We start from the raw sequence: 1,153,433 nt of genomic DNA on the forward strand, positions 1-1,153,433 counted from the left end.
GTGGCCTGCTCCCCAACCGCAACACGTGCTCTCTGCTAGTGAGAACACGCTTTGCGTGTTGAGTTCCGCAGTGCCACCCCCCAAAAAATTCACACAGCACACGTTAATTTTTGTTTAAGGTTTTTGGCATAATTTTGGCCACAACTTTATTTAAATACAGAAAATGTGAGTGGTTGCTTAGGCATTGGTTATGACTATCTGTCCTTGCCCCCCCAAGGACAGTGCTGGCACTTCCAGACACCACCGGAAGCCAGCGTGGGAAACAAGTATTGGGGAGAAATGAGGCTGGGTAAATGCAGTCCAACACCTCTCACCCTCATGTTCCGGTGGGGTCTTGCCCGGCCCAAGTCCGGCTCCACGGACAAGGACGAAAGGATGGCAAGCCCCTGGATTCCTTTAACGGAATTCCCATTCGCATCATTTGGAGGGATAGGCACCTTACCCCTCCAAGCACCAATTTAACCAATGCCTAACCGCCATGGAGCCCACAGCTCACCGCCAAACCACTCACAGCCCCAGCCAAGACCTCAGCTTGGCCACCACTGCACCTAACCAAGCCTCATTACCCGAAGCAGAAAGGTGCACGCCATCATCTCGAAAGAATGATGGCCTCTGAGAGGAAATCTCAGGATGAAAAATCACATCTCCGCCCAGCTCCAAGATCTTTTTTTGACATTGCGGAGTTGATGCGTTTTCTGGCTCTCTCAGTGGCGGCTGGGCAACGACTGCCCCTCCAAGCACGCCTTTGTAGCAGCCTTGACCAAAATATTTTCGCTGTTGGCACCATTGCCCGCAGCGCCTCCAAGTCCGACAAAATTGCAGCACGCAGGGAAAAAACAGTCCGTAGAAACCAGGTCGTTCTCACCCAGCTGCACCACAATGGCCGATGGGGGTCCTTCCCTTAGCAACTGCCTCCGGATCCGAGGCAGGAGCTCCGGCCAGCGCATTCCCCGTCTGGACAGCCAAGACAACTGAATATGTGGAGGAAGGCCAAGACCTGGACCCTTTTCCGACTGTGACTGTCGTGCTGCTACACCAGCCCAGTGGATGATGCTGTCCCCCACCATCCAGATGCGGACAGCTGCTAAACCTAAGATAAAACAAGCAAAATTTGTAAGACACCAATAATGTTAACGAACATAACCTTTGAATGCATTCGATTTCCAACGACCTGCATTTTATTTCCACTGCCTTATTAACACGCTTTCCGGCCTTCTCGGTGGTAGTTTGTCTAGGCATAGGTTCCAGACTAGCTGCACCTGACCTCAGCAGGGCAGCACTGACGACTGGGCCCCACCATATCGTCAGTACCAGCAAACATTGTGGGGGAGGAATGAATCCCAAAACAATCACATCCCGCCAGGTGTCGCTCCCCATAGGGGAAAGATGCACCCCATCTGCCCTAAAGAGGGCAACAGCCTTGAAGAAAATTAGCAGGGTGCAATATTACAGAACCACCTAAAGCAAGGACCTATTTTATTTTATTTGTTATTTTATTTACTTTATTTATTTTATTCTATTATCCACCGCCTTATTAACATGATTCCTGGCCTGCTCGGTGGTAGTTTGTCTAGGCATTGGTTCCAGACTAGCTGCACCTGACCTCAGCAGGGCAGCACTGACGACTGGGCCCCACCATATCGTCAGTTCCAGTAAATAGCATGGGGGAGCAATGAACCAGGATCAGACTCAAGCTCACCCCAAATGCTCCCAAGGACTCTGGCATGGCCCTACCCCTCGAAAGGGGTCGACAAAAGCATGGTGAATCCTTGAATTCCCTTAATGGAACATCTTTGCGCATTGGAGGGGACAGGTGCTCCAACCCCCCCTCCATACCACCTTGAACCAATGCCTTAAATTATTTTGAGTCCAGGGAGAGCTGCCACCAACTCAATCCAAGCCCTCTTGCATGCAGGAATGCAAACTTATGCTGGAGGAAGACAGCAAACATTCTCGCCCAGCTGTACCACCAGCACTGCGGGAGGACCTGCACAGGTCACACTCGACCGCACCAAAGGAAGGATCTCCTCCCAAAGTATTCCCCATCTGGAGATCCAGTATATGTTCACATGGGCAGGAAGACTGAAATGGCGCCCCAGTCCAAACTTGTCAACATGCTTGCCAGCCTAGTGTACAATGCTGTGGCCCAAATGTGCACAGCTGCTCCTATGAAAAAAGAAAAGAGAGGAGGGGGAAAAAAAAAAAAGAAGGGGGGGAGGAAAAGGAAATAACAGACAAGCATCAGCACAGACATCATTGTGACACTTCCTGATATAACCCTTGTCAGCGTCAGACTTCCAATGACCCGTATTCACAATCCTGTCTACTGACAGGCCCCCAGTGTGCAGCCTTTGCAGCAGCACCTAATCGTAAGGAATGAGGCGTGTTCAGCGGTAAGCAAGCCGCAGGCCGTAATAACTGGTGCATGACGTAAGCACATTGATGTCTGGCTAACGGGAACCCATTTTCATGCACTAGGAGCGGGCCAGCCCCCAGGGAATAAAAAGCCAAATATTCTCTTCTATAACCGGGCAAGGGCCCTCCTCACCTGTGGCGGGAAGCCTGATTGTGGCACTCCTGCCCACTAAGTCTGTTTTAGCGTTCCCAACTCCGATGACAAGCTCCAAAGGGTAAGGAAAAGTCCTGAAGCAATAAGCCTCTGGACTCTCAGCCCCGTGCTGGCTCCAACAACCATTTCCCCAACCCTCAGTGCGAAAATGCAATGGACTACTGACAGGAGTCTTGCCTTGATCTTAAACAGCAAACAAGTTTTAACTTGTTGCAGATACTGCATAGGTAAAAATTGACCGACTTCCTGCCCACTGTCCTATGAGGTTGGAGCCTATTCCAACCTTCCAAGGGCCTGCTCACTACAAACCTTATACAAGGGTCTCTGAAAAATAAAGCTTCAGTGTAACAGACATTGCAGTGGACTGAATTCTGATAGTTATAACCGCATGCCCAATCTGCAGCAGGTGGACCAAATACTGCCGGATCTGCTCAGGGGATGGGGGCCAATTCTTCTGAATGGCGGAGAACTGCCAGCTTAAGGCTAAGAAATCCATCCAGGCCTTCCCCTAATAGGTAAAAGCAGAAGGGGAAATGGAAGCTGCCACTCTCTGTAATTACTAATTGTTGTCAAAATACCACAGGTGGTCTGCAAAAAATCTGGCAATAGCTGAGTCTGGAGCCCAGGATCTGAAGCGCTTCATCTGAAAATCGGATAGAGTGTCAGCGACATCATTAGAGGATCCCGTAATTTGGAGAGTAGAAAACACAATATTAAACCTTAAGTGGCGCAGCTCGAAAGCATGAGCGGAGGGGCGGAGACTGTGCTAGAGCGTGAGGACTGTTTTGCCAAGACGCTCACCACTACCTGGTTATCAGACCAAAAGCAGATCCGATGGTCACTGAACTCCTCGGGCCACGTGAACTGCTACTACAATGGGGAAAACTCAAGAAAAGTTATGTCACATGATTGCCTCACCACACCGGGCTTGAGGCCATAGCTTTGCTCACCAGCCGCCCTTGAAATAAAAACCAAAGGGCAAAGATCCAGCAGCACCAGCCTGAACCTGAAAATCCCTGTGCAGGTTCAAGGTATCCTGCCATGGCGAACTACTATTGCATACATTCAGGTCAGGAATTGCTACCATCACCTGATATCTGCCTTCACCACGCTTGGTAGGCGTACACAAAGGTAAGGGGACCTCAGGCCGCAGGCAGCCTGGCCTAGTGGGAAGATTAATTAAGTGACCCAGCAAGATCGGATCTGATGAAGCATCACTTGCTACAGAGGAAGTATTACAAAATAACTTCCTTCAAGGCAGACAGCTTCTCCATATGCAAGTGGCATGTTTTAGCAACGATATCCAACTGGATCCCTAAATAAAATGGGAATATGGGCAAAAGATATTGAGCTATTGCTTGCCAACTTCCCGCCCCCGCTTGGGCAGGGGGCATCTTGTGCTGTCATCATGATATGTGAATTTACAGGGCCGATGCTGGCCAGAACCCCTGAAGGAGTCCCAACCAATCTGCCGCCGAGCCAGCTTCCTTTTCAGACACACACTCTGTGCAATGCAAAAACACACTCCGTGCAGTGCACACACTCTCCATGCAATGCAACTACATACTCCGTGCAATGCAAAAAACACGCTCTGTGCAGTGCAACTACACTCTGTGCAATGCACACACAAACCCTCCGTGCAATGCAACTACACACTCTGTGCAATGCACACACAAACCCTCTGTGCAATGCAACTACACACTCCGTTCAATGCAAAACACACTCCCTGCAATGCACGCACCCTTCATGCAATGCAACTACACTCCATGCAATGCAACTACACACTCCATGCCCTGCACACACCCTCAGTTCAATGCAACTACATACTCCATGCAATGCACACACACTCTGTGCAATGCAAAAAACACACTCTGTGCAATGCAACTACACCCTCCATGCAATGTACACACACTCTGTGCAATGCAACTACACACTCCGTGCAATGCAACTACACACTCCGTGCAATGCAACAACACACTCCGTGCAATGCAACAACACCCTCCGTGCAATGCAACAACACCCTCCGTGCAATGCAACTACACACCCTCCGTGCAATGCAACTGCAGATCTCCTTGCAATGCAATGCAATTGCAGCCCGTGCAGCGCCGTGCTCTGCAACGCACAGAGCAAACTGCAATGCGGGCACGCAAAGGTGCTTTCTCCCAGTTGCATATTGCAAATGTGGCACCCGTTACATCCCTTGCAGTGAGGTAACCACCAAAAGGACCTAAGTGTCCAGGTAGAGCAATGGGGGAGCATGCAGCTGTCCCATACAGGGACCAATCCTGCAACCTAGGCATTACCGGCACTATGCGCTGACCCAGTGAAACCAATGCTTCATGGACCACATGGGGACACTATTGAGGCCGGAAACGCTTCCAGGCCATCGAATTCTAGGGCAAAGCCCTAGGATCACCTTCTAGGCCAGGCATAAATGTTTCCAGTGAAATAGCAAAGTTGAGGTAGCCCACAGCTTGTCCGGGTACCCCTGCTTGCCCTTTTAGAGGGAAGCACCCCTTCAAGAAACCCAAAGTTATTTTATCACAAATGGGCCGAACTACCCAGCAACAGAATAGCTCAAAAAGAGCAGTTTGTTTTGTTTTGTTATAACAATGGCTAAGAGGGGTATATGAACCCTGTCTCCCAGGTCCTAGTCCTGCACTTAGCCACTAAGCCACAATGGCAGTCGCCACTATCAGAGCAAAACAAACTTAAAGAAAATAAACTTGTTCAGAAACAGCATAGTTCAAGAGCATATACAGAGTGCTCATAGTCCGTGGAGGGACAGGGAGCCTCTGGGGCCCTCTGTCTGCCTCAGATATACATTAGCAGCAACTGGGCCTGGAAGCAGATACATAGAGATCATGAATCACGTGTCAGAGACTTAACAATTAACTGCTACCTGTAGCAGACTCAGGCTTGGAAGTTATGTGCAGGCCGAATAGGCCTCCCTGCTTCAGCTCTTGAGAATCTTAGTCTCATAGCAATGTTAAAAGAACTCAAATTAGTGCTCCCACCCAAGGCTAGCTTAAAATTTGGCCAACAGCGCTGCACACACTCAAAATAAAGCCAACCTTCGGGGTACTATAAACGAAAGTGATTCCAGCTAAGCTGGGAACAGCCCTGAGTAGCCCTAATTTCAACAAGAGAAATGGGGGAAACCTTTTTGTGAAAGAAAGCCCCTAATGGGGGCTCTCTCCCTATTGGGAAAGGCAAGCCACAGATACAGGGAGAATCTTCCCACAGGGCAGGGTAAGGGGTGGGGTGGGAAATCGAACAGGAAAAGGGGGGAATTAAAATATTTAAGGGACTGGAGAGGATTAAAAGGAAAGGGGAAATAAAGAAATAAAGAAATGTAACCAGACAATGAGAAGATTGTCCAAGTGCTCCATGTGATCCGATGCAAAACGGCCAAGAGGAAGTCCCCTAGTCTAGCTCCTCAATTTATAGACTCTAAACCCCTCCTCCAATTTTGCAACACCCAAAATTCCCCAGCGACCCAATTAACCCTTTTTCATCTTGGGTTCCCAAATTTGCCTAGTCATGATGGTGGCCTGCTCCCCAACCGCAACACGTGCTCTCTGCTAGTGAGAACACGCTTAATAAACAGCAAATCTTATTTGTTTTATTTAGCATATTTTCTTTCTCACCTTTTCTCATAGGGCCTCAGGGTTGTTTTGACTGCCCTACAACAATCCTGTGAGGTGGGTTGCACTGAGAGATACTGAATGGCACACAGTCACTCAATACATTCCATAACTGAGTGGGGATTTGAACCCAGGTTTTCCTGTCCCTGTTGACTCCGACACTCTTTGCCATCAGTGGCCTGGCCCTCAATCAGCACAGATCAAGTCCTTAACAGCATTTAGAAATTAGCTGCTCACATTTGGGGGGGGGGCATATGAAAGTTGTCCCTACGGTTCATTTTGAGAAGTGAAAAGCGGTTACCATGAAAGCCAAATATGCTGCAGATATCCATGAAATATTAGACCAGCTATCGCAAGTGTTGTGTGGATTGCTGAAGTCTTTGGACAAGGAAAATATTGCAACTTAGGGTAAATGTGTTTCAGTAAAAAATGTAACTTCTAAAATTTGCCCATTTTATGGCATGGGGAGGGGGGAATAAGAAAAGGGGAAAAAAACATTGCTAAACCTCGGGATCTATAGATGTGTCAATTTTAACTGTCTTAAAACTGCCAAAAGAAACATATTGGGACTTCATAAAAATAGCTCAAGGTCAAGAGGGGTGCAAGGGAACAACAGGTGCTAGTCTATGGTTAACAAGAAGATCCCTTCCAGCCAAATGTCTGCCTTAATGAGTGCTATTTCCATATACAGTAGCAGAATCAGCAACGAGAGAGAGAACTATTTGACACTAAAGAATAAAAAGTGCACTTCATATTTGGGATCTGGATGTGAGTTTAAGATAGCCTGGGCCAGCATAATTATGAAGTTACAATGCTGGAAGGAATTTGAGGGTCATCTGGTCATAGTCCTCTGTGCCCCCCAACCGCCCACTGCAAGCATCTTCATTCATTACTACAAGCTCATATCTTACATACCCTTGTTTCAAACAGTTCGTGGAGCTTCTAGACTAGAGCCTTGCTTTGGCGGGGATAAATATTCATTTCGGTTCACCCTGAAGGTCCTACTCACACCGAACAAGAACCTCTGCAAAATGTACTCTTACTGGGAAACTTGTGTATGCGCAGCAGCCAGACCGAAGCGAGTATGCACAGAGATTTTGTCGTGGTTTGATTGTTTGGCTTCTTCTTGCCTTGCTTTGCAGTATGCAACTTGCTTCACTTGTTTAGGTCATCTTGGGGGCATTTGCTCTGCAAATGCCATTCTGGGGTTCATCCACTCTCTGTGCACAGCACTCTGGGAAGGGGGTCCTTCCTTATAGCAGGGGAATGCAGCAGTTGTCTATATTAGGATCTGATCAATAGTCCATTTAGCTCTGCACACTTTCTCCAGCAGAAACTGTTGGAAAACTCACTGGCAGAGCTAGAGGGAGATAAGCACCCCTCATTTGTTTCCCAGCCCTGTTATTCTGCAAAATTATCCAAATGCATAATGGAATATGGGAAACGAACCCTATACTTGGCCATCTAGTGCAGTGCTGTGAAGTCTGACTGCTCTTGAGGGTCTCTTACAGATTGTTTTACTGAGCCTTCCCTGGACATGCCAGGGATCAGCAAAGATCCAGAGATGCCAAGGATTGATCCTTTGACTTCATGCATGCACACTATGTATTCCGCCATGAAACAAATATCCTCACCATCTCTCAGTGAGCTCTGGCACCCCCTATGATCAACCTTACTTAGCAAGGTGATTATTTTGTATGCAATGCAATTAGAAAGAGAGCCAGATACTGTACAGCTACGTCTACATCTAAATCTGCACAATGCAGCTATACAATGGTTTATAGCATAAATATGCAACAATTTCCTTTCCAGCCTAGAAAAGAATAACAGCAGAGTAAAGAATAACAGCAAATAAACAGTGGTTCAAAGTACAGCTGTGCGGCAGCAATTGCTGGAATGGGGCATAGAAGGTGTCATCCAACGTCTTTGGGACTCCACTCTCAATTTCTGCAGGGTTTACTCCTTAGCCTTTTTTCTCCCAAACATATTCCACAAGGCAGCGGAGGTTTAGGATCAAAGTTTTCCTTCTCCTGGGCAGGCTACCTTCCCAGGTTGACAAGCCCCATCTGCCCCTCACTTCCCTCTACAGCACTTGCAGAAACCGCCTTCTTGGCCATTGGGCCTACTATTGGTCTTGTCTGCTCAATCTGCCAGAATTTGTCTTTCCAAGCAGAGGCAGTCCCTTACTCATCAAGGGTTTGAAACCCATCAACTGCCATCACCTGGTTTAGCTGGCCAGTCAAAGCCATTTCCTGGGGTGTGGCTGCTGTCTCATGCTGACAGCTTCTAGAAGTTACAGGTGACAGCTGAGTGCAGGGTGGGGACCAAAGGTGAACAAACTACCCAGAAGGAGCATGCCGTGTCCTCACCCGAGGTGCTACACCTCCCTGAACACCCCTCCCTAGGGGTGGGGAAAGCCAGTAAGTAAAAAAGAAAAGAAAAGCATATTTTGGAAGCTGAGTATACAGATGCACAGAGTCAAGAGATGAATAAATTATTCATTATTCCTCTCTCCCTGTGAAGGAAAATCAAAGAAACGGAGTTGAATTATTAGACAGTGCATAGCAGCAGACATTTGTATCTAATACCCAGCGTAATAATTTATCTAATTTATCTCTGGCATGACACTCATGAGTATGGACTCCCAATCATTTCCAAGCATTATTCTCTCTCTCTCTCTCTCTCTCTCTCTCTGTGTGTGTGTGTCTTTTCACACCCCCAGCGCTTAGAAAATCTCTTCTATAAATACAGCAGTGACTTTTCGAGTCACTGGAAGGAAACATTTTAAAAATGACAATGTGTTCTGCACTTTAATAACTGTTTGGAAAACATTTTAATAAAACTTCTAAGAGACAATATGATATTAAATCAGGGGCTATTGCTTACTATTATGCCAGCCAAATATTTTTTGGGTTAGTTTTGTTTTACTCTAAATTAAAGACATTAACCATGATTTGGTCACTTTGAGGCAGTTCGTTCCTTTAAACCAAATAAAGCTGCCAAGACTTATTGATTCATAGGCTCTACAAGCTGTGCTGGTACATAGCCTGGCATTTAATAACATTAAGTATCCCGGACCAAATTCATGCTGTCTGTTTTAAATCAAATCTTGAACATGGTGCGTAATGTTTAAAAAGGTTTCCTTTATTATTCACAGTGAACAAGATGCTCCTTTCAGCATCTCACCCTGAGAAGGATCTTGATGCTGACATCTGACAGAACGGTATGTGTTCCTTTTATAAATTAAAGCCATATGACACATCTATTCCAATATACAAAGGTCTTCAGATAGTTGCTGTAACAAAAAGTGCTCTTTACTACTAGCTAGTGAAACCTTGTTATCCTATCAGTACTTTTACATAAGAAAACAAGGAGAGCTTTGCTGGATCAGGCCAGTGGCCAATCTAGTGCAGCAATCTCAAAGTGGCCAACCACATACCTGTGGGAAACCGCAAGCAGGATTTGAGTAGAAGGGCTGTCTCCCCTCCTGCAGTTCCCAGCAACTGATGTTGCTGAACTGCATTCTGCTAACAGTACCCAGGGATCATTCTATTTATTTACTAGATGTTTTATATGCCACCCTTCATAGTACAGTGGTACCTCGGTTCTTGAAGGCCTTTGAAGTAGAACGTTTCAGAACTTGAACGCCAAAAACCTCGAAGTATATGCGTTGGTTTTTGAAAGCACCTCGGAACTTGAACAGGAAACATGGCTTCTGTTTTGAGTTTTCCATATTGAGGCTTGCATTTTGAGGCTTCCGCTTTCGACTTTCGAAAGTTTCAGAACTCGAACAGACTTCTGGAGCGGAGTATGTTCAAAAACCGAGGCACCACTATACTTAGTTCCAAGGCAGCTTGCACAATTAAACTTTGATATCATCATTATCATCATTATCATCATTACCCCACTCATCTGACTGGGTTTTCCCAGCCACTCTGGGCCACTCTATCATCTATCCACCTATTATCTATCTATCTATCTATCTATCTATCTATCATCTATCTATCTATCATCTATCTATCTATCTATCATCTATCTATCATCTATCTATCACTAATCTGAGAGAGGGAGTAATAATAGACTTGACCACTGTAGCAAACATTATTTAGGACTGACACTGAAGACTATCTGAAGACTGGTCAGTATGCAACAGAGACAGTGCTGCACTCCTGATGTCCTCTGAGTTTCCTGTTGCCTGAGACACAGGCAATTCACAATGAGCTTTGATTAAAACAACAACAACAACCCCAAACAACTTGAATTCTATAGACTGGGTTTGGTACTCAATTTTAGTCACAGTAGATCCACTGATATTAAGAAACCTACAGCTGTCATACTTATTAAAGTCAATGGGTCTACTCTGAGTAAAAAATAGTTGTATTAGTTCTTATATATGTTGGAAGCTGTCCAGAGTGGCTGGGGCAGCCCAGTCATATGGGCAGGATACAAATAGTAAAATTATTGTGATGATTATAAGTTGCCTAGCACCCTTAATTTATGATGAGCTACTAAGGCCACCCCGATTGTAAAATATGGACAAAGCCATGTAGAAATGGAAAACAATGTTTGGAGCCAATGTAATCTTATAAGGACTATGTCATGACTGAGCCAGCCCAGCCAGCTTTCAGTGGAGAAAGTAGGCAGGAAGAGATAGTCAACTACCAGAAGAGAGGAGCCTAGAGCAGTGTTTCCCAACCAGTGTTCCGCGGCACACTAGTGTGCCGCGAGATGTTGCCTGGTGTGCCGCGAGATGTTGCCTGGAGGGAGGCGGGCGAGTCCAAAAAAGGTTGGGAAACACACACCAGCCGGGGTCTGCCTCCGCGTTGCATCAGCTTCCTCGCTCTCGGCGCTCTGCTTGCCAGCCTGGTGGCATCTGCCCCGCCCCGAGACTGGAAGGGAGGGACGGGGCTTCCACTGCGGCTGCATCTCTGGCTCTTTCGACTCATTCCTCCTCCGAGTGGGCTTGAAAGAGCGGCCGATGGATGAATCGGCCGGCGACCCTGAAGCCTTGTGCAAAGTAGAGGAGGCAGAGAAGCGACGGCAGGGAGCTTAGGCGCCGCATCCGGCTCATTGCGGGAAGTCAAGATGGCGGCGGGTAAGTGTGGGAAGCAGCTTTTCCCCTCCGCCGCCCCCCTCTCACCGGGAATAAAGGGGGCCCCGCTGGGGGGTGAAGTTGTAGAACGCAGAGTTCTTATTTTGGGAAGGTTTGAGGGGTCGGACTAAGCGGGTTGGGGGCTGGTCTGGGCTTCCTCTCCCTCCCCTCCCCACGGAGTGTACCTGTGGTGCAAGGAGGCGCTCTGAGCCACTGCTCTGGGAAAGGAAGGAGGGCGAGGCGGCCTGGCCAAGTGCAGGGGAGACCCGTAGTGGGGAGCAGGGGGAGGAGGAGGCACCGAGGAATGGAGGCGGGGGAGACTCCCTCGCTTTGCAGAAACTGCAAAAAAGAGGCAGGAATTGGGTTTGTTTTTGTAGCTCAGGACGTGCTTCGCTTCTGGTGTGCCTAAGGCGGCCGCCCCAATTATCCCCTAGCCCGTCTTTCCAGGTGCTGCCCCCCCTCCACAAAGGGCCATAGAACTGTAGAGTTGGCAGGGGTCCCAAGGGTCATCTAGTCTTAAGTTTCTCTTTCAAAAAGGAAACGTGGGTTAAAGCGGCGACGCCGCCCCCCACTCACTTTTCTGCTCTGGCTTCCCTAACAGTTTTCCGAGTTGCGTCACTGGATCCAGCCCCCTTTTCCACAGGTGACACGGGGCTGGAGGGAGGGAAAGAGGGCTTTACGTCGCGCACAAAGGCAGCCTCCTAGAAGCGCTCTGGGCCGGCGCCGTTTCGCCGAAGGCGCCGGAGGACCCCCACCCTCAGCTCCTTCAGAAAGGACTGGAGCGGAATAGCCCTTTCTCTTCTTCCCCAACCCTTGTCGTTGGAGGAGTCCCTCAGTCCCTCGCTTTGCTGCCTCCTCCCCCCCACCCCCAAAGCTTGGAGGTTCCCCGGCAAGGGGGAGGGAAAAAAATTGAAACTTACACTTTCGTGCATCCCTCCCGCGTGACGCTGCACGCTGACGTCACGGGGCTGTAATGGTGGTGTGCCTCGAGATTTTTTTCATCAAACAAGTGTGCCTTTGCCCAAAAAAGGTTGGGAAACACTGGCCTAGAGGAGCGCCAACTTCCCCACCCTTAGGAATGCAGGTTGCCAAGGAAACTATCTTGAACAGCAGGATCTCCGCCAGGCCTCTCAGGAGAAGAGAAAAGGTGAGGAAGAGAAGATTGACAGACTGCCTTCTCAGGAAGAAGTTGGAGGGGATCCAATGAGCCCATGGAGTCTCCGCTGGGGGAGAGTGTGTGATAGGAGGCGGAAGCAGAAACATAAGGGGCAGAAATCCCATTTAAGTTGGAGGAAGGGGAGGTACTCAGCAGAAGAGTCATCGTAATTTGTGAGGGCTGCAGCTGGGTTAATGTCGTCAGGTGTTATCTGTGTACTTGGTCAATAAATCATTCTCTCTACCTAACTACACTCCCTGTGTTGTCGAGCTGGGGGCGGGATTCCTGACAGACTATTTCAGAATCCAGGTCAGGCCACCACCATCATCTACGAACAGGTGTCTAGAGTCATTTCAGACCCAATCATTTCCAATTCCCATTTCTTGAATTCATATCCCTGGTTTCCTTTGAAGGTAACTCCAGCTATGTGTCCAGAAGCATGACATTTCTGGATATGAGATGCTGGAGACAAAGAGCAGGAGGGTGTTCTTGCCTTCCCATCAAGCTTGCCGAGAAGCATTAAGCTGCTCACAGCAGGAAACAGAATGATGGACTGAATGGCCCTTTGGTCTGATCCAGTAGGGCTCTTCTTTACTCTTGCGACATACTCCCATCCCCACTCAATCACTAAGAGCCATGTGGTGACCACTTGAAACACCCTCTTCATAATGGACCGCCACATGGCAGCACTCATGCAGAGGGAAGCTTGCCATGTGGATCACTACATCATATAAAGACCTACCATTTCACTGTCAGATATTTCTGGAACTAACAGAAATTGAAGTGTGTTTGAAGTACAGAAGACAACTATTACACACTGTGAAGAAATTGGGCTTTTACCTATTTTGTGTAGATTTGCCACAAGCTAAAATGCTTTCGCCACCCATCATTTTGTTTCACAGAGAGTTTCAAATACAGAAGTACCTCGGGTTACATACGCTTCAGGTTACATACTCTTCAGGTTACACACTACGCTAACCCAGAAATAGAGCTTCAGGTTAAGAACTTTGCTTCAGGATAAGAACAGAAATCGGGCTCCGGCGGCACAGCAGCAGCAGGATGCCCCATTAGCTAAAGTGGTGCTTCAGGTTAAGAACAGTTTCAGGTTAAGAACGGACCTCCGGAACGAATTAAGTACTTAACCTGAAGTACCACTGTGTGTGTGTGTGTGTGTGTGTGTGTGTGTGTGTGTGTATGAGGGGGCTGGGGACACGTCTGTTTTGCTCCTTGTGATAAGTTCCTCTCTCTGTGTGTCTCTGACACACACACACACCCCGCCTAAAATCAGATTATAGATTAGTGTTATCATTTAAGAACTGGAGCTTGGGCTAAACTCCAAATATAAATGTCATTAAAAATCGACAGGTATTATTTTCACATCAAAGGTATGGGGGGAAATGGTCCAATCAGTCTTCATTGTATTCTTGAGTTTTCAAAACTTAGTAACACCAGGGGTTATGCTGAAGTGAGTTTAATTTTGCAAAGCAGTTTTGTAGCTTTTTCACTGCTTGGCCATATCAAAGTTTACATATTTTCAGTTCATTCATGAAAAATGACATTGAACATTGCTTTCCTTCAGTAGGAAATAGTTCAGCCTTAGTTAATCTTATAAATAAAAGCACAATCAATAAAAAGATTAACTATTCTGAGGAGCCAAATCCAGTTATTTATTTGACAAGTTTTATATACTGCTTAATCAACACCAACACCAACAAAAACCTCTAGGCAGCGTCTGTAAAACAAAGTAAATATTTATTTAAAATATCAATAAAATCAAACATTTGATTTAATTGCTCCTATACAGTTTCTAAACCCCTTACTCTCCTCTTTGCCTCTCCTTCTGAACCCATCTTTTTCTGTTTGTTTCAGCCCACTATGCATTACTTAACTATTCAGGAATATAGAGTTGCCATATTTCAAACAGTGAACATCTGGACAGGAAAGTTGTTGACCATTTTTGAGCTATTTTTTATTGAAAATCAGCAAAAACAGCAGTGCTGGCATGGGATGCCATATGTCTGGAATTTCCCACACGTTTGACCGAATTCTGCCCGGACGCTGCTGCCAACCACAGTATGTGTCTGGGAAATTCCATATGTGTCTGGGAAATTTCGGATGTATGGCAACCCTATGAATAGTTTTCATATTGTCTCTCTAACAACATACAGCCTGCTCCCGTGTAAGATTTTCCTGCAGCACCTCTCACATAACATTTGCTTAGAATGGGATAAATGATATCTGTGTTTGCATCTGTATAAATGTAACTCCTTTGTCATATGGGCCTCTTATCTGTACTCCTAGTTCATAGAATCATAGAATCATAGAATCATAGAGTTGGAAGAGACCACAAGGGCCATCGAGTCCAACCCCCTGCCAAGCAGGAAACACCATCAGAGCACTCCTGACATATGGTTGTCAAGCCTCTGCTTAAAGACCTCCAAAGTAGGAGACTCCACCACACTCCTTGGCAGCAAATTCCACTGTCGAACAGCTCTTAGTTGTCAGTTCCTCCCACTAGAACTGCAAAATGAAATGTGCACTTAATTTTCTGATAGCTCTGATATCCTGCCAGATAGCCTTAAACATGTCTTTCTCTCTCTGGAAGAATCGTGATCAATCCTTCCTTACACCCCATATAGGATTGGGGGTGCATAACCCCTCAGAGTTTGTTCACAAATAGGAATCTGAAAGTCTGATCGGGATAGGCTACAACATCTTATCATTGGATAGGATTTGTAAATCGCTTTTATTGCAACCAAGTGATATAGACATTTTGTTTAATAATAATAATAATAATAATAATAATAATAATGATGATGATGATGATGATGATGATGTGATAAACACTTGGGACAGACTTCTACATATTTTTCTTTTTAAAAAGAAATCTAGGTTCCATCATTTCACCTGTGCACATCCCTTCATTCACCTGGGCTTTCTTCCAAATAATCTGTTTCTACAAAGTAGTGCCTGCCCTCAGGTTGCCTTCAGTTTGTCACACTCCTGATATGAGCTGAACCTCTGTTAGAGAGGTAGAAAGGGGAATTCATTTCTTACATCAGGAACAAACTACCATATGTCTGTATATGAGGTCATGGATCCTTTGTAACAGACATAAGATTCTCAATTGTTTTAAATGTCATAATAATAATAATAATAATAATAATAATAATAATAATAATAATAATTTATTTATTTATTTATACCCCGCCCATCTGGCTGAGTTTCCCCGGCCACTCTGGGCAGCTTCCAATCAAATGTTAAAAACAATACAGTATTAAATATTAAAAACTTCCCTAAACATTTTAGGCAAGTCACTGGCTTAAGGTTGATGTTTTATTTTTAGTTTCTTAGCTAATCGATGTATTTTTTACTGTATTTTTAATGAAGTTTATTAAATTGCTGTAAGTTACCCAGAGAGCTCTGTGTTTAACATAAATTGATATTACACCAAGTACGACAAATAGGATTGCACCTCAAAGACAAACAGAATGGTACCCCATCATGACATTTCTTAGAAAGAAATAAGAAGCAAAAACTAGAGTTCAAATTATCCAGCTGGGAGTTTTCCTCAGTTAGAACACACAGAGACGCACAAACACAGAGGCATCTGATCAAGTGTACTATAGGCCATGAAAGTTTATTCCACTATAAATGTGTCTTTAAGGTGCCACAAAGCACTTTGGTTATTGTTATAAAAAAGAGAGAGAGAGAATTATTAGAAAGCTAATGAGAAGATAAGACTAAAACATCAAGTCCTGGCCAACTCCTTAAAATCATGCAAGGAGATGCAGCAAAAAGTCAACATTAAGGAGCTGCTAAACTGGGGGAAAGGGGTGGCGCTGTGGTCTAAACCACTGAGCCTCCTGGGCTTGCTGATCAGAAGGTCAATGGCTCAAATCCTTGCGACGGGGTGAGCTTGGTCCTAGCTCCTGCCAACCTAGCAGTTCGAAAGCACACCAAAAATGTAAGTAGGTTCTGCTGCAGTGGGAAGATAAAAATGGCGTTTCCGTGCGTTGCTCTGGTTTTGCCAGAAGCAGCTCAGTTATGCTGGCCACATGACCCGGAAAAACTGTCTGCGGACAAACGCCAGCTCCCTCAGCCTCTAAAGTGAGATGAGCACCGCAACCCCAGAGTCATCTGCAACTGGACTTAACCATCAGGCGTCCTTTACCTTTACCTTTTTAAACTGGGGAAAATGTTGGAGGGGGTTAATTTTAAAAGTTTAGGGACTTAACGTTTGTGACACTAAATTTCATTTATAGCAGTGAGTGTGGTGGGATACAACAGTGGATGTAACTGAACAGATCACTGCCCCTTTATTCAAGCCATGAAAATGGCTGAAAAGAACTGTATGCCGAAAAACTGCCCAACGTTTCACCACATGGTGTGATCCATGAAAACGGTTGAAAAATTACAGCCTAAAACCCCCACAATTTTCCACTGGGTTGCAAATGATTGCCATGGGATGTACTGGCTGAGCTACCACTAGATGAATAATCAGTGGTTGCCAGTAGTTAAAGAAAATGTTTTAACCATGGGTTATTTTCCCACTGAATATTCCTGATGCAGTAAGTCCTGCCTATCCAATCCTGGTGTCTTCAGTCATCAAAGGAATTGTATTGCAAATGAATCAAAGTTGTCCAAAGGAATGTTCCAGTAGTAGATAGGTAGCCGTGTTGGTCTGCCATAGTCAAAATAAAAAATTCCTTCCAGTAGCACCTTAAAGACCAACTAAGTTAGTTCTTGGTATGAGCTTTCGTGTGCATGCACATTCGTGTGCATGTTGGAACATTGTTCTACAAAGATGGACTCCTGTGAAGATGGGCAGGGAAGAACATGCATTCCTTTACTACAGTATTCCTTTCATATGGTGAATAACATATGATGGTTATTAATGTTATGAGCATGTTCTATTATAAACAATTTTTAATGTGCTATAATAGCACCGTTAATTCACATTTTCATCTAAAGCAGAAAGGAACAGATTGCGTTAGAAAATAAATGTCTCTATTACATTCCAAAAGCACCTTACTGAGAGAAACAGACAAGAGAGGTAAAAATGTGTTTGCTGCGTGCATATTGTGAAAATATCAAAGACTCTTAAGTAATGTTTTCAATTTTTCATTGGCTAAAAGGCATTTTCTCTTAACTCACTTTTATCTGTTTAGCAGCTATGTTTTTAAAGTTTCCCTCGTAGCACAAGTACATAACTGAGAAATTAGATAAGAAAGCCGCCACCGCTGAAGAGAAAAGTTGTTTACAGCGGTAATTTGTAAAATACATTGTCCTCAGAACGGCATACAAATGAGAGCTGCGGTAATGCACACTATGCGGTGGCAAGATTAAGAAAACGTAGCGACAGCACACTCCCATTGCACCTTCCCAGACTAATCAAAACACACCAAATGAAACCTCCAAGTCTGGCATCTTACATAGTTGTAAGCAAAAGTACTGGGTGAATCTGAGAATTTCTCATCTGTGTCACTAGCTCAGGTATTTGTTCATTCCATCCCAGCGCTGAATCTGTGACTTTTTAAAAAAATAAAAAATCAGTACCAAAGAAGTTAATTAAAAAAACATATTTAGCTACTTATTCCCATTGGAGCCTGGTCCATTAAGGCAAATGAGCCAATGCCCCACCAACCTCAGCCAGCTCTCACCTGCCTGCCTTCCTACTTGCATCTAGCGCAGCAGGAGGCCGTGATTCTCAGCTTCCTCTTCTTGTAGTACTTGGGAAGATGAGGGCAACACTAGAATAGGGCAACACTGTCATTGGCTCTAGCGCCACCTACTGTTGAACTCCATGTCTTCTGCCCAATCCGTCTCAAAGGCCATCACTGAATTTCTGTATGTATGTTCACACGCAGTATATTTATTATTTACTTATTTTATTTAACAAGATATCTATATCACTTAATTTTAAAAAATTCTAAACAGTTTACGTAACATACTATAAAATATTTATTTACAGGATTTGGGGGTTGTTGCTTTCTTTAAACATACTTTATAAATATATTTTGATTATTTTATGAGGCAGCATATGCTGAAAATGTGAGGGCCCATGGACAAATGGAGTTATAATCTTCACATTAGTCTGGGGCTTGTAAATCAGGTCAGGTCAGTCCATACTGGCATTCCCCAAAATCTAATTTATAAAGCGTCTGTAGTAAGAAATCATTTTATTATTAGTATTTTCTGGAAATCTGAAGGGAGTTCGGGTATATTGTTAAGCACTTTGCCAATTATCACCTCCTTGAAGGCTGAATAGTAAGCAGTTACCCAGATTGTGAACTCAGAGAATTTAAACTTGGACATCAGTCCAGCGAAGTCTCTGCTGCTTCAAACAGATTTGTGAGGCTATTCAACTAAAAGAACTTTCAGACACACCAGCCATGACTATCTATTTATAAAATCATTTGTGTGCTGCCTTTCTGGGCATAGCTCACTTGCAGAGTCATAAAACAGCACAAATTTCAAAAACAACATAGAAGTGCAGATACAGTGTTAAAAATATTCCAAAAACCCTATGACACTAAAAATAATTTTCAAACATCCATCTAACTCAATGAAATCTGTCACCCAAGCAACAACATTTGTAGTAAAATAATAGGTTAAGAGAGAAACATCAGAAATTGGTCCCAATGCATTGATGGCTGCATTAATGTGGCAAGGAAGTTCCGCAGTCTTTGGGCCACCGCTGAAAAAAACCTGAATTGACTTTGCAGGCAGGATATAAGCAGAATCTCCAAAGTAGATCAAATGCTTTGATGCCGGTTCTTCGGGTATCATGGTCCCTGTTTAAAATATCTGCTGTTCCTGAACCAGGGCGGAAGTACATCTACTTATCTAGTAATAGTATTAATAAAAGTAGTTATTATTCTTATTTAGATAGTTAAGCCACAGGAAGGACCCCCTAGAGAAGTTAGACTAGCTCCCTGGACCTTTCTGTTCTTCTGCCAGCCAGTGAAGACTTTCTTATTCCAACTGGCTTTTGGGAAATGACTGTTTTTAAGGAAAGGGCTGCTGCTGTGGCGTTTTAATTGTAATTACCTATATGTTTCAATACAATTTTCTAAGAATTCAACATATAAAACATATATATATATATATATATATATATATATATAGTATATATTTTAGTATTTACGGTAATTGCTTTTTAATGATGTTTTCCCTGGTTTTTTTATCTGTTTCTATTTTATCTATAGGCCTCCTTGAATCCCTGTCTGAGGAGGAAAGATGGAATATAAATAAATATAATAGTAAGGATGTTTTAGAATTTCACCCCAACACTAATAACGACTTAAAATGACTACAAATGAGCCCCTTCCTTCCCCTTCCAGTTTTCAGGAGTGCTACAGGAAACAGGGGTTTAATTTTCCACAGTATGTTGTTAAGTTCAGATCAAGAGGGGGAAAATTAAACTAAGTGTTTCAGAAAATAGGTGACATACCCTGCTGTGGCAGATATGTATGATTTCATGCAGGAAAGAATTTCAGTTTCCCACCTACAGTTTAGTCCCTGCTGTAGGAGCACTCCATATAATTGTCCTAAAGACTTTCCTTTTCAATTCACAGCCATGAGGTACTTGCCATATATTACTTAGGAAAGGACACTAAATCACTTCTATTGTTTCTTCAGAGTATAAATCAGACCTATTGTTTCTTTAAAGTATTAAATGTGTTTCTGTACTGTATATTAAAAGGCATCTCAGCAATTGTAATTCTGTTACTGTTGATGCGCAATGGGAGCAAGCAATGAGGAAAAGCAAGGCAGAGGTAAGTGAAGAATGAAAAGTTCCTCTTACTATGGATCAGGTAGGCACTTACTACCTCTTTTCCTACCTGTTATATTTAAAGGCTTAACTATGATTTAAAAACAACAACAACCCAGAAAAGAAGTTCCCATTACAAAATCTACAGCCTGCTTCTGAAGTTACACTAGTAACAAGGAAACTACTGCTCTTGCTCTCCTTTCTTCACTGCTGGAGAAAAACCTTGGTCATATTGGAGGTGGGGGTTACACTCTTGGCATGGGGAATTCTTCCAGTTTCTTATTTTCATTTCTTTCAATTGTTTTTCCCCTGCTCTTCAGTTCAATTCTCCACATTTTCACAACACTTTGTGATTATTATTATTATTATTGTAAAAATACTCATTGACATTTTAGTGTGGATTTCTCACAACAGACACATTTTTGTATGCCACTTTGCCTAATGGACACATTTTGCCGAGCCATTTCCCCATATATAATGCATTTACGTGTTATTTTCAGTAATCTATCTGTTTTATGCACCCTTCACCCTAGTATACTCTAAAAAAAAATTTACTTGACTGGAGACTTCCACTGCAAAATTCAGAGAATTTAGTGAATTCTGGAGGATAGCTGTGAGAGTAATGTTATGGAAAGAACAATTAGGAAAGTTCACTTTTAAATGCAAAGTGAATCTAATTTACAGTACAGTGGTACCTCAGGTTACGTACTTAATTCGTTCCGGAGGTCCGTTCTTAACCTGAAACTGTTCTTAACCTGAAACACCACTTTAGCTAATGGCGCCTCTAGCTGCTGCCACGCCGCCGGAGCCCAATTTCTGTTCTCATCCTGAAGCAAAGTTCTTAACCTGAAGCACTATTTCTGGGTTAGCAGAGTATGTAACCTGAAGCATATGTAACCTGAGGTACCACTGTATGTGCTGTTCCTAGTGGTTGAGCTACAGTGTGTCCCCATCTGAAGTTTCCTGGAGCTTTTCATATTACCTGTTGGTGTGGAAAGGAACGGAACTATAGCAGTCACCGCAGCTCCAGCAAAATTTGGAAAGGTGTCCTTAGACAGCCATAAGCCCCTCTTTTGTACTTCTTCTCTGTGCCTTTCCTCTCTTTTGTATTCAGTATGACAGGTTCTTATTCAGCGGGTGCCCCAAGTGTCAGCATTCCTAAATTAAAGTTTTTTCTAACTGACATATGCTTTTTAAGGATTAATTCATCTCCCCAATACACCTTTCGGGTGATAGCACACCCAATTATCTCCAGATACCTTGTCTTTTGGGAATACCTATTAATTCATTAGCTTTCTGAATACTTTCCCTTTCTTTCTTTCTTTGATTGAATGCAGTTGCATTTGTGTGTGTGTGTGTGTTCGTGTCTTGAACTTACAATTTGTAATACGTAAAAGAAGATGTGAGATACCTGTTTATTTTGCTCTATAGAAAGGTTTTGATCTAAAATCTATACTTCAGCAGCAGTGTTCAACATTAATAAGAGTGGGTGTTTTTAGCAGTACTAGGTCTATTCATTTGGTATTGAATCAAATATCCTTTTCAGCCACGCTTTCCTTCCAAATATTGAGAGTCTATCAGCCAATGCTAAAGCACAGCCTAGTTCTCGATTCATGAATCATACTCTGTATGAAGAGAGTAACAATAAGAGAGCATCAAATACGAATAATGGCAGGGGTAGAGATGAATTTTCTTCCAATTTGGAAAATATCATGAATTACACCTAAATAATTTTTCAGGCATCTGTTTATGTTGTTAAGCGATATTGTGTGAATTCTGGAGGCTTCACAGAGCCATCATGTAAAGTGGACGGTGCTGAATTTGATGGAGAATTGGGTTCAAAGGACCAGATAGAAAGGCCATATTTCCTGGTCTGACATTTTCCACCCCTGAGCTATACTGGCTCAAAATGTCTCCGTAGGGTTATCCTCCGTCCCTCCTGGAGATACTGGGGATTGAACCTGAAACCTTCTGCATAAGCATGTGTTCTATCATCCCTCCCCCATTGGGGGAACCATTTTCCTGGCAAGCTGGTAAAAAGGAATAAGCCTTTGACTTCAGTCTCAGCTACTGTTAAAACCTCTCTTTCTCCCCACCCCCATTCACAACATTGTGTGAAAGCATGGGAAATGATAGGGGGACTACAGAAAACTGATGTTGTGCCAAACATTACAACCAAGTGAAAAAATTGGGGGGGGGGCACTGGACTTGGACCATAGTGCCTGGGGATTGTAGAACTGGAGGAATTTGTTTCAACCCCTTATTCCCTTTTGGAAAATTATTCTTCAAATTTAATATGAGTCTCTACATTACAGAGATCGTGTTAGACTGTTGTATTTGGGGGTCCTCCTATCTCTCTCCAGTTTAAAGAAACACAAGAAAAAGATAAATCCTCTTTAAAAAGTTTCCAGAGTAAGTTCTTTTCCCTTGCCTAGCAGGCAGAGAAGGCTAATGTCTCCCTGCTGAAAGCATTAACTGATTGCATTGTCGCCAGAGCACAGCAGCTGTCCTTACACATTTAGACTCCCAGTGACAACAAAATTAAGGCAGCCTTCCCTCCTGTTAGGCAATAAAATTATTTTCTTAACTTCTCAGAGAACTAAGGACTCTTTAGAGTTTCGGGGAAGCACAGGTGTAGAAGAGGACAGTCTCTCAGTGAGCACATCTTTGCCACCGCAAGGAATTAGCTGCCTGGAAGGCAGGAAGGAACAGAAGAAAAGAAAGTCATTCAACTTTCCTATGGACAGAAGGCCCCAGGAATTGTCCCTGTAGTTTTGTTTTGTTTGTTTTTAGCTTTTTTATCAATTTGTTTGTTTTATGATTTTCTCTCTTGCACTCCCCCCCCCCCGACCCAAAGGAGCTCAGGGTGGGAAACAACAAGGTAGTTAAAATAGTACAATTAAAATAAAATAAAAATGTATTTTAAAATTTATAAAATTAAAAACATCTATTAAAATAAAAATTTAAAAACCAGTCATGTGCCCTCACAGTTTACAGTTTATGCTAGGGTTGCAATACATCCGGAATTTCCTGCACATAGCTGGAATATGACAGTCAGGTCCTGGAAAATCTGGACTTAGGGCAACCCATGTCGGAAGTCTAGTTTTTGGTGAATTTCCATAGAAATAGCTGAAATATTGGGAGGTTTTCAATGTTTGATGTTTTTGTTTTGTTTTTAGATATACTGTAAGCAACCCAGAGTGGCTGGGGAATAAATATAATAATAAAAATTATTGTTGTTGTTGTTATTTTCGACAACCCTAGGTTATGGGAAAAAAGACATTAAGACACTAACTCAGGCATAGGCAAACTCGGCTCTCCACATGTTTTGGGACTACAATTCCCATCATTCCCTAACTAACAGGACCAGTAGTCAGGGATGATGGGAGTTGTAGTCCCAAAACATCTGGAGGGCCGAGTTTGCCTATGCCTGCACTAAATCTATTATAAAGGCTTGTTTTCCCTCTGCTAGGCTTTGGCCTGTCGGGCCAGCAGTAGCCCCACTCCTGAATGGATTTTGGAACCAGCGTGATTTACACCTACATTCTATAGGATCACTATACAGACAACGGCCAATTTATGCGCATCCAACTGACGCACAACCATGCTTGTGTGCATTGTGGCCACTCAGAAGTTGCTGGCAAAGGGGGCATAACCAGGTGGAGTGGGCTTATGCCCGCTCCACTGTCACACATGATGACCCAGAACTCAACGCCCACACAAACTGGGGGTTGCTTGTACTTGCAAATGTCCTGCCTGTGTATCCCATACAGATTTTGATTGCATACAGTATCTGATTTCGGAATGATCAGGTTTATATAGCTATGAAGATATGTTGTAAGCCAATTGGGGACCACATGGCTTATATCATACTATAACAACAAAAACAATAATAATATTGATTGCCAAATGTCTCTTGGCCTGGGCAGGGAAGCCTGAATGACAGGCATTGACAGAGCTGCCTTCAGTAACGTGGAACACCCTTTCCTGATAAGAAAGGCACTAGGACTGTAATTGTTTTAACTTATTTTAATATTGTATTTTTACATTTTGCATTGCTGTAACCCACTGTTATAATAATGATAACAATGGCAATAATATATAATGATTTCTGCAAGTCCACAATCTCCCTCTAGGTCTGTGTTCAGTACACGGCAAATGATCTACAGAAAATTGTGTCAAATCTGGTTTGGGGGTGAGAAACTAGCCCTATCAGCACTCTCTTTGATATGCAGGTCAAGAAAAGCACACAGGAGATGGTTTAATTTAACATCGGGGGTTGTGATAAATGTTTAATTAGCTGGAATTTACTACCTCCAGAGTATAATAGGCATGCATAGTCATCCGTGATAGAACAGAGAAGTGGGCCAGAACAGAAGCAGCAGCCTTTCAACATTTATTTGAGAAACAGAAAATTAGGACACAAACCCTATACTTTCCACTACACATAGAGCACAACCTTGCATATTGTAACAGAGAGCAGGGAATATAATGGTAAATACAGATATTACACAGAAGACACACAAGGAGTCTAATATTTTGACTTTAAAAACAAAAACCTGAAAGACAGCCTTGGGCTGTGATTCATAATAAAGAGTACTGATGGGAGAGACTGCTCGATCCTTTCCATTTTTGCTGCTTAACCCTTGCCTTCTCCTACTTCTTTATTACTTATCATGTAAAACATAGTGTGATCTCATAAATTCTAGCTTCTGGGGGTTGGGGGGAATAGGTTGGTGAAGACAACTTGTGCTAAACAACTTTAACAGGAAATGAAGGGTTAAGGAGTCGCACTAACTTGCATCATTTCTCTGCTCATGGTAGCAGCTTCATGCAATTGCTTTTCAGATTTTTTTAAAAGTTGGCAGATTGTCAGGTGTCTTCTTTGTAACATGTATTTTGTCCCCAAAGTGTTTATACAATGTATAAGCTACAGTGCTAAGCACAACCATTTAAAAGAAAACTCCATTGAAAAATAATGCTACCTACTCAATAGAAAGAAGGTGGCATTCAACCAAGTTTTTCCCAGTAGACCTGTTGAAATTAATATCATGTTCATTAATTTCAATTTATGAATAAACATAGCTGAATGCTGCCCAGAGTACTTGGGATCATGACATTTAATAGCATAAAATATTGTCATCTACATGTACTTTCCTGAATAACTGAAGTCTGATATTCCTCTGAAATGGAGGCATAAAGTAATAATGGCACTGTGAGGAAAATTATGAAGTGTCACTATATTAAAAATGTATGTAAAAGATATGAGGTTCTGCAAGAATGTATGAAATGTTGCATTGTATAATTCAGCTCTAAATCTGAAAAAGCTAAATCACATTTTGGGATATATAATAACACTTTTACCCATCCCCTTTCTTGGAAGGTTAACATTCATTTTTGGATATTTCCATGGAAGGCAGTAATCCTCAGGAAAACTTGTATTGGTTTTAGTTTGGCTACTCAAGAGTATATATATTTTGGACCATGATCATTTTCCTGTAAATGTAGTCCTTCCTGAGCACCTGGGGGCTAAATTTAATAATGAATGCACCATAAATTATGAAATACAAGTACCAGCTAGGAAACAGAACCCAAGTGAGATTCAAAATTTCATAAAAGTTCAAATTAAACAATCCCCCTAAAATTAAACTGAGGCAGTTTATGGTCAGAGTCTGGTGTTCAAACTTAAATCTACACCAGGAATAAAAATACCAAGCTCTTCTTATTCACTGGGGCATTTCTGTCCTCCTTCTCTCTCTTTCTAAGATAACTCTAACTGGCCCTCAGGTCTCTTCCCAGGCCCTGCTCTGGATCCTCTAGGAGTGCTCTTGCTTGGCTGAAATCTTTCCTTGAACTGCAATAATGCTTGCCTAGATGTGACAACTGGAGAGACAGGGATGTGGAGTGTGTCTGCAGAAACACCATAACTTTTGCATGGTGGAAATGTAGCCACTGTCCAAAGGCATCAATCATCAGTTGTTCTGCCCAGTTTTGCCTCTTGCCACCGCTTGCACGTACCCCATGGGAGGTTACCAATAAGGGAATACATCCCAACTCCTGTCTTATATGCCTAGCTTGAACATTGCAGTCACATTTGAATGGGAGGGCTTATAGTTCTAAAGCACATGGTTTCCATACTACTACTACAAACAAACAAACAAACAAACAAACCACCCTTCATCTGAAGATTTCAGGGCAGTTCACAAGATAAAATACAAGATAAAAGCACAAAATAGATATTTAAAACAAAAACAAAACAATATCCCCCTCTCTCACAGAAAGACTTAAGGCTCAGTCCCTAGAATTTCTGGTTAAAAAAATAATTTGAGATAGCAAGGATGGCCAAGATGTGTTCTTGAGATTTTGGAGAACTTCCACAAGCCAGAATAGACAATGTTGGTTAGATTGGTTAGATTGACACCATGAAGTGATGTGTGTCAAGTGGCCCCGTGAGAGGAACATAAAGGTAGGTGTGATGTCCGAACAGTACACGAGGCCTTCTGAAAGTGCTGGCGCTAGTGGAAGACTGAAGCAGAAAGGCTTTGGCTGGTGCCAAGGATTTCTATTCTTGGGCACCTGCTGGTGTGTGGCACATATCAGTGGAGTGCCCATTGCCAAGTCCAAGTTCCTTCTGCTCCAACCCCTTGTTTCTGTTTTCCTTTGCGTTATGTTATAAGCTAACAACAATTGTTTTACTGAGCTTTAAAGTAAGAGACCTTCATTGTGATTTAACCTTCCAGCCTGTACTATTCCATTGCCTCTCTGAAGCTGGTCGTACCTCTTCATTTCTTGTTTCTTCTAGTCCAACTCTAAAAGGCGCCTCACTCTCATAGCTTTCACTGTTCATTTACCCCAAAGAAGGAAGCCTCAACAGGAGCCAAGAAGAGGAGCAGCAGTGTGACTACTGTAATACAGTTATAGCATTATATATTGTTCAGTCACAAGGTATCCCAGGACTCGATAGTATCTGAGAGGAGACCAGTTTCCTGTTGTTGTTGTTGTTGTTGTTGTTGTTGTTGTTGTTGTTGTTGTTGTTGTTGTTGTTGTTGTTGTTGTGTTTCTGATTAGGAGAGACCATACACTTCTTGTCTAGCTTCCTGGCTACTGTATCCTCTAAGCCTTCATCTGTTCATAGGCTCAGTTCCTCTTTCACAGCAGCAGCACATTGCCCGATGTTTAGGTTGTTATTTCTCCAAACTCTTGTTTATTTTGGTTCTTATCCCTCTTTGTAGTTCTTCAGTGCTAGTCTAGGGAACATTTTAATTTGTGTATTCGCCTGTTCTTCTGCCAACAGAATATTTTTGGAGGGACAAAGATGCCTGCCTTACTTATCAAAATAATCGGATCATCCCCACAGATCCATGGTTTCACAAGTCAGAACAAAAGTGGGTTTAAGCAGGGACAAAAGCAGTCCCTAAGCAATTGACAAATTTCAAGTATTTCCTCTTACCAAATTATAAACCTTGATGCTCATACTGTATGTTTTGGCAATGGAAAAACTCAGCCTTCTTTCTCCAACAGCCATTAGAGGGTGGGGGGTGGGGGTTAGCAGTTGCTTGTCCATTGTCCCTTCCTGCTCAGGACTTCAGTATTTAGAATTTCACAACAGGATAGTTTACTACAGACTTACCAGCATTTCAATACCAGGCTATGCGTATATATAGGAAAGTAGAAGATCAAAGGATTTAAAAGTCTGGCACCCTCTCTCCCACACCACAGGCCAACAACTTTTGGGCAAGTTTTTGGACTGGTCCAATTTTAAATGTCAGTTCACACATGGGACTCACTGCAGGTGGGAGGCCTTGGCTCAAAGCTGTCAGCGCTGGCTTAATCACAAATAGCATTGAAACCAAATTGTCTGGTAGATTTGTTGTGAGGATGAATGAGATGACAGGAAAGTCTCTTTTCATCAAAAGTATGTTATAAGTGACAAATAGGAGGAACATATTCTAAAAACCCAGTGATTAAAAATGATGGCTTAAATACCCTTTAGAACTATTAGCCCATCAGTGGCTACAATGGAAACACATTTCCTTGCACACTTTATGCTCCAGTATTAATCTTCTTCATCATTATTAAATGTTGGAAGTTTAAATTTTTAATGCAGATGAGATGAGATGAAAAGATTTAAAAGACAACGGAAGCCTTTGCAAGTGCAGCTCGGTAATCTTCAAACGCTGAGGGAATCAGCAAAAAAGACCAAACCAACAAGGAGGAGGGAGGAGGAAAACCCTGAAGACTAAAATAAATTGTTAGTTTAATCCCTTATTTGTAACATTTGTCTTAATTCCAAAGATCTGTTGAAAAGAAGATTTAAAGAAGATGAATCAGCACTAGAACTTCTTAGAAAATGACAAAATAAGACTTTATATGAGCCCTCTGTGGAAAGACAGGTTATATGAAAGTACCTGGAAAATAACAATCAAAAAGCATTAATATTGATATATAGTCATTTTGGACAGATTCAATAGTGTAAGTTATATGCACATTCATTTTTTCGAGGGGAAAAATATTTCCAAATAAGGTTTGCTTGGCCTTGGAAAGTGATAGAGCAGTCAAAGCCTCAGTGGACTGCTCTATCTTCATCTTCTCCAACTTGTTTCCCTCCACATCATTTGGACTACAAGTCCCATCAGTCTGAGCTAGTATGACCAACAGTTAGGGATGATGGGACTTGTAGTCCAAAGCATCTGAAGGGGACCAGGTTGGTGAAAGCTGCATGTCAGCAGAGCATGTTGCTATCCTGTGTTACTAAAGCTTTGATGCCCTCTCCTTTCCTATCTCAGGTGTGTTGACAAGGAGACGCAAAGGAGGAAGAAAGAGAAAGGAGAAGGAAATGGAAAGTGTACAGCCATACATGGTAGGTGCTTTAATACTTTTCTGAGCTGCCAAGCTCAACCATTACATCATCATCATCATCATCCTGCTTAATTGCCAAGGTGACTTCTAAGTGGCTGACAAGTGCAAAACCAATTACAACAACACACATAAAGAAAGGACTGGAGGCTTGTGGAGAAAGGAAAAGTGCCAGCATTAACACTCAACAGGCAGCAGTAGCTACCCTTCAGGTAGCTTCTATTCAGAATTAGGTGCTCCAAGTGAACAGCAGCTTGTGAGAAAGCCCAGTTTCCACAATATTCACTTATTTTCTGGAATTGGGAGAAAGTGGTCCCACACCCTCTTGGAGAGTAAGTTTCAAAGGATGGTCCAGGAGTCGGTGGGCTTTCCTTGAAGCCATGCTCATTGTGTTGCAATATCTGGCAAGTTTCAGTCTTGCCCTCTTTAATACATGAAAAACGTATCATTCAGAGATGTGGCATTCAGTAACATCAGCACGTGGTCTATTCCTTCAATATTGGTTCTGTTCCGCCTTCCCATCTGATGACAGGGTGGTTATGCGATTTCTAAAGCAGTGCCTGGAAACAGTGAAGGACTGGATGTGGGATAATAATAATAATAATAATAATAATAATAATAATAATAATAAAGTTGAATCCACATGAGGCAAGCATGGCCCTGGTAGACATGTGGGAAACTAGATGACAGCGTGTTTAGAATGGGGTGCACTGTCCCTGAAGAATCAGGCATGCTGTTTTGGCATGCTCCTTGGCCCAGCTTTGGTGCAGGATGCATACAGATGGCATCAGTGTCCAGTAGAGCTTTTGCCCAACTGCATCTGTTCCTTGAGAAGCTCATCCTTTAGTTACCTCAAAAGTGGATACTGCAGCACAATTTACATGGGGCTTCTGTCAACCTAGCAGTTCGAAATCACACCAAAGATGCAAGTAGATAAATAGGTACCACTCTGGCAGGAAGGTAAACAGCATTTCTGTGCGCTGCTCTGGTTTCGCCAGAAGCAGCTTAGACATGCTGGCCACATGACCCAGAAAAAATGTCTGCGGACAAATGCCGGCTCCCTCGGCCAGAAAAGCAAGATGAACGCTGCAAGCCCAGAGTCATCTGTGAAACCAGAGCAGCGCACAGGTGTTCTCGAAGCTACCAGCATGAGTTTGACCAAACTGCGGGAGGCAGTGGAAGACAGAAGTGCCTGGCGTGCCCTGGTCCATGGGGTCACGAAGAGTCGGACGCGACTAAACGACTAAACAACAACAACCCTAACCCATTCGAAATTTGCCTGCATGGGGAAACTTCACTGAAGCTTTTCCTACATATGGTCCTGCAGACACAGATACAGTTTGGTTTGTTTGTTTTAAATCCATCTTTTATCCTTAGCTGTATTCTCAGAGGTGGCATATAAAATATGGTCTCAGTAACTCTCACTTAACAAGTAACTCTCAAATAACAAGGCCAGTGGAAGTGATGGTATTCCAGCTGAACTGTTTAAAATTTTAAAAGATGATGCTGTTAAGGTGCTACACTCAATATGCCAGCAAGTTTGGAAAACTCAGCAGTGGCCAGAGGATTGGAGAAGATCAGTCTACATCCCAATCCCAAAGAAAGGCAGTGCCAAAGAATGCTCCAACTACCGCACAATTGCACTCATTTCACACGCTAGCAAGGTTATGCTTAAAATTCTACAAGGAAGGCTCAAGCAGTATGTGGACCGAGAACTCCCAGAAGTGCAAGCTGGATTTAGAAGAGGCAGAGGAACCAGAGACCAAATTGCAAACATGCGCTGGATTATGGAGAAAGCTAGAGAGTTCCAGAAAGACATCTACTTCTGCTTCATTGACTATGCAAAAGCCTTTGACTGTGTTGACCACAGCAAACTATGGCAAGTTCTTAAAGAAATGGGAGTGCCTGATCACCTCATCTGTCTCCTGAGAAATCTCTATATGGGACAAGAAGCTACAGTTAGAACTGGATATGGAACAACTGATTGGTTCAAAATTGGGAAAGGAGTACGGCAAGGCTGTATATTGTCTCCCTGCTTATTTAACTTATATGCAGAACTCATCATGCGAAAGGCTGGGCTGGATGAATCCCAAGCCGGAATTAAGATTGCCGGAAGAAATATCAACAACCTCAGATATGCAGATGACACAACCTTGATGGCAGAAAGTGAAGAGGAATTAAAGAACCTTTTAATGAGGGTGAAAGAGGAGAGCGCAAAATATGGTCTGAAGCTCAACATCAAAAAAACGAAGATCATGGCCACTGGGCCCATCACCTCCTGGCAAATAGAAGGGGAAGAAATGGAGGCAGTGAGAGATTTTACCTTCTTGGGCTCCATGATCAGTGCAGATGGTGACAGCAGTCACGAAATTAAAAGACGCCTGCTCCTTGGGAGAAAGGCGATGGCAAACCTAGACAACATCTTAAAAAGCAGAGACATCACCTTGCCAACAAAGGTCCGTATAGTAAAAGCCATGGTTTTCCCAGTAGTGATGTATGGAAGTGAGAGCTGGACCATAAAGAAGGCTGATCGCCGAAGAATTGATGCTTTTGAATTATGGTGCTGGAGGAGACTCTTGAGAGTCCCATGGACTGCAAGAAGATCAAACCTATCCATTCTGAAGGAAATCAGCCCTGAGCGCTCACTGGAAGGACAGATCGTGAAGCTGAGGCTCCAATACTTTGGCCACCTCATGAGAAGAGAAGACTCCCTGGAAAAGACCCTGATGTTGGGAAAGATGGAGGGCACAAGGAGAAGGGGACGACAGAGAATGAGATGGTTGGATGGTGTTCTTGAAGCTACCAGCATGAGTTTGATCAAACTGCGGGAGGCAGTGGAGGACAGAAGTGCCTGGCGTGCTCTGGTCCATGGGGTCACGAAGAGTCGGACACGACTAAACGACTAAACAACAACAACTCTCACTTTAAGATCTTAACATCATCCCTGAGGGAGTCCCTGTTAGATGATCTATATGGGACTCCCTCTTCCATGAGAGAAATTCCTTGTCAACCTATATAAGAATAAGGGGGTGCAAGTTATAGGTTACCCAAAGTTGTCTATGGAGCCCCAACACCCCCCTCTCTTTAAAAATAAAATATCTATTCAAGTCGAAGGAGCATATCTTTTTTCAAGAATGGGAAACTAAGGAGGTTTCACATGGTGTTTTGATAAAAAGACACCTCATCACTTTCCTGAATGTATTAGCTCCATAATGTACAGAATCTCAGGAGGGATTTGTATGTGCCAGTATAAAAGTGTCCCATACTTTTCTAGAAATTAGAATGCTTCGGATAATGTGTATAAAATTAGAGCTATCAAGTACCTAAACCGTTTTGGTACTCCTTGAGTGAGTGAGTGAGTGAGTGAGAGAGTGAGTAACTAAAGGAAGAATAGTCCTAGGCTGGTATTCAAGAACACCAAAGGAGCAATCCTACATCCATCCATTCTGTCCCATATGGGACACCTCCAAATCAGATATTTTTGGATCCAAATGTGAATCCTCTTCACTGCTCCCCACCTTCCCAAACTTGGCTCACAACCTGATCCTAGTTGCTGCTTCTTGGGATGTGAGTCATTTTTGAATGTTAACTGTGTCAATGTAGATATTGTCTTACATATAATAAGAATGTAAGACTATCACCACTGTTCTCGTTGACTGTTTCCCAAGTGTATAAGGGCAGGGGTGGGGCAAGGTTTCTCTGAGAACAATGTTAGGGGAGCAGGGAGGAAAGCGAGCAAGGGCAAGTTAATATGACAAGTTAAATCAAGTGGTGACTCACAGGAGAAAAAGCACATGGAATGGATTGGGAGTAAAGAGGACATCTGAAGGATTAATAGGGAATGTGGGAAGGAGGGAGAGGTGGTTGGGTGTGACAGCTGGAAAGGATGAGGAACTAAGGAGAAGAAAGCTGGCAGTGGGTGGGATGGAGCTGGCCGCATGGCAGTGGGTGGGAAGGCTGCCAAGGAGCAAGACAGAACATTTAAAATAATGAAGGGGACTATGGGTCAGAGCAAGGGAGGAACTTTTACATCCTTGCATTTTGTCCGTGTGACCTGGCTTTCTCTGTGCTGGCTATTACTATAAATGGTGTGTCTGGCAAGAGGAGTGAGAATGTCCCTTAGAATCATATTACAGTGGTACCTCGAGTTACAGACGCTTCAGGTTACAAACGCTTCAGGTTACAGACTCCGCTAACCCAGAAATATTACCTCGGGTTAAGAACTTTGCTTCAGGATGAGAACAGAAATCATGCTCCGGCAGCGCAGCAGCAGCAGGAGGCCCCAGTAGCTAAAGTGGTGCTTCAGGTTAAGAACAGTTTCAGGTGAAGAACGGATCTCTGGAACGAATTAAGTTCTTAACCCGAGGTACCACTATATCAGGGTCAGGTCAGCCATCTGTGTGTATGACAAGTGGAAAGTAAGAGGAACTGAATTCAGTCCTCTCTTCCCTTCTTTCAAACATATGATTCATTCTATTGATAATTGCTTCTGCACCTGTATATCCATAGATTGGTGAAGTAGCATATATACGAATTATAGAAAGAGTATATCATACATATATTATTTCTCCCACACCCATTATTCTTGCCTTTGATTGCCTTGAAAAGAAACTTTTCACAGCCTCCGCTAAAGTTCTAAGAGCTGTTTAAAGTCACCTTTTTTTTCCAAGAGAAAAATTAAATGAGGAACTATTTCAAAGCATCGTATTTCAAAGGACTACTGCTAACGACAACTTCCAATGTCTACAAAAATTTACATTTGAATATGTCGTTGCAAAGATGGCTAAACCCACAAGCAAATAAACAACAACCATGATTTGGTCCAAGCAGAGTATCTGAAAGAATTTGCTTCCATTTTCCAGTATAGTGATGTTAAGTCCTCATCAAAGTAGCTTTGATATACATGCAGGCGTTAAATTTCTTTGAGGGGCGCTGGATCAAACTCTTCAATAGTTGTTTTCGGTATTGCTTAGAATCAGTGGTGAACCTGTTTTATAGTTATTTAATAGCAATGAATTACCTCCAACATGTGGCTTTTTATTCTCTTTGGGGCAATTTGTTCCCCACTATAGAGATATCATCTGCAATACTTTGGGATAGGTGACCCACACTGTAATCCCCTATTCCAGCTGTACCTGTCTCAGTTTGCTAAAATTGCCACATGACCAGCTCATTTCTTCTGATACTCCCAGCTGCAGACATTAAAACTGCAAAATGGAAACCATACTACAAAGAAGCAACCACACCACAGCACACGTAGAAATCTTGTTGGAGTTTGGTATATATATTGCAGCAGGCTGCAGACATAAATAGCCTGGTAAGACTGCTGGTTGCAAAAAAGAAAAGAAAAGAAACTTAAGATTTATCACTCCTGGAAAACAGAGCTGTTTTGAGTACAACCTTCCATGCGGCCAACATGGAATCATGAGTTTAATACAAGCAAGGTCTAACCCTAACGTACTTGGAGAAGAAGCAAGAAGGGAGAAAAAGCCCGAAAAACAAATTATCTACAAGTAATTTACTCAAGAAGGAATCAGCAAAGGAAGAATAATTTTCCCTTTTGTCTATTGCTCCCCTCCCCATCAGTTCAGGTTATTGCAAGTGTTGTTTGTCTCCCAACAAATCTGGCCTCGGAGTGCATTTATACAGTGATTTATGTCATTGAATGGTGCTTATGATCTTCCTTCAATCAGCTTCCTATTTGTTTACTTACTGATTTATTTCCTTACTGAAGGGTTTTAGAACCAACCTGGAGAGATTTAAAAGGGAAGTAGAACAATTCATGGAGGATAATGCTGAGAATGGCTACTAGTCGTGATGGCTGCATGCTATCTTTAGGAAATGAAGCCATATGCCTCTACCACTTGCTGGGTATTTGACTTATCAAAGAATCATAGAAATGTAGATTTGGAAGAGACCCAGAGGGTTATGTAGTGTAGTCCAACCCCCTGCAATGCAGTAATCACAGCAAATGAATCCCTGACAGATGGCCATCCGAGCTGTTTAAAAACCTCCAATGAAGGAGAGTCCATCACCACTGAAGGGAGCCTCTTCCAGTGTTGATCAGCTCTTATGGTCAGAAAGTATTTCTTAATGTTTAGTTGGAATCTTCCTTCTTGTAATTTGTGTTCTGCTTGTGGGCTTCCAAATAACACCTGGCTGGATGCTGTGGGAACAGAATGCTAGACAATGTAGACCAGGGCCAGATTAAGACCTTAAGAGGCCCTAAGCACTTAAAAGATTTGGGTGTCCTGTATATATCAAATTCAAAATATAAACAATAATAAACCATAAAATAAAATTCTAATTTTCAAAATGAAACAAAACCTATTGGAGCCTCAGCTTCAGGATCTGTCCTTCCAGTGAGCACTCAGGGCTGATTTCCTTAAGAATGGAGAGGTTTGATCTTCTCGCAGTCCACGGGACTCTCAAGAGTCTTCTCCAGCACCATAATTCAAAAGCATCAATTCTTCAGTGATCAGCCTTCTTTATGGTCCAGCTTTCACATCCATACATCACTACTGGGAAAACCATAGCTTTTACTATACGGACCTTTGTTGACAAGGTGATGTCTCTACTTTTTAAGATGCTGTCTAAATAGGGTGCCTAAATAGTTTCATTTAATAACACTCATGATTTTTAATAGATTTTTAAATTGCTTAGTGTCTCCACCAATCTGGATCTTCTGAATACTTGCCCCCTTTAGCAGAAGAGCTGCCACAATTATTTAAAAGTTTGAATGTGCATTTTCAAATCCCAGTCCCTTTAGAGTTATGCTATAAAAAAATCCATGTGCAAAAATACAGCCTACTTAGAATGGGCAGGATGAAAAACAATGCTATCAAACTATGCTTTCTGAGTCTAGCACAGAATGTGTATCTGAATTTGTTTACTCCTGCATCTATTACCATATTAAGTCGGTTAACTCTCAGCTGTAGTAACACAACACAGTCAAGTATAAAGTTCCTACAGTTTAGGTACATTGATTTGCATTTTGTTTCGCAAAGTAAATTAAATTTATGGTAATACATTGCACATATTCTTCCTTAAAATATACCACTTAAAAATGTGAGTACACAGCACAATATCTTGCATAATTGCAGTTGTCTCTCCAAATTAGCTAAACTTTTCCAGAATTCTGAAAACTAGCTTTGAAATATCTGCATTCAAATGGTATTGCATAATTCACATTTACATTGGTCTATCTAACAGATAGCAGTTTAAGAATCAACAGGTGTGTTGTGTGGCATAAAGCTCATAGACTAGAGACCTTAAGTTAAGGTTACTAGATTTTTTCAATGAATCCAGGGACACTTTTCAACTTCCTACTAAATAGATGGATTTTGTCAGGGGACTGATATATAAATCTGGGGACTGTCCCAGGAAAACAGGGACGTCTAGTAACCTTTCCTCAAGTCTTTAAGGTGACACAGGACTCCTTTATGTGTTGGCTGTAACAGTCTATTATGGTTAGATTTAAAGCTATGGTCAGAGAGCACCTGATTTGGAAACTTTGCTAAAACTAAGCAGGTCTGGTGAGGTTAGTGCCTAGATGGGAGACCAACAAGGAGGACAGAGCCATAGACCTGGCCTCCTGACAGCAGCATCCCTGGGGTGACAAGGGGTCTGTAGGGGCAGGGCGTGTCAGAAGTTCAGGCTCATGATTCATTGGCCTAGAGTTGGAAATTTAGGCATGCAATAGCCAACACCCTAAGACTATGTTTGCTCTGTTTAGCACTTGCACACAAACAAATTATCCACCATGGCTAAGAGAAACCCATAGAACCATAGAATTATAGCATTAGAAGATACAGCGAGGGTCATCTAGCCCAATCCTCTGCAATGCAGGAATCTCAACCAGATTATGCATGTCTAAACTCTGCTTGAAAACTTCCATTGAAGGAGTGTCCACCCTCAGCCATGCCTCCTAAGGCTTTGTTTCCAGAGCCTTGATCATCTTGGTTGCCCTCCTCCATTTTGTCAATATCCTTCTTAAATTGTGGCGCCCAGAACTGGACACAGTGCTCCAAGTATATCCCAACACTTTATCTTCTCTTATAATTACGCGGGTGGCACTGTGGTGTAAACCACTGAGCCTTGGGCTTGCTGATTGGAAGGTCAGAGATTTGAATCCCCGCGACAGGGTGAGCTCCCATTGTTCAGTCCCAGCTCCTGCCAACCTAGCAGTTCAAAAGCACATCAAAGGGCAAGTAGATAAATAGGTATTGCTCTGGCGGGAAGGTAAACGGCGTATCTGTGCGCTGCTCTTGTTTCGCCAGAAGCAGCTTAGTCATGCTGGCTACATGACCCGGAAAAACTGTCTGCGGACAAACGTCGGCTCCCTCGGCCAATAAAGCGAGATGAGTGCCGCAACCCCAGAGTCATTTGCAACTGGGCTTAACTGTCAGGGGTCCTTTACCTTTATCTTTATTATTATGTATATTTGTAGCTTCAAATATGCAGATACAATTATCATGTTACGAATAGGCTTATAATAAAAGTAAACAGCTGTCTTCTCTATTTTCTAAACACAATGTAATATATTTTCAACATATTTGTATCAGTGGACCAAAAAAACCAAAAAATCTAAATAATGGCATGAAGACGTTGATCAAACCACAACGGGGGGGGGGGGGAATTCTCAATTTGCAGGTCAAGGATTTGCATTGGTTTTAAAATACTATATAGTGAACCAGACAGATCAAGGATCAGTGTTCTAATTATGGCTTGTATCTGTATTGGCCATCTGTCAGGTGGCAGTTCAGGTGTTGCTGAAAAGGGCTAAGTCAACTTCAAGGACAAAAAAGAGGTGTAGTGAAAGATAATAGTTGAATTTGCTATTGGGTCACAGCCAAGATGTGAATGGTTTGAACAGAGGATTAAGCAAATTGAAAGGTCTGGTTTGCTTGGACCAGGCACTCTTTGGAAGCATAATACCATTGACTCTGTGCTGCCAATCTTTTCTTCAGTCTTCATAAATAGACGAAATGCTGATTTTTTTAAAGTCTTCAATTAACAACACTATATATTAGTGCATGGCCTAGTTGTGCATTCAGTGTTGGGGGTGATTTTTGCAGGGTAGCAATGTTAGCCTCAAGTGTGACATGATTTAAAGCATGTCCTGTAAGCATTGCCGTCTAAACATTTTTGCATGTCACTTCACCAAATTGCATCTAAATCTTTTGTTCTGTGACATTTAGCATCATTCCATTCTAGTAAAGGTTGTTGCTTTTCTTCTCTATGACTTTTTGACCTGTCTTTAAAGTCAACACTCCAATCAGCCTTCATACTGACATACAGAAAATAGTGACATATTGACTTTTACAAGAAGACACACAACATGAATAGATGATAACCCAGTGCTGGAGTTTCCATATGAGTGGAGCTTTTGGCAAAATAAAGTAAAGGTTGCTCCTTATAAGCAATGTTTATCTTTGTTTCTAAATATATATGATTCCTGTGTATTACTATCTTCTAAGTCCAGGTTAAGGATCTTTAGTCTGCAAATACAAATAGATTGGATGAACAAAACATAGCAGTGCATTTATTTTTCCACTGATACATCTTTCCTCCTTAAAAAAACCAGGTATTTGCTTCCACGGAAGAGTGAAGTGGTTTCTACTCCATTTTCTACGCACGTTTTTTTGAGAATTCAGAAAGTTGGTTTAACAAATGAATACTAAAATTATGTTTGCTAAAATGGAGCTGCATTTCAATCACAGCTCTCAGAACAAGCCCATTCATATTTATAAATGAATATTTTGACAGCTGAAGAAATATACGAGTGCAATCTGGATTCTTCAGGTACTTTTATAAGTTGAGGTGGCAAACGGTTGTTAGCAGAAATGCCAGCAGAAGTATTTTTTCTCCCCATGCATTTTCAGCAATTTAATCAATGAAGCATTTAAGAGGCATAATTTTAAATCATTTAATAAATGTAAATCAAAGCATATCCATTTTTAAAATATTTTTAAAGTCTAAATGAAAATGACACATTTTCCTCCCTTATGAAAATAAAATTACTCTTGTACTCACACAGTGCATACGGAATGAACAAGGCATGAACATACTGCATAAATTGCACAGGTACCACAACAAACAAATATCTGTCAATAAGTAGCCTTGAGTCCTACCATGCTCATGTCTGGGCAATCCCTGTTCCCCCATGCCAGGATAGTCAGCATGACCTTGCACTGCACCTCACACTAATAATCTCTCTGTGCCTTACTTCTTTTAGGAAAGAAGTACATTATTTTGCAATTTCTGCTTCTTATGTAGACACTGCACATAGCATATTAAGTACGGCACTGAGATAATGTAAATAGAGATACGAATTTTCTTTGGGCTAGGATTCTACAGAGGTGGCCCTTTTTCGTGAAAAGGTTATAACTGCATAGACATTGGGAAATAGATGGCATCTCGCAGAACTAAGGGTTAGGACTGAGTCTTGCATTCTAATTTACCAAGCTAATAGCCTAGGAATGAAGCCATTCCAAATAGTACTCTTTTTTTTGTTAACCTTGCTGCTGACTTCTTGTGTGTCACTGTCAGAGAACAAGGCGATGGTTCTAACACTCCTCAGCTCTTGCCCAATTAAAAGATCAAACTGGTTGTTTTTCTTCTAACTGGGTCATGGCAACAGATCAACAGACCAAACTATTGTAGGGGAGCAAAATTAGTCTCCTTAGTCTTGTCTTGGGCAGTAAACTGAGCTCACCTTGAAGAATACCCTCTCAGTCACTTCTCTGCAAATCTTAGGATCTAGCTACCCATAAGATTAAATGTGTAGCATGCAATGACATCAACAGTTCATTTTATTTAACTGCAAGCATGGAAGGCATTTGGGATTGGGACCCCAGGGTATGGGGAGAGGAAGTGTAATGCTCCTTTCCCAGCTGTGATCCCAGTGAAAATCCCCCCAGCTAGGATTGCCATATTTCAAGGAGTTGTTGATCTTTACTTTTGGGGTGATTGCCATGAGTTGTTGGGCTTGGGGGGGACAATCACCTGCTCACCCCCCACCTACCCAAGGCAGAGGGGCAGCTCTGGGCACACGATGGGTTCTGGCAGCTCCAGTCCCATTGTGGCTCCCGAAAGCCACTGCCGCCACCCAGGTCTCTTGTCAGGAGTCCCCCGCCACTGCCTTCTCTAGTGCTCTCAGCCCTGCTGCTACTCACAGACTTCAGAATCTGGGCAGCCGGAACGATGCAGGAAGGGGAAGCAGCAATGGTGGCTTCCTTAGTGGCTGCTGCCAACCCGAACCAGGAAAGAGGCACACGGGCCTGGTGGCAAATTGGTAGCGTGAGGGCCTTGTAAACTCTCACCTCCGGCAGTTTATCCCTATTTTCATTTGAGAAATGTTGGAGGGTATGATATGGTTTGCAAATAAAGAATATAGGTTGAAGGGAGGAGAGTCTATTTATTTTCGGGAAATTCCCTGCACCGCCTCTAATAGTTATCCAAAAGTAATGCTAAAATTATGAAGGGTATTAAATGAAACTCAAAAGCTCTATCCCACACATCTTTCAATTGCAGCATATTATGCCCCTCTCAGCCATAATAATATAATATAATATAATATAATATAATATAATATAATATAATATAATATAATATAATATAATATAATATAATATAATATAATACAATACAATACAATACAATACAATAATATAATATAATACAATATAATAATAATATAATATATAGGATTGCCTTGCTTTCTCTTGCTTTTGACTCTTGCTTTCCCTTTCCAATACATTTTTCTCTTGCTTTTGACTCCCCCTGTCTGCAGCTTGCCATTTCCTATAGACTTATTTCCTAATTACTAAATCTAGTCTACACCTAGATTTACACCTGGCCATAAAATCACTTCACTTCAGAAATGAGCCTAGTCAAGTTGTCAACAACACCCTGAGAGGCTACTGACTTCTTGACATGAAGTGGGGCATGAAGAATAGTCCTCTCTGTCTGCCCCACATTCTACTGCTTCAAAATGCTTTTTGCAAAGCTGATCTGATTAACTTATAGCTCTGACTGGGGGTGGGGGGTGGTCAGAATTGCATTTCGCCTCAAGAAAGCATCATTAAAAACATATTTTGCCATTTATCTACTTTTCAGTTTTCTAATGAATCACATTTGTTAAAAGTGGGAGGGAATAATAATAAAAACAACTATCTGTCCATTTTTCTTTTGATCAATCTGCCCCGTTAGGCTCATTGGCATAGATTTCCCCCTCCTAACAGATCAATATGAAAGTCGCAGAGTCTGAAAGCGAGCTCTATTTGCTAGTCCCAACACTCATTTTCAGCAAATCTTTATGATGAGAATTGCTTTCTGCTTATATATATCAGTGTAAGGCTATGCAGGTCCACTCAAAAGTAAGTCCCTTTCCCACTGAGGGGGAGCCATTGTTTTGAAAAGGGAGCAAGGTGAGAGGAATATTACCATCACTTGCACTCCTGCCCCAGCTCCCAATAGTCCTCATCTATCTGTGAAGCTCTTCATCTGTAGCAAATCCACCTAGAGGCATTACAGAAGTTGAGCCCTACCTGGAGAGGCCAGGATTGAACTTGGGACCCTCTGCAAGCAAAGCAGATGCTCTAGCACTGAGCTATGGCCTTTTCCCTAATACGGAATAACAAATTGAATCACAATGATACAGGACAGACAAAGAAAGAAAGAGATCAGGCTGCTGCCAAATGCTACAGGTGCAGAATGCCAGAACCCATAAAACAGAACAAGCAGGAATGCTTGGAAATTGTTGTCTATTTTTGTCTGTTGTGCTTATGAGCACATGAATTTTTTTCTTACGATACTTAAAGAAGTCAATAAAAAGGATTTTTTTTAAAAAAGTAGTAATTAAAATAGCATCATTCCCTGTGTTTTAGACAACAGAATCCATCTTAAATGTATTAAATCCATATCCTTATTAAACAGAATCCTTCTAGATTTGGAGTGAGTGCATATATATTAACATATTTAAGTTTGCAATGTGGAGGATTTTATTTGGATTAACTGAAAACTTCTACAACTTTTTAGAAATCTCTCTTTCCCTGGCAGGGTGATCAGGTGGCCACAAACCAACTGCAGGCTCTCTTGGACAAGTCTGATTTTCTAGATTGAGTTCCAGACTCTATAGGGCGTTCATCAAAGGACCTTCTCTGTGTACTTCATTCAAGATCCAGTGTTGGATCCCCCTCTGTGGAACGCTCTCCCTGGGAAAATACACTTGGCACTATTGTTGTGTAGGCTAGCAGGGCTTCATCAAAAATACTGGTCAGAAACTTTTTTAATGAAATTTTTGAGGGATTTTTTTGGCACAGTTTTCAGATACCTACAAAAATGTAGTTAAGGTGTGAAGAGCAGTTTTCACATTTTCACTTGAGAAGAAAATGTGCTGTCAACTGAATTATGGAGACTTTCCTTTCCCCCTTTTTTCTGGATGAGGCTTCCTGCTGTGAAACATGGAGCACTAATTGGTTTACGGGTGGCAGATTGGGTAGATTAATCACCATTTGTGGGGTGTCGGTTACCTTTTGTTGCCTCCATATGGTTCCGATTAGTTATTATATCAGCAGCCGAGCAAGGTACTCAAACAATTTGATTAAACTTTATGATCACTCATTGGAAAAGGATGACAGCATGCATCACTGCAGAATTTCAGTGCATAAGAAAACAAGGACCAATGCATTGGCGAAAGGTATGTCACCCCCATGGCTTCCCTCTCAACCCACAGCGCATGCATAAGATGAGGCTTCCTCAACCTTGGCCCTCCAGATGTTTTGAGACCCTGACCACTGGTCCTGCTAGCTAGGGATCATGGGCGCTGTAGACCAAAAACATCTGGAGGGCCGAGGTTGAGGAAGCCTGCACAAGATCAACCACTTTTTTTGTCTCTGTGGAAGCTGGGTTTCAGAGGCTCTCTAGACACACAAGACAACAGAAGACACAAGTATAGGCATTCTCTTTCAACTAGACTTGTTGGCTTTGGAATCATTCCTTCTGCTGCTGAAGTTTCAGCTGTGATTGCCATCACAGTGGTGGCACCACCAATTAGAGATGCAGGGGAAATAGGATTGTTTGCACTGAAAGGCAAACCTCCTTAATTTGCACTTAATTTGCAAAATAATATCTGGAACAAATAAAATCAAAAGGACAAAAAGGTAAGGTAAGAAAAAAGAACAAGAAAATTTGCACTTTCTGAAACAATGTGCAACCTGAAACTGAGTAATCCTTTGAAATCCACACCTCTTCAAATTTTGAAATGCAGTTCTCCAACCAATATGTACAAAAATGCACAGATACTCACACAAGCACAGATGCACAGGTACACACACACACACCTACATATATTGGTGGAGATTCACTCCTGGTAAGTCTGGATACAACCAAGCATTATATAATGAGTGGAAATTTGCTAACTGGATGCTTTCACTGGACAAAGTCAGGGAGCAATTTTCACCATTTTCTCCTTCCTACAGACACTTATACTACTGAAATATACACTTGAGGTTTGGGAGGCCATGCAGAACAGAGCAGTAAGTTGTGTGGGAGGCTGCAGGAGGAAAGGGACTTGTTAAAATTCCCCCCTCCCTTCCCCATTGAAAGCCTCAACTGCTTAAAGTCCCTTCTGTGCGTGGAATGAACTCTTCCATTTGTCTTGATCCAACCCAAAATCTTCTCTATTCTTAGTATACTGTTACTGTTCTCATGTGGATTTTTTTTTCTAATAGGAAAAGACAGCTTATTATAAGTACAGTTTTGTGGGGTGAAGGGTTGTTGGTTTGCATTAGAAATTTCACCTTGAGGATATCCATTGGCAGGCTTGGGGGCTTCCTTGAATTCTACATCCCACCAGCTCTCTTTGGCCTTCTGAAATGTTGCCTCTGGCAGAAATTTACACCTCATTAAAGAGGAGTAATTCCTCCTGTTGTTAATCTGGGCAGAGGTCTTGCACATGTTCGCTTTACAAACAAGCCCACCTTTATTGTAATTTTGACTGCAGCATTTGGAAAATCTTCACTAGGTTTCAGGCAACAGATTATGCTTCAAAATATATTGTTATGAGTTGTGGGTGCCAAGGTTTGTGGGTGGATTCCCCTAAATTTCTGGGTCTGATTCGTGATAGAATGTAATGGATGCTTGTAGTTTTAAAATTGGCTGCCAGACACTGGATTTAGTAACATGTTAAAATACAAGCCCACCAAGCTTCCTGTGTTCAGGAAATTGCCTGGAAGCTCAGCCATGAACCAAAGACAAAGGGGAGGTAACGGGCCATTAGAAAAGCCAAAGAGAGGGGACTCTGTGCCAGATGGAAAATGGGAGGGGTCTTTCCCTGAGCTTTGAGATAGTTAGCAGAGATGAAGCACAGTAGAGTTTAGGATTGCAGTTGGCCGTGATGTGAGCTGAAGGAAAAAGTTGCAGTTTGTAAAAGTCAGCCAGATGCAGAGAGAGAGTCATGGCCAATTTCTGTTTGAATCCAGAACTATGCCTATGGAGAACGTAAGATTCTCTTGGAGTGTAATGCTGGAAATTCCTCCATCATAGGCTCAGGTTGTACATATGTGTAAATAAACCATATTTCATAAAGATACCACAGCCTCCACTGTGCCTCATTTACCAAAGGAAACCCTGGGTAAGGACCTGGAATCCCTGGAATCTCAGACTGCTCAGAAAACAGAATGGGATGCAGCAACATGTACAAAGAACAAGAGATAAAAAACAGAATGCACATGCTTCTGAGATAGATTAAGAGAAACGAAACACAGAAAAGATTCATTTCATTTCTGGCTTTGTCTCAACATTTTTGCCATTTCTCTCTACAGGTACTTCATATTGCTGCCACAGGAAGCTACACAATTGGGAAGAATTCACTTGGGATATGTACAGGGGAGAGATTCAGCTTGGTTCACAATTTAATGAGAAGCTCCCTAATTCCTATTTCCCAAAGCAATACATGACCTGAACTGTTGTGGAATTTTGTGCTGTCATCCTCCAACCAAAAGTTGTGGACAAAAATAGATATATTAGGGCAGGACTTTTCAACCAGTGTGCTGTGGCACCCTGGTATGCCTTGAATGATGGTCAGGGGTGCCACAGGCAACACTGATCTCTGTCCCTTCTTCCTTCCCTCTGTCATCGGATGTCCTCTGCATCTCTGCCTCCCAAAAGTTTGTGTGGCTGTTCATTGCAGCAACCCTGACTACAAGCTCCCCAGGCAAATGCTGCCTCTGGGGCTAGCCAGAGGTTGCTCATTGCGAGGAGCTGAGGTGGCCTCAGAGTGGACAAGCAAATGGGTAAGGGAGCCAAGCCAGTCCACCAGCTCTTGCTGTTGGGAAATAACCAACAGGTGGGAGGCCAGGCAGGCGGGCAGGCACTGTGCTGGGCTTTCTTGTGCTTGCTGTGTGAAATGCCTGCCTGGGAGCTGAGTGCCTGGCTCCAAAGGGGAATCTTTCCACCCAGCAGGCCCAGTGGCAATTGCTGCTTGCCACTGCTGCCTCCCAAGGTGAGATGCTGGTCTCACATTCACCTTTGGCCAGTCTCATTGGGCCGCTAAGACTGGGGGCTTCTTCTTCCCAGGCCCCTGGGGGGCGGCATGAGGAGGCACCTCTCTTTGGGGAGGGGTGTGTGGCTCAGAGACTGGGGCAGTGGTGGCTGCTGTCCAGAGGACTCCCATGGAGAGGGGAGAGGAGTCTGAGAGAACACTCCACAAGGGAAGGTATTCGAAAAGAGCTGAGGGGCTGCCGGCTCTGCAGGCAAGGGACTGGGCTTTTGAGACCCGGAGTGCGTTTCTCCACAGGGGCGACGTGGAAAGAATGTAGCTAGTCAAGGGAGCCGTAGACTCAAAAAGATTGAAAACCTCTGAATTAGGGGCATAGATGGTTATAAATGAAAATATGCATAGTATTAGGGGAAAACAGCATAAAACTATGTACATTAGGCCTATATAGTTTTGGTAGACATGCTGGTGAATGCATCGTGCTGTATTTAAAGAATTTAAATTCATTTAGATTCATATTGATCCAAGAATGCAGTGGATTGAAATTAAGATTGTGAAAGTGAGTTACAGAGAAAGATTGAAATGGACAGGTGCATCTATCCCTTGTTGTGCTAAGCATCCCCCAACACCAAAGGGAACTTGAGAAACCTGTCCTCACCACAGTTGATCCAAAGTTGATGGAATGGTGCTGCACTCCTACTGCTGACTTGATGGCTTGGAGAGAAATAAAGAAAAAAATCAAGAAAAGGTGTTTTGGCAGATGGGAACCATAGGTAAAAAATATCAACACATTGAAATGCTCTGGTTCAGCCGCCTCTGCAACATGAACAAGGTTCTGTGCACTTGACATCTAGAGCACAGATGAAGCAAACAAGGCAGAAACTACAATACACCTTGGGACCAACCTTCAATTAAGCTTCATAGCGAAACAAAAAACAAAACAAAATCATTTGCCCATCTCCCTAGCAGCACAATTGCTAATCGCATCAAGCAATTAATTGTGTAATTGTTCAACAATCATAAAATGTTCTGCTCGGGTTGGGACCACCAAGGCAAGAAAATAATCCCTCCTAAAAGCTGCTTACAATGCTAAATATAATTAAAGAGAGATATTAAAAAGCACAACATGACCTAAATGGTACATGGAGTAAACTATTGGGATATGACATTTACTTCACTCTGGAGTGCCAAGATCTTTCCCATTGGCCTTTCAGTCAGATATACAACTGTATTGTTATTCCACTTACTCTCTCTTGTCAAAGAAATTCCTGACCTTATCTAATAAAGTTTTAACCTGAGCAATGGCAGCAAAATTGTATCTCTTGTGTCAAAATATTTATTCAGTGTGGGAGGGGGAAGTGAGCTTCTATGGAAGCCAAAATTAAGCAGTCATACAATTGCCATGCTATCACGCACCCCATGAGGAAAAATATCCCTGTGCCCTCTGCTCCATTTGCTCCCCTTGACAAGCCAACATCAAACACATTCCTATTTTTCTCAAGTTATTGGAGCAAGCACTTTCAAAAGAGAGAGTTAGACAACAATTTTAGCATGCACACGCCCCAGAACAAACAGGATCACCACCTCATTTGCAGGACTGATTCCTTCACCAGCCTAAGGCTGATGCAGCAATCCAGCCTGGAACTGGGCCAAATGCTGTTACAACAACAGGGCCAGCTGAGGATCGAAAGAAATTCCACACTGGCTAGAAGAAGAAGAAGAAGAAGAAGAAGAAGAAGAAGAAGAAGAAGAAGAAGAAGAAGAAGAAGAAGAGTAGTAGTAGTAGTAGTAGTTTGGATTTGATATCCCGCTTTATCTCTACCCGAAGGAGTCTCAAAGCGGCTAACATTCTCCTTTCCCTTCCTCCTCCACAACAAACACTCTGTGAGGTGAGTGGGGCTTAGAGAATTCAGAGAAGTGTGACTAGCCCAAGGTCACCCAGCAGCTTCAGGTGGAGGAGCGGAGATGCGAACCCGGTTCCCCAGATTACGAGTCCACCGCTCTTAACCACTACACCACACCTAGCTGGTGTGGTATTTATACCCTCCCACAGATTTCTGGGCTGGTAGGAGGCCAAAGGAGGTTGGCAGGGCTGGGTGGACCCAATCCACCACCACTTCCAGCCCAACACAATAGGAGTTTGGATTGCTCTGCCCCTTCTTAGCAGAAATGCAATTCAGCAATTGCTGGTGGAAAGGGCTACACAGTGATCTGTGGAATTTCCATAGAGAACACTTTCTGTGTAGAAACTCCACACAGCCAGGGACGAATCACAAAATGGCAGCTCCCCTCCCCGCTAGAGAAGAAGGGGTGCATAAAGAGCTACATCAGCAACAAGGATGGGTTTAAGATCTTTGACTGATTAATATTCTACAGCCTTTTAGATGTATTTGGGGAGGTATTGTTTTGTTGTTTCCGCTTTAACTACTTATTTGTGCTTTTCTCTTGTGTGCTTATCTTGCGAACCGCCGTGAGATCTTTTGACGAAGGGCAGTATAGAAATCAAATCAAATAAATAAATAAATAGTCTACATCAGGATATGCTGCACCTGTGGCTCCTGCTGCCTGAGGCAGTCGCCTCACCTTGCCTCACGGGTGAGCTGGCCATGCACAAAGCTGACAAGGATATTTTGGGCTTTCTACATCCCGCGAAAACCCAGCTATCTGTGCAAGACTTGAACAGGCTCTAGGCTTTCTTCCAATAATTACCATGGTTTATCGCTATATACAAATACAGCCAATCTATGTTTGCACCTTTGTAGAACACATGAAACAAGCAAAAGATTACAAGGGCTGCCTGATTCTGAAAATATGGAAAAGCCAAGTAACCTGGCAGTACCAATTATCAGTTGAAAGATGAAAAACCATATGTGTTGAAACATTAATCCACATGGTTCATGTGTGTTGAAACATTAATCTACCTTGCCAAAAGTGCTCTAGTTTTGTCTGACATATACAACTGAAATGAACACATTGTGACAAAATCATCTCTGGTCCAAATTGTTTCTTCTATAATGAAACATACCCCATTCTGTGCAGCATTCATTCCAGACTTGAATTATTGATCTTATAACAATAACAATGAACATCTTTAGCAGTATTATGTCACTGTGGACAAAAATCAGTTCAAAAACAGTTCAAAAACTGTAGTTCCCCCCCCCCCATTTTTTTTTTAATTTGACTTTTTTCCCCAGACACAAAGTCAGAAATATAGCCTAAAGTCCCTTGAAAGGGTTGAATTTTATTCCTGGTGTTTCTAGACCCTAGGCGTAATTCAGAGCAGTTATCACCCATTAAAGATCTGTTTTCAGCATGCAGAAAATGGCAAAGGACCCCTGACAGTTAAGTCCAGTCACAAACGACTCTGGGATTGCGGTGCTCATCTTGCTAAACTGGCTGAGGGAGCCGACGTTTGTCCGCGGACAGTTTTTCCGGGTCATGTGACCAGCATGACTAAGCCGCTTCTGGTGAACCAGTGAAGCACGGAAACGCCGTTTACCTTCCCACTGGAGCAGTACCTATTTATTTACTTGCACTTTGATGTGCTTTTGAACTGCTAGGTTGGCAGGAGCTGGGACCGAGCAACGGGAGCTCACCCCATCGCGGGGATTCGAACCACTGACCTTCCGATCGGCAAGCGCTAGGCTCAGCGGTTTAGACTACAGTGCCGCCCGCGTCCCTAAAAGTTAGTTGAGGGGGCACATAGATGACAGGGGGAAATGCACTACTGAAGCACGTTGCATGTATGTGCACAGCAAGAATCCACACTAAGAAATAAATCACTAAGAAATAAATATTGGGGGGGGGGGGTTATTGAAGAAAAGGAGAGCCATTATGGACTAAACTTCATTTCAGTTCCTATTGGGAAGGCTTGAGCGCTTTTCATCTTATGGAAGCTCACCATGACACAGCTTGGGGAACTCTGCTTTAAATTAATACCTCTCCGTGATGAAGCTAAACCCCTGGGAAAGCCACAGTGCTGTTTATACAATAAATGGGATTCTCAGTTTGGATGCCGTTGAAGACCAGTCATTAAATTTAATTTTCTTCATCCCTCCCCCCCGTCCAAAGTATTATTCCCAGCACACTCTGTTTGAAAGCGTATTAACATTATGAGAAAGAATGAAAGCCAGGAAACGCATAGTGAGTCTCAACAGGGTATCGCCTTAACTAGGTCTTGAAGAAATCACATTCTGTCATCATGTGCTTGGAAGCATACATTCTTTGTTTTCATTACTTTCTATCACAATGGTAGTTCTTTTTTATTGTTTGACTCCTACCTTCCCTTATGTGGGAATTCTCTTTTTGGAGTTGTTTTTGTTTCCCTGCTTAGCAACTCCATCTCAAGTTTGATTAAAACTGTGAAGTTATTTTCATATTTTATTTTAATGCTGAAACAGAAAATATACAAAGTGAGTAGGGAGGATGTAAACTGCCCCAAAGGTGGGTAAGCACCAGTTTAGACGCTAGCTGTTCTGCGATCTATCAAATAAACTGAAGCCTCCGTGTGTCTGTAGACATGACCAGCTAAGACACAGATTCATCGGCTATAACAGCAGAGTCAAGACCCCAGTGGATGCAAGCAGTTTTGTCCTCAAAAAGCTTTCCAAACAAGTCACAGCAAGCTCCTGTCAGTTCTTTGCGTTTGCTTCTGAGGAAAGAATTCTTGTTGAGATCTGCTACTGTCCACTCATTATCACGGTGCTACACTTGCTTTCACCCACGTTTAGAAGGTTCATCTTTTGTTTGTTGGAACTACTGAGAAATGGTAAGGCTGCTAAGAGAACACATTTATTTATTTCATATATTTATGTATTTCTTAATACCATAGAAGCCAACTCCCAGGGGCTGAGGTCCCCTTGTCCCCCCCCCCCAATGAAACATTTTAGACCCCCAAGTTGATAGGTGTCTGTGTGACATGTCTTGTGATGGATTATGTGGGGCCAAACGTACCTGTGTCCCCTCCCATGTTTTATTCAAGATGGCTTAATACTAAGACAGTCTATAAGTGGTTTACAAAAGAGCAATGTGCATGTATGTGTTGTGTAAAACAGAATGAAACTGAAAAAGTGAACCATACAATACAATGCAGTACACCACCCACCACCCAAAAAAGCAATAAACTTCCCTCTACAGCCTCCCTCTTGCAAAAATACATTTATTTATTTATTTTGGCTCTCCAGTCCAAATTTGAAAGGTGGGCAGGGCTGCCGAGGTGCCCTGACATGACAATGATGTCAGGTGACTGGGTGCACCCAATCAGCTGGTGAGCGGTAGAGTCAAAGACTGCACCCCCTTGCCAAGGTGTAATCAGGAGTTTTTAATCACAGTTACTTGTTTTCTGAGGGCCCTTCGATCATAGGGATTGGAGGGAGGGATGGTGAAGGAAACCTGTGGCTCATTCTCGGTGTTTTGACAGTAAGAGCACTGCACCAAGCGGTGGAGTCAGACTTGTTGGAGTGGCTTTCTTCTTTCCCAAACATTCCTTCCGTTAATTAAACAATTCAAAAACGTAGTTCTCTCTCTCTCTTCTTAATGGAGGGTGATTCCAGAAAGTAGTGGCAATGGTAGTGAGAAAAAGTAACTTAAAAAAAAAAAAGAGACAACATTACATAGCACAATAGCCTCTGGAACCATTTATCCAGGTACAGGCAAACTCAGCCCTACAGATGTTTTGGGACTACAACTCCCATCATTCCTGACCACTGGTCCTGTTAGCTAGGGACGATGGGAGTTGTAGTCCCAAAACATCTGAAGGGTCGAGTAAACCTATGCCTGCATTTATCTAACATTTGTCAGGTTTTTGACCCGGGGAACCTCTGCCATAACCCAATTTTTAACCTGATCACCCCAAAAAATCAAATCAGGGGAGGGAACATATTTTCTGCCATCTCATCCTCAAACAGAAAGGCCTTCCTTGTAGAAGAACTGCTGTACCCATCTTTCTGAAATGTGCCCACTGGAAGGGGCACCCATGCCTGGATTTGCAATTGATTCTGGTAAAAAATAAAAATTGCTAGAGACTTTCCTTAGAAAAAAACAAAAAAACTTTCCAAGATTCTCTGCTTGGATACTCCTGAACGGATCAGATTTTGACAGGCTTAATCCCTTCTAGAGGTATATATTGAAACAATTGCATGTTGCAGTTGTTAAAATCAGGGACGTTGATTTTCTGCATGGAACTAGATCTTCAGTATGGCTAGCAAGCCCTCTGAGAAGCATCAGGTTGTGATACGCCTAATTTATGCATTTGGCATTGCCTTTGTATTCTGTACAGCATCTAGCACATCATTGTGCTATATAAATATTAAATGTGCGATATAAATATTAAATCAGATGTCGTGTCACAAACAGCAGCAGTATCTCCCACTGAATTTCAACAGCTGGGCGGGCAATGGAAATTTCATGGGTTGCTGCTGCTTCTGTTAATGCAATTCTTGCGTGCTCTAGAGAGATCTATGTCTGAAGCTTTTAGATTGCACCACAATTACTTCCAGGATGATACAATTAATATACTAACCTTCTAAAAAGATGTGATCACCACAATGTCCAGTAGATGTCCAATGTCAATTTTAACTACACTTTAAATAAATTTAATGAAATTGCTCCACCCAAACCTGTTCCAGGACCACTTTTAACACAAACATGCATTTGATGACCCATTTCTTTTTTTCTTTTCTTTTTTACCACATATTTGCATGGTGGTGGTGCTCCAGTTGCATCTTGCTTTGGATCAGGCCCCCAACCCACCAATTGAAGACAGTTGGCTTAAAGTGACTGACCATTAAGAATTATTTTAATTTGCATCTATGGCATTTTATGTTTTACTGTACGCTTCATATTTATTGTATTCCGCCTTGATATTTTATATTATGGGATGGTCCTCATTTTTAATAAAGAAACAAACTTAAAATGGCATCCCCACTCCATGATGCAAAAATAAACATTAACTTTTACTGAAATAGCCCATAATATTCCGCGACTGCATTCCCATTCCGATTGATCGGCGCAAGTGCCCCCTTGCAGCACGTCTGTGAGTTACAAGAATGTGGGTCGGAAGTCCAGCACAACACCATAAAAGGCAGATACATTTTTCCTAGCATCCAAAGAAAGAGATAAGTTGTTCCCCTATACTGACTCTGTGCCAGATCATGTCCCCCCCCCCCCGAAATGGGACACCACAGCGTAGGGTTTGACATGGCAGAATGTCCTTTTGGTTTAGGACCTATAACAGAAGGACAGCCATTCCATAAAATGAAATCTAACCTAATGCTTATTGGTAGTATTGATGTGTTGCATGACTTTTAAAATGGGCTTGTTTCATACAAGGACAACCCATTTGAAATTACCAAAAAGATCGAGAAACGTGCTATAGCATACTTTGCTGCTCCCATTGAACGTGTAATTGCTTTTATTGATGACCTCTCCTCCAACTTCCCCAGAGCTGTGATGTTATTAAGGAAATCTGTCTTTTTGTGTGTGCAAAGTGATAATTTACCTGATTAGAACAGTTTCACTGTCAATATGCTTTTCTATAAGGCTCTCAAGCACCGTGCCAATTTGGGATGGCATTTCTTTATGTACGGTGACCTTAGATTGTACAGCAACATACTGTGGGGTTTCTTTGAGCTCGCAGTGTTTCTAATGATAGCGAAGTTGCCTTGACTAATGAGCAGTATCTATGCTTGTCCTTTGGGAAGCACTGGTGCCCTCTCAGTTGTTCTTCCTGCATCGCAGTAGCTTGTGAAGATTTCAGTGCACCGAATCGGGGGAAATTTTCATCAGTGGCAAAGAGCTCCCAAATGTATTTCAGTCCTGCTGAAAGGTCCCCCCCCACACACACACACACCTTGTTTTTATGATTTTGTGGCTCTCTAGAAATAATTAATTAATTTTGTATTTACATTTAAATTGTTTTACTCCATTTGTATACAGCCCTGGGAATATATCGAAGAGTTGTATATAAAAGTAAAAATAATGTAACTATATGGAATAAACACAGAGTAAAGGCATCTGTGGCGTTATTGGAGAAATTATGAACATTATAGCTTGAAAACTGAAATGTGTGAGAGAAGGGCTGTGCAATGGAAGGGTGGGTGCTATTGCTTATTATTATTACTATTATTATTATTAATTTTTAGAGTATCAGAGTTTGTGGATGCTTGGATTTAGTCAGTGCTAGAATTTAATCAATGCTTGGCTGAATTTAGCAGTGTCAAAATCGCAAGGCCAGCCTGAGAATGGTCAAGTTGTTAAGCAAACAAAGACAGGGTGAAGACCCATCAATAAAACCATCAACAAGGCAAAGAGTTGGGAGGGGGGAGTTCCAGAACTGCTGTTGCCCAAGAGGTAAGAAGAAGGGAAGATAGGTGCAGTTTGCAAGCCGTATGCAAGCTGGGGAAAGCGGGGCAGAGCAGAATAGAGACTGGAAGTTTGGATCCAAGGAGCCAGTCGTGGGAGAAACAGGACACGCTTGGAGTGCAATGCTAGAACATGCCCCCATCATAGTATACATGTGTAAATAAACCATATAAAGACACCACACTTTCCACGGCACCTCATTCCCAAAGGAAACATGAACCCTGGGTAGGTGCTTGGAACCACTGGAATTTTGAACTGTTTTAGAGATAGGGGTGGCATGTAACATTATCATTATTTATTAAATTTCTATACTGCCCTTCATCAGAGGATCACAGTGCAGTTTACTATAAAAATACATAACACAGTAACAAACAAAACAAGGGAGTAGATTGTTTAATTGGCCAAGGGGCTAGGAGAAGTGGAAAGTTTTTGCCTAGCGCCTAAAGATATGTAATGAAGGCACCCGTTGAGCCTCCCTGGGGAGAACATTCCAGAAGCGGGGAGCCACCCTGGAAAAGGCCCGTTCTCCCATTGTGTTTGCAAGAGAACAATGAGAGATGGACACAAGCACACATGCTCAGGAGCTATAACCATTGAGGACAAAGGAGGGAGGGAAAGCTAGGAAGTTGTTGTGCCTTGTGATCAAGCTAGTAGAAGGAAGTACTGCCGTATATGGACATAACTGCCCCTTTGCTTGTAAGTCTATAAATCAGGCATAGGCCAACTTGTCCCTCCAGATGTTTTGGGACTACAGCTCCCATCACCCCTAGCTAACAGGACCAGTGGTCAGGGATGATGGGTGTTGTAGTCTCAAAACATCAGGAGGGCCGAGTTTGCCTATGCCTGGTATAAATGCTTGTGCTGCTTTCATATTCGGTGGGCCAGCCCTCGACTACTTGCTGGCTAAGGTTGTGTTGCAATGGCCTAAATAAATGTCCTGTTTGACTGACAATTGGTCTGTGGATTCCTACCATCTGTTCCAGGCAGCCCAGATTTGAACCCCAATATTTCCCCCACAGTGTTTTAAAGGCAAACCAGATCAAAAGACGGATAAATGCATGTTCAGATGAGAAATCCACCCACAGGGAGTTCCCAGATAATGTGGGATTAGATTAGGAACAGGGGTCCCTCTACCTATCTTCTCCAGGTGAGCTGGCTTTCTGCTGCCACCAAATGTCTAGGTGGATGGAAAGGTCATGGGAGAGCTGTCCGCTAGCCCAGGTTAATTGGATTCCTAGCCAGTCTCAGCACTGGGCTTAATCTTCTCCTGGTTTCAGTGCCTGGAACTAGTGCAGCAATCAGGTTTAAAATAAAACCAGATTGTTCCTACTTTCCACCATGGCCAATGTAAGTGGACTACAATACTTTTTTTGTTTTTTAGCCTAAAATCCTATGCATGCTAATCTTTATTGTTTAATGCTTTCAATAGAGAGGCATTTACTTCTGAGTAAACATTCACAATTTTGCTAGGCAGGGCACTGGGAGATCCATGACTGGATCTTGCTACTATTTTGTTTTATTTTTTAAGTTTAATAGGAGCTGCAGAGAGCCCCAAAGGAAATGAACTCTTCCCATGCTCAACTGAATCTTCCCCCTTAGGAAGCTACAGTTTGTCCCACAGGAACAGACATACTGGTTCCATATGGGTACTCGTCTGTTTTACCATTTAGTGAAAATAGCAGCTTTGGCAGGCTCTGTGTACAATTTTAATAAAAAAAAAAACAGCTCAGTGGAAAAGTGTGAACTTGTTCCCCTTTCAAATGTTCTGGTGCTAATTAGATCCATCCCAACACCTGCAGTTGCTATGAGACTTTTAGTGTGGGTCTTAATGAATATGATCTCTTTCCCCCACTCTTCATACCTAGCTCAATATACAGTTTTTCAAGATTGGGGCAATGGAAACCTTCCTCCACTGGTTACCTACTGCCAGGCCCCAAGAAGATCTACAGGGCTGAAGATGATATTTTGTATTTCTATCTAGAAAAAAGACAAATAAAATCTAGAAGGGCAGGGATGTGACACACTCTAGTAACAATGTCTCAACTTTTAAAAGTTACTTAGGAAACAGATGTGTGTGGGGAAATCGATGAGAATGTTTGTCAAACTTCTGTACCACCTTGGGCTATTGCAAGCTATAAAAAGTGGCTAATGTAATTGGCCTGAGACTTCTCTCCCCCCCCCCCACCTGACATGTTTTAGCTATCTCCCAGATACCAGAAGCAACAATAATGTATTAGGAAAGTAATTGGATCTTTATATACAGTAATTTCAAATCTTGTTAAATAAAATTTTGAAAATAATTATGTAGACTTTGTCATACAATAATTAAAATGGAGAATAGGATGGGTCTGGTGTTCATTGAATATGGAGATGGTACGAGGAACTAATAATTGGTTTCCATGGTGATTCACAGCTTTTTACACAGAACAGCAGGGCAATTTGACAAAAAACCCTCCAGACAAATTTAAATATGTATGTTCAGCGTTGGACGTTTTCCCCCCTCATGCTTTTGTGTACTTCAAATCAGAAACACTAACCTTCCTACATTTTTAGTCATATTTTATTAATATTATAAAATTAGGATAGTCAACAGTTCATCATATTCAATCTCATTGGGGTTCTTTTAGTTCAGAACAAACTATCTAATTGAGCATTCATCAGTCGATTTAAATTATACAAAGACAATTAGAAAATATTTACATTTGTTTGCATGGATTTATAGAATGTGTTACTCATTGTATTAAGGTATTTTGGAGCAAGCAAGTAACACTGATTGGTGGAATTAACACAGTGGACTCTCTTTCAGGGGTCAGTGTGCCATATATCTCTAAGCCCAAATACACAGGCAACTCAATAAGGAGGTAAATAACTGGGCACAGAGGAGAACTGAACTGTACCCCAACAAACCCCCACCACTGTCTACTATACCCACAAAGTAAGACAAGAGGAACATAATCAGTGCTGCAAATCCTATCCACCCACCGGCTAGTTGCCAAAGTAACAAAAGGAATTGTGATAGGAATTTTATGGTCTTAAATATCTAGTAATGTTCATAACTGCACATACATAGATCAACACAGGAAAGCCATCCTGGAACCATTTTGATTCCTAAACTGACCAAATCCTTTCTCTGCAAGGTTAAAAATGGAAAAGCCTCCCCATTGTCTCTTCCTTTAATCTGTGTTTGAATAAGGTGTGAGCCTGTGACCTGGCCCAGGAAATAAGTATTTTAGCATTACAAAAGAATGGCCAGGCTCCCCAGAAAATCCAATCAAGTAACCTGCTAGACAGGAGATAAACAAGGACAAGAGAAAAACAACATTTAAATTTCTGTGATGTAGGTGGGATGTATCTGAGGGGTGGTCTTAGGTTACACCCCTTCTGTGATGTATGCATAATGTTTCTGGGGGTGGTCCTGATCTAGAGAAGGGGAATTTCAAAAGTCTTTATAAGGCCTTGCAGGCCATTGTTCTGGGTCCTCTTCCTCTCCTGCGTGTGAGGGGGGTACCCTGTTGCAACAGATCAATAAAGATCAAGCTTACTAGCTGCTTTGCTTCTCAATATTCTCTGGTTGGCCTCTGTTATTTTCTCCTACCAATAGGGAACCTATGTAAGGACTCTATATGGGCTCTTGGATACCCCATAAGGGAAAAGGGCATATTTTTATTTACAACAGATGGCGACCACGCACGAAGGGACTTTTGGTTACCCGGATTCTGGAAACGAGGAAGGACTGGTTATCCAGCGCGCACCAGGCAGTTTGCCAGGAGGAATAACCAGTCTTCCATCGGTCCCAGGGTCTGGCAATAACTTGGAGTTCAGCGAGGCTAACCAGGGGAAGCAAAGCTTGATCAGGCCGGCCTTAAACAACCAGTCAAGAGATCCCGGGATCACCAGGACAGCGCTTGCGAAGTGAGTATGAGTAGGAAAAATGGGTAGTGGGGTGGGATTCTGCAAACCACAGCAAACCTATACTTCTCAAATCCTTACTTCTTTCCTCACTTTAACTCTTGAAAAAATTGCCTTCTCCTTCTTTCTGTCCCCTCGATCTCAACACCAGCCTTAGCCCTTCGGAGTATGCCCAGGCAAAGGTTGTGTGTGATTTCTTCCACTTAACTCTGTATGCCAACCTATTCCTTCGGAGTTTTGCCCAGAAAGGTTGTGCAATTTCTTCTGCACTGAAAACTATAATTCCCAAAACTATAACTCCCAGGTGTAGCCGCACCTCTGCCATGGCGATCTTTGTTAGAGATTACCTGTGAGCGGAGAAAGCAAGGGCACCTGATTCCTTTCCTTCTTTGTCATTTCTGAGTCTCAATCTGGCATTGCAAGTGTGCAAGCGTTCAGTAGGGACTCTGAGTTAGATTGTAAAAGGCAGGGAGGTTGCTGTGAGTTGTAGAATAGAGATTATCCCCAGGTTTTTCCCCTCGGAGATTTGTCCAGGTATCCCCAGGTTTTTTTCCCTTGGATCCCCAAGTTTTCCCCTCGGAGATTTGTCCAGGTTTCCCCAAGTTTTCCCTTGGATCCCCAAGTTTTCCCCTCGGAGATTTGTCCAGGTATCCCCAGGTTTTTTCCCTTGGATCCCCAAGTTTTCCCCTCGGAGATTTGTCCAGGTATCCCCAAGTTTTTCCCTTGGATCCCCAAGTTTTCCCCTCGGAGATTTGTCCAGGTATCCCCAGGTTTTTCCCATCGGAGATTTGTCCAGGTATCCCCAAGTTTTTTTGTCCAGGTTTCCCCTTTTCCGGACCCTTCGGAGTTTTGCCCAGGTCCAAAACCCTTTTAATTGAAAATGGGTGCACCTCAGTCAAAAGAAAAATAGTCCCCAGACCCCTGGCGTGAAAGAAGCCCGGTTGGTGCTTACTTCCCGCCTGGACTCTGACAGTCCCCTTCAATTTGTGTTTAAGAAACGTTTTTCCTGTGTTTAAATTGTACATAGGTAACATCCAGCAGCTGCTTATCTTAAATGTGCCATCTAAAATAAAAATGCAAGCTTGCTCCAAATTCTAAATCTAAGGAAGCCATGTTGAGCCTTATCAATCTTAAAGCAAGACAAAATGGAGAATGGAGTGTGCAAATGTTTGTTATTTGAGAGAGGCTCTAAAAGAGTTTTCCTCCCAAGTGGTAAAATCCTGTATACGTGCTACTTGTGTTCTGAAAGGGGAATTACTCCACCTCCTTCCTCTAGTTTAAGTGAGGAGGGCGATTTAAGTCTAATGGTAAATGTTTTGTTGTAACTTTTGAGTTTGCAAGTACACCTGTGTTCCAGTCTAAGTTAACCTAATGTTTCTGCTGCAAAAGCCTAGTTGAGCCAACTGCTCTCTCAAGCTAAAATGCAGTGTATGTATTTCATTAAGCATATGCCTATGAAAGTATGGTGTTCCTTCTAAGAAAAATATCTGAGTCCAGTTTTAACTTTGATCTGGTTGGACAGAAGAGTTATTGTAAGGCTCCTGGTATCAGTCTCTATAAGACGTCCTGGCCTCTTTTCTTAGAAAATGCCCCCCCTTGTTTCATTCTGTCTCTTTCAGGGTTTTTTCCCCTTCTCCTTCTTATTCTGTGCCAGGTAAATTTACTCCCGAGTAAGCTTCCTTTAAAGGAAACTGCAAAGGGGGGGGGCATAAATTAGGCTTACTATTCCTCTGCAAGTTCAGGAAAAATTGTTCACTCTTGTATTCCTTTTAAATCAAATCTATGGCTGTTTAAACTTTGCTTTATAAAAGATCCTCTCCCTATCTTAGGAAAAATGTTAACTTCAATCTTCTTTTAAAGATAATTTCTATAGGAATTTTCACTCTTTAGTCTAAGGAAGTAAACACTCACTCAAACTAGCTTCAAGATCTGTATAGAATTGGGTACTTTTATTTTCCTTTTCCTTAGTACACGATAGGCGCATGGTTCGTGATAGGCGCATGGCTTGTGATCTCTTCCCCAGTTGTGTCTGTGTACATAAGTATGTGTGTGTTTCTGGTAGTACAAATCTTGCTATGAACCCTGTATTTTAGGGTTGGACTAGATGACCCCAGGGTCCCTTTCAACTCTCCCAATTTGTGGCTGTGTGGAAGACCATGTGTCTGCAAGCATTGGAGGGTAATTCTTAAATTCTGGTGTGGTAATGGAGTTGAAATTCAGCCTAGCTTTGCTTTTTAGTTTTAAAGGTGAGAGGTAAAAGCCATGATGTTTTGAAGCACAACTGGTAATATCAAGCATTTGAGTGATTACAGTATTTATCATTTTGTCTACTATTTTTTTTAATCAAACTTAAAAGTCAATTCAAAGTTTAAGCACATACAAATGAATAATCAAGTACAATTAGCTTTGGCCATTCCTGTAAATTAAGGCGCAGAAAATAATATTAATAATAATAATAATAATTGTTTGTCTGCAAATGGTAAGGCTGAAATGACTGAGAATGTTAAAAAAATCCTATGAATTCTAACGCTCTGGCCATTTTTACTCATAAATAAGAGAGCGGTTGATTGTTCCGTGAATGGCCAGAGGGATATTAGCCCTTTCCTGTACATAAAGGAAGCTTGGGCTGAATGGTGAATACTTGAATTGCTGAGTTTCTCTTTTTTGTTTTAAAATCTAACCCTATTTTTAAAAAAACCACTCCTTACCTGGCCATTTTTACTCATAAATAAGAGAGCGGTTGATTGTTCCGCGAATGGCCAGAGGGATATTAGCCCTTTCCTGTACATAAAGGAAGCTTGGGCTGAATGGTGAATACTTGAATTGCTGAGTTTCTCTTTTTTGTTTTAAAATCTAACCCTATTTTTAAAATCTACTCCTTACCTTTCCCTTCCTTATTCTAATTGAGCCAAAAGATGCAACATTTTCAATGGTATAAAAGGTTTGCTGAGACATGAACTCTGCACATGCACAGAGGCTAGATCAGCTTACAAAAGAGAGAGAGAGAGAGAGAAAGGAGGGGGGGAGAGAAGGTTTGGAGAGCCTGAAACCTATACAAATTTCTTTATGTAAAACTTTGAACCATTGAGGGAAATCACCCTTAATGTCTTGCCCCAGGGGCTAACAAAAGGTTCGCCTCCCAATGGAATTTAAATTTTATAAGTTTTTGTTTTTGTTTTTGTTTTTTTTTTGGTGTGTGTGTGTGTATATGCCTATGCATTTTAGGAACAGCATTTCCTGACAGACCTCTCACATGAAATAATTTTCCCTTTTAACAGAGTGTCCTTTCTTTTCTCCCACAGCACAAATGATAATGAAGGGATGCAAACAGTGATTTAAATACTCTATAAAAAGTAATTGCATTTGTTTTTCTTTTTGTCTTTCTTCCCTTAAAGGCAAACAGTCACTTTCTTTCTGTTCAGCAAAACAAGTCTGAATCCCTGCTATATTAGTTGATTTCCATCTATCTCTTTGTGGCTTTGACATTTTTTTTTAGGTTACAAATAATTTGTTTCGTTTATTAAGTTCGTTTTATCAGTTCTTCCATTATATATATGAAATTAATCGAAGCACAACCAAACATTGTTTGTGGAATGGTATTTGTTTACCTTTTTGCCTGAGCATTTCTTATTAATTCTGTCATTTTGGCTAGTGCAAGTTATTTGCACAACTTTAAAATTGCCATTCATTTTTTCTTGGTATTAACTCATTTCCCAGTATTAACATTACAGCTGATGATGTCACATCAAGAAACACTTTTATTTTCATTTGGGATGTTAGAATGCCAAAACAGATTACTTCAGGTTACTTATTAATTGTGTGTCTTAGCATTTATTTATTTTTGGTTCCTCATAGCTCATTTTGTGTGTTTGTGTTTTACTTTGGGGACATGTTCATCACATGTTGAAAGTCAGTCTCATGAAGTTCTTTTATTGGATAGCACATGGTGAATTTTAAGTTTCCCCCATTGTTTTCCCATTTTTTTTTTCAGTCTAGTAGTAATCTGTGTGGTTTTGATAATATATTTAATAATAGTTCTTTTCTGAATCTGATGTTTTTGTGTCAAGTTTGTTTTCATCTAACTGGTAATCTAATTTTTTGCTTTTCTTTTATTTTTTAACCTTTGTATTTTTTTACAGTTCTCTTTCTATACATGTGGAGTAATTTTTTATTTTATAATATGAAAAGAACAACAACAACAAAAATTAAGTGAAGGAAAGCAAACAAACTTAGCAGATAATAACAGTAATTACATGGAAATGTGATAATGAATAAAATGTTTAATCCACTAAGATTGTTATTATTTGCAGCTTCCCATGGAAACTGGAAGACATCCTTTTTGCCTTTTGCCCCTTTCTTGTCTAACTGTGTTTAAGTCTCCCCAAAACCCTGCCCCCTTACAGGATATCACTTCTACAGATGTGCAATGATGAAAAGCAGCAACAACCCCTCAACTCACAAGACCTGCAACACCAGAGTTTTCAAAGTGCCCACAGTTATTTCTTTCAAAGGCTATAGACTGACGGGGGGGGGGGGAACCTGACAAAGGGGGGAGGAGTTGAATTGCAAGGACATTTTCCCACTTTTGAACCTCAAGCCTCTGCTCCAGGATTCAAAAGATACATGCGTAAAAGATCACAATTGTGTCAAGATATGCAACAGATATTTAATTATTTTGTTTTGTATTATGTGTTATTATGTAAGAATGTTGAAATGTGTCTGACAGTGTGATTTCCACAAAGGGGGGCAATTGTGTGTAACTGTTTTTATGTTTAATGTCTTATTGCTTACACACCAATGGAGAATTCTCATGCATTTTATACTTTCTAATAGCTCACACTATTGTGTAGTCCAATGTTTAGCTCAATTTATAACCACATTTCATTGTTCCACCTGGCACTCTGCCAACTTTCCCTATCCATTTTAAAATGTGCTAAAACTTGCTTTACCAAGGAGAAGCTTCTAAGAAACATGAAGGTGGATATGCTTTGGTTTAGCAGGAATGATCCCTTATAGACTTAAATTGACTTATTTGGACAACTGCCCTTGTTAAGAATGGTTTTCTTTTAACAGATTGGTTTGAAGACTTGAGAACCATGGGGCAAGATAAATTCAAATTGGACTCAGTTTGAATTGGGCAAGTGTATCCAGGCTGCAATTAGCTTTTTGGTCCTTTAAGTGCAAGTGAGCAACTTCTCATGAGCCCAAGACCACAGCCTATAATAAAATCCCATAGCTAAAGGCCAAGGCGAAGACCTCTCCCTCACGAGATGCCCAAACCAGTGCCAGCTATGGTGAATGCTAGGCAACATGGTTAAATGAAAGCCCTGAGGGGATTCAACAGACAGGATGTGTTGCTGTAGCACTATGTCAGTGTGAGACCACAGAAGAGCTACCTTGACACCTGAGAACACAAAAATGGCGGGGGGGAAGCAAACTGCAATTTTCAGTCATTAGTGGACCTTACCTTCCTGCTAGGTGTAAAGCATAGAACACTATTGAGTAAATGGTCTCTCCCAAAGTGTTAGAATGCCACAAGTAATTTAGTAGCAAAACGCAACATGTGTTATTTTTATATGATATATTCATACAAAGACATCCATTTACAACATACGATGTTATTATTTGTGGGGCAAAAATTTTTAAGAAAAATTCTAGCCCCAGAGGGGGGAATAATGTGATAGGAATTTTATGGTCTTAAATATCTAGTAATGTTCATAACTGCACATACATAGATCAACACAGGAAAGCCATCCTGGAACCATTTTGATTCCTAAACTGACCAAATCCTTTCTCTGCAAGGTTAAAAATGGAAAAGCCTCCCCATTGTCTCTTCCTTTAATCTGTGTTTGAATAAGGTGTGAGCCTGTGACCTGGCCCAGGAAATAAGTATTTTAGCATTACAAAAGAATGGCCAGGCTCCCCAGAAAATCCAATCAAGTAACCTGCTAGACAGGAGATAAACAAGGACAAGAGAAAAACAACATTTAAATTTCTGTGATGTAGGTGGGATGTATCTGAGGGGTGGTCTTAGGTTACACCCCTTCTGTGATGTATGCATAATGTTTCTGGGGGTGGTCCTGATCTAGAGAAGGGGAATTTCAAAAGTCTTTATAAGGCCTTGCAGGCCATTGTTCTGGGTCCTCTTCCTCTCCTGCGTGTGAGGGGGGTACCCTGTTGCAACAGATCAATAAAGATCAAGCTTACTAGCTGCTTTGCTTCTCAATATTCTCTGGTTGGCCTCTGTTATTTTCTCCTACCAATAGGGAACCTATGTAAGGACTCTATATGGGCTCTTGGATACCCCATAAGGGAAAAGGGCATATTTTTATTTACAACAGAATGTACAAGCCTACCCCCTATGTATCTCTCAGCAACAGATGTACTGTATGAAGAAGAAGTATGGGAGGCAGATGTACAAACAAAGCTGCTAGCTTCACCCATTCACCCATCCTTTCTCTCATCCAGGATCTTTTCCCCACAGTTATCCATGGCACAAGCAGCCAACCTCAACAACACTGGGGTAGACGGATAACAGACTAGACAGCATTTCGAATAGCATGACAGGAGATGGTGGCCAAATCATCCATGCCTCAAGCCAGAGGTTACTTCTATGGCCTTTCTATCCAGACTGTGTTTCCATGGAAATGAATGGCTCAGCATAGAGAAGGCCAGTGGCAGATACTGTTGCCAGGCAGATTTAGATATAGGAAATATGAGGGATTAAATGGGCCTAAATGACAATCATTTAAAAATCAACCCAAATTTGGTGGTTCTATTCAGAAAAAGAATACCTGAGGTTTTTGCTTGCTTGGTTGGTTTTAGTTTGGGAGTGAGGAGTTTCATACAAAATTGGATTTCATCTGAAGCAAAACTCAAGGCAGGTATGAAGTTCATTTTCTGGTTAAAAAAAATGTTTAGTGAATCCAATAGAATTTCTGCACAACCCTAACGGTGGGTTCAAAAATATGTTAAATGGCTGCTCTGAATAATTTCCACAAAAGTGGCTGCCTTTAGCTTAATCATACTCTTACGTCCTGTTTTTAAAGGCATTTTTTTCTTTTTTGTCAGTTCCCCTTTTGCACTTGTGTTCCATTTGTAATAGTCTATCATATTCATTAAATAGTGGATGCCATCTGTCAAGGCTGTGTCTGAGCTTGGAAAAAAATTATGTGTAAATGAAATTTTTAAAAGGTAGAACAGACACTCTCCCCTCAAACTAATAGCTGTAATTTTTGAGGAAGAATAAAGTTAATCATACAGTTTGTAGATACAGTCTTTTGATGCTGCACCTTGTTTCAAGAAAGAAGAAATGTAGATTAATTAAAAGAAAGCATTTCTTCTGTCTCTAAAGAATATTTATGAATCTCATCTCAAATCAGGATTAATTTCCATCTGAATGTTATGTGAAAGTCAACTCTATCACCATCTGGCCATGATACTTTAGTAAGTAATATCCTATGTAGGGCACTTTTACTTTCTTATCTCTACTAAACATTATCTCACTCTTGTCTGGATAATGCTGATAGTCCTGATTCATCATATCTCTTTCTGAACTCTGATACTCAGGGCTAAGTTACAGATTACTTTTTCCACGTTTTGCAGATGCAGGAATGAATATGAAAAAGCAGGAGGTGCAAAAAAATGTATTTCTATATCTCTACCATATTTTTGTAAGAAAAAAACAAATGTTATCATACTGCAGTTTGTGTGGCTGCAAGTAGGTGGCCATGGGAACTGCAGAATGACAGAAGAACAGGCAGGTGAATGAGCAAGCAGAACTGGGGGCAGGTACTACGTAGTGGGTGGCAGGCCCAGACGAGCTGCAGGTGAACATCTAGGATGGGCCAGGGCAGCTCCCCAGCAACTACTCTGCATCTGCCCACCTTTTGGACCTCAGCAACATCAGAGGCCAAGGAGAAAGTAAGTGGCAACAAAGCAGGACCATTGCTGGAGAACTGCCCTGGTAAGTAAGCATTCTCAGGGATAGGGAGGAGGTAACTGAGAGCAGAGAGGCAGGTGGATCAGTGCAGAGTAGTATTTGCAAGTTGCTCCACTCTCTGCCAGTGGTTGGTGGGGTTTTTTTTTGGGGGGGGGGGTAGAGACTAGGCCATTGGATACACACACTCCATCTCTACCATGTTCCTAACTTCATCGCCTTTCATGTGTGGGAAAGGAAGCAACTACAGCAAGATTCCTGCTATACTTGTGGCTTTTAGTAGTGTATTGAAGCATGATCTTCCAAGGACCTGAACTGCATGAGGAGTCTGCATCAGCTGAGAAGTTTCCTCGCTATAGACGTTCCCTTCCCAACACACAGAAGGTGATGGCTCTGGTAACCTAGGCGCAGAGGAAGCTGCCTTATACTGAGACCATTCGTCTGCCTAGCTTAGTATTGTCAACACTGACTGGCCGGGGCTCTCTGGGGTTTTAGACTGGGGGTTTTGCTGGGCCTACCTGGAGATGCTTGGGATTGAACCTGAGTTTTCACCCAAAGCAGATGCTCTGTCTCTGAGCTGTGGCTCTTCCTCAAACTGGAAAGGGAATATTAAGTATCTGTTCAGGAATGTGATGGAGGAAGGCAGGGCCATTCTCACATTCATTTCATGAGATCAGAAAGTATAATATCCTCCAGATGTTGCTGAATGACCATTGGCCTTGAAGGCTGAAGCTGGTGAGAACTGGAGCTTTAGAACATCTGGAGGGCCACAGGTTCCCTATTCCTGAGTTAAACGCTTTACCTGTTTCTCATGTCCATAGTCCCTACCAGTGAGGAGGAGATGCAGAGGGATTGTTTTGGTGATACAGAAAAAGGTGAAGACAGCTGCTGTTCCGCTATCTCCCTCACCAACATCACTTTCAAAACTAGTCTCTTATCAGTCTAGTACAGTCTAGGTAGCTGATGTCACAGCACTGGATTCAAGATGCAGAGAACTGAAAACACATTTCAGTGTAACAGGGTGAAAAGCCTTACGGTTGGTGGGTGTTGTTCCCACAGAGAGGGACGATAGGCAACAATTATGATTCCAGGGAACACATTTATGCCATTATAATGGCAGGCATCTACTTTAAAGGTTACTTTTCTACAAAGACAGAAAGACAGCTAAACTCAAGTCTGAACAGTTGTGTTTATTCGCACAAACCATTAATTATGCACAAAGTCGAAGGAGCATCTTTCATAAACATCTTTGAATAGTATTTTATTTTATCTTTTAAAAAGAAGTTTCATTAACACATTAGTCCTAGGAGAAATAGCTCAGAGCAATGATCGGACCTGCAGTTTTACAACACCCCACATAGCATGTTATGCACAACTGTCCTGATCTACTAGGGCCAGCCATGGTTTTTGGAGCCATGTCCCAGGAAAACCACCCCCTTCATTCTTCCTTTTAAAGAAACAGCCACATCTTTCCCCCTCTCTATCACTATACAAGCATTCAAAATAATGTGTGAGGGCTTAAAAGTAGGGTGAAGAAGCAAGCTTGCTTCATCCCTGACCTCCCTGAACTGCGTGGGAAAGCCTGAAGGAGTCTTGTAAATGTGTTTGGTGAACACACTTTTAAACTGCCCTGCTGTTGAGAATCCTGCATTACTGGGGTTGCTGACTGCAAGCAGGCTTGTAAGCAAGTTTAGTCAAATGTGCTTAAAAGCCCTCGTCTGACCTTTCCACTCAATGCAAGAAGGCTGGGGAAAAGCAGGAACCCAGTTTAGAGGAGGGCATTGCCTCTTCCCAGGCATGACCACTGCCTATACCTCAGGGCTGGGGAACCTCATACCACTGGGACTCTCTGCACACCACATCCCCTTCCAAATCATGCATCCCTTGTCCCCAAGCCATTCCCCTCTGTTGCTCTTCTTGGTAATTTCCTTGAATGAAATGGGCTCTTGAATTCTGATAATGTATTTTGTTCCCAGGATGAGAATAGAGAGGGGTGTGCAAGTGTCTGCGGAAAGAGCCCTAACCCACAAGGGTCATTTTTACATTCATTGCTCTGTCCGCTTTTGCCTCTGGTCACTGGCCTCAGGCTGAAAAAGGTTTCCCACCCCAAGTTTAAGCCCTCACACATTATTTTGAATTCATTATTAGGACTCAAGCTGTCTAATGACTCCTTTTGTGTCAGTACTTTGACAAATAACTATGGAAAAAGAGGGCTGCGTATTCCCCATCAGATCACCAAGAGACTTTTACTGGTTTTCCCCATATCCTCAAACTTCTGTTGTTTTAACCACTGTCATAAATTGAAACATTTGCATTACAGTGCTTAATTTCTGTTTTTCCACTGATACACACATTTTGCACTGTATAGTGCAGCCTTTTTCAAGCTTACTGGTTGGTGGAGAAGGTATCATTCTGCTTAATAATATACTACAGATTTTCATCACTTGTCCATATGCAATCTTCTTTTTTTGCCAGCACTCTATTGTCCAATTTGAACACTGAATGTGGAGGACTCGAGTTATACCCAAGTAGAAGTTTGAGACAGACATTTAAGTTAGATAGCACGTATTTGAGATTTCGCCTGGAGCCTTCTGTACTTTTTTTTTTTTTTTTTTTGGTAAGCAAATAAATTGTTCCTTGCTAACCACAGGAGCCTTGGTTTGCTGCTAACAGAAAACCTACAATCACACACAGTGCTTTATTCCGAAAAGTTAGGGGACACAGCCTCATGGGCCGAATTAAGAGTCCATTGTAGAACATACACAGCTGCCTTATGTCACGGTAAGCTATTTGTGCATATAGTTTAGGATTGTCTACTCAGACTGTCTCCAGAGTCTAAGGCAGAGATCTTTTTCATCACTTACTACCTTATGCTTTTTAAAATGGTTGCAGTAGGGATTGAACCGAAGACCCTATGCAAGAAAGACATGGGTTCTCCTACTCGTAGGAATGTAGGAAACTACTTTACACTGAGACAGACCATTTGTACTTCTAGCTCAGTATTACCTACACCAGGGGTTGTCAACCTGGTCCCTACCACCCACTAGTGGGCGTTTCAAGATTCTAGGTGGGCAGTAGGGGGTTCTATGGTACAAGCTGGATCCTCCTTCCATTGAGCGCTGGTGGGCAATAAGGGAATTTTACCATCCAGAAAGATGGATTAGTGGGCGATAGGTATAAAAGGGTTGACTACCCCTGACCTACACACTCTAGGGTCTCTGACATTTCAGTATGCCCCAACATGTCCTACTGGGTAATATTAGGGGTTGATCTTGGAACCTTCCACATTCAAAGCCCAATATATGCCTCCCTCATAGTTCCTTAGCTGAGATTCCTGTATTGCAGGGGGTTGGACTTGAGGACCTGTGGGGGACCCTTCCAACTCTACAATTCTACGATTCAATGATTTCTTCCCAACCACAGAAGTTGCTTCTCTCATCACTTCCTGCCATGGAAGAAGATCAGCCAGACACCCATCTGATCACAAATAGCTAGCCTTAGTATAGGGTCCTCTTCTCACCACCAACCAAAGGACCACACCTATAGACAGCCCCTTAATTTCACTTTTCAGTCAATGCCATTAATTCCTTGCCATAGCTTACACAATGAATCATTGCAAATAAATTATCCAGCTCACTGAACCCTTTCCACTCTGCATCAGTTATTGTGACCTGATCCTCATTCTTGCAAATATATCCATTATTCATAACTATTCAATGAATAATTTTGATAAGGATTCTTTTGGTGATTTGCTTTGCAACCCCTTCAGTTGATCATAAACTCGCTGAAGTCAAAGGTTATATTCTCTTATTGGCTGCAATCTAACTTTTTATTTTTTATTTTGTTTGTTCTTTCAAAAAGACCAAGTTCATACAAATTCACATTTTCTTTTCTGTGAGTGGTTGTTTGTTTGCATTTCATATACAGAAATGACAATTAAAAATATAATTTTCATGTTAGAAAATTTGAACTCTCTCTCTCCTTTGAACCCTGATATTCATGCAAATACAAGACCATTTGGAAAAAGCAAACAAAACTGAACAGGCATATGGCATTCAAATAGATGTACTCAAATTCTGTTTACATCACTCAAGGCAGTCCACTTAGACACTATTTAAATACGTTCAAGGCCCATATCTGGATGGGTTATTCCCTAGTTAAATTAGTGATTGCATTTGGGTACTGATGCACATCTAAGGAAAATACAGAGCTGTAGGTATACAGCTTTCACCCTCTCTGTTTTATCACGCTCAGATTTTTATGAAAGAGTGCTGTGGAAACTGTCATATTGAAATGAAATTTCTCTGAGGACAGCAGCTCCCACCAGAAATCCAATTGACTATGAAATCATTTAAGATTTCTTTGAATGCTCATTGGTAGCTAGTGTAGATCAATACAGCCCATGGAAAATTTGGCAAAAAGAGGCTTATGTCTGAACTTGTATCTGCTTCCCAAGTCAAGAAGATCATTTTTCAAGAATACTTAATATGAATTAGTTATTCCTAAACACAAAACAACCACATTGGGTGCTTTTGTGCAATATTTCCCATGATTTTCTCCCTATAAATGGTGGGGGAGCACTATTGCACCTTACCTACAATGGGACTTTTCTCCTGTTTTTTTCTTCTTTCCATCTTTAAAAGGACTGTGGCAATCATAAGCTTTTCAAGGTGGATCTTTTGCTCCCTTTGCTCTTTTGCAAGCTAAAACAGTGGGACTAAAGCAATCATTTAACCAGTTGTTTTATATTCAAGAGTGCAACGCTTCTTTATATTTTTAATCTATCATTTTCTGCGTTAATTATATATGTTTTTCCCTTCCTTTTCTTTGTTGCACTTGGATACAATGCCTATGATGGGTTATGAAGCTCCTTTGGGCAAGCTGCCCTCAGTAGCTCCCGTCTCAATATCGGTCCCCTCTTTCAGTGAGGCCACCTTCTCCTCCCCGCTGTTGCAGTCACTGCCTGCCTGCCTTCTTCTGCTTACATTGCTGTTGCTTCCACCCACTCATTTGCCAGGAAGAAATGCTGTGGACAAGTACCAGGTGATACTTGATGCTGCTCCTGCTCTTCTTGCTTGTTGCCTGCTTGGTGGTTCACCCCCTGTGCTCCAGAACAGTGTTGGCTCCAAGTTTTGAAGGTTCCTTAAGTAACACACACTCCATACCCCCTCCCCATTTCTCAGTTACTGCCTCCTCATGGCAGTGAGTCCAGGAGGCTCTTCTCAGTGGGCCCCTTCCTTGGCCAATGCCTGAAGCCAACCATGCTAGCAGTCAACACTGGCCCTGCTTTAGAAGGAAAAGAAAGGCGAGCAAATAAACAGTGACAGTGGGCATGAGGAGCAGCAGCAGCAAGATCAGAAAACCTTCTGCTAGGCCATGAGCCTCACCAGTTGCCCACCCATTCCAGCCTTTCCTGTGTGTCCTAACGGAAGCCCCATCTTCCTACACTGAGCCTGTTTACTCGTGGTTCATCTCAATTTCAACACTGGGAGCCCTAGAAACCAGGTTGGTGCAGATGGAGGCATCACTGACCTAGAGACCCCATGGCATGACAAGTATCAAGGGGGAGGAGAGAGAGGTGGGAAAATATTGTTTAAAAAGGTGCAGTTGTAGGTATATCAGTATATTCAAATCTGAATTGTCAAATTGTGTTATTATTGTTATTATGGTTTTTGTTGCATGTGTCTTTTGCGGTTGATGTTTGTATTGAAAAAATGATTAAACAAATTTAAAAATAAATAAATATCAAGACTTAATAGTAGTGCCATCCCAAATATATTTCACCCTTGCTCCTATACCCAGGACTGCACCAAGTTAGTTCTTCAAAGGTTTGAAAGGCAGAGTTTTTATTACAACAATGCTAATGTTTCGTGTCAATATGGGCAGGCTATTTTTTTAAAAAAATGGCATGCTTTCCATCAAGGCACAACTGATATAACTAATATTAGGGAAGTATTTCTGTAGTTCATTCACATTACTTTCGCATCCAATTTACAGAACCTCACTCAGCCTCCCAGGATGTTTTCCCAACTATTGAACCAGGGTCAGAGAGCACAGCAAATGGTACCTTGGAGTAAACCAGGTTTTAAAAGCATGAACTAAAGCTCTTATTGATTGGTTGGGTCAAAATACAAACCGAGCTGGCTTCTGTTCTTCCAGAGACACATGACAATTGTGTGGATGCATCTACTGCAATTTGATAAGTGTCATGGAGAGACCTGCAGCGATGTCTTTCTGCTGCCTTTTGCAACAACCAAATAAGGAAATGTGATTACCAGTCAGAAGAGGAAAGGGCGTAACCTGAGCTTAGCTTTCCAAAACACTTATCCAGGCTAGAAAGGATACTGCCAGTCAGCATCCAACTCTCCCAAGAGGACATATCAAAAAGGGTACAGCAAACTGACCCTAGAGCGCCAAGCCTCCAAGAACAGTTCGTAGTGTTCGTCTTTTCCAACGACTTTGCTCATTAACAATGGGACAAGAAGAGAAGGAGTCTGCATCAAAAGCATAGTAACGTCTTAGAAATCCACAGATGGATGGCAAAGCCAGAAAAAGTGAAGCTGAGCTTCATGAATACGCTTCTTTTGTATAGTGCCTGGGGTCAGAAATTCTCTAAATCCATACTTAAGAACTCTATTCAGGAGTTTATTTCAAGAACGTGTGAAGAAAGGAATGTGGTTATCTGCTCTAGGGTCTGTTGTCACTGACACACCTGCCCTCCATCCAAAACTAGGAACATAGGAAGCTATGAGGATATGAAACAGGACTGGTAAGGGGTATGGGCCCCCTGGGAGAGTTTCTTTCTTTCTTTTTGTTTTGTTGTACACAAAGAAAAAAATATAATTATTTTTTAAATGCAGTATTTCATAAGTTTCAAGAGACAGATATAGAGGTCTGGAGGGCTGTTGTCAGTCTCCAAGTCTGAGATTCCCCACCCATGCCTTAACTCTCACCTGTGACTCCTAGAAGCTGTTGGCATGCGACAGCAGCCACATCCCAGGAAACAGTTTTGACTGGGCAGCTCAGTGAGATAAGGACTTCCCCTACATGCAAAGACAAACTCTGGCGGATTGAGTGGACTAGACCAATAGTGGATCCAATGGTCAGGAAAGTGGATTCTGCATGTGCTGTAGAGGGAAGTGAGGGGCAGATGGGGCTCATCCACCTAGGAAGGTAGCCTACGTAGGAGAAGGAAAACTCTGATCCTAAACCTCCAGTTACAGGAAATATTTGGGAGAAGAAAAAACTAAGGAGTAAAACTGTACACAAATCCGGAGTGGAATCCTTAAGACGGTTGGATGCTGCCTTATAAGCCTCTTTCCAGCAACTCTTGCAGCTAAGCTGGTGCCCAACGTATTGCTCTGCTTTCCTTTGGACCACATCAGTGAGGCCGAGAGAGGGGTCTGGTCATCTGGGCAGCAGAGAACTCCCATAAACATTCCCCAGCCTTGCACCCCGGGAACGTCACTTCGGTGCTGCTAATATAGCAGTTTGATTTCACCACCGGAGGCTCACTTCATGGTTTCTCGAGACAGGTGGATGCCAACAACACATATGCTGCTCATTTAATTTGTTTTCTGCTAACTGAATGTTGCATTCTCTATTTCATTTTTCTTTACAATGATTTCAGTCTTCCCCTACATAATACTTTCAGAAAGTCAGGTCCAGTTGACTTTCACTGCCATGCCCAACATGCAGTGGGGTGAAACATGATAGAGTAATATTATCAGTATAATATCCTTTTGCATGTTGTTCTTTAATTGCTCCAAAAATAAATAAAAGCAATAGTCTAGCATATTAATAGATACAATGGTTCCCCAAAATAAATTAGTGACCACTAATTATGCGTCACTGAAAATAAGAGGTGACTTGACATTTGTTTTAATTGTTTATTTTATTCCACCTATATTGTATTTTCTTAGGAAACAGCTTGCTTTTCATATGCAAATGTATTTGCCAGTGCTTCATTCTCTAGGAGACTGATCATATGAATACCACATGAAATGTGATTTATTTAGTGCAAAGCCTGGATATTTAGAAAGATACTCATAACACACAGAAAAAACAAGCTGTATGGTTTCAAGGCCAGCTGCCAACCAAAGGGTTGGAGGACCCATTTAAAAGGGAATCCATGCAACATTGATTAAAAAAAAAATTAGAACAGATTTCCCACTGTCTATACATGAATATGTGGGATTATGATGACAAAAGTTCCTGCAAGATCAACACTATCACCAAGGATACCCATACAGACTTACCTACAGATAGTGAATGTTGTTTTCGTTTGAAAGCGTATAGGAGAGCAATGCTTGCCCAGTCACAAAACCTATCAGGCAAGCCTGGAGGCAATTCGAAAGCTGCCAATGCACTTGTCAGAAATGTCTGCCAGGGAATCAGATGCTGCTGTTGCAGAAATATTTTCTGAAGCTTGGCATCTGGGTCTAGCAATCTCGATCCAAAGAAGAGCACATAGTTCAGTGAACAAAATCATGTCATAGCAAGAGAATGTTCAGAGTCCTTTTGCATTTCCCATCATTGCTGTTATTGTTGAGCTGGGGAAGTGAGGGAGACATGTTTTGAAATTAACATTGGAGCTTAGAAAGGAGGCACTCTGGTAGAGATTTATGTGCTGCTGCTTCCTTTCAATGAGCACACTTGTATAGTCTCCTAAACAATAACACAGTCCATTTTACCTGTCAGTCAATGCTAAAATGATAAGAAAAAACTAAAAGAAAAAAGAGAGAGAAAATAAGTATTTTGGCAAGTATTTACTAATGAAACCCTGCAAGTATATCTCAGAAATTACTTTTTAAAAAGTTAAATTAAACATGTTTGTCTCTTTGCTTTTGACCCCTTGGTGTTTATATTTATGGTTTTATGGGTTTGAGGATGGGATATTAAATACCAGTCCAGCTGGCCATATATACCTACTATAGTCAATTTAGTGGTTGGTGGAATGTCAACAGCAACAAAGAAGATAACCACCATTTTCAGTTTTCAGGCATTTTCCTGACTTGTTTGGGGTAAGTTCCCACTCACTGTATGTCACAAGGTTAATTTTCAAGTCTTTTCTAAGGCTGCATTGAAAAATAATTTATAAACTCTTCATTGTTACAGCCTTCCAACAGAGACTGCAAAAACCAACAGAAATGGAAGAAGTCTCACCTCAACAGGAAGGACGCGTGGATCCAGAATTGGCCTCCACGGTCACCTATGGACTCACTTTTAAAACCGTGTTCATGAAAGATAATCTTACATGGCTACCAATGATCGCCAAAGAAGAAGGTGGCAAAACCAACAGAAATGGAAGACATCTCACCTCAATTGGAGTTTAATCAAATTAGTCACTGGGTGGGTGGTTGGGTGGGTGGGAGAGTGGGTGGGTGTCTTGACTGGTAAGAAATTATTGTTTGAACATCATTCCTCCAAAAAGCATAAACACTCATGTGAATGGGATGTATGGCATAATACTTGCCTCCAGATTCATTATCCGGGGTATTGACCCCCACCACGGATGCCCCACACATCCATGCAGATAGGAATATCCATGTGTATTAACTCCATTGCACATAGACCAACATCCTGCAGATAATTCCAGGGGGGTGGGTATGGAGATCACTAAACTGCTGGCTCATACTGATTGGATTTTACATACATGGGCAATATCCCTCCCCTTATGTGGGCATACATAGATGTCAGGGGTGTTGGGGAGGGCAATTGTGCAGTCATTCCCTGCTGTGCATTGGACAGGATGGAGGAAGGAGTTTCATCTGATCCAGACCAATATTTAGTCCATTTCCAGCATTCCCCACCCCCAATACAAATCTTAATGTCATCATTATTGTATCTGCTCATTCAATTCAGCTCAGGGCACTTTGTGTCTAATGAAAGGTTTTCACTCAGGGCCAGCCTACATCATTACGTATGCAGACAAGATCACTGAGCTTTTGATGTCGATCACTGCCCTCCAACAAGTCATTATTATCAGCACAGAGGAGCTCTTGAGTTAAAAAAAAATATGGAGTGATGGGAGAGAGGTTATAAAAAATACAAAGGCAAAATATTATTGCTGAAAAGCAAAATGAACCTATTTCCCTTTTATCTTGTTCTTTAAATAATATCTTGGCAAGTTAAAAATAAGCAGGTAAAGGTGAGAAAAATGTCATCACCTTCTGTCCTCTTGCATTGCTACTTTTACGATGCATAGTATGTTAGTGGTGCGAAATCTCTTATGCTCCAGGAATGATAGAATGAATCACACCTTTCAGAGGCAGCAAAGAGAAAAGGACGAAACTCCAGAAGAGCTGCAAAGTAGTGACTAAGGGAACATCATCAATATTTGCTTATTATGTCAGTGCAAGAAATAAATCTGTTAGCTAATTTGTATTCTCCTCACTTCATCCCACTATATCAACAGGAGTTGTTGGGTTTCACTTTTGAGTGCTATACAGATGCTTAATGGTGTTATCAAACATTTCCAAGTCATGGTCCCTTGGAGATAGTGAGACACTAGAAAGCATAATATTTTGGTTGCAGGTGATGAAATATTTGTCGAGATTTGGATGGAAGAATCTATGTTTACTATGTGACGAATCACCTGAATGAAGAATGGCAGGGGAGCAAGATCTGGAGGGAATTTCTTGACTATGTGGCAGGATTAGCTCAAGAGAAGAGGTAGGAGAATAATCGGCTGGGAAGGCATGAAGTGGGGGGGGGGAAAGCAGCCAAAGTTGTTCTCAATAAGCCTCAGATGATTAATGTGATCAGTTTCTTTACAAAGAATGCCATACCAAAACAAGATAACTTTTCAGTGATTTTGCCACAGGGAAGCAGATTTGTGAATGCTCTGACCAGGGATGGGTGACAAAATAATGTTGGGTTGCAGCTTAATTCACATTTCCTGAACCCATACATGAACTAGGGGTGGGAAGGGGACAGTTAGCTTTCAAAATTCAGACTTTTCTGAATTTTGTAATGCAGTCCACCCACTGGTGTTAGCATATTATGTATTAGGAAAAATATGGATGAAAATGCTTACAAGCTTCCATACAGTTTTTTTTTTAATCATGAACTGCTACAGAAATGATGCAAACTGAATTTAAGATTGGATAAATGAGAAATGGGGGAGATATTGACAGTTGGTTTTTTTAAAGGGAAGAGGGTAACATTTATTAACAAATGGGGGGGTATTGACAGTATATTTCACTACAATTCTTAGAAAAGCAAAGTCTCACTCACATGGTCCCCACAGCAAAAGCTGTTGCTGAACAAGTTTTAGAAAGGCTATGATTGTATTTTTATTCTTATTATACACCCATGCTAGGACTTTTTGTGAAGGGTGAGTACATAATAAGGGTGAAAAGAGAGAGAAAATGCTGAACAGCTGAAAGTGGTGCTGTCTCTCAAAATCCCTCCTCCAGCTTCTCCAAGTTGTTTTCCTTTTCATTCTGCCTCATTCTCAAGGCACTTGACAAATATATATATATATATATATATATATATATATATATATATATATATATATATATATGCTTTCGTAGATTTTCACGGGTACAGGAATGTAGGTTTTGGTGTCTTCGGGTGTCTTCCCGTGTAAGAGTTGGGGTGTCTAGGCGACGTTTCGACGAGGTCTCACTCGTCATCTTCAAAGATGAAGATGACGAGTGAGACCTCGTCGAAACGTCGCCTAGACACCCCAACTCTTACACGGGAAGACACCCGAAGACACCCGAAGACACCAAAACCTATATATATATATATATATATATATATAATCTGCCAGGTGGTTGCAAACTAGTGTTCGTTGTATGTTGTTGTTTAAAAAAGCCACCATGTTTCTCTCGGTACGTATATTGAACTGAAACTTATTCCAGTAGCCAAGTATAATGTATGTGCTTTTTTAGATCCTGTGAACATTTCTCTAGCACTCTCCAGCCTCCCCATCAGCATGGACTTTCTGATCAGAAAAAGTCCCATGGACGGAGTTATCTCACTGTTATCACCCTCAGGCTTTGGTTGAAGTGTGGGCACCAAGGAAGACTGCAGAGTGCAGGAAACTGCTGAGATAATTGTAGAATGAAAGTAAGGACACTCGTGACTCCATAGCCACCACAATTATAAAGTAAGCACATTTTAAAAAGAAAACAAAAACCACACAACACTCATGAGAACATCAGCAAAGTGTTCTCTCCCCCTCTGATAATTTTCAAATGCAATTTCTTTCCCCATTGATTGAGGGAGCATAGTTGGGGGGAGGTGCAGAAGAAATTTTCAGCACAGTGCTAGTTGAAAGCATGCTATTGGGATGGGAAAATGTGGCATGATTCATACACAGCATGAGGTACTTAAGCTTTAATCCAGCATTTACTGGGCTTGAGAGTGGACATCACTTAAACAGCTTTTATCCCTAGTCAAAGAGCTATAAAACTCAGTCTTTGCCAAGAAGGGACAAATAAGTAATTAGTACAAGTTTTAGTGACAACAATAATTTTTTATTTTTTTTTTTGTATTAGTCTCTGAGAAGAAAGATAATTGTGCTGTGAGCGTTTTAAAGCCAGCATAGATCTGTAAGTACAGCTGGATCCAGGGTAAAAACAGCTCATGTAGTTTCTAGGCTTTCTATTTTTTTAAAAAAATGCTGCCCATAGATACCTTCAGAAATGCTTGTTCACTAAAGATTTGCACACAGCTTTTTCTCTCTTTAAAAAAAACACATTTCAAAACTCTGCAGTAAAGAACCGCAAAGGTCATGGAGGTTTTTTGCTTTGACACATGCTGCCCTTCTTTCATTGATCCACTAATACTTTTTTCCATTTAATAAATGTCTATATCATTGCAAGACTAAAAGTTTGGCAAACTCACAGAGGTCAGTTTGTACTTACAAGTGGCACAACATCTGACTTCTTCAGCATATGTCTTGGTGCTTCTGAGCATTGACCTGATAATAATAATCTGTGGGTTTTCCCCTCCACTGTTCCCAAGAGAGCTTCACAAAACATGCTAATTGCTATTTAACAAGCAGCAGGGATTTTGTGTTAACCGGAGAGCTTTCTAATTTTCTTTTTTCTTACAGACCTTAACGGTAAGCATCCGGGTGAACATTTTGTTGTGATGAACATTTGCAGTGGAGCAGGGGGAGGGGAATTACTAAGGGTGCAATCCTGGCCCTGATATCTGCTGGCCGAGTGGAACTTGGAAATGGCAGGGCTGCCATGCCAACAGCAGAACAAGATATCTGCTACTAAGATACACAAGCCGCAATACTATCATAAGCTTATTCTGCCTTGAAGGCTCCACCATGTCCCAGTGGTGAAGTATATGAAACTGGGGCATGGATGGAGTGGGGGGTTGATTCCTGCACCAACACACCTATAGAAATGCTTAACTCCCCTCCTTGCAGGGACACACCCATATATAGAGCAGGAATCTACACCAGGGCAGAACTTGGCAGAAGTTATTCTAATCCCATTGACTCCAATGGTGGGGAACAAGGTAAAAGTAAGATTGCTTTCCCCACCTCAAGGCACACACACACACACCCCTTATATTTGTGCCACCATCCAAAGGTGGAGATGGTTTGGATGCAGCACACCTGTTGTCAGCAGGCTGGGGATACAGATCTTGGACCCAGAGAATTCCTAGCCAGAGGTAGGAATAGCCTGTGCTGGGCCCGGGGGTAACCCATGAAACGTGGTCCAGGACTGGTCCAGAATCCGAAGGCTCTGCTAGGAGTCAGTCCGACAGGGCCAAGGCAAGACACGAGGCAGAAAACCAGGCAAGGACAGGTGTATGATCTAGCATACAGCAATGTTGCTCCCGCAACCTGAGGCAGGGTCCGATAGCCTTTTATCTTTGTCAGGGTAGCGGCCGGTCCTGATCCCCTGGCGACTCACCTCCCTATTTTGCCCAAAGGCGAGCATTCCTCCTGTGGGTACTCAGGTCTCTCCTTCTCTCCGACCTTAGTCTCTGCAGCTCAGGAGACGTTGGTGGGTTACTAGACCCAGGGGCCGCCTCAGCCTCAGCCTCCCCTGACCCAACCGGTAGTGGAGCAGCTGTAAGTGATGGCCCAGCTGAAGGCAATGAGGTAATCCCCGCATCTGGAGCCAGGGCAGGCTCAGGCCCCTGACTCGGCCCAGCTGGTGTTTGTTGCAGGGGAACCTGTGCAGACTGGGACTCTTCAGGATCCGGCCCCAGACTTGGTTCAGGTGGTGCCTGAGGCAAAGGATCTGGTGCAGACTGAGTCTCCTCTGGTTCCGAGTCTGAGTCCGAGTCCCAGGCCATCACATAGCCGTAGCCTATCCATGGTATTACCTTGGCTATAAATTCCAACTCGTAGTCTGAGATTGGGCTGTTCCTCTTGGAGGCTGTGAAAATTCCCTCACACACCTTAGAAAAATATATTTTGAGGACAGTCCATTTGAAGCAAGGGTAGAGAGAGTCTTTTCAGCCTGACGGCCACGTTCCCTGGTGAATATGCGTCTGGTGGCTGCGTGCTAATAGTAGGTGGGGCCAGGAACAAAAAATGGGTGGGGCAATGGGTGCAACATCAAATTATGAGCTACATTCCAGTCAGAAAACTCCAGAGCTCCAGGCAGGCATGCACGTGTATTATCACAGTTCAGTATACTTGAGGACATGGAGCAGGGGGAGGAAGGGAGGTGGCTGGAAAGAGAGTCTGGGGAGAAAGTGTAGCCTGGGTGAAAATCTAGCTAGTGAGGCCTATAGGGCCGAATTTAATGCCTGAAACTGAGTTTCCCCACCTCTGATTTGAAGTCATGAGTCAAGAAACATTGCACAACATTGCCCTTCCCTGCAAACACCTTAGAGGATTTATTTACATTTAAGTGGCATATAAGTTTTGTTTAGTTGATTAAATAAATAAAGATTATCCTGCCGATATTCTTTCCATTGAAATCTTGATTGCACAAGGTTTTCAGTTGCATCATTTTAACCCAGTTTGAGGTTTCATTTCTGCAGTTCCCTCTCTATGGGCTTCTTTCTCACTTACAGATAGTTCCATAAAGAAATCGTAGGCAATAAGACCTAATCAGTTTGTGAGTAGGCTCACATGGAGAGAGACAGTCTTTAAGGTGGCAGCAGCAGCCAACAAGATGTTTCAAAAGCATTGCCAATGGTGGATAATGTTGGGAGTTGCAGGTATGAGGGTCTCAGGTTGTGCCCGGACCCAGGCTATTGAATTGGAGCCAGAAACAGATTACAGCCAGTTCAGCTAGTGCAGAACTGAATACACCATGTGCTCACATTGTATTATAACATTCCCATGCTTACACATTTATTCTCTTTCCTTAAAAAAACCAACCTGAAAATGGTTTATCACACATATTAAGAATAACCTGATGTTTCACTCTTTGCAAGAATGTGGGTTTTCACTTGTCAAATTCTGCAGTGTTACCCTATCAGTTTGCTTTACTCTTGAGAGCCAGCCATATTATGTATCTTTTTATGAACGTTGTTAGCTAGCACAACTGGGATGTAATCCTCGTTTTTCACCCAAAAACTGTAGCAGCAGCAGCAGCGATTGTTGTAATACCTTTCTCATAAAGCACTTTTTTCAACGCTCCCCTTCAGTCACCAGTTCTGACCTTTACTTGGGTGTTTTCCATTTCTGCTCAGCACCTTGGCTCCTATGGAACTGTTTTAATAATGTTTGCTGAAGTGTTCAGTCTTTATTTAGACTCCAGTCAGCACTGCTGCATTGCAGTCTGATGGACAGCAGGGGAATCTTGTGTCTGATGTAGATATTTTTAATAAAAAGTGAAAGTTAAAAGCATTGTAGCCACTAGGGAAATACTATCAAAGCCTAGTTTTGATTCCGCCAGCCAAGGAAAGGAGTAATAGAATGTTGTTGGGAATATCTGTGTTAGAAGAAAAAATCCAAGCACCTTTCAAGTTATGAGTTGGCATCTTGGCTTTAGGATTGCTTGGCTTTGATAGAAAGGCCTATTAGAGCATGAGGCTGAAGAATTGTAATTTTATTAGCTAATCTAATTGAGATGCCTAGACTACAATATCTTCTTGCTCATGAAACTAAGGCAGTAGGCTGCTTGCCTACAGAAAATTCATTCTGGGGTGGGGCGAAGGGCTCAAATAATCTCCAACGTTTCATTCTACACTTTATCTTTATGGATTGGGTGTTGTCTGCTCTTGATGGAGTTACACTCCCTCTGAAGGAGTTGGTACATAGCTTAGGGATACCTCTGGATCCATTGCTGTCACTCGAGATTCAGGTGGCCTCAGTGGCGTGGAGTGCCTTCTACCGGCTTCAGCTGGTGACCCAGCTGTGCCCCTATCTGGACAGGGATAGCCTATATTCTGTTGTGTATGCTCTGGTAGCCTCTAGGTTAGATTTCTGCAACATGTTAGATGTAGCGCTGCCTCTGAAGAAAGTTCAGAAACTTCAGCTGACGCAGAATTGATTGGCCAAGTTGCTCACCACGGCAAGGCGGTTTCAGCATATTACTCCAATCTTGGCCCAGCTGCCAAATAGTTTCCAGGCCTAATTCAAAGTGCTGGTTTTGACCTATAAAGCCTTAAATGGTTCAGGGTCACAATACTTCGAGGACTGCCTTTCCCCATAAGAGTTGATCTGGACACTGCAATCATCATCTGATGCCCTTAGTTTGTCCCCTCTATGAGAGGTCCTGATGGTGGCAACACAAGAACAAGTCTTCTCTGTGGTGGCTCCCTGTTTGGGGAATGTTCTCTCAGGCAGGTTTCCCTGGCTCCATCATTATATATCTTTAGGTGCCAGGCAAAAACTTTCCTCTATAACCAGGCATTTAGCCTTTAAGCATCTGTGGTCTTTTATAAGTTGGTGAGATGTTTTTAATCTATTTCTCTTTCCTCCTGGTGTTAATGTATCTACGTGGGGGTTTATTGTTTGCTTGTTTTTTGGTTGTAAGTCACTTTGGGTATCCCTGGGCAAGATAAAGTGACTGATGAATTTAACAAACAAACAAATAAACAAACAAACAAAATATTTTGGCTGCCACAGACTCATAGACTACAGTGGTGCATTGGGTTACAGACGCTTCAGGTTACAGACTGGGGAACATGGAATGGATTGGGAGTAAAGAGGACATCTGAAGGACTAAGAGGGAATGTGGAATGGAGGGAGAGGTGGTTAGGTGTGACAGCTGGAAAGGATGAGGAACTAAGGAAAAAAAGCTGGCAGTGGGTGGGATGGAACGGGGTGTCTGCAATGCTGCCAAGGAGCAAGACAGGACATTGGGAAGAATGAAGGGGATTCTGGGTCAGAGCGAGGGAGGAACTTTTACTTCCCTGCATTTTGTCCCTGTGTGACCCGGTTTTCTCTGTGCTGGCTATTACTATAAATGGTGTGTCTGGCAAGAGGAGTGAGACTGTCCCTTAGAATCATATTACAGTGGTACCTCGGGTTACAGACGCTTCAGGTTACAGACCCTGCTAACCCAGAAATAGTACCTCGGGTTAGGAACTTTGCTTCAGGATGAGAACAGAAATTGTGCAGCAGCAGCGCGGCGGCAACGGGAGGCCCCATTAGCTAAAGTGGTACCTCAGATTAAGAACAGTTTCAGGTTAAGAATGGACCTCCGGAATGAATTAAGTTCTTAACCCGAGGTACCACTGTACTCTTCTGGTATCAGGTAACTATGGATCTATGGAACTGTCATCCATCAGAACGGAGTAAGTTTGGCTGAATGCTTATTCAAACTACTCAAGGTTTGACACTTTATACTTAAGCACGTACTTAAATTTAATCATAGGTTATGATCATGTTAAGCATAATAATCATGTAGTTTATGAACTAATGCATATGCAAAACATTTGCTTAACTGCTACTCTACATGTTAGATTGAAGGTCAGGACTTATTATTTATGAATTTCTTAAAATATTTTACCCTGCCTTTCTGAAAGCAACAATTCAGATCAGTTTGCAGTACATCCACCATATTTCTCACATCAGTGTGTACACATAGCAAATGAAAAGCAAGCAATATATTATTTTATTTGGCTTAGTCTCTACTTTCACGTACATATAAGAAATCCAAAACTTTCACACTGAGTTGAAGGGTAAAACTGAATAAGCAATGCTAACCTTACGTTTCAGATGAGAAGGTCCATTCATAGGAACTAAAACATTAGCCACATTCTAATTGCCTAGCTTTGTAGTTAAAGGGAAACTCCAGATGAAAGCCTACCCTTTTTTGTGAGTCCATTAACGACTGCAGATACATTTGTAAGGTGTGTGTAGCAACTATAAGAATCAGCTTATATCTGTAGCGTTTGGAATCAGTTCAATATCTTTTGGATCTGATCTGTGTTTTCCTGGTTTGATTGATTATTCAGATCCAAGTTTCAATGGTTAAGTCTAAACCAGGCTTCCTCAATCTTGGCCCTCCAGATGTTTTGAGACTACAATCCCCAGCATCCCTGACCACTGGTCCTGCTAGCTAGGGATCATGGGAGTTCTAGGCCAAAAACATCTGGAGGGCCGAGGTTGAGGGAATGTGGTCTAAACCTCTGTTTTCCCCACTGATTATAAGAAGAGATTTATAGCTCCCCCCTTTCATATAAATACATTAAATTTACAGGCAAGGGAGTCCCCCCCCTCCCCTGAGTGGATTAAGCCTACCAGGTTTGAGACAGGCCCATCTTGTATTATTTTAAGGGGGGCAGACACCTGGGCTGTCTGAGGGCAGACTGCAGTTGGTAGGGCAGTGCCTCATTTGTCATCATGTACAAGTCTCCATTGCTGCTAAGCAAAGAAAGAAATAGATTTTATGTTTGCATGCACCTGTATGCAAGGGAACTTTTGGGTCTTCTCATTATCACTGGCCATTTACCATGCTTGCTGATGGGAGCTGTAGTTGAAAAACATCTGCATACTCTCCAACATTTCTCCGATGAAAATAGGGACATCAAATTCAATAATAACAATAATTTTATTATTTATACCCCGCTCAACTGACTGGGTTACCCCAGTCACTCTGGGCGGCTTCCAACATACAGTGGTACCTTGGGTTACATACGCTTCAGGTTACAGACTCCACTAACCCAGAAATAGTACCTCGGATTAAGAACTTTGCTTCAGAATGAGAACAAAAATTGTGCTCCGGCAGCGCAGCGGCAGCGGGAGGCTCCATTAGCTAAAGTGGTGCTTCAGATTAAGAACAGTTTCAGGTTAAGAACGGACCTCCAGAACGAATTAAGTACTTAACCCAAGGTACCACTGTATATAAAAACATAATAAAACATTAAACATTCTTAAAAAAACTTAGCTATGCAGGACTGCCTTCAGATTTCTTCTAAAGGTTGCATAGTTACCTATCTCCTTGGTTTAAAGGTAAAGGTACCCCTGCCCGTACGGGCCAGTCGTATCCGACTCTAGGGTTGTGCGCCCATCTCACTTAAGAGGCCAGGGGCCAGCGCTGTCCGGAGACACTTCCGGGTCACGTGGCCAGCGTGATGAAGCTGCACTGGTGAGCCAGCACCAGTGCCGCACACGGAAACACCGTTTACCTTCCCGCTATAAAGCAGTACCTATTTATCTACTTGCACTTAGGGGTGCTTTCGAACTGCTAGGTGGGCAGGAGCTGGGACCGAACGACGGGAGCTCACCCCGCCGCGGGGATTCGAACCGCCGACGATGCGATCGGCAAGCCCTAGGCGCTGAGGTTTTACCCACAGCGCCACCCACGTCTCCTTGGTTTAGGGAGTCACATAACTCCATACCCTCCAACATTTCCTCACTGAAAATAGGGACATCCTAACGAAAAGCGGGACATTCCAGGATCAAATAAAAAACCAGGACAGCTTCTGTAAATCCGTGACTGTCCTTGGAAAATAGGAACACTTGGAGGGTCTATCTGTAGTGCTAATGGTTCCCTACTTCTGCCATCCACGTAGATAAATATACTGATGGAGTTTCTTCATAACAAGCAAGAGGTGGAAGACAGAAAACCAAAAGACTGCACACTAAGAAAGAAAGAGACCCAAGTCTAAAATAAAGGCCAGTGCTACTTGCTCTTCAGACACCAAGCACAGCCAATGTCATCTTTGCTTAAGTCATGTTACAAAACAAAAATCTTCCCTTCCCGTCATGGAGTTGAGAGTGGCTTCGGCTCTTTTATATTTTATGAAACTAAAGTTCAAAAGTTCATTTTTATTTTATTTTAAGATTTCAGTCATGGTGATGAGGAGAGGAAGGTCTTCAGGAGATAAATTGCAGAGCACTGGGAATCCAAAAGCAAACCTTGACTGGGTTGCTACCTTTCAGTTATGGTATACTGAAATCTTTGCTTCCGACTCCCTGTGGTGTGGACATGAAAATGCATCCTTTTCATGATTCATTTTAAGAATCAAGACACAGGGGACTAAATATACTCTCTGCTTAAAGCACCAGTTAGCTAGTTTGTGCATTGTAATGTAGAGAAATACAGGCTAGCAGAGACACCGAAAGGGCAGTGGTGTATTTCTGAGGCCAGACATTCAGTTATGATCCCAGTTACTTCTCCTGCTCTCTCATCAGAGCTGTTCAGACACTGGAGAAATACCAAGAAAAGGGAGAAAGAGGATTGATTGATTCCTGCCTACCAGATCCTGCCAGCCGAGGGTTAGACTACACAACACACTATTTGTGAACTTAGCAATTGTGTTGATGTTTTTCTAAAGTAAAGTGCAGCTGGGCATCCACAATCCATATCAGGTCCCTGGCATTGATTTCAGGGACATTAATTCTTTGTTCTGCTGCAGTCCTAATCTGAATCATGCCCCACCCCTGCTATTGGTATCAGAACAAAAGCTCCCATTGAACAAATGGGAACTTCCACTTCAACCCCAAATGCAAACCAAGGTGCATAGTGTCTGATACAGATCAAGATTGCAGCCTGAGACAAAGAGTCCCATGTCCTGATCTATTACAGATATTAATATTGTGCAACCTGAAGCAACTGGGTGCATAAAAAACCAACTCCTTTTGGAATAAAATATTGTCCAGATCCATGTTTGATACAAAACTTCATGTTCAGAACTTTCTTCAGAACAGAACAGAAACAATAGTAGTACATCCAAAATAGTTTCACACAATACCTTCTGCATGTCCAGCACAGGCCCAGCATATTCCAAGATATAACTTTACTTCTTCCAGAAATCAAAACTGTCTCTCTCTCCCATTCCAGCCTGCATTAGCTTGCACCTGCCTAAGGCTATGCAGCTCCTAGAGAGCCATTATCACACCCTTTGCTGTCTCTGTGGTGCCCAGAGAAAGACTAATAGGCAACTCCCTTCAAAATGGCAATTTGCAATCAAATACTTTAATCATGTGGTCTAAGGTTAAACACTTGGTGTTAGAGGAGAGAACATTCTCAGTTAATCAATAACTCAGTTAGAGTTCAGAAAGCTCTTTGTATGCTGCCATGCCCCAAAATTAGCAATACACACCCAGGCATTCGCCATTCCAGTGTCAATTAAACAATTATACTTTACGTGATCCTCCATTCCAGGGCCCGGTATGGGTTGGAAGTCTGCACCTGCAATTTCCTTTAGAAATTAGCAGTTGCTAATTACAACCGTTTTGACTACAGTGTTCTAGAGCTGAATGCCATGACCAGAAAGTCTGAGTCTTGAGCTCACCTGCCACGCCTCAAGCAGTAGGTGAAACGCAGAACAGGATCTTGAGCTAAACACCCAGGCAGTGCTTAGTCATTCTAATTATTCAAATCAGTGCACTGTGATTCTGGTATGTCCCCTGTTTTCTTAAATTATCACAAAAGCACTTATGCAGTTTAGTGACAACAGAAGCAGTAAGTAAGTGTAAAAAATGGCACACCTTGACAGGTGACTGGGAGGTTCATCTTTATTTACACCTGTATATGGTGTTCTGCAAAATAAATCTATTGCATTTGTATCAGGCTAATTCCCCCCATATCTCTCCATATTCAGACATATGTATATATGTTTCTGATTTATTGTTTGATCTTCTTCAGCTTCACTCACCTAGGCAGTCTCACTGATGTTCCAGTGAATATGATTTATTTTATTTGGACTCTTATTTCCCCAGCAATTTTCTTCCGACACTCTTCATCTTATTTTAGCTGGTGTTCACTGAATAGCAGTTGCCTGACATAGTTTTGTTCTCTCCATTTCTGCTTGGCAATTGCTGCCTGAAATCATTCTTCTTCATTTATTTATCATCTAGCCAGATGTCTCTTAGCATCACTTGTGTACATTAGAAATGATAATCTGAGTTCAAGTTCCTTCTTTTCAAAGCTATCAGTGTATCTAGCAATCATCATCTGACATCATGTTCTTTAAACCTCTTCATATGTATTTCTTTCAGGATTATTAATCTTCACTATCATCCAGTCAGCACTTACATAAAGTCAACTACGAGATGCTTTGCTATGGTATGGTGTGCCACTTGTGTTCCAAGAACATGACATTTATCACTGGAAGTTCTTCCTGTTTCACTACTCTACTTTAATTCACCTGGGGCCCCTTGAAAATGATCCAGTAGCAAGCAAGACAGGGTCTACCAATCCTTAATCATCCTTTATCATCAAATGATTTGTCTGGGGAAAACTGTTGACATTCCTACAAAAGAGTGCTATGTTCTAGAACAGCTGGTGATAAAGTATAATTCCGAAACTAGCTATAGAATTTGGTCTGATCACAACCTTGAGCGCTTGGTGTTAAACTGGTTCCCTACCACCCTCCAATGGGCAAAAAGGAATGCTATAAAAGGTGTCATAACTGAAGCAAATTAAATAGTTTATTGTGGTAGGAGACTTGACATACTGTACAATGATGGGAATGAATGCAAAAATCAAGAGGATAAGTGGTCACGAGACCAGTGTTACAGCAAATGGAGAAAGAGTACACGTACACACAAACACAACCCTGGTGTTATGAAGATTTGTCAACTCTTGTTGCAAAAAGCAACTTATAGTACGGTGGTACCTTGGTTCTCAAACGCCGAAAACCCGGAAGTAAGTGTTCCAATTTTTGAATGTTTTTCAGAAGCTGAACGTCCGATGCAGCTGTCAGCTGTTGTTTCTGGGGCACCTGCATCAATCAGAAGCTGCGCCTTGGTTTTTGAACATTTCGGAAGTAAAATGGACTTCCAGAACATATTAAGTTTGGCACTTTTGTTTTTGCTATTTATTTTGCGTTTTTGTTTTTGAGGCTTTTTCAGTTAATTTGTTTTTGTGACTGTGTGGACCCAGTTCAGCTACTGATTGATTGATTGATTGATTGATTGATTGATTGATCGATTGAGTGACTGTGGAAATGGATAAAAGCCCCCCATCCAAACAATGACTATCATCAGTACAGGTAAATAAAAAATCATTTTTTAATTTTATCATCTACAATACTGTCATATTTATTTTATAGTACAGTACATTGATTATTGCTTTCATTAGATAGTAAAATTCATGTTGTTCTTAAAAGTCTGGAATGGATTAATCCATTTTACATTACTTTCTGTGGGAAAGCACGCCTTGCTTTTGGAATGGTTTGGTTTTGGAACGGACTTCCGGAACAGATTAAGTTTGAGAACCAAGGTATATGGCAACAAATGGGTATGCATGCAAGCCTTTGGGATTCATTTATGTTCTGATCAATAGCCTGGCTGGTGCAGGGTGCACTACTTGTAGATTTAAAATCTGGAGCTTACCAAAGCATGGATCACTGTTAAGAGTCATATCTGGCACACCCGCTGAAACTGGGTGTAGGTGCTCCTAGTTACCAAATCCATATGTGCCTCAAGTGACAAATTAGATCCAGGAGCTTTCTCAGGCTATGAACCCGCTCTTTCCAGGGGAGTACAACCCCATCCAGAACAGGCTGTCTCACCATGTCCCAGATTTGTACACCCAGCCTGCATACATACCTCCATCTTGCCTTGATTTAATTTCAGCTTCGGGGCCCTCATCTCCTCCATTGCTGCTTCCAGGCACCTGTTCAGAACTTCAATGGTGTCTCCTGATTTAGATGGGATGGAGCGAGACAGCAGTGTTTCAGCAGCACCCTGGGCACCTCAGCTGATTGAAGCAGGAGGCATATTGTCCCACTTAGTCATTGTTTCTTCTTTTGTGAGGCCAAAGGCTTCTAAGAATTTGATTTGCTCTATGTAGCTTGCAAACTGAAACGGTGAAATTGATACTCCAATACCCTTAGATGCATAGTTCGCAATAAGAGCAATATTTTGCCTTAATTCTTCAAAGCGTATTTTTCTGCATTTCTAACAACCCCTTAGAGGCTTTAGATTGAAATCTATTTTTTACAGCAATTCTCCCTCCTCCATCATATGAGCGGACAGGTTTGTTATTGCATGGTTGCTCATGAATTCTGGACTGCTGGCATTGATTTTTTTTTTCCTGGCAGCACTGAGAATTTGTTTTGAAAAATAACCCTGGTGACCACTAAATGGACTTCACAAAGAGAACTGAATAAAAAAAATTAAAAAGAAAGGTAGGTCATGTTTGTGTTCTAGGAACTTTGGCAGTGTTTTCATTTTGTTTTTATTTAAAGGGTGCAGGAAAAAAGGCTTATAATTATTTGATATTTTTAGGGAAAAACAAAATTGACTTGGAGCAACACGCATCATTTTTCAAAAGCTGGAAGTAGGATTTTAGGCATGCATCTCTAATGAGTTTATTTAGAGTAGCTTGGCTCAAGTACCAGGCATATCTTGGAAAATATAAAAGTTTCTGTCATGTCTTTGCTCAGAGCACAATTTCACACCTTCACATGTTGAAGCCTGTAAGTCACAAATTGTTAATGTGATATATTCTTTCAAAGAAACAGAACGCAATTTGTTTCAGAATAATACAAAGGTGCAGAAAAAGTGTGTTTATCAATGTGAACAAAAGGCTATTGTCAGCAACGGAATGCTAATAAATATTCCAACCGTTTGTCACAACATTCTGTCTTTCTTTCTTTCGTCTTTTTGGCTCCAACTAGATGCACATTCTGAGGCACCATGCACGTCAGTAAAACTACATATAATTAGAACCCATTGAATAAGCCTGCAAACACCCTGTTCTGCCCTTTTAGTGATGTTTAAGTTATGTCTTTATGAAGTTTCGAGGTCACTTCCAGGTTTGGCGCGATGTGCGTATACACAGACGCACACATACTGAATGTGTGTGAACTACAACTGCCTGTACTACAAACATTTCTTATCACAACCCTGACAAAATAACTTCCTACACCCAAAGAGAAAATAAAATAAAAGAAGGCAGAAAGAGGCCCACTTTAAACATAATGCTAAATCAACATTAGTGTTGCCAACATAATTTTCTGGGCATAATATCATACACAGTGTGTGGCTTGGGCCTGCTCTGCCTCTGTACCTGTATGGGACATTCTTTTATGATGTCATTTTTGATGCCTCTAGTTTTGGGATAATTAGAAACATAATAAATAAATAGCTACGAGTGCTTTCTAATGTGATGCCACTGTTGTATGGCTCTCATTATGCGGATGTGTTCTGTGGTGATACTAAGCATGAGGAAAATGAATACTCTTGAGGTGAGGTGGCAGAAAGATATTTCTTTCTCAGTTTTTTAGGAACAATTTATTTCAGATCAGTAGACAGAGGAAGCATAATCCATACATCTATGCTGCCTGCCTCGTCTTCTCACGGGATAGAGACACTTGCTTATTTTAAGTATATTAAAAAGGAAACTAAGGTGGCAGTGCTAACCTCACGTATCTGTCAGTAAGCCACACTTAACCTAACAGGACTTGCTTCTGAGTAGATGTGGTTAGGATTACACCCTAAGAACGCAATCCTTTACATGTGTACACATGAGTAAGCCGTATTCAGTTCACCATGTAAGCATGTCTAGACTTTCAGCCTAATTAAACCAATGTTATTTGTCTAATTTTTGCCTAAGAGAGCTGACCCCCATGTAATCCTACATTTCCCCCCTCCTTCCATTGTTCCAACAACACATTCCATTCCTCTCTTCCATCCTTATTCTCTCTCCACATCCATTGCCATTCATCTATCCCGCTGAATTAGCACCAGGACAGGCAAATGGTGCAATATTTTTTAGTGTTTTACTTGGTTAGTGTGTATTTTCCACTTCCCATGGGCATCTGCTGGACTAGATGGACCTATAGTCTGATCTAGTAGGCCTCTTACAACCTTAAATTGTTACTGTAGGAAATGTTTAAACTTCATGTTTAAAAATCTAATAACTGGATATATAGAGACAATGTATGTCTAGACTGAGTTTTTTAGTCTAGTAGTGGTGGTAAATTATTCACAACTAGTATCTTTATTTTATTTTTATATTAAATGCCTCAAGCATGTGCTCCTGGTTTTTAAAATAAAATAAAATACTGTATCTGCATTTATTCTTCAAATACAAAATAAAGTATTTCCGGAAGCTACTAACTTAAAGGTTTTTGTTTTGTTTTTTCTCTTTACTATGCCACATGCATTTTGCATTTAGGATATTTTATTAAACCTAAGGAAAAAACACCTATAAGATTTTAAGCATAAAATAAATAAGAAAAGCTGGGAAGTTCTCAGTGTATGTTGCTTGTTGTTTACTGTAATATAAAATCTTGCAAAAGGACTGTGGAACTTTAATGTTTGGCTGCTGTGATACATGCTGTGTTGGGTTACAAAGAACGTGCATGCATAGCACCGTCAATATCAACGCATAGTGCTAAATGTAGACAAAGGTAATCATTTAGGCTATCTTTTCAGGGGAGTGGGATAGAGAGAAAAACTCAACCAAACCCATTTTGCTGCTGTTCAGGTCCATCTCCAGGATCAACAGAGCAAATACTCTGCTTTTGGTGATCATTTGTTCCCTGCATATTGGTAACCCTGCTGTCTAAAGCTGCATGTGTCTACTCTCTGTCTTTCTTTTCTGTGCAATAAACAATTTCCCCCTACTTCCTGGTGGGGCAAGTTCTCTGTTAGGCATATGAGTTAAAGGTATACACACATTTTAAACAGACGCACCTCCAGACTCCATGCAAAACTCTCAGTTTCTCACAGTGGTGTCTGTACATGTGGTGGACACATGTGTTTTTTCAGATGTCCCTCTCACAACACTGAAGATAAACAAACAGAATATAAAAGACCTTCGCATAAAACTGAGGATTGTTAAATATAATTATTTGTGTTTGTTTCCATAACTTTAACTGAGCAATGAATTGGTCCCATTATTGCAACAAAAATAGATGGATCAAAATCAATGTTCCTCCCCACCCTTGCCATCCAGCAGTGCTCAAAATTGGTGATCCACTTTCCAATTAAGCTGAGGGGGTTCTTTATCTTTTCTGTCTCTCCATTTCTTGATTTTTATTTCTTCCTGTTTTGTTTTGTTTTTGTTATTCTTTGTCTTTAGATTGGTTTGACTTTTATTGTATTTTATGTTGAAAACTTTTGATAAAAATTAACAGTACAGTTGGGAGGGGTAGCTAATGCTGCTGAAGACAGAATCTGGATTCAATATGACCCTAACAGATTGGAAAATGTGCCCAAACTAGCAAAATTAATTTCAGCAGGGACAAATATAAGGTTCTAAACTTAGGCAGGAAGAAACAGCTGCACAAATACAAAATGGGAGACACCTGGCTTGCCAGTAGTACATCTACTGAAAAATATCTAGGGATCTTAGTAGACTACGAGCTTCACAGTGAGTCAACAGTGTGATACAGCAGCAAAAGAAGCTTATGGATCAACAGACGTATAGTGTCCCTACCAAGGGAATTAATAGTACCACTCTATTCTATCTTGGTCAGACCACACCAGGAATACTGTGTCCAGTTCTGGATGCCACAATTTAAGAAAGATATTGGCAAGCTGGAATGTGTGCAGAGGAGATCAACCAACCTGATCAAGTGTTTGGAAACCAAGCTATCTGAGGAATGGCTGAGGGAATTGGGTATGTTTAGCCTTGAAAAGTGGAGACTGGGTGAAGAAACTATAGCTATACTGAAATATCTAAAGGGTTGTCACATGGAAGATGGAGGGTAGAATCCAAACTAATGGCTTCAAGTTACAATAAAGGAGAATCTGAATAAATATCAGAAAGAACTTTTTGATGGTAAGAGCTGTTCAACAGTGAAGCAGACTCCCTTGGAAAGTGATGAACTCTCCTTCATCGGATATTTTTAAGCAGAGGTTGGATGGCCATCTGTCATGGATGATCCACTTGACATTCCTTCATTGCAGGGGGGTTGGACTAGAAGACCCTTGGGTCCCTTCCAATTCTACAATTCAATGATTCTATTACTGCGGTCCCTAACCGATTGTGTCAAACTGTTATTATTGCAGAATGGTACCACTGGAAGCCGGGAAACAGGATCTAGAGGGAACACTTACTACTTACTGAAATGTTGGTTTCATGTGCAACATTTGAAGGGTGTTTTAGGAGCTATAAGAAAAGTGAGAACAATGCCATATAGTTACATGTCCCACTTGAGAAAGGATGTTATGAAGAAGAAGCAAAGAAGAAGAGGAAACCAATGTGGTCAAATAATAATATGCCTTTTGTCTTAAAACTAATAGACTGATTCAGGAAGCTACAGAAACTAAGAAAATTGCAGAGAGTGCAAGATCTATTGCCGGGGAGACACAGGAAAAACTTGCACCGATAGAGAAAAAGGTGAATGAGCATGAAGCGGCCCTCTCCTTACTGGAGCTACAACGGAAAGAACGGAATCTGAAACTAAGACAGGTTCCAGAGAATGAAAAGGACAACCTGACGGAATTTCTCACAGAGGCAATTTTGGAAAATTGGCAAGGAGATCTGGAGGAGGATGAAGTAGAGATAACAACTGCTTTCAGACTTGGTAGAAAGCAAAGTGTGAAGCCAAGGGATTGTCTGATCACCTTCAGAACCAAAGAGGAAAGAGACAAGATACTGAACCTTCATTATCAAAAAGCTTTGGTAATTGGAAACATTCAAGTCCAAATCTTTAAGGACATCCCTAAATACATCTTGGAAGTGAGGACTTTTTATAGAGACTTGGCCAATTTGCTAAGGAAGAACTTTATACCTTTCAGGTGGGAATTTCCACAGGGGTTGTCCTTCAACTACAAAGGGAAGAAAAGAAGAATAAGATCAGTACAGGAAAAAGAAAACTTCTTGGAGAGGAACCTAGAGGACCTACAGAAAGGTACGGTGGGCCTGGCAAGAGGAGGACAAGAATCAACACCAGAAGGAGGAGGGCTAACAGACATTGCAAATCTATCATTTGGATTACCACAACCGCCAACTGAAGAGGAAGAAAAGCTTGGAGCAGTCGGAGGGTCAAACATCTAATAAACAAAATGTCTCTGCAACTTCTTAGTTGGAACTGCAACGGTTTGAACCATCCCAGAAAAAAACGACAAGTTTTTCATATTTTGAAAAGGGAACAACTGGATCTGATATGTCTACAGGAAACCCATATAACTAGAGCACACAGGAAACTGTTGGTGAACAAAAGATTAGGACAAGAATTTATATCTTCTGACAAAGTAAAAAAGAGAGGAGTAGTGATTTATGCAAAAGAAAAATTGGACCCAAAAATGAAATTTAAGGATGAAGAAGGAAGATATTTGGCAATCGAAGTACAGATTCAGGGAGAAAAATATTTGATAATTGGAATATATGCACCTAATGATGGGAAGGCTGAATTTTTCAAGAAGTTGCATGAAACCCTATTGGACTACCTCGACTGCAAAATAATACTGATGGGGGACATGAACGGAGTGGTCTCCACAAATATGGATAAGGCACAAAGACAGACAATTTCTAAAGAAGGAAGACTACCAAAGACTTTCTTTGAGATGACGGAAAACATGGATTTGATTGACATCTGGAGAACAAAGAACCCTCTCGAGAGAGAGGGAACCTTTTTCTCGGAATCTAAAATGACATGGACAAGAATCGACCAAATCTGGGTATCCAGTGTGATGGCCACAAAGATAAAGAAAGTAGAAATCTGCCCAAAAACCTGCTCCGACCATAATGCAGTAAAGATGGAAATGAAAATGACAACAACTGGATCCTTTAGATGGAGAATGAATGACTCCCTATTTAGAGACGAACAATTCTGTAAAAAGGCCCTAAAGACATTGAAAGATTACTTTGAGATAAACCTGAGAACAGAAGTCGAAAAAAGAACAATCTGGGACGCGAGCAAAGCCGTGATGCGAGGCTTCCTGATACAACAGAACTCAATTAAGAGGAAAAAGCAAAATGAAAGGAAAGAAAGAATTTTAGAAAAAATGAAGGAAGGAGAAAAGAAATTGAGGTCTAAACCAAAGTCTCAAGAAATTTTGAGAGAAATAAAGTATTACCAGACGCAATATATGGAACTGACAAATCAAGAGATAGAATGGAAAATTAAACAAATGAGACAAAGGACTTTCGAGTCAGCAGACAAATGTGGGAAGCTTCTTGCATGGCAATTGAAAAAGAGGCAAAAATTGAATACAGTCACCTGTTTGGAGATAGAGGGAAAGAATATTCACAAGCCAAATGAGATAAGTAATTGTTTCCAAAGCTTTTTTAGGAAATTATACACACAAGGGCCAGTGAACGAACAAGAAATAGATGAATTCCTTAAAAATCATGGACTACCTAAAATTTCAGAACAGAGCAAGCTGACTTTGAATGAGAAAATAACAGAGCAAGAAATAGAGGAGGCCATTCAAAAAGCGCAATTGGGAAAGTCTCCAGGACCAGATGGTTTGACGGCTAGATACTATAAAGCATTGAAAGAATGTTTAGTGCAACCATTGAAAGAAGTTTGCAATGAAATACTGGAGGGGAAAAAGGCACCTGAAACGTGGAAAGAGGCTTTTATTTCGCTTATACCAAAAACTGAGACTGAAAAGAATCAGGTCAAGAACTACCGCCCGATATCATTACTAAATGTGGATTACAAAATATTTGCAGACATTTTAGCAAAAAGACTGAAGAAAGTACTGATAGGTGAGATTCATAAGGACCAAGCTGGCTTCCTCCCGGGAAGACATATGTCTGATAATGTGAGGAACATAATAGACATTGTGGAACTGCTGGAAATGAAAATTAATAGAAAAGCGGTTTTGATCTTTGTGGACGCGGAGAAAGCCTTTGACAATATTTGCTGGAGCTTTATGAAAAAGAATCTCCAAGGGATGGGGGTAGGCCAAGGTTTTGAAAATGGTATAGGTGCAATATATTCTGAGCAGAAGGCAAAGCTAATTGTGAATAATGTGGTAACGGAAGAGATAGCTATAGAGAAAGGAACACGACAGGGATGTCCTATCTCCCCTCTACTTTTCATACTGGTCCTGGAGGTTTTGTTAAATATGATTAGAAAGGACCAGTTGGTTAAAGGAATTCAGCTCGGAGTGAAAGAGTATAAACTGAGGGCATTTGTAGATGACCTAGTTTTGACTTTACAGCAGCCAAACACCAGTACAAAAAGTGTTTTAGAACTGATTGAGATATTTGGTCAAGTTGCAGGATTTAAATTGAATAAACAAAAAACTAAAGTGTTGGAGAAAAACCTAACAAATGAGGAAAAAGAGATATTTCAGAATGAAACAGGTTTCAGAATGAAACTCTCCTTGTTAGGCAGAATTGCTGTTATCAAAATGAATGTATTGCCTAGAATGTTATTCCTGTTTCAGACATTACAAATAATAGACAAGATGGACTGTTTCAAGAGGTGGCAGAAAGACATATCGAAATTTGTTTGGCAGGGCAAAAAGCCAAGAATAAAATTTAAGACATTAACAGACGCAAAAGATAGAGGAGGTTTTGCCCTGCCGGACTTAAGACTTTACTATGAATCAGCAGCGTTTTGCTGGTTGAAAGACTGGCTGCTCCTCGAGAATACAGACATTTTGGATCTTGAAGGGTTTGATAACAGATTTGGTTGGCATGCATATATATGGTATGACAAGGTAAAAGTGCACAAAGGCTTTAAGAACCATATGGTAAGGAAAGCTCTGTATAATGTCTGGATAAGGTATAAAGATTTGCTTGAAAGCAGAACCCCTAGGTGGCTGTCACCAATGGAGGCAAAAGAGGTGAAAAAATTGAATATGGAGTCTAATTGGCCTAAATATTTTGAAATGATAGAACAAGATGGTGAAAAAGTAAAATTGCAGAGTTTCGAGAAATTGAAGTTTAAGGTGAGAGATTGGCTACACTATCGACAGATAAATGAAGTATTCAAACAGGACAGAAAGAAAGGCTTCCAAGTGGAGAAGTCAAAACTAGAAACAGAACTGTTAGAACCTAATACTAAAAACTTGTCAAGAATGTACAACTTGCTGTTGAAATGGAATACTCAAGATGAAATGGTGAAATCTAGTATGATTAAATGGGCACAGGATATAGGGCATGACATTGAGCTTGCTGACTGGGAGCAGTTATGGACCACGGGTGTTAAATTTACGGCATGTAATGCCTTAAGAGAAAACATTATGAAAATGATCTACAGGTGGTACATGACTCCGGCTAAGTTAGCAAAGATTTATCATTTGCCCAATAACAAGTGTTGGAAGTGTAATGAAACGGAGGGAACCTTCTATCACCTTTGGTGGACCTGCCCGAGGATTAAGGCTTTTTGGGAAATGATCTATAATGAAATTAAAAAAGTTCTGAAGAGAACTTTTAATAAAAAGCCAGAAGCCTTTCTCCTGGGTATGGTGGGCCAAATGGTGCCAAAGAAGGATAGGACATTTTTTATGTATGCCACAACAGCAGCAAGAATTCTTCTAGCAAAGTATTGGAAGACACAAGATCTACCCACGTTGGAAGAATGGCAGACGAAGGTGATTGACTATATGGGACTGGCGGAGATGACTGGCAGAATCCGAGACCGGGGGAAAGAGGCGGTGGATGAAGACTGGAACAAATTTAAAGTTTACCTTAAAAACTGTTGTAATTTGGAAAATTAGAGGATCAGGGTTATAAGAGATAAAGAACTACAGTTGTTTTAATATCTTATGGAAGTTAAATTTACGAAACAGAAATAAGTTTAATACGAAAGGGTTGCTGAAAAATCTTGAAACAAAAATGCAGAAAAGGGGTGGTACGGGGAAGTCGTTTTTGTGTTTAATTATGTTTTTGTTTTGTTTTCTTTTTTACTTATGGAAAATTAATAAAAAATTTATCTAAAAAAATAAAAATAAAACTAATACAACAGTTCAGAAACAGCTGTGGAAGAAAGTTACAGCAGCTTATGAAATCATGAGGCGTGCATCGTGAGGGAATAGGTGACTATGATTCAATTTGACAACATGAAAAATTGGGTCCAGCCACTGAAATAGATAGTCGAATCATTTTTTGAGAAAACCAATCCAATAGTGCATTTGCTGTTATCATAAACAGCTACAGAAGTATTAAGCACCTAATAGTCAACTTTCTCTGCATTAAAGGTGAACTAACTTAATTCACACTTCCTGAAACAGTATGTGAACCAAAACACAGCAATCCTTTGAAATCTGTGCCTCTCTGGTTTTATTAATTATTTAATTTATATACCGACCTTCATCCAAAAATCTCAGGACGGTTCACAAGATAAAAATACAGGATAGCAGCACAAAACAAAACAACAACCTCCCTCCCACAAACACATTTAAAAGGCCATGGAATATTAATCAACCAAAAGCCTCGTTGAAGAGGAATGTTTTTGCCTGGAGCCTAAAGATGAAGGTGGCAGACAAACGTCTCTGGTTATCCCCCCCCCCCTTTTTTAAAGCAAAGTAATGTATACAAAAATGTGTTTCCTAGGGTAAAATTAGCATTAAAGTGCATATATAATAGCTACCAAAATGTGTATATTAAGAGAAATTCACACTAAAATGTTGTCAATTCTTCATGAGGACTTAAAAAAAATACACATCACGAATCATAAACTGAGTGTGGGGGAGAAACAGAATTTAAGAGAAACGAAAATTGACAGATTTTCCCACCCTTAATTGCAAGGCAGGATACATATCTATTCGGGAAATCTTTTAAGTAGGAATATCATGGACCTCACTGAGACATCTAACCACTATCAGTAGACAAAATGCTCAAGGTGCAAGGTCCAGAGGTCTAAATTTAGAATGCACTCTTGCTTTCAAAATGAAGGGAGGATGAATCAATTGAGCCCCATTGTAAATAAATGAATGGAAGGTTTGTAAAACACAAGTTCTGGACGAAAAACCTATGTATACCTCATCCCTCCCTCCCCCATTAATTTTACATTTGATTTTGTTGTGATGTAAAACTGAAAGTCTGGAACAGCTTATACACAGGTCACAGAAAAGTTACAGAGAGGTGAAAAGAGAGAGCGTAAGAGCGAGCGGTTAGGATAACCACCACACAAATTCTATCTGTTCAAGTTTTGGAAGGTCTCCTGCCTTGAAGGAATAGTAGGATGTTTGAAACATTCATGCTATTTGCATAGAAAACAGAAGTTACACGTAGCAGAAGATTGTTTTGGTCTCCCATAAACAAGTCACACACACACACACACACACACACACACACACAGAGTGGTGTCTTATAGTTCATTTCTCTTGCTTTAACCCCCATATTGGTAGCCTTTTCCCCCGCTTGACCTGCTTATAAGAGAGGTCAGAAGGATCCATCAAGCTCATTCTCCTGACAACTGCGCTAGGGCTGGTATTCTTATCTTCTCTCCCATTGGGACTAATGGGTGGGGAGATCTTTTTAAAAGAGAAAGGAAGAAATTCCAACTGAAGAGGAAAAAAGAACACACACCACATGGTAGGGACAGGCAAATCCTTTGATTTCAGTTTATCTTCATCTCTCATGTTCAAATCTTAAATTCAGTTCTCCAGTTTGTGAATTTTGTGAACATATTCTCATGAAAATTCCTTAGCATTTTAGGGTGAATTTTTTCTATTGTTGGTATGCAATTTCCCCCAATGTGCATATTTTTGCAAAGCAATCCTTTCCCCTAGAATATACATTTTGGTACACATTACTTGGCTTGAAGAAGTTCATTGCAAAATCAGAAAAGTATGAAGGATGGCAGGGTTTCCCTCTGCAGGATGTGCAAATTAGGGAGCTTTGCCTTTCAGTGCAAATGAAATCCAATTGCTTTCCCATTCCTGCCGCACAGTCACATTCATCTGTTTATCTGTCATTTGTTTGGTGATGCATCCACATTCAAGTTAGTTCTTCTTTACCTGCCATGACAGGATTCCTCTGGTAATCCTGAAAACAACAGTAACAAACCAATCCTGACTCTAGCACGAACCTAGTCTAAATCATAATAGTTTTTTTAAAAAGATTTTCAAAGGCACAACAAAGCCTAAATCAACTGATTTAGGGTTTATTGTTTGTTTGTTTTTAAATCTTTATTTCGTCTGTAATGTTGGAATAACACTTTCTGTTCTGTCTCTTCAGTGGTTTGTTCCCTTTCTCCATGGCACACTCTCAGGGAAATGTGTTCAGCTGGTGCAATTACAAGACGAAGAACATCCCTAAACAAGGGCAAGGATAATGTGGAGAGCCAGGCCAACAAGCAACATGAAGGCAGGACTCCTGCCAGAAGTCATTTTCAGTCACACAGTAGCCAGCCCTTGTTCTAACGATGCAGATGCCAGACACGCCATCACCACTGCAGAAGAGATACTGCAGCCTTTATATGGAAGGGAAATTAACATCTATGGGGAACCGGTCAGAGAGATAAAATCCTCATGGTAAAGAAGCAGAGAACATAAACCCCCTATATTGACTGGGTTATGTTCATGGCAGCATGAGGCAAATTAATGAAACACATCTCTCGAACACAGCTATTAAAGCCGTTGTTCCTCCAGTTCTTACATGAAAGCAATTTTTTTAACTACTGTGTGAGGAAACAGAAACCACAGAGAAAGGTGATACAGCATGGCAGAGGCACTGCTTACAAAGCAGAACAACATGTGCATATCAGAAAGGCGAGAACATGTGCGTTCCCTGTGGGAGCTCATAGAACCAAAGAATTTGAGAGTTGGAAGGGACCCCAAGGGTCACCAAGTCCAATGCCCTGCAGCTAAAGAATCCTTTGGCAGATGGCCATTCAACCTCTTTGAAAAACCTTCCATGAAGGAGAGCCCATCACCTTTTGAAGGTAGTCCATCCCACTGTTGAACAGCTCCTACCACTGAAAAGTTCTCCCTAATGTTTATTCAGAATCTCTTTCATTGTAATTTGAATCCATTGGTTCGGGTCCTGCCCTGTGGAACACCCAAGGACCAGCTGAAGTTCTCTATAAAAACTGGGAAAGTGGTGCATATTTTATCTTCTTTATATAACATTCTTTATATAACATTTAGGAAACATCAGATGGCAGCCATGTACAGTGGACGCTCGGGTTGCGAACATGATCTGTGCGGGAAGCATGTTTGCAACCCACAGCATTTGCAACCCACAGCGCTGTGTCTGCACATGTGCAGGTCATGATTCGGCGCTTCTGCACATGCGCAAAGCACGATTTAGCGCTTCTGCACATGCGCAAGCGCCGAAACCCGGAAGTAACCTGTTTTAGTACTTCCGGGTTTGGCGCAGTGCGCAACCCGAAATCGCACAACTCAAAGCGTCTGTAACCCGAGGTATGACTGTATAGGGAAGCTTTTTCAGGTTAATGTTTTACTACGGTTTTCTATATGCTGGAAGCCACCCAGAGTGCTGGGGCAATCTAGTCAGATAGGCGGGGTTCAAATAATAAATTGTTGTTGTTGTTTGATGGGTCAATAATTCATTATAGAATGAACTGAATGTATTATTAGCACCCACATACAGTGTCTTAGACCCTTGTGCAGCCTTTTGTCATGACAACTCTATAATTGTTTCAGATCTGATGCAGGGACACAAAGAGCAATCGTTTTCCACACCTCTCTCTTACATCTGTGCTTCCTCCTGAGGGAGGTGTGTACAAGCTGTTCCCGCTTAAGGAGTCCTTGAACTTCCCTGGGCATAGAAAGGCACAAAAATTTCCCTTTGGCAACGAAAGAGCAGTGTGCTTCCTGTTCCCCATAGTTATCATCATGCCTGAGACAGCTTTTGTATTCATTGCCTATTCTAGCTTGCCTATTTCTACCCCATCCAGATCACTATAAAATGGCAGCTGTTTAATTTTTGCCTTGTGCTCTGATTTTACAGTTTAGACAGGAACTCCCAAGGTATGTCTTTGGTTATGTCTTTATGGGAAGAATTTTTTTAAACAATATCACAGAACATTTGGTCCCTCTATCCCCCAGGGCTCCTCTGAAATTCACGCTTTTGAAGAATTTACAAAAGTTTGGGAGTCGTGACCTTCTCTTTCCAAAACCATATTGACTGTATTTAATTCTGTGCTTCTTTTTTATGCTTCCTGTTTGATGTCTTAAGAAAATTCATTAGATTTTTACCTCTAAATGCTGTTCAGCTTTCTGATCTCTTTTGCTAAAGGGGTAATTGGAAAGAGATACAGCTTTATGAATGCATACACATATTCTCTTTCTTGTCTATTCTTAAGGCTATTTTTAAAAGGTTATTGGTATTGTGAGAGGGCTCCCTCTTCATGGATTGCATGTTCTGTGTGTTGTGGATTGCCTACAATTAGGCGTATTATCAAATCCAACCCATTCTGACCTTTATAACAATAAACTGTATATTATCACTAGACAGTCTTATTTATATTCTCAAGGACTGCAAATCTAATGCACACGAATCTGACTGTTTTTCATTCATGGTTAACAGATGTGATGGCAACTGAAGATCAACCCCGCTGTTCTTTTATCATCCTTTTCTAATGCCTTTGAGTTTCTTGTTTTCCATTTAACTTTCCCCCGCCCTGCCCCAGAAGTGATCTGATGCAGTGAGGGGATAATACCTTCATGTTCTGAGACTCAGGTCTAACCCCAACTAAAGTCAGTTGCCACTAAGACTTATCAGCCAGGTCCACACAGCTAGTTCTGCTCCACATGCCAGGAACGGAAAGAGCTGTTCTCTTCATTTGCTGTGTCACATGTAGGAATGGACCAATCAGTCAATTTTGGTTTCTCTCTGTTCCTCATTTCCCCCCCATCATAAGGTCCATTCTCCACATTTCTGTCTGAGTTTGCAATCTAAAAAATGAAGTCGTCATGAACATTTATCAGCATTTCAGTGCCACTTTCTTCCAATATACAGATTTTGGAAGCAATTTTGCCTAATATGTACATTTTTGCAAAGCAATTTTTGCTAGTGTAATACATTTTTGTATGTTTCCCCAATACAGTGCATTTCGCCAGAAGCGGCTTAGTCATGCTGGCCACATGACCCGGAAGCTGTCTGCGGACAAACGCCGGCTCTCTTGGCCTATAGAGCAGTGTTTCCCAACCTTTTTTGGGCAAAGGCACACTTGTTTCATGAAAAAAATCTCGAGGCACACCACCATGCCAGATGGGGAAAGGTCACTTTTTACTTATGTAAAAAAAAATAAAAAAAATAGTAACAGCATAGAAGGTAATGGTTAGGCTAGCATCCCTCTTCCAAATATGCTAGGTTTTTATTTGCAGGGACTGTTCTACATGGGAAAGCATTCAGCACTGTCATTCTCCCATCTGCCATCTGAATTGGTACTATTCTGGGTCAACTTACTCTGCTGCATGTGTAGATGAAAATGGCACCAAGTGTGGGGGAGGGGGCAGAACAGGTTTCAGATACAGGATATTAAGCATACACGTACTTCAGATTGAACTGGTTGCTTGCTTTGCAAGTTTTCATTTCCCAAATGACTGCCTTGGCAAGCGCAATACCTACCAGGCTCAACGCCGGTCTCGCGCTGCCGCTTCCTGCGCTCTCAAGGACCCGGGAGGAGGAAGGCGTGAAGGGAATCCCGAAGGCGCGAAAACCTCATGCATGCGCGGGCCTTCCGCCTGCGACAGCCCAGTAGGCCGGCCGAAGCGAGCGGCGATGGGATGTGGGAGGGAGCTCGCTCGCCGCCCTGCGTGTGCCTGTGTGGGGCACGTTACAGCCCCGTGACGTCAGCGCCATGCAGGCAGGCAGACAGCGAGAGCCCCGCGCTGGGCGGCCTCTCCTCGCCGCCGCCGCCCCGCCTCTCGCCGCCCGCCTCGCCCGCCTCCCTCCCACGGCACACCAGGCAACGTCTCGCGGCACACTAGTGTGCCGCGGAACACCGGTTGGGAAACACTGCTATAGAGCGAGATGAGTGCGCAGCCTCAGAGTTGTCCACTACTGGACCTAACGGTCAGGGGTACCATTACCTTTTTATGCATATCCCACCCTGATATAGGTGTTTAATATACACTATTTGGTGGGAGAACTGCTTCACAAACTGGACTGATTTTAACCAAATTGAGCAGGAAAGCAATAGGGTTTTTTTTTTAAAAAAAAGATTTTTATTGGTTTTACAAATTTTAAAAAACAGACAAACACTTAAGAAAACAAACATACACGTATAAATTCATAACATATTTTCATAAACCTCTTTTCTGGGACTTCCCCATACCCCCCCTTTCTGCATCCCAATGTCTATAATTTTATAGCAACTCCCAGTTGTTACTTTCCAACCTCAGTCATCTTAGTCATCTCTATATTCTAAGCTTATGTCACTGTATCCCTTTGTTCCTAAGAACCAAAACACTCTAACATTCATTGAGTTTATAATAGTCCTTAAGGTAACTTTTGAATTTTCTCCATTCTTCTTCCGCTGTCTCTTTTCCTTGGTCACGGATTCTGCATGTCATCTCAGCCAATGTCATATAGTCCATCACTTTCATCTGCCATTCTTCCAGAGTGGGTAGATCTTGTGTCTTCCAATGCTTTGCAATGAGTATTCTAGCTGCTGTTGTAGCGTACATGAAAAAAGCTCTATCCTTCTTTGACACCAATTGGCCGACAATGCCCAAGAGAAAGGCCTCTGGTTTTTTAGGAAAGGTACATTTAAGTACCTTTTTCATTTCATTATAGATCATTTCCCAGAAAGCCTTAATCTTCGGGCATGTCCACCAAAGGTGGTAGAAGGTACCTTCAGTCTCTTTGCATTTCCAACATTTGTTATCGGGCAAATGATAAATTTTTGCCAGCTTGACTGGGGTCATGTACCACCTGTATACCATTTTCATAATGTTTTCCTTTAAGGCATTACATGCCGTAAATTTGATACCTGATGTTATGACCAACATCCTGTGCCCACTTAATCATAGCTGATTTGACTGTTTCCTCCTGTGTATTCCACTTCAGCAACAAGTTATACATTCTAGATAAATTCTTAGTGGTAGGTTCTAACAATTCAGTTTCTAGTTTTGATTTTTCCATCTGGAAGCCAATTTTCCTGTCCTGTTTGAAAAATTCCACTATTTGATGGTATTGAAACCAATTTTGTACCTTATGCTTCAGTTTCTCATAACTTTGCAATTTCAACTTATCTCCATCCTGTTCCAAAATTTCCCAATACTTCGGCCATCCGACCTCCATATTGAGTTTCTTCACTGCCTTGGCCTCCACTGGTGAGACCCATCTAGGGGTTTTGTTTTCCAACAGATCTTTATATCTTCTCCAAACATTAAACAGTGCTTTTCTAACAATGTGATTCTTAAAGACACTATTAACTTTGTCATACCATAGATATGCATGCCAACCAAAAGCATTGTTAAAACCTTCCAGATCTAAGATGTCTGTATTTTCGAGGAGCATCCATTCTTTCAGCCAGCAAAATGCTGCTGCCTCATAGTACAATTTCAAGTCCGGCAGGGCAAAACCCCCTCTTTCTTTAGCGTCTGTCAATATTTTAAATTTAATCCTGGGCTTTTTGCCCTGCCAGACAAATTTCGAAATATCTTTCTGCCACCTCTTAAAACATTCCATCTTATCAAGAATCTGCAAGGTCTGAAACAAGAATAACATTCTAGGCAATACATTCATTTTGATCACAGCAATTCGGCCTAACATTGACAATTTCAGATTTGACCATATTTCTAGATCTTTTTTAATTTCCGACCAGCATTTTTCATAGTTGTCTTTATACAAATTCACATTTTTAGATGTCAAATAAACCCCTAGATATTTCACCTTCTTAACCAGTGTCAACCCTGTCTCCTCTTGAAACTTCTCCTTTTCTGCCTCTGTTAAGTTTTTTCCTAAGACTTTGGTTTTTTGTTTATTCAGCTTAAATCCAGCTACCTGGCCAAACTGTTGTATTATTTCTAAAACCTTTTTCGTACTAGTGTTTGGCTCTTGCAAAGTCAATACTAGGTCATCTGCAAACGCTCTTAACTTGTAATGTTTGGCTCCGACCTGCACTCCCTTAACCTGCTGGTCTTCCCTTATCATATTCAGCAACACCTCCAGAACCGTGATAAAAAGTAATGGGGAAATTGGACACCCCTGTCGTGTTCCTTTTTCTATCTTAAGTTCCTCCGTCACTACATTATTTACAATCAATTTGGCTTTTTGTTCAGAATATATTGCGGCCATACCATTCTCAAAACCTTGACCTACCCCCATCCCATGGAGATTCTTTATCATGAAGCTCCAAGAAATATTGTCAAAGGCTTTCTCCGCGTCCACAAAGATCAATACTGCTTTAGTGTTTATATTCACCTCTAGCTTTTCCAAAATATCTATCACATTCCTTACATTGTCTGCTAGGTGTCTTTTAGGGAGAAAGCCTGCTTGGTCCCCATGAATCTTCTCCATCAACACTCTTTTAAATCTTTTTGCCAAAATGTCTGCAAAGATTTTGTAATCCACATTAAGTAGTGATATTGGGCGGTAGTTCTTCAGTTGAGTCTTTTCAGTCTCTGTCTTTGGTATGAGTGAAATATATGCTTCTTTCCACGATTCAGGTGTCTTTTTTCCTTCAAGGATCTCATTGCAGACTTCTTTCAGTGGTTGAATCAGCCATTCCTTCAGCGATTTGTAGTATCTTGAAGTCAATCCATCTGGTCCTGGGGACTTGCCCAGTTGCATATTCTGAATGGCAGCCTCTATCTCTTGTTCTGTTATTCTCTGGTTCAAATCCATCTTGTTTTGATGAGAGATTTTTTGTAATCCATATTTATCAAGGAATTTATCTATATCTTCTTCATTTTGCGGGCCTTGAGTATAAAGCTTTTTAAAATAACTCAGGAAGCAATTTCTAATTTCATTAGGTTTAGATATATTCTTTCCATCCACTTCTAAGCTTGTGACTGTATTTAGTTTCTGCCTTTTCTTCAGTTGCCAAGCCAGAAGTTTACCACATTTATTTGCTGATTCAAATGTCTTTTGCTTCATCTGCTTTATCTTCCATTCAATCTCCAAGTTCATCAGTTCCATATATTGTGATTGATATAACTTGATCTCTCTTAAAATCTCCTGGGACTTTGGTTTTACTCTTAGTTTTTTCTCTGCTTCTTTTATCTTTTCCAAAATCTTTTCTTTTTTCTCATTTTGTTTTTTTCTCATTATTGAGTTTTGTTGAATCAAGAAACCTCGCATCACCGCTTTACTTGCGTCCCAGATCACTCTTTTCTCAACGTCAGCCCTCAAATTTATTTCAAAATAGTCTTTTAAGGTTTTTTGGGCCTTCATCAGGATTTCCTTGTCTCGAAAGAGGGCGTCATTCATTCTCCATCTAAATTGACCAGTTGTTGTTAGTTTCATTTCCATCTTCACGGCGTTATGGTCGGAGCAAGTTTTTGGGCAGATTTCTACCTTCTTAATCTTTGGGGCCATGCCACTAGTAATCCAAATTTGATCAATTCTGGTCCAGGTCAACATTGCTTGGGAGAAAAAGGTTCCCTCTCTCTCCAGAGGGTTCCTTGTTCTCCATATATCTATCAAGTCCATGTTTTCAGTCATTTCAAAAAAAGTCTTAGGAAGTCTCCCTTCCTTACTGATTGTTAGTCTTTGTGCCTTATCCATATTAGTGGAGACCACGCCATTCATATCTCCCATAATTATCATATTGTAATCCAGGTAGTCCGTCAGGGTTTCATGAAGTCTCTTAAAGAAGTCAGATTTGCCTTCATTTGGTGCATAAATTCCAACAACTAAAAGTTTTTCTCCTTGTACTTGTATCTCCACTGCCAAGTATCTCCCTTGTTCATCTTTAAATATCATTTTTGGAGCCCATTTTTCTTTCACATATATTACAACTCCTCTTTTCTTAACTTTGTCTGATGAAACAAATTCTTGTCCTAGCCTTTTATTTGTAAGTAGTCTCCTGTGGGCTCTAGTTATGTGCGTTTCTTGTAAGCATATCAAGTCCAATTGTTCTCTGTTCAAAATATGAAATACTTGTCTTCTCTTCAATGGCCCATTCAGTCCATTACAATTCCAACTAAGGAATTGCAAAGCCATCTTGTTATTTTCTTAAGACTCCTCCAACAGCTCCAAGTTGTTGCTCTTCTTCTGATGGTGGTGGTTTTTGTCCAATCGAGAGATTCAGGATATCTAGTGCTCTCCTCTGTTCTGCCAGTACATCCACAGTCCCCTTCTGTAAGTCCTCCTGATTTCTTGCCAAAAATTTGTCTTTATCTTGAATTGTCTTTATTTTCACCTTTTTTGCCTTGTAATCAAATGACAGTCCTTGTGGAAATTCCCACCTAAAGCGGATGGAATTTTTCTTTAACAGAAGAGCCAGGTCCTTGTAGAAGTTTCTTAAGTCCAAGATATATTTTGGGATATCTTTGAAAATCTGTACAGTTGAGTTGCCAATTTGCAGGGCCTTTTCAAAATGTAGTCCTAATATTTTGTCTCTTTCCTCCTTGGATCTGAATATAATCAGGCAGTCTCTCGGGGTCTTTCTGTCCTGTTTTTTACCCAGTCTAAAAGCTGTTGTAATTTTAAATTCGTCTTCCTCCAGATCCCAGCAGTCCGCAAACTCCCGTGTCAGGTATTCCGCTAGGTTGTCTCTCTCGTTCTCCGGGATTGATCTTAATTTCAAATTTCTCTCTTTTCTCTGTAACTCCCACAAGGCCAGAGTTGCATCATGCTCATAGACCTTCTTGGCAATCGGCTCTAATTTCTCTTGCGTCTCTCCGGCAACAGCTTTGGCATCTTCGGCAATTTGGCGTGTAGTAGCGTTTTCCTCGACTAATTTATTAATGGATTCTGTGTTCTGGTTTAATCTTACTGATATTTCTGTTAATTTTTGTGTATTTTCTGAAGTCTGTTTTGTCAAAGACTCCAGAGTTTGATTTATCTTAAGCAGAGCGTCTGTCACAGCTTCCATAGAGGCAGCTGCTCCTTTTTCCTGTTCTGTTGATCCTGCTGGTCCTGGAGTTGCAGCTGAAATTGAGCCTCTTTTCTTTGTCTGTTGCTGTTGCAGCTGTTGTTGTTGTTGCCTAATTTTGGCTCTTGTGACAATCTCTTCTTGTGCGCCACTCATGTCAAGGTCACTTCCCACGGGAGCTGTTTCCTGTTGGAAAATTCCACTGTCCTAGGCCGTGTCGAACTTTACTTACCCTCTAGGGGGAGCAAATCAAAATGGCCATAAAATAAAGTGTCCAAATACAAGAACAAAGGAGAATATCCAAAGGTATAGAAGAAAGAGATTAACCCAGTCAAAGTCAATATTGCTATAAGCTTGTAGCTATAAATTGCCACAGTTTCCCAGTCTATGCTGTTTCTCCTTGTAATACACTGTAGCCAGTCACTATGTGGACTTTGTATCACAGTATCACTTTACAGGCAAAAGTCAGTTCAGTGACCTATTGTTCTGAGAAGGCAGACCGTTTCGTGCTTTCAATAGATGAGACAGCAGAGGATTTTACTTCAGGTAAATCATGCAGTTTTTAAAGTCTTATTCACCTCCCCTCTGCCCTGCTAGCTAGAGGGGAGATCCAAAGTCTCAGTGCCCGGTTAAGTTAATTAAAAAGCAGGTTTCATCGGATGCAAGTTTAAAGTTCCGTTGCTTTCACTTTCATGCAGTCGGGGGGAGGCAGACTTCCTTGATTTAATCCCCCGCTTTCGGCTCAATTTTCAAGATTTAAAAGGGTCCCACTTGTTTTTCAAATCTTACTCACGGGAATTCCGTCCAGAATTTCTTTTCAGGAAGAAATCGGCGCTCTCCGCTTATGGCGACGCGGCTTCACTTCGCAGGCTGGGTAACGACTCTCAGCACCGCGCTCACCCCGATGTCAATCCGTAGCCTTTAAAAAGGCTCTTTCACGGTACCGGGGGGCGCAAAGGTGCCCACCGAGTCTCCTTGTTCTCAGGCTTCAGCGCCTGAGATTTTAGGGGTCCCCCGCTCGCCGTAGCGGGTAAGACCCGAACTTGCGAAGCAGTCCTTCTCCGGAGCTCGGAGGCAGGACCGCCATTAAGCGCTGGCACCGACCGGAAGTCTGCCCAAAGTGTTCCGGAAAGCAATAGGGTTTTGCACTGTTCCAAACTACTGTCATCCAATTTGGCGTGATGGTTCCAAACTACACTGATTTGGATGCCTCTGAAGATACTATTGTCCACTTTGGTATCATAAAGAAGCGGGTTATGGCCTTTGCCTGTATGCCTTTGTACACCATTTTGAATCAAGATGGCAGACTGAGCTGTTCCAAACTGCACTGGTTTCAACCAACCAAAATAATATGTCTATGTATGGAATTCAACCAAAGCCAAAATCCTGTACCAAATCAGGCAGATCTAGGCTGATCCATACTTCAACTGAAATGGTTGAAACAACTGCAGCTCACCTTGAGTGATCTGGTCCTGTCATGGACTCAGGTTTTGGGTGGGAAGGAGAGGCAGGCAGCTTCTGCAAAAAGTAGTGTGGGGCCTGATATTGTGCTTTGACTGTGTGTGCCTGCTCCCGGCAGGGGAACCCACAAACATGATCAGTGTGAGCAGGATTTAACTCTCCACTGCAATCCTGGTTGCAGAGGTCTGCTTTGCCAGTGTGTTACCCGCAGGGAATACACTGGGGAAGCAGACCTCAGAAGGATTGAGAGCAGAAAAGAACCAGCTACTGCCCCTATGTTGGGTCAGGCCCACCAGAACTCAGTTCTGGCACCTCTAAGGTGGGCTCCATTGCCATTATAAGAAAACAAGGGAGGTGTTCATGGTGAATTCCAGCACCTCTTTCTCTAGAAAAATAGCACTGGTTATGGTCACATTGGAGTTGGTTGGGGGAGGCAATGTTTGATGTGGATCTGGCTCAGGTGGCCACTTCTCAAAATGTAGCAGCAATCGGGTAAATGGTGGCCATGGAATGAGAGAAGGTGTCTGTGTCAGTGGAGACGGCTGGGGCAAAAATGGGACACATTGAGGAAAACAATGTGAGAGTGTGGACAGCCCCGAGGTGTGGGCAACTGGGCCTGGCACAGCAGACAAGAATGTGCGGCAGCAGTACCACCCACCAAGAGTGCAAAGAGGGATCTGCATTACTATCATGTTCCCTGCTGCGAACCAAATGAATTAAGCATCATCCAGGACTGAGCCTTCCTCTACTCTGCAGTGTGATTAGAAGGTGAGGAAGGGATACAGCATTTCCCCCTGACCCCAGCATCCAACTGGATATGATTTTAAAAGCCCTAATTGAACATTAGCCCCAGCTCAAAATTGTTTCGGACCAGGATTCTGCTTGTGCTTTATCCAGGTTGTGTGTGTGTGTGTGTGTGTGTGTGTGTGTACACAGCACTAGAAACTAACAAATAACATTATTCAATTATAAATTTGTAAGGGAGGAAGATGTTTCTTAGAATTCCTGAGCAATACTGGGTGCTTCCCACTAGTACTGTATGCTTTGAATAATTTAAAAAATAAAATAGTGACATAACCCTTGCCAAACTCCAGTGCTGTGGAAGAGCTTATATGAACTAGGCCCAAGCTATACTTTTTCATATTCAAAAGGAGACCAGATTTATGATCTCATTTAACTCCTGCTGGTTTGAAGACATAGAACTTGCAGGGTGCTGGTCACAGACTATGCTTCCAACGTGACCAGGAATATGCACTGTTTTAATAGTAGGTATGGAAATGTATTGGCAATTCATTAGTATTCTAGCAACAGTCTGCTAACCGGCTAAGTGAAACTCCCAGAAAAAGAAAGAAAAGTTTGCAGATTCTACCTAGTGCAGAAGAGACAGATGGTGAGTAATATAGTTTATGAGGGATTCTAACAGTACATGCAGTATTGTTCCCTACAGAAGGCAATGGAGGGGTGTGTGTGTGTGTGTGTGTGTGTGTGTGTGTGTGTGCGTGTATCCACACACACACACTCTCACATGCAGTAGTAGGGAGAGTACTGATTTTTACAGAATCTTAATACCAATTAGTGCCATATGTCACCCTTATCATTAATCATCATCTGTTATGTCATGCTACTTTTCCATCTGGTTTTGTGTCAGGTGTGATCCTGAATAGCTGCAGTACATTAATTTCCAACTGGTGCCTACTAGTGGCTGGCAAATTAGGTTACTTTGTGACTAATTTATTAGCTGTGTTAATTGTTTGATGGATCATTATTGACGACCACTCAGCAGATGGCAGATGGCCAATAAAGCATTCAATGCAGTTCGCTGCCCTTTCGCACACCTTGATACATCTTAGCGTGGGTTTTGTTTTTTACATTTTTTAATGCTTCAAAGTACAAATTTTTCCGTGCTCAAAATATATTTAAAGTGGGTCGACTGAAGAAATCCACATGCCAAGTCCTTGAATATGATGTAGATAAAATAAAACAAGCGGTTCAAATTCACATCTGGTTCTCTGTGGGTCTTGGGCCTTCTAGTGGTTTTTCATATTGACAAAAAAATAAATGACTCCTATCTCGTGACAATAACATGTTTTATACTGAAAATATGTAGCCTGGCACAGGTTATGAAAACTAAACTTTGGAGCCGTGGAAAAATTACCTCAGTGCTAATGCTGAGAACATTGTTTAGATGCCTGAAAATATCTGGTATGGAGCCAGACTAAACACAAGTGTCATGATTAGGGATAATTTGGCAGGTGGTACTACTGTCTTTTGGCATTCTTGTTCAACTGGAGAATTTGTATACATCAGAGGAGAGTTACAGTGGGAACAGGCAAGGAGGAAGCAAGTAATTACTTTTATTTCTAAGACAAATGCCTGCTAAAGTCAGATAAGATGGTGCCATTAATGCCTGCTTGAAGTTTGTCTAAAGTCTGATTGTGGAATGGAAATCGTTTGCACCAAAAGCCTTTACAACTCTCAAATAATTAGTTCCCCGAAATGCAACATTGCTAACAATTCCCCACTTCACTAGTTCTGCCTTAGATGGTGACAGCTTCAGTCATAGGGTAGCTCAGGGTGACCTATTATTAACTCATTTGTTTGGCGATCAAATAATTAATTAGTATGAGCTTGCTTCATATTTGATCTGCTTTGGTAAAGTATGCACTGTTCCAGTCATGTCAGGTATTAGCATCTTGTATATTAGGATATTGGGACTAAGTTTGTTTATTGAAATATTTCTGTCCTGCCTCTCCTTCAAAGACTTGTACTTCTTCAAGCGCTTCAAGACCGGGCCATTTAGGGAAGGAAAAATCACAGCCAGCACTTTGAATCAGAAACATTGTTAGCCTGCACACTAAGTACTGACAAGATATGGGTGCAGATTCAGCTAACCTGCCCTGCTACCAGAAGGACTTCCACTAGCACAATGGGCCTCCCCACTCCCTCCGTGCCCTCCAAGTTGGCTCTACAGAGGTCAGGAGAACCCCTAGGAACAGCACAAATGGAGGCGGTGACTGAAGTTCATTCCATTCAGCAAGCAGTAATTCCACCCATGGTCTCTGTTAGTCATACTGGTTTGTAATCTCCTTTGTCTTGCTGATATTAAGGTGCAAGTTGTTCCCTAGGCACCATGTAGATATTTTTTGGACCTCCCCTCTATACGCTGATTCATCTCCACCTGTTATTAAACCCATTATGGTGGTGTCATCTGCAAACTTAATAATTGCAGTAGACAGGTCAGATGATACACAATTGTATGTATACAATGAATACAGGTAGGGACTTAGCACACATCCCTGTGGTGTGCCAGTGCTGATTTTTAAGGAATTAGATGTTACATGTTAAACATCTCAAGATATAAGCACAACCCCATCCAAGACCAGTCAACGTCCTGGTTTAGCTGAAACAATTTAGCTATCCTTTTAATTTGCCACAACTTAACACTGCTGGTATATAATTTTGGCCAGAATGAGCTACACACCTCATCTAAAGATAGTTCGTATGAGAGGAAATAATAGCTGTTCCATTCAAACATACTGAGTTAATAGCGTTCATTCTGTTCAGCGGAGTCTCAATTTAAGAGAAGTTCAAAAGAGGGTGGGGGAATACATGAGTGCTCAGTTCAGTGCTTAAGTCACATGCTGGAAATTAGGAAAGTGCTATTTTAATTAGAAAGGGACTAACACATTTGCTAAAGGGCTTTTTGAGAAACAGGGTTCTGGTGCAGTGTTGCAGCTGAAGTAGGAAAGCTTTCCCCCAAACTCCTGTGGCAATTAGATTCTCTGTTTTACTGATTGTTCTTAACTACTATTTATTTGAATGGGATCTTGAGAGCATTAATTGCATTAAAGGAAGGACCTACCAGCCTCTCGTTTCAATGTTTTCTTAAAAGCAGATATTAAGCAGCTTTTAAAAGCCTGGAAGATTCCATTGTTGGAGCAGAGATTTCCCTACTATTGCCCTTATCTTATGGGGTAAAGGGCTCCAGGTCAGTATCAAGGATCTGCATTTCATGTAGGAGACCCCAGGTTGAATTCCCAGCATCTCCAAATAGGACTGGGAGAGTCTGCACTGTTGCCAGTCAGGACCAATGGCCTGACAGTTTTTTAGGTTCTGTTCCCAAAGCCTCCTGTTATTCAGTTCCTTCCCAACATCTCCGCCCTCCCACTTTGTACACCAACTTTCATCCTTCTTCCATCATGCCAAATCCTAGCCCCATTTCCAGCACATCATCTTCATCACTTGTTGCATCCATGGCAAAGCCCCAAGTCTGCAATCTTTTGCATATTTACCTAGGAATAAGTTCAAGTGAAATTGGTGGGGCTTACTTCTGAGTAGACGTGGTTAGCATTGCATGGTCTCCCTCCCTTTCATTCGCTTTATCATTCCTTCTGCACCTCTGTTCTGCTTTAGACTTTTAGACACCACCTTTATCCTCTTTCTTCTAAGGTTCCACTCAAAGTGAGGCTGCAATCATACCCTAACCCCACCCTGCTTGAGAATAAACCCCACTGAACTGAGGCGGTTTATTTCTGAGTAGGAATGTTTATGATTGTACTATGTAGGATTGTGTGGGACGCAGGTGGTGCTGTGGATTAAACCACAGAGCCTAGGACTTGCCGATCAGAAGGTCGGCGGTTCAGATCCCCATGACGGGATGAGCTCCCGTTGCTCGGTCCCTGCTCCTGCCAACCTAGCAGTTCGAAAGCACGTCAAAATGCAAGTAGATAAATAGGTACCGCTCCGGCGGGAAGGTAAACGGCGTTTCCATGCGCTGCTCTGGCTCGCCAGAAGCGGCTTAGTCATGCTGGCCACATGACCCGGAAGCTGTACGCCGGCTCCCTCGGCCAATAAAGCGAGATGAGCGCCGCAACCCCAGAGTCGGCCACGACTGGACCTAATGGTCAGGGGTCCCTTTATGTAAGATTGCACAGTGAGCCAACAGATGTACACTTTCCCTGCTGCTTCTCTCCCTCCAGTTGCCATCCCTCCCCATCAAACTGGCAGAGCTGAATCCTAACCCCACTTATTTGGAAGCAAGGCCCATTGAACTGAGTGGGGCTTACTGCAGAGCCGACATGGTCGGGATTGCACTCAAGAGTCCTCAAATGCTGTACTTCATAGTCCTGCTGTCTGCATTTCCCCACTCCCCACTTTCTGCATTGCCTCAAGATGACACTTCTCATTTGTCTGAGCCCACAGGAGCTGGCTTCACTCTTATTCCTCCCCTCTTTCTCTTTCCCTCCTTCTCTATCTCTCTTCACTACCCCTCTGAGATCAACACAGGAGCAGAATACTCCTTTCTTCATGGTGACTTTTGAAATCACAATGTGTAGGATCTTTCTCAAGAGTAGCTGGATGCAGGTAAATGTTACTTGTGCCCCAGTCCAGCATAATGTAAGAATACCCCTTAGCTTCCTTTCATGTGAGTGAGCACGAATAGTAACAATTCCACTTTTTTATGTAGTACTTTTTTATGGAATATATTATTCATGCTACAGTATGATTGGAACACTTGAAAAGGAAAAAAAGTTGATTACATTAATTTCAAAAGAAAATACCGTACTTTATATATTATCATCATAATATAATGGATTGCATTAAGTCCACTTTGGGCTTGGCTACAAAATTACACCTTAATACTCCTAAATTCATAAAGTACATAGTTCTGCTGCAGTGCACTACCACTCGTTCATTATGAAACAAGTCATATTTAACATATGTTTATAAATGGCCCTTTTAGAGAAAGTATGAGTATTTGTGCTTTTTTATTCCATCTGAAACTGACAGATTGAAAACACAGGAACCTTTGGAGTGAGCAATTCATCAGTGCCAGGGTCATTTGCCCAATCCGTTTTAGCTATTGATATTCTACAAACAGTCAGGACTGACAGAAAGATGATGTGACGTGCAGGTGTTCACAATAACTCACTGTGGTCCTTTATCAGCTCCCTTTGCGCTGATGAGAGAAAATCTGTCCCAGGGGATTAATTGAAAATCATTGAAGATACAAAGATATGAATGATTATGAACGTAAGTACAGCATTCCAAGACACTCACAGCCTTGGAAGACAAAGGTTAACTGGCTCAGCTTTGGTGCAATCCAGCATATACAAGTCAACCGTACAAGTCAAGCCTATATATAGAGGAATAGTTCAGGCGACAGTCACATCCTATATGTAACAAAATAAGCAAAATATAGGGTGTCCCCCCAAAAAATATTCTTGTGTGAAGGAGTCAGACTTGGCACATGTTTTTATGTGACAACTGCTGCAGTATCTGTAAATTTAGGATGCAAAGTGCTCATTTCAAATCACTGTTCAGCCAAAAAATTACAATAGGCAAGTCATTATCTCTCAACCTTCTCTCAGCCATACAAAAGTAGTAATATTTGCCTGGTAGGATTGTTGTAAGGCAGTTTTGGGGAAGCAGTGACCCTCCAGATGTTTTTAAACTCCACCTTCCATCATCCCCAGGCAGCATGGCTAATGGACAAGCATCATAGGAGTTGTAGTCCAACAACATCTGGAAGGCATCTGGTTTCCCACCTCTGTCATGAGGTTTAGGGAGAACAAAATCAGATGTGATCTGTGTGATCTCCTGGCCATTAAAAAACTGGTGTTTTCTTTTCTTTACTATTTCTTGTGTTTTCCTTCCTATTTTGATGAAAGCAGCAGCATAGGGAGATAGAGTGTTTATGGCCTCTTCTTCCTCATGCCCTCTTCCTAATCTAACTTCCCCAAGTTGAAGTTGTTCTTGGTTCTCTCAAGGGGATAGTGCATGCAGGCAACTGATCACAAGATTTGATTCGGGTCCCGACGCCGTGCTCCATAAAGCAGACCGATTTGCTCAGACTAATTTGGAAGCTGTTCAATACGGCTTCCACAAAATGTCTGCATATTTTTCTGTTTCCAAAATTATCGCAACTTCATAATTTTTCGGACAGAACTGACTGAAATTTGCAGACTAGTTCACCCCTTTTGGGGGTATAAGCCAAACCAAACTTCAGCATGATTACTGCAGTGGTTTTCCTCCAGTTGCAGCTGTTACAGTTTTGAGATCTTTTCTATTTTCATTAACATATCTCCATAATATACTTTAAAATTGTTCAGTTGAATCTGAACTAAGTCTGAATCTGGTAACTAGGCAGTGCTACCCTTAGGTTCATATGAGTGAATACAGCAAGATGTTCTCATGCGCTACCTATAAAAAGGAATACCAAGGGTGCATTTTGTTATCACACGCTAAGACAGGCTGTAAGCTTATATCCTTTGATCTAACTTTAATAGCTGAAAGTGACTTTGCCATCAGAAAAAGCTTTGCTCCCAACTCAAAAAGCTTCCCCAGGAGTAAAACTAAGCTGGGCATATTTTAGCCAAGGATATTGATGTAGATTGGATGTAAGAAATTGTCCCTTCATCCATAGGAAATGGGAGGATTTAATATCCGAGGATCCAGCAAAGACCCACATTTTATTAACATTTGTTGTTTTTTTCAAGGAAATAGCTTAATAATATGGAAGAATTGGATGTTAATAATAGCCAGATAAAAATATTGTTTACACACCCACACCCCACCAAGATTTTCGTCACCAAAGCCTGGACCCAAACATGTGTTTGACTAAATTTTAAAAATAAACCAAAGAATTAAAATTGAAAATCACAGTTGTAGGTTAATTAAAGAACCCCAGTCCATTCCACTCTGCTGAGCAGTGAGATATAGAGAGGCAGCCCTGAAGTTAAGCATTAGGAAACAAGCAGCCAGAGTGCAGCTTTGTACCTTTGGTAATAGGAATTGGGGTTCCTATTGCATTTTGGAACCTTTTCAGCATAATCCTATATCCCCATTGATTTAACAGCTAGGCAGCCATGAGGAATTCATTCTGTATATTATATTCAAATTCCTGTATAAATAGACTTGATCTGCACCTTTCAGGTTAATGTGCGGATCAGAACTTTGGATGCAGTTCTAACCTTCCATACCCCTAGCTGGAAGGGCTTTTCAAAGTGGGAGGGTCACAGCCCTGCTGCCTGTGGCAGCCACAGTGGAAGAGATTGGTCCCATTCTGTCTCCAAACTAGCTCAGTGGGCCCAGTACCGTTGCATGATGGCAGTGAAACCAGCTCTGGACCCAGTGGATTCCTGGTCAGTTTAGCCCTGCCTCCTCCCCACCCTTGGAACATCTTGTTTGTGGGTGTTAGTGCTGGCTCCTGCTGGCAGTGATTCTGCCAACGGGACTCCCACCTGCCCAACATGCTCAGTGGGCAGGAAAGGGAGGTCACTACTAACAGATTGACACTTGTGGTGACCAATGGTAGAGCTCATCAGATGGACCCCTTCCCAGTCTAATGTAAGGGGGAGGTTGGAAGGCTCTGCCTCCTAAATAACCAGATTTCATACAGTTTTCAGCAGTATAACTATATCAAAGTGTGTATTTTGAGAGGCATTCCACATTTAAATTGTAAAGACATATTTTGAAAGATGGTACATATTTACATATGTGTTAAAATAATATTTAAATACATTTCTTGAGAGGAATTAAAAATATTCACAGTTCATTGCAAATCCTGAATGGAATTATAGATAAAACACATGAAACTTCCCTGGGCAGCCATGATCAGATTCATCCACAGCTAAATCCAGCCCTATTCTTCATTACTGTAGTAGTAGTAGTTGTTGTTGTTGTTTTAGTCTCAAAGATTTCCCTGTAAGATTGGGCTATACAAAAGTTACCTTAACCATATGAGAGTCACGTTTCCATAAATCAATTGGCAGGGTATCTGTGGCATCCAGAACAGTTATGTGTGCTACAGTAAGCCCATAACTTACGTGGGGGTTATGTTCTGGGGATAGCACCTAAAGTCAAAATCACATATAACCAAAGCACTTTGGGTTTAATGGTGGGTGGCATTGCCAAAGTATTTTCCTGGATGCTGGCCCCCTTTAGTTTATTTTTATTTTATTTTGCCAAGCGTGTAAAGCTCATAAATTGTGAGTGCATTGTACTAAGGCTGCGCAAGGGACTCCTTATTCAGTCTGGGCCCAATTTGGTATCCTGATTGGACCTAATCTGGACTGATCTTGAGCCTGACCCATCCCCCAAACCCAATTGGGAGCCTTGCACAACTCTAATGTGAGGTCTTGTCCTACTAGCTGATAAACTATAGTTTGTTAAGAGTGCTGAGAGTTGTTAAGGGACCCTCATTCACTCCAGAGTGGTTCAGCAATCAAACCTTCCCATGGAGCTCTGGAAGGGAAACAAGAGTCGCCTAATGATTCTCTGCACTCCTAGCAAATACTCTTCAGTTATCAGGATTCTTTGAGGGAATCCGTGACTGAAGAGGCATAATATTGCTTTAAATATATGGTGTGGATGTGGGTCTAAGCAATAAACTCATTATATACAAATGAGTTGAAGATAGTTGGTTTAAGGAAATATTATTGGTCCTTAGTAGTTTGTGTCCAGTTTTTATCGTTGATAAGAAAGGAAGTTGTGTAGATATTAAAAGAAACTGGCCTAATAGAAATAAATGTACAAAACTGGCTTCCAAAGAAAAACCAAATTGCACTTTTATAATTTGTAAATCAAATGTGAACCTTATTTTCCATTGATGGGGACTTTAAATATTTCTTAATCAATTTTGAATATGCATGTGAATTTATGCTTCATTAAAGTTCAATTTTGAATGGCAGTGAAGTTTAAGGTTGATGAGTTTGACTAATTCAGGTCTGAAATCTGAATTTATTAAAACCATATTCATCTATGCCCAGAGGGAAACGACCAACTAATTCCAAATTATAGAATTATAGTTTTGTGTTGTTGTTTTTTAAAAAAGAAGTTTTTAGAGAAGACCTGAATATATTTTAAAAACTTGTGTGCACAATTCTGAAAGGGGGAGAGAGAAGTCCCTTACTAACATGTAAATATATGAGAGAATATTTAAACCCTGGTGTATAATTAACTTATCTAGCTTAAGACATGTTTAAAGAAGTGCAACGTAGTCCTCTGAGTGGCTTCAGGCATTGCCAACACTCTCTAAACATCAGTTCCAAAACTTAAAGTGGAAATCATATTGGCCTACTTCACACAGTTGCTTAAGACTCAGCTAAATAAAATAATTACAGTGCATACTTATTTATGCTATACCTATCTGAGTTCATTTCACTTTTAAATATTATTATTGTTATTTGATTAATGTGTTTGTTGAATAACAGCAATCAGTCTCCAGGTGATATGCAACAAATTTAGAAGATTGTTGTTGTTGTTTTTTAAAAAATTAAAACAGCAGACAGAAATAATTAACAATCATAACACAACAAAACACCACCCAGCCTCTAAAACGTAACCATGTTAATAATAGCAGCAACTGAGAAAACAACTTGCACTTCATGAAACTAGGAGAATGGAACCACTTTGACCTATTTTTATAGTATCCACTAACTTTTTAATAATAATAATAATGCAATCTAGGAAAGATAAAGTCACCAGCTCAACAGTCTGGTAAGATTTACTCCCCGCCAAATCACACACCAATAATGAAAATGCAAAAGAGATGAGATAGATTTGCCTCATTTTATTTCTTAACAACATTTGGGCCAAATCTGTGACCTTCCCAATGTTCACTATGTCTGTTTGCGGACCACTTCGGCAGCGTTGGACATCATAAAACAAAGCTTTACGGCTTGTTTTCTCCAGATAAGAATATGACCCACTGCTTCTTTCAGAGACTTGCATAGCCCATTAAGACTTTCAGAGACCTATAAGATTTATGTTTATTTGGTTCTATGTTTTCAAGAGAATCCATCAAGAGTGCATATTCTGTGACTTTCAGAGATTTAAAAGATTTCTGTTTATTTGGTTTTGCAGAGAGTGCATAATTCATATTTTTCACATTGTTCTATGTTCTGTATAGATTATATAAAGTGTTTATATTAACATCACATTGTTGTACTTGGTCATCATGTTGCCTTTGGATATTGTTGTTGTTGTTTAGTCGTTTAATCATGTCCGACTCTTCGTGACCCCATGGACCAGAGCATGCCAGGCACTCCTGTCTTCCACTGCCTCCCGCAGTTTGGTCAAACTCATGCTGGTAGCTTCGAGAACACTGTCCAACCATCTCGTTCTCTGTCTTCCCCTTCTTCTTGTGCCCTCCATCTTTCCCAACATCAGGGTCTTTTCCAGGGAGTCTTCTTTTCTCATGAGGTGGCCAAAGTATTGGAGCCTCAGCTTCACGATCTGTCCTTCCAGGGAGCATTCAGGGCTGATTTTCTTAAGAATGGAAAGGTTTGATCTTCTTGCAGTCCATGGGACTCTCAAGAGTCTCCTCCAGCACCATAATTCAAAAGCATCCATTCTTTGGCGATCAGCCTTCTTTATGGTCCAGCTCTCACTTCCATACATCACTACTGGGAAAACCATAGATTTAACTATACAGACCTTTGCCTTTGGATATTTGTATATTACTTACTTCTAACAGTGTTGGATATATATTATTAAAACCTTCCACCTTTCAGCTCCACCCACAATGACAATCTCTATCTGTTTGCCTCTGGCCCAGATGTCGGGATTCAAGCCATTATCAGGAGAAACTGGCCACTCTCCAGGCACCCGGCTTGAAACTCCGGTTGACCTCCCTGTCTGCATTCCCCGGCAGGATCCAGGCAAGGTCGCGATCGGCGATCCTCCTCAACGTGAGAAGAACACACCACTCTTTCCTGCCCCCCCCCAGGCAGGGCAAAGAGACAGACAGAAACGTATTTACATGTCTTTATTTCTGTCTTTTGCAGCGTTACAGAAAACACGTCTGCTCTCTTCAAACTCCAACAGCAGAGAGACAAACTCCACCTCCTGTACTTCCTGTACAGCTCATATTACACTCTGAGCTAATTCCGGTGCTTCGCACTGTGAATATACTGTCCCTTTGTTTCCCACGAAACAGTCCCAACATTCCCATTTATGTTTTGCTTTCAAGCCAGCAGCTCGCTGCCGCATTGCTTCTATATCGTAACACCAGATAAATACTCTCTTTTCCCTAGCATCCTCTGATTTCAAGGGATCATGGGCAGGTCCAAAAGCACCGCCACTTGGGGCAGTAAAGATTCCTGGAGTCCAGGTTTAATCAGGTCAGAGCCTTCCATGCATGGTCCTGATTATTTAGCAGAAGTTTCCGGGTCTGTGGGTAAGAGAGGAGGAAAAGCAGATAGCGAAGAGAGACAAACATTTTTATAATCATTATTTTCCTTCCTTGAAGGCAACCTTTGGACAACATTGATTTTTCTCTTTAGTTAATACCCAAGCAGCATCTGAGTTTCCCGCGCAGCAGTGTCTGCCATTAATTCTACCAACCACTCCCCAGAAAACACACCACAACCGAAGAATGTGATAAATGATATAGGAACCTAATCATGAGTCACAACGGTGAGCAAATTAATCCTGATATTTCACAACTTTTTAGTGGCTTTCAAGAAAAGCACAGAGAGATTACTGGATTAATAACACTCCGTTTTTGGCCTCAGCCTCAGATGAAACAGCCCCACGGAATAAAATCAAAACCTACTTTGAGTAAACCAGCAATAAAGCAAAGGGGGGGGTGAGTGGGAAGAGAAATGGTTGATTCAAAGTAAGTTTTCTTTTTTTATTATATAATCTCACGCCTGCTGTTCTTTTCTCTGCATGGCAGACAGCAAAGTTATTTCATATGTTTTCAAAGGTCTGAAGGAGAGTAGCATTAACTCAAAGGAATGCTTGGTCTTCTATGAAAATCTTTGAGCTGAGGAAGCCACTTAATATCATAGAGCCAACTATGAGGTCAGAAAAGGACAATCTGAAAGCAAAATGCACAGGATTCTTCTTCCCAGGGTTTAAAAGTCTTCTTTTATATACACTTTTTTGCCCCATTTTAATGGGATGCCGCAATGCATCATTCAACTGGTGCCAACATTGTATGTGTTTTGTTTTTTTGCATAGCAGCTTTTTCTGCTCTGTTTTCAGCACTTTAATTTGATGTTTTACACTCAATACTAGACACAGGTTAGATAGAGATCAAGAACCTGCATTTTCAAAGAGGATTGGATTCATAATTGTTCTTTCAACACTGCATGTGGTGTATCCACTATTTGTGCTTTGTCTGGTTTCACACTTGGAAATCTTAAGTACAAATTTGTCCACAGACCCTGTGAGGAAGATAGGAAGCCACATGGACAAACTAGAACAACATAAAATATAAAAAGAGGACACAGAGTTTTAAATTTACCAATTTTGTGATATCTGGATTCAAGATATATATGTATATATTGGATAGTAATCTCACATAAGCATGGGAAAACATATACCTTATACAGTACCTGCTATTAATTGAAAAGTTCATGTTTTCTGATTGTTAGTAGATTGTTTTAAATGCTTGCATACATAAATAGAAGTCTGAGTTGTGAATTGATCTAGCTGAATTAGAAGAGAGGGAGAATGGGAAGTTTTCTGAAAGACCATAGACTGATTGCTGAGATGAGTAGCATTGAACCCATAACCAGGTGATAGGGCATGGCCCTCAGCAGTGGAAGAATGCTGGGATTCTTAAGAGCTGGGATGCTGGGATTCTTATAGCATTATTTTACTACTACAGATGGTCAGGAAAAATTGAGGAGCTGTCTAGTACAAAAAACACTGAGAGCACGCCAAGAATGGAAGAAAACTTTGTGCACATAAGGATTTGACTCAAAATTGTGGGTTTTTGACACAATATGGAAAAATTATTTTAAGAGGCCAAACCAAAAAGGCTCCCCATCCCTGCTCTAGGAGGCAGTTAACCTGTAATGTGACTTTTTCTTCTTCTTCCAATGAATATTGTTTCATAAAACAAATGCCTGTTTATTTGCGCTAACTGTTGACCAATGGAACCTGTTTTCCTACTTTGGTAACATTGCAGACCTTCAGTTTTACAATTATTCACTCATCCTCTCATTCACAGAGGCTACAGCTGATCATATTAAGAATAGTTATATTATAAGGGTAACCATCTATTCACAAAATCTTTAAAGAGTTTGCAAAAATCATAAGTGTGTGACATTGCTACTGCCAGTTTCCCCAATTATGCAAGTCTGTCACCCTGAGACTAGGTGAAATCTCAGTAGGAATAGAACATCCATATATCTAAAAACTTTGGCAGTAAGTCAACATTGTTTTGATATAATAATCCTTTTAAAAACTCAGTTGAAGCTGTTTTTCTTTTTTTAAAAAAAAAAACCCATGCAGATGACTTTATGTGCAAATGTTGTTTATGTAAAATAAAGGCATAAAGCTACCTGCAAAAATGTTGTCAGCTGATTTTTTTTTTCACCTCTCACTGATCAAGCCAACTTTCTGAAATCTTTAAGAGCTCTCCCCATATGCTTGAAGCTGCAGCTCACCCTGCTGCTTTGTAACCGCACGGGAGGGACAAAATTATTCTGATTGTTATTGAACAATGATTTCCAGCAATTCGGAAGAGACACCTGCCCAGTTGGGCACTCTAGATAGATTTCCACCAGGGCGCCGCAGAGTGATCAGCACAAAGCTATTTAGCACAGGTGTTTCTGTAATTTTGATTAATAGCAACAGCTCACAGTGCTCAGCAACCATCAGGTTAGCTCTTCCTCTCAATCTGAGCTAGCAGTGGGGATGCCAATGGGGTAATATAGAACATGGAGAAACCTCGCCTGTCTTCTGACAGGGTAATCATCCCCTTTTAGAAGTTGCTTCCTCTTAAGCAGGGATATGTGCCTTCCCGTTCTTCTCGACCCCTTTCCAAAAATGCTATAAATACAAAAGAAATGTCAGGTTTGTGCTCTACACCTGTTAGGTTCCCTCCTGCCCGACACACCTGGTGACTACCCACAGACTGGCAATATGTCACTGGCACGGAGCACAAGGGAAGCTGACAAGCATATGAGTTGGATGATGAATCTGTTTTCTTTACAGACTCATCCCAGATACCCTTTTGTTTATCCGTTAGACCCTAGGTATTTTGGCAAGGCACTATAACATCCTTTTCCTCCACATACAGTAGAATTTGATTTTTGTAATGGGCAAGATTGCCAAGAGCAAACAAAAGTGCCAATGGAATGCTCCCCCCCCCCCCGGCACACCTTTAAAAGCAATGAAATGTTGCATCTTTATCTGTGTTGAGATTTCCAAGTCTTTTATGGCATGCTGCACTCGTGCTTCAAAACTAAGCTGTCACATTGTGGTTGGTTCTTCCAGCTTGTTTTTGGATGAAGGGCTGAGATCTCATAGGGTTGTTTTTATTTATTTTTTGTAGTGGGAAATGGCTTTTCGGATAGGAATCCTGCCATTTGAAGTTTAAAGGAGCCTCTCAACTGTTTGACTCGCAACAGGCTTTTCATTGTTGCTCACCCTGAAAGAGCAATATATGTTCCCACAACGTTTTCAAGTAAGTTCAGAAGCAGCTGTTTTCTTTTTAAAATGACAGGGCCTGTTAGAGAAAATAAGCAGGGTTCACATCGTCCTTAGTTGGCATGGTGCCTGTTGACCCCTGACATCCTTCCTCCTAATCCCAGAAATATGAGGAAAGAATCCTCAGATTCACATCAAATCTCTATTATCATTTGTCATGCTGTTCATCACTTTGCTGGTAACATCACATCGCCATTTGTCCATTGTGACTTTCTGCCTTCCCGCTTAGGAGTGAGTTTCACACTAAACGTTGTATCTAACAAAGTTGTCCCATTAGTACAGTGAAGCTTCTTCTCCCTCTCCTCTCCCTGTGTGCTCCCTGCACCATCCTATGGTCCTTTGGGATAAAGTACAGTGTAGAAATGCAGTCAATTACTCAATAAAGTAGAAATTGGAAGCGTTTGTTTGTTCAGGGCAAAGACCCATCTAGTCCAGCATTCTGTTCTAACAGTGACCAACCAGATACTTATGGAAGCTTGCTGACAGGACCCAAATACAAACAATGCTCTCCCCAATTGCAATTCCCAGCTACTGGTATGCCGAAGCATACTGTCTCTATCAGTGGAGGTAAAACATAGCCTTCATGGCTTGCACAGCATACATAGTTTCTTCGTGAAGTCTCTCAGCCTCACTCACCTCACAGAGTGTTTGTTGTGGGGGAGGAAGGGAAAGGAGATTGTTAGCCGCTTTGAGACTCCTTCGGGTAGTGATAAAGCGGGATATCAAATCCAAACTCTTCTTCTTCGTGTATTTTAGAAAAGGGGTTGTGCAGGGGTTGGGACCAACACAAGCACATTTCTGCTCTGTCCCTCACTCTAGACATGTGGATATAATGCCTGAATAGGGTTAATATCCATCTTATGCTACTTTAGAAATCTTGGTTTGTATAATATTTCAATGCAGTAGCTAGCATGCCCTTTTGTTTTACTGGTCTGTGTGAACAAGCATTTCAGCTAAAACAGCTTTTCTAGAATCCCTGGGAAGAGAGTGAAACCAACAGAAAGATAGGCCGCCATGTCCCACCGCTGGGAGCCGGAAAATAATGTTTTACAGAATGTACCGACATGGTTCTGAGAAGCAGAATAGTGGTTAGAAAGAAAAGCATTCACCTAGGAGTCTGATTAGTCTCCTACCCTTGAAGAAAATTGTTATTCTTAGGTACTCATACTTTAGTGGAAAGCCTTTGTTCAAATGTTAAAGCCACAGATTAATCTCTCTGATTTGGGCAGTAAACAAGCCATTAGCCTGACTCCAGCTCTGAGAAATGCCTGTATTTCAGAGGCTTTAAAACATGCTCTAATTTTCTTACTGTTTCTTTTTCCAGGCATATTTGGGGTTTGTTTGTTTTTTCTCTAAACAGAGCAGCATTAAGAACTGTTCAGAACATGAAGTATACAGAAGACTATCTCCGTCCCCTTACGTCCTACAATTAACCAGATAAAAGGAAAGCTCTCTGTGCCAGAAGCTAGAAAGCTGGGCTGGGGAAGCAGAACATGGCCAACACAGTGGCGTGCTGTGAGATATTATGCCTGCATAGTGGTCTGTGAGCTGTCTTATCCAGGGACTTCAATGATGGGTGTGGTGGTCATGGGCACTAGTGTGCTTGCCAGTACTTCCTGTGGTGCCCGCAAAAAGTCTCCGTAAATATTCCCACAAAAGTCCTCAACACACAAGACTGACTGCTCTTCCTCTTTGCTCTGGATCAGCCTCTCCTACACTGAAAACACCCTTTAACACTGTGGCGTTTGCCCATTCTTTGGGGATATGTTTTTATTGGGGGAGAGAAAGGGTTAATAGGTTTACCAATAAGAAAGCCCGGAGGCAGAGCCTACCTGATTTTGAGGCTCAGTCCAGATGTATTGACAGTTAGTTCGGCTGGTTCTTTTGCGGGGGGGGGGGGGGAGATAGAGAAGTCAAAGTGAGTTAGAGACAGGGACAAGACTGAGAGTGAATAGAGTGACAGCATTTTGAATATATTTTAAAACTTGTTTGTCTTTGAAATAAACTTTAATCTTCATTGTTAACTCTACCTGACTGAGACTCAATACTTCACCAGGGAACCCTGGTTTTTCCCCCACAAAATTGGTGGCAGCGGAAGAATAAAGTAGTGGTGTACAGGTCAATAGTCCGTGAAACGACAAGGGGCTCTGTACGAATGCCACAAACACATTTCATTGGATACCAGGATTTCTGAACTGAGGAGAGGGACAAAGAACTTCAATGCTGTGAAGACAGTGACTTTTGTAGTCAAAAGTGGTAGTAGGGACTTTTGTAGTCAAAAAAATGAAGAAGAACAATCCTGTGGAAAATGGATAAAGACAATGCGAAAAGTCAAAGAGGACACAAAAAAGCCAGAAGAAGGAAGGAGGGAAGTCAGCTCGGGAGAGCAAGAACAAATGTGAAATATAATGTATGTGTATGTACAGTATGTAACTAAAAATTCAATAAATATCATCTGGAAGAAGAAAAAACAAAAGTGGTCTCCCATTGACTGAGTGACTGATGGGGTTCTGTCTCTGTTTTGTGGTTCTGTCTCTTTCTGCTTTTTTAGATGTGGCAGCCATTTTGTGACTGGCGCCTGAGGCACTTTCTCAAGATTCCAAATGTTCCTAGTGGCCATAGATTGGCATAGATTCCCCCAGGTCCCCTTAGCCAAAATGGTATCCTGCTCACCCCTAGGGTCAACACTTTAAGGAGCATTGCTGTACTATTTAGCTTATCAGTTCCTGCCTTCATCTATCTATGCCCTCCACCTGAAGAAGGTCACTTCTGTTAGCAGAGTGAGTGGCATAAAGCAGATGGAGTCCAGACAGAGAAGAAAATGTTGGTAAATATTTTACTGTGGGTAAAGAGAACAAAAAGAATTGCATAATATGAGGAGAAATAAAACAGAGAGGTTTGTATTATTTACAGGTCTACATAGGTGAGGAAAAATAATTTAGAATAACTTTTTCATTCAACTCCGCAAATAGTCGATTCTTAACCAGCTTCCTCACTGACAGCTAACCCTACAACAGACTAGACTTTCCAGCCAAAGAGTCTGCTGCCATCCAGACCAATAACAGAATTAACCCCTAATGAGGATCTGTGCTGTTGTGCTTCCAAAAGCTTCACCCTGATGCATGGCATGGTTGCCCAGCTCTCAATTCCTGCTCAGCAGCAGACCAAATATTGCTTTCCACTCTGCCTCACCAGGTGGATCTATGCATTAATTAAAGTGCCTATCAATAAGAGAGCATAAGTGAAAATTGAAAGCTGATGAACACAGTGAGTTTTAAAGCTACAGTGCTGTTTCCAGACTAGGCATCAATTTCCCCCTAATGCACAACTGCCCCAGACAATTGATACAGTATTGTATTTCTGAGCAGGGCAAAAAAAAAAAAAAAAGGCAGAATGACACTACCACAGGTGAGCTGGTAGAAGCACTGCAGGGTCAGTGCACAACAATCAGATGCTACATGGCTTTTCTTCTTTCTTTTTGAAGACAAAATTTTATGTTGAAATAAACCATGCAGCCAAGGAAGAAAACCATATATCAAGATTGCTAAGAGGCAAAATGAAACCAAGGAGAAGCTCACTATCAAGATAGGATAAATGTGCAACTTATGAAGGCAAATCACTCAGATGCCCACCAGTGCACCCAACACACACACCTATAAATCTTTGACTGGAATGGGAACCAGAAGAATTAAGGGCTTTCTAGGAGATACATACCCCATGGTGTCAGGGCGTTAAAAAAAAAAAGAATTCTTCTTGTCCTTGCTAAGTACCTGCTCTATCTACAGTTGCTTAGAAGGTTCCTACTTCCTAGGGCCTAAGGTTCCCTCTTCCCAGTTCTGCATTTATAGTAAGGTGCTTTTCATGCTTTTAATTGATATCAATTTTGAGCTTGTTTCAGAAACAGTGAGCTCTAGAAACATTACATAAAACCAAATCTATGGTTCATGAAGTATAAATTTGTGGGATCAATGGCAGTGCTTTGGAAGGTGCCAATATCTATCAGGCCACAGACATTTGGCAAGGCCGTAAATTCCAGGCCTGTAAGAAAGGCACCATGGATTCACCCTTATGTTCCTCTTTAGAGTCTTCCATGGCGCTGTGGTCCAAACCACTGAGCCTCTTGGGCTTGCCAATCGTCAGGTCATTTCAAATCTGTGCGGTGGGGTGAGCTGACATTGCTGTGCCAACCTAGCAGTTTGAAAGCACACCAGCACAAGTAGATAAATAGATACTGTGGTAGGAAGGTAAACAGCATTTCCATGTGCTCTGGCTCCCATCATGGTGTTCCGTTGCGCCAGAAGCAGTTTAGACATGCTTGCCACATGACCTGGAAAGCTGTCTGCAGACAAATGTTGGCTCCCTCATCCTGAAAGCAGAGATGAGCACCACATTCCATAGTCAAATTTGACTGGACCTTTACCCTTTTACCTTCAAAATTCACACCAGATCCATGGAGCAGAGGTGTTATTTCCTACTCATTCATTTATTTGCATGCTGCTTTTCCACACACAAAAATCGTGCTCAAAGCAGCTTACAACAAAGAATACATTTCAAACAGACACCACAAAACTATAGTCATAATACTATAACAAAACAATAGGAAATACAGTAACACACAAAGAACATTTCTATACATCTAACAAGATTACTTAAGCAACATGCAGCATCCAAAAGCCAAAAAAAAATAACAAGGGAGGTTCAGAGTTTCACCTTAGTCCTAGAAACACCACTCTTGTGATGTCCCTCTTCTGCAGCAACATCCCATAAAACTTCCAAGGGCAAAGGGTAGTATGATTCTGTGATTCTATGATGATGCTCACCTGCTCATTAAGGACCAAAGCTGATTAAAGTATGATAATGCTGTGTTGTGAGTGAACATGAATTGAAATTTGTAACCCCCACTCCTTTGAATTAACATGATAATATAATACACAGGTGTATTTAATATGTCAGCCAAGTTGAAGTCACATGGTGTAGCTAACCATCTGAACATTCCTTCTGTTTCTCTATGTTTTGTTCCCAGCTTTGTCTGATCTGTGTGGGCTGCTGAGGCATTATAGCTTTTCAATATCTCACTAAATATATTTGTAATGCTTAATTGAAGGTTAACCTTTATTTTGTTCAATAAATTCATTCTCAATTTAATAGTTCTGAAAAGGAAAATCACTTGGTCAAGGTCTTTTATTTAGCTGGTCTTGTTTGCCTTCAAAGGCAAGGGGAGGGGAGAATGGAAGAAAGGAAGGGGGGAGGCCTCTGCTGTGAATTGATGTAGCAGAGCCTTAACAGGGTAAAAAATAATTTTGATGATTTCTCCATGGCACTACAATTATATCCAGTACACTTGACAATGAAATAAACAAATAGTACAAATGAAGCCATTAATTTCCTCCCTATCTACACAATTCTAATTGGAAGCACTTAATTAGACTTGGCTACTGTTTCTTGAGAAGATTGCACAGCACACATTGAAACTAACATCCTGCCAGAAGATGTATTTATCATAGTTTTATTAAGTACAACAAATAGATACAATGCTGCTAGGTAGCTAATGATAAACACTGCCATCAGGTATAATTTTTTTATCTCCTAACTTATTGGAAAACAAAGTTCATTTGTTACCGGCCTGCTGCTGTTTTAATTGTTATAATAAATATACCAACTTCTTTAATATATTCACTCACTTTTTAATATGTCTTTTTTTATAGCTAGCAATAAACGTCCCTAAAGCTCCCAGTAGTTTTTGCATTTGTTCGTATCACTATTCCCCACTATATTAACAACCTTAAATTTTGGAAATAGGGAGGATGAATAGTATTGTGTGGGACTGAACAAAATGTTGAATCGTTTTCCAGAATTTCTCTCCATGCAATCTCAATTGCTTGGAGGAGAGATGCACACTCACCCCTCACATGGCATCACACTCCACACTGTCCCCTCATCAGCACTGTTGACCATGTTGGGAGAAGTTCTGATGCTTCAGTAGGGAGGCCTGCCTAGCATGAGCATATGGAGTTCTGAGTCATGGAAACTGCCTATGTGGGGGTGGGGGGGAGCGCAGGGCACAGTGACATCTGCAGTTTGTGCATACAAAGCCCTGTCTCTCTGCATTTAACTTAGGCCACATGGAGAAAAATGCCCGAATAAGGCTTAAGAAAATCATTGCTGGATTCCACATTCCATTCACACCATACTTTTCAAGCATTGTGATACACCTAAGGAGCCCCTGTTCCTCTCCCAGAACAGTGAGGTAGCATGTGCTGCTGCCCCCCCCCCCCGGGCAGGGCAAATGTTGTGAGGAATGCTAAGTACAATTGGTTTAATTCACACTGAAATGGGAATGCCTGTGTGTATTGGTGAAAAGATTAAACATGGGATATTCCGCTGCAGTAGCCTGAGGATCTCTGAGCTTTAACTGAGTTGCTGTTTAACTATTGTTGTTTTCTGCTAGCTAATGCATGGGTGTTTAACTTTAAATCACATGCCAAGTATTGAATTGCAAATTCACCATCTTCAAAGGATGGTGGCTCTAGTCTTCAGACTGTGAGAATAAGGATGTAAATGAAGTTCTCCTGATAACAGCTCCATGTTAATGGAGGCTGGAATGTAGGCTGTGGGGAGAGACAGACCTCTGCTTCTAGGTCTGTTGGAATTATTTCATATTTTCTAATCTGCTGAGCCAGATAATAATATGGGCCTTGATAATATTTTTCTTCGAAAAGGAGTAAGTTTTTATGCATTCATTTGCTTCAAACTGTGCAATATTAAAATCTGCAATAAGGAACCCAAGCATATTGGGGTATTTAAATTTCTCCTTCCCATCTGCTACAATCCAGATAATTTTCAAGCAGCTGCTATTAGAGTATGTTCAATGCAAATGTGCATCTAATGCCACATCTAGTTTGGTCCTTATATTATACAAGAACTGTAAGTTGTAAAACAAATCTTCACAATCTCTTTTGTTGCCTGTTTAAAAGTCAGTGGCTAGTAATATTGATGTACTGCGCTTGGGGAAAGCACTTTGAAACTTAAAAAAAATAATGGAGTTATAGAAGTTTGCAGTTCATGCACATAAACAAAAATTCCTCCCAACACAGCAGAGATGCAAAGATAGAAAGTGTGCTGAAATACTATACAGGCACATCAGGATTTTTCTCATACCTAACAATTTCTTCTCCTTCTTCTTTTACAAGCACAGTGGTTCATCCTCTGCTGCTGACTATCTGAGAATCGCAGAAGGTAATAAACTCAGTGTAGCCTTGACTGGAAAATCACCCCCATTGTAGCATTCTAACTTGTTCTACAGATTTCTAAACTGCTTGTCACTGCTGGTTCAAATCTTCCAGCATGAAGTTTTCAAATAATTTGCTGACTGCTATCACCATGGGGTTAATACACGAACAAGAGCAACACACTGTGGATAAAAGAAAATGCTTCACTAACCTGATCAGCAGTACAGCCAAGATGCCTCTTACTAAGCTTAACCTCTTTCTGTGAAGTCTGACTCCCAGTTTGGGCTGCCATCCTCAAAGGACTCTTTCCACTGATGGAAACACTAATACCAGGGATTTGAATATTGCTTGTACTTTGGGGATCACAGCCTATTAATCTCTCTCTCTTTCTCTCTTTCTCTCTCTCTTTCTCAGAGGAAAAAAATGAATTTAGAATTAACATTTAATAGAATTTTAGGTTCCAAACTAAGATGAGCTGCTGAGACCTTCTGGGCTAAATATTCAATCACTGTGTAGCATTAATAGGAATCTTGTAGCATAAAAGTGACTCCTTTAGGCAGTGACTATGCTGCATCAGAAAGCGTGTTCTCCCTAGCAGAGAGCACGTGTTGCGGTTGGGAACAGGCCACCCTCCAGTGACTAGGCAAATTTAGTTGAATCCCGACCATTTAAATGGTTAAACTGGGTTGCTGGGGTGTTTTGATTGTTGCCAATTCGGAGGAGGGGTCAGAGTCTATATATACAGGGGCCAGACGTTGGCACGGCCTCTTGGCCGTTTTGCATCGGATCACATGGAGCACTGGGACAATCTTCTCATTGTCTGGTTACATTTCTTTATTTCTTTATTTCCCCTTTCTTTTAATCCTCTCTAGTCCCTTAAATAATTTAATTCCCCCCTTTTCCTGTTCAATTTCCCACCCCACCCCTTACCCTGCCCTGTAGGAAGATTCTCCCTGTATCTGTGGCTTGCCTTTCCCAATAGTGAGAGAGCCCCCGTTAGGGGCTTTCTTTCGCAAAAAGGTTTCCCCCATTTCTCTTGTTGAAATTGTGGGGCTAGTCAGGGCTGTTCCCAGCTTACCTGGTATCACTTTCGTTTATAGTATCCCCGAAGGTTGGCTTTATGGCTCCCTGTGCCTCCAAGGACTATGAGCACTCTGTATATGCTCTTGAACTATGCTGTTTCTGAACAAGTTTATTTTCTTTAAGTTTGTTTTGCCCTGATAGAGGCGACTGCCATTTTGAGATGAGCCATTGTGGCTTAGTGGCTAAAGTGCAGGACTAGGACCTGGGAGTTCATATCCCCCTCTTAGCCATTGTTATAACAAAACAAAACAAACTGCTCCTTATGGGCTATTCTGTTGCTGGGCAGTTCGGCCCATTTGTGATAAAAGAACTTTGGGTTTCTTGAAGGGGTGCTTCCCTCTAAAAGGGCAAGCAGGGGTACCTGGACAAGCTGTGGGCTACCTCAACTCTGCTATTTCACTGGAAACATTTATGCCTGGCCTAGCAGGTGACCCTAGGGCTTTGCCCTAGAATTCGATGGCCTGGAAGCGTTTCCGGCCTGAATAGTGTCCCCATGTGGTCCATGAAGCATTGGTTTCACTGGGTCAGCGCATAGTGCCGGTAATGCCTAGGTTGCAGGGTTGGTCCCTGTATGGGACAGCTGCATGCTCCCCCATTGCTCTACCTGGACACTTAAGTCCTTTTGGTGGTTACCTCACTGCGAGGGATGTAATGGGCGCCATGTTTGCAATATGCAACTGGGAGAAAGCACCTTTGCGTGCCCCCATTGCAGTTTGCTCTGTGCGTTGCAGAGCACGGCGCTGCACGGGCTGCAATTGCATTGCATTGCTAGGAGATTTGCAGTTGCATTGCACGGAGGGTGTGTAGTTGCATTGCACGGAGTGTGTTGTTGCATTGCACGGAGTGTGTAGTTGCATTGCACGGAGGGTGTAGTTGCATTGCACGGAGTTTGTTGTTGCATTGAACAGAGGGTGTGCAGTGCATGGAGTGTGTAGTTGCATTGCATGGAGTGTAGTTGCATTGCATGAAGGGTGTGTGCATTGCAGGGAGTGTGTAGTTGCATTGCATGGAGTGCGTGTGCATTGCAGGGAGTGTGTAGTTGCATTGCATGGAGTGCGTGTGCATTGCATGGAGGGTGTAGTTGTATTGCACAGAGTGTTTTTTGTTTTGCTTTGGTTTTTTGCATTGCACGGAGTGTGTGTGCATTGCACGGAGTATGTAGTTGCATTGAACAGAGGGTGCAGTGCACGGAGCGTGTAGTTGCATTGCATGGAGTGTAGTTGCATTGCATGAAAGGTGTGTGCATTGCAGAGAGTGTGTTTTGCATTGCACGGAGTGTGTAGTTGCATTGCACAGAGGTTTTGTGTGTGCATTGCACAGAGTGTGTAGTTGCATTGCACAGAGCGTGCTTTTTGCATTGCACGGAGTGTGTAGTTGCATTGCATGGAGAGTGTGTGCACTGCACGGAGTGTGTGTTGTTGTTGTTGTTGTTGTTTTTGTTTTGTTTTGTTTTGTGTTTTTTTTTTTGCATTGCACAGAGTGTGTGTCTGAAAAGGAAGCTGGCTTGGCGGCAGCTTGGTTGGGACTTCTTTAGGGGTTCTGGCCAGCGTCAGCCCTGTAAATTTACATATCATGATGGCTGCACAAGATGCCCCCTGCCCAAGCGGGGGCTGGAAGCTGGCAAGCAATAGCTCAATACCTTTTGCCCATATTCCCATTTTATTTAGGGATCCAGTTGGATATCGTTGCTAAAACATACCACTTGGCTATGGAGAAGCTGTCTGCCTTGAAGGAAGTTATTTTGTAATACTTCCTCTGTAGCAAGTGATGCTTCACCAGATCCGATCTTGCTGGGTCACTTAACTAATCTTCCCACTAGGCCAGGCTGCCTAGATTTCACCCCTCCCATATCCAAGAATCTCCTGAGGAGTCTGCTGATTCTCCAGAGAGGAGGAGGCGTGTTCTGGTCTCTACTTATTCTGCTCCAGCACCAAGTCAGTCAGTCAGTCAGTGTCGGAGAGGGAGAGAGACTGAGTGTTAGAGATCATGTGTAGAGATAAGGTTGCTGCTAAGGGCAGCTGCAGATACTCAGTGCAGTGCAGCATTTATTTATGCTTAGACCTATTAAGCTCTGTATATAGTTTGTATAGTTGTAGATAGAATAAAGAAGATATTCTACAGAGCTGCTCTCTGAGTTGTTTATATACTCAGACTCTGCTGTACTCTGCTGTGCGACGACTGTCTTTTTGTTGGAGTGAATCCGGTGCTCACAACTCTAAGCTGTGAGTCCACAGCACTTTGACCTGTTCATGTGCAGAAGGTGGTCTCTGGAAGTGCTACCCAGCTCGCCTAGCCCAGTTGGGGCTGAAGTGGATGAGTCCAGTTGGTGGCACTGGCTCAAGGGCGATGCTGACAGAGGTCCCCTTACCTTTGTGTATGCCTACCAAATGTGGTGAAGGCAGATATCAGGCGATGGTAGCAATTCCTGAATGTATGCAATAGTAGTTCGCCATGGCAGGATACCTTGAACCCGCTCAGGGATTTTCAGGTTCATGCTGGTGCTGCTGGATCTTTGCCCTTTGGTTTTATTTCAAGGGCTGCTGGTGTGCAAAGCTATGGCCTCAAGCCTGGTGTGGTGAGGCAATCATGTGACATAACTTTTCTTGAGTTTTCCCCATTGTAGTAGCAGTTCACATGTGGCCTGAGGAGTTCAGTGACCATCGGATCTGCTTTTGGTCTGATAACCAGGTGGTGGTGAGCATCTTGGCAAAACAGTCCTCATGCTGTAGCACAGTCTCTGCCCCTCCGCTCATGCTTTCGAGCTGCGCCACTTAAGGTTTAATATTGTGCTTTCTACTCTCCAAATTACGCTGACACTATCCGATTTTCAGATGAAGCGCTGCAGATCCTGGGCTCCAGACTCAGCTATTGCCAGACTTTTCCAGTCTTGTGGCATTTTGACAACAATTAGTAATTTCAGAGAGCGGCAGCTTCCATTTCCCCTTCTGCTTTTACCTCTTATGGGAAGGCCTGGATGGATTTCTTAGCCTTAAGCTGGCAGTTCTTGGCCATTCGGAAGAATTTGCCCCCATCCTCTGAGCAGATCCTGCAGTATTTGGTCCACCTGCTGCAGATTGGGCATGCGGTTATAACTATCCGAATTCAGTCCGCTGCAATGTCTGTTTCATTGAAGCTTTATTTTTTCAGAGACCCTTGTATAAAGTTTGCAGTGCGCAGGGCCTTGGAAGGTTGGAATAGGCTCCAACCTCATAGGACAGTGGGCAGGAAGTCGGTCAATTTTTACCTATGCAGTATCTGCAACAAGTTAAAACTTGTCTGCGGGTTAAAGATCAAGGTGAGACTCCTTTCAGTAGTCCATTGCATTTTCGCACTGAGGGTTGGGGAAATGGTTGTTGGAGCCAGCACGGGGCCGAGATTCTGGAGGCTTATTGCTTCAGGACTTTTCCTTATCTTTTGGAGCTTGTCATTAGAGCTGGTAACTCTAAAACAGACTTAGTGGGCAGGAGTGCCACAATCAGGCTTCCCGCCACAGGTGAGGAGGGCCCTTGCCCGGTTATGGATAACAGAATATTTGGCTTTTTATTCCCTGGGGGCTGGCCCGCTCCTAGTGCATGAAAATGGGTTCCCGTTAGCCCGGCATCAATGTGCTTACGTCGTGCACCAGTTATTAGAGCCTGCGGCTTGCTTACCGCTGAACACTCCTCATTCCTTACGATTAGGTGCTGCTGCAAAGGCTGCACACTGGGGGCCTGTCAGTAGACAGGATTGTGAATACGGGTCATTGGAAGTCTGACGCTGACAAGGATTATATCAGGAAGTGTCACAGTGATGTCTGTGCTGATGCTTGTCTGTTGTTTCCTTTTTTCATTGGAGCAGCTGTGCACATTTGGGCCACAGCATTGTACACTAGGCTGGCAAGCATGTTGACGGGTTTGGACTGGGGCGCCATCTCAGTCTTCCTGCCCATGTGAACATATACTGGATGTCCAGATGGGGAATGCTTTGGGAGGAGATCCTTCCTTTGGTGCGGTCGAGTGTGACCTGTGCAGGTCCTCCCGCAGTGCTGGTGGTACAGCTGGGCGAGAATGTTTGCTGTCTTCCTCCAGCATAAGTTTGCATTCCTGCATGCAAGAGGGCTTGGATTGAGTTGATGGCAGCTCTCCCTGGACTCAAAATAATTTAAGGCATTGGTTCAAGGTGGTCTGGAGGGGGGGTTGGAGCACCTGTCCCCTCCAATGCGCAAAGATGTTCCATTAAGGGAATCCAAGGATTTGCCATGCTTTTGTCGACCCCTTTTGAGGGGTAGGGCCATGCAAGAGTCCCTGGGAGCATTTGGGGTGAGCTTGAGTCTGATCCTGGTTCATTCCTCCCCCATGCTGTTTATTGGAACTGACGATATGGTGGGGCCCAGTCGTCAGTGCTGCCCTGCTGAGGTCAGGTGCAGCTAGTTGGGAACCAATGCCTAGACAAACTACCACCGAGCAGGCCAGAAAGCATGTTAATAAGGCGGTGGATAATAGAATAAAATAAATAAAGTAAATAAAATAACAAATAAAATAAAATAGGTCCTTGCTTTAGGTGGTTCTGTAATATTGCACCCTCCTAATTTTCTTCAAGGCTGTTGCCCTCTTTAGGGCAGATGGGGGGTGCATCTTTCCCCTATGGGGAACAACACCTGGCGGGATGCGATTGCCTTGGGATTCATTGCTCCCCCACAATGTTTGCTGGTACTGACGATATGGTGGGGCCCAGTCGTCAGTGCTGCCCTGCTGAGGTCAGGTGCAGCTAGTCGGGAACCAATGCCTAGACAAATGTACCACCAAGAAGGCCGGAAAGCATGTTAATAAGGCAGTGGAAATAAAATACAGGTCGTTGGAAATCGAATGCATTCAAAGATTATGTTCGTTAACATTATTGGTGTCTTACAATTTTTGCTTGTTTCATCTTATTTATCAGGTTTAGCGGTGACCCGTGTTTGGATTGTGGGGCACAGTATCGTCCATTGGGCTGGCGTCGCAGCACGGCAATCTGGATTGGGTCCAGATTTCGGCTTTCCTCCACATATTCGCTTGTCTTGGCTGTCCAGACGTGGGATGTGCTGGTCGGAGTTCCTGCCAAGTATCCGGAGGCAGTTGCTCTTGGAGGGGCCGCCAGCTGCTATTGTGGTGCAGCTTGGTGAGAACGACCTGGTGCCCATGGACTGTTTGTCACTACGTGCTGCAATTTTGGGTGACCTGGAGACGCTGCGTGCAATGGTGCCGACAGCGAAAAAATTTTGGTCAAAGCTTTTGCAACGCTGCGTTTGGAAGGGCAGTCGTTGCCCGGCTGCCACTGAAAGGGCCCGAAAACGCATCAATTCTGCTGTGGTCAAAAAAGTTTTGGAGCTGGTGGCGATGCAATTTCCCACCCCGAGATTCTTTTTGAGAGGCCATCCTTTTTCCAAGCTGATGGCATGCACCTTTCCGCTTCAGGGAATGAGGCTTGGATTGGTGCGGTGGTGACCAAGCTGAGGTCTTGGTTGGGGCTGTGAGTGGTTTGGCGGTGAGCTGAGGGCTCCATGGCGGTTAGGCACTGGTTAAATTGGTGCTTGGAGGGGTAAGTGCCTACCCCTCCAAATGATGCGAATGGGAATTCCGTTAAAGGAAATCCAGGGGCTTGCCATTCTTTCGTCCTTGTCCCCGGAGTCGGACTTGGGCCGTGCAAGCCCCACAGGAACATGAGGGTGAGAAGTAATGGTCTGGTGCCCAGCTTTATTTCTCACCCAATACTTGTTTCCCACGCTGGCTTCCGCTGGTATCCGGAAGGCCAGCTCTGTCCCTGAGGGCAAGGACAGATAGTCGGAACCAGTGCCTAAGCAACCACTCACATTTTTGTATTTGAATAAAGTTGTGGCCAAAATTATGCCAAAAACCTTAAACAAAAATTGATGTGTGAAGTGTGAATTATTGGGGGGCTACTGTGACTCAACACGCAAAGCGTGTTCTCCCTAGCAGAGAGCACGTGTTGCGGTTGGGAACAGGCCACCCTCCAGTGACTAGGCAAATTTAGTTGAATCCCGACCATTTAAATGGTTAAACTGGGTTGCTGGGGTGTTTTGATTGTTGCCAATTCGGAGGAGGGGTCAGAGTCTATATATACAGGGGCCAGACGTTGGCACGGCCTCTTGGCCGTTTTGCATCGGATCACCCGCCCTCCCTCCCTTTAATAGGGGGGTTTTTTATTTAAGCTGATCGCTTGACCTTGCTATGCCTGTCATGGTGTCGTTCGCCTTGGTGCGGGGGCACGGTAGGAATTTTGCCATCTGGCTGATTGGCTGGTGCCATTTGGTTTTTGCCTACTGCGTAGCAAATCGTCACAACTTGTAAGGTTGGCGGTTAGGCACTGGTTAAATTGGTGCTTGGAGGGGTAAGTGCCTACCCCTCCAAATGATGCGAATGGGAATTCCGTTAAAGGAAATCCAGGGGCTTGCCATTCTTTCGTCCTTGTCCCCGGAGTCGGACTTGGGCCGTGCAAGCCCCACAGGAACATGAGGGTGAGAAGTAATGGTCTGGTGCCCAGCTTTATTTCTCACCCAATACTTGTTTCCCACGCTGGCTTCCGCTGGTATCCGGAAGGCCAGCTCTGTCCCTGAGGGCAAGGACAGATAGTCGGAACCAGTGCCTAAGCAACCACTCACATTTTTGTATTTGAATAAAGTTGTGGCCAAAATTATGCCAAAAACCTTAAACAAAAATTGATGTGTGAAGTGTGAATTATTGGGGGGCTACTGTGACTCAACACGCAAATGCAAATACTGTCACTGAGTTGCTCAGGGTCAGCTTTGAGTTTCTTAGATTAGTACTTCCTGGAGTGGGATGTGTGGAACAAAGGATGAGTGTGTGGGAAAGATCTTGATAATAGCTGTAAACAACTGAGGCTCCCAAACTGCAGTCCACAGACCAACTTTGACTGCTGAAGAAAGGTCTGAAATCATAAGCCGCTGGTTGTTGTAGACTAGAGTGGACCAAGAAGAAAGTAAGTGCTTACAGGGAGAAGTCAAGGGTAAGAGCTTGACAAGGAGGAAAACAGAGCTGGAAAACTAGAAGAAAGCATACATTTTCCTACCAAAAAAGGATAGAGTGATATATAATGAATATATATATAAACATCATCTATTATCTTATATTTTAAAGACAAACAAAATTCCATGCCCAGCCACAGAGTTCCCGCCTCCAGGAGCCTAGCTGACCAGAGGGGATAATGAATGGAAGCAACAACCATAATGGGATTTAAAAGGCTACAGCTTTAGTGATTTTTCAGATGTAGGTAAACCTTGGCATAGGCATTGGGCGTGTATCCCTCCCAGCCCCCTGGTGGGGGACTGAGGCATGACAGGGTCTGGTTGAGAGGAAATGCAAAATGTATGTTTACACAGATGGGCCAACCCAAACGCTGGGGGAAGCACGATGCTCCGCAGCAGCCTGGGAGGGACATTAATGGTTGGGAAAAGATGGCGAGGCTCCTTGGGCTAAGGAGGTATTATGGCATACCACAACCGCCGCTCACTGTGGGAGAGTGGTGAGCAGCCATTAACACAGCTCTGAAAAATCTAACTGGAGGCTAGAAAGGGATTCACAGCTGCCATCTGTGGGAAATCCTCAGTTTCTGTTCTGATGAAACAATTTGTTTGGAGAAATTCTTGTCACACAAAAGTGGCTATCAAAAGGTGTGTGTGTGTGTGTGTGTGTGTGTGTAGGGGTGCAGCTGAGTCACCAGCCAAAGCTGACGGAAGGCACTTCATGCCACTGAGGCCAATTGAGCCTTGAGACGTAGCAATGGATCCAGAAGTATCCCCAAACGTCATACCCACTCCTTCAGAACTGGTGTAACCCCATCAAGAGCAAGCAACCTCCCATCCATCTCATCTAGGGGAGTAACAATGCCTCCATCTTATCTGGATTGAGCTTCAGTTTGCTTGCTGTTACCCAGTCTATTACTGAGGCAAGACAACGGTCTAGCATATCCACTGCCACATCTGCATATGTAAAGTAGAGCAGTGCATGTTGCTGGCAATGTACTCCAAAACTCCACTCAGCATTTTCATGTATATGCTAAGCAGCATGGGGGATAAAATAGATCCCTGAGAAACCCCACAGTGAAGTCTCCATGCAGCTGAAGAGCACTCAGATGGGTGCAATGCAGAAGCTAACACCAAAAGGCTAATATAGCCTTTCCCAACTTCCTTTTCACTATATACAATCTTGTTTTAAATTACCACTCCCCCTCTGTGTCACCCCTGCTCACTCTACTAAAACCTCTGTCCTTTCCCCCTATAATTTTCTCTCCATTCCTGCTTTACTCAAACTTTTGCTGCTATTTTAAACTACCACCCTTTTCCTCTCAGTGTTACCCCCTTCTTACTCAAATTCAATATTGTGATGTGGCCCTATAAATTCCCTTATTAGGGCTGTGCAATAATAGCCTTACATTTTTATGTGTTTAGGAAGACATAGATATATCACATCCATTTTACATGTTGTTTTGCTTTGTACATTCATAAATGGCTTTTATACCTTTTACATTGCTTTGGGGGTAACTGTGACCTTAAATCAGTCGTGAATGTTGCAATTCCCTCAATATGAGTTGAGCAGCGTAAGCAAAATCATTTATGATATAGATCTGGGATCTGTGGCCCTCGAGATGCTGTATTCCATCTCCCATCAATCCCAGTCAGCATGGTCAATGTTCATTTGAAAGGGCACAAGTTCCCAATCTCTGAAATAGATCAACAAATGGGGAAAGAAATCAAGTGTTCAAGCAGAGTTATGATATTCTCATTGTTTAAAAGTTCAGCTCAGATACCTCCAGTGAAGCCCTATTTATGTGTCCACATTTTATCCTACATTTCCTTCAAGGAACACAGGACAACAGAAATTACTCCGTCTTATTCTTGAACCAATGATATGTTAACCTGACAGATGGTGTTTTGCTCACTGCTTATAGTACTATTGATTAGCTGGTTCTCCAACTAATTATGTAAGTTTGCAATGTAAAGGGCTCTCTTCCAAGCTAGACTAATTATATCATACCAACCTCTCCTTGCAAGGGCAATAGGTTGTACACAATCAAATAGTTCAGAGCTGAGCTACAGTCCTAAATCCACTTTCCTCAGAATAAACCCCATTCAATTCAATAGAACTTACCTCTGTGAAGATATGGTAAGGACTGCTCTGTTAGTATATATTTAAAATGAGTTAGAATGGTGCTTTTTGTGATGATACTAACTGGTGTGGAGTACTATGGCCTCTTTTTTGCCGCTCATGGCAGCCATTTTGCACTGGTAACCATGGCACTTTTATTAAGATATGTGTACCAGTGCCTCAATATATATAGTTTTTCATCCCAAAAAGTAGTGGCTTAGAACAACCACTACTCCAAACTTTGCTTAGCTGCATACCATTTCTCTTCAATCAAATTATGGAACACGTAATCCCATTTATTGGCATCTACACTAAGGATAATGAGATGGGGTGGTTGGCCTTCCATTATGTTGTTGTGCAGCTTTTATTATTTGTAGTCTATGACCTCTGAGTATAATTCTACATTGCATTTATCAAGACAAAAGCCTTTGTATGGACATAAATTCAAATTATGGCTGAAATCAAAGCCAGAATCCAAATGTAGTCATTGGGCATGCAAGCTTATGGTTTTAAATCAAATAGCCCCCTTAACTGAGAAATATTCTTGACTGCAATTTTTCCATCAGCTCTTCTCAACCCTGACTATCCAAAATGTTTCGATTATCACGAAGATTCACTTGTTTTATATTCCCTTCTTAGGTGCTGTATCATCGAATAAATTCTGCTATATGTCTTGATTTACCACAAAAGTTAAGTGTCATATTTTAAGCAAATAAAAATGATTAAAAGATGACAGCTGGCAAATTATGCTAACATCTGGTAACAAATCATTCCTGACAGTTCAATACTAAAATTCTTATAGCTCAGCTATTAATGTTATAAACAGTGAGTGAGTTGTGGGGGGGAAAGTAGCACTTGACTAATATATTCCCTGAAGTGATAGGGAAAATGCACTGTTTATCTTAATGGGAAAGAAATGCCATCCATTCGTTTTCTGTGTTCAAAACAGATTGTAGATGAATAACTCTAAACACAGACTTTTAACTAGCCTTAACATTATATATGAAGTGATTGTGAGGAGAGGGAATTCAAAAAATGGAGGGTCACTCAGGTCTCTCAAAATGATAATGTGTTTTGTTGCTGTTGTTTGAGGATAGAGATTTGTTCTTATTTTTTTTAGTAGTTTAGGGTCAATTCTCACAAATGCTTCTGGACATTGTTTTTCATCTGTAGTAATAAAGAGATTGATTGAGGAGTCTGCCAGTGATCCATAGTTTGATTCAGAAGGCTAGTCAAAATTATCTTGTTTGATTTTGGCTTCTGGCCAAGTGCCTAGACAAGCAATACAACAAACTAAAGGCTGGCTCTCTAGTTGTTTTTGGACTACAACTCCCATCAGCCCCAGCTGGCATGGCCAATGGTCAGGCATGATGGGAGTTGTAGCAACATCTGGAGGGTACCATACTGACTACCCTTGTTATATGGCATTTACAACGTTGATAAAATATTTGCAATGTCTGGGAGCCAGGTTCCATATGAATGCCATAATGTATTACACTTGCCTTCTGGTGTGGAAATGCCTACTTGTGAGGGAAAATATCAGGCTGTGGTGATTGTGGGTATACTTTTTAAGAATTCCATCCTCAGATAAGGCTGTACTTCTTCCTCTCCGATACAAACTATTATCTGTCATCCATAGCTAAAAATCCCAGTGTTCATAGGGGCCTGAAAGTGTATCTGGTCCATATACAAAGGGCATACAACCAAGTACACCTCTCTTTGTCTCTTTTCATCCTACCTCCCTGGGGCAATACACTTTCGAGATGAATACGGCTGTGTATTCCTCTGGCCTATGAGGCACAGAAGCTACCTGTTTCCAGACCCTTGACCGCTCACTCTATGAGATCAGTGGCAACTTCCACTGCCTTTTCTACAAATGCCTCTTTGCTAGAAATATGCGGCATGGCATGCCAGGTGTCCTCAGGTGCTTTCACCAGGCATTATGAAATGGATGCCTTTACTTCTGCTGAAGCAGAATTTGTCTAGAGAGTCCTTCAGTCAGCTCTACAACAGTAATTCCTGTTGTAGCTGGGACCCACCCTAGTTGGGTGAGCTGTTGGAACTGCCTTGGCAACTGTTCTGAGCCACCTGAAAGCCCAGTTTGGCATAATGGGTCCCATGATACTGTCTTCCATTAAACTGTATCTGTTTTTAAAAATGTGATATGCAGATACCTCACAAAATCACTTGAGTAGGCAGTGATCAAGTGGAATGGGTTGAGGAACTAACTGATGGTTGTGCTGTGGAATATTTATAACCTGGTGCTGTTTTAATCTGGCTGGTTTTTGTGGTTCCTAGAATCCCTTTAGGTGTTAATGTTTTATGAATGCTTGGATTATGGTGTTATTTGTTGTTTCGATTGTACTCAGCTCCAAGTGCCATTTGAGAGAGAAGGCTGCTTCTAAGTGCCTGAAATAAATAATTAATACGTAATTATCACCTTCCACTAACTTGGCTTAGTTGATGGTTACTGTTATTTTATTTTATTTTAAGAACGCTTTGTCCAAGACAACTGAGCTATGATAGCTATTTTTCAAAAATCCATTATGATTCTGCCAAGGACAGCCATATGAATCGGCTTTGATCATAACTGAGGCAAATTAGATTTCTTGAGTTCTTAGTAAGAGACAAATAGAATTCCATTGATAGATGTTGCTGAAAAATTAGTAAGGTTACATAAAGAGTTGGGGCATACATGTGATTCAATTTACATTTTAAGGTGAACCTACCTAATTCGCCTTTTCCAAAACAATATGAGAACCGAAAAATAGCCATCCTTCAGAATGTCCACTACTCCAAATTTAGCATTGCAGTTATCTAGCCAGGCAATGTGTACAACAATCCACATGTTCAGTGCCGGATTTATGTATAAGCTAAACAAGCTATAGCTTAGGGCCCCACTCTCTTGAGGGCCCCCAAAAAAATTTAAAGGAAAAAACAACCTGGATGTACATTTCCAAAATATAAGATAAAAAATAAAAATAAAACCTACATACAGCAGCACTATTTTGTGTAGTGTAGGCTCCTATGATGTAAGTAATGGGCCCCGCCTGCTAGCCTGCTCCCTAAAATATCACTGGTTTGCTCATTTCTATATCAATTACTTTGATAAAATACATATTTTGTTACGTGCAAATGGCTTTAGATACCTATTAGGACTATAAATTACCATATAGCATATATTCAACACAAAAAAACAGCAACAATTTGTTGTTGACAAAGGACAGTTGGACATATAAAGGGCCCATTACCTTCAGTAGCTTAGGGCCTCCTCAGACCTAAATCCGGCCCTGCAAATGTTTCTGTTTTACAGAGGGATGAGGCTTGGGACTTTGACTCAGTGTGAAATTCAAGGTTGAAGAGTGAAGGAAGCGAAAATAATAATGGACTCACATATAATGGTTTTTGTATTGTTGTACTAATAATTAATAATAGTTCCACAGTTGGTAACCTGACTATTCAAGTTGGGTCCCTTTCGACAGGCAATGAAGTCAAGCCATCTGAGAAGATGCTGTCTGGGATTTTTTGTCGTCGTCCCCCCCCCCCCTCATTTTGCTTTTATAGCAATTTGGCCAGTATAATTGTATTGCACTGGAGGACATTGGCACTAGGAGGCAGCAGGTGTAATCTATGTGACAAGATCAGCCCAAATTCGCTTCCAGACAATTATATGCTTTATTAAAATGCAACCGTAGATAAAAAATGTCAATAAGTGGGAACTGCATCTTTTAAACAACAAAAAGTTTGGTTAATTGTTTGGTTTGGTTGTTTAATTCAATTGTTGTTTTTTCAAAGGCAAAGATTTAAAAATTCAATCTTTCAATGAATGCAAAAATAGACTATAAAATGGAAGAAGAAATACAAACCATATCTTCTTTCTATATTGTGTGTCGCTTTATGGGACTAGTGCTCCCATATACTACACATGCACTTACACACATGCACACATGCACACATGCTTTGCTCTATGGTTCCAGCCAGAATATATTGTAAAGCCAGTGTGGTGTAGTGGTTAAGAGCAGTAGACTCGTAATCTGGGGAACCAGGTTCGCGTCTCCGCTCCTCCACATGCAGCTGCTGGGTGACCTTAGGCTAGACACACTTCTCTGAAGTCTCTCAGCCCCACTCACCTCACAGAGTGTTTGTTGTGGGGGAGGAAGGGAAAGGAGAATGTTAGCCGCTTTGAGACTCCTTAAAGGGAGTGAAAGGCGGGATATCAAATCCAAACTCTTCTTCTTCTTCTAAAGAGTGTTGGGCTTGAATGAGGAAGACCTGATCTCAAAGCTAAGTATTCAGGCCAAATCTGCAAGCATGAGCTTAGAAAAGAAAAGTAGGGGCTTGTAAAAGTCCACTTCAGATGAAGAGGCGATCCTTTTACAAACTCCAATTCTCTTCTAGTATGGATTAAAATCTGAGCAGCAGAACCATCCTCAGCCATACTCCACCAATCAATGCCACTCTTCCTCTTCCCCCCCAAGCTATCCATCCCAACCCCCAGTCCCTTAAAATTCACTTTCCTCTTCCCAGTCATTAAATGAAGTTATGGCAGTGGTGACAGAAGCTGCAGTAGAAATCTAAGGGAGAAGAGAAGAAGCTTCCCCTCTATCATCCCAACATGCTGGGCAAGGTGGTGAACCCCCCCCCTCCATCTGAATGCATGGAGCAGGGGTAGCTAATATGTTTTGGGTTACATCATTCCTTTTCATTGGTCATGCAGCTGGTAGAGATTGTAGTCCATAAAACCAGGAGGGCACCCCATTGGCTATCCAAGCACAGATCTCTCATGGACCCTATAAGGACCATTCTACTCTGCTACTTATCACTTGGAAAGGAAAGCCCCATTCTGCCTTCGACTGCAGCACCTGTTGAAAGGCGGTGCTTTCTCTTGGATCTTAGGCAAGTCAACAAAAAAAGCTCAACAACTTTGGGGTTTGTCTAAGAAAAACACAACAATTTTCGAGGTGTCCTGGTTTTCACTTTTTGAAATATAGCAACCCTAAGCACTGGTATAGTCTGTATGGTTTTCCCAGTAGTGATCACTACTGGTAAAGCCATGGTTTTCCCAGTAGTGATGTATGGAAGTGAGAGCTGGACCATAAAGAAGGCTGATCGCCGAAGAATTGATGCTTTTGAATTATGGTGCTGGAGGAGACTCTTGAGAGTCCCATGGAGTGCAAGAAGATCAAACGTATCCATTCTTCAGGAAATCAGCCCTGAGTGCTCACTGGAAGGACAAATCGTGAAGCTGAGGCTCCAATACTTTGGCCACCTCATGAGAAGAGAAGACTCCCTGGAAAAGACTCTGATGTTGGGAAAGATGGAGGGCACAAGGAGAAGGGGACGACAGAGGACGAGATGGTTGGACGGTGTTCTCGAAGCTACAAACATGAGTCTGACCAAACTGCGGGAGGCAGTGGAAGACAGAACTGCCTGGCTTGCTCTGGTTCATGGGGTCACAAAGAGTCAGACACGACTAAACGACTAAACAGGATCAACAACAACAACAAGCACTGGTATAATTCTGTTTTCATCTTCCTTGGGAGGATGCCACCACATTATGACATGCAGAGAAATCCAAGCACTGCCAAGCTAAGGTAGCAATATTCCTCTTTTGAGACCTCCCATCTAATAAGACCATAGCTACAGTCCCAATTAAACTCAGGTTCCTATATTGTAGCATGCTTAGCATAATCATTAATCTAGCCCTGTTTATACCTGCTTTCCCCACCCCTGGGGATGCCAGTTTCCAGCAAGATTTAAGCTAGCTTTAATTTGTTGTTTTATTTTGCATTATTGCCAGCATTCTGATGCTCAAGAACCATTTCTCTGTTGTGCATTTGAGGATCTAAAAATAAGTGAGAGCAGAGGAGTCATACATTTTACCACTTTCATAGATAATTTATGGAATAATTTTACACTTCTCTAACACCCAGCTCACAAATCACGTTCAAATACATGAGGTGTCACTTGGAGTTTGCAATGGATTCTTAATGAAACTCTCTAGGTCTTCCCTTTTAAATGTTTCACAGATTCACATTTTTATGCTTGGCCAGAACACTGAAACTGCATTCACAGATGCTCCTACTGTGCTAGTGGAAACAGAGTTACTACATATGTATTGCTGCCACATTGCCTACGTGCCATTGTAGTGTACGAGTTAAAGTGGGCTGAGCTTTGATAAATGCACTGTGAAAGAAAACTGTCATTACGTTTGAATTAAATGCACATATAACTCCCAGCATATAGATATCACCTCCAGCTGGACTCTAAAGTGAAAAACAATAGTCCATAAAATGAGGGGTGGTAAACTGAGAATAACTCCAAACCCATAGCAATATATGATGGCCTGCTGAAAGCAATGAAGGAAACTAGGATGACTTTAATGAATGTAACCTAATGCCAGATATTCATCACAGACATCTGATTTGATAACACGACTCAACATACCAGATAATAGTCATGATTTCCCAGAGCAGGCACAGAAAAACAGAGATTAATTTCAGGAAGTAGAAATTTGTAGTGGTTTCTTTTGTTTAGTATTTGTTTAGATTTTAAAAACTAATAATAATTTATACTAAATTTAAAAATTACCCAGTGTAATGATTTCTATCTTTCTGTGTGCAAATCTATATGTGTGTATACACACATATACTGTATACTGTACTATGAAATACAAGAATAGCACACACACACACAAGCATGAGAGGCAGATAAAAACTCAAGCAGATGGAGCAACATAAAATAAAACCTGCCACCTGACAAGTTGAAAATCTGCTGCAAGGTTCTTCTTGTTTTTGAAGTTTTTAGCTCCCTATCATCATTGGTAACAGTGGGTGGAGATGGGGGCATTTTCCAGATCAGAGGGCTCTGATTTATGGTTGTATTTATGTGACATAATATTCTGAAACTTTTAAAAGTCTTCCTCTATGCATTATATACTCCTAGCGGTAAAAGTCATAAACTGTAAAATGATAGAAGCATACCAGTAAGAATCTGGGGACGTTTTGACAGTTTCAGACTGGATGTTGTGACCTTGAAGATCACACAGCATTTTCAGAATTCACAGGGGGGATCCATACCAACATTCCAAAGAACAACCCAGTCACATTCATTTGCATGTATCTGGAAGCAGGGCCTTTAATCTGCTGAGTATTTATCCAAAATCAAATATTTTGTCAGAGTTCTGTTATCACTAGCTTCATTGAATATCATTCTCTGGCCAATGAATTGTTTACAGGACTCTTCCATTGGTGCAGGGGTCAGCAAACTTTTTCAGCAGGGGGCGGGTCCACTGTCCCTTCGACCTTGTGGGGGGCTGGACTATCTTTTTTGGGGGGGAATGAGTGCTTGAGCGCTGCTGCTGCTGCTGCTGCTGGCACCAACAAAGCCCATCCCCCTTCCTCCTCTAGTCACGGTGAGGAGAAACCAGGAGGAGGGAGGGAGGAGGCGTGCTGCCACCGTGTGAGGGAGAGGGAAAGAACACGTGTGCTGGCAATCCACACGGCAATTCCCAGACTGCCTGCGGGCCGGATCCAGAAGGCAATTGGGCCTGATCTGGCCCGCGGCCCTTAGTTTGCCTACCCATGCATTGGTGGAACCAGGCAGGTGATTTTTCTAATTCTCCCTTTCCTCTGCAATCCCCAGAATGCTACTCCCACACCAATAAGATGATCCAGGTGGCTGGGGGTCCCCCTAGAGCAGCATGGAAGGTGGCAGAGGGAAAGAGCCCTTATGTTTGTGGAAATGCAAATCTGGATCAAACCTAGTGTCATGGGGAAGAAGAAGAGTCTGGATTTGATATCCCACTTTATCACTACCCAAAGAAGTCTCAAAGCGGCTAACATTCTCCTTTCCCTTCCTCCCCCACAACAAATACTCTGTGAGATGAGTGAGGCTGAGAGACTTCAGAGAAGTGTGACTAGCCCAAGGTCACCCAGCAGCTGCATGTGGAGGAGCGGGGAAGCGAACCCGGTTCACCAGATTATGAATCTCTTAACCACTACACCACACTGGCTCTCGGGGGGGGGGGGGGGAATCAACACTGAAACTAAATAGACCAACAACCAATCAAAATGATTTTGAAGGTATATTAAGGGCACAGTTGAAGTCAGCACTCCAAATCACATAAAACGATGGATAGCCTGTCTGTGTCACCACTGATTCTTAAAGAAGGCATGGTAGAAAATTGTGCAACCTCTTCCTATTTACACTTCTCTCCATTTCTGTACCAGAATAAACTGCAGGAGCAATTCTGGCTTCCACTATCTGCTCTGGCGTTTTGGAGTAATGCAATCACACCATTCTGCTCTCTACCAAAACCAGCAAATCCACCAATCTTTAATTATGATCAGTGTGTTGTTATGATATATGAAGATACATGGATGTAGGAAGTTTTGGTGTACAGTCGTACCTTGGAAGTCAAATGGAATCCGTTCCGGAAGTCCATTCAATTTCCAAAACGTTCGGAAACCAAAGCGCAGCTTCTGATTGGCTACAGGAAGCTCTTGCAGCCAAATGAAAGCCATGGAAACCCCGTCAGATGTTCGCGTTCCAAAGAACATTCGCAAACCCAAACACTCACTTCCGGGTTTGCAGCGTTTGGGAGCCAAGGTACGATTGTATTTGTTTAGATTTTTATCCATTAATTGTCCGTGACCAGGTTTAAAATCCAGATATGACAATATATTATGTTGATGAGGAAATAATTTGAGCAAGTGTTACTTTTACTGAGTTTTTTACTGGTGTCAATTTGCATTCTATTCTTTTTTTTAAAAAAAAGTCCTTATTATGACTGTGTAAGCAGTATGCAACTCTTTATTTTGTAAATTAAAAGGGAAAAAAACTTACAGTAAATTCTCCGAAAATACCATAAAAGCGAACCATATGTGGCGGATCAATGTTCTATTTTCCAGTGTTACGATAATGAGTTAATTTTAGAGATATATTGAGTGATTCAGCCTCTAGTTCTGGCATTAAAATTTGACTTATATCACAATTTGCCATGGTGGAAGGTAAGTCCAGGGAGCCTGGGCACTGGGGTTTTGTGCTGAGAATCTGGAAGTGACACATGCTTTGTTCAGCAGCAGGAGGCAGCAGCTTGTATTAGTGAACAACTCAGTCATACAAATCCAGTATCTCATAGCTGACACAAGGTTCCTGACAATGGTCAAGGGGTTCTTTTTGGGATTCAGTTAGGCAACAAGGGAAACACTAATTCATAGCTGTCAACTTTTCCCTTTTTTAAAGTAAATCCTGTTCAGAATAAGGGAATTTCCCTTGAAAAAAAGGGAAACATTGACAGCTATGCTAATTTGCATTTTAACAGGGTTCATTTGCTAGACAAGACTACAAAGAAAACAAACAAACAAAGATCTTGTTGGACTTTGAGTTGCTGGGAAAGCTGCTCCAGAACAGCAGCATGATAGGGCATGATGGAACCGTCGGCCAATGGCTGTAGTATATACCCAGAGTTATTGCTGCTAAATTACAGAGACGTGTAGATTAATAGGGAATGCAAAGGTAAGAACGTAATATGAGGATCAGCCCAAAGGCCCATTTAGTACAGCATCCTGTTCTCACAGTAGTCAACCAGATGCCTGTAGGAAGCCTGCAAGCTGGACATTAGCACAACAGTATTCTGCCCGCCAATTTACACAAACTGGAAAGCTATGCATATCTGCAGTCCTGTGGTCCTCTTCCCTATATTATTCTAGCTTAGCCCTTCCTTATCTGACACATGATGCCTTTTGGCTGAATATGGGAATGGCTTCACTGAACAGTATGGTGTTTGGGGTGGAACGAAACTGATACGATGCAAGATGAAAATTCTTTTTCTCACTCGTTTGGGCGGGGGATGTAACAAGTAAATTGGCCCTCAATTGGTAAAGGAATGGAGAAAATATAATTATGTCCTATGTTATTGGTTGCCTAGATACCAATCAAAAGGTTTGCCTTCTTCCAGGAAGAAAAAATAATGAGATGTATGCATAGGGACTTGTGTAAATGGGGAGATTTAATTCCAATCTGGGGTGTAGAGTGATGACATAGAGGAAGGCAGAATCATATTGCAGAAGTGATTGAGGGCATAGTTCAACTCTCCATGATGGCAGGGGATGGAATAACCTCAAAAACACCCAAATCACATAGCTTAAGGCTACTTATATATAATAATATTTATTGTCAATGTACAACCTGTGTACAATGAAATTGTATATATGGGGAAGTTGGGTACTTTCAGTGGGCAATAGCTCTTTTTTATTGTCTTCCTTTGTACTAGATGAAGATTCTGAGCCAATGTAGTGTTGTGAATATAGGTGGATGCACTTGAACCAGAGACATCATTCTTTGAGTTCCTGCTTAGCCATGAAACTGACTCACTTTGTGCAAACCTCTATTGTCTGCTGCCTGGTAGCCAAGCAACTAACAAAGAGTTGGGCAGAATTCTGTTTTTCCCCTTTCTTTATCAACTGAAGGCCAAGCCACTTGTTACTTTTTCCAGTTTGCAAATCATGCCTGTGAAAAGCAACAAATCAATCAAACATACATTTTTGTTCTCTAATTCTGGCATTCTATGGTATGATACAGTTATTAGTTATTTGTATTGGTATGGTTCTCTGTTTTATTTTGTTTCATATTGTTTTATATATATTTGGATGAAGTTCCTTTCTGAATACTGGTCATTCATTCATTGATGGATTGATTGCAAAACATGATCCCCAAGCATAGCTGCTCATGGAACAGCAGTCTGCAGATAGAATCTGCCTATGAATGACCTCTTGACCAGCACAATATATGCATTTAATTAAGCAGCACTATACAACTCAATAATGCATTTTAATACCAATGTCTTAAAACAATTAAGAGATTTTTGGGAAGAAATTTCATTAACCCCACCATTGTGGTTATTAATATTGCACATTTGGAAACAATAGGATGAATAAAAGCTGACTTCTTGAAATAAAAATTGTCCAATCCAAAAATATGGTTCAAAAGCTTTACTAACAGAACTTGTCCCAAAACACACACTCAAAACAATACTGTTACATCCAAATATGCTTGCCCAAGCATGGGTTAAACATTTTATAAATATGAGCTGAAAACAAAGCTCTGCTTCTCTCACAGCCTCCATTACAGCCTGAGGCTGTGTTGCTGGAGAGAATTATTTGCAAACCTTTCTATTTGGATGCATTAGAGAGAGAACAAAGACCAATTCTCACAAAATGGAGATGTGCAACTGAATACCTTTCTCATATGATCCAAGTTAAACACTACATGAGATGTAGCAGAGATACAGTTAATTATCAGTTGTTAGGCACCTGCTGCTCTTGCTTAGCTTCAATGGAATTTTCAAATGTTACATGCCACGAAATCATGTGAGATTACAACAACCAAAATGGCTGCCGTTCTCTCATGATAAAAAAATGGGATGTCCCAGGTTTTCTGGGACACTTGCAGGATATGCAAACACTCAAGTAATCATCCCCCTCTACAAACTGGATCATTCATGTTCCTGAAGCACTTATTACCTGAACACAGAGCGGTAGGTTTCTGACGTGTATAGAGATCTATCACCCAGTATGTGCTTCATACTAAAAGGGGGAGCACGCTTGACTGATGCATGAGATTAGTGCACATGGAAGACGAGCACAACTGGAAGAAGCATAGCCTAACCTCCTGGATATGTTTCTCTATCAAACCATCTTTTTTTTCCCCTATGGCAGCTTCAGTAATGTGAATCTCCATCAGCAGTCTGAAGTAGTATTGACCAGACAGGGGTTTAGCTATTCCCTGAGAACTGGACCAAACTGTATCTGATGATTCGGGAGTGAATATCTTAGCACTTTAGACCACTGTATTGCAGGCCTGCTAAACTGCTCTGAATTCAAGTAGAGTTAGATCTAATGTTCTCTGCCTGAAGCTTTGGCTTGACTGACTGGATCTGATTGTGTGAATGGTATCAGGAAATGATACTTGCAATCCTCATTTGCAACAATTACATTGTGGTCTACAAATCTGTCATTTTGTCTATTAGCTATTGGGAATGTCCATTCATTTCCTGTAAAGGTTGCAATGAATAATATAACAGCGGCATCCATTTTGATGCTTTATGTTAAGAGGCACAATAGCAACGTTCTTTTCCACTGAACCTCCTGAGAAAAATAAAACTGTTGATGCCTATGTTTTGAACTCTTTTTAAAATCTGGATTTATGAGACAACTGGGTGGATTCCCTCCCCCCCCCCTCAGGTTTCTTGTGTGTGTATCACTAGAGGTAACAGACAAAAGAGACAGAAATACTATTCTTTCATACTAATTTAGTAATTTAATTAACACGAAAGAATGGTCAACTGTAATACAATAAATAACCAACCCCAGCCTTAATTGTGTGAGCTCCATCAAACCTCTCAGAAAATAGTACCTAGAAAAAGTTGGTGTGTTTGAAACAAAATACTAGTCACTCTGGGCAGTGGAAAAAACAATAATTTCTTTTTCAGGCTTTCAAGGATTTCAGCATCCAAAATAATAAACAAGAAGAACAGAGATTTCTTGTACTATGGGTCATGAGGCCAAACACACAATCAGCTATCAGTACACTAAAGAATCAATATGGAGGTATGAAGCTCCCATAGATAGAATTTGTCTAAGAAAATGTTACCTACAAGGTCTTTTTCTTCAAATTCTCTGTGATGTACACATTCCCCATCTGGAGTTGATAAACTTTTATTCGATTGGCTTTCCTAAAAGACAAAAGCAAGCAAGCCAACAAACAAACCTTAATGGGAAAATCAACTACTTGTTAACTGCTTCATTTCCCCCAGCAAGGACATTCTTCCTGCTGGAAGTGCAACAGCAGAGTATACATAGATCCCTCAAAACTTGTGGGATACGTACCCAATTAAAGTTCTGGCTGCTGTATTCAGAACTAATTCCAAACTGACTTCAAGGGCAGCCCCACATACAATGAATTGTGGTAGTTTAAACTGGGTGTTACCAGAGCAGAGATTACCATTGCTAAGACTATCCCTGCATAGGTGAGGACGTACTTGGTATATTGGGCTAAACTGGTAGAAAGGACTCCATGCCACTGAGGATAACTACACCTCAATTGACAAAACTAGATCCCAAAATGCAAACCTAATCTTTCAGGAGCAGCACAACCCCATCCAGTGCTGTACAAAAGTTTCACCTCACTATCACCTTAATTGGGCTGGCAACATTGGGTAGCTCTCTTTTTTTTCCTTCCATAGAGTGCCATTATACCCTATATGCCATCATGTCACATGGTATCATTCCCAGGACCATCTGTAGCTCCATTTTGAAAGGTGTCACACTTCCTAGCTGCTTGAAGTGTCCATTAAAAGAAGAAGAACCATCTTTGTATTCAAGCTACCTAATCATTTTCTCCAAAGTACGGCTCCCCTACTGGAATGACTGCCTTCTTCCCTGTCCCTTGAGCCCCACCTGGACAGAATTTGGCTGAGCTTTACAGATAAATGTTTTCCTCAGTGGTACTGTAGATTGGAAGATGCTTTATGATGCATCATCTAACTCAGTTTCTCCATTCTTGCTTATGTAGCAAATCTACTCTGCCTGGCAGTTGTTCTCCTGAGTCCTCCAACAGAGGTCTTTGACTTCATCTTCTACCTGATCCTTTTAACTGGAGATGCCAGAAGTTGAAGCTGGGACCTTCTGCGAATAAATAATGTGCTTTGCCACTGAACTTAGTTTCATAATTTATGTTTTAGATGTTCAGCTCTGTTCTCCCCATTCACAAGTTCTTGTTTTGGGATGTTTCATTGGAAAACACAAGTCTTAGACCACCAGTGCACAAACCTTTCTTGTCCTGATATAGTCAGTTCTTCTGTGTTTAGAAATGCAATAGTTTTGCCTAGTTCTGAATACTGCTTGTGCACCTTATGATTTTTGAATTCTGATATTTCTGTTTGAAGTTTAGTGAATGAGGAGCACCTAATTTTCTCTGCAGGAATTATGTTACTTGAGGGAAAATGTGCTATTTTCTGTGTCAGTGTAGAAATGTAATGGATAATTGCTTGCCTAAGGCATTCTTAATCCTGCTATGCATCAATGTAAGTAATCAATATTTTTTTTACCAAAAAAAATTAATCTCAGACTACAGGCTCTAGCACTTCAACACACATCTGGAAAAATCTGTAACCGATCAAGACCAGACTTTATTTTCCCTTCCTACTATTGTGTGTTAGAAAAATGGCATTTCATCGTGTAAGAACATCTACTCACCACTCAAATTACAGTGGCATCTTGGTTTGAAACAAGCAAAGTTTTTTTTTATCATTTCAGTTACTTTAGCAACTGCCTTAGTGGTGCCTGGAGAATTCTTTTCTATTCTCTAATGCTCTGGTCCTTTCTCTGCAATCCTGATGCAACTACTATGCATGTATGAGAGGGTCAGGTATCTTTGTGTGAGAGGGAGGGTGCACCTTTAAAACGGGAAGGGGCTATTGCTCACTGATAATCACACACTTTGCATTCAGAAAGTCCAAGGTTAAACCATCTGCCCCTGAAGTAAAAGCTTGTGCTATGAGTGTTTATGTGGGTCTGTTCTGAATTGGACATAGGTGGATATCAACCAATAATTTTATCTGATACAAGTGTCAAAATATCCTATCCCAAAGATGGGATGTAGCAGCGCCAGCACATCCCATTTCACCACTTGAGGCAAAACAGGAAGTGCTACCCTGTCCTGCTACTGCTGCTGCTGCCATTTGCACTGCCTGGCCTGCCACCTCCACTGCACTGATTTCCGGCAAGGTTTCATGCTGCACAAGATATCGCAAGATCTTGCCGGAAATTGGCACTGATGCTAGTGTGGCTTCTCTGCCAATGGCGAGGTGGTAGGGCAGGCAGGATGCCCATGGGGATGCTGCCTTGGGGGCTTCTGCCACCTGAGGCAGCAGCTTCACCCTGCCTAATGTCTGAGCTGGCCCTGTTATGCAGGGGGGAAATTACAGAAGGAAGGAATCTGCTTTATACAGATTCTAAAGCACAGTCACCTGATCTTATCCATGTTAATCATGACCCAGATTAGATCAGTAATTCAATTCAAAATCCATAGTCCAGTGGATTACTTAATGAGGTGATCGGAGGTTGTCAGATAGATAGATAGATAGATAGATAGATAGATAGATAGATGATAGATAGATAGATAGATAGATAGATAGATAGATAGATAGATAGATAGATATAGATAGATGATATAGATAGATAGATAGATGATAGATAGATAGATAGATAGATAGATAGATAGATAGATGATAGATGATAGATAGATAGATAGATAGATAGATAGATAGATAGATAGATAGATAGATGATAGATAGATAGATGATAGATAGATAGATATAGATAGACGATAGATAGATAGATAGATAGATAGATAGATAGATAGATAGATAGATGATAGATAGATAGATAGATAGATGATAGATAGATAGATGATAGATAGATTGATAGATGATAGATAGATAGATAGATAGATAGATAGATAGATAGATAGATGATAGATAGATAGATGATAGATGATAGATGATGATGATTGATAGATAGATGATAGATATAGATGATAGATAGATACGATAATCTTTATTGTCATTGTCCCATACAGAACAACAAAACAACAACAGCAGACATTCAAAAATCAACAAGCCTACTATCCCAGCTATCTCAGCCTGGTTAACCCCCTAAAAACTCTGATACCCCATAATTAAATACAATATACTCCCATAGAGACTACCTTACACTGCGTTTAAAACCAAAATTGCATTTGGATAGAAACTGTTTCTCAAACCCTGTACCTTCTTCCAGAAGGCAGAAGCTGAAAGAGATCATTTCCGGGGTGCGCACTATCCAGCACCATCTCTGCAGCTTTCTTATGACACCTGGAAGCATAGATTTGATCCAAGGTGGGAAGAGTGCACCCAATTATTCTCTCCGCAGTCTTTACAACCCTGGACAGCATTGTTTTGTCCCTGACCGTGCAGCTCCCAAACCACACACACAGACCATTAGTTAATACGCTCTCAACAGTACAATGGTAAAATGCCATCAACAGGTCCTTTGAGAGATTATTTTTCCGGAGGATTCTCAGAAAATATAACCTCTGCGGTGCTCTCTTCATCAGGTCTTTACTGTTTTCTCCCCAGGTTAGGTCATCTCTTAACTCCATTCCCAGAAATCGAAACACAGAAACCTGTTCCATACACTTCCCGTCAATAATGAGTGGCTGAATATTCAATTTACATTTCCTAGAGTCCACAATAATATCTTTTCTCTCTCTTTAAGTTAAGTTGTTTTTCCTGCACCATTCCCCCAACTGCTCAACTTCCTTCCTATAGGCCACCTTCCCCTTTTCAGCCATGATTAAACCAACCACCGCTGTATCATCTGCAAACCTAATGATCTTATTACTGGGGTATTTGGAGGCGCAGTCAGCTGTATAGAGCATATATAAAAGTGGGCTCAACACACACCCCTGCGGCGTCCCCGTATTCATGATGGGAGCGGTTTGATAGAAAATCTAATATCCACCTGCACAAACACAGTGGAAGTCCCAGATCTAATAGATAGATAGATATCCTTTTAAACTTTACACACAAAGTGCATCTAACTACCTAGAGTGGCTAGCATGTGGGACTCGGTGCCTCCATGGACTTTAAATGCATATACAACAAGTCTCCAGGAAAGCAGCAAAGCTAGGTGATTTCTATCACTCTCAGAGGGGATTTTGCAGGAAAAAATACAACTGTCTCCAGTGGTGTGGTGGCAGTGTTTTGTTTTTGTTTTCAATTAATGTATCTGTGCAGTTCTCAAATAACTTCCTATTAAAAATCCACCAGGAAATGTGATTTAGTCTGGAATGGGGAACTAGGGCAAACAGGGGTCTGTCTACCCCTGCAAAAGCTTTATTTTTTTATCATAGCTGGATTTTGCATTTGCCAACCAAAAATTAAAATTAAAATTACAAAAACTGCTCTTTTTTGTACCCCAAGAGCATCTTAGGTAGGATACCCAGACCGTCTTCCAGTGTAGCAATATTATCTGGTCCCAGATCATGTATTTAGATCCTAGATATGTGTTACACTAGAAAACCCATTAAAGGGGACACGATGGGCTGTGTCATTCTTTAAGAAATGTGACTGGATGCCATATTTCATATGTGTTATCAGCAATGTCACACTGATTCCTGGGAAACCTTGCAATCCCAGATCAAAGATTTCATGGATGTATAAGTTAAACTACTCATGACCTGAACTGAATTTGGAGATGACAAGTGTACAGTGTGAAAAAATATTTGTTGTTATGGATACATTACTGGTACCCTAATCCAATTCTAGCTTCACACATACAGTAGGAATATTGCATGTACAACATAGCATTGTGTCAACAACATTATTTTAATTGAGTTTGTTGCTTTTAAATGCTTTTAAATGGATTCTGTTTGAGCTGTATTGAGCCTTCAAGTTTATTTCAAATGAACAATTCTTCTAATCTACACAGCGAGAGGCACATTTCATGATGCCCAACTGGACTGACAATACCACTCCATATAGAAAAACATAGCAATGGGGGGGAGTCAGATCAACAAACACAAATCAACAAATGTCTGTAATCTGCCCAATGAAACCACAGGGTATTCCTATCCTTTTGTCAATGTAGATGTGAATGCATCTCTGTATATACATCTCTGCTGAATATGCATCTCATCATGATTGGCCTGGATGTGTCAGCTGATGAGCACGTCATTTACAATGTCACCACCCAGTCAGATTAAAGAGCAGTATGGACAAGTAATGCTGAGCCCTATGAGGGGCTAAACATGACTGAGAGAAGCAGCTGCCAGAAGTCAGGAGAGCAAGGTGTGTCAAACATAACTGTTCTTCTGAATGTTTAGTTGGAATCTCATTTCTTGTAATTTGAATCCATTGGTGCAGGTCCTACCCTCTGGAGCAGCAGAAAACAAGCTTGCTCCATTTCTGAAGTGACAGCCCTTCTTATATTAGGAAATGTCTATCATATCTGCTCTCAGTCTCCTCTTTTCCAGGCTAAACATACCCAATTCCCTCAACTGTCCATCATAAATCTTGGTTTCCAGACCCTTTATCATCTTGGTTGCCCTCCTCTGCACACGTTCCAGCTTGTCAATATCCTTCTTAACAATAATTCCTTATGTGAAGCAATCCTGCACTCCAGACTGGAGGAAAGGCAGGGTATAAAAACAATAAATACATAACAAAACAAATATGAAATCAAAGCTACTGATTTCAAAGTTCTGGATACACCTACCCTTCCTTTTTTTCCCCTGTCATGCTGCTCCTCCATGTAATATACCTATAATTTCTAGTCTACTTTGCCTAAGCTCCATTTGTTTTGTAAAACAAGAATGCTGTTTCAGTTGTGACAACTGTTAAAAACTACACATTTATCCTAACCCATTTTACACTGTCCATTTGCCATATTATGTGATAATAAGTTGGTGGCATTCTTTTCTGAAGATTTTGGGAAATGGAATGGTAGGAGAGAGATAATAATTGTATATCTCATTATCAGGCAATGCATTTTCATTTGAAATCCATACAACTGGAATGTTGTATTTTTACCCAATAGTCAGAGCTGGGCTTTAAAAGCATATGTTTAATACACTACATTGAGTCAAATACACATAAAAAAATGACAAGCTTTCAACATCTGCATTAACTTTAATGGATGTTTCTCTACCAAAGGTATGAGATGGAACTAGGGAAAAGTGTGAGTTAATATGGCGAATAACATGCCCTTTCCAGATACCTAAGCTTTCAAAAACCTTCTGCTACAAAAAGAGCAAGACATTGCATTCAGATTATATAACTGTTAAAGCTTGCAACCATGGCTTACTATTGGTTGTGCAAGAAACAAGAATTGTGGCTTCTCTCAAAATATTCTAAGCAAGCAAGATAAAGATCTGCTTTTCACAGGATGCATTAACACGGCAGATGATTCTGTTTTTATGACATTTCTCTATCTGTTTATTTCCACATTATATTTGAGTTTGTACACTGTAAAATCCACTTCTGGAACTATGGTGCAATACAGTGGAACTGTATTGGAATATGCATAGTACAAGTTTAGCACTCATTTCTATATTATTTGCAAACAGTTTTTTAAAAATACCATTACCAATGGCAGAAAGAGTACACACACACTTTGCTTTTTCAAGCGATTGGAGACACAGATTTGGAGATTTTCAACACCACAAAAAAATGACAATCCAGTGCAAGGCCTGGCCTGGATGCTCGTGGATATTTTAGTAAGATGACAACAAAGCCACAAACATATCACTGAATACATCTCAGTACCCAGAGTGACCTATAACTTCATGGTCGTTTTGATGGAATCCCATACAAAAATGATGAGGATACATAAGGACCTGTACCTTAGCTCCATGTTGTTATACAAGGACATAGCTAGAAAGTACTGGATCCATGGTTCAGTCAGTGAGACACATGAGCTCTGTGATTTGATGGTGGCAGAGGAGGAGAACCCCATGTTCCGCTTGTTAGTCTGCACATGTGACCTCCCCCCCCCCCAGCATGTGCATTCTATTCTCTTTCCATGACTTCTGTGGTAACACAATACACGCCCCGCACCAAGCCATTTTGTTTACCAAGGAAAATCTTATTTCAAGTTTTGTAGCTCAGAAGAAATATATAAGTGCATTAAAAGGGCAGGCTAGCAAGTTTTGCTTTACCCTTTGTCTCTTCTTATTGCTGTCCCAAGAGAAACAATGTACAAACTAAATTTGATAAATTTATCATTTAGAGGGGGGAGTCTGCATGATGCAAAATGATGCTCTAAATTAGAACATTTAATGATATTTGCATCTTCAACTATTATTCAATACCATCATGAGTCCATTATTAGCTTTAGCCTATTGGTTTATTTCTGACAGAACTCTTGTTTGGCATAATATTGAACAATTCAGTTAGATATTTGAATTGCAATAAGGGCAAATGAAAAACCTCCTGTTTTGCAGTACTTACCATTACAGGCCTATATTCTACATGACTCAAGGGATATTTAGGGATTATAAGCTTCTGAACAGATCAGTTAAAGGCCAATAAAGGCCAAAAGATTATTATCAAAAATACATCAGATCTTTATGAAATTGGATTCAGTGGACGGTAACACTAAGATCAGATGAAAAAGAAATTTAATTAAAACTGTCTCTATGAAAGATGTACTTATTTGTGCAAAATAGAATTTTATTCTCCTGTATGTTTATGATTCCTGCCGCAATATGTTTAGTAAAGCCTATCTTCTATTACTTGTTAGAGATGTAACTCAAAATAATGCTACTTGTTTGTATCTATAGATATTTTGCAAAAATACCTCAGCTTTACTGAGGAAAGATACGCACAGGAAAAGAGTGGAACGAACTTCATATGCTTGACGAAAGATCTATTTCAGGCTCAACACATTTCAGTGTCATCTTCTAATGTAAAAGGAGGGGAGGGCATTTTTGTAGCCAATCAGATTGCCCCTTCTAAGAAAATGTATTAGCTTTCTGTATGTATAAAACCACACAGAACAAACCTGCCCAGTGTTTGTTAGAAGTTTAAAGCAGGGGTGGGAAAACCTGGGTCTTTTCATTGGTTGTTTGACTCCCTACTTCCAATGGATGCAGCCAGTGATCAGTGGCCCACTAAACTTTTCCTGTTTATACTGTCAATGCTGAGACCACATAACACCGGTTTTGAAAGACCTACATTGACTCCCAGTACATTTCCGAGCACAATTCAAAGTGTTGGTTCTGACCTTTAAAACCCTAAACCGCCTCAGCCCAGTTTACCTGAAGGAGCGTCTCCACCCCCATGGTTCTGCCCAGACACTGAGGTCCAGCGCCAAGGGCCTTCTGGCGGTTCCCTTACTGCAGTGCGAGAAGCCAATTACAGGGAACCAGGCAGAGGGCCTTCTCGGTAGTGGCACCTGCCCTGAGGAACACCCTCCCACCAGATGTTAAAGAGAAAAACAACTACCAGACTTTTAGAAGACATCTGAAGGCAGCCCTCTTTAGGGAAGCTTTTAATGTTTGATGGACTATTGTATTTTAATATTTTGTTGGAAGCCACCCAGAGTGGCTAGGGAAACCCAGCCAGATGGGTGGGGTACAAATAAATAAATTATTATTATTATTATTATTATTATTATTATTATTATTATTATTATTAAAGATGATCTAGAAGTTGCAGTTAGTGCAAATCGAGCCTGCAGTTACTGGACAGCAGAGCTCAGTGTGGCCATGTCACACCATTCCTGGCTGCCAGTTTGAGACAGCCCAATTTAAGATGCTCATTTAGATGCATAAAATGGTATCTGAAGGACCCACACTGGTTGGATTTGCTAGGCTCTGCTAATAGTTCCGTCTACAGCTGTGGCCCACTTTGCAGAGGCCCATAAAGTGCAACCTTCTTTGTTGCACTTTAAAAGCTATGTGGTCCACTTCTATTGTCATGCAAAAATTGTTAGGATATTTCCGTTCCACCTTAAAAGGGAGCAGGCTTTCTGTAAGAGTCTGCGCATGTCCTGATCACAGGATGTTTATTGTTCTGATATTCCTTTCGGTTTTGTTCAGTCGGCTCAGAGACGCTGACAGAATGGACGTGTTTTCTTTTGTTCTGTTCATGTTCTAATAAAGTCTGTAAATTATGCTCTTCTGCTCTTCTGCGGTGCAAGCTTTTGACTGTGCTTTCTGCTGAAAGAGGGTGCACCAAGCCTAGGAATGTGGCTAGGAATTTCCAAAGGCTTTGTGCCCCTAACTGTTGGATCTGCGTGACTACGGGAGGCCGATGGACGTCCAGAACTCCGGCTTGGGGGCTCAGATGGACGTTATCTCCCTGGCAGTTTCCCAACAACAAGGTTTCGGGCCCAGATTCACGGCACCTACAGGAGAGTAAAGCTGCAACAGACTGCGTTTGAGAGGTATGAGGGGGGGGAAAGCGAAAGGGACGGACGCTTTTTCTGTTCTACCTCGCAAAGAGCCTTTGATCTCCGGCAAGGCTAAATTGGCCTGGGAGCTGAGCCAAAAAGGCTTCGTGATTAATAGCTGCCAAGATAAGGAGTCTTTCAAGTTAAAATAGACTCACGGCTCAAGTAAAAAGCTGAGATGGATCTCTTACAGACCTCAGAAACTGCTCCGTGCCCTAAGTTGGATGGGCAGAATTATGAAACTTGGGCAAAATGGTGTGAGAGTTTGCTACGTCAGTTTGGGGTGTGGCATGTTGTTTCTGAAGCCCCCCCAGTTCCTCTGACAGAGAGATGGAAATCGCAAAATTTGAAAGCGATAGACGTAATAGTCCTATCCGTATCTCTTGAGGAAATTAAGACGCTGGCTGGCAACACCACTGCACGTGCAATGTGGACTGCTTTGCTGAAAGCTCACAAGCCAAAAATCCCAGCCCAGAGTTTGACTGCATTGGAGGTCCTAGCTGTTTCCCAGAATGCGGGTGATTGCAGGGATGCTGAGGGCACCGGTTGCAAGCTGCAGGGGGAGCTGACCGTCACGTCATCCCAGGCAGCATTCCAGCCTCCAGGGGGAGCCAAGGAGTCGGCAGCTGAGAGCTCTGTTTCTCGTGAGAACCAAGGCCATCGCCTTTGCAGAGGCCGGAAAGGCAAAGGTAAACAGAGCCAGACGCAGAAATCTGCAGATGGCCAGGAGCAGAGGGAGGGTGAAGAGCCCGCGCCAAACAAAGTGATGTTTGCTGGCACTGCTTCACCAAAGGCTACAGGCACGTCTGCTGACCAGAAGCAGGGGGGGCAAGCTGCAAAAGCCCACGCCAGTGGAAAGCAAGGTTTTGCTTGCTGGCACAGCTTCACCAAAGGCTAAAGGCACGTCAGCTGGCCAGGAGCAGCAGGGGGGCAAGCTGCAAAAGCCCACACCGGTGCAAAACAAGGGTTTGCTTGCTGTAAAGACTGCTCCAACAGCCAAAGGCAGCTTTGTTGTTGATTCAGGCTGTACGCGCCACATTTCGAAGGACAGGCATCTCTTTATCTCCTTCAAGCCCCAAGAAGGTGAGATCCACCTGGCTGATGGAAGGACGTTGCAAATTACAGGAGAAGGGACTGTGAAACTTGCAAGTCTGCACACTACCATCAGTAAGGTACTTTATGTTCCAGGAGCGGCGAGCAACTTGCTGAGCGTCCCACAGCTTACTGGGCGTGGTTTTCAGATTTCCTTCAAGAGGAGCGTCTGTGTCATCAGTAAAGGCAAAGAGGACTATTTGCATGCAAAGTTTATGGTTGGTTTGTTCCATATAACTTATGAGGATACTGCTGTTGTATCTAATGCTGATTCTTGTTGTGTTGCACAAACTAACAAAGTTCTTCATGCAGGTTGCATTCATGATGCGCATCGAAGGTTTTGTCACCTCTCTTGGAAGGCATTGGCCAAGATGCCAGAGGTGGTTGAGGGTTTGAACATCAAACCCTGTAAATTTCACATGAAATGTGTATCTTGTGCAGAGAACAAGGTGAAGGTTGCTCCAAAAGGCAAGGAGTCTAGCAGGCAGGCTTCCAAACCCTACCAGCTAGTGCATGCGGACCTGGTTGGTCCACTTGCGCCCTCTATAGGTGGAGCAAGGTACTTCATGATTCTGATTGATTCTTTTTCCAGGTACATTCATGTGTATTTGCTCGAACAGAAATCGCAAGCGTTTCCAAAGTTTAAGGCATTCTGTGCTTGGTTGGAGAATGTGCACGGTAAACGTATTTCTTGTTTTTTTACTGATCGGGGCGGGGAGTTCACTTCTCAGCAGTTTGAAGCTTTCCTGACTGAGAAGGGAATCCAGCATGACATGTCAACGCCCAGATCGCCATGGATGAATGGGCTTGCGGAAAGAGCAAATCAAACATTGCTGCAAGGAATCAAAACCTTGTTGCATGATGCCAATCTCCCTGATAAGTTTTGGGGGGAGGCTCTGGGGAATTTGGTTTATACCGTTAATCGCAGATTGTCATCACCCATTGGTTGTACCCCCTATGAGAAGATGTTTGGCAAGAAACCCAACACCAAACACATGAGAATTTTTGGTTCGGACATGTGGGTACGCACACAACAAACCAACAAGCTTGGGAAGCGTGGAGCACATGGTTTGTTCATGGGGTACGAAAAAGGTGCATACAGGGTATGGATGACTGACTCTAAGTCCATTAAATTCACAAGGAGTGTTGAGTACAATCCTAAGTGGGGGGAAAATGTGGGAATTTTCCAGAGTTACCCAGAGGAGGATGAAGGTGATGTCAAGCAAGCAGCTAAAGATGAGAAAGCTGCTGATGATGATGATGAGGATGAGGATGATGATGATGAGGATGATGATGATGATGATGATCAGAGTTCGGATTCCAGTTCAGTGGGCGGCGCTGCTGCTGCTGGTGTCAGTGACAGTGATGACACAGCAGACTACAAGAGCGCACAGGCCTCAGTCAGACCATCTGATGCGTCTGACAATGAACTGGAGGAACCACTGTTCACCATTGGTCATTTTTCTCCTAAGAAAGAGGAGATGAGTCCAGAAGACTTGCGTCTAGTACGCAGATCTGAAAGGGCGACCAAGGGCAGACCTCCAAAGAGGTATGCTGATGAGTTTGCTAAGACAGCAACTGCTGTTCTTAGTAGCTCAGAGAAGGTGTGGGAACCTTCAAGCTTCAAAGAGGTTCAGGAGTTAACCTCTAAAGATGCTGAGCCTTGGCTAAATGCCATGAAGGCTGAAGTTGATTCCTTGAACAGGAACCAAACTTGGGAACTGGTACCGGTAGTCCCAGGAATGAGACTGGTTGGAAGCAAATGGGTCTTCAAGGCCAAGACAGACCAGAATGGCAAGGTAGTCAGACACAAAGCCAGATTGGTTGCCAGAGGTTTTTCACAGGTACCAGGACAGGATTACCACGAGACCTACTCTCCCACAGTCAAATATGAGAGCATTCGGCTGATGCTCAAGATTGCTGCGGAGGAGAAACTGCATGTTTCCCACCATGACATTAATACAGCTTTTTTGTACGGGGTTTTGGGGGAGGAGCTGTACATGCTTCCACCTGATGGGATGCAGATACAAAAGGGAATGGTCTGTAAACTGCGGAAATCCTTATATGGTCTCAAGCAGAGTGCCAGGTGTTGGAACACAAAACTCACTGAGACATTGCTTTCTCTAGGTTTTCACCAGGGCAAAGCTGATCCATGTGTGTTTGTCAAGGAGGAGGGGCAAAACAAACTGTATTGTTTATGTTTTGTTGATGATCTTCTGATGTTTTGGAAGAATCAGGCTTTTTACCAAAGCACCCTAGCTCAGCTGAAGGAGCACTTTGACATGAAGGATCTTGGTGAGGTATCCAACTATCTTTCTCTGCAGGTGGAGAAGGACCAAGCAGGTAATTTTCTGGTACACCAAACACAGAAAATTGCTGATGTGTTAACCAGGTTGAATTTGGTTGACGCAAACTCAGCAGACACACCGATGGTGACAGGTTACCAGGTAGACAGTACTGCTGAAGCGTTTTCTGACACAACGCTGTACAGATGCATTCTAGGCAAGATGAACTTCATTGCCAGATGTTCAAGACCTGACATAGCTGTAAGCTGTAATCTGCTTAGCAGACATGCCAACAATCCTACGGTTCAGGATTGGAAAGCTCTGAAGCGCATAGCCCGCTATTTGAAAGGGACTATGCACTACAGGCTGAGGTTCACCAGTCAGAAGACTGGAGGTCTTGAAATCTTTGCAGATGCAAGTTTTGGAAGTGACACCACGGATGGTACAAGCACTTCTGGAGTATGCTACATGTACAACCACTGCCTGTTTGACTGGTTGTGCAGGAAGCAAACAACAGTGAGCCTAAGTTCCTGTGAAGCAGAACTCAATGCTCTGTCATTTTCACTCATGGATTGTGAATGGTTGATGCAACTGTTTAAGGACATCGGGGTTTCTGTGAAATGTCCTATACAAGTGTATCAAGACAATAGATCGTGTTTGGCTTTGCTGAACTCGGAGAGTTGCAGGCAGAGAACCAAGTACTTGCAGATTAAGCTACATCGTGCAAGAGATTGTATTCAGAGAGGACTGATTCAGGTGTCCTACATGGCAGGAAATGAAATTCCTGCTGATCTGTTGTCTAAGGTTGTTAACAGAGAACAACTTAAGGTTTATGTACAAAAGTTGCAATTGGGTGAACCACAGGTACAACAGGTTACACGGAAAGGGGGAGGATGTTAGGATATTTCCGTTCCACCTTAAAAGGGAGCAGGCTTTCTGTAAGAGTCTGCACATGTCCTGATCACAGGATGTTTATTGTTCTGATATTCCTTTCGGTTTTGTTCAGTCGGCTCAGAGACGCTGACAGAATGGACGTGTTTTCTTTTGTTCTGTTCATGTTCTAATAAAGTCTGTAAATTATGCTCTTCTGCTCTTCTGTGGTGCAAGCTTTTGACTGTGCTTTCTGCTGAAAGAGGGTGCACCAAGCCTAGGAATGTGGCTAGGAATTTCCAAAGGCTTTGTGCCCCTAACTGTTGGATCTGCGTGACTACGGGAGGCCGATGGACGTCCAGAACTCCGGCTTGGGGGCTCAGATGGACGTTATCTCCCTGGCAGTTTCCCAACAAAAATTTCCCTATGCGCATAACCACTTCAGCTTTTGAAAAGGTATGGAAACTCACATTTGACTTATAAGTGTCTGTACTCCCTATATGTCACGTGTTATGATCTAATGTGGATATTGTGCTTTTGTCTATGTGATTAAGTTGTTAGTGCACAACAAACTAACCCTTTGTTTTCGGTTTTACCTGCAATACTTCTCCCTTCACTTTAAAGCATGCTGCATGTCTTGGTAACTGATACTTTCCGTTTCCTTTCATCTATCAGTCCTAATGAGAAAAGCCATTTTTTCTGGGTTTTCTGGTTAACAGTTTTTGTTACACATAAGGAAATATAATAACTTGTTTTCATATGCTGTGGTCTAGGGTGTTGCCATTACCAGCAGTCTGAACTCTGTGGTTGCAACTATTGACATAAGGTTTAACTTCCATACATAACACACAATACATTTTACGAACAAAACATACGAACCTTCAGAATTGATCTTGGAAAGGATTTCTTTGCTCCACTAGTCTAATTGCCTTCCTTAACATAGGTGGACCACAGATAGGGTAGCACTGTACTGTAATGATTTTTTTTAAAAGCTGTAAATGTAAGTTTGAACCACAACTCAGTTAAGTTGAAATACAAAATTCAAGCAACATTATTCTTGTTGGATTCCAAGGCTTAATGAGAAATCACTTCTAAATTCAGCTTACAGTAACTGGTTAATGGCAGTAATGGGAGCCCCCCCCCCTTTTAATTTCCTGGGTTTTTATTTGGGTTCACTAGGAATATAATTCAACAGGGAAAAGAGTAATGAGTAATTAGTTACAGGAAAGCAATGCCAAGATGGGATGTTAATTATCACAAGCCTTTTGAAGCCAGGTGGCCCTCATAGCCTATAAATTTCTCCTACCACTTTCTAGTAAGATTATCATTTGCTTCCCAGGGACAAGTAAGTGATTCTGGAATCTGGATGAAAAAAAGGAAGCCAAGAAATGAAGCTTCGGATGAATATGACATAGGACTGAATCCAAAACATGAACGGCTTAAATGAAACGTGGGACAGAGGCACAAACTATAAAGATCCCAAGTTTCCCCACCCTACCAATTAAGATTTTTTTCTAGTTGCCTACCATCTACGCTTTGGTCCAATAAAGAGCAAAACATGTCAAGCTTCCAAATCTTTCATTGGAAAACAGCTGGAGTCCAAAGTTAAGAGCTCACCATGAAGCTGTAATTCCTGATGCTCACCCGGAAATTGTCTTTATTCATTTTCACCTCATTAATCCTAGTTATACACTGCTGGGTAACTCTTGATAAGCTTCCCTATCCTTTATTTTTTTCTTACCCTGTTAACATTTTTCATGCCCTCTAGATGGTTTAATATCTCTCCACATACATTATTGGCCCAAATTATATCTATTTAGCTCTTTTGATCCTCTGAGATACTAGATCTCCAGCTTCTGACTGAACATTATTATCCCCCCCCCCCGAAGTCTAATTTTTAAGAGATGAATTTCGCATATTGGTGTTTAAAAGTACCAGGAATTCACCGATATATTTTAATAGTGACCCATTTCCCACCCCATCTCTCGTTACTAGCCAGCTCTCATTAGAGAGATGGCTCAATTCTGAGTTCTGCCTTATTTTGACAATAAAATTAAGAATCAATCTACTATAGGTGAGAGGAAGAAAGCAGGCATGGGGGATATGTGCTGTTTAACATTTTAAGGGTGTTTTCTCCCCAATTTACTCCATGTGGTTGTTTTCGACTGATAAAACCACAACAGAACCCTTTTATCACAGTTGGGAATTCGCCTCTCACTTCAGATTTTGAATAATAACAATTCAGTGGGGTAATAATTATTCCAGATGCACTGTACCGTGCAAATTCGTAGTACTTCTCCAAAAGCAACACTGATGGCAAATGCTCAGAATGAGCAAATTAATTAGCCAAACTGTGAAATCAAATAAATCTCACAGCGGTGACCTCAGTGTAAGCTGGATAAAAGAAGACATTAAGTTCACATGAGTAGCTTTAGCTAGAGGAAAACCAGAAGTCAAAAAGGGGGTTGTTATGAATATTCTCCATTAAAACAAGTGTTTCGGCCCTCCAAAAATAAAAGGGTGGCATAGAGAGTTCAAGTGCTGATGCCTGCTTAGCACTTGATTTGAAGACACTGGGGAGAGGAAACAGATCGCTATAAACTATATGAAACACAAACATCAAAATGTTCATATGAATCTTTTAGAATTATTGGGCTGTATCCAGTGTTCTCCATCTATTAGTGTGTGATATACGGACAATACAATATGATGGCCTGCATGAAATTGAGCCTATATACAATCAATCCTTTATGCCCCTCCATCAACATGGGGCAAAACCTTGCCTAGTATTTTACTGCAATCTATGGGCTACAGCACCGCTGGGCAAAGGCATCCTGCACTTGTTGGGCATGGAGCAAGGCTTTATAAGAGCAGCTATTTAGCTTTAAGAAATGGTGCTTGAGTTTGTCAGTTTTTCCTCTTCCCTCCTTATCCTGTTTTCCTCTTGTGTCGTTCATTTTAGATTGTAAACCTGTGGGAAAGGACTGTGTTGACTGTATGCACACTGCTCTGGCAGTTTTTGTGGCCGAAGAGTGGGGTGGGTATGAATGCACTGAATAAATAAATGTCACAGCATTAAAATGATGGCTCTAAGGTATTCTGAGAAAGCATTCTGGCTCGAAAGCCCTGGCATTAAAAAGCAGATAGACATCCCTAAATTTGTGTGGAGTATTGTATGAGTGCTGTGGCTACACTAGGAAGCCTAAAAAGCCTGTTATCTTGAGCTGCACATTTATATATAACACAAGCAAAAGAGACAAATCTAAAACCAAGGACTTAAGTCCCACTGAGGTACCAAGGTTCACAGGGAAAATGATACGCATTTGGATTGGTGCCTGTGTGAATGGAGTAACCCCATTTGAAAGGAAGAAGGATGGGGGCCACATAGTCATGGAGACAGCAGCAACCTTTAGCTTAGGTGAGGAAAAAGCAATGTAGCGGGATACAGGCTATGGGGATTTTAGTGTACTTCCTCAGAAATGCAAATGTGCCTTTCATAAGGAAAAGCCTGGCTGCTGAATATCTCAGCTGTGATTTAGATGGCAAGAGAAAGGCAGGCAGCAATGGAATCAATGCATCCATCTCCAGAGAGCAAGATCATAGCCACAGAGCCACAGGAACAGGCTCATAAAGGGGCATTTGTACTGTCCTGGGAGCCTGGTCCCCTATATAGAAGGGGTTAGGTGCTTACATGTCACTGGACTCAATGCACCCAAACATATTTCTAAAGGAAACATAGATTGGGTAAGTGCTGCATCCTTGGACCTCCTTGCAGAAGTGGGGGAGTGTAACAATATATGTGTAATTCATGAATGGTACAAATTTAGTAGGACAGCCATAATTTAGACTAGTCTGAGTAGGACAAAATGTTGTTTGTTAGCTCACTCACACACATGCAAGATCTTGCTCATTCCCTCTCTCTCTCTCTCTCTCTCTCTCTCTCTCTCTCTCTCTCTCTCTCTCTCTCAGGATGAGCAGCTATTGCCTCATTCAGGGCCCACGACAGTGAATGGAAGCAGTTCTCTTGGCTTTAATTGGCTCTGGGTGGTAAAGCAAAACAAAACAAAAAAGTTTTCTAGGGACAGCTGTGTGGGAAGCAGCTGTCAGGAAAACAAATGTCTTTCTTGTTGTGTGCAAGGCAAACTTTCAGCAGCTGGGCCTGAGCTGGCAAATCAACACCCCCAGTGATTTCCCAAGGTCTCCAGACTTTGCCTGCACCAGGCCTCTAAGGTGCTGCTTTCCAAGAGGGTTTTTCAAAGAAGAAGAAGCACCAATCATCATGGCGATGCCTTGTTTTACATTTTTACAACATTGTTTCCTACCAATTTTTCATGTCCTGCTACTGTCTGCAAACAGCCTTGTCCTCAAAATGTACAGGGAAGGGACGTGGGAGCAATAGGATATACATGCCCCATCCTGTATACACTCATTGCCCCCCCCCAAAGTGGAGCTGAGACTAGGAATGGGAGTGGGGAGTTCAGTACAGTTCCCAATTCAAGGCAATCCTACCTTACTCATACTTCCCGAAACAATACATGAAATGGGGCACAGCCGTTGGTCTAAATCTACATTTCTCCAAACATTGCAGTGCAGTCCCCCACCCAAGTAATGTGTACACAAATTGCATTTTTGTATAGCTGTGATGAGATGGTAGCCCGTCCACCTGTAAACTAAAGGGAGCAGGGAAGCTCATACTCTTTAATACACCGCTCTTCTTTCATGTGAAAAATGTTGTTAACACATTGTCCCTGCCAATGCAAATATCAATAAAGTCCATTGTTATTATTGCCTTTTTGCAGGGGTTTGGGTGCTGAGAGATTGCAGCTTACACAAGCCCTACAAAATAGTCCAGCTTGTTATGCCACTAGCAGTTATATCATTGATTTATAAATCACCAGCATATAATAAAATATTACAGTAGTCCAGGAGCACTGGGAGTTGGCATACTAGCAAATGCTGGTAGCAACTGCTCCTGGCCACCGAGGATACCTGCACCTCTTTGTGACAATGAGGGTTCTAGCACTCTCAAGCTATGTGCCTGCTCCTTCAGGGAGAGTGAAACTTCATAAAGAAGAGGCTAGTGGCCAATTGCCTGAACTTGAAAACTGCTCAACCACAGGGTTTCTGTCTTGCCAGGATCCAGTTCATTCATCCTCATCCTCATCCTCATCCTCATCCACATCCACATCAACTTCAAATGCTGATGCAAGACAGCCTCACCTGATTCAGACACGACAGAGAAACAGAGGTGAGTGTCACCAGCGTACGGTGGACGCCTTGCTCCAAATCTCCTAATAGCCACAACTTGCAGCTTCAAGTATTGAAAGAAGAAGAAGAAGAAGAAGAAGAGTTTGGATTTGATATCCCGCCTTTCACTCCCCTTCAGGAATCTCAAAGCGGCTAACAATCTCCTTTCCCTTCCTCCCCCACAACAAACACTCTGTGAGGTGAGTGGGGCTGAGAGACTTCAAAGAAGTGTGACTGGCCCAAGGTCACCCAGCAGCTGCATGTGGAGGAGCGGAGACGCGAACCCGGTTACCCAGATTACGTGACTACCGCTCTTAACCACTACACCACACTGGCTCTCAGCCTGTGGGCCTTTCAACACAACTGCGAGAGGCCAACCGACCATTACTTAGAGCCACCCTCTGTAAGCAGGAATAGAACCACTAAAACACAGTGCCACCAGTTACCATGCGGAAAATTCCAGCAAGGGCATGTGTGTGCACACACAGACAGTGATAAAGGTCATTTGCCAACATAGAAATCACTCTAGGAAAAGAAAGCTGCATATCCTCAGAATAACTAACCTGCTTTTCATTCAAAAACTTCTGCAAAAAAAGTTTCTAAAACGGAATTTGCTAACTTAGAGCTTGTATACTGAACTGTTAAGAGTGTTTTAATGCATGACTGCAAAGACTTGGATGAATATACAGCCCTGCTTTGCACTCTTTGTATAATTCCAGCGTTGAGTCATAAACACTAGTGTGATTGATATATGTAAGTGGTGCTTCAAAATGACACCACAGAGGAATAAAAAATATTGAAAAATAGTCTTGTTTTTGTCTAGGGATATATCAGACCTTCAACGGTAGCCTTCAATCCAAAATAAATAATGACTCTTCTCAATAAATGGTACAAACTAATGTGGGTTTTGAAGGGTATGTAAATGTCATTCTGGTGCGTGTGTATGTGTGTTTTTAAAAAGATGGCATATAAAAATCTCAGTGTTATCTCTTCTGGGTTTTCAGAGGTAGCAACGTTCATCTTCATGATAAAAAGTGTGTTTTTAAAAACACTGAAAATGAAAACTGAAATATTTCTGTGAGAAATAGAATTAGGTTGTGACTTCATTTGTGCATCACTAAGATAATTCTTATTCTTGAACCTTGAAGAGTGAAATAGTTACAGGTAGCTATGAACTGCTGCCACATTGTTTTGTGGAAGTCTTTGAAAGGCACACTTTGTCCATCCAACCATTCTGGCTCATGGGCAGGATTTTTGATAGAAATAATTGTTTTGATAGTTATTTATTAAAATATTTTATCCTCCCCTTCAGACCTTCCTTGGGCTCTCAAAGCAGCACAGAAACATCTGTTAAAGCAAATTTATTTGCTTGAATCATTTTTACCCACACTTCGGCTGAAAGAATAAGATAAAAGGTAAAGGGACCCCTGACCATTAAGTCCAGTCATGGCCGACTCTGGGGTTGTGTCGCTCATCTCGCTTTACTGGCCGAGGGAGCCGGCGTACAGCTTCCGGGTCATGTGGCCAGCATGACTAAGCCCCTTCTGGTGAACCAGAGCAGCGCACGGAAACACCGTTTACCTTCCCACTGGAGCAGTACCTATTTATCTACTTGCACTTTGACATGCTTTCAAACTGCTAGGTTGGCAGGAGCAGGGACCGAGCAACGGGAGCTCACCCCTTTGCGGGGATTCGAACCGCCGACCTTCTGATCGGCAAGTCCTAGGCTCTGTGGTTTAACCCACAGCTCCACCCGTGTCCCTAAGAATGAGATAGAAAGTTCAATAATGAGACAGCCCCTACCCTTAAGCTTGCAATCTAAATGACACAACACAGAAGTAAAATGGATTGGGACTGAGAAGGCAGAAACCAAACTACAGCACTAGTTCTTAGGTCCAAAGTTTGTATAGCAGCAGCAGGAATGGAAACAGTTCTAAGAGAAGAGGACTTGCTGATCTTGGTGGTGGTACAATAGCTTAGGAGCTCCCTTCCCTTTGAGTTGTCACCAGCACTGAAGCTGTTAAGTTCCTGGCACCATGAATGACTTGGCTTTTTGCTCACGCCTTCGTTGGTGTTTAACGCCAGACTTTAACATCATGACCTTTTTTGGTTGTCTTCTACCTGCTTCTCTTTTTAGGCTATTGTTTTTATGCCGATGTTTTGCACTTTTAATTTGCAACCAACCCGCTGGCAATGAACTGCAGGGATAGGAACCCAATAAATGCATGTTAAGTTCTTTCTGCATCCTTTATCAAACCTAATCTGCATGAGAGGCACCAGTGTGTGTGTGTGTGTGTGTGTGTGTGTGTGTGTGTGTGATCACTTATGAAGACTGAAATATGAGCATTGAAAGTGATGGCAGCACCCATGGGTCAACAAGGAATGCCGCTACTAATTAACTCTGAAGGAAACCAGGGAAAGCTTGAGCACTGACAAGAGTACTAAATTGAAATTGCATATGTTTTCAAGGACAAAACAACATTCTCCTAAATCATAGATATGCAACTGCCCCATCCTATTGAAGTAGGGATTTAAAATACTTGAGTGAGGAGGCTGATGGAGCATTAGACAAAATAAAATCAGAAGAAAAGTAACACTGATGAAGGCAGAAACTGGCCTGGCAGACAGTGCTCCTAAAAGACTAACCTTCAGGGAAATAACATTTGCTGTAGCTTTCGTACCTACAGTCTTGTGATATTAAATGAAAACCATTTTGGTTTTTTTCCTCCTGTGTGCCACCCGTCTTAAAAAAATCAAGAATTTTATTTTTCTACACTGTTCTGCTCTGTTACTTTGCTATAACCCAGAAACCACATGTAAACCACAAAGGTGTTAGTTGAATCAGCATGATCGTGGGATGGTTTGGCAGGAAAAATAATCTGTTGTATTTATGCAGCATGCAATCACTTCAGAAGAATGTGGATAACAGACTACAAATGAGGACAAGACTGGAGTTTCAAAAGAAGCTCCAGAAGAATCTTCTGTTGACTTCTGGCAATTAGCTGGCAAAGAGAAGATTGGGAAAGAGACCTGTTCCTAATCCTAAGCACTTGCAACTTTCTTATTCTTCATATAATGTCTGTGAAACTCCTTAACTTTGCTCTTATTTTCTCCCAAATTAATTAGAACAGAAAATAACACCCTCTATCTACCCATGAAATCAAAATACTAATAAAGCAAGCAACTGATTAACTGCTTTCAGTTTTAGCCAGACTGTTTCTTTATTATTTTCTCCCCTTCTAAGGGCTAGAAGATCAATCTAATTTTACTAATTCATTTATTCTTTACATTTATATCTTGCTCATTCTTGAAAGAACTCACAGCAGTAAGCATGTTACCCTTATATTGTCTTGTTCTCTATTAACAATTATCACTATATTATGTTTTTACAGTCTGTAACTATCAAATACTAAAGCTATAATGTTTGGTTGGGTGGGGGTGGTCTTTTTTCCAAAAGGGGTCCTTGGATGGACAAATCAAATAAAGTGTTGTTGTTGTTGTTGTTGTTGTTGTTGTTGTTGTTGTTGTTTTAATCAGGTGTCAAGGCGATTTGCTAAAGCTATATGAGGCCATTCACCTCAACATACATTTCTGGAGAGATTTATAAGCACTTTATCAGTCAGCCCAGACACTGAGGTTCAGCTCCAAGGGCCTTCTGGCGGTTCCCTCCCTGTGAGAAGTGAGGTTGCAGGGAACCAGACAGAGGGCCTTCTCAGTAGTGGCGCCCGTCCTGTGGAATGGTCTCTCATCAGATGTCAAGGAAAAAACAGCTATCTAACTTTTAGAAGACATCTGAAGACAGCCCTGTTTAGGGAAGTTTTTAATGTCTGTTGTTTTATTGTGTTTTTAATTCTGTTGGGAGCCACCCAGAGTGGCTGGGGAAACCCAGCCAGATGGGTGGGGTATAAATTTTATTATTATTATTATTATTATTATTATTATTATTATTATTATTATTATTATTATTTCAACTGAACATGCTTACAAATCCTCTTCAGTCTGAAGACGAGCCCAACTGCTGCCCAGAGAGCAGGACATGGGGAGCGGGACTGGTGGGCATGATCCTGCCCCCACTCCAGGAAATTCTTGCTTAATCTGAACTGCCATTATTATTCATTAAATTTCTATACTGCCCTTTATCTAAGGATCACATGGCAATTTGCAATTAAAAAACACAAAAATACATAACATAGTAACAAAACAACCCCAATCCCCAAAGAAGTAGAGCATTTGGAATTAAATGGGATGGTGATCATGCTTTGTCTGCTAGGTGTGAATTAGTAATTTAACTGTACATATTGGATGTCTGTGTTTCAGACATTTTTTTTAATGCAATGGCTTATGGCTACAAGCAATAAACATTTTATCTCTTTCTTAGAAATTGAAGACATTGGATTGGTATCCTGTTTCCTCGAACAACTGAAGAGACCCTGTGGGTTATACTTAATTCAGTATATCTCTACGTTTGAGGAAACGCTTCACTGTTTGAGAAGCAATGGTGGGGAAGTCATTGTTCCTACAGTAATAAGATAGAAGCCAAAATTTGTGTATAGTTTCTTATGTGCAAGAAGGAAAATGCTTGAAATGTTGTGGAGAGGCCAGTAATGGAGTAGATAGAATAATCCAGAACTGACTGGATTTTGAAATTCTCCTCAGGCATATGCAGTAAGGTATAGACCTGAGAACACCCAAAGACTGTGACAGCAATATAATTTTACTGTGATGGCATTATTGTGGTGTAATGTTTGGAGATGTTGCATAACCGTAGCTGTTGGTCTATGCCAACTTACGCACTCACGCATTAGAGTAGAGATGGGGAACATGTGGTCCTCCATATATTGCTGGACTCCAACTCCCATCATCCTCAGCCAACATGGCTGATGGTCAGCGATGTTGTAGTCCAGTAACATCTGGAAGGGCAGAGATCCCCCCATCCCCGCACGACACTAATTATTTTTATTCTATATTTACTCTTTATTAAGGAACTCAAGTCTCAAGTTTCTTTTTAAAAACATGAATAATACCAGTCAACCTTTTATGAGGGACATTGCCAACCAGTACCACTCTTTCCTCAATCTGCAGCTGCAGAGAGGGCTGTCGTTGGGGGCATACTTTCAGTTCCTATGGGGCAAGCAGGCACAACAGTACGAACTCTGTGCCCTACAACATATCCAAGAATCCTCTGCAATAAACAGTGATTTCACGACAGACATTAATGGTTTTCTTGGTAGAAAAGTTGAAATGGAATGTACTTAAGAACATAAGAAGCTGCTGGATCAGGCCACGGGCCCATTTAGTCCAGCATCCTGTTCTCACAGTGGCCAAACCGATACCTATGGGAAGCCCCAAAACAGGACCTGAGTGCAGCAGCACTATCCCCTTCTGCTTTTACCAGCATTTGAATTCAGAAACATAATGCCCCTAACAATGGAGGTAGAACATAGCTATCAGGGTAAGTAGCCCTTGAAAACCTCATCCTCCATGAACTTCTCTAAACCTCTATTAAAACCCTCCAAGTTTGTGGCCATCACTGGGTGTCATGGGAGTTGATTCCATAGCTTAACTGTGTGCTGTGTGAAGTACTTTCTCTTGTGTGTCCTGAACCTTCCAACTTTCACCTTCTTTGGAGAGTTATGGGAGAGGGAGAAAACATTTCCTCCGTCCACTTTCTCCATACCATTTCTTGAAAATACATGTTTGAAAACCACTGTGCTTGATCAGAAAGCCTTAGGCCTTTGGTTGCCTAAACAACATGTGAGTTAGAAATCCAGCAACAGTGAATTACCTTCACCACAAAACCACTTTTATTAGCTTCTTGGTTAGTACTTCTAAAAGCAGGTGAGTAATTGTGCTATATCTGGTATCTTTGTACTGCAAGAGAGAATTGTGTCCTACATACATTAAATTAATCACTATATGACATTTAAGATACTTATAAAACAAGACACAAAGGTTTAATTAATCATTGCCGTCAACATTACCACATCGTGTATTGTCTGTAATTTTCAGCAACCTTCTCTGTTCGAAAGAAGTTAAATATGTGTCATGACACGTAGTTTCTTCCCATTGTGTTCTCATAAACACTTTTTTTAGAAACAGCGGCAAATCTGCTGTGAAAGCGAAGTTTAAAATATATCTACTGAGAAAACCAAAAGTGATATGACTTCCTCCTCCTATGGTAATATCTTGGGGTATAAAAATGAATAAGCGTCCATGAAAAAGAAGAAAAAGACAAGCTGGCTCCAGAACCCATAGAAAAACAAAGATACACAAACCCAATTTACTTCTGCAACGTTTGACAAAGAATGGGCTTTGCATCCACAGATGAGATTCAACGCAGCAACATGAAAACCAATCATAGAAACCAGACACATGACATATGAAGTCCCCCCTCTTCTCAGGGAAGAAACATATGGAACATGATTCCTTTAGGACTCTCTATTTGATCTTTCTTCACCAAAGCTCTTTTTAACTATCTGTGTGTGGCATTTAAAACATTCATAAAACATTGACTCTGAGATACATATTTTTTTCCTCCTAAACCCATCTGTCACTCTTTTGGGAGACTATCTGGAATGTTTTGAGGTCAAAGTCACTATCTATTTTCTGAAAGTTGAAAATCTCACTGCAGATTTCCATTTAAGTAACTTAAAAACAGGAGGCACAAATGTTGGGTACACATTTGTTTAAAAAGGGATGCTGATCAAGTTTTCTGAACTCAAGTTCTAAAACAGGTTTGGGGTGATTCACATTACTGGCATATCCCTCACACTGCTATAGCATTTGTTGTTGGGGGGGGATACATTTCACAATAGCTAGTGGGGCTTTTCCTTCTTTCAGTGAATATGCTAGAGATCAGAGGGAGTAGAAAAATACCATTCCTCCTATGTTCCTATTGACTTCAGAGGACCACTCCTAATGTCCCATATGGCTAAGTTGTATTGAAAGGGGAGTGAAGTTAGGGAATTGGGAACTGGATGGGTGAGAAGGAGAGAGTTTGGCTGCTCAATGGGAAGCAATTTACAAACATCAGAGTGGCTCAGAAATTGATTATGGTTTTGGGGACAACATGAATCATTTCCAAGTTAATCCAAGATTAGCCGGATGACTTCAACCATTTCTTGTTTAAACGCAATATATATATACTCTCACTGAAACTGTGCCTTAGTTTCTTTATTTTTTAAAAAAATCATTCAAATGTGCAGGATGATGCTAATGAAGCAAGAAGAAGAAGAGGAGGAGGAGGAGTTTGGGTTTGATATACCGCTTTATCACTACCCAAAGGAGTCTCAAAGCGGCTAACATTCTCCTTTCCCTTCCTCCCCCACAACAAACACTCTGTGAGGTGAGTGAGGCTGAGAGACTTCAGAGAAGTGTAACTAGCCCAAGGTCACCCAGCAGCTGCATGTGGAGGAGCGGGGAAGCGAACCCTGTTCACCAGATTACGAGTCTACCGCTCTTAACCACTACACCACACTGGCTCTCCTGATTACAACTCCGCTCCCACTACTTGTGAATCCCAGTAGCTGGTATCCAGGGCTATACAGCCCTGCACACTCGAAATAGTTCATAGCCATCATGAGTAGCCTGAACTGAAAGCCGGAACCTCCACAAGGTTCCAGAGTGGATTATATTATTATTTTTAAAGTCACAAAGATAAAATAAATTAAAACAAATGTATTTTCTAATTTCTTTCAATATATTTCTTTCACAGACTAATTTTACTTACTAGAACTGAGTCCTGAATGTGAGTCCCAGCATCCTAGACATAACCTGACCACCGTTGTCACAGGATCTCATTTGTTTATTACAAGGTATTGTTTCTTAACTTCCACGTTCTGCTTAAACTGTCTCCAGTCTCCTGCCTAAAGACCTACTGAACCAATGGTATGGATTTCTTGCCTAAATAAGAGAGAAGTCATAGTTCATTGGTAAAACACATCCTTGATATGTCCTTTCCATTTAAAAGGACCTCAGATAGCAGGGCTGAGAAACACTCCCTTTTAAGACTCCTGAGAGTTGCCAGTCAAAAAATACGATATTGAACTTTTTCAGTATGTGGAGAATACATAAGATTCATGAGCTCTCCTCAGCCTACCTCATCAAGGTAATCCTAGCAACTCTTATCAAAATAGAGCAACTAATCCCAGGCAATGGCCTTAGGTCTGTGCCTAGATATATTCTCACCTTATGGCCAGACTTCTCACAAAGAAGGAAAAACTATACAGCCTATAAATGTAATATATAGGTGGACAGAAGGTATATTACGGTTGGACTGGAGAAGTCAGAGTAGGTTTGGTGTCATTGATTTGAATGCTTCACATTCTCAAACAATGTTCCAAAACAATACTTTATGATCAGATATCTTGCATTGTGATTTTATTGAAACTGAGTATGATTTATATTTTCTAATAGAAACCACATTACAGACTGCTATTATATTGACTTGCATTCCACAAAGAATTTAATTTTAAACCTGTCCCTAGATTTGCTTTAGGACGGAAGCTATCTGCCTAGATGAGCTTGAAATTTATTCTTTCAATTTATTTTTTTTATACTTTTTGTGGGGAAGTATTGCAAGGGGAACAGAAAAATTTATAACCCACTCCTTTCCGATGAATCTAGCAAGATCAAAGTGTTATTGGGTATACTGCAATGCTGGCAAAGCTTCACTGGCAAAGGAGGCTTTGATGCAATGAAGCCTGTTGTTCATGTCAGTGGGTCTTTATGTGATTTTACCCAACCTACAAAAAAGGACATGTTATGCCCTGAAATTGTAGATCAGCTTAATCTGTAATGCTTGTTGTAACTACATCCACCACATCAAGAATGTGTCTTGCCTGAAAGGCAGAGCAGAGGCAGTTGGTTCTTTGAAACAGTGGTAGGTATTATTCCTTGTGGTAAGGACTATATTGACTTCGTGGTGATTTTGTGGTCTTTCAATTGTATTTCTTCTGCTTGATTCATGCCTGCCGAAGGTGTTTTGAAAAATATTTATGGGTTCCATAAAGTGCATATTATGAAAATATAGCAGGAAAATGTTTTTGCAAAATGCTATTCAGTCAAACATTTCTTTTGATGAATGAAATAGCATACTGTGGTAGTAGAAGCTGAACTAAATATTTGCCTCAAATTTAATATGTGCATCATTTTGACTATTCAGATTTACAGATTCCTAATAGGATGCCTGTGCCAGGAACAGAAGGGAAGATGAACAACCCAACTAACCCAACCACTACTTTGGTCCTTACCATTGCCATCAGTGGATATCTTTGTTTCCCACACACTTCCACCAAACAGCCGGTTCACTTCTGGAACTTACTTGTTGACCTAGCCAAATCATAGTCTTGGGTAGTGTGGTAAGGTGACCAGGGCAGCAATGAAACTGCTAACACATTTGCAAAAACTAAGCAGAGTCTGGTATGGTTTGAAATTGGATGGAGGAGATGTTCAGATTCCATCATTGCAGAGAGTTGGACTAGATGAACCTTGGGGAATAGAATGCTGAACTAAATGAGCCTTTGGTCTCATCCAACAAACCTATTCTTATATCTTAAATGAATAAAGAAAATCCCAAATATTTTCTGAAAACATAACATTGTCCCAACTGAGGTATTTTCATCTGGCAACATAATCGATGAGGAAGTTCCTCAGTTCTCAAAGCCAAACTTTTCCGGTATTATAGTAATTGTGAATATGACTGAGAATTTAAATTTAAGCACTCCATATATTTCAAGTCTGTTTAAAGTACTTACTGTATAATTATAAATTCTTGCATCTTTCACAGTACAGTATTCAAGACTATCAGAGCACCAAATCTTAGAGATAAACAAAATTTAGATTGATTTAGGGTAGTTTCTGTCTGGAGTTAGGTGTATGAGAGAAAGCAAATTGTGAGTCATCCTTGGAATTTCTTAACATTAGCAAAGTCCCCTTGAAACTTTTCAGGAGCTTGAATCATTCCTAAGGAGATTAAATGCTTAAGCATTATACTGTCCTTTAAATTAAGGAAGTTGTATAAGCTCAATTTCCGGAAGACTCTAAATGTCATTACGTTGCATATGCCATGATTAAATATTTTGCTGCTCCTTATTTCTAGGAGGATTAATTCCATCAAAATGAGTTTTCTTTTCTCCAGTGTTTATTCCCAATAACTCTCTAGAATACTTTTTGGGCAATGTATTAATTAATATTTCATCCAATTATTTGAGAGAGAAAATGCATGGGCAAAACAGATACATAAAATCAAAAATATAAATATTCCGTTGGCCCCAAAGTGGCTAGGTCGCCATTTGCTAATTCCACTAAACATGTATATCTGTAATCCCAACTTTAACATGATTAAGGATTAGCATGCTGTGAAGCAATCTCATGGATATCTTAAACTGACTTGTTATTGCAAGGGGTAATTTAATGCCAATTTGTTATTCATTTCTATAGTGTTTATACAACCAGCTGGTAATCAAAATAGAAACAAGATGAGTTTTCTCCAGAGATGATCCACTGTATACAGATACCAAAACACTCACACACACAAAACCCCTACAGCTATTATTATTGTTCTCATGGTCTCCTAAGGAAGGAATGGAGATCTTTTAAAAGATTCCTTCAACCGGAGCTTAATGTGGGACTTCCTCACCCCTCCCAGCAAATCCCTTATGAAGTGGTTTGTCATTCTACACAAGCAGTCAGAAGTATAGATCTCTTACACATATTGACACAGAGATATATATCTATGTTTAGAAAAACAGCCCTCCCGCATTGTTAAGCATTATACTAGACAGTTACCAACAGGTAGCTTCTCATCATTAGGTGGTCTGTAGGAGTTAAGCCCTCCAAAGGAGAAGGATCTAAAGCTCTGGAGAAATAAACTTTGCTTACAGAGATTCCATGGCCAATGTCTCCAACTGAAGTGATCTCTCTTGCCACATCCAGACAAGACTACTGTAACATGCTCTACATGGGCCTGCCATTGAGGATCAGAAAATTCAGCTGCTTCAGAACATAGCTGCTAGAATCCCATTTGGGGCAAGGTAGCATATGTCACACCTTTCTCATATCAGCTGCACTGGTTATTCTTTCCAGGCCCAGTTTGAAGTACTGTTGTTATTATTCACAGGGATAGAAAATGCTGGCTGCATGCTTGCATTAAGCAAAACAATACTCTCACCTATTAGCCAGCAAATAAACTCAACACAGACACACACCTTTCATAGCCCAGAAATAATTCACATCAACTTGCATTTTTTCCTCATCTCTCCAACCCATACAGAAGTCCCACATCAAGGTCAGCTACTGCATATCATTATGGGGTGGCTACTGCAGGTGCCTCTCTCCTCCAGGGGAGAGCAGCAGCAAAAGCAGAGCAGGGAGATGATGAAAGTTTTCACTAGTATGACCTTACCTGTTTTCCCTCCTCTATCAGTATTGTGAGTCCTTCAGATATTTAAAAATATAGTGTCTTTTATTTTGCATTGCTCAAGGAATAGAATTGTTCCTTTTCAAAACATTGTGATCATTGGCTTTAAGCAGAATTTTCAGAAATTCCAGAGAGACAGAGAGAGAGAGGAGAGAGAGAGGAAAGCCAATTTCTTTCAGCGTCCAATTCCTGAAACTATAAGATACAGATCATCTCATGGTCATTAAGCAATAACAGCTTCCTATTGATCTGGGTCATAATATTTATATTTTATGAACATCCATTCAGTCAAAGACTTTTCACTGCAGCACCTTAAAATGACTGCCAAAGGATTTTTTTGTAGGTTAGCTAAAATATAGTGAATAATCCATGGCCATAGTAGGAAACAATAGTGAAATATTTGGGCAAAGGAACAGAGAGAAAGGCTCGTCACATTAATAAATTCATCAATGGGAAAATGCCCAATTAGGCATTATTGTTGGCAATTATACATCATTGCACTTGTTTTCCAACACACTCTTTAATACTGGGCACAGTGAATTATCTAGAGAAGGTTCTGAAGCCTTGCTTTGCCCCCCTTCATATACCAGAATTTGGTAGAAAGCATCCTTACAAATGATAGATGGATAGATGATAGATGGATAGATGACAGATAGATAGATAGATGATAGATAGATAGATGATAGATAGATAGATAGATAGATGATAGAGATAGATAGATAGATAGATAGATAGATAGATAGATAGATAGATAGATAGATAGATAGATGATAGATAGATAGATGATAGATATAGATGATAGATATTGAAACTGTTGTGTATAATTTGAATCTGTGAATACTTTTGTATTTGTAATTTGAATTCTAGCACCCCTAATGAATGCAAAATCTAAAACACATTGAGCTTTATTAAAATTTCTAAATCAAAACTATTCATGTAACTCAAAATGATTTTGAAGCTCCACCTCACCTTTTTTCTTCTCAGAATTAGATCACAACTAAGGGAGTAGCAAGGTGGGGTAGTATTAAAGCTACTAAAGCTGGTATTAATGCTTTGCACACCTTAAGGCTAACATAGCTTGTGTGATGGTGACTATTAATTTCATATCTGCCTGTGACAAAATTGGCTCCAGCCACTGAAACGTATGCCACAATAAACTCGCTAGCCTGCAGTGGGGTTTTTGCTGTTTTCCCAGTAACAGAAACCAAACTCTCTAAAGTTCATTTCTGGGGTTTAAATGTCATTTTTGCAGTAATAAGAAGTAGATGTACTTCTGAAGTGGTTTCAGGAGGATCTTTAAGGTGCCAGAAGGTTAGATAAAGCAAAGGTTGCCCCACTGATAACCTAACTTTGGTAATCCGTGAAAAATGAGGAAACTCACAGTGTTTAGTTTTGTTCGGAAAAAAGTGGATAGAAGTCAGGTTGTGTCACTCTGCTTCCCTGGCCAATAGTGATTCACTCTAAAATGGAAGGTGGTTTGGTTTGGGGTTTATCGTCCCTATACAGTGGTACCTTGGGTTACATATGCTTCAGGTTACATATGCTTCAGGTTACAGACTCTGCTAACCCAGAAATATTACCTCAGGTTAAGAACTTTGCTTCAGGATGAGAACAGAAATCGTTCAGCGACGGTGCAGCAGCAGCAGGAGGCCCCATTAGCTAAAGTGGTGCTTCAGGTTAAGAACAGTTTCAGGTTAAGAATGGACCTCCGGAACGAATTAAGTACTTAACCCGAGGTACCACTGTAGTCCTAAAGGCTAACCTGTTTTGGATGCTAGTAAATATAGAAGCCAGGGCGGAAAAAATGTGTGATGTATCCTAGCAACTCAGCTGCAAGAAGCTTATTCAAAACAAGCTCATTTTTTTCTCTCCAAATTTTCAATTGGAACATTTATTACTTCTTTTAATAATGCAAACTTGTCATCATCTATGCATCCTGGTAAAGGTTATTTGCACTCTCTGTCCACAATAGATTGAGCCATTTCCCAATCACTCCATTTCCTATACACAGAGCCATCTGGGAACCATTTAATACATTGATTTTTTATAAACTTCAGATGCTAATGTATGCTCTTTTTGATATACTCATTATCTTCTTATTACCATGTGAAGCACTCTTAGTTCATTCGTGTAAACCTGCTTAACTGTCATTGGATATGGTGATGCTGCTTTAATGGTTTTTGTTGATTTTACACATTCTTCTCCTTCTGTTATTATTATCATTATCAGCTCTTGTAAAAATATTATGCTTAATGTCTCTTCCAGTAATCGCTGCCTATACTAAATCTCTCTTACACACATGCACATACTTCATGCTTTCATCTTTCCCATCTGATGAATAAATCAGAGCCGTGGATGACAATTATTTCAAAGCAACTCTCGTTTCCCATATCCACCTAACAAACTGAATCCAAAAATTAGCTCATGCGTACGCATTTCATGTACAAATATGTGCGTGGAAATAGGGAGAGAATATGCTATTATGTGGCATTTTATGCATTGGATCATAGTTGGGCCTCTACAGAGCAACCCTAAGTATGTTTACTTTGCGGTAGATCCCACTGATTTCAATGGGGCTTATAGCTTTCTACTAAATTGGAAAATTCAGGACAGTGCATTCAGGACAACTATTACAAATGTTCTATCTGCACAAGTATATTGGCTGGATAGTGAGCTGGGATTGGAATCCTAGTTTATCTTGGGAGTTGGAATTGGCCATTTGGTGTCCTGCAGGGATCAGTGTTGTCTTCTCCCCCACACACACTTTTATTATATTTTCATGAAATCTCTAGTTTAAATTGTCTTTGCCATAGCTTTGTTTTCCATTTACCCAGCAACAGCAGCCATGGTTTTGAATCTGCACCTGGAGGCAGTGGTCAATTTTAGCAGAACATGGACAATCTGAACTTATGTTGGCTGAGAATTCAGATCAGGTCCTCAGCTTTGGGATCATCGCAGACACAATTTTCAGTCTCAGTGACTAGATAAATATATTATCTGCTGATCCATCCTTTTTTAAAAAGCAAGAATCTGGTTTCCATGATTCCAAGATCATCATCAGTATTCTTATTCCTATTATTATTATTATTATTATTATTATTATTATTATTATTATTATTATTTTCCTCTGTTACTGTAGCAGATTCCACATTAGGCTGCCTTTGGAAATTGTTTGGAAGCTTCAGCTGGTGGAGACATGGCCACTGACTACAACTTGACTGACTAAGGGAAATGGGACCATATTCTACATTATTTGTGTTGGGTACCCACTCAGTTCTTGTTTGGAGGTTGTATCCAACTAAGTTCTATTCAAAACCATTGTTGTTTCGTCGTTTAGTCGTGTCTGACTCTTTGTGACCCCATGGACCAGAGCAAACCAGGCACTCCTGTCTTCCACTGCCTCCTGCACCTTGGTCAACTCAAGTTCGTAACTTCAAGAACACCATCCAACCATCTCGTCCTCTGTCGTCCCTTCTCCTTGTGCCCTCAATCTTTCCCAGCATCAGGGTCTTTTCCAGGGAGTCTTCTCTTCTCATGAGGTAGCCAAAGTATTGGAGCCTCAGCTTCAGGATCTGTCCTTCCAGTGAGCACTCAGGGCTGATTTCCTTCAGAATGGATAGGTTTGATTCAAAAACATAAAATGACTAATTTAGGTCCATTGATTTCAATAGGTTTACTCTGAGCAGAATTTTATTGGATGCAACCCATAGTTCTGCAATTTAGGATGTCTCAGGACATAATACTTGGGGAGGGGGAATGCCTCTCAATATTATTTCTGTCAGAGAAATAAGTAAAATCAATGGGACAATGCTTTCACAGCAATGGCATAAGAGTTTATGAATGCAGAGACACAGTGCTATTTACCTTGTCTCTGCCTTCAGAAGATCCCACAAAGCTCTGAAGAATGTTGTTGCTTTTAGGGGATTTCTTCTAGGTCTAATGTTCACATTGGTTGTTGGGTTTGTTGTTTTTGTGTTTTCTGGGTTTTGTTGTTTGTCACAAAGACAAATTACCAAATTGTTTAATTCCACACACACACCAATAATTTTACTAATTTGTTATATGTCAACAAGAATCTATGAACCTCATGAACTACTTTAAAACAGATTATTCTGTTCTTTTTAAAAAGCTAGTCTTCCACTATCTGACTATACATCTACCTACTCTTTCTTTAATTCACAAATTCCACACTGGTGTAAGTTGTCCCAAAGAGCAAATAAATGAACTAGGAGTCACACAAAAATAACTGCACAAACAAAATGATAGACTGTACTCTGGAGTGAGGTATAATGGAGCACTCAGTCTCCTCCTGGAGTTTTCTTTTCCTCTATAGGCAGCAGCAAAAGAACTTACCCACTTATCACTTGCTCACAAGAACAGTTCCTTGCATACTAAGAACATATAATCATATGCGATTTGGAAAACAAAGGAGAAAACCCCATATCTCATTCATGTCTCCAGAAATATCCTGCTAGTTGCTATCATCCCAGAGAGTGAATCATGCATTTCTGTAGGAGGAGAGCCATATGGACTCCAATAGTTATGCTTAAAGAAATGTTCATGTAGAAGTGTTCAAAAGGAGGATCACAACTATTAGCATCATGATAATCCTGTTACGATCAGAAGAAAATCAGCTTATGCCATTTTTTCTGCCTTTATTATAATGGAGAGCAAACTGATGGGTGCCTGGCAAGGTTTACTCCCCAATATATGCATAATTCAAGTTTCATGTGGCATAGGAATCCTTTGGCAATATAGTAACTGCTGAGTTAGCAACAATATCCTTCTCTCTCTCTCTTGGCAATTTTACTTTACACCTGCCAAACCATCCATTTATATTCTTATATCCTGCTGTTATATAAAACCAGGATGACAAATTGTATGTCTGAAACCCTCATTGTTCCCCTTCTACACCCCAGTGAACATTTTTTATATACATCAGTTTTTACGTGAGTGTAAGATGATTGGGGTTTATGAAAAATGTTGCTCCATGTGATTCATTTTACTGCAGCTAATGCCAAGAAAACTCTATTGAAAATAATAGTGCCATTCTTGGGCTTGCGTATACATTTCTTTCATTTGGCATTTCCTTTGTTTAAACCACTAGCCAAATGGAATTATCAGGCCTCTACCAGGAGAAAGCTGTCAACAGGGGCATGCTATATTGCAGACAAACCACTGAAAGGAAAGCCCAACAATCATTCATTTGGGCTTTGTCCTTTTGTTGATCTGCTCTGGCCCATATAGGAATGGTCTCGCTCACAAAGTTATTGGCCCCAACAGAGCCCTGATAGAGGGGATCAGCTCATTTGATTTCAGCAGAAAGTCACTCATCTCAACACAGTAAGAAAACGCACAATGTAGAAGAACAAAGAGTATGCTAAATGAGTTGTCACAGAAATTTCAAATACACTGCTTTACATTATTTTGGTTTTTGTTTCACCTGAAGGTCGTGTTTCACAAGCTATGGTTGTTAGTCAGAAAAGAGGTAGAAATTTCTATAGTCATCCTATCGCAGCTGCTACCAAATCATCACAGTAACTTGCATTTAAGTTTTTGAATGATCAATGACCTCATTTTTAATAGGAAAAACCCCTTTCCCCCATAAGAAATTATTATATTTATGTTTAAGAAACTTGACTGTGTATCACTGGAAACAATGGCAGGTTGAAACCTCAGAACTGTCCTCAAAGCATTCCATAGGGCTAAGTCCACTATTTCATCTTACTATGACATTCTGTAAAATGCCTGCTTAACATTTCTGATCATGTGTTCATTGTTATATTTCCTTTCTGTTTCAAAGGTCTCAGTCAACTGCATTGCATTGCAGAATGGTAGTTGGTACTGGGCCAGCTACAGTAGTTTGCCTTGGAACCCTTCTGAAAGTCATCTGGAAATCGAGCTGTGACTTCAAACTTTGATGTCTGATTTTACTTTTATATAGGGAAGTTTTAAAAAGATTGGTATAGACATGCCCACAATACATCCCTCAGAAACCTGGTGCCCTCCAGATGTTTTGGACTACAACTCCCACCAGCCCTCGCCAGCATAAGATTTGTGACGTCTGCCATAGTGCTTGTGAGAGAAGCTGTACATCCAGTCCCTGGGGTTATGATGTGCCTTCATTCTGTCCTGATATCCTACTTTGTGGTGGTTCAGTACAGTGGTACCTTGGGTTACAGACGCTTCAGGTTACAGACTCCGCTAACCCAGAAATGGTGCTTCAGGTTAAGAACTTTGCTTCAGGATGAGAACAGAAATCGTGCTCCGGTGGCACAGCAGCAGCAGGAGGGCCCATTAGCTAAAGTGGTGCTTCAGGTTAAGAACAGTTTCAGGTTAAGTACGGACCTCCAGAACGAATTAAGTACTTAATCCGAGGTACCACTGTACTTGGACAGCAGCAATTTCATCTCCAGAGTGAGCCAAGCATCCTATATCCTACTTTTTTTAGGGAGTACTAATTTTGACCCATTGTCATAGACATTTTATGATCTTTGCCCCCCTCCCCCCCAGCTGTTTACATTTCCCCCCTCCATAGCAATAGCAATAGCAATAGATACATATAGATACATATAGATACATATAGATACATATAGATACATATAGATACATATAGATACATATAGATACATATATCTAATACAATTGTTCTCCTCTCATGGAAGCTTATTTACTGCAGCTTCCTGAAGGGGGGAGGGGTGATTTCCACATATTCTGCTATAGCCCTTCCACTTGAACCCACCCACTTCTGGAGAATTTCCACATTCCCTCCAGAATGTGTTTTAGAGAGCTACAGAGGACTGCAGAAGTGTTTTAGAGAGCCAGTGTGGTGTAGTGGTTAAGAGCAGTAGACTCGCATCCCTGCTCCTCCACATTCAGCTGCTGGGTGACCTTGGGCCAGTCACACTTCTCTGAAGTCTCTCAGCCCCACTCACCTCACAGAGTGTTTGTTGTGGGGGAGGAAGGGAAAGGAGATTGTTAGCCGCTTTGAGACTCCTTTGGGTAGTGATAAAGCAGGATATCAAATCCAAATTTCAGAAGGTGAAACAGCAAAAAACTGTTTGCTCCCCTCCATTATTCCCAGAAGTCTCAATGGAATCCATGAACCTTCTGTAAATGGAGGGATGCATCTGGTTACAACCACTAGATCTCTTTCAGTATATTTAAATTGCTAACTGAAGATAATCTTCCATGCATCTGATGAAGTGGTTTTAATGTATGCCACAATAAATCAAACAATAAAATAAGTTTAAAGGTGAAATGAGTCTACCTTTTCTTGTGGCTGCCTATCAGTGCAGTCCCATGTATGTCTACTCAGAGGTAAATGCCAATCAGTAAAATGGGACTTTCTTCCAGCTAAGTGCATATAGAATTGCAATGTAATATGTCTATCACTCTGGAGTTTACCACATTGATACCAAGAACAGAGGAAGAAGCTGCTCCCTGGAGGTGGTCTCAGTTTGCTAATTGGAATACAATTCACAACTACAGCAGTCATAAGAGACAGAGATCATATTATTTCCTGTTGAGAGACTCATGCTGACCAATAACATCTTCTTCAAATCGCATTGTAAATTCCATCACTGAAATGGATTATCCTTTGAATCACATTGGCTACTGAGCTACCATGACACCCTGTGGGATTTGTTTTGGCTCAAGGGCCAGACACTGTGCAACTTCTAAAACCAGGCTGCTGTGAACAAGCCTGAAAACGGCAAATGACTGCTCCTCTCTGCTGTGATTATGGCACAATGAAGTGATTTCAAAAGCTAATCAGTGTGCGCAATTCATAGCAATAATTTAGTGCACTTTTCCTGTATAACTGTTGAGCTATATCCTTGTTATGGGACCAATTTCAGATTGATCATATAATTTCAGTGTGATCACAGAATCATACAATCGTAGAGTTGGAAAGGACCACGAGATGCAGGAATCTTTTACCCAACATGGGGCTTGAACCCACGACATGATATAAAGAGATTAAGAGATCATGAAAGGTAATATAGAAATATTTTAAATAAATAAAGAGTACCCAATACAGTCAATTATGAGGGAAGGTATGTTGATGAGACTTTTGCCTGGGGTTATACATCTCAGGATAGTTGTGGGCCATGCATACATTGCCCAAGCAGGGAGAGATTTTAGTTTAGGGGCAGTGAATGGAGAGGCACAGTTCCATGAGAGAAATGAACCATGCTCCTCTCTGAACATCAACCCAGTGCATACAAAGCAATGCGTGTCAGACATTAAGCCCAGAGACATTCTCTAGCCTCAGCAAAATTCAGCTGAGCTGCTTGAAGAATAAACCTAAGGAACTGGGAATCAGAATACTCTTTTTACTCAAGCCTTTATATCCTCCAAGAAGTTGCCATGTCATATAACCAACTGCGTAGTTATCAGCACAATACCATGCAGTATTTTGTGGAGGTGCAGTATATATCTTTTGTCACTGCTCTATGTGCATTTTGCACAAAATATAACCCTATTAAAATTACAATGCATTTATCATCCAGCTCTGTTTAAGAACTCACAAGCTGCAAAGAATTTAATTAAAATATGATGATTTAATGGGCAAGCTCCATCTATTGTTTACTCTGGAGGTTGAGATTCTGTTTGAAATTGGATCCCAAATTTAATTCAGGTTTCTGCCAACCTTATCATACCTCTAAGGCTGCTTTCGGATGGAGATGCATGGCTAAAGCTTCCTGGGTGCCCGTTCTTTTTTTATATATATCTTCCTTCAGAAATAGTTTAGAAAGTTAAATACAGTAATTTCTAAACTTGCTTGCCTTGAAGACCACTGTTCTGATGGCACAACCCTGTGCATGACTACTCAGAAGTAAGGCTGGTTTCAACTGAACCTACTCCCAGGTATGTGTGTACAGAATCACACCTAAACCACGTGGTGAAACAATGTTGATCTCTTGTTAATAATAATAATAATAATAATAATAATAATAATAATAATAATACTATTTTATTATTTGTATCCCGCCCAACTGGCTGGGTTTCCCCAGCCACTCTGGGCAGCTTCCATAGAAACCAAAAAACACTAAAATATCATACATTAAAAACTTCCCTGAACAGGGCTGCCTTAATGTGTCTCCTGAATGTCAGGTAGTTGTTTATCGCTTTGACATCTGCTGGAAGGGCGTTCCACAGGGCGGGCGCCACTACCGAGAAGGCCCTCTGCCTGGTTCCCTGTAGCTTTGCTTCTCGCAATGAGGGAACCGCCAGAAGGCCCTCGGCGCTGGACCTCAGCGTCCGGGCAGAATGATGGGGGTGGAGACGTTCCTTCAGGTATACTGGACCGAGGCCGTTTAGGGCTTTAAAGGTCAGCACCAACACTTTGAATTGTGCTCGGAAATGTACTGGGAGCCAATGCAGGTCTTTCAAGACCGGTGTTATATGGTCTTGGCGGCCGCTCCCAGTCACCAGTCTAGCTGCCGCATTCTGGATTAGTTGTAGTTTCCGAGTCACCTTCAAAGGTAGCCCCACGTAGAGTGCATTGCAGTAGTCCAAGCAGGAGATAACCAGAGCATGCACCACTCTGGCGAGACAGTTCGCAGGCAGATAGGGTCTCAGCCTACGTACCAGATGGAGCTGGTAAACAGCTGCCCTGGACACAGATTTGACCTGTGCCTCCATGGACAGCTGTGAGTCCAAAATGACTCCCAGGCTGCGTACCTGGTCCTTCAGGGGCACAGTTACCCCATTCAGGACCAGGGAATCCTCCACACCTGCCCGCCTCCTGTCCCCCAAAAACAGTACTTCTGTCTTGTCAGGATTCAACCTCAATCTGTTAGCCGCCATCCATCCTCCAACCGCCTCCAGACACTCACACAGGACCTTCACCGCCTTCACTGGTTCTGATTTAAAAGAGAGGTAGAGCTGGGTATCATCCGCATACTGATGAACACCCAGCCCAAACCTCCTGATGATCTCTCCCAGCGGCCGCATGTAGATGTTGAAAAGCATGGGGGAGAGGACAGAACCCTGAGGCACCCCACAAGTGAGAGCCCAGGGGTCTGAACACTCATCCCCCCCCCACCACTTTCTGAACACGGCCCAGGAGGAAGGAGCGGAACCACTGTATAACAGTGCCCCCAGCTCCCAGCCCCTCAAGACGGTCCAGAAGGATGCTATGGTCGATGGTATCGAACGCCGCTGAGAGATCCAGCAGAACTAGGAAACAGCTCTCACCTTTGTCCCTAGCCCGCTGGAGATCATCAACCAGTGCGACCAAGGCAGTTTCAGTCCCATGATGAGGCCTGAATCCCGACTGGAAGGGATCCAAATGGTCCGCTTCTTCCAGGCGTGCCTGGAGTTGTTCGGCAACCGCTCGCTCAATCACCTTGCCCAGGAATGGAAGATTTGAGACTGGGCGATAGTTGGCCATCGTGGCCGCATCTAAAGATGGTTTTTTAAGAAGCGGTTTAATAACCGCCTCTTTCAGCGGGTCTGGGAAGGCTCCCTCACGAAGGGAAGCATTCACCACCCCACGAAGCTCATCACCCAGTCCTTCCCGGCTAGCTTTTATAAGCCAGGATGGGCAAGGATCAAGGAGACAGGTGGTTGGTTTCAAGCGTCCAAGCAGCCTGTCCACATCCTCGGGGGTAACGGATTGAAATTGATTCCATGCAACTTGACCAGACAGGGCTCTAGCACTCTCCCGCCCCAGCCCTGCTCCCACGGTGGTGTCTAGCTCCTTCCGAATATGAGTGATTTTATCTGCAAAAAACTTTGCAAAATCGTTGCAGGAGATCTTGGTGTCTTTACAAGGCCCCAGTGGTAAAGGTGGTTCCGTTAAATTGCGGACCACCTGAAAGAGTCTCCTGCTACTATTTTCTGCAGATGCAATAGAGGCGGTGAAGAAAGTCTTCTTCGCTGTCGCTATCGCCACTTGGTAGGCTCGACGTTGAGCTCTAACCTGTGTCCGGTCAGATTCGGAGTGAGTTTTCTGCCACCGACGCTCTAGCCGTCTCAGCGATTGTTTCATCGCCCTCAGCTCCGAAGAAAACCACGAGGCTGTCCGGGCTCCATGCAATTGGAGAGGGCGCTTCGGAGCCAGACAGTCGATAGCACTGGTTAACTCCGCATTCCAGTGAGCCACCAGGGAATCAGCTGAAAGGCCATCAACATGGGATAAAGCATGCCCTACCACTCTCTGGAAACCATTTGGATCCATTAAGTGGGGGGGGGGCGGACCATCCGAATTTGGATCCATTAAGTGGCGGGGGCGGACCCCACTCCCAGGCAGCCCTGATCCCGCCCCTTACAAACAAAACACAAACTATACAGAACCAATAAAACAACAAAAAACAAAAACAGAACAATTATACTAAAATTAACCCCCAACCAAATATCCATAACACCCACCCACCCCCAACAAAGGGAAGAAAAAAAAAGAAATACAAATTTAAATTGCCACCGACTGCTTGAGGACATTTTAAAACACATTAACCACTTGGAACATGGAAGCAATTGCAGAACACTTCCCAACTTCCCCAAAAGTTTGTTCCAAATAAGGGCCTGGGCCACACCCCCTGGGCCAGTTGGAAACGGCCCTGGAAGGGAGCAGGCCCTGCAGTCCTCCCCACAGCCAATGGTCCGAGGCCTCACCGCAGCAGGAGTCCCTTTATAGCTGGGAGAGAGGGCCTGGGCCACGCCCCCTGGGCCAGTTGGAAAAGGCCCTGGTAGGGAGCAGGCCCTACAGTCCTCCCCACAGCCAATGGTCCGAGGCTTCCCTGTAGCAGGAGTCCCTTTATAGCTGGGAGAAAGGGCCTGGGCCACGCCCCCTGGGCCAGTGGAAGGCCTTAGAAGGGAGCAGGCCCTGCAGTCCTCCCCACAGCCGATGGTCTGAGGCCTCACCGCAGCAGGAGTCCCTTTATTGCTGGGAGAGAGGGCCTGGGCCAGTTGGAAAAGGCCCTGGAAGGGAGCAGGCCCTGCAGTCCTCCCCACAGCCGATGTTTATGTCACTTGTGAATCAATGAATGGTTGCTTAGATCTATTAAGGCATCTGAACAGCTCTGAGGTTTCCTGAACTCCTAATAACAAATGATGTGGAGATGGTGTAGTATTGTGCCATTGACTGGCACCAATTATATCGCCACATTCTATACCAGTGATAGGTAAGCTGTGGCCCTCCAGATGTTGTTGGTCTACAGCTCCCATCTATATCCTTCCCCACTGGTCATGCTGGCTGGGCTGAAGGCTTCTGGACTCCAACAACATCTGGAGGACCACAGGTTCCCCAACCCCTGGTATAGAAAGGAACACAGCAGGCTGCATATACTGATTCACAGCATTGCTCTATTTAGCTTAGCATTGTCTACAATGACTGCCAGCGGCTGTCTTGGTTTTCAGATGGGGACATTCCCAGCTCTGTCTAGAGATGCTGAGCATTAACCTTGGACAATCTGCATGCAAAGCAGATACTCTGTCACTGAACAGTGGTCCTTCCCATTCCCCATCCACGCAGCAGCATCAAATCCCCCACAGTAATATCTAGCATTCATATATTTCTCTTCCATGTGGCAGAACCGCAGGTTTTGCTTTGGTGCACTTTCAAAGTATTCTGTATTTCTACACTATTCTATTTTGTGGAAGGGTGTTTTTTTGCATTCATGATTACATACAGTTGTTCAAGCAAACTAAATTCACTGCAAATGAAACACAGGGTAATTACTCAGTGTAAGTAAAAGGTTGCAAGCATAGGAGTTGAAATTCATTATTAGCCTGAATTACCCATTTTAAAACTTACTTTTTCTCGGTTTGAAACTGCACAAAGTCTTGGATGTATGGGTGAATATTTACTTCTTTTAAAATAAAAAAAAACTTAGGAACTCTCTCTATAAACAGAAAATATTTAAAACCTGCAGTTGAGTGCATGTGTTAATATATAGATAAGGAGAGGCAAAATGCCAGTTCCTCAGTTTCTATTACAACTTTGATGAAAATTTGTTTTCAACATCTGAGAAATGTAAAAAGCCGTTCTATCCAAATGCCATGTTTCTATATATTTTCCAAGCTATAAATATGAGTTATAGAGTGATGAGCCTTAGGCTCGCCAGTGGATGCAGCTGGGAAACTGTTTTTCTTTAAGAAATGGTATCTTTCAGTAGCAGGATAGCTATCAACACACTGCTGAGCTCAGACAGTTGGATAAAGTTCAGGGGCTACAATCCTTGTTCCCTGGGGGTGGCAAAGCAGATTTGGCTAGTGCAGACGATTCTCAGATTATGTCTCCCAAAGTACTGCCTTCCTCATATTTCCTTGACTTGAATGGTGGTATCTGGTATGAGAATCATCCAAGAATTTACCTCCTATATTTGGCCGATAAAATCCTGGCTGATAAAATCTCTGCTCTCATCTAAGCCCATAAATCCACAGTTGTGTAAGGCAGCATAAAGAGGTACTCCAGTAATCATCAGTCCCTTCTCTTTCCTGCTCATGTGCTTCCCTTGTTTATATGCTTGTGTGTGTGTTTGTTTGTTTGTGTGTGTGTGTGTGTGTGTGTGTGTGTGTGTGTGTGTATGCATGTGCTATTCAAAGTCAGGGTTTTTTGTGGTTTACAGAACAATGTTATACATGCTTACTCAGAAGTAAGACTGATTGAGTTCAGTGGGGACTTTCTCCCAGGTAAATGTCTATAGGATTGCAGCCTTAAAATATTGGGTGAGGCTATCTTTGCTTTTTCCTAAGCAATTATTCTTTGTTATATAAAATTTGTTTGAAAATGTGGTGTACTTTAGTATCTGTAAAATACAGCAGCATTGTACATTTAGTGGTGGTGTGGGAAATCATCTTCTTTCAACACAAGAAACCAAGTTTCAAACCTTTGAAGCCAGTATTCATATCTAGGTCCTGTGATACAATGAGATTAATGTGCAGAAAATTCAGGAATGTGTTAAAGATAAGAAATGGGTAACTGGAAAACATGAGTAAAATATATTTCATATTTGGTTTTTAAAAATCGTCTTTGTAAAGTTTTCAGGGGGTGTTGTAAGGATATACCAATTTTCTGGCTAAATGTCTTAGGTTTCTAGGCTCAAAATGATTCTGGCCAGACTTTTAATGGTGTTCTGGTTCAGTATGTAAAATGGTGGCTGTACGTGGACAGACTAAAGAGACAAATGGCCAAGCTTTGTGAGCAGGAATGGAAAGATTTCAGCAGAGGAGACCAGTTATTTGTTGTGGGCTAGCAGACTGAGACCACATTCCCTTTTGTAATCAGTTTGTGGTGTAAGCTTGGTTTCCAGTAGGGGTGGGAGAGATAGGAAAGTGTGCTTTTGTTGTTGTTCTCTCAGAAGTGTGACCTCTTTGCGAAAGCTGCTGAATTCAGTAATGTGAAAAAAGTACTGGGCTTTGTGAATCATTTTCTCTGAGTTTCTGCTTTTCCTTCTCATCTGTTTTGTTTTCTTTCTCTGTGCTGGAAGTCCTTTATGCTGCTTGTCACCAGTGCTATCTCTCCGTTTACTAGAATGCTTGGAAATAAGATGCTTGACTTTTATGAGACCAAACAAACTGTGGAATATCAAAACTCAGGTGCTGTATATTAACACAACAAAAACAATCCCCAGTTTTTCTCTGCAGAATACTGTGCTGCATGTTCTGTTGATCTGCTACAAAGCTGTGATGAACTAGCTTGCCATTAACTTAGGGCATTCTGCCACGCTGAGTAGGATAATGGACTAGATCCATCATATAAACTTAATATTAGATTCCCAGTTGTAGGGAGTTTGGAGCTGTTGGGCAGCCAGTTGCCAGAACTTGCCACTACATTTTGCTTAGCAGTAAATTAACAATTCTTTATTCACTGCATCCCTAGGTTTATAAAACAATTCCAGTTCTTGGCTTAGAAATTCTAATCATCCTAGAACAAGTTACCTTAAGTCTCGTCTCCTTGTGCAGGTACCCTCCCATATACTCAAGTCAACATCAGAGATCCTGTTTCATGCCTCCTTGCTGTCTGAAATTTGGGAAGTGGGAATAAAAGACTGCAAATTTTCAGTCAGAGGGCCTCTAGAAAAATGAGAATCTGCCTTGTACTGAGTCAGGTCACTTATCCATCTAGTTCAGCATTGCCTTTAGGAACTGATAGAGGCTCTCTAGGACTGCAGGTCGAGGTGTCTTCCAGCCTCACCTGGAGATCTCTAGGATCAGACCTTCTACATGGAAAGCAGAGCTATGGACCACTGAGCTATGGCCCTTCTTTCCTTATTTGTACAATGCCCTCACAAGGGAAGTCTGCTGTCTCCATCGTTGCTTTCTTTTCCTTGCCTGTTCAAAGCATGACTTTTCCCAAAGTGTTTTTGGGGTTGTGGTTATAAATCGTGTCTGCCACTTTGTAATGTTGTCGGAGCTTTGTTACTTTGATTTTCTTTTGGCTTTTTTGTTTTTGCTTTTGATTTATTAGTAGTACTTCGGGGGAGGAGTTGTAAAAAATACGGAGTGTAACTATGTTAATTAATAAATATGCATGGCCATGCGGGATCTGACCACAAATTCTAATTTTATCTGATATGATCCATGTTGTTCAACTCTGGGCTTATCCACACTTATATTCTGCCCCACTCTTGTCCATGCTTTGACACTTCATGTCTGAGCATGGCTTTTGGGGTTTTGGGGGGGTTGCCCCAAACTTTCCCCATGAAAACCCACTCTTTAAAGCTGAATCAGAGCAAACATCAATTCAGTTTTTCCGCAAATTTACATTTGCTCCAATTGAGCTTTAAAGAACAGGTTTTCACAGGGGAAACTCCGGGACAAAAAAAGGGGGGCATTTAGACACAGAGCTTTAAATCACAGACTTGCCTGGAAAGAGCAGAAGAAAGGTAAGTGTGGATAAGCCCTCTGTTTCCCTCTTCTATCCATCTTCTGTCTGATTTTTTTTGCCATCTGACCACTATAGTATACTGTGAGCGCTCCAGTTGGAGAACAGCCTTTACCAAAGGTGTCATGGACTTTGAAGACACTCAAACTCAGGACGCAAGGGAGGAAGGCATGCTTGGCAAATCCACACCGTGATCAACTCCCACCCAGAAACCAATGTCCCCACTGTGGAAGGATGTGTGGATCCAGAATTGGCCTCCACAGTCACTTATTTGTTAAAACCGTGTTTATGGAAGACAATCTTACTCGGCTACGAGTGATCACCTAAGAGAAGAGAAAGAGACTGCTTCAAAAAAGAGCACTTGTTGTTTTGCTTGTGACCAATCCTGAATGGCTTATCCTACATGCACTCACTGGAGCCGTGCTACCAAAAGAAAAAGGGAGAGGGTTGAATTACCAGCAAATATATTCCACAGATTTATTCTATTAAATAAGGTGTCTTCCTTTTTGCTATTAAAAGCTTGGTTATGCTAATCTAAGAATACCTGTACTTAAACACATAAACACACACAATCGGCTGCCCTTTGATCTAAATATAAGCACAGCTTGTTTCCTTACCCACTTTGAAAGTGTAAGTCTCTATCCAACTTTATTATTAATAATTTTATTATTAAGGCCCATCAAAAATCTAAAGCTCATCCAGAAAAGAAAATCACAAAATAGCTTTCCCTAAGATATGTAAGACCTAAGGCATAAATAAATGTCTAAGTAATAGATTTTCCCCTTGAAAGCCAGAGCAGTTAACTTGAAAACAGTGCAAACCAGCATTACTTGTCTAATTTCACCCATTTTGCCGTGTTTATTTCAGGAATGAATTTGGCTCTAAAGGTTGATGACCCAAATAGAATCTTGCCAAGTTGCATCATTCGCTACCTTCCTATAATAAAGAGGGGTGGGGGGGCAGCACTCATTTATTTTGCAGCCTCTCTAATCACCACTTCCCACCTGCCAACTGTTATTCTGTTTGAAAAACAACTTTCTGGAGTTCAGGGTTTCTTTGGTGGAGGGGGACCCCTCCCCCATTTTTTATTTAGCTCAGCTAGATCCAGAAATTAAATGCAACCCTGTTGTTTCTGAATATCCAGATCTCCCATTTGGGTTGACATTTATCAGGGATTTGGTGTGCTCAATAGTAGAATTAAAATTGACTTCATCCAACGAGATGACTGTGCCCCAGATAGCATTTCTTTTTTTCTAGTTATGTCAAGGAGAAAACAACAAAAATACAGGGTTGCATCTAATGGTAATCACACTCAGAGTAGACCAACTGAAATTAATGAATCTGGCTAACTGAAGGGCACTGATTTCAAAGGGTTTGCTCTGAGTGCAACTTAGCTGGATACAACCCTCAGTAGCAGTTAATAAATAAACAAATAACACAGTGAAAATGTCCTTCAGTTTTAGTCTACAGAATGCCTGTGACCTAGGTATTCAAAGCAACTTTGGAATGAATATCTAGGGCATCTTAATTATTAGGGTTGAGCAGAGCCATCAGTTAAAGGTCAAAGTAACAAGAACGCCTGTATTTGTAGTGTTGTTGTTGTTTAGTCATTTAGTCATGACCGACTTCGTGACCCCATGGACCAGAGCATGCCAGGCACTCCTGTCTTCCACTGCCTCCCACAGTTTGGTCAAACTCATGCTGGTAGCTTCAAGAACACTAGCCAACCATCTCATCCTCTGTTGTCCCCTTCTCCTTGTGCCCTCCATCTTTCCCAACATCAGGGTCTTTTCCAGAGAGTCTTCTCTTCTCATGAGGTAGCCAAAGTATTGGAGCCTCAGCTTCAGGATCTGTCCTTCCAGTGAGCACTCAGGGCTGATTTCCTTAAGAATGGATAGGTTTGATCTTCTTGCAGTCCATGGGACTCTCAAGAGTCTCCTCCAGCACCATAATTCAAAATCATCAATTCTTCGGCGATCAGCCTTCTTTATGGTCCAGCTCTCACTTCCATACATCACTACTGGGAAAGCCATAGCTTTAACTATACGGACCTTTGTTGGCAAGGTGATGTCTCTGCTTTTCATGATGCTGTCTAGGTTTGTCATTGCTTTTCTCCCAAGAAGCAGGCGTCTTTTAATTTCGTGACTGCTGTCACCATCTGCAGTGATCATGGAACCCAAGAAAGTAAAATCTCTCACTGCCTCCATTTCTTCCCCTTCTATTTGCCAGGAGGTGATGGGACTAGTGGCCATGATCTTAGTTTTTTGATGTTGAGCTTCAGACCATATTTTGCGCTCTCCTCTTGGACCCTCATTAAAAGGTTCTTTAATTCCTCCTCACTTTCTGCCATCAAGGTTGTGTCATCTGCATATCTAAGGTTGTTGATATTTCTTCCGGCAATCTTAATTCCGGCTTGGGCCACAGCTGCAGGTCTTTCTACAGCACAGAGCAGGAGAGTCCCTGCTACTCACAGATATTCAGAATCATGGACTGGCTGCACACAGAGGAATGGTGGGAGGCACCAGCTGAGGAACCTCCAAGGGATGAAGGCTCAGACACCAGGGATTGGTGGTGGGATGACCATGAGTGGTCAGAGGGAGAATAGAGAGAGGAGTGAGAGGAGAAGGTATAGGAAATTGAAGAAGTAACAGGGTTTAGTGAGCAGGGAGTGTCTGTGGCAGAGAGAAGGCAGATGCTGAAGCAGGGGAAGAGGGAGGCCAAGAGGCAAACATGGGTCAGACTAGTGAAGAGTCATGGGTGTCTTGCCCTCCTGCTGTGACAAACTCCCCCAACCCAGTCTCCCTTGGGAAGGACCTGGACAAGGAGAAGATTTAGGTAGCTGTGGGATAGCAGGGACCTTCAGACTCCACATCTGCCTCATAGGGGCAAGACCTACTGAGAAGAGTTGCTGTGCTCATGAAGCCCAACGCTCCTGAGCCAACTTGCTTTCTTCTAATAAAGAGTGAACTTACTCTGTGTAATTTATTCCTGATACCTGGTCCTGAACGTTAGTCAGTGGGCAAACTGAGTAGGAGAGCCCCGGTGGATCCAACCAAGGGCCAACAGCCTATTTCCTACCGGAGGCTTCTGGGAAGCCCACAAGCAATAGTTCTTTCCCACTGTTGTTCCCAAGCAATTCATATTACCTCTTGACTGGAGGCAGAATATATATATATATATATATATATATATATATATATATATATATATATATATATATCTTTTAATCTGCTCCTATTATTTGTTGAAGAATGCTGTTGTTAGATTTTACAATTATTTATTTTATATTACTCCACCTTGGTATTCATACAGATGAAATGCAAATTATAAGTATGCTTTTGCAGTCAATTGTACCTCCAACATATGCAATTTTTTTTTATTTTCTTATACTTTCCTATGAGAATCTCAAGGAGGTCTACATAAAGAGGATCTCTTTTTAAAAATAAAACTAATAACAATGCATCAAGTTTTGTCCCCTCCAATATCAAACCAATTTCTTTGGGTTATTCCTTATAAAGACTGGTGTTAATCATTGCTTTTTTATTTTCTAACATGCTATTAGGTTTACTATTTTTCTGGTCTTGGGTTAACAAAATCTTTAAAGCCCAGAACAGTGTTTCCTAAAGGTTTGACATGTCTATCCTCTTTTGTGCACAGCTTTATTCGGGTTAATACTCTGGGTCTCTGGTTTAGCCTGGAGAAGAGAAGGCTGAGAGGGGATATGATAGCCATCTTCAAATATCTGAAGAGACGTCACCTTGAAGTTGGAGCAACCTTGTTTTCTGCAGCTCCAGAGGGACCCAAATCAATGGATTCAAAGGGAGATTCTGACTATCATTAGGAAGAACTTTCTGATGATGTTTGACCATGAAATGGACTGCCTCGAGAGTGCTGGACTCTACTTTCTTAGAGCTTTTTTAACAGAGGTTGCATGACTATATCTATCCTAAATTCTTTAGTTGTGACTCCTGCATGGCAGGGGATTGGACAAGTTGACCCTTGGGATCCATTCAAATTCTACAGTTCTTTCTCGCCTCTGTTATTTGCCCCAAAATAGATAAAAGCAGAAGTCCCAGCAAAGGAAGATTGGATACAAAACTCTTATGCAGAAATGGCGAAACGTTCCGGAAGAATAAGAAATCAAGTTAACTTTTATATATTAAAAAAAATATGGAAATGGTTTATTGAATATTTACAGATAAATTGTAAACAGATAAAAACATTGGCAGGATTATTGCAGTAACCTGCAGTTTCATAAGAGCATACATTTAAATCAGATGAATAAATGAGCAAATTAAGTTAATTTAGATATGCAGAAGATATTAAAAATAAATTTAAGGAACCGCAGAAAGAGGGGGAAGGAAGTCAAGTTTTGAAATGTCAAAATGATTGTAAAATTAGTGGAAATGTATGACCTTGGAAAGTAGTAGTAGTAATAATAATAATAATAATAATAATAATAATAATAATAATAATAATCCTACAGTTCTATGATTCTGTAGCACATAGCTGGAGGTCTAAAACTCTAAAAAAATCTCAGAGATAGGCTGTGTTCCAGATACAGGATACAAAGGTTATATTGTTAAACAGAAGAGCTCAGAAATATCTCAAGGAGCAATGATGATTTATTACTCCTAAACTCTAAGCTATCTCTCCAGCAACTAAAAACAACATGGTGGTTCCAATTCCAAGTGTTCTGGTGAATGATAAGATTGCATTGATACACAAAGTTATACCACATTAGCATGTGGTCTTCTTATATGTTACATGCTATTGGAGAACAGAGTTGCTTTGAATACTGACTACAGGTTCTGTTCTTTTAACAGCTGTGTCTGCTTAAAAAAAATAAAGAAATAAGCTTGCTATCTTTCCCGCAGCTACCAGGAAACGCTACAACCATAGAATTTTTGTTGCTAAGCGCACAGAACTTTTGTTATGAACAAAGTTACTCCTTAATCCATTCCTTTTGTGACAAGGATGTTAATTTCCTCCAAACCTGATATATATTTATGCCTTACTATAGTCTTAATGCCAAGGAGTAAAACTGGAGGGGGGGGGAGTCACACGTTAGACAATGTGTTGAGCAATTGGCATTAGACACCAAGCACTGCACAGGATCTGGCTCCTGTTTAGGAGGAAATAAGGAAATAAATTCATGGAATTTGTGCCCTTACATGGAAAAACTTGGCCAGCTGCCTAGCAGACTTCAGTGGTGGGTTTTCTGGAATGCAGAAAGCTGCATACCTATCTACTTAATAAAACCATAAAATATTTACATGGACCTGATATAGTGCCTTATTGACTACTCCGTTGTAAAGCACCCTATTAATGCTTTAAGCATTTTACTTTATTTTAATACAAGTAAATTATTTAAGAAATGTGCAGATACTTTATGCTTTTGAATAATGAGTGGGGAAGGTAATGACTGCATCCGGCTTTAATTGGCTGTTTACCTTATCCTGTGGAAATTGGGAATTTATTATTTCAAGCTTAATTAACTATGCATATGATCCCTGATGGATATCCAGTCAGGTCTTTTTTGACTTGATCTAGTCATTAAATGACATAAATGTGTGTATTCTTACTGAAGATAAAATGTAATTTCATTTTGAAAGCACTGGATAACTAGAAACGGCATTGTTCAATGATTAGCCTAATCTATTCAATTTGCTATGTAAATTAGGTATAATAACAGTGTGAATTTTGGACAATGCAAGCAGTTTCAAGATGCACGCATGCTTTAATCATAAAAGTAGTAAATTTGCTTTCATTTTTTCTACAAAATTCAGTAGAATTTATACCACCAGCCATGTACAGATTTGTAGCAATTTAGTGTGATTTTAATGTTTCTTGAGAAGCAAGGCAGCAATCCCAACCCTTAATTTACACGGCTGAGGTGGGATTTGGCAAAAGTGTCCTTCCACTGCTGGTGGCTAGTTGGGGGTGCGGAGGCTCTGTTGACATGAAAGCTCCAGCTACAGTCGTCAAAGATGCAACCTGTTTTGGAACTACCACCAGTGGTGAAGACAGAGCAGAGAGCATATACAGTTTGATCATTTGTGTGCTTCAGCAAATGCTTGAACATGCCTTGAATGCTTGTGGTACCCAAGTCTGGGCATCTTTGGGTGATATGTGCATGAGCAGACTTTGCAACCAATGCATGGAAGCCAACATCAGTTGCCAAATGATAATCTGATTTTTCCTCTCCCTTCGTACTTCTCCAAACCAGGGGCTGCATGGCCAGTGGTGGGTAGGGCCAGGTGCAAATGTGGGTGCAATGCTACATACATACATACATACATACATACATACATACATACATACTTCTCTCAATCCATCCTGGGGCAAGAGCACCTCTCATCAATCTTCTTGACACACAGAGAAGATAGGCTGTGTTCCGTTCTGCCGTTCGTCATCTGGATTCCGTTCTTCTGGGCCCATAACCAAAAATGTTGGCAGCTCCATTTGTCCAAGCTGATAAGGCTCATCTTCCTCCGAGCCCTCCCAGCAGAGCATCAAAACAACACAGCAGATGGATGAGATAGGTATGAGCTACACACCATGCTTTATTACTAAGCTATGCAGAGAGCAAAGAAATATACATCTTCTCTCTATGAGAACAGAGAGCAACTGGACAAAGGAACAAAGGAAACAGGAAACCAGTAACATCACATCCTGTCTCCCTTTCCTGTGAGACTCCAATAGCCTGGGATCCCTGGAATGTAAACACAGTCCTGTGACTGCAAGCAGCTGCACAGTGAGAGACAGAAACTAACAATCAACACAGTTCAACAACTCATTCCAATGAAGCAAAAGCAGTTGATGGGGATGCAGAGCTGGTGAGAGATGCGGCCTGTGAAGATTGAACAAGGCTTGGAAGTGCCTGGTCCTATGCAGGCACACCTAAGCTGTTCATTTTTTCTGCAAAGGATCAGCTTGTACCTCTTGAAAAACAAGAGATTGCTGCATCGCAGGTTAAGCAGAGTCAGTGTCTGCAGTCCAACAAGGAGGAAAAGTGGATTTATTACTGCTGCTTGCTTAACATTCTGCTTGTCAAGCTGAAAGTTAACCCTGCTGGCCTTCTGCTTGTTTTTAATTTGTAGTGGAGGATGACAATGAATGATCTGCGTGGGACCACATAATTTTTTAATTAAAAGAAAAAAAGGGCCCTTCCACTTTTTTATTTCCTTTGACAAGTCTTTTTTTTAAAATAAAAAAGGTTATTTTATGAAAATGAGTAATTAAAAAGTAATTAAAATCTTATCAACTATTGCATTGAACCTTTTTTATTGAATACGTTTCTTTTATAGTGGTCTGTCCTTGAGTAGTGGCTGCAGAGATTTTATCTGGACCGTGGGATGCAGAGTTCTTTTTTCTTTTTCTTTTTTAGGGTACTGGATTAAAAGTGTGGCTCAGAAATTAACTAGATGAATGCAAAATTACTAGACAAGTTAGAGGGTCTAAACCTCTTGCCTCTTGGGTGTGCCAATCAGAAGGTTGGCGGTTCGAATCCACACAATGGGCTGAGCTCCTGTTGCTCTGTCCCAGCACCTGCCTACCTAGCAGTCTGAAAGCATGCCAGTGCAAGTAGATAAATAGGTACCACTTTGGCAGGAAGGTAAACGCTGTTTCCATGCGCTCTGGTTTCTGAGTGGCTTCCAACATATATATATATATAAGCATAATAAAGCATTAAACATGTAAAAAACTTACCTTCCAACATCCTATGGAAAAGCAGGACATTCGTGGATCAAATCAGAAACCAGGACAGTTTCTGTAAATCCAGGACTGTGCCTGGAAAATAGGCACACTTGGAGGGTCTGGATGCCACATGAGATGGCAGATACTGGTGGGTTAAAAAGAGAAAATGAAGCCATTGCAACCTCTGCTCTGACAAGATCCCCTGAACTAGGCAAACTGGTTCAACTTTTCAATCTCCTCCAAAATAATTCCCACTATTGGGGTGGGGTGGGAGAGTTGAACTAGCACCTACTTTCAGGGAGCAGGCAAACCGCACAAACTTTCTCCACCCCTAATCCCCTACCAGCACTCTTTACTGGTGTAGTCTAATCTACTACTACTTAGTTTACCACCTCATTTCTACTACATGAGTACGCTAGTCCCAGATTTCAGGAACAGAAACATGATACTGGACTGCAGTGGGAAAGCAAACATAGATTTCTGCTCCTAGTGCCCCTACATGCTTATTGATCATTCCTTTCTATTTGCTCTCTGTTGTGTATTAAGATTAAGTTGCAGTTCTCACTCAGGGCCACCAGTATGTAAATGAAGGATTGAAAACTGTCGCTCCTGATTGGTTAGCTAGTTGTGAGTTGCTACTGTTTCAAGTTACTTAGTATTATAGAAAGCAGCCAGCTAGGCTGCAGTCAGTCTGATTCCGGGAGCAGTTCTAACTGCTGCAATAAAGAGCTGTGAATCCAACAGAGCTGTGTCCTTTGTCCATCTCTTCCACTATTCAACACTCTCAAAGCTACTAACATGAGTTTGACCAAACTGTGGGAGGCAGTGGAAGACAGGTGTGCCTGGCATGCTCTGGTCCATGGGGTCACGAAGAGTTGGACACGACTTAACGACTAAACAGATTATTTTCCTACTTTTTAATTTACAACATAGAACCATGAGCTTTACTATCTTTTGTTTTTAATGCCTCTCCTGCAGGCAAATTTAGCAGCTGCTAGGTTCTGGAAGGTGAAGAAGCATCTACTACCACCACTTGGTTCCTTTTGATTAAATGCATTTTCTTCATCAAGGTGTATATGGAACCACAAGTTTGAACAGTTCAAGAGTTCCATCTAGTTCCCATTGAAGCCTTGTAGTTTGATGTGACAAAGGCCCAAAATTTCCATTTACAAAACCCTTTTAAGTTGAATAGTCTGAGTATCATGAGAGAGAAAAAGACAATTACAGCATCTTTGTGAAAGTTACAAAGCTCCGAAATTGAACCACTCCTATATGGTATGAGCTCCTGGATTTTCAAGCTTCTCAATCTCAAATCCGAATTGGTAGCTGAAAGGGGGGAAAATATGAGGTCACCTGATTCTTCAGTTTTAACTAAATCTCACATTTATGAGGGGCATATTGCTAAAAGTTCGGGTATTCAACAGCTGCATTTTGCTTTATTATCTGTACTTTTTGAACAACATTGCAAAATTTGAAAAAAGTAGTATTGTTTTTCTTCATTTCTTTTGAGTTCTCCCACCAAAAGAAAATCACATTTTATAAAAAGAAGAGCACAAGAATAGTGAAGAATTTGACAGAGTACACAACACAGCATACTAAGTAAAAGCAACTACCACCAAATTATAAAGATTCAACAGAAAGTGTTGGTTCCTACATTTTAAAAGATGAATTATCTAAGTATCTTGTCCTCATCTGCTAGCGTTAAGATGTGGCAGGAAATAAAAATATTTGTCTTCACTCTTATATCAAAGAAGCACACTTAATCCTTCCTAATGGTAATATTATGCCTAGGAATATTTTTCCAAGTCATCTATATGAGCACTGGACAAAACTGTGCCGATAAGGCCACTTAGAGAGAGAGAGAGAGAGAGAGAGAGAGAGAGAGAGAGAGAGTTTAAAACTATGGATATATGCAAAATCTAAAGATATACATGGTGTATATTCAAATTATACTCCTATTCCCTTCCCCCTTTTTGAAATTAAAATACAAAAATAATAACATATAATAATAGCCTGAAGGCAAACCCATTCTCAAATGTATTACATTCTTGACAAATATAAATAGCCAATTCTACAAATAAATTAATAAATAATAATTTAATTTATTTAAATTCTATTATTTAAATCTACTACCCACAGGTACAGTGGTCAGGTATCAACCCACAGATTTGTTGTATACTTTTAAATAACCTGATGCTTTTGGGTGGAGGGAGTAACTGGGGTTCATTCCTGTTTTTATGCAGATAGCTCAGCTATGAATGTGCACGGTGACTTTCCCTTGTGAACCTACGCCTGAAACATCTCACACAGGGATGGCGACCCTGTGACCCTCCAGATGTTCTTGGACTCCAACTCCCATAAGTCCCAGACAGCACAGCCTATGGTTGGGGACGATGGGAGTTGTAGTCCAGCAAACCCACGGAGGAGCCCACATAGTGAGTTTGAATTGATACTGGAGGAACTCACCCCTGGTCTGACCTGGTGGAATTTTCCAAATGCCTCACCATGTTGACAACAATTGTACACTTAATAAATACTTGTGCGGAAAGGGCATGCTGGATTCTGATTTAACAACCACCATAGTACAGTGAGTGGCAGATGGCAAGTTGAGCCTGCTAAATAATTCTCCCTGTGGTTCAACTCATAAAGGTGCAGGGCTCTATCCCTCCATGTCCACTGCATGAAGAGGCTAAACACAGTCGCAAGAGTCTTACATTTCTCTCCACCTCAATTTGAGCAGCTTCTTCCATCCACCACATTTGTCATAACTTCTGCGAGAGCCAGTGTGGTGTAGTGGTTAAGAGCTGTAGACTCGTAATCTGGGGAACCGGGTTGGCTTCCCCGCTCCTCCACATGCAGCTGCTGGGTGACCTTGGGCTAGTCATACTTCTCTGAAGTCTCTCAGCCCCACTCACCTCACAGAGTGTTTGTTGTGGGGGAGGAAGGGAAGGGAGAATGTTAGCCGCTTTGAGACTCCTCAAAGGGAGTGAAAGGCGGGATATCAAATCCAAACTCTTCTTCTTCTGCCCAAATCTGCATTGCTGTCGCTCTCAGAATAGTGTGCAATTGCACCAGGTCTGCCTACCCTAAGCTGATCCATAGAATGGAGCTGATAGCACATAGCCCACAATGGCGAACCCAATACTCAGAACACAATTCTGTGTCAAAACCCAGTCTAACCACTAACACCACATGCATCCCGCATGAGTGATTCGCGCAGGGACATGAACATCACTAAGATTGTCAGCTGTGGCCTTTGAAATGGATTTTAAGGCTGCTAGGCTGCCGAAGTCCCTGCTTTGGCGTTAAGCTTCTTTTTCATTCCTCTCCGTTATCTACTTAGTATTCATTCAAAATTTGAGAAAGTTCTGATGGTATTTCAACAACAAAGTGCAGCAGGTGGGGAAACCTTTGGGAGCAAAACAAAGGTTTGGTTAGGAGCACAGAAAAAGCAGCATTCAGCACTGACAGCATTATAGACCGCTAAAGGCCTTGGGAACTTAAAAAAAGAGGAGAGGTTAGAACAAAACTAAAAAAGGCCCAGAGAAATTGCTATGAAGAGCTTGCCTAGGGAGTATTAACACTCAGCGTTGCATTAACATACATTTTTGATGGTGTGTTGCTTTTTTAGCAGTTTAACCAACTGCAATGGAAAGCTTTGAGGAAGCTGGCTGTTATGCGAACTGCTAAAGTAAGGGGGGAAAGGAGCAAATTGGTTTTATTTTTATTTAGAAATCGCTTTCTCAACTGTGCGGCTGTCACAGGAAATCGTGTGAGCAGGTGCTGCAGTGGGGAGATTTAATGAACACAGTGGGATGTGAAGCCCAAGCCTTTCCTTCCTTGCTCGAGAAGGAAGTCTCACTTGCCTTCACTGGGACTTACTCGCAAGTAAAAGTGCTCCAGGTTGAGGCTGCCATGAGCATAGCTTCATGAAGGCATCAAAGATTTCAGGAGGGGTGAAAAGGAAATTGGGGGGGGCATTCAATAAAAGTCCAAAGGCAGGTATATTGAATTGCAAGAGACAGAGAAGTATTTTTTAATGAATATTTGGTATGCATATATTTCTATACCTTATATTAACAGGTGTTATGGAATAATCAATTGTGGAAAGAGCTGCCCTTTCTTCCTAAGCATTGATTGGTGCTCCATTCAGGCACCAATAGAGAAGCATTCCTTTTTTTGTGAAGCTGCCCTCTTTTTCTTCTTTCCCAACCCCCTTATATCATCAACAATTCAGGTGCACAAAGATGTCGTTAAGCATCTCAAGCAGCTTCGGAAGCCTATGAGGTTTCATTAACTGCAATTGAATCATTAGGAAACACACACGCACACACACACACACACACATATATTGCTGGGTTGACATAAATTATATTTAGGCTAGGGAGGGGGTGTCAGTGTTGAGCTTTGCTTTTTATCTGCTAGTTAGTGGGTGGGAATGCAGCCCATTCTTTATTGCTAGCAGGCTGCCAAGGTTTTCTATCACTGTTATGGATGGGGGGTTGCTTTGGAGGGGGGAGTCAACATTTTGTATGGAATATATTAATGTATCATATGATTTCTGCCATTTTCTGTGGTATAATGTATTTATGTATCCCCCCCATGCAAGTCACTTGTAGACTCTCTGAGTGACAAGCGGCTAATATATTTAAATAATAAAGAAGAAGAGTTTGGATTTGATATCCCGCTTTATCACTACCCGAAGGAGTCTCAAAGCAGCTAACATTTTCCTTTCCCTTCCTCCCCCACAACAAACACTCTGTGAGGTGAGTGAGGCTGAGAGACTTCAGAGAAGCGTGACTGGACCATGGTCACCCAGCAGCTGCATGTGGAGGAGCGGGGAAGCAAACTCTGTTCACCAGATTACAAGACTACCGCTCTTAACCACTATACCACACAGGCTCATTCTAGTGTTGGAAGGGCCCACAAGGATCATCTAGTCGAACCCCCTGCAATGCAAGAATCTTTTGCCCAAGTTGGGGCTCAAACCTAAGAACCTGAGATCAAGAGTTTTATGTTTTACTGACTGAGCTATCTTACTGGATATCATTGTCATATATTAGCCTCCAGCCTAACCACTGTCCCAGGAGTCAATGGCAGACATCTAAAAGAGGGTACAGAAATTTATTTGTACTGTCTCCAAAACCTGAAGATAGCATGGAACCCAAACAGTGCCTCGCAGGTTCCAGGTGCAAAGAGAACTTTTCAGCCTATCCTACCTCACTGTCTTCTTGTGAGGATGGAGGGTGAAATTCAGCAGCATGTTGGACTTCCGGGTTGGCGCGATCGGGAAATGGCGGATTCCCTCTGAGCTGCGGAGGGAATCGGCTCAACTGAGGACGGGTCTTGCCGCGCCGGCGACGCGGGGACCCTTAGAAACCGCAGGCGCTGAAGCCTGCGGACTGGAAGACTCGGTGGGCGCCTTAAGCGCCCCCGACCCTCGAAGAGCCTTTTTAAAGGCTGCGGAGAGGGTACGGAGGGTGGCGTGGCGCTGAGAGTCGATCGCTACCTCGGTTGAGCGGAGCCGCGAGCCATGACCGGAGAGCGCTGACTTCCTTCCTTGAAATTTGGACTGAAAAAGAATAACCCGTGAGTAAGATGGATTTGGACTTTAAGAATATTTTCCTGTAAATTCGAGACGACCGGGGGGGGTGCTAAAAGGAAGTCCGCACCCCCCTTACTTACAGACAACTCTAAGCAAGGAACGGAGAACTAAGGTGGAGAGGTTATTGTGTTTAATATAAAAGAAACTAACCTCCTCGATTTGTTAAAAGAAGTGCTGTGCTGGAGAGTGAGAGTGGACTTTGGAAATTTTTGATGAAATCCCCCCCCCCGGACCAGGGGGAGTCCCGCGTTTGAGCCTGTTGAAGGGGATTAAGGAGTTTGACAGCTGTCAAAAGAGCTGTCAAACGGACAGTTTCAGTTAAAAGTCTGTTAACTAATATCTCTCTGGACTAAAAGTGCTATAAATTGAAACAAAGTTGTTGGAAATTTGAAAGAAAGAAACAAAAAAGATTTGGACTGTTGGAAAAAGCCTACAAAATAACTAGAATCCCTCTAAGGGAATTTCCAAGGTATTACAATGGCTGAAGATGGAAATTTACAGGCACAGATAGACAGGATGTTTTTTATCGTGGGAATATTGCAAGAGCAGAGTCTGACTATGAATAAACAATTAACGGCCTTGACCTCTGGAACAAGCAACTCTGCTGAATGCAATAAGGACTTCACAGGAAAGGAATCTGCAGCTGAAATAGAAACGACATCTCAAGAATCGGAGGAGAAAGCACAGATGGGAAATATCAACAAAAAGTCTACAATGGTGGAGTGCAAGGAAAAAGACTCTCGGAGTACATGGATTACAAACCTGCAAAAGATGTTAAAGATGAAAGAGGGGGCCCCTAAAATATTTGGGATACAGGAACTTAAAGGAAATAAGAAATATGATTGGGGCTCCCCGGTTGAATATGAAAGACTGGTCGATTCTTGGCAGCTGTTGTTATCAAGCATCCTGGTGGGAAGAAAAACTGGAGTGACGGAGACTGAACTGCTTCGAGATCTGATGACCAATATAAAGGATTTCCAACAAAACCGGCGGAGAGGAACTGAAAGAGACTTGAAAGCCTCGGACGTGAGGAATCCAGGCTAGAAACTACTGTTGACCTGTATTTGAGAAGGGACTAGTACCTGGGGGGGGGAGGGGAAAGCAGAATTGTATAAATGTTTATGAATTTTGGGTCGGGTGAATAGGGCCTATATTTAATACAAAAATGAAATCGGCGGAAGGGAACTTGGGTCGACCTTAGGGAAAAATCTAAATGTTTATAAGAGATGGGGATAAGAAGAATGGGGTTAATCAGGAAGAGTTATATCAAAAATATTAATCTATAGGTTAAGAAGGAGAAGCTAGAACTTGCTGGGTCAATTATGGGAATTGGGATGTAAGAAGGGGGGTGGGGGGAGTCCAGGGAATAAGGTTAGGAAAGTAAGGTTTTGAGAATATGCTTGTTTTGTTTTGTTTTTGTTGTATTTTTGTGTGTTTGTTTTTAAAAAATTTGAAAACCCAATAAAAATTTTTATTAAAAAAAAGAAATTCAGCATCATGTTATGTTGAACATTTCCCCTGCCCAAGCATATGTGCTTCCCAGAAGAAACTATTCCTCCCCACTGCATTCTCTTCTGCCAGTTCTCCCAACGAGCCCCTCAAAGCCAATTCTGAGGAGCACGCAGGGGAAGGAGAGGGTAGAAAGCCCGATTGCACAAAGAGAAACCCTTGCCCAGGGCTTCCGCTTGACTGGGTGTGTGAGGTGAATCCTGCTTATTACCATGTGTAGTGGAAGCTACACCACTTTGAGATCTTTAGGAAAGGTGAGATAAAAATATGGATGTCTCCTCCAGTTGGCCTTGACCACCCAAGGTGAGAATGTGATAGTCTTCAGAGTTCCCAGCACTCTCCACAATGAAGGACATGACTGATTGCAAATACTAAGGAGACGGTTAGGTTGATGGATTCATGCTGAAGCGCCCATGCAAATAGCAGGTGAGTTGCTTCTTTAGTATTCTTCCTCAGACTCATCCTTCATCCATTCAGTGGTCAGGCATAATCTGCCCCACAGCAAGACAGACAGGCGGATAAACAGATTTGTAAAGATCCGAAATTCAAACACAATATACATGTCTGGCTCTACATATCAAGACAGATATTGATTTCTGTGTTTATTTGATGTAATGAAGACTTTTTAGTCTATTTCTGTTTAATGCTTCTCTTGATCTTTGCACAAATAAGGTGCAGATTACTATAATCATATTATTGCATATGGTTTTTTCCTCCACTGTAATAATTAAGTGCAGCACTTTTCAGAAGGAATGAGAAGTTTGATACGTAAAGTTAGTAATTATTTAAACCTCTTATCTGTCTTGGTGTTGTGATTTGGCCGTGAAACGTTGCAATTATGGCAAGTGAAAATTAACTCTTCACAAGCAGTTCTGCTAGGCTGCTTTCTGAATCAAGGGAAAGGGTTGCAGTCCATGTGCTCCCTTATTTGTGCTGCCTGCTTTAGGCTTGCAGTGGGGTCCTGAAGGGGATCGTGGGTGAATGAGAGATGGGAGACACAAGATGATACGGGGACCAACAGGCCACAATGCTACCAGCTACACTTACCAGCTACTACATTATTTTTGGTCTGAAGTGGGCAGGGACCCTGAGACCATCGTATGCTGGCTCACTATCATCTAACAGGAACCTGACCCAGCCAGATTGAGCCCCTCCCTGTTCTAGATCATCCTGCTCAGAGCTTGACACCAGCCAAGTGATGCTGGCATCATTCTGGAGGCACAGACTGGTGGATGGTAGAACTGGACAGAGGGGCATCATTCAGTTTGCGACTTATTAGTGCTAAAGTCAACTAGGCTGGTAGGGTGGGTGGGTGGAGCTGTTGCTCAAGCAGCCAGGAAGAGTAACATGATGTTTGCTGAAGTAGCAGGTGCCCTAATTGGTTGTACTTTTCCGAGGGAGCTTTTCCTCTGTATGTTTGGTCGACTGTCTCCCAGCTATGTACAAGGCTTGAAGTAAGAATGAGGAGATTTCCCTGTTCCTTTCTCCTCAGATTGCACACTGTTTTTGTTAGGTTTTCTACAGTAAAGTGTTATCAGAATGTATTGTCTCTCTGGTCTCTGCCTGCATTATTTAAGTGACCTTCCTAAAAAAAGTTGGTTTGGATCACAGCTTAACTCTCTTTAAGTCTCCTCAATATACATTATTTCAACTGCCCCTCCCAGCCACATGGCCAGTGATAAGGGGAGTAGTGTCCTGGATAAGTTTCCATTTCCCCTGATTTTGTTAGGTTTATTCCTTCCCCTCTTTTGTCTTTGCCTCTCATTTTCAAGTACCAAATTGAACTTTAGATCCTCCTGTGAACATTTCATATCTCTGGTCAGTGCAGTGTATTTAAAACAAAAACAAAACCCCCAGAAAACTACAATTTTGTAGCAAAGAACAGAACATAAAATGATATGACAGTTTGATTTATTCACACAAAGGTTAGAGGGGGAAATTAATCCAGTTCACATTTAAAAACATATTTAACTGATTTGCAATTTCTGAAACAATATGCACACTTAAAGCAGCAACTCTGCAAAATTCTCTTTTCTAAATTTTGCAGTGCAGTTCCCCAGCCAAGTAAGATGTACCAAAAAAAATAATGACATATTAAGGCAAAATGCGAATAAAAATCCAGATAGTAACAGAAATAACATATGAAATGCATTAAATTAGCGAAATTATGTTTTGCAAAAATGTGTATATTACGTAAAATTGCATACAACAATGTGTGTATTGGGATAAATATGCACTGAGATTCTGATGAAGTTTCATGAGACTTTTTTTATTGCAAGCTGATTTGGAAACATGTGGAACTGCATTTCAGATTAGAAAGATAGCAAAAGTGGGAGACATCAGAATTGATAGATTTTCCCATCCCTACTTCACTTGGAGGAAGAACCAAAATAACAGAACAGAACAGATTGGGCAGGATAATATCAGTAACTTACGTGTCAATCTATTTATTTGATCCAATTGAGAAGACCGATTCCAGAGAGTGAATTTGTCATTCATCACTGTGGAAAGACATAAAAACTGGAAAGTCCTAGGGATTGATTTATTTAACCCATGCTTACCCCCACACTTCATCTTACATTGTATTAGTGTGGCTAACAAATGCAAAGACTTTGGATTAGTACAGAAACTGTATTATGCTTCATAACCGTTATTGACCCGATGATTTTACCTTCACTGATCTAAGTTGGCTTTGGATTGCTAACAATTCAAGAATCTCTATACTTCTGTATTTACGCATTTTATGCCTGCATTTATAGATTTATGTGCAACAAAGGCTTGAAATAAATATTTACCACTGTCACTTGTTAAGATTTACACAGCCTGCTCTTGTGGGTGATAACACTGTATATAGTTGTCCTACTGCATCAGTAGCAGTAACCTATCGACAGTGCATAAGACAATTTGTTACCTCAACAGCTGAAGCTGAGAGATGATTTCATTGTGTTAGGTGTTCTGGAGCATAAGAATTTCACAATTTACTGTACAATACATCTAGTAATTTCTGCAGTGCTTTGTCATTTTCTAATGTGTACACCCAAATAACCAGGTGTCCTGATGGGCTACCAAGGGAATACAATAGTATGACTCTCCAGTCTGCCACTGGCAGCTGAGTGGGGATTTTGTCATCCTGCAGGCATTTCATATACATAGAAATTGGTTCCTTGGGGTAGCAGCTCCTGTGTTGAAGAGAAGCTGAATTGAACTACTCAGAGGAACCACTTTAAGAAAAGGTTCCCTGTCTTTTCTGGTAGTTCATCTGATTGCATTGGGGAGGAGGGGAGGATCTTCTCAACCAGCTTGAATCATTTTTATATATTAAAAGTTGCCATTTGATTGATTAAAATTAGCTTCTATTGAAACTCTTGAACCCTGTGCTCCAATAACAATAGATTGAATGAATGAATGAATTTATTACGGTCATAGACCAGAAAGAGAAGAAAAAAACATAAAAGGCAGCAATAATTTACGAGGGAATGATGGTGTCAATTAAAAGTTGTAAAATTATACATAAAAACAATACACATATACACACACACACACACACACCCATATACATACTCATATGTGCACTACAGTATATGTATGGGCTTAAAAAAAGGGGGGGCTTGTCCAGGGGTCAGATCTTTTACTTTTTTACAGCTAATGCCCTCCGCTTGATCGCGGCCGCAGAAAACTTGGCCACTTTCAGTGTTACTTCTGGGTTTTTATCTCCTAGTAGGATTTTCAGCCGCTGAGATTCAGATCGACCTGGAAATTTCTGAACGATAGGGGAGATAAACAGTAACCTGATATCCCCGTAAAGGTCGCAGTGTAACAACACATGTGAAGCCGTTTCCACCTCCTTCAGACCACATGGGCAAACTCGTTCAGCATAGGGTGTGCCCTCGTATCTGCCCTTTAGTAAGGCAGATGGCAATACATCAAATCTGGTAAGGGTAAACGCCCGCCTATATTTTGCGATTTGTAGGTCCAGCAAATATGGGGTTAGATTAAACCCTTTTCCATAATCTTGGATAGCTGGGTATTTATCTATCTTGCTCATATGGTCCTGAAGCTCTACATCTCCTATTCGCTGGCTCACCATCATTTTAGCCTTTTCAAAACCTGAGGCTATGAGTTCTTGTGGGGAAAGCCCCAGGCCCCTCAGTTTTTCATAAAGCGACAATCTCCATTTAGACTGGAACGGGTCTAGTAGAGTCAATGGAGCCACTCCCACTGGGAAAAATATGAGTTTTAGCCAGAAGTGAATCTTCAGGATCCATATCCTGGCATTAATAGGGAGTTGACCTACCTCCAGCCTAATGGCAGTGTTAGAGACACAGGTAGGTAACCCTAGTAGGGAACGATAGAATTTAGTTTGTACAGATTCCAGGGACTTGAGTTTTTGACAATTAAATATCTGGGTGCCATACATCAATTGTGGAAGTATTTTTGCAACAAAGACCTGGGAGGCAGCAGGAACATATTGACCTCCTTTTCCGTAAAAGAATCTTATGATAGCTCTGGAAGATCTTTGCGCATTTACAATGGAATTCTTAATCTGATGGCACCAAGATCCCTTCTCATCAAAAATTATTCCAAGATATCTAAAAGATGTTACTTGCTCAATAGGTTGGTTATTAATTTTCCATTTATGTCGGAGTTTTCTCTTGGAGAACACCATAATTTTTGATTTAGTGTAATTTATTATTAGGTGTTCAGCTTCACAATACTCTGTAAGAGCTCGTAAAAGTTTTCTTAGACCCACACAAGAGAAGGAAATAAGTGCCGCATCATCTGCGTACAAAAGGACCGGGATTGGTGTATTATTTAGGTTTGGGGAATGAGTACTTGCTTCCTCCATCTTTCCGACTAGGGAGTTTATATAGAAGTTAAAAAGAATAGGGGCAAGAACACAGCCTTGCTTAACACCATGGAAACTTTGGATTTCCTTTGATAGGTTCCCATAACGGTCGCATCTAACACGGATCCGAGTATTTTCATGTAGTCTACGGATAAGAAGCAAAAGACGTCTATCGATGTTTGTAACCTTTAGTTTTTCCCAAAGTCTGTGCCGGGGTATCGAGTCGAAGGCTGATTTGAAATCTATAAAGGCTACATAGAGAGAGCCTCCTTTCTTTGAGGTGTATTTCTCCACTAGATGTTGCAATACCAATCCTTGGTCTATAGTTGATCTATGTGCCCTGAAACCAGCCTGGGCTTCCTTTAGGATGTGTTCCTGTTCCAGCCAGTCCGCGAACTTTTCACGTAAGTGAGTTGCATAAAGTTTGCTGATGATGCTTAAGAGACTGATTGGTCTGTAATTGGCTGGATCAAGTTTACAGCCTTTCTTGAATATGGGAACGATGATTGCCAATCCCCAGTCCTCTGGTATTTTTGCTGTTTGATCTATGCTGGTGAAAAGGGTGGCAAGGACTGGGGCCCACCAGTCAATATTGGCTTTGAGAAGTTCAGGAGAGATGTTATCTGCTCCCGGGGCTTTTCTGTGTTTGAGTGCCTGAATAAGCCTCCTAATCTCCGCGACCGACACCGGAGGCCACTCATCACCTGCCGCACATTGTATTAGTGGCTGTGTCAAAGGCAGAGCTGAATATGAAGATTGGAAAAATGCCTCCCAAGTCCCTGCAGGTATAGTATACTCCACTTCTAAGGAAGTAGATCGCACTCCATTTGCTACCAGTCTCCAGAAGGTGGCCGAATCTCTCTCTCTGGATGCATCTATTAGGCATTTCCATTCTCTTTTCTGTGCCAGGAGTTTTTTATTTTTGATCAAAATTTTATAATTTCGTTTATCTTCAAACCAGCCCATGGGGAGTTGGGGTAAATTGGCAGATCTATAATTCTTGTATTTTTTCAGTAAATTTAGCTTCATATCCTGACATTCTTGATCAAACCAGGGTTTGGAGTTTTTATATACTGGGGATTGCCTACTTGGCCTGTTCCTTTTTTCCTTCAGGGAATCTTGAAGGAGTAAAATTAACTCCTGAAATAAATTTATCTTTAATTCATGGCTTGAGGAAGAATAACAATAGATTTTCCCATTTCAAAACAAAATCTAAGTATTATTTCATGCACATAAATCATAATTTCTGTCTATTTTGCTTGAAACAAACATGTCATGTTCCCTTTGAGGTTTTGCAAGAACCAGCATTTGGCTTTTGCATCTCCATAGGCAGGTTTCCAAGACAGGAACAATACTGACTCCCTGAATGGGACAGGAGGCACCATGTGGATGCTCAGGTTTGTGCAAAACAAAAGGCATGAACTTCATCACGCACTCGCCCAGCACTGTAACATAGACCTGCTTTGGACATAATGTTAAGCCAGGGGTCGCCAACTTAGTGCTCTCCAGATGTTGCCAGACTGTGATTCCCATTGCCCATGGTTGATGAAGCTAATAGGAGTTGTAATCCAACAACATCTGGAAATCTGCTATTTCTCTGCTAAACCATAGGTTAGTGTTACATGCAGAGCATGCTTCCCCTTCCCTCTCCTCCTCTGATGCACAACAGAAACATCAGCTTCTGTTTTCAACTAACCACTATTTGTCATTTAATCTAAAGCAGTTGTGGTTACTTTTACGGTAATTACAGGAAACAGACCAGGATCAGAAACCATGGATTGATCTAGGCTTGTTCAGACAAATCCTATTTTAGAGTTTAACTAGCCACAGTTTGGACAAAAAAAAAAATACAGTGGCTAGTTTAAAACACTAGGAGATATTTCTAGTCTCCTTACTATGGCTACTGCTTGAGAAGGAGAGGGAGGGCTCATTCACATAGTACTAAACTGTGGTCTAGTTGGTGTTATGTTTGAACATAGCCCAAAGTCATTTTTAATTAGAAGCAGACTGTTGTGATCCACCATGGCTGTTCTGAAATCTAGGTATCAAACCACGTGCTAGGCTTGAATGTGGCCTTCCATTATGTCTCTTATATTTTTAAATTAATTACAGCCACAAGGGTGGTGGATTATTATTGGGACCACAGTGCACTTGGATGGGACTTTTTCCATTATTTCCCCACCCTCCAAAAATTTGCTCCCTCCCCCCCCCCCCCCGTAATGAGGCTTATTTTAAAAACCAGTTTCCAGTGGGACTGATTGGATTATTTTTTACTAAATCCCATAACTATATGGGAAGGGGTGATTGACTGGTGGGGGAGGTAGTCATATCTGGAGAGGGGAGAGCTCTGCCTGGTGCTCTTGATAGCAATTAGATTCCCCCCTCCTGCATCTGCAGTTGGTTTGAGAGAGAGCTTCACATTATGCATTTGCTACAAGGGTTGTTTGCCCTAAGACCCACTAGTCTTAGGAGTCTGTTTCAAGCAATTGCCAGCAAGTTGCCTTTGGAAATAGATGTTCCACACAAAGCACCAGTCCCTCCCTTTCCCTGTTCTCCTTCTACTCAGTAAAGCCCAATAAAAATGACTCTGTAGTAACTTCTGGCTAGAGGAGTTGTGGATTTTCTGGTGCAAAGTGAATTGCCTTGCTTTTTCTCTTTTCAGGACATATGTACAGCACTCTATGCTATAGATAAATCGATTTATTTTCATTTTTTCTTTGCTTTTACCCCAAGCAGCTTTAATGTTTCGAACATCTGTTTCTGTGTTTTATAATTTAAAATTTAAAATAAAACTGGTCTGAGAAAGGAAGGAGTTGGCTTTATGACTGAGAAAATACCGGTCAGTCAACACCATGGATAGTTCTGCCACAATTCAGTCTGCAGTATTTAAATACCTGTTTGCAGTGCTTTTTTTCTGGGCGGGGACGCATGGATACGCATACCCCTAAACATTTTGTGAATCTAAGTTTGGCCTCATCGAGGGCCAGTATTTCAATATGAGTAGGAAAATGAGACTACCCCTAAACATTTTTTAAGAAAGCGCTGCCTGTTTGCAGCTGTCTTTTATTGATAATGCTAATGCTTTATTCTTTTTTTTGTAAACCAATTGGAGGTTTTGTAACATATTTGCAACAATATAGTTTCATGACTGACATGAGAGTTGGCTAACCAGTGCTGTGTGAATATAGCTTCTACTAAAAACCAGGAAAATAGGTTTCATCTGAACTTAAACCTGGAACAGAAAGTAGTAGCATCTTAATTCTTTTAGGTTTCTGCACCACGGTGACAACATATTTGTTAAATTTCTATCCCACCCTTCTAAAAGAGTTCAAGGTGGTAAAAAAACAAAGCAATAAAGCAATACAATTAAAAACCTGCTCCCACAGAATTCTGTGCTTTTATTGGGAACATAAGAAACTTGTTGGATCAGCTCAATGGCCCATCTAGCCCAGCCTCCTGTTCTCAGAGTGGCCAACCAGATGCCGGTGGGAAACCTGGGAGCAGAACATGAGCACTAGAGTCCTCTCCCCTCCTGTGGTTTCCAGAAACTGGTACCTGGAAGCATTGCTGTTTCATGGCTAGTAACCACTGATAGCCTGATCCCCTTTTAAAGCCATCCATGTTGGTGGCCATCACAGCCTCCTGGGGGATGAGTTCCATAGTTTAACTACGTGTTGGCATCCTTCTGCCTCAGGAGACGATGGAGGAGTGAGCCTTTGGGGGTGAGGTTGGACAGTCGCAGAGCCTGCTGTGGCTTTAGAGAACGATGTAGGAGAGACATGTTTTGTTGCAGCTGGAGCAGATGAAGGCATCCAGTTGTGCTGCTGCAGATGCACCATGGCGTTTCTTCTCTTTGCACTCCTCCCAGCGGTCATTTCTCCTCTGGTCACTGCTATGGATACACAACTTGACTGCCTGCCTCCAAGCACTGCAGTCGTCTGCAAGGGATTCCCACATGGCAGCGTTGCCATGCTTCACGTTATGTTTGCACACATATTTGTAATGCAGAGTTGGTCTGCCAATGGGCCTGAAGTCAGCACCCCATAGAGCACTTCCTTGGGCAACCTGCCATCTTCCATTCTGTGGACATGACCAAGCCAGTGTAGACGTTGCTGAGACAGGAGTGCGAATGGGAATGTGGGTTTGGAAGAGCACATCTTTGTTTGGAATACTGTTATGCCATGTGATACTCAAAATCCTCCTGATGCAGTGCATGTGAAGGTGTTGAAGCATCATTCCTGGTGGTCGTAAGCAAGCAGCTTCTGAAACAGATGCCCCAATAGATGATATTTTTAAAAAAAATCTTTTCCTTTATTGCACTTCTATCTCACTTTTCTTCTGCCATGGAACCCAAGGTAGTGTGCATGTGGTGCATGAGGCATTACTGGGTATGCAAACCTCTGGAATCTCTAGCTATCCCAACAAGCACTTAAGATGGAAAACCACAGGTATTAATTTGCCGGCTGCTATTAATAGACAATTTTGGACCGTGGCAGAAATATTGTCCATTAAAATCATTCCTGTCAAGTACCTTGTCAGTTTCACAGTAAGACCCCATTAGATTGTTTTAAATGGATCCTTTTTAATTGACACTAATGAGAATTCAAGTTATTTCCAGACCTTTTATATACTTCACGGCTATTGATATTACAGGGTTTATAATGTTCTTTTTCCAGAACAAGATTTGGGGGGGCAGGGGGTGGAGAGAGGAGAGGAAGGGAATCAGGCTTTTAATATGTAAATACTAGGCAAGTCCTGGAGTGGGTGAAACACTTATCGCCATTGTGAAACACTTATCACCATTGTGTACATAACAAGTCTGTGACTGTGTATAAAGAGTAGGTCTTGAGGATGGTTCTCCAGATCACTAACCTGTAAACACATGCAAGGATGTATTCTAGGACTTTTGCTGTTCAAGAAATATACCCTTTCATGCTCTACATTGCAATAGCATAAAGCAGTATCAGTCATCAAAGTGGGCTCCCAATATCCGCAAATAGGGTTATGTCCACATTGCTGCTCCACATCACATGTGCTCCCACTACTAATTTTTGAATCTGCATTCAGAGGACGTTAGCCACATTGCTCCTGTAGCTTCTTGACAAATACTGCTGTTTGATGCATTCTTTTTCTCATACCAGCTTCAATCCACTTAGAAAACTGGAGACAGAGTAAGCAGTAGTGTGCACATACCCTAGCAGCCTTCACGCAGGTGCAGATGAGCACATACAAGCTCAGATGACAGTTTAATGAACAGGAGTTCCAGGGGAGTTCCAGGAAAACCAAAAGGTTTGTGCTTGTTGGATGAAGATATCCCCACCTCTTCTCTGATGCAAGCAACTCAGTGAAAATGTGATTGGACATGCAGTGGGGCAGGGTGTGTGTGACCTCACTGCATTTCAAGCCACTAATCTAAGCATACCATTAGAGTGGCTGCCTCTGGCTTTAAAGTAAAAAATAAGGACATAAAATCCATGTGAATTGCCCTGAAGTGGGAAGGAGCCGTGGTCTAGTTGCAAAGGAAAAGAACATGAGGATACCCTAGGAGATTCTCAGAAATATATGAAGGAAGAGCCATAATGTGATAGGGTAGGGGTACCCCTTGGGATGTTGTGCATAGAAAAAAAACTAAAAGCAGCAGAAATTGTGGGTTATTAGGGAAAGAAGGAGAAGCACAGTGTGTATGAAAGCTTCATAATGGGTTTCATTCATATTCAAATGTTGCTATCTGCTCCTTAAACTTCAGAACTTTAGCCATAAAGTATCAGGCTGCTTGGAGTTTATTATTTATTGCTTCAGAACTTGAAATATTTATATTGCTGTTGCATCTGATGCAAAAAAAAAGAAAAACGGTTTTTCTCTTTCTTAGTTTAATAATAGAAATCACAAAACATTATGAGAAAACATGCTTTCATTTTATTTGATGGACAGCTTCAATTTTGACTATATATTCTAACTAATGCACGGAAAATTGCAACACACAGAAATCAATTATATTCGTTCATTGGTATACTTTGTAAAGTAAAAGGAGCTTAAACTATCTGCAGTCCCGATGTATATTTATAGTGGCACCCTCACTAGCATTACCATCAATTTGTTTGTTAATGAGGATATTTTTACAAGTGAATCTACATTATTGGCTGATTTCCAGCATCACATTATTTACAGAAGCAAAAGATGTTGGTCCCAAGTGCTTGGTGAAGAAACATATGGCAAAGGTGAACGTATATGAGTTAAAAGATACCTTGGCTTCAAGAGCAAGCTAGTAGTCCAAGTGAGAGTAAAGGTTTCTGGACTTTGGACTATCCAAATAGTTGAATCTGATTCACTTCTGTCATTTGATCAACATTCAACTAATTGTTCCTAGTTCATTCCCCTTCAGATGACCTGCTTATTGAGCATTCAACCTGATTTGTTTGCAAACTCTTGACCTTCCCACTTTGGCCCTACCTACTTTATGTGGCCCTTGGAAGGTCAGTCAGGAAAGTACGCTGCTCTCAGACTACAAAGGTTCCCCCAGCTGCTTTAAGGGTCCCTTGATTGACCTGTGGCATTATCAGGGGGACTATCACTGATTAATATATAGATGTCTGCATAGCATGGGGTGAAATCCAAAAAGTTAGTTAGTTAGTTAGTTAGTTAGTTAGTTAGTTAGTTAGTTAGTTAGTTAGTTAAGTGGCTGTTAAATGTTCAGGGTTACAATGTTTTTTAAAAAATAATTAACACAGACTTTCATAACATATTCTTGCCACATACAAAAATATGGATGTGCTCGGAAAGTAACAAAAGATCACCATTAAATCTATTTTTCATTAACTGGCCAGCAGGAAAGTTCTATGCAGTCAGAAGTCCCACAAGACTTAGTAGCATTGTTACTTTTATCTCTACAGGGCACGGATTTTCCTCCTTGTATGTTATCTAGGTCAGATAAAAGTCTTTTGCTTAAGTCCACATTCTAGCACTGCTAGAATTATCGCTATGATTTCATCATCACTGAAGTATAATTTGTTTGAACAGTCATGTGACTTTGTAAGAACGCTTTTATAGGATTTGCATGCAGAGGTTTTGTGAAATGGGATAAAGGTTCATGGGTGACAAAGGCCTGGAGAAGGTCTGCAATATGCTGGATTCAAGTCTCTTCAAGAAAGTCCTAACCTGGTTTAAGTGTTTGAAGCTAGGTGGTTGCTACCAAGTTACTACTTAGTTACTACTTTATGCTGTAGTAACTTCCTTGTCCCTACTCTTTACTGAGGGATGTGTGACAACTCGGACTCAATGCAAAGAAAAACCTCAAATACAAAAGAAAGGCAACCAATTTCAGGCCCCATCACCTCTGCTGTCATGGCACTTTTTATTATCGTAGAAACAATTTTTTTCACTTCTAGTCTGAGCTGCTGACTTTTCCATTGGAATGTCACTGAGGTAGCTTTAACGTGGCACCTGGTTCTCCCATGTGTACTGCTGGTACAACTTCATTCAACATCAGGAAAAGCAATGGGACAACCTGCCAGTGTTTTACGATCTTTGTCAGAGTCATTCTTGTAGTGACAACCTTGTGGTGAGCATTTTCATAGCATCATTTTGCCAATGGAAAGTTGCTTAAGTTTTGTCTTGAAAAGTTCTAGTAATTGTAACAGCTGTACAAATACAAATACAAATATTATTTATTTGTATAGCTGAAGCCATTATAAAAGATAAAATACATAAAAGAGAATAAAATACATTATATAGTTAAAATAATGATTAAAACCATAAATTGTATCAGAAAAGAGCTTGTTCCCCTGAAGAATTAAGTTTATCATCCCCACAAACCCTTCTCCTTAAAATTGCCACTCTAAAGGCAAAGCTGGTCACTTTTATTAGGGGACAGGTCTCCCTACACTTCTGAAAAAGTTAATTAAATACCCACTTGATCTACCAACTGAGAGATTTAAATCTTTGAATAAGGTTGCTCTTCAGTCCTCATTTTTGGGCAAATCAGGAAGGAGTGGGGTAAATCTTCAGGCACATTCTCTCCACATGGGCAAACTTTCTCCTTAAGAAATACACGGATAACCTCATCTGACTGTGGCAGAGTGCACAGATGGAACCGCAGAGCTTTCAAAGCTGTGTGGCAGCTTCAGATGCAGCTAGTTCCACTGTGGAGATGCAGTGATGAGACCATATAGCCTATTTAACTTCTTCTGACATGCATCATTTTACAGGCACAGAGTTCCTGCCAGAAAAATAGGTGGCAGCCCTGAAGGCTGTGGCCTCAGTAAATCTGCAACTCAACTGAGATGTGAGACCAGGACTTTCAGATTCCAGACAATCTATCATCAAAACACAGAGGACTCAGACTGAGAAAGGTCTAATACGTCTACTCCTACAGCACACATCTTGAAATACAAAATGGAGCTGGACTAGAAAAGGAAATGAGCTTGTCCATAACAAGGCTAAGCCCCATTTGACAATGTTACAAAAGCCAGAATAGTATATAAGTGAGTGTTCAAAGGATGGTTGGCCTTTCCAGTAAATCTTAATCAAGATTTATGGCAGCCAGATGATAGAATCCACCTATTCGTGTTAAGTGCTAGGGCTTGCCCGATAGCATATAATTTTAGAAAAATCAAATACTGTAAGCATAAACATGTAGAAGAAAGTCATTTTTTTTTCACATGGTGAATCAATAGAGCTTGAGCTGTGTAGAGCAGGATTCAGCCCCTTGAGTGCTGGTGTAGTTGCGATGGCAATGTGACAGACTATCGTGTCTCCAAAGAATCTGTTTGTTTCTTCTGGAACAATGCTCTAGAAGCTGCATGGAGATAACCTGGTAAACCATAACAGATGGCAATGATTTTTGGGTGTCCTCTGGGTAAATAACACACTTCTACAAAATCGGTAGGCATATCCAAATAGGTATATTTGTGGGCGGGGAGCATTGTTTTTGAAAACCTCAGAAAAGTCCCTCATATGGCTCAGAGCATGATGCATATTTTTGTCCTATATTTTCAACATCTTCCCCAACAAAGAAAGAGATTTTATTTTATTTCCCGCAATATAAGGTTTTTGTTATGTAAGCTGCATATTTACTAGATTTCCAGACCATCTGCAATATTTCATTCTTGGGCAAGGTGTGTGTGTGTGTGTATTTGCGCATGCATGCACACACACACACACACACACACACACACACACGGCCCATAACATCTCAGGTCCAGGTGTCTTCTAGATAGATAGATAGATAGATAGATAGATAGATAGATAGATAGATAGTCTGAATCCATATATATATATATATATATATATATATATATATATATATATATATATATATATGCTTTCGTAGATTTTCACGGGTACAGGAATGTAGGTTTTGGTGTCTTCGGGTGTCTTCCCGTGTAAGAGTTGGGGTGTCTAGGCGACGTTTCGACGAGGTCTCACTCGTCATCTTCAGGCTGGTGCTTTCGGCTTCTTGTTACTAGAACAGAGCAGGATCTCAGTGTTTGAGTTCCTATAAATACTGTTGAGGGGGTGTGGTGTATAGCCTCCAACGTTCTGGGCAGAGAGGAAGTTCCTAGGTTAATGTGCCTTTTCTTCTTTTGTTCATTAGTTACTTGAGGGATATCTTGAGTGATTACTTGAGTGATATTCTGAGTACCACTTAGGAGGGTCATTAGGTGTGGATTAGTTGCTAAAGCTTTCGTGTCTTGACCTCTTGACCTTGTAAAGAGTTTTTCTGAGAAGATGGCTGTACTGCACTTAGTTGTGCTCTGGCTTGGCTTCGTGTATAGGGGCGAGCTGTGGTTTTGTGCCCTGTGCCAGCCAGATCTGTGTAGGGATTGCAGGGGGGTGCAGCATCCGGAGGTGCCACTATGGTTTGGCTACTGGATGGTGTCTGTAATTTATCTGTGGAGAGGGTCTGGGTTTGGGTCTGGTGTGGTTGATTGGAGATGGCGTTCTGTGTGCCTCTGGTTCTGGTGTCGGTTTTTGTGGGGAGGGCTAATTTCCAGATGTCTGGCAGGCGGGACGTGTCGTCACGCTTGTTCATGTTGTGAGGGTGTTTCTCTATCTCGATGGCTTCCATGATTATTCTCTTGTGGTGATGTTCCATGTTAAAGAGCAATTTGGAATCTGCAAAATTAATTTCGTGTCCTGTTTCTTTCATGTGTTGGTAAAGAGAGGAAGTTTTTTCTTCTTTTTTGACGGCATTCTTGTGTTCTGCGATACGTGCATTTATTCGTCTGTTTGTTTGTCCAATGTACGTGGCTGGGCAGACTTTGCAGGGTATTTCATAGACCCCTTGGTTTTCTAACTGGATTTTATCTTTTGGGTTTCTGAGGATATTGGCTATTTTTTGGTTGGTGCAAAAGGCTGTTTTGATATTGTGTTTATGGAGGATTTTGCTAATTTTATCTGTAGTGCCCTTGATATAAGGAAGGAGGGCCATGCCATTGTTTTCTTCTGTGTCTTGGTTTTTGGGGGGTGTTTCTTTTTGGATTAGCTTCGTAACCCTGTTTTGCTGGTATCCGTTGGCGATTAACACGTTTGAGAGATTCTGTAACTCAGTTGTCAAGTGGTCTTTGTCAGCCAGGCGTTTGGTTCTGGAGATGAGAGTCTTGGCTACGGAGTTTATTTGTGCAGGGTGGTGGTGTGATTGTGCATGTAAGTAGCGGTTGGTGTGTGTTTTTTTCCGGTAGATAGTGTGTCCTAGGGAGCCATCAGGTTTTTTGTAGATTAGGACGTCAAGGAAGGGAAGTTGGTTGTTGGCTTCTATTTCCATAGTGAATTGTATTTTGGGGTGTAGGCTGTTGAGATGTGTGAGGAAGCTATCTAGTTTTTCCTTCCCGTGTGGCCAAATTACAAAGGTGTCGTCAACATATCTGAGCCAAAGTTTGGGTTTGTGTTCTGACTTGTCTAAAGCATTGGTTTCAAAGTGTTCCATGTACAGATTTGCGATGACCGGTGAGAGGGGTGATCCCATAGGTGCTCCTTCTATCTGTTTGTATCTTTGTCCATTGTGGATGAAGTACGTGTTGGTTAGGCAGTGGTTGGTCAGGTCCAGGATGTATTCGGGGGGATTGTATTTGTTTTGAATGGCTGTCAAGGCTTCATTAATGGGCACTTGTGTGAAGAGAGATACAACATCGAAGCTCACAAGTAGGTCATCGGGATGTAGGTTTTGCTTCTTTATTGTTTCTATGAACTGGAAGGAGTTTGTAACGTGTGAAGCGATAGATTCTGCATAGGGCTGAAGTTGCTTAGCGAGAAATTTAGCGAGATTTTGTAGAGGTGAGCCTATGGAGCTGACTATTGGTCTGAGTGGTGTTCCTTCTTTGTGTATCTTGGGGAGACCGTAGAGTTTGGGGCATCTGGATGATTTTTCTCTGGGGATGATTCTTAGCTGGATTTCTTCACTGATAGGAGAGGCTTTTATTTTGGATTTGGTGGTTTTTTCCAGATAGGTGGTGGGATCTGTTTTTATAGGTTGGTAGGTAGGGTCTTGGAGTAGATTTGATAGTTTTGCTTGGTAGTCCGATGTGTTCATCACAACAGTGGCATTACCTTTGTCTGCTGGGAGAATGATTATGTTGTTGTCTTTCCTCAGGTTGGTGAGTGCTTTCTGTTCTTCTTTGTGTAAATTGCTTCTGGGTGGTTTGCTGGAGCAGAGGATGTTGGTGACTTCAAGTCTGATTTTATTGGCTTCATCTGGGTTGATTTTGGTTAGGCTAGCTTCGACTCCGCATATGATGTTTTCCGTGGGGATGCGTCTCGGGGCGACTGCAAAGTTGAAACCTTTGGAGAGTACTTTGGTTTCAGTTGAGGTGAGGATCCTGTCTGATATGTTATGTACTGTTTGTTTCATGGGTTGTTGTGGAGGGTGGCTGGGCTTCTGGCGTTTCTCTAGTTTGTGGAGTTTGTTGGTGTGTATGTCTGTCTTATGTGAGGACTCTGTTTCAGCTCTCCAAACGGCTAGTTGTTTGCATTTGTCCCAGAGTGCAGGGTGGATTTTGTTACAGAGTTTGAGGTGAAGAGTGAGCAGATCTTTGTTGGTTTGGTTTAGTAGGTATCTTTTCTTATGTAGTTCGTTTCTGATTAGGGATAGTTCAGTTCGTTTCAGGATCCTTTCGGTAGCTGGGGTTTTAGAGTGGAATTTAAGTTGGAAGCATGTGGGAATTAAGTTGTTGTCTCGGCAGTTGCGTAGGAACAAGAGATCACATAAGATGGTGGCTCTTCGGATTTCTAGTTTCTCGTAGGTTCTTGTCAGCTGGAAGGTTTCCTCCCCGTAGAGGTGAGATATTTGCTTTCGTAGATTTTCACGGGTACAGGAATGTAGGTTTGGCTGGGCAGACTTTGCAGGGTATTTCATAGACCCCTTGGTTTTCTAACTGGATTTTATCTTTTGGGTTTCTGAGGATATTGGCTATTTTTTGGTTGGTGCAAAAGGCTGTTTTGATATTGTGTTTATGGAGGATTTTGCTAATTTTATCTGTAGTGCCCTTGATATAAGGAAGGAGGGCCATGCCATTGTTTTCTTCTGTGTCTTGGTTTTTGGGGGGTGTTTCTTTTTGGATTAGCTTCGTAACCCTGTTTTGCTGGTATCCGTTGGCGATTAACACGTTTGAGAGATTCTGAATACTAGTAACAAGAAGCCGAAAGCACCAGCCTGAAGATGACGAGTGAGACCTCGTCGAAACGTCGCCTAGACACCCCAACTCTTACACGGGAAGACACCCGAAGACACCAAAACCTACATTCCTGTACCCGTGAAAATCTACGAAATTCTGCATATATATATATGCAGGTTTTGGTGTCTTCGGGTGTCTTCCCGTGTAAGAGTTGGGGTGTCTAGGCGACGTTTCGACGAGGTCTCACTCGTCATCTTCAGGCTGGTGCTTTCGGCTTCTTGTTACTGGAACAGAGCAGGATCTCAGTGTTTGAGTTCCTCTCTGCCCAGAACGTTGGAGGCTATACACCACACCCCCTCAACAGTATTTATAGGAACTCAAACACTGAGATCCTGCTCTGTTCCAGTAACAAGAAGCCGAAAGCACCAGCCTGAAGATGACGAGTGAGACCTCGTCGAAACGTCGCCTAGACACCCCAACTCTTACATGGGAAGACACCCGAAGACACCAAAACCTGCATTCCTGTACCCGTGAAAATCTACGAAAGCATATATATATATATATATATATATATATATATATATATATATATACACACACCGTATTTTTCGCACTATAGGACGCACTTTTTCCCCTCCAAAAATGAAGGGGAAATGTGTGTGCGTCCTATGGTGCGAATGCAGGCTTTTGCTGAAGCCTGGAGAGCGAGAGGGGTCCGTGCGCACCGACCCCTCTCGCTCTCCAGGCTTCAGGAAGCTATCCCAAGTCTTGCAAGCCCGGCGGGATGTCCCGCGGGCTCGCAAGGCTTGCGGGCAGCAGCCTGCACCCAAAAGCTGGGGACAGCGGGGAGGTGCAGAGCCGCCACCCCGCTATTCCCCGACCTGATCTGGAGGCTGGCGGGGGGAGAAGCAAGCCTGCTTCTCCCCCCCCCAGCCCCACAAGCTCGGGGGATAGGGGGATGGCGAAGCGCCGCCATCCCGCTATTCCCCGACCGAGGCTGGGGGTGGGAGAAGCAAGCCTGCTTCTCCCCCCCACCATCCCCACAACCTCCAGATCAGGTCGGGGAATCGCGGGATGGCAGCGCTCCGCCATCCTGCTATTCCACGACCTGATCTGGAGGCTGGGAGTGGGAGAAGCAAGCCTGCTTCTCCCCCCCCCCCCACCATCCCCACAACCTCCAGATCAGGTCGGGGAATAGCGGGATGGCGAAGCGCCGCCATCCCGCTATTCCGCGACCTGATCTGGAGGCTGGGGGTGGGAGAAGCAAGCCTGCTTCTCCCCCCCACCATCCCCACAACCTCCAGATCAGGTCGGGGAATCGCGGGATGGCAGCGCTCCGCCATCCCGCTATTCCACGACCTGATCTGGAGGCTGGGGGTGGGAGAAGCAAGCCTGCTTCTCCCCCCCACCAGCCCCACAACCTCCAGGCTTCAGGAGAGCCCCACCGCCAGCCCCACAAGCTCGGGGGACAGAGGGAGAGGCGCAGCGCGCCCTTCCCGCTGTCCCCCAACTTGGTTAGAAGGCTGGCGGGGGGAGAAGCCTGCTCCTCCCCGTCGCCAGCCCCGCAAACTCGGGGGACAGCGGGAGAGGCGCAGCGCGCCATTCCCGCTGTCCCCCGACTTGGTTTGGAGGCTGGCGGAAGGCTTCCTCCTCCCCCAGCCCCGCAAGCTCCCAGAGCGATGCCAAAGCTGCGCGCAGCTTCGGCATGGCTCTGAGTCCCGTTCTGGGGGAGGGGGAAGCTCGGGCGGGGGGGGGGATAAATTTTTTTCCCTTTATTTCCCCCCCCCCCAAATCTAGGTGCGTCCTATGGACCGGTGCGTCCAATAGTCCGAAAAATACGGTATACACACACACACACACACACACACACACACACACACATGCATGCTTAGCTTTGCCTGGATCATGTTCATGGTCTTCTTTGACTCTCAAACATACTTGGAATTTTCTTTTCCGAACCTGGTCCAGATATCTATGGACTCTTTTTTTTAAAAAAGCAACTACTACTTAATGTGCCCTGATGATTGCATTTTAACATGTCCAGCTAATTCTGAACTTACTCTAGTGACTGCGATTTTGGTTCAGGTTTCCTTAGCAAAGGGGTAGGGAGTGACTATGTGCACCTTGCATAGAACCCATTCAAGAGGAGGTCAGCAGCTATAGGGGGGTGAGATGCCAGGCAAATGTTCTAACACATGGGCATGAGGAAGAGAATAAAGTTGGAACTTAAATCCCCTTTTCTTTCATCCAAGCCTATAGGGAAGAGGAGGCAGTGGAGGTGGGAAACAGGACACTGTCCCAGTGTCCCACCAATCTCAGCCTGCCTCCAATCAGCTGCTACCTGTTGCCATCTTACTTGCAACTGCTCAAGGAGGTGGCACTGCTTTTTGGCTTCCTCCTCCTCCTTAGTCTCTGTCTAGCCTTTGTAGACCTCAGCAGGGAGAAGGATGCCGGGTGGGTGGATAGAATTAATTGGCTCTGCCAGTCAGTAGCTCTGGCTCCACTTCGTGTTGGTCTCCATGCTTTCCTCTGTGCCAGCCTCAATGGGCATTAGCCACCACTGAGTCAAGGGTAAGATCCATTTTGCATCCCTAGCCCCATGTACATGCTGGAGCAGGTCAGAATACTGGCAGGGTGTAAGCGATAAATATTTCAAGTAGAAACTTGAACAGCAAGGCTTTCTACTACACTATTGGTTTCATTCTGGTATAAGAATAGCACTTAGAAGATCAACCTGCTTTGCATTTTATTTTTCATAAATCCCATCGGTAAATCATCCCAAGTGCTATTGGAAACTTGTTTCTTCAATGCCATTATTTCTGAAATGGCACTGGGGAGAAAAGAGCTGCAGTATTCTGGGTGTGCGCATGGGAGAGGGACCACCAGCATATATCACTGATCACTATTCAAAGCCGAGTTAGAAATGCATGCCAATGTTACACTCGTAGAGTAGGCCATAGAAAACCATGTAAAAATATACCAACTGTGAATTGTGCTGATAAAAATATTAGCCTATTTCCCCCACACACAGGTTCTTCAGAGTCCTAATGGAATCAGAGACTGATGATTTTTGACGCGTGCTAATGGTGCTTGTCACATTCCCTCTATTTCTGGGGTGACATGCATAATTTTTGATGACATGCGTCACATTGTGTATATTTCATAACTATGGGCCATGTGTTGAAAACACATAAGAGATATGTGTGGAATGTGTGTGTTTGTCTACACACACACACACACACACACACACACACACACACACACACATTGCTGGGTGCATAAATCTTTTTCGTAGAAAAATTATTGCGACCATTAACAAAAGTCAGGATTTTATTTATGAATAGGCTACAAGGCAGGGGGGAAATTCTTTGCATTGCAGATTTGAAGGTTCTTGGTTCAGGGTTATCTTTTCGGCGGTATTGGAAGACAAAGGAATGCAGAAGGCCATGGATTCCTTTTCCTGCTGCAGGGAAGGCTGAAAAGTGCTGATGGACTAATGTGGTAATTGTTGATTTATGTGGTTTGGCAAAAGGTAGGCATAGAATCTCTGGGGTGGGAACAGCAACAGCAGAGACACATTTCATCCTGGCATTGAAAAATGGTTGCTCAGCTTTAGGGATGTGACCTTCCACCACTTGAAGTATATGGTTGATATTAGTCTTACTCTAGGAGGAACACAGGGGATCACCAGGTATTCTTACATCCCACCATGCACCTAAGCATTTGTGACCTAAGAACTGGGGCACTTCGATAGATTGCAAAGTGTATTTCCTCTATGAATCAAAATAGATGAGTTTGACTGCTATACTCATATAATTACCTCTCAACAAATCACTCTGCTATATAGCTCTTGAATTGTCATACTGTCAAAAATCAGAATTGTGGCTCGTCTGAGAATAGAAGTTTCTCATGACCCAAACCTTTCATCTGTTTCACCCAACACTGGTGCCCAGAAATATTCATTGCTAGATCACTTCTACACACCATCTGTTTATATCTATCTATCTATCTATCTATCTAGCCATCCATCCATCTAAGAGATTTCTCATCTACCCTTCACCATAAGGTCCAGGGGCAGGTGACAACCATATAATCATATAATACTAAAATCCACCACCCCAAAAAAAAAAATCCCCCAAAGAATGTACATCAGATAATAGAAGTGGCCCCACAAACATAGGAAGCTGCCTTATGTACCAAGTCAGACCATTTCTCCATCTAGCTCAGAATTGTCTACCCTGACTGGTAGTGCTTCATCAGGGTTTCAGGCCGGGAATTGAACCTGAAATTCAACCAACATATATTTCATGTCCATATATATGCTCTACCTCCCCTTCCTCTATTGTCTCCTTGTGCTCCTGTAGACAGAGACCTATCTTCTTGTACACTGTAAAGTGCCATACACATGCATAGCATTAATTAAGCAAATAATAAAGTGATAAGAGCAGGTTATTTGGGCAGGGGGAAGTGACCACTTAAGCATTGGAAACGAGAGGACAAAAAAGGGCACATATCTGTATAAAATGTGCATATGCTAATGTAGATGTACAGCTGCAAATTAAGGCACTAATTACTATATAATGTATCTCATCACAGCAAGTAAGTATATGGCCATGTGACCTATGTGCTTGCTCTGTCTGCTTTCTAGGTGCTAGGAACTTCTCCCTTCTTAGTGTTCTTTGCATTTAAACTGGACATCCTTCAAGTAAAAGATATCTCCAAGCAGAGCTACCATCTCCAAGTAGGGCACTTGGCTACCTTGGAGAGAGAAGGATTTATTTGCCCAATTCATATCTCTCTAATTCAGTGTTTTCACCTAATGTAAACAGCTCTAACAGTTGGAATCTAACAATTGCTTTTCCATTTAATATTGCCTTTAATATGATGTATGACCAATTTATTAAACAATTACATACGCATTGATTTCCCTTAGTTTGGTTTCCAAGGTGGCAACTTTCCATATTGAAGAAAATACAAAGGCACTAGGCAAAACACATTTTCCTGCACTGAACACAAGCACATAAATTATAAATTACTTTTAAAAAAAAGGATAGCAAAAATGGAATATTAGAGGATGCAGTATAAGAAAATATAGCTAATGAATACTCAACTACTGATCTTGGGAAGTAACACAAAATATGAGTGCCAACTGATTTTTGGGACCCAAATCAAGAAGTCCACAATTAAATAATCTAGGGCTAATTCACAAATATGGTAATATAGTTTCTGATATCATTCTGCTGTCCTCTGGTAAACATGGTCTTATGATATGGCATGGTAGGACACATCAATTACCACAACAAAAGCTGACTTCAACAATCTGGCTATTTGAGTAGCAGGCAGAGCAATTAAAGTATGTTGGATCCTTTTATGAGAATGGTTCCACAAGATCTATATAGCTCCAAGACTACAAGTTGTTTGTGGCAATATAAGGCACTGTTTCGCTAAGCTTTGTAGGAACACCCACATCCAATGTGAGGATGGGCAAATTTATCATTTTTTATTTCTCTTAGTCACTCTGTTTTCGAACCTTATGCTCACTTCTCCACATCAATTTGTGATTTATTTAAAAAATGCTCCTGAAAATTTATCAACATTGTAGTGCAAATTCATCCTAACACACTCATGTATATTTTTTTCAATTTCCATGCATTTTTTTGGAGAAATACCTTGCAAAAATAAAATAAGTGAAGATTTCAGAAGATGACCATGCATTGTTTTTCATATTGTTTTGTAAAGTGCAAATCAGGGTTTAAATGTGAACTGAGTTGAATTTTTCTCCCATCCCTAATCCCAGGATATGCTTGAATCCCTTTTGTGATGGCAAAGGCTGTAGCACCATACAAACAATGGTGCTACAGCCTGTTAGCATTGCTGGCAATGTACTCCAAAACCCTGGATAACCTACTTAGCAGTTTCAAATAGATGTTAAACAACACAGGAAATAAAACTGAACCCAGAGGAACCCCATATTGAAGCCTCCATGAGGCCAAATACCCAAGTCTCCTTAAGCAAGGAGGCCAGTCCTACACCCTCATGACTAAGAAATCTGTCTGATGCCAGCTGTAAAATAAACATATGCTTGTGATGAAGAGGTCAATAGTAGTAGCTCTGCGGCAACAACAGAGCAAACCAATTGGTGATATTTTAGAGAAAAGCCAGATGTTCTTGTTACCCAGCAGCAAATATCCTTTGAAATTGGGGTTGGACTAGATTATCCTCAGGGGTCCCTTCCAGCTCTAAAATTCTATTATTTCACACACCACCTTCAAGTATTACTAAATTTACTTTACCTCAATTATCCTAACACACACACACACCACAGAAATTTTCCCATAGCCTTCTCATATGAAAATTGTAACTATGCCTCATGCTTTACTACAAAACAAAGCACACCACACTTCAAGAGCACAGAAATGAAAGGGACTCAAATACATGCCCACCAACAGAAAAGTCAAACCAACTGTTTTGCCTTCAATCAAATTGTTTTTCCATAGCTTGCAGCAGTGGAAGTGATTGCATTGCCTCTCCAACCTCTGGCATTCTCAACTTTCATGAACCAAATTAAAAAATCAATCCAAGTGCATGAACAACTAAAAGGCTAAGAATAAATGCATACTTTCATAATAGCTGAACACTGTTTTGAGGGAATGAGCAATAACACTTATAAAAACAATAGTATAGAAAGGCACTAGGGAAATTGTAAAGAGTTCTGAGTGACTGCATATTCAATGAACAGAACATTCTGCCTTATTGCCATGTATAAAACTCTTCCAGAGAGAGACAGACAGACAGACAGACAGAGACCTGCAAACACACACACACACACACACACACACACACACACACACACACACACACACACTGCCCCATGCACTAAGCCACTTCTGATCACCACACACCCAAGATATTTGTGTGTTTATCAGATTGCATTTTGAGCTATTGGTAAAGGCCTACGGTGACATTGTAAGTTCCATCCTTGACAGTGCTCACTTGTTTCCAACATTCTTCACTCACTGTGATGTAAAACCTTGCTAAATCAGTCATAGTAGTAGAGGGAGGATTTTTGCCAACCATAGCCTGCGTCATACTATTTCTTTGAGCTGAAAGAACTTCCACAAAACAACAACAAAAGCAAGCCACATGGGCTGGTTTGTTTGTTAAATACACTGGACCACTTCAGGTAAGAATTCAGAAGTGTTGCTTTATCAGCGCAGATGGCAATTTCATTATTAAATAGAGCCATTACCCATAGTAGTGGAGACGGCAACAAAATACTTTCCCCTAGTGAATGCCTGTGAAAAATAAATGCTTTCCCTGTTAGTTAAACATTCTCCATACATCTTTATTGTGGTGTTGGATGTGTGGGCACACTTTTAAAAACATACTTGACTTCTACCTTAAGTATTGCTGTATCCAAACGAACAAAGCCAGTCTCTTATCAGCACCTTCCGGCTGGACTTCCAAATGCATTTGATTTCCAGCTATTAACCCAGGAGACCTGTGTTCACAATCACTTTGCAGTTCTTAAGGCCCTTTGGGTTTATATTGGTGTATAGACATTCTTATAAAGATTATTACCTTATTTTGCACTGAACAGTGTGTGCCAATATCCTCTTGGCTTATGGCTAAAAGATGACGAGAAGATCACCCAGATAAACCACCAGGGAGCTAAACTTTTTCCTCCAGCTGTGTTATTTGCTTTCAGCAAAGACCCTGGAAATATGAACTTTTAACAGCATCTCACACTATATTAATGGGAAGAAATAGCCTAGTGTCATCAGTTCCTGGCTAAAAATAGTTCCAGGAGCTTGTCTTATAAAGGTCTGTGCCAGCTTCCCAAATGCCACAAAGCTGTTGGGAGATAGAAAATAAGATGTAAGGGCATACTATTCATTATTTATTGCATGTTTTATTTATTTACAATTTTTCTAAATTGCCTTTTCCCCACATAAGTGACTAGGACAGTGTTCAAACATCTCTTCACTTAGTTAATAGTAACACTACAATAAATAAAAGGCACCCAAAAAATTACAGCTAAAAAAGCAATCTTGTCAATAAAATCAGTAAACCATTAAAAGCATCAAGAGGGTCATTTCTTTAAATAAAAATCCACCCCAAAAATCTTGGTTGAACAGATATTTTTAAAATCAATCTTCCAAGGCCTTTTTCAGATGTTAGAAAGTCCCAGTGCAGTGGTTTGCTGGAATTTGTTGGGCCACTATCTTATGGTTTGGTCAGGATTACATGGAAGCAGTTGTTTTCTGCACTGTCAGAATCACACAGTGCATGCATGTGGAATACCACTACAGAGTGATGATACTCTGGGCAGCTCCATACACTTCTGTGGATGATCATGTAGGGGCAAGCTCAGTGCTCTCCAAAAATTATTGGACTGCAATTCTCATCATCCTTGACTACTGGCCAAGCAGCATCAGGAGACTATCCCTAATATAGGGCATATGAACTACCCCTGCATCTGAACTGTGCTTGAAACTTAAGTATGCTCTTGTCTAGAACATTTCCCTGGGAAAGCCTTTCCAAAACTATGGTACCACCATTGAAAAAGCCCTGCTATGGTTTCCTAGAATGAAAAGTTGCCTGAAAGGAGCACTTGAAGCCACGCTTTCTCTGATCTGGGCAATATCAACTAGGAGTTTCTTATGCATATTAAATAGTATTATTGACAGAATAGGACTTTTAGAAATCCCATAATATTATGTCCAAGAGAAAGAAACCAGTTATGGTACAGTAGTTAGAGGACTGAAGTCAAATATGGGACACCAGACTTCAAATCCCAATAGACCATAAATCTCACTGGGTGACTTTGGGCTAGTCAGTCTCTCAGCCAGCCTTCCTCACATGGTTGCTGGAATGATAAAAAGGAAAGAATCATAGAATCATAGAATCATAGAGTTGGAAGAGACCACAAGGGCCATCGAGTCCAACCCCCTGCCAAGCAGGAAACACCATCAGAGCACTCCTGACATATGGTTGTGAAGCCTCTGCTTAAAGACCTCCAAAGAAGGAGACTCCACCACACTCCTTGGCAGCAAATTCCACTGTCGAACAGCTCTTACTGTCAGGAAGTTCTTCCTAATGTTTAGGTGGAATCTTCTTTCTTGAGGTTTGGATCCATTGCTCCGTGTCCGCTTCTCTGGAGCAGCAGAAAACAACCTTTCTCCCTCCTCTATGTGACATCCTTTTATATATTTGAACATGGCTATCATATCACCCCTTAACCTCCTCTTCTCCAGGCTAAACATGCCCAGCTCCCTTAGCCGTTCCTCATAAGGCATCGTTTCCAGGCCTTTGACCATTTTGGTTGCCCTCCTCTGGACACGTTCCAGTTTGTCAGTGTCCTTCTTGAATTGTGGTGCCCAGAACTGGACACAGTACTCCAGGTGTGGTCTGACCGGAGCAGAATACAGTGGCACTATTACTTCCCTTGATCTAGATGCTATACTCCTATTGATGCAGCCCAGAATTGCATTGGCTTTTTTAGCTGCCGCGTCACTCTGTTGGCTCATGTCAAGTTTGTGGTCAACCAAGACTCCTAGATCCTTTTCACATGTACTGCTCTCAAGCCAGGTGTCCCCCATCTTGTATTTGTGCCTCTCATTTTTTTTGCCCAAGTGCAATACTTTACATTTCTCCCTGTTAAAATTCATCTTGTTTGTTTTTGCCCAGTTCTCTAATCTGTCAAGGTCATTTTGAAGTGTGATCCTGTCCTCTGGGGTGTTAGCCACCCCTCCCAGTTTGGTGTCATCTGCAAATTTGATCAGGATGCCCTTGAGTCCATCATCCAAGTCATTGATAAAGATGTTGAATAAGACCGGGCCCAAGACAGAACCCTGTGGCACCCCACTAGTCACTCTTCTCCAGGATGAAGAGGAACCATTGATGAGAACCCTTTGGGTTCGGTCAGTCAGCCAGTTACAAATCCACTGAGTGGTAGCATAGTCAAGACCGCATTTTACCAGCTTCTTTACAAGAATATCATGGGGCACCTTGTCAAATGCCTTGCTGAAATCAAGGTAGGCTACATCCACTGCGTTCCCTGAATCTACCAGGCTTGTAATTCTGTCAAAAAACGAGATCAGGTTAGTCTGACATGACTTATTTTTCAGAAATCCATGCTGACTATTGGTGATCACAGCATTCCTTTCTAGGTGCTCACAGACTGTTTGCTTAATGATCTGCTCCAGAATCTTCCCTGCTATTGATGTCAGACTGACTGGGCGATAATTATTTGGGTCCTCTCTTTTCCCCTTTTTGAAAATAGGGACAACATTTGCCCTCCTCCAGTCTGCCAGGACTTCGCCTGTTCTCCACGAATTCTCAAAGATGACTGCCAGTGGTTCTGAGATAGAATCATAGAATCATAGAATCATAGAGTTGGAAGAGACCACAAGGGCCATCGAGTCCAACCCCCTGCCAAGCAGGAAACACCATCAGAGCACTCCTGACATATGGTTGTCAAGCCTCTGCTTAAAGACCTCCAAAGTAGGAGACTCCACCACACTCCTTGGCAGCAAATTCCACTGTCAAACAGCTCTTACTGTCAGGAAGTTCTTCCTAATGTTTAGGTGGAATCTTCTTTCTTGTAGTTTGGATCCATTGCTCCGTGTCCGCTTCTCTGGAGCAGCAGAAAACAACCTTTCTCCCTCCTCTATGTGACATCCTTTTATATATTTGAACATGGCTATCATATCACCCCTTAACCTCCTCTTCTCCAGGCTAAACATGCCCAGCTCCCTTAGCCGTTCCTCATAAGGCATCGTTTTCAGGCCTTTGACCATTTTGGTTGCCCTCCTCTGGACACGTTCCAGTTTGTCAGTGTCCTTCTTGAATTGTGGTGCCCAGAACTGGACACAGTACTCCAGGTGTGGTCTGACCAGAGCAGAATACAGTGGCACTATTACTTCCCTTGATCTAGATGCTATACTCCTATTGATGCAGCCCAGAATTGCATTGGCTTTTTTAGCTGCCGCGTCACACTGTTGGCTCATGTCAAGTTTGTGGTCAACCAAGACTCCTAGATCCTTTTCACATGTACTGCTCTCAAGCCAGGTGTCCCCCATCTTGTATTTGTGCCTCTCATTTTTTTTGCCCAAGTGTAATACTTTACATTTCTCCCTGTTAAAATTCATCTTGTTTGTTTTTGCCCAGTTCTCTAATCTGTCAAGGTCGTTTTGAAGTGTGATCCTGTCCTCTGGGGTGTTAGCCACCCCTCCCAGTTTGGTGTCATCTGCAAATTTGATCAGGATTCCCTTGAGTCCATCATCCAAGTCGTTGATAAAGATGTTGAATAAGACCGGGCCCAAGACAGAACCCTGTGGCACCCCACTAGTCACTCTTCTCCAGGATGAAGAGGAACCATTGATGAGCACCCTTTGGGTTCGGTCAGTCAGCCAGTTACAAATCCACTGAGTGGTAGCATAGTCAAGACCGCATTTTACCAGCTTCTTTACAAGAATATCATGGGGCACCTTGTCAAATGCCTTGCTGAAATCAAGGTAGGCTACATCCACTGCGTTCCCTGAATCTACCAGGCTTGTAATTCTGTCAAAAAACGAGATCAGGTTAGTCTGACATGACTTATTTTTCAGAAATCCATGCTGACTATTGGTGATCACAGCATTCCTTTCTAGGTGCTCACAGACTGTTTGCTTAATGATCTGCTCCAGAATCTTCCCTGCTATTGATGTCAGACTGACTGCCAGTTCTTTTAATACTCTTGGATGCAGTTCATCTGGCCCTGGAGACTTGAATACATCTAAACTAGCCAAGTATTCTTGTACTATCTCCTTAGTTATTCTGGGCTGTGTTTCCTTTGCGGAATCATTTGCTCCAAATTCTTCAGGTCGGGCATTGTTTTCTTTATCGGAGAAGACTGAGGCAAAGAAGGCATTGAGGAGTTCAGCCCTTTCTGTGTCCCCTGTTTGCATTTCACCATCTTCTCCTCTGAGTGACCCCACTGTTTCTTTGTTCTTCCTTTTGCTACGAACATACCCATAAAAGCCTTTTTTGTTGCTTTTAACCTCTCTAGCCAGCCTGAGTTCATTCTGTGCTTTAGCTTTTCTGACTTTGTGTCTACACGTGCTGGCTATTTGTTTGAAAGGTAGACCCATGTATGCCACCTTGAGTTTACTAGAGGGGAGGTAGGATACAATTGTAAAAATAAATATAATCCAACCCGCTGTGATGCAGGAATCACAGCTAAGGCCTCCATGACAGATGATCATCCAATCTCTGTTTAAAAACCTCCAAGGAAGAAGAGTCTATCACCTTCCGAGGGAGTCCATTCGGCCATCAAACAGCTCTTACAGTCTGATGGTTCTTCCTAATGTTCAGTTAGGATCTCTTTTCTTGTAATTTGGATCCATTGGTTTGGGTCCTACCCCCTGGAACAGCAGAAAACAAGCTTGCTCCATTGTTAGGTGAATCCCACCCTAACATCATTTTAGAATTATACACACACACACACACACACACACACACACACACATGGATAGATGGATGGATGCTTTAGTTGAGATTCCTGCATCCTGACCCTTGGAGTCCCTTCCAACTCTATGATTCTATATACATTTAATGTTTGTTAAATGTTTACCCAACAGCCCAATGTGTTTTGGTTAGGACTGCCATATGTCTGGCTTTTCTTGGACATTACCTGGACATCAAAGGTGGAATTGACATCCGGGAGGATTTCCGAAAGGCGGCGCTTTGTCCTGGATCTTAGGCATCGTGTTGTTCTAGCGGTTTTTTTGATGAGGGGAGCTCAACAACTTTGGGATTTGCCTAAAGAAAGCTCAACAATTTCAGGGTGTCCTGCTTTTTACTTTTAGAAATATGGCAACTCTAGTTTTGGTAAGTATGATGAGCATATTCATGACGTAAGGCGCAATCGATTCTTTGACATGGTAGGATATGCCTTTCTTTTTCTCTCCCTTTTAGGCAGACAAGACTTGCTATAGAAAACTAGAGCTCAGTTGTCTTATGGAGAGTCAACCAGCCTACACTTAGCCAAGGCCCACATATGGAGGGGTCTCCTGCTCAGGAGAGGAGTCCCGTAGCTGGATTGTGCCTCTTTTTTCTTTTTCTTTTTTCCTACTGAATAGCAGGAAAACGCTGGACTATCAAAGGCCTGTTCAAAACCCCTTTTTAGAGAAGCATTTAGCTCATCTCCCATATCCCAGTAGGCCATAGCTTAGCAATTGTCTTGAGAAAATCCTGTTAGCTCTTCATCATTATAAGCGTATTGGCAGTAATATCACAGGCCGCTCCCGATTTCCTTCTCTGTAATTAAAATATCCTATTATGATCAGTGTCTTGTTGCTTGCTCTGTTTCCTCATATAGTGTTCTTTGGTCATGTTCATTTCACCCTAGAGGTCTTTAGCAGATTCCTATAATTACTTCTCTGCATCTCTTAGTCATTCATTGCAGTCGAAAATTATCTCTGAACATTATTTCCGTTTGCAAAATCTTCCTTGCTTTATTAACTTTAATCAAACTAATATAGATTGCTAGAATGAAAGGTGGTCTAGGGTTTCCATACCTGGCCTACCCATCTTCCCAAGGGTAAGCACCCCACTTAAAACAGTGATACGGATTAATTTTATTCTTATCAGATTGTAATTTGGTGGCTGCAACAGCAATTACTGGAGACTTCACATTGATCATGTTTCAGTGCTCCATCATGACTGTGGAAACATTACCTAAAGACTAGAGAATCCAGGAGAACTCATTCGCAAATTAAAAGAAAATAAGCGGAGTCTGCAACAAAATGTCATTGCACATCCCCACCCTTGGTGTGTGTTTTACCTTATTTGTTGGATGCAGAATGCTGGTGGGGTAGATCACTGAGGGTGTGATTTTTCTCCTTATTGCTGGATTCATCTGTATTAGAGTAATGAAGTTTAGGGTGGTAGTGTTGTGGAGAGGTGTCAGCGAAGGGATGTTTGGTAGTTTTAAAAGGAAGGGGAAACAAAATGTGTGCAGAATAACAAATCCTCAAGTATGCCGAATATGTCTGTAATTCAAAATTCAAATTTCCACAAGTGATGTGAGTCTCAACATCAATTTGGATTTGAAAACTGAATGAAGTGGAAAAATAATTACCTTATTTTTTGCTCTATTAAGACTCACTTTTTCCCTCCTAAAAAGTAAGGGGAAATGTGTGTGCGCCTTATGGAGGGAATGCAGGCTGCACAGCTATCCCAGAAGCCAGAACAGCAAGAGGGATTGCTGCTTTCACTGTGCAGCGATCCCTCTTGCTGTTCTGGCTTCTGAGATTCAGTTGTTTTTTTTCTTGTTTTCCTCCTCCAAAAATTAGGTGTGTCTTGTGGTCTAGTGCGTCTTATAGAGCGAAAAATATGATACTACTAATACCTCTGGCTTTTAGAACTTTAAAATGTTTGTCTAATGTTCTGGACCACCAATGCACTTGTGGCATTCTCTGATTCTTGTCCTTAGTATGTTTAACAGTTCACAATTATTGGGAGAGCCAGCATACCATCTTTCACATTCATCCTAAAGCAACGTAGTCCAGGACTTTATGGATGACCTCCAAACCATCCTAAATATCTTTGCAGAAGCTTACGAAAAGCTTGGCCTATCATTCAACATCCAAAAAACCAAAGTGCTGCACCAACACGTACAAAATAACCGCTCTGCAGCACCATAAATCCAACTCAATGGTGTAACATTGGGAAATGTCAATCGCTTCTCCTGCCTAGGCAGTTATCTTTCCACAAGGGCCAAGACTGATGCCAAAATCCAGCATCACCTGAGCTCTGCGAGTGCGGCTTTCTCCCAATTGAAGTGCAGAGTGTTTGAGGACCGGGACATTCGCAGGGAAACCAAAATGCTTGTTTTCAAAGCTATTCTACTACCAACCTTACTATATGCTTATGAAATATGGACCACTTATAAACACCATCTCCAACTCCTCAAAAGATTCCATTAACGGTGTCTCCAAAAAGTTTTACACATCACTTGGGAAGACAGTCAAACAAAGATCACCAATGTTGAAGCAATGATTCATCAACATCAACTTTGTTGGACTGGTCATGTTGTGCAGATGCCTGATGATTGTCTTCCAAAACAACTACCCTATTCCGAACTTAAAAATGGAAAGCGTAATGCTGGTGGTCAACGAAAGAGATTTAAAGACTATCTCAAGGCAAATCTTAAAAATGTAGTATAAACACTGACAACTGGGAAACACTAGCCTGCGAGTGCTCCAGGTGGAAAAACAGCCTTTACCAAAGGTGTCATGGGCTTTGAAGACACTTCAACTCAGGACGCAAGGGAGAAATGTGCTAAGAGGAAGGCATGCTTGGCAAATCCATACCGTGATCAACTCCCGCCTGGAAACCAATGTCCCCACTGTGGAAGGACGTGTGGATCCAGAACTGGCCTCCACAGTCACTTACGGACTCATTGTTAAAATCGTGTTTATGGAAGACAGTCTCATTCAGCTACGAGTGATCACCAAAGAAGAAGAAGCAGCATGCTTTTTTCTGAACATTTGAACTTGCCCTCTGTGGAGAAGTTGCATTACTTCCAGAGCACTATCTTAAACTTGCCTTTAAGTGTAAAGAGATCATTTTCTGTGCCTTTTTGACAATTAAAGGTAAAGGGACCCCTGACCATTAGGTCCAGTCATGACTGACTCTGGGGTTGCGGCGCTCATCTCACTTTATTGGCCGAGGGAGCCGGCGTACAGCTTCTGGGTCAGGTGGCCAGCATGACTAAGCCACTTCTGGCGAACCAGTGCAGCGCAAAGAAATGCCGTTTACCTTCCCGCTGGGGCGGTACCTATTTATCTACTTGCACTTTGACGTGCTTTCGAACTGCTAGGTTGGCAGGAGCAGGGACTGAGCCACGGGAGCTCACCCCGTTGCGGGGATCCGAACTGCCGACCTTCTGATCGGCAAGTCCTAGGCTCTGTGGTTTAACCCACAGCACCACCAGCATCCCTTTTTGGCAATTAGATTTTACTAAAAAAAAATATTTTTTTTCAAAACTAACTCAGCACATGCACCATTCTCACAACCATCTGCATCCATGCATTTACCCTGAGCATCAAAGGGTCTGAATAGTGTTCCCCATTTCCCTGAGCTTCTTCTCTCTGTGTGTTCATGTAAGGGAAAAATCATTCAGAGGGTGTGGATTTGGTGACCTAAGTCTGTTTGTCCAAGTAAAGACAATAGTTTGAATTTTTTTTTAATGGGTTATAGATATGATCTTTGTGAAACTAATTTAGAAGGTAACTTTTCCTTTGAGAGAATTGAATAGGACATGAATGGAAAATAAATAAACACTGAAGCAAGGACTATTACTTAAACACTGTAGGTTATCTGTAAGTCAGGTTGCAAAGGCAAAAGAAACATGCACGTTTTGAAAGATCTGTTTGAAGGTTCAATTGATTACACTTTAAAGTCTATAAAAGAAGTATGCCAGTGACTTAAAAGATCATTTCCTGAGATTGTTGCAAAATACGTCCAATAAAATGTCCTTACATTTAGCAAAACTGAAAAGTAGAACTGACAAAATAGATGCATTTTTCTCTCAGATACTGCTGTGTTTTATGAATTGATTCTGTTCTGGAATTCCTATTCAAAATTTTATACATTTGGAAATTCCTTTGAGGTTTTGTTTTTTTTAAAAAAAATCTATTTTAATAAGCTAAACAAAGTGTGAAACATTTCAAGACTTGTATCCTGGAATATTAGGCTCCAAGGCTCAACCTAGTGGGCTAAATATGCACAATCAGAGTACTATTGATTCATAAATAGGTCTAGAAGAATGCAACATCAGCTCTTCTTATTGGCAGACAGTGTAAAGCTTCTGGATAGGCCAGTCCTGCAATAAATATTAGGTGATATTATGATTTCACCTGGCCAACAGAACAATTAATTCTGCATACTGTATTTAATCTCTTCATTGCATCAACTGACCTCAGATTTCCTGACTGGTGAGTTCCCTCTCCAAGACTGAAGTTGGTTTCAGTCACACATAGGTATGGCCCAGAGATACTCTGTTAGGAAGTGTAATGTTACCACAGAAAGGACAGTCCTGAAAGCACATGGGATAATGCTATGAAAATCCAGTCATGAGATGGATTTCACTTCGTGAATTACCATTAAAATAACTCTATCTCCTGGCAGGCAGCCTTCTCTTCTGCAGGTGGACAGAGGGGTGGGGGGAGGGGAGAGTAAGGACTCAGCTAGATTGGTAAAGAAAAAGTATTTTATGTGCATTGTATATGCAATATCTCCTGCCAACCTAGCAGTTTGAAAGTACGTCAAAGTGCAAAGTCCCACTCCGGCGGGAAGGTAAATGGCATTTCTGTGCACTGCTCTGGTTCACCAGAAGCGGCTTAGTCATGCTGGCCACATGACCCAGAAACTGTACACCAGCTCCCTCGGCCAATAAAGCGAGATGAGTGCCGCAACCCCAGAGTCGGCCACGACTGGACCTAAGGGTCAGGGATCCCTTTGCCTATATGCAATCTAACACTGTGACACCAGATGGCGCTGTGGAGTCCTGTCTTTCCCAACCAGATTTCCCTGTATGAATTTGCAACACATTTAACTGAATCACTTCTTTGACATGTCTAGATCCAGCCAAAGAGAAAAACATATGGTAACTTGATGCTGGCCATGTATGTGTTTAGGAATCTGGTTTGAGACAATAGTCCACTTAGAGAAGTAGATGAGAGCTTATTCTTAACACATTGTATGTTTCCCAGACCTCTTTACTGAAGGGAGAATTAACCATTTGCTCCAGCACTGAGGTCCCAACAAATAGCACACACGTACACACACAGTTGTTTTCATTTTAGAAATCAGTTGTGCAACTTAAAGTGACGCATTTCGAGTTTCCTTAGTCTGGCCCTTTCAAAATGACTCCTGCTTCATACCTTATATCTGTAACTCCCCTTAACCTAGAAGATTACTTTATATTATATTATATTATATTATATTATATTATATTATATTATATTATATTATATTATATTATAGATAATAATATCAATTTCAACATATGTTCTAACAATTAGCTCCCACTAAGAGCAAGCTGCGGTCCATTCTGGGCTATTTAGCCAGCCAGCCGCTTGAAAAAGGAGTGACTAGTCAATAGCCATAGGACCTTTTCCATATGCCCACATATAGTCTTTCTTCTTATGCAGTATCTTTCAGATCCACTCTTCAACATTAATAATAAGTAGTGAGAAGGAGGTGTAGGATGATTCATTTGTGAGTATTAACAAGCACAAGGTCATCTTTAAAGTTATTAAATTATCCGTTTGAATTACTTCCTCCTTATAAATCTTTAAAAAAAACTGCAGCTCTATATTCACAACAAACTTACATTCAAGTTCTATAGTTGGCAACAGCAACTATAAGTGAAATGTGCGATCTAGAATTATGTGTCCTATTGATGTGTTTGAAAAAAGTAATTACAGTTTTAAAAAGAGCTCTGTAATTACAGGCTACCTACAGTGCTATTATAGACAAGACAATATATATTTTGAAGTTGATCAAATTTTATAATTGCACAGTTTTTACATGGATAGCTCAAGATAATCTTCCCCATGGTTCCACAAATAACAGGCTCTTCATGTATTGTGAAAGCTCCCAGATGTTTTCCAAATTATTCAGCATCTGAATCTTCACAGGACTATAAATGTGGGGGGTATTGTGGGATGTATAAGCGGTATGTATATAAGAATCAGCGACCTAGGGAGTCGGGTCTGGTACTGGGAAACGTAACATTATAAATCTGACTTGAAAAGTTAAGTGGCAATTTGATTGATGGTGTCAGCTGAGCTGGGCTGCCCACATTCTAAGCTGATTGCCATTACTTTAGTGGTAGGAGAATTGGTAATTCATAGAAGCACATTTAATAATTAATTATAATAGAAGAGGTGAGGCATTCACTTTGACATACATATATTTAGTACAAAACTGCTGCTGCTCCCCACCCCGCCAAAAAATTAGGCTCTGATCACTTGGAAAAGTAGTATTATTTGGCCAAATGTATTTGGAGGGGAGGGAAGAAGCTTTGCCCCTAAGCTCCACAGCAACAGCTTTGACAAGTCGGAAAAGGTTCTCCAATGTACCTCTTAAAATAGGAAATCTGTGATATACTGCAGCCTGTCACCATACCCATATATTTGTTCATGAGTGATTTTAACTGGCATATATGTGACATGAAGATAAGTGGCCCAGGAAATGTTGGGGACCAGGCGTACAGCATATGGCTGAGCTATTCTCAGGACTGAAGAGGTGTTAAGATACAAAAAAGGGGAGTACATTTCACATGATGTTTGATATCCATACACCTATATTTGCATCAAATTCAGGTCTATGAAAAAAGGAAGGTAAAAATATGAACAGGTCACTGCAGACGCAAAGGCATCTTTTCAATTATACAGGAGTCAAGAGCACAGAGCAGAGAAATGAAAGACATAGGTATACTATTATAGTCAAAGTTAGTATCGCATGATTAGTCCAAATCATCAATAACACAATCATAAAAATATGATTTCTCCTAGCAGCAACCCATCTATTTTTGGGTGGAGTGAAGCGTAATTGCACCTTGATCGACGCACATTAATTTCACTGTTGTTAATACGAAAGCACAGCATAAAAAGTGGAAGAAAAGATGACAAAGAAGAGACAAAGTTCCCTCCCTTTTCCTACTCCTTAATCCATTCCCACTTCACCCCTCTGCAGAGCTACGGATAGCCACGTGAGGTAAGCATTAATAGATTAATAGGGTAGCCATATTTTGAAGAGCAAAAAAGAGGACACATTTGCCAACTTCTGCTTTTAACTATGGATCGCTATGACGACTCTCATTTTACATAGTCATGAAAAAGAGGACGTATCCTGGAAAAAGAGATATTGCTTCGACAGCCCTTACCTAGAGCCACTGGCGGAGGAAGAGGGGCAGGGGGAGCCCCCCGCCTGCTCTCTGCCCCCCGGTGCCAAAGCATGGAGCTCCGCCACTGCATAGAGCCTCCCATTCCAATCTCAGGTGAGCTGCTGCCAGACCACCAAACTCACTTCTCTCTTACCCCATTTACCCAGCTGGTGCCTGGTGGAAAGTGGAGAAAGTAGGGCTGGGACTTTCTGAAAACCTCTACGTCAAGTAGTCCCTTTCCCCACCACCACCACCAATTTCCACCTCACTCCTTGGTCTATTAGAAACAAGTTTCTTCCCGCCCCTGATTTTGTTAAAATATGAACAATTACAATTGTGTGCTCACATATATACATGTAAACATACAGACGATGCATAATGTGTGCATACAATGTATGTGTAGTGCAATGAACACAGAAAACATAGGGGTCTAGTTGGGTCTACATTGGTCTATTTGGTTTCCTTTGTGAAGTAAATTTCCCTTGCATGATCCGTTAAGTATCTCTTTTTGCTTAGCTATGACGCCATTTGCCACCCCGCCTTCCCATGGGCCACTGTCATTGGTGTCAGGAATGAAGAGGCATATGAAGTTCAATGCTACAAGTGCCAAGAGATCAAATGGTCTCTATCAAATGCAAGATAACCTTACAATCCATTTTAAAAAATCAAATACTTATTAAGGAAATAATAGTTTCCGAAATAACCCCCAAAGCAATTCCTGAGGTGTACCAACCTAGTTACAGACAGCACAAGCCCACGCTATCAGAAAAGAGTTTGCTCATTATTTACATTCATGGTCACTGACTTTTCTGTAAAGGACAAAATAGTAGCCTCCAAAACACAATGGAATATGGAGCTAATTTAATGTCCAGTTCTCAAACCAGTGCCTTTCCCCTTAGAAGCTAAATCTCTTGGATATACAGAATTCAAAGCCCAAATGAGAAATGACTTTCTTTGAAGGTCCAGACATGGTTACTAAAAACAGACTTTTTCCATTCATTGTGGATCTTTCAGGTCCTATTTACTACATAAACAAACTTATTGAAAAGTGTATCTACCTGTACTAATTAAAGGAAATTAAACAGCACCTCTAGATAATGTTCACGGAAGCCTAGAAGAGTTATCAGAAGCCTATTCCACACTGTGTTGCAGTGATTCCTAAACTAAGTGCTCTGAGAGGTGCTAACATACTGTATACCTTTGGAAAAAAATTAAGCCGCCATCTTGGTTGCAGTTGCTAATCTGTGGCCACAGGAGCAGCAGTGTTGCTCATGCAGCATGCCGCAGCTATCACAGCTACATGGTGATGCATCATATCTAGGAAAGGGGCAAGGATGCCAGGATTAACTAACAGGGCCCAGACCACAGATATTGGCAGAAGGAAATATTAACATCGTGGTTTATTGCTGAGTTCTGATTGGGAGGCAATATTCACTCAGGTATCTCAATAGTTTTCAGTTTAGCAATAAGTTGTAATTCAGCAACTGTTTCGGTGTATATGAAGAAGTGTGCATGCACACGAAAGCTTATACCCTGAACAAACTTAGTTGGTCTCTAAAGTGCTACTGGACAATTTTTATATTTTTTATTTACTTCGACTGTGTCAGACCAACATGGCTACCTACCTGAATCTAGAAGGCTGTGTGTGTGTGTGTGTGTGTGTGTGTGATATCTAAATCATCTATCTATCTTGTTATTTCATGATGTGTTTAATAATTGCTCTATGACTGAAACAGTAAATTACTATAAAATAATATTTAAGGGAAAATAAGTAGTTTGTGATTTTTCTGCAGTGGACTAAAACATTTTTTAATATGCTTATCATTCCAAAAGACAGCTATGTGGTTTGTGCCGCAGTGTTTGAATTTTAAATGGAACTCCCCATATAGGTCAAATCTCAGAAGCATGAAACAGTAATCAAAATATAAAACAGATGAGTGTGAAAGCAATCAATACCCCTCCCATTGTTTTTCTCTCCTAACAATGGAGTCAACCTCATACAAGTAAGGTGACTTTTGTTATTCCACTGCAAAGTCATTATTTGCTCCAACCTTTGCTCCAACCAAAACAAACTTCCAGCTTTGTCTCTGAACACTCCTTGTTTTGCTCCGCTGTGATCATACAGTTCCCCCCCCCCCGCAAAAAAATGTTTCTCAGATTTCCATGACAACAGATGTAATGAAAACCAATAACTATAATGAGAGGGGTTTTGCAAAAACTACACATATGAGCAAGAGGAGGGAGTCAGTGTAGGGGAAAATGGAAAATTATAAGGCAAAACAGATATGACAGACTTATGTTTTGGTTTCATCAATGTGTGACAGATTCTCATACAGTGTCTTAAAAGGAAAAGGGGAGTGTGCTATATGTAAAAAGCTCAATTGTGCAGCATTACTAATGCTCATTCATATAGCACATTTAAAGCCACTATGTATTTTCACTACTCTTATTTTAGCTTACCGGTATTTTCACAATGATACTGTCACAGTGGCTGCCTAGTTGGCACTGACCCATGGCAGAGCCATTTCAGGGGCACTTCCCCATTTGTGGGATGCCCTCCTTAGTGAGGTGCATCTGTCTCCCTTATTATTGACTTAAATGTTTTTATTATTGATGTGTTTGCCACTCTAGGCTCCTTTGGGAGAAAGGCAGAATATAAACTGAATGACTGACTGACTGACTGACTGACTGAATGAATGAATGAATGACTACCTCTGAGGACAGTTTTGTATTATACCCAATAAGGATATATGAAACCTCTCTAGGGTGGCCACTTGCAATCACCAAAATAAAAAGGGAAAATAAATTCACCACTTTAAAATATGGCAAAAGTGTACATAAAAGGTGCATGTGTTCATTTTAATATTTGCATATATATATATATATATATATATAATTTAATACTAATTACTATATTTTAAATAGAAAAAAATCCCATAGGTAGTTGATGTACCTGTTTTGCTTGCTGTCCAGGTACCAAGTTGACAGGCCCTTTTCTCCCACCTTGTGGTTCTTTAGTTCTTTAAATTGGACTTGGACCAAACAGCAACATATAGATGAGCAACATATATCAGGGAGGCTTAGGTTGGCTACATGGCCTAATTTACAGAGGACAGTCCTCTGTAAAGTAGGGTATGTGCCTAACCTAAGGCTCCGCAAGATATACTGCTTACCTTATTGAAACTTGTGGCTTCCCTTGTAAATAAGAGGAATATGAACATTCAGATAATACAGCCAGCTCTCAGTTATAAAGACTAAATTAAAGCTACACCCTGTCATATTGACTTATTATCCCAGATGACTGAAACTACCAACTGTAGATGAAGTCAAACTGTTTGAGAGTTACAGCGCCTGCTGTGGCTGTAGAGAACGATATGGCTTTCTTTTAACAAGCATGCTTCTGATCACCAATGTGGCAAAGCAAATGATTAAAAGAAAAATGGATTTAAAAAATGCACTCTGTGTCCCACACTTCCATGCCATAAAAGCAACCACTGAACCTGCAGATAGTCCCAGATGATGTTCTTGACTCTGAGTGCAGGGAGACTCTACAAGCTGTAGATAATCTACAGTAAGAGAATACATGAACAAGGTTAAAAACTGCTTGACACTTGAGGGAACACCTTTTCTCCCATAAGAAAACAAAAAGATCCCTGCTAGTCCTATCTAGTCCAATCCTCTTTTTTGCTGTTCTTCAGTAAGTGGCACTCACAGGCATGGTGCATCAGATTCTGGAGACAGTATACTTATCATACATCATGAATAGTGACCTCTTAAGTAGTGATGAGGGGGTTTCTTCTGACTCTTCTACTTGATCATTCACTGTAAATTTCTTTAGTGTGTATTTGGTGAAAGCTCAGAGTTTTCCAAGAAGATGTGTTGTGTTCAGCTTGTTAATAATAATAATAATAATAATAATAATAATAATAATAATAATAATAATTTATTATTTATACTCCGCCCATCTGGCTGAGTTTCCCCAGCCACTCTGGGCAGCTCCCAATCAGTGTTAAAAACAGTACAGCGTTACATAGTAAAACTTCCCTGAAGTTTGTCTTAAAATGTCTTCTGAATGTCAGGTAATTATTTATCTCTTTGACATCTGCTGGAAGGGCGTTCCACAGGGCGGGCGCCACTACCGAGAAGGCCCTCTGTCTGGTTCCCTGTAGCCTCACTTCTCGCAATGAGGGAACCACCAGAAGGCCCTCGGCGCTGGATCTCAGTGTCCGGGCTGAACGATGGGGGTTGAGACGCTACTTCAGGTATACAGGACCGAGGCCGTTTACAGCTTTAAAGGTCAGCACCAACACTTTGAATCGTGCTCGGAAACGTACTGGGAGCCAATGCAGATCTCTCAGAACCGGTGTTATGTGGTCCCGGCGGCCACTCCCAGTCACCAGTCTAGCTGCCACATTCTGGATTAATTGCAGTTTCCAGGTCACCTTCAAAGGTAGCCCCACGTAGAGCGCGTTGCAGTAGTCCAAGCGTGAGGTAACTAGAGCATGCACCACTCTGGCGAGACAGTTCGCAGGCAGGTAGGGTCTCAGCCTGCGTACCAGATGGAGCTGGTAGACAGCTGCCTTGGATACAGAATTGACCTGCGCCTCCATGGACAGCTGTGAGTCCAGAATGACCCCCAGGCTGCGCACCTGGTCCTTCAGGGGCACAGTTACCCCATTCAAGACCAGGGAATCCCCCACACCAACCCGCTCCCTGTCCCCCAAAAACAGTACTTCTGTCTTGTCAGGATTCAACCTCAATCTGTTAGCCGCCATCCATCCTCCAACCACCTCCAGGCACTCACATGTTTTGTACGTTTTGCATTCGTACATTATTTGTATGAATTGTACCTTGAGAATGGTGCTCCAGTTGTTTGTGGCAGCTCCAACATAGCATCTGATCATCACAGCAGCATCTTCATTTCCTAATTGGCAACACTTTGGGGCTTTTGTGTAGTTCATACATCACCCAAAAGTGCATCTCTCCTCAAAAAAAGTATCTTTGTTATCCAGTACACTGAAGAACATGCGAAGAGCCGGCTGGATGAGGCCAGTAGCCCATCTAGTCATCATCCTGGTCTCCCAGCGGACAACCACAGTGGCCAACCTGCAGGAAACGAAGTACCACTTCCAAATCCCCTTTTAAATATGCTAATGCAGCTGTCAAATGAAAACAGAGAACCACCAATTAGAAAAGCATGTTCCCTGTACTCACTGCTATTTGCTACAAGGTAATGTGATTATTTGTTCCTATTTATAAACTATGGTGCTCTTTCCGGGATCAAGAGTTAATTCACACGAGAAGAGGCAGGAACGAAGATATAGGAGATATTCTTCAGAGGTCCAGACAATGGGGAGCCCGGAAAAATTAATAATTAACAATTTGGACTGTAACTTGGTCTTTTTTATTTTAGCTGATTGTTTTTAATTGGATTATGATGTGGATATGTTGATTGGCTCTTTTTATTGGAAAATCAATAAAAATGATTTTTAAAAAAGAGTTAATTCACAATGTAGGCAAAGGAGTGCAAGGCAATGTGGAAATAGTAAGGATTATTATTATTTTATCTCGTTATTTCACATGCATAGCACTAAATGTTTCCCACAAGATGGATTACATATGTAAATACATACATACATATATACATAGAATACATTACATTCTGTCTAAGCGTCCTAGCAAATGTACCTAATTACAAGAGTACCGCAATCATTTCCTGGAAAGGCCACAATCGGGGATAATAGTTGAGTAACCATTCATAGTCCTGAAGAGGAGAACAGTAATTTTTAATGCAATGATGCATGTCGTAAATAAAACTTAGAACTGTTGCAGAAAGTGCATAATTTAAATGCTTCACATAAATGCAGTCATTTGTAGTTCCTATTAAGAGGTGGTGCAGGAGAAACTTTCCATTTCATAACCTGAAGCAGTTAATTAATGTCTATATGTACATACAATTTGATTTCAAACATGTTTTTCTTACCCTTTGTAGAGAAATTTAGTAATGTACTGCAATCATGTTAGATAAGACATATATATCATATCTACAGTTCTGCATGTCATTTTCAAAATATGATCATTTAATTCACATGACATGGGATTGTTTTTATGAACAAATGTGACCACTCCATTGGCATATTAGAGCATTGTTTTGTAAATTATATGCCAGTTTCAAACAGGGGAATAGGGATCTCCTAACCACTCTCAGCACCCTTATAGAACTCAAGTTCCCAGAATTCTTTGGGGGAAGCCCTGGCTGTTTAAAGTTGCATCCAAGTGCTTTAAATGCATAGTGAATGTGGCCCATGTCTCCATCTGGGTTATGCTCTGACTGTTCCAGAAGCAGGAAGGAGAAGACATGAGATTTCTCCATTGGAATCATGTCCAAGAGGTAACGGCTATACTCTATAATATGGGGCTAGTGAGAAATGTTCCTCTTAATTGAAAGACTGTGGTATATTCACATAAAACTAAACATCAGCTTTATTGCAGGAAGAATTTCTAGGGAATGCTAAGCAAGCACCACTTTTCATTGTACTTCAGAGTGTCATTACAGATATTTATCTCTGTTTGTGTTATCTTCAGCCTGTGCTATTAAACCTCACGCACAGCTATCAGAGACAAAGCACAATTCTCACAATTACAAAGCAGAGTTATAAAGCACACATACGCTTTTGCAGAGCCCAAGTCCCAGCCATAATAATGAAGCACAAGTGCCCTTTGAATTCTGTTGTCCTTAGCTTGTAAGCATAGCAGACCTTGCTTTTCGTGTAATGAATCAAAGCATATTACTTTGTAGACTTTCTATGGAAGTTTTTCAATTACAGGCATCAGCTACCACATAGTATGTGAGACCAGGATCTACAAGGAGAAATAATGGAGATGCATTTGTTTGGATGTTTCATTCACTGTCTTTATCTCAGCCATTGAAAGGCATTGAGAGTCAACGGGGTTCCTAATAATTATTTACTGAACTCACCAATGTAAATCCTGAAACATGCTAATAATCCCCCCAAAACAACAACAACTCCTCTTTGGAAGCTTTTGGAACCATTGCTCCATACTTTTGCAAAGTAAATGGAAGGCCATGTGCTTCATTTTAGGGAAAGAGATTTGTGCTTGAATGATATGAACATCCATAATGTGTGCTGCCAAGCTAATAGAAGGCTGATGAGAGATCCAAGGCTATACAGTAGAAGCTCACAACAGCTTGGGTAAGGTGTTGGCCATTGTCAGGAACCTGAAGATCATTCAGAACAACTGAGCACACTAGTACTATAAGAGGCATGTCCATTAAATGTTGGCCAATGAAGCATCCAAATATTGGGAATATGAAGAGTGGAATCCAATGACGCATTATGTGCAAGGTTTTTTTTTTAAATGATATTTATTAGAAGTTTAAGAATTACGGGGTGGGGGGAGAAAAGAAAACAACAAAAAAATTGACAAGACATACATTACAATACATAAAAGAAAAAGCATAAAAAACAATACAACAATACAGCAAAAAATAACAATAACATTAAAACACACATCCAATGTTCCATATCTTTATCTTTCATTTACTTGTTTCATCGACCTCCTCACACCTCCCTTTTTGTATTCTAATTTAATTAATTGTTTCAGCAAATTCTTTCCATCTTTCTCAATTTTTGTTATATAATTTATCTTAACGGTCTAACCTATTAATTAACTCAGCAAATCCTTTCCATCTTTCACTATATTCTGTCATTCAATTTACCTTAATTTATTTTAACCTTATCTTACCATAAAAAACCTTAAAACTTAAAACTTAATACTTATTTGTACATAACTCCTTATATCATTTCTACTAAAGCCAAATAGTTTCATTCCAACATTTTTCCTAATACTAATTTTTCCTAATAATAGTATTAAGTTTCAAGCTCTAAAGTATTTTACGGTAAGATAAGGTTAAATAAATCAAGGCAATTTGAATAACAGGATATGGGGAAAGATGGAAAATTTGCAAATTTCCTGATCAAATTTGCAGATGACACCAAACTGGGAGGGGTGGCTAACACCCCAGAGGACAGGATCACACTTCAAAACGACCTTGACAGATTAGAGAACTGGGCAAAAACAAACAAAATGAATTTTAACAGGGAGAAATGTAAAGTATTGCACTTGGGCAAAAAAAATGAGAGGCACAAATACAAGATGGGTGACACCTGGCTTGAGAGCAGTACATGTGAAAAGGATCTAGGAGTCTTGGTTGACCACAAACTTGACATGAGCCAACAGTGTGACGCGGCAGCTAAAAAAGCCAATGCAATTCTGGGCTGCATCAATAGGAGTATAGCATCTAGATCAAGGGAAGTAATAGTGCCACTGTATTCTGCTCTGGTCAGACCACACCTGGAGTACTGTGTCCAGTTCTGGGCACCACAATTCAAGAAGGACACTGACAAACTGGAACGTGTCCAGAGGAGGGCAACCAAAATGGTCAAAGGCCTGGAAACGATGCCTTATGAGGAACGGCTAAGGGAGCTGGGCATGTTTAGCCTGGAGAAGAGGAGGTTAAGGGGTGATATGATAGCCATGTTCAAATATATAAAAGGATGTCACATAGAGGAGGGAGAAAGGTTGTTTTCTGCTGCTCCAGAGAAGCGAACACGGAGCAATGGATCCAAACTACAAGAAAGAAGATTCCACCTAAACGTTAGGAAGAACTTCCTGACAGTAAGAGCTGTTCGACAGTGGAATTTGCTGCCAAGGAGTGTGGTGGAGTCTCCTACTTTGGAGGTCTTTAAGCAAAGGCTTGACAACCATATGTCAGGAGTGCTCTGATGGTGTTTCCTGCTTGGCAGGGGGTTGGACTCGATGGCCCTTGTGGTCTCTTCCAACTCTATGATTCTATGATTCTATGATTCTATGATTCTATGATTCTATGGAAAGGATTTGTTGAGTTAATTAATAGGTTAAATTGTTAAGATAAATTATTCAATAAAAATTGAGAAAGATGGAAAGAATTTGCTGAAATAATTAAACTAGAATACAAAAAGGGAGGTGTGAGGTCAATGAAACAAGCAAATGGAAGTTAAAGATATGTAATATGGGATTTGTGTCTTTTTTATCTTTTTGCTGTATTGTTATATTGGTTTTTATGCTTTGTTTTTTTATGTATTGTAGTGTTGTTTCCTATTTTTTCTTTTTTTTTGTAATTCTGAAACTTTTAATAAATATTATTTTTATAAAAAAAAAGAAAAAGGGTTTCCCTGCGAGTAGGGGAGGCGCTCCTGGTGTCAGCCGAATCCCACATTCCCAGGCTTCCTCCGCCTGGGATTTTTAAAGGGTCTCCGCCTTCGCCGCGGTGGCAAGACCCGATTTTCACGGAGCGGGTTCCTCTCAGTCAGATGAACTCCGCCGTTGCCAATGGCCCTAACCCGGAAGTCCTTGTGCAAGGTTTTTTTGCTTATGCAACAGAATGTTCTCCACCTCTCTTCCCCCCGCTACACCCCCCCCAAATCTTTTCACAGGGTGTGGGGGGGGAGAAGAGATGAGGGGGGGGGATCCATTGTGCGAGTGGAAATCCTGGTGCTGAGAGAGCAGGTTAATTGAATACTACCTTAGGGAGGGAAGCTATGGTGCGCGCCAAGGGTATGCTTTCATCCTATCCCAAAGCCACAGTTAGTCTACTTCATTATTCGAAGTCAATAAAATTCTATTTACATCTGGCTGAACTTGAAACAACCGAGCAAGCAGCAGATATAGCAGATAACAGAAAAGCACCCTTGAAGCACAACTGTAGAAACCATGCACCCCTCACATTCATAGCAGCCCTGATCAACTTGAAACAGGGAGTCGCTATTCTTTTAAGGGACATGAAAAACTACCTGTAGATTTTGAATGAAATTGTTTCAAAGAAATGCAACAAGTCCACATTTCTTTTGTCCTTTTGTATTGGCACACAATATGAGGTAGATTTTTAAAAGCGTGTGTGTGTGTGATTCTGATTACTTGTTTAACTTTGCACAAAGAAATCCTTATAGATCTTATTCTCCCCCCGTCCCTATACCTAGAATTTGTTTCCTTGTATATAACTTCCAGCTACTCTTAATTCTAAGCATGTAGTAAATCCTATCAAGCTTAGTAGAACTTGCTTCTTTGAAAGTGCGTCTAGGATGCAATCTTAGATGCCAACATAACAATATTTGGACTCAGTGTGGTTATTGTGAATGGTAGCTGTTTGTACATACAGGTATTCCAAAAGGTCATAGAATACCAACTTGTGCCAGCAAATCCTGACTCCAGTAGAGCCTAGTGGATCAGGTCAGTGGCCAACCAGATGCTTGTGGGAAGCCCACAAGCAGGACATAAATGCAACAGCACTCTGTCCACCTCTTATTCTCAGAAGCTGGTATTAATAGATATATTGTCCCTGACAGTGGAGGTAGAATATAGCCATCGTAGCTGGTAGCCATTGATCACCTTGTCCAAGTTGGTGGCGGCGACCACTGCCTCCTGGGGGCGTGAGTTCCATAGTTTAACAAGACACTGAAAATACTAAGCTTGGTCTAACATTATGCCATTGTAACCCCATTGCCAATTCAGGGGCTGATGTAAGCAGCCGGGGGCGGGAGCTAGGGAAGGAGAACAATTTATTTGGGATTTTAAACTACTACAGACCCTAAATTTGTCCCCAGTGATGGAGTAATAGTATACTTACAAATACATAGCATAAGTTAAAACACAGTCAAAATGGGCATAGGATTCTAACTAACTCTGCAATCACAGCACAATTACTTCATGATAGGCAGTATGGCTTGAGGCGATATCATTCCGGCTTCATATTAAGCAAACTTAGAGCTGACAAGAGGAACTTTAGTGATATGATGGTATATGGGAATGTGGCACTCTTTCATAAACAACCTGGGAGAGCAATTTGCTAACATTTGTATTCTCAAAACTTGTCTTATTAAAATCCTTGACAGAAACACTGAATAGGAACTGTATTGTCACACCTTCAACTAGGGATACAAGAAAGGGCTCTCACACAAGTGAGTAAAATTATTCCAGTCCTCAAAATAAGGCTCCTCCTGCCCCTGTCATTGCAATATGGGGGTGTTATTATATTGGCTTAACTATCCTCCCTCTCCCTAATGGTATTACAGTGTTACCTTGGGTTACAAATGCTTCAGGTTACAAACACTTCGGGTTACAAACTCTGCTAACCCGGAAGTAGTACCTCGGGTTGAGAACTTTGCCCCCAGATGAGAACAGAAATCGCGAGGCCACGCGGCAGCAGCAGGAGGCCCCATTAGCGAAAGCACGCCTCAGGTTAAGAACGGTTTCAGGTTAAGAACGGACCTCTAGAACAAATTAAGTTCGTAACCCGGGGTACCACTGTAGTAGTCTTTCCCACACTGGGGAAACAGAGGAAGTGTGAAGCGGAAGTATGCCCTCTTAGCCAGGACACCCCATAGGCTGACAAGTTCCCACTGTTGTAAGTGATGGCAGCTGTGAGTCTTGGTAACCACTCAGAATTCCACACCATCCATTACTACTGCTGCTCAAACACTCATACTGCTTTTGCCTCACGGCATCATAATCTAGCTATGCAAGACAAACAACCACTGCAAAGTTATTCAAGTTCCTACAGGGCAAACTTGGCCCTCCAGCTGTTTTGGGACTACAATTCCCATCATCCCAGACCACTGGTCCTGTTAGCTAGGAATGATGGGAGTTGTAGTCCCAAAACAGCTGGAGGGCCAAGTTTGGCCATCATTGCTATAGGGGATGTGTTCAAATGTCAACAGTGTCTTCTGCAAAAAGTGAATTTACAAATGTAGACCGTAGAGATGCCAGCAATAGTGGAGGGAATTGGAGGCAAAGGACTTGTAAGGTCACCTAGGTGGTACCTGCATATCTCAGTCACTTGCTTGTGGCCTCTGCTGAGCATCTAACTAGAGGCCCAGTGTCTTGCAAACTATAGTACTTTGCACTGTGCAACCTACAAGGCATGTGCTGGGTGTGCTATTTGTCAGTATTTGGAAACATCACCACTGCAGACACACAGATTGTTGACATCACATGATGCGCCTATCTGTGGGAAAGAAGAATTTCCCAGGACCTTCACAGGCTGGATAAGTCTCTGTGAAGAGTGTAATCTGAAACCTTCCATTTGCGCATGTTCAGGAAGTTTGTCAGACTTGCTAGAAGAACTGAACTGAAAGGACGTGTTTTTCTCTAGTGTTGTAATGTCAGAAATAAACATCATGTAAATAGATTTCTGACTTATTTTCTTTCCCCTGCGGAAGCAGGAGAGAGGGGTTGTGCATTTTACCCACTCTTGGGAGAATGTCGCCTATCAAAATCTCCCTGGTCTGTCTGGATATCAGCCAGAGGAGGTTACCGGTAAGCAAGCTCCGAGGACAGTGAGAGGGGCCAGCCTCTATGGAGGGGGCTTGCAAACCAACACTATTGTGGTTCACACTGTGAAGGGTGTTGTGGTATTCTTATTGTGATGGCATGTGGTGACAACATGAGTGTGTTCTGTCCATCACATTGCATGAATTGGCTTTTTCCATGCATAGCTGATATGAGGACACCAGCACACTCTTGTCAGCACACTGCCTCAGGATTCGGCATACCACTGGTGTTAACATAGATCCTGAGGATGTATCTGTCACAGTGTTCTGTGTAGCTTACAGTGATATCACCTTGATGTCGACTTCTCTGCTGGGAGTATATAAAATCCCAACTATGCTATGCAAACTTTGCACTAATACTGGTGGGGTAGTGGGACCAGAGGATTGATCTGCAAATTTCCCTATCAATATGAGCTGAGGAAGTGAAACAATGAGTGTAGCAATTTGACGACATTTTATGGCTGTTATCATCAAAGGGCAGTGTATTAATGATGTTATAAAGTACCCTCCCTAGTATTTCCTCTGAAATTCTTGTTGGGTCTCCTCATAAATGTCTCATAAAAGCTATAAATATTCAACAGAGGAAACCAGTTAGCATATAAAGATCTCTAATAGGCACTATGAATGAATGCTAAAATGTATAATAGCCAGGCACCTGTGGGAAATGGCAAAAGAATGGACGTATCTATCGTTTGTACATGAGGCTGTTTTTTTCCTGTCTGCAAAGAATCCTAGCACTGCCGGGCAGTTAGTGAATAAGGAAGAGAGCCCATGTAACAAAGATGTAATTTGAATTAAGAAACGCACAATGCCTCTTCTTCTCACTCAACAATCAATGCAGTAATTAGCTGGGCTCATAATAGAATTGTATGAGGTTTGCAAAACTCTACTTGTAAGCAAACTGTGCTGCTTCCTTTTTTTTTAAGGACTATCAATGGTATAAAGATCAAAGCCAATGAATAATTTAAAGCCCAAACTAATGCACCAAACAAACTCTGTGATTGCATTGCTCTGATGAGCAAAACTGATATATGTACAAAAGAGTCAGAAAAGGATGATATGTTTCAATATTTGTGCCCCATGCTCCAGGCAAAGGGAAGTGTGAATTGGCTTCCTTGAGACCCTTGAAGCTTGTAGCGTAATTCAATGCGATCACTTGGAATAGGCAAAAAATTACAATATACCATTATGGATAAAGATTTTTTTCACTTTGTATGCATCGTATCTGGTAATGATAGGCCCGGTTCAGATGTCGTGACAGCAGCCTGTGCTCTCTTTTCATGTGTACCCTTCTGTTATGTACTGAGTTGAATAGGATCTAAAAGACAGCAGTCTCATTGGTTATTTCACCTTCCTTTGTTCCTTTGAATGCTCCATTTCAGCAAAGCGTGTTTGGCTTATGAAACTATAGTTTCTGTGTCATTTGAGCTAGGACATTGTCATCAAGGAGTCCTTCCAAATCAGGGTGTTAAACTATAGTTTCACAGTTCTATTTACCACTTCCTGGTTCTGACTTTATGGAAAACTGCTGTTTAAGAAACCAAGAGGGTTTGGGGCAAGTTGGATATACAAAGAGAGGAAGGAAAGGAAGAGGAGGGGTAAAGAGGAACCATGTGGCCACACAACTTCTCACTGGTCTGATGGACAGTGGTTTACAGATTGAGATCATGATGTCTGAAAGAGGCACTATCTTGTCTGGACCAAATTTTAAGAATACAGTTTGAGATTACCAAGGGGCACCTGATCCCTTTAATTTCATACTTCTTAATTATCTGTCACTGCTGTGTATTGAAGGCTAGGGAAATGAATTACAAACCAAGAGGTATTTGCAAGCTGCTGAAGGAATAATTTTTTTTAAAAAAAAAGACCATTATCTCTTCCATGTCTTCTTCTTTCTTTTCATTGTTGGTCTCTCTGCCATGGGCAAAAGTACGAACTAAAAATGGAATGAGAAAAAGACGGGTCCGTTGCCTTGTGAATTCCTTTCTTCTTTTAGCAGAATGCATTTTCTTTTCTTTATGGAGGAACTATAGGTGTCTGGGATTTTTTGCCTCCAAATCATGAAGCAGGCTTCACAAGTCACCTGGTGCAACATGCAGTAACAGAAGGATTCCCTAGACTTGTGCTATCCAATAATGCTAATGCTGCTGCCTAGTTAAAACCATCTACCGAATGTGATTTCAGAGCTTACATGGGCAATTGGTTCCACTGTTGAAGGATTCTTAGAGTTCGGAAGCATTTTCTGAAATCCGGAGCTTATTGTCCATTCCCAATGGCCCTGGGAAAGTTTTTCAATATCTGAGTTCAATTTCTAAAGGTAAAACCAAATTATGCATATTTCTTTCCTATTGAGAAGCAGAGCAAGCCAGTGTTAGAATGAAAATATTTCTCATACTTAGCATTACCCTATTAATAGGACATCTACCATTATTTCTTTTTTAAGTACTTATGTCTTAAATAAGTATTTTTAAATAGGAGCAATCAGAGCTGATGTGTACATTTCTTTAAAAAAAAAACTGGTACAAAAGATACCAGAGTTAAATTAAATGGTAAAACTCATGTGTAGTGCTGTCAGCTGTAAATGGCTCATGCCTTAAAAGTCCTGCTCCAATTGCCCTGTGAGTGGAGCACCTTTGCCCATTGGTGCAGTAGCTCGGTAACCAGTGGGAGGTGGGAGGTGGATTTCAGCCCCCTTGATGCTCTCACAGGAATTTGCAAGAAGTCAAATCTTCCCCATGGGATTTTGTAAGAAGGATGTGGAGATGAGACTGTAAAAGCCTCCGCCTCACCGGAATTGCTGCCATTTTGCCTATCAAAACTTTCCCACCCATCCTTCCTCCTTGCTAGAGCCTTATTGGGCTCCCTGGGTCACTGATTAACAAAGCAAGAAAGGATTTTCCCCCTCCCAAACTTAATTGGCTCCAGGTTTAAGGGTGGAGTTTGCTTTCCTCTCAGTGAGTGCTTTTTCATGTTAGGCATTAGCAATGCTTATGTCACAATTTTATGTGGTAATGGCGTTGGGCAGCATCAGGGTGTTAGTAGGGGGCTAGTTGCAGGATTGACCCAAAGGCACACCGTTAGCTCAGGAAGGGTGGAAACTCCCCCTGTGGTTGCCCAGTAGGATCTTGGATGCTTGGCCTGCAACACACTAGGGTCTATACACTGGCTGACCCCCAGGTGGGGGTTGGGTGCTTCCCAATCCCAAATGCCATTTCATCAGTACAGACTTCCAGAACAGAAATTGATCCTTGTCCCACAGCCATGCCAATCACACTTGCCTGATGTTCCACAATTAAGCTGTGGCCTCCTTTCACCCAGCACTAGTATCCTATGTGTTACTTCCACTGCACCAATGAGCCACAAACTACATCTGCCAGGGCAAGCCAAACTTCCCCATTAAACATGGTCCCAAGTGCCCAATCCTTCCCTGATTATCACATCTGTTATTACAAAGAAGCATGACCTTGGAACAGATGCAAATCATTCGCTTCTGATGGTCCTAGATGACCCAGATGACGTTATTCACATTAATGTCTATTGAAATCCATAGAATTTGAGCTGGTTGAGACTAATTTCTTACGTTCTTCTTGGAGGGTCATTGGGATGTAAGCATTCCCCCACCCCCGCCCCTGGAATTGGCTTGTGTAATTTTGGTAGTAGCATTTCAAAAGAATATATGAATCAATCCTCAACTTCAATAGGCGTAGGGTTCATTCCAGATTTGAATGCTCTACTCTTTCGTAGCCCACAGTCCTCAAAACACATGCCCACTGTTTCCTACTACTCTGCAATATCAGAAACATAAACACCAGAGATAGCCAATGTGCTACCCAGTAGATGTTTTTAGACTTCAGTTCCCATCAGACCATCCAGCATGGTCAATAGTCAGGGATGATTAGAGTTCTGGTCAAACAACATCTGAAGGGCACCATGTTCACAACTCCTGATATAGGCATCTGCAATTCTGATGCCATTGTCAGTCGGTGTTTGAAATTTCTGCAGAGCTCATGGTATGTCCTAAGGAAAACGAACTATGGTGAACACAATCACCAGCACTTGTAAATAGCTTGGGAGATGATATATCAGTGGTGTGTGTGTGTGTGTGTGTGTGTGTGTGTGTGTATCAGTGCCTTCAATGGAAAATGCCATGCAACACTGGATGTCAATATAATACAGTATGGACATGGGGGGGTGGCATATGAGCAGGACAGCAGACACACACACACACATTTTCCTCATGAAAGTTTTTTGGGGGGAGGGTTGTGAAAACAAATAACTGTCTGTTGCTTGAGGTGGGAGAAATCATTCATAGTTTACAGACTACATGCCACAATGTCATCATATAAGCTGACCACAGTTCCATTTATTTCAGTGGAGAGTGATGATTATTTGCCCATGTTGAGAATGTGACTGCGGAGATTAAAAGCCAGGCATGGAAAGACAGATCAAGGCTGCAGACAGACACTTGCCATGATTTGTGTCAAAGTAATGAGCATTCTAGGAGGAATATAAAGAGAATTGAGTTTCTTTTAAAATTTATGAGAGATCTTTTTCATTCAAACTCTTGCAGAAATGAACTCCTTGAAGGTTATAATACTTACACTACAGTCACATGCATTGTAGAGCCATGTCACCACTCATATTCTCCCCAAAGATGTATTTTAAATATATTGGACACAACCTAGGGCAGTAAGATTACCCTGCTGGATAAAAGTAAGGTCTTTCTCATCTAAGCCACCTAGATACGTTTGGGTGCTTCCAAGAAGGACAAAGAGGGAAGAATATTCCTAAATTGTTTATAGGGCCAGCCCAAATGCATGGTGCCCATGCCTTTTTGGCATCTGAGACAAAAAACTTGACAAGCATTTCTCAATCTACCTGCAAGTAAAAATACAATTAATAACAACATCAACAAGACATCCCCAATCAGCTTCCTGAAGTGGCCACTTCACTCTGCCTAATGGTAGGGCTATTCGGGGATATATTTGGGTTGGATTCACACTAGAACCTTAACATTTCAGTCTATTAAAATGGATTCAAACCTAAAATCTCAGGTATCAATCTGAGCAAGTCCTTCCCAAGTCAAAGACTGAAGTGTGTTTAATCAAGATTTGGTATGAAGAGTCTAAGCACAGAGTACATTTGCTTTTCCACTAAGGAAAAATGGAGTGGCCCCTAGAGATCTGGGATTAGGTAAATGTCTGAAGCTTTCATAAAAGCATGAGCCCAGCAACTATGGCTTTTGCAAGTGAACTCTTTGGGGTTTAGGACACTGCTCTTGTAACTGTTCAACACAGGTCATATGTCAAGCAGTAATCTACTTGAATTCAGAAGACTATGGGAGCCATGGCAGAAAAAAGTTATATTCTGGGCCATAGGGTGAGATCAGGTCAACCATATTTACTCCATTATAACCCAGATCCGAACTTTGTCATCCATCACAGTTATGATATAGCTTATCAGTGGTGTCCAAATTTGGCCCACCAGCTGTTTTTGGACTACAACTCCTATGATCCCTAGCTAACAAGACCAGTGGCCAGGGATGGTGGGAATTGTAGTCCCAGAACAGCCAGAGGGCCAAGTTTGGCCACCACTTAGCTTAAGCCCAAGTTGATGGTATATACATCATAGGGTGCTTGATGACAAAGGACAGATACTCTTCTTGCTACTTGTAGCATGGTACGTTCTGGAAAGTGGATATGGGAGATAGCTGAATACTGGATATTGCAACAATACCACAAGGCAGGAAACTATAACATTACAGCATTAGGGTATTATGGATGGGAGAGACTGACTCCTTGGAGCAATCTGTAAGCTCCCTGGGAGTGAGAGATGTAAGGGCTTAGAGTTCCTGTTCTCTGGCAAAAGGCAGAACAGCACTTTGAATGTGGATTGGGAGGTGTTTTTTTTTTTTTTTAAAGTCATGCTACTGCTGAAAATAAAAAAAAATATTCCTGCTCATATTGCCATACTGGAGATTCTGAATAGGTCCGTATCAAAACCAAAGGGCCACAGCTAACTGGTAGAACATCTGCTTTGCATCTACAAGCCTCTGAGTTCAAACCCTAGCACCTCCAAGTCTAAAAGCCTGAAGAGCTGCTGCCAATCAGTGTGCACAATACTCAGCTAGATGGACCAATGGTCTGACTCAGTATAAAGGGTGTTCTTTGGAACCCTATGTTCTTTGGAACCCATTTGGGACAGGAAGGAATAAAAATATGATATATTCATCATGTTAATGGTATCCATCACATAAGATCATGAGAATCCATACACATAGGGATAGACTGGTTATAGAATATTTTGTTAACCAACGCATCTAGGTTAGGAAGCCTGAATTGAGTTGGTATTTTCCCCCCCACTTCTGGAAATGAATGTTGACTCCATAAGCTTACCATCTGTGCAGGATTGCTATCTTGATTCTCTTTCTTTCTTTCTTTCTTTCTTTCTTTCTCTCTCTCTCTCTGAACACGAGCATCACATTTCACAAGTGATTCTTTGTTTCCTGTGCATTTTCACATTTTAATAAGAGAGGGTTTCCTCCACCCTCTTCCCTCATGATGGAACATGCACTCATTTCAATTACTGCACTATTAACCTTGTAACAAAACAATTCTCTCAGTATCTCTCTGAGAATTATAAATCACTCAGGTGGAGAGCACACTGTCAGTAGTTTCTTGTAGTGGAGCGTAATACCATTTAAAACTTGTTTTATTAACCTGTGCAAAGCTATACTTGGAGCCCTATCTGTGCAAAAATCCATTATAATGTCCTGAATTCCTTCACTCGGTGAATTATCTTTACATGTGTCCTGGCTGAGTGCAATCATTTATGCCCTCTCTTTCTCCTCGGGACAATTTTGATTCCTGCTTGAAAAGTTGTGCATGCCTTATGTTCAGGGAAAGCAGTAAAAAACTGCAGTTTTTAGTTGCTATTCTCTTCTTCTTATGCGTCATTAACATCAATTACTAACCACTGGGTTGTCAATTAAGGCTATCACTTGCTGCTATTCAATGACGAATGTGCTAATTGTCATCAATTTACTGTTCCAATTATGTGGTCATATACTTGCCTCAAGGTATATCCTTCACACATAGTCAGATTGAGGGAAGAATGGTCCATGCAATGCTTTTAATGTGGAAAGATTTAAAAGTAGTTTCAAAGGTAGCTTGGGGTGGGGGATGTTTTACAGAAACTATTGTTGCAGTAAAATGATTCAAGAAATTCATGTTGTAATACTAAAGTAATAGTGTCAAAGCCAAAATCAATACTTCATGGGCAAAATAACCCTTGCATTTGGATGTTAATATCTAAGATGTGATGCTAATGTCCAATACCAAGATGAAGGCCTACCAGGCTTACATGTTCCTGCTCCTTTATGGAAGTGAGTCATGGGCAACTTACAACTGCCAGGAGCAATGCCTCAACACCTTTCACATGTGCTGCCTCAGAAAGACTTTGGGCATCACATTGCAGGACAGCATCTCAAGCAGAGAGATGCTCTTCCAAGCCCACATTCCCAGTGTGTTTGCACTTCTGTCTCAGTGACATCTGCACTAGCTTGGCAATGTACACAGAATGGAAGGTGGCAGAATCTCCAAGGACGTGCTCTATGGGGAGCTGGCTTCTGGCACAACTCTGTACTACAAAGATGGCTGCAAACATGACATGAAGTCTGGCAACATCAACCCTGCCATGCGGGAATCCCTTGTAGACAACTGCAGTGCCTGGAGACAGTCAGATTTTGCATTCATAGCAGAAACCAGAGGAGAAGTGCACTGGGAAAGCAGAGGCATTGGGAAAGCAGAGGCATTGGAAGGAACACAGAGAGAAGTAATGCCATGGTTCACCATAGCAGCAAATCCAGACACCCTCATCTGTCTCACCTGCAATAAAATATGTCTCTCCTGTATCAGTCTCTACAGCTACATCAGGCATTGTAACCTTCCAACGGTTTGACTTCACTCCCAAAGGAGCATCCCTCCATTGTCTCCAGAGATGGTCAGATGCCAACCAGTGACCATTCCCAAACTGTTTCCACTAATTCTTTGGCTCAGAATACAACCACGGCAAGTCACACTGCAAGGTGACTATCATAGCTCCTAGTTCTTCTTTGACTCAGATGTTAATCCAAGAAGCCAGAAAACTCCATCCCATTCATTCATTCAGCTGCTGGTGATATGGTTGTAGTGATGGGAGCAAAGGTGTGAAAGGAGATCACTTTCCCCTTGACGACTTCTTCCTTCCTATCCCAAGAAGTATTTCTCTTTCTTTCTCTGTTTCCTTTTCTCTCCCCCCCCGCCCCACCCCAGTTCATGGTATTTCTCTCTCTCATCCATCTACTGGAAATCTGTGACATGATCATCCATGAGATAGAAACACAATATCTCAGCCTGACCCTTATCACTCCAATGCCACTTACAAACATGATCCAAAATACTCTGTGATATTGTATTTTGGGCTTCCACTTGTTCCATCTCATAGTGAATTCAGGTGACTCGTTGTAAACAGGGATGGAGCCAAACGGGGCTACCAAGAAACAAGAGAGAACAGGGAGCAGGCTTAAGTGAATAGTGAGATAAACCAAAAAGAGGATCACTCCCCTCTCCCAAATGCTGACTGGACATTCTTGGTGGCCTTCATAGAACACTGAATGTCAAATGGAAAAGAAAAAGAGGAGAACCAGGGAGAAAGGAAGAGTGAGCTCTCTGCAGCTTATATTGTCCTGAATGAGAAATGCCTGCTGGGTGGTTGAATCCTGGTAGGGATGAGAATGCACTGCAGCATTTTGTTGCAGGTGCCACTTACAGATTATAATTTGTATATGGATTCCACATGAATTCCAAATCACAGCCTTTGCACAAATACCACAGGGAGAGGGGGGAGAATCAGAGCTCTCGCATGGATTCATTTCAGTGCAAAGAGCTCTCGTACAGGCATTTCTTTTTCCACCGCAAGCTCATGTGCACCCTAGGTAGCTCCCCTGCCAGTTTTCATGCATATGAAATCGGGCATTTAACCCAAATGATCATCTTAAAATGCACTTGAGTACAATGGTTGTAAAAATCTTTTATGGGCTGCTACACACAAAGGTGGGTGGGATGCTGGATCAAAGCATAAATAAAACACATAGTCACTTACCAAAGAGGATTCCTGGAGTATTTTTTTTTAAAGGTGTCATTTTTAGTAAATTTCTCTACTGAATTTACCCTTGAAATATTTTAAATAAATATTTAAAATAACACTTCCCACCCCCTTATTGAGAAGGGTTTTGTGACAATTATTAGCATTGTAGCTTGCTACCGGCAATTTCTGTTAATTGTAAGCAGCTACTTTTAGGGTTTTAATGGAAAGTGGAATACAGCTTAAGCTGTGTCTTGGGCAATCTCAGGCTGAAGAACAAACCACGGAGGGCTCAGTGATAGAGAACAGGATTTGCAAGCGGAACGTCACAGATTCAATCCCCGGCATCTCTACTTAAAACTGATCAGGTGATATGAAAGACCTTGGTCAGAGACCCTGGAAAGCTGCGCCACAGTGGGCTAGATGGATAGCAGCCGAGTCTGGCCAGACACCCTGAGCATGTTCCATCATGTCTTTAACTTTGTTCTGCAGGTGGCTGTGCAAAGAGCATGGGCACTTGCAAGCAAAACAGAGGAATCCGAACTCGGAGTGCACTAACACACCAGCCAGCTTTTTTAACACGAACAGAAAATACAAACAGAATCACCATAGTACAATGCCTTTCATACCTATCCACGGAGTCAGCTCAGGAGGATACCATGACCAGTACCAAAAGAGGCTGAGAGATTGAGCAGAAGTAGTAGAGTTGCACTCCCCCTTTTCCCTCTCATGGTAAAGATCATCCATCAGGGCACTCAAATTGATTCCGTTCCGAAGCCAGGTCTGAACTGGCATTGTGAACCATCAATCTCATCCAGGAATACCTGTGGTTATTCTGCAACCATTCCTCTTTTTGGCTGAAATGACCAGGATGGGCACAACAACAAATAAACTTGAAGTCACAACCATTCCCACAATATTGCTACTCACCACACTGGGTGGAATGATGTGAAAAACAAGACACCAGACCCAGAACAAATTTAGTTTCTATTAAAGGTTTGTTGTTGTTTTTAAGCAAACAGTTATTGTGATGATAGCTCAAGGAGAGGACAGATGTCAAGACCATTTTAGCAGTTAACCAAAGGAGCAATTAAAAAATGAAAATAACATGGAAAAACACACCAGTCTAAACCTCGTCTAGACTATTTTGCTACTTTAGCTAAGGCTTGGAATAACACAATTTCTTTCCACTCATTCCAGTCCATAGGCAATACCACTTCCAGCCTTCCTGATTTTATGCTCCAGAATCCCTGCCCTCCAAACCCAATGGATGCAGAAGTCAAGAAACCAGAACTCCCATTGTGCAAGTGGATTTCCACTGTGCAAAAAGGCTGCAACAACCAGGGATCACCTATGATCATATTTTATATAACATGATATTGCTAAGAAGGCATCTATTTTACAAGTGTCATGGTGGAAATAAGTGGTTGTCAGGGAACTGCCATCAGAGCATCAGGTGGTGGAGGGACTCAGGCAGGATGAAAGAGACTCAACTGCTGAAGCAGGGACCAGCAGGGGGAGGAGTGATTCTCTGAGGGAATGTGAGCAGGAGGGAGGGCTCAGGGACGCTTCCAGCGAAAATAGTGGGGAGGTATCTGAGTCTCACATAGGGAGACCCATACCTCGCAGGAAACTGTCACGCCGTGAGTCCAGGAGACGCGTTTCCGTTAAGGAACTTCTTTGCTGGAAACGCTTCCGCAGGCAGCCACTGTCGGACTCTACTAGTGACTAGAGCAGACATGTCTGAGGAGCTCCGTCACACACGGAGGTTTGTGGGGGCACACAAACTCTGAGGGAGCACGTTTTCACGCACAAGCAGCTAATCAAACCCTCACAGCAGTCCGACAGTCTTTGTACGCTGCCTGTGCAAGAGAAGGCATCATGAGCGAACCAACCGGAACCGGAGGAGCAGGGGCTGGAGCTGGTCCAAGCTTGGAAGATAGATACCGAGCGTTGGAGGTTCAACTGGCCCTGCAGACGGCGAGGCTGGAGGAGAGAAGGGCTCAGGATGCAGACAAGAAGGGGAGAGCCACTCAATTCCCCAGAAAGGTACCAGGATTGGTGCAGAAATTTGGGGGGGACCCCAAGGACTACCATGCTTTTAGGACAGAGATGCAATATGCCCTTAATGTGCAGTTCGATGAGTTCCCTGATGAGGAATCGCGAGTTGCTTTTGTAATTGGGCATCTTGAGAAAGGGGCTAGAGACTGGGTTCGACCCCTAATGGCAACGCACAATGACATACTAAAGGACACAATGAAGTTCTTTCGTGCAATGGATATCATGTTTTCCAGCGATATTGAGGAAGGGGTGGTGCGCAGACAGCTAATGGCTTGTAAGCAGGGGAGTCGATCTGTCCGTGAATATTGGACTGAGTTTACCATGCTGATTCACAGACTGAGTTGGGATTTATCGGCGGCACCCGTTCAAATGCTATTTGAAGAAGGTCTTTCTTCGGGGGTGAAAGACGAGCTGGCACGGAGCCCCAGGGCGGAGTCTATGGATCAGCTGACCAAATCTGCGCTGACCATAGGAGCGCGGCAGGAGGCAAGAGCCTTGGAGAGGCGGGAAGGGAGAGGGGAACGTTGGAAGGAGTTCCGCATTCCAGACATTCCTGAGCCAGCTTTCCCGCCGGCAGAGCCGATGGAAATCGGAACAGCGCGCGCGCGCGCATTTTCAAAAACCAGCGAGGGAGCTAAGAAGGAGGGAAAGGGCCCCCGGAAATGCTATCTCTGCCAACAGCCAGGCCACTTTGCCAGAGTCTGCCCCCAGAGGAAGGAATGGCAAGGGATGGTGGGAGCTGTTGAGGGGGGAGAAGAAGGGGGAGAGGAGCAGGTAAAAGCCAACGCCTGGTTGCCACAATTGGGGCACTGCAGCCAGGCCAAAGAGCAGTGAAAGTGCCCGTGCCAGAAGCTCCTCGACCTGCTCTAGTGATTGAAGTGTCGCTAGAGCTGCAGAATGGGCACCCCCTAAAAATAAAGGCGCTATTGGACTCAGGCAGCTCCTGCAATTTTATGAGCAAGGAGTTTGCTGCTGAACACCAGATACAGACCATCCCTTTAAGCAACCCCCTGCAGGTGACCACGATTGATGGCAGGGAGTTGTTGGGAGGAGGAGTCCGCTTGCAGACTGTCCCAATGATAATGAGGGTGGCAAGGCACACAGAACTGATAGCGTTTAATGTGGCCACCCTGGGAGGCGCTCCCATTATTTTGGGAATGAGCTGGCTAGCTCTACATGATCCGCTGGTTGGCTGGCATCAAAGAGTGGTGTCCTTTGGTTCAGCACATTGCCTAGAACACTGCAAAGGGGAGAAGGGTTCAGTAGGGGCCCAAGCCACCCTAGCAGGGACTGAAGTAATGGGGAAGGTGAAGGTACCACCACAGTATGCAGATCTCAGCGACGTGTTCAGTGAGAAGGAAGCTGACCAACTACCACCTCATAGACCCTTTGATTGTCAGATCAATTTACTCCCTGGAGCACAGCTTCCCGTGGGCAAGGTGTATGCCATGTCAGACAGGGAAATGCAGGAGTTGCGAGGGTTCATTGACAAGAACCTGAAGAGAGGCTTCATCAGAGAGTCCAAAGCAGCAGGGGGGAGCCCAGTGTTCTTTGTGGACAAAAAAAATGCGGACAAGCCGAGACTTGTATGTGATTTTAGGCGGCTGAATGCAGTGACTGAACCGGTGGCGTTCCCTATGCCCAGAATTGATGATATTTTGAACATGGTGAGGAAGGGAAAGATTTTCACAAAGCTGGATCTAAGGGGGGCGTACAACCTGATACGCATAAGGAAAGGGGATGAATGGAAAACCACCATGTTTACCCCTTTGGGGGCGTTTGAATACCTCGTTATGCCATTTGGATTACAAGCAGGCTCCGCGTGTTTTCAATCTTTTATGAACCACGTGCTGGGCCCTTTGCTCTACAAGAATTGCGTTGCCTTTCTAGATGATGTGTTGGTGTATTCTGAGAATGAGGAGCAACATGTGAGAGACGTCAGAGAAGTGTTGAGCAGACTGCAAGCCAACAGGCTGTGGGTCAAACTGGAGAAGTGTCGGTTCCATACCAAGGAGGTGGAATTCCTGGGGTACCGCCTGTCAGACAAGGGATTGGCCATGGATCCCGGCAAGGTACAGGCAGTGCTGGAATGGAAAACACCCAAAACCAAGAAGGATGTGCAGAGGTTCCTAGGGTTTGGAAACTTTTATCGTAAGTTCATCCGCAACTTCGCCCATCTGACGGCGCCCATCACTGACTGTCTCAGCAGTAAGAAGAAGTTTGTATGGACGGCGGAGGCGGAGCGAGCGTTTGAGGAACTGAAAAGGGCCTTCGCCTCTGAAGAACAACTTCTGCATGTGGATTTACGAAAGAAGCTAAGGGTGGAAACAGACGCATCTGACAGAGCCATAGGGGCGGTGCTTCTTCTGCAGCCGGGGAAGGAGGAGTCGGAGTGGCGTCCGTGTGCCTTCTTCTCGCGGAAGCTGAACAAATCCGAGAGGAACTACACGGTGTACGACCGAGAACTGCTTGCTATTCATGAGGCGTTCCGGAGATGGAGGCATCTGCTAGTTGGTGCACAACATAAAGTGCAAGTGTGCACGGACCATAAAAATCTAGAGTACTGGAGAACGGCGCGAGTGCTCAACCAAAGGCAGTTGAGATGGGCCCAAGAGTTCTCCAAATTTAACTTTGAGATTTGTTATGTGCCAGGCCCAGAGAATGTTAGGGCGGACGCTCTCTCACGCAAACCTGAATATTTGGAGGGGGAGGGAGCACCCGAAGAAACCCATATCATTCCAGAGGACCGCTGGGTGTGTGGGGCGACTTTGGTGGGGCAAAGGGAATTGGTAGAGGGTACGGTGCAGGATGCATACGCCCAGGGGAAACTCAGGGATCTCAGAGGGGAGGAAGACAAACCCGGTGGTTTTGAGGAGAGAAATGGGGCATTGTATTATAAGGGAGCGTTATATATACCTGAAGGGGAATTGAGGGAGAAAGTACTCAAGCAGCTGCACGATAGCCCCACAGCAGGGCACTTTGGGCAACACAAAACCATGTGGCTGGTTACCAGGGAATTTTGGTGGCCCAAGGTCAGGGAAGATGTGCGGGAGTATGTGAGAGGGTGTGAACAATGCCAAAGAGCCAAGGGGGAGAGGCAGGCGCCGGCTGGTTTATTAGAACCACTGCCCACACCTGAGAGACCGTGGGAAGCAGTGGCAATAGATTTCATGACTGATCTGCCAAGGTCTAGAGGGAAAACAGCCATCATGGTTGTAGTAGACCTGTTAACTAAAATGGCCCACTTCATAGCCTGCTCACATGCGGTTACAGCAGAAGAAACCGCCAAATTGTTTGTAGAGAATGTGTTTAGGTTGCATGGCGCCCCCTTGAGGGTGGTTTCAGACCGAGGGAAACAATTTACTTCCAGGTTCTGGAGGAAGCTCATGAGCTTACTGCATGTAGAGGTTAATTTCTCGACGGCCCGTCATCCTGAAACCAACGGGCAGGCGGAAAGAGCAAATGGGGTTCTCCAACAATATTTGAGGTGTTATGTTAATGACAGGGAGAATGATTGGGTGGAGAAGCTGGCGTTGGCAGAATTTGCCTACAACAATGCAGAGAACGTGTCCACGGGGATGAGCCCCTTTTTGGCCAATCACGGGTGCCATCCCAGAGCCTTCCCAGGGGGGGAGGGGGAGAACTGGAGCGTTCCAGCTGCAGAACAGTTCGTGGAAGAAATGGAAGCGATCCATCGCCAGCTCCAACTCAACTTAAACAGGGCTAAGGAGGAATATAAGAGGCAAGCAGACAAAAACAGAAGGGAAGGTGAAAGCATCAGGGTGGGGGACCAGGTGTGGCTGTCTACCCAAGGGTTGCCATTCAAAGGAGGTTGTAAGAAATTAAGACCCAAAAGGCTGGGTCCGTTTGAAGTCATACAGCAGGTCAATCCAGTGGCTTTCAGGCTCCGGTTACCGAACCACATGAAGCTGCATCCAGTTTTTCACAGGTCGTTGCTGTCACCGTATAGAGGAGACAGTGAGGGGAGGGTCACTAGGGGACCAGCAATGGAGGAGAAGGAACACAGCTACCATGTAGCGGAGATCCTCGATTCCAGGTGGAAGGGAGATCAAGTAGAGTATTTGGTAATGTGGGAAGGGGAACCGGAGTCGGAAAACACCTGGGTTAGGGCAGAGGATGTCAATGACGAGGTTTTAATAGAGACTTTTCATCAGAGGTTCCCACGTAAACCTCAGCCTGTAGCGAGGTTCCGAAGGGAATACTTTGCCACCACCGACGAGGAAGAGGAGTTGGAGGGGTTCCCAGATTCTGAAGAGGAGGAGGATTCAGCTGGCCAGGACGACGATCGATGGAGAGAATTGTTCGAGACGTCAGAAGATGAGGAAGATTCGTTTCGGGGTTTTAGCCCTTCACCTCCCAGGGGGGAGGAATTGGGAGGGGGTGAGGGGGGCCCTGGAGGGGAAGTGGATGTCAGGGAACTGCCATCAGAGCATCAGGTGGTGGAGGGACTCAGGCAGGATGAAAGAGACTCAACTGCTGAAGCAGGGACCAGCAGGGGGAGGAGTGATTCTCTGAGGGAATGTGAGCAGGAGGGAGGGCTCAGGGACGCTTCCAGCGAAAATAGTGGGGAGGTATCTGAGTCTCACATAGGGAGACCCATACCTCGCAGGAAACTGTCACGCCGTGAGTCCAGGAGACGCGTTTCCGTTAAGGAACTTCTTTGCTGGAAACGCTTCCGCAGGCAGCCACTGTCGGACTCTACTAGTGACTAGAGCAGACATGTCTGAGGAGCTCCGTCACACACGGAGGTTTGTGGGGGCACACAAACTCTGAGGGAGCACGTTTTCACGCACAAGCAGCTAATCAAACCCTCACAGTGGTCAACTCTGAAATATCTGTTCTATCATCAGCCACACTTTTGAAAAAAAAGGCCCATTGTGATATTATATAAGCACAATGCACAGTTAAAAAAGAATTTATAGAAGTCTACACACCTTGGCCTTAATCAATTTTAAAACAGTTGTCCTCTCAGAGTCCCTCTGAAATCAGTGTGGTTTGTATTAGATGTGCCTAGTTATATTTCAACTGGATGTAAGTATAGCTATCTTTAATGGAACTGAGGTCATTTCCTATGAAATCCTTGCATACTTGACAAGAAAAAAACTTGCAAAAATTTATATATATATATTAGGTGATGGTAAGCAGTTCAAGATCATGAAAATTACTGCATCTTTTCAAATATTCAATCCCTCACTTTGGTGCACACACCTTTGGACACTGACATGAGAAGGGCATATTTAAATATGACAAATCTAAAGAGCAGTATTCTCCAGGTTAGCTTTTCCCCCACCCTTTATTCCATCTCTTGCCACACATATGAAAAGCATCCATTTTAAATTAAAAATAATGATCTCTCTTTGCTCTCTAGCCTGCCAAATGCAAGCTCCCATCTGAATTGTAATTAACACCATCGATTTAGTTAAACTACAACTGGAAGAGTGATCCCTGTGATCCAGGAGTGATGGTGGGAGAAAAGCAAAAGGCAGGTTAAACAGTTTATTAAATTAAATAAGCATCCTGTATATATCCAAAGTGGTTGTTATTAGGAATGCCAGGGGCCTCAGCCAGCTTTATCACCAAGTGACCCTTAGATGATCATTGGAGCACAGTACGGAACCAAAGCAAAGGGAGTTCACTTCCCTTTACTATCTTGCAGCCAAAACATTCACAAACATTTTGTAACGATGAAGGAACACCAGAGGCCAATGAAGAGGCAATGAGAGGAGCAAGGAATTTAACCGGCTCAGCAATGCTGATCAAGCCTCCTTGGCCAAGTGGCAGAGGTCCATCAAAACTAGGAATGCAGACAAAATTTCTCTCCATCCCAATTTAGCCCTGCTATTTTGGACATCTAGGCAACCTGAAATTTATTCAGTTGAACAATAATGAACTAGAATATGGGAGATCCACTTGTCCCATTCTGACACCATCATCGTTTTCTATGACTCACTCAAAGTTCTTAAGAGGATGTGAAACAGAAACCAAGTGGCTCAGGAGCTGGAATCTGGCAAAGGGAGATGGCTTTAAAAGCCCAGTTGGAACTGGATGAATCACAAAGCCAGATCAGATGCAAGGCTTCTACAAAATAGTCTGTTTAGGCAATGAGATCTGGAACTACCATAGCTTCAGATATGATAAATATGTGGGTCTGTGGGTCTCTCTCTCTCTCTCTCTCTCTCTCTCTCTCTGTGTGTGTGTGTGTGTGTGTGTGTGAGAGAGAGAGAGAGAGAGAGAGAGAGAGAGACAGACAGACAGACAGACAGACAGACAGACAGACAGACAGACAGACCACCACCACCAGGGATGTATCAGTAATCTTCATCACTACCTGGCACATTCTTCAGGCTGTTTTTCACCAGTCTAGCTGGCCACTGGAAAACAATGTGATTTTTAAAATAATAAAAAACTGGAAGAAGATGAGTATGGAACTTGTGGTTTTCATTAAGGGCCTATCATTTCCCACATTCCTCCAGACTGAAGAGTGCACTAGGCAAAATGTTCTCTGGTGAGCCCCTTGTGTTGATGATCCCCCTCAAGCTTACTTGACTGTGACATTAGCAGCAGCACTCCATGGAGCTGCCATTTTAATTTCCCACAATACACCTGATGGAGTCTCATCCTGAAATATTGTAGGAAATTAAAACAGAGGCTCACAAAGGTCCAGTATGGAGGATGCTGGTGGGCCCTCCTGGTGCACCGAGGCCCTAGTAGCTGCCTCGAGATACCAGGTGCTGAGACAAAGCCTACCCCCATAATCTGAGAAGTGAATGACAGTCACGTAGACATGCTGAAAACTGAATAAATTTTTCCTGGCATGTCGTAAAGAAAATGTCTCTCTCTCTTCTTGGCCTTTGGAATAATCTAGTTTGCCACACCTAGGATGCCACATTTCATAGCATAGCACTGTAGAGTTGGAAGGGACCCTGAGGGTCATCTAGTCCAACCCCCTGCAATGCAGGAATATGCAGCTGGTCCATACAGGGACCGAACCTGCAACCTTGGTGTTATCAGCACCACGGTCTAACCAACACATTTGAATGGAACTGAGTTCATGTTCACAAAACCAGGCTTTCCTCAGCAGCCTCTCAAAATCTGCTCAATCCTGGCAGTTGGGCAACCCTTGGGTGACATGGTACAGGGCTGCAAATGGAAGGGGATTTGGTGGAAATTGTCCTCTCCCTTATATGAATGAGGTTACGAATTAAGATGCAAGCCCCAGCTCATATTACAAACAGAATTTTTCATAAGTCATTATAATGTTGTGCTCATTACATCAGCAATGTGTTTTATAGCTGTATTTTATGACTACACCTGGAAAGCCCAAACTGCAGACCATTGCAATTTCTATTGTAAAAACACTCTATTAAAAAAAGCATTTTCTCATTCTTTGTTTGCTCTTCTTTTGCTATATTAGTGAGGCTTTTATTTAACAATTCTCCTGATTAATATGGAGGGGTGGGGAAACACTGGTAATTATCTTGCATCTCCTTCAGGAGTTCTGGGCACGTTCCAAGGCTCTTACTTTCCAACCCACTCACTCCTCGCCTTCCCCCAGGATATGGCTGCCCATTTAATAATTGTATCACAAATCAATAAAATACAACTTATGCTAAGTCAACACTGCAGAAATACATTCTGTTTTATGTTTTGTAATGGGTGATCCACACTTACGTTATTCATTACCCTGGATGGGTAGAAATTCCATAGCAACACAGCGATACAGTTAAGGGTGATGTAGTACTATACTGATTACAAGAGAACACATACTAATTAAAGACACCTCTTAACAACTTCATCACTTCTTGAATTATGGATGGGAGGAAAGCACGTAACTGATGTGGTAAGTATATCATTTGAGGAAATGTGTAGAAGCCAGCCCATTGAGCTACTGATATTGATAATGAACAAATAAACTAAAATGTGTTTGTCTATTACAATCAAGACAGCTGAAAGTATGTGGCACAAATTCCATCTGAGGGACCAAAACTAACTCATGAATCTCTGACAAGTCCCTTTACAGCTTTATCATTTCAGCAGTACATCAAGCAAGATTACCTAGCAATAAAAAAGGTCTCTGCTTACAAGCTTGTTGCCAAACTAACCCAGAGCTTGAGCCAAGACTGGCATAAACAGTTGGAAAATTAGGCCTGGCCTTACAGCTCATATTTTCTTGAAGTTAGAATACTATACCTGGAGAAATTGTATATGAATGACAGTTTTGTAATAGCAAGCTAGTGAATGCTGATGTTATATTATTACAAAATGGAAGATCAGTTGGAGCCACATTGCTCCAAGTATGTGCTGTCTGACTTTCTTCTGCTGCTTTTTACAAAGTGGTTGCCTTATTTAGATAGGGAGCAATGCACCCTGAGATGTAAACATTCTGCAGATATGCTAGACAGACTACTAAACAGTGCACTCAGTGATTACATAGGAGAAGGTCCACAGTATTATCTAGCAGCTGAAGCTTATGAACAGCCTTCAAGGGGAGCTTGTTACACAGCACATTTCAGGAGTCTAGCAGGGAGGCGGCAAAGCTGTAAATGATGGTTGCAAGGACAAAATCTGAAAGACACAACTATTGTTGGCATCTGTCTGTCTTGAGAGACAATGGAGTGTGCCTCTGGGGGTGAGAACTGCTGGAGAATCACAGCGCCTGCTGTGGATTCAGAGATTGGTAACTCAACACTGCTGTCTCCCGTATTGTTATTTTCCTGTTAGAAGCACCTAAGTGACCTCTCCAGGGCACAAGCCAATGTGGTGTAGTGGTTAAGAGCGGTAGACTCGTAATCTGGTGAACGGGTTCGCATCTCCGCTCCTCCACATGCTGGGTGACCTTGGGCTAGTCACACTTCTCTGAAGTCTCTCAGCCCCACTCACCTCACAGAGTGTTTGTTGTGGGGGAGGAAGGGAAAGGAGAATGTTAGCCGCTTTGAGACTCCTTCAGGTAGAGATAAAGCGGGATATCAAATCCAAACCCTTCTTCTTCTTCAGTGTGTATTGAGGTCCTGGGCCGCCCAGACAACAAGATCCACATCTCAGCCTCACTGATGTGGCCCAAAGGAAAGCAAAGCAATAAGACACCATCCAACTGTCTTAGGGACTCCAGATTTATGTAGGGTTTACTCCTGAGCCTTTCCTTAGCCTGAAGATATCCCGCAAGGCAACAGGTACAGATTTTTCCTCAGGGTTTACCCCTGAAGTCTTTCTCATGAATGAGTGTAGCTGCAAGGCAGCAGAGGTTTGGGATCAGAGTTTTCCTTCTTCTAGATGGGCTACCTTTCCAGTTGACAAGCCCCATCTGCCCCTCATTTCCCTCTACAGCACGTGCAGCAACTGCCTTCTTGACCATTGGACCCACTATTGGTCTCATTCCCTCCATCTGCTGGCACCTGTCATCACATGCAGGGGAAGTCCTTAACTGAGTTTGAGACCCATTGGCTATCCATGCCTGGTTTAGCCGGCTGTTTTAGTTGAAGCTGTTTCTAAGGATGTGACCACCATCGCATGCTGAAACCTCCTAGGAACCACGGATGAGATCTGAGTGCAGGTTGGGGACCGAAAATGGACAAACTACCCCAAAAGGAGCTATTTTTGTCCCCGATCAGAGGTACTACCCCTCCCCCAACACCCCATTTACCCCATATATCAAGGAAAATTGGTAGAAAATAGGCAGAGTTCACCATCAGCAAAGAAAGAAAAATGGAAGCAGAATCATTTCTGTTCTGGTTTTGCTCCTGAAGAACTGATCATGATTTATGAGATTTGGGAAGGAAGTTTGCCTAGGTCTAACTGTATAAAAGAAGAAAATACCAAACAAGTACAAAGTTGTGAAATATGAATAGCAATAATTCACATTTCAAAAGCATTTTCCATAAAAAGGAGGGGTGAAACTTGTAGATAATAGAGACACAAGAGCAAGCTCTTTGCTGTGGATTGGTTAATCTGCCTCCAGAACAATATGAAAAACTGGTTTCACTTTAGGGCGTGGTGGCTGCATTTCAGGTGCTAATAGCACCCTTTTGGGCATGGCCCAGTATGTCACTCATTTCAGCATCAAACCTACTCTTCTATCAGTACCAAATAACACTTTATTTCCTTATAGCCTCGGGGGCTTATAAATTCAGTTTGTTTCCTCACTTTCCTTATTGATTCATAATAATAATAATAATAATAATTTATTATTTATACCCCGCCCATCTGGCTGGGCCTCCCCAGCCACTCTGGGCGGCTTCCATAAAAACCAAAAATAAAGTAAAATGTCACACGTTAAAAACTTCCCTGAACAGGGCTGCCTTAAGATGTCTCCTGAATGTCAGATAGTTGTTTATCGCTTTGACATCTGCTGGAAGGGCGTTCCACAGGGCGGGCGCCACTACCGAGAAGGCCCTCTGCCTGGTTCCCTGGTTCACAGTTATATTTGGCTTCTCCGTTGTACCAGGTTGTCAGTCAGCTTGCTGACAGCTATTATAAACTCCTGGAATAGGCTATGATTTACCTGACTTATCATCGTTCTCCAAGGCCATTGTTGAGCATTGCTTAGATTTGAAACAGGTAGCCGTTAGCTTGAAGCAGAGATAGGCACAAAATTATACAGAGACAAAACCTCTAGTTCCCATTTTTTTAATGCTACTTAACTAGAGCAGCTGAAGAGTGAAATGTGATGCATGTTTACAGAGATTATAGACCGTATCTGATTAAATTCTACTCAGTGTAGACCTACTGAGATGAATGGACCTACGTTAGCAATATCCATTAACTTCAGTGGATCCATTCTGATTAGGACTAGCATTGGGTATAACCCTAAATCTCACTCAATAGCATTCAGTTAATTATGTTGGGTGTGGGGCAGATAAACTGGCTGGGCCACAACAGGATTTGTAGACAATCACCTGACCATCTGGGCTTGCAAAGTGTTGTGCGCTGGGCTTTGCAAGTGCTGAAGCTTGTAAACAAGAATCAGGGATGTGCTAAGCTAGTGAGTCACTTTGAGGCATCAGCTGTACCAAAAAGTCAAATGTACACATGACCTTCTCCCCCACTTTGTTGCTTTCTGACTAGGAAAACCAAACTAATTGGAGAAATGTCCAGAGCTCAAGAGAGAGAGGAGATGAGAGGGAAGAAATGAGAGGATCTTCCATTTTGACAGATAGGTCTAGCTTTTTATTTTGGTGAATTGTTTTCCAAGGCCACAGTACTCTGGGGAATGGGGGATGTTGAAGTAAATAAATAGAGTTGCTCTTCATGTGGGTTGTCCTTCTCCCTCGAGTTTTGGCTGTGAGAGCTGGGCATAAGCTGGGTACGGATGCTGGCCTGCTTCTTTCCATAATATTAGTGTTAGTATTTGTCAGTGCTTTTTTTTCTTTAAAAATGTTTAGGGGTACTCTCATTTTGACTCATGAAAATCACCATTTTATAGTTCAAATAAGGAAAAATAAATACAGTAAATGGACAAAAGTACAAAGATTCACAAAATGTTTAGAGGTATGCGTCTCCCCCCCCCCCAAAAAAAAAAGCACTGGTATTGGTATTGGTATTAGTATTATTAGTATTAGTATTATTGGTGTTCGCTTCTCCCTGCTACTATCCTATGCCTTCAGCTCGACTGAAGATGGTTTGTACATCCATACAAGGAGCGACGGGGGTCTGTTCAGCCTGACATGTCTCCAAGGCAACACAAAAGTGTGGCAGATTCTTATCAAAGAGGTGCTGTTTGCAGATGATGCAGCCTTGACACAGCACTCCAAGGAAGCTCTACAGAGACTCATTGACTGTTCTGCCCAAACCTACATAGAGTTCAGCCTCACCATCAGCCTGATGAAGACCAATATCTTGGGTCAGGACATCATCAGCACTCCACACATCAGCATTGGTGACTACACGCTTGAGGTGGTAGATGGTTTTGTCTATCCCTGAAGGTGCACTCTTCCTAAGACAGGTGGATGACAACAATTACAAATATAAGTATAATAATACAGTGGTACCTTGTGTTACATACGCTTCAGGTTACATACGCTTCAGGTTACAGACTCCGCTAACCCAGAAATAGTGCTTCAGGTTAAGAACTTTGCTTCAGGATGAGAACAGAAATCGTGCTTCGGCGGCGCGGCAGCAGCAGGTGGCCCCATTAGCTAAAGTGGTGCTTCAGGTTAAGAACAGTTTCAGGTTAAGTACGGACCTCCGGAATGAATTAAGTACTTAACCCGAGGAACCACTGTAATAATAATAATGATGATGTAATAATGATGATGATGATGATGATGATATGAATATGAATAATATGAATAACATCCAAATCCATTTGTTTTCATTTTGCTATCTGGGGTTGCTTGAATTAAAGCAGAGGTGCTCACATTATCAAAACCTCTGCTTTGAAATATTCTCCCACCTGTATTTCTGACATGCACTCACTCATGCTACAGCTCTTTGGAGCAGAGAACAGAAAAGCAAGGTTTAAAGCTGGTTCATAACAAGACACTCCTAATCTGAATCCCCATTGGAAATCCCCATACTTTTTTCCCAGCCATTGATAGCTGGATGGGGAAAGCATCAGAATGATGTCCCTGTCAGGAAGACCATATCTTTCATGACCCAGATTTATAACAAGTATGCGATAGCCCCCAAAATAATGCCTGCTACCAGGTTCTCACTGGATCTATAATATAAATAAATCATGCTCCTGCAGCATACTCAGAGCAGAAAGCAAACATTATTGAATCTGCAAAACAAGAGATGTGAGGAATGCAACTAGCTTTAATGAGAGAACATCATAATTGGCTTCAAGAGATTATCAGAAATTAAGTCCCTACAGCATCATCCCATGATGAGTGTCATTTATTAATTAGTGCTGGGTGTTCTGCTTTGCAGACTTAAGAATTACTTACATCCCGATCGTAAACAGGTCCCTACCAGCCATTTTTCTCATGGATTGCTCTAACAGAAGCTGCTAGTAATTGGCACTTGCCAGTCAGTGTTCTCCGGTTACATTCTAGTCCACTATTAGTACTCACATAGTTGCTACAAACCTTACTGCTAGCTGTTTGAGTAAACAATTTGCAAGTTAGTCAGCATGTTCTTTTCTTTTACTATGATCCCAGCCAGATGAGCGGTGTATAAAATTATTATTACTATTATTATTATTATTATTATTATTATTATTATTATCCAGGACTTTATTTTCTAATAATCTATTGAAACTAGTTTTTCCACATATCCACCCATTTATCAATATTTCATAACAGGCTTTTTAAAAACTCTCTTTTCTTCTTCTCATTTTGCACATGTGCGCCTAGTTCATGATATCTTATAGAGATGCATTTCCTCCCTGGTGTTTTCTGTGAAAATCCATGCACAGAAGTGAAATTACTATGGCATGTCTACTTGAATGCAAAATTTTCAGAAATTAAAAAGTCACTCATGTCACCCTAAAACTGAATATTACCTTCATCAATAAATTTGGGTGGTGTTCTAGACACAAAGAGTCCATTAAAGCCAAACTGTACATTATCTAGTGGCTGGAGGGGCTGTAACCCTCAAAATGCAAAGTAGTAATAGTTGTTGTTGTTGGCATCAGTCTGTCTTGGGAGGCAATAGAAATGTGTGTTTTGGGGGGTAAAGTCAAACCACTGACGAGCTACAGCGCCTGCTGTGGCTGTAGAGACTGATATGGGAGAGACATGTTTTATCGCAGGTGAGGCAGACGAAGGTGTCCGGTTTTGCTGCTATAGGTGTACCATAGTGTTTATTCTATCTACGCTTCTCCCAACGCTCATCACTGCTGTGGATCAACCTGACTGACTGTCTCCAGGCACTGCAGTCATCTGCAAGGGATTCCCATACAGTGAGGTTAATGTTGCCAACCTTCTTGTCATGTTTGAAGACATCTTTGTAGCACAGTGTTGGTCTGCCAACAGTCCTAGTGCCAGAAGCCAGATGCCTATAGAGCACATCCTTGGAGATCCTGCCACCTTCGATTTTGTGGACATTACCAAGCTAGCATAGATGTCACTGAGACCGAAGTGTGAATATGCTGGGAATGTGGGCTTGTGAGAGCACATCTTTGTGTGAGACTCTGTCCTGCCATTTGATGCCTAAAAACTTCCTGATGCTGTGTATGTGGAAGACGTTGAGGGGTTGCTCATGGCGGGTGTAAGTTGCCCACAATTCACTTCATGCTCAACACACAGGCTTGGTAGACCTCAATCTTGGTGCTGGCTGTTAGCATGACATTCTCCCATACCCTTTTGGAGAGGTGAGCCATTGCCATAGCTGCCTTGACAATATGCTTGTCTTGCTCAGCATCAATGGAGAAGTTGCTGGTTATAGCAGAGCCCAAGTACTCAAAATCATCTACCACTTTAAGTGGAGTGCTGGTGATACCCTGACCCAGGATATTGGTCTATGTCAGACTGATGGTCACTCAGGCCATTCAGTAAATAAGTAAAACAGGGAGCAGAAAGGTCCTGCAATGATACTGAAGCTCAACATCTCATTCCTGTACAGGTAATTCACTGAGCAGCTGTTTGAAGTCAAACCTCAGATCTTCTAAAAGGGTTCTGAAAAGCAATTGGACACATTAGTCTCATTGCTTGTGTATTTATATTCAGTGTTAGCTGCCCTGAGACCAGTCTTGGCCAGGGAGGGCGGGATATAAATAAATTATTATTATTATTATTATTATTATTATTATTATTATTATTATCATCATCATCATCATCATCATCATCATCATTATTATTTATTGTTATCCTAACTTCCTTATGTGAATCATCATAGTCACCAGTCACTGCAATGGTAGGTCAGGGCTACACATTTTCTGACTCATCAAGCAGCCATGTATTGTAATCAACCAGGGATAGCTAGTTAGCTTCATTCAGGTCGATAGGTTGTGAAGGTTGTGTAGGCCTCCCCTACACAAACTGCACTCGATCACCCAAATGGGTGACTAACCAAAGGTTTAGGTGTCACTCTCATCACAAGGATCAATCATGTTGTTCTGTGTATAGTTGGCTATCTTAGCATCTGCCTCCAATAGCACCATATGTCTTTTCACAGCATCTATTCTGTATATTGAATGTGTGCTTCCTGATAGCATATGAATATTCTATAAGCTGCAGAGTCATCATGGCAAGATCATGAGGGACATATCTCTTAAACCTATCCAGCTATGAGAAAAGTAGAGATGTTTGAGGAATTGGACATTTGCATATGTCAACAAGCATATAGATAGAGATGATTAAGTTGACATAGTGTACTTGGACTTTCAATAAGCTTTTGACAAAGTACCTCACCAAAGACTCCAGAGTAAGCTTAGCAGTCATGGAATAAGAGGAGAGGTCCTTCTGTGGATCAGGAATGGGTTACGTAACAGCAAGCAGAGACCAGGAATAAATAAATAGTGTTCTCAATGTGGGATGTAAAAGTGGAGTTTTAAAGGATCTATATTGGAACTTGTCCATTTTAACCTATTCATAAAGGATCTAGTCAGGAGTGACTAGTGAGGAACCTGAGTTTCCTGAAGAAAGGTTGGAATGCCAGCACTGGATGGAGTCAAAACCAAAGAGAGGCAGAGCTGGATACATCATGGACTAACTGCTCTGGAACAAAGACTGTCTTGCTTCAATTTTCACCATAGCAACTTCAGTTTAGAATTCCCAGCTCCGTTCAGATCATGTCTGCTCAGAAGTAAGCCCTACTTGTTTCATGAAATTACTCTCAAATAAGTATAGGGGGGTTGTGTGTGTGTGTGTGTGTGTGTGTGTGTGTGTTTTAGGGCAACTGACCAATGCAGCAAGAGAGAGAGAGAGAGAGAGAGAGAGAGAGAGAGAGAGAGAGAGAGAGAGAGAGACGGTAGAAGCCTACCAATTCCTTCTTTATTATTTTTTTTAAAATGATATTTATTGAAAAAAATTTAAAATTACAGGAAAAAAACAGCAGAAAAAGAGAAAAAAGAGAACAAAGGAAAACAAACCACACCACACAATGTAGGTTCAAAAAACAAAAACAAAAATACACCACAAACAGATAAAAACAAATCCATCATTCTTGAATCTTCAACTTTCATTACCTTCATTCTTTGACCTCCTCCTCCTCCCTTTTTTTGTATCCTAGTTATTAATTATCGCAGCAAATCCTTTCCATATTTCATAATATTCTATCATTACATTACCTTAATCTTTTTTCATCTTATATTATAGAAAACCTTAAAACTTAAAACTTAAATCTTATTTTTACCAACTTCTCATAACCATAATATTCTTGCCTAATTCATTAAACATTTAATATTCTATCATTACATTACCTTAATCTGTTTTCATCTTATCTTATAGAAAACCTTAAAACTTAAAACTTAAATCTTATTTTTACCAACTTCTCATAACCATAATATTCTTGCCTAATTCATTAGACATTTTTGCTAGAGCCAAGTAGTTACGTTCCAACATTTTTCTAACATTCATCAATTTTATAAACCAATCCTAGTAAAAAAAAGAGATAAAAACAATCCAATCTTCATCCAGCATCCCTTCCTCCTGGTCCCAGGTTTTGTCAGTCCTTTTTATCCATTGATCTAGCGCATTAACCTGGTAACCTTATATCTGAGGCCCTTAAGTCTATTCCATGTCCCTTCCGCGGCTCTTCTTCATATTCTCCTTTCACTTGTGGGAACTCCAGCTTAGTAATGTTTTTGACCCTTTTCAACAAATCAGCTCCTTTTCCAAAGTCCAGACTAAACTCCATGTAGTATTTAAAAACATGTTTCAGAATCCCTCCAAGATTAAGAGCCTCCACAGCCCCGAACATCTCACGGCCCATTGCCAGACTTGGAAAGTCCAAACATCCCTGCATAGGGGGGGTCTATCCAACCCCCCATTTCAAAACCAGTCCAAACTTTATCTTTTCAAATCTGGCTTTTTCCAAGTTCATTTATCAAATCCAAAAGTTCATGTTCCTGCAGGGCCACAGCTCCCTCCATCTCTGGCACCCAAGATTCAGCAACATCTTCTTCTCTCATCTGTTCTGTCAGGGCACACTCCTGATCCAATTCCTGGGTGGCTCCACATAGTTTCCCACTGCCTGTTCAAAAATTCTGACCGCATTAGTCATCAAATCCGTATTCTCATTTAACTGTTCCAGTAGGGCATTTATTTTACAGAGAGCACACAACAGAGCCTCTGAATACATTGTCCTACAAGGTCACAAGTCTATCCCACGATTGTAATCTGTAACAGCTGCAAGCTCCCTGAAATTAGTTACAGTTTCACAGTCTCCCTCTAGGGGAAAAACTTCTATTTGTTCTTTCTTTTAAGGACAAATCTAGCAACAAAGTTTCCTCTTTGAGATATTATGTCAATATTTGTTCCTTTAAAATGCGAAAGGGAACAGTGGAATCACTATGTTTCTCTTCTTAACTATCTGTCAAAAGCGTTTGTCTCTGGTCAATGAGCTTCAAACGTCAGTCCTGACACCCCACTCTAGGATCAGGACGGTGGAAAGTTACTTTACTTTAAACTCACTTCTGCAGGTTTAAACAGTCCAAAAAAAAAAGGATCCCCCTTCTTCTCCTGTTTCCGAAGGGGGGGGGGTTCAACAATTTTAAATGATGAAAGTTAATCTTTTAGAAGCGATTTTCTGAGCTCTAGTTTACGTTGTCTTTGCTTTATTCTGTCTACAAAGAAACGGAAGGCTGACTTCCTGTTTAGACCTTCCCGTTTCAGTGCCAAATTGAAGTACATTTTTAAGTCCAATTCCTTTCTACTCGCAAATCCTTATTTAAAGTCCAATTGTCCGAGATTTAAGTACTCACGGGTGATTATTTTAGAAGCCAAATTGTCCCAGGAAAAAGGCAGCGCTCTCCGGCAACGGCTATGCGGCTTCGCTCCACAGAAAAAGCGGTTGACTCTCAGCACCGCGCCACTTCCCCCTCTTCGCTTTGGAGCCCGTTAGTGGGTTCTTTTGCGGGTTGGGGGGGCGCTAAGGGTGCCCGCCGAGTCCCATGGTCACAGGCTTCATCCGCCTGTGATTTTTCAAAGGGTCCCCCCTTCGCCGTAGCGGCAAAGACCCGTTTCGTGCGGAGCTAGTCCCTCCGGATCAGAGGGAGTCCGCCATTGCCGATGGCGCCACCCCGGAAGTCCTACCAATTCCTTCTTTAAACGGCCCTTCCTTTTCAGGAGCCATGGATTTTAAAAATCATTTTATCTTTGTCAAATAAAATACTACCTCTTGGAATTGTTTTGAAACTACACAGGGAGGGGGGAAACTAACAAGGAAACTATCTTGGAGGAAGAGGTGATTATTGGAATGCAGTTGCATTGAAAGCCTACAAAATTTTAACAGTATTCAGGAAATCTATTGCAGGAACAGTGGTCTTCCACAATGGGGGTGGGGAACTTTGCAGTCATCCAGATATTGTCAGACTCCAAATCACATCATCTCTGGCCAGAATAACCAATGGTTTGGGGATAACAGTCCAACAATATTTGAAGTGCTATAGGTTCCCCACTTGTTTTAGAGTTCCATGCTGCCATTCTACACAAACACCTGGGAATAAGCTCCACTGAATTCAGTGAGATTTACCTTGAGTAGACTTGTATAGGATTGCACTATTAATAAACTTACAACAGAACATGCTGATTGGTTACTTGCTAATCCAAAATTGCTAATGCCCCCCCCCCAATGAAACAGTACACTGTTAACATAGATCAGCATTCTGCTTGTAGATATTTTGTTCCTTTTGCATTTTTTAAACAGGCAGTTGTTATGCTAGAGAAAGCTTTTTATTCTTCTGTTATGAAGAAGTAAATCAAAGGAATAGAAGTTTTTATTCCCGTTCTATTGTTCACAAAACTAGTAGTGCTGGTTGCTATTTCCGTTGCAATTTAGTTTATAGTGCCCTGGGACACACATGTGTTATATTCTGTCTCCTCAATTAGAGCCAAGGGCAGAAGAAAAAAATATTTTGTAAGTTTGGTAGAATTCTCCACTTTCCAGCCAACAGCTGGAGAGCTTACTCATGCATTTTCCTCCTGTTCATTTTTATTACAGTGATGTGTTTGCTACAGATAAGCTTGAGGAAGAATCTGCAAATTGGCTGCATTCCAAATTCTATATTTTGCCCCCATTTTCAATCATTATAAACCATTGCATCATTACGCAAGGTCAGAACAAAAATTGTCAAATCATGCTTATCTAGGCTTTGAAGGTTCCAAAGTTCAGATAAGACCGGTTGAGATAACAGGCAGCACTATTGGTGACAATTATAAAGAGCCAGGAGCAATAACACACCATGCAGAAGGTGATACCTCTTTAGGCAATGCTCCTGAGCACACCTGAGTAGGAAAATTCCACAGAAACAAATGGTGCATAAATTACTTTGTGTTTTCCTGAGATTACAGTGCAGAAGGGAAGCAGCTTCTGGCCCAGTCACTTCAGTCATAGGACCAATGGTCTTTGGGCAACTGCATTCTCTGCTTCCAAAAGAGAACCTCACATGGAGGAGATACCCAACCTGGTCCAATCCATCTTCTGCAGAAAGAGCAATAGCTCCCTCATCCCACTTGCTGGAAATAACCATTGTTCTGGAATTCCATGAGATTGAGTCTGACTGTAAGTAGGGATAGATGACTCTCTCAGTTTCCCATTTATACATTCTTATATCTAGCAGTTCAAAAGCACACACAAAAAGTGCAAGTAGAGAAATAGGTACCACTCTGGCGGGAAGGTAATAATAATAATAATAATAATAATAATAATAATAATAATAATAATAATTTATTATTTATTATTTATACCCCGCCCATCTGGCTGGGCCTCCCCAGCCACTCTGGGCGGCTTCCAAAAGAATATTAAAATACTATGATACATCAAACATTAAAAGCTTCCCTAAACAGGGCTGCCTTCAGATGTCTTCTAAAAGTCTGGTAGTTGTTGTTCTCTTTGACATCTGGTGGGAGGGCATTCCACAGGGAGGGCGCCACTACCGAGAAGGCCCTCTGCCTGGTTCCCTGTAACTTGGCTTCTCACAGTGAGGGAACCGCCAGAAGGCCCTCGGTGCTGGACCTCAGTGTCCGGGTAGAACGATGGAGGTGGAGACGCTCCTTCAGGTATACTGGACCAAGGCCGTTTAGGGCTTTAAAGGTCAGCACCAGCACTTTGAATTGTGCTCGGAAACGTACTGGGAGCCAATGTAGGTCTTTCAAGACCGGTGTTATATGGTCTCGGCGGCCGTTCCCAGTCACCAGTCTGGCTGCTGCATTCTGGATTAGTTGTAGTTTCCGGGTCACCTTCAAAGGTAGCCCCACGTAGAGCGCATTGCAGTAGTCCAAGCGGGAGATAACCAGAGCATGCACCACTCTGGCGAGGCAGTCCGCAGGCAGATAGGGTCTCAGCCTGCGTACCAGATGGAGTTGGTACACAGCTGCCCTGGACACGGATTTAACCTGTGCCTCCATGGACAGCTGTGAGTCCAAAATGACTCCCAGGCTGCGCACCTGGTCCTTCAGGGGCACGGTTACCCCATTCAGGACCAGGGAATCCCCCACACCTGCTCGCCTCCTGTCCCCCACAAACAGTACTTCTGTCTTGACAGGATTCAATCTCAATCTGTTTGCCGCCATCCATCCTCCAACCGCCTCCAGACACTCACACAGGACTGTCACCGCCTTCACTGGTTCTGATTTGAAAGAAAGGTAGAGCTGGGTATCATCTGCATATTGATGAACACCCAGCCCAAACCCCCTGATGATCTCTTCCAGCGGCTGCATGTAGATGTTGAAAAGCATGGGGGAGAGGACAGAACCCTGAGGCACCCCACAAGTGAGAGCCCAGGGGTCTGAACACTCATCCCCCACCACCACTTTCTGAACACGGCCCAGGAGGAAGGAGCGGAACCACTGTATGACAGTGCCCCCAGCTCCCAGCCCCTCAAGACGGTCCAGAAGGATGTTATGGTCAATGGTATCAAACGCCGCTGAGAGATCCAGCAGAACTAGGAAACAGCTCTCACCTTTGTCCCTAGCCCGCCGGAGATCATCAACCAGTGCGACCAAGGCAGTTTCAGTCCCATGATGAGGCCTGAATCCCGATTGGAAGGGATCCAAATGGTCCGCTTCTTCCAGGCGTGCCTGGAGTTGTTCGGCAACCACTCGCTCAATCACCTTGCCCAAGAATGGAAGATTTGAGACTGGGCGATAGTTGGCCATCGTGGCCGCATCTAAAGATGGTTTTTTAAGAAGCGGTTTAATAACCGCCTCTTTCAGCGGGTCTGGGAAGGCTCCCTCATGGAGGGAAGCATTCACCACCCCACGAAGCCCATCGCCCAGCCCTTCCCGGCTAGCTTTTATAAGCCAGGATGGGTAAGGATCAATGAGACAGGTGGTTGGTTTCACTCGTCCAAGCAGCCTGTCCACATCCTCGGAGGTAACAGATTGGAATTGATCCCATGCAGTTTGACTAGACAGGACTCTAGCACTCTCCCGCCCCGGCCCTGCTCCCACGGTGGCGTCTACCTCTTCCCAAATCTGAACGACTTTATCTGCAAAAAATTATTATTATTATTATTATTATTATTATTATTATTATTATTATTAAAGTAATACGTAAGTAAAACGAAGACTGAGTAAATATGTTTTCTGTAAATTGTGTGCATCTGTTTATCTGAACCTGTGACTGCAGAGTTTTTCTTTTTTATTTCATAAAATTTATACACCGCAAGTATGTGTAAAAAAAAATACTTCAAAGCAGTTTAGAAAAAGTTAAAACCATAAAATCGAGACAAATTCACAATCATACTTCAGTTAACATACAATAGTTAAAATACTAAAACAGTTTAAAATTACCTCAACTTTCTAAGCATATTGGTAGGCTTGTCTAAACAGGAATGTTTTTAGCTGGCACCGAAAGGGTATTTTACCTTTACACCCATCATTTTCTACCTAGCTGAAGGGGGCAAAGAATCCTATACACATTTTATTGTATTAACTGGACCACCCATAATTCTGTAAGGATCAGTATAGTTTGAAATGATTGACACTAGAGGCTTAAAAAGAATCTCCTGCCTTAATATCTTATTTCTAAATTTAGATCTTAACATTACTGAATGCTAGCCAACCTAATTAACCATTCATCAGGGCTAACATTGATTTTCTTTTTATTAAGTGACCCTGTTATCGTGAAAATATAAGGACATTATGCCAAAGACTGTATGAGGGGAAAACAATGTGTATTAAATTACAAATGCTTGAGATAGCTTATTAATATAAGCTATATGCAACACATAGTAGTTCTAGCATGAGACTAGTATATAAAATAAACTGTCACATGGCCTTTCCATCCACTTTAATAAGTCAGAAAAGGAAAAGGGTATCTGATATTCTACAGACATGTTTGAAGAAAAGAACAATAATATATTCAAAACTATTTATCAGAGGCAAAATGAACATTTCTAGATAATTCCAGAGGAACACAAATCATACAGAATCATTACCTGCTAACTGAGAAGAGCTTTAGCACCGTATTTACAAAAAAGATCAAGGGGGGGAAATCTCCAAGTAGCGTAAAATGTAGCACATCCTTAAATAAGTTGTCTCAATAATTACAGAGTTTTCAAAGATACCCTTACACAGCCATTGTCTCATTTCCCATCTCTGATTTCTTTTGTTTGCTGTGGTTAACAGTTCACATGCTTAAAATACTCCATACTGTGAATTTTAAAAATTGCTGCACGGCTCAGAGTGTTTTGTGGGTGCTAAAATATACCTGAACTTGGATCCAGAGGTGAGCAAGTGGATGGAACTCTGGGCGGCAGGGGTGCTGTTCTGTGAACATTTGTGCCAGATCAAGTGAATGTCCTCAGGCTGATGTTGCTAAGACCTTGTGAAAAAGAGTGTGCAGCTCCTTGTGCCAGCTAACACACATCTGAATCCATGGGCAAGAGATTGCACTACACCCCAGGGACACCTCAGGATTTCCACTCTCTTCTGTCATGCAAAGATCTTATGCTGTCAGCAAAGAAGACATTCTGACTGAGGTAAAAGTCTTCCACTCACAAATCACTCACAAATAAAACAGCCCTCAGGTATCAAAGACTGCAGACAGCAATGAGGCAGATATTGTCTTGAACTAGTGGGATATCATACACAGAAGAGGTGTTACTTCGGTTACTAAATAGATTTTTACTGTGTGTGATTATTAAAAAATATATATAGTCCTTGTGAAAAGGGATAAATTATAACTTATATCCAGCCAAGTCTTAATCAGAGTAGACTCACTGAAACCAATGCACATGTTGAAGATGATGTTCACTTCCTGACAGCACGTAAGTTACCTAGAAAGAAGTTTAACCTAAATATTTCCTTCTCTCATATACTATACAGCTAAGTCATGGAGAGGTTTGACTTAGCCCAGGAAAAGGTGTTATAGATGGTTCCTTCTGACTTGACTTTAAAAAGGGAGTCGAAACAGGTCAGCCTTTATTTTATTTTTAAATTGCATCTTTCAGACACAATAGTTTTTCTCTCACACACATTCATTTTGCTATAATCTGATACCAGACAAAAAGAAATAAGAAAGCCATTGAAAGATTCAAACATGTGCATGGAAATGTTAAAAGCACAAGCCTGTGCATTTTAAAAGGGGGGGGGGAGGAAAGGAAATGTTTTTACTGTTGATGGAAGAATGTGCTACTCACCTGAATTCACCATCATGAGGGTGAAATGGGTTTTTCCAAATAATTCCCATTTATTTTCTCACTTCTGCTGTATTAGAAGTGTCTTTGCTTCACTCTCCAAGCATAGATACTTGAAAATTGTTCCATTTTCTTGAAAATAAGAGTTCCTTATGCTATAAAACTTTCTCCAATTGACTCTATATAACAGGAGCAGAAGGGATATGAATAAATAACAATAAGTTTCTTACAGATTTGGAGGTTGGCATACCAACAGAGAACAAGTACATAAATATTAGACAATGTTTCATTTATTATGTCTCCTGTAGATTTTCCAAAATATAATATTTCTCCCAAATGTGTGGGGAGGAAACGTGAGAATCCTTTAGATAGTGACATACCCGCTGTCAAGAAGTAAATCTCATCGTTTGTTTGTATCATTGCTGCAGTTCTATCCCTAGTTTATCTCATTCTATGAGTCCCAGAACATCTTGCCATATTTTTCTTTATACCCTGAAGGAATCACATTAGCAACACGTCTTCTTCTAGTTCTGCAAATGATGATGGAAGTGTAAATTTCTGTCACTTGTATACAAACCCAGAGAGAGACACAAACACCATTATAGGATTTCTCTAAAGTATTGACATGTAGCTTGTAGTGCCCTCAGTGCCAAAACACAAAGATGCTATAATGGCAGCAAATAAATTACCAGTGTCACGGGGACACAAAGAAACAATTTACCATTTTAAAATGCTCTTTAGCCCCAGATTCATAATTTTTATTTATTTCCTGCTTTTCCCAAGGACTTCAGGCCAGTATACATGATACTCTCTCTTCCCCATTTTTATCATCCAAACTATGAAATAGGTCAGGCTGTGATACAATGATTGACCAAGGTCAGTGTGTGAGCTTCATGGCTGAGTGGAGATTTGAACCTGGATTTCCTCACTCCTAGTCTTATCGCAAGTCCACGAGGCTAAGTTCAAAAACATGAAAGCTAAATTCCTCCTCTATGAAGTGTCCCCAGCATCTATTACAGCTGAGTGCACCGTCAATGCCCAATGTCTGCAGTTGTGGGGAATTGTGAGTGAACCTAAAAAAACCCATCTCGATGATAGTCCAGAAGAAATCAGGGAGGGATGCAACATTGTGCTAAGGCTATTGTTCAATCACTACAAGCTTGCCAGATGCATGCTGTTCTGGGAATTCTCCCAATCCCCCTGTGCCAAAGTCCAGGGGTGGCAGGGGCTCCATTTCACAAGTGAAAGCTGCTATGCAGAGCTTCCATGAACAGGACTTATTAGTTGAATCCCACCCAATATATTTGTTTCCAGTGTCTCTTGAAGCTGCTTTCTTAGATTTCCCCAGAATGAGTTTTGACATGTAAGACTGATGAGATGGCACATCCTCTATGTAGCAACCAACAGAAGTAATGCTTTCAGCACTACACTATACTATGTAAAAACTTGCTAATCCATCCAGTAACTAGTTCTCTTGGGCCATCTTAGAACTCATGTTTGTTTGGGACTCTTGGCATCTTGAAAGACAATGGAGTGTACCTCTGGGGGTGAAGTCAAACTGCCGGAGAATCACAGCACCTGCTGTGGCTGCAGAAACCTGTAATTCATAACTGCTGCCTCCCATGTTGTTTTTGCTGCGTTAGTAGCCCTGAAGTGATCTCTCCAGGGTGCAAGCCTGGGCAGTGTGTGTGGATGTCCTGGGCTGCCCAGACAGCAATACCCCTCTCTCAGCCTCACTGATGTCGTCCAAAGGAAAGCAGAACACTTATTTATTTTCTTTATTTCTTAAATTCAACCCTCCATTCTTCTAAGGACCTCAAGGTGGTATACACTGTTCTTCCTTCCCTTATTTTATCATCACAATCACCATTTGAAGTAAACTGGACTGAGGACTTCCGGGTTGGCGCCATCGCCGAATGGCGGACTCCCTCCGAGCTCCGGAGGGAGTCTGCTCGGCAGGGGCTGGGTCCTACCGCGCCGGCGACGCGGGGACCCTTAAAAACCACGGGCACGGAGCCCGTGGACATGGTGACTCGGCTGGCACCGCTAGCGCCCTCCCGACTCGTGAAGGAGCCTTTTTAAAGGCTTCGGATCGGGTGCCGGGGAGCGGTGTGGTGCTGTGAGTCCTCTGCTTCCCCTGCCGAGCGCAGCCGCATGCCATTCGACGGAGAGCGCTGGCTTCTTCCATTGGAAATTCGGACTTTTAACAACAACCCGTGAGTAATTGGGTAACCGGGTATAAAAGGAGGAAAAAAGAATTTTTTTCGGATTCGGCACGAGCGGGGGCGATCTAAAAAGGAAGTCAGTCCCCCCCTGATTGTAAACATGCTAAAACAAGGACTGGGTAACCAAGATCGATCCAGAAGTTTATTGCTGATAAAAATTATTAATTCCACGATGCGAAATTACAAGAATTGTGCTGGAGGAGAATAGTGGAGGGTGAGAGGGAAAAGGCAACCCCCCCTGGGAACCGGGGCGATTCGTAGAACCTGGCGAAGAGAGACGGAGAATTTGACAGCTGTCAAAGTAGCTGTCAAATCTTGAGAATATAAAGAGGACTTTGTTACAAGTATTTTGCTGGTTAATTCTGTTACAATTTGATATAATATGGATACAAACTGTCGGGGGGGGAAAGAAACAACAATTTGACTTTTGGATTAGAGGATACAAAGTTACTGCAATCCCCCTAGAGGGGTTTCGGGACATTACAAGCGGTCGTATGTGGAAAACTACTCTGGGATGTGCACAGGTCTTATCTTCTGGGAAAGCTGCAAAACTGAAATACTATTTTGTCTACAGAGGTGTTTATATTAAAAGGAGATAATAGAATTTTCTATTGAAGAAAGGAAGGGACTGGACGTAAGTTTTTGTTCCTGAATAACAAACCTCTGTAGAGATACTAGACTTCAGAATAAGAACGTTTTAGCAGCTGAACAAGACAAGAAACCTGAGAAAGTAAGGAATAAAAAGAACAAAGGACCAACTACGACACGGAAAGAACAATGGGAGGAGCAACAAAGACCAAGGAAACTAAAGGCCTCTATTAGACTGGATTTTTGAAGTTAAACATCAATAAAACAAATAAATTTAAAGAAAACCGGCAAGGTGGAATGAGAAAAATTTGGCTGTGGACTTGAGATCTCCAGGCCGATAACATACAGACTGATGGACATGGGGAATTAAAACCGGGGAAGGGAGGGGGAATCTTGGAATCCTAAGGCTATGTAACCAACTTTTTGAATCTTCTTATATCTTTTATTTTCTATTTCTTTATATAACTTTGGTATCTTGATCTATCATGGTTTTTTTTAAAAAAAGGGGGAATTCGTGGAAGGAAATTGGGGCAGATCTTGGGGGGAAAATCTTTTTTCTATTTCTGTTAAAGATGAGGAGTGATGGTAAGATTGTATAAATTTAAATTGGCTAATGGGTTAAACATATTAGGTTTTAATTGGGAATGAGAGCTTGTGGAACCAACTTAGGGAAAGGGGAATACAGTCGGGAGGGGAAGGAGGGAGTCCTAGAAAGAAGGTTATGAAAGTAAGAATTTAAATTTGTCTTTCTTTTTCTTTCTTTTCTTTATCTTCTCTATTTTTCTTATTCTGTTATTATTGGAAATATGCATCTCTGGGTTATTTGTAGGGCATAGGAATTCGTTCATTCCCCGCCCCCCCAAAAAATAGTCCAGCTTCCCACAAGGTCCGAGGGATAGTGGACTGGCCCCCTGCTGAAAAAGTTTGCTGACCCCTGAACTAGAGAATTGAACCTGGGTATCCCCAGTAGTTGTTCAACATTCTAACAACTACATGATGCTGGCTTTCCACAGCAACCACACCCTATATTAACACACTAGTCAACTTTATCATATTCCCATTGATAATGGATTCCTGTAGAGTGTTGGACTAAGATCAGGGAGACCAGAGTTCAAATACTCACTTGGCCATAAAGTTCACTTCAACTTCCTCTCCAATCCCACAGCACCTTGTATCCTCCCAATCTGCCTCAGAGGGTCTCCCAATACTCCAGGGCAGGTTTTCACATGGAAGACTGCAGGGGAAAATACATTGCTCCAGTGGCATCTGTTCCACTGGCAGATGGGCACAATTGTATTTTGCTCAGTGTTAGTAGCATTTGTTTACCCAAACAGTGAAAAATACAAGGAAGTCTTTTTACTGGGTTCAAAGCTGAGAAGATCTACAATGAACATAGCATTTCACCAGTACAATTCTTAAAAGTACAGTGTTCACATTGTCTATATAAATGCTTTCCTTAATTATTTTTTTAAATCTGTCAGCTTCGCTTGGAATTTATTTGTTGAAAACAGGAGACACATAGTGACATTTGAAAAAGAAAACACCCAGAAGATGAGATATAAGTTGCTGCCGCCACAATGACAGATTTCAGAACTGATGAGTGATTGATAAAATAGCAGCACAAAATGACAGGCCTCAAAAATCACAAAAAATGCTGAATGTTATTCCCTGGGTACCTTAGCAGACCCGTGTCCTTTTTTCTGACTACTGAAACTTTAGAATGGAAACAAAATTATACATGGAAGGTATAGGATTTATGTTTACCAAAACAACAGCTTCCTCTTTCAAATGTGCTCCAGTTGACTTCTCCCTGAGCTGACCATATCTAGTCCTGCATTCATCCTTAGCTTGGCTTAATTTTATTTTGCATACAGATTCATTTGTATTTTACATAGAACTTAGGAAAGTAGAGCAGCCTGTCTTGATGTAAATCTATCGGACGGGCTGCCAAGCTTTTGGAATCAGTGGGCACATTTGGAATTTTGAGAAAGTGTCATGGATGCCAGCCACAAAATGTCTGCCATGGGGGTATGTGGCATGTCACAAAATGGCTACTGTGGGGGCATGGCAAAATGTTTGCCACATCCTTAAAAAACAGGAAAAGAGACAAGAGCACAACATGGTGAGCGTATGCCCACCATCAGCTGCCTCGTCAATGAGAGGAAAGGCACCTACATCAGCCACTGCCATATTCATTCACACAGAGAAGCTCTTCACACCTCTCCTCTGTTCAAAATTGATGGGAGGATGAGCTTGCAGTTCTGGCATCTGATATAATGTGTTTATGATTAAAGCAGTTTCTCATGTACAGAATACATTAGTACCATAGGAGTTACTGGTGAACACATTGACGCCCAGAGGCATCAGTGTTGGTGACCCCTGACTAAACAATTAGGACTGAACATGCTCAGTGGTCACAAACGTTGAGTGGTAACTGCTTTGGGGGCTGACTGGGAATACTGAATAGGAACAAGAATGGGGTATTCATGAATGAAGGCATGGCTGACTGGCTGGCTGGCTGGCTGAAGCACTGAACAGGAACAGTCTGAGCTGCAACATTTTGTTGCAGATCCCACTTCTCTTTTTGCTCAGGCTATTTCAGGACATGAGATATATACCGTCCAAACAGAATGCCCAGTATTTGTGCTTTCAAGTAATAATAATAATTTTTTAAAATCATGTTATTTGAAAGACTAATTGCCCTGAAAGCAAATGTTCAGTCAATTATGTATTTCCTTAAAAACAAGGGTCAATGCAAAAACAGATGGCAAACTATCAGAGTCATATTAATTAAGATTTTCTCTCATTATTTCTAAACTCATACCATAATTTTAAGGACTTGGCTATAATTCTGAGTGTTTATAGGCAGCAATATGAAAAGCCTTTATCACGTAATACTGTTTGCTTAATTTTGCATTTAAAGGAAACCCCCTATTTTCATTGTGAAATTCTTCTTGCTATTTATGTCCTTTATTGATTTACATAGGTCCTTCACTACAGATGTCTTCAAACAACCTTGAACTTGTGTGAATGAGGAATAATACAGTTGTTCTTCTCTACAAAGGAGCCAAATTTATCATCATACAAAAGACCACTCAAAATGTACCGGTATTTGCTATTTACATTCCTTATTTAGGTCTCAGTGGAGAGTCAAATACTTTCTACATCTTGCCCTAGCCTTCCAAAATAAAGTAGGTAGGGCTGAATTTTGTTCAGCAGGAATTTCACTAAGTTTTGCAAATTAAAATCACAGCAAAAAAAAAAAAACAACACAAAGGAGAAAGCGGGGTTGATCGCTTGATGTTTTAATGTTAATTAAAAAGCAGTAATTGATTGTTATCAGACCACCCTGGGAACATTAGATTCTTTAAACTTGATGTTAATTTTATGCAGATTAACTAAAATACAGAATCTAGCTTGATGCCATTCCTTTTCTCCCTCCCTCTGGGTTTTTTTCCTCCCTTACCTCAATCAGTCTCCTTTCTTCCTTTGCTTTCCTTTTTTAAACAAGTGGCTGTCGCCTAGTGTAAACCACCTATCTCCTGAGTGGAATAATCTCTTGAGAAACAAGAATTGCGAGTCTTTAGAAATTGGAAAATGTTTCATGTCTTACTTTCATCTCCTGAAAGGCAACTTTGAAAACTCCTGAGGGGAAGCAGATGCATTCTAAAATCAAGTATTCATAGTATTGTCTGGAAAAACCTATTGCACCTGCAGCTCACATTGGCTGTTAAGTGGGCAGCAGGTTGCAGGAGGGGGGAGTAAAGAGAAACTGAAAGTAACGTAGAGCTTCACAATTCCAGTATTCTGGGGCAGACACCTATATCTATTCCCTTGGAAATATGGAGACGCAAAATGATTCTGACACATTTATTCACCAAATACAGACCTGCATTTTCAGTTCTGGGAAACGGAGGCGGGGTGTTCATGCAGGGGTGGGGGGCAGATTTTGAGTTACTTGTCCCTAGTTCCAGTTCCCTCCCTCCCCTCAAAAAAAAAGGAAGGCTCTGGTCAGTATTCCCATGAGATGTACAGAAGGTGTATGTGTCTTCATGACTCTTCTGTAGCTTAGCTCCCCTAGAAATGGAGATAATGAAGGAATGAAGTTTCTCTCCTCCTCCTCCTCCTCCTCCTCTGCCTGCATTCCCCTTTCTGCTCCCACTCATGACCTAGCTTGCCAACCTCCTCAGCCAGCAACCTCAAGGTCTCTGTCTTTCTGCTGCCTCTCAGGGTCTCTCCTCAGTGCCTCTTGTATGAAGAGGAGTCCAGGTAACTGAAGGAGTGGAAAGGGGGGAAGGGAGCCACTCCCACCTCCCAGCAGATGCTGCTTGACATAGTTGCCTCATGGTAGGACCAGCCCTGTTGTGGACATCACAGTCTCTGCTGACCTTCATTCCTAGACTCCTTTGTTGTCCAGTGGTCCACCCAGTTCTTTTTGCTTCCAATGTACTGTTTAAAATTTACAACATACTGATACAATGAAACTGATGCAGATAATAAGGATTACATCAAGCATCACCACTGGTATGGTGTGAAACCCATAGTTAAACTCTGACCTTTTTACTCTGTTGCCAGTGGACTTTGTTCCATCAATGCAAATTCATCCAGGGACAGATAGGCTTAGGAGCGTTAGGGGCATAGCTGTCAACGTTTCCCCTTTTTTAAGGGAAATTCCCTTATTCCGAATAGGATTCCTCGCAAGAAAAGGGAAAAGTTGACAGATATGGTTAGGGATTCCAGGAAAAGAGGGAAGCTGCCATGCAATGGGAGAGCTGTACCTGTGTTCTCCACACACCTGCCATTAGTGTCCAGAGTGCAGGGACAATTCCCTAATGCAACCGCAAGGCCAGATCGACAGCAGCAAAGAGATTCTGCAACGACAAAACTCTGCAGATATGCCTGCAAGTTTCTTCCCTTTTCTATGACTCCTTTGTTCCCACATAATTACTTTCATTATTTTCCTTGAACAATTACCATAACAATATGATATCTCAAGAAAACTGGGCAAAGCATCAAGATTGTTTTGCAGCAAATTTTGTAGTGATGCATAATTCCGGCCAGTGTTTGGGGAAGGCACAGGGGGTGGGGGTGGGGAGGAATGGAGAAGCAGCCCATCTGTATGCTTAAATATGATTTGTGATGCTGCCATCATCTTTGTTAGTAGCATTTATAAAATTGTGTATGATGACATTTACAAATTTAGGGCACAAACCCCTGGAAATTTTCCTTGGCAGGAGAACTTCATGCTGGATTGATCTCTTGTCGGAGTGTCAGCTGCATTTCACAGATGAACCAGGAAATCAGGAAATTACCATAAGCTTTGAGAAGTATGAAATGTAGATAAAGTGGTATACACACATGCAAATAAATTATGCATATCCAAACTAAATCATTATCTAAATACATTTCCCCATTGTTAAACTCCTTCATTGTTTCCTCTTTGCCCTGCCACATTTATCTTTTCTTTGCACATCTAAAAATGTGTAAGGTTCTTCGTCCGTTTCCTGTAAAAAGCATCTAGCCTAACAGTTCCCTTTCTAATAACTTGGCTTGTAACATCTTAACATATTAGTTGCTTATTATTCTCCTTAAAGTGACAGCTCCAACAGCATGAAGTGTTTTCTATTTGGTATCCCCCCAGGGGAAATCTGTGTAAAATAACAAGTTGTTAAGATGAAACAGAACTAGGGACAGGCAGAACCACTTGGTTCTGCTCCATAGAGTCTTGATGGAGAGCAGAATGAACACCAGAATGAAAAACAACAACAACAGCACAGTGCATTAAAGAAGCAGAATGGCTTTAACAGTTCACTTTATAGTGAAGACCACATTCTCCACATTCTCACTGCATCACAGAGTTTCAGTCCCAGAATGTGGAGAGATGTCACATTCCGGGATGGAAAGCGAAAGGCTTCCAATTGTCCAGTAAGAAATACAGCTGTACCTCGGAAGTCGAACGGAATCTGTTCCAGAAGTCTGTGCGGCTTCCAAAATGTTCAGAAACCAAGGCACAGCTTCTGATTGGCTGCCGGAAGCTCCTGAAGCCAATCGGAACCTGCAGTTGGACGTTCAGGTTTGCAAACTGGAACACTCACTTCTGGGTTTGCGGCATTCAGGAGCCAAAACGTTTGACTCACAAGGCATTTGACTTTCGAGGTACAACTGCAGGTGAAAACAAAATATTCCTTTTGCTGGGTGAGAGGCATAACACCTTAGGATGAGTGAGAGGCATAACACCTTAGGATGAGAGGGGCATTTGGCACAATCTCCCCAACACACTGCATCCTAAAGCTTTCTAATCCAAAGATTTGCCTGTATTTCATTGTACAGAGACTGTTTTTCTCTGAAGAAGCATTCAGTTCAGTGAGCCTTCACTTGTAGTCTAGAGTGCCACGGACCAGGTTCATTTGCCACCACTGTGAGAACTAGGCCTTACAATACGTGTACATCTCCAAAACACTGTTAATTTGAAGTTGATGTATGCCAAAAAGTGAACTACTGTATCTCTGTTCAAAATAGGTAACCAGTGATAGATTCAAGACTGAAAAAGAAATACTTCAATTTTCCTGAATAAGAGGTGAGGCTAACATTTCTCCTCAACCCATGGGTCAAACTGGCTAATCTTACAAATGTATAGCCCTCTAAAACCATGGTTGACTTTTGGGGCCCAGGGGCACATTTGGAGTTTTGAGAGAGTGCCATGGGCACTAGTCACAAAATGGCTGCTACATGGGTATGAGTTAACAAAGAATGGGTCCCATGGATGTCCTCACTTACCCGGCTTTGAGAGCTCACTTATCCTACCCAGAGGCAAAAGGCCACTCTCCACTCTCCACCTCACAAGAGGACAATTCTGGGGGTTCCTGACTTTCCATGCAGACCCTCATAACTGAATCCTCACATAAATGGCAAGCCTGCATCCAAAACAGCATTCTAGTTTTCTGGATAGGATTAGTTTCTCCACATTTTGTTTTGAGAGCCACTGGCAGAGGAAGGGGGTGTGGCGTCTGCCCCGGGTGTCATCCCTGGGGGGGTGACATCACCGCACCACCGGCTGAGACGCTCACCGTGCCACCCCTCTGGGACGCTCGCCACAGGCAGCACTGGCCTGTGAGACTCTCAACCTGCCCCCAGGTGCACAGCATGTGCGCCACTCCAGGTGCTGGAGCAGGTAGCTCTGCCTCTGCTGAGAGCTGGCATGATTATAATTACTAATTTTACACATGTATACAGCTGGGGAAGCAGCAGTGATGTGCCATAGTTAACAAAATGGCATCCCTTTGATTGGATAATGCAATGCAAAGGCAGCATCTGAAATCATTTACAACTATGAAAAACTAAGTTTACTTAGCAAGAAGAAAATTACTCAAGAACTAATACATAATAGCAAGAGCTAGACATATGCAACTTGGAGCGATGCAGTAAAAATGAGCCAACTAAATGAAATAAAGATGAGATGAGGAGCTTATGGACTTCGGTAAAATGATCTTCTCTAGTGAGCTATAAACTCTTCCCGCCCTCGCAATGAATGTTAGATGAAATTTTACCAATTAATAGAGTTTTGGTGGTTGCCAGAGAGCAATAGATTAGAATGTGATGTTCTTTTTTCAGACTCCCCCTGCAGACAGATAAGAATTACTAGATGTGCAATATTTCATTTGCTTAACCTGAAGCAGAGATGTTTTTGCTCTGTGGTTTAGTTAGTCATATACTTGAGTAGGACAGTTTCAAAAGAAGAGGAAGAAAGCAGCAGAATTTATATAATTTGAATAATTGCTTTCCTATTAACACAGTGGCAGACTGCTAGATTTATGTTTTACATTTAACCATCAAATTCCCTCTTGGATATAAATGGTGTCCACTCCAGATACATCTGATTAGGCCATAAATGAAAACAGTCTCTTCTGTTTCAGCACTTGTATAGAAATGCACACAGCCAACTACAGCAGTGCTTTTATGGTGCTGTGTTTTTACAATTGTTTTATCTGGTCCTGCTATCTTAATGTACTTTGATATGATTTTCATAACATGGGGGGCATTCAGCTAGCTTTAACCAGCACAAACCCACTGAAATAAACAGACCTAGCTTCATTAATTTAAATGTGTCTACTCTGCATAAAACTTAACTGGACACCACCCTTGGTTTTTAGCATACTGTTTGTTTGTTTTTCAACTGTGCAGTGGCGTAGCGTGGGTTGTCAGCACCCGGGGCAAGGCAAGTAATTTGCGCCCGTGGATTTGCGCCCCCTAACCCTAACCCCCAGATGTTGCGCCCGGTGCGGCCGGCCCCCCCTGCACCCCCCACGCTACGCCACTGCAACTGTGTTCTACTCAGAGTTGATCCACTAAAATTAACTGAGCTAAGTAAGTCATGTTCACTGATGTAAATGAGTCTACTCTGTCATTTACTCTGTACAACCTCTTGCAACCTCTTGTTGTAAATGGCACTGATCGGGTGCACATCCTAGAGCAACTAGCAAAATGCTTTTTTAAAGAATTTTATTTAACAAAGACTGCATTTCTATTTTTTATTTATCTATATCTATTTTTATATATCTATTTTATATATCTATTTTAAATATATATTTTATTTAACAAGATGTGCACCCGATCAGTGCCATTTACAACAAAGAGGTTGCAAGAGGTTGTACCAGAGTAAATGACAGAGTAGACTCATTTACTCAGTGAACATGACTATCGGCTCAGGGGCGAGAGGGGAAAAGCCGGATGGATTACAGAGAGCCCCCAAAGATTGTGGGAAGCAGCACCTCTGCAGCAGAGAGGAGCTGCAGGGCTCGGGGGAGGGGAGGCAGGGCCAGGACACCTTGCCTGGGCAAAGTCGGGAGGAGAGGGTCCTCCATTACCCTCGCCCTCCCTGTGCAGTAGGCTTCCGTGCAGAGAGGGGAAGCGCAGACTGGGCATCAAGAAACTACTCTGCTGGGGAAGGTTTAAGGACCGCCCACTCTCAGATTCTGCCAGTGAATGAGAGAGCCACGGAATAGTGGTGCTCTGCATGGTGAAGGTTTTTTTTGGCACCAATAACAAGGCTTTACAGCCGACCAGGGAGGAATTTGCCTGATTGCTCTCGAGCAACCCCCTGATACCCTTACAACAACTAAATGACTAAACAACAACATATCTATTTCCAACTTTATAATAACTTATTTAGCACCTTGGAAAGTCCTAACTAGGTTCAGGTTTTATTCCATAATCAAAAACCTTTGCTACAGTGTCCTAGAGCAGTGTTTCCCAAACGTTTTTGGGCAACGGCACACCTGTTAGCCGGAAAAAAATCTCGCGGCACACCACCATTAAAGCCCCGCCCCGTGACGTCAGCGCGCAGCGTCACGCCGGGAGGGACGCACAAAAGCGAAAGTTTTTTCCCTCCCCCTTGCCGGGGTGGGAGGAGGCAGCAGAGCGAGGGCAGCTGAGGCGGCGGTGGCTGTTGTGGTGGTGGCGGCGATAGCGGGCGGAGGAGGGGGCGGCGGCGGGAGTTGCTGCTGCTGCCCGGACATGCCGGCCTCCTCCTCCTCCGCTGTCTCGCGATCCTCCCTTTTGCGCGCGCTGCCCCGCCGCTCGGCACCACCACCGCGGAGCCGCCCCCGGCTCGACGCGGATCCTCGCCGCCGCCGCCGCCTCTCACCGCCCGACTCGCCCGCCTTCCTCCCACGGCACACCAGCCGATGTCTCACGGCACACTAGTGTGCCGCGGAACACCGGTTGGGAAACACTGTCCTAGAGTTCCCTTTTTCCCTTTTACTGGAAGAGTTCCTTTGCTATCAACAGCTAAAGACTGTCAGAAATTCAGCGGGCAAACAGAAAATAGAGTCCCTGTGACCCACATGTGTGGGATGGATAACAAAAGAATTGGGCGGGTGCCTGAATTCAAAATGCAAGGCTTTGCACACTCTCCAGCAGAAGAGAGCCCTCAAGAGCAGAGTTTAAACACACAAAAGTCACACAGCAATATAGTGTTAGGAATACAGGATATGAATTTGCTGAACCAATTTTTTAAAGGGATACAAAAAAGGGAGGCGTGAGGAAGTCAGGAAAATAAGTTAACTAAAGATGAGAAATTAAAAAAGAAGAAGTTCTGTTTTCTTTTATATGTGTTTTAATTTCTTCTTCTTTTTCGTGTTTAATGTTTGTATTTTTGTATTTTGTAATTTTGTATTTTTTTCTGAACTTTTTCTATTGATAAAACTTAATAAAATATTAATTTTAAAAAGGAATATAGGTTGATTTAAAGCAAAGCTGATTTAAAACAAAAATCTAGGTTGTGAAGGAAAAGGCAGGTAGGAAGTTACCACAGTTTCACAACTGCTGGTAATGGAGATGCCAGGAGATGAGGACAGCAAGGTTTAATTTTAAAGTTTAATTTTAATGGGAGCAAGCGGCTGGGTCATTTGGAGTGGGGGAGAAAACACATAACTGAAAGAAAACAGCTGCAAGCTATGCTAGCGATGAAAAGCACAAGCCAGAAGGAGAGACAAATGCACAATTAAGCAGTGCCAAATAATGTGGAGAGGAAAAATAATAATAACATCGTAATCGGAATGAATACTTTTTTTGTCTTCGAACCAAAGAGACAGCTGCAGTATAATCTGCTGTTTGTGTAGAGTAGTGCTAGTAGGGAGATGGAGAGTGTCCCCTCAGGAATATCAGCTCTAAGAATATGCCAAAATAATATTGTTCATGTGATGGCATCATAAGCAACATACAAAGCTTCCTTGTCGTGTGAGAGAACATTGGCCCACCTTACTTCTGCTTCTGCTTCAACTGGAAGTGGCTTTCCTGAGTTTCAAGCAGAAATCTCTTACTGGAGACGACAACGACTGAACCTGAGACCTTACAGGTGCAAAACATGTGCAAGTGCCCCCTTGCCCCACAGAATATGGACATGTCTGAAGATTAAACCATGGCTACTCATCTAAAAGGGACGCGGGTGGCGCTGTGGGTTAAACCACAGAGCCTAGGACTTGCCGATCAGAAGGTCGGCGGTTCGAATCCCCACGACGGGGTGAGCTCCCATTGCTCGGTCCCTGCTCCTGCCAACCTAGCAGTTCAAAAGCACGTCAAAGTGCAAGTAGATAAATAGGTACCACTTCGGCGGGAAGGGAAACGGCGTTTCTGTGCACTGCTCTGGTTCACCAGAAGCGGCTTAGTCATGCTGGCCACATGACCCGGAAGCTGTACGCCGGCTCCCTCAGCCAGTAAAGCGAGATGAGCACCGCAACCCCAGAGTGGGCCACAACTGGACCTAATGGTCAGGGGTCCCTTTACCTTTACTCATCTAAAGAAGACTTATGCAACTGCACCAGCAAGCCTGGCCTCAAAAGATACAACAGTCAGGCCCTGTCTATACTATACATCAAAAGCAGCACCATATTGCTTCAAACAGCCATGGCTTCCTTCAAAGAATCATGGGAAGTGTAGTTTGTTAAGGGCTCTGAGAGTTGTCAGGAGACCCTTATTTCCCTCACAAGCTACCGTTCCCAGAGTTCTCGGGGTAGAAGGATTGACTGTTAAACCACTCTGGAAATGGTACTTATGTGAGGGTACTAAGGGTTACCCAATAACTCTCAGCAAACAACACCCTTAATATTTGAAGATATCTGAACCTCAGAAGCAATGATAAGAAGTACATGAGCTTGGAAGTGTATAAAGCTTCATCCCAGGACAAGCAGATTTAATCCTACTGAAACAAATGAGATTAATTCAATTGAAATGCAAGTACTTTGGCTTAATTGGGTTGCACATTCACTGTCCAATTTCATCACTTTAGCTACATGAGCGGCCATTTGCCCGTATCTAATTCAGACTAGCAGACATGCCTTTCATGTGTTGCCCAGCACACAAATCCATTAGGCTGTATATAGACAAGAGGCAGGACAGAGTAATTAGGTTTTTAGGTTACTCTTTTAAGAACAGGAAACTGATTCTGTTGTTGTCTTGTGTTTCCCGTCTTTTCCCAAATGATCACTTTGTTTAAATGGGGGGAAATGTGGTATGTATACAAAGTGGAGGCATAAGTATTTGGGAAGTAGAATTCCATTCCATTTCTGGGCCTCCAGTGGTACACTTCATAGAGAAATATTCAGATTAGTCTACAGGGATCAGTACATCCTGTTTATCTATTCTGCGTCTCCCATACAGATGTGCTACTTCAGATATCTCTAATTTCACTTTGCATTTAACAGGATTAAGAATATATGCACTTTTAACCCTGCTCAGATTTCTCCTGATGTCATTTGTATATTCTCTGTTGACAGCATTTCGACAGCATTTGCTCACTACAAAAGGGGAGCAGGAGATGAGTGCAGCCACCACACAATGTGATCCAGTCAACTAGATCTACATATATAAGGATGAAGTGACAAGACATAGTGTGAACTGACATTTCCCATGCACATTCCTGCAGCAATTTCCATGATGACAGTAGTGCTTTTGAGGGAATCCATGCATCTACAAATGATCTGCATTGCTCAGCCTTCCCAGATGCCCTTACTCCCTAAAAAAAACCCCATTATTTCCTCAGCTGGGTTTTCCTGTGAGAACAGAAAGGTGGAGAGCCTGCCTACTGTGTGCATGAAAAAAAAATATTTTGCTTTTTGTCTCTTTACGTTTAAAGATATCAATGATGCTGTTTTTTAAAAGGCTTAAAGGAAGCATTTCTCTGAAAAACAAAATCAGGAAGTGCTCATAGTCAGCCTCCCTAGCATGGGCGTAGTCAGGATTTATTGGGGGGGCAGGCGTTATGTGAGGGGGCATAACCATGATATATGTGATGCAATTGGTCAGTTAATTAATTATTTCTATTTATTTATTTGATTTAGGGGGAAGCACTGCACCCCCCTGCACTGCTCTGGCTACGTCCATGCTCCCTAGCTTTCTGTGCTTCAGTTAGAGATCGGAGGGAGGCCATGGCATGTTTTCAGATCAGGAAATGCAGGAAGCAGAGGAGGCTGCAGAGTGCTGGCCATGCCACAGTGATATGGTAATCAGAAGTTTATTCAATAAACGGAACCTGAAAATTGGTAGGATGGAGCTTCTGTTGGTGGGTGGTTCTTGTGACTGGGAACAAGCTGAATGACATGCTTTGGGAGGAGTTTCATTCCCCCTGATAGAACAGGTCTATAGCCTGAGAATACTCATTTAATTCCAAGTGGCCTCTGTGGCTAGGAGTGCTTAAGCCCAGCTTAGGCTAATTGGACAGCAATTGCCTTTCCTGGCCTGAGCCTTTTCTGGCTTCAGTACTCCATGCTTTAGTGACTTCCTGTCTTGACTCCAATAGTGTACCCTACATGGGACTTCCCTTTAAGACAGTCTGGAAGTTGCTGCTAGTGCAGAATGGGCTGCCAGGTTGGTGAGTGAGGCAGCCTGCTGGTAAAGGTAAAGGTAAAGGGACCCCTGACCATTAGGTCCAGACGTGACCAACTCTGGGGTTGCGGCATTCATCTCACTTTATTGGCCGAGGGAGCCGGCGTACAGCTTCCAGGTCATGTGGCCAGCATGACTACGCCACTTCTGGCGAACCAGAGCAGTGCACAGAAACGCTGTTTACCTTCCTGCTGGAGTGGTACCTATTTATCTACTTGCACTTTGACATGCTTTTGAACTGCTAGGTTGGCAGGAGCAGGGACTGAGCAACGGGAACTCACCCTGTTGTGGGGAACTGAACCACCAGCCTTCTGATTGGCAAGTCCTAGGCTCTGTGTTTTAACCCACAGCGCCACTCGCAAGTGCCATTGGCTTGAAAGCACTCTGTTGGCTGCCAGTGAGCTCTGATGCCCAATTTAAGCCCTAAATTCAAGTACCAAAAAGATCACACCCCCAAACATCAACCATATCAGATATCAAGGAAGGCCTTGATTCTGCTGCTGCTGCTGCTGCTGCCGCAGCTGGGAAATGCCCAGGTGGCACTGACCCATGAGAGGGTCTTTTCATTAGTGGCCCCTCCCTTATAGAATGCCCTGTCAGGTGAGGTGCATCTGTCCTTATTAATGTTTAAGCAGAATTTAAAAACATTATTGTTAACCCAGGCATTTGGGGACTGAAAATTGCTGTACATATTATTTCTGGAAACTTGAAATATTCATATTATCTGTGATGGTATTTGCTTTGTTTTTAATTTTAAAAATGTATTTTTTTATTGTTTTGCTGACTTTGGATCCTTTGGGATGAAAGTCTGATAAATAAGGGGGGAAGTAAAACCCACAACCACTGAAATTCTAATTGAATGCTAAAGTACCTGTGCAATGAGGCAGAAAAACGGAAGCCTGTTTCACAGGAAATAAAGTTTTTCAAGAAATTAAAGCACAGATTTTGACATAGCATTGTGCTGTGTATTTCTGTATTTGATTCCTGGACTCCATCAAGAGAGATCAGGTGTTGGCTGTTCTAAGTCGATGCAGCTTAAAAGCTCTACCCATGCACCAAATTTATGTCAGGTATATTCAGTTACTAACCGCTACTGTAAAAAAAAAAAGAAAATCAAAGAACTATCAAGGTTTCCCCACATTCTGACCCATTTTTCTTCACCCAGCACTCATTCAATCACAATCTTGCTGTGTATCTGGTATTTGCTGTACAGTTATTGAATGCAGAAAGTGAAAAGCGATTAACCTCTATTACAAATGGAAATTTACTGCCCAGAACAAGCTGGCACTTGGCTAACCACAGTGTATTTCCTACTTCTGACTATGAAGAATAAATACAGTAAGAACCACAAATACAGTAATGTTGACATCACATTGCAGTGATTTTTTTTAAAGAGTTTCTGTTGAAACTGTGGTACAAATTAAGGCAAGGAAAATATAATTCAGAGAGACGTGGTCAAGGTCTTTCTGAATCTATCTTTTTAGGCATGTTGATAGCTAGATAGATTTACTTAGGAAACTTTGCCAAAGCCAAGATCTAAGATATTCATCATAAACTACCAGAGATCTTGGTTGAATGGCATCAAGTAAATGCCAAACATAAATAAATGAATCCAGTCTAAGATCAATAATCTTCTATGTATGCCTTTACTTAAAGTTTTATTTCCTTTTCCTATATCATGTATTGTAGGAACCATACAAATCTACCAACACATCCTGAGTCCTTTTCGTCACACAAGCAAGTAGGAGACAGGCTTCCTTTTTCACAATGTCAGCTCTAGGCTGGTATATCTGAAGGGCTCAATGATCAGGGCCCCAAAGATCAGAGTCCTTAGGGGAGCTGTGGGGCTTTGAACCAAGCAGATCCCAAACTGCCACAACACTCATTGTCACTGGCAGGAGAATCACCAGCAGTAACCTCTTACATGCTTGGGTACAGCTGATATTCTCTATTGTGGCAGAATACTCCCTCCACAACCAAAGGTAGTCCTTTATGCTAACCATCAGCATTGGAGAGAAGAATTCCCCTCTAAATCATGAAGCAGCTTGCTCCTTATTGTTTTGCCCCTAGGTAGTGTTTCATATTTGAGAGGTGGGGGGTGATCTCTAGCTCTTTGTATCTAAGTTTGATTTGCTTTATCTTTAATCTCTAAGAAAGTTAATTTTTTTATGGGATTTCAGAGGAATAAGATCACATTTGATCAAATTTTCCAACCCATTTCATTTGAAGTATTTTAAATATCATTATCACCTAACCAAGGGGATGGGAGGGAAAGCTCTCAGATATCAAAGAAGCATATTATTTGTAAACAAGCTTTGAGTTTTAAGCAAAAAGTTGATTAAAAAGCTGTTGTTGCATCAGCGATTATTTTGGTGGAAGCATTAGATGGCACATATCAGAATAGGCCAAGGTTCAAGACAGATCTGGAAGAATTGCCAAGCAGGTCAGAGTTGGTTTGAGAATCAAACGAGAATCAGAGTTGGAGATGAACAGAGCTGAACAAATGCTCCCCCAAATTGCTTCCAAGAGAAACACTATGAACTTCCTACATTTTAGAACCTTGCCATCCCCAAGCACTGTGATTGGAGAGTGTTGAGTGACATTGTAGCCCTGACTTAGAAGCGAGAACTCTCAGTGATCAAAGTCTGGCTTTGGTTGCCATTATTTGTCAGAAATAATAGGCTCCATGTAAGTTTTCTAGAGCTGGACCATAAAGAAGGCTGATTGCCGAAGAATTTATGCTTTTGAATTATGGTGCTGGAGGAGACTCTTGAGAGTCCCATGGAATGCAAGAAGATCAAACCTCTCCATTCTTAAGGAAATCAGCCCTGAGTGCTCACTGGAAGGACAGATCCTGAAACTGAGGCTCCAATACTTTGGCCACCTCATGAGAAGAGAAGACTCCCTGGAAAAGACCCTGATGTTGGGAAAGATGGAGGGCACAAGGAGAAGGGGACCGCAGAGGATGAGATGGTTGGACAGTGTTCTCGAAGCTACCAACATAAGTTTGACCAAACTGCGGGAGACAGTGGAAGACAGGAGTGCCTGGCGTGCTCTGGTCCATGGGGTCACGAAGAGTCAGACACGACTAAACAACTAAGCAACAACAAGAAAGTATTCTAAAGAGAATATCTGCATATTTCAACCAAACATTTGTTTCATAAGTCCAAAAATGAATAAACTTGCCTGCTTTTAAAGATCTCCTTTGGTATGTTTTCTCCAGATGCTCGACATCTGAGGTTCAGTGGGCAGCTACCAATGGTGGTGGTGCCCAGGCTATGGTTTGCCTGGTACCTTTTAGGCAACTGGCAAAATTTGTTCAATGCTCCCTGCCTTGCAATACTTTCTCCACTGGGTATGTGAGAGCAGGGTCCTGACTGACTCCAGCTACAAAAGCTGAGGCTGCTGAAGAGGCTAGAGACCATATTGTCTGTTTCTTAGTGCAGACCCAGGCCACCAAGCCTGAGCTTCCAAAGCCACTGGCCACCATGAACCACCATTGGCAGGACTGGCAGCAGCAGCAGATATAGAATCATAGAATCTTAGAGATGGAAGGGAGCCAGGGGTCATCTAGTCCAACCCCCAGAAGTGCAGGAATCTCAGCTAAAGCATCCATGATAGATGGCCATCCATCCTCTAATTAGAAACCTTCAAGGAAGGAGAACCCACCATCTGTCATATGTTCTATTCTTATGATATTTTTTTTCTCCTGTTAATTAATGCTGTTTTAAATGTGCATTTTACATCTGACTTCACTTAGCAATGTTTTCTTTTTAAATGTTTATTATTTATTTTGTTAACTTTGTTGGTGTTAAATATGTATTCTGTAGTTGACCTCATTTGTAATGTTTTATTTTGAAATCTTTAAGATAATATTTTAGTTTCCTGTTAATTACGTTGCTTTGACTGTTTACTTTATATTTGATTTCCTTCAGTAATGTTTTATTCTGGATTGTTTTATTGATGTTTTAATGTGCTGTAAACCACTTTGAGATTTTTCTTAAAAATATAAAGAGGTATAGAAATGAAATGAACAATAACAATAATTATCCTGGTAGAAGCTGACAACAAATACCCAACTTCTGCAATTAGTAGATTGTGCAGCAGGGATGGGAAACCTGGCCGGAGGGTATCAGATGCAGCCTTCACCCCGGCCACACAGCCTCCTAAGCCACGCCTCTTCCCAGCCCTTCTTGGGATCCTCTTTTACTGTTTTTGACTGGCTAGAATGTGCTCTTGATAATGCTTCTTCCTTGCTTGGATGGAGGATGCAAAAGGATTTGTGACTGTGAAGAAACTGGCCTACTGTACAAAGGAAAATCTCACATTTATTGTTCTGCCAACTTTCGCCTGGAAAACATCCCCCACCCCTGTTGTAATGTCTACTCTTTTGCATAGCTGCTAGTTGTCTTACAAACAGTGCTGTGGTCCTTCTTGGAAGTAAAGCACCTATGCTTGGAACAAATAATCTGAACCAGTGGCCAACTCAAGTAGCCAATTCAATTTGCCAGTGGTCTCAGTTGCTTGGTCTTATACCTTGCTGGAACCTCAAAGCTGAATAACTTACATGCAGACGCCTGGCAGGATGATGGAAGAACTTTTGGTTTAGTCACTTACTGGGTTCTAGCAACATCCTGGTTACAAATGGAGGCTGCCAAAGCAACAGCCACATACTCCTAAAATACTTTGACTCTGGTTTTGTTTTCTTGCTTGCTTCATATTTTGTTATACAGAAGCAAATTCCCTCCAATAGCTTGCTTTGCTTTTATACTTACATGGGCCACCAACAAATTCCATCTTACGAGTTTGATCCAAAGGGCCTTTTCTGTGAACTGAAGGAACTTTGATCCAGAGAAGGCTTCTGCCAGTGGCAGATTTTGAGCTGTGCAACACTAAATTTTGGCACCCCTCACCTTCTTGCACTCCATTCTACAGCATTGTTGTGGCACTTTCTACAACACAGTACCCTGTGCAGCCAAACTGGTCGTGCTGCCCTAAAACTGCCTCTACTTCTGCAATAGGGAGGGATACAATTTTTACTACCGTAATTCTTCCATCCTCTTGCACCACCTCCAATGTCCTTTTCAGAGACCTGTTGGAACAGATTTGGGCAGGGACACCCAGGGAGGAGTATCCAGATCTGATAGTGTTTATGGAAGTCTGAATCCAACACTTTCATTAAAAAAAAGGGGGGGGAGATCAGCATTCCAAAATCTCTATATGAAGGCACAAACTGTAACGACCTTCACCCACATATCAAGTAAGCATCATTTTTTAACTTTTATTTTTATTTAGTAACATTTTGCTTTAGGTTGCCATGTTTTAATCAGGAGTTGTTGTAACCTTTACAGCTTTTATAAAAGTCTGAAGAAACAACAATACAGTACCTGTTTGGACTCCAATTAATAACAAAATATTAGGTGGGATCTCTTAGCCTTTGGGTAAAATTTCAGCTCTACCATGGTATCCTCCTGCCTGCAACAACAAATACACCACATGGTATTGCAGTTTGTTGTGTGTGTCAGTCACAATGTGCCACACAATGAAGGTATCGGCCCAACTTACTCCACACAAGAGTGACCATCTACATTAATCAACCATCCATTTTACCCATGATTTTTCAGCTTTCAGAACCTAGATGGGTTTAAACTAGTTATATCCTGTCCACGTGCACTATCCATCTTTCCTGTAATTACAGTTTGAAGCATAGTTCTTTAATATTTCAGCAAGTTACCAGTACATTAAACAACATAGGGTCTGCTGTGAATCTTCAGAGCGCCAGTCAAGAGCCCAATAAATACATTATCTGACTGGAAGTGCAATATTGTATTAAGAGCTTGCAGGATGACATTGTGCTATTGGCCTGAATACAGTTCCAAAGCCACAAATCTATAACCTCAACTGTGACATGATCTAGTTCCTCTTGACTTGATAGATCTGGTGTTTTGAGTTCTGTTCTTTTAAAAGTATTTGTACTTCTTGATGGGGACATCCTGCTTTCTTTCTCCTTTTCCAGTTCATTTTCTGTTCTTCATCATTCATGACTTTGTGTATTTATCTCCCAGTGTCTTCTGTTCTTATGCACTTAGTAGCTTTTCCTCTTTGCAGCCAATCTTCTCCTGTCTAAATATCCACAGCTGTTGCAAGTCTACAGTAAGCTTTCTTCACAGGGAGTGATTAAAGTCGCCTGCTTGCTTGCTTGCCTCCTTCAGCTTGTCTGTTTTGGTTTGGTCTCTGAGCAGGAGTTGTGCAGTGTGTATTTCCTGTTTCTTAAAATCTCCAGATTGTGTGTGATCTCTATATTAGTTTCCCATCCTATTACTTCTGCTTCACTATCCATGAACAATGTGTACTCTGCATCTGTTTCTGTCACTGGCTCGGCAAGCAAAAGTGATTTTCTCCTACCAGCCTTCCACTTTTCCACAAGGTGGGGGGGAGAGAAAGATGCCTTTCTAAGGACCGCTTGCATTTAAAACAATAGGAATTGATGAGGTGCACAATGTGAAAATCAGTCCTCGTTTTGGACTTTGATCCCAGGCTGGGTCCAGAATCCAGATCACAGATCAGCATGAGCAAGTTCATTCCCCCTCATTCTGAGTTTGTAGTCATTAAAGTGGAAATAATGACAACCTTGGCAGGGTTGTTGTGAGGAATAAGGAAATTAATATCCTTACACACGACTTAACCAACAACTTAGAAGTAGACACTTGTCCATTAATAGAATAAAAACATCAAATGAAACAGAAGAGTCAAAGCAGCCTGATAACAGTGTTTTCACCTCCTGCAAACAGTTTCATCAGCAGACAATATTAATGAGGATGAAGTAATACATGTGTGTTCATTGCTATATGGGAGTAACATCAGATGATCTATTCTTGCATAAGTGAAAAAGCATCACCAATCAAACAACACAGAATTCTTCACGAGATCAATCACTTCAAGCACAATATTGTCTGAAACTCGTTACATAGACTTATTTAATAAAACAGCATGGTGCCTCAGAAAGCTGAAATGGCACCCTTGATACTGAGGAGCTGTAGAGAAACTTTGGAAGGAAGGCTAGTCATCAGGGAATGGGAAAAGGAAGAATCAAAGAGAAGAGGCCTTATGTACTGAGCAATACATAGGCAGGGACAATAGGCAGGGAGGATCCTGGAAGGCAGCAACTTGATCGGTCTGCAGGAGCCGCCCAATCCGGCTCCAGGAACCTGATTGGCTTGCAGGAGCAACCTGATTGGCTTGCAGAGGCAGCCCAATCAGGCTCCAGGAGGGGAGTTGAATCAGCCAATCACGTGGGTCCCACTGTGTAAATAATGTATATATAGCCAGAGGTTTGGGGGGAAACACACTCACTCACTGAAATAAAGAGCATGAAATCAACACTCAACTCTGAGTATATTTCAAGAAGTGAAGCAGCAAGATTGAAGTAAAATGCATCAAAGAAGGCAGGAAGAGAGAAGGAAGACAGAAAAGATGTGGGAAGGGCACTTTGCAGTAATTTGCCAATTCTTTTTTTAAAAAATCATGAAAATTCATAAGATTTTAATGTGAATTGCTCCCAATAAAAAAAATTAACGGACAATTTTTACTAATGTGCATATTTTTGCAAAAAAATTTTGCTAATACAATGCATTTTGGAAATTTTCACTAATAGATTCTTCTTTTTTGCACATTTCCCTGTAATATATGCATTTTTGTAAACATTGGTTGGTTGCAGAACTGCATCACAAAATGTGGATAAGTGCACATTTTAAAGGATGGCTATGTTTAGGTTTGCATACTGTTTTTGAAAGTGTGGATTTCATAGATGTGGCTTTAAATGCAAACTGAATCAAATTTCTCTTCCATCCCTAACTGGTTCTCATTCCCTACAGAAAACTCACTTCTGTTTGAATCTTTTATTATTTTTATTATTATTATTTTTAAATGATATTTATTAATGTTTCACAGACAATAAAAACCAATTCCAACATTTAAACTACAAAAGCAGGACAAATTAAAAATACACAGTAGAAAAATAGTTGATAGAAGAAAGAAAAAAAAGAATAAAGAATAAAGACAGAGAAAAACACCAAAGTTCAGAGCTAAAAACAAAAAGTAGATTAATATTTTCAAATCTTAATATTTTCTTCACTAGTTTCTTGACCTCCTCACACCTCCCCTTTTGTATTCCAATTCAAATATTAGATTCAGCAAATCCTTACCCTCTAACATTTATCCTTACTCCATATATTAACCTATTATTATAAATATCCATTTCCAATTATCAGTCCCTATTTACATTTTCTTAGGCAACTCTTTACCAGTACCACTTATTTTCAACCAAACGTCATTTCAACATTCCTTAATTTTACAGTGCTTCTGCAGGTAATCTTTAAATTTCTTCCAGTCTTCCTCCACCGACTCTTCTCCCTGGTCACGGATTCTGCCAGTCATCTCTGCCAATTCCATGTAGTCCATGACCTTCTGTTTGAATCTTTTAGATCCATTGAAAGGTTAGCTCAGTAGAATCAAACTGAAAACTTTCTGATGACGTTTGTCTTTCCACTTTGGCAAATGTGTATAGGATTGCAGCCTGAATCTAACAATTGTAATTTCATTGTTGGGAGCGGGTTTCAGCCCCTTGACTTTGGTTAAGTACAGTGGTACCTTGGTTCTCAAACTTAATCCATTCCAGAAGTCCGTTCCAAAACCAAAGCATTCCAAAACCAAGGCATGCTTTCCCATAGAAAGTAATGCAAAACGGATTAATCCGTTCCAGACTTTAAAAAAACAACCCCTAAAACAGCAGTTTAACATGAATTTTACAATCTAACAAGATCATTGATCCATAAAATGAAAGCAATAATCAATGTACTGTACTATAAAATAAAAAAGACAGTATTGTAGATGATAAAAAATAAAATTATATTTTCTTACTTTCACTGATGATAGTCATTATTTGGATGGGGGGCTTTTATCCATTTCCTCAGTCACACAATCAATCAATCAGTAGCTGAACTGGGTTCCACACAGTCACAAAAACAAATTAGCCAAAAAAGCCTCAGAAACAAAAACGCAAATTAAATGGCAAAAACAAAAGCGCCAAACTTAATCTATTCTGGAAGTCTGTTTGACTTCCAAAATGTTTGAAAATCAAGGTGCAGCTTCTGATTGGCACAGGCGCCCTGGAAACAATAGCCAACAGCTGCATCAGACATTCAGCTACCAAAAAACATTCAAAAACCGGAACACTCACTTCCAGGTTTTCGGTGTTTGAGAACCAAGGCATTTGAGAACCAAGGTACCACTGTATTGTATAAAAGAAAAGAGGTCTGATTAATATAGCTTGTTGAAAAAGGTGCTAAATGGCTTTGTCAGTTGCCTCAGCATCAGACTTCAGTTGCCAAGAAGCTCTAATTCATTAACAAAGATAAATTCCCATTTCTTTTGGTGTAAACATGCCTCTTGGTTTTAACAGGGTCAGGTACTCCTTAAAGGACGCTTCTTCATTACCAAGTCTGGCATTCATAAGATAGATTTCTTCCAGTTAGGAAGTTTTATTATTTGTTTATTCATTCAAAAGAGTTAGATACCAACCTTCAGCAGAGTACCCTGGGTGGTTTACAAAAATATACACGTAACAAAACACCAACTTCGGGAAATGATTTCTGCTTCAGTTACAGTACAGTGGTGCCCCGCAAGACGAACGCCTCGCAAGACGGAAAACCCGCTAGACGAAAGCCCATAGGGAAATCTCCGGGACAGCGGGGAAGCGCAGCGCTTCTTCCCCACTGTCCTCGGACCTCCTCCGAAGGCTGGCGGTGGGACGGAAAGCCCTTCTCCCCGCGCCAGCCTTCGGAAGGCTCCTCCGAAGGCTGGCAGTGGGGCGGAAAGCCCTTCTCCCCGCGCCAGCCTTCGGAAGGCTCCTCCGAAGGCTGGCGGTGGGGCAGAAAGCGCTTCTCCCCGCGCCAGCCTTCGGAAGGCTCCTCCGAAGGCTGGCGGTGGGGAGAAAAGCCCTTCTCCCTGCGCCAGCCTTCGGAAGGCTGCTCCGAAGGCTGGCGGTGGGGCGGAAAGCCCTTCTCCCCACGCCAGCCTTCGGATGGCTGTCCTGAAGACTTGCGGTGGGAGGAGGGTTTTCCTTCCCACCGCCAACATTCAGAATGCTGTTCTGAATGTTGGCGGTGGGGAGGAAAAACCCTCCTCCCACCGCAAGCCCCGGGAACAGAGGAGAAGTGCTGCGCCCCTTCCCCTCTGTTCCCGTACCTGTCCTGAAGGCTTGCGGTGGGGGAGAAAAGCCCTTCTCCGCACCGCCAGCCTGGCAAGCGGTTTCCATAGGAACGCATTAATTGATTTTCAATGCATTCCTATGGGAAACCGTGCTTCGCAAGACGAAAAACTCGCAAGAAGAAAAAACTTGCGGAACGAATTAATTTCGTCTTGCGAGGCACCACTGTACCTTGTTTTTCTTACTTTTGTTATTATTAACAAGGTTTTCATTTTCTTTCTAATTAATTAAGCAACATTTCGGAAACTTGCATCTGCAACAGACAGACTGACAGCCCTATTAAGGCAATAGGGATTTTGAATCAAAGAAAGGCAGTGGACATGCTAAATACTTGAGTTATTAAGACATTTAACGTCAAAAGCTTATTCTAAGGACAGATTCTTATGTTAAACTTATGTTAAACTTGGTCAGAATTCTGTGATCTCAAATACAAATGGGCACAGACCTACTTGGACAGATTGGGAGAAGGATGGTAATGATGAGGAAGCTTTGGTCAAAGAAATGGAGACAGTTAAATAATTCAAAACTCAAATGGACACAGATATTTTATGGATTTGGCATTCCATGTAAATAAGTCTACAGTTTTTTGACATAACTGATTTGGCCACTTGCATTTTATTTTATTTTTTGTAACTGTATATTTACCTCAATGGATGTCTGCATGTTCAGCTACAATTATAACTTGTGCTGCGTTGCTGGAGACATGACTTTGAAAGAAACGTCCTAGCTGCTGTACTGTTTTCCACAATTATCAGGATGAATGCACACACACACGCTCTTTCTCTCTCTATATATATATATATATACATATATATAATTTGAACGCTACACTTATCTAGATCTCAGGGAGTTTCACAAAAAAACACCAAGATAAAACACAAAATACATAATAAAAACAAAAAAAACAAAGAAACACAAACCACAAACCAATAAGCACCCCCACTCCCTCCCACAAATACATTGAGATATGTATGTAGGATGCTAATCAGCCAAAGGCCTGGTTAAAGAGGAATGTCTTGCCTAATGTCTAAAGGTGTATAATGAAGGCACCAACCCTGGGGAGAGCATTCCACAAATAGGGAGTCACTGCAGAAAAGGCCCATTCTTGTGTTGCCACTCTCTGGACCTCTCATGGAGGAGACACACGAAGAAGGGCCTCAGATGAGGATCACTGAGTCTGGGTGGGTTCATATGGAGAGAGATTGTTCTACAGTAGCTAAGGTTTTTCATATATTCTGTTTATGACACTTTTATCTGACCTTCATCCAGAGAGCTCAAACCACATGCATAGTCCCTTTATCCTCTTGAGAACTCTAAGAGTTAGGTTGAGTTCTTGGATAGTGACTACACAAGGTAAGTTAGTCCACTTTATGGCTGTTGGAATGAATCCAAATCTTTCTTATCTATTAGCATATTTCTATACATGCCTAAGAAAACTAAAGTCCCACTAAATGTAATGGGGCTTGTGCCCAGGTAACTGTGTAAATAATCACAGATTAAGTCTAATAACCAATACTGGTGAGATCAATATGTTTCATCTAGAATGCTTTGAGCACTCATAGCTGTGCAATACCTTTTTAAGAACCATTTGTGTGGACAGATCCCTTCCTTACGCACTTTCTTTACTGACTTTTTTCATTTGAAGCAGAGAGCGAGAGAGACCCTGTACTTGACCCATTTAAATGAATGGAAACCGCACAACAGCAATTCCAGGTAGATGGTGCTGAAAGTCTTTTGTTGCCTAAAATAGGTGTCCAATTATGTATATGTTCACACCCTTTGGTTCCAATAAAGTCTTAAACTTTTATACTTTAAAGCTATCACCTTTAAATTAATACAAAAGAAAAAGTTATAGTGCTGATATATTCAGTGTTAACTGATGTTCATATTTTCACACACTTCTGCTCCTACTGTTTTTTACTCTAATTACATTGTCTTCACTGCTATTTCCTCTCATTCGTTATTTGCCTATATTTCATTCTCTTCTGCTTTATCCCAGATATTGCTACTTATGCTTTAGCTAGCAGCATGAAGGTTTTAAAGAGAACCCCCCCAAAAAAAAATAACAAACCAAATGCATTCATTTAGTTGAAGTTTAATTATTGTTTTCATTTCATTTCTGCAGGATGCATTTCTGCAGGTGATACATTTATAGAATGAATGTCTGGCAATTTGTTGCACCGTGTTTTCACAGACAACAACCTTCTATGATGAAGCAGGTTTCTGGTATACAATGGACACAATAAACCAGCTGGTCTCTAAATGCAGCACTATTTTTAAAGGTTAAAAAGACCCAGCCTGGTATCCTTTAGAAATTTGGTGAACATTTGCTATTTCCCCCTGGGCAAAAATTCAGATGTATTCCTGGAAGCACAAAAACCACAGTGTTTTCACATGGCCAAACTGTCCATCTAAAACCAAACCATCAGTGAAACCTGCTAGTACATTTTCACTGAAATTGAAGACATTTGGTTCAATCTTTTATGCTAGGCTCATGATTTCTGAAAACAAAAATGTTGCCTGTACAGGCATGATATCTATTGATGGTGTGCTAACAGGACAAATACCATGACTCATAGTCATGCTGATTTAAAACAGGGTTTCTTTCTGGTCATACCCCAACATTCTCCTATACGACGCCTCGGTTGTTCGTCTATTTTTTAACTATTTGCTCCGTTAGGGTGTTTTAAAATTCTTTTTACAGATAAGTCTAAGGTCTCAATTGCTTTGGGAATTAAGGAGCAGGGATTCCAAGGCAAGGGGCCCCTGACCATTAAGTCCAGTCGTGACCGACTCTTGCTCATCTTGCTCTATAGGCCGAGGGAGCCGGCATACAGCTTCCGGGTCATGTGGCCAGCATGACAAAGCCGCTTCTGGCAAACCAGAGCAGTGCACGGAAATGCCGTTTACCTTCCCGCCAGAGCGGTACCTATTTATCTACTTGCACTTTGACGTGCTTTCGAACTGCTAGGTTGGCAGGAGCAGGGACTGAGCAATGGGAGCTCACCCCGTCGCGGGGATTCGAAGCTGGCTGGGTAGCTAAATCTAAATCCAAGCCTGTTTTATACATCTTCGGGGGCCCAGCTAAAATGCCCTAAGAAATAATGTTCTCTTTCTCTACCTTCTGCACGTGATGGCTGAGTCAGTAGTGATAGGCAACTGTGGTCAGTTACGGTTTCGCTCCATTTCCCCCCAATCTTAAATTCAGTTCTCCACATTTCCACATCAGTTTGTGATGTGTTTTTAAATTCCTTCTGAAAATTCAAACGATGGCTGTGTTTCGGTTCTCCTGTTGTGTTGGAAAGCAAGAATTAGGTAGGTTCACCTTGATGTGTGAACTGAATCAAATGTCTACCCCACCCCTATGAGCAAGTAAAATGACCTTCAATTCACCTACAGAGCCTTCTCCTGCTCCTCTGTTCCCATCTCCTCTGCTTCACATCCCAGAGTGTCTTCCTCTGCAACATGGGTGGCAATCAGGTCATCAGATTACAAACTCGCCATGTCCTATCCTTTCATTCATATATAGTTATCCCAAAATAATTCCAGAAGAGTGCTCAGGAGTACCTGGGAAGCTAAACTGTGATCTCACAACTCTATCAGCTAGTGAAGGGTATCTTCAGTCTACAGATTTTGAAGTACATTTTATTGAAATGTTTAATGTATTCTCTGAATCACAGCCTGCTTTATGAGACCTTAGGATTTGAAATGTCCTTATGTATTTTCTTCTAGGATCTATGGACTATATGCTTTTATATGCTTTCTCTTGTCCAAGTAGGTTTTATAAATGTTAGACATTGCTTTTACATTTTAAACAAATTAGGCGAAAAAGGCATTAAATGGTCACCCTTTGAATATATCAGTGTATCAGAGCCAATATCTAGTTTATTTTATCTTCGCTACAAAAATGTGAAATTATGAATAAAATATCATCCTTTATCAAAATTACAACAATCTCGAAGCACCTTTAAAACAAAGCTGTAGTCTTGTTCAGATCATAAAGCTCTGATGCTGTGTGTCTTTGGATGTTTTATGAAAATCTTTTTTTCTATCATGCATGTAGAAACCAATTACTTGACATTTGAGTTGTAAAGCAACAGTGATTGGGTAACAATTAAGACAAGGAAGCCTTGAACAAAAGGTGATTTTCTTGTGTATATCATCGGTATTATTTATTATTTGTGAATAACAAGAAACTGTAGCAAAGAGAACAAAATCTCTAAGAAATTAAGCAATGGTTCAAAGAAAGTATAATCATTTGATAAAATTACTGGATTGTCTGTGGAATTCTCATGTAAACCTTTATGTGCTATAAAATGATATTAGGAATTGCAAATATTGAGGTTATTGAAGTGTAAATACATATTTAGAGTTGTGCTAATGGATTCCTGGTCTTCGTAAAGGTTGTATTAGCAGATCCTAATTTATTACACACAGATTATACAACCAATGCAAATGTTTAAAGAACGTTAAGAAAGTGAAATTAATATAATGAAAAGGAGAAATAGGTTTGAATAGAAATATTGGCCCCAAACCCTGTCTAAAGTCACCGGGCACTTGATGAAGCATTTATTTTAATGTAGGACTTTTCTACATTAGAAATGTAGAAAAGGGGAAGAAATAGAGGCAGTGAGAGATTTTACTTTCTTGGGTTCCATGATCACTGCAGATGGTGACAGCAGTCATGAAATTAAAAGACGCCTGCTCCTTGGGAGAAAGGCGATGGCAAACCTAGACAGCGTCTTAAAAAGCAGAGACATCACCTTACCAACAAAGGTCCGTATAGTTAAAGCCATGTTTTCCCCAGTAGTGATGTATGGCAGTGAAAGCTGGACCATCAAGAAGGCTGGTCACCGAAGAATTGATGCTTTTGAATTATGGTGCTGGAGGAGACTCTTGAGAGTCCCATGGATTGCAAGAAGAACAAACCTATCCATTCTTAAGGAAATCAGCCCTGAGTGGTCACTGGAAGGACAGATCGTGAAGCTGAGGCTCCAGTACTTTGGCCACCTCATGAGAAGAGAAGACTCCCTGGAAAAGACCCTGATGCTGGGAAAGATGGAGGGCACAAGGAGAAGGGGACGACAGCGGACGAGATGGTTGGACAGTGTTCTCGAAGCTACAAACATGAGTCTGACCAAACTGCGGGAGGCAGTGGAAGACAGGAGTGCCAGGCGTGCTCTGGTCCATGGGGTCACGAAGAGTAGGACACGACTAAACGACTAAACAACAACAGGACTTTTCTGTGTACCTATTTTTTAAAAATACCTTGGCATGAGCAATAAACAAGGAAGACATAGTTAAAGAAAGCCAGTGAAGATTCATCTGCATTATAGTAATGACTGCCCAAAATGCTTCCATGTGGCCTATATCATTTAAATTTCCTTCTTGTACAAATCTGCATGATAGTGTCGTTAGTCTTTATGAAAGATTGGCATGTTATATTATTTCTTAAGGGATCCCACAATACAAAAATATACTAAATATACTAAACTTTCAACCATGCCACAACCATAACATGTACAATTATGATCATTTGTAGACTGCCCTTCATTTGACAGTTGCAAGGTAGTATACAAGAGCAAACCAAATTTTACATAAAATTAAAATAAATGAAAGACAGACTTGAAGCATCATAAAAAATATATTGTGCAGTAGACATCTCAATAAATTCTGGATGTCATATATGGCATACTCTATCAATTTCTTCTTAAAGCCTGAATGAATGAATGAGTGAATGAATTAAGGCACTTTCAAATGCTAATAAAATATAACACTGAGTGAACCAGCTGTATCTCTGGTGGGAGAAGGTTCCAGAGTTGGTCTCCTACTACACATCACCAGGCACTGCAAGCAAGGCCTACCCTGCCAATCATAAATGCTGTGTTGAGGCATACTGGAAAAACTGCTCTGTCAAGTATTTTGGTCCTAGACTTGTGGTCCATGAAGGATGTTTGTGCTTCTCCTGATGACCACAGTGACTGGTAACATGCATGGTAAGGTGGTCTCTGTGATAACCTGATCCTAAGTTATTCTATGGTTCTTTAAAGTAACAAAAGAACCTTTCTCTTCCAGGCCCCAAACCTTGGTGGCTGTGGCGTCAATGTACCCTCTTTTCCACCCCACCCTCAGACCCTGCTGGTTCAGGCCAAGAGCCCATCTTGTCCAGCATCCTGTTCTCACAGTGCCCAACCAGATGGTTAACCAAATACTGGCCACCCTAACAACTTTATTGACAGTCCTTTGAAACCATGGGGCAACTTCCGCTTGTGGAGTATGCAGTGGAGTGTGGAGTTGGTGGCATTGATTTTCACAGCTGTATTTGGAAAAACCTTATTAAATAACGTTTACAGGTTAGGAGCAATGGTGATGGCTTTAAGTCTCCAAGGACTCATATGTGGGATGTGTTGTTAGATATTGATGGGATCTCAAAGTTAAAAGCTAACTTTTCTTCCATAGTGAATCTTGGATCTTCCTTACGTTTCTAACATGAAGCCCTAGTTTTTCGGTAACCTTGTCTTGATGGACCTTGTTGAGGAAAAGTAATGTTACAAAGTGGACGAGATTCCTTGAAAGCAGCATGACTGTGGCTACGAAAGCAGAGACAGAAGGTCCTATGAATGACTCCAGAGTTACAGGCTTTGCTTTTATTAATTAATCAGTTTCAGGACATTTTATTTCCTACCCTTCTAACTGTAGTTGAGTGCTCAGGGTGGTTTTGTCACTTTGAACAGAGTTCATCAGATCTGTGATGAAAAGGCTGTTTCTGATTGCTTTCTCAAGTAGCAATGGGATCTTAAGATGCTTATATGTTGGTTTGATTGAGGGTGAAGAAATAAGGATCCTCCATGATGTTTTTTCCTGTGTGCAACTGAGATACTTTGTTGAAACTTTCTTACTGAGGTGAATAAAACTTGTCTGCATGTGATGCATGCAGTTGTTTTGGTATGAGTAAGAAAACTGGCATGCAAATGAGTACTCAATATTATATTACATTCACAAATGCTTCTATTTATATGAGCGTAGACAGGCGCATGCTGAATCAGGCCTTGCTCAGTGAACATGTGCTATTTATCATTTTCTCCGTGATATGCTAATAGTAACTGATTTGCATTATTTATTATGAAATCGTGTTTTAGCCAGACTCTGACTTAATGATTTTTTTTAATTGCTCAGATATTTTAAAAAAATAATTAGCTTTCAATGACAGAACAGATGGAGGTGCAAAGCTGTTAGTTCTCTGTCTCCCTACTAATATATTTTGGTTCTGGCTGACGGTGTAGCTTTGTTTTTTTAATTATCACATTAAACAATAGTCAAGCTTAAGACAAAATTGGGATCTTTGTATATCTCAATAAACCGTAGCTTGGTCTTGTCAGGGGAAAGGGGATCTGAATGTCTGGGTGTAGACTCTAGAATCTGAAAAAAGTGCCCTATCTGAAAAAATCATAGTGATTGTTTTTGCCAAATTGGGATTGACTCTTTTTCCATTTTTCGGTGCACATTTTTTAAACCACTAACACACCCTCTCACTGGCCTTTTACAGCCCTGGGACCTGGTCCAAAGTGCCTCCAATCAATTCCCTCTTCCTCTCTCTCTCCCCCATCCTTCACTGTTCATAAACATTATCCAACACTTCAGACAGGAATTCTAAGAGGCTCAGGAGAGCCAAGAGAGGCACGGCAGCGGTTGGTGGGCAGAGGCTCAGCAGCGCACACGTGACGCGATGGCGTGATTGACATCATGATGCCACGACATGTGCGCCCTGCTGGGCACCCACAATCTGGGGCTCAAGTCAGTGCCTTTGTCTTGTCCTTTGCCTCAGGCAGCAAAATGTATTGAGTTGGCCCTGTCTTGTTTAGCAAGACACTGCTTAAAAATAAGGTCTTTTTTTCAGAACAGAAGAATCACCCAAAGTTCTGTATGAACTCAGACAGGTCAGATGTCAAAGCTATATGAGCAATAGTAGCAGCAGCTGAGATGCATGTGCAGTACTGTCCCCACTGGAAAAAAGGAAAGGCTTTGTAGAGCTGTTGAGCTGGTTCTGCATATCAGTGTTCCCTGACTACAGCAAAACACTGGACTAGGATCAAGCTTGAATGATTGTCATTTATTGATTATCTTGAGCTCTAGAGAGATGCTTGCCTTTTACCTTTCCATTTGGCTTTCATAGAAATATATTAAAAGGATGCAATAATACTCTAGAATTTGTTTAATCCCATGCTGCTGGTACAATTCAAAAATGGGAGACAAACTTTGAGAAGGCAGATTGGCAGTACCAGTGGATTTCAGAAAGTTGACAGCATTGATTATCTAGCAAATTGATTCATTATTATTATTATTATTATTAGAAAATAAGGGGAAAGCTGCAGATAAATTTGTTTTGTTTCTCCCAGTGGAGACTTTTGACTATTTAATTAAAGGCCTCATTGCTTCATCATTAAATTCAAAGAAGCATATCTAATGCGAGCACTTAAATGTAATGTCACTCATTAGTCTTTAATGAAGAGAAACTTATTCTTTCACTGAAGAACAGCTGTAAAAATAGTGTCTGTGTCACCCACAAAATTATATATTCTAAAGGTTATTAATGTGCCTTTAATGACTTTTTAAAAATAGCACTATGCAACATGCATTTTATATATGGGACTCTTTCTTAAAGGAAACAAAATCTTGGTTGCTTGGTAGTTCACAAAAGGTTAATTGAAGCTGTAACTTCTGTGGTTTTGTGATTTTTTGTACTGGTTTAATAGTAAGAAGCAGAAAAACAATGATTATTGGCAACATAAAGAATGAGATCTAGGGGACATGTCATTTAGAGAGGGCAAGACGTACTCAGAGCTTTGCTCCCCTGTTTTAGAGCTAGTGTGATTATTATGATTGCTTGTGGCCAGCTCACTACTTCTGCAACTATTGTTACATCCCATAAATGTGGTGACGGATATGCATAAAAAACTGACCATAGACATTCGTACCACTGGGGGGGGGGCACTTGCTGAGGAGCCTTCTAACTCAATTGCAGCTTGCAATTCTTGCCTTGTCACATGACCTCCCTGATAATATATTAGCAGCAACTGGAACAAGGCAGCCATATGCATTGGACCCAGAGGGTGAGGGCAATTGAAAGGGCAGTGGCATCTTGCCCAAGGGCTGCCAAAATATTGTATGCATACCATTTGCAAAGGGGTGATGATATGATATGATCTGTTCTGTGCTGACAGCATCACTGATGGGGCAATGGTTAAAATGTCAAACTAGACCAACCAAGGTTCAGATTCCCCCCTCAACTGTGAACAACCACCATACCTCACAGCCTAATCTAATTCATAGTGATTGGGAGGATTAAATGGGAGGAGGGAGACCCACTGTGAGAGCTTCCACTCTCTCCCACTAGGGTCTTCAGAAGTCCAGGGGTTCTCTTGCCTTCAGAAAATGCCTGGGAAACTCCTAAGATTTGGAACCCTTCCCATCCTTGGATCTCTTCTGAGAACTGTTTATTTGAGCAGTCTTGCTTCTCCATTAATCCCTCTATAATCAGGTGTACAAGTCGGCAAACAGACACAACAGTCCTGAAATGTGACATTTCCCCCCATGGATTGTTATTTTGCCATTTCACACTCTGATATCTTAAATCCTGGTGTGTGTGTTTTATGATAGCTATCAGTAACTATTCCTCTTTGGTAGTCTTTGTGAAAGAACTCACATCCATTCCAAATAGCCAGTCGTCCTTCTGTATCATTCAGTTCATAATTGATTGCATTAAAGTAGTAATAGTGCTTCCCTGAGATACATGGATATATTCAGAAAATCCTTAGAGACTCATTTTGCAAAACCGTAGGTGTATGGCCAGGGGTCACATATGTACTTCTTTGTGTCTCAGTTAATGTTCTGTATCTGTGCTATGGTCAGATATGTGGAACCACTGTTGCCTTTTTATAGCTTTCCCCCTGATATTTCTTGAGACTAGCCTTTTCTATTCTTACTCAGTGGTCGTAAAATCTGTTATTAATCATGGCATTGTTCCAGCCTGTTTTTGTGCTGGGTTAGGGAAGGACGGTGGGGTGACTTATCTATAGCAAGTCATGATGAAGCGCAATTTAACAGTATGGGGGGGGGGGGGTTAAGAAAGAAAGAAAAACCTCATTAAACCAGAACAGAAAAAAGTGGATCTTTGTTACACTGATAAATTTTCAGAAAAGTTTGAATGCACACTGCCCAGTGCCCAAGCTGGAAAAGCGTGTTCTCCCTAACAGAGAGCACGTGTTGCGGTTGGGGAACAGGCCGCCCAGCCATGACTAGGCAAATTAATCTGCAACCCTGGCCTTTAGGGTTAATCGGGTTGCTGGGGAAATATGTTTGTTACCAATTTGGAGGAGGAGTCAGAAGTTATAAATAGAAGGGCCAGACGTAGGAACGTCCTCTTGGCCGTTTTGCATCGGATCACATGGAGCACTTGGACAATCTTCTCATTGTCTGGTTACATTTCTTTATTTTTTATTTCCCCTTTCTTTTAATCCTCTCTAGTCCCTTAAATAATTTAATTCCCCCCTTTATTTCCCCTTTCTTTTTAATCCTCTCTAGTCCCTTAAATAATTTAATTCCCCCCTTTTCCTGTTCGATTTCCCACCCCACCCCTTACCCTGCCCTGTGGGAAGATTCTCCCTGTATCTGTGGCTTGCCTTTCCCAATAGTGAGAGAGCCCCCCGTTAGGGGCTTTCTTTCGCAAAAAGGTTTCCCCCATTTCTCTTGTTGAAATTGTGGGGCTAGTCAGGGCTGTTCCCAGCTTAGCTGGTATCACTTTCGTTTATAGTATCCCCGAAGGTTGGCTTTATGGCTCTCTGTGCCTCCAAGGACTATGAGCACTCTGTATATGCTCTTGAACTATGCTGTTTCTGAACAAGTTTATTTTCCTTAAGCGGCCCATTTGTGATAAAAGAACTTTGGGTTTCTTAAGGGGTGCTTCCCTCAAAAAGGGCAAGCAGGGGTACCTGGACAAGCTGGGGGCTACCTCAACTCTGCTATTTCACTGGAAACATTTATGCCTGGCCTAGCAGGTGATCCTAGGGATTTGTCCTAGAATTCGATGGCCTGGAAGTGTTTCCGGCCTGAATAGTGTCCCCATGTGGTCCATGAAGCATTGGTTTCACTGGGTCAGCGGATAGTGCCGGTAATGCCTAGGTTGCAGGATTGGTCCCTGTATGGGACAGCTGCATGCTCCCCCATTGCTCTACCTGGACACTTAGGTCCTTTTGGTGGTTACCTCACTGCAAGGGATGTAACGGGCGCCACGTTTGCAATATGCAACTGGGAGAAAGCACCTTGCGTGCCCGCATTGCAGTTTGCGTTGCGGAGCACGGATTGCATTGCATTGCTAGGAGATTTGCAGTTGCATTGCACCGAGCGTGTGCATTGCATGGAGGGTGTGTGTGCATAGCACGGAGTGTGTAGTTGCATTGCATGGAGTGTGTTGTTGCATTGCACAGAGTGTGTTTTTTGCATTGCACGGAGTGTGTGTGCATTGCACGGAGTATGTAGTTGCATTGAACGGAGGGTGTGTGCAGTGCACGGAGTGTGTAGTTACATTGCATGGAGTGTAGTTGCATTGCATGAAGGGTGTGTGCATTGCAGGGAGTGTGTTTTGCATTGCACAGAGTGTGTAGTTGCATTGAACGGAGTGTGTAGTTGCATTGCACGGAGGGTTTGTGTGTGCATTGCACGGAGTGTGTAGTTGCACTGCACAGAGCGTGTTTTTTGCATTGCACGGAGTGTGTAGTTGCATTGCATGGAGAGTGTGTGCACTGCACGGAGTGTGTTTTTTTTGCATTGCACAGAGTGTGTGTCTGAAAAGGATCCTAAGCGGGGGCTGGAAGCTGGCAAGCAATAGCTCAATACCTTTTGCCCATATTCCCATTTTATTTAGGGATCCAGTTGGATATCGTTGCTAAAACATACCACTTGCCTATGGAGAAGCTGTCTGCCTTGAAGGAAGTTATTTTGTAATACTTCCTCTGTAGCAAGTGATGCTTCACCAGATCCGATCTTGCTGGGTCACTTAACTAATCTTCCCACTAGGCCAGGCTGCCTAGATTTCACCCCTCCCATATCCAAGAATCTCCTGAGGAGTCTGCTGATTTTCCAGAGAGGAGGAGGCGTGTTCTGGTCTCTACTTATTCTGCTCCAGCACCAAAATCAGTCAGTCAGTCAGTCAGTGTCAGAGAGAGAGAGAGACTGAGTGTTAGAGATCATGTGTAGAGATAAGGTTGCTGCTAAGGGCAGCTGCAGACACTCAGTGCAGTGCAGCATTTATTTATGCTTAGACCTATTAAGCTCTGTATATAGTTTGTATAGTTGTAGATAGAATAAAGAAGTTATTCTACAGAGCTGCTCTCCGAGTTGTTTATATGTTCTGCTGTGCGACGACTGTCTTGTTGGAGTGAATCCGGTGCTCACAACTCTAAGCTGTGAGTCCATAGCACTTTGACCTGTTTCTGTGCAGAAGGTGGTCTCTGGAAGTGCTACCCAGCTCGCCTAGCCCAGTTGGGGATGAAGTGGATGAGTCCAGTTGGTGGCACTGGCTCAAGGGCGATGCTGACAGAGGTCCTCTTACCTTTGTGTATGCCTACCAAGCATGGTGAAGGCAGATATCAGGCGATGGTAGCAATTCCTGAATGTATGCAATAGTAGTTCGCCATGGCAGGATACCTTGAACCCGCACAGGGATTTTCAGGTTCATGCTGGTGCTGCTGGATCTTTGCCCTTTGGTTTTTATTTCAAGGGCTGCTGGTGTGCAAAGCTATGGCCTCAAGCCAGGTGTGGTGAGGCAATCATGTGACATAACTTTTCTTGAGTTTTCCCCATTGTAGTAGCAGTTCACATGTGGCCCGAGGAGTTCAGTGACCATCGGATCTGCTTTTGGTCTGATAACCAGGTAGTGGTGAGGTCTTGGCTAAACAGTCCTCACACTCTAGCACAGTCTCCGCCCCTCCGCTCATGCTTTCAAGCTGCGCCACTTAAGGTTTAATATTGTGCTTTCTACGCTCCAAATTACACTGAAACACTATCCGATTTTCAGATGAAGCGCTTCAGATCCTGGGCTCCAGACTCAGCTATTGCCAGACTTTTCCAGACCACCTGTGGCATTTTGACAACAATTAGTAATTACAGAGAGCGGCAGTTTCCATTTCCCCTTTTGCTTTTACCTCTTATGGGAAGGCCTGGATGGATTTCTTAGCCTTAAGCTGGCAGTTCTCGGCCATTCAGAAGAATTGGCCCCCATCCTCTGAGCAGATCCTGCAGTATTTGGTCCACCTGCTGCAGATTGGGCATGCGGTTATAACTATCCGAATTCAGTCCGCTGCAATGTCTGTTACATTGAAGCTTTATTTTTCAGAGACCCTTGTATAAAGTTTGCAGTGCGCAGGGCCTTGGAAGGTTGGAACCTCCAACCTCATAGGACAGTGGGCGGGAAGTCGGTCAATTTTTACCTATGCAGTATCTGCAACAAGTTAAAACTTGTCTGCTGGTTAAAGATCAAGGTGAGACTCCTTTCAGCAGTCCATTGCATTTTCGCACTGAGGGTTGGGAAAATGGTTGTTGGAGCCAGCACGGGGCTGAGAGTCTGGAGGCTTATTGCTTCTGGACTTTTCCTTATCCTTTGGAGCTTGTCATTAGAGTTGGTAACTCTAAAACAGACTTAGTGGACAGGAGTGCCACAATCAGGCTTCCCGCCACAGGTGAGGAGGGCCCTTGCCCGGATAACAGAATATTTGGCTTTTTATTCCCTGGGGGCTTGCCCGCTCCTAGTGCATTAAAATGGGTTCCCGTTAGCCAGGCATCAATGTGCTTACGTCGTGCACCAGTTATTACAGCCTGCGGCTTGCTTACCGCTGAACACTCCTCATTCCTTACGATTAGGTGCTGCTGCAAAGGCTGCACACTGGGGGCCTGCCAGTAGACAGGATTGTGAATACGGGTCATTGGAAGTCTGACGCTGACAAGGGTTATATCAGGAAGTGTCACAATGATGTCTGTGCTGATGCTTGTCTGTTATTTCCTTTTTTCATAGGAGCAGCTGTGCACATTTGGGCCACAGCATTGTACACTAGGCTGGCAAGCATGTTGACGAGTTTGGACTGGGGCGCCATCTCAGTCTTCCTGCCCATGTGAACATATACAGGATGTCTAGATGGGGAATGCTTTGGGAGGAGATCCTTCCTTTGGTGCGGTCGAGTGTGACCTGTGCAGGTCCTCCCGCAGTGCTGGTGGTACAGCTGGGCGAGAATGTTTGCGGTCTTCCTCCAGCATAAGTTTGCATTCCTGCATGCAAGAGGGCTTGGATTGAGTTGATGGCAGCTCTCCCTGGACTCAAAATAATTTAAGGCATTGGTTCAAGGTGGTCTGGAGGGGGGGTTGGAGCACCTGTCCCCTCCAATGCGCAAAGATGTTCCATTAAGGGAATCCAAGGATTCGCCATGCTTTTGTCGACCCCTTTTGAGGGGTAGGGCCATGCAAGAGTCCCTGGGAGCATTTGGGGTCAGCTTGAGTCTGATCCTGGTTCATTGCTCCCCCATGCTGTTTACTGGAACTGACGATATGGTGGGGCCCAGTCGTCAGTGCTGCCCTGCTGAGGTCAGGTGCAGCTAGTTGGGACCCAATGCCTAGACAAACTACCACCGAGCAGGCCAGAAAACATGTTAATAAGGCGGTGGATAATAGAATAAAATAAAGAAAATAAATAAAGTTAATAAAATAACAAATAAAATAAAATAGGTCCTTGCTTTAGGTGGTTCTGTAATATTGCACCCTCCTAATTTTCTTCAAGGCTGTTGCCCTCTTTAGGGCAGATGGGGTGCATCTGTCCCCTATGGGGAACGACACCTGGCGGGATGCAATTGCCTTGGGATTCATTCCTCCCCCACAATGTTTGCTGGTACTGACGATATGGTGGGGCCCAGTCATCAGTGCTGCCCTGCTGAGGTCAGGTGCAGCTAGTCGGGAACCAATGCCTAGACAAACTACCACCAAGAAGGCCGGAAAGCATGTTAATAAGGCAGTGGAAATAAAATACAGGTCGTTGGAAATTGAATGCATTCAAAGGTTATGTTCGTTAACATTATTGGTGTCTTACAATTTTTGCTTGTTTTATCTTAGGTTTAGCAGCTGTCCGCATCTGGATGGTGGGGCACAGCATCATGCATTGGGCTGGCATCAGTGCACGGCAGTCCGGATTGGGACCGGGTCTCGGCCTTCCTCCATGTGCAGTTGCCTTGGCTGTCCAGACGGGGAATGCGCCGGCCAGAATTCCTGCCGCTGATTCGGAGCAAGGTGCTGCTGGAAGGGCCGCCCACTGCTGTTGGGGTGCAGCTGGGTGAGAATGACCTGTGTGGCCATGGACTGTTTTTTCGCTACGTGCTGCGATTTTGGGTGACCTGGAGACGCTGCGGGCAATGGTGCCAACAGCAAAAAATTTTCTGGTCAAAGCTTTTGCAACGACGCATTTGGAGGGGCAGTCGTTGCCCAGCTGCCACTGAAAGGGCCAGAAAACTCATCAATTCTGCTGTTTCAAAAAAGATTTTTGAGCTGGGTGGAGATGTGATTTCCCACCCCGAGATTCTTTTTGAGAGGCCATCCTTTTTCCGAGCTGATGGCGTGCACCTTTCTGCTTCAGGGAATGAGGCTTGGATTGGTGCGGTGGTGGCCAAGCTGAGGTCTTGGTTTAATACAGCTGGGAGAGAGCGACCTGGTGGCTATGGGCCGTTCTTCACTGCGTGCTGCAATTTGGACGGACTTGGGGACATTGCGGGCAATGGTGCCTACAGCAATGATATTTTGGTCTCAGCTTTTGCAACGATGCGTCTGGAGGGGCAGTCGTTGCCCAGTCGCCACAGAAAGGGCCAGAAAGCGCATCAATTCTGCTGTGACACACCGGATTGCTGAGCTGGGTGGAGATGTGATTTCTCACCCTGCGATTCTTTTTAAGATGCCATCCTTTTTCCGAGATGATGGCGTGCACCTTTCTGCTTCAGGGAATGAGGCTTGGTTAGGTGCGGTGGCTGCCAAGCTGAGGTCTTGGTTGGGGCTGTGAGTGGTTTGGCGGTGAGCTGGAGGCTCCATGGCGGTTAGGCATTGGTTAATTGGTGCTTGGAGGGGTAAGTGCCTACCCCTCCAAATGATGCGGAAAGGGAATTCCGTTAAAGGAATCCAGGGGCTTGCCATTCTTTCGTCCTGTCCGTGGAGCCGGGCTTGGGCCGTGCAAGCCCCACCGGAACATGAGGGTGAGAAGTGTTGGATTGATTCCCAGCCTCATTTCTCACCCAATACTTGTTTCCCACGCTGGCTTCCGGTGGAGTCCGGAAGTGCCAGCTCTGTCCTGTGGGGGCAAGGACAGATAGTCACCAATGCCTAAGCAACCACTCACATTTTTTGTATTTGAATAAAGTTGTGGCCAAAATTATGCCAAAAACCTTAAACAAAATTGATGTGTGAAGTGTGTAATTATTTGGGGGGTGGCACTGTGGAACTCAACACGCAACTACTCTGCCCAAAGACTTGTGGCATATAGGGAAGGACAACAACAACAACAGGTTCTAAAAAATATTATTTATACCCCACCCATCTGGCCAGGTTTCCCCTGAAGTTGCATTCTAGTTCTGGACTATGAGAATAAGAACACTGACAATAGCATATCCCACATAGTTATTCCAATCACTGCTGTTGTTATAATGGATTTCCATTTCTGATGAAAGTTTTTTGGTTATATCCAATAGTGTCCTTCCTATGATAGAAGGTTGATGTCAAAGACATGACCCACGGAGAGAAATCGGCAGAGGGGGAGGAAGAGGCAGAAGAAAACAGAGGGTTGCCTCTCACTTCTCAAAGCAACACTGAGATACAGGAGCAGGTGGTAGTAGGGGGTTGGATTCAACCCCAGAGGAGGAGGAATTGGCTGCACCTGAGTCTCCCAGAAGCAGTGGCGTAGCGTGGGTTGTCAGCACCCGGGGCAAGGCAAGTAATTTGCGCCCCCTAACCCGTGGATTTGCGCCCCCTAACCCCCAGATGTTGCGCCTGGTGCGGCCGGCCCCCCCTGCACCCCCTACGCTACGCCACTGGGCATCTCATTCATTGCTTTCGCTTTTTACCCCTTCCCTCGCTCACAAACCAAACTTCCCTTCGTGCTTGCCAGCCAATCGGAGCACGGCGTCCTTTGGGGGCGTTCCATTCAGAAAGTTCCTTTCAGAACCATTCCTGCTGCGAGGCGGGAAACAGGAATGCAGTGGCGTAGCGTGAGTTGTCAGCACCCGGGCCAAGGCAAGTAATTTGCGCCCCCTAACCCGTGGATTTGCGCCCCCTAAACCTAACCCCCAGATGTTGCGCCCGGTGCGGCCGGCCCCCCCTGCACCCCCCACGCTATGCCACTGCCCAGAAGTAGGAGGTGGAGCAAGAGATTACAGCAAAAGAAGACCAGCTGGAAGCGGGGGTAGGCTTGGCGTATATCTGGCCTTGGAAGGGGCCGGAGGCCAGTCGAGTCAACTGACTCTAATAGTGAAGAATGAGCTGTAGGAGGCTCTGCTTGCTGTAAGCCTGTAGTTGCCAAATAAAGCTAAAGGAGTTAAACTGCCAGCTTGCTGTGTCGTGTGTTAGAGATATGCTAAACCTCACAGTTCACATACCAGTGAAATGAGGAAGGAATGCAATTTCTGATTATTCTCCTTCCCTCCTACCCCCTCCATCACCCTCCCCAAATTCCCACGTTGGGGGAGAGATGCTTTGAAATATAGGGGGGCTAATGTGGGAGGCTACAGGGGGAATGAATTGACAAAGTATCACTTCACTGGTCAGCTCCAGAAAGAGTGTGGGTAGAAGCTCATTTGTGAAATAGATCTTGTTTACTTACATTTATATTACTTTAATGAATAGGTTTGACAATGACTTGCTTTTATAAGCCTAGGAGGAATCCATAACTTGCACAATCATATTCCCCACCTAAAACCAAAAAAATCTGGGGGTCATCTAGTACAATCTCCTGCAATTCAAGAATCTCAACTAAAGCATCCATAAACAGTCTTACTAGAAAAATTAACCAATAAACTGAAACTGACACGGAGGCAAATAGAAGAAGACTCCTTCTCCCCGGTATGGCTCCTCTTTATCACATACACAGCTCAACAAGACAATGACAAAAATCCACCAACAACATACAAATCAATATGGCTAACCTTATCTAAAACACCCACCCATCCCACTCACACACGAAAACAAAGATCACCTCAGCCAATCACAAACAAATATCCACACCCTAGGCCAACCCCAACCTCTCTCACCACCAAAGAAACACAAGTGAACAGCAGAGAACCTGCACAAGCGACACTGACACAAAACCCCACATATATTAAGTAAAATAGAAATATCGCCACCCAACCCAACCCCACTCACCTTTCTCCCCTCTTTCCCCTTTTCTTCCTAATGTCTCAACAAATGAAACTGATTGTAAAAATGTTACTTGAAAGAGAGAGAGAGATTGCACATACTTTTGCAAACCAAGAAAATCTTTAATAAAAATACATTAAACAAAAACTAAAGCATCCATGACAGATGCCCATCCAACCTCTGCTTATGAACCTCCAAGGAAGGAGAGTCCACCACCTCTAGTCAAACAGCTCTTACTGTCAGAAAGTTCTTTCTGATGTTTAGTAAGAATCTTCTTTCTTAAAACTTGAATCCATTGGTCTGGGTGTTATTCTCCGGAGCAGGGTTGGACCCTGCTTGCTCTATCTTTCATGTGACAGTGCTTTAGATATTTAAAGATGGCTATTGTATCTCCTCTCAGTCTCCTCTTTACCAGGCTAAACATACTCAATTCCCTCAACCGTTCCTTACAAGGCTTGGTTTCCAGACTTGTGATCATCTTGGTTGCCCCCCTCTGCACATGTTCCAGCTTGTCCATGTCCTTCTTAAACTGTGGTGCCCATAACTGTATACATACTCCAAGGCAGAATAAATGTCAAGGGACCCCTGACCATTAGGTCCAGTTGTGACCGACTCTGAGGCTGCAGCACTCATCTCGCTTTATTGGCCAAGGGAGCCGGCGTACAGCTTCCGGGTCATGTGGCGAGCATGACTAAGCTGCTTCTGGCGAACCAGAGCAGCGCACGGAAACGCCGTTTACCTTTCCGCCGGAGCGGTACCTATTTATCTACTTGCACTTGGCGTGCTTTCAAACTGCTAGGTAGGCAGGAGCAGGGACCGAGCAACGGGAGCACACCCCGTCGCGGGGATTCAAACCGCTAACCTTCTGATCGGCAAGTCCTAGGCTCTGTAGTTTAACCCACAGCACCACCCACGTCCTCCAAGGCAGAATAGAGTGGTACTATTACTTCCCTTGATCTGGACACTAGACATCTGTTGATGCAACCTAAAGTAGCCTTAGCTTCTTTTGCTGCTACATCACACTGTTGACTCATATCAAGCTTGTGGTCCAGTTGTTTATAAAGACATTGAACAACAACGGGTCCATTACCGAATACTGTGGTACCCCACTTGTCTTATTTTCCAGGATGATGAGGAATCGTTAGTGAACATTCTTTGAATTCAGTTAGTCAACCTGCTACAAATCCACCTAACAGTTACCTCATCCAGCCCACATTTTACCTGCTTTTCTGCAAAACTATCATGGGGGATTTTGTCAAAAGCCTTAATTAAATCAAGATACACTATGTCCACAACTTCCCTCTGATCCACTCTATCAAAGACAGAGAGACTGAGACAGAGATGAGATTCCTCTGGCATGACTTGTTTTTGAGAAACCCATGCTGGGTCTTAGTAATAAACAGCATCCTTTTCTAAGTGCTTTCCAAACACCCCCGGTTATATTTGTGGGACCACCTCTCCTGTCTTGCTGGCTATTTAAACATCACTGTCTGGCAGAAAGCAACCTGTATTTGAATTGCCCACTTTTGTTTTGTTTTCTATATGTTTAAATTATCTTAATTTGGCTTCCAGTTGACTTCTGGAGCTGTGCGAGCAAAGCTGAGCAGGAGGGAAGAAATCAGCTTGTTATGCAGCCATTAAGCTTTTTAAGCAACTTCTGAAAGCACAGACACACTTTTGTATACTGAGTGCCCAGTTAGGTTTCCCCACTGGTACAAACAAGAAGCAAATCAATGGAGACACACTATTACAAAACACTAAATGAGAGGTTTCAAATGAGTCCCTACTTTATAATAAACTAGAAAGGTAACCAGGAAATAGCAGGAATATATATGAAACAACATTCATAAGTATGAGCTGTCACTGAGTGGATAGGTAAGAATAAACCCTAATTTCTCTTCTATGTTCCTTGCTAGCATTGCTACCACCTCTCTTGGTCTCCTTACTACATCGTCTTCCTCTCTCCTGTCTCTTTGCTTATTTAATTTCTTCTCACTTAAGGGCCTTGGCCCTCTCTTCTGCCACAGCTTCCCCCTTCTATCATGTCCCTGTTTCTCTCAAGTGATCTCACTATGGTCCTGAGAGCTTCACTGTTATTTAGGTCTGCTTCTACCATATTTTTCTCTTTTTTAGGCCAACTGACTTATGAACTGTGGCTTTCTATGCATATAGGCCTTAAGTATCAGCAGATGTGATAGTTGAACTCAATGCATTCAGTTGCTTGGCACTCTATTTGTTTAACTAGCTTATCCTTTACTTGTGGGAACTGGAATCAGAAAAATTGGTTCCATATCTGTTCTTTTGTTTTTATTTATAAAACATATTTACTTACTACTAACTCATACAACACAACATGACAGTGTATTATTAGGATGTATACAATAAAATAAAACACGGCATAAAAACAGCAAGAAAAACTCATTAAAATCACTGACTAATATAAACAGACACATTGGCCTGCATACATAAAAAGGTCTTCATGAGACACCTGAAAATCAAATGCAAGGGTACCTGCTGAATCTCTGCTGGAAGAGAGTCCACAGAATGGGACCAGTGACCCTAAGCACCCAACTTCTAGTGGAGGCAAGTGAGACCTCTGTAATATGGAGGGGGGTGGAATCATCCTCTGTATGATCTTAGTGATCAAGTGGTTCTTAAGGCTTCTTTGACCCAGGTTGTCCTGGGCTTTGGATATTAATGCAGAAACCTTGAACCTGGCCCAGTTGCATATGGGCTGCCAGTGTAGATGTTTTAGCAAAGGTGTTACATGCTATCAAGTATATGCCCCCATCGGCAGCCTAACTGAAGCTTCCAGACTAGGTCCAAGGGCCACCCATATACAGCACTTGCTCCCTTTACAGGAAATGCAATCCCATCTAGAACCAGCACCTGCCTTCTCTTCTGAACAAAGGAACCACCTATACTTTTACATTTTGACTATTATAATGTGGTATTCATGGGACTACCTCTGAAGGGAATTTTGAGCAATTTATTATACTTAAAATTGCATAGCAAGGTAATGGTACCCCTGACTCTCCTTCATAAGGGAGTCTGAGTTTCCAGGCTTGTGGAGAAGTTGCAAATGTTGCTTTTGATGATATTTAAGATTTTTATTGGCCACCTGAGCTTGCTTTTTGATTGATTGATTGATTGATTGATTGCTTCTCTTTTACTCCATAATATAATTATAGTTGTTGTTTAGTTGCCTTTATTGTATTTAAGACACAATTTCCCATTATTTTCCTATGAACCGCCTGGTGTTCTGCTGGTGTTCATTGTCTAGAAATGCACTCCTAGATTGAAATGGCCTACAAATTCTATTCACTGGCCTTCAATTTAACAAGTTCTTAAGATATTCTGATGATAGAGCTTGAAGAAGTTAGGTCAAAGAGATTTTGCCACATTGTTCACACTAACATAATTGGTGTGAGTAAGTGATAATTCACAAGGCAATGAACAAGTTCAGCAGCATAAGTGATTTGATAGTTACCATATCAACATATTAAATAACAAGAGTTAAAGTGGACACTCTGGGAATAAACTAGTGTTGGACTGAACCTTCATTTGCCTTTTTTCCCAAGGGTGTGTATGTATGTAAAGCAAAGATTTATTCCGAAAGGGTAGGATGGGAGCAAAGTTTAGAGAAATGCGGCCCTATTTTTGAGGCAGGGGGTGACCTGCATTTACCATCTTTTATTATACAAGGTGCCTAGTCGAGTCCTTGTGTTCTTACCATCACACACATGACAGCAGTGTACTGACCTTTGCAAGTCAGCTTCTTGCATATGACTACAGTGGTATCTTAGTTCTCAAACCTAATCTGTTCCGGAAGTCCATTCCAAAACGAACACTTTCCAAAACCAAGGCGTGCTTTCCCATAGAAAGTAATGCAAAATAGATTAATTCATTCCAGACTTTTAAAAACCACCCCTAAAACAGCAATTTAACATGAATTTTACTATCTAACGAGACCATTGATCCATAAAATGAAAGCAATAAACAATGTACTGCAGTCACACAATCAATCGGTAGCTGAACTGGGTTCTGCACAGTCACACACAAAAAACAAAAAGAGCCACAAAAACACAAAATAAATAGCAAAAACAGACAAACCTCAGCAAAACGCTCAAAACGGAAGTCTGGCACTCAAAACAGAAGTGTGACACTCAAATCGGAAGAGTAACACTCAAAACAGAGCACGTTCAGCTTCCAAAAAAAAGTTTGCAAACTGGAATACTTACTTCCGGGTTTGCAGTGTTTGGGTTCCAAGTTGTTTGAGTACTAAGGCGTTTGAAAACTAAGGTACCATTGTACTGGCATTGCATGGTCATGCTGGAATTCCAAGAAATGTTATTGGGCTAGAAGTCATCTTGCAGAAATCTTTGCAATGTTATAAGCACAGGCAAAGGTTTTGTTTAAAAAAATGCTTTCAGAGCGAAGTGGGTGGTGGGACAGTATAAAATTTTTGACTCTATTTTTTACTCTCTTGACTTTTTTTGTAGCTGTTGCTGCCATAGCTCTAAAACAGTTTTGGACTGAGCTGTATGAATAGGCCGGATAATTTCCTAGTGAACCCCACCTATCCCCAAGGACTTGGGTAAAAAAAAAAGAGGTGTACCTGCACACAAAACAAAATGGAGGTCATGGTGAAATGCATCCCAGAGGGGAGCTCATGCCATAGGCATGGACCATGTGGCCATGTATTTGTTGTTGTTTAGTCGTTTAGTCGTGTCTGACTCTTCATGACCCCATCGATCAGAGCACGCCTGGCACTCCTGTCTTCCACTGCCTCCTGCAGTTTGGTCAAACTCATGCTGGTAGCTTCGAGAACACTGTCCAACCATCTCGTCCTCTGTCGTCCCCTTCTCCTTGTGCCCTCCATCTTTCCCATATCAGGGTCTTTTCCAGGGAGTCTTCTCTTCTCATGAGGTGGCCATGTATACAGCACCTTGAATCCAAAGTTGCTTTTTGAATTGACTGTTGAATTGACTAAAGCTGTCTTTTCCTTTCTGTCCTAGTCTTCTCCCTTGACAGATAACTCCTCATTACCTGATATGTTGTTGCTATTACTTAAAAAAAAAAAAAGGTGAGGAGGTAAACAGTGCCATCTGTAATATGTCATATTTGTAAAAAGCCTTCTAAACTCCCCTATTACACTTTGCCTTATTTTAAATAATACACCATCCTTTATTCAACACAAGTTTCCTTTTTCTCTCCCCGCCCCATATTTTATGGATGTTCTCGTCTACTATTCTCTGGATTTCAATCTGCTAACAGTTTCCCATACTGACACATAAACAAAAGGAGAGGGAATAAAGCAGAAAGGTTTTCTTTTGTTGCTGAAACTTGAAAATACTGCACAATTCTCTTTATTAGTAGTAGTATTTTAAGGCAATGCATTGGAAACAACTGCTGTTTGCATTTAAAATATATTTATCTAACATATGTTTACTTCCCCTCATTGGTGAAGGACAGGTAACCATAGCAATTTATTATACCTCTCTATAGGGCTCAACATTTATTTTTAAGTTTCTTGGCATCACTATTCTCCTTTAAGGATCTACGGTTACGATTTTAAGCACCTGAGCAAGCAGACATCTGGGATTTTTCAAATACTGCACACAAACACACTTGATAAAAAGTGTTACTATGTCAGTTGCATAGCCTGGAAGATATCAGTTTTAGTTATTCACTAAGCAGTTGCACTGCTGTATGTGAACTGCATCTTAAATGGAAAACGGAATACTGCATAGTAGCATTTCTACACAATTCCGCTGCTGTCCTGCCCATAGCAGCTGGAATGGTTGGAAGCTCTATATGGCCACCTGGGGAAGGGAGGCAGTGTGGGATAGCCAGCCACATAAACCAACAGAATGCATGAAGAAGTTAATACCATAGAGTAAGCTGCCCTGCCAGGCTTAGCTATGTCACTTCCTTTCATCTTGTCATGTCACTTTCATCTTGGGATGAAATATCAGGGGTCAGCAAACTTTTTCAGCAGGGGGCTGGTCCACTGTCCCTCAGACCTTGTTGGGGGGCCGGACTATATTTTAAAGAAAAAAATAATGAACAAATTCCTATGCTCCACAAATAACCCAGAGATGCGTTTTAAATAAAAGGACACATTCTACTCACCAAAGAGTACTTGCCCCAAACTTGGGCCAACAGACAACATAAGAACTTAAGAAGAGTGCTGCTGGATCAGACTAAGTTTGCACAGTGGCTAACAAGATGCATATGTGAAATAGCTCCTCATGGTGGTACCTGCCAGTCTGCTAGCCAGGTGCTAACCGTTGATGAGTAAATTCAAGGCCCTGTTCCTCTTTCTTGTGGTTCTTTGCATTTTTTAATCAGACCTGTGTCAGACAGCTCTTCGGATAGTGGCCTCTTTCAAATAGAGAATAGTCTCCTGTACAGTAGGACACATGGCCACCCTAGAATATTACGAAGGCTTGGGATTGAATTTGTGCTTATCTATTAATCTGTTTATTGGTCTACGGCAAGGTACTGCCTCAATTAATCCTCAAACCAGGGTCTACACTGCAGGATCAGAAATAAACCATCAACCTTTGTATGACTTTCCCTTTAATTTTCAGCATGAAGATTAGCACATAGTTTTCCATGAAGTGCACTGCTGTATCTAAGCTTCTGTATCTCCACCTAGAATGAGCATGAAGAAGATACTGATTTTAAAGCATTTTGCACATTGAGAGAGTGTTGTGTAAATGGTTCTGCTACTAGAGTTGCCATATTCCCAAAAGTGAAAATCGGAGGGGGGTGTCTTTGGACTTTTCTTATTTTTAAAGGGTTTTCCAGGACATTTTGTCGATTTGACAAAAATCCACCTGGACACCATTTTGACAGTCCAATTCCCAGACATTTCTGGGAAAACTTGAATGTATGGCAGCCCTAGGTGCTACTCTAAATCATACTCAGAGTTGTCACATTGAAATCAATGAACAAGTTAGTCATGAGTCTATTCTGCATATGATTTAGTCAGATAATGTTCTGTTTTACAATGGTTAGTTTACAAATAGCCGGGAGATTTGTTCATTTAGAGGTATCTGAGACCAAAGCCTATTTCCCTCCTTCTATTTTTACTCTCCGAGCATGTTGTGCTAGTGTTGTTGCTTTGAATTTAGGACTGTATCGAAGGAGATGGAAACTACGTGAAAGAACTGTTTGCCTCTAAGACTCTTGTTGTCACACATTGCACTAGATGTTCCCCACCAGATGTTGCATGGTCTAGGTGAGAAGAAAATATAGAACTAGAAGCCGTAGAGCAAAGGCTATAAACTACTCTTTAAGTACAGTGTTACCTCGATTAAGGACTTACCGTAATTCATCCTGGAGGTCTGTTCTTAACCTGAAACTGTTCTTAACCTGAAGCACCACTTTAGCTAGTGAGGCCTCCCGCTGCCACCGTGCCGCCGTAGCACGATTTCTGTTCTCATCCTGGAGCAAAGTTCTTAACCCAAGGTAATATTTCTGGGTTAGCGGAATCTTTAACCTGAAGCGTATGTAACCTGAAGCATATGTAACCCGAGGTACCACTGTATACTTTTTATTCTCATAAGTGTGTAAGTATGCTGATGAGAGATACAATGGGAAGGTATTTTCTACCTTCTAAAAAAGAGTAAAGTTCACAAGGCTACAAATTCCTTGGTGATGTGGGTACCTGTGATGCCAACCTGTTTACAATTATGTAGATACTGTTTGTCAAGAACTTGGAGAAAACTCTATTGTTCTGCTAATTAATTTAATTAGCACAAAAGTGTTATCTGTATTTGACTGAAGAGATTCTCCTTTCAGAGCCAGACAGAACTTTTAGTTATCTTTTGTGTGCCAAATGGTTTGCCATTTTGTTTCCTCATTGCAATTTCCCATAAGATTGTCAATATGCTAGTCAACTGGTAAGCAGGAGAGGAGAGGGTCAGAAAATAAATTGGTAGAGAGGGTGATTATGCTGTATGCCCTGCTGGTATCTAATTATAAGACCTACGTGAAAACTGACCACAGACATTGTGGTGGATTTTACCACTTTGTCTGTCCTGTTTGCTTCAAATTAGGGTTATGTCAGATCACAGAATATCATGCCATCAGATTGTTCTTGATCATACACTTTACCCTGAAATTATAGCAAATTATAAAGTTTGAGCTTACAATACCTTCTTATTTGCAACTTTGGGAGAGGGGAATTAGAGTTTGCTATGATGCATATCTGAGTCTCCTCTGTTCTTCTACATTTCTCTTATATCTTGCTTTCTGTTTATGTGTAATGTATTATTAGTACTGGGAATTCTGAATAGGTTGGGGATGAGGAGACAGAAGATTTAACAAACAGAACAACTGGAGTATCATAAGAAATGTTTTAGTTCTAAAACAATCACACACCAGCACATTCCCCTAAGATCTTCTGTTCAATATTACAGCCCCAGGAGAGATGGGGAATATATAGCAAGAATATCACAGAAATGCTTTATGCTAAACTAAGACAAGCCTGGACCAAGGCCTTCAGAATCATGACAAACGGGGTGTTTATTATAACCTCTTTTATCTACTTGGCCTTGGAGATACTGAAAACATTCAAATAATGTGACATTCTGATGAATGGAAAGGCTGTTCACATTTATTTCAAAAGGTAATGGGCGGAATAAAGAGATTCAAACGACCCTTTGGGGGACATGTTTTTCAAAATGGTTGATAGAAAAGGGTTGCATTTATATATGGCCAACCTGTCACCTAAGCAATGCTGCTCAAGTCCAGCTCATTAGCAAACTTGTGACAAGCTTTCTGGGTTTTGGAATGGGAAGCAAGGACATTGTCCTCTAGCATAACCCCATTCATTTCCCTGGGGTTTCAGCAAAAATAAATTATGTCCCTTGTTTGCTACCGGTATTTGATCCAACCCAAGAACTGTGGTGCATTGGACTGCCCGCGTTCTTGCACACTAGCTAACAGTCTCTCGTCTGCATATATCTACGTTAGAACCAGTTGACAGAGAACTTTCTCCTAGACACATGGAGCCACTTCTTAACTATGTTTGTGCCACTTATTATATGAAGAAAGATTACCATAGGATATTAGCATGGGTACAGCTATAACTAATCCCATTTCCAGGGGGTGGGACTGTCATCGCTCAGTAACCAAGCATGTGCTTTGCATGCAGAAAATTCTGAGTTCAGTCTCCAGATTTCCAGGCACAGCTAAGAAAGTCTCTTTTCTGAAACCATAAAGAGAACATCTTCCTTTGACCCAAAGCTGTCAACCTTCCCTTTTTTGGCGGGAAATTCCCTTATTCCAGCGCCGTTTCCCGCTGCTTCCCCTCTGCTATCCCAGATTGTTAGATATCCCGTAGACTGGCCCTGGGACAGGTGAGGCTGCTGATCCCTTATTTTCTAGGCTGCTGATCTCTTATTTTCAAATCTGAAAGTTGACAGCTATGCTTCGACCCTAAAGAATTGTACCAATGCTGAAGTTGCTGCTGGCTGGATTGGTATACAGCACAGTTCATACTAATGTTTCCCACAATGGATTTCAACCCATGGCTGATGTCAGGGGAATCTGACTAAACTAGCCCTCATTGTGAATGCTTCATATCCCCAGTAGGATTACATCCCTCAAGTATTCTCTGGCACAGAATTGACTTGCAAGCACTGAGTGGTGATTGCCTATACTGTGTCCAGTGCGCTGGTGCAGTGTTACAGCGGAGTGGGGAATTGCCCCTAAACACACTCAATAGTCATAGGCAACCCTTCATATCTAGAATGTGGGGATCATAGTGAGGAATTTGGGGGACCATAGATTATTGGTTATATCCAATAGGTGTCTTTCCACTGATGGCATTTTTTAAAAAATGCAACAGAGACTTTTGCCAGCAGAACAGAGTTCTCTGGGAGATCTTTTATAATTTCTCAGCCCCATGACCCCCCAAAATTTGCTCCAGATGGCTGGGGAGGCCTTTTGGAACAGCTTGGTGGGGGGTCTGCAAGGTGGAAGGGAAATTGCCAAAGATCTCTTAGATTCCTGTTCCATTGGCAGAAGTCTCTGCTGAATCAAAGATACACCAGTTGGATACAATTCAACATTGTAGTTGTTCTAAGGATTAATGAGAGGTGTGAAACAAGAAACACACACACACCCAGATGTTGTTGGACACCAACTCCCATCAGCCTTAGCTAGCCTGAGCGATGGCCAAAGATGGTGAGAGCTGCAGTCAGCAACATCTGGAGGGCTAGAGGTTCCCCATCCCTGATTTGGATGACTTGCTTTGAATTCTCCAAAAGTACTGCCATTCTAAGTATTATTATAACTAATGTCATTAGTGAAGAAGTGCCTTTTGCGTTATTAAAGGTATCTAGATGAATGTGAACTTCTGCTTTTGCAACTTCTCTAAAACTTTCTTCCAGCCCTATCACCTTTGCAGATGCTTCGATTTTGTTTGCTCTTTAAATTCACAATAGCCTGCCAGCCAGTCTGTTCCCAGCACTTTTGTTCTTTGTTCATTCCCTAGCAATTTTTTCTCATTTTTGGGTGTCACTTTTCCTTAGTTGTTCTACCAGCTGTTTATTTGTCATTTGGTGTTTGTATCTAATTGCTGCCTTTGCTTTCCCATTCTGGAGTTAACCTCTCGCAACACCATTCTGCTCATGATGAGCCTGCATTAGCCAAGGCACTTGGAAGAAAATTTGCATTGGACATTCAGAAGAGATGAAATGCAAACCTAGCTAATGGGAAATTACGTGTCCTGTGTTATGTAGCTATTAATACAAGTGGTGTTACAGAATATTCAAATTCATGGCTGTCTTTAAAGAACATACTTGCCAATTAGTGCCTTTACTGAAATCCTTAGTTTTATCATTTAGAAATACAGCTGCTAATTGGGATCAGCTATTCCTTGGGGAGACACATGTTTAATAAATAAGTGAATAAATTAAAAGTCACCACCAGCCATGAGAGCCTCAAAGAGAAAATGGGCACCTTTATAGATCATGCCTCTCTTAAACTCATCCAATTACTGAGAAACAAAATTTCTGTGAACATGATAGTGTATTGTGAGGTGAGATATAGGCAGGATATCGGAATTTGTTGGTTTCTTAAAACCAGAAGCTCATTAGGCATAATTAAGATAAAAGAAGCTGGGTATTAAATTTTCATAGCACACAGTCAGTTAGTGAGCTCTTACCACAAGGCAGAAAAGAAAAGAAAAAGGAGAGCACTGCCACTCAATTAGTGCATTGATCCGCTGGCGTATAACATAATTAAGGTTTTTATTTTTATGAGGACCTTGGTGCAAACCATTGTTTGTGTGTGTATTTCTAGAAACATTTACTAAAATGCTAATGAAGATGCAATGAAAAAAGAAAGTTATCCGGGAATATATCAAGCAAGTTTATCCAGATAAACTGTCGCTTTAATAATGTTAATAATGTTATAAGACTACCAATTGCTCTGTTGATGGATGTAATTTCATTGGGAGTAATATTGGTAGACATGAATTTTATTTATTTCATAAAAGTTATTATTATAGGGGGGAAACACTCAAAGGTGTTTATAAAAACATATGTGTCCTTGTCAGAACCAATTTCTTAGCTAAACTCACTCTGCTTCTCACTTTTTCATCAACATATTTTCCTACCTGCTCCTAGAAAGTCCTATCAGAACACCAATGAAAACACAGAAGAAATAAATTGTTTGCATCTGAAATATGAGGTGGGGTGAATGCTATCATAGGACTTTTGATGGTTTAATAAATAACACTACGGGCACTAACATGAGAGTAAGTCCCATGGAATTCTGTGGAAATAATTTCAAAGTCAATATGTATTGTCTGAGCTGTATGAGGTTCAGTAAATAAATACTTAGGAGATGTACACCCTTTCAGGCCTATCCTGAAATTTCGGAAATGTACAACAGTGACTACTTAAAAACAAATTGTCCAGCATGATCACTCGGTGCTCTCATTACTAGAAAGTGGGAGATGAAACAGTTGGGGAATGTTTTGCTCCCTTTGAGTCCTTAAGCTTAGTTGGGAGGTAAGAATAAAGGTATGCCAATACATTTACATCCCAGGTCTTGATGTTTGTAGATCAGAAGGGCAGTAGCTTCCCCACCCCTACAGTAAATAATAAATCTCTCAGGCTTGCAGTGTAAGACAGAGCTCCTTGGTATGATGTGGAATGTGAACCCCCTTTGCTGAGAGGAAGGAAAAGCATTTGACTAGATATGAACTTCCCGGGATGGCCCACACACAATAGTGTCACAATGGGGGCGGGGGGGCGATGCACCCTGAGTGCCATGTCTGGGGGGGGGTGACAAGAAGGCACCCCGCAGGGGCATGAGCAGCCATTGCGCCACCGCAGCCACATGTAGAGGATTCACGGCTGTCGCTGCGACGGAGGGATCCCGGCACCGTCCATACGATACTGGAGCGGTGGAGCCGGCAAACCACTATGTACAGTGCATGTGCGATGTGGCTACATACAGCGCATGGGTCGTACGTAGCAACACCGCACATGTGCCCTATGTAGTGACGCTCCTCCCCAGGTGTCACGACGCCTTCGTTTGCCCCTGCCCACACGAGGCAAGGAGAGGCAACTGCCTCAGACGGCAGGATCCACAGAGGCAAAAGATCCCAATGCAGATCTTTATTTTCCCCCTTGTTCCTGATATAGCTCTTCACTCAACACTTCTTCCCTGGCAGGGGAAGGAATGCCATTTTGTGGTTCACTTTAGGTTGTAAAATGTCTTGGGCTGGCCCTGCTAACTCCTATCAGTCCCAGCCACTATGTCCAATGGTCTGAGGTGATTGGATCATCTGGAGGGCTACAGATCCCCTGATCCAAATCTTCTATATTATAAAATGCTGAAAAATCTTTTTAAGTTGTTGTTGGGTTTTTTGAAGAACCATGGTATTATTTGTGTTTACAGTTTGGTACACATGTAGAGAAGTAGCAGTGATTTAAGGTAGGTTATTGTTATTCTGGGACGCGGGTGGCACTGTGGTCTAAACCACTGATCCTAGGGCTTGCCGATCGGAAGGTCGGCAGTTCAAATCCCCGCGACGGGGTGAGCTCCCGTTGCTCGGTCCCTGCTCCTGCCAACCTAGCAGTTCGAAAGCACATCAAAGTGCAAGTAGATAAATAGGTACCGCTCTGGCAGGAAGGTAAAAGGCGTTTCTGTGCACTGCTCTGGTTTCGCCAGAAGTGGCTTAGACATGCTGGCCACATGACCCGGAAAAACTGTCTACAGACAAATATCGGCTCCCTCAGCCAATAAAGTGAGATGAGCACCACAACCCCAGAGTTGTTCATGACTGGACTTAATTGTCAGGGGTCCTTTACCTTTACCTTTTTATTGTTATTCTAACAAAAAATAATGTAATTATTTTGAAGATGATTAGCATTTACAAGCTGTTTAAACTTTAAAGGAAGAAAATACTGGAAAGGCAGAAAAATAGAAGAGATTCCATAAACAAGCAAGTCCCAGGTGTTATACCAGCAGGATCCCCCAAAACTTCATTGTTTTAAGACATTTCAAAATGAAGGTGGCCACGTGCTGTCCCAAAAGAGTGAACAAAATGTTTGATCCATGCCAAGCTAGCTCCAACTAAAAATTCATGAATTTCGTGAATCCCACTCATTAATAGATTAAAATAAACAGAAAGGACAGCCCCTTCTATCACTGGTGCAGTTCATAGTCCTCATAACTATCAAATCTAGGCTCATAACAGCCAATCTGAAAAACTGATAATATTCTAGTTTGAAGTCTAGATAGCTGACAAACAGGCCACGTTGAACTTAATGGAACTTACTTTCAAGAAAAATGTGGCCAGTGGTTGGACTGGACACACTGGCTTATTTTGCATGACACCCTAAGCAAAGCCTTGGCTTAGTGAGACTGCATGAGTGTGCCAACCCCGAGGGAGGAGCTCACAGCCACTTTGCTACTCCCCAGTCTGCTTGTCCTTAGGTACAGCTTGCAGCTAGTGAGGAGTGAGCTTAACCAGGGCTCTGTATCACGCAACATGCTAACCCAACCATGATTTAGCTTAGTGTGGTGCAGCAGTGAAATAGCCCAGGAAGAGCAAAGTGCCTGCAAGCACCAAGCCCTCGTAGTCTCATTGAGCCGAGGTTTAGCTCAGCAACTCATGCAAACCAGATGACCAAATGAGTATGCAGGACCCAAATAAACTCCTGCAGGAACCACTTACCAAATAAACAGACACTTCTGCACTTCTGCAATCGCCAGGCAGTAGAATTCCTCTAATATTATAAGAGGGAATTTACAGGGTATCTGCATCTGAATGAATTAAATAAATAAATGCATATGCTTCTCTCCCATGCAAGGTTCAGAGAGTTGTCAGCGGAGAACCAGACCTGCTGAAAAACAATCAGAAGAAAGGCAATGGTGCAGAAGACATATGGTAATTGCTCTGATTAGCCAAGGACACTTGAAGGTAACAGGCCAAAATTAGTTTCTCTTGTGGAGCTATACAAAAGGTATAAGCAAAAACCATAACAACAACATCCCACTGGCACAGTTATAGATTATTTGCAGCATATATTTTAGCTTGCAGGCTAGTAGAAATCCTAGTAAGCCACCTGGGTTTTTTATTTTCTTTTAATCCACAATGAAGTTGTGGTAAAGCACTGGTACAGTGGTACCTCGCAAGACGAATGCCTCGCAAGACAAAAAACTCGCTAGACGAAAGGTTTTTCCGTTTTCGATTTGCCTCGCAAGACGAATTTCCCTATGGGTTTGCTTCGCAAGACGAGAACGTCTCGCGACTTTGTTAAACCGTTAAAACCGTGCTTCGCAAGACGAAAAATTCGCTAGACGGCAAAACTTGCGGAACAAATTAATTTCGTCTTGCGAGGCACCACTGTACACCTGTTCATGAAGGAGTGTGTCACGGACACCACTATCAATCTGGAAACATTGAAGACATTTTTGTTGTGACAGGTTTTCCCTGCTGGATAAATGGGTCTTTACCACCAATAGGTGGTTTTATGTATGGTTTTAGCTTTGTTTTAAATATATTTGCTCTTTCCATGTTTTTAACTGTTTTTCATTTTATTTGGTGTACATTACATTGAGCTGGTTGTTTAGAAGAGGGAGGGAATCCATAAATATGTGCAGTTCATTAGTTTATAGTGAAATCCTATGTTTGTGTGTATGTGTGCGCGCGCATGCAGAAACAATTCCTATTTACTTTAATTGGAGTTTGTCCTCCAAGTAATTATGAATATAGAACAGTAGCCTTAAAGGTTCAGTTTCCACTTAAAGAAGATTCAAACAACCACTTTTACACAGCCTCTAACATGTGGCTTGAAAAATAATGTGGTGCATACAGAGGGGATAGTGTCTCATGAAAGCAACACCAGATACGCATTGAAACTATCTTCTTTTCCATTCCCTGTTGCGTAAATGTCATACCCTTAATATCCACAGATATTCAGATATTCTAAAACTGGTTAAAAACAACAACAACTGAAATGCAGTGTGCATTCGAGTGATGCAAGTGTTTATTTTACCTGTGCTTTTCTGTTCCCCATAATAGAATTGGAAGCAAATAAAAATAATTAAAATAAAATAAAATAAAAACAAGGATTCAAATTCCTGCTGAGGTGAGAGCCTAGGCAATGGGCCATTAAGGGAACAAAGTAAGGGGATCTGTGCCAGGCTGCAGATGGATGGTCCTCTCTCCCCAACTGGCTGATAGTTAGAAAGGCAAGGGTCAGAGTTAAGAGTTGATTGATATGAGCTAGAAGCTGGAAGCTGGAAGAACAGCAGGCTGTGAAGCCGGAGAGGGGGTGTAGTAAAGCCCTTCCCCACAGGGGGGGTGTTTGGTTTCTTTTGGGATGCAAGGCTCTGAATGCTTCAAACCCCTCCATCATAGATTCAGGTTGTATATATGTGTGTGTGAATAAACCATATATCATAAAGACACCACAGTCTCTGCTGTGCCTCATTCGAAAGGAAACATGAATCCTGGGGTAAGCTCTTGAAATCTTTCATCACTCAGAGATTAGAATGGCATACAACAATACTCAACTTCCAAAGTCATACTGAAACAGCTAATCTTAGCCCAGCTCAAAGGAAATCAACAATAAGGAAGAATGAGAGAGGGGTGGTGGAATAGGATATCACAGATTATAGGTATGTCATACAAATTGCACATGAAGATTCTGCCGGACAGCTCATTGTCTCATACTGATCTAGCCATCAACAGTTTCCTCACAGTATAACATTAAAATGCTATTTTTAATATTAAAAAAAATCTGTTGAAGCAACTTAGATTTTCATTTGACTACAGGCCCAATTGTGAGAATCCTTTGCAGGTTCTCAACACCAGACGAACACTCATTTCTCAACAGAACAAGTTAGTTTGCTACTTTTGATAATCAAAGACCTTCTAATGAATTCATGAACTTGGAAGGGGTACACCAGGCACATTGGAAGTTGAGTGGTTTCTTGGCTTTTATTCAGGATGTGTGGGTGGTAGACATTGCTTCCAATAAAGTGGAATGTTTTCAGGAACGAGCACGTACAATGTGTTGTCAAAAAACAGGTTAGCTGTTTTGATTTTCAAAAATTGGCTTGGGTTTAGTTGATGGCAGTGGTATGATTATTTCCAATAAGCATTTGTTGTTTACATTTTGAATAACATACATGAGCACAGTTATAATAACTATTGGGCTACCTTTAAAATATCCATTAACAATAGGCATATTCAGAACAAAGGATGAGGGGCTGTTCTAGTTATTATTTGGTTTTATTTTTAAATCCCACTTTTCTTAAAAGATTTAAATCAATGCATCTTATACAACAACAACAACAAACCAGATAGCATTGTATTCAGTTAAGGAATCAAGTAGTGTGACTGATTCTGCCTCAGCAATGAGATTTCCTCTCTCCCCTCCCCTCTTCCCCAATCTGTTTTGGGGTTTTCCTCAATCCTCCAGAGGATATTGTGGAGAATGGGGGCACATGGGGATAGGGAGAGGAGAGGAGAGGGACAGGAAGTCCTGTCTCAGATGGAAGCCCTATGCTAACATGATGGTTTTATCTTGTCCATTCCTATTCCATTGGGAACAGGACCTTCCAGAAATGACAGCAATTACATACTGGATATCATTTTCTCCAAGCTTTAGGCCACTGACAATATCAGCACTTGCTTTCAAGCTGGAGCAGAGTTATTGCAAGTGAGGGGAAGCTAAGAAGACCTGTAGGAGCTATCTGTGCACATTATCCTATTTGGGTCAGAGTAGACCCACTGAAATGAAAGAACCTTAGTTAATACATGGACATTAATTTCAATGAGAAGACTCTGAGTAGGACTAACAATGAATATAGCCCTGTTTTAAGGATAATATGCACTTAAACATAAGCCAACCATGCTTACAGACTATAAATAATATAATTAAAAACTACAGCTTTTGGCAGAAAACCATCCCCCAAACAGTAACTGTTGTATGCCAAATCTACAAAAAGAAATACTACTTCATTTGGACACTATATATTAAACTCACAGACTATAACATTTCAACAAATTGAGGGTATGGGGTGGGGGCGGGAAATGGTTAACTGCTGATAATAATTTTCTCTGACATTTGGTCTGCCTAGGCTCCCTTCAGATGTATTTGACCACTAATGTGCATTTTCCCTGACATGGAAAGTATATCTATTAAAACAAATGCACACATACATAAATAAAGCCAGGCAAATTAGGTTTCCATCAAGCTATCAAATCAGAGATGCTATATTTTCCGAACATAATAACATTGTGCCTTGCAGATTATCTCCCTGTTCCACCTGTTCTCGGATCTTTATAGCCTGGCTATCTGCTTTACTATGATTGCTAAATAGAAAATAAACAGATGGGGTTGAAAAAATTCCAAAAAGGGGGGAAGGGGGAGAGCAAGGAACAAAATCTGCTTTGGGGCTTTTGAGCAGTATCTGCTTGCTTTTTTAAAAAAAGGTATCCTCCGCCCCCAGTTTGTTGAAAGAGAAAACACCTGCCTGACAAAAACAATATTTTTTGGTTAACATTTCACCATAGCTTGGGGTTGTTGTTTTCAAGTCTTAGATTTCTGTTAAAACCTCTAGGGCCTATGTTCTTTGGTTGTTTTATCTTGTTTGTTTTAGTAATCTGATAAATGAAGGATCAATATTGGTATTTTTGAACCTATATTAAATGTGCAAAAAAAGCGCCCTTCAATGCAGGGAACTCTATAGATTCCTTTTGACTGTACTGAAGAACTTCAGCACCAGTAATATCATTAATGGGATTGCTTTTCAAATAAAGGCCAGCTCCATTGATACATGACATAGATAAATTATGCCTCCGATAGGCTTATGCTTTGCTGTATGTGCTTGGCCTTTATGTGTTGACTACCACTTAAAGCAAGCCTAGCTAAACATGTAGGCTTCCCCCCCTCCTCTAGACCCCCCCCAAGACACTTCCTTATTATCTTAAGGAAGAAAACTTATCACCTATTTTTGTCATTGTTTACAGACTCAGCTGCAGCAAGGGCGACCTTCCATATGCCCTCTAAAGGTGATGATTGTGTTGTCTGTCTTCCCCATCTATAAATGAAGATCGAAAAAGGGAGCAAAAACAACTCATTGAAAATGTAGAACCACCATTTTCAGAATGCAATATGAGGTCTGAGCATAGCTGTCAACGTTTCCCTTTTTTAAAGGGAAATTCCCTTATTCCGAATAGGATTCCTCGCAAGAAAAGGGAAAAGTTGACAGCTATGGGTCTGAGCACTTGCCTGATTTCCTTTATATGCCTTTGAGCCTCTTATGCATTGCTGTGCTCACCTCATTTCTCTGAAAGATGAGAAGCTCCACATCCTAGACTGAATCTGGGGTGGGGCAATAGATGATGATGTGATTGGGTAGTGCTGCTCACCTGACCTCCGGTTGGTTACATTGCTTCTGCTTACTGAGACAGGCAAGGTCAGCATGCTACATACACTGGTAGAGCAAATCTAGTGCTCCTGCTAGTGTATTTGCACCATACCAACCTCCCTGCTGCCTCACCCCTCCCTCTCTACCTCCTGGTAAGCAGCAGAAAGGTGACTGACTGTCTGCTCCTTGGGGGTGGGGCTTTGATGCTCATGTTTTTTATCCTAGTTGTGAAGAACTTAATTAACATTTCTCTTCTCTACCCTCCTTACATGCCGTCCTTTTTTTAAAAAAATAAATCTTTATTAAACATTCAACACATATTTACACAACAATTTGCCATGTTACAGTTTATGCACGAACACTATATACGAAAAAGAAAAATACAACAAAAAATGAATGAAAAGAGAAATGAAAAGAAAGAAAGAATGAAAGTAAGAAGGATAAAATAAACTTCTGATTGTTCTCAAAAAATTAAGTCTCATTTGTTAGTTTTTACACAGTATCATATTATTATACTTTGTTTCCTTAATTTCTTTCAGAGAAATGTTCTTTAGTTTATTGTCTATACAGTACAATAATCATTTAAGGTCTGCCAGGAGGTTTTTGCTATCATAATAGGTACATGCCGTACTTTATAGGTGCATCTACATTTCTGAAATGAGAGAGGGAGAGGAAGACACACAGGACCATGCCAAAAAAAAGAGACCCCACCCTGATAGACAGATAGAAAGGAAATAAAAAAGGTCAAATGGTTCTCACATTTTAGAGACATCTCCAGCTATGTGGGCCATTGACCTATATAATAACCACTCCAACACCCTCAGTGCAAATTTGGCTGGTGGGTTAGGGCTACCTTTCAGTTACTTTAAATCAAAATAATGTCAGACAACCTGTTTTGCCTGTGAATCTGATTGTTGATGCTTTGATAGCTCAATGTACCCTACAGAATTTAGAAGCCCACATCTGCTGATCATGTGCAAAGCAGGTATAGTTGTGATGTAATTGGCAGGTGGGTGGCACTGCCCCCCCTGCTAAATTTGGCCTGTGGAGAGGGAGATAAGGATCTGACCCGCTGACCCCACCAGCTCCCCAGTAAAACAATACCAATTTAGATGGGCTGATAATCTGACTCAGCATGTCAGTTTGCTATGTTTTCCTATTCTCCTATGATGCATTAGTGCATTCTATAGCCTCAATACTTTCTCCTTTATAACCACTTCATGGTCTGCATATGCAGACAAGACCAGAATAGGTATCATTTGACAATATATTCTAATGGGTCACAGCCAAGGAAGAGATTTTACTATCACAACAATCCTATACATACTTATTTGGAAGTCAGTCCCACTGGATTCAGTGAACAATATTTCTGAATAAACATGCATAAGATCAGATAAATTATTCTTGTAGCAATAAGAATTCTTCTTGTTTTCTTAATACAGTGGTACCTTGGGTTAAGAACTTAATTTGTTCTGGAGGTCCATTCTTAACCTGAAACTGTTCTTAACCTGAAGCACCACTTTAGCAAATGGGGCCTCCCGCTGCTGCCGCACCGCTGGAGCACGATTTCTGTTCTCATCCTAAAGCAAAGTTCTTAACCCAAGGTACTATTTCTGGGTTAGTCAAGTCTGTAACCTGAAGGGTATGTAACCTGAAGCGTATGTAACCCGAGGTACCACTGTGTATGTTATTATTTTTTTAGTCCCCTGCAAGATAGTCCTCAAAAACTCTTCAACCGTTGCTACAAACATAACTGATTATCAGGAATATAGGTATTTTACAAATTGTTGTAAAAAAAAAAATATTACAACAGTAATCTATGACAGGTATATATTAAAAGTAGGCCTGAAAGTATTGGTCCGGTAACTTGGCTAGATGATTAATACCTAAACCTCAATTTTTAAATGAAGCTGCCTCTTGCCTCCCAGCTGTCTCCATGAAAGTTCTTCAAAATATCTCCCCTGTCCATATTAACTCTAATATTTACCCTTCCCCATTAATTATGGTGCCAATCCCGCTTAAAGTTATTTGCTGCCACTGAAGCAGTGTGCGGGATTCCAGCAAAACTACCCAATTAGCTACAAGAAATCAATAGGAAACATGCATTGAAGAACTCTGCCAAGGAAGTGTGTGCACTAAGCATCAAGAGCAGTTTGATTCTCAGTGCAAATCAAAGGATTCCTAGCCACAGGTTGTTGTTTTTCAGTGTGTCATGGTTCACTGATGCTTGGAGACCCGGGGCATGTCTTTACGGGGAGATTGGGTTACAGATCATGGATGTGCTTATTCAGTTTATTTGACCCTGACAAGTTTCACAGTGGGGAGCGGGGAATGGGAAGGCTTCCCTGCCCACATTATAAACAGGAAAGTGCAGACTGAGCCATGGGTGTACTGGGTCATTGAGGCAATGGCATGCTGCTGTTGTGCGAAAGCCCCCATAGCACTTTCATGGCATTTCGCAGGAACTATTCCTGCAAAACCTCTTTCTTTTCTATCCTGTTTATGTGCAGGAAGCGTGTATGCAGGCATGCCTCTAGTTGGAATCTTTTTTCTCTAGTTGCCTCAACATCTCATACTAAAGATTGAATTTAAAAAAAAACAACCAGTAGGAAGCTGCCTGCAGCATGAAAAGAGACAGACATTCTAAGGAAATTTGAAATGGAAGCTAACCTATTTCTGAATGATCAAAGAAATGCATGTAACAAAAGTAATGAGGGACTGGTGATAAATTTGATCATGGCAGGAAGGGTGTTATGTACTGAGTTGAATAGGATCCAGAATGCAGCAGTCTGATTGGTCCTAGAACAATAGGATTCAGAATGCAGCAGACTGATTGGGCCTAGAACAATAGGATTCAGAATGCAGCAGTCTGATTGGTCCTAGAACAATGCAGCAGCATGATTGGTCTGCAGGAGCCACCCAATCCAGCTCCAGATGGAAGTGAATCCACAACCTGATTGGCCTACAGGAGAATTCCGGAATTAGCCAATCATGTGCAGCCCATTTTGTAAATAATGTATATAAAGCAGATACTTTGGGGGAACTTTCATTCCTCCTCCCACTATGAGCTGAATAAAGAGCATGAAATCCACTCTCGACTCAGAGTATATTTCAAAGGGTTAGGCTGGTTGCTAATTTTTGGATGTTTTCTGAGGTTTCTTTTCTTTTTTTGGCAGGAATAGTTACATAAAGTATGGTATGTCACGATTATGAGTAAAATGGTAACAGTGTTTCATCTGGGCTGGCTGAATGCGGCTCCATCCTGTCTCGATGGTTGGATTTTATTAGGAAACATTTGTTCAACATATTGTTGAGATGCAAGTGTTAGCTATGCTAAAAAAAAAGTTTGTTAAATATGAAAAGCTACATTCCTCCTGATGTTTCTATGTTACTTGGTGGGAAAGAGGGGTTTTGTGTTTGTTTGTTTCTTTGTCATCCCCCCACTCCCAGCCATGAGATTACCCATGGACACTGTTACTGTATTTAAACATGTTGCTATTTAAGACCAACCAGTGAGAATCAGCTTCCCAGAAGCTGAGCATATATGTCATGTCCAAAGTCCATCCATGCAGCCTCTTATGCTTTGGTCACTCTGGAAGGAGTGGGGCGAGAAGCTGAATAGATCTGCATTGGCCACAGTGATCAGACAATGTGCTCAATAAACTATTGATTTCAGCTGAGCCTGCTTTTCAGACACACTGAGCAATTTGCCATGATTTTGCTCTGTTAACACTCCATATGTCTTAAACTCGTTTTCGTCTTCTTCTTAAAGGAACTGCTTGAAATAGGGATGGAGTTTTATTGGGGGGGGTAATCAAATAGGAGCAAATCTGTAAATCTGTGACAATGCCATTAAAAAAAATCCTAATCCAAACTATTTGTAGCTCTGTTTGAACTATGAATTGTTTGATTTATTCATTAGCTGCTGGAAAATACTACAGTGGAACCTTGGGTTGCGAACATGATCCGTGTGGGAGGCATGTTCGCAACCCTCAGTGTTCGCAACCCACAGCACCGCGTCTGTGCATGCACGGGTCATGATTTGGTGCTTCTGCACATGTGCAAAGCACGATTTAGTGCTCCTGTGCATGTGTGAGCGATGAAACCCGGAGGTAACCCGTTCCGGTACTTCCAGGTTCGGTGTGGTACGCAACCCAAAAACGCGTAACCTGAAGCGTCTGTAACCTGAGGTACAACTGTACTTTGTTGGTAGCTTCCATTTGAACTTGAACTTCATGTGTGGGTGCCCCTAAGAGAGAGAGAGAGAGTGTGTGTAAATCTTGCTATTCCCCCCCCCATGCCCCAGCTTTGACAGGGCATTTAAGGTCTGTAACGGACACCTGTTGTAGCCTATTGAGTGAGGAACCTGTTATGGTTAAGTGGCCATTGCTGTAGTAAACTCAACCAACTGGTTAGCAGCCTGATAATAATGTGAACATTTGGGTTTCTTTTTCCCACAGATGTGTTAGAAGACAAGAGGAGCCTTGTGTGTGAGACTGGTTCCCATCTAGTCCAGCATCCTGTTGCCCACTTGTGCCCCTAGCAAGAAATGAGAGCATTGGTCCTGTGGGTTGTCAGAGGGAAGATTACTGAGCCCAGGAGCTGCAGTCACTGGGTGCAATGTGTGGTATTTGTGGTACTGGATTCCTTCCTGATGGGCTGCCTGGGGTCGCTTGAGAGCTGTGTGCTTTCATCCTGTGTTATGGTACCTCATGGGTTTGGCGTGCTGTGCTGTAGTTATGTTCTGTGCATATTGAGGCAGCATGGTGCTGTGGCCACAACCCAAAATCCAACAGATAGGGTGGGATCCCACCATTTCTGAGCAGTATAAAGGTGTCATAGAGGGTTGTACATTCTGATTAAGCTTACCAGTTGTGGAATGAAAAAAGAGGTCATCCTACGAACCACTAGCTTGTTAAGAAACGGGAAGCAGAATAAAAGGGCAGTTGATTTATTGACTAGAGTTTCCCTAAGAGATCCGCTAAGAGACAAAATCAGACCAGCAGTATGATAGTGAAGTGTGCAATAACTCCTAGCAATACATGGACTATGTCTTGTAGGGAACATCCCTCAAGGCTTATTTGAGAAACTGCCTTACACTGAGTCAAAGCATTTGTCCATCTAGGTCAGCATTAGCCGCATCAGGTGTGTGGAATCTATGGCCCTCCAGAAGTTGCTGAACTACTACTCCCACCATCTCTGGCCAATTGCCATTCTTGCTAGGGCTGATAGTCACTGTGGTTCAGCAACATCTGGAGGGCCAAACGTTCCCCACTCCTGGTCTACCTTGATGAACAGAGAGCCAGTGTGGCGTAGTGGTTAAGAGCAGTAGAGTCGTGATCTGGTGAACCGGGTTCGATTCCCTGCTCCTCCACATGCAGCTGCTGGGTGACCTTGGGCTAGTCACACTCACCTCACAGAGTGTTTGTTGTGAGGAAGGAAGGGAAAGGAGCATGTTAGCTGCTTTGAAACTCCTTTGGGTAGTGATAAAGCGAGATATCAAATCCAAACTCCTCCTCTTCTTCTTCTCTCCAGTGTTTCAGGCAGGGGTCTTTAACAGCCTTATTGGTGATGTTGGGGTTGAATGTAGGAGATCTGCATGCAAAGCACACACACACACATACACTGTACTAAAGGCACTACTACTAGCATAAAGTATCGTGATTAATTGCTGCTTGCCAGGCTTCTGGGGCTTCCGGTCTATAGCATGAAACACTGAAGTTGTCTGTGCCTGATTCAAAAGGGATATTTATTGTTTCTCAGATCAGGGTATTTGTGTTTCCTTCTGCTGATTAACACTTGCACCCCACGCTCCAGTTTTGCAAGCCCATTCACTGGTGCTAATCAGAAATGTTGCATACTTTCTGTTCTGTTTGATAGGTCTCCCATGGGTTACTGTTTAATATAGTTAAATATAAATCACACCGAGAAGCATGAAGTCTTGTCTCCTAAACACAGCATATGCCCAAGGAGTAAATCAAGCAGATACGGTATCTGCGCTACTGTCATACATCTCCTCTGTGAAAAGCTGCAATAGTGATAAATAATATTTACATATTACTGCACCTGTGTGATGCTGTGCCATCATGACTCACTCAGAAATGACAGCCCAGAGGAAGGAAACTACAAAATGCTTATGGAAGAGTAAAGTAATAGAGGCACCAGGTTTTCTTTTTTAAAAAAGGGGGGGAAAGTGTTCTTTTGGCAAAAGCACTTGTTCACATGCTTTTGTCAAAGAACACTCAGCAATTGTATTTTATTATTAAGCTCCTGCAGCTTCATTTGACATTTGACCTATAAAGGGCATTTCTTTAGTTTGTGCCAAACAAGTGCTAGCTAACACTGTGCCAGAATCTGTCCTTCGAAAGCTCAAGGTGTTTCTTCCCTTGCAAAGGGGACATCCATTTCCCCACCTCATTCTGAGGGCACTTTAGAATTTCTGCAGTTGCAGTGTTTTGAGCATTTCTTATCATTGCAAGATGGCCACAGGAGATGTGTCTGGGCTTTTCCCCCTGCCTGGAAAACATATCTTCAGCACTCTGCAGCCCCTCTAGCTGCCCACACTACCTGATCTGAAAAAAAGCTTCATGGGAGGAGTGTTCCTTCATGATGCCTTCACTTGGGTTTTCACTGAAGCACACGCACCCAGGAAGGCTTCAGAGTGCAGACTGGTAAGTTCATTTGTAGAATGAAATGGAGGACACTCAGAAACACCCTTCACCCACCATAAAAGTATGGTAAGTATCCTGCATCCCCCACATGACGATTTCACCAAAATATTACCTTCCCACTGATCATTTTCAAATGGAACTTATTTACCCATTGCATGAGAACATAAAGAGCTTCCTTATACCAGGTTAAACCACTGGTCCATCTAACTCAGTACTGTCAACACTGATTGGGAGCAGCTCTCTGGGAGTCTTAGGCAGGGGGCTCTCCCAGCCATAACTGGGGGTGCTATGGATGGAAGCTGCATCAAAGTAGATTTTCTACCATTGAACTATGGCCCTTTCCCAATCAATCAATCATTTGCTTATGAATCACATCTCACGAGGCATCCTGAAGCTATTTACAATATAATACCATATATAAAACAGTTACATATATAAAAACACTTGCATAGATAAAAACGATTAAACAGTTAAAATAAAATTTAAAAAACCCTTAAAACAACAACAGCACATATGTAAAATTGATACAATTCAAGATAAATACTAGCCAGGTTAAGGATTTCAGAAGGCTTGCTGAAAGGACATATTTGAATGGCTTTGATGGAGAGCTGACAGAGTGTGATGGCCTGGGATTCCGAGTCTGAGAGTGAACCGGAGGAATCCCAGCCGGCACAGGAGTCCCCGCCTCCAGGGCCAGCTGAACTGGGGCAAGGCCTAGATGCTGAGGAGCCTGCACCTGTGCCAGATCCTCAGGGGCAGGCACCATGCTGGCCCCAGAGGTGCTGGAGGACTCAGTGGCTACAGGTGAGCCTCCCCCGGGGCCCAGTAACCCTTCGGCCTCTCCTGAACTGCAGAGGCTTAGGGCAGAGAGGCGAAGGGAACTGGTCTCTCCCAGGAGGAGTGCTCGCCTTAAGGCCAGGAGAGGCGGGGCTCCTGGGGGCCGGGACCGCCCCCGGCCTTAGAAGAAGATAAAGGTCAGGCAACCCGGTCCCAGGTTGCGGGAGCAACGTCGTTGTGGAGTACCTGCTTTACCCAGACCTAGATCTGCACTCCCGGTGTGCCTGTTCCTCGCCCGGCTTCCTGCTCCTGACTCTCCGGTGTTCCTGTTCCTCGCCTGGCTTCCTGCTGCTGCCCTACCAGCGTTCCTGCTCCCCCGCCCGGCTCCCTGTTTCGGACCTCGCGTCTCATCTAGTGTTCGTCTACCCTGCTAGTGACTCTGGACTGAACTTCGGCTACGGTACTAGTACCTTCCCCCCCCCCCCGGGGCCAGCACACAGAGTATGGTTGAAAGAAAGTGGAGAAATTATTGGTCCAGCACTAGTGTAAGTTGTATCCTATAACTTGGAAGCTCTGTCCCTTAAATGTGATGACTGCCGAGAGGCTGGGACTAGACAAAGAACGTTGATCTTCCTTGATGGTTCAGTTGATAGGCAATCTTGAGGAGTGCTGATTTTTTAGGCAATAGCTAGCAAATCCCTAGCCGGAATTAAGATTGCTGGAAGAAATATCAACAACCTCAGATATGCAGATGACACAACATTGATGGCAGAAAGTGAGGAGGAATTAAAGAACCTTTTAATGAGGTTGAAAGAGGAGAGTGCAAAATATGGTTTGAAGCTCAACATCAAAAAAATGAAGATCATGGCCACTGGTCCCATCACCTGGCAAATAGAAGGGGAAGAAATGGAGGCAGTGAGAGATTTTACTTTCTTGGGCTCCATGATCACTGCAGATGGTGACAGCAGCTGCGAAATTAAAAGGCGCCTGCTTCTTGGGAGAAAAGCAATGACAAACCTAGACAGCATCTTAAAAAGTAGAGACATCACCTTGCCAACAAAGGTCTGTATAGTAAAAGGCATGGTTTTCCCAGTAGCAATGTATGGAAGTGAGACCTGGACCATAAAGAAGGCTGATCACCGAAGAATGGATGCTTTTGAATTATGGTGCTGGAGGAGACTCTTGAGAGTCCCATGGACTGCAAGAAGATCAGACCTATCCATTCTTAAGGAAATTAGCCCTGAGTGCTCACTGGAAGGACAGATCGTAAAGCTGAGACTCCAATACTTTGGCCATCTCATGAGAAGAGAAGACTCCCTGGAAAAGACCCTGATGTTGGGAAGGATTGAGGGCACAAGGAGAAGGGGACGACAGAGGACGAGATGGTTGGACAGTGTTCTTGAAGTTACCAGCATGAGTTTGACCAAGCTGCGGGAGGCAGTGGAAGACAGGAGTGCCTGGCGTGCTCTGGTCCATGGGGTCATGAAGAGTCAGACACGACTAAACGACTAAACAACAACAACAGCAAATTGTTTGAGTGTTTTGAATGGGAAGGGTATAAGAGCTTGGAAGATAACACCCACTGCACCCACCTACCCAAACATGTGTATATGTGGTGAAGAGCAACAATGACTCAGTTTTGGAACACAGACAACAACAGAAATAGTTGATAATCAAAAGCACCTTCTGGCTGCAGGCATTGCTCTCTGGGGAGCTGATGTGGGCTAGCAAACTTGCTGCCTGTTAGAATAGAATGCTATTTGCCTTCCCTTTTGTTCTATGTATAATACTGTAAATAAAGCAAATATTACAAAAATGCCAGGAAGCCACCAGTGCTCTCTTCTAAAGCAAGCCAAATTGGTGTAGAACTGCCCCAGGAATTTCTGCTGCTTGGGGAAGTTGGGAGTCCAGAAATTGACTTTAGTGAGCATGGCTGAAATTAGCCTGTGCATAGTAAGTCCCTTACCAGTCTCCCAAATCAATTACTGAGCCCCAAATAGCTTTAAAAAATAATAATACAAGCAGTACTCTACATTGCTCATAGGAACTCTTTTCAAGCAGCCTGCAGAAGTATCCACATAGTTCATTTTAATTTTTTTATTACATTTATATCCCTCCTGCCTTTCACCATTAAACTTAAGGTAGCGTACAGGTGGTGCTCAGGTGGTCTCCCATTCGGGCACAGACCAGATCCAGACCTGCTTAGCTTCAGCAAAATAATAAGAATAGAATAATAATTTTTAAAATTTATATCCCGCCTGTCAGGGAACTGACATCGGAGCAGAGGGGAGAGGCGGTGCTTCCCGATTCTGCAGAAGAAGGAACGAGTAAGGGTAGAGAGAGAATGTCATCTGGGGAAGAATGTCCAGGTGACACCAGGAAGAAGGAAGAGGGGGAAAGCATCTCGGAGGAAAGGCTCCGAGACTCTGGCACTGAAGGCAGTGAAGAGAGTGGAGGGGCACCACTGGGCACGCCCACTCTGCGCAGAAGGGTTACACGCAGAGAGGCGAGGCGGAGGTTGTCCGTCAAGGAGCTTTTATGCTGGAGGAAGTTTAGGCGACGCCCACTCACGGATTCGTCGAGCGACTGAGCAGTAGCAGCACCCAGGCTGCTCAGTCAGGGAAAGACACTACCAACCCCTAAGCAGGTTGGAACAGCTAGAGGTTTACACACAAGCAACCCCAATTCCCGTGACACCGCCCATCTGACTGGGTTTCCCCAGCCACTCTGGGAGGCTTACAACATATGTAAAAACACAACAAAAGCATCAAACATTAAAAAACAAGCAACAAACAAACAACAAAAACAAACAGTTTATAGTTATACCCAAATTAAAATAACCACCAACCCCAACTAAAAATTTGACCAACACTAACACGACAAAAACAAAACAGAGGAACCAAAATTAGAACCATTTAAAACATTTTAAAACATTTTAACCAGTTGCCCCAACCAAAGAGTTGTTCCAGCAATGTCCCTCCAGCCTTCCAGGAGCCCCTTTTAGCTGTTCAAGGTAAGTCTGGGCCCCGCCCCCTAGGCCAGGTAGAAATGGGCCTTGCAGCAGGGAATGGTCTTCCTTCCCACACTCATGGTAACAGCAATCTGCCATGTTGACTTCAGATCAAATAGTCTCAGGTAATACATATAATGCAACACTTGGCTTCCATGACCATGGTTGTCAAGAATAAGTCCATGTATGACACATGTTTGATGCTAGATTACTATAATTACACATTCTGCAAGGCTTTGTCTTTGCTGACTATACTGCTTCATTTATGTAAAATGCAGAGTCCCCCTCCTAAAGAGATGCATTCTTCCTGCTTAGTGGCAGTGGCAGCTGTGTAATACTTATGGCTGAGTAGTACTTATGGCGCTGTTGCCTGCATTGTTATGACAGCTAATAGTTCTACTTTATAGGTGCAGAACTGAAGCAGAACCATGCTGTGCCCAAAGCCACATAGTGAGCCCAGAAGTGGTAGCAATCTGGACTCCAGGTCCATATCCAGGAATTTCATCACTGAATCCCAGCATACACACTTTCTGGAGTTGAAAATGTCACTCTGGGCTTGCAGATGTCCATGGCATTTAATTTTCAGGAAAACTTGTTCCAATGGCTTAGCTGGAGCTGGGTGAGATAGCCTTTTCCGCACTAGATTCCCAATTATTCTCATAAAACTGCTCTGTTTTATGAGAATTAACATTCATCTGTTTATCGGTAGCCATTTTCCATTTATAGCACTTATAAAAAGAACCAGTGCTGTATGGCAAATGTCTTAATACTTGAAAATATGCATAAAATATAGAGTGGGAGTTTGTGAGAATTTCAGCATGCTGGCCATATTATAAATGGCCCATTGGAATGTCTGCTTGTGTTTATAGCTGGGATGCTTTTCAGATCCAGTCTTTCAAAGATCACAGTTCACACTAAATAAAGATAAGTTGTCATCCCAACTAACACCAGCAATAAAGAGATTAGCTACTACTAGTAGTAACAGCAACAGTATATATAATCACTGTTCCTCCACCAGACCAAAGGGCAATGCCCTTTTTTAAGGCAAAAGAGTCATATTCCCACTCACCCAATGTGAAAATTGCCAAACATGTCTGCTCATGCATTTCTTACCCATGCTGTGCTAGGGCTCATAGCATTCTGGAAAGGCAAGCAGAAGGATAGGTCAGTTGGCAAATGATCAGGACCATGGACAGCTCAATGAAACCAGGCTGGATACCAGACTCATTGACCAAACAGAAAGCTTGGAGTGTCCTCCAGCACTAGTTTTGAGCTAATGAAAGCTTTGTCAGGAGCTGCTGGGCCTAGAGCAGTGTTTCCCAACCTTTTTTGGGCAAAGGCACACTTGTTTGATGAAAAAAATCTCGAGGCACACCACCATTACAGCCCCGTGACGTCAGCGCGCAGCGTCACGCCGGGAGGGACGCACGAAAGTGTAAGTTTCAATTTTTTTCCCTCCCCCTTGCCGGAGAACCTCCAAGCTTTGGGGGTGGGGGGGGAGGAGGCAGCAAAGCGAGGCAGGAAGGAGAGCGCGGCTTGGCTGGGTGAGCTTTGGCAGGGGCAGGGAATGAGAGCCGCGAGGTGGGCGCTGCGGACGGAGGCGCTGCCCGCCGAGCTCGCAGGCAGCCAGGCAGGCAGACGGCGAGAGCCCCGCGCTGGGTGGCCTCTCCTCGCCGCCGCCGTCCCGCCTCTCGCCGCCCGACTCGCCCGCCTCCCTCCAGGCAACATCTCGCGGCACACCAGGCAACATCTCGCGGCACACTAGTGTGCCGCGGAACAGTGGTTGGGAAACACTGGCCTAGAGGACTTTTCTGCAATGACATTCAAACACGTTTTCAGTGATCACATTCAAACATATGCTACCTTTGTTAGCGATGTCAATTAACAGAAAAGCCAATGTATGCTCTGGCAGAACCACCCATCCATTACAGGCCAATTCACATGTGACTTCATGAGCACCCACCAGCCTCTTATTCCTTGCCCCCCTAAAAAAATAAAAAATCAAACATATTTGAATGAATAAGGAAAAGGTAAAATGTGACATGGAAGTGGAAGTTTGTAATTCCAGTGAGAGAAGGAAAAAGTACACTTATTATACTTGGAAATAAGTTCCACAGAGATTTTGTTCCAAGAAAAAACCCAAAATCTCAATGGAACTTTCCACTTATAATAAGTATATTTGGGCGTTAGGTATTTGTGTCTCTTACAAAAGTGCCTTAAAACTAGGGCTGCTTAGAATGTTCACTACTTCCCCACCCCCCAAAGGCTTCAATTAGGTAAATGTCACATTTTAATTGGTATTTTATTATACAACTTTTCCCCTTCAGCACAACTGTAATTGTCCTCTACCCCAGGGCTACTCTGGTGGCATGTTTACCCCTCATTTGATTCCTTCTCTCTTCCTTCCTGAATTAGTCACAGGGGTAACCCCCCCTCCCTATCAGGGATTACATAGTAAATAGGATGATAGAACAATGCTATATATGACATAATGTCACTAGACACCAGTAATTAAAATCCCTACTTCTCTGACTTGGTGATATACTGTAAAGGATGAAAAGTGATTTAAAAAATGAAAGCACACTTTCAAATAAGGAGAGTTGTTTCAGCTCAGCTCTACCTGAAAGAATGCAATCACTGCCAGAGAGTGGCGGTTCTCTTTACTAGTTGCAATCTTTCAGTCCAAGCGCAAGCCTGACAAGGAAGGAGCCTCTTTGTCCCTCATGCATAGGAGAAAATGCTTTGGATAATTTATCCATGTGAAGTTGCAAGCTGCCAAGGTCACTAAGAGCATCAGAGATTTGCTGAGTAAGTGCTAGGCAAGCAATACAAAGGTGCCTAGTTCAGCTTTACCATATGGACCCAATTTGTCTTATTCTTCTTCTGTGTTTTCTCTTTGCAATCTTCTTGCTCTTTTGCATCCAGACATTCCCCCCCACCCCAGCAATACACATAGTATTTCCATCGTCATATCCTGTGCTTTTAAGATAACAGTTTTGCAATGGCTTCTTACACTGTATATTTCAGAATAAATAATTATTAAATAAATAAATAAATTAGGTAAAGGTCAATGACCCCTGGATGGTTAAGTCAGTGTTTCCCAACCGGTGTTCCGCGGCACACTAGTGTGCCGTGAGACATCGGCTGGTGTGCCGTGGGAGGGAGGCGGGCGGTGAGAGGCGGCGGCGGCGAGGATCCGCGTCGAGCCGGGGGCGGCTCCGCGGTGGTGGTGCCGAGCGGCGGGGCAGCGCGTGCAAAAGGGAGGAGCGCGAGACAGCGGAGGAAGAGGAGGCCGGCATGTCCGGGCAGCAGCAGCAACAACAGCAGCAGCAACTCCCGCCGCCGTCCCCTCCTCCGCCCGCTATCGCCGCCACCACCACAACAGCCGCCGCCGCCTCAGCTGCCGCCGTCCCTCAGTCCCTCGCTCTGCTGCCTCCTCCCCCCCCCACCCCCAAAGCTTGGAGGTTCCCCGGCAAGGGGGAGGGGAAAAAATTAAAAACTTTCACTTTCGTGCATCCCTCCCGGCGTGACGCTGCGCGCTGACGTCACGGGGCTGTAATGGTGGTGTGCCGCGAGATTTTTTTCATTAAACAGGTGTGCCGTTGCCCAAAAAAGGTTGGGAAACACTGGGTTAAGTCATTACCTTTACCTATAAGGAATTGTACTTAGGAGCTGAGAATGCTGGAGGCTGGAGGGGTTCCACAAACACTTTCAGAGAGTTTTTGTCCTTCTGATAAAATCACTGAGGCCTAGGACACAATGCCTCCCAACTCAACATATATTCTGCTTTAAATGCTAGGAATTTCTGACATAGCATTTGCCAAGCACACACTTTGCCTGTCTCAACTCTTTTCAAAACTGGGTAGCTTAAAAAGCACATTGCAGTTCAGTACCAGGTGATTCATGCATTGGTAGCCTCAAGGCTTGATTTTTGCAGTGTGCTTTATTTGGGCTATCCTTATATCTAGTCCTGAATCTCCAGCTAGTGCAAAATGTTGCAACTAGACTGTTGGTGGGAGCAGACGTCCACCAGCACATGACTCCTGTGCTTAAAAAGCTTGCACTGGCTGCTGTTTCTGGGCCAGGTTTGGTGTTCTTGTATTACATTACAAGGATTTTAACAACATGGCTCCAGGATACCTTAAGGTGCACTAATAACCCAGCCCAGACACTGAGAACAGAATATATGAACACATGAAACTGCCTTTTACAGGGGTCAGATTGTTGGTCCATCAAGCTCAGTACTGTCTACAAGGGCAGTGGCTTGACTGGCAGTGGACTTTTGAAAACATAAAATAACCATGATGCCCATGGGTGTGCAGAGGCCATACCTGGTACCCACAGGGTACCCTCTCCCACCACTCTCCACCCCACTGAAATTAGACCTGAAAGAAGCATTATACTGTGGCCAACATACTATTTTCTCTGATTTGCAAATGGGCCGAATAAGGCTGGCAACAACCCCTGTCAAGATGAACAACCAGCTTTTGTGATTAAGGTTTAGCAGACTATAGTGTCAGATTTCATCACTGTACCCCACCTGTGACATCACTAAGTCCCACCCAATGAGTCCCAGGATCCAGACTGCAGGCAAACTATCAACTTTAAAAAGCAATGAATTATGGCTAGAGCAAGAGGTAACTTGAAGGTGACTACACTTCCTTGCATTCCAAGCAGGCAGAAGCAAATCAAACTGTAGCTATTTGGAGAGACAGAATGAATGAATAAAGAAGAAAGAAGAATCCAAAATGCATTCTGGCAGATCCCTGTCATAATATTCTTGTGAGCTAAATTCAGAGAGTTAAGAGAGATGAACTTTTGGAGACATTATTTAAAAAGGAAGTGTGGGATGTGAACTATTTTCTCTTCACATCAAAGTATAAATATTGTGATGGTGCTACTACTAAAACCCAGTTACAAAGTTTGATTCAATATGCTTTTTAGCTTAGGAAAACTAAAGTATGGGGAAGCATGACAGAAGCGTATAAAATTATGCCTGGTGGAGAGAAAATGGACAGGGAGAAAAAAATTCTTGTTTAATTGCAATACTAGAACCTGCAGTTATCCAACGAAGATGAATGTTGGGAGATTTGGGACAAAGAAATGAATTTAGTTCTTCACACAATGCAGAGGTAAAGTACGGAATTCACTCCCACAACATGTATTCTTTAAAATGAAGTAAACAAATTCATGGAGGATAGGCTATCATGGACTATTTACCATGGTGATTGTGTCAGGTGGGCCGCTGAATACCAGCTGCACAAGTGAGAGAGTGCTATTGCACTCCTTTCCTACTTGTGGGCTTCCCATAGGCATCTGGTTGGCCTCTATGGAAAGAAAAAGCTGGACTGGATGGGCCTTTGGCCTTATCCAGCCAGCCTTTCCTTCCGTTCTTAATTATCAACAACGACATAATGAATAAGAACAGAAACAGGCTGCTAATGCTGTCTGCAGACAGTTTTGCACCTGAAGAATTACAGAGACCAAGAATCAATGTTTTAATGATACAGAAAACACAGTTGGAAACTTGTAAGTGATGCTGCCTTCTGCTTTCTACCACACGAATTGATTTCTTCACTTTCTTTCATGGTAAGCCAAATTTCAAGACAAAATGTTTTACCAGATAACTTATGAAACTTGATTGATTAGGTATATTATTTAATGTCACATGTCTGTCCCCCACTCCAAAGACTTCTTGAAACAAAGTTTTTGGCTAATATTCACCCTGTACATTTGCCCTCTAGAAATTGGCGTAGCAATGAGTGACTACATTTTTGGCATTATCTGGGATTGAGAGGTTTTGATTTTACAACAGACCAGATCAGAAAGAGGGTAATGATCTATAACATTTAAATCAAGGTTGAGAAATTCCTACCTGGCTTGGAACAATGCCAGCTGTTTTCCATTGCTCTTGCCAAGTCATACACTCAATGGAAAATTAATTCTACCCTTCTTTTATTAACAATTTATAATGTGCATCAAATGCAGCAGCACTGCTTCCTGCATCATTTCAAATGGAATGTACTGGCCATGAATTTTGGGGGAACTTTGGGATATATATGGGTCTGTTCACAAGTTGAATTCATGGTATCACTGACTGCATACAAATTTTCATCTGGAGTGAAAGCCAGCACAATTTTTGCAAAGAAATAAGGAAAGGGGAGGGGGCATTCATATCCTGCTGTTTCCTTCCCTGCTTCTACAGTTATTTTAAATCCAGAGTAGCCTTTCAGATCTGTATGTGAACCACTTCAGCAAGATCACTTGTACTTCTGTCACTGCTTCTCCTGATACAAATTCTTGGCCATCTCCTCTCCTCTCTTGGTGGTTTTGTCTTAAGAATCGATCTGTGTTCATAGACCTTTCTGAAATGGCCAGTAGGATAAAGGAAAGTGCTTGTTTTTATTGCATGAGATGTTACACAAACAGATAAATGAATAACAATGTGATACTTCAGATCAGCAGCCCAGCAAGATGGCTGGGGTATAAATAATAAAATTATTATTATCTAAGACAATTACTGCTGTTCATAAAAACATAAGAAGAGCCTGCTGGATCAAGCCCTGTCTTCATTTTCATGTTTTAATTTTGATGTCATGCACCATGTATGTATGTGCTACACAATTTAAAAACCTAGGGTGTCATGAGAAATAACCACACTTTAATATTGTACGTGACCTTCTGTTGCCTTTCTCCCTGATGTGATGATAGTTAGATCTGTCAAATGTTTACCTCTACTTCTCCCCTGATGAACCCCACCACCAGTTTATCAGTCCAGGTTCCCAACATTGACATGCTAATTTCTTGTGAATTAAAATGGGCTGGAGAGTTATGTCAACATTCATTCAACTGGGATTATAATCCAGATACATGCATGACTTCATGAAAAGATGATTTAAGGTTCTGAGTAGTCTTAGCTGTTAATATGAAAAAAATCCTTGAAACCTCGGATTGACTGTAAAAAAACAAAACAAACAAAAACAAACAAAACAAGCTATTCCTATACGGTGCAATGTATCATGTAGCTTCTTTGATGTGATGTTTGCCAGAAAACACAGTTTGTACTCTTTGCACACTATCACAGAGCAACCGTAAAACACCCGGCTGCCTGGAGAGACAAGAAATGTTCATATACATTTTTGATGAGAACTTTGCCGACACGAACAAATCTGTGCAAACATTTTCTGGTTCACAAGAAAGGTCCAAGGCGGATCCAAGGTGAAGCTAAAGTTTAATCTTCTTATTAATTACTTGTCATGGTTTCAGCTCCTGGGCAATAATCATTCCCCCCCCAACCTATTGTAGTTTTGACATGCCCAGTTTATTAAATGATACATCAAGAAAAAGTTCCACATGCCAAGAATATATCCAAGCCTCACACACACACTGCTTAAGAGCTACTTCCTTTGACACTATCCCATCCAGTTGTTGTATATTTGTGCAGGTCCAAAGCTGTTGAGAGGCCTCTGAGGGCTGGATCATTGGGCTGAAGGCATGCCAACAAAGCGAGGCTGAAAACAATGTGGGTCAGTTGGCTGTGAAATGCAGGAAGCCTAATACCATCCCAGGGGATACTTAAACCAAGCCAGCAACAGTCCAGGGGAAGGACGACCTGGACAGCACTGGGAGAGGATGTGGGGAAGAGGCGTGCTTCAAGGCATATTGCCTTGGAAGAGGGAGGACAAGAAGCTGGTATGGACACTGAGCCCAGCTACGTGGTTTGTGGACCCGCCAGATCAGTCCTGCAGGCTACTGGCTCACCACTCTTGATTTAATAGACGCAACCACACAAAAATATTATTCCTATGGCACTTTCTAAGTTCATATCCAGTCTTGAAATGTCTCATCCCATACTCATCTTTCTAAATCCTCTGACAGGGCACTTCTGGTGGCTTCTCACACCCTTCAGATTTGATTGGCCTTCAGTGGGGGGCTGAGGCTTTAATGTGGTAGTCCTGCTCTGTACAACTCCCTACTGGCAGACGTTCAGCAGGAACAACCACTGCCTTCTTCCAATGGTAATTATGAATCAGAGAAGCAATTCCTCTTGCTCCTTTAACTCCTTAATGCTGTAAGCATGGCAAGGTACAAGTAGATCATTCCCAGAAGGGCTTGCAATATGTTGTAGTACATTTCTGGTGTGTCTTCAGGAATGTTTCTAACAGTGTGATCATAAAAGCATAAATATTACCATGATCAGAGAATCTCCACAGGCTCAGAACCTGTGGGTGGAAGTGAAAATGTACAACATTTTGCTAGCAAGCTGTGTCATTTATCAGCCTCCACTCAGCCCAAACTTATTTTTACTTGAACTGATTTAAAACCCAAGTAGAAGTGCTTGTGGAAGGAGATGTGTCTCCTTAATTAGAAAGTCAGTAATGGCTGATGTAGAATATTGATGCAAGATGTACAAAAACAACTTCAAAATGGAACACAATTAGGAAAACTCTGTGACCCTACTCCCTGGCTTCAGGTTTAAAATATTCTCTCTAATATTTACAGCTTTGACAACACCAACTGTGTGACTTGGCACCTTATAAATAAACAGATCTCTGGCTACAAGTGTTGAATACAGCCTAGCTCCAGAACAGACATGAAAAGATCAAAACACTGTAATATCCTCAAGTTCTTGTTTTCACTTAAATTTCTGTTGAAATGCTGTACTTTGGACACATTGTAAGAAGTGTCAGTCTGCTGCCAAAAATGACAGCATTATTTTGAATGTTCCCCTTACCTTCTGTAACATGTTCACGTGTTGCATTCAGTGAGAGCATGCAATCTGTGTACACAAATAGCTGAGCGGAACAGTCATACCTCTTTGCATGGAACAGTGAACAAGTGTACACTGTGTGTACATAATAGTGCAATCTAAATCAACAAGTGTGGGCACTTCCATATAAGCATTTGTACATGGGTAAAGAGAGCTTGTACCTCCAGAATTTAATTCCACTGAATAGCTGCAGACTGGGATAGAATACTCCAAGTAGACTTCTCAGAATTTACAATTGCCTGTCCTTGGGGCAAGTTGTATGGGTTAGTATGGGTGAGACACAGTGTTGTGTGTATTTATAAAAGAATGTAAAAGCAATACATATTTGCTAATATTTTCCAAACCTACAAGCAACACAAGGTAGCCATAGTCACTTCTTTCAAAATGGTGCCAAGTGGGATGGAGCATGGACGCAATGGGTTGGAGGGGAGGTATTTGTACCAATACTCTCTAGGAATACAGTAGGAAATGCTGGAAGCTTCTGCTGTTAGTTTAACATACAGACCCCCAATAAAGTCTGTTCTAGACAAGTATTGCAAATGATGGCAGCAACTTCAGTATAGCAGAAGTCTTATTATGTGAGAAGAAAATTACTGGCCCCACACATAGACCTAAAAGTTGTCGTCTTCTTCTTTGGCTATCACTCATAGCCGAGTAAGGTTGTCTTCCATGAACAAGGTCTTACCGGTGTGTTCATAAGTGGCTGTGGAGACCAATTCTGGATCCACACGTCCTTCCACAGTGGGGACATAGGTTTCCAGGTGGGAGTTGATCATAATAATAATAATAATAATAATAATAATAATTTATTATTTATACCCCGCCCATCTGGCTGGGCCTCCCCAGCCACTCTGGGCGGCTTCCATAAAAACCAAAAATACAATAAAATATCACACGTTAAAAACTTCCCTGAACAGGGCTGCCTTAAGATGTCTCCTGAATGTCAGGTAGTTGTTTATCGCTTTGACATCTGCTGGAAGGGCGTTCCACAGGGCGGGCACCACTACCGAGAAGGCCCTCTGCATGGTTCCCTGTAGCTTTACTTCTCGCAATGAGGGAACCGCCAGAAGGCCCTCGGCGCTGGACCTCAGCGTCCGGGCAGAATGATGGGGGTGGAGACGCTCCTACAGGTATACTGGACCGAGGCCGTTTAGGGCTTTAAAGGTCAGCACCAACACTTTGAATTGTGCTCGGAAACGTACTGGGAGCCAATGCAGGTCTTTCAAGACCGGTGTTATATGGTCCCGGCGGCCGCCCCCAGTCACCAGTCTAGCTGCCGCATTCTGGATTAGTTGTAGTTTCCGAGTCACCTTCAAAGGTAGCCCCACGTAGAGCGCATTGCAGTAGTCCAAGCGGGAGATAACCAGAGCATGCACCACTCTGGCGAGACAGTCCGCAGGCAGATAGGGTCTCAGCCTACGTACCAGATGGAGCTGGTAAACAGCTGCCCTGGACACAGATTTGACCTGTGCCTCCATGGACAGCTGTGAGTCCAAAATGACTCCCAGGCTGCGCACCTGGTCCTTCAGGGGCACAGTTACCCCATTCAGGACCAGGGAATCCTCCACACCTGCCCGCCTCCTGTCCCCCAAAAACAGTACTTCTGTCTTGTCAGGATTCAACCTCAATCTGTTAGCCGCCATCCATCCTCCAACCGCGTCCAGACACTCACACAGGACCTTCACCGCCTTCACTGGTTCTGATTTAAAAGAGAGGTAGAGCCTCTCTTTTCATGGTGAGGGTATGCCAGGCGTGTCTTCCACTTAGCTCATTTCTCCCTTTCTTACTGAGTTTGTGCTTCTTCAAAGTCCCTGACATCTTTGGTATAGGCTGTTCTCCAACTGGAATACTCGCAGGCCAGTGTTTCCCAATTACCAGTGCTTATACTGGATTTTTTAAGGTTTGCCTTGAGAGTGTCTTTAAACCTCTTTTGTTGTCCACCAGTATTTTGCTTTCCATTCTTAAGTTGGGAATAGAGTAGTTGCTTTTTAGGTCTCACATAAACCTAAAAGAAATGAATACGTGATTGATTTCATACTTTTCAACTTGTTGAAGATGCAGGTTAATGTCTAAAGATAATGAGTGGTAGTCAACTAACAAGCCTAACTAACTAACAACAGAAGCCTGAGCAAGGACTTAGGCTAGCACAACTCGGCTTTCCCCCATCTCCTCTCCCCATGTGCCCCATCCCAAATTGGCTCTGTAGGGGGTCAGGAGAATCCCCAAAACAGCACATGGAAGAAGTAGAGGGCAGATAGTTCCATCAGGCAAGTAGAGAAGTGTGCACTGATGGAGCAAACTGCTTAGCACTGCATTGAATTTCTCCCACAGTCCCACTGCTGATGATGTTGAATGGAACTGCATGGAGCAAGGTATTTTTCTCTGGTCTTTTTACTCTGTGCTGAAGAGAGTGCTTTCAAAAGCTTGCTGTAAGCAATGGGAACATTTGAGCTTCTTTTGAAAAGGTGGAAGAATATTATTTTATCATGGCAAGCGATAGACAGTATAAATATAGGCATTACTGCTATGCCTCCCTGTATAATGTATCTCTGTGATAATTTATCACCATGAATTCCTGCTGGGGGAATCTGGATCTGGAGCTTTAAAGAGCCTGGCAATGATTTTTTTTGTTTTTTTTTTTTTTTTGGCCTGTGATGGATGTGATGCATAAATATAGGGTTTGTGCATCCTTTCCTTGCATATTATGTTCCCTGCAGAGTGAAAACTTACACCAGTCGCCCATCTGTTCTGTTGCACAAGCCTTGGAAAGAAACATGCTTAACATAAGAAAAATATTTATTTCCAGAGAAGAAATTAAGGCAGGCTGCATCTGTAATCAATTCTGAAAGAATTTTATAAATAACTATAAAATTGGAAATTACATTATTTGGGGTTGTGAGTGAATGAAGCTGTCTGGCATAGATCCTGCTTAGTTTGTGGTCCAATCTCTATGTAGTTCTTATATTGGTCGAAGTTTTATGTGAGCAATGGAAGTTGAATATATATTTACAATGGTATTTCCAACAAAGGATGTTTCCCGCCCTGCTATTTCCTACCTATAGTTTCCTACCCTGTTATTCCAAGAATATACTTAACTATTGGCAGATCCCTACTTAATGATAAACCACCTGTCTTTTAGATTCAGCTAGTGTATGCAGAATATCTATAATTAGCAATCTTGCACCTGGCGTTGCTTAAGAATTCTAAGAATTTTTTTTTAATATAAAAAACAACAATGATGATGTTCTGAAAGATTCAGTTCACCATCTTGATTCCACATGGCATTCAACAGTATCCAAACATTGATGAAAATCCACTTCTTGACGTCAGGAACCAGAACTCGAAAACTGGTTACAGTATGTGCCAAATGCATAGCAAGCATACAAACCTCTTTGCAAAATACGTAATAGACCACAAGTACCTTGTGTCGCCCATGAATTCTTAAAATTTATTTATATAGAAATTGACTTATTTATTTATTTAGGAACTGAATTGTGCCTTTCCCGGGACTGTGCAGGTCTGCCTCCCCTGGTAATTTGATTCGGACACAACCCCACCTGGATACAGCCCTAAATTGATTCGGAGGCCATCCCTAACATTAAATTAGGGTTTTTGACCCTAAGAAAACATGCAGTTAGGAGGGGGCGGGGATGCTGAGTCGACCAATCACCACAATTTTAATAGAGAGGAAAGGGTGAGAGGCAGGCTGTCTTCCCTCCTTCCAATACAAGCTGGGAGATGTATTACTTTTTGGTTAGCAATGGATGCTATGTGCCTAGCAACTTCTTTTGTAAAAAGTGTACACTTACTGCTCTGGGCTTTGATGAAGTCGAAAATATAAAACAGTAAGTGGATTCTCTTAACGTTACAGTGTGTCCTGCCTATTGGTGCTAGAACCACTTGCTTCTGGATTGTTGCTGCTGTCTGTAATTTTACTCCACATATCATGTGGCTGACTGACAATGATTGGTTGTTTCCAATACTCGCCCTACTCAGAATAGGCCTATTGGAATTGATGGGCCTAAGTTAGCCTTGTTCATTAGTTGCAATGGCTGTACTCTGAGTAGGACTAGCACTCTTTTAAAGGTGCAGGTAGTATTCTAGTTGACTGGATAGAATACTACCTGCACCTTTAAAAGAGTAAAAAAATTACTTAGATTCTACAATATTTCAAGAACATTAAACATCTATGAATATTTTATGAAAATCTTTGAATTTTCATTTAAAGTTAATTTTTGGATGAAGAAAAGTGTTTTATTTTTAACTCCCTATATACATATATCATTAATTAGAAACAAAAAGTTATGTTTAATAATATAATAGATAGTAACATGGATTACCTTTTTTCTGACTGTTTCTAATGCATTTAGTGTCATCATATTGTGGACATAGCCATGCTTATATAGGTGAATAGGTGCTTCCAAAACGACTGTGCACAGAGTCCCACAAACCATCAATCTGCCACTGCTGGTAGGATCTAACATAGTATTACCACTTAACATTTACTGTAATGGATCAATATGGCATCTACACTGTATTTATTTGCAAGGCACACCTGTCCCTTTCAAAACAATGCTCACACATTCACCAAGCACAAGAGCAAGGTGTTACTAAAATTCTTGGTTTAGCTGGAACTCTGTACATGCCTTTGTTTACGAGCTTTTGCACAGAGCACTGAGTGTGATGCTATTGTAAAGGAGTCAGCGAAAGCAACAGTGCCTTGAACCAAATGCCCTCCCTTAAGAGGAGCCATAAGGGTTACTGCCAAATTTCCTTCCATTGCTTCGGACTTTGTTATCCTCAACAGAAGTGCAAGCCTAATTAGCCACCAGAACCTTTCTTCTGTCTAATGCAAACATACTCAGCTTTTAATTAACTCTGGGAAAGAAACAAAGAGGTTTCCTCCAGCAAGCATCTTCCACTAGTAATTGGATTAAGTCAACACTTACATTTCTTGGGAAAGGTTTCCACTTTTCCCCACAAGGGACACTTCAGTCAACCGTTGGCTGAGTTCTGGTTGGCTAGAGACACTGTGTGACCTCCCAACCACTATGCAGTGGGAAATGTGTGTTGATATGTCTTGTAATAACTAAGACCTTGAGTTAACTGATTTCAATGTCCTGTCTATCCACTGCATTCCTTTGTGCTGTGAACTAACCCCATCAGGATGCTCCTGTCCTATAACAGGATATTTCTTAGATCCTCAAATTTTTCAGCTATTGGGGATTCTCTACTTTATTCAGTTCTGAGGGTCCTAAGGTCATTGGACTGCTCTGTGTCACTCTTCTTCCACCCTGCTCTAACCAAACCTTACATGTGAGTATATAGATCAGGCCAAGAGTAAGCAGCTGACCCAAGTTGGTGAGGGGGGAAACTATGAGAAGTGAATTTAAAATATGAAACTGCACATGCTCAGAGTATTTTCTTTTTGTTTATTAAAGGTTTTCTATGAGTTGTGATGCATAGAGAATTTTTATAGTCCACAGAAGCTTAAGTAATAATTAATTTGTGAGTCTTTAAGATACTTGAAAACGCATTTTCTTGTATCGTGTTTCATGCATGCCTTTTGGGGGGAAGGGAAATACTATTTGGGAAATTGCACTAGAGCCCCAATCACCTCGATCTGTCCTTAGAACCATCTCATCGGTGATCTTTGACTGGCTGAGATCCAGTAAACTTGAGCTCAATCCAGATAAGACTGAGACACTTATTAGTGGGTAGTTCCCTAGGCTGGCAGGTTGCCTACTCTTGTTGTGGTTACACTCTCCCTGAAGGAGCTTGGGGGTACTTCCGAATCCATTGTTGTCACTTGAGTCTCAGGAGGACATGGTAGCACGGAGGACCTTCCATCAGTTTGGCTGGCAGCCCAGCTGTCTGTACATGTTTACTGTGCATTTTATATCATTCTGACCTCTCACGATCAAATGATGCATAAGCATACATTGTGCATGTATGGATTATATGTTACATTTGCACTATACCTAAGAGATATATTACAGCTAAAATATTTGTTAACCATAACCACCCAAGCAACACCGTTTTTCCCCAGCAAGGTGTTTTCTAAAGACTACCTGAGTAGTCAACAGACATTTTAGTGAACATTTTAAATCAACTTTACTTCTTTTCAGAAAGGATTTCTTGAATGTGTAACTGTAGAAATACAAAGTGTGACTCAAATGTATAAATAAGCAATTCAAATGCTGTGAGCTCCGTAGCTGTCTAGGACTGTGCCAACAAGTATTATTTGTGACTGCTATCATCCATTCACCTTAAAAAGACAAAGATTAGTGTGTGAATGAATCTCTGAGGAATTGTGTATAACGCATTGGAAGATTTTGTAAAAAATACTTCACACTGAAAGGCTGTAACAGGCTCTCTCTTCTTCCAAAGCAAATGTCCATATGCAGAGTTCCACTGAGTAGTTTGCCGGACAAGGAGATTAGATGTGGAATGTAGGAAACTGCTTTCCACCAAGTTAGACCATTGGATCTTCTGGCTCAGTATTGCCTAAAATGACTGGCAGGAGCTCTCCAGGGTTTTACCCAGGAGTCTTCTCCAGCCCTATCTGATGCTGGGGATTGGTCCTGGGAGCTTCTGCATGTAAAGCAGATGCAAAGAATTAGCTATAAATGCTTTGCATCCATAGAGGCCTACATATGTGTGCAATACGGTGCAACACACAAACCAGTTAGGAGATAACTGTTCCATATGGCTCATAGGGTTATATGCCAGAGGTTATCTTGAGCTCAGAAAGACTTTCAGGATACATGAGCAGTTAACTGAGCCTCTTCCTATATCTCATTACCAGCTGCCCCTCAGTAGCTCTACCAGGCACGAAGAATTGCACAAACATGAGGACTGCACACGCTGAAACTCATGCAAATAAGACCAGCTGGACCAGTCTAACATTCATGAAGATGTCCAACTGAATCCAACTAATGGCCATTGCCATCAGCAGCACTGCTACTATTACTGGTAATGCTATTCAGGAAATCAAGGTGATGTGAGAATTTGAGCAGGCAAAAATAAAAAGGCAGATTTTTCAGGATTGTAAGAAGCTCTTGCAGGCTGCATGAAATTGCCCTGGGTACTCCACATAGCCCATGGGCCTTGTATTGCTTAACCCTTCTGTAAAATTACAAGGCAACTTCAAAGGTTTTTTTTTTAATGAGACATGAAATGGCTTATACAGGGAAAAGAACCACCTCCACATGTGTGCAAGGAAACAACTACAGTAAGCGAGTTAATTGCTCTACATTCTGCAGGACTAAAAATACCGCACAGGAGGCGAGACAATGACAAAACATTCTGCATGGCTATGCATAGCACACCATGTTGCCACTTACAGCAGCTGCTGAACGCTCAAACAAGCAGTCCTGATACAGGTAAATAACTGTAGAGCCCAAAGCGCACTATCATGCTCATAAGCTGTTCTTCAGTTCTTTCTTCTCCTTTTGACTTTGTGTGTGCATGCACGATAGCTCAAATGCAGAATCTAGACTTCTTTTTACTGCAAAAATTGTTGTTGTTGTTTAGTTGTTTAGTTGTTTAGTCGTGTCCAACTCTTCGTGACCCCATGGACCAGAGCATGCCAGGCACCCCTGTCCTCCACCGCCTCCCGCAGCTTGGTCAAACTCATGCTGGTAGCTTCGAGAACACTGTCCAACCATCTCGTCCTCTGTCGTCCCCTTCTCCTTGTGCCCTCCATCTTTCCCAACGTCAGGGTCTTTTCCAGGGAGTCTTCTCTTCTCATGAGGTGGCCAAAGTATTGGAGCCTCAGCTTCACGATCTGTCCTTCCAGTGAGCACTCAGGGCTGATTTCCTTAAGAATGGATAAAAATAGCACCCTTCATACTTGAGTCACATGAACATGGCATCACATAATTATTGAATGTGGACATCTGCACAGATGAAGACATTCTCTAGTAATGCATGAATGACCTTCACAAGTTTCGCACACAAAGAAGGCTAAATCATAAAAAAACACCAAATAAGAACTTTTCCAGAATATGGGTACTGTATAGTTCTCAAATCACCTGCAGTCCACAAAAAATAGAGTTCTAGAAATCTTTTCCAAAGAGCTTCTAAAAGCTATGCACATGTGATAGGCAAAAGAACAGGAATTGGACAACCAATCAGAATAAATAATTAGTTATGCCTCACAAATTCTAGATCAGTACATCCTTTCCCTCCAAGAACTGACTCACAGTTCAAGCTAGCAATCTGAGAACAAGAATGTTTCTCTATACTCAATTCATATTAGACCATCATCACACTGGCAATGGGCAGCACATAGTCCAGGGCAAGAGAAGCACCAGTAGCATGGTGGCCAAGTGAGTATGCCAGCAGGCAAGTAAGCTGGGCTTGTGGTGGCAGGATAAGTAAGAGGGGTGGCATGAGCAGAGTGGGTGAGCAAGTGGGGCAGTGAGCAAGTGAGCTGAACTTTTGCCAGGGGTCTGAAGTAGAAGAGTGAGTTGGTCTTCCAGCCTTGGGTGGGCTGAGTGAGAGGGGCGGTGCAGTGACATGGGCAAGCAAGCAGTGGGCAGAGCAGGCAAGCACCTTGAGCTTATGGTGGTAAGGCAGGTCAAGTGAGGTGGGTGACGTGGGCTTGCAGTAGTGAGGCAGGTTCAAGCAAGAGGAGCTGTGAGGTGGCATGGGTGAGCTGCAGAGGCATGGGGAGGAATAAGGGGAGGTGCTTTGGGAAGGAGTACTTAGGGGGATGTTAGGAAGGGGGGCAGATTGGGTGGGGGGGCTGGTGAGCAAAGTGAGCAGGGGCCTCATCCCCTAGAAAAAGAATATGTGGAATATGTCCACTAGATGCAGTTTTGATACAATATGCAAAATTGCATTAGTCATATGTAAATTTGCTATGTAGTAGCAAAACCTTGAAATCTGGGGTTGGCTTGGAAGGTACATCCTGGAGTCTCCCAGGGCTCTAATTCTATCCTACGACAAGGGGAGAGGGAAGACAAGGATTGGCAAAGGACCATTGGAGCAGACAAGATGAGACAGGACCTCAAGCAGTGATAGGGACTTGGGTGGAGATCAGATATCATAAAACATCAATTGCAGGGGAAGGAAACAGTCTTCATTCCATGTACTCAAATGTTGGGCACTGCATGCACCACTGCCTGGAGCAATGTGTATTTCAGGTTTACGATGCTGCAACAAACATACTAGGTGTATCCAAGAGTAGCGCTGCACCAATTTATGTTCGATTTTAGATGAGAATGCTGCTGTTTTGAAGTGCAAAGAAATATCCGCAAACCTGCTTCCTTCCTACTAGTTCAGAAATCTTTCATCTCTTAGGAAGTCATTGTTGTCCTGATCTGCTGCTTACACAGTGCCGTTTCCCTACTATAAAGGAAGTTGCCAACACGTTTTTTCCAGCTGTGAGCTGATCTTCGGAAACAGCTGGACTTTAGAAACACACACATAGAAATGCCTATTGGAATTTGGGAGACCTGAAAATATCTCTTGAAATGGGAAGCACAAAACTCACCTGGCTCAGTTCATCATGGCAATTGAGGAGTTTAGAGGTGGTCTCTATGCTTCTGAATTTTCAAGACTAGCACTCTCTCTAAGGCAGATTAGATAGTTTCAGGCTGACAATCCCCAATCGGTAAGTGTCTTGGCAGCAGGAAATTTCCCCAAGATAGACAGGTCTACTTCTGAGTTTCAGGTATATCTCCTACAAAAAAATTACCAGTTCAACTAATACGTTGTTGTTGCATATTATTATACTACAGTTGCTCTACAATTACATTCACCCCAGGGATGTTGCCATACAAAGCCATAATTCTTAGAATTGCAGGTTCTGATTATCACACTACAATTCTCTACACCCCAACCAAGTAGGTGTTCCTAGCGCCTGCTGGTCAGGTGTAATGTGATGTCAGTAATCCACATGCTAAGGTGCCTCTGTCAAGTGTAGCATTTAAGCTCGTCCTTAAGCAAATAAAGATCACAGGAGGTGTCATAGAGATGACTTTGATCTCATGATTACCAGATTTGAACAAAGAGGAAGGAGCTGCTCTTTAACATCACTATACCACAGTGACTCTGGCTAAGTATTCAGATAATGTTTGACCTCATTCAGAACAGGGGACAACTTTAATCAAAACCTGATGAACGCCCATTTCGACAATCTCTGCCTTCCAATCCCAAAGAATGGCAAGGCACTTTAACATAATTCTGGCATGTACTCCATTGCTTCAGTGATACTACAGGGATAGAAATATTAAGATTAGTGCTGGAGCAATGTCTGTTGAATCTTGCCGATGCAGCATGTGGTTATTCTTACCAGGTCTCTGGCTGAAAGTCTTCCTTACACACTGGTCTTATCCCAGGCCCTAATCTTCAGTTGTGCTTGTCTGATGCAGCCCATCAGCTTTTTGGTGCAAGGAAGGTGCTCTTTTACAATGTAATGCATCACTAAGATCTGCAAAGATATACCAACCAAGACTTGTACATGAAGAAGAAGAAGAAGTTGTTATCAAATTTCTATACCACCTTCAACCAAGGATCACAGGGTGGTATACAATATAAAATATAAAAACACAAAAACGCATACCACAATAACAAACAGAAACAGTAACCCCCTTCTCCCCTCTCCATTTTAAAGGCCATAGATTGTTTAATTAGCCAAACACCTGGGAAAAGAGGAATCTTTTTTGCCTGGTGCCTAAAGATATGTAAAGAAGGCGCCAGGCAAGCCTCCCTGAAAGAGCATTCCACAAGCATGGGAAATAAACAAGATGAGCTTGAGCTCTTGGTACAGCAAACTAAATATGACATAATAGGCATCACTGAAACCTGGTGGGATAAGTCCCACGATTGGAATGTAATAATGGGGGGATACAATCTATTTCAGAGAAACAGACCAGACAAGAAAGGAGGAGGAGTGGCGTTATATGTCAGGGATGTGTATACCTGTGAAGAGATCCAAGATTTAGAACCTCAAAGCCAAAGTGAGAGCATTTGGGTCAAAATTAAGGGAGAGAAGAATAACAGAGACCTCATTGTGGGAGTTTACTATAGATCCCCAAGCCAAACGGAGGACATAGATGATGCCTTCCTGGAACAGATGGCCAAGCATGCAAAAGGAAGGGAGATAGTAGTAATGGGGGACTTCAATTACCCGGATATTTGTTGGACGTCAAACTCAGCCAAGAGCATAAGGTCAAACAGATTCCTCACTGGCCTTGCAGACAACTTCATTGTCCAGAAAGTGGGAGAAGCAACAAGAGGAACAGCCATTTTAGATCTGGTGCTAACCAATGTTGATGACCTAGTTAGTGGGGTAGAAGTGGAAGGATCATTAGGCGCGAGTGATCATGCTCTTCTGAAGTTTACTATACAGAGGAAAGGAGCAGCCAAGCATACTAGGACTCAATTTCTTGACTTTAAGAAAGCCGACTTCATAAAACTTAGGGAAGTGCTGGGTGAGATCCCATGGACAGTAATACTAAAAGAAAAGGGAGTTCATGATGGCTGGGAGTTTGTTAAGAGGGAGATAGTAAAAGCACAACGTCAGGCAATACCAATGAGACGGAAACATGGAAGGTGCCTAAAGAAGCCAGGGTGGCTATCAAAAGAACTTTTAACTGAATTAAGATTAAAAAAGGATGTGTACAAAAAATGGAAAAGGGGGGAAACCACCAAAGAGGAATTCAAACAAATAGCCAGCACGTGTAGACACAAAGTCAGAAAAGCTAAAGCACAGAATGAACTTAGGCTTGCTAGAGAGGTTAAAAGCAACAAAAAAGGCTTTTATGGGTATGTTCGTAGCAAAAGGAAGAACAAAGAAACAGTTGGGTCACTCAGAGGAGAAGATGGTGAAATGCAAACAGGGGACACAGAAAGGGCTGAACTCCTCAATTCCTTCTTTGCCTCAGTCTTCTCCGATAAAGAAAACAATGCCCGACCTGAAGAATTTGCAGCAAATGATTCAGCAAAGGAAACACAGCCCAGAATAACTAAGGAGATAGTACAAGAATACTTGGCTAGTTTAGATGTATTCAAGTCTCCAGGGCCAGATGAACTGCATCCAAGAGTATTAAAAGAACTGGCAGATGTGATCTCAGAACCACTGGCAGTCATCTTTGAGAATTCCTGGAGAACAGGCGAAGTCCCGGCAGACTGGAGGAGGGCAAATGTTGTCCCTATTTTCAAAAAGGGGGAAAGAGAGGACCCAAATAATTACCGCCCAGTCAGTCTGACATCAATAGCAGGGAAGATTCTGGAGCAGATCATTAAGCAAACAGTCTGTGAGCACCTAGAAAGGAATGCTGTGATCACCAATAGTCAGCATGGATTTCTGAAAAATAAGTCATGTCAGACTAACCTGATCTCGTTTTTTGACAGAATTACAAGCCTGGTAGATGAAGGGAACGCAGTGGATGTAGCCTACCTTGATTTCAGCAAGGCATTTGACAAGGTGCCCCATGATATTCTTGTAAAGAAGCTGGTAAAATGCGGTCTTGACTATGCTACCACTCACTGGATTTGTAACTGGCTGACTGACCGAACCCAAAGGGTGCTCATCAATGGTTCCTCTTCATCCTGGAGAAGAGTGACTAGTGGGGTGCCACAGGGTTCTGTCTTGGGCCCGGTCTTATTCAACATCTTTATCAACGACTTGGATGATGGACTCAAGGGCATCCTGATCAAATTTGCAGATGACACCAAACTGGGAGGGGTGGCTAACACCCCAGAGGACAGGATCACACTTCAAAACGACCTTGACAGATTAGAGAATTGGGCAAAAACAAACAAGATGAATTTTAACAGGGAGAAATGTAAAGTATTGCACTTGGGCAAAAAAAATGAGAGGCACAAATACAAGATGGGTGACACTTGGCTTGAGAGCAGTACATGTGAAAAGGATCTAGGAGTCTTGGTTGACCACAAACTTGACATGAGCCAACAGTGTGACGCGGCAGCTAAAAAAGCCAATGCAATTCTGGGCTGCATCAATAGGAGTATAGCATCTAGATCAAGGGAAGTAATAGTGCCACTGTATTCTGCTCTGGTCAGACCACACCTGGAGTACTGTGTCCAGTTCTGGGCACCACAATTCAAGAAGGACACTGACAAACTGGAACGTGTCCAGAGGAGGGCAACCAAAATGGTCAAAGGCCTGGAAACAATGCCTTATGAGGAACGGCTAAGGGAGCTGGGCATGTTTAGCCTGGAGAAGAGGAGGTTAAGGGGTGATATGATAGCCATGTTCAAATATATAAAAGGATGTCACATAGAGGAGGGAGAAAGGTTGTTTTCTGTTGCTCCAGAGAAGCGGACACGGAGCAATGGATCCAAACTACAAGAAAGAAGATTCCACCTAAACATTAGGAAGAACTTCCTGACAGTAAGAGCTGTTCGACAGTGGAATTTGCTGCCAAGGAGTGTGGTGGAGTCTCCTACTTTGGAGGTCTTTAAGCAGAGGCTTGACAACCATATGTCAGGAGTGCTCTGATGGTGTTTCCTGCTTGGCAGGGGGTTGGACTCGATGGCCCTTGTGGTCTCTTCCAACTCTATGATTCTATGATTCTATGATTCTAAGTCACTGCAGAAAAAGCCCACAACTGCAGAAAAGGCCCACGTTTCTAATTGATGGTCATGGTGATTTTTGCATTTAAGCTTAATTGAATCAACTTCTTTAATGTCATAAAATATAAACTATGTCAAAAATAATAATGATTAGTGTATTTGCACAGAAAAAAGGCTAGAAAAGCATATATAAATATACACACACATGCTCAACCATGTCTGGGTTTTCATGGAAGGAAGCAGAATGACTGGGGCTCTGTTGAAGAGCTTGCACATTTGCTCATTCTCACTAACTCAAAGTTTGGGTTAATACTACATGCAAACTGGGCCATGTCTGAGCCTAAAAGTGAAAATATAAAACGAGGGGAAGGGGTTGACCAAATGGCATCTCTTAGATGAACTCTTACATAACATAATAATAATAGCCTATTACATAATGATGATGATGATGATGATGATGATGATGATGATGATGATGATGATGATGATGGCTAATGAAGTGTCCATACAAGAGCAAGCTTTGAGTACAACTGGAATTCATCTGTAGAATATTCATGTTTCTTTGGTATTTACTAAAGTATTTGAGGTCTCTCTTGTGTCATTCCTTCTCCATTTGGGTATTTTACTCATCATTTTGGATGCAATCTGCTGCTTATGTGGAAGTTGTCTTCTCGTGGAAAAGCTTAAAGGTAAAGGTACCCCCCTGACTGTTAGGTCCAGTCACGGACAATTCTGGGGTTACTGCGCTCATCTTGCTCTATAAGCCGAGGGAGCTGACGTTCATCCGCAGACAGCTTCTGGGTCATGTAGCATGTAGCATGTAGCATGACTAAGCCACTTCTGGCAAAACCAGAGCAGCACACGGAAATGCTGTTTACCTTCCCACCAGAGCGGTACCTGTTTATCTACTTGCATTTTGACATGTTTTCGAACTGCTAGGTTGGTAGGAGCAGGGAACGAACAACAGGAGCTCACCCCGTCGTGGGGATTCGAACCGCCGACCTTCTGATCGGCAAGCCCTAGGCTCTGTGGTTTAGACCACAGCGCCACCCGTGTCCCTATGGAAAAGCTTAGGGACATTAAAAGAGGGAAAACTTCCTTACAACTTACTGTGTTAACTCAGCTTTCGTTTGCTTGAGCTAAATCTGTCCTCTCTTGAGCTAAATCTGTCCTCTCTTTCTTCCATCCGTACAAGTGCTTTTTTAAGGGGCGGGGAACACACACACAACCTGACTGCATTTTCTTCTGCTCCCTTTTATAATAATGAATATCAGCTGGCTCACACACTGATTCAATGAGCACCAGAGAGCTTGTGGATTATACAGGGCTAAAGTTCAGGGCCTCTCACCTTCCTTGCACATACATCAATGGCATTAATAGCATTGCTTCCTAGGAATGCTGCAAGGAGACTGCTCTTTTGTTGCTTGCTTGCTTTTGGATATAAAAGAACCTCTAAAGCTTTTACTTTCTTAGTGAAAATCTCTCCGCTAAAGAATCCTTTTCTTGCTTAAATAAAATGTATGTAAAGTCACTTCAGTTTGAGAAAGGACGGAGTAGACAATTATAAGCCAGCTACACTTGTCACGTGACCTGGTATGTGTCAGTTTCTATGATGAAGGAGTCCCTTCTGGCTCATGTTGGGGTGACTTGGAAAGAAACAGAGCCAAATCCCATCTACCCACCCCCAAAATCACACCGTATATTTCCACGGAAAGCCAAATATACCTTGCTTGATTCTCCAATCCTCCTTCCCCCACTTATGAGGCTGGAATGATGGTAGTATTCTGGTGATGGTCAGAAGTACAAAGAGGAAGGAGTGTCTCTTCTTCATCCTGTTTCTAGAATTGAATAGTAACATATCAGACCAGGGCAAAATATATTATGGAGAATCTGTTCCCGTCCCCCCTAATAGTGATACAGTGGTACCTCGGGTTAAGTACTTAATTCGTTCCGGAGGTCCATTCTTAACCTGAAACTGTTCTTAACCTGAAGCACCACTTTAGCTAATGGGGCCTCCTGATGCTGCTGCGCCACTGGAGCACAATTTCTGTTCTCATCCTGAAGCAAAGTTCTTAACCTGAAGCACTATTTCTGGGTTAGTGGAGTCTGTAACCTGAAGCGTTGTAACCCGAGGTACCACTGTATTTGAGAGAGGTCAAAGGGATGAATCTGAGTTGGCTCAGAAATAGGCTGAGATACTTTCCAGTTGGGGGTGTGGGTGTGGGTGTGTGTGGGTGTGGGTGTGTGTTTATCTTCTATTTTTATGTTGTGAACCACCCTGAAATCTACAGGTGAAGGGCGGTATAGAAATGTAATGAATGAATAAATAATAAAATAAATATTTCTCAGTTCATGTTTAATGATGTACAGCGGTCCACCTTTTTAATCTAATTAATTTCTATTGGACACAAGTTGGCTCAGTACTAGGCTCACCTAACACCAGTGCAATACATAATTTATCTAGAAGCACATTCGAAGGACAATCATGTGGTGAAATGATGTGGCACTATCCCTATGTAAGCATCATTTACCACCTGCCCACTACTCAGTTCCCAACTTACTCTGCAAGTATAGAATGGATTTGGCATACAACCAGTTAGGGCTGATTCCAACTGTGAGAAGGTACTCATTATTTGTGCTGTGCTTCTGTTTGTCTTTGGCGATGAATGTTTTGCTTGATGCTACATGTCATAGGTGCTATCCCTTATAGATTTCTAAAGGAGCCAGCAAATTGGGTATATCGAGGTCTAACAATCACACAGACGATAAATCATAGCCTGTCCTTTTCTTTTAATCATTCTGCAGATATGATAGCTTCAGCACATACACAAAGCTTCAAAGCTTGTGTTAATTTAACCTCTCTTTATTTGCCAAAGACACCATTTCTTTTATGGGGAACAAGCGAGAAAGATACACGAAGTAGAACATGTATTTGTTAATATGTCAGAAAATCAAGCCAACAATAGCATTTTAGATTTGTACTTAGAATGACACTTCAATGAAGTGATTCTATTATTGACATATAATTATTGTCAATAATCTGGTTTATGAACCTGGGAAAAAATATACTTTTGGGGTTTGGGATGGGATTTTTTGCAGCAGAAAATATGTGCATTTTCCTTTAGTACGGAGAGGCTAGTAGCCTTCAGTGCCTAACTGCAACCTATGATTACCTGAACAAGGTTTATTTCTTATTCATAAACTGCAGGGGAATATTTTCACTACTCCTTTAAAGTTGTAATTTCCTCATTATTTGCAATTCCCTTTTAGAAGCAGAATGCTGGTGCTTAGGAGATATTTGGTATAGTTTTGACTTGGGGTGGGGGAGGGATGCATGTATTTATTTTACATTTGGAATGCATCTTGATATGTCTTTGAGATGTGTATTGCTTCATGACATGCAAAAGCCAAACAGATAACCAAATTCCAATCCACACATTCATTCGGGAAGTGTGGATCTGGTGAGTTCATATTGGAAGTTGCTGGATTCTGTATCCATAACTTACGAAGAGCAACAACAGCCTTAATTTCTTTATTACGAATATTTATACCCTGATTTTCAAACAAGATGGCATACAAGCAACAGCAAATAACACAGAAACAAAACCCATCACTCAAAGATACACACAATTTAGTAGCGACCTTGCTTGTGGGTGAGGTGAGAGCATGCTTCCTTTTGGTTTTGCACTCTCAGAGCACTGGTTGGCTAGAGCTGAATGTTCTTTCTGGAAGGGTAGGAGAAGCAAGCTCACTGCAGTTGTTCCCTCTCTGTGATCACTGGGTGGTACCAGTTCTTTCAGGAAAGCAAAGGGTGCAACCTCCCTCTGGCCTTTGATGCCCTAGCTGTTGGCGGAGACCATGTTTCCTTTGTGCTCCCCAGTCCCAGGTAACTGTCAGTTGAAGCCAGGATTGCCTCTCCCCATATGAACCAACCTGGGCCCTGCAGTCATCATCTGAGGCACCTTCTTTGTGTGCCCCTGCCACGAGAGGTGGCAACATGTTGTTGTTGTTGTTGTTTAGTTGTTTAGTCGTGTCCGACTCTTCGTGACCCCATGGACCAGAGCACACCAGGCACTCCTGTCTTCCACTGCCTCCCGCAGCTTGGTCAAACTCCTGACAGTAAGAGCTGTTCGACAGTGGAATTTGCTGCCAAGGAGTGTGGTGAAGTCTCCTTCTTTGGAGGTCTTTAAGCAGAGGCTTGACATCCATATGTCAGGAGTGCTCTGATGGTGTTTCCTGCTTGGCAGGGGGTTGGACTCGATGGCCCTTGTGGTCTCTTCCAACTCTATGATTCTATGATTCTATTCTATGTCTGTAGCTTTGAGAACACTGTCCAGCCATCTTGTCCTCTGTCGTCCCCTTCTCCTTGTGCCCTCCATCTTTCCCAACATCAGGGTCTTTTCCAGGAAGTCTTCTCTTCTCATGAGGTGGCCAAAGTATTGGAGCCTCAGCTTCAGGATCTGTCCTTCCAGTGAGCACCTTTCTGTGGTGGCTCCCTGTTCATTGAATGCTTTCCCCAAGGAGGTTTGCCTGGCACCTTTAGCTTTACATATCTGGTGCTTTAAACTGTGTGTGGGGGGGTGTTATGTTCTATGTGTTACTATGTTATATATTGTTATATATCTTTATGTTTTTATAATCCTTGGATGAAGGGTGGTATAGAAATATTTAATGAATAAAATAAGAAATAAATAAGTCCGTTGATCCTGAAAAAATTGTTTCCCCATGCACTCCAAATAGGATTGTAACATATCCTTAAACATTTGTCACATACATTTAAGAACATATGAAATAAAGAAAGGCACAGCCTCCACAGCCTGACCAATTTCAACCAAACAGCAAGGAAACAGAAGGGGAAAGTTTGCCTAACTGATTTAAAATGGTAAATACAGTGGTACCTTGGGTTACATACACTTCAGGTTACAGACTCCGCTAACCCAGAAATAGTACCTTGGGTTAAGAACTTTGCTTCAGGATGAGCGCAGCAGCAGCAAGAGGCCCCATTAGCTAAAGTGGTGCTTCAGGTTAAGAACAGTTTCAGGTTAAGAACAGACCTCTGGAACGAATTAAGTATGTAACCAGAGGTACCACTGTAGTAACTACTTAATTATTAATTTTAATTTAGTTTTCCAGTTTTGATATACAATACAGTAGTTTAGTGGCGTTTATTGGTATTCTGTGGGACTCTATGTGGGACTATTCTGTGGGATTATATGTGGGATGCGGGTGGCGCTGTGGGTTAAACAACAGAGCCTAGGACTTGCCGATCAGAAGGTCGGCGGTTCGAATCACCGTGACGGGGTGAGCTCCCGTTTCTCAGTCCCTGCTCCTGCCAACCTAGCAGTTTGAAAGCACGTCAAAGTGCAAGTATATAAATAGGTACCGCTTCGGCGGGAAGGTAAACGGCGTTTCTGTGTGCTGCTCTGGTTCGCCAGAAGCGGCTTAGTCATGCTGGCCACATGACCCAAAAGCTGTACACCGGCTCCATTGACCTATAAAATGAGATGAGCGCCGCAACCCCACAGTCGGTCACGACAGGACCTAATGGTCAGGGTCCCTTTACCTTTATTGGTATTCTATGTATAGTTTTTGATGGTTTTTGCTAATTTTGTGCAATTTGCCCTTTGGAATTTCTGTAGTGTATTCTATGATCTGTGATAAATAAAATAAGTCAAGTGCCATCTCACCATGCTATAACCAAAAATAATAATGATATATTGTTGAATTGGTCATTGCTTGAAGTGTACTGATTAATTTAGTCAAAGCAACCAATCACAGTGTTCACAATGTGCATTTGGAAAGCAAAAACATCTTAAAATGTAACAGCCATTCTTTTGTTTGCCTTTTTTTTGAAAAAAAGGTCTTCATTGCTATTATGCTGTACATTTATTAGTTAATACTTAATAGCCTTTATTATAAAATGACTGTCTTTTTCTCATGCTAATCACATGACATTTATAAATGTCAACACCTTATCAGGCCCATACAGCCTGGGTTTGGTGTCTCCTGTATGAACTATATTTGTTTATAATTTCCCCCGTATGTGTCTAGCGGGGAAAGAATTCTTTATTGTTGTTTTTAAAGGAAAGCCTTTTTGTGTTGAACTCTAAATGTCATTGAACTTCTTGTTAATAAGCTAAATCATGAATACAATGTAAAAAAAAATTTAATCTCTAACATCCACAATAGATAATAAAAATTATGTTTAAACATGGTACTTTAAAGACTAGAACATTGAGGTATATGTCTCTTTGCAATCTTAGTTGTCTTAGAAAAAATTCACATCCCTTGAACTACAGAACTTCAGGCCTTTCCTGGGCTGTTTTTAACATTAATTTTTTGTCCTTAGCTTTCTAACCCAAGGTGTTAATTTACAATTATAATTATAAGAGCACCATTTGTGAATTACCTCATCATTTCTATTCAAAAACTCCTAATTTCAGAGTTTGGTAACTCAGTCATAGATTTTTTTTCTTTTGCTGTAGGCTCAAAAGCTGCATAGAGGGCTTAACCCTGAAGCATTTTTCCTCTGAGGAGGGGAAAGTTCAGTTGCCTTTAGCAAAAGAGCAAAAAACAAATTACTAGCTATTTCACACTTCTCAGAATGTGCAAAAGGAAATTTAGTTCTTAACCTTTAGTTCATGGTCAAATCTCACAGTCCTTAATTCAGACAAAACTCCTGCTGATTTCAACAGTGGTTTTGCCAAGATAATGAATGCAGGATCGGGAGAATGTTCACATGAAAAAGAAGTATCATTTGGCCACATTCCTAGCCAGAGTAAATGAATGCAGTTCTTCCATTTCAAATATATTAGAAATATATGCATCAACAATTTGCCAAGTACAATCAAGAATAGCTACCCACACCTGACTTATCAGACATTTGGATATTGAAGCTGGGATAGCTCAGTCGACAGAGCATAAGACTCTTAATCTCAAGGTTGTGGGTTTGAGTCCCACATTGTGCAAAAAGATTGCACAAAACTAGATGACTGTCATGGTACCTGCAATGACAGCAGCCATGACAGATGGTCATCCAACCTCTGCTTAAAAACCTCCAAGGAAGAAGAGTCTACCAGTTTCTTCAACTTTTTCAAAAAGGGGGGAAAGAAAGACCCAGGTAACTACCGACTGGTGAGCTTGACATTGATACCAGGGAAGGTCCTAGAACTGATACAGTGCTACCTCGGGTTACAGACGCTTCAGGTTACAGACTCCGCTAACCCAGAAATAGGACCTTGGGTTAAGAACTTTGCTTCAGGATGAGAACAGAAATCGTGTGGTGGTGGCGCGGCAGCAGCAGGAGGCCCCACTAGCTAAAGTGGTACCTCAGGTTAAGAACAGTTTCAGGTTAAGAACAGACCTCCAGAACAAATTAAGTTCGTAACCTGAGGTACCACTGTAATTCAGCCGTCAGTCTGTGAGCACTAAGACCCAGCATGGGTTTCTCAAAATTAAGTCATACCAGACCAATCTGATTTCTTTTTTTTCTTTTTTCTTTTTTTGATGGAATGACAAACTTGATGGATCAGAGAAATGCTGTGGACATAGTGTATTTTGATGTCAGTAAGGCTTTTGACAAAGTCCCCCATGATATTAGCACGAGGAAGCTGGTAAAATGTGGGTTGAATGAGGTAACTGTTAGGTGGATTTGTAGCAGGTTGACTGACCAAACCCAAACAGTACTCATTAAAAAAAGTAAGGTAAAAGACCCCTGGACGCTTAAGTCCAGTCAAAGACGACTATGGGGTTGCGGTGCTCATCTTGCTTCAGGACAAGGCAGCCGGCATTTGTCCATAGACAGCTCTCTGGGTCATGTAGTCAGCATGACTAAACCACTTCTGGCACAACGGACCGCCATGACAGAAGCCAGAGCACATGGAAACGCTGTTTACCTTCCTGTCACAGCAATACCTATTTATCTACTTGCACTGGTGTGATTTCAAACTGCTAGGTTGGCATCCTGGAAAAAATGACAAGTGCGGTGCTGCAGGGTTCTGTCCTGGGCCCATTGTTGTTTAAAGTCTTTATAAATGACTTGGATGAAGGATTTGAGAGGATCCTCATCAAATTTGCAGATGACACCAAACTGGGAGGGGTAGCTAATGCCGCAGAAGACAGAATTCAAAATGACCTTAACAGATTGGATAACTGGGCACAAGCTAACAAAATGAATTTCATGACGGACAAATGTAAGGTTCTGCACTTAGGCACGAAGAACCAGATGCAAAAATATAGGATGGGTGACACCTGGCTTACTAGCAGTACATGTGAAAAGGATCTTTCATGTGGCAACCCTTTAGATATTTGAAGATGGCTATCAAAATCTCCTCTCAGACTCCTCTTTACCAAGCTAAACATACCCAATTCCCTCAACCGTTCCTCATAAGGCTTGTTTTCCAGGCCCTTGGGCACCCTCCTCTGCACATGTTCCAGCTTGTCAACATCCTTCTTAAACTTTGGTGCCCAGAACTGGACACAGTATTCCAGGTGGGGAGTGACCAAGGCAGAATTGAGTGGCTTACCAGAAAAGATGCTATGTGCAGGAAGTGATCAGGGTAGAACTGACGCCTGCCAGGAAGGCAGCAGAGGATTACTGATGTACAAACAGGGCCAAGGGAACATTGTGGGCATCGTCAGCTGGGACCATGGCTGTGGAAGCCCCAGCACCCCCAGCATCTACACCAAATTGCAGGCCTACCTCAACTGGACCCACAGCATCCTCAGGATAGAGTCCTCAGAACAAGAAGCAAAACAAACAAGCAGGATATATTGAATAGCCTGTAGAACCCCAAGGTTTGCAATAGTAAATTTTTAAAAAGCATTAGAATACTACCATAAATGGGGTGAATGAGAAACTCCCAAAAGCCCAGTAAGGACTTAAAGAGCAATCCTATAGCAAGATCCACCAGTAGGATGCAGCAGTTCTCTGGCTCAGCCAGTGGATTTATAGCTCATCCAGTGTTAAGTCCCTAATCCTGGTTCGGCTGAAGATATGCTGGCGCAACTGACTTATCCTGGCTCAACCACAGCCTGGTGTAAGTCCCCCCAAACCGAGGCCAGTGTAAGTCCCCAAAAGGTGGTGTTCTGGCGATAAGACAGGGATGGGAATAGAGCACTATTCTGAAGACTTGGTTTTCCTCTGCTAGTGTAGGTAAAGCAGCAATGTTGAACTGAGAGGTGAGGAGAGGGAATTGAATGAAGTGACTGCAGTCTGAATAGGGAGCAGTCCACACTTTGAATTTTTTTTATTGCAGGTTCCACTTGCACAAGCATAAAGGTGTGTCCAGGATTGTTCCTTCAATTAACACGGTCCTATCTTTAATTTCCAAAGTAGACGTTTTAAGACGTCAGAAAACGAGAGATGTGCAGATTCCATTGTACAAGAGACGCAACAATTCCATTGTTTTCTTGCAAGGCTTCATTCTCCAGGCTGTCAATCCAACATCCTTCACCAGCACTAAATTCACTTTAAAAATATGTCTGGATGATTTATTGTCTCAGGACTTAATGCATCAGCTTGGCTGTCTTTCTGGTAAAGACATTTTATCTACGGTGACACCAACTTCTCAACTCCGGAACAAAGTTTCCCAGAGCAAAAGAGAAAAGGCACAATGGGATGCACAAATCCACCAGGGAAAGCTGAAACCCCAAAGGTCAAAGAAGCCCCATGCTTTTCCAAAGAGTTAATCAGAAAAAAGAGCTTACTTTCTCACATAGAAATAACATAGTCCAACTGCTAATGAACAACTTGCTGTGATGTAGGAAGAGCTGTTTTAAGGGCTCAGTCTGCTTTGCAGACAGAAGGTCCAAAGTTCAACTGCTGGGCAGCATCTTCAGGTAGGACTGAAGCCCTGGAGGTTTGCCTAACTATGTTCCTACTGCCCACAGTGACACAAACTTAAAATCATTTCAGAACTCCAGATAAACCATAATTATTGAGCCCCATCCAGCCCAAAGAAGATTAGGTATCGGTATAGGTACAGGTACAGGTACAGGTATAGGTAGATATAAGAGTGCAAGAGTCCTGAAGTTCTATCTATTCTAGCATTCTATTACCCACAGTAGCCAATTAAGCATTTCTGGAAAGCTCACCAGAGAGACATGATGGCAGCAGGGTTCCCATCAACATGATATTCTGAGAGTTCGTGGCATTCAAGTTCCATTTAGCCATTAAGACTAAGAGCATCTGAGAGACCAAGCCTCCATGTCTTTGCCTAATCCCCTTTAAGTCCCCTTTACCAGCCCACACCACATCTTGCAGCTATTAATTCCATAAATTAATCATGCGTTGCATCAAGAAATGCTCCCTTTTCTGTGTTCAGAATCCATTACCAATCACATTCATTGGATGTCCCTGAGTTCCGGCTTTAAGATCTACAACATGCATGATTTCATAAACCTCTGTTATGCTTCCCCTTTAGCTGTCTATTTTCTCAACCTTTTCCAGCTCTATATCTTTTATTTTTTTTAAGATGGGGTTACCAGAACCACACACTATTCTAAGTGTGACTGCACCATTGATTGGTATAAAAGTATTATGACACTGGCAGTTTCTCTTTCAGTCCCTTTCCTTGTATTTTTCACTCCTGTAGCACACTATATTTTTCTGCACCACAGCTCCCATACCTTTTTCCTGGTCAGTCACTGCCAGCCGAGATAGCATCAGTTATACATAAAGCCTGATTTTCATTTTCCAATGAACATATGTTTGCATTTATTCCCACTGAACCACATTTGCCATTCTGTTGTCTGTTCACCCTACTTCATGAGAAGTTTGCAGCACTCCTGCAAATCTAACTGACAATGGTAGAATGAAATAATGGAGTGAAAATGTAGCTTTTAATGTTTGATGTATTACAGTATTTTAATATTTTTTGGAAGCCGCCCAGAGTGGCTGGGGAAGCCCAGCCAGATGGGCGGGGTATAAATAAAATAATAATAATAATAATAATAATAATAATAATAATAATAATAATAAAGTTGTACCTTGGTTCTCAAACAAAATCCATTCTGAAAGTCCATTCAACTTCTGAAAACGTTCAAAAACCAAGACACGGCTTCTGATTTGCTGCAGGAGCTTCCTGCACTCAATCAGAAGCCACAGAAGCCCCATCAGATGTTCGACTTCCAAAAAACGTTCGCAAACCGGAACACTCACTTTCGGGTTTGCGGCATTTGGGAGCCAAAACGTTCAAGTCGCAAGACGTTCAAGAACCAAGGTACGACTGTAATAGATTAGAGAAATCTGGATTGAATTTTGGAGATGAGTTATGGCATGGCAGCATATATCTGAACTAATATAAAGATGTATGTTAATCGTAGAATAAAATCCTGTTTAAAAATAAGGAAAAGGAAATACGAGAGTTGGGTCCTATACAACCCATAGACATAAATGTACACAAAAGTTGATTTGAATATGGTTGTTGTTGTTTGTATACCGCCGTATACCCACAGGTCTCAGGGTGGTTCACAGGATAAAATCACACCATAAAAACATGAAATACACAATCAAAATGAAAACAAATTAACCCCAACACATTTTAAAAGGGCACTGGATGGTTAGAGTCTGGTTTTTTGTTGCAAAAAAAATTAGTGCATAACTGGAACAAAGTTTGAAACACCACTGCAAAATAGCATCAGTGCAGTGACAATGCTGAATATCATCTAGACTACCCCACTGTCCTAAGGCAAGATTTCACCCCATATATCAACCCCTCTACAGGCTGTCTACATTAATCTTTATCCTGGGATGCCAAAGACAGACAACAGGAGCAAGGAAAATCGACCATGACAGAGGTACCTAAACAACACAATCATAAAGCAATCTTGTTAGATAGGATCCACTGTTGAAAAGAGAGCTTAAAAAACAACTTAGAAACAGCTGTTGTGGCTTATTTATGCATTGTAAATATTATTTGTCTGAAGGCACTTATTTCGTAATGCGGCAATGATCTCTCTTTATTTAAACATTTGCAAACACTGAATAAACTCAAGGCTAACGGTGTCCTCTTTTTTAATATAAATGATTTTGATTGGTGTCCTTCAATTAATGTGCACATTTTGTTCTTTAAGCAATGGTAAAGAAAATACTGTACTTGTGTGTAAACAGACTTAATGGATCTATTTGTGTATTTATTTGAAACAATTGTATGCTGCCCTTCTCACGGAAAAGTTCCCCAAAGCAGATTGCACAAAAATCAATGTATTAAAAACAGCATAAATACATCAAAGCAACAAGACACAACAGACCAACAGACACACACACACAAAATTGCAGCAGAAATGAAAAACAAAGCAAAACAAAAAACCCCCACATCTAGCAAAAACCATGGTCTTGACTGTTTCAGGAACCGTAAGCCAAAACTGAATGAATTTGAAGTGCCAGAATGATCTGTGTGCCAGTAATGAAGAGGTCATATTGCTTGTAGTCACCATCTTACTTCCGAAGGTGACAATGCATGGAACAGGACAATCACATGGAAGTAAGCATTCCTATCCCTTGCCATTTGGCACAGGGATGGGGAACCTGCAGCCCTCCAGTTCCTTTTGCACTCCCAGTCCCATCAACCCTAGTCAGCATGGCCAGTAGTCAGGGATGATGGCAGTTGTAGTCCAATTATATCTGGATCTGGAAGACCACAACTTCCCCCAACCTGATTTAGAGCTTTGTATTTAGCCAAGAAACCAGTTGAGACCCAATTAAAGTTTTGCAATCACCAAATTACAGCCCCCATTGAAAACATGCCAGACCAGTTTTCAGTAACTTCTCAAAGGCAACCAACTGTATGGCATTTGGAAGTTATCATCAGGAATGCACAGGAGCTTCTCCTGCCCAGAAAGAGAATCCAGCTGGTGTACCAACCAAATTTCAAAGGTGGAATTGACATCTGGGGGGGGGGGTTGATTTCTGAAAGGCGGTGCTTTGTCCTACATCTTAGGCAAGTCAATTGAAAAATCACGATTTTGGGGGTTTCCTGGTTTTTACTTCTTGAAATATGGCAACCCTAGCTGGATCTGGCTGGCAGGTCATATCCTTATCTCCACCTGCAAGATAAGTGTGACTAGTGGGCAAACTTTCCCACCTGTGAATTACCTGGCATCATGATTTTTGCCTGCATGGTTTGAAATTAAACCATGTGAATGCAAGCATACTATGTGCAGAGCACATTCCCTTTTCATACTTCCTGTGTAGTTTGCATCCCAGGGTGCAATTCACTTGCGTCCCCCATGGAATGAGAGACATAAGCTCCACAGCTGGAATTCACATATCTTCCAGCAGGTGAAATAACAACTGTTCCCTTGAACATTGGCCAGGAATAATAAAGGATGCAGAAATTATTCAAAGATCTTCTGTAGATATTTCGGCATAATATCTTGATGGAATATTTACACTTTTTTTAAAATGTAGAACTCTCAAACAGCACCCCCATGTCCAGTTCTCCTGCAATTTGTCTCATATTCAGATAACATCGTGGGAAGAATCTTGTTCCCCTCTTCCACTTGTAGCTGGCTTTTTTTAATGTAGAATAGAGACAGGAAAATGCAAAGTGTAATGAATGTCAATATGTCAGATACGTTATACTGCTGTTATGAAGAAACCTGACATCTGACTGCCACTTTTGGAAGCAGCTCTGTGTTTCAAATAACATGCAAAGTGTAGTTTTTGTCTTATGTCAGGTTTACTTCAAGTCTAGAAATTCTTTTTGTACATCTCCATTTCACAAGTAATAATAATAATAATAATGATAATGATAATATTTATACCCTTCCCATCTGGCTGGGTTTCCCCAGCCACCCTGGGCAGCTTCCAGCAAAATACAATAATTCATCAAATATGAAAAGCTTCCCTAAAGAGGGCTGCCTTCAGATGTCTTCTAAAAGTGAGGCGACGGGCCTCCCACGAAAAGAAAAATGAGGTAAATGCCCCATGTTGTTTATGTGAAATGCTCTGAAATCACTATTTGACTGGGCTTCTGATTTTTGCCTTTGGGGATTATTTCCATGTGGAACTTAAAGTGAAACTCATGCAGTGTTATTAACCAATACGGAACAGAACAGCGGGGGGAGGAAATGCACCCAAAACCTTCTGCACAGAAAGCAAAAAGAAATACATGGAACCCTGGTTTTAAACAATCCCCCAAGGGACCAGCAAATGACCTTCTCCTAGTAAAGACGGTCTTGGTATTTAATTAAAGGTCAAACAAAATTGTGCTGCAAACCCTGGGGATACGTTAGTGTAGTAACTTAAGACAGGGTTGTCTAATGAAGATTTCAATGTATTAGTAGGGGGGAAGTGGGGAAGTTCATTTTCAAGATACAAGGGACACAGGGGAAAGAAAAAAAGAAAGAAAGAAAGAAAGAAAGAAAGAAAGAAAGAAAGAAAGAAAGAAAGAAAGAAAGTTAGTTGATGGCATTTGGTGGATGGCTGGACTCAGACTGCAAACAGAACTAGTGCAGGAGAAACTTGTTACACTAGAAGGGAGTAGTAGTGCCAGTTGTGATGCATAGTGCCATTCAAGGATTATTGCATTGGGGACAGGAAACAGACAGAGCCCTGGAGGTTCCTGCTACGCAGCACTAAATTAGCTTCAAAAAAATTTCTAGCTATAAAAAAGACCAGTGCAACCTTGCACACACAGCTTTATCTGTCATTATGGCGTGGATAGGATATTTGCTGGACCTCATTTTTCAGGCTGGAAAAAGCCAACTTAAGTTATGGCAAGCAAGCTGCTGTATGCACTACCACTGTTAATTGTGGCTTGTAGGGCTGGGCTCTAAAAGCACTTTCTAAATGATAGATACACTGGATCTGAGGACTGAGAATCTCTGCAAAATGAGATAATGAATGTGTGGACAGTCCCATCCATACTCCCATGAAGAACTCAAGAAGAACTAGGGTCTGTTGCAAGTACTTTGAGGCCTTCTCGTCATATTCTGTATAACCAACAGTATTTGCCTGTTCCCTTTGCAGGTGTTAAAATCTATAGGGCAGTTTTATCAATTCAGGTGCATTTAATTAATGTTCCTTCTCAAGGTAAAGCCTATATTTTCTTAAAGCAGATCTCTCAGTTGTCGGCTATGTAGTATGATTACACAGAAAACATGCTTTTGAAGGTCAATACGTAGGAAAACCTTGTCCAAAGTGTCAGCTTTATTATTACAACTGATCTTTAAAACAGTCTGCAATTCAGTTTTAGAGCTGGATTTATCACTCTGGCTGGGAATTATTTGAGACTTTCCTCCCAAAATGGGCCAGATCCAAAAAAATGTATCTGGAGACCTTGATTTGTGATCCCCCCCCCTCCTTGCTTTCCCTTTTGATGTTACTGATGAGTTCATTTAGAACTAAAAGGGTGGGCTTGCGGAGTTTAAAGAACAAGAAACAAACACAGCCTGGTGCAGCATATGCTACACGTTATCTTATTTGTTTATTCATTCAGTGATGGACTATGAAATGAGATACACTGTCAAAAGCAATGCAGCTCATGCCACAGCCTGCAGAATTATTTATTTATTTATCTATCTCGCATGGAAAGGCACCCCTGACTTTTTGCCTGTGCAATCTATTCAGAGATGCTCTCAGTTGGTTTTGGAGTGCTGGCCCATTTCCATGGTTGTGTCTTAGACTTCTGCAACATTGCCCCACTAGAATTGAGTCTTAGTGCAACCACGCATTAGCCAACGTCACAGGGATATTTTTCCAAAACCTTCCGGTTGATTCGGCCCTGCTTTTTTCCCATGTCCAAAATCTGATTATATTTGATACCAGCCTTTTCCCACTTCTGTTTTATCCGGATCAGAACAGAAACCTTAGGCTAGTCCTCTGCCTCCCCCCGCCCCCTGCTCCAGACTCCTAGCTGACCAGACTTAATCAAGTGGACAGCCTTCGTTGCTGTTTCTGTTCTGTTCTCTGCTGCCTTTAGCTATCTCTTCTCTACTGAGTTTCTGTAGCGGCTCCTCCAATCTTAGCTGGCATTCTTCGCTTAATTGCCACCAGCTGGAATAGAGCTTGCCTCAAGTAATACAGCTAGGCCAGCACTTTGCAAAATTCCTGAAAACATTCTTGTGGAGGATGCCTTCCTTAGATTCATTTCCCCTGGGTTATCCTCCAAGCTCTGCCTTCCAATGCACTTGGTTACAAGCAAAGGCTGGGGCAATTTCCAGCTTGAGTTAAAATGTCCAATTAGTCTCGTAATGTCACTTCAAGAAGAACCAGAACAGAGTCCTGTCCACGCTACATTTTATCCAGGCATGGCTCCCATATGGTGAGGATTCTTAGAATGTTGTCAGGTCTCGTCATTCAATGGCTTTTCCTCAGAGTTTCCTGGGGAAATGGAATGATAGTTAAAACAGTTTAAGTTCATTGGCTAGATATATCTAATAAATCTATGCTGAGTTGAGATGGGATCGGGTTTAGGAGTTGGTTTGTCTTTGGATACTGAATCAGCAGTGGGGAACATTTTTTTAGACCATGGACAACATTCCCTTTGGGGCAATCTTCCAGTAGGTTACATGCCAGCAGTGAGTAGGACCAGGGGCAGAAATTGGCAGAGTCTCATGCTGAGCGACAACAAGCAGAGCTCAGTGGAATGGGAGGCCAACCAAACAGCAGAGTCCCTGAAGTGTACTGGCTTGGAGGCAGAATCAGTATCCAAAGGATGAAGCAAAGCAGGATAGGTGAGGGGTCTTGCTTGGAAGGGGGTGTGGTCTGAGGAGGCTTCTGAGGGCTGGGTAGATAGTCCTGGAGACCTAAAATTGCCCCAGGTCTGAGGTACCCATTGATATTTGAACCACTGCTCTAGCTGCTTTCTAATTCCTTCTTCTTTATACTCTTAAATTAAAATTAAGCTTCTTTGTATGTTTAGGTATTCTGAGTCTTGCCCATTCACCCAAACTACTGCTCTGCTATTGCTTTATAATTTTTAAAATACATATATATACCATGTCACTTCCAAAGTTTTTTTAAAATAATAATTGGAATAAATATTTCCCATGAACTTTGTCAAAAGCCTTGTGGGCATCTACAAGGTACTCCTGAGGCTTTTCCATATTACCCAGCATTCAGCATTTTGCGGATGTGGATTATGTTTGGGAATGTATTTGTCATTCTTTCCGCCAATATGCCCATCAACATTTTTGCATATTGCCCAGTTAATGAGATAGGCCTATATGATCCTGGATTTTCTGGGTCTTTACCTCTTTTTAATATCACAACAATTCTATAATCTTTCCATGGCTTAGGCACTGTTAAACAGTCTTTGCATGTGGGGCAATAGTGTCTCAGATTATTTTTTAAAATATAACTATTCTGGTAGTCCATCCATGCCTTTATGTGGTTTAAGTTTCTTAATTACTCTAGAAATATCCTCCAGGAATATCAGAAATACCTGATTACTTTCTTGCCCCAAAGCTACCAAAGGAAATGAAACTTTCAAGTCTTGTGTCTAAATAACGAAACACGTACTTTATAAAAGTAAATGTGATTATCTGGAAGTATTTACATGAACGGAGCATTTCCCACACTTGTCTGAACACAGACGTGCAATTATTATTATTTTTAAAGTGTTTCTGTGTTGTAAGATGCTGTTTATTACATGATTCTTGCCTTAGACAATAGAAAAACTGCATCCTTAAGTGACTCTCCTTCTGAAGTGCTTGCTACGAGTTCTGCAAGAGTCCATTCTTTTACGAGTTCAGCATGAGTCCATTCTGCCACTAACAGGGAATTAAACTGCACCTTCCCAGTTCTCCTTGGAAAGCTACACAGTGGAGGTTGGTGGGGAAAGAGAGGTTTCCATCTGAAGGGACGGCACTGTTGTCAGGATGCACGAGATCTTCGCTGTTGTGGAGGGGAGCATTGATTTCTTCCTAACACCAGGAGCTGTTCTAATAAGGAGGTGCTGATATGTGAAATGAAACCACAGAGTGCAGGCACGTGGAGTGCAAACCTGTGAGCCGCATTAAATACAAACTCAACCTGCACTAATGTTAATTGTCATTCAGTTTATATCAATGTGAAGCTTATTAAACCATAAAGTGAGGCATCTAGCACCAAGTGCGGCACTGGAGACAATTAAGTGTAATAAGTGTTTCTCTTAATCCCTCCAAACCCTGGAGATGCACAAGTTACAGATGAACATCCTGTTTGCATTAAAGGCACCGCTTGCATGGCAGCTGAGCACACACACTGTGTCGAGAGATCCCAACTCAGATATAAAGCCAATTCTTCCCTGAAGCCTGAAATCCAAATTCCCTTCCTTTTGTGTGTGTGTGTGTTGGTGGCTTACTTCATAGTCACCCCCCCTTCCTTACTCACAAGTTTAATTTCCGAGACAGCTGTTCTTCTACAGCTACTACTATTAATTATCTGGATTAGTGCTGAATTTATCAGATTGAGATGCCTGACTCCCTGGGTATGTAAAAATTAGGGCCTGTGGGAGAATAAAGCATAAATAACTGATAGCTTGTGGAATGTTGAAGCTTACCTAGCCTTTCCATAGTACTATGAACAGGCATTGTAAATAAAAGCACAACAGAAGACTAAGATCCAACCGGGTCAATATATACAGCAAAGAGCAATGACCAGTGTCTCTTTCCAGATTAGTGGTACTTCTTTGTGGTTCATGTGTGAGCGAGCCACTCCCACAAGGAATTAGTTACAGAAACCGCAGGAGCATTTTTGAAATGTCATCTTCAAACTGTATATTCCATCATGAGTTAGAAGTCCGTGCTTTACATTCAGAGGTGTCCTGAGACATTTTGTTGCCCGACATGACAGTCAAAATTGTACTCACCCCCTGTACAGAAGCTGACTGGATTGACAGTTATATTTTATATTGATGCTGCTGATGAAGCAACATCCTCTACCACACTAGCTTACGTAAATGGTGCAGGGCAGGCCACAACACACACAAGTGTGTCCTCCAGAACCTTGATGACACCATGTGCAGCATCATTCGCTTCACTGTGCATAATGGTATAGCTGGCACTGCTTTCAAGCCCAAATTTGTTTCAACAGCTGCCAACCCAAAGATCATGCAGCTTTCTCTCTGCCCCCCCCCCCAGAAATCATATCACCCACCATCTTTGTCCCACCACCATCACTTGCATATAGCAAGCAGGAAGTTAATTTTGTTCTACAACAGGAAGAAGAGTATGATGTGTGATAGAGTATATATAGTGGAATAGGGAAGGATGCACGACACCTGCGTATTTTCTTGCTGCTTCAGAGTGTCCACAGGGACTGGTGGGTTCTCTTGGCAGCCCCAACCGCAATATACCCCGTTCTCCAAACACTAAAATGTTCAGAGTGTCAACATTCAGTATAGATTAGCAAAGCTGCGAGATCGGGTTACTAAGGAAGTTAGACAGTATTGTGCCAATCAAAATAAGTGCATTTGGCAGCTTATTTACCAAGTAGGTACAAAAACAGTTCACATTCACAAAAGGGTTTTTTTAATAAAAAAAGAATTAAAAATTAAAAAATTAAAAGTACCATGCCTATTAAATCAATGTAGGGTATAAAGCAATATAAACAAGTAGTTTACTTTATGGAATATTTCTAAATGAACAAATTAGGGGAGGGAGAGCTACATCCCAGTGGTACAACACACCCTTTGCATGTTTAATGCCACACTAGTAGCTTACTTCTGTTAAAAGGCTTTCTGGTAGAAGAGGCTTGTGAAATACTTCTGCCTCTGAAAAGCTTCTCTCAGGTTAGGACTTGTAGACCTTAGCAGCAGGCAACTCTCTTACACTATAGTTAGTAAACTATGAGGAGTGAGTAAAATTATCATTATGGAATGTGACGTCCCTATTTTCATTGGAGAAATGTTGGAAGGTATGGGCTCGAGCCTCATGTTGGGCAAAAGATTCCTGCATTGCAGCGGCTTAGACTAGATGACCCTCATGGCGCCTTCCAATTCTACAATTCTATGAAAAGCACACAGCCTGATACTGGAGGCAGCTTGCTGAGAATCTCTTGTGGTACAGCCTTGGAGGTGGGTTCTTGCATTGAGAACAGGTAACAATTCAGCCAAATGATATGGAATGGAAGAAGAACAGGCAACACTTTTCAAAGTGATGATGGTTTCAGGTGGTGTTTTTTTAAATTAAAAACAGTCTCATAAATTGTTTAATTCTGAAGCTGAAATTTAGAAATACTAGTTATTCATATAATTATATTCTGATATAACATTTGTGCTTTAAGGGATGCACTGACAGCTAGTTTGTCTACTGGTTTTAAAGGAGATCAGTGATAGAGTGATAACAGAGCTCATGCTTCACTCACATAGAGAGGGCCCAGGTTCAATCCCTATAAATATCTCCAGTTAAAAGGCTCAGGTAGCAGGTCATGTGAACATCCTCTACCTGAGAGCCTTGCTAGTCAGAGCAGATAATACATGGCTAAACAGGCAAGTCATTCCTATATTGTAGCCACTTTTGTCACTACTGAGCAGTAATTGCCCATCAAGGGCTTAGTGATGAGTGTTCCAAGTGTTACTAAAAAGACTTAAAAGTAGGATCCACAGGATTCTGCTAGTGGTGGTATATAAGAACCTTTGTTAGGATCTGCTCCAGGAAGCCCCACATTCTCAAATGAGTAGGGTTGTTTATTACCAGGATCAATGTGTTCTCTCTGGTAGCCACTACTGGAACCTAGAGTATGGACAGCTTTCCCCAGCCAAACTCCTTGCTAATATTTAGACTTCAGTTTTATACTTTTGTATATGTCCAAGTACGGATGGAATCTAATTCCTATCTTCTGTTGGATTATTTGTTTGGTTTGCTTCTGGCTGTTGCCTATTTTATACGATACTTGTCTTTTCCTTCTTCTTCGGTGATCACTCGTAGCCGAGTAAGATTATCTTCCATAAACAAGGTTTTAACAGTGAGTCCGTAAGTGACTGTGGAGGCCAATTGTGGATCCACACATCCTTCCACAGTGGGGACATAGGTTTCTGGGTGGGAGTTGATTGCAGTGAGAGGGTTTGCCAAGCATGCCTTCCTCTTAGCACGTTTCTCCCTTTTGTCCTGAGTTTCAGCGTCTTCAAAGCCCATGACATCTTTGGTAAAGGCTGTTCTCCAATTGGAGCTCTCGCAGGCCACTGTTTCCCAGTTGTCAGTGTTTATACTACATTTTTTTAAAAAAAGATTTGCCCTGAGAGGGTCTTTAAACCTCTTTTCTTGACCACCTGCATTACACTTTCCATTTTTAATTTCAGAATAGAGTAGTTGCTTTGGAAGACGATAATCAGGCATCCGCACATGACCAGCCCAACAAAGTTGATGTTGAGGAATCATTGCTTTGAAACTGGTGATCTTTGCTTCTTCCAGTTCTATACTTGTATTGGATTGTTAACTACCGTATTTTTCGCTCTATAACACGCACCGGACCATAACACGCGCGTAGTTTTTAGAGGCGGAAAACAAGAAAAAATATATTCTAAACGAAATAGTGGATATATGATTTTTGTGGTTCATGCTGTGGCCACAGACATGTGATCTGACAGTGAGTTTGGAGTAGCCCAATGCAAAAACCCTGAGGATCCATGTGGATCCATGCTTTGTAACCACGGAGGAGGGAAGGAAGGGGAACCATGGATCCTCTGCTCACGACTGCAGCAGATCCCCCCTGCCACCCGCAGGCATTCGCTCCATAACACGCACAGACATTTCCCCTTACTTTCTAGGAGGAAAAAAGTGAGTGTTGTGGTGCAAAAAATACGGTATATTGTTGATTTTGTTATGCCCCCCCCCTTATTTACCAAAAGCAGCATGGAATTGGGGGGATGGGACTAACTAAACAAATAGCTATATAGAAAACACTTCTGGTAACAATGAGGATCAGGAACCCACATATCAATACTATGTGTTGTTTACTTGGAAATGAGTCTCAATTCTCTTTAATGAGGGCTTATCATAGGACTGCAAACTCAGAATAGCCACCATTTTATATTATCAGGGGGGAAAGGGCATAGCTCAACTAAAAGCATGGTGTAGTACTTATAGACTTGGACCCAGGATCAACCCCCAACGAAATTCAATGGATGATCTTGGGCTAGTCACTCACTCTCTCAGCCTCACCTACCTCACAGATTTGTTGTGGGGAGAATATGGGTGGGGAACAACACCATTTGCTCCACCTTGAGCTCCTTGGATAAAAGATGTGTTAAAAATATATTAAATTTATTTATTTATTATATGCATTTATTACCTGCCCTTCACCAAAGGTCCAAGGGCGGGTTATATAACAATAAAACAGTAACATACATTACATAATGAATTACTAAAGCAACAGTACAACCAATAAAATCATTAACAGGTGATGAGCAGTAATCAAATGTTCCCAAAAGCCTGAGTAAAATGGTGTGCCTTTGCATCTCTTCTAAATAACCCCTCAAATTGGGGCTAAATAAAATAAGAAAAGTACTTCTTCTGTTGCACACTCCATTGTCCTATCACATCATTTATAGAGTTTCTGGCAGCCAATATTACCAGGTGTGATTTTCAGGCAAGTAGGAGCCTGCCATTTTCTATCTATCTAGAGTTAAACATTTGCCACTGGCAACCATGAATTTTCTTATTGAAACAGTCTTCACTAGGTTCTGTTTTGAACACAAGGGCCATGTATCAGAGTCCTGGAACATGTGAGGCCCTCTGAGGTCGTGTAGGATGCCTTTTCCTCACCACTGAGTAACAACAGATCACCTTCCCACATTCAGGAGCAAGGATGTTTTGGGACCGGATGCATTCCTCCCCATCAAGGGTGCAAAGGCAGGAGCAGTTGCCATCAATTCACAATTATTTCTCTCCCTCTTGGTAGAGCAGGGATTGGTAGAGCTACTAGAACAGGGGTTATCCAACAGTGGTCCAAGGTCCAAACTGTGGTCTGCAAGCTTCATTCAGAAAGGCAGGTGCAGTGTGTTAGTCATATTGATTTTTTATTCTAATTCATTTCCATTATTATTATTATTATTATTATTATTATTATTATTATTATTATTATTATTATTAATATATACATTACCCAAACTGTATATGTATGTTGCACTTTATTGTGAAATACTACTGTTTGAGGCAGTTTCCCAAACCAGTTTCACACCAACTACAGCTTCATTCTTCCTCCAGATGTCACTGGGTTGCAATTGCCATTGTCCCTCACCAGTGGCCATGTCTTCTGAGGCTGATAGGAATCATAGAGTTGGAAGGGGCCCTGGGGATCATCAAGTCCTATTCCCTGCAACGCAGGAATATGCAGATGTCCCTTATGGGGACTGAACCTGCAACCTTGGTGTTATCAGCACCACACTCTAGCCAACTGAGCTATCCATCAGAGTCCAACATCATTTTGCTGGGATGGGAAAAGGTTGACCCTCCATAAGTTGGACTACAACCCGTATTTCCTGATCCTAGGGTCACATAGGCTGGGGCATACGTTGGGTGTCTAGCAACATATACAGAGGACCATAGGTTCCCTGACCCTGGCCTATTAAAGATATATGTTTAATATGCATAAAATGTAGTGTCTGGATGAATTGATGTAAAGGAAGACATGAAAGGGTTTGCATCTGCAAAGAGAAGTTTGCATTAGACAGGAGGTTAAACTCTAGGTATATGCCACAAGGAGAGTGTTTAAGGCTGATTGGTGACTCATCCTGGAAACAAGCTGAGAGCTCTCTCAACAGGACATAAAACCTGAGAACTCAGCATCTTCCTCAGTCTTTGGAGCCAGCAGCAGTAGAAATGAAGCTGGGCTATCCTGAAGAAGCAAGATGCTTGCACAGGATGTCTCTCTTGGATCAGAGAGAGTAAATCTACTGACATTTATTAAGGACCAAAAAGAAGGCGGCACTGCATTGTTTTAGAGCAATGTGCTATTTTGTATTTTGCAACTTTTATTTGCAACTATTTTAAGACTGTTCTGCAGTCTAAAGCTTCGAAGTCCGTTCTCCGGGTGGAGAGCTAATTCATTTCCGCTCTGCACAAGGTCCGGATCAGGGATTCCGTTTGCAACAACAACTCTGAACATGGCCTAGATAGAGTGGGTCCCAAACCTCCCAAGTCAGCAAGCAGCGGTGGTGTTGACTGCTGGTGCTCCTCAGCAGGAGCCCATCCGGAGGACTGGCGCTTGCGGGTTGATGCATCCAGGCTCGCCAGCTCGCCCGCGTGCATGTGTATGCAATCCATTCCCGCTCCATGAAAATCAATGATACTCTTGCTGCGCGGCGGCGGCGGCAGCGACAGAGGCTTCTCTTCCCCTCCAAAGGTCTAGTGAGATCTATGGGTTGCTTTTGCAGCCGGGATGCGCACGTGCCCGCACACATTTTCCCCTCCTTTAGCCACGCCCCTCAGAATCCCTCCTAGCTAAAAAGAACCTGTGCGGCTCTTTCTCCCTTCGCCCAATCTCTACTGCAGGGCAAGAGAAGGAGGGAAAGAAGAACGGAACCGGGTGAAGAAAAGGGGAGAGGAGAAAAAGAAGGAGAAGGTGGGGGAGGCGGAGCTAACACTGAAGCGGCTCGGATAGTTGGCAGACGCCGTGTTCTTCCTCGCCGTTCTTTTAATCTGCCTCTCCCTCACCCTCGCCGCCCCACCGGCAGCCGAGGAGTAGATTTGGGGAGGAGGAGGGTGGGGTTGGCTCTCGGCGACCGCCAACACCAGCAGCGCCGCCGCCGCCGCCGCCGCCACAGCGCTCCCAAATTCGCCTCCGTCCGGCATTCCGGCTCCTCAGCAGCCCTCGAGGCTTCGCACCCCGCAGCGGGAAAGCAGGACTCTCCGGGCGCGAGCGTAAAAATATAATAATAAAGCGCGGAAGGGAGAGAGAGAGAAGAGCCGCCTCAGCGCGCCGCTACCACCAGCGGCGGCAGCGGCTTGTCTTGCTTGCTTCCTTCGCCAGCCTGGGAGCTCTGCCCGCAGCCGCTCGGAGGAGCGTCTTGGCAGCTTCCCGCGTCAAGGTAAGGCTCGGGTTGGGCTGCGCGTCCCGGAGTGCAGCGCCGTGTTTGTTGTGAGGGGAAGGAGGAGGGGGCGCGCGGGCGGGTGTGGGGGAAAGAGCGGGAAAAGGCGCCTTTCTCTCTCTCTCTCTCTCTCGCTTCACAGTGGTGGGTCGCTGCTGCCTTTGAAGGGAAAGAGCAGGTGCTTCCACCAAAAAAAGGAGGGGGTTCGTTTGGGTATGTGGAGAAAGAGAAACAGTTCAAGGCAGCGTCTGCACCACCATCAATCCCACCCAGGCTGTCCTTTCCCCTCTCGTGCACAGCCTCTGCCTCCAGCTCTTTTTCTCTTAGCTCGGGCATGGATTCAGTCTTATTCTCGCGGGAGGTGGGTGGGTGGGCTCCGGGCTTCTCTTGGCATGCACAATTTTGGCCCTCGGATTTGAGCGACACTCTCCCCCACACTCCCCGAGTCAACAAGTTTTATTGGTGGCGCGAGGACCCGGGCGCTTCTAGTTCTCCTTCGAGCTGTGGAGGCTGGTGTTTTGCCAAACTGTCTGCTGGGTTTTGCAGTTTCGCCTGCAGCACTTCGGCTGCGTGGTCGGTTTGCTTTGAAGCCCCGTCGTGCAGAGCGTAGCGGCCCGTGATTTGCCTCCGTTCAAAAACAAAACAAAAAAAAACTTCCCGCGCGCTTACTTCAGAGTAATTTCCTTGCACGTCTGTCCGCGCCCTGCTCTGGGGTAAGACAGCGGATGCTGCAAGACCTGGGCTTTGTGAACCTGGCTGTAAAATTAGCTCCGCTGAACTCGGTGGGACTTGCTCAGAGTGGTAGAGCTTTGCATGCAGAAGGTCCCAGGTTCAAACCCTGGCATCTCCAGGTAGAGCAGGGAGGGAGGGAAAGAGACCTCTGCCTGAAACCTTGGGCGAGCAGCTGCCAGCCCGTGTTTTCATTACTGAGGTAGATGGACCGGTGTATGCTCTGATTCTGAGCAAATATGCAGGACTGGAGTGTGGAAGAAGGTGGAGTGGCTGAGATTGCCACCCAAACAGAGTTTGCATAAGGAGCGAGAGTGCTCTGGTAGGGAAGGGCTGCTGCCAAATAGATTTTCCTACTGAAATGGAGTGGGAAGGGGAAAACTATGGTATGCAAAATTACGACTCCCCCCCCCTCCTCCCATGAAAAGAAGTAGTGATGGTGCGACAGGGTACTGATGGGCATCAGACTCGATCCTTCTTCCTATGTGAGTCTATCTTCCGCACAATTCCCACTCAGGGTTTACCCAGAGGAGTACAGATACGGAGATTAACTTTGCTAGATAGCAGTTATCTTTTCCAGTCACCTTTGCAGAGAGACAGCAAACAGGCGATATGTATCAGCCCCTCGTTCTTGTCTTTTAACAAATGGAATGAGCAAAAAGGAGAGAGTCTGGGCAGTGGTGTGGTGGATCCTGGGATAAACAGACGTTTGGATGATAAAACCCTGGTCAGGTTTTGCCTGAGCTCCTATTAGTACTCCAGTGTTGGTCCAGAGATGTTCAATTATATCTTTGGAAGCAGAAACAAGCAAACACAAAAGCAACTGATGTCTTGCAGGAATGGGAAGCTGGGTGTTACAAGCAGCAAGTTAACAGCTCTTCCACTGCACACCCTCCTCCAGTGTCGAATACAAGGAACTAGTTTCCTTTTATTTACTATGCAAATTAAAAGATTGGGTCTTACTGTATGTAGGTTGAAATATGCCCAGGAAAAGGATAAGAAAAGTGATACAGGTGTGTGTGTGTGTGTGTGTGTGTGTGTGTGTGTGTGTGTGGTTGTTTGTGCATGTACACACATGTAGAGTACAACTATTGGGTTAATCTTGTGTAAATTCTTGGGACAACTTTTACGGATGCAAACAAGTGTTCCTTTTTCCAGTTTTCAAATTCTGTCTTCCCAAGGGTGGTTGTTAGCTTTCTGTGTTGCGAGCAACATAATGCAGCATGTTGTGTCACTTACCCAGACAGAAATGACTTGCTCAGTAAACTACAAATGAAATGATGCTGCTTGCATAACAAGTGAGGCTAGTTAGTTACATACTGATTTTCATTTAAGGTAAATGAAAGCAGGATAGCTGTCACTGTGTTTGTGGTTATTTGTGCTCTGTAGGGAAGGAGATACTAAAATCCGAGAGATCTATCATTCAAAAATAATGAAAATATATTTTATTTATATTTATTCTCCCCTCCCCCCACCCACCCGACTAAGCTACTTTTTGAAATGTGTTTAAAATGATCTATATAAATCCATACATCATTTTTGGTTTTTGTGTTTTTTAAGGTTGTTATAGATTTTGTGTTAAAACTTCTGTACTGCCTTAATGAAATTATTACTTTTAGAATAATAAATGATGCTGTTGAAAGTGCTAGGTTGAGTGTGAATCAAAAACTACAAACATTTCACTGCTTGGGACCCTGAACACACTAAATTAGAAATAATTACCGCTTCTTCTCCAGGGACCAACTTTTGAGCAGGGGTGAAGGTGGACATACATTTTTAAGTGGGTTGGGATGGAAGTAGTTTGGAAACAGCTCTGCTGCATTTTGAGGCATTTGTTTCCATCTCACTCTTTATAGGCTGAACTGCGCAGTTTAGAATCTCTGCCTGTGCCTGTGTTAATTTATGGGCAATCATTGCTTGAAGTTGTGTATTTCCATAGTATCTCTCTTGCCTTGTGGATGCAAGTTACAAAACCATTTCTGTTTGACAGTAGTTGAATGCCACCATCTGGATTCATTCCTAATATTAGGGGATCATATGAGCAACACTACTGCATGTTTTTCTTTAAAAAAACAACAACCCAGCAGCTGCTGTGGTTTATCTGAGGGTACTTCTATAACTGAAATAGGCTGTAAGCCACAGCTGGTAAGGAAAGAATAAGTTGACACACACCCAGTCAACAAGGTTTGACATGAGTGTTATAACGCCGAGGTGATAATTATGGCTGCTGTAGACAAACAGTTCGTTGTAAGCAAGTTCCATTGAAATTAGTGGCCACACATGTGTAGTGTCTAAAATTGGAATGCAATGGTGGTTACTGCCACTTGTGGAAATAAGTAAGACTGTTTCTGTGCCTCCTCAAACCACAAGTGCTGTTTCCCTTACCAGTGGTTAGAATTGTGTCGTGCAAACTGAAAATGTGAAATCGCAAGGCATATTTATAAGCTGTTAAAACAATTTAGATGATAAAATAGTTGTCAGTTGCATGGTACACACAGGCCAAGTACAGTGTGCTGTCAATTGTGTGCTGTCAGAATTCTGCATGATGCATCTTTCACTTCTGGTATGAATAGCTTTACTGGGTCATTGATCTGGTTTCTGACTATAACCATATTCAGATGCTTTTCTGTAGGTGTTAACATCATAGATTAGAAAACTTGGTTCCATTTTGCAGTTAAAGTTGTCAGGAATATCTAAACCTGCTATTCATTGGCATAGATACCCTTAGTATCCTAATAGCTGTTCATTCCCCACCACCACCACGTTTTCCCATAATCTCATATATATTGCACTGCAGGAAATGTATGTCTCCTTATGTATAACCCTTTGCCTTCTCATTGTAATCTTTCAAGCTTGGCCATACAGCTTGTCACGATATTCCTAAATATAACCTCTTATATCTTCTACAGAACTACTTGGGAACATAAAAAGAGTTCTAGTACATCAGACCAAAGATCCATCTAGTTCAACATCCCTCTTCCATAGAGCCCTACCAGAAGCCTCCGGGAATCCCTTTCTCTTTAATAGACAATGATTTTGTTCTCTTGCAGCATGTGGCGTCTGTCTGAGTGTATGCTAATATTCTACCTGTACTCTAAGCATTTTATAGTATAATGGAAGACCTGATGCTTAGCCAATTAAAAGACTCTCATTGACTTTGCCATGGCCTAAGCACTGAATTCATAGGAAGCTATCCAGTATAACATTTGCAATGTGGACAAAATTACTTTCTAGCTTGACTGATGTTGGGAAATAATGCATTGCTGGTAGCTTAAAATAGTCGGAAGAAGTGCTTGCTAGTGCTCTTTAACCTTTTTCAGGCCTGTGGACAAATTGAGCAAGGCTCTTTGGGCCTTGGGCAGGAATACTGAGCAGTGTTCCCCTCCCCCAACTGGTAGAAGCACTATGTCTGCTTCTTGATAAGATATCAGTCTTTTAAATTTTATTTCTGGAAGACAGAAAGAATGAGGTCGTCTAAGTTAAAGATAAGCACAGAAGTGTAGCAAAATCAGTTCATTCTAAAGGATGGATCAATCTATGATTTCAAGTTCAATTTTAAAAATTCAGATTTCAATTCAGAATTATTACTTTTTAGTAATGTGAGCTTATCAGCATTTTAGTGTTATCCCTGGGTTTCATCCTAAAATAATATGACTGCAGTACACAAGCTTTTTCTGCAGGAAATTGTTAGCCAGCATCCTTAATATCAATTGGATATAAATGAATTTGAGGACTTTACAATAGCCCCTCTAATTTCCTCACTTCTCATGTGCTGCATTAGCCTCAATTTCACTGTGTTTATTATCCTGTGGGCTTAAACTGTTCTATGATGGTTAAGGATGATGCCACTACTAAATGCAGCTAGAGCTTGATTCTTATATGGGCCCTATAATTTATATCTGTTTCCAGTGAGTATAAACACATTATATTGTACAGGATTGGAGAAATGGAAGGATAAAGGTACATTAGTGCTAGAGGTGCACACCCTTCTACATAATACAACAATTACTTCTGCTGTTTAGTAGTCATATCACACTTCTAATATGCAACATGCTTTACAGTTTTTCATTCTCTTTGCCCTAACATAATCCTTGGAAGTATGTACAATATTCCCATTTTATGACTGTGGAACTGTGACCGAGAAAATAATTTGCTCAGGGCCATGGCAGGGTAATGATTCAGACCCACATTTCACAGAACCAAATACAGTGGTATAAATCTGGCATACTGCACTGACTCTCATTTATTGCTGGTGTACACATTTTGTTTATGCACTTAACTTTATTTACATGTATCACCCTCCTTACTTACTTGTGTGTGTATGTGGGTCTATTCAGATATGTTTCATGGGACCAGTGTTGCTACACATGCCATTTCTGTAGCCAATAATTGCCACAAGGCAGTAAAAGATACCATATTAATCAGATGAGGGGTGGCTATCCTGAGTGCATTTTTACATGGGGTTTCATTCATTCTCCATTAATCCCATAAACCAGAGTTAAAATTGCATGTATCCCAAAACTGTTGCTTGAGTTCCACAGTTGCTCAGGTGAATTAACTAGTGGTGTGTAGCAAGAAGTCTTGCCATGCAACCACCCCTTGTGTTTTCCTCTTCCCACTTCTTGCTAAGAACATTTTCCAAAAGTGTTAAGAATATCCCTTACTACATCCCCTTGGGTTGTTGTTGTTTAGTCGTTTAGTCGCGTCCGACTCTTCGTGACCACATGGACAAGAGCACGCCAGGCACTCCTGTCTTCCACTGCCTCCCGCAGTTTGGTCAGACTCATGTTTGTAGCTTCGAGAACACTGTCCAACCATCTCGTCCTCTGTCGTGCCATTCTTCTTGTGCCCTCAATCTTTCCCAACATCAGGGTCTTTTCCAGGGAGTCTTCTCTTCTCATGAGAACCCCCTTGGGTTATGCTTATGTAATCACTCCTTTTGTCATAACTGTTCTGGTTGAGTCTAGCCTTCTGGCTGAAAGCAGGAATTGTAATGCATACCTTTTGTACCTATGAAGCAGAAGAGGAGAGCATGGCTGAAGTACATGCCTTGTCCTTTTTGGAGAAAATAACTGCAATTGGTAACTCGCCAGCCACATGTTCACAAGCAGCTTGGCCACATGCCTCTTTGCTGTTCTACATTTGGAGCCTGCTTCCAACAAATGTCCATTGGGTGATGTCAGTCCATGTGTATCTCTGTGCACCTACCCTCATAGCTGAATAGAGAAGAGTGTAGATTTTGTGTCTTGTGTGCTCCGCTTTGGAGGCTATCTGTTGAAGCTAATAAATATGTAAGATCACATGCCTAAAATACAAGGCTTTTGCTTTGATTCATTTATCTTTTTTAGCCCAAGTCTCATTAGCTCTCTTAGTCAATAATGCCACGTTTACAATTAAGATATAGATCTGGATCCAGAATTTTTGCATTTATAAAACTGTGCCTCCCTACATTCTCCTCATTGCATCTCTCTGTGTTCCCCAAAAAGCCTCTTCTGAGAGTCAGGGGCCTGGTGCTTGGAAGGAGAAAGTGGGAGTAAGTATAGGCAGCTTCTCTAGCATGACTGTCTCCACAACACTCATGTTAAGTTTTCGTTTCTGACACCACTTAACTGGGATGGGGTTGTTGGTCATACTGAAGTTAAGCTGACCTACTCTAGCTCATGGGTCACCAGTATGGCAGGTGCACACCCACTCACAGAGGCTTTCTTTGGCAACTGCAGTGTGCCTTCTATGGCACTCTTCCTTCTGCAAAAATTAGCCTTGAAATAGAGTATTCTATTGCACCCAGTGGGGACGACAGAGAATGAGATGGTTGGATGGTGTTCTTGAAGCTACCAGCATGAGTTTGATCAAACTGCGGGAGGCAGTGGAGGACAGAAGTGCCTGGCGTGCTCTGGTCCATGGGGTCACGAAGAGTCGGACACGACTAAACGACTAAACAACAACAACAACATTGCACCCAGTAGAATAGTTTACAGCGTGTGTGTGTGTATGCCCGCAACAGCTTTTTCTTTTTACAAATGTGCCCATGGGCCCCAAATGATTGTAAACCATTGCTCTAGTCCAGGGGTTGGCAACCTGTGGTCCATGGGCTACCAGCGGCCCGCAGGGGTTGTTTAAAGGACCCACAAGCCGCCCCCGAATCGAGCCACCCACTTGGCGAGTCCCCACACTCTGCACTAAACCGGTGCAATACGGAGCGGGGACACGTTCCCGCGGCGCTGGAAATCACGTCTGCGCAGACACGATCCGGCCCAGGCGAGGTAAATCTTGCTGACCCTTCTCTGGTCTGCTGAACGTGAAGATGCATATGAATCATTAATACTTTGAGTTGTAACTGGCTGTGTTCTACTCAGAGTAGACTCACTGAAATTAATGGCCCTAAGTTAGTCTGATAGTCTATTAACTTCAGTAGAACTGATGAAAATATACAAATATTTATACAAAAATAAAAATGCAGTGATACAAGACAGTATAAACAATATCCTTAAAAGCACACCATGCTGGCAGACAAAAATTCAGGGATAATCAACTAAAGAAAGGTGTGAAACTGACCATTCCATTTCTTCAAATGCCTGGGAGTAGTGTACATTTTATTTTTAGCTCTAAAATGGTAAGAGTCCAGGACAGACTATACCCATATATTCTTTTCCCCAAACATGTAATTCTGCTTTATAGCTTCCCACGTGCCTTTTTACTGTGTAGCAAAGCCTTCAAACTGTTGTCAGTTCTCAGTCCTGATTTCCAGTAATGCCTCCTCACCTAGGCCCTATCTAGGAAATGAAGGATTAAACTTCACATACAACTGAGATTTATAAGATATGAAGACAAGCTTTTTGTTTACTTGCATATTTTGTGATGGGCTCATGAAGTTAGAGGAGAAACCAGGAATTCCTTTATCAGAAAAGTTCCTGAGGAAAGTGTGGTAGGGAATGTGTTGGCCTTGTACACACGTAGCAGCAAACCATAGTTAAGGATTTAGTGTGAATGTATGGATACTGCCTGCTTTGCTCTTTCCTACTAATGTGCAGAAGAAGCAGATAGCAATCTTTAGCTTAGTGTTGTACCTAAACTGCAGATTGCGGAGGGCATTTTGCTGCAAAGAAACAACAGCTTGCTGTAGCAAGATTTATTCTTGGCTTATTAACCATAGTTTGTTTCAGCAAAACCAATCACAATATCTGCTGCAGAGATACCTGTTATCTCTGTGTACGTATACAGTTCTCACACATGTTTAATGGCCTTAATGTTAACTTATGGGGGTTGCATGTGGGAGATAGCAGGGTTTGCCCCCTCCGTGTGTGTGTGTGTGTGTGTTTACAAAAAAGTGGCCCTTTACAGTTTGTGTGCATGTCTGTGAGGGAGATTTTATTGGTCTGCTGTTTACCATGTTGCTTCTACAGCACAGATACTTGCAGTTCCATTCATATTTGATACTTTACAGAGTATATCCTTCTCCATTAGTTTTGCACTACATAAGAAAAGTCACATTCGGAGCTCTCTCAGGGGTTAACCTGGCAATCATACTTGAGATTACATTTTTGCTGAGAAAATGTCATAGCATCCCGAGATATGTTTTAGTGAATAAATAATCTGTGTGCTGTTTTTCAGAAGGTACTTTTTTCCCTGCAACACTGTGAGTAGCTGCAATTTGCACATTAAGAGTCTATTTGGTTTTATTTATAGGAATCCTTGTTTGTGGTATCTTGCATGCTATTTTTATGCAGTGAATTGCCTTGGCAGTATCTGTCTTAGGTACCACTGGTAAATATAAAACATGATAAACATCATATTTACTCTAGAGGAGTCTTATGAAAAATAATACAGTTGTAGTAGAGTAAGCAGAATATGCAGAACAGCCATATGGCACAATCTATGCATGCGTACTTGGAAATTAGTCCTGCTGTGTTCAGTGGGGCTTAGTTTTTGTTAAGTGTGTAAGGATTGCAGCCCTAGTCTCGCTGGTGTATGGATGGATAGGCACATCTCTGTATGCTTAAGTGTGTTTTGTTATAAGACTAACAATAATCCTAGAGGTATTAGAAACACTTCCCTCCAAATGTTGGTATTATATGCCATCTTCAGAAATCATTCATGTAGTGGACATCTCGGTACTCATAAACATCAGCAAGCAACAGGAAGTATATGAAATACACCAATGTCAAATTTTGACTGTAATTTAAGCTAATTGCCAGGAGTTTTACTTTGGGCATTCTTGATGGTATTTGTAGTGATAAATACAAATATGGACATAAATACTTTACCACTGGTAATTCATTGATTTGATTATCAACTCTGTTATTCTTAACTATTAAGTCTAATTCACCAATATATTAATTGCTTGTTGTCTGCATACTTTTGCTGTAAATGAAACAAGCACAGCCAATTTGCATGGCTCTTCTCTTTGACTCTTCTATAGTTCTGTTCTACTTTTCCTGAAATGGTAAGAACTAAATGCATTATTTCAGGGTGCAGTATTTCACCTGCACAAAATTGAGTGATTATTATCTTCTCCTGAGTCACTTGTTTTTCTTTACTTTGATTTTATGTTCTATGGTTTTGAAACTAGTTTTGCACCTGGTATTCCAATCTAAGTAAGAAACTTTTAATTTTAGTTCTCCCCACTATAGTGTTTGTAATTTCAGATTTTTTTTTATCATTAGCAGGTTTGACATTACTTGCTGCTTCCTCTAAGGCATTAAAGAAAAGAGATTTTTACTTGTTAAAGTTAATGAACAAATTAGGGTTACTCTGACTAAAACATAGTTGAATCAAGGTAATATTTGAATGCCAAGATAGGAAAAAATGGAAGACAACATTCATATGAGTTTGACTCATGTCAAATTTTGAATTTTGAGGCATTTATACTTCAGTATTATTTGTTTTTCAACCCATGCTAATTGCTGAAAGGCCCCACAATATACAGTGCTGCATATGAACTGTGAAAATGACAAATGCTTAGAATTGCCTAGAATGACAATTCACTTTCACATAGTCATGTGTAAGGTTGATCAGGTAGCTTGCAGTTGGTCAAAGCTAGGCACGTGTATTTATTTTTCAGTCAGTGTTATAGAAAACTCATTAGGTTTGTAGATAAGCACAAACCATTTTTTAAAACAGCAAAACAAAATTGTATACTATCATCTGCATTGTTCTGTTGACATCAGAATCTATAATAATCTAATACCTGTACTCCTAAAACTGCTGCCATTTATAAAAACCCTTTAAAGTCTTTGTGGTTTATTCTTAATATCCAGTCTATCAGGTTTTGACACCATACATTTGTACACAACCTGAAAAGTGTGTCGTTTTAGAATTGATGGTATGGTAAAGCCACAACAACCATCTCTCAAGGTTTACTAAATCATTCTTGAGGGATTCCAAAATGAATAAACATAACAGGATTGATGGTAGTTTCTAAAATTAGTTCTAGGCCTTCTCTTCCTCTGCTGCTTCCACTGGTACTTGTCCTTATCCTTTGAGAGCCCCCTGCTTCAGTCTGAAAATTATACAGCTTAGTTGTAGCTTTTTCTTTTCTTTTTTTGGGGAGGACGCGGCTAGGACTTGCAGATCGCATGGTCGGCGGTTCGAATCCCAGCGGCGGGGTGCACTCCCGTTGCTCGGTCCCAGCGCCTGCCAACCTAGCAGTTCGAAAGCACCCCCGGGTGCAAGTAGATAAATAGGGACCGCTTACTAGCGGGAAGGTAAACGGTGTTTCCGTGTGTGGCTCTGGCTCGCCAGAGTAGCTTCGTCACTCTGGAAGTGTCTGCGGACAGCGCTGGCTCCCGGCCTCTAGAGTGAGATGAGCGCACAACCCTAGAGTCTGTCAAGACTGGCCCGTACGGGCAGGGGTACCTTTACTTTACTTTAGTTGTAGCTTTACTACCACAGTCATAATTAGATTATTGAGTCAGCTGCTTAAAACATTGTATCATAGTGATGTGGCATGGATACCGCTGTTTCATAATATCTTTTCCTGGGGGTCCACAAGTTATGTCCAGGCTTGATAGGAAAGTAATAATAAACATTCTACTAGCCTGCAAGGAGCATCTGACCGTACAGAGTGCTGCCCTCTTTCTTCCAAGCAAGTGCTTCCTGCTACTATCACAGAATTAAGGAGAAAGACTAACAACACAGAGGGCATGGCCCTCAGTCCGTTCTGAAAATTAAGCAGCACATATAATCTCTGCAAGTTTGGTACAACTAGAGAACACCCACCCACTCCCTGAAAATTACCAAACTCGTAAACCCATAGCTCTGCAGGATTAAAATTCTCCCCTTCCCTTAACTCTCTGGTTCCATTGCCTTAGACCACCTTGCTGTTCTCTGTAGCCATCCTGACCAAAGTCTTTACTTGTACCAGAGCAGGCTAATAACTTCTATGAGTTTATTTATTTAGAAGGCTGAAATAGTACAAGGCAGCTGTGTTCAAAGTGCTTGGATGTGGATAGTTTGCAAACACAAATCAGGCAGATGTTATTGAATGAACAACTTGGCAGGTGTGAGCAGGATCCCAAGTAGAAATATTTAACAGCCACATGAGCTTCTTTGTGGAAACATAACCTGACCCATCTTAAGCTTGACTAAATCTGCATTTTAAGGCTTTTCTCCTTTGACCTCCACCTTCAGTTTATTCTATACTACTTCGCTAAATATGCACTTAAGCTTTCATACCTTAAAATGATATGCCAGCTTTCTTCCTTTTACGTTTAGCTGTAGTCTAGGTTTAACTGCAGTTGATGCTTAATGGCTCCAGCAGAGTTGAGAAGCTCTAAGTTGTTACATCTTTATTTCCTCAGGACTCTGCTTTCCATTTTTGGTGACTGTTGAGCAGATTTCAGCAGATAGTGCCACCAACTTCTGTTGCTGACTGATGCTTTATTGGTAAAAGCTTGTTTTTTTTAAAAAAATGAAAATGGCAGAGTTCAGTTGCTGTTTTACTCTCTCAGCTTCTCAAGTACATTTTTGAACATGAGTCAGCTGCTAGCTCATGGGGAAAAAAGTACTTGTTTAGTAGTTAACAGAAGAACACGCATTTTTTAAAAAAGAAGGGTTAAATGCATCAGATTTTAATAGGAGTGATCTTGTGTGGGTATCATTTAACTGCACAGCTACAGAATGCCCTCTGCTGAACATGTGTGCAAGTAAAGGAGTAAGAATCACTCTTAGCAGATTGTAGGAAGGCATTTTAAGCAGGATTTCAAACCAGGCCTTGAGGTATGCATACAAATTAGTTTTTTAAATAGATGCAGCAGATTGGTAATTTGAAAATGCAGGTCACTTTGAATTGCAACATTTTCCATTATTTTTAGCATTTTTGATTGGTTATTTTCATTATATAGCTATCCTTTACCATCCGGGAAAACTTTATTCTGTTTTATATTCAGCTGGATGTAGTTATTCAAGTTCTGTCTAAAAACAATGTTTCAGCTTTGGTTTTCATTTGAAATTAATGCAGCCAGTATTTGTGATTACATATATAATGCAGGTTGTCACTTGTTAACATATTAACAGACATACTGTAAATCTTACCACATTCCTTGCTGTTCTCCTCAGCTCTTCCTGTCTTCATAGAATTGTAGAGTTGGAAGGTTCCCTGAGGGTCATCTAGTCCAACCCCCTGTAATGCAGGAATCCTGCCCACAGTCATCCCTGTGTGGGCTCGAACCATCAACCTTCTGGTTAGCAGCTAGGTGCACTGACCCGTTGCGCCACCTGAGGGATAAAGACAAATCTTAACTGCCAACATGCACTTGAGCTGTGACCTCCAGAGATGAAAATGATTTCAGATGTTGTATAGAGTGGAGTAGAGCCATGATTTCCTAGATCCGATATGATTTTGATGTTTTAATTGGTTGCTACTAGGGTCTGTGGCTGTGTAAACTAAAGCTTGCACAGTCTCGTTTGGATTTAGAAGCAGGATTACCCAGCAGTGAAGTATTAGCAATGTATGTTGTTCTTTATGTGACTCTTGGGAATAAGGACACTTGACCAAATTAGCAATGAATGAGTGAGCCAATGAGTAGGTGTTATGATTTCCCTTTTCTCTCCTAAAATTTGGTAACCTTTAAAATGTTATCTAAAGGTATGGGGCAGACATGTTTTGTTGCAGCTGGGCCAGATGAAGGTGTGTTGTGCTGCTGCAGATGCACCACGGCGTTTCTGAGGAAGGATAAAGGATTTCACTGTCAATAGGGTCTATGTCAGGCTTCCATCTCAAAACACAATGACTCTTGCAAATAAGGAAGAGGTCTTTCTTCAGGCAAATAGCCGTCCAGGCTGAGCAGCAAACACAAGGTCCAGAATGCAAGACTTCAAGGTATATGAGCAAGGCAGGAGGTTCAGAAGTGATGAAGCTTTTGCCAAGCTTTTAAAGATGACAACTTATAGGTTCAGTTATAGGACTCTCTTGCTCTTTGAGCCTGCTGCGCACATATGCTCTGTTGGGGTGGATGCCTCTGATCCCACCTATGAAGGTGGCAATGGGATCTTGGTGACAAGGTTGTCTTCTGCCCCTTTGCCTCCAGCTCTGGCACTGTCACTTCCTGTCCAGGCCCTCACTGGCTGGTCAAGGTCTCTCTCCCTCACCCCTAAGACTGTTCACTCTGCAGGAAGGGCGGGGGGGGGGGGAGAGCTGGCAGTGCTGCTTCCTTCCTCTGTCATCTAGAGTTCCCTAGGTGCCCGCTTTCTGTTCTCCCATCTTCTGCTACTTCTGCTTTCTCCTCTTCTGTTTGGAACAGCCAAATCATGCCAGTTCTTAATGAAGCCAAGGTTCCCGTGATACCTATTGCTCTGGTGCTTTCAAAATGTGGCCATGATGAAGACATTGCTTGCAGAAATGGGTTTTTTTAAAGCAAGTCTTTGTTTACTCACATAATTGCCAGTATTTCAGTTTTTGGCTTTGCTCCGTATTCGCATGTTGGGTGTTGTCAGATGCTGCTAATTTTTCAATCCAGTCTTGTGGTGAGAACATTAAGTCAGAGTACATTTTGGTTATGGAGTAAGGAAAGGCAACTGTAAGCATTTATCGGAAACTTGGGTATTTCCTAAAATATAATCTCAGCCAGATGTCTTTTCTTAATGTGTCTGCTCAGCTTGATAAAGACTGATGTTTTAAAGCTTATGAGATAATACTCAAATCAAGAAGATAAGTATGAAAAAAAGAGATCTTCCAGAGATGACTGGGAATTTTTGTTGTTGCTTCTGCTTTCGGTGTTCCTCAACACCAGCTGCAGGGTTACCTGATACAAGCTCTGTCCAGCAAGCCACTAAGCTCCTGAATTGCAAACAGATGCCCATTCTATTGCCTGTGCCTAGGACAGTTTGTTTGCACATTACCTGTTTGATTCCTCCATACCTTAGTTTTTTTCCTTCTGATTGACTGATGATTCTTTGTTCCTGCTCCCATCTCTTAAATATCTCCCCTGCCTTTAAGTGGATCAGATAACCTCTAACTCTGCTTTCTCAGCTAACCATGGATTTGGTTTTCCTGTACTTCAAAAAGCTGCACTAATACCAGGTAAAATGTGTGGCACTGCCCAGAGCTCATTCATCTGAGAACGGTTTGACTGCTGAGACCCTCTGCTTCCATTGTGCAGCATTCTAATAAGTGAATGTTCCCTGTTCATATTTTATTCACATGTATCTGAAAATTAATGCACCCTCTTCATTTTTAAACTCAGAGGAATAACAAAGTTGGTGTCATGGTTAACACAGCGTGCCAAAGATTTATTTATAGAAGAAGAATATAGTATCTTGCAGTTTGAACACACAGGTACCAGGAAGGAAAAATACAGCCAAGCACATTTCATATAAAATTCCGGAAACATACTACTTTTGATAAAAGAATTGGTGAGGTGAGCTTAATATTTGATATGTCACTAGTAATTGCAGATGTAAGGTGAAAAACGAGTAGCCAGATACATCTGAGAATGAGGAGCAGTGTGCTTAAACTGACTTCATTGTATTCTCAAGTCAAGTGGAAAAACAAAACACAGGCCTGGAATCCTGCAAAGGTCAAACTAATTTTCAGTTGTATGACAATGGGTAATCTTGCTAGCAATGGAAAGATGATTGTAAAGTCTCCCTGGTTTCCTTCCTTTACTGCCATGATTTATTTTTCTGGTAATTTAGACTCCTTCAGACAACATTTTGCCATGTAATTTAGTTTGGCAGGATTCTTCTGCATAGTTGTCTGTAGTATGCTGATTGTTTTCTTTAACTATCAGATGACTTAGGCACTGAAAATGCTGTTAATGGAGATATTGATTCCTAATTGTTGCTCTAATGCAAAGCTTGGTTTTCACATCCATGTTAGGTAGTGAACAAAAGTATTTTACTCCACGATTTTAAGACATGAAAAACACATATTTTTGCAGTTAAATGGTACTGGTATTCTTTTCTGCTGCTTTCATCTGTTTAATACCTTTAGACATAGGTTTGGGGTGTTCCTGGTTCTGTCTTCGTCACTTGAGGCGCATGTGGCCTCAGTAGCTAGGAGTACCTTTTACCAGCTTTGGTTGGTAATACAGGTGTGGCTATTCCTGAACCAAGATAGCTTGGCCACTGTGATCTTGGCACAGGTCACCTCAAGACTGTCTTACTGCAGTGTATCCTAAGTGAGCCTTCCTTTAGGTCTAACCCAGTGAGTAGGATAGAATAATAGATTAATAAAGTAACACAACTGGAGAGAAAGAGAAAGAGAGTCCCAGCCCTACAGAGGCAATTTGATGAACATGAGTTGACGCTTGCTATGATTGAACTTAAAGAAAAACAGACGAATCTGAGGATTAGAGTTCACCTTTGGTGGACATGCCCAAGGATTAAGACACTCTGGGAGATGATTTATAACGAAATGAAAAAGGTATTTAAATATACCCTTTTGAAGAAACCAGAGGCCTTTCTCCTGGGCATGGTCGGCCAATTGGTGTTAAAGAAGGATAGAACTTTTTTTACGTATGCAACAATAGCAGCAAGAATACTCATCGTGAAGTATTGGAAGACACAAGATTTACCCACCCGGGAAGAATGGCAGATGAAGTTGATGGACTATATGGAACTGGCGGAAATGACTGGCAGAAATCCGAGACCAGGGAGAAGAGTCGGTGGAAGAAGACTGGAAAAAGTTTAAAGACTATTTATAGAAATACTGTAAAATTAATGAATGCTAGAAGAATGTTGGAATGAAGTTATATGGCTTTAGTAGAAATGTTATAAGGAATTAAGTATAAATAGATTAATAGAATATTAAAGGAAAAAATATGGTTAGAATGTGTTAAGATAATTATAGGATAGAAAACAGAGGAAGATGGAAAGGAATTGCTGAAACAATTAATAGAAGTGGAATACAAAAAGGGAGGTGTGAGGAGGTCGTTGAAATAAGTGAATGAAAGATAAGATATTGAAATTGTTTGATGTGTTTAAAATTGTTTTTGTTTTGTTTTGTCAGTTTAATGTGTGAGTGTTGTGTAGTGTTTGTGTATTGTATTGTGCAGTGGTGCCTCGCAAGACGAAAATAATCCGTTCCGCGAGTCTCTTCGTCTAGCGGTTTTTTCGTCTTGCGAAGCAACCCTATTAGCGGATTAGCGCTATTAGCGGTTTAGCGGATTAGCGGCTATTAAAGGCTTAGCGGCTTAGCGGCTAAAAGGCTATTAGCGGCTTAGAAAAAGGGGGGGGAAGCGGGGAAAAAAATCGGAACACTTGCAAGACCATAGGGAAATTCGTCTTGCGAAGCAGCTCAAAAACGGAAAACCCTTTCGTCTAGTGGGTTTTCCGTCTTGCGAGGCATTCGTCTTGCGGGGCACCACTGTTGTTCTTTTTGTATTGTTCTTTTCTTTTTGTGTAGTGTTTAAATTGTTGAAAAAGTAATAAATATTATTAAAAAACAAAACAAAGAAAAGTCATTCGTGTACTTCACTGCCCTTAGTAGAGTGTTAGCAAAAGTTTTTTTCTGCATCACAGAGAGTACAGTTTGTAGGCTGCATTGGAAATCATTTGCTAAGCAATAGCTTACCTACATATTATTAAGAATGCTTTACTGTACTGTGTAATATTCTAGACGTTTGTGCAAAATGTATCTGCATCCATCACTGTTGTAGAACCCTGGCAATTGGAAAAGTGCTGCAAGGAAAGGTAGCTCATGCAAGAAATTAAGGGATCCTAAGCTTCATTCACTTGACACTCTCATGTACATAGAATTAAAAGGAAGTGACACTATACTTTATAAGGATGTATCTCACATAGCCTGCAATACTAAAATGCTGTACTTGAAAATGGTTTAGTGGCGCATGTGCAAACCCCATTCATGAGAGTGCCTAGTCCCCATGCCTTCATTTAGACCAGGGGTAGTCAATCTTTTTATACCTACCGCCCACTAATGCATCTTTCTTGATGGTGAAATTTCCTTACCGCCCACCGGTGCTCAATGGAAGGAGGATTCAACTTGTGCTGTAGAACCCCCTACCGCCCACCTAGAATCCTGAAACGCCCACTAGTGGGCGGTAGGGACCAGGTTGACAACCCCTGATTTAGAGGAGAATTTAAGAAGCAAGCGTATAGCATGAGGCTTGGCAGTCATACATGTAAAAATGATCTTGGAATTGCAGCTGATCATAAACTGAACATGTTTTGACAGTGGTGTTTCTACCAAAAAAGATGGAGAGAGAAATGGTAGCATGATTTTAATAGAACTGCAGTTCCCAAGTCATAGGATGTAATGTGCTAGTCAGATCTTATCTGGAGTGTTGTATCAAGTTCTTGGCATCACGCTTCAAGAAGACTCTAAACAAATTGCAGCAGGTACAGATGAGGGCAGTGGTGAGATGTCACTTGATGTGGTTGAAATAAGTGGGTGAAATTAATGGTATTTGGTCAATGGAACCAATTGCCTTAGGGAGTGGGCGGATGGGCTCTCCCTCACTGCAGGTTTGCAAGCAGAGGCTGGACAATCATTTGTTTCAGATGCTGTAGCTCTGGGTGTCCTGCATCAGGAAGGGGTTAGAAGTCCCCAACCAAGTTTATGATCCTCAGAAATCAGCTTCAAGTGATTTATCTCCAATGCAAGGACCTCCAGGTCCAAGAAGAGATACCTGACTGTTAAGAACCAGGTTTTAGTTACAGATTTGGAGCTTGTTTAATCCATTTGGATTGAGAAGTAAGGGACTACTCTTCTCCCTTCAAGCTGACTGTTCTGTGATCTTTTGCTAATTTGTAATTAGTGTGATGTAAAAAACAGTCCTAAAGTTCAGAAGAGTAGGTGTTGCCCACTATTTTTATTTTCACCCCAGACAAGCTTCTATGTTTTCTTCTGCTTAGCTTAAAAGGTCTGCCTTGGTTCTCAAACACAATGTGGAGTACCCCCCCCCCTGGACTGCGCAAATAGCTCTTGTCTCTTGCTGAGTCTCCTGCTTCCTGTGGTTTGCTACTGCAGTTCTTGCAGGCAACAGGCAGGTACCACATGCCCTACAGGTTCATTCTAGTAAAAGAAAACAGTTCTGGCTCTTTGTTCAGAGGCACCTTGATAAACACACATGTATCTGTGAACCTAATGCATCCAGTTCTATATAAGAGAGGGTTGTGCAGTGATAACGGTATTAACAAGGAACATGCCTTGCAGGAATGAGAATTGGAATTGTTTTAATAGATTAGGATTATATGAAGGCACAGCATGTGGCTGTTGGCCCTAAATGGGCAAAAGGACAATATTTGGTTTTTGGGTGTGTGTGTGTGTGTGTGTGTGTGTGTGTGTGTGTTGCTTTGTTTAATCACTTTTTAATATACTGATATAAAGCCACATCTGTCTAGCTCTATTTTCTGTTAAATTGTCTGTAAACAGAATAAGGAGCCTTGAGGCTATGCAAAAGTGAAAGATATGTATGGAGAAATTGCAGATAGCTCTTCAGAGGAAGGTGAAAAGGCTAAGGTGAGGAAAAAAGGAGATTGTTCTAACAATATGAATGGAAGATTACAGCATGAGATACATGATTATTTAGATTTGGCAGCAGTCCCAAATTGATGCAAAGAACATCTAAGGACATGTCTAGTGATGAATAAGTTCCATTGGGTCTCAGCTAAACAAGGTTAGGATTGCAGCCTAATACAATGGTAATCCTGAACATTGTATAATAAATTTGGTGAAAAAGCTTGATGTTTTCTTCCTTTCCAATATTGTTTGCCTATTTAAATTTGCCCATTAACAACTCTCAGGTGTGTGTGTGAGCACTTGCAGAATAATGCTGCTGCCAGCCTGACCTCCCCTGACCTCACTATCATGTCACCCCTTCCTGTTGAGCAGCAATGTTGCCAGGAGAGCACCAAAGCCACTCTGTCCCCTCAATGCATTGATTCCGTTGGTAAAAATCAAGGCCTTCGCATGACAATTTTTCTTGTTTCAAAGAAACAATATATTCTGCAATATATGCCCTTGTGGATGTGCCGTGTCACTAGCCTCTTTCAAAAGAATTAATAAAGATCTCAGTTTGGAGAGACAAGTTTGTCCCTGTGTGCAAATTGTGGGATATGTTTAGCAAATTATAACATCTTGGAGATCCTGGGCCTCAGGGAGATTAGGCTTGCCTCAGCCTTGGCTCCGGCCTGGTGGAACGCTCTGCCACAAGAGATCAGGGCCCTGCGGGATTTGACATCTTTCCGCAGGGCCCACAAGACGGAGTTGTTCCGCCAGGCCTTTGGTCAGGGCTCAGCCTGACTCCCCTTCTCTTTTTGTATAACAACAAGTATGAAAGTGGCCTCCCAGCATTCTCACAGGCCCATATAAGAACAGTGTAAACACCTGGGCCTGATGAGCATTTACTGTTACGAACCCTAATCCTGCAGAAAGCCATCTAATTAGATTTTAATTTGATCCTGACTTGTTTTTAGGAGGTAACTTAATTATTGTTTGATTTTATACCAATGTTATATATCTGATGTTAGCCACCCTGAGCCCGGTTTTGGCCGGGGATGGTGGGATACAAATAAAAATTGATGATGATGATGATTATGATGATGATACAGAGGAAGCTGAAGCAGCAGTATATGCCACCCTAAATCTGCAAGACATGGCATGCAATTCTAAACGTATAGTAATTACAAGCATATTCTGTTTATGGTGAAGATGTGTGTGAGGAGAAGGTAGGCTGTGTCCCTGCAGCTTGGAGCATAGGCCAGACAGTGGTTGAAAAACTACCAACCCATTTACAGGATTCTTGGTGGCATATAAGAACTGACAACTTCACCATCAATGTGCCATTGGACAGGGGACTTCTGTCTGGGATACTGAAAAACATTTGAAATTTCCCTGAAATTCTTTCCCTGCAAAAGGATCTTCCTACTTGACCTTGGTCTAGAGTTTATTAAACCCCAGTTTGAGTCTAGACACAGCTACTTTGTTTAGCATATCAAGAGAAGCAGCCACAGAACTGATTGGACTTGCTACAGGGGGAGGTGTCATCTTTGTGGCCAATGTAATAATAGACAATTGGAGCAGTGAACTGTTCCATGTAACCATTTTGTCTGCCCCACTCGTGCAGTTAAGAAATGTGATCGTGCATATGTTGCTCAAGTAATGTGGCTCTAATGGCTGGTCCACCGTTCCGTTGTGGGGGTCAGTGCATTTGCAGAAGAAGGTACCAGACCAGGAGGCAGCACTCCGAGTGAGGTGGGACTTCTAGTCAAAGATTATCTAGCCCTGTTATAAAACTCAGACAGTTGCTCCACGATCATGTTAAGACAATCTCAGTGTTCAGCGTCATATGCAGGTCCTCATACCCATGGTCCTGAATTCACACCTTAATCTTACCCTGCCTCACCATCTACTTGCTTGACGAACCAGAAACTATGGACAGTCATTGCTTGCACCATCACCTCTTTTGAGTTGGGGGCATCCTGGCAGATCACACTTGACCATATTGTTTTACTGGGAAAGGAACTATCTCAAGGATAGCATGATTTATTCATTTTTAGTCTGTGAAGGCACAATGTGATGCAGCATTTTGTAACGCAAAGCAAAAGTTCTTTATTTTGTTGTTGTTCTTTAGAAGTGACTAAAAATCAAGGCATACACTGCTAAACTGGCTCTTATAACCAGCTGGAAATCATTGTTTTGCTTATACTTTAATTAAAAGAAACCCACACACCCTAATTGGGTAGCCTGGCCTGGTAATCTTCTGTGTAATCTTCTGAGGCAAACTTACTTTTTCCAAAGTACACATACTTACTAATTTTGTTTGGAAGTCTAACACTTACATAGAGGTTGCACACTAATTGTTTGCTTCTTACTGGAGTTTCTCAGCTCCTCTTACAGTAGGCTATGCCTTAAAAACAGGTATGGAAAACCTGTATTCCTCCAGAAGTAGTTGGACTCCTGTCAGCCCCAGCCAGCTATGCCAGTGGTGAGGATGATGAGAACCATAGTTTAACATCTGGATGGTGCTAATTTTGCATTACAGTAAAAGTTATTTTCCTTCTCTCTACTTTCATAGTGATAAATACCTTACTCTGCATTTTATTACAAAATCATCTTCTTACTTTGGAGAAACCAGAGGGATTGACATGCGTAGAAAGAGCTTCAACTAATATCGAGCCATGGATTCACCGTGGTGCAAACCCATTATTCATTTTGGTACTGGCTAATGAACGCAAAGACAGTATCGACTACATGTCCTGGTTTTGATGAATTTTCCTTTGTGTTGTGTCACCCATGGCTGTTGTCACTCATTCCCTCCCCTTTTCAGACAATATCCTTGTGTATTCCAGGTATCAGATTTGATCCATCCTTCAGCTGTCACTACCTTGGCAGAGATTCCAAATGTATTTTCTGTGCATGTCTTTTAAGAAAAAAAGTGTTGACCAAAGTGTGCAAAAGAGGTTCTCTCCACCCCTGTGCAAAATAAATTTCTTCAGAATTGGTTGCACAATGAGTTTTCTCATTTAATTTTTAAAATTCAGTATATAATCTGTTCTTGTAAATATCTCGGGTTAAGAACTTAATTCATTCTGGAGGTCTGTTCTTAACCTAAAACTGTTCTTAACCTGAAGCACCACTTTAGCTAATGGGGCCTCCTGCTGCCGCTGCACAATTTCTGTTCTCATCCTGAAGCAAAGTTCTTAACCCGAGGTAATATTTCTGGGTTAGCGGAGTCTGTAACCTGAAGCGTATGTAACCTGAGGTACCACTGTAAACTGTTAAAAGAAGTTCTTTAGACTTTTTGAGGATGCAGTCTTTAAAATATTTATTCACCTAGGCATTAGATTCCTTCACCATGATTTTACTGTTGCTTCCCATTTGGAGTGTGGGATGGGGAATCTGCACTGGTATGTATGAGTAAGACAAATGTTTACCAGCCAAGTATATTTATTATCCGATTATGTTTATCAAAAAGTCAAGACTGACCGCAGTGATTTCACATTTGGAAATTAAATTCTGGGTTTTCTGGCAGGTAATCTAGATGCCACAATCCTAATCCTTTATGGTTTCAAAATTAGGAACATGCTGCATTCTCTTCTGATCACTCTGTTATAGAGCAGATTTTCTCTTGCTTTAAATGGGATGTGGTTACCGTAGGTTTCTATGACACCTGAATCAAACAAACTATTGTTAGCTTTAAACCAGGAATTTATTCTAAACCATGATTTGAAAACTGTACACAGTTCAGAATATTCCTTTTCAATTACTAGTTAAGAGCAGCTTTGTCCTGGTTTGCACATCTTGTAAAGCTGAGCTTTAGCTTGCCAGGAGCATACAGAATTCAACATAGTGCCAACTCCCCAAGGATTGGGGTGCTGTGGCGCCCACATTTTAAACGAGGGGGCTGGGCACCCACAAAGTATAGTGTGGCCACACATACATGTCGCGGGGCATGTGCACAGTATATCATCATGCCCCCTGGTGTGTGCTCGCTATGTCGCCATGCCCCATTATGTGTGGAAGTGATGTCAGCATGCTATGGGGTGTAATGATGTAGTGTGTGCAACCCATGGTGTGCGTGCATGCGTGCTCCGCTGACGGTGCGTGACCCTGGGCACCCACGGTCATGGGGCAAGCTGATGCCGTTGGCCTCAGAGAGGAGCTTACAGCTGCTTTAATCTTCCTTGTTCTTTTTTACACCTATACCACAAACCAAAGTTTGGCTTAGCTTGTCCGAACCTGGGTTTGTGATTCAATTATTTCCATGCTAACTACAAGCTGTAGCCAAAGTCTGTTCTGGGATATTTGTGGAACATGACCTTTGTAGCCCATTCTTGTTAAGAAGTGGCATGTCAAATTGTGCATCAGCTTTAATTCCCAAAGAGTCCACCACCACTCATTTCATACTGCTAGTTTTGATAGTACCTTTTTCTATCTCATGAACAAGAGATGCTAAACGAGTCAGTAACCAGGTACCGTTGATACAGTGTCCATTGCATGACATTTCCATAGTACTGTGGATATTAATTTATACGTAAGCAAAATTATGAGATCACCAAAATCAAGAAAAATAACAATATTCCTTCAAAACATAGCTAGGCTATTAACAATATTTCAAACGTTCAGCCACTGGGTCGATGTTTGCTCCCTGTATAAGAGACCTCTGTTGAACAAATGACCTGGAAAAGTGTTTCATAACATGTTTTCCCAATGTAATTTTTAAAATGTAGTCTTTAAACCCCATTTTTTTTTAATAGTAAGTGGTAAGAGGTAATATGAACACTAAGCAAGGAGGAAATACATTTCTCAACATGGCAGCATAGACTTAACCGTAGTCATATTCCGCAGTGCAAAACCACATGGGCAGGGCTGAAGAACAGTTTTGCCTTGCTAGCAAGCTCCTTTGCAAGATGGATTATTCTATATCATTTATTAAATTTGTATACCACCCTTCATCCGAAGATCACAGGGCAGTTCACAACATAACATGCTGGATGTTGGCACTGAATATAAAAACATTTTCTGAAGGTTAATAAGTGCTTAATAAGAGGATTAAAACTCAGTTAAATTAAATGAGATGCAAAGTCTATTTAAAAAAAACTTATAAAGGTTTATCTGCCCACACAATTTAGCTTTCCATTCATTCAGGGCCAAATTTAAAGTTCTGGATTATGACCTTTAACCCCCTGATGTGGTTTGGAACTGGGGTGTTTGAAGTGTAATGAAATGTGCAGTTCACACATGCAACCTTTCAGGAACTTTTGACACTGAGACCAGAGCATGTCTCGAAAGTAGCACTTCATGGAGTCTAAGAATACCACAGAGTATCATTCAAGCAATTTAGTATAATAAAAGAGAATTAGCATATTCATTAAAAAGATGTTAAACAGAATCAATTGACACTGACTTTTATAAGTAATGCACTAACGTTAGACTTAACTCTTTGAAACTAGCCTCACCATTCCAGATAACACAAGCAACACGATGACCAGTATACTAGATAGCACTGCAATTCCTATTGCATAATATACACAATTTAGTACAACAAAACCAAAAACAAAATGTGTACACTTGTAAATTCTCTAATATATTTGAAATCAAATGAACACACGTCTGTCAATCTTTGAAAGTCCGTAGAAGTATAATAAGTCTATATATTAGAGAATTTACAAGTGTACACATTTTGTTTTTGTTCTATTATATTATGTATATTATGCAATGAGAATTGCAGTGCTATCTCTAGTATACTGGTCATTGTGTTGCTTGTGTTGTTTGTTGTGTTAAGTTTGCAACACAGGGGTTTGTTGTTCTGTATCACCATTCCAGATGAAAGTTCCAAAAAGCATGCACTCTTGGATGCAGTAAATTGGTCAGGGAAAGTGTGTGTGCTGACTGAAGCTGGGGGGGGGGGGGACAGATTTGATTGAAGAGAGAGAAGAGATATAGTACCTGTCTTTAATTTTGGAAGGAAGCAGCTTGGCATTGAGGGTATCTCTCCAGCAGAAGAAGTGATTGAGAATGCATGAGAAGGGGAAAGGGGGAACATAAGACGGGGTTCCTGTGCAGAAAGTTTCTTTAACAGCACCAAAGATTCTTAGTTGCTAAGGCAAAAAGTTGTGTTTTTATGCCCGAAGTCTGCTTCCCTTGTCTTGTTTGTCTTCCCATCACAAGGGATTGTAATAGCTCTGTCTCCATTTCAACTTTTCACATTGCATCACCCAGGACTGACTGACTGGAACTTGCTTGTAAACACAGATGGAGACAATGTAGATAAGTAGATAAATATTACATGCAACCCTTCATCCTTGCCAGTACCAGGGTGGCTTATAACATATGCACAGATAAAACCAGTTATGCCAAACGTAAAACAATATTTATTATATTAAGTATTATATCCTGCTTAAGCTTGTAACAATTTAAAACTACAATACAATAAATATGTTAAAAACACACTCCCTAATCTAAACACGTAAAAGTTCTTGATAAGTGCCGTTCTGAGTTCTAAGTCACAATCCTATGAGGAGATCTAGTACTTAGAAGCGTACTGAAATTGCTGCTAAGATCTCATGGATATTTTGATCGCCCCAAGAGACTGGAGAATTTCTGTCCGGAATGCAAGGTTTGTGAATCTAATTAGATAGCTTTGCTTAAGACTGCATATCTGTTAAATATACAAGGCATATTATATATTTTTTTAATTTTAAAAAAAGAAAGAAAGCATAAGCATGCCATGCTAGTGTCCATATTGTATTTCCAGCATATAGTTTATTTTGCTTGAGGAAAGCATATTGTCTGGACCATGTGCAGATTTAAGAAACAAAAATATATGGGCATTTTCTATTATAAATTGGAAGGTGAGATTTTGGTGCTTCACCTATTTGTTTTTGGCCTTTCTAAAATAGCAGGGCAACTCAGTAAGCATCCAAAAGTTACTCTGCTATTAGGCTGCTCAAGGAAAGATTGAAATTAAGACTTTTTATGTCTCTTGGGGCTTCTTTTTATCCGTTGTCTAGAAGCATCTTGCTTCCTAACAAGATGATGTTCATATATGAAATATTCATATTCTGTCATAACTTGTGCAGCTCTAAATATCTGAATTGGCTAGGGTGAAATTTTATTAGCATTATATTTTCCTACTGACTACCCTTTGTCAATGGTGGAAGCCTGCTAAATACATTGGCTTGAAATTTCAATAGCGTTTTCTGGGCTTCTGTTCTTAAAAAGTACCATATAAACAAGCTTTCACTGATGGGTTTAGAGCCTATAAAAATTTATTTCTGTTTGAATTATTTTGTTATAACTTAAACTTTTATATGTAAAAAAACCCCTGTCTTAAAGTTCTGAGAAACCTAACAGCAACTTGATTGGAATGGGGCTTGCAGTGTGATACTTTAGCCTTTGAGTTATATGCTTTCTTTGGAGCTTCTGCAGATGTAAATTGAGGTTTACTATTTTGCATGGTTGCAAACCAGAATGTAAAATTTCAAGGTAAACAAATGCAGCATTATGAACAAAAACAAAAAACAGTTAAAGTTGCCTTACCTTCCTTTCGCTCTCTGCTACTTGCATTAGAATCATAGAATTGTAGAGTTGGAAGGAGTATCAAGTCCAACCCCCTGCAATGCAGGCATCTGCCCACAGCCGTCCTGGGTTGGGCTTAAACCAACAACTTTCTGGTTAACGTACAGACACACTAATTCATTGTGCCACAGCGTGGAGCAGCTTTCCCTAATCTGGTGCCCTCCAGGGGTTTTGGACTTCTCCAATAAACCCTCGCCAACATGGCCAATGGTAAGAGATTATGGAAGTTGTAGTCCTAAGTATCTGGAGAGACCAGGTTGGAGAAGGCTGGTATATAGCCATTATGTGATGGAAAAGTGGATATTACGCACCCTCCTCCAGGTTTCTCTCTCCTCTTCCCAAGTACTTTGGGCCTGCCTCATGTCCACATGTTGAACATAGCAATAGAAAGTCCATGTTGTTAGCTGTAATTCTATGAAAACTATCTGTAACAATTGGGGGTTGCAGAGTTTGCAGATTGAGCTCTTTACATGTTGCGGCGAACACATGGGCCTAGAGGCTGTAAATGTAGACTCTACAGCAGCGGTAGCAAACATGGTTGCTACCAGATTAGATATGTAAGAAATCAGCAATTTCCATTCAGACCTGTATTCATCATAATCAGCACTCTTTCCGTTCCCTTGCAGTTTGATTTCTACCAAATACTACCTTATTCATCTGACTGACTGTTATAGTAGCATTCATCATAATTTCTATCTTATTTCTGTTGTAGTTCTGTCATAATTATTGTTGCTGTTGCAGCACAGCCCTAAAGAAAACAGGATTGAACTCCCGGCCGATCACTTGATGAGCGGAAGGTTAAATCCTGTTTGGTTGGCTTCATTACAGTGGTACCTCGGGTTACATACGCTTCAGGTTACAGACGCTTCAGGTTACAGACTCCACTAACCCAGAAATAGTACCTTGGGTTAAGAACTTTGCTTCAGGATGAGAACAGAAATTGTGCTCTGGCGGCACGGCGGCAGCAGGAGGCCCCATTAGCTAAAGTGATGCTTCAGGTTAAGAACAGTTTCAGGTTAAGAATGGACCTCCAGAACGAATTAAGTACTTAACCCGAGGTACCACTATAATTGCAATGTAATGAAATGTCAAAACAATTTACCAGTGTCATTAATTACCATAATTTGTGTTTTTGCTGTGTTTTTTTTAAAAACAACAACATTGTGAGCAGATGCCAATCCATATTCACTTGATTGAGTTCCATTCCTGACCACAGACAAACGTGAACTGAAGCAGTTGCTGCCTGTGGAGAGAAGGGACCAGAATTAATCACCTAAAGCCCCTGGCAAACAGGATTTATAGTATTATAAGACAATAGGCAATTGACAAGCACTACTCGATTTCTTCAAGAAAACAATTGTCTTCTGCAATGTGATACTATGGAACAGGCACCCCCAACCTTCGGCCCTCCAGATGTTTTGGACTACAATTCCCATCATTGACCACTGGTTCTGTTAGCTAGGGATCATGGGAGTTGTAGGCCAAAAGATCTGGAGGGCCGCAGGTTGGGGATGCCTGCTCTAGAACCTTGCTAAGGAATTATTACTCACATAACTTGCAATTTATAAAATTCACTGTGACAAGTTGTCAGAGGTGGTTTTGGGGCAGCACAACCGGTTCTGCTGCACTGGATGCCGAGCCTAGAGGGTGCTGCAACGCATCACAACTATGACGTAGTGAATTGAGCAGAATGGAGAGCAAGAGGTGAGGGGGGCAACAAATTTTGGCCTCACACATTGTGCCACTGAAATTTGAAAGAGCAAAGTGCTCCCCTGGAGTTGTGGAAGTAGCCATTGTTTAAGTTTGGACACTTCATGGAAGCTAAGTCTGTTAACGGTTAAGTCACGATATGTAATCGCTAACCAGAACTAGTCTTCTGAATATCTGTTGTTCAGAAGAACAGTGTGAGAGGGGTAGTGCCTTCATGCTCTGCTTATGGACTTTCTAGCAATATCAGGCTAATCACCTGGCAATGATGCTGAACTAAGTGGACCTTTTGAGTTGATCAACTTTGCTGCCCTTAAGAACATGTAAGAAATAAGCTGCTGTTTTTGCCACAACCATCTGTAGACATCCTGTGGTTGTGCTTGTATGGAATATTTTTATTTTGTTTAGAAGAATTGTACCTGGCTTTTGCATTGCTCTTGGTGCCTTACATAAGTTAACAACAAAACTGTCCCATAAGAAGCTAAAACAGCATAAAATGGAAACAAGCTCAGCACTTTAAAAATACATACGCCGTATTTTTTGTTCCATAAGATGCACCTGACCATAGCACACCTTTTTAGAGGAGGAAAGGGGAAAAGCCCCGGTTTTTTTGGGATCAACTCAAAGTTGTGCAGCTTCTTTTGCAAAGGGGAAAAGCCCCTTTTTTGAGGATCAGCTCAAAGTTGTTGAGCTTACTTTGCAAAGGGAAAAAAATCCTGTTTTTATGGGGTTCAACTCACAGTTCTGCAGCTTCTTTAGGAAAGGAAAGGGAGCCCTTTCTACAGTTTCCAGATAGATAATCTAATCAGCCAGTCATATGTTGCTGGGGAAACAAACAGCCACTGTCATCAGAACATTCAACGATGGAGGCCTGGGCAAGGGGGTGGGGCCGGAAAGGGAGCCAGCGATCAACTACACACTCTCTCGATAAGACGCACGAACATTTCCCCTTACTTTTTAGGAGGAAAAAAGTCCATTTTATGAAGTGAAAAATACAGTATATCTAAAATAAAGGTCTGCCATATCAATCATCTTCATCAACCTGGAAATCCTTGCCAGAACCTTGCCCCCCCCCCCCTCTCAGCTGTCATCTAGGGGCAAACATTCCATCAGACTTTTAACAGGACAGAGAGGAAGGAAAGCTCACCCCATTGGCTTTGCTGGAGGCCCAGCTCCATCAGCCCCCTCCTGCCTCCAGCTGTGCAAGCTGGTCAATTTAGAAGCAACTGTCTAGAAATTGGTGCCTGAGTTTTGATTTTGATGTTCATCTTCTCTCCTTACCTTTCCCTTGCTTGTTGTGGTTTTTCTTCTTTATATTGTAAGCCTGTAGGTAGGGGGTTTCTTGGTTGATTTTATGTAAGCTGCTCCGGGAACCTTTTTGGCTGAAGAGCAGAGAACAGATGATATAAACAAATAAGAAATAAAATAAAAATCGCAAGAGAGGAGAACAAATGGATCTCACTGGATTAAGGTATTCCACTCAGGTGCAGCCATGAGGAGGCTTTGTTTCACTTTTCCTCTCAATTGTGCCTCAGCCATAGACAAGACTCTCCCCATATAAACTGTCCCAGACTCTGTGCTCATCATCTGAGGTCCTTCTTTGTGTGCCTCCTCCACATGCGGTCTGGAGGGTCACAACGAGCCTTCTCTGTAGTGGATTCCTGTTTGTGGAATGCTCTCCCGGTGCCTTGTCTGGTGCCTTCATTATTTATTTTTAGCTGCTAGGTGAAAACATTCCTTTTCAACCAGGCCTTTGGCTGATTAATACAGTGGTACCTCGGGTTAAGTACTTAATTCGTTCCGGAGGTCCGTTCTTAACCTGAAACTGTTCTTAACCTGAAGCACCACTTTAGCTAATGGGGCCTCCTGCTGCCACTGTGCCGCCAGAACACGATTTCTGTTCTCATCCTGAAGCAAAGTTCTAAACCCAAGGTACTATTTCTGGGTTAGCGGTGTCTGTAACCTGAAGCGTTTGTAACTCAGGGTACCACTGTATTCTACAGCCTTTTAAATATGTCTGTGGGAAGGGGGGTTATTGTTTTGCTGCTTTGTTTTACTTATTTGACTGTTTTTATCCTGTATTTTATTCTGTGAAACACCCTGAGATCTTAAGATGGAGGGCGGTATATAAATCTAATAAATGACAATACAATACAATAATAAGGGCCTCCCTCACAGGTCTTGGGCAGGCTGGCATATGGCGTAACTTATTTTTCAAAGCTCTTTTACACCTGTGCATTTTGTTCCAGCATACCTTTTTTCTTTTCTGATTCAGTCTAGATTCCCTGCCTTGCTTGCTTTAGAGTAAGCCCCATTGAAATTTAGTGGGCAAAATGTTGGGTTGCTGTTTTCCCTTTGTATTCTATACTCTGTCAAGAAATCTCAGTATGGGTTTCTGTTACATAACTTCGTGGTGCATTTGTAACTATGCAATTATTATTCTGCAGCCATTTCTTCTACATAGTAATTTTATCGTAAGGGCAACGTGATAGCAGAGGTAGACATTCAAAATCCTAAAGGAGTTCCAGCTTTTCGGTAATACTCATGTCGCTTAAAGGCAGCTGGCTTATTTGAAGAGTATGTCTGTGCCGATATCCTCTGTAAAGGAAGGTTCTCTCTGTTTTAATGGTATGGGGGGAAGCTTTAGAGTCCTCCATTCTCCTGATTATTAGCATAATAGGGAAAACAAAACAGTGTAGAATAAGATAATTTTCTTACATACAGCTGTGTCATGTGGATAAGGATCTGACAAGGCTGTGACCCTTTCATTTAAAGAAATAGGCAAGGTTTGACCTTTCCAATCATATTAATTCATTGTTTTAAAACTCATCCTTTGTTTGACAATCTTAAGTAATGCTACACATAAATGAAATGCTACTGTTTGGCCTTTTCTGAATTCTGAGGCTTGCCTTAGGCCATGGCTTAATAAAATAGCTCAATGATTTGAAAACAATGCATATTTATTTTTGATTGCTTCCTGCAAACAGCTAGCCCAAGAAAACTGAGGAGGGACCTTGTGGCATGGTACGCACAGAGTGTTCTACAACAACCTTATCTCCTAAAAGTGACAGTATCTGACCTAAAAAGAAATCTAAATCTTTAGATTCAAATTTCTAATAATTTGAATAATTTCTAATGTACAGTAGAAATTTACAGGTGCAAGTTTGTTTGAATAGAACAGTTGCATTCATTTAAAAAGCTATCCTATCTTGACATACCAGTCATCAGCAGGAGAGGGGAGGCTGGTGCCTTTGGGGATTGGTAAGACAGAAGGCAGGGATGCCAGCACTGGTGGGAGCCAAAGGAAATGACTGGCAGAGCTAAAGGCAATGGAGCCAACTAATTCTGGTTTTGACCCCATCCTCTTTCTTGCTGACTTCAACAAAGGCAACACTGAGACTAAGGAGGAAGAGGCTGACAGCAGTATCATCCCCTATATTGGTTTTAAGTTAGGAGGTAGGTAAAGGGAGGCTAGCTGAGGGCAGACTGAGCTTCATTGGACAGTGCTACTGTAATGATCTCAGGCAGGCAAGCAAGCGCCGAGAATAATTAATGAGTCTCTGGCAGTTTTATGTACTTTTATTTACAGTTTAAATCCAGAGAGCGGCTCCGGTCCTGCCGCCCTTAGTTGGTCACTCTGAGACTCTGCCCTGTCACAGCACGAAGGGCGCCAAAGTCCAGTCCTTTCTCTCTTACACTTCTGTTGCATTTCAACCCTTTCAGCTCTTCTGGTTTGGGGAGGTGGGTGAACTCCCTCCCCCGCCACTATCAAATGAAGATCCCTCTAAATGCTGCCTCCCTCCTGGTTGCATAGCAATTCCCTCAATGTCATCTATCTCCTCCCCTCCCTCTGCCTTTGAGCTTTCCAAGTCTGGGAAGTCTTGGCGAAGGAGGGCCGAACTAGTCCAGCTCTGGCTGTGGCTGCAATTCCTCATCTCTAGAGTCAGACTCTGCCTCCCTATATAGAGGCATTCCTTCATCTCCAGAGTCTGACTCCTCCCAGGCATTTGATTCAGCCACATCCCTGACAGCTACTCATCCTAATGGAGCGGTCGCCACTGTTTCTCAGATTTATGGCCTGAAGGAACTCCCTACATGTTCTCCTGAACTGATGAAGATACTGATCAGCTTTCACAAACTTTCACAAAACTAATGGACTAGATCTTGGTTTATGCTTTTTCACATGTGGCTTTTGGATAATATGTAGTTTAGAGCTGAGGTAGCCAAAGTCGTGCCTTCCAGATGGAAGTCCAGCATCCCTTACCATTGACCATGCTGGCTGGAGCTGATGGGAGTTGAAGTCAAATAACACCTGGAGGGCAGCACATTGGTTACTCCTGGCTTATAGAGAAAGAATGCAATCATTTATCTCTTCAGGTGACAACTCAGAAGTCTGTATTAGTTCTTTTCCATGCCAGAGATAAGCATGAGCTGCAGTGGCTGCTAAAGTACTATCAAGGCCTCTTGTCTTATGTCTCTGCCTTTTCCCTCCTTTCATGATACAGAGAGTTGAAGGGGACCTTTCTGACATGTACTCAGTTTCTTTACAAGCATCTGCTTTTAAGATAAAGATCTGGTTTGTAAGGCTGTAACCTTTCAGTGAAGGAACAAATTCTTTTAAAAGGAAAGTGAGCTTCTTTCTCTCTGTTATTACTATGGCATTTTCAGAGATTTTAAAGAACGATTTAACCACTGATTGGAGAAATCCAGAATAGACTTTGTAACAGAAGCGCTACTGAAGATCTCTTGGGCATCAATAGCTATTGCCAACAACTGTTGCCTGAGGTATCTATAAAAATATTAGAGGCATTAAGATACCTTGGCTATCTGTTTTTTCTGTAGTTGGTTCCTGGTTTTCACTTTTCCTGTTCAATATTATTATAGCGAGAAAACAGAATAAATTCCTATGGTCCTGGCGCTATTCTGCTAGAGGACATGCTACTGTCAGGCTGACAGAGATGTACACTGAAATACAGCATGTGTAACTTAGGCACAACACCCTCTGTGGTATCAGAGTGCCTGTGTAGTGCAGCAATAAGAACAGAACCTTTCCAGAAAGGAGCTTTTATTGAGAGAACAAAATGTATGGGTTAACAATTGAAGAATATTCCAGAAATAGAAGATGTAAAGGGGAATGAGATAGCAATGTGTCAAAGGAGGCTGCTTGGTGATGCATATGGAGAAGGGGCTGCAGTGGTGGAAGCCAGAAAGCTGGCAGGGGTAGAGAAACAGGGCAAATTAAACCTTGCCTTACTTCTACTGTCTTCAAACACATGGTGAACTGAAGATCCTTAGCATCAGGGTAAATTGTTATGAAGAGGGGCACAGAAATGGGCACCCGAAGTCAGGAGTAGGGCTGGTACTGCAATGTTTGCAAACAGGAAGTATTTCATTATTTCCAGGTGAACAAAATATAGTTGTCTTTTCTTTTTTTACTCTAAGCAGGTGTGGTACTCTGCTGCTTGAGAGTGTTTGTTTGTTTGTTTATGTCCCGCCTTTTCCCCTGACAGGAGTCAAGGCATCTTACAGATACAAACAATAACCACTAAAAACACAGAAAAATGAATCATAAAAATATAATTAAACATTGATGGAATTAAAACTATATACATATGCATATATAAAGTATGTCTAAAATATACCTACAATTGCAATAAAAACATCACAGCACCAGTAGTCAATTCTGAAAAGCCTGTTGGAACAAGAAAGTCTACACCTGCTGGCAGAAGGACAGCAAGGAGGGAGCCAGTGTAGCTTCTCTAGGGAGAGAGTTTCAGAGTCTGGGAGAAGCCACCAAGAAGGCCATTAAATGTGCCTGTGAGGGCGACAGGACCTAGAGAATGGCCTCCCTTGAAGATCTCAAAACCTGGGCAGGCTCGTTTGAGGGAATATGGTCTTTCAGATAGCCAGTTGATAGGTGATGCATTGTTGCCCGTGACTCTGTTTTATCCACTTCTCCCACAGGAAAGCACGTTAGATTTTCTCAGATTTTTTTTTTATCCAAGAAGAAACCCTCAGATCTGATTCAAAGAAATTTCTCTGTAGTGAACTTTCAGTGGCAACTCTACTCTGACTCTCGTTCTGTTTTGTTTAGGTTTGTAATGGTGACTGTTGATTCCCTTCTTCCATATCTGTTTTCAGCCAAGCATAATGGCAAAATTCTACTCAACTAATGTATATTCTGCTGCATTTATATTCTAGCCTGCCAGTGGTAGAATTACAGCTAAGGACCTTTCCCTTTTTAAAATTGTGTGTTCAGTTTCATTGTAGTAAATGTATTCCCACTTGACTAAGAATATTGCAGTACAGAAAAAAAAATCCTATTCCCATGCGTAGTTGATCTGTTAGCAGGTGGAGAACATGTCGTGTATCTTAATAAACTTGTTTCTACTACGTGTTTCATCAAATTACTGAGTAGCTTTCCCATGATGCGTAGCAAGTAGCCTTTTGTCAACTTCTGTGAGCTGCTTTTGAGTGACACAGGTGTTAAATATCCCTTTTATCTGTTAAAAGCACATCAGAATTTAAAAACAAATGTTGAATGCTGTGGCTGTTAACAGAACTTGGTGTTTGTGGTTCAGTTTATGTTCTAACCTGTCCAAAACAAACATTTTTTATGATATGGAAAATGATTGCTGCATTGTAGAACTGCTGTGATAACACAAAAGGGTTAACTTCAAGGTGCTAAACTTTTAATTGTTCGTTTGCGTCAGTTTTCAGGCCTTTCTGAAAAATCAAAATGTTTTTCCCTCTGAAGTTGAGATACTCATTTTGCAGCCATAGGAATATCAATAGCTGTCTGCCATGTCTCTGTTGTCTGTTTTTTATTTGTTGCCATTTTTGTATATATGTTCACATCCCCAAATAAAATTATATCCTTTGTTTAGTATTGATAAACAAGGATAATACAGTGATACCTTGGGTTAAGTACTTAATTCGTTCTGGAGGTCTGTTCTTAACCTGAAACTGTTCTTAACCTGAAGGACCACTTTAGCTAATGGCGCCTGCTGCTGCTGCGCCGCCGGAGCACGATTTCTGTTCTCATCCTGAAGCAAAGTTATTAACCCAAGGTACTATTTCTGGGTTAGCGGAGTCTGTAACCTGAAGCGTATGTAACCTGAAGCGTATGTAACCCGAGGTACCACTGTAATAAAAAAATGAAATAGATTGCGTTGTCATATATACCACCTGTCCTAGAAGAGTTCAGTGTTATATTTGAATTCTATGTAGGGGATATAAGAGTCTTGATTTTTGTCCTACTGAGGTTGAAAGTCCAGAAGAGGGACATAATTCATTCCCTTGAATTTTTATTTTATTTTATCATTTCCCACCCTTTCCTCTTGCTGGAGGCCGGTGATTAATGTTAACTATAATCAAGGCTGTTCTTACCAAAGGATTTGGGGGAAAGACTATAGTTAAATATAGCTATTTTCACGCTTCGTTCCACATATTTATTCAATGCACAGAGCAGAGTAGAAAAACACCAGCTGGTTCTGCCCTCTCTTCCACACTTTAGGTGGAACAACAGGCTTTACACATCCACAGCTGTATATGTAGGCCCTGCACCCTTTCAAAAGTCTAGGATGACACATACAGTTGTACACGTGTAGGGCCAGCACATGGAGTCAGGGGCAGTCATCATAATTTCACATTTCCTTCCTCTGCATCCACATTTTGTTATTCTTGGGGCACAGGTATGATATGTTACGTAAATATCTTGTCTAAATCTTATATATTTTGCCTGAAGCATCTACTATTTTTAGAACAGAGAATTTTTATTATTTGAAAAAGCAAACAAATAATCTAGGTTTCCTGAGTATGAGAAAACTGACTTGGGGTAAAACAGTTGTTTTCAGAAGTCTCTACCAGACTAGAGGAAGATCTAAGGATAAAAACCACGGAGGACTATCTTTTTGTCTTTGTTTGTGTGGCTGTGTTTCGGCAGAAAAGATGCATCACTAAACATTCACTAGTCAGAAAAAAATAATGTTACAAAAATATAGCAGTGTCAAGCAGTAAATTTTTTAGCCGTTTCCCCTTCAACTTTACTGCACTTCCGGATTGATTTTCATTAGCATCTTCCTGCATTTGCTGACTTTGTACTCTCCTTCTAGAATAGATCTATGTAGACCCACTTGTTGGGTAAGTTCTCCTTATATGTCTCCAAATATTTTCATGGCTTGAATCAGGATTTCCAAGCAATGTAGTATACAGCAAGCACATCTTACGTGGGGGTTACATTCTGACGCTATTGCGTAGAACCAAAATAGTGTATAGACAAAACACATTGGGTGCATTGATGGGTGGGATTGCCAAAGTCTTTGCCCCCAGATGCCCAATTCCTTTCCTCCACCATTTTATTTGTTTTTTAATTGCCAAGCACGTAAAGCTGAATACATAGAAATTAAATGTGTGTGAGTGTACTGTAGTTGCAAAAATCAGCTAGGCATTGAGGAAAACGGAGACAAATATGTCTTCAGTCTTTGTCCTTTGGTGTCCCTCCTATTAAGTTCTTTGTGGACAATATTTCTAAATTGTATTTCATGTGTAGCGCTCCCCTGAGTAGAGCAGCCATTGATGAATCAGGGGTAATTTGGAGGTTCCTGCTTGGGTGAAATTGGCATTTTTGTGGGAAACAAATCTTTTATCACATATATATCATATTGTATTTCTTATTGAGGATCAAGTTCAGGGCCCCATAAAAAACTTTTAGTTGATGTACCTTGTTGCTATCTGCTTCTCATTAGGATGGCCTGTTAAGGGTTTGACTGAAACGTTTAGTGGGCCAGATTGATAATAAATTGGACTTGAGTTTTGCTTAAGATAAAATTTCAAAGCAAAAAGCATTAGAGGTTCCTCTTTGAGCAAAGTATCCATGGAATTGTGGATGAAGTGTAAAAAACAACAACAACCATAATAAAGTTTTGCTAAGACTGGAACATTTCCTAGGGTGGTATCGCTATTCATGGGTTGTGTTCATTTGCACTGTAGCATCTGACATTTAAAGAGCAGAAAGTTTAGTTAAGGAGAAGTATCTAGAGTTTTATTACATGCAGTTTCAAGGTTTTTTTCTGCTATCAGGATGCCTGTTGTTTATTAAACATTAGAATATTGGCTTTTAAATAAATGAAATGTTGTCCTCTTTTATAATTAAATCTGTCAGGATGCCTGTTTGAGGATAAAATAAGAGCCTTGGATGTAGTTCCAACAAACTAATTTTAATGGATGTATTGAAATTAATAGCCCAAAGTTAGTCATGTCCATTAATTTCAGTGGATGTACACTGAGTAAAAGTATTGTTGGACACAACCCAATGTGGCTTGTGAGAGCATATGAGAGATTTTGAAAAACCTGTGTCTGGGGTTTGGGGACCATGCTGTAGGCCATACCAGCTGGGGCTGTTAGGATTTGGATTTCCAACAATGACTGAAAGGGGAAAGTTCCCCTCTCTTGTCTTATAGGGTACTCCTTCCACTCATGTCACAGATGGGAACTGAGCCAAATATACATTGAGTTAGATTAGCTATTGTGGCATAGTTTGAACCTTCCTTTCCTCTCCTGAATATAGAATTCAATTCTGTTGATATTTTGTCCAATATATTAGGCATCAAAACTTGACTTTTACATATTTACATATGGTTTGGAATTTGTTTTAATTTTGCCTGCTTTTAACGAGGTAGCCTTTATCCCCAAATTCTGTCTCTGGTCTAATGTAAAGCCTATACTCGTCCCTCCTTATTATCGGGGGGTGGGGGGACCCCTGCAAGATTAAAAAATGAGGAAGTGTAGAAGTCTGTTAGGTGATATAAACCTTTGGTTTGCCAGGTTTTTATCTGGGGGTTTTGTGCTGTGTGATGTGGGTGATGTGCCAGGGGAATTAGTGGGGATGGGGTTGGGGACAGTTTACCTATTTCTGCTTTCCATGCTTTAAGCATAGTCTGTATGTACCTGTTTAGTGTTGTGGGAATTTTTCTTAGTTTGTTTGGGAGGAACAAATGAAACTGATCTGTAGAAAATGTAACTTGGGGGAAAAAAAGACATTGCACATACTTTTGTAAACCAAGACATCTTTAATAAAAATATGTTAAAAATGGGGGGGAAATGAGGCTATGGCTATGCACAGAAGCCATTTCATGTAATCTAAAAGGCTGAGGGAAAAAGACATGGATAGAGTAATAAAAAGGTATGCTCAACATGGGCACTAATAAAAGAAGAACTAAGCATCATTACAAGGTCAATGTAACTAAATTGGTATCTTCACTGTATTATAAGAAAGTAATGAGAAACACCTTCAGTCTCAAACAGAAGTCAATAGAAAATCAACAAACAGCTACTGCAGACATCCTTTATCTAGCAAGAATCAGAGTCAACATGCTAGCATTCTGGAATAGCACACAAAAAGTCTTTTAAAAGAGGACAAACAACTTCCAGCAAACAGCAAAAGCAGCCATCCCCATTATTTTATCTCTCCGCAGCATGTTGGTGAAATAATGAAAGAAATACAGGTCAAACCAGCATTTTTTCAGGCATAAAATTGCACACAATTTAGGTTTATAGCACCAGATGGCCACAGAAGTGAAGCTAAATTGAGTGCTGCGTGAGGCAGGGAGAGAACAGGGAATCTGAAATTCAAGTTAAAGATAAGGTGGCAGACATTTCTCTCCCCAGACGTAATCACAGCAAAGCACCCTATTATCAACAGCATTAGGAACATTTTGAGATAACGGATAATGATTGAAATTATGCTAGAGATAATTGTTTTAGAAATGAAGATCCAAACGTGTGATCAACCTACTTCAGAAAGGTGAGTTCCAGACACTGATATAAGACCTAAACTGCTATTTCAACACATCATACAACAATATAGTGAAATAATAGATAAGTGATTAACTATGCATTACACTTAACATCTAACATAGCACTCAGAGTGTAATCGCCCTAATTTGCAATTGTAAATCTCTTGTTATCAATTAATTTACACTGCACAAGTAACCATCTGATTATCTTCTTACATACCAGTATTTACACAGTAATTAAATTGTAACTAATTAGCATGTAATTGCACATACTTATTTGTACCTTGTAAAGTGAATGATGTATTTAAACATAGTTGAAATACTTGCAATTAAGAAAACATGAATACTTTTCATGTCACATAATTATGCATATGACTGAACAGTCTCCCAAGTGATTTGTCTGGGAGTGGGGTGCACTGATTGTCTCAGTTGGCCTTATGACTATAATTTTGAAGGAGTGTGCCCTTTCTTTACTTTTGCAGCTTAATACTTTTTAAACTACCCAGAGTTAGGAGTACCAATAAGTAATCAAAGTATGCTTATTTTCAAGTTATACCTTCATGCCACTTTAAAATGTTCCTCCAAATTTTACTCAGAATTAGAACTTACAGATGAGAGTCCTATTGGAGTCATCTGAAGCCATCTGAAGCAGTAAGATAATAACCTTAACACCTGGCATGGACAGATGCACACTGCAAAGTAACCATAACCAAAAGACTACCCTATTAAGATGCTTTTGGAGGATATGCTGTATGAATGTCATCAAGGGCAATGACGTGTGATTTGTCCAGTCATTTATAACTCAAGCTTTATTTTTATGTTTCTTACCTTTCCAACAGTGTGAATTGCTCTGTAGAAAGGTTTTGACTTTAGAACAAAACTCTTATTCTCCTACATTTGAGCAAAAATGAAACACTTGAATCTATTGGTTCCGGGTCCTACCCTCCGAATCAGAAGAAAATAAGTTTGCTCCACCTTCCATGTATGACAACCCTTTATATACTTGAAGATGGCTATCATATCTCCTCTCAGCCTTCCATTTTCCAGGCTAAACATACCCAACTCCATCAACTGTTCCTCATAAGACTTGGTTTCCAACAACAGGTTTGGTTCAAACAACAACGGGCCCAGAAAAGAACCCTGCAGTACCCCACTTGTCACTTTTCCCCAGGATGATGAGAAACTATTTGTGAGCACTCTTTGATTCTCCAGAAGTTTTGTTTTATTGAGGACAACATTTGCCCACCACCAGTCCGCATGGACATGTTTCTCTGTGTTGCATTACTCCAGAGGTTTGACTTCTGCAATGGCCGATTTTCCTCCTCCCTCGGGGCACCCCACCTGCATTGCTGTTTCAGGACAGCCCACTCTGCTCTGTCAATAAATTCTTCATCTTGCCCAATAGCTGGAAGAGTGAATAGGTGGGCCTCATGTTGCTGTATCTTCTCTTCCAGCAAGGCAAACAGCTTGCACTTGCTAAAGGTGTAGTTTTGTGCATTCTCAGACAGGAAGGCAAATATGGCACAGCAGCTCCTTCACTGTCCTTGTCTCTTGGTTCTATGTCCACTGTAAGACAGCACTCCTGACCTCCCTCTCAAACTGCCTCAGTAAAACTCTGTTTACAAGTCCTAGTCACAAGCTTCCAGAGCCTGCAAATAGCCAAACAGAACTGCTACTGGCTGCTAACTTGATGATGGTGGCCGGGAAGATTGGGCTCCAAAGCCCAGAAGCCCAAGGTTGTAACCTGTTCTGGAATCCGTATGGTAAAGGGCCAGTAAAAGTCAAACAAACAAAGCAGACACATAAAAAAGTAAAACAAGCAGGACATGAGTGCAAGAGCACTCTTTCCCTTGCTGGAAAAGATTTAGAGGTGTAACATAAATGTACTTGACACCGAGAAAGCAAACTTGCATTGCCTCCCCACTTAAAAAAGCAAAACAAAAACTACCTAAGATTGGCATGCCATGTTAATTATACATTGTTATAAGTGGTGTAGTTGATTTATTCTATGCAAATAAGGAAAGAATCACTTAATCAGCAGTTCAAACACAGTATGTGTATCAACTGAAAGCAAAGCAAATTGCAATGTGTTTTATTTCAAGCTGAAAGGTAATGAATATGCCGGAGTGTCATAGTATGAACTATATTTTTAAGTAATCATTTATTTTCACTGACAGGTGCACTCCTCTTGCATTTACTTAGGAAAGCTGCTTCCCAGCATATTTTTTCATATATATCCTGTATCTTTATTTTTAATACATTGGAGTGCACAGATGATTCTCTCTAGAGCATATGAAAAGCATACATTAAATAGGAAGGAAAAAATAAGGTCGAACAACTAATATCCTTGGCTTTTAAATAAGCCTGTAAATCATGCTTTTTTCTTTACTTCTGACAATTGTTGCAAATAGGTCGGATATCTAAGGATGATATTGTCAATACAAAGCCAGGAAGGTCAGTGTTCATTTCATTTGTAAAGCTAATTACATCAAACAAATTTCATTTTCAAACCCCCAAATCAATTGATGTGTAAAAATCTGTTCCCTAATGATGGATACATTCAGTTTGTTATCATCTTGTAACGTTTTGAGATTCAATTTTCACTTTTATGGAAGTGGTGAGCAAATTGCTTTTGCTTGTTTTACTATACAGTATTCAACTAATCCCAACACTAGGTATTTCCCCAACAGAAAAAAATGATACTTTCAAACTGTTTATTCCAGAATTAGAAGCACTCATGTAAACTCTCATTCAGTTACATAGAATTGTGTACTAACTACAACAGCTTTAAGGTACAGTAGGCTCACAATGTGTGGGGGCTACCTTCCGGGAGTGGGTGTGTGGGTAAAGGTGAAATTGTCTATACAGTAGTCAGAACCAGCCTGGAACTCCCCCACCCAACCCTGCCCATGCAACCATCCTGACCTTTCTGAAGCTGGTGTGCTGAGCAGGTCTCCCTCCCACTCCTGCAAGATAGAGAGCTTTTAAGCTTTGCACCTTGCTTAATAGGCTCTACGAGACTTTCAAGAATCTGGGCTGTCCAAAATCTTGTGAAAGCCCCTCAGAGCCTATGCAATACCTTCCCACAGCCTGGTAAGCATATGTGTTTAACTTATGCGATCGCACCTGGCTGGCTACCAAGCACTTAGAGCTGCAATAGTGAACACAGAATGCACAAGTTGTGAGTTGACTGTGCCCTGATCAGATATCTTACTTTTTTTTCTTGGTGGGCAGTGAACTGCTATAACTGTGAATTGACTTCATTTTACCAGCACAAAAAATAACTTACAGCACCACAGTTAGTACATAGTGCTTGCAATTTCCCCATCCTCAGACCTTGCTAATTTGTACACATGTGCCACTCTGTAGCTTTGATTACAGCATCATATTCTGCACCAAAGTATTGGAAGAAGCCCTGCCTTGTATGTCCTGGATTTCATCCAGTACTAGTCCTACTTAGGGCAGAACCATTGAAGTTAATTGAGATGACTAATTTAAATCCACTAGTTTCAATGGGTGTACTCTTGAGTAGGACTTAGTTGGATACAACCCACTTTGTTGTATGAGTGCACGATAGCAGTTGTTCATATTCTTAGCTAAGGTACTAAAATCAACCAGTCTTGCTTCCAATAAATTTATTTAGGAAAAGCATCTGGACACTGCAAGTTCATACTGATTTCTATTACAGAACAAATCACCCCAAACTATTCCCCTTTAAGCCTTGAAAGTTGGCTTGTGGAACACCTTCCTTCATCAGAGAGATTACACTTACCAGACATGTTTCGACTGATGTCAGACATTGTTTGTATGGAAAGGAAGTGAATATGCCTAAAATGTGTATAGAATAGATTTTAAGTTTCAGGTTTTCAAAAGCGTCTCACTCTCCAGTTTAGCTGTCATCACCAATCTATTGTGTTAATGACAATGAATGAATTCATGAATAGGAGTGGAGCCTGTGATCCAAATATTGTATGACAAAAAGCTGTGATGTACTTTATAATTTATCAAGTACAGCTGGAAGATGAGTTTTGGGCAAAATCACTGTTTCCCTGCACAAGAGAGTCAGCTTTCCTCTTACTGGCCCATGTGGACTTAGGATGGGAGGGATCGGCCCTGTCAAGATCACAGTTTCATCTTCTGGTAGTGGAAAGGGGTGGAATGGAATGAAACTATAGTACCACACACTTTTTATATAGTTCACTTTAGTAGGATTCACCATTAGTAGCCCTGAAATTGTAACATCACTAACATAATCATATTATTAAACATACTTTATATTAAATATTACTACTTGATGCTTATTTTCCAGTATGCCCAGTTAGTTCACTGGATTCAAATACATTCTAAGTTTTCTATATCAGGGGTTCCCAAACTGTGGTCTTTACATTGGTAATCTTCACATTCTAGTTTTTGTATAAAGAAATCTACATCCTCCACTTTCAAGCAAACCATGGTTTCTGATAGAGACTCCAGCCCAGGATCACTATCTTAATGTGGGTTTTCTTCACCATCATCCATTTGTTCCCTTCATATAATCTCATATCAGAAACTCTGATTTTGAATGGTTTGCAAATACATTCAATTACCTTGAAGTATTGCTCAGGACCGCCTCTCTCCACATGAACCTACCTGGGACCCTGAGAGCATCTTCTGAGGCCCTTCTTTATGTTCCTCCTACATAGCAGGTCTGGAGAGTGGCAACATGAGAACGGGCCTTCTCTGTAGTGGCTCTCCATTTGTGGAATGCTCTCCCCAGAGAGGTTCCGCTGGCGCCTTCATTATGCACCTTTAGGCGCCAGGAGAAAATGTTCCTCTTTAACTACACCTTTGGCTGATTGACATCCTATACCCTTTTGAAATGTGTTGTAGAAGGGGGAATTGTTGGGTTGTTTTTGTTTTTGTAATGTATATTATGTTTTTTATACCTGTTATTTTATGTTGTGAACTGCCCTGAGATCTATGGCTATAGGGTAGTATACAAGTTTAATAAATACTAATAATAAAAATAATAATTAAGAATAAACTGGTGACTCTTCATGTTTGAGCCCTTTATGGTGCTAGAGTTCTCATCCTGATCAACTGGATGCCTGTCGGAAGCTCACAAGCAGGATCTGAGTGCACTTACTGGTATAGAAGAGGTTTTTCTTTGTAGACAGGATTCTTGAAAACCTCCTACACATTTTATTATGCCTTTAGCGAAAATTGCTTTATGCAAAAACATTTTCTGTTTGATAGACAGTTCTAGTACCAAGTCAAAATGGATAGCGATGGAATCCCCCATGGCTTTTGAGATTGCTAACATATACACAGAACAATTGGAAGATACATTTATGGAGTGGAGTCCACATTTCCCCCCTCCCTCCATGAAGTCTTTCCTAATTGATGTTCACGCTATTTCATATGAAATGGGGACCTTTCTTTGGGTACAGCTGAGAGAACAAACCTCAGTTCTGATGGGCAGAGTCATATTAAAAGAATGTCACTCGTATCTTTGAATCCAATGTCATACTACTGTTCTTGACATTTACAGAAGGCTACGGAAATTTCTGAGAAGCTTATAGCTTCACACAGTCTTACTGTAATGCATTATATACTGTTGTATAGGAGAGCATTATGTTTGTTTCACGGTAATTTCATAGTTATGACTCCCAGCGTGATCTCTGCTTGTGAAAGATGCAAGCACTTCAGTTGACGGAAGCTGACATACACTTGTTTTAAAGTGAAATTGCTTTGGACTTGCTGAGTACTGGGTGTTAACATAGTTTAAATGCATTAGATTTTAAGTGTAGAAATATGGTTTCTGTGTGGCCTGTAAGGATATAAGAACAATAAACACCTCAAATGTGTATCTACAACAGTGGCACATACTGTACTTCAAAGAAAGATGGGTGAATTAATTTTTCGGTGCAGTGGAATTAAAAAACCCTCATCTTTCCTTATAGCTGATCCTTCTAAAGAGAGAAAAAAACCTATAAGCTTCAATCCAGGCTTTTTTTTTTTTTGGTTTTGAAAAGTCTAACGGTTTGTATATTCTTGTTCAAACACACATCTGCAGGCACAGACAAATATTACTAAAGTAACAAAATCAAAGCGGACAAAATTCACTAATAAAATCACAACAAACTTACATTTTTAGTAGTGCTATTAGCATTGAACACCATATGTCATGGAACTTCTCAAATTAATGTGATGAAAGGGTAAAAAACTAGAAATAGTGAATAAGTGAGCAATGGGAATAGAGTTTTCAAAGCTATGAATGCTTGAAAACTTTTTTTTGTGATTTTAGCTTTATTTTGTACACATAGCATCTTTTAGTGATTCCCACACAGATCTGGGATGATGGAAGGGCCTAATAGGTTTTGGAAACTATGGATATTCAGTGAACTGCACAACTATATTATGTGCCCAATAATGTTTTCAGGTTTTGGTGTTAGAATAGCAGTGGACCCTTCTTCCTGGATGCCTGCTTTGCAAAATACTTTTGAACCTGCAGGCGTGTTCAAAAATAGTTTGTAGCATGTCTGGAGGTTCCAGTATTTGGGTTCTTGAGCAGAAGGTCTGTTGCTGGAGGTCCTCCCTGAATTTGACATGGTGCCTTCCAGTAGTGCTCCACCAGTAATGGGGCCAAAATTGGAGCATTCCGGGGAGATGTCTGGGTGGCCAGGGACCCATGTAATCCTCAGCTCCCTTGTGGGAAACTACTGCAGCTTGAGAGCTGGCACAATTAATTCCCTCCCATTGGAAGCAGGGGGAAGGGGGAAGGGGGGGAAATGGTTGTCTCCCGCACCTTCTGCCTTAGCCAGTGCTGGCAGGGTTTAGGAAACGAAGGTTGCTGTTCTGCAGATTACCCTCCACTGCTAAGATTTCTTTGTGGTTGTCTGTGCAAAGGGGGAAAGGGAGAAATCCCACTGGGCATTCGCAAAGCCTTGGACCCCAGTTCCAGATTGCAGCCTGCATGTGATACTTTGGGTAGATCATCAAGACAACATTGTCTTGGGCTGCCATACGTCCGGATTTCAAAGGTGGAATTGACGTCTGGGGGGATTTCCAAAAGGCGTCTCTTTGTCCTGGATCTTAGGCAAGTCAATTGAAAAATCGACAACTTTGAAAGCTCAAAGCTCACCAACTTTCAGGTTTTCCTTAAAAATCCTCAACAATTTTGGTGGTGTCTTGGTTTTTACTTTTTGAAATATGGGAACCCTAGCTTTGTCTTTAGCTTGCTTTATAAACTGCTTGACAACAATCAGTCCTCATAACATTGGTTCATATGAACATATGTGTTCAAATGAATTGCCTCCAGTAGTATGAACCTTTAGAGTTTATATCAAAATCTACATAGCTATTACACAAAATCTCAAATATTTGCCTTCTTGAGCCCTCGTTATGTACAGATTTGGGTAAAGCTCAGTCTGTATCTCTCGAAGCCTCGGTGTTATTCCCATTCTGAGAGGCCTCAATTCCACACACTTCACATCAAGCCATAATGCTTGAGCTGGAAGAAAACTCTTCCCTCCAGCTAATCTGAATGAAAGCTACAACAGCGCAGAGAATAAAAGATGTGGCACTAATACTGCAGAAACAGGGCTGCTGCTCTCTCTTGGAGTTTATGAACATGACTCACAAGTGCTGGCTAAGATATGTCAAAATTGGTCTCCAGGTTAGTCTAATTATATGTGCGTAGTACATACTTGTTATGATGGAGCTGTAACCCTTCCATTCTGAAACAGTAACACATAATTCTACCTCCAAAATTATAGCTAGCAAAATTGTTAAATAAGCTAGGAAGTAAGTGAGTAGACTAATGAATCCAGTAGGAGCTTTACTTCAAGGTTCAATTAAAGGCAAGGAATAGGATATTCTTTTCTTTCTATTTTTTGCAGGGGAAGAGAATAGCTTCTAAACATACTTTGGTAGTTCTATATAGCTACTTATTTTTTGCTATGCACGTTGGGTTGCATTCTCATGGCAGTTTATTCATTTCCTCAATGTTTCTCTGTTAATTTCTTTCTTATATTTGAGCTTTCACACGAGCTAAATGCACTTCCAGAGATATAACAAAATATAGCTCATGCCATTTGTTCCCAGAAAAAAATAATCTGCTTGTAAATAACATGTTCCTTTGCTACTACATCTTTACTTGCTCCACATCACATATTGCATTAGGTATGGGGTAGGTGTGTCAGCTGGGCCAAATGTGCACAGGTGATGTGCTGTCAGGCTGCCAGAAAAGCCCTTCTGTCTGTTGTCCCATGCTGTAAGCAGAAACAGACACACTGCTTCTCAGTAATTAACTTTATTGCTCAGTAGCCAAGGAGTCAGCACATGACACATCCATCGGATAAGCAAGTCAGTTGCAGAAGCTAAAGTCCCTCTTCATCCCTTATTTATACCACCCTCCTTGCATATATTTTTTTGCTGTGACTTGGCTTTTATTAATTGTTCTGGCCTTTTCTCAACCCTTTGTTCCTGCGCTGAGAGCGAGGGAGGGGAAGGAACCAAATCAGGACTGTATTGTAGAGCAGGAGGCACAGCCCTTGCGCCTTCTCTATCAGCGTCTGTGGATACTACAAGCCTCTCCCCTTCACCCAGTGGCGTAGCTAGCCAATCGGGTGCCTGGTGCGGGTGTGTGTCCTGTAGCCGGGAGCAGGGCGAGCCGCCCATGGGGGCGGGGTAATCTGCGCCCGTGGGGGTGGGGAGATCAGCCTGTGGGAGCGGGGCGAGCTGCCCATGGGGGCGGGGCGAGCCTCTCCGACGCCTCCCCTTCAGCTTTAGGACGGCTGAGGGAGAGGCAGTAGGCAGTCCCCCACTGACATTTCAGGCAGTGCGAAACCTGCAGGCACCTAAGCCACCACGTCACTCCTCAAAAGTTCCGTGAAACCATTTTTTATTTAAAAAACTCATTTTGTCACACACACCCCTCAGTGATGACACCCTGCTTTTAGAAATGGAAACCTGCTTTTAGAAATGGAAAGGGCCCACCTCCCTTTTAAGTATGTGACTAGAGAACATGTTCTCCTTAATACGAAGAAATTATCCAGTCTTGTTTTTTTGCAACTCCTCCCTAGCAGCTCTTCATAAAAATATTGTCCCTGCTCCACCCACCCACCAACCAACCAGCCAGCCAGCCAACCAAAACCACATTACCCTTTGCTTTTAGGCAAGCTCTCTCCTCTGTATCCACTCATACCTAGACTGTGAAGAGCTGTATTTAAGTGGGAAAGCATCTGTTTCGCGTGATGAAGATTCCAAGGTTCAAACCCTGGCATCTCCAAATGGGGCTGAGAGTGGCCCCTGCCTGAAATCGTGGAAAAGCCACTGTCAGTCATTGTAGACAGTACCAAGTCAGATGGTCCAATACTCTGACTTGGTATAAGCTAGCATTCTGGTTCCTGTGTGTTCATTCTGGTACGCCCAACAATCCACTCTCAATAGCTAGGAAGAAAGCACAGTGAACACAATAATTTCCTCTGCCAGAGTACAATCCCGGTTTTGTCATACCTGCTTCTTGGCAACATCTGCATTCTTCACAAAATAGCCCAGTGGGGAGCTTAGGAGCAGTTGGTATAAAACCTATATTTATATCTTTTATCTTAAGCAGGGGATCGGGGAAAGAGGCCAGTGATCTCTAGACAGTGCTTTATTTCTGACAGAATGCCATCACTCCCCGCTCCACAATTGGCAGCCATTGTGTGCCGTGACACTTTTATCTAGATGTAAGTACTGACACCTTGTTTCTTACCAAAAAAGCACTGGATCAAGCTAATTGTTCACCTGCAGGTGCTGGTGCAAGTCCATGGAAATGTGGGGCGAGGGATGAAGAAGAACTCTAGAATATGAGAGGCAAGTGCGAAGGAGCAGAACAGGATATGCATTCAAGTGGGAACTGAAGGAATTTGAAAATGGTGTTGCAGTTTCCTGCTCTGTATGGTTTAGGCGTTCTTCTCTTTGCATATGGAGAGAGGCAGATTGGCTGTTCTCTGTGGCTTTGTCTTGGGATGTCAGAGAATTCCACCAGAAACAGGAATGGAAATTGCTAATATTTGCTTAAGTCCAGAGAAGTAATCAATCCAGTGAATGTGATTGTTGTTTTCTTTCCACAAATGGTACCTAATTGATTAATTCCCGCCTCCCTTGTCATTATGTTTCCCTTGCATTAAAATAATGGAGTTGAATAACATAATTAATTCTATAAAAACACTTACGAAATAGGTTAGTTTGAGAAATAGTGACTGGCTGACATGACTGACATGAGATGTGAACCTTGGTGTCATCAGTCCTAGTCTCACTAACCACTATGCTCTACTGGTTTTCCAGTGATTTAATTGCACAGAAATGGTTAACTAGAAGTGTTTGTGAATATAAAAAAATCTCCTTTTTGGAATTTTAGATTTTGTCTCCAGATTTTATGTCCCCCCCCCCCAAAAAAAAAATATACCGTATTTTTTGCTCTATAAGACTCACTTTTTCCCTCCTAAAAAGTAAGGGGAAATGTGTGTGCGTCTTATGGAGTGAATGCAGGCTGCACAGCTATAACAGAAGCCAGAACAGCAAGAGGGATTGCTGCTTTCACTGTGCAGTGGATCTCTTGCTGTTCTGGCTTCTGAGATTCAGAATATTTTTTTTCTTGTTTTCCTCCTCCAAAAACTAGGTGCGTCTTGTGGTCTGGTGCGTCTTATAGAGCGAAAAATACGGTAGTTCCCTCAAGCTGTTTGTTGTACTGATGGATCTACTACTGTAACTTCATAATATTAGGAAATTGACAAAAAGGATCACAATACATTTACTGTATTGAAATGGAATAATACAATGTAGGAACACTTCATGGAACAGTCTTTCTGTTTCATGCAGCTACATGATCTGTCAAGGGAGTCATTCTAAATCTTCTTTCTGGCCACTTGATGGAGGCAACAGCTTAAATACTTTGATCTGTTTTTTAAGTTGATGCTCGAGGTAGTTGATTAGATGCTGATTTGTACTGTAGTTTTGTGAGTTGTGTTTGTAGTCTCCATGTTGTGTGTCTGATGAACTTTATGTGTTATAAACATACAGCGAAAACCATTTGCTGGAATAACAATTACAACCCATCATTACTGCTAAACACTGAACTAGGATCTATTCGGCTATATCCTAGAATGAGAAGTTTAGTAGAATGCAAATATTCTTAAGTGCTTCATATTTTAACATTTACCGAGGTAGCAGCATGATTTTAAAGTAAAAAAGAAAATGGAAATGGGTAAAAGCAGTGTATATCTTCTTTAAAAAGTAAAATAAAATCTTAGTTCTCAATTCAGGTAGGTAGCCGTGTTGGTCTGACACAGTCAAAATAAATGGAAAAATATAAAAAATTGTCCAGTAGCACCTTAGAGATCAACTAAGTTTGTTCTGGGTATAAGCTTTTGTGTGTATCTGAAGACGTGTGCATGCAGAACAAACTTAATTGGTTTCTAATGTGCTACTAGACAATTTTTTGATTTTTTAATTTATTTCGACTTAGTTCTCCAGTTTTGATTAAAATCACACTTATTCCTGTGGTACCAACTTCATGACCACCCACTTTTCATATTCACTGCATCCTAAGCAGCAACTTCTTTTTTGTAGTAATTCCATCCCAGTTTCCATGAAAGGCAACAAAATCCAGCATAAAGGCTCTCCTGACAATCACTTTTGGCTTTTAAATCCAGAATTTGGACCCAGTCATTTTGACCCCGGCCATTTTAAGGGAAACACATGCTGAGATTCTTTGTGCAGCTGGAGACTGTTAGTTCCAGCTTTGAGACTGCTGACTTTGGCACGCTGAGAGCATCTGGGCAAACAAGAGAAGCGGAAGGTTCCAGAGGGGCTTGGCAGGCCGAAAAGAGCTTGTTCTGCCCAAAGTCAGTTTTGGACAGCTGGGTGTTGAGTCCAGGCTGCCGAATGATGAGGTTCAAATAGCTACAGGTGGAATAGCTGAACTCAGAGCATTGAGAGCTGTGCACACAGGAGGCCTGAGAGTAGCGCATAGCTGTCAAGAGCTGCTCAAGAGAGAATAAAGAGGTAACTCAAGTAGAAGGAAGGAAGCAGTGATTCATAGAGTGGAATAATCCAGGGGAGTGCTCGGTTTGGCATTTTTTGTTTTTAATTCATGATTTTGCTATGCTAAATTAGCCTTGTGCATGTAGATAAATATTCAGATCCCTTTTGTGTACAGGAGGAATATTCGGAGGAAAGCTAATTCTTGTAAGAATAGCGTAATGTTTCTAAGCAACAGAAACATTACTCTTGCTCAATTTTATAATTTGTATTGATTCATAATAGCACCTCCAAACAATTTTAAGGGAAATGGATCGGTCTGCTTATATTCACTGTTATTAAAATTGAAGACTGAATCTAATTAGTAAAATAACTTTTTTTAATCAATACACATGGTAACATTACATATATGTTCTTACAGGTGATGGTGAACTGAAACAGGACTCTGTATCATGCCTTGAAGTAAGTAGAGTTTGTATCTTAGTGTTGTTGCTTATTCTGTCGCATCATAATGATTTATCTCTTAATATTTTGTCCCAAGCTTCTGAAAAATGGCAACTTGTGATGACAGATGGGTCTGTACAAATGCTTGTTTATTTTCATCTGAGGCAAGATCAGGGAATAGGGGCTTCACACGATAAGTTCTGAAAAAAACAACACTTTAACCTATCATTTGTTCAGACTTACAATGTGAGATTCAGAATTTGAACTGAGTTGAATTAGAGGTTGGCAGTCACTGAGTGAATCAGAGGTTCTGGACAGATTCACATAGACCCTACTTGGTACCTTAAGTTGAAAGCATTGGGAGTGTGGAGCAATCTGAGAGAATAATTCCTTAGATACACTTTCGAGTTAAATTCATTTTTATTATTATTTTTTTGTTAAAGTTTATGAAATCTGTACGTTTTGGGGGAAAGCACAGTTTTGAAATACTGTGACTTCAGAATAGGCATGATCCAATCCAGAAAGTTGTTTTGAAGTAGTTCAGTATGTAGAGCACATTCTTTTTTTCCACTCAGCAATACATTTACAAACAGTAAAATGCCTAAAAATAAGAGGAAATATGTTGGGCCTGTTGTTTGAAGGCCAATTCTTTGCTAAAAGACGAGTTTCCTTATAACAGTCATAGTCTATTGAAGGAGGTTATGCCATTGCAGTATTGGTACAGCTCGCATTACATTCTTGGTCCTAATTGGTATAAGTGTGGGTCCTCTACTAAGTGATAGAGCACTTGCTTTACATGCAGAATGTCCAAAGTTCAGTCTCTGGGATCTCCAGGTAGGTCTAGAAGAGCCCCTGCAAGTCAGTGTAGATGATAATGAGGAAGACGGGTCAACAGTCTGAATCAGTATAAGGCAGCTTCCTGTGTTCCTCGCTTGTATAAACTGTTATTGTATCAAATCAGTTCCATGATTTCTCAATGAAATTGAGTAAACTTTGATTTCACGTGAAGATAATTTTACCTTTGAGTTACACTAAGATGGTTGAATCCTAACTACCTTGCTCATTCCCTAATGTAGTCCCTATGTCCCCTGAGAGACAGGTGACACTTGAGAAATGTGTGGGATTGCTGCTGAAGAGTAAAGTTGGGTGGAAGATGCAGAACCCACCCTTGTGCAACTATATATGCCATCTTCATGCACTAATATCTGTTCGAATCCTGCGATTTGCAGATTATTTAGATGTGAGGGAGAGATGCATGAGTGAATTGTATTTCCTGTTGTTGTGCAGCTGATGTCATGATCACAAAGGATGTTGAATAAGGGAAGTTATAGACTCCGCATAAAAATCTAATGAGCAGTTTATGTGCTACAGTAGTTTATAAAGACATACAGAATTGCTGAGCTTGAAGTTCTATATGGGACGAACTAAAGTGTTGAAACCACGGCTGCTACAACTTTATTGTTGTTACTAGAAAAAAAAATTTAAGAATAAGTATGATAAATCCTTGAAAGTAGTTTTTATTGCACCAACTCTTTTTGAAGGAACTCTTGTCTGCAGCAACGTGCCAGGCTACTTCTGTATTCTGCGCAGTCTACAAAGTCTTCACAATCATCTTTTGAAAGCTAATATGTAGGGGATTTTGAAATTTTGAAATCAATTAATAATCTACTGAATCATTTCCCCAGCGCTGTTCTTTTACTCTCAGATTTTATTACTCTGTCTCTACTGAGTGGTTGCAGACGAGCAGATCATTAAAATATTTATTTTGTCAATTGTTCTCCTTTTTCCAGATCTGAATTATTCATATGTTTCTCTTGGGTTGCTAGCATGTTGTTGAGAATGCTAATTGACCTTATTTTATTGTTTGAAATAATAAGAGAATTGAAGACATTTTTTTCTGAACCGGACGATTCAGTTTCAACTCAACATGTCTTTTCCAAAACATTTCCCCACTTCTTTCTATTTCCCTCTTCTGTTGTGCATTGTTTAGACAGTTTTCAATTTCCAAATATGCAAAAAGGATTTTTATATTTAATGCAGGATTTTTAGATTCTCTTCTAAGAAGTGCAGTGCTGGGAATTCTACAGTTAATGCTGGATGCAGTGTTTTGGCACACTGAGAACTCTTCATATGCATTATCTCAGTAATCCTTTCAGTTGACCTACAAGTTAGATCAGTATTATCCCCATATTGCTGTGGGTGGCTGAATGTCATCTAGCACGTTCATAGCACAAATGTAAAATTTGAACTGGGAATTTTTCACAGCTCATATTGTAACACTTATCTGTCTGTCTGTCTGTCTATCTTATCTAATGTTCACCCTGCTTTTCAAATGAAAGAGGGCCCCAGATTGGCTTATAAATATCAGTAATAAGATAGTCCCTGCTCATAGGCTTATAATCTACATGACACAAAAGGAAAAGCAATTTGGAGGGAGAAAAGGCAGATTTCAGAACTAGTTATTAGTTAATGTTTTAAAAGAGATCCAGGTTGGTTGTTCTGGGAGAGTTTGTACAAATCATCATTAAATATAGAATCACCAAGCGTACAGAAGAACAAGTCTTGCTGAAGAAGAAAACAGCATGGCGTCTGCAAGAATAAGCACAATAGAGTTCTTTGAATGTCAATCAGCATATAGATAAAGGGGATCCAGTCAACACTGTGTGCTTAGACTTTTAAAAAACAATTTGATGAAGGCTTGCAACTTTTAAGAAAAGTTACTTCCTGAAATGATTACCTGTTTCAGTAATGACCGCTCCCCGCTTAAAACGGGGGGCGCCCTTTGCGTGGACGCACGCAGCCCTAGATCTGGAGCGGCCCCATCAGCATAGGCTTGGCTTTGCCTTCCCTCACGTGGGATACCTGGAGGTCTCTGCCTACCTCAGTCAGATGTCCAATCCCACCTGGGAGAAGCGTTGCCAAGGAGACCAGGCCAGGTAGGGGAGGGATTACCTGCCCACACAATAGAAGGAGGATCTTACCTGGGAATCCTCACTTGGCTCCAGGCGGCGATACCAGGGTTCCCCGTTAAAGGGGTTTCTGAAGGGAGGCTTTGACCGTACGCCGAAAGGTCGTCATTGCTCTCCCCTTTGGCGGCGGCGTAACGGGGGCGGCTATCTCTGCTTGAACATATGTTCTCCAGAGCTGGCCCACCCCCACCCCACACTGGATAACCCTGATGCTCCCTAGGTCCCCGGCTGGGGACTGGGGAGGGAGAACGCCCAATGCCTGAGCCAAGGTCTACCCACATTTGAAATTTAATAAAGTTGTGGCCAATTTAATCCCATAGCACGTTGTCTTGAGTCATTATTCCACATGATGGGGGGGAACCGCGCGGGATCTGGGGACTCCGCCTGTCCACGCAATATCTGTATTTCTCCATGTAAATCTTTTCTACTTCCAAGTGAATACCAGTAAAAGGTAAGAGGCGAGGGTCTTATACCCACAGATATCTGAACAAGTGCCCTGTATGTGAACCTGCTGTTTACTGATTCTCTTAGATAGTTTAGTGTTGTCTTCTTCAATTTCATTTGCAAATCAAATATGGTCCAAACTCAATTTGTTTTACATGGCATTTTTTTTGGCCTACGGTATTTTTCCATATTTCATGATATACGAGTAGCACTGTGGTTTACAAGTGAGCATTTAGTCTTCTCTGCAATCATTTTGCAGCTGCTGAATATTTATATTCTTACATCAAGCATACATGAATCCTACTATAATTCCTTAATGCAAATGTGACATTTTATGCTGACTTTGTAATATGTAAAGAACGTTCTGCTGAAGTATGATAAATTCTTAAAAAAACCCACAACCCATTCCTGACCCCCTTACTTAGTACAAGTCTTTACTATCATTGGCCTTCCCTGTTTCACTTTATATTGTGCGTGACCCTTGGTAAGTAAAAGTGTAATTTGTGTCCTTGTGCAAGTAATTTCCTTTATGTTTGGTGGGTCAGCTAGATGCTTTCCTAAAATAAATTTTGATCCACTAACTACTCTGAGCTGATCCCTAATGAATGATTAGTGTTATTGGTTCTCCTGGAGAACTTCGGAGTTTCTTCTTCAGCATAGCTTTATTTGCTTCCATTCTTTGGTCCATGGTTTACATGGTGTCTGTTGGACCTTTTAATCCCTTGTATTAACAATATCTCCATTTTTGTTGCTCAGTTCTCCTTCTTTACTTTCCAGTTTCTTTGCCACATAATTCCTTTTAAACCACCTTGACCTTTCTATGGTCAGCTGTGCTTGATTTGTAAGGACATTTCCACATTCAAAATTCACCAGAATAAAACTTCTCCAGTGCTTCTTTACTTGCCCTTCTTATGGCTGGGTCATTAGTTGATACTTTTGGTAATTGTGGTGAGCTTGGCACTATGTATTCTGCATTCTGTATAGCACTAGGCCTTAAGAACTTAAAAGACACATTGGATCAGACTACAATATCTGGTTTATCATACTGCTTGCCACAGGAAGGCTGCAAGCAGGGCATGGTGACAGCACTTTCCTAGCAACTGATTAATATAAACTCAGAATTTGACTAATTGCAAAATTTGGCTTGCACAAAATGTGGCAGTGTGAAGGGCTCCTGTTCACAAAGCCAGCATGAATTACATCACCATTCTACCCCGCCCCCTTCAGCTGATAACCAACATTCTGTGGTTACTGAATATGCTGTCTTCATTAATATTTTGGTGTTGTTTGGGGGAAATGATGCAGGCAATATGCAAACCAGTGGCACTGACTTGCTGCCCAGCATTTCCTATAATGGCCTTATTCAGATGCTACAGTAAACCATAGTTTGAAACAAAATTTAACACAATGCTGCTCCCCTACTTCCACTGCCATACTTCAGACAAAACAAGCCAGAGTTTGGTTCACTGTATTGTCTGATCCAAGATACTTGATTTGTTTCCTCCAAACAAATCGTGGGTGATAGATAACCAAGGTTGTTTTTTTCTTTGCTTAATTCTCATAGCTCATTTGTAAGAAAACAAGCCATGAGCCTAGGTTAGGCGAGACAACAATTCAGGCTATGCTTCTTGATCTGAGGCATGGCAGCAACAGGAGTGAGGGAAGAAACAATGGTTTAATGTGATGTGTGAGCCAAGCCAGTATCTAAAGTAGAAAATTTGTATTTTCCCCTGCAGACCAATGGGCAAACTGCAACCACATTAGGACATCTGGCAATTCACAGTAGGAAGACATGTAGAAGTTAAGCTTCAGGTGTTGTTTATACCAGTTTTCAAGTTAAAACTGCACAATAATAATCATAAATTAAATCACAAAAAATGAGAGAATAAAATCATGTAGGTTTTTTAAAAGAACAAGAGCAAATGAACTACTGAGAGAGAGAACTAGAGGTAACCTTCCAGCCTAAAGGTAAATGTTCTTATCCATTATTTAGAATTGCATTATGTGGTGACCCAAGGAGGACCCCTGGTTAGATTGGAACCACAGCTGACACAAAGTTTTGCTCCATGCGATAGATGTTCCACAAAAAAGTTTCTCCATATAAGGCCTCATTTGCAGATTTTAATGTTTGAGGATGTTTGTACGCAGGATATTACAAAGAAGCATGGACAACACAGAACAGAAGTTACCCGTGGTTCCTGACACCCTGCCTCTCCACCATCAAATAATGGCTTTCATTAATACCATAGAATTTACTGCTTCCAGTGATAGACTTGTCTTTTGCTTCATTCTTTGAGGTATCATTGCAGTGATTTGGTTTAATAAAATAACATAGTTACTGTATAGGCATTCCCTGTGTCTTAACAATTTAAATTCTACTCAAGCACTCTCTATTTCGGACGCGGGTGGCGCTGTGGGCTAAAGCCTCAGCGCCTAGGGCTTGCCGATCGAAAGGTCGGCGGTTCGAATCCCCGCGGTGGGGTGCGCTCCCGCTGCTCGGTCCCAGCGCCTGCCAACCTAGCAGTTCGAAAGCACCCCCGGGTGCAAGTAGATAAATAGGTACCGCTTACCAGCGGGAAGGTAAACGGCGTTCCGTGTGCTGCGCTGGCTCGCCAGATGCAGCTTTGTCACGCTGGCCACGTGACCCGGAAGTGTCTCCGGACAGCGCTGGCCCCCGGCCAATAGATGTGAGATGGGCGCACAAACCCCAGAGTCTGTCAAGACTGGCCCGTTCGGGCAGGGGTACCTTTACCTTTACCTTACTCTCTATTTTAATGCAATACTTACTTGGATTAGTATTCTGAAGTAGTGTCAAACATCAAATACAGCTAATTTTCTCCCATATAACTGGATTTCTGTATTTAAAAAGTGTAAGCTCTCTGGGAGAAAGAGAAAATGCTTGAGTTTTTAGAAATTGTGTAGACATACCCTCAGGTTAAACAGAAAGCACAAGCACCCAACAGAAGTCATCTTAATGTTTCTGCTATAGACTGCTTTGTCACATGTATGTCTCAATGAATCACACAACCAAGTATTGTGTTTCCCATGGATTCAGTGTGATGTTTGGCCATGATAAAATCTCTGCTTATCCAGGGATCACATTAGATGCCCTAATCTGTTTCATAGGGCTGCAATTTGGGGATGAGAGAATAAAAGAGATGTAAAGCACATTGTACACTGAACTATGGTGTTGAAATGATTGATAAGTAGTAACTTATTAGGCTTGGCTAAGCTGGATGCTGCTGTGCTTTGTTGCTAGATATATAATGTAAGGTGGGAGTTCTGTCACAAAATTCAAGTTTTGTATGTGTTAGTTCTCATCAGGGCAGCAGTACTGAAGTCACCATCTGATCTCAGAGAGCTAACCAGCATTATTATATTTTCAGCAAATAGTAAATTGCTTCTTTATAGTTTGTTGTATGCTGCATCCTGGAACCTTCAGGATTTAAGCTTGTATGCTACATCCAGAGATGATGTAACTGGAGAAGGATGTCCAGACGATTTTGCCATCTATGACTTGCTCTTGAATTCTGTTTATTGATTCTTGTTGCTCAAGCACATAATGCTCCAAAAACCAAACCAAGTGCCTATTAAGTCAGCAAGTGCCGTTTCATGTTTAGAAAGGAGAAAAATAAATCTGCATTAAGCAAATCCACTTTTCTGCACTTAGCTCAGGATGCTGAATAGAGATCATTATGGCTTTCTAGGAAAGCTAAGAACTAATTCAGTTAAATATGGACTGCAAATAAACATTGCCACAAACTGCTGTCACCAGCAATTGATAATGGTGATGAGTTTTTAAACTGTATTTCACAAATGGCTATTATTATTATTTTTTTAAAAAAGGCTTCCAATCTGTCTACTTCAATTTTGGGTTTAGGGATTTTGTATTATCAATGTAATTTCTGCTGAAATGAAAATAACACATGATGATAGACATAGCGTGAAATATCCAGCTATTGTAGTGTGTTCTTTGTATATCATATTTGAATGGGACACGTGTTAAATATGTCTTTACTGAAACATTTACTAAGTGTGATGGTGGTGGTATAAAATTGTCTCCATGTAGAGCACTGTGAGTTGGCCAGTTTTCTGGCACATCCATTGAGAAGTGGCCAAAATACACCAGTTTAGTAATGTTTCTTCTTGGAACAGTTTATTTTGTTCTGTCAATTGCTTCCCTTTCACCTACAGTTTGTGTTCCATATGTTGTCTTGCCCATTTCAGTGCATCACAAAATGGAGGAAATTGCAGGGGATTGTTTTTCTGAAAACCCAATGAGTATTCACAGTCTTTTCAGCATTTAAATTGGGAAGGTTATTATTCTACCCAATCTCAGGATCTGATTTTCTTTTCCTGGTTAACCATTTTCCTACAGTGAAGATGGCTCCTTCCAGACTGAGGAGTCTTGTAGCTGCTGTAGCTACAAGTAAGTAGATTGTAATGATTGAAGGGCAGCATTCTGGGGTGTCTAATGGAGAAATAGCTTCATAAAAATAAGAGAAAAGTAGGGATGAGGGGGAAATTCAATTCAGTTTGCATCCTAGATTCATACTTTCTGAAACAATTCATGAATTGAAACACAGTCGTCATGTGAAAGCCACACTTCTCTGAATTTTGCAGTGTAGTTCTACAGCAAGGAATGTGCACAAAAATGCATATACTAAACTGTAGATTAAAAATTTGTATACAAATAGAAATAAAATAGGAAAATGCATTATATAAGAGGAAATTGCTTTGCATATACAGTGGTGCCTTGCAAGACGAAATTAATCCGTTCCGCGAGTCTCTTCGTCTTGCGGTTTTTTCGTCTTGCGAAGCAAGCCCATTAGCGGCTTAGCGGCTATTAACGGCTTAGCGGCTTTAAGTAAAAGGAAACAAACTCACAAGAACTTGCAAGACGTTTCGTGTTGCAAAGCAAGCCCATAGGGGAATTCGTCTTGCGGAACGACTCAAAAAACGGAAAACTCTTTCGTCTTGCGCGTTTTTTGTCTTGCCAGGTATTCGTCTTGCGAGGTACCACTGTATCAGACAAAAATTGTATATTAAGTAAAGTTCACAGTAAAAGGATGATGAAGAAGATGAAGAAGGAGAATATTTGAAGATTCAGGACAGATAAAAGAAAGTGCTTCTTTATGGAGTACATAGTTATCTGGAACTGACTCCCACAGAAGGCATGATGGCCACCTACCTAGATGGCGTTAAAAGAGCATTAGACACACCGGAAGGCAGCAATACTTCTGAATACCAGTTGCTGGAAACAATGGGGAAAGATTGTGCTCTTGTCCTCAAAATCTACTTGCAGGTTTCCCAAAGGCATCTGATTGGCCGCTGTAAGGACAGGATGCTGGACTAGATCAATGGCCTGATTCTGCAGGTCCTTTTAATGTTGTTTTTTTTAATGTTCTTCATACTTCTTGATTCTATAATGTTGTGTACATGTAAGCAAAGGGAAATGCTTGATCTAAGTGTTCCAACATTGCAAGGAGTGGAAAATGAGTGAAGTTTCTTTAACAAATATGTTTATGTTGTAACTATTAGTCTGAATTGCATTGTTGAGAAAGTGAACATTGTTGAGAATTGTGAACAAGTTGACATTTTCAGTTGTGGAGAAAATCTGCTAAGTGGAAAAACAAGTATGCATTGTCCTGACACCAAAGAGATTCAGTCACAAATTGCTTGCATGTAAGGGCAGCCAAGCACTTCCACTGCACTCGTGAGTGATGTTTTTAAGGCTGTTCCTTGTTGTTATTATTACAATCAAATGTAAAGCAAGTCAAACAGAAGTAGCCTTTTTAAACTGCTCAAAAGTAAGGAGCTAGAGTTCTAATGTGTTCAAAAGTGGCTGGAGTTTAAACATAAAGAGCTCTGGGCTAAACTGATTTTTATTAAATAAAAAAGGTAAGGAGTTTTTAGTTAAGAGCTGCTGCTGCTGCTGTCATGAAAAGTGCTTTTGATGACCTGGTTTTTAAAGAAGTTCACTATTGTGAAAAATGAAATGTTGGGGTGCTAGAAGGAAAAGGATGGAGAGAGACTGGGTCTGAAAAGCATTTCAGGGAAAGGGGTATTTTACTAAGATGGATTTCTTCCCTCAGTAATACTTATCTAGTGTACCTATTACATTATTTTTCATGACAGAAAGTGGTGCAGGTTTGGTGCTTGGCTGATTAGTTACAGATCCTCAGATATTTCCAGTACTGGCAGGCTTCTGGTTTGTTCTGTTTCCCCATGTGATGTAAGTACAGTGGTAGCTCGGGTTACATACGCTTCAGGCCACAGACTCCGCTAACCCAGAAATATTACCTCAGGTTAAGAACTTTGCTTCAGGATGAGAACAGAAATCGTGTTCCGGCGGCGCGGCAGCAGCAGGAGGCCCCATTAGCTAAAGTAGTGCTTCAGGTTAAGAACAGTTTCAGGTTTAGTACAGACCTCCGGAACGAATTAAGTACTTAACCTGAGGTACCACTGTAGTGGAGAATTTGTCTTTCCTGAGGGTAGAGCAGTGGTTCACAACCTCCTCCCACAGACCACTTGGTGGTTCTGGTGGAACACTGAATTGTCTTTCTGCCAGTTGAAACAATGCTAATACACTGTGCTAGTTTCTAATTATATTTTTATTGTTTCTTCTATTTCTCATGTCATATTTTTTATAAATTCTAATACAATAAAATACAAAATGAGAAATAAAGCAAGCAATAAAAATAGATTACAATTAAAAACACATGCAAATATTTTTATGCAGACTTGCCACGGACCACCTGAATGAAACTTGTGGGCCATTGGTGTTCTGGGAGCCATAGTTTGGAAACCCCTGAGTTAGAGTATTTTGCAAAAGCAAATTTTTAGATGTAGATTCTAAGATGTGAAATTTTCAACTGCAGAATCACTTGATTGAGCAGGCATAGCCCAGTTTTTGACTCTGGGTTCAAGCTGGGAGACTTCTGTCATAGACTTGTTCAAGGACTGAGAGGAGACCTGCTTTTCCTCTAACATTAGTGAAACAGACAGGCAGAAACCCAGTGAGATGGATCTGTTGCTACAATGTACTGTTTGACACTCCAAGGCCAGACGCCTTCACATAAAATAAGTCTACTCATGAAAAACTGACATTTTGGGACGAAAACTCTTATGTTAGACCTCCTTTAGCATATTAGTATGGGCAGGAACATTGGAACATCTATAGCTGTATTTCATTATTCTATTCAGTACTCTCCATTTTTGGTCCAAAGGACTCCCAGAATGGCATACAGTGGTACCTTGGCTTACAGATGCTTCATGTTACAGATGCTTCAGGTTACAGATTCCGCTAACCCAGAAATAGTACCTCGGGTTAAGAACTTTGCTTCAGGATGAAAACAGAAATCGTGCAGCAGCAGCGTGGCACCAGGGGGAGGCCCCATTTGCTAAAGTTAGCTAACTGTTAAGAACAGTTTCAGGTTAAGAATGGACCTCTAGAATGAATTAAGATCTTAACCTGCGGTACCACTGTAAATTAATAAAAGAACAAAGCGAAACAATAGAGATACTATGCAATAAAGCAATACATAGTGCTAAAAATATCACAGCAAAATAATGCATTTCTGAGTAAAATAAAAATTAATAGCATCATTCCATCAGCCTTGCAGTGAAAAAAGACAGTATCCACAAAGAAGATTTGTATTGATTAAAATGTCCAAGGTGGATTTGTAGATGTGAAAGACATTGACAATTTCAACCCATATTTGCTGCATTAAAAACAAATGCCTCAGAAGGTAGACAACTGTCACCATGTATGTGTCATCATAAAGTATGGAGGGCAAGAGATCTTGCTGTTCATGCTTAAAATGTGAAAGGCAACATCAGGAATATCATAAAAGGGTTGCATATTACTTACACTTTCTCATTCATGCTACATGCCTTGGAAATTGTTGTGGTACTTTTGAATTATAGAAGGTGCTTCTGTAGAAATTAGCAGGATATGGTTGCTGGTGCCTTTTTGTTAGTCTTCTTTGGCAAAGTAAGGGGTTGATAAATATAGTAGGCCATACAGGTTTTACAGGGTAGAATGCTGTGTAAATTTCAGATAAGCTACCAGTCACTTTGTAAATTTCAGATAAGCTACCAGTCACTTTGAATGATCTCAACAGTGCTCAAGTAATCCATATGTAGGCAAAGCTTGGCTCAGTTGTGCAGCACGCAAAAACTGGATCACTCCTTAGAGTAGACTCACAGCAAGTTGGGTTTATCATGATGAATGTTGTTTTTCTTCAGTACTGGATTGTATCCAACTGAGTTCTATTCAGAGTAGACCCATTAGAATTAATGAACCCAAGTTAGTTACACCAATTCATTTCAGTGGGTCTACTCTGAGTAAACATTGGCTCAAACTAGATCACTGGTAATAGTGAGCTTTTGTAAAACCATTCAGAAATGTTCTAACTACAGAGTATAGAATGAGTAATAACTTCATAAAACATGTTCCAGTGCTTTGTGTAACATGGCCTAGTTGGTGCTGTATCATAAGTCCCAAACTTCCTACATGTTCAGTACGAACTGACCTAACACATCTTTGCAAAAACCAACTTACAAATATTATATTTGCACCACCGTTTAGCTGGTTTCTAAACAACCTCAGAAAACTGAAATCCTTCTATCAGCCACTAAAGAACAATTACAGCATGTAACAAACATACCTCTGTATGTGGCCTTTCCGCCCAGTTTCTTACAAGAGCATTATTGTTCAGTCCACTTTCCTCCTAATTGCTTTTTGTACTTCATAATTTATCATTACTATTATCTAGCTAAAGGATTCTTAATAACACGATTTTGCATTGGATTAAGTAGAATAGTCTCAATTCTGATTCCACAGTAAAAACACCTAAGAATTATCTTCATGGAACTTAAACCCTTGGAAAACTGAACTGTGCTACACGAAAAACCTAACAATACTTTTGGAATGAAACTCACTATAAATGAAACAAAAGTAATCCACTCACCCCATCTGTCTCTCTTTGAAATGTTTGTTTACATTTTCGCTAAACATTTTCCTTTGCTTCCCAAGGGATATGTAGTGGCTGGTAATGAATGAAAGTGCTTTATTGCATGCCTCGTGTTCAGCTGAAGTTTCCTTTCTATTGCTTGCTGCAGTGTCTGCAGTAAAATATTTATTGGCTTGCTTCCGTTGTGTTGAATACTATACTCTGCACAATGCTCCCTTCTTCCATGCTATAAATTTTTATAAGAGTGTAAGAATATCACCTCTGGACATATCCACCAATCCACCTACACTTTAGAACTGGGTAGTGGTACCTTTTTTTCAATCCAAGGGCCGTGTTGTGGACAACCTGGTGAACAGTCCACATCCCATACACTCCAGCATTTCTCCGCTGAAAATAGGGATGTTGTTATTATTCAACAACAACACCCTGCCCATTTTGATTGGGTTGCTCTGGGCTCTCAGGGTAGCTTCCCACATATATGAAACATTAAACATTTAAAAACTTGCTTATGCAGGGCTGCCTTCAGATATCTTCTAAAGGTTGTATAGTTACTTGTCTCCTTGGCTGGGGGGGGGGGTTCACATAACTCCATACCTTCCAACATTTCTCTGGTGAAAATAGGGACATTCCAGGATCAAACTGGGGTGGCTTCTGTAAATACGGAACTGTCCCTGGAAGATAAGGACCCTTGGAGGGTCTGATATTCCAGTGGTGGGCAAGGCTAGAGGGAAAATGGGTGGAGTGCTGAATCAGACTATTACGTTTTTATAGAAGCCTACATTTCAACCACATAAAAGGCAGAAGTTTATATGCACATGCCCTTTTCTCTATCTGCATTCTAGGCAAGCAAGAAGCGTTATTACACTTCAAAGACTCATTTCAGTCACAATATAGCACTTGAGGCGGTGGAGTTTCTCACCCCACTTTGGGAGAAGACCTCAGTTTCGTATTTGGAATTTGGACTTTTCAGAGTGTAATTTGGATAATTTTATGTAAAATGAAATTTGTGATTAGGCTATTCTCGGGGCCCTAGGATAAAAGGCCCAAAGAAACTGTTTCTGCAGATTGAATATGGTATACACTCTTTATATTTACACAACATTTAGAAAGGAATACAGGGTGCAATGTTCAGATCAGAAGAATCTTTATTTGCATCAGCCACTAGCCATAGCAATAAAATAAGGGTGCAATGGTTTATAAATGGAACAAATCGTCTTTGCTTTCAGTACAAAAAAAATAAATATCAAATCTATGTGTTGCATTTCCAATGAATGCTTGGAACACTTTATTGTTATTGGTTGATACACTACAGCAGCCAGAGCCAGCTCAGGCAATCAATCAGTGGGTCTCTTGACCCCTCACTTTCCTCCTCAAACCATACCGTCCCTCTTAGCCCCATCCCTTCAAATGAAAACGAAGTTTGACCAATAGGGCAACCCCCTGTTGTCAAAGAAAAATACGAATTTTAGAGCTAGCATAATGGGATTTCTCCCCACCTCTTCCTCTGTGCATGCCCACACCCTCCACAACTCAACTCAGGAAAGTTAGAAGAACCACCGGAACAGTACATGGGAGGAAAAGAGAGGAGATTATTCCACCTGGCAAGCAAAAATGCTTGCACTGTTGGAATTATCTCCTTAGACATTTAATTCTGCCCATTGCATTTTGTTACTTGCCTTTTTATTTTCAGTCAACAGTATAATTTAGAGGTAACTTCATTTTCTGTAGTAGATAGGTAGCCGTGTTGGTCTGCCATAGTCAAAATAAAAAAATTCCTTCCAGTAGCACCTTAAAGACCAACTAAGTTAGTTCTTGGTATGAGCTTTCGTGTGCATGCACACGAAAGAAGAAGAAGAAGTGTGCATGCACACGAAAGCTCATACCAAGAACTAACTTAGTTGGTCTTTAAGGTGCTACTGGAAGGAATTTTTTTATTTTCATTTTCTGTTTGATACACAGTTACCTGGGTAAGTCCCAATGAGTTCATTGGGCTTTCCAGTCTTCTCCTTTGAGCCATGCGGGAGGATGAAAGAGGAGGAAATCAAGAGCCCATGGGTTTCTTTGCATTATTTAGCATTACATAGTTTAGCGTTGCATCCTAACAAGGTCAATTTCTTTTTCTTTGAGTGGATGCAGTGAAGTTCCCATGAGAGAAGTATGACTCCCAGTGATGTCTTGTCAGCAATAGACTACAAAAGCTAATTCCACAATAATTTTGTTAGTCTTCAAGGTGCCACAAGATTCTCTTCGTTAATTTAATTTTTTCAAATAATAACACATCTACCTCTCTGAAATTTGCATAATGAGGGATCAAACTCCTTGGCCCATTCAAACACTATCCTATCTTGCAACACTTCTGAAATCACAATTATCTCCTTTTTGTTTGTTAATACATAGTCCAAAATTGCCTGAACTCTATCTCCTTGCTCTTTGATACACAAGGTTATCTTCAAGCACAGTTCAGTGGTTTCTGTGATGACTTTTTTTGTCAAACAAAAGCTGCAAGTTAAAATTACCTTCCAGTTGGGAAGTGTGCGAGTATGTGTATAATTTTTTGTTCAGAATTACATCTCCTTCCTTTTGGCTTTGTTATTGGTAACTGTTATCTGCAGATAATTCTCTTTGCCCACTCCCCACCTTATCCCTTGAAATGATTATATTTTTTCTGTGCCAGATAGGTTTAGTTCCTTCAGGGTCTTTGACATGAATTGTTGTCTGAGATAAATTGGTCAACAAGACTGTCTTATTTTTTTGACCTTATGATCCTGAACACAATATGCAGTGGTTATAAATGTGCTTTTCTGCTCCCCAAAGGTTCTGCTTTATTGCAAGACTTCAAGCTTTTGAAGAAGCATAATATTTTCCTAAACCTTTTGTGCCAAATGCATACTGATTGCTGCTAGCTTTTGAATACGATTAATATTATTTTCCTAAACTTTTTTTGCCAGATATGTACAGCTTGTTGCTAATCTGTATACTCAGTTCAGTGGAAGCCTTTTTTGTTTGCTTGCTTGTGAAAATATGTCTACTAAATCATGTATTATTTATTAAATTTCTCTACTGCCCCCAGCACAGTATGAGGCAGGGTTTATTAATAGCAGCTTGTATACTTTAAGGATCTAGTTTGTTTCAGCAAACCTTAGTTAAGATTATATCCAAACCCTAAACCAGACATCGGCAAACTCGGCCCTCCAGATGTTTTGAGACTATAGTTCCCATCATCCCTGACCACTGGTCCTGTTAGCTAGGGATGAAGGGAGTTGTAGTCCCAAACATCTGGAGGGCCGAGTTTGCCTATGCCCGCCCTATAGTTCAACAAGGATTACCAGTAATCTAAAACTGACATAGAAATTTTCAATCTCTGTACAACCATGCCAAAAGATGAGAAGGGAAGGGGGAATGTATGACCTCAAATATTGCTACAACTCATCCTTACAGTACTAAACTTTGGTTTTACTTTACGTTTGAAAACTTCAAGTGTGTTTCTCAGTATTTGTTTTGTTCTTTCCACAGTGAAGCAGCCCTTCTGGTTTGGTGGACATGTGATAGACACCATTCAGATTTGTTTCTGTATGCTTGGAGTTTATACATTCTTATGAATATACACGCTAGCACAGAGTTAGTAATACAATGGAATAATCTAATTCACGGGTGTCAGACTCAAGGCCCGCGGGCCAAATCCGGCCCGGCAGACCTCCTCATGGGGCCCGTGTAGACGCCGCCGGCCGCCAGCGCTTTTTTTTATTCTCGCTTTTTTTTTTTTAAGGAGAAAGCTTGTGTGTATTCATTGAGGGAAAGACCGGGGCGGGGCGGGGTGGGGTGGCAGCACCGCACATTCAGAGAAAAGGAGGCCGGCCCTGGGGGCGGGCTGATGCTTTTATGTGACTGACTGGCTCGAGGTTGTGCAAACAAGGCTGGGCTTTCCCTCCGCACAAAATCTGGCTGCCGCAGTGCCGCCTCTTCGCTTTATCGCGCAGAAGGCGAAGCGCACGGGAGTCCGGCTCCGAGCAGCAAAGCGGGAAAGGAGGAACTCGCCGTCCCACCCCTTTCTCCCCCCCCCCCAGGAGAGAAAAATGCCAGACAAGCCATAGTACCTTCCTAAAGGAGGGCTCTCCCCTCCACGCTGCCCAATAGCAAGCCACGACCATTCCTGCTAGCCAATGGCGAGGCGACAGAGGACTTTTCCTTTTCGGGCGGTGGCGTTTTGGCGCGCCAGCCGAGCTCGGGGGACCAGAGCGCCGGATTCACGCCTGCTTAGCGGCTCGCTCTGCAGAGCTTTCTCCGAAAAGCAGTTGTTGCGGAGAAAGAGATATCAAGTTATAGGTTCCTCTCTCCGCGCCTCCCCGGTTGGCACCAGCGGCAACCACGCGAAAAAGCGCGCTGGTTTCTAAAGAAGTCTCGTTCCTCCCAAGGCACGTGTTCACTTTTTGCAGAGAGGCAGTTGCAAGGCGAGGAAAGCTCCTGGTAATCATAAAAATCCCATAAGGATAATTAAATTGGGATGGGGAAACTAGCTGGGAATTGCATTAGGGCCACGATCCGCAAACCGCTTCCTCCGGAGCAAACAAATAAATCCCAGTGGAACTTCGACCTTGCTTGTCGACATAATAGAGTGGTTACGCCTGTCGCAGGGTCTATTGTTCAAAAAGTGGCAGTTTAAACTATTTGCAGGCTACCGATCCACATCAGCCGCTAACGCAACGTAAGGAGTTTGTGGATTGGTCTGAACTTGACCATTTGTGCTCTGCGAGCAACCCCTCGCTGGGGAGAGGCTGTTTAGCGCGGGAAAGACTCTTGCCTTAACCCTTGCAGAGCCGCTGCTAGTCAGCCGTGCTCAACCCTCACTGTCGCCAGATATGGCTGGGAAAGACTCTTGCCTTAACCCTTGCAGAGCCGCTGCTAGTCAGTGCCTGGCAGTGCCGGGCTAGATGGACCAATGGTCCGAATCGAATTGTTACAATACTGATGAGACAAATACACCGGTCGATGGCAAGCCTTTATTCTGAATGTGGCGGTGATTTGGAATCACTACCCTGCTCCAGTTTCACCTTGTCAGTCACTAATGTGGATTAAAATGCCACCCACACACGCGAAAGCACGTATTGGAAATCAGGCTTTGGTAGTTACAGCACGTTAACGAGTCTTGAGTAAGGTACCAGTACTTACTGCCTGGAATAAAATTGGCGTGATGCATGTGGGTACTGGGAAGACAAAAGCAAAATACTGCTAGATACAGGACTCGCGGGATAAATAATAATAATAATAATAATAATAATAATAATAATAATAATAATAATAATAATAATTTATTTATACGCCGCCCATCTGGCTGGGCTTCCCCAGCCACTCTGGGTGGCTTCCAAAAGAATATTAAAATACATCAAACATTAAAAGCTTCCCTAAACAGGGCTGCCTTCAGATGTCTTCTAAAAGCCTTGTAGTTGTTCTTCTCTTTGACATCTGGTGAGAGGGTGTTCCACAGGGAAGGCGCCACTACCGAGAAGGCCCTCTGCCTGGTTCCCTGTAGCTTTGCTTCTCGCAGTGAGGGAACTGCCAGAAGGCCCTCAGTGCTGGACCTCATTGTCCAGGTAGAACGATGGGGGTGGAGACGCACCTTTCGGTATACTGGGCCGAGGCCGTTTAGGGCTTTAAAGGTCAGCACCAACACTTTGAATTGTGCTCGGAAACGTACTGGGAGCCAATGTAGGTCTTTCAAGACCGGTGTTATATGGTCTCTGCGGCCGCTCCCAGTCACCAGTCACCAGTCTAGCTGCCACATTCTGGATTAGTTGTAGTTTCAGGGTCACCTTCAAAGGTAGCCCCACGTAGAGCACATTGCAGTAATCCAAGCGGGAATTACTTACATTATTACATTATTACAAAAAACAGTAATAATTGAATGCAGTGGCAATAATTTATGATAATAAAGAGTGGACACATAGTCCTACAGATACAACCGGCCCTTTGAGGGTGACCAAACTGCTGATGCGGCCCCCGATGAATTTGAGTTTGACACCCCTGATCTAATTCAAACATGCCATGTCTATGTGCTGGATAATGGCATTTTGTTTAGATAATTTCTTCGTACACTTATCAGCCCAACGTGTGGGGAGTTGTTGGTTTTATGATGATTTAACCATTACTTCTCCACACTTGCCTTTCCCCAGATATGTTTTGGTTTCATGTTTCAATATGACTCTGCATGCATGTGTGCTTAGAAATCCAAGCAAATGTGTTTTCAAATGCTCAGATGGGAGTAGTGGGACAGATTAGGTTACCCCAATCCCTTTTCCGTGTAACTGGACTGAACATATGCGTTGGGAAACATTCATAACAAAAGAAAGTAATGACATATGTAAGAGCTATAGAAAACTATAGTGCCATACATTCATATTTTTAGCAGTTTGAAACACACACAGGGAAAACTAAAACCCAGAAAATAAAGTACAGTGATTTGGAAAAGTGTATTTGGATGTAATTAGAAAATTAGCTTACACATAAGCTGCATGCTGGTGAGCACAGTCTAAGCTTTCTTGGTTCACTCCCCTCTTAGGTGAGGTGGCTAGGTTAGCATGATACTCAACCTGAAATCAATGTTCATTGTTACATTCTGGTAGTAGCTTGTTTGCAAGAAACAAACCATGAGTGCTGGTTCAGACATGACGCTGATCCAGCTACTCTTTGGTTTGCTTTCCCCGGTAGAAGTGAATCATGAAGTGAAGTGAAAACATTCTAGGTGCTTGCACAGGTAAACAACACATCTGCAGGCTAACCTGCTTAACTTTGGTTAATGGCTTTGTGTTTTATCTGAATGTTGCCATTATCTCTGTCTTATGCCAGACACACCTAGCTTTCAAAAACAGTGTTTGCATGTGTGTGTGTTTTTAAAGAACACAATGACTTTTGTTTACTGTATCCCCACTTATAGGGGTATTTCAGGCATTGCTGTAACTCACGTATATAGCACACACAGACCAGTTTTGAAGAAAATGTCACTTGCAAAAGATAAATACAGAGATGGTGCTAAAGGGCTGCATTTTTCCTTTTATTTTCTCCTATGCTGGGAACCAATTTTTAGATGACTTTCACTTTCATTTCTGTTCCACCTTCCCTGTGCGGTTGTGAATTCTAAATCCATTTGTGCATTCAACCAGCCTAGTCTGTGGAGTATTTTGACTAATGAGGTGTTGCTACCAGCAGTTCGACATTTCTTGTAGCTGCACTGCAAAACAGCTAAAGTTCATTTTAAAGAGAGAATGCAGCCTGCAAAGAGTGCCAAACCAGTAAGAGGCACATTTATTTTCATGCATTCTTCTGAAGAAAGAATCAGAACTGGCCTAGGATCAAATTAAATGTTCCATTTAGTGAAAGATGTCAGCTAGGAATTGATAATGCATTCCCACTGAATGGCTTCAGCATTATCATCCTTCCTGCGTTGTGCAAATGGGCTCTGAATGTTACAGAAATGTCAAGGTATTGGGGAAAGTTTTAGGTTTAGGTTTAGGTGTGGGTTTTGAATGTTATTTCCCAGCAGGCTTTTCAAGCTTTCTGGTTAAGAAACAGAGAGTATCAGTAAAGTGTCAGCCTTCCTACTTTTAAATATAGAAGCTGGAAAGACAAACACCCAAGAGTCATTAAGCTGAATGGAAGCTTGTGATCTATTCTTGCTGCTGACTTTGAATGAAGAGACATACAGACATATCACAGCAAGGGACTAATTACATGTTTCAGGCAAATATGCATGTAACAGATCTGGGAGCCTCTTTTGGCTGAAGTACAAATGCAATAGATAGATCTATAGAACCCTTGGCCTCATCTAGAAGGCTCTTCTTATCATCTTATCTTCTTAGAAAACTAAAAACCAGGGTATATGTGTGCTGTATGTCTGGGTATGGGGCACATTTAAAGAGGCATGTTACATGCCTTCCATGGGGCACACCTGGCAAAGTGGTCAAAAAAAGACTGACTCACATCTGCCCAGCTCTCTATCAAGGTTTATTCAAGAAATGTTGCTTCACGTTACCTGCTTTCACCCCGGTCCAGATTTTTTCCAATCTCCCTTTTACAGTCAAGTATCCTCGAGAATAAGTCCCAAACCCCAGGGACAGTCAGTTTGTCCGAGAGCTGCTTCAGAGTTCCAGGGGAAGCACTCTCTCAATAAGGAGAGGGATATTCTGCATCCATGCCTTGGACAGACTTAAATCCAGGATTTCTATACCTTCCCAAGCAGTGTGTGTGTGGCAGTGAAATAAGTATAGACTGTTGGTATTCCCTCTCTAGCCATACCTAATGGGGATTCAGAAGGACACCTGCAGCAAAGAGGCTAGGGGCAGATCTCTGCAATCTGTAGCCATACCAGACCAAGGCAACCAGTTTGCCTAGTCTGTTTCCAGTGTTGTCTTTATTGCATTAGAATATAGGGGATTTTTGGTATTTGCATATCCAAGAATTTCAGAGCCCAGAACATTTAGAGTTAAGATACTGGTTTTCCCCTCTGATAATAAAAAGTGACAACTGGTCCTGCATCAGGCCTAGAACTTGCCAGCTAGGAAGTTATAGACGAAATGGAAGGGTGAGGACAAAATGGAGCTCATCTGGGAATACCCTTCAAGCTTACCTCCTCCCTTGGGGTTCCAAATGCTTCATATTTTCATTGGCAAGCACAGGTTTGTAAAACAGTTGGGGTTGGAGGAGCCTGGAGGCAATTTGGAGCACTTTGTCCCCTCTACTCTAAAGTCTCCTTCTTTAGCCATCTGGCTTCTACAAAATCTGGGTAATTTTGTGCAGTGCTTTTTTCTGGGGTGATGCAGCGGGATGCGTACCCCTAAATATTTTGTGAATCTTTGTACTTTTGTCCATTTACTGTATTTATTTTCCCTGATTTGAACTATAAAATGGTGATTTTCTTGAGTCAAAATGAGAAATTAGAAAAAAAGCACTGATTGTGTGTAACACATAATTGAAAAGGCATTCAAGAAGGCTATAGAATCATAGAGTTGGAAGGGATCCCAAGGGTCATCTAGTCCAACCCCCTGCAATGCAGGAATCTCAGCTAATGCATCTGTGACAGATGGCCATCCAACCTCTACTTAAAAAACTCCAGTGAAGGAGAGTTCTCAACCTCCCGAGGAAGTCTGTTCCACTGTTGAACAGCTCTGTCAGAATCCCCCCCCCCGTGTTTAGTCAGAATCTCCTTTCTTGCATCTTGAATCCATTGGTATGGGTCCTACCCTCCAGAGCAGGAGAAAGCAAGCTTACTCTATCTTCCATGTGACAGCGCTTTCAATAGTTGAAGATGGCTGTCATATCTCCTCTCAGTCGCTCCTTTCCAATTCCCTCAACCATTCCTTACAAGGCTTGCTTTCCAGTCCCTTGATTATCTCGTTTGCCCTCCTCTACACATGTCAATATAGCAGTTTTATATGAAACTCTTGAACACTTAAACACTCAGCATGCATGTGTGATGAATCTGCTGCTGGGCTGTACACCTTTAAGCAGTGTGGTGCTTAAAGATAGCCAGTGTGGTGTAGCGGTTAAGAGCGGTGGACTCCTAATCTGGTGAACCGAGTTTGCTTCCCTGCTCCTCCACATGCAGCTGCTGGGTGGCCTTGGGCTAGTTACACTTCTCTGAAGTCTCTCAGCCTCACTCACCTCACAGAGTGTTTGTTGTGGGGGAGGAAGGGAAAGGAGAATGTTAGCCGCTTTGAGACTCCTTTGGGTAGTGATAAAGCGGGATTTCAAATCCAAACTCCTCCTCCTCCTCCTCTTCTTCTTCTTCCTCCTCTTCTTCTTCTTCTTCTTCAGTAAGCAGGGGATGGTTTCCTATACATAATATATCACTCATGTAGAAGACTAGGACAGCTGTGGTTTTGTTTTTGTTTTTTGGTGGGATGACATTCCTTTTCTGAAATGTAAAGTGGTAGAGTACAGTTGCTGATTCATGGCATCACCCTGCTGACAAACAGCTTCAACAGGGAAATTCCGGTACAAAAAGTAGCTGGCTTATAAGCTGTTTCCATTTGACCCTGGGCAAACACTGTGAGAAGCAATTGCAATTCTGTTTTTCCCCATGAAGCTGAAGTAACATCAGAAAACCAGAATGAAGGTGATAAAAATTGTATGTGAACACATGTAAAATATGCCCTCATCTCTGTTTTCTGGCCATGAGGCTTGATTAAGTGGTATTTTCCCTCATAGTTTTTAATGATAAAGAATTTCACTCTTACGGTGCTGTTGTTATCTTCAGTAGTAGCCATGAAAAGTTGTTATGTGTGTCCGGATAATATCCAAGTTCATGCAAAGTTTAAAAATATGTTTTAAGTCAATATTCAAGCTTTGTATGCTGCAAAGGTGAAATTTCACAGTGCTATAGATAGCTTAACTTGTTTTCTGTAGTAATACTGCCCTCTGCTTAAGAAATTCCAAACTTTATTGAATAGTTGTAAGTGTATGTATTCAAAGGAAGGGCATTTTTATAGATCGGGGGGAAAGTAGACAGTTATACATATGACATCTTCTGAAATGTTTATGCTGGACTCAGGCATCATAAATTTGTGACTCAGAGAAAAGATCAAAAGAAGGGTTCTTAATGAAATTGACCTGAGCTCGTTTCTATTGCTAACACGAGCATTGTTTTTGACAGAGATGTACAGAAGTAGGAAATAATTGTGTTATACACAGGCTTTGTGCCAGGATAAATAAAATAATCATTATTCCATTAGGGACATCTTGATTGCAAAAGGTCACCATGCATAAGAAATCAGCTAATTTACATCTGTATGAATAGCAAAATGGGTTCATCATCATTAATGCTATTGAAATGAATGCCAAAGGGTGAAATTATTATTTGCTGTTCATCTGGGACAATTTGAAGAGCAAGATGGTCAAGTCAATTCTTGTATATAAATATTTTCATTTCCATCTCTGAGCTTTTCTAAGCGTATCCTGTTTGCTGTGTCTAGTGGGATGGCCCTAAATCATTACAGGCAGAGCTTTTTTTCATTCAGAACTCACCGAACTCAGTTCCAACAAGTCTCAGATGGACACCATTGCTATTATAAGAGAATAAGAGAGGTGTCATGGTGAGTTCCAGCACCTCTTTTTCTACAAAACCAGCACTGATTATACCTGTATATTCCAAAAGGTATGTGCAAGACAGTTATCACAATATCCCATGTTATAAACCTTTTATTAATACTATGTTACTGATATCTTTCCATATACCACTCATGGAAAACATTGTCTCTCCAGATGTTTTTGGATTACAGCTGCCATCATTGCCACCCAGCATAATGGGAGTGGTAGTGCAGTATCATCTGGAGGCCCACAGGTTTTTCATCCTTGCTGTAGACTTTAATTCTGATGAACTCATAGGCTTTCTTCATGAAAGAGAAAGTTAAGAGTTTTACTTTGGTCACAGGATTTTTATTTATTTCATTTAACAAAAAATAGATACTGCTTGACTCTAAGAAAATCTCTAAGTGGTTTGTGTAAATATAATTTTAAGATATCCAGGTATTAATGGCATTAAAAACTACTACAGCATGTAAACTTCTGTATGGAATTTCCTGGTGATATTCCCCGTCCGCCCGCCCCCCACCGCAAACTAAGCCTTTTTTAAAAGCAGGTGTTGTGGACCCACTCACAGTGACCCTGCCCCAAGGAAAAAGGCCTAACCTGTGAAGGCAAAAAACAAAATAAAACTGGATAAGACAATGTTCTGGGATTGAAAATTAGGCCACAACTTTATTTATTCCAGATGTAGGTTGGACTTGACTTAGGCACTGGGTACATCTCCTCCCCCTGATGGATGGCTGATGCATTACAGCAGGCATCCCCAGACTCGGTCCTCCAGCTGTTTTGGGACTACCATCATCCCTAGCCAACAAGACCAGTGGTCAGGGATGATGGGAATTGTAGTCCCAAAACAGCTGGAGGGCCGAGTTTGGGGATGCCTGCATTACAGGGTCAAGCCTAGGATTAAGGGCCCTATGCAAGACACAGGAAACTCTGTGGCCCATCTGCTCCATGTCTTGGTTTTAGGACAGAAGCTTCTTACTAGCCCTCTCAACGGGATACCCTGTTATTGCACAATTCTGTGCTTGGGGTGATGCACCACTTTATCCACACGCCTGATGTTAGCCTAAAAGGATTCCACCTTATCAGCCACAGTTGTGTTTATTGCTATGGGGAAGGCAATCCTGTGCATGCTTACTCAGAAGTAAGTCCCATTGATGTAAAAGGGCCTTACATAGGGCTGCACTGTTTACTAAATTGTCATTCCATTCCATGGGGCTCAATGTCGCACTTGGATAAAAATAATTCCTTTGTTTAATTTCCCCTGATCATGGAAAATTTCTTCCCAAATTTCTGAGGGATAGTTCAACTTTAAACCCATCAAATTCCTGTTTATTCCTATGAATAAAGTATTGACACAAGTGCACATATAGCCAGAGGTTGTTTGAATATTTTTATTTCAGTTTGCCACCTGCAATAATTGGCAGATTTTTGAATCTGTGTTTTTACATTTTTATTACTTATTACAGGTTGAATAAGGCAAACTCAATTTCCTTCACCTATTCCTTAAACCATAGTTCTGTTTTATCTTCGCTATTTTAAGAAACCTTGATGTTTCTCCCCCCCTCCCCCCACTCCCCAATATGTATCTTTCTACAAAGAGGATACAGTGGGACTCTGATCACTTTTCTTGGGCTTCTGTAAAATCTTGTACACTGAAAAGTTAAAATAGGAAATCATGGGAAAGTGGGACGAGACAGCAGATAAAGAAAGCATCATGAAAGAAACACAGAAGGCTTGACACTTCTTTTCTTTGTGTCACAATGAAGTAATAACTCTGATGGATACCGTATCATTGGCAGCTCACTTCAGGAAGTTTAAACCAATTTATAATAACGTATTAGATGTCTGCTTGACAGAATGCAGGGAATAGGCAAGATCACTGAGGTCCCAGAAATAGCACATAATCTGGAAATAGCTAGCTGGGGAATTACCACTACCTAAACTATCAAAAGGACAAAGTTCTCTCAGGGCATGTCCATTCAACCACCTTTCTGTACTCCTGGATTGGTGCCGTCGAAGTCTATAGGGTAGAATAAATGCCTATCAACAGTCAGGAAACTTCACCTATTAGAAACAGGAAGAAAACTGTGTGGAATCACACACTTCAGGTGTGTTTAAACTGAATGGTACCGCCAGTGATTGAAGCATTGTAAGTTCTACAGAAATTGAATTTGCTGAAACAATCCGACAGTAAAGCTATGCTGATGTGCAGGATACAGTACAACCTTGAAGTAGCTGGGTGTGCTTCATTCCATGAAAACGAAAAGTAAACTAGACGCCTCCTCTTGGCACATATGACAGAAGGGTCAAAGCTTTTTGCAGGCCCTTTAAAAACTCTTATCAGTTTGTACCGTTCGTACGCATGTGTTCAGAGGCCATAAAGCAGACCCCAGGGTTCAGAGTTCAGGAACTCTGTGAATTAATCACATCTTTTAAATTTCAGAAATCCCTTTAAATGACACTGATGGAGCAGAATCTCAATATATATCAAAAGGGGAAATATTTAACCCGTTTTCTTAGGAATAACATTAAAAATGAAAATGAAGCTTAACTAGTGTGGCTAGGGTTGATGGGCCAAAGTTCAATCCTCTTATCAGCCACAAAAATTCAGTAGTTAGCATTTCCTAGATCATTATCCATCAGCCTGACTTAGTTATAAAGATGTTATTATTCTGAATGCTGAAGAGAAGTATTAAAAGTTATCAAATTAGTAGTTCCTCAAAATTCCTAAAAAGCTTTGGAAAGTTATATCTTTGTCAGTATCTTGTTTATCATTATATTTAGCCACCGTACTCTCACCTTTGTTTTGGCATTAGCCCTTTTCGTCAGTCTGTTCTAGCACTGATCATGGTTGCTGTATTAGGGTCTTAAGCAAGAGACCACTTACATTTTTTATGGCAGAGTTTTATGGCTCGCAGTGACACTGAACTGTTTGAATTTCCTCTGCTGGGAGCTTTCCTCACTCCAGGAGAAGAAATTAATTAATCAGTGTATTATCCACCAACGTGCCAAGAAAACATATCTGATTAAATTCATGTAGTAAAGTTTTGCAATCACTGCCTACATTAACTATTGATTAAATGAAAGCTTGGTAAGCACTCACTTGTGTTACAGGTTTATTATTTATTTCTCTACTTGCCAGTTTTGATGCTGGTGCTGTTGCTTTAATTAACAAACACACTTCTGAAAGTGTTCCTATATATGATATGGAAGATGAACATTCTCCCTCGGACTCTATTCAAAGCTGCCCTTCCGGTGTTTTCTCGTCACCGAAAGGCAGCTTTGCACTTCATACTAGAATGGTGGACAAGAAAGGGAGGTGCAAAAAGTCCCATCACTTGCAGAAGCATGAAAATGACTTCAGAACCACAGCGCTTCAGGAACTATTGTGTGGATGTATATAGTAAAGCACATCCCCCCCCCCTTGCTCAAACCCAATGTATAAAACTAGATTTTAGGACTATGGACTTTGAGTTGACGGATTAACTCATTGGTTCCAGCTTTTATTGGTAAGAGCACATTTTAATCAGTGCTTGAGATGTACTTTAAAAAAAATAAAGGAAACAAAAACGTAATATTCTGTATTCTACCAATGGCCTTGGGAAACAAGGAAACACAATCAATTATAACAGAATCTTCACTTCCTAGGAAAAACACTCTTCATCTTCAGACTTTTTTTTTTTTTTTTTTTACAGAATATACATCCAACAAGGTTTTTTTTTCCAGCCAGTTTCCAATGGATTTAGACATTCAGAAGCAGGTTTTAACCTCACCTCCCACAGATTGATGTGTGTGCAGGGCCAGGACTGTTTTGCATGCAAGGTGCATGCCTTCTGTTTGACCATCCCAATGTGAGATCTCTGAAATTTGAAAGCCAATGCTTTAGAGAAGCTGGTGGTATCAGAGAGGGAGTTCTAACATCAGATCTCAGTTTCCAGTGTCAGGGATCGAGCAGATCTCTTACATCCTCTGAAATACTGTTCTGGAGACCATAAGATTTCACCCTAAAGCTGGAATTTTCATTCTATGTTTAGGGAAGTTAAACTGTTGTAAGATCCACTTCCTAACCACCAGGAAAGTTCATGTGACAAATTATTACCGGCCTTGGTATTTGCAACTTTCTAAGACAAATATCAGATACAAGCAGAAAATCGTAATGATGCTAAATTAATCTTGATGTATTGCAAGTTGAGATTTATTGTGCTCAGCTTTGATAATTGGCAAGAAGAAATGAGAGTCTAGTTTCCTATTAATTACCTGCTACACATTTCAACCACTTAATAAATGCAAGAACTAGTCATATTCATGCATCTGTTGGTAGGGCGAGTAGCCGTGCAGCCATCAAGAAAAAGTAGAAAATGAGTAAGACAAAGTATTAACTTGCCAAAATTGCACATCTTTCCATCTACGGAAGTCTGGAATTTTCAGAAAGCTGATATGCATAAATTAGCAGCACCACATAAGGAAGCTCTAATTTACAAAGTCACTACGGACCCAATTATTTTTTTTATAGCGAAAAAAGAGAGAAAGAAAAGTGTTTTGCCCCCACAAAGCAATAATGCATATTAGTGCATCCCTGATCTAACTCTTCATTCGAATAGGCTCAATAAAAAAAGCTTGTGAAGCCTTACTAAAAGCTACCTTTAAATAGGAAAGCTATTTATACGTGCTATATCATTTCTAAGTGTTATTGATAACAGAAGTGTTTTTTGTGTGTTTTATTTTCTACTAATACTGACTTCTTACAAAAATTAGTGAAATTGAACACTGTGATCTTGTAAGGCTGTGTCCTAACTCCAGCAATCTTAGATACATTTATTGAACTGGATTCTTCTCTGAGAACCAATATATCTTTGTTACATATATTTAGGCACAAGACAAAAGCATTCCACCTTTCCCAGGCCTTTGGCTAATTAAACAATATATGGCCCTTTAAACTGTGTGTTTGTGTGTGTGGTTATTGTTTTTGTTTGTTATTATGTTATGCATTTTTATATTGTAAACTGCCCTGTGATCTTTGGATGAAGGGCATTATAGAAATTAGATTGATTGATTGATTGATTGATTGATTGATTGAATATAGGTCTGATCACTTTTGAATGGCTTAGATTTTTTGGGTTAACCCCCATCCCACCCCCACCTAACCAACTACTGCTATTTCTTGCAAATTAGAACAAAGCAAAAGCACCCAACCTTGTTGGGCCTGGGGGTATATTTGGAAATCTAAGCAACTTCAATGGACACCATGAAATATCCATTTCACAAAAGAAAAACTAGCGATTCTCAAAGACTACCAAGTAATAAAATAGCTCTGATGAATCAGAAGAAAAATAAAATACAGACAAAGCAGTCCACCCTGCAGAAAAGAGGCAGAATTCCCACCACCACCACCAAACAATCTCCTGAAAGGCCCCAAACTCAGTTTTAAAAATCAATAAATTGAAGAAGCAAAGGAGTTGGAAGGTACCTTGGGGTATGTCTCTACTGGTGAAGTTTTGGGGACCCCACAGCATGTATCTCAAAATAAGGGAAGCAAAACAATCCTCTCAGGGTTGTTCATGAGCCAAAATTTCAAGGCCTAAAGACCGGTGGTTCTTTGCATGATCTCAGTTTGATTAAAGAATTGCCAACCTTTCTGTTTCTCATGTTCCTGCCAAACAGAGATATTTCTGCCCTTAAAGCACATATTCAGGCCTGCTTAAATGATGAGCAACAGTTGCATCCATTCCATTCCACAGATTCTAGGGCAGGCATCCCCAAATTTGGCCTTCCAGCTGTTTTGGGACTACAACTCCCATCATTCCTTTCTAACAGGACCAGTGGTCAGGGATGGTGGGAATTGTAGTCCCAAAACTGCTGGAGGGCCGAGTTTGGGGATGCCTGTTCTAAGGAGATCATGGTGACTCCGAAAAATTTTACACATCACTTGGGAAGACAGGCGAACTAATATCAGTGTACTGGTAGAAGCAAAGATCATCAGTGTTGAAGCAATGATTCTTCAGCATCAACTTTATTGGACTGGTCATGTTGTGCGGATGCCTGATGATCGTCTTCCAAAGCAACTACTCTATTCCGAACTTAAAAATGGAAAGTGTAATGCTGGTGGTCAGCAAAATACTGTCTCAAGGCAAATCTTTAAAAAGTAGTATAAACACTGACAACTGGGAAACACTGGCCTGCTAGTGCTCCAGTTGGAGAACAGCCTTTACCAAAGGTGTCATGGGCTTTGAAGACACTCGAACTCAGGACGCAAGGGAGAAACATGCTAAGAGGAAGGCACGCTTGGCAAATCCACACCGTGATCAACTCCCGCTCGGAAACCAATTTCCCCACTTTGGAAGGACATGTGGATCCAGAATTGGCCTCCACAGTCACTTACAGACTCATCGTTAAAACCGTGTTTATAGAAGACAATCTTACTCAGCTATGAGTGATCGCCAAAGAAGAAGATGATCACCTTCATCATTCACACAGATTGACCCAAATATTACTGAATACCTGGATGTTGGCTACTATAAACTCCTTTACAAAATAAGCACTTCAGTGGTGTATTTAAGTTCCTGTTTCAGCTGAGGGTAACATAGACTGCTTTTTATCAGCCGTCCAGGGAAGGAACACTGCAGTCATATCAACTACTGCCTTGTTCTTAGAATGGCCGTGGCGTCTCTTAGAGGATATACCTGATTGCCCTTTTAGGAAGAATTTAAGTCGTCATGAATCTCTTGATAGGTTTCTCAGGGGGGGGGGGAAATAAAGCAGAAAGGGTACGGTGTTGGAAAATAACACAAAATCTTGGAGTCTTACAAACCAAGCTCAGTTAATGGGAGGGATTGCTCAGGTGGTGTTAAATGCTTTAATAGACACCTTATCTTGAGAAGGGAAGAGCAAACAGACAAGACACAGAGGGAAGGGAAGCCTTTCAGAAGCCTGTCTTTCAAAAATTGGTAGAATGAATCAGCTCAAGGCTCAAGGCTCCTGATTCTCTAAATCCTTTAGTTAATGGAAATTTTGTTTTTCTCAGACAAAAGATCCAAGAAGATGGATCTGGACTTCAGTAATACTGTTTGTCCTCATAATAAGAAACACAATCCTTTTCAAATCCTGCCTCTGATATTGTCAAGCAAAATATGCAAACTAAAAGCAACAATATAAAACAAACAATGAGTTAATAAGAATATAATAATATTGGTAATGTTAGTAATATGGCAGCTGAGGATCTAACATGGAAATTACCACAGGAATGAGACTAAGAGTTAGAAGAGGTCACTGTAAAGTTACCTTTCCCTAAACAAATACAGCTAATAGAGCCTTCAGATCTTCCCACATTAATTGCAGATTAAAGAATGTATAGCTTTCTGATTCACTAATTTGGAGATGTAAGCATTAAATTATTAAAGATGAGTAAAACTCAAGCAATCTCAAATATTGTGTGTGTTTGTGAAAATGTACATTTCCATGATATCTGCTCTATCCTATTTAATGCAGTAAGTTGTTCTCTTGGGGAAAACAGATATGATTTCAATTATAGTGAACATTTTGAGGTAAAGTACTTGGGAGTAAATTCCTGAAAAGAAAAATGATCTCCCTTGCTGCCCTTTTCTTGATGAAATGTTATAACTTCATCTATTATTAGTGACCTCAGTCACACATGAGAAGAGAACTTTTGGCTTAGCCTAACTGTAGGATGCTTGAGGAATCTGATCTTTGTGAATTCCATTACAGAATGTATCTTGGACTAAGGTACAGTTCAGAACTTAGCTGTATAAGCACAGTTCTTGGTGGTTTTAACGCATCAAAATATGTATTTCAATGTATATTTTGAACTGAATTCTTTAGAAGTTCATAGGTGAATGAGAGAATGGAATAAGAGTCATGGTATAAACATACAAAAGATGTGCATACCAACAATAGAGGAATTCAGCTGAGGGGAGCGCGATTGACATTCCCTGCAGCGAGCAGTTAAAGGAGCCCCGATGTTCTGTCCACTCATCCCTGAGCTGAATCTTCCCCCTTCTGCGCAAAGCAGCCCTGGCAATCCTGCCCCTTGTGCGCGAGCGGCAGGAGTGCTGGGGCTGACTCAGCTAGGGAGCAGGAACCTTCCCGATCCCGAGCTGAGCTGAACCCACAAGCTGCATTGTCCCAGCCCATGAGCGACTGGGTGAAACCGCCTCAGTTTCCCGAGGTCAGAGCTGGGGCAGTTTCACCAGATGCCTCATGGGCAGAGGACAGTGCAGCTTGTTTTTTCAACATCGCAGTGTATCCGCAAACCGTGATGTTTGGCTGCCGATATACGTTGAAAAAGCTGATATTGCCCAGCCCTAGAACTAACTAGATGTTAATTAAGGTTAATTAATTAATTATTGTATTTGGCTTGTCAGAATAACAATTTTTGTAATGTGGAAAGCATACAAACTATACCCTATGTCTGCTGAATTCAAGGAATTCCAATACCTTGAAATGAGTTCCTGTTCAGTCAAAAATATAATTTTAAATAAATTTTATATAAAGACTGATCTCTGGGTATGCATGTTTGTGTATCTGTATGGGTGAAAGAGAGCGGGGTGAATCTGTACACACTGAGAGAGCTATAATTACTTTTGTCATTTTTTATGCTTCAAAGCTTCCTTGCTTTGGGTATTTTTACATGTTGGAAAATGGAATTTTTACATGTTGGAAAATGGCTGTGCCATGTAAACTTTGTAATGGGAGGCATTGATTCTGCACAAACTTTAAGGGTGTTTTCACTCATATGCTGTGGTTATGTAATAAATCTTTTTCAAAAAGTGGTAAGAGAAACAGTAATCACTGAAATGATGAAAGTTCGTTTACCTTTAAAGTCTGTTGTTGAATAATGTAAAATGAATCCTTGATATGTCTATATGATCTAGTACTGGTTGTATCAAGAATGTTTACTAATGTCTTACACAAACAATATTTGCAGTAAAAAAAGAATTATAGAAGGTATGGGATTCATTTATTTTGTTTAGACTTGCAGCAAATTAAAATTCACCAACATTATAGCTGAATATAATTTACATGCAACTCAGAATTGTATACATATTTATTAAACTTTCTCTGCCATTATTTCACTTAATATGTGAATACTTTAATTAGGATAAACATAGTTAATTCACAGAGAACTTACAGTTCCTGTATCATATTGCCTTCAGTATGAATTAACTGTGTTTTCCTTTGGTAGTGTTGTTACACAGTCAGCTGACTACTGTGCTGTTCTGAGGAAGAAGGAAACCAAACTGAACTAAAGGAAAAACTGGCCATGAAGCAGCAGCCCACCGGGACTGCAAATGACGCTCACTCTGGAATGCCACCACCCAGATATGCTGGTTCCTGGTTCAGCATTTGAGGGCAGCAGAAGTATGGTCCCACTTTGCCAGTGCTTTCCTGCTTCATGAGGAATTCCACACATGTTACGCTTTTGGTGAAAGGAGGCAATACAGTGGTGCCTCGCAAGATGAAATTAATTCGTTCCGTGAATTTTTTCGTCTAGCGAATTTTTCGTCTTGCGAAGCACGGTTTCCCATAGGAATGCATTGAAAATCAATTAATGCGTTCCTATGGTCAAAAAAAGGCCAAACAAAGCCAAATTTGGTACAACAAGAGTTTATTAAGTGCTCTTTAAAGTCACACATACTGTAAAGAGCATTTCAAAATTCAAACCCAGAATTTTTTTAAAAAAACAGCAGAGTGGCCCAATGGTCACAGAAAATCATAAAAATGCAGAAAAAAACCACAAGCTTCCAGATTCTTGCAAACCCCTCCCCAACTGTTCCCCCAGCCACCCAGCACACAGAAATTCAAATCCAGAATTTTTTTAAAAAAACAGCAGAGTGGCCCAATGGTCACAGAAAATCATAAAAATGCAGAAAAAACACAAGCTTCCAGATTCTTGCAAACCCCTCCCCAACTGTTCCCCCAGCCACCCAGCACACAGAAATTCAAATCCAGATTTTTTTTTTAAAAAAACAGCAGAGTGGCCCAATGGTCACAGAAAATCATAAAAATGCAGAAAAAACACACACAAGCTTCCAGATTCTTGCAAACCCCTTCCCAACACCAAGTCCTTGAATTCCAAACACCCCAACCCAAAATCCAAAACCCCCCAAAAAAGTTTTAAAAGCTTAACTTACCAAATGGCTGCAAAAGAAGTTTTGGAAAAGCTTCAAAAATCACCAAAGTCTTTAAAAACCTCAATAATAAATGATGATGATGATGAAAAAAGGCTACTATGTACACTGCGTTCTATGAGTTGCTCCTTGAAGTCAAGTCGCAACTGTATTAATGGTGTTAAGAAAAAGGAAACAAACTTGCAAGACGTTTTCGTCTTGCGAAGCAAGCCCATAGGGAAATTCGTCTTGCGAAGCAGCTCAAAAACGGAAAACCCTTTCGTCTAGCGAGTTTTCTGTCTTGCGAGGCATTCGTCTTGCGGGGCACCACTGTATGTACGAAAAGTGCTCTCCCATTCCAGCTACACTTTAATGTCACATACCGTAATTGCTAATTTAAGTAGAGCGTTTATATAACATTTACGGGTAGTTCCCACAGTTTCAAGTTTAGTATTTTTCACCTTAGCAGTTCCTGTTGAAATTAATAGGAATACTTTTAGAGTAAATCACAGTTGAACAGTGGTAGACTCAGGTTTCTGCATAATTAGAGTACTGCTCATCTTGATTTGCCGAGGCTCTGATGTCATACCAAGGAGAACCAATTTAGAGAGAATGCACTTATGGGAATAATACAGCAGTGAAGCCATGGACGCTTGGTATTTAAGGGATAATCATTTTCATGCTGGCAAGGTAATTTTCATGAGAAAATGAATGGCTCTCATGTGTGATTGATAACCTTAAAGCCTGTTTATTGCTAGCATTTTCCACTACTACATATATTACAGCTAGGTTAAAGAAGACAGAATCACCATAATGAACATATTCAGAAATTAAAGGCAAATGTTTCTTACTGTCCAAAGGCTTAAAAATGCTGTGCTGTTTCTTTCTTTCCATAGCGTAGTTGCTCCATGGATCTGTTTTGATTAATTATTATCCAAGACAATGGCTTACATTTTTAAAAATGCTATGAGCATTAATATTACTGTGGCTGCTCTATCAAACAGTTCAGCATTTTCCAGGGGCCCATTGCCCTCCTACCACTTATCTTCATATTAATGATTAATTCATCTTGATGGCTAGGAACTTCCCTTCATTTTTCTGAGTTTGGCAGTACCCTTGGTTTGGCTACAGTGCTGGCTCACAAATAGTTCGTATCAAATGCTCTGCTAGTAGCAAATAGAGCTATCAGATACTTTCAATGTAGAGGTTGCTAAGTTATGTGATATTCTTTCCTTGTAGACATGATAAAAAAATTGGCACAAGGCGGTGAAAGCACAAGGCTTACTCCAAAGAGCCCTGGGAACCATAGTTTGCAAAGGGTGCTGGGGACTGTATCTCTTGGGGGCAAAGCTACAGTTCCCAACACGTATGTCAGAGCTAGTTCAGATGCAGGTCGGCACTCAAGGCACAGAGATAAGCAAAAAAATTGGTTCTCTCTTCAAGAAAGCATACAAGGCCCAATGCCAACAGGCAGGACTGGCCCCTATGAAACAGTTGCCAAGACTGAAGGTCTTCACCTTCTACTTCCCTCTAAGTCTCTTCCCCTGCCAGATGATATCCAAGCAGCCTCAAACTATGCCAGATGTGCTCGTTCTGCTGCATGCATAGCCCTCCATGTCATTGGAGACTAGGGGGGAGTGGAGGTTTGTACAGTAGGACCAGCAAGCTCATGAGATACTTCTGCATCATCTGTCCCTTCCTCTGTTTCTGCTTCATCAGCTGAGTCTAAATTGCTTTCTGCACATGACTCTTCTTGCTCACTAAAGCCTGTTGCCTCTTCAGCATCCAGCTAATACTCGTCTCCTTCCCCCTCTGACTTGTACTCACAGTTTCGCACCACCGCTCTCTGGGCTCTGAGCCTTCCTCCTTTAAGGCTTCCCTAGGGGGTTCACCTGGGTGGCGCTGTGGTCTAAACCACAGAGCCTAGGGCTTGCTGATTGGAAGGTCAGCAGCTCGAATCCCTGCGATGGGGTGGGCTCCTGTTGTTCGGTCCCAGCTCCTGCCCACATAGCAGTTCGAAAGCACGTCAAATGCAAATAGATAAATAGGTACTGCTCTGGCGGGAAGGTAAACGGCATTTCCGTGCGCTGCTCTGGCTCGCCAGAAGTGGCTTAGTCATGCTGGCCACTTGACCCAGAAGCTGCCTGCAGACAAATGCCGGCTCCCTCGGCCTATAGAGTGAGATGAGCGCACAACCCCAGAGTCCTCTGTGACTGGACCTGGACCTAACAGTCAGGGGTACCTTTACCTTTAGGGGGTTCCCCAGCTTGTGCCTCTTACTGAGAGCCAGTGTGGTGTAGTGGTTAAGAGCGGTAGACTCATAATCTGGGGAACCAGGTCCGTGTCTCCGCTCCTCCACATGCAGCTGCTGGGTGACCTTGGGCCAGTCACACTTCTCTGAAGTCTCTCAGCCCCACTCACCACACAGAGTGTTTGTTGTGGGGGAGGAAGGAAAGGAGAATGTTAGCCACTTTGAGACTCCTTCGGGTAATGATAAAGTGGGATATCAAATCCAAACTCTTCTCCTCCTCCTCCTCCTCACCACTCCTCTTCATCCAGCCAGTCCCTGACACAAGACTTTTGGAGGGGAAGCACGTGCTTTAAATTCATGGTCTGTAACACACCTGTGGGTGTGGATATTCTCTCTAAAGAAATGCCCACACCTGTGGCAAGGGGCTGGTCAGGAAGGACAGTGGACTGAGGCCACTTCCAAAGACTGCAGTGTGTCCATGTTGGATTTCAATTGCTGAAGAAGAGACGGAGGGGAGGGGCAGTTACTCCAGAGTACAGTCCTGCTGGCATTTTTGATTACTCATAATCATAAATGTCCTACAAACTCTTTTGGGTTCAGCAGAAGTGATACTTATAAAACTGAGCAAATAAAGGGGTAATGCACGTAAATCCCTAGAGGATACCAGCTTTTTTATATTCTCACTCTACTTCTGTGAAGAAAAATTCCTCACTTTGGGGCCACAGTCGTTTGGAGTTACAACCCCTTTGGCTGTACTCATGTGCACATGAGCATGTACCTGACTCTTAGCAGGATTTACAGGGACAATATTTTCCTGAAAGGAAGAAAAATCAAGCAAGAATAATTGAGGCAATAAGGTGTTAATGAGTGCAGTCCATGCATTTTGTTCAATTGGTGTTTGAAGAAGTATGAAACTAGGTACAGTCTTGGAGTTCTTACCCCTGTCTGCATGGCCTTGGTTTGTGTTATTTGTAATTCATTGTATCATTTGTAGTTTATTCTATTCATCTGCTCTTCTGCACAAGATTACATCGTTACTTTTCTTTTTGTTAAATTGGGTTTCTGTGACTCAGTTTGTCTCTTACCTAGAAGATAGGATGACCAACCCTTTATCACAAACTTGCTATAGCCACATGAGTAAATTAATATTTCCCCATGTTAGTATAAAAGAACAAAACAACCATTGGTGTCAGTAGCTACCAGAGAATAGCCACTGGGGTGGCTCTTGATATTTTCAGTTAGATTTTGTTTTTGTTTTTTAAGTGGTATAGTTTCAATCACGTTAGTAAGACTCATTTGCAGTTCAATATTCTCACGGTGACTCACTTCTCACAGTGCAGTTAATGGTCTACTAACCTATAAGCTTGAGCAAGGCCAAGAGATATTTGCCATAGATTTTTTTTAAAAAAATAAATAAATAATAAAGGGGTTTTTTTGAGCAATGACAGACCCTAATTGGTTTGACGCAAATTCATTTAAAAGCTAAATGTGCTAATCCATAAAATGTTAATGAAAGGGCCCTATAAATATTGAGGTTGAACAACAATGGATGCACTAATAATCATGTGTTAATAAGTTTTATGCAAAGGATTGAAAATTAGCATTTTGATTTGGACAGACTGTATTCAACAAACATCACAATTTTTGACACAACACTTCAAGCGTGGAATGTTCAGGCTCCCAAAAGGAGTTCATGTGCCATTTCTGGTGATTGCCAAGGATATTAAATAGTAAAGCTTGCTCACGATTTATGCATTTTAAATGCTCAAACCTAAACCTTATCAATGAATGAGTTAAAGCCTATTTCCCCTCGCCCACCAGGACCCCTGGGACTTGTAGCCAAGACCAGATGGGAGGAAGTAGCACTCCATACATCTGTCAGAGTGCTTGCTGCTACCTCTTCCACCTCTCTCCCTTCCTCAATTAAATTTTGATGTGTTTGGGAAGACATCACTTCTGAAGTTTGGATTTCTGGTAGCTGTCCTCCTCTGAAAGGATGAGGGATTAAGATGGTCCACTTTTCTTCACACTATTGACCATAGTATCCTTCTGGACTGACTCTGTGGGAGTCAGTTGCACTGTGTTGTGGTGTCTCCAGTCGTATCTGCAGGGTTATGTCCAAAGAGCATGGGTAGGTAAACTAAGGCCCAGGGGCCAGATCCGGCTCAATCGCCTTCACAATCCAGCCTGCGAACGGTCTGGGAATCAACATATTTTTACATGAGTAGAATGTGTCCTTTTATTTAAAATGCATCTCTGGGTTATTTGTGGGGCCTGCCTGGTGTTTTTACATGAGTAGAATGTGTGCTTTTATTTAAAATGCATTTCTGGGTTATTTGTGGGGCATAGGAATTCAGTCATATTTTTTCTTCAAAATATAGTCTAGCCCCCCCCCCCCAATGTCTGAGGGACAATGGACCGGCCCCCTGCTGAAAAAGTTTGCTAATCCCTGCCAAAGAGTAATCCTGGGAGAGATGGTTATGCTCTTTCATGTATTGAATAAGCCCACTGTATTGCAAGTTATATTGTTCTAAACTAAAAGAAATACTTTGCAGTTCTTCAGGAGGAGGGGGGGAGGGAAAACCATTCTCTATTAAAAGCCAGTGGGGACAGTCAGCTGCTTTAACTTTTGTTGATACTACTTTCAGTGATGCAGTTTAGACAGTTTTAAAATGAAATATTCATTAATAGTTTTGAAACATGTAGTCCTGGAGTCTAGGATATCTTAATGTTCACTAAATGTATTTCAGATAGAAATGATATTGTACCCAAATTCAGTTTGTAGAGCTAATTACTTTTAAAAGCTTTGGTTACGCTTGTTAAGAATAGATTATTCCCCATCATTGTCCTTACTATGGAGCTCACTAAAGAACATTAAAATTTATTAGAAGTGCTGACATAAGATGCAGTGATATAGATATTACAGTTCTCTGAAGACAGAAGTCCAAATGCTGAAGTGAAGAAAATTGAAAAATATTAAGTGTAAGAGAAGTTGTTCTTTTTCATAAGTGGAAATTAATGTGATACTTAGCAAGGGTGTGTAATCACAGAAACCTGTGAATTAGACAAAAGATCGGATACTGTAACCACATACAATCAGTTTCTAATTAGCACACAATACACCTGAATTAAATATAACTTAAATTCATCTCAAACCCTAAATCGTGAAGGAGAAAAATGGTCTTTCTCATTGGCCGGGAGAACATTAGCTGCGTTAGGGTTTTCATACTTTGTTTTCCTGCACACAATCCCTTGCATTCTGTCAGAGACCACTCTCAATATCCTCCAACGTCAGGTAATAGATTTATAGATGGCACAGCAAAGGGGAGAGTGCCTTGAAGCACCACACTTACAGAACAAAATGAATCTGAGACTAAATGCCTTTCCTTTGAACTTTGTCTTCATCCAGCCCTGTCTACTATCCTTGTCCTAAGTAGTGCCTGTTTCTTAGTGCCTGAAATAACATTCTCTACTGCAGAACATTCTCCATTGCAGCAGGAAAAAGTATGCAGCAATTTTGGGAGGAAAGCGTTAGTTCTTTCGACTTATTTAACCTCTTTAGATTTATTTGGTCCTGGTTTATAACTAATAGAATTCCTCTTTCCTTATTTTTAACTTTTCATCTTTTAATCTGTTGCCTCCTATCTATATGTCGATTTGCTCTTTTATTTTAGAAGGCTGCACTTGCGCATACATGTTTGTACAAAAACAACATGGCTGTTCTTAGTTTTATTTATGATATTTATGTGCTTCCCTGGGTGCAAAAACAAACAAACTTACAGCACAATGTGTGGAGAGATGCTAAAATAACAAATAAAAACTTCAAAAATAAAACGAAACTTAAAATGTGGTAGAATCTAGACACATATAAAAACGCTGTGAAAATGCTTTTTTTAAAAAAGCATTTTGAAAAATATATTGAATTTGCCATCGCCCTCTAGTATCACATTTGTATAATGCACTTAAAACGCACTTAAAACATTATATTTGAAACTGTATAACTGAGTCCTGTGACTAAGGCATGAAAATTCAGCAGAATGGCTGAACTAGGTCCTGAACTGCCAAGGCTAATGCAATGTTGCTTATTACATGCTACAATGTTGTCAAGATTGGTGGCAGGTGAACCTCCCTCAGGAGCACATCTTCAGACAGAATGCCACAACCTGTTCCCAGTCACCATTCACCTAATTCCAGGTAGTGCGGGGTAGGGGCAGGGGAGAGGAGAGGAGAGGAGGGAATATGATTACCAGGTCTCCCAGGGCAGCAAAATAGAATGAAATCATGAGGGATGAATGATGTGTCTTTTGACCTTGAACATTTTGGAGGGAGAAATCTTAATGGCCATGTTTGGATGCTATGCTAAACTAAGGTTTAGTTTAGCAAGATATAAACAATCCTAGCCTCTTCCTAGGCTCTCTCACTCTCCTCCTCATCACTCAGATTATTTCATTTTCACCCTCAGTTAAATGTGCTGCAAAACATTGTCCGTACATGACAAACTGTGGGTAACAATAACTGTGCTTAGCTTTAAGCAACCCAACTGCTGAAGTGGATGCTTCTGAACGCCTTCTCCTGGCTGAGTGGGTAGTGAAGAAGGGAGGGGTATTGTGTGGCCAGACTTACTAATGTCTTACAAAAGCTAAGCTGCAGCTCTCCAAATATTGTTGGACTGTCTCACAGTAGCTTCATTCAGTGTTACCAATGGTTAGGGATTATGAAAATTATATCCACCAATATTAGCATAGCCACAGGTTAGCTACCTGCAGGCACATGCAGAGCAGCAGATAGCTGGGTACACTTGCTCTTGGCCTTGAAGAGCTAAGCTGGTTGGAGGAGCCCGTCAGGGTCTGGCTGCTTTTTATTTTTATTTTTTTATTTTTTAACTTTATAACAAGACTCCCAACCCACGTCTCAGACAAGCTCTGCATAGGCTGGCCACCCCTGCACTGAAACCATGGTTGACTAGCATACAAACTCATCTATTGTCTGTCTCCTTTCCCACTGGCTGTGTGGCTTGAATCCAGCCATGGTTTTGTTGAAGTCCATGTGCATAGTTCCAAAGCTTCCTTTCAGCAAGCAGCAACAGAATTTTCTTTTCCATTAAGTCCAGATATGGCTTGGATTCTGGCATGCTTCCATGAGTGAAGTTGTGTTGTTTACTTTAGATCCTTCTTTTTATTGCCAAAAACAAAACAAAAAAACTCCTTAATCACTGAAGCTTAGTGCACAAATGAAAATCTATATCTTAGACTGTGGTATTCACCCTCCCAGGTAGGCACATTAGGCCACTCAACTTGAGCTCTGACTTACTGGGTGATTGTTTAGGAGGTTATGTCAATAGTAGAATTCTCAGTTATATTTCTGAGGCAATGAATAGGTACAAAGATGTCCTTGTCAGCCTGTCTTCTCCCAATAAAGGTTGAGTGTGATGAAAAGAAGACAGAGGGAAGCTGAAGAATGAATACATGGGAAGGAATGGCAATGCAAACAAAATACTGTTTTCCTCTTTAAGTATCAGTTACCGTAAAAACCATTGCAAGCAAAGGAAAATTACTTTTAGGATGGGAGAAGAAAACAAACAAAATCTATATCAATTTTAGGCTCTTGGACTCCATATAAACTGTTCTTGAATAATCCAGTTTACACTTTTTATTAAGCTATAAATACATTTTTAGAAATCCAGTTGACATTTGGGTATTTTATTAAACACGATAAATGCCAGGGAAAATTGAATTAAGAAAGCTTGTAACATTCTTTAGTACCAGTTTTAAAATTTTGCCTTGCAATAAATGGTGCTTCTTTACCTGAGGAATAAATCTGTTTGAAAACTGGGGAGTAATTCCACCCCCACTTTCATTGCCATAGGCCCTGACCTTTTTGTTGATGGCTGGTATTAACAGCTTCACCTTATGTTTTATTCTTTTGGATTTGTGTTAAATTTGATTATATGCCCTGAGCACTAGTCACAGCAAGAATAAGGTTTGAAAGCCAATTCAGTATAAAATGCAGCTCACATTCTAATTGATGGAGGACCAAGACAAAAGCAAACCAAGTCTGATATATATGTTTATATAAAGCACCAATGTGCTATTGTATTTCTTGCACTTTCCTCCACAAGTTGATTCCTTCCACCCATACCCTGCTACCTTTAGGCTATTGACCGAGGGCACTGTATGTAGCCCATTAAAAAAGAATGAATGAGCTTCAGTTGTTCTTGTTGTGAGAAGATCCTTCAAGCAGTTCTGCAGTTATTTTTTGGGGGACTAAGTTCTATTTTCCATATGATGTAACTTATGTTTTCAACAGCTGCATTTGCTAGGTAAATGCCGGACTTGCTGAATGCTGGCCAGTTTTTGGCAAGATTTTCAGGAGGAATTGTATTCACCAATTACAGAAATTGGATCTTTGGACCACATTCCTATATTGACAATATACTTTCTTCTACTTTCTTCCTGACTTCCTTTCAGTGGATCTGTATCTCTGTCTGTCTGTCTATCTATCTATCTATCTATCTATCTATCTATCTATCTATCTATCATCTATCTATCTATCTATCATCTATCTATCTATCTATATCTATCTATGTATCATCTGTCATCTATCTATCTCTAGATATCCATTCTCTACTGAAGAAGGTGTACAGGAGAGGGGCATTGTCTTTATTGACAAGCAAACACACTAATCATCTCCCTTCAGTTGCAAGCATAATTTAGATCTCACGTAACTGGCTTTGGTAATTAGAAAAATAATGAAGTGTAAAAGGCAGCCTCTTTCTGACATTGTGTGCTATGACCCATAAAATGCAACACCAGGGGACAGTGTACCTAGATGTACAATTAGCATCTCTTAAACTGTGATAAGATGAAAGTATTATTATTCTGAATACTGGACAATATCGACATCTTCATACAGTTGTAAATGCCTTTGACAACTGTATTCTTTTATTTATTCATCCATTTATTATTATTATTACTACTACTACTAGCAACAGCAATGATGTGCAGAATTAAATGAATCAAAGAAAAAGTATCTGCTTCCAATAAAATGTTACACATAGTTTTTTTTATATTGTGCACACTTACAGACAAACCAAGGGCCTAGGCTTCCACCGCATATATTAGCAGAACTGTATACATTAGCAGAATACTGTATACAAGAGCAGAACTGATAGGCAATATGTTTTGTTTTCCAGATCATCCTGAAACTCTTAAGAAATACTGCAGTGGTGCAAAAGATTATCTGAGCTCTACTCAGGATATATTTGACAGGGTTTTTTTTTCTTTAACAAGAAGCTACATTATAAGGATTGTAACAAAGCATTATTAACAAGTAACCTATAGCACGATAAGCAATGGTATACTGATTCAGTTGTGTATGTGAGTTGCAAGCTATAGAAGTGACAAAATATAACAAAGAAGATAATTCTATAACCATCTGATCCAATGCAAATAAGTCAGTAAAAATATGACTTATAAAAAATAAACTTAAATCAATTAAAGGAATATTTCTATAATGTCTCTGCCTTAGAATTTAGTGAACATGTGTTCAAGCCACTTCCATGATACTTTGGCATCTATATCTAGGCTGCACCCATATTTGCCTCCAATGTAGAGCCAGGTTTATTGAAAACCACGGCTACTTCATTTTCTGTACTTGTACAACTCTTTACTAAGCAGCTAGACAGCATAATGTTTGGCAGTTTCTGTCATATCATGGAGGAAGAGCTGCCAGGGAAAGATGCTGCTATTGCTCCTATCAGTAGTACAGGGAGCTTATGCTTTCTTCAGTTGTTAATGTTGGATCCCCCACAGGATAATTTAGCAGCAGTAGCTTACCCTTCAAAGTGTACTGCTTGCAGATGACTGATGGCTATATTGGAGCTTTAGAGTTTGTGCAGTGGCTTATTAGAATGACCCTCAACCTTTGGAGCTACAGATTGGTTGTTCATCTAAGCATATCAAATGGGTCAGCTGAATATAAAAACTGTTTCATGGCAGGTATCTATTATAACTCTCTGCAAGTGCCCTAAATAGCCCTGCAGGTTTTTTCTCCCTTGCTTGCTAAAAGTGCTCAGAAAAGAAAAATAATAATAACGTGAAATCATCTAAATGATGATGATTGAGCCCATTAAAGAATTTTCCCTTTAAAGTGTGCATATATATACATTATATAAGCCAGGAACAAGCTGTGTCAAGTTTCAGTTCAATGCTGCTTTGAATGGATGGATTATCAAGAGTTCAAAAATGATTTTTTAAAAATGGAATCTGACAGATTCCTGACTAAAACATCAGTGCCTAGCAGGACGATAATACACTGTACAGTATAATGTGATGGCAGTTCATGCAACAAACACTTGAATAAAGCTCTTTTCATGTCTTGTCTGTCCAATAAGGCTAACCTCATAACTGGCCCTTAAAGTTGAAAAGCCTTGTGTTGGCTCAACCAGTATGGCTTTTGAAAGACAGCATGAATTTAAAATGATAAAATTTTAGCCACATGTACTGAGACAAATTGCACATGTGTAGATTAAGGCTTCAAATTGGTTAAACTGATAGATCAGTAAACTTAAATTATTAGTTTATTAATGGGTAGAAGCCAGTTTTTATTGGGAAGAGCAAAATAAATCTGTGAATTATGGGTAGATTTGTTTTCTGGGTTTTGGTTTAAAGACTATTTGGGTTGTGTTTTATTTATCTAATACTGCAATGAAAAAAGTTTTAAAGGATGAATAATAAGTTAAATTATTTTCCCTTCAATATTTCTTCAAAACATTTTTGTTATCCATTTTGCAGATTTTTTATATGTAAATTTTTAAAATTGTAATTAGATAATTAAAGGGCTAAAATGTTTTTAAGATTGAATGTTAAATGATGAATGCTATTAATGAATGTTATTAAATGTTGATTATTGTTATTGAAATAGTTAACATCATCCCACTTTTTCTAAAGTACTTAATCAAAATTAACACTTTCAATGAAGCACTCAGATATTCAGTTGGCTTAGTGCCATTCATTTCTGTAAAGATGACAGAAATTTAGCTTTTGTTTTTATCTTGAAATGGAGAAGAGTGTTAGCTCATCGGAATAAACTGCATGCCTAGCAGAAAATAAACAGTGCATTTAATGTGACTCTATAATAGTGGTTTTCATCTGCAAATACTGGCATATCAGATGCAAGACTTTATATTTGTTCTTGTTGGGTGTATGTAATTTTGCCCTGAATTGCATTGCCATAAACTCACATTCCTTGTGATTGCCAGAAAAATCCTTATACTACCCTCAGCAATGTCATTCGGTACTAGTAGGTGGCCACACTTTACATTTGCTCTGGATACTTCATTCTATTTAATCCCTAACAAATTTTCTCACCCAGCATAGCTGCTGTGAAAGAAATTGGAGTGGTTACCCTCTGTGTTTTGATACAGTTTGAAAAATGAAAGGTGGTAGACAGTAAACCAAACACAGCATGCCAGTAATTTCTCTAAAACTGTTGATGTTCCAGTGCTGTGAACCTATATCCTAGTGAGATGTCAATGCTTTTCACTACAAAGGAGATAGTAGTGCTAAAATGTTTCAGCTTTCGTACTTCTGCTGAAACATTTGTATATTTATGCCAGATGTTTATAGGCTTCATTCTTTCCCCCTATCCTTCATGCCCAACTCTGACTCAATCCAAACTATAGTTGAATTAGTGGGAAAAGCCAGTGCGGTGTAGTGGTTAAGAGCGTTGGGCTCATAATCTGGTGAACCGGGTTCGCATCCCCGCTCCTCTACATGCAGCTGCTGGGTGACCTTGGGCTATTCACACTTCTCTGAAGTCCCTCAGCCTCACTCACCTCACAGAATGTTTGTTGTGAGTGAGGAAGGGAAAGTAGATTGTGAGCCGCTTTGAGACTCCTTAAAAAAGGTAAAGGGACCCCTGACCGTTAGGTCCAGCCGTGGACGACTCTGGGGTTGCGGCGCTCATCTCGCTTTATTGGCCGAGGGAGCCGGCATACAGCTTCCGGGTCATGTGGCCAGCATGACTAAGTTGCTTCTGGTGAACCAGAGCAGTGCATGGAAACGCTGTTTACCTTCCCGCCAGAGCGGTACCTATTTATCTACTTGCACTTCGTGCTTTCAAACTGCTAGGTTGGCAGGAGCAGGGACCAAGCAACGGGAGCTTACCTCGTCGCGGGGATTCGAACTGCTGACCTTCTGATCGGCAAGCCCTAGGCTCTGTGGTTTAACCCACAGCTTAGGGTAGTGATAAAGCGGGATTTCAAATCCAAACTCCTCTTCTTCTTTCATGTGGAATTTAGTTTGTTACTTGTGAGTAAGCATTCCAATCTATTGAGTAAACTGACAAACTAATTATGCTTTCTCAGAAGTAAATCTAGGGTAAGCTGTCCATCTTGCTGCTTGCAGTGATAGGATAGCACACATTTCAATTTTTAGTTGTTTTCGTGTTTTTGATACCATCAGCCATGGTATCCTTCTGGTATGATGTCTGAGTTAAGGGTGGGTAGCACCACTTTGCAGTGGCTCTGGTCCTACCTAGCTTAGCATTTCCAGAGGATGATGCTTGGGGAGTATTCTTGGGTCCCGTGGAGCCTTCAACACGGGGATCCACACAGTTTGATTTTGTCTCCCATGTTTAACATCTACATGAAATGACTGAGTGGGTTTATTTGAAGTTATGGAATACGTTGACAGCAATATGCTGATGACACACAGCTTTACTTCTCCTCTATGTCTGCAAGTGTGGCAGTAAATGGGCTGGTACTTTGTCTTGCCTTGTTAATGGACTGGATGAAAGCAAATCAGCTGAAGCTCCATCCAGATAAGACTCAGCCACTGTTAGTGGGTGGTTCTCTAGACTGGATGGATGGCAAGTTGCCTGGTCTTCATGGAGTTACACTCCCTCTGAAGGAGCTGGTGTGCAGCTGGGGAGTACTTCTGGGTCTATTGCTGTCACTTGAGGCTCAGGTGGCTTTGGTAGTATGGAGTGCCTTACATCAGCTTTGGCTAGTGGCCCAGCTGCACCCCTGTCTTTACAGGAATAGCCTAATTCCTGTCATCTATGCTGAAATGCATTATACATGGGGCTACCTGTGAATAGAGTTCAGAACTTAAACTGGTGCAGAATTTAGTGACCAGGTTGCTCACTGGAGCAAGACATTTTGAGCATATAGTGCCAATCCTGGTCTGACTGCACTGGCTGCCAATTAGTTTCCAGGTCCATTACAAAGTGCTGGTTTTGACCTATGAAGCTTTTAATGACTCAGGATTGCAATAGTGTGAACCAACCTGGACTGTGTGATCATCATCAGAGGCCCTTCTTCATATATACATCCTCCATGAGAGGTCAGAGGGTGGCAACATGAGAAGCCTCTTTTGTGATGGCTCCCTGTTTGTAGAATCCTCTCCTCAGGGAAGCTCTCCTGGCGCCTTCTCTGCATAACTACAGACAAAAACATTCCTCCTCCCAGGCCTTTGGCTAATTAAGCAATCTATGGCCTCTTAAACTGTGTATGTGTTTGTGGAGGGGATTTGTTTTTGTGCATTATTATTGCATACATTTTTGTGTTGTAAACCACACTGTGATCATCAGATGAAGGGTGGTGCAGAAATTTAATAAACTAATAAACTAAAATAATGCATAGATAGATGTCCCAGCTACAGATTACAAACAGTAAGCTCCTTGTTGAGCAGATAAACTTGCTAGGAAAAAGAATGTGGAACAATATAGGAAGTGTCCAAGCCTGCTATAACACACTGCAGATTTGGCATGCTTACTAGCAAGTAACTTCTGAATTTGCTTTTGCATATGTAGACTGCATGCATGCTGAGAACAGTGTAGAAATGTTTTTTGACAAGGAGAGTTTGTCCCTTTTGGTCCTGGAAATAAAAGAAGTAATCTTTGCTGATGGAATAAAGCCCAGTATCCCGTGTGGAAGATTGGCACTTGATTTGGTGCATACAGTTATACATTTGTATGAATACTGGTTTCTATTTAACCCTTTACCGTAATCACAACAACCAGTTTCACAAGAGAGTGACGAAAAGTTACATATTTATCCAAAATCTGTCAGTTTCTGTTTAAATTTCAATATCAAAGGTTGCCGGACTAAACTGAGAATGACCTTGAACATGTTACAATATTTTGTCTGTGGTTTACACTGGTAGCTATGTGGCATGAAATATTTATTTCAAATTAAGAATTCAAATTCTTCTTTGCTGTAAGAAAGTCTAAAAAATAATTTTGAAATTTTTTTTGGTGGGGAGCAAATGTGTTGTTTGTGGATTGGGGACTTCTTGATTATTATTCCTACATGATATTTCAGTCTATAACAGACCGTATTGCAAAGCAGCAATAATTTCAGTTTAAGCAATTGTCTGTAGGAACAAAGAGCAGCTCGGCTGCTTGGTATGTCATCAGGGAGAAAGAGTATGTTCTCTGTCGTTATCCAGAATGGCATGTGTCTGCTCCCCAAAAACTTGTTTTTATTTTAGGGTGGGGGCGAGGGGGATTTTAATTTTATCAGTCTTCAGTATTTTTGATGACTCCATGAGAGGTGTCTCAAGAGAAATGTAATTGGCACTTCCTGTCTAGTAATGATCTCTTTGAGAGTCTTGATGTTATGTGACAGATCTAAATAAGATCCTTAAAGATCATATTTAAGTAGCTTTAGCTGGAAAACATCAAAAAAATCGTCAGTATTTATATAAAAGGGCACCTGTCTCTAAGAGAGATTGCTTCAGCTAAGACCCAATTACCTTAAATATATATACAGATGAATGAAAAACTGAGATATATCAGACAACGTAAAAATAATCCAGTTTCTTTATGCAATGATGATTACAGTAGATGGTTCCGTCCTACAGCAATAATTGCCCCTAACTGTGTCAAATCCAATGACTTTTCCACAATGCAAGTGTCAGCTAGGATGTATTAGCTTGACAGAAAAAAAAATCTGCCAATTATTTGGTAAGTGTGTAAAGTTTGATGCCAAGCTCAGTGAAAGCCAGCTAGCAAAGGAAAAAGTCTTCCCCTGGTGGTTATAGGGAAGCCTGCTCATTAGGATTGTCTCTGGGGATCAAAGACAAGGTCCTTTTCAGTTAATTCTTCCTCTTGGATGAGAGGCTCCACACATATTCAGGCTTGCCCTGTCTTAGCAACCAGTAGAAAGCTTATTGTGCTGTTTCAAGTAAAGAGACCATTAAAAAGATAGAGAGAGAATAATTTTGATAGTTTTTTGTATCTAGGATCAATTGCAGTGGTACCTCGGGTTAAGTACTTAATTCGTTCCGGAGGTCTGTTCTTAACCTGAAACTGTTCTTAACCTGAAGCACCACTTTAGCTAATGAGGCCTCCTGCTGCTGCCGCACCACCGCCGCACGATTTATGTTCTAATTCTGAAGCAAAGTTCTTAACCTGAGGTACTATTTCTGGGTTAGCAGAGTCTGTAACCTGAAGCGTATGTAACCTGAAGCGTATGTAACCCAAGGTACCACTGTATACAAGGGATTAGAATGCTTTGGCTTTTGTAATAACTTCTTTTCCCACAGCAGCACAAGACAGACCTGACCAGTCACCCCATGGTATTTTCATGCCAAAATATTGAGGGATCTTAAAACCCCTACTTCAGAGTAGCTGAGGCTCACACAGAATTTGCCATGTTCAGGCCTACTTCCTTCTCTTGTATTAGAATGGACAGGCCATTCTCTTCTTCTGAGACAACAGTGGAGTAGAAACTTGGAAAATAAATGGATGGAACAGTAGTTGTTGGAGCCTTTTTGCACAATGTCACCATCAGAGGCAGTTTAGGACTGTATCCAAGGAAGTCATTGCACTTGTGGAATGAATTCCACTTAGGCAGCAGAACTTCTCCTCCCTTGTGCTTCCCTGCCATCCTCCCCCTTCAAACAAATATGTACCAAGGGTTCCCCCATTCCTCCAGGGCATATTTGGGGGTGCAGGAGAGGAGGGGGAAGTTTCATTGTGCCAGCGGAAGTCGTTCTGGGAGTACAATGGGAGTATTAGCCTACCCCCCCCAATATCACTTTTTCAAGTATCTTGACAAAGCATGGGAGGATCCATTCTGATCTCCACTTGATCTAGTCTTCCTTGAGTTGGTGAGAAAGGTTACTGCAAGGGAGATTCATGTAGCCCAAACTTGTTCAAGCGTTTCAAATGTAATAAGAAGCACAAAGCTAGATTCACACACCAAAGCAGGAGCCATACCCAATTCTGTGAAAACAGCCCTTCCTTAGAAGGTATATAGCCCATTTCTGTCTCTTTCCAGTCTTACCTAGATCAGCATCCAAAATCCCAGCTGCTGGCTCTGACCTGGTTCTAGATCCAATAACAAAAGAGTAATATCTTCCTCAGTCACAGGTTTAGGAAGTGATCTTGGCACCTTCTCTACAGAATCTGTTTTGGGTCCCCTCATTGGCTTCTTTGCTAAAAATATCTACAACAAATGATGAGTCAGTAAACTTAAGAGGCATTTAATGCCTGGGTACACATGAATACTTGTAGCATGAATGACATACATTTGACACCTGAAGTGAACCACAGAATGCTCCCCACCCCTGCTCTGGGGCATGAACGGAGGGGTGTGTGAAGATCTACATTGGGAACAAGGCAGGAAATTAAATCAACCTTACCTGATTGCTGAACCTTACCCATGGTTGAAAACCATTTTGGTAGTGATGGAGGCCTGTGAATCACACTGGGTAGGTACAGAGCCCAGGAGACCACTATGTTCTCCTTGGAGGTGGGAGGAAGCCAGCAGTGCCTCCTGTTTCCTGAGAGGCCACCATAGAGGTGCCATTGGGGGGCTGCTGAGAAGGTGACAGACGTGGCCTCCAAAGAGCACACTACAGCTGTTACTGACACTGTGGTAGTGACAGCAGCAGTGGTAAATGCATTCCTTGAAGGCCACATCTGCTGCCTCTGTGGATCCTGCCACCTGAGGTAGGTGCCTCACCTTGCATCATGGGTGAGCCTGCCCTGGGTTCTAGTCAAGTAGATGTGCTGAGACATTCCACAGATGACACAGAATCGCCAAGAATGTTCTATTCCTGATAGCCATTCACTTAAGAAAGTAGGGGTGTCCAGATATGGGGATCCAGTGAAGACCTTAATAGGTAGGCAACTACATTTGGGAGCTGGTGTTCCTTCAGATACAGTAGTCCCAGAATGTTCAGTGAGTGGTTTATAAGTCAGACCCAGCACTTCTAATTGTACCCAGAAGCAAGTTAGCAACCATTTAATTGTTTAAGTGTCATAGATATATGATCATGTCAACCAGCTAACAGTTTAGTGACTGTATGAGTGACTGAATGAGTTGAAGTTTCCAAAAGGCTGGCATTAGCAGACCCAAGTTCAGCTATCACAGGAGTCTAGCCTGGATGTTATGAATGTATGGATGACTGTAGTTAGATCAAATTTAGTGACTCTCTGGTTTCCGTGCTAAGATGCAAGGAACCAACCTCGAAGTATTGCTTTGGATTTCTTCAATAGGCTTATCGAGGAAGAGCATGATGATCAGGGTCAGGCAAGCCTTCCATCAGTTGTTAAAGGATTTGTAATAGGAAATATTTCGACATATGGTCTGTCCATAACTGTACCGGTTCAATGAAAATTATCTGTAATACACCACCATAATGCTGTTTTCTGAGCATTTGGATCATGAAATCCTTAAACAGAATTGCTGTTATGCATACCATGCATTCTTGTTCATGTTTAAAGAAGAAACAATAGAAATTTTGATGCAAGAAATAATAATTAAAAAAAAGATCATAGCTTCAGAAAATATAATGAGAGCTATTTGCAATTAATTTTTCTTCTCATTCCATCTAGTTTGGTTACAAAATTGTTCATTTGCTCAGTGATAGACCTGGTTAAATGCCACATGTCCCATGGTACCCTGAAGGGGGGAAAGTAGTATGGTTAGAGATTAATATATTTGCATTAATTGAGCTGAAATTAATGTTTTACAGAAGGAGCAGTTATCCTTCTGGGAACTGGAGCGCTCTTACACAACAGTGTTGTGACTTCCCAGCTGCCAGCTTCATGTCCTTACAATACTGGCACTTCATGTTGTTTTCTTTTAACTCCTCTGTTTGACTCGTTTTCTAGTCATCCAGTGACCTAAAGTTAATATAAGCATATATCAGATTGTCCATATAATGGAGTTGTGCCTCCTTAAACGTCATTTTTTTTTAGAGCAGCTCCTTTAAATGTCTCCCCAAAGAGTTCTTCATGTGTCTTGGTCTCATCCAAACTCCCAAAGGACATACCACATATTTCTGCAAGTGAGCATTCAATCCTCTAGGAAAGTTCTACAGCAGGGGTCAGCAAACTTTTTCAGCAGGGGGCCAGTCCACTGTCCCTCAGACCTTGTGGGTGGCTGGTCTATATTTTAGAAAAAAAGAAGAAGAATGAATTCAGATACATTTTAAATAAAAGGACACATTCTACTCATGTAAAAACATGCTGATTCCTAGACTGTCTGCGGGCCGGATTTAGAAGGCGATTGGACCCCATCCAGCCCCCAGGCCTTAGCTTGCCTACCCATGCTCTACAGAGATGGGTGCCTCATCACAGAAAAGGGAAACTAAGCCTTGAGAAGTACTGCCCCCCATTGGGTGCATTTTATTCACCCATATTGTAAAAAAATCTCACAGGATGGGATCTTTTCCCTATTTTCCTTTTGTGGGGATATTCTATATTGTTGGAATATAAAATCCATTTCTGCTTAATGAAGCAATCACCTGAAATTTTACAGCCTCAAATTTTACTTTTGAAAATATGTATCATTTATTTCTCTTCATGTAGTTGTATGACTTTACATTTTGTTTTTCTCTAAGAAGCAGGAAAACTCCCTTAAGTCACAGCGTTATATAGTTCATAGAGGGGATATAGCAAGTCAGTGTAGACAGTTCTGGGCTAGGCCAGTAGCCTGACACAAAGTTAGTTTTATAACCCTGCATCCTTCACCCTGAGAATCCTATATGGTAGGTGGGTATAGAGGAGCATTGTGGATCATTCCTTGAGTTGGAAAGGCTCACTTGACAGCAACAGGAAACCTAGTGTCATTGGTCCAGTCATGTGGAACACTGCCAACAGAGATCCACAAAGCACCTTCTCTTCTAACCTTCAAACACCTGTTGAAAGCTTTTCTATGCTGTCAGGCTTATGCTGGCAATTAAGAAAATGTCCTAAGATAGTTAATTGATCTCTGATTTTAAAATTGTTGCATGATTTTTATTATATGGTTATATGATTGTTGTAAACTTATTTTTTAATGAGTAGTGGTCTTTAAACATTATAAATAAATAGAAATAAACAGGGTTAGTTTATTTAAGCTTGAGAAAAGCATCCTACAACTAGAGGTGAAAGGGGAACATCTGTTAATCTGCATCAAAGTATGGGCATTTACTTGATTACTTTTGTTTAGGTGTGGGACTTTCCTTCCATGGCAGGCTGCATACACTTGCAATCTTGATTTATTTTTAGCATGTCTTTCTAGATTAGGATATTCTGTGGGATATTAATGGCAGATAAATGGCGCAATCAAGTTCTGACCAAAAGGCCTAACTCTCTGTCTCTGTCTGTCTGTCTGTCTGTCTGTCTGTCTGTCTGTCTGTCTCTCTCTCTCTCTCTCTCTCTCTCTCTCTCTCTCTCTCTCTCACACACACACACACACACAATTTTTTTTGGCCCTGAAGTTTTTTATAGGTTTTAGAGGACATATTCCTTTTAAATAAACAAACAATTGCTTCTTGAAGCTGAAAATCCATTGCCCTTTGGAAATTCTTAATGGGTGCACCTAGGGGTAATTTCTTGAGTGGGAGTTGCTCTGTTGTGCATACCCTGCCAGAGTGAATGCCATCATTGAGGTTTACGGAATGTACAACTGGGCGTACATTTATGCTTTTGTGAACAGGTTATATCAGTTGGAAAATGTTTGCTCTTCATGGGAGCATAAGAAGTTGGAAAATATTTTGCTTTTTACAGGACAATAAGCATTGCCTGAAAACTCCTGGCAGATTTCACTTGATCCACTTGCTTACTATCCTTCTCTTTAATCTCACCTTTTTAGTGTACTTTGGTTTGGGGAGGAGATTTGGCTGGTCTGACTTATAGCCAGAAATGTACATACCGGTGTTAGGTGGAAGGAACTTTTCAGATTGTAAAGGTGGGAGGCATAATTTTCAGGCAGATCTCTTCTACAAAATCTACAGCCCAAATAGACTGGGATGGTAAAGGTTAAAGATTATTTCTGGAATGGAAATCAGGTGTTGCCCATTCATTGTTTACAAGCCCTTCTCCAAAACTCTTTGTAACTACCTCTATATTTTTGTTCCCCAAGGTATGTGTGCTATAGGTTGATACAATTGTATATCATGAATCAAGTTAAAATAGTACACACCAACCAGTCAATAAAACAGTAGGATAAAATGCCGAAATCATCTTAACAGAAGTGGCAGTAATGAATGCAGCTTTTAAGAGTAAAAAGAGTAGAGGGCGACTGAGAAGACAGACAGCAAAAAAATATGTATAAGGATAAGCAGAAAGAAAACTCTTAGAAGCCAGTTTCTATGTTTAGCTTCAGGAGATCCTATTCATCATCATCATCATCATCATCATTATTTTGCTTACAAGGCTATTATTTTATATTTTATACATCACATGGGCTATCACTTTTGGCTCAAACCACATTTGCAGATATATTGCAGTAATCTTATTCAATTAATTTGCTATATTTTTAAAGCGTCTTTTCAGCATGTGATTGAAAATTTATATGTTGAGGTGATGGTGTGGCTAGCGCCATATAATGTTTTTGTATTGGGGTGTGCGTGTGTTGTGACATTCTTTACTTACGTTACAAACTTGCTCGCTGGATCAGTGCTATCCCAAATAGAACATCAGCAGCACAGAAGTGGAGTCAGTAACGGAGAGATTTGAGGGAGAGTGGTGACCTTACCATGAAAGCTAGTACAATTCTAGTACATAGTTGAGTTTATGCTCAATTTCTTACCATGAGGAGGAACCATACTGCCACCATTTGACTAAGCTGTTTACAAGGAACAAGTTAATCACATCTTTAGTTTTTAAACTGCAGTATTTATGGTTTACATTTATATCCTGCTTGCTAGCTAAGAAAGTTCTCCCATATTTAACTGTCTTCAGTGTGTTGGGGTAGGGAAATTCTGAATAAATGGGTCTTCGGTTTCAGTTGTCTGTGCCAGAAGTCAGATCTGCAAATAGCAATCTTTGAGGGCTTTGCCATTGTTCTTAACAGAGACAATATTATGCTTCAGTTAGCTAGCTATAAGTTTCTGATCTGTACAACAGTTATAACTTCCACAATCCATTTTATTATCCATGGCGTAAGTCAACTGACTTTGAATTATAACTTGCTTAACACAACTTACAACAACTCAACAGCAGTTTGAATTGTACCTTAATTATCAATTGAATTAGGTTTTCATATTATAAATTTTATGTGTTGCTATATTCTGTCATTATGATGTAAAACTAAGCTGTTGAGTACCTAACAAATAGCATTTGCAAATATTGCTTGGAGATTAGATGTCACTAGAAAGACAGCGATTAATGCCAATCCTTAAAGTAATGTACGGTGGATAGTGTAGTTTCATGAATTTTAATCAAATTACAAAACTGGAGGTATAAAATGCTGATGCTTTCTTGTTGCAATTTCTATCCTTCTTCCCTTCTTTGTGGAATATTGTCTGAGTAAAACATATTCCTAGAAATATTCCAGCAAGTGCTTATTTATATGCATTGGATAACATCACTTTAGCTGACAGTAACTGTTCCTCATTAAGCCATGACTACAGTCTCAATTTACAGATAACATGCACAGAGCTTTGACTTACATTGACATTTGACTTTCCTACTTTTAAGGTCAACAACTCTCTGTTTATAGATATTCAAGTGCAGTCCTTTGGCAGACACCATTTTATTACAAAATGAGGAGGAAGGGATGGCTGCCCAGTGATTCCATTTTTGCAGAAGATAGTTACCTAGACCCAATCGGGAAAAGTAAAGAAAGACAGACAGATGTTTGATATATACTGTATACATACTACATGGTTTGGTTAAATCTAGGTTAAAAATAAATAAATAAATAAATAAATAAATAAATAAATAAATAAATAAGAAAGATGAAATGCATATAGCTGGAGCAGATTTATTCTATTACAGTCAGGTGGGAAACTTTAGCTTTTGAGAACAAATATAACTCTCCTGAAGCCACTTCCTTCACTAGTCCTACTCCATGCCCTCCTCTGAGTACTCACATAAATTACTTTGGAAAGGTGCATTTGGTTTTATAACTTTCCTGCCAGTAGGGCTAGAGAATTACTTGCAGGCATAGGCCTTGGTGCAGTTGCCCCATTTACACTATTATAGATTGTGCCTTGGAAACTATATCTGCTTGTGAGTTTTGCAAAGGCATTTTGTTGCCCATTGTGAGAAATAACATGCTGGACTTGACTGGCCTTTCGTCTAATTCACCAGAGCTCTTTTCACATTGTTATATTGTCTTGAGCTTATTGAGCCTTAGTTGCAAGAAAGAACTGTCACCTTAAAATGCATCCTCCACATTCCCGGTATTTGAGACACTGTTGGGGGGAAAACATGGTTATCTGAGATCAATTGGAAATAGTTTCAAGGTGGGAGGGGGTGACATTCATAGTGCAACAAAGGCAGTGTTAAAAATCAAAGCAAAGTGAACATTTGTTTAATTGGTTTAAATTTAATTTGTTTAAAGATGAAAGTTCTGTGGATTTGTCAGGAATAAAGAAATAATATGCCCTTGTTAATTTAGGAAAGTAACTCATGAAGATAATGTTTTTACTCCTGCTTTCTCTGTGTCAACTGAAAACCATTTTCTTTTTGATAAAATATATAGACAGCTTAGAAAGTGAGATTAGATCCTGCAGACATATGAAAGAAACAGATGGGGTGAAAGAATGATATTCAATCTGTGTAGACTTTCTCTGTGTGTCTTTTTAAAATCACAATGACATGAAATGTCCTTTCATAGATTTAAAACAAGTATTGTTCCTTAGGATAACATAGATCAGAAACTTGCAGTAGCCATTAGAGCTGATAAAATAATGTATAGGTAGGATTTATGTAACGAACAAATGAATCCTTATGATCAAATGTCCCAAATAGAGATGGGGGAGGAATTTGATTCAGTTCATATGCAAAGGTGAGCCTGCCTAATCACACTTTCACAAACAGCACACAAATGGAAGTATAGCTGTCCTTCAAAATTGTCACTTCTCTTAATTTTGCAATGCAGTTTTCTCCCGTCAAGTAATGTGTACCAGGAAAATGCATATAAAATGTGTATTAAAAGGCACATAGTGAAACTAGCATACATGATTAAATTGGCTGGTTCCTGACAACAACCTGATTACTGTGACTGACTAAACCTTGGTAAAGGCTATTACAAATCATATAAGAAGGAAGGTCTCTGCTTTGATCCCCAGCTTCTCCAAGTATGGCTGGAAAAGACTCTGGTCTGAAACCAAGAGCTGTTTCTAGTCAGTGCAGGAAAAAGCTGAGCTAGATGGACCAGTGGTCTGACTTGGTATATGGCAGACCAAAGAGAACGGCAGACCAAAGAGAAGCCTGCCAGCTCAATCAGATTCACCCCAGGGGCGGGGCCAATCCAATAGCCTGCCTGCGATTGGCCAATTGACAGGCAGACTGTTATCTACTTCCTGGGCTGGTACGATGCCGATTTAGGGCTTGCAAGAAAACCCTCTGCGTCCATGTCCCTTGCTGGATGATGGGATGGATGTTGGTGCCATCCCGCAAAAGCGCCTAATCTAGAAAGTAAGCAGAATTGTAGTGTTAAATATGTTAAAAAGGTAAAGGGGACCCCTGACCATTAGGTCCTGTCGTGACCGACTCTGGGGTTGCTCATCTCACTTTATTGGCCAAGAGAGCCGGCATACAGCTTCCATGTCATGTGGCCAGCATGACTAAGCTGCTTCTGGCGAACCAGAGCAGCGCACGGAAACGTCGTTTACCTTCCTGCCGGAGCAGTACCTATTTATCTACTTGCACTTTGACGTACTTTCGAACTGCTAGGTTGGCAGGAGCAGGGACCAAGCAACGGGAGCTCACCCCGTCACGGGGATTCGAACCACCGACCTTCTGATTATTTTATGTATAAATGGACTTGATAATCACCAGCCCCTCAAGCTTTTAATGTAAAGTGGGCAATGCTGTCCTAGACATTGCTTGCTTCTTTGGTCTATGCTCCTGATGTCTGTGCACTAAGCATGAACATCAGGAAGAAAGAACGCCTATGTGTGTGGAGCTTTACCTGAGTAAACTTTTTCTATAGAAAACAACACATTTTCCAACACAGATCAAAGAATAAGAAATCAAGAGACAATATAATGTTGAATTGTTCACGAACTTTAGCACTGATTGATGGCAGAAAAATCATATGAAAATTGGAGTGTTCTTGATTACTTGTCTTTATTAGTTCTAAAGTAGATGTTTAGATGAAGTTTGCTTTATTCCTAAACAGGAATGTTTACAAAATCAATTCTTTCTAAAAACATGCATTCAGCGACAGCTTGCAAAATAGTATGCTTTTCCAACCCCAATTGATCTGCCCCCCCCCCCCCCGTTGGTCAGTGGCTGTTTATAGAAGGAACAAAAGGTTAGAATCATAGAAGTGTAGAGTTGGAGGGGACTATGAGGGTCATCTAGTCCAACCCGCTGCAAGGCAGGAACCTTTTGCCCAATGTAGAGCTCAATCACCCCCATGTAGTTTGAGGCAACCTGCATTAGCACAACAAGCAACAAGCTGCAGTGAGCTTCGCCCCCAGCACAACTGGATTGAGTTCAGAACCATGGTTTCAAGTTGTCTTCTTTTAAAGAAATTATAGTCAATTTCAATCAACTGCAGTTAAGTAAATGTGGGAGTCGAAGGTTCAAAACTCCTCTCTGCCATGCTGAGGTTTGCTGATTCCCGCCGCCGCCGTGGTATGTTCATGTTGAATTAAACTATAGTTAAGCGAGGTGTTAAAATGTGGCCTGTAAGTGGCTCCCCTTCATCTTTATCTGGTACTGAAAATTAAAGTGTTGACAGTAGTACCTTCATTCCTTTATAATTGTAGTGAGCTGAAAGCATTTCAGTGATGAAATGGCATTATCCGATTCATACTTTCCTTATAAAATTCCTCAAGAAAGCCATCCAGCTACAAATTCTTGGAAGATTTTATGACCTCCTTTATCTTCCTTGCTGATACAGCTTCCTGAGTAATCCATCTTTCTGACTGGTTATTTATCATGCGGGACCTGAAATCCCATGAGGAAGGTGTTCAGATCTGCAGACTCAGGTTTATTATTGTTAGAATAAATATTAGAAGACAAGGTTTCAAAGGGCTCCTTTTTGCTTTGATTTGGCGTTGTCAGTGACACACCGGTACAAGCAAGTGAGCTATCTTGGGTTTTGCATGTTGCCTAAGAGAAAACCCACTCCTGATATGTTAATGCCATGTAGTCTGCTTTCCCCTAATCCATTCCCTGTCCACATCTATAAAAGCTTTCAGTGGATGCTGTTTTAAGTATTTGTTTGTTTATTCATGTGTGACTTTATGTCAAAGCAAAGTACACAAGTTGCAGGATAAAAAAAATCGCATTGTTACATGACTGATCTGTATTAATTAAGTTAAATTACATTAGTTAATATTTATCAGAGATTATTCATTATAATACATTCCATACATACCCCTTCAATATCACTCATCATGCGAAACCACAGGGCAAGAGGAGGCAGCCAAGGAGTGTTAATGTCTATTGTTTTATGCTTGAATTCAGTGTGGGATAATGTTAGGTAGGATATGGCCCTCAACCGTCTTACCTGGGGCAGTTTTGCTAGGGGTGGAGGCTATGGTAATTAATACTGCTCCATTGTGCACACCATAATTTTTCTTGCATTTTGTCATGATGAAGGCAGGATTCGGCTTCATGACAACACCTTGCTCTGATTTGGCCTCATTACATGATCAATCAGATTTGTCTGTGTAGTAAACAAAATCTGCCCTTATTCCCTTATGGGGGACACAAGAGCCCTTATAGAGTCCTTTGTAGATTACCCATTGGTAGGAGAAAATAACAGAGGCCAACCAGAGAATATTGAAAAGCAAAGCAGCTCGTAAGCCTGATCTTTATTGAACTGTTGCAACAGGGTGCTCCCCTCACACACAGAAAAGGAGGAGGACCCAGAACCAAGGTGTGCCTGCCCTTATATAGACATTTTAAATTCCCTGTCCTGGAGCTCAAGACCACCCCTCCATACATCACAGAAGGGGTGTAACCCAAGACCACCCCCCACAAACATCATACCTACATCACAGAAAAGGTGGTCTACAACAGAAATTTGAATGTTGTTTTTCCTGTCTGTCAGGTTATTTGATAATGCCTTATCTGATTGCCTTTCCTGGTAGTCCGGCCATTCCTTTGTGATGGTGATTTCCCAATTCCTGAGACAATGGGAAGGTTCCCTGACCCCCTCCCTCCTTGCAGAGAAAACATCTGGTCAGTTTGGGAGTCAAAATGGTTTCAGGACGGTCTTCTTGTGCTGCTCCAGACATGTGGTCCATATATCTATGTACGTGCTTGGTTGGTACATTTACGAACATTTATTATATATATAAGACCTTAATTTTTTTATTTCATCTGTATGATATAATTGAAAAGCCAAATTATTTCTTTTCATATACCACCTTTAAACCATAGTTACCAAGATGATGTACATTTAGAGGGCAATAGGATTCCTGGGACCAAACCAAAGGGTCAGTGATAAAAGAGACCTTGAGATTACCCTGTATCCTAGCTTTGGACATTTTGCAGCCTGAGTTCTACAAGCTGACTTATATTTTACTCTGTTAGACATTTTAAAATGGAAAGTGCTGTTGGGCTTCCTACTTCTTCTTGATTGGCTTATCAAATCCACAAATGCTTTTTACTGAGCAGAGAAACTTTTAAGATTTTGTACAAAAAACAATGTGCACACGCGCATATGCGCGCACACACACTATATGAGATGCATTTCTTATTGAAATGTAGTGAGACAAATCCTTCAGAGTAGTTTCATCAACATTGTTGAAGCCTTTCAGAAGCTAGTGATTTTAGAACTTCAGGCTATATTAACTGCATTGCAAGAATATCATTAGCACACCATAAGGGCAATGTTGGAATTGTCAGAGCATATGCTCCCTCTCATTTTGGCAGAGGGAGTTCACAGAAGAAAAAAGACTTTTTGAAAACACTGGGACTTTTAAAAATGTGTAATTTGATTACCATTCTCTAGTTGATATCTGAATAATTCAATACTTTTATGACTCAATTTGTAACTGCAATTGTGTTACCGACACAAAATTGGAGATTTCTAGGCTTATGAACAGACGTTTCTAAGTCTAAAGTATTTCCACCTTTTAAACTTATTGAGTTAAAAGATTTTCTTCTTTTAAACCTTGCTTATTACTTTTCTTTTTCATTTCCTCTCTCTCTCTCTCTCTCTGTGTGTGTGTGTGTGTGTGTGTGTGTTCAAATGTTACATGCAAAGTTATCTCTCTCCCCTTTTCTCTCCCTTTCATTTTGCTTTCTCAAAATTGTGCAATGTGTTACACTTGCTGCAGTCCTAAATATGCTTACATGAGACTCAGTCACTGCCTCTGAGCAGGAGTTTTGAGTGGATAGCTTTTGTTTTAGTACAAAACAAGCAGATTGGATAGTGTTATTCTGTGGAATGGCAATTGGGTTATTGGATCTCTTTAATACAATGTTTGTTAGGAAGAAGTCAGAGGATTGTGTCCACTATAACATTGTACAGTTTGTAGGCTAAAAGAAGATCCAAGTGTGTCAAGATCAGAAGCAATTTAAGATTAGGCCTTCATGTATAGTGTTTTCATGGGCAAATACCATTAAAACCAGTGCTATTTTTCTAGAAAAAGAGGTGCTGGAACTCACCTCCCTCATTCTCTTAGAATGGCAATGGCACATACCTGAGAGGTGCTGGGACTGAGTTCCAGTGAGTTCTGGGTAAAACCAAAACCAAAACCTGATTAAAACTGTCACACCATCATGACTTTTGAACAATGCATAAACAATGGTTTGGGACACAAGGGGACGCAGGTAACGCTGTGGTTTAAACTACAAGGCTCTTGGACTTGCCGATTGCAAGGTCAGCAGTTCGAATCTGCACAGTGGCCCAGCTCCTGCCAACATAGCAGTTCAAAAGCATAACAGTCCAAGTAGATAAATAGGTACACTGTGATGGGAAGGTAAACAGCGTTTCTGTGCACTGTGGCTTGTGTCACGATGTTGCATGCTTAGTCATGCTGGCCACATGACCCGGAAAGCTCTTTGCGGACAATGCCAGCTCTCTAGGCCTGAAAGCGGAGATGAGCGCTGCACCCCAAACTTGAATTTGACTGGACTTAATTGTCCAGGGGTCCTTTATCTTTACCTTATCTTTATCTTACCAAGCTTGTGATTAAGCTATCTGATATGCAGGGAAGGCCAAAACAAGCGTAGAGGAATGGACAAGGACTTGGCTGCATGCAATAAATATAATCACCACTTTTGAACCTTTGTCTTTGAAATGAGAAGTTGAAAGTTTGCTGCTTTCTTGTTAAAAGAGTGTGGCCTTTTGGGAAGATTGTTAATTACAATAATCTTCAAACAAGGCAGAAACTGTCCTTAAGGTAGTGAGGATTAATAGCAATGCAAATAAATGATCCCTCTGTATGTATACACCATGTTAAAAGCCAAGAGAAGCCGAGGATCAGTCAAATGGCTGGTAGGATTCATCTGATGAATTATCCTTTCAGGCTTATCAATACAGAAGGAGAACAATGGACAAAAACATTACTGTAATGAATGAATGTAGCAGTGAAATGGAATGGAGCATCATTGTTAGCAAGAGGAAAATCTTTCCAATGCAAACATAAGCTAATACAGTTCAGCATAATATAATTGCCATTTTGATAATAAAAAACATACTATTTAAAATATGCTGCCTTTTCAGTTGTATGAGGGGGGAACATCTAAAACAGGTCTATGTTTTACTTGTATATTCAAATTATGAATAAAAGTCCTTGACTTAAAAAACATTTTGCAGGAAAAAAATAGTGATAAATTACATATTCCCAAGCCAAACTGTTTCTTTAAATACAGTTCATTGCAACAAAAGCAAGTAGAAAATTATTAAATCTTTTGGGAAGTGGACACTAAGGAATGTCATGGGGAATATTAAAACTTATTGTCTCAAGTTAATAAAATCAGCAGAAATTCAAAATTAATCTTTTGTCTGTGATAAAGAGCTGAGATACCATTAAAAAAAAATGAACTGAAAGTGGGTAGGGAGTCAGGCATGCAAGTAATAATATCATAATCCCCAAATACTTTCATAATCCTTCTTGAGATGAGCTGTCTCTTTTTTCTTTAACCTAGTGTTCAGATTTGCAGCAAAAAAGAGAAGAGTAAGAATTCTTATAAAGCAAGATTTATCAGTCTGCTTAACATTAAGGCCTAATAATAAGCTTCATTAAAATCAGTGGGAGTGGCCTTTATCTGGTTTGCATGAGTTGCCATATTCAACAGAACTGAGACGTAAATTTTGAAAAAAAATATTTACTGCTGGCAGAACTGATACTACTGGGGTAAATTTCTCAAACACGTAACTATTCCAAACCTTAATCCCACAACTACCTAGCCCAGTGATTTGAGAAAGGGGTGTCACTCCAATTTCTGATCCTAGCCAGACTCAGTTGCTGTGTACTGTTACCAGAAAGCCTGTTCCGAGTGTAGCCAATGCTTTCTGCCCTCTGATTAAATTTGATGATAGTTACACATAAACAAATTTAAGGGCCTTTCTGGATCATACCAAAGACCCATCTAGTTTAGCATTCTGTTCTCGCAGTGGCTAACCAGACGTCTATGAAAGACCTGCAAGCAGAACTTGAGTGCAAAAATACTCTCCCCACTGGAATACTGAAGCATTCTGTCTCCAACAGTGGAGATAGAACATCATAACTAGTACCCATTGATAGACTTATCTTCCATGAGCCTACCTGACTGGGTGTACGATAATGTGAAATCATTATATGGGCAGTGATTTGATTGTGTGTGTTTTAGGAAGAAGACCACATTAAAAAAATAATAAAGCAAGATTCCAGATTTGTCATCTGTAAACCTTTTATTTGGCCCTGAATAATTTTACAGCTCTTCGTGGTACGATTTGAAGCAGATTTGGCACAGTAGGGCACAACCCATGACCCAAGAGGGCATGCATGGCTCACAAGAAAATCATAGAGAATTCCTATCATTCTGCTCATTATTTCCTATTATTCTAACAGCGTTTAGCTTTGAATAGCTCCATGTATTTCTGTACTGAAAATTTTCTTTGCTTCAGACAATGAGTTCAATCTCTGTCTTTGTGTCTCCCCTGCAAAGCAACCAGAGTTCAACTGTGGATAAATATAAGCTGAACACCTAAAGCAAATTACTTGATCCTCTGAAAGAGCGGCAGATCCAACCTTTTATTTTATTTTTTAAACTTGAATTTGAAACTCCTTTATTCACTCTGAATTTACATTCTTTTGCCACATGGATGTCATCGACCTAATGGTAAAAAAAGGTAAAGGACCCCTGGATGGTTAAGTCCAGTCAAAGGCGATTATGGGATTGCGGCATTCATATCGCTTCAGGCTGAGGGAGCCGGTGTTTGTCCACAGACGGCTTTCTGGGTCATGTGGCCAGCATGACTAAACTGTTTCTGGAGCAACGGAACACTGGGACAGAAACCAGTGCACATGGAAATGCCGTTTACCTTCCCGTCGCAGTGGTACCTATTTATCTACTTGCACTGGCATGCTTCTGAACTGCTAGGCTGGGAGAAGCTGGGACAGAGCAACGGGTGCTCACCTCATCGCGGGGATTCGAAGCACCAACCTTCTGATTGGCAAGTCCAAGAGGCTCAGTGGTTTAGACCACAGCGCCACCTGCATCAATCTAGTGACTTACCTGCAAAGGTTATTATAGAGAGAGCATCTTGACCCACTACTGAGAAACTATGCAAAATGCATAGCACAACATAAGAGAATATTTAAAAGTTGGAGATACGTTTCATTGTATCAAGCCCAAATTGGCTATTCCCAACCCAAGAGAAACCCTAAGGACATAGGAACTTTGGGTGAAGAACTGGTTGTGTCATAGGTGCAATCCTCACACTACTTACCTGAGGCAAAGCACCCTTGAATTCAGTAGGACTTACTTCTGCATAGATATAATTAGGATTCTGCCTCTTGGAGAAATCTGGGACCAAACAGTTAGTTTATGTGGATGCCTAGCACTTCTGAACTGCACTTCTGGATCACTTTCCTAATCGTGACCTATTATAAGAAACACTCCCATTATAACAAATCCTTATAATTCGTTTTTTCTTAAGGGTCAGAATTTTCCTGTTTTGTGGGCAGCATGTACAGTAACAAGCCAAAGAGTGACAATGACTTGATAGTTGACTTGTAGAGTTTGATGGCACACATACAGAAGCAATCAGTTCTGTACCATTTGATTCAGTAATAATGGTAATTTAAAGACAGGCTCTGTTGTTTTGATAAATAGCAGTGTACACCTCATCAAGTTGTTCCTATTCGATTTCATTTAGGAAAGAGTTTTTAATAGGTTTTTAAAAACTTTATTTTAATTATTTTTACGTTGCTTAATAGAAGGGAGGAGGATGCCATTAGGTACTACATTTAATTATGATATACTGTTTAATGTTGTTTATAAACTAATTCATTTATCAAAGATACCCCTTGAACACTGCATATCTCATGAAGTTTGTGAAATGCTTCCCAACTGTCTCAGCTACTTAAAAAAAAAATCAACTATTTTGCAACGTGCATGTCAAGGGAGCCACAAACCGTGGCTTGGCTTAATACCCTCTCTAATTTGTGCAGAAATAGATTGAGAAATTCATGTGGTTCTCCCTTTCTTCAAAATGATACATAAGCAAATGAAGATTCCACCTCTTCCTTGAGTGTTTGGGAGAGGTTTTATCTCATTTGTGAAGCAATATGGAGTTCCTACTGCTGTTTCTAATGTTGTCCAGAATACAGTGAAAATGGTAGGAACACTTCTGACTCCATCTTTGTCAGAGGCATGAGGACAAGATAGTATCTGATTTATGCTGTGGTCCAAAGAAGGTTAAAGACAGCATGAAATACTCCTGTCATTTCTTTGTTTCTTCAAATTTCAGCAAAATCCTCAAAAGCGCTGGTGGGAATCTTCCTTGCCACAGGCCCATGCCAGGGGCATTAGCAAGGCAACATGTACTTGTTTGTGCCTGTGCCAAACACTTATGTACCTCTGTAGCAGTTGGACTTTCACAGAATCATATAATTAAAGAGCTGAAAGGGACCCAGATGGTCATCTAGTCCAGTGTTTTTCAACCTTTTTTGGGCAAAAGCACACTTGTTTCATGAAAAAAATCACGAGGCACACCACCACTGTGTGCGGAGAGGGAGATGTCAGAGCCCCGCTGCTCTCTATGGGGAATCGGATGAGAGCAGACTGCCTGTCCGCTCTCATCCGATCCCATCCGATCTGATCCCCACCCAGGACGGATGGGAAATAGGGTGGACACAGTCCGGCGCCCGCCTAGTGGGCGAAAATTTGACTTTTTTTTTTTAAACCTTAGGCTTATTTTTACTCATGACAATATTTGTTAAAAATATTACATCTGCCTTTGAGAAGAGAGAGTATCATATTTTTATAATGTGGAAAAATAAACTCTACAGACACCCCAAATTGGCACACAGGTGCTTTAAAATAACATCCTCTCACAGGATAATTCCAAAGGGGTGCTTTGCTCCCACCCTGTTTACCCAATTATTCTTTAAACACACTGGACTGCATGAATGGGTATAAGACGAGAATACCTAAAAACAGTAAAATGTTTATTTTCTTAGAAAAAAAAGAGGGATTCAAACTGATTGTGGTCACAACGTCCATCTGTTTAACCTTGAAGTCAGTCCCCCCGCGCGCTCTCCTTCCTCGGCGCCTCTCACTCCCCGGAGAGGCCGTCCAGCGCAGGGCTCTCGCCGTCTGCCTGCCTGGCTGCCTGCGAGCTCGGCGGGCAGCGCCTCCGTCCGCAGCGCCCGCCTCGCGGCTCTCGAGTGGCGCTCGCCCGGGAGGACACGCCGGAGCCCGGGAGCTTCTTCCTCCGCCCCCCGGAGCTGGAGCGCTGCTTGGAGCGCCGAGGAAGGAGAGCGCGCCGGGGGGGGGACTTCAAGGTTAAACAGATGAGAGCCGCGAGGCGGGCGCTGCGGATGGAGGCGCTGCCCGCCGAGCTCGCAGGCAGCCAGGCAGGCAGACGGCGAGAGCCCCGCGCTGGGCGGCCTCTCCTCGCCGCCGCGGCACACCAGGCAACATCTCGCGGCACACTAGTGTGCCGCGGAACAGTGGTTGAAAAACACTGATCTAGTCCAACCTCCTGCAATGCAGGAATCTCAACTACATCATACATGACAAATGGCAATCCAACCTCTGGCATCCAACCCAGGCAGCAAAAACTAGGTTAGCTCCAAAGTGTTGACAGTTTCTAAATTATTTGTATAGGAACACAAGGATGGTTTGTAGAAAGAAAGCAATGCGATCTGAGCTTGAAGCAACCAGCTCCAATCTCTTTACATGCAGGAGTTCACATGGTAGGTGGAATAAACAATAGACTTGTCTTCCTTCTTCCCAAGGTGAGGGTTAGTGACCTAGCTAAGACTGGCAGACAGCTTACTCTATGGCATTAACTCCTTAATGCATTAATTAGACTTAAGCCTTTTGTTTATATGAGGCTGGTTATCATACAACTTCCACACTCCTCCTTTCCTTCTGCATCTCCCTGCAAGCTGTTCTTGAAGATTGGGGACACCTTCCAGAATGACTGGTGATATAGTAGGAGTGGGTGATGAAAGGGGATTTGCTGAAAATAGGGGATTCCCACATCCCATCCCACATTCAAGCAGCTGAGCTTTCTTCTCACTACAATGCAATCTTGGGATCCAGGGCACTGTATGTGTATGTTCCCTCAGAAGCTGAATCAATACAGCATGATAATGAAATAGCTTGTTCTATGTTACAGATGAGAATACACATGTTGAAAACGTGTGCATTTCATTGGTTCATCACCACTTAATTGCCTTGAGCATCTTCAAATATTCTGCAATTCCTTCAAACACATAAGTGATTCCTTTGGGTTGAAGAGGCAAAATCTACAGTACATTAAGTCTGATTTTTCAGTGAAATTAATGTGTTTATGTAGTGCTTTTGCATGACCTAGGGAATCTGGATATGATCAGTTCTCCCCAAATCTATAAAAATCTGAGTTTCTGCCCAACCCCTAAAAAAAGCCTTCCCATGCCACTCTGACATAATTTTGGGAAAGAACCTGTTTATTTTCCTAAACCTTTAAGTGGGAAATTTAAGAAGTTGGTTGTGTTTGTTTGTTTGTTTGTTTGTCTGTCTGTCTGTCTGTCTGTCTGTCTGTCTGTTTGTTTGTTTTTAACAGATAAGGTGCAAATTCTTTAAATACAGGAGTAAGACCATATTCAGGCACCACTCTATTTAGTCTTCCTGGTGTTTTCTTACCTGTTAATTTTTGTGTTTTATGTGATCTTTCACACAATGGAAAAGCCACTTCTGGAAATCTAGTGGAATCTAGCAGAAGTTTAGCGCTCATTTCTATGTTAATTGTTTTCAGGGGGGAAATCAATTTGCATTCCCACTAATTCAGGAAATCTCAGGAGTTTTGCATTGCAATTTCACCATAGTTTTCACGATAATGCCACCACTGCTCATATGACAAAAATTGGGGCATACAATTATTTCCTTTGGAATTTTCTGTGACGTGGTGGTACGGTTCCATAAGTACAGTGTGACATTAATGTTAGAAATCAGAACAGAAAAAAGGTAAAGGTAAAGGACCCCTGACAGTTAAGTACAGTCGCGAACAACTGGGGTTGTGGCGCTCATCTCACTTTACTGGCCGAGGGAGCCGGCGTTTGTCCACAGACAGTTCTTCCAGGTCATGTGGCCAGCATGACTAAGCCGCTTCTGGCGCAACGGAACATCGAAACTAGAGCAAGTCATGGAAACGCTGTTTACCTTCCTGCTGAAGCAGTACCTATTTATCTACTTGCACTTTGACGTGCTTTCGAACTAGGTTGGCAGGAGCTGGGACAGAGCAACAGGAGCTCACCCCGTTGTGGGGATTCGAACCGTCAACCTTCCAATCGGCAAGCCCAAGAGGCTCAGTGGTTTAGACCACAGTGCCGCCTGTGCTTGCACTATTACCAGTAAAACTAATGCAATAAACCCCTCATCTGAATGCAGCAAAAGTCTGCAATCCTAGTCTGGGAGTAAGTCCCATTCAGTTATATGTGTGATACCCAGTTCTATGGATAATATCCATACACTCAGTAGGCCCATTGAAATAAATAGATTTGTTACTTAGATCCATTGATTTCAATGAGACTACTGTGAGTATGACTAATGTTGGATATTACCCAAAATGGCTTACTTCTGAAAAGATTTTTGTAGGATCACACTCTAAGTAAGCAAGTTAATAAATAATAGTTCTAACATAAATCCTGAGCTCCACTGGAAGAGGGAATAATTTTTAAATTGGGTAGCTGATAAATAGATACTTTTTCTGTCAAATTCTGTGATACCTGGTTATATTATGTTGGTTCTCTGTGTTGTGATGGTCCAATCTGACAACAAGATGTAGACAAAAAGGCTACCCCTCATTTCACTGTTCCATGCCAGGATGGCAAATAAATATTGGTGCAGAATGAACTGCATCTGTATCCTTAGACAAATTTATTTTGCAATTCATTATTTTTTAAAATTCACTTTGGTTTTGAAATAAAACACTTTGTCCTAATACACTGCTCAAAAGAATGGGAGCAGAAATGCAAAGACCTCATAGAAGCGCATTGGGTATACCTGCTTTCCTTTGTCTTCAACTTCCTAAATTTCTCAGTCTGTTACTTTTCGCAGTTTCTCTTTTAAAACCAATATTTTTTTGTCTCCACTTATCTTTCTCTCTTATCTGCAAGTAAACAGACAATTTTTTTTAAAAAACCCCTCACACTATTAATTGAGCACTGTGTTGTTGCATACCATGTCAAAATACCAACAAGTGCAGCTGAGGGAAACATGATCGATCAAAGTGTGACTGAAGATAGCACACAATGAACAATTCATGTCTGGCCTCTTCCCACAAATTAATAAACAGCTCTAGGTAACATGTACCTGCTTAATGTTGAATAATATGTTAATAGGCGATTGTGAGACTTGTGAGTTTTGTAAAATAGTACTACTTGCTTTTAGAGGTTATGTATGCTTCTCCAATTATATTTTTGAAGACAACATATCTGGCTTGCCTTTTGCTTATCCAGCACTAATAAGTGAACTTAGTATTTGCTCTTGGCTATATTTTAATGCTATTATTATTAGGCCTTGAGAAAAAAAAGAAGATAAATTAATTTGTGATGTATAGTATGCAAAATATGCATCTGTTTCTGGACTCTCTTACATGAGGCTTTGGAAAGAGTCGATTTATGTGTTTCTGCAAGAAAATTATCCTCAAATAGAAACCCATCTCTCATGTTCATGATCCTCTGAATAGCTTGGTACTATCAGTTGTCTGCAGTCAATGAGAGTTGCAGTCACTCTTCAAATAACAGAACTGAGCTCTGTAAGCTTACGCAAGCTGAAGAAATCCCCTTTTATATCTTCTTTGAAGGATCCTTTTATAAACATAAATATCATGGGGTCAGGAGCAGCTCAGCTGCAGTGATCTTATGATATTTTCCCAGGTAGTCAGGTTTGATGACATTTGAAAGAGCTGACTGGTCTGTGAGTGGGTAAGAGTAGGCATGTTGCTGTGAAGGTATGGGGTGTGCTCCCTATTGCTTTCATTCGTGTTTAATCTTGGCAAAGCAAAAGGAAATCCTTCCTGATGGAAGTGTTTGGGTTGTGTGTGTTTTGTATCTCTATTTCTTGAAAATAGACAAGAGCCCACCTTTTTCATTTGCAAAAATAGCATCTTTACAAGATGTGTGATTTCAAAAGGAAATAGCTATTTTGACAGTACATCAACTTAAAAAAGTATCTGTAAGTGTTCATATAATTTTTTTTTCTCAGTGTGGGGAGACAACCCCATCAAGACTAAGGACTGAGTATTGCTTCTGAAAATGAGGACCGAGAAGAACAACGGGTTTTGAGAGGCAGTTGATGAATTTTGCATTATGTGCGTTAATACTTTTCAGCAAACTGAAAACGGCTTGCCCATATCAGCAGTAGGCACATCAGTAATACATTCTCTCCATGGAGTCAGGATCCTGGGTGGGCAGGCACTTCAGTGTGAATGAGGCTCATGACTCTTTGTGGCATTCCTAGAAGTGATAAAGCCCTATTTGCATGACTATTCTTTGCCAGATGATAACCTTTTCTGTTAAGAGTTTGGTATGTAATGTAATGGTATGTATTAGTTGGGAATGCTGATTTGAGGAAATAATACTTAACATGAGGAAAATAAATACTCTCAAGCCCGATTTCCACATCCCCACTCATCACTGCTTTCCTCCCCCTCCTTAATTCCGCTCCCCCTCCCAGGCCCCTTCAGCTCAGGTTTCTTCCTCCAGACAACGGTATTGAATGCTGATTAGATGATAACCTATTCCTCAGACAGAAAATGTTAAGGTCATTCCTTCCACATTCTGAAAGTATGGCCTGTTTATTTACTTGTACCAACTGTGTCAATTGCCCAGTTATATGTTGCTGTGTCTTGGTATTGTAGGCTTATTCTCCCTTTTTTCATTTCCATCAATGCAAGTAGTCTAGTAAAACCAGTGCTACTAATATAGCCAGAGTTCTTTGTTCTGAGCATACAAAAGAGGCACCCAGTAACTGATATGCAGGGAAAATAAAACATTTCAAAAATAAATTTCAAAAAGGAGACACAGCTCAGCATATTTTTTACAGGGAGCTCCTGCATTTCATTAATGATGTTTTCAGTAATATTCAGTATTAAGCATTTAGGGAGTATATAAAAGCTGTTACCAAGAATTGCATCCGATGCTAGTCTTACTTAGAGGAGACCCGTTAAAGTTAATGAACCTGGTTAACTCGGGCTCACTTAGTGGGTGTGACTTAGTTGGATGCAACCCCAAGAATGGAGGGCAGTACGTGAGATGACACAAACAAAGCTTCTGATACAGGCCGACAAATAAGTGAAAATAAACTCAGATGTACACCTGGCTGCTGAGAAGGAATGAGTGAATGTACAAGCCTTGTGCTTTGCTTAGCCTTTGTGGAGACTTTACCCCATAGCATAAAAACTATCGTTTAGTGCTATGCAGGAACACAGCCACAATCTTGTACTTCCATAGTCTGCATTCATGTCTTAAATGCCTTATATAGAACCACTCAGCTTAGAATGCTGGTGATTCATTAGACTAAAAAATGGTGGTCAGCTGTTGGGGTACGGTGTGTATCTGCAGCTAGTGCTTTTCAGTGATCTGCGTCAAGACCTGTTACCAGTTATTGCCTAAACACTTCTCCTTCAGTAGACTGAACACACAAACAAGGAGCAGGTTCATAGGCACCATCTTCATTCCCAGTCTCTGTGTTCTTAGCTGAACATGTGCATAGATCACAAGCTTATAACTTTCCCACTTGGTTGGGAACAGCAGTGGACAATGAGCTGCTTTGAATTTGTACTTGCAGCAATCATATGGATAAACAATGAAAAAAAGTTGCAGCTTTTTCTACATTTGTATGCATTGTTCCATCACTTAAACAGTAGAAGTATGTGGAATCCTGCATTCTATGTTTTGAAGTTCATGTATATATACACATGGAGTTTGATCCTTGACTGTATACACTGATATGAATCCACAGAATAGTAAAAATTTCTTGTGCCTTCCTGTATTCTTCATTGCCTCCAGGTTTGAATGTGTACTAAAGCTTTTATCCTTCTACTGGGGCAGAAAGCATTGAGTGAATTGTATCTGAAAGCATTTAAAGTTCTCTAATGCTTGAAAGGCTCTTTAAAGGTCAGCCTAATTAAGACAAACTTTGTACCGAGAGAAAATAGATGCTATTATTGGAGATTCGTTGCAATTCAATATATGGCATTGTGCTTACAGTTTAGAAGTTTGAAAGTGTAATATGGAAAGAGAAATGTTTCCTACTCGTCTTTCCTTCAACAATATCAATAGTAATGATTTTGGGTATGATTTAGAAAAATCTTGGTCGTCCAGCAAGAAATCAGGCAACAATAATTAAGTGATGATCTTAAAAATAGAAAGAAGAAATGAGGAATCATTTCGTGTGAGTAAAGTTCAAAATAGGGGGTGGATGGGAGACAGGATGTATTAAGAATGTAAAAATCCTGGTCTATCAGACCAATAAACTGATAAATCTTGATAGGATGAACACCCTGTGGGTAAGTAGTTCACATGCCCAGAAAGTAGGTAGACAATCTGTACTAGATGAGGTTGTTCTCCCCTTGAAGCTCCAGGCTCATAGTCTGAGAGGACTCCTAGATCCAGCATTTTCACTTTATGATCAGGTGGTGCCATGAAGTGCATTTTCCCAGCTCCAGATGGTTCACTAGCTATAGCCATTACTGGGCAAAAATAGCCTGGCCACAGCAACGCATACTTTGGTACTTCATTATTTAGGTCCACTCTACGTGGAGGAACCATTGAAGATTGTTTAGAAGCTGCAGTAGTGCAGAATGCTGCCACCAAAGTGCTAAGTGTCATGGCTTACCATAACGTGGTTGCCTGTGTGCTACCAAGCCCATTGTGACCAGAATTGTATTCCAAATACAGCTGTTTTATTTTCAACTCCTTTCCTAATACTTCCTGACCCATATTCCCAAATTACTTATTCATCCTTTGCTTTCAGACACTTTTCTCTCTCTTTTTCCAAGCTGCCCATCACCCTCTGAATGAATAGTGCAACGCTGACATCTAGGAACTTGACCCCCTGCCTGCAAATTTGTATTATTAATGTTACAGCATTGTGGAGAATTTTAGTCATGGCTAACAAGGCCTCATCTCAATTTCTGGAACCAATGAAGAAATAAACCTAGCAGTCCCTTTCTTTATCACATTCTCAGTACATTTGGTTCCTGTTGGTCTGTGGCTTAGTAATAAAGATTTCCAGGGCAAAACATAAGAGTTCAGGCAGGCCTAAACCTTCGCACCTGTTGTATTTTAATCTGAAAACAGCAGGAATCCATAGGTCACACAGAAGTGTATCAGGACAGTGAAGCTGCCTATGTTCTTCAGAACTGCACTTGCTTCTAGGAATCTGAAACACTGTTTCAGAAACAATTCCCTTTAAAGACTCTCAAGCAGTTCATTAATTTTATTTATTTACTGTGCTAGTCAGCTAGTACAAATATTTGTATATTGCTGCTGCTGTTATTCCTATCAGAAATTGAGAGAAAGTAGCAGTTCTTTACAAGTATTCTCAGTCAGACTTTTAGACCTTTCTCATCCAATATTTTTATTATTTCTGTACAAGATTCAGATAGCTTATAAAAGAAATATACACTACAATCTTCTGCATGTCTGCTCTGAACTAAGTTCCATTGATTTCTTGGGACATTCTTCTAGGTAAAAAGTTAGGAGTCCAGCCTAAGGCTGCAATCCTATAGCCACTTACCACTGTGTTGGACCCGTTCAATACAGTATGATTTATTTTTGAGCAAGCATGTATTTAATAACACATCCTCAGTTTATTGGTTTCAGCTGGATAAACAAAAGGCTGTGGATTTTGTACTGTATTTTTTTTATTTTAAAAAAGACACTGTAAATATGCAAATCATAATCTGAGCTACTGTGTTTCCTGTAAATATTACATACTTTTCGTTTGGTCCACATGTTCACCTAGTCCTAATTATGTCTGACCTAGATTCATCAGTTGAAAAAGAACAGCTGGTCCCCACACATCTAGCCTCTCAGCCTATTGCTCAGTATTCCCCCCCCCCCCGTTAACCTATTTCTGCAGCACACAGAAGTAAGCTAAAAATATTTGCACACATCCTCTTTCACACAAACAAAAAAACTTTAGCAACACCTACAAGTCAGTCTTTATGCAAATGAGTCTTCGTACACATCAATATATATAAAACACAACTCACGTTTATACAACTCAATTTATAAATACTGTTATTAAAGTACATGACCACAGTTTAGTAGAGTAGCCTGAAGCTCGCAACACAGTTTGCATTGCCAGCTGTGGTAAGGGAAAGAGCTTCACATGCTCGTATATTTCTGGATTTGAAAAGCTTAACAATCCATGATATGGGGTCTGCTGAGAATAGCTGTTAAATCTTTCAATGAGTTTCTCCCATCAAGGACACTACTATCCCACTGGCTTGTTGTCCAATTCTGGATTGCCCTTCCTAGGATGCTTTTGCATATTGTGGCAATACTGTCACAAGAAGTGCTATTGTGATTTTATTTGAATCTCATGCACCAAGCTGAAAACAAAACTGCCGTCATAATGTTGCTAAGCAAATGAATGGTGTTACTACATCACACCGTTGTGGAGTTGAAAAATGTTCAGGAAAGGGTAACCCATTAAATGATCAAGGGGATGAAGTAACTCCTGTATGAGGAACGATTCAGAGAAAAGGCGAGTAAGAGGCAATGGGATAGCAGTGAATAATATTATGTATGGATAGGGAAAATTTTCTCTCTCTCCCATAAACACATGAGCTTGTGGACATCCAATGAAGCTGTATTGTGAAAGATTCAGGATAGCCAAATGAAAGCACTTCTTCACACGGCACACAGTAAAACTGCAAATTTACTTGTTCGTCATGCTGCTTCAATGCAAGGCCTGTGTGAACATAAAAGACTAAAGCTCAGTAACATACCCTGATCAGAAATTGAATTGGCAGGAGTCTGGGAATGTGAAATAATATAGACACACCTGACAATATGAGACAGAAAGCTGTTGCACAATTTTTAGGAAAGGGAACAGAATGCTAACGGAATGATAGGCAGTGAGGGAATTGATGTTGAATTGGCTGGTTAAGCGGAAGATTAACTGGATTCAGTCTGTTGGCATTTTCAGAAAGGATATTAATACATTATTTCATTGTTGTTCAAATTTGTTATAGTCTCCTGAGATTAAAAAAAACAACTAGTTTTATTTGGTGCTGTCTCTTTTTTCCAAAAACAAATGATGTACCATATTAAACTGGTTTATTGTTTTAGCATTCAAATGTTCTTTTTAAAAAAAGCATTATTTGTTTCTTGTGATATGTGATAAACCATTTCGTATTTTAATTTTGTTTACTTTTCCCATGTCTCAAAAAAATGCACAGATTTTAGACCATCAGGCCTTGTGTTTTCTAGAAGAACAACAGTCTGGAAAACCTACACTAGATAACACCTCTGAAAATTGTGACTACTTGTGTGTACATAGCACACAGCCAAGTAGATCAGTCCATAAAGCAGGCTTTGCTTGTTGGTCATTGACCGTATTAAAGATATTTGAATTTGAAAGCAGGCTTTGATGAATCCCTGTTTTTACAGTCCAAGGCAGATCACTAAAACAAGGAGCTTGCTGCACACACCTGCCAGGCTTCGATATATGACTGCTATGCTAAGCATAGCAAATGAGCTGTGAATTTGACATGCCTGTACTAGATAGTATTTTGCAGAATATGTGCCGTATGCCCATTCCCTCTCTCCGTAGAGCACAAGAAGGGTACACATACATGTATAACATGTTTTTAACCATGTCATTTTAATACCTCATAAATTCCAGTATTCTTCTTTTGCTGCGAGAAAAGGCGTCTAATGGAAGGAGTAATGGACTGGATGTGAGCAAATGAACTGAAGCTTAATCCAAACAAGGCATATGTGTTCTCGATTGCTTAGAGCTGACACAGAGATGAGGATTCATCCTGTGTTGTATGAGGTAGCCCTCATCTTGAAACCAGTGTTCCTGAAGCAACCCTTGATAGTGTGGTGTCAAGCTGTGGCCAAGTACACCTTTGCCCAGTTTAGGCTGGTGTGCAAAAAGCACCCATTTCTATAGATCAGGCATGTACAACAGGTTGATTATGATCTACCGGTCGATCGTGGGGGTGTCGCAGGCCGCTCGCAGTATCAAGTATAGTGATTACCTTAGTGTTCCTTATAGCTCCCCCAAACAGCTCAACAACTCTGGTCAACCCCCTTCCCAAGCTCAACAACTTTGGTCAACCCCCCCCCCCAAATATAGCTCAATTCCTGGCAATAACAATGGGTAGATCACAGCCAGTCTTTTTATACTGTGAGTAGATCGCAGTCTCTTGGGAGTTGGACGTGCCTGCTATAGATGGTAGATCTATGCAGTGGTGGCATGTGCCTTAGTTAATTATATCTGGATCGCTGCAAGCTGCTTCGCATGGGCTGGTCTTTCAAATGTCCTGAAACTGCAAGTGATCCAGAATGGGATGGCCAGAAGATTAATTAGGGCTGTATATTTGGATCGTGTGAGTTCATTACTAAAACAGCTGCACTTGTTTCAAATTTATTTATGGACCCAATTCAAAATGCAGCTGGTGACCTCTAAAGCCTATTATTGTTTGGGACCAGGATTTCTAAAGGACCACATATTCTCATATGAACTTGTCCACTGTATGATCAATGGAGTCCCTATATTCCAGAAATATGTACTATGTAACTGGGACCAAGAGAGAGTAGTTACAGCCAGGCTCTGAAACTTTGTTCCAGGAGAGGTTTGTCTTGCCCCCTCAATAAGTTACTAGTTTCCTTTATAGGAAGGCTCTTTGGTGCTACAGTGGTGCCCCGCAAGACGAATGCCTCGCAAGACGAAAAACTCACTAGACGAAAGGGTTTTGCGTTTTTGAGCTGCTTCGCAAGACGAAAACGTCTTGCAAGTTTGTTTCCTTTTTCTTAACACCGTTAATACAGTTGCGACTTGACTTCGAGGAGCAACTCATAGAACGCGGTGTGGTAGCCTTTTTTGAGGTTTTTGAAGACTTTGGTGATTTTTGAAGCTTTTCCAAAACTTTGCCGACACCGTGCTTCGCAAGATGAAAAATTCGCTAGACGAAAAAACTCGTGGAACGAATTAATTTCGTCTTGCGAGGCACCACTGTATAAGTATTTTTAAGTTCTGCCAATGAACCCTTAGAATTTATTTGATGGTGTGTTGATATAATTAGTTTTAGCAGCTGCTTTTCCAGTTTACTTTTGGTGTGCTTTTAAATCTTTCATGGATTTGTTTTGCATTTTGACTGTTCTCTGTTAACTTTTACAGGTATAGCAGTACTATATCTGAGCTGAAAATTCCTCCTAGCTTTCATGGCCCCATTCTCAGGTTGTGAAGGTAAAAGAGCACTTTTTTTCCAGGGGGTATGAAATTGAAATTGTTTTCCAGGGTCAGTTCTGTGTTAAAAAGTGGCATAGGCAGGCCTTCTCTTTACCCCTCCCCCAGTTTTTCCAGTGGTTTTGCTATTGTGATGAGGCCTCTGACAAGTTGCCTGTCACATCATGATGTAGCACCATTTTTCGGGCATTATTGGAGAACAAAATGGTCACCCAAAGGAAGAAAAGGGAAACAGGGAAACAATCCTCTTTTAAAAACAAGATACTGAGTTGGGGGGGGGGGTACTGTACATTATAATTTAAGTCAGTCCTAATAGTTGAACCTGACTTCTTGAAACTTTCTTATACTCTGCAAGACTTGCTGTTTAGTCACTGTTGGTGTCCTGACAGCTTGCTCAGAACCAGCCACATTGCTTCCTCGGTTCCTGCTTGTTGAACTGATATAGTTTATTGCTGTTATCCTTTTGGCTGTCCATCCTTTACTGAGAAAGATGCAGATAGGGTGTCACATTACTGCTGTTACTAAAATGGAAAAATGTACTGCTGTAGTGCTTGAGTTCCAGATACTCTATCCAGTGGTTTTTACATGCAGCAGATAAAGATTTTTTATCCTGATAGCCCTGCTATCTGATAGGTTCCAAATGGAGTGGATAGTTCACTATCTGAGCATCTGTAATATAAATACCTAGTTGTGCCTTAATGTAGAGAGCTCATTAATAGGCTGCTCCACAGTGCCTTCCTGACTGTATGTGTCTCTTCTTTTTCTCCATTTCTCTCTCTCTCTCTCTCTCTCTCTCTCTCTCTCTCTCTCTCTCTTTTTCTTTATCTCTGTGTGACGGCATTACAAATTTCTAGTGGTTCAGCCTTTCTCCTCTGTGAGATGATGCCTGGATGAGAAAGGTCATGCCTAGTGCCCTTGTTTTCTTCACATTGACTTTTCTATTTGATTTTCCTAAAGAGGAGCAAGATTACATAGAAATCTGAGTTGTTTTAATTAACGTAAATGAACTGCTCTTTGCCCCCCTCTGAAAAAGCCATGCCTCTGCAAAAAAATGCAATCTCACTTAGCTCAGAGAGCTTTCCTCTGTTGGTGTGTGAGAGAGACACATAGGTTCTCTTCAAACTTGGGAACTTTGTGAAATTCAGGGTTGCAGTTCACAGATACAACTTACATGTGTACAAGCTCTCTGTGGAGCAAGACCCGTAGCAGCAGTCCTGCCCTTGCATACCCATTTTGAATTATCCAGTTATGTCAACTGAAAATGACTTAGGAGATACTGAAGACAAAGTTAAACTAACTGCAAAGAAAAACAAGATTCTTCCTTGCCCTCCATCCCACCTCACATTTAGACAGCAGAGTGTAGGTGGAAAAACAAACTAATTCCCAAGGTAAACCATCTTTGTAACTGCTGTGTTGCTAGATTATTTTTATTCTCTAGACAGACATGATGAATGCCGTAGTAGGAGGAAAAATTGTTTGTATGTCTTTTTTCCAGCTTGTCAGCATGGTGTTTGCCGCATTTTTACTGCAACATTAAAGCCCACATGAGTAGACACAGTGAAGTCAGTGGATTAAAGTTTTTCACCCCTCCCCCAGACTAGTGTTTTATTCGAGGCTTATTCTGCAACGTGTTCTTGACACAATAACACTAATGACACAATTAGTGGTAAATTTATTCTGCTTTATTAGTTGTTCTACCAATACTATCACATTATTGCTGTCTGGAGAGGCTATAGTGCTACCAAAGCAGCACACACACACAAAAAATCATCAACCCCAGAATGTGTGTGTTATGAAAAGTTATGGGATTTCAGCAGGAAGTTATAGTTACTGGAAATTAAGCAATGTGTCTGTCCCCGAATCTTCACAGGGGCAAACATGGTTATAGAGTCATAGAAGTGCAGAGTTGGAAGGGACACTGAGGGTCATCCAGTCCAACTCCCTGCAATGCAGGAATCTAAACTAAAGCATCCATGACAGGTGGCCACGCAAGCTCTACTTCAAAACCTCCAAGGAAGGAAAGTCCACAACCTCTCGAGGGAGTCCGTTCCACTGTCAAACAGCGCTTACCATCAGAAAGTTTTTCCTGATGTTTAGTCGGAATCTCCTTTCTTGCAACTTTAAGCCATTGGTTCGGGTTCTACTTGTCAGGGATGGAGTTTTATGGATGCAGAATATTTCAGCATTTGCTAGAACTTTCGAGAACATTCTGGTGCTTTCTAGTCAAACATGCCCATAGCTGGTGTTTTCGCTGTGAGTCATGTGAGAACTCAAGGTCAGTGCTTAGAGACGGGAAGATATAAACCTGCCACTGAGCGCATTGTTTATCCTTCCTTCTTTATTTTCATTTTTGTATATATTGTGTATTTTTTTGCTTCTGTAGTTGGATGTGCTTTTTTCAAGTGTTGGTGCAGGGGAAGGAGGGCAAAGCAAAACACTTAGAATGGGGAGCAGACAATTTCCCCCCCCATTTAAAGTAGTAGAAAAATATTGTCTGTACATGTTGACTTATATCTTAACCTACAAATGCTAAAATCATACTTTTTAAACAAACCTGGAGATCTGGACATTTTCCTACATTTATCATTGGACAAGTGCCCCTCCCCCCCCCTTACACCCTGCCCAGATGGATGCCTAACTAAGGGCCAATTATCAAGAAGGCATTCCAGCGCATGTAACAGCATAGGGCACATTTGTGCTCATAATACATGCACAGCACCCAGTGGAAGACAGGCTTTTTATTTCATGAACATTATTTTTTTACTCATCTGTCTTGCTTATTTTTTCTGCTTAGTTTAATGATAATTAATAACTATCACAACTTAAAGTTGCTGAATTTGTGCTAAAATTGATTTTTCCATGTTGTGCATATGAAAGCCCACTGCTGTCACAACATATCTACTTCACTATGCAGTTGTTAACAAGACAAGAAATTGCTCACTTGAAATAAGTATAGTCATGCAACTGTAACGTAAATCACAGTTTAGAGTAAATAACAATTGTTCATTATTTTCTTTTATGTCTTGTTGCAGTGGGGAGAAGGAAACTTTCCTTCCCTATCTCTCCAAAGTGTTGGGGGAGCCTTCTGAATGCAGTGAGCTGTGGGGTATGTATATAACTGAGAGGGAAGTGGAGAAGTAGCTGAAAATTGGGTATTGGGCTTTCCGCGAATGGAAGCTCTGCTCATGAAAGGTGCCTCTTCCCAGTTTCCCCTTCCCCTGCACTTTCCTAGTCAGGAACATCTCCTAACTCTCAGATCATAGAAGCACTGAATTGTTGAATTCGCAATGTAGGAATCGCAACTAAAGCATCCATGACAGATGGCATCCAACCTGATGTTCCACCCATCCCTTTCACAAGCATGTCCATTGATACAAGTCTACATTTTGTATTATATAACCTACAGTAATGTTTCAAATAGAAGGGACGTGGGTGGCGCTGTGGGTTAAACCACTGTGCCGCCTGGGCTTGCTGATTGAAAGGTCAGTGGTTCGAATGCCTGCGACGGGGTGAGCTCCTGTTGTTTGGTCCCAGCTCCTGCCAATCTAGCAGTTTGAAAGCACACAGTGCAAGTAGATAAATAGGTACCACTGTGGCGGAAAGATAAACGGCGTTTCCGTGTGCTGCTCTGGTTTCGCCAGAAGCGGCTTAGTCATGCTGGCCACATGACCTGGAAAACCTGTCTGTGGAGTGGACAAATGCCGGCTCCCTCGGTCTGTAATGCAAGATGAGCGCCGCAACCCCAGAGTCGTTTGCAACTGTACTTAACTTACCCTTTAATGTTTCAAATGTTGATTGCCACAAAGTGTCATTTTATATATAACAGTCATGGAGTTGTATCCAGTTGGTGGCCCTCTATTGATTAGAAGCTCTTTGACCCAGCAGAGCTTTCCATCAGTGGAACAAGAGATTTGTGGTGATCTTCAGCACTCCCACCTCCCCTCCCTGCACCACCTTTCACACTTATTCTGAATGGTACCCCAAACCTGCGGAGCGGTGTGGGGGATGGAGCTGTGAGCGAGTGGGTGGGGTGGGTTGAATTTCAGGATATTGCCTTGATCTCTGTATTGCTGATCAAAGTCTTTCACCAGCAGAGAGGCAGCATTTGAATTCATCTTAACAGTACTTTGCTAAAAAGTTGTTTAAACTTAAAATCTAAATCTTAAAGCTAACCTTTCCCCCCGTCTCCCACTTTGTTACAGTTCTTCCACATTGTCACATATAAATCAGTGGAATATGAAAGAACTAGTAAAAGAGGCTGCATCCTTCTGGGTTGCAATTTGGTGCCATGAATTATTAACTATTTGACCAGTATAGCATCAGCTCTTCGGAACTCAATATAAATGTAAAAGGTTCACCTTATCAGTCATAATCTAAGAAGCAGCAGTAATGCAATTCTTACCATTTAGCACTTTGTGGCCTGCTGGAAAGGAATAGGATATTCGTCCGCTAAACTTTCCGAAATGTAACACAAAGTAAGGAAGTAATCCCCCCACCATCGGCAAAATTCTGTAAAAAAGGAGAAATTTGCATGGATTTCATCAGGGATTTAAAAGGAGAAAGTTTGTCGATTTGGGGAGAAGGTTAGCATCAAGAAATGAGCGAGCTTGCATAGGAATGGGTTCCAAAGCAAAGAGGTGAAAATGCTTTGCCTCACTTTTGAGGAAAATAAAATAAATAATATGAAGTCCAGTTATGCTGAAGTGCAAGAATATTTCAACCAGTCAAACATAAATGTAAGTAAATATTTTTATCACTGATAAATTTGCTTGGGTTTTTGTCCTAACTGTCAAATGTGGGATAATTTATTTAACTTTTCAGATGTAAATTCCAGAGCATTTATGCAGGTAATGCACAAAGAAATTGTGCAGATATGTCACCAGTCTATCAATCCATTTTGTCATGGGATGCTTTTTGTTGGAATTTAACTTGAGTTTGCTCACAAGCCAGCTTAACTTTTCAAATGGTTTTGTATAAATAGCCTGGGGGTTATAGGTGTCTGAGGCTGCAATCCTATATCCATTTAACTCAAATGAAGTCTCATTGAACTTAGTGGAGCTTGCTTCCGAGGAGGTATGTATAGGATTGTGCTGTGAGATCTCGTTATGTTTTCTTGTGTAGTGCTCCAAAATAAAGAAGTATTGTATTGTACATAGCTGTTTTCTGACATCCCTTTTTTTGCATGGTCTATCCCTTTCTCATACGAATTGGCAAACAAGAATGGCTAAAATCCTGTACCCCCTTTCCTGGAAGTAAGCTCCTTGTTTACAGTGGGACTTACACATTTATAGGATCGTATTGAAAGTAAACAAGCCTATTTGCTTATCAGTAAGACATTACAACAATATTTTAAAAACATCACTGCAAAATAAAATCCGAAAACATATTTGACTATCTCATAAATTATACATAAAAGGAAATAAGCTAGCAAGGAATCTTGGAGCAATTTACATTATTATAGAATCTATATTATCATACACAGAATGACAGAATTACAACTACCATTTCATGGAAAGCAAATATCTGATATTGTGCACCAATTATCCAGTATGGTATGGATATATGGCACTGTGTTTTGAATTAGATAGGTTTATATTAATAACACAATTTTCAGTTTAATCAATGGGGTCTACTTTTGTGGAAGAACATACCTTACAAACTTGTTTCCTATTTGATAAAACAAATATTTCCAGAAGTATGTGAAACACTTAGGAAGTAGCACATCCAATATTAAGTGCTCATAAGTCCCACTGATTTGAATCATAACATAACATAACATAACATAACATAACATAACATAACATAACATAACATAACATAACATAAACACCACTTTATGTGCATATCTTGTTGTCCACAGACATCAAGGAATACCATTTTTTCAGTTCATAGATGTCTTTGGCCAGAAATGTACATAGGATAATCCCGTTTTTCACTTTGCTCCTTGAGTTTCCATAGTGGACCTCCATCAATCTCATTTGTTCAAAAATGTACACATTAGCATCTCTAATTAACAACAAAAGGCAGAAACAAACCATCACTTGAAAGTTGCGGTTTTCATGAATTTTAAAGATTGAGGCATATTAGTTCATGCTTAGGTTTTGTATCAATTTATTTAATTTGGGAAATAAGCTGTGAACCTGACTAATCAGTCTGTTCTCCATCTTCTAGTCTCTGCTTGCTTTCATGTATTCTGAATCTCAAGTTATTCTTGGCATTAGTGCAATTTAAAGTGCAATCTAATAGATGTCTATTCAGAAGCCCTGTTGCATTCCGTGGGTCAAGTTTCCAAATAAGTGTGTGCAAGACTGCTTCCATGTTCCCTTTTCTAACCTATGTGTCTTAAATATGACACTGTTTTGAAAAGAAATTAATTCTGTTCTCTTTAATACATTGCTCATCTATAATATGGAAATAATTGCACGGGATTGTCAGCCTAAAATATTAAAGCAAACATTAAATTTGTCCCCTATTATGCCATGAGCTGAAAAGAATTACTGTTTCAAATATTTTTTCATTTTTCTTTCTGTTTCTTGAGCCTTTGAGCACACCGCAGTTCGTTGTCAATCTTTATATGTATGCAGGCATAAATGTCCTTTTATGCTTGAAGAAAATGTGAAGTTCTTAGAATCATTTTTAGCATTTTGATAAAGTAATTGGCAATCCTGGCATGCTGAATAAAAACAAAACAAAACAAAACCAGAAGTCCCTTTCAATCAGGATAAGAAACAAGGCTTTCATTGTGAACTTACCATATGTTTATGGTAAAGAAAGGACCAACATGATACTGGTACCTCTCTGGTATTTCTTCTGAAGATAATCATTAGATGTGGGTGTTTTGCTAATAATGAAATCTTTCAAGTTGAGTCATTTCTAGGGTGGGTGTGTTTCATAATTTAATTTGACAGAATGAATTAGAAAATGCTTTAGTTAGGAACTCCTCCTCCTCAACCACTGCAACAAGGGAAAAATAAAATGAACCACAACCCAACGCAGCACATCTCTAAATATTGTGGTTAAAAGATCTAGATATGCACAGACACAAATTCATTTTCCTCCTCCTATATCACTTGACAGCAGTTTTAAATTAGTCTAAATCCCTAAGCATTTGGATCATCTTATGTTGCTCAAAATTTATAGGAATGTAGTGAACACAGAAATGCAGTCTAGGAAGGATCCTTGCATCTACACAGGACTGGGTGATGCATGTACTCGGAAAGTACGTTTCTGAGCTCAATTCAAAGTGTTTAAAGCCCTAAACGGCCTCAGTCCAGTATACCTGAAGGAGCGTCTCCACACCCATCGTTCTGCCCAGACACTGAGGTCCAGCGCCGAGGGCCTTCTGGCAGTTCCCTCACTGTGAGAAGCCAAGTTACAGAGGGCCTTCTCGGTAGTGGCACCTGCACTGTGGAATGCCCTCCCACCAGGTGTCAAAGAGAAAAACAACTACCAGACTTTTAGAAGACATTGGAAGGCAGCCCTGTTTAGGGAAGCTTTTAATGTTTAACAGACCATTGTATTTTAATATTTTGTTGGAACCCGCCCAGAGTAGCTGGGGAAACCCAGCCAGATGGGCGGGGTATAAATAATAAATTATTATTATTATTATGCAGGCATTTTTTGTTTATATTTTGTTTAACCCTCAGGAGACTCTTCTGTGCGATAATGCTGTTGCAAAAATGCATAAACAATATTTCCATTCGCCTTGATTAACAAGTAAAAGATGTAGCATTTCTAGAAAACATTGAAACTTTTAGGATGATATTTTTACAGATATATATTTGAAAAATAGACATTTTGAGAAAATTAAAATATATGAGAATGAACTTACTTCCTTAGCAACCTAAAGTAATTTTACTACATTGAGAGCATAAAATGCATTGACTGGAATCCAAATTTGACTGTGTGCATGCAAAAAAGCAACAACGTCAATTCATAAATAGGATGCAATATTTCCTTATGGCAGCCCCTTTTACTTATGGTATGTGTGTGTAACTCTGTAGCAACGCTGATTCTTAGGGCAGAAAGCTTCTGAAAGGGAGGGTGATAGTAAGGCCAAATGTGCAAGAAGAACAGAGCAGGAGATCTCAGACATTAGGTATAACTTGGCAAATATAATTATACCCTTTAGCAGATTTTCTTTCTTTTTCAGTTTGGAAAATAGAAAATAAGGGGATATCATAGTAAATTTAAGAAAGTTTGTATTATTTAGACTTAAAAACTTTGGAAGGAATTCAACATTTCTGAAGGGCTGTCATATGGAAGACAGAGCAATATTGTTCCTTGTTGCTCTGGAGGGTAGGACCCAATTCAAATGACAAGAAATGTTCTGATGATAAGAGCTGTTTGACAGTATTACAGACTATCTCAGAAGCCAGTGGACTCCCCTTCATTGGAGGTTTTTAAACAGAATTTGGATGGAAATCTGTCAGGGATTGTTTATCTGTGATTCCTACATTGCAGGAGGTTGGATTAAATTACCCTTGGGGTCCCTTCCAACTCTACAATTCTAAGATTCTATGATTATTCTTAAATATAAACTAGTTCACTTAAAGTATCCCATCTCCTCTTCAGCTTTTCAGTGAAGTGGGGTGGAATAACCAAGAGCGGGAGTGGGGGATTTACTACTTTTTCTTTAGGTCTTAGATAGCTAGTCACAAATGCTGTCAAATTCTTCAAAAAGTCAGAATGAAAGTCCTTGAAATGTTTTACAAAATACATTTAAAACTGAGCAAGCCAAGAACATTTGTTCTTATTAGTTTCTGTCACTTTTGACAGAATATAAATATTATAATGCATCATGTTCTGTGCTGAAATAAACGTTTCTGTGGTTACTGAGTTGCTTGTTTCAAAATGTCTTTCGTGCTTGAGACAATCATGGAGAAGACACGAAAGAAAAACAGTTTTGCATATTGTCTTGGTGGATTGTCAACAAGCAGTTTGTAGCATACTGATGACATACTACTCACTTTGGGTCACATTACAGACATGTTTTAAAGTTTCTTTAATTTCAGTTTTGCATGTTAAAATATTTTGTAAGTTGCTTTCAGGTTTTTTGTTTTGCTTTGTTAAACAACAACAACAAATGCAATAAATAACAGCAACAACATTATAGCACAGTGTCAGAGTGTTATAGGTAGTAACCTGCTGTAATCAGTCTTTAAAAATAGACTTCTTAGCAGCTCCAACCATCTTGAAGCTAGACCTTTTTGAAGTTGCTAAACTACAACCCATCAGCCCCAGCCAGCTTGGCTAACGATCAGGGAAGATGAGAGTTGCAGATCAGCAACATCTGGAAGGCTACAGGTTAACAGGGGGCAGCAAACTTTTTCAGCAGGGGGCCGGTCCACTGTCCCTCAGATCTTGTGGGGGGCTGGACTATTTTTTTGGGGGGAGGGGGAATGAACAAATTCCTATGCCCCACAAATAACCCAGAGATGCACTTTAAATAAAAGGACACATTCTACTCATATAAAAACACGCTGATTCCCAGATCGTCCACGGGCTGGATTTAGAAAGCTGGATCCAGCCCCCGGGCCTTAGTTTGCCTACCCATGGGTTATAGCCACCAAAGTGATGAAACTTTAAGTTTGCATTCCAGTGTCCATTTCCCTTGGGGTAAGCACCATTAAACTAACTAATTAATCTTATCTCCAACATCCTTGCACAAACCTAAGAAGTAGGCACATTATCCACCCGGCATGGGAGAACTAAATGTGGAGCTTGAACATGGATATTGACTTTCCAGATGCAGAGCCTGTGTATGATACATGATGCTATAAGGAAAGAGGTGAGGAAACTCTTTGTACAGTATTCTTGGTGTGTGTGCTTCACAAAATGGATATCAAGTGCACCTTCCCCCGGGAGATGGATGGGTTGCCTACTTTCTCCTTCTGTTTCAACAGGCGAGCAGTGCTGACCATGTATTCAGCAGAGGTGATCCTTTGGTAAAACTGTATGTACATAAGTACCCTCATGCATATGCAGGAGGATCTCTGCATTGGGGTCATGGAGTTGCTCAATGCCTTTCATTTTGTTGGGCTGCTCACTTGGTGGCTTTCAAATTTACAGATTTGGGCCTCCAGGCACTTAATGAGTAATATAATTTGCATGTCATTACCAGCATAAGCCAGCACTGTCTCAAGCCATTTCAAGACAAGGAAGCAGAGAGACAATTTATGTGGTTATGCAGAGGGAATATTTGTGATCTAGGATTGCAGTACCTGCTGATAAAAGCATATCATAGTTGTTCTCAGAAAGGTGGTGCATAAGGTAAGGTTTGCAATAAGAACTGTTAAAAGTTATGAGGCCTCCAATATACTCGACACATGCAAACCAAAATTAACAAGCTTACAGTGGGAATAATTAGCTAAAATCCCATTTTATTGCCTTCTCTTTTTCTAATCACAGACAGAAATGTCTCAAATTTGTATTATAAAACTGCAAATTGTAATAAATTATATAGTGATTACATTCACGAGGAAAATGTAGACATACATTTGATAAAATTGTCTGCAAACAATATGTGCAGATCTGCATATTGCCTAAGATGTAGGTGTATTTTTTAGGTGCATAATAACACTGAGTGGTCTTTTGACAACTACAGGGTTTATATTTCAATTATTGATTAACATTACTTTCGGTAAAATATTTTAAGATATTTTGGCACAGTAGAGATTTCTTATATTGTTCCTTCATCATGCCTAAGCAGATATAATAATAATAATAATAATAATAAATTTTATTTATATCCCGCCCTCCCCAGCCAAAGCCGGGCTCAGGGCGGCCAACAACAATCAAATAATCAGTCAAATAATCACACAATCTAAAAATATTTCATTATAAAAATTAATTAAATCAAATTGATGGCAACCAATTAAGCAGAATTATGTGCAGGTTGCCAAAGGAGGGAGTCAGGCTGCGCCCTGACCAAAGGCCTGGCGGAACAACTCTGTCTTGCAGGCCCTGCGGAAAGATGTCAGGTCCCGCAGGGCCCTAGTCTCTTTTGACAGAGCATTCCACCAGTTTGGAGCTGCAGCCGAGAAGGCCCTGGCTCTAGTTGAGGCCAGCCTAACCTCTCTGAGGCCTGGGACCTTGAGGATGTTATTATTTGCAGACCGTAGGTTTCTCTGAGTGCATTATAGTGCATAATGCTTGACAGTTTTGTTTAGCTTAACAGAAAACCAGTCACGAGCAGTGCCTCAGAAATACCAGGAGAGTTAAAATTTTAATCCTAAAAAAGCTTCTTTTTTTAAGGATATAAAATGGTGGTAGGCTTTTCACCTCTTTCCTACCATCCCTTTGGAGAGAAATGAAGCTGTGACTCTATAAAGTGTTAGAGCTTCTGTCGGAGTAATGAACATCTGCTTGACTGTAATCTAATAAGAGTGAAGCAGCTGGAAATGAGGTCTTTGACATGTCAGCTGGTTGTAACCACACCTGCACCTTGACAGCATTTTATTTCAAGGCATGTTGCTAAAAGAGACTGACACGTGTGGCAACCACAGTAAAGTGGAAGAGCAACTTGTCAACTTTCTGCAGTGTTTTCTCCATCTGAACTCTTATCACTGGTTTAGTTGCAGAGTTTTGAAAAGCTAATGGCACTTGCACTGCCCCCCCCCCCACATACAGTAAGCAAAAAGCCACATGTTCCTCTTTAATTTGCTTTGTGGAGCATTCAGGTTTTGAGGACATCGTGTTTTCAAGATAGAATACTCCAGACACTTTTATTAAATAAATATTTAGACATTTTCGCTTTCTCCCTCTCTCCTTTCCTCCATGTAATATCTAGTTTGGCCTTTATGAGAAAGTGTTTTCCCACTGTGTACAATTTTCCTGGGAATGGAAATAGAGATAGGTGATGAGGTTGCTAGTAACAATGGTTCAATAACATTAACTTCAGAGGGGAAACTAATTTATTCCTATGTTTCTGCCTAAATAAGGCTGATCTGAATCCAATTTCGTGAGCACTTGCAATAATTTTTGTAAGAAGTGATTTATTTGACCTTATGAAATAGCAAGCAATTCTTCTCAGTCTGAAAGGCTGAGAAGCTGAAAAATCTTGCTTGCGTTTATCTTAGATCAGCACTTGCAATGAAAACTAGCAAAGAGCATAAGAAGTGCCCTACTGGATCAGTCCAGCATTATTCTTCTATTCTTCACAGTGACCAACCAGATGTCTATAGAAAGCTCACAAGCAGGACATGAGTGCAGTAGTGCGTTCCTGCTCGTGATCTCCAGGGAAGGTGGTGTTAAGAGTCATACAGCCTCTGATTCTGGAAATAGTACACAAGCATCTCAAGTAGTAGCTATTGAGAGCTGTACAGTATATGAGTAGAGCTACCTCTATGAGTGTTCTTGTGTCTGGGATACAGTGAGAAATGAGAGCTTTTTTTTTTACAGCTTTATTGAGGAATAAAAATAAAATGCAACTTTCCATACAAATTACTGGAGGCTTGTCTCAGAAAGAAGGGCTGTTTGAAACAGATGAGGGAGAGCAAAGAGAAGCAAACCCTGCAATCACCGCAAGAACAGCTGTGTGGTGGTACTTTGAGCATTTGGGAGGAAAGAAGGGAATGGGGTGGTGGAAGCTGGAAAGGGAAAGAGAGAGAATAAATCAGCCCAAAACCATGTCAAAGAGGTGTGGAAACTGTGGCTCTTAAGTCAAAGGGAATCCAAAAGAAGGCTGGAAGAATAGTTGTTCCAGGATTCGCCTGGGCAAGGATCCCAGTCAAGCATGAACGGGTATAAAAACAGGCACCCAAGTCTTGAGTTCCAAGAGTCAGTCAGGCTTTCTAAAACCAGTTGAAGTCTTAGAAAGACAAAAAACAATAACAGAAGCTTGGATGGCAGCTGCAGTTATATATCCAGCTGAACAAAATAGGAGACGCTTCTGTCTAGATGGATATTCTGTCAGTATTAATTCAAAGGTCACACAAGATCTATCTCTTAAAATGAGAGATGGCAGTTCCTAGGAAAAGTGGGTATGACAAGATACGGAATTTTTCCTAACAAGTTTTCCATAATGTTACCAAAAAAGAGAGCAGCCATGCGGGTGGCCAACTGGTATTAAGGTGGAAGAAAGGGAGACAGCTCTTTACACTTGCAGCGTCCTTGAATGAAATGAGCCCTGTCCTCAAGCTGCTATTTGTGTCATGGGGCAAAATATCTTCAGCTGACAGTCTTCAGCAGAAAAAAAAGGCTAAGGGTGCATCCATCAGTAGACATGACAATCCCTTGATGCTTGGTGAACACGGGAGGTCTACATCCATTGTACACCATCCATATGTCGGACCAGCCTCTACCTACTTTCTTCCTCCCTTGATGGAGAAAAGAATCATCTACCCAAGCTAGATGGCTAAAAGGATCCATCTTGTTGCTTTATGTTTCCCTCTACCTACTGGAATCAAGACTCACTCGACCAGGCCCATGGCCACCCCTGCGGCCTTCTCCCTTAATGCCCCTCCAGAAGAGATTGGCAGAGCACTCATATGCTTGCCACACACTTTCACATCACTGGAGCTTACAGTATGTCCTTCCAACCACCTAAGCAACAACTTCCTATTTGTCTCACCCTTCATGGTCAGTAGGCTTTTGTACATCCTAATCTGGCTGCAGCTTTTACTGAGTCTCCAGAAAAGGCCGTTATACTTTCCATGAAAGGTATTTCTAGATCCCATAAAAGCTGCCGCCAGAGCCCACCCAGGCCATCAGCAGCTCTTTATTCTGTGGTACCTCTACTCTTGTATGCCTTTTCTGATAGTTCCTCAATCATACTTTTCTATCTTCCTTACCAGGGAGCCTGTGAATCTTTTAGGCAACATTTTTTCTGTTGAAAGGCACCTCCCATGCTATACTAATACCAAATCTCCTCGCTTTCTGGCTTGTTATCTAAAAACTGAGGGAGGAAGAAGTGGGGAGGAGCCAAGATGGCAGCTTCCTGTTTGAATTATTTATTTATTTTTGCAAGCTTGAAATGTTGCCTATTGACTGCCAGGTGGCGCTGAACCTAAACCCAATCTGGCTGCAGCTTTTACGGAATCCAGAAATACTTTTCACAATAAGTATAACAGCCTTTTTTTGCCCAAAACATGGGAGAAATATAGACTTAAAGCATCTGAGGATGTTATGTAAATGTTCACTGCTAGAGTAGAAGTGCATAGGAAAATGAATGGATATTTTCCAGCTGTAACTTTCTACATTTAAATGCAAAATAAAACCGGAAAATGAAATGCAGTTTTTAGCTTAATCAAGTTTCACGAGTCTTCTGGGAAGACAGGAAGTATCTGAAAAGAGCCCTTGGGACTTGCTGGATTTAAGTATGAATTTCGCAGTCTGTTCAGTATGAAGTGGAAGGCTTTATTTGGTGGGGGGCTAGCGAGTGGCATCTGTGTTTACATTTAATAACAGGCAAGCAGGGAGCAACCCAAGGAAGCAAAAGACATTTGGGCAGCTGTCAATTTTTCTGACTGGTTAACCGTCATTGGAGAGAGTATTAAAAAGTTGTTCCATGTCCAGTTATTCCCAACTGCTATATAAATTATAGTATGGTCCTATACATGTCTTTTGAGAAATATGCATCACTTAGTTCAATGGGTCTTACTTCTAGCTCTGTGAGTAAAGGATTGCAGCCTTAATTGTTAAAAGTTGATTAAGCCACAAAGTATTCTGCTCTGCTGACATGGTCATGTCCAGTACTGGCAGCTGAGTTGTACCCAGTCCCTGGGAGGTGCCTTCCCTATAGCCCCTACAGCTGCCACCAGTGCTACACTATTCCTGGCCAAGGAGTATTGTAACTGGCTATAGCAGCTTTGTAAAGCTCCCAGGGAGGAAGGATCCAGCACTCATAGTAGCTGCACATTCTCACAAATGACTACGCATTTTCCTGAAAGCACTTTACTTGTTGATAACCATAGTACAATTAGTGTATTGCAGGGTGGGTGGGGAATAATCACTCCATTCAGTCTGGCAGCAGCTTCATATAAAAGAAGCAAAAGATGATGTTTAATAGATTCACTCTTGGAAACCACTCCTGAAATAATTGATGGCACTTCTTGGGGTGAAGTAAAGTACCTTCTCCATTCTACTTGATGTCAAAACATTGGGCATTGTAGCTTGGATATACATATAGGGTTATATCCAACAGAGTTGTTTCAATCACTTCCACTTGTGCTGTGGGAACTTCTCCCCTTCCTTTCTCCATGTACCGAATGTGCATCTCAGTTATGCTCTGAGTGGGAGAAGAGGAAGAGGAGGTGATGTTGCAGAAGTGGAATTCCTTGCGTGAACACGATTGCTTTGTTCGCTATAACCCATTTTTTGCCAGAGTGGTATATGTAGTTCTGTTTTAACAATCATAAGCTGCATACTCGCATAGCTCTACATAAGTGCTGAAACAATAGATTGCAAAGGACGTTTTGATAAAACATTTGTTTTAATTTACACTTACCCTAATTAATCATTTGTCTTTGTCAAAAGCTTGTTGAATTCAAATATGGCCTCTGATAACATTGTTAGATAACTAAGTAATTAAAAGAAAAGGAACCTAATGTTCTTTGCTTTAGGGATGGGGAGAAGGTCAATCGAGTTTTACTGGTAGGTTTCAGGGGGATTTGGAAACTGATCAGCAATAATTTTTGGTTTCCAATTGATAAAACTGTGGCAGTAATAAAACAACTTTCCATGCTAGAAGAAAGAAAACTGGAGTAGGTTTTTTGTGTGAGGTGCGAATTAAGTTCTGGAACTCAAAATAAGTTTCTGTGCTCAGAATTCTTTAATAATTAGCATTGATTCTAGTAGGCACATCTCAGGGTACTAGTAACAAGCAAAACAGATTCTGCAAGTCTGAAGTTAGCCTACCTCTGCTTTATTTCAAAGCAAAATCCTAATTGTATGCGTCTTGTTTAGAAACTGGTTTATAGCTGTGCAGGGGCTCACACTGGGAAATAAAAAAACCTAAAAATTACTGACATAGCAAGAAGTGACACTGAAATGCTATAGAATGTTGCTTTTCAGTTTTGGGATGTTTGATCAAGCTGAGACTACATTGATGTCCTTAAAGTTACATTTCCCTTGAGACCAATTACAAAAGTTCACAGGGTTGTTTTTATTTTTCTTTCACTTGATGCCTTTTTAATGAGGCCTCCTAGTAACCAGCAAACATTATACTTCCTTGTATTCTTGTCTGCCGCCTTCAAACATTTATTATTAATCCATCTGGGAATTTATTTATAAATTAAATATTAGGAAAATTTAGCTTTACAAAATGGAAGTAGTTGTTGGGTTTATCATTTCTAATTCTCATTTGTGGGGAGAAAACCATGTTCCTTGCTAATGGAAATGCTTTGGAAAAAATTGCTGTTTAAAAATGCTTTATGGCTTTACAGTATTTAATAAAGATTGCAAAAGTGGTATTTCAGCTCACATATATCTGGCCTTCTGGTCCATTTTAGCATATGCTTAGAAAAGTGCAAATCTGTTTTGGGAATTCTCTGTAGATAATGTAGGAGCCAGTATGTTCAGAGCATTCTGGTTGAGATTAGCCATTTGCTTCTTGGCAATAATATGTCACAGTGAAGCTGCGTTAGGCAAGGGGTCAGAACTACTGGCTGCCATTGCCTTAATTCACACGACTTTACAGATGGGTTGGGGAACCTAGGGGAGGCAGCTGGGTGCAAGGGTGCTGGAGAGAGTCTGAAGGTAGAATTCTAAGAACTGCACTTTACATTGCTAAATTAGTTAACTATATAAATATTTCATTATGGCAAGTGCTTACAAAGGATGCATAGATTGTGTTTGGACATTTGCTGTAATTGTATGTAAACAAATGTGAGGGGGAAGTGGCCAGGTTAGCCTTGCCCCAAAGTGCATCACCTTTATTGGGTTTATTGAGTGTGGAAGTCTGGAGACTTCTCTGCTCATGGAAGCTCTCTGCACAGTTTAGGAGAATGTACAATTAGGTGCTGCAAACTGAGTGGGCAGTTGTGTAAGATTTTTAACACTAATAATAATAATGATAATAATGATAATAATGATAATAATAATAATAATAATAATAATAATAATAATAATAGTCAGTTGCAGACAATTGATACTTTTTGCCTCTGTAAGAAACCTAGACAGCAGCTTAAAAAGCAGAGACATCACCTTGCCAACAAAGGTCCGTATAGTTAAAGCTATGGTTTTCCCAGTAGTGATGTATGGAAGTGAGAGCTGGACCATAAAGAATGCTGATCGCCGAAGAATTGATGCTTTTGAATTATGGTGCTGGAGGAGACTCTTGAGAGTCCCATGGACTGCAAGAAGATCAAACCTCTCCATTCTTAAGGAAATCAGCCCTGAGTGCTCACTGGAAGGACAGATCATGAAGCTGAGGCTCCAATACTTTGGCCACCTCATGAGAAGAGAAGACTCCCTGGAAAAGTCCCTGATGTTGGGAAAGATGGAGGGCACAAGGAGGTTGTACAGTGTTCTCAAAGCTACCATCATGAGTTTATCCAAACTGCGGGAGGCAGTGGAAGACAGGAGTGCCTGGCGTGCTCTGGTCCATGGGGTCACAAAGAGTCGGACATGACTAAAGGACTAAACAACAACAAAGAAGTGATCATATGTCAGAGATAAACAGGAACCCGAGGAGTGGGGGGATGTGTGGGCAGAGGAGGCAGGTGGGAAGGAGGATGATCCAGGGTGAAGGGGCCAGTGATTTGTGGAGTTCTATACTCCCCCTGAGGTAGCTGCCCGTGGTGGTGGAAGAAGGGAATTCGGAGGAGGAGACCAGGCAGCCAGAGACAAAGGAGAAGGAGTCTGGAGAGCCCGTGGTGCTCCTAGAGAGAGTTGTATCTTTGGAATCCCCAGGTCCCCTCCTCTATTGTCTCCAAGCTCAAAGAGGGGCTTGAAGCTACAGGAACAGTTAGAGCTGCCATTGAGCGTCAGACAAGGGGGTTTAAGAAAGGGGGGTTATGCTGTTGCTGTAATTGTCCGGGTCAGTGCACAGGTCTGCAACCAGAGATTGCCCAGACAGCTAGTTAGCAGGATGTGTCATCTTATCTCACTTGCATGTTAGCAGTGCTTTGCCAATAAAGAACTATAAATCCCGTCACTCGTCCTCATTGGTCGAGGTGTGTTTGGAACATAATGCCACCTGTGTATACAGCAGGGAACATTACATTCTTTGCTCACCTTAACAAACTGCTTGGAAATGTTTGAAAGCAACAAGATTACAGATCAGAATAAAATCAAAGTTCTCCCAACGGTATTTACTTGCAGCAATTAAAATTACAATATGCGTACAACATGGTGGTAGGGCACAATGTCTAAGAAAGTGACTTACTGGGAAAAGTTAAATAGCATACAAGAGGTTTAACGTGATTTTAAAATAAAATAAAATCCTTTGGTAGCTGATTTTTAACAGATGGGTTGATCAAGTATTTCCTTGCCTACATTAGATTATATAAGGGTAAATTTGTATTCCTTTATGTGGAAAAATGTGATCACTGCCAATGTTATTCACTTAGGTTGAATAATTATTTAGGGGTCAGAATCTAAGGTAAACAGAGGAGAGTTTGCTCATAATATCTTGTTGTTTAAACCTAAAACGATTTTATCAGCCTAGGAATGCTAATATCCATATGAACTTTGAGAATCGAAGCCACTGGACTGGAAATGTAAGAAATATACTCGATTCTCCCTTTCTTTTGTCAGAACAATTTTTATGAGATCTAGGATTTAAGTTTCTGATCATTTGAGCTCAGAGGGTCTGCAGGACTCTAGAGGGGGCATGAGATGGAAATCTTGAACTCATGAACCTGCTTTTGCTGCTTTTCCGCCAGCAAGCCAATAATCACCAAGGACTTCACCTTGCGTCTCAAGTACACACTTGCATAAGACCTGTTTCTACAACCTGCCCTGTAATAACCAATCCATTACATCCTTTAACACAGTCATCTGTCAATCACTCAATGTGCTGCCCTAAAGTAAAGTCCTTATTGTCTGACTAAAACATCTCTTGTTCAGGGACTGCTGACAGAGATTCTGCTTATTTTCCCAATTGTCGGTATCTGCCACACCATTGACAAAATATTATTGTCCAAGTAGACGATGGGTTTCATTGAATCCATGTGGTACCTATTATTATATCTATTACAGAGATGGAATAGCAACTACACCTGTTAGGCCTACAGTAGCCGACCCTAGTTAGAAGGTAACACTTTTCCTTTTTCCTTTCTCTTTTAAGATTTTCTCTTCCATTGACACCAGGAGGAGAAGTGGGGTTCTCTAGGGTTAGCATATCCCCTCTCCCAATTCTGTGGGCATGTCTGAGGGATGAGAGCAGTTTAGATATGGTGGATACAAAATGTCCCCCAACGTGTCACTGATACAACTCCAAAATGCCTTTGTTCCGGTCCCCACTTCGTTCAGTACACAAGGTGGGCCAGCAATGACAGTGAAGTTTTCGTGGACATACTAGAAAATCCTCTGATTGTGGACCCCTGAACATGGAAAAGAAGATCCGTGTGACATTCTATGGCACTTTAGCTCCATAAAATTGAACAACTGCTACAAATTAATCATGTATAGCATGTTGGGCTGCCATCAAGTCCAATGATTTTTAGTCATACAATAACTGCCCTAAAATTCAATATTACCAGAACTTCTTTTCCCACCTAAATTTTACATGAAAGGGCTGTTTACTTTGGTTCAGTTTTTGCACAAAAAACAAATTCCTAAACTCAGAATGTGTTAGAGGCACCCTGCTGTTTAATTCTACCTGTATGTCTTAAGCATCTGACTTTGGTTGGTACAACCTGGGGTTCTTATTTAAAAAAGAAGTCTGGACTTTGCATATCCTTCATTTATGCCATCATACTTTGCCCCCTTTCAGCCCAACAGTGTTGGATCTAGAGAGAACCACAGTGACCTACCAAATTTCAGGTTACTGCTCACCTTGTATGTGGTGCTTCCTAAGCTACTGGACACAATACTGCAGCAAAAAAGTCATCCTTGGGCTCAGTCACACAGAAATATTTTCGTAATGGCTGGTGTACTGTAATCCCACCTATCTCCCTCCTTTCCACTAACGAAGAAATGCACTTGAATCCATTGTGTGCCCATAGGAGCTGTTTAAATTTAAATTGTTTCCTGCTTCTATAAGCTCCATGATTTATCAGTTTACAAGTATTTCAGCTCCTCACCATTTGTGTGTGCAGATGTGGCACGCAGAAATACATGCTTGTGGGCAAGTTGTCTGCAGTTAGACCCTCTCAGTCCAGTGGCAACTACTCCTGGCTTGTGGTAATACGTGGCCCTGCTGACAATGAGGAGTAGGGCTGTATCGTTCCATTCACTGCTGGCTTCCACAGCTGCCCTGCTCTGCAATGAAAAATGACTGGCTGGTCTCTTAATTGTGAAGCAGAACTCTAAAGGTCACCATAAAGCATCTACTATACTGAGCCAAGCTTATGAATAACTGAGAGATTACGATAACATCAACCCATTCTTATTAAATAATAGCTGGAAGGAGGCACCACAGTGCATATATTTAGCCACTTAACTCTTGCTACTTTATTATTTGGAATAGAGTTGCTCACACAGATGTTGCCCTAAGACAAATAAAATTGGAACAGCTGTGATAAATCTCTGCTGTTGTGAGGAAATAAATGTATAAAGAGAGCATAAGAGGTTCCTAATTAATCCAGACTAATAAAATACTTCACATTGTGAGAAGAATACAACACAAAATCCATCAAATTATCCATCAAAGATTTGTAAAATTTGTAACATAATGCAAAACAAACCCAACAACCACCTGCCCCTTTTCAGTTGTCCTACGTGATTTGAAACTTATCCAGCCTCCCCTTATCATACACTGAAAATAGAAAATTAGACACAATTTCTTGTATTATTCAAGACAGTTTTGAACTATAATCCTCTCGAAGTTTGAAGGGTTCCCTTGCTTCAACCTTTTTTATTCCTTTGCCTGTGTTGTAATTGATAGAAAAGTAAATTTTCCTTTATAAACTGCAGGCTGATTTATTCTGTCATGAAGCTGGATAGCCATTTCTTGAAATGTGTAGTATTCTGTGATGTGCTTTATTTTTGATTTTGGTAAATATTTGTCCTTTTGCTGAGCTGTGTTCAAAGGAGTATGTTTGATTGCATTATCATATTCAGAGTGGGTGTATGATTGGGCTATTATGCATCCTTGACACCCAGGGATCCTTCTGATAGTCAGTAGGTATTCAACCACAATAAACAATGCATGGGTTTCTCCCCACTGCATGTGTATGTGTTTCGTATTTTTTCAGTATATCTGCTTGCTTAAAACATTTTGGATTGGGCAAGCCTGTCAAGGCATGTAAACATGGACGTGTTTTAATTTCTTTTTAGCCTACTGTTATTTAAATTGTCTTTTAAATGTTTTTAATTATTTGTTTTTAATTGTTTTTATTGATTATTTGAGTATTTATTGTAGAACGCTTTGTTTGTTTTTTAGAATCAAGTGGTATATATATATTTAAAATTAAACAAAACAGCGCCATTGTGGCAAAAAAGCTTGAGTACTAGTCGTAGTGATTATTATTATTATTATTATTATTATTATTATTATTATTGCTGGGATACCTATCACTCCCTCAGTTTCAGAATGGTATAACAGAAAGATAAATAGAATGGGTTGTATTCAGCTAAGTCATATTAAGCATGGATCCACTGAAGTATCAGTGAATGTAAGTTCGTCAAGGGTATTGATTTCAGTGCATCTTCTGCAACCCGATATATTTTCTATTTGATTTTTAATTAAAAATAAAAACACAAGGAAAAAATGCTGACCATGGCAGCCAGGATCTTGGCCATGAGCCTTTCATTTTTACCCTATTTAAAAAACCACATATTTTTATAGCTTTTCTCCTTTTTTGTGAGACTTGGGGAAACCATTTACTTTTTTGGGGTTACAAGGGGGGGGGGACTGATTTACTTGAAGAAAAACCCTATTTAGGGGACAGTCCTATGGTGAAATTCACCAGGATGTGCAGTTTAAGATGCAAAGGATATCCAGCTCAGCTGGGCTCAGCTGACATTGAGTCTCCAGCCCTGGCACAACCCAAAACACGCGGGCATAACATGCTCATTCTAGATTAGCTGGGTCTCATCTGACCGAGCCAAAGCTGACAGTGTAGATCCCTAAAGGGGTGTGGGGTGGGGTGGACCCAGAGAGGGGATCTTAGACAGTTCAACTTGATCTTTTGACTTTGCAACTTGATATAGAACACCATTTCAAAGACCTCCCCCCTCCCGCCACGCTTAGGAAGAGCTGCAGCAGTAGCCTTGCTGTGAAACAGGGTTTACGTATATCTGTTGTAACTTTATGCCAGCTTAATTTACATCCGCTTGCTTTGTGCCAGCTTCTTGTTTTATGCCAGTTTACGCTTTTCTCTCTTAGTATGTTTGCGTGGCTTACACACTAATTTGTATTGGATGTAATATTCCCAAAGTTTTCTTACCTGCTTTGTTTTATATTTATTGCTGCAAAAACATTGATTTTAATTTACAATAAGCAGTGCAAATGCTATCTCATCCGCATTTATTACTGGCTCCTGTGTTAGCAACAGAATAGTTTTCCTTTATTTCCTGAATGGCCTGATTAATATTGTAGGTTTATCTGGAGACTCATTTGTCAGGTTATTCAGAGTCTAACTACTTTGTTGGTAATCTTCAATCCATTTCTCGTTCAAAACACTTTCATGTGCTTTCTGCTGTTTATGGTTTTACAATGAAGAGGCTATTTTCCAGTATTTACTATGATCCACTGTTGATCATAGCAGGATGCTGTTTCTCCTGAATATTATTGATGGTATTAGTAAATGCTTTACCACAAGCTGGAATCAGTTCTAGCTTTTATCATTGAATGTAACAGTCTACTTATAATTAAATGTTTGAAGGTAGCCTAGTGTCTTAAAATGAAGGTGTGATATTTGTAACATTGACCTTTGAAAGAGACTTCTCTTCTGTATGTTTTTGTCAAGCGAGAATAAATATTTATGTTCTCTGTTATGTTCTTGACTCTGCTACCACTCAGTGGATTTGTAACTGGCTGACTGACCGAACCCAAAGGGTGCTCATCAATGGTTCCTCTTCATCCTGGAGAAGAGTGACTAGTGGGGTGCCACAGGGTTCTGTCTTGGGCCCGGTCTTATTCAACATCTTTATCAACGACTTGTATGATGGACTCAAGGGCATCCTGATCAAATTTGCAGATGACACCAAACTGGGAGGGGTGGCTAACACCCCAGAGGACAGGATCACACATCAAAACGACCTTGACAGATTAGAGAACTGGGCAAAAACAAACAAGATGAATTTTAACAGGGAGAAATGTAAAGTATTGCACTGGGGGGGGGGGGAAATGAGAGGCACAAATACAAGATGGGGGACACCTGGCTTGAGAGCAGTACATGTGAAAAGGATCTAGGAGTCTTGGTTGACCACAAACTTGACATGAGCCAACAGTGTGACGCGGCAGCTAAAAAAGCCAATGCAATTCTGGGATGCATCAATAGGAGTATAGCATCTAGATCAAGGGAAGTAATAGTGACTGTATTCTGCTCTGGTCAGACCTCACCTGGAGTACTGTGTCCAGTTCTGGGCACCACAATTCAAGAAGGACACTGACAAACTGAAACGTGTTCAGAGGAGGGCAACCAAAATGGTCAAAGGCCTGGAAACGATGCCTTATGAGGAACGGCTAAGGGAGCTGGGCATGTTTAGCCTGGAGAAGAGGAGGTTAAGGGGTGATATGATAGCCATGTTCAAATATATAAAAGGATGTCACATAGAGGAGGGAGAAAGGTTGTTTTCTGCTGCTCCAGAGAAGCGGACACGGAGCAATGGATCCAAACTACAAGAAAGAAGATTCCACCTAAACATTAGGAAGAACTTCCTGACAGTAAGAGCTGTTCGACAGTGGAATTTGCTGCCAAGGAGTGTGGTGGAGTCTCCTACTTTGGAGGTCTTTAAGCAGAGGCTTGACAACCATATGTCAGGAGTGCTCTGATGGTGTTTCCTGCTTGGCAGGGGGTTGGACTCGATGGCCCTTGTGGTCTCTTCCAATTCTATGATTCTATGATTCTGTTACAATCTGCTATGAACAAGGGAAAATATGAAAGGGTCAGGAAATTATGCAAAGTCTACCTTATTAACAGTCCACTAAATTTTGATTAATTGGGAAGTAGATGGATGTATATCTTGTCTATGTTTTTCTCATTAACTGCCTTTAGCCATCTTCTTCAGATGAAACCACAATTCCCAGGCTCAATTTATACAGAGGCCTCATAATCATTTATAGCTCTATAGCTTTTCCATTTAGTTGTCAGTTGTCTCAGCTGTTCTTTCATCGGGCTCAAAAGAAGAATAAGAAATATGTATGTGATGCAGTATCTTGTATGGATTTATACAGTGATAGCTTCTCTGAGTTTTACTTAAAAACTTAATTGTGTAATTCAACTCACCTCAATCCATTTCCTCTACTTACTTCAGTACAAGCTCTCCCCCTAGTGAATGTCCTCTTCCCCTATTTTCAAGACTGTCCATAAATGCTGTGGGACCTTGCCAACTGGCACATGGGCAATGGCTCCCTAGAGCCACTTGAGCTTGTTGATTAATCCAGTAATACTGTACTAAGCAGCCTTATTCCTACTGTTGACTCTTTAGTGCATGCCTGGAGTGGATCTTTCTGTAGTTTATTGCTCTGGCCGTGGCTCAGACCGAAAGCCACTCCCTAACCAATTCAGATACAACCCAAGACAAACTGTGGACTGGATTTCTTTCTGCAAAGTATAGTGTGCTAGCTCCGACAAGTCTGTTGATAACTAGAGCAGTGTGTGCCTCTTTTCAAGCTAAATGCAACCTATTCAAATGACCTGTTTTGATGACCTTCAGCTCTATTCATTGTTGATTTTATCAGATGCTAAGAGAGTGCACTACCTAACACAGGAAATCTCTCTGGGAGAATGCATAAAGCAGTGATCAAATACCTTGGCTGGGAGAGAAGAGCAGGGCAGTTCCTTGACCACACAGCTGCGAATGTTTCCTTTTTCATCTTTCAGTAGCACTACTATGGCTTTTCACCAGACATAGCACAGCTGTTATTTAATCTTACATCACATTGTCAAAGTTCTTTACCTTATAACATGTTGTGCCAGGAGTGTTGAGCCTTTTATCTGGCCTTGTATACCTAACCTTTCCTAGTGTGAGTGACCATGCCAGGGAGCAAACATATTTGTACTGCTATTGATTGTCTTTGTTCGTCAAGACTCTGTATTATTCTACCCAAAGCAAAACAGAATTTTCACAATGTGGGCTTTTAGTTGTTACATGTTACTACAAGACACCTCAATATTTACTTTTCCATTTCCGGAAGGGGCAATGAAAAGGTTTATCTTTTCTTCATGATAAACGTAATGTTTGGGTGGAGTTTTGGAAATGTTTTAGTATCAGAATAACATTAAAAATATGGTAGTCATTATATTCTATTTGGGACAATAGTGTTCAGTGTTAGCTTTCTTGTCTGAAGGAACAAGCACAAACACAGCATATGCAAGAAGAAAGAATGCAATTTTGGATGTTACTAAGAGCAAATATGGTAAATATGAGTGGATTTTGTGAAAAACCACAGCTGGTTTGTTTTTCCCTTGGCCCTGCTGCTGCCATACAATGATTTGACTTAGTGTTCATGTGAACCCAAGTTTATTACTTGCCTTGCTCCAAACAAAACTATGAGCTGTAGCACTGGTTCAGATGCAATACTAAGCCAAACCATGTCTTAGTGGCAGGTAGCATGACAACAACAGAACAGGGGGAGAAGCAAAATGGCCACAATTTTACTCTGAACATGCTCATATTTCCTCATTCATGCTGAATCGTGGTTAGAATTATATGTGAACTGGAAGATATTAATTCTATAATAGGGATTTGTGGGGGGTGAGTGTGACTGACAAAAAGAAAGAATAAAACATTTTCCCTTTCTCTATATCTAATATTGTTGACTTACTTTCCACTACACAGTACTCTGTTATAGGCATTTGCTTTCAGCTTCATGGCGAAAGGAGAGCAATAGTGAATCGATCTATCAGTGTCTCCAAGTCATGTGTGTTATGATGCTACCAATTCATTTTATTCATGGAACACCTGGGGAAAGCAAAATCCAGGTTGCTGTAAAATTCATTCATTTCTAACTTTTGGATAGCTCATTTAGTACCTATTTTCCTCCCTCTTTTTTCCTTTTTGCATCATTGCTTAGTCTCTACACTCCATCTCTGGAGGTCTGCTAATGCTCCTTTTTTCAGGCTTGTGTCATCTACTGTGCCTTACACAATTCTACTCATGACACCAGCCTCCTACATCCGTGGCTCTGTCTTCACCCATTGAAGACTTCTAGAGAATGCCTTTTAAGTACTTGAGACTTGGCCTTTTAGTGGAGTTTGGTTTTGAAATTAAAAATACAGTCTTAATCATGTTGTATAATACTACCCTATCCACCCAGGAAAAATAGTGAATATTACAGCAGAGTTTGCCTGTTTACACTTGTACCAAAAGGTCTACAGAAATATATCTGGTACATTCTAGCTTGTGTGACCAGCAAATTCTTGGGTTGAGGTTTAGATCAGAGTTGAATAGCAAAAGAAAGATTAATCCTCTCACTAACAGGCCAGATCTCTGTTGCCTCGGGATCAGAAACCCTTCTTATTTCGGTGCAGCTTTATCAGGCTATCATTTCACATTGATATTACTTCCAGGGAAGCAAAGCAGGAAGGGGGAAGCTAGTGTGTGTCAGAAATGAGAGGTTTTCTTCTTTCAGATATTCACCTAGGCTTCAGTCTAGATGGAAGACAAAGAGGAACTTTGCATTGGGGGCTATGGGAGTGGTTCGGACAGCAAACCACTCACCTGGGGCTAGGGTCTGTCTGATGTCAACATGTAGGTTAAAGGAAAGCATGCCACTTTTCTTGGGGTATTTGGAAAATTATATTGCACTTGTTTGCTTTTCTGCATCTCCATGCATGGTAGTAGGAGGGATGGTAAATGCAGGCACTCAGTTCCAACAGCAAGTACACATTTGTGATTCTTTGGACAACCAGCCTTGGGCTCTATGGACTCTGATCCACCAGCCATGAGAGTCTGGTCCAATTACCCAGCTGGTGGTATGATAGCCTTAGTCTCAGTCAGCTCCTCCTCTGCCAACTCTGAGCTCAAGGAAGACTTGCCAAGTCATTTTTGTGAGAGAAAATGAATAGGGCCTCCCCCCAACACACTTTATAAAAAATTAGGGCATTATTTAATTACAGATAAGAAGAACATGTTGCAGTTTTAAAAACCAGAACAGACGTGAGTATAAGGACAAAAAAACAAATGTGCAAAAACACCCAACCCCATTCATCAGTTTTGTTTCATCAAAGGGGTAGTAAAGCAGCAAGCTGTTTGCCTAAAGGCATCAAGTCTGGCAAGGATAATGTCGCACAGGAAAAACAAACAAACAAAAAAACCAGAGGAGCTGTGCAGATGTAGCACCCACCTCAGGCTATAATTCTTTATAGGTTTCCATCATTTTTCTTGCAGCAGTGGCAGTCCTATCCAGAGCAGCAAGATGAGACATATGCAAGCTAGGAGATGTTTGTGCCTATGTCTTGTTTGTAGCTGCTTCTTGTGATGTCATATTAAAATCCTCAGACCTTCTCTGCAGCTAGAAGTTCTGCCAGTAAGCACACCTTGCAATCACCAGCTTGAGTATTAACTTTTGCTGGGTGGTTACTGCCTTACTGGGAAACAACTAAAGTCAGGGGCAGAGCTACAGCCTTCTGGGTGATTGTACATATGCAATTAGCATGCCAAAAGTGAATGCTCTCAAAGGTAGAAAGTGCTGTTATTTATAGCATCTTTCTTAACATTGCATACAGCTGTAAGTATCCAACTGGTGTGAAGCTGCTCTTATAGACGGGAGCACCAACAGTATGCTGACCACAATTGCAAGTTTAGCTCTAGGGCTTTATTGGATAGATAATATTTTAGAAGGTTTCAGGGGTTGTTGTTTTTTTTCCATGCACAAGAGCGATTAATGTGCCAGGATTTCTTTCTTTTTTTAAAGTGAACATTTTAAGCCTAATCCTTATTCATGCCACAAGACATCCATAGCAATTCCACAAGTGCATTCCTCTGCTGGTGGGAGAGCTGCTGGTAGGTTGACAGGTCAAAACTTTCATGTGTGGACCAGTACACATAGGGGATGCAGATAGAAACTGAATCAGTCCCTTGGTTAAGATTTGCTATACAAGGGATCACTTCTCAGGAAAATTAAATTAAAAAACCTTGTGCACCTTACATAATTGAATCACAGTTCCCTCCCACCCCCCACAAGTGGTTACCAAAGTGTGTTAGTTGTCCAGGGCTTCGCTTTACACATTCCTTAGTCACGGTTTTTGGAGCATATAGTTGACTCTGTATTCATCTTGTTAGGCTTTAGATTAATCTAGTTTCTTTTTGCCTGTGAACTCCACAGATGGAAGCCATTCATCACAAAAAAGTGTTCTTTTCTGTTGCTTTGCAAACTTGGTCTGTAAATTTCTGCTTGACTGCAATATTACAAGCCTTTGTGCTCGCTGTACAAGCTTTTGGGGAGTGAGAATCTTCCCTCTGTCCATCCGTCATGTTTCTTTTTTTTTCCAGTTTAGGTTGTGGCTGGCAGGAGCAAGTCCCCAGTCAAACCTTGAGAAATCAGGAGTAAATTTTTACATCCTTTATTAATCCTGCTAAATTGTAAATCAAGCAGGTTTTCATGACCTGGGCTCTTTTCTATTTAAGTTTTAAGAAGAGTCCATTTTTGTCACTTGGAATCAGTTTCCTTTTAGCAGAGATTGCTCAAAAATATTGCATACATTTGAAGTGGGTAGAGGAAATAGTAGCTTATGGAGCATGTGGAGACAATTTTTATTTTCAACTAAACTTTGTATTAAATTAGATAGTGGCAATATTGAAGATAATAAATCTTTTATTTCACCAAAATATCACCACTTCATTTTTCTTCGAATTTTAAAAGATTATGCTTCCTGCAGCTTGTTTTTAAGTAGTACCATCCTTGCAAGTTTTGAAACAAACACACAAGCCAGTTTCTTTCTAAGAGTAATCAAGTGTCAAATATATAAAGTTATAGATGGTGCCTTCCTGCGTTTGGAAGCACACAGTCCATTTATTCATTAAAACTCTGAAAGCTTAAATGTGTAAACATCCAGAGCTGTTTTGTGTACCTGTCACTTTGGTAGTTTTTTTTTTTTTAATGAACATTGATCATGCTCATCCAGACATATATTTGAATTAAGCAAATAGAAGTGCTTTCTCAAACCACTGGCAGAACTTATTTCTCTGACTAATATTTGAAAGAGCCCCAGGATGCACCTGGGAAGACACTTATCCATTTCAGGCACCTTAAGTCAATATTAATCCCAATAAAACATGATCCACTCTTAAGAAAGCTATTACAGTTTGAGAAATAGGTCAGCACAGAACATTCCAGTTCCTCCTGAAATAACCCTTAAATGTTTTTATCCTTCGATTTATCTAGTAGTGTATAAATATGGTTATAATCCTAGGGTGTTACTTCATAGTAGAGATTAGTTACCCAAGAAATGATAGCTTAAAAGTTGAGCCAGCAGTTTACAGACAAGTACAAATATTTTGATAGATACTATGTAGCTTGGCTTTCAAAAACTGAACCCCTTAATGGCAACAACTGTCGTTTAGATGGGCTTATGAAGAACACAACTTTAATACGAGCCACTTAGAGTCAAAGATGTTATTTTGATGCTTTTTTACGGGGGGAATGACAGACAGGAGGAAACCTTTTATTGAGAGTGAAAAGACATGCTCACTTGACTGCTCTTTCTTACTCCTGCATATGTGGAGATACTGCTGTCATGAGGCGATGGAGTGATATTGTTTGTAAAGGGGGGTGGCGGCTTTATTGCTCCCCAGAGCAGGGCATCAGAACTTTGATCAAGAACAATTGGAACAGTATCTATTGAACTAGGGATTTACTTAAGTGAGAGTGAAATTAGATTATTTCAGCTGAAAACTCTGCAACGTCTAGAGAAAGCACCTCCTTTCGGCTGAAGTCATAGTCAAATGATTAAGAATAGCAAGAGGCACTGGATAGTATGTAATCGGCTTTGCTGGAGCTTGTAATTTAACTGAACAAGTTGATAACAAAAGATTTTCTGTCCTCCAGGAAAAATAAGAGAGGCAGATGTCTTGCACAGCACCATTACTCTTTTGCCCCCAGCTCTGGAAGTGCTTTGCTCCTCCATACCCAACCCCTGTGCTCCTACATTTCACACACCCACTGACAACTGTGTAAGAGTTATTATTCTTTGGTGTACTAACTCTCTATATCTATACACACACCCATTTTAACAAGAATTCCTTTGCTGGATAGTGTGTTATATTTATGTGTGTGTGTGTGTGTGTGTGAACTATACCAACACAGACAACTTAAAACAACAAATGTTACAAAAATACACATGGTATTTACATGTGCAAATGCTATGTTGATACAAATATAGACTCGCTACCAGTTCCTTTTTAATGACACACTTCTTCTCTCAACCTCCTGGCTTTTATGCAGGACTCCACTCACCCACCCTCCCAGGGACCAAACAAGCTCACAGCTCACCTGCAAAATCTCACAAAGAAGAGAGCTCCAAGAACCTGCTGTCGTTATCCTAATCACTCTCTCTAGGCAGTTTTTATTGACTGCCACCAGGGTAGATGGCATTTCCTCAGGCTTCCCACATTATGCCCTATTCAGCAGTAAGCTGCACTCAGGGCCGGCCCACCCGTGATGTAAGTTGAGTCAAGCACCTCAGGCAAGCAGAATCCACAGGGGCAAGGATCCACAGTGTAGATCCTTATTTCGCACCCCCTTCCACCTTGTTCCTGATGTAGAGCTTCATTCAACACTTTTTCCCTTGCTTGGGAAGCACTATTTTGTTGTTCACTTCAGGTGCCAAAATGTCTTGGGCCATTCCTGGCTGCACTCTCCACATTCAGTTCCAGGCTATAGCAGGTTTGGTGATATTCCCAGGTGGGCCCAAGGATGGCAAATAGGACATCCCTCCACTCTTACAGTTCTTTCTGTAGCCTCTGCAGGCTTCTCGTGCTGCTGCTTTGCTGTCCCTTGGCAGAGCTGGCTTTTATGGGTGGAGACGACAAGGTGGATCAGCATCCCCACAAAGGATCATGTGACTCGGTTGTTTCTTATCTTTTCTCTGTGTTATAGCTCTATGATCTCCTACATCTCTGTTTTACTTTAGGTCTCTCCTCCCTACATTATCTGCTTCACTGATCTAAATATGAGCTCTGGTTTGTTTTTGTTTTTTTTAATGCAGGTGCGTGTCACATGTTTGGGACCCTTCATCATAGATACCAGGGAAAGAGCTATCCCATGGACAGTTTAAGAAGCGGTTCCAAAAAAGGTGAGCCTGATTTCTGAATGATATAATACATTCCTTGTTTGTCAGTTTTCATATACTCTGAAGAGGAAAATGCTTTTCTATGTTCAGGCTATGTTTTCTTCAACTCTGCAGTACCTCTGCCATAATCCTGGTGATCAAAGTTTGCAAGTAGTTTCTAGCTGGGTTTAGCAGCAGCAGCCCAAATATGTCAGGCTGGGCCAGGATTAGAATCCCAAATATACTCTAGTCACTGGGCCTCTAATATCAAATTGTTAATAATTCGTGGCATAGTTAATCCTCCCCCTCTCCCTGTGGATTGCATTCCAATTCTGAAAACAGCAAAAGAGTCTCCATCCATCCATAAGTATTTCTCATAGTGTTTTGTAATTTTGCCATCGCTGTGTTCCTAAACATTCATGCCATCTTCTCTGCCTGCAATATAGTAGTAACGAAACACTCTTGGAAGTGCTGTAGATCACCAATTTGCACTTAAAAGTTGTCAGGGCCAATCTACTATATACAGTGGTACCTTGGGTTACATATGCTTCAGGTTACATATGCTTCAGGTTACAGACTCCGCTAACCCAGAAATAGTACCTTGGGTTAAGAACTTTGTTTCAGGATGAGAACAGAAATCGTGCTCCGGCAGCGCAGCAGCAGCGGGAGGCCCCATTAGCTAAAGTGGTACCTCAGGTTAAGAACAGTTTCAGGTTAAGAACGGACCACTGGAACGAATTAAGTACTTAACCAGAGGTACCACTGTAATTTACTTTAAAAATGTAAGGCAGCAAGGCTAAGAAATTCCTGTGCCGAGACAGCTAGACAGAGTAAGTAGCATTGGAACAGACTCATTTGGAAAGTGGTGGACTCTCCTTCATTGGAGGTTTTTAAGCAGAGGTTGGATGACAATCTATTTTGGATGCTTTAGTTGAGATTCTTGCATTGAAGGGAGTTGGATGGGATGGCCTTTAGGGGACGGGGAGCTGCGTATGCTGTTGTCATCATCTTTGTCCATTGGCCATGCTGGGTGGGGACTGATGGTAGTTAGATTCTTGCAACATCTAGAGGGTCTCAAGTACCCCATGTTTAGACTAAAGCAGATCCCAGGGTTCATTTCATGATGAACTAGGATTGTTTTTACCATATTCTGTCCTCTTTACCAGCATGATTAAATACTGGTTGTGGTCTATGTTGATGTCAAACGTTTGATCGGAAGCAAAAGTTTCTTCCGTAATGATTGTAGGTGGACAAGTAGGCAAGAGACAGGGAATTTAAAGAATGATTTGTTTGGGATTTGCATTTTGAAACCATAAAATTATATCAGAGAGATTATTATGAACTGTTGAAGTGGGAATTGTACAGAGTTTCATTGAAGCTTGATGGATTACTGTATTTTAATATTTTGTTGGAAGCCGCCCAGAGTGGCTGGGGAAGCCCAGCCAGATGGGCGGGGTATAAATTTATCATCATCATCATCATCATCAAAATTTGTCCCACAGAACAGTCAGATGATTTTAGCTGATTAGCTAACCTCTTTCTGACAGTGGCTAATGCTGACATTTTAGCCTAATTGAGCTGGTCAAATTATTCATTGCTAATAATTTATCTGATTGATTTTGGCATGTTTCTTTTTAGAAATTATTCAAGCCTGATTTTTCCTCATTCCCATCATTTAGCTTGCCTTGTAAAAGGGTTGATGAGAAAATAATTTATACAAACTACCACACAGAAAAGTTCTTGATATATTATAGAACAGTGAATGTTCTTCACAGGACTCTGTTGAACATTGGCTTATAAAAAGTTTCACAATTAAATGCTTCAGGGTGAAAAGTTTGCCTATTTCATCCCTCACCCACCTTGGTGATATGAGCCTCCTCTCCCATAGATGACTAGTCTAGTGGCAATGAGATTAACAATAGCCCAGCACCAGGAAGTCACCAATAAATGGCAGTAAATTAACTGTCAGTGGTTGTTGATGCTTATGAAAAAAACGACACACTAAGTTTGAACAGTGGATGTAGGCTCTTTATAAAGTTTGGCATTAATTCTTTCTTTCATTAACCAAGAAAACAACCAAACACATGTACCAAATCAATTTGCCTGTATTTGGAATTTGTGATACCAAGGTGGTTTCTGAAATGTTGCACAACCCACTTGAGAGCTTTCCATCTCAGTGGAATTTGTGAACAAAATGCAAGCAACGTGAATGCTGTCAAAATATAATTTATCCTCTCCCCCACCCCCGCTTTATCCAGAAGGGTGACCCCTAAATGTGACAGTCCACTTTCTTTGATCTGCTATATTTTCCAGAGAGAGAGAGAGAGAGAGAGAGAGAGAGAGAGAAAAGAGGATATGCCACATATGACTTCAGTCCTTAAAAAAATTACTCCATGTCGCTTTTGTTGTGTCATTGATGCTGTATTTTTACCCTGGAAAAAAGCAAATAAAAAAAAAACTATTATAAAAAAAAAATTACTCCATGGATGTTTATGTTTGTTCTGTGTTGCATGCATAACCATTAGTCATTCATTACACCCACAATCACCTGGGCAGTAGGTAAAATAGTCCTACTGACCAATGACTGTCGAGTAGTAGAAGGATGTAGATTTTGGATTGGTAATGGCTCCATTGTTTAGTATTCAGTTTCTTTGTTACAGTGAGACATAGAGGAGAATATTTAAATGTGAGTCAAGTGACATTCAAGAATGTTCAGTGCACAGCAGTCACTTTCTATTGTAACAATTACTATTATATGAAATAAAGGTTTCTAGTCTGTCCTGCAATTCAAATGTTCCTGCATTGTTGGACAGGAGAGGGAAAAGAGATCAGTCACTGATGAAGATAGCCGATGGCAGTGGGTAGATGAAACTGTCAAGCAAGTGGAAAAGCAATAAAGCATACAAAAATATTAAAAAGAATATTTTTTATTCTAATCGGCTAGCAATCTGCAATTCCTTCTGCCCGAGGCTCACAGCTTCTCTGCGGGCTAAACAGAAGATGCTCTGAGACCTTTTATGCACTCATCCTAACACAACATAACCTTTCCTATGAAAAGAAAAAGTTTATTAAAGTATATACACACACATACAGAGAACCTTTTGTTTAAATGTGTAACTGTCAGAAGAAGCTACAAAAAAGGACACAAATGGGAAGAGCCTCTGGCAGAAACTAAAATGATCAGATGAAAGCTACACCAAAAGATCTTAAATACCAAACATTAAACATGTTTGTTTCATGGGTGCACATTTAGTATATAGGTCTCTGGCCATACAGAATATTGTGGAATGCGCTCATTTGCTCCTCTCTATGTTCCATCATGTTATGAGCTGGTGCTTTAGAGATGTTAAGGGATGCAGGTGGTGCTGTGGTATAAACCACTGAGCCTTGGGCTTGCCGATCTGAAGGTTGACGGTTCGAATCCCCGCGACAGGGTAAGCTCCAGTTGTTCGGTCCCAGCTCCTGCCAACCTAGCAGTTTGAAAGCACGTCAAAGTGCAAGTAGATCAATAGGTACTTCTCCGGTGGGAAGGTAAACGGCGTTTTCGTGTGCTGCTCTGGTTTTGCCAGAAGCGGCTTAGTCATGCTGGCCACATGACTCGGAAAAACTGTCTGTGGACAAACATCGGCTCCTTCGGCCAGTAAAGTGAGATGAGCACCACAACCCCAGAATTGTTCGCAACTGGACTTAACTGTCAGGGGTCCTTTACCTTTACCTTTATGTTCCATCATGTTATGAGCTGGTGCTTTTGAGATGTTTGCTCAGTGGAAAAGCAAAAGTTAATTGCCTTAATACAACAATAGATCTTCCTTTTAGCAATGTATGGAATTTCAACTATACAGGGAGATTAATGAGCATTATAAAAACCATTGGTGTACATCTGAAGATGTACCATATTAGGAAGCTCACAAGTCTTTTCCCTGATGTGGTAAACATTAACTGTCTCAGTGCTAAGATGCCTTCATAATCATCTTCTTCATGCTAAAGAGTGTCTTCCCCAATACAGTGTTACCTCAGGTTAAGTACTTAATTCTTTCCAGAGGTCCGTTCTTAACCTGAAACTGTTCTTAACCTGAAGCACCACTTTAGCTAATGGGGCCTCCCGCAGCCGCCGTGACGTCAGAGCATGATTTCTGTTCTCATCCTGAAGCAAAGTTCTTAACCCGAGGTACTATTTCTGGGTTAGCAGAGTCTGTAACCTGAAGTGTATGTAACCCGAGGTACCACTGTACCAACCACCTCTGACCTGACTATTGACAGGGTCCTTTCAGTGCTGGTTCCTTGGTTGTGGAATGCCCTCCCTAGTGAGGTGCACTTGGCTCCATTATTATTAATTTTCAGGAGGAAATTGAAAGCATTCCTATTTACCCAGCCATTTGGTGTCTGAAGAATATGGTTCCTGGCAACCCAGAAATAATTGGATGGAAGAATGTTTTTAGCCGTAACTGCTTGTAGATATTTTGCTGCCCTGGTCATCTCGGGGGGGGGGGGGAGGACAGGAGAATAATTCAATAACTAACATAATAATAATAATAATAATAATAATAATAATAATAATAATAATAATGTATAGAATCATTTTCAAAGGTTTCTTATGGACAGATTTTAAAAAGGGAGAAAGAACTGTAATCACATAAAAATCTTCTTGAGATGAAAAAGCTTCCTGTGGGGAAGTTTTCTTGTTGGGGTGTGTTGCTTGTGAGAAGTCATCCCAACCTCAATCCTGTAGTGAGAGAGAGAAGAAATGCTAAAATGGTCACTGTGTGAGACAAACATTTTCTTTTAACAAACACATCCTGTTTGGCTAATTGACACAATATAGAACTGAAAATGCTATTCTGTGCACTAGCAAGAGAAGCAAAAGGCATTTTGTGCTACCTATTTTCCCAGAGTAATTGATACACTTTGCTCCATTACCAGCTATCCATCCTGAAGGCACAGAAAAAGGGTATTGCAGTACAATTTGTCATCCAAAACCAAATGCTTCTTGTGATCTATTCATGCTTCATGGACTCTCCCTACCCCCACCCCATCCCATTTTACACATCCATGGTCATCCGTCCTCTTCTCTTTGGTTGTCTTCCCTTCATTAACTGTAGCAGTGTGGCTGCCCTCTTAATAGTGCCTTAAGACTATCTTCTTTCATGGTGATTCATCCATTCATTTAAGTCTTGGGTGAAGCTCTTGAAGCAGTCGTTTTAAATAAGAAAGAGAAAAAGAAATTAGATAAATCTACTAGTGGGACTCATTTTGAAAGTTCTAGATACAGTACACAATACTGAAAATTGACTCTACTCACAGATATTCCTGCTGATGGAAGGAGAAAGATGGTTTTTGATGATACCATATTTCCCTGGCAGAGTAAGGGAATCTGTCAAAATATTTTCCAAATTGTAGGTTTTGCACATATTTTTGAATAGCGTGTTTTGCTATTAGTTGGATTTTGCAGTGGTTAAATTTTTATTTCTCTCATTCCACTTTCTCCTCTAAACCATTGTTCACTCCTATTAGTACATGCATTTTCAAGTAGAATATGATCCTTATGCCATCTGAAGTATGCATTGTCTTCATATTTTTATAAGTTAATTCGATGAGAAAAAAAAATGTGTGTATCCTAGAAAGACCTAGAAAGACATAATTCTACATGTAACACCATATGCACGGTCCTCCTGTATGTGGAATCTGTTTTCTCTTCAAGCCAGCAGCCAATTGGCACTTCTTTCATGTGAAAAAATGAGCTAAACAAGGAGTGGTAAAGAGCTAGAAAAAGCTAGAAGAAATTAACTGGAATAGAGTGACTAGACAGTAGTTTATAGTTTATAGATAGTGGTTTCTTTTGCATACATTGTTTAAACCAGTGTATCTGAAGAAGTGTGCATACACACGAAAGCTCATACCAAGAACTAACTTAGTTGGTCTTTAAGGTGCTACTGGAAGGAATTTTTTTATATTGTTTAAACCAAGTATTCACAGCTATCTACAATTGCTTATGTACATACCTCTCTTAAAGTTGGGTTTTTACAGGATAAGCAATTTGGATGTGGTTAATTAAGATATGTACTTTGTGTGGAAGAACCATTGCAGCAAGGGTGCGCAAACTCTTTACCTTCCAGATTTTGTTGGACTAAGTCCTGTCATTTCTGACCATTGTTCATGGTGGCTGGGGATGGCAGGAATTGGAATTGGGTTTCATCTGGAGGGCCACAGGTTCTTCATCCCTGCACTGTAAAGTGGGCGTTGGAGTACTTTACTGCACTGCACTTTGGGAAGACTCTGGAAGATTATTTTCAAATAGCAAGAACCAGACTTACAGCATATAGACTCAATTTGGGACCATCAGAAACAAGTGAGTTATGTTATAAGGATCTTCTTGTAGCACATTACTAAAGTATAGGGTGGTGTTCATAGTGTTACCTCCACTGATTTGAAGGCATCTCTTGGAATAAATCTGCTCTGAAGGGATTGGAGACTCTATAAAGCACACAGGGTGGGGGCACACAGAGCTGCAGGGTAGAAGAAGCATCACTGAAAATTGTCTCTGTCCTTATTGTGCTGATAGAATCCTTCAATAAGCAGAGAGAACACAACTGGATATCACCCACTATTTGCTTTGAAGGAAAAAGAGCATGCGGCTAAAGACAGTAGCTTAGATCCAAAGTTCCTGTAAGAACTCTACTCACAGGATGTTCCTGCTAGTGGAAGGAGAAAGATGGTGTTTTATGATATCATAGTTCCCTTGCAGCATTGCTTAGGAGGGCTGACAGGGGGTCTGTGGGATGAAGGGAGAGATTAGTGAAAGTTGCCCCCCTGCCTTCCTCCAGTTGAAGCACCCTTTGGATCACAGTCCTTTCCACAAAGGCAAAATGAGCACTGCTACTCACAAAAGGAACACTCTGCATCCACCACATAGTAGCTTAAAAGTGACATTACTAAGAGTGACATTACAGGGCTTAAACAAGAAAGCATGGCACCTTATTCAATCCTTCAAGTCATTTTATGCCTTTACTGTAACTGCATACACACCCTACATTAAAAGCACATCCCACCCCCCAGAAAGAATCCTGGGAACTCTAATTCACCCTTCACAGAACTACAGTTTCCAGCCCCCTTAACAAATAAAAGTTTCTAGGATTCTTTGTGGAGAGGAATGTTAAATAGCTGTAATGCAGGCATGTCTAAAGTCCAGCCCGGGGGCCTAATTTGGCTCGGCGATCAGCTTAATCTGGCCCCTGTGGCAGTTTATTTCCTGGGGTAAAATCCGAAAAGAAGGCCAACAACCTGAATCCTAAAAAAAGGTAAATCAACCCTAAAGAAAGGTCAACAACTTCGGTCGGCCCTCATGCATGTTCACTTCATCAAATCTGGCCCTCTTTGAAAAAAGCATAGACACCCCTGCATGTTAAAGAGAACTGTCCACTATGTTAGAGGTACCAACTAGGAGGGTGATTTATTAGCAGGGTCACTGTTTTGAATATTGCTGACCTAGACTGATCTTGTTGGTCCCTGAACAGCTATTCGGATTGGCATGAGGGTTGTTGCAAACCCTGCATGACTTACTGTCTCAGTGTAGGCATACTAAATCACCATGCCTGATACCTCAAAATCTTCCCTCTGTCAGCCGATTGACACCTGAACTTCCCACCACCACTCTAATATTTTGGCTACACTCCAAAATCTAATAAAGCTTTGAAAAGTGCCCATTCACATTGTTTCAGGAACTCAGGGAAAATTAAAACAGCAACTCTTAACTATTTTCATCAGCTAGTAACTTTTGGAATAATGGAAGTTCCTGCAAATGTGTGCTAAGAAAGCAAATGCAGCTCTTCCCATCTGGGATTTTGGGATCGTATTTATCTACTACAACCACTTTTGGTATTACTTTAGAAGGAAAATGAGATATAAAAAATAATCTAAAATGAAACTACTCAGTAAAAGTCGAGACTTTTCTTTTCCAAAAACCAGACCCCACCCCCCACCCCACCCCTGGGTATTTTCAAATGACATGCCACTCTCAAGTCACTTGTTGTTTTTATGGAGTATCTGTAATTGGGGTGCCACAATAAAGTCATTCTCTTGCACTTCACCCCTATGTTTCTTCCTTTTCTTTTTTTAGGACTCACATAATCCAACCTTTTTAAATTATTGGAACAGCAATCGTTATAGTTCATCTAGGCCATTATTACCTACTGTAAGTGGTAGGGGGCCTCCAAGGTATCAGATAGAGGTATTTCACCACACCTACTTACCTGAATGTTTAACTCAAGATGGAGCCCTCCATGAGGATATTAACACACAGAGAGAGCACATCTTTCACATGGTGGTGTATATATTCTACAGCCATTCACATGGTGGTGTATATATTCTATGCAGGGATACTGACTGCTTCATCCCCTATGTTTATATTCTCACCTAACTGGTGATGCTTGTTCTGTACATCTTCATGCTTTAGAGAGAAATACATCTTAAATTTCTTCTTTTCTCCCCCCCCCCTACACTTTTCTTTCCCAAGCATGTCTTCAGATTTTCATAAAATTCATACTCTGTTTGTAATGGCAAAGAAATAAAGCAAAGAAATAATTATCTTCATAATTTCTGTCTCAATAATGTGCATTTGGAGAACAAAGTTAAAACAAATGAACATGCATCTGAAAACTTGATTAAATAATCAATAATTTTTATGACAACTATAAACAAGAATAACATAATCAGGGAATTAAAGTGACCTTGAATCCAGGTACATTACTATTGTGCAGATATTGTTTGACTTTAATTTTTGACTTTAATTTTTATTAATGTAGATAATGGCTTATGCAAGCCTTATGGCTGTATTACTAGCACTCTAAAATTTAATTAGATTTTAGAACAGCCGTTAATGTCTTTTCTAAGATTCTGCCATTTGAAGGCAATGGTAGTAAACTGCATCCATTTCATTTCATTGGGAGGAATTCGGTATCTTGCCAAGTTAAAGTCTCTTAGTGCTGTACTACTTGTGCTAGCAAAGTGGCTTGCACAAAAGAAGACGCAGAAAGCCAGCCCGGCTCTCGTGGCTGGTTACACAGCAGAGTGCCGTAGCACCGTTACTTCCTATTGCAGAAGCAGTTTTACAGCCAGTTACACAACAAGCTTCCCTTAGCACAACTGTTGCACTGGATTTCATTATTCCCGCTAGTGCAGCAGTACTTACACTGATGGCCAGAGAATGCTGAATCTGGTCTATTATGTTTTGAAAATAAAGTGAAATGTTTGGTCATTGGCACTGTAGTGTGTGAACTGGAGGCTTCAATTTTCCTTCCCCATCTGAAATTGTGGTAAAAAAAAAACCCTTGCCCATGTGGCAGTTAGCAAAGTGGGGAGTGTTTTTCCCTGATGCTTCTGTGTAAGCGGTTTTTACTGATATCTAAGCTGGAGAGGGAAGGCTTAACCTCTGCTCTGTGTGACTGCAATGCCAATGCCCCCCCCTCAACCCTCCCTATAAAAGACAAACAACATGACTGCTAATCAGGTCATTTCCATAATATGAAGTTAGGACCTAGATGTGGTGTTTAATCAAGGACGACACTTTAAATTCTCATTATCTTGTTGGTGGCAATCACAGAGCCTCTTCTTAGCAGTTTACAACTTGGAAAACTTGCACAAAGGCCAGATTTTCACTTGATTATCTCATGAACCAAGCAACTTTTTGACTATGTTTGGAACTACAGCTTCATTAAAAAAACAACTCCAGGACATGGATACTGAGCTGTAGAATTTGGGGCAGTGTTTATTGACAGTTCCTATACTTTACCCCCTGCCCAAGTGCTAATTCCAGAGTAACAGTATATGTGAATAATTCTTTGCACAGCAGCAATTTCATCCAGCAATTTGCATGTGCTGGCATGGTCATGGGACAGAGCTGGTGAATATGTGGCTCTCCACATGTTTTTGACTTCCACCCAAGTCAGCATAGTCAGTGATCAGAGGTGATGGGAGTTGTAGTCTAGCAACATATATTATGCCGCCTGTTTCCTTGCTCTGTCAGAGGGCATAGCAAGCCCACCTTTCCATTCTGGCAAGTGCTCAGGTATCATACCAGGCAGGTATATGGAACTTCGCTCTGTTTTCTTGTGAACATGATGAGACACAGGACCTTTTTTGAGCTTTCAGATGCGGGACGGGGGATGGGGTTGTTTCCACAGCTTTGTCATACTTCCATGTACTCAGAAAACATATGTTCAAAGAACGGATCAACCACTAGAATTATCTCTCTGCTACAAGCTTTGGAGGAAGACTGGGACTTCTAGACATAATAATTATGGGAAGGTAATTGAATGACCTCTGCACTCCAACGTCTCCGCCATGGATCCCCTAATTTTCTGATATGGATGTCCTTGTAGGTTTTAAAGGAATCTGAGGATTTTATGGCCCATGCTCAGGGCACGAGTCAAGCCTGTTGGCTTTCATCACCATCTGGTTAGAACTGAGGTAGAGCACACTCAGAAGCTCCCTCTTTCTGCATATTGGAGACATTGATTAATCGTGGTTGAGTAATATCTGTGCTTGGTTAGGATTTAGGAACTACCGATAATTTTCTATGGTATCCCACAGTACCTCGGAGCACAGCAATGATTTATGCCTTTATCTGCTGGCCATAGAGAAAGTGTCCTTATATTAATGTACACTTGAACTTTCAATGGTCACTTCGTACTTTTCTTCAATACTATATTGGTATGTGTAAAAACAAAACAAAGCGCAATCCTATTATGGGCTTTTTTAATGAAGATAATTAGGATGAGGAAAACGGAGAGCAATTCCTCATGCTTTATAAGACCTTGTCAGCTCAACTTGTATTCACTGTATCATGGTAATTATTGAGAATATATGTTAACTGGGGGGGAAATGCTGTAAAGTAAAAATGGATGCAGAGATCAGATGTGTTAGGAAAAGATATTATAATGATATATGACAGTGACCTAATTTCTGCAAGCATCTCCCAGGATAAAATAATCCGCTAATTTATAGCTATATAATTAACTGACCAAGAACAAAATCAATCATGTCAAAATCATCAAACTGTGTAACAAATCACTATAACTTTCTGAAAAACTGTCTTGTACCACTCTGTTAATCTTCACTGAACTCTCTTTATGAATTCAGTAAAGCAAATTAATATACAAAGTTAGAGATCAACATCTCCATTGTTTTACATTTGATCTAACCAGGATGGGGAGAAGAAGGAAAATCATAGATTATGTGGAAGAATAATTTCCACGCTTTTAGGGAATTGGACTATAAACTGTGGTTTCTTCAGGATATTGTTATATTGTGTGTATTCTGATGGAGCACATACATAGAAGAGAAATGGAAAAAAGAGTTTGTAACTCAAAAGATAAAAGTGGTCCTATATGTAACTATATCTATCATTGTATAAAGAAGATAAATTGGAGTAGAACTATGTAAACAATGAAATCTTCCTTTGTACATTACAAATCCCAGTAGAAATGGTTTGGTTTCATTTGAGAGACACTAACAGCATCATAACACAGCAAGTGGCCCCTTATGAACTGGCTGCCAAGAATCAGAGGAAAGGGAGTTAAATAAAATCAATGTAAGTTGTTTTAGTAATTCAGTTGTAATTCATTGGTCCTTGGTCCAAGCCATGTTCACTGTGAGCAGTGGGGACTAGAATTTGGAAATGAGGTGAGGTGGAAGGCAAGGTAAACTTCCGGTACCGCTGAATGGGATTATCCGGAATTTTGGAGTACACTGCCAGCAATATGCTGATGACACACAGCTCTACTTCTTTACATCTGCAGGTTTTGTAGTGGATGTGCTGGACCGTTGTCAGCAGTGGACTGGATGACAGCCAGTAAACTGAAGCTGAATCCATATAAAACTGAGGCACTGTTAGAAGATAGTTTCCTAGACCAGATGGATGGGAGGTTGCCTGTTCTTGATGGGGCATGCAGCATGGAGGCTGTTGCTTGAGGATCCAGGTGACCTGGGTGGTGCAGAGAGAAGCTGCCTTCTATCAGCTTCAGCTAGTGGCCCAGCTCCACCCCTATCTAGAAAGGGATAGCTTAACTTCTGTTGTCTATGCTCTGGTAACCTCTAGGTTAGATTACTGCAATGCATTATACGTAGGACTATATCTGAAGACGGTTTGGAAATTTCTACTGATGCAGAATTCAGAACTAGGTTTCTTATAGGGGCAAGATGGTTTGAGCATATAATGCCAATCCTGGCCCAACTACACTGGTTGCCAGTTAGTTTCTGGGCCCAATTCAATGCTTGTTTTGATCTATTAAACAATCCAGGACTATAATACCTCAAGGATCACCTCTTCCCATATGAACCAACCTGGACCCTGCAATCATCATCTGAGGTCCTTCTTCATGTGACTCCCCCACAAGAGATCTGGAGGGTGGCAACACGAGAATGGGCCTTTTCTGCAGTGGTTCCCCACTTGTGGAATGCTCTCCCCAGAGATACTTTGTTTTTTATTATGATATGTACTTTTGTGTTATTATATTGTTTTTTTAACAATTAAAACATCTATATTCATGCTTAGTATTAATCCATATTTTGAGATTCAGCGAATCCCCTGACTTTCCTCCTGTCCCTCCCCTGGTTCCTTTGTGTTATTTTTATTAGTGCATGTCAACAAAAAAAATCTTTATCTCTTATTACTTCCTTATTATCTTGTAAACTGCCCTGTGATCTTTGGATGAAGGATAGCATAGAAATTTAAACGACAACAACAGCACTAATAATCTTTTCATCTGAAATTAAGCTGCATTTGAGCTTGCTGGTGTTTCCAGTGTCTTCCCTCTCTTGCATCATGGGTTTTGGCTTGTATTGTGGGTGTATGTTCTGTGTTATTTTGTTGAAACTGTTGCTGCAGATTAGTGAAGATCTTTAGCAAGGAACAATAAACTTGTGAACTTGAATGTCACAACCAGCTGTGCTTTGTGGAGAAGTAGTTGGGTGCTCCCTTATTCCCTTCCAAGAACAAGTGATCTAGGACCTCTTCACTGACTCACAATCATCCAGACATGCAATATTCATGATTTCTCTACCCCACTTTCAAAATTATGATGGCCACAAAGCCAAATATAGTACAAAACCTGGTCTGAATATTTGTCAGGAGTTCTGTGCAGAATTGATGTGACAAAGGTTCCCTTTAAAAAGTGAAATGCGGATGTTCACCTTTGTTGATGTTTCTTCTGCCTCTTTCTGTACCATTTTTTCCTGATTAAGGCTCCCCTACTTAGTTTAATGTCCGCTAATCAGGAATGATGTAGTGTTTTGTAACTTAAAAAGTTTTGTTACATACTGGCGTCACTTGAGGGGGAAACAAAACTGATTTAGAGTCGGAGTAATAATAATAATAATAATAATAATAATAATAATAATAATAATAATAATAATAATAATATTTATACCCCGCCCATCTGGCTGGGCTTTCCCAGCCACTCTGGGTGGCTCCCAACCGAATATTAAAAACACAATACAGCATTAAACATTTAAAACTTCCCTAAACAGGGCTGCCTGTCTTTTGAAAGTAAGATAGTTGTTTACTGTCTTGACATCTAATGGGAGGGTGTTCCACAGGGCAGGCGCCACTACCAAATGCTTCCTGCACTGCTCTTATGGAAGATCCTAGCCAATGAGAGTTCAGTGACGGCAAATTACCTCTATTCAGAGTAAGGGAATATATGTTAATAGGCAAATGCTAGTGAAAAGGATCGCAAAAACAACTCCTTCTTTTGGCTTATCATTAATCAGAAATGACTTTCCCTTTCAAGTCACCGCTCTGAAAACAGGATCAAGGACCCTAAAGAAATATCCCAAATATATATTACTTTAATCCTGTAATTAAATATGTCATCAGATGGGATACTGACAGATTGGTGTGTTTCTTAGCAAGGGATGTCTAAGTGCAGCAGCTAAAACACATTGGATGTTTTATATCTGTCACCACAACATAGACAAAAATAAAGCCTGTAATTTACAATACAGGAAAAACCAAATCATGGTGCAATTACTCAGGAAAGGATATCTAGCAATCTGTAAAGCTGCTGGCCTTGTATTCTTTCTGTTTGAAGAAAAATGTTCCGTTTTCATTGAGCTGAATACTGTGAAGAATGGGCAGCACTCGACAAATAGGTCAGGAAACAACACGCTAATTATTTATCAGTAAGGAAAAGTCATCAGCTGCTGATAACCATTATTCATCATTCATCATTATTGATTTTTTACACAGAGCAATAATAACTTGTCTAATGAGAGGTTATTGTATAATTCTGCCTGAAGGCTGACTCTGCTGAGAGGGCCATTAACCAGAAATAACTATATTAACTGGCTGAGAATGACTAGAGTGCTGTGGAAGAGATGAAACTAAAACCTGGGAATTGGTTTTGCTTTTCGGTACTGGTATGTGAATGGGGAGCCCTTATTTAAAACCTATATAATGCTGCAGGGTGAAATTTATTAACTTCAAATAAAGGCTTCTCTAAGGTATTCTTTAGATTTTTTTCATTTACTTTTAATTTCACAACATTTATATGCAACTTTTCTGTGAATGTTGACTGTGCTGGTTGAAGCTGAGTGGGTCCAGTAACATCTGGAAGCCTTCGGATTCCACACTTCTGCGCTAGAAACAAAATATTTACTATGTAGCAGTGCCCACAAATGTGATACATAGCTTTCCAATTTAGGTTATGGTTCCATGTTTCTGGCAAAGTAGACTCTTAAGTCTCCTAGAAATTGAAATACAGTGGTACCTCAGGTTAAGTACTTAATTCGTTCCGGAGGTCCGTTCTTAACCTGAAACTGTTCTTAACCTGAAGCACCACTTTAGCTAATGGGGCCTCCTGCTGCCGCTGCATCGCCAGAGCACAATTTATGTTCTCATCCTGAAGCAAAGTTCTTAACCTGAGGTACTATTTCTGGGTTAGCGGAGTCTGTAACCTGAAGCGTATGTAACCCAAGGTACCACTGTATTCAACAGGTCCAGCACTACATCTTCTAAAAATTAAGTGAAACTAATTAACATTTGAAATTAATATGCTAACATTCAATTCAGAGAGCTGCTGCAGGGTAGGCCAAGCAGATACACTTGCATCATTTTTTTAGCTGTCATTGGTAATCACTACTGTAGTAATACCACATTTTCCCATTGCATAATGGAAATAATCTCTTTTGTTCAGCTAAAAGTATAAACAGTTATACTGGGTTTCTGGAAAGTTTTGAATAGAAAAAAAATTCTATGCAAATTATTGCATTGGATAATTTGCATTAGAAAATGTTCAAAGCCCCATATACACAGACATTAAAAAATATTCCCACACCCTCTGTTTTGGTTTTGGCTTGTTGAGGGTTTTTGTTTTAAACTGTGGGCACATTCATAATGACAGAGCAGGAATTAGTAGGCACAAATTCAACATGGGGAGCTTAGCATGGCATGAAAATTCCTGCATTGCAGGGAGTTGGACTAGATGACGCTTGGGGTCCCTTCCAACTCTACAGATCTGTGACTTTAATTCTATACTTTCTCAGTTTTCCAATCTAGTCCTATTCAGCAATGCTTAAATTGGAAGGGGAACAAGGTGTACAAACCACCCTCACTTTTCTGCATTGAGTGGGAAGGTCTGAAGTATTGTAAGTGAATTTGACTGAACATGATTACAGTCTTCCCTGCAATCGATGAAGCCTTATTTACCTAGGGATCCATTAGCCACGCCATCCCCTGGACCTCGGAGGGAACAAAAGTACCAGGAAAGCAATATCTTCTTTGGAGAAAAAGAGTTTATTGAGATCTGAGCACAGAGTCAAGGTCTGTACTCAGAGACAGCCAACTCGATAGTTCCTAAAAATGTACTGGCTGTAAAGCAAGACATTTCAGCAGACTTTCTTATACCCGCAGACTTGCTTGCTAAACACATTTTTATTGCTTGCTAGACATTCCTGTCTTTCTGCTAAGCCAAGCACTCCCTCCCACCTCCTTGTACACGTGTCTTCTTTTGCTAGCTAAGCTTTCCCTTCGTATCTCTTCTTAAAAGCAGAAGTAAAGCAGGAAACATCTTGCTAGTGGTTTTTCGGTTAACAGCAGTTTCTGGCTGGGCATTACTAAGCAGAAGTAAAGCAGGAAACATCTTGCTAGTGGTTTTTCGGTTAACAGCAGTTTCTGGCTAGGCAGGAAGCGACCTTCTGACCTGTAGCTAGCATCAGCAGTTTCAAGTAGCTGGTTTAGGCTTTTGCAAGCAACTGCAATTTTTGGGCTGTTTTTGACCCTCCTAGCAGAGTGCAGGAATTTACTATGTGTAGATAATATATGAGAGCAACAGAATAAAATATTGAGAGAAACTTTTCCCATCTCCCTTTACTCCGTCCTCTTCTTTTGAACAATCTATTACTTAGATTCGTTCTGGGGTAGGGGTCTATATTCTCTCATTACAGCAATCACGCGAGGTCCCATCATGCGAGACATCATCTTTCCCATCATATGTTGCAGGCATTGCATTAAGCAGGGTATACAGAAGCAGAAAAGCAATAGAAGCATTATTGGGCCTATTCTTCCCACAAATACGATACCGTTCATGCCAACAGAAATACGAGAGCATTCATATGACAAGGGCGGTATATATCACTCCTACCCACCAAACCCAATATCTCCATGGTTCCTCCAACCAATATTCAGGGGGTGTGCTCATTGTTGAAGAGCCCACTGATATTTATGCCCGACTACCTGTTGAGCCTCAAGGATGAGAGCCCACCGGTGAGCTGATGCTCCCACTATGTGGGCCAATTTTTCTATTAGCCCTGTTGGGTGGATTGAACTCTCGTGCTGCCTCCCTAGTGACCAGAGCATATGGAAGCTGAAATCCTGGGGTGGCAATTCTTACTGGCACTTGTTTAATAATTTCAATGCACACCTGGCTAAGGCTCCCACCCTTGCAATACTTGCATTAAGATAGGTTCTGTCCCATCTATGACCTGGGTTAAGAGTAGGACCTGGTCTATCAAATGAGGTTGGTACAGTGCTCTACCTTCCAGATAACAGTTGACTACCCTCCCACAACAGCAAGAGCGGTACAGAACTAGATAGATTTCGATCGTCTCTGCAGCTTCCCGTAAGAGCACTGTCCACGCGTGTTGGTCAGTGGTGTGGGAGAGGAGCCACAACGGGGTAGTGGGGTGTCTCAATACGGTAATCTCATCAAACCCCAGTTTCCAATAGCCAAAGAGCACGCCATCTCTTACCACCGGCAAGACGAACCAGTCGTAGCAGAGGCCAGCAGGCCAATAGGGTTGGTATGGTTCGGTAGGGTCAGGGCAATAAGACATAGAGCAAGTCAATAAAGAAAATAAGAGAGAAAAGAGAAAGTCTTTGTAACTGTCCTTGTGATGATTAGTCGCAGGATCTCGTTGCCCGTGGCCTAACGCTTTTTTTCCCTGGTAGCGTCAGACACAAGGTGATGATCAACTTCAGAGGGTCAGCAGGATTTCTCTTGCAAGTCCAGACACCCTTCTTCAGATGCATGTGATGTACCCAGGGGATCACCTCGACTACTTTCACTGCAGTTGGGGATGAGGGGGTCGCCAGACGCTGTCACCCAGAGGAACTGGTGAACCGGCTCAGCGGGACTGCCACGGGACTGCAGGTGTACGCTCGAGGGAATACCTGGAAAGAAAGCAAACACACACAACAAACACAGGAATTGCACTTGTTCTTGGGTGATGTGATCTCCCATCTGCCCCAAACTGGCGGGGATGCCTCGGACGAAAGGGGTTGGCCTGCCATATAGAAGTTCAAAGGGTGATAGTTCTCAGTCTCTTGGTTGGCGCACAGGGCACATTTTGGGATATAGCAGCAGTTAGTTATAGCAGCAGTTAGTTGAGGTAGAATATTCTCCCAAGGTGTGCTTTAGTAGCTGGGCCTCCCAAATGGGTGGACTCGTGGTAATTCTTTACAATTGTGCTGGCCAGATGTTGGGGCACAAAAACACGGCTGTCTGGTCCTTCCTGGAGCGTTGCTCCTTCTTGGCTGGTCCACTGCTGTTCATCAAGGGTGTAACGTGGTTCCACATCGTCTGGAGTGAGTTCTGGTACCAATATCAAAAGTTCTGGTGGTGCCTCTAAATTGGCTGGAGAACAAATGTCTACGTTGGGGGCGCTGCCTGTGGGCGCCCCTCCCATCCAATTCTTCACCGTGCGTAGAGATATCAGCCTCTGGAGTGATATCAGCAAGGCAGTCGTCACTGGAGGGGATCTTCAGGATGCTGAGACACAGTCCAATCTGAAGCAGCTTTCTTCCTTGAATGTGGTGGACCCAAGGGGTGGTGCCAGCGATCTTCACAGCTGTGGGTGTGGAGAGCAGATGGGCCCTTCCAGCACGGTTGCAGTGGTGCCTGGGACCAGTCTTATCCACACCTCGTCACCTGGCTCAAACTGGTCACGCAAGGAGTTCGGGCCTGGGTTGAGAGAGAAAATCTCGAGAGAGAGACTGTACATAATTGTTCAATTCCACATCTTGAGCAGGGATAGGTGAAAGCATGCACACATAAGGAACCGGTCTTCCAAACATCACTTCAAAAGGATGACAAGTGAATACGTTTCAATGGGAGGCTACAAAATCTAAGCAAAGCCAAGGGCAACATGAACACCCAATTAGACCCTGTTTCTTGGGTCAGTGGTTTTTCAAAGTCCTGTTCTTCCTTTCCTATTTTCCAGAACTTTTGGGGCCTATATGCAGTACCCACTATCTTCCTTCTTCACTGGCAACAGTGGGGTGTTTCACTGTGATTGGCATTGTTTCAAGATTCCATGTTGAAGCAATCGCTTCAAATGCACCCACACTCCTTCAGCTGCCTGTCGTGGGATGGGGTATTGGTTTTTATCTTCCGCCCATAGTCCAGGGTCAACATCATGAAGCAGGCTAACAGGGAGGATTCCCTCCTCTTCTTTTACCATCATCAAGCATCAATGGTCTCTCAGGGGTATTTCTAAAGAAAACTCTCCTGCTGGTCCAGTTGTCATCATTACTTCCCCCATTGGTTGGAAGGAAATCTGGGCTTGTAATTTTGTTAACAAGTCTTGGCCCAATAAGGAATGGGACATTCTGGTATATACAAAAATTTGTCTAGGCAGCAGGTAACAGACTGCAAAAACGGGGCCTTTTGTGATTTACCTGTGGCTCCAATTATATTAACCACTTGGTTTGTGGGTTTTGTTACAGGCACAGGTAAGACTGAGTGGGCAGCTCCCTTGTTCACCTTCTCCTACCTGTAATAAGGTAGCTAGGTTAAGGGCTGTGGTAACCTGAAACTTCAGGCGTGAATGTAATAACAGCATCTGGCACTTCCTCTTGGAGTTACACAGCTAGTGTCCTGTCCAAACGTGAATTTATTTGCCTTTGTGAGTAGGGTGGCCACTGCCACAATCACTCTCATACGGGGGGGGGGCAATCTCTGTTCTGTTGGGGTTAGCTTCTCTGACAAGTATTCGACGGGTTGCTGCCAATTTTTCAGTTTCTGGCATAAGACTCCCTTGGCTACCCCCCTGGTCTTCATCTGTGAACAGGGTAAAAGGCTTCTTGGGGTTTGGATGCCAAGCACTGGGGCTTGTTGTAATGTCACTTTGAGATCCTGAATAGCCTGCTGCTATTCCCTGCCCCATATAAAAGGATCCTTCTCTATTTCCCTAGTTGACTCATGCAGGGGCCAAGCAATGCTTCTGTAGTTAGTAGTGAGTCCAGGGGATATTGTTCATCATCATAAGTGGGATTATAGGTTTAAAAAAAAATCCCTTCAAACAATTTTACAATCTTTGCTGGATTCTCCTCAAAAGAGGGGTTCTGATTTCTTCAATTACAAACATCTGCACTTGAAAAGGGTATATGCTGTCTGTGGTGCCTTCGTTTGTCCAGCTGGGACAGGGGCTGGTGGATCATAAACCCTCTGAAGGGGCATTTCTCCAGCTGCCTGATCCTTCCTGGTTTTCTCATACTGTCTGTGAGACATAACTCTCTTCGCCGCCTGTCCCCACTTACGTTGCCATCTCTTCCTCTTTTCAGGGGTGCAGCATTCTGCTGCCTCAACTAACAAAGGGCTTACATCCAACTTCTTCCTCAAATGGCTTTACAAACTCCTTTAGTCTCTTTTTCTGTCTTTCTGTCCACATTTTCTTTCCTTGATTCATATCATCTAGTGTCTTCCTAAATTCTTCCTCTTCTTCCGTCTCACTATCCTCCTTCGCAGGTCCTCCTCCCCCTACACCAGCACTTCCCTGTGCTTCTTGATCTTGGCCTGGGGGGGGTTGTTGGGGCTGTTGGTGGAGTGTAAGGTGGTGGCTTAATCACTCCCCTCTCCTCATCTTCTGGGACTTCTAACACCAAAGGCTTCACTGTACAAATCCTGTTCTGTGTGTTGCTGTCACAGCAAGACTTTAGCCATGGTAGATTCTTTTTTTTTTACATTGGTCTTCCATGTAAAGATATAGGGGATCTGGTCTGGGTGGACATTTAATATATTTTGCCACAGGGGGTTGATTTGCCACAGGAGGTTGATTAATTGCAAATCAAAGCCACGCAGTTCCCTGGGTTGGCAAGTCCACCTCACATAAAGTTTTGAGTCTCTGTTTTTCAATTTGAATCATCACTCTTCGTGGCTGTTTTCCAGTTATTTAAAAAGCATTCCAGAGGAATACATTGGCTTGCTCCAGACCCTATTTTTTCAGATACTACCGCTCCTAACTGGGTTTCAAAATTCTCTCACACTCCACATGCTACAGTTTGTCAGAAAATGCACAACCCTACAATCGCTCGGCCAAGGGGACACTAAGCCTTGGCCCTCATTCAACAATTCATCCACTGGAGTATCTGACACACATGTCAACAAAACACTCAATTCCCTCTTCCCCATTCCCTTTCCCAAACCTTTACCAATTCCTTTCCTGGTGGCATTCTTACTGCCGGGCACCCTATTGCCAACTACCAGGTGAGGCTGATCAGGCCTCTGGCCCTTTCCCTCGGGCCCCTAGCCCTTTCCCTCGGGCCCCTAGCCCTTTCCTTCGGGCTTACCTTTTCCGCTGCGGACCTGTCCCCTCGGCGCCGTTCTGTCCTCTTATTCTCCCTCAACCAGATGTCTCCGCTCCAGGACGGTGTGGCAATCTCCCCCTACAAACTGGCAGGGTGTGCACTGGAAATGCGAACGCCGATCGGAGCTGTTCACCTTGGTTGAGCCTGGCCCTCCGGTCCGTATTTGGAGAGGGGGCTTATCCCGGACGAGCCCCCAGAGAGATGAAGCCTTATTTACCTAGGGATCCATTAGCCACGCCATCCCCTGGACCTCGGAGGGAACAAAAGTACCAGGAAAGCAATATCTTCTTTGGAGAAAAAGAGTTTATTGAGATCTGAGCACAGAGTCAAGGTCTGTACTCAGAGACAGCCAACTCGATAGTTCCTAAAAATGTACTGGCTGTAAAGCAAGACATTTCAGCAGACTTTCTTATACCCGCAGACTTGCTTGCTAAACACATTTTTATTGCTTGCTAGACATTCCTGTCTTTCTGCTAAGCCAAGCACTCCCTCCCACCTCCTTGTACACGTGTCTTCTTTTGCTAGCTAAGCTTTCCCTTCGTATCTCTTCTTAAAAGCAGAAGTAAAGCAGGAAACATCTTGCTAGTGGTTTTTCGGTTAACAGCAGTTTCTGGCTGGGCATTACTAAGCAGAAGTAAAGCAGGAAACATCTTGCTAGTGGTTTTTCGGTTAACAGCAGTTTCTGGCTAGGCAGGAAGCGACCTTCTGACCTGTAGCTAGCATCAGCAGTTTCAAGTAGCTGGTTTAGGCTTTTGCAAGCAACTGCAATTTTTGGGCTGTTTTTGACCCTCCTAGCAGAGTGCAGGAATTTACTATGTGTAGATAATATATGAGAGCAACAGAATAAAATATTGAGAGAAACTTTTCCCATCTCCCTTTATCAGAAACCCTGTGGATTCAGTTTCTGGTCACAGGTAGGGATTTATTTTTTTCTTCCTATTTACAGACCAATATGCTTACAATCCCCATGTATACCTTCCCACAATGCAGGAATTTATTTTTGTAAGGTGGTGGTGGTAGGGCCAGTCCAGTTATACAATTAACGTAAACTGGAATAGAATGTTTAGCTAAAATATATTAAAAGGTATAATGTAGGAAAATACTCTACTGCTTCACTCAGTTAATAATGATCTAAACCTGTAGGCAGATACATGAAAAATACAACAGCCTGAGAGTTATTTTAGTTTCCATAATGAATTGTTAATGAATAAAATTGTGAAAAATATACATAAAGGGGGAGTGCAAATAATAGATTATATATAATCTGAAAATACATGCTTTACATTATTTAGATCATTTTTAATTATTTAGGCATTCCTTGTTGGACAAGGAAGTAACCTGAATTGTAAAATATATTTATTGTGCTTGGATATCTTCATTAAGTGTAAAGTGATTTATTTCTATTATATTTTTCTACTTCTTATGCGCTGTTCATAATAGCCATTTGGCATGGACATGCTATGGAAAAGCATGCAATTTGCTAATGAATTTTCCTTAGGATTAAACTTCCTGCTGAAAAGAGCACCTATACATATTTATTTGGAAAGTTCATTCCTGTGCCTGCATTGCACTCAGAATACACATGATGACTTACAAAAATATAACACCCCCCCCGCAAAACCCATTAAAAAACACAAATTACATATGGGGCAGTATATATAAATATAAAACAAACAAACAAAAACCACAGGGTGGGCATCAATCTATTAAAACTACTCAACAGACCAGGCCAAATAGCTGTTGTAACAAATACAACAAAGTCAACAAAGTTGACCCCAAAGTTTGGGGTCAACAAAGCTTTCTGCAAAAGGGAATTACAAATATTGGATGCAGCCATACAGAAAGCTGTCTCCAGTGTCCCAATGAATCACACGTCCACTGCCATTAAAATGCAGACAGTGCCCTTCTTTGCATTTTAAAGAGGGCGGGCTGTGTGGTATCCTGGGAGCTTTAGGATTAATAAGCAACACTTTTGATTGTGCATATAAGTCAATGGAAAGCCAGTGTCGCTATGGCAAAAATTGACATCAAATGCTTTGAAGCGAAGGCACCCAACAAGACCCATGCTGCTGCATATTGGACCAGCTGAAGTTTCCTTTTTTAGGAACTGGTCAAAAGCAGCTATTCTTGTTTTCCATTTGTACAATCAGATGCAATTCAAAATTGAATTGTTGTTGTTTTTAATGGCCAAACTCTCCTTTGCTCTATCTACTTGATGAGGGCTAGATAATGGTTATATATGGATGTAGATGGACAGTTGACCAGACCCAGCCGCAGGCAGGATCATAGCCAGTAGCTGGCAAGGCTAGAACTGACAGTAGGTAGGGCCTGGGCTCATTCACATACCACTAGGGATGGATGAATCTGTCAATTTCTTTCAGATTCTCATTTTTCCAATGTTAATCTGAGTTCCCCCCATTTCCGCAACAGTTTGTGATATCTTTTTTTAAAACCCTCATGAAAATTCATCAGTACTTTTAATGTGACTTTCTCCTAGAGTACACATTTTAACGCAATTTTGATTAATATATAAACTTCCGCAAACAGTTTCCCCTCCTGTAAGGCATCTTTATGTTATTTTCACCAATATATGCATGTGATACACATTTTATCTTAGTTGTTGCATTTTTGTGCACATTACTTGGCTGGAGGAACTGCACTGCAATATATGGAGAAGTGTGAATTTCAAGGGACAGCTGCATTTCGGTTTGAATATTCCTTCAGGAAGTGTGACTTAAGAAAGCTCCCCTTTAAATGTGGACAGAACTGAATTTCTCTCCCATCCCTTCATACCACGCTCAATGGAAGGATGTTTTTTGGGAGAAGAGGTTAAACCTCCCCCTCCTTACACACTATCTCCCTCCCCCATCAAATAGGGGGCATGCAGAATGACCCCTCCTCACATTCCGCCTCTCCCCCATGGCAATCCTGCTCCCTCAACACCTGTTTGACAGGCTGGGGAGGAAAGCACATGTGGAGGATAATCCCTGCACACTACTCTCACGTTTTCAGGGAGGCAGCTGGCAAAGGGAAATTTGGGGTCATCGCCCCCCCCCATCCATGGAGGCTGCACTGAAGGCTTCCAAGAGCTGCCTGTGGTCTCAGGAGTTGACCATATGTGCATTAGAGTAAACAAAAAACATTCACAAGAATGTATTTTAGTATTTTAAAAATGGAATACAGTGGTACCTTGGTTCCCAAACTTAATCTGTTCCGGAAGTCTGTTCCAAAACCAAAGCATTCTAAAACCAAGACGTGCTTTCCCATAGAAAGTAATGCAAAATGGATTAATCTGTTCCAGACTTTTAAAAACAACCCCTAAAACAGCAATTTAACATGAATTTTATTATCTAACGAGCCCATTGATTCATAAAATGAAAGCAATAATCAATGTACTGTGCTATAAAATAAATAAGACAGTAATATTTTTTCTTATGTGCACTGATGATAATCATTCTTTGGATGGGGGGCTTTTATCCATTTCTGCAGTCACACAATCAATCAGTAGCTGAACTGGGTTCCACATAGTCACAAAACAAAGTCACAAGCCACAGTCAAAAAAATGAAGTCACAAGCCTCAGTCACAAGTCAATCCTATAAAACGAAGAGCAAGTCACAGTCAAAAAAATGAAAAAGCCACAAAACAAAAATGTAAAAAAGCAAAACAAAAGCTCCAAATATCACCTCTGTGTTGCGTGGGTGCTTGGGATTCAACAGCCAACAGACTCAACAGGAAGCCTCTGATTAGCAGCAGGGGACTCAATTTACAAACAGAACACACTCAACAGGAAGCGGAACATGTTCCGCTTCCAAGGCAAAGTTCACAAACTGAAACACCTACTTCTGGGTTTGCAGCGTACTATTTCCAAGTTGTTCATAAACTAAGCTGTTCTAAAACCAAAGTAAACTCATTTTTTCTAAAATGTTTACAAAGGTGGTGCATTATTGTTGGCTATTAACATTTCCACAGGATGTAAGGTTATTTAATATAAATTGGATATTTCTATGATTTTTAGATATTTGTTTTCAAAATCCCTTTATTAGGGTAATGCCATTCTGGAACAGTGAATCAGCTATAGGGTGTCAGCACCATTTTTTCCCCTTCTGAGTATCACCTCTGATAAATGGATATCCCGTGGTTAAGAAAATTACACACACTTAATACCTGAGGCAAGCGAATTGCAGTCTCAGCATAAGCTTAAATGATTACATTGTTTCTTGTAGCTGCCAAGGGGAGTGTTAACGCTTTCCTATTCGCATCCAGAGTGAGATATTACTTCCTGTATGCATGTATTCAAGGGCAATTTCAAGAAGGAAATTCAATGCCAGTCATTTGCTATGGAATGTCACAGCAATAAAGAATCAAACTAACCTTTTAATGTGCAAACCATAAACTCCAGTAATTTTAATGTTCTATCACAGTGACATTGATATAAATGTTTCTTTTTGTTTTATTTAGAACACCTTTAGATTCATGGCACATATAGAATGGAATGCAATGGAATGGCTTAAGGTAGTTGTGGGGCTGGGGGACAACTCACGATGTTGCTGGACTCCAATTCCAATAGGACACAGCCTCAGGTTAATCAAAGACTGTTTTGCTCAATGAGTTATGAGAAATGCATGTTTTATTCACTTGGTTTAAGCAGAATATATTTTTAAGCGAAATTTATTTTTGTACCTTAAGAATTCACCTGCAAGAAGGGGGCCCCAGCTTGCCAGGGCCCCTGATTTGGGGGTGTGGCAGGGGGAGGTACCTGACTTAATTCAGGTGCATATCCACCTGGAAGCCAATCTACCTGGAAGAGGGACCAGTGGGATTTCAAGGGTGGGACTAGGATTCACTCCTGGGCTATGGCTTCAGCTGTGCCATCACTGACTTCCACTACTTCCTCCATAGGGAAAATAGCTTCTTGGTATGGATGGAGACTTGCCATGCAGCAGGTCCCAGTTTCAGTCCCTGGCATTTCCAGTTAGGGCAGGGAGAGAAACCTTCCTGAAGTCTTGGACAGTGACTGCCAGTCGATTTAAATATTATTGAACTAGATGAACCAGTGATCTAACTTGATATAAGGAAGCTTCCAGTGTTCCTAACATTTGTGTTCCTCTTGTTGCGGCAAATTATAATGAACAGCAAAGTATAGTTGCATTTGGGAAGGCACTGGTGCAGATCCACGGTGTGCACAAAATTAATACAGACTTCAATGTAATGCATTTGCTTTAAAATCAAGACTGGAGCTTTGCTCAAAAAGTGTTAACTTACGGTAGGTCTTATATAGGCTTCTTTACAGCAGCAAAGGAAGCACATGATCAGATGCTAAGCACTAATGTTTCCGGTGAAAATCCCCCACCGTTTTCCTGTGTGCGCTCTGGTTTCCATGCGCTCTGGTTTCCGTCATGGTGTTCTGTTGCGCCAGAAGCAGTTTAGTCTTGCTGGCCACATAACCCGGAAAGCTGTCTGTGGACAAATACCGGCTCCCTCGGCATGAAAGCAAGATGATTGCCACAACTCCATAGTCACCTTTGACTGGACTTAACTGTCCAGGGGTCCTTTACCTTTACCTTTTAGCCTTTTGCCTTTTTCCATTGTGGCCCAGACATTTGATTGAATACATGGGGTCATTACACATTCTTTTGGTGCTATTTACTGCTCAGTATTGTGTACATATTTAATATTCTTGTGATTACTCTTAAATATAAAAGGTTTTCAGGGAGGTTATTGCATTTTGTTTGTTATTAGCTTTCCACAATTTTAAAGTGACTTGGTACATCATTCTCAGATTTTGTTATGGGCAAGGTCAAAAACACAAAGTGTGCAAGTACTTTGTAATTGGATGTCTGTTCGAAGCACCAGGGAATTCAGTCTATTACATGCACTTCAGTGCACTAAACTAACACTACATGGAGCTATCAGAGCATAGAATAGACTCACTAATCTCTCTGTAATAATTATTGCAGGTGTGCCAGTAGCATAAGACATGCATTCATTGTCTGATGTGCTTTAAAATGTAGTTTTTTTGTTTAGTACATTTCATAAAGGCATCGATAGCTTTCACCAGCATTTATGAAAGTTACAATATTATTTATTTATTTATTTATTTATTTATTTATTTTTCTGATCGATGTATGTTTCATGGGTTTTATTTTTTTAAAGGACACACGTATCACAAAAAAACCCCTAACTCATTGCCTTGTATTTTCTAATATAAATGCATGCCACAAGCCCCTTAGGTTGGCCAGTTCACAGCTAATTATGTATTACCACAATAAGCAAATAAAATTTGTTCCGTTTGTTTTCAGTATTTATTGCTTATTGTTCAGATCAAATTATAGCTCTGTTCAGGCATTCTTCTCCTCCCACATTGGGTGGGGGAGGCAAATGTCTGCAGTAGGGATGCTGCTGAATTCAAAGAGGTTTGCACATGGTCAGATCTTCCACAATTATTATTATTATTATTATTATTATTATTATTATTATTATTATTATTATTTCACCCTTCAGCGTGTGGAGGGCAGGGGGACTGGTGGCAAGTACATGATGCAAGGAGGCAGAGAGAGCTAGCATGTCCCAAACTTTTCCTTCACACAATTTGTAATTGCAGGATGAAACGAACACCTACATATGTTAAAACAAGCATAAGCAAAAAAATAGATTGATCTGAAATTGCCACATAGCAACCTGTAAGCATTCCATTAATCAGTTTTATCCACAAACTTATTTTAAATTCACATTATGTCAAACTGTTCCTGAAGTGACTAATTTTTCCACTTTGCTTTTTGTGCATTTGCAGTATATATGTGATTGTTACTAGCAGAACCGTAAAAAATATGCACTGTGAATGATACACATTCCATAGTTTATGGGGTCCTAATTCCTCAGCACACTGAAAGGTTTAATGCAGCTTTACATTAACTTTGGGATGGAGCTGCTAAACCATCGCACTCCCCTGTCTAATTTTTATTTGAATGCATGATGGCAATACGCTCACGTTACCATTTTTACAGCATTACTGATATGCAATATATTATTAGATTGCAATCCTACGTGCATTTACTAGGGGGCTTTCTTCAGAATATGCATGCCTAGGATGGTAGTGCAAATAAATGTGTTCGAGCAATAATAAATGTTGTGGTGTCTTTATCTTGAATTTAAAGCAAAGGATTGTACTCTGTTAGTTAATTGCTTTTTAATTTAACAGCAACAAAAATTTCTGCTCTATTTTGCTCCATAAAATACAGTCTGATTAATGCAGTACAATTAGCTGCTTAGTTTTATATGGAAAAGCTCATACATATGCCACGTGGCTGATTAGACAAAGAGATGGGCCTTATCAGGGAATATAATATAGGAACATCTATAGTTGTGGGCCTATGCCTTTTGACAGGGACATTCCTACAGGCTAGGAACAGCCACTTCATTCTCAATGACATGTTGACGGAGAGCGTCTCCTCCTCCCGGAGGGGAGGGGTTGTGAGCGAGAATCGCTTTCCGCGTTCGCAGGGGGGCGTGGTCGGGCTCCCTGCGTCACTGAAGGCCAGGGCCCGCGTCATGCACTTCAGCCAGTCAACCTGGCTGGCTGATGGGCGTGGTTTAGCAGTTTAAAATGGCTGCGGGCCGACGAGCTCCTCCTCCTTGTTCCTGGCTTCCTCAGATCACCCTCCCTTTAGGTTTTGTCTTAGCACCTGACCTTGCTATGGACTTCAGTTGGTCGCCTTGGTTGTCTAATGGGCCTGGTAGGAATTTTTTCCACTTGGCAGATTTGCTCCAGCCACTTGGTTTTTTCGCCTACCTCGTAGCAAATCACCACAACTTTGTAAGGTTTGGCGGTTAGGAATTGGAAATGGCGCTGTGTGTCGGAGGGGAGGTTGTGGCCATCACCTACCCCTCCCCTTGAAGGGTATTCCGTTAAACGAATCCGGTGGTCGTGGTTCCTGTCTAATGCCCAGGTGGTGGCTAGGGCCATGGCACGACCCTCCGGTTACTCCAGGGGAAAGCTTCCAGTTGATTCGCATCAACAAGCTCCCCCTACAGGTTGTTAACTCTAGTGTGACTTCCTGCAGAGCGGGCAGGAGTCAAGTATAGTCTGTTTGGATCCAGTGCCTAAGCCAATACCACTCACATTCTGTAACCAATAAAGTTGTGGGGTTTTTTAGCCCATTAACCTAAAATACTTGTGTCCATGTGTCTTATTTCATTACAAAGCAGGGAGCGGGGCCTCGACTCACAACATTATTGCACAGTGTTTGTATCTCCTTATTTAAGTCTCTCTACACCATTTGAATTTTAGTTTCTAGCCTGAATTCAAGACTTGATGAAGTCACAGCCATCACAAGAAAGCACTCCAGAAATACTGCTACTGTACTGGGTTGAAACCAACAAAGTTATTATTATTTATTTCATTTATGGAACACTTCCTATGAAGCACCTCTAAGCGTTTTTGCAATGGATTTAAAGCACATATGAAACTATTGCATGTATAAAAACAAGCATATTTATAAAACCAGTTAAACAATTGCATATAAAAGCAAATTCAAATCCAGTACAGATACAGATTAGGATAAAAAAAAATCTACTCAGAAGACTTGCCTAAAGAGGAAAGTTTTCAACTGATGCCAAAACGCAATAGAGACAGCGCCTGACCAATATATAACAGGAGGGAGTTCCCAAGGGTAGGTTCTACCATGCTAAACTCCCAAATCTAGCATTATGTAAAACAGGCATAGGCAAACTTGGCCCTCCAGATGGTTTAGGACTACAACTCCGATCATCCCTGACCACTGGTCCTGTTAGATGATGGGAGTTGTAGTCTCCAACATCTGGAGGGCCAAGTGTGCCTATGCCTGATGTAAAATAAACCACCTGCTAAGATGGTATCTCCTACAGAGTGCAGTGATCAGATGGCTATATAAGCAATGAGACATTTTGTTTAAGGTATCCTGGTCCAAATATATATAGGGCTTTATACACTAGTACCATCACATTTAACAGTCTAGCAGGTAATTGAAAGATCATCTCTTCCCTTATATACTCGGCCAATTACCTTGCTCTGCAGGTGCTTCTACAAATACCATCTTGTCAAGAAGTTCATTCTCCATAATATAGGAATCGGGCCTTGGGTGCTGTAACACCTACGCATAGGAAGTCCCTCCCATTAAATATTAGACAGGCACTAACATTGCTGCCTTTTCCGCATCTGCTGAAGCTCTTCCTCTTCCAACAAGTCATTTAGGAAGAGATCTTTTCCAAGCTGCACCTTTTTTGGGGGAATTGTTTTCATGTTTTTAGAAGTTTTGACTGTTTTATCATTGGTGTGTTTGCCACCCTGGGCCGGTTTTGGGAGGAAGGGCAGGATATGAATTATTATGATCAATCAATCAATTAACTCACTGGCAGCCAGTGTGATTCTATTAACAACAGTGTAACATGAAGTTAAACTGCTGAGCTGCCATATTTTGCCATAGCTGCAGCTTCCAGGTCGACTTCAAGGGCAGCTTCACAAAGAGTTAACTTTAGTGACGTGTGGATCCATCCCTGCTGTTTGCTTCATAAAAATGCTAACCCAGCTTTAGTGAAGCTGGACATATCTGCAACAATTTTAAATACAGAACAAAGCTAAATGTATCCCTTTGTAGAGATTGGTATAAAGATTGAATTAGTTAATCCTTGTAAGATGTCCTCCATGTAGGAGTTCCTCTTCTATTAACCTTTTTTCATTGATACTGATGGCCACGCCTGATAACTTCATAGCAAGATACAGTGTTCAGCATTGATTAAAATAATTATGCTGCTTGCAGAGAGTTACACCAGAAACATCTGTTCATACAAGAACTTGTCTTAATATTTCCCTTCATTCATATGCATACATTGTCTCCAGGGTCTTCTGGATTTTTAAAAATCTGTGTTCACTTGCCTTTTTTAAATTCCATTTCCTTTATTCCCTGTTCTTTTTTCTTCCCTTTGTTTTTGGGAAATGTTCCTTGCCTTCATTAGTCTTTTCTTTTTTTAAGAAACAGAAAACTTTTTTTTTTTTACTATTACTTGACTTTTTTCCTTTCTATTTATAGTTTTCCCTCATTTCTGATAACTTTTTCCTTCTGCCCTTGATTTATCAATGACTTTCTAAATTCTCTTTGTCTAGTTTTTGTGCTATTGAGCTAAACCAAGGCTCTCATTTTGTGTTCTGAAGAAATAATAGGTCTCTCTGAATATATATATGGGGGGGGGGGGAATAATGATCCTTTTGAGCCAAATTTTGCTATCAGAAAGCTATTTCAGATGACTGAAGGGTGGAAAATTATCTATTTTAGACTCTCTGATCTGCATTCTGTACACTATTATTTATAATTTATAACATTTATGTAGTACCTAAAAATAGAAATCTTGTGTGAGTTCACATGGAAATCAAGTAACACCTTTTTACAAAGCATTTAAAACTGATATGCTGTAGATAAAAGTATATGCTGTAGATCAGAGCTTTCCAAACTTTTCATGTTGGTGACACACTTTTTAGACGTGCATCATTTTGCAACACAGTGATTTGGTTTTACTAGCAAACCGAAGGTTAAATTAACCCCTTTCCAGCCACAGCAGGAGCGTTGGGAGTGTTCAGTGACACACTGCAGTCGACACGCTAATGTGTCACGACACGCAGTTTGGAAAGCTCTGCTTTAAATAAAGTTTAAGTGTTAGGAATCAGGATCCAGGAAAGCTTGAGTAAGCATGTGTCAGAGCTGCCCAAGGTCCCAGCTCACAAAGGACCAACGCCAGTTCGTCGTTATATACAAAAGTCTTTATTGAAGTTCATTTTCACTTTGACAGCTGCAGCGTGCAGCTCTACGTCTGAAACTCTAGACCGCCGAAGCTCCGTCTGAATCTCCTCCCCCCATACACCAGTTTAAGACTCTAGCCTTGCTCCACCTCTTCCTTTGCTCTTTCCTCCTCTGGCTCCGCCTGTCAGCTGGGGTCTCGCCCTTCCTAGACTCTTCTGACGCTGAATCCCCTGAATCTTCTCCTTGCCTCCGGCGGGCTTTAGGACCTGGTTCCCAATCCGGGTTTTCTGCTGTCCCGCGCGCCTGTACATTTGAACTTGGCGCGCGCGCCCAGCCGGCAACCTTCCTCCTGACCGTTACACTGCTCCTGTCACTGCTTCCCCCTTCGGGGGGGGGCTAGCTTGTCCCGACCTCCCTTCCGTTCCCTCACTCTCCGATGGAGGCGTGGTCAGCCCTGATTCATCTTCTCTCCCTGCTGGAGGAGACGCTGGCCCTGCCCCATGGGACTCTTCCCCCCCACTACGCTCTGGTGGGGAAGCTGGTCCTGATTTCCAGCTGCTGCTTTGGGAGTCCCCGCTGGCCCCTTGTTTCTGGCGTGTCCCCCCTGGGACCCCCCTTGCCCTGACCATCGGCGCCTCCTTCTGGGAATCTTCTGATTCGCTGGAGAAGCTCATGGAATCTCTTGGGTCGCTGCCATACTCCCCTACGCTGCCCTCCGATTCTTCCCCTTCGCTCTCCATTTCCTCTCTCCCCTGTGCCTCTGTTCCTGAGCCCCTGACAGCATGTATATTTTAAAGGGACATTTCACGCAGTGTACTGTACGTACATCTAAATCAACCTCTAGAAGGGCATTCCGAAGGATAGGCACCAGCACTGAGAAATCCTGCTTCTGTGTTGTGACCATCAGGTGGCAATCAGGCCAATGGACCATCTAGTCCAGCAGCCTGTTCTCAGAGTGGTCAGCCAGATGCCTATGGGAAACCCATAAGCAGACCCCCAAGCACAATAACACTCTTCCCACCCACCCAAGTTTCCAGCAACTGGTGCCAGGCTTTTTTATGGTATTAAATGTCAACAACAAAACCTTGAACCTGGTTTTTCATTACCAGTGTAATATATGCAAAACTAGACACCCTAGCAGTCGGATTTTGCACTGGTTGAAGCTATCAAATCATGCATAAGCTCCACATACAGCTTCTTGCAGCAATCCAGACTTGTTACCAGTGCACAGACAGTGGATGAGAAGGCTAATCCTGTTGAGGAACAGTCATAGTAGGCTAACTCACCAAAGCTGGTAATGGACACCCGGAGCCACTGAGGCAGCAAAACGGGACTTCTTTGCCTCTTCCACTGCTACAAAGTGGGGGGAATGATCATGCCAAGTCTCCGTCACAACAAGAGTTTGCATTCCTGCTTTCATTGCCTGGGTCTCCCCAGTAAACCAGGGACCTTGCTACGTTCCACAGTGTCTGAGGGACACAAAAATGTGGAAAGTAAATAATTGAACGGCTCCAGATTTATTTATATTTTTGAGTGGTACACTAATATTTATTAGAAAGAATCTGTTGCGGAAAGAGCAAGAACACATGTTCAGCTTAAAACGGCAGAGTTCTTCTAGTGTGTGTTTTATTCTTCTCATTATGAGCTCTGAGTTTTCTCTGATAAAAATGTTACTCTGAAAGGTTACCAGAACACAGTTCCTAGTCGCTTTCAGAAATCTGATTAAATAGCATTCATGGCATTGCAGCAATATTTTGATAACATTTTAAATATTTAGGCTATGATTTTTAATGATGGTGCCATACCGGGGTCTTTGGGGGAAGCACTTTTGCTACCTGCCATGCCAATTAAGTAATGTGCCTGCCTGACTTAAGCAACAGCTGAGAGTGATTGTTTGGGTGAGTCTCTTCACAGTCGGATAATGCAGAACCTATGCAGTTCTTTCTCCTGCTGTGATGCTTTTATGTTTTCTACTGATGCGTTTCTCCTTGTTCCGTCTCATCATAGCCTGTCAACTTTTGCCAAAGGGATTTGCATTCCATTTTCTGCATTCTTCACATGTCTAGATTTCACTGCTCATCTTTCTTCTTAACACATCTAATTGCTCATCCCTACAAGATTTATCCCTAGACATCTCCCATGGGTGTCCTTCTCATCTAAATATCAGGACTTAATGTATTCAAAAAATTAACAGTGCTTAGTCAAAAATTAACCTTCTTTTTCATTTGTTGTTGCTGTTCCAGTAGACCTCCTGTGTTTTTAAAAGACATACAGTGGTACCTCGGGTTAAGTACTTAATTCGTTCCGGAGGTCCGTTCTTAACCTGAAACTGCTCTTAACCTGAAGCACTACTTTAGCTAATGGGGCCTCCTGCTGCCGCCGCGCCACTGCCGCACAATTTCTGTTCTCATCCTGAAGCAAAGTTCTTAACCTGAGGTACTATTTCTGGGTTGGGGTGTCTGTAACCTGAAGTGTATATAACCCGAGGTACCACTGTATTCAACAGGTGCAGCACTACATCTTCTAAAAATTAAGTGAAACTAATGAACATTTGAAATTAATATGCTAACATTCAATTCAGAGAGCTGCTGCAGGGTAGGCCAAGCAGATACACTTGCATCATTTTTTTAGCTGTCATTGGTAATCACTACTGTAGTAATACCACATTTTCCCATTGCATAATGGAAATAATCTCTTTTGTTCAGCTAAAAGTATAAACAGTTATACTGGGTTTCTGGAAAGTTTTGAATAGAAAAAAAATTCTATGCAAATTATTGCATTGGATAATTTGCATTAGAAAATGTTCACTTTGCGTTAGAAAGTGTTCTAATTTAGCATTCTTATTTTACATACATTTAGTAAAGAAAGATAAATACTTTGAAACTGCCAAGCTTGCCTAATATTGAATTTGGAACTGGCATTCATTCATTGTTAATAATGAACTTATGAAAAGAATTTTTTTCCACCAAAAAACAAAGCATTGAGAAGAATTCTTTCCTACATCACTGAGTATAAAATAAAGGTTATAAATAAGATGATTTACATATAATGCCCTAAATATCAAACTAAAAAAATCCTTCAGATCTTAACAGAGATTCATCTAGTATGCCTGCTGCTTGAACACACACACACACACAATACACAAATATTGCACTGTAAAAATAGATATACACATACACACATTATGGTATTACAGAAATAAAAAAAACATTTTGGAGAAAGAACAAATAATTTGAAAAAGACAGCTTTTATGAGTGGTAGGTATTAAACCAAATCTCCCTCCTTTTTAGAAGCAGGTAATTTGGGTGAAGAAAATTCATCTTACACTAAATATATGGTGGCCAACTTTCCCTTTCTTTTCTTCTTTAACAACAAGAAAAGGCTTGCCACAACTTCAAGCAATGGCATGGCTGCTCTGGCCATGTTCCTGGGAACTATTCTAGGAAATAACAATACTATGTTATAATGCAGTATCCTTCCCAGAGGGAAGATGGCTGCCATATTGGTCATTCATGCCTAATAACAGTTGAATATTGTGGCCCAGTTCAGACTCTGTAGGAAACGTTACTTCACTAGTATGGATCCAGCCATTGCAACTTTTCATTTTTCACGTGCTGGAGGAATTTAATCTATTTTTAAACCAACTACAGTTCCCCATAGCTTCAATGTTCACGCCAACATCCCATACCATGATTTGATTATGGCTTCTTCTTTTAACTAACTAACCAACTATCTACGGTATCTATCTATCTATCTATCTATCTATCTATCATCTATCTATCTATCTATCTATCTATCTATCTATCTATCTATATGGGTGTGTGTGTGTGTGTGTGTGTGTGTGTGTGTGTGTGTGTGTGTGAGAGAGTGTATATACACACACTTTTTATTTAAATGCTTGAAGCAGTTCACTAGCAATGAAACCCTGTGTGCTGCTCTTATAAAGACAAGAATGTCGTTTGGTGCATAAATACATAGAAATACATTTTCCCTTGGTCTCTATTCTGTTCCACCCTCTCCTCTATTGTACTATTGCACAAAAATGCCCTGAGCACAATATTGCAGGCTGCTATTGTGATATCATGTTGATTAATCAGTGTCTTTGTTGCCACAGATCTAGCAGCATCCCTCAGTGAATTATTGCTGTTTATATCACTGCACAGCTGTTTAAGGCTATTCTATGGCATCAACAATTGGAATGCATTTAAATATGTTGGCTGGTATCAACTACGTGAATGAATGGTTAGGTAATGCTTGTGTATATGCAGCTCCACTAATAATATGAGGGATAGATCCTATGTCATTGGTACTTCATTCTACCTCACCTGAATGCCAGTTTTGAGCTTAATAACAATTACTTTATGAATGTACAATAAATTATTGCAACCTTATTCAGCTGTAGGCAAAGCTTGATTTTCATAAATTAAAGCTCATTTCCTGTGCCTTTGATACCGCAGGTCAAAAGATGGAAGAAAGACTGTACTATATTAATTTGAACAAATGCTGTCATTTATTAATGTATACATAACTTACCTTTTTTTTTACCAGACTAGTTTTACTAGAGTATATCAATGAAGTCTTAATGTTAACCTTAAACTCTGATTGCTCAGATATCTTAATAAATTCAGTTTATTGTATCAATATGGAAATTCTTTTTGCTGTAATCATTTCTTAAAACCTATTCTGTTCATGAAAAGGTTAGAAAGTAAGATCATGTTTCATGACACTGTAAACATTCAGGATAATCACATGTTTTTTAAATACAGTGGTACCTTGTGTTACAGACGCTTCAGGTTACAGACACTTCAGGTTACATACTCCGCTAACCCAGAAATAATAACTCGGGTTAAGAACTTTGCTTCAGGATGAGAACAGAAATTGTGCGGCGGTGGCGCGGCGGCAGCGGGAGGCCCCATTAGCTAAAGTGGTGCTTCAGGTTAAGAACAATTTCAGGTTAAGAACGGACCTCCAGAACGAATTAAGTTCTTACCCTGAGGTACCACAATAAATTTCAAAAGAAGGCATCAGCTGAAAGTCTTCACTTTCTATAGAACTCTGATGTCACAGTACTAAGCCTATCTTAAAGCTGATGCTAAACATGCCATCCAAACTAAACCAAACACCTTTTGGCTGTGTGGGCTTTCACATGACTGGAATCATAAAATTGTAGAGTGGACAGGACTGCAAGGGTCATCTAGTCCACCCCTGGAATGCACGAATCTCAACTAGATCATGCATGACGGATGGCCATCAAACCTCTGCTTCAGTATCTTCAAAGAAGGAGAGACCACCGCCTTCTGAGGGAGTCTGTTCTGATGCTGAACAGCTCTTATAGTCAGAAAGTTTTTCCTGGTGTTTAGTCGGAATGTCCGTTCTTCTAACTTGAAGCCATTGGTTCGGGTCTTAGCCTTCGAAGCGGAAGGAAACAATCTTGCTCCATCTTCCTTGTGACAGACGTTTAAATAAGTTCTAAAAGGATTGACTGTGGGCAGGGAAAGAGCAACCAAGCCATCCCTGAGAGGATTAGCTGTCCTCCGGCATGGCACATTGGCCTAAGCACATGTGTAATGCACACCCATGAGTCATGAAATCTGCCTTTCCAGTTCATTATCCTCACTCTCAGGGTCCACTGAGAGAAGGGGAGAATGCAGATTACATAAATGTCTTGAAATTGTGTTTAAAATATTTGTTGTTTTAATGCACGTGCACACAAATATCAGAATACTAAAAATAATCAGAATGAATATTTGTGTAACTGTGTCGTAGTCCCCCCCCCCCCAAAGAAATGTCAGCTTCTTGAGTGGCTGCTAGCATTTTTAGATAAGGATTTAGCATGTATATACAGTGGTACCTCGGGTTAAGTACTTAATTTGTTCCGGAGGTCCGTTCTTAACCTGAAACTGTTCTTAACCTGAAGCACCATTTTAGCTAATGGGGGCTCTTGCTGCTGCCGTGCCGCTGGAGCACGATTTCTGTTCTCATCCTGAAGCAAAGTTCTTAACCTGAAGCAGTATTTCTGGGTTAGCGGAGTCTGTAACCTGAAGCGTATGTAACCTGAAGCGTATGTAACCTGAAGCGTATGTAACCTGAGGTACCACTGTATCAACTCATATTCAGTTTGATACAAATCAAACTGAATTCCTTACCCTGCAAAAAACAAACAAACAAACACCCTACAACATCAAACGGTTTTAATGATATGAGTGCTTTACACTAGTTCAGCTATATAGCTTTCAAGGATGTAACACAAGGAGCTCTATGTTGGTTCTTGAATTTTTATTTCTGAACCAAGCATCATAATGTAGGAACCGGATACCTCCATGGAGCCCGCAGATAGGGTTTGAAGGCAACAGCCCTCAACCACTGTTTCTCCACAACTGTTATTTAGGGCTTATTGTGTCTGGATCTGGAGTTAAGCTAGCATGACTAATAACATTGATAGACAAATTCCTACAGAAAAGGTAGAATACCATTTCAAATACTGTATGTTGCAAGCATTTATTCATTCATTTTATGTTAGTTCTTTCCATGCCAAGGATTCAGAGAAAGTAACAATACTTTGGGGAAATATAAGATAAAATATAGATAAATATTGAATAACTGTACTGTGTGCCTTGGCAGGAAGGCAATATATAAATGCAATAATAAATGAAATAAAATGCTACCAAAATAGAAATATGACAAATGAAAACCAGCAAAAAAATTCTTTAAGTGTAATCGCTGAAACTAAGCCCAGTCAAGATGTTCGGATACAGGTTCTTATTAAGCACTTTAAATTTGTTATCATTTGATTTATCTGTCTACAGAAAGCTGTCTTATACTAATACCAAACATTTTGTTACTGTTGGTGTATCCTGCTCCAAAGGAACTAGCAGAACATTGGTGAGGAATCGATTTCAGTATTATTATTATTATTATTATTATTATTATTATTATTATTATTATTATTATTATATTACAAGAACACAGGATTGAATAAAGTATCATGGGAATATTTGAGGGCTCCACATCCTTTACCTTTCTCATGTGAGGCAGCTGAGGAATGGGAGAGAGAGAAGGGATAGGGAAAAGTGGCTATATTAAACATGGGCAGAGGTTTGAATAAGGCAGGAATGGAGGAATACTGAGAGGGGGAAATGTGGTTTTCCTCCATCCCTATTTTATACTTCCTTAGTGCTGGGTTCAGGCTATAATGGAGTACAGTGGTATCGTTGGGCTGCCAGAATTGCAGTGCTGTTCTGGGAACAACCTCATTAGAAATGTAATAGTATTTAACATTCTGCAAAAGAAAACATCCCATAAGGGAGTTTGTTGAGTGATGGAGACAGTTATTACAGGTTATTCAAATATGTGTATTTGAAAAAAAACATGATGTATTTGGTGCTTGTTTTGTGGATGTAATTTTATGGTTGATTTTATGCTGTTCACTGCTATGATTCTTTTTATTAATGGTGTCAGTATAGAAATTATTTTGCAAATAAAGTGTAAAGGCCAAATAACTTAAATCAAATAATAATTGTAGGCCCCAAATTACTCACATTTCCAAATAATATAAGGCCAGAACCTAAGAAGCAAATCTGTGGACCCACACAGAATTTTAGACACTTTTACTTTTCTCTTCTCCTTCACTTTTTATGTACCTTATCAATTAATACACCCCAAGCAATTTAACTGTCTATAATTATCCCAAATACTGTGTTAGTTTTCTGGACTTTTGCCAAGCAGCACATTTTACAATCGCTTACACTTCAAATACAGCAATCATCACTAATTATTTAAAATGCATTGGATACCAATTAGCAATTCACATTCTTGCATGCTGCGGCAAGTAAGCAAATAATCCCGTACAATACAGAGGGTATTATATAGCCTGACAACAATTGGAAGAAGTATGGAGGCTTAACTTCTATGGTATTAACTGCAGATTCGATGGAAAGAGCTTTTAGGAAAAAGAAAAAACTCACTGTCATAATATTATTTAAATAGGCATCATTTCTGGAAATGGATAGTTTAAAATTCATAGATAAAAAGGCATCATAAATAATCAAATCATTCATCTTACCATGGCCCCATGGAGAGTTGCTGACTTGCATTAGTTTTCATTTGGCACACAACCAGATTTTGTTTTTGTTTTTCCAAATTATATTCCTGTTAGTTATGAAATTGAAATATTTTTGTGTTATTTGCTGATCTGGTGCAATCATAGGCATGTGAAACAGTGAGAATTGTCCTTCCTAAAAAAAGAAAAAAGAAATCTTGCAAAAAAGAATGTGAAATGAAGATTTATAAGATAAACTTCATCAAAGTTGGTAGATTTGAGTAACCATATGATTTGGCAGAGACATTATGTTTATGCTGCATGCAAAGCACAGGTTTGTGCCATTTCAGAATTTTGTTTGCACTGTAGTGGGCAGTTACTCAGTTATCTCAGTAAGGACATCGCTGGGTTTAGCAGCAATATTCTATATAATCCAGTGCATCGGTGTATCTCTTTGTTCATGCAGAATTCTTCCTTCCATTATACAGAGCGTGGAAAGTATTTCATGCAACTGAGTTCCATGTGTGTGGTTTGGAGTGCTTATCAATGACAGAATAATACCGCTGCAAATTTACCGTATATACTCGAGTATAACCTGACCCTGAATATTAGCTGAGGCACCTAATTTTAGCACCAAAAACTGGGAAAATTTATTGACTCGGTTCACCACACCACAAACCTGGTGGTGGCGGCAGCGGTGAAGGGAGAACAAGCAGCCCAAAAGGGCTGCTTTCGGGCTGTTCGTTCCTCCTCTGCTGCCGTCAACAGCGGCAAAGGAGGCGGAGGAGGAAGGCGCAGCACAAAAGGACCCTCTCTCGAGTATAAGCCGAGGGGGGCTTTTTCAGCATAAAAAAAGTGCTGAAAAATTCGGCTTATAGTCGCGTATATACGATACTTTATTCTTAATTCTTCTTGCATTTCTTTGAAACTGGGCAGTTTGATGGACATGTGAATTATTTACTACTACTATTATTATTTGTGAATGTCAGTATGCATATTGATGCTCTGTATATAATTTGTATATTTAAAACAAGTTTTTTTTTTTAAAAAAGGGGGGGTGACAGACTTGAAACCACATCCTAGAGTTTCAAAAGAACTTTTGGGTGTTATTTAGACCACCCCATATCCCACAGTACTACTTGCAGATGTGCTATGCATGAAGCATCTACATGAAAAGTCCACTATCTCCCAAGGCAGTCTGTTCCACAGTTGAACAGCTCATGCCACCAGAAAGTGTCCCTGAACATTTTGCCAAAATCTCTTTCCTCGCAATTTCCAGTCTGCCCTCTGTAGCAACAGAGAACAATAACAGCAACAGAATACTGTTGTGAAACCAGGCAGAGGGCCTTCTCAGTAGTGGCGCCCACCCTGTGGAATGCCCTCCCATCAGATGTCAAGTAAATAAATAACTCTGACATTTAGAAGACATCTGAAGGCAGCCCTGTTTAGGGAAGTTTTTAATAACTGATGTTTTAATGTATTTTCAACCTTCTGTTGGAAACCGCCCAGAGTGGCTGGGGAGACCCAGCCAGATGGGCGGGGTAGAAATAATAAATGATGATGATGATGATGATGATGATGAATAACTGCACAACATAACTTTGTTTAGCTTCACCCGCAAATGGATGCACCCCTAGAAAACTATCAGTGCACACATCAATTGGAATAATTGTTATATATGTACTGTGCTTGGTTATTATGCTTCATGATTGTTTTATGATTATATTTAATGTCATTTATTTTCTAAGTTGCTTGGGACTCTCTTCTCTGTGTGAAAAGTGAATAATATGGATAATAATAGCATGAGAATGAACATATTTTTGCACGTTCTCTAGGGAAAGTGCCGAATAGTCATGTAAGTTAGTCATTGTCATCATCTATCGCACAAAGGTTTGCTTTCGGAAGGTTAGTAGTTAATGTTGTTCCTGACCTTTCATATTTACTATTGATGCTTCAGCAGATTGTTACGAGGCAATAAATAATCATAGGGCTTTGTTTGAATGGCTTTCACAGCCTATTGTTCTAAGCAAGTAACGCAATAATGATTTCCACAACAAGAGATGAACCATGAAAAGTAATATAAAACATAGTTTGAAGGATACTTTTTCAGACTCACAGCTCCACACATGCAGGCTTTTATGAAGAAGATAATTCTGCTAATTATGAACAACAGGAATGTAAATATAAGTAGATTTTGACAATGGCCTTGTTTCTTTCATCTGCTGGTCTCAGCTGATTATATTCTGTAAAACATTAGAGCTGTAATTTTGTACAATTCTTCATTCTATTGCAAGGATGGCTAACCTGCAGCCCTCCAGATGCTGTTCTTCTCCAACTTCCATTAGCCCCAGCAAATATGTCCAATGGTCAGTATGCTGGGAGTTGAAGTTTAGCAACATCTGGAGGGTTGCAAGTTAGCCTTCCTCTCATTTCATTGTATATCATACCTTACATACGGTCATTTTCTAAATTCTACTCCAAAGGGACTATAGGACAACCTAGCCACAATACAGGTCTATATCAGATTGCCTCCAGTACTCAGTTTTAACTACACCAGTTAATGTGACCCATTCTTCTAGGAAGGATGAAAAAGCCTAGCACCTTTGTTAGTTCCAGATATGTTCTTTGAAAACTCTGAGACCAATACTGTGTGATATGGACCACGGAAGCATAAACATGGAAACTTAGCTAGACTAGTGGTATCTTATGTTAACATTGTGACTGCAATCCTGAACACTGCATAGAAAAGGGCAATCTTTGTTAGCAGAGAAGATAATGTGAAATGTTATAGCAGTCTAAACCAAGGCAACCCTGGATATTAGCAACTGATTGTATTCAATCAGTATATGGTGTTAATTAGAAAAGAGAAATCAGCTGAATTAGACTGTTGAAGATCTGTTGAAACTAGTAATCAGACTCAGCAGACCACTAGCCTAGCCTTCCTCAACTTTGGCCCTCCAGCTGTTTTTGGCCTACAACTCCCATGATCCCTAGCTAGCAGGACCAGTGGTCAGGGATGATGGGAGTTGTAGTCCCAAAACATCTGGGGAGCCGAGGTTGAGGAAGCCTGCACTAGACCAATAATTCCTTTGCAAAATTCACTCTTAAATGTACAATTTAACCCCCCCCCATGGAACTTATTTCTCATTTATAATTTTTGACAGTGGAACAAACACCCTTGAAAGGTTGTGAGCTATTCTTCAGAGGAGGTTTTTAAGCAGAGTTTAGATGTCAGGGACAGTGCTTTTTTTCTGGGGCGATGCAGGGGTATGCGTACCCCCTAAACATTTTGTGAATCTTTGTACTTTTGTCCATTTACTATATTTATTTTCCCCGATTTGAACTATAAAATGGTGATTTTCTTGAGTCAAAATGAGAGTATCCCTAAACATTTTTTTAAAGAAAAAAAGCACTGGTCAGGGATGCTTTATTTGTGATTCCTGCATTGCAGATGACTCTTTAGTTCTGTGAATATGTACTCTTAAGATCACAAAAGGGATTCTTGGAATTCCTAAAACAAATCTGGGAAATTGATTTGATTGAAGAAATAGATCCAACTAAATGGGCTACAGAATGTCGTTTTATTTGTATAATATACCACCTTCTAAAGCAGGAGAAGTTAGCCTGTGGCCTTCAGATGTTGTTGAACTGCATCATCCCTGACCATTCACCATGCTGACTGGGGCTGCCGTAGTACAGAGCATCTTACATTAAATTTCCAGGGCTGTACTTAATTAGTTTTAAGCGTATTACTATGTCATGGGTCAGAACTTTTTCTGAACCAGACCTTTATTGTTCAAGCACATGCAACACAGTCTGTGACACCTAAAGAATCATCTAATATGTTTTGTGTACATTGGTTGGCCTTTGCATGGTGACTTCAGCATATTACTATCATCGCATATATATTCATGCTCTTCAGTCATGTGGCTGAGAAAGAAGAGTGGGGTATAAATCTGTTTAAATGAGTAAATAAATAATGCTGTCTTTGCGTGCTGCCGCTATCAGTTTGATTTCAGAATGCTACCACAAAGGTGGTAGGATTCTCAGGGCGATGATAATAATTATGTGTATAATCTTCTTCTGCTCTTCCTAATAAAAAAAAAAAATTACAAGGAGGAAAACCCCCCTGAAAAGTACAACAAATGTACATGCTGAGTTGTAGATCTTTAATTGAATTAACATAAAATTTAATTGCCTTTGGGTATCAAAAGCTTTGTTTGTATGGAATGAAAATATTTTTTCCCTGTGTATAAATGCTAATTGTCATAAACAAGAACATCTCTTGCTTTCAATATTCTGTGGGTATTTTAATTTGTAGGCATAACCATTATACTCAGCTAGAATTAGGGATTTCCCCAAAGGCATCATGTGAAGTAAGGAATAAGAATGGTGAGGCGCTTCTTGTCAATATGGCTAGAATGCCGACTTTCTGAAGGGAAAAAGAAAAGGCCAGTCTACAAAGGAATCTTTTATTTGTGACAAAATTTTGAAGAAGGGGGGGGTGACTAATGCAGAGTGGGCATGAGGCACAAGGGAGTACAAGCCATCTTGAAGACATGATGAGCTATTGATCTCCTGAGGGAACCCTCTGAAAAGCTCATCTGAAAAGCTATAAAGGACCACAGAGTGCCAAAGGTATCAACCACCTAGAAACAGATTAAAAAACTTCTTTCTTGAGCTTATTTTCTTCCTCTGACATGACATGTGGAATGGTTGAGTTGTGATGGAGATGCAGAGGAGCAACAATTTAAATGGCTTATTGACTATCCTGACAGTGCTGCATTCCGAGGCACAAGATACTTGGACATCCATTATGAAGGCCTACAAAGAAGTCTCCTTCATTATGTATGGGACACTAACAAATCTGATGAAGCGCAAATTGTTACTGTAATTCAGATCCTTGAGAATTCTTTCCCTGCCCCCTCCTTGGCTGCTGAAAAGTGGATTCACACCATGAAGAGTGAATAGTTTGCTGTTTCAAGTAGCTCATGTATCATCCAAGAATTCGCTTATTCGTATCACTAGGAAAGTCTATAAACTGAGATTGAACCTGGTGCCAAGCAGGGTTCTTAAAACAATTATACTATCCAAGATGAGGGGCCCCTAGTTGATAAGATTGGCTTGATCACAGAGACTGAAGGTTCATGGGAGCTCCCAATAAAGAGATGACCAATTAGTAATCAAGATAATTACTTTCTCCTTCCCAATGACCTTTGTTGGAAGGCTAGGGAAGATCCATACATTTTAATGTTGAGACCTTGTCATTTATTTCACCATGATAATTGGAAAGGATAAAAGATGCTTCACCTTCCACCCTCTCCTAAGAGAGAGCAGGCAATGTTTGGGTGTGTATTTGTGTGCACGTTCCAGGCTAATTTCTCCTCAGTCTCAATGACAGGGCGTAGAAGACTCACCATGCTAAGCTGGTCCTTTTGCTACAACACCTTTCCTCTTCCACTTCAGTAGCAAGGAATGGAATAATAATAATAATAATAATAATAATAATGATGATGATGTTGAATTTTATTTATATTCCGCCCTCTCCAGCCGAAGCCGGGCTCAGGGCGGCTAACAACAATAAAACAACCCCTCTCAGTGCTCTGCCCAGCATTCATATTGCCCAGACCCATCTAGAGGTTGCTTCTTTCAGCTTTCCCACAAGCATCTGGTTGGCCACTGTTAAAACAGAATATGGTCTAAATAGGCCACTGGCCTGATCCAGCAGTCTCTTCTTTATGTTCTTACCTTTGCAAAACATTTGGAAAGCTTGCCGTATTGGTAGCTTGTGGGAGATTCACACAAAGTATTCAGTGATTCACACAAACATGTTGTAGACCTTCTCTAGATACTGCATTTACTTGATTCTAATGCGCCATCGAATCGAATGTGCGCCCCAATTTTCAGAACATTGAAACCAAAACCAAAGTATTTGCTGGTAAATGTAAACGTACCATCAAATCTAATGGACACCTTAATTTTTGCAATGTAATTTAAAAAGCTGAGTATTAGATTTGAGTAAATACGGCATTACTTTCATTATGAGCAACTACAACTGAGCGCCCCCCCCCCCGCCTTCAGTATAATAGGTAATATTCATTAAAATGACATAGAGGCAGGAGAGGTATAATTCTTACCACCTCAGCACAGTCCTAAAAAAAATGGGGGGGGGGAATCTTCACATACCACCACAATTAAAATGAGAAGAAAGCTCCCAATGCTGCCCAAAATTGTGGTGGTGGAGATTTCCCCCGGGATTGCCAATTCAAAAAGATGTTATATCATCTTAACCTGAACCAAGCTTCTTCTTATTTTTCACATATCTCCCAGTTATATACTGCTTCTGCTTCATATGATATATCTAGTCATCTGGGATTCTAGGAGATTGAGGAGGTGGGGATATATGCTCTGGCGTTCTGCTTTTGAAATGAACTCCCGGAATCTAAGCTGGCCTGGGGAACAGAAGACTTTCTTTGCCCAATTCCTCCTTGGAGAGTTCTTTCAAGGAATATTAATAGAACATAGTCTTCTCTTCCAGGCGGGAACATTATAGAGCCTTTATTCCCTGCTACTATTGCTTCGGGTGCTTGCAGCAAGAGTTTGGTTGCTGCTGTTTCTTCAGTTGCTTTTCATCTTTGTGATCTTCTAAGAAAATGATGGGTGATGTGAGATGTACCTAGCATGTAAGATCTAGGGTGATGGGGATGCAGAATGTTCAAGACATAGCCTCCAGCACTTGGCTCACAAGAGCATCCTTCAAGCAAATTTGTCTCTGTACAGGGCAGTATTCAGCTAACAATATATTGTGGAATCTCTCATCTCAGAAGCATTCTTAATCTGCTGTATTGGATCACAGAAGAAGAATCATAATCTGAAGAGATTTATGTTGCCCTTCATGTATGCAGGAACTTCTGCATTATATTTAGGCTTTTGGTGTGTTTTCTTAGTGCAAAACTATTTAGTAGAAGTTCTGGAGCTCACTTGTATGCAGCCTTCATCAATCTGGTGCCCTCCGGGGGGAGATTTCCACTTGTAATCCACACCCACCACACACCAGCCAAATAAGCTATCAAAGCACACATGGTTTTCTCATACTTTTGAAGAGTCTATTGTTCTTGGGTTACTCTCTTTTTTATTGCTTATTTTAACATTTTCAGGCAAGTCCTCTGCTGCTTTTTACATAGAAAATCAGAAGTTGATGCTGCATCACCCCAAATTACTGTGGTGCAGGAGATTAACAAGCAATCTGCCTTTTGGGTTTTAGGCAGGAGGCACAATATATTGTTTATTGAGCTGGTGGGCCACTATGCATGTGTGGTGGACTAATTTCATTTTGGTGAGTTGCATATTGGGCAGGCCTAAACTATACACTTTATCAGCACTGGGTCTACAATATTTAATTTTATTGGGGTTTTTTTTTGGTATGTGGTCCAGCCTCCCTTTCTTCCCTCTGTCTTCCAGAAAGTAAACTGTTTTATTTACCTGGGTCCAGTCCTCATTATGTACCCTCCCAGGAATGCCAGAGAAAAGAATTTTGTACTTGGTACATACTGTTACTATTTTTCCAGAGCTCAGGGTTTTGGTTAACTTGGGACCTTATCCAAAGAGGACTAAAGCTGATGGTAGAATTCTGGAACTCTTCAAATTGTGCCTTTCATTGGCTTACCATTTAAAGTCATTGTTGTAGCTGTGAAGTGATATGAGAACTGCAGTATCTCCATAGCTATTAGATATAATATGTCTCAAATGCACTTTGCAAAATCAGACACAGGATATTTTGTGCACAGTGCACAGAATGAACTATATCTGGAAGTGACAGTAATAATAATTGCAATAATAAACTACACCTATATTTAGTACCATTTGTCCATAAATACCAAATTGCTTTTTAAATATTAACTAAGCCTCAATACACCCCTGTGGAGTAGGTAATTATCATTGCTATAACCATTTTGTATGTGAGACAGAAAGAGATTAATGGCCTTGTATTTTACAAACAGGAAATGAGGTACACTGTTTATGTAAGTACGCTTGGGTTTCTTTTTAATGCAATTGTTGTGAAGGCCTCTGAAGATGGCATATTTACAAGGTAATAGGCAAGTTGTGCTTTTAATTTCCCTGCTCCTCTTTTTTTGTATTAGATGAATAAGAGACGCAGGCCGTGTGATTCACACAAATCCAAATACAGTACTTGGATTTGGGGTGTGTGGTTTGTTCTTCTCACAGCAGCCTTACCCAACAAAACCCACACTGTGAAATACTTTTCAGACTCCAATCTTACCTGTTTACACTTACCTGGGACTGAATCCAGTTGAAATATATGGTATTTACTTAAGAGTAGACAGGCATAGGATTATGCTATTGTTTTTAATTATCTGCAGCTTCTTCCAATGTCTTATACATCTTATTCAATTACAGAACATGATTCCAACTGCAGTTGTCATAGCTAGAGTAAGGGAACATTTGTATCATCACCACCACCATCATTATCATCATCATCATCATCATCATCATCATCATTATTTGTACCCCGCCCATCTGGCAGGGTTTCCCCAGCCACTCTGGGCGGCTTCCAACAAAGACCAAAAATACACGAAAATGTCACACATTAAAAACTTCCCTGAACTTCTCTGTCTTCTGAATGTCAGGTAGTTGTTTATCTCTTTGACATCTGATGGGAGGGCGTTCCACAGGGTGGGTGCCACTACCGAGAAGGCCCTCTGCCTGGTTCCCTGTAGCTTTGCTAATGAGGGAACCGCCAGAAGGCCCTCGGCACTGGACCTCAGCATCCGGGCAGAACGATGGGATGGAGACACTCCTTCAGGTATACTGGACCAAGGTCTTTTAGGGCTTTAAAGGTCAACACCAACACTTTGAATTGTGCTTGGAAACATACTGGGAGCCAATGTAGGTCTTTCAAGACCGGTGTTATGTGGTCTCGGCGGCCGCCCCCAGTCACCAGTCTAGCTGCCGCATTCTGGATTAGTTGTAGTTTCCGGGTCACCTTCAAAGGTAGCTCCATGTAGAGCGCATTGCAATAGTCCAAGCGGGAGATAACTAGAGCATGCACCACTCTGGCGAGGCAGTCTGCGGGCAGATAGGGTCTCAGCCTGCGTACCAGATGGAGCTGGTAGACAGCTGCCCTGGATACAGAATTGACCTGTGCCTCCATGGACAGCTGTGAGTCCAGAATGACTCCCAGGCTGCGCACCTGGTCCTCCAGGGGCACAATTACCCCATTCAGGACCATTCAGGAACAGTACTTCTGTCTTGTCAGGATTCAACCTCAATCTGTTAGCTGCCATCCATCCTCAGTATCAGTACCTCATGTGCCCTCTGGTTAGTTGCATTGCTGCTACTTATCAGGAGGCAGAGAGGCAAAGAGGAGGCAGAGAGCTGGCTCGTGCACACACACTGGTGGAGCCACTTCAGTACTCCCATGGGTGAAATCACATCGCATCTACCTTATCTCTCCCGCACTACCTCCTGGTAAGCAGCAGGATGCAAAAGAGTGGAGGTCAGCTATTCGATGCTGCCCCACAATACTGTCTGCTACTGAGTTGAATAGTTTCTTATCCTAGCTTCCTGGGATACACCTGAAAGTCTAAAAAATTATTACTCCAACATTGCTTTCTCTATAATCCACACATATTTTGATAAAACTATACCTAGACTGCAACCCTGTACCCACTTACATGAGAGCAAACTCCTTTGAACTCACTGGGGCTTAAAAGTGAGTAAACATTTATAGGGTTGCACTGCTAAGCTGCCTTATAGCAAGACAGACCATTTGTCCCTTTAGCTATTCTGCACTTACTGCCAACAGCTTCCATGGGTTTCAAACGGGTCTTTCCCAACCTTACCTGGAGCAGCCAGGGACTGAATCTCCAAACTTCTTCATAGAAAACTCAAATTTTTGCCACAGTGCTATGGCCCTTCCGACATATGCGTGGATAGCCAGAGGAACCAACAGCAAGAAAAAGTGTAGAGTACTGACAACTGGGTAGAGATGAATGGTAATTGTGAAAAAGGCTTTCATATCTCCTTTGTGCCCTCTGGAACAGGGTAATATTTTGATTGATATGTTGGTTCAGGTGTGATATAATTTATCAATGGAAGTGGTCTTTAGGGTGGAATGCTGCAGGTGGCTTTATAATGTATAGAGTATCTCAGATCTTTATGAATTTGCTATGAAGGATTAGCTGCTAAACGTTGCATGGTGGGGTACTCCTTTTAATGCTTCTAACCAGCTATGTCCTTTTGTGCCACTTAACATGCTTATACTTTATTGGACTGAGGGTTTTTTTTTATCCCCCACCCCCACCCTTCCACATTATTTTTAATTGCTCTTCTGCAAATGTTTGGATTTTTTCCCAATCCTGCCTTTCATGTTTAGAACAGTTCCATATTGTTTCTAAACTATGTTTGTAATTTGCTGTCCTACAGTAAATATCGTTCACTTGATGACTGCAATATGAAGTTGTAACTTGCAGGCATTAATGAACCACTTCAGTTCAAAAACAACAGACAGAAGTTTAATAGCACATTGTTGCTTTAATGCTTTTCAGTAGTGTTATTGCACACATTCAGCAGTCAGTAGTATCATATAAAGAAATCAAGTTATTTATATGCATGTGTGAATCAGAAAGTGCCCAGTGCTTCATTTTCTATCAGAAATCAGAATACCAGAAATCAGCATTCAAAAATAAATGATAATGGATGCCCTATTCAACCCTTTTGTGTTCACTAATTCAGGTTCAGGTACCAGAGCACTCTGTAGATTATAATGGACTATGCTGAAGGCTTTTTTCTACAATAGTGACATACTCTCCATAAGAAAACAGACAAAAAGTGTATGGCAACATTGAAAAACCAACAACCTACTTTCAGAACAATGAGTAAAGCATCACAAATTGATTGATTGTATATTTTGTATAAACATATTATTCTCTGCTCTTTAGTCCCCCAACCATTATACCAGGCACGTCCAACTCCCAAGAGACTGTGATCTACTCCCAGTATAAAAAGCTGGCAGTGATCTACCCAGGATTGCACAGAGTTGTTGATCTTTTTTTTTGGGGGGGGAGGGAGGCTTCATCAGTGTTGCTGAGCTTATTTTGGGGAGGTTTCATCAGAGTTGTTGAGCGCTCCTTTTTTTGGCCTAGGATCGACCAGTAGATCGCGATTCACCAGTAGGTCATACCTGTGTTAAACAAACAAACCATAACATAACATAACAAAGATCCAGGGAAAACATGACATTGGTAGATTGGTGGTCATGATTTTCTTTTGTCTGAGGGCATCCCAGATAGACAGCTGCGATTGTGACACAAATCATGACTGGCTAACCAAAACCATTGGGAACAAATCCAGCTGGGCAAACGTAAAGGTAAAGGTACCCCTGCCCGTACGGGCCAGTCGTGTCCGACTCTAGGGTTGTGCGCCCATCTCACTTAAGAGGCCAGGAGCCAGCGCTGTCCGAAGACACTTCCGGGTCACGTGGCCAGCATGACGAAGCTGCTCTGGCGAGCCAGCACCAGCGCAGCACACGGAAACGCCGTTTACCTTCCCGCTATAAAGCGATACCTATTTATCTACTTGCACTTAGGGGTGCTTTCGAACTCCTAGGTGGGCAGGAGCTGGGACCGAACGACGGGAGCTCACCTCGCCGCGGGGATTCGAACCTGCCGACCATACGATCGGCAAGTCCTAGGCACTGAGGTTTTACCCACAGCGCCACCCGCGTCCCAGGATGAAAATCATACAGAAATCATGCAGCGGCGGCACAGCGGCAGCAGGAGGCCCCATTAGCTAAAGTGGTGCTTCAGGTTAAGAACAGTTTCAGGTTAAGAACAGACCTCCAGAACAAATTAAGTTCTTAACCCAAGGTACCACTGTATCTGGTAACATACAGGCTGCTACCTTGTCAGTCAAGTAATCCCAAAGAACCTGAATTGTGAATTGCTTGATGGTGCAACCCCAGGCTCATGAGCGTCCTTTCCCACTGCAAATCTTACTTGATTCAAGAATGCTTGGAAGTTATCACCAAACCTTTATTGCTTTTGTGAATGATAACGTTGCTTCTCTTTAGCTTCCCATAAAATTGTCACAGCTTGTACTCCATGCATATTTTGCAATTTAACTGCATTATTTCCAGTTATTTTTTTCTCTGAATCTCTCTGTGTGTACCTGTGCATCTGCCAACTGAGGATGACAATCCATTCAGGTGAATTTGACTCTTGTCTATGAAAGCTTAACCATAATTAACGTGTTCGTTGTCAAGGCACAGCAAGACCTCCCACCTTGCGTCTATGGAAGTTGTCCTCATAGTGATGATTACTTGTCCCATTTCCCATTCACACATCTTCCGCAATGAGAAAGTGCTCAATGGCAGCTTAATTTAACCTCATGTTTACACAGTAGAATCTTTAAAACACTGCTTGTTTGAGAGAAATAAATAATATGAATAATAATAATAATTAATAACAATGTAATTAATTTATAATTATTTTGCTTGATGTTAATGGGTGGGATTCCAACATAGCAGTAAGGCAAACATTCTCTCCCCTCCCCCAGCAGATTTGGGGGTGGTATGTCATATGGGGGGGGGAATTCCTACTGCACAAGCAGAAGTCAGTCTACTTAGGCAAATATTTTGTTGGATATTTCCCACTGATAATTTCTCAAACATTTATACTATGATTAGCATTTAACTGTCACTGTTTGTCCCTGATAACCCTATGTAATTGGTCAAATCTTAATTTAACTGAAGTCTGAGGAATAAATAACTAAGGCTTAGGACCACCCAGTTATCCATGCCTGAATTTAAACAAAGGTATCTCAGACCCCAATCTCTATCTACTAACATGATGCTCAGCTGTGGCCTTTATGTTTTATATGTTACTCATTTTTGTGCTTTATATTTAAATATTGTGCTGTGATTCATATTTTTAAAAATTGTTACCTGCCCTCATCCTAAGGATTAGGAAAGGTGGAGACTCTTTAAAAAAACAACAACACACAACCCAGTGTGTTAGAAATTTAACTGCTTCAGAAAAGACCTGACACAGAAATCTGGGTTTATAGCATCGTACAATGCTGTATATGCAAAGCATTCAGCTTAATTACAGAGATTTATGTAATCATCTGTTATGTGGTCACAGCAAGATTACAGTGTTACTTAAATCCAGGAACCATATACATAAATGTGTGTGTTTGCCTTTAGTTAAAAAGAAGTCTCGTATCCTTGATCAGTGAACAAAATTAACCAGTGTTCAGATATCCCTGAACTGGGATTATATGTCCTTCTGTGTACAAGGTCTCCCAATGTGTGCATCTTTGATTCATGTGTTAATTGTGCAGGTCCTTGGGGGAAGGGAGGCATAAAGCAGGAGCACTGTACTTCCTGATTAATGCTAGTGAGCAGCCATACAGTGCTCAGTGCATAGCGGTTAGGCTTCTCTAGTCCCAGCTGAGAATATGGTTCCATTATCTCCCAGCTGCATAGGGAATCCATAAGGGCCTTTTCTGCCTGGCTGATCAGTACAGTGGAAGCAGTGACTTGATGAGAGCTGAGATCTTTGTTTGATTTGCTGTAAAATGTAAAAGAGAAACTGGGATATTTTATTTTACAGTTCTGTAAGTACCGGTTTTTCTTCCATAGCTGCATGTGAGCGAGTTGTGACTTTGCCAGCTACATATAATTTTCTGTTCCACTGCTCTTTGCTGAATTTAACAGGGAGGAATGAGGGTAATCTGTTTACAGATTGCAGGTTGCTTTGGCTATCTAAAATGCAGGCATGTGATGATTGTTTCAAAGAAACAAATAACTTGACTTTTTAAACTGGGTTTTCTTCTTTGAGAGTTTAATAAAATGTAGCTGCGTAGTTTGTTTTGCTTTGAAGTGTGGCTTGGGTGTCTTCTTTAAACTATCCTTTTTGTGTTAGTTAATATTGGGGGGGTACTATTTCTTCAAATCAGCATTTACTAAGTGCCTTCAGAAAGCATGTTTTTAAATTTGATGTAGTCTTACAGTTTCTCATTATACCTTTTAAAATTTCAATAAAAGTCGTGTTGGGGGAAGGAATAGTGCAGTGGCAGACTTGTTTTTCTGACAAATGTAGTCCATAACTTAAGTGTGCAGAATAGGCACAATAATATTACTTATAATGTTCAGGTGTTTTAAAAATTGTTGAAATGATTTATTTATGATTTGAGTGTTGAGTTCAAAATTGGGAACTATTATGCAACTGATGTATTTGATGTGGCTTTATTTTTCAAAACTGCGTTTTTCCAATAGAATTATTTTTCTTGCAAAACACAGTATGTTAATCCCTAATATTTAACACCTCTTCGTTCTTCGTTATAGACACAAAAGTACTACTGAGTTATAATAGTAGTACTGTATGAGTTTTGCAAATGGCAGGTTGCAGCAAGTTGTGGCATTGCATATTGACAGCTGAAAGGGTGTGTGTGTGTGGCTCATAACATATGTTTTGGGGTTCCCTCATTTGTTTCCCAATGACAGTTGACCTTAAAAAAGATATGAATTACAGTGGCCTTGGGCCTGTTGTTCTAGTGTTCATGCCTATTTCAGGACAAAGCAGTTTTAAGGCACCGCTGCTTGAAAGCTGGCATGCTGCACAAGTTGAATGAAACCATGTGGTATGGGAAAGCACCTACTGGAATGCAAATATATATATTCCTGAATAGGCAATAAGTCTCAAAGCAGAGCAGAACCACAGGCTGTTAGGTATGAAAGTGGCTCGCTGCTGAGGACAGAGTATCTTCTCATTAGCTGTGGTTGATGTGAATGGCTAAAGAAAAGGGAGAATGTCACAATAGATGGTTACCTCCAGTAGCACAGAAAGCATCCACACAGCCTAGGGGTTCTGGGAACAAAACAAAGAAACTGTACCTGAAAAAAAATGGTAGGAAATCAGTGTAGCCTCTTTTCTTTCTCAGTCTCTTCCCCCACTCCAAAGTTACCTGAACTATTCCGCCTTACAGACATATGCTGATATTTCAGCTTGGTAGTGGCTGGATCCATGGAAAGGGCTTGTCTGAAGTAAATATGCATAAATAAACATTTCTTTATTCTTTTTTTATAAAAAAAAATCTTACTGTTTTCAGCAACTGCTTCCACAAGCACTTTCTTTTAATTGAAAGAAGGGTCAGCCTTTGTTTCAAAACAAAAAAGCTATTTCAGTGAGCACTTGTTTTACAGAAGGCTTATAGAGATATTACAGTAATTTATTCTCCCAGCAAATTTGTAAGTTCAGCATTTGTATAATGGTCATAAGCAAGTATGGTGTGGAATACAATATTGCTCTGTTAGGCATATTAGTGAAACTAACATCCTTAGTTATGTTGTCAAACCATTTGCAAATATATACACGCACACATAAAGGCTGAAAAAAACATGAGGGAACAATTCCATTTGTATTCCTTTGCAATGGGTGGGTGGATGTAGCTGGTGTTGGTAGTGAACAGACCTGATCTCCTAAGAACCTATGTTTTTTCAGTAGAAACCAAACACTTATCTAAAGTCCCTGATTTCGTCAAATCAAGTGCTTTAATTCTCTTTTAAATGAGTGGAGAAGGAGAAAAGGCTTGAGCTGGTGATATTGCTGAGTTGCACTGCAACATCCACAGTCATTACTAAGACTTTGAATATTTGTAGTTCTGTGACTTTAATAAGTTTACATGGGTTTCCAGTTGTTTGAAACAGTTTGAAGATCTGGGCTTCTGACTGCCTCTATTCTTACGTGAATGAAAATCTGATATAGGCGACAGCTGTAAAGAACAGCCTAGGAAAGCGTTGAATGGCCCTGATGGGATTAAAAGCTGTGCTGACGTTATGCATGTATGTGTATAAAGTAGCTGGCATTGGAGAGCGCCAGCAAAGCCTTATTGTTAGATAAAGCAAAACAAAAAATGTTTGGAATTGGATCCACAGACTCAGAAATGGATAGAAGAAGGAATTAACAAGAAAACTGTTGAGCCAGTGCTTCTGAACATGCCCCCAGCACAGTCATATTACCAAGTTGTACCCCTGTCAGAACAGCAGTAGGAATTTGATTCAGGTGACAACTTACAAAAAGGTAGTTGTGTTAGTCTCCTGCAGTAAAAAGGCAAGAAAGAATCTTGTGGCACTTTAAAGACTTAACAGATTTATTGGAGCATAAGATTTTGTAGATTAGAGTCCACTTGATGCAACTAATGAAGTGGAATCTTGATCATCAAAGTATGTGCTAAATGTGCTAGTCTTTAAAGGTTGCACAGCACCTTCTTATTTTTGTTTCAGGTTGTAACTTCAATTGAGGTTAGCCTTGGGAATACCAAAGAGCTAATATTTGGTGAAGAGCATTGTTTACACAAGCAGATCCCGGGGGGAGGGGTGTTAAGTAGTAGATTTGGAATACAGATATTTATTGCACTTTCATCGTGTGCCTTTTAGCTTGTGTTATGACTTTGTTCTGTTTCTCCCGTTTTCCTCCCTTGCTTGTTTTTCAAGGTATCAATTTTGTTTCTCATGATTTCATCATCGTCATTAGTTGCATAAACTCCAGGCAATTCTTCAGTATGATAACAATGAAAACTGAAGCCATGCCTTCTGATTCTCAATCATGTGTTTAATCCACCCGGCATTTTTATAATTTTCTCTGTTTTGATCGCATTGATATCTATCAGTATTAAATTATAAAAAAAGGAAATCTTTGTTAAATTACAGTCTCTTCACACCCCCAGATACCAAGCCTATTATTACAACATGGCAAGGTAAATTACAGGTGTGATATTTGGGGTCCTTGATCAGGAAATTTTTGTATGCCATCAGGGAAACAGGTAATGACTGATTTACATGCGTCCAATTGATGCGCAACCGTGCACTCGCACATTGTGGCAACCCAGGAGTGGCTGGGAAAGGGGGCGGGGCCGCAACAGGGCAGAGGGGGCTTGTGCGCACTCTGCCATTGCATGTGATGACCTGGAAAGCAACCCCTGCGCAAATCGGGGGTTGCTTGTATTGCACTACACCATGGATACTTAAAAATCTGGGTTCAAATAAAATGGAAAATGTGACCAAACTGTTTAGGGTCATGGCTTTATAGCAGTGTTCTATAATCAGCTAAGTCTTGTGGATTTTGGTTGCAGTCTGCTAATACTGAAAAGCAGACTTTGAATCATTCAGGACAATGTCAGTCATGCGGAGATTGAAGGAGTGCCATTCTTTGTAAGTCACCCTCTAGCCCCGTGCCATGCGATGTCCAAGTAAGCAGCTAGGGTTCCTTTAGATCCTCCCAATGCATTTCAAAACAACATCAACCCCAGATAAGTATTATTTAAGTGGAAACATGAGACTTGTGTACCCATTAAGTTTCCTGAATAGCTCAGGGAAAATAACAAACATGGAAAAGAGGTACAGTCATACCTTGGGTTGAAGTAGCTTCTGGTTGAGCATTTTTGGGTTGCGCTCTGCGGTGACCCGGAAGAAACGGAGCGCGGCGCGTTACTTCCGGGTTTCGCCACTTGTGCATGTGCAGACGCTCAAAATGATGTCATGCGCGGAAGCGGTGAATCGCGGTACGCACGGACGCAGGTTGCGTTCGCTTCAGGATGTGAACGGGGCTCCGGAACGGATCCCGTTCGCATCCAGAGGTACCACTGTATAGGAATGGAGTGGAAGATGTAAGGAGGGGAGCTGAAGCCCTTCTGCTTATTGGGAATCAGTTTGGAACAGACAAACTTTGATTTGGGTGGACGGAATCAGTTTGGAGCAGTCTCATTGAGGCATGATCCAAGGAGGACTAAATTGGGTAGCCAGGAATTTACAGGCTGGACTAAAAACCTTGCTGGCTTCTTGAGGGAAGAGGGCACCGGAGACAAATTTTGATTTGGGTGGACAGAAGGGACACAGCAGAACAATATGTGAATTTGTTGTGCCACTGCAAGTGAAGCACAGTTCCCTGCTGCAAACTGGTTGGGCAGTCCTAATTGGAACAAAGTTGTTTAAAGTCTCTATATCATATCTGTGCTCGATTGGTAGAAGTGTCCCATGTGGGAACTGGGCTTATTCTTAGAAGATGCAAATGGGTATTAAGTTACCAGTGTCCTTCAGGAACAAGTTTCTGTTCTTATCAGGGCCAATAAGGACCAAACAGAAGCTTGTGCTGACAGTTTGCAAACAGTGTGAGTAGTAAATAATAAAGCATTACACACGTTTGGCATCAGCCGTGTGCTATAGAAAGAAGGCGTGACACACCACCCATAGGAAATCCCACCTGAAACATACCTGCCATTTTCCAAACTGGACTTGAATTCTGCTCCTGTGGGAGAAGTGCAGATTGGCTTGTGGGTTATCCAGTCCTTCATTCATTGCACACACACACCCCTGCATCATGGCAAAGGTACATGACTGGCACTCAGACTAGGATGACCAGGCTCCATCTACATGAAAAGCAGAACACAAGAACTGAGTGATTGGGTCTGCCACTCTCTCTTCCAAACCTCAGAAATATTCCATAATATTCAAAATGAACAATGGGAAGAGAATAAGGAAAGTCATTGATATTTTAAGTTTGTTTAAATGAATATTCTAAATTGAAAAACAGAAAATTTAATAAAAAAATTTACACACACAAACCTCAGGATTATTCATAGCCTTCTATATAGGTAATATCCTTCTACTTGCATTCTGGAAATACAATCTCAAACTGGTAACGATTCACCAATGAATTGCAAAAGAGTTGTGACTGGCTCACAAAGGCTATGAGCCTAAACAGAATGTGTCTCAAAGGGGGGGAAGATAAATGAGTTTGTCAGAATATAGATCCTTAACAAGGACAATAGGGTAAAAATGTAGGTCATCCGCCTTGCTCCTTCATACACACAACAATCAGACGAAATTGAATACTCCTTCATTATGTCATGATGGCTGTGGCCGCTAAGATGCTTTAGACATGGTATAACAATGGCTATTACTCGTAACAAGTGGGGCCTGCGACCAGTTAAGAATTCCAGTCAGCTATGCCTCCCTCCAGGTCAATATAAGCTTCATAGGGATCAAGCAAACCAATTCACTTGCTTTCTCTCTCCCACCACTAGGATAGATTTCTGGTTTTCTTTTCCAGCTGGAACCCAACATTCTGTGGCTCCTGGATGTTCATTTCTCATTGAGTGGTTGTGTTTTCCCACCAGATGAGGATCCTCTTGTGGATTCCCCCCCCCCTTAAAAAATGGATTTCTGCATGCCTGGGACTTTACCCAAGGATGTTGATGCTTCCCATTTATTTCTCATTGTCCCCATTTTGGCTCCAATCCTGTTGTTAGCAGAGCTTCAACTCCTCAACATACCTTTTCTGTCCAGTGAAAGCACTTGGACTCACCAGCAAGGAACTTGAACCAGCCCTCTTTTAATTAAGTGTGGTAGGTCCTTGGGAGGCTGAGAAGGTGAAAGAGATGTCTTCAGAGGGAGGCAACCACAAGTCTTTTCAACAGTGGCTAGCCAGGTGGGGTGGAGCTACAGCAGTAGCCTCTCAACAGCAGCATCACTGCTGATTGCTGGGCAAGGTGGCAGCAAGGGCAGGGCTGCATGGGTGAACCGTTGGACCCAGTCTGGTGCTCCTACCAGTGCACCCAGACAACTCCCACCTTGCTGTCACGAAGTAAGCAGCAGTGGCACTTCTGCCAAGAAGCTATTGCTATGGCTCTACCTCAAGTGAGTCACTCCTGGTTTTGCTCACAATCAGTTGTAATCAAGCCTTGTTGGGGTGAATGAGGGGATACTTTTGCATCTCGGATTATAGCCAACTAAATCATATTCTGAGTAGTTACTTGGATCTAAGCCATGCCAGTTATCTCAATGGGTCAACTCTAAGTAGAACTAACATTGAATACAACTCTGTATCTCTAGCACTGAAGAAACAAATTTGGCACACTATTTTTGCACTCAATCAAAATGTTAAGGAAGTGCTTTGCATGTTAGGTTGATTTTGAAACTTCTGGTGCATCCTTTGAAGCCTGTGGTTCTTATAAGATCTTATTTTAAGCATATTTATATCTGACCTATTTCTTGATGCATTACATGTGGAAATGATGATATATCTCCTTAGGCTGTGCTCCGAAGCACACTTACTTGGAATTAAATCTCCAGAAATTAATGGGACATACTTTCCAAGTATATGTGCTTAAGATTGTTCTTCAAATAACTGGCAGAGGATGCATTTGTGCTGCATCTTACTCTGTGTGTGTGCATGCTTGCAATTAGTGTTGATGCAACAGTACTATAAAATAATAGAACGTTAATTCCCTTTATAGTTTGCATTTCTATAATGATGCTGGGCCATGTGATTATCCCCAGACACTACTAAAATTATTAGAACTTGGCTTTTTCTTTTCTTTGTCTTTTTTTGCTTCTCCTCACTGTTTGATGAGAATCTGAGGCTAATGTTGCCCCTGATTAAGTATCCACACCACAGTCTATTGAGCCAGGAGACAGTTAAATATTTTATGTGAATCAATGCAGTATATGAAAATCATTTGCTTTTGTTTCCTTACTATCAATATATATTTGCTGGACAGTAGCAAACCAATTAAGTGGAAGCACCGATGCAGGTTAACCTAGTTAGTCCCCTTTCCCCGTCATTGTTTTTTCTCTCTTTATTTCTAAATTGAAGAAAAGTATACCTTTACACAGGCAGTCTTGTGGTTGTTGATATTATATCACTTGCATCTTTGATGTATTTCAAGTTGTTAATTATTGTGCCTTGCACATCAACCTCAAATGTATGATTTTAAGTTAACAGCTCTGGCCATTTGTGGTATTCAGTGTTGCTGAGCAAATAGTTCTGCTCATGTACCAAATGGCTGTATTGTATGGTATAAGCCAATGGTAGGCTTCTCAAACAAGACATACATGGGAGGATTTGAGAAGGAGGCTAAACCCCTCTGCCTTGCAATTCACATGCTTGCTTTCTTAGAGAGGGAAGGACTGGAGGTGATGTTTCTCACAGAAAAGGGGCTGTACTTGCATCAGTTGGTTTGTCAGGAAAGAGAATCTTGTGATTTAATGTTGAGAGGAAAGCATAAGAAGGGCTGCAAAGGAATAAAGTATCTCTTACGGTGAGACATAAAATGCAGTGGTGTGGATTTTAGAGGAGATGGCAAAATTTACGGAAGCAAGATATCTCAGGCTGCTGGCAAAGGAGAGTGAGGAAGAGAGATTTAAGGTTCACCAGGCAGAAGACTTTATATCAGTGGGAAGAAATTCAAATGCCTGGCAGAATGCTTGCTGCTGTCCAGTAAAGTGTATTGACACTGCAAAGAAAATGTAAATAAGGCAAAAGAAGCCTGAACTTATTATGGCCAGATGAAATGCAGGGAAACAGTTTCCAGAAGAGGAGGGGAGAGGATGTGTATGAGTGGAAAAAATATCAACAACATTGGGATAGATTCAGGAGCAGCTGTCATGTTTGCTGGTAAGTGGCCGAATAAATTACTATGAATCTTGAATAGCTTGTAGTGTGAAAGGGATGTTTAGAGATGTTGTTGCCTCTAGCAACTTTTTTTATTATGACTGAGCACATTAATAGCATCACTGCCCAAGCTTTGAAGCAAACTCTATTCTGTAGAAAGTATTTAGAATAGTACTAGATGCATTCACTCTTCCTGGTACTGTGCGAGGCAATGCTTGCTTAATAGCTTTTATTTAACAAGCAGAAATTAGTGTGGGGTGGTTACAAAGGTAGCTAGCTGCACATATATGTACAGATACTACAATAACTAAAATTTACAATGCTTATAAAGGGAAATAATCTCCTTGGAGGATCTATGAGAGATTAGATGTTCTGTTAAAACTATTTTATGTCATATATATTCACTTTTATGAGTTCTGAGAGTTCAAATGAAACCAAAACATCTGTGCACCACAGAGGTTTACTGGAATGCCTTTTGTCATTAGGCATGTGATTATTTATTAGCAAGGTAATGGATTAGGTTCAGTAAGCAAAAAGCAATTTCATCAATTGTGGCATTTTAAGGTATGTTTGTGTACTTTTCAGACTCAAAGAATTTTATTTCTGTTGAATTCTTCTTTTTCTTTTTTTCCTTTAATTACTGTCATTAATGATTCTTGTAGAATCTGCACAGATAACAATATTTTTGTGTGAAAGGGCCATTCTAAGAAGTTTTCCCATTCATTTCAATTTGGTTTACAAAGGAGAACTTCCCAGTGCATTGAGGCTGGTTCCTATAATCTATCTATCTATCTATCTATCTATCTATCTATCTATCTATCTATCTATCTATCTATCATCTATCTATCTATCTATCTATCTATATCTATCATCATCTATCATCTTTATGCTATAGAATATATTGTTAAAAAGATAATCATTTGTTTGTATTGCTCAGCTGCATTTGTATGTTTCAAAGTCCAAGAGTTCTGTTCTACTTGTTAATCACTTTCCTGCCATAGCACAACTCAAATGAGGCAAATCCAGTTTATTATAGTCCTTAACCTCCTGTTTGCTCTTGAAACCAACTGGAGAACCATATATAAAAATTAAAATCAGTCCCCCACCCCTGCCAAAACTGTTTAGCTCAAAATGCAACCCAAAGACTGCACAAAATAGCTATAGCTCTAGAACTTCACAATTTTGCATATCAATTTCCTGCAAATCAGAAGTGTGCCAAAGAACCAGTGACTCCTGAAAACACGTTATAAGTGTGTGTGTGTGTGTGTGTGTGTGTGTGTAGAGAGAGAGAGAGAGAATGCTGGCCCCACCGAGTCTGGCAACATCCCAGTGAATGTTTCACAACATGGCATTCATATCTAACTTGAACGACTGGTTAAAGACTATGAACTGCTCTCTGGATACTTTGTTCAAGCAAAAAGAAAGAAGCTGCAGCTGCAGTTAATGAAGAGCTAGTAGGCCATCCCACATCTGCCAGGGAGTGTTCAGCCAACAGCACAATGATAGAATGACATTAAAGGTTAGCGGCGGGGTGTGGGGGGAGGAAGGAATTGCCTTGCTGAGTAGGTCAGAATAGTGTTCTGCACTAAAAATAGAAATAGTGTAATTATTGCTTGTCTGTACAAGTTGTATACGTTATGGAAGGAAGGAAACAAACTGGCAAAAATGTAACTAAAACTCTGGCATAGCCATAAATGTCATTCACCTTTTCTTCATGTTTTCAGTCAAGTATTGTATAGCTCAGGCTATCATTGCAATAATCGTCTTTTTACAGTTGTAGACTACATTGCCATAAACCTTAAGGAGTCACAAAGCCTTTTATCATTGTGTCTTCTTAATCCAAGAATTTTTTAAAAACATATTCTCTGACATCATTATATAACTTCAGAGCATTTATCTGGTTCACAATCAGAAAAGCCAGTTTAAAAACAAAGGCTGTTAGAATTTTGTCAGATATATTTATCACTTGATGAGGAGATTCCAGGGCTCTTTACCATGCAGATTGTTCCTTAAAATTGGTTTGAGGTACAGCACTTCAGACACAAAGTGAAGCAGGATCTAGCTAGTCTCCCTTCTCTTACTACAAGAACAAAATGAAAACATCAGCTTTCATTTGTGCTGGGTTCCACAGTTTCTGCAGTATATAAGGCCTCATAGGGCCCCGCTCAGTGGAGTATGCCCTGTTCAGCTGTGAAGCAAAGTACCTGCTTATAAAAGTACAGAAGCTATCCTCTGTTGTGACTGAATTTTAAATACAGCCTTGAGTCTCAGCCTGGCCTGGCTTTGAGTCCATCATATTTCCGATTTAAGAATATAAAGACAGCCTTATTGGATCAGACCAATGGCTTGGCAAGTCCAGCATAATGCTCCCCACAGTGCCTATGGGAAGCCCATAAGGAGGGCCTGAGTGCAATAGCTCTCTCCTGCTCATGTTCCTTAGCAACTAGGATTCAGACACATGCTGCCTAGTGCCTCTGATGCTGGAGGTAATATATAGCCATCGTGACTGTAATAGATATTGATAGGCTTCTTCATGAATTTGTATAATCCCCTTTTCAGTTGGTGGCTGTCATTGTATCTTGTGGGTTGTCTGTTCAGATGTTTCATTTCTGTTAGAACTTTCATAGAAAGACAATAGTTGAAATCATACTTTTCTGGTCATATTTTTGAGAGCCCTGACTGAGAATCTTAAAGATGAACTCTGCCAGCCCTTAATGGAAAGTCAAGCTCTTGAATTTTAGATAATGAAAGAAATTTAGATTTGAAACTTCAGCATGTGGCTCTTGAATACACAGAAGGAAAGGGTTAGAGTAATGTGGGTCACTGGAATCTTGGTTAGAAGGTAGGACGGTAACTGCTTCTAGCCACTCTGTTGCTTGCCTCAAGCAAGATAGATCTCTGTTGTTTAGCTACATTCCCCCAAAGTAGCTTGGGTTACATTTCAATGGAAGTGCACATTTGAAACCAATGGTGTGACATTCTTTGGTCCTGTGCTTGGTAGCTTTGAGCAAGTCACAATACCTTATCTCCCCCCCCCCCCATTTATAAAACAAGAATAACTGATTTGATTTCTGCCAAACTTTTCTCCTTGCCTTTTGTTCTTTTTTTTTTGCTGTTTGATTTTCACCCTCTCCCAACGAAGGCAGATCTGAGAAAACAAGAAAGGCAGGAGGCTTGACTGGGACTTTCTGAATCTAGCAAGATAAAGTGATGCTGGTGCGATAGCAAATCAATGACAAGGACTCTCTCCTTGTAGGGAGCATGGAGGAAGGGAAGGCTAGACAAAAACAGTTCTGCAGGATGTGACTGTCTGAGCCACTGACATCTAGAAGTCCTTATTAATGTGCCACCTTGTTAAATAACAAACATGCGAACTGATTCATATTTGCTGGAAGCAGTAGTTCAGCCTGCATGGTTGTTGTTGTTTAGTCGTTTATTCATATGGTAATCGGTAGATGAACTAAATTTTTTAGTGGTAAAAGTGAACCAAACTGGTCTTGTCAAAGTTGTAAAACAAATTGCAACTTGCCACCTCCTTGGAAACTCTCAAAAAGTGGGTAGAGTACAGAATAAGGTTAAGCCATGATTTGAACATATGTTGGGTATTTCATAAACACACACACACACACACACACACACAATTTGCATTGGTCAAATTTTTAATTGGTGGAATGTTCTCCTCAGGGAGGTTTGGCTGGTGCCTTCATTATATACCTTTAGGCACCAGACAAAAATGTTCCTCTTCAACTTCCAATGTGGCTGTGAAGCAAGAGATCATAACTTTCCATTTTAGATTAATCGCAACTTAATGCTGCATTGAATCACTAAACATAATTATGGTTAATGAAAAACAAAACAGCTTCTTAAAGTGTGGTTTGAAGCAGACTTGTTTAACTAACCATAGTTAAGATTAACCATATTTTTTCCTTGTTTGGATGCTACAACAAGCTGCATTCTAAAACAGAATCAAAGGCTTCAAAACTCCTCCTCGTGACTGTGCTGGAAGTGGAGAAGGAAGTGCATGAGTTCAGAGCTTGCTGTGGCTTGTCCTTGTAACTCTCAGCTACGGTTTAGTGTCACATGCAGACACAGCCATTATTCAGAGCAGCACGTATGTTAATTATTGCAAGTTTTTACAACACTTTATTTGGACAGTGGTACTTTGGCCACAAATGGTCGTTGAGCGGAGAATATCTTGTAGGCTCATGTTGTGCCTCTGAATATTTGAGAAAGGTTCAGAAGAGATCCCTTGGCATTCCATTGCTGATAGGAACATAGGAAGCTGCCTTTCAGACTATTGGTATATCTGTCTCATAGGAATGTAAGAGCGCTACTGGATCAGGCCAAAGGCTCTTCTAGTCCAGCTTTCTGGGAAACTTGAAAACAGGACCTGAGTGCAATAGCACTCTCCCCAGATACGATTCCCAGCTCCTGGTATTCGGAGGCATACTGCCTCTGACAGTGGAAATAAAACATAGCTGTGCTGTAAGGTAAAGGTAAAGGGACCCCTGACCATTAGGTCCAGTTGTGGCCACTGGGGTTGCGGCGCTCATCTCGCTTTATTGGCCGAGGGAGCTGGCATACAGCTTCCGGGTCATGTGGCCAGCATGACTAAGTTGCTTCTGGTGAACCAGAGCACGGAAACGCTGTTTACCTTCCCGCCAGAGCGGTACCTATTTATCTACTTGCACTTTGACATGCTTTCGAACTGCTAGGTTGGCGTGAGCAGGGACCGAGCAATGGGAACTCACCCCATTGTGGGGATTCGAACCGCCAACCTTCTGATCGGCAAGTCCTAGGCTCTGTGGTTTAACCCACAGCGTCACCCGCGTCCCTTCAGCTGTGCTGTACTGAAAGCCTTATCCTCCATGAACTTGTCTAATACTCTTTTGAAGAATCCAAGTTGGTAGCCATCCCTACCTCATGGGGAAAGAAGTGCTTTATTTTTCCATCCTGAGTCTTCTAATATTCAGCTTTACTGTATGGTCTTAAGTTAAGAAAGGTAGAAAAAATATTAATCTTTTCTGCTTTCTCCACACCATGCAAAGTCTTATACCTCTTACCATGTACCACTTTATTTACATCTTCCCCTGATAGTTTCTACATTTTGTAATTCATGTCATTGTTTATTAGTGATATTATGACAATCTCAGTTGATTAAAAAAAACACCATTTCTACTAAAGATCTAAATAACCACTTTCCCTGAGGCATTTTTCACAAATGCTGCAAGGCCTTTGTGTGTGTGTGTGGGGGGGGGATAAGATCTGTGATTCAAAAGCTCATTCCTCCTGTCCCGTTGTTTGTTTGATGTCCCTGTTGGCTTTCTCTGGAGCATGTGTGGCTGGGAACAGAAGCAAGACAGTGGCCTGGTTAGAGCTGGGTCAAACTTCCTGTCTCAGTTTGGATTGATCTGGGTCTTTCCAAACCATTTTTTGTTTCGTTTGTTTGAAGAATTCTGGGAATTATTTATGTAGAATTCTTTCAACTTTCTCTGCAGTTCAGAAAGACTTGGCTTGTAGGAACTCCTCTGCTGGCGCCAGGGTGACTTACCAGTTTCGTCTTCTTCTGCCTTTCCTAAACTTACTAAGCTGCTGGGGGCAGGGGAGGGAGAAGAATAAACACTAGCCAAGATATATGGCCATAGCTCTTCCTAAGTGATAACATTCTGCAGGGATTGTTCCAGAACATTTTAGACATAGCTGTCAACTTTTCCCTTTTCTTGTGAGGAATCCTATTCAGAATAAGGGAATTTCCCTTTAAAAAAGGGAAAAGTTGACAGCTATGATTTTAGATCCTCCACTGCAGACTTGAACTCTGGGACTTTTTTAACTGTGTCTGTTAAAACAGGAATGTTTTTTTTAATGACACTTCCCAGAGTTCCCACCTTCATTGCAATAGTTTAGAAGTGCTTTGGGCTTCACCATTGTTCACTGTTTTCCATCTTCTTCTCCAATTCAATAGGTTAAGAGAAAGAGGGAAGAGGGATAGAAACTGGCAGATCAGAGGGCTAAAGCCCAACCATTACATGCTGAGGCAAAATTCAGCTGGGGCTTAGGCTCACATCATAATGGTCTTACACCAGGCATGGCCGAAATTGGCCCTCCAGATGTTTTGGGACTACAACTCCCATCATCCCTAGCTAACAGGGCCAGTGGTCAGGGATGATGGGAATTTTAGTCCCAAAACATCTGGAGGGCCAATTTCGGCCATGCCTGTCTTACACACTCCATAACAAATTTCAGAAATATGATTGAAGGTAGTAATAAATTTTTCTAAGCTGTGCAATCTCTGAAATAAGTCTATGAAGCATGTGGCACAAACAGAATTATATATTGCAGCATGAATTGTTTGTCGGCTGTGATTACCTCCATAACCTGTGCTCTACCACTTCTGAGTAATCAATATATCTTAATATTGCAAATTACAGAAAGCAAACAATTTATTTTATTGCACATGGGGTAACTTGTGAATTCATGAAATTGTGTTATTTCGTGCTGTCACATCTCTTCAGTCATTCAGTGTTATGTTTTGAGATAGTGAAGTGGACTGATAACTTCTCAGGTTCAGTTCAAATAGTGTTCCATTCATTCAGAGGATGTCATTAAAGTTTCTGCACTGCATGTTGAGCGACTGTGAAGTTTGGAGGTTGCTTACTATTTGTTTTTGCATGGTGAATATGTACACCAACAATGCATTTTTTGGCAATGGGTAGCACTGGCATAGACATTCTCTAGATTATACAGTAAAGTGAAATGCCCATGTTTCTGTGTTATGGAGCACTAACACAAAAAGGCAATTGTTGTTCACCTCCATGAGGATGATGTACTGTTTCAATACAATATTAATTTTCAGCATTTAAGAACCACAGCTGATTAACAGTTCTATCCAAATGTCATCTTAGGTGTGCCTTCACTATACACTTCAGGTGTCTCAGAACTGGAAAACTGTGACTTAAAGTTTGTTGCAATTAATGATTTCTACATGAATTCTTTGTTTTATTGCCTCTTTTGTCCTTTCTGTGTTCTTATCATTCTTTTGTGTACTTTATGTACACACACAGGGAGCCGCACAATAACAAATGAAGGGGGGAAAGGGACACTGGCAAATAATAATGGGGGGGGGGAAACAAAACAAGAAACCCCAGCTCACTATTTGAAACAACAAGATGGAGTGCGTATTCCAATGTAAATTTTAATCCAGGTTACTGTCACGTTCCAAGGACAATGTTGTTTCTATGCCTGACTAGGGACTTTATGATGAACTTGTTACATATTTAATGACAATTTGGATTTCACGGTTAACAGTAAGAGCTGTTCAATATTGGAATAGACAGCCTCAGGAACTGGTGGACTCTCCTTTCCTGGGAGCATTTAACCAGTGGGTGGACAAGAATCTGTTGCATGCTGTAGTTGCACCCTGCATTGTTGAAGAACTAGCTCAGTTGGCAGAACATGAGACTCTTAATCTCAGGGTTGTGGATTTGAGCCCCACATTGGGCAAAATATTCCTGCATTGCAAGCAGTTGGACTAGGTGACACTTGTGTTTCCTTCCAAGTCTACAATTCTATGATTCTATGACTTCCAAGATCCCGGCCCATATGATATGCTGTAATTTGTGCATGCTTCAATTGTGCAATGTGTTTATTAGGGGGGGGTGTGGATGTTTAATTGTTTCTGCTCTGCATCATGTACAAAATGCATGAGCTTGCTAAAAAGTTTTCAGTGCATCCTGAAGCTCTCAGTAAAAATGTTTATTTCTCCTCTCTGGAACAATGCATATTTCATTGCTGTTAAGTGACAACTTGGAAGCTGGGGAGTGACATTTAACTTCTTTCTGCTATGGTGACACGATGACAGCTGTCGTAGGAAGGAGAAAGATACAATGATTAAAATTCTTTCGATAAAGGCATGCTCACTTTTACAGCTTAATGGAAATCACTTCCTAGTGAAAAAGTCTGGACCACTAAGTATTTTGAGTCAACAAATTGTGTGCTGTCTATGTTTGAAGGAATTAATCTTCCTTTAAACTTTGAATAAACCTATCATTATAGCAAGGGGAATATTAGTTATTATTTGAGCCTGCCTTTGAAGATTAACTACCATGAAGTGCTTAGATTTGGGTGAGATTTTTGTGGTTATAGTGTATGAAACATGAATAGTAAACATATTATTATACAAAGCAAAATCACTCCAAGCAATAACTAATTTAGCACCAGGTGAGGTTTTTAGTTTTGATATTTTACTTCTGGACACGTCTTTGATAGGCCTCTGTTGCTGAAACGTGAAGTTATTTACTTAAATTTCGGTTGTCAAGATTCAGGTGTGATATAAAATAATTCTATTCTGATACAATAGTCATTATTTTTGCCCGTCTGTCTCTCTCTCACTTACTCTTTCACACCCACACACCCACAAGGTTCATGCAACAGGCTTTAGCAGAAGTTCTGTGTGTGCTGCTGCCCCAATCAGATATGGTTTGCTCATTAACCTGTCCCAAGCCTAGTGTTACCAGACTAACAAAGCCAGATGAAAACCATCCTCATTTTCAACTTGGATGTCTAGCAGCTTGACCCTTTTGAGTGTAGGTTACTGTTGGAGAGAGGTTTGGAAGTGAGATTCCTACTTTCCAGTAGGAGAGTTAAGTGCAATGGTGATTGCTACCAAGCATATTAAAACTTGGTTAGGGTTATATCTGTCCTCATCCACCTTTAAATAAACATTCTCCATGAAAATGCTTAGGCTAGAATAAATCACAGACACTTAGCTTCACAAATAAGTGAACATTTTACTCAGTTTCCAGAAGTTACAGCAAACAAGTCATCATCCATTAAGAGTAGGAAAAAGATGATGAAAAAGGTTCCAGATGATTTAAAAAGAGAAAAAAGTACTAGGTTTCCTTACAAAAGGATCATTCAGTATTTGGATTAGCAAAGATGCAGGCTATAAAATCTCATTTTAGAGAGAGTCAATTCACTTGCATGAAGGAGAAAAAGACTGAGAATGGAGGAGGGAACAGAACCTGCTAAGCGATACTCACACTGGTAACTTGAGCTCAGGGACCAGGTTAACCCTTTCATGCACACAAGTTTGATTCAATAACAGTTACTTCTTTTAGAACAGCCAGAGATTCTGATGCAATGGAACTCGACAAGTGAAGAAGAAAGATGCCTGTGTACTAGAGACTCATAATAAGTGATATCCTAAAACAGGGTTCTAGGGATGTGGGTGGCGCTGTGGGTTAAACCACAGAGCCTAGGACTTGCCGATCAGAAGGTTGGTGGTTCGAATCCCCGCGACGGCGTGAGCTCCCGTTGTTCGGTCCTTGCTCCTGCCAACCTAGCAGTTTGAAAGCACTTCAGAGTGCAAGTAGATAAATAGGTACCGCTCTGGCGGGAAGGTAAACAGCGTTTCCGTGTGCTGCTCTGGTTCACCAGAAGCAGCTTAGTCATGCTGGCCACATGACCCAAAAGCTGTACGCCGGCTCCCTTGGCCAATAAAGCGAGATGAGCGCTGCAACCCCAGAGTCAGTAACGACTAGACCTAATGGTCAGGGTTCCCTTTACCTTTAAAACAGGGCTCTACTGAAAGCCATGACTTGGTAGATTGCATCTCAGGGTGTATGAGAAAGTTGGAGGTGATTCCCTTTTCTTGCTTAGCCATTTGTATTCAGTTTGGTATGTTGAAGGCTACAACTGAGTACAATGCCTGTGAGTTTTGAGGTGTGGTGCTCCTTAACTGAGGGTTCCTTAACAGGTGAATATTTCATGTCAATTGTTTATTTTTACCTGTTAGGTTTATATCACACATGGAAACCATGGCAGGAATATGTATTTAGCCGTTTGATTACAGTTCATAGCATAAATTGAAAGACTGGGTACTATAAGGTGTGCACCTCCATGGTACTACTACTTTAATATATTTGGAGTATATTGTGTGACAGCATAATGTTTCATGTGATTTCCATTGGTCCAGCTGAAGCTGATCTTGATTTCTATTACTATTACTATTACTATAGTTTGAGGCTAAAGGAGCTGGATATGACTCTACTAACTGAAGGCTGAAAGTTAGCCAGTGGAAAAGAAACGTGGGGGAGAGGGGGGTGGAACAAAAGAAGAAAACCGTTGCCTCTTGAGTTGTAGGAGATGATTTGACAGTTGGCTTCTCAGAGGGATATTTAGCTGGAATCGATGTTAGGGGATGCTAAGTTGGTTGGTCCTTTTTACAGTGATAATAAATATACCTAAAGCAAAGAATAGAAAAGGGGGGAACATACATGATTCAAGTCACATATATCATGTTCTCCATAATTTTTCAAGCCTGTAGCCCTCAGCCTTGTAACACATTATATAGCAATTTAAGGAAATGCAGCATCTTGTGTTACCAGAGGGTTGTTTGGGGTTTTCTTTTCAGAAGATTTGTCACCAGCAAAGGATCATTCACTTGCAAAATGATTTTGACTGAGTTGATGTGAGGCTTGGGCTGTTAAAAGTCAGTTGCTGCAAATTAAATAATCCACTACTCAAAATTTGTTGTTGTTTAGTCGTGTCCGACTCTTCGTGACCCCGTGGACCAGAGCACGCCAGGCAAAATACCTCAACTACTCAAAATACCTAAGTAAAATAATGTGGGCCAGTGTGTCTAGATGATGTGGACACGTGGGGAGGGGGGAGGGAGGAGGAGATAAAACTTCCTGTTACTCCTATCTACTTCTGCTCTGTGAACTAATTCCTAGTCCTGGGAAACAAATTTTAAATTTTGTCTGCTTCATTAATATTTTCTTCAGGCAGGAAAGATACTTACCATTCAGTAGCTCATAAATATCCTTTATTTAATGTCTTTCTTCTTTAGAATAAAGAGGAGTGATCCAGCAGTATTACAGCTGCTTTGCAGCAAGTAATCTGTTCATTCTGGTTTAGCCATCTAGAAACCTGTAGTTTCTTCCCGGATACCGTAAGCCTGCAATTTAAATGGGGATTACGTTCTAGGGATTGCGCTTAAAGCTGAAACCACATAGAGTCAAAGCACATCAGGTTCAATGGTGGGAGAGCCAAAGTCATTATTGTTGGCATCCATCTGCCTTGAAAACCAATGGAGTGTGCCTCCAGGGATGGAGTCAAATCACTGTGTTAGCAGCACCAAAGTGAAATCCCTGGGGCACAAGCCTGGGCAGTGTATATGGAGGTCCTGGACTGCCCAGACGACCAGACCGCCCTCCAGCTTCTCTGATGTGGTCCAAATGAAAGCAGAACAATACGTTTGGCACTAACTCGGTTGCCGGAAGAAGGTGAAAAAGGTGCCATCCAGCTGTCTTAGGGACTCCACTCCGGATTTGTGTAGGGTCTACTCCTTAGTCTTTTCTTCTCCCAACCCGCCCCCCCCTCCAAGGCAGCAGAGGATTAGGAGCATAGTTTTCCTTCTTCTAGATGGGCTACCTTCCCAGGTTGACAAGCCCTATCTGCTCCTCACTTTCTTCTACAGCATGTGCAGAAACTTCCTTCTTGACCATTGGACCCCACTATTGATCTTGTCTGCTCAATCCACTGGTGCCTTTTTTCCCACATGCAGGGGAAGATCAGCCAGCCAGTTGAAGCCATTCCCAGGGTGTGGCCACTGCCTCACGCTGATAGCTTTTAGGAGCCACAGCCGAGTGCAGGGTGGGGACCAAAGGTGGACAAACTACTCTAGAAGGAATCTATTAACCGCTCTCCTAACACTCCATTAGTTAATAGTTTACTTTTATAGAATATCTCATAGAGCAGAAACATCTAGCATCTAGCAATGACTTGGATTTGCTAAATAGTGCACTTTGGCTAGCATGGAACCAACAACAGAGAGTTTTCATACCACCTTGTAGTTCAGCGCTTTTTAGTAGAAACAAGACAAACCCATTCAAGTGCTAGGTCTTAAATGCTGAGGTATGAAGTGGAAATGTACATATGAAAAAAATCTTTTTTAGTTGATGGTGAAATGCTGCTTGAACTGGAATAATTTCTCTTAAGCAAAAACCAAGCATGCAGATGCTTTAAACTGACAGAATTTGGAACTGTATAGTACATTACCTATGAAATGTATAGTTAATGTAACTTCCAATTTTCACATGTAAATATGATACATGGTATACGTTTATATTACAGTGCTTGTATATTAACATACAAAAATAAATTAAAATCCTAATCACTTTGCTACAATGTAGCTTCAGAATTATAAGCCAATCTGTTTTCCTTCTGTTTAATCTCTTACAAAGGCCATTTTCTTCCCCCTCTTTTGCTGCTGAGGCTTGTTAGTGTCTCATTTCTCTCTTTATTTTCATTTTCCTCCTCCTTCCCCTGCGTATATTTTTATCCCTGGGCCAATATCTTTCTCTCCCCCACAGGTTTCTATTTAGCTTCTAGGTTTCCCTTTAACAGTCTCCACTTCCTGTCTCATTTGCTTACTCCTGTCTTCTCTAATATTGATTCCTGCTCATGCTGCGCAGTCACTCCTAATGATTTTTGACATTTTTAAGGGCAGAATGCTTCCTTGCACACTCCATCATGATTCTCCCCTGGCAGATACAAGTAACTCCCACTGAAGTCAGTGAGAGTTATTTGTAATCCTGGAAGGGGAGAGAAACACTAACCCTCAAAGATGGCTCCAGGGGTATTGGTCACATTGGACTGGTGCTTAAAGGACTAAGAAAGCTGTCTCCCATCAATGAGTGGAGTAAAATGGTGAATGAAGCTCTTCATACCCAAGGTTTGTCTAATCCACTTGTTTGGGGATGGGAGGAATTTTTTCCCAAATGAGATTAGCTCTCCACTTCCCAACATTAGATAGATCATGTTTCTTGGTCATTTGCTGTTGGGTGCCTCAACTTGTTTGCTTAATATTTCTTTTAAAAAATTGCTTATTCCTCAAGCTAAGAGATATTTTGGTGCTTAACAATACTCATAATGTTGTTCCTTATTCTAATCATGTCTTTGTCTTTTTATGTGGCCCCCTTTTCTTTTTCTGTATTTAGGAGTTATAGATGAGTTTTGATTTTGAGAGTATTCTCTTGATTTTGTGAGAATTAGTTTGAAGACTACTGGTGCTCTTTTACACTAGCTGACTAGTCCTTTACTCCTCTTGTATCTGTGAAAGTCATGCAATGGAAGAAAATGAAATGGAAGATTAATTTCTTGTTTTTTGTTGTTTTTGGTGGCTCTGTCCACTTGAACAAAGGAACATAAATGAATGCCTTATATCAAGTCACTTCATATGTTCATCTAACCCAGAACTATCTAATCTCAGTGTAAGCAGGTCCCCATTGTCTTGGGCAGAGTGAGATATTTCCCTTCCACAGTATCTGAAATCCCTTACCTGATAATGCGTTTGATTGAATCTGTGGCCTTCTGAATACTAAATTGGTCCTTTGCTGTAGGATTTATATCTCTTCTCTATTTAAAAAAGAGAGAGAACACATAAGGGCTATGTACACACAATACTTTATTCTAGACTCAATGGAGTGCTTGTTTTTTTCCTCCATAGTCTGCACACAAAATCAAGATTTATTGCATATGTTTGTGCTTCTTGAGAAACTGGTTTGAATTCAAACTAAAAGCTGATTGCAGATTGATTCTGCATTACCCAGCAGTGTGTCTATTTGAAAACACAGGTGGTCCTAGCAGTGGGGGATGTGTATCCACACCTGTCCAATGGTGCTGTGGGTGGGCATGTACCAAGATCGCAACCACTGCTTCTTACTTTATTCACATGGGGCATGTGCAGGGAGGAAAAGGCATGGGTAACCTAATTAAGGGGTTCCAGTTACAGATAGGTAGCCGTGTTGGTCTGCCATAGTCAAAATAAAAGAATTCCTTCCAGTAGCACCTTAAAGACCAACTAAGTTAGTTCTTGGTATGAGCTTTCGTGTGCATGCACACTTCTTCAGATACACTTCTTCAGTGTATCTGAAGAAGTGTGCATGCACACGAAAGCTCATACCAAGAACTAACTTAGTTGGTCTTTAAGGTGCTACTGGAAGGAATTTTTTTTATTTTGACTAATTAAGGGGATAATTTTCAGACACATATCAAGTAACCTCACCAACACTTGTGGATGACAGGGTCCAGAATCAATGTAGGTTAGAAGTAGTGTGTTGAGGACAAGTATGAACACTTTCAGATTGATAAAATTTCATTTTTGGGGCTGCAAACAGGTTAGTGACTATACAGTCTGAGTCTTAATTGAAAGCCTACAAAAATGTATCCTTTGTGTGTCCTGCTCTTTGAAACAGTGGTTGAGTTCAGGTTTTCAAACATTTTCTTTGTGTGGGTTTACAAGGAAGAACAGGGCTGACTGGGAAATCTTAGGCAGTTGCCATGGTCTCTGTGCAGGTTGTTGGAGAGATTATTTTGTGCACTTCAGATGATACCCCCTGTAGGAATCTTTCTGGTATTTCCCGGGGTTGATGTTGCTTTTCCAGGTGTTTCCTCTCATTTGCATGCCACAGCTGACTGCTGAATACTTTAGCAGCTTGATAGCCTCTGGCTAGGAGCAAGAGCTTTCTGCAGTCTTACTGCTTTCTTTCCAGCAGAAGCCAGCATTTAGTGTGAGGCTGAGTTTATACAACTATAATTCACTCCTTGGGAAATAAAAAAAGGTGGGAGGGCTGGTATCAATAATGCCACAAAATCCACATACTTAAGATGTGCTATTTCATTCATGCTTTCAAGCCTTCTGATAGGATATTGTAAACATGCAGGGTTTTTATATCAGTTTTAAGCTAAATAATGCCTTACATAAATTGAATGCAATGCAATTTCTTTGCTTTTATTTCAGAGTTTATTTTCAGTCGTATTCAGCAATTCAGGGAAGTTACTGAGAAAGGGGACAGCGACAGAATGAAAACATTTGCTCTATAGAATTAATCAGTTCATGGACATGTAGGTATCATATAATTGTATGGCTGGTGGATTTTTGTTTTTTTGGTTTTTGCTGAATGTTCACAGCAACCAAATTACATTTGTCAAACTGAGAACGAAACTGGATGTTGCATGGGAAATTATGATTGGATTTTTCCACACAATGTAATTCTTCTAAAAGAAGCAAAAATAAAATGTTATCTTAAAAAAGTGCACGGGGGTAGAGGACTAGATCAAATCAGATCCCTAATCTGCCCCCTTCTGGTGGGCTAGCTTTGACTTGTGGGCAGGACCACCCATCTGTCCACCACCTGATGTCCTCAGGATGCCAGGTGATGGACACCTATCAAAGTTCACAGAAATTAACCTCAATACTCAATTAGTTCAATACTCTTGATGCCCTTAAGGTTAGCCTGGAAGCTTCAGTTTGTGCAAAAAAAAGGTAGGTTGAAGTGGAATAGACTACCACTAGTATATAAAACTATGACTGAACAACCTACAGTAGCTGCAAATATTTCTCTGGACCAAATATAAAGTTTTAGCAAGGGGCCTGAAAGAATTCAACACCAGGTCGTTTGAAAGATAATCGCAACCCCTTATATACTTGTTTGACAGCTGTGCTCATCAGAGGAAGCTCTTCCATTGGTGCCTAGGACATCTGCTCCATGACAAGTCAAAACCAGACCTTTAGCATTGCAATACCAGTTGTATAGCTATTTCCACCCTGTACAAATTAGACAGGCACCAATCATATTGGTCTCTTTGTGCCTATTACATATCTAGACAGGCCTTTCCAGAGAGATGGTCTCAGCCATGCTTCTTATCTATTTTCAAGCATTAAATTACATATAAAGACTTTCTGAACATCACTTTGAATTTTCTGGAATATAAAGTGATTTGCCTTGGTTTTCCTCCTCTGATAGAATAATCACACAGTTGGGATAATAAGAGAACAGATAGAATGGTTCCCTGATAATGGTCTGCATTATGAATCATCTGAAATTCTATATGGCGATGCAGGTGGTGCTGTGGTCTAAACCACAGAGCCTAGGGCTTGCCGTTCAGAAGGTTGGCAACTCGAATCCCCGCGGCGGGGTGAGCTCCCGTTGCTCGGTCTCAGCTCCTGCCAACCTAGCAGTTCAAAAGCACGTCAAAGTGCAAGTAGATAAATAGGTACCGCTCCGGTGGGAAGCTAAACAGCGTTTCCGTGCCCTGCTCTGGTTCTCCAGAAGCGGCTTAGTCATGCTGGCCACATGGCCCGGAAGCTGTCTGCGGACAAACGTCAGTCCGTCAGCCTGTAAATCGAGATGAGTGCTGCAACCCCCAGTCTGCGACTGGACTTAACTGTCAGGGGTACCTTTACCTTTACCTAAATATAAAATGGTAAGTTTGAAGAAGTACCATTTGAAGAAGGAGGAGCAGCAGCTATAGGGCAGACTCCCCTCTAAAAAAAGAAGTTGTCTCAGTGAGGCCTCAGCATTCCCAGAAGCTACTGAATTAAGAGTAACAGCTGGCAAGCCACTCTGCTAACTTCTGATAAATTTTTGGAGCTTCCCACTGACATCAGGTGAGCTGTTGCTTTTTCAAAACCTGTTGCTCAGCACCTGTAGATCATTTGTTTTGCATTTTGAAAGTAGCGAGATTAGTAGCTTTGTGGTTTGGTATACACCAAATGAGCATTACCCACTTACTGGGCTGAAGTAAAGCCCAATTTTAAATTAAGCTGATTATTTGTATCCTCATCAACCACTTACAATTGCTTGACTGCTCCTTGTATTTACTTGTCTGTATTATTTGATCCCTCCAGAATGTTTTTAAAAGAACAAATGCTAATAGTTTTACAACCATCTGCCGAAGATAAAAAAATAAATACAGGATAAACTGAATATTCACGGTATGGCATTTGTTGTTAATAAAAACTTTGATTTCCAACCAGATGCTGCTTGAAAGAAATAATAAAATCCCCAAAGGAAATGAGCTTGGATGCTAACAGGTTTAGTCGTTGATCTGTTTTGAACATAATACTTAACTGTGATAAACTGAGGAAGTTTATTAGAAGGGAAGGGGAGTCTTTATAGCCCAAGGCTTCCTCCCATAATGCTAACCATAGTTTAGTGTTGCAGCTGAAAAAAGGCCAGTGTGAGGACTGATGCTCACATGGATGTATGCTAGGACGTAACTAAGTGAGAAACGCTACTGTACAGTGGTACCTCGGGTTAAGTACTTAATTTGTTCCGGAGGTCTGTACTTACCCTGAAGCTGTTCTTAACCTGAAGCACCACTTTAGCTAATGGGGCCTCCTGCTGCTGCTGCGCCACAGGAGTACGATTTTTGTTCTCATCCTGAAGCAAAGTTCTTAACCTGAAGCACTATTTCTGGGTTAGTGGAGTCTGTAACCTGAAGCATATGTAACCTGAAGCGAATGTAACCTGAGGCACCACTGTATGTGATTTGACTATACGTGAATAGGATTTAATGAGTCTATATTACATTTAGGTAGTGTAGTAGTGGAGCATAGTTTGCCAGCTTTCTTTCTTCTTAAGATTATATAATCTGATTCATGTATTCAAGTTGTTTACTCATTTTCTCTTCCCAACCCTGTCTCGTGTGGAATCACATAAAGAACATGACTGTGAAATCTGGGCAGTAAATGGATATATCATTAAGCTGTATACTACATATCTGCTCCGAAATAAGTTTGAGTTTGATCACACTTACTTGCTTTTGAGTGTGTACCGTATTTTTCGCCCCATAAGACGCACTTTTCCCCCTCCAAAAATGAAGGGGAAATCGGGGTGCGTCTTATGGGGCGAATGCCTGCAAGCCTCGCGCGCCCGGCAGGAGGTCCGACCGGGTGCGCGAGGCTTGGGGCGGCAGCCTGTCGCCCGAAGCACGGGGAGCCCTCTGGAGGGCTCCCCCTGCTTCGGGCGAGTGTCTGCAAGCCTAGCGCACCCGGCAGGAGGTCCAACCGGGTGCGCGAGGCTTGGGGCGGCAGCGGACTGCTTGCGCGCACCGAGAAGCTTGGGGCCAGCTGAGCTCAGCCCGCCCCAAGCTTCTCGGTGCGCGCAAGCAGTCCGCTGCCGCCCCAAGCCTCGCGCACCCGGCGGGACCTCCTGCCGGGTGCGGGAGGCTTGGGGCGGCAGCGGACTGCTTGCCGGCATGCAGAAGCTTGGGGCGCGCTGACCTCAGCTTGCCCCAAGCTTCTGGATTAGCGCAGCGCACCTGGGGGGGAAATAATTTTTTTTCCTTTATTTCCCCCCGTAAAATCTAGGTGCGTCTTATGGGCCGGTGCGTCTTATGGGGCGAAAAATACGGTATATAACTGCAGTCTTAGATCTGAAGCGTTTCTACACCACCTTCGATAAACCTGGTGTTCTCTTCTGCGCATAGTCACATTGAAGTTAAGCCACAGATTAAATACTGTCTATCGACAGACACACAAACACCATTTCTAAGCTGTCTAGAGAATTGCATTGATGAGTAGCCATACAAATTTAAAAATGCTTTCTAGTCTGGCATATTGAACATTCCAAACACAGAGAGGTCTTGATGCTAAAGTTTCACCATAGAAATAAAAAGTAACAAAGTGTAAAATAATGTCATCTTCCAGTCTCTGGCTGGTGGAAAAAGTTAATACATTGCTTTCAACAGTGACAGCTTTTAAAGAAAAATAATTTATGTAATTTGAAATTGGATAAATGTGTGTATGTTGTTTCCTCCCGTGATTTTCTTTCATTCACTAAACCGCTTATCATTTTTATTTTCTGATCAAAGAAAGCAAAATTCTTCAAATCTACTGTTACATATTTTCAATGACTACAACACACATCAGGACTTTTCATTAAACTATATATATTTGTATGGACTTCGTTGACATTTGCTTAAATTACAAACTACTGAGTCAGATTAACACTCCCAACACTGAACAATTTTGTAGTCATAGTAATAGTATGTTTTCGATGTAGATTTGTTTGATGAGCTAAATTAGTAGACTTAGTTCAGTCCAGCCCAAAATGAATTAAAGCTGATACTGCAAAAATTCTTCCACAGCTGAATAGTGCACAATGGATATGCCAAAGGATGCTGGGAGATAAATTCCAACAATTTACTTCTAGTCCCAATTGCTCTGGGAAGCCTATTTTCTCAGTAAGAGAAAATACACAGCTTTCTAGATGCTATTAGTTTGAAAAATTAAGGGTGGATGTCTTTTTGTGTGAGGCAAGTGGAACGTTAATGGCATCACAGGAGTAATAAAGAACTAAGCTCCTAACCTTATGTTTGAAAAGTCTGGGGTTGAAGGCAAAAGCTGTTCACTTAAAGAATGGACAGTGTGAAGCAGCCTTGAAAGATAGTATCTGTAGGCTAGGAGAAAGGCAGTTAAATAATCAGATAATATAAGCTACAGAGAAATGGGCCTTTCAGTCTTTGTAGAAATGTGAACTCTTAACCAAACAATGAAAAATATTTGAACTATGAGCACAGTATTTCTAGGTTAGAAATCCACTCCAGGCAAAGAACGAGATGAGATTAGTAGCTGGTCGGAAATGTATTTACTTACTTATTAGCATTGTTAATTCGTTTATAACCTGCATTTAGGTTGAAAGAATATACACAAATACAGAACAGCTAACAGTGTAAAGTTTCAACCAATATAAGTTATATCAGTTATTTTGATTTGGATAATTGTTTTTGTGTTAATGGTTGGATGCATAACTGATTTACTGGTTGTATACATACTGCTGTTTTTTGTAAACCGCAAGAATTAAAATGTGTGTGTGTGTTACAGTAGCCTTCTATTCCTCTAAAAATTGAGGGAAGCGTTAACCATCAGTAGCAGTTCTATTTAGCTGATTGCAACTTGTGACTAGGACTTACATTTGTTAATGTGCTGGAAGCTGCCCAGAGTGGCTGGGGAAACCCAGCCAGATGGGCGGGGGATAAATGATGCAATTATTACCATTATTGCTGTGGTTGTAAACAGAGGCATTTGTGAGGGCGTTTAGTGAGGAAGTTTGAGGGAGAGTCCTGGGGTGCTGTCTCACAGTAGACATAGGATCAGGATGTTGTGCTAAACTACTCCTGCAGCAAATGCCTTGCAATAAAAGAAGGTACAGCAGCTTGAGGGCCTGCCTATTCACACTTCCACCTACTGGGAAAGAAGAAGGAGAGAAGGTGGAACTTCTCAACACCTACTTTGCCTTTGTCTTCACCCCAAAACAACAATGCTGTAGCTGCTGTATCAGCTATCTAAGTTGCCACCATGTAATTTGGAAAACACTGTGGCAAGGGCTTTTTATCAAGGAATTAATGTCTAAGCAGACCAGGAATTACTTAATAAAATAGCATTCTCATATGAACTAGTATAGTTTATCTAATGCTACCCAGGAATGAGCAGAACAGACTTCCACTCATGCACTAGGACTGAACCCTCATCTGTTCATCCCTGCAACCCCCTCAAAATCTGCTCTGGAGGGTTGGAGGGCAGTCTGTAGCAGCTTTTACAGGCTTGGGGGTGGGCTTACTGGAGAGGAGAGGAATCTGTCAGATTTTCAGAATTGTTTTTGAGGAACTTGGAAGAGACAAAATAAGAAAGATATGTACAGAGCCCACTGTCTCTTCTGTGATGTTAGGTCTCTCATTTTGTTTAGATTGTGATTGAGTTTCATGACAACTGATGGTGGATGTGCTGCAGCGAAATGGGACTTTCTGTACACCACAGAGAGAAGAGGCCTGACAAGTATGAATCGCTAGGCTGAGACGGGCTCTTGCTTTGTTTTTGTGTGTGACTTCAGTGTAGCAGCAAAATGAAATCACGTCCTAGTCTGACAAGGAGATACCCAATAACTCAATATGTGCTTCAGCTATTTAAATTCCATTTATCCCACACTGTGAACATTATGCATAATAGCCTCATTTGACAAAGTAACTTTGTACAGTAGGCTGCTTGCATATAAGTATTCTGCATGGTGCTTATCATATCAAAGGCTTTTACGTATATGTCATTCTCATGACATATAAGGAAGATGTGAGGCATTTCATGATCTGGCATGTTTTCTGGAAGAATGAGTGGTGAGTTGAGTTCATTTGTTGATCCCACTATCTTGCTTCTATAACTCTTCCTCTTGTAACTGCTTTCCCTCTTCTTATTTCCTCTGCTTTCACTTGTAATATAAATAAGGTGATTTCTGAAATACTACGTTTGCATAAGTTTCATTGGGAATATATCACAAAATGCCTCCTTGAAGACTAAATTAATGTCAAGTAATTCCTTTTACAAGGACTGGGTGCTATATATAGTGCATCATGTTTTGCAGGGAAGTTAGAGGTACTGTACATATTTCATGAAAACTATGCAAGTATCAAGTGTGTAGCTCAAAAAAGAAGAAGCTGAAAATGGAGATCCATGTTCTGCAAGAAAGATATTAGTGCTTTTAATAGTACACTTCCTTACTAAGAACACCTGTTTAATTAATTATTTAAATGCATGACATGCAGTTCATTTTCCAAGGAACTCAGTGCAAAGTGGGTCAACCAGTTCCCCCATGATTCCAGTAGCAGAACTTTGGGAAGCAATAGTGTGGAATAAAGGCAATAGTTCCTTCTTTGGTAAGACCATTTATGTTGGAGTTATTTCTTCTAGGATAAAATTAAGTGGTCTGTGTTAAGTAGCTAGTGGTGAATTATTATTATTATTATTATTATTATTATTATTATTATTATTATTATTATTATTATTATTATTATTATTATTTGGATGTATCGTTATTGGCCCACTAGTGGGTGGCATATAAAAAGAGCTTGGTAGGGTGGGAAGGCAAACGTGGACACTAATTCTTAGTTACAAAGTTCTTGTAATGACCACCCCAAATAGATAAAATCCAATGAGAGGAGGATCCAAAAGTTGTTGGAAGAGCTGGTGGAGACTGCATACACAGTATATCTTTAAAGTACATTGCTGCCTGCTAAAGTATTTGTGGGGTTATAGTTTATCCCTTACAGAGCTACAAAGACAGTAAGAGGGAGGAGTCTGTTGGAGCTCAACTTTCAGCACAGTGGAAAACTGTACATTAGCATTTAGTACAGGTAACTCTGGAAATTGAATTGGCCATAGTGACATGAAACACTTTCTATGGGTGCTGCTGGTGTACCAGCTACAGACTTTCCTAGGCAGTGATGGCCTGGCTGTCATGTCTGAATTTCTGCAGTGCCTTGTACATGGAACATCCTTGATAGTTCAGAGGCCTCAGTTACTACAAAATAACACTGCTAGACTTAAAACAATTGCACTAGTAATCCATGAGCGTTAGTAGCCACCTTTCAATGGGGTCAAGTACACTACAGTTTGCTTCTTCCGTTGTGCAATCTAGAGTGATGCTTCAGGGGCATGTAGAGAGTGTTAGCTGAATTAAGCACGTTGGTACAAGAGGCTTCCGTATTATAATAACAACAACAACAGCAAAGTTGTTAAGGACGAGCACAACTAATTTTATTTTAGTGATCTCCTGTATGCACTCTTGTTATACTTTTATAGGATTAAACAGAATCAATCATTTTAAAGTTGAAACTGAATTCATTGTGCTGCAACAGTCTTTAATCACCCTAAGTTTACTTGGAAGTAAGTTATATTGTTGGGATTTGGTTCCATGTTGGCATGTTAATGATTGAAGACATGCCACCTAATCCTGCGCATAATTTCCACTGAGTTACTCTGAAGGAAGAGTGCAAAGCATTGCAACATTACTCTGACAAACAGTCATTACACTCGGTTTTAGAGTTGTTTTTTATGCTCATCTTTAACTTGACTTTTATTTAGGTGATTAAAATGCCAGTCGTTGCCTGGCATGCACAACATACATCATTAATGGTGATTTATTTTGGCATTTAACAGAATTGGCACACAGTAGCACACCAGTGGGCAGAAGAAAAACAAACGTGAGGCAATTCCCAAAGAAGCCTATTCTTGTTTGCAGCTCTTTTGATACGGCTCTGAGTTACTTTATAAAACATACTTTTTATGGGATGCCAGGAGAAATTGACAGTACAAGCAATAGGACTTTATATGCAAACATCTTCATGGCAGACTGATTTGTTTTCCTTCTGAATGGGAAAAATGGAATTGCTTTTTAGTCATCAAAGCAACACATAGGTTCAACAATTTGTTTTCCAAAGGTTCTGAGTACCCATAGCAGTGTATTTCATTTGCTGAGAGCCTCTGAAAAAGAGCCCCTAAACACTTTTTCAACAATGCCCATGTTGCTTCTTCCTTGCCTTATCATGCTCAGAGTTCTTACAGTCAACTTTTTCTATCAAAATCCAATTACGAACAAAGGTGCCTTTCAAAACAATTTGCCACAGCTGGATGGAATTGCCAAAAAGTAAAGTTAGAAAAGCATCAGCACAAATGTGAGAACAGCATTAGATTCAAATGGTATTTATATATCATTTTTCTCCATCTCTTCAGGTCACTTGAAACTATGCAGATCTTCTTTTTCTTTTTTCCTTTTTAATAAGGCAAACATTTACTTTATATGTTTGGTGCCATTTAGAGTCTGCAATTTTTTGTGCTTATACATTACAGAAATTAGAAGAAGGGCAGAATGCATGTATTAAATTGGGGCATTTTGGAAATTATTGAACATAAAAAAAATGTAGCTATGGGTCATATACAACAAAACTGTCCCTGTTCACCTGCACAATGGTATTTTCTTTCCATCTTCTCTATCCCCACTTCCCCAAACCGTTCTGGGGGTTCCTGTATATGAGTTTTTGAAGTGGGGCACAAAGACTGGAGTAGAACATAAAGTCCCATAGCTGAAACAGAAGTGTTAAGGGGACAACTTTTGGATAACCGTATAGTAAAGATTTTCCTTCCTGGCATGTGTAGCAGTTTTAATGAGAGTCAGTGTGTTTTAGGAGAAGCAGTATTTGAAATACAAAAAAAATAAGGTATATGCACCAATTACAAGTTACATGAAATGCATAATTGCATTTTTTAAGGTCTGTTTTGGCTTTTAACCGAGAGCGGGGTGGATCAGGATTGGGGCTGCACATGGTACACAACCTGTTTTTCTGCACCACAGTCTCAATAATCCCCCCCCCCCACAAAATGCTGTTTGCCAAAGGAACGAGACCGTTTAAAAGAAACACACAGAAGGTAAATTCGAAATCAGTAAATATAATTTGAGTTTCACAAGAAAAACAGCAACAGCCATAGAGGCCACAAACATAATCTAGCGCAGCCCCTTGCAGTGCAGGAAGCTTTTCCCCAACATGGGGCTCAAACCCATGACCTTGAGATTAAGAGTCTCATGCTCTACCAACTGAGCTACCCCAGTAGTTTTAACTCTATGGAACTGTGATAACACCTTGGGAATGTCACTTCTCAAGATGATAATCTTGTGGTGACAAGTGTCCACTCTGGGCTTTACTGCGAGCTTGAGGCTGTTTGAGTCCAATATTTCGGGACTCAAATATTGTCATATTGTTCAGATGACATTCATACCAGTCAACTGCCCTGGTACAAACGGGTGATTTCGGGCTGTACATTTTTTCAGGCAGGGCACCCCAAATGTGTGTTTTTGGGTGCTGTGCCTGAAAAAGCACAGCTCGAAAAAGAGTGATCTCACATGGCAGTGCAGACTTGGAAGATGGGCCTCCTTCCCCCCCACTCCTAGCTCCTTCTCCCTTTACACCTGACCAAACAGCTCTTCATTTACACCTCACCTACCCCTTTGCCTATCCACTCACAGCTTCCCCCAAACCCCTCTGTCTTACCCCAAACCACCCCCTTCCCTTATAGGTCTCCCCAGTCCCTTTTTAAAGCAGGCGGAAGATGCTCCCATTCCCCTTAAAACAGCTCACCTGTGCTACTGGCTTGCCTGCCAGCCTTCTGTTCTGTTCTGATGCCAAAGTTGCCATGGTTGATTATTGGCAGAGCCTTGAACAGCACAGGAACCACAGGGGACTGGGAGAGACAATTTAGCCATTTCCCCACTACCACCCTAGTCCTGATGAAATTTCTACCCCAAAATTGGGCTACAATTGGCTTCCTTTCTGATAAACATAGATTGTGGGTAGGAGTAGTTAATTGGAACCATCATAGATGGAAAGAGTTAAACTCCCCCTCGCCACCCACATGGTTCCTATGTTCCCCATACAGTTGTTACTTACATTTGCGTAAAAGGGGAGCTTTAATTTCATCGGCACAATTAATGTATATGGCCCTAAAACCTGGTGCATCCTTGAACTGTCCTTTAAAGATACGAGGCAGGAGCTGCTGAACATTGTATAGCAGAATCTTTGACATGCTCCTTGCCCAATTAATAATGTTTGCTGTAATCATTTGCGTTAAAATGCTATTCAGTTCCATTGATCAACACTTTCCTGCTTATCTGCAGTCAGCTTAATCACTGAACGTGTCAGAATTGTGGAATATATTCCAATTACTCCCTTCAAGTAACATCTGCAGATCAGATGATAGGGATTCTTAGTCTTCTCAGCACATTGAACCTGACTTTATTAGAAACTGAACAATTTTAACTTACAAAAGCAGGCAGGGACCTCTAATGATACCACTTCACTTTCTATTAGGCATGCCGTTTGTCTTGTAAACTTGAAGGCTCCTTAACTTCCAGACATCAGAAAGATGAATAAATGATGAGAACATATGATTAGATGGCTTTATTTATTTTTAATCTAAAAATGCCTAGCATAGATGCTTGAAGTGATGTGTGTGTTTAATGTGTGTGTGTGTGTGTGTGCGCGCGCGCACACACACACACACACACACACACACAGCCACCCAAACACACAGGCAAAACATTGTGGAACTAGTTCTCTAAAACTACTTTTAAGGGAGGGTGTTTGAATTTATATTAGATTGAGCGGAGCTTAGATTAAGAATACTGAAGCAAGTCTGATAGAACCTTTTCGTTGAAGCCAAAATAGAGCAGGGAAGTTCCTTTAAAAAGGGGAGGGGTGCAGAATGGAGTCGTGCTTTGCTGAAAATAAATTACCTCCAGTCAAATGGCTAAAAGAGTTTAAGTGGTTTGCCAACTTGCTGACCCCCCCTCCCCCAGCTGCTCCAGAGGTCTGCAAGGAAGACAACACACTGTCATGCGGGAGATTTGAGTTACAGTGCAGCAATTAATCTCGGGCTATCTGTGCTGCTGAAAGGCCGTGAGCAATGGGGAGACTGTGCCCTAGCTCCCTGGGCAAAAAGGGATGTCTTGCTCTCCTCTAATGGCTCACCCTGACTTTGTATACAGAAGGGCATTTATCATCTCCACAGGGACCCGTAGGTTGCCCTTATTACCATTTCACTTGCTGCGATGTGAGCAAGTTCAAAGTTGTCAAGGGATAAAGTAGAGGATGACAAACACTTAGTGGACTGCCATCTTCAAGGTGTTTTGTACAATTAACTAAATAATAATTACTAGATTAGTGAGCTGGCAGTGAGGTTAATACGGCTTGTGTAAGGCTGCGGAAAGAAGATGACAGAGTGGGAAGATCTAATATCTAACTCAGAAGAGCTTTTTCCTCACAACTTGTAGGCTTTCTTTTAACTTAAAGTCTTTCTGTCACAGCCCCTCTCTCCCTCTCTCTCTCCCTCCCTCCCCCCCCTCTCTCTCTCTCTCTCTCTCTCTCACACACACACACACACGTTAAAATATAGTATTATATCTAAAGGGTATGATTTATTTATTTTTACCTGCCTCACGGACTTAAAAATAACAGCTTCTCTGCATTCCTTCGGGTGCAAATTTATTTTAGATCATATGGAAAGGTAGAGAATCTCAAAGAACATACGGAGCTGTAATCCTGAATCACATAGTAATGATATTTCTCTTTGTATCCCTACAGATTAAAGATTGTATAAAACTTAAACGAAGCAGCATTCTAATCATTACATATTGGAGTTGGGCCTCCTTTGACCTCAGAAACTGAAAATGAGGTTGCTATGGGAACTGCTCGTACTGCAATCATTCATGTTGTGCCTTGCAGGTAAAGTGTCATTTTTAAAACTTTTCCCCCTTCCTTTATTTCTTATTTTAAAATGCCACTGTAATATTATACATTAATTCAAAAGGGCATTGAATTTCATACGCCCATGATAAAGTAGCGAATAAAGCTGCCCTTCTTGGCTTGTATTTAACTAGACTATACTGATGTTCTTAACCTCCTCTTTTAATATTGGTAGTACCTTCCATACCTAGGATCAAGCTACTTTAACCTGTTCCATTTTGCAACGTTTTTCATTCAGAGTGGTTAGTTGACAAGAAGCATTACTTTCCTCCTCTTTCATGTAAAGCATTTAATGTCCAATTGAGCCCTCTATTGAGGTGGCAGATCCCCCACTTGTGAGAAGTGGTTCAGATACAAAATGAATGCACTTAAGAAATGACTCAAATGTGTATGAATGTAGAACTCTGGTACTTGTATCAGTACATTTTGCTAACTATGGCTTTATTGTTGCCCTAGGCCAGGTATGGCCAAACTTGGCCCTCCAGCTGTTTTGGGACTACAACTCCCATCATCGCTAGCTAACAGGACCAGTGGTCAGGGATGATGGGAATTGTAGTCCCAAAACAGCTGGAGGGCCAAGTTTGGCCATGGCTGCCCTAGGCCTTCATTTCTCTCCTTCTGCTTTCAATCTACTTTCTGAGGCAGATAAAAGTTTTGCTAAGAAGGATGTATTGTGGATGCTGTATGATTTTTAAAATGTGTGAGGGGCACCTTGTGATCTAGTCATTTAGATTCTGCAAGGCCTATCAGGATTTAAAAATCTGCTAAATCAAACCAGTGCTCTGTGCATCATAGTCCAGTTTCTTTGCCAACAACCTGAGCAGTTACTTTGCAAACTGTTTTGTTCTAAAAGTAGGAAATTTACAACAGCATAGGTCCTTTCCAGTGTAAAGTCTGTCCAAGTACATCAGTTAGCGCTTTGGGCACAGCTTTGGCATGTGGTGACCATTCAGAATCACTTCACTTCACTATGAACAAAGGTCTATGTGAAATCTACTTTCTAAATGATCAGTTGGTTTTGCATAGCAAATCCTGACCTGACTTCTTTTTAAAAGAAGGTAGCATATTTGTAATCACCGTGATAACGTCTCTCATTTTTTAATTTTGCTTTAACATAATAGAAGCATTGTTGTTTTTCTGAAAACTACTGTTTTATTTTTTTAAACCACATTATTTTATCTTCTATACATGCGACTGTCAGTTGGGAAAGGGATGGGTCTGGCTCTCTTGATTATTATGATTTTGTGTGAATTGAAAATGTGATCGGGAGCTTAAAATTTTTTCTATAGTGTCCAATATATATATAAAAAAAGCAATAGTCTTGGGAGTTTCATCTGGGATTTCAGGATAAAACCTCAAAATGTTGCTCCTTTGAAATTTGATGCAGGGTGATGTGGTAAGAATTCACCTCTACACCACCTTATTTGTTACCCAGTTGAGGAGCAACCACCTTTTGAATAAACCACAGAACCAAGGAAACTATCTTGAAGTCCAGCATCTGGATTTAGGGACCCAGCATTTATTTAGCTATTGCAATCGGACAGAGCTCACTCAACTCAACATGCCAGTTGAGAAGGTCTGCCTCGAGGAACTTCAGAACAAAAGCTTATATAGTGGTTCAAACACAGCAAACAAAGTCATAAAACATCTTCACATACATCAGGAAAGGTTACAAGTCATGAGAAGTAAAACATGCATGGCTCTATACTGGTATCTTCACCCCTGCAGTTGCCTTGGAGTGGCCCCAATGTGCCCAGACCATTTTAGGTATCGGATGTCTGGTGTTACCCTGGCAACCTAGCCTTCAGTGAGGGAAGAGCATCATAAAATACTCTTCCTGGGTCTCAGATAGCTTCAAGGATAGCTGATTTACACTGTGGTGCTAAAACATCATGTCATTTGTACCACTTTCAGGGGTAGATAAGGAGAGATGGAATGCAGCGTATAAGAGGGGGAGACTCACAAATGCAGAACACACAAAAATCAAGTTTAATACATTCTAAAATCTTAAATGCAGTTACAGTGAACCACTGAAACATTATTAAAATAATGAAAATATACCTAGGGTCTCTAATTCCTATATCAGTGAGCAGTTGAACTGTGCGCTCTGGGAGTTTGCTTGTTTCCTGTTTTCTCTTGTATTTTTGTAAAAAAAAAAGCAAAAACAACACTAAAATTTAGGCCAATTTACACACACACTTTTTCAGTAAACACGGGGGGCACTTTGCCCCAGAAGATAGGAAAGAGTGACCTGGCTGTGGCAAAACTCGCACACCAGGTGCAGAATTAGCAGAGTGGAGCCATAGAAAGCCTGGCTCTTCCCCCAAAATCATCTCTTTTGCCCTTGGGCTCAGCACCCACCCACCTGCCCAATATGTAATATAGGTTGAACAGGCGGCTGCTTAGCAGGGCTGTGCAGGAATTTTTTTGTCTGTTGCCTCGGACTGGAAAAGTTGCTGGTGGCTATCTGTGTGTGTGTGTTTGTGTGTGTGTGTTTTAACATGAGTGTGAAGCTGGCTACAGAGTGATTGCCAGGGTAGGATAGGTTAGCAGGTGCCATGTATATTTAAGAGAAGAAAAATGAAAAACACATGTTGACAGACATCCTGAGCCATCTGTTAGGTCAAGGGAGGCTTCCTTGAAGTTCCTTCAAAAGCTGCTAGGCTAGAAAGGACAGGACCTCCACTTGCTGCTTGCCCGACTCATTCATACAAAACGGTGAGGCCCAAGTGGTTATGATTTGGGAAGCCCTCATTGGCGTGTTAATGTGAGAGTTGTGAGGAAGCTCCTCTACCTTCGTCTCATAGGGGAGCACATTGAAGGCAGGTAGTTATGTTGGGCTGCAACCTGTTGCAGAAAATTCATTCAAGTATTCTTGCCCAGTGTGAGATTCAAGAGGTTCCAGACCCACTTTCCTAGCAAATCCACACACTGCCACCCTCCTCCTTTTGTTCCCTGGGGCTCCTCAGGTGTAAGGAGGGCAAGTGGGGGCATTTTTAGTTAATGCCATGGCATCAAAATGGCCTTGACCAGCCCTGCCCACCAGGAATCGGAAGTGATATTGTGCAAGCATATATTTTCTAAAGTGAAAATTAGTCCAAGCTATGAGACCTATCTGCTCTAAATATGCTGACGAGATGTTTTAGATAACGACAGTGGCTGTGTTAGCATCATGATGTGCACAAGTAGGAACAAGGTGAAGCAAGCCTCAAGTTCACTTGCTTACCTCATCCCTTCTGTGTAGCCAGGAGGAAGACCTTAGAAGGTTTCTGTCAAAGCAACAGTGAGTCTTGTGGCATCTGAAAGACTAACAAATTTATTATGGTATGCTTGAAGTATTATCCTGAGTAGCAGCTGCACATATACTCAGGGTAACATTCCGTGCAGCTGATAAAGTGGACTGTAGTCCTTGAAGGCTTACGATATAATCAATTTGTTAGTCTTTAAAGTGCCACAAGACACTTCGTAGCTTTTGCTGCAACAGACCAAAACGGCTAGTGCTCTGGGGAAATATTTTTTATCAGTTTCTAGGTAGTTTATCACAGAATGTGGACAGTTTGAAAACAAGGCAACTTCAAAACATGCTTAAACATAGTTAGACTAAACCACTATCCCCAGCTGGAGGAATCAACAGGCTTCATTTAAAGGAAATGGAAAGTTAAAACATCCCAAGTACAGTGGTACCTCGGGTTACGTACGCTTCAGGTTACATACGCTTTAGGTTACAGCCTCCGCTAACCCAGAAATATTACCTCAGGTTAAGAACTTTGCCTCAGGATGAGAACAGAAATCGTGCTTCGGCAGCGCGGCGGCAGCCCCATTAGCTAAAGTGGTGCTTCAGGTTAAGAACAGTTTCAGGTTAAGAACGGACCTCCGGAACGAATTAAGTACTTAACCTGAGGTACCACTGTACTCCATCTGGCTTATATGTTGAAATATACTCAGAGTCGCAAAGTGATTTCATGCTCTTTATTCAGCTCATAGTGGTGAGGAGGAATGAATGCAAGTCCCCTCACAGTATCTGCTTTATATACATTATTTACACAATGGGCTGCACATGATTGGCTAATTCCGGAATTCTACTGTAAGCCAATCAGGTTGTGGATTCACTTCTATCTGGAGCATGAGTGGGTGGTTCCTGCCAACCAATCATACTGCTGCATTCTGAATCCTATTGTTCTAGGACCAATCAGACTGCTGCATTCTGAATCCTATTGTTCTGAATCCTATTGTTCTAGGACCAATCAGACTGCTGCAGTTTGGATCCTATTCAACTCAGTACATAACATATGTGGAAGGTACACAAGCTTGTGCATGCTGCACTAAAAACATGGTTTAGTGTGACATGCAAACATAGTCTGTACGATTGTCAGGGAGAAAGGAGGAGGAGAAGAAAACCAATTACTTAAAAACATGTCTGTACTGTCATTTAGTCTACTAGAATCTAGGTTGTTTATTTATTTTTTCATAAGTCTTCTAGGATCTCACATTTGCAGACTTTCAGTATTGTTGGTTCACCAGGTTTTATTCAGAAAGAGCTATTTGCTAAACCTGTCAAGCAAAATTGAATGTCTGCTTTTCTTTCATAATGAAAGCGAATATACACACGTGACATTTCCGAGGAAATGGATCCCTGAGCTATAGCTTGTCATATAATTTTATGATAATGCTTTTGTTTTTAATAAGTTCATTTTCTTGAAAATGAAAAGGCTGTTAAGGACTTATCTGTATAGTCTAAGTGATTTCTTACGAAATTATAGAGGCCATACAGTGAAAAGCGTACAGGGTAGACGCAGTACATCTTTTCATTGAGCTGTATAATGTGGAGCTGATTTAAAATATATATAATTATCTAATGGCATAGCATGCATATGAAACACAGGGACCTTGGTAATGATGAGCTACAACATTAGTGCTGAGTGGTTTTTGTTGCTTTGTTTGTTTCCCCCCCTGCTGTAAGTTCTGATTCTGAAACTGCTAACCCATGCGCCATAAATAATATGGGGGGGGGGTGCATTCCCTACTCTATTTTTAGGCTTCATTTAGGCGGGGGGGAAGCTCAATGATGTTTGAGTTTTGTACTCCAAAAACAGCTGGAGACGCAAGTTTGGGAAACACTGATCTGCGCCCATTTCTGTATGGCTTCAGGCCTGGTTTTGGCACTGGAACAGTCTTGGTTGCCATGACTGGTGACCTTCATCAGGAGGAGAGGGCAATGTGACTGTGTCAATTTTCCTGGACCTCTGGACAATTTTTGATACCATCAGCCATGATGTACTCTTGGAATGGCTATGTGAATTGAAGGCATGGTGATATGGTGGATCCACTCCTACCTGCACGTCTGTTTCGGAGAGTGAAAGAGGGGGTCTGCTGTATGGCCCTATGGCAATAATGTTGTGTGGTCTTTTGGGGTTCCATCTTGTCCCCAACGCTTTTAAACATTTATTTGAAGCTGTTGGGGGAGTGGTTATTGGGCATTGTGTAGACTACTGTGCCACCAGTTTGTGGACAACATACAGCTGTTTCTCCTTGTCACTTCAATCAGGTGAGGCTATGCAGGTGCTGGACCGTTGCCGAGAGGAAATAATAGGCTGGATGGGGGGGGGGGGCCCTGCTAAACTGAAGTCAAATCACAACTTCATTTACTTCATTTAGCAATAACTTCCCATAAAGCAGCCCAAAGCAACTGACAATGAAAACATCATGAAAACATACATAATAAGGAATTTCAAATCCAGTACTGATACAGACTGAGGTAAAAATATTTTTAAAGGCTTATTATTATTAATAATAAATTTATTATTAATACCTTTCCCATCTAGTTGGGTTTCCTCAGCCACTCTGGGCAGCTTCCAGCAAAATTTAAAAACCTGATAAAACGTCAAACATTAAAAACTTCCCAATACAGGGGTGCCTTCAGATGTCTTCTAAAAGTTGTGTAGTTTTTTATCTCCTTGGCATCTGGTGGGAGGGCGTTCCACAGGGAGGGCACCGCTGCTGAGAAAGCCCTCTGCCTGGTTCTCTGTAACTTAACTTCTTGCTGTGGGAGAACTGCCAGAAAACCCTCAGAGGTGGACCTCAGTGTCTTGGTCTTCAGTGGGTGCTGAAAAGGCAGCAGGCACTTGTCTCTATTTGGGCTAGTTCTACCTGAAAGATAACTTATCATGTTTGAAATTTCCTGCTGTTCAGGTTTGCATGTACATACACCATTTCACAGTCTTCTTACTGTTTCAGATGGTACTGATTTTATGCAAATTCTGACACACACACACACACACACACACACACACACCTCCCTGCTCTGAATAAGAACTACTTTTGTTGTCAAGCTGTTGTTTTCACAGCTGCCAACACACTACTGGTTATCCAGAGTTTCTTTCTCCTCATGCCAGGGCTAGCGGCCTGGACAAAAGTGGCAGGTGCTCAGCAGCATTTTTTCCCAAGCAAAGGATCCACAAAGAGTTCACAGTTTACCTCTTCAGCTGGAAGGTTTTTGTGGTTCAAGCTGGTAACTTCAGGTTGAAGCAAGTTGCAAGCGAGGAAGTGATTGCCTTCGATAATTATTTTCTCCTCTGTTTCGGTTAGTTCAATTTTTCAGAACCAGATGGGGGTTCTGATACCTTGTTGCTGTGATCTTATGTACATTTGCCTGAAATTAATCATGTTGAACATAATGGGAGTTACTTCTGGGTAAGCATGCATATAATTTTGTCTGGTGTTTCCAAATGGAGCCCAGATTAATGGAACGAATATGCTAAAATGGCTCTGATAGTCCCTGCCCTTGTAAATGTATCAGAGCCACACTTATTGATTTGGAATTTATCAGGGCCTGAAACAATCTTGAGGTATCTCATTATGCATTCAAGGAAGCAGTCTCTCCCCCCCCCACCCCACCCACCTCTCTCTCTCTCTCTCTCTCTCTCTCTCTCTCTGTGTGTGTGTGTGTGTGTGTGTGTGTGAGAGAGAGAGAGAGAGAGAGAGAGAGAGAGAGAAATGTGGACACATGTCAATTAAATCTAGCATAATGTTTTGTTCTAGTCACAATGAGTGAAAAACAGACTGAGTGGAAAGTTTATGCTACACTGCAATGAATAAAGATGAGCAGAAAGTAATAGTAGTAATGTGGTAATTTAGTAATGTGGAAGTGAGAATTTGACTGTGTTACACCTTGCTTCCTTTTCCGCAGTTTGCAGCAGGGATAATCTGTTGTTGTTGCACTACTTCAAAGCACAGAGCATAAAGAAAGCAATATGTTATGTTTGTTTTGCTGCTTCCTTTAAGGCACATTACAGAATCTTTTCTTTTCCTTCACATGAACCTCTATAGCTGAAAACTGTCTTTGCATTATTCATTTATTATTTACTTGTCATCCTGTGAATTCAAAGTGAGTTTTCCTTACCCACAAAGTCACTTTTGAGAACTGATTTGTTCACCTGAGGTTCGTCAAGAATCAAATTTCTTGAAACAAGGATTGGTGGAAGTTCCTTATTTTGGTGGAAGCCCCTTATTTTGGAGTGCTGTAGTATGTGACAGAATGATAGTAAGAGACATCCATCATTTGTCCTACACCCAGAAGATTCAACAACAGGTATTGGTAGAAAGGTTATAGTTATTAAATACAGTGTGGAAAACTTGTGCCTATCTTAAAGGTAAAACCTAAACAGGCAGTTAGGAAATCTCCTGCCTGCAGTTAAGGGCCAAACCATCCTAGATAAACTTCATCACCCAAACAAATATGTATAGTTCCATAAAGGGAACCCATAAGTGTGCAAGCTGGCAGGTGCCTGTAAGGTTGCTTAGAAAGGAATGTGTTCCTCAGGCCGGAAAAAAGTTCCCCAGGCTGGATCTAAGTCATTCTTATTCTTTTATCTGGCTAGAACTCCATTATTTCATTGCCCTATATTACCAGGTATAATAACTGGTGTTCCACTCTCCTGAGAACTACACAAATACTCTAACAAAGCCCTGTCACGAAGAGGTTACAGGACAGGACAGACACAGAGCAGAGGAAGGGAAGTCATCATGCAAGCAGTGAGAAATGTGACAGCTGCAAGCGTAATGTATAGTCCATGATTGGTTTCAGTTCAGGGAGGTGAGATGGGATATTGCTCAGGGTGAGTTGCTAAATGGATAGATTTAAGCTCAGGCACTGAAGGAAGAAGAGTTATGGTGGAGAACTCTGGCAGGTAGGTTGAAGATGAGGTGAAGCTACTGGCTTCAACTTCTTTCCAAACCAGCAAATGCCAGAGGAGATTTATCATGGAAACCAGTGAAGGGAGGTGTACTCCTGTAATAAGAGACTGCCAGTAGTGTGTTCTCATTTGAAGCTGATTCAGTGCCCCTGCCCCCCAGCAAGGACTTTACAGCTTTATAATTTATTATGAATCAGGCAAGATAATGTCTTTGGTGGGAGAGGAGGAAATAAGAAACTATAGAAACTAGGGAGTCATAACACACAGCATCTGCTGCTGCTGCTTCCGCTTCCCAGACAATCAACCCCAGATCTTATTGCCTCTACCATTTAGAGACAGTGGAGAGAGGAACAGAGGAACAGTCCACCACCACAACCCAGTATCAATTTGCTTTGATAAAAATAATACGTAGTATGTTCTAGGTCCTTCATTTTATTAGTGACGCTTCATTCATTGCTTCTAGGTTTCATGCACAACCGAGGGATGTGTATAGCTCTCAACATGTGTATTCAGTCAACACTAAGGAAACAACAAATTTATTGTGGTTCTAGATTTTAATAGTTGAGAAATTAATCATGGACTGTGGCTACAAAAGCCCATTGCACACCAGATTTGTTATTTTTCAAGTGCCACAGGACTCCTTGTTGTTCTTTGCTGTTACAGAATAAAACAGCTATGTTTTGGAATTTGTTCCTGCTTTACAAGACACGTCAGGCAGGGGTTGGAGTCTGAGCTCTTATTTGTGGGCTTCCCATACACCTGTTTTAAATAAATGATTTAAACTCTTATTATTTAAATAATACATTAACAGAGAAAACTCAGTGGGATTTATTTTTTAAGTAGACATATATAGGATTACTCTGTAAGGCCTAGGTGTGCTCTGTTTATAATTGTAGCCATGCTAAGAGAATACTTCCCAGTTCAAACAATATGGCTTGCACTGTGACTTGCTCTTCAGCAAATGTAAGCAACCCATTCCATTCACACAATGCCCTTCAGTCCAGTAGAGGATCCCGCTGGTGGAAGGTGAGAGGGGCACTGTTTGTTGATTCACCCTTAACACCTGCAGCTCCCTGTCCCACCTTCCATGCTGTTCTGAAGGGTCCCCCAGCTCTTTTCAACAGATTTCTGGATGGTTGGAAGCTGAAGGCAAGGGAGATGGAGGAATGGGTGTCCCCCCCTGCCCCAGGCCTGTCCTGTGAGCAGTCTTTATAAATTGCAAGTCTTTATAGATAGCAAGTAAGAGCTTGGCTATCATAAATAATCCCTTCTTGTAGAGCTCCGGTCAGTTTTAGTTCAATACTAAAACTGAGCTACATGCCCCTATCTAGCTGCCACTTCTTTCAGTAGGGTTAATGGGGAAGAAGTTCACATAATCTAATCCTACTTTATCAATCTGTTCATCACATATTGTGACACCTCAATTCTGAAATGAAGCAATAGGTTTTCTACTGGCTCACAGTTATAACAACTTTTGAAAAGTTTTTTTTAAAAAAACAAATTATAATAAAAACAAAACACAAATCTTGACTATGGTGCTTCAGTTAGATTTTTTTTGTTTTCATTGTGCACTATTCTTGCTGATTAGCAATAAAATATACAGATTTAGAACAATAAATTACTTGGAGGCACCAATTGTTAAACAGTCTATATCATATTAATTAGACTCTGAAACAAGGCAGGCATTACAGCCATTTATAACTGAGTACTGCTTAAGTTGCTAATCAATAAAAGAGGGAACTAATTAACAAGCCAGCAGTCAGCATCTTGAGAAGAAGTTGGTGATTTCCAACTTAATTAAACATCTAAGGTGTCTAAGCTCAGAAATCTTCTGTGGCGAAGTAGCATCATTTTTCTTTTATGTTTTAAAATTATGAAAGGCTTTGTGTCTTAAAAGAACATTATGTGCGTTCCATTCCTGTTTCTTGTTGTTTTGAAAATAACAACCACTAAATCATATTTGAATTGTGCATAAGGACTGCTACATTAAAACGTTCTCATTGCAGTGTCTTGGAAATTATGTGTATTGATTTTAACTAGTGTTCTTAAGGACTGCATCTCACTTCACATTTTTCCTCAATTATAAAATCTGAATGTGAATAAAAATAGGACATGCATATATAGGTAAAGGTAAAGGGACCCCTGACCATTAGGTGCAGTCGTGACAGACTCTGGGGTTGCGGTGCTCATCTCGCTTTATTGGCCGAGGGAGCCGGTGTACAGCATCCGGGTCACGTGGCCAGCATGACTAAGCCACTTCTGGCGAACCAGAGCAGTACACGGAAACGCCGTTTACCTTCCCGCCGGAGCGGTACCTATTTATCTACTTGCACTTTGACGTGCTTTCAAACTGCTAGGTTGGCAGGAGCAGGGACTGAGCAACGGGAGCTCACCACGTCACGGGGATTCGAACCACCGACCTTCTGATCGGCAAGTCCTAGGCTCTGTGGTTTAACCCACAGCACCACCTGCGTCCCATGCATATATATGTCATTGTTAAAGATTTTGCAGTTTACTTTTCGTCAATCCACAGCATAATTCTGTCCACTCAGAGGTAAGTCCCAGTGAGTTTAAAGAAACTTACTTCTGAGTAGACATGCACAGAATTGTGCTATGTGTTTGAAAGCTGTTGTGTACTGAAGCTTCCAAAACATGCAAATAGAATTGATACCTCATATAAATTTTGCACTTGGAATTATATGTGGCGTTGAGGTTTTTGCCCCCATACAAAGTAGAGTACATAGTGTCCTCAGTTATAATTTATCTATGGAGAAATATTGGTCTGTGGGTCACCATGATTTTTGATGTGTTTCTCCACCTGGTATGCGTAGCTCAAGGCGAACCATTCTACAGCATTTTACCTCCAGGCTGTGATTTTCAAATAAATCTGCAGAACTCAGGTTTCAAGTGATGCCCTCCACCTACCTTGGGGAGACGCTATATAGAAATTTCACCAGCAAAACAAACGATTGCAAACAGATCCAAGATCTGGTATGCTATTTGCTATTCTGTCCCTTTTATATGTAGCTGGGGTTGGGGGTATACTATTGCAGATTCTCCAGCAACTTGTAGACCAAATGCCCCCCAGGCTGTGGTGTTGGAACTACTGGATGATAAATGCTACTTATTTACAGTAGTAGCTCTATTTGCTGTGCTAAGAAACTACACACTTGTTTTTGAAAAATCATTAATTTTCCCATATATAAATCCAAAATGCGTTTTCCCATAATATTTTTTTCTATGGCTATATGGTCCTTTCATTTAAAACTGATTCTTGTATTTAAGTTTAATGACTTGCTAGCTCTTGCTTTACTTTTGAAATTTTGTGCATTGTTATTTTGTGGGTTTACTTTTAACACGCTGATTTTAATGAAATTGCTATTCCATTCTAATGGTCTTTGAGTATATGGAATGAAGTTGCGGCTGACTGATTATATATGTATTAGTTAGGGTAGGACTCAAACCAGTGGCTTCAAGAAAGGAGATTCTGACTAAACATTTGAGAAACTTTCTGGCAGCAGAAGCTGTTTGGCTGTGGAACAGACTCCCTTGGAGGTGGTGGACTCTCCTCCCTTGGACGTTTTTAAGCAGAGACTGGGTGGCCATCTGTCATGGATGCTTTAGATGAGATTCCTGCATTGCAGGGGGTTGGACTAGATGGTTTTTGGGGTCCCTTCCAACTCTTAAGATTCTATGATTCTACCAGATGAGTCCTTAATGCACACTTGCACATTTAGATGAAGTAACTTGGATCCATGAAACAATTCTTTAAAAAGCAGTGGTATGATTCTGGGTCCCTGACAACCCTCTAAACTCTGGCAGGCTTTCCCTGTAAGCCTGTTAAACTCTAACCTCTTCTGGAGTTAACAAGATTATTGCAGTACTAGTACTGCGCCTTTTCTTCCTGAACAAATCTGTGGAAGAGAAGAAGGGAGAGGGTGTAGGTAAAAATGTTCTCACTCTTTACCCAGGTTTGATTTGTGAGTAGAGTTGAAGATGATCTTCAAAGAAGGGAGTTTGAACATCCAGCATACTGAAAACAAAACTATTTTAGGTGTGGGGCGTGAGGTGCAAGGAGACTAAAAGAGAACAGTGAGTTGAGAGATGAGAGCAAGTGCTTTTTTTGAGGGGGGGGATAATGGAAATGGAAAAGTTTCTTGGACTAAGGAGCTATATAGTGTTCCACAAAGGGGGGAAATGATTTAAGGAGTTCCAGCCCAACTCTCTGAAAGATTTCATGTTGGAAGACTCAAACTGAGGTTTATATTCATGTAATTGCCTTTGATTTCACATAATCATATAGATATGGGAGTGATCTGTGTGCAAGGGAGTGATCTGTGTGCATGGGAGTGATCTGTGTGCAAGGGAAAGTTAGGAGGAGGCTGGAAGGAAAAAGAGAGGGGGGTGCATAGGGGGTTGCAAAAAAAGGAGGGAGTGGGAGATAAGGAAATGGAGTTGAGGTTGAGACTAGGAGAATGAAACAGTCTGAAGAATAGGAGGGGGTGCTTTTATAATTGGGTGGAAGATGGATAGGGTGCTTAGCAGTTGCAATGTGTGGGAGAAGGAAGATGCAAAAGATTACCACTGGGTGGATGGGTGTGGATGGATGGTTGCACAAAAGGAGCTGGGCATGGACATGGGGGTGAAGGTAAAGCAGAGGTGCAAAGCAGGGCTGCAAAAGAAGAGAAGCGGCTTCAGAAATGGGAGCTTAGTAGTTGCATGAGGTGGGAAGGGATAGCTCTAAGTCTAAGGACTTAATGGGGAGATATCAGGGGGTTAGCAAGCAGAGTGAACGGGGTAAAGAAGGAATTCAAGTATTTTTGCTGCATAACTATGACCATCAGGGATTATGTTTCTATCCTTGTTTTTGGCTTCAAAAAAACCCCCACAACAGAACACCCCTCCTTTAAGAAAATTCAAATGTAACTTGGAAAAAATAGGGAACTGCACAGATATGAGTGAGTTGTTCTTCCCACTTCCCCACAATCTGTTTTAACAGACAAAGTGGAACTCGCAAATCTCATGGTGAGATCAATGATGTTCACAGATATCAGCATGGATTGCAGCAGGAGTGGGCAAAGCAAAAGTTTACCAAGTCAGTAATAAATTTCGGTAAATTTCCATAAACATGTTACTATTTTATCTCCTTAACAGCTTGCTTTGAGTCCTCTTGAATTGGAATTAAGAAACTTGGTTAATTTTTTTTTTGTTTACTTCTTTTTTCCCCCTAATGGTCTTCAGAATGAAGTGGTGTTTTGCCTTCCTAAGCTGCTTCTAAAATAACTTCACTATGCATAAAACATTCTGAAAGCTTTACTTTTCCTCCCTCTGTGACACACAAAGTTAAGTGAAATCTCTTCTGAAAGGAGATTTCAGAATTGATGTGGGAAAGGTTGTTAGCCTTCTGTTAGGTCTTACACTTTTGAGTCAGCAGCTGAATTAACAGCTCATATGTTGAGTTAAAAGCGACACAAGCACAATGCCTGTATATACATATATATACTTCTGAAGCAGCACCCAGTTACTGGTAAAATTAACCTCTGGCTTTGGCGATCTTCCTCCTAGGAATGTAGTGATTCTGTGGCATGTAAATTATTTTAAAAATGTTGTCTCTGGTTGTAAATACTTGAAAGATTCATATACATAAGAATGTGTGTGTGTTTCGTAAGTGGAGAATAAAATATAAAACAATATTTTTATATTTAAAATTTAGTACGTATGGAATTACCAGAAAGCACTTTAGATGTGACTCTTGAACTTTTAATGGTTGTGACAATTTGTATTTTGACTAAGAAAGGGCAGTTTCTTGAGTTAGAGAATAAGGGTTGTAGCCAATGCTAGTCCTACACAAACACATTGCACTTAGTGAGCATGGCTGACTTAGGCTAATTGTTTCTATTTTGAGTAGAATTTAGTCGAGTGCAACCTATAGAGACCCTTTTCCCATTGCAATTCTTCTTTAGGAGACCTACAGCCAGTTGAAATATGTGTGAGATTATTTGAGAAAGGACTGTCGTAATGGTCTTTGCAGCATATCCTCCAAGACTGCTTACGTTATGAATGGCAATGTGTGACTGGACAAGCATGATTATTTTTCTGCTCGTTAATGTCACATGCTGCTTATGAACACTACAGGAGCAATTGGTTTTGGGGACGAAAGTAGACTGCTTGGATACTTGCCCTCTTATCTATGGTTAAACCACAGGTGGGGGATACTTTGCACAAACAGAGGCAACCCTTCTACTTTAGGCAGTGGAGGGTGAGGACTTTGAAAGAGAAAGGACACTGCTGTTTAGGTTGAGGACAATGTCTTCAGTGATGTAATCCTATAACCAAATTCTGATTGGCTTTGTGCTGTGGTGGTGTCACAGTAGCTCTTGTGCTTCCTAGTTGACTGAGATTGTTTCTGCTGGGAAGAAAGGACCCTTGGAAATGGCACTGACGTAATGTGTTGAAGGGAATGGCTGCTAATCACTATGAACATCCCCCCAAATGGTATGGGGTGGGGTGGGGAGTTCATCTTCTTTGTGGAATCACACCTTTCGCCCTGAACACATCCTCAGTTGAACATTCAGCACAGTCTTATTCTTGTCAAGACTGAACAAAAAATAGTTCTGTGAAATGTCTCTAGGAAGCTGCATGTGCTTAACTTTTAGCCTCTATAAATTCTTTCTTATTTATAGTATAGCTTTATTTAAAATTCTGTATATTTTCTAATATATGATCAAGGTGCTAGGAACGGTGTGCACTTTAAATTGTTCTCTTTCGTACCATTTGGTATACTACTGCCATGCAGTGACTTCTGATTACATAATTTCTTTGTGAGAAACATTTTTGCTTAGTTGAAATAGGTGATCCTTCCCCCACACTCCAAATTCTGTGGCTTTTATGGAAAAGCATGACTAGCTTTGCTTTTTACAGACCTCAGGGTAGTTCGCATTATTAATATATTATTTCCCCTCCCTTCTCCCTGAGAATAAGCTACTTCCCAATCTCAGATGCAGCCACCAAGCCTCAAAATTGTGATCTTAAGAATACCAACGCACAAGACAAGTTGCTCTTATTTTTCTTATTTAAACTTAATTAAAAATTATAAAAATAATAATCCACATTTACTGCAACCAGGGTGGATTTGATTTAAATCAAATTGATTTAAATCGCTAGTCAGTAAGACTTAATTTAAATCACTTGTCATTTTTTTACAGAAAGACTCATTCTTGCAGGTATAATCTTAATATTTAGAACCAGGCGAAGGTTTCATTTTTGGAATAATAAATTTTCAGAGTAGTTTTTACAGTTATACCAAAAATTATTGATTTGGTTATACTGTTAGAAATACATAGACAGATAATTATGAAATTATTGTGAGCTTTAATGTTAACTGTTTATATTTGGACAACTTTTCTGTTGTACTTTATTGGAAGGAGAAAAATAAACATTTCCTTAATAACAATTTATTGAACTAAAGCAATAACACTACAGCATATGTACCCATGTTTGTTAACTTATGTGGTGAAACATTGTTTTTTAAAAACCTTAGACTGAGTTTTAGCACGCATGAAAAACTTAAAACAAATCCTTATTTCCTGATGAATAGCCTTCGGACTATAATGTAATTTAAACAGAAAACTATCTTTAGAAAGATTTTTCCTCCAGAAGCATTTTATTTTAAAAATCTGATTTAAATAAAAAAAAAAAATCTGATTTTTAAATTATTTTTTTGAAAGAAATCATTGATTTTTATCCACCTTGACTGCTACCCACTTACATGAAGTACTAAATTAGTTCTTATCCAGAAGAGTTCTGACAGCATAGTTTCCGCAGTCCAAACCTGCACAAGACATAAGACCTTAAGGCCCAGGCAGTGTGATACTCTCTCCAAATGCTATCAGTTAAGAGTTGCTTGCTAGCACCATCATCACCAGCATAGAAACTCATTGATGGCTCTTGAAAACATTGTTGTGCGTCATTTAGCTTTGAAGTGGAAACCAGGAGTGTTGCTTAGAGCTAGGTTTGGCAAATATGTTCTGATTCCATTTGCACAACATCTGTGAGGATGTTGGACAATGTTCACTATTTATTAAGTCTTCATTCTGATTTGTTTGCGGGTTTGGGGTGGGGTTACATAACATTCTGTCAAGCAAGTGTTACCCCACCCTTTCCAGTGCATTTGTCCTGTCACCTTCCTGATGGGGTGATATGGATTTGTTGTGGAAGAGCACCAAATCAAATTTCATTGTGCAACCTGAATTTGCCAATATGTGATTGATTCCTGTCTGAATGTAGTGACAGTCTGGAAGCGCCCCTGACCTTTAATCATCAACATGTTGACTTAGTGCTTTGGTCAATATCTTAGGCTCTGAAAAACCATATCAGTGGCTCTGCAGGGATCCAAATTCCACTCCTTAAATCCCAGATATTTGAAGCATTTTTGTAACCATCAATCAGTCTAAATTCTAAGTAAAGACATAGCTGCTGTTTAAGAGAAAAGAAGTCACACTGAAGTCTTAACAGATGTAGTGAACAGTGCAAAAATATTATAAACAAGTTCTGTACATCGTGTTGGCTCTTTTTTATGGATCAATCTCCTTGAACAACTTACTAATTCAACCTTGCACATAGGTATAAGAAATATATGTACCTACCCTAACTCCACACCCTCAAATAAAAGCCCCTCCCACTCATTGAAGCAGTGGGTTGATTACATTTCCAGCTTGACAGGGTGTAGGCAAGTGTTTCAGTGTAAAGCTGCAATAGTTGCTACTCGGAGGAGTCGTGGCATTGCCTGTTGACCTATCTCTCTTCCTTTGGCAAAAATAGAGCCTATAATATCAGCTGTCAAAAAGCATAGAAAGAAGGAGACAGTGATGAAATATAAAGGGAAATGTGCATTTTCAGCAATTCAGGGTTATGGTGCAAAAATAGCTGCTTGATAAAGGTAAATATAAAGATGTAACACTATACTACTGATATACTATTCCTTATGGTTACTGCATTATCTAAGCATAATAACGCAGTAGTTTTAAAATGATTTAAATTGTTTATTTTGACTTCTCACTATTTCATGTAAGCTTATTAGTAACTGGGCAGTCACTCAAATAATGCAACCATTTTGTGTCTACAGCATACATTTAAAGCACATTATTTCCCCCCAAGAATCCTGTAGTGTAGTTTGCCCCTCACAGAGCTACAGCTAGCTCTCAGTATTCTTTGGGAGAAACGAAAGTGTGCTTCAAGTGTATGTTGTGTGTGCTGCCAAAATATGCACTGACTGTGTAGTCAGAGCAGAGTTAAAGGGAGGGAAAGGTATTCACCACTGCATTCAGATATATTTCATTCTTCTTTGTAGGCAAAGGTACTTATGAGATGCTTAACATTAACTAGTCTGTGAAGTATGAATGCTGTATAAAGTAAATGCTGCATTCTCTTTGATTTTGGTTTTAAGTGACAGAAAGTACTGGTTCACAGGTTATTCATGAGTGCAAATTTATTCCTCATCCACCTTGAAACTGAGTAGCAGAAGAATGATAAGATTCAGAACAAAACTCAAATATTCCAATTTTTAATGAGTTAAATATTAAAAACTTTCCTCTGCTTCCAGGTTTTTGATAGTTCTGGATGGCAGGCAATGGGCTGCTGCAGTAATTTATTTATTTTTATTCTGATTGATGTCTGGGAAATAAACTTTTGTTGATGTTGACACTAATATTTCTACAAGCTGATGGTACTGTGTTATAGACACATTGGCTGTTTTGCTTTGTTTATACATCATATGGATAATTGACTTGTTTTTTTACTTTGTTTCTATATCTTGTATATTGTTGCATGCATCTCAGTCTCTGAGCGCTGCCAGATTCAAGGGGTTCTAGGTTCTTACCCAGGGTTTGGTTTCCTTGAAATGAAGGATAGCGGAGACTATGGTGTCTTTAGGATAGATAGATATATGGTTTATTTACACATATATACAACCTGAGCCTGTGATGGATGGGTTTACAGCATTAACACCTCAAGAGGATCTTGCTTCTCCCATAGCCACAACCTTGGATTCCAGCAGAAATCGGGCATTACTCTGTCTCCCAGCTGCTTAGCTGGCCACTTTCTAGCTTCTGGTTCACACAGCACCACTTTCAACTTTGGTCTTTGTCTTTCTAACTACCAGCAAATTGGGGGGGGGCACCCATTTTACATCTGCCACAGATTTCTTTTGTTGATGACCCATACTCCAAAGACCATTACCTCACCAGAAAACCAGCCTGGCTATTCCAGGAAGAAGAAGAAGAAGAAGAAGAAGAAGAAGAAGAAGAAGAAGAAGGGCAATGTGATCAATTTTTTAAACCATTGGAAGCTGCTGAGCTATTTCAAATCATTCAGTGACTTACTAATGGATACCAGTCTTCCTTCTGCCTCCCTCTGCTTTAGAAAGTGAAGACATTTTATTGCTGTCACATCAGTTTGGGGATCTTTATTTGTGAACAACAAAATGCAACTTCAAACCGGACTCTGCACTCCTTTGAAACATTCAGTGAATATGCACGTCAAAGTGCAAGTAGATAAATAAGTACCGCTCTGGCGGGAAGGTAAATGACGTTTCCGTGTGCTGCTCTGGTTTGCCAGCAGTGGCTTAGTCATGCTGGCCACATAACCCAGAAGCTGTCTGCGGACAAATGCCAGCTCCCTTGGCTTATAGAGCGAGATGAGCGCCACAACCCCAGAGTCGTCCGTGACTGGACCTAACGGTCAGGGGTCCCTTTACCTTTATACATATGCATAATATGGGCTGACATAATTTTCCCAAAATTCACACCATTTGGAACACGGAAAGCCTCAGTCTCAAAGGCTGGGAGCAAAAATCCTCTAGCTTAGCTGGGAACCAATGTGGCTAAATGGCTAGAGACTAGGGACCTGGGAGACCGGGATTTGAATCCCTACTCAGCCATGAAGTTCCTAGGGTGACCTTGGGCCAGTCACCACCTCTTAGCCTAACCTACCTGACAGGGTTGCTGTGAGGATGAAATGGAGAGGAAGAGAACAATGTACACCACCCTGAGCTCCTTGGAAGATAAAGGTGGTCTATAAATGTAATGCAGGCGGCAATCATTTTAGGTGCATCCAATCGACACACAATTGCTGGCGCGCAGGTATTTTTGGACCTGGAAGAGGGCAGAACAGGGGCAGGGCATGCTTATATGTGTTATGCTGATGTGCATGGGGGCTGGGAACAGAACCCCCACATGAAATGCTCACCGCCTGTAAATATATTAAGTAAATAAATATGGCATGTGTATCCCCTTTACCCTTTGTGCATAAGACCTGGAACCAAGAGAAGAAGGGGGTATGAATCATTCCTGCTTCAGTTGTTGCTGCTACTTTAGAACCTCCAAAATGGTCCACAGTTATGCATGTGTTTGAGTTGTGTTTATTAAAATGCCCCCCCTCCCCCAAAAAAGTGAATGGGGGGGGGGGAGCACCAGAGCAGGCCAAAGGAGACAGAAGGGGTGGGGGGGACCAGTGCTTTTTTCTGGGGGGATGCAGGGGTGCACATACCCCTAAACATTTTGTGAATCTTTGTTCTTTTGTCCATTTACTGTATTTATTTTCTTGAGTCAAAATGACAATACCCCTAAACATTTTTTTTAAGAAAGAAAGCACTGTGTTTCCCCCTCATACCATATCCAGACCTTAATGATACACCCGGTAGTACACATAAACACCTTTCATAAAGGGACAGTTGCATTCAACAAATGTTTCCTGGGTTCCTTATTCAAGCCAACAGTATAAAGTTATTTTCAGAGTTACCATACCATATTTAATATTTTAAAAATAATAAAAGTATATATATATATTTTAATGAGAACCCCCTCCTTTTTATAAGAATATATCCTGGAAGGTTGGGGCAATTTTATGACTGCTAGATTGCGCTTGCTTAAAATTCCTAAATCCTTTTTTTAGAATTTCTATTATAAAGCTATATTGGTGTTTTGAGTGTTTTAACATTCTGGTCTCTGTGCCAAAGGGAAGGCTTATATTGGTTAACCAGCTTGAGCCTGGACAGCCATTTATGTTTTAACTTTTAATAACTAAAAATGATGCAATGGCACAAAGAGGTCATGTTCATGAAAGTGACAGGAGAAATAAAGCTCAGGCGGGATATTGCTTCTGTGCCCCCTGGTTGTCATAGTAATAGAGCCTCTGTGCTGAGTAGCTTTTCACAGTGACCTTGGTAGTTTAGTCACCTTCAGCTTTGCAATATATAAAAAAAGGTTGTACAAGATATAAATTCAGGATAAGTGCAAGTTCATGCCCATGAATACAAGTTCCTTGCACACAAAAAGTCTTCTTGCTGCTTGTTTCTCATCCTGCCTTTCACTTTATTTGAGCAAAGATTTTGAAGTCACCAGAAGGAGGCCTGAAGCAAACATCCCAGATTGCCAGCTGCCGGTAAATTACTCGCAGCCAGCACACACCACTTTCAGGACGTAGGGTGATGAGTGGGAACGATAAACCCATTTGTAAGGAGAGTAAGCTTGAAACAAATACTTCTGGATTTCATTAAAAACAAACAAACAAACAAACAAAAAACCCAACATGGCCAAGACTGTGTGTGTGTGTACAATCAAAACAAAGGTTTTTGTATCACCTAACAGTTTTTAAATAGTATAAACTGATGTGTTTGCAAAAGCCAATACCATATTAAATCTGTTAGTAGTTAAGGAGGTACAAGAACTTCTAGCCAATGCCAGAAACCTGAAGTCTACCCACCCATGATCTACAGGGTCTGGTGGAAATATCTGCAGGTTTCCATGGTGTTCCTTCAGGATTCCTGCTGGAATAGATTTGGTTCAGTCTCAAAACAACCTAGGGACGGATAAAATTGGTTTTCTTTTAACATTGTTGAACCATTATTCCATCCCATATCTTCCATTGCTAATCATTAATTTTTCTCCAAAATGAGGTTGTTGTTGTTTTTTTCACTTGGAAGATTTGCGTATATTTACTTATTTTGCATTTGTATGGGCAAAGCCACATATTTGTAGACATGTAAGCAGTTGAGAATTGCATTACTGAAGTTCCTGCCCATATGGAAAGTAAAAATGGACACTAATGTGTCACGACTGGGTAAACATTTTACCAGTGGGTAAACATTTCAGACCTTCTGTAACACTCTATAACGGATCTTTAAGGTGGCCATTGAACAAAATAATTTCAAAGTGAAAGTGCAACGAGAAGTAGTGGAATTGCAATATATCAAGAGGCTCCAAGCTACTACCTGTCAATTCAGCACACAGTTTTTGTGTGGGAATGTGTGTTCATAAGGTAATTTTCACCATCTGTGCCTTTCTGTTTTTCATTTCCTTTTAACCTTACTGTTTGGGATAATACTTTGTGTACCTGATGCAGGGGACGGTAGCAAAACGAAAACTCATGCTAGAATAAATACGTCTGCCTTTAAGGTGTCACAAGGCTCTTTGTTGTGTTTGCTGCCTTTGTTGTGTCGTAATATGGCTACCCCTCTGAACATTGTTAACATCTGAGAATTTATCTTGAGCAACCTAAAGAATTTAAGAATGGTTCTTTCCTTTTGAAATAAGTCAAGCAGGAGAAAGGATGAAGGACTGTGCGTTAATACCCCACATTCTGTAATTTGGAAAGCTAATGGAAATAGTCAGGAATAGCAGAAGAAAGATAAGCTTAAATCCGAGATCTACCTGACAGCTAATGTGACTCAGGGTTAAGTGTTTACATTCAGTGCATATGCTAGACTCCAAAGCATGGGTAGGTAGGTAGGTAGGTAAGTGAATAGGTTGTCATCATATTTAACCAGCTGTGCTTTAATCATTCTACTTAAGTCACTGCAGCACTTATCTTTTCCCCCAAGCATCAGCAATATTTAAGATTATGTTAGATTTCTCAAATAATGCTGCAGTGATTAATTTTTCAGCAGTGTGTGCTGACATCTTGCCCACTGAGACGAAAGAAGTAAAATGTGACATCGGGCACAGCTGCTGACTTCAAAATCCCCATGTACAGGTGACACTAAGCTCTCCTCCTCATTGATAATAAACACCATTTATGGTGAAACTTCATTTTCGTTAACTTGGATAAAATAGAATTCTCCTTAGGGAAACAGGATGAAAGTTGAAAGTTGTTGCTTTGCAAGGCACTTTGTAGATCTTTTGGCAGTCTGCTGTGCAGTCATTCTGAGATGAAGGTCATGTCTCTAGTGGGTCTGACGGCTTATGTGAACATGTAAAACATATTCTGTTTTAGGAAGGAGAGGGTGAGGGAGGGTGTTCTTCTTCTTTTCTTTTGTTATTCATGAGTTGTTCAGGTTACTAGTTGCTAGTAAAAACTTAGGCCCAAACTAGCTATGGTGTTAGTGTCTTAAAATACAAGCTGCTTAAAACACCCCCACAAAAATTCCCAGTGTAGGGTCCCTGATCTAGATTGGGAACCTAGTGTGGAAGGTAAAGGTAAAGGTAAAGGACACCTGACAGTTAAGTCCAGTCCCAGGCGACTCTGGTGTTGTGGCACTCATCTCGCTTTACAGGCCGAGGGAGCCAGCGTTTGTCCACAGACAGTTTTTGCGGTTATGTGGCCAGCATAACTAAGCTGCTTCTGGCACAACAGAATACCGAAACCAGAGCAGCACGTGGAAATGCTGTTTACCTTCCTGCCGGAGTGGTACCTATTTATCTACTTGCATTTTTGGGTGTGCTTTTGAACTGCTAGGTTGGCAGGAGCTAGGACTGAGCAACAGGAGCTCACCCCGTCGTGGGGATTCGAACCGCCTACCTCCTGATTGGCAAGCCCAAGAGGCTCAGTGGTTTAGACCACAGTGCCACCCGCATCCCTTAGTGTGGAAGCTTTAATTGCTTTTCCATCCTGGACCCTACCCTTCCAGTTTTTGCAAGGGGAAAGTCTTATTTGCTTCAGTGAGAGCTTTTTTCTGTAGAGAAATTGCTGGCATATGGGGAGAATGTCTGGCTTGGGGGCAGGGGGCAAAGGGTTAAAGCTACATACACACACACCCTTTCAGTTAAGCTGCTGCCTTTATTGCAATGGCAACAATACAGGGAACATAAGAAGGGCTCTGCTGGGTTATGCCAAAGGCCCATCACTCTGTTCTCTGTGACCAGCCAGATGCCTATGGGAAGCCAGGAAGTGCGACATCAGGGCAAAAGTACCCTCCTCCTTTGTTATTCCCACCAGCTGGCATTCATAGGCATTCAGTGTGGATTTAGCCATCACGCCTAGCAGCCAAATCACCCACCTCTCTGAGCAGCAAGAAGGGTTGTAGGTCTTACCCAGCTTTGATTTTCTTTGGAAGGAGTTCACTGGAGATGTGCTGGCATTTTGTAATATTTGTGAATGTTTATTTGCAAACAAGCATGTTGAAGAGAGGTGGAGGTTCACCTTCAACACTCGTACTTACTCCCCAAATTCCAAGGCTCCCACATCTGATCTCTAGGGAGAAATCAGCCCCCCCCCCCAAAAAAAAATTATTGCTATCTTACAGAGCCCAAAGTCAGATCTGTTTCCATGTGTTCCAAGTCCAGCTGCTGTTTGTGTGCAAATGCCTGGAGCATACCATGCTCAGTTAGGGTAGAGGGAGAGGAATCCTTCTTACAGGTATTTTCTAGCCATTAGGAGGCTAGCTGCTGAGAGAGGTAACCTCATCTCACTAACAAAAGTAAAGCACTTAGCAACTTTGCTAGGACTATTAACTTTGGCAATTTAGTAAGACCAGTTCCATTAACCTTCTTCTGTCCAATGCCACCCCCTCAGTATTACAACAATATCCATGGGATGCTTGATGGCCATTTAGTGCTCTCATCCATCAAGTTTAACAAGTATATAATTAGTGTGCAATAAACAGAGTTTCTCCCCCTAAATGAGACCTTTACAAATTTCTGAAAGTGAAAGCCATTATCTTACTATTGACCATAAATCTATTTAGACAGGTTTTACGTTTTACTACACGTTTAGAATCATTATTTTATTTACAATTTAAGTGGACCAAGATTCCGTAAATTATTTTAATTTTGAATTTTATCACTTTTTTGTATATGATTTAAGATATATATGAGATATATATCTATGTAAAATATATACACAAATATATAATTCAGTATTCTATTAGCCGTGCTATGCAAACTGAGACTCGTTCCTTAGTAAAAACAAATAAAAAGGGAACTATTCCTTTTAACATTCTAAGAAGTGAGATGGTCCTTGATTTGCTCTTTTTTTTAGGGTCAAAGCTCTACATCAGTAACTGTAGATTCAGTAAATCTGACATCTAATTGTTCTGCAAACAGTGCTGGATTTTTGCTGGCCTGCATATTATTTGAAGTGTTTGTTGTTTGGGTTCAGTCTTTGAAGTTCCTTGCCTACGGTGCTTTGATCTACTCCTTGTAGTCTGCAGTAATAAAAGTTATGCTTTATCTCATGGTTGGGTGTATGATTGCCCTTGATATTCTGTAGAAAGTCAGAGTAAATGATTGTGCATTGCCGCCAAGGACTACAGCTTAAAGAGGGCCTATACTGGTCTTTTGTTTCCTGCAAAGGACATTCAAGACCCTTTCCCTTAATTTCCAGCTTTATTATTTCATTTTCTTTTTCTTTAAATAAGTCTTTATAGTTCCTTTACTTCTAGTTATTTTAATTGTGGGGGGAGTGTTTGATACAGTGGGGATTTATTTGTCCCATTGTGAACCCCTATAAATCCTTGAGTGTGCTTCTAATAGAGATGTTATGGTAACCTGTTGCGTTATGAAACTGATGATTTTGCAAGTTGCTGCCCCTATTGGGGCAGGAGTACAGCTAATATGTGAATCACAAAGATACATCTCATAAACTAGAACATAAGTTGATACATGGTGCAAATGGCTACACGTAACACAGGTTCCCAACATGCATACTAACATAATGTAACAGATCACGGTGAGAATCAAAGCTTAGTTAGCAATGCTTATTGCGCATGTGTATTAAACATGAAATGGGGTAGTGATGTACATGATTGGTGAAAATTGAAATCCTTAGTTTGAAATATTATAACTACCACCACCCTGACCCTTGGGCGGTGTTGCAGTTTTGCAAAACAATTTGACTGTAACCTACTGCCTAGCAATGAACAACAATGGACTCCTAACTCCTCTTGTCTCTGAGTTTTAGAGAAGATAATCCATTTTTGGCTTACAACACCATTACAGTTTAGGTAGGGCTGGATCCTGAGAAGCAGGAATGAAAGGCTCTGTGCCTCTTTAAAGCTCTCTCCTGAAGATTGGGGGGTTCCTCTGGGAAGTATGATATGGGCATGGGGATGGTTAGGAGAGAGGGGAATTGTCCAGAATTGAGCAGAGGCACCTTGCTCGAGGGGAAGTATCTGGAACTGTGTTTTGAAGCAGAAGTCAGCCCTACTGAACATTTTCCAAAATAATAATGCCCATTCACATTATAAAGTGCTTATAACTCAACTACTCTCAGCAGCCAGAAGCAGCATAGCCACTGGAAAGCCCTGTCAGGAGTGAACATGGACCACTGGTACCAAATCACATGGGAAACAGCCTTACTAGAAAAGCTAGCCATCAGACTGAAACTGAGACGGGGACAAACAGAAGAGGATGCCTTCACCTCAGTATGGCTCCCCTTTAGCACATGCACAGCTCAACAAGACAACAAGAACCCACCGGCAACATACAAATCAATATGGCTTACTTTACCCAGCAATCCCCCCCCCATAAATGCAAACAACTGCAGACAACCAACCACACCCTGGGCTCCCCCAATCCCTCTCACTACCAAGGAAATGTAACAAGCGAATAGAAAGAGAACCTATCCAGCTGACATTGACACAAAACCCCACACATACACTATATAAAAGGATATAAGTTTCACCACCACCCCTCCTTCCCCTCCTCCTTCCCCGACCTTATGCTGTATACAACACTAATGTCTCCTATCAAATGTAACTGACTTGTAGAAAAGACTTTACAACCTGAAAAGAGAGACAATGCATGTACTTTTTTAAACCAAGAAAATCTTTAATATGTATATATTTTAAAAAGGTAGGGAAGACAAGAGAGAAAGTTCCTTTCTGTGGGCACCATCCTTTCTTTTGCAGTTATTATCAGAATCTAGTCCGTATTTCTCTTTCTCCTAAGTTTTCTGATTTGCAATCATAAGATTGTAGAGTTGGAAGGGACCACCAGCGTTGTCTCATCCAACCCCCAGCAATGCAGAAATCTTTTGCCCAACGTGGGGCTCAAACCCATGACCCTGAGATTAAGAGTCTCATGCTCCACAAACTGAGCTATCCCAGGTATCTTCCATGTTATTTTTGTAATCCTTGCCAATGACTTTGTATGCTGTTTCAGACTACCAAGCACAACAGTAGTATATCTCTTACTGAATTTTAAAAAAAATGTAAAGTCAGTGTCTTTTTAAAAAATCTTTGAGCTGATCAAACCAAGCTTTATCTACTAGAGAACTCAGTGATTTAAAGATCAGTGTATTCTGTTAAAAAATTGTCTTCAGTCGAGCTGATGTTCAAAGAAAAGTGAAGCTCGTTTGACTGTGTTTTAGTACATACTTAAAGCCTAATAATGGAATATTGTAAATCAGTATTGTAAGGAGGCTGCCTCTTCTGACATATATTTGAAGAGCATTGTATTATTAATGTCAACAAAATGACTGCCTTTAAAATACAGCTTTACAACACCATTGCCTTGTGCTACAGGTGGTTAAGACAGTCAATTTACAAAGAACAATTTATTCTTTTTTCATGCTGTTAAAGCAAATTGGGATGTAATTAGATTTATATACTGAATAATCTCATTTGCATATCCAATTAATTCTTCCTGTTTTAATTTGCTAAGGTTGAATTCACAATAGTGGTAAAAATAGCATTTAAATTATCCAGGACTCAACTTATCTTTTGCTGTAATTCATTCAAGATGTTTCATTAAAAGTTGCTCCTGAGTATCCTTTTTCCCTTTCTTTTTCAATCTTGAAAGCTATTACACACCAAACAAGGTCCTTTATTATAAAAACATGAAAGGTCTCATTTAATTTGACCTAAACTAATGCATCATGCGTTATGTTATTTAAGCCATGCTGCTTTGTGTAATTGTAGCATAGGTGAATGCAGTGGCTCATTTCATTTAACCAATACTACATTCAGCTTGTCACTTTTTGTGCTGATAGTACAAAAAGGCCCTTAATGTGGGGACTTTCAGATGCCTTTGCTGAACAGCATATGCCTTCACAAACAAAACTAGTTTTCTCCTTGCAGTGGCAATCCTGTTATTTTAGGAGTGCAGGGTTGCTCTCCAAGCTATGATTCCTCCATGCAGCTTATAAGAAACTTACATCTCCTGCTCTTATACATAGAACTAAGTCACATATTCAGAAAAGGGGTTAGGGCGCAATTTGCCAAAGCAAATTGGAGCTGAGGCTCCAATACTTTGGCCACCTCATGAGAAGAGAAGACTCCTTGGAAAAGACCCTGATGTTGGGAGAGAAGGGGACGACAGAGGACGAGATGGTTGGACAGTGTTCTCGAAGCTACCAGCATGAGTTTGACCAAACTGCGGGAGGCAGTGGAAGACAGGAGTGCCTGGTGTGCTCTGGTCCACGGGGTCACGAAGAGTCGGACACGACTAAACGACTAAACAACAACAACAAAGAGGTGAGAACCATATGTTTCAATGCTTCCATGGCTCAAAAAATCCCTGCCTGTTAAAAGGATGACAGGGAGCCATCCAACCTCTGCTTAAAAACCTCCAATGAAGAAGAGTGCACAACCTCCCGAGGAAGACCGTGCAGCTCCTACTGTCAGAAAGTTATTCCTGATGTTTAGTCGGAATCTCCTTTCTTGTAACTTGAACACGTTGGTTTGGGTCCTACCCTTTGGAGGAGAAAACAAACTTGCTCCATCTTCCCTGTAACAGCCCTTCAGATATTTACAGATGGCTATCATATCTCATCTCAGTCTCCTGAGATTGAAGATACGAGTCCTCTGTCTGCTCTTTAAAATTAAAAGTGAGCATTTCCGCCCATTGCTGCACCAGCAGTGGAGTGAGGGTGGCAGGGAATGCCCCCTTTTTCTCTGAAAGGAGAAAGAAGCAGAGAGATTTTTAGCCCGTGAGTTTGTGAGTTAAAGCCGTTGGCCTGCTATTTAGAGATTGCTCCCCAGAGATCAAGCTGAGCATTCTATCTGCCTGTCAGATCAAGAGGAAAAGCTGTGGAAGCTGATGGAGCAGATCCAGCGGTGGAGTAGTTGTAGACCATCAAATAATAAAATTGTAGCTACTGTGAAATGCCTTCAAGGGTACAGGAAGGAGTTGGGAACATCTGACAACTGCAGTAGAGTCACAGCTGCCTGCTGCTTAGGCATGTTCCCTCTGCTCAGTGCCTTCCTTGCCAGTGTTCACAAGTTTCAGCTTGTGAAAAGCACTTCCAGATCACAGGACTAATTTACAATGATTACTGCTGGTACAATTTATAATATTATTCAGCTATTCAGTAGGTGAATAATTACTTCAGTGATGTTGAATTCATTCCAAATATTTTTCTGAGATAAACTGCAGACTGCTAATTAGCAGTTCGGCCCAAATAGAAAATTCAGTTATTGCCATTAGCGGCACAGAAATAATATTTAAAATGGTGTTCCCAGCCCCCTCTTTGTTTCTGCGAGCATCCTTTACTAATATGCCCACTAAACTATATTACTTTTTCCTGTTACTGCATCATCTACAAGTATGTTGTCTTGTATTTTGCAATAAAATGTATGTGTCCTAAAAAGTGCTCTTTGTAAGCTGTAGTAAGAAATGTTTTTCTTGTGCTCTAGCCAAACAACATGAAGTACAAACAAGTAGCAAGTTAATAAAAGCCATAAATAGTAAATATAATTTCAGGGACCTCTCAGTGGTGGAGAGGGTTATGTTTACAAAGATTAGTAGAAATATTGCTACTATGCTTAGTAGTAAGAAATTAAGCACATAATGGAACCAACAAATGGTTAGGGGTTTTTGTGTGTGTGCAGATTAATACAGGGTAATACTTTAAAGCACACGCCTAAACTATAAACATGGCTTTAGATTCTAAGGTTAGGGAAGAGTCTTATGTCTTTTTAAAAAAAATAAAAAGTAAGCAAAAATGACCTCTAGCTCCCAAGCATTTATTGAAAACTTGTTTTAAATTGAATACACAAGCCAAGATAATACAGGTTGCTTGATAAGAAACATTAGAGAAATCCATACATAAGGCTTTTTATTATAGGTTTATAACATCAATCTCTCCAGTGGGTAATGGAACTTGTAAATATACTCTTATGTAGGAGTCTCCTTGCAGGCTTTTTTATTCATGCTGAAGTAAGCACAGCAAACTTATTTGCTGTCAGGGTACGTTGAATTTAAGATTAGTATTTATTTTGGTTCTAAAGAGGTTTTGCTTTTGTAACTGGGAACTTGGATCAGCTGCATGGAAAGGGGGAGAAGCAGCTATGGGGAATACAGAAAGTAAATTAGTTTTCTAACTGTACTTTCATACGCCATTAAATCAACCCAACATGGGACCGGTGTTGTGAACTGTAGAAGTAGCTACCCCTTGAAAGATGCCAGCCAGGATTGGGCAGGGTCGCATATGTAGAGCTGCTGCATAAATATCAAGCCCATTTCCCACCTCCTAATCATGCAGATTAACATTTTTATCTCTGGATGGGTCGCAACAGATTTATTTTCAGCAGACTAGCTGCTGAAATGGTATCTTTCCCTGTTCTTGCCCTGATCCCGCTAAAGTAAGTTGCGACAAAAGAGTTCAACTGAAAGTGTTGGCATGCATTTGTTTCAGGAGACAATGGAGGCGTACACCTTTAGGGGTGACGTCAAGCTGTTGGAGGGTTGCAGTGCCTGCTGTGGCTGTAGAGGCTGATGAGAGAGAAACAGGTTTTGTTTCAGCTGTGGAAGATGAAGACATCTGGTTGTGCTGCTGCAGATGCACCATGCTGATTCTTCTTTCTGCGATCCTCCCAGCGGTCATTTCTCCCCTGGTCACTTCTACGGGTACATAACTTGACTGCCTGTCTCCAGGCACTGTGGTTGTCTTCAGGGGTTTCCCACATTGCAGGGTTGGTGCTGCCAGCCTTCATGTCATGTTTGCAGACATGTAATGCAGAGGTGGTTTGCCAGTTGGCCTGCTGCCAGAAGTCAGCTCCCCATAGAGTACATCATTTGGGGATCCTGCCATCTTCCATTCTGTGGACATGACCACGCCAGCTTAGATGTCGCTAAGACAGGAGTGTGAGCTTGGGAGAGCACATCTCTGTTTAGAAGGCCGCAATCATCTTGTGAAGCTTAGCTGGGCATGTTATCTTGTTGAGCAATGTAAAGAGTCCTTTTTGGTTGATGAGGAAACAAACGAATTTTAAACAGTAGTGGGGAGGCAGTGCTGCTCACCTGAACTCTGATTTGTTGTATTGCTGCTTCTTACAGGGAAGAGCAGGCTGTGTTTGTTTCCAGAAATGGGAGCACCACCATGTCCTGGGTTACCTGGTTGTGCCCTCCCATTCTGACTCCATTTCCTGGGATAAGGAGGTGCTTGCCTCCTGTAGCCACCACATCCTGGTCTCAGGCTCCCCATGCTACCCCCATGTTATCCCTCCTTGTCCTGCTCGAACTGCCAGTCCATGCGGCTACCCAGCAAGGCCTTGGGACAACTGTGCCCTTGTGTGCTTGCAGCAGGGAACGTAATGTCCATCATCAAGAAAATACTAATAAATTTAACATAATAAATTGTGATCACTTGTGGCACCAGTCTGGCAGGGTACCTCCAACCCATTCATTTATTCCAAGAGGAAACAGAGCAATTTGCCTTCCACGTTGCCACAGTTTTGTTTCACCCATTTACTTTCTATGGTTTGGTAAGGACAACGAGCCACATCACATTTTAGAAATTCTCTGCATTTCAAGAAAAGAAGAGGAGCAAACAAGCTGCTGTTTCAGGGGCACAAATTACTTGTTCCTGCCTTGAAAAGTAATTGAGGAGTGAACATTTCTGCCAACAAGAAAAGGGATATGGCCTTTTTCTTTATTGTCAGAGATTTCAATAAGTTTTCACTTCATATGTAGGCCCTTACTAGATTATATTGACTATAGTCCAATTGGGTATACTTTGCCATCTGCAAATGTTATATTTGATTATATTACACCTTTTGAATTCCCTTTGCCGTTTGAATGCATTTTAAGCCTGTCCCTGCATTCCTTGTCCCCCAGATGATGCTGGTGGTAGATGGCGACGTGAAGCGCAGTTTGTTGAAGTGTTGATGCATTTTTCCTACGTAATCAAATACCTATATTAGTTTTCAAGATCCTTTTACACCCTGTTTCTTCTGTATGCAAATATTCGATGAAGACATACTTAATTAAAAGAGATCAAACATACTGTCCTCTCAAGGCAAAGCCTAAAATATGAGCAAACACCAGCTGGCAGGGCAGGCCCTTAATGATCCCTCAGTGTCATGTTTCATAAAAGTACAGATGTATAAAGACCCAGTAATCAACAGATGAACGCTTTCCCTGATTCTGGTCCTGTAGCATGTTTGTGAATCTCTTTACATCTGAACAGGAGGAGGAGGAGTGTGCTATTAATTTATGTCCTGTCTTTTTTATTTCCCATGGTGGAAATAAGTACACTGATGAACATGGCCAGTGTAGATTGGGCTGACGGAGGGTACCAGGTTGGCAAAGTTGGTCCGAAATATTTGAGAGGCTGTGCTCTTTCCTACAGACACTCTCAGGCGCTAAGGTCAGCAGAGGGGCCCCGCTGCCATCCGTGGTAGATAAGGAAAGGGCTTTCTCTCTCTAAGCTGTGAAATTCCCTCCCCACAAAGGTGCCCTGACACCTTCATTGTATAACTTTTGTCACATGCTGAAAATGCTGCTCTTCTGGACTTTGATACCTGAAATGTATAGATTTTAGATCCCAGCTTAGATCCCCCTGATTATAAATGGGTTTTAACTTATTTTAAGATCATAAGATTCGTAAGAAATAAATAAAATCAGGGTCTAGGGTAACAGCCATGTCCTTAAACTGCTCTGAGGAACCTGTAGCTCTCCAGGTTTGTCTAGTTTTTCCCCTCCCGCTCCCTCCAGTCTGCTTCCTACAAAACATTGCTGCTTCTTGAATTTTACGAATTAAATACAGGAACAAATGCACTCCAATTTGCCATACTAAAAGTATTTTCTAAGTAGCGTGCTTCCTAGAGAGGACATAATGTGTGTTAGTTTATTTGCATAGTAAGTCATTCTGTAAGGGGGCACACCACACATTTGCTGCTATGCATATCCCATCTTTAAAAAAAAAAGTATTTATGTATTTGAGGTTTTTTAAGAAATTAGTCTGTAAACTGTGTGCAGCGTGTCATCAAATTGAGCATAATCATTAAATTTTAATATGTGAAACCCATTATTTTAATTGTAATAAAATTGCTGAAGCAGGACACATAGTTTGATTACCCACTGTGATTTCTCTCCCCTTGCAGAATAGAGGGAGGATTATATATCCCCCCGCCTTCAGTAGTCATTTTCTTAGCTTCCATGGTTTGTAATTTAAAAGATGGGGGGTAGGGGTGGGGGGTGGAAAGCACAACACTATTCTATTCTTTTCCAGACTGTGTTGTTGTTGAATTGCCTTGTGCTCACCTGGTAAGCACTGCGCAGAGGCATAAACATTCAGAAACATTGTTGTATTAAGAATCTCTTGCTGTATTTCCATGTTAATGTTCCTTTCCCCCTGTGCTAATCCTACTCAAATACATCAAAGGATAACATTTATTACTGTCTATTGAAATTCAAGTCTGTGGCTTCTGGTAAGAAACCAGAGACCTGCTGATTTACCTCCACATATACATTCTTTAGCTGCTGGCTTAGTTCACAAGGGCCACATTCAGTGTGCGCAGAAACAAAACACACACACTTCTTACAAGGGCAATGAAAAGGCATTGTTATTTTGAAACAATAAGCTGCTCTGATTGGAATCTATTTTCCAAAGAAATATGCCAACTCCTGCACACAGGGTCTGCTCACATACTTCTCTCATTAATGTATGATCTGGTCCCTATCTGTGAGCTGGTTTTATTTACCAGCATGCATATCTTCTGAGCTTTCCCCAACTTAACATCCTTCATCATAACATCAAAACAAGCATCTCCTCAAGGGAACAACTAGCTACACTTCATCTCCTGAGATACAATTATTTTGTGTTTATCCTTAATGCCCCAGGGGTGCGATGATGCAGGAGGCTCTCTCCGTTCAGCCAAACACAATCACCTCTTTGCTTGTTACTGCTGTAAATACTAATTCATGCAGGCTTGCATCACACCTTAATAACCTTGCTAGTTAGCTAGCTGTGCTGAGCAAAAAAAAAAATCTACTTTGAACTTAACTTGAGTATAAAGCCCTTTGAAAATTTATATGCAGCTGTAGTTGTAAATGATAGGAAAGAGTGATGTAATCGCAGACCCTCCAAGTATCCCCATTTTCCAGGGATGTCCCTGATTTAGAGAAGCTGTCCTGGTTTCTGAATTGATCCTGGAATGTCCCACTTTTCCTTAGGATGTCCCTATTTCCATTGGAGAAATGTTGGAGGGTATGTAATTGTGTGATCTCAGATGGGTACAAATCTTCAGGTATGGGTAGATTGAATCTGCTGTGTGAAACCACTGTTTAGATTTGGGTTGGAGGGGAACCCACTGTCTCTGGCTGCTTTGCAAGTCTTGCTCCCAGTCTTGCTGAAGTAATACCCTTTAAGTTGCAAGCAGGGATCAGTCATCATAGGAAGCTGCCTTATACCAAATCAGAACATTGGTCTACCTAGGTTAGTATTGTCCACAGTGACTGGCTAGGATTTCAGACAGGGCACATTCCTAGAACTACCTGGAGATGTCAGGCATTGAACCTACAACCTTCTGCATGTAGAATCCTGCAGGATTAACAGCCCATTTATCTATCCATTACCTCTGCCCAGTGGCGTAGCGTGGGGGGTGCAGGGGGGGCCGGCCGCACCGGGCGCAACATCTGGGGGTTAGGGTTAGGGGGCGCAAATCCACGGGTTAGGGGGCCCAAATCCACGGGTTAGGGGGCGCAAATTACTTGCCTTGCCCCGGGTGCTGACAGCCCACGCTACGCCACTGCCTCTACCCAAAGTTCGTGTGCTGTCTTCATGGCACATTCTTCTGAGTTGGAAATGTCTCTTTAGAAGGGTGATGCGGGGCACTTCCTTGTGCCTCCTTCCTTTCACTTTCTTCACTTGGGGTAGTCGGTCACTGGATATTGCACATGAATGTAACACATAAAGAATGTTGTGTCCACTTCTAGGTACATAGAACAAAGCCACATGCTGTGATTGGCAGAGGTCCCACCCTACCTGATGGTGCATAGCATGGGCCCTGTGTGCATACCACACATTGTTGCTCCTCACCTGGTTTAAAGACTCAGGCTGCAACCCAAAGCTCCCCTCTCCTTCACTGACAACCAAGGCAAGGGATGGGCAGCAAGATCACACTACTGCCGCCTGGAGTTGGCACAGTGATTGGGCCCAGCGCCGTATTGTGACAGCAACAGGCAGCCCAGCAGCAACCCCACTTACCTGCCTACCCATTGTGGAAGGAGGAATGCTGCATCAGTTGAGAACCAAGTTCTCACCAAGTTGAGAACAAATGCTTAAAACATTAAAAAACTAGAATCAACAATAAGATGAAACCAGATTAAAACACACGACAGCTTCTACCTGTCTGGATAGGCGTGCCTAAAATGTTTTTAGTGAAGGCGTCTGCCTTCACTAAAAGTTCCAAAGTGTGGGTGCTGTCACACTAAAATTCTGGACAGGTGTGGAACAAATATGTGGAACCTGTAGTGCCATTTCCACAGATTGAAGTGGTGAAGTTTGCATATATGGGACAGTGGGCATATATATGGTGATGGGCAGCAGTCAGGTGGCTTAGCTGGGAGAGCTGGATGAAGGGGAAACTCCACCCACTCAGTCCACCCCCCACCCGTCAAGCCTGGCGTGAGATTGCTGTGTCACACATGTATTGCATCATTCATAAGCTTTCATGAACTGCAGATTATCAATATTTCCAAGTGGCTAGTGACAATTATGCATACACATAATGGAGAAAAACTGTCCTACAATGTCTGATTATGTATGCATACTGAACACAGATATACCATGTTTGTGTTCATCTATTTAAGATAATAAATATTCAGGCTGTAGTCCTGTCCATGCTTACCTGCGAATAGGTTCCAGTGAATTTAGTGAACCTTATTTCTATTCAGTGAATCACTAGATGTTGATCAGCCCACAGATGTGAACAGATAGGTCTAGAGACAGCTAATCTCTGGTAGGTAGAACGGTTTCTTGACTTTGCTGTACGGCTAACTGGGCTACCTTGAGAATTTGACCAGGTTGCTAGCATTATTTGTGAAACTGTGTATACAATTAATGTGTACAAACATAGCTCCTTTACAGACTGTTTTGTAATGTCAATATGTATGTGATAAATATACAAAATTTATATTCTTTATGATCTAATCTATTTTAAAAAATCAGCACATGTTTCAGTAGTTCTGAATAGCACTGTTAGTACAACAGAGCCAGGCTGGTAGACAAAGGATTACCCTGACAGTGGGTTTGGATGGAAGCTCCCTATTCTGCTGATGAATTCATAAAACATATGTCACAGAAGCATTACATTTGAAGATACTCTCTTCTGCTTGTTGCAGTAGCATGCAAATGAAATGTTGAGCAGTGCACCAAATGAAAGATTAATGCTATAGTCAGTCATAAACTAAAGGAAAGAGGAATGATCTGGTAGCTCAAAAAAATTAAAAGCTTTAGATAGATGAAGCTGTTGATGTGAAGTATTCGTAAACTAAAATAATACAGAATGGATAATGGGAAGATGGGTGGTTTTGAGAAGAGAGTTTGGCTATACAGAGAGTCTATGGAGGGTTTTGTAAGTCAAGGCAATAATTTTGAATTAGATTTAGAGATGAATAGGGAGCTACTGATATGCTATGCATGAACAATGCTTAGCTTTTTTCAACTCTTGGGCAGGGAACCTTATGGAAAATAGTTCTTTGAATGCACTAGTAAAATCCATAGGCTTGCTAATTTGCCTATGTTGAAATGTATTAAGGTGCAACCTTAAACACACTTACTAGGAAGTACCGTAAGTGCCGTTGGATTTAGTAGGACTTATTTTTAAGTAAACATGCTTTAGATTACACTGTTCATTCATGTAGTTGTAGTTGTTTAGTCGTTTAGTCGTGTCCGACTCTTCGTGACCCCATGGACCGGAGCACGCCAGGCACTCCTGTCTTCCACTGCCTCCCGCAGCTTGGTCAAATTCATGTTAGTAGCTTCGAAAACACTGTCCAACCATCTTGTCCCCTGTCATCCCCTTCTCTTTGTGTCCTCCATCTTTTCCAACATCAGGGTCTTTTCCAGGGAGTCTTCTCTTTTCATGAGGTAGCCAAAGTACATGTCATGTATTACATGTCCATTATTCATTTCTTACATAATTATTTCCCATCTCTCCTTCTAAGTCATAAAGTATGACAAGTGCAGATTGTGAACTTCACAGGAGGACTTTTTAATTATCTTAATGGATATTTTATCAAGATACCAGTTACAGATAGGTAGCCGTGTTGGTCTGCCATAGTCAAAATAAAAAAAATTCCTTCCAGTAGCACCTTAAAGACCAACTAAGTTAGTTCTTGGTATGAGCTTTCGTGTGCATGCACACTTCTTCAGATACACTGAAACAGAAGTTGCCAGACCCTTCTATATAGTGAGAAGGTGGGGAGGGGTATTACTCAGAAGGGTGGTGGGAATTTCTGCCAATCTCCCATTCCCACCACCCTTCTGAGTAATACCCCTCCCCACCTTCTCACTATATAGAAGGGTCTGGCAACTTCTGTTTCAGTGTATCTGAAGAAGTGTGCATGCACATGAAAGCTCATACCAAGAACTAACTTAGTTGGTCTTTAAGGTGCTACTGGAAGGATTTTTTTTTATTTTATCAAGATACTTTAGTCAATTTTATGAATATTAGAAAGCAAAACAAATACTTGCATTTTCTTCTGAAATATTGGAACTTGAATATCTTCATTCCTTTGCAGCCAGGGATTGGAGGCTATACAAAATTAACCTTGGGGAATATGATTACTGTGTCTAATTTGCTCTTTAGAGCCCAAGTGGTAGACATAAAGAAATGGTTGGATGGTCAATTATTTTTTTGTCTATTCTTGGAATAAGTAGCCTCTCTCACCACTTGAGTCACTGGATGTATTTTTTAAAAATTAAGCCTCATCTGCTCTGTCAATTTAAAGTAATATCATATCACTTTAAACTGTCCTGTCTTCACCCCAAGAACCCTTGTTAGGAGCGCTAAGAGTTCTTAGGAGACTCCAATTCTCCTCACACAGCTACAACTGCTATAGTTCCCTGTTAAGAGGGATTGACTGTTAAACTACTCTGGAAACTGAAGGCAATAGGAGTCTCCCAACAACTCACAGATCCCAGGAGTCTTGGGGGAAGCCATGACTGTTTAAAGTGGTATGATACAGCTTTAACTGCATATTACAGATAGGAGATTTTTCCTTGCCCAGCAAATGCCTTGATTTATCAATTTCCCAATTGTGCTCCTGTACTGTTTGCTCTTATTCTTCATTATTCAGTCACGCAGATTATCGTTTTTTGATATGGTTTACGTAGCTCCTCATGTCCAATTCACACATGCAGCTAAGTAGTATGGTCATGTATTGAAAACACAACTACATTTACATCTGCATATGGCATACTTTGGGAGACCCAAAACTGAGATGTGTGTCTTCTGGGAGCATGGTTTTTAGGTGGCAAGAGCATGTGAGATTGCAGCACTAAAAATGGCCATATGAAATAAAAATCTTGCATGAAAAATGGGATGGCCTCCCCCCCCCAAGCACTTGGCAGATATGATATGGTAAGCAATTAATATGAATGTTCCCTATTGGTTCTCTCAATTTTTACATGTGATTGTATACTTTGTAAAGGGGGGGGGCGAGAATTACAGTGGTGTAGTGAAAATTCCTGAGATTGCATATACTTCACATATACAGATTGCTGTATGTATAGAGCAGCCTTCACATTTTTTGGGGGGGGGGTTACTTCTGTACTTCCCATTATGCCTTGCTGGCTGGGGCTGATGAGGATTGTATTCCACAACATCTGGAAGGCACTGCATTGGCTACCCCTGGTTTAAATGCAGAAAGCCTACCTTCAGTGTGTGATTTTACAATAATCCAGATATACGTTCTGGTGGAAATAGGTCATTGTCATTGATTTATATACAGAAAGCTTTATTGCTTTTTCTCTGGCCTATTTCTTTTCTCTATATCCTGTAAGATCAGAGAGTAGCTCTTAAAGTACATTTTTAAAAAAGTCTACTCATATGATCTGGAACAGGAAGAAAGATGTGAAAATAAGTCAGTTTCTTCCAATTATCTCAGTTTATGGTGGATGATTTAGAAGTTTAAAGTTAGACCTATTTTTGTTCAGCGAGGATCTTTTTTAATGCAGTTATAGGTAAAGGTAAAGGGAACCCTGACCGTTAGGTTCAGTCACAGACGACTCTGGGGTTGCGACGCTCATCTCGCTTTATTGGCCGAGGGAGCCGGCGTTCAGCTTCCGGGTCATGTGGCCAGCATGACTAAGCTGCTTCTGGTGAACCAGAGCAGCGCACAGAAACGCTGTTTACCTTCCTGCTGGAGCGGTACCTGTTTATCTACTTGCACTTTGACGTGCTTTTGAACTGCTAGGTTGGCAGGAGCAGGGACCGAGCAATGGGAGCTCACCCCACCGACCTTCTGATCAGCAAGCCCTAAGCTCTGTGGTTTAGACCACAGCGCCACCCATGTCCTAATTACCTAATTAGGTAAAATTAGGTAATTATTAGAATCCAGCTGTTGTTAGTTCCCCGAACTAGGGTGAGATGAGGGGATAAAGTCAAATATCAGCCTGTGCACGTTGAAATAATTGTTGTAGGCCCATTAACTCTAATTCTAGCACAGGCCTTATTCTCAGCTAAGTTGGATCCAGAATGTAGTCTCCACTATGGTCACACCCACACCTTAAATTTAAAGCACATTGCTTCCCTCAAATCATTGTGGGGAATGTGAGACTTCCGGGTTAGCGCGATCGGCTAATGGCGGATTCCCTCCGAGCTCCGGAGGGAATCGGCTCTGCTGGAGACGGGTCTTGCCGCGACGGCGACGCGGGGACCCTCAGAAACCGCAGGCGCGGATGCCTGCGGACTTGGTGACTCGGTGGGCACCTTAAGCGCCCCCCGACCCACGAAGAGCCTTTTCAAAGGCTTCGGAGAGGGTACGGAGAGTGGCGTGGTGCTGAGAGTAGACCGCTACTTCAGTGGAGCGAAGCTGTGTGCCATGGCCGGAGAGCGCTGACTTTTTCCCCTAAATTTGGACCTGAAAAGAAGCAACCCGTGAGTAGAACGAAATTCGGACTTTAAAATATTTACCTTTGAATTCGGTACGACCGGGGGATGTGCTAAAGGGAAGTCCGCACCCCCCCCTCCTACAGACGATCTAAAGCAAGAACAGGAAACTAAGTTGGAGAGTTTACCCCTTTTGGTGTGAGTTAAAAGATATTAACTTCCACGATTTGATAAAAGAAGTGCTGGAGTGTGAGAGTGGAGCTTCAGAAGTTTTCCTTTTGTTGTGTGTAACCCCCCCTCACGGGCCGGGGAGCGTCCTGCGTCTGAGTCTGTTGAAGAGGAATAAGGAGTTTGACAGCTGTCAAAGCTGTCAAACGGGCAGCTTAAAGTTAAAAAATTAGTTACTTAAGATCTCTCTGGACTAAATGTGCTACAATTGAATTAAAGTTGTTGGAAACAAAGAAACAAACAACGAGGTAAAGGACTGTTGGAAAAAGATTACTAAGTAATCAGAATCCCTCTAGGGGGAATTCTGAGACATTACAATGGCGGCGGATGGAAAGTTACTAGCTGAGATAGAAAGAATGTTTTTCCTTGTGGGAATTTTACAAGAGCAGAGTCTGGCTATGAACAAACAACTTACGACCTTGACCTCGGGAACAAGCAGCTCTGCTGAATGTACTGAGGACTTGAATGAGAAAAAATCTGCAGCTGAACTAGAAGAGATATCGCAAGAACTGAAGGAGACTAAGCAAGGAATGGAGGAAGTACAGATGGAAAGTACCAACCAGAAGCCTACATCAGTGGATTATAAACAAGAAGACCCTTGGATTACATGGATTACAAATCTGCGAAAGATGCGAAAGATAAAGGAGGAGGCCCCTGGAGTATTTGGAATACAGGAACTTAAAAGAAAGAAGAAATATGATTGTGGCCTCCACTTTGAATATGAAGGATTGGTGGAACTTTTGCAGCAGTTGTGTTCAAGTATTCTTGTGGGAAGAAAATCTGGTTTGATCGGGACAGAACTCCTTCGAGATCCGAAGAACAACACAAAGGACTATCAACAAAATCGGCAGAGAGGGACTGAAAGAGACTTGAAGGCCTCGGATGTGAGAAATCCAGGCTAAGAACTGTTATTGTGGACACTTATTTGGGAAGGGACGGAAACCGGGGATGGGAGGGAGGGGAAAACAGAACTTCAAAAAACATTTATGACTTTTGGGCTTAATCAGTATGATTTACATTTAATATAAAATGGGAAATCGATGGAAGGGAACTTGGGTCCAACTTAGGAAAGAACTTAACTTTTCATAAAAGATGTAATATTAATATGGTAATGAGCAGAGAAATAATAACTTGCTGACATAATTTTGGGAATTGGGATGTATGAAGGGGGGGTGGGGGAAAGTCTAGGAATAAGGTTAAGAAAGTAAGATTTTTGAAATTATACATGTTTTTGTCTTTGTCTTATTCGTGTGTGTGATGTCTCTATAAAATGTGAAAAACCAATAAAAATTTTTTAAAAAACAAATCATTGTGGGGATGTGTGTTGTGGAATAGTAACTTTAGTCGTTCAGTAGAGACCAATGTGTGTGCTAATCTGCTCTGTGCTAGTAAAATTGTGTCTGAAACAAAATGGAGGAGGAAGGAGAGCCAACACAAAGTGCTGGAATGGAAAAGAGGCAACAGCTTGCTGCCCAAACATTTTGAAAACAGGGTTGGGCATCTTGTTTGCCTGGGCTGGAGTGGCTGGAGCAATAAGGTTTCAAAGCTGGTGCCCCCACAGCATCACCTCTGCCATTTACTGGGACTAGGTGGTGGCAACATGGTCAGGACAACATAATGGAGCCAGTCAGTGCTTCCACCAGTAGTCCTGTGCCACCTTGACCTCACCAGTGTGCTGCTCTGTCCTCACACTTCTGGTAAGGAGACTTAGTTCTTCCACCTGCCATTATTGTGTCTCACATGGGATGTAGAATCAAGAAACGGGAAAAGGGCCTCTGTTCTGTGGCTGAGATGGGGATGCTATTGGGAGCTTGCCCTCCAAGTCTGAGAATGGTAGGAAAGGCCAAGAGGGCTCAACTGCTGCCTGTTATTTCCTCTTCATCTGTATCCTCACCTTGGAGGTGTGAGGGGCTGGTTGAGGGGTCACAACAGAGGTTGCACCTACCAGTTAAAGGGAGGAGAATGGTGCAAAGCAGAAGCTGGCACAGACCGGTGATGGCTACACTTTGCTTTTGCCTGGATTAGGGTCACACTTCCAATGCTCTTGAGCCACTTTTGAGGAGCCGCTTTCACAGAGTTCACTGTTGCCTCTTGTATTGCCAGGTTGTCTCTTTTTATTTACCCTCGCATTGTATCAGAGATGGATGGTTGCCTGATCAACATCACTGAATTCTGCCCCGGAACAAAGCTGCGACGTGGCATCATTTAGTGGCAGATTCATGCCTAGGGACAGAGCAGCCAGATGAATTTCTTTCCTGGTGTATCTCATCTCTTGTCATAGCCAAAAGGACATTCTCAACCTATGCTTTCTGATTTCACCTGCTGTGCGTTTTGTGCCATTTGTATTTTGGGAGTTCAGTGCTTAATACCATTCAGGTTCCAGATTGAACACAGGGAGCCCCTTACTTCAGATATGAATCAGTTTCAGGTTGCTGCCTCCTGGTCCCAAGGAAGGAGGTGTCGCTACTCATGCCCGGAAATAAGTTAAGAGGCAACATGTCCCATTGTCTTATTGCTCAACATCTTTTAACTGCATAAAATCAGTGAGTTGACCTAAGATACAGGCATAACTTCATTAAAACTGAGTAAGGATTGAGAAGTCTTCCCCTTAATGCTTACATTTAATTCCTTCTGAAAATTAATTCACACATCACTGATTAAAAGCACCGGTTTACCTCTGTTTTCACACTTCAGCTGTAACTCTGCCATTCTTCTGAGGTTAAGGTACAAGTGCGAACAAGGCTGTTGTTTATTTTATAATTCGAGAATAAGAGCAGATCATAACTGCAGCAGAGGACTGAAGATTAAAATGCTGTGTCCAAGGTAAGCTGCATATATTTAGAAACATTGCCCCATCAAGGCAACACAAAAGTGTTTGTGATTGTGGTGGTTTTATTAATTTGGCAGCAGAGTGAAATGACTGCTCATGTGCACCGGCACTGTTATAAGATTGTCATCTGGTTTTAAATTGCCGCATCTGCAAAAATCACTTTATAAAGCCGGGCCTCCTGTAGCTGCAAACAAATTTGGGAACTAAATAGCAAGCGTATAAATAAAGGGACTAAATCAATAAATCAATGCAGCCTGCTTCTTTAATTGTGAAGTGAAGCACAGGAGGACTCTTCTGTTTTGACAAGTAGATCGTATGAAATGTCAGCACAGTTGCTTAGCAGTTATCCTATTATGATACTTAAGGAAAACACGGAGGCAGAAATGCATGGACGCTGAAATGCATAATAAAATATGCCAGGTCATTTACCCTTAAAGGTTTTTAGCAGGGGTGAGGAAACCTGTGGGCCAAGGGCTACATTGGGCCCTTTGACTAATTTAATAAGAACAGTGAAAGCTGCCTTAGACTGAGTCAGACCATCAGCACTGTTGACACTGACACTCCAGGGTTTCATCCAGCTCTTTCCATGCTGTAACTGGTGATGCCAGGGATTTAATCTGGGACCTACTGAACTCTATGGTCCTTCCCCAAGGAAAGTGGTGGTGGGGAGCCTGGAGGGAGAGACAGGGATGGGAGGTGGAAATCCAAAGGTAACAAATGAAGCAAGAAAAGCAAGGGCCAATCTTTCATTTCATTTTGTCTCCTGAAATAACCTAATGGGCTGATAGGAAGAAGGAAAGAGAGTGAGAAGGGGCTGCAGAGAATGGGATGGTTGCAAAAAGAGGGAGGGAGGGAGGGAGAGATAGGTAGATAGATAGATAGATAGATAGATAGATAGATAATAATAGAATCATAGAATTGTAGAGTTGGAATGGATCCTGAGGGATCCTGAGTCCAACCCCCTGCAGTGCAGGAATGTCAGCTTAAGCATCCATCCAACCTCTGCCAGAATGCCGTGTTCGGCACTATGTAGCACCATCATGCAGATACAGAAAAAATTAAGCATTTTAAGAACACCATACATTATGAAATGCAGTTTTCCGTCATTCTCTGCTGTCACTTAAATTAGTTTCCAGGCCATTCTTTTCAGAGAAATTCATCAGGTTGATTATTTGCAACCGTCTTCTATCTAGCAGGAACATCAATTTATCTACAGAATTAGCAGCAACTATTTTCTTATCCGCAAATATTTGTACATTGATTCTGCCTAAACCCTTCTTTAAATAGCAGGGTAGGAAGTTGGTGATTACTTCTCATGAAGTCTAAGGGCTATGTACACATCAGCAGCTTAAAACACAACAAGGTCATTTCCCCCTCCCTCCCCGTTACATTTCAAGTTGTTGTTTTTATGCTGCACACACCAGAGAGTGGGTGTGCATGTCTTCAATTGATGCACATTACCGGATTGTTTTCCCCACACTGAAATTGTCCTCTGCGCATGCACATCCTTTCTCTTTCATAATGCAAACCCCATTTGTCTTATTAATTCCACCCCCCCCACCAGATTCCAACATTAGAGGTAGACCCACATACCCTATGTCTGGGGTTATACGTGTTCTAGAATGGATTATTCCCTCAACACAGAAAAGTGAGCTGTTTGTCCACTGTGAGCTGTTTGTCAGGCTTTGGGAAATCGTCTTTCTCCCCTGTGGCCATAAATGAGCAGATCAAATGAAAGGAATTCTTACCAGTTATTTTCTTTAATAAATAACAGTGACGGACGAAATAAAGTGTCTACCCAGAATGGCGGTGCTCCCAATTTAGTTTACACCCCTTCCATCCCTATTAATCTCCGTCACTCCTACGTCTTGTAATCTGAGTTCGTACCCTCTGTGCTTTCTGTTCTGAGTCTTTCTGAGCTCTTCTCCACCTTGGGCTGAGTGGAGGAATGCTGTCCAGAGACTGTGAATCTGTTAACCCTCTCACTTCCAGTGTTTCTTCTCCTAGCTGTTCCCCATCCAGTATTTCCCAGCTTCTGCCTTCTGAACTGTGCCCCTCTGCAAACCACTGTTCCAAATCTATACTGTCTTTCTGCTTCTGGGAAGATGCAGGAGCAGGGAGAGCGGGTGGCTCCCACCATGCCTCCTCAGTGCAGCCCTCCTCAGCACGGTCCCTGACACTGCTGCTGCTGTTCTGATTATTTATTAGATTTATTACTTGGCTTTAACCATAAGGTTGTTGGAAGTGCAACAGAAGGGTTCATTTAAGAAGTTAATATGCTGACAAAGAGTTAAGGGTGGGTAACAACAATGCAGAAGTACAATATTAACATAATTTACAGTTAGACAAATAGGATGGGTCCACATATATACACGTCAAATAATAGGGTTTAAAGGTGTGGCTTCAGCACATTTCAAAAGCTATATACTAGGATCACATCTTGCACAGGGGTTATATTCTGGTGGGATAGTGTGTAAACCATGTAAAGTCAGAAGGATCCCACACATTCAGTCTTACCTGATGAAGCTGGTGCAAGATCTCGTGGGGTTGTCCAAGATCTTGTGCAGGCCTTCTGAGCTTGTGCAAGACCTTCCCATAGCCCACCGAACAAGGTGGCGGTCTTTACAGCTCTTTCTGTGGTGTGAAAACACAATGCAGAAAGAGCTTTTTAAGCTCTCTGTCTTGCTTTCTGGGCTCTGGGAAGCATTCGTGCAGGTTCTGAAAGCTCTACGGACAGCCCCTTTTGATGTGTCCCGTGCTCTCCTGTTTTTAAAAAATTCAGCCAAATATGTAAAGTTGCAATTTCAGAAGCAAAATCCACGTAGCTGTGATCTTACTGTGTAGCGAAGGGTCTGGACACACCTCTGTAATGGAGGGAGTTCATAGCTTAGGTGCCACCACAGAGAATGCTATAGATGGTACTCCCATGTAAGTATTGATAGGATATTGCAGCTTTAGTTCTCTCCCCCCCCCCCTCACCCTCTATATTTGGAAGACTTGATGTAGCTGACTAGTCTTTAAAAAAAAGTCACTAATTTTAATGAGTGATGCCCTTCAGCTGTCTTAACCATTTTACTTCTTAGTTTTCTAGAAGAGTTACTCTTTCCAAGGTTCATTTTTGTCTTACAGAAATCCAGTGTCTCAATTCAGTATGCCTTTCTTTCGATTTATATTATAAAAAGGTATCTAAAATAAATTCCCTGAGCAGAAAACAAGGACATCTTTCAAAAATCATTTACACTGGATATAATCCAAAAATATTCTTCAGTTTAGTTATTAGCTTTCCCCCAAAGTGCAAAATATTCAATTAAGCCTTCTCTCAAATTGGCCATAACTTTCAATTAACATAAACCAAATTTCATTTTGCTAACAATATCAATCAGTGCATCTAACGAAGAGTTACAGCTGAAATGGTTCACCTGCTCACTTACATTTAAAGACTGAGCTTTATTGTGTGTGTGTGTGTGTGTGTGTGTGTGTGTGTAGGTGTGTGTAGGTGCTTGCACACACACTGCAGGTTTTGACTGAATTTAATGTACGAGACTATTTGCTCCGTCTTAAATGTGTGTGCATAATTTCTTACTCATAAACAGCTCCAATTTATAGAGCTCTGTCCCAGATAAAATTAACCCTTATGACTAGGGATGTAAGAAAGGACCTGATACCATTATTCCTGTATTCAGAGTGGGCAGCATTGTTTCCATTCCACTGCAGTTCATTTTCCACCAAAAGCTATTTTATTCATCTCGCTGTTCACTGTGGCAAAACGACATTGTCATTACATTATTCCACCCTATTCATTTCAGTTCAAATGGAAAGGGTGGGGGACATAACCAATTATGTACTGCTTGTGAAGTGAACACAAAAACAGCAACAACAGCAAATACGGATTGTATTTACTTGATTGAGATCCGTTCTGGATATGGAACAAATAAATGAGCACTAGCAATTCCCATTCCCATTTCCATCAGAGTTCTCTGAAATTCTTACTTATGACTAAAGTGGACCTCACAGGATAAACATGTGCCATAGTCTTAATTTTCTTTTCAATGGCAATCACCCATAGAATAATAGAATTGTAAAATTGGAAGGGACTCCAAGGGTCATCTAGTCCAACCTCCTGGAATGCAGGAATCTCGGCTAAAGGATCCATGACTGTTGACCATCCAGCCTCTGCTTAAAAGCCTCAAGTGAAGGAGAATCCACAACCCCCTGAGGGAATCTGTTCTATTTTACAACAGCTCTTACCAACATAAAGTTCTTTCTGATGTTTAGTTGGAATATCTTTTCTTGTAACTTGAAGACATTGGCTCAAGTCATACCCTCTGGAACAGGAAAGACCAAGCTTGCTTCATCTTCTATGTGACAGCCCTTGAGATATTTGATTTCAACTCCCTCAACCTTTCCTAATAATAATAATAATAATAATAATAATAATAATAATAATAATAATAATTTATTATTTGTACACCGCCCATCTGGCTGGGATTCCCCAGCCACTCTGGGCAGCTTCCAAAAAAATATTAAAATCCTCTAATACATCAAACATTAAAAGCTTCCCGAAACAGGGCTGCCTTCAGATGTTTTCTAAAAGTCTGGTAGTTGTTGTTCTCTTTGACATCTGGTGGGAGGGCGTTCCACAGGGAGGGCGCCACTACCGAGAAGGCCCTCTGCCTGGTTCCCTGTAACTTGGCTTCTCGCAGTGAGGGAACTGCCAGAAGGCCCTTGGCACTGGATCTCAGTGTCTGGGTAGAACAATGGGGGTGGAGACGCTCCTTCAAGTATACTGGACCAAGACCGTTTAGGGCTTTAAAGGTCAGCACCAATACTTTGAATTAATAATAATAATAATAATAATAATAATAATAATAATAATAATTTATTATTTATACCCCGCCCATCTGGCTGGGCCTCCCCAGCCACTCTGGGCGGCTTCCATAAAAACCAAAAATACAATAAAATATCACACGTTAAAAACTTCCCTGAACAGGGCTGCCTTAAGATGTCTCCTGAATGTCAGGTAGTTGTTTATCGCTTTGACATCTGCTGGAAGGGCGTTCCACAGGGCGGGCGCCACTACCGAGAAGGCCCTCTGCCTGGCTCCCTGTAGCTTTGCTTCTCGCAATGAGGGAACCGCCAGAAGGCCCTCGGCGCTGGACCTCAGCGTCCGGGCAGAATGATGGGGGTGGAGACGCTCCTTCAGGTATACTGGACCGAGGCCGTTTAGGGCTTTAAAGGTCAGCACCAACACTTTGAATTGTGCTCGGAAACATACTGGGAGCCAATGCAGGTCTTTCAAGACCGGTGTTATGTGGTCTTGGTGGCCGCTCCCAGTCACCAGTCTAGCTGCCGCGTTCTGGATTAGTTGTAGTTTCCGGGTCACCTTCAAAGGTAGCCCCACGTAGAGCGCATTGCAGTAGTCCAAGCGGGAGATAACCAGAGCATGCACCACTCTGGCAAGACAGTCCGCAGGCAGATAGGGTCTCAGCCTGCGTACCAGATGGAGCTGGTAAACAGCTGCCCTGGACACAGATTTGACCTGTGCCTCCATGGACAGCTGCGAGTCCAAAATGACTCCCAGGCTGCGCACCTGGTCCTTCAGGGGCACAGTTACCCCATTCAGGACCAGGGAATCCTCCATACCTGCCCGCCTCCTGCCCCCAAGAACAGTACTTCTGTCTTGTCAGGATTCAACCTCAATCTGTTAGCCGCCATCCAACCTCCAACCGCCTCCAGACACTCACACAGGACCTTCACCGCCTTCACTGGTTCTGATTTGAAAGAGAGGTAGAGCTGGGTATCATCTGCATACTGAGGCACCCCACAAGTGAGAGCCCAGGGGTCTGAACACTCATCCCCCACCACCACTTTCTGAACACAGCCCAGGAGAAAGGAGTGGAACCAGTGTATAACAGTGCCCCCAGCTCCCAGCCCCTCTAGACGGTCCAGAAGGATGTTATGGTCGATGGTATCAAATGCTGCTGAGAGATCCAACAGAACTAGGAAACAGCTCTCACCTTTGTCCCTAGCCCGCCGGAGATCATCAACCAGTGCGACCAAGGCAGTTTCAGTCCCATGATGAGGCGTGAATCCCGACTGGAAGGGATCTAAATGGTCCGCTTTTTCCAGGTGTGCCTGGAATTGTTCAGCAACCACTCGCTCAATCACCTTGCCCATGAATGTGGAAGACTTGAGACTGGGTGATAGTTGGCCATCGTGGGCGCATCTAAAGATGGTTTTTAAAGAAGCGGTTTAATAATCGCCTCTTTCAGTGGGTCTGGGAAGGCTCCCTCACGGAGGGAAGCATTCACCACCCCACGAAGCCCATCGCCCAGCCCTTCCCGACTAGCTTTTATAAGCCAGGGTGGGCAAGGATCAAGGAGACAGGTGGTTGGTTTCACTCGTCCAAGCAGCCTGTCCACATCCTTGGAGGTAACAGATTGGAACTGATCCCACGCAATTTGACTAGACAGGACTCTGGCACTCTCCCGCCCCGGCCCTGCTCCCACGGTGGCGTCTACCTCTTCCTGAATCTGAGCGACTTTATCTGCAAAAAACTTTGCAAAATCATTGCAGGAGGTCATGTGGCCCATACTGGGCTCCGATGTAGCAGGTGGTTCCGCTAAATTGCGAACCACCTGAAAAAGTTTCCTGCTGCTGTTTTCTGCAGATGCAATAGAGGCGGTGAAGAAAGTCTTCTTCGCCGTCGCTACCGCCACTTGGTAGGCTCGACATTGAGCTCTAACCCGTGTCTGGTCACCTTCAGAATGGGTCACCCACCACCGGCGCTCTAGCCGTCTCAGCTATTGTTTCATTGCCCTCAGATCCGTGGAAAACCACGGGGCTGCCCGGGCTCCATGCAATCGGAGAGGGCGCTTCGGAGCCAGTCAATAGTCCTGGTTAACTCTACTTTCCAGCGGGCCACCAGGGAATCAGCTGAAAGGCCATCAACATGGGATAAAACATCCCCTACCACTCTCTGGAAACCATTTGGATCCATTAAGTGGCAGGGGCGGACCATCTGAATCGGTCCCACCTCCCTGCAGAGGGGAAGGGTCACGGAGAAGTCCAGTTGCACCAGGAAGTGATCTGACCATGGCACTTTTTTCGTTTTGCTTTTACTTAGTGTCAGATCACCAACATCCATAGAGGTAAACACCAGGTCCAGGCATGTCCGCGGCTATGGGTTGGGCCAGACTTATTCAGGGACAGCCCCATGGAGGCCATGCTTTCCATGAAGTCCCGAGCGGCCCCTTGTAAGGTCGTGTCGGCATGGATGTTAAAATCCCCTAGGACAACCAAACTAGGTGTCTCTAGGAGAACATCCGCCACGACCTGAAGCAGCTCGGGCAGGGAATCCTTGGTGCAGCGGGGAGGTCGGTACACCAATAGGAATCCTGTACTGCCCCTATTGCCCAACTTCCAGAACATGCACTCAGAAAACTGGGTTTTCCCAATAGGACGCCTGGTGCAGACTAATGACTTCCTAAAAATCACTGCAACCCCCCCTCCCCGCCCACAAGGCCTGGGTTGCTGTGCGTAAGAGAAACCTGGTGGACAAGCAGCGGCAAGGACAGGCCCATCTGCTTCATCCAACCAAGTCTCCGTTATAGATGCCAGGTCAAATCCTCCATCCACGATCAAGTCATGGATCACAGTGGTTTTATGGATCATTGACCTGGCATTGCACAGCAGCACCTTCAGGTCGTGTGGGTATCCCTTGCTGATTCCAGTATCCGTCCGGTCAGGACCAGACCTGGAGGCAAGGATAGTCCTCAAGCAACGACTAAGCCTGCTTCCTTGGTAATGGCATGGTCTGGTCTTAGCGTAACTCCTTCTCCTACCCGTGATCACTGAGATCGGTTGTCCTAGTGCATCCCCCCCTGTGGAACCTGCCCCAGCCATTTTGCTTGCTGGGACCCACTCCCAGGCAGCCCTGACCCCACCCCTTAAAATCTAAATAAAACCTATACAAATAGCAAACCAACAGAACAATAAAACAATAAAAACAAACAACAGAGAAAGTTACAAACACAACGTAATTAAATTAAATTAAATTGAACAAATTCCAACACCCAAGTAAAAACCCACCCCACACACCCGAGGCCTCCTTGGAGCCTTATAAGCTGTGGTGGAGTATGGGGCCCGACCCCAAGCCCAAGGTGGAAAATGGGCTTCAAGGGGGATCGGTCCTCCCCAAGACTCACCGGCAAAGCAGCAGCAGCAATGTCCCGGGCCTCTTTGCAGCCTTATATGCTGTGGTGGAGTATGGGGCCCGCCCCCAAGCCCAAGGTGGAAAATGGGCTTCAAGGGGGAGCGGTCCTCCCCACAAACTCACGGCAGAGCGGCAGCAGCTTGGTTTCCAGACCCTTGATCACCTTGGTGGCCCTCCTCTGCACACATTCCAGCTTGTCAATATCCTTGTTAAATTGTGCAGTCCAGAACAAGACACAGTCTCCAGGTGTGGTCTGAAGGACATGTCAGTAGAAAGCAGATATTAAAGTCCAGTGGGCTGCTGCTTATTGCTTTCCCCTGCAGCATTATTTTTTTACCCAAAATTGTTACCCCATCTGCTTTTCTGGCCATAGGTGGAAAATATATTGCATATGAGAGGTAGTTGTGCCTCCTCCTTGCTCTTGCTATTGACCCAGTCTTATTTGTAGAATGCAGGAGGGTGAGTGCAGAAGCACCACTGCAGAAACTCCTGAGACCACCAATTCTTGTCTGTCCTGTGACAGGCCAAAAAGGAAGTGTGCTCTAAGCATCCCATACATAGGGGGCTTCAGAACACAGACTTACATAGGTCTTTCTCCAAAATAACTAGAAGAAAATCCAGGGAGATAATTCGGGTGGTTTGGCTGATTTAAATATTTTGATACATGGGTATGTTTTTACTAGTCGTGTTGTTGAATATCAGGTTATTCTTTCCTCTATGCTGCGTGGTGCTGCTTTTCCATCATGTTCATTATTTCGCTGAAACTGTCTGTGTTCACATAGTTGTCAATTTTAATTTTTAAGGAAATAAAACACATATGCGGTCACAGGATTGCAGCTTCTATGCATTCTCTGTCTCTGTGTAGCATCCAGAGAACAAATTTGTATCATTCATTCATAGCTGAGTGTCTGAATTATTTGCTCCAGATGGCCAACAGGTGTGCACTGTGTAAGACTATTGTATTTAGTGCTGATTCGCACCATCTGAGAATTTAACCCCAAAATGGGTAGAATAATGCACAAGCTCTTTTCTTTCTAAGGGACTGTATCGGCTGTCGACTAAACAGATTATGAACGTGGTTATCTCCGCTATACAGTGGTAGTAATTAAAAGGGCTGGGGGGAGGGGAGGAGAATAACCAGTTAAATAATGATAATTGTGCATTGTTGTCATTTCCCCATTTCCCCCTTTGTTCTGCTTTTATCCTGACAGCTGCTCTCAGAATTTCTCATTTTCTTTAGCCCATGTAATTTATTTTCTTCAAACCTAGTAATATTTTTAATGGGCTCTTTTTGTCTTGCTGAGAGAAAGAACTTCATTGTTTAAAAGACAAATATTAAAAGGTGCCTGTTGCTGGCATTTTCAAATGCAGATAGTGACCTGAACTGCTGAACTGTCATCTTCGTTTTGATGTAATTTCTCCTGCCCTCACAAAAAAACAAAAACAAAAACAATCTACATGTTTGACATAAGTTAATTAACTTAACTAATACTATTTTGAACCCATAGTTCTTTGTGAGTGATTGCTATTTCTTGAGGGGATTGAAAACACAAACGGGCATGTCAGAAACAACCATATCCCTGCAAGGTTTACACTAAAGTTTTGCACTGCGTTATGCAACTTTTTACTTTTTCTGTCTTACCCAAGCCAACTTGTTGAATGTAACAGTGACAAATCCCATCACTACTGGACACAACCAAAGGACCTATATTCACAAGAATACAGTGGTACCTCAGGTTACATACGCTTCAGGTTACAGACTCCGCTAACCCAGAAATATTACCTCGGGTTAAGTACTTTGCTTCAGGATGAGAACAGAAAGCATGCTCCGGCGGCGCAGCAGCAGCAGGAGGCCCTGTTAGCTAAAATGGTGCTTCAGGTTACGAACAGTTTCAGGTTAAGTACGGACCTCCTGAACAAATTAAGTACTTAACCTGAGGTACCACTGTATAAGAAGAACGCTGCTGGGTCAGGTCAAAGGGTCAGGTCATCTTGTCCAGCATCCTGTTGCAACTGTGGCCAAAAAGATGCCTAAGGCAAGCCCACAAGCAGGACCTGTGTTCAACACCACTTCTCCCACCTGTGGAGGGAGAACATAGCCATTATGACCCATTAGCCTTCGGTAGTAGTAGCCTTATCCTCCATGAATTTGTCTAATCCCCTTTCAGAGCCATGCAGATTGGTGGCCATCACTACATCTCGTAGGAGCAAATTTCATAGTGCAACTTGGTGCTGTGAGAAGTGCTTTCTTTTAATCTTCCAACATTCAGTTTCTTTGGATGGACCTGAGTTCTGGTACAGTCGTACCTCAGAAGTCGAATGGAATCTGTTCCGGAAGTCCGCTCGACTTCCAGAACGTTCAGAAACCAAAGCACTGCTTCCGATTGGCTGCAGGAAGCTCCTGCAGCCAATCGGAAGCCGTGGAAGCCCCATCGGACGTTCGGCTTCCAAAGAACGTTCGCAAACCGGAAGAATAGCTTCCGGGTTTGCGGCGTTTGGGAGCCAAAACATCCGAGTACCAAGGCGTTCAGGATCCACGGTACGACTGTATTATGAGAGAGGGTTTCTCCCTCTCCACTTTGTCAGTACCAGGGATAGATTTCTGCATGTCTTTCAGTGCCCACTTATTCTACCTTTTTTCATAGCTTAAAAGCCCCAAATGTTGTGTGTCTCTCCTTACCTCTGCAGCCACAAAGCAACTGGCAATTGTACCTGAACTTTATGTAATGATGTGTAGTTTCCTGGCTTCGCTTATAAGTGTGGTGTTGGCTGATTTCCAACTCTCTAGTAAGCAGACCAATTTTAGAGATAAATTGCATATTTAAAAATTGCAACAATTTCAGATTTAAGCTGTTTTAGAACCCTCAGGTGTAAGCATTCAAGGACTTGCTAAGTGTAATTTGTCAGTTATCATGACTTCATTATGCCACCTCTGTTTGCAGCTTAGTCCTGCTTAACCCACTCATAGTCACAGTACTTGAAATTGCAGTTCTGTTACTAATGAAGGTTTTATTCCAAAAATCACCACGCAGTCTAAACATAGATCAGATTTCAGGTTACATGGTTCAGTGGTTCAAAGCAGAGCTCGAAGGTAAATGGGGAAGACCCAAGCTAGGATGTTGCCTCAACACCTGACAGACACATCCCTTTGCCCTGCTTTTGAAGAGTGGGGTGGGTATAGGGATACGTGCATTTCAGGTCCTGAGCAATAGGACTGGGAAAGCAAGTGGGTCTTCTTGTGAGTAGGCTGGGTATCCTTGTAGTAGTGCATCTGGCACTATATTCTTGGAGATGGGACTTTGGTCTGCTTGGCCGGCTGACAGTTCAACTCAGGCTCATGTGCCTTCCTAGTTGCTGGGGCAACCTAGCTCACAGGATGTGGAGTGATTGGAGGCTCCCATGACCCCCCCCCACCTCTGCTGAGATGTCCTGCAATGGGATATCTCCTAGCGGAGTAGTCAGACCCTTGCTAAGTCTGTGAAGCTAGTCCACTGTACAATTGGGGTCCATGTGTCTCCCCAGTTACCATGGAGCTCATGCTATTAGGAGGCAGGTTGGGGACTGGTTCAGATAGCTCTCCCACCTCTGCTGGGATGTCTGACATCATCAGGGCAGAAACATCTGGTGAACCCTCACCCCAACATCAAACTCAGCACTCTCATCCCATACCTCCTTCCCCTCTGGCCAGTCATGCCAAGAGGTCTCCATGGGCTCATCATGACACATCCCTGTTTTTGTACTGCTATGAGGAACTTCAGCTCTGTATCTGGATCATAACATTAGACCTGTTCACGCATATATTCACTGTGGGGTGATCCCACATCCCTTTGGGGCTGTGTGAATAAAGCAGCCCTTAGGTGGGGTGAATCACATAAACTTTCCTAGTTACCGTAGACCTCCCGCCGGGCGCGCAAGGCTTGCGGACATCTTCCCGAAGCACGGGGCGTGCTCCGCAGCGCACTTCGGGCTGCAGGCTGCTGCCGACAAGCCTTGGGATCCCGGCGGATAGCTTGCGGATAGCTTCCTGAAGCCTGGAGAGCGAGAGGGGTCAGTGCGCACCGACGCCTCTCGCTCTCCAGGCTTCAGCGAAAGCCTGCATTCGCCCCATAGGACGTACACACATTTCCCCTTCATTTTTGGTGGGGGAAAAGTGTATCCTATAGGGTGAAAAATACGGTATTTGTTGCTTAGTCTAGGAGGGGTCCTTTGCTGGGAATTAATATAGGGAATCTGCTATTGTGATGGCTTACCACACCAACTAAAAACCTTTTTGGATTTGCAGCATTCCCCCCTCTCCTTATCATGTATTGTCATAATTGTGCAGTGTGGCACATAAGTTTGGGAATGTTGCTGGATAGCAGGTGTGGAAACTTAAAGATTAAGGTAGCATCCTGTGTATACTTATTTGAGAGAAAGCTCCATTGAACATGGTGGGATTTAATTCTGAGTAACCATGCATAGGATATTGCTGGAAGATGTATCTCCTCTTGCAACATTCATGGTGCCAAGTAAATTCCCAGGTATGCATTAGAGAGCATGTTAGTGGTGTGGTGTTGAGACCTTTTCTAGTCATATAGTCATACTTTGCTGAAATATCCTTCCAAAGGTCATAGCAAGAGTAGAAGTTAAGTACGGTACATCCAGATCAGTTTTGATAGTAGTTATTTTCATTCACTTTTCTCAAAATCACCTTGAGCCTTTCTCCAACAGACGTTTTTGTTATATTTCCTATTTGAGTCCGAAGAACATCTCTTTCTATCCACTTCAGGACTATTATATTCATACAAAAGCAGCTTAGTGGTCATTTCTGTGACCCATTGATTAAAAGAAAAAGTATCTACTTTCATATTTCAGCAACATATCTCATTGTTATTTGTTAAAACCTTTGCTCTTGGAAGCTTCAGGAATATTATACTTTTCACAGTGATGAACCATGGAGCATGGATGCTCATGCCTGTAACTTCTGCTGTGTGAGGGTTTTGTTGTTCTTCGATTGGCAGTGCCTTCCACCTTCCGCCTTTTGTCATTTCTTGTTGCCTAGTAATCACTCATGTTTTCCCACTAAAATAAGAAGGCATACAGATCACTTTTGCATTTCAAAACCATTTATTCCCAACTGTGTCTTCATATCGAATTAATGATCTACCTTCCTCCTTTTCCATTAATGAACTCCGTTTAACTCCAAAAGTTTTGGCTCAAACTCACTTCAATCAAAGAAGTGAACTTTGCAAGACCCTTAACATTATTACCATCCATGGCAAATGTTTACCATCTTTAGTTAGTTAGTTAGTTAGTTAGTTAGTTAGTTAGTTAGTTAGTTAGTTAGTTGATTTTATAGCATCTAGTCTGTTTCTGTGAACTAACACTACTCTTCCCTGTCCCACATTTTATACTTCTATGAATTTACAGAGGCTTATGTAGGCATTTCAGTCAGTCTCTGTTTCTGTGGCCAAACAGGTCTGTGCACTCCTCAGTCACTCTTAATCCAGAAGTAAAGCAATTTTCATGTTTGTCAAGGTAGAAAAATCATGTGACTGACATTTCAGTATTAAGAAATCCCCCTTCCTCCTGTTGTTATGAGGGCAACCATTACAAATAGTAGGATGGTACGGAGGGTTGTTCAGTTGAGAACTCAAGTGTTCAAAGACTATATTTAGCATGAGAACATGGACTGCTCTGCCTTGTACGCCTACTAAGGCAAACCTGTCCCAGAAGACAGCCACATGCCGGGTTTGCTTAGGACCCACATATAAAATCCAGTGTTTACCCTGAATATCCTGGTTGTGACCCAGATTCTGTTTTCTTTAGGGGGTTTTATTGGTTTATCTGTCCATTTCTTTACAGTATTTAGGAATTTACATACCGTCTTTCACCATAAGGTTACAGGGCGACGTACAGAACATTAAAACACATCAGTAGATTTTCTAAAAGCTATTAAAACAGAAATACAAGGCAAGCACAGCATAAACGTAAGACAGAAAGCATAAAATAGTGAGTGACACAATCCAAAACTAACCACAGACAGGTTACACATTGCCACCTGCCTGGTGAAATAGGTACATCCTCACCTTGCTTCTAAAAAGATTTAACTTTGAGGCAAGATGTACCTCAGTAGGAAGTTTTAGAGCTGCCACTGAAGAAGCCCCAGCTATGGGCCCCAGCACTACTTATTTCATCCATTTTCAGCACTACCAGGAAGGCCTCCTTAACTGATCTTAAAAAAATGGAGAGAAGTTTTGGGAGAAGGCATTCTCTCACATACTTGAATCTCAGGCTGTTCAGTTTTCTTTAGTTTTTAGGGGCGCCCTTTCCCCTTGATTCCAAACCTCAAACTGAGGCAGGGTGGAGCGATACTTTTTATTTTGATTACTCCTTATTTATCAATTTATATCCATTCTACTTTTCCTCCAAGGAGCTCTCGTAACTGAATGTAAATTGGATGTTGCACTTCAAACTGCCAGATGGTCTGTCTTATAAGCAATAGTAGGTTGGTTTTAGTTACATGAAATATATGTGAATTTTATTATTATGTATACCACAGATGATAACACGCTGCACGGACCAGTTTTCATCCAGGAACCAAGCAGTGTCGTTTTTGCACTGGATTCTGAGGAAAAGAAAGTCAAACTCAACTGTGAAGTGAAGGGAAATCCTAAACCAACTATAAGGTTTGTTGCATATTGGTCAACTTTTTTGGAGGGGGGGGCACATTGTTCTGTTACTATGAAGGAGGAGAAGAAAAATCCTGGCACTATACATGTTGGAGGGGAAAAACTCCAGTAGACTGAAAATAAACTTTCAGGTCTACATTAATGTTTTTGCTTTCCAAGGACCAGCCATAGTCACTCAATAGCAGCGTTGAAAAAGCTTGTGGGACTGTGAAGAGGCTCATTTTTATTATGTCATATGATTTCATAAACTAGGGTGTAATTTGGGTGATGCACAAGGTAACTGCATAAGGAGGTAAAAGTGGGTTTTGATTTCACATGTTTGAGGAAGGCTGTGGCACTCAGAAGCTTATGCCACACAATAAATGATAGCCTTTAAAGTGCCAAAATACTGTTACTACTGTAACAGTAATACTGCTACTACTGTAATACTGTTTGTTACTATCATGCATGGCAATGGGTTGGACTAGATGATCCTTGGGGTCCCTTCCAACTCTGCAAGTCTATGATTTTATGCCTAACAGGTATTCAATTTGTGACAACTTGTGATGCTTTGCATAGAATTAAAATCTAAAAGTTAATGGGGAAAGTGATGTTCAAAGAGCCAGTGGAGAAGGTTAATAAGAGGAGTGACATGATCATAGTAATAATAGGAAAGAGATAAAAGGGTTTTATTTTCATTTAATTCATTTGTTTAATTTGAATACTGCCTTACAATCAATCTCTTGAGGAGAAAAGAGACTAGGCAGGAAGACTTGGTAGAGAAAAGGAAAGAGATAACAAAGCTTGATAGGATCTGGACATTCTTCTTTCTGTGACTTTAAAAGGAAGGTCAATAAAGAAGAATTTTATTGTTCCTAAATAGTCTGAATAGACTTGTTTATTGAGAAATGAGGTTGATATTCTGAGCAGTAGATCTAAAAAATTATAAAGCATCTGTTTTGCAGTGAGGGAGTATCTTTGGACTTAATATAGGGGTATAAAGTAGTTTATAAATAGGGAAGTTAATGCATGGTCAGTAGATTGTAACACTGAAATAATAGCATTAATAGCAGATTTAAAATGCTGTATGTAAATGTGTATTAAATTCACTTTATAAAGTATTCTGCTTTAAATAGTAAAGATTCTCCACCAAAGACTATAAATATGAAAATGTTTTAATCCAAACAAATTTTAAGTAAATTTTTTGTTATATGAGTGTTCTCAAAACAACAACAACAACAAACAACAACAACTATTTATAGGGCCTAAATGGAAATAAACCCACTCTGGACCTATTTTAAAAATTTATGGATTTTGCCCTGGGAAAATCAGTTTGGGGTACTTTTCTTATCCTCTAGGAATTTCTGTGTCTTTACTGTATTATGTTTTCATCCCTCTGCTGTTTATACATTATAATCTAAATAAGAAGAGGTAAACAATGAAGATGTTGGATACAATAGACCTTCCCTTAGTGTGGGGTGTTGGACTGGATGATTTAGCCCTTGAGCTGTAAGATTCTGTAAAAATAAGTAATCACCCAGAGCATCAGCTTCAGTAAAAGCAGTACCACAACAGTGATGTAAACATTAATCAGGTTTGTGACTGACTGGTAAGATTACTTATCAGGTTAAATGTTTATATAACATTTCAGATTTATACAGGAAAATGTGTTTTCATGGTACTCAGGAAATAAAGAGAAGGTCATTTGTTGTATTTCTCTCTCTCGCTCCCCACCCCCCAAGCAAAATTCAACCACTTCCACTTTTGTACCATAGGTGGAAGTTAAATGGAACCATTGTTGACATTGGTATGGATTACCGCTACAGTGTGGTTGAAGGCAGCTTGTTGATCAATAATCCCAATAAAACTCAAGATGCTGGAACATACCAGTGCGTAGCAACGAACTCATTTGGAACAATTGTTAGCCGAGAAGCTAAACTACAATTTGCGTGTAAGTAGCAACAATATCATATGGTAGATATTACTTTGTTACAACATAATGTTGGGGGGTGGGGCTATTAAATTGATGTCTCTATAAAGGTTTATATATACATAGCTCCATTTAGACTGTATCTTGATTCATAGGATGTGTTATTTAATCTGTAAATAAGTACACATTTTGATAGGTCTGTTTTGCAGAGAAAATTAAAAAGGAAAAAAGGTGTATGTAGTGAGAAATAATTAATAATTTGTGCAATATTAAGGTTGTGAGAGGGAACCAAAGGCAGCTGACCATCAGCAGGGCAGAAATGAGGGCAAAATAGCATTTGTTCACTGTTTTGCAGAGTGAACAGTTTTCCTCCCATTGTAAGCAGTGTGGGGAAAATAAGAGGGGTCTAAATCTACCTGGAGCTAGCCTGGATCTCTCCCATATGATGGATTTGGATCTTCAGAGCTGCCATTGGCATGTCTCCCTTTTGGTTTTTCGAACCTCAGCCTTCTTTTATTGGTGTTGGGCCAGAGTACTGGAGATGTCCACAGAAGCAAGGAGGGGCGAATCTAACATCAGATCATCTTTCTCTCCTGACACTGGAGTTTTGTTAGCCTAAGTGCATCCGTTTTCAAAACATTTTTTACGTTTCAGAACTTCAAAAAGGCAAAACTTACAGTGACTTTTTATAATGTAGTGTGGGATCTAAGAAAGGATTACTCAGCACTGCTGACTTTGAAAATGGCATTAGTCCTTCAACTTTTTTTTTTAGATTAGATTAGATAAATTTATTGTCATTGTCCGTATATACACAGTATACACAACAACGAAAACACCCACCCAAAGACCGGGTTCACATATACATTTGCACGTATCGCCGAACTCTCATCCTATTTAAACATAATCTATAAAACATAACATAATCCAGAATATAGCATGACCTATTAAAAACATAACATAACCTAAAACCTATCTCATTCCTTCCACTCCCTACTTACTAAACCTTGCAACTGGCCCTGAGATCATTATTTAGTGCAATCAGAGCTCTTGGATAGAAACTATTCAGAAGGCGTGTGGTTCGTGTTTTCATTGTCCTATATCTTCTGCCCGAAGGCAATAGTTCAAAGAAGTTGTGAGCAGGGTGGGTGGGATCTCTCAGAATATTATGTGACTTCTTCAAGATGCGAGACGTGAAGATCTCATCCAGGGTTGGTAGTCGGAGCCCAATAACGTTCTGGGCAATTTTAATTGTTCGCTGTAAAGCTTTTTTATCCGTTTCAGAGCTGCTCCCATACCACGATAATATACTATAGGTTAGGACACTCTCGATGGTACTATGATAATAGGACAGGAGTAGGTGCTGGGATAGATTCAGTCCCCTGAGCATTCTCAGGAAATACAACCTCCCCTGCACCTTCCTCACAACTTTATACGTCACTTATATAAAACCAGATTAGTTGTCCTCAAATGTTTGTTGTCTGTTCTGTTCTGAACTCCTGGCTGACCCTACCCCCATATTTTCAGCTGTCATATAACTCTATCAAAGTTAATTAATTAGTCAAAAGGTTTAAATCAATTTTTTTACCCCTGCCCCAAAGACATTTAGGCGGGAATCACATGTATACTTACAAGGGAGGAAACACCACTGAAAACCGTAGTAATTACTTCTGAGTCAGCATGCTGAGGGTATGGTATCAGGTGACTGAAGACTGTACTCTTGGGTTGTTCTGATTTGCCTTACTTTATAGAGCATGGCGTGATATTACATAAATATGAACATGCAATAAGCTATGTATTGAAACCTATCTTATTACTCACTCACCTCTTTCTTTTTAGTAAAAATCATTGCTTATACTGCTCAGTTTAGCCGTTTGAATTACAGTATTAATCCATTCGGTTCTATGTTTTAAAGGATACTAGCAGTTAGAAGTAATTCATATCAAGATTCTTGCTTGTGGGTGTGACTTGGCACATTATTTTGGCAAATCTTTGTTTGGAACGGCTTCATTGGACCATGAAATGGAAATTAAGTTTTGCTGTGTTTTGTTTTAGAACCCTGCTGTAGAGTACACACTTGGGATAGGTTTTGCTTTTGTCTCAAACTCTTCTTCCTCAAGTCTGCTTGTCCTGGTTTTAGGGTTTCTAATCATCATCATCATCTAAATCTGATGAAGATGCAGAAATAGCTTAGGATATCATAGTCTTCTTTTGACATGTATTCTGTAAAGTACAGTAGTACCTTGGGTTATAGCGCTTCAGGTTACAGAATCCGCTTACCCAGAAATAGTACCTCGGGTTAAGAACTTTGCTTCAGGATGAGAACAGAAATTGCGCGGTGGCAGCGGGAGGCCCCATTAGCTAAAGTGGTACCTCAGGTTAAGAACAGTTTCAGGTTAAGAATGGACCTCCAGAACGAATTAAGTTCTTAACCCGAGGTACCACAGTATTCATAATTTCCCAAAGTATGAAAAAAATGATAGACATGTATACCCTGGATAACTTGTGGATTTGGGCAGGGACACTCTTCCTACTCTTAAATCATTGTAATTATTTATTATTTTACACATTCATGCTCTCTCTCTTTGGAGAAACTCATTACAAGGTGATTTACAAAAGTTAAGCAAAACATCACATAATAAATAAAAAACAACAACATCTAAACTACAAATCAACTACTACTACTACTACTACTACTACCACTAATAAATTATTTATACCCCGCCCATCTGGCCAGGACTCCCCAGCCCCTTTGGGCGGCTTCTAACAGGATATTAAAAACACAAAGTGTTCAGCTAAAATGTTTTTAACATCAGGCATGCACATCCTGTTTTAGTTCCCTTCAATAAAAGGCTAGAATTACTCAGGTAAGACACTGCTCAGTATGGCCACTATTTTTTATTCACGAAGGGCTGGTTGTTGTCCTATGTCCCTGTGCGTGTGTGGGCGTGCATATTTACTGGAATTGATGCGTATAATTGCCTCTTAAGTGAAACATTACTAAGTTTCATAGAACATACTTTTTCAGTGAGCTTCCTGTTTGTGCCCTGTCACTGTTTTTCTTCCTTGGCCAGCATTTTATTTATGCAGTTGAATTATGCTGATTATATTGATGCTGGAAATTAAAATTGAAAATTAAAACATATACCAAAACAAAAGCCAATTTTTATGTCGGGCTTTATTGAAAAATGATCGGTGAAAAGTAATAGCTATTGGGAAGACAAAGTATTATATTTTTCAAAATAATTTACAATATAGCATCAGCTGCTTATATACTGATGGTGTTTGTTCAACGACTGAAAATGTGCTCTTCTTGTGGAACATAGGTAATGAACAGCTTCTTGGAGACTAATAACTTTAGATGCTGGTTTGTCAGGGAGATTGCTTCATAAATACTTCTTCTTCCTCTTGAATCCTGGTGCTCTCCAGTACCTCAGACATCACAAATCAAATAAGTTCGCTATTCATCAAACTAAGTTTCTATACAGTGGTACATTATTATTCAAAGCCAACTGCTTTGAAAAGATTTTGCTGTCATCATACCATGTGAGAAAGTTCCACACCAGCCTGACCATATATTCAAGCCACACAGAAGATGATAAAATGGCAAAAGCCATTAATTCAGCTAGGACTTGGCCACTTACTTAAACGGTTCACTGAGCTTAAAGAGCAATAATAAATAGCTAAATCATCCAGTGTCAAAATAAATGTGGAGGATATTGAATTGACATCAATAGGAGGTGCCCTTTTAACTACTGAACTTGGCAGGTTTGGAGATTTTGCTTTTTGTGTGAGTTGATTTGTTTTGTAATAGAAAGAAAGAACTTTGAAGATTGTGAGCATGCTACATTAAAATATGTGTTTTGTTTAATTGGTATGTCATTGTAGACCCAAGAAAACATCTGGACTATAATAGAAGCTTTGATAGATGAGCGAGCATAAGCTTGGCTTGACTGATTTTTAATTAAGGAGGTTGCCTTAATAAGCAAAGTTTGTTCTTTAGCAATGAAGTAGCAAATGGTGACTTTCATACCCAGCACCTTCTTAACATTTCTATCAAGTAAGTGTCAGACACATCACTCACAGTTTGATTTGAAATAGCATGAAAGGAGTGGGGGGGCATGTTGTGTTTGGAGGCTTTTTAATTTGTTTTGCTTTTTCTCAAAAAAATATATCAACTTATTTTGTCTGAGATGGCAAACAGAACTGTCGAAATTTTGAAATATCCTTGTTGGATTAAGTTTATTACACATCATTTGCTTCTAGAAAGCAATAAAGATGTGCATCAATTTTAATAATGTATTCTTTTCAATTCCAAAATGTATGTAATTCTAATAGAATAAAATGAACTGTAATGGACACTTCATGAAAGTCCAAGCTGATTTCAGAGCACAAAGCCTCCTTCACTGAAGAAATGCTTTCTTTTTGGTTTTGTGTGAAGGAGAAATCTCAAAATACCACCCCCATACTAATAATTTGGTGCACCACTAAAAAAGTTCATTTGACTTCAGTAGCTCCATGGGTTTCTATTTCTGCCAGTACAATACTATTTATCCTGAATCTTACTTTGCTATTCAGGGACCTCTGTATTGACTGTTCTCGTACTTGCAGCCCTTGACCTACTTGTAGATTCAGCGGCTGCTCCATGCTTTGTTTCCATCATACTATAAGATATTTATAGCATGGGAAAATATATTTATATTTATAAGATATTTATAGCTTGACTGTTGGAGGTTCAGTTAGTCTATCAGTCAGCACCTTTCACAGTTCCTCCTTTAATCTCTACCACCGATTATGTTGTTGATGACCTCTGCTTTCTTCCCTCTGATGCCGCATTTTAACTTCTGTGGCAAATTATACCCATCTAGTTTGGAGATAAAAGGCTGTCATTATACTCAAGGGTTAAATTTGAATACAAGGGCATCATTAAAAGATGTTGGTTCTCTCTCTCCCTCTGTCTCCTGGTTAAGGGCTAAATTATTTTTCATGTAGCTTATTCCCTGCAGATTAAACTCTGAAGTAGCTATTTAAGCTCTTCAGGAGGTCAGAGTGGATCAGCAATTATTCCTGAAATATGTATTTAGGTTACAAACTGATTTTGATAAAAGTGCTATATATGTGCCCTCAAATACTTGATATGTTATAATAATTAACATTTCAAATTCTCCTCATTGTTTCTTGACATGCTTTTTAAAAAAAAAAATTACAAAAGTAAGGAATAACTAATGAGATGTGGATTGATGGTACTTTAAAAAAACACACACCTTTGCTTGCAGTTGTAAAGATTCACATAATTTAATTCTTCATAGCATGGTCAAATGCTCATTGACTAAATCTTCCTATATCCATAAAATTGTAAGGTTGTCATCATTCAGCCCCTGTTGGAGGATTTGTAGTGCTTCATCACAATCCTGGATTTGCATGCAGTAAAATCCAAGAGGCCAAGAAAAAAAACGAGCTTAATAGTTGTACAGGGTGAGGAGGAGAACCTCAAGGGACTTAATGTGGGGGAATGGCAGGGATTTGGCAAATTGAGTGAGAAGGGGCATAGCCCCTAATATTAATATGTGAATGAAGTAATTCAGATTATGCTGTGATGGTTTTCCTGGATGGGGAAGCTTAGCATGGCACTGTTGTTTTCTGCTGGATATTATCTTGATAGCTTAAATAAAGGACATAAAGGCATTGGGTGGTATCCAATTGTCTTCCTCCACTGATGGAAGGCTGTTTGATCAGGTGGAGGCTTCCATTAGTGGAAAGGGCAGAGGCATTTTTTGCTGATTTCCCCTATCCTTTCTAGCCACCTGTCCCTGGTGGTTGAGGACACTTCACAACAGCAAACAGCATGATAGTGGTGCAGGAAACTGCAGGGAAGAGAGAGAATTGGCAAAAATCATCTCCCCCTTTCATGGAAGCCTTTGACATTTATCCATCAGTGGAAGAACACAACTGGGTGCAAGCATTGATTGATTTTTTCAGAAACAAAATTCTGCAATCAGTTAGGCTACTTAAAGCATTTCGAAGTCAGTAGGAGTTAAGCAGCCTAGCTGTTTACAGAACTGCAGCCTAAATCAACAAGGAACTAAGCCTATATCTGTAAGTGGGCAATATGCTGTTCATCCTATTCAGAAAGATGATCTTCGGAGCTATGAATTATTAACACATAACCGAGTAGCAAAATAAATAATTGATCTCCTAAAGTGCTGTGCAGCCTCCTCTCCTTCTGGTTTATTACATTTATTTCTTGTCTTACAGGCACCTATGGTGTTGGTTGGTACACTTTGATCCGTTTGCTTTGTGCTTGTGGCCATGAAAAAATCTGGTTGCTCATAAATTTTAGTTCCTAGTGCATGGGTTAACTTTTCAACATTTGGGTTGGGGGGGAGGGGGATGGAAGATCCTCCCTGGATGTTTCACAAGGGCTTGTTGCAGTTCATCGTGAGGCTCTGTTGGTAGATTGGTTTTGAGTTAAGGGAGAGCTCTGAGCCCACTTTGATCATTCCATGCTGTCCAGTGCTTTTAAAGTGAAGCACCAATTTGCTTTGCTCTGGCCTGACCTCTTGGCTGCTAGAGGAAGTTGCTCCGTAATATCATGGGAATTAGTATATTGTGGCAGCATTGCAGCAAAGCCTTTCAGGGGCCCTATAGCTGTGTGCCTTATCACTCGTGGTGATTATTCATCAGGCAATGGTGCTCTACGTTTTTTAAAGCTATACGAGATCACATATAGCTTTCAGAGGTTCATGAATGTTTCAGTGGAAATTTGTTTCATGTTGGTACAAAACTAAATCAGATTTAGGAATAGATTTTTTAAGAAAAGAAGGAAAGCTTACGCAGGGGGTTCAGATAACATCTGCACATGCCACGCTTCTGTGAGTTGCAAGAGTTCAGTCATAAGAAATGAGCAGTGGCCTTTTCCTCAATGGTTGGAGGAGGCGGCAAAGAAAGAACTGTGAGTGGAGCGGGGCCCTTTCCCCATCCTCTGGATGCTCTGGGAAACTCAACAAACCTACTGTATCTCAAACTGGGTGTGGAGAGTGAAGAGGGACTGCCTGAGGAAGGTACCATCCACCTTGGGCCTGTCCATAAAAAGCAAGTCTGGAGTGAACAACTGGGGTGATATCCACTGTTTCCAGTAACCCGTCTAATTGTGAGACATTTGTGGGTGAGCAGAGAGTTTGTTTGAAACCTGGGTGAGAACCCAGAGGCTTAGAGGGAGTGTATGCCAAATGGAAAATGAATTAATACACACACATATGTGTATGTGTGTAACTTTGTAACATTTTTATATTGTTGTTTAGTTGTGTCTGACTCTTCGTGACTCCATGGACCAGAGCACGCCAGGCACTCCTGTCTTCCACTGCCTCCCACAGTTTGGTCAAACTCATGTTAGTAGCTTCGAGAACACTGTCCAACCATCTCATCCTCTGTCGTCCCCTTCTCCTTGTGCACTCAATCTTTCCCCACATCAGGGTCTTTTATGTAGCTATATTTTGGTAACTTGACTGTTGTTGATTTAGTTGTTTACACCGCTTAGAGATATTTTAAATATATTAAGTGGTATAGAAATTAAATAGTCAATAAACATACAGTAAACTTATAAGTCCTCAAACATCTAGGGTTAGTTCTAACTTCTTTTGTTTTAGAAATTATGTTCATGTGAAATGTATTTTTTCTTTCTGTATGATTTGCAGCTGGTAGACACGAAGAGAATTTGGTCTAATATTTCCAAGAGTTAAGTTTGAAGAGGGTTTTGTATTGTTTCAAAGCCTGGTGCCTGCCCCTTTCTCTGCCAAGCAGTGACAAGGGCACATGGGGCCACAGGAATACACACAGGGTCTGTGTCCCTTTGGAGAATAGAAGACACAGCGGGGACTGTCATGCTTTAAGAAATAGGGTTTATTCGCCTATTTACACCTTCAGTCTTCATGGAGGAAGTCCAGATCTCACATCATGCACATTTCTGGAGACAAGCAGCACAAGTAACCTTCAGGCTGCTTTCCTCAAAAATGGATCCCAGCCTCCCACCCCCTTCTTCCCAGAAACCCCTTGCCCTCCCCCAGAGCAGTTAGCCTGACAACCTTCCAAATCTCCAGGGTGCTTGTCTTGTTAACTACCCTCTATGGGCCCTCAGTGGCTCTCTATTGTTCCCTTAATGGCCCTAGCTTGGTCAGGCTACCCAGGCTACCCTTTGCATCTTATATTTCTCATTTCCCGCCCCAAATAATCACAATCCTAGAATTTATTAATTTCTATGTTTCTCTTAAGTCTACAACAGTATTTTCTTTTCTCCCTGAAGAGAGTTGTAGCACTAACCCCATTGGTTACATTTGTCATCCTGCTACTCAAACCATCCAAACAAACCTGTGTTTGTGGTGGGAAGAGGGCGTTCCTTTAGATTCAAATAGTCAGAATTAGTCTATAACCCAAAGTTTGGTTGACTTTTTTTGGACTGCAAATGTTACTTTTGTCATCCTTACTTTCAGAAAATGGTTATACTATGTAAAGGTGAAAGGTAAAGGACCCCTGGATGGTTAAGTCCAGTCAGAGGCGACTATGGGGTTGCGGCGCTCATCTCACTTTCGGGCTGACAGAGCTGGCGTTTGTCCATGCAACGAAACACCGTGACGGAAGCCAGAGCATACGGAAACGCTGTTTACCTTCCCACTGCAGCAGTACAGTGGTGCCTCGCAAGACGAAAAGAATCCGTTCTGTGATTCTCTTCATCTAGCGGTTTTTTCGTCTTGCGAAGCAAGCCCATTGACGGATTAGCGGATTAGCGCTATTAGCGGCTTTTAGCGGCTTATCTGCTGATCGGATCAGCTGATTAGCGACTTAGCGACTTAGAAAAGGGGGGGAGGGAAAAAACCAGCAGGAACTCGCAAGACATTGTCGTCTTGCGAAGCAAGCCCACGGGAAATTCGTTTTACGAAGCACCTCCAAAACGGAAAACTCTTTCGTCTAGCGAGTTTTCCGTCTTGCGAGGCATCCGTCTTGCGGGGCACCACTGTATCTATTTATCTACTTGCACTGGTGTGCTTTCGAACTGCTAGGTTGGCAGGAGCAGGGACCGAGCAACGGGAGCTCACCCTGTTATGGGGATTCGAACCGCCAACCTTCCGATCGGCAAGCCCTAGGCTCAGTGGTTTAGACCACAGCGCCACCTGCATCCCCTATGGTTATACTACACCTAGTGATCATGCTGTGTAATTCCTTCCAAGTGAACTCCACTCCCCCGTGGAAAAAATAAATAAATAATAAAAATGGTTAATTGGGAAAATACTTTTAAAAAGTTAGTCATAACATTTGTTTATTTATTTACTGGATCAACAAATGCCATTATTGTTAAGGGATGCCTTCCAATTCACACAGAAAAATGAATAAGGGCTTATTATGCATTTTGTTCTGAAGGATAAAATTTGTATGTCTCATACATAAGTACTGATGAAGAGGAATCCTGGCGCACAAGCAACCAAAGGATACAGTCTCAGAGTAAATAAGTGAAATGTATTTGATATGCAGCAAATATTGATCCCATGTAATGATACCTTTGAAACAACTTTATTATCCTGAATGATTGACATTGGATCCTTCATTTTATTTGATGGATGTTGCTGCCGTAAAACGACAGTTGTTCATACCAATATTATTGAGCTGCCAGAATTTGAAGGACTGATTGATTGAAAAAGCCACTGGACTTTTTACTATTTTAAAACTAGTGTGATTCAGAAGCTAGGTAACTGACTCGGTGACACTCTGAAAAATTACATTTCCCTGCACAAAGATTAATCTCGGACCACATGGATCAGGAGAGTAGATAAGCATAGTGACTTCACTTACTGGTTTGGCAGTCAATATATTTGTGTTGGCATAAAAAGAGTTATGTCATACCTTATATTTCAGAGTATTGCTACTGTTTGTTTCCTTTGTGGAGATGTATGAGGTGATCCTCAGGAATGACTCCTAATAATCCCTTGCATTTTAGGGTCATGTTGTAATCCTAATTTAGGTAATTTGGATTACACCCCTGAGCTGTAGTGGATTGGAAGAAGCACACAAATGTCCGACAAGCAGGAATGGGCGGTCCTGGCAGTATGTGTCAAAGGGAGAGAAGGAATGGGAGGAGATGCTGAGACTGTTGGCGAAAGGGTCTGAGTAGTTGGCTAGGAGACCCCCACCCCACCCAGCTGGCACTGGACATTCAAGCAGCGGAGGGAGAGTCATGCAAGCCAGCCTCCAGCCCACATGCAGTGAACCCTACCAATAGATTCAGCAAACATTGAGCTAACTATTGGCTTTGCCAAATTCATTTCTTGTTCTGGTTGCATTTTTGGTACGTCTTGCTTGTTCTGGCTGTTGGATTATCTTGATTGTTGCATCCCACATACATGATCTTGATGTCTGCATCCCACGTCAATTGGAGTGTATCCCACCAAGCGGTCTAAATCCGGAGTTGATGGGTTTTGTTGGGGAAGAGACTGGGTGAGGCAGAGATGGAACAGTTTTCTTGCAGTAAGACTGCCATGGGACCAGCATGACCTGTATTCTCGCTGCATACATATTCATCCTGTACGTTTGTATTGAAACCTTTTTGTAGAAATCTGTTTACATTGTTTTTACCTGCAAAGTCTACTGACCCTGTAAAAGCTACTCTGCTTAGAGATGGTGTGTGAAACAATATGGTATACTATGAAACATCTCATGGAGGATATGAAGGATATGGCTATCATTCCAAATGTACCTACATTAATAATTTTATTTGTATGCTGCCTTTCCATAGTTCAGACTTACAATATGAAAAAGAACACACAATTACAAACTAACAAAAGTAGTCATAAGCAATACATAGAACATAAAACTACACAGCCAAATTGGAAAAAAACCCACATAAATCATAATGAGATATACAGTGGTACCTCTGGATGCGAATGGGATCCATTCCAGAGCCCCGTTCGCATCCAGAAGCGAACGCAACCCGCATAAACGCTTCTGCACGGGTCACGATTCGCCGCTTCTGTGCATGCGCGTGACGTCATTTTGACCGTCTGCGCATGCGCGAGCGGCAAAACCGGGAAGTAACGCACTCTGTTACTTCTGGGTTGCTGCAGCGCGCAACCCGAAAATACTTATCCCAAAGCTACTTCAATCTGAAGTATGACTGTAAAATAAAGATACAAAAATTAATATCAATAAGAGTAACAACCCCCACCCAACAAAAATCCCTAAGCAATACTCCAGCCCTACTCATTAGTTATAGGTCATGTAAAAACTATATATAATCTCCATTTGCAAAGGCAATATGCTTCTGAATACCAGTGGCTAAGGAACACAAGTTGGTGCGACTGCACTCATGTCCTTCTTGTGTGGCTTTGGGCCAGTGTGGTGTAGTGGTTAAGAGCGGTAGATTCGTAATCTGGTGAACCAGGTTCGCATCCCCGCTCCTCCACATGCAGCTGCTGGGTGACCTTGGGCTAGTCACACTTCTCTGAAGTCTCTCAGCCCCACTCACCTCACAGAGTGGGGGAGGAAGGGAAAGGAGAATGTTAGCCGCTTTGAGACTCTTTCGGGTAGTGATAAAGCGGGATATCAAATCCAAACTCCTTTTCATCTTCTTCTTCTTTATGGAGTCTGCAGAAGACGGATACACTTGAAGATCAGCTACTGCTAACCACCACCACCACAATTCAATTCCTTTAAATTTACAAGCCATCCTAAAGAAGCTTATACATTTAAGAGCAAAGTAAGTTTTAAAAATATGATAGAGATAGATAGATAGATGATAGATGATAGATGATAGATAGATAGATAGATAGATGATAGATAGATAGATAGATAGATAGATAGATAGATAGATAGATAGATAGATATAGGTAATTTACTTCCCACATGTGATTAGCTTTAGGGTAGTTTCATGTATTTTCAGTGGTTGATTCACTGAGTAGCTGAAAGGAGTAATTTTATTCAGTGTAGTGCAGCGTACAAGGAGATAAGTCACGCGTTACCAAGATCGATTTTCGTGAACAGAGAGCGCTCATAAATTTGACAGTCTTGTTCACTGAAGTTGATTTGTGTGTTGTGTGAGTTCCCTGCATATGTTATGCTGCTTGTGGAAGGAGACCATTCATGTGAGCTGTTAGGCATGCATAACGGTGACCAGATAATAGGGATATGTGACTCTTTGCAACATGCTAGCCAAGTCAGCATCTTCTCTTGCACATATTCTGTTTATCAAATTTATCCATAGACTATCCATTTACACCCTTGGCAAATTGTTGTTGTTGTTTTTATAGCCCTGAGCTATACTTTTATTATGAATTCCATTCAAAGAGCAGGTCGTTCCTAAACTATTGAACATACAAACTACTTGCATCCCTGATTATGCCCTTTCCTCCTCTAGGGAGGGGTGTAAAATTTGACATCCTCTTCCTAATGCAGTATTTATTTCAGTTTTTCAGTCTCTCTACCTTACCTATTTTCATTATACAAGTGAGATAGAGCAGTTGTGCAAAATACATTTCTCTTCCTGTTCTGCTTCTTCAAAAACCCATCTGAAAGAATCACCCTATGCTCTGAGTACTTATATGTAAGATAAGTGTGGGTCCACATCCTTTTAACTCTGCACTCGCTGTGCCCTCAACTGTTCTAGCAATAGATGTGGGAAGCTGTCTGAGCTGAGCTGTGAGTCAGGAACTATGGAAGTTTCAGCCATGGAATCAAGGGTATTTCCAAATGTGGGATGGGTTTTATGAGGTAGGGGAGGATATATTAATTGAAATTTATCCTCCCAGGTGCACACATGTGCGGCTTGAACCGTGTTTTAAATTCCCACCCTTGGCAGCAAAATCAAAAGAATAGGAATCAGGCTGCAAAGCCTTGTTTTCAGCAAGTCCAGCTATGAAGTAAGCTGGCTTCCCCCATCTTACCCTACTTAACAAATAATCAGGCAGCAACTTGTAAAGTAAGTTTTAAAATAAGATTTACTTAATTTATAATCATGCATTGGTTCACAGAAAACACAGCAGTAAAAACTATAGGAGTGACTGGGCAGGACTGAATTCTGGTGACTGTCGTTTTCTGTAATTAGTACAAGTATTATTATTTTTTAAGTTGCTCCAGTAAATGCATGTTTTGCATATCTAACCATTATTTGATAATATTTTATCAGTCAATTGAAGAAATTTTCTTTGACCAAGATAGATTATGGAACTGGAACATTCTGAATAACAACCTTAATAATAGGAAACCCAAAATGCATTAGTATTGCCCAGAAAAATCACTTGTGTTTTCAAGAAACATAATGTAAGACCTTAAACTATTTCAAAGAAGAATCATTAATTCAACAAGGACCAAATAATTTTCAAAAGACCAGTAAAAGCTACTGCAGTGAATATAGTACCAATCATGAAGGCAATCATGGGGTGGACAAAAATACACCCCAAATTTCCTCCAATGGGAAAAACCTGCATATCTCTAATGAAAAGAATTAGAGCCTTTGGTCAATCACCTATTCTACAAACAATTAGCATCCACCTGTCTGGTTGCTTGGTAACAAAGCAATCAGAAAACAAAAGCTGAGGCACATCCTGTTTTGATGCCTGGATCAGCAACCTTTCTGAAGCAATATAGATCTTGGTCTGGGCAATTCTTGGTTTACTGAGTTCAATGAAATACAGTGGTACCTTGGTTCTCAAACTTAAACTGTTCCGGAAGTCTGTTCCAAAACCAAAGTGTTCCCAAACCATGGTACGCTTTTTCATAGAAACTAATGTAAAATAGATTAGTCTGTTCCAGACTTTTAAAAGTAACCCCTAAAACAGCAGTTTAACATGAATTTTACTGTCTAACGAGACCATTGATCCATAAAATGAAAACAATAAACAATGTACTGCAGTCACACAATCAATCAATCAATCAATCAATCAGTAGCTGAACTGGGTTCCACACAGTCACAGAAACAAAACAAAAAGAGCCACAAAAACAAAAACGCAAAATAAGTAGCAAAAACAGACAGACCTCAGCGTAACGCTCAAAACGGAAGTACGGCACTCAAAATGGTGCATATTCGGCTTCCGAAAAAAGTTCTTAAATCGGAACACTTACTTCTGGGTTTGCAGTGTTAGGGTTCCAAGTTGTTTGAGTACCAAGACATTTGAGAACCAAGGTAGGTAGGTAGATAAGTAAGTAAGTAAGTAAATAAGTGAATATGGAGCACCTTTATCCCTAAAGATTTTGAAGCGGCAAAAGCCATCTGTTCCCAGTGTTCTGGTTCTTCAATGTAGACTCCTGGGTGATGGTCTTTGGTCAGAGGCATTTTGAAAATAAATTTTAAAAATGCAATAGCTGTATTTTGTTTTTTATGTGTTGGGCCATCCTGCTGCTGTCGATCAACTGGTGTAAGTGAACTTCCATTCTAGCCAGTAATTTGGTAACCTACTGAAATTCAGGTTGGGACTCCCATGGGCACATTGTTTAAGTCACTATAGTGGAGAGGAGTTTGGTCACCTGTTTCACTTTACCCATCTCTGGTTGATAACAGGAGAGTTGAGCTAAGCAGACTCAAGTGAGTGCAGAAATACAGGTAATTGCATTGCATGCTTATGCAAGCTTTTTCAGACTAGCCTCCCAGATGCTTGCAAATTATCTTGTCATTTAATTAGGTCCTTTCACCTGCATTAAAATGTAAAATATGACAGCACCCCTAAAACTACAGGTTTGTGTCCTGCGGTACCATGGTACTGTTGTAAGATCGAGTCCCTGCTGAATAGTTGCTCTTCAAATATTGCTTGCTGCAAATTGTAGCGAGAAAACAAGTTTTCAGGAATGTATTTTTTTACAGTAAGATATTCCCCAAGAAAGTTGTCCAGGGGGCATTCATTTAGCATTTATTCATTATTCATGTATCATCACACAAGCATCTTGAAGATTAAGTGTGGGGAAAGGCAAAGCTCATGATAGCACAGATGGTACAGGTGAAATGTGCACAGCAAAGGAGCTGTAAAGAGCATGTGAGAATGAATTGTGTTTGGAAAAATCTGCTGCGTTGGGAATACCAGGAGTCCAAATCTAACACTTAGTTAATAGCATAATGCCAGGAGAGACCTGCATAGCTAGCAGTATGTGGCACCAGGGACTATGAGCAATCACAAACATGCTGGTTCTAAACAGGCAGGCAAAGCGAAGTTTTATTCTGCCGTTGAAGACTGTGAAAAATAATAATATAGTGAGGAGATTGGGGGGGGGGAAGGCAAGCTGGAGGGCGGGGGGGGGGGGACTCAACCCAAAATTTTTATTTGAGACCTTTTGGTCTGTTCCGGGAAGGGCAGGAAAGAGAAAATGGATCTCAACTCTGTGGGATGTAAAACTTATAGCAGTCAAGTACAACATTCCTGCAGTGGACATGTTAGGAGGTGTTTTGTACCACTCAGGAGAAGACTTCCTGTTTCCTCCTGAGCTGGGACAGACTTCCACTACACGTGACTTGAAGAGGGTGTGGTCTGTTGTACTAGCATGGAGGAGCACATGCCCTCCATGTTCTGATCAGTGTGTGTTCTCCATTTTGTATGTTGCTGTGTGTTTGGAGAAGTGACTGCTTAGTCGCAGTCACTTGGGACTGACTTCTTTCTGGAATAGTTCTAGTTGTTATGTAACCTAAGCCTGCCTTCAGGGGTAACCTGAATGAATCTGTGAGGAAGCTACTTTTATATTAACATTAATCAGACTCTTGTGTTTATTCTTTTTAAGAGGGATTGGAAGGGATTTTACCAGGAAAGAATCTTTAATAGTAAGACTCAGATGAGTCAGCAATAAGCTGAGGGCTGCGTAATTTGAAAGGGGGGTGTTTGGAACTCTGCTAGAATATGGAACTTGCTAGCACAAGTTAAGAAGGATATCATTAAATAATATATCCTCTCCTGCCTCCCTAATAATCCCAGACTCAACTGCCGCTAACCCTGACATGCAAATCTCCCCATGTGGTTCTGAAAAAATGTGGTTCACAGGCTGTAATTCTTACAGCCCTAAAAATTCTCTCCTCACCCACAATCTTACTATTATTGCTTGAGCCCCAGCCTCACTCCACCTGCCCTACTGTATGGAGATTATAACTGTGGTCTACATTATAGGGCTGCTTGTATGAAATGCTGAGAAAGTATTAAAAGACTGCTTTTAGGGTGCATTTATATAAAGCATTTCAAATGGTAACGTGGTGGCCCAAACAGTCTATTCCTAGTTCATTTGCCTTTCACATGCTTTCATGCATAAGTCGATTCCATCTCATTATTGCCACAGTCTGAGGTTTCATAGGATTGCTGAGTTGGAAGGAACCCCCCAAGGGCCATGTGTTCCCAATCCTCTGCAATGCAGTGCAGGAATCAGAAACCTTTGTTGTGGTGGTTGTGTTTTAGGAATCTGCATGGAAATGTGTATGTATTTAAATATTCTATTTTATTTCAAAAAAATATATGCATTTCTCAACTTTCTCTCTCTCTGAGAGAGAACTATGTTAGGAAGTTCCAAGCCAGCCAATTAAGTTCCAATCTGGCCATTAGTCTGCCAGGTGCAAATCAGGTTGGTTTGTTTTCATTGTTTGAAAACATCAAGTACTGTGCTGCTTTATCATCCCTGTGACAGTGGTGACACATTATTCGGCTGCATCAGACTTCCATTTCCCAGACTTTTTGTCACTTCCCCCAACAGGTTTTTATGGTTGAGTGCAGATCGGGATTATAATTTTGCCGTTTTGGGAAGCTGCTCTCGAGACTGAGCAATTGCAGCAGGGAATTTTTGTCCATATTGCCTTTTAGGATCATTTCAGTATAATCATGGTAGTATTTTGGGACATACTGTTATCATGCAAAGGGGACAGATTACCATCTCTCTAGTCTTCTGAACCATATTGCCAAGTAGTAATTTTTATTTTCTTTATAGATGTTATATAAGAGATTTCAGTCTTAAATATTTTATAACTTCTTAAAAACAATCAGCCCCAAATTTATATACAGATGCAGATGCTGAGCACTTAGAATTAAACTATGCACATTAGCAGAAATTATAGAGAGCTTTGCTTTATTTGCTCAACCGTAAAACATTTAACCTCTGAATCTGCTGTTTTATGTACTCATAATTTTAATATGTAACTAACAGTGAACTATCACCCACTTCAGTATTGCAGGAAGTTCATTGTGAAGTGTTTTGTTTTGTTTTTACCTGGGGAGGTGAGCATCATGTTTTGCTCTGGGTTGTTGTTTTTTTTAAAAAAAATGCTTTCGGTAAATATTATAGCAACTATGCTTGAAAGCATTTCTCCACAATCATTTTTAATTCAGTGAGCTAAGTAAAAGCTATGCTAAGATGGGATGTTAGGAACCAGCACATTCCTTCAGAGAAGAAACAGTTGTTATCACGTGTCACTGTTTCCAATCGCAAAGTCAGGGGAGTGTCTCTTATCAACCAGAGCGCTGACCCATTTTGTTCACTTCTTTGCTTTCTTGTATGTTTACTAGAATGGAAGTCCAAACCACCAGGATTTAGGTCATTATCAGGTCTTCCTTTCTGTCACCTTCATCCTAGCTTCTAAACAGCAGCCTAAAAAAGGTAAAGGACCCCTGACAGTTAAGTCCAGTCGCATATGACTCTGGGGTTGCGGCACTCATCTTGCTTTACTGGCCGAGGGAGCCGCCGTTTGTCCGCAGACAGTTTTTTCAGGTCATGTGGCCAGTATGACTAAGCCACTTCTGGCAAAAGCAGAGCAGTGTATGGAAATGCCGTTTACCTTCCCTCCGGAGCAGTACCTAATTTTTTACTTGCACTAGTATGCTTTCGAACTGCTAGGTTGGCAGGAGCTGGGACCGAGCAACGGGAGCTCACCCCATCACGGGGGATTCAAACCGCAACCTTCTGATCGGCAAGCCCAAGAGGCTCAGTGATTTAGATCACAGCGCCGCCCGCATCCACAAACAGCAGCCTGCTTTGAAGACATAACCTCCCTATCACCATGTTGATTTAGACTGAGTTTGAGGCATTGAAGGACTAAATCACAGGCATTAAATCACCAGGAGATTTCTGTTTTGAATTAGTGCTAAATGTAATCCAGTGTTGCCTCCAGTGTAACGAGAGAATGATACAGTCTTCCTCAACCTGGTGCTTTCTGACTCTTGGACAACAGCTCTCATCAGCCTCAGCCAGATGGGAGTTGTAGCCCAACAGCTGAAGGGTCCCAGGTTGGATAAGGCTGTAACAACAGATTATGTTAAGGATGAAAAAAAAACACTGCATTTTTCCACTAGTGCCAGTCAGTGGTAAGGCATTAGCAGAGACAGGAAGATGCCTTATGTGATAACATAAGGCACAACAAGTTTACAACATACCGTATTTTTCGCTCTATAACACGCAGATTTTTTCTCCTAAAAAGGAAGGGGAAATGTCTGTGCGTGTTATGCAGCGAATGTGTGGTCCCTGGAGCCGAAAAATGAGGCAAAAATCAAACCGCGCTTCAGGGAGAAGGGAGCTCCGTGAGAGAGGAAGCTGTTGCTTTCCTGCATTCTGCCTCAGGGTCTTACTGCCCACCCTCTCTGTTTCGTTACTGTGTTTGCTCAAACGGAACAAAGAGCAGGGAAAGCCCCTCCCCTCCAGGCAAGAATAGAGGAAAGGAAAGGAGCGTCCCTCCTTCTATCCTCTCCCTGCTCCGGAGGGAACAATGTTTGTGAAGGGAAGAGAGATTACAGGTTCGGCTTAAAATTCTGATTTGACTTCCTGCTTTTTGTTTTTGGAGACACACAGCATTCAAATACAGTGGTGCCTCGCAAGACGAAATTAATTTGTTCCGCAATTCTCTTCGTCTTGCGGTTTTTTCGTCTTGCGATGCACGGTTTCCCATAGGAATGCATTGAAAATCAATTAATGCGTTCCTAGGGAAACCGCCTTCAGACCAGGTCCGGGGACAGTCTGTCCCCGGACCTCTTCTGAAGGCTGGGGGGGGGGACAAGGGCTTTTCTTCCCACCCCCAGCATTTTAAAATCGCCCCGGGACAGCGGAGGACTTCTCCGCTGTCTGGGGCGATTTAAAAGCCCCTGGGAAGGCAGGCAGGGGGGACAAAGACTTTTGCCCCCCGCCAGCCTTCAGAAGAGGTCCTGGACCTCTTCTGAAGGCTGGCGGGGGCGAAAGTCTTTGCTCCCCCCGCCTGCCTTCAAAAGCTGTCCGGCCCAGGCTTCCCGGACCTTTCCGCCAGCAGCGGCAGCGCTGCCGCTGCTGGCAGAGACTTGCCGGCATGCAGAAGCCTGTGCGCTGCGTGCCCAGGCTTCGCGGACCTCTCCGCCAGCAGCGGCAGCGCTGCCGCTGCTGGCGGAGATTTGCCGGCATGCAGAAGCCTGTGCGCAGCGCGCCCAGGCTTCGCGGACCTCTCCGCCAGCAGCGGCAGCGCTGCCGCTGCTGGCGGAGACTTGCCGGCATGCAGAAGCCTGCGCGCAGCGCGCCCAGGCTTTGCGGATCTCTCCGCCAGCAGCGGCAGCGCTGCCGCTGCTGGCGGAGACTTGCCGGCATGGCGAAGCCTGCGCGCAGCGCGCCCAGGCTTCGCGGACCTCTCCGCCAGCAGCGGCAGCGCTGCCGATGCTGGCGGAGACTTGCCGGCATGTCGAAGCCTGCGCGCAGCGCGCCCAGGCTTCGCGGACCTCTCCGCCAGCAGCGGCAGCGCTGCCGCTGCTGGCGGAGACTCTCCTGCCTTCAAAAGCCGTCCGGGATAGCAGGAAGTGCTTCCCTGCTATCCCGGACTGCTTTTAAAATGCTGGTGCTGGGGAGCAAAGCCTTTCGGCCCCCGCCAGCCTTCCTGGACCTCTTCTGAAGGCCGGAGGGGGGGGGGAAAGGCTTTGCTCCCCACCGCTAGCATTTAAAAGAGGTTCCCGGAGATTTCCCTATGGGCTTTCATCTTGCGAAGCAAGCCCATAGGGAAATTCGTTTTGCGAAGCGCCTCCAAAACGGAAAACCCTTTCGTCTAGCGGGTTTTCCGTCTTGCGAGGTGTTCGTCTTGCGGGGTACCACTGTATGCTTTCTTCCATTTAAAAGGATGAAATCCTTAAACAGTGTTTTGCCTGTAAATTCATGCGATCTGGAAGATTACAGTGTCTGTACCTCTTAAGGGATGGCAAAGCTTAGGTTTCGCTGCTAAATAGTTCTTAATGCAGTTAAAATGCTTTCTTCTGTCATGCTGGTGGGAGGGAGAGGGGGAGAGAGAGAGAGAGAGAGAGAGAGAGCACGCTGGCTGGCTTGTGTGGGTGGGTGGGGGGAAACTTTTGCCTTCCTTTCCTCACGTTATAGCCCTCTCCTGCATTCTTAGCCTTCTGTGTTTTTCCTTCCCTCCCCACTTAAAATGTGGTTACAAAGCATGGATCCACATGGATCCTCAGGATCTTTGCATTGGGTCCCCCAAAATTCACCATCAGAGCACACAGCATGTCCATGGCTACAGCCTGCCCCCCCAAAATCACACACCCATTGTTGCCTGGGGCTGCAATGGTGCAAAAACGTGGTTACAAAGCATGGATCCACATGGATCCTCAGGATCTTTGCATTGGGTCAGCCAAAATTCACCATCAGAGCACATAGCATGTCCATGGCTACAGCCTGCCCCCCCAAAAAAATCACGCACCCACTGTTGCCTGGGGCTGCAATGGTGCAAAAACGTGGTTACAAAGCATGGATCCACAGGGATTCTCAGGATTTTTGCATTGGGTCACCCCAAATTCACCATCAGATCACATGTCTGTGGCCACAGCATGAAGCACAAAAATGATACGTCCACTGTTTCATTCAGAATATTTTTTCCCTTGTTTTCCTCCTCTAAAAACGATGTGCGTGTTATGGTCAGGTGCGTGTTATAGAGCGAAAAATACGGTAGGTAAGTATGGGAAGAAAGGCATTCCTACTTTCACCACCTTCATGTGTGCCCTCTTGGATAATTTTTTTTAATTGAATTGCATATTCTTCTATTTTAATGTACCTTTGGTGGATGTTAGTCATTTTAAAATTATATTTTATGTGATTATAATATGCTATGAAGTCACTCAATATGAATTAGATAGACGGATGGATAGATAGATTTAAAATAATACTAACAATGGACCGCTGTTTTGGGGGGGAAATGTAGATCACACAATGTCTAGTTGCACTCTGCTTAATGTTTTGCTGAAAATCAAGATGTCTAATTGGCCCTGATAAAACCAGCCCAGGAACTCCTTGCCTTCCCTCTTTGCAACCCTTGTGTGCAGAATTAAGACTTGTGTGCCACTTAAGTGACACAGTAAGAGCTCTTCTTCCTGTGTCAAGACTATTTAATTCTATTCCCTGGAGCTCTTATATATCTTTTCCAATAACAAATATTTTGTGCTAAACTGAATGTACTAAATTGGCTTGTGAGAGCAAGTTTTTATTTTATTTTATTTTTAAAAAACATGCATATATACTTCACACATTTTCCTACTCAGACACAGTTAGTTAGATGTGGACAGGCTGCTTGGACGAGTGAAACCAACCACCTGTCTCCTGGATCCTTGCCCATCCTGGCTTATAAAAGCTAGCCGGGAAGGACTGGGCGATGGGCTTCGTGGGGTGGTGAATGCTTCCCTCCGTGAGGGAGCCTTCCCAGACCCGCTGAAAGAGGCGGTTATTAAACCGCTTCTTAAAAAACCATCTTTAGATGCGGCCACGATGGCCAACTATCGCCCAGTCTCAAATCTTCCATTCCTGGGCAAGGTGATTGAGCGAGTGGTTGCTGAACAACTCCAGGCACGCCTGGAAGAAGCGGACCATTTGGATCCCTTCCAGTCGGGATTCAGGCCTCATCATGGGACTGAAACTGCCTTGGTCGCACTGGTTGATGATCTCCGGCGGGCTAGGGACAAAGGTGAGAGCTGTTTCCTAGTTCTGCTGGATCTCTCAGCGGCGTTTGATACCATCGACCATAGCATCCTTCTGGACCGTCTTGAGGGGCTGGGAGCTGGGGGCACTGTTATACAGTGGTTCCGCTCCTTCCTCCTGGGCCGTGTTCAGAAAGTGGTGGTGGGGGATGAGTGTTCAGACCCTTGGGCCCTCACTTGTGGGGTGCCTCAGGGTTCTGTCCTCTCCCCCATGCTTTTTAACATCTATATGAAGCCGCTGGGAGAGATCATCAGGAGGTTTGGGCTGGGTGTTCATCAGTATGCGGATGACACCCAGCTCTACCTCTCTTTTAAATCAGAACCAGTGAAGGCGGTGAAGGTCCTGTGTGAGTGTCTGGAGGCGGTTGGAGGATGGATGGCGGCTAACAGATTGAGGTTGAATCCTGACAAGACAGAAGTACTGTTTTTGGGGGACAGGAGGCGGGCAGGTGTGGAGGATTCCCTGGTCCTGAATGGGGTAATTGTGCCCCTGAAGGACCAGGTGCGCAGCCTGGGAGTCATTTTGGACTCACAGCTGTCCATGGAGGCACAGGTCAAATCTGTGTCCAGGGCAGCTGTTTACCAGCTCCATCTGGTACGTAGGCTGAGACCCTATCTGCCTGCGGACTGTCTCGCCAGAGTGGTGCATGCTCTGGTTATCTCCCGCTTGGACTACTGCAATGCGCTCTACGTGGGGCTACCTTTGAAGGTGACGCGGAAACTACAACTAATCCAGAATGCGGCAGCTAGACTGGTGACTGGGAGCGGCCGCCGAGACCATATAACACCGGTCTTGAAAGACCTGCATTGGCTCCCAGTACGTTTCCGAGCACAATTCAAAGTGTTGGTGCTGACCTTTAAAGCCCTAAACGGCCTCGGTCCAGTATACCTGAAGGAGCGTCTCCACCCCCATCAGTCTGCCCGGACGCTGAGGTCCAGTGCCGAGGGCCTTCTGGCGGTTCCCTCACTGCGAGAAGCAAAGCTACAGGGAACCAGGCAGAGGGCCTTCTCGGTAGTGGCGCCCGCCCTGTGGAACGCCCTTCCAGCAGATGTCAAAGCGATAAACAACTACCTGACATTCAGGAGACATCTTAAGGCAGCCCTGTTCAGGGAAGTTTTTAACGTATGACATTTTACTGTATTTTTGGTTTTTATGGAAGCCGCCCAGAGTGGCTGGGGAGGCCCAGCCAGATGGGCGGGGTATAAATAATAAATTATTATTATTATTATTATTATTATTAGTTGCTGCAGCTTTTCAGATGCGTTCAGAATAATTATGTTTTTATTGTTATATTTATCTTCTTTTTAGTTTTTGTTTTGTGTGTGGTTTTGCTAATTTAGATGTTTCTGCTGGTGAATTTGATGGATTGTGTGTTCTGTAGCATTCAGAGGATGCTATAAAGTAAAGGACTGCTCTGTTTTTGTTTTCAGACCCCACAGCCCATATAGTGCACAGGTGTAAATCTTGGAAGCCTAGCTGCTCTTCAAGGTCCTAAGCAGATGTATTCCCCTTTCAGTGATACGTTTACTAGTCATGCTTTAGATTAGCCTTCTGTGGTCTTTGGCAACTAGATGCTGTTGGATTAAAATCCCAATCATCCTCAGGCAGCATGGTCAACAGTCAGGGACAAGAGTTAAACTAACCCTAGGCTGTTAACTGGACTCATGGTTCTTGATGTTATTTCTTTAAATTTATATACTACCCTTCATCCAAAGACATCAGGGCAGTTCACAAATAAAAGAAATATTTATTTTTATTGGACACTGTCACAAGGTGCAACCTACATAAAGCACTAAAAACAATGTAAGTACAAATCCTAAAATACAGTTTTACACCACAGCAGCAAAACAATTACAAAAACCAATCCCATAAAGATGCTAGAACTGAAGTCATTTAAATATGCACTCACACCTTCTAATCTTTGTTTCTGTGTTACGGATATGTTTGACATCAGCACACAGTCTCTGCACTACTGCAAATGTGGCATTTGAGATGAAACAGTAGAATACATTCTAGGTAGTATATGAAAGGTTTAGCATCTTCTACGTGCAAGTGTGATGGAAGGACGCAAGACTTTAAAAGAAGCAGAGGGGATAGGGATCTATATCCATCTGTTTTCTCCTGAGGGTTATAAATAAGAAGAGCACCATTATTACTTAAAGACTTGGTGGAGTTTGTAAATAATTGTCTTGTGATGTAAAGTCCCATTGACACTCAGGAAATGTGTTTCAGTTTATATCACCCAAAGAAGATACTTTCAAATCGGCAAGAGAATGCACAAGGGAGTGTTGTGTTCTTAAAATGATGATAGTTTCAAGTAAATATTGGAAAAAGAAGATACTCTACCAGTGTTGGAGCACTGCCATCAATTTCTTTATCATGCAGAGATGAAAGTGAAATTGTCACAGGATAATCACAGGGATGTTGTAGTTTTAGAATAATTAATGTTGTTGACAATTGAAAATTAGGCTGTGCAAACATTGCTGCTTATTCCAGCTCCATGTGTTTGAAGTCAAATACACATGAGGTTATCCACAATCCAGAGGCATCTCGTAGCTTCTTGAGAAATGCTCCTGTGTGGTGTGCTTTTCTCCTCATGGAAGCTTCAGTTAAGCTGAAGAGTGCACATTTCAGGGAGCTGTTGCACACATGCCAGTAACAGTGCATGGGCAATTTACTGGGTCTGAATTGGGGTTTGGGATGAGGAAACTAGTAAGGTATTGGGTATTGGGTGAAGATATCCCAACCCTCTCTCTGACCTGTACAACAAGTTAGGAATATGACTTGAAACACAGTGGTGGGGGAAAGCAACCTCACTGTGTTTCAAGCTGCTAATGAGTACATCATTTTAGTGTAATCTCTCATTTTGTATTTAATTTGACTGAATGCTTTTATTTTTGAAGTGTGTTAGGCATATGGGGTATCGTAAGTCACTCATGTTTAATGAGGGCACAGCAAATATAAATAACTTGACAATCTAAAATGTTTGTATTCAGTATCACCCAGAGAACATTTAGACACTGGAAAAGTCAGGGATATTAGAGGTAACCCTAAGAAGATAGGCCTTATGTCAAAGCAGACGATCGCTCCATCCAGCTCAGTATCATCCCTGATGACTGACAATAGCTCTCCAGTGTTTCAGATGGCGGGTATGGTATTCCTTGTTGCCCAGTATTCCACTCACCTCAGCTACAAAAGATCCAGGAGGAGGAGATAGAAAAGATTGGAAGCATCTGGCCTTTATCAGGTTGACTGGCTGCTAGCCTTACGAAAGGTGTGGTGAACTGCCTCAGTAGAGGCCACACCAAAGGGGATCTTGCCTTTACAGTTCCCCATTGGGATACCCCTTGAGGTTGCCATAAAGGTGAGAGAGTTACTTCCATGTGGTTTTTATTAGGCCTGAAGGTTGCGTAAGGAATATTTAGCTGTATAACAAGCTTGAAGGGGTGACTCCAAAAGAGGTGTCCCTTTAGATCATCACAAATTATGTATATTTTTACCTGATGACTGTTAGTAATAGTTTTTTATGGCATGCCAGCTATATGCTTGTACTTTAATAATATAGTGATAATAATTTATTATTTATACCCTGCCCATCTGGCTGGGTCCCCCCAGCCACCCTGGGTGGCTTCCAACAAAGTATTAAAATACAATGGTCTGTTAGACATTAAATTTGCTGAGGGGGTTGTTGAATCTTGTCTCAGTAGAGCCCTCGTCCAACATAGTGAGCCTTGGTCCAACACCAAGGGAGAATGGTATGCTTATATAGTTGTTTTTGGCTGTTTGGCTGTTGAGATGGAAAGAAGGAGCGGAATTATGTCCCCAGGCTGAAAACTTGTTGGCACAAAACTGTGCCTTCTTAGGGAAATAGACAGGGGAACAGTGTGGTTTTTGTTTTTTGTTTTTGATGTCTTGGACATTTCCAAGTAGAAGATAGGATGTGGGACCAAGGATGGTGTAGATGAGTGGGACTTAGACTTCGACCTCTCAGCTTGGTCATGTGACCTGGCATGCCAGCGAAAAGGTTGCTGTACCTCAAACATTATTTTAAAGGCTTGTTTTTTCTTCTGCCAGGCTTAGGCTGGCTTAATCAGCAGTAACCTCACTGCTGAACGGAGTTTGAATCTGGTGCAACTTTACACCTGCTTAGCTTAATTTACAGCAGCTTGCTTTATGCCAACTTCTTGTGTGTAGGCTTCTTCCCTTAGTCAAGGCAACTTCCAGTGGATTGCTTGAAGTGTACTCTGCCAGCTGAGCTGTAGAAAGATGTTGTCTCAGCAAAGTAGTCATCTGAATAAGTCTGTATAAGTCTGTAAGGGCCTGACCTTCCAGTGCCCTTCTATCCTAGAAAACTATCTGAGTTTTTAAAGGTTATAGATGATTTTCTCCTGCATGGCTAAGGAGTAGGAGGAGCTACAAGGCAGTCATCCCTGGAATGTGATGTGAAAGCTGCATTGTCCAGCTTAGATAATGTGATTGGGGGTGATGAGCGACATGATCTGTGATTTGTATGACAACATATATAATATTATTTGCTAAATGATGTGATAATTTGGCTTGATTTTTGCTGACTCCAGGTATGTTCTGCTGCATGTGTGAGTCCTCTGCTGAATCTTTTTGTAACTGTATTAGAACCTCGGTTGACGTTACTGGGGTTTTTTTTAAATCATGTTTTAAATGTTATGGACTATCTGAAACACTCATGTGCTGAAAGTCAGTGTATACATTTATCAAATATATATTCATGATAAGCTAAGAGTCTGAACCTAAAACCACCCCAGTAATTGTATCATCTGTTTTGTGTATATGCTATTCAGGGTTTTTGTACCTTTGCCTTTTTGAGTCTTCTAATAAAACAATTCAGCTCTTTCTCATGTAATAAATTTTGTTAATATATTTAAAGGCCTTGCAGCCATTAGATTTCATAGACCATTTGGCTGCTCAGTCCCACATTATTAGAGAGACCAGATATGCTTGTCTGGTATTTTGTACAGTTTTTGAGGTGAAGAATAGTGCCGGGGGCTGGAGGGAAGAACATCAGAGTGGCAGCATAACCCCCTCCCCCAACAAAAAAATTATCTACTTACTCCCTGAACATGGAGAATATGTTCAGAAATGTGTAAAGAAATATGTCCCAAACAAGTGTGGATGTAAAAAACCCCACCCCTGGCAGATTTAAGATTCACAACTGATGCTGAAGTAGTATAGCTCTCCACACCCATAATTACATCGCTTTGTGGCCGCAGGATCTTAATTGCTACTTTTACTACACAGTTCTTTTCCGTGTCATCCTCTTGTTTCACCAGCCCAGATTTACACCAGAAAGAAAGATGACTATTTTTGAGGTTGAATGCTTCTTTCTGTCAAAAAACATGCTGTGCGTGAAAAGTATAATAAAAGCAATATCGCAGCAATATTGCAGCATCAGTGAAACAATTGTTTAAATAGCAAAACAGTGGATCATAGAATCAGAGTTGAAAGGGGACCCAAGGGTCATCTAGTCCAACCTCCTGCAATGCAGGAATCTCAACTGAAGCATCCATGACAGGTGGCCTTCCAACCTCTGTTTAAAAACCTCCAAGGAAGGAGAGTGAAAACAGTTGAAGAGTGCTAAAATTTAATTTATAATGTGTACCATGGTAGTGTTTGTTGTCTTCACATAAATAATGTAGAACACAAATGAGATTTATTTGTTTGCTTTTAACATTCTATCTTTCCTCAGGTTCTCAAGGTAGTTTACAGTTTAAAATAATGGCTTATGAGCTAATAGACTTTCGTTATTTACGGTATCTAAAAGCATTTATTTGTCCCTAGGTCTATAAAAAGCATTTATATACTGCTTAGTATATTTTTTTAAAATGTCCAAGTGGTGGTACGTGGTACAAAAGGAAGAAGGAATGAGGAGGGAAGGGGAAAATGAGCAACGCACAGGCTCTACTACTTTTATGCTGTTAAATAACTGACTTAAATATTTACCAGTGCCGGAAACAGTTATGGACAGGGAAGAGCCAAATCACATTTGATCCTACCTTAATTAACAAAGGGGGCACTGCTGTTTCACTTTCCTGTCTCTCTGCTATAGCCATATAGAATACCGTATTTTTCGCCCTATAAGACGCACTTTTTCCCCTCCAAAAATGAAGGGGAAATGTGGGTGCGTCTTATGGGGCGAATGCAGGCTTTCGCTGAAGCCTGGAGAGCGAGAGCGGTAGGTGCGCACCGACCCCTCTCGCTCTCCAGGCTTCGCGGACCTCTCCTCAAGCAGCGGGAACGTTCCCACTGCTTGGGGAGAGTTGCAGGCATCCCGAAGCCTGCAAGCGCTGATCCCAGCACGTGCAGGCTTCGCGGATCTCTCCCCAAGCAGCGGGAACGTTCCCACTGCTTGGGGAGAGTTGCAGGCATCCCGAAGCCTGCGCGCGCTGATCCCAGCACGTGCAGGCTTCGCGGATCTCTCCCCAAGCAGCGGGAACGTTCCCACTGCTTGGGGAGAGTTGCAGGCATCCCGAAGCCTGCGCGCGCTGATCCCAGCACGCGCAGGCTTCGCGGATCTCTCCCCAAGCAGCGGGAACGTTCCCACTGCTTGGGGAGAGTTGCAGGCATCCCGAAGCCTGCGCGCGCTGATCCCAGCACGCGCAGGCTTCGCGGATCTCTCCCCAAGCAGCGGGAACGTTCCCACTGCTTGGGGAGAGTTGCAGGCATCCCGAAGCCTGCGCGCGCTGATCCCAGCACGCGCAGGCTTCGCGGATCTCTCCCCAAGCAGCGGGAACGTTCCCACTGCTTGGGGAGAGTTGCAGGCATCCCGAAGCCTGCCCGCGCTGATCCCAGCACGCGCAGGCTTCGCGGATCTCTCCCCAAGCAGCGGGAACGTTCCCACTGCTTGGGGAGAGTTGCAGGCATCCCGAAGCCTGCAAGCGCTGATCCCAGCACGTGCAGGCTTCGCGGATCTCTCCTCAAGCAGCGGGAACCACCGCTGGGCTCCCACGGCTTGCAGAGAGCTGCCTGTTTGGGGGCTGGGGTCGGGGGAAGCTCGGGCTGCCCCAGCCCCGCGCCTGGGGGGGAAATAATTTTTTCCCTTTATTTCCCCCCAAAAAAACTAGGTGCGTCTTATGGGCCGGAGCGTCTTATGGGGCGCAAAATACGGTAGATGCTGATGGAATCATCTCTGTGAGATGGAGCTAATCCAAGCGAGGCTGATGCAGTGGGCTAAAGCCTCGCCTCTTCGTTTGCAGCCAGGTGTACTGTGTGACTGCTGTTGTGTTATATTAGTTAGGATATTGTATTTAATAAGTTTGTCCTGAGCAAGACTCAGTATTTGAAGAGGAGGTGGAAGAAGGGAGAGGAGAGATGCAGAGAGAAAAATATGCCGAGAATGTGACTAGCTATTATGACTAAAGATCTTCCTAAGCATTTTTTAAATCTATTCCTCATGGGACAAAGGAGCAAATATGAAAACTGCTGATGGCGATGGTTGTGGGATGAGCTGTTCGCCAATGGAGGGCATCTTATTTTCTCACAAGCAGCCAGGTCTGTTTTGTGTCCAAGATACAAAAAGCATGATTTTGCTGTAAATACGGAGATGCAAGAAGTGGTACAAAAAAGAACTATATATAGATTGGCTGGCAGCATCATGGAATCGCTTCAGGCCCAGCCAAATACAATTTGCAGTTGCTTAAGTTTTCCTGACACCACTCTCAGATCATCATTCTGCTCAGGTAGATAATAAATAGTTTTGTTTGTTTAACAATACTACAATTAATCTTATGTGCAAAACAAAACAGAAATGCCTAGTTGCCATGAATAGTAGACAGGGTAAACCTTTGTTAATCCTACCCTAGGCCACCCCCATCCATGGCTGTGCTTCATGCCTCCTTCAAATGCTTTTGCCTGGCTGAATTGTGGTCTTGGATGGGTACCTCTTGCTTGCCTGTGCAGAGAGATGTGGTATGTAGAAACCTCCTGGCTTTTGCAGGACTGGAACATAAGTCAACTGTACAAAGCTCAGACTCACATCTCTTGCTCCACCAGCTGCTTACCTCTAGCATCTCCCACCACTGGCATGAGGGAGTGTGGTCCTTGGGCTGGGAGAGGGTTTACAGGGTATATATAAAATGCACACGCTTTTGCTCTCTCAGATTAAGGAGCTTCCCTGAGCTTCGTCAAAGCTAGAGATTACTGCTTCCAAGACTCAGGAGCTTCCCAGAGCTGTGCACAGTTCCCAAGAGCATTCTAAGTCATCCTTTAGACACATTTGCACAGCTCCGCCTGAGCAGTGATTAGCCTGTAGAATCTTAGAATAAAAAGTAGTGAGCTTTTTAGAATAGTAGTGGGCTTTTTAGAATAAAAAGTAGTGATTTCTGTGCTACTTGCTTTGCTGTTTGACAAAAAGGTTTTCTTACTGAATATGAAAAATTCCTATTCAGCAGTTTAAAATCCTACCACTACCACTCCATGTCTAGGTGGTGCGTTTGTACGATTCCCACAGCACTGGTATGCCTCTACCACTTCTCAGCATCAGAATGAATGTGCAGCCTTGTATTGGAGCTGCTAATTTTTCATGACAGATTTTCAAATACCAAGAGTCAAAGACCTCTGGTAACAAAGAATATCCTGAGAAAGCAAAACCATAGCTATTTTTGTCTTGCAGTTTCTTTGCACATCATACCAATTATAAACCACTTGTGCCTCAAGAGACAGCTTTTCAGTCAGAAGTAGCAGTGTAATAGCATCTAATATTTCTGCTCTAAGCCAGAAAATTAATCATGTTTGCTTTCATAAATCTGGATTTAACAATGTATGAAGAATTGATTGATCTCAGCATTCTCTTAGGTTATAGCACAATGTATAATTATCTCATTTTTAAGCGTACAAACAATATAAATATAAATTTTAACACACACTCATAAGTAAGATTCAAGTAACTCAAAGTTGCATTAACACGTTGGTCTCAATTCATTATGCCTCTGCATGTGTGTACAAATAATTGTGCAAAGGATGTTGCCTTGGTTTTCCTGCTTCCCCCAGACAATGACCCAAGCTTCTTAATTATATGTATACAGCATCCACATGCATAAATGGATCAGAGCCATTTAATTATTTCAAAATATCCAATAATTTAGAATATTCTGTTAGATCTAAAGATGGTCGTGGCCACTTATTTTGGATAACTTACCATTAACATAACTCTCTGCACTGCCATTTAATTCTTTTACAAATTTAGAAAACTCTTGATGCATTATGTATGTATTTTTTTAAGGACATTAACTTTTATTTGATATTTAAACTTTTATTCCGTAGTGGGTGGGTGGGTGATGTCTATTTGCTATGAGTGTTATGTATTTTATCCCACCTTGGATTCATGAATCGATGAACGTTGGGATATAGAAAATGGAAGGATAAATAGATGCAAGATCTAGGGTTGGATGCAGACTTGATTTGCATAGGTGGGACTATCTTCTCAGCAAGGTTCGTATGAGGGGAAAGCGCCCACTGGTGCCTGCCACCTCCTACATTGCCTCCATTGTGACCTCCTACACAGTCTCAGAGGGTTGTCTAGTGCAAGAAAGGAGTCATCAACACCTGGAATTTTGAGAAAGTGCTGTGGGGATGTAACATAAAAAATGGCTCTCAGAACTTAAAGGGCAGGAAAAGGGTCAGGACTACAAAAAGGTACAGACATGCCCCTGCACTGTTGCCACTGCCCCCATCAATGAAGGGAAAGGCACCCATATAAACCACCACTGCAGTTGCTCACAGAAAGAAGCTCCTTTCAGTTGTCCTGTGCTCAGAACAGAAAGGAGGGTTGGATCTAGTCCTGGCCTCCAACGAATTGTGGGCACGTTCGAGGGTGCATGTTTAATGTAGGAGAGTCTGAGCCCAGGGTAAAAGTACATACCACAAATCAGGAGAGTCGTGAGCGCCAAGAGGATGAGCTGGACTAGATGGGCCATTAGCCTGATCCAATAGGCTCTGCTTATGGTCTCATGAAATGAGCAGCAAGAGCCGTAAGCCTCGCGTGCATTGTTCAGTTTTGAAGGAGTATTTACTGAGACCTTTTGCAGGCATTGTAGGAGGTATTGGCAGGCACACTTGAACCTGCATGCATCTCATTGGAGGCCCTAGGACAGAAAGTATTGCTGGAGGCTGTAAGGGGATGGCCGCAGCCTTTCCAGCCACTGCAGGCAAAGCCTGAATCCAAGCAAATTATGAGCTCCCACCAAGTTAATTACCATTCGAGATAAAGGTTAAAATAATTGAATCAACATATATGATTGTGTGCTGCCTACAAGTTGAAAGGGGATTCTGGAACGTAAGAGGCAGTTGAAGGCTATAGCCCAACCTGACGAGACCAGTGAAGGAAAGTGCTGTTTTATTTTTTTATGGTCAATAACTCTCCTGAGTGTATAATCCTTAGACCATTCTGATTTTAAAATATGTTTAACCAATTTTTATTTTATTTTTATTTTTGGGGGTAACAAAATAAGCCTAAGGAAAAACAGCTATGAGAATATTCATTTGGTAAACAAGAAGTGTAAAACAGAGCTTAGCTTTCATGAGAGATAAGGGCCTCTTTGTCAAATTGTCAATGACCTGAGACAAGCAGCCTCCCTAGGGATTCTTTAGTGTATTCATTATTGTTTTGAGGGTGCATTGAGTTCACTAGTTGAATTATTTCCACATTGTAGCTAAAAACAACAAGAAGAAAAAAGCCTTCTGTATGAAATGTACAAGCATTATGCCTGACTAGAAATTGGGATGGAGTGAGTGGGGAATATGAGTGGGGAATATGAATGGACTTCAGTTCATAGCATTGCAAGATAGTTACTGTACTTTTCCGTGTATAAGACGAGGTTTTTTATTATTATAAAATAATCTTTAAAAATGGGGGGGGGGTGTCTTATACATGGACAGTGCATGGGGGGGGGGCTGGGGATTAGTTGCTGCCTTGGGCAGGAGGTTTTCAGCGGTGATAGGGCGGTTGATTGGTGGCTGCAGCAAGGACTGATGGCTATTGGCTGACTTGGCGGCAATCCAGCGGATGATTGGCAGCTGCTGGAGGTGAGGGGGCAGACGATTGGTGACTTGGGCGACACGTGTGAGTGGCAGTGTAGATCTGTCGGGTGAGCGATTTTCGGCAAAAAAAAGCTCAACTCTTTTGCAATCCTCCCCCCCCCCAAAAAAAAGCTCAAGAACTCTGAGCGATCTCCCTCCATTTTCTTAATTTGGAGTCCCCCAAAATAGGGGGCATCTTAAACAACGGGGGCATGTTATACACGAAAAATATACGGTAATCTCTCCCCACCTCACCATGCCCTTAATCTTTCTACTTGGATCCCTTAGCTTTGTGGTGCAGCTTAAAAATATTCAACTTGTTATTCCTGTCACCTATAGCTGTTGATCATTATTTGTGCTATACAGTGGTACCTCTGGTTAAGTACTTAATTTGTTCCGGAGGTCCATACTTAACCTGAAACTGTTCTTAACCTGAAGTACCACTTTAGCTAATGGGGCCTCCTGCTGCCGCTGCGCTGCCAGAGCACAATTTCTGTTCTTATCCTGAAGCAAAGTTCTTAATCTGAAGCACTATTTCTGGGTTAGCGGAGTCTGTAACCTGAAACGTATGTAACCTGAAGCGTATGTAACCTGAGGTACCACTCTACAGTGGTACCTCTGGTTGCGAACGCTTCAGGTTATGAGCTCCACTAGCCCAGAAGTAGCTACTCCTGGTTGCAAACTTTGCCCTAGGATGCGAAAGGAAGTTGTGTGCTGAAGGCCCTATTAGCGAAAGCGCGCCTCAGGATAAGAACAGTTTCATCTTAAGAACGGACCTCCGGAATGAATTCAGTTCATAACCAGAGGTACCACTGTACTGATATATAAAGGAAACTTAACAAAGCAAAGCTATTGAAGAATTGTCTAATGCACAAATAATCATAGAATTGTGGAGTTGGAAAGGACCCAGAGGGTTGTCTAGTACAGTGTTTCCCAACCGTTTTTGGGCAAAGGCACACTTGTTTGATGAAAAAAATCTCGAGGCACACCACCATTACAGCCCCGTGACGTCAGCGCGCAGCGTCACGCCGGGAGGGACGCACGAAAGTGTAAGTTTCAATTTTTTTCCCTCCCCCTTGCCGGGGAACCTCCAAGCTTTGGGGGTGGGGGGGGAGGAGGCAGCAAAGCGAGGCAGGAAGGAGAGCGCGGCTTGGCTGGGTGAGCTTTGGCAGGGGCAGGGAATGAGAGCCGCGAGACGGGCGCTGCGGACGGAGGCGCTGCCCGCCGAGCTCGCAGGCAGCCAGGCAGGCAGACGGCGAGAGCCCCGCGCTGGGCGGCCTCTCCTCGCCGCCGCCGCCCCGCCTCTCGCCGCCCGACTCGCCCGCCTCCCTCCAGGCAACATCTCGCGGCACACCAGGCAACATCTCGCGGCACACTAGTGTGCCGCTGAACAGTGGTTGGGAAACACTGTCCTAGAGACATCTGACTGGCCACTGTGATAACAGAATCCTGGCAGAGACAGGCCTTTGGTCTGATCCAGCCGAGCTCTGCCTGTGTTGTTGGTTAGGAACACAGGAAGGTGCTTTATACAGAATCAAGCCATCGGTCCATCTACCTCAGTATTGTATACCCCAGGGTTGGGGGGAATCCTCCACTCCGCAGGCCAGATTTTGCCCATCAGGCCTCCCCATTTGGCCTGCGAGGCTCTTTCCCCCAAACTACGCCCGGCTGCCTAGACATAGTCATAGAGAGGATCTGAGGATTGTCTCGTCCAACTCCCTGCAATGCAGGAATACGCAGCTGTCCCTTATGGGGATCGAACCTGCAACCTTGGCGTTGTCAGCACCACGCTCTAACCCAGTGTTTCCCAAACGTTTTTGGGCAACGGCACACCTGTGTACTAAAAAAAAATCTCGCGGCACACCACCATTAAAGCCCCGCCCCGTGACGTCAGCGCGCAGCGTCACGCCGGGAGGGACGCACAAAAGTGAACGTTTTTTCCCTCGGCAGCTCCTCTCAGCTGCGCTCAATCCGCCTCGGAGCGCAGGAGCGATGCCTCTCTCTGGCTCTCCCTCCGCGCAGGCTGAGGGAGGGAGGGAGGGGCGCGTGTGACCCGTCTCTGCTGGGAGACCAAACCCAGCGAGACAGAGTCGCGCGGAGGCGCCCAGGCAGCGCTGCCGGCTGCGAGGAGGAGCGCCAGGCAGCAGCAGGAGGCGCGGCCTCTCCTCGCCGCCCCCGCCCCGCCTCTCGCCGCCCGACTCGCCCGCCTCCCTCCAGGCATCTCGCGGCACACCAGCCGGTGTCTCACGGCGCACTCGTGTGCCGGGGAACACCGGTTGGGAAACACTGGTCTAGTACACCCCCCTGCAATGCAGGAATCCTGCCCACCACCAGTCCCTGGGTGGGCTCGAACCAGCGATTTTCTGGCTAATAGCCAGGCTCACTGAATCATTGCACCACAAGGGTTGTTAATGGAGCTACTGCACTCCATTACACAAAACTGGTAGGAGAGATCACATGAGTAGACCATGGTGTGGTATCCAAGTAGCAGGTGCTTTTCACTTGGATAATGGGATTTCCTCCCTCTGCTTCCCCAGCTTGCTCACCAACTGTTCTGGAGGGTTGGGCAAACCCCAGAACAGATTTAGTAAGCAGGGAGGGGCATTCTAACTTCTTCTCTTGTATCAATTCACTAAAGACCATCATGTCTTGAATCCGGGCCTGGGAGATATTAGGCAAGAATTGAGGCTGTCTACTGGCTCAAGCCTCTGGTTGAAGAAAAACAACAACACAACCACCAGCCAGGCCAATGATGAAATAGAGCTCATCAATGGTTCCTCTTCATCCTGGAGAAGAGTGACTAGTGGGGTGCCACAGGGTTCTGTCTTGGGCCCAGTCTTATTCAACATCTTTATCAACGACTTGGATGATGGACTCAAGGGCATCCTGATCAAATTTGCAGATGACACCAAACTGGGAGGGGTGGCTAACACCCCAGAGGACAGGATCACACTTCAAAACGACCTTGACAGATTAGAAAACTGGGCCAAAACAAACAAGATGAACTTTAACAGGGAGAAATGTAAAGTATTGCACTTGGGCAAAAAAAATGAGAGGCACAAATACAAGATGGGTGACACCTGGCTTGAGAGCAGTACATGTGAAAAGGATCTAGGAGTCTTTCATTTCATTTATTTATTTACGGCTATTAGCCCATAAAATATGTACAAACATAAAAAAGCACAAAGGTTTAAAAACCGAACTATCTGACAACAGAAGGTGAACACTGCGATGCAAGGGTGGGTCATTGGGCAGAGCCAAATAACAGGATGTGGCCCGGAGAGCTCCAAGGGACGGTTCACAGAAAAAGGAAAACTGAAGACGAGATCCGACATGCACTCTCATCATAACTGTCCGATTAGATTTTGATGTTGTTGTTGTTTTTTGGTGGTTTTTGCGTGTGAGATAACCGCATTCAGGAATCTCGCCACCTGCAGAGTAACAGAAGGATCTGTATCCTGCAAAAGCAGTGCGGCGTGTGACTCAACAGGCCTGCTAACCAAGCGCAGTAAAGCAGGGCCCAGGAATTTAGTCCTGGCTATGCTATGTAGGGGACAGTTGAACATTATATGTGGAAGAGATTCAACAGTTTTCCCATCACACACGCATAGCGGAGACACCAAACCCTTGGAAAATCTGTGGCTCAGCAGGTTCGATGGAAGGACATTGAACCTTGCACGAATAAATGCAAGTCGGTGTGGTACTGATGAAAGAGATGACATGTATGATGGAAGGTCAAGTGGTGGGGTTATTCCGTGATACCTGGGGGAGCAGACACCCCCACCTCTGGCAAGGTTGTGTTGATTTTCAATGTCTGCTAATCTTTGCTCAATGAGGCTTTTAGCTGAGCGTAAGTTCATCTTTAGGGAGTCCGCTGGGGAAATTCCGATGCTCAGAAGTTTGGCATGGATTTTTCCTACCCACGGATTAACAAATTCGTCCCGCCAGAGGCACTGAAAAAGGTAATGGTCGGGAAGCCTATGCCAGCTGGACAGCCAATAGCTAAAGACTCGCTTCCAGATGACAGAGTCTTGGTTGACCACAAACTTGACATGAGCCAACAGTGTGACACGGCAGCTAAAAAAGCCAATGCAATTCTGGGCCTCATCAATAGGAGTATAGCATCTAGATCAAGGGAAGTAATAGTGCCACTGTATTCTGCTCTGGTCAGACCTCACCTGGAGTACTGTGTCCAGTTCTGGGCACCACAATTCAAGAAGGACACTGACAAACTGGAACGTGTCCAGAGGAGGGCAACCAAAATGGTCAAAGGCCTGGAAACGATGCCTTATGAGGAACGGCTAAGGGAGCTGGGCATGTTTAGCCTGGAGAAGAGGAGGTTAAGGGGTGATATGATAGCCATGTTCAAATATATAAAAGGATGTCACATAGAGGAGGGAGAAAGGTTGTTTTCTGCTGCTCCAGAGAAGCGGACAGGGAGCAATGGATCCAAACTACAAGAAAGAAGATTCCACCTAAACATTAGGAAGAACTTCCTGACAGTAAGAGCTGTTCGACAGTGGAATTTGCTGCCAAGGAGTGTGGTGGAGTCTCCTACTTTGGAGGTCTTTAAGCAGAGGCTTGACAACCATATGTCAGGAGTGCTCTGGTGGTGTTTCCTGCTTGGCAGGGGGTTGGACTCGATGGCCCTTGTGGTCTCTTCCAACTCTATGATTCTATGATTCTATGATTCTATGAGCCATCCCTATCATATCAGATGATAAAGTTTGACCTCTAAGAAAAAGTACTAGGGTCAGGCTTACAGTTCAGTATGAGCAGCAAATGGACTATTTTTACTGCTAGTCCTTACCACAGGCCTGCCTCTGCTTTGTCTTATTTTCACCTCGTTGCATGAGATATTCCTTTGGTTCCTGGATCTTGCTGATGAAAATTGGAGTCGGTTAGATCTGGTATATCTCAGAGGTTACTTCTGAAGAATGTTTGAGGAAGAAATGACAGTCCATCTCCCAAAGTAGGGCAGATTGAATTCTCACAGGGTTCACATTTCAACTTAAATCAAGTCATCACATTGTTTTGTTTTCTCTCTCTCAAGTCATGGTTCCATTTTACCTTGAGTGGACTCAAGATGTTGCTGCCAAGTTGAGAATCTTTAGTAACATATGGGCCATGAAATTATGCACATGTGTGAAATGGATATGTTTTGAACTACAAGACCAACATTGCGGGGGGGGGGCTGATTTTGATGGAAGCATAATCGGCACAATACAAATCAAGTCTATGTATTTGAGGAGGAGAAGGTTCAGTTGTTCTGGGGCTTCTTGTAACATTTGCATGCACTTTAATCCTGCCCCAATTTATGAATTGAACTTGCATCCCTGGCTGTGTAGGCTATAAATGAGAGGGGGGTGGGAAATAATACAGCCCTAATTTGCCATACAATTCCATGCTCATAGACTGTAAATATTGATGTTTGCACTTCTTGTTAATTTTAAAATGTGCGAAGAAACATTGCTTATTCAAGCTAAACATGGATCAGTGCTACCATCAAGAGCCATATGGTGCAGGTTAGAATGTTCATATTTAGCATGCTGGCGTGACTTGTGGGTTGTCAGTTTTTTGCTTTCTCTGATTTTTCTGCTTCTGTTGTGACACATCTGATATTGCAGAAGTGAGTCATAGAACATCCTACACAAAAGGTTAGCAGTTAGAGAAAATGGGAGATGTATTGTACCAGATAGAGCTGGCAATTCCTCTTCCCTTAGACGATATACGGAGATTTTAATCGGGGCCAATCTATTTCCAGCTGGCATGTTTCTCAGACTTTGCTGAGAATTTCGTGTTGACTTCATAATGAAGGTGACTTTAAAAAGTTAGCACAGAACTAGAGAGAAAAACAAAGTTCATGCTGAAAAGAGGATTTTGGCTCACGTGCATGTGATACTTTGCACGTATCTGGTACCTTTCATTTTAGAGCATCAAAACTCTTAGCATAAATTAATTAACTAGGCCTCTTCAGAAGCACAGATAGTTCAAGCATCATTGCACTTATCATTTCAAATGAGCAAACTTTGACACAATGAAGCTAAATGACTTACCCGAGGTCACATAACAAGTCAGTTGAAGAAATCAATACTTTCTTTTAATGCAAGTATATCATAGTCATGGGCAACAATCAAGTGTAATATTAAAGGTGGCTGTGAACAGTCATGAAGCAGCTTTTTGAATAGGTGTTGATCTTAATTTGAGACTAGTAGCTTTTATTAATAAGAAACTACATGAAGTATTAATCAACAATATTTTTATTTATGCCCTGTAATCTACCTTTGAGTGAAATCAGTTGACTAGATTTAAATCATCAGTCTGAGAGCTGCTTCTTGCAGTACAATTTAGTTCTCAGGTAAATCTCAAGTGTAGCTCCTTGCACTTGAGGAACAAGGGCAGATGATCTTTCACCTCCTTTTTCTACCATTAATCAAAGTTATATATGAGAACAAGAGAGGAGGGGAAGGGTAACAATATAACCTGCTGCACATCTTCAAATGCTGATAATCTCCATGCCGCAGAAGACAGAATCAGAATTCAAAATGACCCTAACAGATTGGAGAATTGGGCCCAAGCTAACAAAATGAATTTCAATAGGGACAAATGTAAGGTTCTATACTTAGGCAGGAAGAACCAGATACACAAATATAGGATGGGGGACACCTTGCTTATTAGCAGTTCATGTGAAAAGGATCTAGGGATCTTGGTGAACCACGAGCTTAGTGTGAGTCAGCAGCAAAAAAAAGCTAACACTATTCTAGGCTGCATCAACAGAAGTCTCATGTCCAGATCAAGGGAAGTAGTAATACGACACTATTCTACCGTGGTCAGACCACACCTGGAATACTGTGTCCAATTCTGGGCACCACAATTTAAAAAGGATGTTGCCAAGTTGGAAAGTGTGCAGAGGAGGGCAACCAAGATGATCAAGGGGCTGGAAACCAACCTTGTAAGGAATGGTTGAAGGAGCTCAGTATGTTTAGCCTGGAAAAGAGGACATTGAGAGGAAATACGATAGCCATCTTCAAATATCTCAAGGGCTGTCACAAGCTTGTTTTCTCCTGCTCTGGAGTGTAGGACTCAAAACCCAATGGCTTCACGTTACAATAAAGGATATTCCTACTAAACATCAGGAAAAACTTTATGACAGTAAGAGCTGTTCAGCAGTGGAACGGTCTCCCTTGGGACTCTCCTTCCTTGGAGGTTTTTCAACAGAAGTTGGATGGCCATTGGTCATGGATACTTTATCTGAGATTCTTGCATTGCAGGCAGTTGGACTAGATGACCTTTGGGATCTCTTCCAACTCTACAATTCTATGAATGGGTAGCATGATACTTTGGTGGAACAAGCATACAGTGTTTTACTAGCAGAGACTGGGGTAGAGACCTTTCTTGCAAAAATAGTAACAGCGGTAGTAGTAATAATACTAATAATTAATAATAATAAATGCTGGTTTAACAATGTGGAGTTTATTTTCCTAATTGTACCAAGTGCATGTTAGGAGGGATGACTGCAGAAATAGCATCAGACACATACATTTATTCAGATGTGCTGGTGGCCTCTTGATCGAGTCTTATGAGCTCTTGTGCCCAAGGTAAGATCTGGATATTTTTAACCCTCAGTTTCTTAAAAAACCACCTGTTACGGGAATTGGGCCATTTTATTGTCATTTTTTAAATGATTGGAGGGTGGGGCGGAAGTAAAGAGTGGCCCACATCCTTTATCAAAATGAAGATCCACCCAGTCCACTTTCATCTGGGAAGCTCAAATTTTCAAAAGTATTTTATAATCACAGGTGTACTGTGAATAAGGATTTTTTTCCAGTATCAGCCATGGCTAATAGTCAGTGATAGACCTAGTCCCCGTTGATCTGTCAACTTTTTTGAAAATATCCAGACTGCTAGCACTCACCTTTAATAAGACAGGTCCCTTTAGCTAATTCTGGAATTTCATGAAATATTTCATGTTGTTTACCCCCAGCAATTACAATTAGTTTATTTCAGATGTTTGTGTCCAAAGTTCTTAGAGCTTTTCTGAGATAGTAGATCATTTCTCTGTATAGTTAGTCTCTCTCTGTCTCATCCTGTGCTCATCCTGCTCTGACAACTTTGTAAAATTTCTTTATTCGAAGATACTAGGGCTGCCTTGCGTCCAGAATTTCCCAGACATAGCCAAGATTCGTCTGTTGAAAATGGCGTCCAGGTGTAATTTTCAAAAATAGGCTAAAATGTCTGGAAAAACCTGGGTGAATCGCAGCCCATATCGGAAGTGTTGATTATTTGGCTATTTTCCTAAAAATAAAATTTAAAACTTCTCTCTTTTTGCCCTCCCCAAAGCTCTCCCCCTCCCCCAATTCCTTGTTTCAACTTCAAACCTTTAAGGGCAGAACTGTATACATGTCTACTCAGAAGTAACTGCAATGGCTCTTACTCCAAGGAAAATGGTTATAGGGTTGAAGCTTTAACTTATGTTAAGAATTCTACTGTCAGTATAATTTCACCCAGATTTCTAAAGAACAGCTTGTCCTAATTGGAGGAGAAAATACACTCAGGGTTGTGGGAAGCACACCTAAGCAGTACTGCCAGTGCAACTGTGCTCTTAACAGGAATGGGGAAAAAATCAAAGTGGGATAAAAATCAAAGTTTAATTTATCACCTTTATAACAATATAATTACTTTCCAGCTGTTCAATACATTTATCTCCTGTGTATTTCCTTGGTTTTATGCTGTGCTGAACAACAATTTTGAGTTACAGGTAGGTAGCCGTGTTGGTCTGCCATAGTCAAAATAAAAAAATTCCTTCCAGTAGCACCTTAAAGACCAACTAAGTTAGTTCTTGGTATGAGCTTTCGTGTGCATGCACATTTCTTCAGATACACACTGAAGAAGTGTATCTGAAGAAGTGTGTATGCACACGAAAGCTCATACCAAGAACTAACTTAGTTGGTCTTTAAGGTGCTACTGGAAGGAACAATTTTGAGATCAGCAAATGAAGGCTCAGCCGCTATAAAAGCCCCCTCCCCCAAAATAAAAAAATAAAAACCTGGGAATGTAAAAACAAACAACTATGTAAGATAAAAAGCCCCTGAGTTGATTCAGTGCTGCTGGAGCATTTGCCTTGAATTCCCTTGGCAGCCGAAGTTGCGGATCAATAACTGGTGCCATTGGCTGGGTCACCAATAGTAACCTTGGCAATTAATAAGCTTAAGTGTAATACACAAGGCAGAGAAAAAGAATGTTTCAGAGTACTTGGTGTTGGGACAGAATTTGCCATTTTGCAGTTTTCCTTCATATGGTTGTTATCACTACTTAATGTTGGGATGATAAATGCAAAACAAAAGGGGATTTTAGTTGCCATAGCTCATGAACCTCAATATACCCATGTCTAGCTTACAATGAGGCACCGACATGAGTCCTCCCCATCTTTCAATTCTTGTCATTCCAGTGACTTGGGACACTTGTGAGGAGAAAGTTTACTGCGCAAGATAATTCAAGAGTTAATCTCGGCCACCTCTTCTGTGCATTTAACTGTCTGTGTGAAATATTTGATCACATGATTACTGTAACATTGTATTTAGTGTCCATGAGTGGACTCTTCCATTTTTGCAGTACACACAAAAACACCCATTAATCACTCAGCTACCCATCACCAGTCTGTAGGATAAGCAATTCATGAAAGCAGTTAAACTCAGAGTGAACTGATGCAGATAGCGCGTGAACTGGGTTTCTGAGAAATGGAGCCCCGACTTCTGAGTTCAAGAATCTTAGTGTAACTGAAGTACGCTAAAGTTGCTACCTATGATTGAGTGAACATCTTATGTGTGTTTACACAAGCATGTGTGTGCAGTGAGTATTTTCACCCTTTGTTCCTTTTGTGCATTCCCTAAGAGCTCATTGTGCTCCATTCAATATGCTTTTTAAATTCAGGTGGGGTGAAGAGGGACACTTGGGAAAGAAGGGGCAAATCCCCACTATAAGGCCTGCCCGTGACTCACATTGAATTGACTCAGAAATGTACTATTTACTACTAAATCTTTCTCCTGCGCACACACCACTTGACAATTAAAAACCCCACTTTTTTCAATATTAGTCAGGTTTCATTTGAAGCACTGCATACTGTGTTGGGTAACACACTTTTAAGAACAAAGTAGATAAACTGGATTAGGTTTAGAGAAGAGAAAACCAGATCAGTAGTTGAGCTCCTATTGAGGGTATTCAGTGATGTGGAATTGAGGATTGGAGTGATAATTCTGTAATATGGCAGTGGACAAAGCTGTATTGTAACTTTTTAATAAATGTTAATCATCATCATCATGAGAAGAGAAAAATGAGGTGGGAGCTTGAGAGCATTTTTCAAATACCTAAAGGGCTAATGCATGGTGCTTTGTTACCTTCTGCCCCAGAAGACAGGACAGGAGAAAATGGAACCAAGCTACAGGAGAATAGATTTCAGTTAAGCTTTGGAGAAACTTCCTGGTGGTTAGATGATTCAACAATGAAACCAGTTATGTAGATGGTTGGTGGTCTCCTTCTGAAAGTCTTCAAAACATCTCTTGGAGATGCCCTAGCTCTGGATCTCCTGCACTGAGCAGAAAGGCAGGTGGATTAGATAAAGCCTCTGCAAGTTTATCCCTCCACCCCAAGAAAAATGCTTCACACATATGTATCCTGAGTGTGCAAAATATGGTGCACCCAGAACACTACTCAATTCCTTGAGGCAATAGAATTCTTGGTGGGTAGTCCTTCTTGACCATCAGGAGTTCTCCTGCATGTCACCGCTTTAAATTCTTCTGGTGAATCTAAAGGCTCAATATCCTATCCCTTCTCATTTGGGTAAAAGGTAAAGGTAAAGGTACCCCTGCCCGAACGGGCCAGTCTTGACAGACTCTGGGGTTTGTGCGCCCATCTCACATCTATTGGCCGGGGGCCAGCGCTGTCCGGAGACACTTCCGGGTCACGTGGCCAGCGTGACAAAGCTGCATCTGGCGAGCCAGCGCAGCACACAGAACGCCGTTTACCTTCCCGCTGGTAAGCGGTACCTATTTATCTACTTGCACCCGGGGGTGCTTTCGAACTGCTAGGTTGGCAGGCGCTGGGACCGAGCAGCGGGAGCGCACCCCGCCGCGGGGATTCGAACCGCCGACCTTTCGATCGGCAAGCCCTAGGCGCTGAGGCTTTAGCCCACAGCGCCACCCGCGTCCCTGCTTCTCATTTGGGTAGTGAGTGCTATAACATGTGTGCCATAACATTATGTGTTTATTTATCTATTCCCAATAGATCTTGAAAATTTCAAAACCAGGACAAGAAGTACAGTGTCAGTACGACAAGGACAAGGGATGGTTCTGCTGTGTGGACCACCTCCACATTCTGGCGGTGAGTAGTATAAATGTCATCAGTATAAACTCCCTGGTCTTGCAAATGAGTGCAGGGGTTCTGCATGCCAGTAAATTGCATACAAGCCCCACTCTGGTGAATGGGATTTACAAAGGAATAAATATGTGCCATCAGTGATCCCTTAACTAGATCCACATGCTGCCACAGTGAATTATGGCAAATCTGCCACCTTTATATAAGAACATAATAAGAGCCTGCAGGATAAAAAAAATTGGCTCTTCTAGTCCGGCATCCTGTTCCTACGCTGGCCAACCAGATGCTTATGGGAAATGTGCAAGTGGGACCTGAGCGGAAGAGGACTCCTCCCTCCTGCAGTTTGAAGCAACTGGTATTCAGAAGCATACTGCCTTCCACTATAGAGGCAGAGAATAGCCATAATGGATAGTAGCCATTGATAGACCCTTTCCCCATGAACTTTTCTTATCTTCTTTTAAAGCCATCCAACTTGTTGGCCATGATTTCTTCCTGCAGCAGTGAGTTCCGTAGTTTAGCTATGCACTGCATGAAGAAGTACTTTCTTTTAGCTGTCCTGAACCTTCAAATAATCAGCTTCACTGTCCATGATTTCTAGTGTTATGAGTGAGGGAGATAATATTCTCGCTATCCACCCTCTCCACGCCATGCAAATTTTTATAAACCTCTATCATATCACCTCTTACGTGACTAGGAGTGGCTGCCAGGACCATATAACACCAGTCCTAAAAGATCTTCCCTGGCTTCCAGTACATTTCTGAGCACAATTCAAAGTATTGGTGCTGACCTTCAAATCCCTAAACGGCCTCGGCCCAGTATACCTGAAGAAGCATCTCCACCCCCATTGTCCAGCCTGGACACTGAAGTCCTCCTCTGAGGGTCTTCTGCTTGTTCCATCACTGCGAGAAGCAAAGTTACAAGGAACCATGCAGAAGGCCTTCTCAGTAATGGCGCCCTCTCTGTGGAACGCCCTCCCTTCAGATGTCAAGGAGATAAAGAATTACACAACTTTTGGAAAACACCTGAAGGCAACTTTGAATCAGCAGGTTTTTAATGCTTGATGTTTTTATTTTGTTTTTAGATATGCCATAAGCTGCCCAGAGTGGCTGGGAAAACCCAGCCAGATGAGTGGGATATAAATAATAAAATGATTATTAATAATAAAATAATGATAATTAGCATTGATGCATTTTTTTGCTTTATTGGGTGGTAACAAAATATTTATCATATCTGTTTTGTTTAATAATAGTTACAACAATTGCTTCAAATGAAAACCAGGAGCAAATATTTTTTCAATGCCTACATCTAAGTGTGAGAATAGTTCTAAACCAGCTAATCACAGAATAGAGTCAGTCCTCGGCTGAAAGGAGCAGATGGTACATACTTTAGACTGCACCTTTTCTCTGTTTTCCAAACAGAGTCTTTTAAGATCTGTGGTCCTCCAGATAATAATAATAATAATAATAATAATAATAATAATAATAATAATAATAATAATAATAATAATATAAATAAATAAATAAATAAATTTTATACCCCGCCCTTCCCGGTTCAAAAACTGGGCTCAGGGCAGCTAACAACAAATTTAAAACACTTAATTATAAAAGCAGCATAAAATAAAGTATAAAAACATGAATAACAATAAAAATCAAAAATCAATTTAGGGGAAATAAGCATTAGATAATCCCCAGGGCTAGCTGGCTGAATTGGTCCTACTTGGGCCAGCGAGGAGGCCAGGGGAGAATTAGCTGTGGGGTCTCAGAGCGGGTGATCTTCATAAAAGGGGAGGGGAAGGGAAGAGAAGGGAAATAAAAGATCAGGCTGAATTCAAATTAAAGGCCAGGCAGAATAGATCTGTCTTACAGGCCTGACGGAAGGAGGTTAAATCCTGAAGGGCCCTAGTCTCATGGGACAGAGCATTCCACCAGGTTGGAGCCATCACTGAAAAGGCCCTGGCCCTGGTGGAGGATAGTCTAACTTCTTTAGGGCCCGGAACCTCTAAACTATGGTTATTCATGGACCTTAAGGTACTCTGCGGGGCATACCAGGAGAGGCGGTCCTGTAGATACGAGGGCCCTAAGCCATGTTGTTGAACTGCAACTTGCATCAGCCACAGCCAGCGTAGACATACATACATATTTTTATCTGTATGACATCTTCCATAGTTCATACAATGGAAAAAATACATAACTATAACAAAACAAAAGTAGTCAGAAACAATAAATAAAACATTTAAAAATACCCAACCAAATGAAGCAATTTCCACATAAATTACAAGATTTAAAATAAAGGTACACAAAACCAATAACAACCCCCAAATAACATCCCAGCCCAAGAGTCTTTTGAGCAGCCTCCGCTTTTGTAGCTGGAGTAAGTCATGGTCCTGCCCTCTCCGGCCAGGTGGAAAAGGCCTGCCAGGCAGGGAGCAGGTCTTCCATGTCTCACAGTGGTTGGAATGATGGGAGTTGTAGTCCATCAATATCTGGAGGTCCACAGATTCCTAATTCCTAAGGTAAATAGCGTCATACAAAAATATTTTTGTATGAAGAACAAGCTGGTGGGGTGTCGACTTGCCCCCCACATTGAGGGGGCCCACCCACATGACGTGCCTTTATTATTCATTAAGAATAAAAAAAACCTTGACTTTCCTGCCCCCATAGCTGTTATTAGGAGGATTCCTAATACGTTGTATTTTATATACTGTGTCTCCATGACTCTATTTATGTATGAAGGTTCCTTTTTATGTGATTTTTTTCTTTAAGAGGAAGGGGTGTTGTTTTGTTGAAGATTGGCTTTTTCTTTAGTTCATAAAAGGGTATTTTATGATTGATGGGTTCACATGCTTAACATTAATGCCTTTGACATCCTAAATATAACTACTTAAATAAAAAAATATCCAGGTCTCTCACTCAAATGAACCAATCACTTCACACAGTGTAAAATGGTTCATTGTCTTCTGGGGATATGGGATGTTTATCAAAACCTGTTCCGTAATTGGAGCCAATTTCATTGATGCTGCTGCTGAGAAAATGAAGTTAACAAGGAAGTTGCATTAGCAACAGTCAAAAAGTCAATGTTTGCTGAGTGGCAGATGGCAATATGAAGAGACAAACAAAATGATCACGTTTCAAAGAGGATTTTCTACAAAAAACAATTATAGTTAAGAGCATAACAAAACATTGTTGCCTAAAAGATGATGTGAAATTGTGTCATTATGTTAAAGCAGGGTTTAAAAGATCTATATCAACATTACAAAAATGCCTAATGGAAAATACTGCTAAACTAACTTGATGCAACATCAACAGCACGCACACAGGGGCTCCTTGAAGTTGCTCCGTGTGGAAGCTTTTGCAATGTGGTACATGACAGGTGGCTATGAGCCATAAAGAGAGGCACACCCACATAACATATTCATGGGAGACCTTTCTAGAAATTAGATTTGTATTCAAATTTAAAAATAAATAATAGGAGTTTCCAAGAAAGAGAGAAAGGAGGAGTTGTAGGGTAAAACAATACGGCCAACTAGTGCAGTTTCAGGCTTCAGGTGAGGTGCAGGGTGGAAGTTCTTGTTGAGGAAGCAAGAAGATGTTTAGGAGAGTGAAGCTATTCTTAAGTTTCAGATTTGGAGGAGGAGTGGTGCAAAATCACAAACCAATTGGGAGTTTGTGAACTCTGGAATGGGAAGACGAAAGGGAAGCAGGAACTTTAGAAATCAGGGGCTCAGGGGTGGAACTGATGAGAAAGATCTGTAACTCCAGAAGGGAAGAAGAGATTTTGGGGGGAAGCAAAGGCAAGGACTATGGGGAACTCTGGCATGCCTGTGCAGTCAGGCCCCTGCTTTGCTTATCTTCCCAGGTAAAATAGAAGCTTCTTAAATCACAGTGCTTTGGAAAACACAAAATGGCTCTGAAATCTTGCAGAAAGTTCTGCAGTAAACTTTGGGATCAGCATTTAAGAACATAAGAAAATCCTGTGGAATCAGACCTAAAGGGTAATCCTGGTACAGTGGTACCTCGGTTTACGAACTTAATCTGTTCCGGAAGTCCGTTCTTAAACCAAAGCTGTTCTTAAACTGAGGCATGCTTTCCCTAATAAGGCCTCCTGCCGCCGGTGCCCTCCTACCTTTTGTCTTCCGTTCTTAGACCAAGGTAAAGTTCACTAACCTGAACACTACAGTGGTACCTCAGGGTACATACGCTTCAGATTACAGACTCCACTAACCCAGAAATAGTGCTTCAGGTGAAGAACTTTGCTTCAGGATGAGAACAGAAGTCGTGCTCCGGTGGCACAGCGGCAGAGGGAGGCCCCATTAAATAAAGTGGTGCTTCAGGTTAAGAACAGTTTCAGGTTAAGAAAGGACCTCCGCAACGAATTAAGTACTTAACCTGAGGTACCACTGTACTTCCGGTTTTGCGGAGTTCGTATACCGAATAGTTCGTAAACAGGGCTGTTCTTAAACTGAGGTACCACTGTACAGCATTATGTTCCCACAATGGTCAGTAAGTTACCTACAGAAGCCTGTAAGTGAAATATGAGTGCATCAGCATTCTCCTGTAATTAAATGATCTTAGTTAGAAGGGCTACAAAACACCCATCTCTGAAGCCTTGGGAACCACTCAAAGTCAGAGTTGAAAATACTGGATTGGGTGGACAAATGGCCTGACCCCCTGGAAGATAAATGTTCAAGTTTAATACTGCAGCAGAGACTACATTATTTTCAAATTTCACCAGGAAAGAAATCCTTAGGCTATATGTTAAATGAAAAGCTTCCAGTGGAATTCAGTGTCATGCTGTGATGAATGAACCATCTGCACAAGCATTTCAGCTTGCCAGTCTTCTCCCCCTGACATGCTGTTCTGGGGTTCTCCTGACCCCTCCCAGCCAAAACAACTTTCAGGGGGTACAGGAGGGGGAAAGAGGGGAAGCCCCCTTGCACAGGGCTTCTGCTGATGAGGCTCATTAAGTGAATCCTGCCCCCATCTGTAATAGTGACAAGATGGTCTCAACCATGGGAGGACCAATAGTCATTCATTTGTAGGAAAGCATGATGTAAAGTGATTAGAGAATATAGGGGGAAGATGATTGTTCCTGTTCTGAGGTACCTAAGCTACAACATAGGAAACAACATATATCGAGGTTTCCTCCCCTAAAACATATTTCTCCCTATCTTATGACTCTCTTTGTATGCTAATCTTTCCCTTTTCAAATTACCGTAAATTTCGCTCCAAAACACGCACTTTTTTGCTCCGAGAAAGTAAGGGAAAATGCCTGTGCGTGTTAAGGAGCGAATGCACGGATCAGAGCCATGGCTGCCGTCAGTCAGGCAAAGCGGGAGCCACTTACACGCTCTACGAGGCTCTCACTTTGCTTTCTTTAAAGCGACCTGGAGCCAGGAAGGAGGGAGGGAAGGAGAGCCATAGCAGCAAAGCCGGCAGCAGCCGCTTACACGGGAGGAGGGACAGACGCTAGCAAAGGTCTGCGTGCTCTCTAAACAGAGCAATGAGGCTGCAGAGAGACGGCAGGAAAGATAAAATTTAAGCAACCAGCAGCAAAATAAAACCAACCTCGAGCTCTGAGCCAGCGCAGTGAAAACCAGGAAGTAAAAAAAAAGGCTGGGGAGGGCATGAGGGAGAGGGGAAAACTTTGCAAATCCCCCGCGTCTCAGCTGATCGGCTGGGATGGAGCAGCTTGTTTTCAGGCAGGATAGATTTGAGCATTGTCTGGGTCCTAGTGCCCCTACCGCTTTTTTGTGCTCCATTCTATTGCTGCTGGTGGCTGCTTATCGTTCAGGCTGCAAGGAAAAGCACTTTTACATAGCTAATGGCAAATCCCCTGCAATCCAAGTCCTCCTCACTTGCTCAAATCTATTCTGCCTCAAAACAAGGAGCGGAAGGAAAAGGCTGCAAACTGTTAAATGGAAAAAACCCAGGCACAGGGCAAATACCTTAAGTATACCTTTAAAGCAACAGTGCTCTTTCTCTCCCTCCTCCCCGCGGAAAAGCTCCTTGTCCCTTGAGTTCTTTTCCTTCCCTCCCCACTTAAAACGTGGTTACAAAGCACGGATCCACATGGATCCTCAGGATTTTTGCACTGGGTCACCCCAAATTCACCATCAGATCACATAGCATTTCCATGGCTACAGCCTGCACCAAAAAATACACGCACCCACTGTTTCATGGGGCCGCAATGGCGCAAAAACGTGGTTACAAAGCATGGATCCACATGGATCCTCAGGATTTTTGCATTGGGCTACCCCAAACTCACTGTCAGATCACATGTCTGTGGCCACAGCATGAACCATAAAAATCATACATCCACTGTTTCATTTAGAATATTTTTTCCTTGTTTTCCTCCTCTAAAAACTATGTGCGTGTTATGGTCAGATGCGTGTTATAGAGCGAAAAATACGGTATTCTACTATGAAGAAGTGTTCCTTTCCAGGCATTTACTTCTAACTCACACCTTTGAGTGTATTTAGTCACTAATATTTGCCAAGTGATCAGAATATTCACACATCTAACATTTCAGGTTTTCAGTTTTAGGCGAAAATTCCTTGGTTTTGTATTTTACATCCCCTGCTGGATTATTCCAGTGTAATTACGGTGTTGATGTTAAAGATATGCTGATAGTTTGCTTTCTTTTCACATAAACACATCTGAATAGGGAACTATGGTTTCTAAAATAAATGTCCTCAGAGATTCATAAGAGATAGACTCCTGTTATTAAGCTATCAGCAAGTAAGCATTTCTAGAACAACTGAGCAAGCGTTCATATATTTTTATATGAGCCTCTTTCATGAGTTCCAGGAAATTTCTAGGGAATCCAGATGAAGAGCAGATGAGTTGTTTGTAGTGTATGTGGTGTATTATGCTGTGAATTATCTGTGCACTGTTTCCTAAAGCATACTGCATCCTACAGACTTCCCCATCCGCAGTAGACTTGGCCTAGGAGAAACCTCACTTATGCTAAGACCAGCAGTGGGCAGCTATCTTTAACTTTGTAAATAAACTATAGTATTAAACTTGCTAATACCTATGTGGAGTCTGAATTCAACTGTCAGGTTTCAACCAAGAACACATTGTGCATTTGTAATGCATTTGCACAACAATACTTTTACTGTTGTCATTGTTTACTATTTCATCATGGGCAGACTCTGTCCCTAACTCTGTCTTGGGATCAATCAGAATAGTGAGCCACTGCTGCATCTGAAAGTATGTAGTCTGTTTCCTGTTAGAGTGGAAGGGGGCACCAATGCCAATGCCAGACTGGCACAGTAGAAGGGCCCTTTCTAGCAAATGGGGTAGGTGAAGATGCCAGGAATCCTTGGGGGCTCTGCCCTGCTGCGCACCTTGCTTACAAAATGTGCCACTGTCAGAGGCTCCAAAAGAGGCTGCTCCTTCTGCGCAAGTCCCTGCTGCAGACCACACCAGATCCTATTCCACCATACCCTGTCCCTGAAACACAGGGTAAACTTAAACATTATTTGGGGAGGTGGGTTTGTGTGTGTAAATGACAAAAAAGTACACATTGAAATGTTTCCGTTCGAGGCTCTTATGAGCAGAAGATCAAAATCAGCAGCGAAATTATTACAATATAAACTGATGCTTTTGAATTATGGTGCTGGAGGAGACTCTTGAGAGTCCCATGGACTGCAAGAAGAACAAACCTATCCATTCTTAAGGAAATCAGCCCTGAGTTCTCACTGGAAGGAAAGATCGTGAAGCTGAGGCTCCAATACTTTGGCCACCTCATGAGAAGAGAAGACTCCTTGGAAAAGACCCTGATGTTGGGAAAGATGGAGGGCACAAGGAGAAGGGGAAGACAGAGGACGAGATGGTTGGATAGTGTTTGCGAAGCTACCAGCATGAGTTTGACCAAATTGCGGGAGGCAGTGGAAGACAGGAGTGCCTGGCGTCTCTGGTCCATGGGGTCATGAAGAGTTGGACATGACTAAACAACAGCAAACTGATCCCACTCCCCGAAAAACAAAGGCAACTCTCACAACAAGTTGAGCATTGGGCCAGTCATGGGGTAGAGAATATCTCTCTCCACCACAGGTTTTGTATTTAGTGTAGCTTTGTGGTTAAGCAAATAGCCCTGGACAAGCCATGATCCTTGAGCCACTCCTGGTATTTGCAATGTGGTGGTTATAATAATAATATTAGCTCCCCCTACAGGGTGATAGTAAGGATTACTGAGAGGCTGCACTTAAAATATAGCAAATAGTCATACTGGTGTTAATATCATTGACTGTACTCCCACTATTTTATATTTTATAGCAAAAGCTGCAGTACCAGATTCAGCCTCTTTGATCCCCCAGTTAACCTTGGTTCATAAGAAAAGCAGCAGAAATTACTGTCAGAAAGTCAGGTTAATTGTGGCATAAGTGCACACCAAAGGTTATTCTGCAATGTATTTTATTCTTTAAGGTGCCTCAAGATTCTCCAATATGTTTGTTTTTATTTTGTAGCAGACTTACACCCCTCTATATCAAATCAAATCATACCTTTATTGGCATCACAATATAAAACGTTTCAAATCACTGAGATAATTAAAGGGACAAGGGTGAAGCTGCCAAGGGTTATAAGGTCACACTGTGGTCAAGTGCACTTAGATATTCTTCTACGCCTACTCTATTTCCCGAAGGGATGATTCGTTGGAAACCCTTTCAGATAAAATTGTGGCTAAAAAGGAGGCTACTAGAGCAGTGGCATTTTTGTCCCGATCTGCCAGGAGAAACCTCATTTGATTTCTTCTGAGTTGTGGGCCGGAGCCAACATTTTACTCCGCATCAGTTGGCGTGGTCTGCTATGTAAAGGGCAATCTAAGAGAATGTGGTCCATTGAATCTGGTTCTTCTTGGTTGCAGGCACACAAATGGGCTTGATATGGAGTGTGTGTGAATCTGCCTTTAGTCACTGCAGAAGGGAAAGCATTTAATCTTGCGAGCATAAAGGCTCTTTGATGGGAAGGGAGTAGTAAATCCTTTAGGTATTTGGCACAGGTTCCGTAGGGTGATGTAATACCTAAGGCCTCTGGAGAACAAGGTCTCGGAGTGACAAGCACTGTCTTTCGTGGTCATTGATTAATTGGAATATGTTATTTTCATCACATGCTTCAAGGCTCTTGAGAGCAATGCCCAAACTACAGATTTTGTCTTTAATTGCTCTATACCATCTGGATGAGATGCGGTCTTCAAGCATAGAGGTTAAGAAGGAGTTAGATGTTCTAAAGTGGACTTTTAGGCAGGCCTTGATAGCAGAGAGCCATGCTTTGGTTTCCATCAGATGTTGGCTGGTTTCAGCACATAAGGTTAAATAACATGCATTTAGGGGCACCAAGGATCTTACGAAGAAAGGTCGCTTGGATTTGTTCAGCTTCTCTACTGAATGCTTGTATCCAAATTGGAATACCATACAATAGCTTAGGAATTGCAGCAGGGACCATCTGGTTGCCTTTGAGGAAGAAAAAAATGGAGAATCGCTGATGTAGTGCATTTTGCTTGAATAATCATTTGACGTCTGTGTGTTGTCCAGTTTAAATTTGGCTGGTAAAATATCCCTAGGTATTTGAAAGATTTTACTTGGTCAATGGGATAATTGTCTAGTCTCCATTTTACAACTTTTAGAAAAAAACCATACATTTAGATTTTTGTTAATTAATTATCAGGGAGTTGATCCGGCAAAATGAAGAGAACGGGTTCAGAAATCTTCTAAGGCCGACCTGGTACAGCCCTCTATATTCATAGGGGTGTCATTGTGTGTAATTGAAATGTTATTGTACATTAGGAAGAAAGTGGTAGGATAAATCCAGCACGAGAGAAAGGAAGCCAGCAATTTCTAGTTCTTGTGGTTTTCTTGCGGTAGGAAAATGTCTTTCTATTTTTGAAGCTAAAAGCTGTGCAGTGTAAATTGAGCTTGGTGGCTGAACTCTTGTTGTTGCTCTTGTTTAAGTGTTGCAGGAGGAAATATTAAGTGTAAATGTATTCCAAGCGATGGCTTGGTAACACCAGAACAGTGCCTCTGCTTCCACTCCAGGCCGGCATGACATGAGGGCTGTGAGATAAGTACCCATCTTTCCTGAAGGAGATCCTTTTGCTACTCATCTTATTGTATGGGTAATTAGCTGGTAATCATTCCACTCTCTCAAACAGTATAAATTCAATTAGAAATATTGTTAATTGTATTAGGACTGATCTGCTACTTGACAAGCTCTGCAAGTTAACAAATGGGTCAGTGCCAGTTTATACTGGCTGATGATCACTCTTACTAAAAGAACTTGGGTGGAAACTCTTTGCAACCCCAGATTTTTTCATAAATGAGCTTTGCAACCCTCTTCTTATGAAAGAACATGTTACAATAACAGTGACTCCAATAACAGCAGAGTGACCATGGTAGTGGGATAGGGGGACATGTCTCTCTAGCCTTGATATTTTGCTCTATCCAGCACTGAATGTGTTCAGAGGGTAAGTTTTTGGGTGGCCTGGCTGGAGAGCAGTGCTTCAATGACAGACAGATTCAGCCTCCATCTGCACTATACATCCAAAGCAGTATCAATTCCCCTTTAAAGAATCTTCACTTCCCCCAAAGAATCATAGGAAATGAAGTTTATTAAGGGTGCTAAGAGTTGTTAGGAGGCCCCTATTCTCTTAATAGAGCTACACTTTTCAGAGTTCTCTGGGGAAAGGGATTGATTGTTAAACCACTATAGGAATTGCAGCTCTCTGTGTGGGCAATAGAGGTCTCCTAGCAACTCTCAGCACCCTTAAGAAACTACACTCCTCTAGATTCTTTGTGGCAAGCCATGACTATTTCAGCAGTATGACACTGCTTTCAACATATAGTGCAGATGGGACCTCAGTTGGGGAAGTGGAAAAATTGGAGAACTTTCCCCTGTTGGTTGGGAACTTTCTCACAACCAACCTGTGAGTGTCACTGCTGACATTACAAAATAGTTAAGACAAGCAAACTGAGGAAGGAAAAGAGGTAGGAAGGAGAAAGAAAATGAACAACTATAAAAATGGGGTGTAAACACTTAATTATTATTGAATAAATTTTAAGGTGCACTCTTGAACTCTTGGTGAAGAATGCAACCGATTCTCAGTGGGATTACTCCTAGTCTCTTCACTTTGGTTTCAAGGCCAATTATAGAGCACTCTGTAAAGCATTAAAATGCTCTGCTACATGGGAGCGGGGATAAACTTGGAAAATGCCAGCTGACGTTAAATGGGCCAAATTATCAAGTATTCTCAGCATCAGAAATAGAATCAATGCTTAACCAATAAACAGAAACTGACATGAGGACAAATAGAAGAAGACGCCTTCACCCTGGTATAGCTCCCCTTTATCACGTACACAGCCTAACAAGACAATGACAAGAATCTGCCAACAGCATACGAATCAATATGGCTAACCTGATTCAAAAACACATACCCACCCCCCCACATGAAAACACCACAGCCAATCACAACCAACCAACCACACCTTAGGCCAACCCCAACCTCTCTCACCACCAAAGAAACACAACCAAATAGTAAAGAGAACCTGCACAGGCGACACTGACACAGAACCCCACACATACATTAAGTAAAATAGAAACATCGCCCCCCATCCCCACTCACCACGCCCCCCTCCACCTCTTTCCCCCTTTTCTTCCTAATGTAACACTAATGTCTCAACAAATGAAACTGACATGTAGAAAATGTAACTTGAAGAAAGAGACATTGCACATACTTTCGTAAACCAAGAAATCTTTAATAAAAATGTTTTTTAAAAAAGAAATAGGATCAATCCAGTTAATACAGGTGGGAGTTTATCGCACAGCATGGTTGCTTTGTTGTTGTTTAATTCCTAAGCACTTCAAAATTATTATTCAGCTTTTCTCCTTTAAGGTAATAGGAAAATCCCATCCATATGTTGTGCTGCATTTTCGTTAGGGAATAAATGTTTTGTCAGGTCAGTTAATTCATCATGGGTGTTACATAGTGCTGAGCAGCATGATGATGCAACATACTGAAATTATGAAATGTTGGGTGAGCTTAAGGAAATGTTGAAACGGACTTAACATTTTTAACCATGCAAGCTGGTGAAATATAAGAAAACATGAAACCAAATTAAATATTTTTTTTCTTCCACCCACTCCCACCCGCCAAAATAATGAGTTTTGACATCTTCTTCTCTACTAAACTCTCCATGCTGCAATATTTATGGTGCCTGAATACAGGTTTGTGTACACATATTGCAACAAATGGAATTTAGGTGTATGCAATTCAGTATTAGATTGTAGATTTATGCCTTGCACTTAAATTGCTTATACGTTTAGTTATCAATAGCTCAACTTTCTGTTCTCTCATTGCTCATATAGTCACCTAGTGAAGAAGAAAGGACAATACTTGAATATAAGCCACTCCCTTCAAATTCTGCAGGCACTCACACCCGTTCCATTTTACTGTATGTCTGTTTCAGCAGTGATATCGTAAAAGCCATTTTTTGTAAGGTTCGAATTTAAGCCGCACTTTAACATTTCATGGTCAGAAGTTGGGGGGAAAATGAAGCTTATATTCAGAGCAATACGGTATATGAGTTATAGTCAATTAATTAATAGATTAGCTCAGGGTAAATTTGCACATAAAACAATAGGCCTTAAAAGGATGGTTTTTTTCCTAGATAATCAGGCATGTGTTGCAGCAGGCATATCTTCAAAGACACAGGGGGAATGCCTCTTCTAAGATCGCAGTTGACATAGTTTTTTATTGGCACTATTAAAAACAATGGATTAGATGTCCTTCTGTGAGCAGAAGCTCCTTTCTCCTATTCTATATTTACCTCAGGCTGTTGTCATGCAGCAGTTCGCTTCACTGCTGACAGGTGGCGCTGTGAAACTGCAGCATAACCTTAGCTTTCTGACAGCTGCCAGGCCACTGTAGCAGCAGCTGAAGCAGGCAGAAAAAAGGAAGAACAGTTGCAACAGGGCAGGGCAGCTCCTCAGCAACTATCTCCTACCTCAGCAGGAAAGCCGTTTCAGCAGGACAGTTGCTGAGGAGCTGCTTTGGCCTGTCATCGGTGTTTCTCTGCAACTCCCCTATGCCACCATCCCTCCTTTGCTTCTCTTGTCCTTGAGAGAGAAGGTCCAGTGAGCAGGGGGTATTGAAGCAGTCCAAATGGAGAGGAAGCTTGGTGAGGTCTAAGGGGAGGGGAATGGGACGCGGGTGGCGCTGTGGGTTAAACCACAGAGGCTAGGACTTGCCAATCAGAAGGTCGGCGGTTCGAATCCCTGCGACGGGGTAGGCTCCCATTGCTCGGTCCCTGCTCCTGCCAACCTAGCAGTTTGAAAGCATGTCAAAGTGCAAGTAGATAAATAGGTACCGCTCCGGCGGGAAGGTAAACGGCGTTTCCGTGTGCTGCTCTGGTTCGCCACATGACCCGGAAGCTGTGCACCGGCTCCCAATAAAGTGAGATGAACGCCGCAACCCCAGAGTCGGTCACGACTGGACCTAATGGTCAGGGGTCCCTTTACCTTCTTCTTAAGGGGAGGGGAGTATTGGCAAGACTGGGAGGCAGTGGAGGGGTTGGCCAAGGGCATTGGGGGTAGGTGGGATTGACACTCTTTTGCAACTCTTGATAGCGGAGGACATTGCCCCTCCCCACCTGACCTTCAGGGTGCAAGTCAAAAAGATTCCCCACCCCGGTCTAATGGAGAGGCTGGGGTTTTTTTTGGGGGGGGGTGTCTGGCAGCTGAGGTTGTAGGCAGATTTGGTTAGCAGTGTGAGCAGTGGTGCTAAGTTTGAATCCCACCTTTTAAAAAAAATGCTACTCGGTTAATCCTAGTTCCAATTTAATTGACAGATATTCATAGGTTTCTGTTGTTACTAATTAAACATTGCAACCAAATGCGGTGTCCTCTCATAAAAAAACAAAACCTCAGTTGAAACAAAATAACCAGCATGGGATTATACATGATTATATACATGCAGAAATGTTATTTGTTTGTTTTTCTTTACTTTCAAGAAAATGTATTGTCAAGTGAATGTCAATGTTACTTCACGGGGGTTGAAAGTATGAGCAACCTATTTCCTCTGTGCATGGATAAACTGGGAGAAATCACTAAAACAGCTTCAGTTAGCACAGTTCAAAGTTTTAAGCATTGCTTTGAAAGGGCATTCTTTCAGCCATGACACTGGGGCAATTACTCACCAAGATGTGTGAAATGTGTAACAGTGGAAGTGTTCCAGCTCTCTGCTTTATTGAGTAAGAGGTAAAATAGGTAAACAGCACAAACCTAAATGGTACCTGGTGGCCCATTCCAAAGGACATCATGGGGAAATGTACAGCTAGCGTTGAAGTCTAGCTTCAAGAAAGCTAAATATGAAGTAATTATCTGATTTTCTACTTTTGGCAACAGGAATATATTCGTATCTGATACAGAACGCTCAGGTTTAGTTTGTGGATAACTGCTTACATACCGTATTTTTCGCCCCATAGGGCGCACCGCCCCATAGGACGCACCTAGGTGTTTTTTTTGGGGGGAAATAAAGAAGAAAAAATTTATTTCCCTCCCAGGCGCGGGGCTGGCGCGGGAGAAGCCCGAGCTTCCCCCGACCCCAGCCCCCAGAACAGCCTGCTATCCGCAAGCCTAGGGAGCCCGGTGCGAAGTCGCACCGGTCTCCCCAAGCTTGCGGAGAGGTGCGCGAAGCCCGGGCGTGCTATGCAGCGCGTCCCAGGCTTCGGAATGCAGGCAGCTCCGGATGGCTGTGCGGAGCTGGGCGAAGCCCGGGGCTGCAGGCAGCTCCGCGCAGCCATCAGAAGCCCGGCGCGACTTTGCGCCGGGCTCTGGATGGCTGCGCGGAGCTGCGCGGAGCTGCGCGAAGCCCGGGGCTGCAGGCAGCTCCGCGCAGCAGTCGGGAGCCCGGCGCGACTTTGCGCCAGGCTCCAGATGGCTGCGCGGAGCTGCGCGGAGCCCGGGGCTCCAGGCAGCTCCGCGCAGCCGTCGGGAGCCCAGCGCAACTTCGCGCCGGGCTCCCGAGGGCTGCGCAGAGCTTCCTGAAGCCTGGAGAGCAAGAGGGGTCGGTGCGCACTGACCCCTCTCGCTCTCCAGGCTTCAGCGAAAGCCTGCATTCACCCCATAGGACGCACACACATTTCCCCTTCATTTTTGGAGGGGAAAAAGTGCATCCTATAGGGCGAAAAATACGGTATATAAAAAGCACACACACCTGTACAGGTGCTGCCAGAATAAATACATGTAGCTCAGTCAAGCCCTCCTAAACCTGCCAGTGTGGTGTAGTGGTTAAGAGTCGTGGACTTGTAATCTGGTGAACCAGGTTCACTTCACCGCTCCTCCACATGCAGCTGCTGGGTGACCTTGGGCTAGTCAGACTACTCTGAAGTCTCTCAGCCTCACTACCTTACAGAGTGTTTGTTGGGGGGGGGGGAGGAAGGGAAAGGCAATTGATAGATGCTTTAAGACTCCTTAGGGTAGTGACATAGCGGGATATCAAATCCAAACTCCCCCTCTTCTTCTTCTTCTTCCTCTTCTTCTTCTTCTTCTTCTTCCACCATCTTATACCTCTCACAAATTGGTCAAAGTCTTTGACTGCAGTCACATGGCAGGTCCCCCCCCCCCCGGGTGGGTGTTTACAACTGTTAATTTCCACAATTTATTTGAACTTTCGCATGATATAAAAGTAACTATAATGGAATAAAGTGCAAGTTTAGCATTCATTTCCATATTATTTCCAAAATGATTTTTTTCCCTGGATGCAAATAACACGGGAATGAACCTTCAGCTTGCACAATATTCTACTATAGTTCCAGAAGTGGCTTTTACAGCTGCGTTCACACTACAGTTTATTCTGTTTTCCTGACATTTCCCTAACTGTTGCTATTTTGTGTGTTATATTTGAGCTTTCACATGGCATAAAAGCCACTTCCAGAAAACTAATGGGATGGAGTGGAATATAGTGGAAATCTAGTGTTCCTTTCCATATTATTTGATTCTGGAGAAAATGTTTTGCTGTCCTCTCAGCCCAGAAAACTGCTGGAATTTCCTACAGTGTTTTCCCTGTCTTTTTCCTGGATTCATATCACAGCTGCTCATGTGATGAGCCTTGAGAAGCATACCGGCACACACTGCTCTCTCTGTCCATTTCATGGCTTGAACCTTTTATTTATTTATTTTCGTCTGACGAGAAAGTGTGCTATTATTATGGCAAAGAAAGTCACGCCGAGAAGGTGGAGGGAGCCTAGGAGAGTGCTGGAATGTAGAGGGATAGCAATGACATGGAAGAATGACATGTTTGAATGACATTTACTGCAACTTGACGGTATAATGGTCAAGATGTGACGAAACAGGAGTGTGCGGTGTGCAGAAAAGTATTTTTTTAAAAATGGAAAGGGAAGCCTTATAATCAATTAAATTAACAAAGTAGTTTGTTACACAGTAAACCCCATTTGTGAATGCAGCCTGCGTGGAACTTAACAGAATGTGGTTGCAGCTTTTCGGTTCATTCCCAGTAATATTCTTGGAAATGCTTTCTTTCCAATGTGCAGAAGTTGCTAGAATGTCGATATTTGAGGGTCACATTGTGAATAAGGCAGTGATGTAAAGAGGAGGGGTTTAAATCTTTTGACATTCAGAAGCATTTTGTAACAATTAATCGCTTAACCCAGGCATAGGCAAACTCTGGTCCTCCAGACTTATGGGACTACAATTCCCATCATCCCTACCTAACAGGACCAGTGGTCAGGGATGATGGGAATTGTAGCCCCAAACATCTGGAGGGCTGGAGTTTGCCTATGCCTGTCTTAACCTTATCAAGACAATAAAGCTTAGCATTACTTGCAAAATTAGATACCACTAGCTTCTTGTGGCTTGGATCCTAAGAACCGTGTACTCCCCTTATAGAAGGTGCCTCACCCTGATTTTGCACATTTTTCTTTTCCTCACTCACCCTATCCTAGTGTGTCCCCCCGCAGTGTCTCCCTGGCCCTCTGGATGAGCTTTCTGGGGAGCACAGATGTCTGTAGGGATGAAGAGGAGTATGGAAAATTCCTTTCTGTGAATTTCATTTTGTTCATGGTTTTCAGGATCGAAGCCGTTGTTCTGGAAGGAAACAACCTTACTATTAAAGAATTAATTATGACATTATCCAGTCAGAAATGTCAGAGTAAGGACCTGTTTATTAATGTTGCCATCACAATTTTTAAGGCAGCTGTTGTCTACAGAGCAGGTAGGGGAATCTACAGTTATGAATTTAAAACCATATGTTTAAATTCAGAAGGGTTAGGATTATGATGTTTTTTATAAAGTTTGTGGCCTGTTCACTCATATTTTATGAGATGCCACAGCCAAAATTTATTAAGAATGCAATTTTGAACACTTCTCATAAGGATAAAATGAGCAAGACAACCATTTATCTTCCATAATCCCCCCTCCAAAAAATTGCTCTTACCAGGTATGGCAATGCAATTAAAGGTAAAGGGAGAAATGTTGCTGTTGCTTTTGCTTGTTTTTTATGGTTTAGACTCCCCCCTAAATGTTCCATGAGATTTCTAGCAGAAGGTTCAGTATTGTTACTATACCTGAACAGTCATTAATTTGTTAGGAAGACTGTTTATCACTAGCCTTTATTTTCACACTATGTCATGGTCCATGTCCAGAGTTGGATTCAAGGTAGCACAACCAGTTCCAGCGCTATAGCTGCCAAGTCCAGGGGGCGCCACAGGGAATTACAACTATGGCATAGTGAATTAAGCAGAACAGAAGTTGAGAAATAGAATGGGGCAAATTTTGGCCTGTCACAGGGCGCTACTGAAATTTGAAAGACTAAAGTTTGCCCCTGTCTTACCTATCGGTCTTTTAGTGACAACTCAGTGGGTCTATATAATCTGAGGTTCCTTTCTGTATATAACATTACAAAACAACCAACTAGACAGAAACATGGAGGTGGTCAGGGTGGAAAGTGCCATATTCAAATAAACATAGTCTGTTCTGGAGTAAGTGATATTTTCTCCTTACATACTAATGTTTCCTGCTTGGCAGGGGGTTGGACTCGATGGCCCTTGTGGTCTCTTCCAATTCTATGATTCTAATGTGGGTAACAGAAGGCTGAGATTTCTCTGTTACGTAAAGTTTGAAAAGGTTCATAGTCTGAAGCTGCAAACATAAAAGATTTAGTCAGAGTGGTCTCGTGATGTTTTCTCCCTTTTTTCTGTAGTATGTAACCAAATACGTGATATTTTGATATTTCCCAAAAAGTAATAACCTTATCCAGACTCAGTTTTTCCAATTTATTTATTAATTCAGTCTACTTTCTCTAAATTTAATAAGGTATGTCAGTTTTGACAGTACTACATTATTCCAGAGCCTTGATTTATTTTTATATCAACTGATGGTACATTGTCTTTTTTCCCCCTCTTCAGAATTGTGCCATAAGCAATTTTGCAGCTGCTAATAAGATAGAAAAGAATCTGTATATTTCTAACTAGATATTCTCCCAAGGAAGCCATCAGAATACCTGCAGGGTGTCTCCATCACATTTAAACATACATATTTTAGTGGTTTAACATATGTCTGTTTTTTTAGCATATTAGTTTAAGATGACAATTTGAAGAGATGCATGCTGTATTTTCTTTATAACCCATTCAGGATCCTACCTATTGGTCTTTTAGTGACCAATCAGTAGTTTCACTTTGCTTTGAGTGTAGAGCAATATTGTGACTTGTGCCTCTTGATTTAGTATCTAATTCTCTGCCACACAGAAATCAGCTAAAGAATCCCTGACAGGTGGATTCATCTGTTTTAAACCCCCCACCTTCTGAAATAGTTCATTCCACTGTCAAACAGCCCCTAAGTTCTTCCTAAAGTTTAGTCAGAATCTCCTTTCTTGTAATATGAGTCCCCATTGGTCTGGACTCATTGGAGCAGCAGGAAACGAACTTGCTCCATCTTCCATGTGGCAGCCCCACAAATATTTGAAGATGGCTCTCCCATCTAGAACTCATGAACATCCAACAAAGTTTACCATGTTGGGAGATTCAGGGGAGATAAAAGAAAGTACTTATTCAAGCAACATAGTTAAACTACAGAACTTGCTCCTGCGAGTGATGGCCGCCATATTGGGTGGCTTTAAAAGGGCTCCCTGGAAAAGACCCTGATGTTGGGAAAGATTGAGGGCACAAGGAGAAGGGGACATCAGAGGACGAGATGGTTGGACAGTGTTCTCGAAGCTACCAGCATGAGTTTGACCAAACTGCGGGAGGCAGTGGAAGACAGGAGTGCCTGGCGTGCTCTGGTCCATGAGGTCACGAAGAGTCGGAAACAACTAAACGACTAAACAACAACAAAAGGGCTTTAATCAGATTCTTGGAGGATGAGGTATCCTTGGCTTCTTACCATGGTAACTCTGCACTACCTCCAGTATTAGAGGTGGTATCCCTTTGAATTTCAGTTGCTGGGGAGAGTGCTGCTGTTCTCAAGTCCTGCTTGGCAGGTGTCCGATAGTTATCTGGTTGGCCACCGTGAGAACAAGATGCTTCCTCGTGTATGCCCAGCTGCACTCAGATTTCCTTCTCCACCTCCAGCTTCACCCCTTAGCTTCAGTGAGCATGCTTCTGTTTTCTGTGTTCAAGCCCATGGTGCTGTTCCTGTAATACCACTGCTTTCTCCTCGCTTCCTTGTGAGGCACATGCAGGATTACCTTTGCAGCCCGAGTATGCCTATGAACCCAGTCCCAGAAGCAGAGAGCAAGCCTGAGCAGAGAAGCTGCAATAGCAGCACTCTCTTCAGTAACTCATTGGATGCCACGGAGAATCTCAGAACAGTTCTGGAGAGGCATCCAGCCTTGACAGGTCAGCAGTAGTGGTTCTCCTGAGGCGATGAGGTCATTGACAGTTGCCCCATCTTCACCACCTTTGCCACCAGTGACCTTGAGAACAGTTATAAAACAAAAAGAAACCACTATCAAAACTATGCACACACAGCAGCAGCAGTGAAAACCCAGCCAGGTGAAATCCCAGGAAAACATGGTCATTCTTACCTGATGCTTATAAAACAAGCCTCCCCCCCCATCTCCATCCACAAAGGATATGTCTCTGAAAAGCACTACCGAATATCTGTGCCGTAATGCAGAGTTTTCAGCAATAATAATGTCCGTGTCCTATAAAGAAGTTTGGACCAGATCTACTTGGAGTATAAATAAAATAATCTACATGAGACCACAAATAGGGTATCATAGAGGTTATCAGTCAACACATAGTGTTTATAGAATAACTTGGTTTTACATTATTTTTAATTGTCCAGGCTAAGAACTGTTATTGTGGACATGTACTTGGGAAGGGATGGAAACCGGGGATGGGAGGGGGGGGAAACAGAATTTTAAAAACACTTACGACTTTTGGGTCTAGTCAATATGATTTATGTTTAATAAAAAATGGGAAATCGATGGAAGGGAATCTGAGTCCAACTTAGGAAAGAATTTAATTTTTTACAAAAGATGTAATATTAACATGGTAAGGAGGGAAAATAATAACTTGCTGACATAATTATGGGAATTGGGATGTATGAAGGGGGGGTGGGGGGAAGTCAAGGAGCAAAGTTAAGAAAGTAAGATTTTTGAAATTATACATGTTTTTGTCTTTGTCTTTTATGTGTGTGTTATGTCTTTATAAAATGTGAAAAACCAATAAAAATTTATTTAAAAAAATAATACATTATTTTTAATTGATTTATTTTTTTAGTTGTTTTTTGTAACAGCTGAATTCTGTATTTTCTCCACATGGCAGTGATTGGGGGCTTCTGAAAGTCATAATTCTAGAACAGCTGCATGCTTTGATTGTCTTCAATGAGACTATAATTTGGCTGCCTTGGCTTCTTCGAGCCACCAGCTCCTTTGGTATAAATAAGCTGCCTACCTTATTTATACCTATTTATGCAGCAGAGATGGTTAAGCAATTCTACCTAATATTCTTTTTACAATTTTCCTCTAACTTTGCATATAACATATATATATATATATATATATATATATATGCTTTCGTAGATTTTCACGGGTACAGGAACGCAGGCCCTGGTGTCCTCGGGTGTCTTCCCGTGTAAGAGTTGGGGTGTCTAGGCGACGTTTCGACGAGGTCTCACTCGTCATCTTCAGGCTGGTGCTTTCGGCTTCTTGTTACTAGAACAGAGCAGGATCTCAGTGTTTGAGTTCCTATAAATACTGTTGAGGGGGTGTGGTGTATAGCCTCCAACGTTCTGGGCAGATAGGAAGTTCCTAGGTTAATGTGCCTTTTCTTCTTTTGTTCATTAATTACTTGAGGGATATCTTGAGTGATTACTTGAGTGATATTCTGAGTACCACTTAGGAGGGTCATTAGGTGTGGATTAGTTGCTAAAGCTTTCGTGTCTTGACCTCTTGACCTTGTGAAGAGTTTTTCTGAGAAGATGGCTGTACTGCACTTAGTTGTGCTCTGGCTTGGCTTCGTGTATAGGGGCGAGCTGTGGTTTTGTGCCCTGTGCCAGCCAGATCTGTGTAGGGATTGCAGGGGGGTGCAGCATCCGGAGGTGCCACTATGGTTTGGCTACTGGATGGTGTCTGTAATTTATCTGTGGAGAGGGTCTGGGTTTGGGTCTGGTGTGGTTGATTGGAGATGGCGTTCTGTGTGCCTCTGGTTCTGGTGTCGGTTTTTGTGGGGAGGGCTAATTTCCAGATGTCTGGCAGGCGGGACGTGTCGTCACGCTTGTCCATGTTGTGAGGGTGTTTCTCTATCTCGATGGCTTCCATGATTATTCTCTTGTGGTGATGTTCCATGTTAAAGAGCAATTTGGAATCTGCAAAATTAATTTCGTGTCCTGTTTCTTTCATGTGTTGGTAAAGAGAGGAAGTTTTTTCTTCTTTTTTGACGGCATTCTTGTGTTCTGCGATACGATATATATATATATATATGCAGGTTTTGGTGTCTTCGGGTGTCTTCCCGTGTAAGAGTTGGGGTGTCTAGGCGACGTTTCGACGAGGTCTCGAGTGAGACCTCGTCGAAACGTCGCCTAGACACCCCAACTCTTACACGGGAAGACACCCGAAGACACCAAAACCTGCATTCCTGTACCCGTGAAAATCTACGAAAGCAAATATATATATATATATATGTGTGTGTGTGTGTGTGTGTGTGTGTGTGTGTGTGTGTGTGTGTGAAAATGCATGCTGTGCTAACCAAAACGTATATAACTTACATATTTTTACTGGTGGTTGTTACCATTTAATCACTCAAGAGGTGTAACTTGTCACACTGACTAATGATCTCCATCTGACTGCTTAGCCCACTTGCAATTCTGTCTTGGAACAAATCTGTCACTGTGGCTTTCCCTAGGGATTTGCACTAAAGTTTGAAACTCTGACACGTGTGCATTAAGTACCCAGAGACTTTCCCCATTAATAACTGACTAAATCTTTGAAAACTGCAAGCTTCCCAGCAAACGCCTACTATTCTACCTTTAGATGCCAGTTGGACTGCCACATGACAGACAGGCAGGGGAAAGACATCTGGCATCCGTAACTCATGCTGCATTCATGGAAACGGAATTTTAATATTATCCTCACTCTGCAGAGACCCTGGGAATATTTAAAGTGTGTGGAATATGTCGTTAATTATGTTGCTTTCCTGATTGACAGTTTGTGGCATGCAAAAAAAAATAAAAAAAAAATTAAGGCATGAGCTCCCGCATCATGCAGAACCTTTATTTTTCTTCTTGGAAATTTACGACTGCTTAACTACCTGCAAAGATGGTATTTCAGGAAAATTAAACTGAAGTGGGAGCTTTATAACTAATAACACATCATGTCCCTCCTTTCTCCCTCCAAAAACTTATATGTGTCAGATGCTGCAAAAACATCTTTCAAGAAGCTTTTTCCTTGTTCCATCTGCAGCATTGTGTAGTTTAGGGAAGTTTTTAATATTTAATGCTGTATTGTTTTTAACACTCGATTGGGAGCTGCCTAGAGTGGCTGGGGAAACTCAGCCAGATGGGTGGGGTATTATTATTATTATTATTATTATTATTATTATTATTATTATTATTATTATTATTATTATTCCATTTGTGTACAAATATAGCAGAGTCCAATAAATTCTAAATATTTTTGTTGTATAAAACATAGTTTATAATGTAATGGCACATTAGCTACCAACGTTAAAACATTGTTGCACTGGATAGGTAGAATTGGAACTGCCAGTTCTTTATACCATTCATTTCTCAGATTTTGTACATCACATGGCTTAATTGAAACCAGATACAGTGGTACCTCTGTACCACCAGTGGGCGGCGCTGTGGGTAAAACCTCAGTGCCTAGGACTTGCCGATCGCATGGTCGGCGGTTCGAATCCCCGCAGCGGGGTGCGCTCCCGTCGTTCGGTCCCAGCGCCTGCCAACCTAGCAGTTCGAAAGCACCCCCGGGTGCAAGTAGATAAATAGGGACCGCTTACCAGCGGGAAGGTAAATGGCGTTCCGTGTGCTGTGCTGGCTCGCCAGATGCAGCTTGTCACGCTGGCCACGTGACCCGGAAGTGTCTGCAGACAGCACTGGCCTATAGAGTGAGATGAGTGCACAACCCTAGAGTCTGGCAAGACTGGCCCGTACGGGCAGGGGTACCTTTACCTTTACCTCAGGTTACATACGCTTCAGGTTACATACACTTCAAGTTACAGATTCCGCTAACCCAGAAATAGTGCTTCAGGTTAAGAACTTTGCTTCAGGATGAGAACAGAAATCGTGCTCGAGCAGTACGGCAGCAGCAGGAGGCCCCATTAGCTAAAGTGGTGCTTCAGGTTAAGAACAGTTTCAGGTTAAGAAAGGACCTACGGAACGAATTAAGTACTTAACCCGAGGTACCACTGTACTGTCTAATTAGATTTCTGTTCTTCCTTTTTAGCTAATGTTTCATTTTGAGACTTGAATGCACATTATCAATTGATAATGAACCTTGTATAATATCTCGCTTCTTAAAAAAAAATCTGTTGTGTGCAGTGTTCAGTTCCAGTGAACACTATATTATATAATAGTAATGGCATGGTTAGAGACCGGAACACTAAATGTTTATTCATACTCTGTTATACCTTCAAAGGGACATCCAAGCTTCGATGACATTCTGTCCTTAAGAGCTAACTACATAATCTTAATGCACTTCAGAAGGGATGTTCAGAAACATTACTTTAAAAAACACACACCAGTTTGATCTAATCTCTTTTAGGTGTAGCGAAAGGCTGATCAAAGTGTAGTAAAAGCATGGTATTAAAGGATTAGCTGGGTCACATTGAAATATGTTTCCAAACAAACACGAGGTCTCTTAGTTTTGTTGAAGCAAACATAAAAGCAGGCTTTTAGGCTAACGGCTTGGACTATTAAACAAAAAAGCAAGGAGGTGGATTAAGTCTATGTCCCAATCTCAGTATGATATGCATATTAAAATGAAAATAAAACGCTGCTATTGTAACTAAATCATAAAATATGGGTATTTTAAAGGGTGGAACCGGTTCCATTGTGACATGTGTAACTATCAAGTAATTAACAGCAACATTTTGTTCTTTGCTGTCTTTTTGCTGTCACATCTTTTTTCTTTTCTGCTGACAAGATCTGCCACTGAGGTACCTTATCTCAGCTTTGCAGTTGAGTTGCGTAGTTTTTCGAAACCTGTCAATGCTGCTCCTTGGATGGTGTCAGCTTGGGGTATTTTTGTTTAGAGGAGAACTTCCCAATGAAATCAGAAGTGCCGAATGACCTGAAAATTGATGGCATAATATACTTTGAGCATGTAGTGAAAGTTCAGTATAAATTCGGAATGATTAGGCAATGCTGTCATATCAACATAAAGAAAATAGAGTCGGTATCGGGCCAGAGTGCAATATTTATGATTCATGTTATTTAAAAATTCATATTTTTAATGACAAGGTGAACAAAACTAACATTTGAAGTCCTGATGTTGATTTTATAGCTAACATTTCCTTTAAAAAATCCCCCACAAATTACCCCAAAAGCTGGACTTCAGACTGTTATGTTATTTTCACCTTTCCTCAGTTTTTCCTTCTTGTGGATGTGGCTTACAAGTCTTGCTTCAATTTGGTTCAATTTGGCATTGCGCAATTGTTCATCATTTGTCTAAAGGACCATTGAGAAAGCAGAGGATGCCACCAACATATTGAGAGTAGGCGCCAGATACGAAACAGCAAGGCACTAATGAGGCTGGAGGGGCTCAAATAGAGATAGATTTAAGGCAGCACAACTTGTTCCACCACACTGGATACCAAGCCTAGGGGACACCTCGGGGTGTCACAACTACGCTGTAGTGAATTGAGCAAAATGGAAAGCAAAAGGCGAGAGGGCGCCAAATTTTGTCCTCACACAGTGTGTCTCTGAAATTTGAAAGACCAAAGTCAGCCCCTGTCTCAAAAGTGGTTCTGTGAAGCTAGGGTCCAAGAATCAATGTTTTAGGCAGCTTGTAAGCAAACCTTGTCTCACAAAGGGGACAACTTGCTACCCTTTGAAGTATAGCTCAGGATCAAACTTTAAGAACTTGCACAGACCTTGTGGCTGGCTTGCCATGCTCCTTTCCCTGAACAGCTCTTAAAACTAATAATAATATTATAAAATTAAAATTAATAACAATACTACTAGAACAACAACAACAACAACAATAATAATAATAATAATATAATATTTATACCCCACCCATCTGGTTGGGCGGCTTCCAACAAAATATTAAAATACAGTTGTCTGTCAAACATTAAAAGCTTCCCTAAACATGCTGAGGAAAGGATTAGAACTTTGTTCCCCAAGTACTTCCCACTTGAAAATTGCCAAGGGTCTTAGCAGTCCACTTATTGATTTTTTTCTGCCCGTTGTAAGCAATTGTAACTCCATAAAATTCAGATAGTAAGAAAATAAAATGCAATTTGAGAACTAACAGAAGCAATAAAAATACAATTAAAAATTAATATCAATATTTAATGGGATGGATGTGCCATCTCCCGTCTTCAACCACAAATCCACAGCCTGGCAGCAGACCAACTGAATGAATCTCGCGGACCAGTGGTGGTTCACGGGCCACAATATGGGAACCCCTGGATTAAAACTAGTTCCTCCACACTGTTCTTAGTTGATGCAGCATTGCTCCAGTAAAGTTGCGGCCTGTCTTAGTCTCAGCCATTGGGCCGATTCGTCCTCTGCCCGCTTGCAGCTGCCCAGGTCTGATACCATGCTATTAGCAAGTGTGGTCCAAGAATGGCCAGTCAGTTTCAAATGTCTTTTGCAGCTCCTGAGATTTTTTAGTTCCAACAAGATTGCATGCTTTGAGCATTACAGTGGTACCTCTAGTTATGAACTTACCGTATTTTTCGCTCGATAACACGCACCTGACCATAACACGCACATAGTTTTTAGAGGAGGAAAACAAGGGGAAAAAAATCTGAATGAAACAGTGGATGTATCATTTTTGTGCTTCATGCTGTGGCCACAGACATGTGATTTGACAGTGAGTTTGGGGTAGCCCAATGCAAAAATCCTGAGAATCCATGTGGATCTGTGCTTTGTAACCATGTTTTTGTACCATTGCAGCCCCAGGCAACAGTGGGTGCATGATTTTTTGGGTGCAGGCTGTAGCCATGGATATGCTATGTGATCTGATGGTGAATTTGGGGTGACCCAATGCAAAGATCCTGAGGATCCATGTGGATCCGTGCTTTGTAACCACGTTTTAAGTGGGGAGTGAAGGAAAAACAACATAGAAGGGACAAGGAGCACCGAGAGAGGGGTGTGCAGAGAAGCAGCTGGCTAAGAATGCAGGAGAGGGGTTTTACCTGAGGGAGGAAAGGAAGGCAAAAGTTCCCCCAGCCACCCACCCAAGCCAGCCAGCCAGCTAGCGCTCTCTCTCTCTCTCCCTCTCTCTCTCTCTCTCCCCCCCCCCACCTGCATGTTGCCTGCAAGTCCCTAGACGCAGCAGCACGGGAGCACGGAGAGGAATTACGGTAGAAGGAAGGACGCTCTGCTTTCCCCTCTGCTTGCCTGGAGGGGAGGGGTTTTCTCTGCTCTTTGTTCCGTTTGAGCAAACACAGTAACGAAACAGAAGAGGGTGGACAGTAAGACCCTGAGGCAGAATGCAGGAAAGCAACAGCTTTCTCTCTCGGGAGGCTCGAACGCACGTGTGGCTGCCTGCAATTCAGTTTACCACACCGAGAATGAAGATAAACTGGTAAAATAAGGGGGCTGGGTTAAAGCTAAAGGGAAAACCTCAAAGATCCCTCAAGAACAAGGCAGGGGTTCAGGGCTCCCAAAGCCGAGCTGCAGCCTTAGAAGGGAAAAATGGGGCTTTCGGAGGTGGTTTTTACTGCCACGCTGCTTCCAATTTTTTAAAAGGCAAATTGCAGGAGAAGATGCAGCAGTCAGTCACTCTCTCACTCCCTCCAAGCACCCACGCTAGCGAACAAACACACAGGCAACCACACACTAGCAAACACACAGTCGCGCTGCAGAGTGGCCAAACCTCCTAGCAAGCACTTCCCTGGCTTCTCCTGACCGCAACGGAGACGACCCTCGAAGAAAATGTGTGATGCAGTCGGGCCAGTCGGCTCCAGGGACCACACATTCGCTCAATAACACGCATAGACATTTCCCCTTACTTTTTAGGAGAAAAAATCTGCGTGTTATAGAGGGAAAAATACGGTAATTCGTTCCAGAGCTCCGTTCTTAACCTGAAACTGTTCTTAACTGTTCTTAATCGGCACACGATTTCCGATCTCATCCTGGGGCAAAGTTCTCAACTCAAGGTAACTCTTCCAGGTTAGCAGAGTTTGTAACCTGAAACGTTTGTAACCTGAGGCGTTTGTAACTCAAGGTAACACTGTATTACTATCAAACGTGAGAGTAAAAGGCGACTCATTCATAGGACATTACAATCCCTAGGCATGTCTCATTGGAAGCAAGTCCCACTGTGTCCAATGGAATTTATTCCCTTGTCAGTGTGTTTAGGCTTGCAGCCTCACCTGTGCAATGCTTATGCGTGCTCATGGGAATTTGGGAAGAAATTAATGCTGCAACCCCAACAGAGGTAGAGGGGATATAGTTGGAAATAAAGTCTTTAAGCATGACAGCAGCCTTTTCCTTTTAATGACAGCTCAGAAACACCACTCCCTTTCTCTCTTTTCTCTGACACTACGATCCTCCACATCTACCCCCCGGCAGCCTCCTATGAGACCACCTGCTCCTCTACACCACTCTAGCAGCACCCTGAAGTTCTCGCTCCTTTGGCTTTGCTTGCAACATAGGGCGGATCTACACTCATGGTTTTTAATGTTAAGGAAGCGTTTTGATAATGTCCTACTTTTAATGTTCATAATGCTTTATTAGATTGTGGCACCAGGGGGGGGGGCGCTGCAGAGCAACCAGCAGTAGGGAGACAGTGTATTGATGGAAAAACAGAGGTAAGAAACACCTTATTTTACAAGTATGCCCTGTGACGTTTTAGAATGATATATCTAATATTCTTATAATGTTAAATAAAGGTAAAGGGACCCCTGACAGTGAGGTCCAGTTGTGGACGACTCTGGGGTTGTGGTGCTCATCTCACTTTACTGGCTGAGGGAGCTAGTGTACAACTTCTGGGTCATGTGGCCAGCATGACTAAGCCGCTTCTGGCGAACCAGAGCAGTGCATGCAAATGCCGTTTAGCTTCCCGCTGGAGCGGTACCTATTTATCTACTTGCACTTTGTGCTTTCGAACTGCTGGGTTGGCAGGAGCTGGGACCGAGCAACAGGAGCTCACCCCAATGTGGGGATTCGAACAACCGACCTTCTGATCGACAAGTCCAAGAGGCTCAGTGGTTTAGACCACAGCACCACCCGCGTCCCTAGCATATTGTTAAATAGGTCAATGTAATGTAAATACATCCATAGTGACACCTGGAATGAGGGATGGAAGAGGGCCCATCCCCTTCTACACCGCACATCTCCTAGCACAGGCAACATAGGCAGCTCTTCTTCCAGCTTCCTAGTTGCCAGGCAGTTGATGTTGCCTTTAACAGCTGACCAGCTTCTTATACTGTGAGCCTGGTTAATAGAAAGCAGTCTTATACTGTGTCAGACCCTTCGTCCTTCTAGAGTTGCCATATGTCCTCTTTTTCATGGGTAGGTAAAATGAGAGTTGTCATAGCGCTCCATCGTTAAAAAGTAGAAGTTGGCAAATGTGTCCTCCCTTTTGCTCCTCAAAATATGGCAACCCTAATAATGCCTACACTGACGTGGGAAGGAACCTGGGACCCTCTCTGTTCAAAGCAGATGGCTCTACCATGGACCTGTGCCCTTTCATTTGATGGAATGCAGGGCTAGAGCTCAGTGGTAGACTATCTCCTTTCATAGGCACCAACTACTATGTGCTGAGGAATCTTCTTTATATTGTTTAACAGGGGGCTCAGCCCCCTCCCCCCAATACTGAGGAGGCTGAGCACTAAGTGGAGGGCTGGCCACGCCACCCTGCTGCCACTACTGCTGCCTCTACCTCCCTCCGCTGCTTCCACAAGGCCCTCTACAGAAATGGCTGTGGCTCTGCAAGCGGCTAGCCCTCCCATGGCCAGAGAGCCCTGCTGCAGCTCCCACTCTGGCCATGACAGCCTCAGCCAGGCAGCAGCCTGGCTGGCAGGAGGCTCACCCAGTCTGCTGCCAGGCTTGGTGGGCTGGGCTAGGCTCTTGGCCTGCTCCCAGCTTTGCATTTGTGTGTGTGTATGCCACGCGTGTTATGTCACAGGCATGCATCGCAGCACTCAGCCCTTCCAGTGTTGGACCCAAGGTGGCACCTCTGTCTCATTTGATTAATAGTGCTGCACTTCTAATGAAAATACTTAGCGTTTACACAATGCCTAAAAACATTCCGCACACATCTTATCACACAACCTTTGTGGCCGGTGTGTGTGGGGGGGGCGTCCCTAACGCCACCTAGTGAGATCACAAACAGGGGGCAAGGTTTGAATGAAGGGCCTTAAAATTCATAGCACTGTCTCTTAGCCACAATCCTATGCCGACTTCCACAGTCTTCTAATTGTTCTATTATGGGCAGCAAATCACCTTTTGTTTTCCATAACTAACAGAATTCATACGTACTTGATTCAAACCAAACTCATCTGGCTGCTTCCTTCTGACACCCCTGAGACAGGTTTGGGTTTAGCTGCCATAAATATAGAAACAGTGGGGTTTCAGTCTTGCAGTATCTCCTCCTGTCATAGATAGGAGCTGCGGCTGATTTTTCTCCCCTAAGGCAATTTAAGTTAAAAATGTGCTGAAATTCCCAATAGCATGTTGGGGTAATCATTAATGTTTACAGTTGCTATAGCAACTATGATAGCTAGCAATTGACTGGGAAGGGAACCTGTTTGTAGGAGATAAGCCGGGGCAATTATTGAACAGCTGTCAAATCTTTAACAGTTTTAAAGATAGAGGAGGCTTGGAGAGAGTGGAGAGACAGCTGATTTCAATGTGCCACCCTACAGTGGTCCAAAATACAATGGCGGTGCCTTTATTTAAAAAAAGAATTAATTAGTAGAGAGTGCGCTTCTCTCGCATTCATTGATGCAAGCCTATAATGTCTAGCATGAGGAGTGGGTAATGTGATTAATATTATAGGTCATCATAATCTTTAGCAATATTTGTTAGGTTTAATTTATAGGTTAAGCACTGTTGTGTGATAAGCTGTTGCAGGTTGCAATTCATAGAATAGACGGCATCAGCTTTGGGGAGGCCAAAGTCAGCTGACCTTTTATGGGCAAGGCTAAGGGCCTGATTGTCCTATGGCCAGCGCTCTGAGGTAAGCATCTCAGAGTAAGTGTGGACGAAGTATACTAGTAGAAGTTTACTTTAAAAAAAATAAATGGACAAATGGGGTGGGTGGGAGCTTGAAGGACCTTAAAAACATGTGAGTAGTTTTGGGTTTGTTTTTTAATGCAAACCAAATTCCTGCTAGCACTTCCTGTGGCGCTTCAGAAATTATTGTGCTGCAGTTCTGATCATTATGCTGTTTGATTGTGGAATGGACTCCCTCAGAAGGTGGTGGACTCTCCCTCATTGGTGGTTTTTAAGCAGAAGTGGGATAGCCACCTGTCATAGATGCTTTAGTTGAGATTCCTGCATTGCAAGGGGTTAGACTAGATGACTCTCAGGGTCCCTTCCAATTCTACAGTTGAGGCTGATGGGAAGTGGCGTGCTATCAGAACCCACCAATGTAGCTGGTTTATCCCAACCACACAAGCTCATGCATAGGAAGTCCCTGTATAGCTGAACGTCTTAAAGTCTATCTAATTGAGCATTGTTTCCGGATATTTGGAAACAGGGAGAAAAGTATTTCTACAAATGTAATTACTTTTTAGCACATGAAGCTATTCTTCTGTGAATGTAATTTTGATGATGATGATTTGCACTTCACTTTCAATATCCTCCCTAAGAAAGAAAAAATGAGAATCAACTTCCATGGGCTTCTCGTGTCATATTCCACGAAGGAGAAAGGCAAGGCGTGTAGTTTGGCGAATTCAGTTTGTTCTGCTAAATTATTTATTGTATATTTAAGAGCATTAATTTTTTGTTTAAAAGAAAAGTTTTTAGACGCCGGGAACAGCTCTTGCGTGATTTGTGAAGAAAGAAATGAGCTAAGCAAGATCACAGCAAATATTATACATAATGAATAATTTAAGTTATTATGCACTCCCACCATAATATCCACAAGAGAGATAAAGATGAGGAAACTGTGGGGCTCTCAGGAGTCTAGAGAAATGCATCCCTCAGCTGAAAAGTAGCTATCCAGACTGGAGATAAACAGGAAAAGATGCTTTCTGAACTACATTGATCACAGCTAAAATGCTTCAGTTTACAGGGCAGAAACACTAACCAAGGCATTTGCGTGGACAGGCGGAGTCCCCAGATCCTGCACGGTCCCCCCGTCATGTGAATAACGACTCAAGACAATGTGCTATGGGATTAAATTGGCCACAACTTTATTAAATTTCAAATGTGGGTAGACCTTGGCTCAGGCATTGGGCGTTCTCCCTCCCCGGTCCCCAGCCGGGGACCTAGGGAGCATCAGGGTTATCCAGTGTGTGTGGGGGGGATGGGCCGGCTCTGGAGAACATATGTTCAAGCAGAGATGGCCGCCCCCGTAACGCCGCCGCCGCAGGAGGGAGCAATGACGACCTTTTGGTGTACGGCCAAAGCCTCCCTTCAGAAAACCCCTTTAACGGGGAACCCTGGTATCGCCGCCGCAAGAGGAAGATGGACAAAAGGATTCCGCCCAAGGCCTGATACCGCCAAAGTTGTGACGTTTTGCTACGGGAAAGGCGAAACCTGCCAATGCAGGGAAATTCCTTTCCGGCCCTTTAACAGCGACCTTAACGTAGCAGCGCTCGCATACCTGTGAAGGAAAGTTAACCTGCAAAACCTGTGAAGAAAAGTTAACCTGCAAAATAAGACCTTAACTGAGGGTGGGTAGGGTGGGAGAAGCTCTGGAGCCAAGTGAGGATACCTAGGTAAGATCCTCCCTCTATTGTGTGGGCAGGTAATCCCTCCCCTACCTGGCCTGGTCTCCTTGGCAACGCTTCCCCCAGGTGGGGTTGGACAACTGACTGAGGTAGGTGGAGACCTCCAGGTATCCCACCTGAGGGAAGGCAAAGCCAAGCCTATGCTGTTGGAGCCGCTCCAGATCTAGGGGCTGCACGCGTCCACGCAAAGGGCGCCCCCCGTTTTAAGCGGGGAGCGGTCATTCCATCAAAGCTGACCAGTGACCACATATAGTGTTCCTAAAATATTTTGCCCTGGCAGCAGTTGTGCCAATGAAATCCTTATTTTTTGCTGCCGCCTCATCTGTCATCTAGTGAAGCTTTTTCTGGCTGATGAATATCCTAGTGGATCCTGCCAGTCTCTGTCTAGAGACAAAGGATGTAGACAGACAGCCATTATAAAGTACTGTGGAAGTGATTTGAACACACATTACACCTGGGCTTTGGAATGCGGCCACCTTGTCTTCTTCAAACCACTTCCACCACACTTTACAATGTCTTCACCCGGAGACATCTAATGCCCTATGTGATGGGTTTGCAGTGCAATATGCAGACAAGACTGCCAATATTCAATTCAATTTGTGGTCTGCCCTTTCACATTCAGAGCTTGAGATGTTGGAAGACCAGTCCTCCCCTGTTTCTTTCCATTGGCCTGACTCACACTTACATTGTTCTGTGTCATTGTCGGGATACATGCAGACACAGATCACCTGCAAGTCACTGTTTCCAAACAACAATAACATAATTATTTTGTTTGTGTCTGCTCGTGAATCGCAGCCCAAACCTTTACACGCTTACTTGGAAATATGCACACAGGAATGCTTAGAAGTGCCCGATGTGACTTACTCCCAAGTATTTACCATATTTTTCCATCTATAAGACGCCCCCATGTATAAGATGCCCCCTATTTTTGGGGACTCAGATTTAAGAAAATGGGGGGTGCATCCGTGTATAAGACTCCCCTAATTTTTGATATATTTTTAAGGGGGGAAACCTAGTCTTATACACAGAAAAATATGGTATTTTTAGAATTGCATCTTTAGACATGATCATGCTGCTTGAATTTCTAAACAGATACGTGGCCACTTCCGAAACAGCTTGGGGCCAGGTGACCTGGAAGATTGTCTTCTCCCATAAATACCTGCCAAAACCCTAAGTTTAGCGAAGTTTCAGGGTCCTTGTATTCATATACAAAGCCCTGACTTAGATCCAAGCTACCTTAGGGATCTCACGAACCCTTATATCCCAGCTCAGTTATTCCCCAAGTATAATTTGTGTGGTGAGTCATTATGTTGTTGCTGTTGCTATAAAAACCTGGTAGTCAGAAGCCATTGCCATTCTACTGCAGATCACCCAGAGATCTATGCCTACCCTTGTTATATATGCTGTTGTAATGATTTTGATGGTGTAACTTGATGCAATCTAGGACTTTAGTGGGACTATTTGGGAGGATGTAGTTTCGTAGACTTTTTTTTTTTTTTTTTTGCAAATGCCTGAAAGTTGACAGATAGTTATTTCATTGTGCTTTGGGCCCCTTGTCGCTTCTTTTTTTCCTCTCTCTCTCTTTTTTAATACTCAAACAAAATGGATTGTGGTGTAAGGATATAAAAGTGAAGAATAGCAGCACTTGACAGAGAGGGGGGAAAAGTGAATGCTATGAAAGCTGTCTAGAATGTATACAATATGTCCCGTTGCTGCTAGGGAATGCAGGCAAAATTCCAGCTCCTTTTAGTTTGTTAGGTAAGTCTCCATGGAAATTACTATGGAAATTTACAAGTAGATGCGTTAAATACAGTGCTAAGAGACTGTCTTCCATTCTCCATGGCTGGAAGATTTGAATATAAATCTAGCACTGGTCTGTTCGATTTGGCCTCCTTGAGGCATTGTCCTGACAGCCTGCTGCACAGTGCATGGTGCTCTATCACAACCTGCCATGTGTTTTGTAATGTGGATAGCAGTAATGCATTTTTATGTGGTTCCTACAGTGTAGAAATCATCACTTAATCAGGGCAAATGCTGTTATATGTCCACTGCCTATGGTGCACGGCAATAGAGGTGCTGCGCATATCTGTCTACACAAAGAGAGTTACACTCTTATCAACTGTAATCACAACAATTATGTTGCTTAAAGCAAACAAGAGCAACAACAGCGTTAACTTGGGGAGGTGGGACAAGTGCCACCCCCCTCCCCGGACTATTAATCTAGGACACTAAACACTGCAAGGAAATGTTGTAACAAAACACTGACGTTTTAGCTATGAATTCTTCCCCCTCCATTTCAGGAAAATCGTTGGAAGGTAAAGATAACTAGCAACTCCATAAATTTACTTGTGTCCTTGCTCCTTCATCCATAGTGAGCAAAGGAAACTTGCAAAATCTGCTTCTATTCCATTAATAATAGATAATATGAGAGAAGAAAATGAATACCTTATAGCCAGTCTTCTTTCCCATGCCTCCATGTGGAGTGTCTACAAGGAATCCTTTATGTAGACCTTATTTTCCATCCATGATGATTTAAGTGAAGCACACCTCCCAAGAAGCTGTTGGAGTATATAGCTTTAAATACCTGTCAAAACTCCATCTGCTCTCCAAGTACTGTGAAGCTGGGGAGGTTCAGAGGTCCGAAGAAGCAGAATTTAACAGAGCTAGTGAAGGGGAAGTTGATCCTTTAAATCAAACATTTCAGTTTATCTCCAAAAGAAAGGTGTGTGCTGAGACTTAGTTTTGCCATCACAATCGCTATGAAGTATAAGAGAGGACTCCATGTGTGGCAACTTAGTGACATGGAGTCCCTCTGTTGCCAAACGCCCAAATAATTGACTTGTCTACTCTAGTGGGCTCTCCTATCTGTTGTGATACCAATGACATACTTGTTACAGTGGCCTAAAGCTCTGGCAGTGGCACGGTGTGAAAAGAGGCAAGTTGTGGTGGATTGAGTGGAAACTTGGATCCTCCGACCGTTCATTATCTGCACCATCCCTGGAGCGTAAATATTTTCTCTCCTATTGTGGGAGTTAAGAGGAGGGGTAGTACTTCTGGTGGGGGACACGTTCTGCTCCTTCTGGGATAGTTTGTCACCCTTGGTCCCCACCCTGCACTTAGCTCTCACCTGTGGCTCCTAGAAGCTGTCAGCATGTGATAGTAGCCACACCTTGCGAACAGCTTCGACTTGCCAGCTAAACTAGGTGAGGGTAGCTGTTGGGTCTCAAACCCTCAGTGCAGGTTGATATCTAGTCCTTGTGCGTACAATCCCCTGTACGCAGGAGAACTGTGACATACATCCAGTGGAGCTGTATGCACACTGAGCAGAGTTACGCAAGAAGCAAGGCTGTGTAGGCATGTGGCATCACAAAATTTATTAATTTACAGCAAATCAAAACAACAAAACATGGCTGGTGTGAGCAGTGTCTCTCACACACGTCTTCTCTGTCCAAAAGCAGAGAACAAAGGGCAGAAAAACAAAAGCACACAGAACGGAAGTTCTCTTGTCTGAGTTTCCGTTCCCCCACTTCCAGCAGTATGGAATGTAAATAAGGATCACATGATCCATCAGTGAGAGAATGAAATACTGACAGTCCTGGAGGAAGAAATCCTCAAGTAAAGTCCCTGAACGCTGAAGCTGTATACTCAAAGCATTGTATGTCTGTTTAGAATCTTCAGAGATTTTGCCATGGCAAGCCTTGAAACTATTTTTCTGCAGCAGTGCTACAATAGGTGTGTATAAGAATCAGGCTGGCTTTTTTATGTATTCCATAAACAGAAGTTGCTGTGTTGTCAGTACAGTTTTGAAGTTGCAACCATCTGTACTCCTTGGGGAAGCCCATATATGGTTGGGTGATACAGAACAAACCTCCCAACCTGGTTCTTAGAACAAATCTGTGAGAGGGTATTTATCTTTTTTCAGTCCATGGTTATTCATATCATAAATTAATAAAATATTTCAACAGCACTGGGCCTTCTAGGACCTGGCATTGCAGAACAAATTCCTTTTGTATTATAGACAAAGGGAGAAAGGAGAAAAAGTAGCCTCTGCACACTTAAGGCAATCAGGCATTATTCAAGGCTGATGATTGGCAGGTACAGAATAGGGTCGACTGATTTACATCTATGGTTTTTCTATGCTTCATCTTAACATTTCATATTTTATAAAGCTAAAACTTTCTCAGTTTAAGAGGGTATCATTTTTTCCCCACTCACTGGGGGTAAAATACTGAGGGATGATAAACTACAGATTGAAGGTGTTATTAATGAGCTGATTTATCTTTTTTGCTTCAAGAGACCTTGTAAAACCCAAAATTGCATATTGCAATATTCCATTTTTAATAAAAGTTATGAATGTCCCATTTTTGTTGGTGGTATTAATTTTTACATTTTGAGTCTTCCATTTAGCTTTATAGTGAATTTAATCATGGTGTTTTAATAGCTTTTCATATCATCACAGTCCTTTTAAATTTGCTTAGTTTTATGGAAAATGTGTTATTTTACTACATGTTATAAAATGGTGGGGAAAGAGTACACAGGTGGTATTCGACTAAGTTTTACTCAGAGTAGATGTAGCTTAGTAATGTTAATTAATTTCCGCCGATCTATTCTGAGGAAAATATAGCTGAGTACCACCCCATGTGTGAACTAGTTTTGTTAAGAAAGAATAGTAAAAGAATATAAGAGACTCACAAGTATCTGAGAACATTACTGTGACAAACCATCTATTTAAAATTATATCTTAGGTTAGATATTTCCTTCTCCATTCATTGCACGTCACAAGTGAAACCAGTTGTTTCAGAATTCAGATTTACTTTCTTTAAAATAGAAACTTCAATTTATGCAGAAATACGCTGCAGTTACTGTTTGAGGAGTATATTCAGAGGCCCTACATTCAACTGAATGCAGATTTTCATCTTTTAATTTTAAAAATGATGAAATCTAAGTTGCTACAGCCAACCAAATCTATACCTGTCTTTGTACCATGTTTGGGTATAAGATTTATAAAAAGGAGCGGGTGCCCAGTGAGAAAGTTAGACTCAAAGGAAAGAAGCAAAGATAAGAGAGAAATCTTTAATTTATTTAATAGTGTCAGTCCTTAAAGTGGTCCTTTAGAATATCATTGCGCACACACACACACACACACACACACGTGTATAATAAATCTATATGATTCTAATCCCCCTTGAGCATCAGGCCTCTTGATTGCAAGGACGCTCAGATGTAATCTGAGTCTTAGACTGAAAAGTTTCCCGAGCTGTGTCCTAAATGGTGTTGGACCAAATTACTTAAAGCCTGTGCCTATGAACTTGCCAGATAAGTGTAATTAGCTGCAGAGGAGCTTCTCATGGACTTGCCTGGAAGGGAATTTAGTTGGGTTTATTGCAATAGACAAGTGAGGTCTTTTCAGTGGTGGCCGCACAATTGTGAAACTTCCTCCATTGGCAAATACAACTGCCCCCCTCCTTGTTGTGGTTTAGACAGTCATTGTAAACATCTTTCTTTCATTTTGTTTTTAACGGAGAATGTGATTTTACTTAGTGGCCTGTTTTACAGAGCAATCCAAGCCCCTCATATTCCAGGTTGTGGGGTGAGATCGGGTGGTGATATTAGGTTGAGGTGTCCCTCTGTCCAGCTCTCCTGGCTTAGTCAGCCTACCACCAGTGGCTGAATGAGTGGGGTGGTAGGAGCCCTGCTGCTGGGATCTGCACTGGCAGGACTAAGTAGAAAAGCTCCAAAAGGAGGTATTTGGGGGGGGGGCACTGTACCAGCTCAGGATCTGCTGGATACCAAGCTGGTCTGACTGCCAGTGTGCTATTGCATGGTGCCTGAGTTAGATCAATGGTCTGTCTAATTCAGTATTGTCTGCACTGGCTCTCCTGGGTTTCAGACTGAAAGAATTCACCAGCCCTATCTGGAGATGGCAGCTATGGAACCTGGAGAACTCTCCTTGCAAAGCAGATGCTCTGTTATTGAGCTACAGCCCTTCACCAAAGGAATCTGTAGAGTTGTATTTCGTTTCATCCATAGCATTGTCACCATCTTTCCTCTTTGCCAGATTTCAAATGCTTGGATAGTTCAGGTTTCCCTCAGAGAGCCTGAGGGTCATTAGGGAATTTCACATGTTTCATATCCGTGTCATCTCTGCTTTGTCGCCCCAGAGCTTTAGAGCAGGTTTTAATACCCTGCGTCCTTGTGCACAAAGAGTTTAACTCTTTGACAAAATCTGCTTTCCTTTTTTCGTGTTACAGGAAGCTTAGCGGAGTACCCAGGGCATGTAAAGAAAGACTCACAATGAGGTATCTAGGGCAAACCAATTCCCTTTGGTCAGTGAAATGTCCATACACAAGAGTACATGCTGCATTCAGCACGTGTGTGAAAAATTCTAGTCTGCCCATATGATTTTATCAGGTGGGGTCCAGCATTGTTCTGTGAATGGAAGGCGCTCTTGTGAACAGAAGAAAAGTTGCGCTTGCGTGAAGGAGCTGAAGGGAAGCACTTCTGGTTCATGCAGCTACAATGTTCAGGGAGAAACAGCCCATTAACTGTTAAAGTGATAATTTAAATATTAATGGGATAGTAGAGAACTAACTAGAATAGTAATCAGATTAAAATTCAGGTGTTAAGCAGGTACTTGTGTTTAATCACTAAGCAAAGTCTATGATAGTGAACAGCTGAAAAAGGAAGTTATTTGGGTTTTATTCAGCATAGCACTATGTCAGGTTCTTGTCTGTGCAAGGATTACCACTAGCACAGTGGGACTTTTGCCCCCTTTCCTTCCTCCCAATCCCCCTTAATTCTGTTCTAGGAGTTCACCCCAACCTCCAGAGCAGATTTGGGGAGGATGAAAGCCATGGAGGACCACCAACGATGACTCCCTTGAATATCTTAATGATTGAGCAGAGATATGAGTGATCAGGCTGTCTTTAATGTATCCTGGGTCCAAGAGGTCAATTAATACAAGAACCTTCAACTTGGCCCAGTAATGTATGGGCAGCCTGTGCAAACTTTTAACCTCTGGTGGTATGTGCTGACTGTAATCTGACCCTACCACCAGCCTAGCTGCAGCCTTTTGCACCATCTGGACCAAGAATAACCCCTCATAGAGCACATTACAGTAATCAGGTCTTGAGGTTACCAGTGCATGAAACACTGACCAGGCTATCCCCATTCAAGAATAGCCATAGTTGTGGGAGCCACCAAAGGCATTCCTAGTCACAGAGGCTACCTGAGCCTGAAGTGACAAAAGATGGATCCAGGAGCACCTCCAAACTATGAGCCTGTTCTTTCAGAGAGAGTGCAACCCCACCAAGAACAGACAAATGCCCTATATCAAGTCAGTTTGGCAAATGATGATCTGCCCAACGTCGCCTAGTGATCTTGAGGCTAAGCAGGTTTCATTAGCCTTGTTGCATACCACACCTTGTTGCATTCCTTAAGCTCAGGAGTTGGTGGGCTAATCCAAACAATGCTGCCCACCTGTTAATCACATGACATCAGGTCATTCAACTTCAGGTCATTATTGTTCATTTTTTAATTTTTATTTTTATTTAGTGCTTAAACTGTTGGAAAAGTAATAAATATTATTTTTTTTAAAAAAAAAGTTTACCTGTCCTGTGTCTGATATCATTTATTGTTAGTTGATTGCCAGGTAGGTGTGGTTTGGATCAAACCGTATCACAGACAAAATGGGGAGCCCTAATTAGACCCATAGACCAGAAGTTTACCTGTTAGTAATTGAACTATAGGCTACAGGGATTGAACCAGGGATATTGTAAATGGAAGGGTACAGTCTAGCAGTGAGCCTTGGCTCTTCCCCATAATTATTATAGTTTTGAATGTAGAATTTGAATTCTAAAACATAGGACTAGAAGGAAGGATTAGTTAAATATACATACCACTTAAATGTTCAAAGATTAGGGTAAGGAAAATTAACAGATAGATGACAAGAATGCTACATTGTATGAGTGAATAACTAATCTAGTTATTATGAAGATACACAAATGCTCTCTCATGAATGAGACAGCTACTTCCAACAAGCACCCTTTCTGCTACACACACACACACACACACACACACACTCACTCTATTAGGCTAAAATTCCCAGATTTTTTCATGAAATTTTACTTCACATCTGGCGCTGTCTATCTGAAAAGCCATAAATTGCTTTGCTGCTGTGCTTGCATCCTCAGCGCTGGCAGACACCTTGTTGTTATAAGTTCTAATAGTATTTCAGTTGCTCGCCAGACTAGCCAAAAGCCATTTCATGCTGTATTTTAAGTGTCTGTTTACTCAGTTGTTACAAATTGCCTATGGGACAGGAACTGCCTGTCACTTCCAGAGCAATTAGCATGTGAAGCCTTATCAGAAGAAATCCGTCAAGTTTGAACAGACACAAATAGCACATGGGAATCTCTAAGGAAATCAAAATGAGTATTTTGCAGCATATATTTACATGCTGCTGTTACTGCTTTCAGTCATAACTTATATGTTTCTGTATTCCTGTAGATGGATAGAATAATATAAATAGCCATCATTTTGGTACCCTTGTTCCGTACAGATTATACAGTACTGAGGAAAATATTTTGGGCTAATGCTTTTAAAAATACTATATTTTTAAAAATAATGTTTTAGAAAAGAATAAGGCGGGTTACTTGGTTGGTTCGGTTTATTGGTTTTTTTTAAAAAAAACACCAGTGCAGTGTTGTGGTAGCAGAGGCAAAAGAAAACCATTTATAAAATTTCAGTTAGGCCAACACTATTCACAAATTGAGCATGTTAACTTTGACAATTCTTTTGACAGTTCTTTTAACAATTCCAGATTATCACATCAGATTTAGAATGATTTGCTCTAATCGACAGCATTGATGGCCACCCCAATTCTTTTTAAAAGAACACCCTTAAAACTAAGCGTTTCCATGAGGAAGTTCTTGCAACGTTAATCCATATGGTGTGTGCACTTATCACCTCCTGCATCAGTCACCATGCGCTGAGTCACGATTACAGCAGATCTTGTTTTATCATCTTGATAAAAACTCTAAAACAGAAATGTAGATGAGAGGTGATAAAGCACAATGATCGGCAGTGACTCACTATGCTGCACATGGGGGATGCTCTCAGTGTGAACATGTAAATCCACTCCCTCAAGTATCTTGCGCTCTGTTTACTGTGGTGCCAAGGCCATGCTTCAACTTTGCATTTCAGAAGCAGGATGTGACGACCTCCAAATGCCCTGCCTCTTATCGGTTGTATTTCAGTGCAGTGTGTCCCAACACTGAAGGAGTACATGTGTGAAGAATAAAAAATGCCTATGTAGAACCAGGTGCATAGGCCCTACATAGCAATCACTCTCCATCCCAGTAGCAGGCCAGTTCCATTGGTAAGAGGCATGTGTTTGACCCTACTGATGTGGTCACAGATTTCAAAGGAGCTCCTGTGCCGCATGGCATTGTGCCATAGTAGAATAGCTCCCCTTTACGGCAGGGGAAGCATGTGAAAGGTGCTTGTGAATTACCGTATTTTTTGCTCTATAAGACTCACTTTTTCCATCCTAAAAAGTAAAGGGAAATGTTCTGTGCGTCTTATGGAGTGAATGCAGGCTGCACAGCTATCCCAGAAGCCAGAACAGCAAGAGGGATCGCTGCTTTCGCTTCTGAGATTCAGAATATTTTTTTTCTTGTTTTCCTCCTCCAAAAACTAGGTGCGCCTTGTGGTCTGGTGCACCTTATAGAGCGTAAAATACGGCATCTTGTTTTAGCACTGCTGAGAAGGTTTGTGTTCCCAGATTCTTCCTTGTTTTCTGATGAGAAGTGTAGGGTCTGCAGAGAATAAATGAAGGCTTTAAAAAACAACCACCAAAAACCTCCCTGTGCATAGGAAAGTAGGAATGGCTGCTTACTGCTGCCTGCATTACAGAGAAACTAGTTAATTGTTTGGCAAGTGTAAATTAAAACAAAAAATAAATGCTAATTACTTTCTGGAAAATTTAAGCCTGCTGAGAAGTGTTACCTTGTTTACTCTGAGTATCCTCTTGACATCAGCATGGGGTTACTCATAATTAGATGCACATGTGTAAATACAATGATTAGCTAGTCCCACATAAACATAATTATCATATCCTTTTTTAAAAAAAAAACACGTCTATGAAGAGGGTCTCTAGCCCTGTGGGGTTTTTGTTACTATAAAAGCCCAACAATCTACATGCCTTTATCTTATGTCGGCAAACAATGGAACGTTAGAACATAATAGGCTCTCACAAGTCACAGAGAGATGAATGGTGGTCGATCCTGCAGGAAATTATTGTGTTGGATTGAGCCCAGTATATTTGCAAATTGCATCACAACAGTTGAGGTCAATTACAATGATGACTCATTAGAGAGTATTAAAATAAGAGCACACTTTTTCACTATAATTAGTGTTCCTCGTATAAAGAGGCAACATCTTCTTGTTCTCTAATTTCCGGAGTCTATCCAGGGTGTTCGGGGCATTCGCTTTATATTCATGAGATTGTAGTAAATTAACCTAAACACTATTCTTGTTTTCCTTGTTGGATATTTTCCAAATATATTCTATAAATTTGGGAGTATTATATAATTAGTCATAATGCAGTTGATTACAACTTCATTTACTATACAGGCTTGTTTTTCTCTTGCCCTCAAGCGTATATAAAACCAAATCTGTATATCATTTGGGCGGGGGGGGGGGAGGCACGGAGAGGCCTTGAATAATGTTTATTTTGTTAATCCAAGAAGATGAGCTCACTAGAAGAATCAGATGGAGATTTTAACCACAGGGAACTGGGCACATTATCTCCAAATCATGCAAATTTCCAAGCAGTCAATAGATGCTGTCTAAACAGATGTCTGTATATATGCAAACAGTTTCCATTTGTGTATTTAGGGAAATGGTGGATGTTTTAGATGTTGGCTTTCAAAAGTGGGTGTGGTCTGTTGGGTTGGTCTCTGTAATTAATCCTGCACCTGTTCTGTATTCTGGAACCGCACACTTTGTAGTTGCAATGCGGAGATCTTGCTTGCTCCATTAACAGTGCGTAAGTAGGGGGAAAGATACTATAGACCAGGGGTAGGCAACCTGAGGCCCAGGGGCCGGATCTGGCCCAATCGCCTTCTCAGTCTGGCCCATGGACGGTCCGGGAATCAGCATGTTTTTACATGAGTAGAATGTGTGCTTTTATTTAAAATGCATCTCTGGGTTATTTGTGGGGCCTGCTTGGTGTTTTTACATGAGTAGAATGTGTGCTTTTATTTAAAATGCATCTCTGGGTTATTTGTGGGGCATAGGAATTACTGTATTTTTTGCTCTATAACACGCACCCGACCATAACACGCACGTAGTTTTTAGAGGAGGAAAATCCATAGGCATGCCACCTGTAGGCATTTCCTCCATAACACGCACAGACATTTCCCCTTACTTTCTAGGAGGAAAAAAGTGAGTGTTATGGTGCAAAAAATACGGTAGTTCATTCCCCCCCACCAAAAAAAAAATATAGTCCGGCCCACCACATGGTCTGAGGGACAGTGGACTGGCCCACAGCTGAAAAAGGTTGCTCACCCCTGCATCAGAACATCCCTTCACTGCCTGTTAGGCACACATTTCTCTGAGAATTCTTGTAGCAAGGAAGGTGGACGAAGGACTGATGATCAAACTGGAGAAAGAGACTCAGCCAGTCATGAACAAACTGCAGCCATTTCCCCTTCTCATTGTGAGTGGGGGGAGGAGAGGGGCAGCTGTACCCCATCCATTTCAGGAGAAGGTGCAGGTGTGGCAGGAGCTCAGCCATATCACAAATAGTGGGTTTGGCTGACTGTTGGGGTGAGAGGAGCAAAGAGCTGCGAGCTTTTGATTCAATAAGAGGTATCATCACAGTCTCTAGCAAGCCATTCCTTTTGTCCGTATACAAATGATTTAAGAACTTTCACCTATGTTTGGTTGCCCGTATTTTCTGGATGCTGTATGGAAAAGTACATGAATCTGACCTTTGAAGAGTTTGTATGGAATCCATTTTAAACTTTCCAAAGGTTTAATTTTCTTCTATGGTAGGGGAAGTAGGAAACTTTGGAAGCAACTTAAAAGGGCATATTTTAAAGGTCTAACTGCCTATATTCCCACGATTTACTTTGCTGCATGTTTTGTGATTTCAAATCTCTGCTGGGGTTCTCTCACCAAAGAGTACTTGAACCAAACCTTGATCTTGGGATCCAGGAAATTCTCATACTATATATGATACATTTTCTTGCCCAGCCAGCACCTCTGGAAAGGGCATGTAGAGAGAGCTGGTTGGTCATTGTGAGATACTGGATTATGTTGGGCTTTTTCTGATCTATGGCTCCTGTGTTTTTAAATGTCTCAAACCTTTAATTTTTTCAAGCACCTAAGCTAAGTTTTGGTCATTTTTTGACTAGCTCAGAGTTGATTCACATGGCCATAGGCCTCATGGCAACTGCTTCAAATGGCTGTGCATTTCTGTGATTCCATTATATCATCAAGATTATAGTTTTGCAGTATTTGTATAAAAAATTAATATTAATAGTCTTTTCCCCCTTTCCCTTTCAGAACTGATCTATGCCTGGATCTTCAATGAATACCCATCTTTTGTGCATCAGGATAATCGTCGTTTTGTTTCTCAGGAGACTGGAAATTTGTACATAGCTAAAGTGGAGAAATCTGATGTGGGGAATTACACTTGTGTAGTGACAAACACTGTAACTAACAACAGAGTGCTGGGACCTCCTACACCTTTAATCTTGAGAAATGATGGTAAGATTTCCTGTTAAGTGCTGAGTAGGTAATGGGTGTGTTTCTACCAAAGAGCAGGTACCAAGGAGTCTTAGAAAGAAAGGACAATGGGATAATTTTGACCTAAGGGTTATTATCATTGTTGTTCATTATTAAATTTGTTAGTCGGTTTATCTTGCCCAAAGCGACTTGCTATTCTATATCACACCCAAGAAATGGAATACACTTGTAATATTCAATAGCAAAGGGGTAATCACTTAAGACGAATGGGAGAGCAGGGAAGTAACCTCTGTAGTAGCCATGTGGTGTCCTTGGACAATGGATGTTGGCGGCAGCGGGTGCAGAATGCTGCAGCGAGACTCCTTACGAGGTCTTCGCTGCAAGATCACATTCACCCGGTGCTACACCAGCTGCACTGGCTCCCGATGGAGTACAGGATCAGGTTTAAGGTGCTGGTTTTAACCTTTAAAGCCCTATACGGCCTAGGACCCTCATACCTACGGGACCGCCTCTCCTGGTATGCCCCACAGAGAAACTTACGGTCTTCAAATAAAAACATCTTGAAGGTCCCAGGCCACAGAGAAGTTAGGCTGGCCTCAACTAGAGCCAGGGCTTTTTCGGCTGTGGCTCCGATCTGGTGGAACACTCTGTCACAAGAGACCAGGGCCCTGCGGGACTTGACATCTTTCCGCAGGGCCTGCAAGACAGAGCTGTTCCACCAGGCCTTTGGCCAGGGCACAGCCTGACTCCCTCCCTCGGCAATCTTCGCGGAGCTCTGGCCCAATGGTTTCCAGTGGCCTGAATTAATTAATTTTATAATGAATGATTTTAGAGTGTTGTTTATGCTATACTTTTATACTGTTTTATTGTTGTTAGCCGCCCTGAGCCCGGCTTCGGCTGGGGAGGGCGGGATGTAAATAAAATTTATTATTATTATTATTATTATTATTATTATTATTATTATTATTAGCACTTCCTCTGGCATTGGCAAAGGAAAATGAACTAGAATAACAGTATAATATATACATTATTATTATTATTATTATTATTATTATTATTATTATTATTATTATTATTAAACAAGGGCCTCCGACCGTGATAAGACATCACAAGGAAGTGGCAGAGAATCACTGTCTTCCCTTGCATTTCTGTAAAGCAAAGCATTTATTTCAAAGGAAGCAAGTCCTGGACTCATACCTGATGAAACCCTGGAAATAACGCTTTAATATAATGATTGCTTACGGTGGTGACTTTGAAGTCAGTTACCCATGAGCGCTTCTCTTAGGAATTCATGCTTTGCACCTACTCTGGCATGTTTACTGAAGTCATTCATGTAAAATGTACTTGAAATGTAATTGAAGTGTATTCTACTGTTTATTAAGGATGTGCTGGGAAACACTGTTGAGTTCAACAGGGAAGATCAGCAACATTCATTTAAGCACAAGATGATCAGGTTTCCCTGAGGCTGAAGTGTTAGTATCGTTGAAGACAGGTTAAATTTGCATTAGGCTCGTCACAGAACAGCCCGAGACCTCAATTTATAAGTTTCATATTCCATCTCTCCCGTTTCTGGTAGCTCACATGTTTAAATGCAATTTACACTTGACTATTCATACACTCTAGTGTATTGAGAGGCCAACTGGCAAGGCCTGGGTCTTTCAATAGCGAATCGCAGTTTGCATTTGTTGCAATGAAATGCAAACTGCAAGGCATGCATGTTCTAACAGGCTGACAGGAACATCTGGATCCTCTTTTTTAAAAAATTGAGTTTGACATGTCCAGTACATCTCAATATATATGACAGATTATTTTCATTAGAGCATTTCATCATTAAATTAGCACACTAAGAGGCAAATTCATCAACGTTTAATGTCCCAATTACATGAATAAGTGTTACAAAAAGAAATTTCATAATGTTCCTCTCTCATTTAATGTAAAATATACTGAACTGTGTAATTCATCACTTTGGTGCTAGTCATGCAGTTTAGAACTATTTCCGTTATAATTGGTCTAGGAACAAAGGCACATAAGGTATTTATTGATGAAAATACACCATTCTATGGCAGAAGAAATCTTTTCCCATCCCTGTCTTCCACAGACAACATAAGTATTTGGAAACTTTTAAAGTATCAAAATATGTAATTATTTTGCTTTGGTCCAGAAGGAGGTAGATGTCATTTTATTACCCAGAGAACAAGGACTAGACTGCATATTACATTAAATGCCCAATCTGTCCTTATGTATGTTTTTTCCCTTTAAAAATAGCAGTTATATGTGTGTGTGATCATGATTAGAGGCATCTTCCACATCGTGGTCCTAATGAAAAATTGCACTACAAAGCTGTGATGTAGCAATGCAGAGAAGCTGCCATTGGTGGCAATGACAGCTTTTGTCCCATGTCAAATAACAGCTTGGAACTTATAATTTAGCCATACCTTGGGTTACATACCCTTCAGGTTACAGATGCTTCAGGTTACAGACGCTTCAGGATACAGATGCTTCAGGTTACAGACTCTGCTAACCCAGAAATAGTACCTCAGGTTAAGAACTTTGCTTCAGGATGAGAACAGAAATCGTTCTCTGGCGGCGCGGTGGCAGCAGCAGGAGGCCCTATTAGCTAAAGTGGTGATTCAGGTTAAGAACAGTTTCAGGTTAAGAACGGACCTCCAGAATGAATTAAGTACTTAACCCGAGGTACCACTGTACAATGTTGGCATAAGAGTTTGTAGGGATTTTGGATAGATAGGGTGATATTTTGGTATTCAATTAAGTTTTACTTGGATTACATCTATTAAAATTAATGACCCTGACTAGTCAAACTTATTAATTTCAGTAGGTCTTCTCTGAACAAAACTTACTTGAAAGCCAACCCTAGTTATTTTCCTCAAGGATATTGGAAAAGTAGCTACTTGGCATCTAGAAGAAGCAGTGGAAAGCTGTGTAAAACGCCAGTAGCTCTGTTAAATGTGTGCCCCCTCTTCTCACCTGTTCCCACCTCAGCCTTTGTGCAAGGCATGACATCTACAAACTGTTGTGCACTCTAAGTTGCCTCTCAAGGCTCCTAAAATATAAATCTTCAGATGTTACTTTAGAGCTTCCTGAAAGCAATAGTTTATTCTCTTGTTTCCTTAAATTGAGCTGTTTCTTTATATTGTATGGCACAATCAGAAAATGTTCCTTAACCCATTGGTTAAGCATTTTCAATACCAGGTAGCATTTTCTCTGCAGGGAATATAAATGGGGGCAGCCAAGCAATGGTAAAAGTAGACTTTGTTCCCTGGATCAATATAAGGCCAGTTTGTAACTCCTCTATAGAGATGGTATTTATTTCATTGTTACGAGAAGTATATAAAAGGCAATCTATGTGGTATAAACTTTTTTCTTTTTTCTTTTTTAAAAATACTCTATGCACTTGTCTTTCCTAGCAAGAATTGTCTTTATGTTTGGACTTCACTTTTACAATCTGCCCCTTATAGTTTCAGACACTCCTCAATTAGTCCATAAACACCTCCCTATAGTAATCAATAGAGTTGGGTTTTTTGTTTGTTTTTAAAGCGGGGACATAGATTTTAAGGAGCACTTTCTGATTGTGCTAACAGTGCCTCACTCTTACCTGGTTTAAAGTTCAGTTTACTGGCTCGCATCCTGCCATACACTAGCCTAGCACATCCACTGCTGCACCTGTGTTAGTGCTGACCTTTAAAGTCCTAAATGGCTTTGGCCCTGTATATCTGAAGGAGCGGCTCCATACCCATCGTTTAGCCCAGACACTGAGATCCAGTTCTGAGGACCTTCTGTAGTTCTCTCATTGCGAAAAGTGAGGTTACAGGGACCTAGGCAGAGGGCCTTCTGGGTAGTCACCCCCACCCTGTGGAATGCTCTCCCATCAGATATCAAGGAAATAAACAGCTATCTGACTTTCAAAAGGCATCTGTTTAGGGAAGTTTTTAATGTTTGATGCTTTGCTGTGGTTTTTTTATTTGTTGGAAGCCTCCCAGAGTGGCTGCAGCAACCCAATCAGATGGGTGGCATAATAATAATAATAATAATAATAATAATAATAATAATAATAATAATAATAATAATAATATAATACAACACTCACCTCACTGGCGCATCCCCTCCCTGCTTGTTTTTATCAGTCATAAGAGTCAAGAGCCTTACTACCGGTAATTCAAATTCATCCAACTCAACAGGTCTAGATGGTGTTCTGGAGACCTCTGGAAAGCCATTTGCAATAACAGTGGTTATTAACAATTTTATCCACAAAATGCTTTGCAAACGGGCCAATATCTAGATGAAGCTGCTGGGGGTGGCCATTAGGATATTTTCTGTTACACTAAAATTGAGAGAGATTGGCAGTTTTCTTTTCAGCCTCTTTCCTAATGATACCCCAACATGGAATTTAACTTTTTCACAGATTACTAGGTCAACATCTTCATTGAAATACTCACAACTCCAAGGTCTCATTCCTGGTCACACGCTTCAGACCCCTGAACATATATGTGCACTTATTTTTTTGCCCTAGTGCGCATGACTTTAGGCTTGCTTGCACTGAATTTGCATTTCACAATTTACTGTCCATTTGCCCAGTTTGTAGAGATCATTGAGGTCTCACCATTCACATTCTCACAGCACTCTCATAACATGATGAATTCTGCTGTGTGGATAGGAGGGGAGAATAGACAAGTAGGCAGACTGCAGTGTATAATCTGATCTCTTGCTCTCTTTTTTATTTTTTGTAGATTTCCACAACCATGTGGCCTGTTTGTTAGCACTCTCTCTGCAGGCTCCTAGAGTCTAAGTCTGTGTTGGGCTATCACATGTTTTGCTTGCAGCACTGGTTTGGCGCTTTTTTTTTTTTTTGTACTTTGAAATGATGAATGCTGAAAAGCTTGGAGAAACATATGCTGCCTTTGGAAAGCATGTTGAAAGAAACAGGATACTGACAGTGACTGGTGTTTCCCTGGCTGTTTAGAATGCAATCCATACAAGTATCCTTAGCATAGTTTGTTTAGATGACTGATTTTATGTGGCAGCTGCACTTTATATCGTACAGAAGGAGTGTCTCTGAAGCTAAGTGAATGGGGGGAAAGGCAACCTGTTATTGTGTTGAAGCAGTATAGACAGTAAAAGTAGCATGCATATCAACATCAACCCACATTCCTTCTGAGAAAGCTGTGTTTATAATAAAAGCATTTCCTTATCTGGATGTTTGAGGGAAAAGGGGTCTCTCTATATTGCACTTTATATATCAGAGTTGTAGGAAATCTGTTTAGCAATTATGACAGTTCTAAAACTTAGGAGCGGTCTCCCCTAGTGCAGCACAGCAGAGGCGGATTTAGAGGAGTACAACTGGTTTGGTCGCACTGGGCACCACAACTATAATGCATAATGGAAGGCGAGAGGCGGGGGGGGGCCCCACTGAATTTTGGCATCACATAGGGCACCACTGAAATTGAAGACCACCACTAAACACAGGATACTTGATACGAATTACTCAAGGTTCCAGGAAAAGAAGGGATCCTGAGGCAGGTGAAATCTTCCTTCCTCAACCAGCGAAGGCCTAGATACATTGGCTGCCCCGTGGTATGAAACCTATGGCTGCATAGATTTTGTGCACTCATTTCTAGTTATGCACATGCAAATCGCATAAATAAACAATCCCAACCATGTTTGGGAAGAAGGAAGCTCAGGAGAAGCTGGTACTTCCCACCACACCCCCGCTCATGTTCTGTGTATTATTTTAGGAGGGGATCAGGGATTCCCTATTTCCTTTCCATACCCAATTAAAGATTGCCTACAGATATAGTCTATAGATACAGATACAGTCATACCTTGGGTTGAATGCGCTTCAGGTTGAGTGCGTTCAAGTTGCACTCCGTGGCAACCCGGACGTAACGGAGGGCGTTACTTCCGGGTTTCACTGCTTGCGCATGCGCAGACGCGGCGAAAAGCGATGCGCGCAGGCGTGCTGTCGCTAATTATGTTTGCTTCTAGATGCGAACGGGGCTCCAGAACGGATCCCGTTCGTATCTAGAGGTACCACTGTATAGCCTACGGATCATTGTGTGCAGCAGCAGGAGTCTACGCACAACAGTTAATGAGAATCTCTGAATGCTTACTTGGAAAATGTATCATTTGAGATTATGAGAGGAGGCTACAAGGTACAGCAAATTCTTCTCTTCCCCATTCATTATGCCCCATGCCTTTTTTCCTTCAAATCCTTAAACTTGCTTGTTTCATGTCACTCTCTCACCTGTTACTAGCTGGATGCTTCTGTTCTCTTTTTGTCCCCCTCCTTGCCTGGGGAATCATGCCATTGTTTGTTTAGCTGAGCATCTAGCTTGCTATTGTTATCAATAGTCAATCACGGTGGTAGCAGCAGTAGGAATTTGTTGGCGCCATCACCATCATCATTGTTGGAGAAGTACTGGCAGTAGAACAAGAAGAAAACTACAAACCATGTAATAGCGCCTTTGGGATTCGATGTGGAGTGCTCCCTTTTCTATGCACACAGCAAGGAAGGGACAGTAAGAACAGCTATAAGTACCTGAATGTGGGACCATGCTTTAGCATATAAAAGCAAACCAAAGCATTGTGAAATCAGATATACCCAAATAATAATAATAATAATTTATTATTTGTACCCCGCCCATCTGGCTCGGTTTCCCCAGGCACTCTGGGCGGCTTCCACAGAGACCAAAAATACACTAAAATATCACACTTCCCTAAATAGGGCTGCCTTAAGATGTCCTCTGAATGTCAGGTAGTTGTTTATCGCTTTGACATCTGATGGGAGGGCGTTCCACAGGGCGGGCGCCACTACCGAGAAGGCACTCTACCTGGTTCCCTGTAGCTTTGCTTCTCGCAATGAGGGAACCGCCAGAAGGCCCTTGGCGCTGGACCTCAGCGTCCGGGCAGAATGATGGGGGTGGAGACGCTCCTTCAGGTATACTGGGCCGAGGCCGTTTAGGGCTTTAAAGCACAGTGCATGAGAGTTGCGACTTCTGCAGCCCAGTTTCTTACTAACACCCATCTGTGAAACTGTCAGCCCTCTCTGTGTGTTTCTGCCTCTTTTAGTTATCCCCGTTCTTCAGCTGCAGGACTGTTGCCTCCTGCAAACTTGACTTGGTATTTCATTTCAACAGCAGGAGAGCAATCCGCCGATATTACCTCTACTGTCATTAGTTTCCATTGATGAAACATCAACTTGCCACCTGGACTATGAGCCAGTCAGCCAGCAAAGAGAGGGCAATTAGGCAAAACCTGTAGCAGCACATTGTCTAAATAGCAGGTCGTATCCCAAAGCACAGGTAGCCAGAGGCTATCCAGCTGACCACTGAACTACATTCCCAAAGGTGGTCATTCTGAATCTAATTCACATGCAGCTCTTACTTTCTTATAGCTACAGGCTTCCCTAACTTCTACTGTGCATAAATATGTAGTCTTATTGAAGCTGGGCAAGAATGAATGTTCAGAAAGAAGAATCGGATTATGATACCATATATATTTATGTTTTTGACTGTATTTAATGGTTTATGGAAGCTACTCAGTTTGTAAGAAAAGTGTTGATTTAGTATAAACAGAATGACTTTTTATGTGCATTATTTAATATGATTTTTTTTAAAAATAAAATAAAACAGCTGCTTTGATGTAATGGTCGAATTACTAACACAGTAAAATTTAAGCAAACTACACAACCGCTGTAGCACCTTAGAGGATATTGCACCCTAAAAGTTAATAGGAGCTTTGGTTAGCTGGCAGTGCTTTATCAAGAGTTGTTTGCTCTGCATTACTTTCTCCAAAAGGCATTGATTGTACTTTATTAGCACTTTCCTTTCACAAGAAGAATGCAGAAAAATGAAAAAGCAAAGAGCCATGATGAGATGTAATCTTAGGCAGATGGCTGAGAGCTGCAAAACAAATTTTCCTCTGGAAGTAAATAGGGAAAGGGAGCCTCACGGTGTGTGGCTGTTGGAGACGAGGGTCCTGTTTGAAATGAACAGATTAATTGGGCACGTAATGATGTACAAAACTGCCCTGGGTTAACTCAGGCATACTTGGGGATATGTAATGCAGAATTCAAGTCAATTTAGCATCCATTATATGTTCACAGGAGTGATGGGCGAATATGAGCCGAAAATAGAAGTGCAGTTCCCAGAAATGGTTCCATCTGCGAAAGGAACAACTGTGAGACTGGAATGCTTTGCGTTGGGAAAGTAAGTTTTCGTCATTCACTCATTCTGCTGTACTAAAACAGTTTGCAGGTTGTTAGGGCAAAATCAAGTAAATTGTGGGTTTTCTGCTTCGCACAACCTCCATTAACTGTGATGTTGTCTCCCTTGGCTTTCAGCGCTCATTCATGCCCTTCTCAGTTTGACCAGTCATGCTCTGTGGATTTTTCATTTTGTTTTGCTATGCAAATACACATGTACATTGTTACTTCGAACTATGATCACTTGGACAGCTACTGATGACGTTTGGTGCATGAATCTGATGCACCTCAGAACAACCCCACTTCCCCACCAGCGGAAGTGGGGACCTTAATGTATCAGTTGATAATACCTACTTTGGCTGCAGCTGCTTAGAAAACAAAAAATTGATGTCATTGTGAGTTATTCAGTGGAAAGTCAACATGTTATAGTAGTGAAAAAGGAAAATTCAATGTTGGAAATAGTGGGGAAGGTATTTAATATAAAGGAAGTATCATAATGCCATTATACCAACCTGTAGTATAGATTTGGACCACAGGGGACAATTCTGGTAAATTGATCTGTGACTCCCAAGTATCCACTGGTGTGAGTAAACTGTGTAGGCCATTACCCTTATACCTTTGCTTGTGAAAATCTAGATACAGCAAACTGGCCGCTGAACAAGATGCAGTGGACAGATCTTTGTGTTGATCCAGCAAGGCTGTTCATATAAATGCATGCAGTAATCGCTCATCTTACGGGGGGGGGTGTTCCAACGGTAACATGTATACCCAAAAATTGTGTGTGGTCAAACCCTTGGAGCTGCCCTGTGGCCAGCAGGTTGTGGGGAGAGAGAGCATCCTCAGCATTCTCAAGAGCCAGCATGCTGAGTGGTCCTTGCCCTGTCAGTAAGGTAGAGAGTTTTGCATGCTTGGTCCACTTGGCTTATCCAGTGGAAAGGGGGCTTTTAAACTCACCACCTGACTTGGGACAGGAGGGGGCAGATGCCTGCTTGCTCAGATGCTTCTGTGAGATCTTGCAGAGACCTGAATTGTCCCATGAGATCTCGCGAGGGCATTCCTTAGGCTTCCAGAGCTTCTGTGCCAAGTGAGCCTTTTCTGAGGTTCCTGTAATTAGGTTGGGAAGCTTTGAAAACACTGGGCCCCTCTTACATCACAGGTATTATAACTGGCTGTTGTTAGAATTCCTGCTCCATGATTGCAGTCATGGGATTGTTGTCTTAAACATGACGGTGTATGTTTTGACTCCACAGGGTGGGAAGTGACGGAGACAGAATGTTTGTGTTACTGTGTTCTGTGAAGTGGGACTATTGTCCTTGGTTCTTTTTCTCTTTGCTGTCTGATGCTCGAAAGAGAGGGAGCCATGTTGCAGTGCTCCGTGTGTGTTTATATATAAATAAAGTAGATTAGCCAAAATGCTAATGTGTCTCTGCCAGGCATGTGTCTCTGCCAGGGTCCTACTCGAGTGTAGGCTGAACTCCTGACAGTTTGTGCTGGTCCCCGGGGATCAGATTCCCAGGCCATCACACAGTTATTGCTACAAATGGGGTTTTTTTTTGGGGGGGGGCTAGTCATTTTGTGGCTGTATTTGCAATGATGTGTTATATATAAAAATGAACTTGTCTGTTCATAGCAGCTCAATTAAAAGAATTCAGCCTTTACCATCAGGATTTTCTCCCTTCTGTTGTTGATAAACAGCCCAGTTCCTACGATCACCTGGAGAAGAGCCGATGGAAAACAGATCCCCAAAAAAGCTCGGAGGCACAAATCAAGCAGCATCCTTGAAATCCCAAACTTTCAGCAGGAAGATGCTGGCCTGTACGAATGCGTGGCTGAAAATGTGAGAGGGAAGAACGTGGCCAGGGGCCAGCTGACGTTTTATGGTACCCTGATTATTTACTCACCTGTTTTCCATTATAGCTGAGGCCAAAATGTGGTAAATGCTTTGTTGCACTGTCAATGTTGATTTTTCTCTTCATATTTGTCTTGCAAATAGGACTGCTCAGCAAGTGTAATTTTATATAAAATAAAAACCTCTGAGACGGGCATATTGATTGAGGCTGGGAAGTGAGGGAGAAATGAAAACGTACATTGTAAGAAGGAGATTGGTCTGGAAGATGTAAAACGCAGTTGTAAAGCAATTTATCTGTCTTTCTCCTGCTGCATCTGGAAGAAAAACCGCATGCTCTTCTGAAAAACGATGGCTGTTTTGGCGTCAGATGTAGAGTTTTCATTTTTGGCTAGCTTTTAATCTCAATGCCCCCCCCCCCCCGTATCACACTGAATTTGGGACTCATTCTTGTGTAAAAGTAATTATGGGATTTTTTTGTATATGTCCCTGCAGATTATATGAACAGGACTGAAAAAGTTTGCATTGCTACAGATTCTTTAAGGATTTGTTCTCTTCTTCCTCTCTTGAAAGGAGACTGAGGGTAATGTTGTGCATAGCAGTGCACCAGATGCTTTAGAGAAGGCAGTCGAGACTGAGTATGTGTAGCTTGGCCCTCCTACTCTTGCCAAGAGAGAAGTAGCGTCATGCTCTCCCAATTGCAGAATGGATTGCCTCCTCTAAAGTGGCTGTTGCAACTACTTTAAAGGTTGCAATTCACAGCACAATCCCCTTCACCTTTCCTGACAAGAGAACAAGGAGAGAGATCATGATTTTTCAACAAAGGTAATTTTTTTCAATGGATTCACTCCCTTTTTTTCTCTGAAAACTGTTCCTTTATACATCCCCCGACAAAATGTCATATTTTGCTGCAACCCAGCCCCCTTCCCACCAAAAATCACTGCTAATTACTCTAGACCTCCTTCTCCCCAGGTCCTGCCACCATAAAATGCCAATTAGCATGAGAGGACCCAGAAGAAAGGCAAATAACTATATTCTAGAGTTCTTTGGACCTAGCCAGTTCCAAGTTTCCTTAAAGTTGTTGGGATAGTGTGATGGCTTGGTATGCTCTTCGCAACAAGCACCTCTGCTCACTCAGAGATATATACAGTTCTTTATTTTACATATGTACAGGCAGCACATTCCAATCATACATCTGAATCCTCCAGTTCAGATTCTGGGAGTGGCCTCCGCTGGCTTCTCCTCCAACAGAAAAGGCGGGGAAGCTTCATGTGATGCCTCTCCCCCCTCCTCTTTAACTCTCTCCTCTCCTTGGCAGACAGAACAGGCATTGCCTCACTATTGGTGCCAGAACTTCCTGTGTGGTGCTGGGGCTCTGCTTCAGCCTCTGAGAGCCCTTCCGCCTCCTGGCTCTCCCCTCTTTCCTCAATCGCCACTTCCTGCTCATCTCCCTCTTCCTGTTCCTGCTCCTCCCCAGCATTCTCTGGCAGTCCCATGACATCACACACCCCCTTCTAAGACCCCCCCCCCATCTGTGTCGCTCTCGCTTTCTTCTGAGGATTGAAACCCCAAAAAGCCTTCCTCTTCCTCATCAGTCTCCGCAAATATCTCCTTGAGTTGCCAATTGTGGGGTTTGGGTTTGTGGGGGTATCGCGCATGAAATTCCTCTTGTAACTCCGGCGCCTGGATATTCTCTGCCGGTTCCCATGAGTTCTCAGCTGCAGGATCACCCTCCCAAGCCACTAGGTATTGCAGCCTGTTCCTTTGCCACCTGGAATCTCCTCTACCTCTCCACCCTGCTCTACCTGCTCTACCTGGCCTCCATTTGATACCTATGTGCTCGATTGTATGATGACAGCAAGGACCTATGAAACACAGAGGTGCTATAAAATCGGTTTGTCGTTGCTGGGCTTCTCTTGATTGCTATCAGCCATGCCGCTTGCTATTTTCATCTTTCTACTTTTAATCATTTCTGCAAATCCTAGCTTCGTACTGCTCCTTTGCGCTGTCTCCCTTGTTGTTTTGGCAGTGTCTGGTTTGTTTATTAGTAGCAGTTAATAAACCTGCTGTGATTTGTAACCTTTTCCTTTTTAATACTTTTTCTTTATTCACATTAACAGAAACTTCGATATCTTTCCCTTGATACCACTAATCCTGTTTCTTTCTCAAATGGATTTAACTTTTCCCACTCCTTGTGGCAGATCAGTATCAATTGGGGGGGGGTGTATTAAGTTGTGTTTTCGTCCATCTTGTGTGTTTTCCACTTTCGACAGTCCCATGAACCATCTTAGTTCTCCATTTAACTTGCATAGTACTGTTATTTATCACCTTGCTCGATCCCTCCAGACAATCTACTTATTGAGCATTCATCAGATCTGCCTTTCCCAACCTTTCGTTTTTAGATGTTGTTAAACTACAGTTCCCACCATCCTTTGCCATTGGCCATTCTGACTGGGGTGATGGGGGTTGTAGTTCATCAGCATCAGAAAACCTAAGGTTTGGATCTGTTTCTTAATCAACTTTGATTTCTTTTTACACTTATAAGTTGGTTCATGCTTGTACTTACATGAAAAGGCAACTGATTAATTCTATAAAGGTAATAAAATAAAATAATGTAGGCCAGAACAGAATCATGTTAACATTTCACATTAGCACTGGCTACATTTTATTTTATTTATTTCGTAAAATTTATATACAATTTAATTGTATATATTTCTTTAAAATCCTCCAAGTGGGAAAATATGTTTCCCTTGCAGTCTCAGCTTGGACTATATCCCTGTATTTTACTTTTAAAAGTTAACCTTGTCTAGAGGTGATGCCCCACTAGCCTGCTGTTAAAGGTGATCAGTGTATAACTTGGAGTGTTCTGTTATAGGAATAACTTGACTTCAGCTGCCTTTTAAATTTGAAAATGCAAACCACGAAAATGTTCCCCAAGTTTCATCAAAATAGCCATTCCAGACCTGTCATTCTGAAAGCAGCTTGTCATAAGTTCTCATATAATATCCTGCATTAGTGACAAAAGCTGAATGGTAACATCTTTAATCTTTCTTTTTTTAAATGTAAGAAATATATATATATATAATGGGGAGGGGGGAAACTGCAATGTGGGCATTGTTTTTCCAAGTTGTTTCTACTGGGTCAAAAGTTCACATTCAAAGAAAGGAACACTGGAACGTATTTGATATGGAAAATCAAACTTGTCACTTACTTACAGCCTTTCTCTGTGAAATGTTCTATCATAATGCATCCCTGGAGATTAAAATCTGGCTCTAACAGTGTTACTCTTTTAAACTGAGTTATCTGCCTCTGTGAATAGCAAAGAAAGCAAAGGAAGATGAAATTCAAATTTGCCTGCTTGCTGCAGATAAACCAGACTATCTTTTTTTGTCAGCAACCATATTATTCAGCACTCAGTAAAGTTGTTGAAAGAGGTTTGCTTGTTTGTTGCTGTTATGCTGACTCTAGTTTTCTTTTGCGCTATATATATATATATTATCAGTGACATCAACATGCTTCATGTTCAGTATGGTTAAACAGGTTGACGCAGGGTGAACAATTCAGCCTCTTTTCCTCCACCTCAGTTGTACAGTTTCACAGCTTAGCCTAGTAGCATGTGTGAAGGGAAAGCAAGTTAGGTTATAGAACATTGGTACACTTTAATCATCTTGGGATAGTGTGAGGAAGGAGGGCACAGACTCTTTTAAGACTGGCCAGGTGCTTTTGTTTTTTGTTCTCTGCTTGGAGGATTCCTGTTTGCTTCTGCTGCTTCAGAAGCCACAGACCTGATTGAAAATGTAGCAACCTGCTTTGTTTATCCCCTGTGATTGTCTTGCAAATACCGTATTTTTCGCTCCATAAGATGCACTTTTTTCCTCCTAAAAATTAAGGGGAAATGTCTGTGTGTCTTATGGAGCGAATGTGTGGTCGCTGGAGTCAAATTGCCCAGGGGCAAAAAGCAGATCGTACATTTTTTAAAATTTTTTTTAGAAAGAGGGAAGGGGGTATTGAAACAAAGCCGCCGAGCAGCTGATTGGCAAGGGATAGGGAGGGAGATAAGGGACTCTAGAGATAAAGGAGGCTGCCTGGGAGGGGGGAGGTAAAAGCACATGGATCCTCAGGATTTTTGTATTGCGTCACCCCAAATTCTCCATCAGATCACATAGCATGTCCATGGCTACAGCTTGCACCAAAAAAACCCCACATCCACTGTTTCGTGGGGCCGCAATGGCACAAAAACGTGGTTACAAAGCACAGACCCACATGGATCCTCAGCATTTTTGCACTGGGCTACCCCAAACTCGCCATCAAATCACATAACATGTATGTGGCCACAGCATGAACCACAAAAATCATACATCCACTGTTTCATTCAGAATTTTTTTTTCTTGTTTTCCTCCTCTAAAAACTAGGCGCGTCTTATGGTCAGGTGCGTTTTATGGAGCGAAAAATACAGTATATAATGCCACCTGGAAGGGAGCACTTAAAAGACAGAAAGGACTCTGGTATCTATGACAAATCTTAGAGCTGTTTCATGTCCTTGGTTGCTTCTATTAAAAATCATAGTTGCTATTACAAATTTCTGCAGGTGGTAAAGAGGTTTCACATGGGGAGGTGAGATTTTCAGCAAAGTTCAAAGGCCCACTCCTGGCTATATTTGAAATTAAATTGTGAATGTGTATCCCTCATACTTCTTTTAGCACCTCACAATAACTAGTAATGTTATCAACAGAGTTCAAAGTATTAAGAACGTAAGTCTGGTCCAGTATCAATCTTCTTAAGGTCAGTATCCTGCTGCCAATAGTGGGCAACCAGACCCCTACAGGAAACTCCTAAGCAGGACATGAATGCAGTAGCCCTACCCCTTTTCTGCCCTCCAGTAAATAGTACTTAGAAGGTACTGCTTCTGAACATAGATATTGCATATAACCATCTTGGTTGAAAGCCATTAATACCCTTTTAAATCTACCTGATCTAGTAGCCGTCAGCAACCTTTGTGGCAGCAAATTTCATAAATGAATTATTGGTTGCATGAAAAAATGCTTAATTTATATGTCCTAAATCTCCTGCCAGTTTCTTTGGATGACCCAAGTTCTATTATTATGAGAGAGAGAGAGAAATGTATTTCTCAGCACCATGCACCAGTTGTCTTTTTTCCAAACTAAAAGCCACTTAGGCTTAAGTCCGGGGACACTTCCCCTCTGGTTAGTTCCATAATCAACTGTTCCAAGACACCATATTTTAGGGTGTTCTAGGAATTCTACCTCTTTCTTGTGACTAGAGCATGCATTTACCCAGTCTCTGTATGAGGGTAATTGAAGTCAGCCATCATTACAACATTTTTCTTCTCCATCTCAAGATTGCTTCAGTTTTTTGGTCAACGATGTCCTTAGTACAAAATTATTTTTGTGACTGGTGTTCCCACTCACAGAGATTCTGCGAAAAAGTATTTTCCTTTTAAGTATTCTAGCTCTCAGCCTGTTACCAAACCCTAATGTTCTGAAATAGTAAGGATCCATTACTGTCAAATTATATGGTTTTATATTGTCCTTCCCTTTTATATGTTTTTGTTGAACTGTCTGAACTGAAAAGGGAAGGAAGCAGGCAAAGCTTTGTATCCTCATCTATACTGTACATCTGGAAAAACGTACACTAACCTCAACTCTATTTTTAGTCTGCCTGAACACAGAATTTAACCTTGGTGATCCCTTGCAATAAAGTAAAGGTTTGTATCTCATTTAGAAGTACAATGGAGCCCCTTATGAGGCTTATGGGAACTATCTGAGCTAATTCTAAAAGAGCTGATCCTGATCTTGCAAAACAGCATCAGAGTAATGAAGTCGTTTGAACTGCTGTGGTTTAAAATATATATATTCCAAAGGGGGAAAGGAAACAATTATATCTCTGGCTGTAGTTTCACAAAAGTCAGTGTGGCTCATTCCTCACTCCTTTGGTGTGAACATTTGTGTGATAAGTGTATGCAACATTATGAGGTGTGACTGGTATAATGAAATTTCCTGCCTTGCTTACACAGATGCATATAGACTGAAACATTGTGAAGCAATCCAAAACTTGGAAAATGTTGGTTTTTAGTAGGTTTACATTGCTGGCAGACCTATTTCTACTGAAGTAGCCAAAAGCTTTCCTGATGATATCCATGGCTCTAGTGAAAGTTTCCCTTTCAGTTAATACTGGATCTGCAGTGCAGTTAAAGGAATTTTAATTATTTAATCAATAGATTTTTCTTCAGTTAACCAAACAAATCTATCAATTCAGTTTTGCATAAGTTTGCATTTACATAAAGCTGAGATTTATTAAAATGCAAATACAATATTAACTCAGCATTCATTGGATTACCTTTGTCCCCGCACTGTGATACTGTTTCTCAAGGAAGACTCAAGGTGTCATGTGCACAGTTCCTAATTTTTATCTTTAATAATAATAATAATAAATTTTATTTGTACCCCGGCCAGAGCCGGGCTCAGAGCAGCTAACATCATATAAATAACACAGTATACATAAAAACAGGCATAAATTAATTAAAATACATCTTAAAATTAATTGAGACAAATTAAAATCTGGACAAATGTCAGTTATCAGGTTATTAGCTATCAGATTGAGAGCGGTTAATATTTTAACCATCTTTAGCATCTAAATACTTTAGCATCTGGTATTCGGAGATATATATCTTATTGCTTACTGTCATGATTAGGAAACAGCATACAAATCCACTTGCTATATGACAGCAAAGATGCATCTGGTATCCCAACAGTGGCAAATCAAGAACTTCCAATGATCAACCCTCTACATAAGATGCCGCTGGGTTGTCAAGACATAAGACGTCTTATTTCAGTGCCTTTGACACACTCTCTCTCCAACACTTTTCCCCTTACAAGAAAAGATTGGCAGCAAGGCACGTGACCAGCAGGACAGAAAGACACACAAAAGCAGGAGACATGCGTGTTGATGCATCCATTCTCCCCTTACTAACATTAGGAAGCAAGGGAGCTCATCAGAGCTAAAGAAAGAGATGAAGTAATACACTCATCTCTCTCTCTCTCTCTCTCTCTCTCTCTCTCTCTCTCACACACACACACACACACACACACACACACACACACTCACACTCACTCACGAGACCCCTCATGTTGAATGACTGCACACACAGCACAGTATAGCATCCTGTTCCCAGCTATACCCAGATAGATGCATATGCCACCCACTTGTATATATAATAATAGTCTTGATCCTAACATATTGCTACGGGTCACCCCAATCTCTGCTGAGCTGAGTGAGATTCCAAGGGTCTTGGCTCTTAACCAGGGTTTGTGTTTCCTTTGGAGTGAGGCACAACAGAGACTGTAGTGCCTTTAAGATATATAGCTTTGTTTACACATATGTACATCTAAGCCTTGTTGGAGAGAGTGCAGAACATCATACCCCAAGAGTGTCTCCTGTTGCTTCTCCCATAGCTCAAGTAGGCTTGGGTTCAGAGCAGAAGCCAGCCATGCTCCCCAGTCCCTGGGTATGGCCTCTCCCAGCCAGTCTGCATGGAGTTTTCCCCCCACCTGGGGATTCCCTGCCAGATGGGTGGGGTATAAATTTTTTATTTATTTTTATTTCTGCTGTTTTCAAAAACATCCTGCAAAAGGACACTTATTCCTGCCCCCTGTAACTCTGGCAGCCTCTTGCTCCTCAGAGCCAGGGGAGGGACAATATTGGCATTGGCAATTGCCCTTAACGGCCCAGTACTCTGCTCTCTTTGTTTCTGAATGGCACCTCTATCAGCTGATCTCCTGAACAAGAAAACAGGTGCAGCCTGTATTTTTACAGTACACCCCAAATTTTCCCTTAATACTCCAAATATTAGCTAAATTCTAAAATTTAAGAATTTAGAGGGATCTGGCCCCTCTACAAACTCATCACAATATATTCCGTAGGGGTAGGGATGTCTTTCTAAAATTGCCTCCCCTCTTTCCTTTCCCACACAGATAAACACACATTCCCTTCAGAGACGCCATTGCCAATTTCCCAAGGGAGCCAACAGGCAAAAGGCACCAGCTCAGGGTCCCAATATCTTTTGGAGTGCTTCTCCCAATAGAAACCTACCCACACCCTTTGGTCTTCATCTGAGGGCCTCTTCTGAATAGTTCCCTTGCAAGCAATTTGAGGGTGACATTAAAGGAGAAGGTTTCCTTGGTTGTTGATCCCCATCTTTAGGCCTGTTTGATGGAAATGTTTTTGCTGCTAGAATTTTCGTTATTTTTTCCCCAGGCTTTCTTATGGGTTAAAGAAATGATTTTGCTGCAATGTATTGATTAGATTTCATGCTTTTGGACGAAAGGTTGTAGCATTTGGGACTTTTTAGTTTAGAGAAAAGACAAGTAAGAGATGACATGACAGAAGTTTATAAAATTATACATTACATGGAGAAAGCAGATAGAGAATTTTTTTCTCCCTCTCTCAGAATGCTAGAACTCATTGAAATCCAGTGAAACTGAATGTTGGAGGACTTTGGACAGTTGAAAGAATGTGGTTCTTCATGCAGTTCATAGTCAAAATATAGAACTCACTCTTCCAGGAGGCAGTGATGGCCACCGACTCGAATGGTTTTGGAAGAATTGCCATGTGTCCTCTTTTTCCAGGACACATCCTCTTTTCCAGGGGAAAAATTTCTGTCCAGATGGATGTTTTTTTTTTATTTGCCAAAATGCCTCTGGCGATATTTTCTGGATGAGACATAGACCTAACTGGAGACTTGCTTTCCTCTTCTCCTGCACCACTCAGCAATACATCACAGCTTCTATAGCCTACAAATAGTAGGGGTATTTAAAATGAGAGTCGTCATAGCATCCTCTTTCTTTGCTCTTCAAAATATGGCAACTCTGAATTCATGGAGGTGAAGGCTATCAGTGGTGATTAGCTATGATAGCTATGCTCTCCCTCCATTGCTGGAGGCAGCAATGCTTCCAGCTACAGTGGTACCTCAGGTTACATACACTTCAGGTTACATACACTTCAGGTTACATACACTTCAGGTTACAGATTCCGCTAACCCCGAGTTAAGAACGTTGCTTCAGGATGAGAACAGAAATCGTGCTCCGGCGACGCGGCAGCAGCAGGAGGCCCCATTAGCAAAAGTGGTGCTTCAGGTTAAGAACAGTTTCAGGTTAAGTACGGACCTCCAGAACAAATTAAGTACTTAACCCAAGGTACCACTGTACCAGTTTCTGGAAACCACAGGAGGGGGGAGGGCTCTTGTTCTCATGTTCTGCTCCCTTGTTTCCCACAGGCATCCAGCTGGCCACTGGGAGAAGAGGATGATGGGCTAGATGAGCCACTGGGCCTCTTCTTAGGACTTCTCAGTAGTGAAGTGAAATGATATATTCCATTTATTCAGCAATAAGTGAAATATATACTGATAAAAATAAACGTTTACAACTTTTGGGTATATGACTCAAAGGCATATATGTCGTTGGGTTTTGTGGGGAAAAACAAAATCACTGAAGCTGAGAATAGGTATTTTTTCATTATATAAAAGTTAATTTATGCACCCGAGGACATGAGTTGTAATAGTGCTTTTATAGACAAGGATGCCTTTTATTGTACACTTCGCACTTGCTGAAAAATAGCCTTGGACTCAAGAATGCATGTTTTGACAAGCAACTTCAGGCAGCTCTTTGAATCCATAGATTATCTTGCTCTATGCAGATCTTTTTTGTTGTCTCTAGAATTGTCCTTTACAATACTGAAGAAGTGAGGTGATATAAGCTTTGTGTGATGCTAAATCTGTCAGTTGTAGTGTGTTGCTTTCTTGTTAAAGAAAAACCTGGGGCGTATCCTATTTATTTTTTATTATGTTTGTCAATCTGTTTCTCTCTCACCCCTCCCCACCTCACCCCACCTCTGAATCTCTTTAAATCTTATTTTCTTGGCATATATAAGTTTCTGAGCTAAGTTTCTTCAGCTTTTCTTTTCTTCTTGTTATCTTTCTTCTAGATCTGGGAGAATCTGTACTGTACATTTGGAATTAGGTGTTCAGCTGCCATTAACTTTAGTTCCTATTTCAAATAATTCACCCAAAGGAGCTTGAACTATTCAAAAAGATCCTTGCTGCTTGTTCCTTGTTGGGTTTATCAGCAAGTAATGCTGATAGCAGAGATGGATTTAAAAGTAGCAGCATCATGTTGGTATTCAACCTGACACTTCTTGTTTATCAAGCTTTTGCTGCTTAATTCTACCCTTGCAAACCTTCCTCTGATCTCATCTAAACCCCTGGGGGATTTTAAAAGTGGTTGTCCTTTGTTGAAGAAATCTGAAATTGTTTTATCTGATTATAGAGAGACACAGCATTGTAAAATACCCAGGTTCATAGAGACCTCTGCTGGCATAGAATATACATATTTCTTTAAGCTTTGGACAATTGTGTGTGCAGATTTCAGTCACTATTCATTAAGCTCAATTATCTTTTGGACTCAGAAGCTTCTATACGGGGCTCACAGTAGTTTGCCATTCCAGGGACAGTTTAGCTGTCTAGTTTCTCTGATGTGGCAGCCTGAGATGTCCCCAGAACATTCACTGTCACTTGTGTTTGTTATCTGAAAGCAAAGTAATAGCAGTCTTATAAACTTGAAATACATATCTTTGGAGGCTACAGAGGAAAAAAACATCCCCTGGGAGACTGTTTTAAGTTCCACTTATTTCCCCGAGCAAGTTAAATAAGTGGTTAAATCTATTTCATTGCAATTAATGGGACACGTAATGTTCTTAACTTTGGCTTGATTATGCTCATATATTTTCCTCTCAAATATGTTGCATGGGGATGTTAGGCATTTTCTATCCCCTAGTTTGAGTGGATGGTATTCAAGGTTTACTCAGAGTAGACCCATTGAAATTAATAGACCTAACTTAGTTAAGGGGACTTAGTTAAGGGGACTTCTCTGAGTAAAACTTGGTTGAATACCACCCATTGTCTACAGAGCATGGAACAAGATGGCAAATTATTTCTGATTTCTCATAGTTTATACATTGAAGCACTTTAGACTCGAGAGTCGACCTAAGTGCTTATGGTTTCTGTAGATTGGAATTTGATGCATGTAGTTTGCATGCATATAGGATAAATTTGTTTTCTTAGGTACAAACATAATTGATACCAGGACTAGGCAGCATTTTTATTCTCTTATCTGGCAGGTTATTATGCTAAAGAAACATAAAGCTTTCCTTAGAAATAGGGAGCACATACACACTAAAAATGGTTTACAAGGTTAGCTGGCATAGATTCTCCAAAGGATATTGGGAATTGTAGCTTAGTGCCAGTTCTGAGAATTGTGATTTTTACAAACCCTTGGAGCCCTCAGTTTCAGGGTTTCCTGGGAGAAGGGGATAACTATAAGTTGGCAGTCTGTGCCCAATTCAGCACATTTAAACCAATGAGTACACTGGATTAATGCAATGGGGGAAGCCATCCAGCTAAAACATTCTTGCTACTAATATCTGCAAAAAGGAAAACATATCTCCTTATTTCTTTTACTGTGTCTCTAATGTTTAGAGACGAGATCCAATTCACTTTCAAGAACAATGATACGATATTTGAATGTGGTATTATATAAATGTGTATGTTAGGAAGAAAGGCGTTTGAAGGTTAATGGCACGCAGAAAACAAACACTTGCTTAGAAGAGTGTTGCTGTCCTTCTTGCAGCTCCTCCAAACTGGATTCAGAAAATAAGTGACGCTCATGTGGCCATGGAAGAAAGCATATACTGGGAATGTAAGGCAAATGGGAGACCAAAGCCTTCTTACAGCTGGCTAAAGGATGGCGAACTGCTTCTCCCTCAGGTATGAGTAATATTCAGGCTTGGTGTCCTTGATGCTTTTGAGTTGGGTGACAAAACTTGAAAGGATTTGTTGTGAAGTGGTGACCTTTTTCATCTCTGTATAGTTTGTTGCTGTTGAGAAAAAGAAATTAATGAAACCGAGTGGCCTTAAAATTCCATCTGTCCCATTGCAGACTTCCTTCCCTGCTGAGTGAATGTCACAGAATCACCTTGAGCTTTCCTTGTAGTTAAAACAATGACACTTCAAGCCATACTTTTCAAAGGCAGAAATTACCCTCAGGCACCTAATTCCCAGCCAAATGTTCAATGAAAGTTAGGCATTTAAGTGCCACTTTCTGCCTTTGACAAGCGTTTCTCTGAATCAACTGGAACTTAGAAGCTGTGGGACTCATTTCCAGAGGACATTTGCTATGAGAAGAAGGGTACATAAAATGGCTGTATATTTTTACACTCTGTACAACTCTGTAGGGGAAGGAAAAGTCATAATAGAAACGGTAGTTAACTGTAAGTGTGAACTGTGAAAAGAGTGCATGGGAATATACTTACTCAGGCTGTATAAAACACCTTCCCTCCATTTCCATTTTTGAGCTTCTGATTTTTAATTGAACTTTATGGGAGGTAAACAAGCCCTCTGGTCTGTAATAGTAACCCCATTCAACTTCTTCAGATCTCTGCAAGAACTGACAACAAGGGAGTTGACCTACCATTAGCAGTGGCAGAATGAACTGCCTAAAGATTAATGATCTATGGAAAAGGAGGAAATCTCATTAGCACCCTTTCCATTCCATGTCTCACCAGAGGAGATCCTTTCGGGCCTTGAATGTCTCAATTATATAGGCAAACTAGGCAAATTATTCACTCTCCGTTATCAGAGTGACCAGCTTTTTTTTTCTTAACCTGCTCTTTGATGAGTTGCCTAGATTCAATCAAGCTCTAATAAAGATTATGCAAACATAAAATTGCAACCCCACAGCCAAGTAGAAAGTCGGTCAGTTTTTAAAAAATTATATTAGTTATATGTTTCGTTGTTAAAAATACACCCGGATGCCTATTGTACACAATGCTGTACTGATTAAAACTGATAACGTGAGTTCCATATCCGTAGGCTGACAAATGATTGCAGGGTCCTTTTGTTCCACATGCTAATTTCACTTGCTTCATGCTGGTCACTAGCAGATGGTCTTGAACTTAAATCACATTAGACTAAAGTAACGATCGCTAAATGATTAACATTTACATCTTTAGGGTTTAGGGGTTTTTTATTTTTGTTTTAATTCTGGTGGGGTGAACTGCATACAATAGCTTTGCAACACTGAATGTGATTACTGTTCCCATTAACCTTCAAGGGAGCGGAAAGCTAATAGTTCTGCTGTTCGAAATCTTCTGAAGAACTTGCCTGGCATGATTAAACCATAACGCACTACAGGACAGAAGCAGTATTAGTTGCAAGTTTATGTACTTGAAGATACTATTAATCTAAATTGGGGAGGGGGTGATATACTGTTTAAATGGCATTTACCAACTACGATATTGGTTTCCTCCGTTCAGCAATTAATACGATATAAATTATTTATCAATAGATGACATCATGTAAATTGTTCATAAACATGCATTTTTAACATCAAAGTTGATTCCCCCTGACAGGTTAAAATAAATGATATGCTTGCAGCAATGCATAAATTCTAAATATGAGCTTTTCAAAATTGTGTTGTGCCTTTTGCTATTTTGCAGGAAAGAATCTTGATAGAACATGGGACGCTCACCATCACCAGTGTGAACCTATCGGACACCGGCATGTATCAGTGTGTGGCAGAAAATAGACATGGGACCATCTATATCAGCGCAGAACTGAGCGTAATTGGTGGGCTCCTTTTACTTAACAAATACTGAAAAATACATGTTGGCCTGTTTTGCTGCCTCTAACGAAGTCCGCAAATAACTAATACTTACCGTATTTTTTTGCTCTATAAGACTCACTTTTTCCCTCCTAAAAAGTAAGGGGAAATGTGTGTGCGTCTTATGGAGCGAATGCAGGCTGCACAACTATCCCAAAAGCCAGAACAGCAAGAGGGATCGCTGCTTTCGCTGTGCAGCAATCCCTCTTGCTGTTCTGGCTTCTGAGATTCAGAATATTTTTTTTTCTTGTTTTCCTCCTCCAAAAACCTAGGTGCGTCTTATAGAGCGAAAAATACGGTATTTTTATCAGAATTTATATCAGTCTAGGCAAAAGGCCCACTCAGAGCAGCTTTAGCTCTTGTCACAATGATTGTCTGCGTACATGAACAAGTCATAAACACTTCATATTTGCTATCATCATCATCATTTTGCTTCAGCTGTTACAAATACATACTTTGGAGGGGAGAGGATAGATGATTTTATGCATAGTCTAGGACAAGAATTTGGTGGTCAAATTGTTCAGTTGCTTAGAGCATGGTGCTGATAATACCAAGGTTTCAGGTTTGATCCCCCATATGGGACAACTGCATGTTCCTGCATTGGACTAGATCAGGGGTTGTCAACCTGGTCCCTACCACCCACCAGTGGGCGTTTCAGGATTCTAGATGGGTGGTAGGGGGTTCTATGGCACAAGCTGAATCCTCCTTCCATCAAGCACCGGTGGGCGGTAAGGGAATTTTACCATCAAGAGCAGCAAGAATACTCATCGCAAAGTATTGGAAGACACAAGATCTACCCACTTTGGAAGAATGGCAGATGAAAGTGATGGACTACATGGAATTGGCGGAAATGACTGGTAGAATCCGAGACCAGGGAGAAGAGTCGGTGGAAGAAGATTGGAAGAAATTTAAAGATTATTTACAGAAATATTGCAAAATTAATGAATGTTAGAATGATGTTTGATTGAAGTTAAGTGGCTTCTAGCTGTAATGTTATAAAAGAATATGGAAAATTGGATTTCTAAATAGGCAAAAATTTAATGTTACAATATATTAAGATTAAAGACCAGGATAATAAGGAGGGAAAGAAATTGCTGAATTAATTAATTAATTAATTGAATTGGAACACAAAAAAGGGAGGTATGAGGAGGTCAGGGAAACAAGGATATTAATGTAAGATATGGAAAGATTGATTTTTTTATTTTTATTCCCCCCCTTTTTTCTGTAAGTGTACTTACTTTTTTTATTCTGTATTTTTCTTGTATTTTTATTTTTGTCTTTTACTTTTGTATTTATTGTTTTTATGTAATTCCTCTTTCTGAAACTTTAATAAATATTTTATATAAAAAAAGGAAATTTTACCATCAAGAAAGACGCATTAGTGGGCGGTAGGTATAAAAAGGTTGACTACCCCTGGACTAGATGATCCTCAGGGTCATTTCCAACTCTATGATTCTATGAATGACCCAGATTTGAACTTCAGGGAACATAGGCATATTACAGAGGATTATGGGGAAATGTTCTAGGACAGGGATTGACAGATTTCATTTTTGCAAGATCTTAATACAACTTTAAGGCACATCAGCCAGATTCATGTGCAACAGAAACTGGGGGGGGGGGGGAGAGAATAGGCACTTTTTCCGCCCTGGAAATTATTTTCAGTATCAGTACTGAACTTCCTGCTCCTGGTTCCCCCCGCCCTGCACCCACACTTTCTTAATTTCAACAGCCTAACTTAAGAAAGGAGAAAGTCATCTTTGTTAACAGCTAGAAACTTTTACAGATCTGTTGCAAATCATTCAGAAGTCATCCATTGCTAGTATTACTAGTTTTGTCCAGTAGAAACATCACTCAGTAGTAACTGTATGTGGTATAAATAGAACATTCTGCATTTTTTTTTTTTAAATTTGGAAAATTTATAAACAGATTGATCAAGAAGTTCTCTAAGTAGTGTCCAATAGGCCAGGATTTCCTGGCTTGGTATAGCTGGTTCTTATTTTCTCCTGTGCATCCATATCCAAGCTGTTTGGTCCATCTGGAACTTAAGCATGGGGAAGGGCTATAGCTTGCTTCAGTCCCTGGCATCTTCAGGCAGGACTGGAAAAGTCTCCTATCTGAAACCCTTGAGACAAGCTGCTAGTCAGTGAAGACAATACTGAGCTAGATGGACTCATGGAATCATAGACTTGTAGAGTTGGAAGGCATCCTGAGGGTCGTCTACTCCAACCCACTTCAATGCAGAAATCTCAACTACATCCTACATGACAGATGGCCACCCAACCTCTTCTTTAATATCTGCAAAGAAGGAGAGTCCACCACATTCTGAAGGAGTCTGTTCCACTGTCAAACAGCTCTTACCGCCAGAATGTTTAGTAATAATCTCCTTTCTTGTAACATGAAGGCATTGGTTCGAATCTGGAGCAGGAGAAAACAAGCAAACCCTTTAGATATTTGAAGATGGCTATCGTATCTCCTCTCAGTCTTCTGTTTTCCAGGCTAAACATACCCAGCTCCTTTTGCCGTTCCTCAAAGCCTTGGTTTCCAGACCCTTGATCATCTTGGTCACGCATTCCAGCTTGTCAATATCCGTCTTATACTCCTAAGTCAGCTTCCTGTGTTCCTAGACCTCCTAGTACCTTCTATACAGTATTTTTTTCTGTGCAGTAAATCTGTAATTACTCCACTCTTTACACACTGAGGGGATCCTGAGTTTTAGACCTTCTGATGTGGGCATTTCACATTTTTAAGAACTTGAATTGTGCCACAGAGTCTTGCTTTAAAAGCATATTCAGGACTTGACTGCTACAGGTCCTCTTTTGGCACTCCATTCCCATCCCAGTCTCCTTATGCCTTTTTGTGAAATGAAAGAAGACAGCCTTTGGTGTCTGAGTTCCTCTCAGCTGTGCATTACAGCGTGGTAGCACTGACTGAATCATTATTGAAGAAACATGGAAGATTGCAAGTCTAATTACCTTGCTTTTTAAAATAAAAAAGAGGGGGTAAAAGTGAATGCCCCACAACACAGTCTCTCCACCTGTTATGGATCATGCTGTTCTGCTGGGCCAAAGAGAAGCGGTGACCCTCTCCTTCTAGATAATGAGCAGTAAGGATTTCCTTTATGTCCACTAGTGGCTGCTTATTTCTCTTTAATAATGTTCTGTAGAAGGTGCTTTAAGTCACATGTGCATGTGTGGTGGAGGCAGAAAGAAGCAGTTTGGATTTGGACAGAGAGTGAAAACGCATTTCATAGTCCCGCCCCCACCTCCCCAACCAGCTAGCAAGAAGTAGCAACGGGAGGTGGCTAGAGTGCTGTTATATCTGCTGGGGACTGATGCTGCTTTTGGTCTGGTACTGCCTTTACAATTTCTTGCTTCCCTCCTGGCCAATCTGTATATTGGAAAAAATAAACAGATATTACAAAACATCCAAAGTCTTCAGTAGTCTCTCCACACATGGAATCTAACATTGTAAATCCTGGAAAAACACAGAGTGCAACATAGCTTTGATCCATGATCTGTAGCCAGCATGGTGTAGTGGTTAAGAGTGGTGGACTCATAATCTGGTGAACAGGGTTTGCGTCTCCGCTCCTCCACATGCAGCTGCTGGGTGACCTTGGGCTAGTCACACTTCTTTGAAGTCTCTCAGCCTCACTCACCTCACAGAGTGTTTGTTGTGGGGGAGGAAGGGAAAGGAGATTGTGAGTGACTTTGAGACTCCTTAAGGGGAGTGAAAGGCGGGGTATCAAGGCCAAACTCTTCTTCCGTGGGTATGCCTTTCTAGTGGGGTTTCCTGAAACTTCCACAGTAGCAAAAATGTGGATGTGACGTGCATTCACTGGCTATCTAAGCTTGATACAGTGGTGCCTCGCAAGACGAAAAGAATCCGTTCTGTGATTCTCTTCGTCTAGCGGTTTTATCGTCTTGCGAAGCAAGCCCATTGAAGGATTAGCGGATTAGCGCTATTAGCGGCTTTTAGCGGCTTATCTGCTGATCGGATCAGCTGATAAGCGGCTTAGCGGCTTAGAAAAGGGGGGGAAGGAAAAAAACCCAGCAGGAACTCGCAAGACATTGTCGTCTTGCGAAGCAAGCCCATAGGAAATTTGTTTTGCGAAGCACCTCCAAAACGGAAAACTCTTTCGTCTAGCGAGTTTTCCGTCTTGCGAGGCATTCGTCTTGCGGGGCACCACTGTACATGATCAGAGTCCAGCATTCATCTCCACAAGATGTAGTGATGGCTTCATGCTGACGTGGGTTTTAAGAAGCAAACAAATGGGTGAGCTGTGGGTAAGATCCAGAGGAGCTTCCTCCAATAGAGAAGACTTAAGATCTCAGAGCACATAGCATGTAAGCCTTTTCTGAAGGATAGCAGTATTTCTAATTAGCAACACACACACACACACACACACACACACACACACACACACGCTACCTCACAGGAGCTGTGGTTTCCTACCAGTGTGCACTCTCTAGTTACTGACTGAACTATTCTGATGTGACAGAAGCATGTAGATTTAAGGTGCCAGAGTTCTGACTTCAGATTTCCCTCCTCCCCCACTAAAATGATAGTTCATGCCTTAACCACTGGTTAAGGGAGCATCATTAGATGCTCCCAAAGATTCTAACTGCTCAAAAGTAAATTCTCAGCATAAAACAGCCTATGTGCAAAATGTGTTGTGCATTGCTGGTAAGGAAGAATTCGGAAAAAGATGTAATACATAAAGATGTGAGCATTTTCCCCAGCTTCCCTTGGTGTTACTTGACCTCTGTAAGACCTTCATCGTTAAGTCCTTGTCCTCAGCCACTCTTCTACATTGGCCCATATGAGGGGGGAAGTGTAGAAAGTCCTGTAGTGGATGGCAGATCGGTATTATCTCTCTCCTTAGCTTTCTTTAACAGTTTTTAAAGCTCTCTGCCAGAGGCGGGGGCATAGTTTCTTTTAACAGCCTCCATCGGGAAGCTGGCATTTCCTCTCTCCCCACCTCATAATGTCCAGGATTTAAGTGTTATTCTAGGGTGTTCAGGGAGTGGTAGTGTCTACCCTGCTATGGTTAGTTGTGTTCTTATCTACTTTTAGCACTGCTCCCCCCATAATTTCACAGAAGTGTATTCCCACCCCCCATGCCATGCTGAAAATTCTCCTTCTGCATGGTGAAGGGGCAGTAGGATGTCTGCATGGGGTTCCTCATGAGCTGAACATCTGATGACATAGAATCCAGCTTGCATCTGATGACATAGGAATCCAGGCAGCCAGCATGGTGTAGTGGTTAAGAGTGGTGGACTCGTAATCTGGTGAACCGGGTTCGCTTCCCCGCTCCTCTACATGCAGCTGCTGGGTGACCGTGGGCTAGTCACACTTCTCTGACGTCTCTCAGCCTCACTCACCTCACAGAGTGTTTGTTGTGGGAGAGGAAGGGAGAGGAGATTGTGAGCCGCTTTGAGACTCCTTAAGGGGAGTGAAAGGTGGGATATCAAGTCCAAACTCCTCTTCTCTTCTTGCATAGAAGACTACCTTCCTTGAAATCTATGCACAAAGGCTGCAGAAGTCCACCCTTGGTGTTTGCAGGTTGAGGGCAGGGCCAGTGAAACATGCAACAAGGGCCAGTGAAACCAGCAGCATGACCCCACTGCCCTTTCTATGGTTTAGTGCCATAGTATGAACTTGCAGTGAACCAGAAACAGAACCTTTTAATACAGCCAGCATATAACCTTGCTCTGTAATCTGGAGCTCTTATCTATGAGACTGTATACAAGCAGAAGAAACAATGACCAAGAAACTGACCTTGAATTGGGTGTTTGTTTGATAACGTGCATAATTTTTAGCCACGTGTCTGGTGTTCACATAAAACATTGGAACGAATCATGTTATGATAGGTGCAGGCTTTAGTTAACACTAAACGTAACGTGTGAGTACAAATCTTGCTTTTAGACTTTCTGATGTGTCAAATTTACACACTGGGATTGTTTGATTGTAATCTAGTCCCATGTAATTCTCCATAAAACTGATGCCAATATAACGTCTTTGGATCAAGATAGAAGACTTCCAAAAATGAGTATGTCAAATTGCCCGTCCCTCTCTCCTTCCTTACCAAAACCATCTTTCTTTTTTGCTGTCACCAGGTGTTTTGCTCCCTTGTACTGCTCCAAGAAACCTTTTGAGAATCAATATAGATATCCGAGCAGTTTAGAGGCCTTGATTTCATAGGCATGGTAACCGTCAAGAACTATGTTGTCAGTTGCCCAATATTTTCTTTTTAAAACAGTTAATACAATTTGTGAGTAGATAGCATTGTGTCTGATATATTTCAAAGAGAATGTTCAATATTGTAATTTTAATCTCTTCTAAAGAGGAAGGTTTAAGGTGTTCCTTGAGCAGCCAGTGTTTGGTTTTTGCTGGGCATTTTTTTATTAAAAAGGATAGATGCCTACAAAGTGGTGGGGGAACACCCCGAAATTATTGCTGCTGGAGGAAAGAACAAGTAACATTCAACAAATTAGAATCCATAGTGGCAAAATCTATTAGGGATGTTACCTTTCGTATAAAAGAAATCCAAATAAAGCCATAGATTCTTCTTTAGGCTATTCAGCAGTTGCTATAGAAGTCTGCCTTACACACTGGTTACAAATTATAGTATAAAATCAAGGACTTCCAGTTTGTCTTGTACTAGATTAACCAGAGAACATGTAAAGTATATTACTTGTAACCAGAGTACTTGAAGGTTTCTGAATAAATGAGTGTAAGAGTGGAGGGAATACTTTCATGTTTCTGTGCTGTCAGAGGAACTGTGACCTTCTGGCTGCCTCCCAGTTCCATCAATAGAACAATAACAATAATATACTTTTATTTGTATCCTACCCTCCCCGGCCAAAACCGGGCTCAGGGCGGCTAACATCAAATATAAAACACTGGTATAAAATCAAGCAATAATTAAATTACCCCCTAAAAACAAGTCAGGATCAAATTAAAATCTGAATTAGATGGCATTCCGCAGGATTTGGGTTGGGAACAGTAAATGCTCATCGGCCCAACTGTTTATGCTGTTCTTATATGGGCTGGGAGGCCTCTTTCGTACTAGTTCTTATACAAAAATGGAAGGGGAGTCAGGCTGAGCCCTGACCAAAGGCCTGGCGGAACAACTCCGTCTTGCAGGCCCTGCGGAAAGATGTCAAATCCCGCAGGGGCCTGAGCTCTTGTGGCAGAGCGTTCCACCAGGCCGGGGTCAAGGCAGAAAAGGCCTTGGCCCTGGTCGAGGCAAGCCTAGTCTCCCTGAGGCCTGGGATCTCCAAGATGTTATTATTAGCAGACCGTAAGGTCCTCCGTGGGGCATACCAGGAGAGGCGTTCCCGTAGGTACGAGGGTGCTAGGCCGTATAGGGCTTTAAAGGTTAAAACCAGCACAAGTGTATCTACTGAATGACTAGGACAACACACATCTCATTCAGATGCTAGCACATATACACATAGAAAAACCGTAAAGCATGTTTGTGTGTTTCACTTTGGTTTTACATGCAAACTGTTTTCTTTATAAAGAAACATTTTTCAAACCACATTTGGAACATTCCCAATCTGTGCAGCTGCCTTTTTATTCTTGTACAGCAGCTATTAAATTCCCTGCAACCATTTCTATATCGAAAGTTTTCCTGGACGTGTAAAAAGAAATTCAAATCGGAATACCATTATATAGGGAGTCCTTTGTTACATAATTTAAACAAGTATTTGTGTACGCGGGGGGAGAGGTAACAACAACAGGTAATCACACCTTAAAATGTATTTTTTTGCCTGTACATGAGATTGACCGTTCTGTTTTTAAAAAGAAAAACTCATCTCCAATAAACAATTTTTTGAAAAACTCCTCATAACAAACAAACAAAATTAAAACTAAACAAGAGGCATCCACTAAACATGAGCAGAGGTACATGGCATTTTTCATACAATATATATCTATATTGCATAAAAAGTGGATGTGTTTGCTGTATCTTAAGACCTTAAGAATTTACCAAATCTTCTTGTTGGGATTTCTTTTCAAGGGTAGGGACTGCATAGAATGCTGAGCAGCTTGCCTTCTCTGCCCATGCCCTGTGACCCTAATTTTCTCCAGAGTCTCAGTGAGATCTTGCTTTGTCCCTTTGTCAGGCTGCCAAACATCTATAATGGTCACTGGGCACTGGAGGTATTTTGCACAGGCATCTGTCAGGGACAGTGACCTGTCACTAAAATTCAGGCCTTTTCTCTCTAGCCACTGTGCTAAGGAAAATTATTCTCAAGGCAGTAGATGATGGTCTGTTTCAGACGTTTTGTGGCAGGGCTGTATTTGAACTGGAATTTGGAAAATTGAGGAGACATGTTAGATTCATAGAATCATAGAATTGTTGGAAGGGGCCCCAAGGGTCATCTAGTCCAACCCCCTGAAATCCTGGAGTATTTTGCCCAATGTGGAGCTTGAACCCAAGGGCCTGAGAATTTCATACTCTACGGACTGAGCTAGCACTACTATGTGCCCATTGGAGTGGACAATCTCTGTTCTGCACCAGTTCCATCCCCTTTTGCTGCCAATGTAACTAGGACATCATATATCATTTATTCATTGGATTCCTTACCTGCCCTTTACCAGGTCCCAGAGCAGGGTACAGCAATAAAGCATAACATCATAAAACAACCATAAATCAAGGGAAATGCAAAATCAATTAAAAACAGTTCCATATATAAAACAATTCATATATATAAAAGCATTGAAAACATTTTAAAATAGTTCCACATGTAAAATAGTTCCAATACTTAAAAAGCTTGTTGAAAGGATTTTCTCTAAAGAAGGAATACGGATGCAGCAGGATTCCCTAGCACAGTCAACCATAAGAGCTAACAGACATTGGGCAATCTCAGAAGAATAACCATTATCAAGAGCGGTCCATCCCAATTGGTTGGCCAAAAGGGAGGAGCAGGACACTGAGAAACACTGTTAACTGTCTATCTGCAAAGAATATATTTGTCCATTGTTCTGGGATTAATCAAGAAAATTTATGGAGGATAAGGGCTGTCAGTATCTTCTAGCCATGAGGGCTAACCTCTGCCTCCACAGTCAGAATGTGTCTGAATACCAGTTTCTGGAAACTGCAGGAGGGGAAAAGTTCTGGTGAGCCTGAGTCCTCCTTGCAGGCTTCCCTTAGGTTGTCCATGTGAAAAGAGGATGCTGGATTAGATGGGCCATTGGCCTAATCCGGCAGGGCTCTTCTTATGTGATACGGTCATGTAATTTTTGCGTTAATTAAAAGGAAACTCTGACTTGGATATAGAGACCCCAGGAGTTTCATAGGACAATGTTGATGACAGAATGGGAATGGAATTCCTGTGCAGCACCTTGTCCATCCTGAAAGTATACTGGAGATGCAATGGCTACGCACTGAAACAGCATGGGCAGTGGAATGTTCAGTTGTAGGGGGAAGGAAGGATTGATTGAAATGTCCACCATCACCCTTTCTGTCAGTGGGAGCCTCCACTGGATCAGTTGGCCTTAAGGTGTCCTGCAAGAGGAGTGCTGATCCAGATGAAGGACCTAGTTCCTTAGGCCCAGAGGGTGATGCCTTTCTAATCTGAGGGATACTTCAAAAAGCTGTATTCTGTGTGCTGATAACAGACAAAGAACCCAAGCATGCTTTGTTTCTGCAAAAAGTTACTGCAGTGCCAAGAGACTTAAAATTGGATGTGGAATGAATAGATGTCCTACATATATTAAAAGTGAAACACGAAGCTGAAGCATTGCTGTCCAACAAATGCATTGCTAAGTCTGCTATAATTAGAATGTTCCTTAATTAGAGCGCTCACACAATAATGTGCTCTCCTTCATTTTGAATTAAGCAGCTATATTCTCTACTAGGAATAAGGGTACCTGCCTTTTACTGATAATTTTTAATGCAGACAGGAAATAAAGGCTTAATCATAATTCTTGGATAATATGTTCTTTGGTCGTATCATTCACAAACCTCATGTTTGCCACTTGGTGTTCAGTAGTTATATGTTTTCCGTTGTAGCAGGCAAATGCTATTACGGTCAGACCGATTACTTGCAGTGCAGTGCAGGGAACCAGATTGAAAACAAGGGTTGGTCTCTAGTTTTTCAGTGGAATTTTATTGGATTTTATTATGATTATTTATTTTTAGAATTCAGTGAGTAAGATTTCATTATGACTCTACCCTTTCCCTGAAATGCCTGGCACCTCTTCACTCATCATTATTGGTCCTGCATTTTTTGAGCACTTATGGAACTTCCTTTATTCTTCTTGTTCCATTCCTATAATCGGACCAGATTGCTACTCCTCTTGGGGAACGGAACACTTGCCCCTTCACACATCTAACATCTTGACAAATGCCAATGCCAGATCTCCTTCCCAACGCTATGCCTCGTTTCCCACCACTTCTGCAGCTGACATAATTGTTTTATTTGTGGCCTGTTCTTTCCTTTCCGTCCTTTAACATTAGATTCCTCCCTACCCCCGCCAGAGTATCGGATGATACTAGCCCAAAATGTTACTACAAACAAAATGTCCTTCCTGTCTGCTGCAACAGCAAAGAAAGTTTGAGGAGGTACCCTGAAGGTCATCAAATCCTTGCTGGATGCAGTTATAGTTTCCCTGACACGTGTCTGTCCAACTCCTCCTTAAACAGGAGAGCCCACTGAAGTGGAACGTATGTTCCACTGTTGAGCAATTCTCACCACTAGGAAATCTGCTTCCCTGGAATCGCCACACATTTGTTCTAGTCCTGCTTTCTGGAGCTCTAAGAAAACGAGTCTCCTCCACCTTGCATGTAGCCCTTCAGATATTTGAAGACCTTAATATTCTCTCATGTAGGCTAAACATACTCAGCTCTTTCAACCATAGGACTTGGTATCCAAACCATTAGGGCCATTCTCCTCTGGACACACTCTGCTTTGATGATGTGCTTTTTTATTATGTGGCACCCAGAACTGAAGACAGTACTTCAGAGGTGATTCAACTGGAGCAGAATAGAGTAGAGCTATTGCTTTCTATTCACTTTTGTAGTAGCTGCATCACACTGCTGTCTCATGTTCAGCTTGTAACAAAATAAGACACATAGACCCTTTGTACATGTAAGGCTGTCAATCCAAGCCTCCCCCAGAATGAAATTATGCCTATGATTTATTTATTTTTGTATGTATGGGGTTTTTGTGTGTGTGTGTTGAACATCTTTTGGTTGCAGGCCAGAGTTCCAGTTTATCAAGATTACTTTGAATGTTCCTTGATTCTGTCCTTTATGGTGTTATATGGTATAGCTATTAGGGGTGTGCACAGGCTCAAAAATGTGTCTTGTATCTCTGTGTTTTTTTAAAAAAACAATCAGTTATGTTTCTGAAACACTGTGCTCTGTCTGCTTCGATCTTTGTTTGAGGTTCTGAGCTGCTCTGTATAAAACAATAACAGAAACTCTGACAATGGCTTTAACTTCTCCCCTTTGAGCCAAAGTGGATGAAATTTACAGTCACAGGAGCCCCTCTTCAATGGATCAAGGCTGCCAAATTACAGATAAATAAATCTAGGAGCCTTTGTAGATGAAATAAAAGGAACTCACTTTCTTCCATAACCCATGGGGAGAGTGGGGGTTTGTCTCTTGCTCTTTCATATCTTAAAATAATTAAGAGATGGCTGAAGTGTGTATTTTCCCCCTTCCTGAGCTTGTTTGGTGGGCCTGCAGAGTTCCAGTTTTTTGTTTTTAAGATTAAAAAGCTTAAATTAAGCTTTTAGCTTTTTTAAAACAAAACAAAAAAACCTGCTATTCTTTAACAAAATAAATAAACAAATCCAGAGCGCTTTGGTGCTTTGCAGGCAACATTTTGAAAAGTCACACTTCTTGCAAAGCCCATTGACCTAAAGAAACACAGAGATAGAGGAAGACTTAGAGCCATAAGGTACACAGACTTACAGGAACAAACCACAGTTCATAGGGGGCGTGATCTGACTTGAGAGGTTTATTGACATTTATACTGATTATCACTTAAATTTGCAATCATGGTATGATGAACGTACATGGAGGTCATGAAGCTTCTAGGGCAGGGGTCTGCAACCTTTAAGGCAAAAAGAGCCACTTGGACCCGTTTCCGAAGGGAAAAAAAACTGGGAGCCACAAAACTCGTCATTATAAAAATAACTTTTTTGTCACTTTTTATTATTATTTCTTTGTTTGACCCCTCAGAATTACTCCTGCTCATAGAAATAAACATTAAATTAACAAGTTACCTTTTTGTGTGTGTGTGTGTGTTCTTCACTCCCCTTCAAAACAGTGACCAGTGTACATGCCCCCTTTCAATGTAGTGACCAGCGTACATGCCCCTTACAATGTAGCGGGCGGGCGGGCAGGTGACGTCGGGATGGTACGTGACTAACGCACGCACCACCCCCATGCGACGTCACAGCCAGTACAGCGCCTGCCACATGTTGAATGGTTTCTTTAAATGTAAAGGTTCATCATTGTTCCACTCCATGTGTATGTCTTTAAGGGGCCAGAGCAAGGGCCAGAGCAAGATAACGAGACCCAGCTTTACAGCTGTGAAACATAGCAGGTGCTGCTGAGTTGTATTTGATTAAGGTGTGTCAGCATCTGGGTGTAGTATATAAGGAGCAGCACCTAGCTCTCCCATTACCCTGGGGGATGGGTTGGTGGTTGGGTCTGGTTTGTTGATGTATTTAGTGTAAATGGAGTTTTTGTTTTTCTTATTAAAACCTTCTTTAAGTTATTTTTGAGTCCCTTTTTAATGCATGGTCTCCCCAGCAAGCTCTCTGCAGCGCTACCATACTGCAAAAAGCCAACACCACAGTGGGGAGTGTCAGGGCACACAATGCGCCTCCTCCCCTCGCTAGTATCCGCCCCAGAGCCGTGGCAAAGGTGTAAAAGAGCCACATACGGCTCCGGAGCCGCGGGTTGCTGACCCCTGTTCTAGGGAGATGTGCATGTCTCATGCTCAACCTTTCCTAAGTGGTGATGTGGAGTTCAGGTTAGCCTTCACAGGATAAGTCTCCTTTGATTGACAGGGGACTTGAGACTTACAGTGCCTTTGCAAACCAGGACCTCTAGTATAAATGTACCCTAGTTGTTCAAGATGCCACACAGACAGTAAAGGTTTTGTGAGAAGAGGTTCTTACATAGTGCCCAATATTTGTAACGTCAGTGAAATCATACTGCAGATTTGACTTGGATCTAGAGCAGTGTTTCCCAACCTTTTTTGGGCAAAGGCACACTTGTTTGATGAAAAAAATCTCGAGGCACACCACCATTACAGCCCCGTGACGTCAGCGCGCAGCGTCACGCCGGGAGGGACGCACGAAAGTGTAAGTTTCAATTTTTTTCCCTCCCCCTTGCTGGGGAACCTCCAAGCTTTGGGGGTGGGGGGGAGGAGGCAGCAAAGCGAGGCAGGAAGGAGAGCGCGGCTTGGCTGGGTGAGCTTTGGCAGGGGCAGGGAATGAGAGCCGCGAGGCGGGCGCTGCGGACGGAGGCGCTGCCCGCCGAGCTCGCAGGCAGCCAGGCAGGCAGACGGCGAGAGCCCAGCGCTGGGCGGCCTCTCCTCGCCGTCGCCGCCCCGCCTCTCGCCGCCCAACTCGCCCGCCTCCCTCCAGGCAACATCTCGCGGCACACCAGGCAACATCTCGCGGCACACTAGTGTGCCGCGGAACAGTGGTTGGGAAACACTGATCTAGAGGGAGGTGATTCTCCCTTCTTGCTTCAGACTGCTTCCCACCAAATTTTCAGGTTGTTCCAGAGACCTCCTTCAGGAACAGCTTTACAAGGGGTGCAACATGATGGGGAATTGGCAAAAAGCAAGGTTCCCTCCTTGCACAGAAGTGCATCTTGGAGTGCAAGCCATTGTTTCATTTATGTGTTTGCTTAAGACATCTGCTCTTGCAGCCAACATGGTGCTCTCCGATGTGGTACCCTTCAAAGTGGTTAGACTACAACTTCCATCATTCCAGTCCATTCTCCATGTTGGCTGGAACTGCTGGGAGTCTAGAGAGCACCAAGTTGGTTATCCCTGCTTTAGAGGCGCCATTATGAAATGTACTTGTGTGTGCTGTACATGATCAGTAGTGAAGAAATTCAGCTTTTTTTTAAAAAAAAAATGCTTTATTAAAAATGAGTTGGATAATACTTCTCATGTGTTCTAAGCCCTTTTACCTATTGTCTTTCAGCTGTAGGTCCAGATTTTTCAAAAAACTTCTTGAAAAGGTTAACTTTTGTCAAAGTTGGTGGTGACGCTTCAATCGAGTGTAAACCCAAAGCTTCTCCGAGGCCTACCTTTACCTGGAAGAAAGGAAGAGAGATCCTAAAAGAAAATGAGAGGTAATCTTTTTTAAAAAAAAAAATCTACTGCTTGTGTTTTGTGACTGCTAATCTTTTTATATCTCCCATGAATATTGGTTTGACAATGATTGTTGTGAAAAGCTCAGGTGTTTGCTGTTAAGGGAGAAGGAAACCCTATTGATTCCTAAGTTCACTGTACATCACCTGCCTCTTCATATAGTTTAAAGAACAGTATTTTTGTTTTGACTAGCTCCAAGAGAATAGCTATCAAAATACCATTTTAGAGAATCCTTCAGATCATTGCAATCTGTGAGAGTCCTGGTAAACAGAAATTATTTGAGGATCAACTAGGCAATTGCAGTGTTTAGTTTGTCATTTGCAGTGGCAGGGGAAGAGGAAGAGGGAGGAGGACCTGCAGCATTGCCTAGTATTTGCAGCCTAGAATCATAGAATCATAGAGTTGGAATAGACCACAAGGGTCATCGAGTCCAACCCCCTGCCAAGCAGGAAACACCATCAGAGCACTCCTGACATATGGTTGTCAAGCCTCTGCTTAAAGACCTCCAAAGAAGGAGACTCCACCACACTCCTTGGCAGCAAATTCCACTGTCGAACAGCTCTTACTGTCAGGAAGTTCTTCCTAATGTTTAGGTGGAATCTTCTTTCTTGTAGTTTGGATCCATTGCTCCGTGTCCGCTTCTCTGGAGCAACAGAAAACAACCTTTCTCCCTCCTCTATATGACATCCTTTTATATATTTGAACATGGCTATCATATCACCCCTTAACCTCCTCTTCTCCAGGCTAAACATGCCCAGCTCCCTTAGCCGTTCCTCATAAGGCATCGTTTCCAGGCCTTTGACCATTTTGGTTGCCCTCCTCTGGACACGTTCCAGTTTGTCAGTGTCCTTCTTGAACTGTGGTGCCCAGAACTGGACACAGTACTCCAGGTGAGGTCTGACCAGAGCAGAATACAGTGGCACTATTACTTCCCTTGATCTAGATGCTATACTCCTATTGATGCAGCCCAGAATTGCATTGGCTTTTTTTGCTGCCGCGTCACACTGTTGGCTCATGTCAAGTTTGTGGTCAACCAAGACTCCTAGATCCTTTTCACATGTACTGCTCTCAAGCCAGGTGTCACCCATCTTGTATTTGTGCCTCTATTTGTGCCAAGATGGGTTTCACCCATCTTGTATTTGTGTCTCTGCCATGTTTGGGGATGGGGGATTGAGGTGATACAGAGGAATGTGTAGATTGTAGCAATAGTGCAAATAACCAAGGGATAAAAGCAGGGGGAGGGAGCTAGGGAAATAATTCAGGCTTTCAGCTCTGGATGAAAAGATGTCTTGATTCCAGGTCCATCAGGAGATAGAAAGCTGTCCTGCCAAGTTAGAAACAATGCAAGGACAGTCCTGGGAAACAAGTTTTTTTAGAGTCCAGGTCAACCCAGGGCTTGGCACTGCTTGGCCACTGAAAATTGTATTGGAGTATTGTAGGCAGTAATCCTTCTGAATCCCAATTGCTGAGGAGGACAGGAGGGGAGAATGCTGTTCCACTCAGGTCCTGGGCTTCCACAGATATCTAGTTGGCTACTATGAGAATAGGATATATTTATTTCATAAAATTTATATAGCGCTTGATCGGTAATCTCAAAGTCCTTTACAAAGGATACTGTACCAAATGGGTCTTTGGTCTGATCCAACAGTGCTCTTCTTTCTTTCTTTTTTAAAAAATAAATAAATAAATAAATAAAAATTCCTTCCAGTAGCACCTTCGAGACCAACTAAGTTTGTTATCGGTATGAGCTTTCGTGTGCATGCACACTTCTTCAGATTTTAAGTAATTCTTCTTTTAAAAAACAACACACATGCATTTCAGTTTTTGGAGAGACTTATGGTAGGCAAAAGTCTTAGAGATATGGCTATTTTGTGAAAGATTTGTCAGTATCTTTTTTGAGATATATGCCGTAATAGGTGGTATCTGGGACTGAGTGTCTGGAGAAGTAATAGGGTGTATCTTATTAGGCTGCTGGGAATCTTCCTCTGGAGGCTGCCGCTGACTGCGAAGCAGAACCAAGTGTGATGTTAGATGCTTGCCCAGGAGGCAAAGCCTATCTTGAAAAGGGAGCTTTATTGCTTTAGCTTTCTTACTCTTCCAGTGAAGCAGAGCTACTGTACACTACACCCTTAATGAATAACCTGCCCTGAAGACGTCTCTTACTGGTGCTTGAAAGCTATACAATTGCATTATTAGGAATTTTGCCCTGGGGTACAATTACATTATTGCAGTCATTAAAGATACTTCATCTCCATAATAATGGAAATCCTCTCTTGGAGGCATAACTGCATCAAAGTAAAGCTTAGAAACCTCACTCCAGAAGGTAAATTATGTATTGCCGTGGAATAAGATTCAGATATATATGTTAGAAATTCAACCTCATAAATAAAGAAAGCTCCCTGGCAGCCATTGATTCAGAAGTTCTAGGGTTTCAGGAATACCCAGTGCCTAGTATTTACTTTCAAGAGCATATCTTCCCATATGATAACATTTCTCAAACTTACGCAAACCCCTTTCCCAGCAATGATTTAAGGAATTTGGAACAATCCATGATCCAAAACCTACTTTCCTTCTAGCCCTGAACATCCAGTTTGCATATTTCCCATTGTTCTATTGGCACAATATCTCCCATCGTTCTGCACACACACCCCTACCTTAATTCTTTAGTCTCTTCCAAATTCTGACAACTTCACTGTTAGTATCTTCGCTCACAGTCAGAGGTACCTGGCCTCCCCCGAGGCAATTGAGTGAGATACTGTGTTTACCTTCCGTCTGCGACCTCCCGGCAGGCTAGGTAAACAAACCCGGCGATTCTTCTCATCAGACGTGAGATAGAACACACCCTCTGCTTCTCTGCTTCTCTCTCCCTCCCTGCATTCTCCCAGGGAGGAGAAATGAGACAGACAGGAGTCCTTTTACATGTTTTATTCCTGTCACTCAGCAGTACATAGAAATGCAACTGTTCCCTTCAGACTCCATCAGAAGAGACTCGACTCCTCCCCTGTACTTCCAGCACAGGTCACATGACACTCTGAGCTAACATCCGGTGCTCAGTACAGATAATAGGCTCCACCTTTTCCCCAGCAGTACAGCAGCAAACCACAACATCCTGTTTTGCATTCCAGCCATCTGGAGCTGGCTTTTGCATTGGTGCTTTTTCCCAACATCCACATGGCCTTTTAAAATTTAGTTCAAATTCAATCTTGTCAGCATGTGATCAGTGTTTTCAACAACATAGCTTACATATTTCACCTGTCTTGTATGTTTTTATAAATTATATACATACACCCAAAATATCATATAATTGTGCTCTCTCTCACTTTTGGAAACCTTCATAGTGGTGCCCTCCATATGATGATGCTAAGAACACATAGAATACCTGTGTTGGTGACCACTCCTTATCTTCCTCTGAATATACTTCCATTGCTGACCTTCCTCTATATTTTGCTTTCCTGCAAATTAAACCCACTTCTGTTTATCCTATTTTCAGCAGCTCTTATAAGGAATTCTTTCTTTTCTTTTTAAAATATATGGAAATTGTTGCTATGCCTGCCCTCTTAGAGGATCCATCTCTATAACCACCAGGAAAGGAAGCTGGATGACAGATAGCAATCGCCCTTTTAACTTTCAGAAGATTTTTCAGAAGATAAAGAGATTTAGAGCTATCTCTTTAGGACAAGTAGTCTGCACTTTGATTTATACACTGACTGCCTTTGTAAAGGGCTTATCTTCTAATGGGGTGCCTGAGGAATTTTAACTTTGTGAATTTTGATGCACACCTTCCAAATTGCACTGCCTTACGCACTTCCTGAATGTCCCAATGCAGCTGGTAGCGCAAAATGCATTTAAAAATGCAAAATTCAAATTTTGAGAGAAATTTCGTTAGAACATATGAATTTAAATGCAAATATTTGTGCAGATTAACAACAAAAAACAACAAATATTTATGTACACATGTGACAGAACGGGCTTATGGATAAACATATGTGAACAGGACACAGATTGTAAAGACACCAAATCGCCCACCTTTGTGTTCAAAATAACTTCCGTGTGGCAAATTTAAACCAGTAAATCAATGATCATGCCAGATGATAACAATCTGTTTTAGTGAATATTTGGTGCACACAAGGCACTGCAAAAACCATTGTTAAAGCGGGCTTAGTTTTAGATAAATTGTATTTGGATAAGTGCAGACAAGTGAAAAGATTGTCTTAATTTACAGAATGCCCATGTTAATTCTTGCCTCAATGTGGCTTTTCATCTCTTCCCTCGTCACATCATATAGTTTCTGTTCAGACCTACAGTGTCCTGTCAGGTATCTCTTTTGCCATCAGAAACCCTTGCTTCCTCTTCTGTAGGCCAATTTGTTTTCTTGAAACGACTGTTCATAGAATCATAGAATCATAGAATCATAGAGTTGGAAGAGACCACAAGGGCCATCGAGTCCAACCCCCTGCCAAGCAGGAAACACCATCAGAGCACTCCTGACATATGGTTGTCAAGCCTCTGCTTAAAGACCTCCAAAAAAGGAGACTCCACCACACTCCTTGGCAGCAAATTCCACTGTCGAACAGCTCTTACTGTCAGGAAGTTCTTCCTAATGTTTAGGTGGAATCTTCTTTCTTGTAGTTTGGCTCCATTGCTCTGTGTCCGCTTCTCTGGAGCAGCAGAAAACAACCTTTCTCCCTCCTCTATGTGACATCCTTTTATATATTTGAACATGGCTATCATATCACCCCTTAACCTCCTCTTCTCCAGGCTAAACATGCCCAGCTCCCTTAGCCGTTCCTCATAAGGCATCGTTTCCAGGCCTTTGACCATTTTGGTTGCCCTCCTCTGGACACGTTCCAGTTTGTCAGTGTCCTTCTTGAATTGTGGTGCCCAGAACTGGACACAGTACTCCAGGTGTGGTCTGACCAGAGCAGAATACAGTGGCACTATTACTTCCCTTGATCTAGATGCTATACTCCTATTGATGAGGCCCAGAATTGCATTGGCTTTTTTAGCTGCCGTGTCACACTGTTGGCTCATGTCAAGTTTGTGGTCAAGCTTGTTCAAGTTCAAGTTTGTTGGCTCATGTTAAGTTTGTTCAAGTTCAAGTTCAACTTGTTCAAGTTCAAGTTTGTTGGCTCATGTCAAGTTTGTTGTGGGTTCAAAATACCCACTCAAAAGAATCTCGTTTCCTAGTGCTTCTCAGCCAGTGTCTCCTGCCAGATGTGTTAACGGGGGTTAAGAAAAAGGTCTGAAAAATGTATTTCCCATTGTTATTGTTCATATTCTGTTCTTACCCTACTAGTACTTGCCCTCTTTTGTATCCCTGCTTAGTCTGACTTTGTCTGACTTTGTTAAGGCTTTAAATGACCCCCTATATTTGCAGCAAAGATTATAAAGGTATACTACTCAGCTGAACTCATATAATAGCAACACTTGCAACAATACAAAGACTCTATATAAGAAGGCCTATGTCGTACCTTTGCGGTATGATTTGACCTAGATATGCTAGATGGTCTCAGTAGCTTCATGAGAATTCACTCGCCTCTCCCATTATACCGTAGTGCTGACATGCTTCATGGTATGTAAGTGCTGGTTTCTTGCATAGACCAGGACTGTTTTGAAACGAGACAAGTTACAAATGAAAACCTGAAGGCAACCATTCAGGGCTGTCACCTCCTTTTATTCTCCTTCCATCTGCTTAGTTATTATAAGACAATAGTACAAGTTGCTGATTTTGCCCGCTTAAAAGACAGAGAAGATTGAAAGAAGCACCTGCTATGAATCCATGGTATTTGAACTTCCAGGGCCGAATAATCCACATCATAGAATAGCTCCCTTGGTCTGAATGTGTGGCTTACAGATCTAAGTCCACATGGCAACAATATCAAAATCAGTTTATCACGTTGTACACTTTCTCCCCCCCCAAAAAAATATAATGGGAGTTTTGGGTAACCAGGACTATCATGATAACTATGCACATTATTTGTAAACATGACCATTTGAAGCTCCCTGAAAAGGCTAATCCATTAGGCAACCTAATGCAACATTCCCCAACCTGCAGCCCTCCAGATGTTTCAGATTAATTGTTCTGTGAAAGAGGACATCGATCAGAAAAAAATACATTATTTCTTCAGTTTATGCTAGTGGAATTATACTGACAGATGTTTCAAATGTAAAGTTTTGGAAGAGAGATACGGTCCCTAAAAGGATTGTTGCCCTATATTAATTCTCTTCTTTAAAAATGTAAGACTTAGAATCATAGTATTTGTAGAGTTGGAATGGACCCAAGGTTCCCCTGCGATGCAGGAATATGCACATGGCGCATATCGTGAGCCACCACATTGGCGTTATCAGCACCATGCTCTAAATCAGGGGTCAGCAAACTTTTTCAGGAGGGGGCTGGCCCACTGTCCCTCAGACCTTGGGGGGGCAGACTATATTTTGTGGGGGGGGGGATTGAACAAATTCCTTTGCCCCACAAATAAACCAGAGATGCATTCTAAATAAAAGGACACATTCTAGTCATGTAAAAACACGCTGATTCCCAGACCGTCTGTGGGCCAGTTTTAGGAGGCGATTGGGCCGGATCCAGCCCCCGGGCCTTAGTTTGCCTACCCATGCTCTAAATAACGGAGGTAACTGGCATTTATTTGATAGTGCTATTTCTTTCAGGCACAGAAACGGTCAAATAATGAATAACATGGATTTTCACCATTACCTCCTGCCCTGATAAAGTGACTAATGTCACCATGTAAATAGCTTGTCTGAAGTTTGAATTCGCCTTGCAGCATTTGAAATTGTTCTTGGACGAAAAGTTTATGAAATGGTGCACTTTACCTTGTATTTAAATGCGAAATAAGTTGAGTGCCACCTATTTCGACTATTTTAGACCAGGAAAAAATTTAAACGTTCATAATTACTAGGGAGTAACCCCCACTGAATAAACTTTATTTCTGAATAAAAAGTCCACTCAGGAACGAGCGGCAAAACTGCATGCTCCAGCACCAGGGGCAGAGAGCAGGCGGGGGTGTGGCGTGCGTCCTGGGAGCATGGTGTGCTGCCCACGGGGGCATGGCACCCGGCGCGGTGGAGGGGTACACGGCACATGTCCAGGGGCGGCTGCAGTGGTGCCCCCCTCCCCAATGGTGCCGGGGGCGATCCACCACCCCATTCCTCTGCAAGTGTCGGGAGCTGGAAATATGAAAATGAAATGATGACCTGAGATCTGGGAGGAATCTTTCACAGCTATATGCCTACTCTGGTGCTTCATTCAGCACTAGCATAGATTTGAGGACTGAGGAGCAGCGACAGTCAGGCAAATATTGTTGTTGCCACAGTGCAAGATAAAGGAAATGGATATTCTGATATTGCATAGTGACTGTGTTTCCTTAGGTATGTTCCTAAGAATATTACTGCATTAATTATAATATTATTATATTAATATTACTGCATTAATCTTTGCCAGGCAGTAGAATACCTGTGGTTCACATGCAAATGTCTTAACACGGTGTGAATAACACAGAAGTTCACGTGAACAAGTCTTACAAGTAGAAAGGAAAAGAGGATGTAAATCATAGGTATTTTGTGGAGATGTAGTTGTGAATTATTTTTTTCTGAGCTCTCTACTTCATTAGAACAAGAAGACAATCAATTTACATTCAAACCTTAGCTCTGAGAAGTTCACGTAATGAGTTTTAAATGCTAGGCAATAATTATATGCCTTAAGGAAAAGTATGTTAGGGAGGTGGAATGGTGGAAGAGACATTTCTAAAGACCTTTTCTAATTCTGCTCTTATGTTTTGGATGAACTTTTCATATGTATATGTTTTCCAGAGATTTAAAATGTCTCTCTAGATATTTAAGATCTGTGTAAATATCAATTACTAGTGAAGTGGGTAATTTGTTGTTTTACAATGAGCAGTTTTAGTTGAAACTAAGGAGGGGGGTAATCTTATTTTCTCAAAAGATTGTGCCTTTGGGCTTCTATTCAAATAGCATCAGCTAGAACAAATAAGCTGAGAGTGCATTTACTGCTTATGTTCTAATCTCACAAAATGGGCCTAAATGGGTTTCTGTCAGCACTTTATTCACGCAGAAAAATCTGTATTATATTTTTCTCATTCTAAATATATATATATTTAGTTGAGCTTCTCAGAGGTTTTAGTTGTGATGAGTGTATGTTCTTCTAATTACCTGCTGAAAGTACTTGTTTTCCAATGGCAAAGTTGTTAAAACACCCGTACAAAACTAGAATGTTGTTGCTTATGTGGCATCGTGTGTTTGTAGCCTTTCTTTCCAAAGAATGCAGTTGGCTTCTTTGTGCCTCCAGTTACAATTATCCCTGCATAGAAACAGGCATAATAATATCTCAATTCCCTAAGGTGTGACTCAGTCATTTATGGAATATTAATTGCACATCTGTAGAAATTGTTCTATTATTTTACGTTTTTAGAGTGCTTCTATTTCTTTTTAAAAAAACAACTCATACTTTTTGTAGTTTGCTTTTATCTTGTATTACGCCACTTTGACATTTTCAGGCAGTGATGTGGCTTTTAAAATCAACAAATAATCTCAATAGACTCCAGACAGAGATAATTCTGAGATCATGATACGAAATACACTTTCCCTTTGCGGCTGGCTGGCTGGGGGAATGAGTTTTTGGGTGAAAAGACATAGATATTGGATACTGGGAGATAAATAAATAATGGCCACTTACCCAGTCTCTGGGTGGGAGGCAGTTGTGGCTTGTCATGGCAGAGCCTTAGCTCCGGAGACCAAAAGGTCTCTCCATCGTGCAGGCAGCTGTTGGGGATTTCTCCTGGCTGGCCACAAAGGAGGGTGGGATACTCCGCTCTCCCCTAGTTTTGCATTGGCCAGATGTCCCAGCTACAGTGGTGCCCCGCAAGACGAATGCCTCGCAAGATGGAAAACTCGCTAGACGAAAGAGTTTTCCGTTTTGGAGGTGCTTCGCAAAACGAATTTCCTATGGGCTTGCTTCGCAAGACGACAATGTCTTGCGAGTTCCTGCGGGGTTTTTTTCCCTCCCCCCCTTTTCTATGCCGCTAAACCGCTTATCAGCTGATCCGATCAGCAGATAAGCCGCTAAAAGCCGCTAATAGCGCTAATCCGCTAATCCGTCAATGGGTTTGTTTCGCAAGACGAAAAAACCGCTAGACAAAGAGAATCACAGAACGGATTCTTTTCGTCTTGCGAGGCACCACTGTATATAGGCCTGCTGCGCCTGAGTTTGGAACCACAGTCGGCTGAAGAACAAAGAAGCAAATTTTCTAAAAGCTCGAGCAAAGAGGAGTGTCAAGGGACAACCAGGAAATAAAGAAATAGTGCTTAACTCAAAAGTAGGCTACTAAAATGTTATTTTATGTGTCCCACTTTATGACATAGATGTGCTTCTCTGCACATTTTTGAAGTGGAAGTGTTTTGAGAAGGGTGACAACTGAAATCTATGCAGAAGTGCAGTGCAACTTGGGGTAGCGCCATAGCTCAATAGTAGAGCAAGCTGCTTTCTATGCAGAAGGTCCCAGGTTCTCAATTCTCAGGAGAGAGAACTCTCTCTCTGAAGTGATGGAGAGGGTTGGATGGGCCAATGTTCTGACTCACTGTAAGTCAGCTTCTTATTTTCCTGTATTCCTATACGTGATCATGCCAGGATATTTTACAGCTTTGCTCCATTTCCTTTTATTTAATCTCCCAGACACAATTCAAAGTGTCAGCCATGACCTTTAAAGTCCTAAATGGCTTTGCTTAAGGACTCTCTCCCTTCGCAGTCATTAAGATTAACCAAAAAATAAAAATAAAAATGTTAATCCTCCTGTTGCCAAGTAAATGTGTCTCGCACAGGACTTTGTCCAAGTTGTAGCTCTATAGATATTGGTTTAGTCTTCAGAGTTCATGCCAATTCTGGCTGGCAAAGCGTATAACGATACCTTTAAGCTCCCTGTGTACACAGAGACTTCTAATCTCCCCAGTGTTGAAGTTTATAACCAGAAACACTGCTGTGGTTTATGACACTGATAGGTGGAGGTGTCATGCTAGGTAGTTTCCAGGGGTCTTGTTTGCAAAGCTCTGATCTCTGTTCCAGGCCGTTAGCAGCACTATGTCTCAAAATTACTGTTTTTCTGTCTCAGTTTCTGGAGAAAAGTGAAGGAAGAACCACGTAGATAAATCCTGTAGGGATAATGGCAACAATATCTACTTTGTAAGGTCTTGGCCTTATGGACTGTTGGACAAAGTTTGGACATGACAACAGTGGTCAATGAAAGGGCACTTAAAGAGTCAGTTTCCGCAAAATGAGTTTGTTTTCATTTGTACCTTGAATTGCCTAAACAAAGACAACAGGGCTGCTATATGTTCCCCACCCCTTAACAGTATCCACTTATTTTCCTTTGGGGTTCCCAGTGTCATTTGACCTGGTTGTTTTTTTTACCTTTGTTATCAGTAGCCTCTGAAAACAATATACCTGCAGTTAGTTGTTCCTCCTACGTAACCTAGAGATATTTTTATACAGGTTTGACCTCAATAATCTTGTAACTACAGGGAGATCATTAATAACTATAAATACTTCCCCTCAGCCCTTTCAAGATGATGTTCCATCAGTTTCACGCTTGCCTTGAAGACGTGAAATTGTACTTTAGGGGGAAAGTTCAAATGAAGATCAAGCATAGCGTTCCTGTGTACACAAATATTAATAAACACTATTATGGAGCATATTCGCTTGGACAACTCTTAACGCAAAAGAAGTAGCTGAAAGAAGTACACTTTTAGTAGAACAAATTGTGCATTTTCTTTTCTGGTACTTCTTAGCATTTATCACCTGCCCAAAACCTAGCGTGTGCCTATCTCAGACTTGGTTATAAGGTCCCTGGTGAGAATATTGGAAATAGGTTGTAGGCAGCAATTTGCTTCTTTGAATGAAGTACATTTAACATTCTGTATGAGATTAATATTAAGAATTAGCTATGAACTAGTGAGACGAAAAAATCTAATTGCCCATTTTTCAAATGCAATAGGCTAAATGCAGCTCAGTGTGATTGCCAATTATAAAGACCTCCTGAAGTTTCATTTTATTTTAACTTTGTTCTTCTCCTGTGGATGTGGTGCATTTCCCAGAGCCACCTTCCTTCCAATCACACAGGATTCCACCCACCTCTGAGTTTTCTAAGCAATTTACATCTTACAAAATTGAATCGCTCTTCCGAGTGATTGTGACTCACAGTTCCTAATTATACAAGGTCAGTTCTTCCCTTTAGATTGTCATTTATGATCATTCCTTGTGAAAGTGGATCCCCCTATCATAATTATATTTTTGTATCCTATTTCAAAATTAATCCCATCCCTTTCTCAAATGGATGAAGTGTGTGTGGGGGGGGGAGGGGTGTTCAGGAGAGGAAGGGCTTAATTCCAAAGCGAAGGCATAGCAAAATGTGCATGCTTCCTGATCGCCAGATATCACCATGGAACGTGTTTTTTGTTTGCTTGCAGACATGGGAGCCACGTTTCAGTGTTGCACCTAATAAGCCTATTCATTTCAAACCAGGACACTTGAAAATGAAGTAGAAGCTGCACACACATTTGTGCTCTTCCGACATAACTGGTAATATGTCAGTTCCAAAGTGAGGATCACTTGCTAAGTGGGTAAGAAGGTAGAACTGTGGCTAGAATTTGGGCTGCAGTCCTGTCTGTACCCGCATACCAAGGAATAAGCCCATTATCTCAATAGAACTCCTGCATAAATGTCTGGAATTGCTAGTCTGGAACTGCTGTATCTAACAGGCAAGCACACCGGTTGTAGTTGATAGCCCAGACACACCACCATTTGCCCTGATGGGACTCAAGGCAGAGTGGAGATGAAAATGAGAATGGCTAATGTTGCGCATGTGATGTCAGGCCGTCACATCAGGCCCCCTCAGTCTTCTTGAGAAGACGGCACCTCTGCCTGTGAGTGCAATGGGACTCAAGAGAAAGGCCTCCCCTCCTAGATCCCAAAACACACGCAGATTTGTAGGCGGGAATATGGTCTTTCTCCTATGCCCCCTTGATGCAGGGGTTTTCCATAAGAAGAAAGTCTTGGCTGGAAAGTCATGGCTGCCTCTCTTGGCGTCAATATGAATAATCTACATAAAGGTAAAGGGACCCCTGACCATTTGGTCCATTCGTGACCGACTCTGGGGTTGCGATGCTCATCTCGCTTTATTGGCCGAGGGAGCCGGCGTACAGCTTCCGGGTCATGTGGCCAGCATGACTAAGCCGCTTCTGGCGAACCAGAGCAGCGCACGGAAACGCCGTTTACCTTCCCACCGGAGCGGTACCTATTTATCTACTTGCACTTTGACGTGCTTTCAAACTGCTAGGTTGGCAGGAGCAGGGAGCGAGCAATGGGAGCTCACCCCGTTGCGGGGATTCGAACCGCCGACCTTCTGATCAGCAAGTCCTAGGCTCTGTGGTTTAACCCACAGTGCCACCCATGTCCCTAATAATCTACATAATCACTTCTTAAACTTTGTACTGTGTATCATTGTTTAGTGTTGCTTTCCGAGGGGTGGGGGAGTGGTTGGCTAGTACATTTTCTTGCCTTTCCGTTACGACATGAGATTCTGCTTGAAGTTTAAAATCCAGATCTTTCTGCACTAAGGTTCATGCATAGAGTGAAGTAAAGGGGGAGGCTTAAGTAGCAGCTGCAGCAGAATGCAGACAAGAGTTCAGTTTAAGTTCTCCATGTTCTGAAAATATTTTTTCTGTTTTTTTTATTATCAGTCATTTCTACGGATTTTAGAATCAGTTGTGTGTAAGTCAGTAAAGTGCAGCTGGTTCCATGACAGACCTATATACTTCTTCAGAGACCCAATTACTTTAAATGGGGGGAAACAGTTAGATGGGATAAACTTAAGACAGGCATAGGCAGACTTGGCCCTTCAGATGTTTTGGGACTACAACTCCCATTATCCCTAGCTAACAGGACCAGTGGTCAGGGATGATGGGAGTTGTAGTCCCAAAACATCTGGAGAGCCGAGTTTGCCTATGCCTGACTTAGGACAAGCATGCCCTGAAATACTTTCAGGTGCCAAGATGTTACATGTGGGGTAGTATTCAATTTAATATTACTCAGATACATTAATTTCAATGGGTATACTCTGATTAATACTAAGCTGAATACCACCCACTATTTCCCCTGATAATTGATGACATTGTGTAGTATCATCATTTTGTAATACGGATAGATACCACATTTGAATTCAGCCTGTATTGATTTCATGTGCTGGGCACTATGTACCTAATCCAGTGTTGGAAAGCACGAGTACAATTCTTGCACACAGGTAATATTTAAAGTGAACAAAAGGCTTAGATTTATTACTCCCTAAATCACTGGTAATTTCTTTATAATAATTAGAATTGCATCTTTCATTCTCCACTTCCCTTAAATATTTGTCATTATAAAGCATTTACTTTCATTCAAGATTAATCTCTTGAGCAAAAAAGTTTCACCAGCTCCTGCAGACGTATTAGTCATTAGAGCATATTACCTGGTTGATTTCACAGCTGTCTCCAGATTGTTTGCCAGTCACTGAATCAGCTTCTATGGTAGAAAAAAAAATAACTGTCCATTATCTGTAAAGATTGCACGAAACGATCTGTTAAACATTGGCATTTCCCCATATTATGCTTATGTGTCTTTTAAAAGAAACAGCAAATGGTATCAGTGGTAAACAGCTGTAAAGACCATTATATCGGCAAGTACCACTAAACTGTGTTTTCTCTCAGAATACAGATTTTTTATTGGTAGATACTCAGTGCACCCCTTTTCAACATCTTGTTATATAAGCTGTTGCCGAAAAGCTTATAGATGACATTTCTTTAACTTTTTGCTTTAAGATACCTTGCTACCCATGAAAGAAAACATTAAGAAGCTTTCATGGGATTTTTTTTTTTTTTTAATGCTTAGCTAAGCATGAAATATTTCTGACTTGTATGCTTAATCAACAATCAGAATCTGTAAGATCTGCTTGCAGCTAGCAAATTGATGTGTTCATAATATCAAGTAGGTAGCAGCATAGTTTATTATGTTGCTGATATTTAGCTTCAGCACAATAATGCTTCCTTCTGGAGATGTAGGCCTCAGGTGTCCTTCCAGATGTTGTTAGATATACAAATAATAAAAATAAGCCACGATCAGTTCACATTGCAGATACAGTGACCATCAGAACACAAATCTTAAATTAATATAAGTTATATTAACATATAAGTTAATATAAGTCCTCCAGACGTCCAAATAGGTATCCACACACAATTGATGCCTGTATGAAACATGGTTGAATGTAGCCACGGTCCCCACACCATTGTTTAATAGACGGTGGGTATTTATTGAGGCTCGAAGTATAAGAGACTTATACTTTAAGCCATATACCAATTTCTAGGTTTCTCTCCCCGCAAAATAAAAACCCCAGGCATCTGCCATTCTCCTTCCAGCAGGAACCTGAATTGTTTGCGGGTTCATAAGGGAGAGATAGAGGGAATAAAAATGAGAATGCCCTGTTCAGATCCAGCTTTCTTCTAGCCTCTCACTCTCATCTGGAGTTTGCTAGTTGCATTGAATTTCCTCCACCATTACCTATGAGAAAGTACCATTCTCAGGGGAGGGAGGAGAATGAATTGGATGAGCTCTCCCTTCCCGCTTTCCCTCTGCAAAGTAGAATGGGCAATTTCACTGAAGAAAACCGTTTGTGTGAGTTAAATGTGATGTATCTGCTTCTAAGCCACCCCAAAGTTCTATAAATTCTATATCTCTCTCTCCATCGCCCTTGGGTCTGAGTCACCAGGATGCTGTCATTAGATGTTAGGAACATCTATCCAAGTACATGTGTTCCGAATTCAGATGACAGAAATAAGACTATTTCTAATCTGGTTGAAGGCTAATTTACAAGATTGCAGACTTACACGATATAGCTCTGATGCTGGCAGAAGAATACCCATTAGCTTTTATCAGTCCAGGTGACAACAGATGTTGCACTTACTAACATATGCAGTGCTATCACACAGAGCTAATTTTTATAAGGGATGCTTACTTTTATAACTTACGAAGGAAGTAGCATTTACAAATTATTTCAGCACTAATTTGCACATTTATAGCACAATTATTTTTTGCACTATTATAAATATGGTGTTTGAATGGTGCTTCAATTTACCGGTATTTGTTAAAATAATTTTACCTCATTTATTTATTTATTTATTTATTTATTTATTTAGACAAATTCTTAACCTCCCCTTCACCATACGAAACCAAGGTGGGTTGCAACGACATAATATACTGTACAGTTATAAAAAGCAGATGAAACAGTCAGTTATAAAATACGGTAAAACTGTTGCAGACAGAGCAGAACAATATAAAGCCAGCAAAACTCCCACAAAATTCTCAAAGAGTAAAGAGGTGAGTCTTTAGCTTATGGAGAAAGCTATAGGATGGAGATGCTAGACTGTGGAGCAGGTGCTGCTTGCTTTTTGATATAATAGGTCTTGAAGCTGGATTGCAAACCTTGTATCCAAAAACAGTAATAAATTAAGGGTTGCCTTAATCAACTATTTGAAAACTATAAGTGGAGCAAACTTCTACTAGGAGAGAGCTCCACAGTTTTGGTGCTGCTGTCAATATGGTTCTGTTCTAGGTTATCTGATGGCTGTGGAACCCAGAGCAGAAGCTCTAAGAAGATCTTTAAATCAATGCTAGACAAAATGAGATCTGCTTACACAGATCTCTGTTCCACCTGCATGTCCCTGCACCCCCTAAACCTGCTCCAGAGTGTTGGAGGAACCTCCATATTGGGTTTAGGGGTGCACAGGGGGCACCCAAGTGGGGAGGAGAGGGGGGAAAGTCTCACTGTGTGAGCAGACCTCATTCCTTGCAAGCATACCCCACTTATCACTACATCAAATTCTACCCTATACCTCCCATCATTCCTGACCTTTGATCACCTGAAGGGCCACAGATAGCCCACCCCTGTCTTAAATTATAGATACTCATATATGAATAAAGGCAATTCTTAAGATACCCTAGGCCCAGATGGTTTTGTTGGAACCATGGGATGGAAAGCCAGCTGGACAAGCCCCAGCTGGAGCGTCTCCCTTCTAGCCTTGCCGCTGCGGAGATCCATCAGTCATCCTCCTCTGATGTGTGTCTGCGACTCATGCTATTTTGCATGAGCCCACGTTATTCAGCAGAATAAACACACAACAGATCTGGTTCCAGGCTTGGATACTAGGCTACGTTTATTGTACATAAATCAGGACAAAGAAAACATGGCTTCTCTCCTTGTCGTTCTTCTCGGAGAGAGAGAACACAAAACCTATACAGAGCGGATGTACCGCTCATGAGACTCTAACAATTTGTGCTGGAATGTAAACAGACATGTGACATGTAACAATCCCACACATCTGCAGCGTGGGAGGAATGGAATTCCCAACAGGTTTAGGACTTTAAAGATCAAACCTGATTTAGGCCCAGAAACCAATTTGAAGCCAATGAACTTTTTTTCAAAACTGACATACGTTCCCTGTGGTTGGCCCCGATCAAAGCTCAGGTGGCCACCTTATGAACCAGTTGTAGCTTCTGATAACTTTCTAAAGGAGTGTTACATAGAGTTGTGTCTTGTGCAACCACAGTATTTGAGCAACAGGAGATTCCAAGGATGCCTGCACTTACTGAGGGTTCAGTTTCCTTGGAACAAAGATCAAAGTAGACCAGCAGCAAAGCATATGCCTGCGCTGCCCAGGGCAGATGCGCGGAGTGCACACCCAAGGGCGGGGGGAGGGTGCCCTCTCAAGTACCACAGTTCAGGGGAGGAGAGGGGTGGGGAAGCTGCTGCCCACTCTCCTTGACTGGGTGAAACCTAATCTGGCGGTGGAGCTGCTGCAGCCAGGCATGCCTCGCCACAGCCAAAGAGAGCTGCTCTCTGCCGTCAGGCAGATGTGATCCAGTGGTGGAGCTGCTGCGGCCTGGCGTGAGGTGCACTGCAGCCAAGGAGGTTGGGCGGCGGCATTGCCACCCGTTCTCCTGCACTTCTCCCCTGGGTCAGTCCTGACTCGGGGGTGGAGCTGCGACCAGGCATGAGCGCACAGCCAAGGCTCAGCTCCTTCTCGCTCGGAACCAGGCGCTGATGAAGGAGCCTGTTTGTGCCCCCTCACAAAATTGCCTCTGGGGCCACAGTCCCCATGGACCCCCTCCATGCTATGCCTCTGATGGAGACTGTGCTGTGTATGTATAGATACATATACATACAACTTCAGCTCACAGTATTAACACTTCAACATATCTTGTTTTCCTATTGAGTTTCCAAGGAGGCCCCAACCTCACAGCCTCGGGTCTAGCACAGAGCAGACATGTCTCTGTGTATCCAACTTCTAGCATCAGTCCAGTTCATACACACAACTCTGCTATACCGCGCCCTATACCTTGGCTGTTCCATCCTAGGATGATGTGGCATCCAGCCAGGTGAGATGAGAAATGGCCAACCCATTTGTCTCTATGGCAATGGAGCTTGCTCTTTTAAGATGTGTATGACGGGTGTTTAGCTGAGTTGCTAATTGCTGAGTCTGGCTAACACCCCAGAGGACAGGATCACACTTCAAAACGACCTTGACAGATTAGAGAACTGGGCAAAAACAAACAAGATGAATTTTAACAGGGAGAAATGTAAAGTATTGCACTTGGGCAAAAAAAATGAGAGGCACAAATACAAGATGGGTGACACCTGGCTTGAGAGCAGTACATGTGAAAAGGATCTAGGAGTCTTGGTTGACCACAAACTTGACATGAGCCAACAGTGTGAGGCAGCAGCTAAAAAAGCCAATGCAATTCTGGGCTGCATCAATAGGAGTATAGCATTTAGATCAAGGGAAGTAATAGTGCCACTGTATTCTGCTCTGGTCAGACCACACCTGGAGTACTGTGTCCAGTTCTGGGCACCACAATTCAAGAAGGACACTGACAAACTGGAACGTGTCCAGAGGAGGGCAACCAAAATGGTCAAAGGCCTGGAAACGATGCCTTATGAGGAACGGCTAAGGGAGCTGGGCATGTTTAGCCTGGAGAAGAGGAGGTTAAGGGGTGATATGATAGCCATGTTCAAATATATAAAAGGATGTCACATAGAGGAGGGAGAAAGGTTGTTTTCTGCTGCTCCAGAGAAGCGGACACGGAGCAATGGATCCAAACTACAAGAAAGAAGATTCCACCTAAACATTAGGAAGAACTTCCTGACAGTAAGAGCTGTTCGACAGTGGAATTTGCTGCCAAGGAGTGTGGTGGAGTCTCCTACTTTGGAGGTCTTTAAGCAGAGGCTTGACATCCATATGTCAGGAGTGCTGTGATGGTGCTTCCTGCTTGGCAGGGGGTTGGACTCGATGGCCCTTGTGGTCTCTTCCAACTCTATGATTCTATGATTCTAATGGCCATTAACAGGCTTGACTGGTTCAGCAAACGTCCTCCTACAGATTCTAGCCTCCCATATACAGATTTGGCAGGGAGTGACAGGTATCACTGAAACTGACCACCACCACCCAAACCCATAACCATATGTTAAAGTAGACCAAGTCTGAGTGTCACCAAAGAATGCCTAACTGTGGCTAGACCCTTCCTTGTCTACAAGAAAAGACTAGCTGTCCTTCAGGTGGCTTTGTGTTCTTCAAAAAAACCCACCTTATTATATACTTAAGGCTTTTTCTTTTTAACATTCTGCTGGTAGCTGCACACTCACAGTAAATAGGTCAAAGTAAAATTTTCAAAAGTGAATCATAGGTCAAAGACAAGCAAGAATAGATCAAAGTCAATTTAAGTTTAAAAGCACGGCGTGAAAGTCATCTTTATAGATCTATGGAAGTTTATAGGTGAGATGAATTACTGACTCAACTTTAGGATTGCTTTATTAAGTCATTTGTGTAGATACTTATGGATGATAAATCCTAACGCCAAGTCATCTTACCATTTACGTTACTGACTGACCAACCTGTACAGATGCTTTGTGTATTACATTTTGCAAATGGCAAAACAGAAAGTGATGAACCATCAACAAATGCTTTCATGCATTACATTTTTCAAAGACGAAAACAGTTCCTTTGCTCAGCAGTCTAAAGGAAGTGTTTTTGAAGTGTTTATGTTTTTAAAATTGAAACCATTCATAATTATACGAAGTCAGATTCAGCAACACAGATCTCTAGAACTGAGGTGCCCGCCAGTTTTTGAAGGCTTAGACATAAAAAGCTTTACTTTTAATAAAAGAGTGTTTCCATTTATCTCTAAACTCAGATGCGTTCTTCATCTCTGTGGGTCTGTTCACAGCAAAGATCAACAGCTGCTGTATGTTGCAGATAATGTAATACATAGAAGATAAGATGACCTATCTCTATAGGGACGTAGCAATGCCTTTTATCACCTTTATTTTTTCCCAGTGTAAAATTATCTCTTGCTCGCCTTTTGCTGATAAAAACTTATAGTATGACTAAAAAGCATCCCAGTTATAGCTCATTTGTGATAGCCCAAGTGGTATTAGCAGATTTACATCTTTAGTTTATATCAAGTATTGTCAAAATTCACAGATATTAGCAGACAATATTCAATAGAGATTAATGACTAACGTAAGTAAACAACACATTTTGACTCTGGAGCTGGATAAGCTTTATTATATTTAATTCAAAAGGAAAAGGTTTTCTGATGGCTATTTTGCATAGTACAATAATACAATGACAACCAAATGCCCAATCAATTAAGGCATTTGCTTTCTTCCACATCAGCTAAGGTTGGAAATCACTCTACCAATAAGTTACTTAACTAAAAAGCCAGGCTGCTGATTTAGGCTGCCATCTCATACAGTGGCACCTCCGGTTACAAACTTAATTCGTTCCTAACCCGAAGCTGTTCTTAACTTGAGGCACGCTTTCGCTAATGGGGCATTCCACTGCCGCTGTGCCACCAGCACGTGATTTCCGTTTTCATCCTGGGGCAAAGTTCACAACCAGGAGACCTACTTCTGGGTTAGCGGAGCTCATTACCCAAAACATTCATAAGGAGGATGGTACGTAACCCGAGGTTCCACTGTACATTTATCTGGAAGTAAACCCCACTGAACTCAGTATAGGATTGCACTGCAAAACGGTAAACTTTTCCCCATACAAAGCACTACTATTAATCCAACTTCAGAAAATACCGCGAAAAACTGCCATCCTCAGCACATGTACTTGAAAGAAAGTGTCATAGACAAATAAGCCACTTTTCATTTACAACCTTGTTTGTACTTAATCCTATGATGTACATCTATAGATGTCCCACTTTTGTATCAAACATTATAAACCTAGATTAGAGTCCTGGACGAACAATGCACATATTAAAACATTTACAAGAATGGTAGACTTATAATGGGTAAAATTGTGGGAGCTCCCACTGCGCTCCAGAGGCTTCGTGTTGCTATCGCTGAAGCCAAGGAGCCTGCATTCGCTCCATAAGATGCACACACATTTCCCTTAATTTTTGGAGGGGAAAATGTGCGTCTTATAGAGCGAAAAATACGGTATCTACTTTCACTGGTGTACTTTCGAACTGCTCTGTTGGCAGGGGCTGGGACAGAGCAACGGGAGCTCACTCCGTTGCGGGAATTCGAACCGCCAACCTTCCAATCGGCAAGCCCAATAGGCTCAGTGGTTTAGACCACAGCGCCACCGATGTCCAGTGGGTATTCTTTATTAGTTGATATACTGCTTGCATGCCAAAACCCAAGGGTGTTAACATGTCATCTATGCACAGCTGACATTGGAACCCCATTAAAGGAAGTGTGTGTGTGAGAGAGTGTGAATTACTTAAATTAATAAACACTTTCTGATGACTGGAAGGGTATTTACAAAAATGTAGGTGTTAAATGGAGCCTTAGAACGATCATCTCTTCAAGAAGCAATGGATTTTAGAAGTTGGTGCATGCAAGCTAAGCTGTAACATAGACTTATATAGTCTAAAAACAAAGTATGTGATTTTCATCTACACTGTTATTTTATTGAATTGCTCAATTAGTTCTGGTTCATTATTAGCTGGTTCATATTACCAGTTGACTAACAATGTATTCTGTGTACTCAGAGGTAAATGTGCATAGGGTTATAGTTGAACACTTCCTTTATCTGATGACAACCCTATTTTTATTTAAATCAGCATAGTATTGTACCATCTTTGGATAAAACTTGCAGCACACTTTTGCTCAGCAAACCCTTTTCATCCATTAGGACCAGTTTGAGATTATCCAACAAACTCTGACCCACTGAAATTCCTTATGTAATCTGTCAGCTGAAACATATTTGATTCTCAGTAAGATGGAAAATGCTTAATTTGTTTGAACTTCTCACCTTCAAACAAAACGTTTCCCATAATGCCACTTGGCATGGCTGATCAAGGCACATTGTCTTTCAACCCAATTAGCAATTCAGTAGACTCAAAGGGCCTTTCCCCCTGTTTTAACATTTACAAAGGAAATTTTTGAGGCAACACAAACAAGTGCAAGTCATTCCTATTTCCTGAACACCCTTTTAACAAATTTCAAAGTGCTAGAATAATTACTTATGTTAACATCTGCCCCAACAGCATCAAAATATAAGTATGGCTTAAAAAAGAAAAAGAAAAAAGGCACCTTCAGCAGAAACGAATGGTTAGATTAGTTGCCCTGAATCCCTTTCATCAGTGAGTCACAGTTCAAAGAGGAAAATTAAGGCTCTGGTATATTTATTTTAACAAAAACCTGCAGCTGTCTTAAGCAGGTATTTGTCAGTTTTATTGCAAATCCTTTGGATGAAATGAAGAAGATTACTGAAAGGAATGGTGGTTCTAGAATTTGGTTGCACAGATTCATGAAACGATTTGGTTGCCTGTTCACAGTTTTAATATCTGCCACAAGATACCTCCTGACATCCACTTGCTATAGAGAGCTAGCTTCACACCTCAAGTTCACAGATGCAAGCAGCACAGATTTGTATTCTGTAAAGTAATGCTAACCCCTTGAGGCTCAGAGAGCTGATACCAGAATTACCAGCATCACTTCCTTGGAATTGGAAATCCTCAAATCCTTTCAAGTGATCAGCAGCCTAACATTACACTACAAAGTAAAAAACGCAGAAAATGCAAGGACGTTTGGGTGCTGGAGAAAAAGACAAGCCAGGAAGTATTTAAAATAAAACCTGGGTAAAACAAGATTATTATTTTTTGACAGATGTCATCAAAATGCTGAAGTTTGGATAGTGTTTATTTCCTTATTTATTTCAAGTATTTGTATGCCACTTTTTATCAACAAATCATTTACATATTGATTCATCTCACTACATGTAAGAGAGTGCCATTTATGTTCATGCAGCTCATTCTTCAGTCACTATACTGATGTGTTATGTCCAAAACACCCTTGGCTGTGATTGTGCATGTCAGTGGAACTTGTAGAACTCTGTGGTTGAGAGTACTGGAGATTGTGCTGCAGTAGTCTTTGGTTATTGTTCTCTTCAGGCAAGTGAATTCTGTAAAACAAAATAAACTTATTCTAATTTAAGCAATCTCTCTGTGTGTGTATGAATTAGGGGCTTTTTTCCCTGCTTGTATTGCTCACCCCCCCATCCCCCTCACACCTCTGCTTATAGGGTAGAAAAAGCATGCCTTCAATTTCCCTCTAAGAAGTTGGAGGTTTGAAGGAGGTGAGGGGCGTTCTGTCTCCTTCATTCTCACCACCACCACTATCTTTTTCCAAAGCTTCCTTGACTCTGCTGGATTCCCATGTTCTTGGCCTTCCTGATCTGCGCTATACACTCCAGATGAGCTTATAATAATTGTGTTTTCAAACAAATCCCAAGCATTTCGGAGCAATCTGACGTTCTTGGCTTTGCCTTTCAGCTTCCTTTTTACCAACCACCTCATGTGTTCGAGTTTTCTTGGCCGTTGGCCATTTACATGTACATCTGGTTTAATAGTGATATGGTCACTGCTCCCAATTGACTTGACAACACTTTCTTCTTGCACCGGGCCCTGGGCACCACTCAGTCTTAGGTCCAGGGACACTGAGAACTCATGGAATTTGTCTCCGTTGGATTAATGTATTTCTGCCTCCTTAATAGTCTCTCAAGTCAACTTCTATTGTAACTTGCAGTGGTTTATCAAGTGTTTGTGTTCATAGAATCATAGAGTTGGCAGGAACCCGATAGTCATCCAGTCCAACCCCTTGAGATGTAAATAATAAATGTTGAGTGTTGCAATACCTCCTCCTCCTCCTCCTCCTCCTCCTCCTCTTCTTCTTCACCTGCATCTCTCCATTGTTTTTCAGACACACTATTTTGGAAGATGGAACTCTGAAGATTACCAATGTTACTAAAGCTGATGCAGGAAGCTACACGTGTATAGCAACAAATCATTTTGGGGCAGCCAGCAGCACTGGAAACCTGGTGGTAAAAGGTAACACATTTCTCCCAACACATTTCTGATTCTTCAGTTCTAATGGGGCAGATCTCTGTTGCTGTAAAAAAGTGCAATTTAGGCCAGAATCTAAGGCCACTTCTCTGGGAGAAAACCCCATTGAACTCATTGGAACTTGCTACTGAGTAATCAAGAACAAATAGAATATGTTCATTGACCAACACTATACAGATAAAATAAAAAGTCAAGGTAACCTCTGAAATAAATATGCATCTTTTGCATACATAAACCAGCTTTAAAACAATAACATAGCCCAAAAGGCAATATATTCATTTCCAAACTGATATATTCATCAACAAACTGATTACAGGTTTAAGCCTGATGGACCTTTTTCCTGTTTTCATATGTTGGTTGAATACGGGTCGGTTTGATTTTAGAGAGGGGTGGGTATGTGTTACTGATTAGGATTTTTCTGGATTGGGTTGGTCAGGGAAGTTTCAAATGAGGTATTTGAGAGTAGTATTTCATACTTATTTACGGTTTTACTTATTTACGGTTTGCTCAGTAGTATGTCTGAGTTGAAAAAGTTGGAGTTTTGTATATGTGACAGTCACAGTCTGATAGACTTGATACTGCTGCTCATTCATAGGTCAATGGACAAGGCTAAGTAGGTCTGTCCCTTGCCATGATGTTCTTTGTGGGGGTGAGGGGGTGCAGCACAGGACACCTGACTGGCATGGCTCACCTGACTGGTGGCGGATGCAAGAATATGTCTCCCTTCCACTCTGAAGACCTACATAAATAGCAATCAGAGCAGATGGTTCTTTCATGCAGAGAGAATCTGCAGCACCCTCCAGGTGCTCAATCTCTGTACAATGGATGGAGCCAGGGTGGTTACCCCATGGCCATAGTGATCTTCCTGGAAGGAAAAAGGTACTTTAAGAAAAAATCACCATGAACAGAATGTAAGAGTTTACAATTTATGTTTTTACCATTTATAATTATCTGCTGTACTGAAATGTACATGTAAACATAGGCAACAGAATCTTCGGGGGGGGGTATGATTGTAGTGTTTTCTATATGCTTCCCTAAAGCAAAACCCTAGCGCTCACACTTGTTGCTGAGCTAATTAAGCTTTCCCCTTGAAACTAACATATCCAAGTGTGAAATTTCTTTCTGACCCTATATAGCTGAAATGAAAAATGAGCCAGATTTTTCACATTCAAAATCACTAATGCATAATTCTAATTTTAGCAGCAAAGCTTAGTTTGGCCCTTCAAAATTCCCCTGTATTGTCTGAAGTAGGAAACTTGAAGGGATTGCATTGTTTCATTACTATTATTGAGTTCAGAGTCACATACGGTTTTCTACATGCCTATATTTACTTTGTAGATTTTTTAATTCTTATTCTATTATAGTTTAACTACCTTTTAACTGTTATGCTTTATATGTTTTTAGCTTTCTGTATTTTAATTTGTATAAGCTGCCTTGAGTCCCAGCCTAGAAAAAAGCAGGATATATATAAAAAAAACAATAACAATAACAATAGTGCAGGGATGAGAAATCTCTGGCCCAAGAGACACATTTGGTCCATGGCCCTGGTCATTTCCCATGCACACCTGCTGTCCTTGGTAAGCACCATGCACTACTCTCCTGGGGTAGATTGGCAAGGAAATATGGCAAATCCAAACCTTTGCTATACCAACAAATTCAGGTCACACAATTAAAGTTGATTTGCAACTCATATGCAGCAAACCTGCTTCCTCAAAATCAGATTTTTTGCAATAGGTAAAGTAAAGTGTGGGATAACATGTTTTGTTTTGTTGGTTTGTTGTTTTGCATTATGTCATTAACCTCCCCACAAAGAAATCAGAGTGAATGCTCAGTGAATAGGTGTTGTTGCCTAACCCCCTGCAAACCAGTCAGGATGAATGCTCAATAAAGAAGTCATCCGGAAGTATAGACTGTTGCTTTCATGTGTTAAGAAACAGCGAAAGAGGACTAAGGGCTGGTGCCCAGTCTCAGTCTGGCTTAGATTCAGCAAACATATTCCATCATGTGCCTTCAGCTTCTGGGCACATCTATCCACATGCGTGCTTATTTAGCACTTTATAGACAAAAGTGTAAAGTTTGCTATATGAGAGTACCTAACAAAGAGTTGCATGCGGTTCCATCAGTTTTACAAATTCATTTCTTGTTGTTGTCTAATAGAACTACTAGCTGCAATTAGGAAAGCAGAGTGAACTAGGCGGCTTCTCCCCCAAGCACTACCTCCACTGTGTGGCTCCCCTTCCTCCCCCCCCCATCATTACACTGATTCCTTTATCATTTATCAAGCTGCAGATCATGCCATTACAGTATTAAGAGAGAGATCACTTCTGGAGAAGATATAATTGTTTTTAGCAAGCTCCATGTTGCAATCCTATGCACAGATATGCATCATCCCTGACCACTGCTCCTGCTAGCTAGGGATCATGGGAGTTGTAGGCCAAAAACATATGGAGGGCCAAGTTTGCCTATGTGCCTGTTTTAAATCATCATTGTTTATTATAGGACAGACAATGGATAACATATGTTTTCTGTATGGCTCACAGAAATAAAAAATACAAATACAAATGCAGGACAAGAATTGCTAGCCATACAATTAATAGTTGGTGTGGTTTGAGCCTGAAGAGCAATATTGGCTCTCTGACTTTCCTATCCCAGCGGTAGATATATTTCCTTGTTGTCTCAGTGAATGAGATGGTATTAAAAATCATTTTTAAGTGCATCAGTAAAATTTGTCATGTTCAGAGAAAATTAGTAACTTATTCTTGTTGCCCTTGCAACACCAGTCATATTTTCCCCAAGATATAATCAGCGCATGATTGAATACTGTTAGCCACTGATCATTTTAAAAAGTGTATCTCAAGGCTCTGAAATGTATGCCCAGAAACTCTCTATCACCAAATTAAACGTAATAATAAAATGTCGGCAATAACATTTGGTGTTGTAATTTGTTAGATGTGCTGACAATGACAAATGTTTTAAATTAAATTATGCACTTTTTATGAGTAGTCTTGTGTCTGATGAATTACTTTACACAACAGACACATAGATTATAACATTGATAAACACTTTTCATCTCTCTCTCATTTGTGGCGGGAAAATCCTCTATTGGAAAATAGATCAAAAGAGATGGATTTATTGCTTTGTAATCAATCACAGCATTCTAACCCTGTCAATTTAATTCTGCCAAACACCAGCAGAGATAGATGGCCACAGCCTTTCAGCCTTTCCTAGCCAATATTTGTTCAAAGTCTTCTTGAGTGGCATGTATTTAAATGACAGTTTTTATCAACTGTGAGAGTGAAGGAAGCAAGACCGGAGTTAGGAAATCTGATAAACGAAAGTATATATTGCACATATGTGTTCCTTTTTGAAGTTTTATTAGAAATGATTTATTTCACTTGTAGTACTGTAAAGTTTGAGAATTTATTTATTTATTTATAGCATTTTCCAGTGGACACACCAAGACTAAAACTATAGCAAACGGGCCTTCGTTGTAATGTGTTAGCTGTTTTGTAGCCTTCTTTACTACCTAGGACCCTCTGATGTACAGTGGTACCTTGGGTTAAGTACTTAATTCGTTCCAGAGGTCTGTTCTTAACCTGAAACTGTTCTTAACCTGAAGCACCATTTTAGCTAATGGGGCCTCCTGCTGCCACTGCACCGCCGGAGCCCGATTTCTGTTCTTATCCTGCAGCAAAGTTCTTAACCTGAAGCACTATTTCTGGGTTAGCGGAGTGTGTAACCTGAAGCGTATGTAACCTGAAGTGTGTGTAATCCGCGGTACCACTGTACGCTATAAAATTCACAACAGGAAATCCATTGCTGCTGTTGGTGGGACCTTTTCTTTGGTCTTTTGTATAAGCATCGTGGATCGTATAAGCATCATGGCCTATGCACCTTGCACATTGGCCTGTTGTTCACAAGTATTGCCATATTAGGGCCTCCTAAACTGGCATTTCAGTGTCTGGCTGATCTCAGGTTGTGTACACACTCCCATTTACTGTGCAATCAGTACTCTCGCCATTTTGTTTGTGGAGCCATGTACACACAACATTAGCGACAACCACGCCTATCCTATAGCGTTATGAGAAATACTGCATTTGGATGGGTTTCCTTCGAAACCAGTGTTGATCGGATCTGAACATGTAAGCCATATGAAGATATCCACGCCGCCTCTCTGCCCACTAGTGTGGATGGACAGCAGCAACTTAGAAACACATTGAACCATACTGATGTGTACAATGTTGTGCAAATGTGATCGGAAACACAGCATTTTAAGCTGGTAGTGCGTACACAACCCCAGACTTTGTCGCCGCTTCTGTAGGAGCGTGCCAATTGCCTTAGTTGATATAAACTTCGCTTCATGGTTAGTTCACGTGGCTTAAGAATTCCTTCACTTCGTGATAAGGTCAGGGGACATTAAAAAGTACTTTTATTTTCCCTAGTGCTCAGTTCTGAGTCAATCCCATTAGTATTAATGGGAGCTACATGTGTGCATGAAGCAGAGAATATACCCGTAGGGCTGAGGCATGGATATTAACTGCAACCTGAGAATCACAGTGCTAAAATCTGTCCCATAATGAAAGATATAAAATGCAGAAAACTGTTGTGAACTCTAAATGAACTGTGAAAGTACCCTATTTTACATGGATAGGTCTGTGCCTTGAGTGAGATGTATATTAGTTTGGCTGGAACCATAGAATGATAACTGGGTGCCACTTTTTTAAATGTGATGTGGATTATTGGGTGGTCTTTGTTTTTGTTTTTATTATATATTTTGTGTGTTTTATATTGTAATTTTTATGTTGTGGGTCACCTGAGATCTACATGTATAGGGCAGTATACAAATATAAATAATAGTAGTAGTAGTAGTAGTAGTAGTAATCAGGTCTGTGGCCTACACAAAGACAAACTTATCATATGAAGGTTTCTCTGACCATAAACTATGTTTCTTTTGGCTCTCCTCCTACTTCATTAATTAAAATACAATGAAGACTTTTCTCTCCCAACTTTAAATGTTCTTCCTTTAAGAATGTGAGCTTTTCAAGTCCAGTGGTTTATTTTACCTTTTGTTGCAAGATGTCCACAGACATTATGGGTATATCATATCTTACTCTACATACAATGAAGTTTATAACAAGTCACATCCAAGCAACAAGCAAAAACGTAGTCTTAGAACATACAGAAATAATTAAAGGTACCCTTCGGTTAAGGGACGTGGGTGGCGCTGTGGGTTAAACCACAGAGCCTAGGACTTGCCGATCAGAAGGTCGGCAGTTCGAATCCCCAGGACAGGGTGAGCTCCCATTGCTCGATCCCTGCTCCTGCCAACCTAGCAGTTTGAAAGCACGTCAAAGTGCAAGTAGATAAATAGATACCGCTCCGGTGGGAAGGTAAACGGCGTTTCTGTGCCTTGCTCTGGTTCGCCAGAAGCAGCTTAGTCATGCTGGCCACATGACCCGAAGCTGTGCGCCGGCTCCCTCGGCCAATAAAGCGAGATGAGCACCGCAACCCCACAGTCGTCTGCGACTGGACCTAATGGTCAGAGGTACCTTTAACTTTACCTTTACCCTTCGGTTGCTTTAAATAGGATCCATCAGAAACTGCTCCAGACAAATCTGACCATATTTTTGGATTGCTGCTTAATCTGAATGATACGTTTTGAATAAGATTCTGATGAGAACCATGAATGTATCTACCTATCTATTAAAGTAGACAGGAGAAGGGGCAAACAAGCAAACATTGTGAGGTGATGTGTAGAACAGAAAATGTTTTTACCTGCAGCATTTAAAAATTAATTTGTCAGTCATTTCCCATTTTTTTACAGTACCTCAGGCATAGTGTTCAATTTCTTCCACTACCAAAAATAAAAATTCCTTCATATCGCTTGGTTACATGAAAAATAATGTAAGAATTATTGACTGTATGCTGTCAAATGTATGCTAAGTTGTGCTTTAGTAAAGGTAAAGGGACCCCTGACCATTAGGTCCAGTCGTGACCGATTCTGGGGTTGCGGCGCTCATCTCGCTTTATTGGCCGAGGGAGCCGGCGTACAGCTTCGGGTCATGTGGCCAGCATGACTAAGCCACTTCTGGCGAACCAGAGCAAGGCACAGAAACACCGTTTACCTTCCTGCCGGAGCAGTACCTATTTATCTACTCGCACTTTGACGTGCTTTCGAACTGCTAGGTTGGCAGGAGCAGGGACCGAGCAACGGGAGCTCACCCAGTCGCGGAGATTCGAACTGCCGACCTTCTGATCGGCAAGTCCTAGGCTCTGTGGTTTAACCCACAGCGCCACCCGCATCCCTAAGTTGTGCTTTAGAAAGCCACAAATATAGTGGCAGATAGGAACAAGAAGACTAATTTATATTGACCTGACTATATTATATGAGACAGACCTTACTTACTTACTTACTTACTTACTTACTTATTTATTTAAAAAGTAGTAGCAACTTATTTCTGTCTACACAGCAAAGCTTCCAACTTCAAAGCAATATCAATTACCATTACAGCATTTATGTCCTTTCACTACCTGGTCCTATTTTCGGAGATTCCTGGACAGGGTAACCTGCTTTTCAGTAGGTCCTACTCCAGGAGGACCTTTTCTGACAGCCTCTTTAGCCAATTAGAAGGCTACGTGGGGGCATGATCCCACCTCCAGGTCTTTTTAGAAGTGCTTTCCCCACAATTTTATGTTTGGAACAGATATCTTTTTGTTTCCTGTTGTTGTTCTTTTTTAACCAATTCAAATGGTTTTCTTGAGTACTGATTCAATGCAATTTAGCATAAAGCCACAAGCTGATAACAAGAAATATATTGAAGATATCCATCTGGTTTGTGTTGAGAGCCTTGTTCATTTCATTCTCCATAGTTGTCATTTGCCTTACTAATTGCCTCATTACAACTGCTTTACAATCAGTATGACTTAGTCATTAACGTGATGAAAGGCTTACTGAAGAGCAGCTAGATATTAAAAAGCATAGATCTCTGACCTACAATTCTTGGACATTCCACAGCTTATCTCTAGCTTTATTAAAGTGTGTGTGTGTGTGTGTGTGTGTGTGTGTATACACACTTTGAAATTAAAATGGATCTAGTAGCTCTGAACATCTCCTTCAGTTATCTTGCCTTTAGAAAACTGATTAAATGAGAAACTGAAATACTCTATACTTTTTTTTACTTTCAAGACATTTTATTTCCCTTGCTGTTTACCATTCTAGTCAGTTAAGTGGCTTTAAATGATGTTATTGTTCACATAAATAAGGAAAGAAAGACAGAACCATGTGATGTTCCTAAATATTTGTTTCACTAGGTGAGATCTGACAAAGCAAATACTCTGCACAGGAAGAGACAAGTGTTTTATTGTGTGCATTACATGTTTTTATTTCTTAGTATTTTTCTCGTGGGGACTAGAGCTAATGTTTTTTGTAGCATCTTCTCATGACCTCCCATATATATATATGTGTGTGTGTGTATATAAAGGCTCAGAAGTTTAAAACAATTTGCAGGTTATCCCTTCCTTCCATTTAGGCAGTCATTCAAGTTGCAAAGAAAATAAGGAAACAAGGGTTGGAACATAACTGTTCTGCTGGGATAGCCAAAGGGCCATCTAGGTCAGCATCCCCTTTCCAACAGCTTCCCGTCAGATGACTCTAGTGAGCCCAGAAGTGTTAAGCCTTAAGCCTTATGTAGAAAGCTACCTTATATTGAGCATTATTCCTCCATCTAGCATGGCATTTTCTACACTGAGTGGCAGAGGCTCTCCAGAATTTCAGACAGGGTGGCATTCCCAGATTTACCCTGAGCTCTTGGGAATTGAACATGGGATCTTACATCAACAGCAGATTCTCTACCACTGAGCTATGGCAGATGAGGCAGCAGATTGAGACAAGATTTCCTGGAAACAGTGGGAAAGAGATGAGGCAAAGCCAGGTAGGATCAGGACGGAAAAGTAGGTTCTGGTATCCATCCATCATGCTACAATCCATATTTATAGCTGTATTTCCATACAGGTACTTACCATTTGTCTGGTATTTCCCTACTATGGGAAAGTGCCACAAAACAGCTGCAACTGAATTATTTGGTTGAAAGGGCGAAAGTTTTTCAGCACACTGGTGCATTTGCTGAATCACTTCAGCTTTTAAACAATTTTGAGGTGTTGTTCCCAATATTTTTAACATGTTTGTTTAGCAGTAAGGGGAAATTGCACTTGTAATGGTGAAAGGCTACTAATAATGAACTTTAGGAATTAAAGCTTTGAAAGGTGACTCTTTTTATTCTTCTCAGGAATACACACTGCATTGTACACAGCTTTGTGAAGTATGCTTACAATCCTAAGGTTGTAGTTTAATTGTGCAATCTTAAGCACACAGGAAGATCCTGGAGAGAAATTAGTTAGAATTCCCTTTTTAATGAAACCAAATGTCAAAATATTCCTGTGTGCAATCTTAAGCACACAGGAAGATCCTGGAGAGAAATTAGTTAGAATTCCCTTTTTAATGAAACCAAATGTCAAAATATAAAGAATATTACTTGGAGAAAGAATGAACGGAGGAAAATAGGAAGGCAACAATTGCACACAGAGGTAATATAATGGTATAAAATCAGCAAAGAAGAAGAGGAAGAGTTTGGATTTGAAATCCCGCTTTATCATTACCCTAAGGTGTCTCAAAACAATCTCCTTTCCCTTCCTCCCCCACAACAAACACTCTGTGAGGTGAGTGAGGCTGAGAGACTTCAGAGAAGTGTGACTAGCCCAAGGTCACCCAGCAGCTGCAGGTGGAGGAGCGGGGAAGCGAACCCCATTCACCAGATTACGAGTCCACCACTCTTAACCACTACACCATGCTGGCTCTCAATGCAAGGAATTCAACATAGCAGTGTGGCAATCATCAGCACAAGCATTTCAGCTTTCCAGAGGGAACAATCTACCGTCACCTCAGTGCATGCTGTTTTGGGGGAAGGAGTCTCTTAACCCCCCAAGCCAATTTCAGAGGAGAGGCAGGGGAAAGTGGGGGGTGAAAAGTGCTGTTGCACCAGCAGACATCTTTATGCAGGCTTCTGCTAGCAGGACTCGTTAGTTGGATCCCACCCAATTTAATTTAACTAGCTGCATGATAGCAGCTCAGAGCATCTTTGGACTCCTGATAATATGTTTCCAGGAAAACAAGATTGCGAATGAAGCCTCACATACTGATTGGGTACCTGAGAGCTGCAAAAGACAGTATGTTCTTAAGTCCAATGGTGAAAGAAGCTCTGTTTCTGATGTAAGTGGTACCCTCCAGATATTGATGGATATTATCCCTGACTATTAGCCATTCTGGCTGAGAATGATTGAAGTTGGAGCCTAACAATATCTGGAGGGCACAAGAGCACAGGATCACACTTCAAAACGACCTTGACAGATTAGAGAACTGGGCAAAAACAAACAAGATGAATTTTAACAGGGAGAAATGTAAAGTATTGCACTTGGGCAAAAAAAATGAGAGGCACAAATACAAGATGGGTGACACCAGGCTTGAGAGCAGTACATGTGAAAAGGATCTAGGAGTCTTGGTTGACCACAAACTTGACATGAGCCAACAGTGTGACGTGGCAGCTAAAAAAGCCAATGCAATTCTGGGCTGCATCAATAGGAGTATAGCATCTAGATCAAGGGAAGTAATAGTGCCACTGTATTCTGCTCTGGTCAGACCTCACCTGGAGTACTGTGTCCAGTTCTGGGCACCACAGTTCAAGAAGGACACTGACAAACTGGAACGTGTCCAGAGGAGGGCAACCAAAATGGTCAATTCCTGGAAACGATGCCTTATGAGGAATGGCTAAGGGAGCTGGGCATGTTTAGCCTGGAGAAGAGGAAGTTAAGGGGTGATATGATATGTAGAGGACTACATAATAACTGTTGAGCTCCCATTGCTCGGTCCCTGCTCCTGCCAACCTAGCAGTTCGAAAGCATGAAGTGCAAGTAGATAAATAGGTACCGTTCCAGTGGGAAGGTAAACGGCGTTTCTGTGCGCTGCTCTGGTTCGCCAGAAGCGGCTTAATCATGCTGTACGCCGGCTCCCTCGGCCAATAAAGCGAGATGAGCGCTCCAACCCCAGAGTCGGTCACGACTGGACCTAATGGTCAGGGGTTTCTTTACCTTTACCTTACATAATAACTGTAGACTTACATCAGCAGAGCTAGCAAGTTCTAGCAATGCAGCATTCAGAGACAAAACACAGGATATACGCTTATTCACGCTGCACAAGAGGGGTCTGCAGATCTCTGACACTCTGGTTAGAACTGCTGAGCTATGTCAGAATATAGGAGTCATATTCCCAATACTGTTCAATTTGGACAGTGCTTGTTTTCTTGAACAGCCAGACTAAACTGGACAAGATCCTAGTTTGCAACAAGACATTAGTAACAAGACATGTTGTTTTACCCTACATCAGGGCTTCCCAAATTTAAGAGTTGCTGAACATAAGAATCTGTTGCGTCAGGCAAATGACCCATCTTGTCCAGCATCCTGTTGTCACAGTGGCCAATCAGACAGCTACTAGGCTAAGCTCAAGGTGCTGGCTTTGGTTTATAAAGACTTATACAGCTTGGGAGCAGAATATTTGAAAGGTTGTCTCACCCCTTTTATCCTAAGTTGATCACTGTGCTGTGCGGGGGAGGGCCTTCTGCAGATACCATCCAATTGGGAGGCTGTTCTGTACAATGTAGGAACCAAGTTTCTAGTGTTGTGTCACCCCCCCTTTGGAATTCCCTCCCCTTGAATATTAAACAGGTGCCATATCTTTTTGTCACCTGTTGAAAACCTTCCACAAGCTTTTTAAGTTGAGATATTTCCCATTTCTCTGCTGAATTTGCTTTCAATATGTTTTTATTGTTTTGTTACTTGTTGTTTGCCACCACGGGCTCCTCTGAGAGGAAAGGTGGGAAATAAATTTAAAGGATGTCGTTGACTAAAATAGAAACGTAAATGAAATAAATTCAAGAAATATAAATACATAATGAGTCTATGTTAATCCCCACTAGGAATCGTAGAATGTAAAAATAAATAAATTAAGTAAAAAGTGAAAAATAACACCATACTTTTTATATTGTCTAATGAGATGAATGGCCCTGATGGGCTTTAACAAGTGCGTGAATATTGGGCTATAGGTGGTTTGAGAGAGTTAGAAGCCAGAGCACTAATACCACTTGGAAGCTGCATGCTTTTTTTGTTTTTATTCAGCCCAAGCTTCCAAAACTTGGATTTGAACCTAGATTGAAAGAAGATTTGCCAAATGTGCTATGTTCCCTATGAGAGAATATGCGCAGTCTGACCTCATGCTGTTGTTCCAAAGATCTTATCTCGCCCTATAGCCAAGCACAGTGAGCCAGCTTTCTTTCCATTCAGCATCAAAGAAGCTTGAGGACCACGGCCTTATTCTATCGCTGTTATAAAGTCATCTCTCTAAGGGAACTTTTAACTAGCACTTCTAATACTTGCATCCTAATTATAAAACATAGGGGCAGCTGTTGCTTTTAGAGGAACACTTTGGTTGCAGGGCACCAGTGGAAATGCTACTGCTACCCAGCCAGAAGGCAAAATCTCCCTGTGAACAGCAGTCTGTGCTGAAAATGACGATAGTAATTTTCTCTCCCGACAAGAAATAACTCTGCGGACCTCTCTATGTTAAATGGTTTGATTTCTCCTTCTTTTCCACTCCATCTGGTGTATTTCTTTGTAGCTTCAAGCTGTTTAACAACATGGATAATTTGGTTTGCAGTAAAAATCAATGAAGCCTAATTGTCCACTTACCATTTGAAAAGTGTTTTAGAAACGCTTCCAAAAAAAGTGGAATGTTCACGTTTTCATACAACTCATTTTAAAGCCGTGAATCATAACGTGTTCAGTTTCGGTTTCAGTTTCTGTTAATTGGTTCTCGTGAGAAACTTGCAGATTCTAGCTTCACCAATTAACTCCAGCTGGTGTCAATTTACTCTTGGCAGAAAGCCCAGGTCTGCTTGACCTAGAAACTACTCACTCTGATTGGTTAACGAGCAGCACTCAACTCTGTTATCAAGGGATTGTTAGCTCAGTTTGATGTGAGGTGTGTTAGGAGTTAGAAGTGCTGTGTATGGTTATGAGAGAGAAAGAAAGAGGATTTATTTTGCTTTTATTTGTATGCAGAAACTCTGCTGGTTTTATTTTTCCTTTTAATAAATCCTGTAAATAGTTATTCTGAGTCTAGCTGACTAGTCATTACTGCCGCAACTAGCTTCTTCGCTGTGCAGGAAAACTCTGCTACGTTTGGGCTAAAGCCAATAGGGCTATGCCTGACACTCCAAAGTTCCATGAGGTTATGGGCATTGTGCTGCCAGCCTGAGTTGCGGTGGTGTCAGCATCAACGGCTTTGGTTCCAGTAGTTCCAGAAGTTGTTGTTCCTGGCTGGTTCCTGACCGTGGTGAGCTGGTGACGCAGCGGACTCAAGGACAACAGCTGCAGCGTGTGAGTGCTGGGTGCTGTGGTTCCTGTTTTCTCTCTCGGTGGTCGTGAGTAGCTGGTTCCGGGTTCCAGGGACATCGCTCTCAAGATGGCCTCACAACCAGTTCAGATGGCTTTTGAGCGTCTGAATGACTCCAATTACTTGCTGTGGTCGGAACGCATGCAGGCAGTGCTGCAGAGGGATCGTCTCTGGCAAGTGGTGAGTAAGTTTCCTACGAAGCCTGATGATGAAGACCTCGATAAAGACCAAAGAGCAAGGGCCACAATTGTCTTGGGGCTGGAAGATTCCCAGTTGCCATATGTGAGGGGAATCAAGACAGCTAGAGGTGTGTGGCAAGCACTTAAAGAACTCCATGTGCGTGAGACAGCGGTTTCCAAGCTGTTCATTCGCAAGGCATTGTACAAGGCAATGTTACAGCCTGGGGTTACAATGCAGGAACACCTACACAGTTTACAGTTAAAGTTTTCTGCGCTACAGGAAAGAGACTGTGCGTTAGACCAGCAGGAGAAGGTGGCTATTATTTTGAGTTCTCTCCCGGAAAGCTGGGATAATTTAGTTTTGTCTCTTGAAGGCATACAGGAGCGTGATTTATCAGTCAGTCACGTTACTGGGCGTTTGATTGAAGAATGGCAGAAGAGGCAAGAAAGGTCGTTGGCTGCAGAGGCTTCTACAGGTGGGCGGTTTGAAAGGAGTTCTCATGCCGTGCCAGAGGTGGAGCAAAAGCAGCGTACCGGTGAGGAGTCAGCGTTTGCTGTTAGGCGTTGTTTCCGATGTGGGTCTTCAGCGCATCTAAAACGACAATGTCCGGAGTTGGTCAAGTCTCAGTTGCCGGTGCAGGAGCAGAGACGAGATCAGCAGCAGCAGCAGCGTAAAAGGAAATTCTTCAAACGAAAACAGTCGGCTCAGCTGGTGACCGGCGAGGTCAAGATTGCTGATGAGAAACAAGCGGTCTGGGTGGTCGATTCGGGAGCGTCTCGCCATATCGTGAATTCAGATGAATTATTTGTTTCCAAGAACTCAGCACAGCGCAGCCAGGTGGCTCTAGCAGACGGAAGTACATCCGAAGTGATTTCGGGGGGTGCAGTTTTTGTTCCTTGTCTTCGTGAATGCCTGCAAAATGTACTTTGTGTGCCGTCATTAAGGAGCAATCTGATGTCTGTAGATTGTTTGCTAAAAGCTGGGTTTAAAGTGTGTTTTGAAGGAGACAGTTGCATTATTAAGAAGGCTGGTGAGATTTTAGGCACTGCTAAGTCAGAGGGAGGCTTGTTTTGGCTTAAAGCAGGATCTCAAGTTGCAGCAGTAGTCAGTAAATCTCAGCCTGCAGTGAATAACAAAGCTATACATGACAACTGTGTGCACTTATTGCATAGGAAAATGGGGCATGCTTGCTGGAAAAGTGTACTAAAAATGTCTGAATTGGCTGATGGGGGTAATTTAAAGAGTTGTAACAAGTACCTTGATTGTAATGTTTGTAAAAAGGTTAAAACCCACAGAGTCTCTTACCCCAGAAGTGACAGAGTTAGTGAGTCACCGCTACAGCTGGTTCACATGGACGTAATTGGTCCATTTGCTGTAAGCAGGGGTGGATCGCGCTTTTCACTAACAATTGTGGATGACGCCACGCGTTACTCCTGGGTTTTTCCCATGAAGAATAAGGGTGATGTGTTCACTAAGTTTAAAGGCTGGGTGGCATCTGTGGAAAGATTTCTGTCCCTTAAACTCAAAAGGATTCAGACGGACAGAGGTGGCGAATTTATGTCAAATGCTTTTAGAGATTGGTTACAAAAGCGTGGCATTGGGCATAGAAAAACGAACGTTTTTTCCCCAGAGGAGAATGGCGTTGCAGAACGAAAAAACAGATCTTTACAAGATATGATGTTTGCCATGCTTGATGATGCTGATTTGCCCATGTCTTATTGGGGGGAGAGCATGCTCACCGCGTGTTATCTCCAAAATAGGCTCTTTCATCAAACAATAGGTACAACCCCGTACTTTAAATTGTTTCAGAAAAAACCTAAAATTGACCATTTGCATGTGTTTGGATCAAAAGCCTGGGTATTAATTCCGAAACAAATGAGGAAAAAGGGAGATCCTAAGACCAAACAGCTAGTGTTTGTGGGTTACCAGGAGCTGGGAAAAGGTTTCCGCTTTGCTGAAGGGACAAATGGCATTGTGATCTCCAGGAATGCCAGTTTTTGTGAACATAGTGGCTGGGAGAGACTACATGCCAATACTGAGGTTTGGTTTGAACCTTCCCAGGAGCTTCATGACTCTGAAGGTAGACACAGAGAATCAGAGTCTGAGGGGGAGGAAAGTTCAGATAAGAGCTCTCAGGAAAGTGAAGTTAGCCAGAGACCAGTGGCTAAGCAACAAAAGAGAGGTCATAGTTCTGAGGAGGAAAGTGGGTCAGAAGAAAAATTTTCTCCCAGAAGATCTAAAAGACAAAACAAAGGGGTCCCTCCGGTGCGTTTTTCCCCAGATACTGCAAATGTGTTTAGTGTAATTGCAGAACCCAAGAGTTTTCAGGAGGTGTTAAAGTTACCAAAAGAGGAGGCAGAGCTCTGGAAACAGGCAATGGAGGAAGAGATGTCCTCTCTGAATGAGCACAAGGTTTTTACACCAGTAGCAGCGCCTGAGGGGGCAAAGATTGTAGGCTGCAGGTGGGTGTACAAACTTAAACCTCTGGTGACAGGAGAGTACAAATACAAAGCTCGTTTAGTGGCTCAAGGATATTCTCAGAGGCCTGGAAAAGATTATGACGAAACTTTTTCCCCAACTGCTAAGGGGGACAGTGTAAGGCTGATTTTAACGCTTGGAACAAATGTTTCCATGAGGCCTTAGTGTCATTTGGTTTCAAGCAGAGTACAGCTGACAATTGTGTTTATGTACGTGGTACAGGCAGTGATCAAGAGTTTTGTCTGATTTATGTAGATGATGTTTTGTATGCCTGTAAAACAGATAAACAAACTAAAAGGTTTGCCAAGCAATTGTCTAGTAAGTTCAAAGTGAAGGACTTAGGCCCGGTTAGGACATATCTAGGGTTGGAAGTGTGCTGGGCCCAAGATGGCAGCTGCCTAATTAGTCAGCAGAACAAAGTTAAACAACTACTGACTACATACAGGATGCAGGATTGCAAAGGGGCAGCGGTGCCTATGGATCCAGGTTTCATAAAAACACTTCATATAGATGAGAGTCCTGAATTTGAACATCCTGATGTATATCACTCTGTAATTGGAAGTTTATTGTATATAGCACAGTGGTCCAGACCTGATATTAGCTATGCAGTAGGCATATTAAGTAGATTGGTCTCAAAACCCACACTAAATGCCTGGAAAGGGGTAAAACAAGTTCTGAGGTATCTCAAACAGACAATTGGCTATATGTTACAATTAAATTCTTCAGAGGATGAAATGTTGAGTTGCTACTGTGATAGTGACTGGGGAAATTTGCCAGATAGAAAATCTGTCACAGGACTAGTCATAATGGTCGGTGGAGCTTTAATCAGCTGGCGGTCACGCAAGCAAGACGTTGTAAGTGTGTCATCAACGGAATCAGAGTACGCCGCATTGAGTGAATTGTGCAACGAGGTGATTTATTTCAAGCATTTGATGGCAGATTTAAATGTAAATTGTGGAGAACCAGTACAAGTTTACATTGATAATCAAGCTTGTATAACATTAAGTAAAACAGAGGGTTTCAAATCGCGTTCAAAACATATCTCTGTAAAATACCAAAATGTACGTTGCTGTGTACAAGACAATGTAATCACCTGTACTTATGTGTCAAGTGAAGAAAATGTAGCAGATGTGTTAACTAAACCATTGGCAAAGGTAAAGAACAAGCGAATGTGCAAGGGTTTAGGTTTGCTGGAAAAATAATCTCCTACATAGGTGTACTTGGTGTTAATTGTTCAGCAGAATCTGTGAGGGGGTGTTCAGTTTCGGTTTCAGTTTCTGTTAATTGGTTCTCGTGAGAAACTTGCAGATTCTAGCTTCACCAATTAACTCCAGCTGGTGTCAATTTACTCTTGGCAGAAAGCCCAGGTCTGCTTGACCTAGAAACTACTCACTCTGATTGGTTAACGAGCAGCACTCAACTCTGTTATCAAGGGATTGTTAGCTCAGTTTGATGTGAGGTGTGTTAGGAGTTAGAAGTGCTGTGTATGGTTATGAGAGAGAAAGAAAGAGGATTTATTTTGCTTTTATTTGTATGCAGAAACTCTGCTGGTTTTATTTTTCCTTTTAATAAATCCTGTAAATAGTTATTCTGAGTCTAGCTGACTAGTCATTACTGCCGCAACTAGCTTCTTCGCTGTGCAGGAAAACTCTGCTACGTTTGGGCTAAAGCCAATAGGGCTATGCCTGACACTCCAAAGTTCCATGATAACGGAACATTCCTCATCCTGCATTATGGTCATCTTGTAAGATGTTGTACATTCTGGCTTCCAAGATGGCTGAACTTGTTAATACAGCAGATGCATGAAAATTATATAAGCAAAGGATAGTGTTGTTCAGGCTGCTGACAAACGATTCTCTGAATTGAGATTGGAATTAAAATTAATTTGTCCTTGCACCCAAGGAGACAACACCAGGGTGTAGTGAGGCAATGGAACAACCTCCTCAGAGGACAAGTAATGTTTTTTGCCAAGCCTCTTTATCACAAATTATTTAATCATGTAGATATGCAGCAGCTTGCATCTAGATTCATTCCTGCCAGGAGAAGAGTAGAGGCAACATTTGCCAATTCTTCCTACATCTGGAGGGTTGGAAAGCCCTCTTGAACAGTGTGGAAGTGGCACTGGAAGCTTCACATGGAAACGAAATAGGCAAAAGTCACTCCCCCTTCAAAAGCTTTTTGTGGACAGAAGCCTGCATACAACCAAAAAGATTTACCTGCTGGTACCAATTCAGGCTGACTGAAAAGATGGTTAATCAAATCAGTAAATCGTAAGCGAGACAGAGAAGGCATCCTCATTTGCAGGTTTCCATAATGAGGTTTTTAGTATAGTTTTAGTTGTGTTGTTTCTTTTGTCACCATATGCTAGGATCTGGAATAGCGGAATAAAAATTGTTGTGAACGGTAGTTGTTGCCTATTCATTTAGGCTATTGTTAGGGCCAAGTTATACATTATGGCAAACCTGGGGAGGTTCCCGGAACAATATTCCCGTTACCTTCTCCCCAGCGTGTGGCGTATGTCCCAGTCTCTTTTCACATTAGGAGAGGAGAGTGAATAAATGCATGATATATAAAACTATGCTATGGATAGCAAGGCCAGAGCAGGACACAGGAAGTTCATTTGGAGCAACCAAATGTATATTATTATTATTATTAATTAAATTACCTTGACCCTTGAGGAGGAAGAGGTTCTATACGTTTCTTATACATCTTTAATCATCCTTGAATGCTAACAAAATGTGTGTCTTTTATGACCTTTAGTATGTGCGCCAATAAAATGTCAAGCATAGAGGAGACCCTAAACCATGGGTAGGCAAACTAAGGCCTGGGGTCTGGATTTGGCCCAATAACCTTCTAAATCCGGCCCATGGATGGTCTGGGAATCAGTGTGTTTTTACATGAGTGGAATGTGTGCTTTTATTTAAAATGCATCTCTGGGTTATTTAAGGGGCATAGGAATTTGTTCATTCCCCTCCCCCCCAAAAAAATATAGTCCGGCCTCCCACAAGGTCTGGGAGACAGCGGACCGACCCCCTGCTGAAAAAGTTTGCTGACCCCTGCCCTAAACCACAGTAGTATTCTTGAATGCAGCACTTTTCCTTTCATAGAAGTGAGTAGCAACCATTCTGTTATATAGCAGAAAATAGAGGAGTGTAATTGTGAACATTGCTTGGGTGCGACTAAACCTATTACCTAATACCCCAGTGATTCAAGTCACCTCTTCCTCCTCCTCCCGTCTGCATAGCTCCTTCCTGGGTTTTGTTTCTTGATCACACCATATTGTAAAGAACAGACTGATAGATAATAAGTAATGAATAGATAGATAATAAAGGTAAAGGTACCCCTGCCCGTACGGGCCAGTCATGTCCGACTCTAGGGTTGCGCGCCCATCTCGCTTAAGAGGCCGGGGCCAGCGCTGTCCGGAGACACTTCCGGGTCACGTGGCCAGCGTGACGAAGCTGCTCTGGCGAGCCGGCACCAGCGCAGCACACGGAAACGCTGTTTACCTTCCCGCTATAAAGCGGTACCTATTTATCTACTTGCACTTAAGAGTGCTTTCGAACTGTGGGCAGGAGCTGGGACCGAACGACGGGAGCTCACCCCGCCATGGGGATTCGAACCGCCGACCATACTTTCGGCAAGTCCTAGGCGCTGAGGTTTTACCCACAGCGCCACCCGCGTCGCTAGATAGATAATAATAGATACTAAATGTATGCTAATACATTTAATAATAGATACTAAATGTATGCTGTATGAAAGTAGCATAGATAATAATAGATACTAAATGTATGCTACTTTCATACAGCTGGCTCCTAATTATTGCTCCTCCATAATAAGTGTTAATAAATTGCATTTGACCTTCTGCACTATTGGGAACATTTCACTTTTCCTGAAGGTTCCTCCCACTGTGTTCTGTCCACACCAGTGGGTATGCATAGCTGCTCTGGGTGAGGAAGGGGAAAGACCATCCAAGAGGCCATTTGAAGTTCTGCACACACACATTATATCAGGGATCAGTAAACTTTTTCAGCAGGAGGCTGGTCCACCGTACCTAAGACCTTGTGGGGGGCCAGACTATATATTTGGGGGGGGGGGGAATGAACAAATTCCTACGCCCCACAAATAACCCAGAGATGCATTTTAAATAAAAGGACACATTCTGCTCATGTAAAAACTTGCTGATTCCTGGGCGTCCATGGGCCGGATTTAGAAGGCCGGATCTGGCCCCCGGGCCTTAGTTTGTCTACCCATGCATTATATCTTTTATAGTGGACACCGTTTCACTACACTCTTTATTTATCAATATTTAAATTAGTGTCAAAACACTTTTCTGGATATATATATTTTTTAAGTATTAAAATATTAATGAAATATGACTTAAATTAAACAGTGTTATAGCACTTTAATACCATAGTGCTGATGGTAAAAACAAACAAACCCCACTTTCCAGTCATCACCATTAAACATGTTTTTAAAACTTGAGGAGAGTGTGGACTTGAGGACAACATTTGAACAGAGACATTTCCCCAGAGTCATCTTGCATAGCCAGCAGAAAGCAAGAAAAAGCAGAAATTACCTTTATGCATGAGCTACGCAGTTATGGTTGGATCGGGACATTTTGACTAAACAGAATAAGCCCTCATAAAGAGCATATTTTAGCTTGAAATGCATTAAATATTGATAATTTAAATTTAGCATCTGCTACTTACTTCCTTTGGAGATGGACAGATTTTCTATTATATGGATCTGTTGCTTCATGATGAGAGACCTGAACTGTAAGGGGATTTTTTTTCCTGCAAGTTTCAGACATCCCTACAGATAACTTTTATTTTAAAGTGTGCAATGATCATTGGCTTTAACAGTGGTCCTTGATACTTAAATGGCTGGCAGGAAAACTGTAAAGGTAAAGGGACCCCTGACCATCAGGTCCAGTTGTGGCCGACTCTGGGGTTGCGGCGCTCATCTCGCTTTATTGGCCGAGGAAGCCGGCGTACAGCTTCTGGATCATGTGGCCAGCATGACTAAACCGCTTCTGGCGAACCTGAGCAGCGCACGGAGACACCATTTACCTTCCCACCGGAGTGGTACCTATTTATCTACTTGCACTTTGACACGCTTTGGAACTTCTAGGTTAGCAGGAGCAGGGACCAAGCAATGGGAGCTCGCCCCGTCGCAGGGATTCGAACTGCCGACCTTCTGATCAGCAAGCCCTAGGCTCTGTGTTTTAACCCACAGCGCCACCCGCATCCCATAGGAAAACTGTAGTAGCATTTAATTCACCATGGCAAGATTGTCTTCCAAAATTCAAGAGTAGATTAGCTTAAATGAAACATACCTAATGGTTTTTTAAAAATATTTTCTTATCTTTTGGATAATATTCGAGAACCAGCCGTAGTTGCTCAAAACATAGGGCAAACTAAGATATGAAGGATATGTGTAGCACAATATTGTGCTTGTCTGCTCAGAAAGCATGTCCTGTTGCATTCAGTGGAATTTAATTTGCAGGTTGCCATTCGAAACAAACTTACCTGGAAGTAAGTCCCTTTGAACTCTGCATATATATGAATAGGATTGGAGAGTAGGAAAGTCTGAGTAAGAGGCTGGAATTGTAGTTTCTAGCCAATGAGATAATTACATTCATTATGTATGTATGCATACAAAGTGTTAAATATTTTGTTATACAAAAATCTTAAAAATTATTTTGGCGACATTTGAATAAAATCAAATTAGATCACTTGTGAAGCAGTTTCTTAGTTTTAACATGTATAGGTTACTTTGTACAAACTAACATATATAAAGGACTCAGTTGTCCATGGCTGAGGAAGTTACATGCACTTAAGTTAATGATACTCACTTATATCAATGATACATAAGTGCACCATTCATTGGTTATGATCCATTCTAACTCTCCTGAGAGGCACACATATGTCCAAACCCTTTTCTTCTGAGTGTGACAATTATAGAAGAAGTCCAAACCAAACATTTGTACATAATGAGTGGTGTACAAAGTTATTTTTTAAAATGTTTGGTTTGACCCCTGTCATAGTTTCTGGGGTCTCTGTTATTTTGGACAACAGGGAGGTACTGTGAAAAATGCTGAAGACGGGGAAAACATGACCCTGAGCTGAGAAGATTAATAGCCGATGAATAACTAAAGTCACTTACTGTATTTCACTGTTCTAATTTCTGGAGCTCTTTTAATGGATTGTTTGAGTAGTTTATGGAGCATAACCAAAACTCATTTCAGCATGGGGCGAGGAGGAGGGCAGAACAAAGTTTAGTCAGTCTTTTTCAAAGGGAGAGATGCTTTTGAATATCACTGACACAACAGAATCTCTGTGTCCAAACTGCAGTTATTTGAAACCAATGTGATGTGAACCTACATTGCAGCTCTCTTGAAAGTCCTGTTTTAGAGTAATAAAAACATTGGTGCTTATTGGTGTACTGAATATTTGGTTTTTTTATTTTAAAAAAATCCATTTTACTATATATTCTGAATATTTGTTATTTTTTTATATCTTTCACCTAGAGCCATTCCCAAAATAGAGGTAATATATACATTTATTGATTTATATGAATACACTATGCAACTATTCAACTACTTAGGAAAGTTTTGTAGAAACAGGCTAAGGCAGTGTGGTGAACCAACTGTGCTGTATTCAAAGTAGTGCCAAGTAGTGCTTTGCTCAAGTGCAACAACTTCTCTCCTCCCCTTGTGCACTCCTAAATCTTTCTGGGGAATCCCCTAGCACTCTGGAGCAGATCTAGGGACAGCAGAGGGAGAGGAAAGGTGAGGAAGGTCATGTTGCTGCAGCAGAAGTCATTCTGCTTCCACATTTATTTAGTTGTACACCGCCCAACTATTATATCCTCTGACTACCCTGGCAAATGGCAGTGCTCTTTCATTTTCATTTTGTAAATATGATTTCAAGGGTTTTATTTTTCTGGAGACTATTGTGGAAGTTTTAAACACAAATCCTGCTACATTTAGACACCTTAATATCTGCTTTGATTTAGTGGACTAGGCACTCATAGCATGAATAAACAAAGATCCAGTGTTCAGGTTCCAAATTCAGCCACCCCGATGAGAAACTTAAATTTAAAAGAGACCTAGAGGCACACGTTTCACTCAGTTGCTGCTTGCTTTACATACTTACACCCCAGTAGCAGTGCCAAGTAGGGTACTTCACTGCCCGCTACCCTGGCAACCATTTCTACATAGGCCTTTCTAATTTACTCCGGGTCTTCTTTTACCTGCAATTTTGATCTCACAGTCTCAAATTCACCACTTCTACAAAGCTGTGTCTTAAAGAACACCTTGTTCACTGCCACCTCTTTGGATATAGCTCTATTGCAACAACATGAGACTTGGGGATAAAAGTAGCTTGTTAAATTGCCTCCATTTATCCCAGACTATTCAACTGGCTTGACTATTACAGCTTCCCCTATCAATACCTTGTTCCCCCTATTCACCTAGTCTTCAGTATTCCTTCTGCTGCCTCTTTTTCAGAATCCTCATCAACTCTTTGGGACACCACAAGAGCAAGGCTGTTCCCTCTCCCTCTCCTTTTCTCCCTCTCTCTTCTTCACATGTTCAGGTTTAGCATTTCTCTGGAGTGAGAGTCTGGGCAAAGGGTTAGTTCAGTTCTACAAGGTAAAAAACCCCTTGAGTGAGAGGTGAGAGGGTGAAGGAGCAGAACATTGCTGTCCGGGTCTGTATAAGATCTACTGTGAAAGCAATGACTATGTTGTTTGGTTAGTTGGAAACATAGGAAACTGCCTTATACTGAATCAGACAATTGGCCCATTGAGTTCAGAAATCACTGGCAGTGGCTTTCTGTGATTTCAGGTGAGGGACATTCCCTGTCCTACCTAGAGATGCCACAGAATGAACCCAGGACTTTCTGCATACAAATTATATGATATACCACTGTGCTTTGCTTGTCGTTATGATTGCTGAGCACTACAGATACACACAGCATGCACTTTCTATTTTGTGCATTTTATTGTTCCAAGGAGTCTGTGTTTGTATGACAGAGCAGCAATGTGTGTGTGCTTTGTTCATGTTGTTGTTGTTGTTGTTGTTATGTGCCTGCTGGGTAAAGGGAGTTATGGTGAAGGGGGTTCCAATGGTTGGAATCTGTTCCTCCTGGTTCCTTTTCCACCAGGCAAGACTTGGGCTGCCTTGCCGATCAGCCCTCCAGGCTAGTGGTGCTTCTCTTGAACGCCAGGTTGGTGCATACTATTACCACACTGTCCTGCAGTAAATATAGAAGTTGTAGTGCAGATTTTCAAAACTGTCAGCCCTTGATGTAAGAGCCTCCCTCATAGAAATCAACACCTCCTGTCTCCTAGCAAAGGGACAAGGCATTCAATCACTAGACAGCAATTTTGCACACTGAAATATGTGTTCTTTGTATGGCTGAATAATAAATGAAGGTTAATTTAAATTTGAAAGCACATTAGAAAATGGAACGGCATCAGGCGGTGCCAGAGAAGGATGCTCAGAGCGATGGTAGTGAAGAGTAAACACATGGAAGCCTTTGAGTGCAAGAGAAAAGAAAAAAATAGGGTCCCCTCCCGAAAAACAGCAACAGTGGCTGTTTGTTTTAATCGCCGCTTTATAAAACAGCTTGCCATCTTATTGAGTCAGGTTTTCCCACATTCCGATGTCACAAAAAGAATAATATGGAATGGGGTCTGGAAATGGCAATAAAATTTGTCACTCGACAAAACTTTTATTTGCTCTTTTATAGCAACCACACTGCTGCCTGATTATCCTATAAAAACAAAGTATACAGTTTTACTGTTCTGTGTCACTATGTCTTTAGCAGCAAAACAGAACACACATCATTTCAGGAGTGCCTTAAATTAAATTGGCATGATGACAAGCCCAAAGAGTGTCTGTTGCAGGCATTATGGATAACCCGGCGAATTCAAGGTGTCATCCTTTACAGGCTATTGATTAAAGCTAGCCAATATCCATCTCTTCAAGAATGGAATAATCTGCTGTCATTTCTGAAATGATGGGGATCCTGCAGAGAAGGTTAATCAGATTCCAAAGAAATCATATGTGGTCTCTGATGAATTGCAAGTCACTTTGAGATCAGTCATTGACCCCTAACAACACAGACTGTTGGAATACCTCACCAAAGACTCCTGATTAAGCTGAGCATTCATGGAATAAGAGTCAAGGTCCTCTTGTGGATCAGAAGCTGTAACAGGAATTAGAGAGTAGGAATAAATGGACAGTTCTCCCAGTGGAGACAGGTAGGAAGTGGAGTCCTCTGAGGGGTCAGAATTGGGACCCACCGGGCCTCTGTCCTTCCAGGCTTCAATATCAGTTTATTGGCCTTCCTCCACTACACCCAGACAGTGTTCCCTATCATACTGAGCCTCTTCTGGCTTAGATGTTGTGGAGGAGAAGAGCTGTATGTCATCAGCATAAAAAATATTTTTAATTAAGGCTACCCACTCTCTTCTAATCACCTACAAAACCTAACCATTCTAACAGCACATACTTCATATTGCACTATAAGAAGGAAGGGCCATTTTTTGTAAAGAAAAAAAAAAGGATTAAAATCTTAGCAAACAGAACCCGCATTTATGACATCATTATCTCCACCTCCCACTCCCCACCCCACCATACACATTTTAAAGCCACTGATCCAAATAAAAGCTGCCAAATCTTGTGGTCAGCCATATATATTACCTTAGTAAGTTTCCTTTGGCCACGAGTACACGAGTGTCCTGTCCATTTTCACTGGCACTAGATTCAGCCTTCTGTGTTCTTTTGTCTGCTCTGCTTGTTTGAAGCATCTGGTAAACATAAACCTCTCCACCCGACCATTCATGCTTAAATCCGAAATTACCTTCTTATTCATTCTGGTCCCGGTTGCACCACATGGTGTAGAAACCCATTTCCCCCTCATGTGCTGAAATGGCTTTGGCCTACAAGGTATCATTCCTTTCCAACTCATAGCAAATACAGGCTTAAGTGCTGTATTTGCCACCAGAAGGTCTGCCCATTCTCTGCCTGGATGTTGCTCAACCCAGCAATTGCTCAAAGTCAGAGTTAGATTAATTATTATACAAAATATGGTGTAGAAGGACAGGAAAACTAGGATCTCTGGGTTATATCAGTATAATGGCTTCACTGCGAGAAGAGAAGTCAAAGTCATAGTAGAATGCTGTGCTCCTTGAAATTTCCATAGGAATAATGGGGGAAATGTCCTGCATGAATGGTTTTTCCATTTCATTTTCTGGATTAAAAAATAGTGATTTTTGGAACTGGGAGGTGGAAACATTTCCTGAAAATCTCTTCCATTGGAAAAGAATTTAGCTTTCCCCACCCCAACCCAGTTTGTTGTCATTGCTTCTCCTGTCAGCTACTGCTTCTGTGCAATTTTCATTTTTATTAGTGACTACTTCTTTGCCAACGCCCCTGGATCCTAGGCACTTCCGTCTTGTCCTTTTTCTTTCACTTCCATAGGCAAGCCACCTTTCCATCACCGTCACCTGCCTGACAATTAACCTGGGTTTGCTGTTTCCCCCTCAAACCATCTGGTTGCCTACAATGCTTTAGAACCCTTCTTAGCAATTCTGCCAGCTTCCATTATCAAAATGTTTGAAGGCAGCGCAAAACTCTTTTATAAGGAAAAAGTAATAGAACTGCAAGAAGATAGCAAAAAGAAGCAAGTGTAAAGCCCCTGGCCATTAAAACGCACACACTCTCTCACACACACAAACAAAACTGTCAAGTGTTAAGAGAACAGCATTAAGCATTGGTTAAATGAATACATTTTGCTCAAATCTCATTTCTTCCTTCTCACCCTTAGTACTCCATTTACCATCACTTCCTCATGTCTGGCCATATTGTATCCTTCCTTTAACTTCTTTAATGCCTATGCAACATCCTTTCAGTACACCGCAAATACTAATTCTGCGGTTAAGTGTTGAGGGCAGGGAGAAATAGTCCTTTCAGATAAAATGAGAAATTGAGTTATTTTCTGAAAGCAAGCTGGCTAACAAACTGTCATTAGAAACCTGAAGCATTTGAGTTTCAGCCTAAAGATTCCTCCAAAGAAATGTTCCAGAATACGGTACTTTTTGTGTAGTTCTGCCTGTGACTGATGGGAGTTGGTAGTCAAAAACATACGAATGGCATCAAGCCAGTGAAGCCTGCTTTATATAGAAGAAGCTTTATCCCTGGAAAGAGTACACACTGCCATTTCACAATGGGAACCATTTTGGGAAGCATGTGCAGGCTTAAAATACTTTCCACATTCCCATCCTGCCACTGATGGTCATGTGAACAGGCCTCCAAATGTGGTGCTTTTATGTCCCATTGACTTCAGCCAGAGACTTAAGTGTGTCCTCCACAACTGCTAAACAGCTGAAAACGTGGTCACTCTTCCACATATGTGGTTGAGGCTTGTGGCAGAGACTGGCATATCCCTATTGGCCTCATGGACAGTAGTGAGACTCCACATTCAAATGTGCCAGAAGTAGAATATGAAAACAGCTGCTCTTGGTTTCCTTGGCTGCACCCTTTCACCTTACTCCCTCAGCAGTCAATTTTTCAAACAGTTCACCGTAGGGCGAGGCAGGATTTCTTCAAGATATGGGGAACAACAGTAGGAGAGGGCAATTATTATTAATCTTATTTGTTTTTTATTGAACTTGTTAGTCACTTGTTACACAAGTGACTTACAATGTATTTCCCAGTGAATTTCAACATACTGCCCTCAACAGTTGCTTGCAGGCTTCCCTTGTCATATGGCTGGCAACTGTGGGAAGAGGATGCTGAACTAGAAAGGCCTTTATGGTCTGATCCATCCAGAGGGTTCTTTGTATGATCCAATGGGAGCCGGAAAGCATTTCCTTCTTTTAATCCGCCAGCCTTACAAACTTCTGCTGCAGCTCCTTCTATTTTGAGTGTCATGGACTGGCTGGACACAAAGGAGGGGTGGCAGAAACCAGCGGGAAACTCCCAAGGGAAGAAGGCTCAGAGCCCGGGGATTGGCGGTGGAACGATGATGAGTGGTCAGAGGGAGGAGCAGGAGCAGACTGCGGGGAGGAGGAGATGTCGGAAGCTGAAGAGGTAACAGGGTTTAGTGAGCAGGGAGAGTATGTGAAGCTGAGAAGCAGAAGTGGAAGCAGGAGAAGAGGGAGGCCAAGAGGCAGAGATGAATCAGGCTGGTGAAGAAGCCAGGGTGTCTTCCTCTTCCGCTCTGACAAGCTCCTCTCCCTGCTGATCCCCCAGGACCAAGAGAGGCATGAAGTGGGATGAGCAAAGGCAGGCATGCCATCCGAGTCTCAGATTGTTTGGGAAGACCTAGGGGAGGAGAGTTAGGCAGCTGTGGGAAGGCCTTCAGTCTCCACACCTGCCTCTCAGGTGTAAGACCTACTGAGAAGAGTTGCTGTGCTCATTAGGCCTGGCACTCCTGAGCAGATCTTGTTTCTTCTAATAAAGAGTTAACTTCACTTACTCTGTGTGATTTACTGCTAGCTCACTCCTGACATTGAGGGGCTGAGAGAAGCAGAAAGAGTCAGCTAATAGTCAAAGTTGAAATGGGACCATTGGAGGCTATGATGCTCAGATATCTCTCCCTAAAATCAGTAGGATTACCCCCAACGTGCTTATGCCCCAAATATTTCTGACTGCAGTCGAGTTTCAACACATCCCTTTCGTGTTGATGTTCTTTTCAAGCATCATCCTTGTATATTTAAATTGACAGGCATTTCCCCCCACCCCCACCCGTGGATTCTGCATAGTTGGAAACAAACCAGAAAAGCAACCTGGATTGTAACTGGAACTCTCATTCACTACTTGCCTTAAAACTATCTACAATAACATCATGGTGGATATTTTGGACTTTCTGAAATTGCCCAATTGCTTCTTGCACTCTCTCTGTTATTTTTGCCTGTTTCACTCTGTAGCTGTTTTTATTACATTTGGAGCCGGAGTTGAAAAAGGCACCTGCCTTTGGAGTGCCAGGCTGTGATTTATTTTCTGTTGCTTGGTTTCAGGCCCCAGCAGATAAGTGTCCCACTGTGTCATGTACTCCAGATTAACATGACACAACACAGCTCTGCATGATCTACAACAAGCAAATAAGACAATGCAGAGCTGCTTATTCTAAACAATGCCTCCTAATAGACACACAATCAATATAAAACCAGGGTGGTTTTTTGTTTTCAAATTGGATGATTTGTTACTCACAGACTTATGCAGCTGGGTGGCTTGTAATTCTAAAAAAGAAAATCATTGCAGCTTTGTGACAACTGCAGGGTTCGTGCTGCTAGCAAATGTCACCCATTCCAACTCTTTTTGCTTTGGAAAGGAAGAGCTTGAGTTAAATAAACATAACAAGCATATCCAAGTAACCTGCACCTAACTCATTCTATCCTACTAGCTGCTGAGTTCTTTTTCAAGGGAGGAATAGGCCCTTTGGAATGTGCTTCTCTTATAAACAAGAGTCAGGTGTCCTGCTGTATAACTGCTGAAGTTTGAATACACCTGTTAATCAGCCAGAATGGAGAACTGCAAAGTAGAACAAAGTGCTGGATGAAGATTTTGGAGGATGGGACATTTAGGCAAGCTGAATGGGTTTATCTTCTCTTTACCCGTGCACATTAGCTTTCCTTGCCCTCTGTCCACCCAGCCATCCAGAGGGGAAGTGCAAAGCAAATTCTGGTCATGGCTTGTGTGGCAGAAGACCACAGATGACTAAGTAGTGACAGCAAGGGGCAGGAAGGTAGCCAGGTGGTTACAAGGATGCCCAGTCATCCCTGGAGTGGGTGCCTCAGCAGGTGTCCCACAGGGCTTAATCCTGACACCAGCCCTGTCAGAACACAGATACAAGAGGATTAAATGGCACAAATTAGGTACTTTACATCTCTTCTTGAGGCTTTGTCCAAAGGTAGAAATGAGTGAAGCATTGGTAAGAGAAGGAAATGGCTTTGGCACATAAAATTATCTCCTCTCAGATATTGCTCACCTTGGAGTGAGGTTTGCTGGGGGGGGGGCGGGGAGAAGACGAAGGTACCAGGAACCGAGTCTGATTATTCAGGAGCTGCTGGAGCCAATTATAAGGGCCAGCATTTTGCCAGTGTTAATTATCAACTCTGGCTTGCATGTGTGCTTATTTATTGCAGCAGAGAAATTGCACTCTTGCTTAGTAAGTGAAATGTATGTCTATTGTCTCCTTGGAAGATTTGAGATTCCAAGAGAGAGTTAAAATGTAGCTAAGATGCCTTGTTGCTGCTTTTGTTGTCATGCAATGCAAAAATCCTCTTCTCTGTAAACAGCACTGTTGTTTTCTTTTTTGGATAAGAACTAGAGCTGCAGTACAGAAATTGCTGACAGGGGCAGAAGCAAAACTCTTCTGATCTTCCAGTGACACCTACAGTAAAGAGAGCTATAGTCTCTTTTGAAGAGCTGGAACCTTACAGATCAGTTTGGTTCTGGGACACATAACGAAGGGAGCTTTTTAGGAATCTTACAGTTTAGGATACTTGGAGTGTTAACTCTGCTTACCTGGCAGGAAGCCCCATTGTATCCAATAGTACTTACTTCTGAGTAGACATGACAAAAATTGCATCCTGGTAGGACTACTGAGTACAACAGTATACAATGCAATACTTAGAAGTATTTTCATAAGCTTTTAAATGTTCCTACAAAGCTGCACATGGCTCCGATGCTGCAAAGTTTTAAGTGAGTGTTAAAAACTCCCCTTTTGGATTGCTTTTAATAATTAAGTCCTGTCTAGGGACTGCTCCTGATGTCCTGAGTCTTGATACTGCTGTCCTATGTATTGTTTATATTTGTTTTAACTGTCGTGTATAGCTTTAATTTTTTTTAAAATGGACTGTTATGTGGCTGCTATTGGTGTGCTTAGTTCTATGGCTGTTAACATATTTAATTTTGTCAGCCACCTTGGGTGGGCTATGCCACTAAAGGCAGCATATAAACACTTTTATAAATAATAAATTAAATAAAATTTCCTGGAAGACATAAATGCACACAAAAAAAATCAATTCAGTAATTAAGGATTCTGATTCCCCTCCTCCAGCTTAATTATATATCATAAATGCAAGGAATTCCACTGTATTTTACCCCCACACACAAATTGTTGACTTACGGATCTTTTAGGTTATTTTGTGCTTTTATGGAATGCAACAGCTTGTCTAACCAAGCCTATCATTGTTTACATCATAATTTATTTGGGGTGAAAGATAAGTAAATCAACAGTCCTTTATTTTGCCAGGAGTTACCTCTCGTTCAGTTTACCTCTTGAAACCTTGCTTCTCAATAAATCAGGGATGGAGATGAGCTAAACAGTTGTTTTCCCAAGGTAAGCAATTGTGTAAACAGGCAGAATATCTAATCATCACCATGAGCAGGTGGGATCCAATTTTGCCAGCTGCAAAGCCTGTTGAGTTTACAATTGGATAGATTATAGCTACAGCCGGCTGTGTGACCCCTCTTGCCAGGATTGCTTTAGAAGGAAGAGGAATAGAGGAACCATTCCTTCTTTGGTTATATCCTTGGTTTAAAGCAGTTTAAGGCAGCTGGGAGATAAGAAGAGGGCTTTCATAGAAGGCCTTTGTAAAAGAGGGAATTAAGATTAGTTATTTTAATTTATGCATTCAAATACATTTGAATGGGGAGCTTGCCATACACTAGTCCACGTAAAGATATTAAAACAGAACAGTGCAGTCAGAAGTGTTTTCTGATGTACTCAGCATTTATTTATTTGTAAACGAATTTATATGCCACCTTTCATTTTGAGGAGATATTTACACTGCAAGTTTATTTCTGAAGATTATTTCACAGATCTTCTGAAGCAACAGAGAATGTCTAAGGGCTTATCCACACGCACCTTTCCTCTGCTCTTTCCAGGTATGGACTATACTTTAAAGCTCAGGTCCGAGAGCCCTTTTTGCTCCAGAGCTTTCCCTATGAAAATCCACTCTCAAAGCTCAATCAGAGCAAATGGCAATCCTCAAAAATCCCTAACTGATGTTTGCTTAGCGTGCACACTGAAGAGTGACTTTTTGCAGGGAAAGCTCAGGGCAAAAAATAATATTTGATATTAGCAGCCGATTTTTAAAAATGGAAGATAGCCGGAATGATGCTGGGTTCCATAAAAGAAGATGCCATAATTAAATAGCTCATTCTTACTAATACTTTTGACAAATGCAGATGTCTTATGTGTGATTGGCATTTGGCTTCATAACACCCAGGCACACTTGGCTACCCTTATTTGACTTCTCTATTGCACTTTTCATTTGCTGCTACAGTAAGGTCGTTAAACATATCTTTCACTTTTTCAAGTCCTTGAAAACAGATTGGTAAGCTTTCTCCTTGGGGGTGATTTGTAAATTGCTTTGCAGAAGGCTTAAGCTCATGATGAATACGACTAGAAAAAGTTTCATCAGAGTTGCACTCTGGTGTCATTTTTCATCAGGTTGTTTCAGCCACTCACAGAAATGCAATATGTCAAACTTTATCTCTGCCTGGCTTTTACAAAATATTAATGAATTAAAAAAAATTGATGGCCTTGTAGACATCGTGCATTTGTTGAGTTCAGCTGGATGAGGTGTTCAAAACTCATCTCAAAGAAGTAAAAACAGAAAAACCTTCCAGTTGCAAAATATAGAGGTTGCTGCCAATGAAGTTGGAATACTTCATTCATAAAATTGTAGAATTGGAAGGGACCCCGAGAATCCAGATGTAAAGTTGCTATGTATATTTCAATGTATATTTCAAGTTAGAGGCTAATACTAGTAAAAATGAAGTTTCTTACAAAATAAAATTTCAAAAAGATTGTGGCTACATATTACCAAAATTCAGGAAATCAACAGTCCAGAACAAACCAAGGAATGGATGGTTGCATTTAATGAGTATGTATGAGTAATTTTTGTACTATGTAAGTAGCCCTTGTAAAGATGAAGGGTTGCAGCCAATTGTGTTTTTCTGTTCATATAATAGTCATTAATCTAGTGGAGGCTCTCTAATGGATGTAGAATGGAGGTGAGTTTTCCTCACCTCGGCTTCCTCCTGCAGCTCACACAGATTTTCTGGATGGAGCTGTGACGAGGGCTACAGGAGAGGGGGAATTGTAAAAATCTCCGCCCCCTTACTTCAATTACGGGCACGCCCACTGGATCAGAAACCCTTCCATTTGTATGGCAGTACAGTCATAGTGTTTTTATTGTCATCTATCTCATTTATAGTATTTGACATTTTGGAGAATAATAATAATAATAATAATAATTTATTATTTGTACCCCGCCCATCTGGCTGGGTTTCCCCAGCCACTCTGGGCGGCTTCCATAGAAACCAAAAAAACACTAAAATATCATACATTAAAAACTTCCCTGAACAGGGCTGCCTTAAGAAGAAGACCAAGTATATCGGCCATTTAGGGACACAACATGTGTTGAGATCACATGTTAAGGTAGCCATTTTGGATCTCAAAATTGTGATTAAAGGATAATGATAATGTGGATGGACTCAGTCTGTATGTAATGTACATAGCAAGGTTTCCCCTTTGATGAGTATTTGTAGCATGTCGATGTTGCAGTTTTGTTGGTATTAAGAAAAGAGTTGAAAGGGGTAGGGAAAGGAGAGAATTTCTGTAATGACAAGGGAATTATACCTAGAATCCATGTACTGAGTGGTGAATTCTGGACCTCTTCTCTACTAGATGTCTAACCGAAGCCATTTCTGTTTCCTAAAATCATTAGAGAAACTTATTCCTCTGTTCATATTTGTTAACCGGGTCTCATTAAATCACGTCAAGTGGATAAATGCTTCTTCCTTGTGCTGAAAAAGAAACTGAGGAGCATTGCAATTAACTTACTTGCCTAAAGCAATACAGCAAATCATTGAGAGGTTGCTGTGAGTCGCCTGGAATTCATCAGAAAACCTGCCCTTAAAGTTCCCTCAGCTTGAATGAGACCCATATAGATGAGAGAGGCCCTGATAAGAATGAGCTAGTTGCCTCCCGAATCTCATCTTTCCTTGGTGTACTTTTCCTTTGTAAATACAGTGAAACTCATCCAATTGTCTGTAATCAGTTTTTAAGTCCTCGGTAGAACTTTCAATTGCCTCATCCAAGGTTTTAAAAGTCCTAATTTTATCTGAAACCCTGCATGGTATTTTGTTACAAAGGGATGTCAGGGAAACAAATGTTCAGAAATGGCATGATTCTAACAATCTAAGGAGAACCCTACTGAGAACTTCTTATATACACCAGAGGCCAATTTAGCTCAGCATTCTGTTTTCACAGCAGCTCTGTGGGAGAGCATGCAGAAGGTTCCAAGGTCAATCCCCAGCATCTCCTGGTATGGCTGGGAGAGACCTCTCTCTGAAATGCTGGCGAGCCACTGTCCATCAGTGTAGACACTACCAACAAACCACAGGTCTGCCTTGGTATAAGATAGCATGCTATATTGCTAGCTAATATTCAGTGGCATATTGCTTCTGATACTGGAGGTAATATGTAGCTATCTCTATTGCAAACTTCCATCAAACCTAGAAGGGGTTGCTGAGTACAACAGAACTAAGAGATCAAGTAAATATGTAGTAGGGTGGCCCAAGGACTCTTGATACGTTGCATCAAATACTTCCTTTCTTTCCATAGGTGAGAACAATATGTTAGAAGAAACTTGGGCGTACTGGTGAAATAGCAGCTCTGTGTCATGTACCCACTTTAGAAAGGTGTGGTACAAGTCACTTTGAGTCCTTCTGTCATTATATGGTGTATTTCTTCCCAGTCTGCATCACTGCCTGTTGATGGGCAGATGGAGAGATGCTCAGCCTAATGACATGACCAGGCCATGTAGTCCATTCCACTATACACTGTGCAGGGAGATTTTGGCATGAAGCTTCCATTTGGGAAAATAGGTCCCATTTTTCCTCTTTGGAAACATGATATAAGTTTTTTAGACCATATAGTTCCACCCTTATACTTGCATTATTCATGTTTATAACATATCATTGGCTGCCTGGGTTGTGTGTCTATTGGCTAGATGCAAATAGTACCTATTAATAATGACCGCTCCCCGCATAAAACGGGGGGCGACCTTTGCGTGGACGCGCGCAGCCCCTGGATCTGGAGCGGCTCCATTCAGCATAGGCTTGGCTTTGCCTTCCCTCAGGTGGGATACCTGGAGGTCTCCGCCTACCCCAGTCAGTTGTCCAATCCCACCTGGGGGAAGCATTGCCAAGGAGATCAGGCCAGGTCGGGGAGGGATTACCTGCCCACACAATAGAGGGAGGATCTTACCTGGGAATCCTCACTTGGCTCCAGAGCTTCTCCCACCCTACCCACCCTCAGTTAATGCCTTATTTTGCAGGTTAACTTTTCTTCACAGATTTTGCAGGTTAACTTTTCTTACATGTATGCGGGCGCTGCTACGTTAAGGTCGCTGTCAATGGGCTGGAAAGGAATTTCCCTGCATTGGCAGGTTTCGCCTTTCCCATAGCAAAACGTCACAACTTTGGCGGTATCAGGCCTTGGGCGGAATCCTTTTGTCCATCTTCCTCTTGCAGCGGCGATATCAGGGTTCCCTGTTAAAGGGGTTTCTGAAGTGAGGCTTTGACCGTACGCCGAAAGGTCGTCATTGCTCTCCCCTGCGGCGGCGGCGTAACGGGGGCGGCTATCTCTGCTTGAACATATGTTCTCCAGAGCAGGCCCATCCCCCACACAAACACTGGATAACCCTGATGCTCCCTAGGTCCCCGGCCAAGGGGACTGGGGAGGGAGAACGCCCAATGCCTGAGCCAAGGTCTACCCACATTTGAAATTTAATAAAGTTGTGGCCAATTTAATCCCATAGCACGTTGTCTTGAATCGTTATTCCACATGACGGGGGGGGGGACCGCTCGGGATCAGGGGACTCCGCCTGTCCACGCAAAATCATTTCCTCGGGTTCTTACTGGAGAAACCATGGCAGTGTATTCGGTTTAGACTCTAACACTAGACATTCCTTACAATAATTCACTATTTATATGAGCAGAATATTCAGTTTTTGCAACATGGTACCATATGCTTCTGGGTTGTAAAGGTTTAATATAATATTTAAACATGTAACAAAGTGTGTGAGAGCAGTTTCAAAAAGACAGGGCCCATACTTTATCATCATGCAGATTAAGGTTGCACAAATCTGCCATTTAAAAAACTTTTATTGCTTTGTCACCAGCAACACACTGTAAATTCTATAAACACTGAAAATACACGTTTATTGCTTATATTTTATTCTTATCTTGTTTAATTTAGTTTAACCACAATTGTACTTCAACACACCACACAACACAGAGGTCTTGCTACCAAAACACAATGCATTCTCCGGAAATAATTTGATGGGCAAGTGAAAATGGAGAGATGCTGTTGGGTGACAGGGGAAAGGCAGAACTGCTCAACACCTACTTAGCTTCCGGGGAGGGTGACCAAGATGATCAAGGGTCTGGAAACCAAGCCTTAGGAGGAACGGTTGAGAGAGTTGGGTATGTTTGGCCTGGATAAGAGAAGACTGAGAGGAGACACGATAGCCATCTTCAAATATCTAAACAGCTGTAACGTGGAAGATGGAGCAAGCTTGTTTTCTCCTGCTCCAGAGGATAGGATTCCTGTTACAAGAAAGGAGATTCTGACTCAACATCAGGAAGAACTTTCTGACAGTATGAGCTGCTTGACAGTGGAATGGACTCTCTTTCATTGTATTTTACATTGTATTTACATTGTATTTTAATATTCTGTTGGAAGCTACCCAGAATGGCTGGGGAAAACCAGCCAGATGGGTGGAGTATATTATTATTATTATTATTATTATTATTATTATTATTATTATTATTATTATTATAGGTTGCTTGGATGGCCATCTGTCATGGATGCTATAGTTGAGATACCTGCATTGTAGGGGTTGGACTATGTGACCATTGGTCCATGCTTAGCTTTCCACTGAAAACAATGGGATATAAAAGTGCTTAATCTGGCTAGATATACCTTTACTCTGTACGGTTCTGAAGCATGTTTTTATTTGTATACGGCTATGAGCATAACTGCCTTGCTGGATTTTCCTAGTTACTGATTTTATAAGTTGACACGTTTGGTTTTGTTTCTAAAAAAAAACCCCCAAAACGAGAAATATACTAAAATCAGAATAATCACCTGTATTTGAACTAGAGATTTTAAGAAAGAACACAGTAAGCTGCATCCAACTAAGCTATAGTCAGAATAGACACATTGAAATTAATGGACCTAAGTTAGCCATATTTATGAACTTCATTTTCCCCCCCAAAAAGATATTTATTAAAGTTTTTTTTAAAAATATAACAATGAAAAAATAAAGAAAGAAACAAAATACAACATAAAAACAGTTAAAAAACAAATAATTTTCCATACCATATCTTCCTTACGCTTATTTCCCCAGACCTCCTCATACCTCCCTTCTTTGTATTCCACTTCAATTTGTTAGTTCAGCAAATCCTTACCATTAAGCTTTTACCCATTTATAAACCCTTTTTTCCCCCGTATCTCCTAAAGCATTACAGCTGGAAACCCCTTAGTTTCTATCCAACATCCTTCTAACATTCATTAATTTTACAATATTTCTGTAAATAGTCTTTAAATTTCTTCCAGTCTTCTTTCACCAACTCTTCTCCCTGGTCTCGGATTCTGCCAGTCATTTCTGCCAATTCCATGTAGTCGATCATATTTATGAACTTCAATAAAGACTAATGTTGCATACAACTCAATTTTGTCAATCCATCATTATTTTAATTTGGGGTACACTTAAACCCATACAGCAATAAATACACTCAAGCTGTAGCTTTCAACAGTAATGACAACTTGTCTCTGCACTGACCAAACTACTAGCTCAGTTTACTCTCTACTTGTCAGTGTGGAACAGTACAGTGACCTGATACTGCTATACCAGTGTGAGTAGATAAATAGGTACCACTGTGGCCAGAAGGTAAATGGCATTTCCGTGTACTCTGGCACTCATCATGGTGTCCTGTTGCACCAGAAGTAGTTTAGGCTGGCTACATGACCCAGAAAGCCGTCTGCTGACAAACACTGGCTCCCTCAGCCTGAAGCAAGATGAGCGCTGCATCTCGTAGTTGACTTTGACTGGACTCAACTGTCCAGGGGTCATTTACCTTTTACTACTGGTCATACTGTTGGTATAAACCTCATTGAACCTGCTTTAGTTAAGGACCACTTAAGGGCTGTAATCTCTCTGTGTGTGTTGCTGTTACTGTTGTTTTTAAATCAGGTGAGTTACTTTCTTTGGTGTCCTTTATTACCTGCAGATCCAACACGATTTATGGTGGCACCTAACAGCATGGATGTCACTGCTGGCGAAAGTATTCTTCTGCCTTGCCAGGTATCTCATGATCACCCGCTAGATATTCTATTTACTTGGTCATTTAATGGACACCTGATAGACTTTGAAAAAGATGGGGATCACTTTGAAAGAGTTGGAGGGGTAAGTATCACTATTAGTAATCTACCAAGGCAATTCTTTATGAGTGCTGAGAATTTCAGCAATGAGCAAGATATGTTTATGGGCAGACCTACAACTCTAGCTGTGTTTATATCTTTAGAGCACATTTCCTCCCCTCAAAGGATTCTGGGCACTGCATTTTACCCCTCACAGATTTACAGTTCTGAGCAACCCTTAACAAACTACATTCCCCAGAATTCCTTGAGTGTGGGAAATGTGCTTTGAACATGTTTTAAAGGTATAGTATGCATGCAGCCTCTGCCAGCTTCCAACACTGGGTGTGTACACACCTACATACTCATACTGTAATAGTATGCAACATAATAACTCCAGCAATGAAATGCTTCATTTATGTACTGTCTACAGTGCCAGTACAGTTCACTCTCCCTTGAACTGACAGTGCAATCGGAACAGAAGTACTTTGCTGCCGATGTGAACCAGTACAGTGGTATCTCAGGTTAAGTACTTAATTCGTTCCAGAGGTCTGTTCTTAACCTAAAACTGTTCTTAACCTGAAGCACCACTTTAGCTAATGGGGCCTCCTGCTGCTGCCGCGCTGCCGGAGCATGATTTCTGTTCTCATCCTGAAGCAAAGTTCTTAACCCAAGGTACTATTTCTGGTTTAGCAGAGTCTGTAACCTGAAGCATATGTAACCTGAAGCGTATGTAACCCAAGGTACCACTGTACTGTTTAAGAATATCAGTGTGAATGTGTGCACTGAATAGATATACCTGTTGTGAAAACAAACCCATGTTTAACTGACCACTCCTAATGAGGGACATGGGAAGAGTTGGACACTGAATCCTCTGCTGGACCCAAAACCCTGCCAGCTTCTGCCACCAGTTAGATAGGAGGAATGCCTTATCACCATTTTTCTTTTGCTCCATCAGTTCCAAGTTAGTGTAGCTCAGGGGCCAACAGGTTAGACCAGGGTTTTCCAAACTTGGGTCTCCAGCTGTTTTTGGACTACAACTCCCATCATCCGTAGCTAGCAGTGTCCAGGGATGATAGGATTTTTAGTCCAAAAACAGCTGGAGAACCAATTTAGAAAACCCTGGGTTAGACCCTCATGGGATCCATGGAGCTTAGCATCATGCAGATGCCAAGTTCGTGCTGCACTGCTTTGAAATGGCCTGTTTGAGGGTCTTTCTCCTGGCAGCTGGAGGACTGCAAGCAGTAGCTTACTACCATTTTAGGTGAAGCTGGGGGCATCTGCTGCAGTGAAACCCCACCTCACCAGTAGTCCTCTGTACTACTAAAGCTGGCAGAGAGGATATGAAATACAACCTACCTGCTCCCGCACCCCCCCAATGACATCAAGGCACGGTTGGGGGCAGGATTGCAGCCTAATTCTTTCCAATTGTCTTGCTAGCGTGGTAATCTTTGTATCTCCTCAGTTGCATTGTCCAAAGAGTAATTTCTCAGAATTCTCTGCTTTTCAGAAGCTAAAGATCATTAGCAAATCATGAAAAATGTTCAACTTTGCACTGACATAGAAACAAATGTGAAGTTAGGTCTTAAGCATTTGGCAGTAGTTTGCATTATTTGTCACCATCCTTATTTGCATTATTTGTCACCACCCTTCACAGCTTAAAAAAAGAAATTGGATCAACTAAGCTCTACACGGAAGTGGACCCACTGAAATTAATGAACACGAATCTGTTATGTCAATTAATTTCGACAGATCTACTCTGAGTAATACTTATTTGCATACCACCCATTACTGCTGAGCAGATGGTGTCTGAGAGGCAGATTGCCACCTTTTCTATATAATGGAGATCAGCTTATATTTAGTATATGTGTTACCAAAATCCAAAATGGCAGAGACAGCAAGCTGTTCTTTGAAACTGAAATAAGAATGGGTGGGTTCTATACTACATAGAATGCAAGGCTCCTGTATGGGAATGTACAGCTCTGATGGCATCATATGAGGCTGCACATGACTTTGTCTTTACCCTTCTCACCAGAGCCCAGAAACATACCTACAGCCTTGCAATAAATGCTACCCACATAATCAGGCTCTATTTTATCCCTTCTGTTGCTGCAATTGTCTAGTGTATGCAGACTTTCAGCCATGCTTTGGGTTCCAGAGATGATCCAAGCAGCTGCTACAGCATCTTCTAAACCATCCTCATAATCACCCCCTTATCCCTGGCTGTTAAGGGAATCAGGCTTCAGAAATATTTTGGAAACTTGGACCAGAATCCAAAGAGCTATAGAACTGGTACTGTTCATGATCACAAGGAGCCCTTAGACTTACCAAACAGCAGCCCCCTCCCTGCTCTCCTCATGTATGGCAAACTGCTTTATAATCAAAGGGAACTTCAAACACAGCTTGTGATACGACATAGGAGACAGCTGTTGAAATGGGAGAAAACTCTATCTCCACTGGGCTAGTGCAAGCCCCTTTCATGAGCAGCTCTTTGGATCCTAGCCACTGTCTAATATCCATCCTTCTGCAATGCTGTTTGAGTTTCTCCTAGTTTTAGCAGTACATGCAAGAGCGACACCAAGCCTCTGGCTTGTATGCTTCCTCCCATGCCTCTTCTCTGGCATAAGCGTGAGATGAGAAGCCCCCACTTCCTGTTTAAAACTAATCAGAATTCTTCATTATGTCTGAATTCAGGGAAACTGTGGTTCCTGAGGGAAAAAAGCTGTGATCAAACCTTGGTTTGTGACCGCTGTTTGTTCTCAAAATGCCCCCCTTTTTAACATTTTTTTTTTTAGTAAAAAAATCCTAGTCTTATACATGGAAAAATACGGTAGTTCATTTTAAAGCCATTTGAACAGTAGTCCCTGTTGCTGGTACTTATAAAGCATTTTTGTTTTCAAAATGCTTTACCCTCTGCCTTTTTTTTTTTTTTACCTCATGTAAAATGGTCATCAGCTATTTTAAGGTAAGCTGAGGCCAAGCGCTAGTAATTTGCCCAAGGCAAATTAAGCCAGTGCTACCTGGAACCAGCTATCCCAGATCCAAGGTAAACTCTGAGCCATACTGGTTTTCATTCCACAAACAGAAGAGGAAATTGCAGTTGCAAACATTAGCTGCCATCCCTTGACTTTCAAGACAGGTGCTGAAATGCGGAAAACTGTGGAAGATAAAATAAATCATTTAAAAGTTCTGCCCTGCAGGGGGCATAGCAGCGGCGATAACAGCTGTGGCTTGCAATTACACGTAATTGTATCCCCAAACCCCAAAATATGTACTATATTAATATCTCTCAATTAAAAGGCTGCAACTGCAATCTTATGCTTAGATTTCTAACTTGTTAAGCACTGTGCCTGATGGACAGAGAAAATGTGTTTGGGTGTGTGTGTTTTTCGAGTCACACAATCATACAGAACCATAATTAGTTACCTGCAATTGCTAATCATACATGAGCATTTGGCATTTGGAAAAACAAATTATCCTTCTTTCATGCTAGGTAATGCACATGTCCTCAGAGAGCACTGTCCTCATGACCTTTTAATACAAAAGCCAGGCAATCGAAATGCTGGCTGCGGCACAAAGACTGTGGAAGCTGTTAACAAAGGCGTCCCAATTTGGGCTGGTGCTCACTTGTTAAATGGATGTAGGAGGAATGCAGACATCTGAATAGCAATGAAGGCTATAAACTGGATGTCTGGAGTATGGCAGAGCACAGCCCACCGTTCCCCCCCCCCCATCCGTCAAATCACATTTGTGGCAACAATTTGACTGACCCTTATAGGCAACCATACTTTCAGCTCTTATCTTCAAGGAAAGCTCACATATATTAAATAGGTTATGGGTTGCATTATGAGCATTTTCATCAGCTGATGTAAAATAAATCCATTAGCCACAGTTGTCCTTCATGTGATAATGATGTTTAGAGCTCATTAAAAAGTAATTGTAACCACTTTCCCTTACTTTATCAGCAGGATTCAGCTGGTGATTTGATGATCAGAAGCATCCAGCTGAATCACGCTGGAAAATACGTCTGCATGGTGCAAACAAGTGTGGACAAGCTATCAGCTGCTGCAGACCTGATTGTAAGAGGTATTTGAATTTTGTTGCCGTTGTTGTAGTAAAACTACTGTTCCCACCAACCGCTGCTATGGATAATAACATAAAGCACAGCTTGAGAGAGTTTACTACGCTCGATAACTAGCAGCCTATGAAGTACTACTGATTATTTGGTACAAAATATGGAGGGGGGGTCTTCTATCGAACCTTAAATGGTAACAACATGCGCTAATTATTTATTTAGTTCTGTTTGAAATGTTGATGGCGGTGTTAATATGCTGAATGTGGATGTGCGCAGAGGCAGTTTTTTATGTGAGAATGTACTTTGCTGAAAACCCTGAGGGCTTGTGGATGTACTGATTCCCTGTACCCCTTGGTGTGAACACAGTTTCACCTCATGGCATTTCATCTAGGGTCAGGCAGTGGCAATTTGCTTGCAAGTTTTGCCCTTTTACAAATTTCATAGGCACATCCTGCCTTCCTGTGGCACTTCAGTGGGTCACTTAGTTGGGCAGGATGGGGTTAAAAATTGCATATGTTCTTTCACTTCCCCCTAGTTTTAACCATTGCTCAGCAATGCACATGTGCAATAATGTGCAAGTGATGGCTTGCAGAAAAGAAACATGAACCCAAACCAATGGGGTTTTTTTGTGCTGTGCAATGGCCACTTCAGCTAAATATGCTTGGCAAATATACAGCTGCTGTACATTGCAAATGGTGGTGGCTTACACAGAAAATGAAAAAAAAAACCAGTCCCCTTGACGTCATGCATTGGTCATTTCGGCTCATTAGCTATCAAAGGGGTGTTGCACCTGGATCATTCAAGTAGCCAAGATCAGTTACTGATCCAGTTACAGGTGATTATAACAGAGATAGATTTGGAGTCTGAAATTTGAAAGCTAAACTGGCAGCAATTTTATCATTGTCCAGTGTTGGAATGGGGCCAGAAAATAAATTCCATTCTCAATTTTTTTGGAAATGTTACAACAATTTTGACTTGGGACAGTGAGACAGCTGCTCTCCAAAATGAAATCGGATTTCAAGATACAGAGTGCCCCAGTACATTTCCTGCTATTGCTGGTTTTCACGTTGGCGGCTGTTACGGGGTGAACATTTGATATGAGATTTACTAATTTTAGTTAGAATTTATTCCTATGCTGCCTTTCAGAAAACAAGAAAGGCTTACAGAATTGTGACTTTGGGCATAACACACAGGAGAGACTTAAGATAGTTTAATGATAATTATGTCTTCTCACCGAACCCTGGGAAATGTAGTGCTGTGGAAAAGACTAAATATACTTAATACGGAATCCTTTTTACTCATTAAATTAAAAATCCCAGGATTCTTTTGAGGGAGCTATGGCAACTGTAGTGGTATAATATATTTGTTCCGTGGTTTGGACCAACGTTTCATGACATCCATCTATTGGAAATTGGTTTTCCCCCCCTCCCCCAGACAGTCTGCACTGTGACAGTATTTATTCAAGCATTTTTCTGCAGCCTTTTATAGTGGAAACCTTCAAGGCAGATAAGGATATCATGATAAAAACAATCAAACAGGAGCATAAGTGCAGCAGCTACAGCTGGAACCTATTGGTGGCCCAGATCCTCACCAAACTCATCCCACAAGGCCAGCCTTGATAGCTGGGCAGGGCCATTCACCTGTCTGCTGCTTTATGTCACAGTAATGCTCAGTGTACGCATTACCCTGAGTGGGACGCAGGTGGCGCTGTGGGTTAAACCACAGAGCCTAGGACTTGCCGATCAGAAGGTCAGCGGTTCGAATCCCTGCAATGAGGTGAGCTCCTGTTGCTCGCTCCCTGCTCCTGCCAACCTAGCAGTTCGAAAGCACGTCAAAGTAAAATAGGTACCACTCCAGCGGGAAGGTAAACGGCGTTTCCTTGCAGTGCTCTTGTTTGCCAGAAGCGGCTTAGTCATACTGGCCACATGACCCGGAAGCTGTACGCCGGCTCCCTTGGCCAGTAAAGCAAGATGAGCGCCGCAACCCCAGAGTCGGTCACGACTGGACCTAATGGTCAGGGGTCCCTTTACCTTTACCTTAATGCTCAGTGTAAGCCATTTTCCTTTGCCCATACAAATTTAAATCAAACAATGAGGACAACAGCACAGTGCTGTCAATCAGCCAACTGGAAGGGCTGGCAAAGCATTCTGCCTTTGCAACACTGATAGCCATGGTAGCTCTTTCAAAGGCTCAATGAACCCCCATTTTGGTAGAGCCATGTCTTTTCCTACTCCACACCAGGCATCAGGTGTAGGGCGGGCGGGTGCACCTTGGCTGATATAAACTCACAGGACCACTTAGGCCAGGGGTCAGCAGACTTTTTCAGCAGGGGGCCGGTACACTGTCCCTCAGACCTTGGGGGGGGGGGGCGGACTATATTTTGAAGGGGAAAAAATGATGCAAGAGCACCACAAGCCCCGGTGGCTGCTTACCTGTGTCTTGTGAGTGGCAGGGGCTGGCGGTGGCGGAGGGACAATGAGCAGCGAGTGAAAGGGCTCCGGAGAGGGGCTGCTTAAAATGGCGGCTGCTCGAGCTCTGCTGGTGCTGGCACCAACAAAGCCCAGCCCCCTTCCTCCTCTAGGCAAGGCAGGGAGAAGCCAGGAGGAGGGAGGAGCCGCCGCCGTGTGAGGGAGAGGGAAAGAAGACGTGTGCTGGTGATCCACGTGAGAATTCCTGGACTGTCCACAGGCCAGATCCAGAAGGCAATCAGGCCTGATCTGGCCTGCAGGCCTTAATTTGCCTACCCATGACTTAGGCTTACAAGCAAGAGCTTCCCCACCCCGACCTACTGTATAAAGCAAGAGACAGAATGCTAAGAGAAGAGGAGGGAAAATCCAGAGGGGATTTCATTCAGCACAGACCAAGTTACACACACTCCCTGCTGCAGGGCAAACAGAGTGAAATAGCTAAGCAGGATTGTTTGGTGTTCCACAGCTCAGGCACCACAACCAAGAAAGCCAACTGGAAAGCGGTGTCTCTCTTTTCCCCCCACCCCCGGCCCCATTAAAGCATACTCTAGATGGCAAGGAATCAGATAAATGAGCCTCTGCACAGGCAAGCTCATATGGCACAAGAGAGTCCTGAAAACAGTTTGGGACCAGGGAGTGATTTGGGACACCCCTGACTGAAGCACATTCACATTAGGTTTTGTTGGAATAGCAGGTTGTCTGAGGATCCCTCTCATATCGAAGGACTTGTTTTATAATACATTATGATGGCCATCGGGACGCAGGTGACACTGTGGGTTAAACCACAGAGCCTAGGGCTTGCTGATCAGGTCGGGGGTTCGAATCCCCGCGACGGGGTGAGCTCCCGTTGCTCGGTCCCTGCTCCTGCCAACCTAGCAGTTCAAAAGCACGTCAAAGTGCAAGTAGATAAATAGGTACCACTCCGGTGGGAAGAAAAACTGTGTTTCCATGCACTGTTCTCGTTCGCGAGAAGCGGCTTAGTCATGCTGGCCACATGACCCGGAAGCTGTACGCCGGCTCCCTCGGCCAATAAAGTGAGATGAGCGCCGCAACCCCAGAGTTGGCCATGACTGGACCTAATGGTCAGGGGTCCCTTTACCTTTACCTTATGATGGCCATATTGAGCCATTTAAGCAAGGAAAGTTCCCTCAGTTTATTCTCAGCTCACTACCTTATATAGATTTAAGTTGCCGATATCATCCTTAATTATCTCATGCTTTTGATCAAGTGTGTTGTGCTTCTGAATATGAACGCTGTGGTCCGTACATAAACCTCTTGAAATTCAGAGAAGAAGCCATCTTCCTCTTGCCAGGAGAGAGAATAGGAAACGTGATCATTGTCCATTTAAGAAGACAGCAGTGGTTTATCAGCTGTTCCCTCATGGGAGCAAGATATATTGTTGCTGCACTAAATGCACACTCCATTTAATGAGGACGAGGCCCAATGAGCAGTTTAAATACCAATACATTAGGCTACTAAATATTTAAAATCCGTAATACTTGAAGTTCTTAACCGAAAGTATATGCATCATTTTGTAGGGAATAATCTTAAATTTTGCTAGGAGTCTGTTAAGAGGAGAATATATTGCAAGGAGCCTGCAAATTCAGCTAATGACTTTATTCCTGCATTTTGAATTTCCTTCCCCCCCACACCCCTCCTTCTTCCAAAAGGAATTTTCTTTGCACATTGCACCATCTGCTGGAGAGGAGAAAAGAGCAGTAAATCAAGCTTTTACATCACCTGCTGATAACAGCTAGTGATGGAAAGGCACATGGCTTGCCTAGTCAATTACTCTATCTTAGAACTTGACTTGAACAGGGGGGGGAACTAGTTATAGCTGTGGTTCTGTTTCTTCTACACTTAAAATTATTACTGTCACTACATCGTTGAATTTGACTGAAATGCATGACAGTTGACAAAAACTAAGAGATCTGTGATACTTTTAATCACTCTCCACTTCGGCTTAGCATAAGTTTTCTGAATTTCTTGGGTTGTTGCCAATAGAAACTCACCTCCGAATAAATCAGCTAGGTTTTAAGGTAGCACAAGCGTCTATGACCTTCTGCTTCATCTCTCTAACAACCTGTCTTTGGGATTCTGGTGATAGGATTCTATCCCATTTTTTAAAAAAATAACTAGTAAACATTTTATGTAGGTCAAAGCAGAATATTTTAGCAGGTATCTCTAAACCTGGGGGAAGAGGTTTTGCTTGGTCAAGCAGGTGGGGCTTCTCTCACCATGAAGCCGTGTGGGAGAGCACATCTATGGACACTCCTCTTGGGAGGCCAGAAAACACTTTCAGGACAGAACATGGCAAAACTGTTATGATCAAAGTTGCATTCCCAAATATAGGAGAATTTGGAAGTATCAGAATCACTCTGTATGGCTCCTTGAGAAGGAGAGTTACGACTTTTATCCCTTAAAACTAGTATAGTCGTACCTTGGTTCTCGAACGGAATCCGTTCTGGAAGTCCATTCAACTTCCGAAACGGTTCAGAAACCAAGGCATGGCTTCTGATTGACTGCAGGAACTTCCTGCACTTAATCGGAAGCTGCGTTAGACGTTCGGCTTCCAAAAAAAGTTTGCAAACCGAAACACTCACTTACAGGTTTGCAGCGTTGGGGAGCCAAAATGTTCAAGTCACAAGGCGTTCGAAAACCACGGTACAACTGTACTGAACCCAAATGGTGAGATATACTGCAAACGTGTTTACCACCTATGAAATGCAACCACCAGAGGAAGTTTACAGAGCCCTTTGTAGCAGAGTGCAAAACTCTTTGAAAGGAAGGACATAAGAATCATAGAACTGTAGAGTCAGAAGGGATCCCAAGGGTCTTCTCGTTCAACCCCCTGCAATGCCAGCATGGTGCAGTGGTTAAGAGCGGTGGACTTGTAATCTGGTGAACAGGGTTCGCATCCCTGCTCCTCCACATGCAGCTGCTGGGTGACCTTGGGCTAGTCAAATTTCTCTGAAGTCTCTCAGCCTCACTCACCTCACAGAGTGTTGTGGGGGAGGAGGGGAAAGGAGATTGTGAGCCGCTTTGAGACTCTTTAAGGGGAGTGAAAGGTGGGATATCAAATCCAAACTACTACTACTACTACTACTACTACTACTACTACTACTACTCTTCTTCTTCTTCTTCTTCTTCTTCTTCTTCTTCTTCTTCTTCTTCTTCTTCTGGAATCTCAACAAAAGCATCCATGATATGTCATATTGGACTAAGCCTCCTTGCAAAGTTTTTGTATTTCTTTTTAGAGGGAGTTGCTATTATTTAACATCATCCACATATATTGTGTAGTAATATTTGCAGAAGACTACCTGATCTCAGACGGACCCAACCACAGGATAGATGTATCCTGATTACTAGGGGGAAAGGAAGGACAAGCTGCAGAGACTCTAAAAACTAGAAAATAAGACAAGAGCAGGGAAAGTGCACTAAAGGGGAGATGAAAACTGCACCTCTTTAGGACCCCAGAGTGTGTCTGGTGTGTAAACAACTCACTTACCAATCACAGCTATGTCCAGAAACAATGACAGGTGGAAGCAGCCAAGGTGGCTCATTTCATAGAAACTACTTGCAAGGGTGCATGTACATTCTGCTTCCTAACTTTCTTTTCTATGTGGAATAGAAAGCTCAGCGTTTGGGACGGGGCATGTCCAGGGACACCAACAGAAGCCTACGTGGGCACTCGGCTGATGAACTCTACTGCAGACATTCCATTTTAACAATTCAAGAATCTTCACTGCCCCATACACTAAATATGAGCCACTGTCTTGCTTTGAAAGTTTTAAAGCAGGATCAGTTAGAAAGCCACAAATGACATAATTTTAATGTGGCCTCCAAGGTTCTTGGTTCTGTCTTCAGGCAGATGTTTTACACCCCATTTCTAACCTTTAATAAAGGTAAGGGGACCTCTGACCATTAGGTCCAGTTGTGACTGACTCGGGTTGCGGTGCTCATCTCGCTTTATTGGGAGACAGCTTCCGGGTCATGTGGCTAGCATGACTAAGCCGCTTCTGGTGAACCAGAGCAGCGCACGGAAACGCCGTTTACCTTCCCGCCGGAGTGGTACCTATTTATCTACTTGCACTGGCGTGCTTTCGAACTGCTAGGTTGGCAGGAGCAGGGACCGAGCAACAGGAGCTCACCCCGCCCTGGGGATTCAAACCGCCGACCTTATGATCGGCAAGTCCTAGGCTCTGTGGTTTAACCCACAGTGCCACCCGTGTCCCATCCTTTAATAGTTGGGTTTAAAAATAGCAAAGTCAAAACACTGCAATCCTATACGTGTTTATTTGGGCTTGCTCCTAGGTGTGTGAAGACTGCATCCTCACAGCGCAATTCTCCACATGTGTACTCACAAATAAATGTGGCTGTGTAAGTGTGTTTAGGACTTCAGTCTCAGTCCATTTTCTATTTTAAACCATAGGCTTTGCATCTACTGTTAAACGTAGGCTGGCAGCAGAGCTTAAAATACAAAACAGAAAATTCCATTATGGACGGGGCTATCACAGAATGTAGAGCTTTAGATCAGAGTCTCTGTTATTGCAAACTATATCGTTTCAAAAAAACCAAAACACTTTATGATTGTTTCTGGCTGTTGCTGCACAAACAACCACTTTAGATGTTATGTAGTCTTGCTTGTTCGATAAAAATCCTATTTTTGGCAATCTCATCCAGAAATATTGTTCTAGCTGTCAGTTAAGTAAGTAAGTAAATAAATAAATAAGTTGGACTTTCCATTGCAGAACGAGATAAACTTATCAAAATTGATTTCAGTAAGAATTCAATTGAGAAAGCTCTGAAATGAAAGTATAGTTTGTTTGAGGTGTCTAATATTTCCCTATAATCAATTGTTCCATCTACTGACCATTAGGGAGATGTAATTTGTAAAGTACATCATGCTAGGTAACGCTATAATAACCCACCATTCTGCCTTTGAACTGGCAGATCTAGGAAGACTGACCAGCTGTGAAAGCAAGGACTACTAAGTATTCTTGCTGGAGGCACACAGTACAACCTTATTCAGAACTGATTTCATAGAGTGCTGAGGGGTAAAGTTATACTGGAGTGGTTACATTTCAAATTATGGTTTTAAAATGACTTAATTTACTCTGGGGTTGCAAAGCAGGCTGTGACTTTTTTTACTGAACTGTTTGAATGGAAATTCAAGTGCTAGAAGGTTAGGCATTAAAAATAGGTGACTAAATCATGATATTTCAGTCTTGGAAATGTTTAATTGCACGTGATGAACATATTGAGGATTATTTCAGAGTGAATGTTCATAGGATTGCATTGACATTCATTTATTTAACATAATCCTGAAGCTGCTATCTCGCAAGGTTTCTAGGCCTTGCCTCACAAGTCTCATATTTTTAACTATGGCAAAATGCAATTTTGGAGTCCCTATCCACTACTTTCCCTAAAGGCTTTTTTCTTAAAAATGTGTAAGTAGTCAGCATCTCACTATCTATAGGAGATAAAAGTGAGTGTCCAAGAGCAAATTCCATGTGCAAAAGCAACTATGCATGTATTTAATCCACTATAAAATATGTAGCTTTAGCCACTGTGGTTAATGTTTGATTATCTGTGCAAAAATAAACTCAGAAAAAAAGAGTGCACATCATGGAAATTAATTCTTGCTGAAGGGAACTATAAGTGGTCCAAATTAAATATATATTGTCCAAAGTATCCCAGGGTTGTCATTGTTTGATCTGTTTTAAAAGACTTCTCTGCATACTGAAAACTATTAACTTAAACCTTGAGATGAAAGGGAAAGTCTTGTTACTTCTTAATACTTGACGTGAGATATTTTACATGCAGGGTATATCTCGTTGAGGATATTTGAAACTTGTGTTATGTGTGTTTCATAACAGGTCCACCAGGTCCGCCCGAAGCTGTGACAATTGATGAAATCACAGACACTACAGCTCAGGTATCCTGGAGGCCAGGAGCAGATAATCGCAGTCCCATTACAACATACGTTGTTCAAGCAAGGACCCCATTTTCTGTGGGATGGCAAGCGGTCAACACAGGTAACTAGACATCTTAGAACTTGCAAAATATGACCACTGAAACTTGCTTTAACTGTTTTCCATGAGCCCATTTCTGGGATTTCTGGTTATGGGGAAGAAGCAGCGTTGGTCTGATCCAGTTCTCTTCTTGTGACTGAATGGAACATATCATTAACTCATTTACATCTATATCTATATGTCTTTCTCAATATTTTTTCACCCCAAATTTAGCAAAGATTAGCAAAATTAGCAGAGATTACCAAATTTAGCAAACAGAAAAAAAGAGCAGCCAACTATGGCTTATCTCTAGAGTCTACATTCTGTCCCCCCCCCCCTTTATTTTGTTCTTAACCCAAATATTTCATTATTTGGTAACCATTGGGCATTCTTACATTTCTTGCCTAGTGCCCGACGTCATAGATGGAAACACATTTACGGCAACAGTAGTGAGTTTAAACCCGTGGGTTGAGTATGAATTCCGGGTAGTTGCTGCCAGCCTTATTGGAATTGGAGAGCCAAGCAAACCATCAGAGAAACGGAGAACTGAAGAGGCTCGTAAGTAGAAGCTGAAATGCTGCATTTGACATTTCAATCAGTCTTTGACACTTCCACTGAATAACTACTTTTACGTGGTCAAAATAGTCTGCATAAGAGAGCAATGCATTTAACTGAGCAAACTTTATTTTTAGGAGTTTACTAAGGCTGTGTCCACACCTCCTCATGCTCATAACAGGAAGCATGGAGGTACGGACAGTGTTTCCTTTTTGACACCTTATAGAGTGCCATAGCCCGTATATCCCATTCTTCCCAAGCTGAAGGCCCTCCTGAGGTTTTGGGCTAGAACTTCCATCACCCCCAATTACTGCCTTGCTGACTGAGGCTTTATATGTGCACCATAGCTTTAAATCACCCTTGGAGGGGGGGAATCATGGGAACTGTAGTTTTCCCTCATAGATATACTTTCCAGCATCCTCAGTAAGATACCGTTCATTATTCCAAGTTGGTATAAGGCGATTCATTTCTAAACTTATTATAAACATTATTGTGAGACTAAAAAAAAGTTAGTGTTTGCCAAAAGGCATCAGTGACATAAATGAGATCCTGTGTGGTCATATAATAAAAGAGTGTTGCTCACGTAAGTGCTAGGGCTTCCTTTTTGTGAAAACACCCTACGTACACCCATTTGGATGGAGTTAAAATTTAATCTGCCTATTGACTGGGACCTTTAAAGACCCTCAAGTTACAGTGGGGCCTCGCAAGACGAAATTAATTCGTTCCGCAAGTTTTTTCTTCTTGCGAGTTTTTTGTCTTGCGATGCACGGTTTCCCATAGGAATGCATTGAAAATCAATTAATGCGTTCCTAGGGAAACCGCCTTCAGACCAGGTCCGGGGACAGTCTGTCCCCCGACCTCTTCTGAAGGCTGGGGGGGGGGGGGGACAAGGGCTTTTCTTCCCACCGCCAGCCTTCAGAAGGCTGTTCTGAAGGCTGGCGGTGGGAAGAAAAGCCCTTCTCCCCACCTCCCGCCCCGCAAGCTCCGGGGACAGGAGGGCTTTGCTGCCGCCCGCCAGCATTTTAAAAGCCCCCGCTGTCCCGGGGCGATTTTAAAATGCTGGTGGGTGGCAGCGAAAGCTTCGCTGCCGCCCGCCAGCATTTTAAGATCGCCCGGGACAGCAGAGAAGTCTCTGCTGCCCCGGGGGCTTTTAAAATGCTGGGGGTCGGCAGCGAAGGCTTCGCTGCCGCCCGCCAGCATTTTAAGATCGCCCGGGACAGCAGAGAAGTCTCCACTGCCCCGGGAAGGCAGGCGGGGGGAGCAAAGACTTTCGCCCCCCGCCCGCCTTCAGAAGGTGTTCCCGCCCCGCCGCCCGGCTTCGGAGCACCGTTCCGAAGCCGGGCGGCGGGGGCAGGCTTCTCCCCGCCGCCCCTTGCTTCAAAAGAGGTCCGGGGACAGCGGGAAGCGCTTCCCGCTGACCCCGGACCTGGGGCTGCGGGGAGAAGATCGCTTCTTCCCCGCTGTCCCCAGACCTCTTTTGAAGCAAGGGGCTGCGGGGAGATCGCTTCTCCACGCCGCCCCTTGCTTCAAAAGAGGTCCGGGGACAGCGGGAAGCGCTTCCCGCTGTCCCCAGACCTGGGGCTCCGGGGAGAAGATCGCTTCTTCCCCGCTGTCCCCAGACCTCTTTTGAAGCAAGGGGCTGCGGGGAGATCGCTTCTCCACGCCGCCCCTTGCTTCAAAAGAGGTCCGGGGACAGCGGGAAGACCCGCTGTCCCTGGAGCTTGCGGGGCAAGCTTCGTCTTGCGAAGCAAGCCCATAGGGAAATTCGTCTTGCGAGGCAACTCGAAAACGAAAAAACCTTTCGTTTTGCGAGTTTTTCGTCTCGCGAGGCGTTCGTCTTGCGGGGTACCACTGTATATTAAAAGCCATCATTTGTTAGAACCAATGATAAAAGCTTTTATTGCTAACATTGTATATTCCTTATTATGTGGTGCAGCAATCTGGGGTGCCTCTATTAACAAATGGAATATAATGCAAAACAGAGTCCTGTGGAATGTCCCATGCTAAACTTGCAGTATTACTTTAGGTTGAAAACAGCTATTGTGAGTGAAACACCTTTTGTCTGTGCAAAAGACCTTCCTCTCCCTCTCTTCCCCCTGTGCCCCCCACCCTGTCCGCACAAAAGATATGCTTTGTAGGGCTGGAGGGACAAAGGTCCTATCAAACAATTTCACTACTGTGTAATTTTCCATGGTACAAATATTATTTTTAAACATTTAATAGAATTTATATACCATTTGATTGTAGAAAAAACACTCCAATGTTGACATGAAAAAGGGATAATAATGTCTACAGTGTTGCTTTAGAATTGAACGTAAAGAAATGGGTACTAGTTGTTGCCTGTACGACCTTAAATTCTCTAATATCTGCAAGGGAAGCCAAAGACATATAAAATATCTAGTTCATTAAATTAGCTACTGTTGACTCAGCCTTATTGTCTGCTTGCATATTTACCAAAAGCTGTAGACCTAAGTTAGTAGCAATCAGTTTCATGATTATAAATAAATGAAATGTGTTATAGGGGAAATAATTTTTAAAACTATTTGCAACAGGTAATTGGCTCATAAATATGCTGTTTGGCCATCTCATTTTCAAAATTATGTATTACGTGCTCTCAAAGTGCATCATAAAAACCTGCTGCAAAGCATTTTAATCAATATTCTGAAGAATGCTTCTCTTTTACATTGCAACGTAGACATTGAGATATTTAGAATTCCCTCCCCTCCCCATTTTATAAAATGGTGCTTCCAAAAGAAATTTGCTTTGAAATCTCAGTGACAGAAGAGTTAAGAGTGACACAACACATAAATGGAATGTTACATAAAGATGGCAAACTCATCTTATTAAAGGTGAAAGATTATTTTTTAAAATGGAAAAAATGGGGGGGGGAGAAATCCGGCAACAGCAGGTTATCTAAAAAAAAATACAGTGGTACCTTGGTTCTCAAACTTAATCCTTTCTGGAAATCCGTTCCAAAACCAAGGCACACTGTTCCATAGAAAGTAATGCAAAATGGATTAATCCGTTCCAGACTTTTAAAAACAACCCCTAAAACAGCAATTCAACATGAATTTTACTCTTTAATGAGACCACTGATCTATAAAATGAAAGCAATAAACAATGTACTGCAGTCGCATAATCAATCAATCAGTAGCTGAACTGGGTTCCACACAGTCACAAAAACAAACAAAAAAAGAGCCACAAAAAGGCAAAATAAATGGCAAAAACAGACAGACCTCAGCATAACACTCAGAACGGAATCGTAACGCTCAAAACAGAGCACGTTCAGCTTCCAAAAAAAAAGTTTGCAAACCGGAACACTAACTTCTCGGTTTGTAGTGTCGGGGTTCCAAGTTGTTTGAGTACCAAGGCGACCGAGAACCAAGGTACCACTCTATTTTCAATTTCTCCTGAAAACTCAGAAATTGTTTTTGTTTTAAATCTTTGCTAAAAGATATATATATATCTTCCCTGTATAAACATCAAACAAGCTATCCTTACCTTGTAATAGTCACTTTTCTCCCCTTTTCTATAGTTCCTGAAGTCACTCCAGCTAATGTCAGTGGAGGTGGTGGTACCAAGTCTGAGTTGGTCATAACCTGGGAGGTAAGTGAGCTGTGAATGTACAGGGCAAGAAAGGGGAGGGAAACGAACTGTTTCCCTTTTTGTGCCAAACCTACCAGAGACTGACTTGAGGGTGTTGAATCAGGCAGCATTTTGCAAAGGGACATAGTATTGTTATAAATAATATGTCACTCCTGTCTGTCTGTCTGTCTGCCTCCTTCCTTCCTAATTTGAAGAGGGAAAGACGATCTCTGAATGGGCTGCAGGGCTCAAACATGGCAAGTAAGGAGAAGCACAGGGCAGAGACAGCATACCCTTGCTACATACCCAAACTGGTTTTGGAATTGTTCTCTCTTCCCAGTGTAAAACGTAAGACGACGTTTTAGAAGAAGGGAATGGGTTAGGGTTCTCCAACAAAGAATTCTCACCAAATTATAATTTTGTGGGGAAGAGAAAGCATGCATAATATACATGTTTGCCCTACCTGCTGAGCAATTTCAAACAGACCCTGTGGGTTACAGTCAGGAAAAGTACTCTAATTTCTGACTTGCATTTTCCACATACTTACAGAAGGAAAAAATGCATGGATTGCTTGACAAGCACGTTGTTGCTTCTGAGATGTACTAGAAAGCAATATATTTGTTTTCCAATACTTGTATCATTCCTTAATGTGCTGAAGTTCACCCTTCCTGGAATTAATTAGTTTTGCTCCATGCCTTCAACAAAAACAATGTTTAAAAATGTAGTGTCTAAACTATAACCCATAATTTTCAAGAAGTATAAATCGGAGATATTTAAGATCTGACTGTAGGTGCACAAAAATCTCCCCCTCCATGAGAACCCTAAGAATGGAGAAAACCATGTTGCTCTTCCAATTCAAATATAGCACTTGAGCACATGCTAATCCAATTGGTTTCAGCCGAACTTGAGAACGTGCTTAAGTGGCGTTCTGAATACAGACATTTCCTCGAATGCGGTTTTTCATTTCTTTAGCTTCCTTGCTAAAGCTCAAAATATGCAAGACTAGATAATTGCAATATGGGCACCAGTGACCTGGTGGTGATGTGACTGGTTCTGACATCAGACAGCATTTGCCTGCTAGTCTGCATCCCACTTCAACATGCACTCCCTGCCACAAAGAAGTTCACAGCATACTTAAAGTAGGTTGTGCCCTTTTGCTTCAAAACTAGCTACTCGCTGCATCTGGTAAGGTAGGAACAGCACACAAGGGAACAGAGAGGGACATTGGTGAAAGTCATGGAGAGTCTTTGTGGTGTAGTAATCTGAACCACTTTAAAATCATTGCATTTACTGCCTCTAAAAAAAGAGGAACTGGGGGTTGATATGAAATGCTTCAATTGTAGTTTTCAAACTCAAATGGGTTCTGCCAGCTAAGAAGCTTCACTCCAGTTATATTAATGCATTGTGATTTTATAATTTTACGTTGTAAAGTAGACTTATGTTGTGTGATGTTGAGGAATGTCTTACTTCTGCCCTCTGTTCATTGTGAAGGCCTTTGGGTATATACAGTACTGTAGATTTAATTGACTATTTACATGATTAGTTAATAGCGGACAGCCGAGTGAGGCAATTGGTCCATTTTTGAGTCTTTGCTTGTGGTACAGTTAAGTTGTGAACATTCTATTGTACACCCAGTTTGGGCAATATCCCATGTAACTGAAAGTGCCAGTGTGGATTTAAAACTGTGGTTCCTATAGAATACAAAGGGGTAGGACTGGAAAATTTCAGACCCTTGCTTTTCTTAACTGCGACACTACGGTTTTTAAGAAGTCAGAAACTCTCTGTAACCTCTGCAAAGAAGCTTTTATTATATGCTTGTACACCACATTCCTACACTGATTTCCCCAGAGTTGTTAAAACCCATTTCCTTTCCCACTACACAAATATTAGAGCATCTCACTCATAACATGTTTATGACTCAGATCTAAAGGAAGTGGCAAACACAGCTTATAAAGTGGCTTCTTGTTTATTAGTGAAGACGGTGGTAGCAAAAACAGAAAGTAAATCTCCAGATGGATGTGTAATTCTGTCCTTATTTGGATTTAAGTCCATTTAGATAAATTCAGATTCTAAGAGCTGCCTTGCAGATGGCATTTACATGCTTCAGCTTTGATTATTAGCTGTCCATAATATCTAGGCTGCAGTTGGTTCTTCTTCTTATGATATTTTTAATAAGTCATGTTTTCATAGGCGCAAATAGACCATAAAAACCACATCAGATAGCTGGAACAAATTAGCACAGAAACATAAAATGCTTTTCAAGTTGAGTGTTTAATTTCCTCTGCCAGAGAGTGTATTTCCAAATTGCACTATATGGATCCGTTAAATTTCTTGGAGACCATTTTTATTGTGCCTCTTTGTAAATTCATCCTACACATCGGGCTGTTCCCATTATTTCTTTTCTTGTTGTAGACAGTGCCTGAAGAGTTACAAAATGGAGGTGGGTTTGGTTACGTGGTTGCCTTCCGTCCAGTTGGTACAATAAGTTGGATGCAGACGGTAGTGGTTTCTCCTGATGCCTCCAGATACGTGTTCCGGAATGAGAGTTTACCGCCGTTTTCTCCATATGAAGTCAAAGTAGGCGTGTACAACAACAAAGGAGAAGGTTCTTTCAGCCCCGTCACAATTGTTTATTCAGCTGATGAAGGTAATCTATTGCATGTGACAAGCTGGCCATTTACAGAAGGCATCTATATATTATTGGCACATTCTACTGATGTCCAGGTCTGCTTACAATAAATAAGCATGTGTCCAGCTTTAGAATATATTCTACTCTAAATTAGTAATAATCATATTAACAGTAATATTGTGCATCAAGAAGATTTAGGTCATTCATTTAAATTGCCATTTATGTCTAAACACTTTGCAAACTTAATTTCTAATTTTGATGGTTAATGGCACTGTGCAATTTTATTCATTCATTCATTTGTCTGTTCAAGAATTTATAACCAGCTCTTCAGCTGGAAAGGATTACAGAATGGTTAAAGGATATATAACCCAACATACCCTGCCACGAGGTTTACAGTCTAAAAATTCATGACATAAAATGAGAGGGGAAATGCATGACATTAAAGAGGGAAATGAGCAAACTCGGGCTCAATTCTTGATGCTATAAAGTTTTTATAATGACCAGCTCGCATAGCAACAAGCTGCTCACAATTGACCCAGTCTTCCTGGAAAGGTCCCTAATGCAGCCAGAAATTGCTGACCTTATAGGGAAACTTTGCCTTCTGGAGCCTAGCTTGGATCTTCCAGCTTCTTGCCGCTTTCGTGGCAGCAGGTAGGCTCACAGGTTGATGCTCTTAGCCTGAGAGCAGTGGTCCTCCTGCTGCCTTTTGTCACAAGCAATTGGCACTAAAATCTCCAGGAGGGAGAAGGAGATCCTGGCCTAGTTGATGAAAGTAGCAGGGAGTGGAGAGGACTGTCCCTTCTTGTCTGCTGTGTCATTTCTTCCTCACAGGATAGTTGGGGCTCTTATCAGGATTGCGGTATGTCCAGTACCAGGCTTTGATATTGAGTTTAACTCTACTCCGAGATTATACTAGGGAAGCAATAACGCATCTTATCTGTTTGCAATACATAACAAGGATTTTGATAGTTTCCATTACATGTATGTCTTCTCTAAAGGAATGTACTAATATTTAGCAGGAATGAATACAGTGGGACCTTGGTTTAACAACAGTCCTGTTTACGAATGATTTGGTTTACGAACTCCGCAAAACCAGAAGTAGTGTCCCAGTTTGCAAACTTTACCTCAGTCTAAGAATGGAATCTGAACGGTGGAAAGACAGTGGGAGGCCTCATTAAGGAAAGTGTGCCTCGGTTTAAGAACAGTTTCGGAATGGATTAAGTTTGTAAACTGAGGTACCACTGTATCCTCCAATTGGAAACTGCTCTGATTTATCTTAAGTGTTATCAGTACATGACACACTGAATAAATTTAGGAAAGAAATCTTTTCATGAATTATTTGTTGCAGAATTGATATTCCACACAAAAGAAAGGGCCAAAGCTCAGTTGTAGAGCATGACATTTACAGGTTTCATATATGCAAAGACCCAAATCCAATCACTGCTATCTCAAATTAAATGGCCTTGGGTTATAATGCTTAGGAAAGGCCTTTGCTTAAGATGTTGGAGAGCTGCTGCCAGGCAGGTTTGAAAATGTGGAGCTTAACAGGCTTATAGCTGGATACAGTCATCAGTCGCTGGCCCTCTTGTAACTTCCACATTCAGACAATTCTTCATGAGCAGAGGCTACATGCATACAATCTGTGTGCACACTGATGTTGCATCTATCCCACACAATTGTGGGATAGATTGTGCAGACTGGGCACAGGCTGCCTCTGGGCACATAGAACTACCAACTCAGGTCTGCCACCACAATCCTAGCTCCCCTTCACCTACAATCCTTTTAACAGCTGAATCTGGTCTCTATAACAGGTATGCCGGGGTGGGGGACCTAATTAGGCCTGTCATGCCTCCCCATTTGACCTGAGAGGCCGTTTCAGCCAGGGGTGAGGCTAAGGGCAGGGCTCAGCCAAAAGGATGCTTGCAGGCACCACCAATCAGGGGTGCCTGCAAAACCCTTTCCAAAGTGCAAGGCAAGATATCACTTCTCAAAGCTCTGTTCTCCACAGCGCTTTGAATGGTGCTTGTGAAGATCTGAGAACAACTGTCAGCTTTTCAAAAGCCCCATTCAAAGCACCGCAGAACATCGCAGGCCAAAAGGTTGCATGATGTCCAGTGATTGACAGGTGAGCAGCCTACTCACCTGTCAAACGTAGCCCAGGAGGAGTGAGGAGGTAATGCTCTGGCCCACTTGGCTACAAAGGTTCCTTGAAGGTAAGCTTTGCTTCTGCACATGACTGTGGCATGATGGGAAGCTTTGCTTCTAAGCTTTGCTTCTGCACATGATGCTACACAAACCCCAATGTGTAGAGACACCTGCAAGCTACCCTATCCTACCTTATTCCTGGGCTGTTCTTCTTCAGCTCCTCCCTTCATACAAACCTAGGGATGCTCGAGACATAGTCATCACACTCTGGTTCACTGGCTGTTCCTTCTGGAGAACAGGAAATAATATCTCTTCATGATGATATTATTATGTCATATGTTGAGTATCACTTTGTATTGCTGGGGCTGGTCGGGAGAGACGGAGGATTCTTCCAACGTCCCGTTTATTGAGCATTCACCCCAACTTGCTGGCAAAGAATTTGCACAGAGTTATTACAACATCATTTTTAGTTGACTGTTCATTCTGCTTTGTTTACGGGGAGGCTATGTGACACAATTATCCCATATTTTATATTGCATTTTTCCAGCACCACAAAAAATTGAGGGACTTTTTTATTTTATTTTTTATTTTATCTTATTGCACAAGAGCACCAAATTCACATTATTTCTGCAACCTATCAAAAACATGCATTCCTGCAAAATAGTGAAATTCTGGTGCTAGTCATGGGCCTGTTTTGGCAGACCAACATCTGTAGTAATGTCTAATTTATATCTGAGGGTGAGATATAGTGACTTGCCTTAAGGCATCCACAGAGTCAAAGCTGACTTTATCCATTGGTTAGGTAGGATGAAGAATAGCTATGACCACAAAGGTGAATCTACATCTAACCACTGTTTCTTCTTTTTAGAACCCACCAGAGCTCCAACCCATGTCTTTGCCAAAAGCCTTTCTGCTTCAGAAGTACAAGTATTTTGGACCTTGCTCCCAGAGACCCAGAGCAAAGGAAGGATACAGGGCTACGAGGTAAGAACGTAAGGGACATAATTAGCCTGAAACAATCCTTGTTTAGTCTGAAACAGTATCATGTGCACAAATACTTTGTTTTAAACTGAAAATCTCCCTTCCCTCCTCCCTCGTAACAATGCACTTAAGCATATTCTAACCCACTTGGTATCAATGAACAGTAATAACAATGCAAGGTGGAAGCCCTCATGCAGGCCTTAAGTTTCTGCAAATTCCATGAACTATCAGCTGTTTGCTCCACCGTATAGTAAGAAATACACAACACGCAGCCACAGTGCAAGCCTAAATGCCAGTTTATTGTGCATATTATATTTTAGATGTCTTTCTTCTTTAATACAAGATTTAAAGTCATAGAACTAGAAATAAAAATAGGGAAAGGCTCCTGTTAGGGAACCCCTCCTTTGGACCTGTGAAGAACACAACATTCTATGATCAGTGCAGTTAGGCGGAATGTTAAAACCTGCGGGTATAGGGCAGTATATAAATGTCATAAACTATCATTATCATTATTATTAAGGGCTATAAACATGCCCATCAATGAGACTACTGCAGTGGTCAGATGTGCTGACTGCTGGTTTCACACATGGAAGGGTTATCTTGAAACAGGGCAGCCTCTTGAAATAGAGGCAATGGCAGGATTTATGGAGAGCTGCTAAAGCAAAAATCCAGACAAAGTTACTGTAAATTCTTCCAAGAACGAAGTTGTGTCAATTCTTTTTTCTATAGTAAAGGTCGTATGGTATTGAGGCCTTTACGTCATTTCACACACAAACAACAACAACACAGGAATGTGGCACCCCTGTTTCAGAGAAAAAAACCCTAGGCCCTCAGTTTACCACTAGCTTCAATCAATGCAGCTTTGGACCAATATCAACCACAAGATGCCATGTGACTGTGGCAGATTAGAGCCCTCCACCTGGGCAGAACCTTAAATAATTGAGCTATGGCATTTGATTGGCCCAAAGCAGGACTGGCTCAATGAGAGATCTGTCTACTATTTAAATGGGAAACAAAGAAATGTAACACAGAATTGAATGGAATGGAATAGAAAACTGCATGATAGAAACTTGGGTCAGACACAGATTTTGTAGAGCAAATCTTACTCTGTGGAGGGAATGTATGAGGGTTTGCCGGGTTGTTCTAAGCTACTTCAAATTGTAAAGTGACTATTCAGGTGTGGAGTTTAAATATGAAAGCATGTGTTTCATTTGTGCAGGTTAGATACTGGAGGCATGGGGATAAGGAAGAGCAGGCTGGAAGAATCAGAACGGCTACCAATCAGACCTTTGCAAAAGTCACCAGCTTGAAAGGCAATGTTTTGTACCACATGGCTGTCAAAGCTTACAACACAGCAGGGATGGGACCTTCCAGTCCAGTAGTCAACGTGACAACTAAAAAGCCACGTGAGTGTGGGGGGAGCACTTTTTCCTTTTTTTGCTACATGGTACTACTCTGTGCTGCATTTTTGAGTGCCCACAGTATTCCAGCATCCCTAATTTTATTAACTGGAACACAGAAAACTGCAATCTTTGCTGGGCACAAAATAAAAATATTTGTCTTTCTGTTCAGTGCAAGGACTTCCTCTACTTGTCAACAGTGCACTGAATTTCCATCTGATTCCCTTTTTCATCCATAATACTTGGTCATGTCAGCTCTGCTGCTGACTTGGAATACACGTTTTCCAGGAGCTCTTGAACTAAGCAAATGTAAGAGTTCACTAAGAACCTCTCATAAACTATACTGAAAGAGGAAGGAAAACTTTGCTGCTTAATAACATTCACTCTCCTTCACTTTGAATTTAGCACCAAGTCAACCCCCTGGAAACATCATTTGGAATTCATCGGACTCTAAGATTATATTGAACTGGGATCAAGTAAAAGCACAGAATAATGAATCTGAGGTGAAAGGATATAAAGTACGTAATGGGCAGTGAAACTTATTTTCCATTGTTATGAGACATTAAGCAGTACCACTGTATTGAACTAACTAACTTCTGAATGAACTGTGAAAATTTACATTTTTCAGTGGGATCTGAAATTGGCATAAACTTCACGTGGGCTATGATACAAAAAACTTTAATAATGTTCTGTAGACTTCAGTGATATCAGTAAATATGCACACTATGCAGTGCATATTATGAGGATGATAATCTAATAAACCAGGACTATTTTTCACCAGCAACTCCAATGACATTAAAGCATCACCCAGACTGATCGAGAACTTACAACCAGTGCGTCTGAGAGGCACAGGTTTTAAATGATTCAAAATGCAGTGGCCTAATCCCAGGACAAAATACACCACTAGCACTTGCACCAATGTTGGCTTACCTAGTTTCCTCTTCCTACTCAGCACCTTATGCCTGTTTGGAGCATTCCCCCCCCCCCCCCCGCATTTCATTTCATAAAATTTATATACAGTGGTACCTCGCAAGACGAAAAACGCGCAAGACGAAAGAGTTTTCCATTTTTTCAGTCGTTCCGCAAGATGAATTTCCCTATGGGCTTGCTTCGCAAGACGAAACGTCTTGTGAGTTCTTGCGAGTTTGTTTCCTTTTACTTAAAGCCGCTAAGAGCCGCTAAGCCGTTAATAGCCGCTAAGCCGCTAATTGCCATGCTTCGCAAGACGAAAAAACCGCAAGACGAAGAGACTCGCGGAACAGATTAATTTTGTCTTGCGAGGCACCACTGTACTGTTCAATTGTAGAAAGAAGCACAAAGCATGAGCTTAATGCTTTGCTGCCTAGGCTCATGAGATATTACTAATGTCTGCAGTGCTGCAAGTAGCAAGGGAGTTGTTCATCCTGTTGACTTGGGTGGAATTCTGCTTAATATTTCAGTCCACTTGCCTGGCTGCCTTTCCACCCTCATCTGATACAGGCAAGGTCTTGCATGGGGAGCTTGAGTTGTTGCAGCCATTGTGATACTGGTGCACCAGCAGCTTCTCAGCATGGCGGTGATGTATTGGCATTTGCACATCATAAGACATGAAATTTTTGGTGCAATTCTACCAAGTATTTTGATCTCAAGGAGAGCAGAGCTACATGAACAGCTCTGACTTCACAAAACCAACGAGAGAATGAATGTAATGCATCCTAATGCTCAAGAGTATGACAAGAAGCCACATGACTTTTCAAAAGCCAAGGCATATATTTTCTCTAGGGACTATAAGAGTTGATTAGCTATTAATATAAGTCCTAGAAATAGAAGCAACTTCTATAGAAAATCTAAGGCTCTTGCTTTCCCCCCTTCCTTTCTTTCTTCCCCTTGGCTAAAAATACGGTCTAGGTTTTATACAGATGGAATAGACAAAGCAGCACATCTGTTATAGAAACTAACAAAACATCTGTGGAGCTTTCGCTGCCTTTTGATGAAGATTACATCATAGAAATAAAGCCATTCAGTGATGGAGGAGATGGCAGTAGCAGCGAGCAGATCCGAATTCCAAAGATATCAAGTAAGAGCCCTTGTTGTTCTTCACCATGTGAGGGTACTTCAGTCTCCCCACTCATGAATGATCCAGGGCTGAGTCTGTTTCTCCATGCATAGAACTTTACTACAGAGTGCTTTTAAAATGTAATAAATAGTACCAAGGAAGTATCTTACTATAGTTTTGTTAATGATTCTTCTGTCACCCATATGACGGTATTCAGAATTCTTCAGTTTTGTAAATTATATATCTATATCATGGTCATATTAGCCAGAGCAGGGCTGGCCCACCCATAAGGCAAGATGAGACAACCGCCTCAGGCAGCAGATTCAGCCCCCAAGGAATGCATTGCCCACTGACACACATTACTTGCGAGGCTGGGTCTGCTACCTCCTCAGGAGCATCCCCCATGCTCTACTGCGGCCTTTTGGGAAATAGGAGGCCCTGGTCTCCTCCCACCCCGAGAAAGAAATGGCACGGGCTGCCCTCTGGGATCCTCTGGGCTCTGCTCCCACCCAGAGTGATTCAGAGTACACCCCCTCGCCTTGCAGTGGCCTTTGATTGCCACTTCAATGGTCTGGAAAAGTTAAACCGATGTTCCCCAGCCCCGCTTGTTCCTGATGTAGATCTTTACTTACCCAGTAGGGAGGATGGCATTTTGTGGTTCACCTCAGGTGCCAAAATGTCTTGGGCTGGCCCTGGCAATGAATGAAATTTTCTTTAGTTATAACAGAAGGTGCCTTTCTCAGTTTTGTAACTGTCTTGCAAAAGAAAAGAAGCAGCCCTCCTTTTCTGCTTAATGGTTTTTCAATCATTATGGGAGATTCTTTTTATATAGGCATTTTCAGTTGTGTGACCAAACAAAGCACTAGAATTTATCCCTCTGTGCACATAAAATGACAGTAAATTGTCCCTGCAAAAGTGGAGTTGTGCTAAAGGTTAATTATGGCATTGTAGTAGTTTTCCTGCAGGCACATAACAAGTACTAAGTCAGGAGCAAAAGAATAGGCTTTCTTTAGTCATTAGCTCTACTACTCACAACACAGAGCACAACAGGTTTATATGGGGCTCCCGTGTACACTAAGGTTTTCCCATTCACATAACAATATTTTATTATTATTGTTACCAAAAATTCTTGTGACAACTTAAATGCCAGCTAATGAATTATGGAGACCTGGGTACAAATTCTTACATGGCCAAGAACCTCATTGAGTGTGACCTTGGACTAGAGATGGGGAGACCTGGAAAAAAACCCAGAAAAAAGAATGCCCCCCCCCATTTTTCCGGGTTTTTCCCAGGCCTTCGCATCTCTATCTTGGACTAGTTATAGTCTCTCAGCAAATGTACCACACAAGGTGGCTGTGAGGCTAAAGATAGGGGAAAACCATATAAAACACCTTGAGCTCTTTGGAGGGAAGGCAGGATATAAATGCAAGAAACGTAAGTCAAAACACTTCTGTGCATGTGGAGCTGCCACTGCATTACAGTGGAATTGGGAATACTTTTATGCAGAATTTTTGCATGCACACTGAAACTCTGGACTAGAACCCCAATCCCCGTTTTCCCTTCTACTTAGCATATCTGTCAATATAAAAGCTTTCCATTTGAATCAGTGCTAAAGTAATTCTTTCATGCTACTGAATGCAGGAGCGCCATAAAAGTGAGGCGAGTTATGTCACTTGTTCATGCATGTGAAGCTGCAAGATATCAAACCTTGTGATTTCTTTTTTCTTCTCCTCCTAGATGCCTATGTGAGAGGGTCGGGCGCTTCTACTTCAAATGCTTGTACGTTGTCAGCCATCAGCACAATAATGATTTCCCTCACAGCTAGATCAAGTTTATGACAAAAAATATCTAAAGGACTTCCTGTTTATAATATAACTAAGCAACATTTAGCTAGTTGTTTTGAAGACACCCAGTACTAAGTAATATTGTTGTTCGAGTACATCTTACTACTGGAAAAAAAATGTTTTATGCTTCTCTAGGAATGGCATTATACAGTACTTCCTCAAAGCAAATATAGCTTTGTCTGAAGTTTCTTTGGAAACTCTGCAATGCACTGAAAACATCTGTAATACGATGTTACCAAAGCAGTTTACATATGTCCTTATATGCATATTTTTTATTATATATTTAGTGTTTTATAGACTTTTTTAAAGTTAACATATGATGTAGATATTAATTTCTTTCCCCCTCTGCTATGAAATGCTATTGATGGCATTTACTGTTGCAAAAATACATTGTTTTGGAATGTTTTATAGCCAGGTCGAAAGTTCTCAGTACACTGGTTTCAAATTGATTGTATAGTTTTACAAGAGTGCACTGGCAAAGCTCTTTTGACCTCGATCCATTCTTCAAGGTACCTGGGCGTATCTGTACACAGGTAGGGTCCCAAACAGGCATTATATGAAGTCTTCCCTCCCCTCTCCCTGTTGGCCTCAAGTCAGGTTTGCTGCTGCTATTGCAGCGCTTGTGGGCACTAGGCCTTATCTATTGGCCATTCCTAGCCCCTGATGCACAGGCGACTTCCACAAGGAGGGATGGAGTGGGCTGCTAGATAACTATACATGAAGGACAGGCTATACATGTCTGGTGCCAGCAGTACAGCCACCTGGAGGACTGGGAGAGGGAAGAGGAAGGTTCACTGGAATACTTTTTCAGGATCCTTCCCCCCAATATGTGCAGAGGAGGAAGATGGATCATGCTGCTATTTAAAGCAGCTAGAGTGGTTTGTTTGTTTGTTTAAATGACATGTAAGGTGTTCATTCTTGGATCAAATTACAAAAAAAGACAAATCTAAAATAACTTTCAATGCATTTGCTTTCAGGTTTGTGTAAGTCAACTGCATAGTATCAGCTAGCTAATATTTTAATGATGCATAGCAAAGATTTTCATTTGAATGTACTTGAGTTTTCTCTAAAAAATTAATAAATATTAAATTGAACATTTGTTCCATTTAGTCGTGATCGCTCCTATAGTAATGTAGACCAGACGTTGCTATAGCAAAGGACAAGATGCTGAATGCGGTGAAAATCTTGAAATTCCACCCTTTGAGCAATTTATGTAATTCTGGATTTGCACCATTTTAATAAGGAAGTCTGTGCGTCTGTGAGACTTTAAATGAAACATAATTATGCTGATTTCTGTGTTGGAACATATGTTTCTTTTGACAGGTATATGTTTAACTGTAATTCTCTATAGTTTGGTTTCATAAACTGAATTACAAAATTATCTCTGTTTTTACGATTTTTGTTTGAGTATAGGTTATAAGCTAAATCTAATAAATACCATTCTAGTGAATACTTCCCTAAAAAGGCTTTTTTCCATTTAAAAAAATTATATGTATGTCTGGGTGTCTCTATGCACTTCCAAATAGCTCCTTTATTTTAAGATATCAAACCCTCTTGCCTTTTGCTAGCACAAGTGAACAGAACCCAACACCTGAAGAGTGTTCTGAAGACCTAGCTTTAATTTTCTTGACAAGCTCTTTCTACATATCTAGCATGTTGATAAAATCCTATTCAAATGTGACAGTGATTGCAGTCCATCATGACATTTTCTCATGAAGCTGTCATCCATTTCCATTAAAGCTTGGGTTGAGCACTATCTCCACTGACTTGGGTGTGCATACCGGTTCTCAATGAACACAGGAACTTCTGCACAAGCTTGCACATGCAGAGATCCATCCATGCTCCACTCCATGTGTTCACCAGAGTCTGGGAAGGTATATGAACCATACCCAGAATTTAAAAAGAAAAAAAATATATTAATACAAAAGATTTATTTGTTACTGGGGTAAAATTTTGTACATATGCTCAGATGGAACAATAATTAAGACATCAATGAAGCTTTCTGTTCATTCTTTCTCCCAAATTAAAAAAAAAATGCACTGCAGAGGTTTATAATTTGTTCTTCCTGATAGTTTAAATTTGCCTGTAACTTGTCTGTTTTGCTTCCAGAACAATACAAGCTAACTTTTAAACTACTTTCAAAATATATTTATTAAGTAACTCATAATCAGGATTCCACTTGTGTAAGTCAGGGGTGTTAACCAGAGAAATATTGTCAGTATTTCAAGCTGTGTTCCTTTCTTAGTTTGATATGGTTACTTCTATGTAAAAACAAAAACAAAACAAAAAAACCCACAAAAGTAAGAAAATGAAAGAAAAAAAGCCTTGTAGTTTTTCTCCCCAGTGTAAATGATATTTATCGGTGATCTAGCAGATGTAATCTTTTTTATAGTTATTGGTAATAAATATTCTGTTATTTGTAAATATTCCTGTGTTTATAGGCATTTTTCCTGCATTTGTGGTGGTTCTTTGTTAAAAAAAAAAATGCTCCATGACATTCTTAATCTCAAATGTTTGTGTTGTGAAAACACCCAGGATCAATGGTGGACAGATTTCCAAAAACTCAACATGGAATGGGTACCATTAAAACAAACAAACAAAATTTAAAAATAATTTTAAAACAAATGTTTATTTCTAATTAAGAACCTATGCCAATGTTGTAATTGGGAGTGGAAGAAGAGCTAGAGGTTTGCTGCCTTCAAACCCTGCAATGAAAGCACCAAAAGACACACATGCATTCCTCATTTCCAAACTTGACTATGCATGGCAGTAGCAAAGACTCGCAAGCCAGAGTGCCATTAAACCCTAGACACTCAATACCATAAGAACCTTTGGAAATGCACTTCCCATGGTTCCTGGTGCCTTTAAGGATACTAGTGACCCCTCACTGCGAAAAGGTTCCTGGTGCCCTTTCTGGGGATGTCGGAAACCACAGGAACCATATTTCCAAGTAGTCCTGATATCCTTGGAAACTGTATATGTGCTTGTAGCAATATCCAGGAGCCTAAGTTTGGGAATGATAGATGGAGCTACAGAAGTTCACAGCAAGGTGCCAAGAAGCAAAGGCTGAAACTGCAGACAGCTGGACTTCGAATACTGCCTCTTTCAAACTTCAGCACCTCACTAGGCAAGATGCACCATTTATTGGGTTGGCTGATCAATTTATCTGGTGACACATCAAGGCTGCAATTCTATACTTATCTGGGAGCAAGACCCATTGAAGTTAGATTGACCCTTGAGTAGACAAGCAGAGGCTTATGCTGCAAGTGGATCAGCTGCATATTTATTACTTCATTTTCCCTTCCTTGCAACTACATTTAAGGTGCAAAAATGAAGCTAGCCTTTTGAATTTGCTCCAGAAAAAGAGGGCATTAAAGGGTATAAAGCCTAGCCACTGCCCAGTAACAGGTATCTGAAAAGGAGTTGTAGAGACTCAAGACCAGAAGCCCTAAACCATATCTCCTTCTGTTCATAGTGGTTTCCCATTCATTTCAATGAAGCAGTGAACTGTGACCACAAAGGGATACAGGTGGCCCTTCCGTGTGATAAGTTGGGTGTGTGTACATTGCATCAAAAATAGGGCTTTGGGTCTGGAACGTGAAGACTAACTTGTTCACTACATGATAAAAGATTTCAAACGTAAATGTTTATCGAAACACAAGAGCTCAACAAGAGCACATACAAACTCACACACTATTATAGGAAATGAATGAAAATGCATTCATATTATAAGCTCTGTTGTATTCTTGTATTATTTATAGCACAATCAAAATGTTACCTATATAACTTGCCCTTCAAACGACTGTCCTGTTATAGAGACTAAGGTTATGTTAATTTTCCTTCTAAAAAAACAGAGAGCCTGGTTTACATAGCGGCTCTCTTCATGGTAGGTAGGTAGGTAAGGAAGGGATCACACTGTATCCCTTCCTATCTTCTATTTTAGTGGCACCTTGAATGCATCTTAACTGTGGCTCTGGAATAGTAGATCTGCACATAGCTGCACATCACCTGCAGTTACTATAGAAACACTCTCACTATGCTGGAAGCCACCCAGAGTGGCTGGGGCAACCCAGCCAGACGGGCGGGGTACAAATAATAAATTATCATCATCATTACCATCACTAAAAGAACAGTGTAGGAAAGAATTTTATTGCTGCCAGATGTTAAAGTAGCACAAATCCTAAAATGAAGAGGTTAAGGTCATTCACATCACAGTGGAAGCTATGGATTATAGGAAGTGGAGTCCAAATAATAGCATGGCTCAGACAAGAAAACAAAAATTATTACAGAATGGTCAAGGGCATAAAAACAGTATCCGGGAGTTTTCTCGAAAACCAGCAAAACTGGCCATTGATTATTTGGGTTTTGCTGCAGTAACATAGACCAGGGGTCAGCAAACTTTTTCAGCAGGGGGCTGGTCCACTGTCCCTCAGACCTTGTGGGGGGCCTGACTATATTTTTTTGGGGGGGGGGGGAATTGACCAAATTCCTATGTCCCACAAATAACCCAGATGCAGTTTAAATAAAAACACACATTCTACTCGTGTAAAAATATGCTGATTCCTGGACTGTCCGCGGGCCAGATTTAGAAGGCGATTGGGCCGGATCCGGCCCCCGGGCCTTAGTTTGCCTACCCATGGCATAGACTCAAAGCCCTTGGCAAGGAATAATTTCAGTGCCTTGTAATACATGTGCTGGGTTTCTTATACTTACTGTGGTGATTTGTGGAATTTCCCTTTCTTGTGAAACATCCCTGCTATAGAGGTGTGTCTGGTGCCAATGATGCAATATTCTTGGCAGCAGGCATCTGCTAATAGTAAATTTTATATATTAATAAGCTACCTTGAATCCAAAGCAGATGAAGGGTGATATAAAAACGTTTTCATTCATAAATAACAAATAAATAACGAAAGGATATATTTCATTTTTTTTAAAAAAAAAAGTTTCCTGAAAACCAGAAACAGGGCTATGGCTTTTCTTCATTCTGTGATTTGCCATCCCTGCTGTAACAAGGGGAACCTTCACTGATATTACTTCTTATGGAATATTTGACATGACAAATGATTTGAAAGGTCACGGTGGCTTTAATGGCAAATTAAGGGACGAAATTTTACATTTTAGTCATGACAGCTTTATGGAACATCCTGATTTCGGAAGTGGTATGGTGCTCAGAAGCAAACATGGAGGGGGCAGAGATTGCCATGAAGTGTCATTTGTAGATTTCCTGGTGGTATTAGTTTGACCACCACATAAAGTACAATGCTAAAATAGGAGGATGTTTGGTCTGATTGACCAAGGCTTTATTTATTTGGGCAATTCTAATGGAAACTGGAGACTTAAGGCTAGGATCAAACTCGATGGGGTTCAGCATGCCAATTTTTGTGCTAAATTGTGGTCTTTAGAATCTTATGTCATGGAACCATAATCAATTTTTTTAATAAAAAAAAACCCCTCTACAATTCGTGAGCATCACCATATCCTTCTGGCAGTACATTCCATAAGTAATTTACACATTTTTTTGGAGGGGGGAACGATTTACTTTTTTTGGTTCCTCATCTCCTACCAGTTTCATTGGAACAGCCTCAGTGATTTGCTTGTAGGAACAAAGCTTTGTGACATTTTGCTCATCTTTGGGTCAAAGGATACTGCTGCAGTATACGACAGTAATGTCTTTAACATTAGCAACCTCAAAAACTTCCTTGATAGAACTTAGCTAGGTTACGAAACCATTGCAATATTTTAAGCAATATTGGATTCCTTTGTCGTTTATTTTGAGATCAGTTTCAACATTGAACTGCATCCATATTTAATAACAGACTGAAGAATGTTCCAAGGCAGTAAAGCACAGCTCCTCAAACTAACTCCCAGGGTCTAAGCATTGCTTTTGATTTCTTTACTTTATTCACTGATGTAGGGCCCTCTGAAACTCATGTGGTTCTAGAGAACAAACCGAAAGATATTTCTTTTATTCTTCAGATAAAAAGAGAGTTCAAAGTAGAACCATCATTGATATCCTTCACTTGTACCTAAATTGTACTCTCAAGAAGCTGCTGCTTTGCTACAAACCTGGTTTTCATAATCATAGCTACAAAGGGATGGGATATTTCTTAGGGAGACATAAGGGAAACGATGTTGGGCCATGCCTACCATCTATTTCAACAAGGGCTAGATTAATGCATCACTTAAGTTCGCAAGAAATAAGGGTTCTGGTCAGCCAAGTCATATGCTGATGATCATAGCAGCGTCAGAATACAAAATGTCACTACACAACAGTAAAATAGCAACAGCAGCATCTTATTCCTCAGAACTCTTTAGAAAACCTATTCTAGGTGGGCGGTGAAAGATGAAGATTGTATCCAACTAAGTCATTCCACTCCACTCACACAAAAGCTGGAGCTCCCCCTCCCTCTTCTCCCCCTCCCCCCAAAATATCCAGGGGACATTTGGGGAAAGTACAAGGGGAGTGAGTAAAGTGAGGGTGGGAGAAATGCCCAAGGATTTAGTTGGATTCAGTCCTAAACTACTATGGGTAGGTAACTGAAAGTCAACAGTTTACAGTATAAATTGGGAACAAAAAGTGTCCCCACTCCTTGATTCAATGTCGCAGAAATATAATGTACATTTCACAATTATCAAAATGGTTCTAAGCAGTGGGGTTTATTAAGAATGACATTAAAAGGCAGGAATGAGAAAAAGATCTCATACACAACCTGAGCAACCTGGGTTAAGGGCAGGAAACAAATGTGATAAATTTGTTTGTACTGAATACTGTATAAGTGCATAGGGTATGCTCTGCCTAATGTTTCCATCTGTACAATAAGGTGAGTGATACTTAAACTTTATAAAAGGCCTTGAAATTATGAATGTTACCCTCTGACAAATAATGCTCATGAAATAAAGGAGATGAAGTCAATCAGATAGTGAAAATCACAACTATGTTTCACAACTTCAGGGCAAAATGGCAAAAAGAGACACACAAATATTACATAGGAGTGATCCATGGTTGTAAAAGGAATGATCCCTTAGTCATTGGGAAAGAAGGGGGTGGAGTGACTAAATTCTTGAAATGCAAGAATCGAAGACCAGCACATGAGAAATCACAAAAAGCAGGACTGTCAAATAATAAAGAACAAAAACTGAGTTAGAAATAGCAGCTGACTAATTTATTTCAACAGTGGTTTTAAAAACAATGGGTGGTATCTAATGGTGTCTACCCACTTGTGCAATGGAGTTTTGCTTATGCAATAGGACTTCCAGTTTCTCCCCTCTCCAGACCCCTCACATGCCCTAAACATCTGCTCCAGAGGGTGAGTCAACCCTCTGGAACACATTCTCAGGGTGTGCAGTGGGGAGTAGAGAAAGGAAAAGTCCTGTTGCGTGAGGTCCGCTTGCACTCTGTTGGATCTTACCCATAATGCAAAAGTTTGGTTTGCAATCTGGTAAACATATTAAGGCTACACCACATCCTCCAAGATATAATTCACCACACACTCTCCTATGTAATTACCATCTGTATTGACAGAAATTGACTAAGTGCAGTGCTTGGTTGACTAAACCTTAACAATATTATCAAGGCACACAAAAATAAGCTGTGTGGTTCCATCCAAATAGCAAAGATATTGGTGGCATATTATGGGAAAGTGTGCACCACACTCCTTCCCTTCAGATGTAACACTTTTATTTATAACTACTTACCTGTATCCAGGCCATTTTTCTCCAGAATTCGGAACACAAAGACTGCAAAGTCAAATCCAGTGTTCTTCCATAGAATACTATAATACAGCCTCAGAGTTCAGGGATCTGGGTTTTGTTTTTTGCTTCTAGTTGCTACATTGCTAACACTTGTTCCCCTTAGTCAAGACTCAGCTGTGTTTTCACTTTAATTAAAAACAATCCAAAAAGAATTAAGCACTAATCTCTAAGGCCTGTTTTCTTGCCTATCCTAAAGGATTACAAAAGGAAGGTAGAAAGGCTCAGATAATTGACTTTCATGGAAAATGTAATATTTGGATGTACTGTTTTTATTTTGTTGGCAAAATGCTTCCGGGAGCAGAAGACTTGTTCTATGTACAATAGAAACCATGAGCATTATTGAAATGAAGGGGAACTTACTCAGGGCTACTAACTGGCAGACTGTACCCCAATAATGATGATTCTGACAACTAAACAAAAGGTTAGTCAGTTTAATGGTAAGATAATGTGATGTAATGAGCTTGTTCAGACAATTATAAACTGGCCTAATAGCCTGAGATATGAATTAACCTTCCAGGGAAACAGTAAAAAAAACCCAAGGAACTATTACTATCAGACCAAAAGAGGGGGAGTTGTGGGGGAGGGGGGGGGACAAAATATTGCTTAATATGCGTCCAATCCATTTCAGAACAATTCCTTTATCAAGGGCACTTTTAAAGCAATTTCTCCTGTTGCTTTTATCAGCATGCATTTGCTAATGATTTTTTTTTTCCTGAAATGTATGGGGTTTATAAGCACCTGGAGTTTCTTTCCCCTGCCTTTTTTTTTTTTTTTTTTTGGCTTTAAACTGCTGATAGGGGTTTTGATTCAACAGAGGTCTCATTCCACCAGACTCCATTGGTGATTCTACCACAACACAAGCTCCTGCTTCACCTGCCAAAGGTGCAGACTATGGTGATAGGTGGTGCAAGACCCTCCCCAGAGGGGCTTTATATGTGGCAATGTATCTGCTACTCCAAGTCACAGGGCAGACTTACAATTGTTCTGTAATTAAAGTTTAATGGTTCATATGAGCCGAGACACTATAGCGAATGACTTTGGAACAAGGTAGGATATTAATACAACTACAAAGAATGGTTTCAGAAACCACAGTTTCCTAGTACAGATGGAACTGGAAACTATGGCTAATGGAAGATTTCCTATTTTGTTAACCCACTCATTGAAAGAAAGAAGCAAAGCTTGTTCATATTTTGGTTTAGTAAGCCAAGATACGATCATCCAAATGTGAAAAATAGTCATGGTCAAAAACAACAATTTATCCTGTATAGTTGGAAAGATAAATTCAGCATGACAAAGATTCTTTGGAAAGGAAAAATGACTCTTTACATTGCTCTTTCCCCATCCCCCTAAAAAGTCCTTTATGTGTCCTTTACAGTAAGAGTCACTTCTATGGGAGAAGCTTGCGAAGTAAATACCACCAAAGCTAAAAAGTACAGGAGTCTGCATCACACCAGAGGCCCAAAAGACCACGAGGCATACCAGATTCCAGAAATATTTTTATTATTATAATATTATTGTGTATATTTGGGGAACTGGTATTTTTGTACTGTACACTGACTCCAGATATTACTTATCTTTCATAGTTCTTTCACAGACAAAGCATATTCAAATTACCATTCATAATCACAGCAGACACATTACATAAATCATTCACTTTCATTTCCTAGATATGCAACTGAGAGACAATAACTTCATGGGTAACAATGCAAACAGACACTGTGAAGGGGCTGGTCTTGCTGTGCAGACCAGAGAAGTAACAACAGTTAGTAAATTCTAATTCAGCTTTTATGTTTCGAATTCCAATTTGTAACACAATCCTCTGGACCACCCTGGCTTTCCGAAGAAAACCCATGGAACGTAGGAAGTTGCTTTATCCTGAATCAAACCATAAGGCCATCTAGCATAATATTGCCAGTCACTGCTTTTTGCATGAAAACACACTGTGCAAAAGTTGTCCTCTTGGAATCAATATTCAATATGCTTGATTGCACGGTTTGTTATTGCTAGCACTATCATTTTTTAACCTTTGGCCTTTCATACTCCACATCCCCAAGCCCAAAGATAGCAACCAGCCTGGAAAAGAGGAAAATTGTGTACACCTGTCCACATTTTGGAGAGCCAAGTTTTCTGTTCCATTCAGAGCTCCATCGAGTCTGTGTGCACAAAACTACACTTTTTTGGTGATAGATATGAATTTTTTATCTCTGCAAATGCTCTAAATCAATCAAGGAGAATATCATCACTGGGCTAGCTGATAACTGAAACTATAGGAAAATTGAATTATGAACAACAGTTGCTGGGAGGGGAAGCCAACTTGAACAGTTGGTAAGCAACATGAAGAATTAACGAGGAAGGAGATGAGCTAGAGAGCTGTATTTAATGGCAACTCAGACTAGTCATCCAAAAAATTCAGCTGTAACAGTGGATTTCTGAAGGATTTTTTCAGCCAGGGACAATATTACTCTATGATAGAAAGTGGACATACAATAATGAGGTGAAAGAAAGAAAAGAGAATGCCCATCACAAAAATACATTTAAACAGCAACTTAAAACTTTCTGAGACTAAAAGCTGCTTAGTTTTTTTAAAAAAATAAACTGAAAATTCTGTGCTAGTCTATTTTTAAAAGTTAGTTTTGTATTTATGTCAGGAGCAAGGTAAACCAGGAGAAAACTAGACCATAATCACTATGATCGCATCAAAGAATGTATCAGCAAAGAGAGCATTGTTACACAGATCGATCAGCACAGATGAAAACACACAAGGCATCGAGCAAACAAAGAGAAAGCAAAGTCACAACCTACATGAATGGTAACAATAAACTGGAGGGTTTGTGTTAATAGAAAACTAAGGGACACACCTCAAAAAGAACGACAAATGTGTACATGGAAGTATGAAAGTAGTTGCGCTGGATAGTTATCCATTAATTTCTATAATCTAGTATGTAAACAAGTATACTGTATAAACTACTGAAGTTTTAATTTATGGTACAGTGGTGCCTCGCAAGACGAAAAGAATCCATTCTGTGATTCTCTTCGTCTAGCGGTTTTTTTCATCTTGCGAAGCAAGCCCATTGAAGGATTAGCGGATTAGTGCTATTAGCGGCTTTTAGTGGCTTATCTGCTGATCGAATCAGCTGATAAGCGGCTTAGCGGCTTAGAAAAAAGGGGGGAGGGGAAAAAAAAGCAGGAACTCGCAAGACATTGTCATCTTGCGAAGCAAGCCCATAGGAAATTCGTTTTGCGAAGCACCTCCAAAACGGAAAACTCTTTTGTCTAGCGAGTTTTCCGTCTTGCGAGGCATTCATCTTGCGGGGCACCACTGTATTTTATTTTTCATGAGAAATACTGATTGAAGCAGACTGCTGTGTGTGAATTTATGAGGCTGGAGAAATGAGCAGCACCTGAAAAGATTCACAGAAGTGGATGGCTATATTTAGGTCCTGAAGTAGAAAATGTAATTTCATTTCACTTCCCTTTCAGTCTACTTCCCCCCCCCCCTCTCTTCTAGTGAAGCTGTTAAAGTTGGGATTTGACTTGAGGGCCTAATTTTTAGGAATAATTTTATCTTCAGCTTTCAAGCTTTACATGACAAAATACAGGCTACAATCGAGAATGGTCCTGCAGGCAGCTCTAAGGGAGTTAACATTACCCTGTCAAGACTTTTGGTTTTTCTCTGTACTGTACACAAGAGCTCTTCATGCGGTGCGGCATCACAAATTACCCTCAACTCTCTTACAATTGTAAGAATGGCTCATCATCCTGCTACATAGGAGAACCTTATGAACCAGAAAGAAATGGTTAAAGATCATGCCAGCAATGCACAACTAGTATGTGAGGTTTTCTTACCAGACATGTTTCACCACAGCATTCTGCAAGGCATTTCAGAAAGCAATATAGAATGTTCCATGCTAATACTGTACACAGCAGTTTGAAGATTTGCACTGTGTGAAGTATCAAGTCTAATACAACTTACAGAACATTTGGAAAATGTAAAAATATTTTACATAATGCTATAGATTTTGTATGATTGCACTTGTCTGAGATTTGGCTGAGTTTGTTGTGTTTTTTTAATGGAATGGTTGTACAAATACCAGAATTAGGTCCTGCATAGTTATAGCAAAACATGCAAAAACCTGGAAACAGAATTTGGAAACATGTTTTGAAAGTGCAACAGGCCTCTGCAGCTGTTTAATTTTTATATTGATCAAGTCAGTCACCATAATTATTATCTGTATTTTTTGATTCTTTAAATGGTCTTTTGTGTTTTAACATTGATAATTTTATGGCATGGCACTATAGAAACTTTTATAAATTTAAATAATGCAACTGAGGGGAAACAACTATAAAGTTAGAAAGGAGGAAGGTACATTTTACATAAGATTTCCTTTAATAGGGTGAAACCTTCCTCCTTTCTAACTTTATAGTTGTTTCCCCTCAGTTGCATTGGGTTTTTATCCTGTGGGTGGTATTCAACTGTTACTCAGCATAGGCATCTTTAACATGATCATTCATTTCAATGGGTCTATCACCAAAAAAGTGTAGTTTTGTGCACGCAGACTCGATGGAGCTCTGAATGGAACAGAAAACTTGGCTCTCCAAAATGTGGACAGGTGTACACAATTTTTCTCTTTTCCAGGTTGGCTGCTGTCTTTGGGCTTGGGGATGTGGAGTATGAATTTTACTCTTAAGCAAAGTTTAGTTGAAACAAGGCTGCATTTATTTTTTACATGCAAACAATGCATTGTCATGGTTGAATTCTAGCTTTTTGGTTTGTTCCTTAGTTCTCACCAATCTTCAATTTCTGTTATTCCCGGATTAAAGCAAGCGGAGGCTGGTTGTTTAGGACGTTGGGTCGCAAACTTGGTGCGCATGAAGGCCTTCATTGCCACCCCCGTTTGGGGATGCCAGACTCTTTGAGCTTTCCTTAAAACAAGAAGAAAAGCAACTTTCCAGCCCTTCTAGAAAATTACGAAGCAAAGTGCGCCCTTCTGGAAATGTACTTACTTTTATGAGGGGCTGGTGTCCTGCTGTATTGCCCCCACACACTATGTTTAGAGCTGTTTTCGGGTGTAAAAATGGTCAGGGGGGAACTTTGACGAAGCGGCGGTAGAAACGCAGCTCCAAAAGCTTAAAATTATTAAAGGGGGGAGCTCAACAATTTGGGTTTGTTGCCAAAAAATGCTTAACAATTTTGGTGGTTTCCAAAAAAGAAAAGGCTCAACAACTTTGCGGGTGTCTTACTTTTTGAAATATCACAACCCGAATTTTATCCACAAGCCGCCTTGCGTCCCCGTCGGAGGAAAAAGTGGGGTTATAAATAAATAAATGCAAAACAATAATGACGACAGCAATAGCAGCAGCAACACCCTGCTAAGCTAATTTTTGGCGCAAACCTTTTGTGCGAAGCGATAAATAACTATAAACAAGCCCTTCAGGAAAGCCACGCTGTCGCCAAAGGGGCGAGGAGTTAAACGCAGAGGTGCCTCGTCGAAAGACGGAGGCGGCCCAAAAACCCGCGCGCCGAAAGGTCGCCCCTCGAAGCTCGACCCCACCCGGAGCGTAGGGCTGAAGGAGGAGCGGCTCCGCCAACCCGCCTCCGGGGAGGAGGAGGAGGAGCGCGGCCTGCACCTTTTTACTCCTCCTCCTCCTCTTCTTCCGTCGCTTCGTTTTGAAGCCCAACGACGCGTTTCCTGCTAGGAGCTGCGGCGACGGAAGGCGCTAGCCGGGTGGAAGCGAGCAAAGCAAGCAAGCCAGCGCCTGGGTGAGTGTGGCTGCCCCTTCTTCCCCCTCCTCTTGCTAAGCTGCTGGAGGTGCTCCATCCCGAAATGCACGAGCCTGAGATTATGCAGGCTGCGCAGAACGCGGGTCCTCCTCGCCCCTGCCTGCTTGTATCCCAACCAGCTTTTGCGCGCACGGAGCTTGCTGCCTTATCCATGCTCGCCTGTCCAGGCCTCCGCATAGTTCAGTTAGGGAAGGGGCGCGGGCGTGGGGAGGGCTGACGTCAGAGGGAGGCACCTGCCCCCCACATGCCTCCAAGGGGGTCCACTGCGGACCCTCCGCCCACCCGCTGACCTTCCTCGCTGTCTGGTCTGAGCATGCAAAGCAGTAGCTTCCAGAACTTGCGTTCTTACTCGGGGCCACCTTTCCCCCCCACAACTTTCATCAGAGAAGTAGACATCATGCGGTCCCACAGAGGCCTCTGAAGGGCAATAGTTTCCCCATCTCCCCCTCTGTGCATGATAGCATCTGCACACTGTGCACACTTGATCAAAATTGTGCTTCCAGCATACCCATGGGTTGGGTTAACCTAGCCATTTCAGCAGGGCATGAACATATGCCAAATTCCTTTCCATTTGAAGCATGCCGTGGTGTTCTTATGTTGGAAAGCCTAAGAGAGAAATTATGCGCCCAGAAGCAAACTATCTGAGCTGCTTAGCAAGTGTGGCCCATTGGGAATTTTGAGCCTCTTATGAAAATGGTATAATAACGGTTTAATAAAATGAATGAAATATTTGAAATACTCACCTGTGCCCTTTTCTTTAGATGTGGCATCACCTGCTGCTTCTCGGCTGTAAAGCAGGTGTTCCCTTCTCCCCGCACAGCAGTACAGGGGTTAAAATCCTGTGGCGGTGTTTAGGCACCATGAAACTAGAGTCCTCGGAATTCCAGTCCCTCTTCACACCAGGACTGAAGAGCGTTGCAGGTACTAACGTTTCTCTATTATTACTACTATGGTTTTATGGTTGTTCAGGACCCCGCTGGTGGCGGAGTGTAGAACAACCCCCAGAGCACCAGTGATAACGGACATCAGAAATGAAATGGGAATTTTGCTGCTGGGGGAAGGGGTTTGCACCAAACCTTTTAGCAGCGTTGGTTCATTTCAGTACAAGAAAAGTCATTTAGAGCTGAAGTAAACTATTCCTGTTCTGAGAGGGCACAAATGGACCCAAGATATCTTGGTTTTATTAACTGATAGATGGAGTCATCATTTCTGCTAGTGAAATCACATCAACCTTAGTGGGCTTGAATTAGTACAAGTGGCAGTTACTACTCTCAAGATTTTTTCAAAAAAAGTTTTTCTAATGATTGTTTTTTCCCTCCACCACCCAGAATTATTTGACAAAGCAAAGTATGAATTGAGGATAGCAGGAGGTGCAGTAAGGGACTTACTCAATGGAATGAAACCACAAGATGTTGATTTCGCCACCACTGCTACTCCTACTGAGATGAAGGAAATGTTCCAAGCTGCAGGTGTCCGAATGATCAACAACAGAGGGGAAAAACATGGAACTATCACTGCCAGGGTAAGAAGATTTTGCAAGTCCCAGGCTGGGAAAGTCTGCTCTTTAACCTGCTTTCCTAGTTAAATATGTATTTATTTACTTCAAATTTGTTTCTAGAAATATAAGGCACTAAATGTGGTTATCTGTGAATCTCCACCACCCTTCCACTAGATATCCTACTGTAGTGTCAGTGAATGTTTGTGAATATCCTAATAGCTAAGGACAGATGCTCAGTATACAGAATGTTAACAATTAGGTTGCATGCAGTCTAATGGGACATGCAGATAATTTAGTTTCTTTCCATATGAAAAGGGGTGCTGTTATCAAAAAGGTGAACAAATGCTTTTACAAAATTCTGTTATAGCTCCATGAGGAGAACTTTGAAATTACCACGCTTAGACTTGATCTGGTTACTGATGGGAGACATGCGGAAGTGGAATTTACAACTGACTGGGAAAAAGATGCTGAGAGGAGAGATCTCACAATCAATTCTATGTTCTTAGGTAACTCCCCTTCACAACCCTCTGACGTGCCATTCTAGTTTAAAGCCAGGCCACCCACACAACTTTTTACCTGAACAAATCTTTGGTCCGAAGTCAATTGCTACATCTCGCTTGTCAAAAGTAATTGGGGGTCTGCTCAGTGACCAGATTGAAAAATTCCTGGGACCCACATACTATATATGCAGCAAGCTTGAGTTGCCTGGCGGGGAGAGGGATATAAATGTAACCAAAAAAAAAGTATTTATTATTTCTTTGACTAGTTTATGTGACATGGACAATTGGAACCCAGCACAAAAGTTTCAGTGTGGAGTGCTTGCATTGAGAGTTTCAGACAGCAGCTCTGCCCATTTCCAGGAGACTTCATTTCTTTTCCCATCTCTGTTCCTCCATTCCCCCTTCCCCACAACAAACTCTTGGGGTTCTGTGGCCACTGAGCAAGCTCAATTCTCACCAGGCTGTTTTTTGTTCCCTGCCCCCTTCCTCCTAAAGTCTTTTTGTACTTCCGCATATTTTGGGATTCCTCAAGTCTGCTGATATTCATCTCTTGTTGCATGGTGCTATTTTGGCTTCATTAGGCCTGCATGTTGAGAAGGTTATTTTGGCATGTAGGCAACCATGGTTGAACTTTCTGGCAGCCTACCTCTATCAGAAATACTTCACTGAAGTAAACTTGTGAACTGAAGTAAACTCATGCCTTTATTTGCTTTGTAGGTTTGGATGGAACACTCTATGATTATTTCAATGGCTATGATGATTTAAAAAACAACAAAGTCAGATTTGTCGGACATGCAAACCAGAGAATACAAGAGGATTACCTAAGAATTCTGCGATACTTCAGGTAGCTTTCGGACAAGATTATCGGGGCTGCCCTTGAAGACAACTCAGAAACTACAACTGGTCCAAAACACAGCTGCCGGATTGCTGGCTGGGGTTCAATTTAGAACACATATAACCCATGCCTAACTTTCTGTAAAAGTTAGCTGGTGGCTCATGCTTTTAGTTTTTATGTGTTTTTAATTGTGCATATAAAATTGTTTTAAGCTAGTTTGGTATTTTTTATGAAACTGCAGTATACAAGTATTTTTGAACAGCTTCACTTCTTCGCTCACCCAAGGGGGGGGGGTGGACCCACACTGAGACAGTGCACCAAGGCATTGCTCATTCACCTCTCCCTTTTTCTCTTCAGGTTATTCAATATCCGTATGTGGTACTAGCATCTCAAATGTCTGCACTCTCAAAAAGGATTATTTTTAGTACAGGCAGTGAGTGACCATTTTAGGTGCGTCCAGTTGGCCAACAGGATAGCTCAGTTGGTTAGAGTGTGGCCCTGACACGTGGGTGCTTTTGGACCTGGAAGAGGGCAGGATGAGGGCTGGGAACGGAAATGTTGCATGAAATGGTCACCACCTGTATTATTTATTGAATTTCTATACCACCCTACCTCCAAAGATCTCGGGGCAGTTCACAGCATAAGATGCAGAATAGAACAATAAAGTACACAATAAAAACAATAATGCCCCCTCCCACAAACACATTTAAAAGGACACTGATAATCAGCCAAAGGAATGGTGATAACCAGCATTCCAACTTGACATTTGATAAAAACAGATTTGCTCCAGGTACTAAAACTGATCTCTCTCTCTCTCTCTCTCTTTCCCCATGCCAGATTTTATGGACGGATTGCAGAAGAACCTGGCCACCATGAACCTGAGACTCTGGAAGCAATCAAAGATAATGCCAAAGGTTTGGCTGGAATATCAGGCGAGAGGATTTGGGTGGAGTTGAAAAAAATTCTTGTTGGAAACCATGTCAATCATCTCATCCGCCTAATGTACGAACTGGATGTGGCTGGCTATATAGGTAAAGTGCTATGTTTTACATAGCAGTAATGCTTATCTCAGCCAGAGGTAGCAGTGGGGAAAAGTGACATAACCTGCAGTGAATATCTCTGTCCTTTGTTTGAACACAAGAGCCCGTCAGATCAGACCAGAGATCTATCTAGTCCAGCATTCTGTTCTCACAGATGCACAATAGCACTCCTGTGGGTGTGTTGCATTAACTATTATGACCATGCAGTGTATCTAAAGCTGCTCTGATAGGCACCAGGCAAAAACTATCGTTTATAACTAGGCCTTTGGCCTTTTACAATCTGTGGCCTTTCAGAAGTGGGTGGGATGTTTCTATTGTACTTTTCCCCCCTCTTGGTTTTAATGTGGGATTTTTTTGTCTGTTTGCTTATGACTTGCTTGGGTTGCCCTGGACAAGATAAAGTGACTAACAAATTCAATAAACAATAATACAGTCGTACCTTGGAAGTCAAACAGCTTAGTTGCCGAACATCTTGGCTCCTGAACGCTGCAAACCCAGAAGTGACTGTTCCAGTTTGTGAACTATTTTTGGAAGCCAGACGTCCGGCGGGGCTTCCAATTGGCTGCAGGAGCCAATCAGAAGCCGTGCTTTGTTTTCAAACATTTTGGAAGTCAAACGGACTTTCAGAATGGATTCCGTTCAGCTTCCAAGGTACGACTGTAATAGCTCTTAAGGCAGAAGAGCCTAGCATTGCCTGCTAGACTTAAGCCAAACTCGCATTGATAGCCCTGCTTGTATATTGCTTGTAGAACATCATTCATCAGTAGTTCCAACAGTTGCCCTGTCCCAGTGCTGGTGCAAGGCAACCGGTTGTGGTTTGGGACTAATGATGCCACTCGCTACTGCATTCTTGTTTGCCATTTTCTAAACAGCTTTTCTGATTTCTTGGTTTCATTATTCTCATGTTCCTTTTTTGTGTGTCTCCCTCAGGATTACCTGTTAATGGGAGCCTGCAGGAATTTGACACAGTCTGTAAAAATGTTCAGAATCTCTTTCCAAAACCAATGACCGTTCTAACATCACTGTTCAAGGTGCCAGACGACGTCTCAAAACTGGACATAAGGCTGAAAATTTCAAAAGATGAAAGAAACCTTGCCCTGTTTCTGCTGAAGCACAGGAGAGACTTGGTCAAAGCTACTGATACCACAGAGCCACTCAAACCATATCAAGAGTTCATTATAGATGTAAGTGACATTATTATTATTATTATCATCATCATCACCATAATCATGCCACTGCTCTGTGTTGCCCCAGCCACTCTGGGCAGCCTCCAACAAATTATGAAAACACAGTAAAAAGTCAAACATTTCTGTCAGAGCTGCTTCAAGATCCTAGCTCACAGAGGATCACGCTAGCCAGCGGTCATTAAGTAAAAGTCTTTATTGAATTACAGTTTCCATTCTCACGCTGCCGTCTGCAACTCTACGTCTACTAGCTAGATCGGCGAGGCTCCGTCTGAGTCTCCGCCCCGTGCGCACCAACTTAATATCCTAGCCTTGCTCCACCTTTTCCTCCTGACTGTCCTCCTCTGGGTCCCTCTACCCCCCGGGGCTTCTTCCTTCCGGGATTCTTCTGACGCTGACCCGGACCCTTCTGCCTCCTTGCGCCGGGCTTTAGGATCCGGTTCCCTTTCGGGGCTGCTCACTGCGCCGCCTTCCTCTGCATTTGAACTTGGCGCGCGCGCCCAACCTTCCACTTTCCTCTTAACCGTTTCCTCGCTCCCCGATGGAGGTGTGGCCACTCCTGACTCCTGCCCTCCCTCCTGTGGTGAGCTGCCAGCGCTTCCCTCCTGGCTCCTTTCCTCTTCCCTGCTTCCTGGCGGTGACGCTGGTCCCGATTCCCAGCTGCTCCCCCCTGAGTCTCCTCTGGCTCTATCTTCCTGGGGTGCCTCCCTAGACTCCCCCCTTGCCCTGGCCACTGGTGCTCCTTTCTGTGAATCCTCTGATTCACTGGAAAGACTGGGAGATCTCGGGTCGTCGTCATCACTCATCCTTTCCTCTGTCTCCTCCCCTTCGCTCTCTGTTTCCTCCCTTGCCCGTGCCTCTGCACCTAAACCCCTGACATCCATCCCCCCCTCGAAGCCCCCCAGTCCCCCCTCCCCTCCTTCCGGTGCTGGAACTGGGGGCTGCTGTTGCAAAGGGACGAACGTCGGATATCGGTCGCTTCCCGTGGCAGGCCTCCAGCGGAACTCTTCCAGGTCTTCCTCTCTGCTCTCGTTGACGACAGTCACCTCCTCTTCCATCTCTGTGCCGCCGTGCTCGAAACCAGGGTCGTCCCCGAAAATGTCCATGTCCGTCTCTCCCGCACTTCCTCCAGGCGGCGTTGCTCTGCCGGAACAGTCCAGCCACTTCCTGCGGAACTGCTCCTCCGGCCTATCGTCCCACCAATACGAGGGTTCTGAGACCGATCCCGAGGGTGACCCCTCCGGGGAACGGACGTCTCGTGTTGGTTCCTCGTCCGAGTCGAACCCCCTGAACGTGCTGTCCGAAAGCGTGGGCGTGAAAAGCCAGTCGTCGAAAAAGTCTGCTGGCATAGGTCTATGTGGGAAGAGGGCATGAAACTCGTCTTTGAGCAGAGGTTCGTCTAAAGCGTAGCCCGGCACCCAGCTGTTCGCACTGGCCGGGGTGCCCTCCCTGGCGAGAAAGTATTCTACTCCTTCTTCCCCCCATCTGGAGTCCAAAATCTCCGTGACTTCGTTGATGCGCTCCTCCTGTGCCACTCCCGCGTGCCCCGTTCCTTCTCTGAGCGGACTCGGCGCCGTTCCGGGTTCCTGGAACCTGTGCGGTGCCTTGTAGGGAGTGAGTACCGATCTGTGGAACACCGGATGCATTCTGGAACCCTCCGGAAGCGCCAGCCTGAAAGCCACCGGGTTGACCTGCTCTTCGACTTGGTAGGGCCCCAGTTGTTTATGCCCTAGTTTCTTCTTGGCCAACGACCTGGCCGGCACTGCGTGGGCTGCTAACCAGACCCAGTCTCCCACGTGGAGCTCTTCGCCAACCCTTCTGTGTTTGTCCGCTTGTACCTTGTATGCGTGTTTAGCCAGCTCCAGGTGGCGCCGCAGCTGATCGTGGACTTCCTGCAGCTCCGACGCGAACGCATCTGCTGACTGCGGCTCCCCTTCTCCCCTGCATTCCAGTCCCGGGAAGGTTCTAGGGTGCCGCCCGTTGTTGGCGAAGAACGGCGTGACGCCCGTGGATACGTGCTTCGTGTTGTTGTAGGCAAACTCTGCAAGCGGCAGGTAATCCACCCACGTCGCAGGCTGTTGGTTTGCATAACATCTCAGGTACTGCTGCATGATGGCATTGGCTCGCTCCGCTTGCCCGTTGGTCTGCGGGTGTCTCGCCGACGCCAGATTGATCTTGACGTTTAGGAAGCCCATCAGTTTCTGCCAGAAGTTCGAGATGAACTGCCGCCCGCGGTCGGACAGAATAGACCGTGGCAGACCGTGAACCTTGAACACGTGGTCTATGAACAGTTTGGCGGTTTGCTCCGCCGTGGCCACCTTAGCACACGGAATGAAATGCGCCATCTTGGAGAACAGGTCCACCACCACCAACACTGCCGTCTTGCCCCTTGAGCTGGGCAGATCCGTGACAAAGTCCAGAGCCACCCTTTCCCAAGGTTCGACCGGAGTTTGCAGCGGCTCCAACAGTCCAGCCGGCGGTTTGTGCACCGGCTTTGCCCTCTGGCAGGTGTCACACCTCGCTACGTAGTCTGCGACCTCCCCTCTCATTCCAGGCCACCAGAAATCCCTGGCTACTAATTCCACCGTCTTCTCCTTGCCAAAGTGCCCGGCCGTGGGTGCGTCGTGCAGCTGCTGTAGCACCTTGGCTCGAAGTTCGTCACCCGGCACGTAGATGGCCCCTTTACGGATGAGCAAGCCATCTCGTAGCTGGAAACCGTCGGCCGCTGCCTTGCCCCCTCGCACCTCTGCCATCTTCGTTCGTGCGAAGGAGTCCCCCTGCAACGCTCGCCGCACCGCCTCTAGGTCCACGGTCGCCGCGGCGCACGCCCACACTGTCGGTGCAAAGATGTGCATGGCGGCCGCTGGTGTTGCGTCCTCCAGATACTGTGGCTTGCGGGAGAGAGCGTCTGCCATGATGTTGGTGTCCCCCGGGACATACTCTATTCGGAAGTCGAAGTCCGCAAAGAACTCAGCCCAACGTATCTGCCTCTGGTTCAGGAACTGTGCCGTGCGCCAGTGTTCCAGATTCTTGTGGTCCGTGCAAACCTGCACCGTGTGCTTGGCGCCGATCAGAAAGTGCCTCCACGCCTTGAACGCTGCATGAATGGCCAGCAACTCCCTGTCCCATATGGTGTAGTTCTGCTCGGACTTGCTGAGCTTCCTGGAGTAAAACGCTCCCGGCCGCCACACGCCCTGCGGGTCCTTCTGCAGCAGGACCGCCCCCACTGCTCTGTCCGAAGCGTCTGTCTCCACCCTCATCGGCATGCTGGGGTTGACATGAAGCAGCTGCTCTTCCGACGCGAAGAGACGCTTGAGGGCCTGAAAGGACTGCTCCGCCTGCTCTGTCCAGATGAACTTCTTCTTCTTGGAGCTAAGGGTGTCAGTGATGGCCGCCGTCTGCATCGCGAAGCCCTTGATAAACTTGCGATAGAAGTTCGCAAAGCCGACAAACCGTTGGACCTCCTTCCGGTTGCGTGGGCTCTTCCAATCCAACACCGCTCGAACCTTGGCGCTGTCCATGGCGAGCCCCTTGGCAGACAGCTTGTAGCCCAGAAAATCCACCTCCGGCACGTCAAATTGGCACTTCTCCAGCTTGGCGTAGAGCCTGTGTTGCTTTAGCCTGCCCAGCACTTCCTTGACGTGCTTGTCATGTTCTTGCTGCGACTCCGAAAAGATCAGGATGTCATCCAAGAAACAGACGCACGTCTTGTAGAGAAGTCCCGCCAACACGTGATGCATAAATGCTTGAAAAACGTGAGCGCCATTTTGCAGTCCAAAAGGCATAACTCTGTATTCGTAGGTACCCAGTGGCGTGAACATGGCTGTCTTCCACTCATCACCTTCCCGCATGCGAATGAGGTTGTACGCCCCCCGCAGGTCCAACTTGGTGAACACCTTTCCCTTCCGTACCTTCGCCAGGAGGTCGTCGATGCGGGGCATGGGGAAGTCCGACGGCTTGGTCACACTGTTCAAAATCCTGTAATCCACTACGAGTCTTTTTTGGGGCGTGTCTCGCTTCTTAACAAAGAATACAGGACTGCCCCCCACTGCCTTAGACTCCCGGATGAAACCGCGCTCCAAATTATGATCGATGAAGTCTTTGAGTTCCTGCAGTTCGTCCTCAGACATGGAATACAGCTTCCCTTTAGGCAGCGCCGCCCCCGGCCGCAGGTCAATTTTGCAGTCATATGGTCTGTGAGGGGGTATCCTGTCCGCCTCCTTCTCGCAGAAAACTTCCAGAAATTCTGCGTACTTGTGGGGAATCGCTTGCAGCGTGCCTAGCAGCAGCTGTGACTCCTCTTCCTCTCCTTCCTGCCGGGGCACGATGCAGTGTTCAGCACAAAAGGAAGAGCCGAAGACCAGCTGCCTCTGGAACCAAGCCATCGTTGGGCTGTGCTTGTCCAGCCAACTCATACCCAATACAATGGGCGTGTCAGACAGTTGAGTGACGTTGAAGCTGATGACTTCCCTGTGATTCCCAAGTCGCATCACCATTGGTGGCGTCTGCTTCACCACTTGCCCCCCTAGCAGCTCCCTGCCATCCACCGTGACAACCTGCAGGGGCAGTGTGGCCGGCAGCAACTGCACAGCGTGCCTGTCGACAAATTCCTGCCCTATAAAGTCCGCGTTGCTGCCGGAGTCGATGGTGATTGGCACGTCCATGGTGATTCCATTGGGCAGCTGGAGAGATGCTGTGAGCCTCACTACTGGTTTGGGCGGGAGGGGGTTCACTGGCTGTAAAATTTCTGGGGACTGCGTCACTAACACGTCTGGCTGGGCCCCAGTGCCTCTTCCTCCAGCCAGACATTGTCGTTTCCCTGCTGTGGTCCTCCCTGCTGCGTTGCTGCAGTCACCATTGCTGAGGCTGCAGTAAGCTTGTGGGGCCTCTGGGGACACTCTTTCGCCATATGCCCTGGCTGCTCACAGACGTAACACTTCCTGGTCCCTCTAGGAGGCTTCGCCTTCACTGCTGCCGGTGCTAGGGCTCTGGTTGCTGACTGAGCCCTTGCACCTCCAACCTCCATAGGTTCGGCTCCTCCTCCTGGCGGAGGCGTGGATTGCGTTCGCGCTGCTTCTCTGGGAAAGAAGGAGGGGCCCCCGGCTGGTTCGCGCCCTCCACGTCCTTCGTCCTTGCTCCACGGACGTCCTTCCAGCCTCACCCCCACAGCCAGTGCCCTCTGAACGACCTCCTGGGTGGTTCGGGGTCTCTCCCCCCTCGCTATCTCATCTTTAATCGAGTTGTGCAGTCCCTCCCAAAAGAGGTCTCTTACAGGAGCCGAATCTCTGTCCCATTCCAGGGCGCTGACCAAGGCGAAAAAGCGGGCATGATACTGTCTAACGCTGGCCCTCCCTTGTCTCAGCCCATGCACCTCCTTCCGTGCAAGATCAATGTCAATACTTGATAAGAAACACCCATCCATCGCTTTAATAAAGGCATCCGCATTCTGGAGCGCCGGATCGTTATCTCTCCATAAATTGCGCAACCATGCTTTCGCCTCCCCATGCAGATGGGACATGATGAACCCCACTCTCTCCTGTTCATCTCTAAAGTCTTTATGCAACAGTTGCAGTGCGCACAGTACGTCGGCTCTAAAGTTGGGATACTGTTGCAGGTTCCCATCGAAGTGAGAGAGCAGCCCGCCTGTCCGTCTCGCCAACCCAATTCCCTCCTGCCGGGGTGGTTGCTTTGCCAGTACGTCTAACCTGACCTGGAGATCCCTGCAGGCGGCAGCTGCCTCGTCCTCTCTCTTCCTGGATGCGAGAACCTCGGCGTTCAGTTGTGCCACTGCTTTTCTGAGGTCCTCTATCTGCTGCTCAGCCGTCATGTCTCCTGCCGTTCGTGAGCTCGCTAGTGGGCGCCTGTTTCTCTCCTCTCCTCGAGGCTGCAGATGCCCACAATGTGGAGACGGAGCCTACTGTCAGAGCTGCTTCAAGATCCTAGCTCACAGAGGATCACGCTAGCCAGCGGTCATTAAGTAAAAGTCTTTATTGAATTACAGTTTCCATTCTCACGCTGCCGTCTGCAACTCTACGTCTACTAGCTAGATCGGCGAGGCTCCGTCTGAGTCTCCGCCCCGTGCGCACCAACTTAATATCCTAGCCTTGCTCCACCTTTTCCTCCTGACTGTCCTCCTCTGGGTCCCTCTACCCCCCGGGGCTTCTTCCTTCCGGGATTCTTCTGACGCTGACCCGGACCCTTCTGCCTCCTTGCGCCGGGCTTTAGGATCCGGTTCCCTTTCGGGGCTGCTCACTGCGCCGCCTTCCTCTGCATTTGAACTTGGCGCGCGCGCCCAACCTTCCACTTTCCTCTTAACCGTTTCCTCGCTCCCCGATGGAGGTGTGGCCACTCCTGACTCCTGCCCTCCCTCCTGTGGTGAGCTGCCAGCGCTTCCCTCCTGGCTCCTTTCCTCTTCCCTGCTTCCTGGCGGTGACGCTGGTCCCGATTCCCAGCTGCTCCCCCCTGAGTCTCCTCTGGCTCTATCTTCCTGGGGTGCCTCCCTAGACTCCCCCCTTGCCCTGGCCACTGGTGCTCCTTTCTGTGAATCCTCTGATTCACTGGAAAGACTGGGAGATCTCGGGTCGTCGTCATCACTCATCCTTTCCTCTGTCTCCTCCCCTTCGCTCTCTGTTTCCTCCCTTGCCCGTGCCTCTGCACCTAAACCCCTGACAATTTCTTTAAAAATACTGCGCCAGAGGCTTTTCTTGGATGGTGCTCAACTCTTCAGGTTTCTTTATTACTACAGTAGACGCTCGGGTTGCGAACATGATCCGTGCGGGATGCACATTCGCAACCCGCAGCGTTCGGAACCTGCGTCTGCACACACGCAGGTTGCGATTTGGCGCTTCTGCGCATGCTCAAAGCGCAATTCAGCACTTCTGCGCATGCGCAACCGCTGAAACCTGGAAGTAACCTGTTCTGGTACTTCCAGGTTTTGGTGGTTCACAACCCGAAAAAACGCAACCTGAAGCGGCTGTAACCCAAGGTATGACTGTATTAACCTGCTGTTAGCTACCAGTGCCGCATCGTCTCCCCAAAGCAGATAAAACTTGCTGGTTGAGATGAAAGCAATAAGGAAATGGGAACTGGCTTCTTAAAAATACACAGAGAGTGCACTTTAGCTTGTCTACCTTTTTATACCCATTTAGACATAACAATTACCTGAATTTTAGCTGTGAAGGCTCTATGTCGAAACATCGCTGGCTAAGCTAGAGTGGGAGAGAATCATGGGTGCAGTTCAAAAGGTTCTGACACATTATTCAGGAGAGTTCCCCAGGTCTGGCCTTACACAAACTTCCATAATTAATTTCACTTAGAAGCTAAGCCAAGAAAGAAAGTTGTTGGTGGTGTTGTACTGGAAATGTATAGCTGTCCTGTAAAAATTGTTGTGTATATGGCATGGTGTGAGTGGCTGCCATGCTCATTTGACCATTCAGCCAAGACACTGCAGCATACCAGAACTGAGAGGAGTGAGATCAACATGTTGCAAATGTGGCAAGCTAGCACCCCTTCTGGTTTATTTGCACCATGCCACCATATCTGCGCCCTGGTCTGTCCTGGTATGCTGCAGTGACTCGGTGGCATGGTCAGGTGTGCAATGCAGCCCCGCTACGCCACCCACTGCTGCTGCAGATGTCTTGTGTCCAGGTCTCTCACGATGTTATGATGTGTGTATGTGTGTTTTGTGAAGTCAAGGGAGGCTGACTCGGCATCCAGAATCTGTGAGCTTCTGAAGTACCAAGGAGAAGGACTTCTTCTGAAGGAAATGCAACAGTGGTCTGTCCCTTCTTTTCCTGTAAGTGGCCACGACATAAGAAAAATGGGGTTCTCATCCGGGAAAGAAATTGGGATACTCTTGCAGCAGTTGCGGGACACGTGGAAAAAGAGTGGATACCAGATGGGAAAGGAAGAACTCTTAAGCCATGTAAAAAAGGTGTAAAAAAATAGGATTAAAAATGTAAAGTAAATTGAGTACATCAAATTCTGCATGTAAATATTCCATTGTTCATACTCACTTGGGTTTCAAGCACTGTTGGAATCATGGGGATTATTATTTTTGATGGTTTTTTTTTTTTTTTTTTACAATTAAAGTGCAAAACATTTCACAAGCAGCTGTGTTCTTCTAATGTGTGGTTATATTTTCCGAGTAAGAAATGTATTTTGTATGTTTACTGAACTATTTTAAGAATGCCCTTGTGGTGTTAAGTTGTGCTTTGTTCTCCTACGTGCATATGCTGCAAAAGTCTGAAACAGTTTGCAAATTTTCTGTTTAGTGCAAGTTTGGGTAATGGTAGGACAGCAGTATTTGTCCACTAGGTGGCAGTACATAGGAACCTTTATAGCTGCAAACAAAATACACTGGATCCAGAATTGGCTTCCAGTTAATTACGGACACACTGTTAACACCATATTCATGGAAGACAATCTTACTCAGCCATGAGTGATTGCCAAAGAAGACTGTAGAGGGTTTTTTTTTATTTACACATTAAATGACTTTTGTGGAGGGAAATATTCATTGACTGCTGCTGAAGATAGTTTTACTACACGAGTCCCAAGATCTGGTAGTGTCAAAAATTTTATTATTTATTTGATGGTAATAATGCTAATAGGTGTATAAGCTTAATCCTGGCCACCAATCCTTCATCTGTCAACCTTTAAAATGATTCTTTGACTTTTTAACAAGCTCCAAGATTGAAGGGAGGTCTGACGCCTTGTATTTTTGATAGCCTGCTGTATTATAGAAAGCCTTGTTAATTCTTCTGGGCTGTTTCTCAATCTACTGACATGCACAGTGTTCAAGACTCGCCGGTTTAAGGGAACTAAGGCTGCTCAAAGCAGTTCCTTTCTTTTCCTATGTACATCATTTCTGGCTCAGTGCTTCCCTTATATGATAGAAGTGATTTCACTCAGTGTGACTTCTGTGTCTGTAGACTTCAATGTTTCCTACTGCCATTTACTTTTGGAAACCTAATTGTCACAGGGCAGTAGTTTCATGATCACACATGTCCCAAAGCCTTTATTTAGCAAGATGAATCTGAAAAAAAATGATGCACCAGTCCTTACAGTAAATTAGGATAAAGTTGCAGAGCACATGGGTCTCAGTATTCTTCATACATATTGTGGTATGTATTGTGAACATGTCATTTCATGGGAATGGGAGACATTCATGTAAGCCAAACGTAATTAAGAGGCATGGCAAACCAGAACCCTCAAAACACTGAAATTCTTCCCCAAACCAGTCTGTTCCTCAAGCCCTTAAGTATGAAGTTTAGAGACCTGTATTTAAAAAGCCTAACTTGTGCTACCTTCTCCTCAAACATCTGCTGAAATTAGGCATGAAAAGGCAGCCCTATTGTAGCCAATAGAAGCTTTTGAAATACAAATTGGGGAGGGGAGATTAACTGCCCTCTCTAAAAATATCCCACCAAGATACACAATTAGGCTTCTTTGGAGCCTAATTGCTGTGGGTGAGTGACAGTTTTGGGGGCCTTTCCCTACTAGAACTCCTGTCCCCCAATCACCCCTCTCCTGCAATTAGGGGTTTGTTTGTTTGTTTGAAAAAAGCCTACTATTGGTTCCAATAGAAGATGTCTCTCCCCGCCCCCAATTCCACCAGAAAAACCCACCCTCTTCATTTTTGCAGGGTGGGGAGTGATCTTCCTGGAGAATACAGCTGGGGAGGCAAATCATACACACATACCAATTAGGCTTGAAATGAAGCAAAAACACTTTTTGTAAGCCTAATTGCTGGCAGAGGAGTGTTGCATGATCCCCATGACAATTCTAGTTTGCTAAAGTTCCCATGAGCCCAGAAAGGTCAGTGGCCTCTGGCTTAAATACTGTAGTCTGCAGTATGCATGGTCTGTCAGGAACCCTGCATAAACTGCAAGGCAACCCATGATTCAAAATGCTTTAAAATGACCTACATTCCCATATAAAAAAAATGATCCACTTACTTGGTTTTTTGGTTGAAGCGCAAACCAGCTGTAGTTATCACCAGGAAGATTCTATTCCGTGCAAACTTACCTGTGCATGTTTGTGAGGGAAACACTGTTACAATATTAATACAATATTAATTAGGGTATGTACATATTAAGGGGCAAGATGCAATTTGCTTGAGAGGCTCAGCAAAACATTAAACTTTGAAAGTCAATGGAACAGACTGGTTTCTACTACAAGTATCTTACAATGGTTTGTAAATGTAATTATCAGAGGGGCCAGGGAAGGGAAGGGGTATACATAAATTTCATTACAAAGTAATTCCGGCAGCAGATTAAATCTGCATAGGAAACTGCAAGGGAGCAATTTTCCTTACAGATTAACTCCAAACCTGAACTTCTGACAGTGAATATGCTGGTGCCGCTATCAAGGAGGAAAACAAGTGGTAGCTCTGTGTTGCGTAGAAAATAAATCTAGTATGAGATTATTCCTGCTCTAAGGCTGCATTAATGAGGTTTATAGACCTTTCTCAGAGTTTTTAAGATTTCCACAATGAACATGGCTCTGCATTTATACTTTTCATCCTTTACCACTTATAGAGCGAAGAATCTGAGCAAGAGGTTAATTTCAATCAACCATTGACTAATTTCTACACACATTCTTGCTGATGAACATACACAAGCCCAGTCCATTGATGATTTTTGCTGGCTGCGTTTTCAAATGTCTCCAAGATGATGGCCTGTTCACTAGCACTTCTAGAAGTCAAGGAAGGCCAAAAGATAATGCACCCGTGTGAAGATGATGCACAATTTGTTACTCCATTCAGCTAGTACTTCTGAGAAACCTGCATGCGTGTCTCCCTACTATCACCTAATAATACACCAATCTCTCTTTAAAAAATCAAAAACTATTTCTGCAGGTGTCTGCTTCCTGACCTGCTGTTCAATTCAGAACTAAATTTTAGTGAGAGCAGCGAGGCCATAGAAAAGGATGAACCAGAAAGCACAGGGTGTCAAGGGGCAATAAAAAAAGTTAGCACCTAAGTGCTAAAAGCTCACTTCTTCACTGGTCTGAACAACTTTGCTCAGCTGCATTTTTAAAAAACAACCCTCTAATTTTACCTGAACTAACTTTCCATTTGGCTAATTCTGGATACTATAGACTGAATCTTAGATTCATCATCTTTGGTTACTGGCAACATTAACACCCCAGTCACGTACGCACATAATAGTGGCTCATTTTCAAGTCTCCTGTTGACCAGCCAGAACAATGCTCTTTGAGAGAGACTTTAGACAGCAGTTCTGTTACTGCAACTTTACAGTGTCATTTTCATTCCTTTTTAGTGAGTCTCAAGTAGCAGCATTGCAATGATCCCAGTGAAATAAAGACTGCTGTTCATCAAGTACTAAATAAATAGTTGTGGATTAGGAGTATATAATAGGCCATGTAGCATTATTTTAACATATAATTTGAAAGTCTTAACAGCTCAAGATCTTATGAAGAATCTTTAGCACAACACAATAAAATTTTCTTGGAATGAAGAAACTACGTTCGCCGGTCTTCAAAGCAATTTGTCTTTAATGTGAAATTCTTAATTTAACAAATGTAACTACTGATCAAAACAAAATCTTCAAAGTTGAGAAAATGTTTTGAATAAATTTATTTTGTAACTTCCAAAGAGCTATTTTAAAAATGTTTTGCGACATGCATAAAAAACCCAGACATTCCAAACATTTTAAAAAAGAAAACCTAAGGATTATGTTGTTAATTCACGTATGATTTCTCCTTTTTCTGAAGTCCTTATTTCAAACTCAGCCACAGAATTTAAAGTAAGAAATACATTCCTTTTGAAGAAGCTGAAATCTGGAGGACCTTGAAAAATAAGAAATAGTGAGTGCTTTCAAAACAAAAAATGAAATTCAAAAAGCATATTATAAAGTATTGGAAATAAAATTTAAAAAAATTACAGTAGAAACACAAAGTGGCAGGAAAACTTTAGATTTAAATGCTTTACAGCCCAAGAATGTCAGCAATGTGGTGCTCAGACGGTAGGAAAACTGGTCAAGTTTGGACTTCCAAGAAACAGCTGTCAAGCAAGCCCAATCAAGGACGTTGCAGAAATTTGCTTAATTTCTGATTTATTTATTTTAAGGAAATCAGATATTTGTGTGTCTTCTCTGCTTAACTGCAGTATGATCACATCTAACACACATTGTGCGATTTCAACTATATGTGGTTGAAGGCAGGCCAGCAGAAATTACCGTATTTTTTGCTCTGTAAGACTCACTTTTTCCCTCCTAAAAAGTAAGGGGAAGTGTGTGTGCGTCTTATGGAGCGAATGCAGGCTGCGCGGCTATCCCAGAAGCCAGAACAGCAAGAGGGATTGCTGCTTTCACTGCGCAGCGATCCCTCTTGCTGTTCTGGCTTCTGAGATTCAGAATTATTTTTTTTCTTGTTTTCCTCCTCCAAAAACTAGGTGCGTCTTGTGGTCTGGTGTGTCTTATAGAGCGAAAAATGCGGTTGTTAAATCCAAGCAAGGCAGAGAGCTTAAAAGCTCTTTTCATGATGGGTAACCCAACGGACCTGGCGCAAGACAAGCTTTTAAGCTCTCCGCATTGCTTGGGGGGCAAGACCCGCTCAGCACAGGTTCTGGGAACAGGCAATGACCAATTTCTGCACATCCAACTGACATATGACTGTGTACGCATGCACAGAATTGGGGGGGGGGGCGTAGGGAGAGGGCTTATGTGTACTCTGGTGACACACGGGCCAGGAACCTAACCCCAGTGCAAATGGGTCATTGACTGTACTGGGGATTCTCCTTTTCTACCTCTCAAGGCTAGCTGCTAGTTTATTCTTCCCAAAGGCAAACAAAGGAGCAGCTACGAGCACAGCGTGCTTTCCTTACTGCAGCTTTCATAGAGCAGTTTTAACAACAGTCAGGCAAAAACCACCACCGGATGGACGAAGAATTGTTCTCTAAATAGAAACAGCACTACTAAAAAGGCTTCGCATGGAAACTGAAATGCACTTCCACATAAACGGTAACAAGAAAAAAATGTTTTGTATAGCTATTTGTGTGTGAAAATAAAGATGTGAGATCTGTAATAAGATCTATATTGATTTTAGAAAAACCTTTTAAACAGTAAGGGTGTTAATTCAATGAAATTTCAGTCAGAGTAGATGCACTAAAATTGATGGATCTAACTTATGACATGCTAATTTCAATGTGTAATGCCTAAGGCTGCAATTTAGCACACACGTATCTGGGAATAAAGTCCCACTGAATTCAGTGGGGCTTATTTCTGAGTAGACATGTATAGGTTTGCACAGCAGGGATGTTTTTGATAAATGCAATTATCTAATATTTAGTGCTCAGATGGAAATACCGATTCTGACATTTTTATAATCTGTTTCAACATGAAGATATAATAGACTTTAACTCCCTGAGAGTTTTCATTTTCTCCAGTTGTTTGACATAAAACCCACAATATACAAGCACAGGAAAAACCAAGACAACACAGAGAAGCATTATTGGTTTTATACTGGAACCAGAAAGCATATAATCTACATAAAGAATTTTTCATTGAGGGTACAACATCCAGCTGCACAACACCAGAATATACGCTTTTAGCAGTTACTTGAAATCACACTAGTTTATAAGCTAGAAAATGTTATGAGCTTGATAATATCAAACCCATTACACAGACTGGGGCAGAAGGCAGAAACAAGTCAACATTAAATGAAATTAGTGGAGTATTTATTTCTCGTTGATCTCACTATAATGCTTTCCCCTTTTTTAAAAAAAATCAACTCCCCCCCCCCCCCGTGTTTACACACATTTCCACCCAATAGGCAAATTTTAAGCTTGCTGACGTCTTGTGTAACTACTCTGTCTTCTTCTGCGGCAACTGCATAACAAAAGCCAGTAAAATATATTGACATCAGTTCATCAAACACTGCTGTTACACAACCTCTGTTTATTGGAAGCTGGCTTGCACACAAACATAGTTGATATTAATAAAAGATGTGGGCAGTGCTTCTGCTGCCTCACCTCTATGTACAGCAAGATCAGGAACAGGTCCTGGCTTGTATCATCTGCATGTACAGGATCTGTGCAATGCAACAAACGTATTGGTTCACTGAAAACGTGGGACCTCCCTGATCCTATGACACTGTGCAAGATAGAAAAGTTTGTTCTATAATATGGTTGGGGTGATGGTGGGGAAGAGGTAGTAAAAGTGATCTGTTCAAGGAGGAGGAGGAGGGGGAAGAAGAAGAGGAAGAGGAAGAGGAAGAAGAAGAAGAAGAAGAAGAAGAAGAAGAAGAAGAAGAAGAAGAAGAAGAAGAAGAAGAAGAAAACATTCTCCCCTCCTACAATGGTGGGTAAGAGAAGTGTTGGAACCTCAGACCTGCTCTTGATCTCATCATGCTTAGGAGGTGAAGAGATGGTAGCAGCATGTAGAGAGAGGTCTTGCAATGGGGCACCGGCTACAGTGAGCATTCATCACATAAGAGATGGAAGAATGAGGTTTTAACATGTAGAAGTCATATTAGCATTACACTATTGTTAGCAAAGGTTCAAAATCCACACATACACACCCCTTACCCACATGCCAGCTTCGCAAATGGTCATGTCCCACCACCATTCAAAACAGAGGCTCCCCCCCCCTTCAAAATTCTTGCCACCCGCAAATCCCACTGATGGCAATGAAAACTCCAGCCTCTTTAAAAACAAAAAACAGAGGCTCCAACATTTTTCCCACTTAAGAGAAAGCTCTCTAGTATCCTGACTCGCTTTAGTACAGCCAGTCATCACAATCCTGTGCTTTTACATTAATGTTTTAATATTGCAATCCTATACAAGCTCCTTTTGGAGAAAATAAAAAGCTAAAATGCTCTCTCTTAACACAACGACCTACATCTCTGTCCAAAATGAGGTTTTAGCTACTATTGCTTTTCACAGCTCAGCGGAGAGACAGTGCTGTAGCACGAAATAAAGGTGATCGTTCAGTTGTGACCGGAATGAGAAATAAAAAAACAACATAGTACTACAGAGGTAGAAGACTTCAAGGAAGCAACCCTGAATTACAGAGTTGCTTGTTCCTATCTATCAAGCACACTGAGTTCCTAACACCCTTTCTGTGTCTAATGCCGTTTATTGCCAGCAAAATAAGCTTTCAGCAGTGGAGTGACGGAAGCCATGGCAGGATCACTAAACTTGGGGGCTTGCTTTTTTTTAAAGCCATTATCTCCCTCCACAGATAAATACATTGGTTCTTATAAAATCAGTAATGCTGTTACTTCAACAAGATACTTAGCCACCTTTAATGAGATCTCTAACAATATATTCTGAAGAAGTGCAGTGACAAAAATGGACTTGGGGAGGGGTGGGGAATACCAATATATGTAAAATAAGTCTGCCATCTGCAGACTTTCCTTGCCAAAGTGCATTCTAAGAAAACAAGGCAAAACACACACACACACACCCACACACACACCTACCTTTCTGCGGTTTTTAGCCCCCATTTCAATAACCCATACATGTCTCCTAAAAACCAACTTGCTCAAATGGGAAGCATTAGTTATAAGTGAATTACACCCTTTCAGACTTTTGACAGACAGCTGCAACTTACCAATGCCAAAAAAATGGCACTGCCAAGGACCCCACAGAATCTTAGACATGTAAAAGAGACACAATCGCAATATGGTAGACGGAAGATATTAACGAAGAAAATTACACTTTATCGCAGTCCTAAACATTTTCATGAATAACTTATGTTTTCGGTTTTTTTTAAAAAAAATCAGTCAGAACATGCCAAATGGAGCAAAATCAGCTAAAGGTGATACAACAAAACAATTCTATAGGGATTTTTTTTAAAAAACAAAGGAATTGCATATAATAGTCCTTTCAGCAGCAGGCTTCTGCCAGCAACCACTTTGTGACGAGGGACCTACTGTCATCACATGAACCCCTATAGGAGGTTTGGGCCTTGTCCTCTTTTAAGGCTTATTCAAGCAAACACTAATACCTGTAAGCTTATTTCACACAGTTAAAAAAACAGGGCTTCTTATAAATTCACAACATTCTACAGGCAAATATAACAGTGGGCAATATCTTATACCTGTTCATTATCCACAAGTTGAGTTACACTCAGTCTTCATTCCTCCTCCACAGTTTTATCTTCCCACCGATAGTATGAGTCTTCTTGCATTATTACAGGGCAAATCTAAGTCTGAGCTGTCTGTCTCAGTGTTTATGAAAGAATCGGGGGGGGGGGCTACTTTTTTTCTCATCTCCGTTGCACATTTGGTACTTCTTCCTCCAGAAGTCTCAATCTTAAAATGTCATTTTTTTCAGGGCCTTTGGAAGCAACAGTACTTTTATCTGCACAAAGCTCAGGTGAACAGATCCTTTTAGATAATCAGACATAAGATGCAGCACTTTGCAGATTTTTTGATTTTTTTTTTTAAGAAGACACTGACTGCTAATTCATCCAAGGTAAGGTTATCTGATCACAGGCAAAGCAACAGTGATCTTTTACCAGATTCATCCTCTGTTTCTGGAATCCTTGGCAGCAGGGCAGAACGGGTCAATCCCCAGAACTTTTGAGGTGACATATCCTTCTTTGTTGAAGTAAACTTCCAGCCTATGTGGCTTCCGCAGATTCTGCACTCGGCTATAGTCCATGCATACCTAGGAGTGGACAGCATGGTATTAGCCTTTTTGAGCAGGATATATCTCATAAATCACTACTTGCAATAGCCCTTACTGTCACTTGGAGCTCACAGTAGCAAAGCCACCACAGTCGTACCTTGGAAGTCGAACTGAATCCGTTCTGGAAGTCCGTCCGACTTTCAAAACATTCGAAAACCAAAGCGCGGCTTCTGAATGCAGCCTGCAGCTAATCAGAAGCTGCGGAAGCCCCGTCAGACATTTGGCTTCCAAAAATAAGTTTGTAAACCGGTACAGAGACTTCCCAGTTTGCAGCATTCGGAAGCCGAAACATTCGAGAAGTAAGCTGTTCGAAAACCAAGGTACGACTGTATAGTACTTCAGCAAGTACTGGCAGAATCCAACCAATTTAAGGGCATGAACTAAAATTATATGGGTGGCTTCTAGAATATGAGTTAACAAATTTGCTTAGAGGTTATTCAGATGTTTAGGCTAGAAACCTTTCCCTGACGGGTAATGCTTATGAGAGTATTTCCAAACAAGCAATAATCCAGTTTGCATTTGAACCAGAACAGCAGCAGGAATATCTGTTTTCTATGCCCTGAAGTTGTTAAAAAATCATTATCTGCATGCAGGAATGGTGAGTACAAATTAAAAGAAATGCTTGAGCCACAAGGAGCTTTGTGATGGATAAGGAAGAAATATATTGCACACCTGATTAAGGTGTCTTGGCTGTCTGTCCCTCCCACCTGCCCAACGCTCAATATTCTGGGGGCTTGGCTTTTTTGGCACCTCCCAGGAACTCTTTATTTTACTAGTTCTTGGGGTATACGCTATGTATGAGGTATACACCAATACAGTAAAAAGCAAAAGCATTCAAACAGCATATTAATACCCAAACCTACTAGCGTTAATGAGAGGCATTTTATTACCCAGGAAACCAGCTGTGCTCTGTGGAAGATCTGCCAGTCAGATTCAAGTTGCAAGCTTTGTACACAGTAAGCGTCTCGTGCACAAATCCATGAGGATTCACATATGCAGCCATAGGCCCACCAAGAGATAAACTGCAAGAAACAAATTTTTAAAAGTCAACTTCGAAAACTCAAGATACTGGTGGCTGGTGAGAAATTAGACATGGGAGTATTACTGTTTTGAAATAACATTAATATTCATCATGGGGGGAGATCACAGAAACATGGAATTGTAGGTGAATGCTATAAATTTTTTTTAATAAATAAATTGGTCTATCTTTTTAATGTTTTTTGTTTTAATTTGTTACCTTTTTATTATGTTGTTATTTGGTTTTATGTTTTTATATTGTAAACAGCTGTAATATATTCTTATGATACAGTAGTATATAGGTATAATAATAATATAAAAATACATAGAAAGATAGATAGATAGTAAGGGGGAGACCAGCCAAGACTATCTGAGGTCAAGGGATGGCATTTCAAGAAACACTCTGCCCCAAAACATTTTGTTACCTGCTTCAACAATCTGGCCAACAACCACATATTGGTTCATTGCCTTAACATGTTTCTGTGAAAATTTCTCAGCAGCAGAATAAAAATTTTCTATAAGAGAACACGAGCACTCTCAGTGATTTTCACATGTATCAGTGAGATCCACTTAGACCCAAACATTTGTAGTCATATATATATATATATATATATATATATATATATATATATATATAAGATTATATTTGTTTTGGGATTATTGTCCACCTAAAATGCAATCTTTACAAATTGCTTGCTAAAATAATAAAATGTATAATTGTTAAAATGCAGTTTAGAAGCTAAGAGGGTATTTATTTCAAGGCAATTTCTACAGTGTAAGCACTTTGCAAACTCACCTGAATATTTCATTTTTAGTAGTTATTTCTGTGTCTTGACAATGCTTACAGCAGAGAGACGTACACTACAAAAGCAATAAAGCAAACATAAATGGGGAAACTAACACTTTTTAACTAACAGAACGGAAGATCCACAAAACATTTTGTTTAAATACTTTAAATTGCAAGCAAAGCAGATTTAATCCAGTAACTTTTCTTAAAAAGGAGACCACTTGGAACCTTCTTTTCCTTTAAGAAGTTTTCATAACTGCTTCCTGAAACTCTTTTTCTGTGGCGGCAATGAAGAGACTGACACATTAAATGTAATAAGGTTGACAACAACCTTATTGAAAGTTGTAAAGATCTAAGACTCGCAAAATTGGAAACACTCTAGACCCAGTGATGGAACAGAGCCACCAATGTCTCTATCCTTGACTGTCCCTCTGGCCATCATCATTCCACATCCCATTTTCCACAAGCGGCAAACCAGATGACAATGAGAAGTTCAAAAGCAGGGCATAAGTGCAATAGCACTCAACCATTGTTGTGTCCAAGTGTCTATAGTCAGGAGCATGCTGTATCCAATCCTGCAGGCAGCCTATAGCCATCGTATCTAGTAGCTATTGATAGCCTTGTGTCTACTCAAAAGTCTTAACTGGGAACTTGCTCCCAGGTAAGCAAGAGAACAATTTCAAGACCTTGTAAGGAGTTCGGTACACTTACTTTGTTCATTATATCTAGTTCACATCGTAATCGCTGAACAGCACTACCAATTTTAAGCAGCTGAATTCGCAGTGCATCATCAATGGGCAGACAAGCAGCAACTCTGTATGAAAAATCTGAAGAAATTCAATTTCATATATTTAAAAGAAGGTCAAGCAGACACACAGCACATTATAATTTCCAGTTAATCAGTGCATAACTATTACAAGGAATCAATCATAATCTACCAGCAATCTTTTTTGGCATCAGCTCAACTGGAATAAACGAAGTGGCAATTTCTGCCACATGCTTTTTAGGAGATGCATACGGACTATGATCTTTAAAAAATGCACTACATATAGCATTAGAAAGAAAAAAAAATCAGAAAGGTGACAATATTGCTTTTTTAATGCAACTCTCTCAGGCTGCATTATGCAAACTGTAAAGCAAGGCAAAGAGCAAAGGCAATGTTAAACCACATAGTTAATCCATTTTCTTATAAATATGAGCCGCTCACTTGTATAGTAATGGAAGTTTCTGTTTGATGCCTGATGTGGTGCTGGGGTTACATGTGATAGTAGCAATCTATATTGTCTATTACTTGACAATGACCACATATAAGTCATTTTTTGTGGCTTTCACACCGAAAATCTGCAATGTTGGGAAGGAAGCTTATGTGCTATTTAAAGCGGACAACTCTAAAAGGTACAGAGGGAACAGGGGTGTGTGTTAGATCCAGACAAGTCCTGAACCTTGAGCCAAAGATTTGCAATTTGTCTGAACCAAAATAGGGTCTTGCCAAAGCACTCTGAAATAAAGCAGGAATCTCCAAAGCCTTTTATGCATTGAGATTCGTAAAATAAATACTGGAAACAATGTGCTTGTCAAAAGTGAAATCTTTCTCCCAAAGCTAGCCAGATAAGGAAAATGTCAGGGTGGAGAAGGGAGGTATTTTTGTTTGTTTTTTGGAACCGTCTAGCCTCTAATCAGGAAGAAATTAGTTAGTGCCTATTCTATTCTCTTTTAATAGCCCTCCTAGCAGTCCCTGCTTGGACAAATGCTGGACATTCAAGTCCTGCTGCTGCTATGCCACATGCCCACATTCACGTCTCTCAAACTAGCTTTGCACTTACTTTCTATAGTTTTCTGCTATGTTGGTGTCAACTGAGCAGAAAATGGGTTTGAAGCTGTCCCCTTCACTATTCATAACTTCCTAGTCTCTCCATTTGAAAATTAGCAGGTGACTTTTCTAGGAGCACCTCTGTTATGCATGCCATTTTCAAGATAAAATTGCTGCCCACCAAACCACAGGAAGGGACGTTCTCCCCACAAAATCAACATTAAAATGATGTCTACTGCTAAGAACCCACTATACATCTTTCCAAAATTTGGCAGAGTTCTTAGCTAGGGATACCTCTCTGTTGTATTCCTCTTAGGCAAATTTCCCACAGAACAATAGGCTAGGGCAAGTAAATGCTTTCTGAAATGCTCTCTCTCTCTCTCTCTCTCTCTCTCTCTCTGTGTGTGTGTGTGTGTGTGTGTGTATAAAAAGGTGCTCAGCACAAACTAAAACCCTAGGGTTTGACCGGCTTTATCCATCCAGGAAGGGCCATTATGCCCACAAACTCTATCCAAGTCTGTCAAACAGAGAAAAGCTAGATTTAAAAAAAAAAACCTGCATGTGAAAACATAAAGTTTAAATTTTCCAAATTAGGCAATGTCTGAATCACTGTGAACTGAAATCAGGTTGTTGTTTTTAAATGCCAAACTGGGATGTGAATTGAATCTTATTGTCTTGAATACACACTATTCATGGCCAATCCCCTATACCATGGAGAACTGGAAAATGTGTAGTGTCTTAATGCGGCCATGAGCTTTCATTGATCAGAGCCTACTTTGCTAGGCAAATGCAACTTTTTCTTCTATCAGTTAAAGTGCATAGAGAAGCAAACAAGAACAATTTTCAAGGAAAAGTTATTTATTAAGAGTACCTATTGGATTTGATGGAAGCGATTCATCTTTAAGATTTTCATCCCACTCATGCAGCTGCTGCTTGACTCTTTCCATCAAGGTTTCCTTGTGTTGGAAGAAAAACCTAATTTAAACATACAAACTCCTTTTTCTTAAAAAAAAAAAAAAGAATGAAGAATAAAGGAGAGAAAGTGTATCTGGCTATATCTTCTGCAGCAAAGTTTCATTAAGAAAGGTGCAGCTTCTTAACACCAAGCTGAAATCCACACACGTATCAATGTCTAATTCACACTTCTATGAATTTCAGCTTGGTGTTAAGCCATGGCACAGCTGAAGTCATACAGTGGTGCCCAAATCTCTGAGCTTTCATTTCCAAAAAGTATTTAGGCCTCCTAGAAATAAAGTTATGGAGCAAAATGTGCAGGTACTTGCTTCTATGGAATAAGATGTGTATGGCTACTTTGTGTACTTTTCATGGTACCAAGGAATGCTTCCTGTTGTTAGATAGCAACAGAATCTCTCTCTCTCTCTCTCTCTCTCTCTCTCTCTCTCTCTCTCTCTCTCTCTGTGTGTGTGTGTGTGTGTGTGTTTTCTCCACAATCAGGACAAGTAGGACATAGCTGAATTCCCATGGTAACAATAAGGTTTTCAGGCATGGTTGTCTCATTAATTCTGCGTTATTGCCATGCCCCTCTGTGGCAGCCATTTTGTGCTTGGCACCCCCAGCCCTCTTTCAAAATTCAAAATGTCCCCACTACTTCAAAAAGCTTGGTGACCCCCTGAATCATACTGTTTTATCCATGGGCAAGATGGGCACATAGTACACCTTTCTTGTTCTAAACATATGTATGCCAACCAATTAGCTCTCTGTAAGGGTTGAGGGAACTGTGACATATTAAAACGTTATGAGTGGTACCCAGTGATTTCACCATGGGGTTTCCACTCATGGAAAGGAGTCATCCTTGGATACAATCCATTTAGCAATCACCAATCTTATCAGTTGATAGTCTTAGACACGCCTTGGTGAAAGTGTGTTGGATGGCAGATGTAAGGCATAATAAAACCATGTAATCCTGCTGCTGAATTAGCCTATGACCCAGTTTCTTCTTCACCAAACTCCTGGCTCCTGCCACTTTGTCATTCCTGATTGCAGGGTGGATTCCAGTGTGTATTGGCAGACTATATCTATCCCTTGCAGAACTTGTACAGTCCAGAGGTTCCCACTCTTGTTAGTCTCGACCAAGACGATTGCATGCTGGTCGAGAGGTGGTTGAACCTGTCAATGCTGTTTAGGTATAGGCCGTGGGGGCAGCGATCTTGCTGAGACAGCAACTTGTGTTTCCTTGGCAATATCTGACAGAAGGTCAGATATCTAACGCATAGTAGCATTTCACTGGTTAGCTGCCATTTTAAAACATAGGTTTGTTCTCTCAGAGGCAAAAAGAACATGCCAGATTGAGAGATAAAACCAAGAGCAAGACCTTATTAATACTTACAGCATCATATAAGGAATACAACCAAGACGGCCAGGAAGTCAGACTAGCACAGTGGAATTTGCGCTGCAAGACAAAACAGATAGAGATATTTACCCTTACTGCTAAGTAATAAATGATATTCTTCAGTTACTAGAGGAAAGAGAACACTTCTATAAATATTTCATCAAGCAAATCTCCCCTCCCCAATGCATGCTCTATTAGCATAATTATTTGTTTCACTATGTTACGATCAAGGTACAAAACACACCTTGTGAACCTGAGAAAACCCTGGTGAGTAGAAAGAAATGTGCTTGATCCCCTTTATTTATATCTTTAAACATAGTTTCCAATACTTTTTTTAATCTGGAGACATCAGGTTGATATTTCTACTGTGATAATTCCAAATATTGCAGTTTAAGTTGATTTTATTCACACCAACCCCAATAGTGCAAACATTACTTAAAATCCAAATAGTCTACTGCAACTGCTTTTCAGACCGTGCTGCCCAGCAATTCAATGGTTCCAAAGTATACCCTCACAGAAGTAAACATTTTAACCCTGTTTTTACTTCTGTGAGGGTACACTTTGGAACCATTGAATTGCTACTGAAGGGTTTTTTAGCCCTGAAAGTTCCTGCACAACTCTCACTCTTTAAAGGCATAATCATCATCAATTACAGATTAAACTAATAAAGTAAAATCTATGGGTATATCAAAATGTGATAAAAAAAAAAATAAGTGAGGCAAGGTGGGACATGCAATTTTGGCCAATCCTCCTACTAGGGCTGGGTGATACCTGGTTTTCAACATCATGCTATACCACCAACTAAACTTCACAATATACAATGTCTGAAATAAGGATGGAGCTATGTAGAGGCATAGAGTGGCTTCACGGTTGTTTCCACATTGTCATTTTTGCAGAGCACACATACATGCATCATGATTCGCAATATATTGCCAGGTCAAAAATTATGAAACTGATATCACAGTAGAGGACTTCAAACCAGTATTGGACAATATATTGATATATTGCCCAGTTCTACCTTCTACAAACCTCTGGGCCATTATTCAAACTATGCCCACTTCTGGAACAACTTTTCAGGGACTGTAAATGGGTAGTAGGTAGGGGGAAATAAGCAAAAATGGAATGCTTCCTTCGTATGAGTTGCTTCGTACAAAGCCACAACAGAATACAAACCGATATAAACACATCTATTTCCTTCTTGTTTTTCACAGCACACCACTGTGTGAATGATGCAGGCCAAAATGAGTTTGGAATACAAGGCATTCTCATCTGTGTGAAAGCAACCTTGGTCTGTTTGCATTTATGAGGTCCAAGCTGCTGCAATCGTACAGAAAAGCTCTTCAAACGGCTTGGGTTAAGTGAAGCTGTGTCTATGCTGCTGCATATATCAGGAAGCTGCAAAACTCACGTATACATTCCAGTTATTAGCTGAAACACAGCATTTGGGGGGGGGGGGAGCTAAGCCTCAAGAAAAGGTAAAAGGGATCCAAGAGATCACAAAAGAGAAGAGGAAAGCTAACAATATTCCTTGAAGATATAACGGTCATTTTAAGTTACCTCCAAAATTAGGGACCATAGTTATAAACACCCACTTAAGGACTTTTTAAAGACATCAGATTTACTCTGAGCAATGGTTCAAATAGCTAACACTATTTTCTGCAAGTTTTATTTTGAGGGTGAGATGTGGAGTCTTTGTTAATAGTGCTACATGGATGAACCACACATTCTACCTTTCCCCAAAGCTAGCAAATTAATACCAAGAGAGGAAATGTGAGTGACTTTACACAAGCGCTGAAGAAGTCTGATGTTGGGAGATTATTCCGAGACTTTGAAAAAAAAAGTTTTGTTAAACTAGTGCTTGTGGGAATAATTGCATTTATGATAAACAGACCTGTGCTCTGCATTGAAAGAGGCTATCACAGCAGGTATCCAAAGAAGTGAAGATTAATATAAAAAATATTCCTTTAATAAGAAGGATGTGATTGCTTGAGACCGAGAGTGAAGCAAATTTGGGAATGGCCTGGCTAGCAATAGATAAGGGCAGAATAGAGAACTCCAGAAAGCAGCTTAGCCAGGCAAATAACTAGGCAGTAGGAACTATGTGTCCATAAGAGGTGTAAAGAGATCAATTGGAACTTGAGAGAGTTTAAACAGACGTATGACTGATAAATGGAAGAACCACGCGGTCCCAAAATGCCAAAAATAAATAAAATGGCACACACCTGTTGCAGTGAATTCAAACCTAGAAGTGTAACTGGAGCTAGAAGTGAGGGAATCCACCTTCCTCTGATGAAGAATCAGAAGTCTTCATACCAATTTCCCCTTCAGTTCACTAGTCTGAATTGCACCCAATTGAATAGTTACTTCAAAACTTCTCATTTAAGTACTTTACTATGGAGAGTGGCAACAAAACTGCCAGGAACTTGCTAAGGCTTGAACATGCATGACCATTAAGGTCAGGAAAAGTTATGGCGTTAATCCTGAGGAAAACTATTCGGGTATAACAGGATAGGGCTCATCTTCAAATGAAAAAGAACTGCACAGCACATAGCCACCACAGCAAGAGCATCTCAGTGAATTCTGTTTACTTGGATAATGTTGAGCAACTGGAAGATTTGACCCAAAACACTATCTGAACAAGGCTGGGGCATTAGTTTGTGCTCTTCTTCATCTAGTACTCTTCAGGTTCCTGCAGGTTTCTTCTGAGAGATTGAAAGCCCTCTTTTTCCAGCCAAGTCACTTGGAAAGGGAAGAAGACATGTTTTGGGGCTGCTCTGATGAACAGGGTCCCAGACGTCTGCACCAAGCACCTGAACTTGCACCTCTGGCTACATTTGGGCATCCGGTTGGCCACTATGAGAACAGAGTGCTGCCCTATATGCATCTTTAGCTTAAACTATCAGTGCATTTCTTATGTTCTTACGCATTAAAAGTAAAAAGTTTCCAGCCATCAACCAATCTGACTTAGGACTCAGCTAGACTGGCAGAGAAACAGATTTATATGCGTTGTGTGTGCGATATAACATTGTGCCACCAGATGGCAACGTGGAGCCCCGTTTTTCTCTACCTGCTTTCCCTGTTTAAATTAACAACGCTTTAAACTGAAATGCTTCTTTGATCCAGCCCCAGTCCACACTTTTTCCCACACAATTAGAAAAAGGGAAACCTGCAAACAAGTTTTCCAGTGCGGTGTGTTCCTGCTCGTGGTTCCACCCGTTTTTCAGGATACAGTGGTACCTCTGGTTACGAACTTAATTTGTTCCAGAGGTCCGTTCTTAACCCGAAATGAGGCACACTTTGGCTAATGGGGCCTCCTGCTGCTGCTGCTGCGCGACTTCTGCTCACATCCTGGGGCAAAGTTTGCAACCAGGAGCAACTACTTCCGGGTTAGCGGAGCTCGTTACCCAAAGTGTTCATAAGGAGGACGGTACGTAACCTGAGGTTCCACTGTACGTCATTTACCCACCCTCAGTTTTCATTTTCTGCCCAAATGAGCATGCACAATTCTCCTAGGATGTTCTTGTAACAAGTTCCACAATATTTGTTGTACTTCACCAAACCTTGGGGCTTCCTCAAGCATGCAAGCACTTCCTCCTTGTGCGCAGTTAGTGTGCCGGAAGCGGTTTCGTCATGCTGGCCACATGACTCGGAAAGCTGTCTGGACAAACACCGGCTCCCTCGGCCTGAAAGCCAGATGAGCACCGCAACCCCATAGTCACCTTTGACTGGACTTAACCATCCAGGGGTCCTTTACCTTTTTACCTATTTTGGCAACATAAGCACCCACACCTCGAGAATATATTTGCTATTAGTACAGTGGTACCTTGGTTCACAAACTTAATCTGTTCCGGAAGTCCGTTCTTAAACCAAAACCGTTCTTAAACCGAGGCGCGCTTTCCTAATGAGGCCTCCTGCTACCGGTCCCCTTCCACTGTTTGGGTTCCATTCTTAGACCGAGGTAAAGTTTGAAAACCAGGACACTACTTCCAGTTTTGCAGAGTTCATATACTGAATAGTTCGTAAACAGGGCTGTTCTTAAACTGAGGTACCACTGTATATAAGATAGGAAAGAAAGCCGGAACTAATCCTGCATTATTCCTCTGAAGACACATGGAATCTGTCACAATCTGTTCCATTTCCATAAGGCATGAAACCTACAGCATATAGCTTAACACACATTTTGACTTAAGCCTCTCAAATTAGTCTCCCCCCACACACTTTCCTTTCCTTACACACACACACAAAAAAGACCTTTCCTTCAAATGAGTAGCCAAAAGATAATTGGAACCAATTATAACTTGTCTAATATAAAATGTGCAGCTGCCCATTGTGGTGAACTGATAAGTCACACAAATAATCTGCGGCAGCAGGGGGTTGACAGGCACCGTCCCATTTCATACGTCTTTCTATAAAAGGAGAGACACACAGATGGAATTTATATTGATTTTTGAAATGTCATACCAAAAACGTAAAAAATAAAAATACCATTAGCTTCTGACCTTTTGATATTTCTGCCGCCATTGATGTATATGTTGATCCTGCCATGCTGCAGGCTTGGAAGAAGGAAATATGTGGCATCTGCTGCAGGACTCCAGCTGCACTGCTGACATAGTTGAAGGCAGAACTCGCTCAGGGAGGATTTGCACCTTTGCCTGCTGTATTCTGATAAAGAGATTTCACACAGGTATGAAAACTGTCTGTCTATTTACTCAGCCCCTTTAGCTACATCAATAAGACATCTGGGGGAAAATAAATTTCCCATAAATTTTAATGGATTTTAAAAATCTCACTTCCACATTTTACTTTTGCAGCCTATAATGGATACTTATTTGGTTGGATTTTCCCCAGTGCTAGTTAAACCCCAAGGGTCAATAGACGTGCTCCTGAATATAAGTGTGTTCTTTTAAAATGGGCAAAGATATTAAAACCAAACAAGTTCCAAGTCTTAAGCAAAGCTTGCTGCCATCGCGAAACTTGTCTCCTCCCGATATGTGTTATTCAGCTGACATTCCACAGGTAATATCCAATCATCACGAAAATTTTAGTTGAAAAACATGTAAAACATAAGACAGGTCTAGACAAAGAACTTTATTCCTCAATATTCCTCTTTTTTCCAGATGTCTTTGATCTCTCCCAGTGTAGAATGGTTACAAAAACCATGCCACCACTACAGAAGAGAACAATCTTATAGAGATGTAGTCAACCAAGTCCAACTCAGAGTAGACCCATTGTAATTAATGAACCTAAGTTAGTCACATCCATTAACTTAACAGGTCTTCTCTTTGAATACCACCCTGTTTAAAAAACATTCCCATAACACATATAGTTTCTGACATTAATGTGTGCCGCCATCTTGTGTTCAAATTGCTACATTCCAAGTGAGGATTATGAATTTATTACGAGGGAAACACGTATTTAAATCATTTTCATTCTATACACACAGATTTCTGCAAAACAGACAGAGACCTTAATCATATATTTTTCCTAGTGCTTCCTTTTCAGAAGGTAGTCCAACAGTGGCCAGCTATGGCTCAAAACTTTTCCAGGTTAAGAAAAAAGTGGGATTTGGGGGGGGGAGAACCCAGACTTTTTTTTTTTTTTAGATGAAACCCCCCAAATTTAAAAGTTGCTGAGGGTTCTTAGGGTGGCAAGTTATGGAAGGTCAACACCACTGCCCCCTGTCAGGAAAACAAGCCTTTTAAAAAAAATCTCAGAAACCCCCATCTAGCAAAGGACAGGAAACAACCCCCCTTTCCCAACCTTCTGCATAGTTGGTCAGGAAAAATTTTCCTCTTCTCCCAGGCCTTTGGCTTATTGAACAATCTATGGCCTTTTAAACTGTTGGGTTTATATATATTGTAAAGTGCCCTGTGATCTTCGTAAGAATGGCAGTATAGAAATTTAATTAAAAAATAATAATCTTAGAATTGGAAGAACTTTTAGTTAGGAGTTTGTTTTTTAAAAGTTAAAGACAGCTTTAAATGTTATTTCTGCATTAATTATTGCTATTTATGATGCTGTTTTCTGTAAAGAGTCATTATCTATTAAACATAAATATTTTATTATTGTTCATCCTCTGCTAGGTCTCTGATGTTGAGGGATAAAGGGAGTAATAAATATCAGTTGTGCCACAAAAGTGGGCGATAGTTTTCAGAACCGCTGAAGAGAATAAATGCACTGCTTCATAAAGACATAATCCATAATTTTAAAGGTGCGCATTTATGTAGCACACCATCAAACACCCTGGATTAGTTAACAGTATGACACAGCCAAAATCATATTTACATGGCAAGGAAGTGGCTTCATACCATACACCTGTACACATAAAAGGTATTATTACTCATTACTTAGACATCCCACCTATTTCTCTAAGCAACACCAAACTGTGAAGAGAGAATTTTGAGAAAATTTAAGACTGGCAAGATTGCTAAATTTTGCCGGATATAAACAGGCTCCCCTGTTCAACATTGCCACATATTCCTTATTTCCTTACCCATCTGATTGAGTCCTTATTTCAAGAACCTTAAACCTCTGCCTTCCCACTGCTTTTACTTTGACTGTTTCAATTCCATACTCTTGTGCTTCTCGATAGGCATAAATTTCTGCTGTCGTTCCAAAATGTGCTTCTCTTTCAAGTACGTTACTAAGAAGAAGAAAAACCAACATATCAGGAAAAGCTACTGTAAGCTTGTTTCAGAATTACCTCTTCATCAAGAATCTTCAGTTTCCCCCTCAGCCCCCAAGCTGCTCGGGATTTTCAGGAAATGAGTGTAACAACACGAAACAACAATGCAATAGTCCATAACATTCTCCATTACAGATATGGCATAAATTTCACATAACTGCAACTCTATTTACTAATTTACCTGTATGCAAGAACAGCAAAGGTTCTGTCTTTCTGTATTAAATTCCGCACCATGCTAACCTCTTGGGGGCTAAAGAGCTGAAGAGGCAGTGTTTGTCCAGGAATCAACATTACCATCAGATGGGGTAAGACTGGAATAGTCTGACAACTGTCATCATCATGGACAGTCCTTCCATGAAACTCTTCCATATCAGATCCTAAATACTTTCCAAAATAAGAAATGAAAAGCAGTTAGAAGTCGCAATTCAGTGGGAGGGTTCTTGGAATCGTTCACAGTTTATAAATGCAAAAATTAAAGACAACAGAGCTTTGGGGTGAATGGACTAGATCTACGGAACCCTAAGAAAAACAAAAATAGCCACTAGTGTTTCCCATGCTTGCAGTACAATTGAGCCTCATCTTCTACACATTTAACATATGCAATTTTAATCGTACGAGCTTGGCTACACCTCTGTTCCTGATCCATTCCAGCCTTTTTCTTCTGCCTTTGTGTCTCTCTGTCTCCCTCCCTCCTCCTCCCTTCTGCCTGGTGGTCGCTGGCATATGAAGTAAGAAGAGGCAGTGGACACACAGGGAAGTCTCCTTCCCCCTTGCCGGCTAAGGAAAAGGTAATTTTGGCTACGTGCAACCATTGGAACTAAACCCCTGCATACTAGGCAATGTGACTGTAGTGCTAACTGGAAGTGAGTGCACAGCCCTATAAGAAGATACTTTTCCATAACAGTCCACAGGATTAGGCCAAAAGTTGCTCTAGTAGGAGAACATGGCTGGATTTAGGTTCACTTTCTTGCTACTACCATGAGATAAAATTGGAAGTCACAGGAAAAAGTAAAATCTCCTTGGGAGTGGAAGATGGTTTTTGATGGTTCCATATACATAGTCCCTGGGGCTCTAACTTTCCAACATGGAACACACATGCTGAGGAAAGAGCAACAATATGACACACATACCACATGTGAAGTTGGCAGGCTAGTATCAAAATTAATGATGTTTGGCTTTTCAGTCTCCTTGCTGTCTTGATCTTCAACTTCCATGTCAACGTCATCTTCTTCCTCACTCTCTGCTAAAAAGTCCAAGAAAGTTTTTTGAAAAACAAAAAAACAAGTTGTCAAAAAAATAAAGTACCACAAGTATTAAATTGCCTAAAATAGTTGATATCAGGGAAATATTTCCGAAAAAAATGATGGTGAAAGTCCATCACTTGCAATGTATTGTGACAAATTATAATATAATATAAGCAGTTGCCTTATATGGACTAGCCAAATATCATTTACACTACCTAGAAACAAGTGTCCAACTTAAATAAATGTCTTTTCAGGTTTTGTTAAATAAATGCCCAGGAATTACTCTACAATACTTTCTTGTGCACATAAAATATATGCTTTGCCATTGGGATATATGGTCCCTTAAGTTCCTCTTCACTCCGTGCCCACAAAAACTGTTCTAGAGGGTTGGGCAACCCTTTGCAGAAGTGAGGCAAGTGGTAGTGGGGGGAAGGTCACTGAGCTTCTTCAATCCACAGGAAGCCCATAGGATCCTGGTTTCTTCAGCAAACAGTGAGAGAAAAGTCTGCATCCAACCCACGAAACAGAACAGAAGCTCTATGTACTGAGCTCTACAAAAACAATATGGATCTCTGCGTGACGGACTCAAAAGGCTAATATGCAAAATGCTTGTGACAAAGTCACCAGTGATATTTTTGAAGAAGGTGGTAAAATGTGGGCTGGATGAGGTTACTGTTAGGTAGAGTTGCAGTTAGCAAAGAGTGATCACTAATGGTTTCTCATTATCCCGGAGAAAACGGACAAGTGGAATGCCCCAAGGTTCTTTCCTAGGCCTGTTGTTCAAAGTCTTTATAAACGATTTGGATGAAGGAATTGAGGGGATGCTCATCCAATTTGCAGGTGACACCAAACTGGGAGGGGTAGCAACTGGACGCCTAAAACAAATTAGACATTTCTCACAGCAATATCTCACTTTCAAAATCACTTTGTTGTAATGGTACTTTATTAACCACACCACTTTAGTTTTTACGGTACCTCCATTAGAAAAATGCTAACCATGCAGGTTAATTTTTTGAGATTCTGATAAAAAATCAGAATGCCAAATCAGGTAAATAAGATGGATATGGAAAGATGTTCTGGGCCAAACTAGACATGACTTTTACTGTGCAGTTTCGTTTTGTACGGCTGTTCTTTGTTTAACATGTTGCTGGCACAAGGGACATACAAGATTTGGAATGTTGCCTGTGGGTGGTGGTTTGGAGAGGATTTAATCATTTGCTTCCATCATGGTCCAATCAGAATATCCAGTTGACCTATTTGTTAAACAAAATGTAGCTATGAAATGCCAAACTGCATTATAACAAGCACATCTAGTTTGTTCCGCAGTCTTGGGCTAGTTCTAGCTGAGTAGTCAAGGCACTCACACCCATTCATGAATTACTGTAGAGCAGAAATCTATGATGATTTGCATCTTTTCATGCTTCTTTAATATTCTAATGCCACTTTAGCAAACATTCCCAGTGTTTCCTGTAATTGTATGTCCCTTTTTTTAAAAAAAAACAAACAGCAAACAGAATACCCTCAATACCATAGATAACGTAAACCATAATCTTTGCACCTGATTTGTAGCCTCTAAATCAGTAGGGTGCATTAACATTTTTCCTTTCCATACTAGCTCTCTAACCCAATTCTGGTGTTAGTTCTACTAACAGGTAAACATGGAGACACAGGTGTGCTGCCAAACCTCTCCACTATGTCATCATTACCACCTTCAATTAATCTGATGGTAAAGATCTGGAGCAGGGAGCCTCCTCTACTCATGGAGATTCCATGCACAGTTTAGAAAACCTCAGACAAAAACTAAACTATGGGGCCAAGCACACTTTCTTAGGCAGGGCATTCCAACATCCCTTTCTGCCCATCAACCATACATCAGATGATGGGAAGACAAACTGGAAAAAATATCTTTCTTCTTTGGCCAGAATTTAATTTGAAGGGCTTGTTTAGTTGTGATTCTTGTTGCTACCTCCATTCTAATCCCCTGGGTTATGGCAAATTAACCTGAAGGAAACAATCCCTCCGCACAATTACATTTAAAAATACACAGCTGCTCAGCTGTTAGGTGAACAGGCAAATTATTTCACAAAAACTACAGTAAAAGGCCAGATGGAGAGTGAAACACAGTGTGGAACAGTAGGAGTGCATCATAAAACATGGGTGGCATTTTTTTACTAAGCTGTAGAAAGCTAAGTCATAAAGTGTAGGTCTGTTCACCCCATTGAAACAGCAATCATTGCTCTCCATAATGTAGGTCAAGCTACAAGTCACCATGGTGAGCACAGCTCAGCCCCCAAACTCCAAGAGACGCCTAGGATCAAGGGTAGTCAATATGGTAATGTCCGGATAATGCTGGATTGAAACTCCTATCATCCCTGACTATAGGTGATGCAGGAAGTCCAACAATGTATAAGGGACACCACATTAGCTAACCTTGATCTAGACCACGAGGGTGATGAATGATTCTACCTTGCCATGACATTCCTACACCATTTTATCAATATGAACAGTATTGGCATACCATGACACATTCAACACACAAGGTAAATTAAAATTTACTGTCTTGAAATTTTAAGAGTCAAAATGACACTTCTTTCCCTGCACTGCTGTTGCAGAAGCAACTATAGCCACATACCGTGGTACCTCGGGTTAAGTACTTAATTCATTCCAGAGGTCCGTACTTAACCTGAAACTGTTCTTAACCTGAAGCACCACTTTAGCTAATGGGGCCTCCTGCTGCTGCCGCGCCACCGGAGCACAATTTCTGTTCTCATCCTGAAGCAAAGTTCTTAACCTGAAGCAATATTTCCGGGTTAGCGGAGTCTGTAACCTGAAGCGTATGTAACCTGAAGCGTATGTACCATTGTACTTAATTTTGCTTCTGAAATCTTAAAATGCTGGTCTCATATTTTCTATGCTGTTTGAACACAGAGTAGCTCATCACCAATTTTCACATTTCATAAATAGTTTATCAGGTTATGTCACCTTTCAATAATTTTTTTAAAGGCCCATTTGCAGAAGGCAATTTTATCTACATTCCATTGTAAAGCTTTCCTTTGAAGCTCGATCAAATGGTGGATGCAACCTTTAAAATGTGCTGCCATTTACTTTTAGCATGAGGTCGTGTTTCATTCTCAAGACCACCTCATGCTAAGCGCTCTTCTGTTTCTCATTTTCACTTATTTTAACACGAAAAGAAGTGGCAGCCTAACTGTGCTGCATTTTGGCTGAAAGAGCCTAAAGCCTGTGAAGAGCGATGACTCATCTTACTGCAGTGGCACAATGGAAAAAAACCATCACTTTAGCCTATCTTTCTCAGATGCAAGACAAAATACAGGTGGATGAAGACACCACACATCTTGCCTTCTATCATCTTAAGATGGAAGTGAAATTACACACATATTTTAAGATATATTAAATTAAGGTAAACATCCAAAGTAATTTCCAGAGGGATAGCTGTGTTAAATGTTGCAGCAAAAAATAAGAGTTCACCACAGAGGCTTATGCCACGACCAATTTGTTAGTGTTTCAGGTAACACAGTACAGTATGGTTTGCTGTTGTGCAAAACAACATATTTTATTTATATTTGAAACATTTATATTCTGCAGGATATGGATTAAGAAGTTCATTTGTCAATAGTCTTGTGATACTGAAGTTCTCCTTTGGATAACTGGGGAACAGTAATTATGAGTCTGACACTTTTGAGAGTCGCAGTTTTACAGAAAGGGCACAGTCACAGTCTTTGATTGTACATTTCTACAACACAGGACAGCATACTGAATGGTTGAAGAAAGGTTCTGAAGGCTCATAGCAGTGGGTTATGTACCAACCTCAGGTAGAACCAGCAAAACTGTTAAAACTCTTGTGTGTGTTTTAGGCAAGAACAGAAATGTACTGTATTGAAAAACAGCTAAACAACCACTTGCATCTGGTTGGGCTTAAAAGTGGATCCCAGGTCACAGGTAGTAGATCCCAAAACGCTGGTACTACTGCTCTAATTAAATCATCTGCTCTAAGGCTGAATCTCCCATGTTGTCTATTAAACTTTGTTTGGCTACTGGCATCCATGGCATGGTGAAGTTTGCTTTCTTCCTGCTCTCTGATGATAGTGCAACAAAATCTATAGAGATGGTTACCCAACTTCTAAATTAAGTTGCACTATAAGCAGAGAGCAGGAGAAAAGCAAAGTTCACAATGCCAAGGGTGCCAGTAGCCAAAAATAGTCTAATTGCTCAATACAAATGGTTCAAAGAATAAAGTCAAATTACATACTGAACAGAAACCCAAGTTGCCACAGTCTTATGCAAAAGCAACCAAATTTTCCATATGCAAATAGTATGTAAACTGAGCATTCCTCCCTGAACACTAGACTAATACTAAGAAGTCTTATTAATATCAATTCTACATATTAACTTGCAGCCAACGTATTACAAGAAAACAGCTGGAAAAACAGGTTTAGTCACAACCTTTCCTTTCAGTTTCATTCTTTAAGGATAACACCTACCACAGTATCCATGCAACCAGCCTATTGCACATGACTAAGCAAAGTATGCTGTTTTCTCCCTTCATTTCCTTTCCACCTTTACTTTCTTGCAACCATTCCAATATGCCCAGCTGCTCACCTTGTTCATTTCCTCTCTGAAGTATATTCCAAGTGAAAGCTTTTCAGGAAATGCGACTCATTCAATAGAATAATATACTACTATTGCTAACTTGTTTTTAACACGTAGTAAGGAATCATTCTGTTCTTAACAAGCAAGGAATCGTTTTGATTTCTAACCTAAACCCAATGAAGAAAATAATTTTATTGTGAACTATGTATTGAATCTGACTGTGCTCGACACCTCATAACTAATTAAAGGTAAAGGTAAAGGTACCCCTGCCCGTACGGGCCAGTCTTGCCAGACTCTAGGGTTGTGCGCCCATCTCACTCAAGAGGCCGGGGGCCAGCGCTGTCCGAAGACACTTCCGGGTCACGTGGCCAGCGTGACATCGCTGCTCTGGCGAACCAGAGCCGCACACGGAAACGCCGTTTACCTTCCCGCTTGTAAGCGGTCCCTATTTATCTACTTGCACCCGGGGGTGCTTTCGAACTGCTAGGTTGGCAGGCGCTGGGACCGAACGACGGGAGCGCACCCCGCTGCAGGGATTCGAACCGCCGACCTTTCGATCGGCAAGCCCTAGGCGCTGAGGCTTTTACCCACAGCGCCACCTGCGTCCCACCTCATAACTAATTATGCATGCCCAAAAACTTAGCAGAAGGCAGTTAGACCTGTCTTGATTTTTTTTTTAAATGGAAATGCTTACTTTACTGCTAACGATCAATAACGTGTGGCGAAGTAAAAACCCCTTAAACAAAAATGAAAAATATAAAGTCTGAGGTGAGCAGATGCTTATAATTGAGGCATCATCAAAAAGACCCAGCTGTCACCCCTCTACATGGTATGACATTGTACAAATGGGGTACAGTGTTCAGCTGAAATCTGGCAGGCCCTGCAAAACAGCAAATAGCCTATGGTCAATAGCTAGCCCCATCACTGTTGCAGATGACATAGTGTGAGTGTCAAAGAGTAGTTTTCTACTAATCTTCACAAAAAGAAAAGAGATAATGGTCTATTTTTTCCAATTAGAAGTGGCCAAAATTTTCCCCCTTTTCTTATTTTTCAGTTCGAAACACGCAGAAATTCAGCTCTGCCCTCCTAACAGAGGCTGCCTGAATATATAATAGTAAAGGATTAGTAAATGGAACACAGATCTAATGTAGATAGCCCTTTGAGTCTTCTCTTATCAAAGTAAACCAGTAATTGTTTCCCTAAGCTACCTTCTCTTACCACTACAGCACATCCAACTGAAAGCTATTCAGATAAAATATATATGGCCTGCTACAGACATATTTTAAACAATTTGGGCTTTTAGTTGTTTGTGGTTTTGTTTTTTAACAGAATCAAAATTTATATTGACTCCAGAAAACCCTGTATTCATCACAGCCAAATTTATGGCACCTCTTTTGCTCATATGACACTTTCTCTTTCATCACAGAACAATCTCCTCAGCAGCCATTTCAGCTGGTCACTAGAATTATGTAACTTAACTTCAAGAAACAGCATACAGTATTCATTTTCTTGTTTCTCTTTCCCTCCCTATTCCTTTTTTACTGAATCTATTAAAGTGAAAGTCCGCAGGCCAGTACTCTTGTTCTTAAATCTCTGTACAGTGGTACCTCAGGTTACGAACTTAATTCGTTCTGGAGGTCCGTTCTTAACCCGAAACCGTTCTTAACCTGAGGCACGCTTTCGCTAATAGGGCCTCCATTCTCATCCTGGGGCAAAGTTCTCAACCCAAGGTACTACTTCTAGGTTAGTGAAGTTTGTAACCCAAAATGTTTGTAACCCGAGGCACCACTGTATAGTACCTAGAACATTTTGGGTGCTTTGTAAATGATAAATAGTAATTTAAAAAACTATTGTGAACCACTCCTTAGCATATATCATCAATCTTTCCCCCCATTCCCCATTGACAGACAACATCACAGAGATTAGTTATGGCAGCTTAAAACAACACCTCACAATTCAGAGTGAGTGACCTGCTGGAGATACATCAATGGCATCCATCTGTTTCGGGAGAAAATGGAGTGCACCTCCAAGTGTGAAGTCAAATCGTTGTGATAGCGCAGAAGTGACCTCCCTGGAGCACAAGCCTGGGAAGTGTGTGTGGAGGTCCTGGGCTACCCAAATGACAAGACCCCCTACTCAGCCTCATTGATGGGGGAAAGCAGAACAGTATGTCTGGCACCAGCTTGGCTGCATGAGTTGCCAAAAGTAGGCATACAAGGTGCCATCCAACTATCTTAGGGACTCCACTCTGGATTTTGTGTAAGGTTTACTTCTTAGCCTTATACCCCTGATGACACACAGGGGACAGATATCACAATCACTTGGGGACATTTGGCTGACTACTGTTTGACAAAGAAAAGCAAATTTTAATACTCCTACTTTACAAGTCTGAACTGTTACTACTATACAGCACAATGTTTATATAGTAGCAGCAGATTTGTGAATACTTACCACAAGCCCTTACACATTTCCCCCCTTGTTCCAGTTCCTTAAATCCTAATGGCCTATGTCTCAGTCTGCTGCTTTTGATTCTTATTCTTGTTCTTGGTTCTCACCTCCACCAGCTTTCCAGTACCATGTTGCTTATTCTCTTTCTGCCCCAGTCATACAATATTTCCCCCCTGGCTCCATTCCAAACGCCAGATCCCTCACCACCAAATGTCACAAATACCCATCCATCTTCCTGCCTTTATTGTTTCCTCGCCAAAATATGATACCTCACTATTACTCCAGACTCTTCTTAATCTGTGACCCTGGAAGATTTCCCCTACCCTCCCTTAACACTTCAGTTCTCTGTCCTACCTCAAGTTCCAGGCTCCAATACTCTCTCAAGACCACAATTCCCTACCCTTCCTTTTCTGTCCACAACAACATCCCAGCGCCCGCACTTGCACTTTTCCCTTTCTGTTCCTTCAGGTCACCATCTCCATCTTCGCACTCATCTTTGGAACCAAGGATTGCAGCCTCGGTTCCCTCGCACAACTCCTATGCCTTTAGTGGCACCGGAGAGAGGCAGAAACCTAACTGGAAAAGTCCTTGCATCCTCCTGCGATAAAAAACCCACACATATGTCCACCTGTTTGCTGTGTTGCTTAAGGAGCAGGCAGGAGTGGTTCCAGATGCTCCTCCAGCTTTATGCAGGCAGATGGCAGCAGGATGCTAATTCCTCCCAACGCAGTCTCACCCTTCCTTGCCTTTGGATTGTGTCAGCTTCTCTCTTGTCCTACTCCAGACACACCCCACTTTTCCAACTTAAGGCCACCCATCCCAGTCCCTGTCCCCGCACCCACCGCCTATGCCAAGGAATCCAGTACCCCATATTATCTGGGTCTCGGCACCACCTCTTCCCCAGTACACCACACACATTTTCCCTCCCCCAATTCCTGAAACTGCCAGCTCTCACCCATGCCTTGCCCTCTCCCAAAGCAACTCCAGTTCCTAAAAGCCCTAGCGGTGCGGTTTCCTTAAGAGCCCCCCCCCCTTCCCAATTTCTTTGCTTCCGATACACCCACTCCCCTATTTCCTTCCTCTCTTCCCCACAAACCTCTTTAAACACACCCCAACTGTCACAAACCCCCGGCCCCCTCACCCCACCCCACTCCTCCTCCAGGAAGCTCTTCGGAGCCAGTGGCTTTTACCTTGCCCGAGTCTTATTGCCCCCCACCCCCAGTAGCGCCCCATTTCTTTTTGCCACGCACTAGGCGCCGCCGCCCCCCACCCAAATACCTCAGGAGACTTCGCACGCCCTTCTGCCTCCCCCGCCGCCCACCCTTGAAGGGCCGGCCCGCGCCGCGCGCCGGGAGCGACCATTACCGGGAATGAGCTGCAAGTGGTTCCCCATGTTGTTATCCTGTTCTCCGCCTCCTTCGTCTGCGGCCATCGCTGTTTACCCGGAGAGGAGCCTGGGAAGGCGCCGCGAGGAGGGAGGGAGGGAGGGAGGGAGGCGGCCCTTGCAAGGGGAGCTGCGAATCCGGCGGGGACGGCAGCGGCTTCTAGCGACCTGAAGGAGCGCTGCACCTTCCTTGCTGCTGCTGCTTCCTCAGAAATGCTCCCCAACAGCATTTGCAGAAATTGCTCCCAAACAGCAATCCCCGCTTCCCCTCTTCGGATAGGAACCGGGGGGGGGGGGGATGCAAAATGCAAAAGACAAAGGGCGCGTGAGGACGGTTCGGCATTGCACTGCGCGGCCTTTCCCTTTCTAAAGAAATCTAAAGAAGTGGTGCTTTTGAGCCACCAAACCCATAGGGAATCCCATAACTCTTTTCTGTCTGTGGAATGTTCTTCGTCACACACACACACACACACCGTGTTACTTCTGTGCCATTGCAAGACTGCATCGCAGACAGAAACCCAACCGGGGACGCTTTTCGCGTTCGAGGCACTTCCCCTAGTTTGCTCACTAAATTCCTGGAACTTACAAAAGGCAAGTGTATTTGTGTTGGGGAGGGTGGTGAAGAAACCCTAAATGTGACATTGTTCAATTACTTCCTATGTTGCTTCTGAAGCATGCTTCTTCTATAGCTGTTTCATTATCCTCTACGACACTCTGTAAGGCCAGGGTTGGGATGCTCAGGCCCAGGGGCCAAATGTGGCCCTCCAGTTCTCTCGACTCTGACCTCAGCGCTCTCATACCACACCCACTTCTGCCCTTCCTGGATGCTTTTGCCTGGCTAGCAAATGTTTCCTTGAACTCTGATAAATGCTTTCTGGCTGCCTGGATGGAGGATAGAGAAAGGTGTGCAAGTGCATGTAGGAGACACATTTATTGTTCTGACCACATTTACAAGTTCCACCCACCCATCACTGGTATGCACCCCAGGAGGGAATGTGGCCATTGCTGCAGTGAGGTTAAGACTCCCATTTTAAAGATGCAGAACTGAGGCTGAGTGAAAGGCATGTGATTTGCCTGTGGCTATTTAGGAAGCTGATGACTGAACAGGCATTTCCAGTGCACCAGCTTTCTATATTTCCATGCGTAGTAAGCTGAGGACTAAAGGACTACTGGTAGCAAAGGTGAAATCTGTACATGGCATAGATGTCCCTCCCCCCCCCTTACTAATGTTCTAGCTACAGATACTCAAAATAGTTCAGACCATATTTTCCCACCATAAGATATTGCAGGAGCACTACCACCATGCAAATATGTGGTAAAAGATTAAGAAATGGGTCCCCAAATGCATGTTTGGGTTAAAAGTGGGACTTGGGTCCAAAAAGGTTGAAGATTAGTGAAGGCATATCATCTGCCTTGTCATATTGGTTTTCTAAACATATGGGTCTTCCTTCCTTCCTTCCTGCTGTGTCATTTGTCACTTGAAAGCTAGCTTTGCATCCGTTTTCTAACATAACATAGACCAGGATAACTCACCAAGAAAAAAATGTGTCATCATTTTCTGTGCACTAGAGAGATCAATAGGGGTGGGGGGAGTTGGCTCACAAATAAATATATCAGCATTTTACACACATAATTGCCCAGTCAAATATTAGCTAGATATTTAGCTAACTGCTCTGTGGATGTAAGCCTGGATTTGACGTCTGAGCATTGGTATTTGCAGATCACTCCAATTTATGAATGCATTCATGTGTATACATGCAAGGGAATGGAGTACATTGCTGGGTTCCTAGTGCTGAGCGATGACAGAGGCGGGCAAAGCCATTTGATTACCAGAGGTGCACTTGGATGGTATATTCCAACTCATTCACTGCGATTATCCAGAGGACCACTGCCAGTTGACCCCTGTGTTATAAAGGCCCAACTAGCCTCCACTGGAAGTTGGGCATTTAGTGTCATCATTCTTCCAGCAAAGATTTGACAGGTACCCTCACTTTTGACCTCAGGAGTCTCTTGAAGACCTTATGTAGACAGACTTATGTAACTGTTCAAATGTTTTGATTTTTCAGTCATTTAAGAGTCTATTTCTTACTGCTCTTATATTTCACTCTATATATTGCTGCACACCATCATGCTATATTGTTATAACTGGCAGCATATAAATACTTTTATAAATGTTGCAGTAGACATGCCGTTGAAGAGAGAAAAAATATAGTGGGCACAACAGAAACTTGGTGGAATGGAAAGAACCAGTCAGATACAGTTATATTTACAGATACAAACTCTGTAGAAAAATCAGTGGAGATGGAGGTGGCATCTCTCTGTTTGCCAAAGAGGGCATAGAGCCCAACAAGCTGGAAATCCCAAGAAGGGCAGACTGCTCCACAGATTCATTGTGGGTGGCGATACCATCCCTCATGCATACTGGGGACATTCTGTTGTGACACTGATCTGACTCAGCTGGTACAGCACGAGACTCTTAATTTCAGGGTTGTGGGTTCGAGCCCCACGTTGGGTGAAAGGTTGCTGCATTGCAGAGGGGTAGATTAATGATCTTCATAGTCTCTTCCACTCTGCAAGTCTATAATTCCCCTGAGCCAAATGTTCAGGGGGAACTTGGGAGGCCGAAGGAAATAAAGCAGGCATCTAAAAGAGAATATTCTCTAGTAATAGCAGTTCACTTGGGAACATGATTGCTGCTGTCCCCAATACTAGGTGGTCTCACCTGTTGTGAGAGTGATCCCACAGTGCGGCAGAATTCAGATTGTCCCTGTGCACCCGCAAAACTCCTTCAACATAGTCTCCCATAATTATAGCAATCATTTTGGTAACATATGTTAATTAATAGCTTTTAAAATGTATTTTCTGTTACAGCTACAACCAGGGAATAGTATCCGTCATCATCTGAATTTTGGATCTCAGTAAGAGTACAGTGACATTTTGTAGATGAAACTGAGACACTTTTTCAACACTCATTTTCATTTAGTAAGAAATCCAGCAATCATCGCATAGAAAATATGCTCTATGGCTAATTAGCATCAATAGTTTGAACATGTGCATGTGTTCAAACATGAAACAAATTGCAACAGTAAACAGACCTAATCATAACAGATTGCAATATCAGACATAAGGTAATCCCTGATGCTTTACTGACTGACTGAGAACCATGCAACAAAGCTGCTAGGTTTGCCAGCGCTTCTCCTCTTGACTATATTAGATGACGGGCATGTTTATAATCTAACTAATTACAAAAGAGATGAACAATGCAATTCTAGGGAGACACTAATTTAAATTATTGCTATGCATTCCCACAAGTCACAGCATTCCAAAGTGTTGACTACATTTTCTTTTTAAAAGAGGCAAAACAAAGTTTGAGAGGAGAGCTTGTTTGAACCCCTCTTGTGCTTGGAAGGGAGTCAGCTTTCAGTCCAGGCTCCTGATGTGCTCTTGAGGTAGTAAGCATGTGCAAGCAGTCTGTCACAGGTATAGCCTCTAAGAACACAAGAGCCCTCCCCTCCCGCGGTTTCCAGCATTGCTGCTTCAGACTTTGGAGGCTAAGCTTAGCCATTGTAGCTAGTAGCTTTCGATAGCCCTCTCCTCCATGAATTTGTCTGTAATTTTACATGCCACTGAAAATATTATTGTGAAATAATATATAATATTTTTGAGAGTACAAGGTGCTTTGAATGATGATGGCTAGCAACCAACATGGTTTTCAAAGGTGATTAGACAAATCCATGAAAGAATCAGGCTATCAATGGCTACTACTATGTTATTTCTGGGATCAGAGGAAACAAGCCTCTGAATACGGTGGTACCTCGGGTTAAGTACTTAATTTGTTCCAGAGGTCCGTACTTAACCTGAAACTGTTCTTAACCTGAAGCACCACTTTAGCTAATGGGTCCTCCTGCTGCTGCTGCACCGCCGGAGCACGATTTCTGTTCTCATCCTGAAGCAAAGTTCTTAACCTGAAGCACTATTTCTGGGTTAGCGGAGTCTGTAATCTGAAGTGTATGTAACCTGAGGTACCACTGTACCAGTTTTTGTGAAACGGCAGTGGGAAAGAGCTATTGTCCTCAAGTCTGCCTCTTGAATCTCCAATAGGCATCTAGTTGGCCACTGTGTGAAATAGATTTCTGGACTATATAGGCCTTTGGTCCTAATCAAACAGGGCTTTTCTTAGGAGTGGGATGTGCAGCATGGTGATATATGGATATGACAGCTTGTCTCATATGACTGGTTCCCCATATGCACATTTAGGAACTCTGAATGAAAAACCAGAAGTCTGAACCTGGACTCACAATGAGCATAAAACTGAGTTAAATAGTTCTGATGGGGTATAAAGATAGGAGATGGGAGGGAACAGGACTACAAGTCTTCCAACAGGGATGGAGAATGAGACTTTGATGGGAAATTGCCTTTCTATCCCACTATTGCCTACGCTTGAGTAGCCATGGCTCTCCACCTCTCAGGCTTTCCCCATCACCCACTACTTGACACTCGAATCCAGGGCTCTCTGCATGCCAAGCACAGAGGTCTACCATTGAGCTATGGTCCCTACCATGGCTGGACATTGATTCTCATTCTCAATTCTGATTGGCGAAGCTTAGCATGTAAGATCTGCTGGAATCCCTGCATAGAATTTATTAAATGGCTAAACTCCCTGATGCTTTTCATATATCACAAGAAAGAAGGCAGCACATAGGGAATGGGGTTCTTATAATTTTTATGAATTATGAACGAATACTGTTCCGTTGTTCACTCCCTGCTCCTGCCAACCTAGCAGTTCGAAAGCACGTCAAAGTGCAAGTAGATAAATAGGTACTGTTCCGGCGGGAAGGTAAACAGCGTTTCCGTGCGCTGCTCTTGTTCGCCAGAAGCGGCTTAGTCATGCTGGCCACATGACCCGGAAGCTGGACGCCGGCTCTCTTGGTCAGTAAAGCGAGATGAGCGCCACAACCCCAGAGTCAGCCACGACTGGACCTAATGGACAGGGGTCCCTTTACCTTTACCTTACTGTTGAAATACTCATGTGTCACAGTTACAATCCAGTTGTAACTATTGCTTCAAGTTAGTAATTTCTTTTTATCGAAAGCTTTTAAATCTGTACAGAATCTATTCTCAAGACTGACAGATCAGTGAGTTGCCTGACAGATATTGTATACAACAACAAAATGATATAAAACAAAATTGCTAATCCCTCACCTGAGAAAGGTAATTTGACAGGTAAGGGTCAAATGGAGATACCAAACCACCACCAAAGACTGTCTGTAGATTTATTTATTTTTTAATATCTGAAAACCTCATTTTCAAAAGGCACCAGGAAGGAATATTTAACCTCTGTGAGTGATTTGCAAAAGACCAAAATGTTTGAGCTCTGAGCCAGGAAGCTCCTAACTTAAATTCTGCATGAAACCATGAACTCACCACGTCACTGCTGTGAGCCTCAATCTAGCCCACTTTTGTTTACCATATAGGGATAATACTGACTTACGTACCTTGCAAGGGTTATTGTAAACATTACTAACAGATTTGAATAGTGTAGTGTAATATTAGCTGCAAGAAGCAGGTTTCTTTCAAAGCTTTCTGCATTTTAAAAGCTTGCATTGTTTTCTGTATCATTATTGATTCAACGTGGAGTGATTATATAGATAGGATAATAAAGAAAGGAAGATATTAGATGTCTTCTTCTGTCAGCTTGTGAGCCAATGTGACTGAAAGGTATTGATTAGTTCCAAAGATTCTATTATCCCAAGACCTATTGAGTTTTTACTTACCTAGTATTTGCTGTAATCCTCCACAGAATTTTCCAGGAAATCTGGTATGTTATATCTTAAAGGTCTTAGGGTTGAATCGTTTCATATACTTCTTTACAGTGCTCATTGGCACTTGGCAATCTCAGCTGTCACTACTTTGACAAACAAAGGTGGAAGAAGTTACAAGAAGAAGGGAGGGGTTGGATGGATGCTTTTTATATTCTGTCCTTCACATACTTGTACTGCTAACTGTGCACTTCAGATGTGGAATAACAAAATTATGTGGCATCAGTCTTCGGTATCGGCTTCCATAGTTAAGAACCTTCTTCAACAGACGTATAAAATGAGCATTGAGGAGAGGCAAAATAACATTGCTATGTAAGACATTGGCCTGGTTTGCATGTCACGCTAAGCCAAATCATGACTTAGTGCAGATGCACGAGTGTGCAGACTGCTAAAGAGGAGATCAAAGCTAATTTGTCCTTATTGGCCATTCTGCTGGTCTGCTGAGCTAGGCTATGGTTTGGTGTAGCATGCTGACCAAACCTGGCTTGTGGTCTAACTCTCCTGAATAAACCAGGAGCTGTAAACAGTAAGACAAACGTTGTGGTTAATCTGGACATGATTAAACCATGAGCCTGTGTTTGGATGACACACTAAGCCAAACCATGGCCCAGTGCATTGCTGCAGCAGAATGACCGAGAAGGAGCAAAATGACCACGGCCTCCCATCTAGCAGTCACATTCTTCCACATTTGCACTAAGCCCTGGTTTAAGCACCAGTCAAAATGGAGGGAGTGGGTGAAACCCCGCACAAAATATACACGACAAAACAAACAACACATATATTCATGAAATATGTTATTCTTAGGAAATAACAAATTATTACTAATAATAGTGCTCTATTTGACTATCACTCAATCGGAAGTCAGCACTATAAGGTGCTTTTTGGCAATTATATTTAGCATCTCTATCACATTTCTTTGTGAATATTTAAAGGAACACTCTGATATTTGTGAAAAACAATGACATTGAATCAAGTAAGTCAACTTTTGTCTTTGTTTGGCAGGAAGCTTAGTTGGAAGGCATGGTGATCTGGTAAAGTTTGCAATATCAAATATTCTGTTTGAGTGAGTAGATGGCTCGAGCAGAATTAAATACAATCAAACTGCAGAAAATGAAAGCTTCTTACATTTACTGTTTTTAATTCTAACCCAAATACTTCTGCAAATGATTTTCCTCTTTAATCACCAAGAGACTTTTATCACAGCTTGAGTTACTGAATGATCTATGTTTAAATATCAGCTGATGATAGCTGAAATAATACAGCTTAAATAGCTTCTTATATTAGCACACTGGATGCTAGAATTTTTGAAATTATGCGTGACTTGTAGCTTTGAAGACAGGAAGGCCAGTGGTGTTAATGAACCATTAGAAGGTTTTTTTTATCTATGGCGCTTCTGTTGTTCTCCATTAAAAACAACAGGAAAATAACCAAAGGTGATATAGAAGACTACAATTATTTTCGGGAAATTGCCTTTCCATGCTTTTCTTTTCCTTCAGAGTAATTTCCTTTTGTTAAACTTTCTAGAGAAAATAGGTTACCTTTCTTCACTTACTTCCTGTTGGAGATAAAAAGCAAGTTAACAAAAAGAATTTGTTCCCTTTCTTTTAGAAATGGAACTGTCTTCTAAAGCAGCTTTCAATATTTAATCTTTTGTTTTATTTTATTTTGGCCATGGGAAATATAAATGACCAGGAAGATTGCTTACTCAGAGAGACAGTGCTCCTGTGACCCTGGACCAGGCATAGGCAAACTCGCCCCTCCAGATGTTTTGAGACTACAGTTCCCATCATCCCTGACCACTGGTCCTGTTAGCTAGGGATGGTGGGAGTTGTAGGCCAAAAACATCTGGAGGGCGGAGTTTGCCTATGCCTGCTCTGGACATATAGAAACAATAGAGCAGTGTTTCCCAACCGGTGTTCCGCGGCACACTAGTGTGCCGTGAGACACCGGCTGGTGTGCCGTGGGAGGGAGGCGGGCGAGAGGCGGCGGCGAGAGGCGGCAGGGAGGATCCGCGTCGAGCCGGGGCGGCTCCGCGGTGGTCGTGCCGAGCGGCGGGGCAGCGCGCGCAAAAGGGAGGAGCGCGAGACAGCGGAGGAGGAGGAGGCCGGCATGTCCGGGCAGCAGCAGCAACAGCAGCAGCAGCAACTCCCGGCGACGGCTCCTCCTCCGCCCGCTAGCGCAGCCGCCGCCGCCTCAGCTGCCGCCGCCGCCTCAGCTGCCCTCGCTCTGCTGCCTCCTCCCACCCCGGCAAGGGGGAGGGAAAAAACTTTCATTTTTGTGCGTCCCTCCCGGCGTGACCCTGCGCGCTGACGTCACGGGGGCGGGGCTTTAATGGTGGTGTGCCGCGAGATTTTTTTCTGGTAAGCAGGTGTGCCGTTGCCCAAAAACGTTTGGGAAACACTGCAATAGAGCATGTGCTTCTCCAGTGCCTATACTATAGAGACATTTGTACTAGCCTCATCTTACCATCACTGCATAAGTACCCAGAGCGCACAGGACAATTCTGTACCTCCCTGCTGCTTTCAGATACCAACCCTGCTACAACATACAATGTTGCCAGATTCTGCACAGCAGCTTTCAAAATTTGTCAGATGATGACCTGTGCCACAAACTAGATTTAATGAAACTTCTTACTGGACAAGAGTTTGGTGACAAGATGGGGGGATTTCAGATTTCAGTTCTTGGCAAATTCAACAAGTCTACTGTTCCTATTGCTAAACGCTAGGTGGCAGGGTCCGTCAGAAGTCCATCAGCTACTCACCTAGCAGAGGCAGCTGCTCTGCATAAATGAGATGGATGTATCATAAAACATGATCAGATCATAATGCAGAAATTATTTTTATTGCACACGGAACTAAAACCGCTGTTAAACCTGATAGTTACAATTTTATGCCCTTCACACTCTGCTCTCAGCTGCCTATTTTGCATTGTCTGGTCTTTCAATAATATTTTATTTCCTAGAAAAGAGACCGCTTGATGCCTTATATCCCTGCCCAATCACTGAGGGAATTGCTGTTAGTGGCAAAATAGTGGGATAAGTTTGCAGGAAAAAAATGACAATGGAAATATGTGGAGTAATCCTATGTTTACCCAAAATAAAGTTCCAGTGGATTCAATGGATCTTACTCCAAAGTAAGTATGCATACAATTGCAGGCGTAGGTTTTTTAAACCACAACAATTTTTTCCTCTTTTATTGATGTTTCTATTTTTATGACGTTTTACTGTTTTTATCAATGTGTTTTATCGTAAGCCACCTTGGGATTTATTTATTTTATTGGATTGAAAGGTGGGGTATGTTCAATGCAGAAAATAAATCACCTAGTTGTATTTTGTATCCCCACATGAGAACAACTCACAAAAAGAGACTGGTGGTGAATTATAAAGAAATAATCTGGAATTTATTTTAATGGAACAATACACATTTTTAGTAGAAGCTGGCTTCAGAATTTGAGAATATGGAAATGGAATGTGGTAGTTGAAGATACAGCAGAATATCTCCCAAATCCCAGCTGATCCAGAACCCAGCCAGCTAACCTGAACCCAGCAGATCATGAACCGGTGTAAGCACTGAAAAAGTGGTGTTCAAGGGACGTGCCAGGGATGTGATTTAGGCTGGATCAGCTTGGTCATGTGACCTAGCAACTCACTGAAAGTTAAGTCAGTAAGAGGGTGGTGTAACTCAGAACACTTTAAAAGACTTGTTCTCCCTCTGTTAGGCATAGGCTGGCCATCCAGCAGTCCTGCAGCTGAATGAAGCTTGGATCTGGGGTTTGGATCTGGTGCTTTACTCCAGCTTATTGTGCATAGAATTGCTCCCTATATCTTTGCAAAATTTAAAAATATAAAGGGATTGCACCCAAACATTTAGCCACCAGATGGTGCCCATGCTTCTTCATTTCATTTGCGGAGATGTTGAATTGCTGCCATCTTATTCAAAGAAGGGTTGTGCTGTAAGCATTTCAAACAGAAGCATTTGCAAAAGGATGTGTTAAGTGTGTGTGTGTGTGTGTGTGTGTGTGTGTGTGTGAGAGAGAGAGAGAGAGAGAGAGAGAGAGAGAGAGAGAGAGACGCCCCTAACAAATAGTTGCACTATCCCTGCAGCTCTGAGATGAACAGGGGCAAACCTCTGCTGTGTTACATGTCTTCAGTTTCAGCAGAGTGAACCCTGTCACAGACACATTTTATACCTTTTTAATGACATTTTAGGGAACAATTAAGAAGCTAGACCAAGTCTTGCATGTAGTAAAGCAAGGTTTCTAAATGCTTAAAGCAGGGTTAAGCCATATAAAGTTCACTAATTTAATATACCCCACTTCCAAATTGCTCTCAATCCTCTTTTTCCTATGTCAGCCTATCCTGATTTTAAAAAAAGTTTCTGCTGGGGTTTTCAACTTTCTTCAAGAGACAAGCAGAGACTGCAGCTCTTGAACATCTTCCCAAACACCTACTTTTAATTCTTTTAAATGCATTCAAATACAGGCAACCCTGATTGGCCTGGGAGTTATATATATAATCTTTATTATGGTCCAACAACCCATAACATAAATACAGAATAAAATACAGACTCATATAGACAACCCCCCAGGGAAGGGAGACCGAAGCGTTATTCATTTAGTCATGGGTATGTTGATCTTTGATCCGTATGACTACTGAAAGAAACTTTGCCATGGCCACTGTGATATTGTTGGACTTGTCGTCCGGAAGATATTTGATATAGTAGGCTTTGGATTGACCCGGCTGATTTGCCAATAGTGGTTTAATCAATAGTTCCCTCGCTTGATCATATTGTCCACAATGCAATAAAATATGCCTCATGCAGTCGACATCCTGAGAGCCCACACAGATCCTGTTTTGATAAGGGATACCTCTCAGGAAGCGAAAGGAAAGTCCAGTGCTGTAAAGAAAAATATTGCATAGGAACCTGGAATGTAAGAACCATGAACCTGGGTAAGTTGGATGTGGTCAAAAATGAGATGGCAAGAATATTGACATCCTGGGCATCAGTGAACTAAAATGGACGGGAATAGGCGAATTCAGTTCGGATGACCATCATATCTACTACTGTGGGCAAGAATCCCGTAAAAGAAATGGAGTGGCCCTCGTAGTCAACAAAAGAGTGGCGAAAGCTGTACTGGGATGCAATCTCAAAAATGATAGAATGATCTCGATACGAATCCAAGGCAGACCTTTTAACATCACAGTAATCCAAGTTTATGCACCAACCACTGGTGCTGAAGAAACTGAAATTGACCAATTCTATGAAGATTTACAACACCTTATAGAAATGACACCAAAGAAGGATGTTCTTCTCATTATAGGGGATTGGAATGCTAAAGTAGGGAGTCAAGAGATAAAAGGAACAACTGGCAAGTTCGGCCTTGGAATTCAAAACAAAGCAGGGCAAAGGCTAATAGAGTTCTGCCAAGAGAACAAGCTGGTCATCGCAAACACTCTTTTCCAACAACACAAGAGACGACTCTACACATGGACATCACCAGATGGGTAGCATCGAAATCAGATTGATTATATTCTCTGCAGCCAAAGATGGAGAAGCTCTATACAGTCAGCAAAAACAAGACCTGGAGCGGACTGTGGCTCAGATCATCAGCTTCTTATAGCAAAATTCAAGCTTAAACTGAAGAAAGTAGGAAAAACCACTGGGCCGGTAAGATACAATCTAAGTCAAATCCCTTATGAATACACAGTGGAAGTGAGGAACAGGTTTAAGGATTTAGATTTGGTGGACAGAGTGCCTGAAGAACTATGGATGGAGGTTCGTAACATTATACAGGCGGCAGCAACTAAAACCATCCCAATGAAAAGAAAATGCAAGAAAGCAAAGTGGCGGTCCAACGAGGCCTTACAAATAGCGGGGGAGAGAAGGCAAGCAAAATGCGAGGGAGATAGTGAAAGATACAGGAAATTGAATGCAGATTTCCAAAAAATAGCAAGGAGAGACAAGAAGGCCTTCTTAAACGAGCAATGCAAAGAAATAGAGAAAAACAATTGAATGGGAAAAACCAGAGATCTGTTCAAGAAAATTGGAGATATGAAAGGAACATTTCGTACAAAGATTACCATGATAAGAGACAAAAGTGGAAAGGACCTAACAGAAGCAGAAGACATCAAGAAGAGGTGGCAAGAATACACAGAGGAATTATACCAGAAAGAAATGGATGTCTCGTACACCCCAGGTAGTGTTGTTGCTGACCTTGAGCCAGACATCCTAGAAAGTGAAGTCAAATGGGCCTTAGAAAGCACTGCTAATAACAAGGCCAGTGGAAGTTATGATATTCCAGCTGAACTATTTAAAATTTTAAACGATGATGCTGTCAAGGTGCTACACTCAATATGCCAGCAAATTTGGAAAACTCAGCAGTGGCCAGAGGATTGGAGAAGATCAGTCTACATCCCAATCCCAAAGAAGGGTAGTGCCAAAGAATGCTCCTACTACCGCACAATTTCACTCATTTCACACGCTAGCAAGGTTATGCTTAAAATTCTACAAGGCAGGCTTAAGCAGTATGTGGACCAAGAACTCCCAGAAGTGCAAGCTGGATTTCGAAGGGGCAGAGGAACCAGAGACCAAATTGCAAACATGCGCTGGATTATGGAGAAAGCTAGAGAGTTCCAGAAAGACATCTACTTCTGCTTCATTGACTATGCAAAAGCCTTTGACTGTGTCGACCACAGCAAACTATGGCAAGTACTTAAAGAAATGAGCCTGATCACCTCATCTGTCTCCTGAGAAATCTCTATGTGGGACAAGAAGCCACAGTTAGAACTGGATATGGAACAACTGATTGGTTCAAAATTGGGAAAAGAGTACGGCAAGGCTGTATATTGTCTCCCTGCTTATTTAACTTATATGCAGAATTCATCATGCGAAAGGCTGGGCTGGAAGAATCCCAAGCCAGAATTAAGATCGCCGGAAGAAATATCAACCACCTCAGATATGCAGATGACACAACCTTGATGGCAGAAAGTGAGGAGGAATTAAAGAACCTTTTAATGAGGGTGAAAGAGGAAAGCGCAAAATATGGTCTGAAGCTCAACCTTAAAAAAACGAAGATCATGGCCACTGGCCCCATCACCTCCTGGCAAATAGAAGGGGAAGAAATGGAGGCAGTGAGAGATTTTACTTTTTTGGGCTCCATGATCACTGCAGATGGTGACAGCAGTCACGAAATTAAAAGACGCCTGCTCCTTGGGAGAAAGGCGATGGCAAACCTAGACAGCATCTTAACAAGCAGAGACATCACCTTACCAACAAAGGTCCGTATAGTTAAAGCCATGGTTTTCCCAGTAGTAATGTATGGAAGTGAGAGCTGGACCATCAAGAAGGCTGATCGCCGAAGAATTGATGCTTTTTAATTATGGTGCTGGAGGAGACTCTTGAGAGTCCCATGGACTGCAAGAAGATCAAACGTATCCATTCTTAAGGAAATCAGCCCTGAGTGCTCACTGGAAGGACAGATCGTGTAGCTGAGGCTCCAATACTTTGGCCACCTCATGAGAAGAGAAGACTCCCTGGAAAAGACCCTGATGTTGGGAAAGATGGAGGGCACAAGGAGAAGGGGACAACAGAGGACGAGATGGTTGGACAGTGTTCTCGAAGCTACAAACATGAGCCTGACCAAACTGTGGGAGGCAGTGGAAGACAGGAGTGCCTGGCGTGCTCTGGTCCATGGGGTCACGAAGAGTCAGACACGACTAAACAACTAAACAACAACAACAACAACCTCTCAGTCTGCCATTTAACACTTCTGATGGAAATACATTTAATCTGGCTTTGGTGAAAAGATGCTGGTATATTGCTACAGACAAATTTCTAAGATATGCAGGTGCCTGAAAATTGAACCCATAGTGGATTCCTACTGCTAATGGGCCACAGGTAACATGAGATTGGGATCGGAGATCACTATGTGATATGTCCCAGAGCCATTGCCTCAGAGATTCAAGGGTGGTATCATAGCCTAGATGGTACAGAAGAGAAGGTGGCAAACAAATCGAAGTGGCTTTTCTAACCATAATTTTCATCCATGAGCTGGTAAAAGAAAAAAAAATGGTAGGCAGTTGCAATATATTTTATAGATTCATTTACCTAGGTTTTTTCCCCTAATGATAACATTGAGTGCAATAGTTGAAAAAACATCCGCAACACACAAACACATTCTCTCTCCATCCAAGGTGAATCTAGCAAGAGCCACATCGGCTTGATCACACTGGAAAACTTTGTTGGGTTTGAGACCCATTGGCTACCCTCACCTGTTTGTCCAGCCAGGATGTGGCTGCTGTTACATGCTGACAGCTTCTAAGAGCCACAGGTGAGAGCTGAGTGCAGAGTGGAGACCCAAAGGTAGACAGACTACCCTAGAAGGAGCATGACATGTCCTCCATGATAGGTACTACCCCTTCTCTAATATCCAACACATCCTATTAATAGTATTCATAATTTTTTAATTAAAAAAGAGGAAGGTGAGAAAGAGAACAGGTATAGTTAACGTTAATTTGATGTAGGTGCTTTATTTTGCCTGGATAATACCCTATTTTGAAATGTAATCTGCCATAAATTTCAACCAAGGGAGCATTTGAGTACAAAAGATGTAGTTCCCAGAGAGCAGCTAGAAAGATGTAAGAATAATCATCCGTTTGATTTTTCCCTTCCTGTGTCTCTGTGTTCTAATCAAAATCTGTGGGGTTTCCTCCCACAAGGGGCACTAAAAATGTTATATGAATTTCTCACATCTGTAAATCAAATGAAAGTACCATATTGATTATTTATCATGGGTTCATATTGTGTCTCTTTTCTCATTGAAAGGTAATATCTCTTTTTTTAGATATAAAAAAGTGAATGAATAGGTTAAGTGGAATTTCGCTCCATCTGACAGACATGTGTGCTTATTACCCCATTTCTCATGGCACCCCAAAGTGCAAATGATGTTATTTACCCAGTCAATTCCCTTTTCAATTTACAGATTTTTCTATACTTTTTATACCTTACAGTTCGTTGTGGTAAGTCATTCATCTTGACAGAAATAACGTGTCGAAGTTCAACATAAAAACCTAATTGGCAGAACGGCCTTGATCCAGTTGCGCTGCTGATGAATTGCACGTATATGTCTTCAGAATTAAATTGTGAGACATTTCCCCCTGTTTTCCATCTAAGCAGACAATGACTGTGTACAATTCCTATGGCTCACAAGCAGATGGAGATGTTGCAATAATGGAGATGAGATTTAAGGATGGTTTTGCTTAACAATATTTGTTTGTTTTACCTATAGCCCATTCTTCGTGGGATGGTACCGGGGTGGGTTACATTAGATATCATAGCTTAAAACAAAATTCAGCTTCCATTAAATTAAAGGATCTCAGAACTGACAAAACCGTCAGAGCAACAAAACAGCAATCTAGCAAGAGGAGAAACTTCCACTCACCTTACCCAAAAGTGTGGGTTAAGAGGTGAATCTTAACTTGTCAGTGTCAACAGTATACAATGGCGGCACAAGATATGCCTTGGAGGGGAGGGCATTCCACAACCTGGGGGCCATTACTGAGAAGGCTCCACACACACACACACACCTTGATCCACACAGGGTGGTGGTACTCCTAACAGGAACAAAACTGAACATTTGGGGAACATATGGGAGGAGGCTATCTTTCAGATACTTGGGACCCGCGTTGTTAGGGCTTTGTATGTCGATATCAATCCATATCAAACCAAGCCTAAGATCAGTAGTTTACTACTGAGCAAGTGGTCAGGTTTGAAGACCATATACTAGAGTTGCCATATTTCAAAAAGTGAAAATCCAGACACAACATTATTTACTTGGGGGGGGGGGCAAAGTTGTGGAATTTTTCCAGCTATTTCCAGACATTTTAGCCGATTTCCGAAAATTCTGCCCTGACATCATTTTGGATGGGTGAATCTCAGCTATGTCTGGGAAATACCAGGTGTATGGCAGCCCTACCATATACGGTTCACTCCTCTTTCCTGGCCAGTATTAATTTTGTGGTGGCCCTTTTTAATGTGAGCATATGCTACTTTCATTTATATCCCATTGCTAATTCTAGTAATCATGTCAATCAAGGCCAACGTTTCAACAGAATAGGAGTGGGTGGGGCTTCCACCAAATTCTCTCGCCCCTTAACCAACAGATGTTCAGTATACGTTTGCACTTTTAAGGGAAAGAATTCAGTAATCACAATCCATACACAATACAGTCTCTGTCTCCTTCCCTTAGTACCAGTTAGTGCTTTTCCAGTTTATACTTAAAATTGAACTAGCAGTGCATGACATGGAGCAGTATTGAACTTGGCTGAAACTGTTGCTTTGGCCAAACTTGAGAAGTACTATTTCAGCCCACGGGAGATGGAGAGATGTGATTCCAGGATTCTCATTTTAAAAGCAAAACAATAATGCAGAACAGAACCAATCACCCTCCCATCAGCCTATAAATGGCTACAGATTTTGTAATAGGAATATGGCAGAACTTCACAAAGTAAGGTATGCTGGAAATGCAACTCATTGCCGCCACCCCCCGAAAATAACGGATATCCATTTTAATAGTGTTTATATTTTCATAGACTTGCCACAATGTCTATTATATCAAAAGTCTGGAATGTGTTATTGATTTCTTTGGCCTCATCCCCCCCCCCACTTTTATATTTCATACCTGTTTTCTGTGATTATTTTTTTCCTATGCTTGATTTTATTATAAAATAATAAAGGAGGGTGGGGGAATCTAGTAAACAGTCTGTTGTTGGGCTACCTATATTTGTTTCTTCCTTGGTGAAAAGAAAAGGAAAGAAAAGAAAAAATAAGCTTTCAGATTGATAAAAAATGATGATGTCCCCAGAGCTGTCAGAGAATGACTGGGGGGGTCAAACAACCGGCAACAAAAAAATGCCCCTCCCCAATTTGCCAACATGGATAATTTTTTCTCTCTTCACCCCCTTCAATAAATTTACATGAAAAGCAATTTTTAAGAATTGGGTGGCAAATGTGTGTGTGTTAGAGAGAGAGTGAGTTTTAAGTCGGTCTGCATTTGAAGCTACCCTTTGGACACAGATCAAGACTTTTTTCACCAGCAGTGCATTAGTGCAGCTAGTAACCTAACAACTGTAATCCTGCACTCTAATTTACAAGGTTCTTTGGCTGAATCTTCCATAGACCCACCAGGTGGTCACTGTTCTTTCAGATTCCTATCTACAATATGGGGATGATAGTACTAACCTACTCTATACGCTTGTTGTGAAGACGACAGCGAAAAAAGGTATGTGAATTTTTTCAGCTTCGAAGTTCTTTATATGTGTATTATTAAGTCAACTTCATCCCATTAACCCCAATGGGGTTTCAGTAGCTAGAAATAGGCTTCAATCCAAGTAGTCTGTTTTAATTAATTTCAGACCATTTGGGATGACAAGAAAAAACCGTCCCTGCTAAATTGATCAATGAGATCCCCAAGGAAAAACATGGTCCATCTATTAAAGCTTCACCCAATTACTCTCCCTTTGCTGAGAATTGCAGTTTATCTCCCTCTTCAGGCAAAGAAAAACAGGGAGTACGATAAAATACTAATGAGAGACTCCTGCTCCTTTATTGGCAGCTTAAGCTCTTTATTCAGCAAGTTTAAGTTTGAGGTAAATTTGGAGTCACATCTGCTGTGCAAACGGAGCAGGTCTATAATCCAGTAAGTGCACACGGCGTATTTATAAAGGATTGACTGGGGCAAGGTAGATAGTTAATTGGTGAATGGACCGAGTGCACGTTTCACAGCATGGTATATTACCAAGCAATTTGCAAAGTGGGATGCTTTCTAAGGTAGCCCTCTTACACATCAGAAGCTGCCAGTGTAAGACCACGTGTCCATCTAGCCCAGAATTGTCCGTTCTGACTGGCAATAGGCTAAAGCTTAACCCCTCCAGGTGCCAAGCAGAAGTCTTTCCCAACACTTGCTACCTGATCCTGAACCTTTGACCTTCTGCATGCAAGGCATCTCCTCTGCCACTGAGCTACAGTCCCTTTTCTGTACACAGCTGAAGCCAATAGGAAGTAAGCAGCCTAAGTAGGTGCAGGATTGATAGTAAATACTCCCGTTTGCCATATTACTCTCTGAGGGAAGGCAAAAGTAGTGCTCCTGGGCCAGAAAGCATGTAACTCAAAAGTTTTGAAATGTCATTTAAAACGCTTCCAGTGAATGATGTGGATTAAAAAGGCAGAGGAAGTTTAAACAGCAGTAGAAGGAACACTGAAAATCTTAACTGCTGCTGGGATTGATTCATGCTTTTGATTCATCCAACCATTTTACGGAAGGGAATGAAATCTGATCTGGCTATAATTGCAAGGAGCATTCGGTGAAAAAGCAAATTGCACCAACAGTTTATCAAAGGCAGGCCTTGCAAAATAAGTGGAATCAGAATATTCATCGAATGCTGACACAGAATCTGTTTCCTCCAAATACATATTCCAATAGACAAAACAAAATCTGAAAAATTAGACTTTCATAGACCAAAAAAAATCATTATTAAAATAGAATTAGGGCCAAACTAGGCAGCTGCTAATATAAAACTGTGATTTATAGAGCTGCACGCTTGACATTTTTATGATGAAATAAAGTGCATTGAATTTTCCCACATTTATATTGTCTTATGATGCCAATATCAAAGTAAATCATGCTGAGAGCACATCCAGAATGCATATTCTGTGTGACCTCCCTTGACAAAGATAATATTGCTAAAACATTTTTCTATGAAGCTATATTTCATCAGTATGATCATATTCATGGCCATTTCACTTGCAATTTTCCAGAGGACAGCAGGCACGCTGCCAGTGATGAAAGCTTTCTTTTCTGAAGATTAGTTAATATATTTACTATATATTTATATATATAAGAATTAGGTTACAAAAATTCGAGCTTTTATCAGAGCTGTCAGGAGCTTGTCCTACTCTTGAGTAGGACCCTGGCAGAGACACGTGCCTGACTGGCATGTTCCCTCCCTCTCTTGGTCGATCAGGAGCTTCAAAAGCTTTCTTCTGCACGAACATCACAGCGACTGATGCCAACAGACATCGGTACACTTAGGGATCCGCAGAGTTTTTGCAGCTTACATAACAGACCTCAGCCACTCAGCATTTTGGCTAATCTACTTTATTTACATATAAACACACACAAAGTACTGCAACATGGCTCCCTTTCTCTCTAGCATCAGACAACAAAGAGAAATAACAAAGGACAATAGTCCTACTTCACAGAACACAGTAACACAAACATCCTGTCTCTGTCACTTCCCACTTTGTGGAGTCAAAACATACACTGTGATGTGAAAGACAACAATCCCATGACTGCAATCACGGAGCAGGAATTCTAACAAGAGCATGGTACATGAGTGATGCTTGAAGGTTTATTTGTGTGTGGAGTCAAAACATACACCGTCATGTGAAAGACAACAATCCCATGACTGCAATCACGGAGCAGGAATTCTAACAAGAGCATGGTACATGAGTGATGCTTGAAGGTTTATTTGTGTGTGGAGTCAAAACATACACCGTCATGTGAAAGACAACAATCCCATGACTGCAATCACGGAGCAGGAATTCTAACAAGAGCATGGTACATGAGTGATGCTTGAAGGTTTATTTGTGTGTGGAGTCAAAACATACACCGTCATGTGAAAGACAACAATCCCATGACTGCAATCACGGAGCAGGAATTCTAACAAGAGCATGGTACATGAGTGATGCTTGAAGGTTTATTTGTGTGTGGAGTCAAAACATACACCGTCATGTGAAAGACAACAATCCCATGACTGCAATCACGGAGCAGGAATTCTAACAAGAGCATGGTACATGAGTGATGCTTGAAGGTTTATTTGTGTGTGTGCATGTTTTCTGCAGCGGGTTCAGTTATAGCTTGGGATTTCATCAATTACGACAAGCCAAACTGGAAGAGAATCCATTCAAAACTTCAGTAAAGATTATATACAGAGTTAAGAGTAAAACAGAGATTTTGCTTTAATCAATGGTTGATGGTGAGAGGTTGGTATCATCTCCACTGCCAGACACAAGTACAAAATTCCTGAAGGACACTGGTCTGTTTCATTAAAAGCAGCAACAAGGAGTGTGCTTATATAAACCACAGGAATCATGAGCAGGAGTCTCTTGCCACAACCCAAAATGCACAAACTGGACAACCCTAGGTACCATATGACAAGTCCAAAGCCAGCACATGGCGCACTCAGGCATTTGCCAGGGCCTCAGTAGGACTGAATACTTATAAAGACAGACCAAGCCATAGATTCACTTTCTAGACACCACAGTGTATCTATGCAAGGAACACAAAAGCGCCACTGTATATTAGAAACTCACACTTTATTACACATTTCTCCAGAATCCACTCAGAGCAAAGTGTATTGTCTGTTGTCATCTATGCCTACTACTACTACTAATGCTGCTGCTAATAATAATAATAATAATAATAATAATAATAATAATAATAATAATAGTGATAATGTATTACTATGTCTACTCCACTCTTGCACTAATATGACAAGAGCAGGTTGCAACAAGGAAAACAATGCAATATAATCAAGCCCTGTTCCAGGGAGAAATGACGAAAGGTTGACATTGGACTTCCTTCAAACTATAGCACTTGCCCAATGAAGTAAAGAAACAGATTGACATATCCATGTATGCAACCAGGAGCGTCCTGCTACAGGATTGGCCAAGGAGTTCACAAAATGCCCTGCTGTTCTTCAGGAGGAGACAATACGCAAAATAAAATGATATTATATATGGATGGACGAGTCATAATGAGGTTGAGGTCTCAGGAATTGAAAGTTCGGTTCATTCTTCGGGTTTTCTTGTGTGGGTTTCTTCTCTTGAGAAAACCCCACTCTTTCTAAAGAAATAATATTTACCTCCGGTGAAATGGGTGTTCTGTTGCAACAGAAAACTAGGTTCAAATGAATAGTTTTATCTTTTGAGGCTCAAATTCTACTCAGGCTTTGGGGGCAAGTTACCAGTCTCTCAGCAGTTTGCCTTCTGTGAAATGGGATAATTTTTATGATTGGCCACACTCACGATCACAGTCATTTTGTAACTGGACACATAACACACTCTCAAAATCCTAAATGTGCCCATTGCCCCCTGAAGGTCAGAGACTTCTGTTATATAGTACTTGTCTGCCTCACTACAGGTCTGTTAATAAAAAAGCAACACACTCCACGTTGGTAAAAATGGACCCTAAGTTCCCTTCATTTTTTTGTGAATGAAAAGCTTTCTGCCACCTGCTTACCGTCTGTGTCATCTTTCCCAAGAAGTGCCTTTTTTCTTGTAGCCTCTGGATTTCTCTCATTTTCTTTGCCCTTCATGACTAGATGCATTCATCACCTATGACAAAGACCTACGCAGCACTAAATCACTTCTTTCCATCTCAATGAGCTACATAATAGTTGTCATACCCACTATCAGTTTCAAGATACCTTTTTGTATCCTAGCCTAAAATACCTGCACATTCTAGCCAGAGATAGTATTGTAAGAAAATGTTTGACTTTAGGCCAATGAAGAGGGCGTAAAAGGGGTTTAGGTTCCTACCCCATCAGATCACAGTACAGGATTTGGGGGCGGGGAGCAGAGGCTTATCATGTACCTAAACCCCCTTTACGCCCTCTTCATTGGCCTAAAGTCAAACATTATTACAATACTATCTCTGGCTAGAATGTGCAGGTACTTTAGGCTAGGATACAAGAAGGTATCTTGAAACTGATAGTGCTAGACAATTTTAACCTTTGGTAGGATGTCACCCAGTCAAAGAAATCTCTAAACCAGTCTATAGTATGGGTTTTAGCACTATAGCCATAAATTAATGAATTGATTTATCAATTCATTAAGCTATTAAATCTGCATTAGTTCACATATGAATATTTCTGCAAAAACAATAAACAATACTTGATTTCATTAATCAATAAATCAATTTTAATGTTTTCTTCCCTGTCTGGCAGCAGCGTACAACCCCTTGTGCAACCCTTCAAAAATAAATTCTCTGTCAAATTTTTGACACTTAAAACATTGTTCCAGCAAGAGTGCATAAAAGAAATACCAACAAGATAACTTCCACTTACCCAGTTGTGAGCCCCACTGGCCTCAATAGAATTTACTTCCAGGTAGACACATATAGGATTGAGAAGGCATCGCTAGGATGACTACTGGCCACCTTACCCAGAACTTTCTGCTCCAGCTATCACTGGAGCGCCAAAGTTTCAGGCAGACGTATTTCCGATTTCCACTACCAGAGAACATTTTAGTAGAGAAACCAGACACTGAGCCTGTAAACTTCTACATCCAAAGCATAGACTTTGCTGCACCTGTTGCACCCTAGACGTCTGTGCCAGCTCCATCTCTGATCTCAGCAACCCTTCTACCCCTCCAGCTGAGCCCACCCAGTCCATTCTCCCAAGAGGAGTTGGGTACTCAGTCTGGTTCAAAGCAGCCACTCTTGCCTAGGTCATGGAGACGCCAGCATATGAACAGATGGCTCAGGTCAAACCCTCCAGAAGGAGATCCCATTAACTTGCCTGTCTGCCACACTGAAGTTGTGCCCACCCCACTCCTATGTAAAGGACGCAAGCAAATGTGTTGCTTGTTAGGTCAACATTGTTAGGTCAACATGGGTAGCTCCTGCTGCACCTTTGATCCTTCCTTTGTCTATGTATCATACTGTACTCTCTGAGTGAGAGTAGAGTCCTTATTCCAGTGAGACCCAGGACATTACCGTTTTCACTTTTTGGGGGGTTTTTAAAAAGTTGTTTTTTAACACCGGATTTCCATGGCAATAGTAAATTAGTAAACAACCTTGACAGATTAGAGAACTGGGCAAAAACAAACAAGATGAATTTTAACAGGGAGAAATGTAAAGTATTGCACTTGGGCAAAAAAAATGAGAGGCACAAATACAAGATGGGGGACACCTGGCTTGAGAGCAGTACATGTGAAAAGGATCTAGGAGTCTTGGTTGACCACAAACTTGACATGAGCCAACAGTGTGACGCGGCAGCTAAAAAAGCCAATGCAATTCTGGGCTGCATCAATAGGAGTATAGCATCTAGATCAAGGGAAGTAATAGTGCCACTGTATTCTGCTCTGGTCAGACCTCGCCTGGAGTATTGTGTCCAGTTCTGGGCAAGAATTCAAGAAGGACACTGACAAACTGGAACGTGTCCAGAGGAGGGCAACCAAAATGGTCAAAGGCCTGGAAACGATGCCTTATGAGGAACGGCTAAGGGAGCTGGGCATGTTTAGCCTGGAGAAGAGGAGGTTAAGGGGTGATATGATAGCCATGTTCAAATATATAAAAGGATGTCACATAGAGGATGGAGAAAGGTTGTTTTCTGCTGCTCCAGAGAAGCGGACAGGGAGCAATGGATCCAAACTACAAGAAAGAAGATTCCACCTAAACATTAGGAAGAACTTCCTGACAGTAAGAGCTGTTCGACAGTGGAATTTGCTGCCAAGGAGTGTGGTGGAGTCTCCTACTTTGGAGGTCTTTAAGCAGAGGCTTGACAATCATATGTCAGGAGTGCTCTGATGGTGTTTCCTGCTTGGCAGGGGGTTGGACTCGATGGCCCTTGTGGTCTCTTCCAACTCTATGATTCTATGATTCTATGATTCTAGATTAAAGGGGCATATGATACTGAAGAGTGTTTTGATGAGGATGACATCATGCGGATGCTGTGCAAAACAGGAATATATGACTGTGGAAGGTAGGATTCGAACCAATGGGTTCAAGTTACAAGAAAGGAGATTCCAACTAAACATCTGAAAGAACTTTCTGACAGTAAGAGCTGTTCAACAGTGGAACAGACTCCCTTCGGAGATTGTGGGTTGTCCTTCCTTAGAGGTTTTTAAGTAGAGGTTGGACGGCCATCTGTCATGGATGCTTTAGCTGAGATTCCTGTAATGCAGGGGGTTGGACTAGATGACACTCAGTGATGGCCTGGGACTCAGAACTAGAGGAGTCTCAGTCTGCGCCCGATCCTTTGCCTCAGGCATCATCTGAACCAAGTCTAGGGCCTGATCCTGAAGAGTCCCAGTCTGTTCATTTGCAACAAACACCAGCTGGGCCGAGTCAGGGGCCTATCCCTGCCCTGGCTCCAGATGCAGGGATTACAGTGGTGCCCCGCAAGACGAATGTCTCGCAAGACGAAAAACTCACTAGACGAAAGGGTTTTGCGGTTTTTGAGCTGCTTCGCAAGCCGAATTTCCCTATGGGCTTTCTTCGCAAGATGAAAACGTCTTGCGTTTTTTGCAAGTTTGTTTCCTTTTTCTTAACACCGTTAATACAGTTGCGACTTGACTTCGAGGAGCAACTCATACAATGCGGTGTGGTAGCCTTTTTTGAGGTTTTTGGTGATTTTTGAAGCTTTTCCAAAACTTTTCCGACACCGTACTTTGCAAGATGAAAAATTCGGTAGACGAAAAAACTCGTGGAACAAATTAATTTCGTCTTGCGAGGCACCACTGTACCTCGTTGCCTTCAGCTGGGCCATCACTTACAGCTGCTCCACTACCAGTTGGGTGAGGGGAGGCTGAGGCGGCCCCTGGCTCTAGTAACCTACCAACGTCTCCCGAGCTGCAGAGACTAAGGTCTGAGAGAAGGAGAGACCTGAGTACTCGCAGGAGGAGTGCTCGCCTTCGGGCAGGACAGGGAGGTGAGTCTCCAGGGGATCAGGACCGGCCGTTACCCCAACAAAGATAAAAGGCTGACAGACCCTGCCCCAGGTTGCAGAAGCAACATTGCTGTATGCCAGATCCTGTCCTTGCCTGGTTTCCTGCCTTGTATCCTGCCTTGGCCCTGTCAGACTGACTCCTAGCGGAACCTCCAGATTTTGGACCAGTCCTGGACCGTGTTTCAAGGTTTACCCCCGGGCCCAGCACATACTCATGTTCCCTTCCAGCTATAAAATTCTCTGCTTCTATGATCAGCACCATGTGAGAGCGCCCAACATATCAATCTGCCAGTAGCTTACAAAAAGATTCCAAATCCTTTCCACTAAAACAAAATAAAAATCATTTTAAATCGCATAAGAGAATTCTTTTTGGTGTCATGGGGATGTCACACCCAGTTATATCTTTTATTGTCACATATTGCTTGCCAGAAATGCAGTGCTTGGGGACATGACCATAACAGAGGTATGCTGCCAGCATCCAGTTGTTGATGTCTTCGGTGCAGTGCAGAAATGATCTCTAATAGGGCAAGTTACATTATTGTTGCATTTACAGAAAAGACCCAGGAGCATTGGAAGTAGGATATCATTGATACCTCCAACAACTAAGCTTTGGACATTTAGTGTATTTATTTATAAAAAAATGTATTTCAGCATATAGATAAATGCTGATATATATATATATATATATATATATATATATATATATATATATATGCAGGTTTTGGTGTCTTCGGGTGTCTTCCCGTGTAAGAGTTGGGGTGTCTAGGCGACGTTTCGACGAGGTCTCACTCGTCATCTTCAGGCTGGTGCTTTCGGCTTCTTGTTACTAGAACAGAGCAGGATCTCAGTGTTTGAGTTCCTATAAATACTGTTGAGGGGTGTGGTGTATAGCCTCCAACGTTCTGGGCAGAGAGGGAGTTCCCAGGTTAGTGTGTCTTTTCTTCTTTTGTTCATTAATTACTTGAGGGATATCTTGAGTGATTTCTTGAGTGATATTCATAATCCTGCAAAGTCTGCCCAGCCACGTACATTGGACAAACAAACAGACGAATAAATGCACGTATCGCAGAACACAAGAATGCCGTCAAAAAAGAAGAAAAAACTTCCTCTCTTTACCAACACATGAAAGAAACAGGACACGAAATTAATTTTTCAGATTCCAAATTGCTCTTTAACATGGAACACCACCACAAGAGAATAATCATGGAAGCCATCGAGATAGAGAAACACCCTCACAACATGAACAAGCGTGACGATACGTCCCGCCTGCCAGACATCTGGAAAATAGCCCTCCCCACAAAAACCGACACCAGAACCAGAGGCACACAGAACGCCATCTCCAATCAACCACACCAGACCCAAACCCAGACCCTCTCCACAGATAAATTACAGACACCATCCAGTAGCCAAACCATAGTGGCACCTCCGGATGCTGCACCCCCCTGCAATCCCTACACAGATCTGGCTGGCACAGGGCACAAAACCACAGCTCGCCCCTATACACGAAGCCAAGCCAGAGCACAACTAAGTGCAGTACAGCCATCTTCTCAGAAAAAACTCTTCACAAGGTCAAGAGGTCAAGACACGAAAGCTTTAGCAACTAATCCACACCTAATGACCCTCCTAAGTGGTACTCAGAATATCACTCAAGAAATCACTCAAGATATCCCTCAAGTAATTAATGAACAAAAGAAGAAAAGACACACTAACCTGGGAACTCCCTCTCTGCCCAGAACGTTGGAGGCTATACACCACACCCCTCAACAGTATTTATAGGAACTCAAACACTGAGATCCTGCTCTGTTCTAGTAACAAGAAGCCGAAAGCACCAGCCTGAAGATGACGAGTGAGACCTCGTCGAAACGTCGCCTAGACACCCCAACTCTTACACGGGAAGACACCCGAAGACACCAAAACCTGCATTCCTGTACCCGTGAAAATCTACGAAAGCATATATATATATATATATATATATTAGTCCAGGAATAATCACAGCTTGTTTCTAAGAAAATTATTCAGCTAATGTCAGCGTATAAGCATAACTGAAACCGAAGTGTTCACTCAGTGTAGCCGGTTTTAGACACACAGAGAACATCAATACACAAAGTAACACTTATGATGAATAAATTGATTTTCTCGCTTCTGTGCATCAGGTAAAAAAATGATTTGATTATGTATTTAGCTCCTAAATGGAAACTCATTAGTAGAATTTCATTTCATGCTTGCTCGCACCTGCAAACTCTTCCCCCCTCCCCAACTGAAAGAGTGTTTCATTTAGTTTGCATGCTACAAATTCTATTTGTTTGTGGGGGTTTTGTTTTGTTTTTTGTTTTTTGCTTTTAAAGAAGCAGATTAAATGTCACACAGAATGCAGTGCCTGAGATACCTCAGGGGTATTTTTCCTTCAAAAGCAATGACAGAGACTTAGATCTTCATCTATTTGTATCTATTCCTTGATAAGCCTTTCGGTTTTAGTGTATGATTATAATGTTTTTCCCCCCATCTCTTTTGGCAGCAAAGCCTGTTTCCTGTGAGGTTTCACACAGCATCTTTCCAAGAAATAAATCCTGCAGGAGGTTGTGCATGTGTTTATATATATAATATATATATCTTTGCTTTCGTAGATTTTCACGGGTACAGGAATGCAGGTTTTGGTGTCTTCGGGTGTCTTCCCGTGTAAGAGTTGGGGTGTCTAGGCGACGTTTCGACGAGGTCTCACTCGTCATCTTCAGGCTGGTGCTTTCGGCTTCTTGTTACTGGAACAGAGCAGGATCTCAGTGTTTGAGTTCCTATAAATACTGTTGAGGGGGTGTGGTGTATAGCCTCCAACGTTCTGGGCAGAGAGGAAGTTCCCAGGTTAGTGTGCATTTTCTTCTTTTGTTCATTAATTACTTGAGGGATATCTTGAGTGATTTCTTGAGTGATATTCTGAGTACCAATTAGGAGGGTCATTAGGTGTGGATTAGTTGCTAAAGCTTTCGTGTCTTGACCTCTTGAGCTTGTGAAGAGTTTTTCTGAGAAGATGGCTGTACTGCAAATAGTTGTGCTCTGGCTTGGCTTCGTGTATAGGGGCGAGCTGTGGTTTTGTGCCCTGTGCCAGCCAGATCTGTGTAGGGATTGCAGGGGGGTGCAGCATCCGGAGGTGCCACTATGGTTTGGCTACTGGATGGTGTCTGTAATTTATCTGTGGAGAGGGTCTGGGTTTGGGTCTGGTGTGGTTGATTGGAGATGGCGTTCTGTGTGCCTCTGGTTCTGGTGTCGGTTTTTGTGGGGAGGGCTAATTTCCAGATGTCTGGCAGGCGGGACGTGTCGTCACGCTTGTTCATGTTGTGAGGGTGTTTCTCTATCTCGATGGCTTCCATGATTATTCTCTTGTGGTGATGTTCCATGTTAAAGAGCAATTTGGAATCTGCAGAATTAATTTCGTGTCCTGTTTCTTTCATGTGTTGGTAAAGAGAGGAAGTTTTTTCTTCTTTTTTGACGGCATTCTTGTGTTCTGCGATACGTGCATTTATTCGTCTGTTTGTTTGTCCAATGTACGTGGCTGGGCAGACTTTGCAGGGTATTTCATAGACCCCTTGGTTTTCTAACTGGATTTTATCTTTGGGGTTTCTGAGGATATTGGCTATTTTTTGGTTGGTGCAAAAGGCTGTTTTGATATTGTGTTTATGGAGGATTTTGCTAATTTTATCTGTAGTGCCCTTGATATAAGGAAGGAGGGCCATGCCATCTTCTCAGAAAAACTCTTCACAAGCTCAAGAGGTCAAGACACGAAAGCTTTAGCAACTAATCCACACCTAATGACCCTCCTAATTGGTACTCAGAATATCACTCAAGAAATCACTCAAGATATCCCTCAAGTAATTAATGAACAAAAGAAGAAAATGCACACTAACCTGGGAACTTCCTCTCTGCCCAGAACGTTGGAGGCTATACACCACACCCCCTCAACAGTATTTATAGGAACTCAAACACTGAGATCCTGCTCTGTTCCAGTAACAAGAAGCCGAAAGCACCAGCCTGAAGATGACGAGTGAGACCTCGTCGAAACGTCGCCTAGACACCCCAACTCTTACACGGGAAGACACCCGAAGACACCAAAACCAATATATATATCTTATATATATATATAAGAAACTTAGGATAAGCCCTTATACTGAGGGCTTATCCACACTTACCTTTCCTCTGCTCTTTCCAGGCGTGCTCCATGATTTTAAAAGCTCTGTATCTGAGTGTCCCCCTTTTTTTGCTCTGGAATTTTCCCTGCAAAAACCCGTTCTTTAAAGCTCAATTGGGGCAAACACCAATTCATGGACAACCCAAATTGACGTTTGCTTTGATTCAGTTTTAAAGAGTGGGTTTTCGCAGGGAAAGCTCAGGGCCGGAAACCCCCCCAAAAAATGCTCAGAAATGGAGCACTGAAGTACAGACCTTTGTCTGGAAAGAGCAGGGCAAAGGGTACGTGTAGATAAGCCCTGAGTCAGACCATTAGTCCATCTAGGTCACTATTGTCCCTTCAGAGATTGACAGAAGCACTGCAAGATTTTGGAATGAACATTCCTAGACCTATCAGGAAATGCCAAGGATTGAACCTAGGACCTTGTACACGTGAAACAGATGTTCTGCCACCGAGCTACAGTCTTTACCCCAAAAGATAACTATAAAGGAACAAGGTCTAATTTGTTGAGCCTGATGTTCTGTGCTTCCCCTTCATCTCTTTGTCATCTATGGGCTCTATCAAATAGAACCACGTGTCCTCTTGTGCAGCCCTCCTATCAGTGCTGCACTTTGCACCATAAGCACCAACAGCAAAAGGTTCAAGGGTGGGGTGAGATGGAAGAAAGCCATCTGGAGGCCACCCAGAGCTCTGCCACTGCAACTGCTTTCAGTCTCTGGCAAAACGTCCCTGCTGGGGAGTCTCCCAAGGGCCTACTGGAAATCTAGAGCCAGCCTTGATTTTCAGCATCCAGTTCTGGGACTTGTGCCTTCCATTTCGTGCCTTGCTGGCTCTCAAGAGCGTTTGAGGATTTACCATTTATCCTGTGTGCCATTCCAGAACGCGCAGCTGGAAATCCCTAATTATTCTCATGGTAATTTTTTTTCTTCTGTTGCTCAACAAAGCACCATGAAAATGAATATAATTTGTCAGGGTTTCCCGCCACTCTTCTCCCCTTTGTTATCTCTTGTTGAGTAACACGCATGCACATGCCAGGCGGCATCTCTGTCTGCAATTTTTCTTTCATTTTCATGATATCATTTAGTTAAATATTGAACAGACAAAAGCAACAAAGAAACTGCAAGGAGACTGAAGGTTATGTACCTCACACCCTTGCCCTGTCTTCCACACATCACTTCCCACTACCTGCCTTAGATTAATCTATGCCATCCAAATGGTAGCGTGCCACAAGCAGGGAGCGAGAGCATACAAGACAGCAGGTGCACAGTGTCAAAGGTGCTAGAGTGTCTAAATGGTGGAAGCAAATATAGCCCCTTCCTTGTTTCTTGCTATAGACGGGCAGCCAAGCTGTCTGAAGGAGCCTCTTGACCTTCAGTATGGTGATTAGTTAGACCTAGCCATCTAAACGGCTGAAAAGTAAAGTAACATCTTTCATAAATTATCCAACTTTGCCCAGAAACCAAAGCTCCTATGGTTGTTGCAGTTCTCACCGAAACATGAATTACTGGCCCTAACTTAAAGTTGTTGGAGGGCCCGTGCACAGCAGGCCAGAGGCCACCAGGGAGGCGTAGGTGCGGCAAAGAAAGACAAGACGCCGTTTTATTGCAGGCTCATACTCCATCAGGATTGATCATAGGGTAAAGGATCCCCCCATGACACAGATCTATAGGGCGATGCTGTCAGGTCGCCACTTGGGGTGTTCTATGGCCCCTTGCCCCCATCTGGGCTTTCAGACAGAACCCAACCCCTGGGGTGGCCTGCATTTGATCCTGGAGCAGAGGTTGGGGCACACAACCGTGCAAGCATAGACTAAGGATCCAACCCAGTGCCTTTTCCACCAAAAGTGTGACAGCTGCTACGAGGAAGGGAAAATTCCCAGACTGGTCCAAATTGTGTGTAGGCAAATTCCTCCCTGGACCCAAATATAGCGACTAATTAATTCCACAGCAAGGCCATACACATGCATTGCTCAGAGGCAGCGGGTGCAGGGTTAATTCTTCTTCTTCTTCTTCTTCTTCTTCTTCTTCTTCTTCTTCTTCTTCTTCTTCCCAGGGTGCATGGGTGGGACGTCCAATTTTCAACCGTGCTGCCTTGTAGCACGGCCAGCTTTCATTCTCTTGGAATGCACCCAATGGATTCTTCAGGAATCTGCCTCCCCTCTGTCTCCTGGACCCCTCCTCTCTAGCCTCCACTTCTACCTCTGATTCTGGGCTGATCTCTTCCACAGAGTCTTCCTGCTCACTAAACCCTGTTACCTCTTCAGCTTCCGGCACCTCCTCCCCCCCCCCCAGTCTGCTCCCTCTTTTCCCACCACTCATCGTCATCCCACCACCACTATTCCCATGCTCTGAGCCTTCTTCCCCTGGGGGTTCCCTTGGGGGTTCCCCAACTGATGCCTCCCACCACTCCTCTGCATTCCGCCAGTCCAGGGGGACAGTAAAAAGTAATGAAAAGATCCTTCATGCAATAAATGTGCCTTTCCTTTCCTGTTTCATCTCATACATGATAGGGATGTATACACAATCTTCCTCGCCCTTTCACTTGAACGTGTGAGGGGGTTGCATTGCATAACCTCACACGCCCCTCCCCCCCATGCGCCCATGTGCACAGACCATATGGTAGCCGCATAAAGGGGTTCTCATGCTTATAGATGGAGAGTGCCTTCATAAGGGGTAAATCCTGATTGACCCAGGAGGAGGGGCAGGGCCTATTCATGTATTCTTCGACAGTTGCAGGACTGAGATGGGATAAATTTATTCAGCTGCCTATCCTTTTAAGATACTCAAATGAGCAGTATTATTCCAAGAAGAAGCTACTGGGAATGGAAGCAAATTCTGAACATGTTGACTAAACGTCCATGATCTATAGAAATCAATTTTTCAATTAAATAGGAGATGTGGGCTATGTTTGCACTGCCCTCAGGTTCAAGGGAAATTAGAAACTGATATATCAAGTTGCCTTCCTACTTTCTTTTTTAAAAAAAAACCCAGGATAATGTCATGTAGACAAAATTTTAAATGAACTCCCCAGATTAAATTTCCATGCAGTAATGACCACTAGGAATCTGTTAATCTGTCTCGCAACTGCTGTGCTTGATTATACACCCACCTAAAAACCTGCTTAAAAGAGAAGGCAAGTACTGCTTTAATAGATCTTTTTGATTCTTTTTCTTAAAAAAATAAAATACTGAAGCAAGAAGAAGGAGGAGTAAGTCGGTAAAGCCTCTTATCCTAACATTTAAATGAAGAATTAATAACTCAATTTAAATGTGTAAAAAGGAAAATGATGGAAGCTGATTGTAATTGCTTTAAAACAGATAAAGTAATTGAGGCTCTGAAGATTTATTTCAAAGCACAGAAATCAAATTTAGAAACCTGACTTTATCTGGATTTGCGTTCCTTTGATGATGTCACTGTAGCATTACATATCTTGGTTTGTCACTAAATTGCATTTTAATGAGACTCCTAATAGCTACTGTAGCATTAAATGATTTTATTGACACTTGCAGAATTTGCATGCTCTTTTCCTGTCTCTTAAAGTGGCATAACCGTATGAAAAAGGACACCTATTTGCCAAAGACTACTTTCAAAGAACCCAGAATCTTCCTTGGGAGCAGTCTGCAAATTCAGTTATTACTAGCCATCATGCATTTCATGTATTAACATATATTACAGCTTTCTTTTGCAAGCCCAGTAAGGTGATTTCCTCATTTCTTATTAAGTTTAAGGGCTCCCCCAGACCTCCTTTTCTTGCACACTCATCCTGATTTCCTTTCACAAAGCTTATGCAGATGTTAGACTATGTCTGGTCTTCACTGAGGATTCATTCTGATTTGCTTGTGATGCATTTATACATCTCCAGATTAACCACGCAGAGATTCTGCACTGAATCAGGAAGAGGTTTCCACAATAAGGACATCAGCTCTCACAAGATCATAAAAAGGACTATGGCTTCCCAAGAGCCTTTGGAGTTGATTCAATCAACAACTAGAATTATTATAGGAATGCAGAACATATGAGTGTGGATTAAACCAAGAGATATTCCTGTGAAACTTGGAAACAGGAAGCATGAGAGATGGTTTGATAGCTATTATGAATATATCAACAGAGAGAGATGGAAGCCCAATTTAGGTTAAAGAAGGAATAATTGTCACAGATGTGCACATGGCAGCATCATGATATCGTTTCCATTACATGCTACATACATATGACTACGCTGGAATTTTTGACATTTCAAATAAAACTCAATAAATAAATCCTAAAAATAATATAACAGATTTTAATATTCTATTTTAAAACTGCTGAAACCTGCCCTCGGATCTTGTGGTGAAGGGAGGGTAAAAAAACCAAACTAGAAAGAAGGAAGGAAGGAAAGTGGACCTCCAAGATACAAACCGAATAGACAAAATAAGGTACTAAATGATAACATTTAATTAATTTTGGGAGTATAGATCAAATCCCCATTATAGTAACATACCACAAGGAATTAAAATAATTTTTCGCAGCCAGCAGTACAGCGGAAGATACAAAAAAATGCATTGACATTGGCTTCAACTGAGCACCATCTGCTTCAGTGTTATCTAGACTTTTCTAAGGAAGCCTTGGTGCTTTTATTCTGGAAGGTAACCATGTGGAAGAAGAAAAAAAAGTAATCTTCAACTTAATCACTTTTGGTGCAGGAAAGAAGGGACCAACTTAACTACTCAGCCTGTGCAGTGAGAGTCCCTTTATGACTTCCAAATCTCAGAGTCTTTTATTGTTATCAGTCGCAGATATTAAAATTTTAAGTTGTAATTAAAGATTCAGGTTGCTTACTAAGACCCATCAGACTCGGGGGACTTTGGCCTAAGTAAATTCACATAGCATCAAATGGCAGGTTAATTGACTGATTAAAGTTTGTGGGCTTGACACAAAGAAGCAAAGGGGTCTCAGAAGTCTTAGGATATATTTCCACATAGACACAGAGGCAGTATTCATTGGTACGCCGGAATGTTTGCTTGAAATCCATGCACAGCCTATGTTGGGATGTGGTAGGTGGCATGGAAACAGAACTGAAGAGTTGGAAAGGACCATGACAATGATCTAGTCCAACCTCCTGCAATGCAGGAATATTTTGCCCAATGTGGGGCAATGACCCACATTGACCCTGGGATTAAGAGTCTCATGCTCTACCGACTGAGCTATCACAGGGCCAGCATGATTCTTCAGTCTGCACCAGAGGTGGATACTTTAAACCAGAGATGGAGAACCTGTTGCCCTCCAGATGTTGTTGGACTCCCATCAGCCTGAGCCAGCATGGGTTAGAGGGTAGCCTGGTCCATCAACATCTGGTGGTCAACAGGTTCCGCTGTCCCTGCTTCATACTCTCTCAGTGATTTTTCTCTTGTGCTAGGTTTGGGTGCAAGGGAGAGTTTCTGTGTGTGTGTGTGTGTGTGTGTGTGTGTGTGTGTGTGTTGAGGGGGGAAGTTGCCTGTAACCTTTACGCACTTGGCTAACATGCAGCTTGATCCATTGTATGTTTACACAGAAGGTCTGCATTCTATGTGAGTTCAAACTTCCTGGAACAAATGGAGTTTGTTTGTATCAGTGAAACACTGGAATAGGCGGTCTGAGGATTAAAACGCCAGCCTCCTGCTCCTCAGGGAGAAATTTCCAAAGGCAAAAACAGAACTTCATTGCCATTAAAAACCAATGTGAGCTAGGCAGCAATTCAGCCTTTGAAAAGCAATGACTCTCATGGAAGTTGAAGGTAGTGCAAGTGTACTGTGGGTACACCTCTCTCTGTGTGTATTAGCGAGAAGCTTATAATAGAAAGTCAATCATAGCTTTAACATCCGGATTGTTTGCCACCCGTAAATGAAATTATTTGTTAGCAAAGCTGAACGCTTTTCACTCCTGCTCATTAAATCTTTTAAAATGATAAACACCCTCGCTTCTCCGCTGCCTGGCGAGATCACACACATGGGAGTAGCTTTTGAAGATGAATGATAAATCTGTCAAAGGGGCCACCGGAGTCTGTGGCTAGAACTAACATTCCTGTTTTAGGAAAGGCACCAGAGCAAATCTTTTAAGTCACTTTTCTCATACGAGGCCACTTTAGCTTGGGAAGAAAGGGATTTAGCCATCATATGGTCAATCAGCAGCAGCATAAAGTAAGGGCAATTAAAAGGCCTCTCCATTTTGATTTCCAAGTGCCCAGTCACTGAGCAGCATTAGCAATATTAGTTCTTGCACAGGACTGTAAAAGAAGCCAGATTCTAATGACACAGCTACAGACACAACACTTTCCAGAGGTCAGATTCGATGACCTAAAACAGATTAGCTATCCAGCTCTAGGGATGAGGGAAGAAATTAGATTCAGTTTGCATTTAAACACAAGTATACCTGAACTGCGCTTTCTGAAACAACCTGAAAAATGAAACACAGCCAGCCTTTGGAGTTTGTACTTCTTTGAATTTTGCAGTGCACTTCTCCAGCCAAGAAATGTGTGCAAAAAATGCATATGCTGAAGCAAAGTGTTCATAAAAATGCATATATTAGTGAAAATAGCATACAAAACTGCATTATATTAGGGGAAATTCCTTGACAAAAGTGTGTATATAGGAAAAACTGCATACAGATGTGTATGCTAGGAAAAACCATACTGAAATACTGATGAATTTTGTTGAGGGCTTTGGTTTGGTTTGGTTTTTAAATGCAAACTGATGCAGAAATGTAGAGAACAGAACGTAAAAGACTGGAAAAATGGGAAACTTAAGAGAGACATTTACACTGATCCCTAACTCAGAAGTAAGCCCCACTGACTTCAATGGGATTTTCTGCTAGGTGCTTTTGAATTATGGTGCTGGAGGAGACTCTTGAGAGTCCCATGGACCACAAGAAGATCAAAACTCTCTATTCTTAAGGAAATCAGCCCTGAGTGCTCACTGGAAGGACAGATCCTGAAGCTGAGGCTCCAATACTTTGGCCACCTCATGAAAAGAGAAGACTCCCCGGAAAAGACCCTGATGTTGGGAAAGATGGAGGGCACAAGGAGAAGGGGACGACAGAGGACGAGATGATTGGACAGTGTTCTTGAAGTTACCAGCATGAGTTTGACCAAACTGTGGGAGGCAGTGGAAGACAGAAGTGCCTGGCGTGCTCTGGTCCATGGGGTCACGAAGAGTCGGACACGACTAAACGACTAAACAACAACAACAACAAAACATACAGGTTTAACAGATTCACCTGTCCCCACCTGTAACGCAAACTGTGTCCTGCTTTCATCCTGCTCTAGCTTCTCACCTGTGTGCATTGCAGATGAAGATGAATGTGGAGATTGAATAGCAGGCATGAGTTCCCTACCCCCTTTTTACACCTAGTTGAATCACTGGTTCATCCAGCTCAGTGTTGCCCACCCCGTCCACCCCTGTTGCCCACCCTGACTTGCAGCAGGATGACCTGCAGGAGTCTTTCTGAGCCCTACCCAGGGATGCCGTGGCCTGAGATTTTTCACAAGCAAAACGTATGCTTTGCTACTGACTTACAGCCCTTACCAAGATGTATTCCTGATTTCAGGAAGCATTCTAACTGCTCAGAATGGCTCAGAGCAAATCATAATGTAAAGCAGGAGGCGTGTTAGAGCTTGGTGGCAAAACACTTATTTTGTGTATTTGATCCTTGGGACCCCCCCCCCCCATTTCAAAGCCCTTTAGACAGCAGGGCTGGCAAAGACTGTTGTGAGGGATCATGGGAGCCCTGTAGTCTGTCAGAAAAGACTAGTTTCCCCCAATCTAGTGCTCTCCAGATATTGTTGGACTAAGGCTATGTACACATTGTACCTTTAAAGCACACTTGAAGCATAGTCTTTCCCTCAAAGAATTCTGGGTGCTGTAGTTTACCCCTCACAGAGTTGCAATTCCCAACAATGCTTGACATACCACGGTGCCCATAATTCTATAAGGAGGAATACATGCTTCGAATGTGATTTAAAGGTATTCTGTGCATCCAGCCTAAAATTCCCACTGTGCTAGCTAAGGCTGTTAGATGCCGTAGTCAACAACATATGGATGACATCATGTTGGGAAAGCCTGGCAAAGATGAAAGTGGGCTAGCTGGGCCATAAAGGATGGGTTTTATGTTGACTGAATATTGGACTAGTCTAGAGTTACATTTATTCAGGGCTTTCCTCGTGGTCAGATATAGATTCTGGAAATTGGAATGACAGCAGTGCCAGTATAGAAAATGTGTACATCAGGTGTTTCTGTCTTTCCCCAATTAGCAGAACAAGCTCCTGAGCATATGCACAGAAATATAGGTTGTGAGATTGCTTTCCACAGGTTTCAATGATTAAAGCAGATTTTGTAATTCACCCCTTTCCTGGTACTTCCATAGTTTCTTGTCTGACCTCTGAATTCAGTGAGGAATAAAGTGACCCCCCCCAAAAAAAAACCCCGACCCACCACCCTACATTTATAATGTTCTTTCATTGTTTTCTGTGCCACTTATAATTTCTGGTTACTTACGTAGGTTTCTTGTTTCCAGAACTTTTAAAAGGCATGGCAAGGTCTTGTCAAAACGTCTCTGCGTGTGGCCCCATCTGCTTCAGACACAGGGGCACAGCTGCTTGCTATTATTCATAGCAGTCAAACCAGCAATGCCACTTGTTCTTCCCACCACTGTGAGCAGAGAAACAAATAAAAAAAGCAGATGAAAATAAAAGTGAATCATCAGTCTACAGAATTTAAACTTCTACATTTCTCTTTTTAATTGACTTGTCATTTGCAAAATGAATAGCCAAGGATTAGCAGTGATTCAGTCTGTATTGCCATGCAGTCACCTTTAGTCTCTCACAGGGCAATCTTTTATTTGAAATGCAAAAGATGTTTTATCCAGTCCGTTGCTAAATTTAGCCTTTGTAGGTAACAGACCTGGATTATTACTATTTTTAACAAAAACACACACTCCCTTCCAACTGAGAGCATATAATATCCCCACACTTCTTTAGACGGGAAGTTTTATTACAGTTTTTGAACAACACAATTACAGTAACATGCAAAGCAAAAATAAAAAGGGAAATACAAAACAGGAAAGGAACATGGGTTAAGGTGTTTCGACAATTATACTTGACTGTCAACTGTGATGCATTAAGTCGCAAGAAAAGCTGACCAAATGTTCTCATATTTCTGTTCTTTGCACTCATGTGGATACATTGCCAACGCAAATAAGGACAGGGAATGTGAATCGTTACTCCATTACTTTATGGAAGACACTGACTTCTCCTTCCAGTGTTGAAGCACCATGCATTGGGCTGTCTTTAATGCATACATGGCAGTTCATGGCCCAGTGCATCATCTGCATAGATAAAGCCTGTTTGTGCTCCCCATGCCAAAATTCCAACTCATTAGAATATTAAATGACACATGCCAATGTTTCCAGAGATCAATAAGAATGGGGAGAAAGTGAGTGTTCCTTTTGTAAAGAAAGGTTGTGCGCAAATGCCATTTGGACTGACACAGGAATTAGGTGTGGCATAAAGGGTGTCTTTGTCCATGGAGTTTTCTTCGCAGGGATACTGGAGTGGCTTGCCGGTTCCTGCTCCAGGTGGATCACGTTTGGTCAAAACTCTCCACTATGACCTGTCCATCTTGGGTGGCCCTGCACGGCATAGCTCATAGCTTCTCTGAGTTACTCAAGCCCCTTCGCCACGGCAAGGCAGTGATCCATGAAGGGGAAGAAATGGAAGCAGTGAGAGATTTTACTTTCTTGGGCACCATGATCACTGCGGATAGTGACAGCAGTCACAAAATTAAAAGACGCCTGCTTCTTGGGAGAAAAGCAATGACAAACCTAGACAGCATCTTAAAAAGCAGAGACATCACCTTGCCAACAAAAGTCTGTATAGTTAAAGCTATGGTTTTCCCAGTAGCGATGTATGGAAGTGAGACCTGGACCATCAAGAAGGCCGATTGCTGAAGAATTGATGCTTTTGAATTATAGTGTTGGAGGAGGAGACTCTTGAGAGTCCCATGGACTGCAAGAAGATCAAACCTCTCCATTCTTAAGGAAATCAGCCCTGAGTGCTCACTGGAAGGACAGATCGTGAAGCTGAGGCTCCAATACTTTGGCCACCTCATGAGAAGAGAAGACTCCCTGGAAAAGACCCTGATGTTGGGAAAGATTGATGGCACAAGGAGAAGGGAACGACAGAGGATGAGATGGTTGGACAGTGTTCTCGAAGCTACCAGCATGAGTTTGACCAAACTGCGGGAGGCAGTGGAAGACAGGAGTGCCTGGCGTGCTCTGGTCCATGGGGTCACGAAGAGTCGGACACGACTAAACGACTAAACAACAACAACAAAGGGTGTCTATTGGTGCAGTAGACATGGGAATGGGGAGGGAGGCCAAAAGGTTGAAGGATGGCTTGCATAAGTTTCCAGTTAATTTTGTTGGATCTTTGTCAAGATTTTGGAATCTATGTTTGCTAGAGAAATTGGCCAGTCATCAGCACATGACAAGGATCCTGTATGAAACATTGAACATATTATTCCTTGAGTGATGGTGCAAGGAAACCTGCCTCTTTATAGATCTCAAAGAACTTAGGGGCAAGTAGTTACAGATAGGTAGCCATGTTGGTCTGCCATAGTCAAAATAAAAAATTCCTTCCAGTAGCACCTTAAAGACCAACTAAGTTAGTTCTTGGTATGAGCTTTCGTGTGCATGCACCAAGAACTAACTTAGTTGGTCTTTAAGGTGCTACTGGAAGGAATTTTTTATTTTGACTAGGGGCAAGTAGGTTAAGGTTTAGCATGTTCCAGTTGGCTGGACTGGAGAGCACCTGGTCTTAGAGATGTGCCAGTACTCACGCCTTTCACTGCGGCTTCTATTTATTTATTTTTTTCCAATTTCAAGGGTGCTGCTAACCAGTTTGAACCAATTGTGGGAGAGCTGCTTGAGCTAGGACAAAGAAACAACTTTCTCCATCGGATCTGTGTCATTTAAATATAATTTGGAACAACATTTTTTTTAAAAAGTTCATTTATTACTTCTGGAGTTGCATGAACCTGGTTGTGTGTGTGTTTAGTGGCAGCAATTGAGTTTCTAGACCAGGGATCAGCAACCTTTTTCAGTCGTGGGCCAGTCTACCATCTCTCAGACCATGTGGAGGGCCAGACTATATTTTGAAGGGAAAAAATGAACAAATTCCTATGCCCCACAAATAACCCAGAGATGCATTTTAAATAAAAGGACACATTCTATTCATGTAAAAACACGCTGATTCTTGGACTGTCCGCGGGCCGGATTGAGAAGGCGATTGGGCTGCTCTGGCCCCCGGGCCTTAGGTTGCCTACCCCTGTTCTAGATTGTATTTGCCAAAGGTGGAAGGCCAACAATTGACTAGGTCTCCCTCCTCGCTCTCAATGCCTTTGCTTCGTGCGGGTTAAAGCAAATTCCGCTGCTGCCATATTAAGCTGATAGTTTGCAGTGAATCATTGTTTAAATAACTCAGGGTGGGATGAGCTGCTTATAGCTTAACCCTCTTTTCTTTCCCCCTTAGGTTTGGCATTCTTGGGTCTGCTATTTGTGAAACATAGACATATTTATGTCCCACGTATAGCATGGCCTTGGAAGGGTTTGAATCTTGACTTATTTGAAAAAAGGCAAACAACTCCATATGCATTTGTGTACTGAAAGCCTAATAATTCAGATAACGAATTGAGCTGCCACCTCAGTATAGAAGGAATAGAAGCTGTACATGGTAAAACCATAATTTTCTATACAGTCTCCTCCTAAGGCTACCAGGGACGTATTATGGGAAAAGATGGCTGCTCACATAGGTACATGAGAGCAACTATCTTTTTCTTTATATAATTCTCCAGGAGGAGAATATCACCAGGAGGTGATATTATTAAGGATGGTCTCTTTGTATTTTTATGATTATATATGGGGGGAGTAGGGGGGGAGTTAATGCCTAAATAGTGAGAAAGTTGGGTAGAGGAACTTGGAATGGTCAGTCACTTTTTCTGTCTATGTTACTTGCATGAATCCAAAATTAAAGTTCTTCTTTAAGACTTGGCATATTTTTGCTGTATTTGGTAACACATTCCTTTCGCTACAAGAGAAGGCACAGAAGGCTTTGCTAGGATATCTAATCCCAGAAGAAAGTCTAAGATTGTTAAGGGAGCCTGGTTGTCTAAACCCCAGAATACTCGTAGTACTTATACAAGGGCCATGAAGAATGCAGCTGTGAAAGTCTTTCCTCATTTAACACACAGCACCACTCTTCTTCAGAGTTTCCTCCTATCTGGACCGTTGCTTGATGAGATCATGTGAAATGTGAGAATTCCCAGTCGCATCTGAAATTTCATCCTCGGCACTACTATGCTGAGGCAGTTAAAAAATAAAATGAAATAAAAAAATTAAATGCAAGTGCAACATGCTTCCCCTTTCTACAGTACGTTATCGTTATCATTATTACTGATTTATTAACTGCCTTCTAAATCACTGTCTCAAGGTGATTTACACATAAAAACACAAGGAGAAAAAGTTATATTTAAAACCAAACTGAAAACTGTGGTAGAGGCCCATTTAAACAGCTAGGGAAGTGGGTGCTTATACCTTGATGGGAATGTTGTTCCACAGTAGCAAATTGACAGCCAGTTCAAATCCTGAAAGCAAGGTGTTATATGCCAGTGGTAGTTTGCTCCCACAAGCAATTTAGCCGCTGCAGTCTGCAGCCCCTGGATCAACCCTAAGCGTAACCCCACATCTATTACATTAGAGTAATCCAACTGTGAAGTTTCCAATGCATGGACAACTGTGGTCAAATTATCCCAATCCAGAAATGGCCATAGCACATCACTCAACTGTCCCAGAAAAACCTAGACATCCAATTTCGCCCCCCGCGAAAGCATGACAGCCATTTTTTTTAATAAAGATATTTATTAAAAGTTTAACAATTACAGAAAAAGAGAAAAAAGAAAACAGTAAAAAATTACAACACATTACATCAAAAGAAAATAAAAACCAGATTGAAAAAAACAATGCAGCACAACAATAAAAACAAAAAAGCAAAAACATTTAAAAACAAAAAACATTTAAAAACACATCCAATATTCCTTATCTTTACCTTTCATTTACCTTTCATCGACCTCCTCACACCTCCCTTTTTGTATTCTAGTTCAGTTAACCATTTCAGCAAATTCTTTCCATCTTTCTCAATTTTTTGTTCTATAATTTATCTTAACGGTCTAACCTTTAATTTTTCCATTTTTACCCATTATCAAAATTTTTACTTAAATCTTTATTACATTTCTGTTAAAACCATTCCAACATCCTTCTAACATTCATTAATTTTGCAATATTTTTGTAAATATACTTTAAATTTTTTCCAATCTTCTTCCACCAACTCTTCTCCCTGGTCTCGGATTCTGCCAGTCATTTCCGCCAGTTCCATGACAGCCATTTTGGGCATGGCTGAGTGATATGACACCAGCCCTGCCCTCTTCCTGTGATTTCCTCTGTCTGGGATGTTTCCTTGAACTATGATAATATATCTTGCTTGCCTGGATGGAGGTGTGTGTGATTTTTTTTCGGCAGACCCACCCCTAGTATGCAGCCTCTGGGAGGTTGTTGACAAGGGAACATTTCCCTCAGGCTGTAAAAGCTTGTCCTGCCACAGAGTCTAGAAACCGGAGACTGCCCACCTAGCTCTTAACTGCCAAATTAGCTTTGGAAAAAGAGACAAGCCCTTATTCACGCACGACCCACATGTGGAGCAGTCCAACAGTGAAGCTGGAGTGGGGCCACAAAGCTTGCTCTGCCCCTGACATTGCATCCTTGCGCTAGGCCTTGCCCCTTGAGGCCCACATGTTGCTTGCAAAGGGATCCTTATAAGGGAGGAGCTGCTCATAGGTATCTGTTGCACCAGAACTGCGTTTTAGCTAACTGAATATGGCGAAGGGCCATATAACTCAGTGGCAGAGAATCTGCTCTGCACCTAGAAGGTCGCAGGTTAATCTCTGGCATTTCCAGGCTGGGCTGGGGGAGAATCCTGTTTGAAATCCTGGGGAGCTGCTGCCAGTCAGTGTAGACAATACAGGGGTACCTCGGGTTAAGAACTTAATTCGTTCCGGAGGTCCGTTTTAACCTGAAACTGTTCTTAACCTGAAGCACCACTTTAGCTAATGGGGCCTCTTGCTGCCGCCGCACGGCCGGAGCCCGATTTCTGTTCTCATCCTGAAGCAAAGTTCTTAACCTGAAGCAATATTTCTGGGTTAGCGGAGTGTGTAACCTGAAGCATATGTAACCTGAAGCGTATGTAACCTGAGGTACCATTGTACTAAGCTAGATGACTCAGGAGAAGGCAGCGTCTATATTATAAATTCAGGTATTTGGGCAATTAAATAAGCTTTTTATATTTTTTTTAAAAAATAAGCATTTAATATTTGCGTGCAACAACCAAGGCAAAACCAAACAAAAAATCAAATTCTCTTGAGAAAATCCAATTTTGTAAGCCCAATTAATTATGAAAGCATGTGAAACCAAATTTGCATTTGTTTGTTGATTTCTCATTCTTCTGCTTGCCAGAGGGAAGTACCTATTCAGAGCTCATAAGCCTCATTCGCTGACAAATAGAAGGCATGATCACTTACCCACACCCTTTCTACTAACTGCGGACAGATTTTTTTTGAAGTCAATTTGTACAGAAATAAGGGCTAGAAACATCAGATGAAAATGAAGATTGCCATACAGTGGTACCTTGCAAGACGAATGCCTCGGAAGACGAAAAACGCGCAAGACGAAAGAGTTTTTCGTTTTTTGAGTTGCTTTGCAAGACGAATTTCCCTATGGGCTTGCTTCGCAAGACGAAAACGTCTTGCAAGTTTGTTTCCTTTTTCTTAAAACTGCTTGAAGAGGTGCAGTTGCGACTTGACCGTGCTTCGCAAGACGAAAACTTCGCAAGACGAAAAACTCGCAGAACGAATTAATTTCGTCTTGTGAGGCACCACTGTATTCTGGATTCTGAAATCTACCAAAAACACAGAATTGTCTGCTTGACTGAAGCAATTACTGATGTATGGACTGTGTGATATACAGTGGTACCTCGGGTTAAGTACTTAATTCGTTCCGGAGGTCCGTACTTAACCTGAAACTGTTCTTAACCTGAAGCACCACTTTAGCTAATGGGGCCTCCTGCTGCCGCCGCGCCGCCAGAGCACGATTTCTGTTCTTATCCTGAAGCAAAGTTCTTAACTTGAAGCACTATTTCTGGGTTAGCGGAGTCTGTAACCCGAAGCGTATGTAGCCCGAGGTACCACTGTAGTCCCTTTTGTACCCTTGGTTACCATGAAATAACAGTCCGCATGTGCCGTAAACTGAAGCAGTCCACATGTCCTTCCAATATACTGAATGTACAGAGAGTAGTGGCATTGGCCCAGCTCCTGAGGTCCACACACTCAGCACCCATGTGAAAGGATCCTTTGCAAATAGAACTGGATAGGCTTCAGATGCATAGGTTCTCCATACATAATTGAAACCAGCTGCATCAGTGGCTAAATTAACCTGTAAAACAAATGAAAAGGTACTAAAATCCATATTTGTTTAGTCTAAAAACATTATAGTTTCTTAGAGACTTGGGTGTTATTATATATTTTAAAAATAAAAATCTGCTTATCTCACATAGCCAGGAAGACTCTGATACATGCAATTTATGACTATAGTTGAATGCCAGCAACTGAAATTATCCTTAATTTCTATGCATGTTCTCTCATATTTTAGACAAAGCAGTTATAACTGAAGAATAAAATGCAAGTGATAACTATGTGCTCAGGGTATGAACGCATTATTATTTATGGAACTGTCTGCTGTGTTCCAGACTAGAACAGTGGTAGTTGACCCACGGCTCATGGGATGGAACTAACCAAAAAAAGCCATTGACCAAAAAAACCCATGACCCACTTGCCCCCCACAAAACTATGCATCTCTTCAGTGCTGATAAATTGTGGTTAGAATCTCCCGGTGTAGTACTGAGCTGAGTGAAGAGGCTTCAATCACTCCACTCAGCCCAGTGCTGATATTGAGGAAACACAAAAGGGGTAAGAGAAAATGGATATTGGCATTAAATTTACATATGCTAATTTATATGAGCAGATGCAAATATAGAAAGACTTACTGTAATTTAATTGGAAATACATTGCATCTCACAACACTGTAAAGGACCAGATGACCTGGAGGCCTGATCAGCTGCCCAGGTGCTAACTATTGATGGGGTAACTTTAACGGCCCTGCTCTCCCTTTCTTATGGTTCTTGTGCTGGGCAGCCCTTAAAAAGAGTACTCCTTCACATAAGAGGACTGTCCTATGTAGAGGAGGACACAAGGCCACCCTAGTGTGAGCAGAAGGAATAGAAAACCCCAGTCTTTCCCCCAAGATCACTTGCCAATTTCTTTGTTATTTATACTCCTAAAAGAACAAAAAACCCACTGAAGCCATGATCTGAGGTAAAACAAGGTTGTATTATTTTTCCAACCCTTGGGTAAACAAACAATCTATGGCCTTTTAAACTATGGGGGGGGGGTATTCTTTTCGTTTGTTACTATATTTTTGTGCTTGTATATTGTAAGTTGCCCTGTGATCCCAATATAGAAATTTAATAAATACTAATTACTAATAAATACTAATTACAAGAACAATGTAACACTGCCCCCCCATTTTTCCAAATAGGAATGAAGCTGTTACCGCCGCCCCTTGTTGGAATGGAAATAGGAAAAGATACAATGCAGAACACAACGTATCTCTCGCTCTCTGGCTGTCCCGAACTTGCGCATTGTTAGTTCCTGCATGCCATTGGATTGTTTCCAAAGTTAATCCTACTCAGAACAGACCATTAGAATTAATGGGCATGACTGACTTAGGTTCATTAGTTTCAGTGGGTCTACTCTGAGTATAACTTAGTTGGTGAGAAAGATATTGCTTCCTTTTCCATAATACCGGGACTGTCTTCTGGCAAGGGAAGAGAAAGGATGCCATTACTGTCCACATGGTGACGTTGACAGTGTCCATCATTAGGATGGTGATAACCCCCACACCCTGCAAAGTGCTTTTGCCAAAAACAACTGTTTAATTTAGTCCTAGAATTAAAATAAGCTACAGCCACCCATCCATCCCCCATCCCAGTTCACTTCAATTTAAGGGACAAATTCAGAGGCAATTCTAAATCTGTCCCAAATCTCATGGCTGTATACTTGTGTGCATTGCTTGCTGCATTAATATTCCATTATGTTAAAAAAATATGCATTAGAAAGTCAAATGTGCCTTCAATGTCAGTAGTGAAAGTCAACTTTTCTGCTTAGAGGTGAATGATAGCTGTCATGTGGAAGATCAAGCAAGCTTGTTTTCTTCTGCTCTGGAGGCTAGGACCCAAACCAATGGATTCAAGTTACAAGAAAGGTGATTCCAACTAAACATCAGGGGAAACTTTTTGACAGTGAGAGTGGAACAGACTCCCACAAGAGATAATGGACTCTCCTTGTTTGGAGATTCCTGCCTTGCAGGGAGTTGGACTAGGTGATCCTTGGGTTGCCTTCTATGATTCTAATAAGTTTGAGTGGATGTTTTAACATGTGTTTTCAATTTCTAATCACATTCTACTTGCTTTCCTTGAAATTTAAGTGAGCCAGGATTACAGATACTTTGTCCTACTAATGTCAGTGGACTAAGCTAGTTTAAATTCATGTCTGCTTGTTTGCAAACTGATCGTGGCAAGGGCACAAACAGTCTAAATTCGACAGTGTTAGGTGACTAGATAATATACACTGATAGATATAGGTTTTCTAAATATTTACCATTTTGGTTCACAGATGTATTCAGAGTTTCCTTTGCTAAGAAAATATGAGTCTCTGGAAACTGGGCCTAAATTGTTGCCCTATTGCTGGTAGCAGTAGAATCTGGTGTCAATAGCATGAGGTTCTAAACCACAGATACCAATCTATTTTCATCAGACCTTTCTCCCAAATGTGCTGTTACTATTTAAAAAACACATTTGCAAATGTCTAAAGGTGAAAATCCAGTTATTAGGAGATGGCCCCTGCAACACAAATGTGGAGGATTTATATAGCAGCAACAGCTGCCACATGACACCATGGGGAGAGAGAGGGGAGAGAAATAAGCAAATTTAGCACTTAACTCTATTTTTGCATACATTCAACTAGAACTGGTATCACTTGGCATGCTCAAATGAACAGGGTTAACAGAGATATGAAATTCTGACTGAAGTTCTGTGATATAGTGCACATCTGCAGAAAATGATTCAATTTCTTTAAGAATGTAAGCAAGTTGTGCAAGTTTGCAAAGCATGAAGTACTATATTTTTTATTTTACATTATTCTGCATTCAGTGATGTTGAATTAATACGTTCCAAAATAAGAGTTCTCAATGATTCCCAACTCCTTTTATTTCATAAAATTTATACACTGCTTGATTGTAAACAACAACAACAACCTCAAAATAGTTTACAAATGATCCAGCCATTAGAACTTCAGTATTGATGTTGATTGATCAATTCCCTTTCTGACCCAGACGTAAAATATGCATTGTACTGTGGCAAAAGTGAAGTAATTGCTATGAAGGCTATCTTCAAAGCTAGTGCACTAATTCCAAAGGCAATAAGGGAATGCTTTCCCTCCCCAGGTTTACAAAATACATGATTAAAATCTCCCTGCAGTGATTTTATGAGAATCAAGAAGACTTCACTTAGCAAGTGCTCCACAGGTAGAAGATATCTGCTGTTTTGTAGCTGACAAGTCTCAAATAAGATGCCAAGGAGAACTCTTTCAACTGTTTTTGCAACTTTATCATTACAGGTTCAAAATTAAAAAGAAGTCCCAATGAGTTAGGAGCTCAGCTGGTTCGTTAACTTTTCTCTCTAGCGCACCATCCTCAAGGGTTTGGATAGATTTCATGTACTGAAAGGATACAGAGTAGAGCTTTGTGAAAATTAGGGTGGGGGAACCTCTATTCGTTCCAACGTACAAGGGCATCTTGTTCTGTGATTCTGATTAAGCCAGTGCTTAACTGAATTCTGGGAATGAGGTACAGTCATACTTTGGGTTTAAGTAGCTTCAGGTTAAGCATTTTCGGGTTGCGCTCCGCAGTGACCCGGAAGTAACGGAGCACATTCCAGGTTTCGCTGCTCGCGCATGTGCAGATGCTCAAAATGATGTTACGCGCATGCGCGGAAGCAGCAAATTGCGACCTACGCACGCGCAGACGCGGGTTGCATTCGCTTCAGCATGCGAACGGGGCTCCAGAATGGATCCCATTCACATCCAGAGGTACCACTGTATACAGATATTTATGGGAACCTTCCAAGATTGATGGTGGTGAAATAGGATTTTATTTCGCCACCATTAGAAGGAAGATCAGATGGGATGGCATTGAGAAAGGACACCAAATGCTAAGAATGGGAAGGAAGAATGGGAAAAATTACAAGAAGGATTGGATGCCCAAAGTTTCATTAAGGGGAAAAAAGACTCCTGAAGAAATAGATAGTAAACTAGAACTGAAGAGGAGTAAAATAAGACCCAATAGTAGATGAAAGGCTGTATAGCTGTACAGCATCATCACTTCATTCATTACGAAGCATAAGGAACAATACATTTTTTATAACTTTGTTTCTCTTGGCTTTGGTATATTCATTACATTTGAGAAGACTCTCTTCCGCTAAAAGGTTACTTAAGAAGGATATCTAGGAATGTTGTTGCAAACGTTATCCCACGTATGTCACGCAAACGAACAAAGGCAGTCCCAGAAACTACTGAAAGTTTACGTCTCATGGGGTTTCTTTGGGAAAGCATCTAATTAAATAAGAAAATGTAGGACAATAATACAAAGGAAACTAAAGTATATACTGAAGAAATGGGATATGCGCAGTTGGAATGTGGAAAGGATATGGAAGTGGCACCGATGAAAAGCTAGGAGAGGGTTAGGCTTCAAAATGACATATTTCATGTGTCATGTGTTTGTTGTTTGACAGCAGGTTTTCCCCTGAGAAGTGCCAGAAGGATTCTAGCAAAATTTCCCACAATGATGTGTTGGATCAAAAGAAATCTGCTAGACAGTGATTTCAGATCAGAGGAGCTCTGAATATTACAGCTAGCAATGTGGCAGTATCCAGATGTGAGCCAGATAATTTACAAAATATGCATTAACTATACTGCTGTGTGAAAGCCAGGGCATAGTATGAGTCTGATTGTGTCTTCTTCTTCTTCTTCAATCACACTAAGTAGAAAATTTAAAGACTCATTGCAAAAATAAATTGCATTAAAAGATCTTTCATATATGGTATAGCAGTGCAATCCTATACACACACTTGGACCACTATAGCTATGAACAGCCACTGTACACAACATGTGCTGAACCTGGGAAGGGACACACAACCAGAAAATTTAATTATTATTCCCAGGGTGTCGTGGAAACCACAGTCCTCCAGTTAAGTGCTGAGCCTACATGCTGCTCACTCACAGCGGGAGCCAATCTATACAGGATGAGCTGAGGTTTTGTCTATCACATTGCGACACACACCCTCCCACAACATGAAAGGAATACAAGGAATTTGGCAGAGGCAGCAGTCAAAGCCAAGAGAACCAGTGGCATGCTTGCGGCATATACTAGAGAAAATGTCTAGAAAAAACCTCCAATGATAGGAAAGCCAAAAGTATTGCTACAGAGCATAAAGTATCATAGTATATTTACACACATCACCAATGTCATTGACTTAAGCAATAATCCTTTACAATTCAGTGCTAAAGCTTCAGCACAGGAAAGAGCACATGGTAGGTCAGCTTGTTTTGGCTCTATTTGATGTAAAGATTCAATTATGTAGTCTTCACATCTGGCTTACTGCTCCACAGAGGTGATCAAGTGGACTGGTTTTTTGATTATGCATGATCCATTGGATGGTTTATTGGACGGGTCTGTTAACATTTCCAAGAAGGAAACACATTTTCAAAATCAGCCAATAACAGTTTAGTTACAGCAATGCATTTGTAAAATGCCTCCAAGTGTTTCATGAGATTCTGGTAAAGCAAATTATGGAAATATATTTCTCACTTAAGGTGTGTGAGCAGACCTACTGGGTTAGTTGTGACTGTAAATTAGATGGCTGATGTTCTGTATTTCCATTAGCTTTTTTTTGGTCATGGGTTCAATGACAATCCAGCAGAAATTAAGCGCTTTTAATGCCCCTTCATAATCCTCAACTGGCTGATACTACAGTTGTCATCTCTCACCGTTGTTGCTTTTGCTATCCTCATCATTAATTTTATGCTATCTTTGCAGTGATGTCCAAGGTGACTTGCATAGAAATGGCAATAATAACGGTATCAATCAATAATAAAGCTATCATTAAAATCATAATAAACACAGAAGAACAGTAAAAACTGGAGCTTCACTCTTCTCCATGCCTGACTTAAATGCTTTTAATTACTTGTTTTTAATTGATAATTTTAACATTTCCTGTAAACCACTTTGAGGTTTTATTACTATCAAGCAGAATATAAATTTTGTTAAAGCATAAACATGAAAACAAAATGCTAAACTTAATGCCTCCCCTCCCCCCATAGTCCAATGTCCTTTGATCTCATGAATAGTCAGCAGGTGCAAGTGTATGAGAAGTGGATAATGGGCCATTAGAGGAGCTTTATAAACAGTCACAGAACAATGGATGTGTGGAGAAAAGTAGCTAGACAGTACAAGGTGAAGCAAATCCAAATGTTGCGCTTTCCAGTACTGTTAGGGTCAATACTCTAAAAGGTGTCCCATGCTAGGGGGTCATTAAGAAACCAAATAGAAATAAAACCTGTGATATCACACTGTTCTTATACAAATGCATGGTGCAACTGCACTTGCGATTACTGTGCGCAGTGCTGTTTGCCTTACCTCAAAGAGGATCCTGTAGAGTTGGATAAGGTTCAGAAAAGGGCAACCCAAATTATCAAGGCGATGGAACAACTCTCTTACGCAGAAAGGTTACAGCATTTGAAGCTCTTTGGAGAAAAAAGCAAGGAAGAGGCAACATGATAGAACTGTATTAAATTATGCACGATAAATTGAATAGAGAAAAGTTTTTCTCCCTCTCTCATAGAGCCAGAACTCATGGCTATTAATGAAGCTGAATGTTGGGAGATTCTGAACAGAGATAAGAAAGTACTTCTTCGCATAGTTAAACTATGGAAATCAATCCAACATGAGGCAGTGTTGGCCACCAACTTGGATGGCTTTAAAAGAGGGTTGGACAAATTCATGGAGGACTAGGTTATCACTGGCTACTCACCCTGATGGATATGTTCTGCCTTCATTATTGGAGCCAGTGGGCTTTTGAATACCAAGGTTGTTGTGCTAAGGTCCTACTCGTGCATTTCTCATACGTTGGCTCCAATGAGAACAGGATGCTGGACTCGATGAGCCACTGGTTTGATCCAGCAAGCTCTTCTTATGTTCTGGTGTTCTTATTCTGATACCGCTTCCCGACTACATCTAACATGGTCTTATGGTGCTATCTGAAGCCTATTACTTTACCCTGCTGACACAGAAGGGCCAGTCTTGGAATCAGATGAAAGCTGGTCACATAAGTGGAGGTGGTCTGTGCCAAGCTTTGCAACGTGGTCATAAATGTGTGTGTGTGTTCAGCAGGCATTTTTGTTCAATTCAACCTCAGTGGTCCACCATTGGGAATCAGCCAGAAAGGATATATTCTACAGGAGAAAGAAAAAACAACAACCATTGCCACCAACAAAGTACTATTGCAGTCCTTTATACCTACCATGTGTTTAAAACAAGCCATCTTTGGTGTTTCCAAAGAGACCTTGATAATATCATTCTATTTTAATGATCAGCTGATCAGCCACCATAAGATGAAGCAATGACAATGAAGAGTTATTTGCCAGGCTCCAAATGAAAAAGAACAAAACAGTTGCCCCCCCCCCTTTGGAAATGACTGCAAAAGCCATCAAATGCCTGGCTTCAGCTGGAAATGTGTTGCATCCCTTTCATTTCGTTGACTGTCATGAATAAGAAAACTTAAAATCTGTGAGTATCATTTCCCCCTTCTCCTGGGAAGAGTAAATATTTGCATCTGCTACTCTGTTATTAAGAATATTTAAAGCGAACTATGATGACGGGGACATCCAATTATCCGATTTGCGTAGCTGCAGATATCAGATGAAACCTCAATATATTGTGAGGAAAACACTACCTTCCTTTACATGCCACAGCAGTTTAGATGTAGTTTGCTATAAAGCAGAGGTGGGAAACCTTTTCTAGTCCAAGGGCCACATTCTTTTCTGGGCAACATTCTGAGGGCCACATGACAATGATGGGTGAGGCCAGAAGCACATGCAGGTTTCTACACACACTCACACATCCTGGAGAACCTCATCCCCTAAACTTCTCCACACCTGCTTTCAACTCATGATGGTGAAGCTGTGGCCTTCCAGATGTTGCTGGACTACAATTCCCATCACCCCTGACCATTGGCCACGCTGGCTGGGGCTGATGGGGCCTGTAGTTCCCACCAGCTTTATATTCTTGGCTCATGAAATGGCACAAACAGTAACATGCCTGGTCAAGGGAGCTGGGGAGCTTTGTAGCTGTAACATATTTAAAATTTACGTTTCTGTAATGGTACTTATTAGCAATAAAATAAAGGTGATTTACTGGTCAAAATGAATAGCTGCCTCTGTGTACTCTGAATTAAAAATGCATCAGAATGCTTTGCCATATTTCGCTGCTGTGAATTATGCTGGTTAATTACAAGGATTGCTGTCTACAGCCAGCTTCTACCACCATTTTCTGTAGAATTTGACATGAGATAGTGGTGGGCCTAAAGACAGGAGTGCCTGGCGTGCTCTGGTCCATGGGGTCAAGAAGACTAAATGACTAAACAACAACAAAGTGGTGGGCACAATAGTAGCACACATGCATTGCATGCAACGATTTGAGGTTCAAGTCAGTTCCTAACATCTCATTGGTAGGAAGGGCAGAAAGGCAATAATATTGGTGAAGATGGACTCATTAAAGGGCAGCCTCATATGTCTATCATGCTCAAGACATGTGAATTAAATGCAGTGGGAGTGCTCCCCATCCCGTCTCACGACTAGACAAACATTATATCTTCACCTTTAATCAAGAAACTCCCAGAAACTCAATTTCATCAAGCTGTACATACTTATTTATATCCCTTTCAGTCACAACCTATCTATAGGTCTGCCTGTTATACACCTTCCTGCACATGTTTGGTTATATATAGTCTGTATCATGAAATGCTACAGACCTCTTGATTAAAGACACCACTACTTTTATGCTTGAAGATAAAACACCACTGTGGCAGAGGTAGATTTTTATGCCGTATTTAATGGCAAGCTTCCCTGGGAATGGCGGGTTGAGATAAAATTCAATCTTCGTAGCAATCAGGATTATGTGCTAATCAGAAAGAAAGAAAGAAAGAAAGAAAGAAAGAAAGAAAGAAAGAAAGAAAGAAAGAGAACAGTACAAGAACTTCAACAAACACCATATACTAAATATTGCCAAAGAGCCAAAGAACAAACTGGATTCCTGTGGTCACAGTTAATTCCCCCCCCCCAATAATATACAGTGGTGCCCCGCAAGACGAAATTAATTCGTTCCGCAATTTTTGCCGTCTAGCGAATTTTCCGTCTTGCGAAGCACGGTTTAAACGGCTTAACAAAGTCGCAAGACGTTTTCGTCTTGCGAAGCAAGCCCATAGGAAAATTCGTCTTGCGAGGCAAATCGCGGACGAAAAAACCTTTCATCTAGCGAGTTTTTTGTCTTGCGAGGCATTCGTCTTGCGAGGTACCACTGTATTTAGAGAGATTTCAGCAGGAAACAAAACCTGCTACATTGACTCTGTATTGCTCCTGCGAAACTTTGGGAGGGGGGGAATAAATTGGGGTCTTCCTTGAAGGCATCATTTGGTCTCAGCAGGTGGCCTGAAGCCTGAGTGCGAAAACATCAACAACACATCTTCCCAGTTCACACATTCCTTTGATCATCCTTGGAGCAAGGAAAGGCCACAATATGCTCATAGCTCCACTGTGACAGGAGATCGGTCTGATGAGTTTCAAATGTTTCTATAAATTCTAGCAGGACTCTTTAAAAATAAATGACCAGACAGGAAACATGGAGAGCTGTGTCTCCATAACATTTTAAGGCATGCAGTTCTCTCAAGAATGATTGGAACTTCTTGGCACAGGTGATAAGTTGCATAGTTCTAATTTATTTACAGCATTTTTAAAAAAGGTGAAAAATACCACACATCAAATACTTAGAGATGTATTCCTTGTTTATTAATTTAATTAATTTAAGCTATTCATACATACCCTTCAACATATTGAGTCCCCAAACTGGGACGTTCATCTTCCTACCTGTGCTCCCTTGTGAGTCACGTGACCTCAGTGGCGTAGCGTGGGTTGTCAGCACCCGTGGCAAGGCAAGTAATTTGCGTCCCCTAACCCGTGGATTTTGCGCCCCCTAACCCGTGGAGCGCGGCCCCCCAGATGTTGCGCCCGGTGTGGCCGGCCCAGCCTGCACCCCCCACGCTACGCCACTGTAGCACAGAACACCATCCCTAATCCTGCAACTGCAAAAAGTTCTGCAACACAGTACAACAGACCGTGCAAAAGGATCGTTGTTGATGCTTTTATTAAAACAATGTAAACAACAGCCATCTTTATTTACACTATGAGCTAACTGTCTGAGATGGGTAAAACCAATCCCAAAGGGCCCTTACAAACAGTAGATTATGCTACATTTTCCTTGTTTAAATCCACAATGTTTTGGTTTTTTTAAATGCACTCTACCTCCCCACCCTTATACCCTTTCCACCCAAGACGTACACCTGATGCCTTTGTCACACATTACATGCACCCAACCCCTTCCCTGCAGTCAGCTAGATTTCCCTCGCAATAAACGTGGGTGGGTAGGTACCGGAGAAGGGAAACCTGAAAAGAGGAAGTGGCTGCTTTCCTGCATTCTGCCTCAGGGTCTTACTGCCCACCCTGCTCTGTTTCGTTGCTGTGTTTGCTCAAACGGAACAAAGAGCAGGGAAAGCCCCTCCCCTCCAGGGAGAGAGAGAGAGAGAGAGAGAGAGAGAGAGAGGCGCCCTCCACGAGTTGTCGAGCTTGGGCAACGGCTGCGCGGCCGACGGCGAGGTGCTAAGGCGCCGGCTCCCCAGGCTGCAGCGCTTGGCCAGGCGCTGCGCTTGCATGCCTGGCCGCGCCCAGCTCGCCTCAGTGCAGCGGAAAACAGAAGCAGTGGCGGAGACGACGACCCCCCACCCCAACCAAGCCTCGATTGCTTGTCCCTTCCCTCTGGACTCACGCCCCCCCAGGTGTTGCGCCCGGTGCGGCTGGCCAACCCTGGCACCCCCCACGCTACGCCACTGCGTGACCTGCATGAGATCATGGAGCCTAAAAGACAAGCTTTCCTCAGAGTGAGATCTTGGCGCAAAATCACGAGATCACGGCACCCAAAATGGTCGCTGTGCTCTTGTGCGGGAAACAGGGTGCCCCATTTTTTTCTGGGACACTTGTGGGATACGCTTTATATAGCTCTTAATTACCAAAGTATCTAAGCAGTGTACATAAAAATGAAAAAGTATAGAATGGATAAGGTCAGTTAAAAGTAATCATTAAAACAGATGACTTCCTTCAAATGCCTGCTGAAATAGAAAGCCTTTGTCACATGCTGCCAAGGAGTGTGGTGGAGTCTCCTTTTTTGGAGGTCTTTAAGCAGAGGCTTGGCAACCATATGTCAGGAGTGCTCTGATGGTGTTTCCTGCTTGGCAGGGGGTTGGACTCGATGGCCCTTGTGGTCTCTTCCAACTCTATGATTCTATGATTCATGCCTGAAGGTCAGCAGGGAGAGGAACCTGTCTAAACCCAGCTGTGAGGGGTTTCCACATAACTGGGCTTATGATGCTGGATGCATAACTACTGGCGTTTACTAGTTGTACATCTGAGCCACTGCTTTTGCCTTTTTTGGTGGGATATTCATAATGATGAACTAAATGATCTTCAGAGAGAGTTTTTGATTGGAAAGGGGCATTTCAGGGGCTTGACGTGTTCCCCCAAATGTACCCACCTTCTTTTGCATGTTGGCTTGTTGATGTTCACAGTACCAGTGAGCTGCTGTTTCAGTGCTTTTTCTTCTCCTCAAGTGATGCTGACGAAGTTCACAGATAACGGCCTTGTATTTTCACTACTCATAATACTTGCTTTTATTATGAGTCACATGCCCTTACCCTGACATTCTCACTCCATTTGTAATTGATAACAAGATGTATTTTTAGCCGGTGTCCTACTTTGTGCCTGTGAGGTGGGCATTTATCAGTCCAGGCTCGCTGCTGGGGCATGCTCCGAATTTGATTAACCCTCATTTTGTGTCTCAACCAGAAGCTGCCCAGCTTGCATTTTAGTTCAGTCTTAGCATCTGCACTGCTGGAGGAATGCGACTTCTCATTCCTAATTCTGCTGCTCACCTTTGCAACTCTGGCTGCTGGCAGGAACCTTTGCAGGCTTACTGACATCAGACTTCACTTTCATATAGCAAAGAGTGTCGTGGAGTGAAGTCAAAACACAGAGTCTTCACAGTAAATGAATAAAACTTTAGTGACGGCAAACATACTTCTTTACAAACACATAATGGAGGAGAGCAAGGTAAAACAGAAGAAGATTAGACTAGACTAGAGAAGCACACTGAGCTCATTGTATTTTTCCTTCCTGGCTCCAGTGTGTCTTCCTGTAATTGATACAATATTTGTACAAGGAATGAGTCATCTAGGATGAGTCAGAATAAGACAGCTAGCTGAATGAGTCTGCACTTTTCAGCATTTTTCCAACACTTTCTACACTTTACTGCTTCTGCTCTCAAAGACCTTTGTCACATGACAAGGAGTACTAGGGGGATGGAGCCCATGTACGGCACTGGAATGGGTGCTTTAAAGCAGCAGCCAACTGGCCCATGTTGGGGAACAGATTTATATTACCCTGTGACACAGGAAGAGAGGCAGAGAACATACAATGCAACAAACCTTGGAGTGCACCAAGAATTTGTCATGTTTAATGGGAAACCTTGTTGGCCCCGCCCCTCCCTGTTGCAGATTTCAATATTGCACAGTTTGAAGCGACTGGAAGCATAAGAACTGACCCCTTTGGGAAAGGAATCATTTTCCATGCCCATGAAAATATTATTCAAACTTTTACTGGCATAACTTTTCCAAACGAAACATAAATATCCATACAATGTGTTCTGCTGTCCAGGACAGGCTCAGCAACTTTCAAAATATGAAATAATGCAAACAGACCTATAAGCAAAGGTCTGTCTGTCTCTCTCCACAGCCTGCTTTCCAGCCTCCATTGGCCTTAAGCTGTTTACTCTCCATTCAGGAGAGCTACATTTACATCCTTACTCCATGGAGCTTGTGAGACAGAGACTAAAGGCAGCTCCCTTTTAAAATGGAGATTTGCAACACAATACCTTCATCACATGATCTAAGGTTACAATACTGACTAAAGAATCTGAAGGTACTTTTTATCACCTTTGGTGGACGTGCCCAAAGATTAAGGCCTTCTGGGAAATGATTTATAATGAAATGAAAAAGGTACTTAAATGTACCTTTCCCAAGAAACCAGAGGCCTTCCTCTTGGGCATTGTCGGCCAATTGGTGCTAAAGGGAGACAGAAATTTTTTTATGTACGCCACAACAGCAGCAAGAGTTCTCATCGCAAAGTATTGGAAGACACAAGACCTACCCACTTTGGAAGAATGGCAGATGAAAGTGACACTGGCTGAGATGACCGGCAGAATCCGTGATCGGGGGAAGGAGACGGTGGAAGAAGATTGGAAGAAATTTAAAATTTATCTTAAGGACTATTATAAACTTGATGAATCTTAAAATGTCGAGGCTTTGAGAACGAAAGGGTTACAGCGATATAAGATTAGATTTAAGGAAAGATTAGGAAGACATATTTCTGATAGAACTATTTAAAAGTTGCTGAAAAACTTTGGACATTGGGATGCAGAAAGGGGGGGGGTATGGGGGAGTCCGAGAAACAAGGTTTATGAAAAAAAGGTTATGAAAATTATACGTGTTTGTATGTCTTTTTTATATGTTTGTATTGTGTTAAAAAATTTTGTAAAACTAATTTAAAAAATTTATATAAAAAAAATAAGGTTACAACACTGACATGTTAGCTACCAGAGAGCAACAATCAGTTAGTTAATTATAAACTCAGCAAGAGCAGGGTCCACTGTGGAAAAGTCTGAATGTTAGCAATGCACATTTAGCCATTTCCTATTTTAAATCTTCATGAATACATCTACATTTTCATTTCAGTGTGAATTAAATCAATTAAACTTAACACTCCCTGTGGGCCAACCTTGACAGGTGGGTTGTCTCTGTCAGTGTGCCTTGACTCACAAATCAAGCAGGATTGAACATTTGCATCAGCTGAATGCTAAAGTAAGTCATTGACTAACGTCAGTACTTAAATCCCATTGAGTTCAGTGGGTCTGCTTGAAGAAGGACTGTGCCTGTATGTTTGGACTATATATTTCAACACAATTTTTAAAAATCTGGCCACTGCCCTATTGTATTAATTAGGGATTCACCATTTGTAAAGGCTATTTGTGTAAAGCAATCAGTCGGATGATTACCCCACTATGACAGCATCTGAGTCTCGGCTTCTTTCAAAACTGAGTTATTATTTGCCATAAAGAAAAACAGGATGATTGAGGCATTAGCATCTCCCGCTTTTATTTACCAATGAAACCTATCATATGACAGAGAATGACATCTTGAATAAGCAGAGATTTACCGAAGTGAAGCCTCACAAGCTAAATTAAAAAAGGAGATACTTCTGTTATGGAGTATTTCTATTAAAATCTGGAAATAATAAAATTTTAATATCCATTTTATAGCTTTTATACAGTATGTCGTGAAGACTATGACATGATATACACTGCAATTATATGTGATGGGGGGGGGGGAACCCTAGAAATGATTTCAGACTCTACAAAATGATCATGTTGATACAGTAGGTAATAAGATGTAGATTGAGTCTCCACACTTTGGTCTCCTTCCAAGGAACTCCATCACAATTGACTCATAGACATTATAATTTGACCCTGGAATCAACAGTGATTTATATCATACATCTAAGCATTAAAATTTATTTACTGACTACTTTTAAAATCCCATTAAGCAATTCCATTGAGGACCTCGGGGCTTTGGGTTGTTGTGCCTCAGATGCCTTTTTCTCCCCAGTGCAAAAATGGGCTAATCGCCCTCCTATAAAATATCAGCAAAACATCACAGTTATGGAAATGAAACTACAAAGGGTGAATGCAGATAACAAGAAATGTTTCATGGATTCAGTACATTTCTAGTTATTTACACAGAGACGTGATCTAGCTGCTTATTTGTTCTTTTGGTGTGGTCTCTGGCATTTTGAGGACGGCGTTTTTTGCTTCTGTTGTCTTGGTTGTTTGTAATTGATCTGTTGTAACGGATGGGGATGGCTTTGTTTCATTATTTGATCATTTGCTGGTGTTATCTTGTGCATCTTTATTCTAAGTGGTTTCTTGATTTTGGTTAAATTATTTTTAGTTCCATTTTGAATGGCCATTCTACATAGGATGGTAATATGGCTCTTGTATACTCCGACATTTATTATGGGTTGTCAACTACCCTGACCACGAGAATATAGAAAAGCGGTACAGATTAAAAATGAAATGTAATAGATGACGGCTAGGATGCGGGTGGCGCTGTGGTCTAAACCACTGAGCTTAGGGCTTGCCGATTGGAAGGTTGGTGGTTCGAATCCCCGCGACGTGGTGAGCTCCCGTTGCTCAGTCCCAACTCCTGTCAACCGAGCAGTTTGAAAGCATGTCAGAGTGCAAGTAGATAAATAGGAACCGCTCCGGCGGGAAGGTAAATGGTGTTTCCGTGCGCTGCTCTGGTTTCACCAGAAGCGGCTTAGTCATGACCCGGAAAAACTGTCTGCAGACAAACGTCATCTCCCTCAGCCAGTAAAGTGAGATGAGCGCTGCAACCCCAGAGTTGTTCGCGGCTGGACTTAACTGTCAGGGGTCCTTTACCTTAGGAGCTCAGAGAGAAGAAATGGCATGCTGCATCTGCAGCAACACAACTGGATGCCTTCACCTATAGATGACTTCCAACTCCACATTCCCATCAATATAACAAACAACATGCATTATATGACAGAAAATGGCTGGCAAAAGTGTGCATATTATGCAAAGTTGCATACAAATATATGTGTGTGTGTATATATAAGGAGAAATGTGCACTGAATATGGGTGGATTTTCACAATGATTTTTTTTAAATAGGCAAAACCGTTAAGAGAAATGTGATACCATAAATCGAGCTTAAGACTAGAAAAATGAGAATTGGGGACGCGGGTGGCGCTGTGGGTAAAACCTCAGCGCCTAGGACTTGCCGATCGCATGGTCGGCGGTTCGAATCCCCGCGGCGGGGTGCGCTCCCGTCGTTCGGTCCCAGCGCCTGCCAACCTAGCAGTTCGAAAGCACCCCTGGGTGCAAGTAGATAAATAGGGACCGCTTACCAACCGGAAGGTAAATGGCGTTCCGTGTGCTGCGCTGGCTCGCCAGATGCAGCTTGTCACGCTGGCCACGTGACCCGGAAGTGTCGGCGGACAGCGCTGGCTCCCAGCCTATAGAGTGAGATGAGCGCACAACCCTAGAGTCTGGCAAGACTGGCCCATACGGGCAGGGGTACCTTTACCTTTACATAATGTGAGCCTCTTGGCACAAATAGAGTTGCTTGCATCCATTGTGAAAGGATTGTTGGTCAAGATACTTGTATGGATTGTCAGTAGAGAATCATGATTTTTGTTGGGGTGTTGTTGTTTTTTGCAATTCCTTTTATTCTGTCACATCTGTAGACAGCTTTGAGAGAGTGCTCATCCAGGAAACCTTCAAACATTTTGTGGATAAAGGTCTGCTTAATCCTGTGAGGCTCACTATGGCAAAGATTCAGAAGCACCCAGTTAGATGATCAGTTTGAGGAGCTTATGCCATAATAGAAATACCACTCCGATACATATTCAGGACTGCTGCACGAATGCAAGCACACCAGCACAAATAAATGAATTGTCTCAAAATACCTAAGAATGGCTTGTGGGTCTATGGGGGCTACTAAACGCTGGAGTATCTTTTTGATTCCTGACGTATGGCTGATGGAAAATTCTAAGCAGTTGATGAAAGGTTAAATGGTCAAGATGAGGAAATGTCCCAAGGGCTGTCTTGGTGGTCTTCTTATTTATTAAATGCTCCATTTAATAGTTCTGATTCTGAAACCCACCTCTGGATATCATAAAGAGATAGCCTGTAATGTCAGAGGGGACTGCCAGGGAGAATATGATCCTGTCTGAAAGGCTTGCTTGCCACGGCAGAAATACCTAGACTTCAGAAATTTAAAGATGGGAGGTGCGCAGGAACAATGACATAGGTGCTTCTCATCTCTCAACTTTGAGCTGTGCATGAAATAAAGGTCACCCTGAGCACAGCAACAAAATGAGCATCTAATCATCAGGGACTGGAAATGGAAAAGTGAATAGTGGTAAGATGGCATTAAAACTACATGCAACAGCCTTTGGGAGAAAGCCTTCATTTGCAAGAGCTGAATATTTATAAAGCATAGCTTTTAGGCCTATTTACAGATTTGTAACACTGTCCCCAAAGAAATATTTTATAAACATTACAAGGTTGTGCATTACTATTCATACTTTTAGTTTCGCTACATCATTTTAGATGGGCAAAGTGCACTGCAGCCAGTCCCATGTGCTCCAATTCCATGGCGTTCTAAAATATATATATATCATAAAATCAATTGGAAAGGCTAGCTTGGAAAGTGTAAGGTAACAGAAAATGCTATGGCACCTTAGAGACCAATAATATGATTCTGTGATCCATCTAAGATGGTTGCTGCTGTGTTTCTGCTTGCACTAATGTGAGGTAGTCAACATCCTACAATCAGACATAAGGAACAAACACTGACATATTGTTTGTTGTGCATTAGGCCTCCAAATGCTGTGACACAACCATGACAGAGTGCACAACTTCACAAACCTGACAATTTTCTGGCTACCTTTCTAAACTTCTTTTTTTTAAAGCTTTTTTAAAAATAATAATAATGATACTGAAACTGAACAATCAGTTCACTAACTTAGTTGGTCTTTAAGGTGCTACTGGAAGGAATTTTTTTATTTTGACTATGGCAGACCAACACGGCTACCTATCTACTACTGGAATCCAGTTCTATGTACATTAGTGATTGAAAGGAGGAGACAAAAAGAATCAAGCAGTAGCTATACATGTGACTCCAAATATGCAACAAGCAATATATTATTTATCAGCCTGTAGCTATACTTTATAGACAAGCTAAGGTTATTCGTAGTCAGACTAAAACAGAAATCAAACCACAGTAAAGCAGAAGCCAAAACAGCAGCAAAGAGGAAACATAATTAAGATGCACCAGAATTTGCAGATTCCAAATTGCCACATCAGTGGGTTAAATTTGATTAAAAACAACTGGCTGTAATCAGGAGTGTGAATAAATGTTGTCTGACCTTAAAAACAGGCGAGGAGGATCACTAACAATTATGAATTTTCTGCTGATATAAAGCAGGAGGAAAGAAAGTTCTTTTACGGGTTCACGTAAAACATCTTTTTTCTTATATTTTCTGCCTACTGGTATTTGCTGCTGAGGCCATTTTATGAAGTCAGCTATCATCACAAGTGCACTGTTTTTAGAGTGCCACGTGGTATTTTATTGTAAAGTAAATACTTCTAACGGAAGGGTAAAAATTCCACTATAAACTATCCAAGTGTCTTAACCTTGATCTGGCATTTAATTCGGATGTCAGTATGTGCAACTACCGGTAGCTATTTTCTGTTTCTACGGTGATTTTGGCTGTGTACGCAATACCCATTTGAAACACATTCAAAAAATTTTATTGGTTTTTCACATTTTATAAAGACATAACACACACAAAAAAGACAAAGACAAAAACATGTATAATTTCGAAAATCTTACTTTCTTAACCATGTTCCTTGACTTCCCCCCACCCCCCCTTCATACATCCCAATTCCCATAATTATGTCAGCAAGTTATTATTTCTCCTTCTTACCATATTAATATTACATCTTTTATGAAAAATTAAGTTCTTTCCTAAGTTGGACTCAAGTTCCCTTCCATCGATTACCCATTTTATATTAAATATAAATCATACTAACTAAACCCAAATGTCATGAGTGTTTTTGAAACTCTGTTTTCCCCTCCCTCCCATCCCCGGTTTCCGTCCCTTCCCAAATACGTGTCCACCATAACAGTTCTTAGCCTGGATTCCTCACATCCGAGGCCTTCAAGTCTCTTTCAGTCCCTCTCCGCCGGTTTTGTTGGTAGACCTTTATGTTGGTCTTCGAATCTCGAAGGAGTTCTACCCCAATCAAACCAGGTTTTCTTCCCACAAGAATACTTGAACACAACTGCTGCAAAAGTTCCACCAATCCTTCATATTCAAAGTGGAGGCCACAATCATATTTCTTCTTTCTTTTAAGTTCCTGTATTCCATATACTCCAGGGGCCTCCTCCTTCATCTTTCGCATCTTTCGCAGATTTGTAATCCATGTAATCCAAGGGTCTTCTTGCTTATAATCCACTAGTATAGGCTTCTGGTTGGTACTTTCCATCTGTACTTTCTCCTCTCCTTGTTTAGTCTCCTTCAGTTCTTGAGATATCTCTTCCAGTTCAGCTGCAGATTCTTTCTCATTCAAATCCTCAGTACATTCAGCAGAGCTGCTTATCCCAGAGGTCAAGGTCGTAAGTTGTTTGTTCATAGCCAGACTCTGCTCTTGTAAAATTCCCACAAGGTAAAACATTCTTTCTATCTCAGCTAGTAAATTTCCATCCGCAGCCATTGTAATGTCTCAGAATTCCCCCTAGAGGGAATCTGGTTACTTAGTAATCTTTTTCCAACAGTCCTTTGCCAATTTGTTTGTTTCTTTGTTTCCAACAACTTTAATTCAATTGTAACACATTTAGTCCAGAGAGATCTTAAGTAACAAGTTCTTTAACTTTAAACTGCCCGTTTGACAGCTTTGACAGCTGTCAAACTCCTTATTCTTCTTCAACAGACTCAGACACAGGACGCTCCCGAGCCCGGGAGGGGGGGTTGCACACAACAAAGAAAACTTCTAAAGTTCCACTCTTACACTCCAGCTCAAAATGTCTTTGGTCAAATCGTGGAAGTTAATATCTTTTTAACTCACACTACAAAGGGTAGGCTCTCCAACTTAGTTCTCCTGTTATTGCTTTAGATCGTCTGCAGAAGGGGGGGTGCGGACTTCCCTTTAACACATCCCCCGGTCATGCCGAATTCAAGGATAAATATTTTAAAGTCCAAATTCCATTCTACTCACGGGTTATTTCTTTTCAGGTCCGAATTCAGGGAAAAAAGTCAGCGTTCTTCAGCCATGGCACACGGCTTCGCTCCACTGGGGTAGCGGTCTACTCTCAGCACCACGCCGCTCTCCGTACCCTCTCCGAAGCCTTTAAAAAGGCTCTTCGTGGGTCAGAGGGGGCGCTTAAGGTGCCCACCGAGTCACCAAGTCCGCAGGCATCTGTGCCTGCGGTTTCTAAGGGTCTCCGCGTCGCCGTCGCGGCAAGACCCGTCTCCAGCGGAGCCGATTCCCTCCGGAGCTCAGAGGGAATCCGCCATTAGCTGATCGCGCCAACCCGGAAGTCCTCCATTTGAAACACATTCATACCTGTGAGGAGTAAACTATAATACACAGAATTCTTTGAGGGAATGAGTGTGTTTTTAAGGTATTGTGTGTACACAGCAATCTTGTAATGTTAGATTGTTCTTCCTTGACCTGATATCCAACTGTTGCATGGTAGGTATTTTTTCATATAAAATTATTCTATAATACTTCATTACTATTTTATGTTAGAGCTTCCAAGTCTGCTTACCCCCTTTTAGGGGGGCGGCGGCTTTGCGGGATGGCCAGCGCCTCCTCTCCCGCCAACAATACCGGGCTGGGCATCGGAGTCTGATCTTTGGCTCGCACTCCCAGGTTGAAATCCTGCTCAGTGTCAGCCTGCTGCATTGGCCAATGCCAGTCTGGTGTGGAAGGTTTGGGCTCTTTGGGGTGAATTGAGGAAACAATCAGGCTTCCCTCAGGTCAGCTCCCAGGGGATTTAAAACAGCCCATGCTAGCCCCCAACACCCAGCTCTTCTTCCTTGGATCAACCCACCCACCCGCTCCAGCAATTTTTGCATTTACGCATTGAACTGGATATGGAACAACTGATTGGTTCAAAATTGGGAAAGGAGTACGGCAAGGCTGTATATTGTCTCCCTGCTTATTTAACTTATACGCAGAATTCATCATGCGAAAGGCTGGGCTGGAAGAATCCCAAGCCAGAATTAAGATCGCCGGAAGAAATATCAACAACCTCAGATATGCAGATGACACAACCTTGATGGCAGAAAGTGAGGAGGAATTAAAGAATGAGGGTGAAAGAGGAGAGCACAAAATATGGTCTGAAGCTCAACATCAAAAAAACGAAGATCATGGCCACTGGTCCCATCACCTCCTGGCAAATAGAAGGGGAAGAAAAGGAGGCAGTGAGAGATTTTACTTTCTTGGGCTCCATGATCACTGCAGATGGTGACAGCAGTCACGAAATTAAAAGACGCCTGCTCCTTGGGAGAAAGGCGATGGCAAACCTAGACAGCATCTTAACAAGCAGAGACATCACCTTGCCAACAAAGGTCCGTATAGTTAAAGCCATGGTTTTCCCAGTAGTGATGTATGGAAGTGAGAGCTGGACCATAAAGAAGGCTGATTGCCGAAGAATTGATGCTTTTGAATTATGGTGCTGGAGGAGACTCTTGAGAGTCCCATGGACTGCAAGAAGAACAAACCTATCCATTCTTAAGGAAATCAGCCCTGAGTGCTCACTGGAAGGACAGATCCTGAAGCTGAGGCTCCAATACTTTGGCCACCTCATGAAAAGAGAAGACTCCCTGGAAAAGACCCTGATGTTGGGAAAGATGGAGGGCACAAGGAGAAGGGGACGATGGAGGACGAGATGATTGGATAGTGTTCTCGAAGCTACCAGCATGAGTTTGAGTAAACTGCGGGAGGCAGTGGAAGACAGAAGTGCCTGGTGTGCTCTGGTCCATGGGGTCATGAAGAGTCGGACACGACTAAACAACTAAACAACAACAACAAATGGCTGCGGTGGTTGCCGTATTTGTGGGACTGGGTAGGAATTTCCCTACCAGGCAAATTGGCTATGACCTGGAGGTTTGACCTACCCTAAAGCAATCGTTGCAACTTTGGCGGTTTAGGCATTGCGCAACCTTACCCTTGGTTGGAGCTGGGGTTGTACCCTCACCTTCCCCTCCAGAAATAGGGTATCCCATTAAAGGGATCTATGATGGAGTTGCCTCTGTCCATTTGCCCAGATGGGGGGCTTGGGCCTCAGCGCTCCTAGAGGTGGGGATCCCTGTGGTGACCCCCCTATTTTATGTAAGTCATAGGACTTACCGGGTTGACCCTGATGTCATTTCTGGCAGGCAGCCTGGAAATAAATGCTTACCCAATGTCTATGCCAAACCACTTCATTTGTAGTCATTTGTGGCCTGGTGTGATCCCATTCAGCTGTGTGGTCTTCTTTATTCTTTATTGGTAGCTTACCTGAGCAGAGGGATGGGGTGGGGCAGTGTGCGGCCTGGGCCTGCAATGTACTTTTCTACTATAGAAACACTCTCACCCTTTTCCAACAGTTTCTGACTGAATACCACGAGATGTAGCTGGGTGGCCAACTGGGTGACTTCATGGAGGATTTTGGCTATCAATGCTTACTCATCAGAAATAGCTACATTTTACCCCCCATCAAAAGTAGTGTACCTCTGAATGCTAGTTGCTAGAACCATGAGGGGAGAGGTGTTGTGACTCTCATGTCCCTAGGGGCTTCTCATATGTTGACCATTGTAAGAACAGGATATTGGATTCTACGGGCCTTTGGTCTGATCAAGGAGGGATTTATGGTTTTAATATTGAACTTTGGTCAGTTTAAGACTAAGTTCGTTGCACCTGATTCTCATTGAAAAGTTTTAAGTATATATGTCTTCCACAATCACTTTACAGATTAAAAAAATTCCTTCAGATTAACTTTACAGATTAGTTTATCTTAACCCCCTAATATTGCTCCCACAGTATTGCATGGGGTCCTCACTGTTGCACGGATGCAAATTCAAGAAACCCCATCACTCTGCTTTTTAAGAAGCCATAACAGCATCCATAACATCTAAAATGAAACTGCAGACATTTATTTTAATCTCCAAGGATTCATCTGTCAAAATAACTCGTTGTCAAGACTAGGCTCAACAAACATTACATCAAATGGATAAATTTATTTCGAAGCCTTAAATGAAGGCAAGTCAAATCCCAAGCTGAAATAAACCTGCTTTGGAAAGTGTATTTATTTATGTTTCTGGCCCAGCCATTGCCACTTCTATAGCGTAGCATCTTTTCATTCATTCAAAATGAATAATTTGTTTCAATAAAGTAATATAAAGCATCCAATCCATTAAGCACTGAAGCCAATAAATGAGGTTGTTTATAATGATTCTATATCACTAATGCACTAAATCTTCATCTTTATACTGAAGTCAGATATTACAGAGAATTAGACACAATAGGGAGAGAGGATCAGTGAGTCCTGGCTAAGGGATTGAGATAATGAATCATTTGGTTTGATTTCTTTGAAAATTAATAACAATAGACATAATTGCTAACTTGGGATTGCTGGGGTGATTATTTGCCTTTTACAACTTGGACTTCTAAGAACCTTTATTTCCAACTAACTTTATTAACAGTGCTACTGGCTGGATGTTGAACTATTTAATTCCTGTATAGGCTGTGCTGTAACTAGGGTGTAACAAATTGTCAAAGGCCATGAGTCAGCTGTTTCACCCACCTTGAAACCGGCCGATTTTGCACACAGGAATCTATTTGTGCTGTTGGAGTATTGTCCCATTTATGATAAATGTATCTCTTATGTGGCTCTTTTGCAAGTCATGCTGTCTCTCCCCAAACTGGAAATGGTGATGTCACCCTCTAGCTACCTTCTTGCTCTCCCCAAGCCTGTATGAAGAGCTCTGGGTTTTTAGGCTACTATCTCAGTCAAGCACTTAAGCATGTCAACAAGAACAGGCTGAGCTTGTAGTTTTCTACAGCAGACAACAAGGTAACAATGGCAAAGGGGGAGTCTCCCAAAACCTATCCCTGAGAATAGGATACCATTAACACTAGTTACAGGGACGAGGGTGGCACTGTGGGTTAAACCACTGAGCCTAGGGCTTGCCAATCAGAAGGTCAGCAGTTCAAATCCCCGCAACGGGGTGAGCTCCCGTTGTTTGGTTCCTGCTCCTGCCAACCTAGCAGATGCTACGCTATGTTCGAAAGCACACCAGTGCAAGTAGATAAATAGGTACCGCTCCGGTGGGAAGGTAAACACCATTTCTGTGCGCTGCTCTGGTTCGCCAGAAGCGGCTTAGTCATGCTGGCCACATGACCCGGAAGCTGTACGCCTGCTCCCTTGGCCAGTAAAGCATGACGAGTGCCACAACCCCAGAGTCGTCCGTTACTGGACCTAACGGTCAGGGGTCCCTTTACCTTTACCTAACACTAGTTACAAGATGGTTGCCCTCTCTTTGGAGAGTCTATTCTATGTTAAATACTGTGCTAAAGATGAGGTGCCATCTGGGAACTGTAACATAGTCTTACCATAAAGCAAGTAGTATATGAAAAATTTAATTTGGGGGGCGGGCACTGGCAGATGATTCCATAATGGTTGCTATTCTACTAGGACCTGTAAAAGACATTTTGCTGTCAGAGGCAGAACGGGAAAGGGTGTGTCTCTGGAAGAGGCAAGCTCCTCTAAATGGGAGGAAATATACAATAATAATAAACAATTAGCAACTTTTCTTTCCTTAGTACCCCAAATCAGCTACCTGAGGTGGCCACCCCACTCTGCCTAATGGCAGGTCCAGCCCTGTATTCTACCTGTCTTTTACATCTGTGTGTCATTAAATATTAGTAGGGGCAAGGTGCCATTCATTTTTAATATTCACTTCAGATGTGAATATGTCAGAAGCACTTAGTTAGAAGGAACTCGCATTAAACTTGTTGGGACTCATTTTCCATTCAGCATATTTAGGACCAAGTGATAAGTGTACTTCAAGTTCTGTAGACTCAAATTAGATGTACAAGAATAATTTATGTGTATGCTTTTTTCAAACTGTTGTTTTTAAGTTAGGAAACTTCTAGGCTCCTGAGAGATAGGCCCACGCCTGTTTCCCCACTAGAGTGCTATTATGTATTGTGCGCAATAGGCTTGCCTTCTCATGGGGCATTTCTGTTGACTTCACTATCACCCAAGAATATAACCTATGGCTGTTTTGTCTAAAAGTGAGGGGGGGGGGGGAAATCCTGCATTCTTCCTCGACCAGCCTAACTACTTCAGTCCTCCTCAATTTCATGCTCTATCCCCATAGCTGAAAATGCTTTTTACAGTCGATCAACTGAGGTCTTTAATTAACTCGACAAGTCAACGTTGAACACTCAATGGCTTTTCCTTCATTTAAGGTCCCAAGTAAATATTCATTGCAGACAAGCAATCTCCAGTTCAAGAACCAGGCTTAGACTTCCCAGCATAAGAAAATCAGCATTGGAAACACAGCAAGTTGCTTTATGCTAAGTCAGAGTATTGGTCTGTGTAGCTTATTGTTGTCTCCACTGACTGACAGTGGCTTTCCAGGGTTTTAGGCATGGTCTCCCAACCCTACTGGAGATGCTGAGATTGAACTTGGGGATTTCTACATGCAAGGCTCACTCTCTACCACTGAGCTGTTGCCCTCCCCATGGCCAGAATCTAGTTTCTACAATATTCTTCAACCCAGTCAGACACAGATTGAATAGTAAAAAAAGCTGAGAGTGTCTTAAAAACAAGAGGGTGTGCCATCTGTTTGATGGAGCACACAGAGTGTGCTATAATGTATATGAATAGCTAAGTGAACCATAATAGTTTGTGCCTTATGCTGAACAGCAATAACTGATTTTTCCCGACCCCCAGTGGATGGAATGTTTCTCCAATTTTCAAAACAATGTGAAGAAAAGTAAAATTGCAAATTGCGGATATCTTACCATTGTTATTGAGTGATCAGACTATTATTCATACTGTGTGAAGACATACTACAAAATTATGGAAGTTGGGGAGGGGGAACCCCACATACTGTAACAGTGGAATTTAATATAATGTGTCATATATATTCAACTCCCCCTTCCCTTTCCTTATTGTTTGAAATCGCTTCAGCAACTTCCTTTGCTACATTGCCAAACTACATCCATTCCTTTCAGAATCTAATACTAAAACGATTAAACATGGAGGAGCTGAGGAACTGAGAAGGAGATGTCTATCCCTTTCCCAGCTTTTCAATCTCGGTTCTCACACGCCCTTAGTATCTGCAAAAGCGTCATGTAGATGGTGAATTCCTCTTAGGCCTATCCAGGTTTTTATGGAATATTTCTCAAATGAGTGCAGACTTAGTAACCCCGAGGTTGTTACTGATGGTCATATTTCAAATGAGCCACATCTGGTCTGTGAACTTTCTTTTTAGCCACGCTGATGAAAGTGCCAAATTTGTGTTCAAAAGTGCATGAAGAGCTCTGGGAGTTAATTATTGTAATTATCAACTTGGCGGACTTGGAATGCAGATATATTAAAAGGTGGGCTGTTAATTGGTGCCGAACTGCTGAGTCCCATGCCCTGCATCATAAACGACTAACTGAGAGCACAACCCCATTGGAAAGATAGCCAATTTTCTATAGCTGGCCTTGGCACACAGAATTTACAGATGTACTGCGTGAAAAGGAAAGCACACCCATATTAAAGTGAAGTTACGTGATGAAAACATTGGCATGTGATTCTTCATGTTTACATTTGAACGATTCTGTACAGTGCATTTTGTATTGCACTGGGAAATCAACTGTCAAAGAAGAAAGCAGCACAAGGGAAGTACAATGCTAGGTACATTTTAAGGGTTATGGTCTACACAGCAGGACAATCGCTTAATACATGGCCATAGGAAAAGAGAAATCAGGTCCAGTCACTGTGAAATATGCCTTAGTCACATAGTCTAGATTACTGTAATCTTTTCTAAAGCAAAGATAAAGGGACTCCTGACCATTAGGTCCGGTCGTGACCGACTCTGGGGTTGCGGCGCTCATCTCGCTTTATTGGCCGAGGGAGCCAGCGTACAGCTTCCAGGTCATGTGGCCAGCATGACGAAGCCGCTTCTGGCAAACCAGAGCAGTGCACAGAAATGCTCTTTACCTTCCCACCAGAGTGGTACCTATTTATCTACTTGCACTCTGATGTGCTTTCGAACTGCTAGGTGGGCAGGAGCAAGGACTGAGCAATGGGAGCTCACCCATTCGAACTGCCAACTTTCTGATCGGCAAGCCCTAGGCTCTGTGGTTTAACCCACAGCGCCACCCACGTCCCTACAATCTTTTCTACATTGCTTTATATTGGATTTCTTGCCCACCCTTCACCAGGGTGGGGTACAAGTACAACATTAAAATCAGTTTTAAAAAATGGAGAGCCCTTGAATTGTTGCCAAATGGAGTGGCCAGAATGATTTCTGGTACTCATTACATTGACAGTATCACTCTGGCCTTCCTTGTTTAATTCTTGCTAACTCCCAAACCCAGGTGCTGCTTGCTACCTATGACACAACTGGGACTAGAATATTTTGAGCAGGGCTAGCACCAGACTTTGGAGGACCCTTCCGATGGTGAGCTGATGCTCACCCCCTCAACCCAGGCAGAGCCCACCTCTGTTTGTGGCAAAGGAATCCTCCCCATGCCTTCTCTGCCATCGTGCACCTGGACATGATTAAACAATGGTGCTTTTGAATACGAGCTATAATGCTGAGAGATATCGACACACAAAGTTAGCTAAATTTGAATGTGTACCCAGGATCTCAGAGTTGCTGCTGCATCATTTTGGCTTTCAGAATAGACATAGCAGGACCTTCTATAATTCTTGCAACTGGCTTGCCTTGTCAGAATGGGTATGGAACCAATTTATTTATTTACCAAGTGCTTAGGGTTGGGCTGTTGTTGTTGAGTTGTTTAGTCGTGTCCGACTCTTCGTGACCCCATGGACCGGAGCACGCCAGGCACTCCTGTCTTCCACTGCCTCCCGCAGTTTGGTCAAACTCATGTTTGTAGCTTTGAGAACACTATCCAACCATCTCGTCCTCTGTCGTCCCCTTTTCCTTGTGCCCTCCATCTTTCCCAACATCAGGGTCTTTTCCAGGGAGTCTTCTCTTCTCATGAGGTGGCCAAAGTATTGGAGCCTCAGCTTCATGATCTGTCCTTCCAGTGAGCAGACAGGGCTGATTTCCTTAAGAATGGAGAGGTTTGATCTTCTTGCAGTCCATGGGACTCTCCAGAGTCTCCTCCAGCACCAGAATTCAAAAGCATCAGTTCTTCGGCAATCAGCCTTCTTTATGGTCCAGCTCTTACTTCCATACATCACTACTGGGAAAACCATAGCTTTAACTATACAGACCTTTGTTGGCAAAGTGATGTCTCTGCTTTTTTCTAAGTGTAAAGTTCAAATATTCATAGAATTCTAGCCAATGGTTGCTTTGAGCTAGGAGAAAATAACAACAACAACAACAACAATAATTCCACAAAAACTATATTATTATCGCATTGGCCTGAATATAAGCCGCACCCGAATATAAGCTGCACCTTTAAAATTGGTGGGGGGGGGGGAGAAAAAAAAGAGAAAAGTACCCAAATATAAGCCGTTCCTCACTGCTCCTGTCTGCATACTGGACGGCGGGGGGAGCCACACTGCATTGCCGGCGGCCTTTTCCCTTCCTCGCTCTCTCTCTTCCCAGCCTTGGGGGAGAGGATGGGGGACTATGCTTAGGGCAGGCGCTGCTTTGTCATGCTCCTGGCGCTGTTTGCCCTGCGCTCCTGGCTGCATACCGTAAGGTCACGAAAAGAAGTCGCACTTTAACTTTTAATGGTTGGAATTTGGGGGGGGGGAGTGGGGCTTATATTCATGCCAATACAGTGTAACCACAAAATATACAATGGGTCCTGAAAATAAAGAACTTGAGTGTCAAAAGCCAGAGTAAAGGGGTACATATTCAGCATTTGCTGAAAATTGTACAACGAAGTTGCCGGAACCACTGCTGTGCAAGTCCCTTCAGCCTCCCAAAAAGCTGCCCCTGAGGGCAGGGGGCTGCAATAGTCTGGGAGGGGGCTAGAGAAAACAGGACACTCCATCGTGCACCAGCATTTCCCATCAGTGCAAAGCCATTTGATACAACCCATCGGTTCCTGCCAATGGCTAACAAATGGCAGACGGTCTTCTGCCCTCAAGCACATCCTCCACACTGGCAAAAGATGCGAAATTTACAAAACTCATAATCTGCTACACAAGTGATTGATCTCCTGTGCTTTTTACATTAGTCATATAACTGACGGCAATGAATGAAATTTTTAAACGAGGCCATGCATATAAGGTTTTATGCTGGCGTTTATGCTCCTGTAGTTTCCAAAGTGAGAGAAGCAGCAATTCAGTGTTGCACAGAGGATAAAGGAATTTCAGTTACCTTCCAAAACGTCTGGAGGGGAGGCATTCTCCCCACATCATTACACTGCAAGACACAGAAGATAAAACCAAGATGGCAATTCAATTTTAAATTATCACTAGGGAGAGAAATGCTGCTGACTGCTCTGTTTCCTGAAGTGATTATGATAGTGACACGACCTGTTCAGGTGTTTTCTCAGGAGAAATTCCACTAACTGCCATTCCACTCTAGGCATTTTTTTTTAAAAAAAATATTCTTCTAAAATATAGATGGCTTTAACCTGACCTTTCGTAAGGGAAGAAAAACCTGGTGATATGACACCGTCTCATTATCAGCTCTGATCAAGCAATTTGCTAAGATGCTTGGGAGTTCCTGTAGAATGATTCTGCCACTGAATGGCCTTCCCCATTCATTTCAATAAAGGAACCTGGCCCGCCTTGTTCCTCAGCTCTTCCCATTGTAATAAATGAGAGTCAGCGTGTGGCATTTTGGATTAGTACTGTGTGGAAATTGGCTCAAATCGTCATTAGCCTGTCACCTCATCCAAGAGACATTACTTCTTATAGTCACTATAGGAATAAAAAAAATATAAGAACCATACTCACTGTACTGCCTGGAAGGGGCAGGGAGGAACTCCCTGTTCATACCAGAGCAATATATATATATATATATATATATATATATATATATATATATATATATATATATATATATATAATTAAAATTGTCCAGTGGGACCTTACAGACCAACTACGTTTGTTCTTGGTATAAGCTTTTGTGTGCATGCACACTTCTTCAGAAGATGGCAGTTGGTGGTCAATGTTCTGTTCATTTGTGGGTTGGGAGGATGGTAGCTGTTCCCCAGTAGGTTGAGAGATGTTGTGTTGTGAAGATGCTGTTTGTTGTTCTTGTGTGTGTTTAAAGTACTCCTTCAGGTGTAGACGGCGGAAAAATGCTTCCAAGTCCCCACAGAACTGAATTGTGTGGGGATTTGGCAGGGCAGAATGATAGTCCACATGAAAGGACTGATTCCTCAGCTGGGCTGAGTGTTTGCTGTGAGGGATTGACAATATTGTTGATCTTGTTGTTTTGATTGGTAGCCTGTAGGTTGGAAAGGTTAGAGAGTTTTTTGTTTTTCTGTTTTTTCAGGAACTCCAGTTGAGAGTGGTAAATGGTTTGTCTTTCCTTGTGGACCTCTTGCCAAGCTGGGTGATTCCTTGTAGAGTTGTCCAGTACAGAGAGTTCCTCCTTTATTTGCTTCTGTTTAGAGTACAGAACGCTGATAAGATGTTTGAGCAGCTTCTTGGAGAAAGTGTGGCATAGTGTCTTTGCATATTCAGTAGGATAGGTGGATTGTAGAGGGTTCTTAATTCTGAGACCCTTAGGTATAATGTCCAGGTTCTTGCGTTTAGTCAGAAAGGAGATATCAGTCTGTACCTGTGCAAGTTTCTTGTGAGGTTGATGGACTTCCATTTCATGTGGCTCAATGTGGTGCCTTCCATGGTTCTAGATTCAGGTAGGTAGCCGTGTTGGTCTGACACAGTTGAAATATATTAAAAATATATAAAATGTTGTCCAGTGGCACCTTAGAGACCAACTAAGTTTATTCTTGGTATAAGTTTGTTCTTCATGCACACGAAAGCTTATACCAAGAACAAACTTAGTTGGTCTCTAAGGTGCCACTGGACAATTTTTTTTTAAAATATTTCCAGTGCATCAGACCAACACAGCTACTTACCTGAATCATATCAGAGCACACACTGAAGTCTAAATTAGCAGCATATATTAGATCATATTTTACAGGAGTACTCTGAGATTCAAAACCTTGCTACCACTGGCAAGAGAAGCAGATCCCAATATATATCATTATTTACTTGCTGCCTGCCATTTTGCAATAGCACCCATACAAGATTGCCACGGACTATATTCTGATCCTATTGTAACACATGTGCAATCTCGGTTCTCATCTTCCCATTAATTCACCTTTATTGACTAACAGAGAGATAAATTACACATTTACTCTCTGCAATTGTTGCAGCTTTCCCAAATTGCCACTTTCTTTTCTGCGTCTTCATTGCTACAACCCCATCCATCAGTTCAGTGCTGAATATCTTATAGCTTTAGCTCCTGCTCCTATTTGCTTGGCTTCTTTAACAGGGAAGCACACCTTTTGTTTAAGAAAACAAAAAATATATTCCTGTCAGGGAACTGTCATCGGAGCCAGAGGGAGACGGAGGGCTCCAGAGGGGTCCCGGAGAGTGTCCCGGGAGGGAGAGAAGCAGCACATCTTCTGGGGAAGGAAATCAGCGAAGCACCAGTGGAGAAGGGGGGCAGATGGGGGAATCGGCGAGGTGGCTCCATGACTCCTCGCCGGGGACCAGCGGGGAGAGCACGGGTCCTCCGCTGCCCACACCCTCCCTGCGCAGAAGGCTTCCGCGCAGGGAGACTAGGCGGAGACTAGGTGTCAGAGAGCTTCTTTGCTGGAAGAAGTTCAAGAAACACCCACTGACGGATTCTGCCAGCGATTGAGACAGCCACGGGCGAGTGGCTGTCCAGACAGAAAGAGTTCACTCAGGCAACCCAGCCAGGTGTGGCGCCGATTTACGCACGATCAACCCCTAGAACCAATACAATTCCTAAAAGGGGAACTGTGCCTAAGGTTTCTAGTCATATGATACTCAATTCTTCTCTTCGCCGAATAGCAATTTTGCTACAAATAGGGTCTTTTTTGTTTGCAGGCACTGTGCCCAACTTCCCCAAACAATTTACTGGTTTAGCTGAGAGCTTTCATATCTCTAAAGTCATATACAGAGTTCTTATAGAGCCTTTAATGGGCTTTCCAAGTTAATAGTTTTACATAATTGAAATGGATCAAAGTGGTTAATGACATTATGAATCATAATGGCTCTGGATCCATTCCAATCTGGCTTCCGCTCTGGTCATGGGAACGAGACGGCTCTGGTCGCCCTAACAGATGATCTCCACAGGCAACTGGATCAAGGCGGGTCGGGGCTGCTGATTCTTTTAGACCTGTCAGCAGCCTTCGACATGGTCGATCATGAACTCCTGGACAACCACCTCACTGCTGTGGGGATCCAGGGCACAGTCCTTCAATGCCTGTGCTCATTTCTCTCTGGTCGGGGACAGAGGGTGACGCTTGGGGGGGGGGACTGTCATCGCGCCACTCCTTGGTGTGTGGAGTGCCGCAGGGTGCAATACTCTCCCCTATGCTTTTCAACATCTTTATGCACCAGCTTGTCCGGAGTTTTGGTTTGAGCTGCCATCAGTATGCTGATTACACCCAACTCTATCTGTTGATGGATGGCCATCCTGACTCAGCCCCAGACACACTGATCAGATGTTTGGAAGTTGTGGCTGGATGGTTATGTGGGAGCCGGTTGAAGTTAAATCCTTCGAAGACAGAGGTCCTTTGGCTGGGTCGGGATGATATGGGATTGGGGGGGGCATCTCCCATCTTTTCCAGGGGCGCAATTAGTGCCAGCACCGTCCGTTAAGAGTTTGGGTGTAATTGGGTGTATAGCTGCACAGATTGCAGCTATAACAAAGGCATCATTTTTTCATCTCCACCAAGCTAAGCAGTTGGGTCCTTGCCTCCCACGCCCTGACCTAGCCACTGTGATCCATGTCACCTCCAGACTTGATTATTGTAACTCACTCTACATGGGGCTGCCCTTGAGACTGACTCAGAAACTCCAGCCAGTGCAGAATGTCGTGGCAAGACTCTTTACGGGGTCCTCACCATGGGATCACGTTCACCCGGTGCTATACCAGCTGCACTGGCTCCCGGTGGAGTACAGGATCAGGTTTAAGGTGCTGGTTTAAACCTTTAAAGCCCTATATGGCCTAGGACCCTCGTACCTATGGGACCGCCCCTCCTGGTATGTCCCACGGAGGACCTTACGGTCTTCAAATAAAAATATTTTGGAGGTCCCAGGCCACAGAGAGGTTAGGCTGGCCTCAACCAAAGCCAAGGCTTTTTCGGCTGTGGCCCCGATCTGGTGGAAAGCTCTGTCACAAGAGACTAGGGCCCTGCGGGACTTGACATCTTTCCGCAGGGCCTGCAAGACAGAGCTGTTACACTAGGCCTTTGGCCAAGGCACAGTCTGACTCCCTCCTTTGGTGATCCTCGTAGAAGTCTGGCCACATGACTTTGAATTGATTTTAGAATATTGATTTTAGAATGCTGTGTTACTTTTATTGCTGTTAGCTGCTCTGAGCCTGGCTCTGGCTGGGGAGGGCGGGATATAAATAAAAAATTATTATTATTATTATTATTATTATTATTATTATTATTATTATTCAAAAGGATTTTGTTTGCCAACATTTTCTCCTCACCAACCCTTTAGGAGTTATTCATGCAACACATTTTTTTTTCCTTCCACATGAGTTGCAATGGCGTTCCCTAGGACTATATCAGGAGAAACATAATGTGTGAATGAGAGGGTCACTGATATAACTAGCAGCAGTACTTCTGACTTAAGTGCCTTGCCCCTGCTTCCCCCAGCTCTTGGAAGGAAGAAGATGTGCACTATTATGGCGAAGTTTCACAGCTTCTCAGCTACTACAGAAATGAAGTAGAAATATGCTCAAAGTCTCCTAAGGTAGAATATCCAATAGAGAATCTTTCAGGCTGCAATTTAAGTTCCTATGAAAAACTGTAAATCTGAAGATTAATCGAAATAGGGGAGCTCTGATGCAAAGCACGGCAAGCAAAATAAGCTCCAGAGGCTCTCTTTATACACAATGAACCATAAAAGGTATTCCTTGTTAACTTTAGTATACACCAGAGGTTTTCACTCAGATTTGGGACAATCATGGAGAAGACTGTAACATACAGATGCAGTTTACCCCAGCATTTTCTAATTCATGCAACAGCTCCCAGCTATATATGGAGGTCACATATTCACAAGAATCTTGGAAAAGGAAGACACACAAACGCATGTCTCTTTGTTCATGCAGAACTGATTGGAAAGCCTTTGCACTTCAAGTGAGGTGAGGCAACCATCTCAGGTGGCAGGATCCCAGGGACAGCAGATCCGGCCTCCAAGGAATGCATCGCCCACTGCTTCTGCCACAGATTTAATAATAATTCAAAGTAATACGTGGAAATTGTTCTATTTGGTTGTGTATTTTTCACTGCTCATATTAGCTATATAGGAACAAAAAGTACGGCACTACGGTTCCATTACATTACTTAACATCCGTTACATGAAACAAGTTTCTCAATTAAGCTTCGTTTGTTCTTTTTGCCACAAAATCTAGTTCCAAACAGTTGTTTTAAAGAGGGGTTTGCAGCCATTATAACATTTAAGGCAAAGGAACAGAAGGTAATTATTGTTGTATAAAACTGAAAAAGTCATTATGGGGCTGAGATGGAGACCAAACATGTTTGAAAATAGTTCCAGAACAGATAGGAAATAAAGCTACCTACATATGTTGCTTCCTTCATCTTAATTTGCACAATATGCTTCTCCGTTACTAAAATTTGGCCTGATAAGCAGATGACAGCCAATAGATTAGAAAAGTGCCTTCAGCGGCCTTACAAGCCCTCCAGATATTTCAAGGTCTATGAAATATTCTGTTTGCTCGAATGATGGGAGCTCTGTGATTTATGACCAGTAGATTATTTTCTAGAAACTTATAAAAAAATTTGTTGGGATATCTTTTAATTGCAAGGGTTACAAAGGCATAGAGTAATTTTAATTCACTGTACCATGCACTGGTATTCTAGACACTTAATTTAGGAACCTATCATGCCTGATTTATTGGTGGCTTATACTGGTCAGGTCCAGAGTTTGGGGGATACTGAGCATGGCTTTAATGAAGCTCTACTATAGCAATGGTAATCTGGCACCAGTCAAGAGGTAGTAGGCTATAGCCAGGGAACAAGATCTAAACCAGTAGTGGCCAACACTTCAGGCCTCCCTGGCCAGCTCTTGGAGCTCTCCAGAAGCCACACACCTTTCTAAGCCACACCTCTCACTTCCCATGCTTTACACCCTCCCTGAGTGTTTTTGCCTACCTGGAATATGTCCTTGAACTCTTGCTTGTTTGGATGGAGAGGGATGATTGAGTGCGCAGAAACAAGCCTACTGTTCAAAGATAAAATTTGCATTTATTGCTCTGTCAAATTCTTGGCTTCTAGCCCTGCCCAGCATTGGAACGTGGCCCTTGAAGGTCAAACCAAAGGGGATGTGGCCCCTTATCCATGGTTCCTCATTCATGATCTAAATGGGTAGGAGAAGGAAAGTTCTCCAAAAGACTTGTTTTTGCTTTGAAAGAGTTCTGAGATCGTCTGAGCAAAGCAGACCTGCATAAAAACCAAGCCCCTCTCCTTAGCTCAAAGTCAGCAAGAACAAAGATAAATTCTGGCATCGCTGGGGGCTTGCAGGTAGACCCACTGTGTCTTCATTGGGAGCTAATAAGGGAATGAGTGGCATAGGTTTTGTGCCATAGTGGAGTGCCACTGTGGTTTGAGGGACAGAACCAGGTCCCAAATCCTCTGTGGGACCTGAGGAGTGCTTCTACCAGGAGCCAGTTTAGAGTCTTTGGGAAGCTGCCATTCACCTGCCTCTCTGCTCCATGTCCCACAATGGTGCTACATCACAATGGCCATTCTTTGTGCTCCAAAATTCCCCTTGAAATAAGGGTACATCACGAGGAGCTTCATCACTGCTGTTGCCTGTGGTGGTGAGGTGGCAAAAGCTACTAAGCTGCTGCCGTCATCACTGGAAAACCTTTGGGAATTTTTGTGCCTCTTGGAAAAAAAACTTGGCAAAATGCCCCCAACCCCTGTTTGCTACTTGTGACTTGGGTGGTGAACCTGACAGGGCCATTTTTGCTCAGCCCTGTATGTTATCAATCCAAGATCTCTGGAGAGCAGGCTCAAAACTGAAAACAATGCACTTCTCTTTAAAAGTATATAGTTTGTTTCTGACTGAGGACCATTGCATGTATTGGCTAAGTGAGTTCTGCTGGAAGAAATCTGTTTTCAGTTAATTTCCTGATCCACCTGCCAATTTCAATTTCCTCCTCTTCTGGTTCTATGATAATTCATACGATATCATCCATTTGTTGATTTAATTAGTGGCCATCAGCGAGCCTCAATTCCAATGTCCAAGTGTACAGTATATTACCTTGTCCTTTCAGTAGCCAACCTTCCTCTTATCTGCGCAGGATTTTTACTCATATCCGCTTGAACAGGAGTAGAATCATCTGTGTAATGAAGCAGGGTCTTGGATTGCACACCTGTTCTACTTGTGTTTAAACATGCATGAGTAAAAGCCCTCCGTAGACCTTCCCTGCTCAAAACAGAGAAGGTCAGGAACTGAGTTCTGAGACACTGAAGGCATGAATTTGTACCCCTGCCCCATATTCTCAGTTTTAGCCCATGTTGTTCAGGCAACAAACATGATAATTCAGAAGAAAAGGTTGATGTTAAATGAAAGATTAAATAGATTATTTGGTTCAGCCTGAAAAAAACTGAACCCTAAGTGTTCCTTACTTATGGTTAGGACATATTTTTTGTTGCAAAGAGTTGCTATAGAAACGGCTGCACTAATATTGACATAATTGTTAATCAAGTAAGTACCTGTGCTGTTTTAGGTATCTAAAATATGCCATCCTTTACCCTTCCAGTTTTCAAACAAGGACAATAATTCTATTTAACACAGCATACACAGAAACACAGCTTTGTTAAAATAAATCAATAATGAAAATTAATGATGGAAAATACATTCCTGCAACTATAAAATTCTAAACATTCAGTAGTGTACGTTGGATTTTTATCCTTTTCACTGCATAAAAACAGTTTAAAAACAACTTTTTATTGTGAATTAATCTGGAATGACTTCTACACCCACAAATCAAGATGGTGATGAGGTTCTCTTGAACCAGACTCTGATATGACCTTTATGGGTCCTTAAAAACCCAGAATTCTTCTCCGACTGCAATTAAAATCCAAGCCTAAGAATATTTCCTGGATTCCCTTCCCCTATGATCCTCTAAGCATTCTCCCTGATAGATTGTCTCTCCCTTAATACCCTCTTTCCTTTCCCTTTGAAGCTTACCTGACCAGGTAATGGATGCAGGAACAGCCATGGCACACACATGGAGAGAGGAAAAGATAAATGATTCTTCCTTTCTCCCCTGCCCCCACCCCTTGGAAGTTCTTTCATCCTGATGTCCTTGTGCTGACAAACTGTCCACTAATACAGTGCTTGGATTCACATGACATAGTGAGCCAAACAATGGCTTAGTGAGACACTGCAAAGGCTCAGCCTCCCAGAGAGCAGCTTGCAGCCCCTTTGGTCCTCCGCAGTCCTTTTTACTGCTATCTTGAGCTAAGCCAAAGTTTGGCGTCGTGTGTCGTCTGACTGCTGTATATTTTACAGACTTTTAGATGTATTTGTTTCAAAGTTTCACAGAACCTTGCATCCCATACCAAAGTGTGCTGCCCTACGGGGGTCTTAAATTCATCAAGATAGCTAGAAGCCAGCTTGAAAACCCACAAAGCTCACAATTTTTGCGGATCATTCATCTGGAGAGCTATTATGCCAAGGTGTAGTACAGAGCAGCTCAAAGCACACTTGCTTCCAACGAAGCTACTAATTCTGGTTCTGATTGTGTGCGAAGTGAGGTGATTGGCAGAGATTTTGCCCCCTCCCCTTGAAGGCCTGGAAGAGAAAGAGACGGCAGGTGGCTGCCAAAGGAAAAAGGCTGACGGTAAGAAACCAATGCATAATACAAAACATCAATAGCTCCCCCCCCCCCCGCTTTTGTTCTCAAAGCTGAAAAGTGTATTGCCTTTCCAAATAAGCAAGACAAAAGAACTGAATGGGTGCACCAGGATGGCTCAGAAAATAATGCTGTAAAGGCCAAAACAATGCCACTCTGAATAGTGTCCCTTGCTTAGAGTGTGACAAAATAGGCACTTTCCATGTGAAAATGGAAAGCATTTAGGTAATTATTGCAGAAACTGCCCAACTTCTTAGAAATGTAGACCAGCGGAATAGTAGGAAAATGGGAATGTAGACTTAACATGAGAATATCTGTTATTGGAATGGTAAGTAGTAGATAGGTAGCCGTGTTGGTCTGCCATAGTCAAAATAAAAAAATTCCTACCAGTAGCACCTTAAAGACCAACTAAGTTAGTTCTTGGTATGAGCTTTCGTGTGCATGCACACTTCTTCAGATACACTGAAACAGAAGTTGCCAGATCCTTCTATATAGTGAGAAGGTGGGGAGGGGTAGATAGGTAGCCGTGTTGGTCTGCCATAGTCAAAATAAAAAAATTCCTTCCAGTAGCACCTTAAAGACCAAGTTAGTTCTTGGTATGAGCTTTCGTGTGCATGCACACTTCTTCAGATACACTGAAACAGAAGTTGCCAGATCCTTCTATATAGTGAGAAGGTGGGGAGGGGTGTTACTCAGAAGGGTGGTGGGAATGGGAGATAGGCAGATAGCTGAGAGAGCCTCTTGACGACTCTTAACGACTGTAATAGGTCTTACAGGAAAAGGCAAGGGGTGGGAAGGTGAGAAATGGTTTAGTTATGTATAGTGAGATAAGAATCCAATGTCTTTGTTCAGCCCAGGTCTTTTCATGGTTTTAAGTTTGGTAATGAGTTGTAATTCAGCAGCTTCTCTTTCCAGTCTATTTCTGAAATTCCTTTGTAGTAAAACAGCTACTTTGAGATCTTGTATAGAATGTCCTGGGAGATTGAAGTGTTCTCCTACTGGTTTCTCTGTTCTGTGATTCTTGATGTCAGATTTATGTCCGTTTATTCTTTGGCGTAAGGTTTGGCCTGTTTGTCCAATATAGAGAGCTGAAGGACACTGTTGGCATTTGATGGCATACACAATGTTAGACGATGAGCAATTAAATAGTCCCGAGATGGTATGTGTGATGTTGTTGGGGCCAGTAATGGTGTTGTCCGGGTGTATGTGGCAGCAAAGTTGGCATGTGGGTTTATTGCAGGCTCTGGTGCCAGTGTCTGTGTTAAGTCTGGTTGTAGTATTATTGTGGGTTAGGAGTTGTTTAAGATTGGGTGGCTGTCTGTAGGCAATGAAAGGTCTTCCTCCCAGAGCTTGAGAAAGAGAACTGTCATTGTCCAGGAGAGGTTGTAGATCTCTGATGATGCGTTGTACTGTTTTAACTTGGGAGCTGTATGTGATGACTAGAGGTGTTCTGTTATTTTCTTTTTTGGGTCTGTCTTGCAGCAAGTTCTCTCTGGGTATCAGTCTGGCTCTGTTGATCTGTTGTCTAACTTCATCTGCTGGGTATTTTAGTTCTGAGAAGGTTTGCTGTAGATCCCTTAGGTGAGAGTCTCTGTCTGTAGAATTGGAACAGATGCGGCTGTAACGTAGTGCCTGGCTATATACAATGGACTGTTTGGTATGTTTGGGATGGTAGCTAGAGGCATGTAGATATGTTTGTCGGTCAGTTGGTTTGCGGTATAAGGTGGTGTCTATGCGCCCATCCTGTATTTTTATAGTAGTGTCCAAAAAATGTATTTCTTGCATAGATTGATTCATTGTAAGGTTGATTGTGGGGTGAAAATCATTAAATTGCTGGTGAAAGGTGTCCAGGGTCTGTTGACCATGTGTCCAGATGATAAAAATATCGTCAATGTATCGCAGGTATAAGAGAGGTTTGAGTGGGTAGGAGTTCAGAAAACGTTGTTCTAAATCTGCCATGAAGATGTTGGCATACTGTGGGGCCATGCGGGTGCCCATTGCTGTGCCGCTGATCTGAAGAAACAGGTCATCACCGAATTTGAAGTTGTTGTGGGTAAGGACAAATTGGCAGAGTTTAGTGGCAAGGTCCGCTGTGGTTTTATCTGATATGGTGTTCCTTATAGCTTGTAAACCATCGTTGTGTGGGATGTTGGTATACAGAGATTCCACATCCATAGTAGCTAGTATAGTATTGTTGGGAAGATTATTTAAAGCTAGTATAGTATTGTTGGGAAGATTATTTAAAGATTGTATTTTCCTCAGAAAATCTGTGGTGTCACGTACATAGCTGGGAGCATTGATGGCATATGGTTTCAGAACAGAGTCCATATAACCGGAGACACCCACTGTAACAGTGCCAATACCTGAAATGATAGGGCGTCCTGGATTTCCTGGTTTGTGTATTTTGGGTAGAAGATAGAAAGTTCCTGGTCGAGGTTCTGTTGGTGTGTTGGTGAGGATCTGTTCTTGGATGTGGGGGGGTAGCTCCACAGATTTTCTGAGGAAAATACAATCTTTAAATAATCTTCCCAACAATACTATACTAGCTACTATGGATGTGGAATCTCTGTATACCAACATCCCACACAACGATGGTTTACAAGCTATAAGGAACACCATATCAGATAAAACCACAGCGGACCTTGCCACTAAACTCTGCCAATTTGTCCTTACCCACAACAACTTCAAATTCGGTGATGACCTGTTTCTTCAGATCAGCGGCACAGCAATGGGCACCCGCATGGCCCCACAGTATGCCAACATCTTCATGGCAGATTTAGAACAACGTTTTCTGAACTCCTACCCACTCAAACCTCTCTTATACCTGCGATACATTGACGATATTTTTATCATCTGGACACATGGTCAACAGACCCTGGACACCTTTCACCAGCAATTTAATGATTTTCACCCCACAATCAACCTTACAATGAATCAATCTATGCAAGAAATACATTTTTTGGACACTACTATAAAAATACAGGATGGGCGCATAGACACCACCTTATACCGCAAACCAACTGACCGACAAACATATCTACATGCCTCTAGCTACCATCCCAAACATACCAAACAGTCCATTGTATATAGCCAGGCACTACGTTACAGCCGCATCTGTTCCAATTCTACAGACAGAGACTCTCACCTAAGGGATCTACAGCAAACCTTCTCAGAACTAAAATACCCAGCAGATGAAGTTAGACAACAGATCAACAGAGCCAGACTGATACCCAGAGAGAACTTGCTGCAAGACAGACCCAAAAAAGAAAATAACAGAACACCTCTAGTCATCACATACAGCTCCCAAGTTAAAACAGTACAACGCATCATCAGAGATCTACAACCTCTCCTGGACAATGACAGTTCTCTTTCTCAAGCTCTGGGAGGAAGACCTTTCATTGCCTACAGACAGCCACCCAATCTTAAACAACTCCTAACCCACAATAATACTACAACCAGACTTAACACAGACACTGGCACCAGAGCCTGCAATAAACCCAGATGCCAACTTTGCTGCCACATACACCCGGACAACACCATTACTGGCCCCAACAACATCACACATACCATCTCGGGACTATTTAATTGCTCATCGTCTAACATTGTGTATGCCATCAAATGCCAACAGTGTCCTTCAGCTCTCTATATTGGACAAACAGGCCAAACCTTACGCCAAAGAATAAACGGACATAAATCTGACATCAAGAATCACAGAACAGAGAAACCAGTAGGAGAACACTTCAATCTCCCAGGACATTCTATACAAGATCTCAAAGTAGCTGTTTTACTACAAAGGAATTTCAGAAATAGACTGGAAAGAGAAGCTGCTGAATTACAACTCATTACCAAACTTAAAACCATGAAAAGACCTGGGCTGAACAAAGACATTGGATTCTTATCTCACTATACATAACTAAACCATTTCTCACCTTCCCACCCCTTGCCTTTTCCTGTAAGACCTATTACAGTCGTTAAGAGTCGTCAAGAGGCTCTCTCAGCTATCTGCCTATCTCCCATTCCCACCACCCTTCTGAGTAACACCCCTCCCCACCTTCTCACTATATAGAAGGATCTGGCAACTTCTGTTTCAGTGTATCTGAAGAAGTGTGCATGCACACGAAAGCTCATACCAAGAACTAACTTAGTTGGTCTTTAAGGTGCTACTGGTAGGAATTTTTTTATTTTGGAATGGTAAGGAAAGATATAAAAATTTTCCAGTCCCCTCAAGTTCAGGTACCCATGCCTGAGGCTATTTGATTATGTGGAACCTTGGAACTGGCTGATGCAGGAGATCTGGTTGCAAACCACTCACCCACCCCTGCCTTATGTTCAGATGACAAGTTAAGCTATTCTTTTCTGATGTGCTTATGGCCTGACCATTTCCTAAATTTTTATCCCCTGGTTTACTGTTTTAAAAGAAGACAGAGGTTCAAAGCACTTGCTCCGGAATAAAATAAGTAGAGTGGTACCTCTGATTGCAAATGGGATCCGTTCCAGAGGCCCATTCGCAACATGAAAAGAGCACAACCCGCAGCAGCGCGTCTGCGTACGTGCGGGTTGCGATTTGGCGCTTCTGCGCATGCACGTGATGTCTTTTTGCGCTTATGCGCATGCGCGAGCGGTGAAACCCAGAAGTAACCCTTTCCAGTACTTCCAGGTCGCCGCGGGACGTAACCTGAAAGAACGTAACATGAAAAAAACGTAACATGAAGTATGACTGTACCATCAGTTCCGGGGTGGGCACACACAGCCCTTCCTTCCAACATCTCATGGTTGCTCTCCACCTCCCCATCGTCTGCTGCCTGGTGGCCACCTCATTCTGCCTAATGACCTCCCCTGCTGGGGTAGACCTCTTTCTCCACCCACGAACCTCTCAAGGACAATGGGATTGCATCCTGAGTAGTATAGACAGAAGAACGAAATGTTTTCACCTCCATTGCACTACCCAAAAGCATTCAGCAAGCAATCCCAGGGTGCTTCATTCTTTTGGCTTTCACCTGTTTCTGAACGACAACCTCGCTATAGCATTCTTCAGCTTCTCTATCTAAAAGTATGAGATTTGGGAGGTAATCCAAGTGAAGGGGAAATGACCACAAACTACCTCTTATTCTCCACCAGTTAGTGCTAATTTCCCAATGCTATTTAAATTAAAAGAGAAAAAGGCATTCTAAATTGGAATATTTATGAATGTCTGAGTGCATGCAAGGCTGTTGCAAACAGTTTGAAAAATTAATGTGTCAAGATGAATTTTAATGACAAATTTGCTGCTGCCCTGAAGTGTCCTGCACTGAGTAAAATTTTCATTTTTTTAATAGATGCAAACGGTAATCTGTTAACAGAACAATTTTATCCATGTTTTATGTCAACTGTGCAGTACAGTATTGGATTTCTCCTAACCTATGTCTTGCTATGGTACTAGTGGCGGGTGGGTGGCTGGGGGAAAACAACAGTCCTCTACTAGCAGTTAAGGAACATGGTGGCAATATGTTGGTACAATGTTTACATTTGGAGAGAGCTGGTGCAAAAGTCTTAGCACTTAGAATTAAAGACGTTTGAGCTGAATTCCAAAACTAAAATCACAACCACTAGAATGCCTATATTAAGCAAATCCAATTGAAAAAACACGTAAACATAATAGGCTGTATAATAACAATTGTAAAGTTATTTACTAGAAACTACTTCTCAAAATTAGATACAGCTTCTCATAATGTCAAAATCTACCAGTGCCAGTGTTCAAATGATTTAATGTTGTACTCTTCTAAGGAATATGTCAGGTAGAAAAAGACAAGAGAAGAATGAAGAAATTAGAATATGAATGTACTATGGGACTGACAAAATAAGAATTGGATTTTGTACATACTGGACTCGGTGGCCAACTGAATAAGCTACATTTTAATATGTTATGTCACGATGTTGATTTTGACATTATGAGAAGCTGTATCTAATTTTGAGAAGTAGTTTCTAGTAAATAACTTTACAATTGTTATAGTACAGCCTATTACATTTTCGTGTTTTTTTCAGTTGAATTCCAAAACTAAGCAGAGCTCAGAGTCCTTCTATGCAAAAATTCAGTCTTTGTTTCCTCAGCTTTCTTCAGTTAAACACTATAGCTTAGGGGCAGGGATGGGGAAGATTTATCAATTTCAGTTTCTCCCAGTTTCTAATTATTTCCATTCTTCAGTTATCCACATTTCCATATCAGGTTCTGTTTGGTTTTTTTTAAGACTTCATGAAAATTCATCTGTGTTTTAATGTGAATTTCTCCTAATATAAATTTCACTCACATTTTTGCAAAGCAACTTCCTCTAATATAATGTATTTTTGTATGCTGTTTTCACACATATATGCATTTCCAGGGCTGAACTGATACTACCCTTGCTGGTACCTTTCCCGGGAAAATCAGAGGCTCACTATGTCAGATTCCCATTGGAAGAACGGACAAATGCTAGAACATTAGCAGTGGCAAAGTTTTTATCGGTGGTTGCAAGAACCAGTGATCCCTATATTCTGAACAAAATGCTTGTTTAACCTGGAGGTAGGCTGTGTGAATTGTGTATTGCTTTGTAATGATTTGTTGGGTCTCTGGACCATAATAAAGATTGTTGTTGTTGCTGTTGTTGTTACATATCCATGCATGCTTATATATGCATTTTTGTGCATCCATGTAAACTAAATTGACTTTCTCTCTCATTCCGATTTGGGGAGGCAGAGGCAGGAGGGAGTCCCGTGATCCTAGGATGAAGGGTGGTATATAAATTTAATAAATAAATTTCATTTCATTTCACTTTTAATTTGCGTACCACCTTTGTATACTACTATACACAAGGTGGTTTACAAGCTGAAGAAACAACGAAATAGTCAGCAAAGATCACAAACCTAATAACAATATGATCCAATGTGAAAATGTCGAAATAGCTTTTAAATAAACAACTCATATAAAACAAAACAATATTCAATAATCCATTTGAATATAAAAGCAAACAATAAAATTAAATATCAGCCAATAATAATTGAACATTTTGCACTTATCAGTTTCAATGAAGAATTGCTAAACTGTAATTAAAATAATAATAACGGCAAATCGCAATGCATAAGATACCACAAAACATACAAAACCATGTAAAAGGATCAAATTGATAAACAAGGACAGCTGATAAATAAATAAACTGCTGCCAAACCATCAGTCGGAATCCTTGCCAATCTACTTCAAAACCACCCATAGATGTACAGTACTAGTAGATCCTGATCTACCTTCTACTCACCCCTGCTTTAAACTTCATCAACTTAGAAAGGGATGGAATGCACCACTGGCAGAGGAAGAGGAGGCAGCGCAATCCCAGTGGGGTGCCATCACGGCTGCCCCCCCACCCACACTGGGCACCCCGCCCCCACCTGCTCTCTGGCCCCCAGTGCTGGAGCATGAAGCTCTGCCACTGAAATGCACATCATAAAAAGGAAGCCATATTGAGAACCATCTGGTCCGTCCTGCTTTTCTGCTCCTTTCTATTTCTCTTTTGTTGTATGTATGGATATGTCATTTGGCTGGAATGAATGGCTTATTAAAAGCTCATAATATCCAAATCCATTTATTGGTACAGAAAGTTTGCAATTGTAAGGACAATGCTGAAGGGCAGGGAAATGAAGTGTGAATGAAAAACACTCAGGATAAACTGCCCCAAACCTTAAAAAAAATAAAAAATAAATTGATCCATTTGTACCAATACGAATAAACTATGAATTTCATCAGAGCCATACACTGATGACTGTTCTCTGTCCAGACTTCACTCAGCTCTTCACAGGCAACAATACTGTATGACTATTTTATAGAGCAGGGACTCAGCTGCAAATAAGTGTGTTGTAAAGTGCAATATACATATGTGGCGCTGATGTGAGCTATGACAAATTCAATATATTTTTCAAAACGTTTTTTAAAAAAGGATTTTCAGAGTGGTTTTTTAATATGTGTGGAGATTCCACCCAGGTCTCTTTTGTCCCATGGGCCAAAAGAAGACACATGGCAGACTAAGGAACTGTTTAAAATGCACATTTAAAAAAATGGCTTCCACCAAAGAATCCTAGGGCAGTAGTTTAAGTGTGCTGAGAACTGTGTTGTTGTTGTTGTTGTTTAGTCGTTTAGTCATGTCCGACTCTTTGTGACCCCATGGACCAGAGCATGGCAGGCACTCCTATCTTCCACTGCCTCCCACAGTTTGGTCAAACTCATGCTGGTAGCTTCGAGAACACTGTCCAACCATCTCATCCTCTGTCGTCCCCTTCTCCTTGTGCCCTCCATCTTTCCCAACATCAGGGTCTTTTCCAGGGAGTCTTCTCTTCTCATGAGGTGGCCAAAGTACTGGAGCCTCAGCTTCACTATCTGTCCTTCCAGTGAGCACTCAGGGCTGATTTCCTTAAGAATTTATAGGTTTGATCTTCTCGCAGTCCATTGGACTCTCAAGAGTCTCCTCCAACACCATAATTCAAAAGCATCAATTCTTCAGCGATCAGCCTTCTTTATGGTCCAGCTCTCACTTCCATACAACACTACTGGGAAAACCATAGCTTTAACTATACGGACCTTTGTTGGCAAGGTGATGTCTCTGCTTTTTAAGATGCTGTCTAGCTCTGTGCAATTCCTTGGATTTTTGGGGGAACATCATGTGCTTTAAATGTGCATTGGATGCACTTTAAATGTTTGGTGTGGATCTGCCCTACATGTAGTGTTTGTTTGTTTGTTTGTGTGTGTGTGTGTGTGTGTGTGTGTGTGTGTGTGTGTGAGAGAGAGAGAGAGAGAGAGAGAGAGAGAGAGAGAGAGAGAGACTTTAGACATTTGTGAGTGAAGGTTTTTAGTGGCAGAATTTAGAAGAAGCTGAACTACATAAAAATACTCTAGCTTTGCATCTTAAATAATCTTGCAGTTTGTCATCCTCACCAACTCCCAGGCTTGGCTGGAGTCCCACATCCCTCTGTGGAAAGCTGTACTTTGTTCTGTGCACAATGTTCTGGCTGAAATCAATATCAGCAGCACTCAGCCCAGTGTTCTGGGATGCTTGTATTTCACCAGCATCCATCTCGTTTGAGATTTCTGAAAGCATGCACAGATGCATTGCTAACAAAATGTATTACACGGATCTGGCAGAGCACCTGGGACTTGCAACATGAAGGTATCCAAGATGACCAGTGGATCATGAACTGTGAAGCACATCAACATCTGCACATGAACCCTGGAGAATTCTGAGTAATGAAAAATTCAGCCCAGAGAAGGCAGGTAGCATGTACTAACCCCCTGAACAGAGCTTGACTTCTCAAACTCTAAAAAGGTTCCTTACATCCTTTCAAAAGAAAAGCAACAGCAGAAAAGGAGCTCTGCTGGTAGCACTCATCTCATTTCAAATATGTTCAAGCTCCATAGGAGATATTTTGGCAAAGGAAATACCCATAAGCCTTCTGCATTCCACCCCCAGTATAATTCCCATCCAACTTGGGCCCGTCTCTGAAGCTGTCTGAACAAACAGAAGGCTATATTTGCTACAGTCTCACTGTCTACATACATGGTGTAGAATTCTTCTGTCCTCAGGACAGCTGCAAATCATAGAGCAAGCTGGGGAAAAGTGATAAACTTCAGGCATAAAGTTAGACAGCTATATTAAAAAAAAGGAAAATAAGTTGGTTTGTATAGTGAGGCCTTGCAGGGCTTTTCCCACCTGGCATAGGAGGGTGGGCCCTGATGGACTCCAGCTACAAAAGCTGCTGCTGAACAGACTGGGGTATTGCCTAGGGCACGGGTGTCAAACACAAGGCCCACGGGCCGAATCCGGCCCGCTAGACCTCGTCATGTGGCCCTTGTACATTTGAATATCTACTTATATTCTAGTTCCGAGCAAGCGGCTTCTTTGAAAGACAGGAACCGGCCGCAGCCCCGGGTTTTTATTCCCCTCCCTTCCTTTTGCTGCGGAGAGGAAGCGAGAACTGCAACGAGCCCCGGAGCTGGGAAGAGGGCGCGTGGGTGGCTGAGTTGGAGGGTGAAGATTTGGGTTGGGCAAGAAGGATCAAGGGTCGGGAGCGAAAGCGCAAGTCAGGGCTCCCTCGCCACCCCCACCCGCCTCTTAGGACATCCGAGCAGACCCCGCAGCGCAGGCAGCCGTGAATGGGGTGGGGGAAGGCAGGCGAGAGAGACCACCAATCCGGGCCAGCTGTGCCCAAAGAGGGTCAGCGATTCAGCTGCGCCGCAGCCCGCCTGCCCGCCCCCCTCCTCCAACGCGAAGATCAGCCACACAAGCTCGACAGCCGAGCTCCGGGACGCGGGCCTGACCGAGTCCCCGGCGCAGCCGCCAAAGCTAGCAAATGCACGGAAGCGGCAGGGTGAGAAGAAGCTGGGCTCCGGTTAGGCTTCGCCAAAAATGCTGTAGGTGTGAGGCTGCGTGGCGCGGTTTTTATACGGCGCGCTGTATCCCTCCACCGGAGCAGCGCCTTCTTTTCCCCTCTCGCTCCTGGGACTAGGGCATGTGGCAGCAGAGTGACTGCAGCAGGCAGCCCTGCCCCCTCCCCTCCCCACACCCGCCCCGGCCCCTCCCCCGCTCCGAGAGGCCGAGCTGTTCCGCAGCAGGCAGGGAGAAGGGCAGGCTGTGTGTCTGCTGCTTCCCTCGGAAGCCCCGAGGAAGCCTGGCAATAAAAACAAGAGCGGAAAGGGGCCTGGCGAGGATGCGTTTGGGGCCAGCCCTACTGTTAGGCAGAGTGAGGAGGAGAGATCTTGAGGCGACTGATTTGGGGGTGGGCGGCAAGAAGAGGAAGCAAATTCTTGCCTAGTTCACTTATTGTTTCTGGAGTTTTGCTCCCAGGGAGAAGGAGAGGAACCTGTGGGAATTCGCAATATCCGCAATAGCCAGCCTGTATATCTACTTGCCATTATTCTGACTATGTTTCTGCTTTCAGAGCTAGTTATTACTTACATTATTACAAAAAACAGTAATAATTGAATGCAGTGACAATAATTTATGATAATAAAGAGTGGACACATAGTCCTACAGATACAACCGGCCCTTTGAGGGTGACCAAACTGCTGATGCGGCCCCCAATGAATTTGACTTTGACACCCCTGGCCTAGGGTGTTTTGTTGGGAGGGAGGTTGCTGTTATCGCTATTAATTTTTTGTATCTTAACTTTGAATCTTATTATGCTTTATGTGGAAATTGTTCCGTTTGCTTGTGTACTTTATATGTTTTATTTACAGAGAGACTATGGAAAGAAGATATCAGGTTCACAGTGTGCTATAATTTAAGAGAAAATATTATGAAAATGGTATGTCGGTGGCACCTCACCCCGGCCAGATTGGCCAAAATGTATAGGAGTAGATTGGAAAATTGTTGGAGATGTAAGGAGGTGAGAGGGTCATTTATGCATACTGTGTGTGATGGGAATGTGGAAAAATTAGGAAGTTTTGGGATATTATATATAATGAACTAAAAAAGATGTTAAAAATCCCATTCACAAAATGACCGGAAGCCTTCTTATTAGGGATAATGTCAACTGAAATAAAAAAAGAAGTAAGACCTCTCTTTATGTATACAACATCCACAGCCAGAATTTTAATTGCAATGTATTGGACAAATGAAATTACACCTACAAAATCAGAATGGCAAGTTAAACTATTAGAATATCTGCGAATGGCAAAAATGACAGGAAGGGTAGGAGGGTATTAGATGCAAAAAGTAAATCAAGAATGGATTATATTCAAAGAATATCTGAAAAAATTACTGTGACAGCAAAAACCTTATGGCAGATCTTGAATGAGTCTTGCAATGTACAGATAATCTATGTAAATTTATTGTTTCTATTTAATTTTTCTTTTCTTTTTCTATTTATTTATTATTATTATTTCTTTATCAAAAAGTTTTATGAAAATAATATAATAGTATGACACTGTGTAAAAAATAACAAGTGTAATTCAGTTTCTTTTGAGAACATTCAGAAGTCTACTTTAAGTCTTTTTATATTTCTTGTATTCCTTTTTGTTGTATGGGCTGGGATATAAATTGTAATATAGTATATTGTATAATTTTGTGAAATATGTTTAATAAAGATTTTTTTAAAAAAATAAAAAATACGTTTTATTTACTGTTTATGACTACTTTCACTACATTAGTGAGTATGTAGCTTTTTTCAGGTTGCAAGCCACCTTGCACATGCGGCATACAAATAAAATTATACATACACACTCACAGAGAGAGAGAGAGAGAGTGAGAGAGTGAGAGAGAGTGGTACCTCAGGTTAAGAACTTAATTCGTTCTGGAGGTCCGTTCTTAACCTGAAACTGTTCTTAACCTGAAGCACCACTTTAGCTAATGGGGCCTCCCGCTGCCGCTGTGTGATTTATATTCTCATCCTGAAGCAAAGTTCTTAACCCGAGGTGCTGTTTGTGGGTTAGTAGAGTCTTTAACCTGAAGTGTCTGTAACCCAAGGTACCACTGTATATATATTTACACACACACACACACACACACACACACACACACACACACACTGAGGACAAAGCTGTGTGTGTGTGTGTGCGTGTGTGTGTGCGTGTGCGCGCGTGTGTGTATGCTGCCTTGAATTAGTGTGATGTCTAGCAAGCCAATGAAGGGACAGGAGATTAGCAGCTGGGTGGGTCCAAGGAGGAAACACTGTGGTCCAAATAGAGGTGCGATGTTGGGCTGCACTCAGCCATCAGTTCCTTGCCCTATGATGAGATCACCAAGAACTGCTGAAGAATTTCAGTTCCATTTAGAAGAAAGAAGAAAGAAGAAGAGTTTGGATTTGATATCCTGCTTTATCACTACCCTAAGGAGTCTCAAATTGGCTCACAATCTCCTTTCCCTTCTTCCCCACACAACAAACACTCTGTGAGGTGAGTGGGGCTGAGAGACTTCAGAGAAGTGTGACTAGCCCAAGGTCACCCAGCAGCTGCATGTGGAGGAGCGGGGAAGCCAACCCGGTTCACCAGATTACAAGTCCACCGCTCTTAACAACTACACCACGCTGGCTCCCATGGCATTTTCTGGCAAGCCCTATTGAGACTCCATTAGTTCCCAATGCATAGTCCAGCATCCTGTGTGGTGTTATAACATTATTAGAATAACCTCCCTTAGAACATAGACTGAGTGAAACTGCTTGGATTCACCAGGAAGACATTTCAGGCTCTTGCTGTTCATTGACTTGGCAGTGGCTCCACATGGCTGCTTAGTAGCAATATCAGAGGCAGTGTGTAGTAAAAGGGAGGATTCACGGCAGATAGCAATCTGACTATAGAAATTATTTGTTCATGTTTCACTGACTTCGATACAGCCGTATCTCCTCTAAATGATACACTCGTCTCTTCTCCCCCACCCTTTCCCCAGTTAGTCATCATTATTCTGTCATTTGGGTTGACTGCCAAGGATATGCCTTCTAACCATATGCATGCTGTAAGCCTCAAAAGCAGCTGTCTCCAAAGTGAGCCAGTTCGGGAAGAATAGGAAAACAAATTATATAAAAGTAGATTAACTTCTGTTTAACATCTTTTCAGACAACCCTGCCCTCCGCCCACCAGAACCAACAGTCTCTCTAATCCTGCTTGTTTGTGTGCACTCTGCACTTGTGATCCTTCCTGGTGTGACTTGAATTTCAAATATGGAGCTTTATATTTGCCTGGTGAGCCATTGTAATTATAATCCTCTATGTGCGAGCTTGTGGGAAGTGCTCTGTGCTTCCGTCTCCTGTGTGCACTTCTGGGCCAGTCCAATGCAAAATATTTCATTTGTCTTTTTCAGGTCTGTTTGTGTGTGCACCTGCCTAGTTGCTGTTGCTATCTGTGCCATTTTTACCCCATGACCTGGGGCTGTGGAGGAAATCTGGATCCTAATTTAATTGGAAACAACTGGGGAAAGTCTTTTATGGAGAGCACTGGAAGTAAAGGTGGTATTACCACTGTGGGAGCAGGGCCGGGGCAGGAGAGTGCTAGAGTCCTGTCTAGTCAAGTTGCATGGGATCGATTCCAATCTGTTACCCCCGGGGATGTGGACATGCTGCTTGGACAAGTGAAACCAACCACCTGTCTCCTTGATCCTTGCCCATCCTGGCTTATTAAAAGCTAGCCGGGAAGGGCTGGGCAATGGGCTTCGTGGGGTGGTGAATGCTTCTCTCTGTGAGGAAGCCTTCCCAGACCCACTGAAAGAGGCGGTTATCAAACCGCTTCTTAAAAAACCATCCTTAGATGCATCCAATATGGCCAACTATCACCCAGTCTCAAATCTTCCATTCTTGGGCAAGGTGATTAAGCGAGTGGTTGCTGAACTGCAGGCACACCTGAAAGAAGTGGACCATTTGGATCCCTTTCAGTCGGCATTCAGGCCTCATCATGGGGCTGAAACTGCCTTGGTCACACTGGTTGATGATCTCCGACAGGCTAGGGACAAAGGTGAGAGCTGTTTCCTAGTTCTGCTGGATCTCTCAGTGGCTTTTGACACCATCAACCATAACATCCTTCTGGACTGTCTAGAGGGGCTGGGAGCTGGGGGGCACTGCTATACAGTGGTTTGCTCCTTCTTCCTGGGCCATGTTCAGAAAGAGGTGGTGTTCAGACTCCATGGCTCTCACTTGTGAAGTGCCTCAGGGTTCTGTCCTCTCCCCCATGCTTTTTAATATCTACATGCAGCCACTGGGAGAGATAATCAGGGGGTTTGGGTTGGGTGTTCATCAGTATGCGGATGATACCCAGCTCTACCTCTCTTTCAAATCAGAACCAGTGAAGGCGGTGAGGGTCCTGTGTGACTGTCTTGAGGCAGTTGGAGGATGGATGGTGGCTAACAGATTGAGGTTGAATCCTGACAAGACAGAAGTACTGTTTTGGGGGGACAGGAGGCAGGCAGGTGTAGAGGACTCCCTGGTCTTTAATGGGGTATCTGTGCCCCTGAAGGACCAGGTGTGCAGCCTGGGAGTCATTTTGGACTCACAGCTGTCCATGGAGGCACAGGTCAATTTTGTGTCCAGGGCAGCTGTTTACCAGCTCCATCTGGTACGCAGACTGAGACCCTACCTGCCCACAGACTGCCTCGCCAGAGTGGTGCATGCTCTAGTTATCTCTCGCTTGGACTACTGCAATGCGTTCTATGTGGGGCTACCTTTGAAGCTGACCTAGAAACTACAACTAATCCAGAATGCGGCAGCTAGACTGGTGACTGGGAGCGGTCGCCAAGACCACATAACACTGGTCTTGAAAGACGTACATTGGCTCCCAATACGTTTCTGAGCACACTTTAAAGTGATGGTGCTGACCTTTAGAGCCCTAAACGGCCTCGGTCCAGTATACCTGAAGGAGTGGCTCCACCCCCATCACTCTGCCCAGACACTGAGGTCTAGCACCAAGGGCCTTCTGGCAGTTCCCATACTGCGAGAAGCCAAGTTAAGGGAATCAGGCAGAGGGCCCTGCCATGGAACACCACCACTGAATAAGACAAAAGTGGTTACCCAGACCTCAATCCTGGTTACGGAGGGGCCCTCATAGCAGTTCACGTTTCAGGGCCCCAGAAATGTAGGTCCACTTAGGTTCATTAATTTCAATTGGTTTACGCTGAGTAGAATTTAGTTGCCTGTAACCCAAAGTCTTGGGGTCACCCCCACAAAAATATTTGAAACACCTATTGAGGGGCCATCAGTTTTTAATTATGTTTGATCAAAATACTACTGATTCAAATAACAACTTAAAATACTTCTCTAGTTTTGTGGGAAAAGTGCTACATTTAAGGAAAAACATTTTGTTTTCCTTTTCATCACACTCCCTTGAATGTGTGTTATGTGTTCGACCTTCACTTGCAATTTGCTTTATTTTGACATTTTGTAATGTTCTATTTGAGGTTGCAAAGTGCTTTGAAGTGGTATTTTATATTTAAATATAAAGCAGCATGAAAATGCTTTAAATAAATACACATTATACTCTATTATATAAGTTTCCATTCTCCCTTTGGCCTCTCGTCCCCTGCCTCAAAGACACCCTCCAAGTTAAAAAAACCCAAAATGATACAATTAAGGGAACAATACAACCAGTAGAACAGAATAATCAAAAACAGATCCAAGAGCATAAAATCAATTAAAACCACAGCAGGCAAGAGCAGCGGGATATGGAACCTACTGACTACTGGATTGGAGCTATCATGATTAAAAATAAACTGATAGCTGGTGGCACCTTTTGAGCCAAGGTACCAAAATCAAATTAATGTGCCTATGCTGCTTCTGGCCCATTTCCAGCCATGCTCAGTGCTGTGCCAGAGGGCAGAAAAATAGATTTTGGAGCTCTGGCTCCATGATAATAGACCTTACCAAGGAGGGCACCATCTAGAGTCAGAGTAGACACACCTGTTTGACTTTGGAATTCCAGCTCCATCAGTGGTCAGTTTCTACACAGGTTGGCAGCTACCTACACGGGAAGGAAAAGAGGCAAGTAATCCAGGCAAACCAATCCTTCTTATTTGTTCACGTCACCTGCCACTTTGAAAATATATTTTCCTCCCCTGGTTGCCTCCACTAAAATAGATCATTTGCTGAAGGAGGCCGCCTTACCCCTAAACAGCTTATTTGGCTTTGCTTGTTAACCATGCTGGCCTCCAGTTGACCTTGGTGGTACCTTTCCTGATCTGCAGTATGCATTCTTGCTGAATCTGTGTTTTTGTGGGTTTAAATAACCCCAAAGAATTCTACAGTGATTGACCCTTTTGATTTGTCCATTTAGCATCTGTTTTAGCCAGCTGATTTACCCAATTATCTGGCTTGGCATATGCAATATTTTCACCTCTCTCAACTTTTCAGTCAGAAGGAGAGTAGACACCTAGTTAAGTCTCTGTTTTTCCTTAATTTCTAGATTCCTTGTCCAAATGATACATAACATGAGAAAACTCTCATTTGAGCAAGATGCAAGCATCTGCTTCAACACGCGCTACACTGCAATTTCCACCACTGGAAGCAGTATGGCACATTTACAAATATACAAATACAGAATTAAGCTTCTATTTCCCCATAATTGTGAGGATCCTGGACTGAATCTTTAACCCTCCAGTTCAGAGCTTCCTGAGCAAAACTTTCACTTGAACTTTTAACCCTTCTATACCAAAGAGCCTCTAAAGCAACCACTTTTTCTACCCACATTTTACAACTGAAAACCAAACACAAAATGGCTGAAAGTCCTATTCCTCCACATTGGGTTTTTTTCCCTTTTCCTTTTCAGGTCCACAGATTCCAGTCCTATTAACAGGACATTAACTATGTAGGGCTTGTGTGAAGTTTTCATGCAACTGCATAAAATTATTTTGGACACACCATACCGTACATTAACTGCTGGCTTTTGTTATGGGATCAGAATGGATACATGGAAACACCTGGAAGTTCAAAATAAAAAAATAATAATATAAAGACACAGTCTGTATTGTATTTATTGACGTTGTGTTGGAGAAGGTTTGCCACAAACAGCACAGACATCATAGAAGGGGGCACACAGAAATTGGTTCATGTGGAACAGAGAAAAATGGGTGAGAAGATGAATGGAGAAAGAGACAGGGAGAGCAGATGCAGAAGGAGATATTTTGCCATGGTTTGCTGCAGCTGAAAGGTCAATGGCGGTGTGTCTGCTTTGTGTGTGGGAAGCTACCACAGGAAATATTTTCCATAGGTTTATAACAGTTTATATCCCAGGGATAGACAGCCTGTGGCCCTCTAGATGTTGCTGATAGCATAGCTGATGGTCAGGAGTTGCAGTCCAGCAAAATCTGAAGAGCCACAGATTCCCCACCCCTGTTTTCTAGTCTGTATCAGCTACAAATGGAAGGTACTTATTATGCCAGCTTGGCTTTAGCTATCCATTGTTATTACCAGTCCATTTAACAAATAGGAGCAACTAAAACCCAAACTAGGTTCTGAGTTGACAGATTAAGGGGTGTAAATCATGTATGTGATCACTCTCTTTAGAACTTCAGTTCCCCCAAAATGAATGTTACCTCTATTTTTGGAAGCTGGGTATACATTGTAATAGCCTATGCTGGTTGTCTGCTCTGTGCCGACTATTTATTCGGGTTTCTGTGCACTGATATAGGTGTAAATAATACACACTTTAAAATATGGATTTTTCAGTGGCATATACAACAAACATATGTTCTAGCACCGTTATCCTGTGTCGTGCAAGAGAATAAAACTCAAGGCTTCTGGGGGTGTGCCAAGTTAAGCAATGGGGATTTGAGGTCACATTCCTTCTTCATCTCCTATAAAGCAAGGGAGCACCTGGAAGAGCAGATGGCAGGACTAACACTCGTGGGTTTCACTTTACTCAATTAAGGAACAGGATGGTTTTATCTGCTGAAGATACGGCAAGAATTCCAGCGCAAAATATCCTTGGTATACAGTATTCCTCATCAGTGCCTTATCTTCCCAGCACAGACAGAAGAATCTGTTGAGGCTTTCTATTAGACAACTATATTATTAAAAAGACACTTTCTGAAGCTGTTTTTATTAATAGGCATTCATTTAGGTAGGATGAACAACCTAACTCTGCAGCAACGAGTAGGGAAGCTTTAGCTGTTAATTGTTGCGCTCCTGGTGAGCAAGGAAATAGTCCCTTCACCCTGCAGCCACAATTTCAAACTCCATTTCCCTTCTGGATTTTGACGGACTCGGAACGTTTTAGTTGGGGGGTCAAATCTTCAGACGGCTCAGTCCTCTGAACGTCTGCAAGAACTGTCAAAAGGATTTAGCTCCAGTTAATTCGGCATTGCTTGAATTGTCACAAAAACTGGAAGAAGGTGCAAGGCAGCCATCTGGGCGAGGGATTGCTTGGAATGGAAACGCAGGAGCGGAGCTCTATGTGGCATGTTAGTTAGGCATGCAGGTTTCTCTCTGCACCGTTTGGGTGATTTTACAAATGCAGTACAATATACAGATTCCCAGAAAGAGGAATCGTCATGGTTAAAAATCCTTTCACAGAAATGGTTTGCTGCATGAAACATGCACAGCTGTTTTTATTTTGAGCAATAAGAAGCAATTGGGTTGAAGCTGGCAGTAGTAGGTATGCTATATATCCGTGGCGGGGGGGACGGACCTCAAACCTGGGGGTTGAATGCAGCCTCCAGGCGTTTCTATCTTTCCCTTGAAACTCTCATAAGGCCACCGCCCCTCTCCCTAGACCACACCCCTCATTGACCTGCAGTGCTTCTTGCCTGGCTGGAAAGTGTCCTTGAGCTCTGATAATGCCTCTGGATGGAGTATAGTATGAATCTGTGTAGAAACTAGCCTACTGTACAAAGGTAAAATTTACATTCACTGTAAATCCACCTGATTTTTCAACAAAGCTCTGTAGAATGCCTCCCCTTCTGCCAAGTCAGCGAAAGGGGAGGTGTTTCGCCATCCAGCTTAGCTGTTGTGTGGGAGGGAGAGATCTTCCTTGTCCTCCTGGCAGTGTGGTGGGGCTTCTTCCTGCAAGGAGAAGCTAGTGCCAAGTCCTGCCACTTTGTGGGATGGGGAATCTGGAAAGGCTCTCTTCCCACCCCAAGTAGGGGAGACACTACAAGGGCTTCCCAAGGAGAAGACCTTATGGAGGTTGCCATCGCTTTTGCAGGGGTGGCAGCAGAATGTTTCACCTCAAGCCACCCCTCCATTTATAACTTGCCTTTTCTGCTGTATGCTTCTCCCCCTCCCCATTTTATCCTCACAACAACCCTGTGAGGTAGATTAGGCTGAAAGACAAGGGACTGGTCCAAAGTCACATAGTGATTTTCATGCCCAACTGAGGATTTGAACCCCTGTGTCACTGATTCTCACCACAGGTCTGTATACAGCCACAATAAATTTTAATGCAGCTCTTTATTGGGGAAAATGGCTTATGATGCTCTGAGTTTTCATAGCTTTCAAAGAAGAGGAAGTGGAGATTGTGGCCATGTGCATTTTCAGAGCATCCAATGAGACATGGAAAAAAGATGACCTCCATTTGCTCGGACTTTAAGCCCAGTTTTGAAGTAATTGCAGAGTAGCAGCTGCATAAAGAGGCAGATCAGATCCAAATATAAAATGCTTATTTCACTTTTGATAAAAATCATTAAACCACAAATCAACTTACTCTGGACTCTAGTCAGGAAATGACTTTTATGGGCCATCTGCACATAACTGTCTCCTCATAAATCAGGATGCTGACATCTGTAATAAGCTTGGGTTCAATATCTTGGCATAAGACTCAACATAGTGATTTTATTAATTGCTACAGCAACTAGCTTTCTGCCTCTAAATGGTATCACTATTAACACGGACTTTCCTCTTCGCGCTATATTTGCGCTCATTTGTCGTCACGCTGGCAGCCTGGTGTGCAAGGAGCCAGATTGGTGTGAGCAGGATGATGGAGCAAGCAAGTGGGTGGGAAGAGCAAGAAGGCAGGAGGGCGGCCCAGGCAGGCCTTCCCATGCTCCCCTGTCACTGTTTCTCTGTTGCTGCTGTCATTGGGTGGGTGAGGGAGAAGAATGTCCACCATGCTGCTGGCACCTTGGCCAAGAGAAGGAAGCCTGTAGGGTTATGGAGTGTCAAGGCTCCAGGAAAGCTACTCCTTCCCTAGTTGCAGCAAGAGCAGAAAAAACAAGATACAGTGGTACCTCAGGTTACATACGCTTCAGGTTACATACGCTTCAGGTTACAGACTCCGCTAACCCAGAAATAGTGCTTCAGGTTAAGAACTTTGCTTCAGGATGAGAACAGAAATCGGACTCCGGCGGCGCGGCAGCAGCGGGAGGCCCCATTAGCTAAAGTGGTGCTTCAGGTTAAGAACAGTTTCAGGTTAAGTACGGACCTCTGGAACGAATTAAGTACTTAACCTGAGGTACCACTGTAAAGTGTACACGAAAGCTCATACCAATAACAAACTAAGGTGCTACTGGAAGGATTTTTTTTAAAAAAAATAATTTTGTTTCAACTACAGCAGACCAACACGGCTACCTACCTGTAACTAGAAACATGAGGATAAAATGTTATCATAAGCATAGAACATATTTGCTGCTGTTGCTACTAATCCTGCCAATGGTGGTTGATGGTGGGCAGTGGCTTTGAAAGCTTAGGCTCAGTGACCTGAATCTGCACTAAGAGACAGCCAAGATGGTCTGTTAGTTGGGGGGAAAGGAAGAAGAAATAGTTGGTCCACTAAATTTGATGGAATTAATCATGACATTTATGCTACAGAAATTTAATTAGCCAGGGGGAAAATATAGTAAAGATGCCACAACGATTCACCACAATTTCATTTCTTAGAAGGTGGAAGAAGCAACAATAGGACCATGTCTCTGGGACCTGGTCCTCACCAACAGAGAGGAACAATGAAGAAATCAGGTTTCACCCTCCAACTAAGTTGCTTTTTCACTCATGGGAGGCAAAGTACAGGGCCACTGTAGATTTTTACCCCATACACCCAGTTACTATTCCTATGTATTTTAAAGTGGACTTCAATGAGAAACACACACATGTGTCAGCACATCTGCCCTGTAGCTTGATATCTACACCTAAGTATCAGTAGGCAACTTTTACATTTCATTCCTTTTTTCACTGGTTTATAATTTGACACATAGCAACGATATACATCAGAGTCAATGTATAAAAGTATTCAGTTCTTTCGGTTTGGGAAAGGATGAATTGGTGCATGCAAATATACTTTTTAAATAAAACTATTTCTGGGGGAAACAATGTATTTTTAAAAAACCACCACTACCACACACAAAATTACCTGCTTCACAAGGGAATCAGATGCCCCCCCCCCTTTCTGGGCACATGGCTAAACACAAGACTCAAATCCTGTCAGCAATCCTCCAGAGATCAGATTATCTCATAAGAACTGATCTCTCTTTCTTATTGCTTGTGTGTGTGTGTGTGTGTGTGTGTGTGTGTGTGTGTGTGTAAAAATAGAGAGATTAAACTGAAACTTGAGGATACAGCACTGCAGTTTTAGACGAGCTTCCCACTCCAATCTCTCCCCAGTTTACAAAGACTTATAAAAAATATATATCACAAAACTTTGTATCCAGGAGATATCCGGTAGCGCTTATGAGCTCAAAGACGACAAGAAGGAATAGCAGTGGAAAGTCAAACACTTTCTGATGCCATTAACATTCAGCCAGCTCAGAGCTGAGAAAGCAAAACAGAATGTTATTATGGATATATTTGGAAGTTCCCAGCAGTAGGTAGTCTCACCTGTCTACTTCAGCATTTAGGTTCTGAGAGACATGATCCGTAAGCTTCCCAGCTATATAATAATAGGCTACAGTAAGGAATGGTCTACTTGAAGTAAATATCGAGGTGCATATTGTTGGGAAATTAGAATTTTATTTATTTCTGTGTATCTTGCGCTTCCATGTTTCTTTTGTTGTTGTGGTCCTCATATAGCCCAAACAGCAACTTCTACACGCAATGGGAGCTGTTCATAAGCTTGGCAGTACTCCAAGGTTTTACAACGTACAAAAATTATTTTAGAAAAAGAAAGGGAAGAAACTTGAAGGGTCAGCCAAGATGAAACTCTTGGGCAGAAATGTCATAGCAACAGGCCGCGGTCAGAAAAGGGGGCGGGGGAGTCAAATGCAAGGATAAGAAGTTTGCGTTGGATGTGATAGAGATGTTTGGGCTCCTTACCTTTTACGATGGCTCCTTTGGTGCCAAGTTGGTTATATAATTTGACTGAAATTGTCAGGGAGTGAGGACTGGAGGCCTTAATAAAGGGCCTCCTACACTTCCCTCCATTAATTTCAACACTTTTACAAATGATGCTTGCCACTCCAAGGAAAACAAATAGTTCTACTATCTTTACGGCATTACCTTATCTAGACCACTGTGCTGGGCTAGAGAAACACTTAATGTTATGTGCAGGCATGTTATTATGTGAAGAAGGAAGTCTAGGGGCTGGCTGGTTCTAAATCATGCTTCCCTCTTGTGCATGAATGGGGCTCCCCCACCCTTTGAAATCCCATTGCTGTCGAACTACTTCCACAATGGAGCTCATTGATGCCATCACTGTCAACCTTTAGAAAAACTAAAACTTTTTGAGCTGGTTGAGAGCTTTTGTTCTGATGCTTAATTTTAGATTGCTTTTTTATTGTAATGATGCTGCTTTGTATATTTGTAAGATGTTATCTTTGGTAAATTACCTTGAAGATTGTGACAACTGGAAATGCAGCTAATAAGGTTCATGAAACCCCCCACTTTGTGTGATTATATATATAAACACGAAGTGGGGATATATATATATATATATATATATATATATATATATATATATATCCCTGAATTAATTGCTTCCTGTCTTTGCAGAGTACATTTCTGTCACAGACTGCCTTAGTACTTAAGAATAGGTGCACATTTTGATTTCATTTAATGAGGATTACAAATGATTTATAAGGCTTTATGCTTGCAGAAACTGGGGTTTTCTCAAAGCAATGCCCTCGAGTTTTTTCCAAGAAGACAACAGTCATAACAAAAAGCATTATCTCACTGCAGAAACATTTGATGTGGGTACTACTGCTTTCTTTCAAACTTAATCCATGTGCATTCATAAATGTTTAAAGTTATACTGAGCAGAAGACAGGACATGTATTATTGTCATTTTCAAAGCCTGTGGGATAATCCTATCTGATGTTTTGAGAGAACTTCACAATGAAGTCTTCAGTAAACTCATTTAGTAATTTATACCCCTTTTCTAACTCTCACTTTGATTTGTATCGGAAAATAGTGTGTGAAATACCGTGGTGAAGAAGCAGGCTTACAAAATAAGGTGGGGTTGTTTTTTTTTATTGGGGGGAAATACAAACACAGTAACATTTTAACAGAACAGTCAGTCAAAGGGAATCAGATTATGCCTTATGAGTTTAAGCATAATATTGCTCCAGTGTTTCTTAGAGGAGGAGAAAAACCTCCTATTATTATTGGTAATGATGATGGTGATGGTGATGATGATACTTTTCCATCCCGTTTGCCTCCCAAACGAGCCCAGGGTGGGAAACAACCAAGCAGCAAAACAATGCAATTACAAATAAAATGAAAGCATATTTAAAACATTTAAAAACTTTAGAAACAAGAGCATCGAAAAACATTTTTCAAAAACAGTCATACCCTCAAAGCTAATAAGAGCAAGGTTGCCAGGAACAGCATCTTTGAGCCTCCAAACGTCTGATGAACAGAACTGTTTTAAAACCCTAAATGTTAATAGTAAGGGAGATAGTTGCTTCTCACCAGGGAAAGCATTCCACCAGCAGAAAACCACCACCAAGAAGGCCCTGTCATGGGTCAGCACCCACCAGGCACACCCATCAACCAACCTTGTGAATGGAAAAGCTCAACATGCGTTTTCCATTGCTTACTGTGAGTCTTATACATATTACAATTTGTCCAGGTTAGGATAAGTCTCCATCCTGTTTGTATACTTAGGCTGTAATTTAAACCTCCCACTCCTCACCAGTGGGACTTTGCAGAACAGTGGAGACACTGCTGTGGCAAAAGGTGGTGGTGAGGAGGAGAATCAGATATGATCCGAGCTCCAGGGCTGTCATAGTGCTCAAGTCTGGATCAGGCCTGATGCTGTTTCTGATGGCAGAGAAGACCGGCTTGGGATCCAGCAGATCCCAGGCTGGCTCAGCCTCCCCACCTCTCCACCCTTGGAACACCCGTATCATGTAAATCTACAAGGCAAGCCTTCATTTCAAAATGGCATGTTCTTCAGTCAGTGTAACTAGGATGACCTCGGACCATGTCCTTTACAGCTACTTGCCACCAGTGGCTTATACAGTGGTACCTCGCAAGACGAATGCCTCGCAAGACGAAAAACGCGCAAGACGAAAGAGTTTTCCGTTTTTTGAGTCGTTCCGCAAGACGAATTTCCCTATGGGCTTGCTTCGCAAGACAAAACGTCTTGCGAGTTCCTGCGAGTTTGTTTCCTTTTCCTTAAAGTCGCTAAGCTGCTAAGCCGTTAATAGCCGCTAAGCCGCTAAGCCGTCAATAGCCGCTAAGCCGCTAAGCCGTTAATAGCCGCTAATAGCCGTGCTTCGCAAGACGAAAAAACCGCAAGACGAAGAGACTCGCGGAACGGATTAATTTCGTCTTGCGAGGCACCACTGTAGCACTATGGGTCAGATTTGGTCTTGTGTCACACAATTTATTTTCCTCATGCCCCTAGGCTGTCAATGAGGCAGCCGTCTTTATATCTGCCTATTACCCCTCCTTTGAGGGTGTGGCAATCACACAGGGTCCCTGGATGTTTCACCGTCTATTGATCCCTGTGCCACTACTTCGCTGCCACCACCCAGGCCCTACCTGGTACAATACTGAGTCCAGTCAGGTTTAAATTGAAACATAAACTTCTGTTTATTTATTGCAGTTTAACAAGCGTGTGGTTTCATAAACGGCATCGGTGAATTACAGTCATAGGGTGCCTATCCAGACCTATAACTTCCGCTACCTGCTCTCATTCACTAAACCACCTCTCAGATATTTACTTGTCTTCCTAGCCCCTAACTATTCCTGACTCAGCTTATTTTGTTACACTAACTCAACCTACCAACAAACTCTATCCAAATTTACTCCCACTCCAACCAACCTCCCAACTCCCAACTAGCTCCTCCCTTTGCCCCTCCAAGAGCTGGTTTTATAGTGCCTCTGACTCCACCCCCTGGGTCCTGATTGGGTAACCTGTTTAACTATTTCACCTCCAGCACTCTCATATGTTAACGTCACACAGGGATCCTGAAGTATACATAATTTGTGGTCCAACAACTGAAAACACAAATGCGCTGCAAGTTCATTATGTCAGTATCGCGGGCATACAAGACAGCATAAATTGGAGTGCCAATGGGCTTAAATTTCAGAGTAGGTTAACTGCCACAGGTTTCTCGAGAGTTTTTCCTTTCACTGCGGAAGAGAAATGATCTCACTGATACAATTAAAATACTTCAAGCAAATAATTCTCTCTCTTTCTCTCTCTCTGTATATATATGAATGCATATTTTAAAGAACCTCGAGACTTATAAGACTATAATCTGCTTTATGTAATCATCATCCTCCCACTTGGCCTCATATTTCTTTCCTCAGATTAATTTCTTGATTTATAATAACAGCTATTTTTGTGTGTGTAATAAAATACATAGAGCCAGATGCTCTGCAGGGATTTCCTGCTGCCGTTACTTAGCACTTATGAGTTCGCCTGTTGGATAATAATTAACAGCCACAGAGAATGGCATGGACCCCACGCTGGAGCTGTAAAATACCACATCACATAGTCATTGACCTGGTGTGTGTATGACCCTTTATTGTTTAAATTGTATTTGACTTCATACTATCATCTAGCAGGAGGTACTATAATGTCTGTGAAGCGTATTAAAATGCTTTTAGCATTTTATTCAAGTCCTGACATTTCTATTGATTTCTTACACAAACTTGTAAAACCTCAAAGCAGTTTTCACTGTTAACCTAAACAATTTTGGCTAGTAACATTTTGCAAAATGTGGTCTTAACCATTTCAAATTTTCCTGATCAGTTTGACGTTCATATGCACAAACGCACAGTGTTTTGCAATCCCATATGCTGTTTGTTTGCTGTTTGGGAGCGTTATCTGCAAAGAGCGGTTGAGTGTTCAACCTTTCTGGAAACTGCACCTCTCTGAGCAGGGGTCTCCTCTCAACACTCGTAACAAACTACAGTTCCCAGGATTCTTGGGGAGAAATCATAACTGTTTAAAGTGGTATGATACTGCTTTAAACGTATAAGTGCAGATGGGGCCTAGCTCTCTCTGTCTGATGTCTAGTTTTCTGTAGGATGAGGATTTAGCATAGAAGAGAATATATGAGCTCCATACTGCAGTATGAAGTAATGCAGCTCTCCCCCCCCCCCCATCTGCCAGGTTAGTAAGAAGCTGTAGTTTCAGTGGGTTTGGCTTTGTTTCTTGTTAAGTAAGCAAATGAGCTTCATTAATGTAAACGCAGTGTCAGATACAAGTTGGATCAGGGGTTTTGAAGTAGGACATGACATATTTCAGGGGAGGTCACTTTGTAAATGGAGGCTGGTGTAATTGCTGCAAACTTGCATTATAATGTAAATTAGTGTTAGCACAGCAATGAAAATTATTCAGCAATCTGTCGGCGGATTAAAAACGCCAGGCATTATGGGTGTACATGTATAAGGATATATGAATACCCCGTTTCAAAAGGATGGTCCCGATGAACCCCTCATGCACTAAAAGCAGGGCTGCAGGGGCTATCCTAACCCTTACCAGCTGCACATACAGCATGTACCAATGTACATTCAAAGACTTTCTCCATGTAAGGAAGAATCCGAGACTAATCAGAACTCAGTTTTTGCATGGAGGAGGTCTCCCTGCATAGGACCCGCTGCCACAATGTGGGACTTGGAGATGGCGCATCCAGGTAGAGCAGTGTCAGGGGCAGGGCTCAACTCCCTAATACAGTCTATGCTTTTAAAATGGAATGGGCTCCACAGAGACTGTGGAGACTGTTGCAGCACCATGTGTTTAGACACTCTGGCATATAGAAATCCAGTATACAGTATAAGAGCATAGGAACATGGAAAGTCTCCATAGCCACTAAGACAGGTCACATCTAGCTCAGTATTGTCTATATCAGGCATAGGCAAACTTGGCCCTCCAGATGCTTTGGGACTACAAGTCCCATCATCCCTAGCTAACAGGACCAGTGGTCAGGGATGATGGGAATTGTAGTCCCAAAACATCTGGAGGGCCGAGTTTGCCTACGCCTGGTCTACATTGAGTGGTAGCAGCTCTCCACGGTTCCAGGTGAGTCTCTCACAGACCGACCTGGAGATGCTTTGGATGGAAACTGACAAAGCACATTTTCTACCACACTGAGCTACAGCCCTCCCCAAACTCCCCATACTTAAATGTGTGGGGCACGTAGTTCCACCCCTACTATGAAAGAATGGGAAGTTGGCAACAGACTCCCCATCCTGGTATGTGGGTTGTACAGTTTTTTAGTGGCGAAAAGGCAAGTTACTACTAAAGGTTGCAATCACATTCATTAAGGGGTCAGTCATCTGGAAAAGCAAAGAGAGGTGGGTGATTTGGTTTCCACAAGAAAACAAAGGCGTTGATTGCCTCATGGGAAAAGGGAAAAGCACATTGTATAGGTGGTTTTTCTTCCCTCCCCTTGATATATGTAAAAAAAAAATAATAATCCTTCATTTGATGGATTTGGCTGATTGCTATGCAGCGTATTGTCAGCGTGAACTGAATTCATTTACAGCATTGCTCTGTCAAGTAGGCAGGCAGCCGGGTGCAATTCTGAAAGTTGACAGGATGGAACCTCTCCCATCTGCCAATTATTGGGTGACCTTGGGGAATCGGTGGGCTGTAACGTCCACACTTCCTAGCTAACTCCTTAATCACTTGGTAGACTGAAAATAATAATGTAATTTCAGGAACTCAGTAAAGCAACTTTGTCTTTCTGGAGCGGCTCCTCCAAAGTCTGTCAAATTGTGTTTTTATTTCCTGCTGCCTTGATTTAAAAAAAACAAGCAAGCAAGCAAGCTGGTGCCAATGTGTTGCTTTTATTATAACTATGTTTTCAATAAGGTATCAGGTGGAGAACAGCCTCTGTCCATCCCAAAACAAAATTCCCTTCACCTGTCACTTAGTGGAAAGATAAATAATAAGGACAAAATGCTTTGATAATGTGTAGGAGGAAATTTCTTCGCCGCAAGTATAACGTGACAGCTTGAAGTTCTTGACAGTTAACATCTGAATAGCAACATGCTTGATGCTGAACCAGTCATGTTAGCTGTGGGATCAGTTCCGAAAAGAATCCTTTTGAATCTGTACACAATTTCCTGTCACACACATTATTTAAGAGGTGAGGTGGCTTTTGTGAAGTGATTCCTATTTGCCTCTCTCTTTCTCTAGCTCATGTGCCGTAGTGGGCAGATCCGCAGCATACATTTTGAGCATATGATGTCTCCCAAAGAGTTTGTTACGGGTGCTGTGAATTGTACCTATATGGGGAAAACTACAATTCCCAATATTTGCCTTAAATGTATGTTGAGTATGCTTTAAATGTATGGTGTGGAGAGACCTGGAATCAGAACATTTGAAACAAACAAGCGGACATAATCTGCCATAGACCGCCAATTCTAATTTTAAATCTTATAAAACAAGTGTAGTGAATTGAGGCCCAGGGATTCAATGTGGACCTCCAGGACCTCTTTATCTAGCCCTTGAGTTGAGTAACTCTTGAACTCTGATAATGTCTCTTTCTTGCCTGAGTGCAAGACAGAGGGTTTGAGTGTGTGTATGTGTAGAAACTAGTGTTGAAACTTATTAATTGCTCCACCAACTTTCACCTCTGGTCCTACCCTTTCTTACCAGAAGGTTGTCCAGAAGAGAATGTGTCCCTCAAGCTGAAAATGTTCCCCCACAACTGTGACACAGGACAAACCAATTCTCAATAAACAGAGTATGAAAATACATCAAGAAAACCATACAAAAGATTGCCACACAGCAAGTGAGTCAGGTGTTTCCAGCAAGTGTTCCAATTAACGTTATGGAAGGAAACAGAAAACCTTCAGGATTCATGCTATAGAAAATGACAGCCTGCAGAAGTAGAGCTCAAGCACAAAGCAGGTTACCCAACAGTACTCATTGAATTCATGACTGTGCTGAGAAATTTCCATCTAAAGAGATGGTGACTTTATTGAACCCAGAGCCAGGACCATTTTTTCTTCTGTGATGAATTCCAGTGCTTTCTTCTGCTAAAAAAACAACTTATGCCGATCTCAGGTTTCTCTGTTGCTAAATGTATTGTGACACTAGCTTCCTCCACCTCACCAGGTTATTAGAGAATTAGCTAAAGATAAATGCACTGGAAAAGCAAAGGATTCGTAACTTTATCTGAACTGTTTACATCCTCCTCAGTATTGCCCATGTGAAAAGATATATTCTATGGATACACCAAAACAGACACTGCTAAATAGTAAAAAGATATAACTCACAACTGAGTGCAGTAAGCTTATTACAAAAATGGTTTCTGGAAATCAAATGCACTTTGAGTTACTTACCGCTATTCATCAAGGGCACTGATTATAATGAGGGATTCTCTGTACACTGAGACAGATTTGAATCTGCATTGTTTTCACATCTGTCTACCATGGGGTTGTCGTAAGTACAGTGAAGCAATGAAGCTTTTCAAAGATTCTTAATATAACAGCAATTCAATTATTTAAATTGTTTTTCCTGTGGGGTGGTCCCTTTCATTGTCCTTATTGTCCAAGTGAAGAGCTATTTATTGCTTTAAAACTCATTGGGTTGGTTCCTAGATACTGCTTTGCAGGTGTAGGGCAACACCCCCCCTCCCCATGCTTGGATTACAATCTGGATCAAGACTTGCTCTTCCCCACCCACAAGTAACCACCCTGCATGTACATAGATAACATGGGGCTTGGTCCTTAGACAGTCACAGGGCCGGCGAAGCCATTAGGCAGGGTGAGACCACTGCCTCAGGTGGCGGAAGCCCCTGAAGCAACACCCCCATGCAGGCACTTTGCCTGCCCTGCTGCCTCTGCCAGTGATGGAGACGCAACACTGACATCAGTGCTGATTTCAAACAAGATCTTGGTGGTGGTTTCAGCTGAGATCTTGCTAAAATCCTGTGAGATTTTGCAGAAATCTCACCTGACACCACCGAAATCTCACCTAAAATTGTTGAGATCTCACCCAAAAGTGGTGCCGATGCCAGTGCTGCTAATCCACCAGTAGTGCCGGTGGTGGCAGGGTGAGTGGTGCAGGTGGCTGGAACAGACATGGCAGTGCTGGCGATTGTGGCACTGGTGGTAACAGCAGGGCAGGCAGAAAGTCCTGTTTTGTCTCAAGCTGCAAAGCAAGACACACTGCCCCTGGGCAGCCATATTTGCAGGAAGGAAAGAAGTGTGCACATATCCAGATATTTCGAAATGTTTGACCGGAGGCAATCACCTTGCTGAACAGGCAAGCTGGCTTTAAATGGAGAAGTAGCTTCCCTGTTGAGCCAGTTGATCAGCTACAGCTACAGATTATTTCCCTGTTTTGAACAGTTTCCAGACCGATAGATCTGATGAAGTTAATCCAAAGGCCAACCACATTTTCTTTCTTTTTTTTTCTCAGCCTCCATCCCCATGGATTCTAGATTAATAAATGCTGATATGCTGACTAAAGGAACTCTTAGAGACCCCCTCCATTGCCTTAGAAAAAAAATCTTACTGCTTTATGAGTGATACCTTGGAAGGCAGATAAAATACAAAATGACTGATAGCTTGGTATGTTTTAATTATTCCTTTCATAAGCTACAAAATTAAATTCTATGAAGCTGAAGACATTATCGCTTATTAAATTTTGATGGAACTCAGAAAGTGTAACTTTTAATGAAACTTTCCGCACCTTCATAACCATTTTATTTTTTTGCATTTTAATCATTCCCCCCATCCTTTGCTTACCATACAATTTCCTCCCTCACACTGCCAATATTTTTAGGGTTTTAAATGTGCATGTGTATGTATGTATGTATGTATGTATGTATGTATGTATGTATGCAGGGGTTGCATGTATAAATCAGCCCTGAGTGCTCACTGGAAGCACAGATCGTGAAGCTGAGGCTCCAATACTTTGGCCACCTCATGAGAAGAGAAGACTCCCTGGAAAAGACCCTGATGTTGGGAAAGATGGAGGGCACAAGGAGAAGGGACGACAGAGGATGAGATGGTTGGATAGTGTTCTCGAAGCTACCAGCATGAGTCTGACCAAACTGCGGGAGGCAGTGGAAGACAGGAGTGCCTGGCGTGCTCTGGTCCATGGGGTCACGAAGAGTCGGACACGACTAAATGACTAAACAACAACAACAGGGGCTGCCTATCCTGCTTGCTCCACTTGCCAAACCCACTTACCTGCCAACTCTGCCTCCTCCCCCCCACCTGGTCCCCTCTTCCTCCCTTTACACCTTGCCCATCTCTCACCTAACCCCTCACATCTTACCCCAACCCACGGAGTATGCAGGCGCAGGACTTCCTTGTTGCTGTTCTGGTTCAAGAGCCACAAGGAAGCTTATGTCTAGCTTTCTCATTGGTGTGCCCTCTAAGCCTCCCATGACATCAATGACAGTATAAAGTATTTGCTACAAAACTGTCTAGGAAAAGAGTTTATTTTTTCCATTTTGAGCTTTGTCACTCAGGGTTTATCATGACTAGAGTGCGAATTGCATTCTGGCTGCTGTCCTTGGGTGAATTCGTTCCTCCTTAGGACAATTATCGTGAGCAATTTCCTACCCTCTCCTTCGCTCATCTAGTGGCTATCCAAGGTGCCTAATGTCCTTGTTCTTCATGTGACATGTTTCTTGTTAAGCTGAAAGAGGAAAGCACTATAACTCATCTCAGCCAATTGACAGAGCTGCATGGCTTCATTCCAAACCCCCACTCCAAGAAAATGTAATTCTTCAGTTGCTGGTAGTAGGAGACTGTTTGGTTTTGAAGATGCTTCTTCACAAAAATCATTTTTCACCAGATTTGGAATAGCTAGCTGTTCCAAGAAGACAAGGGTTCTGACAGTGTTATATAGGCTTGACCTTCCCATCAGTGTTACAAAGCTTTCCTTTTTAAAGAATATATATATATATATATAGAGAGAGAGAGAGAGAGAGAGAGAGAATTCTCTACTGGGTGTAATGTGTTAGGAGCACTGCTCCAAACTGGACGTTGGATATTTTATAAAGACTTCAGATCTCTAATTGATTATTTGTACAGAAATAGATACAGTTGTTTATTTGGCCTCCAGAGTCAGAATGGTCATCTGAAGTGTTATTTTCATTAGAAGAGTCTGGGGAAAACTTTGAGCACAGGTGTCTCTACGTCTTGGTCTCCCCAAAACGGCAGCAAGGAGACAGGGTCTGAAGCAAAGGAAGTTTTAAGTGAACTGTGCATGCACAAACTGCTAAGTGCACTAAGGAAACTAGAGCAAAAAAATGCAGAACTATGGACCTTGGCCAATGATATCACTACCCACACAATGTCATCATGTCAGGTAGGTCAACAGTGCTTTGCTGATCCACACATGCAGTAGTGTTGGAACTGCCCAAGTCAAGTTTCTTAAAAGGTGGTAGGTGTTTGTTTTTGTATTGTATTTGCATTGGAGATGTACCGTATTTCACAAAGAATGAATGAGGAAAGGAGGTGGCCATTGGCAGTTGGCAGTTCTGCCTTCATCTAGGAGGCCAACTCTCTCTGCATCTAGGTCAACTCTCTCTCACACACAACTGTGGCCTTTGTCCTTCTCACTATCAGCCAGGTGAGGGAGGGGGTCCACGCGTTTGCCCTCTGGCACAGAGCAGCTTCCTTTCTTATACTAATGACCCATACTTAGGGCCAAGAAGCTGGCCTGGCTAGTCCAACAATTGAATCCTCCATTAGATTTTAACCTTTGCTGGATCCAGGAATTAGAAGAGATTCAGGTATACAGCCTAAACCCCCTTCCCTCATAAAAACTCTGAGAGTAGAAAGAGAACGTAGAGCCACAATAAAGCAGAAAAAGTGGCCAGCTTCTGTATGTAGTACTACTGAGTTCACATCAGCATTTCCTCCCATGTTCCAAAACACCATGAAGGCTTCTGGGTAGCACAATCCAACAGTGCAAGCTTTGCTGAACTGGAATGCGGAATTAGTTTCCCTCAGTTAGCAAAAATACATTCCAGTCCCAACCAAGCATGGCTCTTATGGTTCCTTTCTTTTCGATCAATATATTCTACACCCAGCATGACAGCTAAACATATCTTAGTCCCCAGTTCCTGGAGGGCAATACATCTATCTTAACAGCTGCCTTTTGGGTTTGATTTGATTCACCTGACCCGATTTAAAAAGCATATGGAAGAGACAACACCCCTAACACAGTCCTGCTGAGTGTTTGTCTCTGAGGCATCTCTGAAAATCCCCTTACAAGTCATGTGCTCAATGAGAAGCATGTGCTCAACAGTAATCTCAGCTGGTGTCCTACTAGATGGCGCGTAATACACGAACAAGTCCTAACAGCAGCAGCTGCTGAAAATGCGATTGCGTTTTCCAAGATGACAGCGTGTGAAATGATATTGGGGCTAAAACAGCTGAACTGCAGAAGCAAAGTGCTGTAATGTAGGAACCTATTACAGACTTATGAGGTGTGAGCATTTCCCAGCTAAACACATTGCAAACACTAATGTATTTTCAAGTCTACAGTGTGTGAAATGACAGACCCTCCTAAAGGAGATGAGGTGGTGGAGGAAGAGCTTTAATGCAAAAAGTGCATTACGAACTTATGAGCTGTGGACTCCTTTCTTCACTGAGAGGCAACATCAAAGAGCCACTGGTGTCTCGCCATTTAGTACTTACTGGATGCCATCACTCCTCCTCTGACTCAGCTGGCTTGTTAAATCACTCGCAACTTGGGAATAGGGGAGACGGTAGCGGAAAATACCAAATGCCAACTCCAGTCCTCCCAAACTACACTAAAGGCAACAGTGAAAGGCTAAGGAAGGCATCCCCAACCTTCAGCCCTCCAGATGTTTTGGACTACAATTCCCCTCATCCTTGACCACTGCTCCTGTTAGCTAGGGATCATGGGAGTTGTAGGCCAAAACATCTGGAGGGCCGCAGGTTGGGGATGCCTGGGCTAAGGCCTTTAGTAGAAGTGGTGGACAGGCAGACAGTTGTGGGCTTGATGGGCAGGTGCACACTTCTGGTGGCCTGGTGGTGCTTGGGTTAATTTTACTTTGGCTCCACTTGTGAAGATGGTCTCCCAGCACGCCCAAAGAATATGTTGTGAGTCCACTTTTAATGTTGCATCCGCATGCAGTCAACATGCTGCGCCTTTTGGTGTGGTGTCAATAAAGAGGCATAAAAGGGTGACATTGGCTGCTCAGACTAGAAATGACTGCAGTGTGGCAACCCCAGCATTTGTGAAGCCTCTGAACTCTAATATCCCACCACTCACTGCCATCTTTCTCATTAGGTGGTTACCTACCTGGAAAGTACAGAGAGTTTGGTAGCTTTCTAACCTTCTCCACTTGTTCAGGATTATTCATGGCAACTCATCCTGAGCAAATCTCGATAAATCAACTCTTGTCTGCCCAGTTCAATTTCAATGAAGTCATTCTCTTTAGGGTTCTGAACTCTTACTTTAAGTACCAGTTCTTGCACATTATATGGAAAAGTTCCTGTGAGAAGCAGTGGCTGTAAGGGTGGTGCAGAGCCCCTACAGCAGCCATTGACTTGCTGAGGTACATATTGTCTTGGTACAATTGAGGTACAGATGAGGGATAAACAGTATTGTATTGTATTGTATTGTATTGTATTGTATTGTATTGTATTGTATTGTATTGTATTGTATTGTATTGTATTGTACAGAGAGAAGCTGGAAGAGCAACACCCTTCCCCACTTCCTCTTTCAGCTGCATGTACTTTTCAATATTCAAATCAGCACCTGAGCAGCTGAACAGCAGGTACAGGAATAGAGAGGATAGGATAGAAAGGGAAGCAACCCGGGGGACTGGGGTGAGGAAAGCAGAGCAATTGGAGAGAGGCAGGGGAGAAAGGGTGCCACAGAAATTGGGGTGGAGAAAAAGTATGTGTGCCATATACTGGATGCAATAAAACACATTATCTTGCAATAATTCTTTTTCACATTTGTCCCCCCCCCATCAAATCACATATAGCATCTGTTTCCATTGACTGAACTATAAATTTCTGTAACCTGGTGATTTCCAGTAATGTTATGGCAAAAAAAGATAGGGATCTGAGACATGACTCATCATGGAGCCTGATAATTTTTAGATGATGATGATGATGATAACAGTAATAATAATTTATTATTTATACCCCACCCATCTGGCTGGGTTTCCCCAGGCACTCTGGGCAGCTTCCAGCAGAATATTAAAATACAATGATTCATCAAATATTAAAAGCTTCCCTAAACAGGGCTGCCTTCAGAAGTCTTCTAAAAGTCTGATAGTTTTTTATTTCTTTGACATCTGATGGGAGGGCATTCCACAGGGCAGGTGCCACTACCGAGAAGGCCCTTTGCCTGGTTCCCTGTAACTTTGCTTCTGTCCAGTCATAGGTCACTTGTGTCCTGCAATTTTGTTGCTATCATACATTAAAAAGAATATGTATTTATATCTTGCCTTTCTCCCCAAGCTGGGAGTCAAGGCAGCTTGCAACATTATGAAATGTAAAGTAATAAAAAACCTAGTTAAAAACAATTATTAAAATACATCCAACACATTTTAAACCAGCAATAAGAAACAGTTTGCCCAGACAGCAGCCCAGTGATCAGCATTATCTGCACCTTAGTTTTCAGAGGCCAGTGTGAATAGGAAGATCTTAGCTTGCTGGCGGAAGAATAAAAAAAGAGGGAGTCAATCTAACCTCGCTTGGGAGGGAATTCCACAATATGGGAACAGCCATGGAAAAGATGGTTTCTCATATCACCATCAACCATGATTCTGAAGTGGTTGGGACCAAGAGAAGGTGCTCCCCAAGGATCTTAGCACTTGGGCTGGTTCGTAGAAAGATTTGTAGATCTATGGTTTCTGAACACTCTTTCAAAATACCAGCTGTGCCCACAGGTCACCAAATTGTTGGCAACTCTGGAATAGACCAATGGTGGTAAAATTACTAGAACCCAGCAAAAATGCACAATATTTTGAGGAGACCTTCCTAGCCTCAACATTTGGGAGAATAATCTCTAGAATCACTCCAAATTCCACTTTAGTCACAAGTCAGTTTTATACAATTCTGTAGTAAAAATGAACAGTACTATTGGGCCAACTTGGTCATAGGGATGCCCTGCTGAGTGTTCTGGACTTGAAGATCTGGCTTCAAATGCTGTTCATGAGATACCAAGATTACTTTGAGCCTCTTATCGCCTTGAACTTCCAATCTCAAACCACAACTTCTAAATAATAGCGACCTGATTCACAGAATTAAGAACCAGTATGTGAAATAAAGATCTGCTGTCAACTGCAGGGTGCAACTAGATCATACTTGTGAGATAATGGTTTATCCATTTAATCTATTCCCTCATTATAAACACCTGAAACCTCTCTGGCTTTTGTGCTGGAATCACAGTGAAATGGTAACTGATGAAATAAGAACTGGAAGGAAACAGTATCCTTACGTAAAAATCACCAAAGGTTAACAATACGGAACAAAATTTGATATGGCACATAAAAGAAAACTTGGACAGTCTAACAGGTTTAATACTGTTTTATGTCAGGCTTATTCATTTAGATCCAAAAGCTGATCTTATTAAAAGAGACACACAGACACAGACAAAATTCAAGCCAGGGAGAAGCTGTCTTCTAAACCATATCAACTTCTGAATGGGAGTCTGATTCACTGAAAACCTTCAGGGTCAAATTACTAGAATGCCGATAGATGATGCAACAAAGGGTCCTGCTGGCAGGTGCTGCTGCAGAATGCTGCAATGCAGTTCTTGTATAACCACCCTCACTTCTGTGTTTGAAGAGCAAGAAACTCATTGCAGATGGGGGGGGGGAGCACAATTTCAAATACTATCCACATATACTTAAGGCATACTGGTGCTAAGAGGCTAGGCACAAAGAAATATCAATACTGTAGCTTGATTTACTTCTTCTTTTGCTAAGGGTTTGCTTCGCTACCTATGAGGCATTGTTATAATCAATAGTCCACCCTTGCTTAGTAATAATAAACAAAAGGAAATATTTCTGAAGGAATTTATATCAGATCCTAAAAGTATCTGTACTCCATTCAGAACCCCAGAATACAGAGTTCTAAGCATTTTAGATTATTTCAAAGGAGATGATGCCACCCCAGCTTGTCGTTATTGCAAATAAAGATCAATTTAAGTGGGGTTTTTTTTTTTCCTTTGGAGTTTGCTCAGCTGCAATGGATTAAAAACATAAAGTGTGGCTTGCCATACATAACAGAACAGGTTTCCAAGGTTGCAATCCTAAGCATGCATCCTGGCAACTGAATCTCACACGTCCCTGGAACTTCCTTACAGCCTAGATTCAGACTGCAAAAGTTTCAATTTCCAATTCACATATTTGTTTTGTTTTTTGTTTTTAATGGTATCCAAATCAGCAGCTGCCTGATGAGCAAATTGTATTGGCTTTTAATTCATTTCACCCAGCTCAGATTATTTGATGAATGTGGATAATTTAATAATACTAAAGAGCTCATGAAATTAAAATTTGCTGCGTTGGAACAGTTTGTTAAATCTATACTTGATTTATTCCTGTTGGCTTAATTTAATATTCTATTTTGAATTGAATCCCAGTGTATCCACTTCCTTGCTTTTCTTTTACTTGTGCTTTAAATGCATAAACTGGAAAGAAGGCAAACATAGATTCCCTTTTATTTGTACACAAACCTCATCCCATTCCAACCATCAGCTCCATCATCTGTAGTCTTCCTAGCTTCACTGAGTCACTTATTTTAGTGGGCACTACCCAATCTGGATGCACACCCTTCACAAAGGGGAAAAATTAAGAGAGATGTCTACAAGTGAAGATGGAAACTCAGAGAAACTGTAGCACAACCTAGACACACCACTGTGGAACGGTAATAGAAGCCAAACAAACACAATACAAGGCAAAATGAGATGTGGGATTTCTTACTGTATTACTATTTTAAATTAGATGTCTCCCAATCAATTAAAAAGGGAATTTAGTTTTTATTCATAGCATTTATATTCTATCTTTTCTCCAAGGACCTTCTCCCCCTCCTCATTTAACCCCCACAACAACCCTGTGAGGTTGTTTATGCTGAGAGGCAGTAACTGCTTTAGGGTCACACTGTGAGCTTCCTGACCAAGCGGGGACGAAGATTTGAAATCTGGTCTCCTAGTTCTTTGTCTGACACTCTAACCACTAAACCACACTGGTTCTCAATGTTTGGAAGTGTGGTGGGAAAATGTAATATTTGTTGTTAAAAGCAATCTTTGAACTAGAATGATAATGCTTCCACCCCCCCACCCCCCAAATAACAGCCACATCCTCTAGAAACTCAGGCCTTTTATGATCATATACTTTCTGTTAATTCTGCCCCCCTCCCATAGTGATTCAAAATGTCTGCAGCATCCAAACACCCTAATTGTGACTTCTTTACTTCCCTCTTAAAGGACATCATCTTCCAAAAATCTTGTGGAGGAACACATGTGCAAATATATCATTAACTGTAGAGCTACCTGCAACTAAACACTCTAATCTTTTAATGGGACATGAATGGAAGTGGACATATTAAAATCTGCAGAACTTCCTTCTGTTGAAATTTTACCTTTTTTGCCATGCACTATCATATATAATTTCTATTGCACCTCACATTGTGTTTAAAGTTTCTGTAACTTCATTTTTTTATGACCGAGATGTTCTGGGGAGCAGAGAGTGAATAGGCCATTTAATGAAATATTAATGTTGATAATTAACATTGGAGAGGCTTTGGGTGGTTTAAATTAGGTTTCATGTGATCAATGCTGTCACCTCAGCACAAATTTTATTGTCTTACTGTTTGGGTTTTTTTTTGTTTTTTGTTTTAACCTGGTGACATACCTCATCTATTAAAGTACAGTCTTAAGTCTTTCATTTTGCTACAGAAGGCAATGTGGCAAGGTGCTATCTATCAGCATAATGCACCAGGGAGGGGGAAAAAAAGGTAATACTGTTCTGTCACTGCATTAAAGTTTCATGCACACAGGGGAAAACGATCTATTTTGCCTCACTTTTACCCTCTGCTTTGCTTTCAAGTTGATTTTAAAGTTAGAGAAGTATTTTGAGGTAAGATTAATTGTTTCAAACTTCTCTTAGCCTTGCCATACAAGAAAAGAAAGTAAGGAAATAAAAGAATGCAAAATTAATTCACATTTCCAACTCCTTCCTTAATGGAGTTTTAAGGTCCATTGCAAGGAATCAATCAATACAAGCTGAGAGCTCTGGCATGTGATGTGTTCTATAAAATGGGGACGAGGGCTGCGTGAAGCAGAATGAATGAACTGGAATTATTTCAGATTATAAAAGAAAAATGATTAAGCGACCAGTGGTGGTAATTAAAAGCAGCATTTGAAAAAGCACAACACATGCACACAGACCTATCTGAAACCTTTTCTGCGGAAGACAGGCAAAAAATATTTTCATGTCATGCATTTTGATGTGAAAAATAAAGGCCTTAAAAGGGCATTGAGAGCAACTTATTGTGGCCCAGCACATTTCATGCCATCAGTGCTCTTCTTTGGAAGGGATCTGACTTGATCTCTTCAATGTTCTTATATGCTGATGTAGAGCCTGACCAGATAACATGGTTTTCAATACACTTCTGCATTGGGTTCGTGTTTCCTTTGGAATACCGTATAGCAGAGACTGTGGTGTCTTGTAATCATGCTAGTTGTTTGTGCAAGGCAAGAAAGTTTGGTCAAGAGAGTCTGAAAAGAGCAGCACATGGCTAGATCTGTAGCACTGGGATTGACCATCTTTGATTTCTCCACAGAGCAGTTATGCCAGTGTAGATTCCCTCCCCCTCCTCTCTCATGAGGGCTTAAAAAATGGAGCCAGGCATCAAAAAAAGTGGATGCTATTTCTCCCTATACTTTGCCCCCTATGCTGTATCTAAGTAGGAAAACAGATCTGGAAAATGGCTATTAGTGAGAAAAGCAGAAGGCCCCTTTCATCTGGTAGCCATCCAGTTTGATTGTGTGCCTGCTCACTCTGTTGTCCAGGTGCTTGTTGTTTGTGTGACAACCTCAGGGCAGCAGTGCTCCCTTTGTATGGTACTTTGTATTTAAATCAGATGCAGCAGCCCTTCAAACAGAGGGCTCCTTTAAATAGAAGACTGACAGCTGTAGAGTAGGACATGTGACCACCCTAGAAGGGAGTGTGATCCACCACAATCCGCTATGGCAATAATAGGACGTCTTTAAGGGTCTGTGCAATCAAAATTGCATGACGCAGTCATAAAGGGCAAGGGCAGCTTGTTACCTAAAAGCATCTACCTGGGGTTATAAAAATGGACCTAACTAGAGAACTCATTCAAACCCCACCAGCTCTTCAATTCACTTTTTTGCCAGAAAAAACCCTCTTTTTTTTAAAAAATGGTGATTTTCATTGCGTGACCAGGCAGCAACAGCCCCAGCCCCCAGGGATGATAAGGAAGGAATAAAGACTCTGACAATGTTATATGGAATTAAAATTAGGCCACAACTTTATTAAACTTCCGAATGTAGGAAGACCTTTGCTTAGGCCTTGGGCATGTATCCCTCCCAGCTCCCCAGCCGGGGGGAACTGGGGCTCATCAGGGTAAATGGGATATGGGGGTGCTCTGTGTGACGTAACTGTAGCAGGCAGCCGAGCCCATATCCCCACACGCAGGGTAGTTCACTGGCGACCTTTCAGTGTATGGCCAGTGACACCCATTTATGCAACCCCTTTAAGAGGGGACCCTGGAATCACCGCCGCAGGGGGGTGAGTCACCACATCATGCCCCCCCTCATTATAGGCAAGAAAAGACTAAAGGATTCCACCCAAGACCATAACCGCCAAAGTTGTGATGAATTGCTACGGAGAAGACAAAAACCTGCCAATGCAGGAAAATTTCTTCCTGGTCCTTCAACAGCAACCAGTCAAAGACCGCAGCAGCGCCCACTAAACAGGAAGAAAAAGTTGACCTGCAAACAAGAAAACATTAAACGTAGGAAGGGTGAATCTCCAGAGCCAACTGCCTGGATTCTGTTGGCTCTACCCCCTTATATATACGGGACTGGCCCCACCTCCCAGCAATGAAACTTGATTACTGAGGCTGGGCGTGAACCTCCAAAATTAACACTGAGAGGCAAGCCAGCCCCTGTTTGCCAGTAAGTTCCCTGGGAACTGTACCACCGCATGCAATCCCGCAAATGGCACCCGCAAAGAATGAGTGCTCATTCTTCTTATATTAATGCATCCCATTAAACTAAAGAGATGCTGGTAGGGAACTCGTATTAGTGTGTGCTTATGCATCTTATATTATGCCGATGCATAAGCACACACTAATACGAGTTCCCTACCAGCATCTTTTTAGATGGGCTTCCAAAGGAGACTATTATTCTCCAACTGGTGCTCTGGTTATTTTACAGAAGATTAATTGTACATCGTGTTTATGTAAATATGAGAGCTAAGGTTCCTCTACACCCTTATTCATAAATTAAAAACAACGCTTTCCAATGGTTAACGCTGTAAAAAGGAAATAGACCTTGACTCGAGTTAATGAGGCATTAGGGTTTGCCATAAGTATAATTTACTATAACTGCTTGAAGAGCCATCTATTCTTGTTTAGTCTGCTAAGCGACAATAAGTGAACCTAAAGTAAATCCCAGCAAACACTCATGGGTCACCTTACAGAATTTATGTACCATGATGCAACATTATCTGAAACAATGGTAAATTTTAGGGCTCGCATGAAAGTAGCACGAGCTGCTTGGTTTGATTTTTCCAGCTGTCTATAATGGCTGGTAATTAAAGGGCACCACTTTCAGAAATAATGACCTCCAGTTTAACTGTAGCTCTCTGGTGAAGTGTGCAAGGTTACCAGAGTGTTCACAGAGGATGCCAAATGAATCATGAAGCAGCAGTAACTTTCTTCCGGAGGACACACTGTTCAGCAATATTTGAGCTCGGTTGGTACCGTGCAGAGCGGCTGCTGCTGCTACTGCTAAGATTGGCAGGGCATTTCAAAAGGAATGTTTTGCCTGGCACCATTGTTTCTAAAATTGCTTTATTACAACCACTTGCAATCCTTCAGCCAGTCCAACTTTTTTTCCTTGTTGTTGCATCAAACAAAGGTCATTGCATGTTAAGAAACAACAACTCACTGGCAGGGTGTTTTTACATAGAGGAGCACTCACCAATGTAATTCCCATCTGCAGCCTGTAATTTTGTTTTCTGTTCTATTACCAAGATTCTGATTTACCACCCTAATTTGGTTGTGTGATAGAGGGAGGAGATGAAGTTCCCATTTTAATAGTCCACCCCACCATGTTTTGTCTTTAAAAGCTTGGCAGGACAAGTGGGAAAACTTCTACCTGGTTCTGAACTTCTTCCTCTGCTCCCGAACTTCTGAATCGTGACACCTGAGCACTGTGTCTGCTGCAGAGCCTGTCCTTTACTTGCCTGGATAAAGATCTGTAGAAGAAGAAGAGTTTGGATTTGATATCCCGCTTTATCACTACCCGAAGGAGCCTCAAAGCGGCTAACATTCTCCTTTCCCTTCCTCCCCCACAACAAACACTCTGTGAGGTGAGTGGGGCTGAGAGACTTCAGAGAAGTGTGACTGGCCCAAGGTCACCCAGCAGCTGCATGTGGAGGAGCGGAGACGCGAACCCGGTTCACCAGATTACGAGTCTACCGCTCTTAACCACTACACCACACTGGCTCTTACTTACTTACAAGAGCCTCTGTCTGCATGTTTTGGACTGGAGACAGGACTCTTTCTTCTCAGCCTTCCCTGGATTTTGAGCAGCTGGATCTGAATACCAAACCTGGATTTTCAATTCCTGTTCTGTCCAGGTTAAAAAAAGAGACAGCTGGCAGCCCTGGCCATATGCCTAACATGAAGAGACAATTAAAGTTTTCTAGTGGTTGTTGGAGATTTAAAATCATAAAACTTGAGGTCTCTTTAGACACCATCTCTGTCGTCTTTCATCACCTGCTGAACATCTTCCTCTTTCAACAAACCTTTTAAGCCGAAATGCTTCCCAGTCTGCAACAGTATTGGAATTGTATTAAATATATTTTTATTGTTTTGTCACTTGCTGCTTGTCACCCTTGGCTCCCTTTGGAGGAAGAGTGGTATATAAATGTAATAAAAATAAATAAAAAGTGTCCCCCCCCGAGAGTCCCATTGCATGGATACCCAACAAATTAAAGAATTTAAATTCAGAGACAATAAAGATGCTTAATTTAACATTATAAATCCCAGCACAAAAGTGCCTTTGTGAGTTAGCCATACATTAAAATATAATAATAGAATGCCATGTTCTCCTCTTATCAAGTTGCTAAGTATATAAAATAGCTATTTTTACAGAAGTGAAGGTAATTAAGATGCAGAAACTGTTTGTTTTTTTCCAAAAGATTTTAAAATATCAGTTATGAATAATTGACGGGACACAGGGATATGAAATACATTTTCCATGCAAATTAACAGGCAAAAGCAGTAACTGAAACCTTAAATTCTCTGTATGAATGGGGGTGGGTGGGAATAGTTTTCCACAGCTTGAGAGAGTATTGGTTAGACAGCTGTTCTGACAGGTGAAGATAACATAAGCGAAAAGCTTGCAAGCTTTTCTTCCGAACAGATAAATGGTTTTCATTTAATAAGCAGACAGAGGATACCCAATTACGTCGTTTCCTGTTGAATTCCAGGTTGCTAAGTGGAAAAAAATCCATTTCAAGTGTATCATTTTGAATAACTCCTTTTAAAAAAATTAGCAACAGGATTGCATTTGGTAGTCAGCATTCGTCTAAATGGCCATGGTGAGTCAGGGTTGCCATGGAGCAACATGTGAAACAGTAGCTTCAGGGTGCAGGTTCCAGAGTGGACACAATTTCCTGCATCCAATATCCATCTCTGTATATCAGAGATGGAAAGAGAGAGCTCCAGGCAACAGCAAGGGTGTCATTTTAAATTTCCATTTCAAGGATAAAAATATGCAATGGCACACTGACTCCATGAGTTTGAAAACAGAAATGAAAGGAGTGCATATTGCACAACCCTTACTAATGAGTTTCCGGCTGCTTAGTTCACAGCTACCTGTTGTGCAAATGTGATTTCTTTCCTCAAATGCGTTTTTTTACTTGGTGTTGTCCTAAGCACATTATTATTCGGAAGTAAGTGTTACTAAAATCAGTCGCTGCCACCTGAAGCAACTGTTTTCAGGACTGGTGAGGGCAATGCTTAAAGAAGAGCTATCATTTCTTTCATGCCAATGAGGATGTACACAGAGGCCTCATCCAGGCTGCCTTTTGTGCCACATTTCTAGGCACACGTCCATGCTTTAAAGCTCCATGACCTAGCTGCACTTCCTCCACAAAATCCCACTCTTTATAGATGAATTGGAGCAAAGGGCATCTGTGGAAAACCTGAATTGCCATTTGTTCCGATTCAGCGTTAAAGAGCAGGTTTTCCTGGCGAAAGCGGTGGGACAAAAAACAAAATGTGCTGAGATGCAGAGGTTTAAAGCACAGACCTGTGTCTAGGAAATGCGGGGAAAAAGGGAAATGTGGATGAGCCCACAACTCTAGTAATTAAAGGGAAAGCCAATGTAGTACATGCAACAAAATCTAGGCAACCCCCAATCAGTGTGGGGGGTTACATTCCTGGTCATTGTGAGCTTCTGCGAAAAAGTATGCAATTGAAACACACTGCCCCCTCCACCCTGCCCCCGCCCTGCCCCCATTGTGCCCTTTTAGTGATGTCTTTTATTATGTTTTTGGGTCACTTCCAGGTTTGACACCATGTGCATGTACGCGATCACACACATATTGATCACACCTAAAATAGCCTGCAGATCTACTTCAAAGCTTTTTCTTCTGGAGAAGAGAATAATGAACAATGAATTCTGTGATGAAATGAAATGCTTGCAGTTAATTAGCTATTTGACCCTAAACAATTGCAAGTTTTTGAAGAGCAGGGGCTGTATTTTTATGTGTCCATTCTGCCATTTTATGTGACTGCTGATGTTGACTTATGATTATTTTGGTTTGGTCTTATATATTGTTTATTGAGATTTTAAAATGTTTGAGGTACCCTTCCCTAGGGCTCTTGGGAGAAGGACAGGTTATGAATATTTGAAATTTAAAAATAAAATAAAAAGGCAGCAATCCTGTACACCCTTCCCTAGGTGTAACTCAATTAGGCCATGCTTAGAACTTCATTGCAATCCACTGATTTCCCTGGTACTTCAGAAAATATAATGCTAAAATCATGTCCCTTGACTATACACTTGAATTTAAACTATGTTTCTTAGATTGGGGGTGGGGGTGGGACCTTTGTAGGCACAAGTGCTTTTATACCACTGATATAGTGGTGGGAATAATTCTTAAATGCAAAATATTTTAAGAGAACTTGGATTTCAGTGGCCATGTGACTAGCATCTGTGTATTACAAATTTAGCTCTTCACATTTGCAGTGCTTGCAATTGGATTGGAAATTCACAATGTTAAGGTGTCGTTACTTCGAGACATATATGGTAATGCTGCAAACAGAAATTCAATCCTCCAATTTTTCAGAGAGAGAACTGTTGCTCTTTGCACCTGAAAGTGCTAACTACAGTAAACAAAATCTTGAGGGGAAACAACAGCAGTGGTGGGGAATTTTTTTGATGGCAAATGGTACAGCAAAGAAAGAATAGGCACTTTCCTCAAATTCTACAATCCTGCTTAAGGGGGGGAAAAGGTAAAGGACCTCTGGACGGTTAAGTCCAGTCAAAGGCGACTATGGGGTTGTGGCGCTCATCTCACTTTCAGGCCGAGGGAGCCGGCGTTTGTCCACAGACAGCTTTCCGGGTCATGTGGCCAACATGACTAAACTGCTTCTGGCGCAAGAGAACACTGTGATGGAAGCCAGAGTACTTAAGATCAGGGCCATGATCTTTCCAGAAACAAGAAAGAGACTAGTACTAATCATGCTTTTAAAAAATAATGCTTACTGTAATTGTCTCTCACTGAAATATTCCCCATATATGCCTAGGAAGAGAGTCAAGAAACAAGCAAACCTAAATATAGCCCCTTTCATAGCCCCATTCATGGGGTTTAAAGGGGTAGTGGAAACACACCACCCTCGAGATTCCATAGGTCTCCATCCCACTATCCATGTGGATTGATGTTTAAAAAACAGAAACCTACAAACAGAAACCTCTACATGAATAAACTTCCAAGGCAGCTATGATCCTGATTCCCATTCTCAATTCTTTGCTGTTGGGGGCTGGGGAGTTGTAGGGTCAGTGGTCCAAAACTGCTGCCCCTTTAATCACATTGGACCGTCATGCTTTCAATGCACAAAAGAGCTGCTGTCCATATTTAATATGCACCTAAGGCAGAGGACGCAGGTGGCACTGTGGGTTAAACCACAGAGCCTAAGGCTTGCCGATTAGACGGTTGGCAGTTCGAATCCGCGTGACGGGGTGAGCTCCCATTGTTCGGTCCCTGCTTCTGCCAACCTAGCAGTTCGAAAGCACGTCAAAGTGCAAGTAGATAAATAGGTACCGCTCCGGCAGGAAGGTAAATGGCGTTTCTGTGCGCTGCTCTGGTTCGCCAGAAGAGGCTTAGTCATGCTAGCCACATGACCCGGAAGCTGTACCTCGGCCAATAAAGCGAGATGAGCGCCGCAACCCCAGAGTCGGCCACGACTGGACCTAATGGTCAGGGGTCCCTTTACCTTAAGGCAGAGGAGAGTTTTATTTTTTAATCCTAAACTAATTCATGCCCCCATTGTAAGCTGACCTGTGAGTTGGCTTGTTTTTTGTGTGGAAGCTGAACGAATGGTTAAAGAGTTGATTCCCCCTGCCCCACTACATCAGCCAGTAATGATCCCTATGCCCAGTGAAGTATGCAGACTACTATTTTCATCAACGTTCACTTGTGACGCAGATCACATCCAAAAAATGGACAGGGTATGTGTGGAATGACCGCTCCCTGCTTAAAACGGGGGGCGCCCTTTGTGTGGACGCGCGCAGCCCTAGATCTGGAGCAGCCCCATCAGCATAGGCTTGGCTTTGCCTTCCCTCAGGTGGGATACCTGGAGGTCTCCGCCTACCTCAGTCAGATGTCCAATCCCACCTGGGGGAAGCGTTGCCAAGGAGACCAGGCCAGGTAGGGGAGGGATTACCTGCCCACACAATAGAGGGAGGATCTTACCTGGGAATCCTCACTTGGCTCCAGAGCTTCTCCCACCCTACCCACCCTCAGTTAAAGTCTTCTTTTGCAGGTTAACTTTTCTTCATAGGTTTTGCAGGTTAACTTATCTTCACAGGTATGCGGGCGCTGCTACGTTAAGGTCGCTGTTAAAGGGCCGGAAAGGAATTTCCCTGCATTGGCAGGTTTCGCCTTTCCCGTAGCAAAACGTCACAACTTTGCCGGTATCGAGCCTTGGGCGGAATCCTTTAGTCCATCTTCCTCTTTGCGGCGGCGATACCAGGGTTCCCCGTTAAAGGGGTTTCTGAAGGGAGGCTTTGACCGTACGCCGAAAGGTCGTCATTGCTCTCCCCTGCGGCGGCGGCGTAACAGGAGCGGCTATCTCTGCTTGAACATATGTTCTCCAGAGCTGGCCCATTCCCCCCCCCACACACTGGATAACCCTGAAGCTCCCTAGGTCCCCGGCTGGGGACTGGGGAGGGAGAATGCCCAATGCCTGAGCCAAGGTATACCCACATTTGAAATTTAATAAAGTTGTGGCCAATTTAATCCCATAGCACGTTGTCTTGACTCGTTATTCCACATGACGGGGGGGGGGGGGGACGGGACCGCTCGGGATCTGGGAACTCCGCCTGTCCACGCAAACTGGTGCTGATGTTTCTGCCCAAGATTTACAGTATAAACTCCTGTTCACATATTATCTCTAATGGCTGGATGCATTTTAATCTTTAAAAAATGCTAACACAATATGAACCTGCTATGGTTTTACAGCATCCTAACATCCCATTCCAAAACATATTCCTCAGTAGTGAGCCACAGTGATGTATAAATGCTCAGGAATTATTCTTTAGATTCACAGCCTAATACCACAAGCCTATTCATCTTTTCATCGAAGTAACACATAGAAGTGTGTTCAATGGGTTCCCTAGTAACTGTGTTTAGGTTTGCAGTCTTAAGTTTCAAAAGCTTATCTGTGCCATTCACATCCCCCTCCCCCCCCCCAAATCTATCTTTCTAGCTTATTCACAGGGAATCTGATAGAATTTCAAGAAAATAAATAGCTTTTCCTGAATGCATTTTCACACACACATATTCATATCTGAGATGAGGCTTAGAAAAATAGGATACTTGTCACAATGACCTTCATCGTCATTCTGAGAAAAAATGGTTTTTAAATGTTTGATTTAGACTTCTTAAGCTTAATATTTCTGAGAAGCGTAGATCCAAAACTACCCATGATACCATAAGATTAACTTGAGAATCAAATCTGATATCTTTGCTTAATTTGCTTGGGGAATAATCCCCAAGGAAACACATTGAACTGTGTCAGATTTATTTTTATCGATCATGGTTATGTACAATTCATAAAACTAGATATTTAGTGCTTTCCCCACCCTTTCAGAGCACTTTGCAGAATATTAATTAACCGACAATATCACACACTTGACCACATTTCTCTGTGCTTTCATAAAGTCTTAACCTTATGGTAGCATGGAAGAGGAAAGAAAGAGAATATCCCTTCCAGATATGGTGTCCCTTTCAGGTATGGTCAATGTTCTTACCTATTGTCCAGCACCTGTGAATGAGCCACTGCCTTGCCACTGCCCCTCTTCCCCTTGGTAAGAAACAACAATGCGCTGCAATCAGAAGATAGGAGAGCCGCGCATCTCCACCCACACAACCCCACCCACAGCTACTGATAATCGTCACAATCATCAAACAATAAAACATCCTAGCATGCTAATAGGCCAGTAGCCTTTCCTTCTTTTGCAAATAGGACAACAACCTGCAGGCTGGCAGAGTAGGGACAAGGAAACACATCCTGCCTCTGTCAACCTGCACTTGCCTGCATGCAATTCCTGATCACCTGAGGCCACCAGGTGAGCTTTTAAATATAACTTGAGTTGTTTTATTCAGAACATCCTGTTTACGATTTTGCTGATGCTGTCACTTTCTGGCAAGGAAAGGTAGCTTTCTAGATACAAGTAGGGTGCGTGGAAAAGCTAAGGGGCTGAGGTATGAAATTTCAAACTCCACAAAGCCCTTTGGGCTTTACATTCTTGTAGCAGGAGTATCTAACAGAAAGCATCTTGCAGTACCTATCAGTGGGGTTTTTTTTAAAAGGCAATTGGGAGTAGTATTCCAATGTATATGCACAGAATCCATGTCAAGAGGCTCTCAGAATTTCTAGTGTGTTCTTACCCTCCAGTGTATAATGATAGAATACTCAAATTTTAACTACAGCAATGATTTCTTTTTTAAAAAACCTCCACTATATATGTAATTTAACAAATCGCAGCAAGTCCATTGAAGGAATAAAGGATCAGTTGACTCTCTAGGCACAATGCTAGCAAATTTATCACAGGACTCAGTCTGGGAACTGCAACTTACTGTTTGTTACAATGTACAATTATTGGCGCTGTGCTTAGAAATGCATTAATAGTAAATGGATATTTCTAAATATTCCACATGTCAAGTACAGTATTTCATTGTCCAGATGATAATGAAACCTCATGTAAAATTGCTTTACCTTTATTGTTAATAACAAGGTGACATTTATGGAACTAATAAGCTGTGAAGCCCATTACAGTTTATTGTGGTATTTGAACACGAACCTTATAATGTATTCATTTACAGAAACTATTTGAGTCATTTAAATATCATTAAATGCTGAGCATAATTAAATAGTGTTTTCTCCTGTGATCTCAGGTGTGTAGAATAAAACTATTATTTCCTGAAGCTCAGTCACTTCAAACATATACTTTTTGATTAAAGCTGTGCCATTATTCAGAGCAAACATGGTAGCATCAGTCTGTAAGAGGTCCATAGCCTCTATAGCAAGCAGTGAGACACAGAAATGCTTGAATTAAAAGTAAATCCACAAGCCCTGATAGTTTAAGCAGTACATTTGCATATGTTAGAACTTGGAATGTCTAAGACTCTAGGACTGGGGAACCTTCAAGATTTTTCCTTGAACAAAATTGAGTTTTTGCTTCCAGCTGATAACCAGATAATCTACATTTCAGGATGAAACTTTGGCTTTTCATAAGAACATGTGAAGACCTCTGCTGATCAGACCAAAGGCCCATCTAGTCAGCATTCTGTTCCCATTGTGGCCAGCTGGATGCCTTTGGGAAGCCAAAAGCAGGACCTGAACCCAAAATTGCTCTTCCCATCTGTGTTTCCCAATTGCAATAGCCCTCTCCATAATGTGATGGTATTAAATGGCATAGTCCTTCCCATGTTTTTGCATTTTTCCACCCCTCCTCAGTGTCATTGCCTGTCTGCAGTTGGGGGGCGGGGATGGCAAGAAAACATGTAATATTGTGAAGAAAGATGGTGGAAGGGTCAAGAGATGCAGAAGCCATTTTCAACAATAGCTGCAGTTTTGCTGACACATCTCTTCTACATTATATTATTCTTCCTCCAAAGAACTCAGAGGTCTTCTCACCCCCCAACCCCCCTTATGACACTCATACATTTGCTGACTCAGAAAATCTATACAACTTCCAGTCCATCAATCATTTTGAAAAGTATCCCTGATTTCTTTCACATTCACAGTTCTAAATCCCCCCCTAAGGGTTATATAAAGAAGACATGGTGCATGCTAATAATAAATAATAAATAAATTTTATTTATACCCCGCTCTCCCTGGCCAAAGCCGGGCTCAGGGCGGCTAACACCAATAAAATCACAATAAAAACATAATAGAAAAAAAATAAAATAAAGCAATTTAAAATACAGGTTAAAATGCAATTTGAAATGCAGCCTCTTTTTAAAAGTAGCCCTAGGTCAAAACCGTAAGGGGAAGGGAACATAAGGGTCAGAATGAGTCCAAACCCAAGGCCAGGTGGAACAGCTCCGTCCCTGAGGAAAGAGATCAAGTCCCACAGGGCCCTAGTCTCGTGACAGTGTTCCACCAAGTCAGGGTCAGTACTGAAAAGGCCCTGGCCCTAGTTGGAACCAATCTAACCACCTTGTGACTTGGGACCTCCAAAGTGTTGTCATTTGTGGACCTTAAGGTCCTCTGCTGGGCATACCAGGAGAGGCGGTCCTGTAGGTATGTGGGTCCTAGGCCACATAGGGCTTTAAAGGTCAAAACCAGCACCTTAAACCTGACCTTGTACTCCACCGGGAGCATTAGTGCATTAGTCTGATTTATTTGTATCTCCTTCAGTTTTGTTCATATAATTTGAAGAACTGTCTCCTCTCAGGGTCGAATTTCTTATTAGCCATGTAATATATAGTGTACTCTATGTTACCATGCCCCAGTGAATTCACAACAAATTTCACAAAATTCTTTTCAGTGTCATCTGCAGCAGAAGACACTGCAATTCACATTTTGAAAGTCGTCTTGAAGAAGAATGAGAAGAAGGGAAGGCACACAGAAGTTAGATTTCACTATAACTGATGATGTGGTGTTTTTCTTCAACACCACAGTGAAGCAAGTCTTGTTAAGCAGTGCATAAGCCTTCACAACTTGATGAGAGATGTAATGATTACTGAAATAGAAGGCCTTGTTTCAAGCTGGTTTTCTGAATTCAGATTATAATCACCAAGAACTTCAAGTGTGAAATGTTTTTAGTAATGTCCTTGGATTCCATGATTTGCATAATCATGCTGTGCAAGCTTATTTTTATTTATTTATTTTAAAGAAAGGCTTTAAAGCACAGAAATTGCACAGAGCCAACTTCTCAGCTGGTGTCAGGCAGCTGTTTTGCCAAATTACATGAAGGAGAGATACAATGATTTTACACCAAGCAAAATCTGGCCCCGTTTAGAGACACACGATATACTTATGGGTTTGGCTGAGCTATATCACTAATTATAACTTTCAGAGTCAATTGATCCAAGTTATTAGTAGATTTCAGAAAGCATGAAAATCAAATTTATTATGTCACCCTTGCAACCCTGTCATTATTTGGCTCCCTAGCTGGCTTCATCATAGTCCCAAAGCTGGTAATTTCATTTTATTACCAATGTGATGTACATTAAAAAGTGAGGGTTTAAAAAACCAAATGAGCAGCAGAAAAGAATCCACTTCTAATTATATGTGCAAGTTAACACTATTGGTTTTGACAGAATATATGAAGTAAGTCTGCATATGATGGAGGCCAAATCCACCGTCACAACCTGTGCTTCACTTCAGCTGTGTGTATAATTGCATTTAATTAAAATAAAACCAGTTGCCAGTAGAACAATGTTCAGGTTCTCTTTCACACAGAAATGAGAGAGAGGATCTTATTACAATTAAATTCCAATTTCACAGCTTGCTAACATTTTGCACTGCAAACATGACCTCACTAAGAGCATACAAGTATGTCAATGAAGAAGTCTTGTTTACTATTTCATGGCAGGCCGTGTTCCATTTAGTACAGTAGCCCTAATTTTAATAGTTGTGGCTGGGAAGGGGAAAAAGCCTAGAATTGATTCTTGTCAGAGGAGAAGTTATTGTTTCAGTAGTTTTTCCAAGTTACGTTTCTCTGAACCTGGGAGCAATCAAAAGATTTATTGCTGAATTGCGTCACATCTGAAGCTGGTTCAATAATTTGCACCCGAAAGGGTCTCAGTTCTTCCCACAGTGTAGTTTCCATTCACTGAAGAAGGCAAATTTAAATATAAAAGGATTTATAATTTTCAATATATTTCTCAGGTTGACCTAGACCTGCACACCATGTTAAGCAGTGCAGCTGAATTCCCACAGTCAAAGTAATGAAGGTTGACAAATACCCTTCAGATCCAAGGCTTCCTCTGATGTGAAATTTTGCTCTTTCCACGCTCAGCATCCAAGCTCCTAATATCCCCCTTCCCCTTCCTTTCTGTTCTTTAACCAATTGGGTGCTTGCTTGTTTTCATGGTGTCATTTGCTGAGTGTAACTTCCTCTTCCCCTTTCCTGCCCTTGTTCTAATTAGCTATAATTCATTACAGGTATTTTGCTGCACCATAGTCAAAGGCATTTATAAATTCATCACCAGCAGTGACCAGCTCTCTCTCTCTCTCCTTACATTTGCTTCACTAGCAGTAACTGGCTGTTGCTCTTTTAGAAGAAACTTTTTGCATAAAATTGCACACATCCAGCCCAACTTAGATGCCACAATGAGAGCTGAAGGTGTCCTTTGTCTCATTTGGTCCTTCTTGCTGAAATCAGTTTCAGCTGGTTTCATCAGCAGATGCTGACAGCATGCCTGGAGAGATGCCTACTGAGTTTGTGGCCTTCATGCTCATCGAAGGCTTGCTGGAGTAATCTGTCACTTCTGGAGAGGGACATCCTCAGTGCCTACAGTACTTCTGTGAGCTGAAGATGGGTCCCTGTCTTAAATATATAGTTATAGTTGACTCTGTTTTATTGCTTCTTTGATATATAAACAAGGTAGAGTACATTAAGATGCACGATTGACTGCCTAAACAGATTTGCAGACCCAAATAAGAGAGACAGGTTGTGATCCCACCAGAGTTAAACACTTTTAAGTCTCATTGAGTTCAGTGGGAGGGTGCCTGCCTTTGAAATCTGTAAAATTTTAAAGCACTTAACTTTGCCTGCATTTACTTAGTTGTTAGCTCATTAAATTCTTATCCTTCCTACCAAATGGTACTCAAGACAGCTAGAGAGTAAAATAAAGAATTATAGTGAAATAAATGAAATTATCAAATCAATAATAAGGATAAAATCTCTCCTGTCAGTCCACATCATTTTCATGCTGGTTGTGAAGGGCCAAACTTCTCTTCTACTCCAGCTAACATAGAATTCAAACAGGCTTGATGAGGAGGAATGGAGTGATCTGTTCCTCTGCCACCAGCACACTCAACCACATGGAAGTCCACCCACTTGCCTGCATGAAATTCCTGGTCACCTGTGCCTACCAGGCTAGTATAAAAAGAGAGCAGGCTTACAGCACAGCAGGGTGCAGATAAAGCCCCCTGTCCCTTAAATGTCTTTTAGCATCACACTCTTTTATTTTATGTTTCAACAGAAAAAGCCAGACAGCGAACAAAAATGGATATTCAACCATAGCTTCAGCATCCATTTTCTGATCATATCTTGCTGTGTGTGACCTTCAACTTATTTAGCATTCAAGGTAAGCAGTACGTATAATGTGCCACTGGAGCAACAACACTAACAATGTACGGGTAGTTTCACAAAACCTCAAAGGACAGAAAAGAAACAGCCAAGAAGGTCATGGAGCACTTAGTCTGGGCCACACTCGAGCAGGATGCTAACGAACGAACCATACATCACATGATCAACCATTTCTGTTGCTAGAAATACCAACTACTACTGGAAGGAAACAGCCCAAAATAAAGCAAATGTGTTCTGAAACCTCGTACGGTTCCCATTGCTGTTAGGTACTTTCAGATATCTCTCAAGCACCCTTGCATTTGCCAAGCCAAGAGAGTTTTCTCTGATCACCGGTGCAAATTCTACTGATAACCTCTTTTCCCATGTTAACACCTGTACCAGAGCTCATATTCCTTTTGCATTCATAAACATCTGTCATTTTGGGCCTCCTCCTTCCCATCTGTTCTTGTTTTAGTCCTTCATTTTAACAGTTTGAGACACGGCTTGGATAAATGCTACTGCAATTTAAATTTCTCCATTTACTCAAAGAATCAGAAGGGCAATACAATGTTCCTCATGCATCCCGTCTCATCTGCCTTAATCCTGTGATAAAGGAGCTGCAGCTGGCTGGGTGAATGCTGAGCTCCTGACCTTTCTAAATATATCCAGCCACCATATGTATTATGACTGCAATCCTTAATCCACCGGCAGGATTGTAAATTTAACTGAAATCAGCAGGATTGGCACGCCTGCTGGAACACTCAATATTGCCTTGAGTGTTAGGTGAGGGATTCAAGAGAGGTCTGCATGTGAGTAATATCATAGGCACCACCACATTAACTGAAGGAAAGAATCTCATGCACTATAAGGCAGTTTTGTCCATTCCGAGCACTCTTTAAACTTTTTTTGAAACAATATCTTCTGTATCTTTCCAGCAGGACACACTGTGGGCTAAAAATCTTACTGAAAGCAGTGCCAGATTTACGTATAAGCTAAACAAGCTATAGCTTAGGGCTCCACTCAATTGGGGGCCCCAAAAAAATTAAAGGGGAAAAAACTGGATGTACATTTCCAAAATATAAGATAAAAAACAAATAAAATAAAACCTACATATAGCAACAGTGTTTTGTGTTGTGTAGGCTCCTATTTGTTATGCGCAAATGGCTTTAGATACCTATTAGGGCCATGAATTACCATATAGCATATATTCAACACAAAAAACAGCGACAATTTGTTGTTGACAAAGGACAGCTGGACATATAAAGCGCCCCATTACCTTCAGTAGCTTAGGGCCTCATCAAACCTAAAGCCAGCCCTGGGTGTGGATCTGCCCTTTATCAAATTTCCCCTTTAAACATCCAGGATCCCTAACAGAGGCAGATTTTGGGCAGTGCAGCCAGTACCACCACACTGGGCACCAATGCTCTTCCATTCTGACCACTGGGAGGAGTGCAGAGAGAAGAAACACCATGGTATACATGCATCAGCACAACCAGACACCTTCATCTGCCCCAGCTGCAACAAAACATGTATTTGCTGTATTGGTCTCTACAGCCACAGCAGGTGCTGTAACTCTCCAGCAGTTTAACTTCACCCCCCCACACACACAAAGGCACCCTCCTCCATTGTCTCCCAAGAGAGCCAACAAGAACATCCACGTTCAATGGACTGTTCGGAGATAAGGGCTTTATTTATTTATTTCTTGCAACATTTTTATATTGCCCATTAACAGAAAGGGCAGTTGACTTTTTAAAAAGAAAAGAAATATAAATAAAAAATATAAATGGTAATAAAGTCTAATTTAAACAGCATCGGGGGGGGGACACACACAGAGAAAACAGTAGCACCATTTTCTGAATGAATGAATCATTTTGTTTGGACATAATAACTGGATAATATATTGCCTGCAGCAGAATTCTAAGCATATACTCTCAAAAGCAAGTCCCATTGAGCATAACCCTAAGTCTAACTGTGCAGTCTGAAATCTGTGACAGATTAAATTTGTGACAGTTAATTAGGTGGATGCTTTGAAAACTACAGCCACATTTCCTTCTGTGGAAATTACTATAGTGAGTAGCCTGATGTTGATATGCAGTTTATTTTTATTTTCTCTTTTTTTTTAGACATCTGAGCAAAAGAACCAAAATTGTGAAGATTGTTTTGAATTGACTGTAACTTGGTTTTGACGTGTGTGTGTGTGTGTGTGTGTGTGTGTGTGTGTGTGTGCATGTGAAAACCAGGTCATAATCTTCACAATGTGTATGTGTGTATATATAAATATATAAAAGTTTCGAGCGTGCTACAGATGTCAGAGAGCATGGTTACCGACTTTACAAAAGCTACAAAGGAAAGCAAAAGGATTTCATTGATTTTTGGTCCTTTCAGAAAATCCTCGGCTGCTCTGAACAAAAGACGTATCACCAGGATCTTCTGTTATTTTTGTGAGCCAACAATGGATTTCTTTCTTTTTCTTTTTTTAGCAACACCAAAATATTAAGCACTGTTTCCTTCAGAATAAATGATAACTCATAGCAGTCTCCCCAAACTGTGGGACGTCAGGTAATTCACAATTATACTGATGCTTCTATCATTATCTTCAGCTTCTGGTGGGAATCTGTAACCTTTTCTTCCCTTTAATATACACTGGGGTTTTTTGGGGGGGGGGGGAAGAGTCTAAGTTTTTTAAAACTTCACATTCCACATGATTTCCTTTTGCTTTTTGTACTGCAATTTGAAATGCAATTATTTTAACTAACTTTAAAACACACACACACCCCTTTATGTAATTTCCTATTTTAAGGCTACTTACTACTGTCTATGGAACATTGCATCCTGTTATTTGCACAAAAGTATTGTTGTTGCTGTTTTGCTAGCGACAGAAGATGCGGCTCTGTTAAGCCTGACCAGACTCATTTCATGGTTGTCAGTATAGTTGGGACTTTCTAAGGCAGAAAAGCAAGCAGGTGTTGGAAAAGTGCGAAATCTTTCCACCAAGTGAGTTTTGGGATCTAGGACAGCAAGGTATGGTGAGCTGTCTATCATCCTCTTTCCTATGGCACTAGAGGTTCCCATCATCCTCTTATGGTGCTAGAAGCCAATGAGACAACTAACCACCCTCCTTGTGTTTCTTCTCTTTGAATCATAGGAATGCAATGTGATTGAGGACAAAAAGATCTGCCTGAATTTTCCAAGGCTAGACTTTGGGGTTGCATGGAGTGTTAGGGGGAAGGGTAGTACCTCTGGTGGGGAACGTGCTCCTTCTGGGGTAGTTTTCCCACCTTTAGTCCCCACGCTGCACTCAACTCTCACTTGTGTCTTGCTGAAGCTGTCAGTGTTATGTAGTGTAGTTTCACCCTGGGCCAACAGGGGGATACTGTATATAGTTTTCACTCAGGTCTGTAGGTAGTTTTCACTCAGGTCCGCGGCAGTTAGTTTAGGCGGGAACTCTGAGCTGTTGTGGTTACAATGTTGACAGCCGGCTGCCTATAAATACAGGCCGGCTGAGCTATTCGCAGTCAGTTCTATTCCAGCTTATCTTAATAAAAGAGCTACTTGAAGAAATCGCTGTGCCAGCTGCTATGTCAACCCACTACTTAATAGTCAGCATGTGACAATGGCCACACCCTGGGAAACAGTTTTGACTGGCTGGATAAACCAGTGCGATAAATTTACTTGGGCATAATGGAAGCTGTTCTATGTACTTGCCATGGAATTGGGAAGTGGCTTTTTAAATCCTACACTCTTGCAATCTTTCAAGAATGAGCTAAGCGCCCCCCCCCCATATATTATCCTAGGCTAAAGAAAGGTTTTCAACCAGATTTTGAGATGCCTCCTTTCTTACTGAATAGCATGGTATGATTTCCAAACAATAAACCAGTTTGTCTACTTTCTTATGCTGGTACATCTCAACCCTGCAAGCCAGGAAGTTAATCTTTGGCCTTCCAGCTGCTGCTAGGCTACAAAGCCTATCATCTCTTACCATTGGCCATGCTGGCTGGGGCTGATGAGAATTGGAGTCCAACAACAACTGAAGGGTCACAGGTTCCCCATCCCTGAGCTAAGCCTACCTGCATGCTTAAACTGCTCTGTGTTCCCTACTGTTGGTAAATGAATAGGGTGTTTTTTTAGGGTGGTGGTGGTGGTGGTGGAGGTTACATAAAAACTGAGCCACCTCAAAAAGCCTAAAGGATAGAAAGAGAAAAGCTTGGCAGGGGGTTGGACTCGATGGCCCTTGTGGTCTCTTCCAACTCTATGATTCTATGATTCTATGATTCTAAGTATGGGGGCATTTCGTATTAAATACCTATTTGGAGTACTTTCAATGACTTGTGTAGCTACAATTTTGGGGATTTTTTTGCTATTTCATTGGGAGTTTACTTGACAAGTATTATTGTCTCCAAGTTTCTCATGGGTAGCAAATCATATAATTGATATCACCTCAAATAGCATGCAAAGAAAAGCATATTTTCCAATGCTAGGTTTGAGGTCTTTGGCCAGTTTAATGGGGATATGATTGAAAGAGCATTTTTTTTAGTGTGACATCCTGGAGTCCCTATAAAAACTGGATTGTAGTTTCCTTTCTAAGTAATTGACTGGGAACTTCTAGTCATTTAAGCTAAGTATGTTTTAATTCATTAAGTACGTTCTTGTTTTAGCTTTATGAAGTTATTAAATGCCAATATGCAAGAGAATATATTCTCTTGCGCTGTGGTCAGTGCAGGGTGGCAGCAGGCAGAAAAGTCACACAGCCCTAGAGCTGATGACCATTTTAGGATTATATTTGTTACCTTATGTACCTTGTAGGATGGCTTACTGTAATAGCAGCATATATAATGATCAGAGTAATAAGAAAGAGAGGAGCCAATGGCCTCTCCTGATAAGTTCTTCCCAAATGAACATATACACAAACAGACATCTACAAAGCTGCTGTGATTTTTAAGAACCTTGAAAGATCAGACCAAAGAATAAACAATTCCAGCATTCTGTTTCCAAAAATATATAGCTGTTTGCTTCTTGGAAGTCAGTAGGTGTCTCCCACTGTTTTTTCCACCAGAAACTGACATTCAGACACATACAGCACCTCCATTTTTTACTTGTGGTGAGATCCAAGATTCAGTGGATCTTCTAGACTCTTGGAACTCATGGTCTAATGCAAGTCAGTTGAGAACATAAGCAGCTGGGATAGCTCAGTGGGTAGAGTATGAGACTCTGAATCTCAGAGTCCTAGAGTTGTGGGTTGGAGCCCCACATTGGGGGAAAAGATTCCTGCATTGCAGGGAGATTGGACTAGATGACCTTCGTGGTCCTTTCCAACTCTATGATTCTTTGACTCTCTATTACCTATTTGAATTCTCTAAAAACAATGGCAGGCAACCTACAAGCAAATATAGTCTTCTTACCTGAATACAGATTTCTGCCAATAGCCTAGTTCAGGAGAGATATGTTTACTAGGTTGCAAGTAGTCCTACAACTTATTAGCACAGGCTGGTCCCTGCAATGAATCTTCCAAAACACCAATGCATTTGTGAGAGAGGAGAAGAGACAAATTCATGGAAAAGGCTATCAATGGTTACAATGATGACTGTGTTTTACCTTTGCCGTTGGAGTCAGTAAGCCTCTAAATACCAATTGCAAGTCCAAAGAATGCTATTGCACTCTGATTGTACTTGCAGAAGTGCCATAGGCAGCTGGACTGGATAGGCCTTTGACCTGGTCCAGAATAGACGTTCTGTTCTTCTGTTTGGAATTCGTTAAGAAATTTAGAAGTCCACTTGTAGAACTACAGGAACATGTTGTTGTTGTTTAGTCGTTTAGTCGTGTCCGTCTCTTCGTGACCCCATGGACCAGAGCACGCCAGGCACTCCTGTCTTCCACTGCCTCCCGCACTTTGGTCAGACTCATGCTGGTAGCTTCGTGAACACTATACAACCATCTCATCCTCTGTCGTCCCCTTCTTGTGCCCTCCATCTTTCCCAACATCAGGGTCTTTTTCAGGGAGTCTTCTCTTCTCATGAGGTGGCCAAAGTATTGGAGCCTCAGCTTCACGATCTGTCCTTCCAGTGAGCACTCAGGGCTGATTTCCTTAAGAATGGATAGGTTTGGTCTTCTTGCAGTCCATAGGACTCTCAAGAGTCTCCTCCAGCACCACAATTCAAAAGCATCAATTCTTCGGCAATCAGCCTTCTTTATGGTCCAGATCTCACTTCCATACATCACTACATAGGAAGCTGCTTTCTCAGTATTTTCTACACCAACTGGAAGGAGCTCTCCAGCATTTCAGGCAGGAGTCCTGAAGAAACCAGGATCTGAAACTGGGTGTCTGAAGAGCAAGTGGCAGCACTCCACCCACCCCAATCCTTCCGCTGCTGAAAGGAAGGTGTCTCAGTGCACAGTGTTGTCACTTATCTTCCCTGTGCCTGGGCAGAGAAGTTGAGTGAGCAGCAACACTCTGAGGAGTGACCTGACTCCCACCAAGTTTGGCAAGAGCCTGGGTATTCCTGCATGTTTATTGTTGTTCAGCTTCCCTCAGGGCAGAGGGAAGCTGATCGGCAACACTCTGAGGACTGCCTTGGATCCTGCTGAGTTCAGCGAGAGCCAGGGCATTGCAGTGGTGACAATTCCCGTTTGCCCTAAGGCAACAAGATGGGGGAGGTCCCCCTGCATTCAGAGCCTGCCACCTCCCACTAAACTGTGACCCTTTCCCTTGTACCCATGGTTTGTATTCCCCCCCCTGCATTTCAAGCTACCACTATTATGCACAGAGCAAAGAAGAAAAGCACATGTCACAGTAGCAGCGAATGAAGAACTTACTGATCCTTTGGACATATTTTGATGTGCACCAATCTGTATCAGAGGCAGACAATGACCAAAGGATCTAGTTCTGTTTTTGGACTGGTTTGAGGCTCAGAATAACACTAATTTTTATCATTTCAAAGGGAACAGCGATTTTATATCTCCCCATCCCCCTTTATCTCTCCCAGTGTAAAGAACAAGGGCCACACTAGCAATAAATATGGACCAGAGGAGAGGACCTTACTTTGGCCTTTCTCCTTCCCAGAGATATACTGCAGGTCACATTAAATTGTCTTTCCCCCCTAATACTCAGCATGAACAGAAATAGCAGAAACAGGAGAATAGCATGAACAGCAGGAATCCACCGTTAAAAGTACATTTTATATAAGTTACACTACTCACAAGCAAACACCACCTTGACATGGTTTGCTTGCACTTACATTCAGTTCTGTCAGAGGGCATTTTAGCTTGCTCATTCCACTCCTGGCTTTTAGCCAAAAGCAGTACTTTTATTTCCAGGTAAATTTATTTTGCCACACCATTTGCTGAGGGTTTTTTTTTGGGGGGGGGTGTGAATGTTTGACATCACCTCCCTAAATGAAGTAAGGGGTGGGGAATAACAACCACAGATCCTTCAAGCCAGGAAATTATCATCCAGTTTTATGATTCTGGGGAATGAGCAGCAATTTACAATATGCAGTCAGATATCATAAGGCCTAGATGAGGCAGGGGAGGGGAAAAATAATTCTTGCGCTTTTATGAAGAACATTAACTTCACACGCTGCAGGGAGTTAAATGCAGAAGCAGATGCTCTTGCTGAGTGGCTGAGAACCTCCTTTTGCAGGAGCAGCAGTCAACACCTGCCTTGGTAAAATGATGGCTTGGCACATCCATAGCTCTGCTGGCAGCCCTGCAACTCAAGAGGATGATAAGGATGCCTGACACAGGGAAACCATATTGTATCTGAAGGAACATCAAATGAGACAGGAAGGACAAATTTCAACAAATTTCAACTCCAGCTACACACAGAGAGAGAGAGAGAAAGAGAGAGAGAGAGAGAGAGAGAGAGATGGATGGAGTCATCTGCACATTGTATACAACACTTCTTCCCCCAGCAGTAGCCTGAGCAAGTCCTAACACAAATAAGATGCAAATTTTGATCTGGAAACTCTTGAATACAAATCAACCTGGATTTCCAGATGGGTGAAACTGTCAATTTTGATTTCTTTCAGTTTCTCTCTCCACCTCCCCCAAACTTTAGTTCTGCACAATTCTACATCAGTTTTCTTTTTTAAAAAATAAATAAAATAAAAAGCCCTCATGAACATTCACCAGCTTTCTGATGCGAATTTCTTTTAATGCACACATCCTGTATGCAATTTTGCCTAATATACACATTTTCCAGTAATGTAATGCATTTTGTATGCCATCTTCACTAATATATGCATGTTGACCCACACTTTACCCCAGCATATACATTTTTGTGCCCATTAGTTTGCTGGAGAACTGCTCTGCAAAATTCAGGGAAGTGCTAATTTTGAAGGATCGGGTAAGTGTGAAGTGAATCAAATGTATTTCCAAATCGACCTGGATAGCACTTCCTTCTCACTTCTAAAACCATCAACTATCTCAGATGAAAAAGAAAGAAATATTTATCTGAGGAGAGATGAAAGGAATTAGAAAAGTAGTTTGACTGGTTAGGTGGACTCCTCTAGGGATTGTCCAAACTCCATAGACCTTTAGTTCTGTAGCTTCTTTGCTGTTCTGGTTGCTTCTGGATTTCATACCAAGAGCTGAAGAGTTGACTAAGTTCTGGGATAAGTTAGAGTGAACAACTGTAGCCTTCAAGTGTTCCCAATAGTCAACACAGGCCTTATTCATTTATTCGTTTTACAGTATTTGTCACCGAATTCAAAATGTCTTTAGGCACTTGCATATTCTATTAAAAACCATTAAGTTTAATAATAAAACAACACCACCTAAGCAAATATAGCAGGCTTATTGGTAGTGGACAGATGGAATTGGACCTGTTACTTTTTTTTAAGTGACGTATAGGATATTTTATTATGTAATCTTTTGTAAAACTTGAAAGAAACATAATGTGTTTGCAAATCTGTGTATCCTACAATGGAAAGTCATCATTTAGTCAGGACAAATTACAGATTCCTGCCAGTGTACACACATTTTTCAATCTGTCTCCACACAAACTGTATGAAATTGCTCTTAGTGGTGTCCACAACTGTTTGCCTTTTAAAAAGTGGCAGCTCCATTTTGGAACCATCTGCTGTTATCTAGTG

General features: G+C 41.8%; 3 protein-coding genes and 4 long non-coding RNA genes across 22 annotated transcripts; 2 read left to right on the forward strand and 5 right to left on the reverse strand.

The window, feature by feature from the left end:
* Positions 1-423,191: 423,191 nt before the first annotated feature.
* On the forward strand, positions 423,192-950,884 carry LOC308581527 (contactin-4). Of its 12 annotated transcripts, XM_081184021.1 has the most exons (25): positions 423,193-424,109; positions 475,255-475,295; positions 585,042-585,128; positions 673,210-673,350; positions 730,870-730,996; positions 732,754-732,929; positions 777,141-777,236; positions 822,352-822,555; positions 830,654-830,756; positions 832,448-832,632; positions 844,298-844,434; positions 846,165-846,294; positions 860,516-860,666; positions 884,016-884,143; positions 921,646-921,821; positions 925,738-925,858; positions 934,195-934,353; positions 934,738-934,887; positions 938,420-938,490; positions 940,882-941,116; positions 944,112-944,227; positions 945,444-945,630; positions 946,030-946,142; positions 947,512-947,680; positions 949,397-950,884. In XM_081184021.1, exons 4-25 carry the CDS (start codon positions 673,296-673,298, stop codon positions 949,495-949,497), a joined length of 3,090 nt encoding a protein of 1,029 aa, XP_081040147.1. In that variant the 5' UTR covers positions 423,193-424,109; positions 475,255-475,295; positions 585,042-585,128; positions 673,210-673,295; the 3' UTR covers positions 949,498-950,884. The 12 variants fall into 12 exon arrangements, with proteins under 12 accessions (XP_081040140.1, XP_081040147.1, XP_081040148.1 ...); XM_081184014.1 differs by lacking the exon at positions 673,210-673,350 and having other exon boundaries at positions 423,192-424,109; XM_081184022.1 differs by lacking the exon at positions 585,042-585,128.
* LOC308581708 lies at positions 656,035-664,082 on the reverse strand. The gene is made up of 5 exons (XR_014005199.1): positions 664,066-664,082; positions 661,941-662,071; positions 659,804-659,880; positions 657,263-657,418; positions 656,035-656,702 (listed from the first exon to the last, which is right to left on the reverse strand). It is a non-coding gene; the product is annotated as an uncharacterized lncRNA (long non-coding RNA).
* On the reverse strand, positions 819,524-831,966 carry LOC308581742. The gene is made up of 4 exons (XR_014005236.1): positions 831,265-831,966; positions 828,794-829,042; positions 826,640-826,754; positions 819,524-819,596 (listed from the first exon to the last, which is right to left on the reverse strand). It is a non-coding gene; the product is annotated as an uncharacterized lncRNA (long non-coding RNA).
* LOC308581761 lies at positions 864,074-874,272 on the reverse strand. The gene is made up of 3 exons (XR_014005259.1): positions 874,218-874,272; positions 866,157-866,291; positions 864,074-864,137 (listed from the first exon to the last, which is right to left on the reverse strand). It is a non-coding gene; the product is annotated as an uncharacterized lncRNA (long non-coding RNA).
* Positions 929,497-959,714, reverse strand: LOC308581710. 2 transcript variants are annotated; one of them, XR_014005201.1, is made up of 4 exons: positions 955,043-959,714; positions 954,217-954,313; positions 948,292-948,351; positions 929,497-929,619 (listed from the first exon to the last, which is right to left on the reverse strand). It is a non-coding gene; the product is annotated as an uncharacterized lncRNA (long non-coding RNA). The 2 variants fall into 2 exon arrangements; XR_014005202.1 differs by lacking the exon at positions 929,497-929,619 and having other exon boundaries at positions 947,689-948,351.
* A 3,191-nt stretch (positions 959,715-962,905) lies between these two features.
* On the forward strand, positions 962,906-976,203 carry TRNT1 (tRNA nucleotidyl transferase 1). 2 transcript variants are annotated; one of them, XM_081184273.1, is made up of 8 exons: positions 962,906-963,016; positions 963,799-963,958; positions 964,366-964,559; positions 964,903-965,041; positions 965,753-965,879; positions 966,708-966,901; positions 967,841-968,094; positions 975,785-976,203. In XM_081184273.1, exons 2-8 carry the CDS (start codon positions 963,799-963,801, stop codon positions 976,031-976,033), a joined length of 1,317 nt encoding a protein of 438 aa, XP_081040399.1. In that variant the 5' UTR covers positions 962,906-963,016; the 3' UTR covers positions 976,034-976,203. The 2 variants fall into 2 exon arrangements, with proteins under 2 accessions (XP_081040399.1, XP_081040400.1); XM_081184274.1 differs by having other exon boundaries at positions 962,945-963,016; positions 963,858-963,958.
* A 5,353-nt stretch (positions 976,204-981,556) lies between these two features.
* Positions 981,557-1,007,233, reverse strand: CRBN (cereblon). Of its 3 annotated transcripts, none has more exons than XM_081184270.1 (11): positions 1,007,069-1,007,233; positions 998,531-998,643; positions 997,582-997,784; positions 997,209-997,358; positions 995,215-995,377; positions 990,713-990,775; positions 989,237-989,321; positions 987,267-987,382; positions 986,565-986,629; positions 985,642-985,773; positions 981,557-984,730 (listed from the first exon to the last, which is right to left on the reverse strand). In XM_081184270.1, the coding sequence occupies exons 1-11, from the start codon at positions 1,007,133-1,007,135 to the stop codon at positions 984,550-984,552; spliced, it is 1,338 nt and encodes a 445-aa protein (XP_081040396.1). In that variant the 5' UTR covers positions 1,007,136-1,007,233; the 3' UTR covers positions 981,557-984,549. The 3 variants fall into 3 exon arrangements, with proteins under 3 accessions (XP_081040396.1, XP_081040397.1, XP_081040398.1); XM_081184271.1 differs by having other exon boundaries at positions 998,531-998,640; positions 1,007,069-1,007,202; XM_081184272.1 differs by lacking the exon at positions 1,007,069-1,007,233 and adding an exon at positions 1,005,707-1,006,029.
* Positions 1,007,234-1,153,433: the final 146,200 nt, after the last annotated feature.

Source organism: Podarcis bocagei, assembly GCF_964188305.1.
Source record: "Podarcis bocagei genome assembly, chromosome: 2".
NCBI classification, from domain to species: Eukaryota; Metazoa; Chordata; class Lepidosauria; order Squamata; family Lacertidae; genus Podarcis; species Podarcis bocagei.

What these genes read in the sequence shown, in the direction of transcription:
- LOC308581527 (XM_081184014.1), top strand. Translation starts at nt 585,053, where the DNA reads ATGTTTGGGACCCTTCATCATAGATACCAGGGAAAGAGCTATCCCATG. An exon ending in GAATGCTTTGCGTTGGGAAA is followed by an intron (nt 830,757 to 832,447) that starts GTAAGTTTTCGT and finishes GTTGATAAACAG; the next exon opens with CCCAGTTCCTACGATCACCT. An exon ending in TGTTTATTCAGCTGATGAAG is followed by an intron (nt 941,117 to 944,111) that starts GTAATCTATTGC and finishes TCTTCTTTTTAG; the next exon opens with AACCCACCAGAGCTCCAACC.
- TRNT1 (XM_081184273.1), top strand. Translation starts at nt 963,799, where the DNA reads ATGTGGCATCACCTGCTGCTTCTCGGCTGTAAAGCAGGTGTTCCCTTC. An exon ending in ATGGAACTATCACTGCCAGG is followed by an intron (nt 964,560 to 964,902) that starts GTAAGAAGATTT and finishes ATTCTGTTATAG; the next exon opens with CTCCATGAGGAGAACTTTGA. An exon ending in ATCAAGAGTTCATTATAGAT is followed by an intron (nt 968,095 to 975,784) that starts GTAAGTGACATT and finishes TGTTTTGTGAAG; the next exon opens with TCAAGGGAGGCTGACTCGGC.
- CRBN (XM_081184270.1), bottom strand. Translation starts at nt 1,007,135, where the DNA reads ATGGCCGCAGACGAAGGAGGCGGAGAACAGGATAACAACATGGGGAAC. An exon ending in ATAAGGACTCAATCAGATGG is followed by an intron (nt 995,378 to 997,208) that starts GTAAGGAAATAA and finishes TCTCTTTATCAG; the next exon opens with AATACAGCAGGCAAAGGTGC. An exon ending in ACTAAAAATGAAATATTCAG is followed by an intron (nt 985,774 to 986,564) that starts GTGAGTTTGCAA and finishes TGTTTCTTGCAG; the next exon opens with TTTATCTCTTGGTGGGCCTA.